We start from the raw sequence: 1153433 nt of genomic DNA on the forward strand, positions 1-1153433 counted from the left end.
GAGGAACAACATAAATGTCAAGAAGGATAAAAGATGAATCATAAGGGCAGATTAATAATGTGACAACTACTATTGTTTCCTGGCCTGAGCTCCAAAGGTCTCTCCCATCCGTGGTGGGCTCAGAAAAAACACCTAATGTGGTAAAATCTAAATGTGAACCGCTCCCACTATTAATTGTATCGAATGTCGTTGTAGGAACATTAATCACGGCAAGTTCCTCGTGCGATTTAGGAGATTGTAATATGTGATTCCATAAGACTCTCATTGTGATTTAGCATTGATTAATGTCCATTCATAAAATGATATAAAACTTACTTCTCTTCCATTGTAGAGCCCCAAACCACATTCCAGCCAATATTTCAAAACCTTGTTAATGTAACTGCTAATTTCAGAGGGTGATGATGATGGTTATGGTGTACATGGGCTTGTGCGGAGGGGTCTGCAGTGGGGGCAGGAAGAGGTTAGAGAAATTATTTCCAAAGCAGAAAATTGCTGTCCGGTTTATTCTGTTCACATCGGAACTCCCGAGCATTTAATTGGGTCTTTGAAGTGCCTGACTCAAAGAATCAAATTATTTTGGTGATAAACCCCACAGGATTTGTACCTGTGGCTTCTTCATTCCCGCAGAGCATTTGGCCACCTTCCACTCCCAGTGAACTGGCTGCTCTGAAGATATTCATAGATACCTTTTGCTTTCACTGTATTTTCTGGAGGCAGGAGGCTCTGCTTGGCACAGGGCCTGGTACAAAACAGCTCATGCTTTTTATTTCCTTTTTTCCTTCTTTTTTAAAGATGCATACCAGGGATTGCGATGTGCATGCATAATGTTATGTGACCCAGGAACCACGCTCTTGCAAAAAAATATCAAATTAGTGAAGCAGGGAGGAGACTGTGTGACTAGTGCAATGTTTAGAGAATTTAAAAAAAAAGGCTGAAAGCTGACATCTGGATAAAAACCCAATATATAACAGGAAGTTCAGCGTTTGGTGCTTTAGATATATAATTTAGCTATAGATAATAGATAATAAAGGGTTCACAGGATCACTTGATGGGAAATATATTGATAATACAATTTTTCTTTGCAAAATGTATGCAATGATTGCAGTTTTGGTTTAATAATAAATTTAACTCTGAAGAATCACTTGATTCAAACCTCTGCTTTTTCTAATGGCATTCAGAATTATTAATATATGTCTAGCCAGCTAAAGAGGTTTTTAAAAGAGTATGCCGGGTGTTCTGCAATTAGAGTAGCCATCTGCCCTTTATTAAAACTCCATTAACCTTTACATTAAAATACATTTAAAATGCAGACACACTGAAAATATCAAACACAAATAAAATAGATAAATCTAAGTGGTTTCTTTGCTTAACTGGCTTATTTGTGCAGAACGTGGCAACTTGTTGTGGCACCTATAATTTTCTGGGGACAGATAACACTTTGTAGCATCAATTTTCCCATGTTAAGGATAGGAAATAATTACAAGAAGGTAATGGAATTAATAACACCTCTGAATAAAATTTCTAGATCATAATCTTGTTTATAGAAGGCTAGAAAATAATTTAAAGTTCATATTATTAACTTCAGAATAAAATGCTTAATTTTAAGAGCAGAACTAATTTGCCTTGCTCATGCAGCTCTGCTGATTACAGTGGAGATATTTATGTGGTAGAATGATTCATGCAAATAAAATGCTTGAAAATTTTCTGAAAATATTCAGATATATTGTCAATATAAAATTCAACACAGTTCCTGTAGATGCTGCTGCATTGTTCCCTTGAGCCTTGTGCTACGGTATCTCTCTAAGGAGTGAGAGCAATACTGTATTTACCCTGCCTGAATTATTGCTACTCCTGGCGGAGCTGCTGATTTTGTCTGAAAAAAAATATGCCTAAAATACCCTTTCTAAGACCTGTTTTCACCTGCTTCTAATTTCACCCAATTCGATCAATGTGGGCTAAAATTTCTCAGCTAAAATATCTGCCCGTTTTTTTTTTGGTTTTTTTTTGTTTGTTTGTTTGTTTTTTTTAAATCAGTGAAAATGGCCCAGCCATTTCCAAGGCTGAGGTTAAGAAATAATGTCATTGTTTCGCCTGGCTTAAAGTCTTCCCAGCACGGGTGTTTGCACACCCATTGAGCCGTGATTTACGGCTGCAGCTGGTGCGGATCAGGTCCCCCTGGCACAGGGCACACCTCCTGTCATCGATCCCACCAACCCAGCCTTTGGCCAAATCGTAAAACTTTCAAAAGCGGCTCCTCCGTGAGCTACGCAGCCTCCTGGGCTGCATTTCTCAGGATCTGCCTTTGCTCCGGAATTAACCCTGGTCAGGATCCGAGCAGGATTTCTCTCCCTGTTGTTGCTTTTTCTGCCTCCCATGGGCTGCAGCAGCTGCTCCCAGAGAAGTGAAGTGTCAGACTCAACCACAGCGAGGGAAACGGGTCGAGGAAGAGCCGGTGGCAGCACGGAGTCGGGTGAGTGATGCTCACCGAGCATCCTGGGTACCACACCTGCAACCAGGGTTTGCAGGGAAATTCAGAGCTGGACGTGATGGAGGCAGGTGGGGAGACCCCAGAGCCAGAGATGCTAAAGCTGGGAGGAGATAACGGGTGGTGGAAGGTGAGGAGGGATGGGGAGGATGAGGAGGGGTGAGGGGTCCGTGTCTGCGATGTGGGGATGGGGAGGGGTAGCGGGGAGACGAGAGGCAGCGTCTGGAGAGAGACACGCGAAGAGGTCGTGGGCGTGAGACAGAGAGGTCAGCGGTGGTCAACACCCTGCACGACCAACTGCGCTGTGCTCAGCAATTGCTCAGAGAGGAATTTCTGACAGTCCTGGGATTCAGTGCTCTCATTTTGATGGCAGAATTGACTTTATAAAAATTTTACATGGCAATGCATTTGAAACCAACCTGCAAGGAAATGCTTTTACTTGACTTGACAGTGTATTTTCGAAACCATAGTTTCTCGGAAAGTTTTACAGCATTTTGCTATTTATTTTTATTCAGGACAAACCCAAACATCAAAATTGTAGAATTTCCCAAGACCAACAAACCCTGCTTCCTTTAAGGTTCTGGTCTCAGTGTATATCACTGGTGTGTATCAAATGGCACAATTTAAGTTCAGGTCCCAGTAAAGCCCTGCTGATAAGGAAATAGTTTAGGGAATCATATAATATATTTCCACAGACCATAATGCTGTTTTCTTAATTACATTTTTGATAGAAGAATACACATCTCCCTAGGTCAAAGGATCATCTTGGAAAAAAAGAGCTTGGCTTTCAAACAGGTTTGTAGTTTTCTTATCTGGATTTATATATGGTCCTTATATTGACAGTACTTTTTGATTAATGTTGTGTATAACATTCCTTAATGCATCAGTTGAATTAATTATGCAGAAACATTTGGCCACCTGGACGTACTATTGATGAAATGACATTTTATTGACAAAATGACAATTTAATACTGAGCTTTCCTAAAGCTCTCTGCTGAATAGACTGGTTCAGCAAGTAGAACAGGGGGTGTGAGCAACTCAAGAAATCCTTTTGTTTTCCCCAAAATGTCTCAGTTGGCTACAAGTACATCAGGTTTGCTACTGGAAGGTAGTACTGGGCTACTTTGTGTCTTCTGCTAACGGAAAATATGCAAAGGAACGGTTTCATTCCTCATTGCTGGCTAAGCTTGGAGGAACCTTCTCAATGAAGTTTGTTTAAATCCACCTGTGGGTCACAGCCCCAACATCTCTTTTTGGCAGGGGCCCTGCTGTGGCTTTGGGCAGTTCAGATTATTTTGGTAAATGAGTGAAACTGTGGCCAGCTGACATATATGTTTGTTAAGGGGAAAAAAGAGTTGCCTCTACCAGCATGGCTCACAAAGAGCCTGGATTTACTGCCCTACCCACACCTCGGTTGGAAGAGCGTTCAAAACTTTCTCTTCTCATCACAGTATGGACAGTATGATCTTGCTGTGTGGTCTTGAATAAGCTTCTCTTTAGCTTTTGCTGTGTTTTTTAATTCCAGACTTTGAAAACCAAACAGACATCAAAATGATAGATTTGGGGTGAGATTTTCAGAAGCTTACAAGTGACTTTGGAACAGGTGTCCTATGAAATTGCTGGGGTCTTCAATCATTCGGGCACTTTTGAAAAAGATCATATCCTTTATTGGGACCTCCGTTTCTTTTTCTTAAAAAATTGGATTGTAGAGGCAGTCCTGATGATGGAGAATAATATTGACTTTCTGTAGCTGATAGCAGAGATGTGAGTGGGCTGGGAGTTTTCCAACCAGATGTTTTTTTCTTGGAAAACGCTGATTTATTGAAACTGAAACTTTTCATGGGAACATATCAGTACTGATTAAATTTTGTTGAGAGAGATTGCTAGGGTCTGAGCCAGAATTTCTGGCTGTAACAAAAAATGAGATCCTTGAACAAGGAATGGCCAACAGGTCAGGGCAGCCATCTGGAGCCTGTCTGGGTCAGGTAGAGGAGCGGATGGACTGTGGGTCCCCCACATAACTGACATAGCCCTTGGGCTATTGCTTACTCCAAAGATTGTCTAGTGGTTTTTCATACAGCAAATCTGAAAAAAAACCCAACCAAACAAAAAACTCTTCAGCTTATTCTTATATGGAACGGGAAGTTTATTTCTTGCCCAGGCTGTGAGAATAATATATTTGCTTGTAAGGGTCTTTGAAGATCTAATCTATCAAATTAACAGTAACGCAGTTATTATTGCTCATTTAGACAGAACATTGCATTGCAGGGTATGATCAACAGAAACGCTCTGGAGAGGATGTCTAGATGTCAAGTCCAAAGAGTGAATCCTCTGGAAGCAAATTACTGGTAACTACATTATAGTGAGTTATCTTCAGTAAATGTTATTAGTGTGAGGATTTGTTCCCATGTCAGAATGATGTTAATACCATATTAGTGATGCGGGTCTTTGGTGTCAACATAAGAATATCAAATGCAAGTGGAGGAAAATTGTATTAGACTGTGGAGATGATGGCAAATCAATGACACAGAAAATCTATGGAGAGCAGTTCACAGTGACACAAGAAAGCAGCATCCGCATAAATCAGTGGAGACCAATGGACACTGAAAGGAAATTTCCATGCAAGATTAAGTGGACATTGTTATCATGTCAAGGCTACGTGAAATAAGTGCTACAAAATGAGGATGATACTGTGATACTGACATTTAGACCAACCAATGTCAACAGAAATTACTCTCTCATTAAAAGAAACCTACAGGCTTCTCTGTTGCTGCGCTTCATCGGGTCTGGCAGCTCCCGTGGTGGTGGAGAAGTCCTGCAGGGTTTGGTGCTGAGCAAACACACACCTGTACAACCTCTCCTGGCCCAGAAAGCTGCTGCAGATGGGGAACAGCAGGTGTCTGTGCCGGGGACACAGCAGCGGATGGAGAGACAAAAGGACAACATGGTCAGCGTGGGGGCAGCCACCTCTGCTTGGCTGAATTTTCCATAGACAGCAGGGAGTGGTGAAGAACGAGGAGAGTGATGCTCTGGGGCTGTACGTGGACATGGAGCAGAATGGGAGGGTGGTTGGAGAACTGAGGCGGGAGCTGGCAAGATGATGCTGACGGGAAAGAAAAGCTGATGGCGAAGTCGCTCAGCACCTTTTCTAACGAACCCCTTCTTTAAGATGACTAATGCATTTAAGGGGTCTGAGTTGATATGTCCCGTCCCCTTACCTCCTTGCAGTGTGAAGTTCATGAAATGTTCTCACCTGGGCCCTGATCCACCTGTCCATCCAACCCTGCACACGCAGCCGAGCTGAGTTGCACTGTCAGATGTCCATTTACTCCAGACTTAAGCCTCGGAGGGCATCACAATATGTATGGCTGGATGGCAGGACCCACCTCACATAATTTTAAGTATCTATGAGGCAGCTCACACACGGCACAGGTACCACAGGCACCTACCCTGAGAAGAAGAGAGGAATAAATCCTGCTTCAAATGCTCCTGTTCTGGCAAAAACCTCCTAAACATCGCAGGCTCTCAACCCAGCCTGGGCGTAGTCCTGGCTTCCAGTACGTAGCCTGTGTATCTTGCATTTGGGGAGCTCTCTGCTGTGGGTGGGAAATGTTTCTCCATTTTCTACCTTTATTGCACATTTATTGTACATTCATTTAGTTAAGGCGCAGTGAGCTGCATCTCAGGGAACTCAGTGGGAATTTTGCCACCAGTTTGACGGCGAACAGGATCAAGCTTTACGTCTGCAGAGCAGTGTAAGTGTCCTAATGTGTTTAAAGTGTTTATAAAATTACTTAAGACAGACACATTTTTCAGTTCAGCCCATTAGCCTTTCACATGTGTTTGTGTGGAGTGCAGCGCCCAGGCAGACTGGCTTGTAAATGTTGAATCAGCATAAATATCAAAGCCTCCATGAGGACTGTTAGTGTGGCAACTTACAGCATGATTAACATAATGCAGGGAAAAAAATATTGACATTTTATACATCCGTATCTCCATAATGCTGCATGAAAAGTGATATCTGCAATACTAATGGACACTTAATTGATGTTATTATAATGCCTACAGCTCGCTGGGAAGCTGGTAAGAGACCCTGTAAAAGAGATGAGATTAAAAGAGATAACAGTTGTAGTAATTCCAGCCACATTTCTGGCAGCAAACTCCAGCGCAGCGCTTGCTTTAATAGTCACTGCAGGTATTTATTGCTTTGCGGCTTCAGGGGTTGCTCCTGCAAGGATGCTGAGCACTGGCCAGTGAAGAGGAGCAGAGGGTGTAGAGCAGGGAAAGGCAGATTTGGGAAAGAATCAGAGAGATTTTGTCACCCTGTTTTGTGCAACGCAACATCAGTGACTGCTGCTCAGATGAAATGGGTGGATGGAGAGGAATGCAATGAATGTGACCCTGCAGCAGCGACACAGGGAGATGCTTGGAGGGAAAGGGCAAAGCTCCTTCCTGGCACGGTCTGTGGCCATTGTGAGGTTCACAAGCTTTTGTGGGGTGTTTTCTAGTTATGTTTCATACCTGGCTTCCCAGGCCTTGACACTAAACGAGCAAATCTGTTTTAATCACAGTTACAACAAATAGCCATTGGCTTAGCCTTGTGCTGATGAGGATGAGGAATAATAGAGTCCCTGAACAACATTTTAAGAAGGATGCCCATAACTCAAGAACTGGTCTTTCTCCTGCCATCCCGAGGCGCTGAGCAGCAGCAGGTCCACGGGCGAAGCGGGGGCTGTGCACACTCCATCCCCGGCAGCGATGCTGGGAACGTACCAGTGCCACAAAGCGTTGTGCTGGGGTGAACTGGGAACTCTGGAAAACCAATATCAAACCCCGTCCTTGGGCTAAACCTCTGGCAGTGAACAGAAAGAGAAAGTTTGGGGTAACACTTTTCTTTAACAGGACTCAGGGGTTTCTAGTGACATTGATTTCTCTCTGGGACATATGAATTTGCCTTTTCTTTCCCTGCTATTCAAAGGACACAAATATCTCCTGGAAGCAGAGCAGGTACATTGATTTTGGCTCTGTTCCAAAGAGGGTCTCTTTCCTCCGACCTCTGGAGATCTGGGGCATGGGTTGAAACCCTAACCTTGCTGGAAAGCTCTGTCCTCCTGTGGCAAGGCTTTCGTGCTGCATCATCCTTTTCTGCCTGCACATACCAACCAGAGTGCCACTGTCAAAAGGAGTCTGCCAGGCTTTTGCAGGTGAATACAAGTAGCACACAGTATTTCTAGAATGGCATCACGTCATTAAAGGCAAATCCTCAAGCAAAGTCACCTTGAGCACACCCAGAATTCTTAAGATTTCAGGGCTAATGTGTGATTTGCAAGATACCAATATGCCTACGGACACCGTGGTCCCTCACTTCTTGCTTGTCTCCAGATTCAGGGGTGTTGATTTTGCTTCCACCACATTTGAGCAGTTGGTTTTAGTGGCTAGAACATCATTCATATTTTGAATAACCTAAACTCTTTAATCCAAGAGTGTTTGCCCTCAGAGGGATTTAGACAACTTTCCTAAAAGATGGCAAAGAGCCAGTATGTGATCTTCAGCCACAGTTTCATTCCAGAACAATCAACTCTAAGTTGTTTAAGAAGACTGTGTATATTAAAGTGGCTGTAAATCAGCATAATGAAAACAACAGCACATGCAGAAATGAATTACGTATCTGATACGCGGGGGTGTTATTTTATTATTTGGTGCATTTATGCTTTATGATTGTTTTGCAGCACAAAATTCAGTTGATGGATGTGAAATTTCAAACTTCTGCCACTTCTCTCACAGTAAACTGAATGCATTTCAAAAATAAATAATTAAAATAAACACCTAAATGTTTTATTATAATAAAGTTACTTGAGGCCAAGAGTTCAATAAGGAGAATTTATAAACATATCATTTCAGATCTTGGAAGGATTTCAACATAATTTGCTTGTGGTCTGGTAAGTGAGGTGAAATCCATCTACAAGTCTCTCTGGAGTAATAAATATATGGAAATGTCTATTTATATTTGCTATGAATTTACTGTAGCACAAAAATGCTCTAGACTATCCAAATCAAATATGCATGACTTTTGGGCAAGGAAGGAATTCTTTAAGCACTTTATTCTTAAATAAGCTGAATTTTATTTCTCTGCAGGACAAAAGCCTTGTTCTCTCTTTACCCACTTGACTCAAATGCTGCCACTCAGAGGGTAAAGAACCACTAGTGCTGTCAAGGCTTTGAAGAATCAGGACCCAGGGCCCCAGCTTTCAGCAATATTTTTGAATATGCTTTCATCTAAGTTGACAGTGTAAATAAATTATAATAATTGAGACTTCATTTTATGTCCATTTGTAAATGAACATAGATTTTTCAGTTTATCTAAGTAATTAACCTTTATCAGAACTGCTGGCTGTATTGCAATGACAATTTTATACACAAATAGACGCTAGTTATTATCTGGAGGTATTCTGGGCTTGCTAACCAAGTCTACTCTTGAGCAAATTCTCTGTTGTGCAGGTGGATAAGGCTCAAGAGTGACCGACTGCAAAATTCCCCATCGTGTTGTCAGCAGCCACCTCTGTAGGATGGTGACAGATGGGGCCACTGAAGGGACCAACTTTGCTAGGGCAGGACAGTTTCACTTAGTGGCACTGCTGAGATTTTCACCTTTGCTGCCATTCGCCACTAGAATTAAATCAACCTATTTACCTAAACACGGGACTTTGAAACCTTGCACAAAGAGTAGAACAAAAGAATCACCACCTAAAGCTTCTAATGAAGTTTTATTTAGGGGAGGTGTTAGTAGATGTTATAGATCACGTGTCCCACGCTTATAGAAATGCCACCTCCTTTCTAAATAGGTGGTTTGGGGCTCACTTTCTAGGGCTACATCGTTCACTCTGAACAAATTTCCTCACTCAGCTGGGTCTGACAGCCCTTCTGCTCAATGCATTGCCAGTCTCCGGTATGTTCTCTCTTTCTATCCCACCCATAAGAAAATAGAGGTCAATAAAGGTAGGAATTGCTCAGGCCAGTCCTTTTCTTACACACACAGTTCAGAGCATTTGTAGCTGGCCCCTAGGAAGTGGATCTGCTCGCAGGCATTCAGAACACGAGCAAAACGAGCCCCAGTTTCCATCTGCAGTTTTGCAGTGACCTGGAGGCTTACCCAGGAGTTCAGAAATCATATCTTTGAAAACCTTCTTAATTCGTTGCCTGTGCAGATTTTCAGGTTCTACAAAACAATCTGTTCCGATTTAAAAAAAAAAAAACCTTTCAAAAAAGTTTAAGAGTAGCTCTAGTCTTTATACTTTCAGGACCCTCCAGCAGCAAAACAGAAGCGTAAGGTGAATGTGTAGCATCAAATATACGTGTTTCTGGATATTTCAGTTTCACTAAAGGAAAGCAAAGTCTTAAGAATAAACCTCCTACTCCAGGTATGCAGTAAAGTTGGAATTTAAGAAGGTAGTGGACGGAATAAAAATCTGATCATGGCTTTGGTTATATCAGGGAGGTCAGTCCTCCTGCATGAGCAGCCTGTAAAGCATGAAGGGATATACCCTGTTTCCCCAAAAATATGACAGGGCCTTATACAATTTTTGCTCCAAAAGATTCTTACTTTTTTACATGTATAGCTGCCTGGACACTATTTAAATTGACTTTTTTAAGGAACTGTAACTAGGGCTTATTTTTGGAGTAGGGCTTATATTTTGAGCATCCTCAAAAATCCTGAAAAATCATGCTACAGGGATAGGTCTTATTTTGGGGGAAATAGGATATACAGAAGCAGGAAGGTCTTGAAGTCTAATGCAATAAAATCATTTTTAGTAGATTAGGCTAGTGAAATATCAATCAGAGATTACATAGATATTTTTGATCACACTCTGGGGCTGGATCAAGGGCTTCTCAAGGTCTCTGAAAACCCTATTTTCTAAGATGTGACAGCAGTTCCAGGCTGAACTGCTGAAAAGCAGCTGTGTAATATAATAAATTTTTAAAAGCGTTCTGAGTTATTCTGGCCAATCCAAGAGAGAGAAAAAGTCTCTTCTCTCCTCCTGGCTTACAAATCATTAGATGGGTAATAAAATACAGATCACGACAGAATTGCTTTCCCCTCTGTTTTGTAAATGAATGACGTTAAAGCATTGCAATCTCCTTTTGCCTAGGTTTTGAACTCCCAAACCCATGTTTTAGCACGCTAGGTTCTTTCCACTGTGAGAGGTAAGGCAAGCAGTTAAATGTTTTGGGTTTTGGCAAGCAGGGCAAAAAATCATCAAACCCTACAACTATTAAACTCTTGAGAAAGAAAGCAACACAGTCAGCAGTGAGTTGCAGTGAAAAGGAGCCTCTCCTGATGAGGAGGAGCTGTGGCAGAAGGTGGATCACTGAACTTTGGGACCTCAGGGATCAAGCTGGTGACTGTCTGCCCACCCCTTCCACGGGCAGAGGATGTACAAGGTCTGATGTCCCACCAGACCTTCAGCTGGTAAGGGAAATAGTTTGCAATGACTGAAAGTGTGCATGAAAGAAAAATTTGCAAGACCTTTGAAATCAAATCCCTGGAGAAGGATGTTTGCACACCCCTACTTAGCCAAGTCTAAAGGGTGAAATGGAAAAGCTGCAGTTCAGTCTGATTAACAGTGGAAGTTGCTGCTGTGGATGAGGAAGGGAAACCAGAGTCCATCTCTCTTGATCAATGATCTCAACAACCTAAGAAATCTTCCTTTTCTTTTTTTTAAAAAAGTTATTTATTTATTTATTTATTTATTTATTTATTTATTTATTAGGGGAAGGATAATTTTTGTTCTTTACATGTTTAGAAAATCTTTCCCAAATAAAGAACTATTCTTAGCTGCCTCACTAACTCATCCCACCTCCCTCCGCAAGAAGCAAATGATGCGCAAACAAAGAAAAATCTGCTAGTTTTCTCAATGGAAATTATTTTTGGAGCACGGGTATAGGTTAACCCAATGCTATGGAAGTCTGAATAACAGTCAGGGTTAGAAACAGCATCCAGGGATAGCTTAGGTTTGATCAATCAGATTTCTCATGCTCAAAGTTTTCACCCTGCCAATCAAACAGCGGGAAGATCACCGTGTGGCACACGTCAGACAGAGCAGGAATTCCAACTAGGAGTGAAGAAACATTTTTTTCTAAACCAATGTGTTTCTGCCAAACACCTTATTAGCTGGAAAAGATTTTGTTGAGAAGTTTCTGCTCAGCTCTGGTGCATCCTGACACCAAACTCTCAGCAAGCACGGTGGGATGCAAACGGGCCCAAACCAGAAGGTTACAAACTGGTGCAGTCCTAACCAATATAATCAAGACTGTTGTATGTTTCCGTTATATGTTATATCAGTTTAACTAGTTATAGTTAAATCCAGTTAACTAGATATAGCTTAATTAGAGTTCTTAAGTGAATGCAGCAACACACCCCGTGCAAGAGGCAGGGGTTGTTCTTTTGTTCTGCGCACACTGCCTGGAATAAAGCAGCCCTTTAGGTTTACTTAGAGTGCTAGAAATTAATATAAGGTGAAGACACATGGATTCATTCTCCTCCCAACTATTGTCAAGCAACCTGGGAGCAATTTCACTGAAATCAGTTGTTACGGTCTAAAGGTCAAAAGCACAGGATTTTTGTAAAATCTGTTCTGACAAAGAAAATCTGCTTTAGTTTCTGGCTGCTTCTGATTTGCTGAATTGTCTCTGTGGTGCCTACTCCAGTATCAGAGAATGGGTTTGTCTCTAGACATTTTCTCCATAAATTTCAGAATATCCTTGCTGTTTTATATTTTTAATGTGAGCTGAATGTTTGGGAGCTGGAAAAGGGACAAGTGCAAGTCTCCACTACAGAAGAATGGCAAATGATTGCAATGGGAACATTAAAATGATACGTTGTGATTAAGGAAGTACCTGTGTTGAATGCTGGGAAACATCATATCTGACTCTCACTGAGTTTTAATAAAAATCTGTCAGTCAAAAGTGGTGACATCTGCATGTGATTGGTGACTTCCATATCCCTGATGCAGTTGAGTTCATTACCCTTCTCTATTAAGGGAAATGGGGGCAACCATTGGACTTGGGAGTGTATTTGTGGATCCTAAAAGTTACAGAAGAGACAGGGATATTCTCAAGCGGGTAGTAGGATGAGGTGTAATTGTGCTCAGTGCTGCTTCTGAAGAGAACTTATCCAAGCTCTCCTGCATGAAGGACTTGGTTCAAAACCCACTGGGAAGGAGTAGGAGTGTTTCTTCATTGGACTTGTCCTAAAGCTCAGAGCAGGCAGTATGTCCCCTTCCTTGGACTCCATTTCTGAAGTGCCATACATAGGAACTTCATGGCACAGAACTGAAAATAGGCCTTTCCAAATGTTACATGGCCCTCTTGCTTACTCCCTGGAGCCAGGCCCCATGCTCATTACGGCCATTCCTACACAGTAGACTTCTGCTGGCTTAGGTGAGAGAGTGGGAGGTGTAGAAGAGTGACCTTGACGAACATACGCTATTGTGGGCACCAGCCCTTGCTGCCCGTTGTTTGCCCTGGAGATCCACTGACCTGTTGTTACAGCCGTCTGTGCACAAGAACATTGCCTCTGTGCTGCTTCTCCTGTCCTGGTAAAGTGCTCACAGGGTCTCTGGAAAAACTGTTTGGCCCTCAATAGTCAATACCAAGGGGATATATTCGCATTGGCCAAGCCTCATTCTTGTTTGTTCAAGATCAAGCGCAGGACTCCCTGAAGAGGCGAGTCCAAGCTTGCTCAGTGCCTGAGCATTGGGCTGGCCTTTTGTCTGGGAGGAGTAAAAAATGTTCCAGCCTACGTGGCCAGTGTATGTCCCAGGCTTGATTATTTCTGAATTCAGTAAAGTGGTTAAAACCTAAGCCCAGGTGAACCGACAGCCAGTGAGGTGGACAGAAATACCTTTTAATGCTCTCAGGCCTGGTCTTTAGCCCAGAATATAGACGGAGCTGTACTCCCGGGGACATTGTTCTGGGGAGTCTGGTTCAATCCTGACATTAGGATGCCACAAAACGAAACCAATGTGGTATTTTGCCCTCACCCTTCCAGTGAGACTTAGAGAAGTCAGGTCAACCTTGTTTCAACCTTGTTCTTGGGTTCTAAGTGGTCGTTTCATTTAGGACATTTGACTAAAAGCCCTTTTCATGGAACCAGCTCCTGCAGGAAAGATGCCAGCAATTAATGAAAGATGATAAAATAATAAAAGAAGTAATACATTAACTATATTATCCTTGCACATTTGGACAGTCCTTTTCATTATATCCTCTTTATGGACATCCTCCAGCAACATTTGAAGAGCTTCTTTATTGCTGTTCTGTGACTGTTCTGGTTTCCAGACATTAACAAGTTATTTAAATGCAAAAGTCCTCTTTTGCTCTTCCATTTTCTACTGGTGGATTTCATGCAAAGAACAAAAAACCCCGGTATGTTGCATTTATACATTTTTTCTCTGTGTACAAATACTCATATTGGATTGACTTCGGATCTTTTACTTTCTTCTTTTTCTTTCTCCTTCCTGCAAACATGCACAGATGCAAATATACCATATGGATACTGGTTTGTAGTCTTCTGGTTGAGTAGCACAGTAGTATGTAGACATAGTAGCCACATCATTTTGATCTAGATGATTTATCTACTGAGACAGCATCTTCTGAGTAGAGAAACCAGAGTGAGTTCATCATCCCACAGCAGCATAACTTCTCACCACCTTGGAAACAACAATCTCTATCACTCCTGGGCTAGGTGGGAATCACACTGGAAGTTCATGACAGATTCCTCTCGTACACAAATTCCACGGCCATGTGACTCCTCCAGTGCTAGTTCCTCTAGCACCAGCACAAACACTAGTCTGGAAGCACCATTCAAAGCTTGACTTTGCTTTTGCCCAAATCAGAAAGAGCTTTCCAGGTGATTCTGACTTCTGGCATCAAAAAGGGCATCAGGTGGGAATAGCTATTTTTAGAGCCTTGATTTAACATGCAGTTTGGATTGTGCTGAAACAAGAAATGTAGATATGGCCAAGCCCAATGAGAAAGCTGAAGGGGAATTGCCTGTTATGTTATTCATTCATTCCACTTTCCCCAAATGCCTTCAGACAACTCATTAAGAAATGCAGTAGAAGAACTAGGTCTGGGAGGAGGTGATTCTTAGGCTGCCTGTGCACCACAACCCAGGATGCTTGCTTCAGAGCATTTTAATGTATTGCACAAAAATCAAATGCTGTATCTGATTTTTCATTCTGAAATAACCCTGTGGCTACAGAGGTTGATGGAAACTGCCAAGGCTCTCAATGTTATTTTTATTTTGCCTATACTTTCCCAGCTGCCTTTCTTCTGAAATAGCTGTTGTTCTGGCTCCATATATATGTATTTTTAAATCCTCAACTATTAAATAGTAGTTTGCCAGCCTGGAAGAAGAATGTCATTGAATTGTCAATTCTTTATACCGAGTAATTGATTAATTGGCACAATGTTAATCTCTAAATCAGCAGCAATAAATTCTATCATTTTTAATCTTGACCTAAAAGTGCTATAACACTTCTAATTGCCACTGTTGCTGCTGTAAAATGACTGATTAAACTGCATTCATATCATAATCTTTGTTGCTCCTAAAATGCCTAATTGATAGTCACATCAGTGACTCAGTGCCAAGAAAGGAAAGGGATCTTGCTTTTGCTTTCTCTCTGGAATGCTTTGAATGGGAAAAACTGATGTTTTTCCTTGGCAGTACTGGACACTGACCTCTAATTTAATTATTGTTGCAATGCTATTTATTGTGTATGTTGAGTCCCAATGTGCTCAGTGTTATACAAACCCAAGACAAAACAGTTCTAAGCCTGAGAGATGAAGAACAATAGGGATACATAGGAAAACATTAAAAAAATGATGAAACACCACAAAAGACAACAGTTCCAGAGTATCAGAACTATTGATGAGTTTTCATCAGGCATCAAAGCAAATGGGCATTGTAAGGAGAGGACACATTTAATTTTATTTTATACTTTATGCTATTATTTTCTTGCAACTCAACATTGCAAAGACCTTGGAAGTCAGCTTTACTCTGACACCTGTATGCATTCCTAGGAAAAGGGATATAGCCAAAATCCCACCATTATGGTGAGCCATAAATCCTGGGGGCCACGAGCAGCAGGGATTAATGAAGAACAGCCTAGTGGACCCAGGATTAGGATGGCAATGTCCAGGTTTCCTTTGTCCTCATCTCTTCTCTGGGCTGGAAACAGCTCAGCCTGACTGGAGAACCCAACCCTATTGTACTATCATTGTGTACAAACAAGATTTGTGAAGTTGTACTTTAACCTTGTGAAAAATAAAGTTTTCTGACAGAGAAGCAGAGCAGACCATCAGGATCCAGCCCTGCCTTCTTTGAAGTTGGGGGAATTGGGGATGTTTTCTGGCAGACAAAATACAGCTCACTCTTCCTGTGTGAGTTATCCAAAATGCTGAGAAACTTGAGTGGCAGCTTCATGTTGTAAAACCTAAAAAAAAAAAAAAAAAGAAGTAAAAATAATAAAAGATCCAAATCCTGCTGGATTAAGCTGGGGCCCAACTTCTAAACTTTTGGGAACTAAGTCAGTATAAAAACTCAGCTAAGAAAGTCACAATGCTTTCCATCCCGGATCCTTGGATTCTGTTCTGGTTTATTCATTATCAGCCCAAGTTCTGTAGCTGCAACTTTATTATCATTCTCATTCCACATGTAGCTTGCAGATGAAAAATGTTGAAACTGTACCAGATGTGATCTGAAAGAAACTGAGAAAAAAATAAATCCAGACCACCATGATGCTGTAACCATGATTTACATTTTATTCCGCATTATTGCATTTGACAGTATTACATTGTAAGTGGCTCGATTGCCTTAAATTAATAGCTTGCAAAGCTGAAAACCCATGTTTTAGCACAAAATTGGTTCAAGGTTCCAAAATATCTAGAGACCCATCAGAAGGATCGGAAGCCACCGTGAGCAACACCATTCCTTTTGCCTCCCTGCATCTTCCCATGATCCCAAGGATAACACTGGGAGCAGCGGAATTCTGTGGGGTTTTGGAGAGAGGTACTGGCAAGGCAGAAGGAAAGAAGGAGTGCAAGGTCACAGGTCTTAGCACAGGTTTCTCTCAGTAAATACAGGGCAAATTCCTGTGGGTGCAGATTATGCATATGTTTTAAAAGATGTGTTGTCATCTCACAGAATGAGGGTACCAGTGATGGGGACAGACAGGTCCCTTGAAGGACACAGGATTTCTCATCCCATGGACATCTGAGGGGCTAGAAGGACAGAACATCTCCCCATGCTGTGAAAAACATAACATTTTGCTGCCTCGTGGTTACATGTTGTGGGTATTGCATTGGTGCAATGGAAATTTGCTCCTGCGGGTCAGCACTAGGGTAGCAGAGGGTTATGGATGAATATTGGCATCATACTGTTTTTTAAAAATTATTTTAATTTTTATTTAATTTTTTTTTAGGAAGGGCTTTTGTGAGATTTCTCATATGTCATTCTTGTTTGCTTTTCAAGAGAATTTCCTAGCTATAATGTTAGCAAATGGTGGGCAGTGACCAAGTGAATGGAGCAATGAGCTCAAGAGGAAATAGGGCTGTGAAGCCAGCCAATTTAATCTTCTCCATGTAAAATCTTGTAGGTAAGGAGGAGGAAACTCCAGCTGATGGCCATTTTTCATCAGACATTTGTGTCATTTGAAGTTTCCTCTATGAGGATTAGAAAATATGAAAGTACGGACTATTAATCATAATTGATTTACTTGTTAAATTGACCTCTATAATTTCTTTAGAGTTTTCTCTGCTTTCAGAACACCCACTTACTCTGTCTTTAAAAGCAACCTGAAAATGACTCTTAAGAACAGGTTGTGTCTTTTACTCTAGGCCTTTATAAAGAGCACCTGAAGAGTTTGTCTAATTTCTTAAATAAAAGGTTTCTTTTACTTCATTATTGACTTAAAATTGGCAGAGATTTTGTATCTTGGTCATTTCTTGTTTTCCTAGGTGGGGCTGGGTAACTTGGAAGGTGCAAGTTGTGATTGCTCTGGCCGTGGGTGTCAGGGTATGAGTATTCTGTCTCCAAACGACAGAGCTGATGTCTTATATCCCAAATGTCAGCAACTGAAATGAAACAACTGTTAAAACCAAGACCACCCAGAAGTCCTGTGGAAGCCATCTAACTGATCATCTCCACACCTGTCAGTCTCTTGTCTCTTGTGATGTCCTGACTAACCAGCTGCAACACACAATGGATTTCTGGTCCAGCCAGGAGCTGGCTGAAGGAGTCGAAAAAAATAAAGCATACTTTAAAAAAATGTATTGTGAAGCCCAAACTGTATAAATGCACTGGAATAGGCTGCCCAGAGAGGTTGTGGAGTCTCCTCTGGAGACATTCAAACCCGCCTGGACACATTCTTGTGAGATCTGCTCTGGTGACCCTGCTTTAGCAGGTGGGTTGGACTGGATGATCTCCAGAGGTCCCTTCCAACCCCACCAGTCTGTGATTCTGTGAACAGATTTTAGGCCTTCCATGAATGCCATGAAGAAGCAAAAAAGGATAGAAGCCTGGTTTAAAAGAAGAATTTTCAGGTCATCTTTGTCCTGTAAAGGGATAATGCCTGACTGATATTCAGGCTGTTTCACCCAATTTCCTCTTTTCCTGTCTATGTGTGCATGGTAATTCATGTTTCTCTAATGCTTGCATCCACAGAATGATTTGTACAATAGTCAGAGATCATATAGGTCTGAAATGACTTAACTGGAAGAAGCTGCTGTATGACTGGATGAACTTTTGGCACCAGCTTCACAGTACTGAGGAGTAAATGATCCTTCACGGGAAGGTGTGGGATCACCGGTGGATTTCCTTGGTTTTAGTTACACGGAGGCAGATCCATTTCTCCTGGTCTTCTGGGCTTCAAACCCATGGCTGAGCATTTTCACCATGACCTTGGAGCTGCTCTGTCAGGCTGGTGCATTGAAGCCGTAAGGATGGGGTCGAATCACTATGGGAGAATCCCTCCCCCTCAGGAATGGAGGAAGACATCAAACTGGGTTGATCTACTCTAGGTGAACCTACTTAGGGAGGTGGGTTGGACTAGATGATCTCCAGAGGTCCCTTCCAACCCAAACCAGTCTGTGATTCTGTGATCTCTTGCAAGACCATGCCTGGCTTAAAAACGACAACAAAATCCATAAATAGTCGGGTGCTTCTGATTGCTAGCTTATGAACAGCCTTGGTTGATTTGCATCTCACGTTTTTCTCTAGAGCCATGAAAACTGGAAGTACTGCAGAGCCACTTGCTCTGGGAGCCGGGAGAATGGCGGGGAGACAGAAAAAGGGCAAGTTTGGGGCTCAGACTGTGGTGATGGGGCCTTAGCGAGGGGCTTTGGCCAAGAGCCTCTCACCCTGCAGGAGATGAGTTTATACCTCAGTGAAATGCCGAATCACTCAACAGGCAAAGCTGAAGTTACTTGTCAGATAAAATATCTTATCTCTGCAGTTCTCTGTGTGACTTGTCTGGGAGAAATACAGTGCATAGCTTATTCTTCATCAGAAGTAATTAATATAAAATCAATTGTATGACGCAACATTTGCCATGAGGAAAACTTTATGACAATCTAATTTGGAAAGTATTTTACAACATAAACATTTTAGGAAGAGTGATATATGGCAAGATCTGGAACGTAAAACTGTGGTGACTCTATTAAAGCCAACATTTATACATTAGTAAACCTTAAAATAGTCCATGTCCTAGATTTTAGAATAATCTACAAATGGGTCATTTTTCAACCTACAGACTTCAGAAACTCTATTGTGAAACAGATCCAAAGAAGAATTTTGTTTGCCAATAAAATTTTCCAAAGGAACTGCTTTAAAAATGGTTAGAACATAATGTAATGGCTTTATCTAAAATTTTCAGCTAATGGGTTTGGTTTCCTATGAGTAAGAGTTTGGGACAGGGACATCTTATTATTCATATATTAGAAAATAATCTAATTCCTATTTTAAATGCAAATGTCTGTGCAACCCTAAGTGCTGGGCTGCCTTTTAAGTATTTGTCATCAAATCCATTAATCCATTAATCGTCCAAAGTCCATTTGTGATTGGATCCATTTGTTACATTATACAATGTTTCTTCCAAAATAATCAGTAGAACATTAAGAGACAACACTCTCATGACGATCTGCAAATTGCAGAAGCCAGGCACAAAATTATATTACTGAACCAACTTTCAATCTTCCCCCAAATTTATAAGATTTTTAAACTGCCAAAATTTAAAAATAGTACACTGCTGTTGCCATGAATATAGTTTAAAAGAAAAAGGAACAGCAAATCCAAGGAATAAGAGGTGCTACATCAGCAGATCCATACAACTGGAATGTACCTTCTGTCATTGTTTTGCTACAGACTAGTAGTCAGACTTCACATCAGCACATCTCTGAAATGTTGTATTTTTTTTACTTTTAACACTGCTTTTCAGATGAAGGCCTCAGTACAGGGTAAACAGGACCAAAACTTCATATTACTACTACTAAAAAGTAGAAAAACAATTAAATCCTCCAAAGAACTATGTTGATTTTATATTGCATAAGCTGTTCAACAAATGCATTTGTCAATTTTCAGAAAATGTACTGTAGACAACTACAACTTTTTGAAGAACAAAAATATCTAAATTCCTGCTTTAAGTGCATAACCAAATGAAACCTTCAATGGAGAAACTTCTTGGTGGTTTCATATGAAATAGTGCCTCCAAACTGTATCTGTCATCTTGTCATAGAAATTAAATGCTCTAGACAATTAACATGACGAGTCTTGGATTTTTTTTTCTGTGCAAGATGACTACTGACTGTAAAGTAATGATGCAAAATTTGTATAGCTACATGACCTCATGCAGTTTTAATGCTCAAATATATAAGCACAAACATTCTAGTTTTTTGGGTAACGGAAAACTGCATCCTTTGCCAACTGTGGTCTTTTACTAGGAGGGGTCAATGTCCATAATTGCTATGAATTAATCGAGCCTTAGTAGTGTCATCACTACAGAGGTAAGACAATTTATTTTCCTTTTGGTTTCTTCTTCTGAGCTAGCTTCACTCGAATTGAATTACACTACAAACTAACTTTCAAATTGCACCTGTACGATTCTGCATTCATTTGTCTGACAAAGCCAAGTTTTGTAATTTATGGTACTGGTAACAGCTGACCCGCTCAGCAACTTCATTCCCAGTGGACATGGAAAAACACTTCTTTTGGGGCTCACAGAGAAACTGTGAGATGTCCCTGGGTGAAAAAAGCTGGTCTGGGTTCACACTACTGAATGGCTGAGTAAGTACTGAGCATGGACCAGGCTACTTCAGTATCTCTACCCCTGGTGGCTGATTCAAATTGAGTTCAAGGCATTAACTCAGTCAGGTTAAAAGCTTCTGTGTGTGAACTGGACTATAACTAGAAATTACATTTCAATGATGACATGAGCTAACTTTGCTGTAAATATCAGCCATATGTCTATTTTTTTTTAGTTCCAAAAGTATTTGTCACTTGGTTGCCTGAAAACTAATAATGTGAGCTTTTTTGAAGGAACATGGATTAACAAAAAAAAGGAAAATGTTGACATACAGAATCAATGTGGGATTCGATAACTTTGGCATGTTTGAACATGTACAATAGATAACCTCAGTGTAAAACTACTGATAGCATTTTTGGCTTCACAGGTTAAACTTCCATGCTTAAGTAAACCTTTGCAGCCCAGCCCACGTACAGGAAAGAGGACAAGAGACCCACACCGAATTCTGCTGATGTCTGCTAGTGCTTCCTTACCCGATCTTGGGCAACCCACATAATTTCTGCCTTGTCTCTTCAGGGTAATAAATACTTTCAGCCTTCCATCAATCTAATGTCTATTAGACCCAAACTCTCAAAAGTAACGGCTACTTTTTACTACTTTTTCAAAAACAATGAAACTCCGATTTTGGGAAGTCTCTAGAGCAGGGGTGTCAAACTTGTTTTCACCGGGGGCCACATCAGCCTCGTGGTTGCCTTCAAAGGGCCAAATGTAATTTTAGGACTGGATAAATGTAACTACTCCTACATTCACACAGTCCTACAATCATATTCGGCCCTTTGAAGGCAACCATGAGGCTGATGTGGCCCCCGGTAGAAAACGAGTTTGACACCTCTGCTCTAGATGATCTACCATGATTGAAATAACTTGAATTCTTGACACTTCTCTCTCTTACTTTGTTTTTCCTTGCCTGTCACATTGTATGTTTTTACAGCCATCTTTCTTGTTTTCGTATTGCAGCACCTGATCACATGTGCTCTCGCAGTGCTGGTTGGTGAGCGTTTCCTGATCATCTTCCACACATTGCTACAGTGATCTGCTCATCGTATTTCATTATCAAATGCAAGGTTAAATACATTATATAGATATTTTAGGCATGAGACTTGCAAGGTTAATGCAAGTACAGCAATAACTGCTCTTCGAATATAATTATACTTTGTCTGGATTCACTCAGCTGTATTTTTATCCTAGATACCAGGGTTATGCTGTGGAAAATGTTACTTCCCATCAGGCCTTGTTATTGGACTTCTTGAGGTTAATGTTCTTTGAACAAAAACACAATCTAGAAAACATGTCATATCTTGGGAAACTGTTACCAGAGATACTTTATTTAGTAAATTAATTATCAGCAGTGACATAGTGTTAGCATATTAAGTACAGCATGAGACTGCTCTGCAAAACCGTCATTCTAGCAGCAACAATTTGAAACTAAGCAAACAGTTTTACTTGAGTTCAAAAGTTAAACATATCTGTAAAATTTGGTTCCCTTTTCAGTCTCGTGAACTTGATAGTGGACAATATGAAGCCAACAAATACATTTCACAGGCCGTGTATTGTTTTGCATCACAGGGTGTTTTGCTTGCTTGTGTGGGTCTTGGGGACAGGAGATTTAACCAGGAAATATCTCAGTTTGGTCCAGAGTCAGGAAGAAAGATAGAACTTCATCATGACAGTTTCTAAAAATAACTTCATTACAACTAACAACCAGCTAATATTCAGGATCTTGTTGTTCTATCTCTATAGTCAGGTAAATAAATACCTGAAGATTATCTGTGGTATCCAATCCGGTGACTTCCAACCATGTTAAACATGCCACATTGTTGTAATTTAAAAATAACTAAAGTGGAGGCAGGAGATTTAGTTAGCTGCAAAATATATAACAATTAAGTTCCCTTTAGCATAGTCACCTGAGAGTTATTAACACCAGTTGTAAGCAAAAAGGAGATCAGATGCACGTCAGTGTCCTGAAACAAATTCATTACCTTGTATCCACTTAACCTTAACTTTAAAACATACTAATTCCAGGAAGCCTTCCAAAGATAGTCTACCCTAGAAAAAAAAATTTTTAAAAAGCTTCATATGAACAAATGAAAATAACAAGAGAACTACAGTAATTGGTTATATTTAATCTGTATATCTTTTACTCTTTTATCTTTTTTATTTTTCCTCTTGTTTAGGCTTTACAGTACTTTGGATGGTGAGGAAAAAATCAAGATCAAGTTGTCTGGCATAATCTGGCTGTTTTGCAACATTACATTTTCCTTACAAAGACTGTAATCCCAGTTTAGTGAAGAAGAACATCAGCCAGGCAGAAATTGTGTAAGCTGAAGGGTCATCAGAGATGTTCACTAGTGACTGTCCAGCCTCGGGCCTGTCTTGTACGATATTTCTATTGGTGACTGTGATACACACGTAAGGAATTTGCCAATAGTATAAAGTTGAGAGGCACTGTCAATACTGAAGCCGAATGTCCATCAGAAAGTACTGAATAACTGAAAGTACTGGAATCCAAAACTGAGACCAAATTTCGTCGTTCTAAAGTGTCCTGCCTTAGGGGAACCATCGGAGGAACTTCTGCTGTGAATTGAACTAATCAGCTGAAAATGTCTGAGGAAAAGGAAGATCAGGATGTACCAGTGGATACCAGGACTCTTCGGAGACAACAACATTGTGCAGAGATGAGAAAAGTAAATGGAAATGCATTTACGGAAGTACTTCAAAGAGTGAAAAAAAAGTTTCAGCATGACAGGGGAGACCTGCTCTGCAACACAGCACCCAGCTCTGGTTTGCCATGTTGATAAACAGTGTGAAGAAGGGCTAGCAGGATGATGAAGGAAGTGGGGACCTGATCTTACAAGAAGACACAGTTGTCGCGGTTCCTGGAGGTGGCCTGAGCCAGCCCAGCTTTGGCTGACCATCCGCTGAACTGATACTGCTCAAAAACCCAGCAGAGAACTTGAAGAGTTATTTTTCTGCTGGTTTAATCATCTGAATTGAAAGGTCAGATAAGAGCCAAGAAACAATGCACAAGAAATATAAGCATGGCCAGGAGAGAGCAGAGGAGGAGGAGAAGAAAATCAGGGATCATGCCTTTCAATGGCGAGAGGCTGATAGATCAGCTCAGCCTGTTTCTGGCAACCTTGCCTAACTCAGCAGAGCGAGGCTTGCTCAGTCTAGCAAAACTCGACAGGGCAGAAGGAAGATTTTATCTATCAACCCTCAACGAGATAAGACAGAGGCCAATGCTGTTGCAAGAACAAATGGATAAAAACTGGCCACAAACAGAGCTGGGCTACACATTAGAAGAGTTTTAGGATCCATGTTAGCCAGATTCTGCAACAGCTTCTAATGGGATTAGTCAGGAAAATGGGAAAGACATAAACACTGACGTACAACCAATAAACACTCATGTTTAAACAGAAGGAATTACTTTTTCATCCACAGAGCATTCATAGGCATGCAGCAATGGGATTCTGCTGTTGGAGGATGTTACAGAGGCCACAAAGGTAAATGGACTCAAACAGGGATTGGTCAAATTCCTGAAGGGAAAACACATCAGTTTCTACTTCAAACAGCCGAAGTGTTCCTAGGATGGAGCTCCACGCATTTGTGCAAAGGATTATAGGTATGGAGCCTGTGGTAGCAGGGGACCAGAGTGCCTGATGCAGGATGCCTTTTCAAGTCCTACATCCAAAGTGTACGGATCACTGCAGAGGCAAATGGTTCAAATTCCATGTCCTGTATTCCACAAGAGACCAAACCAGTGTTTTTATCTGGCCAAAATATTTATTTGCTTAAGACTAGGCTACCAGATAGTGCAAAGCAAGCAAACTCTTAGGCAAGTTTCCATTTCTCAGTATTTTTTTTGATTCTCCACCACCAATCACTGTTATTGACTTCAATTGCTGTAGGGACTAATTGGAAAGCGTAGGAAATGGAAATGATGAAAGCTAGTATATAGTTAATACAAAACAAAGTTTAGATGTTATTTCCGTTACTCGGTTCACATAATTTAATTTTTAAATTATAGGTTTGATGTGTAATACACAACATTTAGTAAATGGCCATACCTGTGTTGCAGAGTTCCATAAAATATTTTATGCCAACCCTAAATATTCAAAAATGATGAATTAGACCCCAATAATCATGATACATCCTTTAAAAATACATTTTTTAAAGGAATCAAGAAAATTCTGAATGCATTAAAGTCAATGACAAACCTTTTGTAACATCAATGATGAAATCCATACGGGATTAATTTTAATTGCCTTTTGTTTTTTATGAGCCTTCAGGACTCACCTACTTGCCATTTCCAGTCTCTGTAACTAGAAAATTAATTTTCCTTTTTAGCTGGCTGCTGGAGTTTTCCTATAGTATAATAACTCCAGAAATTGAGGCAATAAGAGAAGGACAAGTTATCATAAGGTTTGTGCTGGAGAACAAATATTTCTTTTAAACTCGTCCTGCAGGAAGAGGGCAGAGTGTCACCCAGGGAGATCTGATGAATTGAGCAGGAGTGCCCTTGGGATGACGGGCTGGGAGTGTGGTCCAGCCAGGTCCAAGAAGGTGGAAGGACCAAGCTGAGAGGGAGAGTGGGATGCAGATCCTGGTCAAGCTGACCTTGTCACTGCTACTCAGGACACAAATGGGTTGTGCCAATGCTGTCTATTTTTGGGCCTTTCCACCTACTCCCTTGTTGCTGACACTTTTTGTGCCCCGTATCCTCCTGCAGAGGAAGGAGCTGCTGGTCTTGTTCTCCAGATGGCCGAAGGAAGCACTCAGGGAGGGCAGAGCGGCTGCTCCAGCCAGCTGGTGACTTCATCTGTGCCTGGTGCCAACCCTGCTTGCTGGGCTGCGTGTGGGGTCATGGAATAATTTTGGTTAGAAGATACCCTCAGGATCATTGAGTCCAACCGTAACCTAAATATAGCACTAAACTATGCCCCTAAGAACCTCATCTACATGTCTTTTAAACACCTCCAGAGATGGTGATTCAACCACTTCCCTGGGCAGCCTGTTCCAATGCCTGACAACTCTTTCCATGAAGAAATTTTTCCTAATATCCAATCTGAACCTTCCCTGGTGCAACTTGAGGCCATTTCCTCTCATCCTATCACTTGCTACTTGGGAGAAGAGGCCAACACTCTCCATGCTCCAACCTCCTTTCAGGTAGTTGTAGAGAGAAAGCAGGTCTCCCCTCAGCCTCCTGTTCTCCAGGCTAAACAGTCCCAGGTCCCACAGCTGCTCCCCATCACACTTGTGCTCCAGACCCTCCAGACCCTCCAGCAGCTTTATTCTCTGAACTCGCTCCAGCACCTCAAGGTCTTTCCTGTTGTGGGTGTCACAAAACTGAACACAGATGGAAGGGAACAGAGGACTACTCTTGGAAAATATTGAATTATCAGGCCACTTGTGTTCAGATCAAGCTTGACACCTCAAACAATGCCAGTGGACTTGATGTAATTTTACAGAAGATAGATTTATCTTCTGCTGATGTTAGCAGACTTTATCTTTTAGGCTTGACTAACTGTTCATTGCTGGTTGAACCTCCTGGGAGCAGCTTCACACAAGAACAGTGATAGTGGAGCAGTGAAGAAGTCTCTTGAGGTTGGAAAAAAGCATGGAAAATAGTGGAAATATCTGCTTGGAAGATAAAAGCACAGCCTAAGAAGGGAAAAAAAGAGAGAAATCTGCAAGAAACAGGAATGGCAGGAGGGGGCCAAGAGGGACAGAAGTGTTTTAAACTAAAAATAAACCTCAGTTCTCAAACTTAAATATATAAAGCTGTCTATTAAAAAATGGTACCGGATTATATCTCTACAGTGCCAAATAATTAATGACTTTTAATAACCCTAATAAATTTGGATTTCATCAAAACCTTGTTGCGTACTATTGACTGTTTCAAGCAAGGACTGTGAGCTCTTAAGGGAGACTAGCACCTGTATTAAAATGTACACTGCTGACATCTTTCCCAGGTACATCAATTATAATTAAAGAGTAATAAGAATGCCAGGATGGACTTCTCAGGCACTTTCATGTGGGAGTCCTAGCATTTAAAATTAAATCCATTAATTGTAACTACTGTACGTTTGTGATCTCTCAGATAGCGTACAAACTAATTCATTGCTTTTGCAGTCTTGCCAGTCTTTGTTAATTAAGGTTTGTGATTTATTTCATTTGAGCAGGGATGTATCAGGGTGCCCCAAACTGGACAGATAAAAGGTCATTAGTTCATACTGTTCAAGACAATTTGGAATCTGATAATGAAAAATGTTTCTAGGCGCTTGACAAAAATTGATTAGCAAAATGGGCTCTAACTGTTTAAAGGAAAGCTCCATATTTTCTTCAACCAAGCCATCTGAAAGTTCATATGTTAAGAAGCTCTTCTCACTCTGAAGTGGCTCTGAAATACATTTGAAGATAAGAGGCTTTTTAAAAATTATTTATGGCATTGCTTAGGAGAGGAGGGAGCCACAGTGCTATCATCATCTGGAAGATTTTATTTCTTTTTTCCCTTTCCATACATAGCAGCCAACATCACAGTCTCTGAGTGAGACTCAAATATTAACAAATGTGTTCCTCAAAAAAAATACCGAGGTAGGAGTATCTCTGCTTTACAAATTTGAAAGAGAAGTAAAGAGTGTGGGACTGATATGACAAGTGTTTGTGACTCCTCCCTGCCTCTGCAACTGAGCAACAACACTGAGCAGGGGCTGGCGTCTCATCTTAAAGTCAATGTTGGATGAGTCACAGCACTGATGCCGAAGTGAACCCAGAGCAACCACCCCAGATGTAAATGACTGTTCCATAGCTATTAGCTAGGTGAACTGAATCACAGAATCAGAGAACAGTTGAGGTTGGAAGGCACCTGTGGACTTTGTCCATGATCTCTGTGCAAAGCAGGGCAAGATTGCTCAGCGCCCTGTGCAGTGCAGGTATGAATATCCCTGAGGATGGAGGTTTCACAGGGTGTATCATCTGGGTCCTGTTCCTGTGATTGAACACTTCTACCAAGAAAATTTTCTTCCTGAAATCTAGTTGAAAAGACCCTAATTTCCCTCTTTGAAACTTGTGTCCATGGCCTCTTGGTTGCAACTTGTGTGCATTGCCTTAAGAGGAGTCTGGTTCCACCTTCTATATGCATTCCCATTAGATAGTTATAAACTGCAGTAAGGTCTTGCCTTCACCTTCTTGTCTCAAGGCTGAACCAACCTAACTCTTTCAGCCTCTCTTCGTATCATACAGTCCAGCCCCTCATCATCTTGTTGGTCCTCTGATGGATTTGCTCCAGTATTTCAATGTCTGTCTTGCCCTGAGAAACCCAAAATTGCATGTAGCTCTCCAGATGGAGTCTTGTAAGTGCCAAACAAAGGCAAGAGCCACTTCCATCAACCTGCTGGCTATATCTAGTTAAAACAGCCTGCTACATGGTTGGCTTTCTTTGATGCTGCTGACTTATGTCAACTTCTTGCCTAGGAGGACCCCAGGTCCTTCTCTGCAAAGATGCTTTCCAGCTAGCTTACATGATCATGATCACACAAAAGGTTAGTGGAAATGCTGAGCATTTAAACTACATCTCCTGAATCCTGTCTGGGGCATTTTCATCTCTTCCCAATGGTCTTTTGAAAATCCAGATTTACTGTCAGATATCAAAAGACAAATGTATTTTTTTTCCCACAATAGATGTTAACTACAGCCTTCGGAATCAGTACCAAAGTAAAATAAGAATTATTCAACTGTCTCTGCCACTTTTCTCAACATACTTCTGTGACGCTAATAATAATCCCGAACAATTTAATTGCTTATTTGTCATTTAGGTCTTAAAGTCTGTTTACAACTGTCTAAGCATCATTGCTCCTTCTTTATGGATGAGGGATTTTCTTCATTGTGTGGCTTGTCTCCAGTCACATGGAGGGTGAACTCACCCCAGCTAACTTCAGCCGTGCACATGGCAAGTGCCTAATCTCATAATGGACTTTCAGTCAATAAACACATCCAGTGAGCTGAACCCATCATAAAAGAGGAGTTTAGAAGAGGAGATAAGTGTCTTTCTATGGTGCGACATCTAGACAAAGAGGTTAGACTAGATGCCTAATATTTAGACAGCTAAAATCAGATTACATTGATATCACTCATGAAGAAATGTAAGAGTAGGTAGGAGTAAAATTCAGAAACTTTATTCTAAGCTAACATAAACTGTCCTCACCCCGACTGAATTCTGAGTGACCACACTGATTTTTATCAACTGCAAAGCTAAATTAATGGGTCTGAGCTGTGCAAAATCTAAGTTTATAGAAGAACCTATACAGCTCATTTGGGACAAAGCTAATAAACCTATGCAACAAATTAATCTGAGTGACTTGAATGATGCACAGAGTTAAGTCAGAATCAGGATTCCATGGCGTAGCTGTAGTAATTCCTTCAGAATAATTTAAGATATCAGAATACTATTGTTTCCCCTTGGTTATCTGAATTGTGTTTTTTTTTTCTTCCCCGCCCACCCCCCCATTTCTTTCTCTTATTTATGTTCCACAAGATTAGAATTTGTGTTCCTTAATTTTTGGATGAGTCTTCACAATATGAGCTTATCGGCTGTCTTTAATTTCCACTATTTCCAGTAAAATTTGAAGGTCACGTCTGTCTCTTAAGAGCTGTTTTGTGAAAACTTGTCTTCTGAGTGGGCATGACATTGGCTTGTGTTTTCATTAATATTGTTCACTGTTGCAAAAGCCAAAGCCCTGTACACCAAACAACCCATCTGAGTGCTCATACTTAATGAACATAGGTTGGAATGTACGGGGATCTTCTTCAGACATTCCAGACCTTTAACCTTTTTAATCATGAGTAATTTGTTATGATGGACCTTTTTAAATTCTTCTAAGAACTTCTGCAAGAAAACGCTTCCATATATCCATATATCTATACATACACATAAGTGTGAGTATGTTTTTCTGGATCACAGGGAAGTTCAGGTCACCTAAACCAAAGAACTAATTTGATCTGGTTTTCCTCAAACCACATGAAAGATTTGGCTTCGATAAGGCTCTTGTTTACATGGGCACCAAGGGAATGTGAAAATACTCCAACCAATTTAAATAGGCAATGAAGTGAAACACGTTTTAACAACAGCTAGATGTGTACTGGCCCATAGCACATATGTTTCTGTCAGCATAAAACCAGCATGTTCGAATTTGCTTGGAATGGCAATTTTTCTAATGCTTATACACAAGGAAAGCTTCCAGGTATATCAAAGGTGAGCCAAAGATAACAAAGCTAAAGATGAACTTGTATTTGTGCTCACTTGAGGGCAATTATTCTTTGCAATTGGGCTTTCAAAGACATGTAAGGATCCTGAACACTCCATTCCTATGGAAATAAATGACACTTAAGCCTTTAGGCAGAAAAAGAGCATCCTGATCTCTATTATTTAGCTGAACATCTTTGCAGCACTACTATTGGAATCAAATATGTTTATAATGTTTAACCCCAGAAAACAAGCTAGGATTTATGGTTAACTAACACTTGCCAAGTAACATAATGTTGTCTCTCAATTAGAGCTGTAAAACTATAATAAGCCCTTACCCCCACACTCCTCAGAAGACTGGATGCCTAAAATAAATGATCTTGTTCAATCAGAAGCTGTGAATGAAATGTAGGAACCTCTGGGAGAAAATTTTGCTATGAAGATCTTACAAAGGAGCTGAGACCACAGGGCAATAATGTTTTCATCTTAGGAACTATGGGTATAGGGTTCTTTACTCTCTTCAGCTCAACATTTCTACGGAGGAATAAGGTGTCGATATTAATAAATTTAGCACTCGTTTGCCTGTTTTACAGGCTTGAGAGCATGGACTGCAGACAACTTATAGATATTCATAGTTTTCTAATCGAAACCCCCAAAATCTCATCAAATCAAGCCAACAAAACGTGGAATGATCACCCCAGAAGGGAATCCCATTGCTTCGCCATAGTTTGCTGATCTGATTAGCTCTGTAGCACAGGATGGATCCCATCCATTTTTTAAAACTGGGCTAAAGCCCTGAACAGTTGTTTTGGTATTGTAGATGAGGCTTTAGGTCTTAATAGTTCCTACAATTACTGCTGAATCTGGCCTTGGCTCGGGAATAAACTCCTTGTATTGAAAAGATTTACTACCGTAACTATATCTGTATCTCAATTTAATGAAAATGTTAAGGATAATTTGATGGTCTCTTGCCAGTGTAATTTTAAATAAAATGTCTTCATTCCTTGGCAGTGTCTTTTGGCACTTAGGTTTAACTAAAGGAAGTGCTTAAGTGGAGTGCTTTTACATTACAGTCTTGCCAGTATCTTCTCTGATAGAATAGATTTAATTTTCAATGTTTTACCCGGAGTAAATAAATTTTTAAAAATAAATTACCTCCCACCATCAGTCCATATGGTAGCAAACATTGCTGAAGCATTACTATAAATTGGATATTGGCCTCTCACAGCATTTGGACTAATCTCGAGCCTCACCTCCTGTAAATTAGAGAATTTCTAACTTATTTGCTGTTCATTTATTATGCACTCTTGTAAAAAAATGTTTCTGCATCTTGGGAAGTAATGTAGCACATAATGAGACACTGTCGGTGCATCTCAGATTTTCAACTGAGTTCAGCAAGTCAGCATAAAAGTTTAGGACACTTTATTATAATTGTACAGGGAATGGAAAGTAATGGTAAGATGGTGACGACTTGGCCATCATACCCTACAGCACTGAGCAATTGCCAAATATACTCTTGATTGCTTACCCTGTCTAAAAAAGGAATATATGCCCAGAACTGGGCCAGAAGGACAATGCATCAGATGTTAAATTGTTTGGAGATTAGTTTGACAATAGAAAAGATTGTAGATGTAAAATAGCGCTCACTCAAAGTGTAAAAACAGTGTATATAATATTTATTTTATTTTTAAATGCCGCCGATTCTTTCGATATGTAGAGTGCTTATGCAGACTATAAAATCAGTCTTTGACAGAGGCAGAATGTCTTAGTCTCCTTACAGTAAGGTACCAGTAGCTCCATAATTTTAAAAGCTCATAATTCAGCACAGTAGTGTTGTCCTTAGCACCCAGCACAACATGAAGTCAAGATCTGTTGGGAAGGAATTATTTCACTATTGCTCCCCCAAAAATCTTTATTCTTGGTTTTCTTCTGCCCAGTATCAAGGTGTCAGGAAGCTACATTTAGAAGACGGCTTTGCTCCAAGTCACTCATAGCAGAAAAGGAAAAAGAAAACCAGGGAGCACCATCTTACAATTCTCAGATACGAACCACAAAATTTTTCCTGTTCTTCAGTACCAAGAGGCAGGCCCAGGAGAGAGTCTATAGATAAGTTCCCCTCTAATGTGGATTGGATCACGTTTTGCCCACATTTTCAACAAATGTGACTCACTCACTTGTGGTGGTGTTTTATTTCGATGGCGTGCATTTACAAGAACAAGGTGGTATCTGCACAGCCTCTGAAAACTTACCCCACTCCATGCCAACGTCAGAACATAATATTCTGCTCGGGCAGAATCTCCTCTGATGTTTCCCTCTTTGCCCCACACTTGCAAACAAAAAGCAATATAGACCATCAAACCTACAGGACATCTCAAAGGAGATGTAAAACATGTTGAGACTCGGTCACTATACGTATCTGTTATGATTCAGACTTTACTTGCACAACAGAAGGATGGAAATACAAATTGGATGCTAGGAGAAAATCCACAACTTTCTGTTGTGAGCAGCTATGCACATTGTTGAACTTCCCGGTTTGCAGTGGTTTGCCAAAACTATACTCAGTACCGATGTGTGAAAGGTGCTTAAGAGCAACATATACTTAGAGATATATGTATTTAGAGATAATTTACATGCACATATAGATTCTTAGAGCACGGGGATGGACTAGAGGTCAGACTTACACCTGTGTTTCTAGGGTTCTTTGTTTTTAATTCCTCAGGACATTCATATGTCATTCATTTCTTAGCGACATGGTTTAGTGCTAGAGTTAGGTTAGGTTATGGTTGGACTTGATGATCCTGAGGGTCTCTTCCAACTGAAAGGATTCTATGATTCTATATTCACAGCCTTCTTTCTTTGTTTATTAACAACAACAAAAGAAACACCTGGAAGTAAAAAGAAATTAATTTTCTTGGAAAGGGAATACTTGTCATTGGTGATTCTCACACATACGGGCAAAATGGCCTACATACCTGATTTCAAATAAAAGGAAGAAAAGATTAATATTGACTGTGGGAAGTGAAGAAAATGTTGAGTAATGACATCTTTTTAACAGACTACAGTCTGATGAACAATTGGACTTCTGCAGTCCAGCTGTACCTGGAAGCCATGTGTACCTATGCTTGCAGAGGGAAAAAGGAATAATCAAAAGGCAGAGAACCTTGATTAGGAGAAAGCAAAAAGTCTCACGGAATGCGCAATAAGGAGATGAGAAAGATGGGAAACTGCGGATGGAGCTATTGTGACTTCACTGCAGCAGGTGAGCCAGGTGGGTGCTAACACAGCACACACGCAAGAGCAATATTCCTAGATCCCTGAGTATGTGTTTGTCAGGGCTCTGGATGCACTGACAGGACTTAATTGCCCTGAACAGTTTCAGCTGGGACCCCGTCACTCACCCCGCTGCTCGTCTGTCATCTAAACAGACGAACCTGTCTGCAGCCCTGACTGCTGGATGGACCTTGAACCGCTGTCATAGCACTGTCTTCTGCTCATGGCTGGACCCTCACACCGCATGGGGCTGCCAGTGGACCCTGTGACCATTGCTGGGCTCTGCCCACCCACCGTGTTTGGGTCCTGTGGGATTACGTCCTGAGTGGGGAGGGCATGGCCTGTGCTGGGGTCACGCTCAGCGTCCACTCGTCTTCCTTCATGGAGCAGCTCTGCTCTTGCTGCTCTCTGTGAGAATGTTAAACCAGCCCCTGCTCTGAATTTTGAATAAGTGACAATGAGATTCCTGGCTTTTGTATCTTTTCTCCACTGTGATATAGATGTATATTCTGTCCTAAAAAAGTAAATATAAAAATAAAACACATTTACAGTTTCTTTTATGCTTCCACAAATTCCTTGTATCCAAGATACAAGCTTGGTTTATTCTGTTGTATAAGTTTTCATTTAATAAAATTACATCTAGAGTGGCCTCTAAGGGCACATGCAAATCACTAAGACTTCTCAGACAAGCATTCATGAGTTGGGCCCATGTCATTTACCAAGTACTTCTTCAGAAGGTAACAGCCAGAGTCAGGAGAGGATCTTGTGTCCTGACATTGAAGCTGGAACCTGTCAAACATGTATCAGTTCAAAACCTACTTCATAGAAACCCTATTCTCTGCAGTTTCATCTTTCTTTGGCATCTTACATGGTGAGGGATTGAATCCCTAAATTGGCTTTACTACTGATAAAAATATAGCACAAACTCATGATCTAACAGGTTGCTTTGGTGCTAATGAAAACCAATGAATTAACTGCAAGGGACATCTAGACTAGTTCTTTTCTGTATAGGACTCACAAGGTTTACCAAGGCTTAATTCCACTTGAAAAGAATGCTGGCATGCTTGGAAAAAAAACCCCAAACTTGCTACCACTCCCATATAGAGAGTTGTGATATTACATCAGCAATGCACCATGTTGAAACTATTAACGAACATTTGACATGGTATTTCACAATGCCCTAAACCTCAACTACACTCATAAACAGTACTTAAAGGAGGCCAGGCTTGCTCATACTGAAACTATGTTATCTCGGGGAATGCAGGGCTAATGTTCACTCTTGCCAAGCACTTGCTCCCTTACGAAAAGTCTGAAATTTTAAAATTTAGGCTCTTTTGAATCATCTAAGTCCAAAGAAATCTCAGCAAATATTTCATTTGTCAGTCAGCTTGGTGATAGTTAAACGGCTTTGTGGTCTCGGTATGAACAGCTGCGGAGTGCATACATTGTTTCCTGACACGGATCACTGCCATTTGTTTGTTCTGATACGCCGACGTGAGAATTCACGAGTTAGGGCTCAATCAAATTTGCACTGAAGGAAACGAAAGCTGGATTTGGCCACGTATATTTATTTATCACCTGGTAGCTGCAGACTGAATAACTGCTTTTTGTTATTGCTGTCGTCCCTATCACCTCTATATCTGGAAGGATACAACCACAGCACTGAAAAATGGAGAACAGCGTAAGAAATAGAAAATAAATGAGCCTCAGGTATAGTTTCACCATTCAGGTCTGTTGCTTTTGTATTACAGTCCTTTTCTCTTTCCGTTCTTCATCGAGGCGCTGATCCCGCGCAGACCCGACCTGCACCAGGAACCTTCTCAAGTGATTTTCACGTGTCAGCTCAAGGGCCTTTACTTGGGTGTTCAGCAACTGGTCTCCAGACTGGTCAGGGAGTCTTTGCAATGCGGTGATGTCTAGCATATGCTTATCCTACAAAAAGGCCAAATTATATGTGCATATATATATAATATGCATGTTACTGCATCCCATGCTGAGGAAGGCAGCCTCGTGCTGGGGCCAAGCGGGACCCTCAGCTCTGCTTCAAATGGACGGGGGTGGTCAGTAGGTCAGAGAGGTTCTGCTTCCCCTGTACGCTGCCCTGGTGAGACCTCATCTGGAATATTGTGTCCAGTTCTGGGCCCCTCAGTTCAGGAAGGACAGGGAACTGCTGGAGAGAGTCCAGCGCAGAAACACAAAGATGCTGAAGGGAGTGGAGCATCTCCCGTGTGAGGAAAGGCCGAGGGAGCTGGGGCTCTGGAGCTGGAGAAGAGGAGACTGAGGGGTGACCTCATTAATGTTTATAAATATATAAAGGGTGGGTGTCACGAGGATGAAGCCAGGCTCTTCTCGGTGACAACCAACAGTAGGACAAGGGGCAATGGGTGCAAACTGGAACACAGGAGGTTCCGCTTAAATATGAGAAGAAACTTCTTCATGGTGAGGGTGCCAGAGCCTGGACCAGGCTGCCCAGGGGGGTTGTGGAGTCTCCTTCTCTGCAGACATTCCAACCCGCCTGGACACCTTCCTGTGTAACCTCATCTGGGTGTTCCTGCTCCAGCAGGGGGATTGGACTGGATGAGCTTTTGAGGTCCCTTCCAACCCCTGACATCCTGTGATTCTGTGCACACCCGCGCGAAACTCGTATTTAAAACGGGAACGAAATTTTATTTGAAACAACCGCAGTCGGGACAAGCCGGACACCGCGCAGGGCTGTGAGACACTCGGCTCCAACGGGCGGGGAGACCACCCGCTGGTTAGGCCCGGGAAGCGCAGCGGCGGGCCCGGGCCGGGGTGAGGGCTCGGCGGGGCTGGCGGGCCGCGGGGAGGCCGGCGGGGGAGGTGCGGCCGGCAGAGGCGGCCGGACCCGCGGCCCGTGCGCTGGGGCCGCCGCGGCCCGAGGCGCGCTCTCGGCAGCACCGAGGGGCGGCGCGCGCGCGGGAGGCGCGGCCCCGGCGGCTGCGGGCGGCGCGCGCCCATCGGGAGCGCGCCGGGGAGGCTGCGGGCGGCGGCGGCCATCTTCTCCGCACAGCCGGCTGCTCCCTCAGTGCAAGTGAAGCAGCGCCGCCAGCCCCCCTCCTCCGCTCCCTCCCTCCTCCTCTTCCCTCCCACTACACTCAGCTGTCGCCGCCGGTCAGAAAGGGGGCGACCGGGGGAAGCGAAGGCCGCGGGGCGGGGAGGGCAGTCGGGCCGCCGTGAGGGGAGCAGCCCCGCGGGGCTCGCCGGCGGCGGGCGGGCTGAGGGGTGGCAGCCCGGGGGGGCTCGTACCTCCGCGGGGCCGGCGGCGGCTTCTCCGCTGGCCGCTGCCGGCCGGCGCCCCCTCGGCGGGGCGAGCGCGGGGGGCCGGACCCCGCTCTAGATGGGATAAGCTGTAAACATGTTTAGCTTTGAAGGGGATTTCAAAACAAGGCCCAAGGTGTCTCTCGGAGGAGCGAGTAGGAAGGTAAGAAACGGCCCTTGTCCGTCTGCGCGTCTGTGTCTGTGTGGGTTTCCCTCGCCCCCCGCCTGCCTTGTCTTATCGTGTTATCGTTATTTTTACCGTTGGGCCTTCAGAAACGGGAGCAGCTATGACTAAGGCTTAATAGAGGGGGAAAAAACCCCTCCCCTCCTGACGAGGTGTTTATCTCTGATCTCCCTAGCTCTGTGTTGTGTTGCCTTTTTTTTTTTTTTTTTTAATCAGGCCACACACACCCTCTCAGGCTTGTTGTGTAGTAAGAATTGTGGGAAGCGAGGAAATGTCTCCCCAGCTCGCCCCCCCCGGCGGGCGGCACCTCCCGGGCCGCTCGTCTCTGGGGCTCCCGGGGTGAAGGAGCGAAGGGCTCGGACACCTCTTGTCGGGTCTCTCCGCAGGAAAAGCCGGAGAGAGGTGGGGGGGAGCAGCCTTGTACAGCCGGAGATCGATGCAGATCGCTGGGGGAGGTTTCTTCCTCCACGTGAGTGAGGGTTGCCGGGTCACAGGTTTAGCTGTTCTCCGTCAAGTTTACGTTCAGTCAATTTGTCGTGTGCGGGGTGAGCAGCAGTTAATCGTCTGCTGTGCCAGACTATTGGATCTACTTGTATTTATTGATGGAAAGGAAGCGAAGCGGTTTATTTAGACCTTGCTCATTGGGCAAAATGTTTAGTCAAATGTTTAGTCAAGCACTGAAGGGCATAGAACTACCGAACAGCAAGAGAAAGGACAAAGTGATTTTAGAAGTGACCTGATTTGTAAGGGTCACTTTAATTCACTGCTAAGTACTGCTGCCTCATGTTATCACTGGACGTGATTGTGTGGGAAGCTGTTGAATGTTTTCATCAGTATTTTTGAATCTTAATGGGAGAAAAATAAGTCTTGGGTTTTGTTATAGTGCACTATAAGCAACTTTGGTTCTCTGAAACTTTTAAGACTTGACAGTACAGTTAGGAAACTGAGCTACAATACTATGCTATGTGATATTAAAATCACAGTGAAGTCTGCATTTTGGTGTATTCCCTAACATAATTTATTGAAGAACAACTGCATTTAAATTGTGTAGATTTTAATCTGAGTCATTTTTATCTTAAGATCTTTCTGTTCAGTAGACTACATACAACAGCATTACAGGAGTCAAAAATACAACAAATATTCCCCAGCTGAAGTAGGAATTGACAGAATATGCGCTGGCCCTAAGCTTTAGGGTACTTTAGGTACTTCAGGTACTTGGCAACTTTTGGCACTGACTTCCTAATAGTGTTACTTGCAGAGCATGTTTCCTTCTACAGAAGTAAACAACTGTCGTAACATCTCTTTTTACATTTACTGATTTATTTGTGAAAATGCGGCAGAATTCTATCTCTTTTAGGTGTACGCAACAAATCTATTAATGTTGTACAGGTATAAATTTCCAAGAGCAAATGTTCAAAAGTAAAGGAAGTGGAAACTGAAATTGATGCCTAGCCTATTCTCAGTCAACACAAAGATTGTATTTCATGATCAGATTGATACTGACTGGTCCACAGATTTCATGATTGTACATTAGTGCACTGAAGTGCTTGTGCTGCGTCAGTGTAAATCAGTTAGTGGCAGCTTTGGGCATTGTGGTTATATGGACATTGTAGAATTGCCTTTGACTAGCTGCTGATTTTCAGAGACTACGTACAGGACTAATGAAATAATACATTTAAACAGTACTAAGAATCATTTTTTAAAATGCAGTTTACCTGAACTTTTATGTGAACATACTACAGCAGAGATTGGCAGGGGAAGTGTTTACATGGGTTCCACGTGCTTCTCATTATGTCACAGGCTCCTCATGATCATGTTTGTCATACCTATTGGCTTCAGTTTTATGGAAGGCTGAATTGTAAAGTGTTTCCTTTCAGCTTTTTGTGCACATGGAAAAAAAATCCTTCTTTGACAAACCCCCTTACCTCCCAAACGTGTATAGTTTTAGAAGGATACAGTGTATAGTTCCAGCCCTGCACCTCTGCCATGCTCTGTTAGTTAGCTGAATTCTTAGTACTGCCTACTGTGATTCCTGTGGTGGAATAAAGCACAACTCAGAAATACTGGTAGTATCTGTATGCAGGCTGCTTAATGCTAAGAATAGCTCTCTACCCAATTTGAGGAAGTTTCCTACATGTTGTTGCACCTAATGTAGTATAAGTACATTAGCAAAACCCTCCCAGTATGAAAGCAGAGACTCCAGTTTGAGGAGATAGTGCTGAAGATACTAGCAGAGTCTTCCTGATGTGGATAAAACTACACCAAAATAAACCGTCAGCAAACCTGACTATTTAAAAAGTTGTTTTACTAATATAACTGCAGCTGCAAATGGTAACTGTGTTGGTCATGTGTTGATACCCCGTCTGACATTGCCGTGTACATCCCTAATGTCTCATCAGGCCTCACAAGGGGTCTTGCTGATGTAGGCACAATGAGAAATATAGCTGGAGGCTTGTGGCATTATGACAGTCAGAAACATACTGAATCCAATGTGCTTTCTCACCACTAACTTTTATAGCATTTTTGAATTATAAAAGCAGAGTGTTTCAGGTTTGATTTTACACTGTTTGCATCTTGTGTTCATGTGTGTTATGATGGTCTGAATTGAGGATGCTGTAGAGAGGCACTTCAACGTTTTGCCAAAAAAGCAGTTTTTAAGTGTCACTTATTTTTGTTAAAATCCTGGGTTGCAAAACTAATGTTCTCGAAATGACTGTCCCTGTGACTGATCCTTTCAGAATATTATTGTAACATTTTAATATTGCTTGTACATAAATGTAAAAAATATAGATGGTACTGTCAATGTTTGGACTTTTCCCTCTACATCTGCTTTCAAAAATCTGCTGATTCATTTGGACTATTTGCGTTAGTTGTACATATGTTTGAGGGTATAGACACTGAGTTTTATTTACTATGTGATAAGTTAATTTTTGTGTGGTTTTTATTTTTTGGGCTTGCTTATTGTTGCCTTTAAAACATGATTCCCTGCTTTATGAGGCTCTTCAAAAGATTTTTTCAGATTTAGTTTTAATTGTAGCTGTTAAAACATTTTTTTACTTCTGTAGAATAGCCTCCAAAAATGAATACTGTTATTTGAGTTCAATATGGGAATGTCTTGAATTACTGATGGGCTTTTTGTACAGGGCAGTAATTGCTACCTAAAAGGCTGTGGCTGCAGAATTTCTGTGGCATGTCAGGTAGGAAAAAAGATGTGCGTCTGCATAGTTGGTCTGAGGTGCAGTTCAAATTGAACGAACCCACCCTAACAGTGCAGTGCATTGAAACAGATGGTCCTTCCCTCAGGTGGTTCCCACCCCATCCTTTGTGTCCCATATAGCGAACATATTTCTTCAAGGTGGAGTGTCACCATGCCTTTTGGTGGCAGCTGACATAGTGCAGAATCTGTTTAACCACGTCACCTTGATTTGGCACAGTCAGGCCTAGTGTTCCTTTATTAATTTTATCAGCGTTAAGAAAAAGATGAAGTACCAGTCCTTTAGTACATCCATGCAGGGGGATCTCCATGCCTCTGCTGAGATGTGCAAGGGGCTCTGTAGCTCCACGTTATTCATTTAAGTCATGAAATGTATTAATGACATCTTGTAAGCTTTTAACCGGAAAGATGGTTTAAAGGATATTATTTAGTCAAATTTACAGTATCACTTGGGATACCTAAAACATGCTTTTATAAATCCCAAGACTGTTTAAAATAGAATATTTTAAAATGATAATACAGTATGAGATGGTTTTAAAAGAATCTTCCTTTTCAGGAGTTTGTAATACAGATGAGTTAGCACTTGTGAAAGTGGAACCAACTTCACTGAGTTTCTTTTTGGTTTTGCTTTTGTGGAAGACACGGAAAATTACTAATGAACAAATAGTGATGACTCCATCTGTACTTTTAAAAGTCTCTTTAGTTTATTTTAATATAGACAATTTTAATAATTAAAACACTTCAATTTACAGTGTGGGGTGTTTTTTTAGTAGTTACTAATAATTTTTAATTGATAGTACAACATTAAGCATTAGATTCCTGTATATTTTTCCCCCTGCTCTCAGCTGAAGTGCAGAGGTCAAACTCCAGAAGCACCTTGTTTGCTGTTTGTATTCTGCACATGAAGTAACTTCTCATGGAATAAAAATTAATTATTTAAAAACTGTAGGCTGTAAGATTGCCAGTGTATGGAGGGATCTGCACAGGCTGGGATTGTTTATGGTGATAGATTTCTGTAGGATTTAGCAACGATGGGGCAGATGTAGAAAATAGTTTTCTCGCTTACTGATTGATTGAGGAAAGTTGTTAATAATTTCTGGAAGAGAGAATTACTGTTATCTTATTTGAACCTACCCCTGGTCACAACAGAAATTAAATGATGCTAGGGATTTAGAGTATGGGATTTCTAGATTACAGTTACAAATTTACAACTTATTTTTGAATGTGGTGAAGAATTGCACTGCTTTGCTCTGTAAGACCTTTGTCCCATAAGGCACATGGGGTAGATTCTTATGCAAGTACATACCTCATTCTGAGTCAGAACTGTGTTTTGTCCAGAACATTGAAATGTCAAAGCCTACATCTTGAAATACTCTTTGAAGTGATTCCAGATACTCCCTACATCCTACAGTAAAATAGGAGCTAAAATGCTGAGATGTTTTTTAGCAAGCACCGTGACATTGATGTCAGTGAGGCCAGGCTTTCCCTGGCCAAATGCCTCTTCCTGCACATATTTTAAGTACTTTAAAATACCTGCCTCTGGAAGATGGTCTTCTCTACACATAAACTTAATCATGATGTAAATAATCAGAGATATGAAGAGTCACTAACTGTTTTGAATCAGATTTTTTCAAACTGCTGAACATATTTTACTCAAGCTGGCTGAGCTGTGTGTCCAATGGAATTTAAATTGTTGAGGTGCAGTTCAAGACAATTTGAGTCTTTTAATATGCTAGTTTATTTTAGTATTCAGAAAAGGTAATTGAAGTGGAGTTTATCTTGTCTAAAATAATGTTGGGAACTAGAAACATTGTTGAGAACCACTCTGGAGAGGGATATCTCTCATTGTCCACATTCGTTCTCAAGAAATAGATGCTACAAAATCTTCCTTTCATTTGTTGGACTTATTTAATACTTGTGTTGAAAGGAATTTTATTCTATAAATTGCCTACATCACTTCATTTGCTTTGGGAGTTGTTAGTGATGTTTATGTGGTTCAAGCTAAATTCAGCTGAAAAGTCAGGCTCCTCATTTTAGGGAAAGAAAAAAGATGCAAGTTCCTGGGTTTCGTAGATGAAAACCGTAAAAGATTTTATAATTGTCCCCAAAAGTTAAAAGATCAAATACTTATTTGTTTCCCCATGCCTTGTAGTTTGCATGATCTATTGTAATGTTAAATGTAATAGCATTCTCAAGTAAAGAAAGAAAATAAACCCCTGTGGTTTACAAATAAACCTCAAACATTTATTAATAATATGTAAATATTTGCATCAATTTATTTTTGTTATTTTTTTAAAAGGGTGCTTACTGTTTAGACAATACCTGAAAATAATTACTCAGTTTCACCTTTACATATAACATATTTAGGTTTTAAATTTACTTATATGGAACTAAGATGGCTTGATTAACATGACTATCCAGGAGCGTTTAATTTCAGATTTTAAGGGTCAACAAATACCAGGAGTATTTGAAACAAATTAATTATGTATATGCTTTTTTCTGAACCCAAATTTTGAGCCAAGAGGGCTGAAAGTTTATTAACACCCTTAATGCAAGGTGTCAAAATACAGGACAAAACCAATCATAATTCATATGTTTATTTATGTTCTTCAGTCTTTGTCTAGGATATGTAAAGGCTAGGACTTGTGTAAACATACTTTTTCAGCACAACAGTGTGTTTCAGCAAAATGATGACAAGAAAGCAGCAGTTCTAACTCATTTTTTTTCGTTATGTTAGTTGATTGCAGTTTTGGAAGTACTGACATTGACATTGTTACACTGTCAGATGTGGCTGTTCTCATCAACTGGTCTGTTACACAAGTGCTGCAACCTTGAACTTTGCTGTGATGAGTAGTAGAGTACATATAAATTTTATCCTGATATATAAATTAACATTTCAGATATTAACATTTCTTTGATGGTAGTCACAAGCTTTCCTTTCTGTATACTGTCCTCCTTCTGCTTCATGTTTTCACCTCTTTCTGCTTTCTGTCTTACTCTTCGAGTCATCATCCATAATGTCACATTGTGTTTTCCTGTCACATACTCTTTCTTTGCGTTCTTGTTTCTTTGTGTCGTGCTGCATATATTTGATGAAGAAAACGTCTCAAATTGGGCTTCTCGTGATCCTGCAGCTTGCATGCTAGAGGCTGAGGTTGGTTGTCTTTGCCAATATCTTCTGTTGGAGGAAGGAGCAGACAGGAGACTGCTAGTAAGGTACTAAATGTTGCATGAAACACAGCGTATTCGCTGTTCTGCACTTTGGAGGTCAAGCTCCTGAAGAAAGAAGACTGCATCACAGAAGGTGTCAGGAATTTGATTCAGTAAATGGCTTTTTGCTCCTTTTGAGTTAGGGTTGAAGGAATCAAGATGCTGATGCTTCATTCCCCTTGAAATGTCTTGACTGCCTACCTTGATAGGTAGACTTGATACCTGGTGTCCGTCTGTCTGGCAGATGAAGAAAAAAGCATGACCATCACAGAAGTGAGGCAAGGAAGATGGGGAATAGGAGTGAACTAGGTGTGATCCGTGGACGTTACTGTCAGAGGATCTCGTGTTGTGGGGAGCTCTGGCTGTAGATGGGCAGGAAGAGGGGGAGCAGCGGTAGTCGTTGTCAGCAGTTGCGTGACTGTATAGATGGGAGCTGTCAACTGTGCATCGCTTAGAATGCTGTTGCCATTCACAGCAACAGCTACTGAGTGTAGTTCTTTATCACTGTGCTATTTCTTAAGAGGCAAGGCAGGGATGATTTCAGAGGTGACTGTGCAGGTAGCTGTCTTTAAGAAATAATTTGTTAGAATGCTCTTTATAAGCAAAGAACATTATTTCATAGGGTTTTTTTCCATCTCTTTCCCACAGCAGGTTTATTTTCTGTTGCATATTTGCTGTTACTTTTAAATTTCTCAAGAGACGGTATATTCCAGTTGGGTTGAATAACTCTGAAGGAGATATAATTTTCATGCATTTAATTTAAAAATATTCTGTAGTCACAGGTATGATTCCATTTCTTTATGTTTCTGATCTATACGTGTCTTGTGAACAAGAACAAGAGTATTATTTGACCCCTAATGATTTTTTGAAGGTAGAATGTACTTACCTGAATATTTTATTCTTTGTCTTAAGACAGTTCCTCTGCTGTATTTAATTTATACTTTAACATGTTGGTGGTTTTCTTTACAAATACTCAGAGCAAGTATGTGACATTGACTAAACACTTAAAGTTTTGTTATTTTTTTTTAAAGTGGATTGGTTTAGTAAGTGCTTGTTTCAAAGATACCTGATTGATGCAAAGTTGGTGATACAATAAGTGAGGATACGCTGCCCTCTTATATTTTCTCCCCTCTCCAAATATTTAAAATCATTTGTTTCTGATGACCCCTCTGGCCACTTATTTTCCTTTATCTATTAATCTCTTGCATTTACTGTGTATTTTTCTTTTTTGTTGTTGTTGGTTTTTTGTTTGGTTGTTTTTTTTGTGCCATTCCCTTCTCCACTTACATGTAGCAATTTGCTCTCTCTTTTTTGTATGTTCTTTTGCCGTTTCTTTCCATCTGCTCTGAAGTTTAAGGACAAATTTAGCCACATTGCTTCTAAGCAGAAATGGTCTTTAAACAGTGCTGCATGCAGAAATGGTCTTTACACAGTGCTGCATGCAGAATGAAACTCTGCAAACACATTGAAGAGATGTCGCTCTCATTGCTTCTAAATAGGAACATTTTACTAATTTATTTAATGCATTAGGTATCAGCTGTTGAAAAAGAAGTAATCTGTTAAAAAAAAAAGCCCTGAAACTTTAAGCCATCTGTTGACTATTTCTTAATTTAGTACATTATTTTGTCTTTTTTGTGTGCATGAGGTCAGAATCTTTTGCCTTCTGTTACCAAGCAGACCTGGAGCCTTTCCTATTGCTTGAATGGAGATATGTCGCCTTATGTATGGATTTTGTTATGATTTGTTTATACCGTGTTTAACACATGGAAAAAACCCCATGTTTAGAGTGAAATAGCTGTAGTTAGTGGTGTCTTTGGCCATAAATACTGTCTTTAGAGGTCAAGGAAAAGATGGTTTAGAGGAAAAGATGGTTAACCTTCTGGGGGATTTTTTGTTTTTTCTTTATGCTTGCTCCAGTAGATAATCTGAAATACAAACCCAATTTTAAATTCCTTTTTTTGCATCTGCCTTTTTCTTTTTTCATTCTCTCTTGGTGGTCTGCATTGGAAGTATTTTCTATCCTTATGAAACTACGAGAATCGTGACCTTGCGTCCTCCGTGTTATCAAAAAGAAATGCACAAGATTTCTGCCCTCAGTTTTTGTATCTGCAGATAGACATGGAAAATATTCCAGCACAGTTGTTTTAGATGTGGTTAAATATTTTATAAACTCTTGCTTATCAACTTCAGATTTATTTTTATGTATTCAGATATAATACATTTTCAGCTTGAGTGTGTTTTATTTCTTAACTTTCTCTAAACTAATAAGGGCATAGGGAGAAAAAAGGAAGTAGTTCTATGTGTAGTAGAAGGAAAAAGAGAGTTTCCTTAAAGCTTTTGTCTGTTTTAGACTGGATTTGGGAAAGTATTAGGGTACTTTCAACTCTTCTTGTCTACAGTGGCAGCTGAATACTCTGCATAAAAAAATAATTGTTTTGTATATTTCCTTGGAAATGACACAGAACCACCCAGTAAGACATTCTTGCAAATAAAGCTTTGTTTATATTTTGTAATCTATGTGTACTGGTGTAAAAGCTAATGCACAGGCTTTCTGTTATAATGGTATTGTTCTTTAAAGGTCTCATGAATATTTTAGTATTCTTTACTTTTTCTCTGTTGGAGAGATCACTCTCCTGAAAGTTTCAGTTTGTAGCCTTAATTTGGGTGAAGAGTTCAAAATTTTAAAAGAAAAAATTCCTACCATTTATGTTGTATAAGTCTGTTTTGACATCTTTTCCGGACAAGTTTTGAGGGAAAGGATAAGTAAATATAAGAGCTTAATGCTTTCTTGCAAGCTAGACAAAAGCTTGGGGCTCTGGAGGAGTATGTGAGTACTTTAAACGTGCCATAACTTGCCGTATGCACCTGGGCCGGTGACTTATATATTCTCCGAGCAAGAAAAACACTCGATAAACATTTGGTACAACCTGGTGGGATTGGGACTTTATTTAGTGTTTCAGCTCCCCCATTTGTAAATGGATGATGTTTGCCTGGATTATTGGGGTGCTGAGAACACAAATCTAGATGGGGATCAGTACAATTTGCTGCTGTTTGCCTGTCCCTTTTCTTTTAACGTAGCTTCCCTCCATCACTGTGCTTTTGAGAGAGCTGCCTTACATGTAATCTGTAAGAGCAGAAAATGATTAACACTTTTCTCCAGTGTATTACATGTTACCTATTATGAACAATGCTCAAAGTGAAGTCTAGATTAAATATCATGAAGACATTTGGATCATGTGTTTGAATGAAAATGCAATTGTATCTTTATTTGTGCTTTATAGGAAGAAAAGGCTTCTCTCCTGCATCGTACTCAGGAAGAAAGGAGAAAACGAGAGGTAAAGTAGACTGTAAGCGTTTACATACACACTGGATTTTTCTTTGATGTAGTAACATTTACAGTCCAAAGTACTTTATTCTGCTGCAGTTGTTCGTCCTTAGATCAGGAATGTTTTGTTTCAGTTCTCAAATCCTACATAGTCTTCCACTATACTAGAATTGACAAGCTGTTTCACTACTTTTAAGATGCTTCCCAGAAGTGATTTTAATCTCAAAAGAAGGTACTTAAGCATGCACTGGGTGCAAAGGGAATTTTTCGTTTTATTTTGGTGCTCATTTGATCTAGTCTTGGTTGAGAAAAGACAGACATTTGGATAGTAAAATGCGTTTTTTGCCTTGTCTGTCAACTGTTACTATGGGTTGGTCTCTGCAAACTGTCTTGTGCTCCTGGTTCTGCTATGATTTCTTGGATGACCTTACGCAATTTGCTTCTTCAGCGTGCGCCTCAGTTCTGTGGAGGTAGAACCAGAACAGTGATACTTTAATGCATTCTGAAGTGCTTTGGAATCACCTGATAATTGAGGAGCAGTGAGAAGCAGTTGTGAGGCTGATGTGTGAGGCTTTAGGACACCTTCGACATTGAAGCTTATTGCCATAGATAATTCAGGCTGGAATAGTGCGAAGGAGGAATAGGCATTGAAAGTAAAAATACCAGTTTTAAAACATTAATATATGTGGCAATATCAAAACAGAATTTAGTGATATGGGACTAAAGTGAATATACTAATTTTGTCATTTTTCCCCCTCTGATGTGAGTAGAAACAATTTTGTTTGGAAAACTATTTAAAAAGTGTAACTAAGTAATTTTCATGCTAATCAAGACAACAAAGATGTTTGCCCCTTACAGATGTGTTTGACCCTTGCTTGATTAAATACAGGTTCTGTGGTGGCTCTTCTCTTTCTCAGAACAGTTACTATTTTTGTAATTCCCAACCTGGTTGTATAATTATGAACCAAGTTTAAGTATGAAGTTCCTAGGATTTCCCCAGTTAGTTCAAAATGCTGTGTTATGAATAAAGTTTATAATCAGTGAGTCTTTATCAACATACGCAAATAGACTTTTTTTGCGCTTCATAAACTTTTTGCCATATATTGAAATAACCCATTCAGTTGCTTAGTTCTGTCAAAGAGCCAATCTGCAAAGCCGATGTATACAGATACGCGAGTTTCTGACTGCATACATACACATATAGACACAGCGATTTTCTGTGGCACGTATCAAATTCTTACAAAATGAACAACTCTTCTGAGAATAAAATCAGTTATGGCTTTTAAAAAAATGCCTGTAGCAGTGACCTCAGACTTAAAACCTTTGCAATTACGGGTCGCACATTGACAATTATGTATTCTAGGATAAAACCTGTATCTGGAGAAAAGGAGAACTTATCTACTCTTTAGTCGAGCATTACATTATGATTATGAAGAGACATTGCCTCCCTGTAATTGAAACTCCTGCTCGCCCGCATACTTTGCACTTTTACTGTTAGATACTATGGAGAGAAAAATACCCTTTGGCCTATCAAAATTTTGATTTTTAGTCCACACTGTAGAGGTAATTAGAGTCTTTCAAGTATATTCTTATTCTGAGAAATTGCTTTAGGAACTGGGGTTTCCAAGAACAATAAAATAGGCCTTGAATAGCAAATTTCTCTGGTAAGTTGAGGTTAAATTCTTAAGTTGGATGTGTCTTTTTGGCACAAAAAATTAGAAATCAATTTTTTGTGAGTTAAAAGTTTATGTGAACTTTCCCAAATGTATTTTAATGAAATTTATAAGAACATTTTGGTGTTTTGTTTTACTTGGTGGCCCTCAGAATTATGAGATCATTACAGATCAACAATGGATGAGGTTAAAATTTCTCTTCTCAAAGCAGTCTTCCGACTTTCCCTTCCTCAAACACTGCTTTGTAGCTCTAGGTTCATAAGCAACTCTTTCATTTACTTCCTTCTTTCGTCCCCTAAGAAACTATACAGACATTATCAGAAAGCTAATTACAGTAGCCACTTCCCTTAGATATTCATTGCGATGGGATGTGCTGGGGGTGTTGTCAAGGGACTCACTGAGTTCTCTCTCCATAGGACCTGGAGCACGCTGGCTTTTACTTCCTCAGAAATTGAGCCGTTTTAAATGGATGATTTAAACCACTCTTTCTAGCTACTGAGGAAGACCATAAAATGACTCACTTTGGTTTGAAGGAGAGAGCAAGAATTTTTATTAATTTCCATATTGTGCCCATGGGCTCAAAGCGTTAAGCCTCATTTTCATTTTGACAGCAGTATTGTCTCCAAATAACTGCCTTTTTTTTGTGTTGCTTTTTTTCCCCTCCACATCTAAACTGCACCAGCCTCATAATACTAATGTATTATTTGAATGGAAGCAAATAAGTGGAGGGGTTTTTTTGATCTATGCAGGAGGAGGAATGGTATCCTTGAATTTGATTATTTCTTCAACATTTTGGTGTTAAGACTTTCTTTAATAAAATACAAATGTGTTTATTTTGATTTCTGTAATCTTACATAGTTATTGAGTATTAAAATTTTTTTACAATATCTTAATAGTAAATTCACACTTATAAACATAAAAAGCTTTCTTCTTGATTTATTTATATTGGATGCAAACCTTCAAACATTTTATTTTACTGATGATTAGTGCTTAATTTGCATTTAAAAATACTTCTGAATACAAATATATTTGATAAAATTTTAGAAATTAGGGTCAGTTCCACAATACTGATTATGATTTTCTTACTTGCGTTTTTTACAGGAAGAAAGGCGGAGGCTGAAAAATGCAATAATAATCCAGTCTTTTGTAAGAGGGTACAGAGACAGAAAGCATCAAGTAAGTACTTATTTATTTGTTTAGAAAGATGTAAAACAGTTTTGTTGAAAATGAGACTTTCTAGTAGTAATTCCATTGAAAAATCTTCAGCTTTTTGAGTACTGTGTGTGCCCACAAAGTGCAAGTTCTTTTTCCATCTTGACATTTGCATTTGAACCTCTATTTTAGTAGATAGATGCTTATTCTGCAAAGTATGTATGTGACAGTGTATTTGAGTGGGATTACACAATGTTTTTCTGAGCTGACTAAGCATATGAAAACAGTTGGGTATTAACAGCTTTACACAGCAGTGGAGTGTTTTGGGTTTTGTTTTTGGTTTTTTTTTCCCGATATGACTAAGGTGGTAGTTTAAGTCAAAAGGTGGTGTTTCTAACCTGTTGTTGGCTAGATCATTCTAAGAGTTGTATCTGTTTAAATTCACTAATATTTATTGCATAAACTAGTTGAAAATGTTTGATGTGATAGTTTTTACTTGAAAAGGCAACAAATTTGTTGCAATATGTGCTTTATGAATCACAGACAGCAGTTACAGCCCTAACTGTGATACTGTGTGTATGTTTTCAACATATGTGCTGTATCCATTTTACTACTTTGCTGCCACTTTGATGGGAAACTGAAATGAGGTTTTTAAAAGTTTGTGTTTCTATTTTAAATCGTAACCGTTACTGATATATTGATGCATGTCGTATTTTTAAGTACTCTATCCAAAGAAGTGAATTTGATCGCTGTGCTAATTTGGCCCAATCTGGAGGAAGCTTTTCCACTGCTAATGGAGCTAATTTGACTCTTCTAGTTCGTCAGTTGCTCTTTTTCTATAGACAGAATGAGGATTCTAAGCGTTTGGTGAGTACTGTTACATACTTTGATCCATAGTACTTTTATTTCATCACAGAATCACAGAATGTCAGGGATTGAAAGGGACCTGGAAAGATCAGCTAGTCCAATCTCCCTGCTGGAGCAGTAACACCCAGATGAGGTTACACAGGAAGGTGTCCAGGCGGGTTTGAATGTCTGCAGAGAAGGAGACTCCACAACCTCCCTGGGCAGCCTGTTCCAGTGTCTGTCACCCTCACCGTGAAGAAGTTTCTTCTCATATTTAAGTGGAACCTCCTGTGTTCCAGTTTGTACCCGTTGCCCCTTGTCCTATTGTTGGTTGTCACTGAGTAGAGCCTGGCTTCATCCTCGTGACACTCACCCTTTATAAATATATAAACATTAATATGCTTTTACAGTATTCTTTCACTTAAAAGATTTCGAAGAGATGAAAAAAAAGAGACTGACCAGTTCAGTAAATTCATTTAAGAATTCTGGCTTTTGCTGGCCTGCACTCTGCTTTTTTTCGTTTAGACAGAATAACATAAAATTAGATTTTGTATGTGTGCGCACACACAAAATTTGTGAAATGAAGCCTTGAAAAATCCTGTACGTATTATTCACAGTAATTTATTTTAAAAAATAGACTTTATTAGAATTTATTTTTTAAACTATTTTCCATTTAGCCTTTTGGTCATTCCTAAGGTGTTTAGTTTGTTGTGTGTGTTGTTTTTCTTTTTCTCACTGGTCAATAATGCTGGCATATCAATTGCAAAGTCACTTCAAACTTCCCAAATGTATGAGTAAGTATGATTCATAGCAGGTATTAATAATGGACATTAAAGAATTATGACAATTTAAAACCAAAAAATTATCAGATAAATTTGTTGCAAGAGTAAAGTTATTTGTAAGTGTAATTCATTCTTAACTTTGAAAGTTTAGTACTATCCGTTGTGTAGTTTATGTTGGGTGACAATATGGTTGTCCTACTTTGTGTTTTCTAAGTCCTCCAAAGGTGTCCAAACCAGGATTGAGGTATTACTGTCTGTGTTGCAATAAGTAATTTGACTTGTTATAAACAGTAAACTTGTGCATATGTTTTCCCAGGTATGGATGTGTCAGAATTTAATTAAACAGAGTTCTCAGTTTCTTAAGCAATTGGATGGTCCAGACAGACTTACTTGCTTATTCCAAATAAAAAGACTGTTGGGGCTGTGTTGCAGGTAAATTCTTTTTTCTATATCCTGCTGTCTAAAAAGCATTCAGAAATTATGTTGGGCACTTTTTTTTTTTTTTCAGCAGGTGAAGTGTTACGTGTAAATTTATCTTATGAAGACGACTGTTTTTGCTAAATATATCTGTAGGCCGAGGTGTGGGATACTTGTTCCGATGTGAGAACAATGGAATTGACTTTCAGGTTCAGCACATGCTTAAGGAATGCCCTGCCTAGGCATAAGCTCCAGTATGTTCTTAACTGTTCGCAGATAGCGATATCATTAGTGATATTTGTGGAAACCGTTTTTTTGGGGGGAACTGATAGTGATTAGATGGTGTTATCTCAGTTAGACTAATGTTCCAAGGATATGCTTTGGCTACATTTTATTTTAAGACAAACATTGTTTAAGATGTCTTTCCTCACACTTTGTTTTGAATTTAAAGCATGTTAAGCAGTTACAATACTGGCTTCAGCAGTACATTTATTATTTGTAACGGGAGGGTCCTGGGAGGATCACAGGAAGGTAAATCTAACAAGGCAACTTGAATAGCTGGCAGCTAGAGCCTACTTTTAGAAAACAATATATTTGCTCTTATCAATAATAGGAACTAGTTATACTCTCCAGAGCTTTAAAATATTTTTCCCTTTTAATGTCGAGGCTTTTTTAGAAAATTGTTTCATTCAAGGCACTGAACCTTGTGTTCTTATGATTGTGTGTACTGTGTGTGTAACAAACAATGACACCAGCTACTAAAGAAGACCTGAGTGGTAGGCTTCTAAGTCCACATCCAGTGAAACGCAGCTGTGGTGTCACTGGATTGAATTGTACATTTTCACTACAGTTGAAATTGTGGTTTTGTAAATGCAGCTCTGCTTGTATTCCCACTCTCCCTTCCTGGTGGGGCGATGTGGGAAAACAGGAGTGGAAGAGCTGTCCCTGCCTATGCATATAGGGAGAAGCCAGCATGGTGATGGGTGTCTATGCTTGCTGTCTGAGCTGTTTTAATTTTCTGCAAAAGTCCAGAGAGCAAGCAGTGGGACAGGTATCCAAAAGAGTGTTTCCCTGAGATGAGTTCAGATTAATGAAAAGCTGTAGCTTTTGATGCTATGGAAAAACAGGTGACTGTGTAAAATCGTAGCAAAAAAAAATGGTAGTTTGATTGCAGCTACATCTGCAAAAAAGGTCTTGAGTATCTGTTTTCTGTTCAGTGAAATGTCATAGATATGGTGTCAAAATAATTTTTGCTGATAGGTCTCGTCTTTCTGAATGGCTGGGAAAGAAAACACGATGTCAGGGCAACTATGCTTATATACATAGCATACTAACAAATCCTTTTAATTCTAAAGAGTCTCTTGATCTTCACCATTTCTGTGGTTACTGATGGTTGTTCCATAAGCAATTTACTAAAAGGATGGGGATGGTTGTGTTTTTAATATTTCAGTCTGTAATCAAGGACATACTGTTTTAGTTACACATATGATGCTCCCCAGCTTTTGTTCCCAGCCCATATTGCTCTAGGGCGTTCATTACTTCGTTTTTAATATGGGCAGTAATAGGTGTTGGAAAAACATGTGTTACTCTTTTTTTTCCTCTTCCAGTTCATGCAGTAGATCTCTAAACTGTCAATTTGTTGAACACAAGAATTTAGTAGGATTTAAAGAGCGAGTGCCATATTCATAGAAAGCCTAAAATCAGGAATTCTTATTATAAAGGGGCCAACAAAGAGATGTAGCTAAACTACTGAAAACGCTTGAAACCAAGTAGAAATAAGTTAAGATGAATATGAAAAGAGGTTTTGTAGTTTTATTTTTAAATCAGTGTGCATATGGCTGTGGTGAAATAAGAGAAATATCTTGTTAAATAATTTTGATTTAATTTCATTTACAGACTATTGCAAAATTGCAATGATGACAGTCTGAATGTTGCACTTCCTATGAGAATGCTTGAGGTATTTTCATCTGAGAATATATATTTGCCTGTTTTACAAGATGTCAGCTATGTGACATCATTAATTGAACAAATTTTGCACTACATGGTTCAAAAAGGTGAGTAGTTAGGAACTAGGAGTTCTGGGAAATACTCAAATTAAACAGAATGTGTAATATCTGAAACCATGTTGTTTAATTGTGTTTTTTCTTTACCACTGAGATAATAAATTAGGTGCCGCGTACACTAATTTGTACATTAGGTGGTTATTTTGCTTGTAATGAGATCACTGCTTGAGGCTATTTGATTTCTTTGGAAATTCTGTTTACAAGTTGAATATTCTACCAAGTTGCTTATCCAGATTTTCACCACAAATTTTGAGAGAAGTTTTATTCCAGTAGCTGTTTATACACACACACACACAATATGCCAGGTATAATTTTTAGTTGTGTAAAAGTTGGGCTTTGTTTTGCCGTACTATTCGCTGTAACTGCTGACAGCCCTTATTATCTTAAATTGACATTACCTTTTCATCCTGCGAACACTAGAGACACTTTAGTGAAGAGATAGTGACCTAGCTTTTATTTCCCTTGTACCATCATCAGCAAAACTGTTTGCTAAACTGCAGTCAGTTACACCTGTGCAAACACGCTGAAAGTTAATGAATTGCGTAGTTATCACCAAAATTATGTTTTGTCTCAAATAAACTTTATTACTCTGGGAATGTGTGAAAAAAATAATTTGGCTTTCTGATACCGTAGCTTGATTTCGCAAGACTTATGGGGAGAAAATACAAAACCATTATGAAATAAATATCTCTGATCTGGCTTCATGGGAATAAAATGTAAAAAGAGAACCTTCAAGTTTGTTAGTTAATTGTTGAAATAATTCTATGTTTGTAAGTTCTAAAGTACATTCAGTGGACTAGGTTATCTTACCCTGTTACTAAGGATTTATTTTTAACTACTACATGTTGAAGTCACTATGTGGAAAAAGAAAACCGCTGTTATTGTAGCACATTTATTTTACTTGCCAGGCAGAACTAAAAGTATAGAAGTATTTGGTTTTGTCTCATTGCTTACTACGTAACAAGTGTATCTTCCAAAATACTTTAATACGTGGTTAAGTTGTAAAGACTTTGTAATTAATTAATGTTATTAATATATGTTTTTGTATGTAATTTGTTTTCCATGTCCATCTTGTCAGCATTGCTCAGTTATTACTTTATGGTGGCTTCTACTTGTTGCGTTGTATGTCATGTAGCCTCTGGCAAAGGGGCTTAGACTGGACCTCTCAGTGGTGTGACATGACACATTTACAGTGGTTCCTGTAGTAGGGGAACTTGTGTCTTAAATGTAGGAGTTCATTGAGCAAGAGGAAGTTGGTTTAAGAAGAATGAAATCATGATTCCATTTGTGCTTTAGTCAGACAAAAATCGATTGCCCTCCACACGTCTTTATGGCTTGGGTGGTAGTGCTTTTTATTGGTCTCTGAGAGATCCCTGTTTTGGAAACAGTTGTAGTCTTCAGGCTGTTAAGGCAAGGTGTTTATAGAATTGAAACATTCTGCCGATGAGACTCTTCGTTATATGATGCAGTCATGTTTTGGGGTAGGTGGGGAAAATTCATCATTGAGGTTAGAAGGACGACTGTCAAAAGCACGATTAGAGTCACTCAGAGGAGAAAAGAGTATCTTTTTCGTAGGTCATTGTTTCAAAAAAATCAAATTGTTCACTTCATCAGCAGGAGTGGTTGGTCTTTGAAAATCAGACTGACTCTGAATGTAATTATCTATCTGATTTTATAAAGTGATGTTTCCAAGAGGTTGCTGGTATATCATGTTAGTTATGTGAATGAGACTGGGACTACTGTAAAATATCATCCTAAGTAAAGCTTCCTGCGGTGAATTGTATCATTTTTAACTTGAAAAAAACTGTATAAGTGTGTAAGTTTTATGAGGAAAAGAAGAAAAATAATACTATATTTAAAAAGTGATGTTTCTTATTTGCAGGCTACTACAAGTCGCTTTATTTGTTAATTAACAATAAGCTTCCCTCGAGTATTGAGTATTCTGATGTTTCTCGAGTCCCTATTGCAAAAATACTTCTGGAGAATGTTCTGAAGCCATTGCACTTTACGTATAGCTCCTGTCCAGAAGGTGCAAGGTAAATAAATGTAATGTTAGATATTTGTATATTCATTTGTTATTGTCAGAGATGTGTAGTTTGTTGTTGAGTGTCTCGCTATTCTTCAAGTGCAGTTTGATTTATTTGCAATAGTAATGATTTTTTTGGTAACGCTGTACATCAATGAAACAACGTAGTTTCAGGTATGTTTAAGAAAAAGGCAATAAAATGCTGAAGGCCACAATAAACAGCACAGAGAATAGCAGGCATCACAATAAGAGGGAACATAAGCGTGGAAGAACTTAGATGAAAGCAGAGATGCAATGAGGGCAGATGAAAATAATTTTAGAGTTAAGAATTTTGTGGCAGAGGAGCTGAGGTTTATCAAGAGAAATAACTAAGCTTACAAGAAGAAAGAATCAGGTGTGTAGAAAGAGCAAAAATCAAACTCTGGTTGTATCATTTGTGATTGTGTTAAAGTAGTATTTGGGGGGAGGAAGACTAGTTGTGCTTTTAAAACTTATTTCAAGATGATAACTTATGCATTTAACTTCAGAATAGTTTTCTGTGGGGTCATGAAAATTTTAAGGGATAAAGTTACATGTAAGATCATCAGGAAAAGGATGTCATATAAGAAGTTCATTTCTGGGAAATCTGAGAAATTTGGTTTATTAGGACAGGATTAATGGGGTGCATCTCTACAGTCTTCTTGATGGATGTGTTCAAACTTGCAAATTGATCTGTTATTCCATGGATATAATTGTAGGAAATTTTGCTTATATCTTCTATAAAGACAATTTTTTTTTCATTTCAGGCAGCAGATTTTTGCAGCCTTCACAGAGGAGTGTCTGGCAGCACCTTTTACAGATCAGATATTCCATTTCATCATTCCAGCGCTTGCTGATGTGCAGACCGTTTTCCCTTACGAACTCTTTCTGAATGCACTATTATTAGCAGAAAGTGGATGTTCAAGAAAAAGTGATCGAGCCCCATGGCTTTTCTACTTTGTGTTAACAGTTGGAGAAACATACTTGGGTGAGAAAGCTGGATGGCTGATTCATCTTTTCATATTTGAGTTAATATGTTGTATAATTCCACAATACAGTTCATTGCCAAGCAACAAGGACAGTTTGTGGATAAAAGTATTGGAGACATCTGTTTCATTAGCTGTTCTTACCCTTTTCAGTGAGAAATATGTGTAATTTGGGAAGATTTGGCGTAATGTGTTTTGGTCAGATATTTCTGGTAAAATATGTTTTATGGTACAGTGTGATCTGACTAATGATCTTTTATTTCAATGTATGTGCTATAGGGTCCCTTTCAGAGGAAGGACTGCTTGTGTATTTGAGGGTACTCCAAACTTTTCTCTCTCAGCTGCCCGTGTCTGCTGCTGGTACAAATTGTCAAGATGCAAACAGTGATTCTGAAGATGAGGATGAGGAGATCAGTAAAATGACAACTACACCAGTAAGCAGTACAGAATTACTTTGAATTTGTATTACAGCAGCAGCAAATATAGGAAAAACCATGATCACCCTAAGTCCAGTGTTTTTCTAGCTCCATGTAGAAAGGAGTGTGTTTACTTCTCAAAAATAGATGGCTGCTTGCTGAAAGCAAATGGAACTGGTTGCTTACATTAAAAACAAACCCCTTACTATAAGAAATCTTAAAGTATAGGTAGTGTGTCTGCTGAAAGAAAGAGCTTTTATTTAACAACAAAAAAATTAAACTTCTCTAAATATATATTTTACAGAGACTGTATTACTCTGAGATACCGTGAAACATATCAATCTGATCTTACAACGTAGTATTTTTTTTTTTTTTTGGTCATGGAAATATTTAAAGTTCAGGTACAGTCTTTACCCTGTAGGTTTCGCCCTGTATTTAAATATATCCAGTATCTTCAAAGCCCTCAAAGGGGGAACATCTGCTTTCTGTAATAATGTATAGAGGCTGTATTATAAATAGAAGTTTTCACTATAGTTTAATCTTCCACCAGTAAAGTGAATCTGTGCCAACTTTAACTTCCTAACCCTCAGATCAAGGCTTTGAACGACCAAAGTTGGAGAGATGTAAATTCAAAAGTTTCTTACTGGCCTTTATATAATCTTTCAAAAGACACTACCATTCAAAGGACTTGTGCAGTCTTTCCTTGTGGAATCTGTGAAATTTCACCATATTTAGAGTTCATTAAAAAAAAAAAAAAGTCTCATAGATAATTTTGCTTCTTCACACTGAGCTGGGAATTCTGGATTTCTGTCTCAGGCATTCTGAGGCTTCGTGGCATTCTCTTGCTTAAGTTCTGAAAGGAAAAGCGTATAAGATCTTCTAAGGGATACTGTTCTATAATGCCTGCTTACATTTCATGTAAGGTGATGTACATTTCTGAAAGATGCAGCATTTTTAAGACCTCAATATTGAGAGGAACCTCTTATAGAGAGCTGTGCTGTTGGGGAATACGTGCACCCTTTTACTCGTGCATTTTTAGATGTAGTGTGTTACTGTTACCCCAAAGTCTTTACCAGGATAGTATGAATAGAACACTTAATTTGCCAGACATACACGCACTGTATGTGATGTAAATATTACCAGATTCTACTTGTGGCTTAGGGATATTGGTGATGTTTAAGAGGTGATTGGTTAAAAACAAAGCATAAATTTCTGTTCACAGGTAACTTATAGTAATTTGTAAATTAGAGAAAATCCCCTGTGAGGAGGCTTTAGTACATAATATTATTTATTGCAATATGCTTTTTGCGTGTTTCTCCTGTGAGTTTTTTACGTGTTCCATATTTTCATGCATGCCTGTCTTATTAAAAAAAAAGGCGAGGTGGGGGGAGGAGGTGGATGGAGAAAACACCTCTGTTAAAAATTCAGAGTTGGATAACTTGTATCCTTCAGTGAGCCAGAGGATAAGGATAAGGAAAATAAAAGTTTGAGCTCCGCTCAGTTCTATGCCAAGAGAAAGCATCCCTCTTCCTACACTTCTGGTACTACCCAAACGTGTATTAGCCACCTTCAGGTTTTTTGTGGTTTGTTAACCAATGGATTATGAATGTGAAAATATTGTTTATAAAGGAACTTACAGTAGTCATCCATTTCTGGATTTCATGTCCAATGCTGACTGGTGTCAGTGGGTAAAACATGACTATTCACATCATGCCAGAAATGATTTTGCCTTATTGTATGCAAGTGTTGGAGAACGTGCTGGCCTAAGTGAAAAGATTGATACCACAACCCAACATTTGCTTACCTAGGGTTTTAAGTTGGCTCTTGGGTCTGATACTTTTAAGAGTGCTACTGGGATACACATACGTGCTTGTGTTTTAATTATAGTACAATAAAACTTTATGTTCTAGTAAAACTCTGAAGTGTTATTTTTTAAAAAAAGAGAATACTTGATCATTAAAAAGACAATGCAAATTTTTCTTTATGTTTGTAGGGTGATGGGAGAATATCAGTTCAATACATAACCGAGGAATGTCTAAAGAAATTGGATACAAAGCAGCAGACAAACACTCTACTGAATATGGTTTGGAGAGATTCAGCTAGTGAAGAGGTCTTTACCCTGATGGCGTCCATCTGCCACACGCTAATGGTACAACACCGAATGATGGTGCCAAAAGTCAGGCAAGTATAAATAAATGTGGTGTTGAACTGTACAACATCTAAATTCGATTTTATTAGATAACTTGTTTTAAATACCCTGTGGGGTTTTTTGTGTTTTCTTTTACAACCAGCTGAAATAAATAAGAATTTCAGAATGTAAGTAATAATTCCAGACAAACCAAAGAGTACATTCTTTCTGTTTGTTATTTTTGTTCTTGTTCATTGTGTTCTCTGTGGAGTAATCACTAAATCCAAAAAGTGTAAGCTCCTGGTTTGTTTATCAAGTTGCAAATAAGTTAGTATTCTACACTACATTGTGGACTCCGGAGCAGGTATTGTTTGTGATTGGAAAATCACACAAATAGGGATTGTAAAGATTCTTGAAAGGAGTTTATCTGTCCCCTTGCTCAGAGACAGTGTTAAGTGTCATTCTAGCAGACGCTTGTCTAGCTTATTTTTAAAACTTCCAGTGATACGGATTCCACAGTCTCTCTAGATAGCTGTGCACTGAAACCAACTCGTTCTCTACCCTCTTTAATATATGCCCAAAATCTCTCTTGCTACAAATTAAAACAGTTCCCAGCTATTGAAAATCGTTGTTATTTGGGAAGGGCTTTGGCACCTGAGATCGAGATAAAAGACTTGTTCATTTACACAGCATTCTTTTACAAGGACTGCAAACCACAAATGTTAGTAACAATGGAAGAAGATTTTTGACCTTTATATTAACAAATTAAGACCTGTAAGTATTAACACTGTTCTGGTGCAAGTAGCTTTGACTAAGTATGTAGTTGCTGGTAGTAAAGTAAGTATTTAGGGAATGTTGTAAATGTAATCAGTTCAAACTGCATTGTAAACAGTGATACAGAAAACTAATTAGGTGCTATCTAAGCCCAGTGGTGTTTATAGCTGCTAGAGGAAGTAAGATGTCAGTGAAACTGTGATTGCTCGATTAGGGTAATTAGTTCTTTGTAGACTAATTGCATTAGAGCAGGATGTGAGAGCTGAAGATCATAGCAGCAGTTGAATTAGTAGGCCCACTTTATTGTCGTGAGTAGTACATTGCCTTGGATAGTAATTACTGAGTTTAAATGCATTGCTGCTTTGACTGGAGGTTTGCTGGTGAACGGTGTGGAAGAGGATGTTTAATGAATAAAGAAGTCACACAGAACTTTAATTGTGTGAATATGGCATCTGTTTCCTCTGAGGAGCCATATTGGGTCTTTGCAATTATTTGTGATTAACAAGCTAGTTACATATTGAATAAATTCAGGAGTTGTGAAAGCTCTACTCACCATCTTGTAACAGAAAGCGACTTACAAACTGTAACTTTTGAATAGCTCCAAAATAGTCGAATGTACCAATTTTAGAAATAACTAGTAGAGATACTAAGATTTGTGTCAGTAATACCGCTGGAATTACTTTCATGGTCAAAATAAAGTTAATTCTTACAGGTATTTAGTAAATTAAAGTAGACTTTTAGTTATTAGTTCAGACTTCCAAGTTAATCATAAGTGTTAGGTTTGCCAGCCATCGTCATGTCAGGAGGTGTCGATCTTTTGTCATGTTCTCAGTGCATTTTAGACCTGGCCTAAGTTACCAAGTGGCTATTCTAAACATTATTTTTAACTGTTTTTCAAGGGACGTTTGCATGCTTTAATGGTAGCAAACATTGTGCCGTATCAAAAGACAAAAGATTTCTTGTCATTAATTTCCACTTAAAAAAAAAATTTCTGATGATCTTTTTATTGCCCAAATGATTTTGTCAAATTTAACGATAGTCTTTTGAAATATGCTTCACTTGTTTGAAACTAACTTTGAAATGTCTTAATGTTTAGAGTAAAGTGCCCCTATTTAATTAAACCATGTAGAAATAGTTAGAAATAATTTATTGAAAATTATTTTTAATATATTCTAAGAGCTCAGAAATGCTCTTGTTTTCTGTTTGGAAACATTGTGGGTCAAATGGTTTAAAAGATAGAAAGGGTTGTTACAGAGACGTTTCTTACTTAACTGCATTAAAAAATGTAATAGAAAATAGTGATAATTAAATCCATAAAGGCTGCAAATCCTCAAAATGGCATGCTAAATAGAGTAATTAATAACTGAAAATAACTTTTCAATAACTGTAAAGAAAATTAGGCCAAAGTTAACACAGGCTTTGGAAGGGAGGAAGCAAGAAATATCTATGTATTGTTTTAATATTTCTGAGGCTTTTTTTTCCTTCTTGAAGAAAGAGAAGAAACTTGTAGTATAGACTTCTGTCATTCCATTAAAGCAGAAGGCTTTTTCTTCTTCTGGCTTCTCAGTACATCTTTGATTTGACTGATAATGATACTGGATGGTTGATGTTGCTGCATTAGCTTAGCGGCTTGTTTGGTTTTGCAACGAAGACCAAGAGAGAACAGAATGAGACGCCCAAAAGGACAGTGCAGTGTCGAGCAGAAGGAACAAGCCTCTCAAGTTCCTTTCTGGTTATCTGCAGAGAGTGGTGGGATCCAAAGGTGGATCCCTGGAAAAGCACATTGCTTTGAGGTAGTCGTTAGGAATTTTGTGAAGTTCAGAATGAGTTCTGGAAAGACACCATCAAGCCCAGTTAAAGGCCACAAGACTGGAAGAACCTAGCTGTAGCTAGTGTTCAGTGAGCCAGATGAGAGGTCTACAATAAAATCCTGATTGGAATGAAGTTATTGGGAATTGTACCTGTTTTCAGAGGCGGAGGGCTTACATCTTTTCAATGTAAAGCTGATATACATTATTGAATACAGTTATTAAAAAAAAAAAAAAGAGAAAACATGGGTCTTGGAGTGTAGTCATCCTTATAAGGCGATTTGCAAGAGTTTTGTGCATCTAAACTATACTTTAAATAACTAGTAAATTCCGTTTCTGGAAAATATTTTGGGGTATAATTTAGCACCAATAACTTCAGGTCATCATTACAGCTTAATATTAAATGGTAATGGAAACCGTGCTTATACGGGGACGTCAGTCACTATCGGCCATGTGATCAGTGCCCTGGCATGATCGCTAATCTTGGTTCAGCAGTTCCATAGTGACTGTACATTGCTGCTATTTAATTAACATAATATTGCTAATCTTAACCTGTGGCTGAAGATTGTTTGGAAAACTGACATTCTGGTGTAATATGAGCAGCCTGTCTTCATACGTGTGCTGAAGAGACTTAGGCTTTACGTGGGGCTATCTTAGTAATTCTTTGGGGAACATTCTTACGCTGCTGTCTGTTTTAAGACCAGAAAAATTGTATATGAATTTTTTTTTTTTTTAAAGCTTTGCTTTGCGTTCTTGGCCCAATACAAATGGAAGCAGAAGAATAAAGCAGCTGAAAGAGTGGTATAGTTCATTTAGGGATGGCTTTGCGTGCCGGCTCGTACCTGTGACACCTTGCAGTTCTCAAGTGTCAAAATCCGCTGCCCTGGCAGCCGTGACCTTTCGCAGACTGTATGAGCTCCTCTCATTCTAGTGTATTCTCTTCATTAACTTAAATGGTCTCAGTGGGAAACTGGGCCCAATTTATGACCTAGACTGAAAATCTTGCCTTTAACTAATTAACTTGTAGCGGTGCCTCAGCTAAATTAAGCTTAATGGGTCATTTAATCTGTCCCATTGCGCAGGAGGAATTTGACGCTTTTTTTTTAAACCAGAGGTGCCCAAAATACCATTCTGGCAAGTACACATAAATCATGTGGCCTTTGTGGACAATTAGATACCTAGGGAGAGAAGCAGGGTTCTAAATAAATGATTGTTATGTACTTACTTTTGGGAGAAGATAATTTAATTTGGTATGATTAAAATAGATAATTAACAAACCGCTGGAGTGAATTTAACTCTGTCATAGCCTGTGACTGATACAATGTGCATTTTTCCACTTGAAAGGAGCTTATCCTTTCTGGTAGTTGGCAAGTGGTTCTTCTTTCAAACTACAGGGCTAAATCCGAATACTGAACTTTACAGAAAATCTATTAATGAATCCATTATATAAAACTATGTGTAATGATCTCATAATAAAGAAGTTGGCAGGATGCAGTGAGATTTTCAAGAATACGCAGAACCCCCAGATAGGAAGGGTAAAAACTCGGGGTATAAAATTTAGCTACTTTGTTTTTAGAGTAGTACAAATATTGAAAATTAAACCCCTGCCTTAGTTTATAAAAATCTACATAAAGAGAAATTATATATTATATTTTTTGATTTCTAGTGTTTGTATGTGGCAATTTTTTTTTTTTTTCTTTAAAGGAAAAAGTGATCGAGACTTGTATGGACACTGAGGCTTTACATTAACTGATCTCTGAACTTTGCGGACTGATAATGCTTTGTCTTCAGGGGATATAAGCTATCCCTGTAATGTTCTGCAGTTTATCAGGAATTATTATCTTGTGCTGTGTCATTTTAATGTAGTTCTATCTGGAAATGCTGGTTTTTAGCAGATGCACATGTTTTCTCTGCCAAAGAAAAAGGCCAAATGAGGTAGATTTTGACCTATTTTGATTCTCAAAGTTTCAATTTTTTACTTTTTAGGGGGGGTTTTTAGGCTTTTTCATGTTTTGCCTTTTTTTTTCAGTGTGAAACCAAAGATTTTTAAGCTTTTTAGTACAGCCAATTTCTTGAACTTTTGCAGAGATGTGCAACGTTTCCAACATCATCCGTGCATTGTAGGTTTTTTTTGTTACAATTGTTATCTTCTAGTTTGAAAGACAGTTTCTATACTTGGAGGCTAGTAGGTTGTTTCTGCTGTCATTCCTTTTGCAATGGATTATATTCCAGGTGAATCTAGTGATGTAACATTTTTGTAACGCAAAGCGTAATTCACCCCTCTGTGTTTAGTTTGCAGTTTCATGTTTCGTGCAGTTTCTGGTAACAGTATGGAAACTTTAGAATTGATGAATTAATCCGCTTCATATTTCACAGGTACTTCGTATTGATAAAATAGGCTGTATGATAACATCTTCTACCAAATTTGCGTTTTTGTATTTAACCAGATTTTCAGGGAAGGGCAATGTGAAAGTTGAATACATTCAGCATTTCTGGAGTCGGGCCATGAAATATAGCAGTTGCTACAATTGACTGTCTGAATCGCGGATATGGAATAAAAATGGCTAAAACTTAGAGAAAGGTTATTATTATAAGCTCTTAAGGTTTGTCCTCTTTTTCCCTTCATTATTGCTGAATATTGCTAGAATGAAAAAATGAATTACACTATGATAGGTTCAGTGTCCATAATGTTTGTTCATTTCTGCTAAAACTATTACATAATTTCCAGGGATGATTGTAAAATTAACAAGTTTTTACTTGGAAGACCTATGAGACCTAACGGCACTGTGCCAAATTACTTTTCATTTCAAATATGAGACTGAAAACTGAAGGTCACTGAGGAAATTTCTCATTTCAGAAACCAAGACATCTGAGCTATCATTCAGATATCTAAACATGGAAATACAAATCCTTATGCTAACTTAGCTAGATATAATAAGCACTTCCTTACAGGATAATGCATAATTTTCACTCAAATGTCAAAATAATGTGACTTTAGAAAGAAGTAAAATTCCCATGTATCAAACTCAGGTGGTGTGTTTTGTTTTGTGGTTCCGCCGCCCCCCCCCCCCCCCCCCCCCACCAAATTTCCACGTATTTAAAGTAGAACTTAATTTTACAATGAAACATATCTTAAACTGGCACTAGCTGCATTTGCCTCAGATTTGACTCAAACTTAGTAATGATCAGCAACATCCAGCTTCTCTGGAAGACGTGAAGCTCCCAACTCTTTTTAAAGGTACTAATCTATGTATTTAAAATTCAAAGTTTTTGAAAGAAGAGAGGTGATATTTCAGCAAAGACGCACCACAAACCAGCGGTTGCTTGTATTTCATTTTTCCCTTCTGCATCCCTCATTCTATTTCCAAAAGTCCCCGTACCTGTGAAACTCGATCCTTTCTGTTTGATGAAGAGTTGGGCCCTTCCTAAGCCACCATTGTCCTCGCGCAGTTCCTGGGCTGTGCGACTGGCTCGCTGGACGCGTGTGACCCCAGAGCCTGAGTTGGGGACGGGCCAGCGAGGGAGCACCCAGAGGCACATGGCACTGGGCAGCGTTTGTTTGTGAGTGGGCGCGTAGGTTTGCTTGTGTGTGTGGTTTTTTTTTTTTCGAATGTTCTAAAATCAATTGCCGCTTAAGCCATTTTCAAATGTTTTTAAGTGCTTACTTGTATTTTACTTTTTTCCTTAATGAAATGTGTGCTTCTTTCCCTTTTGCCATCTGGTGAATTTTAATTTATCCCTGTGGTCTGTAATAAATAGTGTTTTTTCAGGCAGCAGTACTTCTGGTCTACCATCCCTGTTCCCGTTTCCCAGCCTCCAACCTCTTGTATGCGTGGTCACAGGGAATTTAGATATTACGAGGCTACTGACCTCTGAGAGGAGATGTGGACTTGAGTATCTGTTTTACCTTATTTATTCTAATAGTAATTAGGAGACATAGGAAAGTAGCATTTAGAATAACTCACTGAACGTAGTCCTTCAGGATCAAAAAAATGGCAGTTTAGTCAGGTCAAATCCTATTTGGTTTGCTAGAAGGCATAAATTGCTTCAAATTATCTTTGTCACCTATGTTGCTTCCTGCAGCGTTTAAAAAATAGGCTGGGGGAGACCTTTTAATTCCAGGAAGCTTTTTGTTTCTCATTTCTATAAAAAGTTCATCACACCATAATTACGGTCATGTATGTAACTGATTTGTGAACATACACATTTATTTTTACAGGTGTATAAATCATTTTCCGTCTACAGATGGTGGATTAGTGTATGTGTATGGGTGGCTGTTCTGACAGACATTGTTCTGTTGATGATGTTCTGTTTATTTCTGCCATGCAGAAACATACCCATAAAATTGCTACATAATTTAAAATCAATAGTTACTTCTAGCATAAATTAACTTTAGGGTGTTTTAATCTGCTTTTCACAAAAGTGAACACTTCTCTGAAGTGACCTGTTAACTACTTGGGATGGTTTTCTATATTAGAATTTTTAAAAATCCCAGATAAATAACTCAGAGTGTATGATATTTTTATTTAATGTGTGTTTAATGTTGTAGAATATGGGAAACTTGCGTCTATGTAGCGTGTTTTGTTGCTGAGTTAATGAAAACTGTGTATTTTAGGTAAAAGAATTTATATCTTGTTTTTCACCTTTGGGGCTTTCACTAGATTTTATTAGAATAAGAACCTGAAAAAAAAAAATTTGAATTGTTAATGTTTGAGAAATGCTTGACAGAAAAGTTCTTATAGAAGCATTGTGTTTTGTGAATACAGTATTTTGGAAGACACAATTTATTTGGACTTCTTCTTGCAGGCTTCTTTATAGTTTAGCCTTTAATGCCAGATTCCTGAGGCATCTTTGGTATTTGATATCTTCAATGACTACACGAATGATTACAGGGTATGTATGACACTATTTCTGAAACGGAGGCTTTGTTAAAATAGAGCATATCTACTGAAAAGAGAATGAGACAATTGGTGGTATGACAGTGCTTGTGGAAGATGACTGAAAGCAAAATAACAGTTACTTAGCTCCTATGATATCACAAAACTGAGCAAAATCTTGGGAACTGGACAGTTCCAATAATTACAGGTAAAGGAATTAAATCTTTATTTAAAATAAGGTGGATGTTTTTGTAGTTTTTGGAGTGCTTATTAGCATTAATGAAACAAACACTGAAGCTCCGAGTACTCCATCCCAAGTATGTGAGATTTAGCTCTTACGCTTTGACTAGTCCAGAAGTCGATGGTGGCAGGAGCATGTTCCCAGCAACGCAGGATTTGGACCTACAGATTTGTTCTGTGCTGACACGTGGATTAGTTACCCTCTTTGTTTTGTGTCACTGTTCTAAAGCAGAAAGTATCTGCAGTCTATAATAGTTGATGCTAAAGTTTATATAAATCATCAAGATACTGAGATACTACTGTGACAAGAACTTAGAAAAAGTAACCTTATGTTGCAAGAATGGGAAATAGTAGTTATTTAAGTGAGAGTGCCCTCCTTATTTTGCCGTAGGAACTGCTGCTAAATATTTTTACAAGAACGCTGAAGCTAATACTGTTTTCAGAGTATTTAATTAAGTAACCGTGTCATTAATTTAGCATTTTATATTTTAAGGTCTATGGTGCCACTCCTTCAAGTGATTTCAAGAGGCTCTCCGATGTCTTTAGAAGACTCTAGTCGAATTATCCCTCTCTTCTACCTTTTTAGTTCTTTGTTTAGTCATTCACTTATTTCTATTCATGATAATGAATTCTTTGGTGATCCAATAGAAGGTGAGTTTCAAGCATACTGAGTAGCAGCATTTTGCAAAATGTTTTTGTGTGAGGCTGTGGAGTTCCCCGGGCGATGATTTGCTGACATCTGTGGGGAAGGCTCTTCTGGACTGCCTTGCTGATAGTCCCTTGAGCACTCAGCTGTCAGCGGGCTCTTTTGTGGTGACTGCATTTAGAAAGAAGAGAAAAAAAAATGATGGATTGCACCTTGGGAACCCTAGCTTTACAGGTTCTTAATCATGATAATTTTTAATGAGTTAGTGAAGCAAGTGAAGTTCTGGGCTGAATCTGTAGCCTAATGTAAAAATTGAATATAGCAGGAATCAATCATAAAAGAGAATAAGAGAATATTGTCGTTAAAATCATGGTGACTGCAAACAATTACAAGCCCTGATTGCCTTTATAAATGCTTAGCCATTCTCTTTTTGAGTGATGTTTCTTTTCTCTACCTTTAGATTTTGTGTGTGAATATTAAAGTTGCAATGAAATAAGTGTTTTTCTTATAACAAAATGCTAAAGAAAAAGTCATTTAAAGAAACTGAAACTTGTGTTTTCTGTAGTTGTAGGTCAAAGACAATCATCAATGATGCCTTTTACACTAGAAGAGCTTGTAATATTATCACGATGCCTTCGGGACGCATGTTTAGGAATCATAAAGCTGGCCTACCCAGAAACAAAACCAGAGGTTCGTGAGGAATATATTGCAGCATTTAGAAGTGTTGGAGTAACAAAAAATACAGAAATGCAGCAATGTATACAGACAGAACAAAAAAGGTGGATTCAGTTATTCAAGGTAAATTGTGTCAAATTTCAGAACATATTTAAATAAAATTTTCAGGCTTCTGCTGAAGATATGAGATCACCTATTTTTTTTTTTTTCCCCCCCTCTAATTGTACTTTTAACAGCTACAAGGAATATGGATTTGGGAAGGTTGCTTTTTGGCATATATGCTAAGCTTTGGGTAATTAAATTCTGAGAACAGTAGCAATTTTTTTTTTTTCTTTTGGTGACTCTTAATTTTCCAGCTTATCCTGCTTATAAAAAAGCTACTGTATAGAATATTGGTTTTAACTTGGACTCCCATCCAGCAAGATACTTAAACATGCCATTACCACTTTATGTAGGTGTGAAATTCTAACTGAATCATAGGACTACTCAAGTACTTCTGCATTAGAGGCTTCACTAAACTGGTACCAGGATGCACTGGTTTTGTTGGTACTACTCGTTTTGGGTTTGCTGCAATAGTAATGGGATGGTGAATCTGGCTAGCAAATGTAAACTTAATGTATGTTCTTTCTGGATATCTACCAATGTATTTCTGCTAGTTTTATCCGTGGCGTCCTACATAAGACATGAGTTAAGAGAAGCTGAAAATGTTGGCAGGAAAAACCTAATAGAACTGTTGCCGAAAAAAAGGAGTGCTTGACTTGTCATGAAAATTCTGCAGCAAACACATCTAGTCAGCTAAAATTGCTCATTAAAGAAGTGGGAGCAGAAGAAATGCATTTTCCAAATTGAATGCTAGATTTACAGTCTGTTTAATACTGGCGACCTCTCGCACACTAATGTTCAGTTCGAGTCATCAGCTGTCCCTTCAGGTCTTTTATCACTGCTTTTGTCAAGCTATCTATTTAATTGAAAGAAGTTAATTGAATGAAAATGATCAACTAAGCTTGTATTAATATTGCTAATGGAACTTTCTTCTTGGCCATGTTTGGAGAAAGATGTCATGCTAGACTTTAGGAAAGGCCCATTAAGGCTTGCACTTAACCTGATGGGCTAATTAAGGAATGCTTATTCATTCTACAAGTCTAAGATAGCCTCTATCCAGCCTATTCTGCCTGATTTTACAACACATTTCACTTATGAGCATAAGCAGTAATAGCACTGAGAGTAACTGATAATGTTTTGATTGCATTGAATACAGTCCTAATGCAGCACTGAATTTGTAATTTGCACGGATTGATCTAATATATGTTTGCACGATTTAATTTAATTACGTGTCTTTAAATTGCCAAATAAACTTTCGATTTAAAGGTCACAAGTGAAAACCCCAATATGTCTATTTTTCTAAGAAGGATGGTGTACTAGGGGTATTTTATATGTATGCGGTTTCTATCATGCCATCTTCTATTTCTTCTCTTTAGTTCATCATATTTAATCGATGTTTTCATAAGTGCCTTGTGTTTCAGGTGAATTTGATCACATTTTGCTGTCATTCAGAAAGCTGTAAAATCCCAAGTTACTCTGTCTCACTTTGTACTCTTAGTGTTTTCAGGAGCCAGACTTGTCTTCCAAAGAGCTGAATTACAAATGTAAATCTCGAGGGTATCTCAAAGGCTCTGCTTCTACCAAAAAAAAGTAGCTAACAACAGAGCCGCTGCTTACTCCTTCAGAATCATGTTGCTACAGATAAAAATTCATCACAAGCAAAGTTCATATCAAGACTACTGTATGCAGCACTCAGTCTTTCCTGAGGGCAGCTTCAGAATAGTGAGCAGTGAGCAGACAGCAATTTCTTCTTCCAAGTCATTAAAACAAAGCTAAAGTAGTTCCTCATAAATTTAAGGTGTTCAAGTAGAAAATAGTTGTATTTCTTTTACACAATGTCAAATATGTGAGCTTTTCAAAAGCTTTTGTAAGCTGTATGCAGACAAAAAGGCACATTCCTTCCCTATCATCTATGCTTTTAATTTCTTTTATTTTTTCTTTTAATTTCTCACATTTGTTTTGCGTATTTTCCACGGCATTGGTGTCTAATGAAATACATTCCTGCATATATATGCACACAAATACAGACTTTACTTCTGCAAGGTAATGGTAAATGTGAAAACAGTGAGACGGCTGACAATGATGTGCTTATTTGCTAGCAGAATAGAGGTCTTTGTAATGGAAGATGTACACGTGAAAATGTCTTTACTCAGCAGAATCCCCCTGTTTTGGCTTGGCATAATATTGAATAGTCAATGGTTACAGGTTCCGTAGAAGGACTTAAATTATGAGTGCATGAAAATGGGTTTTGTCAAGTAAAAGAATTATTTCATTATCTTGAGTTAATCCTGTGAAATGAAGTTGCTACTTTTGCTGAATTTTTGGTTTTGGATTTTACTTGCATTTGGCGCTTTATGGGAAAGAAATCTCCATTTTGATATTATTTATTGAAGTGGATCTTTCCTTTGAATAAAATACATACTTTAAAAAAAATTCACAGAGGAGTCCCGAGTTTAGATGGCTAGTATTCTCAGTACCCTTTAAGGTACCTTCGTTTAAGGATTCTTTAACTACTTGTAAAATATTTTATTAGCATGGTCTTCATTTGGATAATTTTTTCCGTGTTGTTTTTTTTGTTTGTTTGTTTGTTTGGGTTTTTTTGTTTTGTTTTGTTTTTTTACCTGTTAAGTATAGTGGTAATGGGACCACAGAGCTTCAGTGACTCATCTAACCTGCACTGAATTTTATAAGGGCAAGGTGATGAAAATTCCTGCGTAATCAGACAGTTCCCTTAATAGCATTCCTCTTTGTTCTGTCTTTATTCAAGACCTTACTTTACAAACTGGATCTTAAAAGGTCTTTTGTGTAGTATCTAGACACAGAATCCTTTAGAAGGCCCATTAAACTCTTTGTTACTCTTGACACCTGCCCATTAAGACTGTCTTTTAGCGAGATTACTTCAGAAAAGCTTTGTGTATGTTTTTTTTCCTATTCATTTTTCAAGTGCTGTAGTTCTAAGTTGAAAAACAGATGGCTGTTCATTGTAGCAGTGATAATGTCTTTTAGGTTAGTAATTTAATATTCTATTGATTCCACTTAATTATGTTTTATGTAGTGTTGGCCTAAGTTGGTTCTGCTTTGGAGAGAAGGCATACAACCAAGTACGACAATTGCGCTGAGATGAACTAGCTGTTAGCTTAATATCTCTACATTTTTTTCTTTTGTTGTCTGGATTGGAGGAAACTGCCAAGAAAAATATTAAAATTACGAAGACACCCTAGTGACCATGATAGCCAGTTTTCTTAGCCTCCCAATTTTGTTATAAAGATATGCGTAAACTAGTTATCTATAGAGTTTTCTCATTTTCTGACTGCGTGTATATAATAATGACAGAATTACCTTTCCTCATGTGAATTCCTTGTAAATAAAAGTGAATTAAACATAGTGGTTTAAGCTAATGTGCTTGTTGTTGGGTGAAGTACAGGCGTACGCATCGTCACCCACTATGGTTCAGTTGATAAGCAAAAATTTGTTAAATCACTGTTACCAGGTGGGTTTCAAGTAAATGCTTATACCCTCTGTTAGGAAAAGGCTTACTAACTTAACACGCTGAAGGGCTTTTACCTAACATTTTCTAGTTTGTAAAGAACGTTAAGATAATACAGTATATATGTGCATATTAAATGAGAATTACAACCAACCACTCCACAGGTATATTTTTAGGACCGTCGGGGCTTTTTGTGCTTCTTACCATGATTATTTTGTAATCCACCTTCAGGCATGTTTGGGCTAGGCCCATCTCAGGAGTGGTTTTACTTTCTGAATCGGGTATGTTGGATCCTTTAACAGGGTTTACTGGACAGTATAAACAACTGAGCGAATCACACTGGATCTGCTTTAGTAGAGACAAGAACCTTGGGGGTACAGTTAATTTGATAAATCGGTAGCTACTTCTTGATGAGAAGGTATTTTTTTTTCTCTTGGCAGCTTTGAGAATGTTAACAAGATACACATTGACAAGAAAAGGAGCCTGTAGTGTCTTTTCAGATGTAGACCTTTACCTGTGAAAATATCAGCATTGATTTTTTCACATGGATAATCACCTCTGTATTTAGTCAGGTGATATCATCAGCAGATACTTACGATTTCTCTGAGACATCTTTAGTTGGAAATGCTATGGTTTGTTACTGCAGAAACAAGAAGTAGTACTTTAGAGATGTAACTTTCGCTGTTATGTTTTGCTGCAAATGTAGTGGTTCTGCCCTTTCTTTACTTTCTGAAGTTGATGTTGGCTTTTGTACAGTTTGGCCATTATGAAGCACATCACATGAGCTTGTGCTGGCTAGTTAGTTACATTTATTGATTATAGGCACAAATACCCACTGTTAATTAGTTGATCTCTCAGATTTGCCTAGTGTGGAGTGATACAGGGACCTTTGTCTTGAGATGGAAAGCTAAATTCCATTCTTCTGTGGAGCATTTTCCTTGAAAAACGATGCACAGAAATTTAAGAATCTTCCTTCTTGTGGACAACGAAAACGTACAAGTTAACCAAGTTATTCAGAATCTCAGGTTTGAAATAAGAGGTGGCAAAGAGTAGCTGTATAGCTTTCTCTTCTGACACATAGATCTATTCACATGTTTAGTTTCTGAAAACCTATATTAGCAAAAAAAAAAAATCCATGTAAATGACAGTTGTATAAATTACCTGGTTAGGTGTTAACACTCTTTAAATAAGTAATTTAATGCCAGTAAAGACTTGTTTAAGCTTCCCTGGACTGGCATGCAACTTTTCAGATGTGCAGGGTTCTAGGATTACCTATTCCTAGGTAGCCCTAGTTCTTAAGTTTTGGATAATAAGCCGCTTTTTTGAGGACTTACAGGTGAGCCACACTTACATTCTAAGGTATTTAAGAGCAAGTTTTTGTAAGTTAAAAATAAGTAATAACTTCATACGTTACTGAAAGATTTTCTTAAGTTTTTGCTTCTGGATTATACAGTTTCATTCACAGTGCTAAATGTAGGTTGACTGTATGTGTTTCTAACACCCAGGTCATCACAAACTTAGTGAAAATGTTGAAATCTAGAGATACAAGGAGAAATTTCTGCCCACCAAATCACTGGCTCTCAGAACAAGAAAACATTAAAGCAGATAAGGTAAGAATAAAATCCTTTTCCACATAGCCTTACAGGTGCCAAAGTTTCAATGGTAAAATGCTTGATTCCTGACAGAATCAATGATGTTGACATTGCACAGATTTAGTGTGGTTTAAAACCTGGAGGAATGCTGCTTTTCTCTAATGTAAAAGTCTTGCATCTGTTAAGAAACTTTTATGTTAAATCTCATTTCCACTCCATAAAGTAGAACCCACTCTACAGTGCGACAGTGTAAGTCATCTGCATTTACAGCGGAGAACTGAGTATCTTGTAGCATTTTGTTGCATTTTATTTTCTAGTTATTTTAAGTACTTCTTATAGTAAAAATGCTAAATAAAAGAATTGCTTGATAGTGAGGAAAAAAACCCCTCAAAATTCTCTTCCAAAATAAAAGAAAATTCCAGAGTGTTTTCTGTACTTACCTCACCTAGAAATTACTTTTTTCCTAAGAGCATTTGAAAAAAATGACATTGTTTGAGCTTTGAAAGCACGTATGTACATGCAAAAGAAAACACTGATATGGATGTGCAAGTACGTTATTTGAATCATTGGAAACTTGGATCAGAAGCAGCTTGTTACACCTCAGGTTACCTTGTACTATTAGATGTCTTAACAGCGGGAAGTTTTGCATGGAATAGTTAACAGAGAACTCTTCTGGTTATTGTTGATGATTACACAGTTGCTTGCCTTATGTCCAAGATTTCAATTTCTGAGTGACAGTTCTTTATAGTTCTTAGAAAACAGTACCTACACACCTTAGAGAAAGTAGTAGAAGTCTTAAACTGTGATGCTAACCTGATCCTCAAGACAAAGTCAAGAGAATTTATTTGACATCTCAAAATTCAAACTTAACTTCTCTGGCATCTTAAATACCAGAATTTAATGTAACATTGCATGGTATTTTTAAATGATACATGGACTTTATATTATATTGTTATTAATATTGCAGCTTAGCTTTAAAGCACAAGGAGGAGGGATTAGAAATGAAGATACTTAGGCATTCAGACGTACTCTTGGATATGACAATTTTATGTATTTGCTATCTAATAGTAAATTGTAGTATGTAATTAGATAATACTTAACTGTAAAATACTGTTAATTGATTAGGTTACGCAGCTGTATGTGCCATCTGCTAGACACGTCTGGAGAGTCAGGAGAATGGGAAGAATAGGACCATTGCAATCTACTTTGGATGGTAAGATACTGTCTATGCAATTTTTGATTTACTAAGTCAAAATAACAGTTTGCCTGGTACAAAGAAAATCTACCTTTCGTAGAGCTCCATGGAGTATTTTGTATAAAAGTCTTACTGATAGCTGAAATCAAGGCAACCTTTCATAATTATGTTTCACATATTTTTTTAAAAAATATATTTGTATACGTGTGTGTATGTCTGCAGACTATTTCATGTATTTCAAGCTTATGCTGGCGTTGATGAGGGGAAATGATGAGGTGGACAAATGCTATGTGTTAAAAATATACGTATTAATATGTATAAAAGGCAGTTGCATAAGGTACAAAATGAAGTTGCAGAAGATCTAAAGCATTGGGGGTTTGCTTTTATTGTATGCTATAAATAAACTTCTTAATTATATATCAAACTGTAACAAATAAGCCTTAGGGACCATAAGTATTAATTGCTGTTTATAAATATTGTCTTTAATTAGATAAGGCAGAAATTTAACTCCTTGAATTACTCAAAAATATCTGGACCAGACATGTCAAGTTCATTTTCACTGGGGGGCCACATCAGCCTCCTGGTTGCCTTCAAAGGGCCCAGTGTAATTTTAGGACTGTATAAATGTATTAAATATTTTTATATTTAATTATAATTATATATATATATTTATATATATAATTATATATACAATATTTATTATAATAACATATAATATTATAATATTATATTATTATAAATATACATAATATTATATATTATATATAAATATTATATAATATAATATTATAAATATATAATATTATAAATATTAATATATAATTATATATTATATTATATAATAATATATAATATATAATAATAATACAAAATTAAATGTATTAAATATAAATTAAAAAAAATATTAAATATACTCCTATATTTATGAGTATAAATAAATATCCCCATTTTCTTCCATTGCCCTACATGGTTCTTGACAGCTATACCCTGCATGTTTTCCACTATGAGACCTGTGCCACGTTTATTAATTCCAGATTCTCCCCCATGCTCCTAGTCTGCTGGTCTCCTTGCCCCCGTACATACCATATCTTGAGCTCTCTCCCTTGTCTTTCTTCCCGTAATAGCACCAGTTCCTGTGTTTCATTACTTGCCTTGCTCTGGGCAGTTGGTGGATAAGGAGCCCCCACTGTGGCTGGTGTGGAGCAGCTACGCGCCCTCATTTTGCTGGCTGGTGGACAGAGCAGATAACTGAGCTGTCCTTGCTCTTTCTGTAATCTAATCACTAAAGGAATTTCTCTGTCCAGTTGAAAACTTTAGCAAAACTTCATATTTTTTGAATCTCCTATTCTCTGTCAAAGTTAAAATTCAGCTGGTTAGCTCAAAAAGCGTGTTGGAGGCAAGATGGTGAGGAAAGATGTCACAGTGTGTTGTGTAAACCTCCTTTTCACATGAAACCAGGCTAAAAAAAGTGCAGTCAACATGAATGTGTGAAAACAAGCACGTAACAATGTGCACATGACCTGTTTAATCCCTCTTGACTCCATATGGGTTAAAGCCAATTAGCATGAAAGTACTGCTGAATCACATATGGTCATGTTTATTTGTGCTTTTTCATTTACTTAAATGGCAGGCTTGTGAGTTCTAAATGCCCTCTGTATTGATGACTCCATCCTATATTTCTCTTTAAAGAAAGAAGCCATGATGGAGAAATGCAGATAAAATTGACTAATTGACTGGAATAATTGAACTGTCGAAGTTATGTAGTAGTTTACCTTTGCTGTACACGCACTTTTTATTTAAAATGCTTTTAACCCTTAGCTTAATAGGCTGCATACATTGACTTTAATTAAAAATGTTTACTAAGTAAAGAAAGGGTAATAACAGGTAAGCATTTTATCAGAAATTCCAAAAGCTTGCAATGTTGAAACCTGCCCCAAATTTATACGCATCAAGTATAGTGATGTTTTGGGTCAGTCATGTCAAATTGGTGCTTAAAATATCTGGACTTAAAGTGCTTTGAGGAGTGGGGGGAAAAAATAATAAAAATTGAAGTGATGTCTGGTTGCAGAAGGGCAGCAAAATGCACCACAGGTAGGAGCCAGAGGAAGAGCTCGAAGTTGTCATCATAAAATTCCAGACTGGGTAGTAATGTGCAGCATTTAGTTCCGTTTTGTAAAATGGTTTATAAATAGTCTAGACTCTGGACTCTTTTTTTTTTTTTTTTTTTTTTTTTTTTTTTTTTTGAGAAGGTGGTTATTAAACATGAAAGTGAAACAGCTAAGGAGTTGTGGATTTTGTTTCCTCTGTAGACTGAAGCTAGGTGGACCTTTAGCCACAGTGTCTATAGTCAGTGAGCAATACCTTTTTTTTGGCTGCCATTAATTTGCAGTCAGATATATGCTCAGAAACTGAGTTTCTTCCCGTGAAGTTAGAGCAGGATTGTCACATCTACTTGTGCATCACCCAAAGTGGAGTTTCTTTCCTAAAAACATCCTCTGTGGGTATAGGAAGGTTCAAAGGAGCTGAACGAAAGCTTGGGAACCTCATGCAATTGAGTCTCGCTGCTGTCGGTGCTTGAATTCTTTTATAATTTTTTTTTTTTTAATTGAGCACAGTACACAGTTTCTTGATGTTCTTTTCACTATTTCAGCAATGAGTAAGATTTAATGTGATCACCATGACCTCGCTGTTGGGAGAGAAAACCCATTGAAATAAATGTTATCTTTCTCTTTGTTTCATTAGATTTGGTTTAATTATTAGTTAGATGTTAGATGTTGTACTTGAAAGCACAATAGCTTTGAAGTATTTTGAGCACTGGGTTGAGAATATTGTGTATTCTTGCAATGAAAGTTCTAACTACTGAAAAATTCTTGTCTACTATCATATGTTTTTCTTAATTGGAAAATTAAAATGTCAAAAATAAGAAAATAACTTTTCTTCTAAAAAAAAAGTGGGAGTGCTTATTTTTGTACACATTTTGTTTTCAGTGTATTTGTACTACTTATGTTTCAGTTTGTGTGCAGAAACTGTTTAAATAAAGGTAAGGCCTAGTGTAACTGTTTAGTAAATAAACTATTTTAATGTATGTATTTTTGTACAAAGTAAATTGAGTCACTAGATACAAAATAAACTGTTTAAAAAATATTATTTCCAAATCTTTAAATTTATTGTTTCTATTTTAAGTGGGTTTGGAACCAGCACCTCTTTCTGTGTCTGAAGAACGACAACTTGCAATTCTGACAGAGCTACCTTTTGTAGTTCCTTTTGAAGAGAGAGTAAAGGTACCTAATTTCTAATTTCATATACATTTTTTTTTTTAGTTTTTTGTTTTCAGTAAGTGTAAAAAGATCACTTAGCTAAGTACAGAAACTGGATTGTTTCCCTGCAGAAGGATACGACAGGTCAGTGTTTTTCTTCAGTACGCACGTGTCAATGAACACTTGAAGTTAATTACTTTTCTCTTTTTTTAATAGTTATATTACCATTTGTAATAATTGCATTAAAATAAAAAACATGTATTCCAAGATGCATGAGAGCAGTTACATGTTTACAGTAAACTGCAGTCCTGATTCAATGGTTGGTCTACGTGGTTGCACCCTCTTGTGGTGAGCAGAGCACTAACTGGTTGTGTATCTAATGAACAGATTGCAAGGTCAAGACTGGAGGCTTTTGTGCAGTGGGCGGATTTACTCAGAATGAGATGATGGATGTCCATTTGGGGAAAATAACGCCTAAAGATTAAGTTTCTGCATTCATAGCTGAGTAGCTGAACTTTAATAGAGTTTGTAGTTTAAAACATGCAAGGTTCTTGTAGTAGTTGATTTGCTTCTGAATGCTTTCTAGATTTTAAATAAGTAATTGTCAGTTCTGTTACTTATTCCAGTTTGCATCACATATATATATATAGATATATATTTTAAAAGCTGTTATTCTGTTACCCATATATTTTTTTTTTCTGAACTGCTTTTGTTGTCAGAAATATCAGTTACTTAAAAACTGCTCTCTGGAGTGTCATAGAAACATTAAGTTGCAAGACACCAACAAGGGACTGAAGGATAGTTCCATAGGGAAAGTAAATTGGTATCTGTCAAAGAAAGTGTCAGCTTTGGTAGGATAGAGGTGTTTTGTCCAGGCTTCTATTAAACAGTTGTTCCAACGTAACATCTTAATACAGTGTAGCAATGTTGCACGGGAATTAGAGGGAAACAGTTGGGAGTGACTTCAAGCAGGGATCTCTGTGTCATGATTTGGTCACTGTCTACAACCTTTGGACTTCTTCAAGCTGTGTTAAGCTTCACATATTTTAGGTTTCTGGAATTCATAAAACCTTATTTGGTTTTATCACAAAACCTGAAATCATAACAATTGGATGAGACCTTGGAGAGAAGGATAAAACTGTAGACTGAACTCTTGTAGTTCCAAGAAGAGTTCCTCTTAGACTGCTTTTTGAACAAAGTATGAACTTTTTTTGTGTAATAGTAGGAGTCAGCATTCTTTTGGAGTCTCCTATTGTCTCTGCAAAACAACTTGCAGTAAGGGAAGAAGATAGCTTATTGTGTTTTGGTTTTGTGTGGGGTTTTTTTTGGTCTTTGTTTTTATTTACTTATTTCTTCAGTTGCCACCTATTACACTGTAATGATGTAATACAGCTCAGTGCTGTTTCCATGTCTGGGTTGTTGCATGTGTCCTTTCATTTTCTGACTTCTTCATGAGGTTTTTACCTTGAACTATATGCATTTACTGAGTCTGGTTTTATGGCCTTCTGCCCCTGGAGGATTTTATTGTCTTTAGCCTTAAGGGGCATGATGGTGTGCAGCTTTCAATCTGATGTTTACCTGTGGGAGGTAATGAATCCAATTTGTATAAAGTGCCTTGGTTCTCGCTTACTTAAGCCACACTTTTACCAGCTTGCCTATGGTGATGTTGCGTCTTATGCTGTGTACTTCAGTCAGCATTGTTCACTTTTTCATGTGTTACTCTGAAGTCATTGTAAATGCTTCAGTTATGCATTAGGGTTTTTATTTTCAGGACTGGCATAGGCATGAACAATGGATTATATAGAAATCCAGACTCTGTATCAAGAATTTTGCTATAAGAGATACCTCCAAGTGATTCTTTCCATCTAGTGTTGTGTAGCAATAGTTAATAAACTATATCTAGTCATGCTTCGGGCAGGAGAATGGTGGTGAGCATGTAATCATGCCCTGTACATAAAAAGGAGGTGTCTGTGTGTCTTGATGTCATAGAACCATAGAAGAATTTAGAGTGGAAGGTGCCTCTGGAGGTGGCACGTCCTTCTGGCAGGTCCACATGCTTCCTCATAGAGGAACAACTTCAGCATTGGATCAGGATGCTCAAAGACTTGCCCAGATGAGTTTTAACTGTCTCCAAAGATGAAGATTTCACGAACTCTTTGTGTAACCTCTTCAATACTTAATCACTCTCAATATTATTTTTTTTCCTTATTATTTCCTTATTCAGCATTTCTCTTTCTGCAGCTTATGACTATTTCCTCTTGTCTTTCTGCTGTGTACCTTAGGCAAGAATCTGGATTTGTCTACACTGTGAATCTTCCTGGTTGGAGAACATCTCCTCCACTAGCTACAGTTGTCCATAGAAACAGTAGTTTTGAGACCTTACTCCAACTTTGTCTGCTATTGTCAGGTTTTGCTCTTTCACGGTAAATTTGTTGGTTTTGAACATCCATGGAGACTCTTACTTGATCTTCTTAGTTAAGAAAGCAGTGTGTGATATTATTGGGAGGTTACATCCCTTGGAAAATGTGCTAGACTGTTTACTGAATATGGGAAAGGTGCACGAGAGGACGTAGTAAGCAGGCACTCCCTGGATTGAGGGTATATTGAACATTATTGCACATTAGCCAACTGCCTCTCATGCTGCTACTTGGCAAAGAAATACAGTTACCTACAGTTACTCTTCAGGTGAACTGCAACAGGTTCCTGTTGCAAAGACTTGGTAGGGACAATGTGAAGTTGAATTTGTACTTCAGCTGGCATTATTTTTTTTTTATTTGGTATGATGCTCTGGTTCTTTTTTTAATATGACAGTACTATCCATTATTTTGCTTTGAATTATTTGCTTACAGCTCCTGAGAGAACTGATACCTAATTTCTTGTTGCCAGGAATGTTCCTAAACATAAAAAACTGACAAAAAATTGTTTACTAGTATTGAGGATTGCCTCTGTGTGTGCAGAATACTTGTGACTTTTTCCCTTTGTTTTTGAATACTTTGCATTTCAGAGATCTGAAAGTTAGGGAGAGGAGACTGGAATCACTGACACAAAGTCTGTAGATGTGCCTCTTTATTTAGAAAGAACTGAGGGTGATATCTTAGCATGAAAAAGTTTTTTGTATGTCTATCCCCTCCTTCCCTCCCCTGGGACATGGCTCTGTATTAAGTTTCTGCAGCTCAATGAGGGACAAGACAAATCACTTGAAAGTGAGTGCCCAGAACCAACTCAAAGGACAGTAATAGTAGTGAATGACTACCTCTTGTTGAATATTTATATCTGCACAATGACATGGTTTCTCTTTTCACTCATTTTTACAGATTTTTCAAAGGCTGATCTATGCTGATAAACAAGAAGTTCAAGGAGATGGGCCATTTTTGGATGGCATTAATGTCACTATCAGAAGAAATTATATTTATGAAGATGCTTATGATAAACTTTCTCCTGAAAATGGTAGGTTTACAATTACGTTATCATCAGCTTGTTTAGAACATTTAACCGTTCTTACCGTGTAGTTACATATTTGCTTACTTGAGTAGGATGTTTGACGTGTATCAGCTCTTAGGGGTGAAAGTCCTTAGGAAGTTAAATTTCCTCTGTTTACATAAAGTAATCTCATCTAATCACATTCTTTCTGATTGTTGCAGTCTCATTCTCTTTATCACACCCTTCCTTAGTTCAAAGCTACTTTTAGGGGGCTTTTCTTCCCATTTACTTGTCCAAATAACTCTACTTTGTATATTTATTTGTGTAGTTCATTATTTATTATCTGCTTGGGTAATCCATGTCAACAAAAATACCTGGACTGCTCAGGATTTGCTAGGTACAGTGTGGCTGACGAGGGTAATGTAGTGCACTTTGTAGTGACAGTATGTAGTAGTATATATTGTACCTCAAAGATTTAAATTATAGTGTAGTGTGAATTTCTGTGAGAGCAGCTGCTCTAGAAGCCGAAATTCCAATGTAGATAGAGCCTGCCAAAATAAAGTCTTAATAGTTATGTGGTATTTTTGCATATAAAAATATTTGCCAAATACTTGAGGTTTGCCATCTGAATCTCACCTGCTGTGCCATGTAGGTTTCCTCCTGGACAACTGCCCAGTTTAGAGAAGAGGAGGAAGAGGTGTTGGTATTCTTGGTTTCTATAAAATTACTGGAGGTTGTGCCTTTTCTTAATTTTTTTTAGTAGAAGTGAAGATACTATTCTATTTATAAATAGGATTTTGTATTTCAGTACCTATGTTTGAAACTGTAACTACCTGAAAGAGATACATTTAGACTGATTTATATATATTTTTTTTTAAATTTTAAATTAAGTAAAAATTAAATCCTCCTTTTTTTGGAAGTTTTGAAGCCTAATCAGGAGGTGTTGCTGATATAATCATGTGGACATCAGAGGTGCAATTGGCTGTTCGGGCTCTTTCATAGTTGTGAATAGCTTCATTGTACTAAGTTTAGTATGAGTCATTTAGTAGTTTCTTGAAAAGAGAAAGATGAAATTGAATTGGAAAACAGAAAAAGTTGAGTCTGTTGTGGTTCTTGCTCCCCTCCTCAATGTATGAAAATACAATTCAGAAACTGCAGTCTAAGCTTTTGAATAATGCGATGTTGAGTAACAGGAAAATCAACCTATTTGTTTAATAAGAAGACAGCTTGAAAAGCGAAACGCTTTTTCTGTGAAGACTATATTTCTACTTAGTTTTATTAAACTACAAAAGCAGTTTTACTATAGTGTTTCCTAAACTTAACCTGCAGTCTGACAGCCAGGGCACTGGGATGTATTCCACCTTTAGCGAGGTTACGGGCAATGCGAAATTGAGTGGAGTAACTAATACACTGGAAAGTCAGATTGTCACTCAGGCAGCCCCTGACAGACTGAAGAAAAGAGTTTCTAGGAGCTTCATGAAGTTTAGGAAAGACTAAAGCAAAATTTTGTACCTGGGGTGTAATAACCCCCTGTAGGAGCACAAACTGAGCACTGACCGGCTGGAAAGATGTTTTCAGTAAAGGACCACAGGGTTCTTCATGGACAACAAATACAACAAATAAAGAGTTCCCCTTGATGAGATGAAAGCTCGCTGCATGCTGGGCTCTGTTAGGAAGAACATAGCTCATGGTTTCAGCACTGATGAACAGTGCCAAGCTTTGGACATCCCAGTACGAAAGAAGACATTAACATAAAGAACGGGTCCTGCAGAAGGCCACCAGAGCAATACAGGGGACTAAAACATGTGGCATGTGAGAAGAACCTGAGAGAACTGGGTTTGTTCAGTCTCAAACAGAAAAGGCTGAAGGGAAATTGTTATTGCTGTGACTGGGAGGCTACAGAAGCCAGTTTGATAAGATGCAGTGGTGACTGGAAATTTCTATATATATATAAAAAGCATTTCACTTACTAAGTACTGAAATGCACTGTCCAGAGAGGTGGTGAAATCTCCATCATTGGAGAACTTAAGAGGACCGAGGCACTGAGCATCCTGATCTACCTTGGAAGTTGGCCTTGCTTTCCAGTGTGGGATTTTTGAACTATATGAGATCTCTTCCAACCTGAACTGTTCTATGATTCTGTCAGGCTTTCTGTTCAGCAAAAAGAGCTTTTATATCACTACAAAATATGTCTTCTTATACAAGTACATAGTTCCAGGTAATGTTTGCAGCTGTTCCTTGGGAAGAAAGTTACTCATAAAAAGGCAACAAGAGAGAACCCAATAAGCTTGTAGCAAGTGATTGGAAGCAGAATGATCTCTCGGTGAAGATTTATGTCTCGCTTAGAAGTACAGAGAAGCCACAGTGCTAGTTGACCATTGAAGACAGAAAGTCTATTTTTCTGCATGTGTGTATGATGTACCACCTATACACGTACATATATACACACACATATATATATGTATGTATATATATATATACACACAGTGCCATCTGGTACTGTACCACTGCAGCACTACTGCTATTGAACATCAATGAAGACTAATTTAGAAGGCTGGATCTTTGTAAAAATGCCAGTATTCTGAGACAGTGTATTTTTAATTTTTTTTAAACCATTTTAGTTCTGGAGTAGGTCAAGCACGATGTGGGAGGGCAGAAAAGAAGAAATTCCTGAAAATCATGAGAGACAATTTCAAGACTACAGACTGAATTGATTAAAATCGATTTGGGAGATTGAACGGATGACTGATGAGGTCCTGGAATTGGTCAGGAGAGGGCAAAGAACGTTCATTTGGAAGAGGCGTCCAGTTTGTCTACTGGCCCTGAAAAGAAAGCGGTTCAGCGTTGATGTTTCCATAGTACATTAACCGAGGTCATTAAGAAAACAACCTTGGAACAGCAGGAATGTACTAGATTGGTTCTTGTAGGTTTAAATTTTTTATTTGGGTGTCGTATGCTTAAAAATATGCAAACATCTATTAATTTTTTCCTTCTCTGTAACTGAAATTTTCAGCACATTGTGTAATAGCGGATTCCAGTAACAATTTAGTTACATTCTAGATGTATGAGTCATAAAATGGAACTATTTTTCAGAGGTTGCACTAATTTGGAGTCCACCTCTACCTGATCACCTGTTTTGACACGTGACTTTGTTTTAAGACCATATTTCCCCCCCTTGCTATAAAACTGGTTGTCAATGCACAGAGGAAGAGACAACTGATTTTCTTCATAAGGCTCCAAAAAGCACCAAACAAACATTTTCCATATATAAAAGCTTTAACATTAATGCTCAATATCTCAGGAGTCTCCAGGCAAAGCATCCCTGTGTGCTTGAGACTCCCTCCTGCTGGTGCACACGTGTTCTGTTTTCTTGTTTTGAGTGGTGATGAGATAGTGGACCTGTTGCAGTGCCTGGGGCTAAAAATGGCCATCTTGTATTTCAGGCCAGCAGAATTCTTATGCAGGAGAGCATTTCAGTCAAATGAAGAGCTAGTGGGTAATTTTAAAAAAAATCTAGGTGTGAAACTTGTCAAGAGACTGGCAAGTTACCAGTAGATGTAGAGGCATTTGCGAATGGGAGAGTGCAAGTGCAACACTTAGTGGTTCAGGAGAAATTCTGTTGCTACAAGTTGCTGCAGATTTGTTCCTGGACATCAGCTGCCCATCCATAGTCTGTGTGCATTTGTGTGCAGAGGAGCAGCAGATGATTTTATTGTTATTATTACTGGTTGCTTTGCTGGGATGCAAGAGTAGTTAATGCAAGGGTTCAAACAAAAGCTGTGTATTTGGTTAGATCTTCAGTGACTTGAACAAAAAGGAATTCCTTCCCTCTTACGTAGACATCATTCAAGGGCTAACAACTGCTTGCTCTCTCAAGTAGCAGCCTTCTGTGAAACACACAGAACATGCTGCAGAACGTGTCCATCTTTACCACACCTTGCTCTCTGCAATTACATGACATAGCAATGAGTCCAAAGTATCAAAAATATTAAGTTCCATTTCGAAGAATATTAGGTAATGGTGTAGCTTAACAGTCACCCCTCAAAGTGAGTGCAGTGCTTATTGACGGTTCCTTCAGACAGGATAAAGTTGAACCTTGCATTCAGAATGTTTTACATAAGTAGAATTTTCAGATTATTCTTGGGCCTCTTAAAATATTTTGTAGGGATTTTTTTTCTTCCCCTACTAGTGTAGGGAAGGCAAGACCCTTTGTACAGAGTGAGTTTCACATACTAAATATCCCAAAATTCAAGCCCGTAATAGAATTTTTTGCTACAGTATTATTTACTAGTTAATTTTTTTACTATGAAATTAGTGTGGATGCATCTGTATGTGTAGTTACATGTGGTTTTATTCAAACAAAATTCAAGCAGACAGTTGTATTTGAGTTTGTATCTCTTCTTTCTCTGCAGAACCTGACCTAAAAAAGCGCATTCGTGTTCACTTACTTAATGCACATGGTCTTGATGAAGCTGGTATTGATGGTGGTGGAATTTTCAGAGAATTTCTGAATGAACTGCTTAAATCAGGATTTAACCCTAACCAGGGATTTTTTAAGACCACCAATGAGGGACTTCTTTACCCCAACCCTGCTGCACAGATGCTCGTTGGAGACTCTTACGCCCGACATTACTACTTCCTTGGAAGAATGCTTGGAAAGGTAAAACCAGCGTTGTGTGATATAAAGCTGTAGCAGTACTGAAATTATTCAGTAGGCTTTGGTGGTTTTTTTCTTTTTAGATAAGGGTAGATGGGAAAAAATTGTTTTCTAGACTTGAGGAAAAATAACTTTCAGATGTTCAGTCGGAGCATTTTTTCCACAGATCACCTAAATTTCTGTTCCATTTCAATAAGTTACATACTTAAGAAACAGAGAGAGTTTGAGATACCCTGACTGCCAGTGCAGCAATGTGTGCATGTCTGCTTCTGTGTTTATCCTCTCCCTTAAGGTTCCGTTGATTGCAGCCAATAGAACTACTCTATAATTTGACTGCAGTTACATTTTCACTGTTTGGAATAAATGGAATTAATGTTTTCAGAAACAAACAGTTTCTAATTGCATGAGGTACAATTCTTGCTAACATTTAAAATTTCCCATGAGCGTTTACCACACTTATGAGCTGCATGCAAATTAACTTTCATTTATTCTGCTTGTTTTTTCATACATTTTGTATCGTTCTTAAGTTTTAGTTGGTATTTTGGTGTTGTGAACGTTCAAAGACCAACACACCTGTTGAGCTAGATGAAAAATAGAGGAGGAAAAGAAAAAAGAGAGAGAAACCATTAAAAACATTCATTAAATTAATTTTTTTAGTGGTCAGATTTTGTACTGAGGCTGTTTCCTTCTAAGCCCTTGAAATCATTTTTGTAAAGCTTATAGTTATGAAACAAAGTTTGGAATACAAACAGATGTTGGCAAACCTGAGTCATTGAAACAGAGTGCTGTTCTTTAGATCTGCCAGTCAGCTGATTTAAACTGCCACTTTATAGGCAAATTCTCTGCTAGTGCATCATAGCTATTGCAATATCAAAACTTGTTAAATAATGAAAATTTAAAATCAGCTGTTTGAACAGAAGAATCTTGGAAGGATATTCCTGCTCTTAATGGGAGATGGGTTCAGTACTAATACAATGGTTTGTAATTATGATCTGTGTTACATATCCAAGACTTCATTTTCTTTCTGCACCTGTTGATTTTTGGAGTGGGGAAGCAAATTCTGCTGTGGTATTGTGAAGAAGTTACTTCACTCGAAAAATGTTTAGTGTTTATCTAGGAAAGGGGCAGGGCTCATTCATTGAGGGGAAGTTTGAAACATTTTTTTCAAAAAAAGATTGCAATATTGAATCTTTAATTTCCTCTGTCAAAACAACACACTGACTTATGTAATTGGTTTTCAAATATTAGCATAAAGGCAGAAGTTGCAAAGTGTGTTTTATCTCCCATAGGGTGCTACAACTATAGTTTTGATTTTGACATTTTAAAATCAAAAGTGCTATTATTTAACATTTCGAAAGTATAAATTGTTTTTGTATTTGCAGTATGTTTACATAAGGTAAGAATTGACAGCGTTATTTAATAATTACCCCTACCCAGGTGCACAGACACCTTTTTAGTAGTGTATTTAGAGACTTGATGAATTAAACAGAAAGATAAGGCACGACCATGCTATTCAAAACCTGCCAGTGTTGTGGTCTCGGTTAAGTTATTGAATACTCACTCACCTGTTTTCAAAAATGTGTCCATTTTATGCTTTGCACAAGGTTATTTGAGAGCAATAGTGGATTATTAAAAGCCCCTTTGTAAACAAAATAGATATAATGCAAAGGAAGCAATCAGGCATCCACAGCAATTTCTTATTTGTGGAAACCAGTATGTAAAGAGCACTGCCACCAAAATCTCTCACGTAAGATGTTTCAGTGTTATCAGAAAACAAATACATTAAAATATAATAATTTATAGAAATTCTCTGTCTCTTGGTAACCATTTCATACTAATACGCAAATGTATTTAACTTTTCAGTACCACGGATTTATATCTAATTCAGTTTTTCTTCTCATCAGGAAGTTTCTAACAGCTTGACATCTTCTGTGTTAATTGTCAGTTCAGAAGTAGAAACACCTGAAAGTTTAAAATTTATCTTTAAAAATGATGTGTCTAAAAATATAAATTACTTTAACCTTACATAAATTATTGACTATTTGGGGTGTATTTTTGTAGTCTGTGAAGAAATTGAACTCTATATACTATACAAACTGCATCACTGTCCGTGCACCTTTTACTGATTCCTGAGCAGAAGGTCCTGTACAAAGAATACCATGTGATCATGTAATTGCATATGTTTTCTGAAATAATTCTTAAAAAAAAAAAAGGGCAGACAGTAGTTTGCTTAAACAACAGCTACTCAAACACTTCCAAAGTTTGCATTTCTCAAATTTCAGTGACTTCATTCTGTAATGTAAATATTGTTTTAACATTGTTGCCTTTTAAGCATTTTCCTTTGTCTTAAAAGCGAAAACCCAGCTCAGCGTCACACTTCGGGCAGCCGTCTCCTGTCGCTGGGGCTTTGGAACTCCAACCTTGCAGTTGCCCCCAGTGGAAGCTCAGTGGTGACTTTGAGTCCTAGGTTGTGCTTGAGAGCTGAGGGTGTCCTGGGCTGGGGGGATGTTCAGACAGAGATGTTCTAGCCCCAAATTATCTTTGTCCTCTCTGGAAAGTTGTCCTGTCCTATGTGGTGTCCCAGAAGTGTGGGTGGGACGTTGTAATCTGATGGGCAGTGGGCACAGACTGAAGCACAGGAGGTTCCATCTGAATATGAGGAAAAACTTCTTTACTTGGAGGGTGCCAGAGCCCTGGAACAGGCTGCCCAGAGAGGTTGCGGAGTCTCCTTCTCTGGAGACATTCAAACCTGCCTGGACACGTTCCTGTGTGATCTGCTCTGGTGACCCTGCTTTAGCAGGTGGGTTGGACTAGATGATCTCCAGAGGTACCTTCCAACCCCAACCAGTGTGTGGTTCTGTAATCCTTTTGCTCTCACAGTAGGTAGGATTGGGCTGTAGGGAGGCACCCAGTTTGATTTAACTTCCTTTCTACATGCAGTATTAGTTCTGACAGCGCTAAAAATCTTTGCATGTGCAGACTTTTCAGCTGCATCTTTGGGCAATGTAGTGGATTTGGCTCGGGAGAACGCAGAAGTTGCTGCTTTGTCAGGCTGCCAAAACTTCAAGCAACATAGCCAGAGAAGGGAGTTTGGAAGTGACACTTGAGAATCTTAAATGAAGATTTTCTCTGTGCTTGAATGGTCTGCTGCAAACCTGGGAAAAGGGAAACCCTGGTTAATCATTTCAGTAGAAACAGGGATCAGTGGAGTAGTGACAAATACGGAATTAAAAATCTGAACTTCACCTTGTTCAGACCTAAACTCAGTCTTTTGTACTGTATTATCTTTCTCATTTCCAGCTGGTGTTTTTTAATGACGTTAATGTGACAGATGATGTGTAAAAGGATGTTCTTTGCATTTGGAATGATTTGACATCGGGTAGCTAATTCTTATGATAATTTACTTAAACTACATGAATGTAAGAGTCAGTCCGAAGAACAGTTTCTGCCTGAACATCGCCATCATGGACGAACTATCATGAGTCCATCACTGAATGGACCGTGACAGTGAAGTATCAGCATTAGGTTAAGAATATGGCAGGAAGTCCATAGAAAAATTAGAATGATGATTTTTATGATTTCCTCTTCTTCCTTTTTGACACGAACCTGCTAGTTCTTGCATATGTTATGTTTTGCAATGCTTGTCTTTGTACCTTTAACAGTGATTCTTTCTGACGCTAGAGATTTTTGTCTCATACACTCAGCATCTTTGGTTATACTGAATTCTACCATCTCCATTTCTTTTCTCTTATTCCAGCATGTTGAACAGCACTAGTGAGACACATTTTCATGTTGCTGAAGAGCATATGCACTATCTTTGAAAAACAGTATTAAGTCTCTTTTTCTAAGCAGTAGAATCTGCAGTCTGTGGAAGACACTGGAATTTTCTGAAAATATTTAGATTTATTTTGCCAAGCCTTAACTTCTTAAATGGTTCAGAGGGCAGCATAAAGTGTGATGTTTTGAGTTGTTGTTGTTTTGAACTGAGTCCTTGCTTTGTGGATCCCCATAAAGAACATTGATAGACAAAGCAGCAAGGACTGAGCAAAAATAATGTGTTCATTTTAAATTTTAGCAAAATGTTGATCATGGATAGATGAGACAATCTATGTTTAGACTTCAGTCATTAATATATAATGTTATATAGGAGGTCAGTAATTTCCATGGCCTGGTGGATATTATATTGCTGGAGGTTTAAGTTGTTTATTTTCATATGACGTTTTACAGGTTACTACAGTGATTTAAGAGATAACGAACTGTTCTGCGCACATATCTGAATGTTATTAAATATATGTAATTGAAAAAAGTTATAAAATATGTCTTTTGGTTAAATTAAACATGAGAGGCGTAATAGTAGATCACATACAAATTTTATTACCCTAGTAGTAAATGTGGGACCATTATTAATTACTAATTATTGATTAGATTATTTTTCTGTATCTTAGAAAATGTGCCTTGTGGTTACTCTTTGTAACTTTGAATAGAGCTGTGACGGATCATGTGTTGTGTGAGATATTATTCCTGGTTGGAAGGTACAATTGTAAGATCAGCAGTGTCCACAGTATCCATTTTGCAGGAAAACTAAATTAGTTCTTGATCATTCTGGGGCCTTGTCTAAAGTGGATGGAGTCAGTGGGAATTTTTCCACGGCAAGATCTGGATCACATCCTGAACTCTTAAACCATTAATAAGCTGAACATACAGAGTTAAAACCTTCAGGCGAATGTTTCTAGTAACATATTTGTGTGCCCTTGTGCGCCAAAAGCTTTTAGAGAAAACAAAGCAAGAAAACTCCACAATGAGAACAACTGGTTTTCGTGTACCAGGTTTCATGTCTGATGGGGTGGTGCGTCAAGCATTGTGCTGCTGCTCTTCCTCTGTTTCTCTGACTGTTGAAGGGTGGTGTGTGGTGTGGTTTTTTTTTTCCTTCTTCTGAATTTTAGGCTACCCTTTCCCTTTGCTTATTGTCCATTTAATTAGGATCCACTTTGGCTTGGCTTAAATCGGTACACTCTTAATTGGTTTGTGCTGAAGCCACAATTGATACTACTACTACCACCTAGAAAGGTAGGTATGGAATTAGTAATACTGATACAAAGAGGAGGTAATTTGTATAAACATTTTGTTTTATTAATTTCAGTTACTCTGCACGTGATTTTGTAAACTCAGCATTTTGCTTAAAAGCAAGTTACCCAATCATTTGTCTCAGAAAATCCTGAATCACCTGAAATGGAATCACACCATGAATTTACCATGTCAAGTGACATGTGCTTTTACTTATACATTTACAGTGCAGAAACACAATCATAAGAGAGGGAAATTGATACCTTATGGAAGTTATTTCATGATTTATGAATGTAGATGTAAACTAATCTGAATCTGTTTTCTGACACAGTTATTTAGCTTCACAATTCCTTTGTGTCCTGGTTCATTTAACATAACCAATTATCTTTTGATTACAAATAGCTACGTTAGTACTAACCTTGTAAATATATGTCTAGCACTAAAAGACTACTGAAATGTGGTATTTTAACTCTAAATCTTTAAGAAAGAAAAGTGTGTATTGATGGATTGTGATATTTATTGGGTCATAATGTATTTAAATTTTCTTTAATGCATATGTTAGTGATTGTTTACTGTGATAAAGTGCATAGAGGTCCCTGCAAGGAGTTCTGCATGGAAAGAATTACCTCATGTCAGTGGTCACTCCTCAATTAAAAGTTCCATTAGCAGATGATTCCTGCTTCTGGTTTGTGTACTGATTGCATTTTATTGCCTCTAAATCAGGTTCCTAGACAGGGAATAAATAAACAGAGTGTGTGGTAATGGTATCCTGATCTTTTTTCACAGTTAGGAACACCTACGTCCATTTCAATCAATTAGGTTTGGAATATTTACTGAAATTCTTTATTCCATTTGAGCTGTCTTCAGAAATGACTAACTTCACTGCTATTAAGATACAGATTTATCTTAGAAGCGTATCCAGAGGTTAGTTATTTAATAGTAAATGTTTCAGTTTTTCAGAAGATTAGACCTTAAATAAGGAGGAAATGTCTTCCTTTTATTTTCAGTTCTTAGTAAATTATGTTTAAATTTGAGACAAGAAAAATCTATTAAGCTTTTACTGGAACTTCAGTGGTGAATGATAACTGTCAGTTATCAGATGCATCCACAGGTTGCACTGGATAACATTTAGTACTTCCCTCTCCCATCAAAACCCTCTAAATGACACAGGTAGCAATTTATATCATCTACATGGCATAAGTTACAGAGAGAACTGTTCCTGTGAAAACAGACAGAATGTATCAAGCTGATGAAATCATGGTTTTCTGCAAGTACCAGCATTTCTGAAGCACTCTATTTTGGTGATAAAAATTCTTGTAATAAAATTAAATATGCCCTAAATTCTTAGAACAAAAATACTAGCATGACTTTCCATTTTTAAATTAAAAATGAACTCAAGGTCGTTATACTTGATATGCTCCAATGGAGCCTTTGGAAGTGGAGACCTACATTTTTATGGTAATGTGTTCATGAGTTTTTGTGTATGTGATCAGGTATTGACACTGCAGCACATTTGACATTTTACAGACCTTTCGCATCGGAGTCTTGCTACCCCAAGTCTTTGGAGCGTCTGTGAACTTGTACTTACTGACCTTCAAATTCCCAGCGAGTGGGAAGTCGGAAGTAAAACCAATTTACAAAAGGCTTTATATTTTTCTGAAAAAAACCCGTAAGAAGATTCCGAGGATACTAATAGAACCACAAGGGTTGTTAATAAAGCTGTCTCAGAAACCTGATTACAGGCATTAAGCTGTGGAAATTTGGACTCCTACTTTTAAAAAAGACAGAAAAGGCATCCAGTATTTGAACAAAAAGTGCACTATGAATTTTTGCAGTCATACAGGGAAGATAATGCACCAGATTTTTCATTATTACCGTCATACAAATGCATCTAGGGGTCTCTGGTACTGTAGAGCTCAGAGAACTGCAAACCAGTGGCTTAAAGCTCCCAGGTAGCAGACACAGTGCATTGTGACATGCACCTGAGAGAATTAGTTTTATTTTGTCATATCGACGTTAGAAACAATATATTTTTTTTTCTCACTTTAAAGCACATTACTAAGTATATGTGTAAGTAATTCTTTTATCTTAAAATTAGTAAATACTAACTTTAAAAATGCGTCAAAAACATGATCTCATTTTAATGTAACTTATATTTTTAGTTTTATCTTTTTCATTAGTGTAGAAAAGGCTTTTCTGGCCCCAAAGGCTTTGTGAGTGCGATGAGATATTTCTAGGATATAAATAATAAGGCAGAAGGAAGTTCTAATGGTTTTGTGATTTTTCTATCATTTTTATTGATGGTTCTGTACAGCTTTGAAGATCTATTGCACTCTGTAAGTGCTAAGTATTATTTAATAGTAACTGTTTAAAATGACTGAAATAGAAAGGGTTATGGTCTTGGGGGCTGATTAGGGAAATAGCTGAATTTAAGCCCAGTCATTTAGTGCCTCAGCCCATAAGCCATGTGTCTTTCTGGGGGTATGACTTTAGCATTGTTTAGATTTTAAAATACAGTTCTGCGTTGTAAACAATTAATGGGAAGTAGGAGCAATGACTGATTCATTATTTTTCTTTAAAAAGATTTTAGTTGAAATCATAAATGAGAGAATTATTTGTGGGCCTGAAAGTGCGAGTAAAGGCACTAAAGCTGCCTCACAGTCAGGGAGGTTTAGTTGGTTTATCCGTGAATTTGTTCACACAATTTGAACCTTATTCAGCATGTAATTAATTCAGCATTCAGCTCATGTAACCTCTGCTATAAATAGCTCATTTGTCTGAAATGACCTAGCTTAAATTTTGTCCAGTTTTAAAACATGGTGCAAAGTCTTTTCTTTCTGAAGAGCTGTTTCCTAAACCTTGGGGTCATACCTGAGCAGTGAGTTGTGTGACCATCTAGTGCTTAAACAATATTGTGATAGAATCATAGAACAGTATCATAGAATCATAGAATCATTTCGGTTGGAAGAGACCCTCAGGATCATCGAGTCCAACCATAACCCAACTCCAGCACTAAACCATGTCCCTAAGAACCTCATCTATATGCCTTTCAAACACTTCCAGGGATAGTTACTATGTGTAGTCCCAGTCAGATATTATTGTTACTATGTTGAAAACAAGAAAAAAAAGTCCGCTGTAATTTTTCTTACTTTACTACTGGGTGCTATATACAGCTGTTCTTCCAGCTGAGATCTAGCTTCTGTAATATATTGAAACCACTATTGGCATGCCTATATTCTGAAAGTTGGTTGCCTTAAAGAACCATTCCTTGTTCCTCCACATCACAGGTGTTTAATGAATGCATTCAGTATTTATAGAAGTATCTGAACATAGCAATTTTCACTTTAGATGACCAAGCTGTGACCTGTGTCACTGAATTGAGTAAAGGCTTTGCTAGCTTGTCCATGTTGCAATCAATTATAATTGAATTATACTGTAATCACAACTGGCTAATATTATTTAGAAGAGAAACAATAGACTTCGGACTGTGTCCTTTGTGTGTGAAGTCAAAACCTACTAAGCACAGTAGGCTTTCTGCTGTTTTGCTTGTTTTTAACATTCTGGTGTGTTCTGCAGGCATTTGCACACAGAGGGGGAGGTGTATGAAGTTCCTTTTACTGAATCCTACTTCTTCCATAGTGAAATAATTGCTCTTGGCCTTCTAACCAGAAAAAAATCCTCTTTTAACCATTTATTGGAGGGGAAAAATAAAGCCACTAAGGCATTTTCAGATAATTGGGAAAACACTGGGGTGAAGAGTAGCCAAAATAATTTATTACTGAAAAACTGATTTGTTTGTTTGCTTTTTGTTGTGTTTAGTTGTTTCAGAAGCTTTTTAAAATTTCAATGGTTATCTAGAGATGTCCTAGCCTTACCTAAAGAGCATCCCTAACCTACATGAGTTTGAAATAGCGCTGGGAAATCCAGGTCGGCCCTTTCAGCAGACGTAACCTTTTAGCTGCTGGGAATGCGTCCCCCTCCGAGCGTTACAGAGCCGGTGTGGTTGTCCTTGGTGTGGACAGCCCTGTCTCTGCTTAGGCTGGACTTAACCTCTTGCCCCAAGCTTGCGTCTGCAAACTGCACTTTTACTAAAAGTGGTATTCCAGCACTCCCAGCCTTTTGAGGAGGCAGAGGTGTATAGACTCTGTTAAGGTGTTTGGTTTTTTTCTCCCTCCGCCCCCAAATGTTAGAAACCAGAAGTCTAATCACACAATGTTAGGGATTGGAAGGGACCTCAAAAGATCATCCAGTCCAATCCCCCCGCTGGAGCAGGAACACCCAGATGAGGTTACACAGGAAGGTGTCCAGGCGGGTTTGAATGTCTGCAGAGAAGGAGACTCCACAACCTCCCTGGGGAGCCTGTTCCAGTATCTGTTACCCTGACTGAGAAGAAGTTTCTTCTCAAATTTAAGTGGAACCTCCTGTGTTTCAGTTTGTACCCATTGCCCCTTGTCCTATCATTGGTTGTCACTGAGAAGAGCCTGGCTCCATCCTCGTGACACTCACCCTTTACATATTTATAAACGTTAATGAGGTCACCCCTAATGTTATATTTGACCACCAATTGCTCCTTTCGTGGCTTCCGATCTGGATTTTCTTTTTGTTTTATATAAGTCAATTGCAGTTTACGGGACTGTAGGATAGAGATAATGAAGTAAGGGACTCATTGGATAGGAAAGTTGGGAATGTGAACTCTCAGAATTCATCGTAGAATGGTATCGGTCCCATAGGTAACAACCATAAGAGTTAAAGGAAACTTACCGATGGGTGAGAGTACTTGAAGTTTGAGAAGAGATTTAGTTTTAAAATATGTATCGGTTGAGCTTGCTGGCTTCAATCTATTGAAGCAGAGTATGAACAGGAACTTCTGACTTACAGTCGAACAGTCACCTGGAGGAGCAAGCTGCTTTCTTCTGTCAGCATTATTGCTCGTTGGCTGCTGGAGGGAAAAAGAGGACTCCTTCTGTGGGGAGATCATGACCTTAGTGTGGTCACCAGTCCCATGCCTGTCACTGATGCTGGGCTCCTGCCTCCTTCGTGTCGATGTTGCAGAAGGCCAGTTCAGGGAGCTCAACGGGCAGAAAACTAAGCTTAAAATCAGGTAACTTACAGCTCCCCCAAGACAATTCACTAAGGAAAAAAGGGATGGAGTGAACCTCCCCTTTTGGCCGTTAGATGAGCTGCAGGAAGAAAAATACTCGTCAGGGTGGACTTTGAAGGGCAACTGGCTGCTCTAAGGTTGTGCACCCGTTGAAACAAATGGTCTTGCTGTTCCTACCCAGTTTCAGCTGCATCTGATTCTGATTCAGAACAAGACTCAACTTCAAACAGTGTCTGTGCTGTGTCCACCAGTACCCACCCACCCCCCAGACCCAAAACCCAACAACCCAAACAAAGCACAACATAAATAATGTGCAAAATTGGAACCTTATTCAGCGTGTTGTAATGCTCATGGAACCTCTACTGTATAATTACTCACAAACAAACCCAGTTGGATTGGCAAGCTGACTTAATTCATCGCTCTGGCAGGAATGGGTAGAACCACATCTTTGGTGGTGGTTTGATCAGTTTATGGTGGCTGAGAAACGGGGAGGTTACATTGAAACTGAAAATTAAAGTTTTGGTTTATTTAATCACATACAATTGTACGCAGCATTTTGCAGCATTTCTGCACAGTGCTGGAGCTGGAATGGCGTAATTTACCTCTGAAACAAAGAGTTTATAATGATTTACCAGAGTTTCAGTGCATTTTTTATTAAACTGTATTAGGACAGCTTGACTTTCAAACTAATTAAAACACTACTCTTTGTCTTCTTTCCAAAAATACTTTGTTTTAACATTGCAATCACTTAGCTAATAGAAGGAGTAATTAAAGTTATTCTCAAGTTGCACAATTTAGTTTATTTAAAAATGCTTTATATAGTTTTTAGATGAAGTTATAAATGTTCACTTTGGAACTACCTGAAGATTAATAGTGATGCATTTGAAATGCATTATTTTTTTATTGATTCTTAATGTAGTAAATTACTGAAGTTATTTGGCAGCAAACAGAAATAGCCAGTGATGTTGTTCACATTTATTTTCCTGATAGCATCACAATTTGCATTAATTGCATTGCAGCTGCACTCACTTATATTAAAAAGCTTCTACTATAATTAATCCTTTTTATTTCAAATCATTTTGGCACAATTTCTAGCAATAAACACTCATAAAAGACAGACACTTGAAAAATAACGTACAGGTTTCTTCAATATACCTATTGCTGTTTTTTCCTGACAAGGAATTATTGATAGGCTTCTAGGATCAAGTGTTGCAAGTGGCTAAGACTTAAGCCCAGTTTGAAAAATGCTAAGTGGATTATTTTGCATAAAAAATAGACAGGTTTTGAATTTGTGTAATTAACCTGTGTTTAGAAAATACCTTGATTTATGTCTACATTTGTATTTCAGTTGCATACATTATGGAAATTTAATTTATAATCCATTTAGCTGATGTGATCATAGTTTTTAGTGCTATCATTTATTAGTCCTTGTATATTAAATGCTCTAAAGGCTTAAACCTGCCTTGTGTAAAAAAAAAAATTACAGCTCTGCATTTACATTTTATGAGTCATAGATGGAATTCCATTTTAAATTCGGGTAGCTTTGATATATTTAAGGAATTACAATGGCTTTATTGTTACTAATGCAGGAACAGCAAACACTGACCTTATACATTGCAAATTAATGATTTATCCCTCTAGTTTGCTTTTAAAGTCAACTATACAAATGAGGATTTCGACTTCTACACCTTGAATAAATCATATAGCTCTAAATATAATGCACCCTTTGGCTTTGAACTCGTTATTCTCACTTCTTTCTGCAAGGTCTAACTCACCTCATAGAATTGTTCTTTCAAAAGTTTAAGGAATTGTGTATGTTTTTCTTAACGCCTTTGTTGGAATATCATTGAGTGATTACAGTTTCATTTATTCCTTTTTCCTTTTTTGCTCCTTGTGCTTCCTTTTCTAAGTTTGCAGCAGATTATGGAGGAATTAACACCAAAACATGGCTCTTGAAGAGTAAAAGGGAACAAACAATGGTGTATGGTGGTGATGCTTTTCCTGATCAGCCTGGCAGTGATATTAATGACACTGTAAAGATTTGGTTCTCATTGCTTGAGGTGCTGATGTGGCAAACAAACCAGATGATGAGAGAGGCTCTGCACAGACAGCGTGCTTTGGGAATGGCTTTTAAAGGCAATCGTCATCTATTTTTCCTTTATTCATGTGGGCTTTCCCTAGACGTTGTCATGCTTTTTCTTTCTAGCTCTGGGGTTTCCATCTCTGCTTCTTTTCAGAGCTACCAGAAGTACTTTTTTTCTTCCCATCAACAATAAATTGTTACTTATTGTATGGAAAATATACAAAGTTGCTTTATGTTACATTGCAATATGGTCACACAGTAGATCAACTAAAAGTGGTATAGCTGGTGTTTTGTGCATATTTTTTGAAAATTTTCAAATAAACTCTCAGTTTACAGTAAAAATATATTTTTCATGAGTGCTGCATATTCAAGTCAAGCTCATTTTCAGCTCAGTAATCTTTTGAGAAATGTAACAGGCATAGGAAGGATTGGTCATATGATACAGGCATAACTAATAAACTCCCAGCGTGGAAATTCGGGTGGTTTGGTGCTATTAAGCAGTAGAATTCACCAAAAATACGCAGCGATGAGTCTCTATAACATGCAAGAGAAATAGTTTATTTGGATTAGTTTGAAATGTTCTGGTGTTACATAGTTATTTTTAAGGGGCTGACTATTTTATATCGAGCAATTGATATAAATGGAAAAATATTGTTTATGATGATGCTAATGGTGGTACAGATGCTCACTGTTTTGGAAGCCATTCTTGATGCAGTTGCATTGTCCTTTAGCAAACTTGGCTTTTCTTGCCCATCTGTGCAATCAATACACCTCCCATGTGCTCTCATCCTTTGGACAAGAAGGTTAATGACAGATAAGCAAGTGACCTTACCTTTTAAATTGCAACATAATTAATTTGTAATGTTTTGGAGCTTGGCATTTCACAAGGATATTCAAATTTCAAACTTCTGTTGAATATTTTTACATTCATGCAATGTGTGGGCTATTGCCATGCCAGAAGATCCTGTTCAGGCACCAAATTAAGAAGGAATTACCAAAAAAATTGAGAAACACACAATAGCTTTCAGAATTCCTGGATCTACAACAAGAAAAGCTAATGTGCTTTTAATGATTTTGTTTTTCAGGCTCTTTATGAAAATATGCTGGTGGAGCTGCCATTTGCTAGTTTTTTCCTCTCAAAATTACTGGGGACAAGTGCTGATGTTGACATTCATCATTTAGCTTCATTAGATCCTGAAATGTACAAAAATTTGCTTTTTCTCAAGAGCTATGAAGGAGATGTAGAAGAACTTGGACTAAACTTCACTGTGGTAAATAATGACCTTGGGGAAGCACAGGTAAGAATGGCTTTAGATTTTTTTTTTCTTCTCCTTTTAATGACTGAGGAATCATTACTACACCCACTAATTATTTTTTTAATTTGAAAGTTATAAGGAACAACTCTTAAAAATGCTGTATGTTGTGAAGCATCATCGGGATTCTGACTCAGTATTTGGAGTAGATAATAACTAGTCTTGTGCTTAAAAAAACCCCAAACTTTTGATGATGATTTAAAGGTCAGGTCTTTTAGATAGTAAATTGTAGTGATCATTTCCTAACAGTGATACATGAAGCATTCTGTTGGCTGAGATAATTTTTTGAACAAAATATTTTATGTTGTTTCTTTGATTACACCTCAAATAATTGTAAAGGATGATACATAAACTATAGAAGTACTGCCTGGTTTTGGAGCCAGAAAACAGTATGGTTTAAAGTAATAGTGATGCTTTATTGTGAGATAAGTGTTGTCTCCTTTTGCTGTACTTTTCAAAGTAGAGGGCCTGAAATTAGACCTTAATTTTTTTTTGTCTCATTTTATTTTTTTTTTTAAGAGGCTGACACACCAGGTGAGTCAAAGGAGAGAAATGGGTGTTCAGTGCTTCTAAGAAGCAGGTAGTTAAGGCCAGTTAATTAGGTCCTTAAGTATGAGTTTTTAAATGCAGTTGTACTATAGAATTTGATTATGGCTTTTATTTGCTCTGTTGTGAGTTCAAAAGTTCACTTATGCTCATAGTAGAAAAGCGGTGTCACTAAAGCTTGAAAAGCTGATGAACCTCCTTAGTTAAAGTCTCCTGTCATGCTGCTGCTTTTGTTTTCGAGGACTGAAAATTGCATACTACTTATGGCCTACTTAACACTTGATGATGGTATTTAATAGTTGGATCAAAAAAGTAGACCTGACCATATACTGACATACAGCAGCATCCAAATTCAGCCTTGTTTCTTGTGGAAGAAGCAGAGACTCTGGCCGGGGGTGAGCAGTTCTCTTGGGTTTGCCTGTTGGTTGGGGAACCTGGGCCAGGCACATCTCACCGGAGCAGCACCAAAGCTGCGATGCGGCAGCTGCTTCTGGAAATGATAAGCTGGAGTTCTCTGCTGCTGCTGAAATCATAACAAGGTTGATGGGGGAGACTTCAGCTTTAATAGCATCGGGCTCAGACTTTATCTTTACTCTTCTGTCATCAATTTCCTGTCATTTTGGAAGATCCTAAAACCTGTATCACATCATAATTTTAAAATAGTATCTTCAGATTTGGGGTTCCTGAATCATACTGAAGGGGAGAGTCAACAATTGCCTGATAGAAGTAATGTTTCATATTAAAAATACACCATACGTCATTTTTTCCCTAGGTTACACTCCTTATATGAAAACTTCTGACCTGCGCTCTTTAAAAAAACACTCGAAAACTTGAAATAAAGGCATGTGATACAGGCATATCAGAAAACACATTCTTAGGGCGCCTGTTCTATTGTACAGCACGGTACAGTGGGGCACCTGCTCTGTTGTAGCGTGTGCTGTGACTGATCCTGAATGGGTTTCTGTAGAATATGCAGCGAATACAAATCCAGTTTAGTCTCTGATTAAAAATGAAAAGTAGCTAATATTTTCTGGAGGGGTTTTGGTTTTCATACTTTATACGTCTACTCTGCACGTCTTCAAAAATTAGCCACACAAGTTAGAACCTACCTCAGCAATAAGGTAGAAGGACATAAAAAAGAGAAATAGCTCAGAAAAAACATAAGAGGAGATCCAAGGTAGAGATATTGCCAACTCTACCTACTGCAACAAAAACTTGTAAAAAGTGCATTCTTGCAAGAAGCCTGATTTGTTCATTAAAATCCTCTGAGGGCTATGGCTGGTATGATCAAGACTCTTGACTTTTAATTGTTCAGCATAACTTTAAAAGGAAGATTAAATAGTGAGTTTCTGAGTAACAAAATGAAATGTAAGTTAAATTAAATATTCTGATGATGTATCACTATGTTTATACTTGGAGAGAGAACACTGTAGCTGTGAAATATTAACCATCTTTTAATGAGGCTGCATGTTAGTGTAGTTCAACAGAACTATTAATAATTGGTTCTGTTGCTGTCGTCTGTGTTTTAATGCAACAAGTTACTTTTTATACTTCATTTCATTACCTTAATAAACCTTATATGGATAAATACATTTTGTCTGGTATGTGACTCGGTTAACCATTGCATACTAATTAATTGTGTCAAGGTAAGGCTAATTCACTTTGGGAAAAGAGCTTAATTTGCACTCTTTATCTGGAATGTACATTACCTCTAGTTTTCAGCTAAACAACCACTTTAGTGTCTAATAAATTAGTGCCCAATAAATGCATCATAAATCTATCATTGTAAATAGCTATCCTTGTGACAGTGTCCATCCAGCAATTGTGGCACAAAAGCATTATCTGCAATGAAAGACACATTCAAAAGGGGCTCTATTGCCTCTGTCAGTAGTAGAAGGTAGAAATTCTATTATCAGCGTATTGATTTCAATCCTGTAATGTGCTTTTAGATCCCATTAAACTATTGTCAAAGTGCATTCACCAGAAGTTGAAAAAGGTACTTAATAATTTGCACATTAGACCTGCTAATTAGGGGAGCTATGCCATCAACCTTATCTTCCAACCCCAAATAGCTTTAGCTTTTGATAAAGAACTATCTAATGCAGTGATACCAGCCTAGATTTCAAACGTTGGATCTGCTGCATCAAATGGTAGCCAGTAAAAAAAAAATCTCAAAAGAATGTCAGCCTGTAGTTCCAGGTGTCTTCAAGTAGCTGTGCGTATTGATTTTATTTTTTCTTTTATCTTGTAGATTAGGTGGTGGTAAAATGGTTGTAAAATGCTTATAGTAAGTGTAAGGTTAACAAATTCAAGAAAATACCACCTCTTTTCAGACCTCCCTCTCCTCTTCCCCACCCCCAGCAATGAGGAAGACAATTTTCTGACAGCCCAAGGGAAGAGAGCAGGATTCCAAATCTATTTGTCTTCCTTCAAAAATGTTTGATTCTGTACTCCAGCGAGTCTTCTCAAACATTGATTCTTGAGGTTACATGGATCGGAACAGTTGAATATGATCAGAAGAAACACAAATCCACAGAAAAGCACCATAACGTATAATATGGCAGCAGTTTCTGTGAAATCCATATAGTATAGAGCTTGGTGTCATGACACTTTCCTTGGCTTTTTAAACAGATGTGAATGCCTTTGCTGTTACTGAAAATACGTTGGTTCACTAAAGGAGAGTTCTTTGCCTTTAAATTTCCCTTAGAGAAAATTTTGAAGCCTTAAAAAAAATAATTCTCAAAGTTTCTGTCTTGGCAACCTCTTTACTAGGATACTGGGGATTAGATGAGTGATTTTGGAGGTTTTTCAGAAGCAAAATACTTATGTTGAGGCTGATCCATCTCAGGCAGATTTATCACATTTACGGCAAACGCTTTCTTAGGCATTCAAATGCAATCTCCTACCTGGAACTCTGGCCTGAACATCTGGAAGGCAGATGACAGGGAAAGAAAGAAAACCTTTATTGAGCTATTTTCAGAAGGGGGAAAATCTTCAGCGGTGATATCAACAAAGGTGGTTAGAGTCTAAGAGAAAAGGTAAAATATTTTCACCTGTCCTAAAAACAAGTTTGTAAGAATTCTTGACTATCTGTTAGTGTGCTTTTTGGAATTGCACCGAAGATAGGTGTCTTGTTTTTGTACACGAAACGAGAATTCTAGATGACAAGTCCCTTATTCTCTCCTAAAATTTTTCCCACTTTACTCTCTAAATATTCCCTTTTTCTCCATTGGCTTGGGAAGCAGCTGCCCCGCCAGATCTGAGCGAGCAGCCACTACCATTGTCTGCCAACAGCTACTTGCCGTTTTCTGCCTCTAATCACATCACAAATTGACTTTGTGTGACAGATTATTATCAATAAGCCAGAAGATAAATCCCCTGAATTCTGCTTGACAAATGTTATTCACCATTTTCCTGATTTTTTTTTTTTTGGTGTGTATTTTCATTATCATCATAACGTTCATAATATAGTAGACATAAAAATTGAAAATGGTAGTCTGAACTATTCACTTGATCTGCAACTGTACATAAAGGACATTTACTTTTTTTTTTCTTTTTTACAAACCGTGGTGGTTTTCTTAAATAAGAATACAAATGTAAGTCAATCACATTTTTAGTATGTTCCTGCAGAGACATAGAGTTGAATTTATAGCCAAGAAAACCCTCAGGGAATGCAACTGTAGTTCTGAATGTATCTGACTTTCAGTCAGAGGCCTGATGCAATAGTACTATGGACAGAAGTAAAAAGTAGAAAGCACATTTTCTTGCAGATTTTTACAAATATGGGACTTTTCTATCCCATTTTCATATTGCCCCTTCATTTTGAAGGCATACTTTGTGAATATTAAATTGAATTCAGTAATTCGTGGTACTGTCTGAATGATCTTAATACTTAGCTAAATAAGTATATTTAAATATGTATGATTTAATTGCTTTTAAAATATGTGATTTTGATAATGAACCAAGTTAAAATGATTTTTCCCCCAAACTTAGATCTACAAGCTAGAAAATAAGATGATGACATGAGTCTGCACATTTTGGGTAGTTTTCTGTTCTCACCCATTCTGTGTAACCTCTGTTATTATCTTGCACCATCTAGTGGCGAAAATTGGATGGATAAAAATAAAAATGCAAGCCGCTGAATCTTTTAAGGTGTAATAAATGGTGTTGTGCCATTTTTGAAAAGGAACACTTCAACAATAATTCCTGACATTCAGAATTAAGTGGGACTTCTATCACAGTTTCTTTAAAATGCCATGAAAACACCGAATGAGTAAAAAGTGGACTGCATTGACATTTACTATAGTCTTACTGCTAATAAGTGTTACTATTTTCTCTCTTCTGTTTTATATTTATTCTTCCTGCTACATTAGCCCTTTTGTTTCAGACTGTGATGATACTTTGACAAAACGATGTCAGAATTAACCTCACATTGACAAACTCTGAGAATGGAGAGTTAGATGACTGGGAAACCCTGGGAAATTCGGTGACCTGCTGTAGTTTCACCTATGGCACTGCAGGGTTGCGAGGGGGAAGGGGAGCTGCACAAGTGTTGCTGGGTCAGATATCAAGGTTTGCTACTTACAAATATAAAAATAAAATGAAAAATAGGATTTAAATTTCTTATTTTCTAAAAATAGTTGTCAGAGTACACCACTTTTTTTTTTTCTCTGATTTGCAGGAAGAACATTATAGAGACAGAGAATAACTTTTATTATACAATAAATACAGCTCTCCTGACATCCTTAGACCACTGTGGACACAATACTATCATAATGCAAACATGAGCATAAATTAATCTGTGTCCTGATCTCAATTTGCTGACCTGCAGGGAAGGTCAGACATTTTGCTTCACCTGTTGCTGGAATGAATCTTAAAATGCAACAGTTTTCTGTAATAAAACACCCTGCCATTGCTTCCCTTTTGCTATTTTAAAAGGAATTCAGTTCAAGCATTTTTTTTTCGTAAATACTGACCTCACAGAAAATATTGTACGCAGATGGAATAATAACTGGTTTTGTTTGTGTCTGTATTCTTAAGATGAAGATGAGCTAGGAGATACAAATATGCTTTAATACGGCCAAATTCAGTGTCAACCACACTTCAGTTGTATTTGGTGAAGTAGTGACAAAAGAACAGGTAATAATGCAGTTCTGAAAAACAAATAGAGATGGGTAAGTGGGCAGATAGCCAAGTATTAGTAGTGTTGAGGTCTCAACAAGGATCTCTTCATCTGCGATATCACTGATAGCGCTGATCCTGTAGCTAAGGAGGACAAGAAATTAAATAGTAAATAAGAGAAAGCTTTCTAATCTTGTTAGGCCTTGTAAAATGGTATTTTATAAGAGGAGATTAAAAGAGCTTGACTGACTTAGTTCACTGAAGGAGGCACTGGGAAGATTAATGTAGTTGCTGCCCATAAGTAATACATCAGGGATGTAATTGAGGAGGAAGGAAAGAGCTGGTTAAGCTACAGGACAATATTGAAATGAGAACAATGGGTATGAACGAACTTGACCTATTGGAGTTGAAGTGGAAATGTTTCTAATCGTTAGAGAAATCCAGTTATTGACTAACTTTCCAGTCACAACAGCAAAGCTACTATAGCGGGATGAAACATTTCTGGACCGCGTTGTTGCCTGCGGTAGCAGAGGAGAAAGCTGAGCAGCGCAGGGGCCCCTTCTCAGCAGATGCTTCCACTGCGGTGTGAAACACATCCCATGCTCCGAGTAATACTCCTTGTGGACTTTATCAGTAAAAATATCCTCATCTCCGGGCCAGTGAGTGGCACCGGGTCCTGGTCTGTACCCTCTCGACTGGCCAGTCTCCCCAGGGGCTGCACCCCAGAGAAGGCCCCTTGGGAGGGTGTGAAACAGAGTCAGCTAAATCGACACCTGCAGCTGACTTAATTCTCCAGGATTTAAACACAGTCAGAACTACCTGCTCACAGATGTGGTGGAGTATTGATGAGTTGTGTTTGTTTTGTTTTGTGTTGTTTTTTTACTGTAGACATAACAAAAGCAAGAAGCTTGCAGTTGAAGGATGAAAGTGGGAAGACAGACATATTTTTAACACCTGTTGTAATTCAGGTTGTTCTGGCTTATCAAGGAAAGTGGTAAATACTCCATCACATTGAGTCTTGACGCCAGGATTGCCTGTCTCTTTAAAAAATGTGCTCTAACTCATCTATGGATTTATTGAGTTAAATACAGGAATCTTTAGACTGAATCCTCTGGCCTGTGTTTTCTGGGAGGTCAGATTCACAGATCTTAATGTTCTCTTTTGGCCTTTAAAACCTATGAATCAAGTGAAAATCTGAATGCTCAAAAGCACTGCGAATTTTTAATCTTAACGCTTTGCATTTTGCTTAGTACTGGAACAGCTCACATTATGAAGTAGCATGTTACAAAAGAAGTTATTCATGCATTTATTTCTCTGTCCTCTAAAGATGTGATTTTTACCACAGTCTGAAATGCACAGTTATTAAAAAAAAAAATAAATTGCTGACTCCAGATTGTAGAAAAACAGACTTTTTTTCTGAAGGCGTCAGAAGGTGACCGTATCTCAGCTTTTCATTATTTTTTTAAATCCTCGTAGTACTCTAATAATCCCCTCAGATTTGGCTACTACTCATCTTATAGTAAAGAGCAGAATATGTAAAGGTCAGTAGTGTTTTAATAACAACTACTGTTGATCCTGCTTTATATCTTAATGCACTTACAGTATCTTTGTGGGGCTTTTTGTTTTTGTTTTTCCAATTAAAAATTCTTCCATGCTGAAGTATCTTGGTATACTTGAAGGACAAAAGCTTCTTGGCAGAAAAAACAAGGTTTAGGCTTTGTTGTTGTTGTCTGAGGCACTGACCATGTGTAAGTTGGATTTTCAACAGCATGAATTGTGAATGTTTCTCATTCTGTACATTAAGCTTGTGTCAGAATCTTAATTTTGACTCGGTGGATGTTGCTGCAATGCGATCCTGCAGGATTCACAATCACCAACCAGGTAGAGAAGAGCATGGCCAGTCAAGGCCAGCTTTCCTCTTCCAGGGCACGTATTAGCAGGGAAGGCAGGAGCGAGCTTGCCAAGGGGAAGCTTTTCACCCCAATTTCTGACTTGCAGTGGTGAATGTAGTATTTCCCTCTTATCTCCTATAAAAGAGCTCTGACTTTGCCAAATCTACTTTCTGGTAATAAACCATGAGACCATGTGGTCAGCTGCATTAGCAGCTGGAGGTCTAGGTGTAAAAACTGGATGCCATAGAATGTGCTCTTATGAGTAAACAGGAAAAAACCTACATTTATAACATGTCATAATCTTTTATTTTGAGGTGGTTATCCTTGTGTGTATTTAGCAAAGTTCAAATATATACATCACTTACTGGAACGTCTTGCAGTTCAATTTTACAGTTACAGCACACAGAATTAAAGTTAGTCAAGTTGATGAAAATTGTTATGTTTATAGGTGGTTGAGCTGAAGCCGGGTGGAAAAGACATTCCTGTTACCAGTGCAAACCGAATCGCCTACATCCATCTGGTGGCCGACTACAGGTTAAACAAGCAAATCCGACAGCATTGCCTCGCTTTTCGTCAGGGGCTGGCCAATGTTGTGAATCTTGAATGGCTTCGAATGTTTGATCAGCAGGAAATACAGGTACTTCTGCTTAAAACTGCGGAAAAAGAATGGCTTTATACAGAAATAAATACTAATTTTTGACTGTAATGTAATTGCCTGATTTCCTTCACTGTTAGGTTCTCATTTCGGGTGCCCAGGTTCCTATTAGTTTGGATGACCTCAAATCTTTCACAAACTATTCAGGTAAGTATATTTTACTTAGATAAAAAAATGTTTTATGACTGACTCAGGAATAAAGAAACTTGCTTTTTATCCTAGTTTTTTTTAAAAAAAGTTGTAGGATCATTCTTGTAAACTTTGGCCAAATTCTCTAGACAGACCTGAATTTCAGAAGATTGGGTAAAATTATGACCTATTTTTATAAATGCTGGGAGATATAGTTATGTAATTGAATTAATAATACACTTGAATTATCTGGCTATAAACTTGTATTTGAGGACATTCGATTCCTTTTCCTAAATGGATATGACTCGATGTTGTGTCTGGTTGCCCTGAAAATAAGTCTGCAAATGACTTTGGGTTGGTTGTTTCTACCATGGCATTCAAATACTTAGCATTTATCAGACAGCCTGAAGAGAAAGCTCTTATTTTTTTCCTTGTGAGAAATGCAAGGTATCTTACTTCATTTTTCCCTGCATTTATCATGAATGTAATAAAAAAGTAGCTACTATATCATCAGTTCACATCTGAGCTTACCTCAAAGGAAGATGATTCATTAAATAACATCCGGAGTCTTACAGATTTTGCAGTCTTAGAATAAAAGGCAGTAATCCAAAGTTACTAAGTAAATGAAATTAATTTAAAATAAACAAATAGGATTCCATGAAGAAAACTGCAGTTAAGCTGAGGGAGATAGTAGCTATAGGTGAACAACGAATGAGAAACTCAAAATGTGGTGATCAAAGAGCTCAATAGATACTGGAAGTCAGCAGTGTATGCCTACTGGTTTTCATATTTTCCCTAAGCTTTTCAAGACAGATGCTTGCTTTTCTGAAGAATTTATTTCTTACATAAAACTATTCTACCTATAAATCATTTAAATCTCATTATAGGTGGCTACACAGCAGACCATCCTGTAATTAAAATATTCTGGAGAGTTGTAGAAAGCTTCACTGATGAAGATAAACGCAAACTACTCAAGTTTGTAACAAGCTGCTCTCGACCGCCTCTTCTGGGGTTTAAGGTATGTGTGTGTGTATATATATATGTGTGTGTGTATATATATGTATATAAGGCTTGTATATATGTATATAAGCCTCTTGACTTCCTGGCGAGTTTTTGTAAATACTACAGATTATGATACAGACTTTTCTTGTCTGTAGGAGTTTATAATTTGAGAAGAATGTTCCTCTGTGACTACGGAAGCAGCTTCAATGTTTGCACTTGCGTGTATAATGAGTAGTTTAAAAATATTTCATGAAATGTTGCTCTATTGTTTTCTACTTTAACTGCAAAGTTTGATAAGCCTAAAACCACGTTGATTAGAGTGCTTACTTTGTCATGGAAGATCCTCGCTGACATTTCATGTTACTGTACAGAAGCAATATTGCTACCAGTTTCAAGGAACAGGTTGAGTTAAGAATAATTTAAATCAGGCAAAAGAGGATTTAGGATGTAAAAGCAGCTATTAAATGTGAACCTCTTAATTTAAGCATTTGAGGCGGGAGATATATTGTGTTTCTTTCTAATTACCATTTATCTGCTTATAGGGTCACAGCCCATTACCCTTTGTATCTAAATATTTCGCTGCTGTCTTTAGATTGCTATTTACAGTAAAGCTTAAGTATGAAGAAAACTTTTGTCTAGAGCTTAAAAAAAACGAAAGAGAGGCTGAGGCAAGTTGAAGACATTTTGAAACTAAATTCTGGGCATGTTCTACCCTTGAGTTACAGCTGGGCTGCAAACTTCTGATGAAGAACTGGCCATGGACTTCATGTCCTCTAAGATGTGGGAACATTTCATGTTTTTCTGTAAGAAAATAAAAGACTGCTTCATAGCAAACTCTATCAGCTTTATTACAGTGGTCAACAGCATGTTTACTGTTGTACTATTTGGTAAAATTAATACAAAAGTAGAACAACTATAGGCATTGCATCATCCAGTTCCTTACAAGTAAGAATAAGATTCGTTGCTAAAAAAATTTGAGTACATATCCTTAGTAAATTGTCACATTATAAGGTACTGTGGTACACTATTTAATTAGCAGTGGATAGCAATTAATTTCCTGTGTCTGTTAGGTAAAATAGGTAGATGAATCCATAAGAAATGAATGCAAGTATTGTGTAAGTTCTGAAGGTTTATAGGTTTATTAGCTGTTTTGTAAAATGAATGAACATTTTCTCATTATAGAAATACTTCAGGGACAGATACTAACATTTTATATAGGGACAAGGAATTCAGATATTTTTCTTCGAATCATACTGTGAAAGATCATTCTGGTGGAGTGTGTTTGTGTGGGTTTTGTGTGTGTATCTTTTTTAATCAGCATTAAAACAAACAAACAACAAACTTGACCCTTTCCTGTTATGCGTCCTGGGGCGACACAAGATAAACATGTTACAAGTAAAAAATGGAACAAAAACTCCCACCTTCCTCACACACAACTTAGATGTTTGTAGCACCTATTGCTGTTTTTCTCTTACTGAATTAAACAAAATTCCTTTTAGAATTTTCAAACTTCGACGATCTACTTTTTTCCTAATTAGTTTTCTTCTGGAAAACAAGCAAGAAGATGCTCCAGTATTGAAATTGCAGCGGTCTCAGACACAGACCTCTGACGCTTGAATGATTTAAAATATATAAAGGCGTATGTGGGCTGTCATACAGTAGTATGCGGACCAGTTGCAAGAGCTGTGTGGAGCTGTTAGTGAGTGGATGGGCAACGTATCCTCTGGCCTCAGGATGTATAATCTATAGCTCAGCTACACTCCTTTTCTAGGCACCAAGGAGAGGAATTGGCACTTTCAGTCGGTAATTTGTCTGACTGTTCCATGTGTCTACTTCAGGATGAAACGAATCATGTCTTAGATGCCACAAAACATACCAACTAGATCCTCTTTAACAGTCAAGAGTGTCCGGGGCGACTTGATTTGGATATGCAGGCAGCAGAGAAGGCTGTTTAATCTCATGGATCCTATCTGACGTATTCATTGATTGATTTGTGTGGTTGGTTATTTGAAAGCCTGCAGGCATTTCTCTTAAACTTGCCAAGTCTGTGTGAATATCACTGTACAGTACTCAGTCAACAAACAGGATTTTATAGGACAGTGGGGAAAAAACTGTGGGATGAGATCAAGGCAGAACAGTGCATATCAGTCACGTAACGAAGGGAGAATTGGGAACCAGTTGTGTGGAAACAAGGTAAACAGAAGTCTCCATTTGTTGCCATCCTTTTTAATTACAAGGGAAGAGGAGGAAATGCAGATGTAGTTACGCAGCTCTGAGGTAGCCAGTGTGACACTTGAAGAGATGGAGGAAGTGAATCAAAAGTCTAAAAATATCAAGGCTGACGGTGGCACATTAGAAAGAAGCCAAACGTGGGAAGCTGAAGTTTGTGTGTGCGCTTTGGAGATGGGCTGCAACCTGCCTGTAATGTACTTGGCTAGGAAAAAATGGAAGTAAAACAGTCATCAAATTTTCAGCATGACAGCAATAAGTGAAAAGATTAATTCACTGCACAACGGACTTGCGAGCTCAGCCCCACGCAGCAGTCTTGGCAACAGAAAGCAGAGTGAAGAAGCGTTACTGCTGCTGTGCTGGGCAGCACAGAGCGGACGGGAGGGCGGGACTTGCTTGGTGCTTGCAGTCGTGTCTCATTAACACGGATTTACCAACAAACCAGGGCTTTGCTGGGAAATATTTGCCGGACAAGACAGTAGGTAACTGGTAGTGCCATCAGCAGTAATATCTTGGTAGCCCGTGACACTTGATGTTGCTGTGAAGGTGAAGAGTGTGAAGCTGCAGGAGTGCTGAGTATGGCTGGACAAATAACTGTCTGAATATGTTTATGTTGATGGTAGACATGAACACAACCTATCTTCAAAATTTGCTCCTATTTTTAATACATGTACTGTATTTTTCTGAGAGGAAAACAATTTCTAGTTCTCGCTCTGAAATCTTCAGTGTGCTTTATGTTGTGGAACCTTCACCTTTTCTTAAAGTTAGTGTGTGTTAATTTAAGATAAGCTATGAATGTCAAGACATCTCCTTATAGATAACCCAGGCTAGCTTTGCATCATTTAAAAATGTTAAACTCTCACTGCTGGATTCAGACTCAGAATAACATTTGCTAAAGCTAATTAAAGTTTAATAAGTTTAATAAATATGATTGTTACGGACAAAAAAAAAATCATTAAAGTGTGGTTGAAAATGGTTAAGTTCCAATCAGGTCACATAATAAATTGATGATACTTTTCACTTCCAAACTATTGCAGTTTCCCGCTGTACAGTATTTAATTATGCAACAAATGGTGCCCTTGGCATGACATTTCAATTTAGAACTTCATTTTTCCATTTTTAAAGCTAAAGTAGGGGAATTCAATTAGCATTTTGAAAGGAACACTAAAAATGCAGCATTTTAGCCATGAAATACTTTTAAGGCCTCCATTTGAACAATAATTTAGCTTAGAATCTCATTGACCTTTTGCCTTTGGAGCTGGGATTTTTTTTCCCAGTTTCTAAAATCAGAACTGTTTTACCTCAGACAGGCATTTGATAAAATTAATACTTTCTTGCCAGCAAAAGCAGTGCTTTGGAAGTAACAAATAAATACATGTTTCACTGTACTCTTTCTCAGAAGGAAAAAAAAATGGATGTTATTAAAACAATTAAATATTACATACAAAATGTCTTAGAAGTTTGTTCCTGAGATCGATAGTTATCACATCAGAAGAATAATCAGGGTTTGACAAGCTTATGTCATTACAGACTCACTATGCACATCAATATCATCCCAATAACAGCTGAGTGACTTCATAATCACTCTGTCAAGAAACACCAAGTGTAATTACTTTAAATAAAGTTAGATTTTTTATTTGGAGAATATAAAGTACCTCTTGATTCAGAGTTCTAGACCATAGTAGTGTAAATTGGGCTTAATCTTGCACATGAACAGATCCACTGAAGTCGTTAGTACTGTTCATCTTGAAATTCATAGGTTGTAGCCTTGCTGAAAGATTAATTTAGACAGAAATCCCTTTAGAACAAGAAATTACTTTAGTGTTGTGTCAGACACTTGGTTCTAACAAAGAAAATATTGTATATTGTGGTGAGTAGAAGGAAAATGATGGCTTGATACTCATCAACTTGAAAAACTTATTTTATGTATCTGGGATATGCTGACAAACTAAAGCTCTAGAAGGAAAGCACTGAAAATGTAAGTTTAGGTCATTGTTTATTTGTTTGGGATTTTTTTTGATGTCACAGAAAGAAATTGACGTCGTAGTATAAATTTATTAAATTTATTCTTTGGTCTGGTCACTTATTCATCTTTCTCTTCAGAACATCACTGCTCATGTAGAATTTGTGCATAAAATTGGAATACTTTTAAACTCCTTTAAACTCTAACACAAGAATGTTGCGACTGGTGTAGCACATCACTTCATTAGCTAGAGAAAAATTGCCTTTGGGGTTTTTGTGTGTACAGAAACAATGTCTTCCCTGTCTGAAAGAAAAAACAAAGTATAATTATCAGAAGAAGCTGGTTCATTATGCGATGACAAATATCATGTGTCATTTGAACAGGACAGAATGTCCTTTTCCGTTTACCTGCGTTCCTGCTAGTGGTCCGTTGTTCCTTGTGTTCAGCATGTATTTCACTGTCAGAAAACCGCAGCATGACAGAACACGGCATTTTCCTGTTCCTGCAGAATCAGCAGCAGCCACCAGCATTTGGGAGCCTTTGCAAGGAGAGGCCAAAGCTATGAATCCCAGTTGTTTCTCCCAAATAAAACAAAAAATTTCTTGCATGCAGCTGTACTACTTTTTCCGTATTGTGTTTCGCTGGTTTTGTAGCATCATAAATTTGCAGGATAGACTGTATGAACAACAACAAATGATTATTTTTTTCCTTAGAACCAGGTAAATGGCTTTGTGTTTTGTAAATTAACGGATCTTGGTGGGGATGAGGTAGAGGGAGGGGGTACGCAATTCGGGAGTGCTTTTGGGGCCACCAGAAACACAAATAAATGCCATTTCAGTATGCCGCTGTGACAGATTTTAATCTGATGATTTATTTTCTAGAAATCCATGCCAGCTGTTACAGGGTATGTTTTAGCTGGTATGTATTTTTTGATTTGTGGTGTGTTTTTTTTTTTCCTGTTGTGTTTTTCAGGAGTTATATCCTGCATTTTGCATTCACAATGGAGGATCTGATTTAGACAGGCTACCTACTGCCAGTACCTGCATGAACTTGCTGAAGCTTCCCGAGTTTTATGATGAGAATCTGATGCGAAGCAAACTTCTTTATGCCATTGAATGTGCTGCTGGATTTGAACTCAGCTGAGTAGAACCGATGCTTGTTTGGATGATCTGCAGAGGAACTAACCAGTGCCTACTCTATAAGCAGCACCCGTACCTGAGCAGTTTTAAGGGAATTCTTTCTAGATTTCTGCAGCTCTCGTGTCTTATCAAATGCCCTCAAATAGGTTTCATTTTTAAACACGATTTCTTATTTAGCTTTCATTAATTAATATTACATTGACACTGCTTTATGATTCAAAACGAGGAATGCTGTGTGCAGTGTGGCTGTTTCTGTGTTTTATGAGAAGAAAAAGCACATGTAAAGAGCAGTGACATCTCAGTGAGATTAACCAAAGATGAAGCTTTGGCTTTGTGCTGTTCAAACATAAATAATTTCACAAACTGGCAATAAAGTTGTGTATCATGCAGCACATTGGGATGAGACGAGGCTAACATCCTGTAATTAACCTTTTAGATGGAAGTGAAGCAGATGTTTGCAGATATCCTAGAACTGAGAGGATGAAAATGCTCATTACCGATAACATAACATATTTGCTTACGTTGTAGAATTGTTTACAAACCATAGTTGTTGCAGAATGGATTTTGGTTTATACTACCTTCCCTCAAGATGGTAGGCACTGAGATAAAACATTTATGATGCTCCATTTGTGTTTTCTGAAATACCTTGGAGGAATCAGATTGGCATTATTTTAAGTTCAGCCTTTGGCTGCATCATCACTTGAACACTGTCGTAAATGGACGTGACTGTCCATGTTTTCTCTGTTCTGTTTCTGTCTTTCGTGCCTGTACAGATTTCTTTTTTTAAATGTATCAGATTCCTATTGCATAAACAGTACATACAGAAGTCATCACTTTGGAAAAATATACATGTAACAACTATTAAAATTATTTGAACCAAAGTTATCAGGCTTTATCTTTCATATTTGAAGCCTGTGGTGTTCACATTCCTTTTCCCTGTCAATTCTCTCCACCTTAAATACCATATCTATGCTGTAGACACTAGTCAAATTCAGTATTTTTTTGTGATTAAACAGCTTTTTATATCCATCTGCCTGCAGTATTTCTGCTAAGAAAAGTAGGTGGGAATATGCTGCTTAATATAATTTGACATCTGGGGAAAAAATTTGCTTTCATATGGAAGGAACTGATCCTCTGTTAGTAGGCACATTGTTGGGTATTCGTATGTGAACTGCAGTCAGTTTGAAAAAGGAATTACAGTTCAAACTGTAAGATTCATCAGTGCATCCCTCTGAACTTTAGGTTTTTATTTTACATCAAAATTTACAATCAAATTTGTATTCATCTCTTATGCAAAAAAGTGCTGTTACTGGAAACTGTTGGATTTCATATTTAATAAGCAGTAACCAGCAATATCCTTTTAAATGTGGGAAAACGGAGTGATTTTAAGATGTTTACTAGTAACCATATAAAAATGTATAATTTCTTAATTTGGGTAATAAATGAAGAGTTAAAATGCTATTTGTAGTCTTGATGTACAGAAATAAAATGATTGGTTTTCTTTTGGTTTTGATTTAGGCTTTTTATTTATGTTAAATGTTAACATACCCAACCTATTCTTTATCCCCAAATCCTTTTCTTGTATATTTTTCTACATAAATTGTGGAACTTGTAAAGAAGTTGAAAGAGATCAGTAATAGTGGAACTGCCTCCTCGTAATTGCAAGACCCGAACACTTCTTTTAGATAGCATTATTTATTTTAGAACCTAATGCTTTAAATATTTTGAAATTATTTTTCAATTGCGTTATTTTGCTACATTGGGTAGTGTTGTTATCTGTATTTTGTAAAAGTAAATTTAAATTTTCTATTAAATATTCATATTTTGAAGATGGTGTGGGAGTCATGCCAAGCAATCATGACTGGTAACGTTCGCTTTGTGCTTTTGGAAGAGGAGACGGTGAATTACCATGAATGCAGGTTCAACAGGGAGGGCAGGCTGGGGATAAGTGTGAGTTACACGTAGGTGTAGTTGTGTGATTGCAAGAATCGCACAGTGGCAGAAAACTTCCATAGAGAATTGTGAGTTGACTGAAAATACTTTTCATTTCTTGTGTGTGTAGTACTCGGTGGTCTCGTTTTGTATATTCTGTACGTGAAGTGTGACGTTCTGACATCCAGCAGTGGGACTGCAGCCCAGATTCCACTCTGGTGCAACAGCTTGTGCCACCGTCAGCATCCAGAGTGTGGTCAGAAGAGGGTCGGGCGTCCCCGTGTCACCCACCGCTGTCAGTCCTGCCTGTCGGCTGCTTTTGTGGCGTCAGGATGAAGCGTAAGTCCCTGCTTTTCTCTGACCTGTTGCTGCATATTTTAAGGAACCGGAGATAAAGGTATGAGAAATAACCTAGGTGTAGTTAGTCAGGTCCTGAGGGGCTGCGTGGTCTAAATGATCTCTTGTAGCTCATATGTAGCAAGAATTGTTTATATACAAAAATGGATTTTTCTGGTTTTTAAAACGAGCAAACTCTCTCCCAGTTGTGATATTCGTGGAGTTTAGGCAGAGGCAGGAAGCATTTTGCATGCCAGTAACCTGAAATACTGTTGTAGATTTTGATCATCAGAACTGTGGCTGTAATAATTAAGGGTTTGGAATTTTCTGTGCAAGACAACCCTTCCTTAAAGTCACTTTCTGTACTTCAGTGTTTTGTCCTCCTAGTTCAGCACTTGCTGTTTGAAAAACAACAGCATTTTCTGTGTGCTTTTTGTTTTGTAATTTTGTAAACTGTTTTAAAACCAGTTTTGTCAAGGTTTATCGCTATGATGGAAGAGATCGCAAATTCTTCATCTCTCCAATGAGAATTTTTCCCGATGTGGGTTTATTCCTATTAGCTGGATTTAAAAAAACAAAACAAAAACAAAACCAAAAAAGAAGCCAAACAAAAACCAAACCGGAAATTATTGGCCTTGTTCCTTAATCTCAGTTGTCTTCCATCATGGTCCCAAAAGCCGGGCTTGTATACATTTCACAAAACTCACTTGTGATTTCTAGGGAGAATTCATGTCTACAAAAGAAGAAAGATTTAGCTCCAGTTTCATGTGTAAACCCTGGGCTGACAGAAGTTTGATTTTAGCAACAAGGATATCTTCAGTAATTTTTGTGTGGGGTGCTCCATAATTTCAAAAATATAGCATCAGGAAGCTCTTTAGTAGCAATGTGGACAGGTTTGCACTTGAGTAGTCTGGCACAAACATCCTAATTTGGTCTGTACAGGAGTTTGGAGTTCCGAGAAAATAATTCACGGTGTGCAGTGAGCTCATGCTGGATTTCTGTTTAACCAAAAACTTTCTTCAATGCCAGTGAGACAGCACATACTCTTTTCACCACTGAAAAATAGTATGGCACAGAAACAAAAAGGGAAAAGCAAGAGAGCTGTTTTTCTTGGAATGTTTTGTTGGAGCTGTAATTTTTTTGTATTTATGATTATATGCAAAACTTTAAAACATTTGCTCACCTGAATCTGTGTTAATAATGGTTCGTGATGTAAATGCTTGTTACTATTTTTTTTCATGATGTTTTTGCCTGTCAGTGAAGAAGAGAAGAAATGAACATGGTCTGTAAAACTGATCAGGATATCTATATTTTTATTGACTTCTGCTTTTGTGAATAAAATAATTTGAGTTTTCTTGAAATGTTGCAGAACCACTCTTTTCTTTCATTGTTTTCAGTACATTTATATTATCTTGCTAAAGACTGATAGTGCTGAATAGCTTCTAGAAGGGAAGCTAATATTAACTTTGGTCTTGAAGTTAGCGCTGCTTCAGGGTGATTTGCAGCTTCAGTTTTCAAGCTCTGAAGCTCCTGCTGTCAGTCAAACTGCGGCTCTAAGGTTTAATTTGTTTTTGGTGTCTTTCAAACAACATAGCTGAGGTGACTGATGTGCTTTGGGAAACTTCTTCAGAATCTTTGGAAAGAACAAGTTTCCCTCCTTGGATAAAAATATGAGAAGCTGTAATTCATAGTGAAGAATGCTGCTCTGTCAGCAAATGTACAAAACCATCTATTTCAGCTTCTGGAATTTTAGCACAGATGTGGGCCCTTCTGAAGGTGTAATTTAATTTTTGTCTCATTTGATAATTACAATTATCTGCTTCCCTTTTCTATTATTTTCATATAGCGTTTATGAAGTTACTATTGTGCATGTTTATTTTGGAATACTTACAAAGAGCACCATATATTCTTCAGCTTATCTGCCACTAAAATGTGGTGAACAGAAAATTACAGGAAACTCTTGTAGGATACTTCATAATTTATAGCATGAATAGAACACAAATGCCCAGATATCTTGCCTGGTTTTCAGTACATGTCTGAAAAGCTCATGGTTTCTGACATGTAGAGAGACAACACAAGGCAAAAAGTGATTATGAAGTTACGCCTGTTGAATCCATTTCCAAGAACCCAGAGTGGCTGAGGGCAGCAGGAATGGCTGGAGATCACGGAGTCCAACCCTCTGCTTGCTCAGGTTTAAACACAATTTCTTCTGCTCCAGTTTGTGCCCGTTGCCTGTTGTCCTGACACTGGGCACCTACCAGGAGGAATCTCGGCCTTCTCCAGGCTGAACAGCCCCAGATCTCTTGGTCTCTCTTCTCCACTGTGGTCACTGACCCTCCTTCTGTACCTCCCTCCCCGCTTTTGTACCTTGGATTCCGAGAACTCCCCCACTGCCGCTTTTATACCTTGCACAGGGCTTAATTCCAAGAAACAAAACCCAAGTTTTTTGTCTATATGATGGAAAGTTTGTGGTTTTGATCTCCTGTGTGTGGTTTTGCTCTCTTGCTCTCAGGTCACAATTGTAAATGATTGCGTGTAGGTAAAGCAACTCCATAAAAGCTAATTTGGGGACAGAACTAGCTGAGGATCTCTTTAGCGTGGTGACATCCTCCTGGCCAGGGACGCTTGGCCATGTGACACTGCCAGTCATCTTAATTGCAATCGTGAGTGTTATCTGTATCATTATTGTTCTTGTTACTGTTGGGTTCATAACAGGTTTTATCCATGAATATTTGATTAGGATTCACTGTTAGATCTAACACAGTAAGTTTTGCAAATATGTAGATGCTTAACAAAGCATACATATATTGGTAATTCCAATGTTGGATTGGTTTGTCACCCTTCCTACTGGAGTCCAGGGGATGCTTTTCATTTGTTTACTATTTGCAAACATCGTCCTATGGACATGAGTGTGGTGGTGTACGTATACCCACTTCAGAAGTGAAGCAGCCGAGGAGGAATCTGGGTGCTACTACAACCCAGATCTGTCTTTGACAGCCTGAACCTTTACCAACGTGTAACCCAGCAAGATAGGTTATGAGACTCCACAAACCTTAATCATATCTGTCACCCTGTGCTGGACTCACCAGCGTGTCCACCTCTCTTGTACGGGAGAGCCCCAGCGCTCCAGATGTGCCTCACCTCTGTGCAAAGCAGAATCCCCTCCCTCAACCTGCCGGCAACGGTCTCCCTAACGCAGCCCAGGGTGCTGCTGGTGGCCCTTGCTGCGGGGACACCTGGGTTCATCTTCAACTTGCCTTCCAGAAACCCCGGGACATTTTCTGCTCGGCTACTTTCAGCTGACTGGTCTCCCACTGGTACTAAAGCAGCGTTTTACTCGCTATCTTGAGACGGTACTTTTTTGAAAACGAAGCTCTCGGCTCAGCTTTACTCCATCTCGGGGTCAGCGACTTGTTCACAGGAGCTGGATGTCTTAGAAGAGCTGCAAATTTTGAGGTATGTGGAAATTCATTCTAAGAATAATGCTGTCGTGTCTTTGAAATAAGAATAAAAGTAGAGAATTTCCCTAAGAAAAAATAGAAGACAACTCCCTTCTATGTAGACAGGGCTTTGCTGTCCTGATATAGGTGGCTTGATAAGACCCAAGTGAACAACTTACAGGACCAACAACTGTTTCTAGAGATTTTTCCCCACATTCAACTACTCATTATATGCATCTAGTGTGATCTTGTTTCCTGTGCAGATTATAACTAGAAACTGCTGTCTATGGTTAAGTTTAATGTGACTTGCGTGCATCTCATATAGCATAAGTTTATTAATTGCTAGAGGAAATGACTAGGGAAAATATGGGAAATAAGACGTACAGGTATGCAGAGGAAAATCTAGACAGCACAAAACCGCCTTGCACTTAGGAAGGTATCTAGTTTTAATTTGGTAAAAGTACATTTTGAAGTTATTCTGACAAAGCAAGTTGACTTAAGGATTTGCAGACTTCAAACTGAAGTTCTTTTTCTCTCGGATATTGCCTTGTACTGTCATGCTGCCCGTGACTCCTATCAGATGAAAACTACAACGTTAATTTATCTCTGACCTGCTTGTTCAGTGAACACAGCGGCACCTTCAAAATACCTTTTGTGGAATTTTCTGTGACCGGGGACTGAGTGTACTACAGAACTTCTCTTCCTTGCTCAATGCCTGTAGATGCTTTTATGTAATTGTTAACGAATGGCACCTATCAGGTAAAAGTTGGATTCAAGATTCTGTCTCTTTGCTTTTTCAACTTCCAGTGCTGCTTTGTCTTTTCAAGGATTTTGCAAATCTGTTATCAACTACAAAATAAGACTCAGAAAAAAACCTGAGCACTCAATTATTTTCTCTGCTTTTTATAGACCCGATGCAAAGCATTGACACAAAAGCCATAGGACTGATGCTGAATGTTAAATCACCTCACTCTGTATTCCCTTCTTCCAAAGGTGCAATTTGTTGGACAAACTCCTGTAATTTTTCTGTCTCCTGCAGCGGCTGGGTAGCCCAGTGCAATCCAGCAAAGCTCATCAGACAGACAAACAGGAGAAATGTGGGAATTCTGACTGGCACCGATGGGGCATCACGCACAGGTGTCCTGCAGGCTCCATTTCACGCTGTCAGGGGACAAAATCTTCCTGTGTACTTGTTAAATCATGGCTGCATTTTACTGCCGGAACAGTTACTCTCCAGTCTGGGACTGAGTTTACCTGTCCGCAGGTTTGTCAAAAACATACACCCTGTTTGCAGTGTTTGTTAATGTGTTTATAGGAACAGCTTGCTCAAATGTCCTACTATATTTAAGATCATTCTTTTCTCCATTCCCAGAGCAGCTGTTAGTTCATTCTGTGCAACGTTTGACTTAAAAGTAATTTTGAATTATTTCTATTTTATTCTCTGTTCACAGTTACGCGTAGCTCTTGATTGCTGAAGAAGGAAACAGGCGTTCACCAGATGGTGTTGTTTCAGATCATCCTGCTACTTCTCCTTACCCAAATGTTAGATCTAGGAAAAGCAGCTCTCATCACTTGCTATGTAGTTTTGCTGCGTATTGTCAAAACACACCTTCTGAAGAAATTAGTTCCTTCTAGCATTTGTATCTTTAATTAAGAATAATTCTTCTCATTACAGCTCTGCTTGCTGTTTTTCCCCTCTGCTCTTTCAGGCAAACAGCAGCAGAGCTCAAAGTTCTGCGGAGATATTTTAGGTCTAATTATCTATTAGATATTGATGAAAAATGACAGAATTAACTAATATTTGACACTGACATATGGATAAGAAAGAATATTCCTGATCAAGTTAATTAATGTAAATGCTGATCAAGCTGTTCTTGTAAAAAACAAGCACTTGCCATAAGCTGTGAGATCTTCTGACTGCCCACAACAGTTCTTAACTTGTTGACTGCATGCCCCAAATAACCAGTAGGATATGTCTGATACTTCATGAGCAATTGGCAAAAATCCCAGCGACCCTGAAGTGTTTTATCCCCTTTCAAAAACATCCATTAAAAACCAAACCAAACCAAAAACCCACCAGAAAATGCTCAAGCTTTTCATCATAAAGAGGAGTCCGGATAAATTTGCAGCCTCTTGATTACCTCGGAAGCACTGTACCAATGAAAACTGAGATTGTGCTCGACAGAAAAACTCTGGAGAATGCTAATGAAAATGGGTTATTTAGTGCTTTTAATGTTTCTACTTAAAGTTTTAAACATTAGGTGTATTGCCCATATTTCAAGTCTAATTGTTTCTGATAAGCTATCAGCAAAAAGTTAATGCTTATATTTAATTAAGTGGCACTTTCCAGAATTACTTTGCCAGTAGTGCTATAATTAAATGATGTGAGAACAGTCTTTGATACATATGCTCATATTCTTTGCTAATACCAAAAATAGAATCTGTAAATAGAAAAACTGGATGCATTAAGCAGCAGGCCAGAGCAGCAGGCCGGGAAGGCTACAGCCATTACCACATCAAAGGGACTGATATTAATATCTCTCTAATGCAGCATTTTCAAGCATTTCTTGTGTCCCGATGGGCTTTTCATAATTGACCTCCATAAGTCATAAAAACTGATTAAAAAAAAAAGAATCTGGGAACTGTGTGAATTGCTAATACCTCCTGGAATGCTGCCACATTACTTCCATCTTCAGGTGATCGCTACCCGTCAGGCCTGAATTCGTCTCGCCGAACTTCGGCCGCCTGCACGGTGGCTGTGGAGACACTTCCCATGAACAAACCCACAGAGGGTGGGTTTTTCTTTGCTGAAATACGTCTCCGAACTGTGGGGGAATGAATCATGCCCTGAGGTGCCCCCTCCTTCTCTCTTCCTAGTCGGAGAAGTTCAAACAAGATGCTCGACTTTTGACAGCTGAAACCAGGCGTTTGCCTCATGTTCCCAGGTGAGAGCTGAAAATTCTTGAATTCCTTCAATAACAGGATTTATTCTGATTTATGACACAGCTCTTGGAGACCAGCCCAGGTCTGCCTGGATCTTTGATACCAGCTTTGACAGACCCACTGGACTTCATCAGCTTGTTATTGGAATGTTGATCCTCTGCCAGTGACATCATATTTAATGCTATTTAACACCATATTCCACGCTTTAGCTGCAAGCAGCTAGCCATAAAAAATAGAACATGTTTACTTTCTACTTTTGCAAATACCTTTGAAGAACGTTTTCTGAATCTAAAAGCTTTTCTGTTTTATTAGTCCTATAGGGAGATGTAATTAAACATATTAGCTCTTTCTACAAGTCCTGCCTCTAAAATCTTTCCCATGACATTATCTCTGATGAGGAGGAAGGCAGTTTTGGCTCTTCACCTTCTGCAGTTCCCCTTCTTGTTTATCTGTGTTAATTTTTTACACAGAGACTGCAAGGTGCTTCTGTTGGACAGAAAGCACTGACATGGGCAGTTCTCACTTAAGGACTTTCAAACTATTGTAAGACATCTAAATATCATGAACTCTGAAGTTTAAAAATAACTCTGAAGAAATCTTAGAAATCTTAACTGAAATGAGCGTGACTGGATATACAGGTCGAATTGAACTATGGGTCAGAAGAATTTTAATGAATCATTGGGGAACTGATCAGTCCTGTGCTGTGGCACCTGAACTGTGCAGCTTGAATGAAAAGAAGGAAAGAAAGTGGTTTAGCAGCACGTGATTAGAGTTACGAACATTGTGACAGTGCTACTCTTAAAAGCAAAGTAATCACAGGCACTTCTATTTTAAGCTTTGGGTGATCTGGGAGAAGCAGAGACTTTGTCTGGACACTTTTATATTAGATCTCATTAGCCTGAAAACAAACAGAAGCCAGGAAAACAAGACCATGGAGGCAGATGTTTTCAAAACTACTCTTGAATTTATGTTTCTCTGTTAAATTCTATAAGAAGCTGAGCAAAAGACATAAGAAGTTGTTACTATGCATGATTTTATAGAATTGTCCTGTTAATCTTGTGCTCCCAAAGTTACTATTAACGTGTAACCCACCTCCGTGCGTGAAAAAATGTGTAGGGTTCAACCTCATCGAGATGACTTGTGATGGGGTGCGTGGTCGTTGACCAATGGGGAGCTTGAACCACAGGTGGGATGTAGAGACATCTTCCTGGGGAGGAGCTGAGCAGTCTGGTGGACGCTGCCTGGAGGCAACCTCGGCCTCTGCAGTTATTTCTCTCTGCTCTCAGGACCTTGAGACACAAAAAGAACCCTGTAATTTCATACAAAATTATGGTTTCTTTTTGCCGCTGTTGTTCCACTTGTGTGGATAATTAGAAGATTTTATGGTCAGCATCCATCATGCCATAATTTTAATAAAAAATCTCTCTGTAAGCAATTAAAGCAACTGCCTTGTGCTACTTCCAGCATGTTTACTACAGGGGAGATTTTTAAAAGACTGAAGACATTTCATACTTAGTTCTCACCTGTCATCGGTTATGAAAGGTTGAGGAAAAAACTCTTCACATCGCAAAATGTTTGAAGCATGAAATCAAATTTGTGTATGATCTCCTCCCAAACTACATGGTCCTGACCCGCCACTTGCTGGGCTGGGAATCCTCTTTAGAAAGAGGCAGTCTAACCCACTAGCCTTTTTTCTTGCCCTTTTTTTCCGAGTGGATCAACAATTTGGACTTCACAGCTACTTCCTGATCCAGATGAGAAACTAATAATGGTTCCAGGTGTCTCTTTCATCTGATTTTAAAGACTTGTTTCCATGACTGCAATTTAGCACCAAACCTCATGGAACAAGATTTCTTTTGAAGCTTGTATTTCCCTCCAAGCACCCAACCTATACTTTTCTTAGGATTGTCCTACTACTTGCCTTGCTGCGTTGTATTAGGTTGTCCTCTGTCTCATTCCAAGGTTTTTCCTTTTTGAACTCATCCCACTCCCACATAAACACCTCCAAATTAATGAGCAGTCTTTCAATTGACTTTATTTGGGGAGCACGTTGTATGTTTGGCAACTCTCTAATTTCACTTTGGTGATTTATAAACTGATGCCTTCTCCAACATTTTGAATAAAGGGCAAGAAATATAATTTTACAGCAATTTAAATAATGGATAAGGTCCAGTTTTAAAAACAGAATAATAACTTGGCTGCTTGTACTTTGCTCTCAGCCGTGACACTCAGAAAACCACATACTCAAATACAACCCAAAGGATAGAATCATAGAATCTTTTTGGTGGGAAGAGACCCTGAAGATCATTGAGTCCAACCATAACCTAACTCTGGCACTAAACCATCTCCCTAAGAACCTCGTCTACATGTCTTTTAAACCCCTCCAGGGATGGTGACTCCACCACTGCCCTGGGCAGCCTGTTCCAATGCCTGACAACCCTTTCTGGGAAGAATTTTTTCCTAACATCCAATCTGAACCTCCTCTGGTTCAACTTGAGGCCGTTTCTTCCTGTCCTGTCACTTGTTCCTTGGGAGAAGAGACCAACCCCCTCCAAGCTCCTCTCAGGCAGTTCAGAGATCAGAAGGTCTCCCCTCAGCTCCTGTTCTCCAGCTGAACCCCCAGGTCCCTCAGCCGCTCCCATCACACTTGTGCTCCAGCCCCTCACCAGCTCTGTTCCCTTCTCTCAACTCGCTCCAGCACCTCAAGGGCGTTCCTGTAGTGAGGGACCCTAAAATGAACATGGGATTCGAGGCACAAAGAGGTTTGTTTTTTTTTAAATTACCCTTTTTTTCACAGACTGGCTGGGGTTGGAAGGGACCTCTGGAGATCATCCAGTCCAACCCACCTGCTGAAGCAGGGTCACCAGAGCAGATCGCACAGGAATGTGTCCAGGGGGGTTTGAATGTCTCCAGAGAAGGAGACTCCGCAGCCTCTCTGGGCAGCCTGTTCCAGGGCTCTGGCACCTCAAAGGAAAGAAGCTTCTCCTCATGTTCAGGTGGACCCTCCTGTGCTTCAGTCTGTGCCCGTTGCCCCTATTGTTGGGCACCACTGAAAGGAGTCTGGCCCATCCACTTGACACCCACCCTTGAGATATTTACGAACACCGATAAGATCCCCTCTCAGCCTTCTCTTCTCCTTTCACTCAGCACACCCGAGTGTCACTTTTGATTTTTTTTATTTCCTCAGAGAACCACAGAGGGCTCTTCCCCGCGGGCGCTGAGCTCCCCCGCCCGCAGCCCCCGCGCTGCCGTGAGGGGGCACGGGGAAGCCCCGCCCCCGCCGGGCTGATTGACAGGGGAGCGACCGCCCCGCGAGGCCCGACGCCCCGCCCCCGCGGCCCCGCCCCCGCTGCAGCACCGCCTGCGGCCGGCAGGGGGCGGGCTCTGCTTGCGCCCGGCCGGGCAGGGCCTGGGCAGCGCGGCATTTCGAGAAACTTCCGGAAACAGCCGGGCGGAAGCGACGTCGCGCGCTGACGGAGCTTCCTGTTTGCGGCTGAGGTGAGGCGCCGCGGAGCCGTTGTCCCGGGCTGCTGGCGGGAGGTGGCGGCCGCGCCGGGTGAGTGCGGGGAGTGAGGCCGCCCCGGGACGGGCGTCGCTTCGTTCGGCCGTGCGAGGGGAAGGGGGAAGCGAGCGGGACGGCGCGGCGGTGCCTGCGCCAGGCCTCGGCTCTTAGCAACAGTGTCGCTGGTAACGGGGCCTGCCGGCTCGGCGGGGGCCTGGGCCGCCATGCTGCGCACCGGCTGGGGGGTGTCCCCGCGGGGAGCCGGGAGCGCTGCCGGCCTCGGCGGCTCCTTCCCGGGCGGCGGGGAGGTGCGTGGCAGCGGGCGGCGGGGTCTCTGGCGCGGGGGGCGGGCGGTGCGGGAGCCGCCCCGGAGGCAGCGGCTGCCTTGGGCCGGTCCCGGGGCTCGGACGGGGGAGATGCACTTGGGGAGCCGCGGGCCGCGCCGTCCCAGCCCGGATTTATCTCTCGCTTGCGGCAAGCAAAGAAGGCCTCGCGGGGGGAAGAAAAAAAAATCGTCATTTCTATTTCTGTTTGCAGAGGTTTCGGTTACAGAAAGGTGAGGGAGAGTGCCAGTTCGCTCTTCAATGTGGTGAACGGATCGTTTACTCAAAGTCTTTTTCTTCGCAACTTTTTTTTTTTTTTATATGGTCGTAAACTAAATGTGTTTTTTTGCTCCGGTAGAAGGGGTTTAGTTAAATTCTGTTCTGTAATTATGAACTCGGAGTAGATTCAGTAGTAAGGTTTGTTGTGGGGGAAGGCGGTTGTGTTTCGGACTCGCTGTTGCCAAGTTCCAAGCTGAGTTGAAAACCGTCACTGGCAGGTAAGGGCTGTAGTTCGTTGTCAGTATTTGCTGGACTTCTGAAAGGGCGGCGAGTTGGGAAGTGGAGTTACTTATGATCAATGTTCCTGTTTGTAGCAACACTTCATGCTGTGATAGTTTCGTTTGTCAGAGCTCTTCTGGGCTACTGAAAACCTGTGCTGCAGGCTTGAGCCCTTCTAATGAAGGCATTAGAAAAGGTGCTTCAAAATGCTGAGCAAAGTTGTTTTTAATTCTGATAATAAACTGCCTGGTTGGGTCTCATTTGGACACAGCGACATAAGAGAAGCTAAATTTATAACAATGCTAACGTGCAAATGGTCAAGCTTGTGACATCGCATAGTCGATCAGTGATCAAGCCCTGAGTTTTTAGGAAGTTAAGTGTCAAAAAGTGATAAGAACAAGGTGTTGACACAGAGGGAACAGCTGGAATGAAACTAGGCTCTGCTTCTCTGGTCCTCTGAGGCTGCAGTTACTGCTGACCTTAATTTTTTGTTTACTCTTCGGAGATCCTTGTACTCTAGTTAGGAAGATTTTGTGTTCAGCTGATGATCGAGAGCCTGGTGGTTAAAGTACCACTTAGTTTGCTGGATTATGTTGTCAAAGAAGATTTGTTGGGACCAGTGAGTAAATGTGTTTACAGATTTTGTTTCTGTGATTGCCTTTTTATTATTTTAAACAACTAAAATGCTAGCTAGTGCATAATATGAGTCTAATTTTGTTTTCCCCTCTTAACTCTCATGCTACCTTTTCCATGGAGAACAAGAGAGAGACCATTTGAAATGCAAATTAATTTAGGATTAAATTTTCTTTAAAAATCTCAGACATTTGAAGATGAATTCTCCATCAGATTTGTCTTTTTAGCACTTGTGCTTTGTGACTACAGCCCATTCTTACCAAAACAGCATTTCTCTGTGGTATTTTCTTCTGTCTTGCCTAGATTGGTGCAGTTTGCTAATTTATCTTGGGTGGACTTTGTGGAGGAACATGAAAGGCCTTGGTTTTGTCTAACATAGTTTTTAGCTGGAGGAATAATGTGGTTTGTTATTTAGCTTTATAATAGATACGTACATTTGTCTCTACCTACCATATACTTGCTTTCATCCACTAGAAGTTTTGGAATGTATGTTGAGAGAGGAGACAACTTATGATAAATCATCATTTCAATAACAAGGATATACGAGTCCCTAATAGTATTTGGGCTGTACTGAGGAAAGAAACACCTTTTTTCCTTTTTTTTTTTTTTTTTTTTAAAAAAAATACTGTAAAACTTTCAGGACTCTTACAGCTATACATTTGTGCTTAACCCTTTGGCACAGATTGGTCTTTGAGCTGAGGTGGTGTGGGATGGGGGTGATGACGGTGTTACCGTGAGTCCGGAGGTGCTGCAGGTCACGCCAGGTTGAGCAGAGCCAGTGCAGCTGCCCCTGGAGCCGCGTGAGCAGCTCTTGTGCTGCTGGCTCTAGAGGATGGTGCTGGAGTCACTGTCTCTGGAGGTGTTTAAAAGGTGAGGTTCTTATGGACATGGTTTAGTGCTAGAGTTAGATTGTGGCTGGACTCGATCCTGAGGGTCTCTTCCAACCAAAATGATTCTATGATCTCCATCATGTCCATACAATGGACTTCCAGACTTGAGCAAACTGTCTGTTTCTTACCATATAATGATGTTTTGAAGGGAATGTATTGCCTTTCAACTTTGTTGTGTGAGGTTTAATATTGTAGTATTTTGCTCCTTCAGTAGGAAGTGGTTCTTTTCTCTAGTAGCTTTTATAAGGAACTCCATCAGCTCTGTCCTGAAAGCATTTTCTGTCAGCAACTTTTCCTTTGTCTTGATTTATTAAAGAATGGAAGGATTAGTGAGACATTTACTTAACTTTGTCAAAACTTGTTGGATTTTATATCTGATGATCGTTTATTTCAAGATAGATTTAAATTAAAACTGTAGCTAATGATATTAGTAGGTTTAAATTATGTTTGCTTTGCTTTTGAATGAAATACTACCTTTGAATTGCTGTTAGATTTTTCTTAAGTTTGGACTTAATGAAAGCATTATTCTGCTTCTGTTTATTTAACTGCTAGGGAAGAAATAATTCATGTGTATGAATTTTAGTCCTGCAGTTACTAGTTGTAGGTTTTATTTGTTTTCTATTTGTTCTGAGTAAGTACCAATATCCCACTGATATTAGTGAGGACCTACAACTTTGCAAGGATCTTGTAGCTCATATGACAAGGCTGAAACCATTCATAGCTACATTGCAGCCAGTTTTTGTTAAAACTTTGTTAATTCGTTTCATTAGAAGAAATTATTTTCTGTCTTAAAATGTAGTTTGAATCTGTGACAGCCTGTTGTTGTTCTGAAAAAGAAATGGGCGTTTGCTTTAATGTAACACTTTTTTTTGCTGGTTGGCTTAAGTAAAATTATTGTGACTCAAAAAAATACTTCAGGGGAAGTGCGTAGAAACTTTGAACTATTTTCTTTTCCATAAGGATCATCTGGTTGCGTGTGATTATTTGGCTGAAACTTTCTAGACCTGATCTTTGCCAGTTGAGGCTTTCACTGTTTTTAGTCGCTTAATCAAACACAGATCATACTTTTTTAATGAGTTAGGAATATTTTTACTTTGTATAAAATAGCCTTTTATGGTTAGTTTTAGGAGGGTACCAGTGTTCCAGATATTTATATGACAGAATTCCAAATTTGGACACCTGAGTTGTTGCGTTTTGGAAAAATGCCCCTTTGCTTTAAGGAGAGATAGTGAATAAGTGCCCCTTGATTTAGGGCCTGCTCATAGATCAGATGGATAAGCAGCATAGTGTCAGCCGGGGTGTGAGGGCAGCCTGTTCGCTGATCAGCTTTCTTCTCCAGTTTTTGTCAGCTAGTTTACGTTACTTTCACAGATGAAGACTTTTGATTTATTCTGTTTCTATTTTTGGTAGGTTAATTGTTTTTTAATGGTTTTTTACATGTTGCCCTCTACAGGCTTTCCCTGTGCGAGACAGTAATATGGACAAGCAAGCCCTGTGGTTCTTGCCAGTTGTCTTGCTCTCCCTGGGAAGGAGAGGGGTGGACAGGGGTCTTTGTAACTTCTTGCCTTGAGGGAGTGAGTGGCCCCTGTACAGGTGGCTTTGTTTTGGTTGTGGTGTGTTTTTTCTTCCTTTTTTTTTTTTTTTTTTTAATAAAACCTGAACTGCAAGTTAACGCAGTCAGCCTACCTACCTCTTCTCCTGTATGTACTGCATCACTATATTCAAATCCACTCTGTTTTCTAATGTAAAAACAGGATGTTTAGCACAAACGTGAGATTCAACTAAGCTTTTTGGAATGTTCATTTTATTAGATTCATCTCATGGCGATGTTGTGGTGGTATTATTGTAATGAGTATAAACATGGCTATTTAAGGACATTTTATTAACTTTAATTTTGTGGAAAATGTACATTTTTCCATTAAACAATAAACTTGGGAAACAAAGTTAAACTGTGACAGCTTTTCGAAGTTTAGGTAAGTAGAAGTTAAAAATGCTGAGGTTTTAATATACCTCAGTCTGTACCACACTGTGCATATATTGTAGATAGGGTAGAAAAATTTATGTTGGTGCATTGTTTAGATGTATTTGTCAGATTAATTATTCAGAAACTTTATACAGGTTTTCTTGCTCTGTCTTGCTACAGTCAGCAGAATTAAGGTAACTTTCTTTCGGCTCCTTAGCGTTCTCAAACTTCCTTTTACAAAGATTTTCTGGTGTACAGTGTGGGCGTTGTTACGTTAGCGCTTGTACAGCACTAGCACTGTGGACCTTTGCAAGCACAGCCAGCAGACTGTTCGTGGTCTCAGCTCAGTTCTGTACGGCGCATCCCAGATATTGTTACTACAATTGACAAAGATCTTTTAACTTATTAGAGATTTGGCCAAGAATTTAGGACTTACATAGCTTTCTGTGTTGCTGAGTTGTACTAGGTAAAATGCATTGATTGTTGCCTGAGTGGTGTTCTGCTCCAAAGAGCTGTTGTGTGAGGTTTTTCTGTTTTTGCTTGGGATGTAGGGTGACACCAGAAGGCAGTTTCTATAACCAGTATCTGTGTGTTAAAGGCTGTGACCTCTTCAAACCAGTGAGGACTCCCTGAGCCAGTGGTACGCGTGTCTTGGAAGCCTTGGCAAAGAGTTAGTGCTTTATGGTTGTTCTTTATTTACCCTTCTTTTAGATGGGTGACTTGGAGAGATATAGGCAAGTAATTACAATTTATGGATTACATTTGAAATCTGTAGCTTGTGAGCAAATGAAGTGACTGAACTTCATCTGAAGTTTATTACTTTAAGACTGAAAATATTTGTAGATGTCTCTGAATTTACTGTACTGTAAATAATAAAAAGCTTAGCAAAGGTATCTTAGCTATATAAAAATTAAATGGAGAAATAATAGAAAACTTTGAGAATGTGTATGTTGCTTGCTGTTCTTTGTATGGTCCTGGATCCACCACAGTATTAATGCTACTATAGTCTTGTTCATACTTTAAAGGAGTGTAAAACTTCATCAGGTCCAGCTGACGTACTGCTTTCTAGTAAAAACTCTTGGAATGTGAAAAATAATGTGTTTTTAATCACAGGTTGCAATTCCAAAGATCCTCGAGTGTGTGCACCAATCTATTAACATACCAGAGACATCTCTAAATTGCTCAGTTGCTGTCGAGTAGGTCAGGTGCAAGCTCAAGCTCGGCTGGGATTCAGAACAAGGTATTTATTCTCCCTGTGTTGCCAGCAGGCTGCAGTCCCTGAGCTGTGTTTGTGGAAGGCAGGCAGGGACTGGGATAGGGTGGCTGCGCAGGATGTTGATGACTGGCTGCTGCTGTGGGTTGCATGAATCAGGAATTTGGAACTCCAGCTCTCTCTATGCAGGTGACTGCTCCAGTCACTAAGCTGGAGCTATTCTGGCATCTTTCAGGACTCTCTGTGCTGCCCTCTTGCTTCATGGCCAGAAATAGATAACTTTTTCTGACTAGACCGACTACAAAGGTCGCACGCTCCTTGCTGTCTGAACTCCCTTCTGACCGATTTAAGAATTTCTAGTTTGGATGCCTTCCTCCCTTCAGTACGGAAGGGATGCTGCTTTGTCATCCCTGCAGGTTGTGCATCTGATTACTGTTTTTCTTTGTCATCTCATCTTATAAAAGTTTATAGCTCTGTACGTATCGGTCTTCTGTAATTCTTCTCATGCCTTTTATGTAGCTGAGGACTATGCTGTAAAGATAACTCCGAACTGGTCTAGTTCTGTGCTGTGCTGTAAGAGAGAGGTCTCACGTCTGGTCTTGTACCCCTGTCACTTGTGTCAGGATGAGCATTCAGGTCTTCTGCTCGATACACCAGCACAATGCTGACTTCTCCTGTGATGACTGGAAAATCTATAAGCTACGGAAACTTCTAGTTCACATCAGTGTTTAGATGTTTGATTTGTTCATGCTCTGAAGGAGTTAGAGTAGCTGATAGCATCCTATAAACACAGTGCAATTAGGAATGCAAGTAACTGTAGATCTTTTTGCAAGCAAACATGAAGGCCGTGAAACAACTTCTTTTATCTGGAGTTTTTTGCTTTTTTTTTCTGAGACTTTGAAGATTTTCTGTGGCTGGAATTAGCAGGGATTTAGCTAATGTGGGCTGGCTTCCTTGTGGCTTTGGAAAAACAATAATGAGTGCCTAGGTAATGAGCCTTGCTTGTATATTTGGAGGCACTGTTTGACAGATTTGGGGTTGGAAGAAGATTTTTGTCGTGTCATTTTGGTTAGGACAGTTGAGATTTCCTTTTGCAGGAAGGTATATGGTTTGCTTCTTTGAATCATCTAGGCATTTTGACCATGCAGATTCTGGCTAGCCTTCAAAAAGATCAATAGTTTTATCAGCCATTTTCTGTTTTATTATAAGTTGATGGTGATTTTTTCTTCTTGAGTGACTATTTGAAGTATTTTTTTTTTCCTGGAAAGATTAGAGGCAGAGGTCTTTTCTAGTTCCTGAGTGGTGGTTTATGGTGTGTTGTGTTTTGTTGGTTTTTTTTTCTTACTGGCTGTTGAGCAAAAAAATCCAGATTTTTATTAAGTGGCTAAATGTTAGCTGCTGCTGTTTCATGTATTCAGATGTGTTGCTTAAGCTGGACAGAAAAAAAAGCTGCAGATGATTTTTCTTAATGGAAATATTGCTAAAACCATGTTGCACACAACAAAAAAGCTCCTGATACCTAGAATTGTGGCAGTGTAGTTTATGCTTTATGGTAACTAAGAGATCATCGGGGATGAACTCTTACTGTCACTGAAATGTTTGACTGAACGAAGGAGAATACAAACAGTTTTTCTTTAGGCAAATGCTGACTTGTCTTAATTCCAGACTTCATGTTAGCGGCAAGTAAAAACTGAACAATAACAGACAAAATAAAGAATATGTAAGTGCCGGACATATCATTGAAACAAATAATTCCTCTGTTCTTGGAGGAGTTGCTTTTTAGGGTCAGAGCAATCTAGTAAGTGCTAGTCACGTTGCCTCAGCACTCATTTTTTGTCCCAGCCTCAGGTTTCTGTTACTTAGGATGTATTGGTATATATATTGAGTCTGAGCTTATAACACTGCAACACTGATTTTAAACAAATAACTAGTGTTTAAATAAAGATACGTCGAAATCAATATGATTACCAGTTTCAGCAGAGTTCTCTAGGGAAAGATGAGATTTATTTTTCAGATCTAAATTGCTTTTCCTACCTGCTTATTCTAGCTAGAAGCTTGAGTTTTGAATTTTCCCTCAAAGATACCTGCCTAAATTGGGAGGAGTGTTAATGCAAGTCTTGTATTTAAGAAAAAAAACCCAAATGCAAAATATGGAAAAAACTTAGCGGTATGGTAGGTACTCATGTGTTGTGGCTTCCTGCTCATTGATTTTAGGCCACTGTCTCTTGTTAGGAGGAGTTCTGACCTCTAGCCTTAAGCTGGAGTCATACTAGATTTTTTTTGTCCTCCCTCTAATTTCTTTCTGTAAACAGTACGTTCCACATATGCTATTACTCATAAGGATTGGCTACAGGATTTGATAACTTACTAAACCCATGGTAACCTTGCTCCTTGCCTGTGTATTCGTGGAGTTGTTCTACTAATCATTGTTTTGGAAACAGCAAAACTAGTGAGGCTGGTTGATAGCAAATATCCTGGGATATTTTTGGTCATCTGTATGTTTGCATATTGAACCCTGCCATTATTATTTGGCATTCTCAATGTTCATTTTCATGCATGTCTCACAACTTCCGTGGTGTTGGTTACAATATTAACTATACCTTTACTATTTTTTTCAGTGTGGAGGTTTCTTCAAAGGGCAAAGTCAATTAGAGATCTGTTAACCCACTACACTTTAATTTTCTAAGTATTTGTGGGATTGTATGTTAACTAGGTTGCTAAAACCACCCAGATTTTAAAAACACATGCTTGTCTAATACATTTACTTCTGTAAGTAGTTCAGAGGTGGGAGGTAGTGTGGCAGGGTATTTCTTAAAATGCTTTTGCCATTTGAGGAAATGCGTGTATAACCACATCCCTAATTAAAGTTAATTAAGCTTTAACCTACAACAGCAAGGTATTTTTAAGATGTACCAATTTATTTTAAAAGGAAGTCTCTTTAATGTTTGTATCCCAGGATGTTGAAAGATACAGGTAATGCTAGCACGATGAACTGATTTCAGAATATTTCATTGGGCTATATCATGCTTGATTTCTTCAGCACTTATGTGAAAGAACATGAAAATGAGACTTTGCCTGGGCTGAAATTAAAAATACAGAATGACTTGAGGGGGTTGAAAAAAGTTATTTCAGTGAATTTTTGTTCTTGATGTACAGATAAGAAGACTAATACATTGCTGTGTAGTTATGTTCTAAGTATATTTAAACTGGGTATTCCTGCACGTACATTGCTTTTTTGAAGGGAGTATCTCAGTGGCAGTAATATTCTGAACAGTAGATAGAAAAGATGTGGCCCTTTGTTTATGCTTATGTGTGCTTAAGACATGACACAGGTGTCAGATGACATAAACAGGATAGGTGGTTTGTTTTGCATTCAGTGTTTACATATCGAAATGATGACACACTATTCATGCTTTTCTTAATATTGTGATTAAATCTAGCTTTTCAGCCTAATTTGTTTCAGGAACCTCCTGTTTACCTGTGTTTGGAACATTCAGATTTCTAAAAACAAGCAGCTTGCTCAGATGAGAGTTGAAACTGGAAGGTACTAGGCTGCTACCTGGCTTTTATGAAGTAGCTTTATTATACAAGTTTCATTTACAAATTGTTCTTGTTATAGGACGTGAAAGGACTCAGCTATTGTTAACAAGGCCAACAAGACAACTACTGAAACATGGTGGATTACTATGAAGTTCTGGGAGTGCAAAAGCATGCCTCAGCAGAAGATATTAAAAAAGCGTAAGTATCACTGATATATATATATATTTATATACATGTTATGTATTTTAAGGAACAAATATAATCACATGGTTTCTGGATACTGACTTTGTTGTCAGTGCTAGGATGAGTAGTAGTCATCCAAGGTGATACCTTTGCTAACAGAGAAATATTCAGTCTTCTGAAGGAAAAGCATTTGCTCACTTTTATGAAACTGGGAAAAGAATACTGAGTACTGCTAAAGTGAAAATGCTGTCAGTCACAGGTGTTTGATCATTGTTAAATACATTTCTGTACAAGCGTGCCTCCAAACTTGACATGGTGCAGTGACAGACCCTTCTTCTTTGGCTGAATTGCAGTAATTTGTCTCCCCCTCCATTTGGAGAGGCGATTTTTCAAAGTTATTAACAAGTATTTGGTATGCTGCTTTTTTGGATACTAGCTCTTTCTTAACATGAGGTCTGGTTTCTGTGCTTACATTTTGATGGACTGAACATCTGTTACTATTAAAAAAAACCCCACCACTATTTAGATTAGGAGTGTTCAAAGGAATTAAATACAGTTCTTTGTTTAGATTTACTGTTTATATACTAAGATGGGTGTTTGTAATGTTTTCAAAATATACTGTTTACTTTTCAACAAACAATTGGGAGGAAACATTTATGTAATACACGTTTCTAGTATACCAAAACTGTCTGACAATAAATTGCAGTTTCAAGTGACCTGGAAATACTGTATCTCTTTTGCCTTCTCCGAGGGGCCTGAGCTTAACCAAATTGCACTAGTGTGTGAAAGTTTGATTTCTGCACACCACCCCCCTACCCCACTCCTAATTCCTGCATATACTACTTCGCCAACTCAAACGTTTGAACTGTGATCTTGTACAACTCCATGTAAAACACTCCGAACCAACCTAAGTGCAAGACTGGCTTTGCCCTGCTTAAGTAGTTATGAATAATTTGCCTAAAATATTTCATTTGAGGAGATAGGAGTTGTGTGCAGGTGTAGCAGTCAAAGAAGTTACTGAATTTAGGGTGCTGCCACAGTTTGGTATCAGAGTACTCCTGGAGCTTTGTCATCTTTGTCTGTACCAGAACTGTACTCTTGATGCTTCCAATGGTTGGTTGTGGTATTGAACAATTACGGAGCTCTAAGGAGAAGCCCATAGCAGAAATGTTATGGAATGTTTTGCTTAAACCTGACAAATGTTGATCATCAGAAATGCACAGGAATAATCTCAAAATAACTGAAGAACCCCAAACCCACTTCTTTTTTTTAAAGCAGATCTGAGTAGATGGTTCTTTGTGTACCTGCAGAATCTGTTGGTACCAGTTTAGACAGAAGATACAAAGCACTGGGGAATTTCTAAATACTTTAATCTCTGACAACTTGTTTGAAACATTTTTGTGTTTCTCTGTACAGCATATTCCTTCATTTCAGAGTAAAAGATCCTTTCTTTTCCTTCCATTTAGGTACCGTAAATTGGCATTAAAATGGCACCCTGATAAAAATCCAGACAATAAAGAAGAGGCAGAACGGCAATTTAAACAAGTAGCTGAGGCCTATGAAGTTTTGTCAGATGGTAGGTATTCGAAAAGGGCTCTTGAACTGCAGGTCTCTACTATGGGTATCAGGCTGAAAATGCTGATGTGTGGTGCTTTAAAGGGATATTGTAACTTTGGTTTACCATCCAACTCAACTACTTCCTTTTCAAAAGAAAGGAGAGAAAAAGAAGCTTGCAGAATAAACAGAATTTTTGAAACAAAAAGTTTGGGATCTCTCCAGATAAGTAACCAAATCAGTTTCCTTCTAGAAATTGAAATCCTATGTTTGCCAGGCCCTCTTCAGAAATTTCTGAAGAGGTATCTGTGAATACTAAGATTCATTTTATCTTAGGAAGTAAAGCCAATGTTACTGTCAATATAGGGGAGTTATTGTGTTTATCCAATAAAAACTAGGCTAGACAAACTCTAAAGTATCTACTGCTGGGTGTACTGTGTCTAGTTAAGCTAGTCTCAACGAAGTCAAAGCATTCTGTAAACCTTGCTGAAAATTTGGATTTTGTTTGGGTGAATTCTGTAACTTCAGTCAACTGTGATACTGTGGGTGTTTATATTTTAAATTGTTCTGAAACAGTTCCTTAGGCTGACCCATGTGGTGCAAGAGTTCAGTTTATAGTTCACCACTGTCTTTTTGCTTGAAAAGTATCATTAAGTTTTGCTAGTGTTCTGGCAAAAGGAGTCTGAATCATAACAAAGTGAGCCACTTTGATTATTTTCCCCTGTAACTGACTGCAGCTGTCTGTGTGCTATTTCTGAAGTGTCCTTGATTGCACCTGAGACCAGTGAGCATTGGAAAGCTATATTTAAAGCACTAGCAGCATCTAGATTACCTTGCAGAATTTGGCCTGATTTATTAAGCTGCAGTCTTGTACACCCTGTTTCTTTGGTTGGTTTTGGTAATTAATTGTCATGGGAGAAAGAGAACTTAATTTATGGGCAGTGCATTGCATACTTGTCTTCCAGAGTAATTAAACTTTTTTGAGCAAGATAAAAATAGGATACTGGTCTGGTGGTTATACTGATCTTCAAGTTCTTTGGAAATAGTACACTACTAGAATTTTAGAACACCTTCTGAAAATACTGCCTGTTTTTGAATCTAGACCAAATCCTAAGTTACAGGTTTCTTCACAATCATTTGTGCACCAGGGCTGTCTGAATCCTGAGCCCTGTGGCTGAGGGGCAGTCAGCTGTTCTGCAGACTTAATGAAGTTTTCTGACACCATTTCAGGCTTGAATGAAGACATATTTTTGGCAGAAGAATAGTTTTGTAAGGGGTTGCGTAAGCAAAGCATACTGAAATTGGGTGATCATAGAACACACTTGCCCTGTGGTTTCAAGAACGTTGTCTTTTTCAAGATGAACTTTGGGCTTTGCGAGCCCTCAGGTCTTCCTCGTTTCCTGCTCCTTCTCACACTTTGCTCTCTTTACATTGGTGGGTAGGTTAACCTCCTTTCTTTAAAAATTGTTTTCTACGAAGACGACATGGGTAATGTACCAAACTTTGCTGGGCAAGTAGGGAGGAAGGGGTGTGTGTGGGAACCTATTGCAAGTTTCCATTATTTGGAGATGATGACCAGTATATAAAATTTTAATTCCTATTAGTCAGAAGTATTTTACTTTTTAGCAGCTGTTTGAGGTAACTGCACGTTCTTTCAGTGATACTATTTAAATTTCAAAAACATCTTTCACTGAAGAGATCCAGTGGGAATAGCATATTAAGAGTCTAAATCAGATTCCCTGACTGATTTTTTTGGCTGATGCTTCCACACCAGTGCAATCAAAATAAGCTGATTATCTGCCTCTTTAAACTCTTTAGGTTCCCTTCCAGTACCAACAGTGCAGTCTGATCTTACATAGTATTGTAAAGTTGATTTTTCTCCACATTCTCATGGATACTGGAAGGCTGGTCTGCAGTGAAAATAAGAAAGAGCCATTCCATGTCTTCTGAAATAGAGAGCAAGCGGTTTCAGATCCCTCAATAGCATTTTTTTAACATCACTTCATTACCTTTTATTAACCTAGAAGTGACTATAATTAATTTGAGGGGTTTTGCAGTCACTCATGCAAACACTGTCTTTCCTTTCTTATAACTGTCATGATGGGCTTGGTCTTGTGCAATAACAGGAGAAGAGGCAATGGCCAGGGTTTGCAACAAGGGAAATTCTAGTTGGATAGAAGGAGGAAAATGCTTGCAATGAGAATACTTGAGCACTGGGGCTGTTTTCCAGAGGGACTGTAACTGTCCGTTACAACCCAAAGCTTTCCATGGTACCTATGGAAAGGTGGAGATTGCAGTATTCTTTTAAAGGCAAACTTTCTTGTGAAGTTTGTCCTTATACCACATGTTTTTTTAATGATACAACAGGACGTGAGCTTTTAAAACTAAATGCTAACAAGTCTAAAGTATAGTACCAGTTCTTTCTGAACCTAAACTGGTTTGGAAATTCTCAACAAAAATGTTCGTCAGTTATGTGCCAGAACTTTCTTAATAAACTAGCTTTGAGAAGATTTTTAGCTGAGAATACCAGTTAAGTCTGTCTTTTTTTTTCCAAATTCAATGTGCCTATTTACTGACATGATGTACAACTTCTCTTTGTAGCTAAAAAACGTGACATCTATGACAGATATGGAAAAGAAGGCTTAATAAATGGAGGCGGAGGTATGTTGACAACTAGCAGTTCTTTGCTTTCTCTAATCTGGTGGAAAACCATTTTCTGTAGCTTTCTTTTTAAGACAGGAATCTGGAAATGCCTGTACTAAGGCCTAAAATGTGATGTTCTGAAACTGAAGTTACAATTGTTTCTACAATTTTTTCAGTTCTAAAGTGCATTATTAATATCTGGAAACAGAGAAAATATAATTAATTATAGAAAGTAATATGTGTACTTAACTTCAGTGATACCTGAAAGGGAAAGAGAAATTTTAGAAATAATTATTCAAATAGCGTATAGGCCTGAACTTTCTTGTTAGTAGAATGGTAAAGGTAATTGAAGTTTAACTTCTTTTTGCAGGTGGAAATCATCATGATAATCCATTTGAATTTGGATTTACATTCCGTAACCCAGAAGATGTCTTTAGGGAGTTTTTTGGTGGAAGGGACCCCTTTTCATTTGACTTCTTTGGTAAGTAATGCACTGATTTTAGTTACGTGTATCTAAAGTGTGGCTAAAACTTTTACAAAACAAACATAGCTCATGCAGCTTTATTAGAAATAGCTCTGAAAACTGGAGGTAAACAATTCTTACCTGTTTCTTCTTTGTCGATTTGATAGTATAGAACAGGTATGGCTTGTCAATTCATGTTTTGCTGGAAGGCTTGGTTTAGAAAAAAAGGAAAAAAGTCATGACTGCTGTGTCTCTATAGTTTGAACAGAACTAACAGTCGGTGGAAAAAGTACACACTGGAATTCGCTTTCGATAATTTGATCGGGCCAACTTAGTCTGTTTCTTTTGATAGTCTCTCTTGATCTGTAAATATTTAATGTAGCTTTGAGAGCTTCTGAACTGGACAGGTTAACTGTAAGTGGTACAACACAGCGCTCAGTGTGAACTTGTATCATAGCAGGAGCGATTTTCTTGTATCAAAATAAGAACAGCTGCATACATAATCTAGACAGCCTCCCAAATTCATGTCATATGTTTGCTTGTGGGATGTAGCCCCTAAAGGCTCAGATAACTGAAATAGTTCTTGAAGCCTGGATGCTTCATTTAGTTAAAGGAAGTAATATTTTTTACTGGAGTGCTGATGGTCTTTTGGCTTGTGATGTTGCTTGCTCTTGTGTGTTGAAGGTCTTTTCAGAGGTGCTGGAGTGTTCAATAAAATGTTGACCTTTAAAGTGGAGCAGATCCTGTGTTCAGTATTTACTTAAGTAAAAGGTCCCATATTGAAAACTGCAAGAAATGTGCTTGAAAACAAAGCTCTCTTCCTGTTCAGTGCTTTGATGTTGATTAATCTCTATAACAATGTATGTAGATGTTTTAATATTTTGAAACGTAACTTTTTATCTTCGGCAGCATTAAGGGACTAATTTCGCTCAGATTTTAATTTTATCTTTCTTTAGTTTGATATTCAGGGATCGTCAGTTGTTGGATGACTAATGAAGAATTAGAAAAGGGGCTAAAGGGGTGGAGACTGAATTCAGTAGAAGGTTAGCTGATGAATTAGATGAGTAGCTAAAGGAAGAATCTGGTTGAGGATAAGCAGCAGAATTTGAGCAATTAGATGCAGTGGGAAATCCGCAAAAGTAGTAAAGGGGAGATTGGAGGTTGCATCTAGTAAAATATAGATGGATTAAATGGGGGCTGAACTAGGAAGATGCAACTTCTTCACTGTTCCTGCGGCAGCAGAAGAATCTTAAGGAATACTAGATGAGGATTTTAGTTTAGGTGAGTGATCTCAGCACTGGTTAGGCCACATCTGAAGTACTGTGCCCAGTTCTGGGCTCCCCAGTACAAGAGACAGAGCTACCGAACAGGGTCCAGTGAAGGACCACTAAGACAAAAAAGGGGCTGGAGCATCTCTCACATGAGGAAAAGGCTGAGAGAGCTGGAATTGGTCAGTATAGAGAAAGCTCAGAGTGGGGTCTCATCAATATATATATAAAAATATGTGAAGGGAGGGTGTAAAGATGACAGAGCCCGGCTGTTGTCAGTGATGCCCAGTGGCAGGACAAGAGTCAGTGGGCACAAACTGAAGCACAGGAGGTTCTGTCTGAACTTAAAGCAACACTTTTCTACTGTGAGGGTGACCAAGCATTGGAGCAGATGACCCAGGGAGGTTGCGGGGTCATCATGTTTGGAGATAGTCAAAAGCCATCTGCACACAGTCGTGGGCAACCTGCTCTAGGTGGCCCTGCTTGAGCAGGGCTTGGACCAGATGACTTCCAGATGTTCCTGCCAACCTCAATCATTTTATGATTGAATGGTAGAAAACCTAGAAAAATCTGAGCAAGATGTTGAGTAGGAAGCTAGTGAGGAGGAGCTGGGAGAGGATGTTCAGCTCTTTTGTTTATTTCTGAATCTAAGATACTTTAAATAAACTAGTTGGTTCTCAATCAAATATCTTTAACTAGAGTAAATTGTATAGGTAAGGCATGTTCTAGCTTCTGGAGACTGACATAGGCTGATTTTGATTTTGATTGTATTTACTTCACCAGCAAAAGATTTAATTTGGTGTCTCTAAAAATGTCAGTGTTCATGACTAACCTTAAAGCAGTGAAGTTAAGCTCTGCATGTTAAATATTCATGGACTTAAAAAGAACCTGAAGGCTTAGCTGTTGGATTCTTTAGAAACAAGGCTGTACAACATAGTGCATAGAGCTCTCCAGCTTACCAAATGGAGGTACCGCTACTGCCGAAGTTTTCCTGGGATATTGCAGCAACTTCAGCCACTCCTGTAGAGGAAAACTGGTGTATCTTACCCTGTGGAAAGGATGGATTTAAAACCAGACCTCTGCACTGATGATGTCAAGGCATGCTTCCAGAAACATTCTCCCACTGCTCAACACCCCAATTTATTTATTTAGTTATTCTAAAGCAGATTATCTACTTCATGTATTGGACACTGTCATTGTCAGCTTTAAGATGTGAGTAATGTGGCACAAGTTCCACTTCTTGCGGAGTAAATAACACTGTCAACAGTGTTGGATGTAGTCCAGTCGGTGAAAACCGTCCATTTCCAAGCTCCCTTCCCTTCATGAGATAGTTACAGTGTCAGTGATCGGAATCCTAAAACCTGTGTTTAGCTTTGGATTCTGAGTAAAAGCTTTTGCAGTTTTTCTAGTCAGAAGACTTCGAAGTGAGCACCTCTTATTTTTCTGAATTGTTTTGGCTTTAATATGCTCAAGACATTCTCTAATTGGATGGGAAAGTGTAACTTGAATCAAATTTACCTCAGCTTTCTGTAAAAAGTGTTGGCAACAATCTCATCTCTGTGATATTTACATGAATGTTTAAGGTGGTACAACATGAAAATATGGGTGCTTTCAACTGATTGTAGTACATTTAATAATGCCCAAAGCAAGCAGTAGAATTGTATGTATAACATGATTATTTGTATTGCTTAACTAGAGCCCTTGTAGAGTCTTTGTTGGAACACTGGTGGGCAGCTTCTGTTCTGAAGAGTAAGGGAATTTATCTTCTAAAAAACCAGAAATTTTCAACTTGTTGATGAATTTTCTGTGGAACTAGTGACTTTCTAAGTCATTTGGGTTATAATTGGTTTTATAAGGCTTTCTGAAAATGTGCACTGGTGGAATCAAAGATGAAACTGCATAAATGCTTTGAGATGTTTGCACCTTCTTATACAGTTTGAAATGGCATATAGTGAAGCCCACAGAATGCAGGTGGGACTGTTTCCTGATTGCCATTGAATATGGAAAGAGTAGCATTCAGATGCAGAATCCCTGTAAATTTATGGATATGAAGAATTTCTAAAACTATGCTATAAATTGAGTCTCTTAAACTCCACTGAGCTACGTTGCACTACTATTGCAGTTACAGAAAGTTTTCTTTATAAACAGAGGCATCTTTATTCATCTATGGAAAAAACAAGAATGTACGAAGAGTTCTGTGGTGGTTTTTAACTGATGAGTCCCTTCAGACTTTTCAAATGAAAATTTATAATACTGTTGAAGACAGCCCTGAATACTTCCAAATAAAGCAAAGTTAATGTTATGTGCTGTGTGTTGCACTGCAATTAGCTCAGCCAGTCACAATTTCTCTTCACTGATTTGCAGGCAAATACTTTGTAAAAATCAGGCTGCATAAAGGCAAGTACTTTTAAAAAGTTGATAATGACAGCAGGTTAACTTGTGAGAAATGTGCTCACTTTCTGTCATGCCTTGTTACAGCAGAATCTGCTTTTGCCTAGTGAGCTCTTCCTGTGACAGTTTTCAATCTCTTTGACATGTGAATGGATGATAATCCATGTTAACAGGAATAAAAGAAGAGAAAAGGTGATGCTTCCTATGCAGTACTACTCTTTGTATTGCAAAGTACTGCATAGGAGTATCAATATCCAGTTAACTGGTATTCAGCACTCTGTACCATATACCTGTTCTATTCTTTGACTGTCCTTTGGCGTTAGAATGGACTGTTTCCTCCTACTGAAATGAGCAATCCGTCTCTATATTAAGTTTGTTTTATACTTAAACTATATCCTACTCCATTTATATATAGTGCTTGCCTTGATTTGGTTAATTTGTCTTCCATGTAGTGTTTTGGTTGTATTTTACTTGTAAACTTTTCAAGGACGTTCTTCAGTGTTACCACTAGTAATGGAGATGCATTCATGAATTTAAGGACTGCTACTTCAAGCATTGTGTGGAACAGAAACTGATAGGTTTTGATGTAGTTGGGCTGTGATTCTGGGCTTTTAAAGAATTGACTTAGTCTTGGTTTGGAGGCTTTTCAGATTCTCACTTCAAGAATGGGTTATATGTTGGAAGGGATTATCAGTGAGGAATTATATTGACAGATGGAGTGGTTATCACAACAGCATAACATTACCCAACAGGCAATTTAGTAGTTCAAACAACTCCTTAAGTAGTTAAGTCATATTTCATATACATTGAACTTCACCTACGCATCTGGTGACATTTGAGATGGTTTAGGGTACCTGAGATGCCTGAGTGATTTCTGCGTGGGCTAGAAAATCCAGCTCGGGACCTATAGCAGCCCAGTATCCTCCAGCAGCAATATCTAGAAGCCAGACAGAATGTTTCTGGGCATTTCAAACAGCTTTAGATGCCTGTATGTTTAGTTCAGTGAATCCCACAGGCATCCGTGCTTTTCTCTATGGTAGAATGTGGTGTTAATGTGACGTGATAAATTGCTCCAGATGGATGCCCTCTCTAGATTTCATGTCCGAGAGAAGTCTATTTGTGGCGTCTCTTTCCATGTAGTTTGTAATCTTGAACAGTTCTGCTACAGTTCCTAAACACTTCAGTATTCCCAGTGTGCCTTCTGAGATGGTTTTTTATAAATGCCTTAAATGTTTTTTGTAGTTTGTGAAGTAGAATTCAGGATGTATTTTAATCTAAATTTAATACCACATGATGTATATAAACCCATGTACATTCTGTGGGGTTTTCCCTTGAGAATTCTGTTAACCTGGTTTATGCGGTATTTAAAAGTCTCTACTCTTGGAAACCAAAGGTAAAATTAAATTTAACATCTCTATATGGCTAGCTAGATTAAATTTTTGTCACAGAGAATGTCAACTAGCTAGTTATATGGTATATAGTTTGGTTCCATCAAACAACAGAATTACTGCAGGTTGACTACTGTAATATTTGATTACATAAAATGAGGCCTGAGTGTTCTGGAAAAGTATAGTGTGTTACTTCAAGCATCCAGGCTGAAGAGTCTTCACCTGACAGGAAAGAGGAAAATCTGCATGCAGTAATCATTGTGAACTCTTACTTTACATGATCTGTGTTTTAGGACGTTTAGGAACGGGATAGCTTCATCAGCCTTTTTATCTCAAGGACAGAAAGTTGTCTTGCTGGGACAAAAGGTTTGCATAAGAGTCAGATAATGATTTTAATCCACATGTAATTCCATTTCTGAATAATCATGATGTTTAGGTATTCTAATGCAAAATGTATTTGTTAATCAAATGGCTTCTTAAAACTGAAAATGGAGGAGGCTTTCAATTACAGCTGTCTTGCACAACATTGTCCTCTCTCTAATTAATCTTTTTGTTGACATAAATTTGCAGCTTTTGGTATTTATGAAGTGCTCAGAGATTTTCATGTGCATTCATTGCTTTGGTATGAATGCGCACAAATGTATTTCATGAGCACCAGTCTTAGATCGTAATTATCCAATGAATGGTCCAAATCTCACTACTGTGAATTTTTCAGGAATAACTTGATAGGTTCAAAGAAAGTCTTTGAAATACAGGAATTGTCTTGCCCAGACAGCATTACCAAACAGGAATAGATGGAACTAATGTCATGGCTCCATGTGTAGCTAAAATAATGTTTAGCTTCTGCCGCTGAAAGGGTGGAGGCCTTGTTCCAAATTCTCATGTCCATCTTCAAACTTCAATCTTTGACTGATATCCCATTAGATGCATTGAGAAGCTGTTTGGTAGTGCACTGGTCAAAGAGGAAACTTGCCTCAGCCATCCTTAGCCACTTCAGGTTGTTAGTCCTCAAGAAAACAGTTTTTGTGTGTGTGTGTGTGTGTGGTGTTTTTTTATTTTTTCATTTTCCTTGAATGGCTAGCTGGTTAAATTGGTCAGAGGCCAAATGCTAAACATAGTGCAAGGGGAGTGGGTCATACAGTGGTACCGCAAGATTCCTCTGCTTTTAAGGTGTGCCTGAACATTTGGGCAGCAGTTTGATAAATATGAAATGCTGATTAGAGTGGGACTTACATACTATAGCATCTGTGTAATTATGGTATAGATGGCATTCAAAGGTAATGTTTTAAGTCTCCTTTTCCTAGGAAATTACTAATCTCAAGATCTCTGCTATATATCATTAGAAAGACTTTCAAATGCTTCCACTGGTAAACTTGCTTAAACAAGCAGGGCAAACATCTATTTGAGTTGGTATTCTGGAAGTGAACAGTTATTAATGAGAACATGCAGAAACACTCTAGACAGGTGGATCAACAGCGCTTGCAACAGCGTTTTAGTGTCTCTTCTGAGTAAGTGGCATCAACAGTATGGTATTTTATAGTTAAAGGCATTATTTCAATGCAAAAGTGCTTACAGGTTTCTGTGGCCTGTCTGGTTCTGATGATGTGCTTTGTAGTGCCTGGGTATGCTCCAGAGCTGTAGCAAGAGGTTGTGTATTTAGTACAAATCTGCATCTTTGAAACTTTTTTCAAATAGAAGACAAGCTAGAAATACCTACCGCAAGAATTCTTATTTTATTGGATGTATCATACATCTATAGCCCTTTGCATAAACACATCATTCAGACCCTTATTTCAGAATCTCTTCTGGCATGATCTATAAAGTGACGTACAGTATGCTTTTGATAGAAAGAACTGACTGCAGGCTGTAATACTCAGTGCCGTTGAGTCGTCTTTGTTCCACAGCCTTTCAGCATCACTGCTCAGTGCGTTGCAGCTCCGGTGTCCCCCGCCTGCATCTGCAGGGTGGGTGTTCAGCTTTTCCTCAGCATCACGTTTTGGCAGGGGCAACAGCGTGGCTCTGGTTACAGAGAATAAAGGAACAAAAGTTTAGTGGTTGGGGAAATAGCCCAGTAAGTGGTGACTGAGCTGTGATCCTGTTTTTACAGGGTAATATTCTTTTGTATACTGTCCGTATAAGATTATCGGCGTCCCTGCCTGCAGCAGTGCATGCATGTGAGAACACTTGCTGGCAGTGCAAGATTTATCTCAACTCTTGATTTTTCTGGAGGTGAATGATGGCATTGTGCTGCAGTGTGCTCAACCCATCGTTCTGTGGCTGAAAGCATCTTCCTCTGCTGCTTTTCACCACCGGGCACTTTTTCCTGCTGTCTTCCCTGTAACCAGCACAGCTGCTTTTATGGTCACACCGTGAACTTTAGCAAATAATTGATGTGGCTGAACTTCCTTTCATCTGGAGATGCTCTTTTCTGCTGATCTGTTCCTCATCTGGTTCCCAAGAAGCTGCCAGGGTACCAGTCTCATGGTAGAAGTGACTGCTATAGGAAATGGGGCACCTTTTGTTTAGTATATTGTGGTGATTTCAGCTAATGCCTTAGATTTAATGAATTTCATGAAATTTAACTGAATTGTAGAGTGCTTCAAATGTAGATATTATGGATTTTTGCCTTCTTTCTTCCTTTCCCTATCATATGGTGCTTTCCTGCCCATTTTCTTTCAGATATACCAGTCTTGCCGCTACTGAGTGGGATTAGCTCATGGATGCAACAGAAATGTAACAACGTGAACACTCCAGTGTTTTCTTTTGGATTAATGAATTAATACAATTTGTCATTCGGTTCCATGATCACAAAGCAGGAAAGAAGAGCTATCCGTTCTTCTAAGCAGTATTCTGCAATTGGATTATATTGCTGAAAGTCAGAAAATCTGTTAGAGCCGAGGACTCCTGTGGGTGGGGGGAATTATGACCTACCTCATTTTGAACTGCAGAGAGAGATGCAGTATAGTTGTTGTTGTTTGACTTTAGAGGTTAAATACTTTCTTTGTGACTACAGAAAAGCAAGGTAGGATTCCATGGTTCACAGTGAGCTGGTTTAATGTTTTATCCAGAGGAATGAGACATGCATTTGAATTAGCAAAGATTTTTCTAAATAAATTCTTTTGGAAGTGTTACCTCTAATGTCATTATTTTCAGGTGGGTTTGTTAGCGTGCAGCCTTTTGTGTTGCTGGGGGTTTTGTGCTCCAACCTTAATTTTTTGGCTTCTGTAACTGTAATCTTCCTACCTAGTAACAGCAGGCCTATGCTTAAGCATTTACTTTTTCCCCAAACAGCTTCGTGTCATCTCCTGTTGCTGATAGACTAGAAGTCTCACTGGCTTCCTTGAGATTTTTCACCTTTTGTTGTCTTTACTATTTTTTGCACCACAACTTCTGTGTCAGAAATGTGCTCCAGCATTTCTGTTGAAACTGCATCTGATATTCTGCCCTCCCATAAGCTTTTGGTAATACCCAGGCTAGAATATACTATGGCTTTATCTCCAAACAGCATTTAGTTACACTCTGAGGTAACACTGGTCTAGCATTTTGGTTTTCTGAAGCTTTTCAGTTGTATAGTACTTAAATAGTTTTTTGCCTTTTTTAGAAAGGCCTGAACTTGTGGTTGGTGATTTTTTTTGTTTGTTTGTTTTTTACTGCTTACTTTTATTGATCTGATGGGCTTCTAACATTTAGTCAGAGAATTACATGGATTGTAAGTTGCACCAAAATAACTCTCATATGAGGAGTCATTAAAAACAAACAAACCACCAAAAACTTTTTAAAAAGGCAACCCCCCCCCAAACAAACAAACAACAAACAAAACAACAAAAACCAAAACAAACAAGAAACAGTAGACTATTGCAATATATTCTGCATTTGAACTGTTTGGAAAAAGTAATCTATGTGAAAAGGTTATCATGCATGGAAAGGTTCTGCTAGATCACAAAAATAGACCTACCAGGCTGAAATGTTATTATTTTGCTGAGTGGTACTATTAATCATCATGATTTTGGGACTAAAAGCATACACAGGGTCTGAATAGGTGTGAGGTTGCTGTATTAATGTATATTTGGTGGTGGATACAGCAAGTGAGAATGCAGAAGGCTCCTGCTGCCTTCTCTCCTCATGGTTTTTGGTGGTGGTGGTGTTTTGTGGTGTTGTGGTTGGTCGTTTTTATTATTTTTTTTTTCCCCTTTGCATGCTGTACCTGGATGGATGTCAGGATAATAAGAAATATTCCCCCAGGAAAGTCCTGCCCATTTTCCTGTCCCTGCATCAACCAAATTCAACATTGATATATTTATCAATGGCTTGGATGAGGGAACAGAGTGTACTATCAGCAAGTTTGCTGATGACACCAAACTGGGAGGAGTGGCTGACACGCCAGAGGCTGTGCTGCCATCCAGAGAGATCTGGACAGGCTGGAGAGTTGGGTGGGGAAAAATTTAATGAAGAATAACAAGGGAAAATGTAGAGTCTTGCATCTGGGCAGGAACAACCCCAGGTTCCAGTATAAGTTGGGGAATGACCTATTAGAGAGCAGTGTAGGGGAAAGGGACCTGGGGGTCCTGGTGGACAGCAGGATGACCATGAGCCAGCACTGTGCCCTTGTGGCCAGGAAGGCCAATGGTACCTGGGGTGGATTAGAAGGGGTCAGTAGGTCGAGAGAGGTTCTCCTGCCCCTCTACTCTGCCCTGGTGAGACCTCATCTGGAATATTGTGTCCAGTTCTGGGCCCCTCGGTTCCAGAAGGACAGGGAACTGCTGGAGAGAGTCCAGCGCAGAGACACAAAGATGCTGAAGGGAGTGGAGCATCTCCGGTGTGAGGAAAGGCTGAGAGAGCTGGGTCTCTTTAGCTTGGAGGAGAGGAGACTGAGGGGTGACCTCGCTAATGTTTATAAATATATAAAGGGTGTCACGAGGATGGAGCCAGGCTCTTCTTGGTGACAACCAACAGTAAGACAAGGGGTAATGGGTTCAAGCTGGAACACAGGAGGTTCCGCTTAAATATGAGAAGAAACTTCTCAGTGAGGGTGACAGACATTGGAACAGGCTGCTCAGGGGGTTATGGAGTCTCCTTCTCTGGAGACATTCAAAACCTGCCTGCACTCCTTCCTGTGTAACCTCATCTGGGTGTTCCTGCTCTGGTGGGGGGATTGGACTGGATGATCTTTTGAGGTCCCTTCCAATCCCTAACATTCTGTGATTCTGTGATCTTGCTGAGCATTCTGCGGTGGTTCCAGTGTCTCATTTACTGGCGAGAGTTACTGGAAGAGCACTGGAGGATTATTAGCAGGGCTGCCAACAGAAATCACCTGAGGCCGGGACATTTGCTAACACAGAGTGCTGGCCTCTTTCTTTGGTGTGTATGGTTGCCAAAGGCTACTAAGGCACGTCCCAGTCTCCGTTAGGTTTTTGTGTAGGCAGTAATCCACTTAGAAACTGGGTTGGTAGCAGGGATCTCAGGGAGATTCTGTGATTGTCCCTTAAAAACCTTTGTGTTTCTGCTGCTGTTGTGCCGAGGAGGAGAGATTCACTTGCAGAATAGACTGATACACTGTGGAGGATTCAAACCTCAAAGCTTGTATGGTTGGTTGTTTTGTTTTTATTTGAACACCAGGTAACAAGAAAAATTGAATTATAAATAGAAGGCTTAACAGTGGTAGTAATATAATATAGATCATTCGTACACGTGAGTGAATGACCTTCATAACTAACTTATGAGTCACTCTAGTGCGAATAAATTGCACTACAAAAAAATTGACTGCAGTGATTTTACTTGCTAGCTGATAACACTAGTCTGAAAAAAATACCTTTATTTAAATGGGTGCGGCGTTTGTTTTAGGAACAGTAATTTTGGTGGTAGGTTCCCATATTTCCAAGCCCAAGAGTTGGTTTAATTTCTCTTGTTTCAAAGGTAATAACAGGTCATCTTTATATTGAAGAAACACAAAAAAAACAACCAGAGGGAAAAAAAAAAGTATTGCTTGTGTGTCTACTGTACGTAAGATAAAAGTTTGGTCCTGCCTTGTTTTATTCCATAACTGTGGAAGCCTGGGGAAGGATAGGGTTATTTTTGTTGTTCTTGGCATTTTTTGTCTTTGCTGATGGGAGTGTGTGTCTGAACCTTGGTGGCCGCCTTCGTTCAGCATAAATACATCATGACGCTTCACCTTTATTAAGTAATTGCACATGGACCAGGCAGTAACTGATATATTTTTATTATCAGATTGATTGCTTTAGTACTGTCACTACTGCGTTAACTTAGTGATTTATCATATACCAGCATGGATTTTTGTGGGAGTACCAGAGGTTGAATAGATACTGCGTTTCTGACCTTCACTTTATCAGTTTGTAGTTCTGAGCAGTCATGTGGTTATAAGAGTCTTCCCTTGCTCTCATACTACTGTTGCTGCTATCACCAGTTTCTGCATTTTTCAGTAAGAGCTTATTCTGAGCAGCGTTTCAAACTGTTACCTTTAAATATCGAGTACCCACTTGTAAACCTTGGTAAAATCATTGGTACTGTACAACACTAATTTGGAGAGAGTTGTGATTGATGGAGACAGTAGCTGAAGTTCTTAAACTTTTCTGATTTTAATGCAAGTATGTTTATTGAGTATCTATTACATGATCGCGATTTTATGTGTTCTTTGTTTTAAGAGCACTAGTAAAAAGCAGTTTTCAGATAAATGTAGTAATAACTATTTTTTAGGAAAATGTGACAAAGAAAATAAGGATTTCTTCCATACATGTCCCCTTCATCCCTGCCCCCTCCTTCCCCCTCTTTTTTTACTTTTTTTTTTAGAGACTGTTGTTTTCCTGATGGGGATGGAACAGCAGCTGTTGGAATGACATAACAGTTGGACTTGAATTTGAAATAGCGTTTCATCCATGACCCCCTTTCTCTTTTTCTCCCATCTTCGTTCTGCTTGGTAGAGACCCAGTGCCCCTTTGGGACAGTGTGTAAAGCTCCATACTTTGCTGCCTAAATGTGCATCAGAATACATGTTTGAAGTACTTAATGTGGCAAGTGCTAAAATAAACACTTTGAACACTTTAAGCGTATGAGTCAACAATCCCTGGCTGCTGTTTTTATATTTCAATAATTGATATAACCTATTTGGAAGTTACTTTTCAGAGACCTCATCACGGTGATCCACAATAAATCTTTGGTAGAAATAAGCTAGAAAGTTCAGGTACCTGTGTGCAGTATTACAAGATTTGTTAAAATCAGTTTCTAAGAGTTTAATTAGTTTAACTTGTCTGTAGTGCTACTCTTTATTCCACACCTTGGAAAAACTTAGTCTGACGACAGGGAGTTCTGTAGAACAGCTGACGAATTTGCCTTATGGTGACGTGGTGTGTGGAGATCATGATTATGCATCTGAAGAGTGTTAAATCTGTCAAATGTCAACTGACTGCTCAGAGTTGACTTCCAATTAATTTTTTTATCATACCTCGAGTGTATTAGGCTGTATGAGCATGTGATGGAAATAATACTATTTCTGTAGCTCTTGCCGCATCTATTATACTGGAAAATGTAAGAGTGTTTGCATTAGGTTTACCAGTTTTTGATACTAAGCAGCTAAAATAAGGAAAGCAGCTGCTTTTCATAATTATTTTTCAAATTTGAAAGGGAAGCAGAATTTTGTCCAGAGGAGCATAGGAATTGGCTTTTTAGTGGACTGTTCAGCTCAGTAGCAATATTTCAAAGGAATACTCTTATCTGTAACAAGAAATTTCTTTTTTTTTTTTTTAAATGAAGAATCCTTAATGGTTAAATGCAGAATCACTCAGTAATACTCACCTGTTAAATGTTGCCTTCTGTTTTGTAGAAGACCCTTTTGAGGACTTCTTCGGTGGCAGACGGGGCCCAAGGGGAAGCAGAAACAGAGGCGGTGGATCATTTTTCTCTGCCTTTAGTGGATTCCCTGCTTTTGGAAGTGGTTTTTCATCATTTGATACAGGTAAATATCCCAATATTTAACCAGGAATGCCATTTTGGCTCACAAAGGATCTGGTAAATACTTTTGTTTTAAAAAGTTGCCTTCTTCATTCAGAAACCTTAAAGGGCATTTTTAAAAAAAATTAAGGTGCTCGCTGTAAGGTCTGAATGCAAATAAAACCATAGTTATCAATATCTGGTCTACCTGAAAGCTCATGAAAAGTAGAAAGACCTCTAAGAGGCAGAACTCTGTGTTCTTAATTTTGGTGCTGCTGTTTCTTTATAGCTTTAGAATTTTCTTCTATTTGCTTTTAGGTTCTGGGGGTGATGGCTTTTATTTAAGGTGCTAGAAAAATGTGTGCCTAAAACCCATAGGACTACTTCGTATCAGTTCTGGGGTCATCAGTTTGAACGCTGATGGCTGTATTGCAGAGGTTGCTGAGAGCTGCTGGCAGTCAGCATCCTTTCAGGTGTTAAAATTCAGGGTATTAGTTGGGATATTAATAATACACAACTTGTTCAGTCTGCTAACTCAGTGCTTACCAACATCCATGTTAAAGCAAAAAAATCAGACTCATTGAAGTTAGTAGCTTTACTGTGAATGGAAAGAATAACAGTTGCGTTAAGCAGACAGATTTGAATGGCTTTTCCTGAGCAGAAGAAGTAACCAAGAGTTTTTGGATGATGCTGTCTGTTTCAAATCTGAACCGTGGGTCCATATGGGAGGAATTGGTGGGGTCGGAGTAATGTTTTTATTCTCACACTGGTGTTTAATGCTGTCAGTCACTGATGCTGTGTGGATGCAGCTATCTAAGGGCATCCTGAAGCTAGGAAGTAGTCTGAGTGACTGATAAATTTGGATTCCACAGTCATTGGAAAATACATTTTTAGTCAAATATCTCTTTCCCCAATAGGTTTTACTTCGTTTGGTTCACTGGGACACGGAGGCCTTACTTCGTTCTCCTCTACGTCATTTGGTGGCAGTGGGATGGGCAACTTCAAATCAGTATCAACCTCAACTAAAATAGTTAACGGCAGAAAAATTACTACAAAGAGGTAAGTGATATATTTGTATGGAACTATATGTAGAGACATATATAGCTATAAATACATGCATATAAATACACAATATATATGCACATAAATATAGTGATACATGTATGTATATGTATTTTTACTTTTGTTGTAGTGGTCTTCATTTTACTTGGATTTCTCTGAATGCTTAAAAAATAATTAGAAGTTTTATTGAGTTCTGTGACTCTTCTTGACATTGCAGAGTTTACATAAAGCCATAGCAGGTGCAAATGGGGAAGATGATGTTTTTGTCTAAACTCTTGATAGTAGAGGAGGGTTCAGACATGTAAGACATGGTTTCAGAGCTGCCCTGATCAAAAAATGCAGGTTGCAGCTTGTTTGCTGATTGAAAGGGCCCTGGCAGTGGAGCCCTTCCAGGCTTTCAGAACCTCCTGTGTGGTGACACATCTTGTATTATGGTCCTTGGCTACTGTCTGCTGAGTCAGGAGGAGTAAAGTGCACTTGGTTTCTGTTCATCATGTAGCTTTTGACATTATAAGACATGAAACAATTTCCCTTAACATCTACTCTAGTTTGCTTTCCTGGGCAATGTTAAGATTTTGTGTAAAAAGTCATTTTCTTTTATCTGTTAAGTGAAGTGAGTAACTGAAACCTGCTTTGGAGAAAACTTTGCCTGTTTGTTGGAACGTGAATTTTCCAGTACTTACATAGAATACCTTCTATTTCATGCTTGTGATGAGAAAATCATTGCATTTGGGAAACCCAGATGTTAGTTTGCTATAGAGTAACTTACACAGGACATTGTGATCAATAAGTTACAGGAGTACTGCACAAGTAATTAAATGTGATTTCAGTACTTGATAAAAAGTTACAGAAAAGCAAGGGAGAACCAATTTTTTTTTGTCTCATAACTTGTGTCGTATACTTCCAAGTGCAAAATTCTTGTGTGTCCTCTTGTATTAGAGAGATCCTGTCATCTTGGCCACTTAAACGTAGCCTTTGCCATCACGCACGGGCGTGGTGAAGATATTTTTCTGTGAGTGTATTCCAGAAAAATCTGAATACTGCCCACTTTTGAGGGAATTGTACCAGGTAAGAGAGACGAAGAAAGTATTTATGCAAGGCACCATGTTTGTTTCAGTATTAAAAAACAGGCTAAATCAGGCATGCTGCTGTCGTATCTTTTATTATCATATTTAGAAAGAGCGAGGAGAAGCAAGAAATGTGGTTAGCCACATGTAGGAAGATGAACTTACTATCTCTGAGAAGTCCTGTTGCTTTGTAGAATGTCTGCCCACAAGGTCGCTAACCCTAGAGAAGATTTGTTTCCCAGCATACCCAGTGAAAATCTGCCCTGAGTAATATTTTGCTTCAGGCAAGAAGCCATTCCCTCTGATTTTAATTAGGGTGTATTCTCTTCAATGAGCCTGATCTCCAGAAAAAATTATGTTCATCGGTGTGGTTTCTTCATTTGAATCATGAGGGGAAAACTTAGGCATAAATTTTGAGTGTTCTAAAAAGAATTCAAATATTCCTTATCTTCCAGTTTCTAAAAAACAAACAACAACAACACCACCCCAAACCAACAAAAAAAAAAAAAACCAAACCAGACACACAGAACTCTTTAATAATCTCGCTTTCCAGCCAGGGGTACTTAAGCTGTGCAACATACACACTAGTCATAATTTGGAGACCTATCATGTAACAAGTTTAATTGGTCTCATCAGATTAAAATGGATTAAAGAGTGCCTCATGTGCCTTATATCATGCAAAATTGTGATTGGATCTAGAATGTAATGTATTTAACAAATGGGTAGGTACTAAATGCATCATCAAGATTATAGAGTTGAGCTGTCAGAAGACATTTAGTTCTAGATAATAGTGTGTGGTGTCAGTACAACTGTGACAGTGTACGAGGTGGCAGCTGTAACTGTGAACTCTACAAACTGGGGGATTCAAACTTCCAGAACACGATTTTCCTGCTATAAATAAGTGGGGAATGCAGATGGTTACCGGTTACAGCTTCTGCGCTGTTAAATACAAAAGCTCGCCAAGTACAGTTGCGTGAAGCAGGCAGTGCTCTGCTATAGGTCCTTATCTAAAAAACTATTTTCAAACTGCTGACAGTGCTTTAAAATGGGTAACTGTGGTTTTGTCCTACAGGATTGTCGAGAATGGACAAGAGAGAGTAGAAGTTGAAGAAGATGGCCAGTTAAGGTCGCTAACAATAAATGGTAAGGAGCAGCTGCTACGCTTGGATAACAAGTAATTCAACGCACGCATTTAACAGAAATTTTAAGCTATAACAGCCACCATTTGAGGATTGACAGGAACATTTTTTGAAGATTTCAAACGAACTCAACTTTCTGTATATCCGTACTTAATCTTAAGTAGAATAAATAGCTCACCGAAGCTCGTATTTGTCATAGACTTTTGAGTTTATTGTTGGGACCACATCAATTGGACCATTTTTGTCCTTAAAATTGTTGTAAATTTCTGTATGCACTTTTCTTTTTATTATATATGATAAAGGTGAACCATGATCCTTGAGTAGTGCTAGGGCGAGATGTACACTAACACTAGCATGAATCTTGCTTTTTCCAATTTGTTTGAAATGTGAGCCAATTAGTAGTTTAAGTCTGCTGTGAAGTTAACATTTCCAGGATAACCTTTTTAATAATTTCAACTTTTTTTTTTTTAACTGTTTAGTAGTGAACAATGTTAATACATTTCTGGTAATGCATTTCTGGTTTAAATAAATTAAGGATGTTTTCTAGTTGTGCATGAATGCAGACAACTTAGTAAGTTTTGACAAATGTTTCAATGTGTAATGTAAGCAAAAGGTAAACAAAAGTGAAGCCAGTGAGCTGAGTCTTTTGTCATTTGCTAAAATAAGAAAATTCAAAATGAATAAATGCTGATGTTTGTGGTGCATTCTTTCATGAATGGCATTTGTAACCTTCTTGTGTCTGTGTGTGATTTGGGTAACTTGGGAAAACAGTGCTTTTTTTTTTTTTTCCCCTACCACCTTTTTTCTTCAATCTTAAGGATGAGGGCCTTTTTTCTTTGCAGATGTTTTCTTCAGTGTGACTGAAAACATGATATTTAATTTCTTTTCTAAACTTGTATTTGAAGCACTTATTTTTAAGAAGCATTCAGAGGCTGACTCTCTAACTCCATCTTTTGCCCTAGAACATAAATTTAAAAAAATTTTAAAAAAATATTTTGAAAGTTCCTGAGATTGCTTCAAAAAATAGTCTGTAATGGATGTAAATATATAGGAAAACATTTAATAATTAAAAAAGGCTTTCTGAACAATAAGATTTTTTTTGCTTATATTAGGAACAAGCATAATAGCTTTGGAGAAGATGTGTACAGAATTATTAGGTTTAAAACATCTCATTCTAATTTTAGTCATCAACCAAAAATTGAAGCACGGATTAATGCCTTTTTTTAAATTAATAAAGTGAAGCAAAGTGTTAATTTGTAGATAAGACCAGATTTTCAAAGTTTAGTGAAAGGTGACTTGATTTCTGTATGTCATAGCAAAAGCATTCAGATGAGTATTGGCATATGTTCACACCTGCCAGGCTCTGGGTATTTTCATGCATAAATCCTGGATGTGCAATTTTTATCTCTGCACCAGCTTCGAACATCTGGCCTTCACCAAATCCTTTAGGGTGGCTTAGTGTTAAAAAAAAAAAAAAAAAGCATGGTGTTTTCAAATGATCACTTAATGCCTTCTTGCTGAACACCATCTGCTTTGTACTAACAAATGTGTTGATTATTAAATATATCGAAAAGATTTGCTCTTGTTTATCATGCAGGAAAACCAAGTCAACCCAAAGCAACAATCTAACTGCTACAACAGAATTCATATTTGCAGCAAAGTTAGTATGTCTTAATTTGTCCCTCTACCATTAATGCTAATTTCGTAGAACCAAGCAAAGTAACTGGTAGAAGAAGAAATAAATCTGTGCTTTGGTTTTGGGACTACAGAAGTCATGTACTTTTTCAAGTTCTTTGCAGAGTTCTTGTTACTTCAGTGTTGTGTTTTTGGTGTAGAAGCACAAACTCAGTTTAGAACTAAACAGTGTTTTCTTGTCAGTGCTGTTTTTTACTTTCTCATGTATGTTCCTTCTCGATCCAGATAACTAAACAGACAATTTATTTCAAAATCTGGCTTTGTTGTGATGTCTTGAGTTATTAAAAATGTTAATTTATATTTATAGGACACGGTGTGCTCCTTTAAGTTATGTAAACTGTAAAAAGTACTTCACAATTGGTTAACCAACTCAAATAAAATTAGGACAATCTGCAGTTGAGTTTGAATTCCTTCCTGTGGATACCCATAGGGTTTATGCTAAGCTGCCAAACTACCTTCTATTTTAATCTCAATATTTAAATTACCTAGCTTGGGTTAACAATGAAGTTATGATAGCGTAGCTGCTAGTAGCAAATCTATACCCACATGCTTGTCTTAGATCTTCCTACCCTTCTCATAGTATTACAGACAAACTGTTCACTCCAGACTTCTGTAGTGAAATCCTTTAACACCGTAAATTCGCTGCAGGCCAGTATTTTGGGTAGTCTCTCTTCTGCTTTCAGATCTCTGAAGCTGGTTATTGTCAGAGCTGGACAAAATGCAGCATTAAATGGCAGCGCTGCGCATTCTTGGTAGAAACTGGCACAACACAAAAGCGACCCAGAACAAATAAGTGAGGCGAAGGCGGAATTCAGCAGGAAAGATTTCTAGAGCAGTAAGCAGATCCCCGCACAACAGCATTTGAACAGGCTGATGGTTGAACTGGGTGGATACGTGGGCTTGGTCCAAGTGTACAACTGGACTGGCAGTTTCAGTTCCAGGTGTAAAAACAAAAACAAAAACAAAAAACAACAAAAAAACCAAAAAACACCCCAAAAAACAAAACCCACACTTGTCACCTTCTTACTCTTGACCTAAGCCTGATAGTCTCCACCTGTTTCAATATGTAGAACACAGGGCTGTTTAGTTTTTTCTTTTTAAAGAACGACATATCCAACTTTTTTTTTAACGCAACTTCTCGCACCCAACTTCATTTTTAATAAACCAAATGAATACTCATTCTATGTTTACTGTGGATCCAATTTAAATTCTTCCTGTTGTGTTACACATTCAGAATTTCCACTTATTCATGCTGCTGAGTTTCTTTTCTCTTGAAAACCCACTTACTAGGTTGTTCTGAAAAAAATTTACGTTGTTCCTTACTAATATGTAATTTGCATGGCTGAACAAAACCTGCTCACTAGACAGAATGGATCAAGGGCAGCAAATTTCCTTAAACTTCAGTTTTGTCCAAAACAGCCTAAAAACATTAATAACAGAAAAGGTACTTAATTCTAGTAAATGCTACGCATCAAAAATGCAGTGGGATAAGGTGGCTTTCAAAACCAGGTGCTGTTTAATTAAAAGTACTGTTTCTTCATACATGAGGGATTAATGTTTAGGGACACCATCCCCTTTAAATTAAGCTTCCTCCAGTGGTTTGGAAAAGCTAAGATGGAGTTTTTGAACTTGCTGAGTCACTTACTCTTCTGTGCTTGCTTCGAAGTTCTTTGGTAGAAGACAAGAACTTTGTGATGCTTTTCCTTGGTGCAACCGCTCTTGGTCTCTTGTGCATGGCAGTAATTCCAGTGCAATTCACCGTAACACGAGTTTCTCTTCAGATTGCATGGCACCTGCCCCTTTCACTTGGCTGTGCTGAAGAGGTTTGGGATTTTTGCCTTACAATTCTTCGTGCTTTACAATTGCTGTGGCTGTTTCTCAGTTCTTATAATACCTTCTCTGTTGGCAATGACAGGTGTTATTTTGTGGTGTAAGTGATAAAGCTGCTCTGCAGAGTAAGTGTTCGTATAGCATTTGTAAGATATAGACTGTATCAACTTGTGATTAATTGATGGACTGAGTCTTAGAATGCTGAAAACAAGGCTTGTAAAAGACTTAAAAAAAAAAATCATCTCTAAACAAGCCCAAGGGTTTTATCTTTCTCTGTCAGTGTCTGTGTTGGACTGTCCTGTTGTCCTCCTGCAGCGTGTTAGCGTTAGGTGTGAGTGGAGGTTTGTCTTTTGTATTTAGCTGTGCTTCTGTGTTTCAGACCGTCTCTGGGATGGACCAGTGGTAAAGAAAGTTAGATTTTATTTGTTATTTTTGGAAATGTGAGTTCTGTTCCTGAATCTACCTTGGTTCTGTGTGAGAAGTGAGCTTGTGTCCCACGTTGTCTTAGTATAATCCATGATTGGAACGGGATTGCGTTCACTTCTGAGATGGTTGCTTTGCAGAACGGATGCTACAGCTGTATGATGCGAATGGGCAGAGAACCCTTCAAAAGGACTCAGTGCAGTGCTTTAACTTCGTGTTAGAATACTCGTTAACCTCTTTGCGGAAGCATTTCTTAGTACTTTTGGAAAACCTGTCTCTTTGCTCGTGGTTTTTGGATGTCTTGGTATTTAGGCTTACATTGAAGTCATGGTGTTCTCACAAGGTAGTTGCAATACAGACATCTATTAATCTGCCAGCCAGCAGTAATCCGGACTTTGAAATTTTAGTTTTTGTAATGTAAGAAAAGGAAACTTGTTTATACTATCTGCTCCCTCTGGTCTTGTTTGCTTTGGGACTCATTTGTCATCACAGACTTGCTTTGGTTGTACTCAGCATAGACAGTTTGGGTTTTGTTGTTGTTATTGCTTGTCTTCAAGAGGTTGTCTTAAGTAAAAGGTATTTTATCTTTCAGCTGAAATGCTGAAATGGTCCTTATGTTGCAATAGTGTTGGAATGAAGCATATTTACTTCGTTAGTGTTACTAACTATACCTTTTGAATTCATAACTTAAGTGGGTTTACTGTTTGATCTGCTTTGGTTTTGGAAAAAATACCTCGACTAGAGTTGGTTGTTTAGTGAAGTGCGGTAGTGAAAAGGTAGAGCAGAAGGTGGTTGATTTATACTCTGCTACATAGGTCAGACATTCACAAAACCATAAGCCCCGCTTTCGAAATGCTGTTGTCGGATTTGAAAAAGAGGGAAATAAATGCTGTGATCGTCTGAGACGTAACCCTGAACCTGTGCAAGCTGGCGGCTGATTCAGATCCATTGAAACTTCTTTGAAAACTGTGTTCTGGCAGACTTAGTGCTTGGTTGGGCGTTATAGTACTGAAAACAGCTAGTAGAAAGTTAATTGGAAACCCACATGAATACTATATCCCCTGTTATGCTTACCGTGATTATTACATTATGATAGCACCTGAATCTGAAAGCTATGAAGTCTTGGTGTGAGGTAGATTGCTCTGCTGGCCTAAATACTAATTATCTTCCAAATAAACGAAGCTGAAGTCTGCCCGAGGACATGTCGGCTTTGAAATGTGATGGTAGGGATTAAAATATATTTAATTCAGAAGAGAAGTAAAAAGTTTTCTTAAAAGGATGCTGTTAAGTAGAATTGTCTCTTTAATTCTTTAGCTTTTTAAGTAATGCTGGCTTTTGGAGCATGGTGGGTTCATTTAAAAATCATTAAAAATAGATGATTTATTTAGCTTGACTTAAAATTGACAATGAAGAAAATAGATTTTTACAGGCTTATGGTAATTCTTACAACTTTGCTCTGTAACTTCTCCTTTATATTGAATCATAAATGAGAGCGCTCTCAGCTATTCTTTTCAATGTAACCAGCTTCGAATGAACTTCATAAAAATAGAAGAAAACCCCTGTAGCTGCCAGTTTACCAGTAGTCAAAATAAAGCTGAATCCTTTCATACAATTAAATGTTAATTCTGAGAGAGAATATATATTAAAACCTAGTTTGTAAAGACCACAGTAAGGATGCTAGTCCTTTATGTGATACAACAAATGACACAGTATGTTGACAAGGCTTCAGTTCCTCCTCTTATTGACTGCTAAAAATCAAATGTGAAATCCGCTGCATTGTTTCTTACTTGTAAATTTGTTTGCATTAGTTACTAATATGGGAGGGGAATCCAGCCTGGGTGACTAGTCATGGAATTCAGATTTTGGAACACACATTTCTGATGAAGAAGAGAAGGGAGAATTATTTTGGCCATGTCTGTAACCACGTTGTTTGAAGCTGTTACCAAAACAGCTAAAGATGCGAAGCAGCAGATCTAGAATAGCAGTATTGTATCTTGGTTGCAGTCGCGAGCTTGATGGAAATGTGGTTCAAGAGGGGAGTTTACCTGGAAAAATAAAAAAAACCCCACAAACAACAAACATAACCCTACAAAGGCTTTGACACATCTGGTAGAGAAGCTGGGCAGACCCAGCAGCCTTTCGGTTTCTCTTCAGAAATACATGCCGTGTGTGTCTAACTGATGTGTAGAGTAAGATTAACTCATTTATCACACATTTGCATAACTGTCACCATAGCCACCTCTGCAAACTTGTTTTCTAGGCATGTAGTTGGAGGCTACCCTTTAACTGTGAGCAGCACAGAACCTGGTACAGAAACTAAATCCGAATTTGCCATCCTGGTGCGATATTTGTATTACTCAGCAACAGGGTATTGCATCTCGCTTTTGTGAGAGGGCATATTCTGTAGTATCGGTCTCTGTCATTCTTCTCCCAAAGGGAGCTAGACTACGCATGTTTTTAAATAGTTTTGGTCTTCTGTATGATGATATTTCTGGAAGAAAATGGAGAAAAATCACATGGCCAAGGCTCAGCCTTTCGTTCAGTTTTCCGTAGCTGGAGGTAGAGAACTAGACATTTTGTCTTCAAAAGGCTTTGGCCAGGCTTTCTGTAATGATTTTGCCTCTCATCAAAAGGCATTTTGATTTATTTGGATGTGCGCTGTTAAGCAGTCTCACACACCTCCCAGGATTAGTGTGCTAATCTTGACATGTACGTTTCTTACTACTGGGTGCTTAATGGGGAATACAGTCAGGTCCTTATCACCAAGTGTACTGCACTTCACTAACGAAAGTGCATTTTTCGGTTCTTTTATACAAACTGTGAGCTCAATGTTCAGGAGAGCACTGGAGAGCCAGAAGTTCATTTTAAGCTGTTCTGGATGCACCTGGTATTGCCTGCAAGTGTGAATAATGTTCACGAGCCACCTGCCCTCAGCCTTTAATAGAGCTTCTCAATGGGTGTGAAGAGGTAGAAGATTTTTCTCTCTCGGGGAGATTCACCTTCTGAGTTAGGACAACCACCGAAGCATTTCTTTCATTAAATACCTCTAGTGCTACTTTTGTCTTTTCTGGGCTTGCAAGTTTTAGCCCCAAGAAGAAAGGCAAATCTTAACATCCTTGATAGGCACAGTGAGTCTTTGCAATGTAACTTGCAGGCCATGGAACCAGTAAGGGAGAAAGGAAAGACATGGACCTGTTGGACGGGGGCCAGAGGAGGCCACCAAGATGATCAGAGGCTGGAACAGCCCTGCTGGGAGGACAGGCTGAGAGCGTTGGGGTTGTTCAGCACGGAGAAGAGAAAGCTCCGGGGAGACCTTATTGTGGCCTGTCAGTGCTTAAAAGGGGCCTGTAAGAAACATGGAGACAGACCTTTTAGAAGGGCCTGTAGCAACAGGACAAGGGGTGATGGTTTTAAACTAAAAGAGGGGAGATTCAGACTAGATATAAGGAAGAAATGTTTTACACTGAGGGCGGTGAAACACTGGCCCAGGTTGCCCAGAGAGGTGGTGGATGCCCCATCCCTGGAGACATCCCAGGCCAGGCTGGACGGGGCTCTGAGCAACCTGAGCTGGTGCAGATGTCCCTGCTCATGGCAGGGGGGGCACTGGGTGAGCTTGGGAGGTCCCTTCCAACCCAAACTGTTCTATGATTCTATGAAGCAGGAAACCAGCACAGCCTATTTTGCGCTGTTGACAAATTTCAAGGACTTTTTTTCTCATTTGGCCTTTGCCTTTCTCATCAGGAAAACCCGATCACGAGGTATCACAGTGAATGCAGAAGCCGTGGGCGTTTGCATTTGTCTCCTCTTCCCCCTGCCTGTTCTGTGCCGGCACAAGCTCTCCTCTGCTGCGGAGACTTGTTTGCCTGCCAGCGAAGGCAAAGGAGGTGCTTTTGCCGCTCAAGGATGCTGTGCTGAATTCCAGTTTGATTCTAAAAAACAGTGTACACCAGTAAGATAAAACTGTGCATATTAAAGGTCGCTTTGGTTGGCAGAAGGGTATAAACATTTGTATAAGGCTAGCCAAACTCAAATGAGAAGGTAAATATACATTTTTAACACGTGGATGGTTAACTGTTGGAAGAACCTACCAAGATAAGTGATTTCCCCAGCTTTCAGTGTCTTTAAAGAGTCAGCTTTCTGGAAATCGTTTTAGTGAGAAGCGAGTGTTTGCGCTCTACAGAGAGGTAGCAGAAACCCAGGAGCCTGGGACACGGGTGAAGGTGCAACATGGGGCACAGCGCTCCTTCGGGCCTTTCTTCACAGTCTGTGTCTTGGCTTCTTCCCTCCCTCTCATGATGTGTTAACATTAATGCACGTGACATATTCTTTTACCGTGGTTTTGAGACTGTGGAACACTTTCGTGATGAAGGAATTTGAGGGATGGTTGGGGCTGCTGCCTTGCCTGTCAGGAGGTGCTGGGGAAGCCGGGTAGGTGGGAAGAGAGGAGACAACATGTCCATCTGGGCACAGATATTATTCCTTGATGACTGTCGCCATCCAGTCTGGGATGTGTAGGTGTCCGAGAGTGGCCTTCATGTGGGAGAAGACATTCTGGATCTGTTAAGGTAAGTAGTTGCTTCATTTCAATGGACAAGTTGGGTGTCTAGTGATGAAGAGGAGCCAGGGTGAGGGCCGTGATGAGTGTCCCAGGGAATTTGATTTGGAATTCATGTTACAGTGAGCCCTTGTACATCTCCTGTCTTTTCCCCACCAACAGACTGCAGAGCTTGCCAGAGCCTCATTTCAGCTCCCGAGATGAAGATTAGGACATCTCTTGTTAATGAATGTAATTCATTTGGCAGAATGAACTCTTCATTTTTTTAAGTGTGGGCAACATTTTACCGATGTAGTTTTTATTTTTAGAGTGCATTAAGTCTTACATGGATAGCAATATGTGTGGTTTGAGTTTAGACTGACTGCAATGAAAAAAAGCTGGCTTTTTGTTAATTGGATGGTCTTTGGTAGTGCACTAAATGCCTAAGACTGCAATATGTCAGAAAAATATTTCCACAGGGAACAGCCAGAGAAGTGTCTCCTACAGGGCTTATGTGCATGAAAAAACTGTCTGCAGATGCTTATTTAGGTTTTGTGTACACCTGGAACTCCATTTGTTAGTCAAGTTTATTTCTAAAAGAAGCTTGAGGAAAGGCAAATTCATGGAGTTATAACTCAGCAGCATTTGGGTCATATAACCATCAAACATAGTTTGGAACGAAATCAAAGTGTGAACCCTTGTATGGCAAAGCCCTGGTATCTCTGGGTCTGTCCTGGGGAAGGTGTCCAGCTTGGAGAGTGCTGGAACTGCACAACCAAGTCTTAGTTCTTCTAAGGCCAAATTAATCATATTTTGAGATCTAAATATCCAGCCCTTAAAACGGCTTTTGTGCAGTTAGTTGCCTTTCTGTACAAATAGTAAAATCCACAAGGCTTTCCCCTGACAGCAGAGGCCAGGAGTGCAGCTTCACCAATACGGACACAGCTGTAGTGACAGGGAAACTCGTTAATGGCAGAGCAAACAAGTGTACGTGCTGTAGTGCTTGGCCCTTTTCTGGCTTAAAAGAAGTCTAGGACAGAAATATTTCTGGAATTGACAAAGTATAGGGCCGATGTATGCTTCGTATGCGCTGTTTGTTAGCAGAAAACCTCTTCACAATCAGTTATTTTTAAACGTCTCAAGAGCTGTAATTTGTCAAAGCAAAAGAATTATGTCCATTTTGTCCATATTTTCCAAGGAACTTCAAAATCTTCGGGTTGCATCTGCGTGGAACCTGTTTGAGTTTCAGGAGATGCAATTCTCTTTGCTGTACAACTCGAGAACCCATTACACCTCTGGAAGGGACATCACCATGTGTTCTTAGGCAAAACACAGCAATTTCTCTAAAGAATCAGGTAGAAAATGACAAAGTAGGTGACAATTTTTACCACTGCTAAGTAAAAAGAAAAGTATGCATAGCTTACTCTGCATATGCATGTTTTTGAGGAGTTCTATGGATGCCAGCAACTACTATATGGTATGTTACTGGCAGGCTGTTTAAATAATTTCCAAGGTATTTCTAAAACATTGACTGATTTTTTTTTGACCCATCTCAAATATATTAGCCTGAAAGAATTGGAAGATAGTCCTGTTTGAAAGGTTAAAAGAAAATTTCGTAATTTCTCCTGTATTCTGCCCATAGCAGTTTTGTAGCCACGAGTAATTTCTTTATTAACAGACGTAACTCTGCCTTGAAAAATGTCATATGACAGGATGTGAATTTAAGTACTTAAGCACTCCTTAAAACATGAAGCTCAGCTCAGGGAAATAAACCATTTTTCTGTGAAGATGCAGGTGCTTGAGCCTCCCTGCTGCTCTTGACGAAGAAAATCAAGAACAAAAAGGTGAATTGATTCTCTGACGTGGTTGCCGCTCTTCCCTCTCCTCCAGCACTTGCTCGGAGATGCCGGGTGCACTTTGCTCCTGTGTTTACAGAAGGAGGTGACGACGTCCCCGGTAACCCTTTCCGCAGAATAAATCACGAAGCTGAGCATGTGCCCGTGCTCTGTGCTCCATTGCAGGGAGGTGCTTGTTGCCCTTGACAGAATAATTTCCAGTAGCAAAAAGCCTTTTCTTTATGAGCGCTGCCTGAGGTGTGGATTTGGTCTTAATGCCTCCCAGCTTCTCCTGAAACAAAAAGCCAACCCTTTGTTGACGTCACATTCAGCTCACTGTTGTGTTTTCTGGGCGTGGTGGCAAAATTCCCCAAATTATTGGTGTCTCTGGCGTTGAGTATGGACCTGTAAGTGGCCCAGAGCCAAGGCAGCAGCTCGACGTGCAGCATTAATGTGGATTAGATGATATATTGCTGACACAGGTCAAAGCCTCTCCAGTTTTCTTTGGTGACAGTTCTGGCTAACCTTCCCTTAAAATACAAGCCCTGCGTATTTTCAGTTGAAATTGTGATAGAGATGGACACTCTGAGGTCCTAACAGGACCGTCATCAGTGTCCAGTATATTAGTGTTACAGCTGCATGGTTTTATTTATTGGTTTATCTTCTCAATAAATATTCATTGCTTTGAAGGCTTCTGCAAAGAGATTCCATCTCCTGGAAGGTGATATTACTACCTTACCTCCTGTAATTTTGTCTCCAGTCCCGTACTCAGTCTTGAGTAAGCAATTTTTTCTTTAAAAAAACAGTTGTTAATTCTTTTATTGGGCATGTTTAAAAATTACTGTAAAAGGAGATTGTTTCTGCAGAGATACCAGGCTGTATCCAATACTGGGAGTTCAGGCAAGGTCAGAATTTTAATTGGAGAGTGATGAAATGTTCTGAAAAGTGCAAAGTCTGGGACTTTTTATGTCAGTCACTGACTTGCGTGATAAGAAATGTAGGTGAACGTCAGTCTTATCTGGTGTGCATCTGTTCTAGGTTTCCTTTCGATATCACAGTGCTGACTGCAGGACATTTTCAGCCCTGCAAAAGGAGCAATAATGATCTTACAAGGAGAAACGCTGTAGCATAAATGAAGTTCGACCTCTTCAAACTTCGTAAAACTCTCGGCAAGTGCTTCTGAGCTGATTTTGAGTTTGCTGGTGTTGAAGAGGGAGGTGGATCCTGCACTTTGGGCTGCTGGTAGTGCGAATATGGTTTTTGTAGTTGAACAATTCGAATCTCTGCAGTTTTGATGAAGTGTTTGTGAAGTTTTTCAAACATTCATACCATGGTAAAATGAGTCCACTGACAGTCACTTATATATTTGGAAAAGCTTTCATTGCCATTACAGAATTAGAGGAGATGCGGGCATGTCCGTACGCCGGGTGATTTTGAGCAGAAGCTTTTTACGGCAACTTGCGGGGGAGTTGGACTAGATGACCTTTGAAGGTGCCTTGCAAGCCAAACTATTCTGTGATTCAGGCGTTGAGTTGTTGTCCTGTCACGCAGTTTTGGTGGGTACGTCCTTCACACGGGTGCACCCACCTCCGCCGGGAGCCGGTGGCCACCCAGGTGCTCTTTGCTGCCTCCTGCAATGTGGCGCTCCAATCTCCCTGCCTTTGTGGTAGCTCTCAAACACGGGTCCCACTCTTTTTCTTTTTGGCCCCAGAGATGGTGGTTGGAAATGGTTGTTGCCGTCCTTGGTGCTTCATCCCCTGGACCTCAGAGGTGTGTTAGGAGAGGAGAAGGTGGGATGGTAGGATGGGAACAGCCATCGCTCGGGCCATGGGCAGCTCTGGGGTGGCCCTCCCAGGAGACATGTGGCCGTATTGGGTACGCCAAGCAGGTGCTGATGCTGATCGAACTCTCCTCTGTTTCCAAAAGTCACAAAGCTCTCTTGGTAAAACATTCCCCATTCCCACTGGGTCTCTGCAGAAGGAGCGTATAAACTGACTGACGATACTGTTCCCACGCACAGAAGTTAATTGTAAGTATTGTAATTGTTGAATTGTAGTAGTGGTGTGTGGTGGGTTTTTGGTTTTTTTTTAAATTTATTGAGAAGTTTTCATTTTCTGTGCTCTCCATTTATTGGTTATTTTGGTCAGAACTTGAGTTCGAGCAGTGTACACAGAACTTTTTTTGTGTGTATAAATATATACATGTATATATTTGCGTGTATAAATATATACATGTATATATTTGCGTGTATAAATATATACATGTATATATTTGCGTGTATAAATATATACATGTATATATTTGTGTGTATGTTTGTGAGTATAAACATCTAGTTCTTGATAGGTTGTGGATTTGAACAATTCCTTGTATTCCTAAACTACAGTGGGTTTTAAGGCACAGGCTGAAGAGCTGGGCTATGGGTGGCAAAGAAAGATAGTTTGGAAACTTTGAGAGCTTACTGAAGGATTTGAGACACCAAACAACAAAAAGTGGTGCAGCTGGGAAGTTACAGCCCCTGTAAGGCCTGTGTGCATGTTCCTATTTAAATACAGTATTTAGTCAAAATTAGTATTGAATATCATCTTGAAACACTGTTTTTTAAAATTCAGACTTCTCATTAGCATGTCAATATTATTGAACCGAACGCCAGCCAATGGCTTAGTGCTCTGGTTGCCAGGAAGATGTCAAAAATAGGATTTGGTATTGTGATGAAGGTTCATAAAAAGCTACTGAGCTGTCAGAAGAGATCTCCTGTTACTCTGAGCACGTGTTGTTTTCAGGGTCGACTGAAAGATGATGGTCTCTGTACGTGGAGGTCTGTAATTCAGGGATTTGTGCGGGCGCGGGGAGCTGGGGTTTGCTTGTCCTGCTCCTGGTCATGAAGGAACAGATGAGGAATGAGTTATGTGATGGGGCTGTAACTGGAGAGGGCGGGTATATCTTCATTTTTTTGTAATTAACATGTGAAACTCTTCGTGTCATATTTAAGGCTCAGGGTAGAAGGGAGAATATTTTTCAAATGATTAGCCTGGAGAGATGAGGGGTTAAAAACTGAGCATGGGCCGTGCAATATAAAACATGGAGCTTGCTCTTACTGTCTCCTGTCTGTGCGATTTCAACAGCACTAATGGCCATTTGATGAAAATATAAACTTGGTGATTTTGTGCTTTTGCCAAATTACTATGGAAGCGTTGACAAAACAGCTGGGGAAGTCATTCATCACATTTTTCTGAAGTCACTCACGAGATTCTTTTCTTTTAAAATTTAACAGCATGGCTCTTTGCTTTATATGTCATTTTTTTCTCTTACTGTAATCCGGATTTGCTGTACTTTAAGGTTTTGAAGACTGGTTTAAATCTGATAATCAATGGAAAAATGTGTAACAAAGCTGTATAACTTGCAAATTAGGGCTTGCTCAGAACTGCATGGGAGTTGCTCCTTTTAGTGAAGTTCAGTAATGGAAATAAAAGGTGCTGCCTTGATACTTTAGAACTATTAAAAACTATTGAGTTAAAGATCTGTTGGTTGGGAAAGTAGAATAGTACTTCTCTGCTTGCCGTCTGAACAGTTTTCTAATGAGAAGCCAATTTTGCTTGACCTGGTGGTGGTTACTCCTGGGAGGGCTGGGGGCAAGAAGCGAAGTTTTGTCTTTTGGGGCAGCGAAGGGGCCGTTTCGTCTGGCACTGGGAGGTTCTGGAGATGATCGCGTGAGGCGTGAAGGTCCATGGGGATCCGCTGGTGCAGAGGAGACGCTGGTGGAAGGTGCCACGTGTCTGGGTACGTGATAGAGAACCTGGCCGGGCTGCACGTGGTTGTGCTGTGGATTTGTTTGTTCATTTCTTTTCCTACAGTCATGAGTACTAAGTTGCACTGTAAGGGCCTGGTCTTGTTTTACTCAATATATATTTTTTTTTTTTGCATTTCAAAATCCAATTTCAAAGTGAAGCAGGAGTTGCGAGGCTTCCTCATGGTAGAGGTGAACCCTGCAGGGATTTTTGCCTGAGGCTGAAATATAGATGAGATGAAAAAAAACCCCCACCCTCTGAATATTGAACCAAATCAAGTATTTTGATGTTAGTGCCAGCAATTCTGGAGGAAGAAGGGCTGTGTAAGAGAGTGGGACACTTACTGGGATCTGAGCCCCATCTCACCTACATGTTGTGTAGGGGTGTGTTAGGGAGAGAAGCCCCAAGAGTGGGAGCCCCTGGTGCAACTTTTTAAGGGATTCTGACCGACAGCACTGCAGTGTAATAGCAGACAACGTGACTTGCAGGAAACCATGGTACAGAGCTGGCATGACCTTGAAAAGTGTGGAAACAATAATTTTTTAAGTAATCTCAATTGCTGGTTTTTTGGCTTTTTTTTTTTTTTAATCAGGTCCATTTGCTCAAACTCTGAGCTTGAAACCTTGCTAATTTGTATTTATATATGTCAAGCTGCGAAGCTCATTCCTTGCTCTTTGCTTCCTTTCAAAATTCATGCAGAAATGAACAAAAGACCCCTGTGTGATAAAGTCTTTTAAAATTAATAAAATTCACTTTGAGCAGCAGCGTGCAAATGGGGTCATCTCTCTGCTTGCTGGAAATGTGGGGATTCGTGTTACCTCCCTCCGTTTGCATTTCCCACATCCCAAATCTTTAAGATGAGAGCAGTTGGCGTAATCTATATGTGCTTCAACAAAAGCGAAATAACTGCAGCAGCCTGGACGTGCTCAGCCCACACTTCTCTCTGGCCTCAAATTTAATGTTGGACTATTTGTTGGGCTTTAAAAGATCTTCCGATGGACAAGTTTTGGCAGTGAGGAGGTAAATCCAGGCGCTCTCAGCTCCCGTATCGAGGGTGACGAAGCTGCTGAGGGGCTGGAGCACAAGTGTGATGGGAGCGGCTGAGGGAGCTGGGGGTTCAGCTGGAGAACAGGAGCTGAGGGGAGACCTTCTGATCTCTGACCTGCCTGAAAGGAGCTTGGAGCGTGGAGGGGGTTGGTCTCTTCTCCCAAGTCACAAGTGATAGGACAAGAGGAAATGGCCTCAAGTTGCACCAGGGGAGGTTTAGATTGGATATTAGGAAAAAATTCTTCCCGGAAAGGGTTGTCAGGCATTGGAACAGGCTGCCCAGGGCAGTGGTGGAGTCACCATCCCTGGAGGGGTTTAAAAGGTGTTTAGATGAGGTTCTTAGAGACACGATTTAGTGCCAGAGTTAAGTTATTGTTGGACTCGATGATCCTGAGGGTCTCTTCCAACTGAAATGATTCTATATGTGAGGGTGCAGAGCTCGGTGCCGCCCGATGCGGTCACCCGGGAATGGCTTTAGCCATCGATCCCCGTGTAGCTGGTCAGGGGAACAGCACGATGGCATCTTTCAAAGTACCCGTTTGCTGCAGTTAGAGCAGGGTGTACACACGTTTAATTTTTCCGATTTGTTGCAGATTGGGATATCTTTGTGGAGAAACGTCATCATCTTGAGTAGGTTGACGTGCTGGGAATGCAGGATTCGTGTTGGTACATGCTGGGCTGAATACAGGATATAATGGGGTTCTGGGGCGTGTATGGGGGTGGTAGGTAAAATCCAGATGGTTAAAAAAAAAAAAAAAAAAAGAAAGAAAATCAAAAGGTTGAGCTTTCTAAGGGAGCTGCCGCGGGGCAGGGAGGGTGATGGACCCAGCGTGGGGCTTTCCCTGCGCCCCAGGGGTTCGGGCTGGGCTGGAACAGCGTGAGCCGGCGCCGGAGCAGCTGGATACGAGGGCAAAAATAAAAGGAGCAAGTTCATTGCCAGCTTATAGAGCCAGAAGGGCAGAGGATTGTGATGTGTGTTGAGCAAAAAGCACCGAGCCCTGCCCTTTCCCGGACACTGGACGTGCTGCAGCCGTGGCTCTCCCGTGACAGAAATAGCACGGCGAGACTCACAACATCAGTCTGTCCTTTTTCCCAAATCCCACCCCCTGTTTTTTCCATCACTTCACAGGGACTTCACCACCACCTCCCGTGCCGTCCCCGCCACTTACGGACTTTTTGCCCCCTTGTAGGAAATGTCCAGCTCACACGGCAGAGGAAATAGCAGTGCTGGTCCTGGCCTGGGAAAGCCCAGCCTAAATGCCCTAAGTTATAAACTTCATGCGAGGTTTGGAGTCGGAGCAGGGAGACATAATGGTGACCGCGGAGGCAGCGCAGGGTGTGAGATGGGGAGGGGATGAGGTTTCTGCAGAGGGTGCGGGTTAAGAGCTGACGACGTCTTGAGTTTGTAACCAGCTGAACGCTCCGGGCACCACGTTGGCTAAACATTTCCTAGCATTTTGCAGGAGGGACGTCTCAGCCACACATCAGTTCGCTGCGCCAGAGGAAACCCTGAATGTCCTCGTGCTCTCAGTAGCACTGAGAAACGTGCGATTGCTCCGGATTGCCAATAATTGGTGAAAGCCACTGATTTGTGTGAGATGACTCAAAACATTGTCCTTCATCTGGTGTTTTATCCGATGAACTTCAGTGTTGAAATAAACTCCCTTTTCAGTTTACAAAAGCTCTGCCCCTAGAAGCAATAGCGCAGATGGGGCAGCTGCTCCAGCATTCCCCGGATGGTTTCTGAGTGATTTCAGGCTCTTTTGGCTTTTGAGACTACTTGCATTTTTTTTTTTTTAATCAGTAGATTTTTTAAATGGCTGCTTTTTCTCATAAGCATCATATCAAATAGCAAGAGAGAAATTTTTAAAGGTTGTCACTGTCAAACGGAGATAGTAATGTTTTCCAAAGAGGACTTGATGCAAATTTTAATTTCTGACAAGTCTGACAAACACAAGAGAGCACAGCCTAGAAGGGGATTTTATAACTCCTGCTGTTAAGTGTCACAGTATTAGTGTTCCCTGGCTTTTAGAAACGAGTTTTAAGAACGATTAATCAGAAGAACTCGCTCAACATAGCCTCCAGTAATGGTGAGGTTGTATTTTCTTGCCTGAGCGTGTTGAGGGGGAGGGACTCTGTGCACGTGTGGTTTTGGAAAATACTCCAGGCCCGGTATCTTGCAATGAGCATCTTTTGATCCCAACAGAAATTAAATGATGATGATCTGGCAACTCTGAAAATAAGATTCAAGCTTGGTGCCCCCAATTAGACCACTTCTTCTATGTGTTAGTAGAGTTGCTTGGTCTCCTGATGTTTTCTCTGTGCTATAATATGCTCGATATGGAGCTCTTAAGAGAAGAAACAAAAGAACCAGTTAATCTCCAGGAATTTTTCAGCCCCGGGATAATCCAGACCTGTAGACAGATCATTTCCATTAAATAAGTTCTTGGCACCAATGGGCTCCTCTAAAGTGTGAGATTTTTCCAGCAAATGTTGGCCTTGAGTCTCAGAAGAACCCTGGTATCTTCTGCTAAGGTAAATATTAATACCTAAGCTGCTGTAACAGCGGAAAAGTTTATCACTACAAAAATCTTATCAACAGATTACAAGGATCATAGTGCTGTTGACTTCAGGTAAATGTATTTAAATGGGGATTTTTTCTCTTTGGGTTGCTCCGTCAGTCGCAGCTCAGCTCTCCCGGGCAGCAGCGGATGCAGTTGAGTCATCAGAAACTCCAGTGCCCTCCGTGGGCACAGGGTAAATTCCAAGTCCCTGTAGTAACAGGGGAAAAAACCTCTAGCTAAGCCGCTTTTTTTTTTTTTTTCCACTTTTGTCGTCAGTCAGCATCAGTAGCAGCTCAGACTAACGTCCCACCTCCCGTTGAGCCCTCTCTAGAACAGCAAGACGATGTCTTGCTCTGAGCTTCAGAAAATACACCACCCCTTAACTTTCAAGTGTTAAAGTGTTAGAAAGAAACTTTGCTGGCCATCATTCAAGAAAGATTCGAATGGAGGGAGTTTCCTGCAAGCCGTTCTTGCCCAACCAGCTCCCTGGAGCTTTACCCCGGAGCCGACTCGTGCCATCAGATCAAGCCGGGCGTCCCTCACCAGCCGCATCTTCTCTGATGCTGCTTACAGGAAGGGCTGCGTTTTGTTTGCGGCCTCGGGGAAATTTCCTCTGAACTGAGCAAACCTGTGCGCCTACTTTTGTTTCTTAATACAGGGGAGAATCCCAATTATATATATATAAACGCATATGTATATAATTTTGTTGTTGTTGTTAGGTGTGTAATGAAATAGCATACAAGCGGCAGGGCTGCCGTGCGGGAACCATGAAGGCTCCGCTTCCTCTTGTGTGGGAAGTGACATGGTAAATGTAAATGACTGGTTCAATGTCCTCAGGATGTTCACCCCAGTGTGTTCAGCATCCTTCTGTTAATTACGATCTTACCATTAATTACTGCTGATTCCTGGTAGGATTTCGGTCCAATTCCAGGACGTATACAGCTGTTACTTAAATGTAACATGAAATAATAATGCTAGCTTATGCAGGGATGCTCTTTTGTGAGTGCTCCGTGACTTACCGGTCCCACCTGACCTGGAGTATCCTCTTGGTGTTTTTATTCCCATGTGTCATCTCCATTTTCCAGGAACAGACGTGGCGGGTCCCCCAAAGCGCCCGCCTAGTCCAAGAACTGTACTCACAGTTTGCCTCAGATACATAAAATCGATGCGTTACCAAGAAAACACGAGTTGGCAGGGACTTTTCCGATAACGTTGCCCCTCACGATAGGCAATATTGCCCTCTACTGGTTAATTACAGGTTAAAGGATCCATATTTTCCCCTTTCGTACAACAGCACTTTGCTATGATAAATTATTTTTTACCCTTTCTTGCTTGGAGCAGAAGGCAGGTTTTGGTCCTAATGCAACTTTTTAGGATGCTACAGCTCATGTTTGATTTCTTTTTCCCAAGAGGCTGCTTTTCATTTGGAAGGACCTGGTGGTGCACCCGAACACCAAACTTTAATTGTTGTTTAAAAATGTTGGTAGTAATGCTGAATCCCTCATTTTCAGAACAATCCCTTAGAAATGTAACTTCTCCAAACTGGTTTTGCAAGTCAAATAACTGCAAGGTTTTTAATTATTATTTGCATTAGTAGAACAAGACCTTTTGCTTAATGCTGGAACGTGGATCCCGACTCCAGCACCCCCCGGTAATTGCCCCCTTCCCTGCCCCAGCCAGGGCGGCTGCACGATGAGCTGGATCCAGGCACCGAGCTGGGTTAAAAATAATCTTGCAAAAAGAGTGTTATTTTTAACCCGGGTCAGTGCACTGCTCGGGTTCACGCTGCGGCTGCCCGGGCTCTCACGTGGGTGTGCTGGCTTGGAGGCGTGAGAGACGACAACAACGAGCCGCGGGGGGAACCGAGGGCTGTGCAAAGCCAGAGCACCCCTGAAAGTTCCTTCTCAAGTGGATATTCCAGCTCTGAACTCAGCTATGGATTCCCCTTCTATTCCAGCTGTGTTCCTAAAAGCCATTTCTAGGACAAACATCCCTGCTGACAAAGCTCCAGCAATGTTTAAGCACTTTTTGGTGGTGATGCCCTGTGTGCCTGACCTTTCCCTGAGCAAATTCTTTTCAAGTCTCATATTTTGCAACTGGTACAGCTCGCTTTATTCAGTCTGGCTTGAATGTTTCAAGTATACTTAAATATGTAGAACAAGAGAGAAAAGTTGATGCAAATGACATTTTAGTTTTGCTTTGCAAGGTGCATTAAAGATAGATGATCAAAGATTTGGAGGCTCATACTGTGCACAGCACCATAGATAATTCAATATTTGAATCACAGCTGACATCATGTTACAGCATTTATCTAACTCGTGGTGTCGTGGTGTTCTCCTGCAACTCGGAAAGGAGAAAGAGTTTGGACAATTTTTGGGGTCTATTTATTGAACTAAAATTTGTCTTTACTTGAGGGGGATGGAAAACTGAATGACTGTTGGGATGACTGAGGTGGATTTAATCCTTTAAATACTTAAAGGTGGTTTATAAGAAAGATGGGGACAGACATCTTAGTAGTGCCTGCAGCAACAGGACAAGGGATGATGGTTTTAAACTAAAAGATTCAGACTAGATATAAGGAAGAAATGTTTTACAGTGAGGGTGATGAAACCCTGGCCCAGGTTGCCCGGAGAGGTGATGGGTGCCCCATCCCTGGAGACATCCCAGGCCAGGCTGGACGGGGCTCTGAGCAACCTGAGCTGGTGCAGATGTCCCTGCTCATGGCAGGGGTGGCACTGGGGGAGCTTGGGAGGTCCCTTCCAAACCAAACCGTTCTATGATGCTATGACGCCCTCAGGGCTCTGCCATGGGACAAAGGATGGGTGGGGGCAGGTATGGGCAGCCTAGAAATAGGAAGCACGAATTATTCTTCTAGAGGAAAACTGGGTAACCTTGTAGTCTAATCAAAGGTAATCAAGTATTTGACCTCAGTTGCCACTGTATTATGTTTTGTGGCATGCAGACACAGCCCCTCTGGTGTGCTGATGCTTTTACAGCATACCCCAAACAGCAGAATAATGCCAACAGCAGCTTAAGGGGGAATTTTCTTGCAGTATAACACAGGTCAGCTCATCTTAGCAAAAATGCTAATTACAAATGCTTGATGACAGAAAGTTAGGGAGCTTATGAGGAAAGGTTAAACACAAACTTCCGAAGGGATGCTGGTCCCCCGAGTCCAATGCTGAGGAGTTGTGCTCTGGGTTTTAGCACAGATTGCCCCTCTCTGGGGTTTCAACAAGTTTGCAAACAGCCGCTTCACCCACTTGTTCTCAGTGGATGGTATCGAAGCATTTCTCGCTGATTCCCACCCTCAGCCACATGTCCTTTCCTTGTGCTTCGGCCGCAGCTGTGTTGCACAGATAAACGCCAAGCAGGAGCAGCGCGGTGCTGAGCCTCGGGCTGGTGCAGGCAGCGTCTGGCAGAGCAGGCAGCGTGCAGGCAGCGTGCCAGCAGCACCAAGCACAGCCAGGGCTCTCCTGAATTTGCTGGGCTGCTGCAACGTGTCCAGCCGATGTGATGGTGCAGTGCAATGTCCAGCTTTGGGGGTTACTTTTGCGTCATTTTTGAAGGAAAGAGAAATACACGTTAGAGAAATTGTCTGGGGTTTTGTTGTTTTTCCTTGATGCATCATCTTTCATGGAGCAATTGAACTACGAACCCAGCTGGAGGAGGCTGTGTGGCTCTCAGGGGACAGTCCTTGCTCTGGACCACTTGCAGAAGAGTCACAGTTGGAGAACACTCCAGGCAAAGCCTTGGAGGGTCGTATTGTGACTTTTCACAGCCAAAAAGTGGCATAGTTGTAAGGACTTGTCCCAAAACTCAGAGGAGGTGTGTAACATGCAGGTACCATTGTTTTGCAGAGTCGGAGCTGTGCTCATACCCTTAGGAGCTGAAGGCTAAAACCTGCTCTGGAGAGCAGCTCTCACAGGGTTTAATAAAGCAGGTCAAGCTCCTCTGCCTCTTCTCTAGGCTGCACTTGATTTAACTGGGAAGGTGGGAGTACCGAATGTCTTTTTTTCCTTTTTTTTTGAATATTTTATTTTAAGTTGAACTCGAGCAGCGAGTGCTTGCTGAAGATCTCTCTGTGACTCCGTTGGGTTCTCAGCGCGGGGCTGGTGCCACAGCCCAGCGCAGGGCAGCTCTGCAGAGCCCTCGCGGCAGGAGGCAGGTCAGGGACGTGTCAGGATGCGCCGATGCTGCGGGTACGGCACCAGGGAGGAGCAGGATTATTTTGAATTCTTCCAGTGTTAAACTGTGCCTTTCACACCAGCTGAATTAGACCAAAGGTGTTGAGATCAATCTGGTAGTTAGGAGGTATTTATTGGGGTGTGTGTAGAACATCTGGTTTAATACTTTACTGCGTTAAGTGTTAGTGTGTCTGCTCAGGGTGTCTCTGTGATGCATACACACACACATACAGTTTTGAGAATGGTCCCAGCACATTTCTCATTCCTGCGTCTGCTTGCCAATCTATGTTTTAAACATGCATTGAGCAAGACTTTGCACATCAAAAAGAAAGCCTTGCAGTTTGTGTTTCCATGGGAGAGGAGGGATCTCCTCTTTCTGGTTCACTATAATTTCTTCGGAAGTGAACTCTCTTGACTGGTTTTTGTGTGTGCAACAGGTGTACATGGGTTTCCTATGCTTTGCTTTTTTTTTTTTTTTTAATTTCTGGCATTTTATAGGCTGCATTTTCATAGACCTAGTATCATCAGACTGATCCGTGCTTCAATGCAGTTGTATAGTGTGTAAAATCCCGTAGCCTCTTATGGGCAATGCCAGCAATTCCGCGTCTCGTTTTCTGAGCTTTTCCTTGCCCACCGCCTCTTGTAGCTGATGCGCTGTGCCCCATGCGAGGGAAAAGACCCATGCGGGCAGCTGGGAGCCACACACCCAGAGCTTTCCATTGGTACGGGGCAGGCAGGCAGTGTCTAAATGCAGAAATCCTCGGTGTTATCGTCACTTGTGTTTTCATCTTGTTTGCTTGTGCCTTTGGAGATGCAGGAGACTCTAGGGTAAAAAGGCATGAGCGTTGGCGCTGTGGGGGGAATGGGCGTTTAATCACCTGGGAAAAAAGGTCTTCTGCGTAATATCTGTGCACATCAGGTGCTCAAACACATGGCGGGGCGGTGTCTTGGAGTCCTGTTCTCCTGTGATGCCTCAGGTGCCGCATCGCACTGTGAAATGACTTTTTAAACATACCTTGCCTCCTTTTCCTCATGCCCTCAGAAGCGTCTCCCCGTGTACGATTACAAGGTAAAGACGACGCGACCTGTTTTGTTTGAAAGTGTTGGAGATTTGGTGCACACAACGAAGTGGGTATTGCTGCTCTTGTTCCTTACTGCATACGTGGTGCTTTTTCCATCTTCAAAGCATTTTCCAGCCATGAACTAAGAGCGCACACATTAGCTGAGAGCTCACACCCCTCCCGAAGCAGCTGATGCCGGGCACATCCCAGGACAAAACTTCCAGAATGTGACGCACCACTTTAGATGCAAATAAAATGATGCTGTATTTCATCAGCTCTATTAAAAGTACTTAAGTAATTGAATTAACGAAACTTTAAAAAGCCTTTAAGAGACAAATGTGGTACACACCTTTCTTCTCACTCTTGTTTTTTTCTTATGTTCCTCATTGAATGTCTTTGGCTTTTTTATTTGTTATCTTACTGTTTGCTTTTCACTGTGTGGTTTTGCTGGGTTTGTTTGTTTATTTGGGGGGTTTTTGTGTTACGGTAGCTGATTTCTCTACTTCGCAACATTGGTACTGTTACAGGTTCTGCAGCAAAGTGTCATCTGCAAAACAGCATGAGTATGATGGGAGTACTTCATCTTTCCTGTTAATTTTTACAAGCATTGGTGTTCTATTCCCATTGTGCTCATTCGCTTTTGGGGTGTGTGCCTGCCTTGCCCCCTGGACTGTGCTCACCTCTTACATCTTCAACCTAATTTTCCATCTTCATGTGAACCTTCACACTCCTCTGCCATCCTTCCAGCTGTGGATGTCCAACATCCAGCCCCTCTGAACCCACGTTGGCTTTGTTTTTCTCCCACCATCCCTGTAGCCAGCTTGGGTATTTCTCCCTCCTTTCCCTAAAGCTTTTGCTTGAGCAGGGCCAACCCTTCCTTGGCAGACAGTCCAGGTGAGGAGGGATGAGATGACTTGCTCTGCACAGGACAGAAATATCATCCAGAGCCATGTGGTCGGCTCGCTCACCCTGCCTTGTGGGAAAAGGAAAACGGTGGCCCCAGAGTTGTATCTAGCCGACATTTTTGGTTGGCTTCAGTGTGGTAGGACGCCATCGATGGAGCTTTCTGCTCCAGACACTCCCCAAACAGCAGATAGACAGGACTGTCTACAGCCAAGGAAGTAGTTCTGTGACACCCAATTTCCAGCCCAGTTTTGTGGGGTTTTTTCAGGCTAAAATTAAAACATTTTGGATGCAGCTCACTTTTCTTGCACTCTTTGCTTTTTCAGGTGTGGCAGATGAAGAAGCCTTTGCCGAGGAGTGCAGACGGAGAGGACAACACGCCTTGCCTTTCCAGCCCACCAACCCTCGCTTGCTGAAGTCTCACAAACCTGCCAGTTCCCCCAAATATGCCTATCATTATAATAGTGATGAGGTGGAAGAACAAGATAGAAGCCGGGTTACAAGCAGCTTGGAGACCCCTTTTTATTTATCAGGTGTGCACAAGCATGTTGATGAGAAATGTGCAGAAAAGGCTCCATCAGATAGTCAAAAGCCAAAACCAAAAAGCCGAGCAAGAGGTTATTGCTGCGTGTTGACTTAATGTTAGCTCCCCGGTAGGAAATAAATGGCATCTTGTGTGCCTTCATCCTGCATTAGTTCTGCTCTTCCGTTTAGTCTGGATTCACAAATGCCCTGGGATATTCAAGGTTCCAGGGCAAATATTGTTATGCTGCTGAAGTGCCCATGCTCTTTGTTCTTAGAAGTGAAGGCCTTTTAGAGATTAACTAATCACAATACTTTGCACATCGTTTACTTAAATTGTGCTTGGCTTCCTTGCCAAAGGAGAGGTTCAGCAACTTGACATTATTTCTGGAAGCTGCAGTTTTAGGCACCTAAATCCTAATAGAGAAGGCTGAGACCATTCAGGCAAACATGGAAGCATGGCAATTGTCCCAGTTATTTTTGGAAGTAATTAGTCCTTTGATATATTTCCTGACTGTAATGTTTTGGCAATGTAGTCCAGAGGCTATCTTGGACAACAGAGTCCTCATAACTACTTGATTTAATTTGAACCTGTGGTCAAAGATCACCCAGGACTGCCAGGACAGGTTTTTCTGAAACATGAAGATGCCTTTCTACTTGGATGCCCAAACCAAGGGCCCTTCTCAGTAGTGCTAAATTAGGTGAAGTGCTGGGAAGTGTGAGCGTATGAGGCACCTCAGGGTAAAAACAGTGCATGGAAAATATGCACTGTGCCCCCAAACATGTGCTCATGTACTCCCAGGGTTGTACCAACTTCTGCTGCGCTTATGAGCCTTTAAATCTAACACTGTCTTCTGTATGGAAGACCTAAAGTTATCACGTGGGATGACAGCTTGAAAAAATAGAAATGTTCAGATAAATGTCTTCCTGATCAGTTGCTGGAAGCCTTGTCTCTTTAGGGATGGCCAAGCTGAATCTTTTTTTTTTAAGTTTAAAATTTCTCTACAGAAACCTGATTGTAGCTTGAATGTAACCTTTGGGCTCTGCATTTGGAGACTTGAGGTTCTCTGCAATCATAACAATACTTTGTTTCCAAAGAGCATCTGAGTTTGACATGTACCTTGCAATTTTTTGGAGCAATTTTTAAGATTGCTTAGGACTTTTTGCTGTGAATCTATGTGTGCTCCACGATGCACAAATTTGCAATTAAAATGAATTTCCAGAAGTATTTGTGCAATCACAAAATCCTCTCTTCTACCAGTAGATTTTGAGTTGCCATAAAAGATTCAGGGTGAAAACTTGATTGCAGTAAGACTAAGACTTTTACTGTTGCTTTAAATATTTTGCCTACTGTTCCTCTGATGGACAGGGCTGCTGAAGAACTGGTCGAGTCAGTCATAAAAACCTACGTGAGTGTCTTAATCCCTCCCTGGGACGTTTGTGCACGAGCCCTAGCCAAAAACGCCCTTCTCCTTCATGGGTGTTCACCTCTGCCAACTGCCTTGCCCAACAAGCAGGCTTCACCAGCGCAGCTCTGTAATTATGTAGACCACTTAATTGCTCCTGCTTGGCTTCTCGTTGATCACTGCAACAGCTGCCGTGCTTACACGGGCCAGCATTGGGCAAAAATAGCATCTTTTGCTGCCTTGGTCCAATGCTGACTCACTTCAGTGGAAAATAAAGTTCAATGGTCTCGACCCAGGTGCTGTTCCACCTTGAATCAGATGGTTTTGGCACCGCTGGCATGTGGCCCCCGGCACGGAGACTGTGGCGGTTTTAGATGATGTCCCATTTGGAGCACCTCAAGCAAATTCTCAGTTGTTAATGACTCACCTGCAGTGAAACAGTTTTCTGTCCTAAGAGTGCAAATGTTTGAGTTTTAATTTATAAGTCATTAACAAATTTAAACGAAGGAAAAGGGGGATGTGTTTTATCTTGACTACGTGGTAGGAATGGCTCTGGAAGTGGCTATCTCTCTCTAGCGCCCAAGGAGAAAGGCTGGCCAGCTTGTTTAGACTGGCTCTGATATTCAGAGGTGAGATGAATCCTCTCCTTAGTCGGGATTTCCAGGTGTTACAATGGGTTTTTAATAAAAAAATAAGAGTTAAGTTTAATTCTTCATCTAACTGACACTTTGCATTTTAGTAGAAATTGCGCTGGGTTTCCTACTTTACATGGTTTCGTAACAGCCTTTAGAATAAAACTTCACATCTTGTGCTCTGGAGTTGCTGTGTATCTCAAACAGTGCTCTAGCTCCAAACAAATAATTTTTTTAAAAGAATTCACATCCTAGAAGTAATGTAATCCATGACTGTAGGATGTATGGCTGACTGGTGATATCCAAGTTATAACAAAGTGGTATTTATGCCAACAGAGACCTGGAGGTTGCAGCCACTAATGGTAGGGGTAGTGGTGACTACCCCCAAAAAACTGCTTCTCTAGATTTGAGAGTTTTGATCTTTATGTAGCATGAATGATTGAAATGCTCCATTGTTAAAATACTGAAAAATTACTTTATGTCAAAGATCATTATTTGCAAGATAATATTGCAAGGTTTGCTCTTCCTTTTGAATGAAATAGCTTGCATTAACCTGAAGCTTAACAACATTAATAATTCATTTTTTTTGCTGCATTTTCATCCACTGGCATCCCTGAAGAGGAAACCACTTTAAAAGAACAAGCCTAACTAATCTTGATCCTTTCCTGCCATGGATTCCTCTGCTGGAAAGTTGAGCTATTTGTACTTTATTACATCTTTAAGGCAATTTCCATTCTCTTTACTGACATACGGTTTCCCGAATTACACATTACTAACTAGTAAAATCGATGTGCTTGGTTATCCAAACTAATTACTTTATAATTCCCTCACAGACCTGTATTTGGGCACGTAAATGAAAGAGAAAGGAAAGCGAAGCCCCTGTTTTCTGTGGAAATATAATACACGAGGCCTGCTGGAGGTGCAGAATTGGGAGGGAGCTCACACTCCCTGTGCTCCACGTCCCCTGGTTGTAACTGCGCGTCAGTGGGACGGGGCAACAGCCCCACTCCTCTGTGGGCAGAGGGTTGGAAGATTGGCTGGTGGATTTGGAGGCTGGCTCGTTGTTCCCTGGCTTAGCCAGAGCTGCCTTCACGCAAGTTTGTTTGGCTGCTAGTAAGAGAGCATCCCATTAACCATTTGCTTCTTCTAGAAGATGGCTGGGTTGCACATGGAAGGGCTTCCAAGGCTATGTAGCCTTGCAAGCTTTTGCTTACTGTATGGGAGTAGAAGCTTAGACTCTATTCAGTAATAGTATTACCTTAACTAATAACAGGCAAGCAGGTTGTATTTGGCTTGGTATATTCTTGTAGTAATTCTAGGCAGAATTGGTAATGAAAATAGTATGGTGAGCAAGCATGAAGTAAGGCCCGAGCAAGCCACTAAAGCTTTTCAGTCCCCTAAACCATCAAAATTAGGATTACACCACTGGGTTGGCCAGTGAAACTGAAGAACTCGCCCCTTGGATTTAACAGTTTGGGTAATTAAATAGTGGAGCAGCATACCTAGACGGGGTGGGATGTTTTGTCACCTCAGGTCTTTATGTAAAGGCGGGTTTTCTCTCCGCGATGTTCTGTGGCATGGGCAGGAGCTGTGGATGCGATGAGAGAATTAGTAGGTCAAATTGTGGTATGTGTTGGGCAGTGGCTCGGGCTGAAAGGAGAGAATGCGAAAGCGTAGTGTAAAGCTGTAATTGTAAATTGAGTCACACATATGAAATTATACTGAAGCAGTGATTTGGGATGAGTTTTTTTAATGGCATATGCAAGTGTGGTCACTCTAAAATAACATATGGTGACTGCGACTCAGAAGTAAGCTATCTACCTTTCATATAGCAATTTATTGTTTTGACTAGAGAGATTCTAAGAGCAGAAAATTAGAAAGCACACTACAGAACCTGATTTGCAAATGCCCTGCTGCCCTGTTAAAGCTCTGTGTGCAGGTTGGAGCCATGGCTGCTTTCATGGTTTGGAGGAAGGCAAAAGAATGGCTGCAATCTTAGCAGAAGGTTAGTAGATCTTGAAAATCATTTTCTTTGGGATTGGAGCAGAAAGCTTAAATCCCTCCCACTCCCAACCTCAGTGCTTCAGAGCCTGAAAGTAGAAGGAGGCTCCTCCAAAGTCTTCGTCTTTGCAGGAGATCTTCTATGAAAATAAGGCCAGAGCCTTTATTACTGACTGGTCTTGGTCAAGAAGTGGCAATACCTCATTTTAATGATTGGTTGAGACTGAACACCTTGTTTTCTTCTGCTGTCTCCTACACTCCCATATGCTGGCAGAAGGAAGGTGGAGCAGACCTGTGGCTACTCTCTGCATCCCGGTAGAGCAGGCAGGTGTCAGGCAGGGCTGGAAGAAGTAGGATGCCACAAATGGGTTGCGTAAGTGTGTTTTCCCCAGGACACTTGACCCTCTGGGTTGATCGCTCGACGTGCACACCTCTCTTGCAGTTGCCGCCCAAGAACGTGACAGGTTTCATAGTCAGTGACTGAAAAAACCTGTGACTTTGGGAGATGCAGGTGTCAGAGAAGTAGAAAGCCAGAAGGAAAGTCAATCTGGGACCCAGCAAAGAGGCTTCCCAATTTGTTTTGGTCCTTGCTGAGTGGCTGAGAGAGTTGCTACTAAGCGTTGTTGGAAGTTGGTTTTAGTCTTCAGCAGCTTTTTGAGAGCTGGAATAGCTTCTGTGCTCTTTACTGTTCTTCTGGACGTAGAATAGAGTGGGATGATATCAGAAGAGTGGGTCAGCAGATGTGGTTTGTTTTAGACAAGAATTATCCAGCCTGTAAAACAGGCTTAATTCCAAGTGGTGTGGATTCTTACTTCATCCGTCTCTGTGCCTGGCAGCTGACAAAAGCAAGAATGTACCAAATCAGGCTGATTTCCATCTGCATTTGAGTGAATCTTTTTTCCAAATGTCAAAGCTTGGGAAAGCTCTCAGCAGCCTATCCTCCCTCCAGCCTTCCCTAAGACTCTCTGTCTTAATGTCATGCATTTCTAGAGTTTAGATAGCTAACAATTGCTTCTAAGGGTGGAAATTTGAAAAGCCCATCTCCAAGGCCAGAACTGTTTGGCCGAAGCCAGTCCACCCAGGCACTAACTATGGGAAGTCTCGGTGGCTGCTTTGTGGTGCTGGCACCTCACCAAGGCACAGGTTCACTGCAAATTAATCAAATAGTAATGGGACTGCTGCTTTCTAATTCAGATTTTGTTCTCTCGTGACTGTAGGGCTAGTCTGGTAACCAAGGTAGCTAAATATGCTTTTAATTAGTGTTGGTTGAAGTATTCAAGTGAAATAAGCACCGGAGGGTTACGTCTTCAGTGTGAAATTTTTCTTTTTACTAGAAGCTGATTCACTTGTTTGGGTCAGGTTTTTGGTCATTATGACCCAGCATAGCATCACTGACACTAACAGACAGGCAAAGTTTGACCTCTCCTTTCTTCTTAGGTGGGGGTAGAAAAAGAAATGGTTGAGAGTGAAATTATTTATCACAGCAGGCTCGAAACAGAGAAGACCTGGCAGTTTTCTCTTGAGGAATACTCTGTATTTGTGCGTTATCTCCTGCTTCGGCCAATCTGTTTCTGTGTGTCAGTGATAACACTTGAAAGATTTCCACTTCTCACTCTTATCATTCCAGAGGCTGGTAGGAGACCATGTTGTCAAATGCCCAACTATCTTCATAGCACATTATTTTAACATTTGAGTTGTTTCATTTAGAAGACAATGAAGTATGTGGCATTCATTTCAAGATGTAATTTACATTGACTCACAGTATTTTTGAGGAAGAGTTGCTAGAATTGCTTTCAAAATCTCAAAGATTTTAAGAAAGTGGACTGTTGCGGAAAAAAAAAGTGTTATGATATAAAATAGCAGTTTCAAATGCGATCATGCGTGTATGTGGAAGCCTTTAAAAATACTGACAGTGTTTTGAGAATGAAAAATGGGAAAATGATGAAGCTAATAACCTGTTAGGGTTTAATGATCCTTTCCCAAATGTCTGTGTTAATATTCCATAGTTATTACATGAACTAGTTCTGATCAGCTGATATGATGCTGTTTTTCCCTCCAGTAAAGGGAAGAATAATTTGAATAGCACCCTTTGGATGATGGATTCTCAAGAGTCAGCGTGTCCCTTCTGTCTCCATTGGCCTCTGTGGGAAAGCAAAGAGATGCTTGAGCCCTTCTGGGATGTGTCCCTTGCAGCAGTAAATTAAATGCTGAGGGATCCTATTTTTGACAATGTATAGGTGACCGAGGGGCTGACATTGAAGTAAACTCTATGGATGGAGTTCTTAATTAGGAGCTGTCCACGCATTGTCCGTGGGGACAGGATTGTAGCTCGGGAGGGTGGCAGGGTGCAGGGAAAACACAGCGTCACCTGCAATTCTGCAAGGCACTGCCAGTTTTCCTCTTCCTTAAACAATGAAACTGGTTTCCCCTCTAACTTTGCGCAGGCTAATCGCTCATGGCAGAATTTCTAAGTAAATACCCCACTTCTTGACTCAGGTGATTGCAGAAGATGAAGTCATGCTGTTGATACAGTGTAGGAGCTAGAACGATAATCTGGGAACTGTTTCCCTTTGCTACAAGGGAGTGTGTTTCCTCTAACGCACAAGGTTTTGATAAAGTGATTTTAGCCCAAAGACTACCTCGTGGTTCTCCCTAAGTCTTAAACTTAAACTGAAGAACTGCAGTTCTGCTGCGGGCACAACCCTAATTGCGCTTGGGAGGAGCTCTGCTTAGGAGCTAACTTCAACCACGGCGTGGCTTCGTGCTCCTCTGACCTCCCACCGCTTCCTTTTCCCGTCTTAATTTTGCTGTTGGTGCTAAATTCATGGAGAACCGGGTGCGGTGGCGACGTGGCTTCCTCAGAGTCACATATGCCTGCAGATGGAATGGGGAAAAGAAACCCATTTCCAGACGGGCAGAGCTGGGCCCTTCATGGGCCGTTCCTCTGACTCTCTCTGCTGGCTCCTCCGCTCCAGACTGGCCCCGTTCACTGGGCTGTGCTGTTCCCAGTGTCACAGCACCGCTGAGCCATAAGATCCCACCAGCTATCTCTAAGCATCAGAGAATGATTATCTGAGGGAAACGTTTGCTAGCTTCAAGTTTTGATTTACAAGTGCGCTTGGTGTTGTTTCTGCACAGTTCACGGTCCATGCAAGTCTGCTAGCAAGTTGCATTTTACTGCAAGTTTGGAGGAAAGAATGAGATGCAAGCAAAACCTGGTTTTTATGCATCTTCATGGGAGGGGAAAATAATTGGGATGATGATCATGTGGATGGAAGCTTGTGCCTACTGAACCTGTAGCAAATAATTGTTGCTTGAACTGAATACTTCCATGTGCCATTGGGACTGCAGTAGTATATAACCTATGGTGCATAGTTAAGCATGAGCAGACTGATGACCTGCATATGAAATGCGTATCGGTAAACACTGAGCACCTTCTTTCTTACTCAGGATTGTCAGCATTCCCTAGTCTTAAAATGGAAATGCAAATATTGTGGTACACCTGACTACTCAGAGCAGGAAATGCCAATACTTAAGTAGCTCCTGCTGTATAAGTCTTATTTATTGCTTCTGTTTTGAGAATTACTCCTGTTTTGCATGTGCTCTAATTTTGAAGCTTTTCCTGAATGGCTTTGAAGTCTTTTGAAAAAGTTCTCCAGATCTTTTCAAACTTCAAAGACTGATAGTGTTTTCTCTGTATCCTATATAAGGGGTATAGTAGAACTGGGGATATAGTAGAACTGATCATTAAAAAAAAAAACCACATTAGAAAGCCAGACCTTTTCTTTAAGATTTCTTAAACTAGGGATGTCAAACTCATTTTCACTCATTACATTTGGCCATTTGAAGGCAACCGTGAGGCTGATGTGACCTGTGGTGAAAATAAGTTTGACACCCCTGCCTTAAACCATTCAGAGAACGTGTGCTTTTTCTAGAGGGAAAAGTCCATGAATGCTGTGAATAGTGTTTTACAAGCCATGTTTCCTCAGGATACAAAGAAGGCAGCAAGAGGAGGAAGCAGAAGCAGAGAGAGGAACAGAAGAAGAAGAAGTCAACCAAAGGGAGTTACTAAAATGGACTTCTTTGCCATGCCAATACCTTTATAATAATGACAACTTAATGTTATATTTGAGCACACCTCTTTTGTGTATATTTTTTGATTGTTCACACTGCTAGCAAGGAAGTGACTCATGTTTAAAACTGTACTAAAATTGCACTATGTTATTCTTTTTAGTTTCACGGAGTGGCTTTCTTGCCAGTCAGGTTAGGGAATTCGAATGAGGCTGATCTTGGTTAGAAGTGTGTTACATTTGAAGATGGGAAAGTGTTGCAGAATTTCTTACCTCTTCCTTCCCTGGGACTAAAATGACTCTAGTTTAGTGTTTGTTTATTTGTCTTGTAGGATATAAAGGGTTGTGCAAATGCCTGTTTCTTTGGTCACTCTGGCATCAACATCAAGCCTGTTGAAAGAAGAGTCCTATTTGCTCATGTCATTGGGAATGGGATTGAGGCATGAGCTCTTTTAGGGTAATTGATGCAAGCTTAATAAGTGACTTTTATGGTTGGGGTTTTTTTTCCCAAGCTGGGCAGCAAAGGTTTCTCCCCGCTATTAAAATGTTCCTTCATTTTAAATTGTATCATGAAGTTACATACTCTGATTTTTAAGAAACTTAGTGTAATGATGGTCTCCTGTAAGCACTCCTACTGATTTCCATAAGCGTAGTTGACTCCCGATGAATCATTTAGTGAAATCATTCCTTATTTTAAAAGGTTATTTTCAGAACCTAGAGACAAATGATCTAAGTGCTACTTTAAAACTGCTCTTTGTTTCTGCTGAGTAGGTTTAGATAACATTTTTTCAGCATCTGTATAAGATTTTATCAAGTTGTTTCAGCAAAGAACTTACACCTTTATGTATGAAAGCATTTCGCATCGGTTTTGTTGCAGGACTAATTTTTTTTTTTTTAGCTTGAAAAGATGTTTTCAGTTTAAAAGAAATATGAAATTTTTGGCAAGATTACTTTCTTGCTTCCCATACTTGTCTCATGTGCATGACACATTGCTTCTCTTAACCTGTTAGTTTGTACAGAGCCCTTCCGTTGCCTTAAGCATTTATAATACCTGCATGTTTCTTGTCAGTATGTCGCCTCCTCTTTTTAACCTCCAGATAGAAGTTAGCAGCTTATGGTTTCGTTTTGTTTGTCTTCCTTTTGCCAATATATTGTTGCTGTAACAGACTTAAACCTGGCAATATTGAAAGTCCACGTTCCTGGAGAAACTTACTCATCCTAACGTTTAAAAGATGTAGGAATGCACATAATGGTGTAAGGAAGGAGCTAAACAGAAAAGCCAAGTCTGTATTCTAGCATAGTTCGATATAAGAAATCCTGGTGTCTCTGGTATCTGAACAGTTTATCTTCAAATGCTTACATTACCCTATGTAACCCTATGCAAACATATAACCATACGTGAACTCTGTTAGGGTATTTAAATTATAGTTCATATGAAATAAGACTGTGTACCAGTTTTCTGTCACTTAAGTACCACTTTTTTTTTGTTTTGTGCAGTGTTACTAATATTTTAAAATAAAGAAAATTATCCTTTATACTTTGTCCTCTTGCACTGTACCATACACTAGAGCTGGCATCACTTGGTCATGTTTAGTTTCACTTAAAGTTTAGGCTGTAAGCACAAGGGAGAGAGTTGACATTCACAGAACGCCCACAAGCATACGAAGTTATTCCTTTTGCTAAATCCATGAGTGAGTCGATACATTCCCTGTGTCAAATGGCTGATACTGGAAAACGAGGTTTCTTTCTGGCTGGAAATATGACTATAAGAAGTATATCTTAAATAGAGCTTGCACATTTGCCGTGCAAGGAACATTCATCCTCAGTAATACACAACACTTTGAATTGCATCGGATTTTGTACACTTTCCATATGTGGGAGAAGTCCCCCCGGTACATACGCCAATTTTAAGCTATTAGTGCTCCTTATTTCTTGGGAAAATGGTGAATGCTTTGGAAAAGCAGGGGAGGTGGAGGAAGGGAGAGGTGACGCCAGCGTAGGGCTGGTCTCCCCCGCGCTGTCCCCGTGCTGGGAGCAGCCTCACGTCATCGGGCAGGGTGGCTCCGGATCAGGAATGTGCCTCCAAGAGTTAGAGCAGACCTGGATTTGGGTACATGAATATCTTCTTGACTCTGATCCCTGTGCTAGGAGGAGGATAGAGCATTAATTAGCTAGGAGACCTGAAGGTAGGCTCTAAATTATTGAGGAAGTTTGTCTCACCAAGGGTATCCTTATCCCAGCGGGAGGGTGCTGGTGTGCTTGGGGCTGGGCTCCTACACCCCACGGGGAGAAACTCCTGGGAAACACAGAGGCCCCTGAGAAGGGAACAGGAATAATCTTTCCTATAACTGCCTCATATCTGCCCAGGCTTGCCCAGAAATTAAGAAATGTGGGCCCATGGCCATTGGGCCTAATTCCTTCCTTCTCAGCCTGGATTCTGGATTTTTTTTCTTCTTTTTTTTTTTTCCTCCTGGGTTTTAGCTGAAGGGTCACCGCTTAGCTGAGCAGCGCGGAGCAGGGCTGCCAGCCTGGGTGTAGCACTGTGCTCATGTGGCTATGCTGCTCGCAGGACAGCCTGGACGTGGTGCGGCGTCTGCCACGTATGTACGAGCAGGCATGTATGTGACGTCTTGTATCCCAGGGCATCTGTCTGCCCAAGGTGAGGACTGCATGATGATATGGTTACTTAAAGTATGTGTTGGGGCAAGAAAAATGCAGGTGGGCGTGAGACACCACAACTGATAACAGATGATGCTGGCCCAAGAGTGGCTGTGATGAATAAATACATTGTGAAAGCTGGGAAAAGATTGCTGACCATCCTACAACACTTCTGTGGAAGAGCTGAGGACAGAAACAGAGCTAGTTTGAATACAGACCTGACGTGGTCTATAAAACGTATTGCAAAATGATTCTTTACAGAGCAGATACCTGGGCTCAGAGACCCAAAATGTATCCCATGAGAAAATTAAGTTATTACAGTAGAGAATAGTTGGGTAACAGCATAATTAAAGTGATACACTGAAAACAAACTAATTTTATCTGAAGATAGGGGGACGTGATCACAAACAAACAAAATACTGCCAGATAAGAGTTCCCGTTCCTCACTTGGAAGCTGCCACCACAAAAATGGTTCGAATTCAGTCGTTTTTCCACACCTTTCAGAGATGTGCACCGTCTGCTCTTTGAACTAAGGTTTGGCAAGACTTTGATCCCAAATAAATGATCTCAGAGAACGTAGGTGTCAAAATGATACAAATGTATTTTTCAGGTTTTTGCCCAGTCTCTGCTCTGTGCTGCTGCTCATCTCTGTGGGCAGCTTGCAGACCTGTAAATCCTACTTCTGGATGCAATACAAAACTCAATTTTTCTCTTCCAGCTTGGCTGCCTTTACAGAGACTTGCTTTTTTTCCCAAAATTCAGAACCATCTCATGATACTTTGTATGTATTTGTTGAAATAACACACTGAAAAGATGCTTCTTTTGAAAAGAAGAGAGTCAGATACCTGGAAAATGTATAATGATCATTATAGGGAAACACCAAACTGCCTGTTTTCCCAACCACGTCTGCAATGTGTGAATTGTGCCTCCTTGTTCTTCGGGAATGTTCGAAGACGTGCCACCAAACTGGTGCCTGTCAAGTGGTGGGATTAGTTTGTTACTATGTTGAATGTCAGTGTATTATTCTGCCTATACAGAAATGTATTAACTCCATTTTTTTTTCCTTCGTTTTGTGTGCCAGTTGCACCAGACTGTTTATGCCGGGGATGCTCAGGTTAGTCCTTCCTGCGTTTCAGATCTCAGTTCTCTTCCTTTGTGTGCAGTTCTGCTCCTTTATGTCCAAACTTAACTCAAATTTTAGTGCTCTCTCATGTTACCTTGCCTGGGGAGCACCTTACTCCTCGATAAGTCTGGGGGGTGGAACAATTGCCCATGATTAGGTATATTCTCCTCTTCCCAATGACCAGGCCAGAATCTGGTCTTTTTATCACTATTTGCAAAACTTTGCTCATCGCTACCTGTAGCACTGAAAACTAGGCAAGGCAAGACAATTTTCCTCTCCACTGATAAGAATTAAAACAGGGCACTTAAAGCCGTAGACAGACGCTCAATTTTAATAAATGTTCATATTTGAAACTGTGATCAATTCAGCTGCCCTGTGTCAGCACACTTGGACTTCTCATGAGTTTTTTCTAGCCCAAAAGGATTAGGTGTGGTGCTGGGAAGTGTCAGGTTCATTAAGTACCTTGTTGGTGCCCTCTTGGCCACCAGCTGTTAACTGCTGATGGCCGGAGCTGCACTTCCAGAGTGGCTGAGCTGACATGAGATGACATTTCCAAGACGGCAGGTTACCTCGCTGCTGTCATCGCAACCAGCAGACACCGCTCATGTCATTTGTCTCATCTTGAACTACAGCATCAAGTATCCCAAACTTCCCTTCTGACTCTCCCAGGAGGCCTCATGTTGTCTCCGCAAAGCCAGCCCAAAAAGCAAGAGGTGAGTGTGAGAGGAAGGTCAAAACGCATGCTCTCATAACGAGTCCGGATGCTTTGATTTCAGGGAAAAGTCTCTGTATCTGCCTGGAAGTGATCACAGATTTTCTAGGATGTCTCCAAGGAGGGAACAAGACCTCACTGCGCTGGCTGGATGTTTAATTGCATCTCTTCAATGCCTGTTTCCATTGGCATGCACATACACCTTTCTACTTAAACAGCATACATAATTTTTTCCATCCCTTGTTTGGGAAGTACTCATCCTTCAGTCAATGCAGAGTGTGTTGCTTGTTCTTTAGGCTGCTGGTGGTTACAAGTTAATGAAGTCTTATGATATGGGAAGTGTTATTTTTACATTATCTCAGTATTAGAGAGTTACAGTTGGGAAAATTTCTTTAACTTAAAAAACAAAAGTTGCTTCCAAGTTTTTAAGGTGAAAGGTAACAGGGCAAAACGGTAGATCACTCCAAAGCCAGTAGGAAAATATGCCTCTTAAATGTATTAGGTTAAAACTTATGAAATAAATGTTTCTGCCTGATTTTTGGAGTCTCAATGTGTGACGTCTTTGGAGGCTGTAATATGTTAAGCTGAGCAGCGCTGATTACATATTGCTATGTGAAACCAAGAGACAGGTTGGAGCTCCTTCAACAGACTGCACGCTCAGAGCTGGGGAAGGGAAGGAGCTCAAGGAGCCATTGAGGAGCACTGAGCTGCCGCTTCCCACGGCACCAGGAAGGGACAATCGCCAAAGGCACACGATGTGATCTTGGCAGCAGATGCAAGCCACAACCTGCCACACTGGTGGTGTTGTGACAACGTGAGTTTTACTGCTTCAGGATTCCAGGCAAGGAGGTAACCGGCGCTAGAGCCTTCCCTGTGCTGTGAGTCACGCTTTATACCCATCGAAATGATTTGTCAGCTACCTGGCCCGCTGTCCCGTCTTTGATGGTGACTAACGATGGATGCCGAGGGGAGAGCACAGGAACAGGCTCAGCATGTAATTATACCTCACCAGAATGTTTTCCCAACCATGGCACTTTGTGGGTCAGAGGCTCCTGGATCCAGAAATGGTCTTTGTATTGCCCAGTATTTTTTAACGCTGACTTTTTTGATTGCCTGTTAACCTTGAAAATTGCTCAATACCCAATGTCCTATGGCAAGGGATTCCTCACCTGACTGTCGGGTAAAGAGTTATCCCCTGTGTTTTAAACTCCTCTCTTGCGAGCTTCTTTTAGTTTCCTTCCCTCCTCCCTCCTGACATTGGACCAGACAGTGAACAGCGCATCCTCATTCACCTTTTCTGTGCCACTCATGATTTTACACATTTTGTTCGTGTCAGTGTTCGGTTAACTCTTTTATAGCTCAAGAGGTCCAGCATATTGAACCATTCCTCACAGAAAAGCCGTTTCCTACCCTTGATCACCCTCTCAGTTAGGTTAGGAAAGTGCATTGTCACTCACAGCACCTGTCACTCAGCTCCTTAAATTGTGATGACCACCCACACGAGCATGATGAGCATGTGAGCAACTTGCTAATACCCCGTTATCAGTCTGACAGAAAGAGAAAAAGGTCACACAGAGCCCAGGACACAGAAAGAGCAGACCCACATTTGAGACCCAGCTCCGATGCCCTCGGTCCCACCAGGCTCTCACGGGCTCTGGAATGAGAACGCATGAGCTCACGGCAGTGATGGTATCTCCAGAGAGTGGCCTCACACACCTTCACCCTCCTTCCCACCCCCTCAGACGAAATCGCGTCATGGGACATTCCTTGGCGGCTGATGGGACGTGCACCTCCTGACTCAGGCACAGCTCCTGCCGCCGCTTGTTGTTCCTTGGGCTGTCTCTAACTCTGCTTGGCTGGCAGGACACGGACTGTGGAGTAAGCGCTTTATTTTAGGAAGCACCTGGTGTTACCACTGTCAGTTTTCCTGTTCCCACGGAGAACCACTGTTGGCTGTACGATCCCTGCCAACCCGAGAGACAGGTCCGGTGACCTTAGGAAGAGACTTTGCTCCTGGTGTGACACATCCCTGCAGGCAGTGCTTGGAGACGTGGGCAGTGCGACTCCACACATCCCGCATTTCTGCAGCGCTGCCCAGAGCAGCACGATAACTTTTGCATTTCCAACCCCTTTTCTTCCAACGTGCGGCTGGTATTTCCGATCTGTAGCAATCTGTGATTTCCCTATTCCCCGCAGCATCTTTTGTGCAGGGACAGCTGTGTGCAAGTGTTCACTTACTGGGTTTTAGGGTCACTGACGTCATTTGGGAAATCTTAAATGACTGGGTCATTCGTTATGAGGAAACACCAGTGATGGTAGGGAGGATCCAGAGAAATGGGAGGGTGCATCACATCAGACACTGATTCTTAAAGTGCAAAGTCAAAACTGGCCCATTGATCCAACCCCCCAAAAGGCTGTGTCAGGATTTGCCAAAGCTCAGTGTGTCTGGCTCTGCAGTTCTGGTTCAGATCCAGCTCCACTTTAAATATGATTCTGTCTAATGGGTTTTTGATCTGAGTACCAACACAGGCTCGAGTGACAGGTAAACTCTGCTCGCTGTATCTCTCCTCCAGCAGATAGCCCTGCTGCGGTTTGCAGGAAGGTTTTTTTGGGTGCACCTGAGCCCATGGCCTCTTCTTTCTCAGCAGGATTCAGGTTTGGTGGTGGTGGTTTTTTAATCAACAAAATGACGTCCCTTGGAACCACAGATTTTTTCTATCATGAATACTTAGGAAAATATTGTTCAGCTCATGTGTAATGCAAGTCTCAGGTTGCATTAGGAAATGGGATGTGATAGAACTTGATGGTAATGACTCACCTCACATCATGTTTTATTGTGATGTGTCAGCTGAGAAAGCTAGAGAGCTCTAGGTGTTTTTACCAGCCCAATTATGAAACAATTGCTGGTTCATGCAGAGATTACAAAGTTTTTCCTGGGATAGTTAGCAGATAGGTTTAGGTCTGTGGTTTAGCAATGTTTTGTTTGAGTTGCTAACAATGAGCTGCCTCAGAATCTATTTTCCATCCAGAAAAGTCGTCAGTTTCTTGTTAGCAAGGGTTGACCTTGCTCAAAAACTCGAGTCATTAGGACGAGACTGTCTCTCTTGGCAGAGGGGAAGTTTGTGAGCTTGTCTTTATTTTGGGGCGACTTTCTGCTGGTATTGAGTAGAAGAGGGTGATGATGGCATTGCTGGTCACTGCTGTAGAACTGAGAATATGAGGGCATGATTTAGAAAGTCAAGAGATTAAAGACTGTCCCTGTACTTCTGAATTTGATCCAGAGAGTGACAGATGCCCAGACACAGGCAGAAAAACTCAAAGGGTTTACAAGGTAGAATTTTCATTTCCATTACTGATGGCTGTGTTGCTGATGGTCATTAAGAAGAAGCACACGGGACCCTTCAGGACATCATGCCAGCCCTGGGTATGAAATTGTGTTTATGGGATGCAGGTGATGGAGTTGGAGGAGGTCAACGGGTCTCAGTCCCTCTCCACCACTGCTCTGGTGAGACCTTCAGCCAACTGCTTTGTCTCCTGCTGAAATGCCCATGGGTTTGCCAAGGCTGCACAAGCAAACGGCCGCTCAGCGGGGCAGTCTGGAAGGGTACGGTGTACACAATCTGCTTATGGTGATGGCGGATGAGGTTTTTTTAATGTAAAAGTTTAGGTAAACTTTGAGAATAAGGATTTATATGTTCAGCTTTTCTTCTTGTGCATAGTCAAAATAGACTATGAGTGGACTCAGCAGGAGGGCTGTGGTTTCCAGCCCCTCACACAGGTGACAGATTTGGGCAGGTACATGTGTCTCCTTTTCCATGGCTCTGTGGCTCCTCCTGACTGCGACTCCCGGGCAGTCCCTGTAGCCCTGTCCCTCTGCAGCGGAAAAAAAATCAATTCAGTGAAATGCTCTGGGGCTGTTGCTGTGTCAATAAACAGAGGCCAGGGTAGGACCTTTCTCATAATTTTTATACTATGGTTTGAACTCCCCTTCTCTAAAGTGTCAGTCTCACACCATTAACCCCTTGCAGCCCTGGTTTGAGGAGAGGGTTTCCTAGGGGCGCTGTAAATGCCTCAGAGGAGGCATCTGGGGAGGGAAGCTGAATAATGGAAATGTTAACAGGCCTTTCATTACACACACAATACATCATTACTTAATTTCTTTGCTTTTGTCTCTTGTTTTTATAGTTTATTGTTTGTTTTGGTTTTTCTTCCCCCCCCCGATCAATAACATTCATCCTACTCAGTGAACAGGCTTGATACTGTTTTTATGGTGTGAAAATTACTGTTGCTTTGACTGGCTGCTATTACCAGGTGACAGTGCTTGGCAGAAAACAATGAATCTTCCTATTATTTGGAAAATAAATGTGATTTATGGGACCAGCAATCGATAACGGTCTGTGTCTTGCCATCGGAGTGCTTGCTTTCTTGAAATAAGGCTTTTACCTTTGGAGTGTGAAGGCTGTTTGTCTAGTGCTGCAGAGCAGTTTATAACATAATTTTTTAAATCTCAGCCTCTATTAAGGATTTTTTTAAAGGCGACGATGAAGAAAACATCTGTTGTCTTTGTAAGGATTTGGTGCCTATGTGGAAAGCTGTCGAGTAGGTGTGAAGTTACACACGCTGGCAGGGAAGGACATGTTGTGGACAACAGAGATGCTGGAGGGAGGAGGAAGAAGGGAAAAGCTGACCATCAAGCACCTGCTATCACTTCACTCACTGGGGAGATGATGGTCAGCACTGAGGGTTTACTATTAAAATCTCACAATACTGATAGCAAAAAGTGGACCAATTTGACTGCAGGGAAGCAGAACCGCTTCACCTGATAGCTGTGCAAGATATTGCTAGAGATGTCTGGGGAGGCCTGTGAGGTGGTTTCAGGTTTTTTTCCTGTTCATTCTTGCTTTTTTTTGTAGCAATCTCTCTGCTGCATACCAGTTGGCTTTATCTACTGTGGGCAAATCTGCTCCCAGACAGAGCAGGTGTAGGTCTTCTTCCTCCAATGCACATGCTGAGAATGTCTTGTGCTTTGTGAAGAACTAGTAAATAAAGAGCTTACCTATTTGGGGACACTTTTTGCGCCTCTCTTAAGGCAGAGGAACTAAGGGAGCTCCTTATTACCTTTTTTTTTATATATATTTAAAATAGACATGGTCTCCAAGTCTCCTCAACTCTGTTTTATTTCAGGCTTAACAGTGTTTTAAGCTACAGTTCTAGTGTATTTACATGGAGAGAGGAGGTTGTCTGTCTGACTGCATATATCAGCACCTCTGCAAGCAATTACAGCTGAAACCAGACCCTGAGCTCTCCCCCATAATTGCATCTCCCACGCCAAGGAAGAGCAGACACAGCCCCCAGGGCAGCAGAGCTGAGGGTCACCTCAGCTGGCACAGGGACCCCACACCTCCAAGGAAGGGTGCTCTGGGAGACCTGAGATGCCCCAAACCCCCAGATATTGGAAAGCCACCCAAGTGATTCCAGACCAGGGTGGAAATTTTCACCTCCTTGGAATCAAATTTAATCTGAGCAAACGACTCTGTCCAACAATGTGCAGCTTAAGGGGCCACCCTTTTTGCAAAATTACTGCTGAAAGAAGTCCGGTGTCCAAAAAGGCACATCCTGCAGGTTTGCACAGGAAAGGATGGACATTGAATATACACCTATTACTGTTGGACAAAGGGCCAAAGATGTGGGGACCAAATTGTTTCTCTATGTATTAATACAACTGAGCTTCTTAGAAGAAGAGTTAACTGAGAGATTTTTGTTAAGGTATTCCGACAGATGAACATTCCATTAGGAAGCAAGTACATCAAACAGGAAGAGGTTGATCATTAATTTTAAAAAGTCAGTCTTCTATCAAGTAAAGTTTTCTTTTGGAAATGTTTTACTACCCCTTCCTGCTACCCTTCTTGCTCTGCTTTGGGGCTGATTTCTGGTCAAGCTGAACACCTGAAAGTTGTTTTTTTCTCTTAGAAATAAATATGCACACAAGCATATACACATTTATATGTATCTGAAGTACTCTTCTGGATATTTTAAACTACTTTTCTTAGGCCAAGAGGATGGATACTGTACTAGCAGCTAGGAAGCTGAAGCAAACAGGAATTGCCTTTATCAGTCTTAAAACAGTGGAATCAGCAGTTTTCTGCGTATCTTTGTGCAGAGCCTTTATTTTTCAGGCCTCTGAGTTTGTGTTCAGGTAGTGCCAAACACTGGGGTGATCTAAGTCTGCTTTGGGTCTCCTCAGTGGAACTTCTTTGTTTTATGGTCAAGAGGAGAATATGTAAATCTGATCTGCTACACTACATGGGCCCATATAATTTCCCTTAATAATGCTCGCATTGAAATTATGATGTCACAGCAAACCCAGAGTGTATCTCACAGGGAAACACTCAGCCACAACTAGAATAATTATCTCTTTTAGGCATCATCTCTTAACTTCAATTTCACCAGTTCTTCAAACAGCGGCTTCTTCCAAGCAACTGCCTGGCTGGCTGCAATGTCTTTGCACAGGTAGGACTGTCTCTGGTCGGACTAAACACAGAGTTTGTGCCAAGTTGGCTACAAGGAATGGGTTTCAGTAGGTAAAATAGCATAAATACAGCTGCCAGAGTAGCTATAATTATACAGACTTTGATAAATGTAATTACACTGTTGTTAAAGGGACTTTGGTGCAGTTTATTTCTTGGACTTGCAAAAGCTGGATAGAGATAGAGAGCTGTCAAAGGGAGTCCACAGTTTTGTTTCCTTATCTGAAATGAGAGCCCCAGGACACAGCTGTATTCTTGTACTTTGAAGATTAATTTAAAATAAATACCATACTTTTTATATCAGGCTCTTTCCTTCCGTCTGGGATTTCTGTCACGTGGATGCACTTATTGCAGGTGCAGCTTGTCCCGACGTCCCACTTTGGAGAGGATGTTTTTGTGTGTGTTTGCCCAGCTATTGGGGCAAGATTCAGCACTGTGTGTTTTAGCACTGTATTTCTAGTGACAAATACCTTTACTGGGATAATGACCCTTGAACTTGAAAAGGTGTTAAACATTAATTATACCAACACAGATATACTGAGGTAAAATTCTGGACTTATTTAAGGCTTCACATACGTAACATAAATAAGCTATTGCTATGTGCATTATTACACTGAATCTCATTCTTAAAGGGTATTTTATTTTGGTCAGGACACAGACACCATGTAACAGACATACCATGTTGCTACCTCAGAATCTGCTCATAATTTGATGACATTATCAGGTTGTGTCCTCTAGAAAAGACCCTGAAAATGTCTTCCTGTATAAATTAAAGCTTTTCGAGTGCAAAATGCTTTTTCAGAATGGAACTAACCATTCCTTAATTTAGCCCTGGCAGTTGCTGTGCTATTTGCACTAATATATACTGATATTCTGTGAATTAAATCATGATGCATCCTTCCAAGTGCAGTGATGAAGAAATCCCATCAACTCACATTAACTTATAGCAGCCTTGGCCACATAATTTGTGTTGCTCCAAATGTGGAGCACTTTATTGTGATGAGTTAACTCCAATACTACATAGTAAACCCCTAAATCCTGCTATCGTTTATGAGCCTACAAGGAGCTTTGCTCCACAAAGCTTAATGTACTCCCGTCGGGTTTCAAGTTCATAAATAAAGCAGTGCTCTGCTTTCCCCCTAGGAAGCGGTTGTTGTGCTCCTGACTCTCCCGTCAAATTGAAACCGTTACTAAACCAGCTTTTTGGCATTAGCCAAGAGCATTCTACTTGGACAGCTACCTCATCCTAATTTTTGATACAGCTGGACTTCCTAGCACATTAGCTTCATACATCACCTTTGTAAAAAAAAATCTGTTTAGAGTCCTTCTGGTCTTCTGCGTTTCCTGAACATTTGGGGCTGCAAAGCATATTAATCTGGAAGCATATTTTTTGCTGGAGGAATCATCCCTTACAGATATGAAGTTCAAAGTTGGAAATTTGCTGGAGTGAGAGTGGACTGGAGACAGAAAGTGGTTTGATGTATGATGCATGGCCACATTACAAACAAACTTGGTACTTGCGAAGGTGGTTTTCATGGTTAAGAGAGCAGCTGGGGACTTAGAGGATCTGCATGCACTTCTTGACTCTGGTCCTGCCTTCTTGAGTCAATTTAAAAATGGCTACCAGTCAGCCTATCTCTCTGTTCCCCGTGTATAAAATGAGGTAATTTGATCCTTTTCTCTTGCACTTCATTCAATCCATTTAGCTCATTAATTTTCCAGACCAGGAGCTCAATCATGCTGTTTCACAAAGCGAGCACACAGAGAAATAATGTGAAGCAGTACAGATTAAACAGTCTTGTAGCTTATAAAAATGAAATTCAACCCTGCAGAGTACTCACCCTTATTACCGAGACCAAGACAACACATTTCTCCCTCTCCCTGAAATCTAAACACACCAGAGATGGGTGAGGTCTAAGTGCCCCGCTCCACCCTTTTGCTGGTGCCTCTCATTGCATTTGCTCTCATTCTGCCTAATTGTATTTGCAGGGCAAGTATTTGTACAACCGCAGCCATATCCAAGGGCTTTCCCAGAGATAAGGGGTTTTATTTCATTTCCATCCACAGCGATCTGCAAAATAATGTAATTACTTTGTCCCATGTTTGTCAAGAGAAAACAAAACTGAACAGCTTAAATGGTATTTGGAGGAACACCACATTCCTGCCCTCTGGCGTAGTTCAGCCTATAACTCTTTATCCAGCTGTTCCTGCGCTCTGATGTCCACCACTCTGGGATGTGACACAGAGTAGGGCTATAGGAGGACACCTTCTTGATTTAGAAGACAATTTCAGCATATCCATCACAGGAAAAGTTATTTAACTCCTTCCATTATTTAGCTTCTGCATTTGTAACCTGCGCTTTTGTAGTTACTCACATTTTCAGGGTGTGAGTTATTGCGGGAACAACATAACTGGTTCTGTTCTGGCTTTCCTGCAGCTCTGCCCTCAGCGTGCTGGACGTGAGTCTCACTGGAGTGGAACAGACCCTGTAACTGTCCTCTGTGAGAGGTTTAAATGTATTTTCCCACTTGTTAGACAAACCTAATATATCCCTAAATATCCAAGCCAACTAGTGCGGTAAAAAGATGCCATAAGATCTCAAGAATCCGGAACAAAAGGAGGAACATTTAAAAAGGCCCCCAAAACAGCTACTTTTAATGGAATTAGATAGCTTAGCTAAATAAATAAGAAGCTATTGCTTATGGAAAAAAAAAATCAGTGATTTCCCCTGAGGTAAAATCTGTAGAGCAAAAGAAAAAAAAGGCTAAAAAAAAAAAAATCCTTCACCATAAACCCAAACGGACTTGTCAGCGCTACGGCAGAAATTGGAGAGACCACTCAAGCAAGAAGAGGATTACGCTATCTCCTATCAAAGCACGCATGGACTGGCAACTTAAACACAAAGTGGTAGTTGGTGGTTTTTTTTCCTTTTCCATTTGCAGCTGTGGCAAAGATTGGGAAAAAAAAAGTATACACAATACAGTCCCTAAGGTAATGTCTTTTCAGTGGGACCCAGTGCCTACGTACTCCTTCTACGTCTACCAGCTTTAACAATTATAAACTGCTCCACTTTGCTTTTGCCTTTGACCTGCCTTTGGTTACATCTGTGAAGACCCATGTCCCACGGTGGTGAACATGAGAGCGAGCTGGCCTGGCTGTGACCAGGAAAGGACAAAGCTGGTGACAAAGGGTCCTGGCTGCTGCCTGATGCAGGAGAGCTGGAAGCAGCTACGCTACCACGAATCCTGCCTCCTAATCCCCTCTGACCAGGGCTCCTGATCCCAGACACATCAGCACTCAGCTATTTTGAATCTGCTTAGGCTTCCAAAAATACCAGGCATGCCCCGAGCATATTCACATTAGCACAGACTCCACCGTGAGAACGTGGTACAAGCTTGTTTGCTCCATGCGAGGAGCTCACCCGCCACGCCACTTCCCTGCCGCCTCATGACAATGTGACTGTATTTACATGTAGCAGAAATTGGGAAAATTATTACTAGAGTGTGAAAAAATGTTTCCTCATTAAAGGTCTTTTTTTTTTTTTTTTTTTTCCGCTGAGCCTTCAGCTTTTCAGCCTGTGCCTTTGCTTGAGTGTGTAGTTGGCTCCAAGCGTTGAGCAGAGGGGACGGGTTACATTCCTGCTGTACAGTCCTCAGCTCTGGCACGAGTCACCTCGTTGCTCTTGTCCTCTTCTTCTTTATGACATCTTTCCAGGTACCATCTCCTCTAGGCTCAGTCCAGCTCCAGCCCTCTCCATTCCTGCAGTTTCTCATGTTGGGCTGGTGTCGCGGTTGAGACGGACAAATGGCATAGACCAAGTTCTTCCAGGATGAAAGTAGTAGATGCCATTTATTGCCACAAGTGCATTTTTATACAGTTTTACCAATTCATGTGTCTCTTCACTATTGGTTACAAGTTACAGCAGTAACATCTCATTGGCTAATTTTGCTATCATCAATGTTACTCTTCTACTCCCTTCTCTCTCACACGTACATCCCTCCTCTCTCACGGGTACACCTTAATATCTCCGGATACTCCTTTACTCCCATCTTTCTCACGGGTAGGCCTTAATATCTTCAAGGCTGATCTCTGTTCCCATGCTCTCCATCAGGGAATCCACGGACCCACCATAGTCCTCCACAGGCTGGTGGTGGCTTTTAGGGGGCACAAGCAAGCCCACCTCCATTTGATGCATCCCTCACCTTTCTTATACGGCTCCTGCCGTCATTTTATGGTAAATTATTCCAGGGCAGCATAACTGAACATCTTCACTTGCCCATCTTCAGACCTGCTGGTGCACTGTGTGTTTGGTGACTGGTCCTTCACTGTCACACTATGATTCAGCCCTGCTCCCACCATCTGCTGTGTGTCTTTAACCAGTTTTTCCCTAAAGAGAGAACAGATATGGTTTTAATTTGGAATCTACTTCTGGTTTTCAAGTCTTCTAAAAGTTATTAATTCCACACAATTTTCTCTTTTTTTCAGCCTCAGATTTTGGTGCTGTTGAAGTAATGTGCCTCTGACTGTCTAGCTTTTAGTTATAACAGTATAACTGTCTCCCTTTTTCTATTCTTTTTCCTTGTCCCTTTACAACCAGTTGGAGAAAAACTGTTATCTCCTTCCTACAGGCAGGGCACGAAGAGATAAAAAAGCAATTCCAGTGCCAAAGCTCAAAGTCTACCTGCCCAGCCTTCAGCCACCACCCTTCCTTAGCAAAACCTGACAGTGTCCTGAGCCTGGAACCTCCTCATGTTCTCCTTGAAGATTTCCCTAAACATCCTTACATGTTCTGTAGTCAGAGACACACAACCACCAACTCGTGTTCCTGCTGATAGTCACCAATGTGGTGCTCGGTGCCCCATTTTCACCTTCAGAGCCCGCCCTGAAAAGGGCCATGTGCCTAAAGATGGTCTCAGCTCCTGCTGGAATGGAGCAGTTGCAGGTTCACATGCTCCAGTGCCTGAAGTCTTCACAGCAGCAGCAGTGCTTTTTTGAGGCAATCTAGTGCCCAAGTTCTGCTTCTAAATCGAATTGTAAGTAACTCACCCACGTTAAAGTGGAGAATTTATTCTGCACCTATCAATCCAGTTTGAATTTACATCACTCCTTTTTAACCCCAAGACTTCTAAATACAATTGCCTCAGTATAGGAATATTATCAAATAGTATTCAAGGGTGCTGTCAATATGGCTGTATCAAGGCCAGCTGTAGTACAGAAATCATTGTTCAATATGTGGTTAAAATGGATTCCATATCTTTGCCAGTTATGTTTAGCTCCAGGCATTTTCTTATGACTGGTGCTAACGATAAGCTTTTAAAATAAACATACATATATTGTTCTGTATTGTGAGTAAAGTGACCATAATCCCAACTCTGCCTAGTTTTCCTGTTTTAAAAATTCTTCTAACTGGGATTTTGCAGACCAGTACTGCCTTCCTTGAATTATTTCAGATGAATAATTCTGATGCCGAGGAAATATTTTATTGGCACCTCTCTCACCTCCCTGTAAAATCCATTCATATTTTAAAAACAGAAGAAAACCAGAAATTTGCCAGTTTCCAACTGTCACTTTCTGCTTATAGCCTACTTCTGGAGCATTGCCAGAAGCTGTCATCAGTCTGCTCGTGATGTATATATAGCTCTTTCAGTATAATGTATGGCTGTGGACAAGACACAGGCACATGAAAATAACGGCTGCTGATTTCGCTATCAATATGCTCTTTGACCTTGACCCCTGGCTGGGAACCACTATATTATTAATTCAAATCTCATGTTGTCTCTTTTCTTTACTTGTAATATGTATTTGTGCAGGCTTTATTACTAAGCGCGGGTTCCAGCTTTCACAGATTGGGAGTAAAATCCCACTGCTAGCATGACAACCCCAAATACCAATCTGTCTGCCAGGTTTCTCATGGGAGCTACTTACTCTTTGCATGATCTCAACACCTTCCTCCTGACCCAGCACAGGAGCAGAACTAATACTAGAAAGCATTAAACTTACCTTTAGTATAGTATAATTTTATTTAAAACCACTAGCCTAAATCCCAATTTAATTTAATTGCCAAAACACGAGGCCTTGCTATAGCACAGACACATTTTTTTTTGGTGTGAAAGCACAGATTCTTGCTTAGAAAGATTTATCTGATATTAATGACAGAGCTGCATTTAGATTGCATGAATCAGTACGTGCCATAAACTGCTTGAAGACTCGTTAAACCTGATGAATTAAATAACCCTCCTGGGCTGGAGAGAGATGTTGCTATTATAGTTTATGAGATGTCATATATCACATCTGTTTGTTATTGTTCTACCCTTGTTATTTTATGTGTAAAAGGGGTAATGCCAGCAGGAATAAGTCCTGCTTATTTTGGAAGAAACAGATGCTCCGCAGACAGGAGACGGTGCAAAAAGCCTGGAAATAGGGAAATCTGCTGGAAATCTCTCTGACAGCCTGAGGAAGTGCTAGAGGACTTGTCTATATGGAGAAGGAGCCTTAAGAATATTATTGTAGAGTAGTTATTATACTTTTTTTTTTTTTTAAGTAACACAACTTGTATTCTGATTTTAATTCCTTTCATTTTGAGTGCTCTCCCTTTGGAAGTGTTGTCACAGGGGCTACTTATCCTCCGCTTCGGTCTCTTAAGTTGGAGTCTGGTATCCGATGATGCTGATACGCGTCTCTTCTTCTGTTCCCCGGGAGCGCTGGACTGGGGCCCAGACCTGCATTTCAGTGTCTCTCTAAATCATTTAAGGCTTGGGCAAAGGTAAATCCTCTTAAAATTGCAGGCCAAACATAGTTTGCTTTGTGTTATCTATATAAGCATTTATTTTATTTTATTTTATTTTAATTTTTTTTATTTTTATTAGCTAGTAGCACAATTCCTCCCGTTCTCAGGTTTACACTTTGGATCGGTCATGTATGTGTTGGCTGGCTCAGAGCAGCTCCTATCAAGCCTGAGGCAATTCCCGATGAAGTCAATGGGTTCTGAGCCAGGCCAGCTGCCCTTGGCTGTGAACTGTAAAATAAATATTTCTCTTAAACATGGAGCATCTTGACTATCCCAAGAATGTCTCAAAAGCCAATCTAGGCTATGTCAGCTCTTCTTCATATGCAAAGGGGAAAAATCCTTTCAGACTCGAGGCATGGGAAGTATGTAAGGCTGAGATGTGTCATTGTCTAAACTTTGGGCAGGGTGGGATGTTAGGGAAGGTTTCCAGGGAACCAGAAAAACTTTCACAAACTTATTGGCTGACTTCCATCGCAAATGTCATTCCAGATATGGCAGAGAATTAAGCAGCTCTATAGCAAAGCAAAAACACGTCCAAAAATAAGGATCATAACGCTTATATTTTATTGTTAAATGCTAAAAATTCAAGTGCTGTAAAAGTCAGTGAGACCAGGGAAGAGACTTATGATCCCCTGCAGTATTTAAGTGAGTAATTTTTTTTGGTGATTCTGCTTAAAAACAAGTGTTTGGATGCATTTAAGTATTGGAATTGCTCCCCGCTTTAGGAGGGACTAATCTTTAAGTTACATGCTTTAAGTTACATACATACAACATGCTTTGCTAAATTGTGGATGAAATGCCTCCCACCTGGCCAGTGATGGGTCATGCTGTGATGAGAACAGAGTATCTCTGACTTAAAGTATCTGTTTTAAGTCTACTACATAGATAAACAAAGAAAAAAGTTAATTTTCAAAGAAATACACCTAGGACTCCAAAAATCCTCACTTAAGCTACATAAAATTATTAAACAAATATTCAATATCTCTGGTAGCTAAAGCTCTGCCGAACTAGAACCAAATACTTAAATGTTAAATTGCTCCTGCTCTGCACAGTACATTGTCCTCTAGTGATTCTCCTAGATGTCCGTTTACTCTTTACTCAGCTCTCTTTCCATCCCTCATTTGCCTTGCTGCCCAGGCCCCGTATTGTCTCAGTGCTGACAGTTGTCTGGGTTACTGGGTTCCCTGGGTGACAAGCACCCGTGGGGAGCTGCCTCCATGGGCCCTGCTGTCTAAGCACCTCCTGCAGTCAGTGGAGCTCTAGTCAATGCAACCCATTGACTCTCAGGAATATTTAAGCTCATCCTGAAGGCCTGACCTACCTTTGACCAGCTGACTTGCGCTCTGGGCTCCAGTGGTTGAACTGGCATTGACTGTAACGGGGCCCTACACACCAGTCACCCTGGCAGACCCCTCAGCTTCTGTGTCCTAAAGCGGGAGTTGAATCCTACCTTTGCTGTCCAGACTAAAATCCTGGCGAGTCTTTGTGAAGGCCCAGCCATAGTTTTTGTTAATTTTTTCATCTTTCCTCCCAATGTTTCCTCCTTTCTGTATCCTTTCCCAATTATGGCAGGTGATAACCCTATTCTACCTGTCACTCAGGCTCCCAACCTGGCTATCATATTATTATATCTGAGATTTAGGTGAGCTGTGATTACTGAAATCCCGGTGCTTCTTGATTGCTGACATCTCTAATAGCCAATCCTTCCTAGCAACGGATGCAGGTAAATCTCTCCTCCAGACACCCAGTGTTTCACATCTAGATCCTTGCAAGTTCCTTTCCATTGCCTTTGAGAAACTCGGTCCTACCCTCCTCCTATTCGTTGGCTATCAAAGGTCATTCTCTAGCCTGGATCACCTCTCACCTTTCTTTTTCCACACTGACACCTTTTTCTCAAATACACTGAATATAAGTTTCATGCTTTGGCTCTCCAGATGTAGCTTGGCCACTTCCATACCTTCTGCACCAGCTTTTGTTGCTGGGATGCCATCATCCCCTTGTTAAATTTTCCAACAAGCACCCTTATACTTCTTCCATTAGACCCTTGGGCTTGGGAAGAGACCTCCTGCAAACAGCCACAAAGCAACATTATTACCTGCCTTCAAAACTCTTATTTAAATTCTCCTTTGCTGTAAGCCTTAGGAAAAAACCCCACCTTTGACATTACACAGACTACATGAGTATATTACACTTAATAATATATTTGTTAATTATTTCCCATATTTCCTATGTATTTTTCTTATGCCTCGATTGTAAACTCTTTGAGGTAAGAATCTCATTCAGGAGTTTGTTATTAGGACTCCAAGAACTGAGAGACATAAATACATAATCAGGATAAATGTGGAGGGTGCTAACTCTCTTTCATTAAAGGACATGCCTAAACTTCCTGTTGGTTGAATGCTGTGAACTCCATCGGGAGCCGTGAGTGTTGACATCCGTTTGCCTAAATCATTGCCATTTTTTCTAAGGTAATAAGGCGTGTTGTTAGTTTTGGGAGACATGAGAGCATCTCATTTCAGTCAGCAGTATAAACCAACAGTTTTGTCTTCAATGCTGCATTTTTTGGAGAAGCCACTGGAGGGACACCTCCACTACAAAACTAAAACAAACCGCAACCTGCTCCAGCCCTTCCAGCCCCATCCACTCCTGCTCTGTCTTGGATGGAAGACTCCGAACAGAGGTGTTATTTTGCTGGTTACAAATTATTTCAGGTTAAAAAACAAAGACCTAATGTCACCTAAAGTTATTAGTTCTATAAACATAAGAAGAAAAGAAAGATGGGAAAAAAATTATTTCGGGTTGCTTTGGACTTGCGTTAAAGCTTCATGGGGAGGACATCAGAAGGCCTGCTCCTCCACAGCCCAGCTTGCCCTGTGCTGAACTGAAGGGGGCAAAGGCTGCAGGACGGGGCCACGAACACCCGTAACACCGTCTGCAGCCACCAGACACATTTAGGCAACCACGTCATCTCTGATGGCCAGGCTGTTCCTCTCACTGCTGCGAGTTTTTGGGAGTGATGTCCATAGCAAAGCTGGATTTCCCTTTTCTTTTTCACATCAAGTCCATCTGTATTATTGCAAGTCAACTCTTGCCAAACCACGTTTTTTTTCTCGGCTAAAAAACCCTAATATTTATGGTCACCTACTACTTTTGCATAAAAAATAATAGTCACCGAGAAAGTGGCAATGTGGGGAAGACATGCCAAATGTGTCTAAAACATATCTCTGTGCAAATACAATTCTATTTTTGTCTGAAACAGAAGGCAGGAAACATTTATATTCCTGAGTATCTAAATTTATCTTGAAAAGAATATTTATTAAAGTCACCATAGAAACAGAAATTTAGAAGTATTACACTTATTCCAGTTGTTACAATTACTATTTCCTCCACAGCATGATCTGTCATATAGCAAATAATGAACACCTCAAGATCTGGTATAATCTTATTCCAGAGATTTTTGCTCTTTGATGGAAAAGCACCCAGCTTTTGTGGCATGTAAAGCTGCCCTTTCGCATCTCTGCTTTAAATTACTCAACAAAAAGAGAAGAAAACTTGGAATATTTACCTGGAAGTAAAGATGCAAGGAAAAAGTTTGAACTTGCAGTGTGTAATTTTAGGGTAATATCCAGGAGTGTTTGTCAGCTTTAAAAATGCTTTTTCATTTGCTGATTAAGCAAACCCCATAGCTAACTACACAGTTAACAGAGAGTTTGCTCTGTCTGGTGCTCCAGAGGTCTCTCTAAATCACATCAACAGTTGTCACAGCTGCTGCTTATAAAGCCATTTTAAAAATGCCCCACAGCTGATCTGCAGATGACCATTTTTGTGGAGTGACATCGTTAAGCAGAGCATCCCCCGGTCGCCCCTGCGCTGAGATGCAGCCCACGCTCTGTCCTGGCCCGGACGGTTCCCGGGGCTGACGAAGGGGATTCCACCCATCACGTTCCTGCCCCATTGCCTCACGCCGACGGCTGCCCTGCGGATGCGCTCGATATGGGAATTATTTTGGTTAGCGAACTTTTTATACACAAGCGTCCCACAAATGCCAGACTCTGAAACAACTGCTTTCATGTGCTAAAACACAGCTTCTACAGTGAAAAATGTTCTGTAAACAACTAGATAGTCTGTGCTCCCACGTTTACTTGGTGCAGCCTTTCACACTAGCTATTTAGTACAGTAGCTACTTCAGATTAACAATAAGAGTTTCACCGTTTATGATACGGTTGATATAACATCCTATCCTGAAAGCTTCACCTTTTCTTATTGGATGTATTTTCTAAAAGTGACGATGTAATCCTGTATGCACAGGTTATATTTATCACAGCTGGCTTAGACAGAGGCAGAATTAATTAGGAAGTGTCTCAAATGTCAGATCATTAAATGAAATTGTAAAAAGGTAAATTGTAGTCTTCAGTGAGCAGATATCTCACAAAATGAGCCTTGAAACAAGTTTGCAATATTCATTTCTTCTTTACAATTGCTTATAGGGACAATGTATATGGTTTCACATAAACACTAAAACTTTCTAATTTGATGTGAAGGTCAGCATAGAGGTCGTGATGAAGAATTTCTTTTAGTCTCTGCAGAATGACTAAATACTAAACAAATATTTAATTTGCATTTTACATTACTATTGAACAGACATTTCTTCTCCAAAAAATCTCCCTAGATTTTATTTCAGTTCTTGTCAAAAATTGATAGGAATAAACTGGAAAAAAAAAGGTAAACATAACAAACAGCTAACATTTAATAAATTCTTCCCTTTTTACTGTTTTAATAATAAAAAAAGGTACTGTAATAGTGAAAAAAAGGAAAATGCAGCATATTTTTCACTCATTCCATCCTAGGTATCAACTTTTCTAGCCTGAAATCAATATTTAGACTCAGCAGTAGAAAGGCACTTTAGTTGGAGAAACTCGTAATATGCTTTCAAAATCATCAATGTAAGGTCTGTTATTTCGATGCACTATTTGATGCCAGGGACTTGCAGGAGATTTCTGTATCAGGATGCGTTTAGCTGCATTACAAAAGGTAACAAATTAAGACAGAAAGCAGCATGTGGGAGATAGGATATTGTTTTCCTCCCTTCTCCCTCTTTCCTTCACAAAACGATCTGTTTATCCTGACCCAGTTCTAGCCACGGTGTCAAGGCAACACGTTATGAAAAGGGATGTTCTGAAGGGGCTCCCATCCGTTTCTCAGGGTATTTTGTAGGTCATTTTGGGGACATATGGACCCTTGTTGTTCACTGACTTTGCAGTACTGACACGATGTAGAACATGCCAGCGTACATGTGCAAACACAGGCGGGTAAACAAGCCCTTCTGGCTGCAAGAGCTCATGTTACTGAGCTGCAGCGAAGGAGGAAAAACACGTTAAAAATACGTACACAATTTCTTCCCACTGCTTCTGGTGTTCGGAGGATGTATCAGACCCAGAGGCAAAAGGTGGGAGTGGAGAGTAGCAGAGACAGTTAGTATGTCAGCGTGGTGTTGAGGTTGTATGAATGTCAAACATAGCTTCTATAAGGCAGTGGTCCCAAGCACACCTGAATTTATTTAAGGGGCTTGTTTCTTTTCAAGATTCCTCCCAATTTTTCAGCTTTTCTGTGGTCACCCAGCTGCCTGGCCTCACTGTGTTAAAATCTGTGGGTCTGACACTTGACCCACCGATAACTTAGATGGGCTTGGGGTTGGCCACTCTTGCAGGGATCCTTCCCTGGGGTTTCTCTTCAACTGTGTGGTCACAGAGATGGTCTCTGGTCCCTCTCCTCTGCAGAACAGGTTGGAGAACCCATTCCTGAACTTAATGAGTGCTTGGAAAGCAAAGCAACTTATGTAGAAGGTGTCCATATTTTTTTCCCTATAAAGGACTTTTGACAGTGCCATTGCTGGTCCCTCCCATAGTCCCAGTAGACTTTAGAAGAAGGAAGTTTTCAGTGGAAAAGTGAAGATATATTCCTATTCTCTCTTTGTTTCCTTTGCACAGTGCTGGAGAGGGGGACTGTGCTCTGTCCCATTCACTTTCCCCATCCTAAATTCACTGAGCGAGAGGACATCATATCTTGGAGAGTAGATGTGCCATCACACTTGGTACATCCTCCCTGGGACTGTACTAGAGGTGGGAAGGGACAAAAGAAGCCAGTGTACCACAGGTGGCTCTGAATTGATGTTCAGATGCCAACACCTGTAGATATGAAGCTGGATAGCTTTGAAATTCAGGTTTCAATGCTGCTTTTGTGATTCATCTTTGTTAGATTGTGTCAGCACATATTGGTACCCACAGGCATATGTACGGCAGCCTCATCTAAGGTATGAGATGATACCGCTATGTTCATGACCTGCTGTAACAGAGAAAGTGTTTCCACTTAGAGCTTGGCAATTCTCCACTACACCATCAGACTTGCAGTGCTCAGCGAGACTGGCAGTATATGCCAGTAAAAATGTCTGTATGCTTAAAAGAATCCAAAAGGGACTGACCGTCAGCCTCTAATCTCCCACCAATCTGGCTGAATTACTTTCATTCAATCTTCCTTTGTGCTCTTACCTGATATCACACTTATCCCTTCATGCACATTCCTCCTATTCAAAGTGCAAGGCTTAGTCATCTGTTAAGAGGGTACAGTGAATGTTACATGAGTGTATTCTTGGATTTTTTTTTTCTTTGTGAACTTTTAAAATTGCTTCTTAAGGACATGGATGCTTTTCTGGCTGTCTCCAATCCTCCGTCTTCATTTTTGACACAGAGGACCTTTGAGAAGTACAGGTCATGTTGCACAGGAACATGGGATGCAGGAAGCTTAATGTATGAATCAGATGTTCTGTGTTATTCATAAAGAAGAAATAATTGAGGATTTTGTTTTCTCTTAAATTAATCTTTTGATTAACAGGCTGATGCTGGGCATTTTTTAAAAGGAACTTTTTTTTTTTTTGAGACAGCAGTAATAATAAAACTGTCTGTCTGCTTTTTGTTTCATATTATGCAATGATTAGCCTGAAAGAGATATCAATTATATTAGTATAAGAACATTTTTCCTCACTGTTTTTAGCCCTGCGTGTTGCACTGATTAAGGGGTATTGATCTTTGCTGCCATACGAAAATGGGAAAACAAACATGAGCTCAGTGATTGTATAAGATGTGCTCGAGGGCCATAATTCGAGCCAAGAGGAACACTTGGTGGATTACTCAGACCATGCAGACAAGTCTATCAAATGTACAACGTGTCATATACAGATTTCTGTTTAGCGGACCTTTCTGTCCCAGCCTCCACATTTATCACTGTCTCCCTGACAGGAGCTCTGCCCTGTTATCCTGACTTGTATGTCATTTATCAGTGTTAAGTACAACAAAAGAGTATCTCTTTAAACCCCCTTTACCCTTTCACATGCTTCTACCCTTGAATAATGATATCTGTCCCTGCAGCCACAAATATTCCATTTCATCCTTTCCTTTGTATTATGTTAGTTGCTCAATAAATGATTAAAATGGCATTAGTGCACTTTAAAATGAAAATTTTTATGTTATTGTTGAAGTCATATGTAAGAGAAGAGATAAAAGCATTTGGGTGCTTTTGCCCCCTTTTTAGGCCTGTCAAGTCAAAAGAATTTTGTATAAAGAAACCCATCCACAAAGTCAAAACACAGCAATGTCTACTCAGCCCAAATCACACAGCCCCAAGCCCAAATCTGAATTTTAAGCCATGGGTATAAATCACTGACTCCAACGCAAAAAGAGTGAATTATGACATAAACACAGAAATTAAAATAGCATTAATGGTCTTTGAACATTCACATATGACTATTCCATTTATTTTACTCAAGAACAAAGGGGGATGTGGGAGAAATGGACCACAGGATTCTTAAAAAGGGTACATAAAAAGTGAAAACTGTTGCTGGAAAAGATGGTTCCAAGCAACATTTCATGGCTATGTCTGCTGCCAAGTTTTATAACAACGGACTGTCTTCATAGAAAGTTGGTATTAATAACATGCTGAAAATCATCAGCTTCACAGAATTTATGTCTAGCTATTGCCTTGCAAGACATTTTATAGAGATGTGTTAGCAGCTCTCTGTAACAGGTATGATCCAGGCTCAGGTTATTAATTATAGCTTGGAGTTTGAATTTATAATAAATAAAAACCCCAAACCAATTACTGTTTTGAAACTTTGCTTCTCATTCTCTCATGTGTACTCACACATAAATCATCCGGTTCTTACACCTCCAGCTCTGTTTTCCAGAACTATTTCCCTGTTCTTTTTCTGAAGGCAGAAAACACCTTGTCCTCCTCTTTTTGCGCAGCCTCCTCGTGCTCCTGGCTCTCTTGAGCAGAACTACACTGGTCAAACATGGTCCTTCAGGCTCCTCATCTCTGTCCTGTATCCCTTCAGGCATCACTTAAAGGATGTTGAGACCTGCTCAGTGCTCCAGATTTGAGTCCTAAGACAGTCATCAAGATCGCTTACATTTGTGTAAGATCTGCCAAAGCCCCTCTAACAAAGATGGGTAAGTGGCTGCAGAGTGAAAGATCCCGATGCTGAAGGGATGCTCAGGGAGGGGTTATTGAGTGAAAACCAGGTCACCAGCTCCTGAAACTGGTACAACACCAGGAATATAAGTAGAAGTGGAAACGGGAGAGTAATTTGGAAGGTAGGGTGTCTCCAGGAGCTCTTGATTCCCAGGTCTGGCAGCTGAAAAGGCTCTTGAGAGGTCTAGGTGCTGGACATTGGTTGCCATCTCTGACTAGAGATGGCTTTTGTTTTTGGTTTCGTTTCCTTGTGACCATTTGCTTTCAATGTGGTAACTAAGTGCCTGACCATATATCTTGCCAATTGCCTCCTTTCTTGTTTTGCAATCAAGTTTACTTGATCCCCTGTGTACACAGGTCTTAAATACACTCAGCAGAAAACTGGAAGATTTTTACTGAGTACAGGAATCAGTTTCTGGACTAGGCTTTCAGTAGTGGGAAAAAAAAAAACCCACCAAACACCAAAACCCCAATCAACAAACTTAACAGGTTTACAAAAAGGACCATATGATGGTGTTTGCAGCATTTGTGTGCTGGCACGCCAGACTCTGTGGAGTCTAAGACTTCCCCGGAGGTAGGGTGCTGTCTGCTTCTTGTTGATGAGTTGCTATCACAGACTAGAGATCTAGGAATTAGTCTTTCACAGAGATTGCCACCTGGCAATATACATTTTCCAACTGGCAAGCAAATCTCAACTTCTGACTTCCCCAGGAGTATCTCTGGAGGGCAGTGAGGTCGTCTGAACACCCCTTTTCTGGCTGCTCTGCAAAGATACCACCAAAAGATCCATCCCCCTGTGTCCATCAGTGTATGCAATGTTTTAGATGAGCTCCTACCCAGACAAAGTTTTACTCAAAGACAGTATAACAGCAGTTTTCCTAAAAGAGAGGATTAGAGGTGGTGGATGCCCCATTCCTGGGGACATTCAAGGCCAGGCTGGATGGGGCTCTGAGCAACCTGATCTGGGTGAGGATGTCCCTGCTCATTGCAGGGGGGTTGGACTAGATGACCTTTAAAGGTCCCTTCCAACCCAAACTATTCTATGATTCTATGAAAATGGGATGCACTGACCTAACAGCCACTTCCCAGTAGAAGAAGGACCTACTCCTTTCTTTTTCCTTCACTTCTGCTCCCTGCTACATGCTCTCGTCATTTGCTGTGTGGGAGGTCTGAGTCTCTCTGGATCTCTCCGCAAATGCATGCAGCTCACTAACAACAAAAACATTTTTTTACCTTGGCTGCCAAAAAATTACAGGAGACTGGACTGACAGGCAGCAGAAGACTATGAGAAGGGTCTGAGGAGCTAGAGATGGTGCATAGGAGACAGTGGGAACATGTGACTGAAAGTAAGGAAAGGGCATGAGACATGTCTCCATTTTTAAGGCAGTAGCGAGCCATTAGATCAGCCCACCAGATCATGATACTCAGTTTAATACATCCTTAGCTCTCCTAGAAATACTGCTCCTGGTACAACTGAAGGCAGCCCCCTCACAAGTGCCCCAGGCTGGTGGCTCATAGCCACCATCATCATCATGACCACACCACATCAACTCATGACCTTCAGTCATTTCCCACTGATGAGCTCCCACCTTACAGGCAGAGTTTTGGGTTTTACTTCCAGGCATATCAATTAGTATTTTGCACCTTCAATGAATTTAATCCTTTTCCCATTATTCCAGTCCAAAGTGTCATGCAATTCCTTCCATACAACATACCAATTCTTCTCAGTTTGGGAACACCTCCCAGCTTTGTGCCACCAATACACATCATCAACATGTTCCTGACATTTGTGTCAATTTAACATTTGCATTTAGGCTACACTTTCAACAAACCACATGCTACTTCATATACCCTGATGGAGGATGACTTAACCCCACGTCGTCACTTAGTACAGCATTTGATGTTAAATATCCTCCCAGCAAGATCATTATAACTCCCACTGAAATCAAAAGGGGTCTTTGCACTGATGTTAGTGTGCCAGGCCACCACACTCAATAGGCTCAAAAGTTTAAGATCAATAAGTGTAAGGTGTGAAGAAAATGGTTTGAATATGCCAGGGGTTTTTTTTTAGGGTAAATTTTGTAGCTTTATGTTGATCAATACAATGGGAAAAAAACCACCCTGTGTTTAAACAAAATTACAGTGAATTGCTCAAAGGCAAAACAAAATTCTCTGCTCAGCTGTTTGGCTCACATTCATCTCCCTTTACTCCTATAGAAGTGACATTTTAATTAACTGTGTCAGGTGGATGTGTAACATCTCTGCTGAAAAGCCTCTATCTGCTCAGCTGCGTGTCATAGTTTCCATACCGCTAACATCTACAAGAGGTCACGCTTTTGTGGCAGGAGGATCCAAATTCTGAACAAATACTTTATAATGCATAATCTACCCAAATACTTTATAATGCATAATCTACCTAAGCTTTTCTTCTACTTGCACAAATCTATGGAAAGCTGTGATTTCCTTGGATTACTTAAATACACATTTTTTTTTCTATGAGCAAGCAAAAAAAATCCTATAGCAGGATAAAAAAATCATTTTTTTTGTGGGTAATAAACAGTTTTGCTTGGGACTGGCAGGCTAAATAGCAGTGATTTTGTTCCTCGAGTGAGTGCTTTTAGCTATGAATACCTAAGCGTGCAAATGTAAACCGCTCCTTCTGCAAATATATGTGCAGCTCTGAGGTTCACTTTCTCTGAATGTTAATGGACACAGACTTCAATCACATGAATATTCAAAGAAAGTGAACACAAAAGCACCGCAAGTGTGGTTGAAGCAAACAGATTTAAAAATGTAAGTCCAGAATCATGGCTTCCCCTCACCCCATCAACGTGAGTGCCTTAAACTTTAAGAGCTTTACAGTATTGACCGGATTCTGAATTTGTCAGGTAAATATAATGCCATAGAAGCCATGAGACTCCTCAGAGTCTTATGAGGAACCTATCGGTTGTGTCACAAAGTTTGATTTGGATCTGAAGCTTTCATAGTCAACTGTCAGCTTAGACCTAGATGGGAAGGCTGTGGTGCGGGAAATACTTCTGCTGCGATGACAAGGAGATGGTCAAAGAAGAGGATCACTGGCTTTGTGAGAGTCCCTTGTCAAACCAGGAATGAGGGTGAGCAAGCAGGGAAATAATGTGTGAAATCCTGTGAAAGGTGAGGGATGAGGGTGAGCAATGCTTTTTTTTTTTTTTTCAAAATAACAAAGTATGTTGCAGTTTAAATTGCAAGTGTGTGATTTTATCATCAGTGAGTGGGAGGGAGAAATGAAAATCTATATATACACTTATATATGCACTTGAACACATATTCTCAATCTGTCACCTTAAGACGTGCCCACTTAGCCGCAGCTGTGAGTGGGAACCTCTGAAAGAGTCACTGAAGCAGGAGTGGGCATACAAATATAATTAAACTCCAGGAGGCTGGAGTGCTGCATTTTGTTATTCAGGAACTTTCCTGATGCATTTTAATTTTACCGATAAAGAAATCACACAGACACACTCTACAGGGAAAGAACATTGGAGGTTATGAATGAAACCAGTTAAAATTAAAGAGAAGCAATTCAGACCTTTGGAAAAGCTAATGACATTTTTCCAAGCACATTATGAACATAAGATCAGTGGGAGCTCACCATGCAACGTGATGTGAGTAAACGGTATCTCCACCAGTGATAATGGGGCTCTGATCCTGCAAAGCACTTGAATACATGCTTCAAGCATGGACCATTCTCACTGATGGCAAACATGGCTTTCCTGAACTTAGTAATCATTTGGTTCAAATCCCTTCTCCTTAAGACAGGGCTAATGTGATGGCTACACTTAGAATTACCCTATGATTAGAAATAGGTATATATTGACTTTGCTGAGACAAAAGCTACACATATGGCTGAAGACCACAATATGAGACTGTCAGAGATGGGCTTGGGGTAGGGGTACTCTTGAGAATACTAGATACAACTATCACTGATTTGATGGCAGGAGGGAGTGAGGAAGAGCAAGGACTGAGGCTGGTAGGTGATGGACAAGATACAAAGGTAAGTAGGAAGCCTCAGAGAGATGCACTGTTGAATCTGTGTTGCTGTTTCAATGGAGATTAAATGTAGCATCCTTACTTGTCTTCCAGAATATGAACAAGCTTGGGGCTTCCTAGATACCCTTATACTACATCAAAGTAAGCAGGGGATACTGTGGAGAGGCCCGTTTTCTCCCCTCATTCACTTCACAAGATGGGCAAGACATGGCAGTTCAGAAATAGGAACATTTCTTCACAGTATTTTCCTTTCCAATCCTCTTTTTAAAACCCAAGGTGAAGCTGCAGTAAGTAGTGCAGTCTTTATACTCATAATCTTAATTTCTTCATGACACCTTAATTTCTACCACACAGCAACTTACTTCTTCAATAGCTTCAAACGGAATATGGATTATATTTATTTACTTAGATAGTAGGAAGGGTTTGGGTAATGTAGTCATTCTATTAGGTCTTGACGCCTGTTCTAACAGCTTAACAGCTGCCAACAGACCCTCAATAATAAAATCTAAGTGCATTTTCAAGAAAATTAAATATTACCTTTCATTATACTATCTTATTGGCACTATGTCAACTGCTGTTTTACTGATACTCCTCCAGAAAAGTGAGATCTGATAAAAATATGCATTTCAGTTTACATTATTTATCAGAATTTTATTTTTAGTATTCTGTGGCTGACTTCGTAAATGTCTCATAATGATAATCCCTGCAACTCTATGCACAGTTACATTAAGACCTACCAGAGCTCTAGCCACAAGGTCACTTGCTCTCTGTGTGGTTCCAACACAGAATAACTCTCTCTCTATTCTACTCAGTGTCAGCACGTCCTGCCTCTTCTGGAAACGCTACCAAATGACTTGGAGATGGTATAAACACACCATTGAAATCATTTCACTTAAAAGGACTGTGAACCTTGACATATGGGGAGATTTGCTTTGATAACTTCTGCAAAATTGCTGGAAAGGCTGGTACTGCCTGGCTGCTTCCGTTTTTCTTCAATTGGAGGATTTGGTGAAAAAGCTGAATTTGAGCAGGTTTCATCTCCCCTAACTTGAGCCATTTAGGAAGCAGACACATAGTCTACACCAGCCACGTGGGGTCCCTCTACATTCAGTGAAGAGGAAAGACATCTTCATCCCTCTGATTGTGGGCTCTCAGTGCTTACGCTGAGGGGCCACCTGTGATTTTGGACAGTTCCTCCTCAGGAAGACTTTTCCTTGACTGTGGTTTGCCAAAAATGCCTTAAAAAAAAAATACTGACAAAAAGATTTTCTTTGAGTGTCTTTTTCACAAAAAACCAGTGTTCTTTGAAAATTTTCTGATCCTTCAGTTTGAACAGCATCCAAACACTGAAATAAAATCTAAACAATGTCTTGTTGCTAATTTTCTTTTTCCATATTCCAACGCTCCCTGCTTTCTCTACATTTTTCTCTTTATTTTGCTTTGCTTTTCCAACAGAGGGAAAACAGAACAGAAAATACCAAGAGAGAGGAAGATTAAGCCTATTTAACTACACCGTTCAAGACTCTCTGAACATACAGCCGGGGACCTACTCAGGACTCCCAGGGCAAGTATGGCTTTACCATGGGATGTTCTCTGCAGAGCTCTATGGTATTGGGTGAACAGGGTTAACTCTTCACTTTCTACTCAGCTATTAACCCCCAGTAATCTGCTCTTCATGCTCCTGGGCTTCTCTGAGTTGAAGAGGTAAGACAGAATTCAGGCTAAAGGCTTGTTTCTGCCAGATTTGGGCCCTGGTAGCACATAGTCTGCTCCTTTCATCAATCTGGTGACTCCAAGCAGGCAGATTTGCTTACATATCAAAATATGGGTTTAGCTGATAAAAGCCAACAGCTCCATCAGAGTCCATTACAATCTATCAGGCAAATATTCAGTAATTTCCAAATTAGTCCATGGACAATACATTCAAATGATCTTTGTAATCTCTCTTGTAAAAAAAAAAAAATCCACCGTTATAAGAATTACCTAAACATGGATTTACCAGGCAGATATCTTACAATGTAAATGACTTGTGTTTGGATAGGTAGAATGCATATCAAAATGCATGCTCAAATGAGAGACCATATTGACTCTTTCCAAGCTGTTATGGTCTATTAGATAAATATTATCTTGGTTCAGGATTGTGGGAGTTTTCTATATGCACAGTTTCCTGATAAGCCATATGGACTCTCAGATAAAATTGTGTCTTCTGATTTAGAAAGTGATATGGCCGAATAGCTGTAATGAGTATGAGGAAGCTCGTGTTAACCAATTAATCAGAATGTGTCACTGAATGCCCCCTCCCCTTTTTGTGGTAGTATGTGCTATAATATATATCCAGCAAACACGCATTTCTCAGCGGTATTTAGACAAAATCCACATGCCAAGGGCACGGCAACCAATCCTTGTACAACAGTTGTAGCTGTATTTGTATCCCTACGTTACTGTGATTCCAGTCATCTTTCTGTTTATTTTCCCTCTTGTTAATACAAATGCATGTATACTTACAACCACGGCTCACCAATATTAACAGAAAGAACTTCACTGATTTCAAAGGCATGAATTTCAGTCACACATTGCCTTTTCTCACTTAATAATAATGTACTAAACACATCTTCAGTCGTCAATGGCAAAAACCCAGTGGATTTAGATGTCATCTACATTGAATGTGAGCTCCAGGGATCCCTGCGTAACTTGCAAAGATTTGACACGAACTGACTAAGGCTGGGTGACAAACCAAGAGGAGAACCATCAGCTGAAGCCAGGTCCTAGTTTTGTAGGTGACACACCAAGCAACCTCCCCATCCTTAACAAACACAGGGATTTGTCCAGTGCATTTGGTGTACAGTTGGTGAATTCCAGGTGGTTTAAAGTGACTGTGTCTTAGAGCTGACTGCTTCCTTCTTCATACACCTTGCAAAAGCGGTCTCTTGCTACTACCTAAACAACGGCTACGTGAAGACGACATATAAGGACATTATTTCTGCATAAATCAAATTTTATCCAGCTTTTCCTTATGGTTCAAGGAACAGATTTTCTCCCGAAGCACAACACAAAGGTGTACCTACACAGCATGTTTCAGCATTATGCAGAGATAACCAGGGTACCTTAGGGTACCACAGGCCTTATAAATGACACCTGGGGTGCTTTACCATAACTGTCACTCAGAACAGGGAGCGTATCGATGCGTAAGTATCTTGTAAAATTTTTTAAAATGATCTAAAATTTTCTTCCAACAGAAAAAATACCACATGGCTGCTGGGTAGGATGCTCCCAGATAGCTGGGGAGGGCGAGTCTCACTTTGGGAAAGGGATGGTCCACATACAGCCAAGGCCACAAATGCCATTACATTATTCCTCACAAATGGGTTAAAGCAGCTTTATTTTAGACCACTGCTTTACTTCGAAGCTCAGGCAACAGCTGGCATATTAAGAAAGTAATTTTAGCAGGTGAGGAATGTAACTTCATTTGGTCCTCTGTTCCGTGAATTTCTTGTTATCTTAGTATTATTTAAAAGTAGCTCTGCTTTGAATGGCTAAATTCATTCTCTGAAGCATGCTGCTGAAATGTAAACATCATACAACTTTGATTTTCTATGAATAGAGAACACATGCTGTTACTGAAAAGAACATACAAGATTGCCACGCTTTTAGAAATCCAATGTTAATTGTGAGTCGGGATTGGCGGGCACAATAAGCTTTTGCCCATTCATTGTGGTCGAAGATAATTTCCAAGCCTCTACAAAAACTGTACGTTGCAGGCCTGTTTGGATTCTTGTATTTTATCAGGAGAGCAGTAATTCGAGCCCCTGGTCCTTGCAGAGGAAGCTGTGGCTGCAGACATTGTCCATTGCTGTTGCGTACCTTTGTGAAAAGGACATTGGCATCTTGCTTGTGCTCATGTTCACAGCCATCCTCCATGGATCAGTGTTAAGATGTTCAGCTTTAAATGGCTCTGTCCTGTGGTGAATGTGCTGTTGATGCTTTTATAGGCCAAATTACACAATGTTGTTGTTTTGTCTCCCCCTACCCCCTTTTCTTCTTTTTTTTTGTTTCTTTTTTTTTTTTTTTTTTATGAGAGCATACCTCTTTCTGTGTGTATTAATCTGTATGTCAAGCTTGGAATGTGAAAATAATAGGCATGAGCCCGAAGCATCAGGTGTCAAAATAAAACCAACCACAAACTGTTGCTTTACCCTCCCAAAAATTTGACCAAAGGCAAGTGAAGATGAGGCTGGTTTTCAGCAGCGACTGGATCCACTGAAACATGTAAGTTACCAAACCAAAGCTCTGCACTTAGTAGAAGTTCTGGCTTGCCTTTGCTTTTCCAGGCTCCAATATTTTATGCAGCTTATTTTAAATAATTTTTAAAAAAGGGAAAGAGCTGAACATTGATAATAATGTTTCAAAGTTCTCCTAAAAACTGCTATGACTAAAAATGTTGGTCAGCAAAACTCTAGGTAAGGGGACAGCCCCACTCCCCCATTTCCAACATCTAAGTCATTTGGGAGGAACTCTCAGTGATGGCCAGAGCATAACTGGCAGGAAATAACACACACACTTTATTCTTGCTGCCGCGATGCAGGTTATTACAAGAACTCAGCTCACTTTATTCAAATAACCATTTTGGAAATGGGCTACGATTCTGCACCTTGTATTTCAATGCACCTTCGGCATTGTCAGGCTGTAAACGCAGCAGAGCACTTTGCAGCCGGCCGTTCTGCAGACAGCCGTCCCTTCCATTCTCCAGGAAAAGCTGTTCTCAAGAGATTTCCAGCACAGCCCATGCGCTGTTCAAAAGGCTTGGATAGGCTTGAATAAACATCTGACCTTCTCGAGCAAGAAAATGTAAACCTCCCTCCCTTCCCACCCCAGCTGTGATTCTTTTGAGGTTCTTTGCTACTATTTGTCTTTATTTATCAAGCAAAGACAATAAATTTGACCCTGTATAAGAACAGAAGGCTTTCAGACTTAAAGAAGATTTCAGCTATAATGGAAACAAGAGAAGAAGTTCAAAATTGTGAATAAATATGAAGTTTGTAGGAAGGAAGTTTTCATTTTAAGATTTTACACTGTGAAGAATACAGGGAATAAATAAAAACCTTCATGCTTCTAGGTGTACAGCATATGATGAACCCCATCCCCAGCTCAGTGTGACAACTGCTCTTATAGTTATATTGCAGGTTTTGTGGAAGAAGTGCAGAACTGTGTGGCTTCATCAGCCAGAATCTGGAAGGTCTTTCATGTTTTTATTTTACTAAAGCATTGCTATTTTCAGCCAATTTTAATATGCCCCATCAAAACCTAAAAGTAACTTTTAAATGAAACGCATGCCTCTTCAGTTGTCTTTTTTCATTGAATATTTCATGTCTTCCTTCAAGTTGTTCTAGGTTCAGCCTCTAAGAGAGTAGCGGGGGAAAATCAAGCCATTTAAAAATAAAACAGATTACTTCTGCACAGCTTTCTTTAATCAAAACCATTATAACTGATGGCTCAGAGCCTTGATTACACCTCTTCAGAGGGTACCCCTTGATTTTGCGTGACATCCCTGATTATTTTATTTACTTATTTATTTATTTATTAGCTTTTACTTTCTGCCTTGATTTCTAGGTCACCGAGTTGAGGCTCTTTCTTGCTTTAAATGGACTTGCTTGCTTCTCTGTGGCAGGTTATTTTTCTTAGAGGGGCTATGAAGTAAACATGTCCCTTTTTAGACAAAAAATCCCGTGATCACATATTCCTGGAGTTCTTTCTCCTTTTTTTCTCCCCTCTAGCCCCTGTGGAGAACAAGATTGGACCAAGAGTCATTCCTTCCGACCTCTCCCGAGCCCCCGCAGAGCTAAGGGCCAAAAGGTCATTTTCTCAGGTTCCCTCTGGAGGGAGAATCCAAAGGTCATTCCCTCCCTCCCCAACTCACCCCAAGTGCATCTGAGAGACATTTAAAACTCCTTTGAAGAGGGAGGGGAGAGATTGAGTCCATGTGCTTTACCTACTGTCCCTCAACAGCCAAGAGATGTGAACAAGGGCAGTATATGAAATGTTTACCTCGAAGCTCAAACCTACTCAGGCCTGGCCTCAGGTTCAAGGTTTGGCACTTTGTGAACTTCAGCAGGGAAGGGCAGAGATCGCTCACACAGCTGAGAAGGGGGCCTAACCATTTCTGATTCCTTTTCTATTACCTGAACCAGCCTTTCCCTTCCCACAGTCCCCAGGATCCTCCTTCTCCTCCCAGCTCTGGGTTTCACTAGGAATTAAGCAGATGCCATTAGGGAGTGGTGTTGAACAGCCCTGAACCTCTTGATACTCCTGGTTCTTGGGAACTGAGCCATGGGAATTGTTTTATGAGTCTCATTAGAAAACAAACCCAGATGGACTCACACAGCCTCATCCGGAGCTGCTGCTGCCCTGTCATCCATGAACCTCGCGGACCAGTTCTGGAACCACTCTGCATTTCCCAAGACAGAATATCAAGTTTAGAACCTCAACACTTCCTCCTCATCCCTTTCAAGGAAAAAGCCTTTTTTTTCTTGCTCTCCGAATGACGAAGTTAAAGAGAGAGATTTCTCATCATGAATTTCTTTGACCTGCCCGAGGAAGGAAGGAAGGAAGAGAAGAGCAACAGTTATTTCGCAAGGTCCCCCGCAGAAGGGGGGCACCGAGGGTCACTTCCTCTCAATCTGCCCCCTCTGAAGGGGAGCAGCGAGGCTGTGTCAATGCCATGGTCCCTTTTGTGGTGGACAGGCAGCCGGGGGTCACCCCCTGCCCCAGCCCTGTGCACACACACACTCTCCTCCCCGCTCGCTTGCCCTCCCACACAGGGGGCAGGGGAGATTAGTTCTTTTTTTTCTCTCTCTGCTTTGTGTAGAGGGAACTCACAAGTCACTACCTGGGCCTCTTTTGGAAAGAGGCAATAACAAAAGGGCAGCTCCTAAGGGTTTTTTTTTTCTTCTGAAGATGTTTCGGGCTGCTGGGGCACAGTAGAATTAGCCGAGCAAAGCTTTAAAATCCACATAAAAGTGAAATGCTGAAGGTTTTGAGTCACTTGGAGGTTTTGGTGACACCACCCACCACAGCTGCAAATCCATAGCAAAATTTCTACTGACTTCTGAGTACACACTAGCCCTAAATTTGAGGAAAACACTAAGCTCCTGTGAATCACTGTAAGAAAGCAATGATCATGTGAAATACACTGGAAAATTCAGGTTCTGTGTTATCAGGCAGGAAACAGTAAATAAAAACAACTGTCCTGATTGTTGTTTGGGGTATGAACTGTTTCAGACTCCCTTAGGGCCTGATCTGAATCCTTTGAAATAACGCAAGCATTCTGGCTGAGTTTCATGTGCTTTAGGTTATGCCATGACCAGGCTTCCGTCTTTACTTAAGTCTCTGGGAAGATCTTTAAGGAGCTAATATGGAATTAAAAGTCCTTGTCAAGAGCTGTGTTTTCACAGATTATGTCCTGATTCTTTCAAGTTTTGAGGCCAAATTCTGTTCAGAGATAGGGCTTTGCAGTCCCCATTACAGTCAATGAGCTAGTCTTTGCCACCTCCAAAGGGACATAAGCACTGTGTAGCTGCTTACCTTGAAACAAGAATTTGGCCCTAAGACTGAAGTAGAAAACACACTTTTACACTGTAAAAGTATCCTACAATTTCAGCCTTTGCTATATTAAATGGCAGGAACAGCAGCCTGCCTAAAAAGATGCACAGACTTTCTACATACTCATAAGACTGAGTAGAGAAACTAATTTGGTAGCATAAATTAATGTGTACCCAGATCCTCAAATTCTGGTAAGATCTTCCTTCTTTCCTTCTTTCCCTCTTTCCCTCTTTCCTTCTTTCCCTCTTTCCCTCTTTCCTTCCTTCCTTCCTTCCTTCCTTCCGCACACTGGAATAACTCAGATCATTCCCATCCAGCTCTTGAGATGACGCATTGTTTCTATAGAAGCAGTAGCACTTAAATGTGGAACAACATAGGTTTTGTGCCCTAGGTGAAATATGTCTCTGTGATGCTGTGTGGCTTAGGCTGCAAATGGCTACAAAAGGCTTTGAGGTCCCTGTATAAATGTGCAATATTGTTTTTCTACAGCACCTCACCACTGCGGAGTTGAGGACTGACATTGCTCATCAGTGCCTCAGATGACTCCTCTTATAAATGAGCAATTTAGCCTTTGCAAATAGAAGTGTCATACCGAGTTGCATGTAGGTGGGATGCTGGTTCTCTGCACAGAGCTGAGCTTTTCTGCCTGCACCTGGAGCCACTTCAGGGTATGAGGGGAACAGGACCCGCTCTCTTGCACAGACTTGCGGGACTTGTTCAAATTTCCACCCGTGCCCGTGGATCCGTGGCTCTGCCCTGGAGTGTTCCGCACTTCAAACTGAGCACACGAGGATCCTTAATTAATCGTGATGATTTCATTATTGCCACACAGTGCTGCTTGTTAAGAAGAACACAGTGAATTTCACTCACTGCAGTATCTTTCTGCCCTTCCCTCCCCAAATGTGAAGTACAAATCCACTTAAAAAGCAGAGATCTTTTGACTTGTAACGGAAACTTTTATCCGCGTAAGAGGATAAGAAATTCATTAGCTTAAGTCATGTGATTGTAACAGCTCATTAGAGAGAACTGTGCCTTTCAGAGTGAGCATGCCTCCAGCCCTGCGTTGAATCTGTCAAAGTTAAGGATAAAGGTATGGGACAACTTAACCATCCTGGAAGGCAATTTCTTATTTTTAACTATGCAGACCACAGGGTTCATTAAATGACTATAATGAACAGTCATAGGCCTGACATTCAAATCTTCATTTGTGTCTAATTGCAAGCAAAATATGAAATTGCTAAATTGATCCTTCTTGCCAAGAAAGAAAAATAAAAATTTTAATTTACAGTCAGTGATTATATTTTCAGATCCATTGTGCCTAAATGTTTCTGTTTCGGGAATTTTTTAAGGCAAAATAAATATTTTGATTTCAGGTTTAACTGCCGCAAAATACTGCTGTAAAAATCTTAACATGGCTTCTCTTCAAACTAGTGAAAAACTGCCACTTCTAAACAGAAAACAGTAATTAGTCCTACTAATTTGTTGAAAAAAATTAATGATAAAGCAGAGTTCTGAGCCTTTGTCAGATCAAGAAAGTTAGTGATATGATATTTTTTCATCTGCGGAATCTCAGAAGGCATGGCCTTGACAAAGCAGGTTGTTTTCAACATTTTATAAAATATACGAGAGGAGATTGGAATGTGTTTTTCAATCTTCCCCTGGCAGCCTTCACGGCTTTAGTCAATTTATGCATCATCTGTTAAAGTTCAATGTGGGGCACTGGGTCCCAAAACGTACTTTGAAGCATCCATAGCAAATCTTCTAATCTCCACTTTCACTATCTGAGCAACACATGCATTAGAGTGGAATTTGGGATCGGCTTTTAGGTTGAGGGGTGAAACGCTTTCTTAGATAACCTACAGTATCTTGGCTTCAAGTGTAATGCTCAGGTTCGGATAAATGATTGCTTTTCATTTTCCCCACAGATAAATGCTAAAAGATATAGTTTTATACTAGGATTTATAGAACTCTGTACCCGCATAGATATGGGCATCAAGTATTTCTTTTAAAATTTACGTTAAATACAAATATTGCAAAAGCACATATTTCCTTATGCCATTCTGAGAAAAATGATATTATTTTCCAGAGCATGATGGTTGCAGTAAGCCACCATTGTGTGACTTTAGTGACCAACAAGCTTTTCTGGCTTCACTATTCTTATTTAATCTAAACAAAGCTCAATACCTTTCCTTTCCCTCAAAGAAAGGAAATCACACATTTTTGTGTGTGTAGCAGTACTAGGACTTTACACCAGTTAACAAAACTTCACAACAGAATTCCGTGCAGGAAGGCTCAATGATTTCTGCACTTTTGTTTCCAAGTACAGTTTCTACTACAGCCGACTTTTTGGTTGTTTTTGCAACTATTCTTTTTCCACAATTCCTGCATTTTTGCTTTGTTCTCCTGTATGTCATTTGAGAACAATGACCATGTCATGTAAGAAAAACTACTGCATGGAAGAGCAAAGTCAGAAAACAGTAATTATTGTTGTATAGTGCAACTGAGGAAAAAAAAATCTGTTTTTTGAGCCAATTTTTTCAAAAGTAATCTCTCCATTATAGACTGTCACAGCAAGTTGTAGCAGAGTATTTCTGCTTCATAAAGACCAACAGGATACAAAACAATGTTTTTCGAATTATGCAATTAAGAATCTTTATTAAGAAAAAAAATCCCAACAACCAGAGATGTATGTAGGTTTTGTGCCAGGTAGGTACAAGGCATTTTTACTCAGAAAAGCCCTCCTCAAGCTACAAGTGTTTTAAAAAAATATACACTTGTCTGCCACAAAGAATAAATAAATAATGATTCCACTTCCTTCTGATCAAAAACTGCCACATCTTTTAGCATCAGCACGCATTGTTATGGTTTGGCTGGACAGACTTTCAAAATTACCTGATTCCCATAAAAAAAAATTCAGCCACCTCCCCCACGCACCTGCCGCCCACCACCATCACCATCACCACCATGACCATCACCACCATCACCACTACTACCATGACCATTACGACCACCAACCACCACCACCATCACCACCACCAACACCATCACCACCATCACCACCACTACCACAGACACTACCACCACCAGCACCACCACCACTACAACTAATAAGGAGGACAAAAATCTCTTAGAAACTCCTAGGCATAATGTAGCAAGACTAGGACTAATGTAGCAAACCTAGGCATAATGTAACAGAAACCTAACAGAAAAACGATAGCTCTATAGAGACTGGACATGAGGTACAGTGGGGTGTCCTTGGCTTGCAAGCTGGGAAAGTGGAACGTTCCACTAAATGAAGAAAGAGCTACATGACTTTTGCTGAGTAGCAGCACAAAATGGCAATGTGCATGCTCAAGAAATTAGGTCAAGAAGCCGACAGCGGGAGTGGGGCACCAGGCTGCGAAGACCGCTGAGGACCACTAGAGACCCCTGATGAAGACTCTTGAATACCAAAGAAGGACTTCTGGCAAAGGGTGGGGTTATGTAAGTAATTTATGTTTCATGCATTAACTAAGCAGTAGAAACAAATGAATACGCAACAGGTGTACATAATAAATACCAAGAAGTGTGAATCATGCGCACGCTTGATTAGAGGAGCAATCCTCTGAGCGTCCGGCGTGCTGTAATAAAAGTGCCTGCTTTTTAACACTTTCAAAACAGTGTTAAAGAGTCTTTTTGCTGACTTTTCGGTATCCCAACCACCACCACCACTACTACAACCAACACCACCAATATCACAACTACTAACACCACCACCCCGGAGCACTGTGTGCAGTTCTGGGTGACACAGGATAAAAAAGATATTAAGCTGCTAGAGAGTGCACAGAAGAAGGCTATGAAGTTGGTGAAGGGTTTGGTGGAGGAGCTGTATGAAGAGCAGCTAAAGTCACTTGGTTTATTCAGCCTGGAGGAGACTGAGGGGAGACCTCATGGTGGCCAGAGCTTCCTCACAAGGGGAGGAGGGGCAGGCACCGAACTCTTCTCTTTAGTGACCAACAACAGAACCCAAGGGAATGGCAGGAAGATGTGCCAGGGGAGGTTTAGGTTGGACATGAGGAAAAGGTTCTTCACCCAGAGGTGCTGGACACTGGAACAGGCTCCCCAGGGAGGTGTCACGGCCCCAACCTGACAGTGCTCAAGAAGAGACTGGACAACGACCTCAGACACACGGTGTGAACCGTGGGGTTGTCCTGTGCAGGGACTAGATTTGGACTCGATGATCCTTGTGGGTCCCTTGCAACTCAGGACATTCTATGATTCTATGATTCTGTGATTCTACCATTACCACCACCACGCACCCTCCCAACGCCCAGCACCCATTAACTGCGCAGAGTCCCGGCCGTTGGGCGACGGCACCTCGGACTGTGCCGCCCCGCCGGATTGGCTGAGCAGCGTCAGGAAGGTGGCCGCTGACTGGCTGGGGCCGGCTGCTGTTGCTATGACTCTGTTGCTATGGCCTCGGCCGTCTCCGGGCCCTGCAGGAAACATGTAATGAATTATGGATGGTTGATTTTCTCAAAGAGGCCTGATCTGTAATGCAGATGAGCTGCAAGGCACCCCTTTTCTTCTGGGTTCTTAAAAAAAAAAAAAAAAAAAAAAAAATTTAAAAAGGAAAAAAAAAATCTGAGTTTTAAATCACAATCTGGCATTTGCATCGTCCCCAGTCACAGCAGTGACTCCTGAATACTGATATTAATTCTTATGCAAAGACAGGGGCAGAGGTCACTATCTGTTATTTGTTCAGGAAAAGCTTGTAGGATTTTCACTGAACTCTGTGACCCGTTGGGGTATTATTTTTTCCCCCTCTTTAGTTCGGAGACAAAACAGGATACAAACACCAGAAGTGGTATTTTTAACGGTTAGAGAGGAAATTGTCCCCTTGGAGCACGATGGAGCTGGAGGAATCCAGCAGCCAGGCTGGCCAGTGCACCGGCTTTTCTCGCCTCGTAACAGAAATCTTTGCCCAAATATGACCTAACACCTTCTGTCGGTGGAGTTCCTGAGGCTCGGGCCTTAATTAGTGGTTCCAACGGCTGAAGAGAGGATCCCTGTGAGTGCCGCATCCACAACTTGCCCCCTTCACTCAAGTGCAAAACTGGATGTTGTTACCCACAGATAACTCCCCAGCTGGAACCCCCCACACGAACAAAACCTCTGATGCTTTTTATCTGAATAAACAGGTTATTGCAATTCATGTAATTTCTCTAATCTTCGTCTTGTACGATGGATGTTATGCTACAGAAATTCTTATATTTTCCTATACTTAATGAATACTGATGTCAGAAGAGACACTTCTCTTGTGCACATGCAGAGAGTGGTGTGTGGTTTGTTTTTTTTTCCATACTGGTGACAATTATTTCAATCCTTTCTGTGTCAAGCCTCTGTGGACAAATGTGAATTGAAAAGTTATTAATTTCAGTGAAAATAATGTGACTGATCCTTATTTTGAGTCAGATTAAAGCTTGTGCAATTTTGGCCAGACTCAGCTGTCCAAATATTGACCGCAGCGAAGGTCTCTTGGTACCTTGAAGGTTCATGACTGATGTGGGGGATGAGGCAGCCACACTCCTCCTCAAAGCCTTGTTTTTAAGGCAACTGCAGGCTAAGCAATTTGCTCAGCAAGGAAATGTCTGAGCAATTAGATGAATTTCTACAGATTTTGTATCATGGAATTTATGCTTTTGACACCTCAACTCCTGACTGGTTCGTGGCTGTTCCTTAGGGAGAAGTAAATGACTTAAGCAAGAGCTCTGAGATGAAGACGAAATATATCCGACCCTCCTGTGATTCAGAGTAGAATGGTACCTTATTTCTGGGATTATTAAACAAAATGTTCTGTTGTGTAGAAACCAATGAGCACTGAAAAAAAAAAAAAAGTCTGTGAAACACTGCATGTAGGAGTAGAGAACATTTATGCTCAACTCTGGCTATCAGGCAGTCCCTAAAAGCTTCAGCTGCAATGGCCCTTATGTTTTATTATTTTCTATTATTAAAATGTTTTCTATTGAAGAAAATTGTTAAGGCAAAACTGTATTGCCTATCCCACACATTCCTGACAGAACATTCATCAAACTCCATTTTAAAAAAAGCTCAGGCTATAGATATGTCATTAGAGACTCAATGATGCTTATAGCTCAGAAATGTCTGAGATGCAGTTTGCTGAAAACAGTATTAACATTTGTGTATATGCATGTGTTAAATTTGTTATTTTTTTGACAGTGGTTCCTTGCAACATACATTAAAATGCAAAACAGGGTAGCAATTTGTACTTGCAGGAAGTGTAGGTCATGTTTTTGTGAGCCAAATAATTGTGTTTTAAACTTTTCAATTAGTGATCTACATTTTTGTGTATAATACTCTATGCCTAATCCATTGGAAGATGATTATTCCCACACCTATATAAATACAGCATGCACCATGAGGTTTGGAATAGCTGAAATAGTCAGCAAAGAGGCAGCAAATGACTTCTTAAACACACATGCAATTTAAACAAATATATATTTCCAGTCTTATAAATGGCCTTAGTATCTCTCCATCTTTCTGTTCAGGAGCTACACGAGATTCAAGCACCAGCAGCCAAGCTCTTTCTGTAGCTATGCTGTCAGATTGCGGAAAAATCTTAGTAGAGCTGGGCATCGTAACGATGTCTGCAGCACAGCTGTTTCCTTCATGCATTGGTCCTAACTTCATGAAAAGAGTGCTTGAACGTGAACGGCCAAGAAATCTCAACTCCAGCGAGCCTTGTGGCTCCTCCTGGACATTTTGTAGGCAGGTCCTCAGGAAGAACCTTGCCAAGTTTTCTTGATTAAGATTTTATAATTCCCTTTGCTGTGTTTGTGTGCTGACGGGTGAGGAGGGGCTGGAGGCCTTTATGGTGTGGACCTACCAACCTGACTCAAACGCATACAATATATACTGGACAATAGTTCAAGTGCAAGAAGGTTTGGAGCCATCGACAGGGAGAAAAATGGTGCAGGAAACTTTCACAAAAGCAGCAGCTCTTAAGGAAAAATCTGAATGATGAAAGGGAAATTTAGTGCATGATGAGCAGGAGGTCGGTGCATGTATGGCCAGGGTGGAGCAGGAGGCGATCTTCAGAAAGCAGGAGTGGTTATGAGAAAAGAAGGAGAGGAAGTAATTTTTTTTCTTCATATCTGTAGCATCAGATTGAAAAATCTCAAATCTATTTCCATGGAAAATATCAAAACTGTATTTTTCTTATTCCAAATTTTCGATGTTATTGTTTCAGTAGAAATTTCTTTTAGAAACAAAAGGCTTCTTTCAATTTACTTAAAAGGAATGAAAACTTTCCAAGGCTCCTTTTCTATTAAGGACTGTATGGACAAAAAAAGCTCTACATTTTAAACAATAATAGTTTTTAAATTGTGCTGTAGCACAAACATATTCTTCACAAAGATCCTTCTATAATTTAAAACATTTTCTGCTGAAGTAATTTCAACTGGTTTATACCATCAGTAATCTTCATAAAGTTTACATTAATCCACAAACATTGTATAGTGTGATGAAGCTGATGAGAATCAACAAAGGATAGAGAATCACAGCCCAGATAAAGAAACCCACTGTTTAATGCCAGCTGCTCAGGAAATGTCAAAAGTAAAGTGAGTTTCAGGTCAAGGGCACTGGGAACACTCTGTTAGCAAACCCTAAGACAGGCAGCTCTTGTTATTAGTATGAACAGGGATATGGTGAGTCCTTTTTAATCTCTCCCTGGGCCTCCTTCAAGCTTCCCAGACATGAATCCGTCCCATTTGGGCTCACCTCAGGGAGACTGCTGGGAGTTTTTCAAAACATAACCTCTTTGGTCTTTCTAATGTTCCACATCAGGTTTGTTAAAGGCTGGGATTTCAATTAAAAATCCTGCTCCTAGGAGAGACGAGGGCTCAGTGCCAAGCCTTGGAAGCACAGAAAATAGCGGGCAAATGCTCTTTTTTTTTTTTTTTAAACTTTCCATGACAGCAAGGATCATTCTTCACCACTTGTTTTTCTGTCATGGCATTTAATAGTACTTCTGTCAAGCCCTTTTCCATCTTGGACATCTTTGCCTTTGAACACTTTGGTTCACTATTCTGGAGCATTTAGGTGGTGAGTTGTGTTTATCAACAGTTAAGGGAGTTGTACCTGTTGCTATAACACTAAGTTGGCAAGTGAAACTTCTGAAGAAACAGGACTAGAATTTGGGCAGGTTAATAGCTTGATGAACCTTTCTATAGGTAGCCCTTTCATGAAGGATGGGGCACTATTTCATGTGGCTAGGAAGCAGAGAATCTGGTCTGGGAGAACTAACATGATATGCGCTGATACTGCTTGACCAAATGTCCCCAGCAAGGTGTTGCAAAGTTAGAAGAGTCTTGGCACCTGCTCTGGAATAAGTAGCAAAGCAGTTTAGGCATGTAAGTTTAGAGCCATAGTAGGCACTTTCTGTATCTGTGTTTCCTGTAGATGTCCTGTAGATGTGCATCAAGTCTGCTGTGAACTACAAGGAATTTTGCAATGATCGTTCAGAATTTTGGAGATTAACAGCATGGTTGCATTCTTTCCTTACTGATGTTTTTTTCCATCTCTTTGAATTTTCAGTGATCCTCTAAATGCATATTTAGTCCTTGAATGCTATGTTTTGTACCAGAGAAAAAATACTAATATAACACTATGCAATGTCCTCACATGCAGTGCGATACGGTTTATACATTTTTATGATATTGCACTAGGAAACAAACTTCTTTAGTACAAAGTCTGTAAGCTCAGCCAGGGCATTGGTCAAACTGACGAGACTTACTCATTAAAACTTTCTAATAATTTACAAGCATGTTGTCACAGTTTTATTGTTTGACTAGTGCATATTGGGAGCTATAGACTGGGAAGAGAGAGCTGAGAGACTCAGACCCTGCTGGTGCCGCAGAGATTTTTGCTTCTTAGAGCAAGGCAATGTTCCAGGTTTGGTCCTGTTTTGCAGAGTAATCATTCTTCGAAATGAAGAAAGAACAGCCAACATGATGCTATGTGTTAGATGTTTGCAGTAGAAACATCTACAGCAGATCTAGTGAGCCCAGGCACTGGAGATAAACAGTCCCTTTTTGCATGTAGTTCATTGAATCTATTTAATTCTGTCTTCGGTAGGTTGAGACAGACCTATGTCCTGGACTTACGTGTGTTGGGATCACAAGGCCCAAAACCATATGCTGTCACGACGGGTTGTGGTGATCCAGGCTCTTCAGGAAACTCACTTTATGTCTCCTTCAAAAGAGCTCTGCATGATGTTAAAACGCCTCAGCCATGTTGGTCTTTGCTGTATGCTGCACAATCCTCTTCCACACTGAACTTGTTTCTGAGCCTGGAAAGAGCCTTTTTCTGAATGTGCCAAGTACAGTTACTCCAAAGCAACTGGTTGCTGACCTCCCTAACCCACATGCGGTAGCTTTAGGTAGGATCCCTGCAAGTGTAGACACAGAAATTGCTTTAAAAGCAGGTTGGTAGCTGCTTCAGCTTTCCAAGTCCCCTGGCAGCTGGCCTGGGAAGCTGCAGCCAGCCGGCAGTGAGATGTCTAATAAATCTCCAGAAACCCCTGTGTATTTGCAGCAATTACCACAGTGACACAGCTCACTATCTTGTCCATGTTCTCTGGTTAAATAGAATAGGTCAAAATGTTGCCATTTATCCAAAACTGAGATAGAACAATGACATAAAAGGAATAATGGGACTTCGGATGTGGATCCCATATGCCATAATTCTACTGGATTACAAATAGCTTCTATTGTGTATGGTCTAGGAAGAGAAGGTACCATGATGGGTAGGATCTTCCTGGAGAAAGGGCCACAATACCAGAATTATGGATGTTTCATAAGGCGTAAGTGCTCACGTTGCAGAAACATTGATACAGTAGCTGTCTGTGTGAATAAAAGTAGCATAGATAATTAGTGTGTAATAGTTAACATTACTCAGCTTATTTATAAGCAAAAGCTCGAATTCCCCTTCAGCAAACCCTGCATCATGCAGTGGGCTCCTACATTGTGTATTGTCGGAGCTTTTCAAGAAAGTCTTGAACTCACAGCTGTTAGCAAAATTGACATGTTCGAATCATGCCTATGTTAGCTTTGAATATATAGGAATTTTGTTGACAACGGTATGAAAACTTATATTGTGATCAATGGAAACAATCTTGAGCCTTTATTAAGAGCAATTTCCTCTGAGGTAAGAAAGCACCACAAGATCATCTAGTTTGATCTCTTGTATAAGACAGTCTAATCAGTTTCATGCAATTCACGTGTATTTCCAGGATGATGATTTTAGTTAAGGCATTTATGTCTTCAGGGGTAACAGTTGTATGCTACAGGCATAGAGCAGAAAGAACAAGCTACAGTGCCAAGTATGTGTGAGGCCCAGCATGATGGATAGTTTATTAAATGGGACATGCCTAACTGATGGCAACTAGTCGAAGTAACACCTTCTCCTGTCTTTTAACTCATTTCTTTCCAATTTAATCTGAGAAATTCTTTCCAATCTTAAATCTGCCAATCAATATGATTCTGTGCATGTAAGTCAGAAATACAAACATAGTATCTAGGAACATTTGCCTCTATCTGTTTGGAATCACAGAATCGCAGAATCGCAGAATCACAGAATCACAGAATGTCAGGGATTGGAAGGGACCTCGAAAGGTCATCCAGTCCAATCCCCCTGCTGGAGCAGGAACACCCAGATGAGGTTACACAGGAAGGTGTCCAGGCGGGTTTGAATGTCTCCAGAGAAGGAGACTCCACAACCTCCCTGGGCAGCCCGTTCCAGTGTTCTGTCACCCTCCCCATGAAGAAGTTTCTTCTCATATTTAAGTGGAACCTCCTGTGTTCCAGTTTGCACCCATTACCCCTTGTTCTGTCATTGGTTGTCACCGAGAAGAGCCTGGCTCCATCCTCGTGACACTCACCCTTTACATATTTATAAACATGAATGAGGTCACGCCTCAGTCTCCTCTTCTCCAAGCTAAAGAGACCCAGCCACCTCAGCCTTTCCTCACATGGGAGATGCTCCACTCCTTTCATCATCTTTGTGTCTCTGCGCTGGACTCTCTCCAGCAGTTCCCTGTAGAGGGGAAGGAGAGTCTCTCTCAACCTACTAACCACCCCCCTTCTAATCCAGCCCAGGATGCCATTGGCCTTCTTGGCCACAAGGGCACCGTGCTGGCTCATGGTCATCCTGCTGTCCACCAGGACCCCCAGGTCCCTTTCCCCTACACTGCTCTTTAACAGGTCGTTCCCCAGCTTATACTGGAACCTGGAGTTGTTCCTGCCCAGATGCAACTCTACACTTGCCCTTGTTATATTTCACTAAGAAATATAACAAGAACACACTGCTAGTTTATTTGGTATTTTCCTGTCCATTATGGCAAGTCTGTAATTTTGGGAAAAAAAAAAAAAAAGAAAGCCTTAAACAATCAAATAAAGAGAAAATCCCAGTCTTCAACCCCCCAGTCATCTCCATCTGTCCAGTTGTGCATGAGAGGGAATCTTTCCCACCCTGCCTCGCTCTGAGGTTGTATTAAACCCCATCATTTAGGAAGGTATCTAGTATTGCCTTGAAACCTCCAGCAAACAGTGAGACCTCCACTGTCACTGATAATCTTCTAGTGTTTAATTACCCTGTCTGCAAGAAAATTACATCTCGTTTCAAGGTTGAATTTGCCTAACTTCAACTTTCAGCCATTCAGTCTTTTCCAAGCTTTTGTCAACAAGATTGAAAGCTCTTCATTAGGTATCTTTTCCACCAGTAAATACCTATGTAAACTGATAGCGTAATTCTATAATTTAGCTGAAGTTCTGCCTCTAAAAAGCACTTTGCAAGTCTTGCTTTCCTCACATCTCCCTGACAGAACTTGTTCGCTTCTGTATGCTGCATGATCAGACACCATCACTGTCTTCTAGCAAGTGACGAGGAAAGAGGAAGAAATTATCTAAGAAAGAAAGAGGAAAGATTCAAAAGGAATGGCTAGATGATTGATCACTGTTGGTGTATTTGAAGAGGCATTTTCTCTTGAAAAGTAAATCTCTGCTAAATGTTCCCAGCCTACTCCCAAAGAAACTGTCAGATAATTTCTACAATACTGACACTAAATGTTTGCAAAGCAATGCCGTGTCCTGGACCATTCCTGGCATAAATCAGCCAACCTCCAGTGAGGTCAGTTCCTGCCAGTGGATCTGTTGTGCTTTATATCATTTGAAGATGTAGAAAGTCTTTACAAAGAGGCATGTGCATGTTAAGGGACATTGACTAAAGCAGTGACAACATGTAGCGTCCTGTATGGTGCTTTGTGTCCTTAATTCTCCTACCTCCAGTGAAAATATAGGGCCCACCAAACTGTGGAGGGAGAGCAGGGTCACAGTGAAATCACAGAAAACCTCAACCATTTAACTCAGCAAGTCTATCTTAAACATAAAGGCACAGTAAAAATTTCACTACCAATCTTCTTTTGAGAAGTCTAGTTTCTCACCCTTCCCACCCAGTTATTCATATATTTAATTAGCGCTTCACTTTTATATTATGAAAACATCAAGATAGACCTACCAGTCTAGGACATCACTAGATTAGGACAAAAATGTAATGCAGTCCCCATCCCAGAAAGCTTGTGGGACTGTAACATAAGCTATTTATAGCTGACTAGATCAAAGCATTTAGTGTAGAAGGAATGCGGGATCCAAAATAAGAAGGTGAGTACAGCTCTTCCCTCAAGGAGGAATGATGATCAGAATTCAACATTTGCTGATGATGTAGTTTCTGTGTGCACCCTATGGTTCTGCAGCAGTGATTTATTTAAAATATCTTCATTTTTTTTTCTCTGAGGATGAAGCAAATGTTTTAAATTACAGCTATAGCATGGAAGAGAGAATTTAACTAAAGCACAAATATGAGTCATGAAAATGTTCGTGCCTTATTTTCAAGGTAATAACTAAACACCTGCTAAATTACATTTAAAAAATTACCTAGTACTTCACAGTGGGTTTTATCCTTTTGTTTGTTATTTTTTCTCTTAAGCCCCACTCTCTTGATCTGTGTGGGAAGATTGTCTCATCTGTGCCAAGCTCCTGAATCTCAGCAGAAGCCTGCAGGTACCGATGCTCTGCCCATGCGGGGCTGATTACAGGACAAGGACTGAGGTTTGTGCAACAGAGACAGCACTTCTTGGGGCATTTAGGCAGAGTCCTGGAATAGCACTGGGTGCACCAATACGACATGAGAGAAGAGACCATTACTCAGAAAAAACCACACTTTTTCAGGAAAGTTTGTGCAACAGAAATAAGAAATTAAGTGTGACTCATCAGTGCTGATTCTGTCTAACCTTTACTTTCTCACGTGTTGCTGTTTTCTTCTGTTAGCAACTTTAGTGTAGTAAAAGTGTCTTGCTGAGGAGGAGAATATGCTGTACATAGGCTTTATCTGCCCTGAGATGTGAAGTGTACATTGAGTTACTGAGCCTCTTGGGAACATGGTGGAGGGCTCATGCTCTTTTGTCTGTTTTGCTTTTTATGTTTTCTTCAGTTGTTTTTCATTCTGGCACTGAGTGGGCAGACAAGACTCTTGAACAATCTCTAATTACATAGTGTCACAGTTGACAAGGTTACAAAGGAGTAAATATGTAGTTGGTATTAGACAGGATATTTTTAACAATACTCACTCTACATCTAATAGAGTGCATCTGTGTCCTCTGTGGGCACTCTGCCTTAGATAATATAAAAAGAGAGCAATGAGGAAGAGAGCAGCATAATAATATCTGCATAGTCTTCAGTGGAATCAGTTTCTGCAAATACACACTTGACATTTGAACTCTTTCATACCAGTGCTGCTCCTGTTGATGCCAGCGACATCTTTGCCCTTGAATTGGAATAGGATTGAATTCTAACTGTTGAATCTCTTATGACAAGAGAGGTGGAAGTTTCCCAGCATGATCTGATTGCCATAGTTAAAGAGAAGAGTTTTATTAGACCATCATGTTGGTATTTCTTGACCCGGGTTCATGACTGTGTCTCAGGGAGGCACGACAACTCTCCCTTCTTTTTGACTCACAAGGAGAGAACAACAATCTGATAGACTTTTCTGTTGTAACATGAGTCACAGTGCGGAACAGAATAAAATACTTTCATCAGCCTGCCTCTGCTGGGTTGTTACCTGCTGTGTTTCCACTTCTGCAAGCCAAATTTTGGCATCTCGGTGATACAGAACAGCCTGCTCTGGACAGTACCACATGTCTAAAGTCATGAAATCATATTGTATTTATACAACTCAGAGCTGAGGGAAAGAACCTTTTAAAGAGTCAAGGGCCGATTTTATTTTATGATGGCAATGCGAAAAGATTTGTTTAAAAGGCCGTTGCATACTGATGCTTGATGTTCTTGGCTGAAGCGGTTACTAGAAACACTCTTGGTCATCTTTATTAATTATTTGTACTCCAACAGCATCTATGAATTCATGTGTCTTGTCAAAACATGTTGAGTGATGTTACTTGAAAGTCCATTACTTCCAGCATCAGGGCAGATGTGGGAACAAGAAGACTGACTTCCATGAAACAGTGTTGGTTCACCTCAGCTGTTCCTCTACTTGTGCAACCTGAAGATGTGACTGAGGCTGTTGGGAACATCCCCCCACTTCCCAGCTTCAGTATTCAAGGTATTGCAAGCATACTGATCTTCAGCAATTACATACCCCTCCCTGGACATTACAATGAAATGGCAGGACTCCCCTGTGTATGGGGATATTATTCCCTGACTTATAGTGCGGCAGTGAAAAGCACTCTTAAATATAACTTTAGGAAAATAAGACAAAATTGATAAAAGGTACGCTCAGTTTGGCAGATCCTGGACAGAAGCACAGATACACACTATTTTCTGGAGTCGCTTGCTGAATTCCTGAAGAAATTATTAATAATTTTTTTTGTTTGTTTTCCTTGTCTTGCTCTGTCTCTTTCTTCCTCAAATCCTGATGGCTTTCAGCATCTGACAATAGCACCACCTATGCAATACAGCAGAAATGATCAAGAAATAAGGGGAGTGGTTAGGAACAGCTTGCTAAGAGCCATCTTCTGTATGAATGAAAGTCAGACGTGGCATAAGAGAAATCCAACAGAGATTGCTTGCTTTTTCCCCCCTCTTTCCTCTAGCCACAGGAGTGGACTGAAGCAATCTCAGTCCCTTGGGCCTGTCGTGGTGTGAAGGGATTATCCCTTCCCCCAGCATGAAGGATTATCTGTGAATTCTTTTTGTCTGCCATTTACTCTATTTTCCATGTCTTGAGGTTTTCTCTCTCTCATTTAAACAGTGTTGCTCTGGTTTTGGCAGCAAGGTATGCAGGGCACAGCAGAGCCAGGCCTGCCTTCATCTAAAAGGCATCAAGAAATCAGCCCTTTTCCCTTTGGCTTTAGCATATTTTGTAGGATCTCTGCCTAACCTGTACCATTACCTTTCTCTGCCTCTGCTCCTCTGCTCTGCCCACTCAAACGTTCCTCTTGCTACTCTTTTCCTCCCCCCTCGTCACGTAAAACCTCAACATTCAGGTAATGAATGCCATCTCACCTCTTTCTCTTTACTCATATTTCTGCGAGGTGAATGAACCCACTGACAATGGAAGGAATAGATAAGAAATCCCTCACGGAAATATCACGGATGCTTAATATAATTTGGAGCAAAAATCCCTGCAGGTTTATTGAAAACCTCCCCCTGCCCTCCACACACACAGATTTATTTATCTGCTTTACTGCATTTTGCTTACGTCAAGAGCTGGATTGCTCCTGTACAGCCCCCCTCGCCAGGCAGATAATTGCTACATATTCTTTTGTATTGCTGCCACCACCTCCACCATTGGGCACTTTCTCAAACACTCGCCTGCGCAGCCTCGGAGCAATCCGTCTCCCTGCAGACAGGGGGATAACAGGGCTTTGATATTAGGGGTCTCCCAGGAGCAGGTGAGAGTCTTGCCTCTTTTCTTGAAAATCAAACGAAGTAAATACTGTGCATTTCTCCTTCCTTTTCCCGATCATTAGCAAAGATGTTAAATAAAACTGGGCTGGCTCTGTGACAGCTCCAGCCTTTCCCCAATGGTATCTTGTTGGCCGTCACTTCCACGCAGACACACCGACCTGATGCGGTGTCATTTATCATTACCTTTTGTTTACAGCCACTCAGCCAGTTGTCACTCTGTGTGACAATGCCCGTATTCAAGCCAATATGAATTTATTTTTCAAGAAAGACTTTCTGAGACTAAAGCTTACGCCTCACTAAGGATCGAGCTATGCTGCCTTACTAGCAAGACCTTTTTCTTCACCATCACCCATTATATTTCTGATTAAACAAATCGTAGCACATCCTGGCCTTTCTGTTCTTTGTATTTGCTGCTCAGGGTATCTTCCGCACGCTCATGCCTATCTTTTCAGCTGGATATTAATTAAATTCTATGCCTATGCATTTGGGCAATAACAATTTTTAGGCTTTCTTTGATTTCCTCCACCTGTCTCCAGCTCCTGAAGGCAAGTTTCATACTCAGCTCCCTGGACATGGAACAGTCAAACTCTGTCACTCGCAGGCAGCTGAAGACCCCGGCAGTGCCAGAACCCCAGTTCTTGTCCTAGGAGAAGGATGTTTCTGACAAACGTGACATCATCATGCACGAGGCAGGAGATGTACAGCTTTTTATAGATCATGGTAGCCACAGCGGTGGGTCTTGGTTTTGAGCTTTTTCCTTTTCTACAACTCCCTTTTCCCTCACTGCTTAGTGAAGGTGAGCTTTCTACTTTTTTTCTGTCATTAATACATTTATTGCCAAAGAAAATATTTCATTTCCCAGTACTAATGCAGCCCAACTACCATTTATTACATATGTATTCCCTCCCCTATTGTCTCTACCCCAACGGTACAGAATATATAATTGCACAAAAAAAATCTGAGGGACTAGGGACACATCTTAAACTTCCTCCAATCTGTCTACAACTTCAAAATTACAACAGGAACCAGATACCAGGCCCAAAAGGCAAAACTGGATGAACTATTTTATGTAAAATTTCTGCTGAACCACAAAGATTCCATGATACTAAATATTTACTTCAAAACATATTTTATTTCACTGAGGCTTTTTTTTCCTAATTTCATAGAAAGTGTGCTCGTTTTTAATACTTTCAGGATAGTATACTGTATTTTTATTAGAAAATACATTTCAGCTAGAAATGGCATAAAAATTTATTTTAAAAAAATTGTTAACATCAAAAGGAAAATACATTATTTTAGTACACGAAGAATTTTGGTTTGCCTGGTACAATGATTTTAAAAATATATTTCTGCTGGTAACTAAAAAACCAGTTTGGAATGAGACACAGTTATTTCAATGACATTTTTCCAGAGCTACGAATGAGATAAAAATCCATTATCTGTAAAGCTCAGAGTAAAGAGTCTAAATCATGAATGTTATGTTGAAAGCATCTTATGCGTTTTTGGTGGTAGATGTTTTGCACTTATATGTATACATCTCATATATATGTGTATATGTGTGTATGTTTATATATATATACATGTATGAATGTGTGAGTGTATATTTGTAAACAAGTAGTTTTGTCCTCAAGTGTAGTAGCTCAATATAGCTTATGGAAAGAAATGCCATCTGCATTATTACGGATATTATTTCTTTACAGTTTTGGACCCAATCCAAGATTTAAGCACATGCTTATGTTTGTGTTTTTCAGTAATTGCACTGAGCTTTGCTTGGAAGTTTTCCTTAATTCTTTCCTAAAAGTCTTCCTTGAATATACGTTGTTAGATTTTGTTACTAATTTTTTTAATAGGCCCCAAGATCCCTCATTTTCTTCTGTTTTGGAAACCACCACGATGTGACACGTGAGTGTGCAGCTTCAACCTGTGGACTGTATGTGCTAAGTGTTTGGATCTCAGCATTTCTTTCGTTCCCTCAAACAGGGCCACTTCTAAGAGCAGAGAAAACATGCAGGGCTGTAATGCATAAGGTATATATAAGATATACGTATAGCTGAATAAGAGTCACGGTCCAGGTGCCTTGGAGGTAGATCTGCCGCTGCTGCCAGTGGTGTACAAGGTGTTGAGGGCCACAGCTACAATTTGGCATGCAAGAGAGACGGCACGTGGAGAAGGTGTTCATGCTGCCATCTCTGGCAACATCAGGATCGGTAAATTCAGCTCAAAGCCTTCTGCGGAGGACATGGATTCAGCAAACTGGCCCTGATCCTTCATCCTCAAGGCCAAATCTCAGGTTTATCTTCCCTCTGTGTTTGGTTGAGCCACCTTTGCCTTTACATGTGGATGGTGTGTGTAGAGCAAGAGATGCAGCAAGACCAGCTCAGCCTGGTCAGTGGTGCCAAACGTGAGGGCTCCATCGGGGTGCAGGTGCCCCCTGGTTCTGGGGTGACTGGGAAGCAAGTGTAGTGAGGTGGACTGTGAACTGGCTGAAGGAAAGAAGCCAGAGAGTTGTGCTCAATGGGGCAGAGTCTAGTTGGAGGCCTGTATCTACTGGAGTCCTTCAAGGGTCAGTACTGGGACCAGTATTATTCAATATATTCATCAATGACTTGGATGAGGGAACAGAGTGTACTATCAGTAAGTTTGCTGATGACACCAAACTGGGAGGAGTGGCTGACATGCCAGAGGCTGTGCTGCCATCCAGAGACCTGGACAGGCTGGAGGGTTGGGCAGGGAAAAATTTAATGAAATGTAACAAGGGCAAGTTTAGAGTCTTGCATCTGGGCAGGAACAACCCCAGGTTCCAGTATAAGTTGGGAAACGACCTGTTGGAGAACAATGTAGGGGAAAGGGACCTGGGGGTCCTGGTGGACAGCAGGTGACCATGAGCCAGCACTGGGCCCTTGTGGCCAGGAAGGCCAATGGCATCCTGGGGTGGACTAGAAGTGAGGTGGTTAGTAGGTCGAGAGAGGTTCTCCTTCTCCTCCGCTCTGCCCTGGTGAGACCTCATCTGGAATATTGTGTCCAGTTCTGGGCCCCTCAGTTCCAGAAGGACAGGGAACTTCTGGAGAGAGTCCAGCGCAGGGCAACGAAGATGATGAAGGGAGCAGAGCATCTCCCATATGAGGAACGGCTGAGGTGGCTGGGTCTCTTTAGCTTGGAGGAGACTGAGGCGCGACCTCATTAATGTTTATAAATATGTAAAGGGTGAGTGTCAGGAGGATGGAGCCAGGCTCTTCTCGGTGACAACCAATGATAGGACAAGGAGCAATGGGTGCAAACTGGAACACAGGAGGTTCCACTTAAATATGAGAAGAAACTTCTTCATGGGGAGGGTGACAGAACACTGGGACAGGCTGCCCAGGGAGGTTGTGGAGTCTCCTTCTCTGGAGGCATTCAAACCTGCCTGGACACCTTCCTGTGTAACCTCATCTGGGTGTTCCTGCTCCGGCAGGGGGATTGGACTGGATGATCTTTCGAGGTCCCTTCCAATCCCTAACATTCTGTGATTCCGTGAAAATGAGCAAATCAGTCTTGGGCTGCACAGAGCTACAGATCAGGTCCCCAGTGCCCAGCTCCCCCCTAATGGACAGAAAGGCGTTGTGGATGCAGTGTAGCATAGCTTGTTTAATGCTGCATTATGTTAATGCATATCAGAGAGCTATTAACATCAGAATCTTAGATTTAAAATAGAATGAACAAGACAATTCAATGTTTTGTTTCAGTGGGTACGCTGAAGCCATAAGCACGTAATTTTTTTGATGAAGTTTCAGCCCAAAGTGTATTTTCTCAGCTATCCACAAATATATATATATTTTTTTAATAAAATTTGTTAATATATACCAGGCACATGATGACACTTTTATTTTTACCCAGGGCACATGCTTTATCTATTAAATGTTATACAGCCTTTCTGAAACCAAATTAAGCAAAAACATTAGCATCAATCCATTGAATGCAGGCGCTATTCTAAAAAAAGGTAGATATTTTCAAACACTGGAGTGAATGGAAAAATATTGCTGCCTTGACTGCCAGATTACATTTCTTTCTTATTGAAGCTAAGTGGGTTAAATTAAGTGATTAATTAACTACGCATCTGCACAATTAGGTGGGCATTTTTATTACTTTTAGCTTATATATTTATTTCTAGCTTGGGAAGAAAGGAACAATAATAAGACAAAGGGAATAACATCTACCAGAATTAGACATCCCCAATAGCACTATTGTAGTATGGTTTTTACTATCCTTGTAGTATTGTGAATTACTATCATTGTAGTATTGTGAATTAATTGGGTTTATAACTCAGGCATGAAAATTTGCTCCATGGTGATATTTCTCAGTTAGAGGGAATTTTGCTAGATTTTATTTATAGTTGTTTTTAGACTAGAAAAGCTGTAACAATGTCTAACAAAAATAACCGCCTTAACTGCAGGTTTTCTGAGTTTCTTCTTGCCGTGAGCTGAGTTGGTCCAATCTGTCATTGAGGTGCTGTTTCCAAAACGAGCTCCTGAGCTGCTACCTGGCCTTCGGTCTGCAGTGTGCATGGGAGTAAAGATGGGTGCTGCTTTCAACTAATCATAAAATCATAGAATGCCCTGAGTTGGAAGGGCAAGGATCATCAAGTCCAACTCCTGTCCCTGCATATGACAACCCACAGTTCACACCATGTGTCTGAGGTCATTGTCCAGTCTCTCCTTGAACACTGTCAGGCTTGGGGCCGTGACACCTCCCTGGGGAGCCTGTTCCAGTGCTCCACCACCCTCTGGGTGAAGAGCCTTTCCCTAATGTCCAACCTAAACCTCCCCGGCACATCTTCCTGCCATTCCCTCAGGTCCTAGGGAACAGCTTAAGAACTGCTCAGAAGCCCAAGCAAGCCTGGGGCAATAGCAGCAATCACAAGTTCAATTTCCTCTGTCCCCCTTCCGAAGTGCACGTGAATGTCTATAAACCTGCCACTAACAAATAGTGGAAGAAGGACACCTCTGGCTTCTTTCATTGGGGTAAAACTCCTTCCACACTTGTGCTGCCTCCCCCATAACCTTGTGCTGGATTTCTTGTTGAATTCCCCCTGCACGGTGAAAACAGAAGTGGTTCTCAGCACTGCTCTTGGCTAAACCTCCCTTCCAAGACTGTTTTTATCTCAGTCTCTGCCAGAATCCCGGTTACTGGCTGGTACAAATGCTGTAAACAGACTAATGTGGTCCCAGCAAGCTCTGGGTCTACTGCTTTGAGCTGTGCCTTTGAAAATAATGAGCTGGACTGTCAGAGCCCTCGGTCAGCAAGGCGAGAGAATGAGAACCCTGCTGCTCCCCTGCTCAGTTTGCAACTCCAGCTCCTGACAGTGGCAACTATTCAGTTGAAATTCCCTCCAATGAGAAAAGTCTTTGGCAACATGGAAATGTTTTGTTTTGTTTTTCCCTCTCCTGTAACTTTTTTTTTTTTAATTGGCATCGGCTGCTTTGTGTCCCCTATACAAAAGTTCTTTTTATTTTCTCTTTTTTTTTTTAAGCTGACATTTTGATTCTGCTTTAATTAAACCACTTTGGGAGCAGCATGACTCTTGTTTTGGAATGAGTTGCACCGGTACAAGTTTTGTGCGGAGGCATCTCTATTGCAGAGTGACTACATCCCTCCTGACAGGCCTCCCACAGCTAGCCCACCTTGCCTTGCTTCAGGCCTCTATCAGTCTGCTTTTCTTTTACCTGCATGAACCCCACTGCTCTGCAAGCATCCCAACCAGATGTCACAGGGCAGTTTACATGACGAGAAGCAATCGCTTTCGCCCCTTTGCTTTTCTGCTTGCCTGACACCCCTCTTGCTCCTCTCCTGCTCCTCCCTGCTTCCACTCAATTATTGAGCCAGTGGGGATGCTGTGCCCCAGGATTTCTCAGGGTTTTTTTCTCTCCCAGGAGAAGAGTGTGTCCAGTCCTCACTGAATTAGTCAGTGCTTTGCCGTGACCCATCAGTGTCTGGGGCAGAGCATGCGGGAGGAAAGCAATTATGGGGACAAGGGCCAACACCCTACTATACCCAAGGAACATTGGTGGCATTACTGCAATACCAGGGTGCTCTCCTACTGATCCCTCTACCTAAAGTTCTGCACCTGATTTTGCAAAGTTTTAAGTAGCATAAATAGTGGTCATTATAAGATCAATGCTTCTTTTCTTTGCTCTTTCCCTTCAAACCCACCCCTGTCCTGCCCTGCTCATATGGTGCTCCTACAGCTTCATACTTTTAAAAGCTTTGTTTTGTTCAAAGTGTCTAATTTTGCAATAATTGGCCAAATGTCCCACCTTTTCCACATGTCCATGTGCTTTAACTTTCCTGTTTAACCACTCTTCTTTTTACCTCTCCCACCTCTCACAGTAGACATTAAAGTATCAGTATTTTGTATGGCGTGTTTACCAGGGTAGAAAAGCCCTGGTTCAAAAGCCCATGAGTGAATACCGTCTTAGTTTTTTAACTACATTTATAGTAGAGGAGGTAAATTGCCAAAATTAAGCCATGACAACATTACAAAAATCCGTGGAGGCGATAAGGCAGAAATTCCCAGATGTCCTCTCTTGCAACTCCACTTCCAAGCCCATGAGCTCATCCCCACCAGCATTTCCTGCTTGGGGTGCCTCAGTCTGGAAAGCATCATTACAAGGAATTCTTAGCTATTTTTGGCCAGATCCTTGGAACTTTTAACAATTCAGATTGAAATCTATTACTATAAAGTCTAGTTATTTGAAAGCGCACTTTTATGATTGAAAAGCCTTCGGGAGAGGGTTTAAACAAGGCAAATTAGTGCTCGGTTTCAGTGCCTGGACTATAGAACAATACACAGCCTTGTGTTCATTCATTGTTTCCTTCCTACTCCAGCAAGGCCTTTCTGAGCATCAGTCTGGTACATGAGCATTGCTCCATTTCCCCAGTCTTTTAAAGGATTTTAAAGCAATATCCAATTCTGTTTTGCAGCCCAACATCTCAAGAAATCATCCACTTACAGAAAGGAAATCTGTGGAGGCTGAGAAATAACTACAAATCTGAGCAGAACTGTTACAACTACATATATTTTTACCCTGTGCTGTTGGCTAATGGATTGAAAATTGAGCCCACTTGGATGAATTAAATGAAATGCAGGAGGAAGACTATTGAAAAGTGATTATGTGGTGCCTGTGTCCTGGAAGTCCTGTAGTGCACTACTAGGAAATTCATACCATCCCCAGAGCCAAATGGCCAAATGCTGGATCACAGGGTATCTTCCTCAGACACCTCACAGTTACTCTGAAAAAATCCAACACTACAATAAACATGAAAATGCTTTTAAACGGGCACTAAAAATCTCACTGAATATGTTTAATACAAACCTTTTATCAAAAGAGATTTTCTTAGGGTTGGGACTGGATTGGATAACAAGATGGCAGACAGAATTAGATAATTTATGGAATTCCGGCTCTGTGATTCCTCACTTTTAGAAGAGAGGGAAAAGAAGCACTTTAATTCCAGGAAAAGAAGCACAGCAAATATTTCTCCTTCGAGCAAGCAGAAAGAGGAGAGAAACTGTGATCATTGCCTGTTCTGCCCCTGATGCAGAGCAGCTACGAGCTGTCTCCTGTTCAGGGCAGACAGTGAAAATACAACCCAGCATTGCCTAGAGGGCTTGCTCGCTGCCATAGCAGCTATGTTTAGTGGTGGGTATTTTCAGAATCGGTATTTTGTGTTGTAATACACGTCACACAGCACCTGACTGGCAGATGTCTGGATACACAGAAAGACTTGGAGGAACCTGTAGCTTGGAAGCACTGGATATTTTTTTTTTGATGTGACTATTTTGATCATATTGTCTTTATTCCAACAGTGAATTTCTAACTACACCCACAGTTCTGGGTCAGCAAAATGTCACAACTCACATAAAAACAATCTAGTTTTTAAAGTTGTCAAAACTGCAAGATCTTTAAAAATCTGTCAGCTCATTAATATATAATAACCCCATGCCAACTTGCCTTGAAATAATTTAGTAGATAAGATCTCATTTTGCTGATAACTAAATGAATTTTAGAACATTCAAAGTGTTTTAAAATTTTTTTTGAATCTTGTTTTCATTTATAATTGCTTGTAACTGTTCATATCCATTTAATAACTAAAAAAAGCATGTCCACAATCTCTCTTTGGCTGAATTCCTCTGAATAACTCACTTGCTCAGAGTGGTATTGGGCTAGCTTGTTGGTTCAGTCGTCAGCATGATTTTTGAATCAATGTAACACAGGAGAGGGTTTACATTGCTGCTGCCACAAAATGTAATCAACTGCCTAGCATGTTTGTCTGAAGAATTATTAAAGCATAGAATGCAAAGTGACAGAAACAGAAGTATAATTCTGGTAAAATCATCAAAGGATGCAATAACCGAGTTAGAAAATGCAGTGACAGATCTAATTAACGAATGGAATTACAATTCAGTCCAAAAATAATTGTCATTAGAAGTAAAATCACATTTCTGTCTGAAGCGTCTCAGCATGTTTGCCATAGTGATTGGTAAAACTAGAAAGAAACCTACTCTCATTATTTTTTTAATGCAATTATTACACACAAAAATCAGTCATGAAATCGTATATGCCAGTTTATCAACTGATTCCCAGCTAAGAGCCTTGCCTCTCACACCACAACACGGAGGTTTAGGCTAGAGCTGCTGGCTTACAACACTCTCCTTTTGTCATCATGTTGGAATCAACATTATTTTTGGACTGACTCCTTCCTCCCAAAGACCTCTTCATTTTCCAAATTGAAACAACAGACTATTTAATTTTCATATTGACCTAATTGCACATCCGAATCAGCTGGAAGCTGTCTAACAAAAAGAAAATACAATAGGACACGTGCCAATTGCAGTTTAAGTTGGGCTGCTTTTAATATAAGCTGAAGAGCTTTTGTATTAAGCTCTAACAATGGGTAATACAGCCGCTCAGCTGATTACTTAAGCAACTTCTGGATATATTCACATAACAAATTTGAAATCTAAGTATTATGCATACTGTTTCCACCTATATAATTGTCTGCTGGCCTTTATCATTATTTATTATGCAAAACTGAATTTTTTTTGAAGCGTGAAGAATGAAGTAATTTAGTATGCAAACAGTTAAAACTCTCATGTGGATTCCGATTTTGTATGTGTTGATAAATTCACTTACGATGACTGACAGTGTGAGATTTTTTGGGGTCATATCGGTCACTCTTTCCATGACACTGATGAAAATGATAAACTAAATGCCAGAAGTGTCCCTGGCGCATCATAGGATGAAATGTGTAAAATGTCAGTGTCTAGCCAGTGTCTATTAATAACTAAATATGATTGCGTGTAATGAGCAGAGATTTTCATGTTGATTGAAGTGTGATTTCTTTTGATCTTCCAGATGTTGCTGCTTAGAAATTCATATTGCTCTTTTGCTGCTAAATGCATAATGACCTTTTAAAACCTTTTAACTGTTAAAAACCCTATTATTTTCAACAAGGAAGTCAAGCTTCCAGCTTTTTTGTGTTGATTGGAAGTTCCTTTCCCTTCCCATCCTCAGCTTCCTTTTTTGCTTTCTGTGATCTCTTCTTCCTCTCTCTTTTTTATACTCTTCTTTTCCTCTAATACATTTCTTTAGTAAGGTTCCTGACAACACACTGAATCCTGTGCTCAGAGGGGCAGATGATGTATTAATAAGATGGCTGGACCCTATCACCACTTGTGTCACTGCTACTCCCTTACAGTCTCGGGGACTTACCTGGCATTGCTGGGAAATTTGACCCGAGCAAATATTTCATGTGAATACGCAGTTCATCTCACTTTGGAGGTAGAAAAGAAACAAAGGCAGGTGTCAGAGAATCATGTAGCCGATGTTGATAGCGGAGCGATCTGCTCTGAAGAAAGGAATCGCGGAGCATTGTAAGCTTTCTGCATGAATAATGCATTTGTGTCGCTCATTTTTGGGCTTAGTCACACCCTGCCTTCCACATTTGGCCCCTTTATGGCTGCACCTGTGCATGAATGGTGACTGCCTGAGAGCTTGCAAGAATGAAACAAGTCCTGGAGTAAAGGCAGCAGCAGTGTAAGCTTCCCTTCATTATTCAGCTTTTTTGCCCACCCCACATTAGCGGAACAGCCTTCTGCTGTCTTTGGCCTCTGTGACTCAGCTATGTTAATGCAGGGAGCTGCTTCTGCACCCTGAAGCTGTTTTAAGCTCTTAACCAATTCATTTAGTGGACACTGTATGAAGATGGTGAAGACGGATGTCTTTACTGCTGGCACTTTTGGCAATATGATCTTTAGGATGCTTCAAGACCTCTGAATGGACTTCAAAGTGCCCAGGTTTCTTATCACTGCATTGTCCCAGTATCATTCACACTGACAGGGGCCTTGGGAGACCACCTAGCCCAAGCCCTCACTCCAAGCAGGGCCAGGGCTGACTTGAGACCTATTTTGTCCAACCCGTTTAAATTATTTTGCATGGGTCTGGAAGGAGAACTGCATGTCACGTTGTGTTTGATATGTTATATACTCAGAGGTTAAGGGCCAAATCCCATCCCTGGAAAGATTCAAAGCCAAGCTGGATGGCGCTTTGAGCAACCTGATCAGGTTGAAGATGTCCCTGCTCATTGCAGGGGGGTTGGATTAGATGAGCTTTGAAGGTCCCTTCCAACCCAAACTATTCTATGATTCTGTGAAATCCTCTTCATAGTCTCATTCTAAGCAAATTCAATGTTTTGAAGCAGCATTTATGCCTGTAAAGTAGCATGAGGACAAATCTGCTTGGAAGAGTTTTACCAATTCACTGTAAAATGCTTGTCCTGTCTAGTTACTTCCCAGCCACCCTTTGGGCCCACTGACATCCGTTCTAGGAATGAGTTCAATGCTTCTTATTGCCTGGATGCTGGTAAACAATGGGAGATGGCCAAGGCCAAGGCCGAAGCACAGGGCCATCCTGAGGCGTTTTGTAGCCCCTGAAATGGGGACATGGCTCCTGGATCTGTTTTATCTGTTGTGTAACGGCAGGAATATGTACCACTTGTGCACTGGCAGTATGTAGATGGAAAAGAATAAAGACAATAGAGCAAAGTGAAGCACCTAGCAAGATAAATTCCTGGAAATGTTCAACGTAAACCAAGCGATTCTGGTTTTAATTATGCATTCTGTGGCAAATGTGCCACACAAAGTCAAACTCAAGAGCACTCTAGACCCTTGGATAACCAGACCAAGTCTACCATGGCACAGGTAAAGAGTGGTTTCAGTGGGCACTGTACCAGATTACACCAGATTTTTGTGTTTGCAGGTGAAAAATGCTGTTCACCGTATGGTGTCTTTGCAATGTCTTTGTCAAAATGGCTGCATCTTTTACATACTTCCCTGTGGATCTGTTCATCACCAATGTAATAGTGACAATTCTGGGGCCCCTATTGCTCTCAGCTACTTCTGGTTCCTGTGCAATGTACTGTGTCCTTCATTATATATGCTGGTCTCATCTGGTCTGACAAGCCTTCTCCATCCTCAGAAGCGATTACAAATAATAATGATGACAAAACCCAGAGAATTTGTGCTTTAGTTTGAAAATTATTGTTTTGTGTTGCATGAGGGCACCTCCTGACTGTCTCTGGGGTCACCTGGCAACCATTTCCCAGCCTCCTGCCATCAGATCCATATCCAGCAAGGGCATCTGGAAGATCATTTGGGATGGGAGCTGCTCCCTTTCACCACCCCTGCTGGTCTTCTATGTGCAGAGGTGAGGAGACTGTGCATGCGATGGTTTCATGACCATTACTCTGATAGAGGCTATTTAAACATATTGTAGGAGTTTAATTTGTGTGCTGCCAAAATATTAAAAGAAAAGCTGATGCTAATATAGTATCAACCACCAACACTGCATAATTAAGCATGCATTATTTGCAGTTGATGTTTGTCTGTTTAATAGAATTAAGGATAATTAAAAGAAAACAGTGAGAAGATATCACTGCACAATGTAACAATCTACCAAAGCAAGTGAAACAGCGAAAGCAATGTCTCTGAGTAGGATTGTTCACCCTGTGTGTTGATTGCTCCTTTGTTTCTTTATTTCTGTATGTACATACATACATATATGTGTGTGTATGTATGGATTAAGTGTAAAAGTGACAGAGGATGGCTGGAGCACATTAGAATTTTAAAAGCTCTGTTTGAAGGGTACACTCAAATTTTGAGAGAGTAGAAGCATTTGCCACATAGAGCTAAGATGGAAACATCCCCAACTTTCTCTCATCCAGCATCCTTTCATTTGTTTGCATTGAAATGCCCCGTGATTGCTCCTGTCTGATCATACTCCCCACTCTCCTCACCCTGCAGCTAATATCCCTGAGTTGACTGGAGTAAGTCCAAAGGACGTTAAACACTGTCTTGGCCACTGGCTTTTGCTACAGGAGTAAAAGTGGATGAGGGGTTTGTGCCAATCCATACCCTGAGAGAAGCATCTTCTTTTGACGTCCCACCGTGGTGCTAAGCCTCCTCCCTGGCTGTGGTGTTTCAGATATTATATAAATCACCTTTCTGTTGGTGGGTATCTCTTTGCTTCAAGGGTGTGTTCCTTCAATCAAAATCAGTATGGACAGCAGAGGGAGTGTGACTAAGGATGTATTTACTTGAAACATCCAGAGCTCTGAATTTATCACCAACATGGGCCAGAATGGCCTGGGGAACATCTGTGCTTCAGCTTTGCTCAACAAAGACAAATATGTCTCACTCAGTGCTTTGCTCTTACATGAGTTTCCATATTGGTAAAAATAATTCAATATATCTTGGTAATTCTGTTAAGGCAGGCTCACCAGTTCCCCCACCTCAGATTCAATACTAATTGGGTTGATGTTACCTGCAGGTATCTTTGTAAGAAGACACTGTTAATGTCACTACTCCAGAAGCTTTATCAATACATTAATTGGTGCTAGAAAGTCGACAGCCTGCTCTTATGAGTGTCTGGCTTTGAGCAACCTGAAACTTAAATTATTATTTGAAATTATTTTTGTTTTGAAAGATAATGCACTACAGATGGACAGTAAGACACAGCATCCTTAGATGGCACCTGGGTTTGATGAATGGATACCTAATGCAATCACTATTTTTATTTGTTCCTGAAGTGAAGGTACACCCGGGGGCTTTGGTGAGGATTAGAGCCTCTGTGCTCAGTACCATGTACAAACAGCTTGCAATCGAATGTGGATTCATATATAAGAAAATGAAACCAGCCATTCCCTTTCAGAAAAATTGAATTCCCTTCCCAACAGGTCGATAACATGAGCTCAGATGATGGTAGATGAAAAGGATAGTGGTGCGCAGTGGAGCTTCCTTCGGAAGGTCCCATAACTCCGTAAGGCTCCAGCAAGATGAATCTTTCACCAACGCAGAGCTTTTGGGAAAAATTGTTCTCCAAGACAGAAATTTACCCCTCTGTCTTCTTTCCTCTGGGGTTACCTTTACAGACAGGCACAGCTGGTGGTTTCTTGTGGGTTGCCTCACTTGGACAAGGTATGTGGCATAGCACTGCCCTGGTCCCCAGTCTGGCCAGCCTCTATCTGCACAGCTACTGGCAGAGAATGTAGGACACAATGTTTACTATTCTGGGGTCAGCTCCCTGCTTTCCTCCTCCTCAAAAGCAAGAAGAAAAGCAAGTTCAGCTCTCCTTACCAGCCCTGTCCCTTCCCCCTCTCACCTGATCCACCATCTCCCGTTCCCCACTCATGAAGTGTTCGGGCAGATGGTCCAGTAACCCAGAGAGAACTTAGAAAAGGAATCTTTCCCCAAACTGGTGTCCCCCAGCTTTTCCTACACCCTTCCTCTAAATCTCCTCTTTGCTTTTTCAGAATTGAATTTTACCTGTAGTAAGGATCAGCCTTGAGCTGGTGTTGTGCTCTTAAGCTCTACTGAGAGCTGATCCCGAAATGCACCTTTCTGTCTGGATTTTGCAGAGCTCCCTGAGGTCTGGTCCTTCTGGCACTGTCCAGAAAGACCTGATGGGTTACCACAAAGGAGTAATGAGGAATACTGCCAGGAGTCTGAGCCCAGTTTGTTTAATTTGCATGCATAGCTGAAATTTTAGGGGCCTGGGAAGGAAAAAGAAACGGATACACCTACCTAAATCTCTTTGTCAGTCAATGCAAAGGCATAGGCAACTATAAAGATTCAAGGAGGTTGCTCCTGTCTCCCTTACTTGCGAGGTGTAAGGAAAGTAGAAGGGAACCACTGGGAATGTTAGTCGTCTTCATGCCTCTCCTTCATCACCCTTTCCTAAAGGCAGGAATCTCATACTGGATGATGCCATTTCTTATGTTTAAACTCTGTGGCAGTAGTTAGAGCACTGACTTAGGATAGGGAACGTCATGCTTTCAGCTTTCCTTTGATTAAGGTAGAAATGTTCTCCTATTTCCCAGATCTCCAGAGTGCCCTGATCACCAGACCACTCTGTATCCTGGACAAGAGCAGTTGCCAACTCTTCTTTTCAAGCCAAGCCATGGTACAGCCAGGCTGTCAAGAGCCACTTGAAATAGACATCAAGCAGGAGGGAACTGGGCAGCAGTCAGCGGCCAGGCACTCATTGGGCATGCAGGAGCAGAGCTGGTTTTGCCATGGCTTTCTCCTGTTTTTTATCCAGCGATGCTAAACTATAACAGCAGAGAGGCCCCAGCATGCTGCAACCATAACAGCAATAGGGAAGTGATTGCCTGGTTGCCACCACCTTGGTGGTATCAGAAGTCCTGCCTCATCACCTGGAAACTGAGGCAGAGTGTAGGTCCCTGTTTGCCTACACCTGGATTGCTTTAGGATCGGTAGCCCCAACCATGACACCTGCACCAGCAACTGCAGCAAAGAGCCTGGGCAGCATTCAGGCTAAATATTCAAGGATTTAGCTGTCAATGTCCAAATACGCAGTTGTTGAAAAGGAACGGTTTTGACAAACTGGACCGATGTCTGATATTTGTAAACCAGAGTGTGTCTGTGTTCATATTTATTCACACCATTCTCCGATGTTCCAGTTCCTAGATTGGTGTGAGGATAGTTTCTTGGAAATTAATAACTGTTAGAGCTCTGTGGCTCAGTGAATTGTTTACTTCCTTACATCATTAATACTATCCTTGTAGGGAGAAGGAGTGTTGAAAATAATAAACACTCTTTCCTTCATTAATATTCTGAAGACTGTGGGAGTAAAGGCTTGACATGACTGCTAGCTAGTGTGGGGCCTCGAAATACACGGCTTCCAGCTGGTGCTTTGGTCCACACTCGGGTCTTTTCTCATCACCATAATAAAACAGTGGTATCATTAAACAAGCCCAAGTTTGCATCTTTTCTGGCATACCGACACTTTTGTTGTCTGCCTCTCTCTTTCTGTATATGTGTTGTATATACATCGCTTAGAAAACATGCTGATTTTTACATGCTGGATGTGGATTCCGTGTCTGGCTGGGAATTCACCCCGAGCGCTGGTGTCTGGTGGGGCTGGTGGTTCAGTAGGTGGCACCATTTCCTCTTGATTTAGCACCAAACCAAAATTCCAGCAAGACCTGTGGGGAGCCCTAAGGCCGAAATGTCCTGTTTAAGACTGTTATAGGGGTAGGTTTTATCTGAACAAGATGTGAAGCTGTGTTTCTGGCCTCAGGTGGGAGGAGGACTCACCTAGGCATCATAGTTAAAATTCATTTGTGTAATTTCATTCTGATTCTATAAATCTATTTTGCACATTCAGCTGCGTATTATATTGTTTTTACTTTCCAGCCAAAAAGCTGCCATCTGGAATTCAATATGTTGTAGTAACTCTCCTAAACCAGTTATTAATGTCTGCCCCAGAAATGGCTGCATTCCTACAGTGGAAAAGAAGTGTGTCCCCATATATTCGTCCCCTCACAATGTCGTATCTTAATTAATTGCCACTTATGAAGTACTTTGAGATTCCCAGAGGAAAAAAAGAAGTATGAAAGTGCAAAGTATTGTTAATTATTTTAGCACTTTAAAAGCATGAACCTGGCCCTGAAAACTAGCCACAAAAATGCACTAATTCCAAATTCTGCATGAGAAAACTCGAGGCCACAAGGGAATTTGAAAGGTTCCTAATTAGGCAGAATTCACAAGGCAGACAAAAACTGGAAGACAAAGGTTAAACAAAAGAGGCGAGAATATATTTAATTGGAATCCAAAAGACAAGTAGAGAAATGCAGTGACGGGCAGACACTTGGTCTAGACCACAGACCAGGTGCAGATCCAGCCGGGGAGATACCCGTGCATCAGCAGGCGCTGTGCTGGCAAATGCACCGGGCAAACCCACACCTGAGGTAGCTCCAGCAGCTTCCTTGGAGTGACACCAAGGGTTCGCTTGGCCCCTTTTGTTCACCTGATATCACGAGAGCAGAAATGGGATTTATACCGACGCCGATAAGTGCCTGCCATACAGTCAGGAGAGAGAGTGTGCTGCTGGCTCTGCCCCATAGAGTCTTTGGATCTTGTGTTTCCCCCCACTATTATTATTCTTACTAATTTTAGAAAATCTGGGAGAGAAAGAAAGAAGTGGTTAAAATCACTAACTTAGAATTAAAAATTAGCAACAGCCTTGGGGCTGGATTTACAAGGTCAGCTTAGCATACTAGCAGCCATTTTATGTTCTAACTCCAAATGTAATTTTTCTAACTCTCCCTACAGGAAACATTTAATTCCCTAAATACTAAAGTTTCCACTGGTAAAGTTTGCCAGGTGCCATGGCAGTGGGCTTGCACAGATAGACCTTCACCTGCAGTTTGAAGACTCTGAGTTGCTTGACATCTGTTTCACCAACACATTTTCACTCTTTTCCAGAGGAAGGGATCCTGCAGCCACACCTGCAGCCTGATTTTCCTCCACCTCCCTACTTCTCCTAACAAAATGCAGTCAGACAATCCTCTTCACTACATACTGGTTCTTCTGATAATCCTTGAGATCAAATCTCTGCTCTGCCTGTTTTGAGACAGAAATGCACAGCCAGATCTCCCCTCTTTCTGGAGACTTTGCACCAGTGGGGTACTAAGTGAGATAGGATGTAGCTGGATCAGTCAATTCCATAAGTTATTACCAATTTCAGCCCCGCCTCTCCCCAGGTGCAGGTAAGGATCCAGCCCCCACGGCTGCAGGATCAACCCTTTCAGCTTCTTGTTCCCTGTGACTTAATGAATATTTATGTCTTTATTGCAGCATGGAATAGCTCAGGTCCCATGAGCACAGCGAGCAGGGGAATGTTTGATTTGCAAGCCTGAGACAGGGAGCAGCAGTGGCTGAAATTCAGGTGCCATGGGGATTTCTGTGGAGGAGGGAAGAGCCCTGATATCTATGTAATTTAGGCATCAAGGAGGTCTGGAGGGCAGCTGTTTTTGAAGTTAGCAGACAGAACAGCAGTTAGACACCTCCAACACCCCAGTGAATCTATTTCTGGAGGTTCCAGCACAATATGTGATCCATATTCACATAATTTGATTATTCAAAAATCTTTTTACTTTGCCCGAAAATGAAGCACGAATGGCCTAATTCCAGATGCTGCAGTGATATGACTCTTGATAAGTATCACTGAATCCAATCAGCAAAACAGTGATTCAGATTTGCCTCTTTGAGAGTGGGATTTGGTCCTTACATAACCAGGTAACAGTGTTCCCATCAGACTAATCCATTTACCTGCAGAAGAAAGTAGCTCCCTTGTTTTACTGTTGCCATAACATTTCCTCTTTGGACATTCACTGCATATCTAAAGGCTCCACAATTTACACAGAAAATAGAGGGCTGCTAGTTTTTGGCTGATTTTACCTGTGCTCAGGATGCGATAGTCAGCGTTCATTTTTGTGATGTAAGATACAGAAGATAAGTGTAACATCCTTAACAGAATACCACAAATACTGTATGGAACAGTAAAACAGTTCCCTTTTGGGCTGTGTCTTTGCTTAATGCATGCAGGTTTTCAATGTTCAATGTTCTCAGGAAGATTTTAAGGCCAGAGCCCATTTTCCTTTGTGAGTGACAGCCCAGGTGTTTCTTAGGATAAGGTTTCATGAGACAGCTCAACCTTACAGCTCATCGTCTGCAAAAGCATCGTCTCCTCACTATGGGTCCTGTGGTCTAACTGTTTCCCTTGCATTCAGTTAGCTCTTTGGACCTCTTAGCAACCAGCCTGTGTCATTAAAGGGGAAAAAGATCAGAAAAGAAGAAATGAAAGTTTAGATTAGTGAGCTGATCCAGCTGAGCCAATGCGAGGGGCACAATGGGGTAGCACTGCCAGCAGTGGGGGGATGCGCAGGGATGGGGGCTGCACCGTCTGCCTGTGCAACTTCACCCTCAGAGGTGAATAGATGTCATTCCTTGGTGTGACCTGCCCCACAACCCTTCCGGCAGAGCTCCCTGTCTATCATGGATGTAACAAACCAGACCTGAATGCCTTAATTAGAGTGCACTACCATTGCACATCCCACAAAGCCATCTGAGATGGGGGAGAGAAAGGACCTAAGTGGTGATGCTGGCTGTGGCAGCAGAAAATGGACTGCTTTCCTTCTGTGTTTGAGCCTAATTATTGTACTGAGAGTCTGTCTTCACTGGTGTCTTGGAGCTTTAGGGCTCTGTGCTGAAAGTAGGATAAGTGCCAGTAGCAAAGGAGCAGGGTGCTTAGTACCAGAACAACAAAAACATCTTCATGAAGGCAGTGACCTGCAGGACTCTAATTAGCTCTGGTAGCAGTGGGGCCCAGCTGTGATGCTGAACACAGATCTGAAGCTTGAAGAGACTCTGGCCAGCCACAAGCAGGCTCCGTAACTGTGCCAGAAGAGAAGGGAACAAACGAAACTTCTGCTACGGTGACATGAAAGAGAACTCAAAAGGTGTCTCAGGCTCTTGTGCCAGCTGGCTGAGTGGCTGCAGAGCCTAGGTATAGAGGCTGGTTTCTGGGAAATGTAAAGACATCTATGTTTAATATTAGAGCTTGTGACTTATTTTCTCTATTTGCTCCCCCAGCTACACAACCAAACTCAAAGGCTCCAATCTTCTTTCCTATGACCTTCAATCATGTCATTAGGATGAAATTGGGAGAGTTTATTTCAGAAATTTCACTAACTATGATGAAGAAACTTCTGTGCTGCATTTGCCCATCTCTCCTTGAAGACCAAAGATGACGTGGGTCACTCAAAAGGCAGATTTTTCCATCATTCTGACCTTACAGTAGAGTTTCCATATTTTCTTGAATGCAGGAAGCCAATAACCTCACTCTTGTTATGTTTTCACAGATTTGGGCTTCTTTTCTTCATATTCCTCCAGGCAACTCCAGATGTATCTTCTACTTGACCCTATCATTTTGATTTGCATGGCAGGTTGCCTATTCCTTTGCTTTTGCACATTTCTTTTGTCTAACAAAGAATCCCATCCTAATCCCCTGAATTTGCCCATGATTCTGCCATTAATCCCTCAAAAAAAAAAAAAAAGTACAAAATGTACAGGCTCTCCCAGAACCCAAAAGAACAAGTATCACAAGGAACATCAATGTTAAGTACTGTTGTTTACTCATGCACTCCAAATGCATTAATAGGTTGCAAAATGGAGATGAGTTTAGGTTAAACAGACGACTTTGTCACTTTGCAGATGACAGGCCTTTAGACTCACAGGCTAAATTAGACAATTCAAGCATGGCTTTACCACTCAACCTACTTCTCCTTATGTTCTTACAAAAGCTTGTGCAATTGTGTATTAATGTAAAAGGCACTTTCCTTCCTGTGATTATTTATGTAATCAGTAGGAAAAATTCATGATGAACTAGACTCTGCGGGTCAGCCTCTGATCACTCTAATTTGAATGTTGGATGAAGAAAAAATGTCACAGGCAGCCAATATCCTGAAAAAGAGAAGATCTGCAGGGACACTGAGAGGGGACTGGCAGTGAGTTGTCACACCAGAATTTGCTCGTTATTTGCTGTCTTTCTCGCTGTGTATCGTCTGGTCTTTTGCCTCGAATTGCTAGCTTAGGCTCTCCCACATGCAAGACAGATGCCTAATTTGTAGATACTAACAGGAGTCATGTCTAAAATAGACCCATTAAAACTGAGAAACTTCCGGGCGTGTCTGAAAATACACTGGTGCCCAAGGCTGTGATGCCTGGAGGTTTTTAGATGCCACCAGGTTTCATGAAGGAATGTTTTTGGGGCTACCACTTTTTTGGGTCTTATGCTTTAAAAAGATTTCATTGTGGCGTGGGTTCACAAGACCCATTGATATTTCTGTGCGACTCACGGGGAATCACTTCTGCCTTGCCAGCTCCGCAGTTTTGCTGGCTCCTTGGTTGTGGTGGGTGGTGGGTACACCAAATAATTCAATAAGCTGGGGCAGTCTATTTCCTAACACTGGGCAACATGTTCCAGCATTTCTCCACCCTCATAGTAAAAAATGTCGTCTTTATATCTAGTCTGAATCTCCCCTCTTTTAGTTTAAAAGCATCACCCCTTGTCCTATTGCAACAGGCCTTTTGAAAAAGTCTGTCCTCATCTTTCTCATAGGCCCCTTTTAAGCACTGAAAGGTCACAATAAGGTGTCCTCAGAGCCTTCTCTTCTCCAGGCTGAACAACCCCAACTCTCTCAGCCTGTTCTCACAGCAGAGCTGTTCCAGTCCTCTGATCATTTTTGCGTCCCTCCGCTGGCCCCTCTCCAACAGGTCCATGTCTGTCCTGTGCCGAGGGCTCCAGAGCTGGACGCAGCGCTGCAGGGGAGTCTGACCAGAGCAGAGCAGACAGGCAGAATTGTCTCCCTTGACCTGCTGGCCATGCTTCTTGGATGCAGCCCAGGATACAGCTCTATGATAAAGCTGACCATGGTGTTGATACTCTCTGTCCTGAAGCCCTCCCCAGCTAGAGCAGGAGGACTCAGGTATGACAGTGGCAGAGTTTCACAGGAATCTTATTGCAGTTCAGAAAACCAGCTTTATTGACACTCCTCAAAGTGAGGTAATCAATGGCTTGATCTCCAGCCAGTGGTCAGCAATAAGCAGAGTACTGGGCTCTGGTGAGATCCCATCTGTGACACTGTGTCTGGTTTGGGCCTCCAGCTGAAGAGGGATAGGAAGAAAGTGCAACAGATCTAATGGAGGGCTACCAAAATGGCATGAGACTGGGAGCTCACGGTTCACAAGGAGAGGCTGAGGGAGTTGGACCTGTTCTGCCTTTGTGAAGGGAAGGCTAAGGGACACACTGGTAACTAAAACGGCTTGGTGGGCAGCTACAAAGATGGAGACCCAAATCCTTCTTGGTAGTGCCAGGTACCATAAGAAGGGCAAAGAACATAAAATGTGATTTGGGATTTCAGTTTGAACGTTAAGAAAACACGTTTCAGCTGGAGGGCACAGCAGCGGAAGACCTCACCAGAACTGTTGTGCAACCTCCATCTTTTGAGGTCTGCAAGTCTCAGCTACACAAAATCATGGACCTGGTCCCACGTGGGTGAGAATCCAGCTGAGTAGGAAGATGGAGACCAGAGACCTCCAGATGTCCATTCCAACCAATATTTATGTGATTCTGTGATTTAGGCAATTCTGGGCATTTTTGTAGCTGTTATCTGTAGCATAAATGCAGTTCCAGACTTCTGAAATATGGCTGAGTCAGACCAGGAGACTAGAACAAAAAAATCTGAGAGGAAAAGTTTTGCTCTAAAAACTAATGCACCAGAAGACTGGAAGAATTTTATCCTTATGGTGGTATAAGATGAAGTGCCTGTTCACTATCACATTAAAAGGATTGACTGTGAGTCTCCTGTCATGGTACAAAGAGCTGAGGATAAGTTCAGAAGGAACCTGCTGGAAGGAGACTCTGCATGCTGAAGTGTTGAAAAGCTGCCTCTTGGCTGACAGCAGAACAAAGTCTTTTTTGCTCTGAAATGATTCTTATAGACACTGAGGAGCTATTGTGTGTGGGGAGCCCCATCCAGCTCTCGACAGTGGCAGTGCTCTAGATTAAAATGTTAGGAAGAGAGAAGGAAATACCCTGGGGAAAGAAATCAACATTAATTTTACTGTTACTGGGTTTGGGAGTGAGTAATACCAAAGTCTCAGACTTGCAGTCATCCATGTAGCGATAGCCCCCAATTTTGTCTGCAACAAAGAATTCTGCTGTCAACATACACACACATCTACGCCATATTTCAAATATCTTCTAGCACCATTCATCAGTTACTTCCCATGTGATTAACACATTCCTGATGAGTGGGCAAAAGCAGCATTTCCAGTCTTCACTGTACAACAAGTCTTTGACTGTATGGGCTGGCATGGAGAGCAAATGGTGCACGGACATTGCACCTAATCCTGGGTGTCAAACCAAAGCAGCAGATTGAAGCTCTGGCAGGCACACATCAGTGTGCATGGATATGAAACCTAAAAAAGAAATAAACTTGTAGACCTCCATGGATCTATTTAAATACAATATTTTATTCCATTCCATGTGGCTTTTTATACAGTTCTCATCACCATAGCAACAGAGGTCCAGCTCTTCAAAGGTTATTTAGGTATCCTTCAGCACCCAAATCGACCAGTAGGGTGCTATTGCAGTCACAAAAATATTATTAAGCTTCCACACACTCCTGTGTATGTCCATGGTGAATGAATACAGATGCTGCCCATAGCTGAGAAGCTGCTAAAGACTCTTGCTCAAGCCAAAACAGGACTTGAAGACAGGTCCTCAAAGTGAGAATTTATCCACTTGACTCCAGTGCCCTGGAAACACCCTGGGAAGATGTTTAAATGAGCTGTGGCTCACCCAGTGGACAGCCTAGGGATAAGTGTAGCCATATATTAATTTCTGTACCTGCCAGTCTTGCCTTCCTGGCAGCCCCATACAGCTTGGTGGTTAAAGCACTGCTGTGTGACAGACAGGTTCAAATTTCCTCTGAATCATTTGAAGTAGAGAAGTACACCTCCTCCTCTCATGTCCTACCATATCTCTGCTTTCGGTTCTCCCTATTTGAATGAACAGTCTGAAGGAAAAATATTTCCTCTGCAGAAGACCTTCCCCTGAGGGGAAAGGTTTGAATTTCGCCTTAAATGAAGCAAAAACAGGGAACTGAGCACAAGATTAACAATCATCTGTCATAGTTTAGTTCCATTACATTTTCATAAAGGGAAATATATGTGCAGGGGATTTTTAAAGTATACATATTTCTGCGCATATAAATTGTGCACTTCTTTGCATGCTTCTACTTAGATGAATAACAGCACTGTACAGATATTGCATGAATAAAGGTTGTGTACATTTTTTATTTTCCCTCTCTAAACACCTCAGTGCATGTTGTATACAGTGATGTTTATGTTCAAACAGTGTGCAAGGCTGTGTGTGCATGTGCCCTGTTTGATGGGGGACGGGGATCTCCTTGGCACAATACTTATTAGTATCATCAATCATTGGGAGTGTCATTTCCAAATTCCCTTTCCCTTACCCAATTTGCTAAACCTAATTCTTTATCACACTACAAAACCCAGCATGAGAAATGGAAGTGATAATGAGAGGTGGCTTGCTCATCCACGCTCTACTGTACAGAGGCAATGTCAGCCCATCAGCTCCGAGAGGGATTTCCCATATTCTTTCTCTTTCCACATAGTGTGATCTGTATCTGCTCAAACCACAGCAACTAGCAGCCCATTGCATCCTTATTGCACTGTGACTTTATTTATTTCTGGCTCCTCAGTGCTCTTAAGTTGCTGGAGTCCCTAAGTCAAGCATCTCGCTTGATCTGTCTGCTGGTGCTGTCTACTGGTGCTTAGATACATTTGCTAATGCATCTAGTTCAGGACACCTCCAAAATGCACCTAATTAATCTCAACAACCTAAAGGCTATATATTTTTTTTCAAGTTGCTACTAAATTAGCAAAAGACCTTTATCAAAAACTTGCCTTATTGAATTTGCCAGTCCTGTTCTGCTTGTGCAAATAATTGCATGTCTTTAAAACCTGGAGGGAGGAAAACAACAAACCATGAGGGGAATCTAAACTACTGACTCAAAACTCCTATCCCTGATGTGGACAGGGCCAGGATTTCATCCTATATGTGCTGTCACTCCCATCCCGTATGCAAGTCCTGTTCTTGTCAATGAATTTAACTCACCAGAAGTCATTGATTTCCCTGGGTTTATTCACAGGTTTGTCCTACACACAGGCTCCTAATGGAATTAATGGATCTGCATCCTGCCCACATGGACTACAGCACTGAATCGAGACCTAATTATTCATGGACGTGACTTTGTTTCACCAGCAGACCTTTAAAATATGCAGCTTCTTCTCCCAGTTGTTGTAAAAAGGATGCCAGAGAAAGAAAACAGAAACATATGAAAACAGTAATAAGGCAGGTCAGGAGCCCTAGCAGGAAATGACCTTCAAAATCTCATACATGTTAAGGGAAAAAAAATCCCAAACAGACAAGCTCTGTTTTTCATAAGATAGGAAAGGTACGTCCAGTATGTAAAGCTTTTAACAGCAACACAAAGAATCAGTGAAGCCTGACTCTTCTATTTGATGAGGAATGAGTAAGACTCAGACTACAAAGATGTCACCAATTAGCAGCATCTCAGCTAGAAGTGTGAATATTTTTAGAGAACTGAAAGAATGGGAGACTTATTTTTAAACAAAGAAGAGTTTTTAATCAGATGTACAAACAGATATTATGGGGGTTGCTTTAGAAAAATCCTTTGGGAATTTGCTTGCCTAGTGCCAGGAAGAATGGTATTTTTTTTTTTTTTTCACTTTGGACATCTAAAATTCTCCTAGTGACAGTATAGTGCCATGGGCTAGACCATTTGGGACGTCATGTTCAGGCATGGTCACGATGACACCAGTCTTTGTAGGAGCACAGGAAATAACATTGTGCATCAAGGCACACAGTACTGAAGTTTTACTAAAACCAGAATCTTTATATGAGTCCAGTATAACAGACCACTTTGGGAAGAACCTGCTCAAAAGGTGAAAAGCCACATCTCTAACTCAGGTCGACAGCAGTCAGGATTTATCAGAAAATTGGAAGAGAACGTTTCTGACACAGAAGTTGTGATAACAGGAGCTATACGTCAAAGGGACTATTTGATAACTGGAGTCACAGTGCTGCACCTTACCCACTCCGCGTGTTCCCCTGAGGCAAGCAGGCAGATGTGCACCAAAAACTACATGACTTGGATGCCCCGTGCGCAGCAGCAAGGATCCCAACCATGAGCTCAGCTATTTGATCAGAGGCTTGCAGACCCCAAAGACTGCTATTCCTTTACAGAGGAGGTACCCGTTTGCTCAGCTTCCTGACTAAAAGTCATGTTCAGACAGCTATAGCTATAAATACAGGCTTGAACAATGGTATTTGAGATTGTAAAAGTTCTTCTGAGCAAGGATTGACTCCTACATTGACCCAATGTTCCTTACTCTATTCTTGGTTGTCTTTCGGGCCCCTCTGTAAAATTTATTCTCCAAGGAAAACATAAAAACCTTAAAGGCTAGAAAACATCAATATTGCTATATGAGAAATATCAAGCATAAGGGAGAACCTGTGCTTGCTACAACCTAGACCTTTATGGAAAATTTTGATCCGATGTGGTCATTTCACATCCAAAGGGATCATGCCAATGCCAATGTCCAAGGAAATGTACCATCAGATTCCTTGTGTCTCATTGGATGGCCCATAAGAGAACCTTCCTGACCAAATTCTCTTTTCTGGGAGCTGTAAGTACCTGATAGAAAGGACTTTTAGCATAGGAAGACTACAAGGAATGAAGTAAGACTTTGGCACTGAAACTGCAAGTTGCTGGTCAATGGCTGTTTGTCTTCCCTTAGCCAGAACTAGAACTGACCCCACAGTACATGCTCCAACATTCAGATTGTCTTAGAAGAATGAATGTGTTATCCTTTTCTAGCAGATCTGTAAAGAATCACCAGATAAATCGTGAGTGTAAAATTAAATGTGATTAGACACAGGCAGTAAGCCTCAATTCCTGCATATTCTGTGCAGACTGGGAGAAGCCCTTTTCTTCCCTCACACCCTGAAGTTGCCTTGTTGGCTGTGTCCAGTTGAATTCCTCAGCGACGCCTGTCGTACAGCTACTCCTCGGAGGAGCTGAAGGACTCGCAGCTTGAGCTCACAAGTTTTGACAGCTTAACCTGTCTCCATGTGTGTCACATTATAGTACCCTCCCCATGAGAACAAGGTAGTAATTTCTCTGATGCAAAGTCAGCTGGTTGCTATGACAAAACTTGGGTTTTGTTTGAGTGTTATTTTGAGGCTAATGTATAACTCTTGCACCAACATCTGAGGAGGTATCAGTCAAGATTTGTTTTAGGCTCCATATCTGAAAGGACATTCCCTAGCAGGTTCCATTGTACCTAATATTTCTGTGGATCCTATCACTATGGCAGGAGAGTTAGCTCTCCTGAAGACACCCTATGCACTAGTAACTTCAGGAATAGCCATGTCTATAATTTGCTATGAGAAAACATTTAAGAACATTTTACTGAGTGATGTGGTCATTTTCTCTGATATGTCTCTCAGAGGAGAAGGAGCAACCCCTGCACAGATGACCAGCTAGAGCTACTTAACTTAGTTAGACCATAACAACCAACTGCAAAGATGATCTTACCCCCAGTGGCTGGATTTCTACTCCACCAAGGCAGGCAGAAGTTGGCCAGGTCTCAGGTTTTTTCAGTCTGTAGAATTTTAAAGAAGTCACCAAATTATTGCAGGGATAAATCTTTCTTGCATACTTCGAAATTGAAAAATATTATACTTCATGGCAGGGAATTTTTTGACAGGTAAGTACTTGATAACTCATATTTTGCTTTCATCAATCATAGTAAAAGTCAGATAAGTCCAGTTAATATTGTGCCTCGTAAATTTTCTCAACATGTCTGCAAGGCTAAATGTTTCTACTATTGTTTTTAGATAACTGCCACAGCCACCTACAATTGGATGGTGTGTACTAAGAAAAATATTACTACTTTTGCAAATCCACCAAGTTATGCACTGAGATGTCATTCAAGCTAGGACGGTTATGAAGGTATTTGTCAAAATCCTCCTGCTGGTCAAAAGTCTGCGTAACAATTTTGGCCCACAAGCTAGCTGTACACTAGGTTAAAACACCAGCCGTTTTCACCTTGGGATAAGGTTTAGTGGAACTCATTGGTTTTAATTTGCAGCTTTGAGAAGTGTAACCATCTATGTTTTATAGATTTTTCTTTTCCTATGAGAGAACTCATCAACTTTGATGTCTGTAACTATTGATTCACTGTATCAAGGGATTGATAAAACAGATTAACCACAATAGCATGTTAATTAAGACCATGTTTCAGCTTTCCAAAATTACTTTCTTTTTGCAGGAAGCTGATGAATTGACTGGCATTAGAGACCATCCAAGCCAAGGATCCAGAGGTATAGATCAGAAGGGAAATTGTCCTCATACCCAAGAGAGTTCGGAGACAATGCAATCCTGTTTTCACAATGTCCTGTGTGGGGCTGTTAAAAACAAATCTTTAGTGGTCCTTCGCAAAGACAGAGCCCTGTCAGATCTTCAGCCAGGTTGAGACCGGATTTGCAGTGTGTGCAAATCCCAGGACAAAGGGTCAAGACTAGGAACAGGACCTTGTCCCACAGAAAGACATTCTGCCAAGTAAGCCCAGCCTGTCAGACCTGGAACATATTCAAGTTTTCTACATTACCTTCTGCTAAATCGTTCAGCTCCTTCCATCCTTAACTTTCATCTTTCTTGTCTAGTTAGGCTTCAACTTCTTTGGAGCGGAGCCTTGTGGTGGGTTTCTGCCTGGTACAGAGGGTCTTAATCTGAGATGAGGATAACATGGCTGCCCTTGAGTAAATGACAGTCTTCAACTGAAAGGAAAGTGCGAATGTCTTGTGTGTGATTTCTCCCACCTTGGTGCTCCCAGACCTCTGTTCTGGAGGAAGGACCCTCTGCCTGCCTTTCACTCCAGCTTTGCTGCGCCATTCCCGAGCCCCACTTCTGATTGCACTCTCACCCGTTATATGTTTTTCAAAGGCTATAAACCTCAGTGTCAGCTCAGCTGGCATTAGTGTCAGGGAAGTATCTTTTGGCAGTTTACAAAAAAGAAAATGGAAAGTTGAGCATTATTTAATGTGAAATGTGCTTGAGTGCCTATGCTGAGCTTCTCTGAGGGGCCTGAGGCTCCAGCTACCTGCAAAAGCGGATAAAAGCTGCCGTCATCCGGTGATTCAGCTCCTCTCTGTACCGTGGCTCTGGCCCCGCTCTGCGTGGGCGACTCATAACACACCCGGACTCTGATGCAGACTAGAAGTGCAGAGCTATTCACCCAAGTTTCACTCGCGTTGAAGTTTTTGTTGGCTTTTCAGCTGCCCAATGCTCTTTTGAAGATGCATTTAGTCAGGAAAATGCTGTGAGTTTGCTTTTTATGCAATGATGTGACTTGCTTTTTAGCTATGCCATCTGAGAATAAGAAAAATTGGACCAATGCCCAATGGATGTCTCTCGTGCTAGGTCATGCCGGTCTGATCCACTTGCAGAAATGGACAGCACAACGTGGGGTGAGAGTCACCTTCTCCAGCAGGCAAAACCCCCTTCCATTTCTCCATCGCCCCTCTTATCCATTACAAGGGTATCCAGCAGACTCTTGTCCCTTGTGGCATCATGCAAGCTGGAATGGGGGTTGGATTTCAGAAAGACATAATGTCAGCGAAACTCTTCAGAGTCATGTACATGCTTATACTCAGTTAATTCCATTTTAATTAGGGTGCTGAAAAACTGAGGAGCATGAACTGTACAGCTTTGGAATATCACTTAAAAATACATCTTTCCTGGGTAAATGGGAGTATGTAAAATGTGGATACCTTTTAAAAGAAACCTCAATTTTATTATCACCATGATTTCCCACTTTCAACATTTTCTAGAAGGGAGAGGGATATTTGGTTCAGAATTTATTTTAGCTCTTTCTATCCATTTTGCTGAACTGGATTCCTCCCCCCTCCCCAAAAGGCTTTCTTTTTAATAACAGCTGTTATTTCTTTCCAAGTGCTGGGAAGAAGAGTTCAATAAATCCCTTCTTGGGTTCCTTCCAGAAATAAAAAACATTTCAGCTGTCATTCAGGCCTGACTTTTCATTAATTCTATTTCAATGTATTTTATATGACTGCACGTCTGCCTTTGCAACAGCAAGGAATCTCAGTGGGACAGAGCAGCTTAATCGATCAGCAATCCTGGCCACCCAGAAAGAGTGTTAATTGGCCTAGGTACTTGAAGCATGTGACACCGCCTGACCTAATCATCAGAACTGGAGAAGTCAATAAATTAGAGGAGAAATGCAGATGGATAAAATAAGGACCCAATTCTATACAACATGCTGTGAACATTATTCCTGAAACCAGTAGAGCTATATGGAAAAGCCAAGTCAAGCATTTGCTGGGTAAGGCCCAGGGGAGCTAAGAGCGAGAATAATTTTATGTTTTCAGAGTTTCACCTTTTAGTCTTCCGTCATGTAAATTTGATATGTCTTAGCAATTTGCCTGAAAGCTCCAAACTGAACCTGTGAAAATTATTCATTCTCCCACTCTAATAACCCAGTGGTGCAGCTTGTCTTGCCCTTCTGCTCCCCCGGGAGGCTCTGAGGCTGACAGAGCCAATGTGTCCTGGTCAGGGGACTGGCAAGGACGTGCCAAGGCTCACGTCCCTCTGAGAGAGGGGCAGCGTTCGCACAAAACTCTACGTCTCACTTAAATGCCGCAGGTGAGATCTCAGCTCCCTCTGCGGCAATTGAAGCAGGTTTGCTTAGACACACGGTCCAGCCAGAGCATTTTACCTCCAACCACTGATGAGCTAATAACTTCAGGCTGCTAATTTAGGCCTGTAATTTAGACACACGAAGAGGCCGGTGCGAATATCTCCCACAGTGCCTGCGGTATTAGCCATCAGCAAGGCCCGGGCGGGGCTGAAGGAGGGTGGATTGCCTTCAGAGGCCGGGCAGCCTCCTTCCAGCCTCATTAAAAGTGCTGCCATCCCAGTGCTGGGGATGAAGGACTTCAGTCCCTGGAGCTGGCAGGGGTGACTTTCCAAGTGTTGACTGCAAAGGAATCAGCATGTGCAAGCACAGGCTGCCCTGATGAGGGAGGGGAAGGTTTATCCTACACACACAGGCAGGGCTTGAGCTGAGGCAGAGATCAGCCCTCTTGTGGAGTATGGCGGGGTAGGAACAGGACACTTAATGTCCCTTCTGCAGGACTAGGATTGGATCTGGAGTAATAAAGCTCTTCATCCTACCTGCTCTGAGGGCAGCGAGTACTATAGTGAATTCTAAACCTTCTCTTAAACAGTCGGAAAAAGAAGGAAATAAACAGTAAAAGCATCTGACCAGCAATGTGTTAAATGGAGGATGGTACAGAGCATCCCCCGCTGCCTGCTGTGTTCATGGTGAAGCATTCGCACATGAACAGCACTGGGCTGCACAAGCCCCTTCAGAGGGGGACACCTGGAGTGGCCTCACCGGGCAGGGCTGTGCCTGCCCTTTTGTGTCTATTGGAAGGGCCAACAACTTGGGGACCTTCCTAGAGAGGATGCAATGAGAAAAAATCATGCGAGCCCTGCTTGGGGTATGGTCCTCCTGGCTCACAGCTGTAGATGTGAGCAACTCGTTGGTGTGTTTAATGCCCACAACTGTCCTCTCCTGTTGGGACAGGGCAGGTGACATAAGACTCTCACGAGAGACAGGAAAACAGGTGACATATGTCAACCCCCAGGCGTGGAACCATTAGGACTGAAACCCCAAGGATAATGATGCTTTAACCACATTTATCACAACCCTTTGAACTCTCATTTAGGTTCTAAATCGCCTTCTAGTTTTTGTCTTTGAGGCTAATGGTAGGAAGAGTATTTGTGACTATCTCTGCAGCCATGAAGCTCCTCAAAAGCTGAGGCGATTTTGTGATTAAACGTTTCTGGACATGGTAGGTGGCATTTTTTTCCCTCAGAACTCAGCAGGTGGCAAATGCACAGAATCCAGCCCCAGTTTTTATGCAATGAAAAACAAAAATTGAGAGTTTCTTACTCAAACCAGAAGCTGTGAGGACTGGGCTGAAGTCTCAGACTGGGGTAGCCAAGCCCCAGGAAATGGTCCAGAGGGTCCTGAAAAGCAAAATTTCAGGGAATTGTTTTCCATTTTTTTTTTTTTACCAAATGTTGGATTTTTTTTCCATAGAAATCTATCAGTTTTGCAGCTGAATCTCAAGTTAATTGGAAAGTGGACATCTTCAATTTATTTTTTTGTTTAAATACAATTTAAATCCTTCCAATTATTTCTCAAATTAGCTCCAGGAATCCTTACAGCAACTCACATATCTTGACATGGTATTTTGCACACTGACGCACTCTGTATAGCCACACTAGGGAGAGAGAACTATCAGCTGCAGATTGTGCCACTATCTACATGCACATCTCGGTACTCAACAAAAATGAACATCACCATCCCTGTTTTATATGTGGCACAATGCAAGTATTTGTTTATCCTTGACTTTCCATTAGGGAACCGAATTTACTCACTCCCTCTTTAGAACTTTGTCCCTAACTACCTCCGTTTTATTAATTTAAACACATCAAAAATCACAGCTACAATGAGAGTGAGCTTACTGGGAAACTCAGGTTTGCAGTTTCCTACCAGTTAGAACCATCTTGTGTTAGTGGAGTCAGTGGAGGCAACCGGTGGGAGACACATTGCTACCAACTGGGTGCAGGGACACAAGGACAGGCAAAATAACTCCCAGCTCCTAGCAGAGCCAAGATGGGGTGGATGTCTCCTACACCAAAAGCTATAGATGCCCAACCATGAGTAAGTGAACATGTGCCTGGTAGGAGTGCTGTGACGCTATTTTATGCAGCACAAATGTCTGGAGGTACACTTATCCATCTGTTGGGTATCCACATAGCTGTGCTCTTGGGTTGTTTTTTTTCCCCCTGTTGTTGTTGTTTATGTATATAGAGATCTGTGATATATATATATCTCACAGCTCCAGAGACAGCTGCACAGCTAAACATCTGCAGGCAAGGTATGGTCCACCCTGGGAAGAAAACACTGTGTTAGCAGAGAAGTTAACATAAATTTGCAGTCAAAAGTCACAGGCACAGTCTTATTAGTTGCAACTGCTCAAAAAAATGCATGTAAAAAAAAAAAGCTTAAAAAAAGTGCAAGTGCCAGAATGTGCTCAGAGACAGTGGACCTATTTATATTAAGTCAAATACAGAAGGAAAGCGGAGCAGGTTATAGTATCCTGGCAGACAGGAAGGAGAAAAAACATAAAGAAAAGGAACCATAAAGCCTCCCAACCAGCCAGGTGAAAAGTGCTAACCTGTCTTGTCCCCTGCTTTCCACAGCTTGCTGTTTCCCAGAGCCAACAAAAGTGATCTGTACCACATCCTTTACCTGCTGGCCTTTCACTGGGGAAGGAAGAGTTTTAAATAACAATAATAAAGCTTTCCATTTGTATTTTAATAAGGAAATATTTTCTTTTATCAGATTACGAGGCCTGTCACGATTCACCTCTGAGCCCTTCATTTGGCTAATGAATTTATGCTCCTGCGTCTAGGGGCAGAAGATCTTGTCCTTCACAAACTGATGCTTTTATCAGCATATCTCACACTGAGGCCGTGAGAGGGGAGAAATCCCTGCTCAGCTTCGCTGGTGCTGGTTTCTCCTTCCTTCCATGCTCGGTGCTGTAAGAAGACAGGTCACCGCTCAGATCTGATGCTGCTCTACTCAAGGGCTGCTGCCCTGTCTCAAAGCCTTTGAGGTCAGGAGGGACCATGGTGTGCTATGAAAAAAACCCACACCTTTGTCCTTTCTCAGATCTGGAGCTGCTTACCCTGATACAGTGCAAAAAGCTCCTTCATTGATTCAACTTGGGCACAAACCAAGTGGAATAGGCTCTCCCATCCTCCACCTAAAGGTTAAACAAGAGTGAAATTTTGGTTGAAATGTGGCCAACACAAGGCCGGACCTTGGCTGCAGTTGGGCCAGGAAATGATTCTGCATCTCCGGTGTGGATAGGGTACTAACCAGTATGGCCACAACATCACTCAGGTGGCTTCAAACTTTGTTAAAGATGGGATGTCTCCCATCCCCATCTATTCCTGAGCCATTCCACACCCTGCCAGGGCAGTTTCTCAGCTCTGGTTCAGGACCCCAGTGGTACTGCCTACCACCTGTGCTCCCATCATGAACATCTGGCAAAATTAAATTTGAAGATGGCAGAAGAGCAAACCCATGTCACAGCACATGCAACAGCCCTAAGAGCTGGAACACTGTGTGGTATTGTTTTTATAGTCTCTGGCTAAAAAAAGAAAAACAAAAGTGGGTGTTGTTTTTTTTTCCTATGCAATTTCAAAATGTCTATTATTCATAACGCTCACACAAACTTAGCCTATATCTGGGCAATCCTCACTGTCAGCTCTGCCCTGCAGTCCTCCTGGCCCATCAGAGAGGGTCTGTGGCACTTGGATCCAGCAGATGCCTCTTGGCAGCACAAACCTCCCCTAAGAGACGTAGCATCCCTGACCTGAGCGCCAGGGACGCTGGCAAATTCCAGGGGACACCTAAAGCCCATAGCCAGGTGTGAGTCCTTCCACATCTTGTGAGGTTTTCCTTCTGCAAGAGAGGCTATTTCAGTAATGTCCTGCCTATCTAATGCCCAGTCTGTATTTTCCACTGGGAACACTATTTTTCCACTTTCAACCCCTCAACAATTTTGGGCTAAATAACTCACCACTGCTTTTCTCTCTCTGCTCATTTGGGAGGAAGATAAAAATACTAGCAGAGGCTGCCATTTAATTTTTAGCTGTCTGGGTGAGGGAAAGCAAATCCCACCGTCTATCCCTACATTACAGACTGAAGTGCTGGGGAGCAGATGGGATGGGGAGAAGAAATTGTGTACGTGTGTAAGTGAATATTTATTAAAGGGCTTATAAAACTATGTTACTGGTACACTGCTGTGCTGTTATCTGTCTTCTCCTGGGAGGTCTATCCTGCGCAGAAGCACCAAGTATTCCCCAGTCCTGGGTATGGGCAAGAGGAGTTTATCAAGATCCTGGTGCTTCCTTTCCCTCTTGCCCAACACTCCATATCTCACTGTACATTAAAAGGAAACTCAGACAACTAATTAAATTACTTTTCCCTGACTTAAAAAACTTAATAATATTAAATGAGCTTTCACAGATGCCAAAAGTAAAGGCTATAATGGCCTTTTCAGCCAGCATTAAATTGTTAATCCATTGCCATACATTAGAAATAGTGTAACACAGGCAGCATCGGCCGTCTCTTTAGAACCAACCTTTCAAATGTCGTGGTCTCAGTGACTCATGCTGGTCAGACCCAGCTAGACCTGCACACATAGTGGCAGGATTCTGCTTTAGGATGGGGAGAATAACACTGGTGATGTGTGGCAGGGCTGTTTGTGCCAGCCATTCACACCAATCCTGCTTTTGCAGGACTGGAATTTACCGAGGAAAATTGCAAAAGCTTTTACAAGACAGCATTCTGCTAAAAAAGGAGCTTTGTGGATATTTCTGTGGTTTTGTGCACATTAGATGTTGTGTTAGCAATTTAAAGAAAAGCAAGTTTGGATGTGCGCAGAAAAGGAAGAGCTGTGAAGGTCTCCCAGGGTAAATACCTACAGCACTGACAAAAATCATGTTATTTTTCTTACTGAGAAGACCCAGATTATTAGAGACTGGAACATGTCAGGTTAATGTGTGGACCTGATGATCGTAAAAGCCTTTTCCAGCCCGAAGGATTCTATGATTCTATGCCCAGGCAGTGAGACGACAACACTGGCAGATCACTACAAAGGTGTCCATCCCATTCCTTGGTCAATTTCACAATATGGGGTTACTGCTGTAACCTCTCTGTTGTAGAGCAAGGATCCATATTTTTCCTGCAGAGAGCATGCTAACAGCAGTCTTACCTTCAAGATTTCTGTTCTTATGCCTTAAGCTCTCATGTCAGAGTGGTACCAGCCTACAAACCATGTCCATCTCTATTTGGCATCTTGGCCATGGGGGATATAAGGGAGATGGAAGTTGAGCAGGCTGAGAATTTGGCACAACTGAGATTCCAGGCAAGATGTGGTATAGAGTCTGGTTTAGCAAACACAGTTGTACCAAAATCTTTCAGAACAAAATACCTGAAACTGTATAAGCCAGCAGTGCATCAAAAATGTTTTCTTTCCCAAGTCGTCTCATTATCTCATTATGTTGTTATAGTGTCTTTACTCCCTCAGCCTCAGAGAAAAATAAAGGAGGTCATAACAGACATAACCTAAGGGTTTCTCCAAAAGCTCAGCATTTAGTGCTACACCTGCAAGAAAGGCCAAGTCCTATCTGACCGCTTAGGAACACAATTTGGCTTGATTAGCTGTCTTTTGGCTCGACTATCTCTCTTTTGTCTCTTTGCAATGGAGCTATATGGGATGGGCAGAATGGTAATTCGTTTCAGATGAATCCTAATAGGCCCCAACTTGCTACTTCGGCTTCTATAATACCTTATTTTAAAAAATAAAATAAAAATGTGAGGTGTACTTAGAATGAGCAGTAGAACAGTTTAAAAAGTCGATACTAAAGACCTCCTGTACTGCAAGGAACGTCTCTTTGAGTCAGGTCACTTACCCAGCTCCTTCAGCCGTGCATGGCCACACACACCAGGTGTTAAATTAATCTCCCTTTTCAAAAAGAGAAGTGTAATCCTGCTCATGGAAACAAATCTATAAATAATCAAAAGGTAATTCTGGAAAAGATGGTGGTTTGTTTTTCCCCTTCAGGAACTCATGAGAGCACTGGTTTCCTTTCAGCCTCAGCAATGCTTTTATCAGGATCGCAAAGCTGTGGATCCGCTTTGGCTTCTGCCCAACAAATCAGGTGTAGCATCAGTATCACCACAAGAACTGGTCTTGCTCATGCTCAGTCTTTATCATAATATCCGTATGCAGGAACAAACATTTCTAACTTGGACAACACAAGTGAAATCTGCTGGAAAATAGAGCAGATTTCCTGCATGAAGGAAATGGATGCCACATTTAGAAACAAGTGCTACTAGAACACTGCTGTTCACTAGTTTTTTTACGTGAACTGAAAAGCCTAAATACCACATTTTTGGCCACTTTTCCCTTTTTTCCCCTCTTGTACTGGAAAGCAACAGTTCCTATGCGCCCACACAACGCTGCCACCAGCTGTGAGGTACACAAAGCCATTAAGTGCTACCCGGTATAAAGGCTGGTCTCCAGTTGTGCCCTGCTGTGGCCACCGCAGCACCTCGTGCCCGGCCTTGGCATATGCTCAAGCAATGCTGTCTGCTGCTGAAGCCATAGCCCCACCTTGAATCCAGTACTGATGGATGTTCAAACAGGCATCATGAGAGTTTTCAAAAGGTACTGCCAGTTTGGGAGAAGTGGGTTACATCTGGGAAACTACTGCCCTGTGAAATTTCCTCCTTGAATTTTGGTAGAAACTACAGACTCCAATGGGTAGACACATGATGTGGGATTCGGTTCCCTGAATGTAAGCATCCAACATCATTTGGGGCACCTCGGGAGACTTAAGCCACCAGGACAGGTCTGGCAAACAAATCGCAAGATTTCAGCCCCTCAGCCATTTGGCATGAGCACTGGAGGCTCTTCAGGATGCCCACAGCTTCTGCAGTGACATCGAACACTTACAAACAAGCACTGAATCTTGCCCCGAGGGCAAGATTGTCACCCTTAAATAGAAATGACTCCATGTGTGCTACATGCCTGAGTGTCCACTACAGTAAATGTCGCACGTGTTGGTGGAGCCTAGAGAGGGATTTGGCTGTCCAAGTGTAGGCGTCTCCTTTTGGGGAACTGATTAGCAATCAATCTGCATCAAGGGAAATTTCAATTAAGTCTTGAAAAGATATTTTTCACAAACAGGACCTAGAGGAACCTGCATCTCTTGTCTGGAAATGACCCTGAGCAATGTGCTCCAAGTGCTGCTCTGAGTGAGGGGTTGAACTAGCTGAGCTGCAGAGCTCCATTTTAAAATCCATTCGGTAGCTTTCCACTAACTCCAAAAGGATCCTAAAGCTGTTTATGAGGTATGTTATTCTATAAGCTGCATCCACCCTCTTGTGTCTAGGTCCTACAGAACTGGTGACGTAAAGCAGAGGGAGAAGCAACATGGCCTTTGCAGGGGGAAGTCATGTCTCAAAAGCCTACTGAGAGGCTTTGAAGGAATCAGTGAGCGTGTTGATGTGGGTGATTTACTTTATATTTTGCCTTTGGCCTTCCTGAAAACGTTTGGCAAAGGCTGTTTCATGAAAGGTTCTTACAGAAACTGAGCTGCTATGGGATTGAGGGAAGTTCTTTTGTGGAATAATGAGTGGTTAAAAGGCAAGAAACAGATTGGGAAGAAAGGGAGAGTTATTGCAGTGGTGGTGATTCCCCAATATAAACAACATGAAAAAGGAGGAGGTGATAGGGAGGTGGCAAAATGTGGATGGCACATGTTATCCAGGGTAGTGAAAACAAAAGTAACTGTGAAGATATCTCGTGATAACGTGTGTCTGTGTGAAGAGGGCAAATTAAACCACTAATGATAAACATAAAGTAATGCACATCATGAAATACATCACTAACAATAAAGACACAAGGATGACCTCTCGGTGAGCTATTGCCCTGAAGGAAGGTTGGTATTGTTGTGAATGAGGGTGGTCTCTGAGCACCAGCTCAGTGCTCAGCAGTGGAGGAGAGCAACAGTGTTAGAAACTCCCAAGAAAAAAAGTGAAAAACATCACTAGGTGACCGTGCACTGCACCTGGATCCCTGCGCACCTGAGAACAGGCCTAGTAGAAACAGAAATGGGCAAGGTTAGGTGAGGGGTAGTGAAGGTGATCAAAAGCATGGGACAACTTCTCCAAGTGGAGGAATGAGTCTGCAGTGTGCAATGCGAAAACTGAGGAGTAATAGGGTAAGGATGTCTATAAATTCATGGTCTACAAAATCAGAAATTACTTCCATTTTTCTCAGAAGTGATCCAATGCAGTTATGAGGGAATAGGTTTACAATATCAAAAGGAAATGCTTTTCTACCTAATGCATAGTTAAACTTTGGAACTCCCTGCTTCAGGGTATTGGGTGAATAAGATGATTCACCTTATGGTAGACATCCAACAAGATCAGACAAATCATACCCTAAACCTGCTTATTTTCCTTCATTGACTACAAAGGAAGCTTATGATGAGTTGCTCATCTGTAGAAGCCTGTGCAAAAGCTACTCAACAGGTTGGTTAAGATGAATCCCACCTCTAACCTCTGCTGGAAATGATGGACTAACACATTCCCGTATCTTTGAGAACTGTGGCCAAACCTCCCACAGGGGAAAGGCTGGTGCAGGGCAAATACATCAGTCACATAGCCTGAAACTTAATTTTAGTCAGTATCTCTCAGGATGGTCATCCATGTAGAGCGTTTTCTGTGTATTGCTGATTCACCTCTGTGTGGGGATAACTGGTGCATTCTCAAGGGGAGAAAAAAATTTTTGTTTTAACTCCACTGCAGTAAGAAGAATTTCCCCAAGGATTCAGTTGTTTCAAGCACACAATGTGCTGGTCCTATCACTAAACCAAGAATAAACCCAGCCTACTGGTCACCCCTCCCTCTGGGTTCACAGTTTGTATTTGTTCAGCATGTAAAACAGAAATACCAGTCCCACCAGCACTGAAGTTTTGCAAGAAGCTCTAAAAATAAAACCGCGAGGAACTTTGGGCAACGTGAAAAGTTCCTGGTGTTTATACTGCAGGATGGGCTGCAGTCGTTCAGTGGCAGCAGACCCAAGTCCCTCCCTTGCGCGCTGGCACCAAGCAGGGCAGCAGACGGACACCTCTTTCCTCCTCTCCTTCAGTTTGCTGAATTCTCTGCCCTCCTGCTTCCCCAAAAGCGTGAACATCTTCCAGCTCAGAGGAGGTGTGTTATCACAGCACGGGCTGTGCCACAGGAGCATCCAGGTGCGCCGGGGATGCTCCAGGCTGATCCCCTTTCCTGCCAGAAGCCAATACCCAGCCTGCTGTTCTGATAATGAGCTGGAGCTGTACAAACCCAAGAATAACAGCAACAAAGTAATGCCCCTTGGCCATAGATGAGACACTATCCCACAGTCAGAGCACCGGAGAGGACGAGGTTGTATGTACTTGCATAGCATGAAGCAAAAGCACTGGCTGGGTGAATCAATGTACACACAACTGCTGGCTTTTGTGTTTGCCTAGAAGATACATAATGCTCCAGTAGTTATATAGTTAAACGTATTTCTCTTTATGTCCTCCATCTCATGTTACCAGAAGCTTCAGAAAGCTATCTTGGAGATGAAAGACCTCCTAAATTACAACATCAGGAAAATAGCTGTGATAATGGTGCATATGTTTTGCTTCCAAGATGAAAGTCACCTCTTACACTGAGAAAGGCATAGATATTAAAACATGCAACTACATAAACAAGGTTAAGGAATGTAAAACGTGATTCTTCTGATGGGAAGGCAGTGAGCGGGACCAGGACAGTGTCTACCTTTCTATTTACATTTTTCTAGTTATTTCCAGGTAAGTGGCAAACTATTTTAAGTCTTCTTCAAAACACAAGTCAAATTTTAACACACAATACGGGACGATGAAAATTGCCATAACAGGGCTGTCTAATCCTAAAGACTGCCTCTGGTAATAGCTAACAACAGATATTTCATGGAAAGATACAAAACTTCATATAATGGATAGTTCTTAAGGGGAGATTACTTCATATCCCCCAGGGATAAGACTGGTTACTTTATGTGTACATATGTGGGAAAGTTAGACCTTTATTCCTCTTAACCTTATTTAATATAACAGTATTTTCCATTGCCTGTTCAAATCCTTCTGTGAATCCTGCTGCTATTTTAAAACTCTAAATCCTGGGCAGCACATATCACCCATTATGTGATGCTCTGATCCACCAGCTTTCCCTCCCCAGAAACATTTTTCTGCCTTTAATTTTCCTGAAAGAGGATTTCATTTATTCTGTTTGTTAACTTTTACACTCTGTGACACACACTATAGGCCAAATTTTTTCTCTTCCCGGTTGTACAAGGAGGGTCACCATAATTTAGTAACTTTTTTTTTTTCCTGCTTCGCTTTCTGCTCTGAACACAGGAGTCTGACTCTGTCAAAATGTTGGGAGCTGCAATGTTACAGGCCACACACTCAAGGCAGCGGTGGCTGCAATCTCTTCTGCTCACAGCAGATTAAACGTGGACCTCTAAGCCATCAACAGGACGTTTGTGTCCCTCTTTTGAGCCCCGTCTGCCCACTTTGGATGTTCAGAATCCGGCTCTCCAGCAGTGGATGGAGGTACCGCTCCCCGCCAAATAAAAGCAAAGCACCAGGTGGTAATGCTGTATTCACCATACCATACTCCACAGACAATCTGACTTTATTCACAAATATGATTTTTACAGAGGTAGAACAAAATACTTTGTATCATATATATATATTTTTTAACTATATAAAGAATATAATAGAATGACAAGAAAGAAAAGGTTGTAAACAGAACAATATTATGCCATCAAATACCGTACAAACAGCATGCAGGAACAACTTCAAACGAAATCTTGCTGGTGTAACTTTATTTTGTTTCTAATGTGGTAAATGAAGAGTAGTAAAGAGTCATGCTCTAATTGGATTGAGTATTCCACAGCTCTGTAATTTTAATTTTTTTTTTCTTTTACAATAAACCAACAGGATAGCTTGCTTTTCACTGTGGTGGGGAATGCTTTTCTAATGCCCAATGTAATCTTAACAGAAAAATATAATAACGAAATCTACAAAGTGTACTCTCATTTAAAAAGCAAAACCATAGAAACTGTACAGTTTTAAAAAGCAAGTTATCTCAACTGCTTCTTAAGAGAATTTTCTAAACAAAGAATAAAATATGCAGAATAAAAACTAGGAGAGCTATTGTTCTGTAACAAAGCTAATCAAATACTTGTTTTCTATTCCAATAAACAGTTTTTTTAATTAATGACTGTTCTGGAAATTATGAAGTGGGCTGGGTTTTATTAATGTTCCACTTGACTAATAAAGCATGAACTCCTTATAGGTACTATAGCTGTCATTTCCCTGGGGATGGATGGAGATTGGTTCTGCATGCATGCTAGAGACAGGAACAAGGTTTAGTCATCGGTGTAGATTTAAAAAATATTTTAAATGTTTTAAATGTTTAGTAGCATCTATAAAAATAATCTTGGCTTATTTTGCTGCTGGATTTAGATTTGGATATGGGATTTTCTGCTGAAATTCATTCTTAGCCCTCACAATTGCCAGGGACTTCCACTGGATGTTATCTGAGCTGCACCAGGTCCCACAGACGATGGTCAAGAGCAACAGTTGGAGCTCACACCTGAAATACGTGGAGCCAACAGCAAAACCCTGTGGCTAAGGCTGAACCTCAAGGATCCGGGCTGTCCTGCCCCTCCTGTCCCTCCAAATCTTGGCCCAAATTATGGAAGGGTGACTGTGCTGTTATTCCTATAACTGTCAATGCTGGTGACAACCGCCCCTCCATCCCTCATGTCTGCAGCCACTGGGACTCCGTGAGCATGGAGTCTGGTCCAGCCACTGCTCAGGGCCACGCTCGCCCCTCTGCCTTGGGGAAAAAAGGGTTTTCTTCCCTCCGCCACAGGCTTTGACCAGCGAGGAAGGAAACTCTGAGCACTGGAGTTAAATCGCCCTCCTGCGCCTCTCTCCTTAAATGTCGTTTAAAGATTCAACCACACAAACAGCACCTGTAGGTTCAATCTGTCTTCATCAAGGCCATGAGGATGGTCAATATTAAACACATGCTGTTTATGGCTACATGTCAGGCACCAGCCCAAGCTTCAATTGCAATCAGTTTACTAAAGATCAAGCAGAACATTGAACAGGGAAGGACCGTGGGTCTCATTTGACTCTGGGCTGTCAGCTGATCCTGGCTCAACTCAACCTGCCAGTGAACACGGGGCAGGTCCCACATCCAGCACCAGTGCCTGGGGGTGGCCTGAACAACATCCTTCGCCAGATCACAAGGATTAAGTTAACTGCAGTGAAATCCATCTCTGTGGCTTCATCCATGGCTTTGGTATCTTCTAGGGAAATGGATTGTCAAACCCCTCTGGATTGCCCTGGTGCAACTGAAACCTGCATTTCACTAATAGACCTTGCAGCAAATTATCAGTCCCAGAAGCAGGGAATTTACTGAGAGGTGTGAACCTGTGCTACCTGCACAGACGAAATACTCTGCGTGATAGTTTACAGTCAGCAGAATAAGCCTGGCACCTCTTTGTGGAAGAACTGTACAAAACACGGCTGAAATAACAGGATTGTCAATGACATTCAGTGGGAGATACTCTAACCCTCTGAGTAAGACCGCATCTTTCTGTTGTGTAAACTGGTCTGCAAGTATGAATAAAACAACACATCCCTGCCCCATTAGCCTTGGAGAAGATGAATGCCCTCTAATCTACACTCAATAAACTCCAAAGCATGAGGACCAATATTTAAGTCCTGCACTCAGCTGCTTGTGAATTAATAGGGATCACCCTGAAATTGCTATTATGAAATACAAATATTTGCAAAAGAACAATTAAAAAAATATTCCTGAAGTGCAAACGAAAGGCTTGTCAGCCATGTTTGTGGCATGCACAGGGACAGTCAGAAGGCGAACGCTAATGAATCCCAGGGCAGAAATCTGTGCTAAAAACCCATTATCCCATTGGCAGTGGGTAATGGCACAGCATCTTGCACTGGGAAATAATTCTACCCGATAATCGGAGGGCTTGGCTTAGGATGCTCTAATTTTGATTCTTTGGACAATTCGTTTGGATATAACTACCTGTATTTTGAGAAAGCTGCAGTACATGGCTCACAGTAAATCTACTTCAAACACTTGCTGATACTGTTCAAACTGATCTCATCTGCCCTGATCTGCAATTTTGTGTTAGCTGAAGTAATAAAAGAGTCCTGTTAAACCTAAATTATCAAATGAAAAAGGCAATTTTCTCATTCATACTCCATTAGTTTTTTTAGTTATTGCTAGGAAAGCTCTAAAATGCTTAGGCCATAAAATAAACATGTGGCTTAATGTACAGTATGTGTACTTAAGAGGATGATGGCATCTGCAGTAACTGCTCTGTACTGCTATAGTAATGGAATGTACCAATTAAGCAACAGCACATATCAAGTAAAGCATACAAAAATGTATGGCAAAAAGTAACAAGCCTTCTGCCTTTTTTTTTTAATAACTCTTTAATAGCTAAAAAGAATAAATCACCAATATCCACACCTACAACACAAAATTGCAACATGGTTGATCTTGACAGATGCCTGTCGCCCCTGTGCCAGCAAAACTATGCAATATTGTAACTTTAACTTTTCACTGATCAGAAATTTATAAAAGCTTCCCTTTCCTAAATTAACTCCAATGACAGATTTTCCAGTGTTGGAAGTCATACAGTTAGCCTAATATGGCTTCAAGCACACAACACTGTTAAGATTTTGGGAAAAAAGCACCCCAAATTCTTAAATCACAGAGATGTAGGATAACATATGAAAAAGCATCCAAGTGTTCACTTTTGAAAATGAAATCAAGAACCTAGGTCACTTAGGTACCTTTGACAATTTTACTCTCAGGCCCTTCATTCAAACATATCAGAGTACTTTCTATCAGTAACTTCAGTTCCTTTGGAAGAGTACCACAACTAAACCTGTGAATTCACATAGGCAAGATCGCATAACCAAAACATTTACAGGCATATTTTAGCATTAATTTGCAACAGTAGGCATTAGGATTTTGAGAACACAAGAATTTCTGAAATTCAACCTGTGTGCTTCTTTATCCCTTGATGGTTAGTTAAAATAGGTATCATTCAGAACAAGGAGCGAGCAGAACTTCTGCAGAAAGGTGCAACGAACATCTGGATCAGACAAACTCGATGAGAATCATAAAATGCTGATGGGAGATTTCTCCTTCAAGCCAGGTTTTTACAGAAATAGATTTTCCCGGCTAAAAAGGATGGCACAGCACAGTTTCACAGAGCGAAACGCAAAAAATATAAAGAGGAGAGTCTCATTTTCTTCCTCAGTCATCCCATAAAATCAACAATGTGTTTCCACAACGGCTCTGGACATTTACCTGATGCTGACAGGGCCTTTCCCCACCACCTGAGGTGACCCTACGCGCTCCTTGTCCGCGCTGCCAGGGGTAGGTAACGCTCAGAGTTGTTGCGCTCATTATCTCCTGGCTTCCCATTAATGTGACCAATTTGTTCTCCCCAGTTGCAACAACCGTGCAGGCCTGTTTACTTATAGTTCGGATTTTCTTCTATTCATGGCACAAAGCTGAAAAGTAAACAACAGTTAAGAAAACATTTGCTTGCCAAAGCCCAGCATGAGAAGGTGCAAGCTCTCTTTGCCAGAGCGGGGGCCCGCGTTTATGCACACCCTCAGCACTGTTTCATGATCTTGCTTGGCATTGTAAAGGAACGATCGTCATCCTCTTCAGCCCCTCCAGTCTTAGTCAGCCTTTGAGAAGCTACAAAATATAACAGAGCATTGTTTTCTGATACTATATTGACTGCACTAATTACCCACAATACTGTATATTTGCTATTAAGAACATGGATGTGTGCTTTGAAAGTGACGTTCAGGGCTTTGAGGATGTGAAAGGAATTGTTCTGTCACTTAATCCGAGGCTTCAATGTACTTTAAAAAATTTGCTTAAAACCCCAAAATAACAGAATACACATTTTAACTGTTGAACTTTTACCAGCTAAAGGAGTTTGTAAGGACCCTATCACTATGTGGTTACAACAGAAGATACACAGTTAAGGTCAGGTCACGGTTTCCAAGAACATTCACAGGGACTGAGGATGAGGAAAACGAGGGACGGATCCTGCGGGAACCTTCGGGAGCCTGAGCCGCTCACTGGGGAAGTGCTTTGAGTATTGCATTCACTTCCTCTGCAACCGCTGTCAGAGCAAACTCAAACTGCTCCTGCGGAGAGAACAAACACATACTCTGAATAATAAAACAAAGCACTTTCAAAAGCCTGGTTCAGCCTATTCTGCAGCCAAGCATCCTCAAGACATTGTTAAAAATATGAATATGCAGGATGAACTGTGCACTGCAACGGAAAGGAACAAAATGTTCTGGGATTATTGATGCCATATAACATGTCTGACAGCATCTTGAAGCCGGAGTCATTTTAATGGAGAAAAATGTTGGTAGCAGAAACTAAGCTATTGGGACACAATGATGTATTGCAATTGCATGGTCAGAAGAGTTTGGGAGTAGTTGATCATCAGCCATTTCCTTCTGACACAGAGATGGAAACTCGTTAACATAATTGAGATATGGAATAGGTGAGATGCTGCAAAGCTGAGCCTTTGGCTTTTCTCAGGACTGTGTCTAGTCGAAGTCAGCTAGAATAAATATCTCCCCACCTTGCATCTATTATATAACGCAATATCTGCTTTTTGGTTTACCTGTTGTTGTTCTTTTTCAGCCTCCCTTTTTAACAGCCTCTCTGCACTCACAAACTATCTAACAATGTTTAGACCACTCCTATTTAAGAAATACTTGGGAAGGTTTTCCTCTGCTATTAATTTACTGTAAGCACAAACCCTAAAATTACTAACAGGCTTCTGAGCTGGGTTGGCAGAAGTGTGAAGGACACAGACATCAATGGCCACATCATCTAAGTGCAACCCTAACACGCTCCTAAACTGTCTAGTCCTACAGAAGGAGAGAGGAGCCTGACTTTCTCAAGGTTAACAGGTATTGTTTTTTCTAACCAAGTAATTTTATTCAGAAATTTAGCTTACTGAAATATCTGACAGGATGATTTGGTGTTTGCAACTTTTCAGATGAAAAAAGAAACGTGGGCAGTTTACTCAGAATATAGGTAAAGCAAGGACACCAGACAAGGACTGTGCAGAAGTTTCTGGATTTTCTAGAAGTATTCCAGTGGTTTAACTCAGCCAGGATAAAGAGATGCTGAAGAACCAACTTTAAGAATGGAAGTCTGAGATACACCCTGCAAAGTGTCCTGAGATCACTGCTGGGACACCATCTGTGTCTCCAATTAGGAAACTGGTGGTCTGGTAGGTACCTCCAGCCCCGTTGGTGCTGCCAGGGGCAGCTGCAGGGATGCAGGTACATACACAGCAGTGGTGGATGGCCTGAAAGGCGATTACTAGACTAATAGCATTGATTTTCCAGTGTTTCAATTTACTGTGGAAATCTGCAGGAAGGACGAAAGCATGAACTACAGATGTACAACTCATATTTCAGATAGACGGCTGATTTTGCTTCCTGCGATTCAGTGCCAGTCTTCTCTGCTTTGTTTTACCCCACTGCAGAGTCATCTCCCATGTGGAGATGCCTCAGAGAGAAGCAATGATGGGCACAGTTCCTGAGCAGAAAAAGAACAAAACTCAGAATAATTTCTCAGAGACACGGACTTTCAAGAATTTTGCTGTCTGCCTGGTGCTGTCAAAGTGGCAGCCTTGTACGTTTGCTGGACTGCAGCCAGAAGTTTTTAATCAGACATCAGTTCACCCTAAAGAGTAGGACTCATCCTCATTAGGCACAGAAAATGGTGTATATGGCTGCCTATGCCTCCCCGCACTTTCCAAGGTCTCTGCAATTAAACAAAAGACTGGAAATGCTGGTGGCCACCCAGGAGCAGCAGTTAATATTTTAACTAGAGCACACTGAATTTGTGAGAGGAGCTGGAGGGCAGTGGATGCAGAGAGAGCATTCATCTGGATATGCTGTGCCAGAACCAAACCTGGCACCTGTACCAGCTCAAAAAGCTTCAGGAAATTTGGGCTGAAGCAGAAGAAGTGCTCGCCTCCAGGAAAAGGAGCCTTGGCAGGAAGAACCAGCAGCCGCTGGACCCCATCGATGCATCCCTGCAAGGGGAGAGACCCTGTGGAGCTGCCTGGGCACGGTGGGAGACCCTTGTGCCCAGGAGAGGGATAAAACGGGTGCTCCCAGGATGCCACCGCTCAGATGTGAGTGGGAGAGCTGGTCCCCATCACTGCCAGACCTCGGAGCACAGGGAGCACCACAATAGCAGAGGCTGATCTGAGCATGATGGGGCTGACACAGTGATGCGGCCAGGTTTCAGAGATGTACAGATCTCTCTTCCAAGATGTGGGTGTCAATTCAAAAGAAGGGAAGCTGCCCATGTTAATGAGTCTAGCTAATATGCTCTTCAGCTGAGTATTTCATAGTCAGGAAGAGCTTGTACGATAGAGGACTATGATACTTTAATATTAGTCCCACTGCTGAAAATAAGGTATGTTACTCTAAAGCTATTCACTGAGCAAATCTGCCCTTTACTCTTGTTGGTCTGAGACATGTTCACCTTATTGTGAAGAACTGGAGGCCATTGACCTGCGAGTGCCTCCATCTCTCACGAGGGGTACCCCTTACGTGAGCTCCGGCATCATCGTGCCACCTGATGAAAAGTGTCCGTCTCGCCTGAGGACCGTGGACCGACCAACATGAACTCCAAAGCTGGAGACAAGTTCAGCGAAGAGCACCGCCTTAGGTGTGACCCTAAATTACTGAGGCAAAAAAACTTGCAAAGCATCATCTTTACAGCCAGAGCTCAAAACTGACTGTGAAACGCTGCAGTAAAGCAGAGAGTAGAACAGACACAGAAGACGTGCGAGGACGTGGTCCTGCTGGGACTGCACAGCTTAGAGCTTCCCCCTCCTTCTTCTGCATAATGCGCCCAGGTGAAATGCAGATCGTGCAGCTCCCATTGACGTGCATCACCACCCTCCAAAGAAAAGCCTTTACACACCTCCCGCTCCTTTCCATGAGAACAACCACAGATCAAATTAATTTCAGTAATTTTCAAAGGAGCTCAGTTTGTTGTTTTGTACGGCTACGCTGTCATTCACGTATGCTATTTGCATGTACAAGATTGACTGGAGATGAACTTAGACATCTAGCTCCACCTAGAAAATAGAGCTGGAAGGTCATCTTGTGGTGTTAGTCCACCTATAATGTAGAGGTGATATGAATATATTTAGAAAAAAATAATAAGCTGCGTTTTATTAAGTCTACAAATAAAAATTCCCAGGGAAACAAACTGAGTACATGTAGCATATATCACACAATAAAGAATCTTAGCTAAATATTATAGAAAGATATAGAAGGAGAGAGAGCAAAAAAGAAATATATATTTTTTCCATCACAGAGAATATGCTTCTTCCTTCGTTACTTTTTCCTCTCGCATGTGGCATACCAGTTCTATTTTATGATTCCCCTGCAAAAAAAAAATCCCAAACCACAAACCCTCTATTATGCTTCTCAGAAATGCAGAATGTTGTTATGATAATTTCATTACCATTTATTATATACGGTGCTTTTGAACTAAAGATCCCTTCCAGAAGACAAAATGTTGCAAACAAATCCTTCACATGCTTATTGGGAATGTGGAGCGCTGCCTGCTGGAAACACAATAACATTGCTGAAGCAAGTTGGTGTTTATTTTGCCTAGGGATATTCTGTAATTGGCGTTTCTAACCTGACTTTTAATCCATTGTTTTAAATTACTCCAAGAGTCTAATATTCCTCATTTGTATTCAGTTGGGAAAGCACAGGGGTTTGTTTAAATCCATCAGAAAAATTCTCTGGGGATTGTGCATTGCTAGCATGTAACCAGATATTTATAATTTGCAAGACATTAGCTTGAATAAGTGATTTGTGTGGTTTTGAGAAAATGACAATGATGGAAGAAGGAGCAAGAGAAGAGATAAGCAATATCCTGAGAAAATTTTTCATCCTGGATGAAAACACAGGATACATTTCTTTTCCGGAGCTCTTCCAGATAAATGTTTGGAGGAGAAAAACATGTCTTGAGTAACATTTTCATGAGACTTGGGTAACTATTTCCGAGCTAACTATGAGAAGTTGTTCACATAACCTCAATCTTTAGTTCTGGAGCTGTGTTTTTGATTTTGTTGAAGGCAACAAGCTGTAATTTCTCTGCCCTAGAAGTGAAATTGGAATCAGAGCTCTATATTTCTACGGAGCTGCCATGTATTTTGGTTGCATTTACAGAGTAGCTCAGGACTTGCATCTTCCCTCAGAGTAAGTATATGTGACATTGGATACTGTGTGTGATATGCATTTTTTTTCCCAGTCAGAATAATCAAAGCAGAAGAAAGATTTGTGCAATTTTATGTCTGACTTGCAGATAAAGATTAGTTAGCTTTGACTGGCTCATCTTTATTTTTCATGCACTTACTTAATTGGTAAATAATAATTAACATCCCCCCAGCTGTTATCCAGCACCACTTCTAGTGTAAGTGGGAAGACAAAATGATTAGGAAGAGATTCAAGAAAAGTTATGAACCAATGATTCCTGCAAAACGCATTTATTTCACCTTAGGCCCTCAGCAATTTCAACTCCCTAAATGCTGCAGACTTTCCTGTCAGTTCCAGCCTGGCCGAGACGGAGTGCTGTCATGTTGCTCTTTTTACTCCGTTTGGGGCTATAACTCTCATTCAATATTTCACAATGTCATATACAGATTTATTTGGTCTCCATGCCATGAATGAGTTTCTTTATTGCCATATTTGCAGCTCTTAACTTGCAGCAAATACCCCCAAATATCATTCCATACATCACTGAAATTGTTAATAATAGAAAGTTTCATTTCTAATTTAAGGCACTACGATCACATCGTCAGCTATCTTTAAAAATTTTACATTGTGGAAAAATGTCAACTAACAGGAATTATAGAGTAAGATGTTCACCTCAGCAAAGGGTACAAATATAGTCACCATGCTACAGCCATAAAGGACGTGGCTTTAGGCACAATGCAAACTCTTCCATTCGAAGATACTAAAAATGACTCAATTTCCTACAAAACTATATTTCCTTTCATTCAAAAACTCTTTTTTTTTTTTCAGAAAAAAATCAAAAGGAGCAGTTACATTTTCTTTAATGAGCTGAAGCTTTTAAACACAATATTACATGCACAGTTAAGCACAGATACTCTAAGAAAATAATCCATATTTCAGGATGAAAGCAAGAACACTCTTTAAAATGCACATTTTCTTTAGTAGGGTATAGAATGTCGTCTTGACTGCCCTTCATATATGGTAATCAAGATAGATATTGGAGATGTTACAAGAAAGAACAGTAGACACCAAAGAAAGTAGCCTGGATAAATCTTCAGCGTAAATAAACCTCAGTTGGTAGGGAGCCAAACAGAGTAATCAGCAAGCGACCTGCGTTAAATTAGGTCATAGCCTCTCTCTTCTGTCATGAAAACAACTACTGTGAAAGACCTTTAACGTATTTAAAATCCCAGTGGATTTATTGACAGTACCTTTGTCTGGACCATGCCCGGTCTCTGGTCCCTCAAGTGCTCCAGGGTAGCAGCAATATCAATCTCTTTAGCACCTGCAACAAACCACAAATTGGGCTGAGTTCAGAGCACAAGATAATCCATGCTGCATCTGTCAATCTCTTGCTATCGGGTTCCCTTTGGGCTAACAGTCCAATTGAAAATTATTACATCCATCTCTCAGCAGGCTTGGCAGGCAGCTGCAATTTTTGTGTTCATACAGAAAAAAATAAGAGGTTGGGGCAGCTTTTATTAACATTAATTCAAGAAAAGCCAGAGAAAACCAAATTCTTAAAAATGCCTCTGCACCTAGAGCAGAATATATTTTCAGAACCTAAGGGTCCATTGTGGCAATGCCACCGAGTGCTCCTTTGTCACTTCTAGGAGTATGCACTGAATTAAGAGCCTGAACCACACAAAGATCTATGTTGTTAAAACAAGGTTTAGGTAAACTTTTGTCACCCGCAGCTGAGATCCAGAAACCCTGTCCGTGGCTTCCTAGTTCAGGACATGCCAGACTGTCGTGCTGCGTGATCACTGCTTGAGCCGGCAAATCTATGGTATTTTCTTTAGGTTACAGTTTGGGTGTCTGGACACGGCTGCTGTGGAGTGATTGGCAGCACTAGGATGCAGAAAATTGGCACGCAGAGCCTCACCGCTGCGAGGACGGGCTCCCTGCTGCATGGCAAACGGAGACACTTTCTTTTCAGACATGATCTACGGAGAGGAAAGCAAGTCCTTGTGCCTCTCACCTTTCTTATAATAACTCAGAGCCTGGAGAACTGAAGGGGACAGGGAGATTCCCATTTCCTTCTCCATTTCATCAAGTTTAAGATGTTTCAAGACACCCTTCTCATTTTCCTTAAGTGCCTGACCAGACACATGTTTTTTGAGGGGACCAAGAGAAAAATCAGGATTTTGTTCCCTCCGGTGTGAGCTCCAAGAGTAGACTCCTGGCTGGAAATCCTTTGAGCTGAGAAGTTCAGCTCCAGAATTTGGCTCTCTCACACCTGTCCCGTTCTGCATCTTGTAGGAACACCACATGGCACCAAAGCATCAGGCAGATGGACAGAGGGTCACTCTAGCCCATGTGTAGATGCCCGATCTGTGCTTCCCTGTCCCCTGCCCTGGTTGTCCTCGCATTCTCCTAGGGCAGATGTGGGTCTGTAGCCTCTGAAGCTTAGGAATATGCTGACCTCAGGTCTCCCCCATCTTGTACTTACACTTTCATCCTTAGATGGTTTATCAAGGACAAGGATCAGCTAACACTCTGAAATCTGCTCGACTTTGAAGAATACTCAATGGCGTGCTCTGAAGATGACCGTGGCCTTTCGATGTACAATTGTACAATCCGTTTCCCAGTGCCTGGCCCTAGGAATCTCTTGGCCCGGTCTGTGCCAATTCGGGACTTCCTTCTGGAGGCATTTAAGTTTCCCCAATTAGTCCCAGGGGTCCCAGTGCCTAACTTGGGGGTCATGCACCTAAAGTGTTGCTGTTGCAATAGCTTAGTTCTTAGGACTAGATTTGCAGGATTTGGCCAATGCATACCACTATTTCTACAACTCTTGCAATTTAAAGGCTTAACTCTAATTGTAACTAGGCTTGTGTCAAGGTAAACATTATGCACCTTCTCATTTACCCAACTCAACTTTATAATTCAATACTATATTTCCAAAAATTCAGAAGAGCAACTAAAAGTAAATGATTTAATTTGTTTTCCTTTGACAAAAGACATGAGAACAAATTTAAAAATAACATCAGCTCCAGAATAATGATTAATTTGCAATATTTCCTATTGATAAAAATACATTCTTCAGCTGTTTTCAGAAATGGAACGAATTCATTCAGTAAATATAACAGCAACAACTTAGAAAAGGTATCTGACACATATTTTTGCTAATTACCACAGGTTGAAGCATTGTATGGTTTTTGCTTCTCTTCCCCATGCTTTGTACAGGAATTTACAGGGAGAAGCTTTGAAAACAATAGGAAGTTTTATTTTAAAATTAAAAAAAACGCCAAGCTTCCTTACAATGGACAAAAGCAATAAAAACTCCCAGATGCTGTAAAGTCTGCTAACAGTGACAGTAATTATACCTTATATGTGTTGCAGGTTTTGCAGTGACAGTTCATCTGGAAAGCATCAGTAAAGGCACACTCGTTGTAAACCCTCGCACTGGTGTAATGTGGGAGCCTATTTCAGTGTTTAGTCTCACACATGCACGTGCAATTAGGTGGGATTTTCCTGTTGCACCACAGATGTCCATGAGAGCCGAGCTCTGCGGGTACCGCACACGCTTTACGGCTTTACTTGTGGTCTCAATAGATTACCAGGAATTAAAATGTCCCAGTAGCATCTTGGCTCAACATAAGAGGAATTTTCTCTTTCAGAAATTAAGATATGAGAAAAACTTTAGACACCGACATGGATGAGATTAAGCACAGTCCTGAGCCACTCTCGGAGATGTGCTGCGAGGATGAACCCAGAGATGCTCCCAATGGAGCTGGTGGGCTCGAGTGCCATGGGGCTTCCCCGTGGCTGCAAACCTCTATGTCTCCCCTCCAGTAAGGGATGCTCTTTATTTGAAAATGCTCTGGCCTCAGGACAAAAAAGGGGAGTGGTTCATGACGAGACTTAATAACACTCGTTAATGGCCAGACGGGCTTCTGAGCTTACCTTTGAAAGAGTTAATTCTCCATTGCTGTGATGCAGATTGCAGGCATTTACCAGGGAACTGATGCTTGCTTTTTTATCATCATTAATGGAATGACACGCCTAATAGTATGAACAACGCCTGATTATAAAATCCTGATTTAGCAAAACACCAAAGTATATGCTTGCACTGGAACATAAGAATAGTCCTGGTGGGCCAGTGTGCTCACTGGGAAGCTTGTGTTTTGTCAGTACAAGTCCCTGAAACATAAGTTTTTACTGATCAGTGTCCCCAGCTCATGGGCTGTGATCAGCACATTACGACGAGCACTTCTGATGTTCTTAGCCATAGGTAACTAAAAGGAAAAGGAGAGCAAAGTGTGATTTTGCCAAAAGCAAGTGCCTTGTTCAGAGGCTGGGAGTTAGAGGTGAGGCAGAGCAGAGGCAGAGATTGGTTTGCTACCCCCTTTTTTTCTATTTCTTAATGCCTCTGGTACTATGGTGATGGGAACCACCTAAGTGCTTAGAGAGCCTGATCAACAAAACGTAGTGTTGCAAAGATGGGCAGCTGTTTTGGAAGAAAAATACCACGGAAGAAAATTCCCAGGAAAAAGGATTAAATCAATGGCACAGGATAAAGCCAGCACAACTTGTTTTCTCTCTACGTGAGCAAACCTCTCTTCCTCCCCCGCATCCACCGCTACATGTTCTGAATCTATTCACTTATTGTGCCTAAAACAAACAGCTTTAAATATATATTGCTAGTCCGCTATTAAATCTCATTTTGTGATGAGGGCTTTTTTCCTATTCAAACTTGCGCTAGATTGCTGTTATATTATGTAAATTCATCTCACTTCCCCTGACGTGTGCAGTGATAGTCTGTAGAAAGTTCTCTGGTGACCGAGACGGACAAAGGAAGAGATTTTCTAGGCACGAAGGGAGGTCTGAACCCAACCTGCCTTCACAGGTGAGAGGAGCTCAGTGTTTAACTGCAGTTTAACTTTCAGCTCTCTTTGGAATGTATTTGGTTGAAATCTGACACAAATTCAACATCTTTTTTTGCCATGCTGAGGCTTTCTCTTTATTCTGAGAGTACAACAGTATGGCATAACATTCTGTAGTACCCAATAGCATTTTATTTATGTTTTTGAGCCATTTCAGGGGACAAAAAATACAGCATATGCTACACGACATTGGGAGAGAGGGATATTGCATCCAAGGACATTAGGGTCAAATCATGCTCTTACTGAGATGGCTGCAAAATATCCGCACACTGCTAAGGTATTTTAAACATCGCTTATCTGGAAAGTCCACATACAAACTAAATTTGATGCAGTGGTTTACAGTAAAAGCTGGAAGAACTTGATCCACTGATTCCAAAGATATCTCATTATTGGAAGTGTTTTGCTCAGGCTACTAAACCATGAAGTCCAGTAAGAGATGGAGATGTCAATTTATTGTTGTACAGTAAATAATCTAGAGGGTTAAAAATACTAGGCTGGAGAACACTGACAACTGGAAAACACAAAGCATGTCAAAAAGGTAATATATATTTTTTCTCCACCAATATGTATCTGCTTAACAGTGCTGCTGGTTTCAGAAAATAAAGAGGGGGATAAAAGAGGAAGCATTTAAAGAATAAAGAACAGCCTTTTCACCTTTTGACTGTATTTTACTCTGCAGGGAATAAATTTGGTTTGTATTTGTGACAGGTTCCTATTTCACAATGGATTTCGTTGCTTGTTTCAAATGAAAGTAAGAATTTAGCTTAGCGTGAGACTGGGCTAATATTGTACCAGCAGTATTGTGAAAAATGACTGTGCATTTTTTTTTTTTTAATTTAGAACATGCATTTGTAGTAATCCACTGTGAGCCACATACTACAAGCATTCCCCCTGCCCTTAGCAGCTCAGTGAGCTGGCTGAGGAAACACCTCTGAAATCACTTGCACACCCGTGTAAGGTAGATTTTTAACTTCAGCAACTAACTATCATCTTCCTAAAGGCTTGAAGGATTCACAGTGAGTGCAGAACAAGCTACATCAGGAACATTAACTGGATAAACTAGAAGAAAAGAGAAGAAGATGCAAGCGGAATAATATTTTGCCCCCAAGGAGAGAAGCAGTTTCTGAAGTTTGGGGTCATCTCCTTTGCAACCCTTTCTCTCCCCGCAGGCACCAGTGCAGGGCACATGCTGGTACGTAACAGCTGCTGTTCCTGATTAGCGGATCTCAAGGGGTTAAAGTGTTTGCCCTCCGACAGTGGCAGAAGCGGAGTATCCAGCATGGCACAAAAACACGAGGAAAAGTTGAATCCCCTTTCCCTCCTGCAATAAATAAGGAACTAGCCAAATTCTGCTGCAATAGGCTCCACGGGGTGACGAGCAGCAGTGCGCAATGCTTAAAATCATCATGTTAGTTTTAGGACTATAATAGTGAAATCTGCCCTCTCTTCCCCGTAAACATGGCAAGGTACCCATTTTTATAAACACAAGACACACGAGAAAGACTCTGTGGAGGATAAACCCTGCCACTGCTGTCACTGTGGTGGTACAGGAATATGACAGAGTTTGTTGAGAGGGGTAACATCTTGTAATATAACATCTGGGAAGAAAAAATGAAGGTATGTCATAAAAAAATGGTTTTCAGGTTCAGCACACTGCAGAGCTTGTGCACCCAAATATGTGCTGGGTTGTTTGTTTGTTTTCAGTTATAAGAACAATCAGCATTTGTTATATAAACGTCTGAAAATTTTGGCTTAATTAAGGCAAACTTTGAGATTTTATTTTTGTGTAATAGGCTTGAACATACTTGCACTGAAAGCAAAGTGAAAAGTTCTATTTTATTCATTACTAACGAAAAGTGCAGCAGAGGTTCTCTGAGACTGATAGAATTTTATATTAAAGGACTGTATTAAAAGGAATATTTTAGATTCTAGATGCTCTGAATTTTCTGTGTATTTATAAAAATAAAATGATCCTTAAATACTTCATCAAAGCAGTTATTTGTGGGGAGTTTCTTTTTAAATAATCCAAACTGAGGAGTTTTCTTTGTGATGTTTCACAAATACATATCACTCATAAATATTAAATTAAAAAGGATTTTTCTAGCTGGGAACAACTTTCAGATCTACTGGCGCATATCCTCAAAAAGATACGATTATAACTCTGTAGAATGGCTATAAATTTGTTACTGTGGGTCTTAAAGGACGGCTTGGTCATTAGGTTGCTAAGTTTAGATACATTTGAATACTCTTGGTTAAGTAATTTAATTCACCCTTTGTTTCACACCATCATTTATAAAATGAACCATCTTTTTCCTACCTAATAAGTTTTTATGAAGTCAAATCCATTAATGATTACAAGGTACTTGGACATTAGAGAGGTGAGGACCTACAGAGATACTCTATTTTTTTTCCAATACCCTTTGCATCTTTCTCAGCCCTCTTTCTGTTCCCCATGATCATAAAGTGATCACAAAGCTGAATATATGATGTAGGATTCACGTTGAGAGGTTGCAAATGTGGGATTATCAGCACTGTTCCCATTTCTCCTTAAGGAGTTGGTGATGATCTGTGTGGGAATACGCATTTATCCCAACAGAAAAAAACAGGGTACTAAGGGGAATACACAAATGACCTGCCAAGGGCCTTTCTTTTTGCAGCAGTAAGTATTCAGTTTCTTTCTAGTCAGATATTACCTGCATAATGCATCTTTTTTATATTTATTATATTGTATAGATTTTGAATTAGGCCTTGAAGGGCAAAGGGAGTTGTTAAGTCAGATTAAAAACTGGCTTGTTAAAATCTCGAAGGAAGAGTCCCTCATACAGTTCTTTATGCTGCAGTTGCTAGAAGCTGAAAAAGACCCAATTAATATTTGCAAGATGCTGCTGATCGGCAGCCTTTTAGCCTCAGAGTCACGCATGGTGTGGTACTCACAGGCAGCCGGGAGCGCCACGGAAGAATCACTTATAATATAAAATAGCAAAAATACATGTGAGAAAGAAAATAAGGGCAAAAATCCAGCATCAGCAAGGACAATCAGCTGTCTCATCACGGTATGTCTGCGGTTAGGAAGAATACAAGTGTTTTTCATGTTTGGGTGATGACTGCATGACTCATGCCCAAAAGTGATGCTTCATGGTCAAAGCAAACTCTGTCACAGCGGCTTAACGTTGCCTTTCTTCCCTCCCCGTGTGAGGACTCTGATAAATAGGCTTTTTTGGGTTCAGTACCACATTTTCTGGTCCTTTTCTGTGCTCAGCTTTGCCTTAGGAAGGAGGTGGACAGTGAACTGTGGAGACCCAAGGACAGCAACCTCCTGAAGAAGGACAGGCAGTATCTGCCAGGAGCCTCATACACAGAAAGGGCCCATCTATACTGCTGGCTGTGGTGATGTACAGAAACAGAAGTGGGCTCTCTGGGGAGTGAGGAGGGTATATTAATACCCATGGACTGTTACACTGTCACGGCTATGCTGTTCCCAATGCCCAAGCTAGCTGGACGTAACAAAGATATGCTACAGATTTGCAGTGCCCAGAAAACTCTAGATGCCTCCAGCTTCCCACTGACACCTTCTAAAAGATGGCTCGTGTAGCCGCTCCAGCAAGCGTTTGCCCCATTGAGTACTTAATGTTGCAGTGAAACATTTAATCACACCATATGAGGGGCAAACTCAAACTGATTAAAGAAGAAAGGGTCATAACTAGGGGGAGTGTAACACCACTTCTTCACTGACCATTAGTTTTAATGGCATACCGGTAATATTTACTAACTAGCTTAGTCTCGAAGGCCCAGCCTCATCTCATCTGCTCCAGCCATCCTTGAAGTTCGAATCGGAGTTCGTCATCTCCTCTCCCAACAGCTAAGAGAGAGAGGGGAAGCTCTGATGGGCAATTCATTTGCCTGGGAATTACCCTCCAGAGGTGCGGATCCTTCTCCACTGATGACTGAAGAGACCCAGACAACTAGGTTAGGTGAGATGCTTAACGCTGGATGCTTTATAGGGCTAAAGTTAACTGAAAAAAAAACCCAGCTTGAAAAGAGTTGAGTTTCTGCTCTGTAGTTTCATGCTCCTGAATGCCAGAATCTGCCCAATCTAACAGCGTTTGAGATCTGTGTTTGGTGTCTGCTGCCTTCCCCTCCCTTCCTCCCCGCCTCCTCCCAGTTTGGCAATTTTGACAGAAACGACAAAAGAAAAAGCAACATGGAACCACAATGGAACCAGTTGCAGTAGAGGGTAGGGAAGGCCGTGGAAGGGAAAAACACGTTGTAACTGCTGGTTGTATAGTGCTCTGCTGCAAAGAAACAAGACTATTTTCTTCCTTCAACTTGCATTGTCTGAGTGCCCATTAAATAAAAACACTTGTAAATATTAGTTTTAAAAGGGAGCTGAAAAACAGCTAGAAACTACAAAAAAATAAAAGCAATTTTCATTTGCAGTTATCCAGATGTCTGCTGCTGTAGCTGCTGGAGTTCTGCTATTGGCCAGGAGAATCATTTGGTGCTTTTCATGGAAAGAGAAAAGCGTCAGCAAAACCCTAGTGAGGGACACGGTTTTAAAGATAACAAAAAATATAGATGTATTCAGGCTGGCATTTTCATTACAAGCTTATTCTCTCTCTGAGATGAACAAAATCTGTGCGCATGCATGTATGTGGTTAGGGATGGACCCAACGTCCACCTGAATCTCTGAACTGTCTGTAATTTCACACAAAATACAGAAGCCCTTCTATACACCTCAAAATGACCCAAATTAAAATTTCACTACATTTAAAAAGCAACAACAAAAGCCAAACAAAACCCACAACAAAACCCAAACCTGAAACCACAACAAAAAACCCCAAACAATGGGCAAAGCAAGTATACAAATGGAGAAGGGAGTACTTATTAAAGATGAAATGAAAATTATAGTGACAGTCATAAACACACACAGTATACATTACGTAATGTGTTATTGTTTACACATTTTATATTAATACCTGAAAACTGCATGTTACAAATGTACAAAAGTAAGTGATATGGCTTTGCCTGTATGCATTCCAAAGGAAGGTGATAACTGAAGATAGAATTCCCAGGAATAGCCTAATATTTTAAAAACTGCTACAGGAAAATAATGCTTTTAAGCTTACACTGACTTTAGCAGTCTTGCTGAGATAGAAATTCACTACTGACATGTCAGCTTTTAAGCTCATATCCTTTGTCAATGCAGAAAAAACACGCAGAAATCACTCACTGCAACTGAATGCAAATGGAAGCCAATTTGAGGCCCAATCCTTCCTCACTTCCACTGCGCATGAGAATATGTCACGATACACTCATATAGGAATTTCCCCCAGCCTCCTCAGAAGTTAAAAGTAAAAGGAATATGCCTAAATTACTACGTGCAGGAAACAGAAGTTAATGAGTTATATTCCCTGTATGACCTCTGGTCACTCTAGAAAATACCGGTGCACACGTATAAATTCAAGTTACACATGCACGCACATATACAAAGTATATACGTAGCAAGAATTGTGGATGTGCTGCTGCCACCTGCTTATGGGTGTTCCCCTGCATCAGCTCCCACAGAGTTCTACACAATTCGCTTCTTTTAGTATCTCTTCCAGAAACTACCGGCAAAACACCTGACAGGCAGTTCATCCTCACATGCTGAATCAAACATGAACAAAGTTAAGATGCTGTTTGCAAAAATGACATTTCTGAAAACATGCCTCAGTTGGCCCTAAAAAATCTTGGGAGTCCCCTTTGGGAAATGTAAATTTTTCTTTAAAGGGGACATAGAAGTAGTTCGCCCACATGAATCTGTTCAATTGGACGAACTACATTTCACATTACTTTCATTTAACATTGCACATAGGTGGCAATGCTTTCACAAGACAGTAGATGTAGTGACCTGAATAAAAGCTGCAACTATTATGGATTAATTCTTTAATGAAGTTTATCCTTAAAAGTGCCTAATCTGGTCCAGCTATAGAAGTTGTGGAGTAATTACACTTTAGTTAGGTAATAGACATTGTACCCTTTACAGCCAGAAGACTACCATCTGGTCAATTAAACACTTCTCTTCAAATCCTTCTATGGACTGCTGCACGAGATTAGCTACAAAAAAAGTAGTTCTTCACTCTGTGTATAAACCTCCTTTTCCAAACATTTGCCCAGCTGCTTCTCAAACCGATAGCACAGTACTATGACCAGCTTTTCCACTTTTCCATATTCTAACCTACCCATTGTGTGAAAAAATGCCGCCCAAATTCCTTATCTGCTTGTCTCCTCCTTAGTTTCAGTCAATGACCTCTTGTTTTCAAATTAGTCACTATCTCAAGCTGCTTACTGACATCAATACATTCCTTTCAGGGTCTTCTAACGCTCTATGGGGACCCCGCTTCGTGCTCCCTTTCCCAAGGAATAGCCCATGTCTGATCAGTCTTTCTTCACAATTCATTTGCCCCAAACCCTGAATAATTAGGATTGCTTTCTACCACACTTTTCAAGTCCTGATTCTTTTCCAATAAAATCCCCAGAACAGCAAATAACTCAAGAAATATGGCTCTTTTAGAGCAATCCCTAACCACTAAATTATATAAAAAAGAACAAAGCCAAAGAAACTACATCAATAACTTGTTTGCCTTTTGTTTGAAATCTCTACATGCCGTAAAGGAAACCACCTGAAAATGCAGTCCATACAACATACACTAGGAAACATCAACCAAAATGACCTTCCCCATCGTCACTAATTCATTTCACAACAGAAAGCTTGTAGAACATGCTATTTTGTTATTTTTGTTTTATGAACTATTAATCGATGACTCTATGCTGTCAATAATGCATCAAAAGCTTTATAAATCAAAACGTCTTTTGCAAAGGAAATAAACATTGTTTTAAACAGCTTGTTCTAAACAGCAAGAGTTCCCGGAGCATCACAGGCTGGACCATAAAGAACTGTCCTATACATTCCCTATACACTTCTGCACGTAGCTGGGGGCCCAGCTCTCATTGTGATTAATTATCTGCTGGGAAAGGCTGCAACAATGAGCACTATTTGCCTAATTGTGTTTCCAGGGTAACTCATTACATAAAAGTTACAATATATAAATGCAGCTCATTTGAAAAAACGGCCTTATAACATATGTATGTTTACATGGACACTAAGAACTTCCTTCAGAAATTGAAATAGCAACATTTCAGATTTACACGGTTAGCATTATTGGTGCTGAGAACTGAGGCAGTCTTGTGGATAGCACAACAGTGCACAAAGCGAAACCTAATTTTTTGGCTTTACTGGCCTGCATTTTTTCCCTTTTTTCCTGGAGATAATAACCTATCTTACCCAAATCTCAAAGACCAGCAATGTGATCGATTCAAACTCAGAACATGAAAACAATTAAATTTTTAAGTCCTGAATTTTTCTGCCAATTTTTTTTCTCCAGAACACCACCCACTTCTTGCCCTCTTACCATTAAATACCATTAAAAAAACCAACAACAACAACAAAAAACCCAACCAAAACCAACTAACCAACCAACCCCCCAGTTATTTCTCTTTTACACTGTATATTCTCTGAGCCACTGCACGACACATAGTATGTTGAGTTTTATTTTCATGGGAGAAACTGGATCCTGAGTCGAAGAATTATTCCCTCATTCACCAAGAGCATGTCAGAAATAGTCTGCTCCAGACTTTTATCAGTCCCACCAAAGAACAGAATTTTGCCAGACTTTGCATAAGGACTCAAAAATAGGCAGATTGAATCCATTTTAACATGAATATGGGCAAGCATTTTCTTTCATAAAATCCTTTCTGACAGGAGATAACCCCACAACTTCATTATGATCATTAAATCCACACAGCAGATAAGCAAAACCTCAGCAAGGGCTCAGATTAGCCAAAATCATTTGATCACGATGAGTCAGAAGGCGAATTAAGGCATCTTTTGTTTTGCCTTAAAATGTCACGGTATAAACTGCATCTGCTCAGGAGCTGACTCACAAGACCCTCAGACAATAGGGTGGCGGGGGCAAGGAAAGGACTTGGGGAGATAACCTCGGCAGCCAGCCCCGGCCAGAGCGTGTGTGCTCATCAATTATAATCTAGGCTTTTGACTGCGAGAAAATAAACTGTTAGTTCGGCTTGGCTAAATCACATCTCTTTTTTTTTTTTTTTTTTTTTTTCTGGGTTTTAGAATTCGGAAATCAATTCTTTAAAAGGGTTTTAAAATTCATATTTGCCTTCCCTTTGACTCATCTCGTTCCAGCTAGTTCAAACACAAGAAAAGGGATGGTCAGCAAACCCTGAGCAGCTGCTGGCTAGATTAATATCTAAAAATCAAACTATTATCTACACTATCCAAGTCTCTCAGTTCAGAAAAATGAAAGTGGGAAGACCCATAATCTCATTTTTTTTTCTTTTTCATGCCAGAAACACTCAATAAAAATGTCTTGCAATAAATCAAACTTTTAGTCACTACAATAAGCCTGCGGGAAGGACAAGAAATGAGAAAATTCTTAATTTTCCCCTAGATCCCACACACAACCCCATGATCAGCTCAGAGTTACTGTGAGTTTAGGTTGAAGAGGAATATCAAGGAGACTAAATCTAAATCACTTTATCTTCCCTAGTAACAAAGAATAAAACTTGTAAATACATCGAGAACATTAAAATTCTCAGCAGAAATCAGCCTCAGAGAAACAGTCTCTGTCAAAAAGCCAGAAAGCATTGTTATGTACAGAAACAACCCATTATAATTTTCTGTATTTATTTAAATCATGGAAGCTCACATGGAGTTCATATAAATCACTTCCCAACTTCTCACTCAAAACTAAAGCTTGTCCTAAGCTGTCTGTCAGGGAAATGAGAGGTGACCTGGTAACTGTCTTAAAATTGTATCACCCACATAAAAATAGTAACATAGTTATCATAGTTAAATCATGTTACTGTAAGGCCACATTCAACACTTTTTTTTGTTATTACACTGATGGGTATGGGATCAGGGTCTTGTAACCACTCTGCATATGAATCTAGCAAGAAAAACAATTATAGTAATAAACTACATGACAAATAGCAGCACTAAGTTACTGGAACAACAGAACAAAAGGCATTTAAAACTTCCTAGTGACACGACACAGGAATGATAGCACTAAATAGACACCGTTGTTCTCTGACTGTGCCAGCATCTAATAAGATTATTTAATGTGGCTGTTGGAGTGAATGCACAGACGCAGTCATTACATTTACTGCAGAGGGGACAGTGAAAGTCATTAAAAACCCAACTCAACAGGAAAAAAATCCTTCCCCACACTGGCAGAGGGCTCCTGCCAGCTCTTGTGTGCCCTCCTGCCCGCTCACACCCCGCTGGGGGGACAGCCCTAATTTTTATGACCCAAGTACCCCAAAGGGGCATTTCTACCCTCAGTACCAACTTTCACCATCCTGCAAGTGGCACTAAAACAGGGTGCTTTGCCTTTTTTTTTTTTTTTTTAAATTTAATTCCTGCTTTCTCAAATTGTTTGGAGCAGCCAGACTGACGTGGCGGGTGTCAAGCACAAAATCTTCCCCAGTTTGGTTTCTTTTCCCCTTCTTTAGGCTGTAAGAACAGGTCCCTTGCTGGTAGTTTTCAGCATCTGAAATAATATGAGGGGCGGCAACATGCAAGATAGTAGAAGATATGAATTTATAACGTGTTTAATAGACTAAGTATCAGCACTAATTCAATGAGAGTAGGAGAAGAAATTGTAAACGACAAAGGCATTTACAGTTAACTGTCTAAGAGAATGCAGGGAAGTAAATCATTACATGAAAAAGGGGCTCCTTTTCTCAACCTACCCTATTAAAAACCCCACTAAAGAGCCAAGGCATTTATTGATTGCTTTCTACTTTCCCACTGCTGAAACTAAGTACTCCTCCTATTTACTTTGATTTAAAAATGCATTATTGTCTACTTTCTAATAAACCAGACAGTGGAACAAGAAACTCAAATTATTCTAAGTTTATTCTTAAAAGTCCGTTTTTTTGGTGTGGGTTTTTTTTTTTTTTTGAAAGACTGAAGGCCTTAATCCTTAAAAGCCTTTTTGAAAGAAATGTTACTAGATGCTGGCCTTGCAGCTGGGCCCAGATTGAAAGTGCACTTACATTTTTATGTTTAGTGCTGAAGGACTCTGAAGTTAGCCCTCGCACTCCACATAAAAGCTTTGGAAAGGGCATTCTTTGCCACTCGTGCAATTCATTCTCTAAGAAAAGGAAATGGAAAGAAAGATTTCATGTCCAGGGCTCCGAGGCCTTTGATCATTTGATGAACATTGGATCCTCAACCTGGGCCTCCAGCTTCTCAGGCCAGACAAAGAGGGTCCCGGCCGCACAGGCTGGGCCGCGGTTCCCGCCCGAACAAAACCTTTGGCGGCCGCACAGTGTGACAGCCTGGGAAAGGCCCACCTCAGCAGGGCTGAGATGCCCGCTCTGCCCTTTGATCTTTCATTTAAATCCTAGCCAAAGCACCAGGTCAGGGGGATTTTGCGTCGCACACCCCCATGGGCAGAGGGGAGCAGGTCAAGAACAAAATGGGGGTGACCGATCTCCAAAAAGCCCTGTGACGCCTTTCTCTGGCCAGTTTCACATGACTTGTCTGGTATTGTGAAGTGCTAAGCCCACACTTAAAATGGAATTTGACATTACATGGTACAATGGAGTCAATAAATGGCATTCTTCAGTGCTTTTACAACAAAGTCAACCCTCCCTTAAGTGGGTGAAAGCCCCAAGCTAGAAAATACTTCTCATTTACTTCTTTATGCGAGTAAATTGCATCTACTTTAAATCTAGTTTTCATTATGGCTTCTCTTTGCTGATGACTGAAATGAGACGAACAAACACCTTACAAAGGTCTATGTTAATTTTACGAAGTACCATTGCTTCTATTTTTAAAGACTAGTTTGTCACGTGGCACATAACAGGCATTAGAAATATCACCGTATTCCTTTACATTTTCCAATGAGCATGAAAAACTGATCTCATCCCACTGAAAAAATTATTTTCAGTACAGTGCTAAGGAGAAGGCAAACACACAACTACTTTTAACATCAGCAGCAAGTCCCACAGGATGCTTGTGGGCAGAAAACTAAGTCCATGTTTGACGAGACATGTTAACAGCCAGAATGCAGAGAGGAAAAAATGCTAAACTCTTCTTTCTAAAGGGACAGAACACCACTATGTCCCACAGGACGGGGATACGCAGGATGCAATAGATGACTGCAAAAGATAGAGTGTATTTTTAAACTACATACAAAATACATCCCTGTTAGAAGATTTTAAACAACAACAGTAAAGTGATTAGAATTCAAAGAACTATAATAATTATTGTTTCTCTGTATAAATTATGTTTTTACAATTAAGCTTTTTTCTTCAAATACACATAAGAGCATAATGCCAGATCAAGGTAGCTTAAGTTCTCAACTTAATAAAGGCAAATAATGATTTTTATTTATTTGCAACCTGATAAGATTTCTGTCCCTCTTAAAATGCAGTTCTATGAAACGGTGATACAAACATGGCCACAGGCATGAGGAAAGGGTACAATATATAAATAAACCCGACTATTATGTCTTTTTAACACATGGTCAGGTTCCCACTTTTACCCTTCTTCCTTTTGAAGACAGTATCAGTATGAAAAATTTGTTTTAGTTCTAACATACAAAGACTATTTCAGAGTTTCTCAAGTACTTCCCACCATGTACCATTTACTGATCAACAAAAACCAAAGGAATAGTCCCATTCTCTAGAGAATCTATAGACTTCATTTTAGACAAATAACAGTATATATTTATGTTGACAGATGATTTCCCACTTCATAAAAGTGCATCTCACAGATAAGGAAACTAAGGACCAGAAAAGTTAAATAAATATTTCAATATTGAACAGATAGTGGCAGAGCTAGGAAAAAAGGATTAGTTGATTTATTTTTCGTCCTCTGTCCTCTTCACTACAGTCTTTTTCCTCCCAAGAGACAAATCTGCCCAGCACATGGTGCCCTGATACCAGCTCTTACAGGTGCTTCGGTGGCAATGGGCAGCTACAAAAATAAAAGTAATCATGTTTGACTATTGTGGCTGGGCAGGTGACAAGGGACTGGGCAACAGTCATGAAGCAGTCCAGGACCTAACTCATGTAAACACAAAACAAAGATCGCACTGCCCCAAGTATCATCTTCTAAAAACTGTAGTAACTATTTTAAATGATAAATTTTAAAATTCAAATACTTCTCAACAGCACAAAACCACCTGCTCGTTTACAAAGCATTTGCGTTTGGTTTGTTTTTTGAAATTGCTATGAAAATAAAACTTAAGAACATTCAAGAAAGAGTACAATTTATCTCTAATTTATTCTCAGATTTTCTGTGAATATTGCTCCCCATGTTGTCATGGCAACACAAGCACATCTTTCAGTACCGAGGAAGTAACAAGCCTTTCGATTCTCACCTTTGGCCATTTTATTGAGAACCATGTCAATTAGAATGTAGGTTCCACTTCTTCCCGCACCATCGCTGCCAACAGAAAGGGAAAAAGAAAAAATAAAGCCTGTGAATGTGCATCTAGACTCAACATGAAGGTACCTGCCCTTAATGTTACGCATGGGGGGAGAGGACAGAACGAGGGGCACTGAGAGAGGAGAAAAAGCTTCCACTGAATTAACGCAATCTGTTTGTGGAAGATTAACTATTAGCCTGCATGGATAACTGGGCTTCGTTTTGATTTTTTAAAACAAGTTGTTTTTATACAATAAAAGCATTTTAAACAACAGTGGAAAAGTGAGTAACCTCAAAACAGGATGCCATTCCTGTTCAAAAAGTGTATATATAATGAGTTTATAGTCACTTGTATATGACATCAAGAACCATGGAATTAGCTGGACCAGAATATAATCCAGAACACTCTCTAAAAATTGCAGATTGCGTTTATACACAGCAGTCAGAGGGAATGCATATCGAGACCTGTTTGAGAACCAAAATATTTGATTACTGAGGGACTACAATCTTTCTTCACTATACATCACGAGTGGCTTGTTTTTTCTTTTTACCTTTAATTCTTCCTTAGTTGTAATGACCAGAAAAAAAAAAATATTACCATGCAATTCCTAAGAAAGAAACAGATCTTAACTTTTGTGTATCATCAGCCCTTCCTCAGAGATATGAGACCGAGCCTTGGAGGGGGGAAGGTCCCTCATCTGAATGCAGCTTGTGTCCCTTTCAGAGAGCAACGTGTAATTGCCAGCATGATGCTCTTTTAGAGCTGCTGTTAGCAAACATAATTAAGACTTAAGTAAAAGCTTTTTTTCTTTCCCTCCCCAAAATTTTTACAAAGGTGCATGTGTGACCAATTAGACTGGTATGTAGTTTTATTAATTAAGCCATTATTTTTATTGATAGCTCAATTTGTATACAGGAATTAGTGAAAGGAAAAAAATAATAGAACAGCATGAAGCGCGTTATTACATTTTGTTTACAGGCAGGCTACGAAACTTAATTTTTGTTAAGTCCCTGTGGACAGAGGTTTTTTTCTTTCAGCTACTAGATCACTGCTTAGAGAAAAGGAGGTAATGTTAATAATTTTTTTTCCTTCTATGGCTATGAAGGAAACAAAGACACAATCTTATTAGTTAAGTCGAATAACGAGAGACAAAGCAGCGATCAGACCTAATAAAAACAAAACTACCAAGCGGATGGTAGACATTTCCATCCATCACAGCAAGGAAAGAGCAAGAAACTTGAAGCCTCTTCATTCTGCATCAAATATTGCTTTTCTCAGGCTTCCCGAATGCAATGCAAACAAGCCTGTTCCAGAGCGTTCATCTCTGCAGAGGAACTCCTTGCACCCCATGGAAGGTGACTCTGCTGAGCCACGGGTGGGAAACACGTCCCCTCCTTCCTCACTCCCACCCAAAATCGAGTGCCACAGGTCAAACAACCGCCCTCTTAGCAGGGCGGGTTTTCTGTCTTATCTACACGAATATCTTCAGTAAATAACTGCAATATTCTTCTTATAACCCAGAACCTCCAACGGTAAACCCAACTATTAACATTACAATGGTGAAGTTTTCCATTGACCTGCCCAATAGCTTTCATGTGCATCTATCAGACTGTCAGGCCTAAAGATAATCTGTGTTTAAAGGATTACTTAATCTCAGGGTAGGTTTCCACTCCCTGACATTGCCGCCTTCTTAGCATGATCGCTAAAAGTAAGCAAAGAAGAAATAAACCATAACTGAGTGTTAATGAAATAAAGAAGACTAAATTGGGAGGGAATGCAAGGATTCACTATCGTTTTCAAGGAGATTTATGAAATTGAAGTGCTACTTATATTTGAAAGGTTGGCCATACTTTAAGTCATGGCACAACATGTACAAAATCATAGAAAAGGATAATTTTATTATGAAAACAGATCTTAAGCATTAATTAGCATTAAAATCAGATTAATTATATATAATACCTTTGGCTTACCTCACTATCTGTTTAATGATTCATCTAAAGCTTTAATTTGCCCATTTTGTTTATATCTATAGGAAATTCTTACACATACAAATCTCTCTAAAGCTATTTTAGAAATTGTACTTGCCTGCAATGAACAACTACTGGACAAGAGCGACCCCTGTAGCACTTGTTTACTTTTCTGAAATAAAACAGACACAAGAAATTAATTAAGCGTATTACATACTGTTCCTTTAGCCAACTATCAAAAATAAGCAATGAGAAAAAGCAAATATTTCAGTCTTTAAAGAAATAGTCAGGTTGATAATTTCCTAATATAACAAGCAGTTGTTACATACATAACTTTGTTTAAAGTTTGCTTCTGCTTTGCTGCTGTAGAAATCCCAGACAACATCCCATTATTGCTGTTGGCTATGCAAAATAAACAATGTCTTTTCTCAAATGTCTCGTCTTATCTCCAAAACTAAGACTATCTTGAGATGGTTTAATGTGAAAGCCAACTTTGAGTTCATGAGCTTGCTCAAAGAAATACTGAGGGGCATTAAACTGAATCCAAAATCAAATATGGCTATGCTGGAATAGTTTGCACAATGTGTGCTGATTCATAAAACCAGTTCTCCCCAGAAAGGTAAACACCAAATCTCCTGAAAAGTTTCTCAGAAAATTCTAAAACGTAATCTATTGTGGTAAAAATAACTAAGACCATCAGTAAGCTTTACTGCTTTGGTTCTAGTGAAGAATTCTTATGTATTTAATATTTACACTTTACTGTCTTCTCTAGCTTCTTCATTAAACATTCTCAGTGGCAAGAGAATATATGTGAAGTCAATCAACAAAATGCAGCTACAGAATAGGTCTGCTGGTATGTAAACTCAATGAATTAACTAGTGCTGAAGCAAACCAAGATAGTCAGTCTAAGAACAGAACCCACTAAATTGTTTTAAATCTATTTAAATTGCCTTACAATAACCAAAATCCTAAACCCTCTCTTCTGCTCTAGGATATATTTTGCATGTCAAATATGTTACAGGCCCAAAAAGTCATAAAATATGCACACATATGTTAACAAGGCGAGCCGAATAAAGGCTAAAATGGGAAAGCATTGCTTCGAGAAATCAAAACCTTTCATTCAGTTTCCTTGATGAGATGTTTGGGTTTACTGGAGCTAGGAGGTCCCTACAACACCGTTTCCCAGGGCAGCTCCCAAGGGATGCCCAGGTGCCCTAACGGTCCCCAGCTCAGCCCAAGTGTCACACAGGGTGCTGGCTGCTAAACCAAAGCAAGCTGCTGGAATCTGGCAAGTGTGGTACCATGTTATTATGAATTTTAAAGCACAGCTAACCTACTGAATCATTTAGTTCTTGGCTATTCATCTATTCACTAACATCTGCGCTGTGAAAACATGCATATATCTTTAACCATTGCTTACAGGATAGCCTGAAGGTGCCTAAAGTTCTCGATCTGACAGGGAGTCGGGATACCTGGAACTCAACCCAAACAGGCTACAGAGGTACAAGTGATGTCCCATTAAACCGTGTTTTCACATTCTGCTTTTTATTATTTAAGATTCTAACCAAACTTGATAACAGTGTTAAGTTCTTGCAATGATTCCCTTTAAACATTAGAATTCAGAAATTTTTCACAATTCTTACTCTTTTGCTTACTGACGTAAATCATACTTGCAGAGACATTTTGTCTCTCTATATATTCCTTGGATGTAAGTAATTAATGCAGTAGAACAACGTTCTATGAAATAAGTGGTAAGTCATTGAGAAGCACCTGACTTTAGAAGTTAAATGGACCATTTATATGTCCATAAATGCATATATACACAGGCACAACCAAGCAAAACTTCAATGACTTAAGCTGCAGTAGAGTTTTCATCTAAATGAATCATTCAATACTTGATGGCCATATCTGAGGCTCAACTCCTTCTATACAATACAAAGCCTGATCTTTATCTTTTGTATTGCACAGTAAATTATATTTGAAATGTCTGTAACAACAAGTGATACAGTCAGTCTGCATCTCCCTGTGTGCAGCTGGTCATCCTCCCTCCACCCCCCATCATGTGCATTCATAAAGAGTAGTTTTTGCATTTAAAGTATTAAATAAAAGCTAAATAATTACAGAGGGGTATTTACCATTTCTTTTTCTGCTTGTGTGGTTCCTTTGTTCCTTGTATGGCACCACTAATATGACATTTGCGTGTTGTGACTAGCCATCTACCAAAGTCCTGATACAATTTCAACGACAAACTTGATCTAAACCTATCAGTAAATCAGACCTCCCAGGAAATCAGACAGCCAGAGACACACGTTATGGAAAGACACCTTGTATGTGTCAGTTTTATTGAAGGCGTTTCAGACATTTTCATTATCACACATTTCAGAAAACACATTAAAACAAAGTGTTTCAATCCAGCTGGTTCATAGCTTTGTCTATATATAGTTTATGAAAATATTTAGAAGTGCAGCAACATCTCATTTTATTCTTAGTTCTGGCTAATGAGAGTGAGCTGAAAATTCATCAGTAAGCAAAGTTCTTTAATATTGAAGAAAATATATATTTTATATATATATATATATACACATATACAGGAAGAATTAACTTAGAAAGAATGATTAGTAATACAAACCAACCCTTGGCTCATTGAGTGAAAAAGAAATCATCATGCAAACCATCAGCAAGCAAAGGTCAGAGGTCGTTAGAGGCTCAGAAAAGGGGTTTCCCACATTGTCCCTGCAGCAGAGTCACAGTTTCCAATGATCACTTTTGTGACTATGCAACTGGGCTCATATTACTAGCTGCAACATCACAAAAATGACACTGGCAACCGCTAATTAGCTGGCAAAATAAGAATTTGTCCATTTTTAAAGTGAGCAGTGTTAGTAAATGCCATTGCACACAGCGAGAAGTGATAGCATAATAGATATATATTTTAAGCAAAGCCCTCACATGTGATGCTAATTATCTTTTAGCTTAGCAGTCCCTCTTTAAAGTGTAAATGTGCTCCCTCTGGGCTCAAGAAATATTTAATTACACATATCAGTGCATGACTAACAAGCTAGTCCAGAGCAATAATGATTGGTCTATTGTTCAAAATGAAATTAGGACTCCAGAAGCATTTAAAACTGACCAGTGGTTTCTACAGTAGCCTCACCTCTCAGGGACTGTCTTTTGTACAGATTTTTTAAAATATATAGAATAATCTCTTTTTGGCAATTTATACCTACGTTATGAAAGTATGATAGATTATTCCACAAGGCTTAATGTATCTGCTAAATGCAAAATCATCTAAAACATTGTCTGATACACAGCAAGAAAAATGTAAGCTTTCAAAGAGACTTGCAAAATTTACTTCAATAAAAATTTCAAGGTCCATATTTCCACAGACTCTGGGCAAGGTAATTTTGGGAATCCAATTTTTCTTGGTGATGAATCATAAAAAATAGAGGGTTGGTTATGTATATGCTTAATTTCATATATGTATGTGAATATATAAATATACACACATATCCATATATATATACAAACACACTGAATGCACATAAAAACATAGATTAAAAGAAATGAGAGCAGCCCCTTCCTAGCACTACCCTACTATGAGTACGGTAGCGCTGTCAAGATGTTTATTCTGGGGGCTTTATGACTCAGCTGTTGTAATCCAGCAGAGTTTGTACTTTAAATAGGAAGCTTCAGGTGCAAAACATGTATTGTATAAATGAATCCCAAATAGATTTTAGCAATAGTGCATTAGGGGTTTTTTGTTGTTAAAAAACCAGCAGCATCAGATGACCAAGAAAACTGAGATTCATAGACCAGCTACTGTGCATGCCAAAATTCCTTTTCAGGCGGAATTTTACTATGCATTCAGTATTATGAGTTCATCGTACAAAATCTGCACGTAGCAAATGATTACAGTACTCTACACTGGACTGTGAGTACATATTAAATGAACACTCAGAATGCAATTAAATCTTAACAGGTTCATTCCCATACTGGCTTTAAATACAAAGAATGGCAGCTCCACTACTTTTCTCATCTAGTTATAATTTTTCAAAGTACTGCACAACATTTCTTCATCATGGCTATTTAACCCTTACAAAATGCTACTCTAAGCAGCACTTTCTTGGCCATGTGAACTGTGACTTACTGTAGACCTAATCCTGCAGCTCACGCAGGGACCTCGATTTGTACTGAAGCAAGTCGGAGTCAAGGTGCTCCGAATTTCAGACGTCCTGGCTGTACAGGCTCATTTATAGTCTAGTTAGAACTGCTAGCAAATTTGCCACTGACTTTAAAAAGGGCAAAATTGGACAGTGTGTTGGCTCCACGCTGCAGCCTCACGCGGCTGAATGGAACCAATTCAGAATTTCCACTACAGGAATTCACTACAGGCAACTTGCACAGTGCCACAAGAAAAGGGAAATCAACCTATAAAAATCACATTAGAGTTTGAAAAAAACCTTGAAAATTCGATTATAATTTCAACTCCATCCTATGGCTGTGGTTCCTTCCTCCACTACTGCTTTTGCGTTGCAATTCTGTAGCATACCCTTATATTCTCACCTCACCAGAGTTCCTACTCAGTGTGAGATGACTCTTTGCTTTGAAAAGCCTTGCAATATGAACAAGAATACTGAAGGATGAAGGGTGGCATTTAGTCCTAAGTTTTTAAGAGTAAAATTCTGCCAACAGTCAACTGCGCAACCAGCTCCCATTGGATAAACACCAGGTTCTCCCCCCAGGTGCAGATACGTAATTCTGACTGGCATCAGTCAGAGCTCCCGGCACTTAGTGAAAGAAACAAGTTGGACCTTTTGAGCACTGAGCCCCTTATAATCACTTTGGGGGGTTGTAGATAATATTGTAGTACAGAGAGGAAATCACACGATCCCACTGGCTGCTTGCAGATTGAGAACCAACTCCCCAAACCTCCTGGAGATTCTTTTCATTACTCGTAAGCGCATCGCTGTGGATTAGCTGATGCAGGTGAACACCTACCCACGATGCACTGGGCACAGTTTGCAATCAAATGAAGATTATTTCACTCCAGTATTTATCATGCATGGCTTTAATTTTCAAATTAAAATTTAGATAGACACAGCAAACATTACAGAAAGTGGCAAGGACTTTCACAGGTTTTGCCTTTGTATATTTGTATTTTAAAGCCATGTTGACCTTCTTTAAAGTTCCAGAGGGTATGCTTTGTCAACATTTTCACCTGCTTTCTCAAATTCACCTGCTTTTTCTCAAATTTCCACCGTCCTGCAGCCCAAGAAGGTCTAGAGACCTCACTGTTTCATCCCTACATGCAAATGCTCTTGTGGGAATACCATTATTGTTTTTTTCACGCGTGCTTGTGCTACAAAATTTATTTGTGAGATTCCTGCAATAAGGATCATAGAGGAGCCACACAAAAAGCCTGGGCATTGCAGAATGGATAAATACTTGGAAAACAAAGAAATACAGAAGCACTGAGGAGCTGTACAAAGGGAAGAAAGGTGTCGATCTCCAAATGGGAAATGAGTATGTCTTAAAACCAGGCAACACCTATGTGTGAGACAACGCTGAACATCAACCTTTTGTGTTAGTTTAGCATTGTGGCATCACAGGCTGAGGACCCCCCTTTCGAATCAGAAATATTTAAAGGACAATTAAAAGGACAAGTTTAGTTCCTCAGGTCGGCATCGTCTCAAACGAACTGTCATACTCTGTGCTTTACCTGCGGAAATCCAGAAGCGATCGCGTGGAAGCAGGAACCCTCTGATCGTTCCAGCTGAGAAAGTGGAACTGTGTCACCGTGCGGGTCTCGTTCGTCTGCAGGTTCTTCAGGTAGAAGCTCCTCACAAGGAAATCCTCGCACCAGATGTGCTCAGAGACAAGGTTTACCTACACCCCACGGGAAGGAACAAACGGAGATCAGCAATTTTGGTTGGAAGCCACATCTTCAGGTTCGCCGGTGTTGGCTGTCTGGGATGAAGGAATTGCATGGAAGTTTTATCTTTATTAGCAAATGGGTCAGTGCTGGGAATATTTTTTTTTTTTTCTTTTTTGATTTAGCAATCAGTATAGCTGTCAGGAAGGGGTTAGCTGCCACTGCTATTTTACTGAAAACATGCAAAAAAATTCTCGACAGTTTTAATGCAAAAGAAAAAAACCACCAAATTGAACCTTGATATCATTATGTGAATACAAAAGAAGCTGCCTGAAAATACGTTAGACTGTCAGTCGCTTTCTACTCGGAAACGCCCACAATGCATTGCCCAGGCCACCCTCAGAGGTCGTAAAAATCTGACACATGAGAAGTGAAAAGTCGGATTCTTCTACTATGAAGAAAAATAAGCATTAAAAAATGGAGCTTATTTGCAGAGTTAATATTTTCAGAATACGAGTTTGTTCGCATTTTAGTTTAAATAACAATATTTCCTCACATTTTCCTATGCTTTGTATTTGGCATTGCAGTATTATTTTCTTCCTCTACTCAGCCGGATAACTGGAAAAATCTGACAGCCATTGTCAATCTTACATTGCAACAAAAACGGTGATATGGTATTTTGGGCTAGAAATGTAAAGCTGAACATAAAAATCTATATATTTGTTGTTGTGACTGAGGCAAGAGGTAAAAATAGATAGCATTAATTACTAAAGCTATATAGAGGTTTTTCTACAAAGACATACACATGGCCTTCCTAAGGCAAAATTCACTAGTTCTAAAAATACTATTTTCCTATAAAATATGAATACACGCTTTCATATTTTGACCACTTGCAAAACCATTTGAAAAGCAAAATCACTGTCCTTTTTTCATTCCAATACTTGGCTCATGATTTACCGGATTTTATTCAGCAGAAACTACCTTGCTATTAAAACTGTGCTCAATTCTTTTTCAAATCTAAAACTACTCAAAGGCACACAAAATATATTTAAGAGCCCTCAGCTCGACCTCCAGGCTAGACCGCCTTGAACATCGTTTTGCCCTGTGTGAAATGAACCCGTACACTTACTGTCACGTTCACAACCAGATATTTTGTTTAGGTACCTCGTAGATGTGGTAGAGGTTTGACCCTTCGTCTGGCCAATAGTGGTAGCACTGTTTGACTCCGTTTTCGGCGAGGGGTGTCAGCATGACAATAACGACACAGCCGTTCTCCCAGACCATCTGCAGACAAAGAAAGACACCGTGGCCACATTGTGACTGCCTAATTACTGCGTGACATGTATAATTACTGCACTCAGACACACAATCAAAATTTATTCCATTCACAGGAAATTTATTTCATTTTCATTAGACACTTTTCCTCTGCAGCTGCTTTCAAATCCATGAATAAACTGGCACCATATTTTGCAGGCGTCCATGAAATATTAAAGAATTTCCAGCGATTTCAATTCGGGTCTTCCACAAAATCTCTCCTCGATTCTGGTACCATGTTCAGCTGCTTTTCTGTCAAACTTGTAGATCCACAAAGGGAACACTGAACGATGCTTGCAGAACACACAACTATTTGGGATTTGGTATTTAATACTAAAGCAGTGTGGACCTACTGAAGTCGCATGTACTGAAACCTGTCTGTATCCTCAACCCTCTTTCTTTTTACAGCTTGCCAGGTAGCAAAAGCTACTGAACTGCTGCATTGCTGAAACAATCGTAAAAGTTACAGCTCAACAACAGTAATGAAGAAAAGGCAGGAAAAATCCAACTCAAATCTGTCCATCCAGAAACATTTCAGATGGAGAAACTGTCCCTCCAAAAGCCCACTTATAAAAGATTTGTTGCAAATGTGCATTACCTTCTCTTCTTTCTTTCTTCCTTTCCTCCATATTTTTTTCTCTTCCCTTTAATTTTTCCCTATTTTCTTTGTTCCCTTTTTTTTTCCCTCTCCTTTTTATTTTTTCCTATTCTCTTTTTATATTTTCCTTCTCTTTTTCCTTATTTCTTTTTGATCTTCCATTTATTTTTTCCTTATTTTTTTATATATACAATTTTTTAAAAAATTATTTTTCTTTCTCTCCCACCCCTGCCCATTCTCTATCTTTTTTTTCCCTAGACATAGAAGGAAAATCCAACCCATGCTGCAGACTGTGCACTGACAGAGCACAGGTACAGCGGGAACAGAGGAAAACAGTGTATTTTCACTACCCACATGATTGCTTAATAATTTAGAGCAGCCAGAGAGTGGGATACAGGAATCCAGCGCATCCTTAACTAAAGGATTTGTGGATGTCTCCCACAAACGGCAGAAAAAGAGAGATGCTCTGGTCTGGCGTCTCTCTGTTCCAAACACAGCCCCAGGCTGAACAAAAAGGCTCCTATGAATTAATACCAAGCAGCACAATCACTAAAACCTGTTATTATTATGCTGTACATTGATGTTATATTTGCATACAACTTTCATTGTCTTTTTGCTAGCATATAAAATTACTGAATGAAGAGTAAACTGCTCTTTTTGTGAAGGGTTATGTTTATTTCACAGAAATATTTATAAGCAACTGTATTGACATGTAAATTTCGTAAACAAAAAAGGCCTTTGTCTAAACTGTGCAAAAATGAGATGATACATTCAATTCAAGGATTATTTTTTTTTAATTACATATCAAGTAAAAAGGTTTCCCATTCATGGATAATGATGTTGTGTTCTCTTTTAAGAATAGCTCGCGTATAGAGAAACAAATAGCATTTTTCTTCTTTTTTTTTTTTTTTTTCCTTTTGCAACATAATTAAAGCAACTTTTAAGACCAGCTTAGAATTATTTAGAGAAATGAATCTAGGGATTGCACAGAATAGAGTTATAAATAATTTTGAACAGAAGCGGGGGAAAAAATTACAGTGGAATGTAAGGGATAAAAATAATCTTTCTTATCTTGTTTCTTTTTTCCCCTTGAAAAGATTTTTTAAATAAAAATATCTGTAATCCACTCATCCTTCTGTTAAAAACTCATAGTGGCACAAAATCACTCAAAAATACTTTAAATTGACAGATAATTTCTTTTATAGAAAGAGGTAGATTTATAATTTGTATCTTTTTTTGTACAGCATTTGTTTTAGGCCACAGCTGGGAACTTTCTTTGTATGTAAAGAAGACGATACAGATTTCATTGATTCTAAAGCAGGTTCACCTTTTTCAGTCAGCAATCAGACTAAGATAAGAATACAAAACATGCATCTTACTTTAAAACTAGCCCCACTAAATCAGTACTTTCATCACATAACGATTTAATGTGCCTCTGGAAGGTATAGAAGCTCATTGAAGCCATTACGAAAATGAGGAGAAACACAGTTTTTATGAGTGTAATAAAAATACAATGATCTAGACCATAAACTAATCATCTAGCACTCTGCTTGTGCCACCCAAGTGTAACATTATAAGAGCCCACTCATTTAGAGAGGAATCCTTACAGTTTGGCAACCCAGTTCATTGGTTCAAAGGCACAGCATTTCATTAGAGAGGGGCCTGTCTGCATCTCTGAAGATTTCATTAAGCATAAATCCAAATGAAAGTTAATTTAAACAAACAATTTCAAAGTTACTCCGGGGTATAATATTTCCTTTAGGTCATTGTGTGAAAATGTAGAAGTCAAATCTACTAAATCAAGAAGGCAATAAATAGAATGCAGTGCTGTCACCCCTGTTACAAGCAATTGTCACTGCATCTCCTGCGCTTACTGTTGAGACGGGATTTTCACTAAGACCCACCGCCTGTGACTGGAGGACTACAGCATTTTCTTTGCTTCCTTGCTAACTTAAATATTAGACCATCAGGCTGTTATCTGCATTTCTTTCCAAATAAAGCAGAAGTGGGATGAGTCAAAGGCAGTTCACAGAGTTTCATACTGTCTCCTGTTCATCGCCTCATCTTTAACTTGGTGATGGGTGCTTGGGAAGCTACATCTCCCAACACCTAACGCGTTGTGTGCTCAGTGTCCACACGTGGCCAAGCAGAAAGTGGCCCCAAGAAGCGTGTCTTTGTAATGACAGAACCGATTGTACAGACCTGGTCTGCACAGTCTCAGTCCAGTGTCTGGAGAAGCACTTCTGGGTACCAAAGAGACATTTCAGCTGGGCTTGAGAACAAGGGAGGAGGTTCAGTTGCAAATTCACGTAGTTCTTAACTTCGTACGCTTGCAAAATAGAAAGTAACTCAAGGCATGTGCTATAGGAATGAAGAGAATATAAGGTCCTCCGGGCAAAGGTTTTACTTCTTAGGTAGAGCCCAGCAAAATTAAGACTAAATTTAGACTCCAAGTGTTAACTACTATTATGGAAATCACCACATACAGCTAAACTTATTTAGATCTCTTAGCACAGGCAGTTTCATGTTTGTGATTTACGGTAATACTTCCAGGAGAAGAAGAAATATTGAATAGAGTCTTCTGAATAGAAGTAATAAAGTCTGAGTTACATATAGGAGCTTCACCACAGAGCCCTGCAACAGATGCTTTGCTGAAAAGGGAAAATAGTGTGTAATTTTGTGTGACATGTCTACCTTCAGCCTATATGCCTATAGAGTAACGTGTTAATGATCTTTAATGAGGTTCCGCATGCATCATTCTCAAAACATTTCTTAGACAAGAATAACACCACCCCTTTCCATTTATTGCAAATTAAAGGGTGAATCCTGCAACCCAAAGATGAGCAGCGCATTTGACACCTGCAAGAATCCCTGTTGATGAAACCCACCACATGCAGAGACCTCATGCTGCGGTTATCCAGCATGCCAGTCCCATACAAAGGACCTCCACAGAGGGACGAATTATATTTAATACTAATTACTTGCAAAGGAGCACAGAATTGGTTTTTCAAGTAAGGAGAAAAATAAAGTCACAAATAGGAGAATCAGGGTTAAAGCACTGTCACAAATCTGATAAAACACCAGTTTTTGAAAGCTTGTATTTTAAAATGTCCTTGTTTACTAGCTTGTAAATAAAATTCTTACTATTAATACCTTTATTTTTTTCAGACAATTCATAATGTTGAAGCTTCTTTTTATAATGAATGATCCTCCAAACCCCATTTTCAGTAATTTTCTTTTTTATGTTATTGATAGGGAAATGACAAGATATGTGCTCTGACCAGAGACTCTTCTTTTGATGGAGACTGATAGAGAAGTTTCTAAAATGTGATGACTTAAAAGTAGAAAATACATAGGATAATCAGTTAAATTCAGCCTGTTCAATAAAAATATCAGGCTAATCACACCAGCTGCCTTCTGGGAGAGATTTTCAGCAAGCCAAAGAATCCACCTTTTCTGTCTTTTAGGCTTCCGAAATAGTTGGTAAATGCAACTATTTGGAAAAGCAGACAAACAAGCAAACAACACCCGAATAATCTCTAATGATAATCAAAACCCAACATGAATAAACACAACTCCTAAACCAACAACCAAGTAAGGTACTAACCCTTGCTGAATCAGATAATATTAATCCCATTATGTATCTTGAAAGTAATTAACTCAACTGCGACCCCTTTCAAGTTCTGCATTGGAAAAAGGAAACACTGTATTGAATGGAAATAGTCAGAAAATGGTATTTTGTGGAATATTTTAAAACCAAAAGCCAATGTCTTAATTTTTTTTTTTTTTAAAAAAGAGCTTTTAAATGAAAAAAAAAGGGGGGGGGAGAATTTAGATTTTTGTTATCAATGAGCGTTTCACAATGTGTGCCAGTCAAAACCAACATTTTTTTGCCAAACAGTCAGGTTGAAAATGACTTAGCATTTTGATATGAAGTGTGTCAAATCTGGCAAAGTCAAGAGTTGCCATTTGCAAAGTCATAGCTGTGCCAGACAGCTAAGTAAAACTGTAGGTTGAAAAATTAATTATCAACAATCTATGTCTAATTAAAAAAAATTATCTAACTCTTGCAGCTGAAAAGACAGCTTCAGAGAGGAACATATATAAATATGTGGCAGTCAGGCTGGCTCCATGTGTTATGTCCCTGCTGTTGCAGCAACACTTGTTTGGAAATCAATGGGAAAGGCAAACTCAAGATGACTATGTCTTGCAATAACTCCTGTTTTCTCAGAGAGACATAAACTGCTCTTATTTTTCTCAGTAGACTCCTAACTCAAGCGTCATTATTAAATAATTTAAATATGAGCACTATTTAGTATTGCGGTGCTGACAAAACCACGTTAAGGAGGGAAAGTCCACTAAAATCACCGTTAATTAGCTTTTCACTTTAGTATCGGAAAGGTGGAACCTAAACGACAAAAGGATAGAAATTTTAAAAGGACCACTTCTAAGTGGTCCTCCATAATTAGAAGTGAGCATAGTAAACGCACACTCCTTTCCTGAACGCCTGTGGAATTCCTAATGCGATATTTATTTCACATGGCTTGACAAGTTACTAGAGCTCTAGGGGCTACTGTTCTGTGCCTATCTCTCCCTTGCTGTTTTTCTTTTATTAAATTAAAATATGCATATTTTACACATTGAATTGCTTTGTGTCGCTTTTCATCTGCTCTTCTTTCTGAAGGTGAGAACTGATTAGACATGCAGGAAGCCCGATTCCAGGCAAGGAAAATAAAACTTGGGAATCAAGGCTGCTTGAAAGCACAGTGTTCTGCACAGAGGAACAAAACGCAGAAAAATAATTTAGTCAGTAAATTAATTTCATCACTCACAAAACATGCTGAACTGGGAGCACAGAAACCAGCAATTAAAGCAGGGGAGGGCTTGGTACAGTTGTTCTTGGAACATGGGCTTGGAGCACTGATTTTGCAGGGAGACCGATTCAGCTACAGGGACATGGTCTTCTGCTCACTGGGATTTGCCCTTGGAGATCACTGATGACTAAACCTTTTTACACAGGAAACAATAAACTGACAGTATTTGTACCTCTTTTGTTGAATTCTAAAACTTTAAGAGAGAAACAAGTGTTGCCAAACAGATGTGCAAAGATTTATCATGTCCTCAAGACAGCAACTCAAGAAGAATTGGGTTCTGAACATGCTGGTGTGATCTGGGAGGAAAATAATAGTCAGTTTTTGAACTGACTCTGATAATATACTCCTGAATATAGGTAGAGAAAAATTATTCTAAAAATAGTCTTAGATTAAGAAATGCAGGATTGGGGCAATGAAAAGCAAATGGCAACCAAACTCCTTGGCTCAGATTAGGGCTTTGGTCTCTACTCTCGAGACTCCTTCTGCACTTTACATTTAATAGCCTTGCAATAAAAATAGAAAATAATCAAAGGAGTGGAGATGAGGTCTCCCTACTCCCTAAAATCACAACAGTGTAAACCTCCACTCCAGTGAGCTTTCTTTTTGTTGGCTGGCAAGAGATGCCCAGCTTTAACAAGAATGCTGAAGAGCGTTCCCAATTTCAAGACTATTTAATGTATTGGTCAATAGCGGAGGAAAGATAGCGTAGTGAAAAACACGGGTTTGATTCAGAACTTGTAGGATGAAGCTCTTCCTTGCTACCTGGAGGAGCATCCTCACCACAAAGGGGCAGCACCTGAGCTCTGCATTCCCAGTCCTCTATCCCACTCAGGGCTGTTCATGAGCAGTATCTGCTCTGTCATCTGGCCAGACTGGAGCCCTTCAGGGACTAAGGCATCTGGGGAGCTACCTAGCCCGAGCTACAGATCTATTCAGGCAAAAGCCAGGGAATTTTCTGGTCCAAACTGCAAGTGCCGACTGTGTTTAACCTCATGATTTACTGCTGTAGGCGTTTTGAACCTTATTGAACATCTGCAAAATGAGGAAAATCATGTCTTTATTCCTTCCACAGAAGTTACATCATGTTCATATACTTGCTAATTATGTTGGCCATGGAGAGGACATCATAGAAAGACAGCAAATATGTACATAAACATATATCGCATGTGACATGATTTGATTTTCTAAGACAACTAAGAAGCATATCCTCTTAAGACACTTGGCAGGAATTGCCTGATCATGCTCTCTATTTCACTTATTATGGTAAAAAAACCCAAACCAAACCAAACAACAACGACAAAAAAAACCATATGAAAATTCATTTCCCTCCAAAAAGGGGGAGGGGAAAGAAAGGCAAATATGGGTAGTTTTATGAAAGCAAGGCATAATGTGGGGTGTTTTCCAGAGGGAAAAATTACGGCCTCCTACAGAAATCTCCATTTGGAGATGACAAACCTCAGCAGACATGCAATTTATAAAACCAGGATAATTAAGAACAATTTTTCAGTGCAAGGACAGTTGGTTCTAAATATCCTAATACCTAGGAATAGTTTCTTGCATATTATCATCCCTTGCTTCTTAGACTACTTTGCAAGTTAAAACATGTACTTCTTGTCAAATACTTCATGGAATTATAACCCAGCACATATGGAAAATAATAAAATTTTATGCCTCCAGAATTATTCACAACATGGAACTCCTGCTGCAAAAACTTGTTATAGATCAGAAATGTTCTACATCCTCTTTCTTTTGAAATATGTTCAAAGACATGTTGAATTTTAATAGTGTTATGTGAAAGAGCTGAGTGAAATCTCACTGAAGCTGCTGGACAAAATCATCACCTTTCACTCAAGATAAATGTAAGAAACAAGCAAACTCTTTTATGGAGCCTGATAACTGAAATTACAGAAGTTATCATCAAAAACAAGAGAAACGTGAAGCATATGGACCCATGAGTTTCTCTAGAAACTGATATGCTTAATGCAGAGAGAGAGGCATTAATCAAGTCAAGATGATTAATCCAGATAAGCAGGAAAAATGTGTAAAAGGAATAAAGAAACCACCAGTGCAGCCCGACAAACTAGCAGTATGATCCTGGTAGAAGGCTGAAAGAGGGGTTGGGAGTAAAACACTGGGTGAATGAGGTTTGGAAAAAAAAAAGAAATCATTGCCTGTAATTTGCTTCTGCCTTTGTTCAAGGAAATAAAACTCTGTACTTTCTTTGTAAATAAAATGGAACTATATCAAAGCAAAACCCTATCCTGAGGACGAATTCTCTTTCCAGCTGAGAAGAAAACAACACACAGACCTGGCAAATTGTTTAAAAACTCAGGTAGAAATGGATTAATACCATGTGAGGAGGGGCATCCAGTTTTCAAGAAAGGGAATCGTGAGGTGGAATTCCCACTGAACCAAAATAGAATCGATGAAGGAGGTATCTCTCAAATAGTAATTGGTAAAAAGAGATGAAAACAAGACCAGATGAAATTAAAAGAAGACTTAAATCAGCTGGAGGCTTTTCAAAATTAATTAAAGTAGTGGCTGGAAAATTTCCAGAGCGGTCTAAGAGATGACATGCAGGCAGAGAAGAAATCTCTGCTTGAGCCGCAAACACAGAGTATCCAGGCAGATTAGGAAGCCCTGTGGCAAAACAGATCAATGAGATGACTGACAACACAACTCCTGCAGGCTAGAAAGTTTTCAAAGAAATAGGTAAGCCAGGAAAGTTGGAACTAACTTGGCACTTGCTGACTTAGAGGAGCTGTGCCAAGCATATAAGCAGCTGGACAAGGAAACTTGAGGGACACAGACAACTGCAGAAGGCTGATGCCTGGAAGTGGTCTTACACCATTATAAAAGCCAGAGTAAGACTCTTTTTTTTTTTTTTTTTTTCCCCAATCATTATTATTTTTACAACACATAAAAAATTTGTTTGAACACCATTCGAAAATGACCACTATATGGGAGTTTGGACTACCTCCAGCTCAAGGACTGCATCCATCAAGCTCATCTCTCTCAGGTCAACAGGAAAACCAAACAAATAGAAATGTGTTCAGAAAACAGTCTGATGGACAGCTCTAGTGGCCCAAGTTAGATGGTACTGAAGAACAATACCTGCTCTCCTTCCTCACCTTACCAAAAAGGACATAATCTTCCAAGACGTGGTCACTAGTGAGATAACTGCAATGGGTCACCCTCCAGCTCCATAGCAGTACTAGGCATGGATCTGCTCATCAGCAATAAGAATTCTGAAAGAGATGAGCTTGGAAAAAACACCATCGCTGTTTTACGAAAAAGCTTTGCCCAGTGTGGGAAAGAGAAGACGCTGAGCTGACCGTTATCTTTGTTCAGATCTGGGCAACCTGAAAGCAGTAAATGAGAATTTGATTGCTGAGTGTCTAATAGCACTTGCACAAAAATACTGGGCACTGGATCAACATAGCAGGTTTTAGAGGGGCCTGCCAATAAAACTAGAAAAAAAGATTCTCCAAAACTAAATCATCTGTTTGGTCTTAAATAGAGATAATGGATGTGACCACATGACCATGTAGACAACAGACATGAAGAGCAGCAGATACTGCAGAGCAGTGTTAGAGCTCAGGAACCAGGTTCCTTTTGGAAGAAGCTTCCTCCAGACACATCTGCAGTCTTCTCCCCACCAACAGGCATTTGGTCCATTGGACCACTGAACGGTTGGCCTAAAGTAAAACCTACAAAGAACTGTGACACTCTACAAATCCATTCCTAGTGTGCCACACTGCTCGCTAATGTAGACATAGTCACTGACAGGTGTAAGAATCTAATGCAAGTTTAAGGGAAACTAGTTTTAGAAACTGAGTGTCTGGAATTTGAGCATGAAATCTAGATACTCAGGACAAATCAGGAGCGGTTTGGATCTCATTACAGATATCAGCTGTGTCGTAAATGCCAAAACAAATGCTATGTAGACAAGCATTTTCTAGAAATCAGCTTGAAATTCCTACAGCAGTGGAAACAATTGTAACAGTTTCTAGTAAATATTGGCATAGAAGGGGACGCCAAGCTCTAAGAGTTTCTGTTGGACTTGCTAAAGCATGACATTTTGTGCATTTAGACAAAGACAGCAGAATAGTCCCATGTCTCTCTGGAGTCAGTCACTCTTCTCACTAGCAGTCACAAAACCACTTCACTGAGCACATAAAAGAGGAAAAAAAGCACCACAGCTCAGCAACAGCTGGTATTAAGTGGAGGAGGGAGAGGGAAGAGAACCACTGAGAAGATGCATCACGAATGAATAACTGAATCTTTAAACAATCCCTGGTGGCAGCACCATGGGCTGTATAATCTACAGAAAACTGTATTCAAGTAAACACCGAAGGATTCTGCCCTGACTGGAGTTCATACTCTGTTTTCCATAGCAAGTTCAGGTTTCCCTGCTTCAACTTAAAACAGGTACTATAAGGTGAAAAATGGATGTAAACTTTGCTCCTGCATCTGGATGTAAACCACGACAACTTCAAGTCATGGCTTTTGACTTGTACGATGGACCTACCACATTTCAGGAGTTATGGACACAGTGTTCTGTAAGGAGTTAACCTCTCCTGGCTTGTTTATTACACCTCGTTGATACCCTTGGCCACATAAAACCTTTGGGTGAGAACCGGCATGTTGATATGTGATCTGTAGGAAGTTTATGAAAAGTGGATGATGGACCAAATCTGACATAGGTAGATTGTTATGCTGAAGTGACAGACATCGTCAACGTAAATGTAAGAAACAAACTTTTCTATGGGACCTAATAGAAGAAACAATAAAAGAATATCACATCAAAAATGGACACTCTTGAGAAGAAGCTGAACCACGGCTGCAAATCTGGTAGGGAGATGGAGTGAACTTTGATGGATAACTGGGAGGAGAAATAGCTAAAAAGATCAGAAGGAAAGTGAAGGCTCTCCACTCACAAATAGCACAAAGAAAGAAAGTCAAGAAAGAGACCTTTTGAATACAAAGTTGGAATGAAGACAATTGGATCACAGAACAAAGAAATAACGTTTCAGTTTTAATATGTGTCTGTGCAAACACATTGTTTAGCTGTTCAAATTGCAATGGGACAAGAACAAAATATATCCTTCATACTATGTTTGTATGATTAATTCTGATTTCTGTGTCAGCAGTGTGTTCTTTAAAGACCTCCTTTATAAATGAAAACATAAGTTTTTGCAACATGCAAAGGTGCAGTTACAGTTAAAAATACACAAAATATACAAATATGCAAAAATATACAATTAAAAAACCTGGGCCTTAAGAATCATAAAATATAATTACAGAACAGCTAACATGGTATTTGGTTTTGCATGTTTAAGAAATACATTTTCAAGTATCGTGTCTGTTATAAGGAATCCACCTGCCAAAGGAAAAAGATCAGTCTCCTCAATTGTGTTTAATTACCAGGTAGTGTTGACAAGAATCTCAAGTTACTTGAAAATTTAAGCCAGACTAACAGCTCAACTGACTTCAAGCTGAAAGCATTTGGTCTGCACTTCTAAAAACCAGTCCCAAAATATCTCAGACTGAGCATTTAAATTTCCAAGCACCCAGAATCAAACAAACTTTTTGAAAGCATCCCTATTCCTCATCGGAAACAGCAGGAAATTGTGACATGAAAAGCGTCTTCAACAGGTATCAGTTAACACTTCCTAATCATAGACCAAGTGATGAAGATGATTTCAGGTGATGCAAGCTCCTAAAATACAATGGCACTTCTGTAATTTTTACATAGATATTCTTTATCTTCAGAACAAATGCTCCTAAATTCATAATGCAAACCAAAAAAATAAAAACATACGTTCGTGTTGATAAGCTCCAGTTGCTCCCCTCCCCAGACAGCTTCAGCAAGCTTTCAGGCACATTTTTACACTTATAAAGGAATACCTAGCACAGCACATCCCTCACACCGTCACACGCACCTAGCCTGGCAGTGTGTGTGTTCACAAATCTGAGAGCCGCCTGAGCACGTAAAAAATCAGCACGCAAAGTAAACTCATATTTGTGCATTAGTAACTACTGCCTTTAGCTCCAGTCCTGCAAAAATTTATGCATCTACTTAACTTTATGCAGCAGGGTCTTAACTTGGCCTTTACCTCAGCTACCTGTGGCAGGGAAAATGCATAAGAATTTAAGCATTTTGGAGAACGAGGGTGTGTGAGAAGTAGGCTTCAATGGAAAAATTCACAGCACATAGTGTTAGGTCCTTTTTGATCTGGAGAATGACACTGATTTCTGGCTACACCCTTAAGAAGGTCAAGCCCTCTGAAAATCATCCAGTCCCTGGCAGCAGTTTAATTATGGAGACCTGATCTGAAGTTTGGCACTAAAATATGAATACTTTGGCCTGAGATTTTCAATATAATTGCCACATCAACTATTTCTTAGCTTGTCATAAACATAAATGTTCTCCTCCCCCTCTACTCTGCCCTGGTGAGACCGCATCTGGAATATTGTGTCCAGTTCTGGGCCCCTCAGTTCAGGAAGGACAGGGAACTGCTGGAGAGAGTCCAGCGCAGGGCAACGAAGATGCTGAAGGGAGTGGAGCATCTCCCATATGAGGAAAGGCTGAGGGAGCTGGGGCTCTTTAGCTTGGAGAAGAGGAGACTGAGGGGTGACCTCATTCATGTTTATAAATATGTAAAGGGTGAGCGTCACGAGGATGGAGCCAGGCTCTTCTCGGTGACAACCAATGACAGGACAAGGGGCAATGGGTATAAACTGGAACACAGGAGGTTCCACTTAAATTTGAGAAGGAACTTCTTCACGGGGAGGGTGACAGAACATTGGACCAGGCTGCCCAGGGAGGTTGTGGAGTCTCCTTCTCTGCAGACATTCCAACCCGCCTGGACACCTTCCTGTGTAACCTCATCTGGGTGTTCCTGCTCCGGCGGGGGGATTGGAGTAGATGATATTTCCAGGTCCCTTCCAATCCATAACATTCTGTGATACTAGATTTTAAAAAGACATTTGAACTAAGGTTTTTCTACCATTGTGACTCTAGCACAACAGATTTTTATACACCTTACATTTCTAGAAGCACAGGAGAACATTTGACTTGTAACATAAATTCAATTTTCAAAGAGATGTTTAACTTACCTGCCAGAAGTCAGCGACAGTAGCAGGGAGAGGGCCCTGGGTGGCAATATATGCTGGGTTTCGGGGGTCATGGTCCATCTGGATGGAATAAGGCGAGAGAACACAGACTAGTTTTATTTAAAAGAAAATCCCTTGCTGTTTTAGAAACAGAAAGTACACGAGGGCAGAAATAAAGGACTTCCTAAGGGACTGTCACATCCCTCCATCCTTTACCGGCAAGTAAAGAATTTTATTCCTATTTATAAGCTCAGAGGAGAACTTTTTCTACAAAAGACTGATGCTACTAGATGAGTATCAGCACACATGATGAACAATGTCCTATGTCTTCAATATGCAGTGAAAGATCATTTATGGCAGTTGACAAAAGCATTTATTTGAGAGATCAGTACTTCTGGTTTCATAGCAACCTAGGAGCCATTTGAAACATTTTTCTACATGGTGTGTTAAGAATGCTCCACACATCTAAGTATGTTCTCCATTTCCACCATGCCAGTCAAGGGCCCATGTAACTAAAAACCAGCAAAAATGGGGAACAAATTTAGTTTCTGGCTTTTTCTGGTTAGCTGATTTATCTAAATGCATGGATTTGGCATCAATAGAGGAAGTTCTGCTTAAAGACCTTAATTATTACATTTAATTCAAGGAGCAGAAAATTCACTGAGCAGAAAAAATAAAGAATCTGAGAAACAAAGCCATCAAGAGTAAATAGGATTAGTGTGTTACAATGAATGTTTTTGAACTGAAGGGTGGTTTTCTTGGTTCTAAATCTTAGGACCCATTCTGCTGAAAGAGAAGATCTGCTGATGGGATTAAAAAACAAACAAACTCATTCTAACCCTGAACTGGGCAAGACAAAACTTTGAAAATAAAGAAAAGAGACCCAGTTCGGCTCTCAGATGTGTGGGTGTGACTCAGTGACACTGAAGTCGGCGAGAGTTAACTTGTACCCATGTAGCTGAAGGCAAAATTTGTCTCGATACACGATTCTGTTCCATAAGTAAAGTCCTGAATAAGAATGAATGTGAGTCACATTTGCATTAACAGGCATCTACTGAATTTATTCATAGCCTATCAAAATTTTCAGTGATGGTACATGTCAGCATAAAAGAAGGCACCTCATAATTATGTGCAACATAAAAGAGGGAAGAACCATAAAAGAACAGATGTAAGTTATTCTAACAGAACAACAATATGATGCATGTTGCAAAAAGGAAGAGAACACTTTTATGTTTTTAATTTTCTGATGTATAATTAAGCTGGACTTAATATTAAAATTCTCCATGACAACACAAGACAGGTAGAATGAAGTCACTGAATCCATTTAGAATAAAAGCTTACTTCTGATTCACCACCCATAGTTATAAAAAACCTTGACTAGGATGGCTATAATACCATCATTTTATTCTGAGCTTCATTGAGATGCTTCTCTTATCAGCAAATAACTCTTCACAACAGGCAATTGCTCACAACAAATTTCAACCTTGCTTTCTTTGCCTTTTGACAAAAGCAATTCTGATAGCTGGACATTTACTACTGTGGGTATTTTCAGATCAGGGAAAAACTTGCTTTCTTCAGAAAGCAGTATTAGCAGAAAAACCTTAGGAACCATTTCAAAATGGGCAACTTTTTTTTTTTTTTCTGTAAGAACTGGGACACTGAACTAAACACAGCTGAAAACAACAGCAAATGTGATTAAGCAAAGTCAGGCTTAATTTTTTTTTTTTCCTCCATTATGGCTGAATTAATTTCTGTTGTTTTGTTTTGAATCCCACAGAGATCCGTAGCATTTAATCACGTGCTTAAATGTTTTCCTATGCTGGAACTAAAAATTTTAGCTTAGAAAAATTGATCTGCACCAAGGAGGACTTGCTGCTCCCAGTGGAAACTGTTTTAGGCCGCATCCACTTGAAAATGATGTCACTTGTCTAACAGCCAAGAGCCTGACTTGGAAATGGAACCCCCAGTGAATACACCAAACTTTAGAAAAATAATAATTTACTTTGAATTTCTTCTTAAACTAAATTCTTTCGTATATAGACATGCCAGAAAACAAAGGCAGAAGAAATCAAGGATGATGCAAATAGCGCTGTCATGGAGGAAATACTTCTCAACATTCGACTGATAAATCAGGAACAGGCCAATCTTGGCATTTCAGCATTAATCAACTTCTGTCACAAAGGTGCTGTTGGAACGTGGCAAACATCACAATAAGCACAGTGTAGTGAAGTGTATCAGCAGTTTAACAATAATTCAAAAGACAATTACAATTATTACATTCCAAGCACATTGTGTTGCACAGAAAACAATTATGAGCAGAAACTCTTCTTGCTTGGAGCAAATAGAAGATGGCAGAAAGCCATATCACACTATTAAATGATCTTTAACTGAACAAAAACAAGAACAAGGATTAAACTAATTAAATGAAATTCCTGGTTTCATCCATTTTCTATTATATGTACTGCTTTAAAGGCCACACATTTCAAGAAAACTGTGAAAAATCACTACTCTGGTCACATTCAATTTGACATGAGTAGGTGACTGCAAGGGACGGTTCTTGAATGTTTTTGTTTTGTCCTTTTCATTCTCTCAAGGTCACCAAGAACACCAAGGGCATCTTAATCTATCAAAGTTAACAAAAGTTTGAATAAAGAAATGAAGTCAGTAATGGGTTTTAAACTAACTAATCAAGGATCAAGTAAAAGGCTTTTTTTATGTCAGTAGTCATTATCTTCTTTCAAGGATCCCTCAGATTTCTCACTTCATGAAAATAAAACAGAAAATGTATTCTCCAGAGAAGACAGAGAACAGCAGGCTCCATACTATCAAGTATTAAAACAAAAATTGACTGTTTGCTAGCATTTTACATCAGAACAACCTTCAGAAATCAATCTAATAGTAACTGCTCAAAAAGAGCAAAATTTTTCCCTCTGTGTCCCTATCAAAGCACAAAGTTCACGAGACTTACATCAGAACTGGATCGAACAGCCTTTCTGGAGAAAGAAAAAGCTGCAATTATTACAACTGTTCTGCTATGGTGGAATTCTCATTTTCTGCTGCAGTACAACAAAGGCAAGTCTGGTGATAATGTTTCAATTTATTTTTTCCAAGATTTTATATTAGGGAAAGAAAGGGATCAAGGATTACTGTAACTGACCATGCAATTGACTGTGGTGATTTCTGTTGCTAACACTGTGAAAAGCAAATGGAAACAAAAAGGAGGAGCCTTCAGATTTACTGTTGGAAAATAAATACTTCGGAAAACTGAACCACAAAGTCCCTATATATTAGACTGGTTAGTGGCATGACTTGTGGTTTTCTACAGGACTTTGTAATGAAAGTTGACTTACGGTATCTTAATGTAGGAAAATATTGAAAGAACATAGTATCAGAAATAGTTGCATTTTTGTTAAATTAAAATCAGACCACAATTCCACCTTTGCTTTACTAGAGAATAAAAGCTACTCCTTTAGCTTTTCCTGCAAGAGTTCTACTATCCAGTTGCCTTATCTTTGCCTTACTTTGCAAGGATTCCCTCAAGAAGTCTGAATTTTGTTGAGTTTTTAGATAGAGATCATGCTGCTGCTTGATTTTATTGATAATGCTGATGAAATACAGCAAAATCAATACATTCCGGGAGTATATCCTCAAATATATTGTATTTGGACTTGAGAGTGGTACATGTAGATTCTTGTTAAGTAGTCGTCTAAAACTGTAAACTGAAGTAAAGGAGTTAATAGGCATCAAGGACCATCTTGAAATCTCATGGAAATGATACTCCAATTCATTGCTGCCCTTTGCCTTCCCCCTCAGCTTGTCAGATCCATACTTTCCACAAAGAAAGATACTGGGTGAGATGTGGTCTCGGTTACACCATATTTACCTTGATCTAAATCCTTTGAGTCCAGCTGAAGCATTCCTAATCTATATGAGATCAGAATGAGATCTAGTGTAGAATAAATATCGTGGAAAAAAATAAGTTGAATATCTTAAAAATTTTATGGATTCAAGCTACTGGGTAGTTTCCAGATTTATTGTGTTTATAATACCAATAAAATCTACTTTTATACATGTATTTGTTACAGAGAGTATAGACAGTCACTAAAGAAAAATATATTTGTTTTTGTAAAAGAAGGCGTATCCAGCAAATGCAGATGAACTTTGTAATCACATTCATCTCAGCATTAAAATTAAAAAGGTAGGCTAGTCCTCATCTTCATGTTTGAATTAAAATTTAAAACAATTTTTAAAACCTTCCTTTAAAACCCCTAATGGAATGAAAGAAGTAAATCTGGTTGTGAATGCCATTATGATTTTCAGAGTCTATTCTGATGAAATTTGTATGCCGTGTTTGAACAAACTGTCATGCTAATGACATTCCTCAGTCTGGTGTCTTCGATAATAAGCAAACTGAGTTTTTAAATGTAGTTGATGGGATTTTTTCTCTCTCAGACACCATATGAGGAAAAACAGAATTCCTATTTACTTTCATGACCTCTGCTTTAAAAGCAAAGATTGCACATTATTTACTACTGGGTGATTTTCCCGAAATTTAATGAGGACTAAGTACAAATATGACAGATGTAATTATCACAGTTTTATTCTGCACAGTCAGGGTCTCCTTGTGCTGTAATTGCAAGCCTTTCATTCAGCTGCTGATAGCAGAGTTATTATCATAGTACTTTATGTTATTTCAGAGAGGAGGGAACAGATTTCTACCCCACTTCTACCCTGCAAATTCTCCCAAGGGCCCATTTTGCCTGGCCTCATGCTACAGGGAAATTAAAGACCTAGGGGAAGAACTTGGACTAAATCTCTGCTGACTCTCCTCACCCACTCCCAGCCATGGTGAGGCCATCAATCTATCCCCAGTTTTCACAACATATTGGAAAGAAAGGAGGTCTTGAGGGGGGTACCATTCTTTGAAAGGATGTGGGCAGGTGGCCAGCGCATTGTCTAGCACGGGATTTTTTTACGGTGTGCTGCTGCACTCATTTAGACTTAACTTAAGGTTGAGTGAGCCCCAGCTGGAGACTGGACCACTGACCCAGAAGCTGGAGATACCCAGCAACATCTACACGACTGGAAGCCTCCCCTTCCAAAGCTCAAATATAATCACTTTATTTTACACTCTTCCCTCACCAGACATCTCACACGTGTAGGGAGGAAAAATCCTCTTCTAGTCGGTTCAGACCGTACCGATCCTGTGCTATTAATGCCCATCTTGCAGCTCACTACAATGCTCACTCCTAACCCAAGTGCTGCAAGACGCAAATGCATCAGAAACATCCCTGTATTGACACGATAATTGCTGAGGTTATTTAAGTTGAAAGGCAGCAGTCTGAAGGAAAGAAATGGAAGGATTTTTGCAAGAGCGAATGTGGGCAGACTTACTGATAGTCCACATCCACTGTACACTTAAAAAGACATTGATTAAATGTGTGTCTGCTAACAGAAAAGGTCTCAAATAAACAGCAGTAGTAGCAGCATGTATGTCCAGCTCAGGCTGCAATAGTGGTACAGCCACAATAAATATTGTTTCTGCGATATTTACTTGATTCTTCAAGGGCCCAGTATAATAGTCCAGTAGGCTTCCAAAGTGGGGAGAACAGAGACTGAATGCCTCTGCCACTCCTATATTCTACTAATTATACAAAAACTATACCAGATTAACAAACACATTTACACTAACCTGAAGATATTTAATTTGTTCTGAAACGAAACAGTTTGCAGGGAATCTTTCCAAACTATGGGCTTGCAAAGTAGTGATTTCCTCCTACCAACCTTCCACTGCATCAGCTTCAGGAAACACATTTTATCTACTGCTTTCAAAATAGCAAAATGACTATTGACTTAGTGAAATGAACTCACAAAACCATCTGGAGCATCTCTTTCCTTGGAGTAACAGGTCGTCTACACAAATGTGGGCTTGTGGCACTTCTTCCCACACAGCAGAGTCCCTATCCTACCATGAAGAGGAACTCAAGAGCTTCTCTTGGCAGCTTTTCATGGCTATGCAAGATACTGGATGCTTGTCCCAAATCAATGAAACACTTGTGCACCTACTTATCTCTGGGCATAGAAATATTTGTGTAAGAGATATAGAGACAACTGTCAGAATTTTTGCTTCATCAGGGTGACTTGTTTCATTGAACAAAACTCTTTAGTCTGGGAAAGCTAAAAAAAAAGTAATATCTTCTAATCTTCTAGAAGAAAATACCCTTATTAAGTGCTGTATGGAAGGGCAAAATTACAGCGCCCTGTGAAACCATAAGAGTAAAGGCTGTGGAAGCAGAGCGCTTCTGCCTGCATTAGCTTTGGGTATTCTGACAAAGCAAATCTCTTCCCAGTTGTATCAATGGGGTATCTTGGTCTTGACTCTCTGCCTCCAACACTACTTAATCTAATACTTCTCAGCGTAATTAAGGGAATAGTTGCACTACAATCCAGATTTAGAATCGCAACAGGCATATACACACATGCAAGAATTTACCCTTCCCCAAGCAAATTTGTGTACTGAAACCAGTTAAGCTGCATCTACACAGACTTTTGGACAGGTTGCAGAAGCCCATCTTGTTTTTTTGGTAAAAACACAGCATCTGTACTGCTGCCAACACTGAACCTGGCTTAGCACTGTCTACAGATGCTGTAATTCCACTTCTGCACCGTGCTGTAGTCATGCAAATTACAACCAAACTCTTACAAGAACACAATATCACACTTCCAGTTAACACCTCCCACTCCTCTGCTTGCCACAAAACCTCTCAGGTTCTACTATCAAATTAAGGCTTGACCAAACATAACTCCCTGAATGTTCTCTGAAGACAGACAAACAGCGCTGAAGCCCTGGAGCTGGACCTCTGTGCATGACTTTACAAGCAGGATATATATTCCTTGGGGCGCCAAGTTACTCTGGTCTCCTGATCCTGAGGCCAGCTAGAACTTGGTCTAGTCAGAGACATACTTAAAAGTATTCTAAAACCTGCTCTAATCTGTATGAATCCACTCTGTCATCTAAAATGGCAGCTGGCAAGCCCTGAAGCATGCAGGTGCTTTGGTTTACCCGCCACCCTAAGCCAAAGACAAAATCATCCTGAAGATTTTTTTGAGGGTTCTGTGCATTTCTTAACTCTTTGAATAAAACATTTGGTCGAAGCAATGAAGTTTTTGAACTCTGCAGGAAGTAGCAAAAACAAACCTCAGAGAACAGTTTCTATGTACTTGTGAGTTTTTTTAAGAAAAAATGTCAACAACATGGGAAGGAAGCAGCCTTTAATTTCATGCTGTTGCAAATTGTCAGCTGCCTTGCCCACACAAAGTGATTTAACTGGAGGAGTGATACTCCCCAGGAAAATGAGACAGTAATGGCTCACTGCAGCGAGATCTAATTCTCCATCCTAAGTTCTTTCTTGTAGTTTCCCTATAATAACTTTTCCGTGCCCAATTAATGTGAACAAGAACCATGAGCAAAAGTGACGCCAAGACTAGCAGTCTCATGGCGGTCAAGGACACAGTGCCTTTTTCCCCCTTAAAATGGATATCATGACACTTTCACTGAGACGCTATGACGGGGCAATGCTGCTGGTTCTGTCATACCTGTTCCGTGTCTCAAGACAGAGACCTTTTCTCTCTATCACCTTTCGCATACAAGAAAGAATTCATATTCAGCTTACGTAGGGTGACAAAGGGCAGCCGGGCCACGTCGGAGTATTTGGAGGCAAAAATTGGATTGACCTATTTTGCAGTTTGAATGAATACACAAGTGGTAAGGGATTGTGTCCTTGCTTTCAAAACAGCAAGCTCTGAGAAGGACCAGGAGAGCTACAGAAACACCAAGCTATACATCTGTAGGGCAAAAGAGGAAGAAAGGTAAGAGGAAATATCACTTGCTGATGCAGAAGAAGTTCAGAAGCCTGTGGAGCTCAGCTCTCCATGCCCACAGAAACCATTTCTCCTAGCTAGTAGGACAAAGGAAAAAAGAGCAAGCAAGTTTTACCTTCTCAGAGAAGAAAAACCTCTGCTAAGCGTTGAACTTTATAACCTGTAAGTTAATAATATCAAGTACAGAAAACTTGACAGTATTACAAGGTAGAAAGATGATCATCTAGTGACTTTGTTTTCTTAGTACACAAACTTGAAGGGTATTGCATGCACACACAGAAGATTTATTTCTCTTCAGTTTGAAAGGACAGCCTGAGGCATCAGAGTTGTGAGGTGCCCACATCCTGAGGTTGCACAACCTGAGCAGTGAGGTGCCTCAAGTTAGCATATTTTAACAACAATGAAATACAGGGACTGACTATGTGGATTATTTCTCATAGGTTATGGTACTTACAATTGGGCTAGCATTGATGTAGTCAGAACTGTCATGGCTATTTTCACCTTTCAGACATATCCTGGAATGATCATCTGCAAAGGAGAAAATAAGAAAAGAAAGTTTCTATACAAGTATTATACCCATTTTAACTTAAACAATTCCAAAGTCAGATTAATGTGAATTTCAAGACAGGCAAACAGTAAATATCAGAAAGGATATTTCCTCCTGACTCCCAACCTAGCATAGCCTTGAGACAGCCACAGCATCACAGCCTGACTCAGGAATGAAGCACTAAGATATTCCAGAGGTTGAGTACCAGAAAGCGTGTCTTCATGTGATGTGCCAGAACGTGCTGCAGCCTCTCATAGGAAAAAGGAGAATCTCTGTTGCTCAAGGAGTTTAAGGTTTAAACTAGACAAATGACTAGAAAAGAAACAGTATTACAGAAAACACTCCTGTGTTTCAGGATCTTGGGAGAAGGAAGCTGATGGACTTGGTCCATCTGGCTTCTCTATAAAATGAACAGCTGGAACACTGAAGTACAGATGAGAGCTGGACAGTAAGTTAATCTGTCCTGATCAAAGAGCAGTGCTGTGTGGTGCTGCTCTGGTGACGTGGGGAGATGAAATCACTCAGAGATGATCGTGAGCAAGAGAAAATGCCGATAACAACTGCACCTGTAAGTACAACTGGAACACAAGGTAGACATTTTATACTGCTGGTAATGTAGCCGGTTCAGACACCACTAGTAAAGGAAAGAGCAGCTCTGGACTTACTCATGTTTGCCCATTGTCAAGATTCTTTTATCACTTTTAAACTTGTGTTTTCCCTGGTGGTAGCTCAATTATTTTTAGAGCTGGTACACCCCGAACTCTTGGTTTTTTTTTTTGTTTTGTGTTTTGTTTTGTTTGTTTTTTAAAAATTTTTTTACTTCAGGACATATGCAAAGGAAGGGTTTTATTTGTCTGTGTTTAGACAGTGACACTGCAGATGTCTGCATCTCTTCCAGTCATCTAGACTCACTTTCTGCTAAGAGAAGAAATATTTCTATGTCATGAATCATCTCATCCTGATTTAGCTGTCTCAAACAGGCCAAATTGCACTCGAGAAGTGCCTGTTCCTTCCCATTGACTAAAGAAAGACAGACCAGACTGCATGCAGATAATTTATGCAAGAGATGTTTAAGTTTTTACATATGAATCTCAAACAACTTGTACCTGATACACAGCCAGCACAATTTATACTTCGCAGAAAACCTACACGGCACAGTATATTGTGGTGAGAGGTCATGGAGCCGCCCTTTCTATAACCATGTGAACATGGATACTGAGGTTTTGAGAGGATCTTTCTGCCAATTATTCAAATAGACAACATAAGAGTACAGGAACACACCCACTCCCCCTTTGTACCTCGTCTAGTGGCCTGTGACATCACTCTTAATAGCAGAATTACAAGCTGGCTTTTTAAACTATTAAGTACCAATCATTAATTTAACAATAAGGAACAATAAATGAGTTATCAAACATTTTAAGTACCATACAAGCAAGCAGAGACACAGGTTTTGGGCACTGCTGAGGTGTATCCAGCAGTAATGTCATGGCAGTTCAATATGTGAGAAAGACAAAGGTGTGCTTGTATGAGTGTGTTTATAGTCGCTCAATCTCATCAGCAATATTTAACCCACCAATGTGAGCAACCTTCTCCTGGAATAAGATTAGAGGTGAACAAGTCACGCCAAATGAATGAAAAGTAATTCTTTGCTCTTCACATGAAATTATTTCCTCTGGTAAGGTTTCAACACAATAGGAGGATGAAGAAGATGAGAAAGGAAACATGTTCATGCACAATATTCACTTCCAGCTTACTTTGAAATCACTGCACAGAAAATCCGGAAAATAAAAATGAACTTGTGACATGTGAGATCTTGGGGCTACCCAAGGTTTTTTATAGGAAGGTTTACAATAAGCATTGTCACAGAGTGCTTGAAGAACGACAGCTCTGAAACCTTTTGGCTATGCAGGAGATGACAGGCAGGTTACATGCACTAAATGTGGTCTCTCATGTATCTGAAGCTAAGTTAGCACTCAGGATAAGCCTCATTCATTGGACAGCAAAAGTGTTTGAACTAATTACCAAAGAAAATGTGTGAAATGTTTTCAAATGTATGAGGGAGAGAGAGCGGACAGTGATTCATCAGTATTTAGCAAACAGATGTCAGTGTGACTCTCCAATAAAAGTCAAATGGCAGATCAGTAACTTCAGGATATATGCATTTTTTTTTAAAAAAAAACCATAATGTTTTAACCAGACCCTCTGATTTAGTGTGCTATTTTATCATCCTGCTGTCGTAGAGTGTTTAACAGAAGGTGAGATATGTTAACTCTTGGGTAGTGAAAAGGTGGTGAGACTTTGTATTTGCTCTCAGAAAAAGTGTGCAAAAAAGGTTGTACACGTGTTTTCTGTGTATATCAAGAGTTTGCACCCATGTGTGCTTCAGTTGCAGCATCAAGCGTTCATATTGACAATGAACAGACTGTGCTTGTCTATGCCTGTTATCACCTCAAAGCTTCTAGGAACTAGCATAATAGCTCTTCAGAAACAGGCAGAAAAAGAAAAAGAAGAAAAAAAATAATACCATGGACACCAGTTTGTTATGTTAACAAAAAGCAACAATGGGGAAAATGCTGAATGTACAGGAGGGTTTTTTTTGTAAACTGCGTATTGATTATGTTAGAAGCAAGGAAAGAGAAGCAAAAGAAGCAGGAAATAAAAGGAAGGAAGGGGATGACAGAAAAGCAAGATGTATAAGATCAATCTAAAAAGTGAGAAGGAAAGATGAAGAAATAGGAGAGTAGAGGGACAGTAAAAAGGAAGTGAGAGAAAAGACAAATGCTGTTACTAGCTACTGCAGTCTGGCCAAGCTACAACTAGTCATCATTTCAAATATCTACAATAACTACTGCTGAATGCTGAACTACTTTGCATTTGCTATTGCTCCAGCAAAGCCACAGCTGAAAGAAACGCAAAATGTATAGATGGATATGTGTGGCAGACACAAGCTTCCTAAGGAAGGCTAGTACTAACCTATAGTTGAGGAGAATGATAACACAATGTTGTATTTTATATACATATAAAACATCAGGTATAAAATATAAAGGATAGAGGATAAAAAAAAAAATATAAAGCAAACACACATGAGTGTGCAGTATATAAAAACTCACTTTGTAGACTGAGAAACCTAACTTTTGGAGTCTACTTACAGATATCTTCTAGGTTACAGTTAATGGGGTTTAATTTACGTGGCTGAACATGGACATGTCACACCATTTGAGAAACTGTAGATGAGACATTGCATAAGGATAACAGACATGACACAAGGCCTAAAGATTTGTACCCCGTTGGATCAGCATCTTAAGCTCAGACAGGATATATGAGGCCATCCTAAAGCTATTAATTTCACTGGCAACCAACTACCAACTTTTGGCCATTGCGCAGCTCTCTTGTGCCACCGCAGTGACCAGCTCTTTGCTAAAAACACCTAGTTCACATGGAGGCAGCTACATGAAGACACTTGCGTCTTAATCTACAATTTCACAGAATCATGCCCAGATAACTTGATTCAATGCGTCAGTGTAGGTTTCTAGTGATATCTGAGGTGCCCCAAGGACACTCAGGCCAGCACCCAGGAGGGCACAAGTCTCCCATAGAGCTCATGTTTACTGACTAGCTCTGTGTGGGTACCTTGAATACTTTACACATTTCAAATGGCACTGGATTCCCATGTTTAAATGACTGAGTTGAGAGCAAAATATCATATCTATGTGGATTATTTAAACAGCGACCAATAGTAGAGTGGCATGTCATCTCACAGACTTCTATTTATCTCACAGCGGCCCTGTGATTAATGAATCACAGAATCACGGAATGTTAGGGATTGGAAGGGACCTCGAAAGATCATCCAGTCCAATCCCCCCGCTGGAGCAAGTGAAGATCTATGAATGAAGATCTACTACTTTTGTTGTTTTTCAGAGGGGCATTGAAAGCTTGGAAAAATAAGACTCACATCTTACCTAATTCCTTCCACCTTCTGTTTCTTTTTAGCCAGATACTTCTGAAGGAACAGAATCAACAAATGAAGGCTGGAAACAAGGAATACGGATGCCTTTGGGTTGTCTGAATCCAGGCATCACAGAGCAGAGCGAATCTCCCAACAATTAACCTCGCACATTCTACCTGGATCATCATTCTTTTCCTTCTTGATTTAGACTGATTTTTTTTTTTCCATACAAAGCACTACACAGAACTACACTGAAGTAAGAAAGTGAAGAACTCCTGAGTAGCAAATGTGGAGCAGTCTGAAGATTGTGAAGAACTGCAAGTTGTTTATCATTATTTTGCCCACAGGTTGTCTGCACAAAATGGAACTCTTAGATCTGAATTCTGAAATAAAATTCATTTATTCCAGAGCACTACTTGTATATACATTATCAATACGGATAATGTACACATCCAGAGCAAATACCCTCTGCACAGGTGTTCCCATCCTTGGTGCACATCCCCTGGCTGTTCTCTGGCTGCACACTCTGCCCTCAAATGCTTTGCTGTCCTTTGGAGGAAAACCAAAGCACAGAGGTAAGCAGGTTGCTTTAATATATACCATGACCCATAGACACAGCTACAGTAGACAGGTTTTGACAGATGTTCACTGCAAAAAGTTTTCTGCCAAATGTTTAAAATACCTATATGTATCTATGGTATACATAAATAACAACATACAGTACTAACCCTGTTAAGATGACTTTATTTTGCAGAGATGCAAGAAGAGAAAGTATGGACATAACAAATTGAGCTGCTCATGTGTTCATACAGAACAAAAAGGTATCCCATTGCCCTAAATTATAGCAATCTGCTTTTTGTTTGGACAAAAGGATGCAGTTTTGTTAATCTAGAATGTCCAAGTTGCTTCAATTGTTGGAATTTTTTAAACTAGTAATTTATTAAGTGCAGTGTCAAGGTGTATTGCTACCAAGGACTTTAAAAGCTGTTTTTAGATAGATAAGACAGGTACAAGAGTAAGATATGATAAAATTGCGAGCTTAAAGCTAATGTTAAGCCAGAAATTACATCAGTTATGTAATCAGCAAAAAATAATCTATTATTTTAAGACTGGTTAAGAAAGCAAACACAAAGTAAAGACAACACGATATTATTTGAAGCCTTCCCAAGATGAAATCTTTTACATGAATTGGCAATCTTGTTCCACCTTGTCAAGGTGATTATGAATATGAAAGGGGTAAGGAAATGCTAACAAGGCATTATTCTCTGAGAATGCGTTGAATGTAGTGTTACAACTTTGCAGCATATAAAAAGCATATCAGCTTTGCTTCTTAATTTATTATGAGACAAATCTGTGACTTCTTGCTATAATTTCAATGTCAAACATAGTCAAAAAAAGTGGGCAAACTGGGCTCTTTCTCATTTCAGTCTAATCTTAGAGTCTACAATAACCATCATCTTATCAAAATTTAATATTGTTTAAACTCTATGCCACACTGTCAACCCATCATCAAAGCAGTTTTAAGGATATAACATGACAGCTGTCTACCAGTGGGCAGCAACTTCAGAAAGTGCGGTCAGGTAATCTTGTGCAATTCAGTCAAAATGGAAAGTTCCCAGTGCACAAATAGCTATAATAGAAGCTCCCACATCGTAACAAAGACAAAACCCAGCATTTCCCTTCTGTAAAAGTACTAAGGGATTTTAAATGGGCTAAAATACTTCTAATTAAAGCTTCAGATAAATTGCAGCCACCCTGTCCATGTCCATATACCTTCCCAGGTAGTACCGATTCAGTCTAGGCTCAGCGATGGGAAGAACAGGAATAACAATCTGCTGTGGAAGAAGCAATAGCAGAGACCTGTCAGCTGAAGTCTGATCAGCTCAGGCAGATTCATCCACGTGGTACCACATGATGAAAACAATCTCAGCTCTGCAAATAGTGCAGCTCGCTAGTGTGGCATGACGCTCAAACTAAAAATCTCCGCTCTTTAGTACTGCCGCAGCAATGTTACTTCTGGATTCAGAGGTAGGACAGTTGAGCCGGAGGGTCCCTACCTCACTGTTCGTTGTATCACGCAGACACATGTCCCACATCGGCTGAATAACCATTATCAGTTTCTGGCAACACCTGTAGCTCCCATGCTGTCTCCAAGGCAGCAACCAGAAACAATCTGGCTTAATTTATGAGCAGGGACTTAGAACACTTTAAGATGGTCTGGCCCTAAGTCCACATTGAAAAGAACACTTTAAGCAGGAAGATTAACTTGGATCAATACACATTATCATGGAGCAATTTTCACTTCCTATCATGTTTGTTAAATGCTATTTTTTTCAGGATGGAAAAGAGCACAGAAGTCTTGCACTCCTTTAATTTTCAGGGTGACTCCTTTAGAAGTTTTCAACAGACCTGATCCCAAAACACATGGAAGTCAGTAAACTGTTGCGGTTGCCCCAAAAAGCTTTCAACCAGCACTGTATTTACTCAGGAGAATTCATATCACCAAACTAGTGAACTCCTCTCCTAAGCAGCAAAGTATGGCAAAAAGAACCACTACATAAACAAGAGAGCCAAAGTCTGCTGAAGCAACTATGCAAGGACTGATGGGCTCCGTTAAATTATCATGTACTTCCAAAGAATCTTCACTCTAAATTTGGCTCTGACATTTACTTAATGTGTTGCCTGTCATTTCCCCATTTCTAAAGGAGGAATGGTACTTTACTCAAGACTCTCATAGGGAAAATTAATATTTTCAGGGCACTTTAAAAATTAAAATAGCTATATATGTTTGCCAAGCTACCCATCTGGATTGTGGGCACACTGACTGAGAGCATTTTTGTTGCTGTGGACTGTGCATATATTCTCAGTTTCAGGTTTTTTTTCATTGGTTGCTTAATAAAATGTGTGGCCATAGATTACTAACGTAATCTATGAGATACATATATTTGCATAGGAAAAATATGTTGCTTTTATTTCAGGCGTAGAAAGGTGGCTGCTTACAGGAAAGAGCAGATTCTAGGAATACAAACACTGGCTGTGTTTTGTTTTTTTTTCTTTTTCTTTTTCTCTTTTTATCCTGAGCCTAGCAGAGAGAGAAGCCAGTTTGCAAGCTTATCCACTGAAGCCTAAAGGGGCTGGTTCAGTACAGCTGACTATCTGCTAAACAGATCATCTAGCTCTGATTATAGACTGCTGGTACTGTTGTTGGATGGACATGATACCAACTTGTCTAAACACACGCCAAACTTCTTTCTGTTGAATGGCTACAGATGCCACTCTTGTACAGAAAGTATATTCCAGCATTGAAAAGCACTCTGGCTATTGAATTTCATGAGACGGCACAGCTGCAGCAGCAGTGCTATGTGACAGAGTTGTGTATTTTTGTAACACATATGCAACTTATAAGGAGATAAACAGTGTCTGATATGACAACAGGACATGCACCAAGCCCATAGTCATAGCTGTAAGTTTTCTAGTACACACGTATGCTACTCTGTATTCTGTTCGTCTGTCATCCGTAGCTTTCAAATCACTGTGCAAAGGATATTGAGAAAACGATCAAGAACTTAAAATGTAATCATCCAAATTAAAGTGTACATACATGGTACTACAGCCTGTGAGCGATTTTTCTGGATGTTTTCCTCCTGCTGTGCGACGTTGGTGGCATTGGGTTCAGCCTGATAAGCACACAGAGCTTCCCACTCCTTCTCCAGACGATTCTTGTTTTTCAGATGATCTTCCATGTAGGACTGGAAATAAAGAATACTTTAATAAGCATTGACTTATCCAAGCTCAAAGGTAAGCTAAAAGAATGTATTTCAGGATGAAAAGCAGAATGGGAAGACTTAACGTATAATTCAGGGCTTTTCCAAATAAGGACTTGCTCACAACTCATTTCCAGCTTTCCAAACTGTCGAAAGCTCAGATACTTTGACTTTATCCTAACAGAAGGGAAGAACGGTCAGGAGTGAAAAATCAGAGCACGGGAATCCTGAGCTCTGGGGACAAATCACACTCAGTTTCACAGCTAATTCATTCACCTAACAGAGTGAACTTCAAGTTTATTTGTGCTACACAAAATGAGAACACTAACATGTACCAGTGCTAACAGAAAAGAAATGTCTGAAAGCCCCAGCTACTGAGCTTCAGGAGAAAACTATTGCTTCTTCAGTACCTAGAAAGTGTAATCCCAAATGCCTCTTTCATCAGGCAATGAAAAAAGAAACAAAAGTCCATTCATAAAAATTACTGACTACAACAACAGCTCATATCGAACCAAAGGCTTTTACAAATAAAGTTCAAGCACATACGCAAGTCACAACAGTGATACAGCTGCTAAGGAGAATTAAAAAATTGCCAGGCTGAAGTGTCATGGCTGAAGCACCAGGTCATTAGGAACTTGTCCTGCACAGGGACTGGCACAGAGAGGGTCTTGAACTGAGAAGGTGTTAATTAATATTAATATATGTTGTTAAAGATTGTACCTGGCATTCAGTAAAGTCACCTGTGTTAAGAGAAACATGACCAAAGAAAAATGAACTGGTCGTGGCAGGAATGATGGCCCATCAGAGTATATTGGTGCAGGTCTTAAGTTTTTGCAGATCTCCCAAGGCCAGAGACTCAGTACAGCAGTGAATCGGGAATTCAGTTCCAAAGGTATGCCGAAAGTGAACTAAAACCCTATTCCTTCATCCCATGGACCTGAAAATCATCCAGGTAGATGAGGGGAAGAGAGCAGGAAGGGGAAAACCAGAAAACCAGAAATCTTTCCCTCCCTTTAACATGAAAATTAAGAAAGTGATCACCTCGTACTGTCAGCCTACTTATAGAGCCAATTTGGCTTTCAGAGCCTGTATTCTCCTCCTACAATAAGCAACAGAATAATCTCACATTACAGCCAGTCTGTATTTGTAAATTGACCTCCATACTACCTTTACAAGGCAGGTTGAAGTTAACATCCTTAAACATTAAAAAAGGGACAGACTGTTTAGGGGACAGGCTCAGGTTCTGGAGGGGGTCAGGAGCAGAGCTGTGGTTGCACCTGGCCCAAACCTCAGTCAAGGCAGTTCCTGCCGGAGCACTCACCGATACAGCCCCATCTGTAGCAACACTTGTCTAGAAAACACTCCTGGAAAGGATTCACTCTAAATTATAAAAAGCAGCTTAATTGCTTAGAAAACCTTTTCCGTAGACAATCTCTCTCTCTCGTGCCCTTTCAGCAGGTTTAGCAGAAGGTGCAAAAAGCTCGCGGCTTGTCTTCTGCCAAATGGGAGCTCTGCTAAAGCTGTCGCTCCGCCGCGCCCCCAGCCCCCCAGGCAGGCAGGGTGCTGCTCTCTCTTGCAGCTCGAACGGGTTTGCGGTTACAAAAGAGCCCCTGACACGCAGCTTTGTTTTGTGCAGGGTTTGTCGGGTGTGTGTGTCTTTACGCAAGATTTGTAAATCAAACCTGCTACTGAAAAGCAATTCAAGAAGCGATGCTTCCAGAAAGGATATCTTTAAGGATATAGAAATAGATCACTTTAGAAGAAAGGTTTCTAAAGGAGGAAAAAAAATAGTGGTGGCCTAGATACAATCAAAACACCTGCTGTGTGATTGCTTCTTTTCTGTAACGAAGGAAAAAAGCATCGCAGTGGACAAAGCTGTGACCTGACGGATGGGAAGCTGGGAGAGCCATGCGTGTTAGGGGAGCCGGCCAGCTAACGTGTTTCCAGCCTTAACCTGCAAGTTAATGGGAGGAAACTATCTTCTGGTAGCTTGTTTGTCCTTGCAAAAGACTGTTGCTACTGGGGAAATGAGGGAGGCTAAAGATCCCGTTATTTTCTCCTAATAAACCTGTGCCTGGACATGTACACTGAACACAATAAGCGCAAAAAAACCCCAACGATAATCCATCCTAAGTAGAGAATAGTTAGGATATAAGAATTTTTATGAAGCAAAGGAAAAAAATCAGCAAAATCTTACAATACCAGTGAGTCAAGACTCCTGGCCTCAGAGAGGCTCTTTAGCATGCAGCAGGCAGAGATTGGGCAGTCGAGGACCAGCCTGTAGCATCTTCCCATTTTAAACCATAATTTTATAATCTGATTCATTTTGACATGCCCATCACCAATATCCCATAGACTTCAGGGACATTTTATGCAGATGTACAGATCTGTCAATGCTGAATCTCTCCAAAATACTGAAATCCACAAAGCTGTGGGAAAAGGGCCATGAACATTTGATTCCTAAAGCAGGGCTGTATGTAGCGAGGAGCTTCTTCTTGGCTGCAACTTGTCTGTTTGATGATTTCAAGGACTGTATTTTAAAAAGATTTTTAATTTTATTTTTAAATCATCAAATGTGACACAGTTAAGGTAATTTGATTGCTTTCAGTGCACATGAATTTTTAAATAACTCATCTCTCTTTAAAAAGGAACACGCTTTTTATTTTTACCTTCCTTTTTCAAGGGATCCCGAGTGTAAAGAGAAATGAATGTTTAAATGAAAACACACTGAAATCTTTAACCAGACAATGATTTTTTTGTGTAATATCAACACCTGCATCGCATGGATCAGATTCACAGGGCACTTCCTGACAGACCTTGAAAAGGTGTTTGACTATTTGTTCAGAACCATGGAAGGTTCTGCACAATGCGAACACCTGCTCTACACACATTTTAAAAAAGCTACCAGGAAACAAGCTTGTTTTAAAACATTCGGAAGTCACACAATTCCCTCAGAGTTAAGTAATCTTTCATTTACAGTCCTTCAGAGCCCCTACTCTCATCCCCATTTTGTTAAACAGAAGCTTCGTGATTTTGAAACACTCTCTTGGGAGGTGCTGGATGTACATTAAATTGAGTGGAACTTCTGATATTTTAAAGATTGTGTGTCTACTCAAATCCACTCCTTAATTAGGATGTTTTCATGAGGCATTCTGCAGTGTTTGCCTGGTACAAAAGGAATTCATTACCAACGTGTCAAACATGCACATGATTTTCCTTGTCCCAGAGCAGCAGGTAAAATAAATAGAGGTTGTCACCACTGTTATTGTAACGCTTCTCAAAGCCTGCTAGAAAAGGCAGAGGTCTGGTCTCACCAATATGTCCACATCAAGACAAATCCTGTAAACCCAGCTACATGCTAATATTTAAACAAACAGTGTCTGCTTGGCCAGATCTCCTGATGTACCTTAAATTTCATTGTCTTAATCTTCCTTCCACAGGGCCCCACCTGCAAGGACTCTTCTAAGCACGGATGATACCCATTACCAAACTTTATGGGAACAAGGAGGCTGAATCAACATTATGTGGAGAGAGTGATGTGTTGTAACCGTCTATTATTATTGTACGAGACATGACAGTTGTAAGGCAAAAGATGAGCTTTCAGCCAGAGGACGAAAAACTGTCCCAGGGACAACGAATCTCTGGCAAAAAGAAGCAGTGCCAGTGGCAAATATTAAGACAGAGTCAACGTGCCTGAACAGTGGAACAGGCTGCCCAAGGAAGTGGTGGAGTCACCATCCCTGGCAATTTTTAAAAGACGTATAGATGAGGCTCTTAGGGACATGGTTTAGTGCTAGATTTAGGTTATGGTTGGACTCCATGATCTTAAGGGTCTCTTCCAAACAAAATGATTCTATGGTTCTAAAGACAGAGCAGAGTGGCCTGGCTTGACTTTGGTAAAGCTTCCTGGGTGCTTGGTTGATGTTCTAACATGGTGTCAAACCACTTTGCTTTTCTTTTTTTCTTTACTCAAGGAGAGGCATCCAGTGCGTGCTCTGTGACGAAATTAAGGTTAACAAATATAACAATTAAATCCTAACTGCCTGGTCAATCTCCAAATACCTTCTTCAGAGATAGTATGGTTTGCATCTGTCAAGATACTTGTTTTAAAACCACCTGTTTTATTAGCTGATATTCAGCTATTACAAAAAGCAATTATTTTTGACAACGTACTTCCAATGCATACTTCTCACAGCTGAGGGTGTCTCTTTTAATAAAAAGATGGGCAGCTGTTAAACTGACAGACCTCGACAGGTCTAATCGAATTTCAAATGTCAGCTGAAGAAGTAGACGGGACATTATCTTAATCCTTGTGAGCAGTGACCACTCAAATCCACACCTTTCACCTAACAGCATGAGAGCCTCTGCTTTCAAACCCTGGTTGCTTTTTCCAGAGACGCAGAGGGCCAGTGCTGCTTCACTGGGTTCCTCTGAAGGAATCTGGATAGCAGAGAATTTGCCTTAGCTATTACGCAGCAAATTGTGCACTAAACAACCATACTTGAAACAGTTAGTTTTGTTATTCTCTTCAACTGACTTAAGTAAAGGCTTTTATTTGGCCTTTGCTCCTTGCTAACTTGTAGGCCACATTGTTCTGGCACAGGACACCCAGCATTTTTGCTATTCCGCTTAAACTTCTTTGTCTTCTTCAGTGCATACTACATTAACTACACGTACGAGGAAAACTTTTCTGCATAAATCAAATTTACTTTCAACACAGCACAAGATTTTCACCTTCATTTTTCTGGCTTAATACCTTATCATTAGTGGCTTCACAGTAAATTTCTCTATTCCCACCCATATTACTTGAAGTGCTATAGGAGTTAGAGACAGGAAGAGTCTATTTGATTTCAGTTTTCCAGGACTTCAAATGATGCCCTGTGTCTTGTACTTCACAAAGAAACATTGCTAATAGGCGTCCTGTATCTAAAGCAGAAGCCTAAAACACAGTTCATGACTATTTCTTGAGACACAAACTGCTCTGAACGACACTTTGTATTCCTGGAAATACTCAAAGATTTTCAATAAGGAATAGGAGTCCTCATTTGAGATGGCTTTTTCACAGGGATGCCAATAGAATTGCTTTTCTATTGTACACTTAATTTGCTACCCATTGTCTCAAATGCATTTATTTCAATCCTAGTCTGTTTACACAGAATCTTGCTGTTCTGCATAATTTCCTCTTGTATATATTTCAGTGTCTTCACAGATCATGAATTAATGGATCTATGCAAACTACAGACATCTCTTCTTGTGACTCTTCAAAGATAATTTAAATTTGTTGCATGTGTTCTCAGGTCTAAGGTTTTCAAACTTTTGAATTACTCCTCTGTCTTCAGTTCTATGCAGAACTTTACACTGTGATACCACTGTAAAAGTCATTAAGTCACTTCCATCCACTTCCAGATCATTATTTAAAAAGTTAAATATAACTGGATCTAACAGCAATTCCTGTACTCTGCCAGACATTACCATACATAGCTTTTGTTCATTACTTTTTGTATATCATCCTGTAGCTACATTTCAATCCACATAATCGTCTTCTAAAACATTGACATTAATTTTTCAATTAACTATTCATGAGAGTTTCAAGGCTTTATTAAAATCTAGATATATTACATCTGTTGTTTTCACTTCATCTACTGGGTTTAGTTAAATAAAAAGCAATCAAGTTTGTCCAGGCAAGATTCATTCTTCATAAAATTATGCACATTCTTACTCATTGTGCAGCTACCCAATGGAAAGGATGGAGGAAATGAGCAAATGCACAAAGGAAAGACTCCAGCCTTCCCCATTCTCTTAAATGAGACCCTCACTCTTACATCCCTTTTATGCCCTTGAAAAATCTCTCACTAGAAAATCAGCAATTTCTTTTTTAATATGTGTTCCATTATTTTCTAGGGCTAGAGTCTAGACTCAGGGAACAGCAATAGAAAGGTTCATTTCACTTCTCCTCTTTCCTTCTCCTCACACCTCTTTTATAAAATTCTGATTACTTTATTCTTCTATTTTGGTGCACCCACACTTGTCCAGATCTGCTCAAATAAAGCTCCTTGTCACTATTAGATTCCTGAGCCATATTCAGACCACGCAGAGCACCACAATAGTTCTTGCCATCTCACATCTCCTAACACAGTTTCATAGCAACAATTAAGTTACTTTGGGCTCTTCCTTGTTTGCAGATGGTCAGTCTTTCTCTCTGAGCTGTCGCGGTGTTCTTGCAGAGATCAAGGCCTGGGAGCTCATCACACATGTTTCCATGAAGAATGTTCACAATGGTGCCCCACGGAAAAGAAAACACAGGAGCAGAGCCAAACTCTGCCCGTATCTTTCCTCTCTCTCTTCCATAACAAAGCAGACCTTAAAGAGAGGATGCACTATCTCAACCAATTTAAGTCTTTCGATCAACTAACACATTAAGAAAAATCACAGTTTTCTCCAACAGTTATAGTTCTGTTGAAGCACCATCGATGTTTCTGATGCTCTGATCCAACCAACATGCAATAATGCAGAGTCTATAGCTGTTACCAAGAGCAGCTCCACCTGTGAAATGTCACTCCAGAACTGTTCTTAAAAGCACTAGCTTTAGTCCCAATGTGGCAAATCAAGTTTTCAATGTTAATTGTAGAGAACTGTGACTTTATTGGGCTACCTACACTGAGTTCATATATATATATATATGTTTATATATAGATGTATATAAAATAAAAATTCTGTTGTGGCAATGCATTGTCAGTATCTCCCAGAATTCATATCTGGAAGAAATCTCAGTAATTTCACATCTGACAATAAAGTCTCACAGACTCTTAATCCTGGGGAGCATTCTGCATCCACTGCCGTCAATGGCAACACTCCTGATTTCACTGGAGCCAGGATTTCATCATCCGATCAGTCAGTCATTTCAGGCTGAAGGCTCCTTTCTCTTTTCTAACTTGTCCTGTGCCACCCCAGATCCCCTGATCTTATCAGCGAGAACTGTCTAAGTTAACTACAAATGAAAAAACCTAGGAAATAAAAACATGGGAATCTGTATTTTGTCTTTATAAAATACACCAAGAAATTATTTTTCCTCCTCAGTGTTTGCAGCCATATTGCTACCAAAATGTGTTTTGATCTAATTTTTCTCGTATTTCTCAGTACGTGTTCACACCAGTGAAAAGAATAGCTTTTACGCTTTTTCAGTTAAGTATTGAAAACTACTACGAGGCTTTACTAGTAATTTGGCACAAAACACTACTAACGTCATATATAACACGGTAGGTGATGAAGAAAAACTAAAAAAACCCAAAACTCAAAAAACCAAACAACCAAACAGAGGGAAGCAATCCTCTGACAAAGCAACTATTCAGCCTGGATGAAAACAGCATCCCTGGATTGTTTTAAATACGTCGTACTATTAGGAAATAAATGAACTTCCGTGGCGATGTCAGCCAACAATAAAAAATGACATCCCATAGTTTCGATTTTATATTTTGAGATGTAAAGATTGTTGTAAATAACTAAGCATGTACACCAGGGATGTCAAACTCATTTTCACCGGGGGCCACATCAGCCTCGCGGTTGCCTTTAAAGGGCCGAATGTAATTTTAGGACTGGATAAATTAAACTACTCCCACATTTATCCAGTCCTAAAATTACATTTGGCCCTTTGAAGGCAACCATGAGGCTGATGTGGCCCCCGGTGAAAATGAGTTTGACATCCCTGACGTACACAGAGACCACTGTCATGCTTTAAGCATGCCATCCAAAATAATTTAAAATTATTGTCCTTGAGTTTCTAGAGAAGTATCATCTTTGCATGAGCAGTGTATGACATTATCTATCAAACCAGACTATCGTGCAACTTTTGTGAGAATGACTGTAATTCGCAAGTACATTAAATGGCCACGTATGTTCTGTTTACCTAAATTAATATACCCTTGATGCAGGGTATATCACTGCCTGCCCCTCTCTTAATGCTCTGATAATAGAGTTTTGTAACTTGTAAAAGGATTACTTCAATCCAATCAGCAGGTGCTGGGATCAGCGTGTGTCAGACAAACACTCACTAATCCCTTTTCTTACAGCTCCCAGCTGCCAAAGGTGCTCAATGAAATCCCAATGAAATGGCTGAATACAACCTGGTGTGGACTGCTGCAGGTTTTCAGCTCTGGAGGAAATCTTGGAAAATACACGTGATGCCAAGCATTGCTTGAATTGGGAATGATGGAAGCAGGTATGCTTTTGAAAGGAAACACAGCTAAGAAATTAAACATTAAAAAAAAAATTAGAATGCTTTATTACGAAATATTTACTCTATTTACTCTGGCTCTCTAAATATGGCAGAAGATGAAGAAATTAACTCTACAAATAATTCCCTCTTAAGGATTATCAGCTACTTAATGGTGTCTTCTAGGTCTTAAAATACAACCACCCCCATCTCCTCCTCCTTATTCCCTTTCTTGAAATCTAAACGATGCCTATGAAGTTTCACCTCTGCAATTACTTTGCTTTAAATAAACTTCAACGAAAAGGAGAAGATGACTACCATAAAAGGAGTATAATTTGCTCCCTTACAGTCTCTGTATTTCTATAGCTCCTTCTGTCCAACTGTCTGAAAGGACTCAGATCACTTCTGCAGGGGAGGTGACTGTCGCTGGTATCACTGCCACTTCACAAACGGGAAATGAAAGGGCAGAAACATCAAAATGAATTTCCCAGGGTCACAGAATATGCTCCTAAACCACTTATTTTTCATGGGAATTCAGAACTTAGTCTTCTTGACCACTGTTTTTTCCTTTTTCCGTGATCACGTCTATAGAAAGGGCTAAAGGTTGTGCAGCTTTCATGAATTCACATCTGATAACATTTTTGTAATTAGAGCATACCAAATGTTCTGACTCCAATGGAATTAGAACAGGTTTTGGTTTGGGGGTTTTGTTTAGAAGCACAGGGTTTAAGTGGTTGATGAGTAAAGGTATTTAATTTACACACATGGTAGATTCTGTTTATACAAAGACATGCCAAACTAAATAATAAAGCTTTGAAAGATGAATCAGCCAAAATCAGTTTCCAGGCTTTCTGTGCTTCTTACGGCAGATTTCACAATAAAAATCTTAAATAATAAATAGCCTTTAAATAAGGGAAGAATGTTATTTCAAAAAATGGAGGGCTAAACCTCTTAGCCTAATACTGCCATTTTACAGCATGGGATATGTTGTGACATTTATTGAAACCAAAAATAAATCCAAACCAAAAAAACCCCAAACCTCCCCACTAAAGACAACTCTGCAGGATAGGAAGTGACGCCAAGAACAGTGTCAATTGAGTTTCTCAACTGAGACATTTTGGGAAGTGCTTCTGGTAGCTTTGTTAAAAAGTATAAGTACAAGCTACATAGCTGGATAAAAAGTAGCAGAAAAATTGCAAAAAACATACAGATCAAGTCCTTTGACTCTTTGTGATATTAATAAATATTGACACTCAACTCCGTTCTCACAGGAAACTGCTATTTTCTTCTTACACATGAAACCTATTTTTGAGATTCTCTCTTCTTCTCACTTCACTTTTTTACTAATGGTTTGAACGTCATACCACAATCCAAGACATATTTGTGGTTCATTTATATGCCTGCTAATGATGCTGTATGCCTGAAATGAAAACCTTAAAAATATATTACTGCACACTAATTACCTAGCTGAAAACACAAAACCAAATTCCCTGCCTTCTTCCCCTCTGAGCCTCGCTAACTCAATTAAACATCTAAATTTGGGTTCCCGGTTGGGTACCATATTTGCGGATTTAGATTTTAATGAATTAAAGTCTATGTTTCTTTTCAGAGCACTTGTACAGTCATCTTCATTCACTATATATTAAAAAAATTACCAAGAGATAAATATAGAAATCTGAAAACGTCATGTTTAAAAATAATCTTCTCTTCAAGCATGGTCAAGTTCTTCAGAGATAATGAGACTAGGAAAACCCAGGCAACCATGACCAAGTACATCAAAGTGATACAGCACATGATGTGATTTATAGATAGTCTGGTAAATTATGCCTCTGCTAGACAGTGGCCATCTTGAGGGTAGAAAGGAAAATATTATTTCTACAGACATAACAGCCCTACTAGAGCAAACGGATAAACAGTAATACTCTTACTACTCTTCTTAGATACGTGAATAAAAGTGAAAAGATGCTTCTCTAGGAGAAAATCATGACTTATAAAGGAAAAACTCTAGTTTTCAGTGTTTTTTGGGGGGAAAAAAAGGTATCAAAGTTGATAATGAGAGTCAACACACAGAGCAAAACATAGTAAGAAAGGAACACAGACAGGTTTATGTATGTGAAAACTGACAATATGCAATAGGAAATCCAAGAAGTCTAGTAATCCACACTATATCTACAGCCTCATGGCAGAACATGCGTAAGCACAAGTGATTTTATGAAGACATGCCTGACCCCTATCCCTTCCACGTCGCACTCATGGCCATGTCGCACCAACATGCAGCAGGAGACTGAGCGATGGCTGGCCATGAAAAAGATGCAGCTGGCATCTACCCAGCTCCTAGATCTACAGAAGTGTCCCGTTTTTTAGGTAACCTTTTATCTATGCTCCATGCGATTTTCAGCTGAGGTTGGACTAGCTCAGTGATTCTCAAACTCTCAAATGTTTTTCTCATGACGCATTCAAAAGGGATTGTGAAGTGATGGTAGAAAAGCTTTAGAAGTGCGTAAGATGAAGACACACTCCCTACCCCTGGGACTGCTGGGTTTCTATGGAAGCCGGTAAGGGATAACACTTTAAAGAAGTTTGAGGAACACTGGTCTAATCCACAGATGAGAATATTTGAAGTGACAGAAGGCAAAATAAGAACGAGGGAAAAACAATGTGAAAGAGGACACAAAAAGAAGCCAAGAACAGACTGTAGAGGTCAACAAAGAAGTGAAACGATGAAAGAAGACACTGTATTGCAAAGAAAGAAAATCAGAAAAACAAAAACCAGAATACAGCAAGTGAATAAAATGTTATGGGAAGAAGCAAATTTTGGTCTTAAGTGGTAACTATTAACATTTCTTTGTGTGCTGTTTCTTTTCCTTGGAACACTTCCCTTCACATGCTGAACCAAGGAGAAAACACTGAGGGAGTGACATTAGTAGTAGTTTTGAGTCGACAGTACAAGTACTACTTACTGCTAAACAGGAGGAAAAAGCAAAATAAAGAACCAAAATTTCAGTGCATGTGTGCATGAGCCTGTGTGCAATGGCTAAGGGTCTAGCAGACTGGGAACATATATTCTTGATGAAAACTAGTAACAATTCGGAAGAGACTCAAAAAATGAGTAGATGGCCTCTTTTTCCATCATAGAGGTAACTAACTATAGACTGCACGTCCTCAGTTTGGTTTTCACAAGCTTTTCCAATGTGTATTTCATATCTTTCAGCCAGCTCTCCAAATATGGAATAGTTTGCTCTTAGATAATGAGGCCAAAACTAAACTCACAGAATCAAATCTGACAAACCCAGGTGCAGAACTCCTTTATACTTTCATGTCATACTTTCATGTCTTAAAAAAGACTAATGAGGGACAAAAAAAGGGCAAAAATATTGCCCTTCAATACAACCCTTTTTCTCTTAAAGCCAATATGATTAGTTGTGAGAGCACTGGGAAACCAGAGAATGGGGCTCTACTCCTGGCTCTGCTTCTGACCTTAAGGTTAGTCTTGGTCAAGACAGCTCCTTGTTTGTGCCTGAGCTTCGTGGGCTAAAAAGACAGGATAATGATATTGACCTTTAAAAAGAGCTTTGAACCTACTGATCAAAACTGCTATGTAAGAGTTGGGTTATTATTATTTTGGTTACTGAAGTGAGTTGAAAGGTTCCCAGTGACTTTAATCAAAAGTTCTTATATCAGGTGCCAGAATCCTACCTGAAGGACAAAGTTTCTCAAAATTCAGTTGTAAGGATACGCGAATGGGAAGTCAAATGCTGGTGCATACCCTCAGATACTGCAGAATTTGCTTGACTCCATCAGAACTTTAAATGACAAAAAAGTAATTTCTGGACTTCCAGAAGAAATAATGTATTAGGCACCATTAGTATATTCACTACATTAATAATAATTAGACACTATTTTAATGCTTTCAGTCAAACTGGTCTAACGCAAAGAAAGACATCGATAAGTGAAAGGAGGCAATGACGAAAGAAGAAAGCGCTTTTTGCAGGCAGGTATCACACATGTCCACCTGAGCAGCAGCTGGGCATCCCCCCTGCTGCAAGCCAGCAGTGTCCTGGGGATTTTATGTTCCCGCTTCTGCGTGGTTGCTGTGATTAAACAAACTAACTCTTCTGGGTGCCTCCCTACTAAAGCGGCAGATAAATATCTGCATCAGAAATACTCCTACATTTAGAAAAGCTTTCATTTTGGATTCTGCATTAGCGTCATCCTTGACAAATTCCACCTCTTAAGTTCACCAGCCTACCCCACTGGCATGGTCACCGTCTCTTACTGTTGTGGTCTACATGGTTTGCTATGATTCTTATAGATTAAGAACCCTTGATGTCTTTGACTTCACACATCATTATAATACATACAAAACATGCTTTTAGAATGAAACTGCTTCTTCGGGTCTTGTTACTGCATGCTATTGAACAACTGCTATGTTTAAGCTAAAAACTCTGTGATTCCATCTCATGAATGAAGCCAACACACAATCTCCGGCACTTTCTGCTACAATACCACTCTGTCTGCAAGACTGTTGCAAAGGAACATCTGTAGGACTACAGATAAAAGGTTAATTCTGTAACCTGTAATTTTCTGAGTGAATCCAAGGAAGTTCCAACATGGCCCACACAGAGGAAAAGCTTGGATTAGTCTCATGGTAGAGCAGGTACATGGGGGTTTGTTGCATCAAAGGTATCTTTATACAAAGTCCATCTACTCACACAAATAATGTCTTAATCAAATCATTTAAATGACCTCTATCTATTCCGCTGCTAAGATTTGTCACTGACAAAGAGATGTGACATCTCTTAGATTAGCTTTTTCCTATAATGGGACATGGGCAAATTAATAGTGTTCTTTAACATACATCTCCTCCAGTACTTATGTGGCTGAGACCACCGCAAATTATTTTTTTAAAATTATCACTGCTTTGCTTTTCACCATTTATGTCACTATATATTTGCAATTTCCTCATCCTGAGGAGTGAAAACAGCCTTGTCAGCTTCATTGGTACGCTCCACTCCTGTAAGAGATGAAAATCGCGAATATTGCAAGGAAAAGTTTTAAAATTTAAAATGTCAAGTACTTTTTCATTAACACTTAGAAGACGTGTATGTAATATCTCCACTCACAAACATTTATCTATAATTATATAAGGATACTGTTGCTGTACAGGGTATTTGTACACAAGTGTACATGTGACTATAAAGCACCCACCACTGAATACTCATCTCAAGGCACATGACACTAATAAAAATATATGAAAACTGTAAACATACCACCATTTAAAGGAGTAAGAAGGCCTAACTATATACAAAGTAACGCTGTTAGCAAACATAACTATAGGTTATTTCTGTGTCATAAAAATATCATCAAGATCTAGGGCTTGATTCTGACAGGGCTCCCACCTGGGTGTAATTTCAGTTCTCAGATTTTTCTTCTGTAGCTTTTTTCTGTTGTTATCTCAGTAAACATCTTCACTTTGGTAAGATGGATATTGAACTACCATCCTGCTACACACTCCAGGAATATGAACACAGCAAGCAGCTCGGCATCGGCTCACACATGAACAGCCTTAGCTCCCATAAAATATTCATTCATTTAAAAAATATTTGCACCCTGCTGTCAAACTTAGACAAATTCATACTGAGCTTCAGAAAATAGCTGTTTTAATGGTAAATGATGTTCCAGAAACCTCTTTCAGGCTAAACACTCTCGTCAAAATTATTTTAATAAGAAAGATTAACAATTTCAACATTAGCTGCTAATCCCCTTTCATTTGAAACTGTGCTGATAAAATTCTTTGCTTGTCATTCAAATAGTAAGTAATAATTATAGATTTAGGGCCTCCATCTCTTGCTTCATTAATAGTAAATTGCATGGAAGTCTGAAGCATAAAGTCGGCTTTGATACATCTCAAAATGCAATTTCCATAGCTTTCCTTAGCTATGTACAATTAATTACAGAGTTAATAAGGGGAATATGTTAATGAAAGGGAAATTATTCACTCAGACCACCTGGTCTTATCAAATTTCTTCAATATGTTTGCCTCTTTCTGTGAATTTGGATGACAGCAAGAACACAAATCATGGTGCGCATTGCTATTTCATTTGTATTTTTATTTGCAACCAGCTAAAGTCCACTTAAATTAAATACAAAAAGAATGTAAGAACTAGCAAGTACTAAATAACTGACTATATTTGTTTTCTCAAGTTCAGTACCTTTTTAATTTAAAAAAACCCAAACGCTTAAACAACTTTATAATTACCAGGCTCTCTTCAATGCTCAAAGTATAAATACAATGTGTCCAATGAGACATTGTCATTTTTTAATTTATTTTCTTTAAAGAAATGTGTTGCATGTGCACATATTTAATAAAAGAAGCACAGAAACATGCTTCAATTCCCTACACTCTGACAGCTACTAGAGCTTAGCTGCTATGTGCAGCAGGGTTACTGAATGTTCATGGGAGTATTTTAGATAGTACAAACAGCGCAGTCAGGAGGAGGCAGACCTTCACAGTCATGTTAAAAATAAAGCAGTTGCGATACATAGTCAGAGAAATATCTTTTTAAAGACATGTCAAACCCAGAAGCCATCTTCAAAAGGCATTCTTGGATTTACTACTAACCAGGCTGAGGACAGAAACATTTTAGGACCTGGACGCCAGTCCTCATAGTCATTCCAAAAAGAAAAGAGCAGGGAATAACTCCCAGAGCAGTAACGGGCCATGCTTGAAGGAAGTAATGCTGTGAGCAGTTTGTTACCCCCCCTTCTATTCTTAGCTCAATGCAATGGTACAGCAAGCAGTCAGAAACAAGAGGTAAACGATAATCTTCCCCAGCTATGACAAGGTTTTCCCGGTCAGCTGGGCAACCTAAACCAGCATTAGCACACAAGTTTAGGACAAGAGGATGAGGGAGACACAGCAGCATTGAGAACAAGCCACCAACTAGAAAAAATTAGAAGATATCACTCTAGTCTGCAACAAAACCAGAGTTATGTAAAAGAGAGAAAATCATAGCAAAAGTATGTATTTTATAAAGGCATGTTGGGGCAGAGTTGGAATATTTGAGGACAGTAGACTTCCACATCATCTGGTTTTGACCAAAGAGTAACTTAGTCCTCCTTTACGGAACAGCAAATACTATGCCATCCACAAGTGAGCTTGACAGATTATTTTAATGTTTATCTCCTTATTTAAAAATGTTTTCACAGCTGCGTTGTGGGTGCATATGCGAGATTTGATCATCACAAGAGCATTTTGCCTGTGTCCTACGCATTAACTTTTCCAAATACCACCCAAATTCTGACACCTTACTCCCAAAACACTGCCAAATTAGGGCCTAATCCCAGAAACAGTTGCAGAAAGCAAAGTATACTTTTTTTTGTCTTGCCCTGAGGATGAGAATAAACAGACTTCGTTGAATCAATGGAGCGATTAAGCTGCCTTCATTGCCAACAGCATCTTAACCAGAGCACTTGCAATAACTTCTGCTGGCATAGCCCACGTGAAGAGAATGAGGCCTCCAAAACACCACTGGAGCTGTGGGTATCTTAAACTGCAACTGGTGTAACTAAAAAAAAACCACAGAGCCAGTATGATGCCCTCTCTTTGTAAGTACCACGGAGCGAGTCCCAGTTTCATCCCGAACTGTTACGTGTTTTCACAAGCTCTGCAGTCGTAGTCCCGTTTACGATGTCATTTGATCTCAGCGGTGCACCATGTCTCGCAACCTGCGTGAGCCACTTCTTTACCCCACAGTGAGTGAAAACTCATCTTCTTTTCACATCTGAACTCTGCCGCCAGCTCAGAAATCCTCTATAACATGTATTTGTATTATCTTGGGCCTCCTGCCTGAGAAGTTTTCCTGAACCACTCTCCTTCTAGTATCCTTCTCCTTCCAAATAGGCTTCTCCACCAGTTAGATCCAAAATACGCTTGACTGCTACATCTGCTTCGATGAGTTATCAACAACTCAATGCATGATGTGAGCATGCTCAAGAGGACAAATACAGCAAAGAGCACTTCATTACTGAGGATCTATTTGGAGCCAAAAGACAAGACCAGCAGTCTGCTGGACGAGTGTTCATCTCTGGTTTCTGCCACTAATGAGACTCTCAGAAGCAGCTGAGGAGCCAGTAAAATCCCTTGTCTTCAATCTGAAGTATCAAACCCCAGATCTTTTTCGTTAAATGACCTCCTAGCATCTTTTGCTACTTGCTACAACTGGCATTCTTCTTGCCTTGATATTACCTGCATATTCTCTAGAAATGAAAAAAACCTGAGAGAAACAAAAAAAAAAAGTTCAGAAAGCCAGCTCATTTTTTTCAGCCATGGCAACGATCCTTTCTTTTTACTTTGTGCACATAGTTGCATGAGCTAGTTTTGTGTCATATATTTCTCGCAGTGTAACACTTCTAAAATTAGTACTCGAGAATATTAATATAAATTTTTTTTCGTCTTTCTACTAAAAGCCTTAGGGAATAATAGAAGATGGCTAAAAGCGTTCAACCAAAGCAGCTTAAATAAAGCTGGAATAAACACCTCACAGTCAAACAACAGACCAAGAAGTCACAGAAATTTGGTGAGTTATTTCTATGAATACATTTGGGGAAAACAACTGAATTTAGGGAAAAAAAATATTTTGAAATTAATTTCATACCATGTTCAACAGGAATGTTCTTCTTGATTTAATACTGATTCTGTAATTGTCGTTATTTCCTAAGGCCCATTCAACAAGATTAATATAGAAAAAGAGAGGCAACTGAACATGAAACAAATAAAAATGGAAGAATCAAAGGGTAACCTGTTCATGAATATTTTTTCTGAGTTTTATTGATGAAATCTATGTAGTACATACATTAGATTTATGGCTCTATTAGTAGAGCTGTTTCCATATGCAAGGAATTTTTTTGCACTTTTCTTTGCAGTTTTTTTTCTTTGTTCCTATATCTCAGGTCCTGGCTTTAAACAGAGGCAAATGTTTCAAACTAACTTAAACATTTAAGGAGGCAAAAGAAAAGCCTAAAATGAAGGGATAAATGCCATTTCATCAGCAGAAGATCTTTCAGGAGGCACTCAGCTCCACTTGTCCCTAAAAGCATGACAACTCAGGGAGAGAGAGGTAAAGATTTTCCCATCCACAGTATTTATGTCTTTTTGGGATACTGCCTGTCTTGTCACTGAGTAATGCCATACACAACAGCTTTTTCTCTTGTGACTCCTCTCGCCTGACTGTTTGTGATGAAATGGCCTTTAGGGCCAAAGCCTTCTTGGGACTCAAATTTCATGAGACTCCTGCAACTATTTATACTGGCACAGTTGAAAGATAAATTGGTATTTAGATCCACTTAGCACATGTGTTAGAAGTTTATGCTTTTAGCTAAGCTTCAGCACTGACTTGTTTCCCTTCCCATGTGAGGGAGAATTTTTTCTTCGTTTTCCCAGTTGTAAGCTTTTTTAAAATCAGACTATTTGAATTCTTGAAATTCATTAAAGAGAAATTAATGGTGGTAGAAGGAAATGGTGGAAAAAGAATAAAATTTTAAAACCGACTAAATAATAGAACACACCATAACTGTGACAAAGACCTTGTTCGCCATCCCTGCACTCCTCACCTTTGTCCCTGCTGGCATTAATCTCCTCTGCGGCGTGTGTCCCTGGGCAGTGCACTGTACTCGCATACTGCGCATCACGCTCCTTTGCTCAGGAAATGTTTTGTGTATACATGGATTAAGCTCAAGGTAGAAAGTACATCTGCATCTAGCACAGTGCTACCGGTCCTCACATGCTGGAGTTTCTCTCTTTATTTAGAGAAGTGTGTTTAGATGCCTTTTGCTCAGGTATTTATTGTAGCTTTAACAATAAAATCAAGGAGTTTCAGCAAAATGTGGTGGAGGATTTAACAAATATTTTTTTCTTGTTGGAATGTGTCTTCTATCACTCAGTTACACTTTTCCATATTCAATTAAAGGAAAATCTATAGAAGCTACCCCATAGAGTTCATTTCAGAGGTTCTTTTGAAAAACTGAGAGTGAGGGGAAACTGCTTATAAACCATCAAGAAGTTTCTATGCAGAGACTACAGGATACCGATGCTATAAAAAAAACCCAGTTTCGACCTTGGAAACTATTCACTCCTTGTTACCCTTCTCAGTCCCACAGCAATCCTGCCATTGATTCAGCATCAAAACTAAAGCAGATGCAAAATTCAACATCTTGGGTTTGACCGGTTTCCCAGCAGCAGATCTCTGTCCCGTGTGCCCCAGTCCAGGTTGTGTCACCTTCTGGGACACAGCCTGTCCCAGAACTTTCTTTTTGAAACAAAGTTCTCAGTTGAGGCCATGCTTCCCTTCTCTTGGGGCAAATACTTTCGGTTTTGCAGGCATATTGCCAAAGACAAGAGGATCAAGTGGACTTACATCTCCTAGATGTGAGGCCCTAGATTTCGGTCTCTAGATCATTTGCTCCCACTGCCTCCTTCAGCTCAGTTATCAAACTTTCTTCTCCTTCTGAAAAGTACAGTATGCACAAACTGTCACGGACTATTATTATTTGCAATACATACAGCATTTTTATACCCTCAGGGAGAAGACTCCTCAGACTTCCAGCTTAAACAAGTACTGAGAAGGACCTTTTGTAAATTCACACTTTCTGAATTTCTAATTCATGTTTGATGCTCCAAATTTTGCATGTCTGCCTTTACAAGGAAAAAAAGCCCAAAACACAGAAAATCACTTCTGCTTCTGCAAATTCCCTCTCATATACAGTATTCAGATAACCTCAAAATGTTGCCATCAAAAGCATACACTCCCTTCTTCGCAGTACTGTTCTTCATTTTAAAATTCATAAAAGATTATAATTATTTTAACCAAACAAACGTGGTAATACACGAAGCAGATGTGGGATCCCACCTACCTAACTTAGGTGCTGAACTTGTGCTTCAGCACAAACAAAAGAAACTGCGTCTAAGCTGCAGATGTCAATGGGATGGTGGAGGCACAAGAGGGGGCCTCCCAAGAGAAATCCACTCTCTGCTTAATTCCCTGGAGACCTTCATGGCCACTCACTCACTTCACCAAGTAGAAGGGGAATTTATGGACTCAAGTCAACACCACCACTTCATTAAGTGCCTAAAATGTAGGTATAAGTTAGGAGCCCAAATTAGGGAGGCTAAATCTCTCCTGGACACCTTCAAGCCCCCTCTCTCATTTTCTTGCTGGACTGCAATGGGAAGCGTTGCACTTTATTAGGACTTCTCTTGGCACTTGAAATATAGATGTACACATGTGAATAAAGTGGATGGAAATCTCATTCTAAGTTCCTATTCTTGCCTTGCTGTGACCTTCTGAAATACAAGTGAGGGGTTTTTTATGCAAAACCAACAGTGACCGAAATCAGGGCACTTCGGTGTTGTTGCTCAGGCTGGAACCAGCCAGTCAGTGCCACAAACACAACTGCATAAAACATGCTCCTCTAATTACACTTTCCAGAGTGCTTGGATCTTTCAGAATGACAGAATCAAAAAGTGCCATATGGGCCATCCTCCTGCTAGAAACATGAGGAAAAAGAACGGGAAAAGGAAAAAAAAAAAAAAAGGCTCTGAATGTTGTTAGCACTGTCCTTCTGGGCCTCCCTGCTTCCTCCTGCCAACAGTATAAACAACCTCATGCTACTGTCAGCAGCATGGAGACATTGCCTTTGCTGTATAGGAAAAGTAGCAGAAATGCAGGATTCTTCTCTTTGAAACACTGGTTTCAATCTAACTGAGGAGACTGCCCCACAGTCACGTGGGTTTGGAAGATTCCTGGGTTCTCCAGATCTCAAGTACTATAAACAATGGGCTAACCACAGGCAGCAAATCCTCCAAGAAAATGGTACCTGTGACCAACCACAAACTCCAGAAAAAACAAAGCTGAGGTGGCATAGACATCACATCAGGTACAACCTGCAAGCATTTTCCAGCAAATTAAACAGCTTTACAGAAATGTTTCTGACCAATGCTACCTCTGAGCACGATTACATGGAGTCACTCAGCAGTGGCAGAAACATTTCTTCTAAGCTACTTTCATTAAGATTTATTCCGTTTATAAATAAAAATAAAATATTTCCTGTTGCCGCTTTATACAGTAATCCATTGTTTTATTTTCTCTGGGGAGGTCCTGGCACCTACAAACAATAAAGACTGAGAAGCCCAAGCTCAGCTAACTGCTACTTTGCTGCACACTGTGGAGCTGAAAAACACATTTACAGAGCTGTAAGTGCATTTACCCTGCAAAGCAGATGGTATTTGCCATTCCTACTAGGCCCCTTGCTAATATTTCTCGTTGCTTTTTTAGGCACTCAGATATTTTTTCACTGAAAAATATCTAAAAAATTTAGAAGATAAGAGGATTGTGGCAGCAGGAAATGGGAAGAACTAGAGAACTTTCTTGTATCGAATGGTATAAAAGTTGTGAACTGGCCCCTCGCTCTCTTTGACTTGTAGCTGCAGGGCAAGGGGAGGAAAAGCTCCCCTCTGGCAAGCCTCTTCTATTGCTCAAGTCCAACAAACCACAGCATCTCCAGAGGGAGAGAAATTCAGGTAAATAAGGTATTACAGATACCTGCATTTAATTTTGAGCAAAACATAAATTGGGTCAGTTCTCCAGTTTCAGTGTGACCCATAAAACACAAGCATTTCTGACCAAGTCCAATCTTCTGCTTCAGTTCTGTAGCTGAGTGATGCTGATCTTCCCATGTAAACCTTACCCAGCTTCACCTTTGGCAAATCCTGAATTTACGATTTAACTACTTCCCTTAAGTAAACATCCCCACTGCCGGCCTGATCTTCCTATTAGGCTCGCCCTGATATCCAAGCTAAATGCATCCTTTCGATTCTAACCCATATTTTCTTCCTAATTGTATCATCTGCGCCCATTAAGAACAATTTTTCCCCATCCTGTGTTTCAAGGCATGTATGCAGACCCCCCTGAATCACTGATTTTTGTTTGTTCAGGTTAGACTAAACAAATTTACTATTTTTATTCTCTCTGTGTGGTTTGTACTCTCAAGACACTACAGCATTTCTTTTACCCTTCTTTGAACCCTCACCAGCTAAGATAGAACATATGCTGTTAGATAGCTAACATATGTATGAGTTCATTCAGGGTTAAACAGGATTGACTGAATTATGGACACTGAACACTGCAACAGTGATCTTGACCAATGTGACCATTTTTTAAAGTTTATTCATCACCATATGAAAACAATTCTTTCTTGCAATTTTGCAGAAATTCCCAGAGCCAGAATAAGTGGTTCCGATACACAACTTTCTCTCTTTCAAGCTTGGTTTTGTGATTTTTTATTTTTCTCAATAATGTAATTGAAAAAAATTTTGCTCAATTTAAAGTAGTTGAAACTGTTTGCAAATACTAAATGTGTATTTCCAACTACAGAAGAAATTTTGCTCTTACTTCCATACAAATACATTGCCTTAGAACCTCACATCAGGATTTTGTACTTATTTTCAAGTTGGGCAATTGAGGTCGTTCTTTTTTCCGTAAGCATTTCCGTTAACTATGAAAGGATATCAAGTGAATTTTAATTCTGGTTAGGCAAAAGCGGGACAGTAAAAACTATGACAAAAGATTTTATCTCATGAGAGCAACCCTTCCAAACTGCATTTGTATACCAGATTTTAACATAATGCTTGATTAACTCCTTTTTTTGGGAGGAATACGCAGAGGCAGAAGAAGTAGTATTTACTCAGGATGTCATACTCAGATGAAGCATCTGGTTTACAAACCTGCCCTGCTTTTGCTCAGTTTTATAGCTGACCTGATCAAGGCTGGAGGAGGTAACTTGGCTAAGGTCAAATTAGCTTGTTGGGTTTTGCCTGCCTTCACTCCATTCTCCATCAGGTGAGGTGGCTTATAAGAACTTGAAAAATATCTTGGAAAACAGCACTTTCAAATATTATTCCAGAAAAAAGAGAGAAAGAAGTTGAAAAATTATGACCCCAAAGTATGGCATAGTGAAGAGAAGTTTTCTGAGAAAGCCCACTGAGGAGTGGGGTTGATATAAATCGACAGGGAAGTTGCCAAAAGCACAGCAAGGCTACCAACTGGAAAGGGTGTTTACATCAACCACACTAATAAATAGCAGAAATCAAACACAGAAAGCAAAATAACACCTGACTCATCACCTTCACCATCACCTAACTTCTTCTCAGCTAATTTCAGTGCACTCTACAAAGACAGCAAATATTTAAAGAAGGAGGAAAATAAGGCACAAAAAGTGGGGGAATACTCCAAAGTCCTCCCAGCAGGACACTAACAGAGAGAGAGACAGAAATCAGCTGCAAGCAGTCCCAACCCCTCGACTTTGTCTGTCTTGGGCTACTAAAGCCATTTCATATATAGATCTTCACGTGTCCATCTTCTACACTGATACTAGTCACAAGTTCTGTTTGGAAGTAACCTGAGTTTTCCAATGCAGACTTCATTAATATAATATATTTGGATCATTTCAAGAGATCCAGTTTGGAAGAAATCCAGCCAAGGACAACAAAATTCAGGAGAGGTTCAAAATTCAGATCCCTTTTCTAAGGGTAATGGAAAAGAAATTGCTCTATATCACTAATATTCTCTTGCCTTCTCAGTTCAGATACCTCCGAACACTAAAGATACAAGACGAAAAACAGCAAGCTGATCAGAAATTTAGCAGTTTTCTTCAGTTGTCCACACTGAGGTAAACATAAATTAATAGAACAGAAGGACAACACAGGACTTCTCTTTTTTAAAGCAAGCACGCAAACAATTTGTATGTCCAAGATGAAAGAATGATCCCCGGAGAGAGGAAAAAAAAAAAACAAACAAAACACTATATGAAAAATACATGGAAATTAAAATCCCTTTAGTTTTAATTATATAAAGGTAAGATAACCAACGAAGCTCAGGAATATTTTTTTTACCTGTGAAAAGGCAGCTTCCCATTCTTTAAAAGTTATCTCTTCCCAAAAGCTGAGCAGGTACCTTAAATTCTGACGACATTTCTCGTGCCGTGAAGACAAAAACGCCTTACCAAGATCATGTGACCGGTGGAGATGTCCATGTTGGACTGGACCGGCTCCTCGCACCAAGATGACGTGCTGCTCCGGGCCGAGGGGCTGGGGATGGGCCCATCGCTAAATTGCGAAGAAACACTATTTATTCGAGAAGCATGCAGGGGCTCCGGGCGATCAGATGTTTTCACTGCCATGCGCTGACGGCATAGCTCCTAGACAGAGGAAGAGGAAGAAACAACCTACGGTTAAGAGTAATTACAGGATACAGTCTACTAAAGACATATGATTTACAATATGTTCCCAGGGCTGGAAGTGTTCTCCCCCTCACTGCAGTGATTTTTGGGAGGCTGTCTGTTCTGTTAGGCACATCTACAAAGAGATGCTCAATGAAATTACTACACCATGACTACCCTAACCTTTCAAAAGCATAATTATGACTGCGCGCACATCTCCTTTTAGATAACAAAAAAATAATATTTTGGAGCTTGACTTCTGTATCAGATATCCTTTTCCCCCCCTTAATATCACCCCACATTCTGCGAAGCCACTTTTGAGCTGCGCAACCTCCTGAAGTTAATGGGGTTGCACAGGAGTAATTGAGAGCGCCACTTGGCCCTGGATATGCAAACTCAGCAAGCTCAAGGCAACTGAATTGATGTGCTCTCCAGTATAAATCCTACTTGATAGATGCCTCATTTCTCTTCATTAAAATAGCAAACTCACAACACTTCCTCCCTGATGTGGGGCAGAGAGGATGAAGAATGACATTAACGAAGAATAAAAGCAGAAATCTGTCATTGTATTGTTTAAGCAGCTTTGGCGAAGAAAGAAAATTCAAGCTATCACAGATGCTAATGCAAGCCATGTTAAAACACCAAAATAGATTGCACTGGGAATACATATTTCAAGTTGCTTCCGTGCATGGAATTAACAGAAAAATACACAATTCTGGTTAGGTAACAGAAAATCCTGCTGGTAAAACTAACTCCTTACAGTAAAAAATTCTGACTCTAATGGGATAAACAGACCCAGAGGTACACCATCATTGTTATAATGCTTTTAGAATCAGTTATGTGTGGCGAAATCCCAGTCATGTTAAAAAGTTATCATTTTTTAACATATGTCTATTGTCCATGAGAGACACTTGGCTGCCTGTGGTGCACAGCAAGTCCGGCTAGTCCATAGTATCTGGACATATTGCACACGCGGTGTGGCTACACATTTGTCTCAGATTACTCATTCTGCACAGACAAGTTCTTAGAGCACAGTCTCTTGCTGCAGGCTAACAAAATAATACAGTCTGAAGAATTCATACTGTTGAAATGCCATGGCTTCCGTTTTCTTATTCATTGATAATACAGTTGCAGCCCAAGTGTCATCAGTAGGATGATCTGAAAACCTCCATATATCAAGTGCAATAAAAATCTTATTTTCAGGCAGGAGTTAGAAACATAACTTTAAGACTCTGGGTTTTTTTTTTTTTGTTTTAAACCTTGCAAACTTTAGGACACTGTAGAGGTATCCTAGCCCATGCAGTAGCAAGCATTCAAAAAAACCCACTGAAACCATTACATTGAGTCTCTTCTTGCCACCACGAGGTAAATATTAAAGACCCTTCCCAACATTTTCTTCTCCCAACCCTCTTGTTTAACTTGTCATTAGAGATGCTTATGTAGAATTTTACTATTTTTATGCAGTGTAATACATTTTATGTATATATATATATGTGCATGTACAGATTAAGATACACCGAGACAAAATTTGTATTATAAACAGGATATATTTTGTTGTCTGTTACAGTCACCAGAAGTTTGGGAAGCACAGATTACTCCTTGTATGTGGCGTCGGTTGTTGTTGTTGGAATAACTGTGTAGCCTGTCCTATAAGAAACTGCTACCTGACTCCATCACTGCATTTTGTATATTTATTAATTTTGTCCATGTTATGTAAGAATGTTTTTAAATTTTTTACAACAAGTAGGGTGTTTTCCCCACTTCACTAGAATGTTTGCTGTCACGTTGTACCTTCATTACTTCCTACTGACGTTAACAGGAAAAATATTAAGAAAAAAAAATAATTTCAAAAATACTTTGAAATGGAGTCACATATATTAGTGATATGGTCAGTTAACTATCAGTATTAAAACCAAGACTTTTTAATAAAGGAAAAATGCTATTGTAATTCTTCTTTTTTTTTTTTCTAAATATAGGGTCAAAGAAAAAAAAAACCTCTCCTTTTCTCTGAAGGATCACACACATCATAAAAAAAATAGCAATAGTCCAGAATGGCTATTACTAACGTCGGAATGACCTTGCGGCAGTGTAATTTCAAATCCCTGCTTTTAGCAGATTTTGGGAATATTATAACAGCGCAGGAACTTTTTAGACAGAAAAATAAATCTACAAAAACCAAAAAGCTATTCAGATGTTTAGTATCAGCCGTTCTTGGAGGAAATGGTTTATTGGACTAGGCAAAAGTATAATAAGTAGACTACGTGTTTTTATACCTTTATCACATAACTGCTAAAAGGATGTGTCTTCTGGCTAGCATGCCATGTGGCGTAAATACGAATTTATTATATTCTAATAGACATCCTGCCACTTGACTCACCCCAACTCTGTGCTAACAATAGCATTTGTACTCAAACAGGATCTTTTTTTTTAAGTTGATCTGTTCCCGCTGCTCATATCCTGCCTCAAGTCAGAACCCTCTGCTTTTACAAGTGGTTGCTGTGGAAAGGACTACAGACTTCTGCTAACAAGAAACAATCGGGATCAAATGAAGCCTAAGAAATTAATATACCATTTTTTATGCAAATGATAATGACAAAAGAAGCGATATTATAGCCAACAGGTTCTAGAAGAGATTAACCTCTAACTAAAAAGAATGTTTTGGACATAAAGCCTTTAATATGTTACTAAGGAATGTTGTTTTAAAACAAAGTTAAACATGTTCATCGCCCTCATGAAAGAAGGCACCATTGAGAAAGACAACAAATATAAATAAGTTTAAAAAAAGGTAACCTGATCTCAAATATTAGCATATTTCTCTCCACACATACATAGAACCAAAACAATTATTCCCAGAACTGCTATAACTGTCACAACCTTACACAAAGCAACCACGTCACTGCACATCGCAATAAAACATCTGTAATGTAAACAGGAAGGTCGAATCATAGTTGAAGCACAAACACCACTGGATTTCTTGATCGGTGTTCTAAATCTCTAAGACAATGGGTTTTCCCTTGCCTGTAAACAGAAGTTTTTTATTTGAATTTATTTCCAGATCGGTCTAACTGCCCTTCACAGCTGTTCCTTCCCCCACTCCCAGCCAGTCCAGCCCAGGCTGAGGAACCTGCCCCATCCCCATGTGCACATCAGCAGCCTCAGGACACCTACAGCTCCTGCTTCTTCAGAGCTGCTTCCCTGTTAGCCCAACCATTTCAACTCCAGGTTGGGTTTCAGCCTAGCACTGCAGGGATAGAATCATAGAATAATTTTGGTTGGAAGAGACCCTCAGGATCATGGAGTCCAATCATAACCTAACTCTGGCACTAAACCATGTCCCTAAGAACCTCGTCTACATGTCTCTTAAACACCCTCAGGGATGGTGACTCCACCACTGCCCTGGGCAGACTGTTCCAATGCTTCACAACCCTTTCCATGAAGAAATTTTTCTGAATATCCAATCTAAACCTCCCCTGGCGCAACTTGAGGCCATTTCCGCTCATCGCTTATTACTTCGGAGAAGAGACCAACCCCCTCCATGCTCCAACCTCCTTTCGGGCAGTTGCAGACAGCGATAAGGTCTCCCCTCAGCTCCTGTTCTCCAGGCTGAACAGCCCCAGTTCCCCCAGCTGCTCCTCATCACACTTGTGCTCCAGGCCCCCCAGCAGCTTCATCACCCTTCTCTGAACTCTCCAGCACCTCAATGTGTTAACACCACCACGTATAAAAGCTTTGATGCGCGAGTCATTTTGGGGAGCCACATGGGTCCCTCTGGGACATACAGACTAGGGAGGTCCAGCTCAGAGCAGGGAAATGTCTAAACGTTGGATTTGGGTTTGGTTCATCACTGAGATGGGCAGCTCTATCCCATTCCTGTAAAAGGCATCAGGAATAGCGGGGTCTCGACGTGTGGGGTGTTTTACACCAGGTGCTCTCAAGGAAACGCCATCCCTGGGCACTTTCAGAGGTGGCATCACTTCACAAGCGCACAAAGCCCTAGATGGTTAAGAGCCTCATTAAGAGGATAATGTCACCTGTACACTTCTCTGCATACCCAGGTATGCTCTTCCTCATCCTCCAAAATCTTTACTCTCATAAGCATTTAGCAAATCAGACATCTACCAAACCACAATTAGAATTTAAACTTGACTAAAATGTCAAAGCTGCAAACTGTGAGAATGACACAAGCTGTATTTCTGTATCATCTCAGCACGTACACTATTAAAAATATTTTCTAAGAATGAATTCAATTTACTGGTGCATTTCTATATTTAGCCGAGTGGCTGAGGCTATTTCTGCCATACTGCGACTCAGTAATGTCTAGCCGTTGTTTGTGTATAGTTTGAGTGCCATTCTTCATTTAAAAACATCATTTACACCTAAAAAAGCAATCATAATGCATACAGTGAAATATGAAGAAATGATCCTCCTGACCCTTCAGGCTATGATCTAATGGATGGGTTGGACATAAACATTTATTTAAAAGGTAATTTGAAGTTTATGACATTATTTCCCATCACATGGGAATTGCTATCATACTGAGGCACTTACTCTGTTTTTTATTTCCCAACATTTATTATCAAACTTACGTGGTGGTCACATGCAGTATATAATGGAAAAGTAATATTGCTGTGTGACAAAAACTGCCATAACCAAGACAAATATCCTGTAAATAATGTCCAGTTAAATGAGTTCAAAGTACAGCACAATGATCATGTGTAGAGAGCTTTTTATTTGAGACATAATTGATAACCTTAAACAAACCATAAACAGTATTCTCAGAAAACCCCTGGACCTCTTCCAATGAGGTTTAAAAGTGTTCCTAATACTTGGTTGTCATCAAAGAGACAGGGAGAAGCATGAAGAAATAATTATTTCCTCAGGTACAATGAATGGATTTTCATATCCACACAGTCCACTTGTGAATGAACCACATTGTGGCATAAATGTAGTTTATCCACCCTTTAAGAAGGGCATTAAGAGACTTACTGCACTTAATGGGCACCACCACGTGGATGGAGAGCTACCCTTACTACACTGCTTTGTTTGATGAGTCTCTGAACTTGAAGAGATGAGTAAAAAACCTCTCCTCTCAACCAAGGAGACATCAAGCCTCTTCAGAAAGGCACCGCACGGATACCTGTCCAGGTGTGGTGGAGAGATGCAACCTGCTTCCCATCACAAGCGTTAGGCCACCTCTACTGGACATCCCCAGACAGTGACAGCAGTGGCATTTTCTGCCACTTGGCTTCATGATGTATGCAGCCATCGGCATCACAGAAGGGAAAGACAGCAGATTATAATTTGGAGAAATTTTAATCTTTCATCAATCTTGCATTAAGTATCTGGAAAATCCATTAAGAACACACAGTTTACTAAAATGCCTGGTTTTGTAGAGAAACCTATGTATACAACCTTGCAAGGAATAAAAGTATAGGCAAGCATGGAACTCAAATGAGCTGGAACTGCGGCTTGAATAGTCAATACTGAAGCTTTTTTATCTTGTTTTACGGTGGCACGTTACAGGCAAGGGACCTGACCTGGGCATCTCAGTTAAGAGATGGCCAACGTGCACCTTGGCTTTCCACTCATTACTCTTAAAGATGAGCCGCTCCACCTCAAAGCTGCCTCCAGTGAGGATGTTGCTATTTATTAAAATATACCTACTTCATGCGGATTCATGATACAATATCTTCAGGTACTCTGAGTCCAGCCACTGACCACCACACGTGAATCGTTCTCATCTAGCTGGTACCAGTGGTATTGTAAATTAAATTGTTCAGTCCAAAGTAAGTGAAAATAGATTCATATCTACAATACTGCTAGTCTTCCCCAGTCACATGCCCCTCAAATTTGCTTAATATTATAGGAACCTGGGATCTGAGGGAAATTCCAACTTTCCGATTTATTTAGAAAAAGAAATATAATTTCTTTACTATCTATTAATGAAAATAATCTATTTTTGTAATTGATCCCCAAATTTACATAATTCTAAAAATGAAGTCCAGGAAATAGGCCTGATGTTTCCATGCTTTTCAAAATCTTTTGCTTAACAAATTCAAATGGAAATCACTTGAGCTAGTCCAGAGACAAGTGTGGCACGATTATTTTCAGAATTAACAAAATACAAGAGAGAATAGACCATCCATGGTATAATTATTAAGAAAATGAAGAGACATTAGATGAAGAAATTACTGTTTATTAAAAGTGATAGCTGAGCATACACCAAGCCCTTTCAATCTGACCTGCCTAATATTCTATCAGAAACAAATCTGCTTTAAACAGGCATGATCACAATAACGCTCTATTCATTTTGCATGCAAAACAAAATTGTTTTGTAGAAATTTTAAATTAAACATGCTGACTTAATTCTAAAGGATTCAAGGCTATACTTTATAACAAAATATATAATGAAAACTAAGAATACATGTAATCTTTCATATGCTAGGTTTGGAAGAATAAGATTTTTAAAAATACTTTTCTTCTCAGCTTTAATACATTTAATTAAATAGTAGCCTCACTTTAAATTAAGAAGGCATTATTCACAGGATGAGGTGAGGTCTGCATGTACAGCATGAATTGAACCATTCTGCTCTGGATGCAGTCATAACACAGCGAGATTTAAAAAATAATAAAAAAAAAGTGAGCTCATTTTTTAAAAACAAATGAATCTAGGACTACAAACATCATTATTCTCTAACTTAATTTGGTTAGTGGTACTACAGGGTGAAGCTAAAGTCATTTGGCTGCCTTTGTTTTGCTTTTGCGTACTTAATATGCTTGCAGGTGTTATAAATTTAACTTCAACTTATTTACTGTGTTTGTAGCTTTGGGGATAATTACGGCTTTATTACCATTTATTTTTGAGTTATTGAAACATACTTTCAAGCTTTAGTTTCATTTTAACATACTTTTTGTCCAGGAGTAAAAGAGCTGTTTACATATGTGGAATATTTGTACATATATTTTCTACTCTTGCTAGAAAAGGCAACTACTGAGATCAGTGTGCCTTCAGAAAAGGAACAAAGGGAGATATTGGAAAAATGTTTCAAAGTAATATTTTGAGAGACCTCATCTCTGCCACAGCATTAAACGTATCATTACATATCCATACTCTGTACAACTTGTATTTATCTAGACTTGTATGTGATAGATCCGGGGGAGGGAGAAGAAAAGTAATATGTATTTATTTGATTGTCAATACAGTCTTAGTCTGTCCAGTTCAGTTTACTATCTGTCCTCTCATATTGCACCATCCTCTATTTACCTGGATATAACCCTGGGTCTCAGTGTAGGGGTTTTGCTTTGTTTGGTTTTTAAATGACCTAAAAGGCAGGGCTGCTGTTTCTCTGTGAGAACATTGCAGTCAAATGCAAGCTTGAGACTAATTTTCCTAACAAAACCTTGATTTTTATTATGGTCTGTGAAATTAAAAATTTCAATTATTTTAGCATTGCTAGTGTTTCCTGGTGGTGACTCATGTAATTACAATTCCCCTTTCTAAAGGTACATAAGGAAAGCAGAGGCCATGCAGGGGGAAAAAGACAAAGAAAACATGGCTACCTCTATATGGAAAACTACTTTTCCTGTATTTGTATCTATTTGTTTTATTCCCTCTCTTTAAATTGAAGCATTTACACAGTCTTATCTTACCAAATCAAACAAAGAAAAAGCCATCACAGGTTTGTACACATCTCCAGAAGTCCAGTAGATGTGAAAATTTCTGGCTGCCACAGAACTGAAGACACTGACTATGCAATAGAGCTTAAGGAAATATTTTTACTTTAATTCTTTTAGTAACCTTTTATCAATGAGGTAAATAGCCCAGAGCTCCTGAAGGAGGGAGATGTCTTTTACACGGCTTGTGTCACCAAGGAAGAGATGACAGCACAGGTCTAATGATACTTCCCTGAAATAACGGTGGTCGTGTTTTTTCCCTGCTATCCACGCCAGCAAAGCACAGGTTTCTTTGGGGATAATACTGCTTTTCAGAGGATCAGTGAAATTTGAAGACCACGCTTAGGTTACCATACTACGGATTTTTCTCCTATAGAAAAATACAAAACATCACTCTAACTGGGACTGTGAGACAGTTTATATCTTTGATTTATAAAAGATGGAAGAGTTTTATGAAACAGATGCCTGGCTTAACATGACTGCAAGTAAACTGGACTTCGCAGACAGAAGATATCCAAATAAAGGGTACAGATGAGGCCATCAAGATGATCAGAGGACTGGAAATCCTCTCCTATGAGGACAGGCTGAGAGCTGGGGTTGGTCAGCCTGGAGAAGAGAAGCTCCGGGGAGACCTTATTGCGGCCTTTCAGTACTTAAAAGGAGCCGGTAAGAAAGATGGGGACAGACTTTAGAAGGACCTGTTATGACAGGACAAGGGGTGATGGTTTTAAACTAAAAGAGGGGAGATTCAGGCTGGACATGAAGACGACATTTTTTACAATGAGGGTAAAATACTGGCCCAGGTTGCCCAGGTTGGATGCCCCATCCCTGGAGACATCCCAGGCCAGGCTGGACGGGGCTCTGAGCAACCCGGTCTGGTGCAGATGTCCCTGCTCATGGCAGGGGTGGCACTGGGTGAGCTTGGGAGGTCCCTTCTAAACCAAACTATTCTATGATTCTATGAAGTTCATGTTTCTCTAAACTGATTTGAACTGGTACTTCCCCTGCATAACTACATCTCTAATAGGAAAGATCTGCAAACTGTAGACCTGAAGTCACCTGAGATCTCCTGGTGTAGAAGCACCGAGGTTTTTCTCAGGGTGTCCCTGACAATCTCTGAGCAGTGTCCTGCAATTCAGACAACCACAAGTCTGGATGCAGCAGGACATGAGATTGACCTACCTGACACGAAACAAACAAACGAACAAAAGGAATATATTTTTGGTGGTTTCAGCCAATGCTGGCTTCTAAATTGTACTCCCCACATTTCAGCACGTAGTGTTTAATACAAGTATGAAGCTGGGAGAGGAAAGGTTACTTTAGGTGTAACTAGACAGAGAAAAATCATGTGTAAAACAAACTTCACCCTTTCCATATTTTGTTCATCTTAAATAACACAAATATATGCTCATGATGGCACAGCTGTTTCTTAATATGAATTTGCACAGTAAACTCACTGCTAGCACATTGAGAGCCACACAGCGCAGTATGGGTTACAAATAAACCGTAGTAATGATTGAATTAACCTGAAAGGCCGTGCAGAACCATGTGCCAATTCATCATGTATTTTGACTTTGTGTAACCCACCCAAAGCCTGACCAGCTTCCAGCTGATGCCAGCGCTCTAAAAGATAACTGCCACAAACGTTTCCTTTTTCACTCCCAGCATTTATAGCTGCCTGGGGCCTAAAGCAGGCAAAAAATTCAGTCCCAAGCCAGCTGTAGTTTCTCAGGAAAGATATACATTAAGGCTGTATAGTCCACTATTTTATTGCCCTGCAGGACTAAAAATGGGAGATCATTTCTGCTAGAAATAAGAATTCCCAGCTCGCTAGGAGGACTCGGAATGCACTTCTACCTTGGAAAGACACAAACATAACCACAAGTTTATGCCTAAAAATGTTATTTTACCCCATTGCAAAATTATTGCTTTTCCTTAGGTCTGTGTAATTGCATTCATGGTAACAGAGATATCAAAACCAACCAGAGAAATACAAAAAGAAGTCCGAAAAACTTGTAAAAACCTCAAATACTTCTTTTTTTTTTCATAGAGGGGGGTATACATGTAAGAAGTGATGCTGGTATAAGGAAGTATTTATCAAGTATGGCCATCAGTGACAATTTTTTTTTTCATCACATCATCTATCATGAGAGTAGAAGTTGCCAGCCACTACCCTCTCCTGACTGGAAAACTAAAGTCATTGCTTACACCCACTCCTCACTGAAAATGAAAAGAAAATCACTCTTTAACTCTTCTAGAAAGAACAAATGCAAATTTTGTGAACAAGGAAATGGTGGGAAAAAAAGGATCTACAAAGCACAAAGCTGCTCGTAAGTCAGAATAGGTTTTTATGAGAAAATTTTTTTGTAATACTGAGAAACCCTCCTAAACTATGGAAAAATATAGTTCCACTGAGTTCCGTTGTGTCTCTGAGAACTGTCACGCACACACAAAAGTCATCAATGATTAAAAAAGTTTGTTGATATTTCTACACACTCACTTTCTTAGTGTTACAGGAGATACCGGAAAAACTGAAGGATTTTATACTCAGATCTTAGTACTGATTGTCAGAGATCGAGGGAGACTTCACATTTTGGAGAAAACAGCAACAACGGCAAAAATGCACTTTTTCCTTTGCTCTGCCCTGCCTATCCGTACAATGGTACCACAGTCGCACCCCGGCACTGCCCACCTAGCGAGAGCTCCGGACCCCCCGCCATCCCTCACCTGCCCCCGGCAGTACCCACAGTGAACACCCCGCAGCACCAGCATGGAGTTAAAGTGTGTGTTTGCTTTTAAAGAAAAAAACTTCTTTGGCTACTACTGAAGCTCCTGAGTTTCCCTCCCTTTGCCAACTCATGCAAGCACAGCGGTTGTTACGCCACCTTGGACCTCTCCGCCAGGCACCAGTTCGTCTGCAAGAAGCACCACGGGAGCAGCACAAGGGAAGACGTACAAGGTCGGCACACTCCTGAAATGGTCACATCTTGATTTTGGATTATTTTAAGACCCAGGGCATGAAGTTACAGGCATCTTCTAAAACACCATCAACTGTTTTATTACCTGGAATATTTTTTCTTTCACATGCTGCTTTGGTTTTTGAGATTCTTGTTAAAAACTTGTGCACCAACAACATTCTGCAGAAATAGCGTGTCACGTTGCAGTTGTCTTATGCAGGTAGCTTTTCCTGTATGAGTATTTTATGTATTTAATATAACCAAAGGTCTTTGCCATGGTGCTACGCAAAAGTGACAATAAGAGTTTTACTCTTTCTTCAGTTCCTCTTTTATATACTTTTTTCTTTTCTACACTGCCACTTGTTAGTGTTCTAGAAGAAATCATCTGTCTTTTCAATCTCTCTTCATATGAGTTTTCCATGCCCTTAATCATACTTGTCACCTTTTCCTCACTCCCTCCATTTTTGCAGTGTTCCTTCAGAGATGGAGTGACCAGCACTCACAGAAGCCTCAAGCATTGATTTATACTTCATTAACTTCTAAAGCCCTCAAACAAGCAAACAAAATTATTAGTCAACAGTGCCTGGAGAGCCATTGGTCTGACCTAGACCTCCAAAAACAAGCTGAAATTTGGAACAGTTCGCTAGGCAACCCTTCTGTATGTTTTAACTTTACACCCAAGAGCCTTCCAGTGAGGTTAATTAGGAATTGCAGCTCTTTATTTCACTCTTGTGGGTGAACATCATATGGAATTTACATGCTCACATTCCCATTTTACTGCACATATTATTTCCCCTGAGTACAGAGGGAGATGCTATATGACTTAATTTTACTATATAACATGAATTTACATATGTAGATTGTTCTTGCTCCCAAAACTATATTCAGCTCCATCGCATCTCTCCTCCTATCTTACACAGCTAGCCAGCCACCAGCACCTTTCGCTGTGATCCACTGCAGTGAAACCTCTTCCAGTAAATCACACCACTTCACACCAAACAAGGCATTTTTCTTTCCCAGAAAGTCAGGAAAAGCTCCAGTCGAGATGCTGGAAAAAGGTAAAATCCAAGATTCTTTTCCCCATGCTGTCAGAAAAGCAGCAGCATACTGAATTTTTCCTTTTCATCTTTCCCTTGTTCTTCTATTCATAGTTAGTGGGAAAGAGCAGTATTTCTCTGGCATGCGAATATTCTCCCTGACACATTTTTGAAGATAAGGGGGATGTTCAGACCAGCAGTACTAGAAAACAGGCAGGGTTGGTAGTTACTGCTCTGCTGCAGCCAACTTCATCGATCTCTGCTGTTGTCAGACAGCACGACCAACGAAAAGCCTTCCCACCTGCACGAAATGCATGTATCTCCATGTTAAGTAACGCTGGATAAGGGGAAAGGCGGTAGCTTTAATCAGCCAAGGTAAGCATGTAAACTCAATACCAAAAGTGACTGTTACGATAATGATGAGCCGTTCCCACTTTGGAGGGCAAGATCAGCCACTTCTGAGATCTGAGATGCTGCCAGAACACAGTTCTGCGAAGCAGCACCAGTTCTCTGTAGAAAGAAAAAGCAGTAATCATCAAGAAGCCTGAATTTACGTTAGGTAGACGGAAAAACAGAAAAATAAAAACTGCACTAAAAATGAATAGGATTTTATCAGTCTGAAATATTAAAAACTTAACAAACTATTTCCCTGATCAATATCTGTTCTTGTTCAGAATGCAGTCATCCCAAGCAAATGTCAATAAACCATTATTCATTTGTCTTTGGTAAAAAGTCTAGAAACTGGTCAGCAAAGCTTAGAGAAAACTTTGTGCATTTTATCCTTTTGATAAACCACCAATCATAAATTTTATTTTCTCTGATTCAAAAGCTATTCTCTCCCTTTTGGTTCTTTGAAGGATTTAACCTCTAGGAGCACCCTTTTACAGTCTCCCTTCTTCAGTCTTGGTTTGGTTGTTTTGTAAGAATACAAGTGATGAAAACTGGATTTGAATGCTGAAAGCTGAGAACCTGAACTGGAAGATGAAGAGCTGCAGGAATGCCCCAGCTGACTTACACTGACAACGCACTGGTGCCATGAGAGCTTTGAACATGCGAGAGCAAAAAAAAAATCACAGCACTGAGTTGTCTCAGTCCTTTACTGTACCTTGCTGCCATGCAGGAATTCACTCAAATTTTCTTTTACAGTTCTTTAAACTGCTAGAAAGCATTTAGATCTCTGTTGTGCATGTAAATATATGAAAAGGAATATATCTCGGCTAGGAGGTCCTCATCCCTGGAGCTGTAGCTTTGTCCCTGCTGGGAGGAATGAAATGAGGGCTCCTGTCCAGTCATCACATCCTTGACATCCAAATCTTCGTAGCTCTGCACACGGGCCGTCCATGGGTCCTCCTGCGCGCGTGTCACGCACGCTCCCGAGGCTGCTCCAGACACCACCTCTCACTTGTGCCTTTGGGAAGACTGGAGCAGTTGAGCAGCATGACCCCAGGACAGCTCCAGTCTGCTCTACCCAAACTTCTTCTCTTACAGTTTATATCACAATAGAATGAGTAAAAACATCACAGTCGCCCCAGAATGTTCAACCTTGCAACATCTGCTTGGCTGCAAGAGCAGCACAACAGGGTTATAGGCAGAGGAAAGTTGACGATTTGAAACCTACTTTTGTTCATCTGTCCCACAAAAGAGCCGAGTACATATGGGATTACCATAGAGGTAAAACTTTAGGTGGCTGTGGTCAGCTTCAAACCCTTCACTAAGGCTAAGCACAAACACACAGTGCAGGAAGGACAAGAGATGCCCGAAGCTGAGATCCCGCTGGCTTTGGGCAGGACACAGAGCAGCATCCCCCACGCCTCTTCCCTTTCACCGCCCACCACGTGAGCCTGGTGTGCACGAGGAACAGATGTACCCAGAAGAAAGCAGTAAGAAGAATGCTTTTTATGTACCTTATAGACTTGAAAGAATAAATTGCAACCTGTTCCTGCTTGCAGGCAACATGGTCCTACAAGAACCAACAAACACAATCTACAATGGTTCTTTACGTATAGAAATTAGCTTCTACTGTCTCCCAGGGAACACGAGCCTGATACAAGATTCATTCCGCAGGTAAAGAAAACTTCCCATTTAAAAACTTTGAAAAAATATATATTTTTTTCTTCTAGTGCAGCACTCTGAGGGAATATGAAAGGCTCAGCAAGCTAGATTGCAGTGTTAGCTGCTGCGCGTTCAGAGAATATACAATAGAAGAATGTGTCAAACCTGAAACATGATAACAGAGCTGCTCCAAAAGAAGAAGTAAAATCCTACAGCAGAAAAAAGGGCAGAAGTGTGTAGGAAAGACAGGCCTGATTATCCTCTGCATTACACGAGAAAAAAAAAAATGCCACTGAAGACAGTATAGTTATTCCAGAAAGAAATTGGGACACTTGAGATGATGTACTGCCTGGGACTGCAGATCAAATACTCTCCAGCCCATTAGGCAAGGCTGTGGTTATCTTTGGCTTCTTTATAACGTGCAGGCACTGGGACATAATCAATTTACCAGAAGGAGACAATCCATTGTACTTATCCAGAACCAGCCCATACTCAGCTGGCAAACAGCCCACGGCACAGCAGGGACGGGTGGAAGGGGCTCTGAAGCAGGAGCAGGATGCTCAGCATCCCAGACCTCAGCGGTCCAGGATGGAGAGTGGTAAAGCAACAGTAATTCTCGCCTTCTAAAACAGGGTGGGGACACCCAAGCTATTAAGAAAACTGCCCAGTGAATGAAATATGTCTTTTTCTTGGCCTGTGCTAACCGTGCTGGGAAATCGTTTGGGAGAAAGTTGGGTGGCTTGGCCTGAAATGGTGCCAGGGCCATTCGAATAATTTACCGGTTTAATTTACCAGGCGAGATGCAGCCTGCAAGTCTAGAGCACCTCCAGCACATTTTCTAAGAAATGCCTGTTTGGGTAAGGATGCTGGATTTCCCAGTAATTAAAAATGAGTCACTAACTTAATTTCCTCTCCTACATTTTTTTTCTTAGCATTTCCTTACATCCTAAATACACAGAAATTAGGCCGCAAGATGCTTGGAACACGCTTGTCCTTGTTCCACAAAACACCAAGCTCAAACACTGTACTCTTTAGATAGGGAAAAATAAACAAAGTCAGGTAAGGAGAGAGGGTCAGCATCACCTCCTCTCTGCCACTTTGCACTAGTCCTACACCGATGAACAGCCAACTACTTGAAAAAGATTATTTATGTTACTCAAATCTAAACCCACATGGCACCTTCTCATCCAAGTTGCATGTATACTCATTTTCCCTCCACGCCTGCAAAAAACCTCTCTCTCCACCTATCCACTCTAATACAAAGACTATTTCACTCAGAAGTGTTGCTGCATTGCTACTGCTGCAGCTGCCCAGGGCTTGGGCTGCGAAGGTAAAACCTCCCTCTGGTCAGGGCAAGTCCATTTCTCCAACACTGAGAAATTTACAGAAGTTATTTTCTTAAACAAGAAAAGCTTGGAGGACAGCTACTGGTAAAAAGCCAAATCAACCTCTCTCGCCCAGCCAGCGCAGGTCCCCCAGGGCTGCCCCGCGGCCGGGGCTGTGCGTGCGGGAGCAAACGTACCCCTGCTTCTGTATTTGTACCCCAATTTATCAAACAGGCACGTTTGATAAATTTCTGCTGATGTATAAAAATCCATACGGTGTTTTGAAATGCGACTTTGAACATTACTACCATTTAACTCTATTTTATGGCTACCACAGGAAGCAAGGTCAGGGAATTACATAGTCCATTGCACCACAGGAATTGTGGATTGTTCTAAACACTAATCAGATAAAAAAACAGATCAAAAGTGAAATCCATATTTGTACACCTCCTATTTTGCCTCATTCTTTTTTGGCCATCCACTGTCTGACTTCAATGAAGTGCTTAAATATAAGATAAACTCTCTTCCAATCACCTTAAAACATTCCCCACTTCTTTTTCCTCTCCTGTTATTGCTATTCATGACTATTGCGTAAAATATATATTTTGTACATTATGAAAACTGTCTCACCTTAAAATACAGCGGTTTATGTAGCAACATTACATATAATGTATTTGTAGGTTCCTAAGAATTTATTTAAAGACAAAATTCTAATTAAAGATAGAGGAAATTGTTCACATAATACACAATAAGCACGCTTAAATGGGGAAGAAAAACTCTTCTAATACATAAACCTCTCTGTGCATGTTTTATTACAAACAATTACAGTTTGTCCTGTTGCTTTACATAGTCATGTGAGATTATCTTTTCTTTCTCTTCTAATAAGGACACAGGAAAATAAAAGATTAAAAATGCATTATGTCCTTTGTTTTCCCCAGAAGAAAACACAAGCAAGCCCTTCATAGAATTCAGCCTTAAGGCAAAACTTTCATCTACCCCAAATCCTTACTAAATGTATTGCTTACTGAAACATTAACTAAATACCCATGTACTGAATACACTTTGTCCTCAGTGATATCTTTTTTGCTTAAGTATAGTGAGGGTCCTTGAAAATGAAGTTTTACATAGATAGAGGTAATATTCTATGGAACTGATTACCTCTAGTTTACCAGCTTGCTTTGGTCCCAAACCTTATGTTGTTATAACTGGAATATTACCAAGAACTTGATAAATAATGACAGCAAAATTTAAAATTTTCTTTTTTTTTTTTTTTAAATGTTTCACTTAGTTGACAAAATTTCATTTTCTAAGGAGCTGATATCCAGTATTACTATAACATTAATGACTAATACTATTAATACAAGAACAAGTTTGCTTAGCGAAGTCAGTCTAGAGTATAAAATATGAAGCCATATTAGGGTTAATGATTTATCTGTATTTACACACAGAAACCAGGCATGATGTTTAAGTAGAGAGTATGTTTCCAGTAGATTATTTCACTTGGCGCCTTTTAAAATATTTGCAGAAAAATATTTAGTGTGATTTTCATAAATACTGCGTTCTTAAGATTCTAAGAAAAAAACCCAGCAGGATCAAGTCTATAAAAGCACAGAGAAGTTCTTAGGGACTTTGAATCCAGAAGGATAATGTAGTTAATAGGACTGTATTTGACAAAGGAATATATAATTTATATATAATATAATACATGTGAGAACGTAGAATTTAACATATAATTTACAATTATATGCCTGCCAAATCAAGTTATTTGAACAAGTTTTTAAAACAGCAGATGATGTGATCCAGCTGCACTGACAGTGCACGGCTCATGTAACCTCGAATACTTCAGGCAGTTTAAGAAGGAACTTCATTGTAAACTGTTTGGTCTTTACCCCCTATTCTTTTAAAGGAAGTTCTTTTGGCTGAGGTGAAGGAAAATTAAAAAGAACATTATTGACATAAAATATTAACAGGCAGGCTTTCTGAGGCCCGCTTCAGTGCATTTTAACTTTTGCCTTTAAATTCCATTATGGGCAACGTTTTGCAGTGCATTACCAGCGATGCAGAACACCATGCTCATAGTAAAGTTCTGCAGCACAAAGTATTAAATATGCTGATGATTTAACATCTCGCACAGCCCTCCGTTCCCCACACGAAGGTCAAAAGCCAGGGGTCAGCTGGACTCACAAATACATCACCCTGAATCAAACAGAGCATCCCTAAATAGTAGCAGTCACTAACATACACTCATTACATTAATAAATTGCTCGCTAATGGGAGCAGTGACAAGTGAGATGTGCACTTAGTGGCCCTGTTTGCAGCCTGCCCCCGACGTCTGAATGCCCGTTTTTCTCTGGGTTACGCTCTAAAGGCTTCGAAGTGCACGAAGAAAATCTGCTCAGTGTTGTGAAATAAATCAAAGAGTGTCTGCTGAAAATTCCTAAAACGCTTCTTCCCTAATCTCCCGGACCAGAGAGTGGGCTTGCAGAATGCTAAACTTGCTTTTCAAAGAAGATCAAAGCAACACGAGCAACAATTAAAAACACGGGTGCAGGTGTGCGCATGCGCGGGGGCCCCGCGGAGGCAGGAGGAACCTCTTTTTAGTCATCCCTGGCTGCTAACACTGACTTATCTAATCATTACACGTGTGATTTGAAGGGACAGGAGACGTGTTTAAAAGCTACACAAAAACTGCTCGCCTTTATGTATAAAATGCGTTTTATGCCCATGCGACGCTTTCCGAGATACACTATTTCCATTAATTTTGAAAAGCTCCTTAGCCACTGCCTAATTAAACCAGCCTATAATTTTGTTGTTTAGCGATTCAAAGATCAATGAAGTTGCAATTGTGTATCTACCCTTCCTAGTGTTACTTAGTCTTTCTATAAGGTTTAGTCTCCCAGAGCTTCCTTTAACACCTGAAGAACCAGCCTCACACCACAGCCCCTTCACGCCGCATCGGGCTGTTCAGCAGCTCATCAAAGGCACCGCAGAGATTTTTATTTGCCAACTACAATTTTTAAATGGTATTGGCTGTTCTGCCTAAGACTGGCCACTTGTCCCTGCACTTACACAAGAAATACTCCTGCTAGTAGGTAAGTGGGCTCTACACCAGAACTGCTGGTGCTAGCAGGAGAGTACCTGAGGGAGAGTGACATCGCATGACAGGCACTACCCGGGGGGAGACTTAGCAGCCAACCTGCTATTTCCCTGACAATATGGTTTGTCTGTTCTCCCCTTCTCAAGCTGGTATTTCACTGCGCAAAGGAGAAATTTAAAAAAAAAAAAAAAAAAGTGCAGCTGTGGTCAAAAAAAACTCTTCGAAGTTCACAGGGTGAGTAAGGAAGGAGTAAAACCCCGAATGAACTCTCCTGGCTGAAGTGGGTTAGGATGAAAAATGCTTCTGCTAAAACTTGAAAATTTAGGTCAGTCTTGTTTATGTGAAGATATAAAACACTGACATTTGGAGAAGCACGTGAATCAAAGTGATATTTCAGTGTTCTCTCTGAATCACATTGGGCTACCAGGCCCTTTTTTACCAACCAACTTCTCCCCCTTCAAATTAAAAAAAAGAAAAAAAAAATCTGAATTGTCACTTAAGCTCTAACCAGCAACACATGAGAGTATCATGCTTTAAAGTCTAGTGGCAGCAGCTGCTGAAATATTTCACATTTTTAAAATACACTGAGTTAACCGAGTAGATACTTGGGAAACATTTAACAGAAGAGAACAAAGTAGGTACAATTTTGAAAGCTATCTGCGTTTTTTCTTCCCTCACATGGGCTACATTATCCCCCTGTGAGTATCAGGGAAGATGAGGAAAAAGATAATTGATGCTTTTCTGACACCTAATTGATGTTATCAAAAACATGCATCACACCAGATATCCATTACATTTAACACAGCTCAGCATAAGACGATTTTGATGATCCGAATAGGGCTCAATCCTATTTCTCTTCAAACCCATATGAATAGTTTATTATATAAAGGACCAGGCTCAGTGATTCATTTTGATAAAATGCTACTTAGCAGCATCAAAACTGCCTGAGTATTTTGTCTGCCTATACTGGGGCCTCCTACTGCTGCCATTGAAACAAATGGCAAAATTCCCATTTACTTCCACAGGAGGAGAGCCAAGCCCTTAGAAACCTTTGTATTTAAGGAAAAACATTTTTTCCTCCCACTCATGACTATAGTTCCCTTGAAAAACCAATAGAAATGTTTAAGAAGTCAGGTGGTTAGGACTGGGCCCAAAGGTCAGAAACAAAGAATATTAATAGAGTCTCACTATTGAAAAACTGAGCAGCATCCTCGAAGCGTTGCTGTTGTTTTTAAACAGAAAGTCACTCTCGGATCTAACTAGGAACTTTTAAAATACATATAAATCTGGGAAGCAGAAATGAAGCACACATTTCATTTAGTGTCTGGATTAAAGATTCTTATTAAACAAACCAGAGCTCATTATAAAATCAATATCAACTTAACCACTATACTCCCAGGAGAAATGGCAAAAAAGGTCACTCCAAGAAATTCAAACAATTTTCCTGCTGGAAGGGCACGATTTTAATTACAGATACTATTAATTAGAGCTGTCAGTAGGAAGATTGTCCTGTTAATTATCACAAATTCAGTTTCAAGTGTGATTTTGGAACCCGGAGGCCTTTTTTTCAGAATTAAGAATTCTTGTATTCACGTTAATGGAAGAAAGACTATCTATTGCTTCTGTGGTTTCAATAAGTCAATGGCAAGTTCCCTGTTAAAACCAAACAAAAATATTTACGGCCACGGTCTCTACGACCAACAACACTGATCTGACAAACTGCTGTTTTGTTCACACTTTATCCTGGAGGACACTCCTTTTTTTCCACTGGAAATGCTCTTGCACTCGCTTGCTCTTGCTTTGGAAATCACTAAATTTAAAGAAGTAATTTCAAGATTTTTTTTTTTTTTTTTTTTTTTTAGTAAACATTCTGTTTTAACTGCAAACCATTCCTGAAGATACTAATTGTTACAGAAACATTCATATTTACCATTCTGTACTAAAATCTCCCTGGACCCAGCCTGTGGAGATGTACTTAATACATTACATCTTTAAGATATAAGAGGTACAGGCAGACTCAAACTTTGCGAGGAAATATGAGTTTATTCCCGTATGACTCTCAGCTGCCAATTTGAATCTATCTCAGCTCCAGAGTACAGAAAGGCCATAATGTCTGATCCTAAGCAGAACGAGAGGGTAAAATAAAACCTGAGGGAAGAGTGCCCTTACGGAGACCCTATGGGTACACAGCAGACAGGGATACTACAGCAACAACGTTTACAAATTCTTGAATTCTTTTTCACTCCAAATATTTTGGGACAGCAGACCAGGGCTGTGTGGTATATGACCATAACACATGCATTACCACACCATTAACACACCAAGAAATAAGCGCCATGATCTAAAACAAACTCCAGGAAGATGCAGAGTGTCTCTCCACCCAATACTTTTGAAACTGAAATAGAAAGCCTGAGGTTTCTGATTTACTTCAGGAAATCTGAGCGCAGTCCTCCCATATTACTGGGTACACATCTGCTACCATTGTTCTCCCAGAACCAGTCCTGGTTAACTTCCCCATTTATCAGCATTAGATTTCATTTTATCTGAATAATGGCAGAAGGTGGCAACAGATCGGGTCAAAGGCTCTTTTCATATCAGACCCTGAAGAAGTCGATTACTCAAAAAGAGAGACATCTTCAGATAACCATGCAATCCATTCCTCATAAATGTTAAAGATTTTTCATTATTAATAGTGGCAGGGGTGATAGATTATGGATATTAATGTTATTTTTCAGAGAATCTCCATAGCAAGGGCTTTTTTTTTTTCTTTTTCTTTTTTAATGTTTCTAATTAGGCACGAATTTACAACAAGTACCAGAATAGCCAAGATTAATACCCAGCAGTAAAAAGCTGCTACAGTGAATCCGCGGGAATATGAATGGAGCGGGGCGAGGGGGGGGGAGGGCAGCATCGGAAACAAACCCACCCCCTCGCCTCCCAGTACGAGGCGGGTCCCCCCGGGCACTGGCGGGGAGCCCGGGGAGCGGGGCCGGAGGAGGGAACCTCGGTCCTTACCTGATAAGCAGCGGGAGCGTCGGAGCCGGTGTCGGTCCCCAGGGCCGAGAGCTTCTCCTTCAGGCGGTGGTGGGCGCGGTGGCGGAGGCAATAGGCGACCCCCGACGCCGCCAAGACCCCAGCGATGCAGGCGAGGGAGAGGAGGGTGAGGAGGAGGAATTTGGCGGATTCTGCCTCTTCCCCGCGCTGCGGGAGCGGCGGGACGTTGCTTTTCTGCAGGAGAGGAGAGAGAGGCAGCGCCTGAGTTGCGCGGTCGCGGAGCAGCGAGACCCCGTCGGGGGAAACACCCGTCAGCGCGAACTTTCAGCCAAGGATGGAGGCGAACGGTTGGGCAGGGACAGCGCTGCTGACATAGCCCCCTCCGCCCCTTCCCCTCCTGGCGACTTGCATTTAACTACCGAAAGGCGGAGGCGGGCGCGCTGGCTGCGCGCAAGCACCGCGGCGCGCCCCGCAGCTCCGCACCCCCCCGCATCCAGGGCCAGGGTCAGCAAGGGAAAATCCGATTTTTTTTTTTTTTTCATGGAGTGAAAAATAAAACACGGAACAACAGAGAAAAAAAGTAGGTGGCGGTCCTTCCTTTTGTCTGTTGTAGAAGAAAAAGGATTAAAAGAGCCCGATAGTTCCAAACTCCTCCAGATTACTATTATTTTTGCAGCAATAGGAGAGAATCCTTCTAGTGCATTTCACTTGTCTCCATGTGCTAAAAAGTTGTACAATAATTTCCCCTCATTAGCTTCATTATAAGCTATATTAGCAACAATTAAAAACGCAACATGAAAATGAAAAGACCAGGCGCGCAAATTGCAGCAAGACTCATTTGGCCCGCATTCCCCCTTTCACAATTACCAGGGAAATGAATTGAAAAGCACGCCCCTGCCTCAGTCCTGGTTGCTACAAGATGAGAACAATTAGCAAACTCCTTTCCACCACCTAATTTTGCGTGGTAACAAAATGGATTTTTCCCCATGAATGCCTAGCCGGCCTATTCATTATCTCTCCTCTATTAGTAATTTTCTGCTCCGTATTCAGCTAGCCAGCTCTTAATTTCCTCCTGTCTTGCAGTGTACACAGTGGCTCTTATGTCAGGCCCGGTCCATTTTTATCTTGTAATCATAAAGGCCACCAAAGCAATTATCGCTGGTCTTGACTGTAAAAGCTTGTCATTAATTAGCCTCCTTGCCTTCAGTGCTGCGGATTAGCCGGGGCTGAGGCTGAGTTAATGGAAATGCAGGTTCAATAAGACTCCCGGATTTTCTTGCCTGGATGCTCGGAGCGCAGGAGGATTGCCGGGTTTGTAAACCCCGGGCGGCGGGGGGCGGCGCAGGGCTCAGCGAGGCCGAGCATGTGCCGCCCGCCTCCGCGCCCGCGCAGCCACCGCCGCCCCCTGCCTCCCCTCCCCTCCCCTCCCCTCCCGGCCCCTCCTCCAAATCCCAACAGCCACCAGGAGCACGGGGCTGCCGCTGGAACCCCCAGCCCTCCGCGCCGGGGGTCTGGGGCGGTGTCCCCGCGGGTACCTGCCCCGGCCGCAGCGGGGAGAGCGCGGCCTCGGCCCGCACCGCTGCCGCCCTCCGCACCGGGCGGGGGAAGGAGGGGGCTTGCAAGGGAGACCCGGGAGGGGCAGCACCGACGGCAGCAGCCGCCTGCTCGCAGCTCCCGCCGCCTCGGCTCTGGGGGCCCGGGGGAGGGCGCAGGGCTGTAGCGCTCTGCCATTAGCATCTCCGTGAAAGGCCGCCGTCCCCTCGGGGCCAGAGGTCCCGATCTGCATCTAAATAGGCAGCTCCCGCGAAAGTGCCGGCGCCCCCTCCCCGAGCGCTGCGCCCCGGGACGTTAATCCGCCTCGCCGCGGTGTTTGGCTTCCCATCGGCGAGGCAGGGACAAGCGGCCCCCGCCCCCCCGGCCCCCCCCCGCCCCGGGCCGGGACCCCCCGCGGGTCGGACGCGCTCGCCGGGCGGCTCCTCCGCTTCGGAGCCCGGGTGCGCGCAGGGGCAGCGCTGCCGCCGCCGGGAAGGCAGAGGCTGGCGGGCAGTTTCGGGCACTGCTCCTGAGTCTCTTTGCTCTCGCAACCACGGTTTTAAATGATTTTCCTTCTCCGGTTGCCGTGTGAAAAGAGCCGCACAAGCAGCCGGGAAAAGGCCTATGCGGGAGAAACAATGAAAATGACGGGAGCGAAGTGCTGTCAAATGCCTCGAGTAAACACGAGGGAGAGAAAGAGCATGCTTGCCTTTCTTCCGCTGTAGTTATAGTGATTTTTGATGTTGTTTCTAACTTCGCCCGGCAGTTTTCCCCGCAGAGCCGGGACTGCCCTCCCCAGAGCTGGCTGCCCTTAACAAAAGCACTCTCCGAGACACCCCGCGCTCCCCCAGTGCACGGCTGCACCCAGGAACGTGAAACGAGAGGAAGAGTTGGAAACCTTCCGTGGGGTGTTCAGCATTGCGTACACGTCGGTAAGCTTCTTCCGTGGGCAGCCAGTGTATCCGTGCCCCTAGTGACGGGTTCGAAGCAGGCGAGGGCTTGCAAAAACCTTACACGCCCTGGGGGAGCGGCGCCGATGCCTGCCCCGACCCTGCGTGCCCCTGGGACGGGGGCCGCGCAGCCGGAGGGAAGGGGCGACAAAAGGACACAGGGGCACGGCCGCTGCCCGCCACGTCGGAGCGGCTGATGGGGAAGGGAGAGGAGCTCTGCTGTGGGGCCGCCGGCCCTTTTCCCTGCTCCTTCCTCCCTCCCGCTTCACGGGACGCGCCTCCGGAGCCGCTGCCGTCAGGGCTCGGAGGGTTCCCCTCTCTGCCTTCCTGGGGGTTAGTGCCTAGGGCCACCTCGGGCAGCCCCCACGCCGCCCCCGGGAAACATCGGTGACTGCTGCCGCCTGCGCGACCCCGCATAAACCGACGGGTAAAGCCGACGGCGAAGCCACGCCGTCCGGCTCCAGCTTCGGGTCCCGCACCGGTCGCTCTCCCGTACCGCGGGCTGGGGACACCCGGCGCCGCAGAGGGCAAAGGGGCCCGCCCCCCACTCCGCCTGTGTCCCATCAGGAAACAGCCCCCATTGCCCGCAGCTCAGCTGGAGAAAGCCGCTGCCCTTTCATCCTGCTTGATGTCTCACCAGACATCAAATTATGAAAGAGGTAAAAATAAATCCGACGAGTTGGTTACCAGCTCACCCCCAACCCGGAGCACAGATTTCCCCACCTCGCCTAAAGCCCTGGTTCTTCCCTGCAATAAGGCCCCAGCCTGAAACGGAGGCCAGGGTTAATTAGAGGCGTCCTGTCAGACTTGACTGGAAATTGAAAGAAAAATGTTTAAATATTTATGAATTTGACATTTACAGTCGGATGTCTTTTAAAGCAGAACACCTCTCCCTGTGCTGGTTGGGGCTGCCATGGTGCGTGTGCCTGGGGTGGAAGGGGAACAATAGCTGTTGCATAACAAGAAAAACAAATCACCTTTTATTTTTTTTTTCTCTCCTAAGGCTTAAGAAATAAATAGACCACATAAATTACACATAATTAAATATTAAACTCGGCTACATGTAACTATGCATTTTTTAAACTTTATGTAACAGAATATATTGACATTTCTCTGAATGATTTTCTCTTTTGAAAATTGTGTAGAGTCCCTTCACAGAGTCCCAGTGAAGGAAAAACAACTAATTCCTAGATGGATGGCTTAGGAAGTGACTCTAAATACAGAGGCTTTGGAGACGTTCAGCCAGTATCTCCTTGCTTTGAAACGGTCTGGCCTGAGCTTGAATGCTAGAAAGCAGAGATTCACCCTGTCTCAGAACAACATGACACCTACCACTTACACTCAACTGTGTTTGCTTGAAGTACACTGCTTCTGTGTGGGGTTGTGTGTTGTGGGGATTTTTTGTTGTTCGGTTGTTTGAAGAGGGAAGAAAAAATGCAGAGGATCTGATCTCATGTAGGCTTTCCTGGTCCCTCGACAGAACAAATTTTATATACACCCAAAAGTGAGTCAGTAACTAGAGCAGCCATAATGATGGAGTCACAAATCACTGCTCTAATCAAAGAGCAGCATCCCGTTCCGCGGTGTCATCCCGTGATGCAGCAGAACAGCCGACATTTCAAACGAATTCCAGGCAAATGTCAGTAAATATTTAATGTACACTTTCATGTAAATAAGTTCTCACACCTATGTTGGAAGTGTGGGAGAAAGTCTTTGTAAGAGCAGAGAGGAGCTCTCCGTGCAGTGATGTGAAAGCTCACATTCCAGATGCCTCAGCAGAATTACACTTCATTATTTCCTTTAGGACACAGGGCCTGATTCTGGTCCTTGCTAAAGCAAAACTCTAACTGAAGTTGAGGTCTTGTTTTGCTTCATAAATTTAAAAAGATATTCCTGATATAAAACCCAGTTCGCCGGTTACTGCACCCAACCTCTCCTCCAGTTTGCAAAGGAAAAATCAGTACGATTCAGTTTAAACTAACTTGAAATTATAATTTCTCTCAATTTTTGCGTACCTTGATTTTTACATTTATATTAGACAGTTTTGTTTCTGAGCAATAAAAAAATGCAGATTTCTTAGAAACATGGGCAAAAAGATAAACTTCAGACTATGATTTGTTTCAAAATATTAGAATGTTAAAAAACTCAAGAGGTGCTATTTTAATTTGGAATTCACTATAGAATCTAATAAATGAGAGAAGTGAGGCGGAAATAATCATGTATTAATTCTGTGCATTACAAAATCTTTTCAGAAGCTATTATCAGAGCAAGAGGCATTGTGGTTTGGATTCAGGGTGGGAGAAATCCTTTGTGCAACTGAAAGCTATTGTTCCTCTGTGCAGATGAAATTGTACTTGCAAATCTGCCATTCAAGGAGGGAAAAAAGTGCCTAGGCAGAAGAAAAGAATTCTACAAGAAAATCGTTATTCTTAAAAATAAACTTCAGCAAAATAAGTTTCAGTTCATCAGAGTGGTTTTTTTTTTTTTTAAAGGATCCTTTGCTAACAGTCACAGCCACTGACATAAAAACAAACCATAAAGCATATGTGTCTTATTTCCTTAATATAGGAAGCATGAAGAAAGGGATGTGTGTGGGTGTATATGGAGATATATCTATATAATATGTATTCATATATATACACACACACACACATCTGTGTGTGTCTGCTCGCTTGAATAAATCTAAACTTAAATTTACTTCTAGTAATTTCTCTCTGTAAGGTTATCTGAGACGTAGGCTGGGATACACTATGCTGGTTCAATTTTTGATAGGTTACTATAAAACCAGATAAATACATCAGGAGGAGCCTAGCTACCCTAATCTGTCCCCAGAAGACCTACAGTAAGATTTTATTTTTTTGTTCCTTCAGTAAAATAAGACAGCAAACAGAAGGGAAAGCAGCCTCTCCCTCGATTTCAGCTCCTGCTTCTCCTTCTCTACTTTGCGCTCCCAGTCAGGTTAGACTGGGGCAGCAGGGCCTGGGGACGTTCACCTTCAGCGCATATAATTCCTGCGTTCAGCACTGCACTCCTGAGCTGTATGGTCCAGGCTACTTGTTGGTGTTTTAAGCTACTATCTTTAGAGTTAGTAAGAGGTTTGTGGGGCCGCTGTCCTCTGCCTCCCTCATCACAACCCCCCCAGAAAGCTGCCTGGTGCCAGGATCACTTTCAGCAGATGTCAGTTCATCACCTGAAATGAGGTCAATTTAACGCTTTTACTCGGGAGGATGAAATCGGATGGGAAGGTACTTTTTCCTTCTTTTAGGGGTCGGAAAGATTAGACAAATCGACAAACACAAAAGGCAGATGGATTTCTGGGAACTGCAGCTTATTCAAATCACTGAGAAAGGTCACTGCAAGAGCCACAGATCTATTCATCTGTAGGGGTACAATGATCTTTCCGCAACCTTCAACACCACAAAGCACTCTGGAGCGTCTCTATACCTTTTAGTAGGATTAATACCATGAACAATGACTGAATATAATCAAGAATGCAGTGAGTTCAAAGATCCCTTGATCAATGGTAGATATTTTCTTCTGGCTTCCTAAAGGCAAACAGAAGTAAAGTTTCTGGTTAGAGTTACAAGAAATTATAGCTATTATCCTGAATCCTACTCCAAGGTGACGCTGAAATGCCAAAATGTCCAAGAACGCCAAAGAAGTTTGTGGAGTGGAAGGAGTAAGGTTGCAAAAGAGGGAATTTAAGGAGCTTCAAGATTTTCCTGAGGATTTTTTTTTAATTGGCATTTAGTTAAAAGAGTACAGCACAAAAGCCTACAGCATCACTGAGACGCTGTAGGTGTAACACACAATTCAGGAAACCGGACAGCCACATCCATGGAGGAGGTAGGTGAGCTGGAGATGGAGGAGCGTGGCCCATCCTGCCTGAAGCCGCACAGAGCGCTTCTGGGGTGGCAGCAAGAAGAGGAGGGCAGGGAGACACCACGGTGAAGAAACTTGCATTCCCATCTCTAAGGAGCAATGTGGGAAAAAGCAGCAGAATGGGAGCACCAAGACGCAGATTTCCTCCTCGGCCCAGGCTTTGTAAGACAGAGTGAAACAGATAAATAGAGGGACTCAGCAGGTCCAAGTCACAAAGTGTCAGAGCCCGAGCCAAGAGGACGGTCAGCAACAGCCGAGCTTAATCAAATATCTCCAGCAAGCAAGAGAAAACACAAGCCGTAGTGCCAGCGCTGATCTAATGCTGATGCTGAAGGCACATAATTTAGGGATTAGATAAAGCGCCCTCAAACCCGAGTGCCAACAAGCGAGCCGCCTCTCGGTAACACGCCGGTAGAGCCGGAGGCCCCGTCAGCGGAGCAGCCGCCTCATCTCGCAGGGAGCCGGGCCGGGCCCCGCGGCTGCCCCCGCCCGGGGACGGGGCTCCGGGGCCGCCTCCGTCCTCGGGACAGCGAGCCGGGAGCGGGCCGAGAGGAGCGGGAAGGGCACGAACTCGACCCTCCGGGCCCGCTGCTCCCTCCACACCTCTCCGGTTTGACGGCCCCGAGTCCAGGGGCATCCCCGGGCACCGCTCGGTCGGGGGCGCCCGGGGCTGCCGGAGCCGCGGGGCCGGCGAAGTGGCCCCCCCGTCCTCCCGCGCTGCTTCGCGGAGACCCGGCCCGGCCTGGACCGACGGGGCGGGCGGCAGCAGCGGCTGCCCCCCATCCCGCCCCCACACCCCGCTCCTTCGCCCCACGCCGCGCACACGAGCCCTGACCCGGCCGCTTCCAAACACGGCGCTTCCCCCCCCGCTCCCCGATCCTCAGCCGCATTTACCTGCTGCCATGGCGGCGCAACTGGCGTGCCGGGCCGGGCTCCTCCCTGGGAGGGCTCAGCGCACCTCGGCGGGCTCAGCAATCCTCCTCCGGTGCCAAAACTTCCCCTTATCCGCCCCCCACTCCTCTCCTCAGCGGAGACAAAGGCGGCGACAGGCACCAGCGCTCCTCGCAGCCCGCAGCCGCCTCCCGGCGCTGCTCGGCGGGGCGGGGCGGGGGGAGCCGGTGTCCCCGGGCGGGCCGGCGATCCCCGCGGGGCGCGGGCGCGGGTGGAGGATGCCGGCGCGCCCCGGCGCTGCCCTCCTTATATCGGGCCGCTCGCAGCCCCTGCCGGCTGCCGCACATGGCCCATCCACCGGTTGCTATAGCGATGGCTCCCCTCCACATGTTGCTGGCAGCAATTGGCTAAGGAGGTCTGGGCTGTTCAGAAACCCTTCGCCGGAGTGAGGCGATGAATGGACACGGGCTGTGTCACTCATTGGGAAAAGCTGTTTGGGGTTTCTGTTGTGGATGTGGGGGGTTTTGGGCTGGTTTTTTTTTGTTGTTGAGATTTTTTTTCAAATTTTACTCGTCCTCCTCGTCCTTTAATTTTTTTTTTTTTTTGTGCCACTCTTGCAAGATGGAAGCAGAGGGTAGAACAATGACGGAAAGCCAAAAATAAAATCAAACGAGGACAGCAAGGAAAACCTAAAGATCATTTGCATGACAATACAGCAAAGCAGCCCGCAACGTTTCTTCCTGAAAAAGACTTTCCTCCGTAAAAACAAACAAACAAACCAAACAAACAGAAAAACCCAGACACACAGCGCCAAGCAAAGGAGGTCCAAAGTTTTCCCTCTCTCATCCTGGTTCTCCAAATAACACACGGAATTAAGAAGCAGCAGTGTGCTGCGACCAGCCGTGGGACAGCGGCGGAGCCCAGTTAAATAAATCACGGCCGGGACTGCCGGGTGCGGTGCCGGTGCAGGCGAGAGGGGCCGTGCTGTGTCCGGCTCTGCACACCACTAACTCCCAGTTAAAGCTGCTTTTCTGTGCAGGTGCCCGGGGCAGCACTGACCCTTATAACGAAACGGACCCCGCGGCCTTCCCCGTGTCCCCCAAATTACAACACGCCGCTGACAAACACGCTGCGGGGGCAGCCCCGAAGCATCTGCTCGCCAAGTGCCCCGGCTGCGGGAGCGGGACAAGAGAGAGTGGGAAGCGAGGGGGGTGCAGAGTGCAGGTGACAGGTCTCTGGGAGGCCCCTTCAGACCGCCCCCGCACCATAAAGCGTCCTCCCTCCTCTCTCTCCCCATTGTTTCCCATTGCCCCTAAAGCTGAGGACAGCAGGCAGGGCAGAGCTGGCCCTCCTCTGGCCGGTGCGGGGGGGCGGGGAGGGCACCCTCCCTTCCCTTTCCCCTTTCCCTTTCTTTTTCTTTTCCTTTTGCCTTTCCCCTTCCCCTCCGCAACCCCCAGCCGTCCTCCCCACCCGCTGTGCCCCAGCCTCCCCCGGTTGGGCGGTGGCAGCCCTTGCGTAACCCCCCGGGCAAAATCCTCCTGAGCCTAGAGGGATGTAAATCAGGGAGGCGGAGCTGGTCCCCCCCTCCCCGCGAGGGGACCCCCCCAGCCGCGGCGGGACGGTGCGGAGGGGTCGGCGTGCGGGGGTGGGGGGGGTGGGCCGGACGGGGCGGGCCGGGTCGCCGCCTTCCCCACAGCCCCGCCGCACCGACAGCCGTCGGGGCACAGCCCGCTACGGTCGGCTCGGCCCCGGCGGGAGAGGGCGGTTCGGGCTCCCCGCGGCTTTCCCGGTGACACTGCAGCAGCCCCATGTAGCTTCTCCTTTTTTCCCTTCCTTTTTTCCCCTTCTCTCCCCTGCCTCTCCGAACAAGCGCCTTGGTAAGGACACGGGCCTGTCCGGGCGGCCCAGGAAGGGCGAGGGCAGCCTGTATCCTGAAAGCATCCTTAGAGTGACACTTTACTTATAGGGCAGCACCAAAATGTCACCACCATCCACTGTCCTGGGTCGTTCTGCCATGTTCAGAAAGGGCAGAGTGGTTGTACCACAGGCTCAACCCCCGATAACCACACACCGACCCCCTTCCCATTTCAGATGGAGGAAGATGCTGTTTACATCAACATCATCTTTGACAACGAGATTTCCAGGGAGAAGAGGTTGCTCCTCACGCTCCTACCTGGCTTCTTGCTCTTGGAAAGTCCTTCATGTTCTCACACATTAACACAAATTTGGCTTCTCCAAACATTTAATCAGCTACATTTTTAGTGCATGGTATCAATTTATGACTTTGTCAGTCTGTCAGCCTGACAGCACTGTTCTTTGTCTGATACTGTCCTGCCCCGGTAAGAGCCTCATTTGCTCACTAACCTGTATTGCTTAAATTGAAAGATAAATGAACCTGCCAAGAGATTTCATTAAAAGCATATGTGTGTTTGCATATTGATCCTTCTAATGAACTGTCTGAAACAGATAAATACTTCTATTAGCATGGTAGTATGTATTTCTTATTTACAAATATAATAATTATAATTTCCTGGGCAAATATTGCATCTTTTCAAAACTGACAGGTGCTGAATGGGTTGAGCATGAAATTGACTCGCCAACTGTCAAGAGACAGCAAAATATTATTTAAAATACATTTTTTAACAGTGAAATTTTGAGAAATTTGTAGTGAAATTTAAAATATTTTTCATTTTTATATAATTTTCATTACTTTTATTGTGTGCTAAATACAGCCTTTGAAGGGATCGCAAATACTCGTGACAGCTATGTCACAGGGATGGAATTACTTAAACAGATTATTTAATGTGCTATTCCTTAAAAACGTAGGATATGTTGCCAGATAGAAGAAATAATTTTCAATAGTTTATTAATTTAAAACTTAAAACCTGTGGTATTTGGTAAAACCTCATTTCCAATTGAATAACTTACATTTAGGTGATCTAGATACATTTTCTCATGTTGTATAGTGTGTCTGTAAATGGGAAAACAAAAAACCCATGACATCAGCAGCATTTCATTACAGAATTTCTAGGAAGTTTCCTATGTTTTTCTTGGAAAATATTTGAAATCAAAAGTAAAAATTACTTTGAGACAGTTTCTCTGGTTTTAGCACATCTAAAATACTGGTATTTTGAAGAGTCACATGAACACTCATCCAAAATCAAGAACTATATTTGAACTATACCTAAACTCAAAATATTTTGAATCTTGTGATTTCAATGAGAATGGTACTGAAACATATTCCCAGTTTGCACAGAACAGAGCTCTTGTCTGAGAACCAGCAATATTTGTCAGGACTCCCTAAAAATCTTTTCTTCAAATCCAGGTGCTGAAAACCTCACTGACCCTTTTGCCTTTTTTTCTGACTACAGATCTGTCTGCAGTTTTAAGTTGAGTCACTTCTTTCTGCAAATACATGCACAAAGTACAGCACGAAATAGATTTTAATTCTTTTAAAGGATGTACGATGAAGTTAAACCACCATTTAATCCCATTTGTTGTTTTGTTTAAAAGTTTCATCTAACATCCTTTGGAGCCTTAGCTCCCTACATACTAATCCAAGTATCTTGCAGAGGATTTTCCACAGATTTCTGTCTGTGAGGATCTTAAAATTAAAGTTGAATTTCCTCCACTCTTATCAACAAGAAGTATTTTCCAAACATTAACTTCCTATACACATTTTTAAAAATTACCTTAACTTTAGGGCTACATGCACTAAGAAACAGAGTGCCTATGTCTTGAAACATAAACAAAACCAACACCTAGGACCATAACTTGAATATGGATTTAGCAGTATTTTAATCACTAGTCTTCACTGAGTTTTTATGTCTCATCTTCTCATGCTCATCTGTGAAGATCAACACCAGACACTTTCTACTTCCAAGTAAATTCTAGAGCTCTTAGCTTTATTAAGAAAATGATTTCATTCTGGCTAAGATTTGAATCTAATTAATCTGTCTCGCATTTTAAAAATGATAACTAAATTCAAGATGCATACTATTCTTCAGAGACAGCTTAAAATATTAATTAAAGAGTGCATTTTCCATTTATTTTAATTACATTAATACAGTTTCAATAAATAAAATAGTTCTATGCTTCATCAATTCAAACAAACTTGAATGCAAATTTTTCTATTGACTAGTTGTCTTTTCACATTGGCACTTTTGACTGGTTATTTTTAAATAGGAAAGAGATGCAGAAATGTTTGGGGGTTCCCATTAGTGAAATAAGGTGCAACTGTCTGGAAAGGTCAGCCCAGCCTTATAGGAGGCTGATATAGTCCTTTAAAAGTGGCATTCTCGTAACATATTGCTTATAAAGGTAATCAGTAATACCAAACTGGATGCCTTAATAGATATTCTTAAACAAATGAAGATTTTCTTTTATTACATTTTTCCAGGTAAACTAAAAAAACCTATTAGATCTCTCTGATCCACTTGCCTGTGACACTTACTGATCAACAGACAAAATATTACAAGACAACTGAATGAATTGTGGGTTTAATATTCAATTTAATTAAAGCTGACATGTTCTAGATTTGCAGGCGAACGTTCTTCTTGAGATAAACCACAGGACAAGACAGAGGCAGTCTTGTTAGTAGTTGTGTCAAAAAAAGTGCCGTTCTACCTAATTCAATATTAATTCTATCCTTCCAATATTTCAGCAGCAGCATCAGCTGAAGGAAAACTAAATATTGAAGAAAAAGTTTCAAAATACCTTGGGAGTCAAAGTAGGTGTTTTGAAATGTCCTTTATACATTTCAGAACAGTTTGAGACCCTTTGTAATTCAGGGCCCAATCCTGCCCATCTCAATCTGAGAAATTCATTATAAATCAACAGAACTAATCAGAATAGCAACCGCAACACAATAGCAAATATTTTCAGGGTCAGGCTTTATGTAAATCAATATTTCACAAAAAATACTTGCAATATTGAAACCTTAATTGCATTGTGATTAGGTTTATATTCACAGAATATAGATAAAATATTAATTTAAGTTTTAACATGAGACTAAATACTGTTATTATGAAAGCCTGATTAAGAAGCTTCTACAAAAATGCCAACTCAAAACCTGTTTAATGGTAAAACATTATGAGAAATGCATGATTTTACACTCTGATCTTGTTATAACAAAACGTGGCTATCATTGAAATGCTGAACTTATTTTACGCATCAGTACTGTACGTGCCAAGAATTCAGAGAAGTGTTAGGTATCAGTTTTCTCTACTGTAACATCAGCAGATTAGTTTTGTTAAAGTGTTATTTTAATAGCATTGTGAAAAGGGCATTTATTTTTTCTTTCCTGAGAAGAAAACAAACTAGTACAGTTTACATGTGAAAAAGTATTTTCAGCATAGTAGCCAGTGCTACAAATCCATATGAGATCTGAAATCAAGATGTGTTCGGTTTTTTTTTTTCTGCCTTTGACACAAATATTGCTCCTTCTATCTTATCTTCTAATACTGGTAGCCTCAGGACAAACATAGATTACGTTAGAAAATTGTCCTTCATTATATTGATCGAAATTCACTTCCAACCTACCTGAATCTCATGTTAGAACATTTTTATTAGTTCTAAATTGTTTGCATTATAAATTCAAAATAACAAAATGCTTTTATAAGTAGTTTGAATTTCTAAAGCAGATGGTTTACAAAGTTCTTATGAGCTTTGTACAGTCACATTGAGTTTCTTTTTACACTGATATTCCATTTCTGAGTGAAGAGAAAAACCATCTTCGTGGAAAACACAGCTATGCCTCTTATGAAACCATATTAAGACAGCATTTTAATTGGTATATGAAGTTTTAATGACTGTCAGAATCGCAAACTGCTGTTAGACCATATAAGTTTGTGCACCAGTCATGCTCTACCTTATTGAAGATTTCTAGCTGGTGCTGCCATCGCTTTAGGGTCCCTGATAAGAGTCTTGCTTTTATGTTGTGACATAAGGAAATGGTGAAAGTCTGAACAGCATCAGCAATATCACCAGTTCTTCTGGTCCTGAGGCTGGGCTTTAACCGATAATTTGGCAAAGATGCCAGGCACCCAGTAAAATCCGTATTATACTTTCACTATATGTAATAAAGACACCACCCCCACTCCCAGCCCAATTCTTTATTTTAGAAAGCAACTGGCCAGGGTTACCCTCTTCTTTTTCTCTTCCTGCTGAAGAAATGACAAAATGCCCCTTGATTGGAAGCAAGCCCTTGGTCAGTAAAGCAAATAGGCACTATGTGCGTGGTGGTTTTAATATGACTATATTCCTGAAAGTATGAACACTTATCAAAAGAGAAAGGTCCTGACATGTATAGGAAGGAGGACAGAGACTAGGTAACTTTCAGAAAGTCCCTTTTCTTCTCTGAGTCATAGAAGTATTCAAGAACATCGAAAAATTTCGCCTTTTCTGGCTCTAGAAACAGGAAGGTGACTACATTGGTTTATGCAACCACAAGCTATAAAACCTAGATAAATAATTACATGTGACAGCATGCTAAGATGAATGTATCACACAGTCATTTATAAAATACCTGCTTTAAATTTATGCCTTCAGATTACATATGAAGTAAGAAAGATTGTTATCCTATGTTTTGCATTTTGCATGTAATGAAGCATGTGTAGGGACACTCATTAGATTTTTTTCAATTAATTAATTTCAAACCCAATTTTCTCTAAATATAGATTTAAAATTCCATTTAAACCAGTAAGGCTTTACAGTCATTGCTTTACTGACGCAAATATGTCAATTTACACTAAATGCAGGTATGGTCCGTAAGCTTTTACCTGTACTCAGACACTTGGTGTTTGAAGCAATTATCACTGAAGTCTCATTTTTAAAAAATGGAATAAGAAGAGCAACAGTGCTGATTTATATGAACAGAAGCTTTCACCCTTAAACAGTGGTCTTAGAAGTCACACCGAGAGCTGCGTCCACATGCCTATCACTGGATTCCCATAACTTCATCAGAGTTTTGGAAGGGCAAAGTATGAAGGGGTCATGCCGGAGCTTGATAAGATGCACGCTGACAAGCCTCTCATGCAAAGCTAATTGCAGAGGCAAAGTCAGAGCTTCTGAAAAGATCTTCTGTTTATCACTTTTTTTGGTGATTTGCTCAGGCTTTTGAAAGAAAAGACCTTCTTGACTCTTCCTTCCTTTTAGTCACTCGCTCTGTGTATGATAACTTTGTTCAAAAAGTTTTCCAACGAATCTCAAAGATTTCTCTTAATGCAATACCAAATTTTAAATTGTCGCTAATACTAATGATACAACCCTTTAAAATGCAGAGCTCAGGAAAAGTTATGAGTTCACTCTGTCAGCTAAACTCCAACACAACTGCTCCTAAGTTTTATAAGTTAGATTTCCTTGCGAATTCAAGGAAATTAATGAGAAACAGTACTTATGGACAAATTTTCTCTGGAAGTCCTTCCAGCCTCCCTCTGAGCTCCTGAAGGCACCGTGGAGATCTCAGGATGGACTTTAGGCACATTCAGGGAAGAGCTGCAGGTTTGGTGCCCAGATCAATCGCTTTGTGCTTGAAAGTGTAACTGTCCCCTGAGCACCTCAGAGGCCAGGAAATAAGTGCCACCATCAAAGGTTACACCTTCTCCTACTACCTAGTCCTGCTTGTAGGACAAAATCACGCCAGGGTCTGACTTCACAAGAAACAGGAAACCATGCCTTAAAGTATTGTTTAAAACATAAATGTACTGAAAGGTTTTAGAGTTAGAACTATGATTAATAGAAACATTCTGCTGTTCAGCTCTTCCAGCAAATGGAGAAGATGCTGTTGAGAAAAGGATGTGCAAAGGCATTCTTTAAGGTCTTCATTTTCCTACCTCATTATCTCAAATTCACTATTTTTAATAGTTTTGTTCCTTTAGGTAAATTACACCTTGGGACTGATTATCCTGTCTTCTGTTTCAATAAGGCAAATATTTGACCTGGCACTACTGGGGACTACTTTGCTGCAACCCCACTGACTACGACCCCCAATCTATGCTTGTGCCTTCCACCCCACCTTCTTGCTTCCAAAATCCCAAGTCTGGTCCATGAACCACAGAAAGTCCTTTAGATCTGTAGTTAAGGACTTAAGTGAGGTACAACTGGTCTCTTGCTTTCCTGCTGGTCTGAAAGAGCTCATAACAAATATAATCTCTTCTCTTTTATGTTCAATATATTCATTACTCTACTGTTGATCACAATTAAAAATAAACTGAAACAAATATCATCTCTTTAGAAAAGTTACCATAGAAACGCCACCAGAGAATTCCCTTTAAAAATGTCAAGATTTCCCTCACATTTAAATACGGACTCCCAGGCATTACTCATGCACCATTAAAAACTGCAACATATCCAGTGAGTCATTAGTTTAAAAATATATCCATAAATATACACTTGTTCAAAGATAGAGATGTTTTTGTCTCAGTAAATATGTATCACGACATGACCCAACTTTTGATTTTATCTTATTCTGTTCTACATCCCCAGAGAAAACTTGAACACTGTCGTCTCTTGTTCAGACATCTGATTGAGCAAGGAGAGAACAAAAATCCAGAGTGACAAAACACTCAGAATGTGAGAAATACCAGCAAAATCTAGTCAGAAAGGAAGAGTAACTTTGAATACATATTTACATGGTAGTAGACAGGATGAATGGAAAGAAGAATGTCTGAAATGAGACCTAGTGCAGGCATTCTCCACACACAGAGAGAAATTTAATGTTGTATCTTCAAATTTTTAAATTGAGAAATTTCCTAATTTAAACTAATTGATGCTATGCTACTGTGCTATATCAGTTATTTTCGATTTCTTTGTGCCAATCTGTAGTATAACATTAATCCCTCATACTTTTCTACTCCTTCTTCTGTGGGATCACTGGCAAACTCTGACAGATTTTGGCAGAGTAGAAGAAGGTCCATCTGCATAAGATACTTGGATCTTATGGAAGCAGAGGAAAATATGCTGCAAAGTGGAAGGTGCTCTGCAAGTAATACTAATACAAATTTAAAGAAAATTCAGAATTGGTCACAAAGCTGATAAATAGTTTATTCATAAACTCTCACATATTTAGAGGGGATAACAATATAAATGCAATGTGCCTTCCCTTTGCATTACTGGCTCTGCTGCAGATAAATCACATGGCTGAATGGAACGAGATTAATGATAATAAAGACAGTTTTCTCATTTAATTTGTAGTAGAGCCAACCTGAAAATGAGGAAAAACAACAACATTTGAACTAGTTTTCGTTCTGCAGGCTCTTATACAAATGTTTTATTTCTTCCCCATTCTTAATGCAAGGAGTCTTAGAAATTTGCTTTTGCATTTTTAGTGGTAGAAGTCCTTCCATTCCTGCTTAGGCCTATTTCCTCCTTTCTAACCCTGCTTCCTTCATGTGTGTCGCTTACTCAGAGGGAGAAATAAACATCGAAGAACAGATATAAAAAACCCAATAAACCCAGTTTAAAAAATGCCAAGCAAAATTATTTTTCTTTCTTCCAATAATCAATTTCTGCTGACTATTTAAATTTTTCAAAAAAGCTGCCAACATTTCTCATATTAGAGAGAAATATAAAATAAAAAAAAGTTAAATTTTTAGCCACTTATTTATATAATAAATCATCATACTTCAATGATTACAATATACTTTTAGTTTTTTGCTGTCAGAATTGTGTCTTCTGTTCCCATTTCAACTGAATGACATGAAAAAATAAGAATAAACCTAAGGAGTGAAACTGAGATTATGTGAAGGTGAGGAGAGGTACAGTGTCAGGACAGATGTACATAGAAGGCACCAAAAGAAAAACATAATTTAAAGTGTGGTGTCACTTTCAGAATAACTTTTAGATTTTGATTATAAATTTCTTGCCAATCAGAAAGATAAACAGTGATAGTATTTTTCCTCCTAAAGTCAGGAATCACAGAATCACAGAATCACAGAATGTTAGGGATTGGAAGGGACCTCAAAAGATCATCTAGTCCAATCCCCCTGCCAGAGCAGGAAAACTTAGGTGAGGTTACACAGGAAGGCGTCCAGGCGGGTTTTGAATGTCTCCAGAGAAGGAGAATCCACAACCCCCCTGGGCAGCCCGTTCCAGTGCTCTGTCACCCTCACTGAGAAGAAGTTTCTTCTCACATTTAAGTGGAACCTCTTGTGTTCCAGCTTGAACCCATTACCCCTTGTCTTACTGTTGGTTGTCACCGAGAAGAGCCTAGCTCCATCCTCGTGACACCCACCCTTTATATATTTATAAACATTAATGAGGTCACCCCTCAGTCTCCTCTTCTCCAAGCTAAAGAGACCCAGCTCCCTCAGCCTTTCCTCATAAGGGAGATGCTCCACTCCCTTAATCATCTTCGTGGCCCTGCGCTGGACTCTCTCCAGCAGTTCCCTGTCCTTCTTGAACTGAGGGGCCCAGAACTGGACACAATATTCCAGATGAGGTCTCACCAGGGCAGAGTAGAGGGGAAGGAGAACCTCTCTGGACCTACTAACCACCCCCCTTCTAATACACCCCAGGATGCCATTGGCCTTCTTGGCCACAAGGGCACAGTGCTGGCTCATGGTCATCCTGCTGTCCACCAGGACCCCCAGGTCCCTTTCCCCTACACTGCTCTCTAATAGGTCATTCCCCAACCTGTACTGGAACCTGGGGTTGTTCCTGCCCAGATGCAAGACTCTACATTTCCCCTTGTTATATTTCATTAAATTTTTCCCCGCCCAACTCTCTAGCCTGTCCAGATCTCGCTGGATGGCAGCACAGCCCTCTGGCGTGTCAGCCACTCCTCCCAGCTTGGTGTCATCAGCAAACTTGCTGATAGTACACTCAATTCCCTCATCCAAGTCATTGATGAATATATTGAACAGTATTGGTCCCAGAACTGACCCTTGAGGCACTCCACTAGATACAGGCCTCCAACCAGACTCCGCCCCATTGATCACAACTCTCTGGCTTCTCTCCTTCAGCCAGTTTGCAGTCCACCTCACTACCCGATCATCCAGTCCACACTTCCTCAGTTTTGCCGTGAGGATGCTGTGGGAGACGGTGTCAAATGCTTTGCTGAAGTCAAGGTAGACCACATCCACTGCTCTGCCATCGTCAATCCACCTTGTTACGTCTTCATAAAAGGCTATGAGGTTGGTCAAACACGACTTCCCCTTGGTGAAGCCATGTTGACTGTCCCTGATGACCCTCTTATCCTTGATATGTCTTAAGATGGCACCAAGGATAAGGTGTTCCATCACTTTCCCAGGGATGGAGGTGAGGCTGACCGGTCTATAGTTGCCCGGGTCCTCCTTCTTGCCCTTTTTGAAGACCGGAGTGACATTTGCTTTCCTCCAGTCCTCAGGCACCTCTCCCGTTTCCCAAGACTTGGCAAAGATGATGGAGAGCGGTCCAGCAATGACTTCAGCCAGCTCCCTCAGCACCCGCGGGTGCATCCCATCTGGACCCATGGATTTATGGATGTCCAGATTGCTTAATTGCTCCCTAACCCAGTCCTCATCAACTGAGGCAGACTCCTCCATTGTCCTGCCTTCCTCTGGGGCCTCAGGGGTACGGGGCTCCTCAGGAGAGCCTCCGGCAGAGTAGACAGAGACAAAGAAGGCATTCAGTAATTCTGCCTTCTCTGTATCTTCTGTCACCAGGGCACCCACCCCGTTCATCAGTGGGCCTACATTGCCTCTGGTGTTAGTTTTATCTGCCATGTATTTGAAGAACCTCTTCCTGTTGTCCTTGACCCCTCTTGCCAGGTTTAACTCTAAGGAGGCCTTAGCTTTCCTAGTTGCCTCCCTACATCCTCTGACAACAGCCTTATATTCTTCCCAAGTGGCCAGCCCCTCCTTCCATGATTTGTAAACCCTCCTCTTCCACTTGAGTTTGCCCAGCAGTTCCCTGTTTAACCACGCAGGTCTCCTGGCTCCCTTCCTTGACTTCCTGCGCGTCGGGATGCACTGATCTTGAGCTTGGTAGAAGCAGTCCCTGAATGTTAACCAGCTATCTTGGGCGCCTTTACCTTCAAGCAGCCTTGCCCACGGGATTTCCTCCAGCAACTGTTTGAAAAGGCCAAAGTCGGCCCTGCTGAAGTCCAGGGTTGAAATTCTGCTCGGTATTCTGCTCCCACCACAGGAGATTCTGAACTCCACCATCTCATGGTCACTGCAACCAAGGCAGCCCCCCACCTTTACTGCTTCGACCAGACCCTCCTTGTTAGCGAGGACAAGATCCAGCAGCGCACCTCTCCTAGTCGGCTCCTCCACCATTTGCATCAGAAAGTTATCGTCAATGCACTGGAGGAACCTCCTAGACTGAGGCTGGCTGGCTGAGTAGTCCTTCCAGCAAACATCAGGGTAGTTAAAATCCCCCATAACAACCAGAGCCTGTGACTGTGAGGCCACGCTCAGCTGCCCATAGAAGGCCTCATCAACTTCCTCACCCTGATCTGGTGGCCTGTAATAGACACCCACAACAGTATCAGCCCTGCCAGCCTGCCCCTTAATTCTCACCCACAGACTCTCAACTCGCTCCTCAACCGCACCTGGACAGTACTCTATACATTGCAGTTGCTCTCTCACATAAAGAGCAACTCCACCACCTCGCCTGGCTGGCCTGTCTTTCCTGAAAAGGGCATAGCCATCCATGACCACATTCCAGTCATGTGAGCTGTCCCACCATGTCTCTGTAATTGCCACCAGATCATAATCTCCTGACCGAACGCAGGTTTCTAACTCCTCCTGCTTATTCCCCATGCTGCGCGCATTGGTGTACAGGCATTTCAGGGAGCGAGCCGAGTACACCGATTTCACCCTAGGGGCCTGGGGGGCCTCCCGGTCTTTATGGATTCCAGCATGCTGCCCCACTGATGCAAGCCCAGCTACAACCCCATCCCCCTTCAAATCTAGTTTAAAGCCCTGCAAATGAGCCCTGCTAATTCCTGTCCCAGCATCTTTTTTCCCCTGTGGGATAAACCTTTCCCACATATCACTGACCGGACTGGTGTCTTATAAAACCAGCCGTTATCAAAGAACCCAAAGCCCTGCCTGTAGCACCAGTCCCGAAGCCAATCATTTACAGACTCAATTTTTCTATTCCGTCCCACATCATCATCCGAAAATGGAAGGAGGGAAGAGAAGATAACTTGAGCCCCAGACTCTTTCACCATTTGTCCCAAGGCCTTGAAGTCTCTCTTCATTCCCCTCAGACTACGGGATGCCGCTTCCTCCCCATCTGTCTGGAAGATCAGTAGGGGATAATAGTCCGTTGGGCGCACCAGTTTGGGGAGGGCCCTGGCGATGTCCCTGATCCGAGCTCCAGGTAGGCTACAAACTTCCCGATGCTGAGGGTCAGCTCTGCATATTGGGCCTTCTGTCCCTCTCAGAAGGGAATTGCCTACCAGGAAGGGCAGTGCATAGTACAGCTGTAAGTGAGGTATGTTTGGTATCTTGCTTCTGATTTAATTTCTTACCATTTCTAGAAAGACAAGGTTTTGGAAATATCTAGACATCATTTTTCACCCTCACTGATCTCACAAAGAGTCATATTCCCACATTTAGCCCAAATTGTGCCCCAGCCACACTGGTAAAAGGCTTTGCTCAACAGGCATCTAGCAAGAGGCAGAAGCAAGGAGTGCAGGGACAGGTTTAGATATGAAACACAGGTATGTGGTGGGAAGTTTTCAGCTGGAAGTTGGTTTTAAATCTCTGGTAATTATGTTTATATCCAGTGCCACAGAAGGAGTTTCACACAGAAACAGGTCTGCTTGTTTCAAAACTGGGTTGTTCAACGTTGTCTGGATCATCAAAACACATTTATTGGTTTATGGACTCAGCGCCATAACATTACATGTTGCTCATGAGAGCTGGCCTTTGCATCTGGATATCAAAGGCAGATGATTAATGTGCTGAAGCTGCCCTGGCAGAGAGCTCCCTGCTGACCACACATCTGAGCGTGGGCTGTTTTTATGTGAAGTGTGAGATTTGCTGAAGGGAGGTGCTAGTTTCTTCAGAACGCCTCACCTTCTCTCTTCAGCAGGATGTGTTTACTTTATTGTGAGAAATTCTCCAGGTTCACCTCATCATTCGTCTGCCTTTAGATAGGAACAAATATGAAACGGGACCAAGACAAAGGCCTGAGGTTCAGCCCTGAAGCCCCTTCTGCACTGTCCTGTAGCTTTGCCATGTATGAGTAAGACACTTTGCCCTAAAATCAAGACAAAAATCTCCATGCCGTTTCTCTGGTCTTCTCTCCGAAAGACAAGTTGCTTGAGCTGTAACAGTTTGCACTGGGGAAGGTCTGTCCTCATCTATTTTTATTCACACGTATGTATCACACTTCCATGCACCATAGCTAGAAATAAAACAGTAGTCCACCTCAAAGCTTTAAATTACTTAGGGCTTAATTAAGAGTATGATAGAACAGATACGAAATTTAAGATGCAGCCAGTGGGTAAATTAGTGTAGACACAAGCTGATGTGTCTGCTCTATACTTCAGTCTTGTAGTTTCATGCAGAACAAATTTCCCACTCATTTTTCCCCCTAGATATAACATAGAGTAGTGTAATAACTATGATTAACACTATATGAAAATTAAACAATTTTGAAATTGCAGGGTTTGAAAACATGACTATCATACATATGACAAAAAACCCGATATCTTTGTACATCAGTGCGTCTCATACATGGATGAGGGTTGGATCTTGGCCCACTCCGGTTGCTTTGTGACACGCTGCAGTGTTCAAGCGACTGCGGGGCTGGGGCAGGCAGGTCCCCAAGCACGGTCCTGCATCACAGAGGCAGAAGAATGACTGTGTATCGATTCCTGCTGGCCTCCATAGAGAGGCCACTCGTTAAGGATAGGAATACAACATGAGTGCATTAAAACAGGAACATCAAGCTTCTTTATAGAGCGCCCCCTTTCACTTTTAATTAGGGTGATGCTGGGTGAGTGGTCCCTCAAAAGTGGAATATCTCAGAAAGATGACCAAAGCTCTCCTGTCTTATCCATGTGGAACAACCTGTGAATCCTGCACACTCTTCACAAGTCTGAGCATTCATCTGCATGGAAATGAGAGATGGAATAATGTTGCAAATTACTTCTCATCCCAGCCATTTGATCTGTCACTTTTTTCAACAGACTCATTAAAATTGGCCTATTGTACAAGAAATTTCCCCGTTGCCCTTCGTTGTCTGCAATAAATGCACAGTTGGGCTAAAATGCAGCATGTTATCCAGTTTCCTCTGTAGCACTTTGGTTCTGCCAAAGCGTTTACTCCATAGCCCAAGTTCCTTCATCTGATGGAGCAGTGGAGGGGAGACGCTTAGGAACAAGCTCTCTTTGCCCTAATATCAGACCAATTTCTAATTTCTCTTTGCAGTCCCCATTCTGTCTCACCACTTACATCTTTGAAACAAGCTCTCCATACCACTTTGGATTTTGAAAGGCAATTCATCTGCCTAAAGGATAATGAGCAGAAAACCAAATAAACAGATCATCAAGATCATTATTTTTAAGGTGCTTCCCTTCTGTCGGCTTCCCACAGAGCCCTGATTTTTGTTCTCTGTTGTTGTGTAGAACAGAGTTTAAGGAGAAGACCATGGATCTGAGACTAAGAAGGCTTTGTTGCCTTACACCCCATTACAACACTAAATGAAGAAATCCATAAGTTTGGCTTTAGTCCTGATTGTTTAAGTGTCACTGATGATGTGGTAAAGAGGGGAAGAGAATTTCTTAAGAGTGTATTAACAAAGTACAGTTTTGATTGCAATTTGTTAACACTTTTAACAAAATGGATGTCAAATAAAATAAACTCTACATTTGGCCAGAGAGCTGGACCTCACCGTAATCAAGAGCTAGAGAACAAGAACGCTATAAATTGCTTTCCAGTGACTGAGAAAGGGAATAAATCCAAAGTCCTTTTTACGGGAGAAGAAATCAGGCGACTCTACTATTTCACAGTTGCAGTCTATGGTTTAGGGCTACAGTTACAAATCATAATTTTAAAGGGTGAACTCCTTGAATGGAAGAATGGAGTGACCCTGGCCCTCAGCTGCACGCTAAAGAAATCTGCTTGGACTGACAGTGTCGCTACATCAGCTGCCATTGCTCCCCTGCATCAGCGGGTCATTGCTAATTGTGGGTCTGGAGAGTGATGCTGTGCTTTCCCTCCTGCATGCCCAGAGCTGGGGGGCACTCCTTCCTTCTCGCTCCCTTAAGGTATTTGGATGGGGGAAGGCTCCTTAGATATTTGAGCTGTGCCTTTTTGCAAGAGAGAGAGAGAAGGTTGCTGGAAGTGGATGTGATGCTTCTTGGAGGGAGGGGGGGTCATGACTTCCAGGAACTCACCCGCCTGGGATGAACACGGTGCTGAACACAGTGAGCAGCAGGGCTGATGGCGAGGTCTGCAGCCTCCAGCCCGCTCCTTCTCCCTGCACATTGAGGTGCTTGGAGCAGAGAAGCAAAGGATCACCTCAGCACCATCCTCCGTGCCTCTAAAAGAAGCTCTCAGCCCATCCTCAGACCTAGAATTGGCTTTTTGTCACATGCTAAGGCTCATGCATTGCAAAACTATGAAAGAGCGGACTGGGCAGAGCTTGGGCCCAGCAGGCAGCCAGCCTTTATCTTAGCATATCTGCAAGCTCTCAAACACAGAAGTGGCCATGCCGGAGCACAGGAGCCCATCACCACCTCCTTGCAGAAACATTGCATGACCATCACAGGGCAAGCAGGCCAGCCAGGCTTACTTGCAGAGAGACCTGATGTGGATGACACAAATAATTGCAGCTGATGGAGTTATAAAAGTTGATATTTTCTTACAAACGCACTGGAACAGGCTGCCTAGAGAGGTTGTGGAGTCTCCTTCTCTGGAGACATTCAAAACCCACCTGGACACATTCCTGTGTGATCTGCTCTGGTGACCCTGCTTTAGCAGGTGGGTCGGACTAGATGATCTCTGGTGGTTCCTTCCAACCCCAACCATTCTGTGATTCAGAGTGAGTGTTGTGCTCTCGGCTGCTGCAGACAAGCTTTTCCAAAGCACAGTGTGTCCTGGGGCAAAGCCCAGGTCCCTGAGCGCTGGCTGGAGCCAAGCACCTGGCTGTCCTCACCAGCCTACATCCCCACCTGACCACTGAAGAAACCAAACCCAAATGCTGCAAGACCTTCGTAATCACACAGAGACACGTGTGACGACAGGCAATAACTGAAGGACAGAGAAGTGAGTGCAGTCGCATTGCAATTTTGGATGTAGGCACATCTCACTGCAGGCTCCTCAATCCCGCACTGAATGTAGCCCTAGATTTCAGGGGCAGCAACTGCATTATGCATTTTTGCTCAGAGTGCCAGTTCTCAAGCTTCAAAGAGAAGGGACATTCATCATCTACAGAAATGCTGGATTATTTATCATTGAAAAAAATCAAGCACTCTTACTTATACATTAATTTAAAATATTAATATGAATCTATTTGTCAGCAAAACTCTAAATGGTTATGAAGTATGTGCGCTGCAGCAGATTTTACTTACAGGAACACCGAAGAATACCTTAACATCTTTTTTGTTGAAATTCAGCTACAAAGTCTGTGACTAAGATGTGCTTTGACTTTAACACCTCTCCAGTGGCTTGCTGCTTTTCTTTATTAAAAAGGATCCCAGCAGAGTATTTTTTCTTGTTATAGATCACTTTTTGCCCCTTACAGTAGAAAATGTGTGAGCACACTAATTTCTACATACCAGATTATTATTATTATTTGTGATGATCAGATCTGAACAACTTGTCCTGGCAGAATGATTTATGCATCTCATTTCAATAAGAATAGGACTCAATTTGATTTTAAAGGGAAAATGGGCTTTTTTTTTATTTTTTAAAGAACTGAAGTAAAAGAGGATTACAGAGGCATCTGGAAAAATAAGAGATGGAAACATTTTATTTATTTCCTTACATTTGCCTAATAAGATAGTCAGCACAACAATAACAACAAAAGCCAAAGTTTTACTTTAAAGCCTAGAGGATTTTTAACACAGTTGGTATTGTAGGTTTTTAATGGTACGTATAGGCTAGAGCTGCTAGCTGGAAGGATTTGGGCAGGTGAGAGGGGGATTGTGGATTTTATGGGCCGAATGGGCCACAGAGAGAAGAAATCAAGATGCCTGTTGGGGGGTGGGGGGGTTGGTCAAGACACTACCATGGAAAGTCCTCTTCATCCTCTTACAGCCTGGTCACACAATGAAAATCATATTGGCATAAAACCATCTCACAAACTGCACCAATAAATCCAGAATTGGAGTTGGTATCACTGCAACTACTCCAGGTGGGGGCGACAACCAAAACCTTCCCTAATAGCAGATTCCCAATGCTACCTACAGGGCTTATCAGCCCTCTTGGAATCCTCCAAGGTGCCCATCCTCAAATTAAACAATGTGTTTTCAACATATAATATTCTCCTTTTCAAACTACTGTACTTTTTGGGGTATATAAAGGGGCAGACAGATAAGAGGATGGGTGGGAAGAGGACAGGGTGATCTCCAGCTTCGGACTCATGCCAGGTCTCATCAGAGCAGCACGCAAAGCCTCCCAGAGCTAACAATGACAGCAAAGCGTTTTGCTCTACAGATTTCCATACATTTTTGGACCTTGGGAAGGTGAAGTGATAAGTAGGCAGAGAGTTTCTAGTTTTCTTTCCATGTCTGTCCATGGTATAATCTTTTGCAAGTCATTACATTTATCAGTTCCTGAGTTTTCTTATTTGTAAAATGGACACAGCAGAACTTCAGTCCCTCACAAGGCTGTTGTAGAGTTCAATTCATTAAAATTTATAAGATGCATTCAAGTTTTTAGCCAAAAGTTGCTGTATAAATTTCAAAGCTTGGAGCATCTGTTTCCCTACACAGCTGAATACAAACCAGAAGAAAAAAAAAAAAGTCATGCATATAGGGCTCCTTGTGCTACCATAGACACTTTCTATCTTAGTCCTTGTTGCCCAAGCTGAAAAGTTATAGGTAGGTATTCACAAGTGGCACATCCTTTTTGAATAAGGTGTCACACTCCTTTGGTACCACCAAAAGAGACCTGCCTCCAGATCGTGTGGAGTTCTAGCTAACAGAAGTAGCATGAACTCACTCACTATGGGGTCACATCTCCGAGCTCGCTGCAAGACTTTGATATAATACTGCTAACGAGAAGTTGAAAATCAGAACAGACACTGAAAAAAATAAAATTAAGTTAAACAAGACATCCAAGTATTCTTACCCTGGCTTAAAAATAAGCAAGAGGGGCACAATGTGGTCAATTTAAATATCACAGCTGATAGACAGATGTTCAGACAGATTCTTGTAACAAGTGCCATAAAGCAGGAATAAACAAAGGTGGCTTTATGAAAAATGCCAAAACCAGAGAGATAAGGGACAAAAAAAATCTGTTTTGTGGAAAAAATATTCTAACTGGACCTCAGAATGGCTCAATGTTCAGTCATATAACTGTAATGTCAACACTGTAAGTTCCTGATCTTCCTAGGATCTTATAATATGACATAGATACCAGAAGTCAGGCAATCTAAGCTCCACCCATAAGACAAGAAAAATATAGACTTTTATGAGGTGGCTGTCAAGGGATAGTTTCAACGTAGTCTTAGGGCCAAAGAGGAAAAAATAAAGATATATGAGTTGGTTGGCGAACCCCTAATTTATGAATATCTGGACAATAAATTTGTTACCCACAGGCTAGCCAGAGCAGAGTGGTGAACTGCCTGCTCCAGCTGAGAAAGCCTGATATCGAATGAGACTCTTACATTCCAGTATCAAGAAAAAAACCTCACCCCCAAAACAGAGAAGACATTGCATACAATCACTAGCAAATTTAAGCAGGGACCAGAACTCCCAGGCTCTGTTGCTAGCTCTTGGCTTCTCTTGGGCATGCAATTTAACCTCCCTATGAAAGATTTTTCATAAGCACCAGAGGGATTCAGAAATGCAAGTCTCATTAAGTTTCATTAGACGTGTACAACTCCACCCCTTGGGTCCTTTGAAAATCTCCCTTCCTGTGTTTTTAGTTGACTTCCCTGTTAAGTAGGGATAATAATTACAACTATCAACCTGTTTAAATAATACACTTATAATATCACTATTATCTTCATAGATTATATTCCGCACTGAAATAAATGCATCATAATAAATAATGCAGAACTTTAACATCTGTTCTGGTTAGTAAATAATTCACAAGTCAATAATTAATTTTCTAGCTGTTCATTTATAATTCATAAATATTTGCCAAATATTCAGAATCTGAAAAATGTTATCTGAACTATCATGTGAACTTTTCGTTTTAATTATTACATATTGGCTATTTGTGCCATTTAGTTTGGCATTTAATTAACACAGTATTATTTTCTTTATCCTGACCGAATGAGTTAAATTTTTCAAATGTCAGAAAGAAAGTCACTGGCAACAGCGAATCATGAATATTCACTTAGTATGACATTTCAATGTCCACAAAAATTCACAATGCTTTGAGGACTCACCAGCATTTTCATGAACAGCACGATTTGTGGAGCCGATCTCTAGTACTATTTGACTTCATCTGCCAACTCACCTACTTCCCAGTTGTTCCATTAGCCAGTTCTCCAGTTTACTCCCAGTGCTTACCTACTTCAACTAATTAATATTTGCATGATGACTTGGAGTTTGATGGTCAAAACTTGGGTGGGAGTATTTTTTAAACAGTACCAGTATGTACAGAAAAAACATACCTTTAACATATTCGTTCAATAATTTCCCCAAGAACTTAAATGCCTTTTATATCCCTGTCACATCAGAAAATGTGACAAAGGCATCTTTGACAGATCAGACTGCGGCTGTCTTAACAACAACAACAAAGGACCCGAAAGCTCAATCACTACTTTTTATTCTGCAAAACATGTATCACTAAGTATTGCAAATAATCATTACCATCAGTGTGCATTTGTAATGGAGTTTAGCAGCAAAAGACCCAAACGACAGAGATTATCCAACCTGAGGCACATTCCTAGGCTGGTGAAGTTTGGTAATTAGTTTCTGTAGGCTCTTTGGGCTACAGAAAGTAACGAGTCTGCTCTATAGGGCAGTTCTGGCTGTGGGCTGGAGTGTCTAGAGGAGACACATCTTCCTCTGGTGACTACACAGAGGGCCAGAGCAGCATTGCTCTTTAATCACTTCGTGGTGAAATCGAGCCTTTAACTGCTGACTGAAGATGTTCCTGTTGTTTTAAAAGCAAGACAAACAAATATTCACTTGCTACTTTCCCCTTGAAAAGGATCTTTGTGCTCACCGAATGCTCCTGACGAAGCCTTCGAAATAGTCTAGAATCAAAATGGGTAGTTTTAGTCTGGTTCCCCAGAGGACTCAAAATATGAAACTAATTTACATCTGGATTTAAATGCTTGTTCAGAATGACATTTTGCATGCAGCCACATCCAAGCTCATGCCTGTGTCAGTGTATGGGAGAGGGTACAGGGGTTAAAAATGGGACTGGAAGACAGGCTCAGGGCACAGCTAGCACCTACAGCACTGATGGCTGCCCTTCACACTTCTTCCACTAATTAGAGCTTCGTCAGATTAATCATGTATGCAGTCCTACTGAATGCAATGGGACTACTGCTGGGGACAAAAATAAAAAGCAAGTTTAAGTGCTGCAGGTGGTTAGATCATCGATAACTAGAGCCAGAACCTTTCATTTAGCAACTCAAGTAGGGAGAAGCTATCTTCTACCCAGCATTTCCATACCTATTACTTCACCAGAACCATTAGGATTGTTATACAGTGAATATCCCTGAAACAGCAAAGTATCATTATAATGGATTTTTTGTTAAGAGTTCATAGCATCCATAAGCCTATTCACACAGCAACGTGCAGCCATAAAGCTTTGAAGAGTGGGGTTTAGAGAGTGGAAAAGTAGCACAAAGGTAATTCAATAAGATGTTGGTCTCACAAACAGTATCAAAAGACTAACTTTTACATAGAGCGTGACATTTACCTTTAAAGCTAAGAAGATTTCTCTTGTTCATATTATTTTCATCAGGAAACTACACTTGTTATGGATTTTTTCCCACTCAGGCACAGATGAATGAGACAAAAAGCCAGATATTTAAAACATTAATATAATGGCCTGGTACCCTGTAAATAAAGCTTTGTCGATTATCCATTTGCTTTAAGAGTGTCTTTTGTTAAGCTACCATTTTTAGGTCATCTCTGCAGCTTAATCCAAAATAGCTGTAACAGGTACTAGCCCTTGAATATAAGCATCACCTACAGATGCAAGAAGCAGATGGCAGGTGTGTTCATTGTACTCTGTCGTGAGGATCTCTGCACATTTTAAAAAGGATTTGGTGCAACCCAGGATAGGGTCTATACTGTCATTAATGCTAAAATAAATTAAATTTGCTTTGAAACAACCTAAAGACTCAGGGAGATCCCACTATTGAGGCTGCCAAAGGCACTGCTGCCAGTTTCCTTATACTGGTCTAGGCATTTGTATAATTGTTTAGCAAAGGACACATGCAGATCAGGGGGTTGGAACACCTCTCCTATTAAGAAAGGCTGAGAGAGTTGGGTTTGTTTAGCCTGGGGAACAGAAAGCTTTGGGAAGACTTTATTGTGGTGTTTTAATACTTAAATGGGGCATTTAAGAAAGACAGAGAAGGACTTTTTACCAGGAACTGTGGTGATAGAACAAGAGACAATGTTTTTAAACCAAAAGATGGTAGATTTAAAGGGATCTTTAAAAGTCCCTTCCAACCCAAACCATTCCTTAAAGAACACATCTAAGAAAGCTCTGGTGACTTAAAACATCCACCAGGACATTCAGCATGTCACTATAACTCTCAAAGCATGGAAAGTGAATCTGGTTATCCCATATTCTTGGTGATCTATAGGACAGAAGATAAGGCATTGGCCATTGTCATTTCCTCCAATTGCTGCGTTTTTTGTTTTTTTTTTTTTCTTGAAATCTGGCTGGTGGATAAAAAACTACTAGCAGAAGAAGGTTCAGAGTTTAATTCTCATCCAGACCTCCTGATTTTCTGTATTTCCTGAGGGACACATGGTTGAATCCTCTTTAGCCCACTTAGGCCGTTCCCTGCTCAGCATGCTAGTTTTATAGAGGCTTTATTATATATGCAAACCCTCCTACTCACTGAATGGGTGTCCCGTATGGTGAATTTCTCTGAGACAGTGGGTACCCAAAAAAATACACCCAGAAGCACAGGTACTAAACCTGTCCGAATGGGAGGCTTAAATAATTTCATAGAGTTAGCATTAATTGACTTCCCTGAGTCAGAGCAACATTTGAATCTCAGCCTTGTGACTACTGTACTACTGTCACAACCAAAGGACTATTCACCTTTGTCCTTTGGAAACTCCATATCAACACATATAGGTTTGGTTAATAAACTAGTTGGTAGAACAGTGAGCTTTTTAACTAATAATGAGTACAGGAAAGTTACTTTCAGAAATAGTGCTTATAAATCATGCACCCATTATTCTAACCACATTGTTGAATTAAGGCTAAAACAGGACACAGGTAATTAAATCCATGTTGTATCTGAAGGAATAATCTAAGTCACAAATAGGTAACCTATTCCAAGACCCAAAGTGTCAGAACTTTTGAAAAGAATCGAGGACAAATTCTGAAATTATGCAAACACTGATAAAGACGACTATTTCGGGTAAAAATATAGGCAGGCTGATGTTGCGAGCAAAGGAATTCATGACAGTTTGCCCAACCTCTTCCTCTCATTTCTTAAATAATGCATGATTTGAAATGAGAGCAAGCCAACATCTCATTATCTGATGTACCCTCCTCTCAGAAGTCACATCAGCATGCAGATTCCCAAAGCGCTGATTCCCAAAGATGCAGCAGACTTGTCCAAACTGTTATGAGTATCGAGAAACATTTTATACAACATGCTATCTGAAATAATTTCACACAGAGTGTGTGTTGATCCTCAGCATACTTGATGGCAAGAGTTCCTAATAAATTATAAGGTTAGAGAAGCCTAAGGAAAAGGAACCTTTGTAAGTCCTTCACTGCAAAGGGACTAGCATTTTCTTTGTCTAAAGTTATGACATTTTGCGTTTGGATGATTTTCTTGGCAAATACTATAGACTAGTGTCAGAAGGGGAGGAGAAAAAGAGAGACTGTACAATACTTTTTATTATATGCATCACATGGTGTCTTTTGGTTCAGTAGACATAAACAGCTTTAAAGTTTAAGGCTAATTCAAATTGGATTTTAGAAACACAAAGTCTTAAAACATTTGCACCAAACTAAGGGATTACACTCTTATCTTATCCTTAGAAAAGCTTTTGAAAAAAATATGGTAGCTCAGATTTTAAATTGGGTCTTCAAAACCCTCTTGTCTGTAGCTGTGTCATCTGCTTGGTTGCCTATTGTCAAAAGGTAAAAAGTCTTATAGAGAGAAGGATTTGCATAAATTGCTATCACCTGCTGGCCAGCCCAGGTTAATGAAAGTGGGGGGAAAAATAAATGCATGAAGCCTTTGAGCCTAATCTTTCTTGACTGTTTCTGTGCCAAAACAGATGAGCAAAATATTATTGTGGCTGTATTCTTAACTTGCAGATCATTTACAACCTGGGCCCAGTCTTGCCCTTTGCTATCACTGAAATCCTCATTTCCACCTACTGAAATCAGTCATCAGAGGGTGAAGGAACCTTTTCATACTACAGATGTATTTAGGCTTCTGCTCCCCACATGCACTAGAAAAGATGTAGTACAGGAAAACGTGAGAACAAGCTGTACTAAAAGAAAATAATCCCTTAGTGGTTTGAGTAGAGCATACACAGCAATTGGACAGTCAGGCTAGAAATAACACATGAAGAAAAAGCACATTAGCCAAATGCTCATACTCTAAATTAATTGTACATCTGCTAAAAAGGAGTTGAAAGAGGAATCTACAGTAGTCTACAGCTACTTAAGGGTTAGTTACAAAGGTGGTAGAGCCAAACTCTTTGCAGCAATGTTAGAGGACATACCGAGGGCAATGACCATCAGCTGGGGCCTGGAAGACGAAGACAGCCCAAAGAGGCTGTGAACTCTTCAGCCTTGGTGGTTTTCAAGACTCAGGAGGACCATACCATGACTGACCTGAGAGTGTGTTGGTGATAGCTGAAGTTTGAGCTGGAGTTTGGCCTAGACCTGCTCATGTCCCTTTCAATCACTCTTTTTGTGATCCTGTATAATGCTAAGTATGAAACTTAACGTGGTGAATATAACTATTTAAACAAACAATCATAAAAAAGTATAGCAATTGTGAAAGCAGTAATTTTGTTCAGAGGGATAAAGAATGGTTCTGAAAATTTACTACAGCATAAGGTCTTTTACCAGTCATGTCAAATAAATTTTTGTTGTTGTTGCTTTTTTGTTTTTATAATGTGTGTTCCTTCCTGTTTAGACTATTCACAAGAACCTACCATTAATATTCATGGGATTTTATATTTGCATCAAAAGAACAGATCACAAAATAATAGACAATGTTCATCTACAGGTGAGTCTCATTTCAAAAGGAGTCTCCTCAGTGCACCCTATTGTCTAACAAAGTTTCCCAAGTATTTAGACCTTCCAAAGTTTACTCTCTTTCGTGCAGAAGAAGAAAGGGGAACATGGCTTATTGTTGAAGTCTTTTAAACAGCTGTAAAAATGACCAAAACATTGCCTGGAAATGTCAGAGAAAAAGTCACCACGCATGTGCCAGCCTATTCTGTTTTATGTGCTATAACAAATATATTACCACGTATACTAAACCACATTGAACTATGAATTATGATAATAGTGAAACCCTGGATTATGCACTATATAGTTGATCTATCCATGAAAAAGGTGTTTGATGCACATCTGCATTACCACACACAGGCAGATCGACTCTGCTACGCTGATACTGCTGCTCCGTTTATCCCAAACGCACCCAGCTCACTGCACATGCGATGCAATACAACGATATAGTTCTTTCAGGGAAGTCTCTGATTGATCTGTAGGAGACGTATCTGAGTACACGAATGAGCATAAGAAGCAGTCTTGTTGCACATGCAGTGCAAGGGATGCCCACAGAAGGTTAATCCATTCTCAGAAGTTGCTAAGTAACAGTACCCTGAGCTCAGGATCACTAATTACTTGACGGGTCATCTCCCAGGACTTTGACTTGTGTTTTATTGGCTGAATATCACTATTTCTTGATAGTCTGTTTGGGCAGTAGGAGTTGAGGGGGGAAGAAAGAGCACTGAGTTGATTTAAATCAGTGGAGAATCTGACTTATCTCACAATTCTGAAGTATGAATTAACATCTTAGTAAAAACTCCTTAGTCATGAGAAAAGTCATTGACTTCTGGACTGGGATATACTAATATGCCAAACTTTATTCACTACAATAGTACTATCTCTTTAGAACTCTCAAAATTCATTAGAAGGCAGGTGAAGCAAATTTGATTTTGTCAAGCTACCACGTCAGTGGACTATTACATAGAGAATTGAGTGCACTTATGTTTTACATATCCTAGGTAAATAATTTCTGTTTGCTGGAGGTCATTTTCCATCTGTCAGGGATTTTTCCCCCCTCCTTTTTAAAGAAAGAATCAATCAAGTCCTGTCCCAGTACACAGGTAAATAAATTTGTACCAGCAACAGGATTAAGGTCAAAAACATACCCAACATTCTTCTGCAAATACCCAAGATTAAAATAAACGTATTTTTATTAATGCTGTTAGAAATCTCTCCAACATTTGAATGCTGTGACATTTGAACAATAATAATCTTTATGCTTCTCACTGAGATGTGCATTTTTGTCAGCAAATACTGTAATACATGGCTTTAAGATTCAAAATAAAGTTCTAGCAAACCTTTACATAAATTAAGAAAAAGAAGAAAGCCAAAGGACCTGCATTTGGTTCATGGACACTATTCCAATATTGGGGAGTAATGATGTACACAAAAGAATATTAGCTAAAGCCTATTTGCTGTAAACATAATAGCTATTTCAAAAGCATTTAAAATAATATAAAAGATACCAATTCATGTAAGACATAATGAACTTGCAGTTCCTTATGGTGAAAAACATATTTTACAAGAGCTTGGCAGAGAGCACATCTGTAACTGAAATAAAAATCAATAGAATTTGTGGCATAACTTAGACATAGCTTTATTCTCTTCTATTCAAATTAATATATGGCTTGGTAATTTATATGCCAAGTCTCATCTCTCAGGGATTAGAAACAGCTGAGATATACTGCAACACTGAGGTTTATGATGTGAAAATGCTGACAGACTCAAATAAAATGGCACTGCTGCTACATCAGGTGGGAAACTTGATCCATGAACTATTACTGGTTGGGTGTAAATGTCTGAATCCCCAGCTTCAATCGAAAGGGTTCAAGTTTGCCCAGGGGATGTTGCTTAGCCTATATCTCTTTGTTTACAACACTCTTCAAAGTAATAACACCTTAAGCGAGCTTCAAATCAGCTACTTCTAGACAAAGTCTGCTGTAGTGGATCACCAGCACAAGGCTTGCATGACAGCTGAGCCTGCTTAACACCTTAAAGAAGGGATTAACAGATGTATTTTCTCAAGCACTGTGTGTGAGGCTCCTTCTTTCTCCTTCACATCTGCCTCAGGATTCGCAGCACTGTGGTCCATGCTCTGCTTTAATACCCGCCATGCCTGGCACGCTTGGTTATGGCAACCAGCTTCCCAATTCAGAGGCACCCCAATGGAAAAGGGCATTCTTAAATACAGTTTTTTGCTGTTGCCTTTCCCCAAAGCTGAAATGCCTAGATTATGCAGCAGCTCATGGCAAGACCCCGGGGCTAATCCCTCTGGATGAGGGTGTTGTGGCTTTCACCTGAAAAACCTTGTTGTCAAAGTCATTTTACAGTGCAGCATGTTCCTCTCACTGAGGAGCTCTTGTCAGCAAGTCCTGGCCAACCTGGGCAGTTGTAAAGGGAAAAACCAGCTGCAGTCACTGCGTTTGATCCCCATAGAGATAATTACATTTTACTGTTTCCTCAGGCCATGGCTAAACAGGGCTTTGTGGTACCTTGGGACTATAAAGATGCGTTGGTTTTTTTCATGGCACATCCCTGCTACCTACGATACTTCCCCAAAGTACAAAAAAGTTGCAAATCAAAACCAAGATATATGGAAGTAGCCTCCAAATGCTGCACTAAGCATAAAATTCCCCAAGGTGTGAGGTAATTGCAGCTTCTAGCTGTCATGGTAACAGGCACTACTGCAATTAATAAAATTTAAAACGTGCTATATGTGGAAGATGTTAGGTAGAAACCTCCACGAGTCTGTTTGTTTAAAGCCACTCGAGCCTTCCCACTTATCCTATCTCAAAACTCACCTGATGCATCTTAGCCAGGCATCAGATTTTCTGCAGAGATTTCAAAACTTTGTGCAAAGCCACTGCCAGCTGTTCATAAACAGAATGACACTGAATTTCTCTGCCCTAAGGAATAATACCAAACACTTATAATTTGGAGAATGGAGCCTTCAGTTTTCTATAATGTGTGCTCTTGAATACCAGGAACTAATCTAATATCACGTAAACCTCCTTTCACCGCTCGGCTTTACAGCCATCACATCAGCATGGTTTTCCAGCCAATGTCATGCTGCCCTGGAACTGAGAAAATCAATAAAGGTTAAAATCGCACACATGAAGGCATTGTGTTGATCTGCACTGCCATTCATTTAAACCTTTTGGGGAAGCTAAAAAGCAACCCAATTATTTTCTATTTGCAATTCTAGTGTAGGGCTAATACACAGAGCAATACCTAGTATATAAGGAAATGTAAACCTGTCAGTTTACTGCTAAGTGACCCAGCTTATACAGATGTAATTAGAAAGTTATTAAACCAAAGTCCCTTTAGCCATGGCTTCAGCTGAACAGCTCTGCTAATACTATCCATTAAATTGCATCAATTTATAGCTCGAGCACTATCACTTTTTAATAGCATTACTCCTACCAACTAACCAGCATATGCTGTTTTGAGCATTAATCCTTGCCTGCCATTGACTACTTACAAACACAATATAAATTAAAATTAAAAGAACCCTAGCACTACCCTTGCAGGTTGTGACTAGGAGGCACACTCTCTCTTTCAGGTGTGCAGGTGCCGAGGGCCAGACCTGCTCTCTCCTGATCGGTGCATGAGAAGCTGGAGAGACCACATGGCGTGGCTGGATGTGGTACCTCACCTGGGGTGACATCCCACCTGTGTCACCTGCAAGCGAGCTGGCAAGCACCTTGCCAGCTTGGATGGTAACAATGGCTTCATACATGCCTTCCTTCACACCTCCTTTCAAGAGTCTGGGGCTAAGAGAGGCCAAAGTTTAGCAGAAATCAGCCAAGTAACCCTTACATCAAGGTGCAGCTCATTTTTCTGGGGGAATTTTTGCCCCATATCTATCCTTTCTGTGAACAGCCCACAGAATCACAGAGGGCACCTGATTCAAAGCACAAGTTAAACATGAGGAACTGAGCCAGGTAACCAGATATCAAATCTCCTCTGTGTAGTCCTTGAGAAGGGTTGAATCCTGTCCCCAGGAGAGATGTTCTCATTCCACTGACCCCTCCAGACATTTCTGAAATCCACATCTCTGCATGGGTGCATACAAGAGTTCATTAGATCCACAAAAAAAAAAAAAATCTTCAAAATGGGTTCAACTGGAATGCAAATGAAGGCCAGTGGCAAGAAGACAAGTTCCCTCTTTTTTGGGTTACCTTTTCTATTTTCATTCATACTGACTGATCTGTATCAGCATGAGAAAACACATAATTTCAGTTGCAGCTCTTTTTAAAATCAGGTATTTTCCTAACTCCCTGCTTTATCTGTGGCAAGGTACATTTACTAGAGATTAAATCTAGAAGCATCCAGGTTTCTGAGGTTGTACTGCATGGAATAGTTTAATTAAGTAATGGTACATCAGTATTTTTAGGAGAACTTTCATTTATTACATGGAAGTCATTATAAAAGTTGAATGAGCTCTGGAAATAACTTGTTCTTTTCTGAGACTATTCAAAAACCTCATCTTTATTTTTAGATTTAAAATATTTCTTAATTTTATACTGTATAGATACAGTGTGCTTAGAACATATATATAATTAGAAATGAGAAGTCTAGATTGATTTAGACCAGGAGGTGTAAAATTTTCCCTAGGACTGACAGTTGCCTTGAGCATGGTTTACCATTGGAGACAAAGTATTTCTTTATAATAAAATGGCTTGCTTCTCAATTCTTTCAGTTACAACCATCCATCAACAGGGTTTGCTGGATATAACCTCAGTTCTATTGATATGAAGGCAAACAGAAATGGAGGAATTCTCCTGCTGTTATGGCCTCTAGTGTTTTCCCTCAGCCTTCCCTTCTGCACAGGGTGTGGTATTGAACTCAAAACCCAAAGATTATGTAAACTATTCATGACTGTACCTATAGGTCCAATGCACTGAAAGTCTCGCTCTTCCCATACGTCTGTGGAATTTCTTTTGCTTCACTAGATACCATAGGAACTGTGTGTTTCTGATCATGTAACTTTCTGTACTGATTTGATCTCAAAGCTTGCTCGTTTAGACCTAGGCATTTTAAAAATGAAAGTATTCAGCTCCTATACCGCCAAAGTATGAAATACTAAAGTACAAAGAGAGAGTCTGTGTTTCTTAGAGCATTTCTAAGAAAAGATCTCAAGTTCCAGCAGGTAAGGCTCCCTGGCAATAGGCAGTGGAAGATTTTAGAAATAACAAATCAAAGAAGTTTTGCAGTGCTAAATCACTAATAACTGCACCAGAACCATAGGCTTCTAAGTATATATGTACTTTCTCATCAGAAACGTTTAAGTGTGTACTGAAAATACGAATGTGGAAAGAATCAGTATAGAAAAACCTCAGCATATGGATGGCTTTACTGCAGCAGGCTGTCTTTAACAGTGGAGAGAAGCAATCTTTAAACACAGAGGTGAGCAATCTTAATTGCCCTGTCTCTTGAAATAATAGCAAAACTACAGCACAGACCACAATATGGCATGATTTTAACTAAACTGCACAAAATTCTTGCATGGATGGCTTACCATTATGTGATCTAGATGAGGCATGTATCAGAAAAGGAAATTTTTGTAGGAGAAAAGTACCTTTTAAGATTTCTACTTGTTGAAGAGCGATTGCATTGGTACTGAAGATGCTAAGTGTCTGGCTGGATTAGATGTTTTATAGTTCTTCATTATAGCACTTGACTATATATATCTAAATGTTTTATAGGAAAAGGACTCAAAGTGTCCTATCTGAAGAGAACTCCCGAGCCTGGATATTATCCCATTATAATCCGTATAACCAGGTCTGACCTGGTGTGGCAGCTTGCTGATTTATTGCCATAACAACCATGTATACACATCGTAATACAGTTCAGGCTGTTACCAATAAAAGACAGTTATCTGGCCTCTGACATTTATACAAGCCATAAATATACAGAAATAAGAAAGCCAGATCCTGCTTTCCTAGTTCTTGTCTTCCTAATGATGCATTTTTTTTTCAAACTTGTTAACAATCTTGTGTCCGAGAACTGTAGAGCTCTATGTGGTCATTGTGCACATTTCTATTTGCCTAAAATAAATGCAAAACTTTCACTGTAGCTATTTAACAGAATTTTTTCCCTCTGTGATTTTGGCACCTCAGTTATCTACTCCGTGTGTTGTAACATGAATATTCTTAGATGACCTGACACAAAATAGTCCAATTTTAATGTTTGTATTGGGACCTGCTTCCTGCCTAGGAATCACTTATAGTATAAAGCCAAAGCTGGTACAGCAGACCTAAATTACATATATATATAATTTTTTTTAATGCTGCAGCTAAAACGCTGCAAAATAAATAATAAACATACAATAAAAATGCATTTTCTTAAATTTTACAAAGTAGAAATGTAAGGTAATTAAAAAAAAAAACCCAAATGTCCTCTATACTAGGCACACTTCAACATATTCTGTTTTACGTTGATTTCAGCCACTGCAACTATGTTCCTAAGTCTGCACAGACATCCATGAAAATTTAAAATACTTCCATTCAGCCTTGGCGCAGCAGGTCCTAATACATGCATTTGGATGGTTTAATACAATTACTAAAACATTTTAAGTCACTTGGTTCAGATGAAATCTGTGTAAACAGAGACAAGCCTCATGTGCCGTACTTAAACTATTCAGTCTCAGCAGTCTGATCTCGGCACCAAAACCCACACAAACATGCCCGACTATCTACATTTAAAGAGCTGGTGGGGACACACAACTCATCCTAACTTAAGCCATGGAATGATGAGTACTTGCAGAATTATACCTATTTTAAGACTTAAATACAAGCCTTGCTGCCTAACTCGATTGCCACAGTTACAAATATGGGCTTGTAGCTGGAAACCCCATGGACCACAGATCAGTGGGGATTTACTTAAGCATAAAGGCTGTGTGTATGGACAGGAGCGACAACCTATTGCCCAGCTGGGGCTGACACATCTCTACCAGTCCAGTTACTGTCTATGAAGTACAGTGGATGTCACCCAAACACAATTTTAAACTAGCAGACAAACACAAACAAAGTATCTGTGTGAAGATCACCCCAGGAATTTGTATCCTGTTTTGAAACCTGATGATGCCTCAGCTGCTAGCTTCAGATTCTGATATTTCCTGTTGTGGGTAGCCCTGTTCATCTGCCCCTGTTTTTTACATCTTGTTCTGTCTCCTGTGCTGTCATCATCCTCTTTGTTCCTGCACTGCCTGCGTTTGTTCCCAGGCCTCATCCTATCTTGCTGGTATCTGAAATCCTTACCTCACACCAGGCTCCTGCCTTGCCCCTTGGTTTGACTCTTCCATGACTTTTCCAGTTTTTGGTCTTGTTGGTCAAGATTTGTCTTGACTTCTTTCGGTCTGATTCAACTGAGTTTAACCAACAGGCAGGACCACCTGCATCCCAGTTGTGACAAACTGAATCAGACTACAGCTTGCTGTATCTGCTTCTACCAAGTTTGAGAGCCTTGACTCCTGTAAACATATAGTAAAGGCAACTTGTTGAGACTAGGAGACTCTACGTCCTGCTCAGTGTAATTTTTTTTTTGATTGACTATAACATGATAAAATTTGGGAATGGCACATCTGCTCTCCTCCACAATTTCAAGGGGAATGTTGGAGGCAAGTTGAAGAAAGAAAAATGTATCAAAGGCTATTAAACACAAAGATACCATCTGTGGTTCAGTAAGTCCCTGGACTGCAAATCACCAAGAGCTGGGGAAATACATCAGCAAAGTGTCACTACACATTGGCCCTACTCCATCCTGTTGTTGCATGCAGTTGGACACAGAATTACATGGTCCAGGAAAGACGTTTTTATGTCCCCAGGTAGCTAGGGGAAAATCATCATCAACATTTATAATCAACTGTATTTATTGGGGAGAACCTGGAAAACTGAAGGCAGAACTCCAAGCATCTGCTTAGTAGAGCCACTGCTTCAGGTACCTCTGCAATTGCCTGAACGCCAGAGAACTGACTGATGGTACCAGTGGACATCTTCCAGAACAGCAGTATCCCTGCATGAATGTCTACCCATAAAGTTTAGAGCAGTGCCTTTCCAAATGACCTGCCTCCTAGTCAGAGAGAAGATGATGGCAGTGGGAAGAGGGATGTAAGCCGAATCACTCTGTGAGAGGGAGGTCAACAGGGGACCTGCACAGACCACTGGGGTAGCTGAAGGGGAAAGAAAAGGGGACAGCCAGACTGACGCAATTCCCCGGCTGCCCCCGGCCAACAGCATACATGTCTTTTGTATGGTTTAGAGAAACCACAGCACAACAGTGCCCCAGGCATGGAGGGAAAGCTGAAGTTTCAAGGCCTTTGTAAGCAGAGGAGGCCTGAAAGTACAATCCCTGAGCTGGGCCATGAGCTTGGATTACAGAAGCCACAACAGAGGCAAACCTCTTAGCAGATGGTATCCCTGATGTCAGGAGATGTGACTCCTTGAAGCCCCCCTAAAGCGGGGGTACGGAATTAAATAACATGTTGTGGAGACTCGCTAAAAGGTTCCATTTCTGAACAGCCTCTGAAATACACAGCTGGACTGTGTGGAGTGGTGGAGCCTGTTTCAGCTTGTTGCAAAGCAGGATGAGATTGCACAGTATTCAAGCTGGGCCCTGAGCCCTAATCCTGTTGTTTCTTTTATGCCATGAACGTGCTCGCTCCTCAGTTCAGGCCCCAAGTACCGAGGAAGGGAGTATGGCAAGGAAATGGGACACGCGGGCAGGAGGTGTTGGTTGCAGGTGAGGAGGCACCATGGCATGGGCGACTGACACACACCCTAGCCCAGGGCTGTCTGGGGACAACCTGAGCATCTGGCAAGTCTGTCTGCAGCAATGTTCTACACCATTTGTCCAAGATATCCTCTTCCCTCCCTCCTTGTGAATCCATGCAGCGACCTAGTGGACCCCTAGGAAGAGTCTCGATCCAATGCAATTAGCGCAAACATCAGAAAATGTCTCCCTGTCACACAACTCCATATAGCCAGGGCACAGCTTGAACATGTTTATTCTGTGCAAAGCTTATGAAGAATTTGCATTAGAAAACAGAGACAAATGGAAATTTTGGCTTTCACTGCTGTTTTTAAAGCAAATGTCACCCAAAGAGCTATTTACCTATTATCTAGATTCTGTTGTTGATAATGCTAGCTTCACAATATGAATTTTAAAAATTTATTTTAAAGCAATATAAGGAAATGCATTTTGCACCAAGTAATTATATTAATAAAGAAATTTGTTTGATGTTAAATATTTATTCTTCTCTCACTGTAATCATACTTTTGATGCTGCATACATTTACAATGAAAAAATGCATTTTGAAATGGCTTCAACCTGGTTTTATGATTATTTGTTAATCACAATCCATTAAAACCTTAAGGTTTTGAGCGGAAGGAGGTGTTTGGTTTGGTTTTGTGGGTTTGCTTTTTGTTTGTTTGGTTGGTTTTTTTAAAATGGTCTGTTTTGCTTTGGTTTACATAGTGAAAAGAAAAAAAAAGAAATTTGGGTTTAACATGCAGAATTTAACTAAGCTTTATTTATTTTATCGTCAGAAGTAATAATAGGGAGTAATTTAAGTACTTTGAAGATGTGCCTTTAGTGGTCTTTGAAGCATAATCCCATTTAGATTAATAATGGATTACATCTGAGAAAGACTATGTCCCTTAATGCTAATGTCTTTTGCAAGGTGGGTAAATCACTCAATTTAACAGCAAAGACGAATGTACAGAGGAGCTGTAGTTGCACTGGCTTATTTGGGAGGTTCTAATTTTGGTGGGGATTTTTGTTTTGTTTCTGTCTTGAAGACCTAGAGATTCATGATCGTTGAAAATGTTTGAGGAAAGCCATACTCAGGGATGACTATCTCCCTTGAATAATCACCATCCACTTCCCGTGACTGCAAACCTCATTTGCAATAGTCCCACCATTGCCAAAGACTTCAGTTTTCCCAGCAGGTCTTGGCCACGATGTGCACAGCAAGGCTGAGCCAGCCAAGACGGGCTGCAGGGCTGAATGAGGAAGGGAATGTAGATGGCCTAGTTCTAATTTGGCTCAACAAACTGTGCTCCTAAATGTCCCATGTGATCTTTCACAGGAACCGGTGTTCAGGATACTGACTTCAGCAGTGCTGCAGCACTCCAGAGGGAAGAGATTCTGCTTCTTTGCCTGGAAGGGTAATATTTTTGGGGGTGTGCAAAGTAAAACGCAGATGTAAAGAGCGGCTTGGCTCTTTTAAGAGCAAGAGGGATGCACCCAAGGGTTGAAACAGAGCCTGCAAAGTAAAGAACTTATTGCATAGACCAGCCAGACCATACTGAGGGAGAAGCAACCTCCCCTTGGTCTCCTTTCAGGTCCAGCCTTGTAGCAGAGACCCGGTGGGACAGATCTCTGTTCCCACTCAGGCAGGATAAGCATCACTGGCAGGACAGCGCGCAGAATGTCCTCCCATATCCTGCTATTCCATGTGTGTCAGTCAGCTAAGTCTTCATCCTGCTTTATTTATAAGAGCTAAAGAGATCACTTTACACACTGGTATAACCACAAAATCAGCGCTGCTTTGCCCAACAAATAATGGTGTATGTCGCTTTTGATTACAATCGGTTCAAGGAGGCAACAAACCTCACAGTACGTACAGCCTTCAAAGCACCTATTAAAAATACATTTTTACGTTGTAATTGCTTACTAAGATGCATTGATTTTTTTTTCCTCGCATCTGAGAAGCAATTGCACAGACTTATACTCAGAAGAATGCACACAATACACGTGAAAAACTAAGCATGAAGAATCAGTTTAGATTTCACTGAGTGTGAATATGGGGAGAAAAATTATCCCTCCACCTTCTCATTGCTAATGCAGTAGGGTTTATTTTTGAATGAAGGCAATATGAGCTTAAATTAAATGTCAAATATAATTTAACATTAAAGCATGAAGTGGCTCAGTGTGTGCGTGGCAAAACTAGCAGCTCTTCTGAGTGGTTAATTGCTATCTACAAAATAATAACCTATAAAAAGATCTCTCATTTCCAGTAGTGAGGCTTAAATTTACTGTACTGGAATAATTCTAACAAAATAGAGCTTAGAAGCCTTTTTAGTCACCCATGCCACATGAAGACACACAATGCCAAATAAAAACATCTGCAATCTGGCTGCCTACTTCTCTGGGAGATGTCTAGACTCCTTTTATAATCAGCAATGAGAAATAGACACTTCTAGGCTGCGCTTCATCTTGTCCTAAACTAGATATCTAAAACAGGCCAGAAGAATCACGTCTGCAAAGTGCCTGTTTCTCTCCACTGACTGCAAAGGAAGCCAGGAGTGATTAATTCAGAGGCAGAAGGCTACAAGGCAACGTGTAGTTTTGATTGTTTTCTGCCAACAGTATCAACTGACCAATGCTGCAATTTTTTTTTTTTTCTTCTCCCACTGGTGCCTGATAGGTGACTATTAGTGTCAGAAAGTGGCCGTTTTATGCAACATGCTGCCCACTTCAGAAAGTAGTGAAATCTTTGCCAAATGAAACTCCAATTTCAGCTCTGGGGCTGAAGTCTGGGAAGACATTACAACAATCAAAACAACTAAAACTGAGCAAATCCATCCCAACAGACCTAACCTTCCATGCGTTTCTATACCTGCCTAAGCCTAGCCATACAAATAGTCCCATAGGGCTGATCTAGATGAGTTTTTAAACAAGTTGTTGGCTACCAGTGGGCAAAGGCCTGTTTGCTGTGGTACAATGGACTGGTTGGAAGCCTCCGCTAAACGAGCTGAGTTCTACTCGAAGGAGGGGGCAGTTTCAATAGGGAAAAACAAAACAGAGAGGACGACACATTCTTTTTATGTTGGTATACTTCCTTCTCGAGCTTAAGTTCTGATTACATTTTCCTTTTTTTTTTTTCTTGGTGATATTCCTAAATATGGAACAGAATAAATAGTAGAGAAAATCTGACTCAAATGCATTAGGAACAGCTAGACAAAATCCTGATAGGTGTGAAGTTAACGGCAAAGCTATCACTGACTTAAATTGATTCACAACTTCAATTCTTCAGCATATACAACAACTAAAAATCTAAGGTGATTTCCGGAATAAGAAATAACAATATGTCATTGTAATGTCTTTATACAACCATTTCTGCTAGAAGAAAGAGGAAGAGATTTGAGATAAGAGAAAATGAGAAATCAGTTTTGTAAAGGTATTATCATCAGCATCAATGAACGTAAAACCAATAAACTATAGTTTTCATTATGATTTCTTGTTTGTCTTTGAAGTTACATTTCAGAAGAGTAACACAGTTGTCTAATTTCTGTGGAGTGACAGGAACTCGCCGTGTTCATTTGGGCTCACCCATCGATACAGAAGTTTTGATCTAAAAGTTCACAAGGGTCACGTAAGTCACATGATGGAGAGTGGTGAAAAGTTAAATTAATAGAGTAATCTGAATATTAAGTATACCTTAAATAGCAAGAATTACTATATAATCAGAAAAGCATTGAGTTAGATTTCTAAATGCTAGGTTTAATGTGGAGTGAGAGATATGGATGAAAGAAATGGAGGGTAAGCAGCTTGGAATCACAAGGGAAGGAGTAAGCAATTCCTGTCCAAACCTTTCTACCAAAACAGATGCTTCTAAGCCCTACGGTGCTGCCTTTTTCCTTTAAGATGAAAAACTTTGAAATGTAAGCAAGGCTTAAGTCTCCTTGAAAGTCACTGTTTTGTTTGTTCTCCTGTATCTGAAGTCAGCGCTGACAGTGGGCAAACAGCCGGAGCAGAGACAAGGCCAGAGACAGCTCGTGGCTCTGGTAATGCCGACACGCTCTGCGTGGCCATTGCCAAATGTGCAAATCTGCAGGAGGGTTTTACACAGTGGCACGAGCCTGAGGCATGGTGCTGACATCCCAGACTGCCTGCCAGCTTGGCCACCGCCTGCCCTCCCCGCGGATCACCAGGTGCCAGCCGTGAGCTGTTTTGAGCGGCTCCCGGCTCCTCCTGCCCGCTGTGCCCGAGACGAGGTGCTGCCGTGTTGGCAACGGCATCTCAGCACCGTCAGAGCTGCCCTGAGCTACCTCATTTGCAGCAGCGGGAGCACAGGCCTTGGTTTGCCAAAGGAACAGCAACTTTTTGTAGCTGGCGAGGTTCCAGTGGCCGTGGGGGAGGTTCCTCACCACACTTAATCTCTGACTGATGAAGATAGTGAAGATCAGAGTGTGTTTTTAAGCCCTAGAACAGTGTGCACAGGACATACATCCTCTTCTGCTGCCGTCCCTCCCCTTGACATACCATGGACAGGGGTTTAGGTTTATTTCATGTTCTCAGCTGAGATCTAAGGTACACGATGCTGGTGTATTCCTGATTTCCAGTTTGGCTGCTGGTGGGAGCTTGCTGATGTGGCTCCTCCTCCACATGTAGCTTCTGTGAAGCCTTTTACAACCTCAATGCCTTTGTCTGAGACTTCTGCCTACTCTCTGCTGTCCTGGGTCACGAAGGGACAAAAGGACTGTTTGCCCTGTTAATAGGCACAGGTACACACCACAGAAAGTAGAAGCCAAAGCAGAAGGCCATGATAATCATGTCTTCCTTATTTTAGGGTCATTCCACATGTTGTGCAACTATTCTTGCCAACCAAAGACAGAAAAAGCCAAAGAAAGCCTTGTGCTTTGCTGCACTGGGTAGAAAAAACACCTATTCAGATTACTGAAAAAGAGAGTGTAACATTCAGGGGATGCTGTAGCACTATGTGGAGTGACTTGCATTGAAGGAGGGGGAAGAACATCTTTGTACAGTAACTCCAGTGATTACACTGTGAGAACAGAAAGTGGGTCAGAAGAAAAGACCTGTGTGGAAAAGGTGGCAGATGAAGTAAAATTCTGGCAAAGGCAAATGTTACTTAATCTGTCACAAGGTCTGCTGACATCAGTTCAGCCAGGAATATTATCTGTTTATTTGTTAATGATTCTGAACTGGTGCAGTGTGGTGTAATCACTGATTCGGGTCACCTGGCTGCTCCTTTTTCAGCAAAGCACCAGGGGCCCTCTTGCTACTGTCCAGCTACAGCCTTTGGCCCTCAGGCTACTGTAGAGACCTTGAGGTCTCTACACCTGCTACCTAAAATCTGGTAACCTGCTCCTGTCAGTGCCATGATGCTTCATTAACATAATCATCAGCACCTCTGCCTTCTGTATATTTAAAGTCATAAAGAATGTTTTAAAATGACAAACAATAATTTTGCCCACCAAGAGATGATCTGAGAACCTTATAACACTGGTCATCACATTCAAAATCTACCTGCAGTATTTGTCATATGGTCTCCTCCTGCAAGCTAAACTCTACTACAAATAATTAAGAACTTTCTCTGAAACCTCAAGATTTGCTGATTTAGCAGAAAAGATAGGTTGTAACAGATGAAATCCAGCAAATTTTGCTGAGGTAGTTTAGATTTACTGCTCTCAGTTATTTTCCTCATCCTTCTGTCAAAGTTACTGCCCCTGAACAGAAGGGCCAACTAGAACATGGGCCTGTATCTCACAGAGCCCCTTGAAACTGCTGAGAAATCAGTCTACAAAGTGACACCCTTGAAGTACAGGTGTCCAGTCTTTTTTTGTTGACCCCGTTACAGAGCAGAGTTGAAACAAATATCTCCATCAAAGGCCTTAAAAACAAAAATGTATCAAAACAACCTCAGTTTTCTCTCCCACTTGTTCTCCCAATGAATTCAAGTCACAGCCCCATTTCTCGACAGCTGTCCCCTCTCTGCTAGCTGATACTTTAGCCTTCATTACATGGCAAGATGAAAAGGAAGTTATGAAAGGATGTAAGCCATAGCTTTCCTAAACATTTTTATTTTTTAAGTTCCTCAGTCAGCTCCCAAATACCTTTTCTGGTTCTATCACAATTCCAGCACACAGAACAGAAAAAACAAAGTGCCAAACAGATGGAGCTGTTTGTAAGAAAAAGCCAAAACCTTTTGTCCTCTCTCAATGATCTCTGACTTTCAGAATTTTGCCTGAACATTCATCAAATAGCCCCTTTGTCTGTTGTCATCCTTCTTAAATACATAAAGAACTCATTCACCAATGTATAAACTTTTGTCAGTCTCTAAAGTAAACTGAGTTTTCTTTTAAAATGCTTTACATCAAAATGGCTTGGTGCATGGCGCTCTGTACTGTTATCCTCCTTTCTTCAGAGACTGTGTCTACTTTTGATCCTTTATTCCAGACTTCTCCCCAGCACTGATTTCTCCATCAGTTTGGGAGCTGTGCCCTGTGTTAATGTTTAGATGGTATATTTTGATGTTTTCCCTGCCTTGCTTTTTAAAAATATGTCTCTTCAAATTGGTGCTGATAAATGTTAGAGACACTCGAGGATAATGTAATTGAGGCTTTTGTTCTTCCTCTCCACACCCCCACTATTGTGTGAGGCAATAGTCAAGTAACTGTTGATGAGCCAGAAATTCCTTTTGACTTGTATCAAGCTCCGGACCTGCCCAGGTAATGGACTTTGGTTTATCCTTCTACAAAATAAAGGCCCAAACTCATTAAGGACTAAAGACCATAGTCCAGAAGAAATTCCACTTCAGGAAGCAGAAATCAATCTCTCTATTTCTTGCTTGGACTCTTCCCCGTTCCTCATATTTCATGCTGAATTATGACCTTGCCTTGATAAGCCATTTCCGTCATGCTGTGCAAGAAGACCACCACTCAGGATTCAGGAGTTGTGTCATTTCTTCCCAAACAACATTCAATGTTCTTTGGACATTGCTTCATGTAATACCTTTCTCTAATGGTTAAATTGTCTTTATTCATCTCGTGAGAAGAGTGGCAGCAAGGCGGCAGAGACTGAGTGAACTCTAAGAACAGCTGAAAGAGCAAAGAAATCTTTCTCTGTGTATGCGTGTGTATATATATATGTGTGTGTGTGTTCCACCCCCCAATAAACTTTTGCATTGTACTCACTTTCAGAGATAGAGAAGTCTCTGTTAAGAAGCAATGGAGAACTCTGAGATAGAGTAATTGGAAATGTGTCCTTCTGCAGTTCCTATTCACTGCTGGTGTTCAGCAATAAAAAGAGAATTGCGACCATGAATCACAAACACTACCATGCTGTCTTAATACTGTCTTTCAAGCACTGAAGAGACAAATACCACTCAGACAAGGAGAAACCCTCATATATCTGATGCACTTCCAAATGCTCTGTGATTAATCTGTTTTCTTAAAAGCAAACAAAACAAACACTCGTTGAACACAAAAAATCCCATATCCAACAATCTAGATTTCTAAAGCTTTGATGGAATGAGGCCATTGGTGAGCAACAGTAGAACTTTACATAGAAAAAACCCCAAACACTTTACTAAAGCTATCAAAAGAGCTATTCTTTTAGGTAGTTTTGGAGTAAATAAAACAACACTTACTCCTTGAAGTGATTTGTTTGCATTAAATGATTCATTTGCATTTATTTGTCTAATCCCAGAGAGGTTATTGTGCTGCAGCATACTCACGCATTCAATCGGGCTATTCTTTAAAGCCAAGTGTTATGGCTTCTAAAGTGGGAGTGTGGATGCTGGATTTCAGCAGAGTCAGAATCCACTACATAAACTGAAGGAGTTCGCTATTCTGTATTGTCCATATCACGCTTGCTTGTTGAAACAACATCAACCTTTCAGCAGTGGGAAGCGGGCAGCCTGGGGAGCAGGAGGGATTCCTGATGTGCCACGTGGCCCTCTGGGAATCACTGTGAGATGTGTTTGCAAAAGCACTGTTCTTGCTGCGAGCACTTTTTGAACAGCTTCAATAAGCCTCTTCGGGATTATGGTCCCATAGTGCTTAACTGGAAAGCAGTGAGAGTTTCAAGTGCAGATCTCTCCCCAAAGTCACACGAGCCCTTTGAACTTCGAGGTGGGGCTTGAGTTTTTGCTTAGGCTGGCTGTCACTGCCAGTTCTGCCTATGTGCTCTTGCTGCATCTCTTGCCCCATCACCGGCCCTTATCTGGATCAGGGAGCTAAACTGGCAAAAAACTATGAAAAATATGAAGTGAGCAGATTTTTGCCCATTTAGCACCCTGAACTGGTTCACCATGATTGATCACAGGTTTGATGCAAGAAAGAAAGTGGGAGCACATGGCTGGGGTAGGACAGGAGAAAGTTTTTACATTGGTTTAACCGTATTGTTAAACCACAGCCTCTATCTATCTATCCATCCATCCTTACCCATGTGCAATGCTTTAGGAGCTGTGGTTAAAAGAGACACATAAGTGCTAATGCAATCTGAATAAATGGTGGCATTTAGGCAGGGGCAATGGGGCGGGTTAGACAGGCATTACATAATGTAATTGGAGATTTATCCACCAAAGCTTTACATTTCGAGCGGGACAAACTGGATGTCCCAGAAACCAGCAGTTAAACAAACACCAAATTTGTAAACCCATTCAGAATTTGTAAAAAGTATTGTTGTTTTATTACTGTTATTTATCTTGATTGCATTTGTTCTGCTTAGAAGAAATAAAACACATGGGCTCTTTACTAAAGAACAGGCCCGGCAATTAAAGCAAACAATGAAAAGTGATTAGAGATGTTTTTTGGCATGCAGAGTCCAAAACCACCTAGTGAGAGTTCAAAGAACAATGCAAATGCTTATTGGAAGAAATTACTCAGCTAACTAAACTTGTATATCTTTGAGTCAGACATTTTTTCAGCATCTTTACCCCATTTATCAATGCACAATTACTGTCACTATTGTGTTGTGTCATTAGGCGTAAGGTTACAAGTGCCAGTCGGAATAAAAAAATTGCAGTAATGTTGGCATAATTTTTCATTATCATCTTCATTAACCACAGCTAGTGGGAGTAAGAGTTTATCCTTGCTGTTGTCATCGTCATGACAACGCTTCCAAAGCTTGTCTGCCGAGAGTTCACCAGATACAAAAAACTGAATGTCCTCATTATTCCGCTTCTCACACTCTCACCCATGCCAAGGGTGATCCGAGATGCACGGGGCCCTTGATTTATCCCCTGTGATTTCTCTTGACAGCCTGGTATGGTGTCTCAGCTTAAGGCAATCGGTCTGATTTCACAGTTTAATTACTGCTAATCTGAAGGAGCGTGGCCAATGCTAATGAGCCAGCAGCAATCAAAGCAATAATGGCTAAACTCACCCCGTTTCATTCTTCTCTTTTTATTAAAACACCCCTGCCCTGAAATAAGCAAGTCATTTCTCCTTCTCTGCACAACTGCATTGAGAGAACAGATGAGCCTCATGTACAATTTGGTGTTATTTCAGAGGCAGACCATAAGATTCCTTTGTATTTTGCACTTAAACCCTGGTTTAATGCTGGTTTCCAAATAGCTTTGACTCAAGAAAAGAATCAGTAGTTGGAAAAGACTCATTAGCAGATCACCAGCTTGACTGCAGAACATCCACAGTGGCACACAGGGGCCAAATTTGGGTTGGAGGTCTCCTTGATTTTTGCAGCTGGCATCACCAAATTATGCAGTGAATGAAAATATCTGCGATAACACTGTTAGAACCCAAGACTATTCGGAAAGGGCTTTTTTATAACAGGAATTCATTATAAAACTGGATAATCTACCCTGCAAAACGGCCAGTGCCCTCAGTTAACATCACCCAATGGCAACGACTCACACGTTCTCACTTTTCTTGAGCTTATCTCCTATTGTTGAAATAAATGAAGAAAAGAATAGAGAAAAATGCTTCAGGACTGATTCCTCTCAATCACACTAGCCCAAACATCAGGAGTAACTCCATGAAAATAAAACCAATCAGGCCCTGTATCTGTCTTTCTACACACCCATTGGCTGTGTTACAAGTTCCTTTAGATAAATTCCTACTGGCCTGTTCCTTCATCAGAACAGGACCTCTGTCTAAAATATTTACCAAACTTTACTGTAATGATTTGATGAATGTACAAAACCTTTTACATTTTAACATTTCTCCAAACAAGAAGTAACATACTAGAAGCAACGGCCCCAATATCAGTATAAATCCTAGCTATTTCAGCAAAATTGTACAGCTATTTCAGCACCGTTATACAGCTATTTCTTGCTTGCTCTGGCAAGACATAAGCAGACTCTGGCCCATTTTGAATTAAGCAGAAAACTGCATTTCAGTGCTACTGTGTGTGATTTATGATATATAAATAGAAGGTTAGGCAATATTTTGCTTGTTAAATGGCATGTGAGGAAGAATGATAGAGAAATCAACCATAAATAAGAGGTTTTAGAGCAAATTTTGAAAATGTGAACTGCTTGTCTTGTGCTTGTATCAAGTTTATCTGTCATTACTTCAAATTAGGTGATGTTCAGTTAACCTGAAGGAAAATGGCTTTTTAAGAATTTTGTGGACACCTAGGAATACCTGACCAGGATCAAAAATCATGTCTTCTTTGCACATAAGGGTGTTTAATAAAACAGTAAATATTAGAATGTATCGTTTGCCTTTTACAGCAGCGTCATTTAAATGTGTAATATAACAAGACAGTGACACTTCATAGGATTAAGTCTATTATAAACCATTTAATCTCATCCATTCATTAAAGAGCTGTTCTATCAATAATTGTTTCACATTCACAATGTCGTTTTTAAAAATAGAAAAGCTCAGACTGGAACGCTACAGAGATACATTATTTTGCAGTGTTTTTAAACCTCTTTTACCTGTTTTTTTTTTACTCTGTCTCAGAACAAGAAAAATAATGCTATGGGTACTCACAAAATATGGCTATTTCCATAAGATATATGAGAGAGAGAGTGTCACAAGAGGGGAACATTGTTCTAATAATATTTTGTACTTCATCATAGCACTGTCAGAAGATGCCAATGCAGACTCCAAGTCATTTTAAAGAACCACTTCATTTACAGGGAAGGAGTTCACTCCTAATTAAGTTGGAAGGCCTCTGGGGCTTTCTCCAGCCTTTGCAATTCTGATTTCCTTGGAGAAATCCTGGTAAATCTAAGAGATCCAGAGATTTCAGCGTGATTAAGGCCCTGTTGACACAGACATTAAAAACGCCCTAGTCAAACTATGCCATAAACCTTACACCAAAGAAAAAAAAAAAACCTGTCCACTTCAGGTAAACTGAATTAGAAGTCTACTGGTAATGATGGTAATATGGCATAACTATGAGGCACAAGTCATAATAAGGAAAAGAAGAAGAAGAAAAATCTGGATGTAAGATCTTGCTTGTCTCCATTAGTACACCCCCTCAATATTCATCTGCCTTAGTGGCTGAGGAACTGGGAAATCTTGGTGTAAAGCAGGGAACCGCAAAATTCAAACTGTGTATGAGAGACTTACAATTCCTTTATCTTCTAACTTAGAATGTATCTATAATGGCAAGAATGTAATCTGGTGCCACCAACTTGATGTCGTATAGCTACATGGGCATTCTCAAGCCCTGTAAATACAGCCGGCATTTCCACATAAGGCTAAATTCTCTGATTTTGTTCACTGGGAAACTCCACAAATTATATCCGTACAGCAGGCAGAAGAGAAGAAGAGAAAGTGGCACATGATTTATTTACACTTACTTACAAAAAAACCCCAAAACAAACCAAACACCAAAAACAAACCAAAAAACCCAAACATGTACATAGAGCTATGAGACTCAAATTACCTGAATTCCACTTAAGCCCCTATATTATCTCATTCTTGCCTAACCTGATTATATCTAACATAGCAGTGTGTTGCCCATATAGAGGCACCCCAACATAGAAGGCAAGGTAATATCCACTCTCATTTGTAGCTCTCACTTCGTTCTCCCCTTTTATTGAATATCCATCAGAGGGTCTAGGCTGATAAGAAGATGTCACTCAAGAGTAAGTAGCAGACATGGGGACTTTGGCAAAATCGAGGCCTTGTAAATTTGGGTCAAAGAGAGCAAGTTGCACTGAAAAGCTGCAATAGAGCTGGGAACTAATTTCATATCATTCTGAATAATGGAAAGTATCACAGCTATTGAATTATACTTCTCTTCCCATAAACGGGAATTGCTAGCACAAGTGTAAAGCCTTTCTGTCACTAAAGTGATACAGATGTCAAGTAAGAGATGTCATTAGCAAATGTAGGGTATTTTAGTGAAGTGTGGTGTGATGGACCCTCTGACAAAAGAAGCACAACGATGACCAACGACTTCTAAAATATAATGCATGGACACATTAGCCACATATAGGCCATGCAAACCAAAGAACAGACTGTTTAAGAAACCCAAGTTGATTCCTTCTGGATGTTGTGAATTTGGAGGTCATCAGTTTTGGCCAGCTGTGGATATGGAATCCTGGTACTCCCCCTCAAAAAAGGAATTTCTCAGATAATAATCCACCAAGTGGCCAGACCCAGTGCTGCTGAGACTGCACTTCTTGCACAGTTTGAACTGGCTCATTTTTGAAGTTATAATAAAGCAACTGCCTTCTATTATTCTAAAATAATGCTGCTGCTGAGTTTTTTTGCAAGACAGGATTGAGACAGCAGTAGGAGGTCAGTGCTGTGGAAAGAAGGGATCTGAGGAATCATATAGAAGAATCGGAAGAGAGAGTATTTGAAGTGAACACAAAGAACAAAAAGTAAAATGAATAAAATTGGAGATATCTTCAAACAGAAACAAACGTCAGAGGCAAAGGAAAATAAAAGAAAGCAAACTTGGTTTGTTTAGCAACCAAGACTAATTTCCCTTCCTGTTAGAAAAGACCTTCATAGATCAAAGTATTAGAGTGCTCTGAATTCCACTTGGGCAACCAGCAATATCCTGATTAGATTTGTATTTAAACAGAATTCTCATACATTTCAATTATCAGAATCATTGGAGCCAAGTGCTCTTTCAAGTTAGACCTAAATTATCCATTCTCTAACAGAAAGTGAAAAGGCATACAATATTGATACCAAACACTGTTCTGTAGAGCCATATATACTTTTAGCAGTCATGAGCATAAACGGAAGCATTTGGTATTCATACAGTTCCACTGACAAGCTGAAAACTTACTACAGAAAAAAAAAAAAAAAAGCAAGGATATTCTTGGGTTTTAATTGCTAAAATAGTTGAAGGACAATCTTTCAGCCTAGTTTTCAAAACTGTTCTTCAGAATAATTATATCTGTGTGCTCAAAAAGAAAAAAAAGAATAAAAGATACTACAAAATGTACTGGTTTACATATTTTGGGCTAAGCACCTTCTGAAAACAAGTGCTCTTGATGGCATGCCATTTGAGGGTGGAAAGCCAGATCTACCCCAAACCAGGAAGCTCTAAATGACGTGTGACTGATTGATTTGCACATTTGAATATCACTAGTAGTGGACAGGAATCTAAATAACTATTGAAAAAGCCCTGGAAGATAAGCATATTCACTGCTACTGCAAAACAGCTTAATGGGTAGTACCACCCAAACACAACAAAGAGGACTGAAAGGTCTCTCTATAAGAGGTCTCGGCATCAGTGGGAATCCTAGCCGTTATTTTAACGCACAAGAACAAATATTGGGACAAAACATTCATCTTTCACTTAAAACTCATAAAGCATGAATTCTGTAAATAAAAACTACTCAGAATTAACACCTTCATCTTCAAAGTAGGATTTAAAAATGACAAACTTTTTTTTTTATTTTATTTTTTTGGCGATGTCCTTCCATTTTTAGGAAAATATCACCACTACTTAGTAGTAATGATTTTCTGATCTCCTGCTTTGGTTTTCTTACAGTACTGTCTGAGGTTTCAGGACTCGACTTTTATTTATATTCAGTAGACCCAAGGGCTATGCTGTTACTCTGCCTTACGTTGTCTGTAAAGATCATGAAGTGCGTGCAGGATAATGGCGAGAATTCATCAACATGGGAGATTTTCAGTGAAAAATCTTCCAGATTCAGAGAACCACCTCCCTCCTCCTACCTCCCAGAATTTTGCTGCTGAAAGAGATGAATCTGGATCACAAACAAAGCAAAATGAATTTCATCAGTTGCTATCGTGGGCCTCTGACCGCTTTGTGACTGCTCCCATCCTCTCTGCTCTCCTGCTGATAGCAGCCGCTTTGCCCTCGCTATATTTTCTCACAGGTTGCTTCCACTATATCTGCACAACATCCTACTTCTACTCCCAAACACTTTCCTTATTATAGCAATTTTCTGCAAAGGCTGAAGCTGTCCATCTCATCTGCAAGAAACAACAGAAAGCAAAAATGCTTTAAAATGTCGTGGTCATCTGGATAGATGCTTTGCTCAATATCCTCTGAGAGTTCCAGTTTCTATGTCATACTCAGCTGTTACCTGGGCAAGAGGTCAGCTTTTTCCCTATCTTACAAGAGACCTGATATATCTTTGAAACCCTAAAAATAATAATACAAGAAGAAAGACTGCTTGTAACTTCCCCCTTATCTTGACAAAATTGCAAGTAAAACAAATCTGCTATCTATCTCTAACAGTACTACCAATAAATCTGAATTATGGTTTTCTCTTGTTCAATAGTTTAGAAAAATGTTAGGTGTACACATACTGTCTCCACTGAATAATTTCTGCAGAAGGTAGGATGACCCTACTCACATTTGCAGTTCTCTTGGACAGAAAAACAAACAAAAATTGTAGTATGAATTTAGCAGTCAGGGTCAGGTCTCATTTTAAGTAAGTAAAATGTTTCAGCTGAAAAATTCAGATCTAATTTATATGTACAGTGGATAAAAAAGCATTTGTCTGAAAAACAAAGTTTTTTAAAAAATGCCAGATCTTGCCAATTTGTCCCATTTTCTGTCTCTTGAAATTATAGGGCTAGTATATTTTACTAGCCCATGTGCATAAGCAACACCATTTTTAGCTATCAGTTTAGATATTTATACCACACTGGACTGTGTTTCCTCTTGGGATCCTGTCAAGGCTGGTGTGTCTGTTACCCAGTTCTACCTCAACCGGAAAAATTCCAGAATCAGGACTTTGCTTTGCTTTTCATCAATGAAATGAGAAACATTGAAGGACTTTCCATTGCTTGAGAGAAAGAGGGTCATCTTCACCATTAGCAGTGATACCAGCTCAAGGCAGATATACAGAACCTCTGCAGAGTTGGAAATGCAGCACTGACAAGCCCAGATACAAATTATTTTGCATTATCCAAAGCTCTTGTGTGTGGTACTTCTTCCTTTTAACCTTTCTGTGTCAAACAGCAACTCCTTAAAAGGCGGCCAGCAGCCTTCTTCCCAAACCCATGGCCATATTCACTATTGAGAATGAGACACTTTCTGGGGTGTCAGCAGCTGCAGCTGTCCCCATTTGTGTGGTCCCAAAATTCAGGTTTGCATAAGACTCCCACTGCTTATAGGGACTGGTGAGTTCACCAGCCTGCAGCCCCCAAGTTCATTTGGCCATGGTTAGCCAGCGATCCCTGGGAACGACCAACCCTCTCTCCCAAAACTATTAAAAAGGCACTGAGACCCTGTTCTAAGTAGGGGCTAGAAGATATTTTCTATACATATATATTTATATGTATATAATGGTGAAAAAGAAAAAAAAATCCCTAATTCTAAACAGTTTCATCACTTAAGTTGAAATGATGAAACAAGTCAAGCCATTTTACATGCCCTAGTATTTGGTTCTCCCACATGACAGGTACTGTGCCATCCTCTACAACAATCTCTGTAGGACAGGAAGAAAAACAAACACCCACCTTCCATTTCAAATTATTTTTAGTAGGGTATATGAATCATTTTTGTCAACATAACCCAGAGGATATTGAAAGCCTTTAAAAAAAACTAACTCAGGTTACTCTTTCCATCACACCATTAAGCATGTCTATAATTCTCTAAATCATGCTCTGTCAATTTTTTTAATGTAGTTAAGCTTCTTAAATCATGTTCCTCAAATAAGAAGAGATCTGATTTTTCTTATAGATGTTATTTACAGACAAGAATAGAAAAAAATATCCATAAGCAATCTTTAGGCTCCCTGTTTGGTTTGGCAACATATGTTTTAAAACAGATTTAGTGATGCCAGAGAATGGTTTTTGTATGGATCTTTGTGCTTTTCTCTTTCCTAGCTATGCTGAAACAACAGCAGTGGATGGTAGCAGACAGTTGTGTTATATACATTTTATTACACTATGTATATAAGATATGATATATTAGTATTATCTACCTAAAAGAGGCAATATCATCCTAGCTGGACATCAAGTAACTCATCACTGTGATGAAGGCAGTCTGCTTCTCTCTTGTTTTTTAGACCATCTTCTGACTCAGACAATCTCATCTTGTTGGTTTACACTTAATTTGCCTTCTCATTATCTTTTCGACCATAAAAAGATGATAACTTCTTTGTTACTTAAATAGAAACTCATGACATAAACAAACGCTCCCTGTAGACAAAAAGCTCTATAGGAAGAAGTTTTTATTCTGTTTTTGCCTGGGAAAAAAAGGAAAAAAAACCCCAGAAACCAAAAAAAAGCCAGACCACACTATATGGACATTTCTCCTTCACCTTAGGGAAAAGCACCTGGACTACTGAACAAGTAAATCGTCCCTCACAGATGACCAACCGCAGAGTTGTCTCCCTTGGTGTTTGCTACTTGAGCCAGTTTAACCGCTTCTTAGCTCTTTCCTATGGATATGCCTATTCCTGCCTCAAGCTGTTTTCCAAGAAGCCTCAGCCTCACGGAAAGTGTCCAGGGGAGTATGATAGGGAAAGAAAAAAAAAAAAAAACCCAAAACCAGCAACAACGACCACCACCACCAAACAAACCAGCATCTCTGGGAAGCCAGAAAGATGGAGACAGGGAAAACAAGTTTGTGTTTCTTGAGGTTTGCCAGCAGAGCACACACTGAAGCAGGGAGTGGGTGGAGGGAAGGCTACCAGAGCAGAACCCCTTCCCTTCAGAAAGCTGGTAAAGTTATTGAAATAATAATCCAGTTTTCGAAGCTTGAGTTTCAGTGGTTCATTCTCAGGAAAGAATGCATGTAAAATATCCAGAGAACTGAAGAAAGCTGAAAAATGATCCTTTTACTAATCTGTCCTCATTTAGCCCAAAGCCGTAAGATGATATTTCCCTAACATAATCTTCTATTTTCTGTCAGTCGAAGACTTTGCATTTTCCCGAACTGAAACTTGTATCCAGACCACTGCATTTAATAACCTTTGATGCATCTTTCTGTCTTGAATTCGTCTAATCATTTCTTAAACCTCTTTAAACATGTTGTATCCAAAATATCTTGTAGCAATGAAATACTCAGTTTATTTTGCATTATGGAGATAAAGCACTTTGCTACTCCCTGGCAATTTCCTGGTGCCCCTACTTCTTGTTTTGTGGCAACAGGGGATGATCATTTCCTCCCTGCATCCTCTGGATCATTCATAATTTTGTATACCTTTTTACATCTTTGTTGTTCATAATATTATGTGCACTGTGAGACTCCTTTTTCCCCCAGGGTGAAGAGCTTTGATGCATTGAGTCTCTGCTTGTAGAGAAACTGCTCAGGTCCTCCACTCAGGCTGTCTCCTTCTCTGCAGCTCTTCCAGTTCACAGAATCACAGAATGTCAGGGATTGGAAGGGACCTCAAAAGCTCATCCAGTCCAATCCCCCTGCCGGAGCAGGAACACCCAGATGAGGTTACACAGGAAGGTGTCCAGGCGGGTTGGAATGTCTGCAGAGAAGGAGACTCCACAACCTCCCTGGGCAGCCTGTTCCAGTGTCTGCTACCCTCCCCATGAAGAAGTTTCTTCTCAAATTTAAGTGGAACCTCCTGTGTTCCAGTTTGAACCCATTGCCCCTTGTCTTACCATTGGTTGTCACTGATAAGAGCCTGGTTCCATTCTCGTGACACTCACTCTTTGCATATTTATAAACATTAATGAGGTCATGCCTCAGTCTCCTCTTCTCCAAGCTAAAGAGCCCCAGCTCCCTCAGCCTTTCCTCATATGGGAGATGCTCCACTCCATCATCTTCATTGCTCTGTGCTGGACTCTCTCCAGCAGTTCCCTGTCCTTCTGGAACTGAGGGGCCCAGAACTGGACACAATATTCCAGATGCGGTCTCACCAAGGCAGAGTAGAGGGGGAGGAGAACCTCTCTTGACCTACTAACCCCCCTCCTTCTAATCCACCCCAGATGCCATTGGCCTTCTTGGCCACAAGGGCCCAGTGCTGGCTCATGGTCATCCTGCTGTCCCCAGGACCCCCAGGTCCCTTTCCCCTACACTGCTCTCTAATAGGTCATTCCCCAACTTATACTGGAACCTGGGGTTGTTCCTGCCCAGATGCAAGACTCTACACTTGCCCTTGTTACATTTCATTAAATTTTTCCCCGCCCAACTCTCCAGCCTGTCCAGATCTCGCTGGATGGCAGCACAGCCTCTGGCGTGTCAGCCACTCCTCCCAGTTTGGTGTCATCAGCAAACTTGCTGACAGTGCCCTCTGTTCCCTCATCCAACTCATTGATGAACATATTGAATAGTACTGGTCCCAGAACTGACCCTTGAGGCACTCCACTAGATACAGGCCTCCAACCAGGCTCTGCCCCATTGACCACGACTCTCTGGCTTCTCTCCTTCAGCCAGTTCACAGTCCACCTCTCTACCCGATCATCCAGACCACACTTCCTCAGTTTTGCCGTGAGGATACTGTGGGAGACGGTGTCAAATGCTTTGCTGAAGTCAAGGTAGACCACATCCACTGCTCTGCCATCATCTATCCACCTGGTTATGTCTTCATAAAAGGCTATGAGGTTGGTCAAGCACAACTTCCCCTTGGCAAAGCCATGTTGACTGCCCCTAATGACCCTCTTATCCTTGATATGCCTTGAGATGGCACCACCATGTCCCACTGGAGATGGTACCAAGAGCTGCACAGGGCATATGAAATACAGTAACATCACAGGTTAGAGCCAGGAAGGTATTTTCTTTTCTGTTCCATTGCTTTTCCGGTAACTCCTTTTTGTTGGATGAAGTTGCATTTTTACAAGCTTCTGGGCTGTGTGCCAGCATGATGTGAGATGACTTGATGTTTTCAGTGTTTTTTTTTTCTAAACCCTGACTTCTCCACAGTTGGCTGTCCTATGGGATGGCTTCTCAGGAAAGACACAAACTGGCCACAACTGAAGAGTCACTACTACCTGTGTACAAGCCACCCCTGCTATAGATTTCATCTCAAAGCAAATGTTGCTGTTCTGGAAAGGTCCCTCTGGGAGAAGGCAGGTCCACACCACTGCTGAGCAGCTGCATCAGATGCTGCAGCATTATCATGTCATTAGAAAACAGCTGTGAAGGAACAGTCAATTGTTTTTTGGCAGTCACAGCCAATTCTGCACCAATGCAAATGATGAACCAAATCCTGCAAGTTTACAATATCTGCTGAGAGTGTAATGGCAGAAGCCACGCTAATGATTTTAAATCTCATTTTGGCTTCTGGTGCCCCAGAAGCCTCCAGTGTCAAGGAATTCCCATACACTGCACCGTAACACCTATTGGGAAGGGGAGAGGAGAGCCGATGGGTTGGGTAAGGAAATGAGGCAGCTGCCTTTCAGCCACAGACTAAATATAGTACTTTCTTTCCAAAGCAGGAACCATGCCACTGAGCCAGGCATTACTCAGCCTCACCAAACAAACATAAAACTGGCAAGAGAGATAATAACACAAAGTACCCAGTTACTACCAGACTGCTACCCCTTGACTATCGAACGCAGTCCACCCACCATGTATTAATGCATCAGAAATATTCATCCAGGAGAACAGCATTATTCCTTTAAACATGTTCCTCGTACCAGTTCTTTTAACAAACAAATAAACATCCGGTTCTGTTAAAGCTATCAAATATCAGCCTGTGAACTATCATATGCTCCTAAAATGTGTGCAGCTTTACTGTCTGAATGATGATTATAATCTCTAGGGCCACATTCTCTTGCTGAGTCCCCCCCTTACAAGATGTGTCAGCCGGGATTGGAAACACTTCTTAGGAGGATAACTGTTAAAAACATAGTTTTGCATTTGTAACAGTGCCTGTTAACATGAACAAATGCAATCCAGTTGGCAATATGTTTGCATAAGTGCAAACTTTGTGATAAAGATGTTAGAAACAACATTTTACAATGGTCCTTTGCCCTTCTTGTTCTGGCCTGAAAATAGCTGCGTGTCAGTCTTTAGAAGGCAGTATTTTCAGCCAGATAGTCAATAATTTTAATAGAATTAGCATGGGACAGAAATGCCATCCAAAAATGGATTCATGTTTAATCTGGTAATCTGATCCCATATGGCACTTTAAAGAGTGGGAGGAATTAGTGTTTGCTGCTTGAAGAAATTACCCAGAAAATGACTGCTGAAGACAGACCAAATAGTACCTCATCAGCATTCAGTGTGAAAAAGACAAACAGCACAGGAACAAGAAAAGTTAAAAGGTGAGCCAGCAAAGAAAGCCAAAATTTGTTCCTGCATGGCTGGGAAAGGGATAACAATCAGATGATAAAGGCAACCTCACAAAGGGCTGGATATAAATAAAAAGGAATTAGAGTATATTGCACAGAAGGGTAGAAGGCAGTTTAAAAGCTGAACCTAATAATAAGCCAAGCTCCATCCTTAAATACGCATTCACCTTCTCTGCAGTTCTGAGAAGGTGTTAAGAATGCACTAGAAAGCACAGTTTGGTCCCATATGATTTCTAATCATCCTGATATGAGAAGTGAATGTCTCGGGCACAAAGCTCGTAATGACTGTCTCAGTCCTGACACTTGACTGTGCTTCAGGTCGCAGTTTCAGGACACATTTCTGGGAGGCGAAACAGGCCAATATGGTTCTTTCTTCCTGTCCTGGTCCCTCAGTCCCGCTGATCCGTTTGTCTGTGTGGCCTTGTTTGAGCTAGATCCAGAAACCCAACTCACAACTAATCTTGCTAAAGAATCGGAAAAAAAGAGTACTGAACATATTTTTAATTCAGCTGAGGTCAAAGAGTTCATCTGTAGCCCAGCAAAAAGTAGCAATGGCACAACTGAGGAGCCACCCCTGGAGTGAACAGTTGGAGATAAATGGAATAAACAGATGGAGTTGAAGAGGAGAAGAGCAGGAATGGCTCACGCTGCCTTTGATGCCAAGAGCGACGTCCGCAGAAACGCAGCCTCAGAGCTCCCAGTTTGCACTGTCTCTGAAAGTGTGTTAATATTCACACAAACACAATAAATATGGCCTTTGTACTAAAATAAATAAATAAATAAATAAATGACCAGAGAGAATAAAAATAGCTGAGAGATGAGATGTGACAAACATCCAAAGCGCTTCAGATTATGGGCAGGCGGCTCAATTTCATGACGGCTTTTCTATGTTCTTCTCCTTCTATGTTCAGTTTTCCTGACCTGCTCCATGCTGGAAAATCTCCTTTCATGACATTGACCTTTCACTTGGCCCATTCCTCAAAATCCTACAAGGTATTAGAAGCCCTTCGCTTTCACTGAAATTATGGAAGCTGAAGGGCATCAAAACAACGGCCAGTGAATTTTGCAGGTACACTAAAACAGGGTTTGCAGGTTGTAAATCTATTTAGTGATTCTGTAACTTGACATAGACATGTAGCACAGGTTAAAAACCAAAGAAAAGCTATTTTCCCCCTTCCTGCCTCCCTGGAAATGGAAGTATTTAGCAGAACAAAGTGCCTGTTGTAAAACGAAATAAAATGTGACTGTTCCCATATGGAGATGTACAAAATACACCCGTAAAGAATTCTTCTGTTGCTTACTTCTGGAGTAAGAATACAGGATTTATCTATAAAAGCAGTTCCGACCAGGGCAGTGCAGTGGCTAATGAAACCCATGCCAATATGTGTCCAAATCCTTTCCTTTCTGTCACCAGTTCAAGCACACCAATTTGTGACAGACGTACGAAATGAAAAATCACAGCCCAGTGCACAGAGATAATACAGACAATAACTAAGCTTTTGCTGCATGCTTATGCACATATGCAACACCCAGCATTCAGCTCCGGCAGAGCTTGGCTGGCTCACCAAAACCAAAAGTCCCCAGATAAAGAGTCTGAATTAAGGGAGGGGGGAAAAAAAAAAAAAATCTCAGGTGCAGTCTACAAACACAACAAAAGATGATACTTTTTGACCCTTATCCTGTGGTGCTGAACGGGCACAAACCTTGGGTCCTGCACAAATATCCGATGGCAGGATTAGCATTATGGTATTGTGTGCTTAGCAGATATATACTTTCCTCTTAATTCTGCCTTTACTGCACTACCAGTCTCCTTTTCTTCCTTTTAAACTACCTAAAGATGTCCAAAACCTCTAGGAAATGTACTTTACGAAACAGAATTATTTGCATAAAGTTACTCCTTTCTTGAGTTAAACATCTTTTGTTTTGTTTATGTAGCAACCAAGGTAGAGGGAGGACAATACCCTTTTTTTTTTTGTCTAAAAAACCCAAAAATTCTTGCGAGATTCTATAAAATTAAATATAACTAAAGTGTCCAGAAGAACATGCATGAGAAAAACACCACCTAAACTGTCTCAATATCATAGTTAGCTCTTCCTTTGCTTGTCCTCATTTACCAGTTTGATTTCCACAGTAAGTCGCTAGTCTGGGTGTCAGAGCTGCAGCTACCAGCTCTCCACATTATTATGTTAGTACGGATCACCACTCTACTTGCCACTTCTAAAACCTCTTCGATGAGTAACAAAGCAGTATTTAATCACCACTTGTTCACGGAATGTCAAGGGGTTAAATACAAAAAAGGTGTATATGCTTATTTCTCCTAACCCAACCCTCCATATAGTTTTTTTTATCTGCAAGGTGCAGAACTGCAAAATGCTCCCAGGGTCTCATTCACTACAGACTGGGCAGTTCTGGCAGCACCGACAGCCTCACGCCGTTATGCAGACATTTACGTGGTTTAGTGTTTATGCAATTACACATTCAGACTGGAAAGATTACGATTTGCCAGGCTAGCTGGAGCCAGGCTAGAGGGCTTCCCCAATTAACAGCAACCCTGTTGTTATCACCAGTGACTCCTTCCAGGCTGTGCTTCATTTCCCTTGTTCCGTTTCCCCTTTCCCTCTTCTAAAGGACATACTTAACTTTGCAGAAAAATATCAAATAGGTGAACTGACGTGACATAAAAGTAATTTCCCTACACCAACCTTCTTTGTGCTCTGGCCAGCCAGGGTTTCCTTATTTCACCTAAGAGAAAGGTGAGGAATTCATTCTTAAAACCACCATTTTATTTGCCCAGCAGCCGAGCAGGTTGTGCCAATATTAGCATGTCTAGCTCACAGCACAGTTCTTGCTTCCCATCAGCTTTTACAAAAAAATATTTATCTACAGGTCAGAAAGCAAAAATGGCAGATTCACTGTACAAGAGCAACTGCAACCGCAATCCTTTACTAAACCTACCCCAGAAGTGTTCTTCAGATTCAGCAGTGTAATTAAGATGAAGGTGTCAGTAAATGATGTTTTTTATTTCAGGATTCGGCCAAAATATGGAAAATACCTTGGATTTTTGGCTGCTATCTTATTTTCTTTATGGTCTTTCCATTCTGTCCCCTGTTTGTTTTTTCCAAATTCAATAGTAACCAGATTTTCTTTATGGGCACACACTACGGAGCATCTTGCAGCAGTTACAACAACAGAAGGACTCTTCTTGCAACTCAGTTCTGAGGCTTCAGGATAGATGCTCGAGACAAGTTTAGAAGGGCAATAACAATGCTGAACTCAATACTATTATCTAGGTGCAAACCAGGATGGGACTCAAGTCACAGGTTACTGGAGACTTAATCTGGCAAGACAATGAGGACCCTGATCCCAGCCCTTCAAAGCAGTTAGGTACTGCCTTAAATTTAGCACAAGTTCCAGTGTCTTTCAGCAAATAAATCAAAATATCATCACTTTGCATCTGTGAAAGGAATCATATTTAAAAATCAAGAAGTTAAGCTATATTATCTAGAAAGAACAACTTTCCTCTTGTATGTCTGCAAGTCAAGTGCTTTTACACAAGTTCAGGCTACTACTTAATATGAAAAACACAGGCTGGAGAAGGGACTGGAGAGGTGTAAGATGTGTCATGAAAAAAGCTGGAATTAATGGATGGGTCTCATCAATCTCAGCTGTATTTGCGATGAAGACAGTGCAAAGTGAATATACGCCTTAAATAAGAAAAGGAATGTCAAAAACATGACAGTTATAAATCCAAGGTCAACAGTAGCCTTCAAAGGGTTTTCTTAAGCAGTTGTGATGGATTCCCAATTTGCTGAAAGTTTTACGTAAGACAGTTTGACATTTTATTGACACAAGCTTCACAGCATAAAAATTTCAAGACTTTCAGCTAATAGAAGGTACATCTGAAGGAGATTATAGAACTGTGACCTCATTTTTGGTATCTGTGTTAGTTAAGCCATGAAAGGGGTCCCAAGACATACAGAAGTGTTAAATTTTGCCAAGCGATGACACCCATTTTCCTTATTTTGACTGCTTACAAGCAACAACTTAGTCAAGCCAGAGTCCACGGAAGTCTTGACAAATATTACCACTGACTTACAGATAAAACCCATACTGTCCTTTTCATCTTGAAGACCACATAAGCATTCCACACATTCATACACTGTTGAAGTTCAGCAGCTTTCAAATTGATACAGAGCAACTATTTAAAAATTTAGAGGCAATCTACACAATTCTTTGGAAGGATATGTGCAGTCACACCAGCATTTCCAGGGTTATCCAGGTAGGTTAGTTCCAGACAGGTACAATGTTATTGCTTTCACAGTTTAACATACATTTTGCCTATATTGCCCCTCTGAGAATGTAACCTTATGTCACCTACTTTTTTTTTTTTTTAAATTTTATTTTAAAGCTGATCCATGAACAGGCTTTACCTTGTTCTCCCACTGTTCTCTCAGTGAATCCCAAGGCTTCTAAATCCCCAGTAAGGTCTCCAGCCTTTAGGCAATGACCCAGCAGTTCAGGACAGGCTTCCCAGGAAAGACAGGACCTTCAGCCTGCTGGTGTGCAGCAACACCATTTGTTTTAGTTCCTATGGTCTTCCCAGTTTCATCTTCCTACTCAAATCTGCCATCACTATCTTGTTAACACTGCAGGAGTGGGCAACCTAGCTCTGTATTTTCCTCCTTCAACTGGCTTTCCAGTGTTCAAATAAAAGTGGTTTATAGTTTATTTTCCTATCTATGTCTATTCGTTTGTAGCTCTTCTACAGTAGTTCATTCACACCAAATCAGAGGACAGATGTTAGGCACTGGAGCAGATAGACAGACATACAAATGTACTTATATATGAGACTCTTTCCGATCCCCTTCACGTCTTGATCAAAATGAGAAATTATTATTTTTTTTCTTCAGCATACATTAGGAATTAAGATGGGAAAGCAAAAATACAAACAAATAGCAATTCTGCAGAATTACCGAAATGGAGAATTGACACATGTGCTGTGGCTCATATGGGCATCAGTCATAAAACGGCACATCCAAGAACTGCAAAATGTGTCACGGTCTCATTTCTGGCCATAGAAGCTAAATTCTAGAGCTACTCTGAAAGACAATTTTAATGAGCAACCCACCTCCCACTTCAGCTGAAGGAGCACAACTGTTGGTGCGTCTCTGTTTTCCTGGATCAGTCCCAGGGGACCTGATCCTTCACCGCCTTGCCTAGATATCGATACTTTTGCACAAAAGGTATAATGTGCTACAGTTCTTGTTGTAGCACTCACTCCCACTCTCTTCTCCCTGCTGAGCAGGTGAAAATGAGCAAAGAAGCTGAAAGGCTGCAGAGTATAAATCCTTACACCTGCACTTTCATTAGAAAAACCTTCGCTATTGGAAATGTAGCATTTAAAAATCTTAGCAGAGATTATTTTTAAAGGCAGTAAAATTTAAAATTTCTGTTAAAGTTACATAAACGCAAAGGGCCCTATATAGTTTGAATATTGTTTTGCATTTGCCAAAATTCTGAAAATAATAGTTACAATTTTGAAAGCAAACAATATTAATAGCTTTAATAAATTTGTCGAATGTTTCCTTTCTTAGAAACATATTTTAGAGTTTTGAGGGCGGGGGGTTAGGGGGGAAGTGTCCCTTCCCAGTTTGACAACTCTTTTGAGCAAATTTAATCCTCATCCCAACCACTATGTCTCCCACAACTTCTTTACTTCTCCTTGAACCTCATAAATAAGCTTTGGAGTGATTTCTGGGATCAGGCTTGCCAGGCAATGGCAGGCACAGGCAGCAGGGGGGGCTCACACATAGGGTTACTTTGCTGGCCCGGCATATTTTCATGTTCATTTTCCCTCTTTACTGATGGTAATGGCAGAACAGAGAATTTCCATAGCAGTACTAAACTTTAGAACCTAAATTTTCTGATAATTTTCTTTGGAGTTTCTGTACATGAATGCTTTTGATGATAATTTATATCTATTTCTTGCATTGAGACATTCATCAGTGAATCTCAAAGCAATTTAGAAAGGAGATCAATGTCATTATCATCATTTTGAAATTAGCTTACCAAGAGATTATTATTTCTGGTACAACGTGACTGCTATATAAAAGCAATATGAGTGCAATGGCATTTGCCTTTGTGCCCTAAGCTTAACACTGCTATCTAAAGTTTTCTTTAACCAAATCAGAATAAGGCAGCCGTAGTCTTTTCTGCTATTTCGAAAACAAACAGACAAAAACCCCCACAAAACAACAACAAAACACACAAAAAACAAAGGAAACTTTGAAAGACATACGAACCTTCTTGACTAAATTAAAAAATCCAAGTTAACATTACTATGTATTCTACTTAATTCCAAAAATATAAATCCGGAAAGACTGACACAGAAAAAACCCAGAATCTAGAGGAAAGCTTTGCTGCTTGCAGAGTTACATGCCCTGTCCCTCCACGGAAAGGGCTTCACTGATATTTTGTGAGAACGCTGTCCGGATCTTGAGAACCACTGTGCTCGCTCGCTCTTAACAAAGAAATAACAGAGGCCTTCAGAGAATTCAGTATTAAATTGCCATATTGAAAATTCTTTACTGGTAGCCATTTTGCTGCAATGCATCCTTGCCAGGGCTTAAATGTTGCCCTTACAATGCAATGCAGAACTCAGGCAAGCTATGATAAACACTTGCAAGGGAGAGAAGATGGAAGGAAAACATTAGAAATAAATAACAGCAGCTGAAGTATTTCCAAGCAGCATGTTCTTTCATTAACACCTTCAGTACAGCACGGGTCCAAATTGGATTTTGCATATTTTTGCAGTAAGTGTATGAGAAAAACCATTAGTTAGTCTGAAAAACAGAAACCAGTGATGGTTAGCCAGAAATCATAATTTTTGCACTGCCAAAAGAAAAAAAAACATGGACAAATGCATGTTTTGAAACAAAATTAGAGAGATTTGTATTTTAAATAGAAGTGAAATATGTGGTTTTTATTATCTTGACTGTTTCTACCATTCAAGCATCAGCCTCAAGACAAAAGGCACATAAAGCAAGAGAAAGTTCTGTAACCTTTTCAATATTCTTCATTAGACTCCACCATCCACAGCCCCTAGAGTGAACTGCATCATCAAATCAATTGCACCAAAGCCTCCTCTGATTTATGAAAGGCCTCACCATGGAGTTTTCATATACTAGTTATTTAAGTACTGAAAAGTCTTACCTATAGATCCTCAAGTAATTACACACTGAGAAAGCTCACGCAGAGCAGATTTTCAGCAAAGGGAGGCCACTGTAGGAACAAAAGCCTTTTACAGCTGAAATCAGGCATGTATTACAGGTTTGTGTTTTTATAGGGCTGCATTAAGAACTGAGCCCCGAGACTAGCACAGAATGAGAGCAAGGGGACTTTCCCAGTGATAATTCTGAGGAGGTATAAAGGCATTTCCAGGACCATCACGATGATGAAAGCCAGGTACAGATTTCCCTTTTTGACTGTCTGATGAAGTAATCTTTTTGGTGACCTGTGATGGCACACATACGCACACATGCCGGTGGGTGCCCCAAATAATATCACCTTTCTACACTTGTTCAGTTTAGATTTTTTTTTTTTTTTTTTAAATGATTTCACCACCTTTATCTTCTGATCCCCCATCAGCACAGAAAAAAAAAAAAAAATCAAACAGAGAGAACAGCCAAGTTGCTGCTCGCAGGAGTAGCATCTGCTGCACCCCTGCTTTTGGGATTTGGGCAGTGGATTTGCATGGCTGGTTCCCAGTCTCCACAGTGGTGGAGCACTGTGTCACGACGGTCTGAGTAGAAAGAATTTTCAGACCTTTTCTCTGAAACTTGTCCTTCAAACACAGCAAAAATGGAGTTTTTTAATGCATTTTGCAGCAAGAACACTATCTTGGTGTCTTGCTTATTTCCAGCTACATAAGTAATTGCCACTCTGCAATATACTAAAAACAGCAAAAAAAGCATCATCATCATCTTCCCCTTTTCCTTCCCCCCGTCCAAAGTCTCTAAAACACAAACTGGATAAGTGAATCAGCCCTCACCCCTTCAGAAAATGTAAAAAGACCATACTGATATGCTTTATCCTCTTTTTAAAAGATTTCTACACACTTTTATAAATATTTATACATGTTTCTACTTTTTTAGGATGGAGGGCAAACGGAACTTTGCAGAACCTTTGCACCAAATTCAAACTTAACCCTTCTGCTCAACTTCAATCATTTCAGCTGGTAGGCTGCACATGCACTGATATTTTGGGAAGATCACTGCATATTGTGACTCCCAAAGAAATCCAGCTCCCCCATATAGCAGCAGCCAAATTGATCTACTTTGCTTAAGAGTCAGCTGCTGGTTACTGGCAAATAGTTACACATAATCAAGTTATATAGAAATATATTTTATACATGCTAAATCCCTACCAAAATGCAAATGTAATTTTATTACATTGCAACGGTGTGGTGCACCTCATATGAGCAACTCATTTAAGCATAGTCACAAGATATTATGAAGGCATGAAGTTAGTTCTTACCTGTGATGCTTATACACAGAGATATATTAATTAGGTTAAAATTTCATTCATATCCGAGAAGGTACAGCTACTTTTGCTGAGTCTTCTATAGTTTAGAATTTTTTTCAAGTAATCAAATATCACAGACTGTACTGTAGTGGATTTTAAAATATCTCTCTGACAAAGTCACTCAGCTGCTGCATCCTAACCATTATCAAATAAAATCCTAACCTGGACTCTGTTAGTTTAGTTAAGAATAATGCAGCATCAACTCTTCCTACTTAAAAAGCACACAATAATGCATAACAGAGGGGTTAAGAGGAACATGAGGTGCTCAACACAAAAACAACCCCCCACAAACGCTAAAAGGTCTAAAAGTACCTCCAGGTGGACTTAATAGGGTATCCTTGAGCTATGGCCTGCCCTACGGACAAGAACTAGCACACAGCCAATTCAAGCGTAGTTAGCACTTTTTTAGCAACCTTTTATCTTAAAATAAATTGGAACCTAATAAAGCGATTTTAATTAGAATGTTTAGTCAAAAGTTAGAGAAAGCCTGAATATTGTTACCCTGACCACAAACCCTTCCTACAAACTGAAAGAAATAGGTATTTCAAAATAGTAAAACACATAAATTTGTTCACTACTTGTGCATATACAGACCACTGTCTTCTCCTGGATCACCTCCCAGATGCTCTGAATGCTTATGATCATATCATCCTTTGGAAGCTGAAACCTCATGTAGACTTAGGATAGGATTTTCAAAGGATTGAAGCCTTAAGTCCATTTAGGATCTTTTCCATAAGCCCTAATCCTAATTGCTTGATGGGACATTTCACTGCTTACTGTATCTTTACTATTTTTAAAATATAAGGGCATAGGAGCTGAGGTTTGGGTTCATCTAATAGAACTCGGAATAAAAATATGGCATCTGGTCACAAAGATTTTGCTTTCAAAAGTGACTGATGTTCCTGATTTGTCATTGATTGAAGTGCAATTTATCTTCCTTGGGGAAATAAGAATGACACAGTATTTTTCCACAGGTGTGACTCACTAACCATTTTCTTCCAATGAACTTTTAGAAGCAAAATTATCATCAGATTTGGCAATGGGTGCACTGGCTTCCCTACAACTGCTATTCTTACAGTGCTAATGACTTGCACTTGCATCAGATCACACTGAACAATCATGCCACGAGGCTCCCAGTATCCCAAGGGATGCTGCAGCTCCTCGGCAGTATATACATTACCCGATGTCAGACAGCACCGTCTCCAATGGCAGCAGCATCCATCAGCTGCCACCAGCTAGGAAAGAAAGCAGCTGTTTCCAAATCTTTTTGAAATGATGTGTAATACACTCAAGTGAACCTCCCTTCCTCTCCCCTGGGATGTACTATAAATATTATGAATTTGTATTATTAATACTGTATGAGTGTTAGAATATTTATTGTGAATGTGGGGCCTTAACATTTGTACAACTCGAGTGTGTCTAGGGAGTCTCTCACTAAGTGCTGATATGCAACCACTTCTAGATAAGTGTAAATATCACACGACAACATTGCACAACATTTTGAGACGAAAAGTAAAAAAATGTCATATTACCTCACAGGGCTGACACTGGAAAGCATGCAGATGTGTGACAGGCAGCCGAGTGCAAATTTTGACAGGGCATTAGGCAGTCAGTCTAGCAAAAGTGTAATAAGACTGTTAACGAACAAGAGATCAATAGCCTTTTAATTTCTCCACCTGAAGCACTGCAAAATGCTCCCTGTAACATGAGGATTTCTAGGAAAGGATGTCAACCACTCACTAATCAAAGCTACTTCCTGCAGCAGTGGTGCGCCTCACAAATCGCCCTTTAAGAAACTGTTCCTGATTTACTTGCGAATCAAATTGCACTTGCAGTCCAATGTGGGATTGCTGTAATAGGAGAAAGCAACAAGGGAGGACACCTACTGATATATTACTTTTCTATTTTATTAGCAGGAACCGTGTTAAAGCCAATTAAATTTCATAGAACAGAGAACAGTTGTGCTCTTCTGGAGATTCCTGTGAAGGCTTAAAGCTAAAACTGAGAGTCTCCAACAGAAACTGTTAATTATAATTGTTCTTAATAAAGAGGGGGCACAAATGAAACCAGAATTTGAAACTGTTGCTGCTGATTTAGCAGATCTTCTAATAAAGCTTTGTTTATAAAAAAACCCTGTTCTCAAAACTAACATTCTGTCAACACCAAAACTACTCATGACAAGCAAGATATTTCAGTGCACAAAAATGCATGACATTTTTATTTAACTATAAAATTTCTTTCAAAACTTGGCATTTCATATCTCCAGCTAACATATGCATTAAGGGGCTAGAAATGGCTGTTGAAATGTATTTTTCTCATTTTGATGCAAAGCAAAGACCGATCTGCTGGACCTTTCATTATTATTTTTGGAACAGGTACGCTTTCCATTGCCCAGTTTTAAATGATGAAGAAACTGATCTAACATAGAGAAAGTTTAAAAGATTTTGTTAAATACTTAGCTCACTCCGTTAGAAATAACAACCTTTTTGGTTTTATTTTTAATTTTAAAAAGTGACCTTATTCTGTCTAAATATTTTTTTTCCCCACAAGTAATGAAATATTGCATTTTCAATTTTTTTAAAAGCATTCTTGAGAAAATGTGATCAGGTGTTACTCCAGGAAAGGACAGCCATCCTTGTAAAGCTGCAGGGGTTTCATGGCTGACTTAAAATACGCACAAAAGAAAGAAAAGCCAGACTACCCTGCTATATAATCACCAAGCTTCCTGCAGTCTCAACAGCTGCAAAATTCTTCTTTCGGACTTCAGCAAGCCCCAGCTTTTCAGATTTTGGGAGCTGCTGCCCACCTTCTCCCACATACCGTGTCAACACGTCAAACAAACTTTAGTTTCAACAGACAGTCCAAAAAAACCCCTCTCATTCTAAAAATTCTGCAGGAATTTGCATCTACCACTATCACAGGCTCTCACTCTCCCCACATTTATTACTCAGTTTGATCTGATCACTTTAGATCACCAAGCATCTTTCTGCCCTCTGACACAAGGTCTGTGACCTTACATTGGAGCTCGACAACCAAGACCTAACAGATACATAGGAGATACATTGGTGTCCTCTTTGGATTCTGTCACCTAGAGCTACCTCACCCTACTTTGCCTTGGCTTCCTATCTCTTCCCTCCACAGAGACCTTTTGCTTATTTCATATACATTTTTTTAATATGTGTGCATATATACATATTACATATACACATATGAAATAAAAATAGATGTCTAATAAATTCTGATTTTCTATTTTTTTTTCCTGCGGAAAAAGATTTTCATACCATTAAAAATGTTCAGGACAGCATTCTGACACAACTCCCAGTTCAAGCCTACTAGATGTGAATGGTGTTGTTTGGAGATGTAGTTCCCCCTTTCTACTCTGTTATAATCTAATTTCCCCTAACACAAAGTGCTCATACTGTAGTAGCCTGAGTGTGCTACGTAGTAGTACGAGTTCCCCAACTGCCACCTTCTGGAAGAATACAAGTAACAGCCTGCTTTATAAACTGGTTCTATTTATTCATACGTTTGGCGATTTAAAGTAGTGATATATAATTTAATACCAAAATATAAAATCAATAATGATTTAGTTCAAACTATAAAGCGAGTTGAGCACAGATCAATTTTCATAACATGCTTATAATCCTTTAAACACCAACTGATGCCTGATAAAATACTCTGAGAAATTTCGTTAGTTTCCGACTTTGGGAAATATATGAATTTTGAGAGATAAGGATTCTGCATTCAGAAAAACAGAGCCCCTTCACTCTAGAGCCCTCTTCCCCTTCAAACTCTGCTCCATTATAATCCTCATACAAGGAGCACTAGATCAGGACTTCACAAAGAACTATTATACTCTAGCATGTCACGCAAGATTAGCAATTTTCCGTCCCAGAAGCTTTCATAGAGCTATAGTCTTAACGTTAAGCAATTGTAGAAATGCAGGTAGGCCATATAGGTAAGCCATATAAACCTTGCCAATCAGGATAGCCAACGTTATGGAAGTGACAACATGGGTCAGCCTTTTCAGGTGCTACCAAGACTCAGTAACTGTAGGCTTTGCACTGTTGAGTATGAATCAATAAAACAGAAATTTGGACAAGCTGGACCCATCTTCATGGGGTTCTCGATCTGTTCTTTTAAAAGAAATAATCCCATTATTAAATACATACACATTTCATCACACTTGACAAAGCCTAGCATAATGTTGTTAAGTTCAGGGTCAGGTCCAGTGTGGACCACCTGGTTCTCCAAGACAAGGCATCAATCTCTAACTTGCTGTATCTGCTGTCCCTAAAATAGACTCCAGGAATTCAAAGCCCTGTGAAATTCTTGTGTCCTTCTAGGCTTGGAGCCTTCCTTATGTAACTATTCACGCAAGCAGCCCAACCCGATATGTGGAACCAGAAGTAAGGTCAACAAGACAATATGTGATCAAGGTTGCCCAGAGAGAGCTTGTCCTCTTGTGTGCCAAAAGGAAGGCTTTTGACTCTGAACTAGGTAGTTTTGGAAATTGCTTCAAGCACGCCAGGCGAGGTTTAGATTGGATATTAGAAAGAAATTATTCACTGAAAGGGTTATTAAGCATTGGAGCAGGCTGCACAGTGATGTGGCTGAGTCAACATAACTGGAGGTATTTAAAAAGATATGTAGATATGACACTTCAGGACATGGTTTACTAGTAGACTTGGCAGTGTTAGGTTTGTGGCTGGACTTGATAATCTTAAAGGTCTTTTCCAACCTAAACCATTCTATGACTTACAACACACTAAGGGTAAATGCAATGGGAGCCCCCAGGCAGCCACAGTCTTATAAGGAAAAGGATCACCTTTTCTCTGAGATGAGCAGAGATACCAAAATATTCCCATTTTTCAAGACTAATTTCTGCGACAGCACAAAATACTAAACCTGAATGCAATAGCTACTTATTACATAGCGAAAACCCAGCATGGTGAAAGGAGGATTTTTGGAAAGGGTGACTTCCAGTGCCCTACTGGGTCAAACCAACCCTGACACTCACCTCTGGACACATGGGGAAGTCTCTACACTGACTATCTGCACGGGACCCCTGCTCTTGCCAGGCATCTCCCCTTCTCTACCCTTGTTGTGTAGGCTCCTGCCTGCAGCCCCTGACCCCTGCATCCTGCACTCTTCTGAGGCTCAGTGTCCTCAGTTCTGTCAGGGTAAAGGGAAACACTCATCTTCCTCGAAGAGATTAGAGCCACAAGGAAGCACTCCAGCTTGCAATTCAGCTCTTTTTTTAGTAAAGCATACAACACAACACATAAAGCCTGCAAACAAACAAACTAGATAATTGTACCTTTGCCAGAGTGAGAATCCTTTCTTATGCAGTGTTTCATTCTGAGCTAATAAAAGATTAGATGCCTGAGAAGTTGCTATTCAGTTTTGGATAAACTTGGATAAATGACAGCTAACTAAAGTCAACAGCTGAATTGGACATTATGACATACAATTAATCAGACATTCTGGTAAAGAATCTTCCATTTCAGACTAAGCTGACAAGCTCAGGTCAAGGAAAGGTAAGCTTTTGCATAAATGAAGTCTTTGCTGGAAACCAGCGTTCCCCCATGGAGAAGTGTAAGCTGCAGGAGACAGAGCAGCCTACGCTCTCCTTCTCCCACTGTTTCCTGAAGCTTTGTGTGCGACTCCCTGTACTTTAATTAAGAAATTGGCAAAGCTCCCAATACCCTCAAATCCATGATATTCATCTTTCCCTAGCTAACTATGTTTTGGTTTAGTTTGGGGACTGAAAGACAATCAACAGTAGCAGTCATTTCTCTATTGTGGTTTTTTTTATTTTGATCTTATTTAAAATTAAAAAAAACTGGAATGCCTTTTTCAACTGAGAATTTCAACAAAGAAATGTCGCTTCTGCAGCAATATCTAGTGACATAGATGTTTCTTTACATAGACTTGTATTTATAGAGCAAAACCGAATGTCTCAGTAATACATAGCTGTCCTAAAAAGGTAGTTCAGCAAATTACTTTGTTAGTGCTGACAATCTACAAGTTCTTCATATTAACACATGAAATTGTGTGGGCTTGCGTGAAAGCGTTTTTAGCATCTATTCTGATTATCTGCATAATAAACTCACTTTTGTATATTTCCTGTCATCTAAAAGATCTCAAAGTCCCCCACAAACTTAAACTAATCGGCAAACTAGAGAGACAAATACTAATTCCTCACTGAAAGTCAGCATTGGTTTAACAACACACAACATTAAATATGAAATTATCTTATTCTCTCATACCTACTTCTGCAAAAGGTAATAAACGACTAATGAACAGAAACAGATGAATTTGTTAGAGCGCAAGGCAAGCATTTAAGAAAGTCGGTCAAAAAATATGAAATAAATTAAGACATCAATACCAGCAAAAATAAAAAAATCCAGTCACTGATGCCTTACCAGAATTTACATCGCTTTATAAGAGTCATATTCTTCTGACTTCGATGGAAAATAGATGAAACATCAACCTTTTGTGGGATGCACATGGAGGCTGTATCCTCCCACCAGCAGGGTGACCCCCCCACAACAGATGCATGTAAGAAGGAGCACTTGGAAGAAAAGTGGCAGCCCTATAGATAGACCTTTCCAAAGTGAAGACAGCTGTGGCTGGAGAGGGTGAATTGAAGCAAAGCTTGGGCTGGCAGAGTGATACGGCTTATTTTTCTCTTTCAAAGATCAACATGGGGATTGACCTTTCCTGGGGTTTGCGAACAAAGGACAGTCCAGGACATAGATTTGTATCTGAAACCTTGTTCCTCACAACCTGTACGTTGCAGGTTCCCAGACCCAGAATCTCCAGTTTGTATCTTGCTTGTGCCATCCTTTGGAATTATTTCTGAACTACGTAATTATTTCTCTAAATTTAAACAAATCTGCAGACTTTATTGTGAGTGCATTTAGATTGTGTGAGGTGTGTTTTTGTTTGTTTGTTTTAGTAGAAGCATCAGCTTCACAAAGGATGAGTATTTGCTATGCAAGCAAGATAATTCATGGTAACACTAGTACATTTTAACCATTTCCATCGTTAAATAATTACTTAGAAATGTGCTTTATTCTTTATCAGCTTTGTTATTTTCAACTAATTCAACAATATTAAAATCAGAGCATTTCAATGTTTCTCGCACTTTTGCAAAATTCAAATTTTGGAAAAGAAGGAAAAAGGAAACTCACAAAACTGTGTTTTAAATGTATTAGATCCACACCTACCACATTGATGGTGTTTGGTTAATGCTATAATCATTCTCAGAAAGTCTACATTTCACTTCAAGAATTTAAACCTTTAAATGCTGAGCCAATATTGTCATGTAATTTCACTTCATGAGCATCAGTATGACATTTTACACCTCTAAATAATAATAATTAATCCAGGAGCAATCTCCTTATAAATAAGCATGAATCTCTGGAAGCACTGAATGTTGAGCTGCTACTACAGGCAGGGGATATGTTTTCATTTACAACTCTAGGGGCCTGACCCAGACCCTTGATGAGTATCGTAATTCCCTGTGTACACAAAACAAAACAGAAGGAGCAGAGTTAGTGACTGGAATCAAGCTCTGTTTCAGAGGCTGTTTTAGGAAATTATACTTTCCAGCTTCTCGCTCTCTTTTTGGGTGTTCAAACCAGACCTCTTTTTTTCTTGCTCCTTTCATCTCCCTCCTGAATCGTATTCAGAACCAGAAATACTTCACTAAATCTATTAAAAAATGGGTTGTCTCTTACTCTCCCACCACTACAAAATCCACATTTGACCTTCACACTGCATTTCAGTATAGTATTTCTTCATTTTTCACACATAATCTGATTTCATTATACAGGTCTGGATTACTCATAATGAAAAGTAGAAATAATAACAAGGTGCACCATTGATGCCTCTTGTCTCCTCATTAAAGGAATAGTTTATTATAAATGGAACCACAACCAAGTATACATGCATAGGAATCAGCAGAGATTTAAGCTTTTTTTCTTTTTTTTTCTTTTTTTCTTTATAGTCTTATTTTCTAAACAGAAAGTAATCAAGTTGGTTTATTTAGTTTTATTTAGATTGGAAAGACTATCATTAATCTGGTTTGGTAGGATGTTTTGCTCACAATACAACAGCAGCGGCACATTTTTTAATGCACAGCTCTGCACGAAAACAGAACACAAATCCCCAGCTCTCCACCCACTGTGCAGTGGAATCTGTGGGTGACAAAGTGCAGTCAGAAAAGCACATTTGCAGCCTGTAACAAAACCAATGTTATGATGGAGAAGAGAGGAAAAAAGGAAGCAATTTTAAGAAAGGGTTTAAACCATCATTTACCCTAGCAGGAGGATGCGACTGACTTGCCACTTTAAGGCTTTATTGATTAATAAGATTTGAGGATACAGCATAGTAAGAAAAGTTTTCTTTTCTTTTTTTTTTTTCTTTTTATTTTATAAAAATAACTTCAAAAGATGATACACAGCTATTCAAAGTTGCTCATATTTACTTTGGGATTGAAATGAAGCTTTTGAGCACCAGGAATCCATTCCAGAGGGAATGAATGATGTATTTTGATTTTTAGACTTGCCATTGTACTTTTAACACATCTTTTGGCAACAATTCAAGTTCTTATTAGTTTAAAGTTGGAATGACTTGCTTATCTGTGGTTGAACAGACCAAGGCAGAGGAGCCAGTGTTCCTATATGCTACTGTGAGAAATGGGATGCTTACTGTTCTGTAAATACAAAACAAGGCTCCAAGTCTGGAGCAAACATACATTGCAAAGCCAGTCGCACGATCAGACATTAAGTATTATTTAAAATATATGGAGTTTATTACCCTAAATATAAAAAATAATTGTAAATGTGTCTAAATTGCAAATTATTTTCACATGTAAAGCCTGACCTTTATTGGGTCCGGTCACTGTATATCTGTGTCTGAAAGACGGTTTGATTAGCAAATCTAGGACCTCAGTCTCTAACAAACAGGTCTAGAAGAAAACAAATGAACAGATGTAGAAGAAAATAGTGGTGTGTAGTTCTGTACTAGTATTTTCACAAATGCATTTAGGGAAAGCTACTTCTAATGTGATTGCCATTGCCCAGGCTAGGCTAGAGAGTTACACTAGTAGAAAACTGGAGCAAGAGAAAGCTAAGACCAAAAGAGTTTTTATTTCTTCCAGCTATTTTCAGTTTCACTTATTATTTTTTATGTCACATACTAGAAAGGACTCTTTTTTTTTTTTTTCTTTTTCCACAACACTTTCATTAAAAGAGAAATAAAAAACCTCAACCCAACAGTAATTCAAAGCCCAGACAAAAAATAAAGGATGCCAGATTTCAAGAATGAAAGAATTTTTTCCCTCTTTCCTTCTTAAAATGTTCGGGTTAAGAGTTCAAAGCACTTTTCTTCCTTGTAGGCTAGGCTGGAATAAAATGCCATGCCCAAGATTTGACGAAGTACAATTTTAAAAATATACATAGAATTAAAAGCGGCAACAGTAGGAGAAACTGGATACCTATGAAAAGCATCAGTTTTTTCAGAGTCCCTGGCATTTGCAAGTTTGCATTTTTTAAAGAATGTGGATCAAAAGTTAAATCACAATAACTAAGCTGCATTTTCCACCTCTTTAATTTAAAGGCACTGACCAAGACCTATTGTTTGCACCAAGGATGCAGCCACCGTGCAGCTAACCTGTGATCATGGACAGGCCAGTAACAGAGCTGGGAAGTGAACGAAAATCCCTGTGTCCCAAGAGACAAATGCATCTATTAGGCGGGATGGCATTTTCATTTGCAAACACGCCCTTTTAATGCTTCTAGTGTTGCATAAGAAATGGAGGCAACCAAAATACCAAAAAAGTTTGAAGACACCCCTGTACTGAAGTGCAAATGGAAGAAAGAACAAAAACAAAACTGTCAAAGAATAGCTACTGGTGTGCAGAATTTTCTTTGTATTAAACTAAAGTGATATAAACCCACCATGACGGCTGTGTCTCTCTGCTACGTCATATCACTTGCTAAAAAAAATGATCATTTTATACAGAGGCTGCTATTTTCTCTGTGAAATTTGAAACGGTGTCTTTATAGCACTTTATTAAGGGTCTACACTAATTTTTAAACAATAATATTTACATGTGCCATAAGAAAGGGGCTTCCAGAGGCAGGAATCTCTGAAGCACTAAATCTGTAGTATGGAGGCTGTTCATTGTGCTATGGACATTATAAGGGCCATTATTTGTAAAAGCCCCCTATGGCTAGCATTCAAATTTCAGCAATCGGTCAGTATTGAGTCCTTAGGGAAACATCATGAACAGCAGAGTTAAATAGAGGTTTTTAAAGTCCTGGGATTTGGGTTATGCCCTAATTATGAAGTTTGGATTTGTTTCTGTGTCTAACTGTGAAAACAAAGCCCCATGCAGGCTATACTATTACGATCCCCACCAGCAGCAGAAAGAGCAATTTGCACATTTGCTGTGATTTTGCAAGTGTTGCATCACTTCATAAAGATCCCTGCCATTCCTCAAAAGATGCAAGAGCATCCCACAAGAAACCTTCACTGCTCAAATTCAGATTTTTTTCTCCTCTGGAATTTACTACAGCCTTATGTATTCTTGTATAGAGACATTCTTTAGGTGACAAGATATATTCAAGACTGGTTGCTGATTGCACCCCACATCGCCTTCTCCATGAACAGCTGACCTGCAACATGTGTATCCTTACAAAGACGCAGCCTGATGTTTTAAATATATCAAATTTAAACTATAGTTTCACTTTTCCCATTATGGTCTTGTTTCCTATCAAATTAGGTAAAAGCTTTTATTTCAACAGTATTCGGTGGTACCTGGAAAGATGGTGTTTAAGACTGTCTTGGGAAAAAAGAAATATAAAACCCCAAACAAATTTGCATCTCCCTATCCCTACTATCCTTATCCTCCACCAACCTGGGGATCAGTGATTCAAAATAATTTGTAGCTTGAAAAAGAATCGTTTGTGCTGTGAATGCTGGTGAGCACTCCAGTATGTAGGACGGCTCTTGTCAAATATTTTCATAACCTCTCTGATTTGTGGGGTTTCATTTACTCCTTTGGATATTTTGGCTGTTGTCCTATTAGATGTCTGTTAATACATTAAGTAAATTACTGTTGTGCATTAAAGCAACCAAATTTGACTATTTGAATGCTAAAATAACTAGCAGTTTCTGTTTATTTCATAGCTGATTAGAAATCTGCCTTTTTGCACTGAAGCAGTATTTACAGGGTATTCATATAGCAGACACAGTGTAATCTTCTTTCTCTGCAGCTGACAGCACACAGAGATGTTCAATGTAAAACTCAATGATGTACAAAGAATTTGACTGCTATGAGATAACTGGTCCTTTTCTTAACCCTCTCCTGGTGGATTGTGGGAGGCAGACAAAATAAGGATCTGCTACCAGGCTGATAAGTCATTTCTGTTCTCTAAAATAGGGAAGCAGGGCCATATTAAAGGTGAAACTATTTATAAATATAGCCCTGTGGAGAAGGAGATGGACAAAAGGTTATACGTGATGTTTGAGTACCTATTAAAAGAAGCAGGAACACAAAACCTGAGCAGATCAAAATATGTGTTTGCATATGCCTATTAATTCTGAGATGAACTTTTGAAGAATTCTAGCCAATATATTCCAGCATGAGTAACAGAAATTGGGCTAAGTTCACAGGAAAGCACTTAAATAAATCACTTGATTTTCAGAGGATATTTGAAACTCAAATACAAAATGTAATTGCCTACCTTTAGGCATCAAATAATGAAACTGCTGACAAAATTACTAACTCTCGGCAGCCATGAGTTCAAGGAAGCTCAAAGACTCAGACTAAATATTCATACGCAGGTAAGAATTCCATATTTTTTTTCTTTTCATGTTTTTATATGTTGTCATACATGTTCCAAAAATTTACAAATGATACAGTCAATATATAATATTGTCTTAGGGACAGCCGTAATTAACATTTAGTCAACCTGATGGAAATGTTCACCTTTACTTCCATGGCTCCCGCCCCAATCTTAATATTTTCTTTGTAGAGTTTGTTACAATACTGTCAATTCTCTCCACTTCGATAAATTTGTAACACTGGCATGTGCTCACTTCTCTAGCATTTTAGACCATTAATGAGATGGTGTCTTTATATATGTATTTACACACACATGCACACTTGTGAGCATGTCTGTATGGGAAAGCCCTAATATACATGGCAAGATATTACCTTGAAATAGCCCTTGCTTAAAAACATTTAATCCATCGAAAAAGCCCTTGCAATGTTTATTTCAACATAAAAACCAATGACAGAACAGCAACTTGATGGTGGATGCTCCAGCTGGAGGGCTGCCTCTAGGAATTATTGAAAACTTTTCCCGAATCTTACAGAGGGATGAAGATGTCAAAAATAGTGTAGCAATCACAGAAACTAGGGCAGACTGTGTTTCTGAGTAAATGTAAGGAAACTTTTTAATAACAAATATTGTTATAAGAATATTTTTAAAATAATTACTTTGATACATATTGCGTTTCTGCATTTCTCATCTTCCGCTAAAAAGTTAACCTATCATATTCTTTATTTACTCTGTCTTGGCCATCTTGGCTTCCTGGTTCCTTTACTGCTTTGTCTAGGTTGGTAGCACTGAGAAAAAGGCCTCAAAAAACTTATTTTCCAATGTAAATATTATTAAAAACCCATAGAAACATTTCTCTGGCTTGCATTTTTATAGAAGCCTGTTCTAAAAAAACCTATATATTTTAGATCTAACACTTTTTCTTAGGTGCCCTGATTAAAAAGGACGAACTTCCTCAAGACATTTTCTTCTCCACAGGAGCCTGGGTTTGTTTCAGTTTCAAACTTCACTTGAAGCATCAGACATCAAACCTTTGCCCTAGAAATTACAGGCTGCACAGACAGTTTCTGAAGGACATGCAGGAATTTTATTTGCATGTTTTCTGTTTCTAGTACTTTGTTGCTGCCTTTACTACAACTGAACTAACCATTAGGAAGATATTACACAAGACTCAATAAAGGGAGTGGGGGTGATTAAGACCTGAGATGACCTTTCTTGGATATTTAAAGCTATGCAGTTTATTAGTCAAAATAAATCTGCCAACAGCCATTCCACATTTGTTTTTTAAATGCTTTAGATAGTCCTTTTCAATTCTAATTTCTGAATTCTTAATGGCACCTATATCTATAACATAACTTGCCTGAAAGTGGAAAGACACCCCAACCTTTCTGTGAATTTGATCTCGGAAAAATTCCCAAACCTCTTCCCTTTGCCTTTCTTCGGGAGGGATAGTCCCCATGGACTGACTTCCCTTTGGTAGAGACAAAAAGGCACTTCTGGCTGTTATTTGGTGCCCAGAAGCCAGAGAAGCCTCTTAGAAGCATCAGTTTCTTGGAAGAGGAGTCAGTTGTGCCTCCCGTTGCCCACCCATACTGATGCACTACACACTGTCGTGGTTTAACCCCAGCCGGCAACTAAGCCCCACGCAGCCACTCACTCACACCTCCTCGGTAGGATGGGGGAGAGAATCAGAAGGGTAAAAGTGAGAAAAATCATGGGTTGAGATAAGGACAGTTTAAGAAATAAAGCAGAAGCCACACACGAGGAAAGGAAAACAAGGGATTCATTCACTGCTTCCCATGAGCAGGCAGGTGTTCAGCCATGTCCAGGAAAGCCAGGCTCCATCACGTGTAACAGTGACTTGGGAAGACAAACACCATGACTCTGAATGTCCTCCCCTTCTTCTTCCCTCAAAATATATACTGAGCATGACATCATATGGTATGGAATATTCCTTTAGTCATTTGGGGTCAGCTGTCTCACCTGTGCCCCCTTCCAGCTTCCTGAGCAACTTGCACAAGAAGCTGAAAAGTCTTTGACTGCTTATTAACAACTGAAATATCAGTGTATCATCAACATTATTCTCATGCTAAATCCAAAACACAGCACTGTACCAGCTACTAGGAAGAAAGTTAACTTCATCCCAGCTGAAACCAGGACACATACTCAGAAGAAATATTTTGAACATTAAGATTATAACCACATGTGCTCAAAAATTAGGAAATACCAGAATCCATCTAGGTCATCAATATGTATTTTTGCTACTGTCATTAATTACATGATCACAAACCACTTTTTCACAAAGTTCTCAGCTGGTGCTCCCTGAAAGAGCAACTGCTGAACATTTTATCTTCACTATTTAGTTTTTGTCCTGAGCCTCAGCGACAAAGTGAGACAAGGTTACTTGTATTATCCATGAAGTCAAAGTATTCATGGGAATGACTGCTGTGAAGGAGCTGAACATACTTTCAGTTTGCTCAGTTGTGGTAACTTTTCCGTAACATACCCAGCTAATGGCATTCTTGGAAAGTATCAGCCTGTCACAAGTGGGGTCCCCCAGGGATCGTTACTGGGCCCCATGCTGTTCCACATCTTCATAAATGATCTGGATGACGGGATTGAAAGCACCTTCACCAAGTCTGCTGATGACACCAAACCAGGTGGTGAGAAGAACACATCGAAGGGATGAGCCATCTTACAGAGAAACCTGGCCAGGCTGGAAGATTGGGAAAGCTAGAAAAATACGAAATTTAACAGAGACAAGTGAAAAATCCTGCACCTGGGACAAAATAACTGAAGAGCCCAGCACAGGATAGGATCTCTGTGGCTGGGGAGCAGCCCTGCTGAAGGGGGCCTGAAGCTCCTCATGGACAACGTGCTGAACATGAATCAACAGGGCACTCCTACAGCAGTGAAGGCAAATCAGATCCTGGGCTGCATCTGCAAGGGAATTACTAACAGAGATAGAGACACGATCATTTCACTTTACTCAGTGCTAGACAGGCTGCACCTGCAGTACTGTGTCCAGTTCTGGTCCCCATAATTCAAGAAAGATGTGGACATACTAAAGATGGTCCAAAGGAGGCCCACAAAGATGATCGAAAATCTGGAGAGCCCACCCCGTGAGGAAAGCCTGAAGGAGAAAAAAAGGCTCAAGGGGACCTTACAGCAATATTGTGGTACTTAAAGGGCAGCTACAAAGAGGACAGAGGCTCTCTTCACAGGGGGCCACATGGAGAAGAGGCAATGGGTACAAGTTGCAGTAGGGGAGGTTTTGTCTCGATATAAGACAGAAATTTTTTACAGTAAGAACAATCATTCACTGGAACAACCTCCACAGAGACACTGTGGAATCCCCATCACTGGAGCTTTTCAATATGGGGTTGGACAGGACACTAGATAATTTTATCTAGGCTCCCTTTCCCATGGAAGTCTGGACCAGATGATCTTCCAAGGTTACTTCCAACCTGGGATGCTCTATGATTCTATAATGCTATGATCACCCAAATAAATTCACTAATTATTAATGCAATTCACCCTGAAAAACTCTTTGTACGGAAGAGTTCAGGTTGAAGAAGTTAAACATTGTTTATCTACAGAAAAATTCAAATATTATCTTATTCTGGGAGTTTTAGGCAACTGTAATGGTAGATGCTGCTGCCATTTCTCTCTAAACACTCAATGTCTTGAATCTTTTGTTTTTATTTCTTCCCTACAATTAAATCAAAATGGTAAAATACAAGCAGAAGCCTATACAGAGGCAGTTAGATGAAATTAATTTTGGGAAAAAAGCGGTAATTAGTGGATCTATTTTCATCTGGAACACTAAGACTTTTCAAATGGAAACATATTGCTCTTCAATATTGAATAAACACAGAAAAGAATTTTCATGGGGAGAGATAATTGTATAAAAATAATTTAAAAGTAAAAGATAAAATTGAAATAGCTTCAAACTAGTAAATACAGATTGCCTGATTCTGAAGGCTTAGAGCTGTCTTTATGAACACAAACGAATTATTCATATATAATTGAAATTATTATTGCTGAACTAAGCATAAGCTACTCATTATGCCAATGCCTCACTGGCCTGGTTGGTTCGGGTAAAATACTGCTCCCATTCAAGTGGTTAGAAAGGTACAGATTTCATTTCATCATTACTGAATTTTTTAAGAAAATTTAGGAGCAGGAGGACTTGCATGGAGTTCAGACTTGGTTTGCAGTGAAGATGCCATTAAAGAGAGAAGATAGTGCCCTAAATTGCTGTAACTCTTTTCAGGACTTGATTCTTTGCTATATCACACACAAAACAGCAGAACAGAGTGGGAAACAGTCTTTCTTGCCTTGTGAAAAATTAAGTGATTTCAAAAATTGAATTAAATTAATTGGATCAAACACAACAATCTGAATTTTGCCCCATAGAAATTTTTAACAAATTATTTGAATCATTGTAAACATTTTATTTAAATAATTTACAATGATTCGCTGCTGTTTTTGCAATTTTAAACTTTTAAAATAGACTATTTTAAAATTTCAGAAAAAATGTTCATGCAGTTACGAAAACATGCCCAAACATGCATCTCAACATTTGAAAGCTGATTTAAAAAAAAAAACAAACAAACACCACTTTATGTGAAATAGTTTGTTGCAACTGTCTTTTACCATACAACGTTTAAAAGCAGCATTGTATACCTATTAAAATTTGAAAGGAAAATTTTTGGCTAGTCCTATAAAGTGCACCACGTGTGGGGCTTAAATCTAAATGTTAATTCTAAGTTTTTACTGAGCTTGGAAAGTAAATTTCTGACTGTTTTACAACAAGACTTTTACTTTATTTTATTTTTATTATAATTTATTTGGGGTAAAAACACCCAGAAAAACTTGGCTGGGACCTCAGCTCACTTCTCAACGTGCTAAGCTGCAGCACACTGGCTCTCTAGTAAGTATCTCTGCATCTATGTCCTACCTCCTGGAGAATGGGAAGTCATCTGAAGCAGGCACATCTGACTATGTACCACCCCTACAATAATCTTAATTGCCAAAAAAAGTATGCCTTGCAATAAGGATATTGCTCCTGACAGTAATTTTTTTTTTTTCACTGCTAAACTGCGTGTTATGAAAAGTGAGGGAAATTTGGTTCAGAGGATGAGGATGTAACTGTTCCTGGGGTCTCCTCTGGCCTCCTGCCAAGACTATCTGGCTGTGACAGAAGTGGTGGAAAAATGTGCCTGCACTCAGCTGCTGCAGCCCTAAATCCAGAGCTTTAATGCCCAGGGGCAGTGGTTCATATGAACCCCCAGGCTCTGCACTGGAGAGACGTGTCTCCCCATGCCAGTTCCTCCCAGGGAGTTGCACCCTGTGGCAGAAGGAGGTACGGGGGACACGCCGGCTTCCTCGGCTGCCCAGATCATGCCTTCCATTGCTCATTTCTTGCCTTTCATTGCTCGTTTCTCACTTTACGTCATTCATTTCTTGCCTTCCCAGTGCTCATTTCTCAGGACTTGTGGTAAACCTAAGCCAGATCAACCTTAAAGCGTAACTTCCGTAGGTCATATCATTGAAGTGCTAAGATCTTAATTCTCCATGTAGCTTTGTTACAGTCCGACTGAAGTACAAAGAAATATATCCAATTTGGGAAAATTATTGCAACCCAGAGGAACTGTTCTCCCAGCACGAGTAAACATTAGCAGATTTTGGCTACTCTGAGTTTTCACTGACGAGGGTCAGCAGATTTAGGGTGTATTATATCTCAGTATTTTCAACATTTCACTATTTACTGCTATTCTCTTTCTTCGTATTATTTTTAATTGCTATGCTAGAGTTAATGTAATGAACGAGAGCATTAGCATACCAAAGACAATGATGAGGAAACTTTCCTTGTTTCGATCTAATCTCCTGCCAGCACGGACCAGCCAGATAATGCCAGCTCTCTCTCTCACATACAAACACTTCACAACTTGTTGATATTCAACATAGGAATTAGGGCAGACCATTTTCATTTGTGGCTGCATATTGAAGCCAGTGAAGCAATCAGGAGTGCCCTACAAGTCTGATTTAGTTAAGACCGCAGAAATACCCAACAGCCAAAAAATCATCTTGTTTAACACAGATCTCTTCTAATGCAGCCCTCCAGCAAGTGTGGATTCATCAGTGCCTTTAGCAAGAAGACTTGCAAAAATAGCGTGGACTGATGTATACAGATGACTGCTTTTGTTTGCAAATAACCCTGTGTGTAAGATCCGAACCGTGCTGACCCCGCAAACGTAACCCTCCACAAAAACAACAGAAATAATTTTGCACTCTAGCACTGCAGCTTCTTTGGATGCAGTCTCGGCTTAATTAATAATCAAGACTTACACTTCTGCGGGCCACCTCTCAGCAGTGCCACACATTTCCTTCAGCACGCTTGCTTGCTTTTGGAGGAGCAGCCAGAAGATTGACAAGTGCATGGAACAAAATTACCCCTCTCAAACCAGAAAGAAGGTGTCCTCTCAAGGTCGTGTGCAGACAAATGGCATGAGCCGCGTGCTAAATCTCCAGCAATTTACCTGGGCTCTGGATAAACAGAATCCTTCAGTATCCTCTGAAGCTCTAATGCCAACTCCTCCTCCTCTCCCTCCTCCATCTCCCATATCAAATTCATCGCGAAGTTTCAAGGGGGAAAAGTATTCGCAAAGGTTATTCTAAAGCTCAAATCTAAATGCATTTTTAAACACTGCTGAACTCACTGCAGATGCCATACACTAGACAAAGAGCTGCAGAAGACCCACAATAGTATGCTAATTCCACTGCTAGAAGAAAGGGAGAAGACTTCAATCAATCTTGAAATTAATTTTGCATTTAAAAATGTAACAGCCTCTGCACTGCATAGGGTGTCAATTCTTTTATCATGATTACTTGCTATGTGTCAAACCATTTAGTCTCACCTCCTATTGTGCTGTGATTGAGTTCATGGCAGCAAACATAGTGGTCATAAAAACAACGAAACCTTGAATGCTGCCCTAAACATTTGTTTCACTGAAGCTGAATAACCAAATGCACATTATGAGTTTTTGTCAACAACTTTAATTTAGTTAGGTTTAACTGATTGCTTATGCCTTACCCATTTTTTGCTTTATAAAGGAGGCCTGCAGGAAAAACAAGAAGTCTGTACCTGTAAATAAAGGAATGGCTGAGAGCTTTTTTACATATTTGTTTCACAAACTCTCCTCTTTTCTTCGACTATCCCTTTTGCTCATTTTAAGTTTCTGGAGCCAACTGGCAGCTTCAAACTTTTCAACCTGGATCCTTAAAACATTTCCAGTGAACTGCAAACCCTTCCAAGTTTCAGGACTTGGATTGCTCATACGCAGCATATATTAACTTATTCCTTTTAGACCTGTTTTGGTGGTCCAAAGTCTGAAAACATCTAGAGTGCTGGAGCTTACTGCTCAGTAAGTGCAGAAAGGTGTAAAAGTGAATTACATACAGAGGGGAAAGTTCATAATTGAAGCAGCCAAGGAGACAAATCAACATCTTCCAGGACACCTGATTGTGCTACTAGTCTTCTGATAATTAGCATCTCCAACAGCAGTAGACATGGGATCCTATCAACTACAATCCTCTTGGGCTTACTTGTTTGTTCTACTTCCTTAAAACATTTCTTTTTAGGATGTGGAAAGATCTGAATGTTGCAACTTTCGCTTGAAAACCGTTTATTTGAAGTCTTGTGTGAAAATTGTTAAAATTTCTATTTCTTTTCCCATCCATAGTCTTAACAACCAAAGAAAAGCGATGTTCTGGAAATGCAGTATACTTTTTATGAAATTCCAGTTTGATAAGAAATATCTTACTCCTTTTATAAAGTTAGGTGCAAATTTTAAGTTCCCCTGTGCATTATAATGACATTTTCCCCTAGAAAATGTCAATGACATTTTAGCCTTGCAGTGCGAATACTTGACTAAAATTCCACAAATAGATGAAGAAATGCACCAAGGTGAATATGTACGGGGGAAAAAATGAGAATGGGTTGTTTTGGCTGTGGTTAAGAGCAGAAAACAGGGAGGCAGCACAATGTCAGAAAGCATGCATTGTTATTAACTGTGAATTTTGCAGATCATTTTCCCTGCCTCACAACGGCTGGAATATTTTTTAACCTGCTCCATAGATCTGAGGGCACTGCAGATCTGCCCACAAAACTACTTTATTAACTGCACATAATGAGGTATGCAACACTTCAAATAACAATACATCAGTCAGCCGAACAGGAAGCCAAAATGCATGGCTTGGTGAGGTTCGCTGGTCACCTTGGTTCAACCATTGTAATGGCTTAAAGCTGAGACTGGAAAAATAAGAGAGATGTTATCATTCTTATTTTTCTCCTTTTTTTTTTTTTTTCAAATAAAACCTTTGTAAGAAAGAAAGGTAATGTTATTTTTAAGTCAAATTTATATTTCTTATTTATTCTTTAGAGGAGCATACATTTTTGTCTTACATATAGGCAAGGCCAGCAGTCACCCACTGCTAGAGGTAATAAAAGTCCTTTGGCTGCTCCGCGCCCTTTATTCATGCCAAAGCACTGACGATCCAGGCTGGCTGCCGCCATGGCTGTCCAGAAAGGAAAAATTTAGGATATAACTCCTGCCACTGTGTCGATATCTGTTCCTCACATCTCAGGAGCAAGGGCCTCATCTTGTCTCTCCATCCCTCTTCTATGCCTTGCTTGAATTCTGGAATAGCAAAATTTAATTTTTAGCTTAAATGATTTAAAGTTTTGACTAAATAATTGTTCTGTTTTCTCCATATTAACCTCTGAAGCACAGGATGGAAGGAACTAGACCATCTAATTTTCATAGACTTAGACAAACAGACCTCTAACTTGGTATAAGAGAGTAAAAAGTGAGAAATAGTGAATGTGAGAAGAGGGAATAACTACATTAATATTTCTTTTCTACTTTGAAAAAATACCATGAAAAAATATTTTTGTGTGTTTACTGGTTCATCTTGGAAACAAAATATTGAACTAACCCAAGACTGTCTGCAGTTATACTGTCCAAAACTGAAAAACTCACACAACAGCCATTCTAAAAATACAATATTAATTGTATACTGATATATCTAAGCTCTTAGAAACAACGTAAACAATTAACTGCCTTTTAGATCATGCCATATTTCTGATGAAGACAGAGAGCATGCTCAGCAAAAAACAAAGAGAAAGGCTCTTTGAGATTTCACTTATTTTTGTGACATTGCTGTTTTGTCTCCATCTCCATCTATAAAAACTGCGGGCCAAATTCAAACATGATATAAGTGAAGGTATTATTTTAATCAATTCACAATGTAGCAACAAGAGTAATCTCAAATCGCCTTACTGAAGAAAACTATCCCCTGTTCCCTAAATGGGAAAATGAGAAATAAAAAAAATCCAAAACGACAACCCACCTTTGGCAACTGTTTTCACTGTTGTCTGTATTTTCTGACTTACAATATCCATGATTAGTGAGAAAAGAATCCTCTGTTTTCCTGTGGTTTTCCATTCAGAAACCATGGCATAATCATCCAAACTGTGTTTGCTTTCTAAGCACATGTTGATGGGTGAGAATGGTTCCAACACCTGGGATGTTTCCAGGAGAAAAGCTGAGGATAAACTAGAAATGCTCATTACACTGTTGGGACTAGCTACAGAACTAGAGAGGTTTTTAACCACTAGGAAGATGCTGAAGACCAGTTGTGATCATGTTCTTCCACAGAGGGGCTGGAAGGGGGCAAGAGATTGCTGTAGGTGATGGGGGATGCTGGTATGATCCTCACAAGACTGTACCAATGCCTGAGTCATTGATCCCCTTTTTGACTACAGGTCAACAACACCCTGGATGCAAAATCCTGCAACTGGAAGGACAGAAATTCACTCTTATGCCTTTCAACCATTTGTTCTGCAAATCTATTCTCAGAGGTCAGACGTGTGTACCGTGTAGCACATGCCAGTGCAAGGTGCTGGGATTTCCTCTTTGCAGCAGCCATCACATTGCAGCCGTGTCTTGATATCAGAAATACTTCAATGAAAGCAACCCCAAAGCAAAAATCACACTGTGTCTTGATATCAGAAACACTTAAATGAGAGCATCCCAAAGTAAAAATCATACCACTTACAAAAAATCATGGTCCAGAAACAGAAGTCCAACTTAATGTGTCAAGTTGCCAGTATTTCTACAAACTCTATGAACTGGACTGAGAGGCAATAGAACACCTGAGACTCTCTGTTTGCCATAATATTCGTATATTCTAATACTTATCCAGTGGTCACTAGCTCACCTTGACAGTTTTGTTACAGGGGTATAAGAGTTTTAGTTTCCAAATTAATTTAAATAGCAACCACAAGAAGTCTGTCTAGCAAGGACATAGAGGATGGTTTATACAAGCAAGGCCTGATGCTAAAAAAAGTTTCCTGCCTATACTGAAATTGAAAAATCCTTGTTGTATTGATATGGAAAAATCCTCTTGAGCACCTAAAAGCAGCTAGGGAGTGAACAATAACTACAGATTGCAAACGTCAGGATCAATGGCAAAGAAAAAGCATGGTAAAAAGGGATACAATCTCCTTTTAAAATATGCCGAGCTTGGCCTGATTTTGTCTGAATTGGCTACTGTGTTGTGAAGTCAGAGTAAGAGATTGTTAACTGTCCTTTTTGGCCTTCCCACCTCCTCTGTGTCTGTTCAACAGACCAAGCTCAAATGCAGAGAATGACCTTCTGGCTCACAGGGCTGCTTCTAGAGTTCACAAGAAGATAGCCAGATACCTCCCACCAAGAGACGACACTAACAAACCCTTGCTAGCAATGAACAGGCAAAGGGCGGAAGTATGTCATGAAGATTTTGGACTCTAAAGATGTTTTGTGACTAAATATGGGATCTTTGATACCACTAGAGGAACTAATTTTGCATAGCGCTTTGTCCCAGGTAACTTTGAGATTATGAGACCTAAGGGCTTGGTACTTCCAAATGTGTGTATAAATTTAAGCGCTTAAATGGTGATCTGATTTCCAGTTTATAAATAGCTGTAATTCCCATTCACTAAATATTGCTGGCTGACTACTGCCATTTACTTGTGTCTTTTAACTTAAAACAGGTGAATTTGAAAATACTTGTTTAAGCACTTAGCAAAATTTGGATTCACAAATTTATGTCCACAGAAAGGGGTATTCATTGTTGAGTTACTTACGATAACTCTATAGGGAAGGGCTAAGACCTGCTTTCTTCCTACAAATGCATTATTGTGCACAGGTGTTGGTGACATTTCCACTAAACTGCTACAAAACTCAGACTAATTATGGAGACAGAAAATACTAACTGGGAAAAAGGACATATAAGGAAAAAAAAGCAACAAGGTAAACTTCTCACAAAATTTGTATTTTGCATCATCAAGGCCTTTCTTGACAAGCTCCATCTCTGCTCTTTATATACATAGAAAATTAGCATATCATTTGATAATGACCTATCAAAACCTATGCTTTGATTACAAGCAGCTGCTTTTGATTACAATCAATGAATCACTAATTTGTGCTCAACCACAGAACAGTTGGACTCCATCTATTATTCATTCTTGAAGTGGAGATCCTATTTAGAACTGGATTCCAAATTTCACTAAAGCTTTTACCCTCTTGGCTATTAATAATTTTGTTTTGAAGTTAGGTCTCTAAGGTTTCATGATGGTCTCTTTTGTTATGCTTAAAATCTGAAATAATACACTCAGCTGTTGCCCAGACCTTTGCATCTTTCTCCCTAACTGTATGTCTAGAATGGGCTAATTTAAGCCTTCTAACAGCCACATGATACTCTTTTGATTTTCAAAAGCTCTAGCCTTTATGTTGGGTACAAACTGTGATTGTGTGACATGAGATTTGTAGGTCTATGAATTTCTTTACAACATTAGATATATACATATGACATGATAAAAAGATACACAAATGTCAGATACTTCCTCAATTCAAGGAATTTAGCTTAAAGTCATGGGATATAATGCACTCTTCTATAATTATGGGTGCATAAACACACACTGTCCAGATAAATCCAAACCTTTTGAGCTCCAAGATTTTATGTTCAGCAAGCTTAGATTATATTATCACTAGTTCAAGATAAGGAAGCATATGGTTTTTCTTTGATTATCAATGAGATTGTTCATAAGAGTGCGTGAATGACTACTATGGAAAACCACCCTCTCTTATGTAGGCTGCTTCCAGTGTAAACTGTCTGGCTCACAAATCTCCATGACTTCATCAACCAAAATACAAGTGACACCTCATTTGATAAATGCATGATGACTACACTCAAAATGAAACTAATGATCAATGTGTGCTGGTTTTCTGTCAACAAAAAAATAAGAAACGTTCATCATCAAGCAAACAAGTTAATTCATAAGCCAAAAACATTAAAAAACACCCCACTATTAAATTTGGGTGGTAGGTCTCATAGACGGTTGCCTATAATTTAAAAGGTCTGCTCTAAACAACTGTTAAACATGTTCAATGTATACGGAAACATTTTCAACATGCAGCTCACAACTCAGAGCCTGAATACCATTCCTAGGCTATGTCTGAAGCAGAGAGCTCAGGCTTGGGGCTCGGCCTTGTAGAGCATCACCAGAACTCGGTGGGGGTGGGAATCACAACCCTGCTTTCCAGCCATGGGTTCTCTCACTCCTCAGAGCCCCTCAGGAAATACGGCAGAAACTGTGACCCTGAAAGGCACCTGGAAACCAGGAGCGAGCACCCTGAGGTGCGCTCCTCACACTGTAAACCCGAGGAAGGAAAATGTAGGTATCTTGTTGATGGTGGGGTAGTCCAGAGAGAAAATAAGTTTTGACAACAGAATCTGCTTGTCAAACAATACTCCCTCTTAAATTTACCACCCCAAAGAAAAAGCTGAGAGAAACAAGGATACCTTATCAGTTCAAAACGGCAGCACAATTCATCGTAAGTGTAAAGTGGCACCCACAAAACCAAAGATGCAATTTAAAAATCACACCTTAAGCTTGACAAACACAGGCTCCGGGGACCTCAGTGCAGTCCACGTCTCTAACGAATGTTTCCTGCTCCTTCTATCTCTGCCCATTGACTCTAATACAAATTGTGCCTCGTGATTTTTTAGTCAACAGAATGCTGTAATCTGTAACTCTTACTCATGTTAATAAATACTTAATCATCTCAATAGGATCTAGATGCACATTGGGACTGCTTCTGAGAGTAAATTACTTCCCATTGAACATAAGGACTCAGGCCTGTTTTTATTCACACATTGTATGTAAGATTCACAGAAAGACTGTGAAAATTCATCCAGAGGACTCATTACAAGAGCTGCTGTGAGCTAAGCGCCTTTGAATATCTGGCACTTAGTACCAAACCTCTGACAATCAATCAATCCAGGAGACAAATTTTGCCCTCAGATGTATGCTGCTCTCACGGAAGTCAGCAAGTTACACATACTTCACCAGGGAATTTGACCATAATATAGCTTTTAAGGAAGACTGGCATTTTAGAGGTCATTTTTAAGCAAGGTAGTTCATTAGAAAAATAGCCATGTAACTAAATGTTTAACCAGCAACACATAGATTTGAAATGTCAGGGACGAATAAGTGTTACATTTGCAAGTCTTTTTATTTCCCAGAGAAAGCTACATAACTCACTAGGCCCTTTGCAAACAAACAAAAAGAGGAAAAGAAATGGTTTCATGCTCTTGAAACACCTCTGGGAAAGAGAATGGCTGAGCAGAGCGGCAGAGCAATTCAGCTATAATGGCCAGTAGCTTCAAACAACACAAAGCCTGCATAAATGTCAGATTTCCATTACTGGCAGCCTGAAATCTTTGCAATAGAGTTGTCTCTATTAAGATTTGACATCACCATATGCTCTAATTACTGTTAAAATACCATCTATCACATCGGACAAACTTTCAAATTTATAAACACATCCGCAGCACAGGGCACAGGTAGATACACAGTGGCAGTGTACACTGGAAGTATTATTGATGACTATCAGCAAAATAAATGAAGGAGGGAAAAAGACTCAGCAAAGTGACAAACATAGATTGCTGCTCCCTGCTCGCTGCACCAGAGCTTATGGGACCGTGGGATCAGACCCCTGCCAGGGTCACAGCCTCTGCTTTATAAGACATCGTCTCCAAACGAGTCGAACCTCTCTGGCCCATCACACAGAGATAGACCAGGGGAATTAAGCTAATGAAATTTGCATGTTGAATATCTTTATGCTCTTCTAAATGTTTTTTTGGCTTAGCTGAATTTGCCTGCATGCAAGTTTGAAACAAACCTGAGATTCTGTAAAATTGAACTCAAGGATCTTGAAATGGTTCATGCTGTTTTAAATATATGGATATAAAATATTGATGTGACTATAAAACTACTTTCCTGTAGAGACAAATCCTAAAGTAAGCTGAGTTTGTATTGGTATGAGAGAGGTACTATGAATTATCATTATTTGCTACATGGCAGTAATACACACGATGCTAGAAAACAGATAACAGTAACGTAAGACAGCAAGGATCAATCGAATTCACTTGAAACCAGGTTCCTTTTTGCTTGGTAGGGGCACTAAGGACCTCTGGCAGTTTGTGTAAGTGTGGGGTTCTACTATCAAAATGTGCTACCACATCATGCAATGCACAATACAGAGTCATTGGAAGTAATTTAACTCATTATTAGGACTTTGGGTTACAGCGAACCGTACTATTAAATTTCTAGGAGACTGCTGTTGGTTAGATGTGGCTGTCTTGTCACATTTTCCTTGTGTTAGTTTAGGATTCAATTTGCTATATGAAAGGCAGACACATACAAATACCTACACACAAGCTCCGTGTGCTCTTTCGTTCAGTGCTTAAATTTTTTTCTCTTAGTTTTCACGGGCATAAGCAAAGAACTTAAAGATAGTGAAGAAATTACAAAATCATGTAATTAAAAATTCAGTACTTGCTAAGCTTTGAGTGCTGCTTGAGAACATGAGTGGGGTGATATTTTAATGTAATTATTAATGAAAAAAGTCCTAATGGTAGGATGAACATGGTATGCAGAACTGAAAGACTGATATTTTCCAGCAGTAGCAATTATCTGATTTGAGATTTAAAAAACACCAATAAAACATGTGTGACTTACTTCTCATATGAGACGTAATTGCATCTTACCTAAAGTAGACTGTGAATTTAGGGTATTCTGGTGTTTTCTTCTGAAAATTGAGTTCAACAAAGTAACACTATGAAAGACAGCCTTTTAAAAATAGTTTTCCATTAACTATCATTTTTGTCATCTTAGTATAATCTTTTGTGATATATCTGACCATTTTGCCATGGGAATAAGGAATCGTGAGCTGGGAGAGGCTACTGAGAGAAGCAAATAATTTCCAGGACCTACAGGTACCTCCATATGATATTCCCTGATCCGCTGTGTGCCGATAACTTCATCTCTTTACCTCTAGTTACAGCTTCTTTATAACACCGCTGGAGATCTAGGGATAAACCAAGCTGTATTTATTATCAGATAATTGAGAAGCATGAAAAAGAGGACAAGATAAACGCTATGTAGAACAAACTGCATAAAAGCACAAAGCAAAATGGCAGCTACCTTCAGAAAACAGAACTCTTCCTAGAAAAGGGCTTTGCTGCTCCTTAATCCACATTAATCCTTCTGCCACCCCTCAGTCTAGTGCTGGCTGGAGTTCCCGGTCTTGTATTTCTGGAGGCTTCCAGAAGGAGAGGCAGAGCCATAGCACAAACAGGATATAATTTTGATTTTAAAAGACGAAAACCATTGTATCCTGGTAAATTTTAAAACATTAAACTTGCAGAAACCTGAAAACCTGGGCAGCAGGTACAGTCTAAAAGGACAGACAAAGTCTTCAGGGGTGCCATTACCAGGGTGGCATTTCGCCCTTTCTACAGACGGGCATGTCTGGGAGCACTTTAAAAACATGATTAAAAATTCTTGCCAGTGCCCATCAAACACTCACTGCGCACTGCCTGAGGAGCAAAGTGAGTAGAGCAAAAAAATGGTTGTGCCCTTCATTCTCCAAAATTTAGATGTACAAAGAAAGACAGTCACCATTTTGTTTCAACTCTGAGGAAGCATAGATCAGGGACATCTTTTCAAATCCAGCTGTGGTAAAAGTTTAATTAAAAGAATTTCAGAATTTCCTATTGCCTTTCCTTTAAAAAATAAGATGCACAAACTGGGAACCTTAAATAAGCTGACACATTTTTTAAAATAAGCTTGTATTCTGATACTTGAACTGGTCTCAAAACCAGCTTCCTTTTATTTTAATTTTCTCTTGCTGAGGCAAAGGAAAAGCAGAAGGCACGATTTTTGAGAGAAAAACAAACAACAGAGATTAAATTTAGGTCTCTGTATTCCACCTGCAATGCCAAAACAAGCTATCAGATTACTGCGTAAAGGGAACTAAAAGCATGACCTATACATTTATTTTTGCTCATGATTTTCACTGTTCTGTTGGTTTTTATTGCAAAGCTTAATTAAAATTAATAGCAAGTCAGGCTGGCTTCAGATTGTTTGGAAGCACTACAGAACAACTGGATTGTATCTCCACCTACTGTTAGCACTCAGTTAACTTGCGAAGGGTTCATCTGCGGCGTTTTAAAGCACTAACACATATGATGCTCTAGGATACCAGCTGGATAGGTTGTAAGCAAACAAACAGCAGAATGAATTGATGGGGAAAGTTTAGTTTTGGCTAAAACCTCATATCTTATTACTATAAAAGGGCTGCAACTGAGAGCTTTGAGCTTCTGTCTACTATTTCCTTTCTTGTGTCAAAGTCAGGTGGATTCATGTGAAGGAGCAAACAGCCTTTCCTTTTATTTCCATATATTACTTTGGAGTTTTTCTCCTCCTTTGTATCTATGGGAAATTTTCCTGTGAAGTCGCGGCTCACAGAAGCACCAGCACGCTTTGAAGTGCCTAGTTTAAACAAGCTTCAGAAAAGGATTCTCAGGAACAACCTTGTATTTCACATTCATGAAAAGCTTTCCTCTGAGATTATGCAGATTTCCCTGCAGATGCTACCTAACAACATGCGGACTACATCTTGCCATCCCTAAATATCCATTTTTTCCCTCGAGCTTGAGTAAGCCAAGGAGTTTGGCAGTGTCACTGCAACAACTGCCTTCAGATACTGCACTGCTGAAGGCTTTTCCCAACTCTGAATTGGGTGTTTTGGGGTAAGAAGAGGCCAGACCGAAGGGTTCACAGCAACCACCTCACTGGATTTTCCCAGCCTAGCCAGTAGAAGATGTCAAACACTTGGATATGGCTTCAGTCCCTCATTTAGGGACTCACCTGCACAGAGGCACTTATTTGCATTTAGGGTTCACATAGCTAAACCCTTTCTTTAGATAAGCAAAGGAGGTCTGGTCTTTTCAAAGGACAAGGGCAAGATGATAGTGCCCCTTTTCAACTAGTAGCTCAGTAATTAGACCAGCTGTCAATGTGATGTGGGCCCTACCCTGATCAAACAGCTCCTCCACCTGAGGGATCAGTACTCATCCCTCCTGTCAGATGGCTGAAGCCACCAGAGCTGGAGTTTCCTACTGAGGCTTCTCTCAGCCCATCCTGCTGAAAATCCCCCTCTTTGCACTTCCCAATTAAGTATTCATTGGGTCAGAGAGTGAGCATCACACTGTAGCTTAGTCATTGTGGCAGTTCCCATGGAGGGAGTCCCATCCCTTCTCTGATGAATCACAGAATCATTTTGATTGGAAGAGGCCCTCAGGATCATTGAGTCCAACCATAACCTAACCTAACCTAACCTAACTCTAGCACATAGAATCAATGTTGAAGTATTTTATATGAAGTATTTACTGGAACAAAGACGTGACAGTATTCAGTTCAGCACTTGGCTCAAATGGTCCAAGCACGTTGGTCAACTGCAGCAATGGGGAGGAGGGACTTGACTTTGCATCCTGCGTCTGCGGTACAGGTTAAGCCAACTTCTGCGCCTCAAGGGAAGAGTTTTTAGTGTCTCATGGGACTTACCTGCTGCTCTCAGCTGCAGCAAATCATTCTTGGGAAGCCTTTTTATATTACTAAGGCTGGAAAACCGAGCACCAAGGAAAAGCCAGGATTAAGGTTGCCCACTCAACTCAGTCTTGCCCAATAAATGTGTTTTGAATTTGGGTTTTTCTAGAAGAGCCATCTTTACTCAGGGCACAGATTGGTCAGTGGATTTTGTGTCTATATTCGCATTTGGCTGTTTGACTTTTTCACCTAAAATTACACAAAGACTTCTGTGGTGACAGACGTCAGCTGTAAGGCCAGATTAATAATTTTCAATATTTTCATTTCCTTCTTTCGTAGTCATTATTCCAGTACACAAACACTCCAGAATTTTAATGAATTTCATATCCTGCCTAGGACATGAGTGGTTTTTGTTTCCTCTGTAAAAAGAGGATTTGAAGCACAGAGAGATTTATGTCAAAAAGTACTCATTAATTTTGGGTACCCAGTCTGAGCTGTCTCTGTATTTTTAGTATTTCATATAATCACATGCACTCTCCAGTTCACACATTTGTTGCACAAGTGCTCACCAAATCTATGGGCCAAGCCCTACACAGGTCTTGTATATCTAGAAAACAAGACAGAAATATCAAACTCTGACAAAACTGGTATAAGAAAATTACCCAACTACATGTGAAGACTCTCGTGTAAAAACAAAAAAATGTTCTGTTCTAACCAAGAGACTATCCTGTCTCATCCACTCTATACTTTCTGACTTACTTAACAAATGAGGTAGTGGCCTCTGATCGTTTGCTTTACTGCAAAGTCCTAGTTCATTGCCAGAACTGACCCTTTCTGCATACAAATGAAGCAGGATTTTGTAATTAAACATTCTACCTTAATATACATAGAAAAATGGGACAAGTTAAGGGTGTGCAAACAATATAAGTCAGGCGTTAAATTTTGAGGGCTTAACTTTGCAATTTTTGGCAAAGAAAATATTTTTTCAGAATAAAAGATGACATCCACAAGATTTTGATTAAAAAAAAATACCCTCCCATCTGTAATTTGAATATGTGTTTTCATATTGACACCAATATAATTCATCACAGAACTTAATTTCCGGTTACTGGAAAAAAGTAAGAGTATTCCAGTTACTGGAATAAAGTAAGAGTAGTGAAAGAGAGGGAAGTATGACCATTGCTTCCACATCCCTGTGCTGATGTACGGGGACACTGAGACAAAACCAGTGACTTCAGACCACACTGTGAAGGAAGGTACTCTACACAAAGCTTTTAACCCATCTTTTTCCCAGCTCCTTGTTCTTTGCCTATCCAGTCCCAGAACCCTCTGCTAGGAAGATTCTCTCCATAGTTGTCTTGGCTGTAGCTTCCCCAGCCAATTCTGCAGACCCAGGTGTGTGTCACCTCTGGTTGGCCCTGGAGATAGTATCTGTACCAAGAAGTCAACCCTGACACCCTCCCAAAATCTTCGTGGCTGCTTTTGTCCTGTGGCTTTGCTGATGCAGCAAATGTTAGAGAGGTTAAAGTCCCCTCTGTGAACCAGATCTGTGTTACAGACATTTCTTTACATTATTTAGAAAAGACCTCTTCCACTTCTTCCCCTGATTGTGCAGTCTGTAACAAACTCCTCAGATCATGATCCACAAGCTCTCAACCAGCTTTTTGTCCATCCTGTATGACCCCATCTGTCCATCCATGGGGATGGATTCCCTGGTGAATGCAATTGTTAAAAAGTCACAAGTTTCTCCAGGACAAGTGCAAAACACACATAAACACTGATTTATAACTAATTTGGAAAAGATTTCCTGGATTTCCGTTAAAAAAAAGAGGAAAAGGCAAACCCTTGTCACATGGCTCCTACTGGCCTGAGGAAAAGCAGCAGGGATGGATTACTGGGTCAGCTGAAAAATAAAGCACCATAACTTTTTGACACTTGGTTTAAGATTCTTTTTCCCCAGTGCAGTGTCAGAAATGACTGAGTTGTCTGTGTTTCAATTTTCCTATGAAAATTCAGCGAAAAGTAGAGAGTAGATGCTAGAAATTTTCAAATGATTAAAGTTTGCAGGTGAAATTTCTAACAGGAAGTGCCAAGAAACTTTAAGGGTTGGTAACAGCGTCCAACTATCCTCTAGGTATATGCTATAAACAAAACACTTAAGACAGAAATTTCAATATGCCTGTATGTGACATCTTTTCACCATACCTTGAGTGTGCCCATGAATGAACACAGTCTGTACCTCCATCAAAAGTGTCTTTTATCTTCCAAAGAGAAAACCTACAGCATACAAAAGTATCCTCTGTTCTGCTTCCAAAAGCAGAAAAACTGAAAAAAACCAACTTCAAAAACCGAGCAAATACTCAGTATAAGTGCACAGGCTTAAGTTTCGAGCTCATGTGCTGCATTGTTTCATATGCAAGTGAATTCACTTAGGAGACACAGTTTTGATAATTTTCTGCTAAGCTCTGAGGGCTGGCAGAGACAGCTGGCTTAAAGGGAGACCAGAGTATGTGTAAGCATCAATCGGTACTTATGTCAGTCCCAAAATAAAAAAGGAAACTTCATGAGTTTTGTGGGTCTTTAGTATGAATATCATAATTGATTTATGATTTTTGGTTCAAAAGAGGTGCAAACCTTGGTTTCTATTTATTGGCTATGCTTTCTGGGTTATCTTTTTAAATTAAGGCTGTGATTAACTTTGATGTGTCTATCAACTCCAGATCATAGGCTGACTTATCCAGTACTGCTGGGAAGCTGAAATATTTTAATGACATTCGAGAAATGAGAAAAACATTAAAGGAAGTAAAATACTAAGGTCTCAATAAGATAACGTTACATAAAAGCGGCCTTCTGAGATGCCCATGTACACCTCAAACACCAAATCAAAGACAGAGATGAATCTTAAACATCAGTCTTGCTAAGTAGTCTGTCAGCTATTGGCTACAGTTTATATCATGAATACAATGTGAATTGATTGACTAATAGTCCAAATTCTGGGTCTTTGCTAGATTACTAGAGAATTACTAGATTATGAAGAGACAAGTTAATTATCACATTGCTTAACTTTTTCAGATCTTATCCAAGCAACCACCAACTTTAAATCATTTTTGTGAGAAATTAAAAAAAAGTATTATGGATTTACCAAAGTCCCCTGGTACATTTATTCCTGACTGACTGCAGTAAAACACAAATTATATCCACAGAGTTATTTTAGCAGTCCCAGGAGTCAGTTTTATCTGTAAAATATGTTAAGAAAAGCTAATAACAGTAGGAAAAGGTATTTTGTGTCTCAAAAGTGATACAAAGATAATGATATAATTCTTATTTAACAGATTTTTGTGTTGTTTGTAATTTGTAGTATATCTTATGTAAGGCAGGACTTTCTCCTCCTGCAGCCTCTGCTCCAAGGCTGATTCAGTTATGTGCTGGAGCCAGATGTCTGTGGGAAACACAAGTCTTTAAGAAAATCAGCCTTGTTCTCCATGAAAAAAAATAACTTAAAAGAGCCCCTCCCCCAATATTCTAATTGTAATTTGAAATGTGTATGGGATATCTCCTTTTGTGTTTTCCACTGATTGTGCTGATGTTAGCACAAGATGCAGAAGAATGTTGTGTTATTGCAAACAACTTTAATTTTGATGTATACAATTCATTTTTAATAAGGACAACTACATATTTCCCTTTAGAAATGTATTTAAAACAGCCTGTAATAAAAGGCATTCTACGAAGCATTCTACAAAAGGCTATTTATAGGCAAAAAACCCCCAAATCCAAGTATGCTGTTTTCAAAGAAATTGCTTAAGCAGGTGCATACTAAAAAGCTGAATTTGTTTGTGCACAAAAGCCTATAGATTTTTACTGGTAATTCAGAAACTTGGTGTGTACGTAGATGGGCTTAAAAGCAGCAAGTATACAATATTTCCATATCAAACAAATTTTGATCTGAAAAATTGCTCCTGCAAAATGTAAAAAAGCAACAACTTTCCCTATAAACAGGGATCTTGTCTTCAGAAACAAGATTTCAAGATTACTTTATTGCAAACGAAGGTAGGAAATGAAGGATTTCAAATGAGATGTCCAACTAGAGCACTTCAGCCCTGCCAGTTTGAAAGCTGCCCCTGTACTTTCCAAAACTGAGCCACTTTGCTTTCATCTCCAGAGTACCTGGTGGGAGCTGTACTTCTCCAGTTCACAACTTCCACAGAAGCTGTGGGACACAGTGGTTTATGCCATGCAACTACGTCCTTCCATTCTGACCAATACCAGCAATTAAAACCATCTTTATTTATGCTTGAACAATCAGGCATGGACCAGGGGTTTTAGGTTTGGATGTTGATGCAGATAGAAACCAGACGTTACTGTATATCAGTTTTCAATCCTGCTCATCAACCCCCCTGCTCCTCATAGAATCATTTTGGTTGGAAAAGACCTTTAAGATCATTGAGTCCAACTGTTAACATAACACTGCCACATCCACCTCTAAACCATGTCCCTAAGAACCTCCTTTACATGTCTTTTAAATACCTCCAGGGATGGAGACTCAACCACTTCTCCGGGCAGCCTGTTCCAGTGTCTGCCTCAGTGCTGGTTAGGATCTTGTCCTCTGATGAGTGTCAAAAATGGAGGAACACCACTCAGGAAAACCAGCCCTTCTTGGCAAACCCATGCAACTCAGGTCGGGGTGACTTCCTTAGTGGTCCGTCCCTTGCGAAGAGAGAAAGGAATATGCTGCAGGAGTAAGCAGGTTGGCTAGTTTGCCCCTTCTCATAGTCAAAGAAATGAGAAATTTTATACTGATATTCTAATTCTGACATCCCCCATCATAACGACTGTGTAATATACTCCAGGATGGCCTACTCTTTGGTTCCTGTCATTTGATGCCTGCACTTGGCCTGCTGCATGCCATGCCTGTACGTGATTCATTGACAGGAGGTCAGTACAGGATACATGGGACCAGCAAAAGTGCATCAAGTTCCTTAGATACTTCAAGCAAGACAAGTGGATGAGAGGTCCATTGTGGCATTCAGCATCCATTTAAATTGGCCTGGTGTCAAGAATAGCAGAATAACAGAAATTTAATAGTGAATGATGACTTTTATGGGTAAAACTCCACATTTAAAAAATATGTACTTGACATATCTGGCCTGTAGCCTGATGCACATTTTTATGTTGTGTTTTCAGAAGTAAGAGGATTTTTTTAGGTTGGTCAGAGGCAGCTGTACTTTTTGAAATGGCTTATACTGTAGCTGGACTTTACACTACACTAATGGACTTCTTGATGCAGCAATCCTAATCAATTTGGGCTGCTATGGATGGCTACATTTCTGTAAACTGGAGATAATTTTCTTCCCAATTTAAACATGGACTTGAATGAACATTAGTGATGGTTAAACTGAAATTCCAGAAGTGCAGTTCGGTTTGAGAAGGACCTACACATTTGCTTATCCAATCCTTACAAAACGTTCAACTGCAAATGATCTTAGGAAGAAAAATCCTTTCATGACACTTTCAGCACTTCATGTATCTGGTGAAAACTAAACCTGTAGATGCAGGAAGTGCAAGAGGTTGAAAACACATTGTTCAAATAACTATTTGAATGTTGTTAACATTTTGGGTTACATCACTCTGCAAGATGAAGGAATATCTGGAATTGTTACTGGTTCATTTATTCATGCTTACATTAGAATAAGGCTGGAGGCCATCAGAGAGTGTGTTGACAGTATTTGCATGCTGCTTGTCTGTACTTTCTAGTTCCAAGGATGTGCTACATTGCTCTGGAAGCACCTTCTCTAGTGTACCCAGGAAGCTTCTAAAACTCGTAGCATGGGGTGGCACCACTGTGTTAGATCTGAGCTGCAAACAACTTCATTTCTGAATTGGTAAAACCAGGAAATACATGGATGTGGACAGAGATGCTTCACAGGTTACAGGCCTTTGGGTAGTCCTTGATGCCCATTGTCATCCAGTTGACATCAGGTACCATGCAGAATCATTTGGTTTTTTATAATTATTCTTTCTGAATACACCGTTGCTTTGATTTCTAAACCACTGGGGATAATGGCTGTCACAGGAAAGGATATATTTAACTTTTTTCTACGTTAACCAAACTGGCTATTGGTTTACTTTATTAATCTTATTGATTTATTTATTGGGTTTTGATTTTTTTTTTAAATTTGGAGATGGCCCTTGATGCCTAAGAACATATCTGCCCACAGTGCTATAAAGTTGTAAGAGGGATCACCATTTGGCTCTATACTATTAGATCCAAACCATGAGATACTATAAATAAAGCAGGTCTATTGGCTTCTAAACACCTTAGTTTAGGAATGAAGATACAAGTTTTTCTCAGAGTGCCAGAAGAGAAGGAGGCACCGTCTCCATCCAGTAAAAGCATGTATTTGTCACAGCCTCAGCCTTCAGAAAGACAGGATTTAGACACTTTTGGAAAGAAGAAACAGAATACGAAAAAAAAAAGTTTAAAATATCTTTTGGGAAAAATGTTGACTGTGTCTTCAAGGGAATCTTGTTTGCCTTGTTGTCAATAAAAGTTTTAAACAAGAGCAAGTCAGAATTATAGCTTTTTCCCCCCGCTCTGCCTTTCCTCCAAATCTCACAATTTTTCTTTCTTCAAAAGCAGCAGCCAAGTAATTTTTGTCAAAGAGAAAGAAACAGGAAAATCTATGTTACTGCTTTTCTTCTTCTTTTCAAGTTAGCAACAATATTTTGTCTTACCTCATTACCTCCTGTACACATAACTTTTTATGAATGGCTGAAAGCAGAAGAGTGCAATTACCAAAAAAATTTGCAGCTATTAGAAGGAAATATTTCTGCTTTGTTTAGAGTATTGAGTTTGACACAACCTAGAAAGCAGATAGAATTGGCATAAATACACATTCACCTTTTGGAGGCATGGGAAAATATTTCAAACAATTCATATTTGTTATTCAATATAAAAGATGAGTGAAATATGCAGATTATGCCTAAAATACTTTCAAAGAGATAAAAAATAAATGTACCTGGCTAGTGAAATTTAAGTTACCATCAGTTGTAACTAAAGGCGATAGCAATCTCTGGGCACTCTAAATCCATTTCTGACCTTGTCAGGCCAGTGACAACCAGCGTCCGTACTCCTGGAGTCTCCTGTTTTCTGGACTGACGGATTTTGCTGCTGCCTCATGTATTATTCAATACCAAGCAGGACCGAATGAAACAGATTTAAAAGAACTCTTAAAAAGGAAAACCACAACAGAAAAATAAAGGTTAATCAGAGAACCTGATGTTTTTTCCTATAATTTATAAAAAAAATTGCAGCTTTCATGGAGCTGGAGGTGTCTTTACATGTTATTACAGGAACACCTTCAATTTTGCACATTTCTCCATGCTGACTTGCTGTCCACGGGGTGCTTGTGGAACAGCATATGGTACACTGTGGACATTTTTTTCCTACTAGAGAACCATCGTAGAGCTTTGGCCAGCAAGCATTCTATAGATTCAACAGAAAACTTGGGAGTTTATTTTCTATGGTGGTCCAATTAGAGTTACCCTGCAACTCCCAGAGTCTTTCTATTCTCTGACCTGACATAGCTGTCAGGAAATTGGAAGTGTGTACTCATTTAAATCAATATCGGGTAGTCTTGAAAACACACAAGCACAATATACTAAAGACTGTATTATTCCCTTCAAAAAGGCCTGTGAGTCTGTTCCCTCTTTCCTTTACATAAAGGCCTTTCTCAATTCATTGCTATTTAGGCATCTTGCCTGGTGTCAACTATTAAATGTATTTGCTTTTACACTACAAAGATGATGTAGATATGTATATGACTCCCACAAAATATTTGATATACCAAACATACAAATATGTACACAAAAAGTAAAGCATACTGAGATACACAGTCTTTGTCCACGTATGTGCAATATGGATTTTTTTTGCATCTAGTTTTGTATTTCTGTGTTTTGTGCAATATTCTCATACATGTCTCAAAAAAACACCCACACAAGTTTCACCTGATGTGTACAGGCATTAGCACATTGCCACTGCAGCTGATAGGAGTCTCAGTTGCTGAAAGCCAGATGTGTATTAAAAAAGTTGAGATTTCTCAGCATCTGAACGATGCAGGCTACAAGATAATTGGGATGCAGTTGTACTGGGGATTTGGAAATTCAGTTCTATTCAAACTTGTAGTCCCACTGATTTTTTTTTTTTTTTTTTTCTGGGTCTTTGAGAGCATCGTGCATGTGTATCTGATTTATGATATATGGGATGCTAGTTTTATACATATACACAGACAGAGAACTCCATACAAGATATCACAGTAATAGAATTGAAGGCCAGCTGGCAATACACGTTGGGCAAAAAAGGAAGATGTGACAACTTCAGCTAAGAAAACAGACAGAACCACTTGATTTGGTCTCTGCACATCTTTAAAATCATGCTCTGCGAACATTGTTATGACAGGGAAAAACAAGATTTTTTTCCCTGTAAAATTAAATGTCACTCTTGATAGCATAATATCTGAAACATCATCCTTCCAAGTCCACACCAATACTTTACACAGAAAATTAAACTCTCTCTCTGTTTATTGAGTGGATAATGCAGTCTTCGAATGTGTGAGAACCCCTGCTAGGTGAGAAATTAAAAAAGAAGCACTATAAAGTCTAATGGTATGTATGAAATACAAAAAAGAGAGAAAAAGGTAACCTAATTGGTAATCAGAAGAAATCATAAAACTAATCATGCAATTAATGTCTTAAAAAGCCAGCATATGAGGTGTGTATAATTACCAGAAAACAATGCAGTGATGGTTTCAAGGATTAATGAATTAATGACTGTTGGGGGGAGGAGGATTTGATCTGCAATTTAATATGTTAGCTTTAAATCTATGCTAAACTATTACTTTGCTTTGTTTACAGGAAATACCCTCACCTTACACATAGAATTTATCTTTGAAATTTGTAGGTTTTTAGTATTATGTTTAACATATTTTCCTTGAGAGAGAGGCAGATGTGTTTCCTTTTCCTTCATATAGCTCCCCATCCTCCCCTCTTGTTCAAGAAAATAGAAGCCGCTTTGCAAGAGAAAGAGTTTGGACAGCACATATATCAATATGACACAAAGCCTAGAGAAATTCAGCAATTTCAGGTGCCAGAATAAATTAACACATGTGTTAACATATATAAATATTTGTATTTTCTCTTTAAAATTTAAAGTGCTACACTGCATATTATCAAATGCCCTTTGTTTTGTACACACATTAAAAAGTAAATTTGTGTTCTGGTGCTGATTGCTAATTTACTGATGATCTTTTATACCGAGACGTTAATTTGTTGATAAAAGGAGGTGATAGAAAATTACATATGATTTAAGACTTCTGTACATCAAAACATAAGCATTCCTTTGATTTAGGTGCCAACTACAAAGATTTCAAATCTTCCTATGGTAAACATTGTTCTTTGTTCTTTTTTTTTTCTTCTTATGGTTCAAGTGTGCACATCTGCTGCTAGATGTGATAGCAACGCATGACGGATGGAAGGATGGATGAAAGGATTGGGTTTTTCTATGACAGTAGAGTCCTGTAATTCAACAGCCTTCAAGGAAGGGCTGAGAGGATGGCCCAGTGCTGGGGGAGCTGGCTTAGAAGTTGAGACACCTGGGCTACCTGATGCATCCTCAGTGATAACACAGCCTCTCCATGACCTGATTCTCCATTTGTAAGTGCAGGATACACATTACTTCCCTACCCTGGTGGACTGTCAGAAAAGCAAATGCCTTCAAGACTGCCAGGTAGCTGGATGCTACAGTAACGCCAGACAGGTGAGCAGCACAGGTAAAAGCTTTTAAAATTGCATGGTTACCAATTTAGAGATTTTTAAAGCAAAAAATGAATGAGTCCTTGTAAAAAGTACCCCTGTTAGAAATGGGAAGCCCTTTCTGTGAGAAGTTTGGCAGAGGCTGAGTTCCCACAAGGTCTGTGAGCTGTGGTGCTCCAGGACTTGAGCTGCTCATGGGCAGTTCAGCTCTCAGCAAAACTCCTCCCTTGGCCCTCAGCGCTGTCAGAGAAAGAAGCAAAGTAAAGAAAAATAACAAGACAGAACAAAGAAAATAAAGTACGGAAATGACACTAAGCAATGAAGCCAATTTCTCAAGTCTGTTGCTGATTTTCCATGTGGGCTAGGATGCTCACAGTTCATTTCTACGCTCCGGCTCCCAGCTGTAAGAGTGATTATAATACTTGGCTGCACCTCAGAGGGGTTCCCAGCATCCCTTCATTAATGGCTGGGAGCACTCACACCGTGGCAGTGATGGTGTCTATAGGAGAGGCAGAATTAGTATCACACGTGAAAATAGCGTTTACAGATAGCTGTATGTTAAGAACAGGAGAGGGGCTGGGTGATGATAGTCACTTCATATCAAATAGCTACTTGAGATCCAAAATCCAGCCTGTTTCCTCCGCTGCTTGCTGCAGCCTCACTCTCACATATCGACAGGATGGCATCAGAATCAATGGGACCATCGCACCCAGGCGTTGGGGCCCCAAAGGCTGCCCCTTGTCCCAGAGAGAATCCAAATTTTTTTCAGAAGAGGAAGAACTGGTTTGTTTTTGTTTTTGTTTTTGTTTTCCAGTGCATTTTCTTTTGTGGGTTTGGGACTGGTTTTGGTGGAAGCTGAAGAGTCTTACAGTTGGATATTTCTAGACCACTTATTTTCTATGTTGCTGTTGCTGGAGGTCTGTGACCCACTGTGTGAGACAGTGAATGCTGTGTCATCCCAGGGAAGCCAGTGGCATAAAGCCGCTGGGAGGGCTGGACAGAATCATATTTTGATTTGGCATAGTAATGACTTCACTAAACTTCACCACTGAGAGCAAACACAGGACCTTGTTTGATTTTGCATAGAGTTGGACTTCCATAGTCCTTTGAAATCACAGTCTCGGTCACATAAAAAAGATTTATTGTTGCTCTCTCTGCTGGACACAGACAGAGGTGATACTTGGAGACAAGAAAGACAGAGTTCAAATCACTTTTCTGGACACAAAATCAGCTCAGATATCCAATATTTTTCTTGGAAATATTTCAGCAGGATCTGCGTCCAATTGGTATAGGCTATAAATTGAAAAGATCCTTAATTCATCGTATCAATACAGAAGTTGTTTTTGTATAATTTGAAGAGGAGAATAGCTCTATGCTGTACCAGTGAGTGGGATAAGCAAAGCTGACATTCCAATTTCTATCAAAACCAGTCGCACTTTGCAAAAAAGAATGCAGTTGAACAAAAGATATAAAACTACTTGACTGGACAGGTCCAAATCAGCTGTCTTAAAAATGAAAAACTGACACAGTGGAGCATGCACGGAGATGCAATTTCTTGCACCATTTGCTATTGTTTGTAGCTATGAAAAACGAATGTTCAGTATCACAGCCACAACTGGGATATTCTCACTCTCCGCTCCCACTTTGCATAAGCGTGAGTACCTATGAAACATGGCACTGGAGGGATTAGCCATTGGAAGAGTCTAATTTTTATTCCAAAAACCAGAATGAAATCAGCAGTTCAAAAGAGAGGCATTGTTCTGCAGATGCTGGGGCTCCTTCATTTGGGAAGAGAGGGCTGGTTGGAATGGAGGAAGCTCAGAAAGAAAGATCAACTTTGTATCTCTCATAGATAACTTTTTGAAAGAAATATTAAAATTTTTAGATCTGCTTGTAAACTTCAGAAATCCAAGAATACAGCACTACTGGGTAGTGCACCAGGCTTATCAAAACCGGGGTTACTCCTGCCGTGATATCTGTGTTGCTGGCTATGATAAACATCTTAGTAAGGATCATGTCTAAGTTTGTTTTCACAGGGACATCTCTGGGAATCCCATTATCAGGATTTGTGGAAAGATACCTGCCACTGAAATTATGTGCTATACTGGGGAAGTGAGTTCACCAGTTTCTGCCTTTCTCTCCAGCAGCTTTCTGGTTTGCATTTTGCAGGGCGTTGTCTTTTCTTACATTTGCACAGATGATGTAAACTTCTATCTACAATAATGGGATCTGACCAGCAGTGAAAACTATTTTCTTAATTACCAAAGAAATATTGAGATTTGGATTTCTCAGTCTTTATAAACATTGGAATGACCATAATGAATTAGACCAAAAAAGCATGTAGTTCAACACTCTGCTTGTGGCAGCAGCCATTTGTGAGTACATGAAAAGTACCAAGAATATCTGGAGAAGCAAGTCGTGACACTTCCTCACAGTGGCCATGTGATGATCACTCCCAGTCTCCATTCTGTAACACAGTGGGATTTAGGTTGGAGGCTGAAGCATCTTGAGCTCTTTTGTGGACACCTCCAGGTATGAAACATGCTCTGGCATTCCATGATGTGGGTGCACCTATTCATGCCCCTAGACAGAGGAGGGATGTGTATTACTACACCTCACACTGTAGAGGCACCCCATTTAATTCGCTCTCATAAACTGGGGCTTGGGAATCTGTAGTCTAGTCAAAACCACCTTAGCTGTTTCCAAGCTACAATGTTAAGAACCTTTAAAGAAAGCTATAATGCATTGGCCTTGATCTTGCCAAGTAAAAGGACCAGGAAGATAAGAATTTTTTAATGATGGTATGAATGGAGGTTTGGTTACTAAGCTTTATCAAGGGGAGCTGGAATTCAATATTTAACTCCCAAGCATAATAATTGTGCATTCCCTTGAGATGAGAATGTAGTGCAAGGAAAGGCTGTACCAACAAAGCAATTGCTCCAGCAGTTCTACAGTGGTTGTCTGTCACCTTAACCACATCCTGCAACATGACAGAAGGTATCCAGCAAAACTGATAGAGACATTTTGCTCTGACCATCCATAAACTCAACAAAAATTAACTCCCTCATCTTGATGAATTTGCCTTGCCAAACATGCAACATCAAGAAAATTCTACTACGAGAATTAATAGGAAATTTCTCACCACAAGTCTTTTCTAGGCATCAGGGCCATTGACAACACTCAGAAACTGAGTCAGATCAACTAATTTTCCTTTTCAAAAAAATTATTAAATACTCAAAATTTCTAATTTGATATTTTATAGCCAGAAAACTTACCATTTCATATTGATCTAACCTTTTAAAGATAAAATTCAAATTAACTTAAGTGAATTCATTCGCAAATGGTAAACATGGAAATAAATGTTTTGATTAATATGATAAGGTAATGGATGAGATGGAAAAATAGATTACTGAAAACTTTTAGAGTTTTGAAACTCTAGTTGTAAAAGCATTGATAAGAAATGAACATAAAGTTTTTAGAACAATGCAAAAGAGTTTCTGAGTCTCTGAACTACAAATGCTCAACCATGGCCACAAGATTTCTCTTACCTCACTAGGTCATGATTTCCTTTAGTTTATGCTGATTTCTTTCATCTTTAAACTCATCTTTCCTGATTTTTTTTTAATTTTTCAAAGCAATTCAACATGATTTAATTTTAAATGACACTCAGACGGTGACTTAATAATTAATACGCCAAGTAAAGCAGGTAAACTAAATCACCTCTTAAATCAAGAGACCAGATCCTTTCTATTAGAGCATAAACATAATTTAAAACATTGTTCTTAATAACTCATGCTCTATTAAGAAAAGAGCAAGTGGCTTAGTGCTGATAATGCTGAATTGGCATTAGAGAAAAATATGAGAAAATTAGGTTGGTGTATAATGTACTTCAGTTGCTTTCTAGCTTTACCATCAGCATTTAAATCAGGAAATTACATTCCTATTCATGAGCCACACTCTTCTGAATTTTAAGATGCATTTTATAATTATTTTTAGAAATTATGGGATGTTTATTCCCAGTGGATACTCTTTTTAAAAATTATTATTATTGTTGTTATTAAAATAGCATGTTTTCAAACATTAACTACCAAACTGCAGGAAGCAGGGCAAATATCCGCTCCCTGAGTCAGTAATCAAACATACTTTTTCTATTAGCAGGTTGGGTGAAAACAGAGGCTGAGCTGGAGTTGGTGTTCACTGAAGTGCCCCAGCATCAGAAGTTCAGGCTGGGCCACTGCCGAGGCTGCAGGCAGCTTTGTTTAACTCTGTTTTGTGATGGCCATTTAAAGTTTTTTCTTTTGATCTTTTGTGCTCACAGGCCTGCACCATAAAGCTCTTGTGCATAGTTTGCCAGCTGCTCAGCATCCCTTCCAGGCAGAAATGCAGAGAATTTTGTCTCCTACCTGCTCCACAGAACAAAATTCAATCTTAGTTTCTGCAGAGTAACTTTGTTGTGAGCCAATAGCTTCCACTCTCTTACATTCATGGAGCTGAGAATAGAGACAGTCTGTCTTTTGCTGGGCTATGTGCCAATTTTGCACTGTATTTTGCACTTTAATAGTGAAAATGTAGTATTTAAATACATACTGTAAAGCAAGGCTGAAAACAGATGCCTAGAATATGGTATATAGAATCTGCTGTCACATCTTCATAAATTATGAAAGTAAATTTATCAGAATGGCCATTTACTCATAGAAGTTTCCTGATTCCCTGATGTATATTTTGAACTTTTGGTATTCATTCATTTTTGCTACAGTCAAACAAAATATTTTTAAAAATACTGGTAGTGGTTGCATGTAGGTCTCTTTTTCAAGTTGGACATATATAAGTGATGGATTTACTTACACAATAACAGAATGAAACTATCAGGGAGAATAAATGGCATAGGAAGAAAAATCTTTGTACCATGACCTGCAAAATAAGATTATTTATTCACCTAAGTCTAGTTTAAAATGCCTTATTGTAAGACCTGTGAGAAATAAACTCCAAACCTGGATGCAAACTCATTCTTTCACTGCGACAGGAATACTAGTTTGGACAAATCCCAAAGTTTACACCTTTGGATTACAGATAAAGAGAAAGCAAAAGTAAAACTAACCAACCAAACAAACAAAACCAACCAACCAAAACCAACAACAAAATAACAAGCAAACAACAAACCCTCCTCTACAATTGGGGATGTTCTTTATTTGATGAGTTGACAGTATGGTCCAGGGCTGTCTTCTGACTCACCATTACCCATGCCAAGATGATGTAGCTTTAATACTATAAGATTGTCATTAAACATCATTGCTGATATTGAGAGTTGATAGAAATTGTTAGGATTTTAACACTAGGATGAAGACAGCATTAGTGATTTCACAGGTAATTTAAATTGAGACAAGTCCTTTCGCAGGCAATACAGTTTTCAAAAAGGACACCACAGAGAGCTCACCAGTGGATGTGAGGTGCAGATGTCAGGGGCAGATGCTGCTCACACCTGCTACACAAGTATTTTCTTCAGATAAACCACTCCTTATCCATGTCATTCATATCTAGGATGGCTTGGGTTTTGGAGGGATTTGGATATGTAGGCTCTGTTCTCAAAATTATCCACTTAAGTGCTCAGGTTGGTAAAACAGATGTCCAAAAAAAGGGCACAAAATCTGCTGTTACACAGTGCCAATGGATGCAGGGGCTCCCAGTTCAAAGCTTTTGTTGACTGTGAAATGTGACAATAACAGGGAATCAAACATGCAGTAAAATACTCTTCTGGGAGCTAAAAATCCGTAATGCGAGCTAAAAAACCTTAATGTAGTCAGTGTTAAATAATACACTCGCATCGAATTGAAAAGTAACATGACCAGTGCCAAAGAGCCATGATTGTGAAGTTGTCACTTCAACAACAGGGCAGAGCTTCTCCAGCACACGGCCCAGGGCTGCGCGCGCTCTCCTGAGGATGACAGGAAGGCTCCATTCAAAATGTCACTAATAACTCCAAAGCTGCCTGCTAGGATTTGAAAACCATTTATTAGGAAAGAATAAAAAAGGGTATCTGAGCATGGGAATGAGGGACAGGAGGCTTTGGTCCCAATTTTGGTCTCATTCTTATCAGCTTAATTTAACAAATAACATCCCATAACTTCATGCTGCTGCTCGAAAGCTGCTTTTGATGAGAGCAGCAGCAAAGCACCTCCCTGTACTTTCAAGCGGAGCTCACATCCAATACAGTCAGTTAAAAAGCTAATGAGGCAGGGATGTAGCAACAGCTCCTTTCACTGGGCTGATCAACCACTTTACAAATGAACATGGTATTTCTTTGAGACCCAAGCATGCTAAAATGGCCCTTAAGTCAATCTCCAGCTACATTTCCCCCTCAAAACGCAAAGAAAGAGATGAATGATTTAAAGTTGCTGTGGAGCTGACTGAGAGAAAGGGTCAGCCCCGTGAAAAATGCTGGTTTTGTGCAGAACAGCAGCTGCCAGGGTGTAGCACCACCCTTTGGTCTGCGGCTGCTGTTTAACAAATGACAGCACAGATCCTGCTGCAATCCTTTAGAAAAACTTATTCTGCAAGACAAAACATCTCATACACGTGCAGTGATAACCACACCTTACAGAAGGAAACATAAATGAATTGTATGGCAAAATCCATCTGTTGCACCTGCAGTTTATATTTAATACAATAAATAAACAATACAACACAATAAATAAACAATAAATACAATAAAATATCTCAGGAGATACAAAAATAATTGTGACATTCTAATCCAACCTTTATGATCTCTGTTCAGAAGTCACAGCAGCTGTCTTTTAAAGTATTCTTCCCAACAGTAACCAATTTGACCCTATTAATAAGATCAAAGCTTAAAATGACTAGATACTAGTCAATGGTAATTATTGTTCTGTTACAATTGCCAAAATTCAACCCTTGCACTCATAAAGCACTTCAAATTTTATAAACTATAAGCGGATTTTTCTTTAACTAACTTATATGTGTTGATATGTGTTGAGCTCATGTGATGCATAGATATATGTAGTGCACAGAATAGGAATTACCATAGTAGCATAAAGTTTATCTAAAACTTATATTTTTATCCTGAGTTCACAGTAGAAATATTTTGTACATTTATCTCTTTATGAATTTACATTGTCCTCTTCACCATCAGTAGCAGAGCAAGTCCTACTAAAAATACAAATGGAACAAAGCTCTGCCTTCTCTTCCCTGTGCCTCTAAGAGTAGTTTGCAAAGGTCCATAAGATACCAACTACAATCCGTTCTACCTTTCAGAAAGTCCTGAATCTGAAGTAAGTTATATGAAACACAATCCATGCTTTTAAGACTGTCAGAGGCTATGTGACAGGTATTTAAAAGTCAGACTAAGGCTGCATCCAGTGAACCCACACTAGAAAAATCACATGGCTACACCATCGGCTTCCGAAGGGGCCACCTCTGCTGAGTAGCCTGGTGGCTAGCAAGGCTGTGCTCTTCCTTCAGGGAAATTTTCCCAGTGGTGTTTTTGGCTTGGAATTAGGCCAAGAAAGTAAACCCAAGGGATTTTGGGACTAGGGAACAGCTCCTCATTTTCCTTGTCTTTCCCTTGTATATAGAGACAGTTGGGTGTAGTAGACTTTCTACTATCTATGCTTTATCTTGTATCCTAATGCGTTTGTGTAGGACCTAAATCAAGGCAATTCTTCCACTGACTTCACTGCATTTTGAATCAGAACTGTTGTAGGCACATGGTCCCGAGCTTCTTCAGAGCTGGAAGCAGGCACAGAGGAGTAAGCTCTGGTAGCAACTGTGTCCAGAACAATTCCAGTGAATTCTAAAAGGTACTCTAGGGCCAAATACAACTGCAGCACACTCATCCAAAGCCCCTGGTAATTCATAGAGGGAAAACAGCTGCAAGAAACTTTAAATTTTTTGGTCAAGGCTAGCTCACACTAGCAACTCCACAAGGTATAGAGAAAGCCATAAAAATGACTGCATTCCTTAACCTGCGAGGGGCTATGGGGCCACCACCACCTTGGCCTGGTAGAAATGGAAAGCATATTCTATGTGATTAATGGTTATCGTCACCCCAAAGACCTCCGTGCCAGATACATTTATTACATGCAGAGCCTTTGATGTATGGCTTTGAGCATGGACTTTGAGCAGGTGAAGAAAGACAAAGAGAACTCATTATTATTTATCATGCGCCAGATGGCAGCAATGCCAGGATCAGGGTGGTTTTCCTAGGGACACACCAAGATCACCAGCAGTCAGCAAAAGACAAAGAGCATAGAAAACAAGTCCTTGGAAAAGGTGTGAGGCCAGACTGCACAAGCAACTTAGTAATGGGAGCATCTGAAGGATAAAAGATTCTTACAGGTAATGTAGTAGTTCCACCCTTTTCTTTCTGCCTTCGAAGCGTAGTCTTTATTTATTAACACTGGAGCTGGAACTGCCAGTGTAGAAAGGGGATCTACCTGATACAGTGTTGGTAACCACCCTGTTTTGAGCAGGAGATGGGACGAGGTGACTTCAGGGTCCCTTCAGCCAACAGTTTCATGATTTCATGGCTGATTCTCCAGACACTTCTTGGAGCCAACAGGATTTGAAATATGAAAGCTGTATGAGGAAACTTGAGCACGCTTCTCAGAAACAACCTGCAGCTCACCAGCGATGGGCGTTACAGTCATGTTTTTTTGGGCTGCAGGAAGAAAAGGCATAGCTGACAGTTCAGTCCTGTCCCTCTTTTTGGCTACAGGTTTCATACAAAACCAAACGTTGCACATCTGATGGAAGTTTGGTTCACCTGCGCTAGGGAGTGAACCCCTCCAAATTTCATAAAGCCAACATATAGAAGAGAAAGAGAATTTGTTAAATATTAAATGAAAACCTTGTGTGAAACGATAATAGAAATTTGCAAACAAGAGCACTTACGGTAAAAAAAAAGATTGAAAAAAGCCTGAGGAAAAATACTATATGAAGGATTGCATCAAAACACTCCCATGTTGCTGAATACTTGAGCTAAGTGTGTGGCAGTCGCCTCCCATTTATACTATGTTGTAAAACCTGAAGAAGTGGATGATGAATGTGCCCCTGCGACACTGCTGAATCTGAAAGTTCTTTCCTCTTGCCTGGTTGTAGTATGATAGGGGAGATGTGGACAGTCAGTTCTTTACGCAACTCCCAGGTAAAATTTAAAACATAAAAAAAGTTCCAGAAAATGACACTGATCTGTTTTTGACACTTCATAGTTTTCTTTTGGTAATGTGCTTAAGTTGCAGCAATTGCCTGGAAGATGTAAAATATGATGGGAAAGGTGAAGGAAAGTTAGCACTTACTATTAACTATAGATTGCAAAGATAAGCACCGTTCATGATCTGTCCTGGTATTAATTTCTGTATGAGAAGAGGTTTTCAAAAGAAATTAAATGCTTAATATTTGTATATAATTGTGAAAAAAAAAAGTAACCTGTGAAGTCATGGGCTATTAACTATCACTATACTTCAACTAATGACAGCCCACAGTTGCTAGGTAACCCCTGATAAGATGTGTGCATTGGCTGCCTGAGAATTACTAGAGAAAAGTGATTCCCTCTGCCACCACCACAACCATCTCTGAGTCAAACTGATTACATAGGAGGTTCTGTTTTGACTGATTTTATAGGAGATAAATGCTGACTACACTGTGTTTAGACAGTCAAAATCTGCGCACTAGTTGATAAAACCTAAAAAAATGCAATCACTGAAGTGCATTAGTTGCTTTTTCAATGGGTTCATTTACCCTTGACATCATAACGCTGCATGCTGGAATCCTGCGTTTTCCAACTGATTTATTTTTATATACTGCATTATATTTCATAAGATGTGAAGAGTCAGATGACTGGAAGCTGGCTCTGAAAATCAATGAGGAATAGATACATACCGGCATATATGAGCAGTGTTTCCCTTTTACAATTTTTAAATATTTTTACTCTCTATTTACACTACCACAGTTATGTGTTTGACAGACACCTGAAACTCAATTCTGTTTGAGCATTTTTTTTCTTCATTTGCCTTCACCAGGTTCATATTAAATAAAAACAAATGCTAAGGCAATGCAATAAACAGCTTTTGAGGAAATATTATATTGGCTCACTTGTTCTAAACAAAATCAAACCAAAAACAAGACCAAAAACAAAACAGAGAAGAAAAAGACGTCCACAATATGAAGAAATACATGGAAACCGCTGATAGAAAATAATAACTTTGATTTTTTTTAAAACTCAGCTGTCTAGCATTCAGTATAGTATATACACTCTGCAAACTATTTTATCAAAAAGACTTGCTATATCTCTAACAATGAGTCTTAATATTATTCCTTGCCCTGAAAAATCAGTCACTCACAAGCAAATTATTTAAAAGGAGTTAAGATAAATTCAAAGCTATTTCACCCTTCTAAACTTAGGATTTTTACCACGTGTGTGAGTTGTCTCCCTCTTCTGGCTGATCCAGACCAACCCAAGGGACCTACAACTCTTTCTATTCCAACACATGAGGCTCCAGGTTTGGTGTGGGCATAGCCCAGTCAGCTTCTCTCATGTCTGTGAGTTTATATGGAGACAGCAGCATCTACCTGCAGGTACAGAGCTGCAACTGGACATTTTCTTCATCATAAGTACACTGTCCTCTACCTCGAGACTATCATCCCCTAGCAAGGGTGAGCAAACAATAAAAGAAAGAACAAAATAAGAGGTGACGTTATTATATTTTTTCTTCTGAGTTAGCTTTGAGGTTAGGGGGCCAGCAGGGGTTTCTACACTACCAGAAGAGAAACACAGTTTTTTGCATACACTCCAAGTGGCATGACTATTTTTGTACCCCAGTCACAGATCTCTGCTGGCATCAACCAGGGCTCCTTCCATGGCATACATTGCTCACAGCTTGATGCAACAAACTGCCCAACAACTATACTGAGAAACAGCTTGTTTTGTTTTTCTTATTTGGAAAACAAAGGTGCGCTGCAAGCTGTGCTGACTGGGAAGTCATACATCTTTCACACAACATAAAAAGTAAAAGAAGGAAACATCCTTTAGTGACAACAGATGCCTTCCTCTTTCCTTGCAAGGTGCCCTGTCAGCATGCCCACCCTCATGCCACTTTTCAATACCAGCAAAAAAAAGAGCGAAATATTGTCTCTGTGTTCAGAAGTTAATATTAGGGAATTCATTGCCTGTAAGGAGATGGCTTCAGGCTGCTACAAGAGACTCTTTCTCCAGTGGGATCAACTAGGAAATTAATGTAGACTACAGACTGGTCACTGCATAGGCCCGCAGGTCTCTAAGTGTTGCCCTGAAAGGCAGATTCACCACTGGGCCATCAAGATCCAGCCTGGCCCAGAATAACATGGTCCAGCCTGACAGGAGCTTTCATCTCCCCTCACACTCAGTCTCATCTCCTCTTTCCAGGGAAATCCTTACAACAACAAGAGCCCTTGCAGCTCCATTTCAAGAAATCACCTCATCCTAGTCTTGGGGATGCAGACTGTCAGACAGGCGTAATAATGGCCTCGTATGACCTCTTAGAAGTGTACAAGAACTGGGAGATCTGCTGGGCTTTGATTATCCTACTGCTCAGATTTGGCGTACTCACACACTCCGTGAACACAACTTCAGTGTTCAGACTGTCAAGGATAGCCACAAATGGTTGAAGATCACACTTGGGAATCCCTAAGACAGGCTTATAGAGCAATATGGAGTTCAATGAACATTATTTGTACCATTCACATCTTCAGCCAACACTATAGATTGCGATATCCCAAATTCACTTCGTTGTTTATATCACAGAATCATCTTGACACCTCAGATCTAGTGGAGACCCAACCTATTCAATACTAGCTTGTAAACTGAATCCCATTTAACTATGCAGCCCTAGCCTTTGGCTTTCCCTGTAATCAGCAGTAGGAAATAGAAGGCAATTCCAATCTTAGCTCAACTCTGGTGATTATAGAGCTCAGTTGACTACACTCCTATCAGACATGATTCAATGAATTGTAAGTTAGGGGTCAATAACATCAGCTACTAATAGACTTTTCTAATCAGCAGGCTCACATCTCAGTGGAGCAGGTAAGGGTGCAGGGAAGTCTTGGAAATGGAGCCAGTCTTTCAAGGCTCTGGAAAAAGCCAGAGCCAGTGTTGTGAACTGGGGGCCTGGAAACTGTGTGCCTGAAATTGCCGTGTCCCCCAGCGCCCTGTGGAACAGAGCTGGTGCACCGTTTTTGTAAACGAACAGGACTGCACCAAAGAAATAACTTGCATATATCATTCATCTTCTCAGGAAAATGACTCAGCAAACCTCTGAGTATTTGCTAATCTGACTGGTATTTAGCATGAGGGAATCCAGCCTGGTGGCTCCCTGTTTGTGCTACATCATGATAATTAAAAATAAAGGTACCGGACTTTGGGCATGCAGCAAGGAAGAGACCTTGCTCTGCAAACTTTACAGGCTGAATAAGCTGGGTAGGAGTACCAAATTCATACCTTGCAAATAAGTCATTTTATACCAGAGGAATTCTGTTATTCTGCCTCTCCAGAGCCAGAAAAGCCACAGCTGATACAATTTTTCAAAGTCTGCTCTCCTGACTGGTGGTCTGATGGCAGGTTTCTAAGACCATGTTCTAAATGAAGGGCAGGTGACAATACAATGTATTGTTGTGCCACTGTATATAATAAAGATATCTGCCTTCTTCTTTTTCTTGGATGTTATTTGCATTCCTAATCAAAGACAGAATTTGGCTTAGCAAATCTGGGAGTCCCCAGGATGAAGCAGAAATTTCGGCAGAAATATAATTGCTTGAAATGTATCAAGTTGCCATATTTTGTTTATTTCCTGAGATTCAATTACGAAAATTGCCAGTCTGCAACTCCAAATTGCATGACAACTGTTGAACTTACAGTCTCACAAGGATAATCACCCCAGAGCACAACAACACACACATCACTCCACTACCATAAATTAATATTAGCTGCCAGTAATTGAAAAGGGCAGAATAAACTCCACACCTCCTTTATTCTGACTGCCATAATGAGGATGTCATTCTATTGTTTCCTGTGTGGGATCTTTTGCCACCTTAGTTGTTGCAGGTTTTTTCTAGACATGTTGGGTACAAATATGGTTTCACTTCACAAAATGTCTCTGTGCCCTCACCAGTCTGTTCATCCTTGTCAAATCAGGATTTCACACATTGTTTTCTGCACATTCCCTAATCTTAGCAAAAGTTTCATTTCCCCAGCCCATTGCCATCGGCTATTAGTCTGGCACAAAACTCAAGCTCAAAATGAAAAATATAAAATAGAAAAGACAGCAGACACAGCTACTATTGCTCTGCTTTCCCTTGTCTCAGCTAACAAAATATGCTTAATAGCACCACTGTGTTATTGGTGAGTCAGAGAGGCAACCAGGTGTATCTTGTCATGCCCTATGAATATTACCACTTCCTGAAATATTCTATATCTGCCCATTAGTGTTTCCAGAGTTCACTATGGCAATAGGCAGAGGAACATTTTGTTGTCTAATGGATACAAAGGAGCAATAACAACATGGTATTAACCACCGTGGATGTTACTGATCAACAAGGTCACAGACAGCACCTGCATCTGCTCCAAGCGTTGACTACTGAAACCAAAATATTGAAGTCTTAAAATGACTTTTCAGAATTTCAGATATTAATACAAATTTTTGAAAATATTATGGCATCCTCATAAGATCTTAGTTGTCTGAGAGGCTTTTAGCATTTTTACCTACTTGGTATCAGCAAAGTAAAGAAACTGAGCTTGTTTAGAAAAGAGATGAAATTATTTTGCATGCAAAGACAAATATGTTTTAGAATGTAAAGAAAGCCTGTCAATTTGTTTAAAAAATTTTATTCATAGATACTGGCTTCTATGGGTGAAAAGCTCTCTTCTCTCGTTTAGAAAAGAATGATTTTTCTTTTAGCATTCAAATTTGCATGCCAATTTACTTTGCATATAATTTACATACCATACTGTATCACGACCACTTTGTCTCCCATTGTAAAATCCAAGATCAGCTCCTAGCATTTCATAGCTAGGATTATTAAAACATTTTGTTAAGTCAAGTCTGAAGATAAGCTTTTATCCTGATGCTCCTGGAGTTGCATACTAATGGACAGGAAAGGTGCACATCTGGTTCAGGCACTGGATTGGGCTTTGGGTCCCGTCCCAGATTTCTCAGAGGCTTGTTTTCAAATGTGGACAATTTCATTAATATCTTTATGACTCAGATCCTTATTTATAAAACAAGAAAAATGACAAGTTTTATTCCCTTTCTTTTCTAATCTTGTCTTTCTGAGTGATTAACTGTAATCACTCAAAGGCACAGTTTTCCTATCACTCTGTGTGTGGGCAGGTACCCAGTGAGATCCCAATCCTGTCTAGAAAGCATTACGGTAATGCCCTTGTTAATTAAAACTACTCAGCCTTTTTACAATTAAATGATTTATGCAAAGTAATATCAATTCACTACAGAATGAATTTTTTTCATAGATCCACACAAGTTTTAGGGAAACTTTGAACAGGGATTTTTTTCATGTCAAAGACATGCTTTTTAGTTAAAGTTCAGGTGACAGAAAGCTTTACCACCATCTACGGTTTAGTGTCAGAGTACTCCTCTGGGAAACTGAAGTTCAAGCCTTCACCCACTTGACTCATAACAAGGATCTTGGTATGAACCAGGAGCTAAGTTGAATACCTATTGTTCCATGTTCTCATAAACTGTCTGGAACATTAAAATATTTACATAAAATGAAACAATCCTGGGAAGCTACTACCCCATGTAGCTGATGAGGTTTAGCCCACACAGAAGAGCGGTGCACAAAATCAGGGTCTCCCACCTTCTGCACAAGGACCTACACCTCCACTCTATTCTGGGTCTCTGTTATTGTGCTTCTTACATGGAAAACTAAGAAAAGACTTGATAAATGGGAAACCAGGAATGCTCCACAATATCTGAAGGCTCTGCAGCACATAGAACCATATCCTGCTGAGCACTGGTAGGTGTTTACATGGTAATTTTGTGGGGAAAATCAGGGTGCACATCCTGAAGCTGACTGTGCTGCTTTGATAGTCAGTGTGTAGTAGCAGCTCCCTGAAAGAAGGTGACTGGAAGTGGGACCCAGGACCACAGCCAAGGGCTGTGAAGCACCTGGAACCTCTTCTTTACCTCTGGCAAGAACCCAAAGACATTACTTAATACAAAGTACCTTACACAGCTAAAATAGTTTGCAGAGGTTAGTGGTGTGAGTGCTTACACGGTATTGGATATATTGCTTACAAGTAGCACTGCACTGCTTTTCTCCAGGTACTACCTTGAAATATATTGGGGCTTAATGCTTCTCCAATCAATAGATCATCATCATCATCATCATGATGTTTCTACTTGAGGCAAACTCAAATCAGCATTTCAGTAGAAGCTGCTATAACTGATTTGATCTTTTTTCCTTAAATATTCAAACATTTTAGCCAAAGTTACTTGTTACATATGCAGAATTCCCAGTTCTCTCCATGATGAAACAGTTATTATTTACAATAAAATTAATAGTAAAACATGTACGAAGGTGAAGTGAATAAAGAACTTGGATCAAGCAGTACTGCCGAACCTCAGTGCAGACCGCTGCTGTTCTGCTGCAGAACATCATGAACTTCATAGAGTCAATTTAGTGTCTCGGGGAAAAGCAAAGAGAAAAAAGGCAGCTCTGGTCTTAGCATCACTCTGGTCAGATGGGTAACAGTTAAGAGGGGCCATTAAACTCTCAGGTGTACATCTTGCGGAGCAGGTAGCACTAGAAGAATAGGCAACTCTTTCTCTAAGGAACAAAAAATAGGATTTCCCAGAAAATATCTAACTACCTTACATTATCTGGTACCTGTGTGCCAGACACCTGTATGTTGATGAACACCCATCTGCTATATATACCACATGCTTTTTTTTTTTTTTTTTTTTTTAAGCTTGGCAAAGAAGTTGACTAGGAAGATAAGATCTCTGAAAAACATTTTGGACAAAGATGCCAGCACAGATTGTACAGTAAAAGATATCAGGTCTGCCAATACAGGCACACCACACTCTGCAGGCTGCTTATACTTGCCTCTCAATGATTTATTGCACAAATTACGGGAATTCTGAAATAGTACAAGCCATATGTCCATATTCCTGTTTGGTATAGATTTGATAATGAAAGGATGCAAGCTCCTCAACAAGCAGTATTTGTATTCTAGCTGTTCTCTTTTCTTGGTCAGTAAGAATATCCTTTCTTTCAGAACACTCTCTGCTTATCTTTCTCTCCAGCTACACGCAATATAGCTGAATGCTGCTGATACGACGTTTGTCCAGTTCCAAATCTAAAAAAGATACCTTTTGTAGGACAGTTTCTCCAGGCATTAAATAAACTCACTGATGGTATTCTGAGTTTTAAAAGGACTGAGTCACCCATTGCTTGTGTGTAGACAGTGATCGGTAGCCAGATGAAACTGTCTAGTGTCCAGTAGCACTCACAGCACTGACAGGTTCTCTCCCAAGAAAGGTTGCGCTCAGATAAATAGATATGTGGTTATTTGTAAGATCAGAACCTTCAAGATATATTTCATTAAGGAAAATATAATAAAACCCACAGGAAGTACAAGCAAGGACAAGAGATTATGTATAACTACTGAGTTCAATAAGAAGAATATTTAAAAAAAAAAAAAGGATGTCAAGGCAACTGCTTCTTTTGGAGGCAATGCAAGAGGGCCAGATTTTTGTACTAGTGTAGACAAAATCAGTATCAAGAATATTTTAACAGACAAGTATATTAATTGAACATATTAACTGATATGGAAAACATACTGCTCTTACTTTTTGGATAAAATGTGATACATTTTATTCATGTGATATATTTTTTTTCTTGTAAAGAACCTATTTCGTTCTCCAGATGGTAACTTTCTGATTCTTCCATTCAGTGCACAGCACACAAAATAGAAGTTAGCTCTTCAGCTTGTGCATATGCACGCACAGATACATAGATACACACACAAAACTCTACAGCAACATACTGCACTTATCTTCTTCCCATTTTTAGATCATACATATTTCATTAAGCTTCATGCAGAGTGTCTTCTGATTTATGGTAATTGTCAACAAAAGCAAAAAATGCCGACAATTTTAACACCGCACTACTGAGGATTTAACTGGGATAAAATTAAAATGTTTAGGGGGGAAAAGAAAACCCAACACCCTAAGCCACTGGGAGGCTGACCCTTGAGATGTTATCAATTTTTTATTTTATTTTATTGTGTTTGTTGTCTATAGAAGCAGATGCCAGCAGCAACATCTGATGTACTGGACACCTCCAGTGTTATCCCAGCATGCTCATGGCCTGGAGGACTTGGAGTGAGACTAATTTCCATATCAAACCCAATTTAGATGAAACATCTTGGTTTAAAAAAAAAAAAAAAAAAAAAAAAAAAGAAGCCAGCGCATCAATAGCCCCTTGATTAGATTTTCATCTCCTGAGCAGACAAATATGAATATTTATTACCATGAATGCAGATTTCCCTCTTTCCATTGCTCTGATCTTGAATATTACCCACTGCTAATTTTTATGAAAATTTGGGCAACATAATGTTTTCACATAAACTGACAGTTCTTGAGATAATCCCGTTATTGTTTGGTGGGAAATGACAGTTTCCGCTTATTCATGTGTTAACGAGGGATTAAATATTGTTTTTCATCACCGTAATCTAAGATGGACTGGAAATTAAAATTCAAACACTGTGCATTAGCAGAGCTTTGAGGACCAGAATTTGTTTGCATTCACTTAGTAAAGATCTGTAAATTATCAGTTTAACAATCAAACGAAATCTGTATCATAAAACCAGCACTGATGTCTGTAAAATTAAGTCATTACTCTACCTGCTAAAGGTAAAGAGCCAGAGACATAAATAGTTTGCAAAATGACATCCCTGTTCAAGAGCAAAGTGCACAGTGGTCCTTGGCCATTAATGGAGTGGGTCATTTTTCCGTGGCATAGAATCGTGTCCCTTTTCCTTGTCATGGGTTGTGATATTCAGTATCCTCGGCTCACATTGAAATATTGCTCTATGATGGATCTACCCATAGTGCTAAAAGCAGTCATAGTGACCCAGGAGCAGGTTTTGTGCATGCTGAAGTGCTGTGTTCATGCCCGATGCAGTTCTTGGCGTGCAGTACATAAACACCTATGATTCTTCACCGAAACGGATATTTTGCTGGAGCTGCAGTTTTTAGCTATAAAGGATCAGTTATCTCCTTGATGCTTGTGTCTTAACGCCCAGACCACACTGAAGCTGCCTGCCTTAAATGGTCCCAGGCCTGGATCTTGCTTAGGCTTAGCAGAAAAACAGCCTAGAAGAGTACTAGTTGGCATAAGACATAATGTGAGTGACCATGCCAACAATTCAACAGTATGGACAAATATGGGACCATGACAGGCTCTGTGCCCTGGTCTTGTTTATTTTACTAACGTTGATGTAGCTATAAGGCCCCCGATGCCAGGGATTTGTATGGAAAGTGTGGGTGTCTCACAGCTTTCGTCTTAGTCCAAGACACTCTCCTGTGCCTACAGAATAGGAGCAGAGGTCCTGGTGAGTGGCTTTCCATGTCAACTTGTCCATTAGCTGCCCAGGGACTGCTGGGGCAGGGGCTGAGGGACTGGGATTTACACCTCTTCTAAATTTTTATAAATCTGTGTTCAAGATTGCTTGAAATCCATGTGTTCCTGCCAGGATCAGGCTCTTGCCTCTGGAGGTGGAAGAATCTCCCTCCGCGAAATTTCTGACCAGCTCTATCACTCAAATTTCAGACAGTTAAACAGAAGTGAATGTTCATCTGCAGCTTCCTTAGCCAACCCATCACAACACTGAGGATTTTGTTTCCCTTTGAGTCATAATGAACTATCCGCTGGTAGAGGGAGGGTGCAGAATTTCACGAATCAGTAAGATATCTCCTATGTAAAGATCCTACATATCTTCTTTGTGAATATATCAAATACAGGCTACCAAATCATAGGGTAGATAATAACATTGATTTTTAAGCAGAATTACCCTGTAGTTTGCTTTATGTAGTCATTGCTAGTATCTAAATCTCTTTTCTCTACACATCTATAATGGTTAGTAAGGGAAGCTCTGTTTCAAAAGCAGTGGCATGACACAGCCTAAAACCAAGACAAATCCTTAAAACAAACATATGCTACTTTTTTAATGGAACAATGTTACAAAAGACAAAAAAGGAACAACACTGGTAGGATGCATAAGTTCCTGAAGCCACAAAGCAAACCATATCTTGTTTCATTTTACATGATACTGAATAAAAATTGAATTGCTGCGGTTGCCATGGAAACTGCCACATCACTTGGCACTTCTGCTCCTTTAAATCACACAGTGCTACTGTAAAGGAATTCATGAACCAAGAAGACACCTCAATACTTGTGCTTTTTATACTGTTTCAGGAGGAAAACATAAATCAACATACACTGATAGTTGCCTCTGAAAATCAGATTTGTTGTATTTTTCTTAACATTATAATCTCATTCTCGTCGTGTTCTGTACAAATTTGTAAAGGTGGAGGGCATTGTCACAATCAGAGCACAAGAAAAGAAATTACTACTGACACCTGATTTCCAGACTGAAGCTGTGACCTGTCATTCAGATGTCAAAATACCTCTGCTATGCAATATTCAAATCAAATACAGGGGATAAACATTGGAACTTTTCCCCTCCACAACCAGAGACGGTGTGATACATGACAGAAGACAGTCCCAGTAGCACCAAGGCATCTCTTTAACTCTGAACTTATCAGTAGTTTAAAAGGGAACTCTAACTATATACTTAAAGCTGAGCATATTCTAAATGTTTGCAGAGTTGGGGCTATTATTTGTATTGTTTTAGTATTTTCTGTATATAACATGCAGTCACAGAAGGTATATGACAAAATAATGTTGTAAAATAATATACATATTCATGCGGCATATTTTTTGTTTTTATTTTGCCATTTATTAACACTCTGGAAGCAATTTATTTGAAAAGCAGCCCTCTAGTGGGCTATGTACCATAATGAATAGTTAATAAATAGCATTAACATTATCTCTAAATATTAGCTAAAATGCATTTTGCAAAAACATACAAGATCTTAAATAAATGAGCCATAGAGCTCCATCATTCTCTTTGGAGAAATTTAATGTTCTGTTTAGCTTTATTCCTTAAAGCTCTTGAAGCATTACTTCTAAACGCTACCATATGACTAACTTCTGATTAGCATCACTTTACTATACATGTATTCTCACAAAATTGTAACAGTGAGATATTAGTCACTGTCAGTAAAACTCCATAAAAGCAGAATATTACTAGCAGCATTCTGTGTAAAACATAATCTATGAATTTTTAAGGGTTACACAGCTTTAGAATCTATACTATTTGTGTGTGGGATAAAGTAAATCTTCCTCACTGTGCTTTCACCAAGAATATTTCTAGGATTGTACTCCTTAAGGTTTTTAATTTAATTATTATTATTTTTCTTATTTGTACATATATACATATATAGCCTTAAAGTTACATGCCTTAAAGCAAAGAGCCCATCTGTGTCCTGACGCACGCCTTGCCCACAGCAATGTATGCTGCTCCAAAACACTGTCCTCCTGGAAATCTCCACTCAGCTGTTAATCAGCACAGGCAGAGCGCTCGGCAAAAGCCAACAGCGAGAGCCGTCTGCAGGATCTCCAATCCCAGATCTCACATAACAGGAAAAAATGGATTTGTTGATCTCTTAAGCCACGGCTTTGGCATGAAAAGATGCTGAAAGCAGGCTTACAGAAAAATCCCTCCCCTGGTGTCCCCTGGTCTAAGGATGCTTACGCTGTGATGCAGAGGCGTATTCCCTCATATGCACCTGTGCTCAGCTCCAGCATAATTAGCTCTGGTAAGAGAGGGATGAGTATCAGAGCTACTTTAGCTGAGTAATCTTGGGTACAGCATCCCTTTCTATCCCAGTGTACCTCTGGGTGCAATACCTGCTTTAAATCAGAAACATTTACTGGATGCCAGGCTGTCACTGTAAGAAAGGCAGCTGGAGTAGATCCCAGGCTAATTTGGTCATTACAAGCAAAACCCAACCCTTAGCATTCTACCTAGTAATCAGAGCATATCAGAATGAAGCTGACACTTTATTCTTCAACAATAGCAAATGATTTGTCACGTTTTGCACTCAGTCCAATTTTTTATGGATTTCCGATATCATTCTGGGTCAAATCTGGATGCACAGACGTTAATGACAAAATTTGGTGACATTAATGACAAAATTTGTCAACATTAAGGAAGATAAGTTAGAAATGCCTCCTGCCTCAAAGAGACTTATACATCACTGAAAAGTCTATCTTATCATGTCCTCTAGATTCACTAGAATTTTTGAACACTGATTTCTTTCCTTTATTGTAGTAATATCAATTCATGCAACATCAACATAATTCTACATCTATCAAAATATCTCTAAGTGAGAATGTCCTGAAACGTGTCAAAATATCACTGCTCCATTTTAGAACATCTAGAGGTACAGAAAAGTGTTCATTTCACATATATTTTGGGTGATTTACATTTAGTTTAGAAAACTATTCTAATTCTTATGTCTGCCATATGAGAACCATGATCCAAATCCTATGAAAAAAGTGACAGTTCCAGTGATGAGTGTATTTTCCCCTATTGGGAAATAGAGTTAATTTAAAATAATGTATTCCAGAGTGGGTGCTATTTCACCAGCTCAAGACAGAAAGGTTTGTTTCAGGCCTTGATTCAGATCATTTATTATTCAAATCACAGGCTCTTAGCCTACAAAACCTGATTTGAATCATTACACTTTCTTGAGCTACTGGAAAACCTGACCTGTTATTCTGAAACTGTTGTTGCAAACAAATTTCAGCCAAAAGCTGCATAAACAGTTATTTTTCCATGCCATAGTAACTGCATTTGAACCATTATTTGAAATTTTCTTAAACTGGAGCTGGACTCGAACCAGACAAACCCTGGTTATAGCCAAGCCCAGCGTGGAATTGAACTGAAAAATACTGCAATTTTATAATTACTCTAAAGTGCTTATGTGAGGAATTCCAGGTTAATCAGTGACCTCTGCGTGGGGCCGCAGTTCACGGTGACTACTGAGGTCCCTTGTGCTGGAGAGCAGCTCCTGGCTACAAGTCCATGAGACTAATGTTTGCATGGGACTGGGGCTCCTGATCCCGCTGAATCCTGAAGGCAGCAGGAGTCAGGTGGAGCTGTGCGGCTGCTAAGGGGGCTTTTCCTCCATGTGACCCCAAATGCTGTCCCAAAGATCTCGCAGGGATGCTCAGCCGGGCAGAGCAACAAGTTCAACTCTTGTTTCTGAAACATGCAATGGTCCACATGAAGTTGGGAGACAGAGGAATGGAGTTACGGGTCCTGCTTAAATGCTGTTTAGCTCTTCGGGGTTTTTATCAGTACTATGCCTCTTATGGTGTTATGCAAATATACATATAGATAACACAACACTTACATTCACAGCCTCACACACACTCAATTATAGGAGGTTCTTGGACTTCTGAGGATGACCTTAGGACTTCAGAGATTTATTTCATGTGTGGGAGATCAAAAGAAAATACCTCAAAGACAACAGCAGCTTCACTGTATCTGAATAACCAAGATGATGTGAATAGCTCATGATGAATTTGTGTGGCACAAACATAATGCATGACAATGACTCAAACAAATCTTGGGGGGGCTACTGTATAGGAATTTTAGAGCTGTTATAGGTGCTGGAATACTCCAAACAGAAAATAAACATCTTAGGAAATATAATTCCAGAGGTAGTCAGTACTACAGCAGTGCACACATCCTCAGGATTTCAGTGTCGGAACTGGTTTTCTCTACAGCAGAATGATTCCTGGTATAACAGCCTTCTTATAAACAGGATAGGTGCCAAAATAATTAAGAGTGATACAAAGCATATCAAACTCCAATGCACTTCTCTGGATCACTGGACCATTGAATATTTTGCCAGCAAATGTTAGATGCTGAGATGGATGCGCTGTGGAAGTACCAGTAAGGGTCTGTTCCGCAATGGCCTAAAGAAGCTCTGCTTACCCACAGTCCAGACAATGCTTTGCACTATATCATCCAAACCTTCCATGGAATGTGTAGAACTTTTAAGTCAACATCCTGACACATGAGCAGCTTCTGATGTTGCAGCTTAGGAACTCATCTTTAACCCTGCTAAAGTAGAGCCTAGCCTATACCGGCATAATGCAGCTAACCTCAGCTCTCTCCAGATACCTCGCTGAAGCTGTGGAAATCTTTTACATGGTATAAAGATGATGAACTGTATTGCAGCTGTGGTAGACTCCAGACCTGTGTTGTTAATGACTACACAGCACATGTTTATGCAGTGACATAAAAGCAGTTCATCAGTCCTCCCCAGACTTGACTGAACGGCTCAGTAAGCTTGGTGTGAATTTTATAATCTGTTGTTGCTTTTGAAATGCTTTTCTTGAGATAGAGAGGGAAAGCAAGAGATTGAGGAGCTCTGAGAAGCATTTCTCTTCTCCACAGAGAAAGAGACAGTTTCCTTCTATGGCATCCAAGGCCTGGTTAGTCATTGGTGTCTATATTACTTAGGCACAAATCCTGTTATCACAGATCAACACCTGAAACAGATTCCACTGTTCAGAGCAACACACGAATTATTGCTGAGCTTAGAACAGTTTTTGCATTTGTTTGTACAGCTGCTCCATTCACCACGAGTATCTCAACTATATTTCTCTTGAACTACTTCAGATATTAAACTTGCCATGCAAAATCAATCCTTTTTATTTTACAGTCCTGCAAGTGAAGATTATATATCCATTAACTTTGCCATGAATCTGACCTACTGTCCAAACAAAAAGGCTGTTTCTCATTCTGAAACTAAAGACTTTTTTCTAAGTACTTTTGATTTGAGCAACTTTGATTTACAGTTACCTTTACCAATCATTGCATTCATACAGTGTGAAGAAAAATAAATCCTTATTCAACAAAAGGCTCCTTCATCATGTTAAAATATGTACTTTCTCCTATTTTAACACTGTGAAACACATCAAATACAAACTGCAAAACTGGATTAACGTAGTTAGATTTAACCTGAAATAGCCTGAATCTGATACCCTATCAACAAAGAAACAGCTTGGTTACAGCACTCCAGTATTTCTCATGTGAGACTGCAGAAATATATTCATTATGTACACAATCATATCTGATAGGACGTAGAAAGGGGAATGTACACAGCTGGGAGAATTCCCATCCAACAAAATACATAAGCAGCTGAATAAATGTTCTTCCATCACCTAAACTGTTCCAAACCACTTGGTTCTTTCAATGCTGATCAGCATATCTCAGGTGTAACATGGAATATATTTAAGCCAAAATGTCTGCTTCCCTTTGGTTAATTAATTTCCACTTTTTGCCTTCTAAAAATACATATTTGGCAGAGTGTAAAGCACAAACTTCTGTCAAAGTCTTTATTAATCCAAGTAGTATCACCATTTTTTTAAAAAGCTATGATAGCCTAAATATATGGGGGATGAGTTCTGCAATGACTTTTACTAAACAGAGCACAAGAACCAGACTTGGGAGTTCTCTAGCCTAAGAACTTGTCTGTTTTTTCCAGTTCTATTAGCTGGTCTTAAAAAAAGCTGGGAAGTCCTCGAGGCTGTATCTCCAGTACATCCTTAGACTGCCATAGTTACAAAACCCTATTATCACGATGTGGATTAATGATGCATTTAGCAGGTGACAACTACTTGCATTTCGAATATCCAAAAGTGCTTTCCTTCTCCATTGGCCACACACAAGATAGCCATTTAACAGTAAGCAATCGAAGTGAAGTGGGCTTCTGTTTTCCAGCTGACTTTGAAGCCAACTGGAATCCATTCAATGACCAGAATCAGACAAAATATATGGAGGGATTTCATCAGCATGAGGAGCCTTGTTGGGTAAAATTTTACTGAACGTGGCTTCCAAAGTGTGCGCCACAGTCCTGGTTCTCCTGTTATGCAGCAGAGACCAGGGCTTGCAGACAGCACATATTCAAGCTTCACTCTGGCTTGAGGTCAGGACACAGCCTGAGGTGCACAGCCACGCTCCAGGACATGCTTCCCAGCTCTCGAGGTTATGCACCCTTGAGAACCTCAACTAGTTAAATCAGCTCCAGCTAAGCCGACTCCAGTTAAGCTGATTAAGATGCTGCCTTTCATTTTCTGATGATTTCACCTATGCTTGTTTCCACATTCTAATTCTTACAGCTTTGTCCCTAAACATCTTAGCAGGTCTCAGCGTCGGTACCTCTTCAGGACCGAGTCTTTTAATAATGTCAATAAAGTTAAACAAAAAACCTTGGAAATCCTGGCAAGTTAAGTTCTTAGGCTTGAACTCATAAAAGTTAGAAATATAAGAAATGAAAACAAGTTAAAAAAATGAAAAAAAAGTAAATTCCCTCAGTATATTACAAGTTTGTGATTCATTATTCTTAATACTGAGAATAATGTAATCACAAGAAAAAGGCATTTGTCTAGCCCTGTGAGCATTCACCACTAGCAAAATTACTTAAATGAAAAGGAAAAAAAAAGATAACTGTGTACACAAAATTAGCACGAGAATTAGCAATCAACTGTAGTTCATACAAGGTTCTTAGCAGATAGCATCATCTTTATTAATAAATGATGAACTGCTTAGTGAAGTTTTTGCTTAGTGATATCACCATAATAACAGACACATGTTTTATTTATGTTTCAAGTTACATCCAAAATAAGCGAAATAAGCGAGTCATTCACTGTCAGATTCTCCCTACCACCTGAAGACTCTTTACCCCAAATTTAAACTTTCATTGATCTAGATGAGATAGCACTCATCAAAATCAAGGGGAATAATAGAATGACTTCAGTTGCTGTGCTCATTTGGGGGGATTTTGTTCCTGTGATACAACAAAGCAAAAAAACTGCATTTCTTGAAGCCAGCTGCACTTTTCTCATAAGGATGGTATTTTTTTCTCTGTGGGATGCAGTGGTATTTGTGCAGCAGATTGTATTTTGACAGATGCAACTGTAGCATAAAAAGGCCCTTAGCACTATCAGACTGGTAGCTCACAAACGTTCATGAGCTCCAGGATTTCTTAAAAAAAAAGCCAACAATTAAAATGTTTCTGAGAGTGTAAAATGCCCTCAAGCCACTTACCTCCCCCACACCAGTTTGCAGAATTTTCAGTCCAGTTGTTTTTTCAAGCTTCTCTTTGTTTATGGCTGTAAGAAAAATTGCGATTGAAAGAGTTACAGTAAACCTGGAATATGCATGATTTTGCAGCATTTACAATACAACTAAACTTCTTTCCTCCACCAATAAATTCATCACAGTTCCTACCTACAGTGTCTATGGGATATCTTTTCCTGCTAGCAACTGCTAGTCAGTTTTTTGAATGCAAATGTATGCCATTTATTGTTCATCATTTTGTGAAAAAGAAAGCCAAACTCATTGTAGTTCCATTGTATACATAATATCACACACATTAACACATGTACACAACATGTTTGGAGAGTTCTCTTCAGGGGAAACTTCCAACTGACTTCCTTGCAGCGAAGAGCAGAGCAGCACCTCACCATTACACCGCACCATCTCTGTGGGACATTCCACAACAAACACAGACTCCTACCTAGCAGGTAAGGTAAATTGGTTATTTCACAACATTGGGATGCAATGCACAATGTTTTCTTTTCTGAAATTCAGTTTTTTCCCATTTATCACAGAATAATTGGGGTTGGAAGTGACCTCTGGAGATCTTCCAGTCCAACCCACCTGCTGAAGCAGGGTCACCAGAGCAGATCGCACAGGAATGTGTCCAGGCGGGTTTGAATGTCTCCAGAGAAGGAGACTCCACAACCTCTCTGGGCAGCCTGTTCCAGGGCTCTGGCACCTCAAAGGAAAGAAGTTTTTCCTCATATTCAGATGGAACCTCCTGTGCTTCAGTCTGTGCCCATTGCCCTTTATCATGTTGTTGGAAACCCACCCTTAAGGTATTTATAAGCACTGATAAGGTGCCCTCTCAGCCTTCCCTTCTCTAGGCAAAACAGACCCAACTCTTTCAGCCTTTCCTCGTAGTAAGATGCTCCGGTCCCATATTAACCTTTGTAATCCTCCACTGGACTCTCTCCAGTAGTTCCTTGTCTCTCTTGGACTGTGAAGCCCAGAACTGGACACAGAACTCCAGATGTGGCCTCACCAGGGCAGTACAGGGCGAGGAGAACCTCCCTTGACCTGCTGCTCACACTTTTCCTAATGCACCCCAGGATACTATTGGCTTTCTTGGCCACAAGGGCACATTGCTGGCTCATGCTTCTATATGAGTAAAAGCATTCAAAACAAAAATAAAGTAATCCGGCATAAAACAGCTAAATACAAAATAGAGGTAGTAATCACTAAGACTACATCTACACTTGGAACCCAAACATGCCCAGGTCATGAACTGTAGCACTGTCTTACCATTGCCCATACTTTTAAATCATTACTATGGTCTTCACATGCTTTTGCCCTCTGCCCACTAGTATTCTCACAAAACAATGCCCAACCATAATTTTGGGGACAGCACAAGGATGAGATTATTCCCAGCTGGGTGTATGGGTAAGGTCAACCCATTTCGGACGGGAAGACTTTAACCTTATAGATGCAAACTGTGCCAGTTGGACTTATGGCCAAAACCCAGGCACCTAGTTTTATTTATTTATGAGTAGAAATGAAGCCTTGGAGCCTTGTTAAATCTCCTCCCTTTAGCCATCTAGTTATTGAGTGCATAATCCAAGTGAGTCATCTAGGTTCTCTCTGCAGTCAATGAAAAGGGACAGACATTTAATAGGATGAGTCATCCCACATATCTTACACACATCTGCAGGCATCTATCTCTTTCCTTTGATTAAGGACACAATTTGGACAGACTCAGATTCTCGATTAAAGTTGCCTAAAGGAAACATTCCTACCACAAAGGACAAGTGTGCTAAAATATGTTGTACACTCTAAATTTACATTAAAATACTGAAAGGACTTAGTATGTTTTTCTTTCATTTGTGAAAAATACTCTTTAATTGTTAATATTTGAAACATTTTCAAAACAGTTCAGATTGCAGCAGACAATTCTCAGAAGCAACATCATTGTGAACTGATACTTCATTTAGTTTGTCCAACACAAATGACTCACATTTATTTCAGAGGTGAGTCGCATCGTTAGGGCTCAATCTCACCTTGTATATCCAAAATGTGGAAAGATTTTGGTAAGAGTTTTCACTCAAGAGTGAAAACTCAAGCAATCCTAACACAGAGAAACTTTTCTGACTGTCTTCAGCAAAGGATTACTATTGCCCATGATTTAAATGGAGAGGAAAGCTCTGCCCACCTTTCAGACTTGCACAGCTTTATTTTTGCTTCTTTCTCATACACTAGCTGTTAAGCAGATGGGAACATGGACTCCCAAGCTGAGAAAGCTTAAATGCATATTTTGCTGGTTGTTATCCTAAAACCAGCATACAATACTCACATGCTTAAGACTTATGCTATGCTTTATACATTCACAAACATATATATTCCACTCAGAGTCACGAGAACCACATGAGAAGGACAGTTGCCTGGACTTTGCACTTTGAGGCTACATTTTCAATGTGTTGTGTATGTTATGCAGTATGAATTTCAAAAAAAATAAGTAAATCTTTGCCAACAAGCTTGACTTTCAGTCTTGAGATGGACTCTGGACTACGTTGCTTCACTGCTGGCTGATGACCTGCCATGTCATGTAGCAACATTCTCCTTTTTGGATGTGTCATTTCATTCCAAAGGTGTGCCGTGCTACCACACTGACTGCCTCACATCCAGCATACACACACTAAAGGCAGATTTCTACCAAATGCAAGAATTTAGAAGATTTATAAAAACGCAAAGTTCCACAGAAAGTTCCTTCAAAGAAACCGAGTAGTCTAACTAAAGGTTCTTTGGTAGCTTAGGACAAAGAAAACTGCACAACAGAGTACCTGCAAAATAAATAGGTATAAGTAAACAGCAAGGCTTAAATGCCAGTGTGTAATTTCCTACCACATGAACAGTTAAAAGAAAATATTATGTCTCCCGAATTGCTGAATTTTATAATTACCACTATATATTTGACCTCCTTTTTATAGGTTTCCTATAGACTCTAATTATTGAAATGTTGATATTAAAGAACATTTTAAAAGTTTACTTAACAGCCCCCGTTTCCCTCTTGATATTGGCTAAAAAGGACAGCTCTGACAGCCATGATGAACTCTGCCAAAATTAGGGGGCATGAAGGCATGATGTGTTATTGATTAAATCATAACCTGAAAATGGTCAAGCTCAGGCACTGTCATGTTGCGAAGAGAGACATAGCAGACAGTCTCCAGTATGTTCACTCCAGGTGTGTACAGAAGTGTATTTTAGTTAACCTTGAACTTCACAAGCAGTTCAGGAAGGTCAGGAAATTTTGTCAAAAAGAGCGGTGCTGAAGTATCAACCACATATCAAGTAGCTGCTTGAAGCTGCTGATCAGGGAATATAACTAAACTTTTTCTATGCATGACTATAATTGAGAACTTAAAACAATAAAGCATAGTTGATAGCCTATAGATAGATGAGGAAGAAATGGTGGGAAAATAAATGCAGATATTAAGAACAAGCTACTAATCCCTTAAAAACTGGCCTGATTTTTTTAAAAGCATTTTAGTGTACTACCTAATAGCTTTATTCCAGTACAAATTTACAGCAGATGATGTTTCTGTTGCAAATTTTATGAAATGGAAATGATAATTCTGGGTAAAACAGTGTATTACACATTCCATTGAAGTTGATTTTTTATGGTCATAGTTTAAAGTCCTGAAATACTAATGGAAAACTGACAAATTCAGCAGCAAAGACGCATAATAAAAATGGCTATTCAAAAAAAAAACAAACAAGAAAATCCACCCAACCCAGTTAGCAACACATAAATCCCTTTTTTAATCTTCCACTGAAACAAAAAGGGCTTGCAAACACACAAAAAAGGAGGCCTTTAAATTAAATTCACTAGATGTAGGATATGCAAATTACCTGAAGAAGCGCAGCCCTATGTTCTCAAAATTCTGCAATAGCCTATTTAATTAGTATTTTAATTTATCAGAATAATTCTTTGCACTTGACAATTTATGCAGTATTCCATATAATTAAGCACGTAGCTACAGTGGAATAATTTTACCTGCTCTCTGTATATCAGTTATTTTAACCTGAAAGAATCTGTGGAAGTCTCTTCTGTGATCTAAATTACAATGGGGACAACTTAATGGCTTTGCTCTATTAGAGAGCACGATGAGGGTGTTACTGAGTGTTTAAGGGTACGATTGTCACTGTTCATAGTTTTCACTAACCTGAGGGAGGTCTGATGTGTTTTCTGAGGGCTAACATTTATTTCCTTTAGCAAAGCGATCTGTCAGTGGCACAGCCAGGAATTTGAGTGCCTAGTTTTGTAGTTGGCAGGTTTAACCTTAGAGTCCATCGGTTAGCAAGAGAAGCAAGTTTTACAGGGCTTCAAGCAGACCTCCAGTCTCATTATAGCACTTCTGGAAGAAGGAAGCCCTGAAAAAATGAGTGGTTTACAAAGGTTTGCTATAGAGCAGGTTGTCAAGCAAAACCTTGTGGGAGCGCACACCGGCACGAGCGGGACGAGGGAAGGGTTTCTGCGGGAGGTTTCCTCGGTCTGTCTCCTGTGCTGTTGCAGGATTCACCTACTCCAGGAAAGAAATAATCCTTAAATATGAAAAGTGTTTGTGAGAAGATAGTGTCACTCACAAGGAAACCTTATTTTGCTGCTGTGAGTCTGACTTTGACGGTGTGCTGTGCTTAATTAAATGCAGAAAAAAAAAAGTACTTACAGACATATGATTCCCCTGACCTCTATTACATGCCTGTTTTAGAACGAGCCAATTCATGCCCTAGACTCACTAACTATATTGGCTGGATCTCCAGTCAATAAAGTGATGGAGGGCAATTAATTCAGCTTTACTGTAGGCTGTCAGATGAATACTACAACCATCCTCTTCTCATCCGTTTGTTGCAAAGTTCCTCTCATAGGGCCACATTCAGAAGAATTTCATGTATTTTCTCCTCTTTGAGGAACAGAAAGGGAAAACGAAGAAGGGAAATCCAGATAAATGGTAAGTGTTTATTACAGCTTCAAATTTTTAACAAGTTTCCCAAATCTAAGACAAGCAGATGTTGCATTTATTTACATCAAGCTAGTCTTTGCTTTCTTCTCCTCTACAAAGAACCCCCAGATTATAAGGAGAGCTACTTCATAGGGTGAGCCAGAGAGAAACTACCTTTATGTTTGGCAGACCCACGCACTGTGACACGCATATGCATAGCACATACTAAAATCCCTGGTCCCTGGCAATCCAATGAAAATGGATTTCCATAATATTTTGGCTCTCTCCCTGTTGAGAAGAACACAGTCCCAGAATAAACTTGTCTTTGCGCGGTCGATGCACCTCCAGAAACTGCTGAGGCATTCACACCACTAAATGAGAATGGGACAGAGGAAAACCACACTGTCAGTGCAGAACCCTCCAAGTCTTTCCCTACGCAACACCCAATGTTACATAGGTTGTTCTCATCTCATCCACTTTCCCTTGTTGAAAATAATCGAACAGTGCTTTAATGAGCTTTCGATTAGATACTGAGGTATGACTGTGTTCAGAAGAATAGACTTTCTAGAATATTAGATAAAATCTCCCTGACTTTGGTGTATGTCTACAGGGTGGCGTATGGAGCCCCAGCGCCGGGCGCTTCTTCCAGAGGCTGCAGCCTGTGACTCTGCAACTCCTCGCCTTGGGCAGGAGAAGCATCGAGCTGCAAGGAAATAAGTCAAAACCACAACAGGAGCATTCAAAATGCTCTAGCTGGAAAGAAAAATGACTAACTCGGGTGGCCAGACAAAAGGAGAAGAAGGGTCCCTTTAATGAATTCTGCAATTCAGTTAGTGAAGGAAAAGTAGAGAGGATGCAGGCAAAAGGTATTTTGTTCTCCAGTCTTTACTGGTTGATGGCGTGAGATAGTGGCTTCATGCGTAACTTCCAGTTAACTGGCAGCCAGGGCCAGAATGAAAATGGTTGCAGAAAAGTCAAAGCCACATAGGTGTACTAGCAACAGCCTGCTAAATATTATGTCAGATTCAATTTTCAAGTCATTTTTCAAATTAGTTTAATTAGATATTGTTTCAATCTCACGTGTATGAATTTAATTTCTGATATCAACATTACAGCTTTCAATCTGTTCAGATGCAGTACCTTGCTGCCTGGAGTAATTTGAAATCTTGTTTGCAACTCCAGCAATTTTGAGGGCACGGATCCCTTTACAACCTGCTCTAGTCAACAAAACCAGGAGATGGAAATTCAGGCCATGCTCACCACCCCCAGTGCACCTTTGCATTCTCACAGTTTTTGGTGCAAAGCAGCCAAATCTACATGCACACAAACAAAGTATTTTCTATCTCTGTTGTCTTTGTTTGATAAATACACACCAAATCAATTTCTCAGGCAAATAGCAGCACTGCACACTTCCAAAGGAGAAAAAAGTGGCCCATGCTGAAGTAGCTGGCAAGCGCTGTATATTTTTTTAAACTCATTCACTAAAGCAACATAACTTTCCCCTCTCTGAACTATCTACCTCCCATGTCCTAATGTCCCATGGTCAGATAATATTCAAAGATAGACCAGCAAAGACCTGATACATCAGGACCTCACTTAGCTGTCTGTTTGCATAGATTAGGTAGTATTTTAAACACATTCTTTCTGCCTGACTGCTTACATTGATTTATTTTTACTTATTTAATAAATAGCTGCCGATTTGTATGTTTTCCCTTAACTGTCCTTTAAAATGAGTGCACTGCTATTGTAAAATGTGATATTTTAATTGTAGTAAAGGAGTTTGGGATATATGAAATAACATCTTTTTTATTTCTCTGAAGCTTTGATGTTAATAGCAGGATCCATCTCTACTAACTTTGCTGTCTCAACTAAGAAATCAGTCAAGGTTCTCTCACTTTTCAAGAGAAATAAATAAGTATCACCAGAGACTGACTTATCCCATGCTGAGATAGGTATCATTTATTAATCACATATAAATACAGGCCTTAAAAGGCCTGTTGGGTCAGCCGGGTGAATCAATCCTTTTTTTTTTTTTTTTCCCCACATGCAAACCCTTGTAAGAAACACACATACACAAGCTCCAAAATACTTCAGCAGTAAAACAGTCCTGCAGACAAAGCCATGGATACAAATTGGAATTTTCAAGGTGTGCTGTCAACATGATGGTTCTGCTCTTCAGCTATGAGCAAAACCAGTTTATATGAATTAGAACTGTAGAAATGAAAAACCTATTCTAAATGCTTTCTTGCAGACCTTCAGAAACACATTATCAAAAATATTCTTCCAAATAGAATAAGGAAGTTGATGTCTATCCATATAAGAGTTTTAAGTACTAATAACAAAAATAACCATGCTTTGGTATGTATGTTTTATAAATACAGAATATATTTAAATGAATTCTTAACGGGGACAATTTTTAAAACTATTGGCCATTTTAACAGTGACAAATCAATGCTGCATATTACTTGATGGAGTATAGCACATGCACATGTAATGATTTGCTTGCATATTTAAAATACTTATCCATTATTTATAGCTAAAGGTATACGAATTCAGCCAGTGTTAGCAGAAAATGAAAAAAAAGAAGTGTCATTCTACCTTTCACATCGAAATTTATTCACATAAATATTCTTTGACAAAATTCAGCTCTGTACGGAAAATTCAGATAAAGCTGAAGCTGGAGCAGAATATGTTCAAGGAGACCAAAGTGGCACAACTACCAGTGCAAGCGCAGACAATTTTTTTTTCAGCAAGCTTCTTTCTGGACTGATTGCTAACTTCTACATCAACTTTTAATTGTACTTTTAATAGTCCCAGTTAGCTTAACATTAAAGTTCACCATCATATGTTCAGTCGTAACATTTACAAATCAGGAGGCAAGGTTCGTGGTCCCAGGGGATTGGTGAGTAAAAAGGACCATCTGGATCTCTCTCAGCCCGTCTTAGTGCAGGGAAGTTTTTGTCTCTCACCTTCACAATACTGTGGAAAGTAACACTCCATAGAATGAGTTTAAGGCCACAGTTTCTTTTCTTTCCTTTTAAGTAGACAGGTCTTGGGAACAGCTTTACAAAAAAAAGGTTTTCTGCCTTTTTTATATGTAGTCAAGAACTCAACAGACTGCTTGGATTTTCTTGTGATGAAAATAATATGAAAAAATCAAACAGATAATACCAGTTACTCAGCTTTTCAACGGTATCTACCTATTCTAGAGTTTCGTATCTGCTTTTTGTTTCTGTTTAAATATTCTCTCCTTCCATTTCAATTCCTCAGGATATCCACTGCATCTCCTTTTTATGTTTTGTTATTTTCAAATAAGAACCACCTGTCCTCCTTAAAAGCATAAACTTTTATGTAAGATCCATTCCTTGTCAAAAATGTAGAAAAATTACAAGATTCCTTGGCCATCTCCATCTAATGGGAACAAAAATATTGGCCTACCTAATGTCCAGGAATAGTAGTATTTAAAATACAATTTTCTCCCCTGTTCTCACTTTTCTATCATATTAACTGGGGTGGTTTATAAGCAGGAAGAACCAGTGAAGTAATCCAGAAGTTGCCACTTAGAGTTGTAGCTTTGTAGAAATTCAGGAAATCCAGTTATTTAGAATTTAACTGACATTGTGTGATGATGTGTTATTGGGCAAGGGAAAGGACCTCGACCAGCTCTCCAGGAGTCTGCCAGCTACTTTTTCTATAACTTCTATTTTTTTTAACATAAAACACACCAAAGGGCTCAGGAAAAGAAAACCAGTAAGAAGTGTTCCAGTGCTCCTGAGGGTCTCCCTGGAAAGTACACTGAACCTCTCTGACACTGTAATATACAATATTTAAAAATATACAGATTAGCCTCTAATTATTAATCTTCATCTTTGCTATGCTGTACTATTTTAGCATTTTCCTGCTTGCACCACTTTGAGTATTCTCATATAAACAGCCTGAAATGTATGAATTATTCTTATTTGAAATCTGTCAAAATCTTTGGATGGACACTGTAGTGTGTTTGTACTGGTATATGAAAAAATTAACAGGCACTACCACTAATTCTCAGCATGCCAAACTGTTGTTATTTTTAATAAATACACATTCAAGAACTGTCATTTTTTTCAGTCATTTCCTCAGTTAATAAAACAGTACCCTGTAGGTTCATTTCTTTAATGATCCAAAACACAACTACAAGCCATGCTATTTGTTATTCATCTACAACTACACTTAATGTCATCCTCGTGGCAGAAATGTAACAAGACTGAGTTGGGAAAACATTAGCAATATTTCAATTGACTGTCTCACTAAATCATGAAAAAAGCAGCTAATGCACAAGGTCATTCAGTAACAAAATCTATTTGCTGTCCCCTCAGAATAAAATGGAAGTATTTATTACCAAGGATGCCACTAGTAACAGGAGTCACATTAAAGCTTTCAGGTGAGAGTAAATAGGGATGATATTAACTTGCCCACCATTTCTCACAATAATTTTTCAGAATTCTGCCTTAATGAAAACTTTTCTACCTTTAAAGGAATTTCTTTAAAATCAACAAACAGTGGAAGATTCAGTGAAGCCTGTTCATAGTTTAGAAATATAGGTCAAATATTTTTTAAAGTGTATAAACTTATATCATAAAAAAGCTTTATGTTTATCATTGGATAGGTGAAGTGCAAAATAAGCAGGGTAAATACTTGTCTACAGAGATGACTGGGTCCTAAATGCATTTAGAGCATTTCAATGTGCATGTGTGTGCACGTATGCACCTTTGATGGGAATGAGAAGAAGCTTTTAACAGGAAAGATCTAAGTGTGTGAAGAATAGCTACTTTGCAGATCCTGGGGACAGATTTATAGGGAAAGGTTAAAGTCCCTGTTGCTGGTCTTTGAAGACATTTCTTCAAACCCTGGTCACTACCTACTAGAAATTCAAACCCCATGAGTGCTTCCACATGTTTTTTTCCTCCTCCCCTGAGTCACCCTTACTTCAGGCAGCCAGGAGTGCTGCAGTCATACTCAAAATACTATTATTACTACTATATAACCTACAAATTCTTCTCATGGCCAGGATCCTCATGGGAAAGGCACTGTGAAAACACATAACTAAAAGGTGGTTCCTGGGCGAAAAAGCTTCTATATACCTCACAACTGGAGCCTGTAAATGGCTGCAGAGAAGAGTACAGATAACGAGGAACTGACATTGGCAATAAGACAGCAAAATACCAAAGCAACATCCATCCACACAACAGTCATTCTCTTATTTTTTGGCACAGGAAGTGATGTGATCAGCTAAGCCTTATAAATCCTTTGAAAACTGCAGCACTTCCACTGTTTCACTGTTTAGAGGAGCAGAAGAGATTTATTGGCAGAGTTTAAAATAAGGAGAAATGTCAGGAAAGGGCACTCTGATCAGCTCTCCCAGAAGTGCTGGAAGCAGAGTCAAAGCTTTCCTTTCTGTAACTGGTGTGATGGGGAGGTCTCCCTTCTGCAGTCGACCTAACCCAGTACTTATTGGCATGAGTTTCTGTGGGCACCATCTCTCTAATAATGCTATGAAAACATTTTTTAGGACACGCTGTCTCCCTCCCTGTGGTTCCAGTTCAGTCCTGGCGGATTACAGGTCAGGTTATAGATATTGGGCAAAATGCTGTTCTGTATCTCGAATTTCTGTACACTTTGTGGGAGAATCCTACATTCAGAAAGAAAAGCATTTCTGTCATGCTGGTTTTTTGTTTGTTCGTTTGAGTTTTTTGTTGTTGTTTTGGTTTGGTTTTGTTTTTTAGAAAAAGAAAACATAAGCAACTGCAGAAACATTAGAACTAAAGAAGATTGATGAATTGAGAGAGCGTGAGACTGTGGACTAACACTGTGTATCAGGAGGAGCCCTGCTGGTAAAAGACTTTACTGTCCCTCAAAAGGCCAGCTATGCACTCTTCTGAGTAGCCCCTTATCCTTTTTCGGGCAAAATTTTGGCATCACTAGCAAAAAAAAAAAAAAAATCTGCTATTTAAACTCTTCGATGTTACCTGGTAAATTTTGACGGACAGTTCAGCGAGTGATGACAGGAGCAGTTCCACCAGCAGATACGGGGCGGCGGTAACCTCTGTCAAGGGTATGATAACCCCTTTCATTGGCACTGATGCATTCCAAAGAGGACATCGGCCCACAGCCTTTATGAGACTGTCAGACTTGTATGGATTATGCAATTTAACACACAGAAATCGTTACTGCATACAATTTACGATAAATGTAAATGAAATGCCTATCCGCTTTATGCATACGTGGGCATAGGTCGCTATTAGAGTGCCAGCAATTTCAAGCAATTTCTGCATGCTATTTTCTGCAAAAAAATTAGCACAAGAGCTTCCTTGTAGGGTGAAAATCTATAGGAGAGTTAAAAGCTTGGTGAAATGTTTTCTGACTTCTCTGACTACTCCATTTGGAAGGCAGACTTTCTCCTACTAAGAGAGGCTGTTAAGGACACCCAAGGCTGTGCGTGGAGCCAGCCTTGCAGTGTCCCTGCCCCTGCCAGCACGGCCACAGTGCAGGTTTGTTCTCAGGGCTTCCCCTTGATGGAAATATATGGAAACCAGCTTTAAAAGAAGCATTTGCTACAGGAAAAAGAAAAAAAAAAAAAGGTGGCTATTACAAGGGCAGTACAGATAATGGCTTCCTCAGGAAATAATTTAGTGAGAAAGTGCTTTGCATATTTTCTGACCCCCTTGCTTTTGTAGACTGCTGGATCCGTGACTGATTTCTAAAGGAGAGGGTGCTCTTGAGAAAGCATTTTCAAATTCCTTCATAAATATACATATCACATGTCAGAGTCCTTTACTTTATAAATACCTACAATAACCTACACATACACATGTAACATGTATGTCAATATAAAATATACATACATATAGCTTATTTCACCCACTACTCTTCAAAAATGAATACAGAACAGTAGCATAAACATAAATTAAGTATGAGGTATACATCTCTGCCAATCAAGATTAATGTATATTATTATCCCTTGACCCCTTCTTAATGTTCCATTTTACCATGTTTCTAAAATATTTATACCATACAGGGTGTTAAATTATAGCAATTAAGACCATACTATGGTTTTATTAATATTTCATCAAGAATGTTTCATAATTTGAATTTCCCTGGTGCCCTTCTATTGCTTTGCTGTACACTGAGGGATGGAGGGCATTTCTGTCTTGCTCTTCTTCATATTTGCAGAACTTTACCAGCATTTTACTTTATTTAGCCAGATGCAGTGTTTTGCAGTTACTGACTTTTTACTCAGTGACTGACTCATGTAATAGTTCCTGGTTCTTTATGTCCCATGGTATGTCTCCAGCACAACAAAGACATCAGGAAATCAGAGAGAGACCAGAGAAGGGCCTCCAAAGTGAGTGGAGAATGAATTCAAGGAGAAGCTGACACTGCTGGGTTTGTTCAGCCTGGGGAAGAGCAGGCTAAATGGTGATTTAACTGCTGCCAACTGCTGCTTGAGCAGCATTATTAAAAAGACTTTTACAGAGGCTCATACCAAAATTACTACAAAGGAAATTCTGGTTGGACAGAAGGAAAAAAATATTTTCTTAGTGAGTAAGTGATGATTTAGCGTTGGGACAAGCTGCCCTGAGAGGCTGTAGAATCTTTATTCATTGAGATTTCCATAATTCAGGTGGAGCAGGGCCTCAAAAAGCAAAATTTCAGATTTGGCACTGCTCTACATTGGTTCTTGGACCCAGTGACTTCCAGACATCCCTTCTGACAAATTTTTCTATGATTATAAATTTATACATAACATGTTTAAAGACAGCTATTTTTCACAAGTAACTGTATAATTCCATCCCAACATTTCTGAAACACTGAGAAACCTTTCCTTGAAGAAGGTACTGCATGTTTTTATGAGGAAAGGCTGCTGTCCTCAAGGGTACCATCAGCTCTCAGACCTGGGTTCAGCAAAGCATTTTTATTTCTGGTTCAGTTTGTTCTTATGCGGCAATGCACTTTCAGACATGTTCAGCTGATGAATCATGGCCCAAAAGCACTGGAGTGAAGAAGAGAGACACAGAAATTCGGGAAAATTTAAAACAAACTAACACTCGGACTTTATCGCTTAGTTTTTGTGGCACACAAATCTGCATGGTCATCACAACAGAGCTGAACTAGGTTATGACAGCAAAACTAGAAAGTTTGAAAAGTTATGTGAATAACGAAAAAATAAAAGGAAAGGGTTTTTTTAGAGAAAACAATAATATTAGAACAGGCAAAAATACATAGAAGAAAAGGAATGATACACAGTGGCGTTCAAGTGTGAAAGAAAGGTCTCTTCCTGAAGCAGCGTAATGTCACTGCATAAATGGCAGGTGACTGAAGGACACAACTGAGCTTTACTGCTGCCAAAGCATGAGGCCGACAGACACAAAGGTGGAGAAGGAAGAGAGAGGGACCCACGGAAACAAAGAGGGGTGAGGATAACGAAAAAATTACCCAGGACTTTGGATTAGGTTTGGCTACACTCTATATTTTGCACTTTGTATTTCAAAGGTGGATTTAGTGCAGTTCGAGACATCTGAAAGGTATTTAGTCAAAGCTTCCTGCCTCCTTTCCCTATAGCTGATATAGAGAGAGGCTGCTCCAGAGAGCACTTCATCCTCTCTCAGAAAGACACCATGCACATGAAAATAAAGTGTCACCATCCATTTGATGTGCAGCCATGAAATGTCAAAGCAGTTGGGAGCTTGCAGCAAAGACTCAAGGAACTGATTTGCGTGATACGGAAATAAGTAGGTGATACAATGAGGAAGAAGCATACTGAATTAATGGGTAAAACATCAAGATGGAAAGAAGGGCATGTCTCTGCTACCCACAGTCTGAGCCACCCAGACTGTAACATGAAGGGTAAATTTCTACAGTGGTGTATTCCCATGAGGCTGTCATTTCAAACTCAAAATTAATTTTGGGGTTTCTCCTAAAAAAAAAGAAATCAGTATTATTTCTCCATCCGTATATCTGTATTATTTTATATAATCTGGGATATAATGTAGCAGTGAGCAATATTGACACAGAATGGTAGGATTGACTTAATCTAGCATGAGAATACAAGAGGTAAAATTATAGTTGTAAAATATTTGTTGTAAAATATATCTTGGATTTTAAAACATTGAGGACAGTTTTTATTAGGTACAGTCTATAATATGTTTGTTTGGGTTTTTTTTTTCCTGAATCATTAAATTGCCTTTTTTTTGTGCTGCAATTATATCATATTAAATACTTTGATGAATTGTTTCATTCAGTACTCATCATCCTGTTTTGAAAATAATGGATTGTTACAGCTTCTATATTTTCATTTTAAAAAAAAAAGGCAGTATTTTGTGTATTGTAAGTTTTGATTAATTTGTGATAAGGTCTACAAAAAACTTCCTCTCCCAAAAAAGTTTGCTGAACAGAGAAAGTTGACAAATTATTATGCAGAACGAGTGCCTCCAGGGTTATCCTGAAAGGATTTGGTTATTGTGGGAATTCATATAAATGGAGGCACCAGCAAAAAAGCACAGCTCTCTATATTACATTGTCACATAGCAGGAAGAGTTGATGCTCCTTCAGGTAACATTGTGCCACATATAAAAAATGAGCAATTTCAAGCAATTAGTTTCACCAAAGGTTGAATGAGAATCTGAATGTCCTGCTGTCTTGCAAGTGAAGCTATGAAGGAGAAAGGAGGCTTGTTTTTCACATATATGATGGGTGAGGAGATGAAGGCAAGATAATTAACAGGTTACTGCATCTCTTGTTTTTGATAGCCAACTTAATTAGATGTTCTGTAATTTTGTATCTGGACAATTCCTTGGGTCAATGCAATTCCTACAAAAACTCATCTATAAGGGATAAAAGCACCAGGGTCTTGTAAAATAGAGATATATGTAGGATGTAATTATATGTAAAGTGTATGTGTTTTGCGTGTGTGATATATGGTGCTGGAATGGGATTTGCATATATCTGAATATTCATTAGATCTTCAATATCTTGTGAAACAAAATGCAATAAAGGAAGGAACAGAAACAGAGATAACAGGGAGAAGATGCATCTCTCTCATTTTCCTAATTTCACATTGTATAATGATCCACCCATCTATTTTCTTATTTAAAAATACCAACAAGATGTTTGATATTATAAATAACATTAAATAACAGACATTAATAATGCATTATAACCTTGCGTTCAATTACAATCTTTAAATTAAATCCAAATATATTAATACTTAAATAACAATTAATATAAAATTAACTTTTAAATATAGCACTGTAATACTTTGTAGAAATTATATTAATAGTTAGAGTACTTTAAAGACATAAGCCTATCTTAATCAAACTGCAGGCATTGTTGACAATTCATTAGAAGGAATCAAAATATACTAGTTATTTTGTAATTACAACATATAAATACATTTCCATTATCATATCTATCATAGTACAGCATCTACCTCATTCTTTTAAACTACCATATTATTACTTGTGCAATTTTACTATGTACTTAAAATACACTATGCCACATTTAAAAAAATATTATTTCAGCACCAGTACTGTTAAAGGAAAATAGGGTTTTTATAAGCCTAATACATCTGAAGGGAAAAGCACTCGGAGTATCTAAATATGTTTTCTATGCACAGTTTGAACTCCAGTTGTTCAAAGTGAAGTGTCGCCTTTGGTGTGGAACATGAAGTACTTGGGATAGAAGACCAGAGCAGCATCAAAGGAGGACCAACCATCTGATGCCACAAAATGCATGTATTGATTTCATATTTTGAAAGACTTTCTTTACCTTGAATTTTTAACAGATCCAATGAAAGTCTGAACTGACCTCAATGATTTTAAATCCTGCTTTAACTAAACTGTAATATTTGAGAAGGACATACAAGTTATTTATCAGTATGCTTGTTACCAGCAAACAAGGTAGTAATACAGAGACAAATATATGACACATTGGGCTTTTGGACCAGAGAGATCATAAAAACTACAAATATTACTTGTATTTACAATCCTCGGTAGACTGTTAAACAGAAACTACTTTGTAACATCTTTTATAGAGTGGGTAGACGTTGCTTTTTTAACATCAGTTAAAATACTTAACCTATTTTTTCTACTGGTTAATATTATACAACATGTTTTCAACCTGAGACAAACCATGAAGTAATTACATTGACTATTGGATTTAACTTTGGCATTAGGGCTTTTTTCATACTCACAGCTTTTAAATTTATTCACCTTTCATTTTAATTATTAATTAATATTGACTTTCAAAAGGACAATGTTACATTATTTTACTTGTAGTAAAATCAAGGCTTTCTTGTCATATGCAAGATGCTGATCCTCTTTTAAACCTAGGTGCTAGATAGTAACATGTGAAGATGGCGAAAAGGAAAACCAAGAATATTCTCTGTGTGGTATGAAGTATTTGGATTTCTTGCCCCAAATGTGTGGCCATCAGGGCAGTACTTTCCATATAAACGTGTATTTCAAACGTTACATCTATAATAGTTTGACAAAACCAAGCAGGAGCCAACAAACATAAACCAACAAAGCCTGGAGAAATGAAGTAGACTTAGACACATCTGGCAAGATAAATAGTTTCAAAATATTTTCTGTGAACAATTTATCGTTTTTTAGAGATGAACACTCTCCATAACTGATACGAAGAAGAAGGACAGCTGATCAACTGGGACAGTTACTAAACTACCATCCCACAGTGACCTAGACTTCTACACAAGCCCAGTGTTTGTTACATGACTGAGTCTTCTTGTTCCAGAGTACAGCTGGGTTAAGTTTTCCAAACTAATGATCTTTTTAATACAAAACATACTCTCCTTATTACTAAAATAATAATGAATTTTATTCAAGTCCAGCTAGCAATTTTGTTTAAACATAACACACTCACACACAAAAATAAATCATGATGCGTCGACTTCAAAAATATTTTCTATTTTTAGTTTGATAAGGATGAGTTTTCGATTTTTCTATAACTTATTGCTAAATATGCCAGAACGGAGCTTAAAGCAAAACTGAAACCAAAGAATTAGTTTAAATATAAATAGTGCAGGGAGATGGAGGAAAATAGGAAATAGTTCTTTAGGTATTTACCCAAATCAAATGAAAGGTTTTCGGCTTTGTTTTGGTTAGGTAAAAAAAAAAAAAAAAACAACAAAAAACCCCCACAACACTCCTCCCAAAAAAGTTCTCCACACAATTCCTTCCAGAACTACAAAGCATGTTTAAGGTCATAATAAAGGAAATATAATTTGATTTGGTGATTTCACTGAATATGTTTTGAGAAATCTTTATCTGTAATTGAGACACTGTAAGAAATTGTCTTTCTTTGCATGAACTGAAGGTGTACCCGTATGGGGAGGGAGCATTGCACATATATTCAACAAATTGTTTTTGGAGAAGCAGAGAAAGTATTTTTATGAAAAGTGAGAACAAAATGACAACTATCTTTAGCTTCCGTTATTCGCATTTCCTTCAAATGTATTTTAAAATAGCTTTTTCTAATGAATGTAGTTATTGCCACTGTTCATATAATTAGCATCTGATCTACAAACAGGTAAGCTCGATGGCAAAGTCCAGAGCACATACTTCGGGTAACCTAAGACGTTGCTAATAACAGCTCCAGCTGGTCCTCCTTTCCCAGAAATTACTACTCTAGAGCAGAATATGTGTTTGTGTCTGAGCTGCCAAGGTGAAACGCTGCATCTTGGCATGCTCAGCCCTCCCCGGGCCTGGCAGCAACAGGGGATGGCTGGACACATGCCCCAATCTGTTCATCTGCCATGGCGATGATAGCCCTTGGCAGAATAAATTAGTAGAAGCCATATAGAACATTTCACATTTTGCAGCTAAAGCTACTGGAGCATGTCTGCCTGAATCCCGTAGCTGAAGCCATCCTCGTGCAGCCCTGCATCTAAATACAGCCCAATTAATCTCACTTTATTAAGAATTCAACTATGAAAAAAGGCTATTTTCCCCACTGAGCTTGCACCTTTTCCTTTTTTTGCAGTTTTCTTTGAGCACTTGCTAACTAGACACAGTGTTGGTTATCTGACTGATGAGACCAAAGGTGTCTGAATAGTTTCTGCTTATAATAATAGTATACAACTATAAATATGAATTTATATGAAATTCTTTTACATTTTTGTAAGTTCTCTTCAAACAGCTTTGTTAGATCTAATTTCAAGAACAGTTTTCTGTGCATAATTGTTAGGTCATAATTCAGAATTTGATTCAAGGCTGAATCTTGGTGTGAGGTCATAACTGTTTTGAGCCTCACTGATTTCACTGTCGTGCTCCATATGGGTGCTGTCAAATGGGAACGTTACCCTGTTGATTTAATAGGGTCACATTTTCATAGGCATTCAGTTCAATTCACTCAAAACATAACTTCTGTGCATCCACTTCTGTTAGACATAAAAGTCACACCGAGATGCTTCTGTTTTGTGATTGGAAAGGGATTTCATAATGTAGATACATCCCCTTTACAAAGCAATATCTGCATCAGTAAAAGTCTTTGTTTCCCACATGAGATGGAAAAGTTGTGAAACAGTGAGATAAAAGTGGTTTTCTGCGAGTCACCCAGCAGCCTACTGCCAGAAGTGGAAATCCCTTACTGTCCTGAAGCCAAACTTAGTGACATTACGTTTCATTCCATGGTTCAGCAGTGAAAATTATAATATTTCTAGAAACACTGATAGTTTTATGTGTTCACCTCAGCCTGGAATTTGTAATCGAACACTACCACGGGGGGGTTCAAGATCAGAAGAAATAAGTAAAAGTAAAATAAAATTATAGAGGTAAAGAACTAAATAGCTTTTTTTCCCCCCCGCTTCCTCAGCTAACTGCCTTTTTCTGGAGAAAGGTAAAATAAATTCTTCTGGGAAAAGGAGAACCCACCTTTGAGAAAATAGCAGCAATCTGTGTACAACAATAAAATCATAGACTAACTGAAGGGTTCTTTATTATAAATATTATACACCTAACAATTCATTGTACTTGGTACTTTGGGCCTATTTAAAAATGAGCTGATAAAGCAACATTATTTCTTCGACTGATAACCAGCTTACTGAATTTCAGAGGTCAGAGGCTTCCTTGTTTATTTAGCTGAAGTAGTCTTTTAGCTCTCTGATCTTCTCAGTCTATCGCTATTATTAGTCTTCCTTGAGCTCTGCTTTTCAAATACCTTGTCTCCAGCTCACTTTGCATTTCCTATTCAGCAATTTAACCCTACAGACAGTTCATAAAACAAGATAAAAATCCATAAATTAGGTGTCCATGGGTGCTTGTGCCCTATATCTTTGTCAAGGATGATCACGATCAAATGCTTGTTTCTCGAGACAGCCTGTCAGCGAGTGCAATTACAGGTTCTCAACTTGCCCTGCCATAGCGCAAGGCAGAAGTAAGACTCCTGCAGCAAGGGAAATCACTTCATACTCATTTTCCATCTATATCTTTACTTCCTATTTTCTTAATTCTATTTATTTTATTTACAGGTTGCCATTAATAAGCAAAACTCTATTACATATGCAATATTTATATTCCTTTATGGGTATGGTTACTTGAGAGACAGTGTAAAAAACTGGAGTGTGGTGCCAACACAGCCAAGCCGAGGGTAACGGAGGGAGTTTGGCAGCTCTGCCGTGTCACCACAGCAGCGTGAAGGCCAATGTCAGGCCCTGGCCCAAAGTGTCACCACTAAACTGCAAGCAGCACCCCCAGTCATTTAAACCCCTTGAAACATTGACATCTCTGAGATCTTTTATTCCTAGATCTGAAGGGAAAATCCTGCTGTTATTATATAGAGCAGCAATTTTGCCATGGACTTCACTGAGATCAAAACTTAAATGTGTTTTGGTTTGGTTTGTTTTTACATTTGAGGAAGACATGCTAAGGACCAAGAATGTGACTTACAGCTGGGACTCCTGGCCCCTGGACAGTAGGAACAGTATATTCAGAAACATCTAAGTAGTGACAGTTTTTGGATGAATGCTGTACACCATTCATCATCTGAAACAGGATCTATTACAACAAGCTCCAAATTGTGCTCTGCTGAGTGAGGAAAGATGTTAATGATATCATAAAAGCCTATATACCATGGGAGATAACATTTTTTAGATTTCTGAGAGGAAATTGATACATATTTAAAAGATTCACTCTGAAGTGAGCGTGCAGTGAGCCTTAGTAGATCACCAAAAGGAAAAAAATAGGATGGTGCTGCACTGGTTTTGTGACCTTTCCTTTTAAACTCCTCTAGGAAACATGAAATATTAGGAAACTCTGCAGTGGTCTGAGAGCTTTCTTGTGCCTGAGAGGATCCTCCAGCGTGACTCTGCCTTGAAGCACTACCTGGAGTCCCCACATCACCTCATATGCTTCTGTCCTTGAAATTTGTCTCCCTTATCACCCTCACCCTAATTTGCTCCCTGAGGAACCCTCACAGGACAAGCTTGAACTCTCCTGTCAGAGTCACTATGCCACAAGTCCCCAGGTACACATATATTTTTAAGACCCCTTTGCTTCTCTGTCTGCATGCTGCAAAGAATTCGGCAAGTCTCTCACCTTCATTTCCTATTTCTTTCTTAAAGGAAGTAGATTTGTTATCTGAAATACGAAAAAGGATCTATGCGGCTAGGCAATGCGCTGACACGGGTACATCTTGGTCATGAATTCCAACACTGTCTCCTGGCTGTCACAATTTCTGCTTTTCTAGCAAATATTGCCAGTTGCACAATGTTATTCCACACATAACAGGCCTCCAGACAGAGTACACACCATTAACTTGTTCTCTTTGATTCCAAGGATTCAGGCAGTTTTTCACCCTTGTACTAATCCGCTCACTGAGACTGAAATGGCTGAACTTGAATTCATGGATGCTACAGGAGACCATGTCAAAAGTCTTGTTCAGGTCAAAGTAGATAACAACCACTGTTCTCCCCTTATCCACAGAGCTTGTCATTTCATTGTAGAAGGCAATAAGGTTGGTCAGGCATGATTACCCCTTGATTAATCCAGGCTAGCTAGTCCCAGTCATCATCTTGTCCTTCATGTGCCCAGTAATAGCTTCCAAGAGAACACACTCCATAATTTTCTCAGAGATCAAAGTGAACCTGACCAGCCTCTAGTTTCCAGGAGCATTCCTTCCTACTCTTTGTGAAGATGGGTGCAACTCTGGCTTTTCTCCAGCCTTAACCCCCAATTTTCACAGCTTACAAAGATGATAGTCACCTCTCTGTGATATCAGATACCTTTCTAAGCACCCTCGTATGCACCACCTTGACCTGTGGACTTTCCTGTGTCAAGATTTCCTAAAAGATCCTTGACTCAATTGTCTTCTGCTATCATAGATTACATTGTAATAGTTTCTCTCCTTGAAAACTCTCTCTCCATACATAGGCTTGGGAGACCTTTTTGCTGAAGGCCACAAAGACAATAATGAGTAATTCTGCCTGTCTCCATTTGCTGTCATTAAATCACTTGCCCCATTCAGTACTGGGCCCATGTTTTCCTTTTTTTTTTTTTTCTCTTTTACTTCTACTGCAGTGGTAGAAGTTGTTCTTGTTTCCCACGTCCCATGCCAGTTTGAATGCTAGTGCAGATTGGCTTTCCTGGTACCGCCCTGGGTTCTCTATCTTTTCTACGGTCTTTCTTTTGTAGCCCCTCCTTCCTGCATGCACCCTTTTCCCCCTGGAAGTTGGTCCTGACTTACCAAGCCAGTTTCCTGGTACATCTCATTTTCCTGAGTACCAGGAAAGAGTATTCTTGCACTTTCTGTCCTTAGACACCTGCCAGCTCTCCTGAGCTGTTTTTTTTTCTTTAGAGTTGCCTCTCAGCTTCCTGAAAAGCCAAAGTCTGATCTCCTGAAGTGCAGGGCCTAGCACATGTCTTCCGCATCCCCCTCAAAATCTTGAACTCCCTTATTTCATGGTTAGTAATTAGCGTATGTTCAGTACACTTATATATGTTGATATCAGTACAGAAACATGATTTAACTCATTCTATCTGGATTTCCACTTTTCCTTCTATGTTCAAAATAAGTGTGTTTGGACCAAATTCAGAGAATCCTGTTCCCTAAGAAGAACCATCAGGCTGTAGTGGCAGTTCTCTATGTAACTTATCTACATTGTACAAGGGTACTGGACTGAAATAGTCTCCTTTTACTGTAAAAACACCCTCCTTGTGAACATCTTCCTTAATTCTGACTGCAGTCTCTCTTTGGTTCAATGTTCTGGCTCATAAATCGCAATAGTGCATACCTTGGCACCATATGGTGTCATTTACAGTTTCTGCAAGGTATTTGCTTCTAAATCATACCAGCTGCACAGCTATCAATTAGATGTGAGGCGGGAGACAATCAAATCAATGAAACACAGTGCCATCATGACTGGTGTTGTCTAAATTTTGGAAAATCTGTTTCATCCTAGTGAGGCTGGGTGCCCCTAGAATTGCACACTAAGTTTCACTGCTTCGCAGCATTTTTCCATCTGGCATTTCTGAAGAGCTTTCAATATTTGTTTGTAGTTCACCATATTTTGAGCACCATGGACTTTATTCTTCCTAACTTAAAGACATTTTTTGGGAGGATTTTAAGACATTTTTAAGTGCAGCATACTCTAAATTAGTCCAGGCAAATGACCCCAAAAAGGAAAGACAACGATGTCTGGGGCCTCAGGGCTTTTGTGGTCTTACAGCTTTATCTCATCACATAGCATTTCAAAGTCTTCAAACAAGCATTCAGTCCAACAACAAAAAAATAGTTTGGTCTTCAGGAACCAAAGTTCCAGGGTTTTTGATCTCAAGTTTTAAGTCTTTCCTTAAAAGCTTTAGATTTGGTACCTCCTGCTCTGATGATATACATTGTTACTACAACAGGCAGGGTCAGAATCTGAGAGAATGTATCTTATTTTGAGTAACTCTACCTGCTTATTTATTTATTTATTACAACTTCTAATTTTTTATTCTAAGGACATCAAGTAACCGCAGAAGTATAACTCCCTTGGTCTTTCTTTACTTGAAGTTTGCTAAAAGGTCATTAAGGCATTCCTGAGAAATTAATGTATCATTAAAGTTATCAGAATGTAACTCTTGATGTTCTAGTGGTTGCCATAGCCTGTTTTATGAGACAGTCAGGACTAAACACTTTGAGAACTGTTGTATAAGGAGCTGCTCAACAAGGACAGCCAAATGACCTCTAAGACAAGGTTTTTTTATTTTTTCTAAAAAGCCTGTAAAATAAACAATTTGGAATTCTGTATATCTCCAGAATGCAAAGCATTGCTGGTTCTAGAGGAAACTATATGGAGCCCTCCTTATGAACCAAGCAGGAACTTGTTCCATGCTTATCTTCTGCTTTGCCTTTCCTTTGTAAACACCAGTGTCCTTCAGATCTTGCCTCCACCCCATAGTCCTCCTGACTGCCACATCTGTGCCTGAATGGATGAGCCAGAGGGGGAAGAAGGAAAAAAACTCCTATCTCAAGCAGCACATGAAGGTAACATGAGCAAGGTGTGGGAAGGAAGAACCTTTGCTAGTGATCTGAGGGATATAAATAACTTAGAAGATGAATTATCTCAGAAAGCCCATAGAGATTTCTACACGGTACTGGGTTAGAATTCAGATAAAAAACATTAGGATAAGTTCAAGAAAAAAGTAATTCCTAAAGGTGAGATCTATTAGATTGTGGAATAGTCTCCTGTTGGAGGTGGTGAGAGCCGAATGGTTTGGATTCTATCATTCAAATATTTCACATGGAAGTACATTTACACTGTCACCAGCAAGCATTTCCATTTAAAAAAATTGCTGCTATACATGTGTGTCAAGCAGTCTGTGTTTAGAACAGCGAAAGATAATATTCTCTTTATATCAACCATCCTATTTCTTGTTATTATTTGCTTACAAGTGGGCACAGTTTTATTGTGCCTATTTTTTTTCTTTTTTTTTTTTTTAATATACAGATGGCAAAGAGAAGAGTTGGAAAATGCAGAGTGTTTATAATGTTATAGGGGTTTGGAGGGTTTTCTTCCTTTAGAGAGTAAAGATCAGAATGAAATTGTCTTCAGCAATTTGAATGTTTTATTTTTCCTGAATGGAAGAACACCTGAAGTGCTGAGGTGTAATTTGGTGCAGAGTACACAACATTACATTGTAGGGAATTTATTTCTCCAAGAACTCTTACAGCCCATATATAACTGCCACTAATGACAACAGAAAATACACATTTGCCATAGGAAACTGCCTGCTGTGTCTCGCCTGGATGTGGCAATTCACTACACCAGTATTTCAAAAGCTTCATATCCTTTACTAACCACAGGGATATCTCATACGCACAATTTTTATTCAACAAAAGTATAAACATACAGAAACAGATATTTATCATTGTTGCATACTAATGCCTATACTTCAGTAGCAGTCCAGGGCCCCAGCAGGACGCCGCTGGTAGCTGGTGGCCCAGATGACTTCTCATAGCAAACCTGGCAGCGAGCAGAGATACGTGAGGTATCTTTTAACATGCTACATTGGGTAGCAGAACCATTTAACCTGGCACCTTGCCTGGGCTAATTAGCCCTGCAGAGAAGATGGGTAAATCAATTTGAAACACCACAACGTTACCTACCTGCTTCTTGTACCTGAGCCGACTCGCTAACTGCTACCTGGGGTATCTGTTCAGGGTGGGATATTACTTAGTGATGTACCCCAAGCAATCGGCACATAGACCAGGGGACAAAGGAAGTGAGCTAATGGGTAATGCGCAGAAAGTAGAAAACCAATTTTCTATCATGTTTAGTCTCTCAAAAACATCATTCTATTTGAAACATGTAACTAGGATGAACCTTTTGATAGGACCACCCTATTTTCAAATCTTAGGGTTATATGAAGGCAAAGCGGCACAGAAGCTCTATGAATACATTTTATGGGCATATAAATTATTTATCCTAGACAATCACTAGAGCTATTTTAAAAATATCCATAGGTCGTATATTTTCAGGGACATAACTCTGGGCTTAGAACCAATGCTAGTTTGTCTTGGCTTATGATGCTGCATTTTTCAAATTTACACAGAAAGCTGGCCAATGAATGGAAAAAAATGTTGCAGAAATGCAACAAAAAAATCTCAAACCTCTTTTAATTAATTCACCTTCTAGCAATGTGATTTTATTGTATTATAAGACAAGGGGCTGAACGTAAATGATTTTGAAGTCATTGTGAGGTAAACGATGAACACAGATAAGAGAAGATATCTCACTAGCTCTGAATAATTCCACCTTAAACTTAAAAAATACATTTAATAAAGTAAATACCAACTCTAGTTCTAAAAATAGACAAGAAAGCAAGAAGCACTAGAAGTGTTTCTAGGACATAACCTCATCCATTTAAAATGTAAGTATCTGGTCCGACACTCCTGGGAGAGAAACGTGAGGTATTGGAGATTGCTGCGAATGGTAAAGTTTTGCTGTTCTGATCTTACACTAAATAAATCCAGTAATTCTTTGCTTTCCTTCTGTATATCACTATATCATATATCACTATTTATTATTACATAATCACTATTTATTCCTTTTAAAAAGTGTTGGAGCTTGTAAGATTCTATGATTTAAAATAATGTTAACCACTTTCTCAGTCACAGAAAAACATCAATTCAAAGCAATGGGTTGCTGAGCACATGCCAGAACAAGGTAACTCACCGCATGACAAAATTTGGCCTTATTTCCTATTGGTTATTATGGTATCCATTCACTATTTTAGAAATCCCATTAGTCTGCTTACTTGTCTATGCTTTCCAGTTATGTGGATGAAACACATCTTTCACAGGTCATCTGACACTTCCTGAATGCTTTTGTAATTTTACTGCTACTACTTCAACTCCGAGTGCAACATTGCCTGGAACAGTGTTTAATCTGTCTCTGTCACAGTATTTAATTCTTCGCTTCAAAGAATACTCTAGTATCATAATATAAATCCTATGGACTTCTAAATGGTTCCCCAAAGATCAAGCTTTACATCTCAAAAGGTAAGTTTGCATGCTTTTTACTTATGGGTATTAGAAGACGTGCACACTTACTTGTATCAATTTATAGTGCTTTCCAAGCTCAGAAGATGCAAAGAAAACTTTGAGTCATCAGAACTTAGGGCTCTTTCTCTTTGCTTCCCACAGATCACCTTTGATCCAAGCTTTTGCATGAGTTATAAGCATGTTTGGCACTACCCTGGCACTGAACAGAGGACATGTAGAGTGACAGAAGGAGAAAGCTAGCGGTGATCAAGGCAAGCACATTTATGTGAAGATTGCAACTTTCATTCCAAGGAGTGGGACATAGAGAGATGACATGTGAAGACTGGCTCTAACTAATAATAACCTGGCTGACATTTTAAACTTGGATGTTTCCTAATGACTGTTTCATTTCTTTCCTAGAGAAAAGATATTGCCACCATGACCTATTTCTATTGGATTCAGATCTTATGCCCTGTTGCGCTAAGTGATGAAAAGACAAAAAAAAAAAAAAAAAAGAAATCCCTACCTAGAAAAGTTGCATCATAGATTCATGATAAATCACTGTTCAAAAGTTAGATGTTCAAGCCCACACTTTCTCATCTGTTTAGAGACATAGTCAGATCTAGAAGGAAAAGCTCTGATATATCCTGGATACCTATCTGAAACTAAGGCAAACAGAGGTATGTACCTCTCTGTACTGACTACAAGGGAATATAAAGTGCCTAACCTAGACTTACATGCCTAAGTTTTGATGTTTAGATTATGGCAGATAAATGTGCTCCACACTGCGAAAGAAAAAAGTGACTTAGAAGGATGGAGCAGAGTGCAATCAAATACACACATTATTTTTTATTATTATAAAAGAAGAATTGTAAACACCATCTATATTCATCTGTCCCCAACCTGCCCACTGGTAAGTGATTTATGTTGATACGTATTATGAGACAAGATTTGTAAAAGGAGGCAAAAGCTTTTATTCAATGGATTATACAGTTTACTTGCTTTTTCCAGCTACAACAATGGGTCCAAACAAAGTCCTTTTATCATTAGACTCCTTCCTTCTCTCACATCCCTAAGCATCAGAACTATAGGAATATTACCATAAAGAGAAGGCATGTGATGGCAAAGGTATGTTTTAAAAAGTCATTTGAAGAAGAAAATACTGGATATCAAGTAGGTTCCAGGAGCACCAAGTCTCAGTTTAGCTTAGGAAAAGAACTATTGTTTTTATAAAAAATAGAAAATTATAAAATCAGAGTCATTACATAATGTACTTATTCAAATAACAGGTCAGGATAAACACTGATTATACAACCCTGTGAGAATTATTTGCATTCTCGCACACACACACAGTAAATTAGAGACTGGGGTGCTATCAAACACAAACTCCTAAGAGGAATCACTGGTTTTGCTGGTCCTCGTCAAGTAATTCAATCAATGCAGAGTTCAATCTGAGCCACGTCTTAGCACAAAAATATATCGTAAGTCCATTACAGGAATGGCTCAAGTGAAGGTTGACCTTCTGGGAGTTGCACCTCTAGTCCTCATGGCAATCTCAGCTGGCATCAGAGTTAACCGGACAAATCATAACATCCACTCCAAATAGTCATGCACCACTTCCCTGTCTCTGTAATCAACAGAGCAATCCCTTCTGTATTTCTTCCTATGGGACACATAAAACAATGCACTTCTGCACGCCCTTGTAACAACCTACATTTGTTAGAACTACAGAGCCCAATAAGCTTCAGCGCAGATGAAGAAGCCAATAAAAATACTGATTAAAGTGAAAGAAATGGCTTTGCCAGTAAAGCACACTGGAGAACCAGCACTTCAGTTCTTGTGCGCTGATTGCCACATGTCTGATAGGATCATGCTTCATCATCAGCTTCTTTATTGTAAAACCACAGAGAAAGGATAAGAGAAAACAGCTGGGACTTTGGTGAGAATTCTAATATGTTAAGAAAAAACAGGAGCACAAAAAAACTAAAGTAGTGACATTCAGAACAAACTCTCTGAACTTGCTCTAAATGGAAGATACTGGGTTCTGGGATGTTCCAGCTCCCGGTGGACACTGAAGAAAAATTAGAAGATAAATTCATGTGTTTGAGAACAGAAAGCTGTTTGTGGCAAATGGAAAAGACAGGAAAAATGTTCTTCAGCATTTCCTGGACAGGGAGCAAAGTCAGCACCCTGGAAGTTCAGCGATTGGTGACAGTGTGGGAATCACTTCCAGGGCCCATGGGCAGTGGTGGCTCTTTCCTGATTGCTGGTGGCCCAAGGGATCCCCCCATCACCAACACTTGGCTGCCATCTACCTCTGTTTCAGCATCTTGCACTGAATGGTGCTGAGGAGCAGCCCTGTCTGCACTCTCCAGTGGGATATACATTTTTGTGCTTCATCCTCTGACCTAACATCCTAGGGATGACATCCTCCACTGAATACAAAAGCAGATAAATGTGAAAAAAGTTATTATATGAGGTTTGGGGGAAGAGGTTTTTTTCCCCTTAGTGTCAAGTTAAAAGAGGTTCCAGGTGAGAGGAAGCCAGCTGCAGCTGCCAGGATAAAAAGGCAACTATTTGAACTTAATTTGATATTTTATTTCCAGCAGCCTAAAAAGCCTTCAGTTAACTAAAGGCCAAGTGATACTCAGCAAAAGAAAATTAAAAAAACTGTACAGAGAGAAGGATGCTTTTTAGTCCCTCTAAAGTAGAAATGCTGTGAACCATATAATTCCAATTTCAACCTCCCACTTAAGTATTCATGTGGATATCCTTTGCGCTGCAGTAGGACTAAAGGCACTCCCAAAGTCACAGTAATATAGCTCTTTCTCATGGAAATATACTTCAAAGGAAGAGGTTTACAGATCTACTTACAGGTGCTCAGGATCGATTTGAAAATGCGTGAGGCACCAAGGCTCAGTTGACCTCACAGATTAAACACGATATGTCATTTCTACAATAACCTGTAAAACCTTCCCAGGGATGCTCACCTCCCCATAAATCTTGGGCTTAGTTAACCAAACAGTGAATAGGAACTTCTGTCTGTTTGCAAGCAGCTCTATAAAATGTTTGATCATCAGACAACTCAGTCACTCTGCAGAGCATGTCACAAAACCAGAAGTAACAAACACTATAGCAACAGCCATCAATGCAAAAGAGGAAAATAAACAAATTTGGAAATCTGAACTGGGGAACCAGGTTTTTTTTTAAATTTTATGCAATCAGATCAATTAAAAACATATATTTGGGATATGAGGTCAGGAAAGATGGAGAGAACGTGAAAGAAAGGTTCAGACTCAGCAATGTTGGAGTGAAATGTTCTACAGTTTATAACATTATTTCTCAAAGGTAAGTATGATGTAAACATGTTTATACAGTCTTTTGAAGTTAAAAATACTCCAAATATTTCTATTAACTAAAGAGGAGTTAATCTTCCAGTATGAAAAGTACCACACTGTAACTTTAATAATTCTCTTGGAACACATTTTTAGTCATATGAAAGAGAAGGTAACTGGGCACAGTCAGGATGAATTCACCAAAGGTAGAACATGCCTGACTGACCTCATTGCCTTCTACCATAAAATAAATGGATTTGTGGATGTACAAACATGTATTTCTCCCTTTTAAGTGCGCTATCACCAGAAAAGAGGACACACTTAGAAATAATAGGTATCTTCAAATTGTTGGTCATGAAATACCTTCAAATTCTAGCACCTGTGAGACACTGTAGCAAGGAGGCTTGCTTCATGGCATCAGTGTAGCAAAATATACATCAAAATCTTGAATATAAGTCAGCAGTACAATGCTATTTCACAAAATTACATTTCATTCTGAAACACAAAATCTTATTTCTTTTTCCTTTCATGAGCACTAGTATTGAGGAACTCTGATAATATTTGAGGTAAAACAGCAATGCTCCTATTAAAGTCTTTTATGAGGTTAGATTCAAAATACTTCACCATATGACTTAATGGCCCAAAGCTGCAGTGGCTCCAATGGTTCATTTCCACCAGAACTGAAAGAGCTCCCCAGGACTGTTTTTTATTCACCAAAAGTCCTCAACGGTAGGAAGCCACACTTTTCTATCTTCTGCCCCCACCACAGGAAAGCTATACAGTCAGAAGCTGACTGCAGTTGCTGCCACTCACAATTTTGTTCTTCACTGACTATCACCATAATAATACCAGAATTCCAACAAGAATCAGCAACAAAAGTGGATACAGAGCAGCTCTGAAGAGATGTGTTTGGCTCTACCCACCACTGAAAGCAGACCTTCCATTTCCCTGGGCTGTGCAAAATTTGGTATGTTACCTCGTTGCTCTCCAAAATACAATTTTGGACTGCATTAAACATATATTTCAAAATAATCTACAGCCTTCAAGGATTTTCACTTCATCCTAGACAAGGTATTAGTCATATAGATGAGCCATTTGGGTTAAACACCTCTAGGCTCAGTTATTTTGATTTACCATGTCTGAATTGGAACGTAAACATACTATAATGCTCTTTGAGAATTAGAAAGGGTTTAATCCCAGATAGGCTTCAATAATATTAATTTAAATAGAGGGTAATTACGGGACAAAAAGCACTACTATTAGGATAGCATCAGCAAGAAACGTTGATTACTTTGTACTGTGAAGCAAAGCATCCATCAGTGCCACTTAAGCCACAAGGTAAAGTGAGTTTGCCTTTGCCTTCTGCAGAACAATGTGGTGCAACAACCCTGACAGAAACACAAATGTTAATTTCACATAAATGTTAATTTACACGAAGTAGATGGTTTTCATTCTTTGTCAGAGATACATGAGATGTCAACACAAATTAGGCAAACCAACATTTTTTCTATATTTGCCAAGATTCCTCACAACTATTGGAACACATATTGACCTTGTAAAGACTGAAAAATATTAAGGGTCACTTCACAAAAGTAACAAGAGATACAACATACAGTGAAAATGAAGTAAATAGAAGTTAAAAAAAGCGCCTCAAACTATCACCATGAGAATACACTCTTCCTGGTGATAAGAAAAATAAAATTTAAAAGAACAAATAACTCTGACTTCCTGTCACTATTAATGAAATTTCAATTACCTTTTCTATTTAGCAGCTATCAGTCTTCATATATCAAATTTAATATTGCAGTTATACATTATTTTTCAGTTGTATCAATAAATTAACATCATAGATTGTAAAGCCAGATGGGACCATTACGATCATCTAGACTGACCTCATAAACCAAAGAACATTTTTCTTGATTAAGTTCAAGCTGAGAGGGTGTGTTTTTGTCTGTGCACACATATAAGGATATGTCTATATTTTTTAAATTGGTTGTCTACAATTATAGCAACTCAAGCTCTGATCCAAAAACAGGGTCTGCTAAATCCACCAGATTATAGATCACAGCCTTAAGTCTGTATTTTTCTTTTTTGGTTATTTGACTGCCAAATTTGGAAAGATGGCGGCAGCTGCCTTTTATTATACGGCAAACATATTTCAGTGTGGGAAAAAAGTCAACATTTTAAAATTGAAATTCATCATTACCTTTTACTTACAGCACCTGAATAATTGTTAAAAACAACTAATTACTTGCATACCAGAAAGCACATTTAATTGGCTGCTCATAAACAGAGTACATTTTGAAAGTCCTCCGGGGGGATAGGTGTAGAAATTCCATTAACCAAAAATGTGTGTAAATTTGAGCACTTCTTTGACAATATACCCTGGAGACCACTTTTATGTGTATTAGTTTTTCTCTTCAAAGTACTTTCCCTTTCCATACGCACATGAATGAAAGATCTGCCCACCTACAGGGGTTCAGATTTTTATGAATGGAGGAATAGTGGGGGTTTTGCCTCTTGGAAGTGGCGTAAATTATAAGGATGTTGAGTATTTTTCCTTCACAGGTTCAGGGCAAAGTTACAGAAATTACATCATTGAGATGTGATAAGAAACAGAAAATTTATATGCAGGAGACCACTTTGATTCAGAGAGGGGCTGGGTACACAGTTACCAGGTTTTTGTGTTTTCCAGGCAGCTATGTGCGAGCATGAGCCATTCAAAACCTTCTCCCCTGTTTTGCTACAATATCAAGACAATAGCATGACGGGAAAAATACACAAGCCCCCTCTTGCCATAACGATACTATGGCCACTGAGAGCCACACACGCAGAGACACCTACACACACACCATCTCTCACGTGCATTCACTCGATCCAATTTTCTCTTCTCTCCAGACCCAAATGAAACCAACTTATTGAAGTGAAAAAATGTATGGTCGCCTTCTTTTTTAAAAGGAAGGAGTTATCTGGATTCCCTCTTGACAAAGTAATGTCAATCCTCGTCTACATTATACCTTTACTACAGGAATTGTCACCTTCAAAATTAATGGTCCTTTTCAGAGAATAGTGCCTATCTCAAAGCACTTATCTGGTAGAGCTGGTAACATTTGTCCAAAGAACCATCCTCCATCAGGAAATGCTGTTTCATTGAAACTGAAAGTTTTAAGTGAACATGTTGATTTTTATAGTATTTGACAGAAAAATTCAAATGCTTCAAATAAGAATGGAACATTGGGCTTTCTTACTTGATTTTGTCCTGATGGTACAGTCTTGTTCTATTTCTATTTGCACTTGTTTTAAAACCTAGATTCTAAATAATGCAGTATTGTTTCCTATAATTCAATATTATATTCTAATATGCTGAGACTGTCAGGCTGAACTGTTTTGACATTGCTGAAATGAAATTTTTGGTAACAGTGGTATAGGTGTTTAGAAATATATTTACTTCAAAATTTCATATTGGAATCTTTTCTTTAAGTTGCAACTTTTTAATTCAATGCAGATTGAAAAGTTAAAATATTGGTATTTCTCTGAAGAAGAAATTTTCTTTTTTGATCAAATGTCTAATAACTATGTAAGTAGGCAAGCTCCTATAGACAACTTTATATACAGTGTGTGTGGGTTGGTTTTGTTTGTTTGTGGTTTTGTTTGTTTGTTTTGGTTTTTTCTCTCTCAGTACAAGTAATTCAGTGTCTTCTGGAATGCATGCAACACACAGAAAACTTCCATATAACACATGTTCAGATATTAACTACCTGCACTATTTGTTTTCTTGCTTAAAGAAGGAATTTTTAGTGAAACTGTTAGTATCTGGTTGTAGTAAATTAATTAAATCTATAACTTGTATATTTGCATTTGTGTGTATATCTCTGTATAAACATTCACACCCATCCCAAGCACTATTTTTGAAAGAGGTTTTCACTACAGATTTACTTGCTAGAGTGAATGTTTCCTCCACACTTTTATACTTCATGTAATAAGTTGTGAATTGCTATGACTTAAGAAAACTTCAGGTAAATCCCTTGTAGAAAGACTACCAGATAGACTCTCTAAGTAATATTTTAGAAGCTGAAGCCAAATTTCTTCCAGTATTATTGATCTGCTATAGCCAAAGCAGATGCATTTATTGAATCACAAAGGTGGTTTGTCTCTTGTGATTTCTGCATTAATATGCATTTTTATGGTAGTCTTAGACACTGCTTATATTGCAATAACAGTGTCAAATAGCCTAATTATAACATGATTGATTCCCTGGTCAGAAGAGGTGAAAAGTTGTCGAGTAGGCAAGATGATGAATGGGTGAGACCTTTCTGTTTGCCTGGAAATACTAAATCCCTCAGCAGACTCTTGTTTTATCTTAGGTAGCAAACAGTGATGATGTTTGGAGAAAGCTACACATTTCACGTGTGCTTTTGCCAAGGTTCAGACACTCACCCATAACATGAACAGAGACAGCTCTGTCACCTGCTTTTCTTTGCATTTGCAACATAAAACTCCACATATATAAAGCCAAAGCCTCCCCCTTAGAAAGGGATAATTTTTCTTCTGCCTTTATTCAGCCAAAATTCATGTTGTTTATTCGTAGGAATTAAATTTAAAAGAAAAAAAAGTCTCTAACCATGAATTTAAGAAGTTTATCTTTCTGACACTTCACAGATAAAGTTGGTGACCACTCGCACTCTCCAAATTGAGCAGAAATTTAATTTGAAAAGCTTCACGAATTTTTTTTCACAAAAGACAAAATACCGCAAAACATAAACCAAATGTTTGTTGATATTTTTAAGCATATATAGTAAGGAATGAAGATTTAATTTTTATAGCACTTTGAAGTTATTAAAATCATAACTAGGTCTCTGGAATTTCTTATTTAGCATTAGTCATGATGAAATAATTTATGCTAAACAAGGAGTTCCTTGTCAGTAGTTCCATAGTATTTCTACCATAATTCAGCATTAAGTGACTGTAAAATTATCAGAATTTTTAGCATCAGCTGAGGGATGGTACATTTCACATCTGCATTAAGACACAATCCCCAAATGAATTTTAAAAAAGAAGTGTTGCATGGTTGTGAGAAAGTCTATAGTGAAACAGCAAGGCTTTTCTTGCCTCAGGCTACAATAGCTACTGGTTTAACTCAATGGTCAGAGAACTCCCTAAGGAAACAAGAAGCCTTAATTCTACTGCTGGCAGTAACTTTCCCTTTGTTAGCAGCACATGTACACAACTATTTTAAAAATAACACCACATGTATTAAACACTCACTCCAAGATGACTTATAAAAACAATGTTCCATATGTGCAAATGAGATTTTGGCAAGCGCAAAATTATACGCAGAAATTACATTTCGGTATGGAAAAGACTCTTTTCACTAATTTAGATAGATATTTAATTTCTATGGGATAAATTGCATGCTACCTATTCACTAACATAATTTTCCTACTGATGATTGACATTTAGATATCAAAGAGGAAAAAAGATAGCATAACATTAGATTGCCTGTCTCCAAGGAGTAAAAGGTATTCATTAGGCTAGGTATTCCAGCAAATGGCATGCTAAAGTCTTGACAAAAATCATGTCAAAAGTCATGTCAATCTTTCTTTTCGCTACCTCAAAAGCACATCTGTCTGTGGATGACAATCACTCATACTGGCACCTGAAATATAACAAATAATACCCGCACTCGAAAAGATGAAAGCTAGAATCAATGTGCGATACACTGCATTGCTGACCGGTATTCAAGGACATGAAAATGCAAATAAACAGGGCTTGAGTATTCCCACAGGGCCGGTGTGCAGCTGAGGAGCGGTGTGGAAAGAAGGGAAGCACGGCAAAGGAGCTCAGGCCCTCCAAGGCTGTTTAACCCTCTGGAAGGAGTAAGATGCGCAAACAGCAGCAAAGCCCTGGAGTGGGGGGAAATTGCCACACGTTCCCCCCACAGTGCTTCTTTCAACCAGTTCAGAAATATCCATAGTATACCCTGGCTTCAGGGAGAATCCAGGCCACTGCCGGTAGTTAAAAACAAGATGGTGTCTTTGATTAAACCTTATCAATTTTTCTGCCAGGGTTAAATCAGAGGGGAAAATGAGGAGTAATTTTTTAGACCTTTAACAAGGACAGGAAAACATTTGGAGTTCTCCCTCTGGAAGAAAGCCAGGACCTAAGTTAAGAAAATAAAAAGAGAGCTGCATTGCAGAGTAACTGGAAGAAAATGACTTCCTCACACCAGACTGAACTATTCAGAGAAGGTGCACCACATATGGGAACATGTATCCTGCAGTTAGTGTCTAGTTATGCTTCCCCCAAAATTAGTAATGCTAACAACATAACAATAGCAAGCTTAATAAAGGAAAGGAGGAAGATTTGCATTATCTGTGTTCATTTACCCAAGCTATAATGCTTCTCTTAAATATTAAATATGCTTCTATCATTAAAAATACAACGTGAAACTCTAAAGAAATATACTATGTGGTGGATTTTTTTTTAAGAATTTTTTTCTTAAGAGACAATGACAAAAGCAACACAGCTCCTTTAATCCTGTAATCTCTCTGGTAGCAATCAGCTTGGGGTACATTTCAGTTTGTTCACTTGTCATCTACATTAAGAGCCCTTCAATGAGCTTTTCTTTTAAAGTAAATACAGAATGACACATTTATAATTAGATCTCTCTGACCATTCCTTTTTAGGTTTGAAGGATATGAGATGTGGACATGTCATGCAGCCGCTGCTCCTGATCAGTGTGCTAAGGAGCTTAGACTTTCACTGTTGATTAATGAATTGTAAAATAAGCAACAAAATATACTATGGATGCTGCTGGTTCAGATATTGTGGCCTCAGTTATTCTCTACATGCAGAAACAGTCAGAAACTCAAGAAACGTTTTGAATCACACTGGGGGGAAAAAAAAAAAAAAAGAGTTCGAATCAATCCTGAATTTCAAGCAAAGATTATTGAATCATTTAAGAACAATATAAGCCCCTGTGAACACAGCGGCAAGCAAAACTTCTGTTTCTGTTGAGCCTAAGAGCTGCATGTTTTACGATCATTAGGAATACAGTACAGTATTATAAGTTAGTGTTCGTAATTCCCCTTGATATTCAAATAATTTCTTAACATTCATGGCTATTCAAACTGTCCATAATATTATTTCTCACTAAGGGATAAAATGAGATTTTTTTGTTTGTTCCCTTTAGTTTGTATTTGTTTTTAATCATTCATGGCTTTGGTATCTATGAGCAAATTTCTCAACAAATGTATCATATAATTTTTTTTTATAGTCTAGGAATAGCCTAATGATGCTGAATTTTCATGAGCTTTTCAGAATAAGATCTGTATTCCAATAGAGGGATCTATGCTTGCCTGATTTTTTTTTTAAATATATAGGACAAAAAGGTTTATTTTTTACTGCCTTAGAACAAAAATCAGAGATGCCCCATATATGTTCCTTGGTTGTATTCACTGACCAGGGGAAAATATAAGAAACATTCATTACTTCAGCTGTGTGGCTATAACTTCACTAAGGGAAATCAGCTTCAGGGATTTAGTGAATCAGCAATGTTCTTTACTTTCTGATTTTTGCTGGGACTATTCAGCACTAACCTGCACCTCCTGGGACCCCGACTCTTCCACTTCCATCAAGACTATAATGTAAACACAGGCAACATTTGCCACTGTTCTGACCTCCCTCACTGTACCAGGAAAACAGTCGATAACTTCCCACCTTTTTCTACACAAAGTTTTCTATCCCAGTCTCCTACAGTCAAAAAAATCTCTCTTGCCCATTTTTATTTTGTCCTGCAATCTTCACTTCATCAAATTTTTACATTAGGTGGCTCACTTTACCAACTCCCCACCCAGTATCATCCAGCATTTTAACATCTATGCTCTATAACTCAGATTTACTATTTACAACCTCATCCATCAAATCTCTTTCCAAACAATAATACTCTTAGAAATCCTAACCCTTTGGTTCTCATAACTACTTCAATAGTGCTAAATAAAACATGGCCATTGACTGAGCTCTAGTCTTGAGGCTCCTTCTACTCTACCCCACACTTGGCCATGGGCCTCGTCTGGGCCCTTGCACTACTCTGTGACCATAAGGCATAATTATTTAATGTTTGTAGGGTGGAGGTCAAGATATCTGAGATAAGGGCTCTGTTGTAGTCCACCAGAGAAATATTTCCATCACATGAAAACCCTGTATGCTGATTTCCCTGGAGTATGCTATGAAGGCATATACAGGGTATTTGATGCCATAAAGCCTTCAGGGATAGCACTGGAGGACTATGAAGAAAGCAAAATCTGGTGCAGTCTTGTTACCTACATGTAATAGTCATTGGCGTAGGTTGTTCCTTGAGCCATGCTCAGGCAGTAGGGGAAAAATCCTAGTTGGGATGGGGTCGTGTTAGCAGATAAGCAAGAGAATGATCCCAACAGTCAGTGACCCACTGGTCAAGACTGCTCTCTGTCCATGTCTTATTCAGCAGTACAAAAAGTTTGTGCCTGGCAGTACAGAGAAACATATTTGATTCCTGTGTGGCAAAGACAGTTAGAAAATTAGATAACTGATAGGCCAAGTAAACTCATAATGAAATACTTAATTCTTCAGGTAACTAAACACCAAAGATGGAATCTAAAAAAGTTTACTTCCAGCATTAGGAGTCAACTCTCAGATTATGACAACTGAAAACAGGTGTCTATCTGTGACCTGCGTATCTAAAGTGATTCGTTCTGATCCAGTCAACAAGGCCAAGGGAGTTTAAAGAGCTATTGTGAAAGGTAGGTGCCTACAAAAAGTTCAGCTGATTAAGGTGACTATATTGATTGTAGCAGGAATGCAAATAATGTGCATGTAGGCATGTCTAGGGTGAACCTCATCTTCAGCCTAAAGTATAATTGAGCTGCTTAATCATTGATATCTAGTGCTATCTGAGATCCCTTGGGTACTTTGTCTGGCCTCCTGCCATCACTACAGAAAGGCACAAGTCTTCCGTATGTCCTGTGTCACACCTGACAATTCATGTGCAAGTATCAAGTACCATTTTCGAAAGGCATCAGACAACTATGGGTAGGCAGAGGAACTGAGTCTGAGCTACCTGGACTCTTGCAAGTGAGGGAGACACCTTCAGAGGGCAGTTTAGTCCTTCCTGCTACAGTAGGAACACAATGAGCATTTAAATCAGATTTTTAATACTTGATAGGAGTAGGATGGCATGACTCCCAAAACAAGGAACCTACACAACCTACATAAACTACTTATCTCCATTCCACATATTTTTCTGAAAGGCGTGGAATGATCCTCCAAAAGATATGCTGAATATATCATTAAGGACTGAAAATGTCTGAACTAAAGGATGCAGTCTGAAATCTAGTCTAATGCCACTGAAGTTAAAGATATTCTGATGATGATGTCAACAGTGTCAGAGCTTCAGTTGAAATTTCTCAGTTGGCACCAATTCTCTTTCACAGAAACTAGGCCCTGGAAAGAATTATTATACCATCATAATGTAGACAATACAGCATATAATGTTTGGGATTCTGAGAACACTACAGCCAAATCACAGTTTATAAGTCATATTGCCAACAATTCTTAACCTAGCATTATACTGCAAAATTAACTCTCAAGAAAGTAAATTTTACTACAATTAAATATTTTACTTCTAATTAGCAAGAAGCAAAAGAAAATTGTTCACCTGTCTTCTGTAACCTCGATCTCCTTGGGTGCTACAAGTACACAGCTCTTCAGAAAAAAAAGATTTTTTCAGTTGTGGACCTAAATGTGGATTTAGAAGCTTAATTTTAGACATTTAGCTTTACAGTAAGAAGACTAGAACTCTTACTTAGAAGATTACTAAAGTAAAGAAAAAAGAAGCATGACCACGTATAGCCCAGAGAAAGCCAGATCAGGAAGGCTCCAGGGAAGACAACATAACATTACTACCTGAGAGACAAAATAATGCAATCAGGCAAATAGGGAAGACAAGATCAAGAATTATAAATCTATAATGGAACAAAGGAAGCCTGTAGACAATCTTAAAGAAATGAGTGAAATGGTCAAATCACAAGCTATGATAATAAACCTAACAAGTATTTGTTAGTTTTATGTTTGAGTTGGCTAGCACTGAGAGCAGATGCAAACAGAAAATATTGGAGAGTCAGCAAAACTTATGCACAGCCTATAGATGAAAAAAGAACAAGGGAAAATAACTGAAAATTATGAACTTCCTTGATGGGGAAGGTGCTGCCATCAGCAGTATGCCTTAGCAACATATGTCTGCTCTCTAGAAGTTACAGGCCAACACTCAAGAGAATGAGAAGTTCAGTACGTTATTAAATTTGATGCTCAATTTTTAACTCAGCTCTGGGATACAGTTTGTGTAAGTTAAATGCAGCGACTGAGTCACAAGTTTTCCAGCTAATATTGAGGGGTCATCTCTTGGAAGAAGTGGATGAAGTAGTTCAAGCGACATCTAAGGCCATGCCATCTGTCAGCAATGCACTGTCTGTTTAAACCAGGTGAGGCTCTGAATTAATGGATCTGACGGGTCTTTCCAAAGCAAAGCGGTGATTGACATTAAAATACAAGAATCGGAAAATAGACAATGAGAGTAAGGTGACAATGTATGGCATGTAAAAAAGACAGCTCTTTTCTCTTCCATGTCTTACTACTAGTAAAAACAGTAACAAATTTCAAATAACACTGATTTTCTGAATTAATGGAATTACAGATTAGAAAACACTGGACTTGATTTTACCTTCATAGCATTTAATATGAGATCAGAACATCTTGTACTGGTATAGCTCCACTGATTTCAATTAATTTAACCTTCTGACTAACTCTAAATCAGAGAACGGTATCAGGACCAATTAGCCTCAATGAGCATGAGTGTTGCAAGGAGCTGGTAAAACTCTTAGGATTAGTTGTCAGGAAAATGCTTTCAATCTAGGGAATATTTTTTACCTCTCTGAGGAAGGCACTAAGTAGTCAATCTAAGCTTTACATGCATTTTTATAAGCCCATGTATTAGAAAAAACACCTTATTGAGCTAATTTAGAAATATTCTTTCTGATCAATGTATTGATTCACTTATAATTTGATTCCTGGCCTGGTGATCATTTTTATGTAGCTCCATAAGTGTATTGTGAATTTGAAATGCACACGAATATATAATGAAATCCATTAACTAATAAAACAATGATCAGTCAATTAAGGAGAAATGGTGAAGATTTTTAAGATAAATGGCTAGGTTTCTGGTGGGGATTTTTACACAAACATTACATAGTGTGTTGTTTCAGCACCATCTTATTTAATAATGACAGAACAGTGGCATTGTAAAGAACAGGAGTTTGCTATTTATCACTACCTCTGGCAGAAAATATGGTTGCAGGGCATTCTGGTCAAAGCCAAAAGGAGAGCTGAAATTGTTCTTTTGTAGTGGGCTCTAAGTTACACATCAAAATATGCTATTAACACACACACACACAAAATTCAAATACATGTTCTCCCTTCACTAGACCTTTCCAGAATAAAGTGCCATTTTGAAGCACTGGATCCATATTCCTACCCACTCATGATTTCTTGTATTCCTGTGAATATAGTTAAAAAACTTAATTAAAGCCTGAATCTTGTGCACAGGAGAGTATCTTTATGAGTAGTCCCACAGAAATCCTATTCTTAGGGTGAATAAAGTTACTTAGCTGATGTTTATAGGATGAAAACTGGTGCATATCTACTAGATGTGTTCTGACCTTCCTTACATCACTGTAAATTAAATCCTTTGTAGTCTTTGGAATTAATCTAGTCTAAATTAGATGACATTGCTGTCCAAGTATTCCTGATTTCCTTCTCCATGATGTGGACAACAGAATGATGTCCTGAGATCACCACAGTCTCTGTAGATTTGACCGTAGTTCTTTCCTCTCTGTTGGGAACTCTGAGCAAAATTTCTAAACAACCACTTTTCTGTGGCATACTAGAAACAGAAATAAGCTTCAGATTGTATTGTAGCAAACAGTGGAATTTTACAATAATTAGAGAAGTTCTAACTTGACTCTTGCTACTTCCCAGTCTCTCAAGATCATTACTTTCCTGCACTGTTTAACAAAATCTCAGTTCAACTTGAGCTGGAGGCAAAGTTAGGTTTTTGACTTTAGATTTTCATTTCAGCTCATCTTTCAAACACTTATTATTTTTCTTGCTGGCATATGTTTGCCCATCGTCAGTTAGAACCTGCATGATTTTACATTTATAAAGACAAGTTAAGTAATTCAACCAAACCCATAAACTTTTTTTCTAGGGACCACAGTGGCAGCTTTCTCATTACATATCAATTTACAGCTCAAAATCAGGAACAGATCAATGCAAACCATCTGCACCTTGCAAGTTTTAACATATCTCCCTTTCGTCACTCTCAGTAAAGCAGAGGAAGTTATGCAGAGCATGTGGTCTGCTTTCACAAATAATTTCTACGGAAAACAGCAGTCAGACAGTAATACAGGCCCAAGGTGACCTCATTACTGAAATTTGTTCTAGTTGTCATTAGACATATCACACTGTGTCACTCAAATTGGGAAAGGAATAAGAGATACTGACACGCAGCACCAGTGATTAGAGATGAAAAATACTGGTACACCATAAGAATCCCTTGGTGGAACAGAAATATGTATAGTGGTTAAGATTCATTTGCCCCTCTCATCTGTCACTACTGCCTTTATGGCTTTATTCTTTTTTTTTTTTTACTTGTTAATTCTCCTTCACAAGGGACAACAGCTTTTCTTGAAGAATATTTCAGAGGTCAATGCTCACTGGCCAGCTACTTTGCATAAAATATTCCTGAATTTTTGGTAGTCGTGTCCTCATGTTGTGTGAAGGTATTTACTGCAGTTGCAGCAGCCCAACTTGGACAATTGCTTTTTTTTGTGTTTACTGTGCAGACTCTTGTCACTGCCTAACTGCAGATATGGCTTAATTCTTCACAATTGTAAGCCATGGTTAGATCAAGCCAAGTTTTGGCCTGATCTTCTTTAAGTCCATGAGCTGCAAGGAATGATACCAGCCATTCAGAAGATGGCACCTTCCCAGCCAGAAGGAAAGCATGCTTGGCAAAGACCCTAGTGAGAAGGATTAAGCTGTCCAGCCAGCTGTCAGTTCCCACTCCCAGCTTTTCCCATCCCGGTAACCAAAGGATCTAGGTCAATCCAGCCTTTGAGACTTCCTACCCAAAGGGTGGGCTTCCATCCTTGATAAGTATTCTCATGTTGTGAGTCTCCATAGACTCAAAGTCCCTCAGTAGTTTCAGGACACACCTCCTGAGGCACAATTATTTGAATGAGATTTAGGGCCAGATGCTAAGGCTTAGCTGATTGACTGAAGAAAAAGGTCTTTAAAGACCAGTTAAAGGCCAGTTGCTCACCATTTATCAAAGATCTCAAGATGCTTTTTGTAACAGTCTCCCAGAATAAAAGCAAAATTGTTGGGCATCATCCTCAATGTTAGAGACAAATTCCAGCTTGACTAATTACATCCTGCTTACCAAAATTCTCACTGCTAAGCAAAAGGAAGGGGACTTGCTTTTCCCTTTCTAGCCTGGTCTTTTAGACCGTCATTACTGTGCACTTTAATACTGTCACTTTCCACCTGCGAGCTGATGAGCCAAAGAACAGCTTAGAATCATGGAATCACAGAATGGCTTATCTTAACATAAAAAGACTTGGAGAGTCTAAAGGATGAAAGGTGTTATGTGAACGCAAGATGTTATTGTTCCTTTTGCTTACAGACTTCTGCAGCTGGTTCGCTGATGAAAATGAGTCATTTTTACACTGACTTAGACTAGGAAAGTGGAAGAGAAGATCTTAAAAGTATTTTGTGAAAGGTTTAAAATATAGATAAGACCAAACAGGAAACAAACAAACAGAAATTTCATCTCAATTACTCAAATATAAAGCTCACTTTTAAAAGTTTGATCTTTCATGTCATAAATCTATGTTTAGTTATTTTCTGTTATGCTGCCCATTTATGTCCTGTTGAATTCTTAATTTCTTTGCAATGCACTTTGTTATTTGCTGACTCTACAATGAAGCAGGGCTATGTTGAGTCTGAGTTACATATTTCCTTACAGCGATTAAAATACTTGACTAAGCCAAGATCACAATAAGTGATATTTTCAACCCAACCTCTTCATCCCCTCTTGAAAGTACTTGAGTTTTCCTTTTTGCTGTTCAGACATCTGCCTGGTTGCACGTTTTCTTGAAAGAAATAGATGTATTGTTAACCTCTTCTCTCTGAAGTCTAAGACAACATTTTGGATCACTGCATTCAGAAGGACCACTATTTGATTTTCAATCAAATCTAAACACGATCTCTCCTGAGCTTCTCATATTTTAGAAATTTCCTCTTTCAGCAAAATTCCTTCCAGTGCTAAAAGTACTGTGGAATGTCAAAAAATACATATTCAATTCAACTATAACGTTGATAGGTTATTTTTTTTCTCAAGATGTGCACTTTTTATCTGTATATTTTCAAATTGGTACCTACGACATTTATTAGTCCTATCCAGAATAGTGGTAGTACTATTCGACTATTAACCTCACTAATAAAAATATAGGACAATCTAAAAATGAGAAGTCCAGCCTGTGACAGCTCATCATACATTATAAACCAGCCTCAGTGCAACTGTGGGTAAATTGTCTCTTGTGAACTGTTCTGCAGCTGTTAGGGTTCATGTTGTTCCCTTATAAACTAGAAATAGAAATTTTTATTACCTCTGGCCATAATTTAAATTACACGAACCCCACTCCATGCTGTAGATTAGTGTACTGCCATGCAGTTCGGCTTTTTTTTTGGTATACCACAAAGCAGCTCACACACGAACTCTACAATCAGTAGACATGTGATAGGAAAAGAAAGGATAAACACTCACAGCATTAAAAATGCTAGAACGAAACCTTAGGTCTATAAAGAATTATTACCGTACTTGCACCTGTTCTCATAGGTTATATTCTTGGCAGCTTTACATCACAAGAGTGAATGGTTCAAGCACTTTGCTCGTACTCGACAAACACTCTAAAGGTCAGTGCTGTCACCTTTTCACTAAACATCACCAAAAATAGCTACATAGCTGTTCTAGGAGCTCTTGCTTTACTTATTAAATAAAATCTGTGCTATAAGGTTTTATCCATGTCTTACATTGCAAAAAAACTAAAAGAGATATTTTTAACAATGTTTAAAAGTTAAAATTTTTGAGCAATATGTGCAAATGAAAAATCTATCCCACTTCAATACTTTAAAAAATAAATTTACTTTCAAAAATGTAAAATGCATCACATCAGGACTAAGAACTGTTTTGCTCTTTCTAAAAAATGTTACTCATTCGCCCTCCTCCCTACCTGTATTTCTTTAACTAAAATAAGCAGTGATTTAAGCAGTATGGAGAGGTCACAAGAGAAATTTTAAAAAATACACCCTAACATGCAGAGTTAGCAGAGACAAAAAATAAAACTATTCCATAAATACCAGCAATAAGCTGAAGCTATTCCTGCATAGATTTAACCAGAAATCTGTCCTTTCCCACTCAATTGCAAGCAAAAAAATGTATTTGGCACATGTATATTTAACAGAAGAAATACATATGTTATAATGTGATTTTTTTTTTAACAAATTATATCCATTACATTCTTCTGTGAAGTCCTACACTTTGATATACCTTACACCACACTGCAATTTATAAACTGCCAGAACACAAAAGAACATGAATGTTACCCTAAGCCTATTCCAGGAACTTGCTTTAGAAAGTCATAAACATTATGGCTAATTAACAACCTAATGGAATGCTGAGAATGAAGGTCTTGCTTCTCTGTGCACTTCTGGGCTTGCCTTTAATTGGTGAGAAATTTCCAGGGCTATAAACAGAACATCACATGCACGCAACATTCAAAATCTACTTCTGGCTTTTTATCTCAAATAAAAATAATTATCATTAGCTTTCCAATTAATTTTCATAACTCATTGTGGCTTGAATAGAGTTCCTCAAACCCAAGGCTTGGACTAAGTTTTTTTGCATGTCTCCCTCATTTTGATTTCATTTGGTTTCTCATTGTAGGAAACAGTCTCTAAATGAGTAATTATTCTTTCATTTTGATTGCTGGACAAAATGTATCAGACGATCAGGGTCTCATACAAAGGAACTGTGGTGGTTAAAATGTGGACCTGGATTCAGAAGCTCTCAGGAGTCTCATTCCCTGCTTTGCCTCAGATTGAACCATGTAACCTTGAGCTAACAGCTCAGTATTTCTGCCTGCAACGTTGAATAATAATCATTCCCATCCTTAGTGTCTTGAGACAACAAACTCAAGAAAAGTGGTGATGGCATCAAGCCTGGATCTGCAAAGAGCCTTGGACAGCCTAGTATGCTACTAATTTTACTTAACCATTTCTTACCCTCATGTTTATAATGAATATTGAATTATTTCAAAACCAGTCCATGATAAATATTTCCCACTTTTTTTCTTTAAATGACATCTTATAAACATCTTATAAAGCATCTTATAAAATCTTTCAAGATAACATCTTATAAAATCTTTCAAGATATGTGGCATACAACAGAGAACAGCTTTGATTACTTCTGGGACTGAATTAAATAGAAATATAACTCCTCCAAACAACCAAATGAGTTCTTCCAAAGTTTAGAAATAAAAACAAACAAAAAAATATTTTCTTTTCACAAAGATTAACATAACTCACTATTACAGATGTGAGCTTTGCCAATACTTGTTTATTAAGTGTGAGGCCTTGCTCCAGCAATTAAAACCTTTGGGAGTGTATGCAAACCAGAACATTTGCATTTGGCCTTGAGCAATATACCTTCTGCACGACAGCGTGCTCCCCACAGTTTTGAACATGCTGACAGACTAAACTAACCAAACCTCCAGAGAACCAATGACTAGAACCTACAATAACCCAACAGGAAGGATTACAGGCTTTACAAATAATAGCATGGTAAACCAGCACAGAGTTTATGGAAGAACCAGGCTCTGAGGTGGCCATTACTGTAAATGTGGAAAGGTTTCACTGTGGATACCAACCAGACAAAGGCAGAATAATAAAAACAGGGGAAGACTCATTATTTTGGAGCTGATGAATGCAATTTCTGTTGTTGACCTTTCAGGCCACATTCTGATCTCGATGGAATAGGTTGACTGTGCTGCTCCTGTTGTCAGCCGCATGGGTGCACGCAGATCTGATGACAACGTGTCTGCATGACCTGTCTGGCCAACAGCTGTCCCTACTCTTGTATTTCATAATCTTTCAAAATTCAAATACAATTAAATATCTCTAGAAATGATTTAAAGAATTTCTGAAGAAAGAATCGTGTTTCACCCTGCACAGAATCATCACAATGGTTTTCATTTATAAATAAATAAAAACGTAGGCAAAACATTGATCCTGTAGTTATTCTCACTTCTTGTTTATTTACACACGTGAAAAAGTGCGTTTTCTTTTCCTTCCTTTTTTTTTTTTCTTTTCAATCTGTGGACCTCAGACTGATAAATGCTGCTCCTAGATAAGCTTAATTTTATTTCTGAAAAATCAAACTGAACATAATCTACTTCTTTTCACAGCATCCTTAAAATAGGACTTGAGTGGACAAAAGTGGCTGTGCCAGGGGCATATTCTCACATCAGTGATACCTCTTCCCTGGGGACAGAATTAATTCCTATGCAAACCATTTATTTTCCTCATGATTTATAAACAATTTATAGTACATATCCTAAAGTAAAATTAAAAAAAATCTAATTAGAAAAGAACCAAGACCTAAAAGAAGCTTGAAGCTATAGTATTTTTTTAAACTAAAGTTTAAAACAAATTTTTTCTAATTTTATTTTACTGTCTAAACAATTTATGCAGGTGGATTACAACCAGAGAAACGGGTGTCAAAAGCACAGCAGAAATCAAGACCAATGTGGTTTTAACTCTTGAGCATAAATCAGGAGAAATTCTGTTTTAAAAAAGCCAGTAAGGTTATTAAGAGGTACCAGAAAATGTAAAAGAAATCCTCTTTGCATGTGAGCTACATCTGCAGGAGTCAAACTGAGAAATATGGGTAAGTTTGAGGGAAAATATACAATATGCAAACAAGCCATAGCTTCTTTTGCATCTGACATGCACTAATAGCTAACAAACGAGAGGATATTTTAAATGAGCTGGTCCTGCACAGCTGGATTATGATAGGCAAATGGGATAAGAATGCATTATAGAGCAATGCTCCCTGTCACAATACGCCTTTGCAAAAGCTACTTCTCTTCAGAAGTTATCGGCACCTGCCAAAGCCACAGGGATTACCCTTCCCCTGTGGCAGCATGTAACAGGAGAGGAAATTTTGGCTCCTTACCAATAAACCAGAAACTGAAAAATGTGCTAACAAATGAGAAAGCTAAGCCAGAATTCTTTAGGAAAGCAACAGATTTATCCATGCCCAAGCCTGACTCCTCATTGACTTTTACCCTCCACGCTGTAGCATTAGAGCTGCTCATAGAGCACCATGGAAAATGGCAGAGCAATCTGGATCTCAGAGGGTGTGCTTTGTCACACAGCTATGATTCGGTTAAGAACAACAAATTGACAGAGAAATTTGACCCACCAGTATACTCTGTCCCACTCGTAAAATAGTTGTCAATGCACATGTCATCTGACTGCAAAAAGCCAAGAGTCCAAGCATGGAAGGAAGCACCAATGCCACAGGGAGCACAAGTTTGCAGAGGGCTCTTGCATGCCTCACGTGGAGTTACTGTCTTGAGTTGAACCGCCACCTGATTGCCCCATTCCATCTGCTCTCCTCTGCATTCCTGTCTTCTGAAGGTTCTCAACAACCTAAAAGCACTTCAGTTCAACTAAGTGCTCTTCCTATTCTCCAAACGTGGTTATCACTTGTAGTGTCTAAATAGGCCGCTCCCTTTATTGTCCTTCCTTTTATCAGTTCTTTCAACATGTTAACCAATAAATACACCCAGCCACAGAAAAATATTCTATTCTGAAATGTGTGATGGCAAAAAGTCAGCGGAGAAGGGGCAGAACATGTGCGAGGTGAAGGGACAAACAGGTACACAAAGAGAGAAAGAGATCTTTAACATAGGTCTTCGCTGTATGCACCGAAGTCCCCTCTAGACATCTATGTGAAGGTAGAGATTTAGTACTTTAGGAGTTTTTTGTGAGAAGAAGGTGCACTTTATTTTCACTCTAGTGACTGATTCTCATAAAAGTTAAGCAGCCATCTATAAATAACATTTACTTTAAGAGCTCAGGTGCTAGTTGTCTCTACTATAAAGATGAAGATATAAATTCTGATCATCTAAGTTTAAGGTAAGTATTGTTCAACAGAGCAGAAATTCTGTTTTACTATTTTTTTTCTAAGTATCAGAAATAATTACTAAGGACTCCATTCAAATTCAGGTATTCAAAAGGTAGGAAATGCCAGATTAAAATTGCTTTTGCAACTCAATTTGGACCTCTCGAACATATTTGCTATGAAACCGTCTTCAATTATGTGATCACAGACTATTTTTCCATGGCATAGCTGCAGCTCTTTTTGTGTGCTCTGTGGATGGTATTCTGAGAAATGGTATTCTGGGAATGAATCAGGTTTATGTAGTGACTGAGGCTTTCACTTCTTTCTGCCTCATTTGTTTCAGGAACTGGAAGGTATATAATGAACCAGCAAGGGACTACAGAAAGAAAATAAGATTTAATGGTTAAGGCAGCTGCCACTGAAGAACTGAATTCCATTTCTGCATCTGCCACAGAGTTCCTATGTGATGTTGGACAAATCACTTCACATTTCCCAGAGATGACCATTAATTTGATGTTCCTCATTTTCTGGCCTTTATACAAGACAACTGAGCTGAGCTATTGAACACTTATAGCTGCAACTGATGTATATTAAAACTATATTTATATACACATCAAGACTGATTGAAATTATGGATACTATGAAAATATATTATTTAGAAATTAGCTGATGCATTGTCAGCTGTTTTGTTCTTCCTCCCTGTGTGCCTCTGTCTGTCACCTGTGAAGTAAGGATAACAAAACCACGAATGGCTGGGGTATTATGCAGGTAATCTCATTACTGCGTGTGAAGCATTCAGGTATGATAGCCATGAGAACAATGAAGTAACCAATAATTTTGTATTCAGTGCAGGTTTTGAATGATGTGTGGTAAGGAAAGCCCTGGAGCCACATAATACGTGAAGAGGATGGAAAGAAACACAAGGTAACTGCTGATGAAGTAGGGTCGTGTGGGAAAAATAGTATTCATTTTTAAAAGAATGCCGGAGTACCTGCATTCAAAGGGGCCAAATTAAGTTCTGCAGAAGCAATCTTAGTCCTGGCATTCCGTAGTTTCTGTGTGGGCTTGATTTTATTCTTTTTACATTGATCTGGTGTTGTGTTGTCTGCTTCTAAGAAGCATTCTAATGTATATTGTAAGTTTTATGTGAAGAAGAGAAGAATCCAGGCACTTACCAACTCTTCCATTTCTAACCTAAGCCACAGATGAAAGGCAGTTTGACTCTAAACCCATATTTCACACAGGTGAAGAAGAATCTGATGAAGTTTAATGCCTTGGATTCGGGAATGGACCTCCAGATTGATGTGGCTTGGAGTGAATATCCAGATGGATGTGGCTCGGAATGAACATCCAGATGGATGTGGCTCCACTGTCTAGAAAGGCTGCATCCAAGCTTGTCCTCAGAAACAGGCCTTCCTCACCTCATTCTACAAAAACTAGACATTTCTGCAGGGAGAAGATACCCACTTGGTAACTGGACAGGACCTCATTGTCTCACTCTTTCATTCAGGAGGGCACAGCTGAGCAGCCAATGCCCTAGGCCACCAGCAGACTTCTCAGGTCATGAGCTCAGAGAAAGTTAAACTCAGCTGGTCCATGAGATGGGCTGGGCAGGCTGAGGTCTGCCCTGGAGCTTGGCTTTTACCACACCACTTATCCAAGCTGGGCAACTCCACCAACGAGTATGCCAAATCTGGGACAGGACGTGTGACCAGATCAGATGTAGATGCAGGGAATTCTTATCTTGTTACTGACTTCCCTATTATATGAAAGCCATGAAAGAAATGGATATTGTGATGGGGTCATGACTTTGCTTACAAAACCTGCATATTAAGTTGTGGGAAAGATTATTGCTGAATGCCTTGTTTTACTGTTCACCCTGGTTTGCAGCCTTCTGTTTTCTGATACCTGCTACAGCTGCCACTCGCTTTGCCATAATATATTACAGGCCACGTGGAAGATCATATATCAGCAAATAATGGAATCAAGTTAAAATGCAAGTTGCCTATAATGAACTGAGCCAGCCCATATTAGCATTGACTTCAGGTGTTACACTGGGAGAGAAGATAGGCTTTAAGGTACGTTTTAAATTCCATTGCCTGTGAGAATGCAAATATGTAACTTCAGCATTTCAGGACAACATGCCTGCTTTTTAAAGCTTAAAGCAGTTTAATTCATGAGGTTTATATTTTGTCAAAGTATTTTCACTAGATTTGCATACAAATTATGAAATACAAAACCAATTTAGTACAGCAAAGAAAATTATTTCAAACACTACGGGAAATAAAAGTAACTTTTACTTAGAGTATGAGAAGAAAAGAAAAGCAAACAAGAGATTAAAACTATCCTCTCGATGAATCCCAGAGTTAGGCCTAGAGAAGATTAGCCAGAAGAGAAAAAAATATTTAAGAATTTATTCATAAAACTTACCAACTCTAAATCTACATGCTGAATAAATTAAACATTCCTAATCTTTTACCTCTTCATTCTAAGCTTTCCTGATCAGAGAAGAACAAAAATTCTACCTTGGACCTTAGGACAAACAGGGGTGCAAATTGCTCATTCCAATCTCCAGATGGTATAAATTGCCACAGAATTATCGAAGTCATTTAAACTGTGGTAGTTTACACTATATAAAGAATCAGTCTCACATTACTTGTTTCTGTACAGTAGTTCATGACTGTGCTTATTTTGGATCACATCAAACAAAAAGATACATGTTAAATAACTAGTGAGTAAACATAGACATGATATTTGTAGATTATCAGGAAGACATTCCATAAAGCAATTCAATATTGAGGAAAAAAAAAAAAGAGTTTAATGGGTCTGTATTCTTTTACCTCTACCCAAGCTAACAAAGCCCTTTGATGTTCATGCATCAATTAAAACAGCATTTTAATATGTAGTTTGTATGACAAGAAACTAAAGTGAACAGTGTAACAGCCAAGTGAAATCTTTCAGCCAAGTATGTATCTTATCTCAACATACAATGTATGCATCTCACCAGGCATCTGATTAATATTAGGAAGAAAATGCAATTCCCACTTTAAAAGTACATGGTCTTTTTCTTAATTCCCATGCAGATGCACATACATGCACAAGACTGAGCAGAGCAAAACATGGTAAGGGAACTGAACCGAACAAGGACTAGACATATCCTATCTTACAGCCCAAGCAAGATATTTTGGAAATAACTCTTTTTGAATATTCAGCAGGTTAGTTCCTAAAACAATTACATATTTAATAATATTTCTACTACAAATAAACATTTAAAAGAGCCTCCTCACTCAATTCCATTTGAATATCAGGAAATCAGAAGTACATGGGTTATTTTGAATTTGGCTGATCAGTTTGCAAGCAAAGAATGATCCATGAACAAGAGATACAATTCCTTTCAGGATTCAAACTAGCTGTTTAACTGACAGAGTCAGATCCAGATAAATAGATATCTTTGATTTTTGGTCTAAGCATCAGGAAGATTCTTTCATTCAAAAATTTTTGTCTGGGGATAGCAAAAACAATTTTAAACTCCTGGACAGAGTACCAATATATTTAGATATAAAGTTCTAATACTTATATTTTTTTCTCTTGCTAGGCTAAAAAGACTCACTTTAATTAAGTCCTTTGTTGTTTTCTGTTACAAATCTGTATCATTTTAATGAATACAGTCCTCAATGTGCAACATGATTACATTTTGGTAATTGTTGTAGGAATATAGAAAAGAGCAAGATTTCTTTGCACAATACTGTCAAGATTCTTCCTGATGCACCTGATAGAGTAGAAGAGGAACGAGGATTATGATGATGATGACGGCAGTTTGGCAAACACCTTACAAATACATGGCACAAGCATATTTTAAGAAAGGGAGAAAAGAAAAAAAGGAAAGGGTAATCTGAGAAAACTATACAATTACTTAGAGCAGTAAGTACACAGCAAGAGCAGCTTTAATGCAGATGAACAGTTTTGTGTGGGTCCATCACAGATATAGTAGGGAAAAATAACATGAAAAAACATTGACTTCTAGCAGCAAATGTTTTGGAGATCAAGAGTAGCACTTAATATGGGAGAGACACACACTCCCATACTGAACTAGTTCTAAAAAGGAGAAAGCACTTCCACACAACTCAAGAGAGCCATTGCTGTCATGTTTTTGCATTGCACAGCACAGCGCTGGCAGCGGTGCACTGCTGCAACACAAAGAGAACAGCGGAGCCAGAGCTCCCGAGCCTTTGCTCTTGCTGCTCCTTTCACCACCGCTTTCAACAGGAGATACTTGTTCTTGTGGAGTAAGGAATAGAAATTGTGGTTCCCTCACAGGCCAGCACGTTGAAGGCCCTCATGCCTACCTCTGACTTCAATCTTACCACCAGCAGGACAGAGAGCATTTGGGAAATTTCCATTGCAGTCAACAAGGAGTGAGGTAGTATTTGCAACAAGCAAATATAAAATTCCAGCATATGGACATCAGGCTTAAGAAAGATATATGTGAAGCATTCCTTTAGGCAACTTCTTGACCTGTGAAACCACACAGAGGTACTTGCAGACACTGCAAATAACCAACCTATCTCAGTAAAGCAATCAATTTTTGTTTTCACTAAAGCAATTTCTTAAGATATGTTTCCTAGAATACTGATACAACCTGATAAATGTCTGGAGTGATATATGGAAAGTCCTGATGTGCAAGTGCCCAAGTTCCTTGACACAAGCCATTGCATTATTTTAGACACATATGAAGAGAAAACCTGCACTAGGGAGATTTGACATAATTTGACAAAATGAGCCATGGGTATTCATCAGTCTACAAGGAACACCTTGGTTTCCAAGGGAAGGACACCCCAAAAAACCTGTGCGGAAAAGAGCTATCACATATTCAGGCTATGACTCAAGTCTGAAAAACTGGGGGATGGGAGCAACCTCCAGTATTTTGATGTCTGGACACAGTCTCTACATAACGCCGCTTCCCAGCAGCACAATGAGGACTTTTTCTTGGTTTGTTTGCCCTCTTCTGTTTCCCTCTTCTAGTTAGACAGAAAATCTTCTGAATTTAAGGACTACCATCATCCCATATACCGCTTGGGTTTACCGCTTGGTCCCACCATGGCTAGAGCTGCAAGGGTCCACTGGAGTACAAAAATCAGTGTTGTGTATGAAGGTGCAGAGGCAGACAGCATTAGGAGGATTTCAATATGCATATAGTCCTACAATATGAGCAAGCACAGTCATTTCATGCATGGATTAAGCCCACATGACAATCAGAAAGTTCAGCTCTTCACATCTTTTAATACTAAAGCTGATATTCAGTGCAAAATGACAGCAGATTTCCTTTTTTACGTGAAGTTTACACAGGAACATTAAGCGGCATTTCTTAATGTGGAGGATGGTGTGAATGCACTGAAATATTTTTAAAAGCTCAGTATTACAAAGTGGAGTTGAAGGAAGAATACTTTTATTCACTGTTTTGCAGTAGCTTTTGTGTACTGTTCATCATTAATATTTAACCAAACTGTTTGGAAATAGGGATATACTTTACTGAGTTGCATTATGCCAAGCCACTTACCTGCAATTAAGGTAGTAAAATTTTAAGAAAAAATAACAATGCCTACTATGGAACTTTAATATAACTGCAGAGTGATTTAATTTGCAATTTATCTTAAATGTACAAAAACTTTTAGAACTATGAAATTAACACTTTGGTGAGCATTTTACTTCCCTATAAAAAGAAACTGAAAATAGATTTCTTCAGATAAGGATGTGCTGAAGTGAGACTTGAGTGGTAGATCTTAAACCACAAAATGTTGCCAAAAATAACAGATAACTGTCCCTGAAGTCAATGTCTCGGGAAGATGCTAATGAAGAGTACATCACTGGAAGTGCCATCTTTCACATAAGGTATGAGAGCTGTGACTGCTCTGTGGTCATGAGTGACCCTGGGTATTTTTTGCTAATACGGGAGACCTTGTCCATTAATTTCTGCTGAACCAATTTGGTTTTATTGCATTCTGCACACCTAATTCCTCCCCTAAACTACTGAAGTATTCTGCCATACAAACTGTATCTTCCTAAATACCTATTACTCTCCACTGTAGGAACCTCTGAAATTCTCTGCCTATGTTTCTGTGTGATGAACTATATTTCCTATATTTTGGGGAGGAAGGGTTATTTTGAAACAAAAGCTATTCAAAATGTAAGATGTTAATTTCAGTAAAAGAACTGCTAGATTATCAAATGGAATACGAACAGGGTAGTCTCATATGACAATATGTGTGCAAGGATTTTTAATTCTGGAATTTGTTTAACATTCTCCTTTTGTGTTGGCTGTTTCTTAAAAAGTAAACCATACCATCTATATAGACCATCTGAACTGAACTGACTCTGAACAGGAACATGAACAGAATGAACCTACAGATATTCCACAGCACTTTGTCAAGCCCGATGGAGGCTAATTTACTTCCAGATAATATGGACAGGCAATTATTACCAAAAAACTTTAATGAACAAAAATTAAGAAGGGTCCTCTTAATTTTGAAAGCATTGCTTTCCGCAGGAGTTTGTTCTGTAGCAAAGTTTTCAGCAATACGAAATTATAAAGAAATGAGTCATAGGGGTTGGTTCTGAAACCAGCATCTGTTTTCCCACTCCTGTCAAAATCATTTACCATTATTTAGTGTGAAGTTTGGCTTGCACATTAGCACAGCCTATGACACAGGGTATCAGTATATGCCTATGAGAATTGCATACGCTGCACAGCTATGTCTGGTGTGCCCGCGTGTCCTGTCCCACATATGCTGTTGGTTCCATATATCCTACCAATAGCAGCAAATAACAGAGTGGCAGATGAAGAATAATTGCATTTAAAGAATGGGGTAAGAGACTAAAAAAAAATCATAACACTTTGAGACATCCTTGAGGAGATCTTGGCTTGCCTGCTTTGCTTTCACACCCACTTGGTCCTCGAAAGCTCCGTCCCCATCTCCCCTCTTACAGCATCCTGTCCCCACCCACCAGGGCTGGCAGCACGATGGGAAGCCACTGGTACAACTCGACATCCTAATTTGCTCCAAGAGCTCAGCTGCTGCTCCAAGACCAGTCTGTACACTCCTGGAGCTTGTCCCTCCCGCAGGGAAGTCAGGATAACTCGATTTGTTCCTGTCAAGGAGAAGGGTGCCAAGCCAAGAGATTGGCTTCTGCTGAGCCTTTGGCACTGAAATCAAGCCTGCAATTCTGCCATGCCCTTTTTGTTGCTTGGTTTCACAAGGAAAGGCTGCGGGATCGCCTCCTCTGCCTGCACGCCTACACGGGACCACCGCGGAAGGCTTGAACTGTGTTTTTAAACAGGCACCCTGCTGCTCTGTGTGGCATTCTTTCTTCTTCCTCTTCCACAGCAATTTCATATATATATTACGTTCTGAGACAGAGGGCAAACTCCAAAAATGAGCATCCTGCACACGATTTTCCTATGTTCATGGCCAATTTGCTGCGTTCTGCTGTGAATTTCACGACAAGGAATTCAGAAAGTATTAATATTGTGTTTGATCCCTCCTCCTTTTTCCCTTGTACTCACCGATGACTGTGTACTCACAGTATGTGAAACAAAGAGGGGGAGGTGAGTTCAAATTCCAAAATCTTACTCCTTACGCATTCTTACATGAATTAAACTAACCCTACTATAATGCTGACTTCAAGAGAAAAAAAAAATTTAAGAGGATAACTGATACTACTACAACAGTTTAGGTATTCAGGTATTTAGGTATTCAGTCAAGTCCAGGGATTGATCTAATGCAGAATTTACATTTATTTATGTTTAATTCCCATTTTTACATTTGAATCTTTTTGGTAATGTAAAATAAATGGTGTGTTAGATTAGCCGCTTGGCTCACACTAAATATTACCATGTATTTTCTTAGAGTGAGGTGCTTTGCAAGAGAGCATTCATGATAATCATTAAAGGTAGGAAAAAGTTAAAATTCAAAAGAATGTCTTTGTCTTTTAGTTTCTCGTTCTTTGCCAAAAGCACATATACATTTATATATATATATAAAATTGGAGGCAGTGAAATAAAGATTTTCTTTGATTTAACTTCAAGAAAAATGTCAAACGCAGAGATGCATCCACTATCCTTTCCTAGACATCAAAGCTATTTTCAACAGAAGGGTCTCTGCTCAGCCAAAAATATAGTCTGTTTCCATACTGCAGCTGAAGTCTGCAAAAGCTCAGAGAGAAAGAGGAAAAAAAAAATCACTTTTCATGGCCATGTACCAATTTCTACAGGATGAAAGATGAAAGCATTTTTGGTTGAATCAGCCAGTATCTTTTAATTAGGAGAAGCATTTCCAAAAGTGTCTAGCTATCTCTAGGAACACAAGTCTTGGTCACTGACTTCAATTTTGCAACAGAAATTATACTATGACTTAGTGACATCTTTCACAAAAATGGGTCAATTTTTCTTTCATAAAAAATGCAAGAAAAGCTGACTTTCAAGTCATTTGGCCTTTTATTATAATATATTACATCCCATGCACCGTCTTGATGACATTTACTGTTTCCTATGCAGGATCCCACAGTATGTATGAGTTGTCCGAAGTTCAAAGAGGGCAATCATTAAAATTTGACATTTATGTCAATGTGTACACAGGGAGTTTACCTTTTCATTAGCTGCATATATTTTTTTCTGGTGCAAAAAGCTGAATATGAAGTCATGAAAGACTCGGAGTAATTTTGTGTGATCCCAATTGAGACTAATAGGTAATTCTATGTGATTGCAACTGAGATTACTGGGTAAAGGAATTGATTAAAGACCTTTTTTTTGTTGTTATTTGCTGAGTTGTCAGGAGGTGTTGAGTCATGCTGTGAGAAGTTTGAGTGCTGAATCTTCTGCTGTCATATACAGAAATGTCGCATTATATTACACAGCATACAGAACTAAGTTAAAAAAAATTCTTTGTACGTAACATGGTAGTTTGGTAAACAAAACCTATCAACTTCACAAGTCCGGTTCTCCTTCCAATTGTATGCTATTTTTCATGCCTGATAAGCTCAGATTTTCTCAGGGCACAAGTCCTAACAGATGTCTTTCTCCAGATAGCAAACTGATTTGAATACAGTAAGGATATGATTGTTGTCAGCGAAGTTTTAACGGGTCTTTCTTTTGGTTCAGAAGAGATTTTTAAACTCCCCCAGAAAACAAAATCTGTTGCGCCATTTCCTTGTTTGGCCAAGGTAAAACAGTCCAGCAAACTTCTGCCTCTTGACTCATCCCAAAATACTTCCAGTAATTGCACTGTGACTTATTGAGGGCACATAAAGACAGATGCTGATGCAATATCCAGTATCAGCTTACAGACCCAAGGGAACAGTTTTTATGCCTGGCCATGGTATGAAGCCAGCATGAAGAAAAATGCATGAATTTTTGCTGTGAGTCTTAACTTCATTCAGCTAAGCTGAGTTGCAAACAGTAGAGCCCAAACTCCACATAGGCGGGTCTTGGCTGGCATACAACCAGGCTCTCAAGCACTTGGGAGGGAAAAGGAGAGCCAGTCCAAGAAAAACAGTAGCCTGTTGTTCACGTGGCTGTGAGGGCTGACAATAACTCCCTATGGGCTCTGTGGAGCCATCATTTCCTGGAAGAAAAGCATCCTGTCCATGTCCCCTCCAAAGCCCAGCTCAAAGGAGACTAGGGACAGATGAGCAAAGGTCACCCACGTTCCACATAGAAACTCTCTCTGCAGGGGTCCAGAGGGAAAGGAGGATGAGGAGATCACCCAGCAATATCAAGCCAAACCTTTTGCCTTTGGTCTAACTGTAATCTTGTTGTTCTTTACTCCTGTGATTAAAAGATAGGCTAGGCTCTCCAGGCCATTGTGAGGCAATGAGCATTATACTCATGTATTATTTTCCCAGCACTGCAAGTACAACCAGTTATGTTACATTAAAGGCAAGACCTCACCATGCAACAAGTGGATGCGCACTTAAGACTAGTAGGACAGTCAATGATCTCAGTGTGTGTATTTGGGAGCCTGCATTCAGTAGCTCTTATTCAAGCTCATTTAAGAAGTTGAATTTCCCTTATACAAGTAGATCTTTGATCAGCAATCAAATAAATGATGTTATATAGCCGGTAATTCATGTCTGTGGCTTTGGTTAGCTGAGACTTAATACCAGGGGCCAAAACCCAACTCTCCAGGAATAGTTCTAGAAGTAAAAGCTATTTCAGTATGATTTCTTAAGGAAAAAAAATACCACACAATGTCAACAATAGTGGAAGGAACAGGTTGAATCAAGCCAGTAGAGAGTATCAGGCAAAACCTACAAAATAACAGGTGTTTTATTTTGGAGCTTTATGTGTATTGTTATTATCTTTATTTGAAAAAGAGAAAATCAATTATATAAATTTCACCTGAGCTTTCTGCTTTTACTATATTTGAAATATAATAAAAGACTGCACAAAGTACAGAAAAGCTTTAAACTAGCAAACTAGAAGATCTAACATAAATAAGACTCTTCAATACATCTTTGCAGAAAGCATAAGAAGGAAAACCCTCCTCAATCAAGATAAAGAGGAAATTCCTATCTTCTAAAATCTTCCAAGAAGAAGACTTTTCCCAGTTAGATCTGTGCAATTATCTTCCACATCTCCATTCTAAATTTCTGTATTTGCTAATCATTTAGATGCTTAATTGAAATAAAAACAAAAAACAAAAAACCAAACCAAACCAAACCAAACCAAAACAACAACAAAAAACCCCAAACAACACTACCTTCTTATTTATATGATTCACCTCAGGAATGAGAGGCCCTTGACGAGACTATTTCACTCCACAATGCAAGTCCATGAAGGTATAATGTGGACCAGCATATTTTGCCCTTACATGTTTTTCCATCTATCTCTTTAGAAATATACAATCTAATTTTGGTTATCATATTTACCTAAAGATCTTCGTTGCATCTATGGTTGAAATAGCTATTCTGAAAGCTCTTTTACATTAGTATGTATACATAATTATTACAGTAAATGTTTTAAATGCTGCCCAAAAGAGGGGAGGAGTTTTAAAAGTTTGTGGCTGCAAGTAAAGGTTTCACTTTGTTCAGTTTCCCTCTGCTCCTTTTACTAACCAGCCTGCAGCTTCTCAGCCACCTTTCAGATTTCTATACATCTCTTAAAGACAATTACCGAATTTACCCAATGAGCTAGACTAGGAGCATCCTAATAGGAGTGTGAAAGGCTAACAAGCTGGAAGCCTTTGAGGTGGCATCCGTGTCTCACATCTCTTGATGTCAGTGAGTTGATAAAATTGTTACTAGCTCAAGAAGGCACGCACCCATGGTTTCTCTTTTCAGGCATTCCCTTCAACTAAGGCTACATAGTTAAGGTCTTGTGTTTCAGATGTGATAAGTGGGCTGAAATATCAGAATTCACTCCCCAGAAACTTCACAAACAAGGGTTTCTGTGTTTAAAGTAGGACTGAACCATTAGCAGGGGGGAAAACTGTTTCATTCCCAACATTTTTTTTATTTTATTTTATTTTATTTTACAAAGGGAATGCCATCTTCATCCCCTTTCTACCCATAATCTGAGCAAGGCCTTGATGAAAAGATAAGACTTTTTTTAAAGGTTATTCTTTCTTGGAAACACCAAGCATGATGCAGATGTTACTCTGTCAGGTATGGTCTGACAATGCTCCGTTGTGAGGAAAGGCAGCCCACACCTTGTTCAGACTGGGAAACTGCTCAAGTCAGTAAACACAGTCCAAGGTATAACTTCTCAGAGCTGACAGCCTCCCAGCACTGGAGCAGAGTCAGCCATCCTTGCTGAACCATCCTTTCTGAATTGCCTCACTGACGTCTACAGGATTATTTCAGCTACAGGTACCACTTGCCGTGTGAGCCAAAACAGCAGAACTCAACCCAGAGCTCCCGTTAATAATCATAATAACAGTAATAATTAACCCACCAATTTTCACGTTCTGTGAAACTGTGTGTGTACCCATTATCACAAAATGAATAATACAGTAATGAATATCACCACCACCAAAAGCCATTAACAGTTTAGAAGCACCCAGCAATATAACGTGATAATCTAGGGCAGCAAGTAAAGATTATATAGTTGACTCTAGAAGTATCATTTGCATAAATTCTGCCTACTGAAATTTGATGTAAACAAAGATACCCATCCTGGTATCTTGTACAGAAAACAACTAGCACTGAATGAAGGCCTGGACTGAAGGCTGATGCAGAACAAAGAGTGCCACCTACAGAATTACTAGGAACATTTCCTTCAACACTTCGGGTCCCTTTCCATTTGCAAACCATCTATGAGGATGTTTAGTTAGCATTGTCTGGTGAGATCAAATCCAAGCTGATGTGCTCTCAGAACCAATAAATTACATGGAAAGTGAAGTAACGTAGAAGCAAAGCTGCTAAACAAAAGAGATGTTTTAAAAATTTGCTAACACTACAGATATAAGAAATTATCTGAACAGCTCAGAACAAGCCTGCTCTGGATGTACAATCTTCCCACGTGCTTGACATCGTAATACAGCACATTTAATACTTGCGCAGAATCCCCAATACACAGCATCACTAGAAAAACTCAGAAATACTGCTGCTGTGATTTTACTTTCCTAAGGGTACTCTGGACTACAAGCTCTCAATGAAACGAAGCACAGAACTTAAAATCTATGAATTTCTTCCTATTTTGCCTCCATTAGTCGAAGTCCAGAAATACGCTGCTCAGTAAGGTTAACTGCATAGCAGCCTCTTGGGTAACTAGAGGCTAGCCGGCAGTTCAGAAACAGATGGTAGGTTAAACAGTCTCAGCTGGTAGGAGTTTTTGTTTTGCCCTTTTCCACTTCCCTTTAGATTAATACACGACCATATTGCGACAGGAAGGTTACAAGTAGTGGTCAAAAAGTACAACAGGCATTCCACATGCAAATATTTCCCCATCCAGCCCATAAACTGCTGTCATCCGTTTAACAATGACCATATTGATAGAAATAATAATGTGACTGGACTGTGAGCTCAAATTTTTCTTTAAAAATATGCTTGTTCTGAGGGTGGTAATACTCAGGTATTTGGCCTACAATGAACAAGGGGAGAAGGGTGCCATGGTGGGGGAGAGAGCAAAAAAAGATCTTTTCTTTTGTACCTGATATTTGTAAAAAGCATTAGAACCCTTGGGTTTTGTGTGTCATATGGCTTGCATATCCTTAAAAATCAGACTATTTGGGGCTGAACCTGATCAGCCTGCTCAGCTACTGTGCGTCTGCCAAGGTTTGAGCCAATAACACATTGCAAGAGCCAGTGCAGTAATTATACAATCTGATCTCTGCATGCTACCAAAATAAACTTGTAGCTAATGATGGCAGTGCTACCACCATTTAGCAGGTTGAAGATGTGTGCCATATTTAATGCCTCCTCATGAGATCGGTTTCCTAATCTGAAAGAGATTTAAGACACTTAGAGAGAAACGTGCAGCTACTCTTTCTGCTGCTTTCAAACTGCTCCTCGTCACATTGGGCCTCTCTGCTCTATCCTTCAAATAAACAGAAAAGCTGCTTTCACAGCTCATCTCCAGATATGAAATTACTTTCATGGTGGCTGAGCCCTCTCTGCTATCCAAATTTCTCACAGAAACTATTGCTTTCGTTTTCATGTGCTACTGAGCTGAACAAAGATAAAAGGAGTCAAATAAAGATTATTGATTTAATGTTATCATTTCTCATCCTTTCTCCTCCTTAGGAGCGTTGTGTATTTTATACCAACATATGCAGCAGCAGCAATGCTGTGAACAACTCAGCTTTGTGACTCTTTGCAGGCTTGAGTTATCAGCAGCCACCTGTGCCATACGCTGTACTGAGGAATTAGTGATTTGGAAAATTATCCAATCCATACTATCAAATCGAGGGAAAGATCTACTGTTGGCAATTACTCTCTCAGAGCTCACTGCTGCTCCTCCTTGTATTTGATAAAATTCAGCTAGTGGAACTACAGCACTGGCCTTTTACAGTGAGTTCTTTGGCCTTTATAACTATATTCTCAATGCCACAAATATTATGGAATTATTACTAGGGGATACTTATAATTATTTTTTTCCTCTCAAGTTGAAGCTAGGTTGTATATCTGAGAAGTCACAGTTACATTCCCATTTCTACCATGCAGATAAACGCAAACAAAAGGAAAGTTTGAAATTCAGTGTAGCAAAAGCTAACATCATCCGTGATGGCAATGATAACAAGAAAATAGCAGTTTTCTCGTATCTCTTGTAGATGTATCATGAGGCAACCTCTCAAGAACCACAATGTAAGGCCTTACAGATGCCTTTTCCAAAGTACAATTAACATGGATTTATTAAATCTTTTTAGAAGGGAAGAAAAATGAGACCCAGTCCCCATCTAGAGATTTTGGTTTAATCCTCTCTGAACCCAGAAACTTGAAAAAAACTTGGTGCAGCTGATCGCTCAGCATCTAAAATTTATGCAATAGAAAATGCTGCAAGTGGTTATTTGAAAGAAGCCTCAATAACTGGAGACATTTTTCCTGAAAAAAACCCTGACATTATCACATAACCACAAGACTTCAAGAGAGAAAACCTGAAATAGTGAAAGCTATCAGTCATATATGTTATGAATGCAGAATACCTATCAACGTTTTGGAAACAACTGGATGCATTAAAATTTTCAGAACAGCATTTATATAACTAAGCACACAACTTATGCTTTTGTAAGTATTTTATGACAGATTGGAAAGAGAAACTGGCTAACACAGTTCCCTGGTTAGGATAGACACCTCAGGCTGTGGTGAAACATGACCTTTATAGATATCTAACAAAAAAAACCCCAAAAACCACAACAAAAAACCCCAAAATATTTAAGAAACAGATATAACATCATGACCTTTTTAGATACGTAGCATAAAAGATCTAAGGGGAAAATCCTGCCCCTCTTTGCATCTGCTGCAGAAGCCATGGACACGGCAGGAACTGCCTGAGGGGCCGGTGGTGGCACCAGGAGCCGCAGGCTTTACTGAATCCCAAAAATGACAGTAACGGCGGGACTGATTACACTGAATTTTGCCACCTACATGACTGTTATTTAGTCTATCTCTATACATGCTGGAGGCAGGTAGGCAGCTCCAGAAGTGGTGTTTAAAATACATCTCTAAAGCAGAATATATGAATTGTAAAACAGAATATATGAATCATTCTTTGGAGATTCTTCCATTGCTTTGACTACAGAGGGACTACTAATTTCTAACTAGTGTTCACTCAGAGGAACTGCACCTCAAGGGACGACACTATTATTACACCCTCTGGTGATGAGGGACTGTTTATATTGCTCCAGCATGCAGAAGAAATCGCATTTTAGTGGAACTGGTGTAGGACACAGGATTTCCTCAATCAAACAGAAGCCAAGGCTTACCATTATTTTTCCGCACTTTTGCTTCTTAATGAAAAATAATCTTCTAAAACTAGAATTACGTCTCTGACATCATAAAGCATGAAAAACATAAAAAGCCAGGGAGAGTTTGTTTTTTACATCTGAGAAATTAAAGATGTAGCACTGATAGTGACAGTGTTGTTGCTGCTCTTGTGATCCTACCACAGACAATCCCATTTTAGATACAGTCTGTAGGGTATTTTTACCAAAAGAGGGCCAGAAGTGTCATTAAACTTTCAATGGAGAATTTTTTGAGGAATGATAGCTGAAAGACTAATAAGAATTTGAAAAACAGAAATGAAGTAAAATCTCTAGGAAAGACTGGTGCTGCTCAGAGAAAAATTAAGAGGGCATCGAAATGCGTGATGAAGAAAGCAGGAAGATGAGAATAAATTCTTAATAGCCAGATCCAAGAGGACAGTTAAGTTAGATGGAAATTAACATGTAGAACTAAAGTGTTTGGTAGACCCCCAATGAAAGTATAAGCTACAGCCAACACTCTGAATGAGAAATATCTGAGAGTCTAAAATTATTTTAAAGAGAAAACCAAATTAGAGATACTTCAAGGACATCAGAATGAGGAGAATGAGAAAAATTTGCTCAAGACTAGAAAAGGTTAATGAAGCAGTTAAGGAAGAGAAAGGTCCATCTGAGAAGTCAAATGATCCTTTGCCTCAGTGTAACAGGAGACACTTGTGCCTTTCAAGTAATTAAGACGAAACACTATCAAAACAGAGCTGCCAGGTGATCTGGAACAAATAGCGAGCTTCCAAAGCTTCTGAAATACTCATCTACAAGTTATCTGAAATGTTTATAAAATACACTCTCTCTGCTGCTTCTGATGCGCGCAGCACACTGCAGCTATATTTAAAATCAATCCAGAGATATAGAATCACTCTAGGGAATTACTGACCAGTGGATGTAAATGACAGTTCAAATCAGAAAAACAAAACACTTGGAAGATGATGACAATAAAAGGGCTGATCAGCGCTGTTTCTGTGAAGAAACACCATGTCTTGTCTCTTAGACTATAGGGCTACATTTTATTTTCTAGAAAAGGCATCTTCAGTGCCCCCTCACATATTTTTTAATATGCCAGTATAATTGTTTGAGAATTATTCTCTAAAGTAAAATAGAATTCCTTAAAAGTTATATTATATCATATATATTATATATTTAAAAATTAGACTGTATAACCCAGCTCCACAAACAATTGTATATACTACAGAGGAGGTGGTGATAGTGGCATAATAGAAAAAGCAAGCAAGATCTTCTTTAAGTTTGGTTTACTACTGAAGAAAACATCTCTTAGAGCTCTAATCTCAGAAACCTTGTGATATGTTGATAAAATAGTGAATAAATAAGAATCTTTTGACATACTTTATTCAGATTGCCAAAATGATTTTTCAAGGTCCCTTATAAGAGATGAGTATAGGTAAAGAGTTATAAAGAGGAAAACACTGCCCCAGACTCATAAATGGCCAGAAGAGGGGGAAAAAAAAAAAAAATTAAATGGTGCATTTTTGTCATGGTGAAAAGCTAGTGACAGGGCATATCATGGTTAATTTCTAGGTCTCTGGCTATTTAACAGATTCATTAATAATCTAGAAAGGGATTGTGTGTTTATAGGCAGCAAAACAGGCACACAGTAACTTTTTGGGTTATTCAAGACAGAGAGAACGTTGAGTTCACAGATTTGCCAGAATATAGGTTTGACTTTTTTTGACAATTTTGTCTTAAGTTATCACTAACTAATATATTCTTAAAACCAAAGGGCTGCTCAATATATAATACAATAGATTTATCATCACTTAATTCTCTATGAACTATAAATTACTGATTTCACCAGAGATGCCTACAAATTATGTATGTTAATTTTATTTTTTATTTTCTGCTCTCCTTTTTCATTTCAGAAAATCTCCCAGAAAACAATGTAGTGTTTAGCAGCAATGCTAATTAGGCTAATAAGATCAAATATCAAGAAATCAAGTTGAATCCAACCATATAGGTTCATCAATGCTGAGCTTGCACATACATTCTATTTTTCCTTTGCCCTTTAAACGTTAAAACTTCTCATTTGGCCTATCCTCCTCTCCAGGGAAGGGAAAGAAAAAAATACTTTTTAGAATTCATTTTCATTCTCTCAAAAATTAAATACAAATAATAATAAGCCTATTTTTAAATAAATCAAAGGCAACAATGAAAATGATCCTGTTCTTACCAGATTTCTAAGACACCTTTAAACATTTAGACTTAATATCACCCAGAAGTTCATTTTTGAGGAAATATGCACAAAAAGTTACCTTGCAATATAAAGTTTGGAAGATTTACTTGTCATTCCATCCTGTGCAACAGGTATTATAACATACCTAATTTCTTTGTCTCTCACAGGCCTAAGAAGAGAAAAATTGTCAAGTTCTTGAAATCAGCACAGCAGCCGTAACCTGTATACAAGTGTGGAATCATAAGACTGTTTCTTAAGGTCAGTGCAGCTTATGGTAATGAATATGGAAAGGTTACTATTGTTGTCTTTTGTTGATTTCCCCTCAAAAAATGCAAAGAACAAAAAGGTCACTAAGCAATGTTTCTAAGCTACTTTGGAATTTACTAATCTATCACTGAAGAAAATAAAAAAGGGTTAATAAAATATACTCTAGATACAGAAAATCAGATTAGAGGTGGCATTTCACTGTGAAACCTTCTTTAGACAGAGAAAAAATAACACCCAAATCAGAAAGGAAAGCTACTTCCAGACTTTGATCACCAAATAAATATTTACAAAGTGAATAAAGCTTTTTAAAGTACAAGGCTGGAGAACCATAACACGTCATTGAGGAATACATCTGTGACAGTGGAGCTGACATCTAGTACTGTAATGAATGCTACATGCAATAATTTTATGAAAAATGTACTTGTCCAGATCAGCGAAAAAAGTTACCATATATTGAGTTTTACAGATCTGGCCTATCCCGGAAGTGACTGAAGAAACCAGCAGGGTGACAATGCAATGGCAAGAAGAGACTCTAGCACAATGTACCAAATTACCAACTGAGAGATATCCAAGGAGGATGCAAACTGGCATTGTCAAGCTTGGATAACGAAGTGTCCGAATTAGAGAAACTTTGAGATGAGAGCAGAAGCCCTGCCGAAGGCAATCTGGATCGGCAGGTTGGCAAATGGACAAAGGGACTCTGCAAAGCATGTCCAAAGCCACTGCTCATTTTTGGGTACAGGCTGGGGAAAACTTTGATGCAGTCTAAGTTTAAAACTCTGTCTCCTCTGACATGCTTTTTTTCTAAACAAATTATAAATGGATTCCAAGTCATTATCTGGATACTGCTAGAGTCTTCAAGTGGAAGGTTTGCAAATAAGTCAGATCTACTGTGGAAACCCCTGGTGATATCTAAAGCTGTAGGGTCAGGAGATGATCTGAGAGAGGGATAAACTTATATTTCCATCTCAGTACATAGATAGAGAACCAGAAATGCATTCTGAGCTGCGCTTCAGAGGCTGTCTGAAATAGCATAAGTAAAAGGTTAAATTTTACTAAGCAAAATTAGTAAGAAACTAATTGTGTTTCTGTATGGATATTTCCATATATATGTCAACAGAACACGTATGCCATAGATTCTGAATTATTGCAAATAGTTACATTTCTGTGGTTTTCTCATGTTGTGTGGCCCTTGAGCTTTGCAGTAACATGTCTACAGGACTTATGTAGTGTGATGACAGAATGGAAGAAGCAACATAATCTTGACATTTTGGCACTCTTCTTCATCTATCTTGCCGTCTGTGGAGGTTACTATATTATTTAAAATGCCAATGTTCAGAACAATGTAGATAAGCCAAATTCCATGAATTTTAATGGGAATACTTTATACTCTAAATTCAAAATAGGCTTCTTGTTTGAGTGGTGGATCAGCTTCGAAGATAACTGTGCAAACAGCAACATCATTGAATTGAGCTGTTTGGTAAACTAAATTTTGAATGAAGCAAAACGTATAGGTATTTTCATGAAATAGCCCTATCACTGTGAGGGGATAGGTTAATCTATTTTACAAATCTTGAAGCCATAAAGCAAAGGAAGTTTTCTGTGTAATCGCTTGTGCTGCTGGACTTACGTGATCATTTGTAACTGTTTTTAAAAACAGAGATTACAGAATTAAGGGATATAATTACCCGGGTTGCACTGAAAATAAGTACCACTAATCGATTTTTCTAGTACAGAAAATAATATATTTAACAAAAGGAAAGTTAAATAGAATTTTTAAACAGTAGGACTGTTTTCTCATTAGAAGCTCCTTCTTTTGTGTACATATATATAGGCAAAGGTTTGAGTCTGAATTCGCTTCTCAAGCAAATTTTACGTTGAAACCACACATGATGTTATGTCCAGATGGAGTGCAGTGAGAAGAAAAGATTTTCAGCTTTCATCTGCATTTTCATTTCAGTATATATTTCAAATGCTTTGTCTTGTTTAGGTAAAGGTCAAGAAAACACAAAGATTTTCTTTTTATCTTATGAGTTTTTGTAAACCAAGAAAATATAGGTTGAATGATTTGGAAATGAGTTCCTTCTGAAATTCACTACAGGAGTCAATTCAAGCCCTGGAAATACAGTTTAACTGTTGAAAGATGTTTCCTACACTGACGCAGCCCTGACTACTCCTTTGTATTGCAAAGAGGAATCAGCGCAAACTGGAGAACATGACAGAGTCTGACACAAACTATTACAGAGTGATGGAGAAGGTACTGAGAATAGCAGTGCTGCATGAGGAGAAAAGTGAAATGAGGTATTTATTTCTCCTTTTTTTTTTTCTGTAACAGGATTGTCCAAAAGTCCGTGTGTATTTAGCAGTGGATATGCACTATTTACTTCAATACTCTGAAGTTAAGCATGTGCTTAAGAATAAGATTTTGGGGAAATTTAGCCCTCCATATAATTAAATAGTACCCTAAAATACTGGAATCAGATGAGCATTATTTATTTATTTATTATATCAAAAGCCAGTATTTTTGGTGAGGTATTTGCAAAAATTTGGGTAAGTAAGTAGAAGACTGAACAGATACGTTAGAACACAGCTGGGGGTCAGACACATTCTTAAGACAGATTCTCTTTAGCTTAAATTCTGCATCTCTCTCGGATTATTGCAGGACATCTCGCTTTTTCCTGAAACAACTATGAGGTTGATATCTGTGGTATGTACCTGCTCTTAGGGTGCTGTAATGATTAGCTAACTCGCGCTTGCATAGAAAGGCAGCAGAAAACCCGTGCAATTAGTTGGACAAAATCAGTAAAGCACTCTATAACTGATGATGATAATGACTCAACAGTGATTCACCACCACAGAAGTAGTTATAAAGGTAGCGAGGGATGAAAAACTACTCGAGTTCTCCTGGAAGGAAGAAGTCACAATGTCTGTTCACTCAATATGGGTAAACTAAAAAGATATGTTATTTTGGGTCTCCTGGGTGGGGGGGGTGCACGGGGAAGAAAAATCAAAACACAGCCAAAAAACACCACACCAGAACAACAGTGGATAAAATATTAAAACAAACAAACAAACAAAACCTGAAAAAGACATAATGCTCTTTTACAGATTTTTTTCTTCCTATCGATAAAGCGTGTTGAAAGGTAGGTATAGAAAGGTTACACTAACTAGATTTATGGGAATAATTAACATCAATAACCAAAGCAAATGACAAACCAATGACTCAGTTTCAATGATGGCTATCAATCTACAAACGTAAGCAAAAATAGATCTAATTATTTCTATACCTTTAAGATGATAGGCAATATCCAGTAGAGACTATTCAGGTGTTTAAAAAAAAATTTCTTTCCCTCCCCAGATGTTACAGAATTCTGCAAAAAACCTGAACTGCTGGAAGAGTTAAACCAGTTGTGCCAACACATAAACGCACTAGAATAGGAAAAAAATAACAAATTTGACAGAAATTCTTCCACACAAATGCCTCCTTATTTTTGTATCTCATGCATGAAAAAGGAAAAAAAAAAAAAAATCAAAAATTTGAAATATAGCTTTATTTTCTTTCTAATCAGTCTGAAAACTGAAAATGTTTGGAATGCTTTGTAAAAGTGACTTTAATAAAATATTTTGTATCAAATCAAAGAGTTATTTATGCTTTCATTCTGATCTACTTTATTTACCTTCTATAAAAATACAAGGCTGGAATTTCAGTATGTTTTCAGTACGTTTTCATGCAAGCATCCTTTAAAAATGGTTCAGCTGTGGTCTGTTCAACTAACATTAGCATAAATATGTACAGCAATACAGACATGGTACAAACATATTTTAGAGTCGGATACTAAGGAAAGATTTTGTTACTTAGACACAATATGCACTTTTGCAAACTGTATTATAAAAAGCACTAATACTCACATATATCCTTTTCTAGTTCAGATGACAAAACTCGGCTTTCCATTTCTGCTCCCTTATCGTTTTATAAAGTGCAAATAACACATTTCCTGTAATCATGCTTTTTAAGCAGAAAACAGCCAATTGATTGCTATTTTTTTTTTTTAAATGGGCCTTTTCAGAGCAAACCGTAACTAAAAGAAATGGGATAATTTAGAACTTGGTCCTTCCTCACTGAAGATTTTCAATTGACTTTACTTGCATTGGGATTGTGGACCTAAAGGAGATGTAGAAATTCGCTTTGAACAGCCTACTAAGTAAGTAGCCCAATCTGCACTCCTTACTTGGAGACAAAGCTGATCATTAATAACCCGGTAATTTAGAGGAAAAAAATCAGGGTTCTCAAGCACCTTTCAGGACCAGACTGCATTCAAGGAATAATGATAGAACGGACAGATTAAAATTGCAACTGCCTTTCTTCCCATTAAAGAAAAAAAAAATCAATTTCTGGATAAACCAAGGGTCTCAGATACTCTTCACACAGGAGAAAAGAAAGTGATTGCATTATTTTTTGAAATATATATGAAGATAAATACCTTAATTGGTGAAAGAGAAGTACCCAACAGTGATTTGAAGATTTTAATTTCTGTGAATATAAGTCAACTCTTGTAAAGAAGGTCAGCAGAACTTCAAAAGGATTAAAAAAAAAAAAAAAAACAAACAGGCTAGCCTATATTTTGTGCGGTTTTTTATCTCATTGAGAGAAGAATCAAACTCCTGCATGAAAATACCTGTTTGTTCCAATAACACATAGCATGGTCTCCCTCTGAAGCCCTTGCACAAATAAACAGCTTTGAATTGCATCCACTGCTAAGTTTGCACATCACTCCGTTAGGCTGAAGCAGCTGCAGCCAACAGTTTAAATCAAATTCATAAAATGCAGGGATTGATATTTTCAAAAGAAAATAACAGCTAATGTAGATGAAAATAAAAGAAGGGGTTTATAGTAATCTCCAATTTATTTCATTGTAAAGAATGAAGCTTGGAAGGGGGAGAGACTCAAGCATAGAAACAAAGCATTCTGAGGACAAGGTGATTTGATACAATATCGAATGACCAAGTTTTGGAAAAAGAAAATAGGAGGGGAATGACAAGGAGGGATTGAAAGCTCATACCTACAAAGGTTTAAAAATAAATTCTCTGCACTAACTCAGTTTGAAGATCTGACATAAACTTGTCTGCAGCTCGGCTAACGAAACACTTGCTATCTTAGTAGGGAGACAGGTTTCATCCCTTTTCCCCAGGTTCTGGTGTTGTAGCCCTGTGGGAGAGGTACAGCAGGAGATGAGTCCCTGCAGAACCATCGCTTTAGGCTGCTGCCACCTGGTAATATTCACAGAAGATTTGAAGACCTGACCACTAGCAAAGTTTGCAGATCTGTGGTGTTTACAATGTGTCCTAAGCTCTGACAATCATAATAAAAGAACAGAGGGGACTCATGATAGCAGGGACATAGCCCCCAGTATGCTAATTATCTTATTTCCCCATGAATTGCGAAGATCAATCCTTTAAAGTCAAAGATTTTAAAGAAATCAAACTTGGAACATCCTGGTAGGCAAAACAATTCAGGTAGTTCCCTTTTTTAATGACAATTCCCTTTTAGTTTCTCCCATACTTCTTCCTCTCTTTCAAGGTCTTTCCTTCATTCTTTTTGGTGGCCTTCACCATTCACACTCACTCAAATGGTGGAGGTGGATGTAGGTACCTAAATCACTTCTGAATTATAGCAGAGTAATTTTTTTGTTTCCTAGCTCAGCTTCTTTTCCTTGCCTGTTTTCATCTTCTCTTAGGTCCCTTAACTCTCACTATTTTGTCTTTACTCCTCAGGTGTCCCTCTGTTGGGTCTCTCTACTTCTGGACTCTCCATCATCCCCCATGAGAGCCCGGGAGCAGGCGACGAGACACTCGGAGCAGCTCCTTCCCGTGGACTGCAGGCAGGGCAGGAGAACAAGCGTGGCAGCAGCTTTCCCACTTCTCAAGGCAAAAAGCAGCAAACCTCAGGGACCAGCAACAGCCCGAGGCAGCAGCCACCCCTGATCCTGCATCTCGCCGTCTCCCGCAGGCTCTGCACCGTGCAGCCTCATGCTGGGAGGCAGGAGATGCACCTCCTCGGTGATGCTCCTGCTGCGCTTCCCCATTTACTGCACCTCAAAGCCACAGATTTTTACTAGTTAACGCTTAATTCGTAACGGCTGAAATTGTGTAATACCTGGTAGAGGTCAATATGAAAATTCTGCGCGAGGCTGAGGTGCCAGTTGGTCTGTAGGATTTGAAAACAAACCCACAATCCTTCTCTGTATGAGTCTGACAGTTCCTGTATTAATTGGCTATCATTCGGCATCCATGCATGCAGTGCTGGTAATTAAGGCAGAGTCAACACTCATACACCCCCAGATTTAAAGAAAGATTGCTTCGTTAATTAGGATACAATTTGGTTTTGTATGCTTCTAGAAATTGTTCCAATAATAAGTTTGTGTACTATTATTAAAAAATTAAAAACTGTCAGCAAAGCAGCTATAATTAATGTTTCTAAGTTAAAGACATAACACCTGCATTTTGAGAATTACCTTTTTTAATGATATAAGACACAGCATTGTTCAGGTTTAAAAGATTGAGTCTAAATGGGTTTGTTCATCGAGAAGAGGCATATTGTGTTTTCCCTTATATCATATTCAATTTATCTTTCTTTTTTTTTAGAATCACAGCTACTTTGAATTAACCCATTATTAGAGACAGAAAAGTTAAAAATTCCCTCAGTTCAGCAATACAAGAATTTGCAGTTTCAAGACCTCACCATAAAAACTTCACATACTGTATCTGACACGCTGTATCTGTTACCAAAGATATGCATCTAAGCACCACAAATTGTCATTTTTGGGGCAATGCATAGCAGGGAACAACAATAACAAAGGGAAAAAAACCCCCACAACAGTATAAGCTACAATAATAGAGTTTAGGGTGTAATCACTTAGCTGCTGTCTCTGACCACAGTGGTAGAATACTACTTTCCAGCTGAGATTAGTCTCTGAAGGTCATTAGAGATGTGTACCAATAAACATACACTCTGCTATCAGATTAGCAGACAAAACAGTTTCCATGGTAACCATTGGACAAGAGAGCTCGCCTGCATTCAGCATTAATTTAAAATATTTTTTTTTCCTCCCTCAGTCTCCTTGGAGTCAGTACTGTGAAACACAAGTGCTTGCAAGCTCTCTAATCTGCGGCTGCCTTTGAAAACCCATCCAATGTGTGTTGAAGCTGAGCCAATTAACGTTACGAGAATTGGGTGAATTGCAGAGAATCTGGCAAGGCTGTGTTTACCAATTAGGGTTTTTTTTATGATGCAAATGTTGCACACCATGCAGCAGGAATAAAAGCCAACTATGCTGAATATGAAACTGTTAATTGCATTTTTCAGAGACACAGCTACAAGGTGAAACTAATCATACAAATGATAACTGGGTTTTACCACCTACAGTGCTTTGGTATTGCACTTTCACTAATCTGTATTAAAATAGTCCATAAATTTTTACAGCCAAAGAAAACGCAGAACTTAGTACACTCTTTTGAATTTTGGGGAACATAAGGAACCAGGGAAATTAGATATAGGCAACAAGGAAAGCAATCAAATTATTGTTAATAAATACTAAACAGTGACTTTTTTTTTTTTTTTTTTTTTTTTTTTTAAGAAAACATGCCTTTGATACAAAACAAAGAGACATATAATCTATTCATCTCAGATGAAAATCCTCCTGGTAAAAGAGATTGGTAAAGAGGTCAATGAGTAGGAAGTTTTCTGAGTGAATCAGTGCAAAGGAATACTAGGGTTGAGGGTGGAAAATGCTTGCATCAAGAATCCTAAAGAAAATAAGATGTATATCTGTGGAGAGGTTTACTAGATACTTAACAAACAGCAGGAGAGTCCAATGTGTAACACCCCAGATTGCTGACAGGATTTGGGAATACTTTAAGCTAAAGAGAGGCTTATGAAGAGGACATTACGTCTAACTGGTCTAAGTGTGTAATTTGGTTTTTTTTAAGAATTAAAATTTTATTTATTTTCAAGTATTATAATGCAGTACAGCAAAGGGAAGGCAAAGGGATTTTGTATCTAGACCTCCCCATAAGTTAAGCCTTGTTTCATCAAAGGTAAAACTCACCTCAGGTTGGGGAGCACTTAATGATAAATACTTAGAAACAGCAGTAAATGAAATCCTTCAATAAAGTTTTTGATGTTACGGCAGTACCCAGAGACAGTTAGATTTTATTGAATTTTATTTTTTCCTCAAAGAACTCTCAGAATGGGAAAAGACAAAATAAATGAATTTTCTAATTTTTTCTCCTGTAAACGAGACATTGAAGTTTAATCATTAGTTTAAAAGATGAGATTACTTTTCTGATATGCACCTGGTGAATATTTAGACAGAAAGAACATCTAAAAATGTTACCTCTAGCTTTACCACTAAAACATAGATGCTGCCAGTAACACTACTCCTATCTCAGACACTTGAAAGTATGAAGTACTTAGCTAATTGTTTCCTGTGACAAATTGAAGTGATGACAAACAAAATCAGGTTCTAGGGATATTTAAGTAGGTAGGTTCAGTTGTCTTCAGGTGTGATAAAGACCATGGGACTTCTGGGGCCCAGAGCCTCAAAGTCCTCTAGAGACTAATAAATTCTTCTTTGAATCTTAATGAGAAAAAGAAGCACGATCTTTCCCATTCTGTAGATAATTTGTGTGCCTCTTTCCTTAATTGTGTCAGTCATCTAGAATTAGAAACAGATACAAAATCTCCTGTCATCAATTAATTTGTCATAAAATTATCTCTATGCCTGCACTTTTGTCTTTTAGAAGACAAAGCATGCAATCTGACAAACATTTGGAGACTACAAATATTTGCTAAACTAACGTGTTTTGTGGTCAGCAATCACATGTACATGACACTTACAAAAAGAAGAAAACATCAGGCAGAGAGGGTTTTCAAATGTTGCATTTAGAGAAGAGGATCAAAGTAAATGCTGCAAAGAATAACCACAAGGAGAGTAATACATGAGAGAACTTCAATTGAAAGTGGCATGGCTTAAAGTAACAAGATAATAGGGTTGAATAATGCAAATGACCATATCCCATGTGGGTTTGCACTACAAGAGATCCTAAAACCACAGAAAATTAGGAAAAGGCATTGAAGAGCAGATTCTTGAAGAGATTTTCCTAAAAGTATAGAGAAAATGAGGACAGCTGGGAACCTTGAATGCACAGCAGGTGAGGGGCAAGGGAATGATTTGCTCTATAATAAGAACTGAGGGAAACAGTGACAATTGTAGAAAGTGCATGAAGAAAACTAGCCAGGAATGAATGGCCCACGTGTTTCTGAACTGTACTGGCAATCAATCATCTATTTTCCAGCAAAAGACAAAATACAAATTTGAATTGCAACTGCTGCCGGAGTGTGCTTAACCCGGGTCAGTACAGCATTAAGAGAGCAAGAGAAACTCTGTCAGACCTGATAAAATGGTTATTAGAAGAGAAGAGTCTTTATGCACTTTTGAAGACAGTTGGGTCATGTCATAAATGAAATACATCTAAACAACATGCTTTTCTCCATACTTTTGTGTATTTATTTACCTGAGTTTTCATATTCTTGGGTTGATTCATAGGACACTAAAGACATTCAATAGGATTGGCATATACACCTCCAATAGCTAAAGTTTTGAATTCTCTTCAGAGTTGTCCTCTAATCAGGAATTTACTGCAGGTCTGTTCACTTCCATTATCCATAATGTTAAAAGACACAGATTTGTAAAATTTGTTTTGTAAGAACTTAGAAGCTATTCAAAAGTGGCCAGAAATAATTTTGATTTCAATCGTTGCAATATATAAATTTGAAGACCTTGGATCTTGGACTTAAAGAGGAAGAGAAAAATTCAAGTAATCGAGATAATGATCAAAGGATAACAAAACACAATTGTTACGGAAGATTATAAAGAACTGAAAAATCTGACTGTTTATCTCTGCAAACAAGCTATCAGATTGCTGGAAATTGTTGGAAGTGTTGAGGTTATCAGGAAAAAGATAGCATTGCAATGAATGACAAAATTATGATCTGTCTTGTATCCCTGAAGTTGTAGACAAATGAGCAACAAATCCTCTGGTTCTTGCGAAAGAAATATAACTTTAAAAATATTTCATGAACAGAAGTCCAGTATCATAGTATAAGGAAACTCACCATTTTTTAATAAGACTACTTGGCAACAAAAGGCAACTATGATGGTTAGAACATAAAGCAAGTACTACAAATTATTGGCTTACAGTTATAATAAGTGAGATGCAGGACATTTCCCAAGGCTTAATTGACCAGCTGGGAAGAATTGATGCACTCAGGGTAAAAAGGAAACAACCTAGGCCAGAAGATCATTGAGATTGAAACTGAAATTTTTCAAAAAGATCTTATGTCAGATGCCTTTTTGTTGCTTTTTGCTTTTTTTTTTTCCAAATATGAAAATGCTGGTTTACATATCACATAAGACCCACAGAAATCCAGCCATTTAAAATGATAATGTAGAAATAAACAGTTACCACCACATTCAGAATACACTTGTGCTCAACAAACACATGGAAGGATGGATGATCTCTTCATTGAAGTCTGTTTAGACAAGAAAAAAGGAAGAAGGTGAGAATGAAAATATTAAAATAATTACAATGATAACTGGGCAAGGTTTTGTGACACTGTTGTTTATCCTTGAAAACACCTGTTTTTTCCACCTGGCTGGGGATATAGTGCTGCTAGTTCTTGACATGAGTTAGCCAGGCTTTTACAGGTGTCATAGAAAGGATTCAAAACCAGAAAATAATTTACCTTAGTGATCCACCTTAGGAGGAGACATCTCATCCTTGTTTGAGAAAGGTGTGGCTATAACAATACCTGTGACACAGATAAATCAAATAACGCTATTGTTTTCTATTGCTGGAATTCTGATGTTTCGTCGTCTTGCTCCAGAGTTTCCAATACCATCATAATAAAGTAGGTTTATACACAACTGGTAGTAGAAATGCATTCTGAGTACACTGGATATCTATATTGTTGATTTTTTTATTACTTTCTACTCAGTTTTGCTGCTTTTAAGATGTGATATCATAGATGACAATCTTTACTATGTTAACAGGGAACTTGTCCAAGCTGTTATCATACAGAAATACTTTCTCACTCCCGGGCACCATGGCGACTGCAGCACTAAAAATAAGCACTGTCTACAAAGGGATGAATGAAGATATGAACGTGGCATTCTGCAAGTCACAGCCAATAAAATCACTGAAATCTGGATGGAAATGATATGGAAAGAGAACTCACTGTCGTTTTGCCAACAAGCATTTGAAATGCAAGTATCACAGAGCTGGAACCACATCAGCATGAGTCAGTAGAATCACACCTGTCCTTCCACTAACTGAGACAGTTTCAACAGCCTTCTACACACAGTTGACATAATTGCTCTTGACTCAAAGTCCAGATAGCTCTAGGAATTGTGGTCTCTTAAGATTACAAAATATAGAACGATATAATCATGATATACCAGATAAGTAAAAAAAAAAAAAAAAAAAAAACAAAAACACTCTGCTGGCCCAAGATGAATCTCATTGCCATGCTGCCTCTGCTTCTCCCAAATTCTGATTTACATGGAGTAAAATTTCCATCTTCTGGATTATAAGATCGTGTCCAATATATGTCAGAGTAATTAATTTGAAAATTTATGTAACTCCTTCGAAAAACTGCTGGAGATCAAATTGTAAAGAATACCTGAAGACTGTATACCTTGAGAAATATTTATTGAATCAGGAAGTGCTTGGATTTTTGATCTGACTTGTGTTATTGTGTATATGCATGTACTACCTGTATCTCTAAAAAGTTCTATTAATCCTAGTATGAAAAGGAACAGTTCTTTCTCTGCAGGTCATTGACACCTCCATAGAGAGTAAAACCAAACTCCAAGATGAGTCTGAATAGTATAATTACAATACAAAGCAGTAAAGTATTCCTTAGTTTTCCAAAATAATCTCTACAGATGTAAAATAACACAGGAAAATAAAACCCCAGGTTATTCCTGCAAGATTTTCACAAGTAGAGTTTGTGACATTCACCCACTAGATAGAAAAGCTTTATTTCTCTCAGAAATGAGAGAAAAAGAATGTTTTCACATGTGGATTACAAGTAGCTGGAAAGAAGGGATGCAAGAACTTCCCTTAATCTGTGTTGCTAGACCTGTATTATTCCTTTCACTACTCCGAATGCTATGGTTATCAAGCCAGAAGTAAGCTGGTATGCACGCGATACATGAAGACCATGTCATTTATCAAGAGACTGAAAGGCAGTAACATTTTAGAGTGTGACATTAATTTCCCATCCTAGGTATATAAAACCGTATACCCAGTGATATAGCGCTGATGTGCAGTTATGGGATGATTGAGTGTAGAGCAGTAGTCAGCTTAGGCATCTCTGTGAACATCAGGATTTAGGAGCAAACCGTCTTTGAGAGAGAGGACACACCAAGCCCAACCCAAGGGTCACTACAGGGGTCTCCCAGCACATATGACAAGCCTGGTGATTTGGTTGCGTGGGTTCACTGCTAACACATGGATTCACTGGGTTGAAACAATCAGGTAAGATAACAAAGGCAAAATAAACCAAGACTTTGCAAGAAGGATCATAGATCAACTCAATAATTAAAATGGAAATGTGTTCAGGTGTTAGTACTGAAGGTTTACATTTGCGTTGAAAAGCTTTGACCTAATTTTAGAAGTTATATTTATATATTTGAATCTAATTTATACTAGATTCAGTTAAAATACACTGGATAAATATAATTGTAGCTATTGAATCTGCACATATCGTATATAACATCATATAACATCTTTTGGACTTAGGAGAGTGAAATGCATGACATATAAACTGGAAATTCTTAGTGTAGATTCAGAACTATTCTAGTTAGCAATCTGTAATGTTAATTATACAAACAAACAATATTTTTTTCATTCTAGTCTCCCTAAAGCTATCAATGAAAGATTAGTAATGTCATTGGAATGAAAGAATGGAAATGCATAATGTTTAAATAGCATACTAAAAACAGATGTAGAAACTAAAAAGAAAGCCAAAAGGACAAACAATTCCTTTTCACCATTTTGTTTCTTTTTTCTCATTCTTTTTAAAGATGCCTTCTCAAATAACAGCACAGAGTACAGTCATGATTGCTGAAGTGGTTTCTCAACAGTTGCAAATGTATTTTCTAACAATGGTCCTGAGATTTTGAAAGTAGAAACAAAAGAGATGTATGGTACATTTAGTGTATTGATTGACCTTTGTATACAACAAAAAAAATACCTTCACTTTGTGAGCACAAATTACAAGAAGAAAATTTAAGGCAACATTTTTACCTTTGGACTCACAGACCGCAATTTTCTTTTCAAGACTATAATAAAGACTAACCCACAGTTCCACTGCCCTAGTGTAAGCACAAATTGGCTGAAGTTTGATGTTTCCTAGGGCTCCTCAGAATTTAGGAAGAAAAGCATACTGACAAAAGCGTTATGACCTCCCACATGTTCCACTGTATCCCAGCCCAGGTAGCAGTGGGGATCACAGCCCTCCCCAAGGGAATGAGAGCAGAAGAAAATTGTGTGTTCTCAGAGCACTAGAGCCACATGTCAGCTGTGGCCAAGGTGGAAAGAGAAAACTTGTCTCCAAGACATAGTCAGTACAGGCCACTTTTTGAATAGCTGAGACACATTAAAAATCTGGACCACAGAAAACAAATTTGTACCTGGAACCTGAAGTTGTATACAAAAAACCCCTGTAAAAGTAGAGAAATATCATAACAGTTGAGTCATCATTTGATAAATACTCTGAGATTTAATGGCTACCTGCTAATCCACCCCAGGAAGACTTAAAAAGGAGGAAACAAACCTATTTCACCCTTTACAAAGCTGCTACCCAGGAAGCATTTCATCTCCCAGTGATATGATAGAACTATCATATTTTGCCTGAGGGACCATTTTCAGGCTTGTTTTGCTTCCCATACATTTTCAGCTCTGGCTGAAAGAAACATAAGCACAGATCAATTAGGAAGCCCTCATCGATCCCTGCATTCAGACACTGGCTAATATTTGTGTTGCAGCATCTTGTAAGACATATCACCAGTCACTACATTTTATTTCACTGTTTTCATTTCTAGTACTGAATATAATAGTTCAAATTTTCTCACTTATATTTCCAGGAGTGCTATTGGATAAGGGAATGGATCTGGAACTATACCCTTAATGATGGCTCAAAATTAAATTGCTGCTCTCGATATGTATATTTCTTCAATACATTACCAAAAATGGAAAAAGAAAGCAAAAACAAAAGCCAAGGACATTCGGCAAACAAAATCCATCTATTGCTGGAAGAAATGCAGTATGTTGGGAAAAAAAAAAAAGGCATTTAATAACAGGGATAAAGATCAGAAAGAAATGCAAATAAAGAGAGAGAAGCATATATCACCAAAGTTAAGCTTTCTGGATTAGTGAAACAGAAAACCTCTTATGGATCCAGAAGAAAAATTTCCTTTCAGGTTATTTTCTGTCGTATGACTTACTTTTCCATTCCAGTGACTTTTGGAGGCAATTTGTTGTTATTGACCATTTGTGTGGGGCTTCACTGGCAGTAGTATTTTGAGGGAAAAAGAGCCTTTCCAAAAGATCCTGTGTTACTTTAAAGCATGTAGCAGTTTCAGTATGCCAAATGCACGTCGTGCTGTGAGCCATCACAGCAGTACACAGATATTGATTTAGATAGAAACCAGAGGGCTGGGGAAGATAGAAAGGGCACAGTGTGCTTTCTGATGCGTATGCATTATTTAGCTTTCATAGTTTCATCTGAAGTTAGTGCCTATTTAGATAAAATTATAGAATCAGTATCACTGTGTTCGATACAGGTACATCAAATTACTTCTGAACCAAAGAGATATAGACGATATGACTTATTTGTTCTTGTAACTACCAAGAAAATGGCTTTTAGTGATGATCTTTTTTTTTTTTCCAACTTGAAAAATATACCTGAACAAAGTATCATATCATGAAAACCAAAGAAAAATAGAGTCTTATCTGCTTGGTTCCTGAATAGGTACGCTAGAGAAATCTATCATGCAAATTCCACTAATTCTAATACCCAGGAATGTCAAATGCTTGATTTGAGGCAACTAATTTGGACTTTCTCTAATATTGCAACATACTAAAATTCACACATTAAGCGAGGCAAAGGAAAATAAAAGAATGCGAAGAAGATATATTCAACTAACAAAGGCAGGAAAGAATAGAAAGGTCACAAGAGATCATAACATTTACATTAGTGGCTTGGATTAAAGCCCCACTGTTTTATTTTTATTTCCATGCTTTCCTAACATGTCTTTAACTGAGAGAAAGAGTAGTTTCTAGACTCAAAACTTAACAACTGAAATGAAAGCATTTGTTCTGTATAGCCCTACTTCCTTAGAAAACTACCATAAACCATGAAGATAATGTTCTTTTGCAGTCAGATTTTGTAGCTGAAAATGAAATCAAAAGAATTTATGCAATAATTTATCAGTGATTCTACATGTGCAGAAATGAACACAAGATAAAGCTGAGACCCTCAGTTGCCACTGAAAAATATTTTGAATAGAATTTTCTGTTTAGAGTATCATATTTTGCAATTCTTACCAAACTTGTTTACTATAGTAGGGCCACGTGGAAATGACTGACAAATGCTGAAATTTCAGACTGCCATTTTCCTTATATTCATCTGTTCATTGCGATCCTGACCTGCCAGCCGCTTGTACAGAAACACTCTAAATTAACAGTATTAGTATAAAAAACATGATTGTGTGAATAGGAGCTTGCAGACCAAACTGAAACACTGCACAGTCTCTGATAACAAGCTGTAAATTAATAGATTCACATGAAAACAGGTACTTATTTGACTTAGTCGTGCAAAAACACCAACTTCTAGTTAAACGCACACAAGCAGATGATTCTTACACAGTAGCCTGTGAGAGCTGAAACCTTCTAACAATGATGAGTCGTTTTCAAATAAACAAATGAAATGCTTCCTGTTGTGTCTTTCTACCAAAACGCTAGATGAGGGTTTATTGGACTTTAAAAATTAGGTTATGGTTCCCCTGAAAATTAAGTTCTTCTTCTAAGAAAAATAACCCAACTACACCTGCTACAAAAGCATCATCGCCAACAGTATAACATAAATTCATAGAAAAATGTAAACATGATATAGAGAGTAGAATGTTAAGAAAAAAGCAGCTCTATACTAATTCCACCATTTTTTTTTTCACCAACAATTATTTATTTGTAAACATGATAACATTAGGAATTATTATTATTTTCTACTGGATACAGTACCCCAATTACATATGGCATAAGGATAAGCGTAATTTAATACTACTACTACTACTATTAATAATAATATTCCTGTTATAATTAATACTGGCCATTGCATTTTATAATGCTGATGATAGCTTAGAAACAGGATATAATTGTGGCCACATTTAAACTTGTATATTTAAAGTTAGGATTCTCTATTTATTAGAGATGTTTTTATTTATAACCTAACATAGAAGTGCACAAATAGACAGTAAGCATACATTTTGCTGTGGAATTGCATGCATAAAATGTTGCTACATTGGCTTCTTTTCTATTATCTATTTTTTTAATCTAGAAATCCCTTGAAGGCCTCAGCTAAATTAATGAATTGATATCAAGCAAAACTTCAAAATGGGATTTAAAATTTGAAAGAAGCCTTATATTATTAGCTAAATATTTTTTAAACCACATTTTGTCTAAAAAGATACCAAACAAACTTCTCCCTTCCACACACACAAATAACCCTAGACCAGATTCTTTGCAAAAATTTACTGGGAGAATATTTCTGAAAGCAAGTCAAAGTCCTGAACATAGTACTCTAAATAATAGTTAGGGAGACAGGCACGTCAGGACTGGAAGAATGTCCCTTCCCATCCTTAGACTTTGGAGAAACAACTAGAAAGGACAGTTCACCAGCATCACAATTTGGGGCACAGGTCCAGCCGGTCTTTTCTGTGCACTTTTCCTGCTGAAAACATCACAAGAAAGAAATGCTTTCATAGGATTTTTCATGGAGTCTCGGGGGATCTCCTTGTTATGTTACTGCAGTATTTTGAATGACAGTCAGCCACAAAAACAATAAGAGCAAGACCTAAAGAGAGGAAAGATTGGGGACAGATGATGTAAAGAGACAGGGAAGTAGAAAGAAAGATAAGAAAAAAATGGATTATGAAAAAGGAAGGAGTAGAAAACTCCAGCAAAAATAGGGAGTTTGGGAACCAGAAAATTAAACAAAAAAAGAAATGAGGTGACAAAGATTTACAGGAAAGAAGTTTTTAAGAGAAGAGAAAGGAAAAACAAAAATAGAGCATCTGTCACAACTGAGGAATATATCAAAACAAACAAAACCAAGCAAAAACCAACCAAAGAAACTTAGAAGAAGAATTAAAATGGAAGGGCTGAATAAGGCCTCCCCGAAATGTGCAGTAAGATGCAAGAGATGAATACTAAACAGAAGCTGTGTAACTAGAAAGACTGAATAATCAAATTCTGAATAAATGACGTTCACCAAGCAAGCCCAGCTTAGAAGACGTGTGTTATTTTATTTTCCATTAGTAAGAGAAACATGCGTTGTGTTTGCAGTATCCATTTATATCTTTCCTAAAACATTGCAGGAGCAGGTAGGACTAATAACAGCTTGCCTGGTATAAGCCTGGTAAACAATGATTGATTTTTGTGTATTTATATTCTTCCATTCTTTGCAGTAGTGTTGACATAAAGTTAAAATTCCCTGTCTACACGCATGTACAAACACAGTCAAGATGCAAGTGCTGCTCTTTTGCACGATACAAACGAACAAATAAAAAAACCCCACAAAACCAAAACAAAACCCACAAACACCAAACTTTACAAATACTAATATTATATAAATTATTGCTGTGGGAAGGCAACAGTGAGACTGTGTCAGCAATGGGACTGTTACTGACCCTTAAACTGCATTTAAAATTCGATCCTTTTCCTTTCCAGTCACTGGGGAACCTCCCATTCACATGCGTTGGGGCAAGATTAAGCCATAATTCAGATAAGAGAGGGAAGAGATGAGTCATGATTTGAAAAGAGGACTTAAAAAGGAATTAAAGGTAGCAGCAATCATTGTGTGCTTTAAGCCTGAACCGGGGGCCAGGGATGTCAAAAGGAAAGCTTTCATTAGCTTCAGTGCCCTCTGACTTGAGTTCTTTTACATTCTGGAGGGCAGGAAGGATTATGTTTTGGAAAGCTGAGAGATTGAAATCATGCTATACAGGCATTAAAAATGCCTCTTCTCTGCCTCAAGTGTGGCATGATCCCAATCGTGTGACGGGGTAGGAATAAGACTGGAAGACAATTGCATTCATATCCCTCACCAGAGCTGAAAAATATTTTCATTTTTTTCCTCAAGTTCCCTCGCTAGCTATTTTTCCCTCTTCTTTCTATTGTTAGTGCACATAGCACAGAAAAAAAAAATAAAATGCCTGGTATTGTGGTATTTCTATAAAGCAGTAGCTTAATTAATTTACACTCAAAGAACTAAGTAATGTTAACTACAAGGTAGTAATTTGCCTAACTGGTCAAATGACCTTTCCTCAATATTGCTTTCTAGTTTTTCTCAACAAAGAATACTTTAAAGAAAGAACTAAAAAGATATTGTAAGGGAAGAAATATACTATTTTAATAGGTAAAACTTCTTTAGTCTCCACTGACAAAAATAGCTTAATAAGACGAAAAATGTTGTGTCTTTCCCAGTCTACCTCTTTACTCTTTCTCCCCCATCTCCATATGCCCAAAATACATGTGAAAAAATTTAATGACAGCATGAATAAAAAAGTAATACTCCAAGTATGCAGATGTGTAATTTTCATAGATCTTTTTTCCCATGCAGTTGTCTAGAACTAGCTTTCGAAAGAAAAAAGATACATTATAACTTCTAAATCTCTCTTTTCCATATTAAAATATTAAAATATTGCTAATACATCAACTGAGAGGGTTATGTCTATTTTTACTTTAGAGAACGTACATAAAAGGTAGGCAAAGCAGGTTTTTTTTCTGGACTGCTTCACATGCATATACGCCTCTTTCCAGTGTTGTTTTAATCTCAACTGGAGGTGACTACTCGTTTGTAAAAGACAAGAGGTTAAGAGGCACTAAATAAAGATGACAGATAGCTTCATAAAATAATTTAAATTACTCTGAAAGAGACTGGGTAGAAAACAAAGATGATGCTGTTTACAGTAACAATATTTAAAATGTATTAATTAAACCCAGAGCAGAACTACAAAAGAGAGAGGTGCTTTGAAGATGGAAAGCTCTGAATGCCACAGGAAGCTTTGAAGTTTCTCAGTTTCCTTTGTTTCTCACTCATAATACATGAGGACACTCTGCAGTAGCTAAGCTTTAACTTTCAAGGGACCTTTTTCTGTTTGTTCCACCATTAATGAGAAAAAAAAAAATCATACCCTGCTCTTGCTAGTCGTCTTTAGAATTCATGGCAGAGAGATTCACTGCTGCTGTGAGAGTTTCTGGTTCCTACTTGGGAAGGCTGATTTAATCTGTTGAAGGTTACTCCACAGTCAGTTCTGCCAAATATATGCCAGACTTTAGCATAAATTAATCAAAGGAGTCACCTAGTACAGATTCCATGATACTTCGGAGGAAGGGTAGCAATGCTAGAGCCCAGGCTGGTTTTGAATCTGCTCTTAAAACTGAAACAAAAATTGTCAGTTTCCTAGTCGATTACTTGATTTTGTCTCCACATATCCCCTGGCCATCATTTCAGCAAAAAGTTATATCAATAGCAGGAAACATTTTCTAGTGGCACCTTCTTCATGTGTGAGGACAGAGGAATCCAGACGACGGAAAAGGAAGAGTTTGAGGCATGTTTTTACTTCCTGATGATGTCCCTGGAAGCTGTTGTTGAGTTCAGTATTTTAATATATTGAATCAAAAGATGAACTTGAAAGGTGCAGAATTATGTTTCTTGACCTTCAATTCACCCAAGGGGAAAAAATAATTTCATTTCTTACGTATGATTTCTGCAGCAATAGAGATGATCCTCTTCCTCCATCCCACTTCATATATTTAGGTATAGCAGTTCCACTATGTATATTATGTGCATTATCTCCAGAGATAACACGATCACATTGTCATGCAAACATGCAAATCACCACTTCTAGTTGCCATGGTTTCAAATTGAAATGCTGGCATCCTTTTATCATGGCCCAGCATAACTTAGTATTAAAAAAAAAAAAAAAAAAAGGCAGCAAGGCAGCAGCTACAGGACTAGCCTGCATTACAGCAGAGGAATTTAGATAGCTCTAAACTATCTACTATTTAGAGAACTAAATCCTTGGTATATTGTTTTTAATTCCACTAGAACTTCTGATGTTGCATCTGGGTTCTGTTAATTAAAACATTTTTACATAAACTGTCTCACATTACCTCTCATTTAAAACTAAATGAAAGGAAGGAACGTCAGTTTCCCAGCCACAACACAATACCACTGGGAATGCGCAGCCTTCCAGTTTTAGCACTCAGGAAATACTGTATTAATGGGGTCAGAGCAGCTTTATGTTAAAAAGGAAAAAAAAAAAATTACAACTCTATTCATTGATGGCTTTTACAAAGACTTGGGAATGGAATACCACAGAAGAGGTGAAGTCCAGGCCTTGCCGTGGTGGGTGCTCCTGTGACCCTCACGTACAGGCTAGAAGCAGGACACCCAGGTTAACTGCTCTTTGTTGGCAGTGCCAGCACTGTATTAATAGTTGGAGGGACATGGACACATGTTGGAAAGGCCTCAAATTTTCTGGTACAAAATCAGCCAACAGATGCTAACAGGGTGTCTATTAGCAAAAACAAATGAACAAACAAACAAACGAAACAAAACAAAAAAACCAACCAACCAACAAGGTTAAAGTAAAGAAAGTGCTGTCTTTTTGCATCAACTTGAATTTCATCACTGAGCAACTCATTAATTTTAGGCATTTAACTTGTGGTGCCTGTATGAAGAGGATAATTTTCCAAAGACCTCTGTAAGAGAATGGAAAGAATGAACCTCCTACACAGGGTAATTCAGAGCTGCATCTTTACTTAGGTGCTCCAAAATTGTCTTCTGGGGAATCTTCCCTCAGTCCGAGATCTACAGAAGGAGACAGTCCTCCTACTTTAGCCATATGAACTAGGTGGCCTCAATTCCAGGGTCTTGAACATCTTTCCAAGAGCCCACTAATCCACATCCAGACAGGAACCAACACACAAAATGAACCAACAGAGGGACGAAATGTGAAGGCCAGGTTAGACAGGACAATTCTGCTCATGGTAGGCCTCAAGAACGAAACCTGAAAGACCTGGCTTGCCTCTTCTCAGAATAAGGGAGCCAGGGCACGGCCCTCTGCATTAGTTAGCACCTAGAAGTTGCTGCTTCTTGTATGGATGTGACTGTGAAGGGGTGATGTCTTGTCCCTTATGTCTTTCCTGGATCAGTGTTTTCTACAGGTATGTGCCTCAAACAAGTCAAATGGGTATTCCGTTTGTATTTTACCCAAGATAAGCAAAAATAAAATCACCTAGCTAAAAGTTAATAAAACCCAAATGTTCGAAATCCAAAAGCAGAAACTGAACTAAGATTTATTTACTCCACAAGAATGCTCACTGTTATCTTCTCACCCCAAAATTAATATTTATCATACTTAATTAAATTCTCTCTTACATCCATGTATACTCCACTTCAAGCCTGAATACTAAATATTACTAATAATTATGGCTAGTACACTGTTTCATGCAAACACAAATTACATATCTCTAGAGTCTAAAGAGGTAGTCAGTTTTCATTAGGGGAAATCCCAAGACATGAGCTCTCGCACTCCTGATTTTATGGGAGATTTTCTGTGTGTTTGTGACTTCTTTCAGTAAGTTAAAATGGCATGTAACTTCGCATTACTTTGAAGCCTCGCGTGGCTTTTCTTCAGCAGCTTCAGGGTAAACTTTCCACTTACTGTGGCAACTGTTTTCTGCACCCTTATGTCAGTGCCAAAGAACAGAATCTTTTTTGTAAGTTGTGATTTTTAGTGTCAAGGAAGGATGTGATCTCTTTGTTGACCACACAGACAACAGAGCATAGTCCAGAAAAAGTGAGTATTCCACTAATGATTTCAGGACAAACCTTTAATTTCCAGTGTAAACAGAGTTTCAGTGGTCTTTCTACACTTTTCAGATTAGGAAAGATGTTAGAAAAAAATGCTTTTCACACACACTCTCTCATTTGTAGTAGCTATATGCATCAAACAAGAATTTTGACACTTTTACATCAGACTAGATCAAGTGTTATCCTTAACAAAACTATAACTTATACCTCAAAAATTTATAAATCTATTATAAATCTAAATATGATTTTTAAATAAAATTGAATAAATTAATACTCACTGGTTTTTAGTCACAGAACCTCAGCTACACCCTTGGGCTTTTTATTACTCCCTTTGACTAGTATGTAATTGCTTTCAGATGTCATTTCACTTCCTTCTGAATACCTTGGCTGATGGTCCAATTAAACCAAACACTTCCTATGGCCCAAAAGAAGTTTTGGTTTAAGGAGACTGGGGCTGGCGCACTCAGGAAGACTTACCATACTTTTAAAGAAGGATAAATGAAATTTTCACACCCAGGAAACACATATTAAAAAAATTATATCCAAATACTAATTTATTCTACTTTTTCTTTAACATATGATACTTTCTCTGGAAAAAAAAAAAAAAAGGTAGCATATGATTTGTCTTAAGTAAGAAAAGCAGGATAATTTTAATGTCTATTTTTGTATTAAGTCTCCTAAGACAAATGTTCAGCCCCATCTGCCAACATAAACTGAAAGTCTCCAAAATTCCTTCCTCTCCAATTCTCGTTGGTGTTCTCTGCACATATTCTTTCTCTGCCACATGTGCTTGTCAGATGATTTGAAAATATATAACTGCCTTGTGGCTACTCTTTTTGATGTGGCTTTGACATTCACATCTCTGTAACATCTTAGTCTTTGAAACCAATGGAGGAAAAAAAATGTCCTAAAGCAGGCCTTATTACCAGTGTTACTTCATTGATTTCAGATAAATCCAAGCAGAAATAAATCTGGACCACTAGCATTCAAGATAGCATTGTTCTATTAGGAGGACTTAAGGACTTACTAATTAGTTGAAACTGTTATTATGACACCAAGCTAGAAATGTAAACATCCCTTAAATACAGAGCCCCAAACAAAATAATACAGCGGTAAAAAGCTAAAAAAATGCAGAATACAGTAAGTTTGCCACCTGATGACAAAATTGATGGCGCAAATAATTATCTTAAAACTCTGTCTCCTACAATGACTAAGCCTAAAGCCTATGCAGAAAGAGAGACTGGTAGAAGTATTTCCCAGAACAGTGCTGTAAAATAAGACAGGGTGTTTCTGAGCCAGAGGTGATGTTTTATGTTTTCGCAATCAATGGATTTTTCTAACACTCGTTTGTGCATCAGGTGTTTGGTGGGTTTTTTTTTTCAATCCACATAAACTTTCGTATTCACAACTAACTTTGGCAAAGACTTTGTCAGTTTGATACTGCATTGTTTGGAAAGCTACTTTTTTCTGCTTGTTGTCATCTTGTCTCTCCACAGTTAGCACTGAGGACATTGTATACACAATGTTAGGAGGACTGTTTGCTATATAAAAAATAATATAATTGATGGCCTCTAGTTCCTGTTCAAAAGACAGAAGAAATATTCAAACACTACACAACTTCTCCATTATAGTCATGATTTTACAGACCTTTATTGTATCTTTCCATCAGTCATACCACTATAAACAGACTCCTATTCTATTTAATCTTTCCTGGTACAGCAGATGTTCCATACCTTTGATCTTCCTTGTCATGCCTCTCTATATTTTTGCCCATAATAATATACCTTTTGAGAGCAGGAGCCGACCTCCATGCGTTTAGGGACACAGACACAAGATGGTTTTGTAACAATGACATAATGATGTTTTCTGTTTTTTTCTCGCTTTACTTCCCTAACATCTAATTTGCTTTCATTGCTGCTATTGAGAACTGAACTGGCATTTTCATAGAACTATATATTATAACCTCGAATTTCATTCCTGAATACTTACAGTCAACTCAGTGTCCATCACTGTATACGTAACGTTAGGACTGAGGGTTTTTTCACCTCTAAGTATCACATAACATTTATAAAAATTGAATTTCATCCGCTAATTTATTGCCCAGTCACTCATATGTCCTTCTTCAATGTTACGCAGCCAGTCCTTGTCTTGATTATCTTGAATATCTCAGTATCCTCAGCAAGCTATTCTGTCCTTTTTACAGATCATTTATGAATCTGTTGAAGAGCACAAACCTCTGTGGAATTCAGCTGGTGACATCTCTGCATTGTGAAAATGGAACATTTATTCTTACCCTCTACTGCCTCTCTTTTTACTGACTATTTATCCCTGTGAAGACCTGCCTATTATCCCAGAGCAACTTAGCTGCTTTGTTGAGAGATACTGTTGAAAGTCTGTTGGAATTCCATGGGAACCATATCAATGGTATCTCCCTCCAACGCTTGTTACTGCATTCAAGGGCCTGAAGTTGGGAGGCAGGACTGCTTTTCAAAAGTTGAACCATTCCTAATATGCCATACATACCCGTATGTCCACTAATTTAGTAGTCAGAATAATTTATACTAATTTATCCAATATAGACATTGGGTTTAGCCATTTGTCATTTCTGTCAATCAATAGTCTTTTCTACAAAGTAGTATTATATTTTCCATCTTCCAGTCTGTTAGGCTAAGGCTGTCCCACCACACCTGTTGCCTCAGCTATTTCATTCTGGAGGGCTGTTTGAATGATTTTATGCAAGTATCATCTGGCCATGGCGATTTGTTACTGTTCATTTTGTCTATTTGTTCCATAGATTCAATTTCAGACATCATCTGATGATTTCCCATAAAGAAGGATTCTCTCATAGAAACCTTGCTAAATACTTGAATAGTGAGCATAGCTTTATAAAACATTTTCTTTTTTCACTTGGGGCATCCTTTATTGCAGCTGTAATTCAACACCTTTGATCCTATGAAACCTGTGAAAGGCCTCCTGGCCCAAATTAATTTGAAAACAAGTTATTATTAGTTTTTAAGAATTTGCATGTTGCCTGTCCAATCATTTTTGGCTACTTTATTAAGTTTTCATATTTAACTTGCCACTGCCATCCTGTTTTTCTCTTTTGAACATCTGGTTTCCTGACACATCTTCTAGCAACTTTCTTATTCTATTTTACCATTTTGGATTGATTTTGGTCTTGGTCAAGGTGTTTGTTTTGTTTTGTTTTTTACTATGTGGTATGAATTTGGCTTAAGTTCCTAATATTATGTATTTAAATAATCTTTAATTTTTTTTAATTTTTTTGCTCCTTTTCCTATGTAAACTGAAATTTCAATCATAACTCACTGATGTGGCTTTGCATGATGTGTTCATCTTGATTGTCAGCTTTCTTTAACATATAAACACTTGGAACTAAATTCCACAGAATTCACGAAGGGGCTCACACTGGCCTTTGCACATTTTGTATCCTGATACAGCTTTCCTTCCAAGTTTGCAATACATTTCTTAAGTCAACAGTTAGGTACTCCGGCTTAAATTGAGGATGAGTCTTGGGATTCCATCTATCCCTATTGCTCCTACAGACAGCCCAGAGCCTTCCTGCAAGGGCCGGTTTCTCATTTGGGCAAACACAAATTGCAAAGAGTCTGACCACAGGACAAGTACAGACCTCCCGTAGGCACAGGGAAGGGAACTAGTGATGCGTTTTTGGAACAGCCTGCAATTCAAAGCTCTCTGTGTGCACTCTGTGACCTAGCATGGGGATGTAGCTATTGGGAATCATTACCTCTGGTAAAAGGACATTGCAAAGCTTAGTTTTCTTCTTAGTAGAGTGAAATAGCAAAACAGAGAAACACGGATAGCATAATAATTGATTTACAGAATAATAAGAAGATCAAACATCATTAAAAGATTGTGTTACATATCAACGCCACTTATCTAGACACGATGCACCAACTGAAACATTATAAAACACTATTTACAGCTCAGAAAACTATAGCATGATGCACACAGAGATTTTAATAAGATTGCAGGCAGGCAACAGATACCTAGAAACCAAAGCAGGTGTGTTGAATACATAGAAGCCCGAGCAATTTTGTGCTATTACCCCACTGTGGAAATCTCAGTAAGATCCAAACGGTAAAATATATTTTCCATACATTTCACATGCATGAATGATGTGCAATTTTCCATACCTTAAGCATCCTCACACTTCAAGGGAAAAAAATGCACACGTTCCACTATTGCTTATGCTGAAGGAGGTCCAGAATCCAGATTCAAAATATTAAATTGTTCACTAAACTTTACCCATGCTCTGTGGCATGCAGAAGTGCATACTTTCCTGCCTCTCAAAACACAAAGTACAAAAAAACCAGCAGCACCATACAGCCTACTGTGAGTAACAAAATGTAACTATTTACTAGCTTGCCCACAAACAGTGAGAAATATGAAATAAAGGCCAATTACTGTTGGGTATTAAGCAGCTGTGCAACCAGAGGTGTATTTTTCATCACCCCATGTGTTACATAGTTTCTGCCTCAGAACTTCTTCCCCTCTGACAATTGCACAGCTCTTCGCACGCTTCATCAAAGCTCAGAAAACTTTCTGTGTTAGGCCTTCTGTCGTTTTCCCTACTTAAAGGAAAATCTAAGGGATTTCATTAAGGACACACAAATGACACTGGTAAAACTAAGGCTGTCTCTCAAACTGATTGAGTTTAATATGTGGAAGATTGTAAGACCACCATATACTTATTGTCCTCTCACTTTGCCTGGCCTCAGCCAAAACAAAGAAAAAAAAGTGAGCTAAACAAAATAATAGTTTCTATAGAGAAAATCGCATCATCTTAACTAGGTGACTTTTAAAATACTTAATCTAAACCAAATAAGCTGATTACTTCATTATTTTATATTTCAAAACTGCTTTTATCTTCCTGACACATCTATGGGTAAAGAGTAAATTAAGGCAATAATAAGAAAATTAAAATGTTATGATGAACAATTACAACATATACATAAATATTTATTCTTGTATCAGCAAAAGATATTAGTGTATCTACCAAAAAGCACTAAGTGTGGTTCCCTGAACCACAACAGCACCAATGTACCAACTGTGTTCCTTCTCTCTTAGTAGTATATAATGCATAGCTCTTCCTAATGTCCCTTCAATTATAACTGAGTCATTACTACAAAGGCAGCATTTACATTCATCTGAACTAAACTATATATTAAAGTCTGATCCAACATACACATACATAAATTACTTGCAATATGAATGTAAGACTGGACATGGGAGGAACCAACTGTTAGCAGTACATTCAAATCTCACGTTCCCTCCCAGCTTAGTAGTTAGGGCACCCAACTATGGAGAAAAAAGATCCCTTCCTCCTAGAGTGTATATATATTGCAACACCCCATCATCATTGAAAAAGCAAAAATAGTACATGCCATAATCACATTCCTGAAATCTTCTCTATTCTACCCTCAAAGTCCCAACCACGGGCCAGCATCTGGCTGGCGTCAGGCTGCTCATCCATGGAGCCAGTGTTGCTCAGCTCATGGACACACATGGGGCAGGTTTATACAGCAGGGATAGGAATAACCTTTTACTCTCCCCCGCTTTTCAGCTGTAAACACCCAGTAGCCTGCTCTTAGAGCCTGCTTCAAGGCTGGGAAAATTGTGGTTTCCAATCTCCCTGAGGTATCATATGTGTGGATCTTGAGTAACCCACTTCTTGGGGAAGGATTGTTATGCTTTCTTCTTTCTGTCCTTTTGTTTATCCTCAGAAAGAGCTTTATTCCCAGGATCCCTCAGTAAACCTAATTTTCAGCTCTACCCAGGTAGCTAAACTCTATTGAGGCAAGAAAACTGAGATACTCTATTTGCCTATTTTTCCCCATTGGCTAGAGGTGGCTTCCAGCTCATCATTTTAATGTTTTGCAACATTTTCACTGCTTGCCCACTCCCTGTTTTGACTAAATTCAAAGAAAAGGCCTAACCTTCAATAGTAAATCTCTTAATTTGGACATCCTATGGCCTAATCTATGTTTGTAATTGTTCCCTGTGCAGTCAAAATCTAAGTAAAATATTAGAAACAAAGATTATTTCCAGTAAAGCCCTGATATAAATAGTGTACCAGTCAAGGAACCTAAGTGCACTAAACTTATTAATATGTTGTGGTATGCTAGAAAATATATAAGTATAGCTGTCCACAGAAGAAAAATTAGAATAAGTAGTCTGATACAATCACCAAAGAAAAGATCCCAGAGTACATTTTTTTTTGAATGGATGAAGACTGTCAGCTTTAAACCTTTCATTACCAGTGACATTCAGGCATTAGTGGTAAATGACCAGAACAGGAATGGGAGAGTGTTGTAGGTTTATACATATTCATTTATGCTTGTTTACACTGGCATGGTTTGCTTTTGCTTGAGACTGAACCACTTGTAACTGAACAAGTTAGAGATTTGCTTATAAAAATATATATTATAAAAACTACATTCAAAATACTTGAACAAATCCCCAGGGCATACAGAGCTGAAGTCTAAATGTCACTGCTCTTTTGCAGACAAGATCAACCTATAACCTTATCAGAACACAAATTATGTCAGTGAACAACATCCAAAACCTGCAGAAGCATTTCAGAGATTTTTTGGCATTCTAATTTATGGATTTCAGTTGCTGTTTTCTAACTTTCAGGTTACTCCTTTGGATAAAGACTTTTTTTTAACTCACATTTGCTTTAGTTCATATTTTCTTTATTGGTTACAAAAGTCCTGAAAATCTATCACTTTTATCTTTGTGCATTTTGATGACACACAATACTGATTAGAAAGTGTCTCAGCTGGTAATAAGTTCCCTTCATAATCTTTTTTTCAAATGCTGTTTTTATGCAGTTCATACAGGAATCCAATTAGCATATCATTGTGACTGATTAAATATGCCTCACGTAAATTTACATGTCAAAATACATACTGTACTTAAACAAACAGACAAGGATGCCAGTCTTCTGTAAACAGCTTTGCATGCATAAGCTAACTCAGAAACACAAAAGCTTATATTTAAATTCTCAATGACTACCTGAATAAAGATAGAGTGAAAGGGAGACAGAAAGGTAATGTTACTCATGCATGAAGTGAGAGAATGAATATAGACATTTGTCTCTCTTTGTCTCTGAAGAAAACTATTGACAAGAGATTCCCCATCTGCATATGAGGCTGTCACGTCAGATTAGCTCATCAGGTAATGGAAATTTGGCCTCTGATCCAGAAAAGGTCCCTATGCACTAAGAATCGAGACTGTTTCAAAGAGATTGTATTATCTTAGACAGCAGGATTAAATTAATATGAGAATGACTTCTACTGGAGGAAATTTTTTGTTAAACATGTGCTAATGTTTATTATGCAGAGCATCCACTTCTCATAAGTGATCTTTCTTGACATTTATTCATTACTTTTTGACCTTCTTTGCAACTGAAATACAAGCAAGTGAAGCGCACCCCCTATGAAGCGTGGATGATATGGTTCCAACCAAAGTCTCTAAAGGTGCTTATAGGCTAACACAGATTGTGAAACAGAAGAAGAAATTACACTGTGTTCAGATAGATCAGATTAATACCCCAAAAGTGGAAAAATTATTGAGGTCAATCATAAAGGACTGGATTCACCAAGTGGATGTCGTAGCTACCATTCTTAACCAGCAAAGAGAAGAGCCTCGTTTCAATTCTTTCTTCAGTGAATAGTCCCCTAATTTACATTAAATGTGGAATGAAGCAAGGACTTGGAGATGCGTTACCCATCTTCTTGGGAGTGCCCTCATGCTGGACCGCAGTGCAGTGTCCCTGTCTGCTCTCCTGCACTCTAGGTCAGCAAACGTTCACTTATTCCAGGCAAAGAGTAACAGCTTCTGGAGGAAAGGCTGGGACTCTCCTCCCAGTGCTTTACAGGCACGGTGATTAACCAGATGGGTTCTAACTCCCTAAGGCAGAGGAAAACAGTGAATTCATATCTTCATCCTGACCAAGTGCATTTCTGAGACGAGATTGAGCTTTCATCTATAGAAATTCATCAGCAAGACTAATTATACATATATGCATTGTGGTTTGTAGTACAAGCCAGAGAGAATCCATACGTCGGGAAAGCAGCAAGGAGTTGTGGAGCAAAAACAAACCAGCCAGTATATGACTGGATAAATTCAACAGTTGCAAACAATTCCAGGTGAAGTTATGTCTTTCCAATGACTTCAACGGAAAGTTGGATTAGGCTACTACTGAGCATGGCAGAAAAAACAAGAGGCCACATCATCCTCGGCTTTAATGATGTCCCACACATAAATAAACACGTTAATTTGATCCATACCATCTGCTTCTGATTCCACACAAATCAGAAGAGCAATGGAAGGAACAACACATAGCATGGAGATATTTTCCGCGGAGAAATGGTGTGTGTCTTAAGAGTAAAATAATCTATCAAATTGCATATACTTATTACCATTGCAGTGCCTCAATCTACTCTATATTTTAATATAGAAAGATGAACTACATAACTCAAGTAAGAGTCTGAAATAAGAAATTTGATTGAAGGGCATTTCAAAACAAATGTAGGATGTTGAAATAGTGAAATAATCAAATTATCAGGACAATGAGACAACACCTTGTTATTGACATTACAAAAAGCACAAGTCTCATTTAATCTAAAATAATCGATATGTATCAGTGGTTAGTGTTAAATCCGTATACTGGTTCTGTTACTTCATTTAATACGTAAAAAACTTAGAACAGATTTCTGCATTTTCCAGTATCTAAAATCAGCAATTTTGAATGTTTCTTTGCCAGATTTAATATTGGCAGAATTAAATGTAGTTTAATTTTTATCCTGAAAGTGAAGACATGTTTTTAACAAGTTTGAATCTACATCACAACCTTCAGTCCATATTAATAGCAATCTGAATTGTGAACGTTCTGAAAGAAACTGAAAACAGAGATTTATTGTTATAGCTCTAATTGCTATCAAAGAGATGATGTTATAATACAGACAGTGGTAAGTGATGTAAAATTTTTAAATGCTACAGCAAGGAGAAAACTGTTATTTCAGTTAATTCAAATCGACTGTGTTACTGGACAATCACACAAAAAAAAATCACCTGTAGGGAAATTTTTTTTTTTACTTCCTAAAAATGAAGCATATCCCTTTATGAAAATCTATCACTGGTAACACCAAGGAACTATTGATGTTTTAATTATTAACAGAAAGCTAAAGACAAGTTCTTATTTTAACAAAAATAACTACTTTCTTTCCCCAAGTTTTGTTAAAGACTAACTTGCAATCTGGAGGGTGTCTCACACAGTTTCTGCAGAAAAGTAAAAAAATACCGACACTTAATAAATATTGTCAGTTCTTTTGGTGCTTAGAACTGAGAAGTATTAAGAGTACTATGCCATCAAATTCAGTGAAAGCTATGGCTGGAATTCAGCTCTCAAATTAAGACATCTAAATCTAAGTGCCTACACAGACATGTCTACATATCAGTTGGTTTCCTAAGCTCCCAATGTAGTTAACAAAGTCCAAAGCCAATGCACTTAAGGAGGGCTATTCAGATCTCCCTGAATCACTCACCTACTCTCATCCAGCTGAACAGCTCTCTCAGCTCTACTGACTGCAGATTGAGGAGAAACCTAGAGCAGCACTTAGATACCCGGGTGTCTAGTGCCATTGTAAGTACCGTTGATTATTCTGCATGGCCTCCAGAAAGATGCGGACTTCCAATAAGTGAAGTCACAGGTAGGTATCTTAGACAACTACAGCACCTCCAGTGGCTCCAGATGTCTCCCATCAGATGTCTCCCAAATGAATCCCACCATCACTAGAATATTGAGATTGATACTAGACATGAGGTAAAGAAAAATCATGTGGAGGGTGGTGGTCAAACACAGGAACAGTTTGCTCACAGAGGTGGTAGATCTCCCATCCCTAGAGACATCCCAGGCCAGGATGGATGGGGCTCTGAGCAACCTGATCTAGTTGAAGGTGTCCCTGCTCACTGCAGGGGGGTTGGACTAGGTGTGTAGAGGTCCCTTCCAACTCAAACCATTCTGTTATTCTATAATGAGTGCTTAGACATGTAGGTCAAATGTAGGCACTTATGTATATACATCCACATATGTATGCATCCTTCTGTCCTTTCTAAATCCCATCCCCTTCCATCCTCCCATAAGATACTTCAGGATCAAGCCCAAGGAAAGAAGAGACAGAAGCTCGAAGACAGGAGAACATTCTCAAATCATTAACATTTTGCTAGGCAGTCGCTTTGAGTAGCACTTGTTATTCAGATTATATTACACAACAAAAAAAAATTGTTACATCTAAACACTCCATCTATTGATAGCCAAACCCTGCTCCAGAGACCATTCACAGGCATTATAAATTTAAGATGTGGTTACGTGGAAAATTCTGAGAAAATGAAGTAACTTGACCCACGCAAGTTTGAGAGTAAGTTGGTATTTGATCTTTTCTTATGTTGTGTCATCAGGTATTGTAAAAATGGTGGAATATATCCATATTTATACCTCACTAAAAAGATTTTCCTTTTGTTTATGGAGAGAAAAAATCCACTGTTACACAGACTAAAAAATACATATCCATGCTGTGAAAAAGATGCATACATAGCCAATTTTTCTAGAGAGGATTTTTTTTTTCAAAGCAGTGTGAAATTGCATATCCTGTGGTTTAAAAATGTATCATTTCAGTTTATCTACAATGAAGATTTAGCTAACTGTACATAAAAGAAAATGACCAAAAAAACCTTAATTACAGAGAAACATCTTTCACTTGTTATTAGAGCTGTACACTTTTTTTCTCTTAACAATCAGTGCCATAAGTCATATCATGTACTTTTCAGAGAATGTATACATTTTTCAGCTGGTGACTTTCAGACTCTGTCTGTAATAGGGAAATGATGCAGTCACAATTCAACCAATAATTCATGCAATATTCTTCCTATCAAAGCTGAGAAAAATCACAAGAAAATACTGAAAAATTGAAAATCACTTTGAGTAAAAGTGACAAAACCCACATCTCTGACTTAGATGCATATGGGTTTTTTTTCTTAATTTTGTAAAGGCTATGACATTTAAAGCTGCTAACTAAAATATGTCCAATATGAGATTTCTTCAAGTTTTTATCCATAACACAAATAAAAGTGGAATTGTTATTAAAATAATGAAAAAGATTGTCTAATAACACAGTAACTTTGATTCGGAAGTGGCACAAATAAAAGGGAGAAGACATTGATTGTATGCTCGAGGAGGATAATTGTGTAACTTTAACAGCTGATAAAATTACCTATGCTGAAATATTCTCTTCCAAGTAGAACATCACTTTGCCTCACTCCCCTAATTTAATGTTTTTCTTTTTCCTTTTTTTTTTTTAAATCTAAAGTCTAAACTGCAGTGAAATAACGGTTTCAACAAAAGGCAAGGCAAGGCTCAAACATGTTGGGCAGACATGAACATACGAGGGATATACACTTCCCAAGGAAGAAATCCATTAATTTCAAGGGAATAATGATGATTGTTTCAGGTAGCTCCCGTACTACACATCCTAACTGTATCTTGCAATAGCAAGACTGGAAATCTGTTAACAGGTGTGCTGGAAATTTTCCCCTTGCGTAAACTAACAGTTCCTGCAATTTTGTGCCAAAACACATTTGACCATATATGTAATAGTACAAGCTGAAATGAACTGGGCTGTGTGCTGGAAATGTTGGAACGATTACACCTCCAAGGGTTCTTTAGCCATTGTGTGCCTACTTGAGACCTCTCCCTAACACAGGCTGGCCTAGACATGCTCCTCCAGTAGGTCCATAATGAAGCAAGAACAATTTTCTTTGGCAGCATGCCTTATGCCCAAATTTTCTTCGAAATCCAGGAAAGGGGATAGGCAAACTGAAGTTTCTCCTAAAAGGACAAAGAAACTGATGGGAAAGCTATGGTGTGATGACGAGCAGAGACTCAAATTAGAGTCTATTTAATTCCTGAAAGGATGTTCTTGCCCTATTGTTAAAAATATTGTCAGGAAAGGACAAAATAAAGATTGTTTCTGTTTGAAAACCAGAAGAGCCATTACCAGGAAGAGAAGAAGAGAGAAGAGGAGAGAAGAGGGAGAGGGAGAGGGGAAGAGAGAAAGAAGAGAAGAGAGAGAAGAAGAGAAAGAGAAAGAGAAAGAGGAAAGAGGAAGAGGAAGAGAAGAGAATTTTAGGAATGTATGTGGTTTGGATTTCAAGTTTCCCTGTTGTGTTTGCTGTTCTTGTCAGTAAGTTAGACAGAGATTTAGTTATACATGTGCAGTTTGTGTAGGAAACAGCATTATTTACCTATATTAGACAATTTTATAAAACCAGTGGCTTCTGGAAGAACACTCAGAGATGCTCCAGGCCATAATAATGCAAAGATCTACAGCACATGTGGAAAGGAAGATAGGGTGGGAGAGAACAGTAAAAAGAATTGACAGTTTATATCAGAACCAAGATAGCCTTGAAAATAAATTAATTTCAATATCAGTTGGAACCTAGCAGAAAACATCTTCCAAAAAGGCCTGCTGTTGTCATGCATTGATTTACAAACTGGTGACTTTGCTTCCACCACTTATTGACTCTTCTTGACAAAACGTGGCAGCCTCCTTGGAAGAAAGTCAAAGCCAGTGACTGACAGATAAGCACTGAAACTGCAACTGTCATTTCTGTAAGCATAGCTCAATATTAGTTTGGATTTTTTTCTCAGAATTTGAAAGGAAGAATGTTATTAAGTATACTACTTCATTATTTTTAAGTGAAGGGAGTTTGCTCTTAGCAGAAGTTAGATGTGGACTGAGGCAGAATAAACCATTACAAAATGACTTGCATCTCCTTTTGAACACCCAGGGTGCTCAGAATTAAAAAAAAAAACATTAAAACTAAGGAATAGTGTAATGATGTAACATAAAAGCAAATGTATGCAGGTGAACACTATGACCTACCTAACCACCAACAGTCATGTCGAGGTATGTACTTATGTCTGTCATTTCTACTCTCAAAGTGCTTTCTTTAATTTTTAAAGGACTGGAAGAATCCCACATTTCCTTAATATAGAGTATGGGCTTCCATAAATAAAAACGAAGTTTAAAATTCAAAACATATGTCACAGTTGTGGTGCTTAGAAGGTCAATGTCTTCCAGGGCATTTGCAATTATGAACTTCATTAACAATTCAATAACATCCTAGTTGAAAGGAAAGAGTCACAGCTCAGCTACCTAGGGCTGGAAGTCCTCTGACTTTCGAAAGCCACAGCCAACAAAATTTTACCCTTTTCCCCCACTTTTTTATTCTGTTGACTAAATACAGGAGCACACACCCTTTGAGATGACCCAAGCACCTAAGATATGACCACGTGGCTAGCAGAGGTGACACAGGGCCATGAGAAACCAGCATTTTTCTGAAGGAGCACTTGGCAGCCACATAGGTTTTGCTCAGTGCCCAAACTGCTGCCAGACCACACTATTTAGTGAGCTGCATTAATCTTTGCACAAGGAAAGGCAGAAACACCTTGCTCCAAAAAATGACGCCTATGCATCAGCAACAGTTTTCTGTGCCCATATTAATTCTGAAATGTGCTGTAAAGGTTCCTGGGAGACGATTTGCTTTCATTGGGAGTTCTTGGTTGGCCCTAAATTTAAGCAAGTCTCCTGTTGTAGTTAATGGAGAATAATGGGATCCTCAAGGGAATGATGTATACTCGACCTACCTTAGACACCAATCATAAGTGTGATAGACATGTATGAGATAGATGAGATGTCAGAGATACAGATGAGACAGGCACCTCTCATGGGATGAAATGAATTACCCTCTGGAAGCACTTATTACATTCAACTGATTGTAAAGGGAGCCAAGGTTGACTAGCTTACACCTAAAGTACCTAAAAGACAGACACCTGAGTTAGAGGAGTTGAAATCCACTCTTAATGTCTAAATTTGATTACAAAGAATTGAGTTAGCTGACACAATACTGACCATGACTGATTGGGTCCCTGCATAGAAGGACAACTCCAATCCAACACTGAGCTGCAAGGCAGCTACTGCAATTAGTTAACACGACACTAAATACAACTTGTTTTTTCTAAGACATTCAGTCAACTTATTTTTAACATGAGCAGAATTGTTTACCAGTCAAGGGATGCAGTCTCAGAAATATGGGACAGTTAAGAACAATGTATCTGAGGGATTTATGGGGAAAAAAAAAACGCCAAACAACCCACATTGCATTTCTATTCTGGACACTTTAAACTGTAAAATATTAATTAATATAAAATATTAATTCCCATTTTTAAAAGGGAAATTACATATATTCTGATTAACATATTAATTAGTTTGAAAGAAAAATGAGAATTCTGCATTGCTTAACTGAATGCTTTTTTTTAAAAAAAAGCAGGACTGTATGATTTTAAAAATTGACACATTTTACTAAGGTAAACCGTACGTAATTGAAAGGTATTTCTTTAAAATAAAAAGGGAAATTAGACCGTGTCCTGTCATAAGATGAGTGAAGCTATCTTGATTTAAAACAGCGGAATTTCTGTTGCCATAAGGACAGACAAGGGAGTTTATACATGTATTGAAATGTTTAAATTCCAGTACAGCTTATACATATGTAGATATCTATGTAAAATAATGGCCACAGAATTATACAGAAAAGAAAGTGACAGCATTAATGCATGAATGGCTTTTTATGTTTTGCTAAAGATGACTAATGAACTGAATTCCTATGGAAATACAGTTTACATGCTGTCCTTATACCTACCCAATGAGTTAATAATGATTACTGCTATTACAATGAATACAAAATTAATGAATAATAAACTAAATCCTTAAACTAAATTGATATTAGGAGCCTCTTTAAGTCACAATCCATAATAACGTTCTGAGAGTAAAATGTTACGGATTTAATTACAGATAAAAAGAAATGCCTTCTATTAAAATGTGAGAAATTATGCCCTAAAATATTAAAAATGGAGCAGATGTTGGAAACCAGCAAAGAATGTTCATAAACTAAAATAATAACACTAATAAAAAAGGAAATTAGAATGTCATGTTTTCACTTGCAATGTTTTCAAAAGAAATATTCCAGGGTTGGCATAAAAGATGAACTAGCCAAGCACATTTATGAAAAGTTTGATTGGTTTATGACTTGTCAAGTGCAGAGAAACTCTGTCATTTCTATATACAAAAATCCTATCATATAAATTAAGCTAACAATCAAAAAAAATGTCATATCTGATTTTGACAATCCTCAATCAGGATTCATCAGAAACCTAAAATATTAAAGTGAATTTTTCTTCATATAATCTTCCCAGAAATCTTCCTAGAGAAAAGATAACTGTCAGACCCATAGACATATGGCCTCTTGAAAGTTTAAACATCCTTGGAAATAAAATATGGAAGGTATTTTATGCAGGCATAATATACCTCTGTGTGCTACCGCATTTACTATTACAGGTTCTGTATACCAATATTTTAGGGAATTTGGACAACTTTCAGAGCTAAAAATAACCATTTCACCATAAATCATAGACATTTTGATTAATCATGATAAATACAGGCTCTAAAAAGTGTCACTGAAAGAGTCACGACAGCAGCTGTGGTTCAATGTGACTTCCCTGCCCTTAGCACAGGGGCAGAACCCATCTGCGCATTTTAGCACACGCTCAAGAACTCTTTGAGATCCATGAATAGAAGACACATTAAAAGTGCAGAATGCACAAAGTTGTTACAAATATAAAAACTTTCACGACCATACCATTGCAGTGTGATATTTTTGCATTTCTATCAGGTATAACTGTGTCTGAATAAAACAGTGAACAGTGGGAATCTGATGGAATTCCTTGTTTTTTCTTATGTCTGAAGTTCAGACATGAAAAAAAGAATTTGGGAACTATACAGAGAAAGACATACTACATTTAAAATCTGTAAAAAGTGATGTTTCCTGGAGTTGGTTTCTATGAATGGTCATATTTGGTTTATTTGAGCCATGTATCTCCAGCAGTGTTCAAAAGGAAAAGAAGGAAAAGACTGTGGAAGCAAATATAACTGGTTTCACTTCATTTTTTTTCTTTTTTCATTTTAAATGCATACATTGCCTTCCAGATTTTACCTGTTTAATGAGACAAAGATATCAAAATATCTTTAAATATAAATATCTTTAAATGTAAGAGGTATAAATGTACTATCTAATTTTAATATGTGTAAGTATCAACACAAACAACCTGGCCCATGTAGCTGCCTGGATGAGGGTTGGGCTTTGCCAACAGAAGCTTTCACATCTCTACAGGGATCTACCCCAAACTCAGTTTTACCTCTTGCGATACCAACCACTAACGGTGGTTAAATGAAGAGGTGTGAATTGCATGTGTTTATACAGAAGAGGATCTGGAGGGATGAAGGATGCTCAGCAGCAACAGCACATTCTGTGAGAAGCTGACAGACATTATGAGATATACACTAAGAACCAAATTGATGTTATTCCTAAGGGTACCAGAATTTGAACTGGAAGGTATACATGTGATAGTGAAAACATGCTGTGGACTGTGTGCTGTGTTACTAACCATTCTGTCTTGATAGCTTCCATTTACACTTTTGTCTTTTTCTGAGTGAAGAAATCTGAGATGTAAATGTCTTTTGGAATGAGGAGTCTTAGATACTTATTGCCTTCCGTCTAAAGCAAAGATTGATTTAACTGTATGGCAATACTCCACTAAGTTTGTTTAAAACTCTTAAGGGCAAGTTATAATTCATTTTGATACATATGCCTCTACACATAAATATAGGCCAATTCTAAAATTTATGATTGTTTGCAGTATAACAGATAGCAGTATATAACAGATATCAGTATAACAGCATAACAGAAGATACCAAATTAGAGTTCTTAAACTCTGTGATACTCTTTACCTACAAGCAACACACCAAGAAACCATTATAATGTGAAAGATGAATGCACTTATTCACTCTGGCAAAGAGTCAGAGAAAACGGAGCAATATGGAGAAAAAAAAAAGTGATGTGATAAATATGCACACTCTGCCTCATTTCCAGTTTAATAACAACTGAAGAGGATCAGCTTCCTCGTCCATACTGCTAGTTCTGGAATCAGCTACATGTACCTCTGATGCCCTGGGCTTCCCACATCTCCCACCTTTCAGCTCTTTTTTTGTCCAGTCCCCTGATTTCAGATGGTTAGTTATCCTATGAGAACTCTGCTGCCACTATGAAAAGAGTCTTGGGTAAAATATGAGAGCAAAAGGGAACAGAAAAGAAAAGCAGAATCACAGAAGGACTGAGAACATTCAAATTCATCCATGTTTAAATCAGAAAATCTGAGAGGGGCATCTGATTCTTTACAGTTAAGTTAACAAATTATTAACTTACCATCAAAAACAATTGTTAACATATTTTCCTAAGGCTTATAGAAAGCAGAGTCCTGGGAGATGCCAAGTGAAAGACAGCTTATGTGCTTAAAATGTCACGTAACTTTGAAAACATGTTGTAACATAAAATAACAGCTTCTACAGCAGGTGGGATTTCTCAATTTGAAACACATTAAAAAATTAGTGTTAAAATACTTTTAATTTAACATAAAATAATTTAATAAGCTTGTTGATTTCTCAGTTCTTAAATGGAAATAATTCCTGTTTCAACATACCAATCCATTTTACAGCCAAGAGTAGTAACTACACCCAGTGTGGCTGATTTTAGCTGCACATTTCCCATTAATGTTAACGAGACTTCCACAGCCATACTGCTGCACATGGGCAGAGAACATACCCTCAAGTTGTTAAATGGCAAAGAAAGAAGAGAATGAATATGTGGTGATTCCCCTGAACAGGAAAAATGCCGAGGAAAGAAATGTCAGATAGAATAATATAATACACAATATCTATTCAGAGAAGGAAGGATGGCGGTGGGGGCGGGGGGAGTGAAGGAGGCACTTCCTAGTATCTTTACAAAATTATTCATGTGCTGGGTTCCCTGCAATGATTTAGCAATTGAAATAACAAAAAACAAAAAAGTCATGAAATCCAGAAGAAAGCAGCATCTTTTTCTCAATTGAAGTCTATGTTTCAGGTGGACTTACTGCTTTTTAGACCTAGATTTATGGCTTTATCTTTTTTTTTTTTTTTCCTATTTATCTACCTGCTCTGGATTACATGTAAAGTCAAAAAGAATTAGAGGAATATTTTCATCAGGGCTGCATCCCTATGGCTCTTTGTTGGTGGCAGTTAAATGGCTTGTCTGGCAGAGCTGATCGAGGTTAAAAAGGACTCAGAAAAAAAAATTATCCATTTTAACTGCTACTCCTATAGGTTCCAGTCCAGCTCCAACTGCAACCACTGAAACGCTGCAACTTTATCTTATTAGGTTTAAGTCTAGGATTAGGCCACCAAATCCTGACCTGCATTTCCACGGTATGTACCAGTCTGCCCAAAACCATTACTTTTTGAAGTTTCGCATTCTTTCTCCATGCATGGGAAGTGTTTCATGGTCATAATATACCTATATTAGGTATTTCAGTTCAAGAAGCAAAATCAGAGGGAATGAACAGTTAAACGTGTGTGAAATCACTGCAGACTTGAGGTCTTAGCTGGGGTTTCGGACCATAGCTGAACACCTTGAGCTCCTCTGAAAAGTTGCCTGCTTATCTCTGTCTTTTAGACATATACACATGCACACAATTTCTGTAGCTGAAAGAATAGCATAATAAAGAGGAAAAGTATTTTTTTACTTTAGCATTATAAAAACAGGAATATAACACTATGAAATGGCAATCAACATTACAAAACAAAATATACTTTTATGAAAATCTTCATTGTTTTCATAATAGTTTTAACATATTTATTTGGTTTTGGTTTTTTTTTCCTTGTTTTCTTATATTTTGCTAAAGTACTTTTATCAGTTTAAAATCCATTATAGTAATCCATTTACAGAGTCCTGTTGAATGAAGAGATATTGATAACTTCCAAAATAAAAACTGGAGGTTTTTGCATGCATTTAATTTTTGTGTATGAAATTTCCAGCAAAATTTTGCAGCATTATCAAGTACAATAAATACATATTTTCTTTTATCTTATTTTTTTCTTTTCATGATTAATATTTAATCAAGGTAAATTAAAAATATTAGTCTTAAGCATATCTGTGTATATGCATAGCCAAATACACATGTACATAATATACATATTGGATATATATAACACAACACATATATGTATGTGCATATAAATATATATCTCATTTGTACCACAATATCAGTTTTTCCATATTTCTGCAATTTCACATTGTATGCTTATTCTTAAGCATCCATTTAGTCAATTTTGTAAACTATGATAAATGAAATTACTCTGTATTATTAGTTCACTTACACTCAGCAACAAACTACAGTGAAAACAGGTTTCCACAACTTCTAATTACAAAACATTAGCTACCTGAGTCTTCTCCAGCTGAGCAGATTAGCATAGATCTTCTGTGCTGACAGCTTTGACCTTCACTCCAGCAAACACTTGTCAAAATGCCAAAAGTAATTACCTGGCTGTTTAGGAAGGAGTAATGGGGTGTAGCTACCTACCTTTTCTTGTTACTGATCTAAAATGTCTATAAACTTTGCCAAGAGGCATCCTTTGGATTTTGGCATACACATTTTTTTCTCATCTGTCTTTTTTTTTTTTCTTAATAGAGTATAAAATATCAGTGATATGATGTCCTGCCAGCCAATCCCATCACAGTTCTGGGGGACAGAATAAATAACCCACTAGATGGGTCTTTCAACCAAAATGATTGGATGATCGCTGTCATCCTGATTTTGTTGTACTTATGCAACCAGGAAAAAAATACAAAACATACAAATGATTATGATGATGCTATAGAACATCATATAATCTATCCTCTGAATTGACTTAAAAAAATATGCTATAGTTTTTGTTTTTATTTTCATAAAAAACTTCTTCCTATTAGTATTTTGGGTTTACAATTAAGAAAATAGAGGCACAGAGTATTTACACGTAGTTCTTGAAAATCAATGGCTAGATTAAATCTGGCATGTCTTTTGACTTCCGCTCACATAAAGCCATACAATCTCTCTTAATCTGGAATGTTCACCTTCATAGAAAATATTTTCCAAAGAGAACAAAAAGATTTAACATGTTATCCTACAGACTAGATAATGCTAGAAAGATTAAGCATTTGCAGATTATTACAATGGTCATTAATCTCTAAATGCTGCATGCAATTTTTGTTAGGCAATGGAAAACATCATTTCCAATTAAAAAAAGATCAAAGTTCTATAAACTGACTCCATCTGACTCCATCTGACTCCATCTTATCTTACATGTCAGAAATGATACCTGGAGTTCATGAAAGCTTGGGGAAATAAAAAAACTTTCTTGACCACAGACAGTCCAGAAAAAAACATTCATGAACATCAGATGACTTGCCTTGTAGTCCCAACGTTCCCTAACAATTGTGCAGGCTATCAGGGAGCAGCAGCTGCTGCTGGACCAGCCTTCATTCCATGGGAGAAAGACTGCTCAAAATGAAGGCAATGTTAAAATACAGGACTGAACACCCCTGACAAGTGTGCCCTTGTGAGCAGTGCCAATAAACTTCCCTTATCTTCAAAAACTCTCCCAAAACTCTCAAATAATTCCTTGTCTCCCTGTCAAGAGCTCATTATTTCTCCTCTCAGATACATTCCTCCACGAGCTATCAGCAGTAGAAGGTCGTGCAAGTGGCTATTTTCAAGAGGGATAATACATGAATCCTCCAGAACTCCTAATTAAGCCTTTTTCAGCCCAGCTCTTTCATCCCAGGTCATGTTTGTGCCTCCTTCCCAAGATGTCATCCCATAAATCGTGTTCTACCAAGAGAACAGATTGCTCCCAGGGTTGGGTCAGCCGCCCTTACCATTACCAAAACACCGTGTTTCTGGAGAAGTGCCTTTTCATGTTATTACTTTTCTCCAGCAAAAGGGGATGACAGCCTGATTCTAAGATGATTCTGTGTGTAATCGATTTTGTGGTTTTTTCTCGTACTTTAAATAACAGCTATTTTTCTTTTTTTATTATTTCACTGATATGAAAGCTATCACTTAGAATCACAAAGCTGCTAATCATCCAGTTTCATTTACTAAAAATAAGATATTTATTTATATCAGCTAGAGAACATTTTCCTGTTTGTACCAACTAAAATAGAACATTATCCCCTGTTCCACGTGGTGCCTAGTGTTTATTTGCATGCATAGTTTAATATTCTTAGGTTTATCTTGTTGTTCCAATTTTTGAAAAGTTATAAACAATCTGCCTGATTTCTGGATGGAAAAAAATGTACTGACTGTTCATTTCCAGGTAAAGGTTAGGTTACAATGCTATCTGACCTAAATTATGGGTTCTTTAATTCCCTTATGTATGCTTACCTAAAAATTAATGTCGCATATTCAACAAAAAAATTAGATCATCCTACCTATTCTTTACACAAAAGCTGCTTTTTATGTACCTGCCTTACCAGATTTCTTCTTACTGTAACACTCCTAAATAACTTCTTTTAATGTGCTTAGCATCTGCTGCAGAGATAGTCTTTTAAATGCACTGAACAAAACCATATAAAATTTTGTTAGACTACAGCATTTAAAGATGTCTAATTGTAAGTATTATTGTTTATATGCCATACTGCATATGTATTTCCATTTTCCTAGAAAATGTGTTGCTTATCATAACAAAGCTGAATAGAAGCAATTTTGCTAAATAATATGATGAAATACAATATTAAGCAGGTTGTCTTGGGTTTAGGGATCTCTGCTGGCTTTGATTTAAATTAGAATGAAATTTAGTTCTCAAATATTTTAGTATAGGGACTTTTTGATTCCATGTTCACAGTGGGACCCCATAATACTGCTGTTATACAAAAATTAATACCTCTTCGTTTCAATCACACATTCTCAGTGCTACAGACTTCAGTGCTGCTAACTGTTGATTTACATCAGCTGTAAACTGTTCTAAAATGTACATGTCTGTTTGAAACATCTGTGAAAGGAAATAGGTCAAAAGTTTAATATGGAAAAACACTTTTCACTTCCACAGTCAAGATGCATTGGGAGATTTCTTGGACTTGAAAGAAAACCACTTTGCACTTACACTACATGACAGTTTCATCTTGCATTACCAGCTGTAGGTGTGAACAAGCTGACTGCAGGAGTTTGGTTGTTTTACAATATTATATGTGGTAATATTTGCAAAAGTTTAAGTCTTTGTAAATTTACTTAAATTAATTTTGAATACTTAAAGAGCTTTGAATATGTTACCAAAGGGCAATGTGAATGAAGGAGGCTTACGACAAAGAAATCAGGATTTGCATCAGAAGACTTAAGAGACTTAGCAACAGAAAAAATATGTTTTAATATATTACCTAGCAGGGACCACAGGAAGAGCCTGAAAACCTTTCACTGCACTAAATTCTACAATCCTGACTTCAGCTAATCTCCCTGGATTTATCTGCAGTATTTATGTATGGCAGTCCCATCATCAACATCTATACATTTGTGTGGATATTTGTAATGGGTTTCTCTTACCTACTTTTAGTCACCTATCATAAGTGCATAAGATAAGCATCTCCATATGATGGAGACATACATATGATTTCTTTTTTTTTTTTTCTTTGAATGTAGAGGCAATCTAGACAACTAGTTTTGAATAAATGCCTAACCTTGGACACCTGCAATCGGGTTAGATGAATTCTACCCTCACTGTTACAATACATTTAGTTATATTACCAGAGAGCTCTTTAAAAAAGTCAGCTTTAAAATCACTATTAACCTTTAAACCATGATATAAATTAATTTAAGAGACAACTAATTTTTACCTGTCTTCATAGACCTTCCTATAGATTTCAGAAAAAGCAGCTAACAGAAACACATGAGTAGCTGCAAATCAATCTTTGCAGATATGTATCTTTCTAAGTGTCAATTATGGTCTTTCCATTGAACCTTTGATACAACTGACTGGTTCAGGTACCAACTACTGTCTTCTGAAATAATATATATACTACACCAATGGTGTGCTTGTCTTTATTTTAGCTTAATAGCAACCTGGTGGTTTTCTGTGAAAGGGTGTTTAAAAATACGCATCAGAATGTAATCACATGAACCACCATTGCTTTAATTGAAGAAACCTGGCTACATAATCTTACTCAGCTCTTGTTTTCCTCCCCAATTCTATAAAGTGACAAATTAGCTTTAGAGTTCCCATTAGTTAAGAGGCTTGATTTAGGAATTTCTCTGCTGGAATAGATTGCACTTTACAGAGTGGACAAAAAGAAGTTCTGAAGTTTTCTGTTACAACATAAAGTGGCTTCAAGGCAAGAAGATTTCTTTCTAAAATTAGATAACTCACAGTTATTTTAGAGGAGAGAGGTGTATGTTAAAAAAAAAAACAACAAACCAAAACATCCTTACTAATCACAGCAATGAATATCAGAATTAGAAGGGAATAACTGGAGAAGCATCATAACCAAAGACGTTTGCTATTCTTCAGGATTTAGGCACGTTTACCAAATGGCAGCAACCCCTACAACTGCTAAAACTCACTTGGTTTTTCAACAGAAGAACAAGATGGGAAAGAAATGCCATGTCCAAAATTCATTAATCATTCTATCAGACATTTGGTAGTGCAGGAGACAGTCCAGACTCTGAATAATACTTCAAAAATATAATGACATCCTTTATTCAGCAATGGTAGCATTTGAGGAAAATACTTCAGATAGATTTGACAATACGGTAGGTGAAAGGGAATTGATCAACTACAGAAGGGTCAAGAGGTGAAAAAGGACAACGTGAACTAAGGAGGCCTGAGTAGAAGAAATCAAGATTTGTACCAAGAGAGCTATCAACAGAAAAAGAGCTGTCAAACTTTTATATTTCACATTAGAGACAAAAGAACTGTAATCCTCCTTAAACCAGGGCAACAGCAAGTGAAATCAGATGGACCTCGCAGCCTCCTGGCTACGTTGCTCAAAATTTCTAACGCAGAAGCTGTCAGTTCACTTCAAAGATGAACTTCAAATTATTCATAAATGCTCTCTTTGTTACCATCTCAGAGAGGAAGACACCGAATTGCGTGGTCTACAAAAATCTAGACAGAGAGAAGGAATTCAGCTGTAGACTTTCTTCTTGTTCTGTTCACTTCATCACAGCTGAATTAGGGATCTGACAATGACTGGCCAATGAGTACTTTCAAAAAAACTGTTACTGCTTGCGGTTGTAGGGTAGAAATAGGACACCAAGACAGTATGCCAGCACACGTTTGTGACTGAAGCCACAGAGTTCATCTTTCTGAGACCTCTCACAAGACATGCAAAGCTTATGCCAAAAATCAACAAGTCAACCAAGGCTGGTTATAGCCATTTAGTAAGAACAAGGACTTCTTAGAAAAAACAAAATCTTTTTAACCAGAAAAGGAAGTTTCCTGCTTCTGATGATATAGAACTCATCTGCACTGACAGTTGCCACAAAAAAGAAGATGGGTTTTGCTGGAACCAAAACAACACAATGGTCATTGCCAAGTTTCATTATATCAGCAAAAGAAGCAGTACAAGGAATAATAAATTCCCAAGTTACACGTAGTTTAGCGAAATATATTACACAAAGAACATTTAACAATTAACCAACCATGTTCTAAAAAGAAACAAAGGCCAGACGGAGCTTAACCACAAGTGGAAATGACCAGAGAGAGAAAATCACAGCATTTCACACTCACTACATTAAATGATGTTTCACAGGTTTTGTTCAAATTCCCCCATGGAATCAAAATGCTTATAAGACGTGAATCAGTAATAACAATTATTCTAAATATACTTTTAACTAAATACATGGATAGCTAAATAAAACTTCACGTAATCTTATTCTCGCAGTTTGCTGATTTATTCCTCATCATTCTGCTGTTCCTTCTCTTAGTGTCCCTCCTTTACATTTATACATTCTTCACATATACACATCACATATAGCTTTATTATATGAAAATACAGAGTTATATTATATGAAGATAAATCTGAAGACAGTTCTCTCTCTTTTGCTCTCCTGAGAACCTCCTAGAAAACTTTCCTTCCTAACAATGGATAATAATATACAGTTACCATGTTTCTCTCAACAATGCTGGTATAGTCAATACTTACTGCCTAGAGAGCACAGTGAGCCCCTGCAGTATTTCTAGAACAGCCAATTTAACTTGTGTACCAGATCCTCATCAATCGATTCTCTAACCTTGAGAAAATTATCTTCCCTCTGTGCCTTGTTTTGCCAAATTTCAGACCATGAAATTAAGAGGTATGCAAGCATTTATTCCATAAATGTGCTTTTTATTATATTTATTTCTATTATGCAGCAAAGTGGAAAGATAACTCCATTTGACCAATAAAAAGAGGACTACATTTCATTACTAGAATGAATAGAAGTCATATAAATCATTTGCAATGTTTTAGACTTACATTTGATCTGCCAGAATTTGAAATGTATACTTCAATTATACTGAAGGCTAACACAAACAATTGCTGCAAACAGCTAAAAAAATGCATCGAAGCTTTATAGCTTTAACCAACCATTTGCACTTTCATAGTTAAGTGACTTAAAATGTATTTATAATGGATATTTGTAGCACTGAATTTATAAGGAAGTCAAAATATGCTAGAGGCTCTGCCCTTTTTAACAGCGCCCAGATTGTATGTGTGACAAAACTGCGATTTTGCTGAATGTGCTTAAGAAACGGGAGAAATAAACAGATTTCTACGGTGACTGTGTAAGGCAGGTTCCTCACCACTACATTCAAGCTGAAGAAGAACCTGGAATCATTTTTTTTGTTTAACTCAGGTGGGTTGTTTTACTGTCTGGAATCTCTGAATTTTAAATTTCTTGTTCATCAGAAAAATCTGTATTTCAATCCTGCTAACTATCCAAGGTCATTAAAGGTTTGTAGGGTGTCATGGGAACCAAGAGCCTTTGCAATTAGACCTGTGATTCAGATACTTAAGCCTATGTACTTAGAAGAGTAAGTTTTGATGCCTATAAACACAGCTCAGACTTGTCAAGCAACAGAAACGTGTCAGAGGAAGAATATGGCATAAATACCTTCTTCATCAACTGAATCCGGGGTCACTAATATGACCAGCCATTTAGCCATCCTAATCCAGATTAAAACTGTGACATCTTGGGCCACTCCAAACCAATAAGACACCATCAGCTTAAATAATCAGACGGGATAAGTTAACTCTCAGGGTTTTGAAGCATCCTTTACATCTCAGAAGGACTGTTTAGTGCTAAAAGGTAGGGATCATGTTTTGTCTGTTTAGAGCTGCAATTTTAGCAAAAAACATTCAGTTTCGATGTCAAAGAGTTCCATTGCAATATTTGTTGCCATGGATATTTCATCACAGCTGGGACATGACCAAAATTGTTAGGTGTCAAATCTCAAAATCTGTAAGTTTACAAATTTAATCATTTGCAGTTGTTTAAAACTGCTAAAGAATTCCATATATATTTTTTTAACTATTCCATCTTTACCCAAATTAGCTTTTTCGTTAGATTTTAATGATAATACAGTATTTTTACATTTGTGGGGGTTTTTTTCAGTGGAATTATTTTTTTGCAGAATTAGAAAGCTGGCAGAGAAATAACTTTTAGACAACAAGGTGATATGATTCAACACTTCGCTCCCTAAGTTATGATTAACAGTCCCCATCAAACCATGCACTTTGTGAAAATGTAGGCCTCACCAGCAAAGCAACAGCAAAATTCAAAAAAACCGCAACAAACAAAACCAACCAACCAAAAAAAACCAAAACAAATCAATAGTTTAGTTAAAAGTTAAAGTAATTTAGGAAAAAAAAAAGAAATATATTCTTGATATTCTAATGCATCTTCAAAACTGATAATCTGATAATTTAAAAAATGAAGTCAAGATTTCTGACTCTCCACAATGGTGTATATCACAATACATCTTATACACAAGAACCTGCATACAAGACCTATTATTTCCTTACTATCTGGTTATGCATTGCCTTTTGCTGTGTTATCTGTCCCCTATCACTTATATGCCTACATTATGCATACATCCCTTTGCTTTTCAGTCTCCAGTTTTTATATTGTCTAAAGTGTTGCACACTAACAGAATACCAGAAAAATGTAACCATGATTCTAACTAGTGAAAGGCTGCAGCTACACATAAGCAAATGCTTTAATTTCATTTAAGCAATGGTGAGTGTCTGTGCACAAGGACTTTTCTCTCCTACATCTCTTTTTCATGTGTGCAGTATATATATGATCATTACAGCCATCTGATGCTAAAATCCTATGCCCAGAAACTTCAGCAGATTCCTCTTTTTTAATTATCACTGTTAGTATACACGGCCTGCATAAACGATGGGATTCCGGGGTACTTATAAAGCTGTACAAAATCAAACTCATTGCTCATTACTATATTGACTATATTGCAATTTTATATAAACAGAGTTATCTTACAGATAATTGTTCACTGATAGATTTCTCCTAACCTTTAAACTGAAGAGAAATGAAATCCACATTCATTTGTCTAAATGATGTCATGTGCCAAGTGTAATTACTTCTAGAGCAGGTCATCTATGTCTAGAGAAAGTTTATTTCTTCAAAACGTTGAGATGAAATTACACTGCACCACAGAGCCTGACTTATTAAACAGCAATAGGCCAGAGGACAGCTACTTGATGCAAGATATGTTCTATATTATGAATGTCAAAGTATGCGACGCTGGCAAAACACGGGCTGCCCTTCTGCTCAGTAGTCAAAGAACAAATAAAGGTATTGTTAATGTGAGAAAGCAAGCTATTCACAACTTTAAATTACTCTGTTGTCAGCTTTCCCATATAATTATGTAGCCCTAGAAACTGGGAAAAAAAAAAAAATCAAAACATTTACACAGAGTTGGAACTGTGGATTACTGGGAAAAAAAGTTTTATCAGCAAGACCCTGGTTGAGGATTTTAGAGAGCTTTATATTTCCTCAAGCCGGATCTTGTGTACACCAAGAAGAATGAATCTCGAAATCCCAGAAAACATAGGAAACCATTTTTATTATCACATGTCTATACCTCTATTTTTACTACATATTCTAAGTCATTCATCTATTTGCAAAATTGCTAAAGAATCCCACGCCTTTTCTAAGCTGCACATTTGCCAAATTCCACATAGGAAGATGGAAAACTTTAAATGTAGTTCCCTATCTTTAAACCTAAATAATGCAAGGAAAATATGCAATTTATCCATTTTGGTTAAAAAAAAATCTATACTGCATGAGTAATAAGATCAAACTGCTGCATAGAACTTGTTTCTGTGGCATTAGTGAGACATGCATGTACATAACATCTACACAAATAAATTCCTTTTTGCAAATCCGGATAATTTACATTCCCACAAGTACTATTGCATCTGATTACCTGCATTGCTAAACTATTTTTGTTTCTAGGGACATGATGGACAGTGAAATTCTTCTGTCAGTTTGGTCTATTCGTTTTCTGTAAACGAGATCTGTTTCCAGAGTTCCTGGAAGCATGTCAAGTTACCTAATAGCAATACACCATGGAGTAATGCATTTACCTGTGCCTACCCTGGAAGTACGCATTGATTTATTCTGCTTTGGTTTTCTTGGGTAAACTAAGGTTTTTGAATGCTTTTCTTCAACATATCGCTGACTTTTAAAATTTCTAATAACAACTAAATCCTGACAAAATTCTTTAAGTATATACTGCTGTTGATCTTTTAACTGAATTTATTTTTGGCTTTAGAGATCTGCAAGTAGGAAGTTTACTGAAAATAAATGAACTGATCAATGACTACCTTGCCAAGCTACTACAACCTTATTTATGGGTTAGAAAGAAAAATTACATACCTTTTAAATTCAAAATGTTTGATGGATGGATAGAATTGTGAGTGTGTTTTGTTGTGATGGGTTGGTTTTTTTTTGGGGGGGAGGGGTTGGGTTTTGGTTTTGTTGTGGTTTTGTTGGTTGGTTGGTTTTTCTTTGGGTTTGGTTTGGGGTTTTGGGGGGTTTTGTTTGTTTGTTTTGTGAAAGGCAAACACAAAGTTTAGTTATAACAATACTGTGGCCATGGCGAGGTACCAAGAGGAGCTGATGAAGGACTCCTACAAACATCTTTCTGCAGCCATCAAAACACGAAAATTTTTATGTACTAAACACACAGAAGTTAGGAAATGCCTGGATACAAATATATAGAGTAGATAAAATTACAGTATAAAAGATTAAATTGCTGAATCTGTAGAACTTTCTCTGAGGTAACATTTTTTGTCCCCACAACCTCCCTACTTAGCCAGCAATATTTGAGTTAAGAAAGTTGAAAACAACTACTTTTATGCCAGGGGTAAGAGGAAAGCTAATGTTAATTCTTGAGTTTTGCTGAAATAAGTCAGTCACAGTATTTATACTTGCTAGGAACAGGCCAAGGCACATCAGGAACCTCCAGAAGGTTTCTATGGAGTTACAAAATTTCAGTGGATGTCTATTCCATGAACTTGTTTACATGTACATTTTTGAACGCAAGTTGATTTCGTTATCCACAAAAGCCAAAGCTACAAACTGCATTCTGATTTATTTTGAACCCATTTTCTACCAGTTTCATCTATTCTTGCATTGTAAGAGCCACTGCACAATCCCACTCATATTCGCTGTGTCACTCTGGACTTGACAGATGTTTGTCATTCCGTACTTATCTTTTTTTTTCCAAAATAAAGATTCCTGCCTTATTGGATGATATTCTACACTTACAGTCATGCATTCTGCCTTTCTCCAAATCTTTGCATTTCAACCAGAGCTTCCAAACTTTCTGAGGTATGAGAAGCAGAACTGTATGTTGTATTTAAATACAGGCAAGCCATAGATTTATGCAAGGACAAATGCTATTGCGTTGTTTTCTATTCCTTTCCTCATAATTCTTAAAAACAGTTTCCTTGTTCAACTGGTATTCATTCAGTTACCTATTACTACACTAAGTTCTTACTCCAAAGCAGTAATGGTCTAATTAGATCTATAACTTCATATGTAAAGAAATTATTTTCTCCATATGCATTTTTTACACTAATTTACAATTAATTTCATCTGCCATATTGAGTCCCGTCATTCAGTCTGTACATTTCTAAGATCAACTTTCACTTTTGATATTGTGAATATTTAGTATTATTAGTAGGCTTCCTCATCACACTGTTCATCCTCTTTTCCAGATCATTTATAAGTATGTTGAATGTCACTGTCCCAGAAGAGATTCTTGTACTTTTCTGCTATCTTTAGCCTTTTAGAAATCTAATAATTTATTCTTAAGCTCTGTTTATTGCCTCTTGACCAATTACTGATCCACCATTTTCATGTTCTATTTTCCACATTCTTAGAAACAACTAGTTTCCTTAGAAAATTCTAGTGAAAGACTTTGTCAAAATTCTTTGCCAACCCAGACAGGCTTTACCAGTTACATCATGTTTCTTGATCCCTTCAGAGAGGTTCAACAGATTTGTAAGAAAAGGCATTGCTGTAAAAAAGCCATATTGATTTTTCCCATGTAAATGACACACATTCAGGTGTCACATAATTCAATAATTACTTGATTGCAATTTCCTAATTTTGACAGTATGCATCTACAGCCTTTTGGCATGTTAAACCCTTTTAAGAAAAACGGTACCCCATTTCCTGCTCTCTAAACAGTAGTTAACAAGACCGGTCTCCAACGGGTCCTGCAAAGGAAAGTTCTGGCATGGGAACTACCCCAGTTCTTCCTGTAACTAAATTCATCTGTGGTGAAGCAAAAGGAAGTTAATGAACAGTTTGGGGGGTTTTTAAATGGAATTCTTTTATTTCTGTTTTCAAGCAACATTGCAACTTGTTTACTTATCATTTTCAAAACCTATGAATTGGGTAATTTGGAAGCAAATCACTTACCAATTCAGTTACTTTGCAGAAATTATTTCTTGTAGCTAGTAACTCCATAATATAGTTAGTAGCCGAATTGACAAGAAGCCAACAGGAGTCCTTGGAACAGTGGTACTTATTCAGAAATAGCTTAGCTCCAGAAATACAACTTTTACTCTCAAGATTAACTCATCAAGGAAACTGCCTAAACAGCACACCAACAAAGTTATAGTTCTACTATCTTTTAATGCAGAAATTAAGACTAAGCTGTAGTAGTTCTTTTGTTCCCTGAAAAGAATTGTAAAAGCAAAGGTGTTAAATCCTCATTTACAAATAACCAATCTGTTTTTATGAATTCATGACAAGACTGAAGAGTTTTTCGCCATGCTAGGCCTTGACTATAAGTCTCGATTTAATCCATTTCCTCAACAAACAAGAAAGTCTCAGGTAGTTTTAATTGACTCAGATGTTACTCTTCAATTTCCCATATGTGTCACTCACCTCTACGGTCTCCATCTTTAAATGCCAATCTTCCTGGTAGAATGGCATGTCTCTGTGCAATTTCTAGGGCCACTGCCCGCTAAGCGGACGTGTGGGAGGTCACGGTTTAGGAATGGAGAACAAGGGCTCTTACCTGCTGCTTTGGCAACATCTGCAGTTGAAATGTTTTGGAGGTTTGAGTGCACTCTGAAGGTCACAGCTGGTCCCAGCACGCTGGAAGAGATTATTAAAAAAAACCATAAGATTCTTAATCAAGAGACATGGCATAATATTCGTTATCAAAATAGGTTTTTAAGGAGAAACTATTAAGACACCATTTAGCCCTCTTCCTCTTGCTTCATTAGCTACATTTGCATACATTTTTATACCTCTTGTGGTTTCTTGTGTGTATCTTGTGCCTGTCTGAAAGAATTTCAATGACATTAACTAAACTTCAAAACACTCCTGTAAATACTATTCTTATTATGAAAATGGCAAACTGGAGGCACCGAAATTGTTATTCACCAAAGTACAGCATAAACCATCACTGGAATTCAGCATCCAAAGAAGATCACATGAAGTTTCAAATTTTATGTGCCTAACATCAATACAAGTCTAGTCCTGTTGTCACAACTGTAAGTCAGAGGGACAATGAAGAGACTCAGAATATTTATCTTGATCATATTCTGCAAGAACATGTGTGGGGAAAAGATTTTGGACATATCTGATCCAATGGCTGATTTTGACCAAAAAGATACCATGAAGTATTTATCTATTAACAACAGATGTAATCACCTCTTTGAATAACTTATGAAGGGAAATGATTGACTCCGTGGTGACCTTTTTGGATGTACTTTGATGGTCCTTTCTGGCATTAAAATATATGAGACATTTACAGGGGAATGTACTGATTAGGCAGATGAAGAATGGCAAAGTATTCAAGATTTCACAAAAAGCTTTCATTGTGTATTTTTAAAGAAAAATAAATCCATATATGTAATGTTGCATTCATTCTTCACCCATCCCAATAATATCCAACTTACATGTATATCTGATGAAAGGAATAAATAAATTTCAGTTCTGATATCCTTAAAACTATAATGAAGTACGTATGTATTGAAAACATAAGAAAAATACACACATGGATATATAGTAAATGTATTTTTGAGGAAAATTTCCAGTTAACAAGAGACTGTAGAAAATATAATATGATAATTTACAAAGGAAAAGAATGCAAGGGCTCAACAAAGACAAACATTGGCATTATTGTAAAAGTTTACATACATACTATATATTACACGAGTTCCTAAGGTTTTATTATTCATATAAACAGTGAAAAAAATTACATTTATACTATGAATAACAACCCTGCTTAAATGGTGAAGTACCTTGGCTGGGACCACACATGTAACACGATTTTACCGCCTATAGCTGTGACTTATGAGAGAATGATGTCTGAAAAATTGCCGCATAAAAGAAATAACCTGAAAATATTTTTGTTCCAGGGGTCGAAGTATTAAATTATTTTTTTACTAACATCTTGATATTTTGCATTCATACAATGGACAGCGCTTAAGGAAGTGTGCTTAATTGCATCACATATATCCTAGACAGAAATACCTTTAAACTTCTTCCATTTCAGGAAGAAAAATTCTTGTTAACCATAGGACTTTGTTTCGAGATGACAATGAGAAACACACTAAGAAGCACCCTTTGGTCTTTTTCTAGCAAAGCATGCACTGTGAACATCTTATACCGGAGTTAATAGGAACTTTCATTGATCAATCATTTTTTTCTAAATACTCTTAGGGAGGGACAAGAAAAAGAAAGCAGAGAGATTTTATTGGTAAAGGGCACTCCAGATCCCTAATCATTAATGATCAAGAAATGTATTTTAATAATGCTAGGCAATTATAAAACATTTATTAGCATCATTTAAATAATACTGTAGGTTATAATACTCAACAATTGAAAAGTATATTCTATTCGAGATAACTGCTTTACAAAAAATTCAGGTCATTCCCCAATTCTGTCACTAACACTGAGATATTGAACTTTAAAAGGCAGCTGGGAGTTTCATGATATCGTACACTGAAGCTTTCTGCATTGCCAGCCTAAGAGAAATGATGATTCCTCTTTGGCTGCCCATACATTGACAGTGAAATTAGCATTCTTCTTTAAATAAAAGCAGACACCAACCCAGTACACAGCTGTCTCGTGACAAAGGTAGGGTGAAAAAAATATTTAGATATTCCCCTCAAATCTACACTGCATATTCCATTATAGCTGTGAACCTGGAACCAACATAAACTTTCAAGCACAGTGTAGTTACACTTCGGCTTTCTCAGCAAAGACAAAAAGTTTCCTGCCCTCCTTCCCTTGCATGTGTTTTTTGCTTCTATCTCTAGCCCAGAGCTCACTCCCCCCGCCTCAGGTGTCCTCCTACCCCGCTCACTGCAGTTGTGCACTTAATGGCATCATTCAAATTGTACAGATTAAAGTGGGATCATTTCGGTGACCCAGCCCAGGCAGTGAGAGGGGTGAAGCCTGGAAGGGACCATCGCACTATTCTCCCGGATAATCCAGGAACACGACAGGATCTGAGTCATGTCCACGAACACGTTGTCACAAGCACTATTATTTCTCCTTACAGCTGAAGAGAAAACATAGGGAGATAAAGAGGAAAAAACAGGGTGGGGAAAAAAATTCCTTATGGAAGTTGGGTAATATCAGGTTAACACCATTCTTTTTCAAGAAATAAGGAATCTCAGAATCGTCTAAAATACCCATTCATATATTGCTACGTGGGATATTGTTTTTCTCTATGGTAGCAATTGAATGCTTGAACGTAAGGAATCACCTGAGCACCACATAAGCACAGCTTCACTAGGAATATTTACAAAATACAGAAAATAAAGCAGCTCTTGTCACAACTTTTTGCATATTGGTATTCTGCTGTTTATTTAAAAGCAAACAAAAGACCTTGAGATTACTTGGTCTAAATTGCATTTGTGCTCAATGTTTTGGGAACTGACTGCTTCAGGAGCTCATAAAATGAGATTTTTCTCATGGGGGGCTTCTGGCAAAAGCACTCAATAAATAAACATTTCAATAACAATAGATGCCCTTTGGGGAATTCCTCGCTGTTCGTTATGTGTTGGACGAGAACATTTAAACAAAACCAGTAATTATTTGACTGCAAAATATTTTTTAAAATACTTTTTAACAAGAGGGCAACCAGCCTGAGAAAAGGTTGTAAGATGGATAAAATGCACCCCTGATACTTCCTAACCAGAAACTTTAAATTAGATAGATGAGACGGCTTCTTCGTGCGGCTGTCAAACCCTCTGAAGCCTAGCTAATATTAATGGCAATTGTCTTTACATCACTCGCAATACGGAGGCTCACTGAAGTGCACAGGATTGTTTATGACCTGACGAATTGCAAACAAACCATTCCCACAGAGGAGGGAGGGAAGGAAGGAGGGAGGGAGGGAGGATGCTGGCGGGTAGCGGGGGCATCCCTCCTGCCTGGCAGCTCCATCTCGCCAGCGCTCAGCCAGCTGTGCAGGGAAAAGCAATCAGAAACGGAAAACACAACGTCCAGGCTGAAACGTAACCTACGCCTAAGACATGCATCTGCTGCAATCGAGATCTAAAATTTTAGATAGTAACACTTTTAATCTAGAAAAGTAATATTTTATACCAGATTTTTTTGTTTATTTTTCCCTCCAAGCTGTATGCGACTACAATTACACCTGTGTAAATTTGTAGTTGACTCTTCTGACATAAATGAACTTACACTCACCTAAACAAGAGAAGATTGTGAGTTTTAGAAGGCATCCGGACCATATTATTATAATCGCACTTATCTTTTTTTTTCCTAATACTTTGTTATGAAGTTTTTTGAATAAAGGTAAGCAGGTCTGGCTTCAAGGCTAATAAATGGTGACTTCTTCTCAAGCAAAATGTAATGTCTGTTGCAATGACCTGCTAAATTTATTATGTGAAATTTACTAATTACCCCCTCTGTTGGCTGTCACAACTTCTGGGGTTTTTTTAATTTCAATAATGTTGCCTTCAGCCATAGTAGGTTTTTTTTTAACAAAGACATTCAAAGCATATTGCAAATTGTCACCCTTATGTGCTGTTGTCTTATATTCTGTTTACTAGAGATGAAATAATTACAGTGTTTATACCAGAATGACTCGAAGGTTGATTGCTGATTTAATAATATCCCCTCCTCTTGGGTTTATATTTCTCATCTGAAGGTGGGAGGGTGCACAACATGCACAGAAATAATATTATTTGTGAAAAATAGAAGTATTTCCTTTCATTAATTGTTCTACTGACTAACAACATTCTTATTACATTTTGCCTGTCAACAAATGAATGATCTGAATACACAGAGCTGGAGCATGGTCACTATGGCAAGGTCCATATGACTTTTAAGCCTTAGGTTATAATTACATTTATGAATGACAGGATTTAAATCTCCATAAATTACCTACCGAGCTTTGCATGCCTGATCTTCTCCCTCATGTGTGTATACTTTAGTATTACAATATCATACAGAAGGTTTACTGTGAAATGCAGTCACAGTCTATCATACCCCCTAGTGGAAAAGGATTTGAGAAACAAGTGCCAACATGGTTATGTGTATTCTTGAAGATGAGACATAGAGCTGATGCCAGATGGAAATGAGTTGAGGTTGCACTCCATTTTTAAAAAATAGAAGCAAAGTGCAATTTCTCAAGATTGGAGGAAGATGAGGAGATCAGGATTGGGTATTTCCAACATTAAACATTCTCTTAATGACCCTATTTCGTAAAACAGAGCTTGCCTTAATAAAGCTTAGATTTGAAATTAGAGTCACTACTTGTCTATATGTTCATTTCAAAATCCTTTAATCTCTGGAGGTTAAGAAAAGCAATTAGTAACGCTCCAGAGGATTGCACAAAGTAAATTTTATAGCAACGAAGGTAATTGTCTCAGGAAATGTTTGGTGGGCTTGAACTAATGACTTGCAATGTGTACACATTTCTCTGCTTACTGTGTTAGGAATTTGAAGCTTATGTCCATTGTCTATATTGCAATGAAGCCTCCTTTTCGCCTTCTCAATTTTGGAAGAACTAAAATGCTCATAATACCATAAATGTGTTATATATAATTTATGTATAGGTATAGAAACATACTTATGCCAGATCAAATTAATGGGAAAAAGCATAGGATTAGAAGAGGCATTTTTTTAATACAGTATGTTCATACAACATGATTTACTGAGTAAAGCAAAGGCAAAAAATTGCGGCTGGTCATTGTCCTATAATTCATAAATGGATGGAGAAGTGTATGCTGGCTATTTTGTTCTCCTTCTGTTACTCAAAACAGCTGTAAATCCATTGACAACTTGATTCAGGTTTCACCAATGTTTTTGACCAGAAGTTTTAACCAAAATTAATTTTGTGGAGCATTGCATTATACTCTGTTTATATTACATACACAGGTACCTGACTAAACTTCAAAGATTCAGGAAATCTGTCAGGAACATCTTGTGCTCTAGTCTGGCCTACAACAAAATAACTTCCCTGAACTGCTGAGCAGAGTATACAGATCATCAGCCAGACTTAATACTAAAATGGCACACACCTTTCACTCTTTGGTATCTTTACTGTTCAAAGATTTGCTTCATTTTGCACCTGAACTGAACAAACGTCAATGTACAGCTGTATGTATTCTCACATTTCTATTGACATGTATGTACTTACAACCAGTGACCAATTAAAACATCTTTATCTGTTTTAGCGAATTGAGCTTCTTGAGCCCTTCTCTGGAAACACTTAATACGCTCCTTAGACTGCAGAAAGACAGTGTTCCACAACATGCTGAAATACAGCCAAAAATATATTATCTATTCATATTTATATCCTTTATATACTCTAAGCATGAACTGTTTGTTTGCATGATTGTGTACAGAAATGTGGTCCTGTATTAAACATAGAGCTAGCACAGAGAAAGTTTAAGATTTGTTGTAATAACACCACATCTTTTGCCTGACAATGATCAAGTTCTAAAGACGAAAAAGCAAAATCCCTGCTAAGGGAACAGCACTAAACGTAGTGCTCACCAGTCAGTGGTTGATTTTCTATTACCACTTGCATTTCATTAGAATGGTTTACATGCTGCAGCTGGGTGAAGTGTAACAGATAAACCACAAAGATTAGATAGAATGGCAGTCTCTGAGCAATCACATCTTGCAAATGTAACTATGTAGAAACAAAATTTAGGTCTGGATTTCATAGAATCATTGAATCACAGAATAGTTTGGGTTGGAAGGAACCTTCAAAGCAACCCCCTGCCATGAGCAGGGACATCTGCACCAGCTCAGGTTGCTCAGAGCCCCGTCCAGCCTGGGCTGGGATGTCTCCAGGGATGGGGCATCCACCACCTCTCTGGGCAACCTGTTCTGGTATTCTGCTGCCATCATTTCAACAACTTTTTTCCTTATGTCTAGCCTGAATCTTCCTTCTTTTAGTTTAAAGCCGTTACCCCTTGTCCTATTTGATGGTTGCAGCTCAGACTTACCTCTGCAAGCTGTATCTACAGCCTCCATAAATCAGGCAATTATTTGGGCACCTGGAATTGTCCTCTTCTATCCCCCTGGAACGATCAGTGCTGTGGAGTGATTTCATGGAGAATCGTTTCAGAGGGAGAGAAGGTGGCAGTACAGAGTCTCCAAAAACCAAAATGTATTCTGACCGATGCACTTCTGTCACTAGAATAATTCCAATAGTAAAGTCACAGAAAATGGGTGACTGGTCCAGAAAAGGGTGCCTTCCAACAACAGCAGCCCATGTTTGGTGGGTCTCTGATACCAACCAATATTAAATGATGGATCTTTAATTATTTTATATTAATCATTAATTTTATATTACTTATTTAATCCATACACATCAAAATTGTGCTAAATACACTGAATACTAGTTTACAATGCAAAAGAAAATGAAAGAGTATTTTTAAGATTTCACAACTCACTTCATCCCAGGTGAAGATTATTTTGCTAAGCCTACAATTTAAATGATTTAAAAAACGGACAACACTCAATTTAGAGATTGATGCCACACTCCATTTGTCCTATTTTTATTCTTCATAAAATGCAACTTCTGATGATTACTCAATATCTATGAATAATTTGCAGAGTTTTAAAATAATTTTTCTATTAATCTGTCACAAGCCATGAAACTTGACATTTTCACCACGCTGAGTACATGAAAGTTGCCAGCTTTGCCTGCCATGCAAATAAGATTCTTAATTGCAGTATTTAAAAGAACAAACCATACAAGTGCTATAATTTTTTTACAGCAAAAGAGTGTTTGGACCCTGAGAGAGTGGAAAAATGGTCTCAACATGCTGCTTAGATGTACAGTGATTTTTCTTTCGCTCCCCAAAAATTAAGTTTAGGGATAAAAAAGTTAAGAGTATCAAAAAAAAAAAAAAAAACACCACCACCAAACAAAACCAACCAACACACAAAAAAACCCCAAAACAAACAAAAGATAATTGTATTCTGTTTCTATTTCCATTCTTCTTCTTTACATCTTTTAGCATTCTGCCTGGTACATGAACAGCAGAGTTTTAATTTTTAGGCAGTAAGCATTCAATGCATTTTACTGACTTCAGGTCTACTTACCTTCTGCACACCTTTGTTGTTAACGGAGCCCATTGAAATCACGTGTAAAATTTGCCTACTGGGATGCTAGTCACCTTATGCTGAGTTTGCACAAGTAACTTTTAATAAATAATGAAGAACATGACTCCTGTTTAGACTATTGCAGAGGTAGAGGTTCAGCTTTGATAGGAGCCAGATAGGTCACAAATTTCTTTGATAAGGATTAGGCAGCACAACCAGAGACCAAAAAAAATAAACTTTGCTACAGCCTCAATTCAAAAAGTTGCAAAACTCTGAGAGCTACAAACAGAGCCCTCCTGCCTGCTTGCTTAAGAACCTGTTGGCTTCTCCTTTAGCTCTGAGTAGACCAACTAAAAGATTTGGTCTTGAGGTTCCCCTGCCATCTGTGAGGGAGAGACATTTGCTTTGCAAAGGAGGCTCTGCAAGTGGAGTTCATTGGGCTCTTTCAGTTGCACCTACAGATGTATATTTGCTCCAACTGCCTTTATGGCTCCTCAGGAATACAAACCCTTCCACAGGCAGGTTGTGGTGCAGCTTGTAGGCCTGGATATGCAATATTTACTGGCTAGGGTATAAAAAAAATGTGCATAAGAATTATTTATCTTTTTAAGCTGGGCCAGCAGGTCTGTAATATTCACGCAACCCATCCATCCAGGTGACAGAGAGGAAAAAAGCATGTGTTTGCATACGTAGCAGAATCAAGTAGCCAAGGGCAAGAGGCTCAAGAAAGACATACACATAAGATAATTTTATGTATTCCTTATAAGGGACTATTCTTTTAAATAAATCTCTACACGATAATCTCTTTCTGTTTCTAATATTAGTTATTCTATTTGTGGACCTAGCTTTAGTTCAAGAGTTAGAATGTCAGCTCTCTCTGTTCTCATATCTGTCACCAAGTTCTGTACCATCTTAGGGAAAATCAAACCAACTGCCTTGAGTTTCCATTTACCCATCTGTAGAATGGAAATGATTACCTGTTAATAATATGTGAAATGTTATATAGATTAAATGCAATGGCACGTATTCAGTGACTTGCTTGAAACAAAGGAGTATATCCTGCCTACGCTATAATGTTATGAACTTTAATGTTATTTTTAAAAGGATATGATGGCATTCTCAGTCACACAGAGGGATGGGCAGTAGAGAAATATGAAGTTAAAAATAGATAAACTTCAAAAGGTCACTTATCTGTAAAAGCCTTCTCTTGAGTAGGGACCTATGAGTACATGGATATGTATTCATAACACTGGATTTCATTCTGCTTTTGATTACAAAGGTGTAGATCTTCTGGTTTAATGAGATGAAGTGGTGTAATGGAAAGTCAAACTTTGTACATTTTTATTTGTAACTCTCCCTAGATTTTTACTGTCTTTCTGTTTTGTCACCTAGAATTCATAAAATGCTGCAGGCCAAATTCCTTCTTGTTATTTTAATATATTTTCATATTTTTCTAGCAGGAAAGTTACAGTGGAGAAGGCAAAATGATCTTGGCTATATGCACATTTATTAAAGAAAAGCACACAAAATATATTATACCTCAGGGGAAAAAGCCACAAGACTAATGTAATGCTAAGGTTGAAAAATCATTCATTTTTAAGTAAAGGAATGTATAGTTGAAACTTCCACCTTATTTTTGTTTCCTTATCCTCATTCCTTTAAAAATTGATGCATCTTTATATTAAAAATTAGTTCTCAAATAAGACAATATGTACTAGAAAACACAATGTAATTTCTCATAAAAGCCTGCATGCAATGAGTTACAGCAGTACATTTTTTCAGACAATTTGTTTTCTAGACTCATTAAATCTGTGGAAGAAGTCAAGTTTGAATAGAAGTGGTTCCATTATTTCTGAGTTATGCTTTTATAACATTTTAAACAAGATTATGCCAAATAGCCTTAGTCTGTTGGTTTACTATTTAAAATCAAAGAACAAATGACAAATATTGCTCAACTTTTTTGAAAGGTACATTTTTTGTTGAGACTGAGCATAGCGCAATTCAAACTGAAATAAAAATGTTGCTTAATTTCTGGACAATAAATGGAATGGAAGTAAAAGTTCAATCTATTGCTAGCTTATATTACAGCACCTTAAGGAGCGCAGTGTGGACTATATGGTTTTTCACAAGCACAGTATTAGAATGTTCCTCTCCGTAAATTTAAATGGCGTAGATGGCAGAATCCAGAATCTGCCAATCTAGAAAAAAACTTTGCAAGAATATTAATCCACAGGTGCTCAACACACAACACAAGAACAGGTTGATCATACTGAATCAAGGAGAAAGGAATAACGAAGAATCTGTATAGTAAAAGTTTGCAGACACAAACCTAAGAAGACACAGTGCCATCTGTCCCACTACTGCTCAGTGGTTAAATAATCCTCCCTCACACTATCCTGCCTCTCACACTACCAATAATTTCCTGAGATGTTCACATTTAGAGCATACATATACCACATGTCATAATCCATCAGCATGATGAGGTGAAAAATACCAAGTACCGTTCCAGTGTTTAGGTTCTGGATGACTGAATATGATTAACTGGCTGATTGAGTTTTTCAGGTGTTAGAAAAATAACATGACAAACAATGAACAAAACCTATAAAGCATGATTAGGACCCTACAGTCAATGCACATGTTCATAACGGGTGAGGCTGGGAGCTCCACTCAGCAGTCTGCCTGCCCAACACTGATTTGAACGCATTTAAAGCTTTTCCAAACTTTCAGCACTTGGTTTGATTTTCAGATATCTTCCTCAGATGACGTTCTTTTCACTGGGATGGTTGGTTGGCTTTTCAAATTGTATTTATTTCAGCCCAACCATTTCAGCCCTTCCTAAGAACAATAGTAGATGTTATTTGGAGTGTAAGACCTCTTCTTTGAAAAGGAGGTGGTAAGTGTCTCTAAACCCACTACTCGAAAGCAGAGATTTGAAGTATGGCAAGAATGTGCTTGTTGCTGCCCTCAGGCCTTCCAAATTCAAGCTTTTGTTAGATCACTGTTCACGTAAAACTATGCAAAAAACATAGTTGACTCTAAAGACATACTACAGTTTAATAGGAAAAGCAATCTTGACTTCATATCTAGAGAGCAGTCTTTCTTTTCAAAACATTTTTTTCAGTAGGATTCCTGACATCCAAGGAAGAATGGTGGTGAAGTAGTAGAGAAGACCAATATTTTTAGGGGCCTCAACTTCATTTTTATCAGACTTCAGGAAGTATGTTGCAAATAAGGTACAGAACTATAAGGATGTAAAAGTCCTACCGCTACTTTGAATTCTGCTGGTACCATCCAGTTCTGCCTCGGGTTCAGACTTGGTTCATTTGAAGCCAAGTCATTTCAGGCAATTTGTTTTTACAGACCAAGTACCACTGTCTAAACCAAGAGCTGACTTCTGGGACTGCTGAACACTCAGAATGGTAATTTAAAGCAATGGGATCTCTTTCTCAATAAGTGAAGTTCTTTACAGAAGAGGCTGAATAAGCTACACTCTGAGGCATCAGACTGGACACTTCATATTAGCAAATGCTTTGACATTAATCTCTTCATGCAGAATTCCAGCTCTGTATGGTCCTATTAATACCCCACATCTCATGTGAGTTAAGTACGTCAGTTCATGTTTGTCAAGCATTTTGATAGGGTAGTGAAGAGCACCATAGGAAAAAACAAAACAAAACAAGAGGAAATGGGTTATCTGACCTCAAAGCAGGATTTGAATAATGTGCAATAAATGAATCCTGAAGCCACGCATTGAACAATGAGAATAAAATGAAACATTGAAGAGTTGCTCATTAACTCAGCATTTTATTTCCTGCATATGGGATAAGACGGACAGCTGTAGAAAAATACATAGATAAGATCAAACATTTCAAGACTATATCATAATTAGTCTTTATCAAAAGACTGATATATTTGGTCAGCTGAGAAAAAAAAAAAGGCTTGAGTTCAGTCCAAAATAATTTTTTGTTTGTTCTTATCACCAAAATAATTTCTTAATAATAATTTTCTTAATAATTTCTTATAAGCCAAACTTAGTTAAATTTTGAAACTAGTCATTGCTTTGACTTAAAAAATTATAGTATTTTATTTTCACAATGTCAAACCACTGTGGCTGCTACAAATTTTGAAATCTATTTTTCAGCTGAAGCCTCCATACGGTTTCCATACGTATTTTCAATTAACCTGAATTTTCATTTTTCATATAATAAACTATTCAAGCAAAACACCAAATTCACCTCCAGCCTCATTGTGAGTAGGGAGAGAAGTCAGGTGAAAGCAGAACAGCCAACCTGAGGCCTGGGAGTTTGCACTTTAGACTCTGAAGGATCAGTGATTTGGTCTTTTAACTTAGTTCTGGACATAAGATATAGATCCAACATGACAAGAGAATATTGGTTAAATTTTATGGCTTTGCAATCCAGGACATTGTATTAGATAATCAGCTTCAGCTTTTTCAACTTCAAAAATCTATTTATATTAGCATTTGAAAATTGGCATAAGTATCCTGTTCATCCCCAACATTATATATATAGATTATATGCTTATACAGACAATTATTTTACACTTCAAAACAACAGCAGCAGACAAAGATTAACATCATTTTATGAAATTCATATAGAGTGTTCTGCTACAGGTTTCCACTGAAAAAATACATATGGAAATAGGCATGCTTGTTGGTCAAGTTATCGTGTGTCCTTAAAGGACAGTTCTTTGAGTATTGAGTTTAGTTATATTAGAAGACAAAAATGACAAAGATGCCCATTATGATGAATGAGTGGAGGAAGCCAACACAGTAGAAAAAAATGGGGAAAAAAGAGACAACTAGAGTGAGAGATCTTCAATGGCGATAGGGAAAATCATATAAGGCTAAAGAGAGAAATAAGAAGGAAAAGAAAAAAAAAAAAGTCAGTGCTACTGCAGCATCCATCAGAAAATGTAATATTCAGCTGAAAATCTCACTCCTAACTGAAGGCTGAGAATGGTAGGATATGCAGTCTGAAATACTACGAAATCAGAATAATCTGTTTTCTTTCCATACAAAGGTATTCATCTAAGCTTAGAGCTGAAAAGTTCCCCTGACAATGTTCTCAGTAAATTCCCCAAGTATGAGAACATTAAAAAAATTCAGAAATAATTTGTATTCTCATCAGAAACCACGTCATTCATTTATGTTCTAATCAATGTCTTTAACTATGGATGCTGAGTGTTCTTTCCACTGCCCTCACAGCTGTGTTTAGAGATTTTAGTATTTTTATTATATTTGGATGCTTCCTGATAACCTTTCATGTTTGTAAGTTTATTCTATACGGTGCGAAGAATTGTAATTACATGAAGAAGGATAATGTTGTAGATTGCAGCGTAGTAAAATCATATTTTGTTAAATAAATACAAACCCTCCTAACACTACTACTCATCTGACTTCAATCCATGATAGCAGTCCAACAATCAATCACCAGGGGCATTGGACACCCATAATTAGATTATAAAATCATAACTATAGTCATTTTACGTCTGCTTGCATAATTACATCAGCATGCTAATATCCTTTTAATGGTCTCTAATGATGTAATAAGAAATAATGGAATTTATTTGACAGCTACATAATCATTAACAAAACATATTAAGCATAACTATTACTTCCATAAAGATTCAAGCTGCATCCAAAAGTGACAGCTAACATGTTGGATCTTTTCTTCAACGTTGAAATATTTCTAATTATGAATTCCCCAAATCTATTCCCACTCATCTGCTTCACAGGGCAAGCAAAGTTTATGTCAATGCAAACTTGACAACGAACCAACTGCAGAACTGGACTGAATGCTCAGGAAGCTGAGCCCAAGGCCACGCTGGAAACCATGGGCCATCGGTTAAAGTTGGCAGGATTGTGAAGGAAAGAAGATAAGATAAACTGATTACTACTGTGCATCGACTGATCAAGAACTAACACAGGAATCGGTAGGAATCCCTGGCAAAAGCAATTGTTCACTTACCGAACTCCAAAGCAGAGGAAAAAACTAAAAATACAGGGAAGAATGAAAGATATTTGCAGACAAAACTGACTAAAGGTAGTAACATATTTGTGAAGCAGTACCTTTAAAATTGTGTTTTCCAGAGAAAATGAAAAGAAACTCTTAACTGAGAATTTAAAGAATTTAAAGAACTCCCCACTCAGCTTCTCTGCTCAATTCTCACACTATTCCTATTGAATGTGATTAACGTTGTGCTTCTCATTAACTTGTATTTACTCTTAAATCTTTGCAATAGTCTAAAAAATTCAGGCCTACACTGTTACTTTCTTATCATCGAGAATTATTGGACAGAAAAGAGAGAACTGAGAATTTTACACCAAGCTAATATGCAGGTCAGAGTTTGAGGTAGACTAGTATGTTATATTCCAATCCCTTTTAAAAATCCTTGGTCTCAGGTTTATTGGTAATTTTTTCTACAAAATGTCCCCATTTAAAAAAACCCAAACCAAACCAAAACAACAACCTACTGAATCCTTAAGAAAAAGAGTACTTTTAGTTGCCAGTGAAATAAAATAACGTAAATCACTCATGATGCCTTATGTCAACTAAAAGCATATTGCCTGAGTGGGCGAAGCTGGATTAGGAATAATCATGACATCAGGTTTTTTCCTGAAAGCCCTCTCCACGAGGACACTCAGAAGCCAACCAGAGCCTTCAAATTCATACAGTTTTCCATTGACAGTTGTGCAGTGAAAACAAACGAACAAATCCAAAAAGTGTTAATCCTTTGCTTGGTGAGGCCTTTTTTTTAAAGCTTCTACTATGGCTATACCTATTGCCAGCTCCACATTTCTTTAGCATTTCATGGGTTTAAACTGAGTCAAAGCATCTCATTTTGTTGAGTAAAGAAAATTTATTATGGATGAATTCTCCACTAACTTAAGATTTGGGATAACCTTGCCCAGACTTAAATATTTTTTAAAAAGGCAAAGACTGATAAAAATGTTGTCTTGATAGACAGAATGCTCAGTCCTGTTTGGAGTTACTATAATCCATAACACACTTTTAAAGTACTGACCACACAATACAAGTATTAATACTTTTGCTACAGTCATATGACTGCATATTAATAGACACAAAATGATGAGCTTTCCTAATGTTGCACATTTTATTAAAAAAAAAAAAGTTGTTCATAGCTAGCCATATCACTGGAGGGATATTTTTTGTTAGAGAATGAATCTACATCCTGCCAACTGCAATGTTGTTGTAATTTATCAAATGATAAAAAATAACCAAAAGGCTTTATGCTAACAATTAGAAAGGTAGCTGAAAGTGCTCTTGTACTGTAAATGAATGAAGTTAATTAAGCAGAACCGAATGATTCCAGCAGAGAAATTGTTCCATGGGATTACCACTTTAAATGTGCAGCAGACTTTTTCTGCTAGTATTCAAAGTCAAGGCTGCAAATTCTCTTTACAAGGAAGACCATGTAATATTGCCATTTTTTGTAATTTCAAACCTCAGTTTTCATAAAAAATGCATTTCATAAAATACAAGCAAAAAGACATTCAGCAATGCAAAGGATTGTGTTAACAAACAAAATGTGGGAATATTTTCCTTCTAAACAACTAAAGCCAATACACCTGGTATTTGTCAGGTTTCTAAGAATATTTTCTTACCAGTAGCTTATTTAGCCCTACATATACAAGAATAGAATAAGTAGAATTTTTTTTTTTCTGAATAATGATAAACACTTCCACCAAAGATGAAGCATCTTCAGACTACGGCTTAAAACACAGTTTTAAATGACAAATTATATTCACTGGAACTGAAGGTTAAACAAAAGCTGATGGCAGCACATGTAAGGCTGAGAAAGGTGCTGCACTTCAGCAACCTGACTCATGGGCCAAAATAAGCAGCCCCAAACCCTCTGAAACATAGGCAGGAACTGGACACCACCCAGACATCGGCTATTTTCTGTGCACCAAAATGCGACTTCTTTCCAGCAAGCTGTCAAAACTCTCCCACAGCTGACCCTTCTTCTCCATTACTTTCCTATCAAACTATTTTTGTTTTCTGTTTTACAAAGAAAGAATTAAGTTTTGTGAAGTAAACATTCCTACCAAAATGATTTCAGAAAATTCCCAATCTGAACATTTTTACTGGACATGGCAAACCACAACCTCCTAGTTCAGGAGATTAACATGCAGAGCATTCATCAGTATGAATCATATGAAGAAAAACAGTAACTCAACATAGCTGAACTCCCTGTGACTTGTTAAATGAGTAGCTGACCAAGCTACATGACCTACTGTGTCACATGCCAGGCTCAAAGCCAAGAACTCAAGCTCTTACCCATCTCCGATGTAATTTTCCCCCTGAGCAACGCTGGATATAATGACCCTTCATGAGACTTTCCTTACATACAAACTGTTTAATACAGCTAGTAATATTTTTACAGTGCTTTGAACAGACTATTTTCCCTATGGAGGCATAGAAAAATTTCAGTCTTTATAATTTTTTTCAAAATAATTTGTCCCTGTATATCAGGGACAGTATAAAGATCATCACAATATTCTTTTTTGTCTCACACTCTCATTAATTTTGTCATTAAAGAGCAGATATTTCCTTGTAAGACAAACTATTCAAAAATAATGAGAAATCCAACAAAATAAGAAGGGGCAAATTCCGTGTACGTACTTGACATCATCGAAGGCACTCATCTGCAGTTTCAGGAGATCTGCCACTTCTTTTATTAACTCCAAGCCCTTTTCCACACTCAGGGGGCTGTTGAAAGGGAGCAAGAAAACAGAGCATTACGAAAATGGAACTCATCAATACTTGAGAGGCTAAAAGTCCCAAAAGAGTTATCACCTTGGCCTCTTAGAGTCTGAAAGCCACCACTAACTGTATTCCTGTCACATAGTGATCGTGATATCAAGGGAATTGGGATCAGGTGCTTCTTCAGGCATGATGAATCACCTGAATTTTCCAGCAATAAGACAAACAATAAGGTGTAAATGGAATTGTTAGGAAGTGTAATGGGCCCATGATGCAGCCACCAGTTCATCTCAGTCCTCAATAAAAATTGTAATAAAGTAAAAGGACAGAAAGAAAGAAAAGAATTGACGAGACAAGGAGGGAAACAAACAATGAAAGTCAAATTGCAGGTTCAGTATCAAATGGACAAGGGAAAAGCACATTTTTAAATTCATTAGTTTCAAAAATGAATCTTCATCCAGTGAAAGGATACAAAATTATTATGGATTTGAAAGTAAACAATGGAGCAAGGCACAGAGTCCAGAGCACACTGATTAGATACATGGGATTTAGTTTGGTGTGTGCGTTCATTGCTGACAAGAACCCACTTTAAATCTTTTTAACCTTTGTCAATGCCACATTTACATTTTTTAATTTAGAAAACAGGTTGCAATCAAGCCTAACACAAGAGGACTGCTATCCCTTATCTAGATGCAAAAACTGTATTTGCAAAAATTTCAGGTTATTAGAGTTGCTACAACTTTAAAGATGCATTAAAAACATTGTGTCCCTAATATACAGATCATACTTTGTTTAGTTGTTTTCAGTACTGTGGTACCAAATACAAAAGTATTAAGAAAGTAAAAAGATAAGGAAATGGTGCAGCAATGTCCAGTGAGAACAACAGATATAACGTTCTCTGTCTAAATTGTGATTATAGAAATATTCTCAACAGTTTTACAGCAACGAAGATCATAAAATTAAATCTTACAAGCTTGTTACTTCCCTAACTTATGCCACAGTAAATCAGAAACAACTTTGATGAGACTAACCCAGGGGAAAAAGGTTCTTTTTTTTTTTTCCTTCAAGGATTTATAACAAGTTGGAGAAGGAGGTGTCAAAAAAAGCATGTACTGTTAGACATGATCTTTTCAAATGGACTAAGAGGGAAAAAAGATTTTTCAGAGCTCTGTACCTGGGTTATTATTTCTGCTTCACAGTGAACATTCTTGAATCTAATTTTACATCACAGTAATAACCATTGCCACAATTTTATTTATTATCTGCAATGAGCACTGTTTATTTATTTATTTATTGCACTGTGTTCTGCACACACTGCCCTGAGGGCATCCCTATTTAAATAATGGGGTGTCTCATGCGGGTCTCCGTTAGGATGGAATCGCTCAGCCTCCCTTCATGCTACTAACCCAAAATGCTCAAGAGACCTCCTGTCACAGAAGCAGAGGTAGCCCCTCAAGGCACCAGATAAATTTAGAGTTTTTCTAGACGTCTAAGACACAAATGTTCTTGTGTGAAAGGAACAAAAGAATCTGATTGTTTCTGTAAGGAAAAAAATGTACCATAGATTATTCATAAAACCCCTATATTTCAAGGGCTGACAGTGGGTAGAAATGTGATTATTCCCACCACTATGAAAGCAGATTGTCATAGTGACTCAGGGGCTCATGTGTTAATTAAATCTTTTCTCCCAAAGATGTTGGCTTAAATTTTATGGAAATGATTGGTGTCAGCAAGTGGGCTTTGACTGTAATAGCAAGTCTATGCAGTGGTACCTGCAAAGGCTGCTATGTACATTGCTGTCATTTTTTTACCAAGGGAGTCTAATTTGTGAAAGCTCAAGCTCCTACTCCCTGCTTACCCCTCCTCCCCAGAAAAAGCATTCTCCAACTTCAAAACCAAGGTATGCTGCTACAATCCAATGTAGTAACAGTGAAGGGGGGATGTAATCAGAGCATTTGAATGCTACAGTCTGGGAAGAATGCTGGAGAGAAAATGGTGCTGGAAGACCGTTCTTTTGCAAGCCCAGGCATCCAGGAGTAGTCTTAGTAACTCTCATCCAACATCAAACTAAAACTTGTAGGTTCACAAACTCACATACCGTTTCATAGGCTAAGAAATTGCCATTCATAATAACACAGGAAAGGTGGAGAACCAGAAATTGTGTACGTTTAAAAGGCATGGTGCTATCTATAATCCTCTTTGGTACCAGTACTGTTATTGATGACACTATCACATTTGAGGATTAAGAATTTATATCACGATGTTTTCCAGTACAATTTTTCCAACTTCTTAACACTGATCCATACTAGTACTGTTTATTACAGTACTGTGACAGTCATATTGTAGGAGAGTTGAATATTCAAAACCTTTATCTAAAAATGGCAGAACACCATTCTCCACACTCTATTTCTGCTTTGCTTTAGTTTAGTGTCGCACGGTTCGTACAGTGAGTGCCTTCGTCCTTGTTTACACACAGGGAATACACCGTTCCCACAAGCACAGCGTTACAGAAACCACATTGCAACAGCACCGTGCACCCAGATCACCCGTCTGATTTCTGCTTTATACAAGGACTGTTACCAGAAGACAACTTGCAAACACCACCTATCCTCCTGCCCATGGTCCTCCTACATGTCCCCACTGCAAGCACACAGTACTCGTGGAACAGCTTCTATTTGTGATCTTTCGTGTACTATGCTTGGTTTTCTGCTTGCTCAATTCAGCCCTACATGGGAAGAAATTGCTATATTATGGAGCGTTGGTTGGTGGTTTTTTGGTGTTTGTTGTTGTTGTTTTCTTTTTATGACTATGATTCATCTGTGATTGTGAGGGTTCAACTACTGCAAAATTAATTCAAAGGAAAGTGTTACATAAATAGATAAGGTACAAATAGTGATATACTCCAGGGACAAATTATAACAGTAGAAAGAAGACTCTTTAGACTCAACCCTGATGATGAAACTCTTATCAAGGCCAAAGACTTGGAGGAGAGCTAAGGGTGGGGATCGAGTGCTCGCTACTTTACTTGAACTGCCAAGATGGTCATTTCAGCTCCTTAGAATGGGGGAGGAGAGAGGAGCCCCCGTTTTTGTGACAGTCCTTGCTGTATGGCACAGAGTGAGTCTCTGGGCTATGGCCCATTGGTTTCCAGACAAGCTACAATATAGGTCCAACACATACGCATTTTCTTTTGGGAACCTGTGATAAAAGATTTCAGTACACCAGTAACAGTGAACCCTTAAAAAAGAAAACACAACTTGCACAGGCCTCACAGATACAAAGCACATACTGGAAAAAAAACCAAAAGCAACAGAAGACCTACCCATGGACACTATTTATGCTTTGTAATTTGCCTTGAGGCTGGCTAACCCCTTTTCTGCTAAATAAAATTAATGGCTCCTGCAGTGTCTTTAATAGTCCTTCTTTATTTTACCCCTCTATTTTATTATTTTGAAGGTTTCTGATCACCTTTGATCTAGAATTTGGTCTTATGAAGAACAAACTGTTGAATGGCATAGCACCCTTTTGCAGATGATACAGCTGTTGCCAGCTGAGATACTGAGATAGTGATTACTTTGGGTTTCCTACCTGTGCTCTCATTTCACTTGCTATAGATTCCTCTTTTGCACCTTCCTTCAAGTTAAGTGTGCTAAGATACGATAACAGGAACTAAACAAAAATGTGATACATCCCACAGTTTACAATAATTCTTTGGGGGTCCTTTTTAGGTTTCCAGTTCTCTACAGCTTGGAAGATGAAAAGAGAGTCAGAAATTATAAAAAATTCATGTATAACTAACTTTCTTCCATTTCTTTATTTTCTAATGCCATTTCTATCGGTGAGCGCTAGCAGAATTATTAGTTTTCAGTTGACAGATTCACACCCCACTGAAACAGTAGAAGCATTCTGTCTCACTCAGATGCCAATCTCTTTCTCACATTATTTGTAGAATATACTTCATTTGAAAGGTTGATGACAATGAAGAAATAAATGGGAAATAAAATATAAGTATTTCCTTTGGAATTTATGTAGATATATATAGTCTTAAAGTCTGTCAGATTGTCATCTGCAAAATATTTCACTGCTGCTTTGGTTTAATCTCACTTTTCAGTGCACAACTCTCGCACTAAACCAGTTATACCTGCTGGAGCATATGTCTTATATCTCTGCTAAAAATATCCAATGTTTTATGGTAGTACTACATTACCCTTCAGCTGAAATGACTTCCTAGTTCAGTTCAAGACTCTGATGTCATGATTTAACATCATGATTTAACCACAAAAACTTCTCAATTCATTTTAAACGTGTGAAAAATAAATAGACCAATCTATACGTACTTGTCTGAGCTAAATAATCACTAACCAATCAGCTCCTTATAACTTCACCAAGAGTTTTTTGTAAAAAACCCCAAACAAACAAAAAATAAAACAAAAAAACCCCACAGCAGATCTAAGCTACAAAGCTATTTTATTTATAGATAAATTAAAAATTAAAGTACAGGAATAAATATCTCTTAACTTTAATGTGAGCTGCTAGGCACTTCTGAAAATTAGTGTAATTCATTTAAATGCTCAGGAGCAGATTTGGAAGCCCGACTTTATGTAATTGTTTGTTAAAACGTTTTCACAAAGTGTACTGGACATTGAATACAGGAAAATTAGATTGCCTGGTGAAAATAATATTCCATATCTTCCAATATCTAGATCCCTCCCAGTGAGGGAGTTGAAAACAGAAATATTTTAAGGAACAATCCACTTACAGAGGTAATTTAAGTAATAGAACATTGGATTATAATCTTCCTCCGCTATTGTCTAATAAAGATTTCACTTTTCATTTGCTCAGTTTACAAGAAAAATACAGCGATGAGGAGTCATTTCTAAAATCTTCTGCCAGGAAGTCAGCACAACTTAGAGCAATCACATTAAATGATTTTCTTCCGTCACTGTTACAAAATGTATAGCCATTTCTTTTAAATCTGTTGACACAATCCCACTGTCTTCAGTGGTTTTATACATAAGTGAGAGAATGAATGCTGCTGAATGAATTATGAATGAGGAATGGAATATGTCCTCATCTGGAAGAGACTTATCATGGCTCTCAATTTCACCACCTGTAAAATGAAGACAACGATACCAACTTTCTTTGTCAGATACTTAGTGTTGTTATATAAAGACTACTATTATTTTACTTGCATCCCGTCTGGACCTAAGAATAGAAAGAGCAGCGCTACCAGCTGTCCATAAAGGCAATATATATCTTTCTCTCTACCAAATACAGAGAAGATGTTGTAGTAGTAAAGACCATGTAACTCAAAACCTAACTTTTAGTTATTATAAAAACTCCCCCATTCCCCTATCAAAATTTCTTTCCCAAGCTTTTTCAGCACAGGGGATCGGACTGGTTTTAGAACATATCTGACTGATTTTAGAGCATCTTTTGAGCACCTGGGTCCAGGTGAAGATAACTTGCTGGTGAGTTAGTAGCCTTACCAAGTGCCTGGTGTGGACAAATGGAGTAGGAAGCAGAAGTCTTATGGAACAGATGTGTCTCAAAAATGGCCAGTTAGACCCTTCCAAGAAAAGAGTAGTGCTGAATATTGGATGCAGACCTCAGGAGTAGTTCAGCTTCATGCTGCAGTTATCCAAACAATGCTATGAATGAATGCCATGTTTCCAAGAAATTCCCAAGATAAACTACAAATCTGATGAGTAGAGAACAATCACTTTGAATAATGGATTCTCTATTTTTGACCTGGACCTAATGATTTATGCATTCAAGGCTCAAACTTCCCCTTCTGGTTAAAGAACAAGAAGGAAACATGTAAATGAAAGAACGGGAGGAGTTCTGCGGGGAGCAACACTGGCAGCATGGCCAGCTCTGCATGCTGAGCTAAATGGAGCTCAAACTCTAATAAAAGACAGTGGGCAAAGTCAAAGGGAACAAGAGGAAAAGCAGAAGTAAACAATTATGAAAACTATATGTTCTGTATTTCCCAACATGCCTGTCAAAACAATCCCATAAATTGATCCATTTTGGTAGTGAAAAATCTGGTCCAGTTATACAGATGGCTTGATTGCTCGCATTTGCCAAGCCTGTTCCCAGCCCAAGGAGAGCAACATGTAGCTCAGTGTTATGCTGGGGTTATGACAGTCTCACAAGCAGTTGCTCTCATTTGCTTTTCCTCCTCCCAATTGCCAAGTGTCTTCGGAAATCCACTTACCAAACTCTGAAATGCTCCCTTAATGCCGTCATTCAAATTATGTATTGTCTTTACCAGACTGTACCTAGTGCCCTTCCAATACTCTGTTTAGCAATTGTAATGCAGCACTATAATGGACATCCAGTCAGCCCTGTCAGATTAGTTCAATTGAATCATTTTCTGCAAAAATGAAGAATAATCTACAGTACAGAAATAGGCTTGACTTGAGAATTGCACTCCTTTAACCTCAATGTCAGTCTAATCCCCAGTGAAATCTTAAGTAAGGTAGGGTTCAATCCACCTAAAATTTGCTTAAACTGGGACACAGGCAATGAAGGCCAGTTTGCTTATTTCCAGGTGTGCTGAGCACTGCACTAAAATTACAAGGCATTTCTCTAAAGCCTGGAAGAGTGCACTACAGTCCTGGAAATATCAGAAAGCACAATTTCTTGGGAAGTAAGTGCCACTCTCACACTCAGCCTCTCCTTTGCTACCCAAACTCAAGTACAGTGGCATCTCTACTCCACCTGTTTCCTTTGGAGAAGGTTCAAAATCTTGGCTACACTTGTGTTCAGCTTTATAGTATAGAGTCCACATCTCAGCCAGAGGAAGGTAGAACCTGAATGCAGCACACAAGGCTTTTGGGTTTAAGACATTTTTTATTTAGACTGTTAACTTTAAAACCACTTTCAATATTTACTAATGTAAAATGCACACATGCTCAAAAACTAAGTTTGGACTAGATGTCTTCCTTCCTCCTGAGTGCAGCAAACCGAGTCGTATTATCTCTTGCACGTTGTCTACTTTCCTCTGTTGCTTTTATGGCTGCTGAAGGTGAACTGCTGGGCCACCAAGAGGATGATGGACAGTGCTGTGGCTCAGGGCTGGTACGTAGAGCACTATCCAGGATGTGGGAGTTAAAACTGCTCAGAATAACTTCAGTAAGATCTCTTCCATCTTCTGCTTCACCTTCTAACCGTGGCAGTAATAAGCATAAGACACTACACAAATGTCTTTCAGCAGAGAAGCTCTAGGTACACTGGATCCCAGAGTATCCATACTTGTTCGGCACATATCAGTGGAACAGGGAGATACCTTGCAGTCTGGGCCATCTTCTGGAGTCTCCCAAAGTCCCTTCTAATCAGTGGAGGAAAGAAGGTGCCTGAATCTCCCTGTGTGGGTATGTCTTCACTTGTCTTTCTGGAAGTTCAGAGATGTCAAATGAGGTGGATGACATGCCCATCCTTGAGGAAGATGTGCAGCATCCAGCAGCTCTAAGTTTGGTACCTAGATGAGGCAGTGTGGTTTTTACCCTAAATTGTGAAACAACCACATTTCAGCTTACAACCTAGAAACGTGCCTTAAAGGTAAAAGTTACTAACCACATAGATAACAAGACAGATATCCAACACTCTTGAAAACAGAAGCTGAATGGACCAAATCTGTTGAATAATTTAATTTCAGTAATTAACTTTTATTAAACTAGGAGGGGTACACACAGATTATGCCCTGCAGGTGAAAGTGTTGGTTTAGACCTGTGAGATTCTTTCACAGTTGGGTCCTTGCCCCACAGACATGTTAGCAAAAATAATCCACCAGAAGACCTAGTCTAACAATCACCTGGATGGGTTCACCGAAGATCAATGTCTTCTAGTGATGGTACTTTATAAGCTGATCTGAGTCTTGAGCTGACAAACATAATTCTGTTGGTCCTGCCTACGACTGCATTTATTTTGAGTGTATATAACTAAGATTTTTTAACAGTTGTTCACTTAGTAGGCACACACAGGAGCATCTTTCAGGTTGAAGATTTTCTTTTATTAGCACTGATCTTAGATATTTTCCTCTAGTCTTTTCAAATAAGGAATTTTAAGAAAGATGCATTCTATGGTTAAAAATAATTGTTTGAGAAAGTTCCACCTGGTCGTTTTCCAATAATGTCTCTGTGCACTGACATTAAACTGGCTTCTCCTCATTGACAAGGCAATGGTATCACTTCCTTAATATGCAGCACAGTCTCCTTAGCACTGCAGACAGAAAGCTAAACCTAAAAAACCCCCCAAACTTCAGAAAGATGGGTCTGGAATACCATGTGGAATGCTTTAGAAAATCAAATAAAGAGTACAGCTTTAGGATGAATAAAGTTGAGGTCAAGTTTTCTCCAGCTGGTAAAACCACTTGGCAGCAGCACGGGCATGGACCAGGCTGCAGGAAAACTCCCTGCCAGCGGCAAGTGGGGAGGAGAAGCCCAGCCAGCTCTGGCACAAGCTGTCATCCTCCTGAAGAAGAGCAGGTATACTGGGTACGTTCTGGTCACAGGGCTCAGGCTGAGGCAAGAGACTCTGAGGTGTATGGAGATATTTCAGAGCTTCTTTAAAATGACTTACAGATACACTAGGAACCGTTTGCTTATTATTTGCTCTAATGAATACAAAAGATCAAATCCACTAGAAGAGGCCTATTTGAACAGGTGACAGTAGCTTCAGCACTTTTAACCACCCTCCTTCATGGGCCAGTATTAGGCCTGATTCCTTTCACCTGGTATCTCCACTCTCATTGCATTGCTTGGCAGGGAGAGGCAGAGCAGCCAGAATTGTGGCACGCGAGCGCTGCCTCTCCATGGGCAAGGGGCTGGCGCACACCAGCTATGAGTGCTCCGCTTGCTAAAAGCAGCCGAGAGGAAAACATAAAGAGGGAGTAAGCAACCTCCTGTTCCTGCTGCTGGGATCAAGAAGGAGGGAGAAGAGCAATTGCTGAAGGGAGGATGTCCCCAGCAGCACATACTAACCCTGGATTTGCAATTGACCACCAGCACAAGACTGGAGGTTATTTTAAACCACTTCAGACATGCTGCTGCCTGATTTTCTTAACTCATCAGAAAATAGAGGAGAGTCCAAAAATAAGAACTAAGAAATAAAGTCCAAGATACTCCTGGAAAAGTTCTGAAGGAGGGTAAGAGAAGTGGTCAGCTGAGATTCACCTCTGTAAGAAGCAGTCTACCCTAGGAAGACAATGCTGTGACAGACAGAATTTTTTTTTCTTTCTTTTTGTCTTGGACACTGTTGTGTTCACGCGGTTAAAAATCCAGATAGAAAGATGTTAAAAACTTGTCCACTAACAGTATTCAACATTGGCTTCAATTCCCAGGGTAAAAACTTAAAAGGTGTGAGGGTTGCTATGAAATTGCTGGTATTCAGACAGTTGCCCAAAGCCCAGTCAAAAACTAGCAAAACATCCATGTTCTATCCCAGGAGTACTAGTGACACCTGATCAACAATGAGAATGTTACACATGAAAAGACCAGATTCCAAATTATTTCAGTATCTGACTCCAGTCAGATACAAGAATGGTGCCGTTTTGTCTTTACACGAACCCCATGAAACGCGTAACCCTTGTGTTTCCAGACTAGGATGATAATCTCAGCCTCGCACTCTGCCTCCACGCACACCCACTGCACTGCAGCCTGGGCAAAGAACGGATCAGAAATCAGAAATCAGTCCCTCACGCCCTGCAGCAAGAGTATTCCTTCTAAAAACAGATATATAAGATTATAGTAGAATTCTACAAACAATTAGTTAATGTGATTATGTATATGCTCATTACTTATAAAAATCTCCTGCTGAACTCTTGACCCCAGTGATATGTAATAGACTTGTTTGCGTTTTAGAAATACATGTCAGGGAAATGGGCCACCTAGTTCAGGATTTGCATGCCTTCTTTTAAATTTTCAAGTCCAAAAATAAGCACCACCATGCCAAGGGTAGGATTGATGTATCTATACACAGCAAATCTTTTCTTCAAAATTTTCCACAGCCTCAGAGCCCAGACTATAAGGAGATTTAAGAATACCTTTTTTCTTTTTCTTTTTCCTTTTTTTTCCCAAGAAGGACTATTTTTCTTAATGTCTACTATTTTGTCACACTTATTCCAGCTGAATTTCATCTACTATTGTGCTCCTTAATCCCTCAATGTATTTAAATCCATCTGGAATTTTTCTAAATCCTCCATAGTTCTTCCTAACAGAGACAATTTGCCCATGGGGTACCACTAATCTCTCTACACGCTGAGAAGCAGCAGTTCATGACGAATCTTTCCTATCTCATAACCAGTTCTTAATCTGCAGTGACACCCTGGCCCTTGCTCTGTGACTCACTCTCCTTAAAGTCAGTATGAAGAGCATCCCATTTATCTCCTGGTGATTTGAAGGGCAGGTACAACTTGTGGTTTTGCTGCAACAGCAGCTTTTCTCCCATGAGACTCTGATGTATCTCATCAGAGATTCAATCCTGAGGGTCTTCCAGGTGTGGTGCTGCCAGGAAGGAGAAGAGAGGGTCCCTGGTACTGACTCCTGGAGGCTGAGGCTCAGTGGCCTTCAGATATAAATCACCAAGATTTAAAATGTGAATAATACCATATCATTGATGTGGTCTCAGATTTGGTGACCAGAGCACTTCTTCAGCTCAAAGAAGCTGAAAACAATACTAGGAAAGCTTTTATTTTAAGGACACGGTTTAATTTTTTCCTCTTTTTTTTTTTTTGCTAAGATTTGTAAATATTTTAACAAGCAACATAATGGGAAACTCAGTTACTGAAGTATGAAATAGAAGGTTGCAAAACTCCCTGTGTACAAATTTCAGTAGCAACTGAACTATGGAAGAGCTGTTGATGCCATCGCAAAAACAGGTGTCGCTTTAGCAAGGTTCCTCATGAGATTTTTCCCTCCCCTCTTCCCACTGATTCCTATCTGCTGGGAACTGGCTTCACGGCACTTTCTAGCACAACACCACCGCTCTTCTCTGACCTGAAAGGCCACTCACCAAACCAGTCTGATTTATCTGTGCTTACCAACACCTGAACCACGCACCCTGCAATCCAGAGGAAAGATGTGGCATTTGCCTGAAAAAAATAGGTGTATGGTGCCAGCTACACACCCCTCATGGAAGGAGTACGTGCCCCGGCCACCTCAGGTAGCACATGGCATGTCACAGAAGACACGGCAACACGGTGACGTGACTTTCCCATTCTCATCATGTCAGCAACCAGTATAAAGCTACTAAATCCAGCCTTCTTCAACTCTCACTTTTCTAGCCACAAAGGAAGCCTTAATCATCACGAGAGAGATGCATATTATCCATACCATGGAGAAGAAACTGAGACGTTAAGAGTGGTTTGCTCCAGGTCACAGAGGAGGTAAATGACATAGCAAGGACTACTGGGAACATTTTAACTTCTGAGTAATTTATAGTGTTGCCATTAAATTCTTTCTGAGCCTACCAAGCCCAAAAAGAAAAAAAAAAATATTTAGACATCAAAAACATATTTATTTCTCTTGTCTGGAAGAGTCCTTGAGAGTAACTCATCTGATAACCTATAATGAAAGTCCTGGGCACTGAAGCTTCAAGTCCATGACATGACAACAGCCTGCCTTGGCTGAATTTGAGACTTTTTTCTGTGTTTCAGTTTAGTTTCATACATCTTGAAGCAGACATCTCCAGTAAAGACTTAGAGAAATCATGTATTTCAGCACTAAACTGATTTAATTTGGTTTGAATGTGGTCTGTGCCTCAAATTTAAATAATTATTAATTTTGTCAATCGTTCACATTTATACAGGATTTATGAGAGCAACCAAATAACTTCTGAGCACAGAGCTACTCATGGGATTGTTTGAGAGCTGCCTGACTTCACAGCACTGTTATCGCAATCATTTTCAGGACACTGCAATTTTATTGCATTGGGCTGCATTTTCCTTTTTCTATGCTTGTTTCCTCAAAGGCTTTATTAGCCATAAAACCCATTTAAGCTTACTTCTGTTTTGACAGGTCAGCAAATTCCCAGTTTCTGTAATTTTTTCCCTCTTTTCCCACCACCGGTAAGTGTGAATTTAAACCTCTTAATACAGATAGATTCAAGTCCAGACCAATTTGTAACACAGATGACACTTGGTAAAAATCAATGGCAGTGGCCAGGCTATGAAGGTCAGAGGAGATAACAGCATCATGGAAACATGAGAGTGATAGAGAAATCAAGAAGGATGAACTCTCTGGAGTTATAATGGAAGTGTGACACTGTGCCAGCTTGTACTTGCATTACTTTAAACACACACTACCCTCCAGCTGTGTTAATAGCAACAAATTCATACAGATGCTTTGTCTCCAGCAGAAGCATGGAAATAATGGCAATAATCTGTGCCATAATTGTGACAGCCTCCTTTCTGAGGCTGAAATGGACCTCACTAAAGTACTCCCCTAATGCATTTTAAGCTGAATGTTAGAAACAGCACTGGAGTCCACTTGTCATGAACCTTGAATCTTTGATGCAGAAAAGCCTTGAAAATGCAAAATTGTTCTTTCGTTTCAAATTACTCCTTCATACAAGTAATTGATAAATGAGACTGAGGATAACTCATGACACACATTTTGATGCACTTCCAACTTTTCATTCTTTCCTTTCCTTCATATCTTCCTTCACCTATTCCTTCAAGGCAGCTCAAAGCCCAGACCAATTTATTATGCAAATGGTTTAAATTTAAAATGACAAAAGACATCCAACAACCTATTGTTAAAAGAAAGATGTTGAAGAAACACAAAAATTTCTGTAAGAGATACAAACTTCAAAGCTTTAAAACTGACTTTTTATAAAAAGCAATCTCCGCACTGTTAGGAAATAAACTCTAAATTTATTTCTACAGCAGATATACCTAGTCTTTAGATTCTGGCATATCCTCTTCAAACAAGTGCCAGTGGAAAGCCAGAAAATCTACTTGAAGGATAAATTAAAATATCTTCTCAGATCTGATTATTCTCTGTGTTCCAAATTAGTTTTCACTGATTTTCTACTTATGAAATTGTATTTGTGTGCATAAAAATGATTTAGAGTGAGATTAAAATAACTTCATTCTAATTTTCAGAGGTTAAGAAATTCCAAAAAAATTTCAGGCATGAAAATTAAATTATGGCATTTTTATATCTGAGCTTCCCAGGACTGGATAGTACAGCCCTGATGAAGAGTACTGGTACATAATAGAGTGCATTATGATTCAGTCTGCTGCATTCCCAGGAATCCTGATCTTTGGCTTTCTCCTTCTCAGTAATTTCAAAAGCTTAAATTTATCACTCCTTTGTAATGAACTACATGGTAATTTCCCCCAAAAACTGACTGTGATATGCTATAAGTATTGACCATATGGTATTGTGAGATATTGCAGAATCTCAGGGTTTTAGTGACTACCACTGTTTATAAAAACAAAGCACAGCTCCCAGCCCCATCCCCAGTTCTGGGATATAGAATAGAATCATAGAATCGTCTCGGGTAGCAGAGACCCTCAAGATCATCAAGTCCAACCATAACCTAACTCTAGCACTAAACCATGTCCCTAAGAACCTCGTCTAAATGCCTTTTAAACCCCTCCAGGGACGGTGACTCCACCACTGCCCTGGGCAGCCTGTTCCAATGCCTCACAACCTTTTCCATGAAGAATTTTTTCCTAATATCCAATCTAAACCTCCCCTGGCGCAACTTGAGGCCATTTCCTCTTGTCCTATCACTTGTGACTCGGGAGAAGAGACCAACCCCGTCCATGCTCCAACCTCCTTTCAGGCAGTTGCAGACAGCGATCAGGTCTCCCCTCAGCCTCCTGTTCTCCAGGCTGAACCCCCCAGTTCCCTCAGCTGCTCCCCATCGCATTTGTGCTCCAGGCACCTCAGCAGCTTCGCCACCTCCTCTGCACTCTCTCCAGTACCTCAATGTCTTTCTTACGATGAGGGGCCCATATGTAATGTGCAGCTTCAGCAATTAAAGGTCCATCACCTGGAGACAGCAGAGAACCTGAACCTGCACCTGGAGAGGTCGTGGGTACCTGCACCAGCGGCTCTCCTCAAAGAGCTGGCACGTGAGACCCGAACAAGGGATACTAACAGGGCACACAACGCATGGAAGGACAGATGGGAATGTCTGTTCTGGGAAACAGGGCCAATGGCCACATCTGTTCAGCTGAGCAGAGGGACACAAATGTGAGCTAGTCTTGGTGGCACTACTGGGAACTCCAGGCATGCTCCTGCAGTTACCCGTTGCCTTTCATCAGTTCAAAGGACCAGAGTGATTCCTTGCCATTACTGTTGCTAGTGTGACAGATCAGCTGGTCACCAGATACATCAATTCAAAATTTTGCTCTGGATGTTCCTCTGGAGCTAAAAATGCAGAGCTGGTCCTGATAGAAAGCAGAGGAAAATATCTGGGCAAGTGAAGAGGAAGGAAAGATGGAAGGACTATTCTCTTGTAAAGTGATCAACATCGGCAGGTGAGAATCATATTTTGGGATAATATATTTCAACAGATTTTGGAAGCACAAAAGCTAAGGGCAACAGAAGTAGAACAGACTTTTATCTTACTTCTGCACATACAACAGACAAGAAGAAATTCAAACTATTCAAAGCTGAACTATCATATTGAAAAAAAAAAAGCAGTAGATATTCCTCTCTATGGCAAAGCTACAGCAACTGCTGCTTGTATTTTCTTGTGCAAGAATAAGATGCATGAAACATCATTTTCCTATGGAAATATATAATATCAGAATTAAGGCACTGAAGCAATAACGTGGGGGATATGCTCTCTGTAATTTTCTAAATATCACAAGGAATCTGGAGCATTAAAGAGGGAAAAAATATTTTATGTCTAGAAAACTCTAGGGAGTGTGAATAGTTACACGTGAAAAGTCAGCCAAGGAAGATTCTAGATTTATGTCTCTCCACCAGTTATGGTGTTGAGACATAATGACAGAATTGTCTCTACTGGATAAATCCATAAGCAAGTATTTTTCACCTGTATTATTTAGGTAGAAAGTCAAGCTATGTTATCAGAGGCAAAACTTTCAGCTTTAAAATCAGTGATGGACATTTATGGAACTTACTTATACAAGGGTGGAGATTGCTACAGAGAGTGACAAAGTGAGGGCAAAAATCTTTCATTTAATCTTTTTTTTTAATGCGAGCAATGCTGTTCCTTGCTGATTGTAACAGACCTGAGTAGCAAGAGCTTTTCTGTTTTAGGCATGTTTATAATTGTTTTTATTTTTTAAGTTAGTTGTAAAAGTTAAGTGAAGAATATGCACAAATATGCACTACCAGGTAGAATAGCAATTTCAAAGAGGACATTGAGATAAGCATAGAATCAGTGTTTCTGTTTGCACATATGTGTTAAAGGACAAGAACATTTTGTTATTATTTTCTAAAAAAGAGCTGAAAAGCCTCATGGAACACAAAAAGCTCAGTTTCTAAAAACCATCAAGACCTCTTCCAGTAACAAGGAACAATAAAACCTATCAGCTCTGTTTCATTGCTGTAGATATTGTGAAACATTTTCTCCTATTTATTTTGAATGTCATCTTAAAATGCAATTAAAATGCACTAAATATTTTAACCTGGTAGGGGAAACAAATAATGAAGATAAGAAAAATATAATGCTTTAATGACTTGCCTAGGAAAACAGAAAATTGGGGAATAAACCAAGAGTTCTGTACAACCCAGCTTTGGGGTCCTAACCTGAACGCCATCCTGTGGAAAGTAATCATTATACACAGAGCAGTATCATTTATCACCTTTGTAAAGGTGGAAAAAGAATATCAAGCATTTGGAATTAACCTGACCCTTCAGTACGTTAAATGGGTAAGACCAACCAACCATATTCCATAGCAATTTTATATTATGAACACAAGATCCATTTTCAGCTTTTTCGCAGCATCTGAGCAGAATGCCAGCTACCCTAAATTAAATGCATAGAATTGCATGTATGATCCAATTAAGTTAACATGTTGTGAACAGATTTACAGCCTATATAATTGTAAACAGACAGTCTGGAATTGATAGTTAACATATGACAAAACATGAAAGATCCAGGAATTGACTAATACAACAATGCCAGAAGTTGGCTCACGAGCTAACAGAGCTGCCGTGAGCTGTCTGTGATCTTGTATTTACAAAAAAAAACTTCAAGCACATGCATGCTGATAAATTGCAAAATGGGACAGGTTCCTCTGCACCGAGTGTCCAAGCTCCACGCATGGCTTCAGAAAAGCACTTGATTTTAAGCCCAAAAGATAAGCAGAGAAAAGTGATAAACTTTCTATGGTTAAATTAAGATTTTTGTTAGTGCATTTAGGTCTACCCAATCTCATATTTAAGAAACTGCACACCAGCTTGACTATTTAAGATGTTAACCATGCAGAAGCTTGCATTTAGTTTTATTGGAGGTGGTCCAGTGGTAGAATACCATTTTTTTTGAAAGAGAAAAGAGTAAACAAAGTAAATCACCCAATTTGATTGGTTTCTCAGCATAATAAAGTGCTGAAGCAGCACAGTGGAGGATTTGCTGGACAATTTTCTACCCCGAAACTGTCAATTCATTCTGAAGCTTAGTGCTGATGGATATTATGGATTGGTATGGATTGCACTGCTCCAACCATCTGAAAGGTCACTCGACAAACACAGCAGGAGTGACCTATTGTTCTTGCCATTGACGATCAGACTGCCGTTTTGACAAGTCTTTAAACTATCACAAATCTTTTCTTCAAGTATTACATGGAAATGTTTATCTTTGCTTTGTGGCACAATTAAAAGCTGGCATCTTAGGAGTTCACTGAAGCAGTCTTAATATCTCCTTGGGTCACACTTGCAAAGCCATGGAAGCCTGAGAATCTAATAGTGAATGGATCACCCCTGACATCTGTCAACTACACCACCGAGTATAATCTTTTCAGTTCCATTTTCAGATCAGAAGGTGAAAAGAACTCAAGCTATTATCCCCAGTGTACAAATACATTGGACTACTTCCCTTTCTCACCAAAAGCCCGCTGTTGCGGCTGTAAAAATGAAGCTTTGCTGCTCCAAAAAATCGTGGCTAATAAAAACTGATGGGTTGAAACTATGACCTATTGCTTTATGGAGGAAGAAGCAAAACATACAAAGATAGTAGTACTGGAAAATAAATAAGTACCTCTCGTGTTATATTTTGGCATTTCATTTTGTGTGCACAAATTAAGAGTGGACTAAAAAAAACCCCAAAAATCTAAATCATAATTAACATAAATTAATCATAAAAAACAACTGAATAGTGCCATTGTAAAAGCAGTTTAGAACTGGTTAATTAAATCCAAAGCACTTGGCCATTAAATAATGATTAACATACAGACAAGCCAACACAAGTATGAAGACCTCAAATCATTTGGGACATTTCTTAAAGCAAGTACTCTGAAACTCCCAAAAGGTCTTCTCTAAACTGTAGAGATGGTTTTCTTTAAGAAGTTAAAATCTTAACTGTGCTAATTGATAGAAGAAAGGTACTTCACAGATGAATCTAACACTCAGGTTGTTAGAAAGATACATTTCGTGCCTACCTTTAGGTCCAGCTTCCTCTCTATTTTAGAGAACTTTTGAAAAAAGCATAAAGATCTAAACACAAAATATCAATTATCAGTTGTGAAATCGATTTTCTGTGTACTTACAGACTATGATCACCTCTCAAACAGGAGTGATTTTAGACTGACACAGATCTGACTAGGAATACTTCCAGCCTCCTTACTTCACTGTATGAATATAATATGCATGTACAGTTATATACAAATGTGTACCATGCACCTATGCCATTTATTAATACTATTTATTTACTGCAAACATTGAGTGAGATTTTCAGTGCAGAAACTGAAATATACTGGAAGCTTACTAAAGAAATGTTCCTTAAATGGACTTGAAAATTTCTCTTCTATACAGTGATAATTAACAAACATCCCATTCTCTATCCTCTGTCCCCCAAGAAACAATGGAATTACAGCAACATTCATGAAAACAAGGCATTACCAAAACTCTCAGCTACACTGATCCAATTGCTCTCTAAGGCCACTTTATGTACTCAAGAAATGGTTGTGGGAAATACTAGCACACAACAGATCCCTCGACTGCTGTAGAAAGTATTTCACTGTTCCTGCAGAGCGTACAAGTCCATTTTTAGTATGTGGAATTTCCTAAACAGGTTTTGTTCATCTTATAAAATTCCAGAAAATCTAAGGGGTTTTTTTGTAACATATGGGTTTTTCATTTTACTCGTACATTTCAGATGGACCTATTCAAAACAAGTTTAACCACAACAACAAAAATTAAACCAGTATATTTGGGAGCTGAAATGCTGAGGGTCAAATCACTGAAGAGTTATAAGTCACTGGCTAAGAACACTGAATCAAAATCTGTTTGCTGCAGATCGAATACAATATAATCCTGGTACAAAAGGAATTGTTCTTTAGTTCACCTCCATCACCTAATTCTCATTAACAATTATCTCATGTTAGATTAGGAACCGAAAACAAGCATGAAAGCTTATTCTCTTTTTCTCTACGGTGACTTTGGAGAAGGTGACATCTAGTTGTACTCAAAGTTCTAAGAAAGTAGTGAGGAGTTACCAGTTAAGTTTTATGAATACAGATAGCACGAGCATTGTATAATGAGCTGGTTACCATTAAAAACTGAAATTGTTTTGATAAACATATTTTTGAATTCAAACCATTTAAAATAGTTTCATCTAAGACATTGCAATTTTTTTCTCATCGTTGCTGAGAATTAACAACATCCCAATGTTTATCTAAAAGCACTTTGCCCAAAACTTACTAAAACTGTAATAATCTAGTATATAAGAAAAGTACTTTTTATCTTTCTGGCATTGAAAATAGCAAAGAAGTTGAACAAATCTATGCTAAATTATATTTTTGTATATGGAGTCCTCTAGGACCAAGAATTTTTGGACAAATGACCCTATTCAGCAAGTTTCATTGAATAATAATAGACATAATCCAGGGAAAACTCATCAGCAGGGGACCAGCTAGGAAGAAAACCAGATAAGATGACACAGTGAAGAATCTACATGCTGTGAAGACCGAAATTCAGAATATATCCAGCTACATAGAGCTGTGAAAGCTCTGAGCTTTTAGAGAATTTATAAGCCAAATAAGTCTGGATGGTCAAGGGAGATGGTGTCATGAAGATTCTGTTGGATTTAAAGTGATTTCCAGACTGATGCGAGTTAAAAGGCCTGGGGGAAGTAGCACTGAGCTGGGGAAAAACTGGTTTTTACTGCTTCACACAGCATTCACAGGTGGGAACCAAGAAGTGTGGTTACACTAGAGAATACCATCAGTTTCTGGCAAACTACTTTCAAAAACACAGAAGAAAACTCTTGAGTGTCCCCCTTGACAAAACGCAAACAGAAGTGTAACCTACCTGAAGGACTAAGTTATGACCTAGACAAAAAACTGGAAGAATACTCTGTAATAACTAGCTTTCTCCTGGAAGAGGTTCTTGAGAATATCGAGCCTGCTGTAGGAACTAGTCAACAAAAATGAGCATTACAGGAAAACAACTGCAAAGTGCCATTGTAAAAGCAGTTTAAAACTGGTTAATTAAATCCAAAGCACTTGGCCATTAAATAATGATTAACATACAGACAAGTCAACACAAGTATGAAGACCTCAAATCATTTGGGACATTTCTTAAAGCAAGTACTCTGAAACTCCCAAAAGGTCTTCTCTAAACTGTAGAGATGGTTTTCTTTAAGAAGTTAATAAAATTCAACACTAAAATAGTAAAAATAAAACCCAGAATGAGACATGATAGGAACGCAAGGAACTATTAACATAACTCTCATCTCCACTCTATGTCCTCACAAGGTGAGCACTTTCCTTCAGCATCTCTCATTCCAGTGACTAAGTAACTTTTACTTTCTGCAGGATAACCTCTGAGTCCTTATGAAATCTACTTCTTCCATTATCTCTGAGGTGTGAGCGTTTGTTCCCTACATTTTGGGAGGCCTCTGTCTCTGAGGCCTGCAGGCTCTCTTCTGCCTCTCCCTCCGTGCACCACCTATAATCTCTTCCCCCAAATGGGATCCTTGCTTCGTGATCCCATCTTTCTCCAGTGTAGCCCCTGGGAGAAGGCAAACAAGCAGCTGTCCTCTGTCACCCAGCCACATGCATTTCAAGGCAACGCAGTGTGGTAAAAAGAAGAATCTTGCATCTTCTATTGCCTTCGATCCAGTAATAAGTTTGAGATATTCAAAAGAATAAATGCATGCTACAGAAGTTTCTGTCTCATTTTCTCTGTAATACTGGGCAGAGATTTGTAAGCCTATCCTAGAAATTCCTAATTTCTGACAGAAGATGAGCTGGGATTACTAATCAAGTATAACATTGTTCCCACAGTGGGAAGAGGGATGTAAAAGTGCCCACATCGTTCTAAACTCCAAAGTGTTCCTCTAATAAACTGTGTATCGCAAGGGGGAAAAAAGCTGTCTTTTGAAAGTATAGTATTAAATGTCAAATTCATTAGTGACATGACCTGAAATCACTAGGTATTTCTTTCTAAACTAGCTGCATATGTGATGTTTGGATTCCGATACATGTTATTTTCAGATCAAAACGAAACCACTGAGAAAATATTGTGCTTTATTATTGTGTGTCATTTTTTGAAAGAATGACTCAGGCATTGATATTTAGGCTACTTTCAAGACAAATATTTAAAGCCCACATCCTAACCATAAGTATGCTTACTGACATATTGGAAGGTCACTGGAACATGAGAAGATAGAGAGAGGTCTAAGCAAAAGACCTACAAACTAAATATTTTCTGCATTGGAGGAGAGGCAACTTTAAGGAAATTAAACTTTTTTTCTTGTATTTTCATCAAAGTACTGAACAGATTCCAAACAGTTTCAGATGGATTAAAAATCAGGCCTGTGGCATTTGCCTCTTGTACATTCATATTTCATTAGGTGCTATGACTTTATCTTTTCTCCAGTTAAAAACGCCATTCAAATTGGCTGCTGTACTTACTCTTTCACTGTAACAATATACCCATATTCTTTCTCCTCAGAAGACTTCACTTCAAGTTGTAAGCCTTGTCCCATATTTTTCTGAGGCTCTTTATAGGAGTTTCCATCCTGCATTAAAGCATTCTTAATCCAGTAGCTGGTCTCGCTCGGGTCTTTGGAGTCAGGTTCAGTGCTCTCTGCAGCTGTCAGTTCCCTTGAGAAAGTCTCACTTTTTACATTTTCCACACCAGCATTCATTTCTTCTGAGGAAGAAGAGTCAGTGTCTTCAGATTTCTTGGTTTCTGTCTTAGTAGAGTCTTCAGGTATAAGGTCTTTAGGCATATTTTCATGTAATGCATTCTCATTCAAGAAGTTAACTAGTTTTGCGGTGTTCTCCTGTGTTAAAAGAATACCATTATTTTTAGAACTAAAACCAGGAATGTTATACTGAACCAAACCTGGATATAACTTTTCAAACTCTTACTGATATGGTAGAGTCTATTGGTCACTTTCTTACTAACCTGATGAAAAGCCTGAATTTGTCTGAACTTTGCAATCTGTTATGAATTCTGTCTATCTATGAATGAAAGAAAGGCAAAACTGGACTTGATATCATTTTTTGGAACTAAAAAATTCATTTTGGTTAAGGTTTAAATAAATGCTCATTTGATATTTCAAAGTATAAACAACAATATGCCTATGCTGTGATACTGAATTACATCCACACAAGACATAAAACAAGTCTTATGTTTCAGAAGTGTTTGACCTTCATTACATATTCTGAGATGGAATACTTGTTTTGTTAAAATAATGGTACTCTACCTCTTTATCGGTTCTTGCACTGGCTTCACGTACTCCATTGTCTGTAGGATATGAAAAGCACAAATACATAGTTATGAAGGGAAAACATCATATATGAAGCAAACAACATTTACAGGCTGACTTTGTAGTGGTGGCCTTTTCACGCAATTTAAACATTAAGACATCAAAGCTGAAAGGGCAGAGTAAAGAGCACTGTATAATTCAGTATTGTTATTCTAACCCCACTTCGATAGCAAATTAATGCAAGATCAATAGACAGAGTACTTCAAGAGCCAATGTAATAGTGTTATTTTGCTAAGTAAGTGTCCAATCTTCATATCAGTTTACCAATATCTAAGAAAAAAACCCATTAAAATGGCTCTAGCTAGCTGAATGGGAATTTACATTAAAGAAAAAGTAAATACATACATCCCTTATACATATTTTCATGGAAGAAGACGACTTAATTCAATAGATATCTACCAAAACCATGTCATGGTTTAACTACAGTGATGTTATGCAGTCATGTCATTAACCTCAGTCTAACAATGCTGGCTTTTTGGTTTATGAACTGAGTCTTATTCATCTCTCCCAGCATGATTCAAGACAAACCCTCTGGTCTGCTCATTTTAATATACAAAAAGAACTGAAAATTAAAATACCCAGAATATCCCTAACTAGTAAGTATTTCAATATAGCACCATGAAAAAAGACAGTAAGTTAAAATCACTGTTTATCACTTACAGCATATGTTTTTGGTATCATAGATATCATAACATTCCTACAACAGAGAATGAGTAAGTGGTAACTTATGTCCCACTGTGGTATTAACACATTAATGGCAATTACTGGAGTTCCTGACTCTGCATCACCAGGAAAACACGTGTCCAGTAACAACTCTTTTTTCCCTGTGCAGGAAAGGGAACGAGTAGTTTTCTACCTGAACCTAAGACTTTCTTCTGCAAGTAATTGCGATGCATTAAAGAATTATTATCTGTAAACCATAACTTTTTAAATTCAAAATACATTATTGGAATATAATAATTTTTATTATCATTTTGCTTAAACATCTCATTTCCAAGAAAGGGAAATTAGACAACACAGCATAAAGCAATTTGTATTTCAATATAATTGGGTGAATAGATCTATCTTGTTTGTGAAGCTTGAAGACCAAGGATTCAAAAAAGATGCGTTTTCAGTAAATAAAGTATCTGCTGTAAAAAGAAAACAAAGCTAAAATTATGCAGCCTTTGGGGAAAAACAAAGAAACTTTCCCTCCTATCTTATTTAAAACTGATTACAAAAAAAAAAAAATATAGCACTCTTGTGAAACAATAAAGGAGAACTAGGGTACCTATCTTTTCTGTACTTAACTCTTAGAATTAATACCTGGTTTGTTAACACTGTTTTCCATTAATCCAGTCTGTGTCTCTGCCCTTCCTTGAGCACCTCCTTTTCTCATTTGTGCTTCTGTTTTGTCTTCTCTAGTTTTTCCAGCACCCTCCTCTGTTTCTTCCTGAATGCCAATGGTTTGAATTGCATTGGCGATAGTATCAGCAATCTCATCCAGTTCTGTTGAGCTGAGATTCTCCACATTCACCTGGTGTTTCTCTAGGTCCTTCAATACATTTTTAATAATTGTCTCTGAATCAAAAAACAACATAAGCACAAGATTTAGCTGCATATATTAAATGCGTGCTTGTATCAATATGTATCTTCCATATTTCCTAAAAAATGAGCTTTTCCTTCATGGAGAATATCTATTTTCAAAAAGACTGCATACGTATTCATGCACCATCTTTACAGAAAACACAATATTTTACATGGATGTTAGAGTTTATGAGAAGGTGAACTCATGCCAGGCACTGGGGGATGTTTGCCACTACAAACCAGGAAACTGTCCTAGAGAGAGGAGTATAAAATTGTCACACGTTCTTTACAAGAAGAGTATTGTCTCCTTGTCTAAACCAACTCAAAATACTGAAGACAAGTGTTAAGGTAGCTTAACTTTTTTTTAGCAGCACTAAGATAATGCAAACAACACTACTGTTTATTAGAGATAAGGTTTCTTTGGTGATTTGCTTTTTGCAAGGTAAATAGCTATACAGAGTTCTGGAAAAAATAAGAGACATTTTGCCTTTCAATCAAAAAGATCCTCTTCAATTAGAAGTGGATATGGATATATGTCCATTATATACATGCATATGTAATGGACGAATCTTCTAAATTGTATTGATTTATCTTGGAAAATATATATTTTGCCAAAAGTGAACTTTACTGTTTTGGTTTGTCAGCGATGAATGTTTTATCTGTCACATTGAGGAAAGAAATGTTAAGATGACATTCCAGGCCATGAAAAGCTGACAGACTTACGTTTTCAGGGAAAAAAAAAAAAATAAGCAATTTAAGCTGTAGGAAATACCAGCCCTGCCAGATTACCACAGAAGCATTGTGCCTGCTTACGTATCATTTCTGTTCTTATGTTTCATAGAACTATCATACAATAACCTGACAGAAAAACCTAAATTATTGAAATGGAGCTAATAAAGTCAGGAAAGAAAATATAGAATATATGTCAGTTCCAAATCAAAACTAAAACTTTTCAACTAAATGTATAAAGACACATTGCAAAGCACATCACAGTAGGAAAAAGTGTTCTTGGAACACTGTTTGTTTACCTGACATCAGTGCACCTACAAAAGAATGAAAACTGTGATGACTTCAGTGACTTTCTTTTTCAAGAGTTTTTGACATTTATCCATTGATATGAATAGCCCATGACATGCAGCAGCTAACAATCTGTGAGTGAGATTCTGAAGGTTTTTTCCAATCATCTGGAATAATATTTACAAATGTTCATAATATTTTTTAGTGCAGATCAAGAATCCACCTCTGTATTTCTAAAGTCCTTGTAAATGTGGAATGGTCTTAGAAAATACCTTTCTCAAGAATGAAAGGCTTCTAAGTCACATAAGCATCATACATTAACACTCAATTTTAGCCAAACGAAGAGAGAACATGCCCAAAACAGCCAACTGATTAGAGCTTTGCACATGAGCTTCCCAGAATCCAGATTAGTTTCTTAACTATTAAACGATACTGACTGCCTTAAGATCACTCGCTTATTTTCCTACAAAATTTTTGAAGCATTTTTTACTTGTTCAACCTCAGAAACCACATTTCTTCTCCCTTAGAAGACTTAGAAGCCCTGCTTTCTAGCTATAACATGTTGAGAATGTCATTCAGTTTACTGCGATTTTCAAGCTATTAAGAAACATCTTACCAAGAAACTGGATTTATGAAAAAAATTCAAAAACACGTGCCTAGTAGCACTATTTTTTCAAAATTTACACTCTCAGATTCTCAAGTTTACTCAGTGCTAATGTTACTTAGGGTCCTGAATATTCATCTGTTTTCTGAAAACAGGAACAACAACTTTAAAATACTTCAAAAGAGTGGTTATTCAAACTATGGAGTTTTTAACAAAATGCGCAGGGAGATGTTTCAAGCAAATTCTAGCAAATGGAACAGCACAAAAGCAATTGCGACATTGAGTAAAAGTTGTACAATGTTAATTCACTTATGATGAAAAAGCTAGTTCAAATTACACTAATTCAGCAGTAGATTCAATGCAAAAGTAGCTCGAAATTCTGATTTGAAAAATCAGCAACCTGAGGTTTCCAAGCTAAAAGCAAGATTGAGCTGCAGAAAAATAATTTGCCTGTGTGTTCTCCTTTTAAGTTTTATTTAAGCTAGTCACTGGCCATTACATCAATATTTGAAGACAAATCTTAAAATACAATTATGTTTCAGGACAATATATTATTAAAAGGCCTATATTAACCTAGCACTACTGGCTATTTTCACTTATTTCAGTTGTTTCACAGCCAGTTGTCAAGACCAACTACTGGGCTATTCAACATAGCCTTCTCGTTTCCACTCCATTTCACTTTTTTCCAAACTAACTTTTCTCTTTACCTATTTTCTTAGCCAAGTCTTATCTCTCCAGTCCACTTCCACAGGTTTATAGTCAATAGCGAAGCAGTCTCAATCTCAGAAAAAGTGGAAACGGGGCAGGGAATCAGAAGAAAATGAATGGTCACAGGCCCTACTCCAGAGAATACTGACAGGCTCACTGCAGGTCTTCCTGGTTCATTAAATAAACCTGTTATAGAGGAGCCTCCTGCTCCTCTGATGTTGCTATTCCTGCCCTGGTCAATGCCACCTAGGCACAATTCATCGAACGAACTCCCAAATACTTTTGTCCATATGAGTAAAACTTAGGCATTATACGCTACCTTTACTGAACAACTGCAAGTGTGACTTAAAATGCCAAGGACCAAAGGTGATGACCAAATCCAGTAAGTACGAGTAACACCATGTTTTCAGTATACTGGGAGGAATAGTCACCAAAATGTCTGTAACAGCCTGGTGAAATGGAGGGCTACATAAAGAGTCTTGCTAACTTGATGAGGTTACTGATATGACATTAATACATGCCCATGTTAAATACGGATGTTTCCGCTTCTCGTTATGACACTTATCCATGTTTGTATATCATTTGCATATTCTTGTATAAGGCTGATCTATTTACAAACACCAATGTGTAATAAAAATCAGAAAACATTGTTGGAAAAAGACCAAAAAGCAGATGGATACTGCAATGGCACATTGCTTCAGCAGCACATATACTTGAACATGCATGTACCTGTGCACAGCCCTTATACTCTCCCACTGACCCCTTCTAAACAGAATTGGCAATGCTCAGCCACATTTCACACAGCCTATATGGCAAACCAGATTTCTCCCATAGCTCCAGCTTCTGAACTGGAGAAGGCAAGTTGCCTTTCATAGTTGCCTTGGAACTATGATGAGAGTAAAGGCACACGTATTCTAGATTATGCAATTTTTGATATAAGCTTCATCAGTAGAATCCTCCTTGTAGGTAACAATAGCAGCTTAGAAAGGGAAAATGGCTTTTTATTGTATAACATATCAATCATGCTCCATACTCTGTTGACACAACTGCCGAAGCCAGCTTGCCTGACAACCGAATGGTAGCAGTCCCACAGGGTGCTCTGTCTTCTTCTACCCCATCACCCTACTGACCATGTATCAGCTGTCCTCAGCAGCTGAGAGCCATACGGATTGGTGACCACAGCTTTGCAAGATGAAGGACGTACAAAAATATCTTTGCTTTATAAACAGCGAAGTTTGTTATTTTTTGGAAAAAAAAAAAGACATTTGAATTTTATGGCCTTTCCAAAGTAATGGATGTATTCTGTGATATTTAATACAAAAAGTGAGTAGACTAGAACAAACCACTTAACACTGAGCCAAATTCTAAATGTGGCTGGTGCAGATTCCGCTGTTGCACTGTGTCTACAAAGGCAGTACCCACGCACATCACGCTACTCCTAGAGGTGACAGTTTCCAAATCTGGTAGAAAAATAGCTACACTTTTCCTTCTCTTGTATTTCTCCCTCAGGGTGCCTTGTTAGCTAATTTACCTGCCACTGTTTTGCAGCAATTCTCAGTGCTAATCTGCTCAGGACCTTCTGGATTGTTCTCTCAGTCAAGTTTCTTTGTCTAATCCTGTGCCAGATGCAGCAGAGAACTGAGTTCACATGCTTTCCAGTTTTTGAACACTTCTGTGGTTTAGAAAGCGAGAGAGAGAAACCACCCACAAGTGTACAAAAATCCTGAAGCACCAGAGAGATTGGAGAAAGGCTAAAAGTAGAAAGAGATGGCTCAGTCAGCCTGGCAAATCTGAATCCAAACCATTTTCATTTCAATGGACAGCACTTCAAACAACAAATACATTGGGTCTGTCCTCACCACTTCCTTATGAGACTATTAATTGCCTAAAAAATACGTATTATTTCCTACTCAAACAATTCATAATTTTATGTCTATGCAGCATTTACGAGCTATTGCAATGGACCAGGTTCCTAAAGGACACATTATGTACACGAAGTCAAAGCAGTACAACGCAGTGAATTGTGAAACCTGTTATTCCCTCTAAGTGTTAAGCATTTTTTTCCCGGTTGGCTCTTACCAAGAAAGGTGAAGTGGAACAGCTGGAGGATAATGAAACCAGCATGTTCCTAGTTTGTTTTGAGTCTAGCAACAAAATTGTCTAACCTGTGCAAGAGACTTACAGTGCCACCTGGATTTGATTTTACATTATACTTCATTCCTTGAAACCTATTATCTCTGGGCACCATACCAAGAATGCTTTCACTTCTGAGCATCCTTTAGATTGCAAGTATTATCTTTCCTCTGCTGCAACTCTGACATTTCTGTGTGTTCTGTTTTTAAAATAAATAAATAGATAAATAAATAAATAAAAGAACATCACACTTTATGGATGATAATAACTACAGAAGGGATTCAAAGGAACCCTCTCACATATCACCAAAATCCATTGGGATAGTGATAACCACAGTGTAACAGATGTAACTGCTTGGCAACAGCTGAGGATCAAGTATTTCATTTTTTAGGCATTTTGAACCACTGGAAAAATACCGATAGTTAGATTAGTTTAAAGAAACAATGAAGTGAATGAGACTTATTTTCTAAACTCTGCCTGATCCCCAACCATGATGTGAAAACGCATCTCGTCTTACAAAGCAGAGCTTAAAATGTGTCACAGTATCCTGTAAGATGTTACATTCGATCTTCATTTAAATATTTGTCAAACTATCATGTACAAAAGAAACCAGGATCTGGTCCTAGTTAAGTAGCATTAGCAAAAAAAAGATGAAAATCCAGCAAATGGGTTGTTCATTATAGAATGTCCAGCCAGAAGTAGCTGTAACCTCACCTTCTTGTATTACTCTGTGTCCACCTGTCCACATAACTGACTCCTCCCCTCTCTGTACTCTGCACCAGAATTTCTCTCAATGTTAATTTCTGTGTCTAACTTTGAATTCTACCCATAGTCTTCAAATTTCTAGTTAAATACAGAGAAATAGAACAAAACCAGGCATTTCAATATTACCTATATGTAGTGTGGAGTGCATGCAAAAAACCAGACTTGACAGCAAAGATATACCTATAATTATGTGTTGTTTGTAAAAAGCTTTGAAAATATCACAAGTTACATAAATGCTACATCTTACTGAGTGCCATATATTTCTGCATGCATATGGAAGGTGGGTTGAAGAATGTGGGTAGATGTTTGCAGGGAAAGAGTAGTTAGAAGGGTGAACATTATTACTGTGAGTATTATGGTAGATAGAAATATGCCAATAGAAGGAGATTAGCAGAATGTCGAATTCTTTTTCTTTTTTCTCAAAAAAAGCTCAGTGAACATGAGGGAAACTTAAAATAAGTAAATATCAACTTTACCATCCACTATACTCAGAGGGTCCTTTGGATCATCCTGGGAAGCAGATTTATGATTCAGTATCTCAGGGGCTGGCCCCAGCACTCCAGACACAGGTCTTGGCTGGAACACCTTCTTCATTTTAACATCTTCTGTTTTTTCTTTGGCAAAAGTTCCATCAAAAGGACTGACTTGCGAAGAGTAGAATCCATCAGCGTAAATGTGAGACCCTTTAGTCCTGCTGTGGGAGCTTTTATCGTTGCTTTGTGCTGACAAGTTCTGAGTGATGTACGTGTGCATCGCAGCCAGCAGGGTTTTTTGGTCGAGCCCCATTTCTGACTCTGGTGAGAACTTGTCTGGCTGAGGCTGGTTGAAGGTCCTTCCATGGAGATTTTCAGCGTGCTGTTGATGGGATGTTGACACACGGGCCAAAGGAGGTGTTCTTTCTTTGGGTTTTTGCATCATGTAGTACCTGATAGGATCATTATAGATGTAGCTCTAGAGAGAGAAGAAGGTGGAAAAAAGGATTGGGTCATTATTGCTTTGCAATGACTATGGTGCACGAATCACAGGCATTACCCTTAGTGTTTTACCAACCAGGAAAACAATAATTAGAATCTGTAATGTGTATGCAGACTACAAACCTCATACTGCTAAGTTTGCTTTAAAGAGGCACTATCACTTTGGCACAAGTTTTGTAAAACAAGTTTATTAAATTATTAAAAAGCTAGAATAAGAGATTAGAGGAAGGATGATATATAACTCAAACTTGATGTTAACTATGTATGCACTATTTGTATTCAGTTTGACAAAGAAAATTTAGTAAAGCCACTTTCCCTTTGGTTTTTACCAGACTTGTGAGAATAACTGTTTTTCAGGCTACTTACTGAAAACTAGCAAGTCAAATTAAAAAAGTCATTTTTTAAAGAACACCCAGGAGCTGAAACAATTCCTTTGTATATAGAAAATACTTTGTTCTGTTTTAAATGCAACCTTTTTTTCCCCCACTAAATTAAATCTTTAATCAATATGTCCTCTCACGTTATAAAGAAATGTGAAAACAGCCTTTAAATTGGGTTTTAATTCGTTTATTATTTTCAGGTAAAACAACTCAGCAAATTTGACAGGAATGTAAAAAATATTCTAATCAAGATAAAAGCATATTTTCATTGAAAAAGTGTGGGTAAAAAAAGTGGAAAGGTGGGCTGGAACCAGATTTTTCTATTTTTAGTTTCAGATTTTCAAAAATTCACCACATGGGAACCCAGCAGTGCAAGACAATATCTGCTGTTTTCATTGATGTTTTTTCTGTTGTAGGTTGTGATGAAATTCAGATTTGAGGACAAATTCTAAACTCCCCTTGAGTACTTTAAGCCTCTATGCTTCACACGAAAAAATAAACTCATTATTTAGTATTATATTTACTACAATTTAATCCTAGAGACATTTTTGTCATGATCACAATCTGAAGGCAGGACTTTTTCTTTTTGGAAACCTCTTCTGTCCTCCAAAATAATTTCAAAAATAATTTTCCTTCACTCTTCACCAAATACAAATTTGAAATGAAATGCTACTTATATTCAGAATTATTCCAGTTATATTCTTTGTTTGTAATTCTTTAGGGACACTTTGCTGAAGTTGCATCCCATACTGTATGTATGCTGAAGAATGGGTCCTACCTTTCAGCTGTGGCTTCTTGGTTAAACCGTCACACAAACTACGTTACAACATGGGAGGCTTAGGAGAGTGATTATTCCTGCTCTCACTGCAATAATTGTAGTGGATCACTGGTGTCCCTGTGCGCTGATAGCATAACCGTTTAGGACAGAAAATGCTGCAAATTACATATAGAGTGCATATACACCCTAGAGGAGAGCAATTAGTAGAATTTGGCTAGAAAAATATTTATTTCCTAATGGACTTTGTAAAGGCAAAATAAGTAAGGCTGACAAGCTAATCCAGAGATGAATAAAAACTTTTAGATTTTATCTAGTTCTTTATTTATGGACTATAATTTTTTCTCTCCATCTGAACAGTTTTATTTCTTCTGATAACAGTCAGTTGATTTTATAATATATATTCATAACCCTTGCTTTCCAAGAGGTTTATGCTCCCCCTGAGAAATGATTGAAGAGGCTCATTCCATGGTTCCATATCACGATTTGTAGATTTATGACTTATGAAACTTTATTACAGAAAAAAGGCACTTTGGCTTCTTTGGCTTGTGATCCATCAACGCAAGGCTTTTGACTTCTGCAGTTGGTCTTCAACATAGAAACGTGTTCTGTTAATGCCAAGAAATTGGGCTAGAGTAAGATGCTGTCAAAGAATATAGAGCCAGAGATCAGGCAGCTTTGTGTACGAAATATTTTAATGTCCCCAGGGAACTGCATCAAACAGCAGCAACGTAGCTGCGGTTCAGTGCACCAGCTGCAGGGTTTGCACTGCACTGATCAACACCAAGAGGGGAGCCAGTTGTCAAAATACAAGTTGAATGCTGTTTACATACTTAATAGCAAATCCTAGATGTGAAAAACATTGTGTGTATTTATCTCTCCATTTCAACGGGTGTTTGCATGGGGTAATTAACTCTTTAATGATACTCACTCCCTAGAAGGAACTGCAAAGGATGACACAAAGAAGTCCAAGACACACCAAGTAGTTTGTAGAGAATACACATAAACTGTCGTCCCCCTTTCCCACCCAGGTACTCCTTACCTTGCCACCTTTTGGAGGACCTGGGGACAAGGGAAGGAAGAACAGGGAGCTGGGAAAGGAAGAAACATGGTGGTGGGGAGAGGACATTCCCCGTTCAGCCATGGAAAGACATTAAGTCAGCTCTGTTGGATCTCTGTCCCACATCCAGCTGCCTCTTTTACCTCTAAAGCTTTACTGATAAACCAAGTCTTAGGGGGAGTAAAACTGCTAGACAGTCTCAAGCCGCTCGTGAAAGATTAGGGTCAGGAGATGCAGGCTGGCTTTTGATGAGCTATTTAACAAGTCCAAATACCCTTTAACATCAACAGATCTGTGATTTCCTGCTCTTGCAGACAACAAGCACATCAAGAAAGAAAACACGACAAAAATACCAAGTGACTGTACACAAATTGGATATAAGCAGGTGCCAGTCCTGGGCTCAGAGCTGCTCCCCCGTCAAGAAGGGGCAGCCTCTCAACAGCTTGACAGGTCACACTTTGGGTAGGAAGGGATGAAATATTAAAAGTTCTCATTAAAGTACAGCACCGACAGCTCAGCTGTCTTCAGAGTGCGCTCAATACCAGCCCATCAGGTGCAGCTTAGTCTGACTTAATTAAAGGGGTCTCACAGCTGTACAGCATGGCAATCCCCAACTTGGAGGGGAAAAAATCCCCACCCCAAACTCAAACAAAACACAGCACCAAAAAAATCTGTGCCAAACACAAGGTGAAATCCAAGTAAAATTGCAGCATGGATAAATACAACCCTAGACTATGGTCTTGTGCTAAGTGGCATGAGAAAAAAAGATTACATATTTTTACAGAAAAAAGATTAAAATATCTGTTACATGTAGTTTAGAATCCAGTGACAACCGATGTCAGAGCATAATCTTATTTGAAGTGTTTCTGCAAACTAACTACCTGAACATGGACATTGCTAATTTGACTTACTTCAAAGTTAAATGGCATAATCCATGGTCAGTGAAAAGAAGAATCTGTAAATTCCTTTGTGGGTGCCTTTGGAGAAGCTGCTAACATTATGGAGAAGGAAACAGGTAGCAAGAAAAATTTTAAAATAAAATGAATTTCTAGATTGATTAAACTGGATTTATATAAAGTACTGTCAGTAACCGAAAAAAAAAAGGACAAGCATTAAATGCAACGTGCAAAGCTAGGAAAGAATACTCTAGTTACTATATAACTGGTTTATAGTGACTACAGTTAAAATACAGGTCCCTGTTGCTATCGGGATTTTTTTTTAATAGATAAGGTACTTTTCAGTTATCTCATGTCACGGATACAGCATCTTTTAAAAGTACTGTGAATTGCTAAAAAACCTCAGTTTTAAAAAAATATTTCTCCATCTGCACAAGATTTTCCTCTTCACCACCTTTCAAATAAGCTATCTCAATAATTCACACATTATCAAAAAACCCCACGCACTAACCTTTCTGAAGATGGAATTCTTAGGGCAATGTCTTATATGGTTTAGGTATGTAAGTAACTGACATTTTCTGCACAAAAGTTCACAGAAGGGCACATTAAATTACACCCTGCATATGCACTGTGCAATAGTCTATGGACCACAAGTTTTCTCTAAAAAAAAAGGGGGGGTGGGGAGGGAAGGGGGTGCAGGATTAGATACATACTACCCAAGGCATAGATAAATGCTGTTCAATTTATCCACTAAGGGATAGATTGATTTGAATATTTTGCCCAAGTGCAGAAAGAATGGAATTAAATTTATGACAAAATACTTCCTTTCTTGAGGATACGTTTGCTAAATCTTGAAAGCATATAGAGCTAAAAAAAATCCCTTAGGAATGCATAAAGAAGAAGTCTTCCTCCATCAATTTCATTTAGCTTCTTCTGTTTGATGCATTTTCAGATATTAATTCATGTTTGCTACCACCTAAATTTGGTTGGACCATGATTCCACCTACAATACTTAATTTGCTGTGGCTATTTGAGGCAGTGGCAGAATGCTCTCTGAAATTAGAAAAGAAAAACACAAACGCACACTGGAACCAGTCCCTCCCTCACCAATGGTGGGATAAAATACCATTTTCCACAGGCTACCAAAAATGAAGCGTTCTTATACTTTAACTCATTCCGTGTAGTGAAAGAAGTTTTGCATTTTCTACCAGAAGCAGTCTGTGAACCACACACCCTTGCCTCATGTAAACTCACTTTATGGGAAATACCGTGTACTTATGTGGACGCCCAACTGAACAGGTGCATGAGTGGCACTGCCTGATTGCTAGATTGGAGTGCGGGATGTGAATTTGAACACCTCCTTTTATTTTTACTTTGAGAGAAATCCAGCCAGCAGTAAAACCTGAGGACTGAATTGGTGCCATGGAACATATATTACTGCAGAAGTCCCTGGGATGGAGCTGAGCAAAGGGGATCTCCACTTTACAAGCCTCTGTGTGCTTGTAGACGTGATGTCACACACTCTGCAGCAAATTCAGTGTTAGGTTTGTCTGAAAATAATAGGTAAAGCCAATGAAAAAATTCAGTTTTCTGAGCAGCATTGGAGCAAAAGCCTTTTCTACCAACTGATAATGACCTTTACACTTACTATAGATAATGGTATTATACCATGCAAGAAATCACTGCATAAAAACCGAGAACCTGGAAGATTAATTCAGAATCCGGAAACTGTTAAAGAGGCCAAACCAGTGATTCCTGCAGCGATGGGATGGCATTAGGCCATGGTCTTTTGACAGGTTCACAGGCTTATGGCAACGGGCACCATTAAAGTCATATCATCTGACCTACAATTTCACTAATAATTTTCTGTAACTATCTCCTATTTTCTTTCTGAGAATTACGAGGGCTTTGAAACCATTTAAGAACTACATCAGAGAAATAAAGATGGCAAAGATAGTTAATTAACACCCTGTAGTTTGCAGTGTCAAAAGCTTGATCAAGCAAAAAGGGTCCTCAGAGTCTCCTTTGATCAAAACTAGTGATGACTTCACTTCCTAATTCTGTTTGTGAAACTGCAGCGTAACAGGATTGTCTGGGATCTGACTGTATACTGTTCAATAATCTACATTGCCGTAATTTCAGTTGACAGAGATTTGATTGTGAGCAGCATATTTTACCACTCTTAAACAAAAAAACAACCCTCCAAAACAAAAGAAAAAAAGAGGAAAGATAAATACATTGGTTTCTTTCATGTATAAGTTACTGTTTAAGAAATTCACTTTTAAGTCTGAAATGTTCCCAGCCATTCATGGTCTCCTTTGGGACGCTCTTAGCTGTGTGCCTACCCTTCAACCTTCTCCGACAGATTCTTCTGCATGAATAATTTTTATCATTAATTGATGTTTCTTATACTGTGGAGAAACTCACTAGGCTTTAGTTTTCATAACTAAGTGCTGGTTGTTCTCTCTGTTTCTGACAAATCTCCAACCTATGGGTTAAAACAAGATTTCTAAAGCATTTCCTTTGGTGTAGGAGTGCTGGATTGTCTTTCCTTAGCATTCATCATTAGCTCATCACAAAGAGAAATGTTAGTTTTACACATTGGGTTACACGATAACATGTTTTTTCTCCACACACAAAGGAGCGGAGAACAACACGTGGATGAACGCAAATAACCTGATCGATGCCAAGGGGCCTCTGTCCCGGCTCCTCCCCAGGCCATCACAGGGCGCCATCACCCGTGGTGTCCAGAAGTGCCACCCACCAGGTGGGTCAATGAGAGAATCTCTCTGGATCACTCTGCAGACTGAAGGGGTTGCTGCCTACAGGGGTGCGGGACTCCTTACGGGATGCCAAGAAGAGCATCTTGTCGTTGTATGAGGCAAATTATGGGATGCTTTGAGAAAGGACCAGAGAGGGAGGCATCAAGATGGATTAGGAAATAGCTGTGGTAAACAGCCAAAAAAAAGGAATAAAAGGGACCGGTAGCATCTAAGCAGGCTGGCCAGTGTACTTGTCTGCACACGCCTTGTGTCTGATCACCACAGTCTGTCCCCGTCTTCTCCATAAACTCAATTTCTATCTAATTTTCTGGGTGAGAAGCTTTCTACTCTGTGTGAGTGTGTGTGAATGGTGGTCTGAGTGTCAACAACCAGAGCCAGACCATGGGTCCCATGGTGCCTATTGGCAGTAACTGCTCCACCTGGCTACTGGCCAGATGTGAGGACATGGAGCTGAAGCAGCTTCACTTCTGTCAGGCCACTGGGTTCAGCAGCTCCTGAACGTTACTAACAGGAACCAACAAGTGACACTCAACCCCCAGCGGACGGTAGGAATTGTGCAGCATGGACGTCAGTGCTGATATATACACCAGAGTTTATCAGCTTCCCGAGAACAGTTTGCTCACATGTCAATAAGTCTGTTACTTAAGGTTTCAGTGAATGATGTTTAAACACATTTTCTGTAGGCATATGCTGGTATATTGAGCTAACTCGTTATCTAAAGATGATTTATACAGAAACATGAAGATCTTCATCTGCCAAAAGTTGAGCACATTAGCACCAATTCCATATATTTATAACTGTAACATGTGAATCTAGAGACTACTTTTACCCAAAGAAATGCAAGTGGATAGAGATCTGAAGGATTCATGTCGATAAAATTGCTTTACAGCCCCATTGAAAGCAACCAACCATTTCCTGAACAACTGCTTGAGGTAAGGTATTTTTCCCCTCATAAAAAAAAAAAAAAGTGTTGCACTATATTGAAATGTATACACCAGCACACCCACACAGAGGTTAGATAAAATAAGTTTAAATGTTTGTGAACTCTATCCTCTCATTTGGTAAGTATTATCTAAAAATAAAGATGGAATACATTTTAAAATGTGTACCACTTCTACCATCTTGTATTTACTGAGCTCTGTGTACTGAAATACAGTGAGTAAATACTTGTAAGACATATAGCAAGCTTGCAGGAGAAACAAAAACACCGAATACTGGGTATTTGGCAAAAAGAGAGCTGATTTTTGAAGTGATGTGATCTGAAAAAGGTGCAAATCTTATTGTCCAGTCAGTATTTGCAATTTTTAAACTATCAATGTTTTATCTGGAAATTACTATAAATTAATGAATTTGCCTTTAAATAAGCCTCCAGACCTATGCTTATAATTTACATCATTTTCATGTCTTCAAATCTTTTTCAAATAATTAATCTCTACAAGACTGCAAATCTTTACAAGCTGTGTGATAAGGGAAATTGTGATTTCTAAGTTAAGATGTGAAAATTCTATAACTATATTGTACATAAACTGACAGGTTTTAGGTAGAAGTAGGTGTTAGGTCTAAGACTTGAAGAGCACGATACTGGCACTAGAATCTTCACTCGTTAAATTATTATACTCGAAAACTAAATCACACATCAGTTTGCCAAACTGTGTATTCAGGCCACAAACAACCTGATGTGCAATTTACTAGGATTTGTAGCCATGATTCTCTTAGATCTTCAAATGTATGGGTACAAGCCCTCCCAGAAAAAAATTGCTATCTAGACAAATTCATGCAGAATGGCAAACAGGATAGAATTTACCACATCTAAATGTATATATTTAAATTAGAATGGATGGATCATAACTTGGAAATTCATTTTTTCTCTCCACTGATCATAAAATTAGTTTAGGCTGACTTGCACCAATACAAACATCTGTATTTGGTTAAATGAATTCTGTTCCAGTGCTTATGTTGGGGTTTTCTGTTTGTTTTTAAGAGGACTTTAATGTTTCTATTTTACTGAAAAGAGCCATGGAGGGGAGAACGACCTAACAGATTAAATATTTATCTGGGATTCAAGGCTTAAATTTTAGTCTACATTCTACCAAAAAATTCTTGCACAACCTCAGAAAAGCTGCATAATCTGTCCGTGAAATAGGGGGCCTTAGTTCTTCCCTACTTTGTAATAGCATTAGGTAAATCAATACATCAACACTTGTGAGACGATTGGATTTACTCTAATGGTTGCTGTGTAGATATGGCAATAGATGGGAAATTCTGTAACTTCGGGGAGAGGCTCCTTTATCAATTATTCCTGATATTTTTATGAAAGTGTTTATTCACAGAATGAATTACATTTTTCTTATACATAATCACACATATATTAAATATTAAATTTTATATCAGCAGAATTTAAATGTATACATTGCAGAAAGGTTTTTGACTTTTCAGCAGTCAGCCATCAAATCAATTTCTGATGGTCTTCATTCAGTACTGTATTTTAATCAGGGCTAGATAAATAAGGGTCCTGCTTTTTTAATTAAATCTTTAGATTAAAACGAGGAACGACTGCATAATTTCTTACTAGTAAATCACAGTAATTATTATTTGCAGATAAGTTCAGAGTACACGTTTGAGCACTTATGCACTCAGATTTTCTAAACTAAATAATAATCCTTTTCAATAATTATCACACAATCTAATTCTTTCAGGAGATCAATTACAAAGCATCAAACAATTGATTTTCGACCCAGCAAAGCCATGAGTGCTGTTCCCTGAATGTCAAAGGGTAAAACAGGTGGAAGGTTCCCTCTTGTACCGTGGACTAAAATATCAGCTTTAACAAATGTCCTGTCTAACCTTTGTACCCTTCTAGATTTCAGCAAACTGACTCTACCACAGCAGTTTGTATTTGCACTTTCTCCCCTTTCAGTACCATTTTACTGCTGATGTAACAACCAGACATACTCCTCTGACACAAACCTCTATCTGTTCCTTCTTCCCTTCAAGATTCTGCAAAGACCTTTATTAGTGACTTATTTGATGTAAAGATTCTGCTTTTTTCCAAACTCTTTGCTTTAAAACTCGTAAGAATACCTGAGACATGGAGATTTCTGCAATCACAATATTTATACATAAAGTCTACCTTGAAAATGAAGGCAAGTAATTCAAAACCAAAGAAACAGAAAAAAAGCAGAAAATGGATGAAACTCCCTGAAGACTCTGGGAGAATCTATTGTCTCTCTTTTTGCCTACATTATGAACTAGGGTCAGAATGGCACACCAGCCTGAAAGGACCTTAGCAGCAGGTAGGACCCACGCCTGAAGACCTCAGAGACCAAGTCAGGGGGGAAAGAATAAGAGCAATAACATGCACCTTCTAGCTCTAAAACCCTAAACCACGACACAGAGAGCCCTGCAACAAAAAATGCAGCATGAGCATAAGCGTAGCAGGCAACTTGCTTATTCCTACAGCCTAGAAGGTTTCCCAGAGGAGCCAAAGGACCATCCAGCCCCAGAGCGGAGGATGTCCAGCCACACGGTGTGGTGGACACAATTGCAGTGCTACTTTGCCAAAGACATGCACTTTTGCCAGCCTGACACATTAAAAGATTCACAATTCGGGCTACCAGAGGGCAAGAGAACATGTAAAAATGATAGCTTATTCAAGAAAAAAGCAAGCAGTTCCCGCTAAAAAGGAGAGCTAGGTCAAGGAAAAAACAAGGGTGAGTTAATTTTATTTTCTTCCTGATTTTAAGACTTTCAAATAAATTTGGATCACATTTCCAACCTTTTTTATTTCGGTGATGACTAAAAAATTTTTCTTGGTCCGATGAAAGCAGTATAATTGAAATCTCATGTAACTATTCATCTGTAGGCATGTGAACTATTTAAGGAACTATAACATAAGATCATCCCCCACTAATGGCTGGTGAAAAGCAGGAGTTTTTGTTTCTGTACTGATCATTTTTGCTGCCTCTCTATTTTGCTTTTGTTGTAACAGACACTGTGGACGTAGTGGGTTTTTTTTTTTTTCTTTTTCCTCATCCTTTATTTAAAGATTTCTTCAAGACGCACCTGCTATGCAAACACACACCGAGCTCCCCACAAGGCTGCCAGCAGCAGCAAAGCAAGCAAGCGCTCCTTCTACAGCCCACCAGCTCCAGCAGTCACCTGTGTGCCCCCGCTTCGAAGCCAACAAAACTCTGCTGCTCAGCTTCTGCAGGAATGTCAACAGCATAGTGTTTTTTTCAGGGTTTCAGCTTTGGGCTGGTTTTTTGTTTCGGTTTGGTTTGGTTTTGTTTTCTGGAAAAAAGGGGTTTGCTCTAACTGGAGGGGAGAAGAGCAGGAGAATTCACATGTGCTTTGAAGTCTCTGCATTTCTTGCCTCAGTAGGTAAACCGAGCTTTCTCATCATATGTATGTGCCTGGTTAACTCCAGGTTTGGCAGAAAGGAATAACAAGTACTGACAATGCAGCATTTTGTGAATGGTAAAACCTTCATTAAGCCTAATGGGTTGGGGAGAAGACAAGAAAAACAAACACACATCAGCTAATGCTTAAGTAACAAATGCCACCAAGTGCCCATTTCCTGAACAACTCTTTTCAGTTGAACTAAAGTGAAATGTTCTTTACAACTGTAATCCTCAGGAAAGAGACCCACCAAACCTTCTGATTTACTGCTATTTACCCACTGGCAGAGTCATTATCGACTGGCGAGATTATAGCCTGCAGTGGATACTGTCTAAATACCAAGAAAAAATCATGATCTTTAAGTGTCTCAAAAAATCACTCAAAGACGCTCTTGCAATAAGTGGTAGACATTACAGGAATTTTGGTCCATCACATGGTGTAAGGTTAACAGTGTTATTTCTGTCACTGGTGTATCCGGCCTCAAGCTGACACTTCTTTGAAGAAGGGAAATAAGAAAAGAGTTACCTGTTTTAGGATTTTCTGTGTTTTATTTTACAACTTTATGCATAACTGTATGTGTACTCTCTACATGGTAATGTTGAAACTCTGCAGTTTCATTCTGATAATATATGTGGAAGATAGTAGGAAAAAAACACCGAAAGTCTGTAAACCAGTTTGGTTAAAAATATTTAAGTTAGGATGCTAAGTAACATGTTTGGACTGTAACAAATATTTTAGATCCTCTTTGTCTTTTTTCTTCCTGTCTTTTACTCTTGGTCAGAGTGCTCTGATGACAGTTTTGGAACTAATCAGAATTCACTCATGAAGTCTGCCTAGAAGCATTAAATTTCTGCAAGATGCAGCTTACTTCATAGCAGTTCAGGTATCAAAGCAACCAGAGCAGTGCTACATCTCCTTCGCCCCGACAGCAAGAATGAAGTGACAGAGGTAAATATATACTTGAAAGAAAATTCTTTTTAAGAAGGGCAAAGGCCCAAAAGATGCAATTCTAAGTTTAAGTACAGTAAAGTACCTCTGTCTTACCCTTATTTTTAATCAGAAAACTGCAAGAAAGCTGAAAAGGTCTTGCTATAATTATTTAATTTTGGTTCATATCCATATATGAAATGCAAAAATAAGGTACCGAGATTTTGTTGAAGCATACAATTAAAGGTCACAAGATAGCCATTTTCAATTTCAAGTGGTATAACAATATCAAATGCTGTTCCCACAGTTACTTCCTTCCTACTCTTTTAAATTCAACCCATTTTACTCTCTTCCCCCCACCCCCACCCCGTTTCCTGGAGTAGCAAAAATCCTGGTCTCTCTTTTGTTTAAATGTTATTCCACTAATGACTCGAAGAATCAAGATATAAACACTTTGTTCCTCTTCTTTCTTTTTAAAGAATAGTAGTTGCATTTGTTTTGCAAAGGATAGGGAAACTTATCCAGGATAAATTAAAGTACATGACTGATTACTAATTTTTAAGATAATTTTCCCTTTTTTTTCTTTTAATTTTAAATTATAGGTAACACGTCTGAATGTCTGTTGTTTTAAAATGCTCCTTAGTAAACAGAAGAGTACAGCTTGCTCCTGTATGTGCTTCATTTCCAGATTGTCTCCTCTTTATCCCACTTCCCCAGGCTTCAGAGTACCCATCTCCATGGCAACACTCGATAAGGTTGGTGGGTGGTGTTATCACAGCAGGCTTCCCCGCAGAAGGTCTCAGCCATATGGATTATTTATGAACTTGCATGACAGCACCAGACCCGGTGAAATACTTCTTGAGCAAGTTTTCTTGTCTCTGAAAGGCAGCGATTCAAAGCAGGGCATCCTCCCTGCAGTCAGTGACCAGGAGTAGAGAGTGGAGGAAAAGTACCACAAAGGTGGTCGCTCATCCATCCCTAAAGCTGCCTTGCTGCTGCCTGCAAGTTTCTCTTCCCCCGATGACCACCTAATGACATACGTCATAAATCATGTGCTATATATGCCAATCAGTGAAGCTGGAAATTTGGGGCTGCTGACAAGAATAACAACATTTCAGTTATACCATGACTAACTAAGTAGTTGATACAACTGATACAGCTGTTGGGAGTTGCCATTGCAGATATACTGCAGCAGTGCTGTGTCTCTTTCTTATAGTTCCTGGAAAAAACTAGCGATGTGGCTTTGGCACTATATCTGCCTGATTTTTTTTCCTAAAACATCATTATATCATTTAGCTTATATTGTTGCATTTACACTGTGTTCATGCAAATAGCACATGTCAATTTTTTGAAAGGTTCCCTATAATAGCAGCCTATTTCTTTAAAGTAATAGATTGCTTTGGATAAATATATTTTTTGAGCAAAATATGTAGGGCTATAAGAGCCTGTCATATGCAACACCTTCATCCAAACATTTTTATAAATTTATCAAGCTCCATCTTAGAACAAGAAAGTTTTTCTCTAGGAAAGAAATAAAAAATGGTTTCGTTCTCAAACAGGCATTTGTGTGTGGTGTTTGTCATTTTTTTTTGGTTTTTTGGGGTTTTTTTAACATAGCAAATACTCAGGATTTAATAGTTAAATTTATCTTCCTAGCTATATGTATATTTATAATGTATACATTTGAACCTTAATTGATTTCGGTAGTCTTCTTTTATGACTAATAAGAAGTAGGAAATGTTGAGTCACAATTCATCAGATTTATCAAAATCTGCTCAAATATCAGAATTGACAGGGTAGTTCGGTTGGCTTTCTGGAGAGCAGCAGTTCAGATGCTGCATGAAGGATTCCAGATCAGCCAGTGAAGATGTTACAACCTTTATCCCACTCTTCCTTCTCCCTCACATACAATGTCCCTAATTAAGGTAAAATGCTCCGGATTAGCAGAGCTCTATTGTTTACAATGCTGAATCTGACCCTACTCATTTGAAGAGAACTTGGCTAGTTCAGTTATGATAATCGGTTGGATGAGGTAGCAAGAAACAAGGTCTGGTCTCAAGAAAGAAGGGAAAACTGATATATAAAGAGAATTCAAAAAAGAATGGTGACAAAAATCACAGAATGCAGGAACCACATTAAAATTACTACCTTGACAGAAGCTTTGTCATTCATCTTCCTTGGATACAAATTTGTAGCTTCAGGCTGGGAGAGAATTCCGAGATATTGAAGATATTGCTGAAGAGACTTGGCCAAGTTCACATCATTTTCCAGGTCGTAATTTCTTTCTTTCTCTGCATTCTGTCCCAAAGTCCTGCACAGCAAAAGCAAGGAAAAGAAAGTTATAAGCCCACACAACATACAAAGTTTCCAACTAAAAAGGCATCGTTTCATACTGCAGGCCAATGAAGTTAGTTCCGTACCTAACAAAAAGTCACGCAAAAGCTTAGCAACCACAAAAGTACAGAAAATTCAATGTTTCAGAAAAAGCAGCCAAAAAATCTTGTACTATTAACAATTTATTGCATGAATCAAAGTTAATGATCCAACTGTAAATCAAATAAAATGCCCACATCAAGGCAAAGCCATATTCGGAAGAAAAGAAAATGCTTGTAAAAGGAAAATATGCATGATTAAATTGCACCCCAAAGAAATTTGAGATAGTTCTAAGATTTTAAAAAGTTGCTGGATGATGATTATGATGAGATTCAACATCAATTTGGCCTTGCACCAATTTACAGAATACAGCGAGACTACTGGGTGTGCAGAAATAACTGAGCAACTCAGCTCCAGCAAAAGGCTTAAAAAGGGAATAATGAGATGGAAAATGTATCTCTTCTGATCTTCTCATGTGCCTGGGATTCACATAATAGTGGTGTTTCCTAACTGTTTTAGACAGATCCTGGTGACATTTGCAAAGAAAAGCTAAAAATGTGATTAAACATCAGCAGTATAGAAGTGTTTATATGGGATTCAGACCACTGTGTGCAATGAATCTGAAATATTATCAGCTCTCCTCATCTATCTCAACAACTTGTCAATGATGACAACAATTCAAAAGTCAACGCAAGTAACTATTTCATTCCTCATACAAGAAAGCAGAAAAAGGGTTCCCAGTTTGCTTCCTTCTTTGTGAGTGACACACGGTTTTGAAGGAAATCGCCTTTTTGGCGTCACCGTTTCCTACCACCATGCCCACACACTTCTTCAGTGAAGAATAATTCCAGGTGGAAGAGCTTTTCCAGCCTAGAAAGATGAGGTTTCATTTGGCTTTCAACATCTCTGTGCCACTGAAAGCAAAATTTTATTCTACCAGCCCATGTCAAGATGCTTTTTGGGGGGCACAGCTTGAGAGGCTACCATTATTTCATTTCCAAAATCTCGTGTTTGATTACATTACTTTGGGCACAAAGTCACAGACTTCCATCAATGCTCACAGTTGTATCAAATGCATGTTCTGACTAATTTAATGCCAATAAATGTAATTAATAATCTAATTTGTTGTGGTGGCATTGCAACCGATAGTGCTCACAAGGTTCCTCACTTTGAAGTACTAGAAAAACCCTCAACCTCTCCCTAGTGTAAAACTATCAGCTTCCCATCAGGTACACAAATTGTCAGAAAACAAAGGTTTATTACACAGAACACTTCAGCAATCTTGATATAATTCATCATAACTCTTGCTTCTTTCTCATGTTGTTCAAATTTTTCTCTTATTCCAGAGCTTTAAGTTCTGCCTTATGGTAGATGTGCAGGTAGCACTATCCATCTCCTTTTCAACTTAAATCCAGACTAAAACTGTTCTGTAGTTTGAGAAAGAGCTGAGCAGGATGCTCTCTGCTCCAATAGACAAGAACTAATCCAAAGAGGCTCTCATCATAGAAGGTATCCCACTTCAAACACTCATCTTTCATTCATCAATTAATTCCAACACCTATCGCCTCCTTTCTTCGCTGACTTTGAAAAGAAAGGAAAAATGGAAATACCAGACCAAATTCTGCCCTGAGGATTTCCACTGGCACTAATGGGAACTGAACAGATAAAAGACAGCATTTAGGTTAGCTTTTCACGCCATTATTTACAGTATATAATCACTCACACTGGTGGTAGAAGCAAAATCTGGGGTCTAAGGTTCCTCATTTTTCTTATGGAAACAGTAATTGTACTCGAATTCCACACTAGATGTAATATTTTATGATATAAACTTTTGAACAATTAAAATGTAAAATTATATCAAAGTATTACACTTCACTTGATGACAATTTTAATAAAATCCTACAAATACATCTGAAAGACTTCTTAATATTTTTGTAGTTCACCAGTATATCACTGTTGTTCACCTTGTTAACACAGAAAGTACAATGCATTAAATGAGCTATTACTGCAACTGAATTAAAGTATTTCTTTTAAATTCGACAAAGTGATATTGGAAAATGGATTAAAGAAATACATAGAAGCACCTGGTGAGTAGGAGAAATTGCTTTCAGCTGTGTTCTTGTGCACTTTTTTGGAACTATTTCCAGTTTTAACTTATTCTGAAATAGCACTTTGCATACAATTTCAGGGTGTAAAGACAATAAAGTATATCATTATTTATCCACAGAAATAATGATATATTTCCTACAAAAACCAGCACTTTGGAAGCTTTTGTGTGGAAATATCTAAATCACTGCACCTCATATATTATACTTTTCTAGAATGTTCTCAATTAACAGATACAACACTTCTTAGAATAAAGTTTCTCCCTTTTAAATGCTGTGAGAATCTTATTACTGACTTAGTGATGGTTTTATTATAGAAATAATGCTATACCCCATTTTGCACATTGAAGTTTGCTGGAAACGTTTCTGGTTTTGCCTAATTGCACCGATGAACACAACTGACATTTATTCCCTGTGTGCAGAATGGACTTTTTTCCTTTATCTTGGATCCTCTTTTAAGAGTGGATTTTTTTGAAATTTAATAAGGGCCCAGAAAATACCACGTACACTCCAGTTAGCCAGCAAAGAAAGAACTTTCATCTTGAAATCAAGCTCCCCGTTTCAGTATTTTTTTTAAGATGAAATCCGTGTCTTCTGTTCAATCAGACTTCATACGCACTAATTTAGCCTAAGTCAATTTACCTTTCAAGTGTCTGAGTCTATTTTCTTGCTCTCACTAGCTCTGTGGGGATTAATGACTCATTAGTATGACTTCATATTGTCTTATTACACACGTTACCCTTAATAAAAGGTCTTCCTGCCATAATGTTTCTTTGATAATTAGATACCCACACTAAGTTGCTTTTTTAATCATCTAATATTATCTGATAAGATTTTAGCAAGCGCATGGAGCACGCTGAGCATATAGTAAACTTTATCAGAATCTGCAAGACGCCAGAGAAAAAGTTCCTACTGTTCTCTGACCTACAGAATATGTTGCAAATGGACAACCAGAAAAATCAATTAATGCTTTAAACTGTTGGCACATAAGATAATGCTTTCAGAAGCACAGCTTGGTAACTTCAGAAAATCTATCCACAATAGGAAGTGCTAAAAGTGGAATGCATTTGAAATTCTGATTTTGTTAAGAGTCAATAGACAAAATAGGGGGCTTTTAAACATATAGTTCTAGTTAAAAATGCAAAACAGCTCAAATCTGATCACAACAGGAACTCCTAAAAGTGATCATCTGTTCTCAGTCTAAAAACTAAATTATTTTTTATATCTTCTTATATATTTTATTTTTATATAACTATGAATCTGGAACACTGCAGAATATAGTTTGGACTCACGAAAATCTGGCCTGTTTTGTCTTACTGTCATGAATAAAAGTTTTAGATACACTCATTCTAAAACAAAAGTCCCCCAGATGATGTTCAAAATGGTTTCTGATACCATGTACAGAGAGCAATCCATACAGTAATGGCATTTTGCATACCTAAGCAGTGAAAACATGTTCATGGATTCAACCACGTTGTTATCACCTTGACGATAATCTATAAATCAGCACCATCTTCAGAAGTTAACTTGCTACCTTACTGCTCTCCTAAAATGTATTGTCCTCTGATTGTAAGGAATACTTTTGAATCAGTAAATACTTGAAATACAGAGTCAAATTCTATGAATTAAATCAAAATTAACTGAGGCAAGCACAGTTGAAGCCACTGGGCAGTATCAAATACACAGTATTTTTATTTCCGTAAAAGAGCAATCTAGAAAAGAAATGGTTTTGCAGTATATGCAAACCACATAGTGCAGTATATGAAGATCTCAAGTCCAATATCTTGCCCATCAATGCTAGAAACTCAAGCTGTTTCCCACTATGAAGAAAATTTTCTGACAAAAAGGACTTTATATCAATTTCACTATTTTGGGGATTGCATTTCTTAAAATCATTGTAGGAGAAAGCAAAATTTACCATTTTTAATGTTCCTAAAATTTTATGCATTCCAAAATGTCCTGGGGTATGTGTGTTTGGGTTGCACTTAAAAGCCTGTAGGACAGAATAGACCACGTAAAAGAGTGTGTGTGTATGTGTATCTGTATACCAAGATGATATCACTCTACAGAACTATAGATATTGTCTCTCTTGCCAACAATAACCACTGTCACTCCTCAATATCTTTTAAGTCATGAGGAAAACGGCTTCTACAATGCAAAGAATAGCCAGAAATATCCCAACATTGTTTTCTGCTATGGGAATCTGCATGAATCTCTCATTCCTGGACAAATTTTGCAACTAAAACTGAGAATCTATGGACTTTGAATCAGTTACAGCTTTGTTTTGGAAGAACATGAGTCTGAAAATATAATTAGTTGCTCAGAGTGTCATTCAATACTTCTTTTTGTTGGCTTATTCCAGAATAAAATGTCTCCTGTGGACGAAGCACTGTTTAAGTCTGCCTTTTTAAGCCAGTCATAAAGTATAGCTGGCTGATCTGAGACTAGACACTGTGTAATCTGGATAAAAGATGTTTTGAATTCTGACAACTAAATTCACAACAGAAGGCATATTTTATTAACCTGATGATAGTCAGAAGAACAGGGTTTTCATTCATCTGTCTGCTCTTTTTCTACTGGTGTTTTCAGTGCTGTCATACAATTGGTTTCCCTTTATCATATAGACAGTGGTTTTAGTGACGTGTTTAACTCAGCCTCAGTGCCAATCTATTCTTCATCATTTGCAAACCCTCCCAAAAAACTACCAGGCAAAAAAACTATTGAAGACTTACCTGCCTGTGTCAGATCCTTCAGATGCAAATATATCAGGGCGTCTGGTTTGGATTTTGTGAATGGTTGAGAGTTCCTGACCAATAACATGCTGTGTATAATCATCTCGCCAGGTAAAACCTGATAAATAACAAAACAAACGAACAAAAAGCAAAACCACTATTTAATAACTTGAAATTTTGGCAAAATATGTCTTATGTAAACCATACTAAAAACAAACAAAAAAGCGCTTTTTTTCAATTGGAATCCAAGAGCGAACTACAGATTCTTCTCTCCTGTATGAAATTTTGTTAATCAAACCTTCCTTACAATAGAAGAAAGACACTAGATGATGTAATGAGATTTTGAAAGACTTTATTCTTAGCAGAATTTTAGCTAGCTACGAACTAGCTTTAATAGATTAAAAAGGGTTACTTTGGACGGCTGTGGAAAAGCTCTCACTAGCTGGTATCTGTTGAAATGTTGCTTCACTTCTTCCCCATTCACAGCACATTGTCCCTTTGTTTTCTACACTTTCAGAACATTAAGGAGCTGCTATCATAGCGGAAATAAGTATTTTGAGTTTTAGTATAACACATGTGGAGGGCAATTTATGTTATCTTTATACTTAAATGTTGTAACAAAGAACTTTACAACAAGGGGGAAGTGCAACAATGAAGGCAAATTCCGGTGATTACTCATTAATTACGCACACTGCCAATCTCATGGTAATTATACTTGAAATAATGATATAACTCCAAACATAACTGTTACCCGGTTTGTAGATTTTAGATGTTACGGTAACACTTTAGTTCATAGCACTTGCCCATGCAATTATCTGTAATTATCTAATAACTAAATATCACATAATTGAAGAGAATATCTGCTTTTACACCATGCACAGTAAAACACCACAAAACCCTCAAATTACTATTGATAAAAATTCCAGATACAGTTATCCTGATAACATCTTCCTGTAAGAAACCACCTTAAGAAAAGTCTTCCCTAGCACCAGATGGAAGGGAATGTATCTGGTTAACAGAATCAGCCTCAGAAGGGGGGTTTCTGGTTCAGTCCCTATTTCATGCGGACAATATAAACTTCATCACCATTTGCAGTCAGGCGCAGATTTGTTGGTACAGACAGTCTCTTAGGATGCAGCTAAAGCATCGTCAGCCTCAGTAGAACCCAGAACTTGGGCACCTCACTCATTGGATGAGTGGGTTTATCCAGTGAGTTACTAAAAAAAAGAGCTCTATACTTTAGATTTTTCTACTACATTCAGTTAGAGTTCACTGTTTGCTTAAGCCCAGAATTTAAAAAGGAATCTAAATACAAGATCTCTCCATTCTGCTAAAGCAGACAGTTACGAGTGTGCAGAAGTAAAAATTACTTTCAGATTTATCAGCCTAAGGAGGAGATACTTAAAGAAGTTAGGTATAAGATTAAACAGGCCTAGGAAGTGTTCAAACTGTGCTGTTTTCTGGGATTTAGACAAGTTTTAGGAAATAAAGTCCTTATTTATGCAAGATTTAGGTGGACTGCATCCCAAACTTCATTTTTTTCACTAATGTAAAGAATAATAATAAACAATCTAGAACCAATGTAAGTATTCATGAAGACTTCAACAAACAACAAAGTTCTCTGATGCCTCTCTGACACTTCGCTTTTGCTCCTTCTTTCTCCTTTCTTAAATAAAAATGTTACTCAAGTTTATTAAGGAAACACTTCACCTGAAATCATGCTAGATGTTAACGGCTAGAGTAAACGACTGCAGACCCTTGGGAGGGGGAAAAAATCTTTATCTCTATCTAATCTCTTTTTAGTTCTGATTAATCCTTTTCAAATGCAAATCTCACCTTTTCAAATGTGCCATGTAAGTAGAAGGATTCAAATAATTTCACAAATCTCAATCTAAGGCTGCACAGAGCATGTTCTTATGTGAATACACAAAAATTAGTCACCATGCACCTACTATTATTTTGATGTAGTGTTATTAAAATATTTTTTACATGAAAGTTTATATATATATATATGTGTGTATATTTGAGTTCTCTGTTGCCTAGCACTACACATTTCTGTTTGTTTTATAAATTGATGCAGGAGAAGAAACTAAGACAACATCCAAGTACAGAAGAAGGTGCAACAAAATAAGTTCAGCTAAAATACACATATATTAAAATCATTAGCAGAGCTATGAAACTACTAATTTATGAACTATGTGTCCAAAATAAACACAGTTTCACTTCATAACTCTAAGCAAATACTAGCTCTATTAAAGGCTAAAGAATACACAATAAATAACAAACTTTGAAGAAAAAACACACAGGATTACTCTGAAGAGTTTTGTTCAAATTAAAGCAAGAGGAGTTCATCTTTGGTACCTGCATACAGACAGGGAATTCATGTCTCTCAACCCTGAGCAATATATACAGCTGCAGACAGAGAGTCAACAGTTACCTATGTTTTTATGCCTCCACAAAAAAAGGGGTTTGGTAAAAGAGCATATGAAACCATTGCAATTCCAGTTCTCACTGGTCATAATAACCATGTATCTTTTGTTAACTTTAGTATATTTTCTTTCTCCTGCAGCACTATTTTAACATTTTCTCATAATGTATTTCAAACCAGTAACAAGTATACCAGTCTTAATACTGTAAAAGAACACAAATGTGGTGTTAAAGAAGAGCAAATAGATAAGAGGAAACTAGAATACTTGTTATAGAGCTTAAGAAACTAGAATTAAGGGAATATGCCCTTTATCCCCTAGCACTTCTAACTCAAATAAGAGTTAGAACAAATTATGGATGAAAAATGCAAATTTTAATTAATTCTAAAATCCCCTTGTCAGTAAGTTAATATTGCTGTTTTTTATTCAGCTATCTTAGGAACGGCAACATGTCTAAAGCTAACCCCATGCCAATCATTTTCCAGCATTGTTTCAGTTTCAAAAAAATCTCTCCCACACGCTGAGCTCAATAAAACAGCACATTCAAGAACCATAATGCTACACTGACAGCTGCAATCAAAATTAAGGTTGAGAAGGAGCATATGACGCCGTATGGCGATTTCCTGTTCCCTTTGTCTCCGCCGTCACACGTAGCGCCAGCTCCTGCCTCGCCACCCAATTATAACAATTTCTCTCCCCTGGCTGAGCAGGATCACAGCCGGGCTCTTGTACACACATTACTTCCATGTCACTAGTGGGGAACGGTAGAGGGCTATGCCCAACCCTCGATTAACCATCCCCCCGGTAGGTCCACCAGAGACCTGCATCTCCCAACTGTGAATTCCCACAGACGGACAATGCCAAGAGAGAAGGAGTCTGGTAGACACCAGACTGATGCGAATACGATGACAACAACAACAGCAGCAGCTGAACAGCACTGTTGGTTGTGAGTACCCACGAAAAAAACATCAGTACAAATTTTCGACTGAAAGAGTAGCACTTTTCATTGGTATCAGAGTCTAAGGTTTATTTTTTTTTTTTAACTTGAAACTCCATAATCTAAATGTCTGTGAAAAGGGAATGCTAGTCTAGAGACAGTGAAGACATTAATACCTTTAGTAAACCCAATCTGCACATTAAAACCAATGGAGTTGCTCCAGATATGACCTGGTCTTTCCTTATTATCATCAGGTATCTCCCTGCATCTTTTCTTTCCACAGCACAACTAATTGCTATTATTACCCACAACTACAAAAATAATAATGAAATTATTATTGTCTGGTCGCCATTATGTTCAACACTTAGCAATATCTATGTCAACAGAGAGCACGTCTAAGAATTATTTTATTAATTCAAATCAAATCAAAAGCAAGAAGCGTAAATAGTGAAGAAAATAGTTTTCACAGATTCATATTGGTGGATATATTCGTTTTTGTCTCCAGAAGTAAAGCCAAGGTCCTTTACACATTTATCATACAATTTCACTTTTAACCTGCTTAATTGGTTGTGCTGCTACACCAATTACACAGAATTATTGAAAAATAATAAAAATCCAAATATGTGCTTTCTTCTTTCAGCTGCTCATGTTTATCTAAATAATGGCATTCTTTCATGTGGTTTTGATTCTGTTTTTCATCTTAGAGAAACTTGATGCCTCTCCAGATACACCTGACGACATCTTTAATACATGTAAATTATATTAGCAACTGTTGAGAAGATACAACTGCAACTTTTCTGTCTCAACTTATTCTATTTCAGAATTATTCGTACATTATTTAAGGCCTCTGAAGGCATAGGCAAGAAAAACAACAGCCTTTTAACTTTGCAGAAGTGTTCTGGTGTAAAACAGTAGAGCCCAATTTAAGTCTTTAATTTCTCAGCACCTGAAGATCTGACCATGCAAATCTTCCTGCTCAGACTCCCGACCCTTTTCCTGACCAGTGTGGCTGGGCCTGTGCAGGGCTCTGAGGGCAAGTCCAGTGAAACCTGGCTCTGACAGGATAAACCCATGAGACTCTTCCAGCTCTGGTGCCACTCGAAATAGAAAATTATTAGTTCTGCATCAATATACTGGCAAACAAAATGATTTTTGAGTACCAAGTCCATTCAACGCAACAGGCAATTATTACATATTGGCAGAAACCTATGTAATAAAATTTGATCCTTGTCAAGAAAATCTCCATATAAAGGCCAAAAACCCTCAGAAGCATTCAGACTTGAAACCAGAACATGTTACTATTTTTGAGTGGTGACGTTATTTTTTTTCCCCAGTTTTTGGTGATGTTATCCCATTTTGTCCCTACACGGCGGATGATAAAAGGCGTTTTTCTCTGAGCTACCTTCAACTGCTACTGCATTTCAGCCAGGAAACTCTCAGTTGTAGAGCTCAGAGACTTTCATCCCCCATGCCATGTGTTGCAAATTGTTAATGCCTACCTTTAGCTGTCAGAATGTCTGCAGAATTGGGAATGATTGTCTTTCTTCCCTGTTTTCACACCAGACAGGTCGACATATAGACGTGCCTTTCTCCAGGCTGCCTTTCCACGTTCTCCAGAGGAGCCGCAGTTGTTCTCATCCCAGACCTCCATTTTCAGAGCTCAAGGACATGCCCACATGTTCACTGAAATATGTTCACATATTTCAGTGCTGGCTAAGTCAAAATTGCAGCTTTAATGCTGAGGTCACTGTGCATATAACGAAATTCATTCTTTCAATTGCTATATTCTCTACCTAAGAATGCAGCCAAAAGGTAAGATCCTGATGCTTCCTGTTACAATAAAAAAACCCTAGAACTTCTTCTGAAAGCAATTTTGCGATACAACTCTCAATGGCAGGCTAATGGCAAAAATCATAATAGAGGTTAAACCCACCTCTGCACAGTTAAGCTCACTACCAGCTTCTCCTATAAGTTGGTGCACCACAACATTTTAACTCCCCTGTATCTTCGGTTTGGAATATCTGTTCGCTCTGAAAATTGTGACTAAAGATGGTTTCTACAAGATCAGAACAAAATCTGACAAGACAGTTTTGAGCTACACTTCCATGAAAATGTGCTCTAATTATTTCTTTTTCCTCTCATCAAACATCGTATGGTCTTCTAGATAAAAAGAAAATCTGGTACAGGTTGTACTTGAAGAAACTACTTGGAGCTATAAAGCAGTCATCACCACTCTTTTTCAATCCATTTCCTGGAAGTCCTTGGGAGCTTTGCTGTTTCCTTCCCTTTCCCACCGCGTTCCTGGGCAGCAGTGACAAGTACCAGATTCGCAACAGTGAGTTTGTTGCCCTCTTTTGGAGCTTCTAGTAGGATCTCCTCTATAATATGCAAGAATTTTCATTCAGCAGCGATTCACTCACACTCGCAGGCAAAGAGTTTCCATTCAAATGAACAGATGAAAGGGCTGCCTAAGGATTATGGTTTCAAATTTTCATATATTGTTTTATTATACATAAAAGTGATAATCTCCATAGAATTAAATTACCAGCATGATCTTCTTACAACCCTGATTTTAATTTACTCTAAGTAACTATCCCAGAAGGTGGAGGAAAAGCTTTTCTCTTCAGATTTCTAGAATTTCTATTATTTGAAAAAGCCAAATGAGTGCTTCATTTGCCAAGGAGATTATAAAATGTTCTCATAGGACTGAGTATGCAATGTTTCCTTCATTTCAGTTCTTGTAGGCAGCTACAAATAATTGGTTTATACAAGAGAAAGTTTCTAAGCGTTACATAAGATTTTTCTGCCACCGGATCTGATAGTAATAAAAGAATAATATGATAATGCAAAATATATCATCTAACTTCCAAGTAGAATAGGCTGCTTTCCAAAGACTAGCACAGAATGGATACATGAAAAAGACTTCCCAAATCCTTGAGATAAATTCCATGCTATTCACTATGTCATATAATCCTTTCATAAATTGATGACCCTCAACCTTGAAAGTAGACGGTTCCATTCGCAGAAAGGCTTTTTAGGAAGGAAGAAATGCAAAGGGGGCTTCTTGCACGGTTACAACTTTAGATTAACGTTCAACCATAACTTAACTCATGGTCAGTTACATCTTTAAATCGAATGGCTCTCTGCAGCATCTAGGCTGTGACATATTTATAAAAACCCAATCAAATCCAATTTATAGTGAGTAAAGTTGCACCTTCTGTTCCTCCATTTCCTTCTTCCCCTGGACGATGCACAGACATGTCCTCAGTGCTGTCAGCCCAAGGAGTTTTCACGAACATGATGAAATATTCACATGCACCCCAAACAGTGATACTAGAATAAAGATGAGACTGCTTTGTTTGTTCCACTGAGCTTTGAGCCCACCTGTATTAGTTGGAAATCACATCAAAGTGCATGTGAATATTCCAGATCTAACCCAAAAAGCCTGATGTTAGTTCTACACTGCGAAACAGCTCTCTCTACTACACGAATCCTCTGCAATCTCCTCTTGGAATAAGTGGCAACCTTTCATTTTCTGTCAAAATATCACTCATTTTTCTGTTCCACTCTCCTTCCTTTTCTATCTTATTACTTCTTTCCAAGTCATCTTACACCACTCTAAACTTTCGTTCATTCGTCTCATAATGAAGGATATCTTTAGTATGCAGAAATTGGTTGTAATGCAAGACTGTACAATGCTAAGAATGGAGATATTGTCCAAATAGTAGTTAACAATGCATATAAAACCAGCAGGTCTTCCTTCTCATTTTATTTTATCCGTTTCATTTCATGCTAACAGTGGGATGACAGCCTTATTGTCATGAAAAATATAGTTTCTGGGAAAGGACTTTTGAAGTGCCTTCAGTCTGGGAATTAAAACATCACCCATAACAAGGTAGAATTGGTCGGAAATGTGTAGAAAATTAACTAGATATACAGGTTACAAATATTCTAGCAAATTATCTCAGATCAACCGTTCTTCATGTATTTTTAAATGCCTATGAGCAGAACTGATCTTTCAGCTCTGCATAGTGGTTCTCACCCTCATTTTATGTAACTGCTGAACTCTTATTGTTGCTTCTGAAAAATCAATTTTTGGCTGTCAGAGGAGTGCTTTCAATTGCACACGCAAAGTCAACACCCAGGAATGTCAAGCCGGGCAGCACAGCACAGGCTGCAGGTTCAAATCCATCTCCATGTTTGGTTCCGAACTAAGTCTCTAAGACCAACTTACAGACCACTGTACGAGGCAGTATGGAAGGAAATTGAGAATGAGTCAGTGCAAAGGCTTCTGCAGGATATTCATGATGTATCTTGAGGGAACTGGGGCTGTTCAACCTTGAGAACAGGAGGCTGAGAGGAGACCTTATCGCTGTCTACGACTACCTGAAAGGAGGTTGTAGCATGGAGAGGGTTGGTCTCTTCTCCCAAGTAACAAGTGATAGGACAAGAGGAAATGGCCTCAAGTTGCGCCAGGGGACATTCAGATTAGATATTAGGAAAAAATTCTTCATGGAAATGGTTGTCAGGCATTGGAACAGGCTGCCCAGGGCAGTGGTGGAGTCACCGTCCCTGGAGGGCTTTAAAAGGCTTTTGATGAGGTTCTTAGGGACATGGGTTAGTGCTACAGTTGGGTTATGGTTGGACTCGATGATCCTGAGGGTCTCTTCCAACCTAAACGATTCTGTGCTCACACAGAGGAATCTGACATACTTGAAACATTTTCTCTAGCAAGGGCCTTTGGTCCCCTGCTCACCATGCTCTGTCCTGCATCAAGACCAATACAAATTAAAGCAGAAAAAAAGTTTGTGTGTTTTCTGTGTTTGGTTGGTTGGTTTTTAATGCTAAGCAGAAAGTCTATACATAGTTTGTGTGGAATCATATCCTCCATTTCCACTGTTAAGCCACTTCTCTTGGAATGTAAATTCCTCCAGGAAGAGGCCATGTATTGCATGCATTTGTACAGTATCTTTCTACATGAATAACAACAACCATAACAGTAATTGTTATTGTTGTTATTATTATTAATAAAAGCACAGCAGCTGCAGAAGTTAGGGTTCCCTTAGGAACCTTGTAAAGATCTTGGTGGCTGAAAGCTGTAAGTTTCCCACAGAAGCACGTTAGCCAAGTCAGTTTGCCTGAAGCAAAGATGAACAATATGCAGGTCACACTGCTCCCCAAAAAGCTGATTAGTGCTCCTTGGGTTTCATTTTGAATTCACCCCATCCACAGAAAATACACACTGTGAATCTGTGCAACCCTGAAAGGCAACGTAGCATTTTCAGCCAGAGGAGTATTTGAATCATCCTTTTTTCTGTTCTTTTGTGCACATAAACTTTTGGGGTTTTGACCTTCCAAGGATTGCAATGGAGGCTGAAATGCACTTACTATACATTGCATGACAGATATTTTTTCACTTAAGCATTTTTAGCCTTTGCATCTCAGGGCTCTGATTTACAAGTCAATTACAATTAAAAAATTACATATACCTGTCAGCGAAAGTGTAGTGTATGTCCATGTATTTAGCTGCTGTCCAGGGGTAAAAATGAGATTATTTGACTTATTTTAGCAAACAATGAAAACAATTTAGTGAGAGAAGCTCTGACTGACATGATTTCCTATCTGGTATTCATTTTCCCTCCCTTGTTTCATGGAGTTAATACTTCAGTGAGCTTTAATAACATTTTTGGACAATTCATGTAATGCTGATTCACATTGATGCTTTGTCAGCTGCACACACTCTGATTTCTAGTTCTCTCTAGCTTCTTTACTGCCTTCTGGGTTTGTTCTCTCTGAAAACTTAAAATATGCCATGCTACGAGCTGTGATTCAATTTTACCACAATGCATCACAGTGCTACTAAAAGGCAGAATTTTTTGAATCTCGGAGTGACTTTTTAAGCAAGATTGTCGACAAATTAAAATGTTTACACTGGAAGAGCTAGCACAATCTGATATGAACTGAAAGCCTCTAAAATTTCAGTCTTTGTGAACATAGTTCCAGCTGATGTCCATTCACAACACATCACTTCATTCAAAAAGCTACATCACTTTTTGCTCACAACCACCAAGAGATGCTGGGTTTAAATGTCATTTACTGAAAACTCTGACATTAACAAAATGCCTCAAAACATTCCACAATGACATGGAATTAGGGACATGGTTTAGTGCTAGAGTTGGGTTATGGTTGGACTCGGTGATCCTGAGGGTCTCTTCCAACTGAAACGATTCTATGATTCTATGACATAACACTGAAATAAAATACACAGAGTTAATATAAAACTCCTATAATTCTTAGGAGAAATTTTGCCTTTGCATATTCTATGCCTAGCTAAAAACTGAATATTCCAAAATACCTCCACTAACTTCACGCCACCTAGGTCTAATATTAACTGCCCAGACCTGCTATACCCACTGCGTGCAATCAGAGCAAGAGAGAATGTCCTCTGAGCAAAGACCCCGATTTGAGGCGTCACCTGGACCCTCAGGCTGAGCCACAGGGCAACGAGATCCGGGAGAGGGGACTGAAAGCACCTTTGCCATCTTTTGAATCTGCCCTTCAACCTGCAATGCAACACAAACTCACTTCTCTATCTGCAATACGGGTATAACAAAATACAATTTCGGGGTTAAAAGTTGTATTGCATTTTGTGAGACATTTGAATATTGTAGAACTGGGCTGACATAAACGAAACGCAGTGACCAAAACAGAGTCCACCAAGAGCTACTGCCATGTGTCATTTGTGTCATTAACTAAGTGGCAGGTAGTTGCTTTTTTTCATTAATTGCAGTGTTTTTCTACTGCTTAAGGACTGGCAACTAATATCAAGGAAGTGAAAGTATTTTCAAAAATATTCACTCCAGAAATTTGTCCATCAGCTGTTTTGAATGGCACACAAAGCAGCAAACCTCCTTCAGAGCAAATGCTGTAGTGAACGAGCAAGAATGTTAAAGCATTTCAAAACCATTGGTGGCATAGCTCGCATTTCTCTCTTTTACTTGGTATTGTTACAGAAGGTAAGTCTTCTGATCAGTGGCTGCCAACTTTAAGAAGTAGCAATATATTTCTAAATAATCAACTGCTACCTATTAACATACTTTTGATGTGGTGGAACATTCATGTGCCTAATTTTCCACTTCCTCGGGGTACCCTGGTTAAATGTCACATGCATTTTTCTCCCATGTTAAGAAAACAAAACTTGCATATTAATTCTTTTTAGGAGAAACATAAATGTGATAAGAAAGGAACACTGAATATTCTATTCATCTATAAACTGCTCCAATAGGCACATTAAAATAATACAGGAAAATGTAATGCAGTCTTAATTATTAGAAGTGTTACCCCTCTGTTTATAACAGTCATGATAAGTGAAACCTGCAGCAATCAATCTGATTGCTCCAATAGCAGTTTAAGCTAATTCACAACAAAAGACAAAGTTAAAAAGCCAGACTATTACATGTATTTTACAAGTACGCTGTTATTTAAAATCTCTGTTCCATTGACCAGATTTCTGATTCTTCATAATGAAACTATGAGCAAATGTCCCTGTAAATGTATCCGAGAGTTAAGGTGTCCAAGAGCTCTATATATCCCTCCTTATCTGTTCCTAATATAAGAATAAAACCACAAAGAATTCTCCTTTTCTTACTCCAAAATGCTTGTGGTTCAGTTCCCCAAATCTGTAGCCCAGGAAGGTAATCTACCTAGAAAATGTTTGCTATCATGGCCCCAAAAGGCACAAATCATCTAAAGGAAAGAGCAAGGAAAGAATAAACTATCAACAATGTTATGCTTCACCCATTTACCTGCTACAAACCTGGCCTTTATCTGCTATTCCCTATTTACAGCACCTCACACAGTGTCAGGACTATCAAACAGGAAAAGTTTGTTGTTTTTTTTTTTCCTAGAGAAATGATCATTTCAGTTTACACTTTAGGACTTTGTTGCAAGGAGTAAACTAAAACCTGGAATTAACCTGTTTTAGTTACTGCAACAAATAAAACAGAAACACGGGGCATTGCAAATTCAACAATTTATTGTTAATTTGCTATTCCTACTCACCATTTACTTCTATCTCTATATATCTGATAAACTATATTTATAGTTGTAGTTTTTACTTCATTTACATGTGACATTTGAAAGAAAATATTTCCTTCTATCAATTACTGCTTAACTAAATTCCAAAGGTTCAAACGTATAAACTGAAGGAGTCTGCCCTGACAGTCGAATAAGACCGTAGCTTTTGTACTTTACATTATATTTAGCAGTTAGTCAGGTTTGATTCATTTTGCCATATGTAGTACCAAGGTACACCCTTGAATCTTTGACATGTTTAAAAGCTAAATGTACTCTGTGTTTCTCAGAAAGATACCTTTTGATCGTTCTGTTTGCTTGAAAGTACATTAAAATTGGTCAAAATTTCCAAGATTACAGCAAAGATACTCCTATGCCACATTGATATACTGTCAAAACCAATTAAGTTTCTCTTTCCTCATCCACTCTGTATGTAGAAAAAAAAAAATCTGTCACGTTGACTGTGATGTGTATGTACTTTGTATGTGTGTGTGATGTTTTGTATTTTTCTGTGATCCTGAATTACAGCCATGGCTAAAGAAGATTGTCTCAACACACCAGATTCCAGCTGCCCAAGCGGTCACCAGGAGTCCCTGCTGCCACCAGAGCATCTCCTGCACTGTCCTCAGGGCCTTCACGTGCCACCCAGGATTTCCTCAGTGGTACCCAACACAGAAGCAGGGCCACTTATTTTCCACAGTTCTCCTAGAGCAGGGGCGTCAAACTAATTTTTAGTGGGGGCCACATCAGCCTCGCAGTTGCCTTCAGAGGGCAGAATGTAATTTTCGGACTGTATAAATGTAACTACTCCTACATTTATACGGTCCTAAAATTACACTTTGCAAAATGGCAAACGGCCAAACTAAACATCCCAAACAGAACTCTCCCGGCTCCAACAAAAAGAGCAAAGAAAACGAACAAGTGAGAGAACGACCGGAAAATCCCGACTGTCCTTAAATATGAAGCATGACGCTAATGGGCTGTAACACTCTCATTGATCAGTCTGGATGTCAGTCAAGCTCTGCCCCATCCATGCCCCCCTTCCTCGATGCCTCAGACCTGTGGGCAGAGTGCTCAGAGCATCCTTGGCTCTCAGACCAGAGCAATTTAAAACTTTAGCTCTGTTCTGCGGTGTTAATTCTCGTTCTCAAATTAAGTCTAAATAATGACCATGCTAGCTATGAAAAAGAAAGGTTTCTAACTGCATGAAGAAAATTAACCCATTTTCAGTCAAACTGGCACACATGGGTACTATTCTGTGTGGATAAACATGTCATGATAACCCTTTCTCTCCATCAGTACTGGTGAAGTTTAGCCAGACAGCTGCCCAGCACAGGTTTTACCCCAATTCTCTGTGTACAAGAAAATGCTCCTGAATCGGAACTCACTTAACTATTGTAGTGACAAAGCTAAAATAGACCCTTTCCCACTTTCTCCACACTACCTGCCTTTGCATAGCTAAGGGGAATAGGAAGCAGTACATAATTTTTTTATTATTTCTGTTATCATTCACATTAATGCTATGTCACACAAATCCAGTAGTCCAAATGCGGATTCTAGTGGTTGCAAATCCTATTTACTTTTGCTATAAGTTCTTCAAATGCCACCTGAGCAACGCAAAACAGTTCTGTTAAAAGAAAAGTTGGGCCCATGAAAGAACAGCTTCTAGTCCGGTATTATGATTCAGTTATCCCTAGCTATTATACCAAACACCCTCATGTACACAGCTTAAATATATCCCTACTCCTATTATTCTTTGCAGTATTGTTGTTAGCCAGGGAAAGTTTCCCTGACATAGTTTTGACAATTCCACAATTAATCTGTCTTCGTTTCATTGTGTCCTTAATAACACTATGTAGGCAATGGATGTCAAGTCTTTCCAAGTGGAATGAAGCAGAAGTGAACTCACATCCCTAATAAATTGTTTATTGAATATTTATTTTTACTTGGATGACAAAGTGCTAGTGAATCCACTGGTGGTAAAACCCATGCTTATATGCTATAGCACAACATTTATTGAAGCAGCTACTCTTGCCAAGTCTAGATTGCATTTATAAATCTTCAAAACAAGCCCTGGTAAATGTCACTTCTTCTTAAATGCTTGGTAGAATCAATGACAAGTGATGCTGCCTTTGCCCTTGAAGAATTCATATGTTTGGATCCAAGTCCAAATTCTGAAAACCTGTTCAGAAGCACAGGTGTTGTAAACACACGTGCAATGTACCAGAAACAGAGGAGAACGAAAGGAAAAGTTACTCTAAATGCAAAAGCTAACTACAAACAGGAAAGCTTGTCTGTTGTTTTTCTAGACTTTCATTGTAAGCTCTGTGAAATACATTACCAGAAAGCCCATTAACATACTTGCATTCTGCATTTGAATATATTGCAGTGGTCTTCCATATGCTACCCAAAACCACTCAGTTGCTTTTGATATGTATTGTTTTAGTATTACATTAAGCAGCTTTTGAAATAAATATCAACATAAAATATAGTAAAAAATAGAGTCATGATACCTAATTTTGAAACTATCCCAGCATAACATGAGGCAATATCATGTGCTGTTTCTTATGTATGTATCCTTCATTTACTGAACAGTAATTCTGAATTGTTATTTTATCTTCAGGTTCAAAGGGAAATTAAATACAAAAACTGAGCAGCATAGTAAATAATCTCCTATCTCCTCTGACTTCTTGAATGGCGCTAGTGGATTCTATGCTTTGGAAGAATCTGCTCGGTGTCAGTGGGATGCCCATCTCCAAAGACCAGAGCTGCTCTGCTGAGTTGCACAGACCGGACTTGCTGCCACATTTCACATGGTACAACACAAATGCTTTTCCAAGGGAAGTATTCCAAAGCCCTCATTTTCCAGCTGGTTTTGTAATGCCATGGTTTAAAAGAGTGTGGGGTAGTCTGCTCAGGGCTCTGAGTTATACAGCTAATAGTATTCTTCAGGATCATGTCAACTTAATGACATGTTTCTATGGCAGAGCCACAGCGACATCTCTTTTTGCTCACCGTGGATTTCTCAAAGTTAGGGGAATTTTCCTGAGGAGAAATGTTGTCAGCACAAGATCCAACAACCAAGAGTCCCTCTCCTTCAGTGTTAAAACACTCACAGCACCTTGTACCCTCTCAGCCACAAAGACCCAGAGACGCAGCAGCCCATACTCACTCCTATGAGCATCTTTCCTTCAGGGGAGAAACTGGAAGTGTGGTTCTTCCAATTTGACCCATGTCTATCTTCGGTGCACTTCCCTCACCATGACTAGCATTTCCTTTCTTAATAAAACCTACACTTGTTTTCACTCTCAAATGGTGCTGAACATGTTAGTTAAACAGAAAATAAGTGGCAGTGTTTGCCAAAGAAGTGACATTGTAATGGCAGGGGAAATCTTGGTGCAACATTCATCGATAAAATATAAAGTGAAATAGAAAAAAAAAACAAACACTGATTCAAATCAAGACATTCTCATTGCTAGAAGTCGTCACAGGTTTAAAAAAAAAACCCCAACAAACAAACAAAAAACAACAAAAAACCAAACCCAAACAAACAAAACAAATAAACACACAAAACCCCCCAAAAAACCAACCAAACAAAAAAACCCAAACCAAACCAAATAAACCAAAACATCACTGCAGTTTCCATCTATTGACAGCTGTCAGGCTGCTAATTGCCTCAGAACAGAAAACTGACTTTGAAATGGAAATAGTTCATCAGCAAAGAAAAACCACAGCCTAGATGGTGATGACAAGCAAAAAAACCACTTCTCACACGCAGATCTAGGAAAACGGAGGACAAAAAAGACTGAGATACTCTCTTTTTATTTCTGAGCTAAACAAAACAATAAAAAAAAGTAGTTTTAATCCTTTCCTATTCTTTATATTATAGTAATATTTGATAGACATACAAGTAGAATGAATAACCTAATTTTTTTGTTGTTACTAAACAATTTTATTGTTTAGTAAAATCCCTGGGGACAGTATGTTGTAGTTGGTATGAAGAGGTCTATTGTGCTCTATAAGAATTAAGAAAATGTGATTATTACAGTACTGCATTGTTTTATTCTAAATAAAAGATAAACCCACTGCTCTTACAGTTTAGATTTAGGTTTGATGTCTGCATGCAGTGATTTGCAGAGCTTATAAAAATGCTGAAGCAAATACCACTTCTTTCTCTAATTCCTATATGCTTTTTAAAATGGTTATTTTAATGCAACAATAGCAGGATACTTTAGATCTTCGCAGAAGAGGGGGATTACATGGCAGCCACTAAACACTGGTGAAAGCATCACACATGGTACAAAGTTTCCAAGCACATAATGCAAGGACTCTTTCATTTCATCTGCCAATCCCAAAGATATCTCAATCAATAAAAGGAAAGATTACAGCCCCCTGTTTGAAAACCACTGAGAACCAGGTGCCAAGATGCTGGAAAACTGCCCTTTCACCAACTCTCTGTGCCTATGTGATGGTGAAATGAAAACCCGTTGGAGACAACAAACGATTCTCTGTACGTATAACAACTTCTCACTCTTTGTGGCTCTAATTGCATACAACTATAACTGATAGCCTTGATTTGGAATAATTTGGGGGAATTTTTAATGTTCCCTAAGTGCAATGGATTAAGGAGATAGAATAAGTCTTGAGGGAAGAAATGCCACCTGTTCACGGTATGGATTGCAATGAAATCTAAATAAGATACAATTTCCTATTACATAAGACTGTGTTTAGTCATCTCATATTCTTCACTGTCCTCCCTGCATCTCCCCACGACATGTTTAGGATTGTATGACAGAGATGAAATATGACAGGTTGTTAATCTGCAAAACAATTGAAAAATGTTATTTTTTGCAGAGGCAATCCCACATTCAACTGCTGCCTGATTTAGAGTTTCCATCTGGACAACTGGCACTCACTATGGTTCAGACTACCTCGAAACGTAGCATAGAGTCTCTGGCAAACTCTGATTTAGATACTCAGTAAGAGAAGAATGGGTTCTCACTAAAGTCACTTCCATTTTCAGATGTATCAATCAAATGAATAGTAGTTTCATTTCCATTCTTCCAAAACCAGTAAGGTAGAAAAACACATGAAAGCTGAAATTATCATCAAGGGAAGTGTGGTTTGCCCTCAGTCCTTAGATATAGCTTGAAACAAATCTGACAGGTTAAGTCCATTCATTTATTCTCCATTTAGAAACAAATCTAATGAAAAAAAAAAAAAAAGGCACCAACCAAAACATACAAACAAACAAAAAAAGCCAGTGTTTCCAGAAACATCATTATTTCATTAGGGACATTCTCTGAACATGACTGTTCTCTGCATTACACAAAAAAATGGAAGTGCAGTCACCTTCTCCTCTTCCTCTTTCTGTTACCATGTTGTTAGTTCCAACTGTGAAGCCACTGACCCTTGAAATTATTTTCACATGCCTGGAAAACACATGTGGCTTTTACTTACCTTTGTCATTCTAAAATTGTTCTTTCAAAATTCCTTGTGCCCTCTGGAAAATATTAATGCACACAGGATTCTGTTAACAAATATCAAAACTTAGGCTAAGCTTTAGCCTTAGAGACTTAAACCTCTAATGAGGGAATTTAGAGTTCAGCTTGCATTATTCTCCACTAGTAACATAAAAACAGGTTCAGCATATGTAACACTGCTGCAGCTTAAGCACAGCAAGACATACCCTGAACTTTCAAATCCCTGCTTCTTATTTGTACAAGCCAGGCTATGAAAACAGACACGTCTAATGAATTCACTGAGAAATCCTTAGTAGAAGTAGCAAAGCCAGACTTAGAGCTATAATATTTAAAGTAACTGCAAAATTGTGCTTTCATCAGGAAAGGAACAAAAGCTTTGTTAGTTTTGAAGCTTACATTTATATTCAGCATAATAATTCAAAGTATCATTGGCTGCCACTATTAGGAGACAGGGGTCAAATATGGCAAGCAAAAAAAAAATTACATTCACAAGCTATACAAAAGAGAAAATAGGCTCAAATTGTATGAAGTGCAGTGACATTATTTAAATGTCTTTGTTAATCAGGGTCCTGACATAAGAGATGGTGCTGAGAAGAATTTGCTCTTCAGACTCTTCTCAGCATGGGTCAAATCTGCTTAATATTCCAAACGCTGAGTCTAGCTGAACCACGTTACCCCTTTATGATCCCTCATCTTTTTTTTTTTTTCTCCTTTGAATTCAAGATGCACTGGTATTTTCAGTTTTCATCACTGCTAAAGGGCAGGGAAGCTATAGTATAAACAGTGAAGTTCCTTTCGAGCCTTGTTTATAATGATTTATACATTATACAACTGTTAGACCTGCAGAAATTTTTGCAAAAAGTCAGAACACAAAAAAGAAGTTTGGGAATGTTTACTTCCAACCTTATTTATTTTTTTTCAGTTGCTCGATGACAAAAAAAGAAAAAAAATAATAAAAAAAAGCACTATCTGCTGATTCATACGTGAGAAAATAAAAGCAGTTTAATTTCCACTCCATATAGCCACAATGGTGTGAAGCCCATGCAAAGCAAAGACTGATGAGGCCCACAGAGCACTTCACATACAGATGCTGCTGCTTATTTATCTGCACCATCATCCCATTTGAAACACACCCATGAGGACTATGAAGGATGTTTCAGATGGTCAATTGTCACTTTTTCATAGATGAATAAAAGATAAATAAAAAGATCAAAGTCATGCAAGTTGTAAAATCTTCGCCAGTACATTGGTCTCCCCATTCTCTGGTGATGGTTGTGGAGGGCAAAAAGGATTCCTTAAAACAAAAGGCAGCTTTTGCCCTCTTGTTGGCACCATCCTGTAGAGGATGTGCTGTGCAATCGCAAGATCAAGAACTTGTCTTCTACCCCCAGCACTCATGTAGCTCCCCAAGTCATCCACAAGTTTAATCCCTGCCAGCCACTTTCCCATCACCTAGACTTGCTACCTGAAGGGTCTGGAGGCTATTTTTGTTTCCCTGCCAAAACACTCAATCCATAAAAGACTCTGTCCCATTCCAACCAAGACATACAGTACAATGAGAGGACGTGAAAGAGCAGCTGGTCAGTTTATTTTGATTTATTGGAAACATTATGGGATTGCCCAAAGGCCTTGATCAGAGCCCAGTTGTACTCGGAGCTGTTCCACCCTGCCTGCAGCAGCGCGAAGCAGGAAGATGGACGAGGTTGCTCCAGAAAAGATGAGATCCAGGCCACCCGAGGACAACTGCTGTCGCAGTGGGGGTTTAGGAAGGGCATGCTGCTGTAAAGACCAACTGCACAGCTGTGGATGATTTTGACAGCCTGATGTAACTGAAAGATTTGAGAAACTGCCGTGACACAAGTCTGATATGAATCCCTTTCAGGCATCCAGAGAAACGTCATACGTTTTCACACTACTGACCAGCATTTGTTAAAAGCCATTTTCCAAAATGTTCCCATTCAGAATCGAAACCAATCCAATCCAAAGTACTCACTTCACAGATTGTCATATCCTGTATTTACACTTAATGGCTATATTTTTTAATTGCAGATAGAGTGGGTAATGCCCCATTTGATTCAGAAGGGACAAAGCTATTTAATTCAGCTTTGAGACAACTCTTCACCAAACCAGTGTATGTCACAAGGCTTTTCGTCCATAATGTTGAAATAGGGTGGCATACTGATCAGTTAGCTAGGGTTATACTACAGAATATTTTCCATGTTTTTCAATGGGTTTAATATACATTCTATTATTTCCTGTCCATGGCTCTGATCCCTCTATGTTCACCCTCCTGTAAACACCAAACCCCAGCAAGAGCTTAAGGGCTACAATTAGAGTTTTGCAAGTTAAGAGGAGACATCAAAAGTGTCAAAAAGGCTGAAAATGTTTTGATACCTCCTTCCATGACCAGCATGGAGCCGAAACAAGTGCGTGCTACAGCTGAGCCACTTCTGGGGAGGGAGTTACACTACACAGTGTATATACAACACGGTACAAATGCACCGCGTTTTAGTGGAGATGGGACACTTGCACTTCATTTACAACGCAAACCTTCAGAAAAATGAAATGAAATAACAAAGGATAGATCAGAAGGAGAAGTATGAGATAACATAAGGAAGGATTTTGGAAAAGCAAGGGGGGAAAGAAGGTTTAAAGATATTTCTTCCTCTCTGTCTTACAATTTTCTTCACAGTGTTTTATTTTGTTTTCTTTTTCAGGACCAGCTTCAGAAGGGGAGTATTTAAGGATTAAAAGAGAACTTTTCCTTTCAGAGAATGAGTTTCACCAAATGTAATGTTGACAGGCACTGTACAGGTACAGTGTGTATTTGGGAAGACATAATAAATGTGAACTGAAAAGGTCACATCTCACACAGGCACCTTTGACGACTCATGCAGACACTCTCTCAAAATACAGCTCAGAAGTAGATACAGTAACACCTTCCTTCCCTCCAGCATTCACAGTAACTGGGGTTTCAAAACCACTTAAATTTCCCACTAAAAATCTCAATTCAGGAATATACTCCGCTTTGATTTAACACGTTCCCAAAAAGGCAGTCGTGCCCCTGTATTCCATACAGAAGTCCAAGTCTGACATAGAATTATTTCTTTTTCATAACAATAAATAAAAACGCAGTTTTCAAAGGAAACAAAATAGCCGTCCATTTATGATGACATCCTACTCATTTATGCTCACACCCTGCTGCCAATAAATATTAAAGAGATTAATGAGACTTTAAACCTGGAGACTTTTGACCTGGACAGGCTGGAGAGTTGAGTGAGCAAAAATTTAATTAAATGTAACAAGGGCAAGTGTAGAGTCTTGCATCTGGGCAGGAACAACCCCAGGTTCCAGTATAAGTTGGGGAACAACCTGTTGGAGAACAGCGTAGGGGAAAGGGACCTGGGGGTCCTGGGGACAGCAGGTGACCATGAGCCAGCACTGGGCCCTTGTGGCCAGGAAGGCCAATGGCACCTGAGGTGGATTAGAAGGGGGGTGGTTAGTAGGTCAGAGAGGTTCTCCTGCCCCTCTACTCTGCCCTGGTGAGACCTCATCTGGAATATTGTGTCCAGTTCTGGGCCCCTCAGTTCAAGAAGGACAGGGAACTGCTGGAGAGAGTCCAGCGCAGGGCAACGAAGATGACGGAGTGGAGCATCTCCCGTGTGAGGAAAGGCTGAGGTGGCTGGGGCTCTTTAGCTTGGAGGAGACTGAGGGGTGACCTCATTAATGTTTATAAATATATAAAGGGTGAGTGTCATGAGGATGGAGCCAGGCTCTTCTCGGTGACAACCAATGGTAAGACAAGGGGTAATGGGTTCAAACTGGAACACAGGAGGTTCCACTTAAATATGAGAAGAAACTTCTTCACAGTGAGGGTGCCAGAGCCTGGAACAGGCTGCCCAGGGAGGTTGTGGAGTCTCCTTCTCTGCAGACATTCCAACCCGCCTGGACACCTTCCTGTGTAACCTCATCTGGGTGTTCCTGCTCCGGCAGGGGGATTGGACTGGATGAGCTTTTGAAGTCTCTTCCAATCCCTGACATCCTGTGATTTTGCAAGCTGTATAAAAACAGTAAATAACTGCAATGCTTTTAGATAATGTGCAACTTAATTTCTGCTCTTCTTCACAGTTAGCTATTGGGATTGAATGGGTTAAATTTATTTCATGAGACAGAAGACCTTAGATAAGCTTGGTGGTTATGTAGGCATGTCTGGGTTGCTAGGAGTTTTAACTATCAGCTTGCAAATGGAGCTATTTCAGATCCCAGGTGATCCAAAGAATAGGTTCTCCTCATGCACTAAACGATGCAGGGATTATGTGGAAAAAAATAGAATGCGATCATATAATCAGACACCACACTGTAACAGACAAGCACAAAGATGCTGAATTAAGGCAGAGCAGGGAATGCCAGAATTACATTTATCTACCTTCTGAACGTTTGATTTGCAGTCCTCAGAAGGTTTATTTTTAATTATTATTTTTATTAATCATAACCATTGTGCATAACACACACAGAGAATATGATACAGTACTGAGTAATAATGAGACCTCTTGTGTGCAGCTCCTCCTTGTTAATTGTCCTGGTATTTTTTTGTACTTGGACACGGATATTCCAGTAGTTAATGATATTATATCTTCTGTATATCAGCTCACTCGTGCATATGACCACTTGATTGCCTCACAGACACTGTTTAACCTAATTATCATAAACACTGATGTCTCAAGAATTTTCTTTGATGCCAAGATCCACGGTATTGAAAACAGCCATGACTCTCTAAGCAATTTCTGAGCTTGGTCACAATACAGTAAAACGGTGCCAACTCGCTAAGTCTGATGCACCATTAATAAACACTGCTGAACCAGTTTCAACAATATTCTGTAACTTTTGCTATTTTTTGTGTTAAAGAAAATGCTAAACCACCTATAGAATAAGAAGGGTGGGAGCTTTGGGGGAAGGGGAATATTTTTGTGGTTTTTTGTAGTGGTTTATATAAGCATAAGAAACACCACAAAGTACTCAGTAAGGGGGGAAAGAAGAAAAAAAAAAAGCAGGCTAGAGTTTATCCAGCAATGAAAGCAATCAGAACCTGTCACACAGTATATAAAATATGTTCAGACACATACTTGACTTTAATCTATTGGTGCTAAAGCTCCCACTGAATTAAACTGGAGTTCAGGGTGCTAAGCACCCCTGTAAATCAGAAGCTTCACGCACGTGCGATTGCGGTCCCGGGCTGCCTGTTTAACAGGAAATCACTTTTTTCATCACAGCCAGTGGAGGAGAGAAACCCATGACCAGAATGCTATTTTTATCTACCAAATCTGTGACTCTGTGTAAACTATTTCTACAGGAAATAAATATGTAAAGGTGGCATCAATTATTACAGTTTCAATTAAGGTACTGAATGGCAGGAGATGCCATGTGTAGCAGCAATGACTAATTCAAAAAGGGAGTAAAGTACGTTTTTCAGATAAAGCTGAGGTAATATATATATTTTTTTAAGAATTTAGGCAGAATATTTATTCTTTTTTCAACAAAGGAGATGACAGTATCCACACACGATACAAATCTTCTCACTTCCTCTTCTAGATAGAGGTGGAGACACAAAACTAGTTTTCATATTCGAGTCCCTCAATTATTCTTTTTGCTACCTTTCCAGCCCTTGCCAAAAGCCTCAGCTTTCCTTTTTTCTTAAAGATCAAAGTAAAAACCCTGAATATGTGATCCTGAACTGAGAAAAAACACAGAGATTAAATACATAAGTGTGTCCACACATGGGTGCTTACATCACAAGAAATTAACAGTTTGTGTATCGTCACGCTAAAACATCTTCATCATTGCCTGTATGATAGATGACTGTTGATTTTTTACATTAAACATAACGAAGAATCTGATTTGTAACATTTGGGGTCAGCTCAAGGGTTTGAGAAAAAACAACTGCAACAAAATGAATTTGCAGCAATTACACAGGAGCTGATCCTTTTTCCACCGAATTCAGTGAAACCGCTCTGTGTGCTAGATGCACTTCATTTACCCCACACCTCCTAAAGCCAGCAAAGTGGTTGAGAATGGCAGGGCCATTCCTGCAAATGAGTAATTGAAGTGATAGTGCTGCTAATAGCACAGAACCTTACATTCATATAGTGCCTGCCGCCCCCCAAGGATGCTAAAGCATCTAAACCTCCTGCAAAAGGAGTAAAAGTCATAAAATCAGAGTGGAATCCCAGCTGTCAGTGTCCCCGGTGCTGACTTTGGTCCAGGACAGCAGATTGTTTCTCTCCAAAACCTGCATGAAATTTTCCACCCAGACAAAAAGGGAATCTCTCTGATCTCTTGAGATACAAAAGAGCAGCCCACGTTTAACTTCACACAACTCAGACTCCTCTCATGCCTGAGTCTTCTCCCTGTCCATATTTCTCTGCTTTAACTTTTCTTTCCCTCCAGTCAACTGCAAACATATATATGAAGATTTGATTTTTGGGAAGCACCTTCAACTCTATTCACTTCAGTTGAATCTTCAAACACTCAGCCTCTCTGACTATCAGGCCATAAATATAAGAGAAATAAATATCTGTACCCTGCAACCTCTCCCCTTCTCTCTTTGAGACAGTGCTGCTCACAGCTCCCCTGGGGACTGATTTATCCACAAGACTGGCATTTTAAATTCAACAATGTGCAATTCATTTTTGCAGTCCTCAAAGATAACAAATACTCAGTTTTAAATTATTGATTCATTCTTTTAACTTAGGATGCCTGAAAATTATCATTTTTATGGAAAGTAATAAATTGTAATTGCAAGGAATAAAAATACAAGTAAAGAGAACACCCGGATGTGCCACAAAGAAAATACCTCATTCTGTAAATGAGTGTGTTTAATTAATGATGATTTCTAATTGTAACACATTACTTACAGAATTAACACTTTTTATAGCTATCTGCTAGCCCTAATTTTAAAAGTTATTTCAGCTGTGAATGATTCATGACTTTTTTTTTTTTAATAACAGTTCCTCCGAGTTCAGCCTTCCCAGAAGCCGCAGCAGGCAAAGTCAGGCGCTGGCTGCCCCAGCCCCTGCACGGAGCATTTTCCAGCGGGTACGTAACTCGTGCAAAGCTTCACGTTCAGACCTGCTGACTCCGACATGACAGAGAGACTCCTGAACACTACAGGTTAAGAAAATGTTCCTATTAAATTGGCTGGCGAAGTTGCACTAAGGCCACCTTCGGTTCATTATCCTGCAGATATTGCAGGAACTGTTACTGTAATGTTGGATGCGAGCTGGAGCACCAGCCCCACTGCAACCATATAAACACCTTTCCTGGACAACGTAAGCCTTCCCAGGCAGTTAAATCCAAAGGCCACCTCCTGCTGAGGACAACTGCAAAGCTTCAGCAGCACAGAGTAAGCTGTTCACTCTGATTGTTATAATACTGCTTGTACAAAACAATAAAGTACCGTGTTTATCAGTGCTAATAGCTGCTGGTCTGGTATTATGACCAATTACTGTGAGATTCAGAATTTGAGTCTAGATCTTCTTAATATTTACTGGTGATGATGTTCTGTCAACACAGAATAAACCTTTGCACTTTTCTCCTCCATTTATTTAGCAAGTTTGGCAACAGTGATACCGTGCTGAGGGCTGCCTTATTCAAGCTAGAAAAAATTAGTACCTTGACTTTCATTTTCCATGAAGTATTACACTGTGATGAAGGCTGCTTCTTTGTTGTTTGTTTATTTGTTTCAACTTTCCCATTTGAATTGATCTGGATTCAGCTTGTAGTGTATTTCAGCCAAATCTTGTCTTGCTCTGCAAGATTATGGCAGCTTCTGGTAACCATTAAGGCCCTTTTGCACTGTAAACAAATAGTCTCTCTTTCATTGAGAAAAGTGGAACAAATGGAGCTCTAAGTTTGTCACTATAAGGCATTCTCTCAAAATTATTTTTCCAGCTCTTGCGTATCTTCTTCAATTTGCCAACATAATTTAAACAAATGTGGACACAAAACTGAACAAGATATTCCAGTATCTGCCTGACTAATGCAATACAGAGAAAATCACTTCCTTCTAAGTCACTATTCTAAACTGTATAGCCAAGATCCACATTGGACCTCATAGAAAGCCCCAATGAGCTGCTTGGCTGATGTGACCCTCACACCTTTCTCAAGTATCAGCCCTCAACCGAACAGGGATCCCCTGGCCTGTGTTCTCCTAACATGTTTTGTTTGGATGGCCCATATTGGCAACCAGCCTGAATTTTCTGCTAGGACTTAATTATTATTTGTAGCTCTGATAGTCTATAAGTCATCTGGAATTCTTTTTATTTACAGCTAGTATATGTGCATCTCCAATTTATTGACAAAGTTGTGGATGAGAATTGAGCCAATATCAATTCCTAAGGAATTTCATTAAAAACAATCTTACTTAAAGCCTCATCATCATTTTGCGAGTGGGAAGCAGCCTTCTATCCAGATAAGGAACAGTATTCATATATTAAAAAATATGCAAAGCCTTTCCAAGGCATAGCAAATGATGGGCTTCATTATGTAGGAAAGTAAAGGCCATGTATGAAAATAACAAATGTGCATCAAAAAGAACAGTCCTTAAAAAATCAATTTGTTTGGGGTAAAAAACCCCAGACCTTGTGTCTTGCACAATTCAATGCACATTGGAAGGCCACCAAATAATATTGTACAAAATAAAGAATGCATACGTTTACATACATTTGGACCACAAATACAAGAACTAACAAAAAATTTCAAATAACAGCAATACAGTAGGGAAAGCACACCTAATGGAATCACATTAATTTTTCCATAATGGTGATATGTTATTCAACATGGTCTCTATCAAGGACATAAATCCTTTTTGCCTGTCCTCGGAGTCCTCAGGCCCAAAATAACACAAAATTAACTTTCATGACAGACTTTTTTTTTTTGTGGAGAGGAAGAGGTCAGAGGGAAAAAATGTTTTGTCAGTGTGAAGGAGGAAGTCTGAAAGCAGATACAAGATCAAAATAGAAAAAAAAAAAAAAATCCTAATTATTTTTCAAATTACCAGAACCCCAGAATTCAGGAAAGCACTGAGAAGTGCAGCCCATTCATTCCTTTGGAAGCAGCAAATGCAACTTACAGCAACCTTAAAATATAGGGGTAGGAAAGCTTCTAAGGGGTGTTTGTATTACTGGTTCCTGACTCCTCCTCAGTTCCTTCTCCTTTGCTCTCCGTTCACCAAGAGAGATGGCCAAGACTGCACATCTCAGGGTGAAATTTCTAATACAATCATTAGGATGCCCCAAGTTCAATATTTTACGCAAGTTTATGATCCTTACTGTGCTTCCACAGGTTCGGTCTCCCTCCCCCCAACCTGCTCTCCTCCCTCTCTTCCGCAAGCCCCCTCCAGAGGCACCAACAATTCCAGCTCAAAAGCCACATTACCTCTCATTTTATGAAATTTCTGCCAGGAATAACCTTTAACCCATACTTTACCTCCTCCCCTTCCCTGCCAAAAGCTTTATTCATTCAATTCTTTTCCAACCTCAATTACTTCCCATTTAACAAATGGCTGGTACAGCAGTGAAGCACTACAGTAAGAACAAAGGTTGGTGCTCCATTGCAATCTCTTCAGGATAGAATTAAAGGCAAATTCTCTATCAGAGAAAGCCACCTCTCCTCGATTTTTCTGTCACCGCATTATTATTATACAGCTTGTCTCTGAAAGGAAGGCTCTCAGGGTGTCATGAACTCTCAGAGAATTTCTAGTCTACAATGCCTTTCAGTAAAAAAGGGAATGCTCCAGAGAGAAAATAACCTTTGTGTAAGGAAAGGTTTGTTCTGAAATATTGTCTGAGCATTGGCTTTACAGAGAATAAATGAATCTTTGCATTTGCATCACCAGAGTGTAGAAACTGGTCCAAAAGAATATCACTCTGCACAGCCCGAGCCACTCTGCTCCCTTCCCTCTGGCTGAGAGCCTTGAGCAGGATTAGGCAGCATGTACAAACCCTCCTCTATTGATACATGTCCACAGCACAACACATGCAACTGAATTCAGAAAACGTGAATCCTGTTCATTTCAAAAAGTATTCTTTAATTTAAAAAAAAAAAGCCAAGTTGCTTACAATATTTCTTTTCTGATCTTATTTGAAGAATAAGGGAAGAATATTTTCTTTATTTCCTTTTCCATCATTTCTCAGTTGTCCTCTCTTATTTCCTTCCCCAAATTTAAACGCAGACAAATTCCTGCCTTTTGTTGTCACGTCTACAGCGGCAGCTCATGTCAGCAACAGGACGGCAACATCCTCATGGAGACAAATTAGTGATACCCCAGAAGAATCCTAAACTCTCTCGTCTAGGAAAAATAAAGATTGCTTATAGCAAGTATCATTCATACATAAACATACACAGACATACACATGTTCTGGCACGGGAGAGAATGGAGGACAGACAAAAGTGACAGGTACTCTTAAAAAAGTGAGGAGATGAGGAGTCAGATTTCAAGCTCTGTGAATTGTTAAATGTCCACTGAAATAAATGGATCTCTGATAATTAATTCCAGTGAAGGATCTGCCTCTGAGAAATGAAAAATGCCTCTCAACCTGCTCACACATCCTGCTTTCCTGAATTATTTTAATTACACAAAAAGTTAAGGGGTTTATCATTTTTATTTCACATACTTTTATATATTCCACTGGTCACTTCAAAGAATTAATTTTTTTCTATTTTGTTTTAAAGTGGAATGTTTTCTTTATCAAAAGGAAACTAGAAAAACAGAACATTGAAATGTAAAAGGAAGGTGAAATGGTTAATGGAAGAAATGACTTATAAACACATAGGAAAAAATAAAGAACAAGAAAAGTAAATTTTGTAGTATTTGGACTCAGGTTCAAGCTCAACAAGAAGCATGATCAAAATGTATCTTCCCTTGAAAGTTACAGATTATTGAAGACAGTGGCACTTCATATGCTTTTCTTAATACTGTTTACAAATTACATCCTTCTGGGAGTTGCAGAAAAAAAAAAATTCTTTAAAGGCATGCACAGGGATTATTAGCTAAAGCTAATGGCCACCATTCCCACATATCTGAAAGATTATTTTTTCCCCCGAAAGAAAAATAAACCTAAGAAAAATGGTATCATACTTGATGTTCTGCAAACATTTTAATAATACATAAGGTCTGAGAGTTAGGAAAACAACTCAAAACCAAATCAATAAAACCTGAAATATCAAAAAAATTTCAATTTAGCTTCCAGTTACTCTATGTCAGTGTTTACTGCATGTCGTACAGGCTACTTCACATACCTGTGTGCCTGTGATATTCTTAGTGCTGTGAATCCTTTAGATGTATCCCAAATGCTGAGATAACGCTATTTAATTCTCTGGAATAATAAACAATTAAAAAACCCCGCTACTGCTGTCATTCAGTTATACTTTAAAAATAGCACAGCTAAGCAGGTGGTGAGTAGTGATTACTGCGCTTGCTGTCACCGACTGACTGCAGATTGCGCACACAGCAAACCCATGCCAAGATATCTAGTTATTTTTGTTACTCATCTTCTCCCTTCCTAGCCATCAACTTTACTCAAATGTGTTTTTCAGCTGCAACATGCTGAGTTTTAAACTGTAGACTCCTAAACGTGGGGATTATCACTCTAAACTTGGTTACTACCTGTAGAACCTGCAAACTAAATTTTCAGCCCACGCCTTTGGTAATCACTGAATGGAACCTTACCCTTGAAGGTAAATATGAGCAATAAAGGGTTAAGCCTTTTTGATTCCTGAAGACTTTTTGACAAGTGTTAAATGCTGAAAAAACAGAAGGAAACCCAGGGATTCAGTATGTTACTGAAAGGAGCAAGCTGCAGGCTGTAAAATTTTAGGTTACCCGTTTGTTAAATTACCATCTATTTGTAAAATTATTTCAAGTTTGAATGATACGAAAGATGAAGACAGACGTAAATTAAGTATACTGCAGTTACCTGCAGCATTTCACAGTTCATTTCCAGAATATTTTGGGTCTTGTACTCTATGGCTCTTTTTTATAAATGGTTAGTACACCTGGCCAGCTCATCATGACAGTACTTCTTCAGTATGATGCAGGAGAAATCATAAGAGGCTTTTAAAAAGAGGAAAAAAAAAGAAAAGGTTTTCAAAACCATTGTCAAAATGAGGGTCCAGAAATCAATTTGTAATTATCTGCCAACACAAATCTAAAGGCTTTTCTGTGATAAGGGTGGTAATACATGGGGCTGTAATGTGAATTATTTCAAAGAATAAAAGACTGATTGTCTTCATGACCTATATAGATTTTAGTGAGCTTTAAAACAAAATTACATTTTATACTTCTCATGAATGGCTTTCTCCCCCTTCTTTCCCCCTTTAAAAATGCAGGGGTTTTGTCCCATCTAGTAGCCTTTCAGCTTTAAATAGGACTTGGTTTCTTCCAATGTTGATACATCTCGTTCCACTGAAAATGAAGGCTCTGGCTTTGCAAAAGAGCTGAAGCTTCCCCTGCACAAAGGCAACCCTTTCCAGCACACTTAAAAGTAAGCTACAAACCATATGATCACGTTATTTTTATGCAGAAGCTCAGCACTAGAATTCTTTTTTTTTTTGCCTTGAAAACTTTCAGCACAAAAATATGAGAAATAAAATAAAAAATTCACAAGGTACAAAAATATCGGGGAGTAGCTTATCAGAGATTAAAATAAAGTCAAATGAATATGGGAAAAAAAAAATACGGGGTTTAGTGTTTGCAACAAATTGAAATAAAATACAAAGTGCAACGTTTTCTAAGAGCATGAGATCCATATTCGGCTCGCTGTACTTAGTCACCTCAGCTCCTGGGGCCTGGTGCCAACAGAGGGACTCTGGATGTCCCAGCTGGTGACCACAGGCCTGGCTTTGGATCATTCGGTGCTACTGAAGAGACAATGTGGCCTTGCAGATCCAAACCCACCAGAGTTTCTGCATGGGATACGAGCTGCATCTTACACAGAGTTGCCTCTGCGCGCTTTTACTGCTATTTACTGCCTGCTTGAAAATTGCTTTGCAGGAAGACATGGGAGTTTCAGCGAACTGTTATGTTAAAAATATTAAACAAGGGTACACCATTAATATTTTAGAGAGTATATATCTAAAGAACTGTTTACTTTTTGGAAATAATGTTTGGTTTTGTTCTGTTGGCTTTATCCAGAGATTCAGAAGAATCAAGTATTACTTAAGCGTACTAGTCTGAAAACATTTTGGGTCTTGGTAAGAGCTCCTTGGGATAAATATGTATGTCCCATTCTTGTTAACAATTACCCGGATTCTTAATTGAAGTACCTGCTGTCATATATGTCAGGATCCCTTTGTACTAGCAGCTATTAATATATCATACTTTGAAAATGTGATGAATTTCTTTATCAATCTAAGATTCTTAAAACTATTCCAAAATTAACTTAATTACTCTGAATTTTTAGGACAACTGTTGCTAATAAAATAAATGAAATTGATTTGGTTTTTTGGTTCTGTTTTGGTTTGTTGTTGTTGGGGTTTTGGGTGTTGGTTTATTTGTTTGTTTGGGGTGTTGTGGGTTTTTTTGTTTTGTTGTTGTTGGTTTTTCCTCTGCTAATCAACCAACTTTATATAATAGCTACCATGAAAAATAAGGAATGCTCTCTGCTTTGACTTTAGAAAAGGTTAGACAAGTATCTCTTTCCTTATACACAGTTTTAATCTTTAAAAAAGGGTTTTCTAATCTATAAAGGTGAGATCCTTTCATTACTGTATCTACTGATTTTTCTAGAGGTTTTTTGTAGTATCATATTCCTTCTGCTCGTAACACAATACATAATTTGTGCATTGACCCTGTATGTTTGGACACTGTATAGCATTTTAAGGTCATATTCCAAAGTTCTGCATGAGGCCTTTTAACTAATAAATAAAAAGATACAGTGCCAACATATCCCTGCCAGCTTTTCTGCAATTGGCAGGCACCGCTCATTTAATAACTTTACTTTTCACTAGAGAGTAAATCTGTCCCCATAAGCCATATGTCTTTTTCCAACATTTGTTTCACTTGAACTTAATTTCTGAAGGGACAGTAAAGTACATAATGTCACCACAACTTGCTGATATATTTGCTAATGCTGCAAGCAAGGTTATCCAGTCTGTTCTCGAACTCCAAATAGTTTATATTTGGTCAAAAAGGTTGAAAGAAACCAAGGTGGAGATCAAAACTGTTTGATTCCTTCTTATTTCCCAGTTTAGGTAGTAAATTAATGGTAGGTTAACAAGATAATTAAAGCACAGATTGGATGGTTCATCCAATCTGATGCAAAACTATCTAAGACTCCCTAACAAATCCTCTTCTGTCTTGACACCTTTCAGTCAGCAGAAATTTCTCAAATTGCACACATTAAGGAAAAAAGATACAAAACCAGTGTATGGAGTGCCCTGAGAGCATGCAGCTGACACCTGGTCCCTTGGGAAATGTCTCCTGCCCCCAGACAGGGGCAGCTCTGAGGCTACTATAAGCTACACCCTGAAGAAAGATGTAAATATCCAGCTGGGACAAACGTAAGGCCACAGAATTACCTTCAGCACTTTTTCCTTCTCCCTGCTGTTCACACTGAACACAGCACTGGGGCTTTGAACCAGCCACATGTGGCTGAAGAGGCAAGTCCATAAAACTTACAGAACAAACTTTGTTAAGAAGGCAGAAGTAAAACTCCCAGCACTGTTAATCAACTTTTATCTTTTAGGGGAAAAAAATGCAAATGTAACATCATTAAAAAAATGAAAACTTGTAATGAAAACAAGAATTACTCATACTGCTCCGCAGAGGATAAAAGATCTCTCTTCGGATTCCGTTCTAATCTAGTTTCAGGGTAATTGTTAAAGTGTTTGAAATATCTTATCTCTCCCTCCCCCCAGTTTATATTCTTGACTACTTTAATGCACAGATTGCCTTTAATTTGGTTGGTTGGGATATCGGTTCTGTATAAGGCACTCATTTAACTTCTAGTTAAATGAGCATTTCCCAAGAAATAATCTTTTTGTCCCTTCCCTTCATCAAGACCTTCAGCCCAAAATGCCCATCACAGTTCTCATGTCAAAGGAAATTGTGTCTTCTCACCCCATCTTGCAGATTCCTTCTCATGAACAGTCAATACAGTGCTGTCCTCAGACTCTGTTTGCTGCTTTGCTCGTGGTGTGACTCTGCTCAAAAGAGCCGTCCTGCTCCAAATCATAGTTGCAACTTTTAGATTCTGTTTTGTTTCTCCATTTCCCTGATTCTCAATGACTTTTCTGTGCTCAATAGCTCAGATTTTCTCTTGATAAACAGTGCTTACCTGCAAAGCAACTCTTATGGCCTTTATGTAACTATCTAGTACGCACACACTAAACTGTGTATACCATAAGGAATTATAACTATGAAATCTAGACTACAGTCTTGTTAACTTCAGTTATTTTTCTGAAGATGCCACTCCTCTGTGGCTTTGAATAGTTCTATATTTTTGCATTATTTTCCTGACTATCTTGAACCAGAGAGATCTGAGGAACTGAACCTCCTGCATCCCAGCAAAAGATTAGTAAAAGTTTCTCAGCTTACAAACAATTTCCTCCAAGCAGTCGCTTCAATGCATGGAAGAAGCAATAAAGGCAGTGCAACGTATTTGAAAACATTTGTTCTTTTCTCTGGCTGTATCTGCCTCAGTAGGAAATGATCCCAACGAGACAGAACAAAAAAGCCTGGTAGGTATGAAAATGTATCTTGTAGCTTGGGGTCAAACTCTTTTCGGTTTTCTTTTCCCTCACCGAGGTAGTGGACAGTGTGTGGTACCTCAGCATCCTTGTCACTAACTTCTCACCTCCAACTCACCAGTTCATAGTAAGATCACAGCAGAGGAACACAAAGAATGATTCTATCACATAGATCATGGAGAAAGACTTATTTTTCATCCCCTTTGTATACAACAACCCTTCTGATTACTGGCTTTATGTTAAGTTCCTCTTCCCTTTTTTTAAGTCTCCGCAGTATTGATTGGTACAATGGCTACAAAGTTCATTAAAAAAGGAAACAGGCAATGCAATAAAACCACTGATAATCAGAAGAGGAGCTGCAACAATTAGCAATGTTTGACTGAAACTCAAGTATGTAGTGATATCTGAAGAGCCCATTGATTCCAGAGTGATTGCAAAAAGGTAAAGTATCCAACAACACCCAGCCAGTCTCAGGTTCAGCAGCATCTTCTGAACATTGACAGTACAAAGCAACCCACATTAGCCACATAAACGGTAAACTCACAGCAATTCAACCCACTGTAATCCTAATTCTTAGCACTGAACAATTCAAAAGTAATGTTTCTCTCTAAGTCCTATTTGCAGGTAAGAAGATTTGTCTTCCTATGTTTGTATTATTCTTGACCCAAACCAAGTAGTTCCCTCTGTAACTCAGTTGCTCGCAGTAATCCAGCCTGGCTCTCCACTGCACTGAAGTTGCCAACAGCACACGGCAACAACCGAGAGGAGTTAGGAGACCGGGGGTCATTATCTGCTAAGATGATTCACAGCATCCTTAGAAAGGGGTGTGTAGCAGAGAACTTTACTCAGGTGTCCTGTCTTATTGTTCTCCTTCATCTCTCACCCTCTGCACTAAAACAGGTGTCTCCATGTACATATCTTTGCCAGCTTCACCTAATGATTACTCAAAGCTTTATATTCTTCCTCCAACAATCCTAATAATATGTTTTGACAACGTGAACTCCATGACAATTATCCTTCGGGGAATCAAAAGAACATCCTATTATTAGCTGGGAACATAACCTTGCAGAAAGTACAAAACCAGGATTGTCATCAGGCTGTTTTGTTATGAAACATCTGATTGAGATCTCAGATAGAGACTAACAGGAGGGACACTGCTGCTCACTGAACAGGTATTAGTGACCTGGGTAACGTGTCCAATAGCACCACTGAGCATCTGGGGGCTTTTGGAACATCACTGCTATGACTTCTACCAGTATTTGTTATACAGCTTTCTTAGATTCAGTCAGTGGGGGAAGAATAACCTCTTGTAATGTGTTTGCATCATGTTTAACACAAGGGGGTCCCATCTTCATGCAAAAATTAACCCTATATACAGTTGCAGCTAAACCATTGACGGAAAAGAAGCTACCACTTCCTTCATCGTCCAGTAAGATTATTTTAGCTTATTCTTTGCAAATTTATGGACCTTATCCTAACCATTTTAATAGGAAAACAGATAAGACAGATAAGAATCACTGTAAATTAACTGAAGGTTTTACTCTTATTTAGCCTTGTAGTTCTTTCGACTTTCAAAACAATAATAAATTCACAATCACATATTTTCCATTGATGTACCTGCATGACAACTTTACATAATGAATAATGACAGCGGATTTTTCATTTTAGGTATCTTAGATTCTCAAACAAAACTTTGGAATCAGTATTGTTTCAACGGGGATTATGAAATCTTTTTACTGTTGAGAAATATCATCATAAGATGCTAAATTTCAGGTAGATATCTGAATATTGTCTCAGGAAGATGTTCCTCCTGCTAATCAAATGCAGAGTAATCATAGTAGTTCCCAGCACTAGTTTAATTGTTGTCAAATACTGTTATGTAAGAGTAATTCTGGCTATGCAAATAATCACAGAGACATGACCCACACCCAGATCACTAAAAATCTAATTGCACTGCACCAAATTTACCAGAAAATCACAAAGGCAATAACCAGATGATCACTAGCTGTATCAGAATATGATTACTCTTTCTGATAACATTCCCAAGCCACACAGGACATTACCTGTTTTGCTCAATTTCCAGACAAAATAGTTTAACCAATATTAATGCAATTTAGAGTTTAATGCTCTCTCACAGGAGCATTTTCTCTCCCCACTCCAAAAATCTACAATCTTTTCTTTCCATTTCATTTGAAGCAGTGATTTTCTATCAGGGAGGTATAGCATACCTGGGGTAATTCCTCAGCACTATTGGACAATATTTCAGCTTTAGGTCTTTAAGATGCCTAATGTGACAATTCCACATACTGAGAAAAAAAAAAAGTTGGAAAAGTAAAGCCTTCATCATACTGCTGTTAGCTTTGAGTTGACAACAGTGACTACTGGAAAGGAGGAGTGATTTGAATCTTGTATTAGCTTAGAACTTTTCAGAGACAGACGCTCTGCTTAGAACACATTCCAGAAAATACTTCAAAGCAACCTGCTTTCCTACCCATTCACCTAAGCAGAAAAGCTACACAAGAAGCACTGGGAGCTTCAGGCTGCCAGCAGAGAACCAGGCAATCCTGGCAATTCTTCAATCCACAGGAGCTGAAACTCCGAGGATTTCAAGTCCATGGTGCTTCTCAAGCCTCTGGGAGTTCTAAAATAATGAGTTTATTTAGCAATGATCAAAATTTCCCTCTGTACACCAATCTATATTCCCCAAGACAACACCTTTCCAATGTTCAAATTTCTCACAGATGAGAAATTCCGATATTTGATTTGTTCTACTCTAAATCTATTGTCTTGCAATTTGCTCTGGCTCAATACTGCTATTATAACACTCTTTAATTCATTTATTCCAAGTTAAGATACAAAAGTGGCACATTTTGCCACATTACTCAAAATTTAAGAAAACAGGCAAACGAATGAATGGAATCATAACTGCTTTTCCAGTGAATCACAATGCAAATGCACAGGATACTCAAATACAGCAGTCACACAATCCATTTCAGGAAAAATACTTTGAAAGACAATTTTAAACAATGACAAATGTGAAGCTTAAATCCATATCAGACTCTTACATTTCTCTAGATTTCTTCCCTTCCTTCCCATGTGCTTAGCCCTCAAAAATTTGCCTCAGTTAAAAAAAAAATAATCAGTAGGAAACAGAACAAATACACTCATATCTCTTACATGATACTGTATATTCTGGGCTTTTACCCCTATTTCACAGGATATCAGTTCCTTTTGGAATAATGTTTTCTAAGTTTGAGGTTCTAAAATTATTCTCTTTTTCTTTCTTAAAAAGAATGTCAGCACCCTAATAGGCATTTCAAGAGAAAGTCAAAATCCCACCTTTCCTTTTATATGCATGCTTTGCTCTTTGGAAAAATACTAAAACTGAAAAATTGAGGTCTGAAAATAGAAAATAAGCCAGAAAATGATCCATCGCCTATCTTGTACTGAAAGCAATTTGGTTTGGGATTTGATCTTACTAGTATATCTTTGAGAAAAAAAAATGGCATTGAGCAGTTCTTTAATCTAACAATGTATGATCTTGCAGAAAAGTCTGGGGGATGTTTCAAAGAATTTGTTTAGATATATTTACTTTATTGCCATTCCCATGGGAGAAGAGAGCCTTTTTTCCTGACACAGATTTCTATAATTCAGGCTAAGGCACTGAGGCTCCCTCCTGCAAAATGACGAGCTGCTTCTGAAGGGAGCCGGTGTTCTTTGCTCTGACTGGAGACACTCTGTGCCTTTCAGAAACCAGGTCGTCCTCAGTCCCGGGTGCCTGAATAGCCTATATTTTTGTATGTGCTCATGCAGTTAGAGACATTACCACGCATGCATTTAGACACATGTGGGTGTGGAAGTAAACTTTGAATGTGACACCCATGTTGGCAGTGCCTGATTACTTGCACAGCTGTTGAATGAATATGATGTTTTGCAGGTAATGCAATGTTCATTTGTTACTTCTTGTGAAGCCCATCAGTTTTCCCAAAGTACTGGGCTTTTTTTTCCTTAAAATGTATTTATAAATAGCTGTGGAGAAATAATATATATTGTACTATCATTTGTCTGAGAGTACCTTGACAAAATTCACTTGTGTCCCTTAAGGCAGATTAGATGAACTACCATTTAATGGTATTGATGATGGATGCAGTAAACAGCTTTAGGCCTGGGAATATAATCTACGACTCCTAGAAACTGTTAGTGTAGCAAGAAGCTCATTTGCAGCATTTAGACAGCACTAACTATCTGTCTATGCCATGTAAATGGGAGGAAAGAGGTTGCGTTTTGGGATGCAGAACATTCTGTGAAAAGTAAAAGGGCCGTGCCTCTAATCAGAGCATCTCCCTGGTGAGCACTTCAGATCCACTATGGACAGTGCGAAGGCTTGGATCAATTATCTAGTAATAACATCGTAATCCTTGGAGATAAGGAAAGAAGAACACTTTGCAGTGGCAAAACTTCTTTTTCATTACTCTTCTTAAAAAAAAAAAAAAAAAAAAATCTTTATCTTTTCCTCAGTTCATTTCCTTCCAAATCTACAAGGTAAAATTCCTCCTTGTGCGCATGGTGGTATAGGGCTAGTTTACCTTTCGCTTCCCATTTAAAGGGCATTCATAGGGAAGCACTCGATGTTGGCCTTTCATTTATAGCTGGGAGTGGCAGAAAGAGGTGTTCCGAAGGGCATCTAAACCTTGAATTATCTGCTCACCAGAGATGGAAGAGGAGGATTACGTACTTCAGCCAAAACACAAAAGCATTTGATTCACTAATTTGAAAAACGTTGAATTGAACTGTTCATCACCCAGTCTCGGGGCTGTTCATGCACTGGCTTCTCTATTGAAACCAGCTGCAAAGGCAGAGATTTTCGAAGGCAGGTTTTTGTGAACTGAACAGCCCATATGGAAGTGGATCACAGATCCTAAAGCCTACAAAACTGGTAGTAAATAAAAGGCAAATAAAGCTCCGGTATGTAAACTCACTATCACACCAAATGAAAAAAATCCTCAGGGAGAAGTACCAGGCAACTGATGCTTATGGTGAATTTGAAGATACTGGCCTTCTAAGGGCTCCTTGCATAAAGGCTAAATTTTACCATAAGTGGTTAGATTCCCATGGTAAATTATCAATAAACTGAAAATATTTCCTCATGAAAACAGAAGAAAAATAGCAAACTTGATAAGTCTTTCACAGTGTGAGCTAGTTTATAGCAGGAAGTCCATACACTTATGGCTTGTTCAGAAATCTATTTAAGCAATAACACACAACCCACTCTACTTCTAATGATGATTATGACAAAATCACGAAAATTAAGTAAAAGTTAAGTAAATATAATAAACAAGGTAAGCACAAAGCTGATACCTGAAAAATCTGACGGAAGTGTAGGGTAAAGTTTTAGAATTTTTAATGACAAAAAAAGTGTGAGAATCTAAAATTGACCAAAAATAGTATATCTATACAGCAAATGGACTAACACGAAAAGATACTTAAGTTAGCACTGGCAAAGCTATAATGTGTACAAAACAAAGCACTGTAGAGCTTAGTAAGGCTAATTAACCTAGGAAGAGCACTGTGCCAATACAGTTATATTGAATCTTATCCAAGCTATCTTGTTCACTGCTAACTGGGATGCGAAGACATAAAAGCATACTCTATACTCTACTTCTCTAACAATGACAAAAATATTTTGGAGATTTTTAACTTCTTATTTTAACTTTTCAATTTCTACCTGGATTTACTCACCTGAAGTTGCTGAGCATGCTGAAAGCTGAACCTGGTGACCCATTAAAAAAAATACTTGTGTATTCTTCTCTGTGGCAGTAAGGGGAAGGAAAATCAGGGACCAGATGTAGGAGGAGAAGAGAGACTCGATTTAGAGTGTTCTCAACACTGGTTTTGCTGAACTGGTATTTACAGTTTATAGCAAGCACAAGCAGGTACTGGATTTTCTCTTTGCTGCACTAATCTCACCTTTTCCAAAACCCAGATAAACAGCAGAAAGGAAAAGGAATATATTAAAACTCTGAACTGAGTCCTTCTTCAATGGGAGCAACGAAAAAGGGAGGGTAAATTGGAATACTTTCAATGACAGCTATTTATTGCACAGTTTTATTTGCTATTTATGCTTTAAGGTAATGTCTTATCACGCTGTTTCTACTTGCCATAGCATGGTTTGATCTCTGACAGGCTCTAAACGGAGGCCATCTTGAGGGCCGTCTTTCCATCAAATCCCCTATGTTTAAACCAGCACCCTAATCTGCTTTGAGCAGGACAACCAGGAGCAAGTGTAACAGCAGAATTCATCCCATAAACCCCACAGCCCAGCTGCCTATCGCAATGATGGCGAGATTTCGTACAGCCCTCGCTGCTTCTCACCAGGCCCTTCCCAGTCGCTGCCCCAGGCAGGACGCCCCGTCCAGCTCAGCCTGACTAAGCCTGAGTTTTGACAAAGAATATGGTGGGATGCTTTACAGCTCTCAGTTTGTCCATCATATTTTCTTTCCCTTTTTAAAAGCAGAGTACGACACTTTCTCCCCTTCACATATCTCCATTCAACCAGCACCAGTCTTGGTTCTTACAGAACATGAGCTTTGCTACAACTGCAGCTCGGTTTTGTTGTGAAAGCAACCAGGATGCCAGTGAGGCCTTGGGAAGAAACTTTGTTCATTAACTCCTTTAACAATTTTAACTTCTTTGCAGGGCTACACGATTACCTCTTTGCCTGCACTATCAAGGCTAGTGCCCTCAGTGCCGAATCCCTGTCCCCCGTCTCAACAGAGAGCTGACGTGCCTGCGTAATGTAGGCATTTCCCTTACACGAGACAGGTTTTGTTCTCTGTTTAATATTTGATTTCTGTAACAGAGTGTGTGGAAGGACTTTTAAAAGCAAAATCCAGGTTGGGAATTTTCTGTAACAGCCACTGCCATAGTGTTAATTTCATTTCTAACAATTATTCTATATACAAAACAAAATTCACAATTGCATTTAAAAATTTTACAGAATTGCTTCCCCCCCTGCTGCCATTTTTCCATACAGGAGCACTTATAGTCTTTAGCACAGATTTTTTTCTTTCAAAGCAGCAGAATATTCTTTACCATCTCCCTCTCGCAATGACAGGTCATTTTGAACGTTTGCCCACCCCTGCCTGTCTCTGATGCTCTTGACACTGGACACACGCACTTTAACAGAATTTCTAAAAAAGGGCTGCTTGAAAGAAAGGGTAACCTGACAGAAACAAAATGTTAGTAAAAAGCTTTCAAAGTACTGTTCATGTGAAAATCTGTTGTGGAGCCACATTGAATCTACAAGTACTGTTATAGCTTCCAGTAAAAACAGAAAAAAAAAAGAAGAGAAAAAACTGATAAATTTTTTGGTGAGGGGGAGGAGGGAGTTTACAGAAGCCTGGAAGATATTTTAACATTTACCTAAGAAAGTAATCACATTCTGTGTTATTAAATATGCTATTGCACATAATGGAAAACAGTTTACAGTGAAAATATTTTGCAATAACAAGTGTGCTATTTGGTTTCATTTCATGTATATTTTAACGTTAAGAAAATGAAAGGAATAAAACAATTTCTATAGATAAAGTAGGGACGAAAAATAAACTGTTAGCTTGAATCTCAAAATCTTACTAAATCAAAAAAATGTTAAGCATAAAATATTTTTTATTACTGTTACCAACAACTTTTAGTATAAAATCACTGGAAAATTATATCCTTTTTTTTTCAGCTGAGATTAATATGTTGCCCTATGTGGGCTGGAATACAGTACCCATCTGATAGTATAAAGCAAAACTGAACAGCTGATAAAGACAGCGATTAGATAAGTATAATGGATTTTATACAGGTGTGGGACAAATTTAGGAAAGAAAATTGTCCAAATTAAGTTTGTGTCAGTCACTGAAATTTATATTCTTTTTCTTGCAAAAGGTGTCTATCATCTTTAAAATCCATAGGGCATCAAGGCCTTATATTCCACTGTGGCATCTGTGCCTGAAACAGCACACTCCTCTTTAAACCAATAATCCAGCGTGGCTCTGATGTTTAAACAGACTCAGGAAGAAGAAAAAAGATAAAAAGGAACAGCAACAAAACAATTGCTTTGTGCAGCGTCTTCAGTTTTTCACTGGTGGTTGCCCAATCAAGAATTGATTGAACTCAGCTTCAATAATTAAATCTTGAATTTTTATTGGCCTGACCTATTCAGAATTATATCAAAACTCCAGCTCACCAGAAAAATTCTATTGCCTTTTTCACGTTGTAAAAAAATAACCAATGCTGTTGAATCTCTCCTATCAGGGCAGGCAATTTTTAATATTCCATACCATTTGGGGATTTCTCCTTTTCCCCCCTTCAAGAAATTACAACACTTTTTGGTTTTGACATATTGCTCAATACTTAACGAGAATCTCACCAGAAAATAAATCCATAGTTGTTTTCATGACAGCAAATTACATGCCAAAGTGTGACATTTAAATGTTGAATTTTAATGGCTTGTCAGCAGAAGTGAAATGCATTTAAAAAAATTAATACGTGAGAGAACAATGTGTCTGTCTATAAAATAATTCTGTTCATAGTAGAAATGAATGGTAAATACAGTGTCAAATGCATTCTATTTCCCAAAGCACATCTTCATTTAGTAAGAAAGGAGCTATATGAATAGGGGTTAAATTCTCCGCTCCTCCTGGCACAGAGGATCTCTGCTGCTGTTGTACTGGTTGGAAAACTCCTACCAACATCCGCTTCCAGGACACTTGCATATGCAGGACAGTTTTAGCAAACCCAAAAAAAAAAAAAAAAAAGGGTGAGAGGGAAGAAGGAAGGGGAAGAAGGAGGATCGGCCACCACCTCTTACAAGCACTCAACTCTGACTGCCACACACTTGCTGCCTCCCTCTTTCCTTGGACTGTAGGTAGTGATGACTGATTTTCAGAGAGCAAATTCACAAGATGATTGACTAAAAATATTCTCGTCACATTTAGTCACATGCAAGCATTTCCTCCTTGCTGCTTATCTTAAACATTTCCATCAATACATTTTTTTTACTTGCTACCAATAAACATTTGTGTTATGTGAAATGTTGATATTTAAGTTAAAAATTGCAGTAAGCAGAATTTCCTTTACCTCCTGCAATTACAACGATAAAAATTGCAGTGTTCTTGCTTACATGTAAGGTCCCTTAGGATCTTTGCCGTATTTAATAATGGTCTTTAAAGGAGGTGTGACAGGCAGTATGGATATATTCACAGGCTAACAAATATCCTTACATTAAGTAAAACCAGAGAACGCTGTCAAGAATTATCTTCTTGACAATATGTGGAAATGTGAGAAAACAGAAAGTTAACTGCTGAAAAATGCAAATTTGTATACATTGGAAAAAACAGTCTATCTCTATACTTTGCTGGGAACCAATTTAATTCTGTTCTTTTAACAGGGGAAATAAATCAAAAACTTCTCAATGTGCAACTATGGACAATAAAAAAGTACTGAGGAGCACAGGAAGGCTTTTCCTGGTCCTACAACATTAAAATGTCTGAATGCCCTCACTAAAACACTTTGAGAAGTTTTGCACTGCTTATCTAAGAACAAAGGAAGAACAGGCTCAACACCAGACAATGAGAATGATAAACGAAACAGAAAGTATCTTTATGAAAAAAGATTGGAATGGTTCTTCCTAGCCTGGGGGAGAGAAAGGGGTAGGAGGAAATGTTATAAAAAGGTGCCAGCGACAAAGGGAAGTAAACTGTCTCAGAATGTAAGAATATGAAGATATATTTGACAGCATATTTTATGAGTTACTCTTCAAGCAAGAATGAAGACTAATGAAGCCTTTATTCCTTCAGGTACATGTCCCACGTTCACAAAAATACCAACTCCCTTCAAGTTTTCTCTGCTGCTTTCTTCTACAGTTCCGCCCCATTCTCCTTATGTCACCACAGCTCCTTCCCCAGTATCTCTGTTTCTCATCTTTATGTACTCCTCTCATTCTTCTAAAATGTTTATTCTCTTTCAGGTATCTCCCTGCATCTTGCGGCTAGTTTCAAAATATCTGTGCATCGCCCAGCCAAACACGACATCTGAACCACTGAGTGTTCTCTGCCTCTGTTGGGATATTCATTTGGGAGTCTCTCCTTGATCCAGCTACAAATTTCTGTGAAGCTCATAGATACTGAATGTATTTGAGACCTTGCCTTTCTGTCAAATTGGCTAAGAAGTTGAAAAACTATTGAAGTACTGAGCTGCAATGGGCAGGCAGTACTCATTCTTACAATACTATGTTAAAAAAAAAAAAAAAATCAGGTAAATAAATGAGAGAGACTCACTGATACCTGACACTTCCACAGAGCCATTCTTTCTCCTCTAGGAAGCCTCATGTGACTTCCAACAGACTGTCAACATTAGAGGCTAGAATCTCACCAACAAAACAATTAGTGCATGGGAAATAGCAAAGGATAATTCCTTAAATACCTTGATAATATGTCCCCATCTAGGGGACACATCAGGTCAGCTCCTGTGCCTGTTCAATGCCTGCCCTTTATATGTTGGAAGAAAGGCTGACACATCAGAAACTTGTCCATTTTTTCCAAGTATATCAGCCATTACAAAAATCATATTACCTTTTCCTCCAAAGCATACATCACTCAAACTGATATTAACTTCTTTCATACTGCCCAAATCATATGACAATACGTGACTTCAGATCATCTGCAGTAAAGCTAAGCTGGTTAGTCCAGAGCTGAGAGAGTTGCATCCTTACCCATCATCACTCTCAAACATTTGATCTTCTGATAGATGGTATCTTGACACCCTTATGATGATGATAACTTCTATTCAGTTAGTTTCAAGATGTATTTTTAAAGGAAATCAGGCAGTAAGCTGCCTTATTCTCCATATTTTTTCATTGTTATTTGTGGATGATGCACTGAAGTTTTATAATCAGACAACTATTTAACTCTCTGTCTCCTTTCAGGACTACAGGCTTCACTCTCGCTGCTGCCCTTGAAAAGCCAGCTAAAAAAAGTGGCACTAAGATTACATCCATTGCATGGCAATGAAATGAAATGCCTTTAATCAGTCAAGCTTCTTTGGAACAGATGAAATTAGATTTAAATTAGATGTAGGATTTGCAGTTAAAAATATTTTGGTCTGTCAATCAAGCCTCAGCCAATTAGTTGCCAACATATAAATTTTATTTCTAAGAAACATGTGCAAACATGTTACAGAATTAGGCAAAGCAAAACTCTTCTCTATACTGCCAGTTTTCGAACTGAAAAGGAGACTTAAGATCATTCTGCATATCCATCTACCGAATTTTTAGAGATAATCAGACTGGAGACCATGTTCCACAAGTCATAATGTACACAAGTCACTGGTAAAGCCTGTTATTTTAAAGAGTACAACTATTGGGCAGAACTGTTGAAAGCAACCTTGTCTAATTAAGCAGCAGTGACCTGACAGAAATGTCTCCACTATCGCTTCAGCCTCAAACGTTTAGAGAACCTCCCATTGAATGGTAACATAAACACAGGCAGTTCAGAGGCGAGGATGAAGGGTTGTCAATACAGCAACATTAGCATGCGCTTTTGATTTTCTCCAACTAAACAGTATTAAACACTTAGGTTAATAAACTGCAACAATTTTATTGCTGTAAGTGGTAATATCAAGATATCGGATGAAAGGAATCCATAACAGAACAGTAATGAGGCTGCAGTATTGAATTTTCACCATTAAAATCCCCAGATAAGTTCTCAGTTTTCTACCAGATTTTCAATGGAAGGAAAAAAATCAGGCAGAAACCCCAGGTATAACCTACTGATTTCCTTTCACCAATCATTTGGAAAGTACAGAAGCAATCGAAGTGGGAAAAATGCCTTTGTATGTATCAGACCTGAGGTGTCTAATATTCTTGCCTAAAGCTGTACGTTCAAGTCTTGACAGAGTGAATTGTTCATGCAAAGACATATCACCCTTTCCTCACCTCCACAGGGCTCCTGCAAAGACAGATCACCCTTTCCTCATCTCCATAGGGCTCCTGCCACAGGAAAATTACTGTCTATATACTGACCCATATAGTTTCATGGCTTCCTTATGCTTCACTTCTGGGCTTTAAGGGTCCATCTGCTGCCTCTTAACTTTTAGGTTCTCCAGAAAGTGTCTGCACTGATTCTATATTGTAGTAACCAAGCCAAAGTCCATAAGTAGAGCTTCTAAGCACTGTGATAATGTTGTAGAGTTTGCTTAAAAGAATCACAATTCTCTGTTTTGTAATTCATTTACTTAATTTTGTGCTTTAAAAAAAAAAAAAAAATCTGCCTAATAGCCACATATAAAAGAAGAGTCTGCTTCACTTTCCACAGTTGTGTTCACCACAGATATAGAAGTACTATAAAGATATAGATACAGAATAAGTAATTAACTTTATCATTCAAGATAAAAAAGACAAAAAAAATTGCTGTTCTAAGGAGCAAGCCAGCTTCAATCGAAATCAGTAGCCCTGCATCATGTACTACCTTCTTGAACTCAAGAAGCTACATATTTGATGGCAGGCAGCTTTTTTTTTTCCCACTGTTTTTTCTATATTGTTTTTAAACATTCTTTACTTTATTCTTTCTTTGTATATTTAACACAGAAAAAAACTATTTTGTTTCACCCTTACTGTAACAATCAATATAATTCACCAGTTATTCTACCTTTTGGTATTAACATTCCTCTCCAGAATTAATTCAAGTAATTTTTGTTACCATATCAGCAGCCCTTACATCAGAATAGAAGCAAGAGACCTCATTTATTTATTTTAAAATCAGAATTAAAATCCCAGTTGGTGAAACCAAAGAACAGAGTAATAGTTCTTCATCGCATTTTGGAAGGTGTTTTGACCTGCATGTTATTGTCAATATAGCGAGTGCCAGGGCACAACTGACAAAAATAGCAGCAATATCTTTTTATTGATACTATATTCACTTTATCCCCCAATGTTAAATTTATAGTTTTCCCTAGGGAGCTGATATCATATTCACATCCCCATCATTAGAGCTGTATGAGGACCGTTCTTTAGAGCCAATATCAATCACACCATATGTTGTCCTGAAAAACAGATAGTGCAAACAGGTGACCTTACCCTCTGACCTGGAGAATTAGAGTTTAATTATGAACACAGGCTCCACCTCCTTTGTTTTCTATTGTGCAGCAGCATAAAAGAGGCTATAAATATTCAAAAATTATCACTTTTACTTACTCTGTGCTTTCCTCTCAGCCCTCCCCCCTCTTTCAGTTCTTCTGATACTGATTTTTTCAACAGTACAGAGAGGTTTCACTTGTGTCCTGAAGCTGTATCTCCTCTAGTTTTTGATCCAGCAGCAGTGGCCTTCTCCTAGCAGGCACTAGGTCACTTGTAAATGCCTTTTTAAAGTCAATTCTGTTTTATAATGCCCAAGGCAAACAGCTATCAAAGCAGCTTTCACCACCTCTGTCCTATTATGCTAAAACCAGCTTCATGAGAATGGAAGGCTTAGACTTCACATAATCTCAGCAAGCACACAACAAAAAAGATGAACTCAAAGAACACTAAAAGGTTCAGATCCCTGTGCCACTACTGATTTCCTGTAAAATCTCAGCTAATCACTAAGGTCCGTGACCCAAAACATATTTAAGCATCTTATATAGGTAGGAGACTTGCCACTGAAATCAATGGAAATACAAACATTTACATATCTCTGTGAACCTGACCCTTTAGTCCTTCTGTGTCCCATCTGTAAAATGAGGATAACATTAATTCTTTATCTATCAAAGATAGAGAACACAAATACTGAAAATTAAAAGGTGCTTAGATTTCATTGTAATAGAAAAGCAAACAAAAAAATATGTTAAAAGGGAAAAAGTCTCAAAATCACAGGCGAGGGGGGTTGAAGGGAAGGAAACATAGATGGACTCAGTGACTGTTATTTAGTCTTAGGTGTAAACCATCTCAGATATAGAGGAAGGATTCTAACTTCAATAGTGCCATTATCTTATTGCTGCTTTTCTGGAATATGCTGCCCTGAATCCCCCCACAGAGGCAGCAGGCAGTATATGGTACAGCAGATGCTGTACCTTTTAAGCCTTTGACAGTTATGATTTTTTACATAAATTGTAACATTAAGCCCAACCCTGTTTCATGTTTATGCTGCATCATTTACATCAGGAGTGTCAAATTCATTTTCACCAGGGGCCACATCAGCCTCGTGTAATTTTCAGACTGTATAAATGTAACTATTCCTACATTTATACAGCCCAAAAATGACATTCGGCCCTTTGAAGGCAACTGCGGGGCTGATGTGCCCCCCAGTGAAAATGTGTTTGACACCCCCGATTTGGATGAAACTGTTTCTTCAACAGGAACACAGAAGCAAAATATTCGCACTAATTCAGTTTCACATTATTTGCCTGGCAACATGTTTTTAGGGGATCCTGAAACATTTTCGACGTCTCTTAGAATAAGGGAGAGAGGCCCTTAACACTCCTCCTTAGCCCAAAAAGATACTCAGACATCTCCATCAAGATGTGTGTGTTCTGCTGCAGACAGACTTGATGCCACCTCCTCTATAATTTCTTAGCAGAGTTAAGGCAGAGTATGAGGCAGTGAGTCCTCTTCTTCACTGAGCTCTGCTTCTTCAAAAATTCATATGGCAAAAATCTGATGGAAATACTTTTAGAAGAGCACCTGTTACAATTTATGCTTACTACAGATAGCCAGCTTTCTAGAGAGTTAGTGGTAACCCAAAAATGTCTTTAAAAGGCATCTTGTGCAAAATAACACCCCATAGCAATGATCGCAAACAGAATATAGGTAAGGAAGACACAGCAAGCCCAGACCCTGCTAAACAATTTTGGGACAGCATCTAGGGTACACTGGCACACTTTTTCTGGCAGGATCATAACACCACTTTTCTGCTAATATTAGACATCCAACAAAATTCTCCCTAAGCACCAGCCTTGATACTGCTTCTACACAGAAAGAAAAATATTTTTATTCTTTTTCCTGTAGTAAGGAAATTTCACTATAAAACATTAAAAATGAAACTTCGATCCCAGAGACAGAAATGGGACATGGGGCCAACAGCAGTGTTTCAGTGCAGCCAGAATTTGATACTAATTAACAGAAATGTAAGAAATTAAAGGGTAAATGGACCTATTAGATTATGTACTAAGTATACTGTCCGTATAGAAACAGCTTGTCTAACAGTCAAATGATGTATCATATGGCACAGTCACTCTGAATCCCAAAGCTGTCCATCTTTAGAGGCTGTAGCATTTCTTAGTGAAAAATAAGCCAGCACACAGATTTCAAGGCAGATGGAACGCAGCTTCCAGGAACTCAGTCTGCAAGAGATTAAGAGGCAAATAATTGGGTCCTTTCTACAGCTGGATCACAGCTATTCTTGGGGTGCCAAAACAGGATTTGAAATGGATCCACGGCAGATTCATTTTTGCTCTTAAACTTTCCTGTACTTTTCCACAATGTCATCATTTGAGTGAAATCAGTCCATCTGTTTCCCTACCCAAACCAGGAGGTGCTGATGTTTTCCTTTTACATCAAAAGCACAAACACTTGATGTATGAAAAATTCATAATGAGAATCAGTGGTGATACAGCCAAAGTAAGAAAACAGAAGATACTGTGGAAATGTCTATGTGATATCACAAAAGGTGAGGGGTGGAGAATGGCCCAATGGCCTGTTATTGTGAAAACATAAAGCAAGACTCCTATGAAACATACACCTAGCGTGCATGTCATCAGTTGCAAAAGTGACTTAGAATCACAGAATCACAGAATCACAGAATGCCCTGAGTTGGAAGGGACCCACAAAGATCATCGAGTCCAACTCCCGTCCCTGCACAGGACAACCCCACAGTTCACACCGTGTGTCTGAGGTCGTTGTCCAGTCTCTTCTTGAACACTGTCAGGTTGGGGCCGCGACACCTCCCTGGGGATTCTGTTCCAGTGTCCAGCACCCTCTGGGTGAAGAACCTTTCCTGATGTCCAACCTCAACCTCCCCTGGCACATCTTCCTGCCGTTTCCTCGGGTTCTGTCGTTGGTCACTAAAGAGAAGAGTTCGGCGCCTGCCCCTCCTCCTCCCCTCGTGATGAAGCTGCAGCCGCCATGAGGTCTCCCCTCAGTCTCCTCCAGGCTGAACAAACCAAGTGACTTTAGCCGCTCCTCATGTGGCTTCCCGTCCAAACCCTTCACCAACGTCATAGCCCTCTTCTGGACACTCTCCAGTAGCTTTATATCCTTTTTACCCTGTGTCGCCCAGCCCTGCACCCAGTGCTCCAGGTGAGGCCGCCCCAGCGCAGAGCAGAGCGGGACAACCCCCTCCCTGCCCGGCTGGCCGTGCTGTGCTGGATGCACCGGGACACGGGTCCCTCTTGGCTGCCAGGGACACTGCTGGCTCGTGTTCAACTCGCCATCGACCCGAACCCCCAGGTCCCTTCAAGAAACCAGTTAGCTTCCTTTATTAAGAAAACCAACCTTTACTCCTAATAGGCCAAAAAACCATTAGGATACTAGACCCAGGTTCCATTTACACTGTAATGCAGCAGTTCAAGTTAAGGATGACGTGTTGCCTGGTGGTGCAGGCAGGGGAGCAGCATCCTCTCCCTGGGCTCTGGCACCGGCGCAATGTGTGCCCTTGGAAGTGCAGAACTTTTTCCAACTGTGGCACTACTTCAGAATAACTCAGGCTCCTTTGAGGGATGCCAAGGGGTGTTCACAAAGAGCTTTGGAAGCCCTAGCCAAAAGAAGAAACTATTAACTACTGTAGAAGTTATAATGAAAAACAGGACAGCTATCCCAGGAATGTGCTATATCATTTTCTTGAATCATTATTAATAAGATTTTTTTTGCTTGAGGAAAGGCATTATTCAAAAAAAATTTATAATATTCATAGACTAAATTTGAGAGACTGAATCTCACTGATTTACAAAGGACTTTTAAGGGAATACTGTCTGTACTGGCTCTACGCAATTATTGCTCATCTTTCCTCCTATTTTGTCATAGGTCATGGTTTCTTTGCTGTAACATCAGTATTTTAGTTGCTTTTATGTATTACAAACAGTTTTTGCTTAGCAATATACAAGAATTGCTAAGTCCCTAAACCACTGAGTGTCAGAAGTCATACAAGGGAAAAGCTTATTCCATACTTGCTCTGTATCTTATACTCTTTCCGTAAATATCTGCTACCGATCACTGTCAGAGGAGGATGTTCAGCAGGATGAGTCATCTGAGTGAGCTAATACTGCACTTCATCATTTACCAGCCCAGAGCAATGGGGTTTTATGCCTATCCAGACTTGATAGGTGGCTAAAACAATCACTTTAGGATTTGTTCTTTCCATCTGCAGAAATATGTTAGCAGATCTAATGGCTCAAAGGGGAGGGCAAGAACAAATGCAAAAATTCAAAAGAGTATTTTGCTGCCACAGGGTAATAAAAAGAAAAGCTTATTTCGGACAAAGCTCAGCTGTAACCAAAAATGCTAGCTACATGATGAGATTGTGCTTTTTGCATCTTCCAGGTATCTTCTGACAAAGTTTTCACCCCCGCTTTGTCAGTACACAAAAACAAGTTGGATTCTACTCTGCACACCATGATAAGTAGGGAAGCAAAACAGAAATGAGTCATTCAAGCAGCTCGAGACTCTTTGAATTCTCCTGTCTCAGGTCAGGTTCACAGCGCTCAGAAACACTGGATGTAATGGTGGACAATTGAAGCAAATAGCCAAAGTCCCAATGGCCCTTCAACTTTAACTTGTAAACAAAGCAAATAGATACAAAGGTTAATTAAAATGATTGCTGAGGTTGAAAATGTGATTTTCACAATTATAAACCTGTGAGCTATAAAATTATTACTGGCACATAGAGCCATGTATCTTTCACTGGTGTAGTATAAGACCAATTCTGATGCTATGACTACATATAGCTCACCCATTGTATGTGCTCCAACAATAAATCCACTAATAAAAATTAGCTTCATTCCAATACCACAGGCAATAAACATACAGACACTCTGCAATGATTGACATTTTATTGCCTAACTAACTCAGTGAAAGAAAACTGAGCAATTCTGCAGTCTGGAGATGAAGGATCTACTTTAATTTGACCTAAAGTTTACTAAATCTCTTATTTATAGGGGCTGTAGTACGCATTTCACAAATCTCACTGTATGCATCAATTGTGCAACAATGGACTGTACTTAACATGAGAGCTAAACCTAGAAACACTGAATTTAAATCCATTAATCGGAGTCCTAGCAAAGCAGATAAGGAGACTAATTGTTAATTATTCTCCATATATCTGTGAAATAACCTCAGATTGATAATTTTTGTTTCAAAAATAGACACAGACACCTGATGAATACTCCAAAAATTGAAAGAGCACACGGAAAATATAAGATCCATTATTCAAAGTATTGAGTAATACAGCAAGCACCACCAGGAAGAAAATTTTAAGCCTATGCTACCATTTCTAACAGGGGTAACAGCCTCAGGATATTTTCTCCCATCTCAGGACTGGGGACACTGCTCTCAGAGTTCCTGTATTTTATTTAAATCCTGCTTTGTGAGATTCAATGTCCTGTAGTGCAAAAATCAATATGCATGCTCCACCTGCTGCTCATTCTTCATTGCCCCGGTAAAGTTGCAGCATCTACACAGGGTGATGTTGGATGTTTTGGAAACTCTTATAAAAGGTTATAAATTCTCTGACTCTGACAAAAGGTTTCAACTGGCTTTGACATCATGTCTGATTTCCATTTCTAGAATTACCTGTAAAAGCAACTCACTAACTCACCTAAATACATTGTCAGAGGACATACAGTCAACTAATCAGTCCATTTTGTAGATACCTTTATGAAACCATTTATGCAAGCGGAAAACTTAAAAGACAAATCAGGTTAAAAAAAATCTTTAAAAACAGATAAAATAATATCAGTGAAAATAAATAAAGAAAAGCTATTACACTTATACCTTGTTCTTAATGCAAGCTCTGTCTATGCCATTAGTCATTGGTAGTATAGTAACAAAAAGTCGTATTGATTTAATAATATGCTGCTTCCCAGGATTAATATTGTTACACTTCTGCAAGAAGTTTCATTTCAAAAGAAGATCTTGTTGGCCTATTGCTCAGCCATCCATGTGGGAAACCAAGAGGCTCTTAATTCTTACCCTTTGATCTCCTAAGCCCTAGATGGTTGTATCATCGTAAAAATCAGTCTAGAAAAGCGAGTCCATCCAGTCTTTCAATGTGTCAGCACAAATCCTCCAGAAAATCAGTATATTTGGGTTCTGTTCAGGCAATGCTTTGATTTCACAGTTCTAGACTTGTACTTCTGAGTATTTTTGTTCTATTTTTTTGAATCACTGAAAAATATAAAGAAAATTAAGAGAAACATCCCAAAATACTCCTGTGTGTTGAAATGTAGAAATCAATGCCATTTCCTTCTCAGCATCACCCTCCCTCAGCTGCAGCTTGCTCAGTAAAACAGCAGGTAGGTGAAAACCTCTAAAATTGCAGGTTTTATTATAAAAATGGACACTTGCAGCAGCCTTAGCAAGGAGTGACTAACACAGAAACAGAGACAGGTGCTGTGTTTTGAAATTAAAGAAACAATATCAAATAAGGACATGCCAGACCTACGTTTTTTGTTAAGAGGGAAAATATTGCAGTTTGACTATTCCAACAGATCTGTTTCCACAGCATTTGTGAAACTTATAACAATACAATAGCTTTTTTCTTTCCCCCAAAACCACAAATATTCTGAAAGACCCAAGTCGATCTACTGCGTAATTTAAAAACATTGTTTTAAGGAAAATGAAAAATAATGCTATATGACGCAGAGTCACAAGAAAATAAGAGACACGTAAACGGGTTCATCTTGTACCCAGTATAAAATGGTGATGTATAAAATAGCGCAAATGTTAAGATCACAAGAATATTCTAGATCAGGGGTGTCAAACTCATTTTCAACAGGGGCCACATCAGCCTCACAGTTGCCTTCAAAGGCCCGAATGTAATTTTCGGACTGTATAAACATAAGAGTAGTTACTCTAAAGGCTAAAAGCTAAACTACCTGCTAATGAAGATAAGTTCATACCATCAGTTGCCAGGCAAGGACCTGTACCATGACCTGTCAAACTGAAGTTCAAGGTAAAACCAGGATCTATTCTAGCATGAGTTTTGCAAAACAGTTTATTCCAATATAACACAGCAGAGTCAGAAATTGCCTGACCACTTGCTATGCAACAAAGGTCAGAATTTCAGCGCTGATTAGTTTGTGATGCTACACGGGTAACTGATGAATACCCAGAGGATTTCGGAAAAATAATTAAAGTGTTGCAAGAGTGTAGGCCAGGGCAAACTGCAGCAAAGTTGGTGGGGTTTTTTTTCAGTGACCCTGTCACTGAGACTTTGAAATTGTTTCTCGGGTTCTGTTCAGTCTGTACAAGACTATTAAAGCTGTACCAGAAGCTACTTATCCTTAAAGCACAACTTAATTCCTCCAAACACCTCTTCACAGAGCCTGGAACATGGTTGAACTCAAATATTACTTTCAGCAAGACACAAAGGACAAAATTCACGTGACTAAACAAAACAGCAGAGGTAATCAGCCGTGGAGTCTCTAGTCAATGGAGAGCTAAGCAATCTGGTCAGTGAAAAATCTAGGATATGATTCACTTCATCCCACACTTGTCTGAAATTACACAGATGAATCATACCCTAAAAGTGCCCGTTTCTCTATTTTTTATGAAGAAAGCCTCTGGAGACAGAGGCCGTAGACTCGCAGCTGCGTGAGATGGTGCATTCACACAACCAGAGCTCACGTTTTCCGTTCAGCAACAGCAGAGTCAGCCCAGGGCGGCAGAGTGTTGGACGCACTGTCCTGGGACTCACTGACATTAGGGATGGGACGAGGTGGAGAGTAAGCAAGGGGGATGGAGGATTAACAATTTTGCAAATTTGCAACCCCTTAAATTTTTTTTAGAGTTGAAGTGGACTCATGTAGAGCAAATTTAGGCCTACTGTCAAAATTGCTAAGAGCACTTGAAATAACGTGGGCTGGCATTACCAGAACGTGGATCACCTGCCTCTGTACACGTTGAGTCAAGTGACATAAGGAAAAATATCTCCTTCTTTAAGAGGAGACAGTAGGTTTGTGCTAGAGCTTTCTGTGATAATAAGTTGTTAGAGTGAGAAAAGAGAGATCAATGTCACCTCTTCCCACAGTTCAAAGGAGAAAAATTAGTCACAAGGAACCCGGGATGAGGTAAAGGGCAGAGTTCTAGACAAGAAAACTGAAGAACAGGTCAACTGGGAGAAGGGTAAGGTGATGTGCGAGAAATAACAAAGATATTTGCTCATGTTGTTACATCACCATGCCCTAGGGAGAAAACCAGCAGATTTTATAAACAAAGAGCCACTAGTTTTAGAGACAATTGTTGTATATTCACATATTTTTATATTCTAATTTTGATACTGAGGTATATCTTTAAGACAACCCAGTATGATGTCAGTAATGCTTTACTACCAAAGCTTGGCTGAGCCCTCAATAAATTTTTTCATCATAATGCAGGAAGGAAATCTGTTGGTTCCTAAAGCAGATCAATGCAGTAGTAAAGATGAAACAACAAAATTATTCAGAATTTTTTCAGCAGAACAGGTAAGTGACCAATTTTATCTAAAATCTTATCAAAACATGAAGTTCTTATATACTAAGTGCTAGAGTTGAGCACTTAATTAGACTGTCAAATCTAGGAGGACCAGAAGGAGATTAAACTTTGGATACTTATACATAGTGATCAGACACTGCAGTGCAAAGGAAAGATTAGATGATCATAACTAATCTAAGTTTTAATTAAAATTTAAAAGCAGACAGGTTTTGCACTGCTCACAAGAGAGAAAAAACTGAGTTCCACTGAGATAGGTTCAAGCATATTTTCCTCATTTCTGAATTGAGTTTAGCATCCAGTCTTTCTAATGATATTCCCAGCTTAAAGAAAATTCTCCCATTTTAAGCAACTCTTACTGAGGCCCACGTTCCATTTTTATTTATTGACTGTTGGAATTACCTCACATGTTAATAAGATGGTACTAAGAAGTTTTCAGTTTCAATGAACATTTTAATTTTTAATTTTAAACCAGTGTATTCCTCTCTGAGCGTACACTGCCCTCTGCTCAAGTCTGCAGGCAGTGTCTAAACTAAGTTCAACTAGATGGAAGGAAAGGGAAGAACATTTTGTCATCTTCTCTCCCACATATAGGCAAACACACCTGATAGTAAAACAAGGGACAGAAACCACAAGTTATAGTTTGGGAGGCTGGACATGGCAAGAACTTCTTCTCTCAGGGACTAGGCAAACAGGGCAAACTTTGGGTAAAACACAAAGGGTTTTAAATCCCTTTCCTTGGAGGTTTTCATGACTCAAGCAAACAATCTGACACAGTTTCCAGTTATCCTGCTTTTAACTAGAGACTGAACTAGCTACCCTGTAGACATACATCTAAGCAGCACTTCTGTGATTCCTATAAGCACTTCCATTTAACATTCATTATTTGACTTGCAGTTGTTAAACCTTTCACATAAGGACAACACCAAAGGAAATTATACAGTAATATACCCTACTAATTTATCAGAAAGTCTTTTTCTCTATGGACAAAGATGTAATATTGCATATTGGTCATTTATGATGAAGGACAGAAACTAACAGCTCTCAGTAAGGACCAATGTGGAATTTATAGTTTGCGAAAACTACCCTGCCAAAAGACCTCACCTTGCAAATACAGCAATAAATGACAACATAACAGGTCCTTGAAGGCAGAGGAAAAAAATATCTTTTGCAAAATATTCATTGGCTGGAATTGCTCAGCGAATGCAAACTGCCTGGAAATTCATGAAGTTGAGTAGCCAAGACACCACAGAAGCTGCAACCAGCTTCAGGTTGTGTGATCGGGCTTGTATGGAAACAGGCTGGCTTCTCATCTGTGACCGCTAAACCTTCCTCCTATTACTTTACTCCCACAACTAATACAGACTTTTGTTCATAATGATTGTTTCTTAACATTCGAGTATAGCAAAAATATTCCAGTGTGTTACTAGCCTGACCCTTACAATGGTGAAAGAAAAAAAAGTAACAAAACATGATTAAATAAAACTCAGTGATTACAGAATTAAGTTCTTGGCTAAGGCTAACGTATCTTTATCATTTTTAGATCATCACTCCTCCTTAGGCAGGAATTTTGCCTCTTTACAAAAGCAAGTGGAGCTACAAAAAACTAAAAGTAAAAAAAATAGGTAAGTTTTTAAAGTACTGCAGACTCAGCAGCCTTGCACTTTCTCTCCAAGTCAGAGGTTTTGCATTGCTGGACAGCTTGCACGTAAAATAAAGAAAATCAGTTATCTGACCATACTAAAGAAATGTGAAAATATTGCATTCAGACAAAAAAAAAAAGAAAGAAAAAGAAACCCACACAAACCCCCAAATGTGGTAAGGGAGGAGAAAAAAAAATAGTTTAAGAGCTATATGTTTGACATATCTTAAGTCAAACAGAGGAAGAATAATCAAAGCCTTCCTAAAAGACTGGAGACCCTTTACTTAAACATACAGTGCAGGTCTGTGCAATGCTTAATTAGAAACCAGACAGCAGTAGGAATAAAAGACTCAAAATACGAGGGAAAGTCCTTTTTGCAATGCTGAGACTGTGAGAAGCTGCAAAAGAGAAACTGAGCAATGGAGAAGCGTTGGAAGAAAAGTACAATTTTATTATCAGGAACTGCACCATCTATCCATGACCACACACATACGTACAGGCAAAACAAAACAGAGGAAGAAATTTGTGAAACACAGTGAGTATCTGCGAAGAATCAGCATAAAAGAAAACACAAGTGGAATTGAAAAAGAGATTTAATATCAGCCAGACTTCGCAGGAAACTGCCACTTTTGTCAGAAGCATTCTGCCAAAGTTGTAAGATAAAGAACGAAAACAGCTTAAGGAAAAAAAAAAAAAGTGTGTGTATATATATTTTTTTTTTCCTGCTTAGCAAAGGGAAAAAGGAACTTTTGTGAGAATTCATACTGATTACTATAACAAGGTAAAGCTTCAATCATGCCATGTGAGGAACACAATCTACCTATTGAGGTTTTGTATGAAAAAGATTAAAATAATGTTTCAGAATTTAGAATACCTATTATAAAGCTAAAATATGTCAAACACTGGGTGTCATTAAGAGCTGATATCTTAAAAGAACATGAGGCAATGTAGACAGAGATAAAATCTGTAGATAAGAAATGCAATGCATATAGAAATAGAAAAGTAAAACAAATTCTCTGGTAATAAACAAATAAGGAAGAAACCACTGGTAGTGTAACAATAAAAAACAGTCTTATGATGAACATGTAAATGTGCTATAATTATGGATTAATAGTAGAAAATGGCACAATTAGTTTGGATATGCTATACTGTTATTCAGTTTCCAAAAGTGGTGTTATTAGAGAATACAGCAGCTAAAGAAGTAATCTCATGCTTGAATTGATATTTGCTGACATTCCAAGTGTAGGAACAACTGATAAGGAACTGCAATTTGATTCCTGTGCTTCCAAGTGTGTTTTCAAAACATTTCATGTCCCCGTATCACTTCAAGCCCAGTGTATGCTCAGTCCAATAGTCCTGTGAAAGGTGTTAATTTTTTTTGAAGAATGATCTAAGAGAATAAGAACTGCTAGCTGACAGAAACATGACACAAAGGAGACATGAAGACCTTTTCTCCTTTCTATCTTACATATTAGTTAATGTGTTATTTTATCAAAACCACAAGTAAAATCTGATTGATCACTCTTTTTAAATAGAAGTAGTATGATGCTACTGGAGTGACATATTTATCTTCCAAAAAACCCAATATTCAAATGATGCAAAATCAAAACGTTTTATACAACAGTGTTATGAATACCGTTAAAACTAAATATATACTAAGAGGTTTTCTCCTGTACATTCAAAATTTTTCCCACAATACAGAGAGTCTGCTTTGCCCCATAATAATTTTTTGTAATGCAAACATATTTCTCATAAACGTCTTATACGGCAAAGAGCAAATCAACGCCATATTAGATTATGTCTGGCAAGCAGATTTCAAAGTGTATTTTTTCTGCTGTTTTATAAAACAGAACTTCTTGCCTTTTCTGAAACTCAGTTTTCTAAAATTCTGTTTAGGTTTTGAAGACCAAAAATATCCATGGTGCTTTAGCACTTAACAAAGGCAAGATTTCTTTCGCGACCCTTTCAATGTGTTGTTGTCCATTGAGCTAAAAAGTTAAGGCAGCATGACAGTGATACAAGGAGAAGGTAAGTACCTCCAGTCCCAGCTGAGTTCCTCCAGCGTAGCATGTCCTGCAGTTTATGCTTTAATTCCTGGCTTCAGCAGCCATCTAGGAGAAGAATGTCTTAAGCACACAGATGTCTGGAGCAAGCTGATGCCTGGGAAATTTGACGTAAATGCACTGCTCTATTCAAGAACTATTTTTTTTCCTGAAGGTCAAAAGAAGAGTTTGCCTTCCTTCGTATCAATATTTGATTTAAAGACAAAACTCTTTTCTCCTACGTCTTTCTTCTTTTCAGCTTTCCATATACCTCCATAATGATGTGATAATCACCTTGCAAATATATGCAAGAACTGCATTATTCCTTTTAAGTTTATTTCAAAACTCAGCTTATAAAGGTTTACTTTCAAGTCTGCTACCTTCATTGCAGTAACAAATGATATTTTGCCTTGAAAAATAGTCCTGACTGAAATATTTAGCAACCCTTGCGAACTTCACAAGCTGCATGTGACAAGTCACATTCATTTCAATTTTCAAGTTAACTGATTGTAAATCATTTTAGTTTTTTAAACAAATCTGCTGTAAGAGTACATAAAATTATTTCTAGCAAAGTCATATTAATCACCGTACACTTAACTGGTTAAAATTAATTTAGAACAAATATTTTTTTTCTCCCTGTCAAGAGCTTTCTGGGTTGCAAAGAAGACAAATGAGGAAAAAAGTGCTATTTTTTCAAATCGTCTGTAAATCTGTTGCCTAATTCGACAGCACACGAGCCTCTCAAGAATATCTTGCTGACTTGAGCTAAATGAATTTAAAAGTGTATCCTACTCTCTTTGGTTCTTCCAATAACACTGTTGATATTTGAATATCTTAAGCAGGACTTTCTTCATAACAGCGTAAAAGAAATCGCCTTCCTTGAAAGTGAAGTTTAGAACAAGAAGGCGATATAGTAAAAATTAAGTAGCAACAATCATACTTAGGAACCATTTAGTAATGACTCCAACTTACATAAACAAAACATTTATCTGATTTGTTTTCCAAATAGGCATGCTGCAGAGTTCCTGCAGTAAAGGGTCAACAGCTGTAATTTAGTTAAAATTTAAGTAAAACAGAAGACAAAAACTAAACTACTAATTATTAGTCTGCCATGCTTTGTTTCTAATACACAGTGCTCCATCAAACTGCCCTAGAACCAGCGTCCACCAGGCACAGAGCAGACACAACGATATGACTTCTGTGTCAGGAGAACCAGATGCCACTAAGCGCATGATGCTGAGAAGGTGTAAACACTGTGAAATGCTTCTGTACGCTTGAACTTTCCTTACATTTTTTCCTTAAAGACGCGCAATGGCAGAATCCTGAGCCTGATGGGCATTTGTTGTAGTCCTGGGCAAATATCCTTGTTCTGATGCCTTTAAGAAAGTGTGTCCTCCAGGCTCCCGCTCTGAGCTTTTTCTTCTAGTAATTATCATTGCTACGGCAGCTGGACTCGCACAGAGTTGGTACCACGTCATCAGGTAATCTGTACCACTGGTTAGAAACTATTCTATGAAACAAATTTAAATCCCTCTTGGAGAAAGCAAGTTGAGAAATACTACTGTTCCCTTTTATTATCACATATGCTGATATTTCAGTTGCTATTTACACATTCATGCTTGAGTTATAATGTACCATGATTAGTCCTCTTATCTCATTTTCTGTGCTTCTAGTCTATAGGTCAACCATGAGCATGAAACTGTGTTTCTACAGTCTTGCTAAGAATCTTAGCAACGTGATCACCTTGCCTTCATGATAATATTGTTGGGACAAGAAGAAAACAAAATATTTTATAATCTATTTAAACCATTTAATTTTAAAAAAAAAAAAGGTATTTTTTGCAGTTTAGCTCAAACAGGGAAGTGTATACATGACTTATCATTCTTGGTAAATTCCAAGAAGTATCTTCTCCTAAGTTGGACAAGAGAATGCGGAACATCAGCCATAGGGATAAGTTTTTCCATTTTCTACAGGCACTACTCATTCCTCTTCTATGCTGATACTTCCCCTTTATTCCCCTTTTCCAATGATCTAGTCCTGTCTAAACAGCATCCTTTTGATTGTTCTGTTTATCAGACAATAAGAAATGTTTGAACTCCTCATAAATTATAAATTGAAGCGCTAACAATTTAGAAAGTGATTCATTATGTTTCAGCAACTGTGCGAAAGGCTTTTCCCATATAGATAGTCACATTCGTAAAAACTGAACCTTCAAAAAATCATCTTCATTAAGGGTATTTCAAAAGATTTGACTGATTCAGAGTCACTGTGAGTGAAAATGCCATGAACAAGGCTATTTGAATTCTAAGAGAACATTTCTTTGTAGGAAACTAATATTCCAAGAATTGCATTTCTATCATCAATCTACTAGTAGATAGTATAGACAAAGATAGACTCAATATGTAAAGACGACATAAGAACTATGAAAACTGAACTCAATTTTAGTCAAAGTCCTTTATTAAACAGATTATCATCAGGTGTGTCATTCATCTAGGCTTCTGGTGCATGCTTCCCTATTGTAGTAAACATTTCAGGCTGGCAAAATCACAAATGATATTTGCTATTCATGTCACGTGGGGTTTTTTTATAGTGCATAACCATACAATCTTCCATTTGGACCTTGATTCAAATAGAGGCATCATTTAGAATTGATCAGCAAGTAGAAAAAAAAATAAAAAAGAGAAGGTAAATTTTACAAGGCTTTCTATTGATTTTTTTTTTTAATTCTATGGAAATAGATGTTAGCAGACTACTGCTAAACAAAAATAATAGATTAGTAATACTGTAAGACATCAGGAAGGAAACAAAAACAAAACAAACAAAACACAACCGACATTAGAAAAGTAAATAAATAAGAACCTAGAAAACCACTCAAGTTACTAACCTCTGAAATGTCTGGTCCTTAACTGTATGTACATCTAATAAAAATAAAAAGTGTTCGATATAGAGTTTATTAGAAGTTTTACTTATCATAGGACCTACTGTGTAGTCTTCCAAGAGAAATTTGTCCTGCTATTTACAAAAAGGAGACAACAGATGCTGTCCCCTATCCCTTCCAGGGAAGCTGGGCATTACCAAGCAGAACTAGCCAGTATTCTTGTGGAAAGGACAAGAAGAACTGGATATATCGTGTAGATAAAGGAAATAAGACCTTTGAAAAAAGGAAGCCCTTTCTTGAGGTTACCTGAAACATTTTTGTGGACTTGACAACGTCTGGCTTATCTAGGCTGCAGAAATGGTCGTAATGTTTTGCACACACCTTGCAGGAGAACAGCGTTAACTGTGTAAGTGACCATCACAGCCAGTGAACATGACCTAAGGGCTGGATGTATCACAGCTGATAGCACCAGCAAACAGCAGAGTTTTCTCTGAACAACCCGATGTCAGTAATCCATTAATCTGATAAGCCTGTATTGATTCTATTCCTTCCGTGTTTCTGTCCTCACTAAACACTTCAGAATTTGCCAAGGATACTGAGAGGGAAAAAAAAAAAACAAACAACCCACACCTGTGATTTTATCACATCAATCACTCAAACAAGGGCATTCTAGCATTCTATTATCTTTTACATTTATATTTAAGATTCTCATCTATGGGATACCCACAGGCCACAAAAACCGCCTGCAAAAGTTTTATATCAGTTCAAAGCATATACATGTTTGTGTACGCACCCCTAAATGTCACGAGTGAGGAAAGATAAAAGCAAAAGTACTTTCACTTTCCACCATGGTTTGAACCTCTGAGTTCCTTCTCATTCTCTTGCAATGAAAAAGTATGAGACAAGTCCAAATTTCAACACCCAAGTTTCCTTAAAAGAAGCATATAGCAGTTTACTGCAACAGATCCATCCAGGGAGGTGGGTTGCTGATAACAGATCTCAGGGAGGGCTGATTTACTGATCAGAGAAGCACTTAGTGGTGGTCACCTGAATTCAGCTGAGCTAACCAAAATGTGATGGTAGTCAGGGAGATGGAGACAAATAAGCATCATTTGAGATGGCCTGGGACAACCCACCAGCATCTCTGTGTGCCCCTCCAGAAGGTCTCTCACCTCTACATCCCCATGAGGGAAGGTTTACATAGGACTCATGACCAACATTCAGGCAATGTAAATGAGTGCTGGCTGTCCATGCAAGCATAATCAACCTGAGTATCAATTTAGGTGTCTCAATGTGATGAATAACCCCCCTTTCATCACTATATTTAGAGAGCAGATACTAGCTTTGCCACTCACACAATGTTATCCTGATGAAATAGTATTTCCATAAATTTGCTTGCATAACTTAGCCTTTAGACAATGACAAGTGAAAGAGCCGCAAGTAGTATTCACGGGTAACTGTAAATCAGCCTGGAGTTACTATAATACAATCGAGTTTTGCCAAGTTTGCTTCATTTGGATGGGCTGCTGGACAGGAAATAAACCCCTGGAAATTTTTTGAATCCTCTAAATCAGTGGTTTCCAAACTAGAAGTCCAGTCTCGAAGTATAGTCATGAACTTCCAATAAATCAATTTTTTCTCATAATTAAACTAGCATCATGCTAATACAATATTACTAGTTTGTAATTGAGATTGTAACTGGAAAATCATGAACAGCAAACTCCAAAACACATGATACAAGTGCGAAATAACCATTTTAACAATCCTCTTGGAACAATTTACGTTACGAAGACTTCTTGGTCCAGTGGCTGTCTACGACAGAGGTATATTTCATGTCTTAATACCTAAAAAGTTTGTTCACTTTATTGGCTTTCACTTTATTCAAGTTTTCATTTGACAGTTCAAGTTTTGCCATTCAGAAGCCAGAACATCCTTTCCAGCTTTGGAAAGAACATAGGGATTAACGTCAGAAAACCGAATAAAAAATAAATGGAACACAGTAGATGCAGCTTGTAATGAAATCAGAGCAGTTCTACTTATCTGAATTCATCAGAAAGTTAAAAACTGTTGCTGGCTTGCTAGAAGTTGTGTGTTTTCTGCCCATGCACCCTGAAATATGTTGTGATGCCACATCACAAATTATTTTTTCTTTCCTGCTGACTTATTTCTATGACACCAGCATTCGTAGATGCTAAAATTTGATCGTATAGAGTGTCAGTCACAGACAGGCAAAACGTAGGGAGGAGGCACCTCTCCTGAAATTGCTGCACCAAGTCCTTGTTAAAGATTCAGTGAGTCAGAAGGCATTTTATTTTTCATAAGGTCTGTATTACCGAGTGTTAAAAAACTTCTGAAGATGTCACCTCAGAGGGAGCACAAAATAATTGTAACTCCCAACGCAACTAACCCCACTCCAGAGTTTTTACTGTACCTCTGTGCGAGAGCTTCTCCAGGATGATCCTCAGGCGCTGGAGAACAGGAGGTGAAATGTCATATTTATAGATGTCTATTACCGGCACTCGCTGACATCTCCCAAATATTCCATCTGCAGGAAAGAGAAAAAGAAAAGGAAAAATCTACATTTCGTTTTCTGACAGGAAGAAATGTGTGATGAGATGCGCATTTCCAATGTATACTAATTATATAATGAAGGAACCATTTAAAAGACACTTTAAAAAGCTATCAAAGGAGTACTGAAGCCATGAAATAGGCTATTTTCCATCTAAATATATAAATACTAGAAAAATATTAGTTGGAAGAAGATTTTATTGTACAAGTTAGACATACAGTTTATTTTCTAAAGTAATTCAGACTTCTGCCTCTCAAATCTTTTGAAGTAACACTTCTTTACTGACGAAAAATAGCGTTCTGCACCTGCTATGTTGCAGATTAAAAGTGCAGCATCCAGAAATATAAATACTAATTTGCAGAAACTATGAGGATTTGCAGAAACATTTTTAATGCAAGAGCCGTGTGTTAGGCATTGGTAAATGAGAACTGAATCCGTAATGGCGAGCAAAGGCTCATTTCAAGAAGTACCCTCTAATGAATGCAATAAAAGAAAGCTGCTCACAGAACAATGAGATATTAATGTGGCCTAATTTATTTAGCTCCATTCCATTTGTCTAAAATGACAGACTCTTCTCATCAATGTCTTTTCAAATCACACCTTCTAATTAATTTAGCTTCTTATTAGTCTTTATTTAGAGAATTGTTCATTTTGAGACAAGCTTCCTGTATATGTGTGGGAGGAACAGGGAGTTCAAACATTCAAATTACCTTTCTCTCTTTCATACAAAAGCCTAATTCAGAGCCTAGGTGCTTCACATCCAATCAGACCATCTGCAATTCTGGGCCTCCGAGAAAGAAAGTGGTTTCACGTATTGTTCACAACAGTTCTCTTCTATATAGTGATCCAAAGGAAGCAATTTAAATGCAACAAGTTTAATTAGCAAAATATTCTCCTGCAGTACGAGTTTTAACAGAGTAATTACTTCAGCTCTGATATTACATCTATCCTCAAAAAGGATAGCTGTATCAGATTAGCAGAAAATAACGGTGAGTATTAATTTTCAAATGTCCATTACTTTCTCTGCTGCTTCACAGAGCTAAAAGGCTACAAATGGGAACTACTGGCCCAGCTGTTCACTAAACACAAATAATGGCGCAAAAGAAAATAAACCAATCCAGGATGCAGGAAAAGGGCATTATTAGCCTTCACTGTTAAACACAAACACCTCATCGAAATTAGCCAACTTTTGCTTTCTTCGCCTTTCCAATCCTCCTGTCACTTGCAACTGCCAAATTAACTTGATCCAAATTAAAAACTTACCTCTGAGTTTAATTTTGTTATTGGAAACTAGGTTTAATTTAGAAACCACATACACAGATCTGTTTTTTCTGCCATATAACGTATAAAACAGCCTAAGAGCAGATAAAAATATCTGTTTGAAAACCTGTTGCAGTTGGAAATAAGCGAAGTATATAAATATCAGCCACTTGTAAATGGTTGGATAATAGGAATAAATAAGGTCCTCATTCAGAATGGAATAGTGGAACATTTCAGTGTTCGAGAACGAGATTGTTCAAAATTAAACATAACTTGAAATAGCCAGCTCTATTTTGGAATACCACCATTACCAGCTACAAATCTATGTTTATATAAACAACAAAAATTCCATTATTTTTTTAAAGATAACATACCTCAAAAAAAAAATTATCTTAGAGTCCACAAAAGTATACACATTCAAAATGAATTAAAGTTTTTGCATTAAGTATCATTTCAAGATATCTCAACGGATGCAAAAGCTAATTCACTCACAAATTCTAAAAGAGACCTAACCTTTTTTTCTGAAAGCAGAGTTTTCAGAAACCTTAAGCCAACTGCCTTTGAATAGAACAAAACCTATTTAAATTCTAAAATTAACAATTAGCACATGGGCCTGAGCTGCATTATACAATCTATCCAAAAACACTGGGACTGCTTAGGGAGAAACTGCAAGTTATTTTGGCTTTTTTACTTGAAATACGGGTAGGGTATAAGCAGCTCTGAAGAGGCTGCCATCACAAATAGCGCTCTGCTCAATGCGGTACCGGGAGAGCCGGGGAGCAGAACCCCAAGGAGCGGTTGGCAAATACCATCTCTAAAATACAGAGGGTCTTTATAGTGGGGATTACAGCTGGACTGGAGTTGTGCAAATAGTAGATTTCATAGTTTATCAGTAGGGTTTTTTTTTTTTTCCAAAAAAAAAGTAGCAATTTTCCTAGGTTTTTCTATTTGTTTGGGATTTTTTTTTTGGTTGGGGTTGGTTTGTTTGAGTTTTGTTATTATTTGATTACAACATCTCTGTGGTGAGTGTTCCATTTGCAGAGCACCTCTTTTTTAACCTTTTTTAAAATTACATAGATTGAGGGAGAGGGGAAAGGCAGGGGAGAATGATTTTTAAAAAAAAGAAAAAAAAAGCTCCCCCTCTTTTTCTTTCTAAAAAATCTATTTTGCAGATGTGGCCCAAATTCTGAAATGGCTCGGAGCCAGCACAAACCTCATTTTCATTTAAATTATACTAACGTTTAAAAACCTTGCAGCCCAGTCTGCCACGGACTATCCAAAACCAGCGTGGTCTTTCCAGTGAGTAAGTACATGATGTGACTTTCCAGCCAAACGCAGGGCGATGTGGGGCTGTTCCAGTGTTGGTGTCTGAGCTCCCTGTCGTGCACCCCTTTGACCTCCAACAAGCAAATTGCCCAAAGATGTCATGAAGCAAAAACGCAAATGGAAAAGCTCCCAAATTTTACAGTAAATGTCATACAGTAGAGGAGGTTCGAAGCACAAGCGATGCTTTAGTAACCACCACCCAAGGAAAAGTCCTGTATGCCTATAGCTGTTAAGGCTGTGTTCATACTGAACTTTGATTAAAATAGTACTCTGAGAAGGAAGGTGACATGCAAAAGAGATCTGCTTTTTACGCATGCCCAGAATGAGGGAAGGGTGAGACAACCTATCGATATACACATACGGTTGCTATTAAGGTGCTGTCATTTGGTAACCGTTAGCAAAATGTAGTATCTGAAATTTCCATAGTAATAAAAAAATTAAAAAGAAAAAACTTAGACCTGGAAATATCTGCATTAACAGCGTGGTGATATTGACTTTTAGGCGGCTTCTACATTTGTTTCCAAAGAAGAGACTAAAACAGAAGAACAATATACCAAAGGAGATACTGAGATGCTGCTTTATGTATTTGGCTATTTTGCTAACAGGTTTCTTATTTGAGAAAAAATGCGAGCATATTGTATGTTTTGGTTTTTTTTTTTTTTACAAGCTGCTATTTAAAGTCTTGATTTTTTACAAATATACATTACAAAGCTAGATACTAAGATTAAAAGATACAAATTTAACATAACCCAGGTGCCAAATAAGATCTCAAATTGTGGCAGATGAACCTTTTTATTAGAGACAACAACCTGGAGCATGGTACGTGTATTTACACTGAATATTTATCAACTTCTAGTGAAAAAATTACAACTGACAGATTAAACTGTGAACGAGTCAAAACACAAGTTCTGGAAAGGTGATTTTTGAGAGGGGTTTAGAAGGAAATGGAAACCACCCATCTTAATTCATTATTTTGCCCATTTGCCATTAATTGGATATTTATGTGGATATTTAGTGAGGATATTTAGTGAGGTGGACTGCAAACTGGCTGAAGGAGAGAAGCCAGAGAGTTGTGATCAATGGGGCGGAGTCTGGTTGGAGGCCTGTATCTAGTGGAGTGCCTCAAGGGTCAGTTCTGGGACCAATACTGTTCAATATATTCATCAATGACTTGGATGAGGGAATTGAGTGTACTATCAGCAAGTTTGCTGATGACACCAAGCTGGGAGGAGTGGCTGACACGCCAGAGGGCTGTGCTGCCATCCAGCGAGATCTGGACAGGCTGGAGAGTTGGGCGGGGAAAAATTTAATGAAATATAACAAGGGGAAATGTAGAGTCTTTCATCTGGGCAGGAACAACCCCAGGTTCCAGTACAGGTTGGGGAATGACCTATTAGAGAGCAGTGTAGGGGAAAGGGACCTGGGGGTCCTGGTGGACAGCAGGATGACCATGAGCCAGCACTGTGCCCTTGTGGCCAAGAAGGCCAATGGCATCCTGGGGTGTATTAGAAGGGGGGTGGTTAGTAGGTCCAGAGAGGTTCTCCTTCCCCTCTACTCTGCCCTGGTGAGACCTCATCTGGAATATTGTGTCCAGTTCTGGGCCCCTCAGTTCAAGAAGGACAGGGAACTGCTGGAGAGAGTCCAGCGCAGGGCAACGAAGATGCTGAAGGGAGTGGAGCATCTCCCTTATGAGGAAAGGCTGAGGGAGCTGGGTCTCTTTAGCTTGGAGAAGAGGAGACTGAGGGGTGACCTCATAAATGTTTATAAATATATAAAGGGTGGGTGTCACGAGGATGGAGCCAGGCTCTTCTCGGTGACAACCAACAGTAAGACAAGGGGTAATGGGTTCAAGCTGGAACACAAGAGGTTCCACTTAAATGTGAGAAGAAACTTCTTCTCAGTGAGGGTGACAGAACACTGGAACAGGCTGCCCAGGGGGGTTGTGGATTCTCCTTCTCTGGAGACATTCAAAACCCGCCTGGACGCCTTCCTGTGTAACCTCACCTAAGTTTTCCTGCTCTGGCAGGGGGATTGGACTAGATGATCTTTTGAGGTCCCTTCCAATCCCTAACATTCTGTGATTCTGTGATTCTGTGATTCTGTGATATTTATTACCTCTCTTACCCACTGAGGAAAGAAGCACCATGTTACATTCATGACAGACATCTAGGTATCAAATTATGTAAAAGAAGAGCACAAAAAAACATAGTTTGAAACAGTTTTGAAGAGTTGATTGTGCCAGCATGCTCACTTGGTAAGGTAGACAGGCATCACATGCTTAACAGGTACTAGACAATCTTTGGAAACTTGCACTGTGACCACCTTCACCTTGCAGGCAAGACTGTTTGTGGACATTCAATTCTTTTTAAGTAGTGTTTCCTACAAAAAATAACCATGTGTAATAAACTGTCCTTGGCTAGAGAAACAAATCCCATCCTGGAACCAATAAGTATGGCTAATCTGACAATTGAAACTAAGACATGTACAAGACTCGGCACAGTTTTGAATAATACCAGCAAAAAAAAGAATAAGTTCTTGTTGACCAAAGCTATGAGGACTGGTAGAGACACTGGAGGCTGATGAGAGCTTCACAGATGTAAATTAAAAGAGTGTGTTTTGCACTCATCAATTATTTAGATCCACATGCAGAGAAATTTTCACATGGTGCTGACGGGTGACCTTTTCAAAGGAGCCTTCAAGCAGATGCTTTGAAGCACCGGTTCTGCTCTTCAAGCTTCCAGCAGCAGCTGGAAAGGAGGCGGCTCTCCAGACAGAGGCAGGACTGGCATTCATGGGTCAACCAATGCTTCAGCTGCCTTGCCCTAATTACCTAACAATTGTTAAAAAATTGTAAAGTAGAGCTTTGTATAAAATGTAAGTTTTGTCCCACATTGCAGGCATTTTCCTTTGTTCTTGAGTCATAAATGTAAACAAGAAAGTCCACAGACCCAGTGGTGTGACAAAGGGCATCTGCTGCCACTTTGGACTGTGTCATTTGTGCTCTTGCAGTCAATCAGAGAAACTCCTCTGATGTTGCTGCAGAGTTTTCAGTGGGCATCATTCTCCAGCAACGTAACCTTCTGTAAGAAAATGATTCATTCTTCTCACTGAATATGGACATTACTTAAACCAACAGCTTGGGGAAGGAGCGTGAAGTGGCTGTAAGATCCAAGAGAAGTCCAGGACTAATGAAAAGGCCAGTGCTTGATGTCTTATAACCCAAGGTTAGAGCCTGACTTGCCTACTGGAAAGATTAAATCATTTTCCAGTGGGAAGCATAACATCTGCATCTCAAAAGTCTCACGACACTGGACTTCAAGGTCACAGATTTTAAATGTTTTAGGAAGTATGAAGGAGATTATTAAAATATTTTACTCTTCTATCCCTGCTATTTCTCTGCAGTAAGGTGTTTGTTTTCAAAATTATTAAAAAAAATGTTACAGTTCTGTTAAGTTGCATTCCAGAAGGCTTATTTCAGACCACGTAGACCACAAACCCACATTCAGCATTTACAAATAAGCTCTTCCGCAAACGGCATCTTTTCAATATTCCACTTACTAAAAAAGATTTGTTCGTAATTTATACTTCTACTTTTAAATTGCCTTTACATGTGAGGTTGAGGTCATGCAGATAGAGCAAGGGTGGCTTCTACAGTGTCATTTCTCATGCAATGTTTTGAAAATATCACTGCAATGCTTGCTAACAGCAAATGCTTACAAGTCTCACTGCACCAGTTCGTCAGAAAAGCTGCTGCTTGCGATCACCGTGAACTGCATTGCAAACCTGCAGCGCTCCACCGAGAATGCCGCCTCCTTCCTTGGAGCCAATCTCCCCGCGTTAAACTTTTCAAACCTTTTTATCATTTTATTTTGCTTATCTGTGTGGAGCCTCAATAGTCCTGAGTTGTTTCCCATTCAGAGCAGTAACACTGGCATCTAGTGGACAGTTTCCTGCTCAGGGATCAGTCCTGGAGCAAACATTGTTCACCTTCTGCATTTATTTACTTTTAGATCCATTTGACTTCATCTGCAATCCACAGCTACGCAGCTACAACACCTTCAGTCCACCCTGTCCTTCCCTACTACCCTGATGGCTGATAGCCACGTGGAAGTTTTTAATGCTGTTATTTAAAATTAAGAAATGCAATACAGGGAAAAAAAAACCAACCTAGGATATTTGTTTCTAGAAGTAATGCATTATTAAAACAAGTAAGCAAAGTGCATACAGATTGTTTTAGGAAGAGTACGTCCTGGTATTCTATGTTTGCTAGTCTGTAAAGCACAAAACATTATTAAATAAATGTAAATCCTCAACTGTAAATAAAACACAAAGCATAAATTTTTCTTGTCGTTGATTTATGTTGTGGATTCAATAGAAACACCGTAAGAAGCAGAAAAAAACCACAAAAGTGAGATGTTCTGAACTTGAAAAAAAAAATTATCCAACAAGAAAACACTATGCAGCGGATACTCTTACTAATAGAGCTGTAAATACAATCTTCCTCAGCTGCTAAATAAACTGTTGCCTGGAGGGCAAAGGTAGCTTTGTGAATTCTGCTGAAAGTCAGACCACCTCACAGTCCTATAAAAGGACTCGAACAAGGTTTAATGCCTTTCCTCACCTCTTTGGACACGAATACTTACGGAAAAAGTGGATGGCAGGTCTGCTTGCAACTGAATAAAACCCAAAACATTTCTGCTGGTAAAAAGAACTGGATGGCATGTTAGCGATTATGAAAGTGCTCATCTGAAAAGATAAAAGTTCGCATTAACAGCAGCATTAGTTAGCTGTTGTGCAAACACTGTGATAGGGCTGGGATTTGCAAAGCTCCAGATCATCTTGCTGCATGTCTGAGAAAGAATAAATAGATCCTCTGGGGGTTACAGTCCCCTTGTCTTAAAGGAGGAATTCCGAGAGCGAGTTCTGGAGGACCCTGTTCTTCCTTCATCAAAAAAAAAAAAAAAAAAAAAAAAGATGTAACCTTCAACAGAGGGGAAATACAATTTCAGGAACTGTTTCTGTGCTAACCTGCTAATTTAAGTGGTGGATTGCATAGTCCCAAAATATTATGCACATTTTCACTTGAAAGGTTTTTTTTTTTTTGAAGTTACAACAGAAATATTTAAATTGTAGAGAGAGTAACTAAAAAAAAAATCATATTCTTTCTTGAGTCCAGCAAAAGGAGGGAAGGAGAGGACTGTGAAAAAGCTAGCTACCGTTTAACAAAGCAAGAAGAGAGATGGCTTGCCATGAAAAGAAGTGCTGCCTGCTTCCAAAAAGCCCCCAAGTTATTCAGCTAAGAGAATGAGAGGTCCAGATTTCAATGCCTACTTTCTGCAATTCAGAGCACAGAAATGAACCTCGCTCTTAACGGGTCGTTCAGAGGCCTCGCAGCCGCAGAAATAATGGCCATGTCTTGGGAGGAGAGGGCAGGAGGGTGTTTAAGGAAAGGAAAAAGTAGAGATGAAAAGAAAGCAAGTCTTAAATTTTTTGCTGCTAGAGCTGATGTTCCAGTTGAATAATGCTTGAATAATTTGGTACTTCTTAGAGAAACCAACTTGAATTTTCCACGGCCTAGGTAACTACATGGAATGAAAGTTGTGCTTTTTGGCTTCATGATGAGGACAAAAAAGGATGACAAAGCAGTGACCCAGATCAACATCTTCCACATCCAGATGACCGCTGCTGTCTGAAAGCCACAGAAGCCATTAGCCTCTAATGTTGATCACAGAGACAACAACAACAACAAAAAAACCAAATGCAAAACCACCGCACAAAAAAATGCCACCACACTCCTCAAGACGATCTATTTGTTATATATTAAGAGGACTTTTCTAAGCAAAACTACATACTCAATATTAGCTACCATATCGCTAAGAAAAAAAGAGCTTGCAATCAAAACCATCTGAATGACAAGTCCTTTTTTTTGTCAATACTGGTACTAAAGAGAAAAGGGAGGAAAGACTTCAACATACAACTCCTCCTCCAAGAGGAAAAATACCTTAAATTCAATTGTAAGTCAAGTATTAGTAGGCTTACAAAAAAGCTCTCTCATTTCTTTATCATATTTAGTAATTGGACTGCAAGATTAATATGTAAGTTTATACTTTGCATTGCAATCTCAGAGAGAAATCTGAGCCATGTATCACCCCCGATCTAGAAAAAAAGCTCTTTTTTTTTCCAGAAAACAGAACACTGAATTCTGACCACATGACTAATAGAAAGATATGAATAAACTAGAGAAGTTAAGAAAGAAAGGAGGTATACACATAGATCCTTAAGTATTGAACTATCTGATGCTTTATGGGAAAAGACTAAAAGTTTATGCAACCTGGTTGATTAATTATTTATGACATTATTGGGAGAAATGGAGTGAAGAGAGAAAAATGAACAATCTGAATCAGAACAAGTTTCAAGCAGGGAGAAACTGTTCTAAAGCTGTTCAGCTCCCTCCTGGATGAGTAATGGAACTCCTGTTGCTCGTACTGTTTAAAATTAATCCAGAGCAATGGGGAATGATGAAACATGAACAATTCTTTTTTTTTACTCAATATGCATTTATGAACAGAGGTTACTGGAGGGAGTAAGAATTTATTTATGGAGGCAATGAGATGCAAATACACTAATGCTTATTTATGCACACTAATTTTCCAAGTATCACTGAGATGTACTTCAGTCACTTCAAGGATCCCCATTACATTTTCGGTTGGTGCCAAGAACCACTTTGGTGCTGGCAATGTCTTCGCTGTGTGATGAGGCTGTAGCTGCTCTTGCATCTGTATTCCCAAGGCAAAAATAACTCTGCAAGGAAACATGCTCAGCAAAATGGATTTCTGTATCAATTTTCATTTTTTATAAAAAACAAAGTAGTGAAAGGTTTAACTTGTGCTAAGTGCCAAGAGCTTATATTATAAGAGTTAGTTATTACAAGTCTGCAGGAGACAGTGTCCTCGTGAAAACATGACTAATGACCGTTCCATTCATATTCATTAGATGCAGTATCTAATAGTTAGAGCAAACTTGGTTTACTTCTGACCTTTGCCAAACTCAAAGTTTCCTAGATCTTTGCAGGACAATATGTATTGAGACAGCAGATGACTTTTGTAATCTGAGCTACTGAATTTATTCCTAAATGAAATTGACTTCAGACATGCATGGAATTATAGTAACAAACACCTCCATCTTGTTCCCTCGCTGCAAAATATTACAAAAAATTATAGAAAATTATGTTATGCCAACCTGAACGCATCATCAGAAATTTCAAATGCATTCCTTTATGAAGGGGAGGGGAAATCCTTCTAAACTAGGGTAACTTCACAGAATGCTGCACTCTGTGGACTGATTAAAACTGTTTGGAGCTATCTCAGAAATCTCTCCACCTTGCTCAAGCATGAAATCTCAGCATGCCTACAGAAGCCACGGCACCTCAAGCCGCCTCTGGCAGTTTCCTCACGGACGCTGGTACAGCTGAGAACCTCCCCTTGAACTTGGACAGAGCGATGCCAACAGTTTCTGCCGAACAGGCTGGAGTGTGTGAAAAACCTGACAGTTTTCAAGAAAACTGTGTTTTAAAACAGCTAAATAGGATGTTACATAGCTAGGAGCACCTATCAGAAGCTGCACCTGGAAAAGTTATTTCTACCACAATGCCTGGTCTGGATGCATCTGCCATGTGACAGCATCTGCGTACGTCCTGCAGCTTTGCTAACGGCAACAGGTGGAGGACACGAGATATTACAGTCGTTCTCGCTTGGTTCAGACCCCAGCGTTCAGTCTGAGAGAATGCAGGGCAAAAACACTCAGGAGGTTTGTGGATATAGAAGTTGGAATCAGGAGGTGATGTCATTCAGTATGCAGCGCTGATGAGGTCAGTGTGGGAATTACAGAGTTCTGGTGTCCAAATTTTAAAATGAGTGATCAATTTTAGAAACGACATTGAGGAAAGCAAAAGAGATTATCTAAAGGCTGGAAAAAGCCCTACGGTGAAATGCCTTTTTCAGCATAAAAATCTTCAGAAAAGAGGATGATCTTTTGTCTCTTTAAGTGAGCCTGCAGACAGATAAAATGATATGGGAACAGAGATCTGGAGCAGGACTGTGAGCAGTTTCAGAAGTATTTAATTTTCACCAGTTTTGTGGGTTACAGTTCATAACAACTTTTAAGATTTGCAGTGTTAGAAATTATGGTACAAATGAATCCAAAAAGCAAGAATTTTCTGCTTTTACAATGCACACGGAGACTCCTCAATGCATGTGAAATGTTCAGTCTCAAATTGCTTCCTGATTTATTAACAGAATACATCCAGCTCATAGGAAATATTTAACATTTTAGCATATTTATAGGTTGAAATGTGCTTTTTAATATACTGTAGACAAAAGCCATAATTTAACTGGGATTTGGTGGCAGAATTTAAGCTACTCACAGCTTAAGAGTCTAATGCAATTTGAGTGGTTAAGTACAGTTGTATACTCAGTACATGCACTTCTTAAAAGAAGACAGAACTTTAAAAAATATTAATTTTGAACAAAGTATTCATACTACAAAAAAAGGAAATAACAGTTCATCAAATATGCAAAATAAAAAAAAAAAAAGCTTGAAAGCCAGGACTACAGGATCAGCCAAAAACCCCATTGTAATAATACTTTACTAATGAGCGCTGTACTGTATCTTTCTAAATTTCTCCCTCATACTATATTGCTTATGAAGTGCCAGATTCTTGCTTGGGATAACAAAACTACACAGAAAATAGTCTGTTTGATGTCTCTTCTTATACTCCAGCTGAATACTCTTTCAGGCAGAAACCATCACCTTTTTTTAATATGTTTTGATAGAGCTAACAAAAAGGACTGCAATCCTAAGCGAAGGAAAATGCTTCTACCCCAAAAAATCTATGATTCCGAAGCTTCTGCTGGATTATTGAAAATAACAACACATGTTTAAATAATATCACTGAATTTATGACACTTACTAGATGAATAACTATCACCCAGGTCTGTGAACAAAGGCAACTTTACGCATGTCACCTCGGAGTTTCTCTCTTCTGCCAGTGCTTTGCCCTTCCCCAGTTATTCAACCAGTTGAGCCTACGCTCCTGTTCTGGCCAACAAGTTTTGCAAAGACTTCTCCAAAGGCAGAAATGTAAACAGAACTGTACAACCACTAATGAAACGAAAAGGATAAAGCAGCATTTTAAAACTGTGTGAGGAAAGAGAAACAATCCTGAAAAAGCCACCACCTCCTGTCCCTGGCCATACTCCAGCTCTAATCTGCCCATCAACGTAATCCTTCTCTCATGAAACATAATTTGGATATACTGAAACTAGGAAGATTTCCAAGCCACATACAGATATAAACAGGTATTGACACACCTAGACATTTTTGTTTGATCTACGACAGCATTTTCTCCCAAAGGCATCAACCAAAATAGACAATTTTTATCTGTTAATCCAACTGCTGCATATCTAGTAAGTGGTTTGATTTTACAGTGTATTCCATTTATTTCTTCGTTGTCACTAAGAACAGGAGTCAGAGACAACTGTTACAAATTTTGCTGCTATTTTCAGTGTTCACAAATGGACAATGTAGGAACTGGACTTCCACTTCTCTCACATCTGGAGCATCACCCTTTTAAACACAAATGTTCACCCCGAAGTCAAGAAAGGACAGGCCAGAAAACAACCTGTAAATTTTAATAAATTCAAGACGTTAAAGGCTGCACCCTAAGTCTTCTACACAAGTTTGATTTGCCTCCAAGTTCATATTCTGCCCAAACCACTGACTGCTGTCATATTTGGTGCAACTTGTTATGGGTGGAAAGATAAGCAGCAGGGCAGCAAAAAGAGGAGGTTTATCTATGGCAGCTAATCTCCTCAATCAACAGCACTCAGCTCTGCTTAACAGCCGTTGCCAAGTAACGGGGACCAGCTTTTCTTATCGGCTTCATAATGTTTCATTGACTATTCAGACTAGAATAGAAAGCTGTGACACTCAGGGTTATAAGCAGCACAAAATGAAAATGGCATATTATGTGGTATGAAGAAGAGAAATCTTTTAGCCCTCACCTTATCTGGACAGTGACTGTTACTCAAAAAAAAAAAATCTATCATTTTCTGCTCTGCTTATTTTAATATCACAAAACAAACAGAAAAATATATTTACATAAATAAGATTTTTTTTAAACATTGCTGGCAAATGCTCAGCAATTCACTGACGTTACTGATACCTCTTATACGAAGAGACAAGGGTTGTGCAGATCCCTATTACGTTACTGAAAAGCAAGCGTTTGTTGCTTATTCTAAAGCTATTGCAGCAGCTTCAATGCTTTGAGGGATGTCTTCTCACAGTAGGTGGGATATTCCTCAAACCTTTATAACCATGATCAGAATAAGACAATCTATGCAAAACTGACAGCATTACATTTCTTTAGCAGTATTACGACTTCTCTCTCCTGTCTTCATCTCTGCACAGGTTCTGATTTTCTGTTCAGATATTGACACTCTTCGTGTACTGGAACAGGAGCAGCAAAGCGTTATTGCACCTCTTCTGATTATGATTTTTAGTATAACCACCTTTTCTGATTCTCTGGTTACTAAAATTTAAATCTGAGGCCATCCAGAATCATGATGAACTGTAACTGTCATTGTACTTGTGTGTTATAATCAGCATATACAGAATTATATCAGTACCCACCACAGGAAAAGTGGTAAATAAGAGAATATACTTAGACACATTCACTGTATCAGAGAACCTAATGGTATACTGCCCAAATTAGAAAATAAATTTGTTTATCTTTATTCCATCCTGAAGAATAACTAACCACCCCCAAGTCACCGTTTCCAGAGAACTATGACCCCTCAAAGTTTTGTCTTTGATGTGTATTTACCCATGCCCAGAAAATGGAAGGAATATCCTGCAACAAATTTTACACTCATGGAATTCTCTGTCTTTCAGACAAAGTTCAGTTTTGGGTTTAAGCCAAATATTTACAAGCATTTGAGGTTGCAAGTACTTCGAAAGGATGTCATGTTACCCAGTCTCAGAAACCCCAATGCATTCGGTTACTGTTAAGTACATCCCTAAATTTTAATTCATTGCAAGTCTCCCAGATCCTACTGGGAATATTTCCACACTTAAAAATAACTTTTTTGCTTAAGCAGTTGTCTGTACAGCAGCCTCAGTGTTCCATGGCTGTCTCAGCTTTCCCAAAATTTCAGAAAAATCTGAAAAAATTAAAAGTAGTTGCAAAATGCTGCAAGTATCATATCACGCCCTTCAGGAAATTTTAAATCTTTGGTATAATATGGAGTCTGTAGGACAAATACCGGCTGCTGAAGCAGAAACACACCTTTCTAGCACTGAAGTTTCCTCCGCAGATGGAATTTCAAAGTACCGATTACACTTAGGTTGAAACATCTTACGTGATCATTATACAGTGTGAGACAACTACGGGCTCTCTTACGTTTAGAATGGTGCTGATGAATTCATTTCACAAAGGCATAATTTTTGGCCTTCTTTCAGTGAAAAATAACTTCTGAGATATACTCCCAAAGCTCACCACACTCTCACCAGTAAATCTGCGGTTTTGTCTAGACAGTGTGTTTAGATGACCTAGAGCAGGGTTATCGACTTCTCCACCTACTCATCTCCTTCCATTTTTCAACATTAACAAGGATAGTGAAACTGCAAATAAGTGAAAGTATTATTTCTAACAACAAATAAAGGCAATGTTTCTTTTCACACTAAATGGCCTGAGTTTTAGGAAAAATTGGTTTAATCCTTATTCAGCCCACCAAACCTCACATATGAGATTAGACAGGTAAGTTAGGAGTGTAGTTGATACAAGCTTCCTCCAGACCTGACAAAGATAGAGAGGCACATGCTGAAGGTCATGTGGCTAAACTAAAATCTAAATCATTAAACTGAACGGATACGTGCCTTGATATGAAGAAAGTCACAAGACTGATAAATCGCTTAGCCGTAACAAAGAACAAACTCTAAAAAAACCTGTGGATCCAGCCTTAGCTTAAGGGCTACTATCAGTTTTCACCCAGCTTGGTTTTCAGCTAACAAACACTAAGAGGAGGTGTTACAACTATTTCAGCTTGCTGGAGTACAAATAATGAAGTCATAGAAGGTTCAAATAGAGAAGCGTTGAGTTTTCTTCTGTTGCTCAAACAAGTAAATTAATAAATTTATTACTCATTTGAATCTATTGATTTATTACTAATTGAATCTATCTATATGAAATTATTACTATTTCAATAACTTAAGAAGCATTATTTTAACCAGAGCGCAGCAACACACACACAAAAAATGCATTTCCAAATATTTTGCCTTCACTACACTTCCATGAAGATATAGAAACTATAGGAAAAAAAACGGGAACATGGGTAATTTTGATGCTTAAGACTTTTTCTTTTTGCTCTGAGTCAGGGAGTGTCAAGTTCTTAGTCATGGAGAGGTGACAAGGTTCATTAAAAGCAAACAATGGCATAGACGGAAAGAGCCAGAATGTATTTCCATCTTTTGATCTCAGAGCGAATGCAGCCTGGTATAAATGAGAGACCTCTTTAGCCATGACCACATAAGTGTGATGTAGGAGGACTGCAAGCGATGGCAGAACTAAAGTTTTAAGTCCTATCAGGAGGATTGCACCAACTCTTGGGGCCAAGCACTGTTATGTCAGGAAGTATCCATCACCTGAAGTTACTTCTTAACATATTCAAGAAAAACAACTAATTCTCTGGCAGTTCATAAAGAGTATCACATCTTAAAAATCCATTTAAATTTCTCTTTGAATAGTGTATAATTGCTCCTTTACTCCTGTGCCATATCAGTAGTGACATTACTTTGGAACATGCACATCATGATCCCTAAGGGACAGATTTTCAAAGCTGAGCAGCAAGGAATAAAAATATCGGATAGGCACAGGTATGGAAATCCACAATTTTGTGTGTGCATAAAATCAGCCATATGGGCTGTGTCTCAGGCAAGCAAAGATGAACTGCAAGTGCAGATACAGGGAGCATTTCCATATTATGATGCACAACCTAAGGAAGATGGCAGAGGTTACTGCCTCTGTGTTTTGACTTCAGTCCCACAGGGATTCTGTTCCAAAACTGTAATTTAAAAATCCTCGTCAGGTTGTTTCAGTCCCTTCATATTTTTGGTAGCTGGAGTGGAAAAAAGGAGGAAGGAATTGCCTGAATAGCCATGCTAAACAGACATTGGAATAAAAAAATTGCAAAGAAATATGAAAAAAAAATTACTTTATATGAAGTACAAAATCTTATATTCAGAAAAAACAGGCCTGTCAGTAATTACAATATTACAAGGAAATATAGTTTCCATACAGATCCATCATTAGGCACCATTCTAGCAGAACCATTAGAAGTGCTCTCTTTTTACCTACAGGCAAAGCACTTATGATAAGCTGCTTCTGTACATTTAAGGAATTGATTTCAACAGCACTCTGGCTTTGGATTTCCTTTTTTTTTTTTTTTTTTGTAAGAAGGCTTCAGAATAATTTCTACAAAACCAACATGGATCATCTTTAATTACTGCATTGCAACCATGGCTATTTAAAAATCCAGTCTCAGCAAAGTAGATGACAAACATTAATGAGCAGTAATGCACACATGGTATTGTAAATGAAAGGATAATGAAAGCAATTTATTTGAAAATTAAAATATGATTAAGAATGGCAGGCTGTACTAGGACCCAGATGCCAACAGAAAGCAACCAATGTGCAAGCCGAATCTCGTTCATTTGGGAACCGTATGAAATTCCTTTCTTTTCTTCGACAGTTTTTTAACATAAAGTATCTTAACTAAAAGACAGCATGTATACACTGGAAGCCAAAAGACGTACGGAGATTTTTAGAAGAAGTAAAGAACACTACAGGGAAAATCTCCAAGAGAGAAAGAGAGAGTATATTTAGAAGATATTTCAAATTTTAGGTAGGATGGATTACACTCTGCGGAAGTGTCTCTACCTTGACTCTGGAGACACTGTCAGTTCTTCACTCACACTCAGCAGAGTCACTAAACTGAGGTCAGGTGAACCTGGAGTGTGTCTCCAATAGCAGGTGCTCATATCAGGACCTAATTAGGAATAGGACACTTGGGGAAAGCCCAAAAAGCAGGTGCACTGGAGTTAGCTAAACACTACAGAGGAGGTCTAGAAGCAATGTAACTACAATAGTGTTCTCCCTCACCTGTGTTAAGAAGCCTTTCTGAGACTATAAAAGTATATTTAAAGTCTAAACTGGTTCCATCGGTATAGTGTAGGATGTTAGTTAAAGTCTCCATCATTTCAAGGACCTCTGAACTTTGCTCCAAATCAAAGTATAGCGTATCTTGAAAACCTGAATTAGTATTAGCTACTAAAATAAAAATGCTGCTCTTTGTTTTGGGGGGGGTTTTGGTGTTTTGCTTGTTTGGGGGTTTTTTGGTTTGGGTTTTTGTTGTTGTTGTTGTTTTGGTTTAGTTTTTGTTTTAAGGTGTCTGCTTATCCTAAGTTTCCATTGACACAAAAGCAAACCATACTCAGCAGATTGCTATTGTTGTCATATATGCACACATTGAAGCATTCAAGTTTGAAAATTTCAACCTAAATAACTTCATCAGAGGCAATATGTCAGAGGTGCTTGAGCTGCGTAACAAATTACTGGACCATATGTCTCCAAGACCTACAAATATGTCAGGACGTTTAAAAAAAAAAATCATTGAGAAAGGCCGAATGTATGAAAGTATGAATGAGAAAGTATGAACGTCGGAGTAGTTGCATTTATCCAGTCCTAACATTACATTTGGCCCTTTGAAGGCAACCGCGAGGTTTATGTGGCCCTCAGTGAAAACGAGTCTGACACCCCTGGACTAGATGTTTGCTATAGGCCCCTTCCAACTTAAAGATACTATTCTAATGTTCGGCTTCAAAGCAAAACAGAATGCTATGCTACTATTAACAGGATTTTGTTGTAAATTTACTAAAACGTTTGTACAGTGTTTACAAGATTTGTAGCCTAAGAATGATCAATGTAATCAATCAATGGCTGCTTTCACCATATTTTCTTGAATAAGTTTACATTTTTTATATATAAGTCACTTATTCATCTATCAAAAGACACCCCAGAAAAACAAACTTAATCAATATGGCTCCCAAGAACTGGTATTTTCCAGTGTATCTAAGGTCTGAGGAGACTTTCTTGCTCCATACTTGGCTCCGCAGTAAACACAGCTCCTTCTAGCGAGGTTGTACACTGTTGAACACTGCAGACCTCTTCCATCCATTTTTGTCTTGGATAAATTATTATATTACGTGTAATATCTATGTATATATTACAACTGTATAACTAAATACCTAATTATCTAAACCAAAACTGGCAAGTTTTTAGGGGTAACAGATGTAACCCAGCTGAGCTGAACTGGTACCTTATCACTACTAACAGCACAAAAAAGACAAAGAAAACAGTTTTATCTGTAGAACTCGATGCCTTAACAAAAGGCTATTCCCTGGTCAGAATACATTTTCCCCCCACCCTTTTTTTTCCCCTACTGTTGCATTGCTTTAGCTATTACTAAATTTTACAAAGATTCTTAGAATTTTCAGCTTCTAATTATTTCTTTTCTGTCAGTCAAGCCAATCACTCAACACATCTTCTAAAAACTGCTTCGATCTCTGTTTGAACAATGTCATTTTGGGGTAGGTGACAAGGGCTAATCATCAATGAAGAAATATAAATAGAACAAATGGCTGCTTAAAAATATATTTTAATCCTTAAGAAATCCACTGGGATATTAACAAAAGGTGGTTTTGTCTGCAAAAAGGCATTAACATAGCCATTTATAAAACTAATAGGAAAGCGAGCGCTGCTCCAGTAATAATGAAAGTACACTGCAGAATAACATTATGGAAATAGGATACCAAATTGAAGAATTGACCTTGGGGCCCTGGCTTATCCTGGATGAAGATGACTTGTGAAATGAGAATTTGGCTGTAATTTGCTCTTGCTTTCCCTAAAAGGTTGAAGGCATTTCTACTCCAAATGAATAAAACAACTGTTAATTTCCTAGCATTGAGCAGGATATTGTTAAATATAGTAATTTAAGTGTATTCAAATACATTTTCAAGACTTATTTTTATTCTTAGAAAAACAGAACTGGTTTTCTGTGATCTGTATCATAATCATTTTTAACAGTTAATTTTTAAATCACTTCAGAGAGAAGTACCTGCTACAGCTGAATCAGTTGGATGCACTATACTTAAGTATCAAGTGTTTATTCATGATTTAACAGGATCCGTTGGTCTGAGCATTTGATACTGTAAGTGAATGTGCCATGCAGAACATAAGGACATTCCTTCAAATAATCATATCAAATAATGGTAAAAACTTATAATCTGTTATAGAGAAAAAAACCTAAAAATATGAGCTTCATAGTTTTGTTTAACATGAGATTTATTCACAATGGCCATCAGTGCATCCATTTCTGGAAATGGGCAAATATCATAATATGATGGTTAAAGTCAGAATTGCAATAAATAAACAAAAAAGCAGAAGTCACAGATGGATCATACCATATGCAAAGTCAAAAATTTGCATACAGTACTGTCCTTGAAGGTACTGGGCATGTATTAAACAGCACCAAGAATCAAAGGAAAGGAACATTTGCTGTAAGATCCACTAGCCTTCCACCATGTGTTTTACACTGGTAATTTTGATTATTGATATGATAGTAGCGTCTAGCATCCACAATAATTTTTCAGGGAATGTGTTTGAAATGCAAACATATAACAAAAATCCATTCTCATATATTTACATATAACTATTTTACATGTGTATATGTATATTATATTAAAATATTCTATATATACACATATAAAATAGTAATTTTAAAAACTCTCCTCCAAGGACACTACATTCACAAATGAGTATTTATAGTGTTGAGATATAGATAAACAAGTAAGAGCTTGGCAATACCAGCCAGAACAACGAACAAGAATAAACACAGTCCTGTTCCCTGAACATACTTTACGTGCTTCATGGAGGAGAATTTCAGGAAGGAATCTGAAGGATGGCTTTAAGTTGGCTTATGAAAGGTTACAAGCAGCTTCTGTCAAACATGGGAGATGTAAGGGAGAAGGGCAAAGGTGCTTATTTGAAAATGAATACAAAGAAAATAAAGACTGAGGTAACTGCTAAAACAGAAAAAGGAATTAAAACCTGTATTATTTATAAGAAATAGGCCTAATACATTCTGAGCCTGTATTCAAGATGAGAAAAATTCTCAAATTACAAGTCTAAACACAGAGATTCTAAGTTTGCTATGTACTTTAACATATTTCAAATTAAAAAAATAAAACATATTTTTCAAATTAGCCACGTCTTACAAAATCCTCCTGTTCAGTATACTATTGATTTTCTTTCATTTAGTAAAATGGAATCAAGCACAAACACTGAAAACCTTTCAGAAATCCATGATTTCTAAGAAAATATTATTCAGCAGCAGTTTACCAGACTTCAAAAAAAAAAAAAAGTCTTGTTTCATCCTACAGTAGCTTAATATTTCATCTCTTTCTTTACATCAGAGATAACATAAAGTAATACAATTTGTATTTCTTGTGCTCATCAAGCCACAGTCCCAGTCTAAGAAAGAGCCCAACATCTCCATATGCACCTGCAAACTCAACCACACCACAGAATCCTCCTGGGCACTGGCATTTGCCCCGCATCAGTAACATGTTGGAAAGGTCTTTGGAATGGTTTTGTCCCAACTAATACTCTTCCACACTGACCACATGGAGAGTTCATAAGCTACAACATTTCAAGATGCTCTTATATGCAGCATGTCCATCCACCTGTCGACCAGAGATGGACGGCTCGATGCTACCCAGATGCTGGGCCAGACAATGGGTCCTGGTCATTTTTGGAGCCCATACAGCCACGTATTTTTAAGCACACAGCATAAACAGCATTGGTTGTTTATCCTCCGCAAGACTTTTTTTTTTTTTTTGTCTGAAAGACCTATGCAGCTCACAAGCACCTGAGACCATTAACAGAAGTGCAGTTCTGTGTAATAGACAGCATAGCAACTGAGTTTGAAGCCAAGTCTAGGATACGAAGAAGGAATTTCCACTAATATATGTTGCACATCACACAATTCCTCTGGTAAAAATATACCAAACTTCATCTTCAAGATGTTTCTCACTTTTATAGTTCTTACCTGAAAGGCAGGCTCTAGAGCCAACTCTTGGAAGGATCCTCCAAGTCCAATTCTGAACCTACCCATGAGCCATTAGTACCAATCTATTCTTATGCTAATACTGGCCTTTAGCTTAAAGAGCTCTTTTCTCTCCCTGGTATTTTATCCATAACATGCTTACAGATATCAGCTGCATCATCAGGTATCATCTGCATATCAGGTATCATCTCTCTGGCTTAATCTGCAAGGCTAAATAGAATGTCCTCCTCTAGTTTACTCACTGATGAGAGACTTCATTCTCTAATCTTATTACCAGCCTTTCTTTTCTGCACACGCTACAGTTTCAACTAAATCTTTTTCAATACATTTGAAAGAAAACGTCCACAGGAGTATCTCAGGTCATCTCTCGTTAAGGCTGGATACACTGCTCCTTGTTTATCTCTGCTGCCATGTGCCTGGATAGATCCATAATAAAATTGTCCATTGTCTTTCACAGGAACATCATAGCAAGGACACACAATCATCCCACATTTGAAAAATAGATTCAGGCCCTTCTCTTCCTCTGCCATTTCCAATGGGGAATATTCTGATAGTTGAGCTTTTAGTCCTCGACTGTCTGACCTTACACTTTGTACTGTTCCTATGACTCTGTATCATTCCTCTTCTCAGAGCTACATGTTCTTTTCAGCGTAATATTCTTCTTCTCTTTTTATCACAAAAGTAGCTCAGTTCTCTGCCAGCACTATCTTAATTCTTGTCCTAAAGTCACTGATAAAAATACAAAGTGAGATCTTTTACAAAACCAGTTCTTCAGAAATTCTTTTAGGAAGCTCAGTCCAAGTACTTCTCTCATCAATACTATAATTTGTGGTATTCTATTAAGACACTGTATTCACTTTATGATTCCTTTAATAGTCTCTGTACTCTGAAGATTAAATTGAAGTTTCTTATACAGACCAATCGAGTGCTTTATTGATGCCACTGCCACCATTCCCTGTCAAGAAAGTTAGTTCTTCAAAAATACAACAGGACAAAACAAAGGAAATCTCTTTAGGCCACTGGTATGTTGCATCTGGGGTAGGTTTATACTGTCGTCTTCCCATTCAGCTCCGATCAGATTTACAGGCTTGCATTTGCCTGACTCTCACTCTCTGCCTTTTAAACACAGGTAATATTTTCCTTACTCTCTGTCGCTGTGTTTACAACACTTACTACCAGACCCACCATTCTGCATAGCAGTTCTTTCAGGAAACTGTGATCAAGATTATTCGGCATCGGTCCCATAAGCAGGTTTTCTTCAGTTATGATAATTTCCATTTTTGCTAATGATTACTCATCTTGGTTAGCATCGATCTCACAAAAATCAAGCAAAGCATTAACAGAGCCATAGGATTGTCTCCTTTCAAAACTTTCATCACCATGAAAATAGTTCAGCTGGTAAATCTCTTGTTACTTTATTAACTGGAGTATTAACCAGTAAGGGGTAATTTTATGAACTGAAGCTTTGTGTATCTCCTGTCCATTTACAAGGCCACATTTTGAATAACTACTTTCAGGCAGATATTTTAGTAACACGTGGTCTGACCAGCCACAGCCATCAACTAGGCAAAAGAAAAAAAATACATATAAATATATAAATTCTGATAATATTAGGTTTCTTGTCTCTTATATTTAGAAGATGAATCAGGAAAGCGTTACGGGAGAAGAAGCAGAATAGGTGTGATGCAATAACATCATCTCTCAACGGATTTCACAGGCTAAAAAGAAAAGTCTGATGCACAGATGCCCCTAAGAACATCCTGTGCTCCTGACACAGGCAACTCCTTCTTGCTCCCCCAGCAACCATCTTTGGCCATTCCAAAATACAGCAACAGAGCTGCTGGCAGGACACGCAGGAGCTCGCAGCTCTGCACACTCACAATTCAGCATCTCCTTTTCAGCACTTGCACACCTACTAGTTCTTCTGGAAACCACAATAGCAAAGGTTCTTACAGTAGTTAGCATGATTTCTATGCCTTTCATATACGGTTGCATTTAATATTTTAATAATTTCTTTAGAAAACAAATGTAACTGTTACAAAATAAGAAAACACTCTTGTTGAGGGAAATAGATACAGGTATTTCTCACATCAGCATGTATAATTCACTACCAAATAATGCTATTATGTCAAAGAATTCCTAAAGAAATGCTTCAGATTTGATTCATCCAAGTACAGAACATGTAAATTCCTGAATAAGATTAAAATATATGAAGTCTATCTATCAAGTTTCATGGTACAGACCAGCAATGTGGTCGAGAAGAAATGCCTACATTGAATTTTGCATGTGGACTGAAAATTGTATTGTTTGTTGAACCTCAAAGTGCCCCTTTTTTTGTTCGAGCAGGAAAAGAATTGTTAATGATAAAAGCATACATTCAGTCTTTGCTGGCTTGCTATTTCAAAGATAAGCAAAAAAATAGTGGAAAAAAAATCCCATAGTTTGTTAAAAATCTGAGATATAGAATATTTCCTCTTTATTTCAATATAATAACTTTTTTTGGTGGACTTAAGCTAGAAGTCTAACTAAAACAAACGAAAAAAAGAAAAAGGGAACGGACAAAAATAAATGACACAAAAAGCTCTCAACTCTTCAGCGTTCAGAAAAGTGAATTAACATATTTATTGAATTACATTGGCAATGAAGACAGCAATATATTGAAATTCATTGATTTTTTTTCTTGACTTAAAAGCAACACAGATGCTTATTACAAAACAGCGGTTCCTCTTCTCTTTTTTATCAACCCCTTTTTAACAGCCACTGACATTGACAGTTTCAAGCTTAATTGTACATTCAGCATGTACTGTTAATGACATTAGATAAATGGATCACATCAGAATGCAGTATCGTCAAAAGAGACCACGTGCCAATCTTACAAATTTAAAATCAAACAAGCTACTCTGTAGACCCTGACTCTTCAAGTTGTTTATCAACTGAGTACTAGAGAATATTTTGAATGTCATTATACATCAAAAGATGAAAGATGTGCCTACCACAGCCCATGTTCCATTTATACAATGAAATTTAATTACATGTTATAACTATGCTGTCTTAGAACTACAGTAATTAAAGGGGTACAGTACATTGGTGTTTTATTCATTGCGAGCCCTTATTTTCAGAGGGCTTAACTCAGCCATGCAAATTTAGTCCCTTATCAAAGGGAAGGGTCTGTCACAAACACAGCAACGTTTGCTGCAACTGTGCTAAAAAATTGTTGAAACTTATTTGCAGCATTGTTGGGGATGCTGACAGAATGAACCTAAAAAATCTTCTCCATTGCAATGTATAAGGACTCAGAATAAGAGCTCTTTAAAATATCGGTTTATGTTTACAGGAATTTTTTTTTGCATACATCTCTGATCAGATCTCTGAGCAAAATACTCCCAACCTCAAGAAAAATGTCTTTCTGCAAGCCCATTATTAACACAAGTAGCAAGCCTCCCAAATAATTAAAAACCTTTTTTGGAAGCATGAGATCCAGGTCGTTGAGCAGCAGGGTGTTGGGATGAAATTTTCACCTGTATAGGCAGTTGCAAATTACAATCCTCTGCATCTACATGGGCGTTTGAGCAAGACCCGGCGGCTGAGCGGAGCAGGTTAATTGGCTGGCCATACTCCACAGGAGCGGGGAAGACGAACTTGGAGAGGTGCCGAATTAACACATCTCACCCATTTCCCAGTCTTTACTCGCTCTCGCCTTTATAAAACCAGCCCTGCCCCCCACAAGTCTTCCAGACACCCTAGATTATGCTGGCCGCCTTCACATATGTGCAGCAGCATAGAATATCCAGATTTATCTTCCAAAATGTAAACAGATAGACATGGAAATAAGCACCGTGTTTCCCTCCCAAACTCTGTTTGTCGTCTCATGCATTCTTGGATTTCCAGGGAAAAAGGTAACAAATCCATAAGATCAATTCTTCATAAACTATTCAATACTCATGTTACCTTTTCTTCCACTCAAATTACACTGTGTAAGGTGCGTGGCTTTTCTTGGGGTAGAATGTTGGGCAAATATTTCTTTCTCCAAACATATACACAAAATATAATTGCACAAAGCATCAGTAAAAATACCTTTATCCTCAATCCACTGAACGAGGCATATGATTTCTAATAAGCACTCGTCCAGTGCAGCAAAATTCTGTGACAGCCAACAAAAGGGGCAATTTAAGGACGGAGCATTGCCTTGCTTCTGCAGATCTAAGACTTATTTTAAGCTTTTTTTGTGTGTGTGCGATCAAATCAGCATCAACCCAATTATGCCTAAGGTCTATCTTCTTGTTAGATGGCAGGGTCAGTCACAAATGAGCAGCCGCTTGCAATTTTCCATCGAATCAGCTCTGTAATTTGAGAGCTAATGCAGACGTCTCAAGAAAACAAACCAACAGACAGTGTCAGTTCTCCCCCTCCTTCCCAAAACTCAGCATTCAGAGGGGTTTGGATTTCTCTTTTAAAAGCCAATTCTCTTCCCCATGAAAGCCAATACAATCTATAGTAAACGAAAAGTGAGCAGTCATTTTCAGACCTTCATGAATATTTCAAACCTCTATGCACCTTTTTTCCAAAAGCATTCTCCCTTTGTCAGGTAAAAGAATAATAATTTTAAGGACAAAACACACCCTATAAGTAAAGACATTTTGCAAGAAATGAGGCATTTGCATGAAACGGCAAAATGCAAATCTGTAGTCATAAACTTACTTGCCAAGAGCTTAGCACCACTACAATAACACATTTGGTGGGGGGAAATCAAAATAAAAAACCACTATGTTAAGCACTCTTCATAATTCATAAATACCTAAAAACTTCTGAAAAGGTGGGTTATTTCCAACAGAAGGAAAAAGAGACTAAGCATAATGAACTACAGCAAAACCAAACTTGAGCTGTTTCATTCACCCAACTTCTGCCTTTTTTTGACAAACTAAGCCACTGAATCTGTACATCTAAACTGCCAACGAAAACAGTAGGATGATGAGGAAGACCCCTAAATTATTCAAAGTGGTTTCTGGGCTTCAAAAGGCTCCTTCACTTTGTTCCTTTATATATCTAAAGCTATTTAACTTTGCCTGCGGCTCTGACACAGGCAGCATTGTGCCTGTGATGTTGAAAGAGAGCAGAGATTCTGTAAGTTTGGGCAGGCGCTTCTCTGGCTGGAGCCCAGGAAGAAAAAGATGGACACTTTGGCAGGTCTTGGGACAGAAGGACTGTAACTCTGAAGAAGTCATTCCCTTCCTCCTGCCTTTCTATTTCCAATTTCTCCCACACTATAGCACTTCTGTGTATGCTAGATGGAACTTGTCAGTCTCTCCGAGGATCAAAAAGGAACATGCTATTAACATATGCTTTTACTGCTTAATAGCATATAGACAGCACTCCCAAAGGGGGCCTGAGGCTTCTAAAGAGGAAAAAGAAAAAGATACCAGAGTCAACATCCTGCCCTAATTCACAGATATACCACGGGTAGAGCCCACAAGCGTTACGCTGCTTTTTTCTGCTTCTCTAATGCCAACGTCCTCATGACAGCAGACAATAGGCTGACAGAGGCACTGAGCTCAGGAAGGTGTAGAGATTTCTAGCACATTGCCGCTTGGATACAGATATCCTTTTACTCTCATATCCGCAGAAAAGACTGGAAGAAATACCCTTCTAAGTTCTGCCAGCTGTTGGCAAATGGCTCCTGAGGGTACAGCCTTTCATACAGACTCCCACTGAAGGCAATGGGATCATTCATATGAATGGCATAGCAGTTAAATCAGGCACTTCAAAGGAATTGAAAAGCTGTCTGCTGATTAACTTAAAAAAAAAATCTATTTTCATCAAATATGTGAAAATATACTATATGCACTTCTCTGTGTGCTCCTTGGGTTTAGATGCCAAAATGCATAAAAAGACTGGGACCTGAAAACTGGCAGTCAGGATTGGGACCTCATACCAAGAAAAGAAAATATTAAAGCAAGAGCTTATAAAAACTTCTTTCTCCAGCTAACTACTCACAATGCAATGCAACCACTGTAGCCTAGTTTAATAAGGACTTTGTAATTTGACCCTAAATTCATTATGAGCACAGCATTGCTGTGAAGGGGCAGGCGAAAGTGGAACGGCAGCGCTGTGGAGAATTCAGACATGGTTGTCCTTGGAAAGAAAAACCGCTGTGACTCGAGGCCAGATCACAAGTACAGTCATCAAAGGTTATGGTGCCTTGCGCATCACCACTCACACTCAACTCAGTTACCATCTGTTCCCAAACAACTTCCATACCTACAAGCCTATGGAACAAACAAAATGGAAAGGGGCGACAGAAAAAGAAAATACTCCGTTGCCCCACTGGAAGATAAGCATTTTTATTTTCTTCCTGTTAGAGCCCTTTAAATCTCTTTTCCAACAGCTGTCCAACTCTGTCTCTGCTTCCACTACCAGTAATATCAGTGAGCTAAGACTTATAAGAAGTGAAGGTTGCTTTCTCAGATAAAAGAGATTCTCTAATGTCTGGCCTTCTGGATGTTTCTTGTGTAGTTGTCTGGCATTCAGAAATACTGGCTGGTTATTTCAACTCCAGACATATCAAGAAGCAATTTTGTGCTTTAGCAAGGATACCGCCATGCTCCACGCACTCATTGCATCCCTGCATGTTCTGCCTGTATCACTGTGACACATTCAGAATCAAAATGTTTATGTCTAAGCCTTATCAGCAAGCTTAGCCTTTCCAACACATCTGCCACAGCAACACTCACATACAATATTTTATGTATTAATGAGATATGATATTGTCTATACAAACATACATCACATATTGCATAAATACAGAACAGCATAGCTACAAATACTATGTACCCTTACCATAAAGAAGGCTAACATTCAAATGACAGAAGTTTTAGAAATATCAGTTCAGCATCAGCAACTACTAACTACATGTAAAAATGAAAAGCTTTTACATCAGCTTCTTGGTGGGTCTGCTAAGCTGGACACTGTAGATATCCAGCATCCAAGAGAGTTACTGACCTATATAGATGACACATACCAGATCTTCACATTGCATATTTTTAAACTTAGATTTTAGGTGCTTTTGAAGACTTTAATGATTCTGAATTATTTAGTAACATTTTACAACACACATTTTGTGAACATGTGGTGTCACACATAGCTTAGCAACAGTCATTAGGGATAAGCTTTGTGTCTGCATCCCAGAATTACTCAGTAGCAGTCAAAAGAGGACAAATCACCCAAACGAAGATGTAGCTGTGGCACAATTTCCATCATGACTCTATTCATGGGAAAGAGAGGCGGGGCCGGGGGGAAAGCCACAGGAGCTGATATAGCCTTTATGGCCAGGGGTTGTGCCTGTGCCTGCATTAAAAGTCATGTCTCTATTCCTAGCACCTTGGTTTTAAATAGATAGCATCTCACTCACCATTTATTTATTCATACCAGGTTTCAATCTGCACTGTGCAAGAGGAACAGAGCACTGGAGGGTTACTCAGTGTGGAAGCTGACAAGGCTGCCAGTAAAACAGAAGTTTGCTTTTCTGTAACTCAATAAGAAACATGCTTAAAATTACTCTAATTGTAGTTCCTTTTCTTGGGTATTTCCTTTCCACATCAGACTTTTCTTCTTACGCCTTTAATCTTCTAAGCAGATTGTGCTGATAAATTCCTGTGTTTGTGCAAAGGCCCCTTAAGACCAACAAAACACGATACAGATTCCCACTTGCCATTGCTGAATCAAGGCTTTCGATGAGTTGCTCACTAATTCCAAATTGGTGAGCAGCAAACCATAACTAAGGGCTGACAATAAGGAATATTGCTACATACGGCAAGAAATGCCCAGGTCCTCCCACAAAATCCATTTATTGTACATGTCTTGTGGAAACACCCAGACCTTAGAAAATATATACCTTGACCATATTGCAAACCAACAAGTAATTATGATCAAAACAATCTGTTGATTTTGTTACACATATGTATGAATTCTCAACACACCAAGATTCAGAACAGGAAATAATCTGTATTGACCCAATGACAAATACACAGGATCGAGGCTTTTTGAGATAGTGTTTGAAATGAGGGTAAATATTCTCATGAAAATTCAAAGTTCTCACCTAATTGAATAGTCTTTGTCTTCTAGGGACATGGTGAGAATGAATCTCTAAACATGAGAAATATTCATATATGGGATCTGGAATCTACTCAGGATACAGAGTGAGGATATACAAAATAACAGCAATTACATGCAATATAAAAATATATTTCTGGTTGCTATGGTAGTACCTTATAGAAAATTTGTAAAAGATACACAGTTTATAGACTATAACAACAACTGAAAGAAAAATAACATTAATCTAGGAAAAAAACAACCCTGTCATTGTCAGAGTCACAATATAGCTGTAATTCCAGCAGATTTGGATGAATATATAATACAAAGCAAAGCACTAATATTATTTGCTTTTTCTCAAATCTTTTTTTCTTCTCAGTAGCTTCTGCCACTACGGTTGCAATATCAGTTATTTTCCGATCTTTTGCAAATGGAAAAGGGAGAAGGGGAAATAAAACATCTCTTATTTGCGCATGTTTGGATTTCCAATATTTTTTCCCTTGATAGCTTCTCCTTTGAGCAGTAGCAGTGTCAATTCCCCAAGGGCAGAATTCAGGTCTCAGAAATATGTACACAGCATACAAATCTTCCATAATGCTCTTTCTAATAGTTTGTTAAACTCTGAGAAATGTTATCTGTGGAAATACACATATGCATTTCATAAGCCCCAAACCAGCTACTGATGCCATCTGCATTGAGCCATAACAACCATTTATTAGCTTTATAGAAAATGCTCATAGTTTATACAAATAACTACGTTTGAATAGCTTCTGCCAAGATGAATACAACATCTATCAACACGCAGACTTCTCTGTACAGTCCCCAGAAACCGCCCTCCAAGGCCACACGGCAGCGTGCACGAGCTGCAACTTTGTGAAGCGTTTCAGAAATTATTGGGCAGACCTCACTATCAACTTCCAGTTTTCTACAGAGCTGAAGAAAGCCCTTCTTTGTACAACCACCCACCAGCCTGCCTTGAGCCTGAATTTATTCCCGGTGTCACTGAAGGGCAGTTCTGCTTCCAGAACTCGTGAAGCTCTGGATCATTTTGCCAATTATTATACAACTTGTGCTGAATTTGTGATGGGGAGGGTAAGAATGGAGCTCACCACAGTGGACACAAAACACCCATGATGGAAAGGAACTTCTAAGTGCTCCTGATTACAGATTAATCTGCCAGAAACAGCCTGATGAGGTCATAAAATTAAACATAGCAGACTTTTTCTTAGTATATACCAATGTCACACCATCCGGAGTTCAGCTGATTTTCTGGGTAGACTGCTTTAAATCAATTCTGAAGGTTTGCAGTAGCAAAAGCACCCTGCAGACAAAAATTTCACCTTCATGTATTGTTCTCAATTTTCAAGATAACCTGCAACTTTTTTAGTAAGATAGCTTCCACTAGCTCAAATGCAAATGTTAAGCAAAATGACAGCACCTAGGGTTGGTACAATTCCAACTTACCTCTGAATAATATTTTAACTCAAAACGTTTTATTCTGTAAAACTGTTTTGACAACCATCCCAAGGCCTGCATATCTTTTTTTTTTCATAACTTCTCACAAGCACCAAACCCTGCTTCTACTTCTAGATCGCGCCCCTCTAATTCATTAGTTTAGTTTGAAGTCAAAGCCCGCAGATGAGTAACATGAGCCTTTTATGAACCAAAAATTATTCCAGTATGTTCTAAGGTTTTACATAAGTTGAAACACTTTATTGAAATTATTTAATGGGTATAATTTATCACTTGCAATGAATGTTAGAATTCTCATATTCTCATCCTTGACAAGTCATTAGCGAGAAACAGCAAAACATACATGTGTCAATGCCTTTGGCTTCGCTCACCTGCAGAAGAGTCCTTACAAACTATGTATTTTACCCTAAAGTGGAATTCATTTTCATGACGCTCATTTAGAGCCAGAACTGGCAAATTTAATGAAGCAGCTCTCTAGGCAGTGCTGTCTCAGAGGGATCTCTGAGCACTACACTGGAGAAAAAGTTCGCGTCACGAATGAGAGTAATGTAGCTGAAACACAAAGCGGAATGCCACTAACAGCACTAAAAGTTCAAACTAGCCATTAATTCTGTAATGCTAGAGCTCTGGGTGTTTGAAAATAGCATTATATTCAGAGAGGAAATACTTTTTGAATGCCTTCCTGGTTCTTTGGCCTTTATATATAACTTTGACAAAAACTCTTCTCAATTTTATTAACATATGCTATGCAAACTAGATTCAGAGACATATATGATGAGTGTGGAACACCATAATTCATCTGGTAAAAGCAAAGTCTGTCATTAGGTACTATAAACACCAATTGGATTTTTATTTCTTTGTTTTTAAATTAGCCACTTTCAGACAAAATATAGACAGGGATTTCCAGAGCTATGGCTTAGATTGAGATGTTGCAGAAAGTGATAATGGCTTTCAACAGAGTGATCAGAAGAGCATGTTCCCAGGTGTGCTTTCCAATTCAAAGAGGCACTTGAAGTTTTAATGGAAATTTGGTTGAAGCACAAAACAACAAATGCTAAAATACGATGGAAGATTATACTTTTGATTAAAGATCAAAACTTCTAAATGGAAAGAAAGATTATGGCTATTTTGTATTGGTTTTATGAAAATAGCTACACACTGAGGGAGTTACAGGAGCCAGGCACACATACCAGAACAACAGGATCAGCTGAGGAACAAAGGCCACATTGCTCTCACAACATGAACCTAACAAACCACCTGAACCACCATGACCTAAACTGATGTGCTACATGAAGTAGGCATCCATCATGTATTTCTGGAGATATTATCTTCCTTTACCTCAATTTTACATAGAGTGTTGTCACAGGAAAAAATTGGCCAAATCACATGGTATAAATGAAACCGGGGTTGAAGTGGTTTATTGATTTATTTAATAGCATGTAATTAACTGGCAATCAGTGAGCTATACATTCGGGATCAATATCAGCAAAAGAACAGCTAAACCACAATACCAGGCACTTACAAAATGATAGTAAATGCTTACAATTTTCTAAATGCCCTTCTGCCGCTAGCCCCGAAACTTTCTAATCCCCGTGGCCACGTTCACACAGCTGTCTGCACACGCACAACCTGCTCACAGGCTTTGTACCGGGATCTCCTTCTTCTGGGGTGCAGGTTCCCACTTACAACCACCTCTTTGGGGAGATGGGAAGGGTCCAACTCTGGGCATAACAGTCCTGCTTTCTTCAGTTGAATAACCAGCAGGCAGTGAACTAGATCTCCCAGAGCCAGGTATGAATATCCAAGGTAGGTCCCAGCAGTGCTGGATAGCCACAACAACCTCCAGCACAGAAGATGCACCATCCTGGGTGCAGGTTGTGATGCTGGTGGGGCAATGACCAAACTCCATTTTCATGCTGCTCTGTTCCCATTTCTCTCAACCCACTATACAGTGTAGCAAGTTTTCATGCCTCTTTTACACTTATTTTCAAGGTTGCTTTTTTTTTTAAGTTCCCCAAAATCTCTGGGTAACTCCTTGGTTACCACTTAAACCAGCTGATAATCCTTTTAAGCAAACTTCATTCTTTTTAATTTCTGCTTTAGCACTACCAATTTTGGGGCAAACATCCTCTGAGGCAGTTTTGGACATTCTATTCACGTACGCTGTTTACTCTTGCATTCCTCTCTGTGGTTATCCAGGCCATGTTACTAAGAGGAGGAGCTACACTGACTTCCTTGTAAGCGTTACCAATAGGCGACCATACATGCTAAAACTATTTTTGCTGGACATAGGACAGGAGATGAGATAAATGAGCTGAAGTTTAATGGTTGAGTTCAACCAGACTGCAGCAATGTTTATGGCTAGACATATAGCTGTTAGCCCTCAAAAACAAATTAGGAAGAATTAATATCATAATGAGAAAGCTTTTAGAGTTGTTCATAATAGTGCTGTTAAGTTATAACACAGTATGAATGAAGCATGGATTCACCACCCAGTGACATTTTATTCAACAACAAAAAATGAGGAAGAATGCTTGCAGTAACACTGATGTTGGAAGAACTAACAAAACACATAGAATGGTTTATAAAACAACACAGGAGGAAACCCAGTGTTTTCAGGATCTAGGAATTGAGACAGTATGCACATGTAATAAAAATAAGTAACTTGCCACAGATGACTTTCTAAGAGGATGCCCTTTGGTCCTGCAATGTTAGTATACTTTATGAATACATGCAACCTTTGGAAAAAATATAGCCTATTCTACAGGATAGAAGACATGGAATCTGGTTGGATTTGTTTGGCTGGAATTTGTTTGGTTTTGTTTTTTCTTTTCTGAAAACATCTCAGATAAGTATCAAGAGTAAGGTAAGAGAGATGAGAATGATGATGCACTTCAGTGCAAATGGATAAAGAAATTATTGATACTTCAAAGATAGCTCAAAAAGCAATCAACAGGGCAAAGAAAGGACCTCAACATAATTACAAAGCTCAGTCATGATGTTAGTTACAGGCATTTTAGATTTTCTGCTTTATGTTTTGTGTCAGTGTGTACAGTTCAAACTGAATAGTTGACTAGTAAGGAAGAAATGTGGAATTTGTTTTCAAAAGTCTCATAACATAGAGGTCCAAGTTATATACAAAGAGGGAGTCAACAGAAATACTGAATGAAGCAGATGGGTCAAGTAACCTGTGTGAGGATGACTCCTGACCACACCTTTTCTATCTGCTACAGCAGTGTTTCTCCTCTCACAACATGGTCTTCACCAGCAAGGCAGAGCAAGCAGGAGAGGTTTGGAACCCAAGTGAAGACACACTACGAACCCCCTGCAGACTCTGTGGGACTCCAAGCACCACACTCACCAAACCACCCTCTGAGGACCCTAGAGATGACAAGGGATTAATTTCCTATTGGTGCTTGAAAGGGGACCAGCCTCAGTTGATGTCTACCCAGAGGGAACTGGTGCCCCTTCACCTGTTATCACAGTCCTATATCTATTCCGTAAGGACACCTCTGCAAATGAGGAGTCTCCCTCCTCCTGGAAGTCAAATTTCCAACCTAGCCGATCTTCGGAGTGTCCAGACTCCACTCATTAAGGTGCAGCCACCCCTCTAGCCATCTCTCCTTCCCCACAATGTAGGGTTTGGGCTTTTGCCCTGCACAGTCTCTGCAAAAACGCTGCCGATCTCCATAGGCTGCACGCTGTCTCCTACAGCTCCTTTGCATGGTGGCTACATGGCTCAGCATCTCAACCAGAGCACATCTCTTGCCGGGAAATCCAAAATCATCGCCAACCCTGGCAGAGGCACCAGGCGGTGCATACACCCTGAGCTGTGGATGGCCAAATCCTCCATCTGGAGCTGCTCCCTTGCGATGTGCCAGGGTGGCTGCTCCAGCGCGTGCTGGGCACATCACACTCACCACTGTGCAGCGTCCAGTGTCTTCAGCAGCGATACCGGGCCCATTTGCAGCCCCCTACAGGGAAACCATCACGCAAGCAGCTGGTTTAGCAGTTCAGTTGCCTGTGCATCCTCATTAGTAAATACTAAAAAAAAAAAATAAACCAAATACAATAATTCTACACTCTGGGGAGAGATTAGAACACAATAGTGATCATTCTCAACTCTAAGACTTGTTTTCATGGAAACTCACTCTCGTGTAATGTACCTATAAGCCTCAGGGACCAGGGAAAAAAAAAAACCAAACAAAAACAAAACAGAATACAAAACAAAAACAAACACATACAAAAACCCTCACAAACACAAAACCACTACGTTGTTTGTACATGCTCAGTGTTGACAGTTTTAGCCTTATTCTGCCTGGTCTCCAATTTCCCAGTTGGTGAAATATCTATTACTTTTCCCCATTGAGTGAATTCATTAATCTTGTGGAAAAAATGTAAATAGCACCGTAGTGATCGACATTGAAACACTTAGGAGCAAATTAATAACTCTGTATTCAACACTGGGTGTGGATACAGTGTGCAGTAAACATAGGTTGACAAAACTAAATCTGGAATAGGTACTATTCATTGAGCACAAAGAGGCACCGTTAGATGCCTACGTTCAAATAGCTGTTTAAATGTGGACTTGCATAAGCACAGGTCTGGTCACATACATGTTTTTGTGGATCTGCTCCACTGATTCTCAACCTCTTTTGGGTATGAAACCACAGGGCAGAAAAATACAATTCTCTCTCCCACTCATGCCCAAAATAAGTCACTTCTGATTGTTAGATAATAAATATCACTTGTGACATCATCCTAAAGGGTAAGAAGCGATTTATATTTATATGAATAGACATAGAGGACAAATATGACCTATGGGAATATGCTAAATGTCTTCATATGAAAACCAGAACTCTAATATTAACAGAAAAATTGTCTCTCTGAAAGATATTGTCTTGCAGCCCAAGCGGTATCTACATACACATCTGCGAACATTTGTGTTGGGTAACCAGCTTTATACACTTATCATGTTTCAAAAAGGGCAAAGGCCTTGGTTTCATCAACAATATACAAATATCTCAAAGAAAAAAATAAAAGTAGTTTTTAAATTTAATATTTTATATCTACTAAACTGGTTTGGAAGCCAGCAATATAAAAATTAGATTTCTAAAACTCTCTTGTTTTGAAACAAAGAAATATTATTATTGTTACCTATTTAATTTAAATACACTTTGCAGCTTTATATATGTTGACAGGGAAATGGATTCAGACCATGGTGTATGCCTAGTAAGTAAATACCTCCAAGATAAAAAGCAGGTCACCAGTACATAAAGTGGATTTGGGAACTGTTTAACTATGTTTCTTCTCTGTATTCATTACAGTAAAGCACCCAGGGCATCTCTTTGACTTTACATTGTTTATTGCAATTTCCTCTCCTGAGAATTTTAGACCTTGACAACTAGAAGTTACAGAACCAGCCCTCGAACCAAAGTCATTCACCCAAGAGCAGAGCTGTAGTAACATTGGATGTGACTGTGGGATCCGCGTTAGAGTCCAACACCGCTCAGTACTGAAATGCTTCTGGGTTTTGGTCTTGACAACAAACAGTCACAGGCGCAGTAGAAAAAAAAATCACTTTGATAGACAGTGGCTTTTTAGAGAGTTTAATAAAGAAATTGGGCTGTTCACCCCAAACTATATCAGTAGGAAGAAGGCACAGAGGGAACGTGATCACCTTTCATATCGCACAGGCGTAAGAAATAGAAGAATTTTGGAAATTCTAAATTTTGGAGTTTAAGCAGAGTATTTAGCTGCATTTTATTTTTTTAATGAATTCAACCTTAATTATCAAAATTAAACTCTGTTAAAATTAGGAGAGCTCTCCAGCAATCAAAATAATTCTCCTAAATTTAAACAGCTCTTAATGAAAGGCGTGGTAACTAAGAGAAAAGTGGCAATATTGTAACTTAATGGAAATCCAAACACTAATGAAATTCTTCTTTTCATGTATATTCTTTATCTTGCTCAGGAAGGGTTTATTACACTGTCAGTGAATGAATCACTTCAGTTTGCAATAGGCAATGTTGGGCAACTGTTCATTTCCAATGATTAAATAATTTCATAAGCAAGAAAATAAACAAGTGCACAGGGTTTTCTTATTGCTGTTTTTTTCCCAAGTGAGCAGTGAGGGCAAGAAAAGGGAACGGGAAGACAAACAGAAGAAATAAAAGAGTAAGGAATTGTATGTACAGACACTGAGATTAATATGCACAAAAGAAATTAAATATTTCCAGCCAGAAGCAGCACTTCTCATCACAGCAGCTGAACTACCATGAGACAAGTCAGCTCAGGAGTCATGAGAAAGGTAGAAGAAATAGCTTCCATGAGCTGAAAACTTTTCTGAGATAAGAAAGAAAATGCAAATGGTAAGATGAAAGTATTTGAGCATAAGTTTTAAATTTGGCCCTTAACACTTATTTTTTGTTCTTGACTTTCATTTTCTGCTCCTGACTTTGCTCACCCATGAAGCTACATCTTGCTCTTGATTTCTCTTTACTGATCGTAAACTGGTATAAAACTACTAAGATTTTTTCTTTTCCTTGAAAATAACCCTGTATGTTCTGTAATCCTAGATATGAACGTTAACCTGAATGAATGTTCCTGTTCTCCTCTGACTATGCTTTAAATTGCTATTTGGAAAGCGTATTCAGGTTGGGGGCTTCTTAGCTGATCATGGTTTCATGAAGCATATGGAATAACACACCTGCATTTCTTCAGCCACCCAGAGCAGACAACCCTGTGCAGTCTTTACCTTGCAGAGTATTTCCACAGAGGGAAGACTGAGGGAATGTGGGCAGGACTGAGCAGGACATGCTACTAAGACTCTAAATCTGTATTAAGATCCACAATTAAAGTCTGGATGCTATAACTCATTCCTCTGTAGGCAATAAAACGTTCAGAAAAAATCCTAGCTTTCTGAAACCACATACAGCTGTACAGCTATGGATTTCCACTGTCAAGAATTCACCAAAAATTTAGAATAAACCTAGATAGTGTTACTTTCGTCCTCCTCTATGCCATATGAAATGCAACATTCAGCATTACTTTATTTATTTCACATGCCATTAAAAAACCACCTTTGAGGACAAGTGTAAAATCTAATGTGTCGTCTTCTTGCACAAATTAAATTTGCCATTTCACTACTTGAATTCAAGTGGGGATACAGCTTCCAGTAGATTTGAAGGCATCAGCAGTGAAACAACCATTCTTGAATCGTAAATGGATTTTTTGACTGCTGGCATTAAAAGGACTTTGGCATAAAAATGCCATATTTTATATTTAAAAAGCAGTAATTAACTCCATACAAAGCCAACAGCTCACTAGTGATACGGTTATCTTTCTCTATTTTCCTCAAAATACTTATGGTAAGAAAATAAGCTGTTTTCACTCAATAGCTGCAAACATTTTTATATAACTACATAGTGTTAGTCAAACTGATGACAACTGAATAAAGTATGGCCAGTAATTTATGACATCTGCTATTCACAGAAATGAAGAAAAAACCACACTGATCATGTCTGCCTGGGATGCTTTGTTTCAAAACACATCTAAACTTTAGAGGTGAAAATGCTAGAACCATCATTTTCTGAGAGAAAAAAATATTTCTTGTGAGTGTACATATAATAACATTAGCAGACGAAAGCAAATTAATTCTTGTTGGAATTCTACTAGTCAACCATTCCGACAAATATTTGCTCGCCTGCCTTGCATTTTTTATGTACCCCTGCACAGAGGGCAAAGATTGTCATGGCAGAGTTATCCTTGTGATCTATACATATATAAGATACTATATGCAAAATACCAACCTCAAAAAAAGTGGCTGCAGCAGAATCCTAGTGAAATCATCGCCAAAATGAAGTCAAACCTAACTTCTATTAAAACTGTCTGTAGTTTTTGGTCTAAGCTTCAGACATGTAGGTTCATTAGAAAAAGATTTATAATTCTTTCCTCATACCTTGTCAGTTCAATTAATTCTCTGGTTGAAAAATGGAGAACACCAGACTGTGGAACTTTTTAAATTTTTAAGATATTAAGTAATGTGACAGATCACAAATTGGAGCTGAATTATGAGACATTCCTTCATCCCACCATGGGAACACCCTTCTGGCTATATACTTTATGAAATTATCTATTTTTATATCCATGTAAAATATATTATTAAAAGTCTTCCTGTAGATCGAATAAAAATAAAAATATACAATGCCACAAGTGCTCCTGAAAGAACCTATGATACTTTTTTTTTTCCAATTTCTTTAGCTGAGCTTTAAGACTATATACCAAAACTACTGAAGATCTGAATTTAGAATTTCATTATTAAAAAAATTGCAACATGCACTGATTTTCTCTCTCTTCTGTGCTTACTACTTATTTACAAAATCTCCTGTGTAAAACAAGAGAGGCATACATTGGAAAAATCATTAACTCTGCTCAAACACCAAAATATAACCACTGGGCAAGACTCAAAAGGTGTGGCTGATAGTTTGTTTTGTTTTTCTCTAGCTTTCTGAAGTTTTGTTACTATGCCAAGAAGAGAAGTAGTTTAAAACATTGAGCAAGATGCAAGTTCTGGTGAACTGCTTCCCTTCAGCTGGTTGAGATACTCCAGACCGGTGCTGCCATGAGTTTGACATAAAAACCACAAGTACAATAAGAAGAGACAAAGGATAAAGCAGGGGAGATCAAACTATAACAATGAGTTGAGTTTCCAAGTTGATCACTATAGTTCTTAATCTAGTTTCATGATTCCGACATTCTGGCTGACTCCCCATCCCCTTCCAATTAGGAAATTCAGTTACTGTTCTCACTGGGCTCTCATGGAAACCCAGCATCATCTGGTAGCAGATCAAAATGACCTGCAATGTAACTTTTCTTCAGGTGTTGGGAGATCTAGTGGGAATGGGGTTATGTGCAGACTCACTATGTATTGTACACTGCAATCTAAATCCCTTTACCTGCCGTGGGAACACTGGCTTGGCATCTCCCCAGCAACACTTAACTTTAAAATTTAAAAAACCTTCACACTCAATATTGAGATTTTTAGTACCTGAACTTGGTGAATAAGAGCCCACATCAACCTTGCAATGCAGTTGCGGTGGTACTGTGGATCATTCAGGTTGCATTTAAAAAGTAAATGTGTTTGTTCCATGGGAGAGGTGTCAGTACAGCCGTGGTCTTCGGTTATGTATTCTGCTTAGACACAGAAGTGTTTGGGTGCTTGTTTTGTTTCTTTTAAAAGTAGAGGCATCAACAACACCAGAAACAATCAAAATGCCATGACAATAATGTCTGAAAGTCTTTGAAACAGATCAAAAGTACAGTGATTTTATCTAATTTGTTTCAAAAGTGAATATTGAAATATTTAACATGCTTTGTTCCCACATAAGAAAGTTACTGTGCAATCCCCCTCTTTCCACCACCCCTGAAATCTCTGAAACCTTCAGCTTTTTTCCTGTAAAAAGCTTCCTTCTGGATGCAAATATGGTAATCAACAGGAAGAAACAATATTACAACTGTGGAGTGATATTCCATTCAGCAGTAAGCTGAATTCACTTAACCTCATGATCAAAATGTACAGTACATCTCACTATTCGCTCTCTTGTTTGTAGGAAATTAATATTCTGGCAAGGTGCACTCGCTGTGTGACTGAATTCACAAATGATATTATCAACAATAAAATAAATAAATCATGTTTCATACTAAGACACCATGGCTTTCTTTAGATGAAAATTATCCTTGAAAACAGACATAAAACATAATCAAATCGACCAAGAAAAGAATAAAAGAAAAATCTCAGAAGGGTTTAAGTATTTGAGATAAAAGACATTTCAAACAACTTTGGATGCAGGGGGAAAAAAAAAAAACACCACCACACACACACTTGAATAAGAATAGAAAATAATATTGAACAGGAGCAATTTTTTGTGCTTCAGAGTCCACGTTTCTTCCTTTCGGTGATCTCTGGTGAAACCAGTAAGAATTTATACAAATATATACTGGAAGAGCAACATCAAAGTACACAATAAACGTAATAGGAGAAACCCAAAGACTGCAACTATGCTCACTATGTGATAAAGTATTTCATACCTTCTAATATCTAGACACAAAGGATTATAATATTTCATACTGGTATTTTATAAAATTCCTTCAACATTAAAGCAAGAATTACAATGGAGAACATGCAGTTATTTTTTCTTACTAATAGTTTAATAATAGGTAAACATTTTCATAAACCAAAGATCATACCATTCAGGAGAAATATTACTGTATATTGGAGTCCTATGTTCTTTAAAAACCATTCTCACAGGATAAGCCTGCCTTCAGTATTTGTATCTCAATCATGGAATACGCGGTCACAGCAAGTTTCCATTTTACTGGCTAAAACTTTAGTTTATAAATTCTTCTCAGATGACCTTACAAAAAATTATTTTGGGAAAAAATATTCCATATGACAAACCACTGCATTCCTAATGGATAAACTCCAAATTCCTAAGCTGAGCCATAAAGTCAGGATGAGGCTTATTTCATGATCACTTCCACTTTGCGCTTTACTTCCCCATTGTTCATCAATTCTTCATTGCAAATACTGCATAATTCTACTTAAGTACCTAATATGATAAAAAAACAACAGGCCCCACATCTCTGACACCGCCACATGAAGGCATTGTCACACTCGTTTCTTAATGGCCCTAGCTGCCCTTCTCACATAAAACCCAAGTTCATTATTTATAGAAAACCAGCTTTTCTAAGGATGCAACTACTCCGTGCATGCATGGAAGGAGATATTGTTTTACAGGAGTTGAAAACCACCTGAAGTTCTCCCAGCACTGGGACCAGCAGCAGTGTCACCTCCACACTGGTGACAGAAGGTGACTGGACCAGCCCAGGGCACTCAGCATCGCTCTGGAACTCACACATTTCATGATATTGTCCATGAAGTGGATTCAGATCTTGACAAAGGTACAGAAAAACGTTACCTTCTCCCTTAACCTTCTAAAATAATGTTGCTGGCATTATCTTTGGAGTTGGGTATCTAAGCGGCAGTCGCCGGGCAGCTTGGTGGGAAGCTCAGCACCCACCACCCAGCCCGTGCCGTGCGGGACATTCAGCCTCGGGACACAGGAATCTTCCAGTACCAAATGTCTCCCTTTGCTCCTTTACACCTTTAGGAGTTCACAAGTTAAATATCTGGGCATTGCTTGGGTCATTACATCTTTCGAGGCTCTTCATTTCACATACCTCAGGACCAGTTCTAAATATTTCACACACATGTATTAGCAACAGGGGTGAAATTTACACAACTGAAGCTGAAACCAAATCAGCCTCAACAATGCTGAAAAAGAAGCAGAAATTAAACCTATAATCAATAGGCACTTAAGCAGACACGTTCTACAAGTCTGTGCTAGAAAGTTATGGAGGACAGGACAACTCCACAGGACTGAAAACAGCAATAAAAGGCTGCACTGAGACTAGGTCAGCAGCAATACTCAGCCTGGCACAAGTAAAAAATAATGGAAGTTTCTTAATTGGCTAAAATGCATCTAACATTTTCAGAGAATTAACAAAGAAAAGTCTGTTGCTGCCACTGAGGCACATTAATACAGATCTCATAACTTGCACGATCATAAGCCAGTCATTTTTATATCTATTTCTAGGAGAAGTAACATTTTCCTAAGTCTAAAACTCTAATATTTTGAATGGCACTGAACTTTTCTGAGTGAATTATAAGCAAGTGGCTCCACTGATTTAAATAGGATACTCCAAGTGAGCAGGGATGACAGAATAGTACCCCACAGATGTACATACAATATCCTTGCAAATGATAAACAAAAAAATAAATGGGAAAAAGTTTTTTTCTAGATCCACCTTTACCCTTTCAAATGCATATTTACCCTGTGCAATGCAACTCCGTGTCAGAGCTAACCAAACTAGCACATTTATACAGCACCATGCAGGGATATTAGCCAAGGTCTCAGAGAGAATATAACCTCGTTAGAGCAACATTGTGCATGGGCTAATTAGGCCTGCCTCTCAAGCAAGGCTAATTACTCCCAGCACAGCACCATACTGATATCACTCTGCTGCTTCTGGGCTCTGGAACTAGATTATTCAGCAGTAGCTCAGGGATCTCTGCCCCACGCTGCATTAAAAATTGTAAACAAAATTGTGAGAAATGGAAGTATTATTCTGCGATAACGGCATGATGCACTGCACTGTCTCGTTCATCTGTCAAGGACATCAAAATGAAGGATTAACATGTCTGTGCACCGAGATCATCTTTTAAATGGGAAATTCCACAACTAGACCAATAGTTGTGCTAGAGAGAAAAGTCAGACTGAGGAGAACAAACATCCCAGGATCAGAGTCCAGAGTGACTACAGTGGTCTCACCAGGCATGTACCACACACTGCAGGCCCTAAAACACACAAAAAAAGGTAAGTAGAGGCCAGAGAGAAGGTCAAGACTTCCTTAAAGATCAGCTTTGAGTAAAAACTAGTGCAAAACAAAAGGTTTCTTACTCTGTTGGCAAGGCAGGTCCCAAACTGTTGAAGTGTAAGTCTATTGGCCATAGTTAACTGAGAAACCTCAGGATGTCTTACGGCAAGTTTTAAGGCTTGGGAGAGTTTGTTGGTTTAGGTGCAAAAGCCAACAGAAAAATCCACGTCAATGAGAGGCCTTGTAGAGCCCAAACTAGAAGTGAGGAGGGAGCTGGGACCAGAGCCAGATGCCCGGGAAGAACACAAGGGCCCCACTCCGGGTGCAGCTGCAGACGAGATTTATGCATCAGGTGGATGCACCCAGGCAATAGAGTGATCTGCATCAGATAGGGAAAAAGGAACTGTTTGACATCTGGTATAAAAGGAAATCCAGTGCTTTTACATTAAAAAATACAAAGAGGAGTCAACAAAATTGTCATGTGTGAGACAGCCAGGAAGCTTCCTATTTATTAAGTGGAGAAGTTTTCTTTGTCTCTTTAATTCAACTATCATCTGATGGAAAAAAAAAAAAATCTTTGAAATAAAAAGGCAAGTGAGGTCTTTTGCATCACCACAGAACTGAATGCATCTTGTTTCGACACATCTCTAACAAGCAGTCTAACGTACAAGAATGAAGACTTAATAAACTCCGCGAGGATCCGAGCCCTGTGCTGCTGACACACTTGTGTGACAAGACTGAATTGCCAAGAGCCTTCTGTTAAGGACAGGGGTTTTGTCCAGTTCTTGTTGTGATGTCAGGTAACAATAAATCTAGTTTTCAAAAGAAACTGTAACAGGAAATGTGAAATAACTGAAACGTCAGCTAACATTTTAAGCCATTAGCATATTGTATCCATTTTTTTTTTCCTAACTGGCAGTGGTTACCAGTAGGAAGATTTGAAAGTACAAATAATAGCTTCTAATGAAGGGAGGAAAAAAAATATATATAAACAGAGCTGCAATGACAGCGTGTTGCCTAGAATTCAAATAGAATTAAACATTCAGTTTTGATGAGGACAGTACAGGGACAAGGCAGAAAGATATCATCAATTTAAAGTCAATTTCCCTTTGTGGTTACCAGGCTGTAAATGAACATCCCTTCTGTAACAGTGTAAGTGAAGAGTTCTTTCAGGGTTTTACTTAATATCTTGTATAAATAAATACCTTGTATTTTATACCTTGTATTAAAAACACCAGTCCAAAATTTGAAAGCCTGGGCAACACAGTAATAAGTCACAGCAATATCAGGATTAACTTGGTCTCGCTCCTTCCTGCTGCTCACCCTGTCCATTGTCAATCTCATTTTACTTTTTTTTAAAATCATGAATATAAGATAATTCAGAGCACTGCCCACATCATCTCTCATTGCACAGTTTACAATTCCTACCCATGCCCAAAACACAGCATTTTAGCTCCAGCAGAAGAGTGACAAACACCATAAAAGCCCACTAGGTATTAGACTACCGTAAATTTACACACAGAAGCATAAAAGGCATTAAGAGTTTAAAACCTTAGACATTAGGAAATACTGATTTAGGGAACTGAAAGAGAAGAAAGTTTGTTTAAAAACAATTAATAAAGAAAATTTTAAAATCTCAGTGTGTAGAAAAGAGAAATACTGAAAGCAACTGGACATTTCACCTTTAGCATGCATATCCATTCCCATTCTATTTTCAGAAATATTCCTATCTATTCTGCATAAGTGGGCAAAATGAAAGGTTTAAGTAACACAAAGCCTATCCTATCCAACCTCTGCACTTGTATACATACTGTTAACATGCTAATGCCTGATTGTTTCTGATAAAAAGAAATACTCTATCTTGCTAAAGCTGGTAAAGTGCCAAGTGCTCAGTGACAAATAGTCTTCGATTCCTGACAAAATACTCCCCCTGCTGTACAATATACATTGTTACATAAAGCCCAATGCACACATATACATATTTAAACTATGTATAGTTTGTGATGGGTTTCATAAACCAGACAAGTCACTCAGATTTTTTTTGAATGACCTTGCTGAGAATAGAAACATCATTTGCTTCCACCAAATATTTGTGACTTAGTTCAAACAGGATGAATATACTAAGGTATAAAACTACATGGGTTCCCAGGCCTCAAAGACTATAACATTCCTAAACAATTCAATTTATACTGAATGTTAGAAAATAAAGGTTCAAATATCCAGTTAAGACATATATAGATATGTCAAAATACAAATATCTAAATATAACTAATACAGAATGAAGAGATTCAGCCACTGTTTTACTTCGTTAATGTTTTACTGTTTCTATGATAAACACAGAATTTGCCTTCATTCAAAATTGTTCTGTCTCTATAATTTCAGTATGCCTCTGTAGTAAATAGTGAGGTGGTTAACAAGACTGAAAATTTCCAGTTTGATGGAAAAATATTTTCAGATCAGTTTTCTATTTAGAAATCACATGATCCAAGTCTTTCTATGTAGTTTGGAAAAAGGCATTCCAGAAGAGCAAATCCGGAACAAACTGAAACGGTTGTGCCCAGTACACCAGAACAAAGACCTGTCCATGCCATGTAAAACAGACTAACCTGTACCACCTGAACTTGTGGAGTGGTGTCCATGTGCCATAAGTGTCACAGAGTCTGTGCCAAAGAACACGGAACGACCTCTCCAAATTATATGATAAATCTATTTTAATATTTATTGTGCACAACCTCTCCCCCAGAAAGATCAGTACTACTTCTAGGAGAGCAGAGTACATGCAGAGCAACAGAACAAAACACTTATCCATAAAAAGAGGTATAATTTTAAGCGTTTAAAAAATTTAAAATTAGTTTTTAAGGACAAAGATTAGGTTGTGGGGGTGGCAGGTTTTTCGTTGTTGTTGGGTTTTTGTTTGGTTGGTTTTGTTTGTTTTTACTCAGATAGGTCTCTAATCTACTTCAATGTATATTAGTAGTGCCTGGTGCAAACACTTTCTCCCTGCCCCAGGCTTCTCCACTCATACAATTTCCACTCATAGAAATGTGTTTAAGAAAACAGTAACTGAGGAACAAAAACATCTGCATCTCATGTCCTCATCATATATGTTTTGGGTTTATTCCACAGAGGTGTTAAGAAATCTAAGTTCTAATTAAAAACATATTTGTCATTATGCACTAAATTTCATTAAAAATTCAATTTTTTATCTAGCTGTCATGCAGTTCGTTTACAAAAGTTAGCCATTCCATGGAAGAAAAATGAAAACACTGCAATAATAATAATAATAATAATAATAATAATAATAATAATAATAATAATAATAATAATAATAATAATAATAATAATAATAAATAATGCTGGTTTATTTGGGAACACAAAACAAAGGGATTTTTTTCCAGAAATTCCATTAAATTTTTTTTTTTGAAGTAAAATCTAAAGACAAATTATTTCTAGGTGTATTAAATAGTAACCAGGTGGGCTTTTTAAAATTTTGATATTAATAGTTTATATAACTCCTTTTTATTTCAGAAACATGTCAAGAATATATAATTATCTAAAAAGCAGTATTCAGAAGAAATTCTCTTTGCATTTTTCTCATTGGAAGTACAAGAAACATCATTGTTTGCTTACTAACAAATAACAATTGCAGCTAGCTGCAGTGTACACTAAATTACATATACAGGGGAAAAAAATCCATATTGTTTATATCGCCCATTCGGGTATATGTGCCCTACAAATACACACCTGGAATAACAGCAGCTCCACTCACAACAAGGACCAGGGCATGGTTCATTACTGCCCCAGCATCCCTCCACAGTCCATGTTTTCGTAAGATTTGCCAAGCTCGGCCCTTTGCAGTGTATCAGAGCTGCCACAGGATGGCAGAAAGAACACCTGATAATTTCACTGGCTTTGCAAATTCCCAAGATGCTGGTGAAAACCTACAACCAGCCACAACCGTTGCTGTCCGCATTCTATCGCATTTGTAGAACAAGTGCCCATTATATGCAGGGTCTCCCCGGCAGAAGCTTATACAGAATCACAGACTGTCAGGGATTGGAAGGGACCTCAAAAGCTCATCCAGTCCAATCCTCCTGCCGGAGCAGGAACACCCAGATGAGGTTACACAGGAAGGTGTCCAGGCGGGTTTGAATGTCTCCAGAGAAGGAGACTCCACAACCTCCCTGGGCAGCCTGTTCCAGTGTTCCGTCACCCTCACTGAGAAGAAGTTTCTTCTCAAATTTAAGTGGAACCTCTTGTGTTCCAGCTTGAACCCATTACCCCTTGTCTTACTGTTGGTTATCACCGAGAAGAGCCTGGCTCCATCCTCGTGACACCCACCCTTTATATATTTATAAACATTAATGAGGTCACCCCTCAGTCTCCTCTTCTCCAAGCTAAAGAGCCCCAGCTCCCTCAGCCTTTCCTCACACGGGAGATGCTCCACTCCCTTCAGCATCTTTGTGGCCCTGCGCTGGACTCTCTCCAGCAGTTCCCTGTCCTTCTTGAACTGAGGGGCCCAGAACTGGACACAATATTCCAGATGAGGTCTCACCAGGGCAGAGTAGAGGGGAAGGAGAACCTCTCTGGACCTACTAACCACCCCCCTTCTAATACACCCCAGGATGCCATTGGCCTTCTTGGCCACAAGGGCACAGTGCTGGCTCATGGTCACTGTGAGCAACACACATGGTCACTGTGATACAACACTGAAAAGCCTTAAACAGTGTAAAAATCATTAGTAGTTTTAGTGCTACTCATTTCCACATTATAGTCTCTTAAGAGCAGAAAAGTTGCAGTTTATAATTTGTTGGAAAAGAAGAATCAGCTGAAGTTTTCAACTGTATCATCAGTCTGTGACAGGTGGGACATCCCCTCGTGCCATCTTGTGGCAGAATTTCAGCGCGACCCAGCCCGAGCACACAACCTACAGATGGAAGTCTCCATTGGGCAAATCTTCAGGCCTCTTGTTGAACAACATGTTGTCTGTACGCAACAAAAAGGAAAAGCGGGATGCAACTGAGGACAAAGCAGCAGCACACTCGTATCAAAGAGCGCCCAGGCAGAAAGTCACTTCAGGAGATATTAATATGTTGGTTTTCCTTCTTTGGTCCCACAACCTTGCATGTGGATGTTATTCTTGCAGCTACAGGATTAGCAACAGCCTGGGAATGAACAGAAATGGCCGCTCACCAGTTTCCCCAGTTCTTCACTCCTAGCACACTTCTGCGTACTGACAGCACTGTGATGGGGAGACCCCAGGACGCTGCAGCTCGTGTCTCCATCCCTCTCTTTTTGCTCCCGACACAACCACCTGTTGCTCCATAAGGGGAGGAAATTTGGGAAGGAAGTCTGTGGGAAGTTTCTGCACTTCAGAAGTTCAGAAAAAGTAGCCGTAATTTTGTTTTCTTGTACCAAAGACTACTCAATCATACCTAAATCTTTTTGGTCTAGCATGCTAAGGACAGAAAGTCTTCATCACAGAACCTATGAAGGATTTTAGACTGATTTCCCCCATCCCCCAGGAATAGAATATTACAAGATTTCATCTTGATGCTTTTGATCCTCACTGAAATCATAAAGCCTACTTTTTTATTAGCCAGGTAATTTTAGCATGTCTATTGAAACAACAGTTAAAACATCTCTTTCTTGCTGCATCAACTAATAGCCTGACTTTAGTTTAATTTCTACTCTTTTTCTCTACTTACAAAATTGAAGAGTTTTCATGTTAAAATTGCTATATCTCTTTCCTGCTGAAAGAAAAAAAGACAAAGAAGTAACTGATATTGCAGACAAGATCTCAGCTTTGGCTGAGAAAAAAAATGCTACTCACTGAAAGAAAGAACTTAAATGAGTTGCAAAATAACGATAAAAGCCAAGAATACTTTTTTCCCTAGGTTTGGGACAGAGATAAGGATTCAGCAAGTTCAATGAGTTAAACAATTCTTGTATTTTAGCTAATCCAAAGAAAGGAAAGTACTGATTGTACCCCTGAACTTGAGAAAAACATTAACCGTACCCCTGGTCCAGTCCTTTCTGTAGTACTTGTAATGCAACATATTTCCAGTCATTTAGTAACAGACTTGCTAGGTATATTCAGCTGGCAGTAGAATCTTTTTTCCTCAGCAGAAAGTCCATTTCTGGATTTATCTGAGGAATTAATGGAAGCCAACAGCCTCTAGAGCAGGTTTTATTTTTCCAGACTGCTACTCGTTTCTTCCTTGGAAAGCACTGCATACTGCTCTCTGCTTTAATAAGGCACTGGCTTAACCAATTTGAAGCAGTAGTCTTAAATTAATTACAGTGTCATCCATCTCTTCCCTTGACATCTGAAGACGGCACCTTGTGGCAGCTTCTCCTTTAGCATTGTCTTTAAGAGTGATACATGACTGCAATTTTCTTCCATCTGCCAGGACTGCCAGTGTAACAGCAAGCCTGGGGACTCTGTTGTTGCTGGTACTTTTGATGATAACAGATTTGCACCTTTAACACAGACAGAAATATTTGATGGCGTGGTAGGAAAGCACCAGATTTCAACCTGTTCTGTGTTTGTAGATACAACCGAGTCTTCATTTTACACAGCACCACTGACGAGCTACTGATTTTCCAGCACTGAGCTCCAGTTTTCTTATCTAAGTAGGCCTGGAAGTTGCTACGTTTGGGTAAATGAACACATACTGGATTTCAGCTGGTCCTTGGGGATCTGCAGCTACACAGGAATGGGCAGACCTGCAATGGCAGAGTCGTTTCTAGAACACAAGTCATGTGGGATGCTCATACCCCTGTTTTTGTTAATAAACGACACTTCCTTTTGACTTTCTCAAAAGCTTCGCTGGCTTAGGGATGTACACAAATTGGCACTGTGAACTGTTTTCTCCTTTCCTCCAAGGAACCTTAGCAATCGCACAGATCACCCTAAGAGCAAATATAGAGGCTCTGTACAAGCCCTAGACTCGGTATCTTCTCTAACTGCTTTTTGGTTGTGTTTTATTCATGATTCAGTTATCAGTTCAAATTTGCACTCGAGCAGTCTCACATCCTTCCTCATGGTTTCACAACTTAAATGCCTTGCTTTTCTGTTACCTGACGCTGATCGCTTCAAGGGGGTTTAATTTATGTAATGATTGAGAATACAGACGGTAACATTAAATATGTTTTCATGTTCATCCCAGTGTAAATTTGTGCTAAAAATAAACATGAAAGGCTTTACATAATAAGCAAAGCATCATAACAGTACATCACACACTAGAACAGCTATGTTAAAATTATAACTATATTGTTAGCATAGATGAATCAAGAACAATTGCAACACCTCTTCACTGACTGTATCACATACACTTGCATTTTTCCCCTTCATACACAAATCAAAAATAATTCAGAGTCCTTAAATCTTGACAGGTGGGGAAAATATAACTTTGAAGTTAATTTCCAAATATCAGTTTGAATTTCATTTCAGAAAGGTAGGTAGTAGGTATTTCAGCAAAGTTCTGCTTAACTCACTCTGTACAGAAATTGGGAAAATATACTACTATTATAAAGAAGGACAACACCGAAGAATTGTGATGTCTGCCAAAAAAATGAAACCTTCCTGTTCACATCAACTTTCAAAACTCCAGCTCCAGCTTTTATTTTTGTGTATATGAGATGATGAAAACTCCTCTGAATATGTTCACTCATGTTAAATTTGTTCTGAATGTAACTCACTTCATGCCGTAAGTTAAAGAAGATTGCTTGCCACCTTCACCCCCAAAGGGCAAACAACACAAATCTACTGCATTCTTACATTGGAGGCCTCATTATGTTTCTGCTCTGAAAGATCCTAATTTAATGATCTACTAGTAAATGCGAGATAACATTTGAGTTTACTCACTTAACTTTTCACCCAAGAAAACAGTGCAGGAGGCAAAGCCTAAAACTAGAAGCAAATCTAAAACAATAAAATATAATGAAATGGAAGAACATTAGCAAAATTTGAATCTGCATTTGAATTTTTACTTTCAGTGTTAACATTTTCGAAGGCCATTTCATGGAGCAAGTTGAAAGAGGTAGCCAAAAAGTGTGTTCTTTAATATCAAATCCTGCATACCTCACTCTTAACTCCAAGAAAGAACTTAAGGAAAATATTGCTAGAAATCTCACACAAAATCCACAAGAAAATGATCTTTCAGTATCAAATTCAGTCTCCTACAAAACTCTTCATACCAGTTGTCTTCTCAATGACCAGCAATGGGTTTCAGAGTAAACATTGCTCTAAAATCACTAAGATCAGATTGCTTTAAGATAAAACACTTACTATATGTGAGTGTATCTGACTATACACACATTAGGCTAAATACTGCAGCATTTATGAGCACTGTGTTCACAATTTAAAAACCATTTTAGTGAGATAATGGTAATGGAAATTTTTATTTCAGAACACAAGATGGCAGCCTCCAAAAGGAAATAAGAAGTTGTGCCAAATCCCTTCCAACAGCTACAGATCTTTTCATAGTGATGTTAGGTCTTGGACTACAATAATCCAAACCTTGCCATCTTTTTCATATGGCTTAATCAACAAAATTATTAATAAAAGCCAAAAAAGTAAATATGAAGCTAAGATGTATTTAATTAAGAGAAAAGCATCTTAAAAGTAGCTTATGGGAAATATTTTGCATATTTCCGTCTACGACTTCTCAACAGGTTTTACCTCCAAAGGCAAAAATGCCGATTGCTATTCCACAACCAGAATTCACAAGTAAAACTTAGTAATACATATGCGTAAGATCATCCAAGAGCTATTCACATCTTTACCATGCAAAAATTTTCTCTGCTACAAGAGAGTCTCGAAGAGCAAAATTAAACAACAGACATCATGAAGAAACTTGAGGGAAAGGGAAACTAAAAAGCTAATTTTTGACATTGTAAATAAGCTGGATGGAAGTTAAAACACAGTAGTGATACTATAATAGGTTGTATATATGTTCTCGCAACTAAGTACAAGTACTCAGTTCAGTGCAGTTTCATTTGTATTCACATCACGTTAATAACAATGACTTAATTGTCTAAATAACTCATAATATCTTCCAAATACATGTACAACTATGTCAAAACAAAATTATATCAAGAAAGCTTCTCTTATTTTTCACCTTTTTAAGCAAAACATACTCCAAAACTAACAAACCAATACACCACAAAATGTGTTACCCTAACAGTTAGTTAATAAAAAAGATAATTTTCACATTAAAGACAAGTCATATTTTCCCATTCTTTTGTAATCAAAGCTTTTACTTCCCTTTCTTTCCAGATGCAAGGTCCTTTCCTTCAACGTTAACCACTAAACTCCTTGTCTGAAGGCACCTATTACCATCCACTGCCCAGAGGAGAAACCTAGAGTTGTTTAGACAAAACACCTAAAACACCAAGACACTAAAATTAGGCAAAATTTATCCCATATTCAAAGCACGACCACCACAGTTGGTGGCTTGCGGTGACAAAAAATGAATAAAAATATCAATGACCAAAAATTTAGTTTTACAGTACTTATTGGGGATGTCAGTTCAGAAGAGATAAGGAAGACACTGCAACAACGACAGGCATCCTACAAGAACCATTTTTCTCTGGAAAGTTTCTATATCATCCAAATACTTCCCCACAAGCCATCTGATGCCTCGAAATGATTTGCAATATAGAAGACACAAGTGACAAAAAAACCCCACAAAACAACTTTCATGTCTCAAACTTTAAAGACAATTTGATGCTTGAGGCTGGCACACAAGGCAAGTGTGTAGGCAGGCAAAATCCTTTGCAAGAGCAAGGCCTGCAGGATGCTGCACTGAGAATCGTCACTAATATAACAGATGGTAGAGCACAGCATACCCTTGTATTCTGGCACATTTCAGTTACTGCCTATCATTTGGTTGCACCTGTGTCTTTCTCTACTCAAAGATTAAAGTCCTGGGAAGCTGAACATACTTTGCTTCCATTTTTTGTCTCTTCCACGTGGTTTGTCTGGCTCTTGATTCTCTGAGGCCTCCACCCAGGCAGGCTGGCATCTCAGGAAAAATAGGATGTACGTTCAGACCTCGTGAGATCAGAGAGCCCATCACCCACCTCCAGGCAGGAGCAAAAATCCCTAAACCGTTCCTACAGGCTATATCTCACCAGGAATTTATTTCCATGCTCATTGTCTGTAGGATGAGGAAAATTGTCCAAATCCTTTCTCAATATTCAACAATGTATCTTAAAGTACAAGGTTTTATTCTCAGTACAAGGAGACCTTTTTTCTTTGCTCCCAGGCTTTCTTCACATTGTTCCTCTATTGCTCCAAACAGACCCTTTCCAGCACTAAAACAGGGCAGTTCTCCAGAATAAGCCTCATAAAGTTGCTGACCGGAATAGAAGGATTACCTTCTGTACATTTGACACAACGCTCTGCCTTAAACATACCAGGAGGAAGCTCAATATTTGTGCAATATGATGGGACCAACTCCAGCACAGCTTGCAATGCATTTTATATCCCAGAGCACTTTTTGCTTCTTAGCTAGCCTTCCCCCTTCCACCTGTGGTACACCACAGATTAGTGCAGTACATTACGCTTTACTGGCTTGCACTATGTCAAGCCATTTCTCCAATTTTTTTCTAAGTCGTTATGGGTTTCCAGTCTGTCCTTGAACATGTTGACAGGCCCTCCTGGCTTGTATATCACCAGCAGATTTCTTAAGCACACTCTCAGCTGTGTTATGTAAATAATTACAAAAAACACTGAAAAGCACTAGAAAAGCATCTCCAAACAAGCAGATGCAGTTGGTCAGCAACTGCCGCCGTGGAAGGGTTTACTGGAGTCATGGGGTGAAAGGACTCAGCCCAAGCAAAACCAGTTGATCCTGCTGCCCTTTGGGTTTCCATCAGGACCAGGTCCCATCCTGGAGTGGGTTTTGCTCCGTTACTCCTGCACACACCAGATTGGGGACTTTCATATGGACAGGTCTGCACAACTTCCTTGTAAGAATGTGTCAAAAACCTCCTTAAGGTCATTATTTACTGTAGCCTGTTACCCATCAAAGATTGAAACTAGGTCATAAGAAATCCTTTTGGTCTTTTTTTTTGGTTTTGTTTTTCTACAAATCCACATTGCCTGTTACTACTTTTTTTTTTTACATCAGGTACAGGTTTATAAACAAGCAGGTGAAGCATACATACTCCAGACATTTCCTAGAAATTTAAGGTAAGCTGAGAATGCATCCTCTCCTGTCTTACATCCTCTTTATTGAGTCAGCTCTACATTACATTTTATTTTATACAGAACACCAGATCCTCTCTATGTCTTCTCTAAGATCACTACCCTAACAGTGGATTGAATAAATTTCACTGCAAAACACTTGGAAATCGGGTGAGTTGATCTCAAATCATTGCACTTAAAGAGTTTCTGACTTTTGCTTCTTTCCTGTTCCAGCAGAGTCGTTATTCCTCTGGTGCTTGTGTCAACTATGCAGAGCTAAACTCCTTTTGCAGACATAGTATTGAAGGAGGGAGAACAAAACACACAACGTTTTCAATCTTCCCAGTTCTCTCCCATTGTTATCTTTCCACTGAGTACCAACACAACTTTGTCATTAGTCCACAAAGCAATGGATAGAGGAAGAAAAGAAAGTAAATATTCTCATTTCATCTCATTTTTTCTCACATGATTCACAATTTCATTGCATTGGAAGGTTTGTTTGGGATTTTTTTTTGTTTGTTTGGGGTTTTTTGTTTGCTTTTTTTGGTTTTTGTTTGTTTGATTTTTGTTTTATTCCTAATAATGAATGAAGAAGCTGGGGGGAGAAGGGGAAAAAAAAAAAGTAAAGACTACACTCTGGATGATCTACCAAAATCTCAGGTCCCTGCTACTGAAGTGCCCGCACAGGCTGTTCACAAAAGAAGATAACTGTTAAAAAGGAATCAGGCTGACCAGGTACACACCTGCAGGAAAAAGGCAGAAAAATCAGAAGCTCAAGACAGTGCAGCTTCTTACTGAAGGCACCAATCAATAATCCTGAGAAGGGGGACTGCTGAAAAATATCAGTGACCAAAACACACACCACACCAAAACACCACCACACAAACCACACAACAAAAACAAAACTCAAACGGCACCACCACACACAAACCACAATTGAGGAACATAGCAGTGATCATCAGTAATGACCGGGCTTTGAGAGCACCTCTGCAGATGGAAGGACAGGTAGGACTGTTCTGTTTTATGTGAGATTATCAGCATTACTCCCTGAGGAAGCATCATTTGAAAAAACACCCAAACTAGACTTTCTCTCTTCTGCCTTCTTTTTCTACAGAATGGTCTTATATTAATTTATGCGTTTCAGAGTTTGGTAAACATTTCAGCCATGCAAGATGGTGCTACCGTAGCACTACCAGCTTCATTGCTCTTCTCTCTAGGAAAATCCTTTGATTTCATACCAGGAAACACATTTCAGGAAAAAGAAAACCACACACGAGTTTGGATGGGGTTTCCATATGAAATTTTACATGTCAAACACAACCTTTGGCATGAAGACTTACTGTAAATACACCTTCCTTCTTCTGTTTTCGTAGCGTTTGATTTCACAAGTCACATGTTTTTGCAGCAAACCTCTGCTTTGCCCTCACTGAGCACACCTTGGTTTCCATAGTGGAGCACACACATTCCATTTTTTGAAGAAAATGGGCACTAGTGTTGTTTAAGTCCCAGGACTTCCAAGGGAGAGGTCTTCCAAGGGAAAGCACCTCCCAAAATCCATGCAAGCCTGGATGTCAGGTTTGCAAATCAAGTGTTTTGCTTGGTAGGTCTGCTCCAATTGCACCACATTACGTGCGAACACAAACAAAGCCAGAATCTAGCTGAGAAACATTTTGCCTTCCTTCTAAATCTATAAGCACGTTTACACAGTTTCTTTCTCTCTGCTTTACAAGAAAACATTCTGTCATACCAAATGTTCCCGCACTATTGATATTTACTCCTTCTGCAAGTTTTGTTCCCTCAGGAATAGTAAAGTTCCTTGCTAATTAGGGTCTCCTCAGACCAGATGCTTGCCTCCTTTGATTCAAGCATATTTTATGTCTCCCTCTTGTGGGAGAAGGACTGAGGTTATACAAGAGAATGCAAGGTAATATTTGAACGTAATGCTCCTTTTCACAAGATGATTGGAGGCATATGCAATACATACATACATGACTGCAGAGAACAATAAACTCAGCATTACAGTATTTCTTTGTTCACATTTCAAATGAACTGACTGGAGGAACAACCCAGCATGACTGTTACAAACACAAAGAAAAATGTTAACATTCCTGCTAAACGCAGCCCTACATTAGAAATTTAAGACTTCATTCTTCGCAAAAAAAAGAGAGCAAGAGGCAAAAGTGATAATAAAGAGGTATTGGAGAGATGTTAAGAGATTTCCTTCCATCAGTGTGAACTGTGGATGGCAACCGGGATGTACCTACTCTTGACCTGCTTTTGTCAGAAAGTAAGAATGAAATTCTGTCACATGCTTTGCTGTACAGAGAAGAGGTGGTGGAACAAACACATGGGATGAGAAGCAATAAGCCATCAGTCTGGTCACATCATCATCCGAACCAGGATACAAAAAGACAATGATGCTGGAGGTCTCACAGTCAAGGATGACAGGCAGGAGAGTGAGAGAAACAGCAGGTGATATTTTGACTGTTGAAATCAGTAGGATTTATGCAATCCATCTGTTTCAAGGTGCTGCGCTCCAGTATTGCCACAGAGTAATTCTCATGGACTAAAATGTGTTGTTTACAATTTTATGACAGATCACCAACCCTGCTTAGTATAGGAGACTTAAATACTTTGTATTATAAAGCTTAATAATAAGTATTTTATTATTTAAATATTATTTAGTATTTGCTAGTATTCAAAAAGTTATTTTGCAAATAAATTGAGGTCAAGCCCACAAGAACCATAAAATGTGGTACATGTTAAAGCCTGAATAAGATGGTACCTCTTACGTGATATATATGCCCTGTAAAGTGAATTATAAATATTTGCAGAAATTACACGTCTGCTCTAAAAATGTCAGATCTTGCTGACACTAGGAAAAACACAGGAAGAGTTATGGGAACAGTATGCTGTAGATAAAAATTCACCAACGAGTACATTTTGATTAATGTTGCTGCTGTGTTCACTAACGAATGACAGACAAGGTCACAAGTAATTTCAGTAGTCCTCCATGGCTGTATAAAGAAAGTCTCATTTTACAGGACTACTACCCTGAGATGAACTAAAATACTGTAGAAACAGTATTAATACACAAAGCTGTGAAATTCACATGAGATATTCAGATACATAAAGTCAAAAAATTATACGTCGTATTTTCTATGAAAGATCAAGTTACTTTTAAAATCTAAGGGTTATTATATTCATTTTTCTCTCTGTAGTACATTGTCTTACTTGCAAAATCTTAAGAGCTAAAAGACCATCTACAGCTTTAATCCAATGAAGCAACAGGGTTCTGAGGATATGGACAACCTGGCAAAACTGGAACATTATATGAATTTGCCTACTGAGAAGACATTGCAAAAATGCTCTACTACTTTTTATTTGAGAATTAAGTTATAGAACACTAGAAATCCATGTTACCTATACCTACCTGTCATTCAGACATACCCTACCTATGCAAGGCCTAATTCTGGATATTGGATAAAATAAGCAGTAAAGAATTGTTAGTTTTATTTGCATCTCACAAGGTTTTTAAATCGGTGTAAGGGAATAAGTTTCTTACTGCAGCCTTACCATGCCAAGCGCCAAACAGCATGGTTAACTATTTGAGCTCCCTATATATACACTTCACTGTAGTGCTGAAATTTGCCTCAACTCATTAATCTTATAGTTGAGAGTACAAATAAACAGTCTCTTCAGCCAACAATTTCATTTAACACTATTCTAAGCAGCTTAAGAAAGCTAAATGTTGATTACTTTCCCAACATATTCAATGCTACTCAATTTTATCGGGCTTTATATCAGCTGCAATTCCTGCTTTTAATTACAACCACACCTATTTGCAGAACTGAGCAGAAATAAACTGCTTCAGGGAAGGGAAGGAGGAAATCACAGACTTTATGCATTGAATACCTGGCCATCTGGCACCTCAGAAATGTGTTGAACTTCAAACAGCAAGAAAATAAAATGAAGGAGCCAAAAGTGGCTTTGCTCCAGAAAAAAAAAAAAGCATTTATTCTATACAAACAGGGCAACTGGCAGCTGATGCAGAGGATATACGCATAAATCCAAATGCTAATATACAGGGATTATATGAATAGAAATACTATAGGTAAGCAGTACCAACAGAAAGAATAAAGTATCTGTCCTTGACATCCCTATTTAAATGATTTCTTCTTTCTAGTTTTCTCTTCTATATGTCACTAGAAGAGTGGGAAGAAACTGAATACTTAAGGCATTTCCCCTCACCTAGAGAAGAAAAACAAGAAATGCAGAAATGTGAAGCAGCTTCAGCATCGTCAACATTTGCTGGATTTCTTGGGAGAAACAGATAGTAGGCGGAATTTCTGTTAGCGCACTACACAACTGTGCTATAGGAAAGAGGGACTTGTTCTGCCTTGAAGAAAGGCCCTAAACCAGTGAGAGATAAATGAGTTTGTGTAGAGAAAGGTGGTGATCACCTCACAGAAAGAAATCAAATTGGAGACAGCCTTATACTGCTTCCAGGAAAATTCTGAACTTCTCTTAATCCCTCGCTTTTTGCCACCTGAAGGACGGATGGGGAAAAAGAAAAAGGCATGGAGCTGTGTTTGGTGTGGAGCCACAGGATCTCCTGGTAGAAATCTGTCCAAAAAGAGCAAAATACTCAAGGAGGAGCTTTCCATTGCGTCTACATGGTAGATGCTAATTCCTCTAAACGTTAACAGAAAGCCTGTGTTCACACAGCTGATTTGCCCACTGCTGATAGTCTTCCTGAGGTACGTACTCAAGGGCACAAAAATAAAAACTATACATGTGAAAGGTCACGCAATTTCTGGAAAAACAATTTTCTCATAAAGATCATTATGTTTAGGTACATATTATTATTTCAAACACTGACCATACATCTGGAAGTTTAGATTTTGAAAAATGACAACTAGGAATCTTATTTACAGTAGTATCATTTTTGTCTGATATTCAATCCACCAGTTCTTAGAGGCTTAATGATAACTGCAAGGAAGCTGTAACTATCCAATTTCCCTGTATTAGTGATGTTTCATATACAAATGTCTTTAAATCTTTTTCAGTTATCATCTGTACTAGTCAACAACTGAAATTCTGTTATTCTTCATGGAAAAAACCCAATAACCAATGATGTTAAAATAGCAGAAATAGTGTTCCTACTATACCTGGTTGAGGCAGAAACAAGGAAGAATCGCTCTATAGTGATTCTGGAGATAAGGTAAAATTTGTCTGTATAGGGTAACCCAGACAAGTTACTGGTTTTATTTTTAAAAAAAAAAAAATACGATTTTTGTTATGTGAGTTTGCCCAGATTAGAAGGCTGCTTGAAAACTATTTTTTTTTTTTTACACGAGAAATCCCAAAATATTTTGGTGCTGTCAAAAGCCAAAGTCCCATAACATTTCAAGACAAGAAACTCAGTTTTTACTGTAAAATAATCAATTTACACCTTAGTTGTACAGAAATTGTATTGAAAATGTAAACCAAAATACTCAAGCAGAAAAAGGCAAAGTGTCAATATACTACCTCTCCTATCAAAAAGTGTTTTAAAAAGAAACATTGGCTAAGTGTTAAAAGCTTTAAATTCATTTTAAACATTAAAACTTGACTAGACATCATGGAAATACACAGTCTTCAAGTCACACTGTTAGCGTTGCAAAGCAGGTAGTAACCTTTGCCACTTCGGAGTGCAAAACAAAACTTAATCAACCGTTCTCAGTTTGTCTGCACTTTGTATAGACAAACATTTCTGTAGGCATATTAATTGTATGCTTGTGTACACAACTGAACAGCATATTATAGGTCTCTAATATGTTTTATCATCAACTACACACACACAAAAAAAAAGACAAGAACACCAAGTACAAAGGGAGCTACCAAATGCTCGCTAGAAGCAGAATGTAGCAGGACACTCTGGGCTGTTTATTTAAAAGCACATGAAAGCAATAGGGGAAGACCCTTGGTGGCTTTTTCTGGCAGAAAAGAAAGGCTTTTCAAGACCTTTCGAAGGAGCTACAGGTGCAAAAGATAGTAAAATTGCAAAGGTCATGAATTCTTCACAAGAGAAAAAGGATCAAGTGAAGACTGGATTCTGGAAAGACCAGTTGCACTCTGCCCAGAGATCTGGTAGGTAGATAAATCACAAACTCTTCAAAATAAATCACTTTGGAAGTTCTTAAGTAGGAATGTAAAAGTAACAAGAGCACAGTGGGACAAAAGCCAGAAAGACAAAAGTATAGCACATATCAATAAGAAAGGAACAGGTAAAATGGGCATGCCATAAAGACAGAAATAGTATGAAAACTATCTGAAAACAAATGGTTCGATCCTCCTCAGTTTCTCTGTCTGTGGTTGGCAGACCACCTGTGGTCCCTCAGAAGACAGTTCACATATAATAGTAGAGAAAAGTGACAAAAGAGATGCACATCTCTTTTGAAAATATTTGTATAATTTTCTGCAGGATTTAGCAAGAAAAAACAGAGGAAAGAAAAGGTAATAAAATCCTGCAGTTGGTTCACAAAGAAAAGCCATCATGGTTTACACTGTAGGAAAAACACATGGATTGTTTTAAAATGAAAAGGCAATGCCTGGATCTCTCTGGGTGCTTTTTCCCACAAAAATAAGTATACTGAAAATAAGAACTGCATGTTACTCAGGAGAATTATCAATAGATGGCCATGAGAAAACACTCAAATTACCTTAGCTTCATTTTTTTCATTAGGAAGGGAACTGTGATCAGGCAGTTAATCACAACACAGTAGGAGGAAAAAAGAAAATGGAAGCTAGAATGAGATAAGTGAGCATTTAACCAAATTCTACATTTTCAAATCAACTCTTTCTAGAGGAAATTTAGAGCACTTAGTATTTAAGAGGACTTGTGGGAAAGAAGCGTGGCTCAAGAAGGTTGGAAAAAGTAAACCAAAATACCCGTCTCCAGAATGAGAGATAATTGAAAAGTTTGGGAAATGCGGACTGCTTGGTTTAAACTGAAGTCCCAGAAAAACACTGGAGCAAATAAAAAGCAGATAGAAGACAGAACAGATTACATAAGTGTTGTCAACATGGATTTTTTTTTTTTTTTTTAAGAACAGACTTCTCAATCAAGTTGATTTTCTCCATGACAGGATAAAAGCCCTTGTGTGAAGGGAAGAGTCAGTAGACATCTTACATTCACTTTAGCCAAGTTTTTGGTACTGTCTCACATGACATTTTGATTAGCAAGTCTAGATGAACCCTTTTTAAAATGGGTAAAACTGTTTTAAAAACCACATTTAGACTTATCAGTGAATAAGTGTCAAAACAGGACATCAGAAAAGGACGGATCAGGTGGATTCTGCAGAGAATGTCCTGGGTCTGGTAGTATTTATTCAATAATTTCATTAATCATTTAGATGGTATAACAGAGTGAATGCTTATGAAATACAACATTTGTCTGCACACAACACAGGGCCTGCAGCTTCTTTCAAGCCCCTAGAGAACAAGGTTAGAATCAAAATAGTCTTGACAAATTGGGAAATGGCATTAAAAAAAGTACACAATTGAATAAGCAGAAATGTGAGATACTATATGTAGGTAGAAATAATAACTGTAGAGTAGATATAGAATAGTTCACTTGGATTACACTTTTTGATGAGCTTGAAGCTAGCCACACCACCAGGACAGGTCGAATAAGTGAAGATGACTTCAATTTCATTTGGATTTATGATGTGGGAAAATGCATTAAGAGTAAGGTAAGGAATTTAAATAACTTAGCAGGCTTTGGAATATGTTTATAGTTTAGCGTCTACAAATTTGGGTGACTTGAACAAATTTTGCATCAAAAAAAAATCAGATCTGAACTTTAGTGAAAAGATAAGAGGCACTATAATACTGAAGTCGTACAAACAGCTTTGAATCCTCTTACCACGAAAGAGTCATTTAAAAAAAACACAACACACAAAACCAAAACCCACAACTAGTCTATGCTTTCAGAATCAAAGAAGTTGCATAAGGGAATGTTGTTGCACTACATTTTCCTCAAGATCCTTAGAAGAAAACTCTCGTATGAGCTCTATGTCATGACATTTATGCAGGCAATGAAACAAACAAATAAGGTAAATTAGAAAGGCAAAATTGGTAGGATTCAAAGTTTGTTCCAATTAGAAGGCAGGATTGAACACCTCAAGTGAAGCCACAAACTGCAGGTGACTGAGTTTCCACACTGGGGATGTGGATTGTACAATACTTAGCACAAGCTCTGATCATTTCAGTTTGAGCAAACTGAGGTTTTCACTCGAGTTGCTGCTGTGCTACACTTAGGATTTGGTAGGTACTGCCAAAATACTGGGTTTGTATAATACACACTCTTAGGAAGCAGCTTTATCATGGTGCGTCTTTTGTGGAAGGTGGGGTGGAAGAGAAACCGTAAACGTCAACAGATACCTGGATTGTGTTTGCACTGACAACTTTCAGAATAATCCAGAACTTGATATCTTGCAATGAAAATAACTTTATGCACAACATATATTATTTCCAGAAAAGTTCCACCCTACTCCAAAAGAAAATAACACCACCACATCTTATTGTACGTCACCACCACACAAAATGGCTAAGGAACCCTGAACAGAGACAATTTCATTCTGTTTTGACATGACTTAAATGTAGAGCTCTGACTATTCCAACAGAGCTATCAAATGACAGCTTTTAGGTCTGACTTGTTTCTTGAATCTTTTCATTGGAACTCTGTAGGTCCACTTATGGGTTTAAGACTGTATTTGTGTGAGAAGGGATCTATCCCTCCTTATGGTCTCTAGTGCCAGACAAATTTTTAGCCCTCTTTTTTATATACATAAAACTGATCATTAGAAGTTCTATATAGTCACTTCATAGCAAGTTTATTTTGCTCATTAGTTTTCTGTGGGTTTTTTGTTTGATTGGTTGTTGGTTTTTTGTGTTGTTGGGTTTTGGTTTGGTTTTGGTTTTAATGCTACCTTTTCTGTGAAGTGCTGTACAAGTACATATCAAGAATCAATAAAAGTTTTCAAAGTTCAGTCTGTATGGTTAAGATTCTTACCAGCCTTGGACACCTTATCTAAGGTTCCTGTTCCACACCTCCCCCACCCCCTCATCCCTTTAAAGAAACATTGTTAGGAGTCCTAATATGTATAACTTTGTAAAGTGTTTGGAAATCCTTGGATGGATATTGAACTGCATTTTTTTTTAAATTAAGATGTGTTTATTCCACAACACAAAAATATTAGGTTCATGTTAGGCAGAGAATCATATAATTATGTAAAATTATCAGTCAGCGATGAATCATCACCAAAACAAGGTTTGACAATCTCTTTTCACAAGTCACATGGAAAAGGAGCTACTCGCCATCTGGATGCGGTGATTTCAGATACTCAGTTGATAACTCAAACCAAATACAAAACTTGGTTTCCCACCTTCAAGCCGCAATGCCATCCTCAGAGCCATCATACAAACCAAACACAAGCATACGTCCTGCAAGATGCTTTTTAAACAAGAGAAAATGCCTCCAGTTGGTTAGCTATTATTTTAAAATCTGAACAAAACCCAAGAGATTGAAGGTTTAAATAACCTTCTGCATGACAAGCAAGTCAAAGTGGATCTCTCTTGTTGTAACAATTGTCATGCTTACAAATTCACTTCTGTGACTTCCATGAAATGTTCCTTACCTGAATTTTGTCTACAGTAAATTTCTGTAAAGCAGCTAACGATTACAATTTTACATATATACCGCTGAAGTAACAGGTTGAGTTTGACTTGATATACCAAGGGGAGTGGCAAAAGTGATAAAACTAGTCTTCATTGTATCAATAGTTTCCACAACCAATATTCCTTCTAGCTGTCTACCTATAAAATTATAATTCCCAGGATTCTTTATGAGAGTAAGGCTTCTGCAGGGAATATTTTAGTCTGCTATTAAACCTGGGGATATAAGATGACAAAAGCTTTGTAAGTGTGCTAAGTTTCCTATTACAGCAAAATATAAAACGTAAGCATGTATCTAGACTTTTTAAAGCAGCTTTTGATTATTTAATGACCATACATACACAGGAAATCTCTATAGCTTTTATAACTTCTGGTCTTGGGTGACTTTTAACCCTATTCACATGTGCATATATATATATATTAACCCCCTTACACTCACACTCAGAGCAGTCTGAAGCAAAAGTAAATGACAGATGAACTGTGAGGCCATATTGATTCCCTCCGCTGTAATGCCACTCAGGAGTGCAGAGCAGCATCATTATCAGAGATGCTGCCCATTAATTTTTCCCTGCTCTACAAGTCCTTAATTATAACATATTAGCAGTGCATGCCTGAGTGAGCACTGCTCTAATTTGAAACCGAAACAATGTTCGCGTCCCACTGTGAGCAATATTAATTACAATCTCTCTTCTGTTTTCCCCGAACTCTCCTCCTGACATTTCCAGGTAAAGTTAAATAAAAATGTATGCCAATATATAAAAGCTAGTCATCAGCAAACACATCATATAACCGAAGTGCTGGATGTTGAACATCAATTTAAATTGTTTTCTTTTGGAAATTGTGTTTGTCCCTGGAATTTCATATTAAAATTACTCTTTATTAATAAAGACCATATCAGGCAGTCTCTGCACATTTGACAAGTTGATAATATTGAAAAAGATATATGCATGCTTTCTGCTGTATTAAGTGTAACACCAAGTAATAGTTCATTTGTGCATTTATTAATATTCCAGCTAAGACAAAAAATTAGAAGTGAAAAGTTTCAAGATGATTAAAACTTATAAAATGAAAGCTTGATATACAATATAAAGATATACAACGGGAGAGCAGTAATAACCTAAATAATCCCTGTGCAAAAATTCAGTATCCTGAGAAAAACATTCATATTTCCACTTTATGTGTTTCAAGCCAAGTTAGTTGCTGGTTGATATCAGGTTATTTAGCTAACTACAAATAAACATGTACAACTCATAAAAGCTCTTTGGGTGAAGGATGCTTCACATACTCTGCTGTGCAACCAGCCCTTTTCTCAGGGAAGTAACCTGGTCAGCATTTTTTGCATAACTACATTTAAGACCATTCATCCTCAAGATGAAACACGTAACAAAATATACATAATATTCATCAGTATAGGAGTATTGTTCCTCCAAAAGAAATTTAAAGATATCCGACTTACACACAAACCTATATTCAAATTTCTGCTATTTGGTACCTGAATAGTGCCCGTGATGTCAAATCCTGGCAAAAACGACCACGTCGCGTGAAACGCTGGCTGTGCCAAGTGCAAGAAACATTATCCCAACAGAAAAGCTCAGCTTGCTAAGAAGAATGATAGCAAAACTACTCCTAATGAAGCTCCTGCTGTTGCAGCCAGGAAGCCCCCAAATCGCAGTGGGCCATTGCTGTTCTGACAACAGCCAGATTAAGCGAAGTCTGATTGTGAGATGCTAAATTCAAATGACATTAAATTACCTTGTTTCTAGAAATGCCCCACACTTGTGTGAATACATCAGTTGGCCTAAAAGGTTTGCATTCTTTCTTCTGGATCTTCATTTTTTCCAACTAGCTGGACAAAAGTTCTCATAAATGTAAACAGGCCATACTGAATCACTCTCTAACTTCATTTTTTCCATCAGAAGTATTATATTCCTCTGTACCATATTTGAAATACAAGCATATCAATCAATAGATGCACCATAAATTGAAAGCTCACTTCTAGCCTTCCCCCAACTGAAATCTATTCTATCCAGTTGTTTTTTGAATGGAGCACCCTTCTGTAGAAAACAGGTTCTTTGTAATATAACTATTATAGTTGAAAATACAGGAGGTGGGGGTGGGTTGTTCTGATCACAAGGGGAACTCAACTTGTAATTTAGCTGCCCCCAGTGTAACTTCATATAACTTGGCAATACATTTTCAATTAACTTGTAAGTACATTAAGCTCATGTAAAATTTATAGAGCAAGAAATAGAATTAATACATAAATATAGCTCAAGATCTGAGAGACATTCCCATGGTATGTAGAAATGCCCTGTGTTACCTCCTACTGAGCATACTTCAGTTCCCTCCTATAATTTAGTCAACTAAAAGATTTCCCTCCTCATTTCTTGTGTAAAATCTCTCCAAAAGTATGCAAATTTATTAGAGTCAGCCACACAGACTGTCTCATCAATCCCAGCTGCAGGGTGGCACACAGCCCAGTTCTAGCATTGGCCAAAATCAGAACTCACTGAGCTGCAGGTGGTTGGGCTTCCATTCGCCTTCTACTAGGAGATGTATTCATCTCCTGACTACTTGCACTCACCTTCCTAAGGAGTGTAGGGATATGGTCACCTGCAATACCCACGATACAAGAGCTGGCCCTTTCTTAGCCTGGTACGATTCCAGCTCTGGTGGCCTCACATGGACTCATGGCTCAATTCCCAAGTGCAAGGTTGTGATTTTGTGTTCAGGTTTCAAAGCAGCCACATCCTCAGGTGGTTTACAAGCCAAAGCTTTATCAACTACAGCAAATGAAGCAAGAAAGGCAATGCCTGAAGGCTCACTAGAAGTGTTTTTTTCAGGTTTCTGAACAGATTCCAGAACAGTGCCAACCAAGTTCTAATGGAATTTTTCCAGTAAGAGTTTAGGTTTTCGTCATTGTGAGAGCTATTTTTGTTTTACTATTTCATAGGCAAAAAAATTCTTGTGTTTACGTGGCAGAGAAGCAGATTCTTGATAGAAGACAACAAGTGGCAGAGCTCAGTTTTCTCCTGCTTGGACTTACCCCAGAAAGTTTTCTGAGCTTCTATGGGAATGGCCAGTAATGATTTGGACCTTCATGTAATGTGGTTTCTTAGATGTTTTCAGACCACTGATGGAAGAGCACTACTAATGCACAAAGTATTGTGAAAAAAAATAGAACTGAAACTAAAGCCACACCTTAAAATACTAAGTATAGCCCATTCATTTAAATCAATAAACCTGGAACTTAATGGAGTCTGACATTCTATTAATTACTGCTGGTAAGGCAAAGGGAAATGTTTTATAAAGTAGCATTTTATGAACTGCAGCGACAGTACTAGAAATAGTAACTTATAGTCTTTGAAAAAGAGTGGGAGATTGTAGTTGAGGAAAGGAAAATATCAAAAATAAAAAGAAGCTCTGGTTAATGCTGTGGTAAACACCCATGGAGAATTATGACAGCAAGTTCTACAGATAATTGCTGCAGTACCTATGGTTAAGTCCAGTCACTTTCAAATACGAAGTTATTTAGGCTAGCCAGAAATACCAAACAGCTTTCCATAAAATACTTCAGTATTTGCACAACAAATCTTCAACAAACCCACTTACTGCTGCAATTCCCACACCACTGATGCCAGTGTATTTAGTGATGATAAAGCCCAGTGATTCATAAACAAGTGTACTACTAGGTGTCTTAATTGCTGCCCTTCAACTAAAACTAAGAGAAGACTTTTGAGTCAGCTATATATATATATATTCACTAATATCCAAATCAGCCCGCTGAGCAATGCTAAAATAAGGCACTGCTCTGCTCAGGAATATATTTTAGCATGGCATGTGGAAGGCAGCTCCTTGCTCCAGCATCAAATGTCTTCAGACTTGAGATCAATAACAGTCACCTAGGAACAAATGACAACTCCATCATAGAAACATTGTGTGTTGTCACTAAAAGGAAAATATATTCCCTTTTGTAGCTTTACATAGTTCATGTAAAGAGCATCACCTCATGCATTGTGTACTTGTGTGACAGGCAGGGCAGAGTAGCAGAAAAAAAAATTAGTCATGTATATGTTACAATGTGAAATGCATTGCAAAAGATACTGATAACATGAGGGTAAATAATGCCTACCACTGCACAGTCTAAGCCCTTCCTTCTTAGGAACACTATTTTAATTGTTAAATTGTTGTTAACCTGTATTGGGTACAAAGATCAGTATTACACATCAGGCTATCACTATTTGTTATAATCTCACTGTAGATATGAAATCATGTGCTCAAGTCCAATTCTAGGAGACAAAACCCAAACCTTTCAAAAGACAGCAGAACGTTTAAGACTCCAAAATACAGTAGTGAATTGCAGCATACCAGCAATGCTCAACCCAAACAGTCACGTCCCATGGGCACACTCAGAAAGAGTCATAAAACTTTTTTTTCCTATATCTTGGCATTGGGAGAAAATTGCAGTATACCCCAATAGGAATAACCACATATATATAATAATGAAAAAAAACACATACTTATGTAGACACAGCACAAGTATCGCTCTGATTGACCTGAAAACTTTGAGTCCTTGCAGCTCTGCTTCTGTGTGCTGGCATAAATCCTCAATATAAAGTCACCAGAAGCCAAACTGCAATTCAAAGTCCACTCAGTGCCCCCAAAATACCAGTACAAACCATGTGTTTTTCTGCTTTGAAAAATATGACCCCCACTCCTATCATCCTTGGTAACAAACTGGAACCAACTCTAAACAAGGCAGGACACCAGTGTACTCTGTGTGTTGAGAGCATCAACTGGATCCAAACAATCAAAGTGAGGGTATACTCAACATCTTTCCAAAAAGCAGATCTTGGCTAGTAGGAACTGTGAGTTAAACCTATGCACATCTATATATATATCTCTATATCTAGATCTATATCTAGATCTAGATATATACACACCTACATATATAGTCTTACTGACTGGCACTTCTGCCCAGGAAATGAGAAACCTGAGTTCTCCAGTCTGAAAAGGCTTGCCTCCTATATCTGCTATATCACAGGCTAGTCCCCAGCTATTAGGCTTTAAGAGGGGCTGGGACAATTCTGCTTTTTGCTGAAGCCATGCCAGTGAATAGAAAAGCTGCATGGAGCCAGAAAGAGAGCAAAAGGAAAAGTAAGACCCTGCACCCTAGCAGGATATTCAGCTGGAGACAGAGCAATTATCATTTCCAGCTTCTGCTCCCAAAATTGTTAATGCATTGTACGTTAAGTAGGTATTCATTGAAAGTTTGACATAATCTTGGGAACAGGACTCAATCACAGCATAACCACAAGGCTACAATCCTGTTCCCTCTTATCCTCTTTTTCGAGCTCTGCAAATCTTATCCTTTCTACACAATGGCTTTAGCAAAAAGGAAAGTCTGTCTTCACTCAGTGCAGTCTCTGTAGATTAGTAACTATTGTGCTGCCCCAGAGAGTTAATAAGATCTTAGACTGTACTTACAGGTTTTCCTGCTGGCACTTTTTAAACTGTTGGCATGTCTAATCAGCCATGGTTTGAGAAGAAAAGGGTGCAAGGCAATAGCTACTAGTGCCAGCAACAGTCTGTCCTCTGTGGCTTCTTGTGCTCTCAGATTCCTCGGTCAAGGCTACACCATGTTTGCTGTTGACCTGCCCAACAAGACTGGTACCTGCTTTACCTAATTAGAGCAAGTTTCTTTCACAGTAGGTAGGTGTTTCATTTCACTTCCAGACAATGAAAGGGAGGGGATGGGGGTTTTCTTACATGCTGGTTCCAGAAATCAACCATTATCCAAAACAGCATGGATGGGATTCACATGGTTAAAATAGATCTCATGGACAGAGCAGACCTCATCATCCTATCCACTTCCGCAGAGCTGCACTCATCGAACAATTTATCTCCTCTCGCAGAAATTATCTAAAGCATGTTAGATCAGTTGTCACCTAAAAATGCTTATTTTACTCTCAACTATATGGAAAACTTCAGGCAATGAGCTCAGAGACTGACACCCAAACCGCAAATATTTAAGGTTGAGCCTGATGAATCCCCCTCCACATGTCTCTGCAGCAGAGCTCTGGCTTCATCCTTTGGCTTCCCATATGCTGACATGACCCACTACTGACCACAACCCTGCTTTAGACCAAGGAGAAGTCAATCCACAAAACACACTGGGTGATTTCATCATTCTTTGGGTAGATTTCTACTTCAATAAGCATTAAGATCAAACCTTGCAGAAAGAGAACCTCTAAGTTTGTATCTCACTCCCTACTCAACTCTCACTAATTTGAACAGTAAATTGAAGTAACTGTCATCATCAGAACAGTCCAAGTACTTCTCACAAATTTGCCATACATCCATAAACTGATATCCTTATATAGTACCCAAAGGATAGAAGAGAGCACAGTTCAACCATTACATCTAATGAAAAATTTCAAAAGCCAATCACTAGTTTTGCAAAGAAAATTAAATACACAGACATCTACTTTGTTAACTGTTAGAGAAGATGTTTTTCAAATTCAAAAGTCAGATTGCATCTTGCTGATGCTATTGATATTTGGGAAGAACCTTCTCTTCAGGGCCAATTTCTTTTCAAAAAGAAGTGTAATTGGATGGACTAGGCTAAGAACAGCTATTATAGATAACACACATGGTAGAAAGTCTAAGAAAGCTGAAATAAACCCATAAATTATTCGGAGACAAAATTAAAGCAGGAAAGATTAATTAAGAAAACTCACTAGAATGCCTCCGAAAGCAATGCACTAGACTCTTGGCCATGAAATAAATGTTCCCTACAAAGCAAGCAGTGAACTAAAAAGTGACCCAGGATCAATTTCTGTGAGTCTCTCAAACTTTCTCTGCTCAGGACATTTTAATGAAAATCCTCGCTTTTGTGATAAGGTGCAGCTCTGCTAGTAATGGCAAGGCTATGACCAATACAACAGTTCCTGCCCCAGGCGTTGGGTTATTTAGATCTGAGGTGGTCAGATCCATTTAAGGACATGTTGGAAATGTTAGCTATGGCTCAAACTCCATCACAGCCAGCTGTGTCCCCACAGCAGCAGGCAGTTCAGAAACAGTGCCGAGCATGATTTGTCTGGTTCCCAAATTACACTTCAATGTCCTTTGGTGCATGTACAGAAACCTTTATTCCTGAATAACAATCTCTGTGCTCCTCTGCACTGATACAGCAAGGGAAGCAAACTGCCCCATTGCCTTATTAAAAATTGAACAGACAGAAGAGATCATTTTGCCATTTAACCAAACTGCTCATGCCACTCAGTCTTCAGCTTCATTCCCTTGTTCATATCAACCACCCAATACTGCAGAAAAACACATTCAACTAAAATATATTTTTTAAAAAAGGCAATCAAGCTTAAAGACTATTTACAAATAATCACCTACTTTCAATTTTTGCCCACCAGTGCACATTATAACCATCTTCTTGCTCTTGCTTTCCTCAAATCTAAAGTCATTTTATCCACTCTCTTCTGTCTCGATTCCAATTTTTGACAATGATTTTAAACAAAATGACAGTTTCATGCAATATTCTCATAGTGGCCTTACCAGACTTGACAAAAATTAAATCAAAGCCGGCCCCTCATATCCCCAAGCTGCTCTTCGTTCCCACATCATGAATTATATTAACCTTTTTTACCATGATACCAGAGTAAAAACCCATATCAGGTTGTTTTCCACCTATATCCATTACTGAGGAACTGTCTTCCCCTGTTTTGCAGAGCAGGCAGCCCCTCTTTCTAGAAGCACATCCTTCTATTTGGGTGTATCAAAATTATTTTTGCTTGCAAGCACAAAAGCAGCCATGCCTTCATCAAAAACCATTCTGCTCGCTCCATGTGCCATATGCAATAATTTAATTTTTAGGAAATAAATTATTTCTTTTCTTTCTAATAATTTGTAAAGATGAATAAAGTTGAATCCTACTGTAAAATCCAGTTCATTACTAGTTTGGCCTTTAGCAAGGCCAAATCAACCAAGCCATATTCCTACTTTCTTTGCTAGCTCTGCTTCAAAATATTTTGGCTTTATACCATTATTTAAAAAAAAAAAAAACAATACACACACAAACAAAAAACCCACAACACACAAAAAACCCACACACATGGATGTAAATACCCATCTGTTAAATGAGCTTATACCACAGCTATAATTATTTCCCATAGTTATACCAGATTAATGCCCTTAAATCTCTTAAGGAATTATTATTCCCTTAATAACAGAATAACAGTGATATTACGAATTAATATTTGTTTGGTTGGGGTTTTTTTTTTTTACTTCACAAGAGAACTTGGAAGGCAAGAGAGCACAGAGAGTGAGAGGATAATTACATTCCGCACAACTGGAAAAATATACTTAACTTCATATATTTAAATAATGTAATTAGTATTTTAATTTGAGCTAATTAATTAACATTTAATTTAAAATATATTCAAGAAGCAGAAATTAAGAAAAACCAAAAAGCTATGTAGACTCACATTCTGTTTTTAACAATTGTACATTCACATCAATGTATTCAGTATCCCAGATATTACATTATTATTGTATAGTTTAATTTATATTTTCCACATCCTCACAGTCTCTGTCTCCTTTTGTTTTCTACATCCATTGGAAGTGGGCAAGGAAACTCATTTCTCTTCTGCTTGTATTGCATCTACATGACTAAAGCTCCTTCCTACCATAGCCATATAAACTGTGAAAATATGCAAGTGTGCAAGATGTGCAAAATAACTTGATTATTCATCTACATAAACACATACCATACCTGCAAATTAGCATATTTACAATTGCTTACTATTGAATTAAAAACCAAATGGATTCCCAAGTCCAGCTTTGTGTTCAGTACGATCCCTGTTGCAATTACGGATCTAGTTAGCTTCCTAATTTGCTTTCTGAGAAGTTAAACTAATGCTTAACTTTAATTTAGGGGCCAATTCCATTGCAGATGTTCAGCATGCTGCTTGGTTAAAGGATTTGCAATTACATCCTGTAGATTTGTTCTTAACTGTCAGCTCTATTACCAATAAAGCAGAACTAAGCTCTGGCTCAGTGTCATTCCTGCCCTCTTAAGTTATGCATGAACCTCAGCTTTTTGCTATGTGTTTGGGAAGGGAAAATAGGCTACAATATGGGAGCTTAATTTATTGAAAAAGGACAGACAAATGAAGCAGTTAAAGGGGATTTTTTTTTTTTTAATCTGAGGTTCTATCCGTTAATGAAAAATTCTTTTTTATATATATTCATACAGATATGTTTATATATATATATATATATATATATATATATATATATATATATAGGGGTTTGGCGTTTTTTGTAGTTTGGGGGGGGCGCTTTGGGGTTTGTTAAGGGGTTGTTTATTTGTTTTACGTCTCTCACACCTGGTAATTCAATATGCAATGCATGTTAATTATGATATTGTACAACTGCACTTCTGTCTGTTGCCAGGAGGCACACCCCACCCCACCCAAAAAAACAAAACCAAAAACCAAACAAAACAACCACCCACCACCAAAAAAAACCCAAACAACCAAAAAAGTCAAGGAGAGAACAAGCTGACCCTTTACTCCAGAAGGATTGCGCCTTGGCATTGCTGCCTCCTGCATTACTGGCAATATTTTTATTTAATAAATTTTATCAAGGTTAATTTCAGAAAAACACAAGAAATTATGAAGTCTAATGACTACAGGCTTGTAAATACCTGCCAAAATCTAATATTCATAGTTTGTCGTTGTGTCTTATACCATTATGAAGTGATCCAGAGTCCATTGAAAGCATCAAGAGTTTGAGACACGGCACAGCCGGGCACCTCCCACACCAGGGCACCTGCACTTGGAGTTTGTCATCATATCATCATCTTGGAGCTTAAAGACCTTTGCCATAAACCAGAAGCATTAAAGTCACCTGATGAGCCCCATCCGACCTTTAAGGAATAGACTCAATCGCCCTGACATACGGCATGTGAAAATCCCAACCAGAACACAGTTGTGGGGAGCAGCAAGATCACCAAAGGCCTGGGCAGAGACTGGTTTAGCTTTTCATTCCCTGTTTGAGGCTGAACCCAACTCTACAAAGTCACCTGAATCCTTTCTGATCAGCTGCTTTCTTATGAATCCAAATGAAAACTTAAAATACAGTTTAAAAATATATATTTGCCTATTCCGACTATTGAAGTTTCACTTGAAGTTTGGCCAAAGTTTCAGGGCCATTTCTTTACCCAAACTCTGGACAAGCTGCAGTTACAGTTCTAAACTTGAACTTGCACATTTACAAGTCTATACATTTCAAGATAAAAGCATTCAACCAAGTAGCTGCGTACCTCCTACACAGCATACCTTACAGTCAGTCAACCACATCAAAATAGTTGTGTAATTTAATTACAGCTTTGGATAGTCTCTCTTAAATCAAGATGTGCTTTTAGAAATTGGCAGCCCCATAAAGCCTTCAAAGAAGTGCCATAAATTCAACACTTGTTACATGGATAGAATTGCACACTTTCTTTCTTCTTCTAGGACTGGGAAGACTTATGAGGTAAAGAATTTCAAGTATCTTCCTTTGGGGGTATGTAAATACATATCTTTAAAAATAAATATGTATTTCTAGCAAATATTAAATATCCACATTCTCTCAAAATAAAGTTTAACCCAATACCTTGCTTGTAAACAAAAAGCCCAACTCACATAAAATGGAGCTCGTTTTTATACATTCTTGCTGTTTCAGTGTATAAAATCAGTTTAAGAAAACTGCATCTTTTATTGGAAATGCTGGATTTGGGGTTTAATAGTACAGCTACTTATTCCCTAACACTATCATTAAAAGAACAAGCTTACTCTGTGAAGAACCTGCAATCCAGTTAAAATACATCATTACTGCAGATTAGGATGTGCTCTTCCACATGTTCCCAACTAAAACTGTGTTGCAGGTTGCTGACTCAAACCCTTTTAATAAAAGGTGGCAAAGACTTGAGTCATTCCTCAAGTCTGTCTTAATTACACCCCCTGAAAAAGCCAGAATTAATTTTATTTTGGTCCTTTATAGTTTCTAAACGGAAAAAATAGACCACTTCAAGACCACACTTCCCCTAGCAACACATGGACCACAATGCAGATGACAAGTTCATTAAACTCCATTATTTCAGATTAGGTTGCAGAATCATAGGAGCAGAAGCTATGGCACAGAGACCTCACAGCAAGGGCCAGAAAAACTGAAATGCCCACAAAGTGCAGAAAAAAATAATTCTAGTTCTGGAATTGAATAATAAGGAAGTCGCTTTGCATCGTAGGTGAAGTAAAATTGCTGACAGCACGCAAGGTAGTTCCGTCTCCCCCAGCTGTGGATGTCCATCTCCCCCTCTCATGTAATTCTGCTTGTCCATCAGTAAGATTTACTGGAACAAGGGCTCTGAAGCCAGAGAAACCCCAGATCCAGCACAAGGAAAGCAGCAGGTGCTGTGACTGGAGCAGGAGAAGAGATGGGAATCACCCTGATGGTGATCTGGTCAGCTTAACCACCGCAAACCGTAACCTAAAATTCACCTCTGAGAAGACCTCCTGAAGTCAAGTCCAACACTACACCACCGCACAGTTCAACAGGTCCAGTTTCAGGACTTGTATGGTCATCTTCAGTTTGTTACAAAGCAAACTAATATAAAAAGCTTTGTGTGCCGTGGACATGACTTGCTGTGTTTACTTTGCCAAGGTAAATAGTAAAATTTAAAGGAAGGTCTGAAATTAGTGGATGTACCACAGTATCACCAGAATTCTAGCACACTGCTTAACCTGAGCCTGCGGAAATTTCTTTCATAAGACTTTCCCCTTCACATGTGTACTGTGTATTATTTCCTCAGGCAGGGAATGGGCAGGGAATTAATCATTTAAATGTTTCTATAGAAATCACTACTCTAACTTTCCTGTTAAAACCAACAAACAAAATCTAAGTTTGCCATAAAACTGTTTGTATCTTTAGCACAATTCATTCTTCATTTTAAACTAAGATTCAGATAGATTCATCTAATATATTTATTTCAGTTAAGGCATTTACCAGGCTTCATAAAGATATATTACTCACGCTAAAAGTGCAACCTGCTTCCTCAGTTCTGCTCTACAGTTTTCTTCATGTGCAATACAATAATCTCATGCCATATCAACTTGCAACACTCTACGCTATTTTTCATCAAAAATTTACAACAGGACATGCTTTTGAAGTTGTTTCTGCTTCACACTGTGAACGTCTCTAAACATTTGGACGAGCATTCAGCAATCATTAGTACCATATTTCTCCTTACGGTCTAAATGGTATGAGAACAATGAGAAGGAAAACATTGCCAAATCACTGCAGAAGAGGAATAATTTTTACAATTTCTGCTGCAGGTTTGTTCGGAATCAGAGCGGCCATTATACTGTCAAGGAGAGTCAAGTTTCAGGAAGGAAATTGCATCACCATCTGAATACCAAGAAGTCCAAATAAACGTCAAGAAAAGCATTTAATATATATAAATCTACAGTCATCTGTTCGAGTCTGTGCCACATCTAACAGATCTCAATATATTTTTGTGCATACAGATCCATTTAATTTCACTATGTGAGATCACCTGAAAGATATTTGCATAGAAATCTTTCAAACTGCATAATCAATGGCACTGGTTAGTACAAATATACAATAACACAGCAAATTATTATTTCAACAGGTACTGTATCACTTTTTTATTGTGAACCAGCAAGAGATACAAACCAAACTGATATTTAAAACCTCTCAAATTTTAGGCACACTGTGCAGCTGTGAGAATTGCCTTTCCAAAAGGTGTTTTCAGCAACAATCTGAGGAATTTTGAGATCTGCACAGCTCTGTTTTCATTTATTAATATGCTCCTTCCCATTTTCTTCAGTAATCAGAAACCACATACTTGGGTGATTAACTGATTTATAAGGCTGTATTTTGCCTATTACTGACCAAGGATGAGCAGCTTCTTAATATACAGTTTGTGGGTTTGAGTGTTTTATGAATTTACAAATTGCTGGCAGACACATAACAACAGTCCCCCTAAACACCTCTCTCTCAAGTTCATCTGTTTGATAAGAATGTCATCTAATCAGCAGGTCAGAGAGCTCCAAAGCAAGCAGGGTAGCTCTGCTGCTGCAACTACTCCCCAGACAATGCTCTCATCACATACAAGATAACTATTATGCTACATATATGTTTATTAGAGCATAAGTCATTTTAGCTGTACATTTTCCAGAGAGTAATATAATTTCTCCTTCAAAAATAATTTAATTTGGTAAAACCATGCTCTTGAACATGAGCACTGCACACCCCTGGACTGTCTAAAAATGGAACTTTCCTTATTTCCACATCTGTGATTATTACAGTAAAATAAACCGACGTATGGGAGAAGGGAATAAGGATCACAACTGTCTCCAAAAGGGATACAACCAATTGATTGATTATTGGTAGTTAGAGTTTTGGTTGAAATTATGCTCCCAAAGCACATGCAGCAGAAGCAGGGGTGGTTTTGAGGTTTTCGGTTTCAGGCAAAAAAAACCCACAAACAAATCTACCACTTCTTATCTGTTCTGAACTGAAAGGGCCTGGGGAAATATCCACGCAGCAAAAACAACCTCATGCTGTGGGCAATCAGGTTCCCATACCAGCAGTGGGCTGCCAGTCTGGGTCTCTGGGACCTTCTCTAGAACAGGAGCAAAACAAGGGATTGTGCTTCTGCTTATGGATTTTCTGATCATCAGGGAAGAGATCCTCAGTGCAGTATGGAGCTGTGTCAAGTACAGGACACACTCCTTAGGATGGGTTTAAATCCTGGTATCACCTGAGCCCTGTGCTCCCAGATTTTTGAGGTTCGCATATATGTAAGATTAGCATCTATAGAAGACATTACAACATGGCTTCTGGCAGACGAATTTCTATTTGCACAAAGGTCCTGTGCAAACTATGTCTGGCCAACATTAACATGCCTTTGGCCAAGCAGAAGACAACCCATCTTAATAACCCGTCTTATTTCATGTTCTCTGCATGCAAACTAAAGGCCAAAACCCTGGTGGAACCTCTTGCTCCCTCCCGCCACATGTTTAGAGAGGCAGAGGGGACGCAGTTTCTGGCATATACCCAGGGCTTCCCAAATGCACTCAGAAGATTCCTTCAGCTGGACCCAGGGGATTCCTGAGATGAAAGCAAGAGGCACATGCCAAGGGCTCACTCACCCAGGCAGGTTTCCATAAGGTGTCTAACCCAACTCCAGCCCAGCTGGTCACCTTCTCCGTTCTAATACCCACTGGACTGCATAGCCCACATGTGACACAACCCTTGTAGGGTACAAGGTTAAATGGGGAGCCCACATCACCCTTGCCAGCATCGGTCACAGACACTCTGAGCCAGACAATCCAGCCACAACAGTCAGGGAACAGAAAAGAGCCAGTGCTGGTTGCACACCAGCAAGATTTCTAACCAGAGAAGGGAAAGGAAGAGGCAGAGACTCATGAGAACAGCAAAGCTGCCTGCTTCTGCTCATGAAGACACCAGGGAGGATGAGGAGGGAGCATCTGGAAGCTGGAGAGAGCAGTCAAGAGTCTTAAATGAGTCTTGGGATTTGGAAAGGGCATCCTGGCCACAACAGCACAAACAAGGTGGACTTGAGAGAGCTGGATCTGCTGAGGCCATGCCCAAGACCATAATATCATATTATTGTTCAGGTAACAGTTATTTTAAGCATGTGGGTTTTCAAAACCTGTAGAAACTATGTCACAGGTATGGACACCACAGATATAATTTCAATTTTCTTTTGTATAGTAGGAGAATACCCCAATATCAATCTTATGTAAGACTTTTTGCACATCACATTTGACCACATTTCTGTTCCCTACAGATACGCATGAACATGGTGGTAAGACAGGTGGCATACCACAACAGAAAAATAACCGCATTTCAACAACTTAAAATTAAGTCATAAAAAAATTTCTAAACTTCTTCCTGACATAACAGTGGCCTTACTAACAGAACCCATAAACAACTGACAAATTACCAGTCCCTGCTGCTACTTGCAGTTGATGCTGGATCATTCTAAACAAAGATTTGCAAAGTTGCCAGTGTTCAAATAAATACTGCAAAACTTTGCCATATTTAATCACTTTTGAAAGTCTTAATATTTTTGTTCTTTCCTTTCTTTGGTATCTGCCATCTCTATCAAATTCTCTGAATCTTCTGCAGCTATGAAATTGTTTTCTACTTCTATTGCCTGTTACCAAAACCAGTCCTGAATCCATCAGCTTTCCACACTCTATTATGTTATTACTTCTTGTTATCTCACACCAATTTCACTGATTCTCTTCCATTCTCTGACAACTAATTTTAAGAGGAAAAGGTGTGTGGCTGAATATCTGGCAAATTAACTGGTATTTCTAGTGTTCTCAGCCAAGACAATTTCTTTGTATTTCCTTTCAATCATAAATTATCAAATGTGGTGTCATTATGTAATTATCTCACAGGAACAAAAAAAAAATATACATCAAGTATTTGAAATCCAGTACTAAAAGCTACTTTCTAAACTAGATCGTTACTCAGGCTCATGTCAGAGTAAAGAAGTATTTGTGAGAGGCTAGAATTTGTCAGAGTAGTGACTTTACTTCTGTAACATTCTTGCTTACCGGTTTCACATTGTGTGACACTGAAATAATGATGGACACACAAGAAGGCTATTAGGCAATTTTGGAGTAGAACTTGCCATCTTGCTTTATTCATTCATTCAGAATTTCCTGTAATATTGACGGAGCTGCCATCATGGCATCCATCCACAGACCGCATTGGCACCAACGCTTAAGTAGCAATGTGATCTGTGAGGTAATTCTATTTTTTGCAGAATTACAGAATGTGGTACTCCAGGTATGCTGCTTTTTGCAGTAGTTTTAATCATGACCTTGGCATCTTGGGCCTGCCAATCAAGCCTGTCCAGCTCACATCTCTACACTTCCAGCACCTTCCACCCTCCATTAGCAACCTAGCAAATGCATCAGGCAAAACAAATAGTAATGGGATTTAGGGATTAGCTAATTAATCCAGCTACTCTTGAACTGCTGCTGGTTAGGACAAGACAACAACAACAGATTAAACCAGTTAAAACAGGCACAGTGATTAATAGAGATAGAGATACCTTAACCCCCTGTGCCTGCTTGATGTTTTATCACTTTATTCAGCACTATTGAGAAAGAGACTTGACTACTCAGAAACGTGGGAGAGTTATAAAAATACAAACAAGCACGCTAACCTATCACATAAATTTTTGCATTTCTTCCTGACTGGGGAGAGGTTAAAAAAATTCTCACAACACCCACAGAACAAGAAAGGTGCCCATACAAGTACCCTGTGGCCTTTTCTAACACATTGTTTCCTAAGTTCTCACTTGAGACAAAGAGCATCTGATTTAATAATTATTTTCATACTTCATATTCTCTAAGAATAAAGTCATCAGACCTCAAAACTATATGCAAGATTCAGGAGAAAACAAATAAAACAAAAACCAAAACACACCACTTCTTTCTCCTTACACATCTCCATCTTGGATATGATCTTCCAGACCCCTGAAGCAAACTCACTCCACAAGAAAACCAAGACTTTTAGCCCTTTCCTCACACAAGCACTCTTGATGCAAATGAGCAAACAGTGACTCATAGAATAAATTTAGGGATCGACTCTATAAATTATTTTTGCCCAAGACCATCATTATTCTCCCATTAAAAAAAAATGCAAGTTTCCTATTTCAAAAGTAAACACACTTTTAAAAAATCCAAAAAATATTTGCTATATTTTTAGACTACACCAGATTATAGATTGACTCAAACATAAATTACAAAAGTCAAAGCATGCCTACAACAAACAGTATTTATGTTATTTCTTAATATATACAATAAACCTCATTAAGTACTATTTTTCATTTTCTCTTTAAAATAGTTGGTGATGTGTAGCTTTACCAAAACATTTTACATCTCTTGGCTTCATATAAGCTTCTTGAAACTTTAACTTTTAGAATACACCCTGACACTGGACTCAAAAGTCAAGACCTCACACAGGTGTGTGGAGGACTCACGTGAATCTAAAGAATAAATATTTGAAATCAATATTAATTGGATTTGGGGATACAAGGGTATTTGGGGATATAAGGGGATGTCAACAGAAACAATGTCTGATGTTTCTCTACAGGGATCTGGTAAGCCAAACAATTTCTGCATATTTGACCCAACTGGTCCAATGCAATTTTAGGACTGTATGAATGTAGGAGTAGTTACGTTTATCCAGTCCCGAAATGGCATTCAGTCTTTGAAGGCAACCGTGAGGCTGCTGTGCCGCCCAGCGAAAATGAGTTGGACACCCCTGGCCTAGGTGATCCCTCAGCCGTGGAGGCCAAGCTGACTTTCCCTCCGGGAAGGGTGAGGGGGTGCGTACGGCAGGGAGGAGAGCTCCTACCTCCCCCAGCCTGTTACTGCCTTTCGGATTCCCTCACTTCTTGCTCCTTGTCTTACACAGCAAATGCTGCTCACTCAGAGAATCCTGGGCTGTGGCAAGAAGAGGTGCCCGGTCATGGTCACACTCTGCACTGATGCGATCAGGACATGGAAAAACAACCCTGACCTGAGAAGCCCTAGAGAACAGAGTTTACGGTGGCCCAGCTGAAAGAAGGGCACGCTACTGCCTCCACTGACCCCGTCTCCCACACAAAAGCCGCTGTAGGAGCACTTCGGGTCAGATTATCTCATCACCATCTTCTCAGCCTTGCCTGAAACACCCGCTTTCTTTGGTTGAGTCTACAGTCAATTCAGAGATTGTTAACAGCAGAAGATGAAACAATGAGTTGTTAAAGCCACTCCCAGAATCTCTTCCACCTTCTGTAAAAAATAGTCACTAATCAACGCTGTTCACTCCAAATGCAACTGTGGAAGGCGTTTCTGCTCACGGGGGGCGTCAGCACACAAAACCTGCAGAGCTCGGACCCAGCCAGCGTGGCTCTTAGTGCCGTTCAAGCAGCAGCAATTTTATGGGTGCCCATCTCCCACACTGATACTGTGGATAATTCTGTTTCGTCTTGATTACAACCAGCATTGACGCCCAAAGCAATAAAATCTTTCACATTCTCATTTTATTCAGGCCAAAGGACAACCCTGCTGCAATGACATATGGCTCTGCTCCTCTGCGAGTGTGTCAGACTGCCTACAAAATCTCCTTGTCTAGCAAAGGAAAATGCTTTGAAAAAAAAACCAAAACAATGACCTGCATTCATTTGTATTTTCCACAAAGAACACCTCACATATCATCATAATCATCTTTCTATACAACAGACATATGAGTTCTCTCACATTGTTTGCAATTTTTTCTCCTTTAATGGTGTGGGTTTAGACTATGCCATTGATTATATAGCTGGAATGTTCAATTCTTTTAGCAAAAAAGCCAGCTTGGAGTTGCCAGGCTGCAGAGCAATTCCTGTCTAGCTGAAACAACATAAAGAACAGTCTAAGGGACATGGACTGAGGACAGGACTAAGTTTTGCACCGCTTTGAAAACAAGATGCAGTTCAGTCACTTATGTATGGTTTTCAGCCTCAGGGGATTTGGTATGTCCTTGGATTTTTATGGTTTTTTGTTTGGGTGGTTTTTTTTAGTCCAAAAACTTTCTGTGCTATGTATGTGCTGATATCAAAGTGAGCATCTCAAACTCCATGCAACACAATTAAACTCCCTCCCATTCTTCTCCTGAAATGAGATTTCCATCCCTGTGAGACAGATGGGGACCCGAAACCATGAGACCTTTGTAAGTAGCTCCTTGTAAGCCTTCCTTGTGAGGATGGAACAGAACTTTATTTCCATGTCACTAGAAAATATTTCTTTGCTTGAAGATTCACATAAAAATCATAACAGCTGATGTACAAGCACTGGCTCATAAAAAAAATTAGGCATGAACAGGTAGGAGAAATATTTATGCCTCCTCCTCTTTTTCCATCTAAACCTGATCTAAACCAGCACTTCTGAAAACAGCTGATTTCAGACCAAGAAAATTCTGTTTATTTATTGTTTTTAACAAAACCTCTTCTGCCTGTGCCAACAACTTCTTAATAGTAAACAGGATGCAAACTGTGTGGCATACAGGAGCAGATTTTGTTTAGCAAATGCTTAATGTCATTGTCATGGTTTCTAAAAAGGCAGCTTATAATGGCACTGAAATTTGCACTTACTGCAGCTTAATTAGCAATCACCCATTTCCCATTTATATCCAATGTAGAGATTTTCAGATTAAAACCAGGAAATATTTACTCATGTACTACTGTACGCAAATGAAAGCCATGATGAAAAAACCCTGAGGCCAAGAATTCTGAACTATCATTTCCTTGGTCTATGATGAAATAACGTGGCCATTCTCCCCATAACTGGGGAGAAATCCTAAGCTATTATTTGAGCAAGTTGATCTGCATTGGTGGGTTTCTCATTTAAGCAAAGCAGGAAGGAACCACAGCATTAACCTCACAACCACTGCAGCCCTGGGAAAATATGGCATGTCCAGAACTGAACTTCAGTTAATGTGTGCTGGCCAAGAGATGTCCGAGGACAGCAAAAAGATTTTTTTGTGGTAGACTGGTTCTTTCTACAGATTTTTGAGGCAAAATAACCTTTTTGAACATGCAGATGTCTTCCATTCTAAAATATGCTGTTAACCTCTATCCTGGTCATAACTTATTTTCAATTACCATGCCAACAAAATACATTAAAACCTGTAATTTTTTTTTTTTGCATTATTTGTGTGGAGTAATATTTCACAAAATAAAATAATTTAAATAATTTTACCCAATGACTGAATTCCTTCGGGAGAAAAAGAAAAGGAAAAAAACCCACACCACCACACTTTGCAGAGCTACTATAAATCTCTTTCTAAATAATCTGAAATAAAGCCCAGTAAGGAGTGACTTCTAATTGGCAATGCATTAGATCTAAGGATATGAAACGGGCACTAACTGATCTACTAAAAGAAAAGGAAATCTTAGTATTGGACTCAATTTCAAATATTTTTCACAAAAACATTGAGGAGAACTACAGTTAAATTTACCATAACAAAATTGAAGTGAATAAAAAAAATTGACACATGGAATAGTACTGATACTTCACTGAATATCAGGATTATCTAATTTTTAGTTGAACATATTTGTCCCTTTTCATCCAATCATTTTTTCCTTAGTTCAAAAATTTCTGTGAATAAGTGGAAAGGTAAAAAGATCTCATTTAAGAATATTTAGAATGTAATCATTCACCAAACACATGTAAGCAACCAAAATTATAGATACAAATGCAAAAGGAAACTTTACTAATAGCTACAGTCAGTAAAATAACAGTTTGTTCCATTCAATTACCCAACATAAGACATCAGCAAAATTCCATTAAAATGAGGAAGGCTGTCAGTAAATAGAAGCAAGAACTGTCTATTGTAGAAGTCTAGTAAATCTTTATATCTCAAATCTGGAAGTTCAAACTTGAAGGGAAATGAAACAACATCCTAGAAAGAGAGATGAAATCACAAGACTAACAGAAGACTATTGTCATTTGGAAAGGTTGAGGGGATTTAAATGTCACAACAAACACAAGAAACAGGTAAATTTCTTAAAGCTAGAAAATGAATTAAAATTTAAAAACTAAACCAATGCCACCATCCTACCTCCAACCTGAAAACAACCCAACCTCCCAAGGAAACAGACTGATTTAATTTTGGAAATCCACAATCCATTTTAACTTGTTTCACTGTGGCCGGGTATTGCAGGTTGTCTTCTATAATACAAGCATCCAATAAAGTATGATACTATTGGTAATTGTACCATCCAAATGTTCATCCATCTAACTGCCAGTCTACATTCAATACCCATTTCATCTGAGTTTCACAAGACTGGAGATAGAGCAGTATAAGGCATAGTCAAAAGACAACAATTAGACAAAAATAATCTTAATGAATGTCACATTTTCAACCCTAGTTTTCAACCCTATCCTCAATATTTCCGCCCCCACCCCCCGGCAACCACATTGTAGTTTCTGGTTGGATGCTACACCTCTTCCTCATCTGTTACAGAATTCACCATACAGATAGACTCAATTACAGCTCAATAACAGATAAAGAAAGCTAATAAAATATATTCTTGCCATTGAAAAATTGTACAGTCCACAACCATTCACAAGCACACCCGTCCTGTTACTTCCCAGAAAATACTATGATGGTATAGTCTAGTCTCTGAAAGAGTCAGTGAGGTAATGTAGTTCAAAGACTAAATACAGTCTTAAAAGGCTTAAGTCCAAACAGAATAAATTAGACACAGACTTTCAACCTTATCCTAATATCACAAATTCAATATTCACACAAATATTTGATGTGTCACATCAAAAACCAAAACATTTTCCTTTTGATAGGCACCTTCACTTGATGAGTTTACAGTCCAAACATTAAATGTTGTATTATTCCCCCTTAACATCCACTGCTGGTATTGGCTTCCTTAAACCACGCTGATCCTACCCTAGAGCCAACTGAGGAACATGCTAACACAGCAGCAAAAGCAACTAAATATTTCTCCACTTATGCAGAGCAGCAGCCAAAGCTATTTAAGTAAAGGACTAAATTACAATAAATAGTTTGGGACCACAAAATATATTTATTGTTCTGTCTACCTCTAGAGAAACTTTTGTTGCTGTTGCCATGGAGGTTGCGAGGCAGGAAAGAAAATTCTGCTTAAATTAAAGGCTTTGAATAGCTGATAATGGAGAATGACTTTTCATTAACAGGTCTTTACCTGTTAATCAGTAGTGCTATGATTAGTTCAGTTTCAGACTGTTCTTATTTATTAAATGAGGACACAGAACAAAAAAGCCTGTCAGTGTTCTTTATTACAGAGCATTTATTCTAAGCATTAGAATAAATAAAAGGTATATATTTTTTAGCTCTTTGGATTAATGTTCTACTTTGGATCCAATTAAGTCCAAAATAAGGACTTCCAGTAATAGCTACACAACTTGGGATAAAGCTTCTGCGTTCTTTATTTAAAAATAAAATAGAAGCAAATGTATCTATTTAGTTCATCTGTTCAGAACAGTCAGTCATTGAAAGTTTTTTCATAAATATTATACTTTTTTCATGTGCATATGAACTTTAATCAATAATATTCTAAATATGAGATGCAAGTAATTCCCTCCCTCCTTAGCTTCTTACATGACAAGTCATGGATGTTACTTATTGTCGAATATATTTTCACATACAAGCTATCTTTAGACAAAAAAAGGTCTGCAGAAACTTTAATCAGACTTTTGCTCTGTTGAGGCAGATATGTTCTCAGGTGATCCAACTCACAAGGTTTTACTGCTAAGTTCTCTCATATTCTTTGAGAAGTTACTTAGCCAGGACCAAAACACTCCCCCCTGCAAACCATAAATAACATTTTTTTTCTATCATGTTTACTAAAGGCAGGTTGAGAGTCAAAACTCTGTTAGTGCTTATCAAATGGGATGAAGTCTGCAACATAAAGGTGCTTATTATGTGATTATTGTAATGCGACAGTCAACCAGTGCACGGTCTGGCCAGCAAACACGGAGAAAGATTTTTGACAGAACATTTGAAATAAAAATTAAAGAAAAAAGTATGGCATCTTAAGCACAAAGAATCTTATAACTGTAAAGAAACATCCAAAAGGATCCTATTCAGGAGACATTTAAGAAGTCTACAGCTTTGCCTCTCACACACCCAAGAAAACGCAGAGAGTAGTAGTCAAGAGTCGTTCATTAATGGCCTTGTAACACTGGTACATTTTGCAAACACAGTCTGACTCATTTTCCTATGTTTTAGGAAAGTGTACTATTAGACAGTATTACTGAAGTTTTCTAAAAGAAAGACACAGTGGCATGATTTTTAAAAAGCATACCATTTTCTCAAGCAGGAAACAGGTTCAAAGTTTTCTAGTCTATCCTCTTATAGACACTTCTGTCAATACTTCTGTTAATTACCAAAGCACCTTGATCACTAATGACAATAATTAATTTGATTGACCCAGGTAGTCACTGCTGCACTGCGACAATATTTACTTATATTCAGGGGACAACAGCAAATAACAGTTTCACTTTTAACAGAGATTAGGTGAAATCCAAAATAAGCAAGTAGATCCAAAGTTATGCACTTCATTTTTGGTATCATATATTCATAAGTAATCAACATGTTAAGTAGAAAATCTTTTAACTCCAGAAAAAAGAAAAATCCATTTCATTCAAATGTGGAGTGCCCAATATTCACAATATATCTGTGCAACTGTCCCTGCCAGCTCACCAATTTCACATCCTTTGGTTTGACAATTTTTATTAATATTTTTTATTCATAAATATATTTGTGCAGGTTCAGGGTTTTTTTAGTAGAAGTGAAAAATTTAAAGAAAAAACCTATTATTCTAGTTATAAAGCCACACCCAAACACTGTGATTACAGAGGAAGCTGTAACACTTCCACACGTCCCTTGACACATGAAAGAGGGAAAGCATGATGGATTTTCAGAGACACACTGCTGCAATGTCACCCCAAACCAGGATTCATTTGCTTTCCACCTCATTGCCAGAACACTATCCTTTGGTGTTCTCTTCTCTACAGACCATGCTGTCCTTTTCAGACTCCTGTGTTTCATGATTCATCAGGCACAAATTTTACTGAGACTCTCTAATGCCTTTTTTCAAGCAGGCTGTACTTTTCCATGGTTTCCCAAATACCACAGTTACTCTTTTTTTTACTGTAATAAACTGATGAAATAGAGAACATCTCTGAACACATCCAACAAATGCGCCAACGACTGCTACATAGCTTTCCCAAAAAGAGTTAATGAAAGGGTCCACCACACACTAGTAAGGTACATGATACAGAAAATATTGCAAATACCCAAATGTATTTTCATGAAAATTTTAAATATGCTAGTGAAAAATACATTTTCTAAGTTACCCTAAGTTGCATGTATCCTGCCTAGCACAAGTTCCAAAAAGCAGCAAATAAGATTTGCCTGCTTTTTGTAATAAACACAAACACACATATTGTAAGAGTGAAGTCTCCATTCAATGGAAAAATACTTAATATTTTCCCCAAAAAACAGCAAATCCGAAATATTCCAGAACTTCAATCCTGCTTAAATTCAGATTGCACTAGATTTTGGACATTCAGCAACATTTGCACAGCAAATACATGATTTGTGTAGTGGAGAAATAGATACTAAATGAAGTTTATTCTTCAGTGATCTAGACCCTCCACCTCCCCAACTTGTGGGTGAGGAGGTGGAGTCTTTTGATCAAACATCTTGAATCAAACATCAAAATTCCTCCTGGCCCCCCCCAAAAAAACCATCACAAACAAAAACCACCAACAACACTCAAACATTCACTGATTAAACAGTTTTACTTGCAATACTTGCCCTGGTTCTGTGGTAGCATGGAACACATTAGTATTCTCCTAAGTAACAAGTGGTAGGACAAGAGGAAATGGCCTCAAGTTGCACCAAGGGAGGTTTAGATTGGATATTAGGAAAAATTTCTTCCTGGAAAGGGTTGTCAGACACTGGAACAGGCTGCCCAGGGAAGTGGTGGAGTCACCATCCCTGGAGGGGTTTAAAAGATGCATAGATGAGGTTCTTAGGGACATAGCTTAGTGATAGTGTTAGCTTAACAGGTGGACTTCATGATCTTGAAGGTCTCTTCCAATCAAAATGATTCGATGATTCTATAATATTTGGAGTGAGAATATACACTACCACAAATCACAACACTAGGATGGAAATGCAAGTTTCCATATGACAACACAAAAGCATTCTTGACTGAGCTGGAAGAAAAAGGAGGTCTGTCCACATGAAATAACACTCATCAGCTCCAAGACTTATTCACTAGCACAGGACAGCAGAATATAAAGGATTACCCATGGCTGGTGGTAGATTTATGGTTGCACATACTGGCCGCTCACTTGGTGCTAAAGAGCAGGCTGTCAAAGTCTGAGTGATGGTTTGTGCCCTGCAGGAGCTACGACTTGAGATTCTCCAAACACACAAAAAAGCCACAATAAAACTTTTAGTGACAGCTAGGATGCTGGATAACCATAGGTGTGCTATCACACCTAGTGACTTTTCCTAAGGAGAAGATTATAACTTCACCTTTGACCACCACTCCAGTTTTAATGCCAGTTGTGTTAGACACCCCACTGTCACTCAGGCAGCTATTTTAAACACTACACCAAGAGAAAAACAGGACACAAATAGACAGTTTGGAAGACAGACAGGCTTTTTCTTCAAAGAGAATAAAAGCACCACACCCTACTGCAATGTAAAGCAGATGAAGTCATCATTGTCCTGGCATTTTTAACCTCATGGTGAAATTAGAATGTTATTTTTTTCCACAGTGCTTTTAGCTCAAATAGCTCAGAATCATCCAGCGTCAATGATCCTGTCAGTGGCACTGGACTGTGTATACCCAGTAGCTTACCAGACTCCCCTCGTCTAGGAACCAAGGCCGTACAATTGATTCGTGAAGCAGTGGCATGGTTGGGTGGAGTAGAGCTGAGAAACCCTGAGATGTCTCAAGTCACCACCTCCTGCTCCCCTTCACACTCCTAATTCTGCATTACAACTTCTCTTCCACTCGTTAGTCCTGGGGAGGTATGACACTGTCATTAATACTGGTGTTTTTAGATCTTCATAAGACAAGGGGAAGCCAGAGCCAACATTGGGGGAGAGGGAGTTCACAGGCTGATGGGGACCAGAGACTCCCAAACAAACTCCATATCACTGACTTGCTCCTGTTACATGATGCTGTCACATAATTTAATGGGGAACAAGTGCGGGGCAGAGGAAGCGAGTAAATTTCATTCTTGGTCTTTATTTCCACATATGCAAACACGGAATTATTTCAATATGTGTGTATGAACTCTTCTTAACTAAGACACCCATCCTCACAGCCACAGACTCTCAAGAATATCTAGGTGGTACCATCCTTGATTCCAGTTGAACAAACTGTGTAAACAATTCTGAAGACGTGGGTTTTCAGAATACCATGATACAAGGGAAAACACTAAAATTTTCTCCTTTTTGAGTATCATACCAGATTCTGATGTATTTATTCAAAGCATATTTTTAAAAAATTAAGTCTGACAAAAACTTGATGTCAAACTAGTATGGAAGAACTATTGAAAGTAAATCCTTGTATTTAAATAATTGATCAGGTTTTTACTTCGAACACACATGTTCCCATTTACCTCAGAATTCATGTCAAAAGTTACAACATCAGGTTTAGCTTATAGGGTAGTGTTAAGACTTGAGTTACTTGTGAAGAATTACCACATCCTTGGAAAGCACAGAAATTCTCTGTACATACAGTAAAGCGACAGTATATAGAGGTGCCGCTTGGCATTATCCGCTGGAGTCTGAATTTAGTCATAAAAAGCACCGATTCTTACTGAAAAGCTTTGGAAAGCTTAGGCACAGATTTATACTGTCATTCGACAAAGTTCCGATAGCTTTTGTAAAAGCAGTGCCTTGCAAACACAGATGCAGCTGCAGACATCTGTTCGCTAAACAACGCCGAGGTGCATCTCCCGCTGTAATTCCATCCTACAAGGCAATGATCTGGAAAACCTCAAAGCATGACACATTAAGTTCAAGAAACCATTTCAGGAACCCTGACTCTTCTCCCTTATCATCTGTAGCACATGTTTACTATTTATGGCTCATCACCAGCACACACAATCACTTATATATTCCAAATGTTCAGGGAGCTCTGTAGCTCAGGAAGAAAGTACATTAATATTCTGAGCTATCTGGAGACATCCAAACTTAGAAACGCTCATGACTTTGTACTGCAATGCTTGGATGCCTTTGACACACCGTGCTAACCTAAGTCCCTCCTAACAAGCGCCGCTTGCATACATAAAGCAATATTGATTCAGCTGTGCACAGCTGTTTATACAGCCTTTCAGGAGCACGGCAGCTTCAAACACTCCTAGAGACATTAGACCATGCCTTCCTAAGAGAGGTTTAGTGGTTGTCAGTGAGGCTTGACTTAATGATGCACGCTGTACCAATGACTGTATTTAATTAACTTCTTTGGTTGGCCTCACAGACCTGTTTTTGTTTTTTTGTTTGTTTTTTTTTTTTTGTTTTTGTTTTTTTTTTTTACAATCTGATCTTGTCTGCATGAACCCTGTTATGATTTCATGCGGGAAGGAGGCTTGCAGCCACAACATCTTTCATAAATAAAACTGCCCTGATTTATAAAGGCTCTGTTGATAAGGAGCAAAGATATTTCACGGTATCCACACATGGATAAAACACAGCACAAAGGTTCTTTCTGAAGCAAAATATCTGGAGAGTAAACCTAAGGGAAAGAATGCCATCCTTCTAAATGAGCAGTTGAAACAGTTTAATAAAGGGAGGAATGAGGACAATAAGGGGTGGTTAGTTTGGAATGAATGCTTTTATCTATACCACATGGCATCTTCCCCAGTGGCACCACCAGAATTCAATAGCGTCATTTCATAAGGATAAAAACTATTCTTTGCCTTCCTGCTTTCAGGAGCCCATTTGTTTAAACCTTCCAACAAGGAACCTAAGTTAATATTTTATATGAACTGCTTTACTTATCACTTAAAATACAAAAGAGAACATGACATATTCCCATTTATCCAAATATACCAATATTAATATATGAACATAAGGAGCATTCTAGAACAAATGAAGGATTGCTGTCTCAGAGATACTCTAAAAATTCTTCTTGATGTTTCTTTTTTCCTTTTCATACCAACACATTCTAGGCATAAGGGTTAATAAAATAAAACACACACATGGGCGAACTCATTTGCTTAAACTTCTAACCCAGACAGCAAAACCTACATGAACATGTGAATGTCATAACCCTCTTTACCTACAGCTGTGTCACTACACATATCTAATTTCATATTCTACTCCTTATATTATTCTTTTCCTTTCTATATATCTTGTTTAATGAAGACATCTTTATTTGCTTCCTGTGGTATCTGTAGTAGCTTATCAGCACTTATTGGGGAGCAAGCACTTCCAATCTTATAGAATGCCGGATTATTTTCTCTCAGGGTCTGCAGCTCGTAAGCATTTCCACCTTTCGTATCAAGTTTTTCAGATGCAAGCTTTCCAGCTTCAAGCATTTTAGATGGGTGAAAATTTCAGTTCCTCCAACTGTAAAATAGAGGTAATGACATAGCAGAAGTAAAATAAATGACACCTAAGCCACTTTACCCTGCAAAGTTCTACCTTTGCAAAGGAAGAGTCCAGAAACACTCATTTGGTCTTTTTACCTGGCTTATCCTTATGCCATTAAAATAAACATGAAATAATGTGTTCCTTTTTAACCACTTGATGAGTCAGTGCAGCTCAGGAAACTGATAAAAGGTTCATGAAAATGAATTAATATTGCATGCATGCTGCTGGAGCTATTAAACAAACATAAGCAAGAACACATCACTGAAGCCAAGAGAGACCTTTATATGATGAGGGAAAGTGGCAGAAAAGTCAGCAATCATTACTACAGCTGGTCTTCGCCCTGCAAAACAGTGTATGACCTAAACATATGTAAGTGATGCAACTGAAACAGTTATGCTGTTTATATCAGATCTTATAACTGGATTATATTGCTTTTAACAATCAAATTTCTTTTAACATACCTTTTTTTACTCATACAAATGAACATTCATCAGAATCTTTCAGGCACTTAACCTCTTCAAAATAAATGAGAAGGGAAGATGAGGGGTTTTAAATTATGAAACAGCTCAGCTATTGGCATTTTGCTTATCCTTTTACAAGTCTAATGCAGGACAAGTACTTCAAGTCTCCAGCTGACGACATGACATGAAACAGCAAATACTCTGATTTATGTCCTCAATGGGCAAACCCAGTTTCATTTTTGAAAATGCGATTAATTCAGGCCCTTGGCTGGAGGCTGAGGAAAGATCAAAACTATCAGCCTTCCTGCAGGAGTCAGCCTCAGACCTGCACATCGCAGGTGCTTCAAAGATGCTGCCCAAAAGGAGCTGCTCTTTCTTACCCACATTCACACCGTCCTTCAGAAATCAGCACTTGTGTGACAACAAAGGCGGCAAACCTTGCCATGACCTTGCAATATGCAGAGTAAGCTCTGCTCCTGAGCACAGTAAACTCCACGGACTCCGGTTCTTGAGCTTTCAATCCAGCAAAGCATTTGCATTTTAATATATCATGATTTCTGAAGAACTTCAGAGATACAGTTGAACCAGAAGCAGTTTGGACAGGAAAAATAGGAAGGACTGCTCCGAAGCAAGTGGCCCTCTTCTTCTCTGGTACATATGAAAAGTAAATTTTGATGGCATCTCAGTACTTCAAAGTATGATCTTTCAAAGATTCTGTTAATTTTCCTCAAGAAAAGCATGTTTTTACTTGCATCAAGGACAGCATTTAAAATCCACTCTAGACAACATTTGCCCAGTTACGGGAAAAAAAAAAATACCTTGCTGTGACCGTAAACACAGTGACAGAATCCCTGCATGTATTTTTTTACTTAAGATCAGACATTATGAAATAGCATTGATCAACTGGTTTATTTATTACTGACCTTTAAGTTACGGTTATGCCAAAATAAGAGTAGATGTACAGAAGAGGTCCTTTCTGAATTCAAAGATACAATTTCCAGAGTTTAATTTTGCACTCTAATGAAAGTTATGTTGGGTTTTTAAAAATTGTGTTTCAATTAAGCAAACAGGTGGAGCAAGAAGCTATAAAGTAACCTTTATAGGAACATCTTTATTGAAGATTTTGGCTGTCAGAGAACACACAAACTCTCATAATATACTTGTCTGCCAGATACAACCGTGGCCTATCATAAAACACCATTAAATGTATTGGTGAGAACTACAGCTGGGCACTGAAGATCACTGGTAGTCAGCAAAACACATCGCTGTAGAAAATGCCACTACCCTTCCTGATGTCCCTCATGGAAAGTGTTAATGAAGAATTTTTGCACATTATTTTGCACTCCGAATGACACTTTTACAAAATAATCGCCTTTGGAGATGTTAACAAATGTAATGTTTATAACCTAACTATTCTAATCCCTCTCAGCTCCTCAACCGTATTTCTGTCTTTTATTCCCTCTCCTGCATGCATTTGGCTGACATTCAACAATCCTAGAAATTTAATTTTATTAATATCTGAATTTAACAAACATTTAAGATGAAATGAAGTTTATTTATTAAAGACCCATATGATTGTCTCCCATGTTTGATGGAAAACAAAACTACTTTATGCCATACACACACAGAAATTTCATATAAAAATAGGGGGTTTTTTTAAATCCCCAATTATGAATCTACATATTTTACAACAGTAATTGCTTTGAAAGATCTCTCTCTAAACCAGTCCATCCTTCATCAGGACTTGAACAATTTCATATAGCACATTAACAAACTTTGACTATTGTCAGAAAAAGTCCTTCCTACTATTCTATTAGACTTATTCATACATTTGTGTTGACTTTGACTTACTGAAAAGAAATTGTGAAGGAGAGCAGAAGAAAGCTGCTTCTACATAGTTCAAGTAAAAGGAAGCAGCATAATCAAGAATAGCAGTCTTCATTTTAGACCTTCTTTCTTATTAAAATAAATAACAACCTTTTCAAGAAAATGAGACTGATAATTACTCAATATCAACCTCTAAAAAGATGAACCACCTGAAGGTAAAACTGTTATTTTTACCCTGTATTAAGACAAATTAAATGTTAGCTTATTTCACTGTGTTTAATTTAATTACGATCTGTTTCTCATAAAAGGAGGTGATTTTGTTCAAGGTTGAAAGAATATTTATACATTCTTAAAATCTATTAATTTCCCCCAACTGCTGACCAAATAGTCATACCCAGTACTTTTTTTTTTTTCTTTCCTCTCCTTCTCATTCTTATATAGATGGGGCTTATTGAATTGACCACATGGCAATTACACAGCAGAGGACAGAGTATTCAGCAAACAAAACATCGAAGACTTACCATTTACACAGACTTCGGAAGATTTGCAAAGGTCATCCTCAAACAGGCAGCCTAAAAACACAACAGAAAGGTAAAAATTAATCGAGGTTTCAAACAGTGGATAATTAGTGCAGACTGAAGACCTCTCAGGCTATTAACTACTCAGCAAGAGTCAGACGTTTCGCTGGCCTTCGGAGTCTGAAACAGGCAGTGCAGAAACTCAAAAAATAGGGAAATGGGTCTGGTTAGACAGCACATCTTACTAACTGGCTATGTCCAGAATAACCTTTGATATTTTTCTTCCCCCAAATTCCTCTGAGGGTTCAGTTTCCTCCATGCATGTGTCTCCTAGTTAGTAGCTGGAGGGGCTTTGTGTCGTCTCAGTTTTAAATTATTATACCACAGCACAGTACTGCAGTGCAAAAAATATACACCAAGAAATCAGAAGTTTCCCAAAGATATTTCTACTGTGATCAGGCAAGCCTAGGAATCAGGTATAAATTGCTCAGATTAGGCTTGGATTTAGTAAATGCAACCACAGACCATGCCTAGATCCTCAGGAGCATTAACTCTTTGGAAAAAGGCTTAAGTCTTTAAGCCATCCATACCAACACCGTGATACCTCCACAGACAGCTGACAAGTTGGTACAGGTCTGTGAAAAATATCCTAGGGGTCTCTTGTTTGGGTGGGTTTTGATTATGGTTTTGATGATGTTGTTCTTCCCTTAAAGCAGGAAATTTGCTCCAAAAACGGTGCTTTATGGGCCCATGCTATGGCAGCCCCACGCCTCACTCTAGAAACTGGATCCAGGTTGGTAATTCCAGCTCATCCACTTAAATTTTATTTAATCTGTGAAGATGTGTATTCTGTTCCCCTATTGCCAGTATCACCTAGGTAGGGTGACCTCAGTTTTTCTTTCCTTTATCTTCAAATAAAATGAACTCCTGCTGATGTTCGTGAGGGCAGCAATGAAGTATGCAAGATGTGCCTCTGCTCTGGTCACTCCACACTGGGGGATGGAAACAAGGACCAAGTACAGAAGCAGCGTGAAATATTGTGCTACTGTTAATGGCGTGCACTCCATTCATCTAACCAGTAGTTTCTATACTTTGTTTTCTGAGAAAGAGAGAGCTAGGACTGGATAAAGTCCAAGGAACAAAGCTGTATTTTGAACACAGGAACCGCTCTGGGGAACACATTTTCACAATTAAGCCTTTTCATTTCTCTGGGAAGTACCTTAAGTTTAAAAATGGACACAGGGAGCTATAGAAATTAAGCAATCTTGAACAGTTCCACACTATGCATTAAAAAACAGCCAGGAACTTCTCCCCATCTAAACACAGGAGCGAATCTTCTCTACCAGTCGTGCCTATCTCCACAGAGCCACAGAGTCCAAGCATTGCTATTCATCAGAGTCCAATGGATTAAGTAGGCTGCTCTTAACAGAAAAACTAAAAGGCTCAAGACTCTCTGCCTATGAATTACCCGAGTCCTAACTCTTCTAAAAGACAAGTTCAGGGGAATAGAGTGACTTATGTGTGCCTGCATAGCCTTTCAGCAGGTAACCGTATTAGCACATCATTTAGCCTGAACTAATATACTGTGTCTCTCAGCAGGATTTATTAGTGCAGCACTAGGTCTGAGCTAAGCAAGCATATCTACATGAATTCAAGTCATTTGGAGCACCAGCAGAGTCCCTTGTATCTATCTCACATCTGCCTGGAAAGACCACACATACATAACCTTGAGCAGATAATCAAAGCCTACAATACACACGCCAATACAACTGTTCTCTTGTTCTTTTAGCTGTGTGCCAATAAGCTGTGGGTATAGTTTTGGTAGCTTTTGACAGGCAGAGGAAGTTTCAGACCAGAAAAGGCTTCTTCAAGTAGAGTTTGGCAGAACAGCATGTGTCTACACGATCCATAAACTTTGGTTCGTGACCTATTTTTGGTATGCATACCATTTTGCTCCAGTCAAGTCTAATGTAACAGCCATTTGACCTGAAACAGCATCTGAAAACTCACTGAAGATATCTGATTGCAGCCTTGGTATCCACCCAGCAAAGCAGAAGGATGGCTTAACTATACATTGACTCATAAAGAACATAAGGCAAGAATGATGACAGGCAGGGACCAAAATGCATCAGCACAGCAAAGACAGCACAAGAAGAGCTCTAATTAAAAGCATAGTAATGATCACTTCAGAAAGAGAATGCTTGCAAGAAAAATAAAAAAGTAAAAGACTTCAAGTACTAATACAAGCCAGACAAATGAAAGGTACATTTCAACTTCAGCTTTCCAAAACCAGGAACATGATCTTTTCTAAAAGAAATGTTTTTATGATTAGAAGAAATCTTTGGTTAAATCTCTCTGCCTCATTGGCCTGAGAGATCACAAAAGGCTTAAAAACCAGAAGCCCACAATATCCACTGGCAAATAAAGGGCTGTGGAAGGTGTCTCATGAGGGAGGGAACACAGGCAGTTTTGTGGTTGGTTTCCCATCCTGCAGTGGTTCTGCTGTAGATTCAAAACCCATCACATAGGAAGCTTCAACCAGGAACATTTCTAGTGGAGTCACACATTAAAACAGCAACTGGTTCACCCAGACCCTGCTGATTTTGCAACACCTGGGAGCTGGGACCACAGCCACCTGCTGCCCACGGCCACCTGCCAGAGACGGGCCATCCCATAATATACTGATATTCTCAGAAACAGAAAAATCCAGATTCAAAATAAATACCATGAGCATGCTCAGGTACCAAGCAAGAAATGGCCAGGCTACCTCTGTACAGAACTCTGACTGAAACGCACTCTGATTTTTGCTTGATAAGTTTTGCTTTATTACCTAATATATTTCACAGAAGAAAGCTGATTTTATCAGGTTTTGTTTCTCTTTTAATAATAGCTGGTTATTTGACACTCACTGCAGCAAGGCATCTGACACAATTAGCCTTGGAAACTTATGTCTCAGAGAGCAAGTTAATAAAATCAATGCATGGCAAGCTGCATCCATCTATGAATACTCTAAAATAGACAAGGACCTCCAAAACTCCTTGAAAAATATTTTGTTTCAAATTATGTATTGCTATAGTTGATTATTACGCATATTTAATGCAGCCAGTCAATATGCTAATTTAACTACTAATTTATCTTTTGTTGTTATTTGCTATGATATTAAGAAGCATCATATTTCATTTTAAATATAATTTCCCTACTAATAGTAATAGTGGCAATAAGTCACCACTGAAGAGTGAAGTGCTATTTTCTCCAAAAAACACTTAATTCAGTTCATGCCTTATGGGATCAAAATTACATTTCATTTTCTACCAGGCAATCTCCCTACCATGAGATCATCTCTGAAAACACATTAAAAATATCTTCAAAACCCACCAAAAAACAACAACAACAAAAACAACCCACGAACAAAAAAAAAAAATCTCAAACCCCCAATCTTACTTGATAGAGCAGCTCTACAGTAAGTTATCAACATAACCAGGTGACAAAGACTAAAAGTGAACAGGTACACATCTTGATCCAGAATTTAAACACAGGTTTCTTACTTAATTTGCATTAAAGATTCAACTCTATGGCTAATTCTTGTATGGTCCCCACATCTCAGTAGTCACAAAGAAGGTTGGAGCAATGACTTGTGCACCGGCAGCCATGAGAAGTTCAGCTGGCCATCCTCTTCCCATGTCACCAGGGCACATAAGCCTGTGCTGTGTTCCCTGACACATATTGGAGTTATTTAAAATCCAGTCAGCACAACAATAAGGATTATCCCATATTTTTTCCACATTCTTAAACGTAAGGGCTCACAAAGCTGTGGTATATGCTCACCAATTTCTATTATACTGACATAAATCATGTGCTTATAAGCTATCTTCTTGATAAATTATCACAGTGAATTCCAGAAGGGTTTACATGAGTAAAGTCATTACAGGTCAGAACAGCCCAGGCTGCCCGCGTAATCCAAACCAAACTTCCAAATACCAAGGTAAGTAGGTCTCTCAGAGAGAGGTCAAGGAGAATAAATAAATACCTAGCTTTGTCCTTCCAAATACAGACTTCAGTAGCCTGTGATTCTAGTAAGTTGTGTCAGATACGAGGACCATTTGTATTGAACCCAGTCATATATAGACACATTTTCTCAGTGTTTTTTAACTTCATGACTACTTAAAGTGAGGACAGATATCTATGCTATATTATGATACATTTACATGGTGCATTCTTTGTTAACTATTCAGGAAAAGAGATTCCATATGGCCTCAAAAAGTCATTTACCTCCCTTTTCTTTCCCTCTACCCCACATTTCCAGCAGTTTCCCAGACAGTCAGCACAACATAATCACAAAATACTGTTTCAAGTACAGCACCTAAAAGTTTAAATGTCTTTATCAAGGTATTTTTCTCAAGAGACACTAATAAAACTATCTCCTTCATCCTGTCATCAGGGATACAGCAGTTCTGCTTTCCTAAAGACAAAATAGGAAAGTTTAAATCACACTGGAATATACTGTTTGCTTGGATTTATAAAAGGTGTCTCTGAAGGTTACGACAGTCAAGACATCAGCTGAAATCACCTGAACTTCATCTAGAAAAAGCTGTAGTAATTCACTTACTGGGAAAATAATTTTTTTAAAATCCACTGATCAACTAGATTATCTTATGTTTATTTCTCTTTTACCCCAATTAACTAACTCGTTATAACTTTACATTAAACATATCTTCCAAAAATGCCCAAAACCCATAATTATGTTATTAACTAAGATATAATAAAAATATCCTATAGCCTCTTTATCAAAAATTGTCTTATAATCAAAGCAAGTAAACAAACAATAGGCAAGAACAGAGAAGTTTCTTCTATACCTATCAATCAGAAAATGGGAAAATACAAACCTCCTAAATCCTTTCTGTTGTTGAGGGCCCTCCGCCTTTTCCTCTCATGCTCCTCATTCAACTTCTATGTGAGCACTTAATGTCGCTTCACATTTCCAAAGTGCAACAACCTCACTCACCACAAAGTTTTAGCCAGTATGTGCTGCTTTAATCAAAATATGCAGATAACCATTAACATTTTTAATAGCTAGAGCTCAATCCAAAATTATCCGTTTCTTTCAGATTTAGTTGCCCTCTGGTAAGGGGACCTTACAGGTTAAGTACTGCTAAATACTTACTACTAATGAGAGAGAAAATAGGGAACACCTGGGTTTGCCAATACCAGGCATGCCCAATGGGCCTCCCTGGGCCTTTAACATCAGCTGTGGGCGCCTCTAAATAGAGAACACCTGTTTATTTTCCTATAGGGGGATGAAGAAATATGGTCCTAGAATGACATTTCATGAGTGCTCAGCTCGCAGAAGTGGGGCAGCTCTAACTGAAAAAAATCAAGATAGTGCAGAGTGGCAATAGGGAATGATAACATGAACTGATTGCTAAGAGTTAAGCATGGTTTTCATGTAGAAATCTGAATAGAGAAGTCATCTGGTTGAGAGAGATGTATTCATCTCACTAGTAGAGGTGAGAGAAACTTCTGCTCAGTCGGCTAAAGCTAGGATCTACCTGACACATCTTCATCTATCTGCTTCATCTATCTTCATGTACACCTAACAAGTCTGGAATTACACAACATCACAAGAATGGCTGGGAAAAATGTACTTTTAGCTGACCACAGGTTTTAGGCAGAGTTCCTCTCCATTTCCCAAACTCTGTGGTTACGCAGGCACCATAAGTGTACATACGTGTGTAATGTAATCATTACTCAAAACCTATCAATTGCATATGAAAAATCAACTACTGTTTCTTTAGTTTTATTATGGCATTCACTTTTATAATAAATGTTGATATTCCCTGGCTCCATTTTTTAAATTTTCATTTTTATACCTTTTTTTCTTTGTTTTGTTTTCTTTTTTTTTCTATTCCAAACTCCTCCATTCTCTTTCTGAGAAGTTTTTTTCCTAACTCCTACCCATTCTATTCTGCTCTCCAAGAAACCATTGTTCCACCACCAGAATGCAAGGATTGATGTACTAAATAGGCAAAATAGTACAAAAATGCTGTATTAATTGATACTGTTTCTCACTGTATAAGGTGGGTACTTTGTCCTTTCTGCATTTAGGAAAAAAAAAAGCAAACAACTACATCTCTTCTATTGCATGTAATTAGTCCTGAGTCTCTCCATCACTAAAGAAAGTAATTGCTTCATGGTGAAAATATTATTAACTTATCTAATTACTAATGCCATGATTGCAATGATGTAGGGCACTGAGGAAAGGTCAATACTAAGAAGAGCTGAAGATGTGAGCAGTAAAAATAGACCAGGAGGCGAAGAGACGGGGAAAGGCCATTGCTTGGAAAGGTCCAGAACAGAATTTGCATTTGCCCAGGGCTCAGAAAGAACATGGCTGATACAGGCAACGTGTGCTTTGCTGTGTCTTTTTGTCTTTTTTTCACAGTAAATATTAAAAGAACTTGTGTTGTCTCCTCTGAAAAAATACAATTCTCAGTGCTACATTTTCCAAGTCTCTGTTCAGCAGAGACCACAACTGGCTCACACAGCAAACGGGGAGCACAGACGTAACCTGGCAAACGAGTAGCTCCACTAATGGTTACATTGAACACTAACATGCTCTCTATTTAAATACAAGATTTGCAGATAAAACCATTATTGGACAACAAATAGAAGATAATTTAAAAACTAACATTAAAATTATAACTTCTGAGGATCAAGACCAAAATCTTTTACCCACACCTATTAACTGTGGTAGTGGGGCGTAAAATGTGATTTTGCCCAAGTAATGCAGCCCCAAACAAAAGATCCTTGCCATGCTGGTAGCCCATATTGGGAAAAAAAATTGCATCTCTACAATATAAAATGCATGATCCATTCCTACAAAATTAGAAAATGTTAATTGAAGTGCTCACAAGCTGTATACAAAATGTCATAAAGATCCAGACCAGGCCTTCAATAACTGCGATTCAATACCTTCTTCTGGTCACCAGTTCTTAAAATTAATTTCCTCGCTGGGCAGTCACCTGAAAAATCCCCCAACACCCGCTGAAATCACAACTGTGACTGAGCAAAACTTTTTTTTGCACTTAGCACAGAATTTGAACGCTGAACACCATTGACTCTAATAATTCCACTTTGCTCTTTAAACACATTAACAAGCGGCCTGATTTTTTTACCTGCTATGCCTGTACGACTTCCTTCCCCATACAATCTGTGGGCAGAAAAGTCTTCTAGTATTATTCATAGCCATAAGATGTTGAAAAGGTAACACTGAAGCTTATATACAGCAGAGTATGGTGTCACCAGCAAAGCCTTCCTCGATATTATTGCATGCAGGCCAGCAAGCACTGCAGTTCAGTCATATTTATTCTGTGGAAGAACTGCTGTCATCATTATATCTGTCAGCCTCATTTTATCCATCAGTAATTGTCAGTTTATTCCTGTATACTCATTTTACAAAATTGCAGAATGGAGGTGAATTCTAAGTCCTAATTATAATTTTAGCCTTCTTCCACTGTCAGGGTTAAGACAACCTGGGTTGGAGAAGGAATCAACCATCAGCTAGAGGAAATAGAAGCTGTGCTGGAGGGTTGTAAGCTTTGGAAGATAGTTCAGATAAAATTTTCCAAAACACACACACGGTAAAGAAGCTTATGTCCCACCATCTGAAGCTAATCGCTCTCCAGGAGGCACATTCATTGACAGGTTTTTTTCAAAACAGTTCCTTAAAGTCATGCCTCGTGTTTTGAGAAAACTCACATTGTTCGCATAATCAAAGGAAGTAAAAGAGATATGTTTATCATTTTCCTCTAACAAGCACCAAAATTTTCTTTTTGTTATTTATCGGAGAATCTTAATGGGTATCTCCTTGGTGCCTAAAAAAAAAATAAAATCACCAAAATTCACAGCAATTTTCATCCCGTTATATTGACTCTAAAAGTAAGCCATTACCCAATATTTAGGGGTAGTGTGCCTCTGCCAACACTGTCCTGCGCAGACTTCAAAGGCAGTAACAATTTTTCTGGAGGATTTCTTTGGAATGATTTGCTTTACTGTTCTGTTTTGTTTAGAATAGAGCACAGCATCTTTTAATAATGATGCCTGTACCAACAGCTGCAGTACAACCAGTACCTGTCACATATGATCCCTTCTTTTTCCCTTCCTCATTCTTCTTAGAAAATCACTCTTCTTTTTGTTCCATCTCTATTTCACAGTTAATTTGAGCTGAGTGAATTATCATGTGGAATTGGGAAAAACAACTTTGCAAGGAAAAAAATAATTGTATAGCTCTGGAATCTGAAGTGCATGAGCATAGTCCACAGTCATTTACTGCACGAAAATAATTCTAATCTGGACAAGAGCAGACATGAGTTTGGGAGCTACACTTAACAGATGAGCTCCAAACAGGGAGACAGGACACAAGCAGTGCTCTAAATCCATCTATTTCTGAGTATCCATACTGAGGCCTGCTGGATATTGAAAACACTTTAAATTGCACTTATTGCTATTATTTGGAATGTGTTTGGCAAAACAGCTTCGTACCTTTATCGTGCAATTTTGAATCGCATTATAAGGTTTATTTAGAGTGCCAAAATCACCCAAGCTCTTCTCGTGAAAGAGACACTATTATAAACACTTGGTAATTTCTTCAATAAAGAGTTTCAACAGCCCAGAGTAATCCACATTAATTATTTATGTGTTGGAGAAAAATAATGAAAGTCAATGCAGAAAGTCATAGCCTCTTAAAGTTCTTGAAAGAAAAAGAATAATATTAGGTAAAATTAAATGGACTGTGGCACCAAGATTTATCTATGTAATTTACACTGGGAATTTGAATTGCCAATGAAGCTGCAGTGCTCTCTAGTATGGGACAGAGTTATGAGAAATAGTTCATACAAGGATACTGGTAGCACATCAAAGTTAACGCTACTTAGTGAAGATGCCTAAAACTTTTCCCTTTCCACAGAAAAAGGACAGAATTTTATAAATGTTTATTTACTATATTTTCTTAAAAAGCCACCAGCTGTTCCAATCAATACAAATTATCTCTTGACATATAATCGATGTGCAGCACCTTGTGGCTTTGTTCAGGTCCCATTGTATGTACTATATGTAACCACGTACGTGGGCATCACTCTACATTCTTGTCTGGGATTGAGGTTGAGGGGCAGACATAGGACAATGCTTTGTTATGCTGATAAAGATTTAAATCTATCCTGTATTGATTCAAAACTCATTCCAGACAGTAGTTTAAATTCATTGCAGAATAAAATGATCCACTTCTACTTACTTTTGTAAAATTACACCTATTTCAAAGAAAATATGGAACTGAGAGTGAATGGTCCTGATTTTGACCAGTAATTGTGCTCCAATTACTCCTGACTCACCCTGATGTATCTGAGGTTGGCGTGAGAGCCAGCTGTCCCAGACTACGTTGTGCCGTTGTCTCTGTGGAGCAGCTCTGCTCACCCTGTGATACCAGCGAGATTTTTTTTCCCCAGGATAGCTCTTGAGAGGCAGGCACCACAATGACACACATCAGAGAAGCAGTTAAGAAAAAGACTAATGATTAAAGCAATCTGGAGAGGAAGCCAAGAAAATTAGAGATGATTCTGAAACAAGACAAATATGATGCATGCAGAGTAGCACCAGAATTCATATTGTGGTTTCTTGTTAAGAAGTACACAAAAGAAAATTTTTCTCTCTGGGAAAAAAAAAAATATCATTAGAAGACTAACCCTCACAGACTCTAGAAGTTCATCTAACTGTTAAATTCTTTGAAACAAGAACGAACAACTGTCCTTGAGAAAATTTATTTATTTAGGAAAAAAATCTGAAGCCTGGATGCCTTCAGGAGTTTATATAGGTGCCTTTCACCATTAAGAGTAGTCAAAAGTCATTGCCATATTATAGTCATATAGTCACCAGCTCTCATTAACTCAGCATCTAATGCCTACTGGTTTGGATGGAATTGAAGTGTCTGAGCAGCTTTGTGAATTAGGGTGCAAAAGCCCACTTTTTTTTGTTCATGTTTATCATCATTGTTATTTTTCGTGTGTAAACAATAACCTCCAAAGTGCCTGTGTGAAGCTTGTGCCGTAGGAGAAAAAATTCCAGAGCTCTTCTAGAACTGATAAGAAAAATATGTTAACAAAGAGTTGATGTTGCACGTCCTGTGAGTATCTGAATCTCATAATGAGGAGATATCAAGCTGCTTATAAGCCAGATCTACTAGCAAGGTTAGTAGACTACAATCTAGCAGGCTGGAATTCTAGTCTTGGTCTTCATTTTTGCTGCTGTCCTGGGCAAATCATTTCACCATGACTTTTCCTCTGTATTTTGCGTGTCGTCTCTAGTTAAGTGCTAAAATTTCTGATTGTTACAATGTGTTTATAAGTGGCTGGCGAAACAGAGACCTGGTCAAGTTTGAGGTGCTAATGGTCATGTAATACAAATAATAGCCTTTGTGCGCCTTTATTTAAATTCTGCACATCTCACAGAGATGTTTTGAACCTTAAAGAAAAGGAAGTAGCTACATAAAGCTACTGGGAAGTATTCAGTGCAATGCAAACATGCATTTCCCAAATAGTACTTTTTTAAATGGTGATTTAAGTGAAGTCAATGTGCTGTAACTCAAAAAGTGCAAAGATTTCAACAGAAAATGTGAAGCAGCTCCATGCCTGCCACTGAACTCTACAGTACATGAACTTTTGAGATTATATTCCTTGAGAAGTGGGGTGGGGTGCTGGCAGGGGACTGAAAAGTATGGCAAGGGACAAGAATTCTATTCAGGACCCTGAACTGGTCAAGTATCAGACAGGCAAGGAGACCTCCGAGCCTCAGGTGACAAGTTGTACAAATCTCTCTATGACTTCAGGAGCACTATCTGCCATTCTTTCGTGACTTGCTATGCAGATGCTTCTGATGAAGTGATAGATTGTTCTTCAGGTCTCAGCTCCGATTGCTTCTTTCCACTGTGAGTTTGAGTTATCATACAGTTTGTTTTTAATGAAAGAAAAAATAAGGCATATATAAAGTAAGGAAAAAATATGTCTGGATCTTGTGTTAATCCTCTACCACATTCCTTTTGGATAAGAAGGAACCACAGTCAGCATGATTACACGATTGATAAACCCTGTAGATGCACATCAGGTGTACCACACTGGAGTTCTAGATTGTCATGATCCATCTGAGGATAAAAATTCACTTCTGAGAACAACCGAATGCTAGTGTTGCATATTTTTCATATTCCCATCTAAACTTAAGCCAAAGACTGAAGTCAAGGACATTTGTTTTTCTTTAGCATCACTCAAAGTCTTCAAAGCATGTTTGCTGAAAAGAAATTCCATACAGAAGGCAACATATCCCACAAAAATATGAAGGTACTTCTGTGAATTTCTACACATCTCATCATAACAGCCTGTCTTATATAAAGCCAAATACCTTTTACTGCCTGCATTCATGCAGCAGTCTTTACTCCCATCATTACAGCCTCTTCTGTGCTCACTCACTATCCTGTCATGGATGTTCTTTGCTCCTGAGAGTTACCAGGCAGAAGGCACAAAATGGAAAAGAGAAGAGAATGGGGAATTTCATGTCGGTATTCACCAATGGGAAACCACTGCCCAGCTCCCTCCGCTGCCCCACAAAGCTGCTCTCAACTCCAGAGCTGGCTGTGCCTATTGAATGCGGCCTCTTGCCAGGAGCAGTAATTAGCCCAGAGTCTAGGCAACAAAAAAAGAATGGATGGGGAATATCAGCTTCACAAAGTGACTACCAACATTTACTCCAGGGGCTTCTTTTTTTTTTTTTTTTTAATATAGAGGATGAAAATGAATGAGGAAAATCTACAGAGGAAATAAAAAAAATATTTCAATATGCAATAAGTGAAAAAAACGTACAAGAAAAGAGGAAACAGGAGAAAATAAGAGTCTGACAAAGGAAGTGAAGGAGAATAACCTCCACAGAAATGTCTGTAATGCACAATGAGTTAAGAGGGATAAAAAGTCCAAAGTACAGAGAAAAGCCAGTGGCCGAGATAAGAACAGACCTGAGCTTTCCTGAGAGCACCTTACACTGACTTGCCAGGACCACTGCCTTGGGATTTCAGAGAGTTCAGCAGAAGGGGGCTCTCTCATTTCTTGCAGGCACCCTGAGAACAGAAGTTGTTTTACAATAATCTCATTGATAGTTTGGAAGCCTATTCCAAAGTTTCATTAATTCAAGACTGGATTTTATTTTTTTCCTCCAAAAATGCTTGGTGATAAGATTTCATGAAGTTCCAGACGTGAGTCTTCAGTTTACAATTGATTGTAAATTGACTGACATTCGCATAATTCTGTGAGACGTGATATTCAATGAGGTTTATACCAGTCTGGCACCTCATATGGGAGCCTTCTTAAGAATCCTTAAATTATTTTAATGAACCAGTATTATTCAAAAAAATATTTTTTTTTCCTTCAGGATTTGAACTTCAGCCAAAACACTAAGCCATAATCTCTAAAAGTATACTTGGGGACTACTTTCTTTTTGATTAATATCTTACAAATCTACTCTTGTTTCTGAATTTAATACTCTGCAGACAGCAAAGAACAATGTGTATGCAATGTTTTGTACATGAATATAAATCCTAAGACCCTTAAAAGAAATGAAAAAAAAATCACCCAAACAAAACAAAGCTTCGTGACCTTTATCTCTTTAACCTCTGTTCTACAAACTATACTTCATGCAGCAGAAGCACAGGAACAAGAATGCCCAAATGAGTACATGAATATGATTTTTTTACAGTTCAACCTCATTTGAAGTGTCTTTTGAAACCAAGATAAGATTGCAACAAGAATGTCTGAAAGCTCTGAAATCGTTCCATAAAAGTTATGTCAAAAATGCAAAACATGGAAGAGTGATGTGTTATTACACACAAAGAAACAACACACAGCTACTCCTCTTTGTTTAGCTGTTCTGTGAATAAAGCTTAATTACCGAGTCACATCAAGTACCAGCCCTTTTGAGAAGGTGGTCTCAGTTTCCTGCAGACAGTTGAAGAGTATCAGGTCAAGGAACAGAACAACAATCACTGTATCTACAGTTCTATTCATTTTGTATAATATTTCGGAATGTTTTCACTGAGGGCCACTTGGAAAAAAAACTGGAGTTCACAGATTATGAGCTGTATTGCTATTCTGCTGTTGAAAAACATGCACTGCAGAATCTTGGCTGGAACTCGGTTCAGGATAACCTGAGGATTTTTACACCTGAGGGTTTTGTCTATTAATTCAACTTCCCTTTAGCTATTAATATAATGCCAGAACAACTAGAACAGAAAATACTTTGCACCGCTTTCTGTGTAATCACCACAAACAGTTTTAACAATTTTACAGAGCTAAAAACATGAAGTTAACACATGTAGGTTCAATGAAAAAACAGTCCTCGGAGTGGCCCATGTCTGCTGGAGTGTTACATCAGAGTGACCCGGCTCTTCATCTTCCCAGTTTAAACAGAGCATGAGGACAGGGCGCAGCTGCGATGGAACGGGACAGGGCTGCTCGAGGCTGTCAGTAAGTGAACGTACCTGCATCCTCCTGACTTCCCAGAAAATCCTGACTTTCCTTATGCTCAGCAGCTCTGTGCGCTGACATCTGATAATATACCGGCATGCAAGTTATGTAATTCTGGGTTAAAGGTAGAAAACACATATAAAATATGATTACTACACATTTACTCTTGGTTTTAGTTGTAATGCTTTATTTGAAAAGACATATGAAAGTGTCTGCACACTTCCAAACCAACAACTGGGTACTAGAGCCTTTTATCACCCCAGAGCTCCCAATCCTGTACCTGCACTATGGATAAAACCTTCTCTAAGGCTGTGATTCCCTTGCCATCGCTCTTTGACAACACTGTGACTTTGCTCTAATCTATTATCTTCTGAGATCTCCACCACACCCCCAGAGCCTGCCTGATCTCCTGGCCATACAGCTCACCAATAAGGACCTTATGTGCAGGACAGTGAGTTTAGGCCATGGATTATCACCCCCAGCCACTACCTTTCCAGACGTGGGAACACCTTTATTGCCACTGCTCATCTAGTGTATAATTACAGAATGCTAATAGTTGACTTCGGAAACAATCACCTGGTCGTCTTTCCTTTTACAATCCACATAGCTCATTTCACAACATTTATATTCCAAGACAGATAACTGGTTCTACACCTTGAAGAAGTTTGTTGGGGTTGTTTTTTTTTTTTTTTTGAAAAGTAGGTGAAATATATCAGAAGAAAAACTTACTAGTTCATAACTTCATAGAAGCTTTTTAAATATAATTTTTACTAAAATATCCTAAGAGATTTAAGGTGACTCACAAATGCCTAAAAATATGGAAACTATTTTCCTCCTGTGTTTTTTTTCCTTTATGATGAAGGGAAGCTAAAAGTACTGTGCTTTTCTGTCTTGTTATTTTCTGCTTAGTTTCTACCTTCCCTTTTTGTACGTATAATAACGTGCATTATGTTTTCACTTGAGAAGCTCCTGAATGCGTACCGCCTGTACCAGCAGGAGGCATGGCAGATAAAAAGCACTAACTGCACAGCGGCAATTCCAGATCAAAGATGACTGCTCATCTTACTGCTGCCTGGTAGTTCTCCCACTTCCAGTCAGTGCCATCCACTTCGCGAAACAGAATCAATGTTTGTCTTTGAAAACAGGTATAGGTCTGTATTACACATGTATGAATATACATATATTAAACATGTATCTATTATATGTGTATTATATATGTAGGATTATGTACTCAGCACTGGTGAGGCCGCACCTTGAATCCTGTGTTCAGTTTTGGGCCCCCATCATAAGAAAGACATTGAAATACTAGAGAGAATGCAGAGGAGGCGACGAAGCTGCTGAGGGGCCTGGAGCACAAGTGTGATGGGGAGCGGCTGAGGGAACTGGGGGGTTCAGCCTGGAGAACAGGAGCTGGGGGGAGACCTGATCGCTGTCTGCAACTGCCTGAAAGGAGGTTGGAGCATGGAGGGGGTTGGTCTCTTCTCCCAAGTCACAAGTGATAGGACAAGAAGAAACGGCCTCAAGTTGCACCAGGGGAGGTTCAGATTGGATATTAGGAAAAAATTCTTCATGGAAAGGGTTGTCAGGCTTTGGAACAGGCTGCCCAGGGAAGTGGTGGAGTCACCATCCCTGGAGGTGTTTAAAAGACATATAGATGAGGTTCTTAGGGAGATGGTTTAGTGCCAGAGTTAGGTTATGGTTGGACTCGATGATCCTGAGGGTCTCTTCCAACTGAAATGATTCTATTATGATTATTATTGTTATACTAAAACAGAGATGAAATTTGTTGCCAAAACATTGGCATCTAGTGTCAGCTGAGACACCACAGACTAAGATACCCACACGGCACTGAGAGATGTGATACAGGACTCGAGGGAGATCTGGTCCTTTCCGGAGTGTCAGTACTCAGGCAGAATAGCCATACCACCTGAAACAACACAAGGTGCCCTTCTTTAGGCGACTGAATCCAGCCTTGTTTTCTAAAATAATTTAGATGAGCCATGCCATGAAAGCCCTATTTGTCTCAATTGGTCTTGCAGGTTTCTCTGTAGTGATCTTGGAGGTAAATGCCAGCTGTCTGAGCACTACGATTCCCTGAGATGAGACGCATCCACTGTATTCTTTGAGATGTGAAAAATGAAATGTCTAGTTCTTCAAAACTGGAAATTTTGTTGATACTCAATCATCTGAATACCTTTGAAAAATACAGATTCAGAGGATACAAGGAGTCAAGAAGAAGGAATAACTAAAAAGGAGGCACTGTGCACTGTGTTTAACTTCTTCATGAGGTTTTAAGGTTTGTCGAATATGTCTGCTTGATACTAGTTCTGTTGGCCTTGTAGCCTTGGCTTGCCTGCTCCTACGTGCCTCATTTTCCAGTGTCGTAGGTGGTCATACTTCCCCAATATAGAGTGCGGCAGTCGCCAAGGGCATAAGCTTGTTCCTAGTACAGGCACTGACAAAACTTCACTGATTTTTGAAATAGCAATTCTGGATCCTAAATGATCAGGAGAGGAACAGGAGTTCCAGCAGACTGGAAAAGTGCTTTTGCTGCATTACAGAAGAGATACTGTTCCTCAACTAAACTGGGAACAGAAAAGTGAATTAATCTTTCTTTCTACTCGGGAAAAAAAAAAAAAAAGGAAAGAAAAATACGCTTTCCCTTCTATATATTTTGCTTTAGTGGCACAGAATACCTTCTGTTATTTATAAGCAATTCTGTGAATCAGAAATAACTCCACACCAAAAAGCACACAATTTTGCCTGGAAGCATGATGGGAGAGATAGAGGCAGAGAAAACAGGCCCATCTTGGCTTTTAAAGGAGAAGAGGGGAAACAGCTACATAATTTTGCATTATATTTTTAGGATCCATTCCTAAAAATGCTTGAACTTATCTAAATATTGGTGAATACTTTTAGAAAAAGAAGGCTCAGAGATGCCGTCACCATGCCAGGTCGCTGACACATAGTGAAAGACAAGTTTGTGTGATGAAAACAAATCTAGTGGGTTTATTTTTAAATACAAGCATTTCAAAATGAATATTCAGCAAGACAGCTGCAGCACAAAAATCATCCACTGAACATAGCCAGGAATGGTTTCAAGTAATCATTGCATACTAGAAAAAATCCAGAACATTCCTCATAGGTCTATCTCCAGTTTATGTATTTAGGATTATATTTTTTTGCTGTGTGTGTTATGTATACCTAAACAGTATTTAAAAGGCAGTTTAGAAAACTAACAAAACAGCTCCTCTGGAAGCACTAAGATTTTTGATTCTGGAAACATTCATCTGCCAACTTATAAATGTTCATCTGTGGAATTGAGGCAATGATTTAGAATCCTTAGCTTGTTATTTTCTCCTTTCGTCTCATTGGGAAGGTATAATCTCATCCTGTATTTCTGAAGTCAATATTGGAGCTAAAATTGTTTTAACAGGGTTTACCCTACTTTATGCTGGCTGCTTAAAGAAAAGTAGGGTAAAGGAAATTAACACTTCAATCTTCCTTGCATTACTGTTTAATCGCTGTAAAATCATGGGGTGATAAGTGAGTCTGCAGAGAAGGCTGTCATCAAACACACACACACACGACAAAATAATTAAACTACAAAACTCGAGCAGGGCAGCACCCACCACCCCCAAACCAGGATGGATGCCTTCATAATTGTTTATGATAAGGCATTGATATTCAGTATTTCTCCATCTGTAAAGTTGTTTTAACTGTACGCATAGCAGTGAAATTTTGCCACCTTAAAATTAATGGCAAATCCTCACTTGTTGCAACTGGCTCTGAGAATGTTATTCTGCAGACTTACAGTACTGATCAGAACATAAAATTTCATTTCTAGACATACTGAATAGGCGTGATAGAATAACAAATAGTGTATTTTTAGACCATCATCTATGCTGGTAATAATCAAGCTTAAAAAATTATGAGATCTCATTCACACAAAATTTTGAGACATTTCTCTTTTCGTAACATAAACTTACGTATCACATATTGAATTATGCATTCTGCACAGAACAATAAGAAGCTCTAATACTGTATAACACAGAAAGTAGGCATGAAACCAGAGATTCCAGTTATCGAAAACTATTTTAGTTCAGAAGGTAATTTTTTAGTTTGACAAATGAGAGATTCATTCTCTATTTCTGTGCCCCACTGCATCTGAATCCCTGAATGATCTCTACAGAAGAAGCGTGAAGGAGCAGAAATGTGAGGCAATTTCAAGTCTATTTCAAGTACTGTAGGAGTTTGACAGTATTTCATTTTTCAACATATGCTAAAACACCGTGGGATGACTTTATAGCTTCTGCAGCTTCATGCAGATAAATGTGGCTAGATAGGATCTGGATGTTTCATGCAGTCAGAAAGATGTAAGGAAAAGTACCAGCAGGTTACTTTCCACAGTAAGGTCCTTATAGAGAACGGCAATGTAGGAGCCCTCCAGAACTAGTTACAGCAGCTGTACTCCAAGCACAAAGAAACAGAGACCACATCAAGCTCATTTGCCCCGTTCACAAAGAAAGGCTACACGGGGTCTGAATTGTACTTGACTGTAGCAGGCTGGTTCACTGGGGGCCAATACCTCAAATGCTGGTGGATGACTAATTTCTGGTGACTAACTGAAGAAGTTTCATTTTTAATGGAAATGATTCAAAGCCAGGAGAAATAATAAGAAAAAAAAAAAAAAAGAATAAATTCCTGCTAGGTGACCCCATTCAAGCTTAACTCTGTGTATGCTGCTCCTGCACAGTGAGAGTTTTGCTCTGTGTCCTGATCTTCCGCTCCGCAGCGGGCAGCACCATCGACCATTTCCAGCTGAGACCTTTTCCATTTCCATACTCCAAGAGCTCTTTTATATCTTTTCAGCTCAGCAGAAGGAAACACAGGCAACAGAAGATGGGCTGGTTTTCTTCCCTTTTTACGGCAGCTGCCATTTGGTCTACTGAGACAGCACCGATAGCACAATAAAATCACCAGTATGAAACTTAATGCGTCCCACACCACCATGCAAATTTTAAAAACATCAGGCTGGCAATTTGCACCAGGGGAGCTCTGTCCGGACCTGGTTTCCGGCTCTGAGAGTGGCCATGGGCAGATGTTTGGGATAAGAGCACCAGAAAACCTCTCAGAGTGATGCAAGACACTGTTTGAAAATCTGGAGTTAGAGACTCTGTCTGCCCTGGAATGTCTAAGAAGTGTCAGTTCCCCTTCAGAGCTTATTTATTCTTTTTGCTTCCATGAGACTCTTCAAAGCCCTAGTGACAGGCGGGTAAATAAATATTATCTGCTTTAAACAGGCAGAAGAAAATGTGTTCTATAATGTGTGCCAGGTGTTGTGAAAACTGCAATTAGCAGTCCTACCAGTGGTCTATGTGCCACTTGTGCATCTCTTTTTGCCTTAAAGATCTTACAGTCTAGACAGATGGCATAAAATACTCCAGCAGAACAGAAAAAGTGTCTCGCCTGACTCTTGGTAAAGGTCAGGTTTTTGGGTTTTTGTTGTAAGAGTGGGTGACTGGTTTTTCTTCTTCTATTTTAATGCATTAGGCATTCTGGTTCCTAATATCTAATATAACACTATTAGACCAAAATGCTTCTCTGTTTTTTCTCTTACTTTCTTAGTACATTACCTTTCCCACATATAGTAGTTAAACAGTTAATTTTTTTTAAGCCATCAGCAGAAGATAAACTACTTTGCAGGCGAGAAAGCAGTACCATCTCCATTACAATCCAATCAAATCATCAGTAAAGTGGAGATAACATTATTTTCCTATTCTTCAGTCATGAAATAAGTTCTAAGGTACAAAAGATTCAAACACTAGAATTTAGGCTAGGCTGGAAATCATGTTTCAGTGTATTTAATCTTCCTGCCTTGGAACAGCAATTTTTACTTTCAATAAATTCAGAGAGAGACTTCTGGGATCTAAATGCCAAGGAGATTTAGGTAGGGTAGGGTATTTTTTGTTCATATGAGGAAAGTTATGTGAACATGCACAGATTATAACCAACTAACAGCATTTTTCATGCTAATGAAATTTTCTTCCTTTATGTACCAAACGATATTTTCAACTTGAGGATTTTTTTTAAAAAAAAAAAAAAAAAGGAAAAATAATTTCATTTTTCCAACCAGTAATGGGTATCCAGAGGAAAACACAAAATCTATGGTTCATATATTAGAGTTTTAATGCTCTTTGAGCTACTGCAAAATTTCTGGCTTTTCCTTTCCATTGGGCAAATACATGAACATATACATCTAATTAAAACATTTGAAAGGATGTGCCACAGTTTTCCCAAGTACATGAATCTTCTGGGGAGAGCAAAACTTGCAAAGTTTAAGCTCTAGAGATTAAACTTTTGGAAATGTATTAGCATTTGATAAAAGCGAGCAAGAACAGAAACTTTTTATACTCCCTACATAACCTGTGCCTTCTGCTCTCCTATAAAGTGCTTAGTTTGCTTCTGCATTGCGTCACAAGTTTTATGTGAGTAGAATCTTCTCAGTTCATCTGAGGATTAATTAATACCGGCAGTTTACATCTAAAGCATAACATGTAATATTCATAATTGTGCACTAGAGGTCTATCACTATTTGGAAAGACAATTTATCCTACAAAACAGCAGAGCACACCTAACTGTAGTAGTACTGAAGAAAAACGCCGATGGGTACGATGGTTGCCTGAGGTTGCTTGTATTCAGCTTTCACATGATAGTTAATGACAACCATAACTGTAAACTTCATTACAAGAATTTACATATGGATTTAGGAAAAAACATAAATAATTATCAGGATTTATATTTCCAGCTGAGCAACAAAATAATGACTGATGTCTTCATTACACATACGTTTGCTCAACAGAATTCAGAATTGCAAATGAGACCAGAACTCATTATATTTTATTTGACAAGCCAACGAGTCCCCCACTTTGGAAAAGGAATAGAAGACATTTGCAACTGGTGCCTTCACAACACTCCCAACAGCCTCCCTCAGCAGAAGCCTTTCACCAATGGCAGAAAAATAACAGTAGATAACATTTAAACTTATTAACATGTTTGTGCCTTCCCCGTTACACAAGAAATTTTTGTTCTGCACAGGATGACTTGAAGAAAATGACATAATGGTTCATTCGTTTCATGACTATTAGTGGTCATTTTGTCACCTGATTAGAATTACGTCTGAGAACACTGGTCAAAAGGCATAAAAATATTTATCAGCAAATGCAGCCTACTTGAACTCCACCTATTTTTAGCCGCTTGTGCTATTAATCAGGAGCACAGACTCTCACTGGAGCAAGTTCCTGACACTTGACAAACAAGAAATGGAACAGAAAACAAAGTGTGAGAAAACCAAAGGTGGCAGTTGTAATATGGAAACCAAAACAGACCGTGAGAGAACCTTGCTTTACAGAACACAAACCTTTGATCCTTAGCTTCCCTGTAATATCCGTGTCCAAGTGATCAGAAGGCAAAATAGAAAAGATTGTACTAAAGCAAAAAATCAATAAATCAAAAAGAAAAGGAGTCTGGAGGAGTGTAAATTAAAGCAAGTGTATTATTCAGTGCTTGGAAAGAGAGTGTAAGCATCCAGAAATTTGAAAGCAAGAATCGAACTGTCAAGGTGTAAGAAGCCCAAGTGCTACAGCAGGTTATTTTATGAATTTTAAGAAATGCTTATAAAATGAATTTGTTTTTTCTTCTCAGTGAATTAAAAAAAAGAAAAAAATAGACAAAACTCAGTTTACTATCAGTTAAAAACCTGTATTGAAGGTCTTGTTTCCATCCTACGGCTATATTACCTTCAGATTTTCCTGAACACTGGTTGCATTTCATGGCTCACATCATCTGTGCAAACAGAGGTAAACACACAGTAGAAAAATGGAAAATTTTACCTGAACTCATATTTCCAGTAATACTTTTCTTCATAAATACATAACCGAATGCAAGCAATTTTGTCTTGGGCATTCCTTGCACCTTATAATTTTTCTCATGCAAACATTGATTTCTAAAGTAAAAATTAAAAGATATTTTAATTATCTTGTACATTTTGTTCCTGTTAATAAATAGTCCTCCCAGACAATATACGACTTGAATGAAACAAAACCACATACTAAGAATAGCAGTAACAAAATGTTGAGGATGATAAATAATACACATACTTTGAGCAGAAGTCAGAAAGTGTCTCATCATAGGCGTCTATGTTTCAACTGATTTTGCACTATACACTTTCCAGTTGTCTGGTCATGAAAATGAGACATTTGAAGGAAAAAATGTCCTAGTGTTGACTTTTTTGTAAATTAGATGTGTAAAGCTCACCTTGATTTAATCTGTATAGCTTTGTAGTGTGCAAGAAGTTAGATACTATAGATTCAATTACTACTCCAGGCCTAGAGCAAAAATTAATTTATAAATAAACAATGAGATAAGTTCTCTGCTAGCAAAATAAATGTTTATTGAATCCAAGGCTATTCAAAATATTTACACCCTAAATAAACCTTCACCAATCACCCTAGTAAGTTCTTAGGTTGCCAGGTGGCAATGTATCTGGTTGCACACGTGTTTTCCTCTAGGAAAAAGGATTAGAGGGCATGTTTGCCATATGCCATTTAACACCACCATCTTAATTTGCTAGTAATGTTTTTAAGGTTTCTTTTGTGCTAGATTGTGTACTGGAACCTTGATAAATTACTGCAGCTGGTGCACTTTGTTAGCGTGTAGGTGTACTGCTCTAAAATCTCATGCTGGTCAATAATACCTCCATTTGATTATAGCACTCTTGATCCATAAAGAGGAGGGTCAACTTGTCATCTGTTTGAGTTTGAGAGGCCTTCTGAGTCCTCAGCTGCTATATGCTTAACCTGAATTTCCTGTCCTCACTCTGCTCACTGCAGAGAGTAGAGAACAATAACGAAAATATTTAAATTACCACAGGAGGTTAACTCCCAAAAAAGACAGAGGACAAAGGCATATGGACAGAATACATTATAGACAGCCTGGTTGCCTTAGGGTAGAAATTTTGTCTACCAGCAAGCCCCAGAGTTCTCATGGCATGATTCAAAACAGCCAGAACAATCCCCTGTAACTCCTACACTTGCATTTCTTAGACAATAACGTGATGGTAGACTGCATACCAATATCTTCTGCAAGACTATCCACTCCTCTTTTAGGAGAGAAAACAACTGCATTTGTATACAAATGCACAAGTCAGCAGTAAGGACAATTTTCTTCGATAATAAAGACCTCCTGAACAACAGCTCAAGTTTTAGTGACTCTTTTGCAAGAGAAGAGTAATTAAGACATTAACAAAAAAAGTGCTGTTTCCTAGTCAGCTGCCACAATTGTGTAACCAGCAGGCTTGAGGTGAGGGCAGTTTTGAGACAAGTGTCCTTTGCTCTGACAAGTAAACTCCTCTGCTTCACTGACAAGGAAAACGCATCCAGGCTCATCCCACCGGGCTCCTCCGCAGTGCAGGACAGGGTGGTCCCCTCTGATGTTCATGGTTACAGCGATAAATAGATGCACCTGCAACGGTGCTTCCTCTCAGAATGAACCCAAAGGATCATCATAGGCCCTGAGGAGCCCACAGGTCTCATCCCTCAGTGTTATTACTACTGAACATGATTCTGGGAAAGCCAGAGAGGTAAATTACACTGAATTATCAGCAACGCAGGTAACCAGAGTGGTTTCAGTTCAGATATGAATGGCATGTTCTCCTGTTCTTCTCACCGCCTGCCTGAAGTCAGCACTTGGCTGAAGACCAGATGGCTCAATCCACAGCCAGAAAAGAATGAGGATGGCTTTTGAAGAACATGTCATTATTTCCATTAAAGTAACACGTAGGAGTTCCAATACAGAGAACCCAGTAAGAGTGAGCTCCTTCCAAGCATGCCCCAGAGAACATACACCTAATTATACATTAGCATTTCTGTAAGTTAAGTTCCAGGTATTCATTAAATCAAACTTCTGAAAGCTAAAGAGTGGCAAATGTGACCATGTTACCTTAAATAAAGACTTATTTACTGAACAGAGATTGATTGAGAGAAAGAGGTGTGGTAAAATGGTCTCTGAGTACCTAATTAAAAACCTATCACAGTGTATGTGTGCAAAGGGAGCAATTTAAAACAAGTGTTTCCCAGCTTAAAGTGCCAAATGCTACAGCCAAAGACCTGGCCACATATAATAATCTTGCCACAAAGAAGGCTGATGGTGTCCTGGGCTACATTAAAGGAATGTTGCCAGTAGTTTGAAGGAGTGATCCTACCGCTGCACTCAGCACTGGTGAGGCCACAGCTGGAGTACTGGGTCCCACACTGGGCTCCTCTGCACACGGACATACTGGAGAGACTCCAGCAAAGGGCCATGAAGATGATGAAGGGACTGGAGCCCTTCTCCTATGAGAAAAGGCTGAGAGAGCTGGGACTGTCCAGCCTGGAGAGGAGAGAAGGCTCAGAGATATCTCATCAATGTATATAAATATCTGAAGGGACGTTCAAAGAAGATGGAGCCAGGTTCTTTCCAGTGGTGCCCAGTGACAGGACAGGAGGCAACGGGCACAAACTGAAACACAAGAAAGACTTTTTTACTGTGAGGATGACTGAACACTGGCACAGGCTGCCCAGAGAGGTTGTGGTGTCTCCATCTCTTAGAAGTACTCAGAAGCCATCTGGACATGGTCCTGGGCTCTGGGTGGCCCTGCTTGCCTAGGCGGGTTGGATATGACCTCCAGAGGTCCCGGCCAACATCAACCACGCTGTGATTCTGTGAAAAAAAGCTAGCTCACCAGTTAAGCTGAACTCAAAGAAAATCACTTTACTTCCAAGTGCCCACACAGAGTGGGTGTGCGACAAATGTGGTACAACAAACTCCCTTTAAATTCACACTTTTAATAATTCAGGTTATCTTTTTTATGTGTGCATATGCTGAAAAACTCCAAGAAGCAATACTTTCATATTTTGGGATATGTTTTCTTTGGTCTTTTGTTTTAAAGCCAAAAGATATCTAATTATCTGCAACTGCAGCAAATCCTGTGCATCGGCAGCTGTCAGCTCTGTAGAAGAGTTCTTTACCACTTAACGTATGGGACTATACCCTTTGCTAAAAGCAGTAGAAGATTGAGAGACTGGCACTGTGTCAAGCTGACCTTGAGCTGGGAATTCATTTCCAGGAGCCCATTCTTTCCCCTCATACTACTTCAACGGCTTTCAGGCTTTCCTTTTGCAAGGACTGTTATTTCTGCAAAGGTGGGGTCCAGTTACACTTGGGTGCTTCCTTGTGTTATTCCATTTTGGAGATAAAAGTGCAAAGACCACTTTTCAGGTCAAAACACAACAAAACATTTCCTTCTGTCTAAAAGTTTAATCAGATTTCTAACTACATCAGAATATTTATTGCACGAATTGGAGTAGCAGAGCAGTTTAGTACTATTCATTTTTATTTTTAAATACCAAGCAGCACATGATCATATGCATTTCTCAAAAACATTATCTACCTGAAGTTATAAACCACACACAACAATTTAAGCTAAAGCAACATGAAAGGCATGTGCCAGGAAGTGCAAGAGATGATCAGCAAAGACATTAACCTGGCTTGTCACAAAATGTTGCAATGAGAATAAAACAAAATCACAGCAAATACTCCTTATTTGCTGTCCTCTTTTGTTTAAAATGAGTATACATGTAAATAAAATGCCTTCATTATTTAAAAATGGAAACATAATTTTCAAGTTGAAAGCATTCCTTCAGCTTTTCCTTACATAAGCTAAGAAAAATTTTCCTAACTTATTTTCAATAACGAGAAGGCAAATGCACATAACTAAAAGCATATTCAGTTTTAAGACTGCTCAAGGAGAAGGGACACCACACTTAGGGGGATTCCAAGTTGTCAACAGTGCCTTATTTTTCACAGCTCGGTCTTTGCCAAACCATTTAAAAGCAAGCTTGCTATTTTGTACATTACTAACGCCTACCCATCCTTCACATTTCACTCCACTAGTGCCCTTTTGTATTATACATCAAAGCACAGACCTCTTAAATCGCATGTTGGGGAAAAAAAAGAGACACTCTAACGTTACTTACATTCCATCACACTGTTACTCCTTGCTTTTACTTGTCATTCTCTTTGAATGCCCTATTGATGTGACACATGGGGACGTGGATATACTACAGATGCAGCATGAATCACCAGGAGTGTATGTAAGGCTCCACTTTCAACACAAAAATGCTTTTAGAAGGTTTCCAAGTTCATCGACTCAATGTTTCGCACTAGGAGGCTGTTCCAACACTGGTTTTCTTAGTTTTCTCAAGCCAGAGCAGCGTTGCCATTTTCCCCGCATCCCTGCTCCTGCAGTCAGCTTTGTTGCTCAAGTCCCTCAGGTACAGGCATTGGGCTAAAGGAAAATAAGCCTCTGCTAAAATCTTAGTGCTGCTTGCTAGATTGTTCTCTTCATTCTACCTTCTTGTAGTCACAAACAGTATTTCAATTAGTTTTACGAATTTTATCAGTTAATTTTAACAAATCCTGACAATGTGTCGATCTGACAAATATCTGAAAACAGTCTCATAGATGTGAGAAACCGCAGCAACCTACCCGGGATACAGCGGTAAAAAGAGATAAAAAGACAGAGGACAAAATAAAAATAATCCTGATAGTTTTAGGCAATAAGAATATGTAATTAAGGATTTTTAAAACACATTGTTGGCAGAGCATCCTCATAGCTGGTAGAAATTTCATTGTGACTAGATCTGACAACCACCTTGAACTTCTGACACCTGACAAGTTAATCGATTCATTTGCAACCCATTACCAGCTCCAGCTACTTTCATTTTCTAAGAGAAAAACACCTGTCCTGGGGCAAATCTTTCCATGACACTAGAATATAGTAGCTGGTTGATGATGAGTGGCCTTGAGGAGATTTTACTGTGGCTCTGCCTCAGGAAGAAGAAGACATAATTATCTGCAGAGATAGAGAGAAGGAAAAAACTCTGGAAAATAATAATTCCATGAGCAGTTAATACTGGTATAGAGTGTCACGATCACAGCCCTGACCATTCATTCCAGTTCTAGCTGCGATAAGTTCTCCCAGCCAGCAGAGGAGAGGGCAGGAGAGCGGGAACGGGACACAACAGCCAGCTGGGTGGAAGGCGGATGAGCAGGACGGCTTGTTCGGCAGCAGCAGAACTTTGTGCTGACTTGAAACCTGCGTGGAATTACACTGTAAATACTTATTGTTGCCAGAACTAAAAAGTACTATTTTGTTCTGTAGTCTGTTTCCTACAAAAAGCTTGGAATTCAGACTATTCCAAGTCCTTGACTGGAGGTCGTGGCCAAATCTAAACTGAAACCCAACTCAGCACATCTGTTCTTTCCAAATCACTTTGCTGGAAGCCCCGTGCCCTCCTGCTGCTTCCCATAGGCTGATCTTAGCTCCCAGGGCAAGATCCCTCATTCCAGACCAGTTCTTGTGCTTAATTATTGCTAGCAAGCAATGCTGAATGAACCATCATTTCCAAATCAAGGTCATTCTTTGCAGCAGATATATTTGTGCAGAAGAAGTTCAGCTGCTGTTGTTACTCTTCCAAAACAGTGATAGTCCAAAAGGACGATCAAACAATCCTAATCGCAAGCATTTTCATCACTCTGTGTAGTTTCGTCAAGTTTGCTGCTACGTATAAGGGACATAGGCATTTGTGTTAAGGCAAACATACATAAACTCAGTAAAGTAATACTAATTTTGCTGTTTCAAATAACTGAACACAAATCTGGCTTCCATTTATTTTTAAAAGATTGTTGGCACAGTGTGCACACTCCCTGGCTCAGCCAGTAACTTGTCGAAAGTTTCACTACAGAAAACTTTTTGAGACATAAAAATCTTGTAAGTTACACTAACTTGTAGCCCTCCTGTGCTAATGTGCAAAGTTGATGTAAAACACACATCTGTTCCAAAATATGAAAAGCTTTCTCTCTAATTTTTTCCTTAAATTGTAGAATGTGATCTATACCTTCTTTCACTTTCTGGAAACACCTCTATATATCACAGAAATCAGGCAAAAATCACGGTTATCCAAGGGGGTTTATGTTGAATTAGGACAAACAAATGATTACTAGTGCAGCCGACTCATCAGATTTTACTGCCAGCTAGGAAAATAATAAAATAAAATAAAATAATTTTTTTTTACAATAAACTTCCACTGCTTAAGATTACGGAAGAAAACTGTAAGACACATTCTAAAGCACATAAAAAATGGATCCTGATTTTAGGAAGCATCTGGTAATTTTTCCAGTTTTTCCAATACTGAGTTGCTGTGACTAAACAAATCTTTTAAGACATTTCGTAATTTCTACTTTTGTATTTATTAGAATGAAATTTCTAAATTCCTAACACATTATGGTATGTCTCTATCCCTATTTCTATTTGAGAACTCTTATTAAAAAGTATTTCATGGAAAAGTGGATAATTTTTTTTAAATGTATTTGAATGGCATTCTAAAATGCAGAGACTAAAAGATGTATGAGCAACGGGAAAAGTAACCAGACATGGGAAAACTACAGCAACATAAAAAGAATTGAAGATTAGAGGAACAAGCATTCTATGAAGTGGAACAGAATCAATTACAACCTAGGTCTCAAATTTGACTAAAATGCTGAATTTTAAAATGGTCACATAGTTTCTGTCAAAATTAGACATTATTCCAAATCTAGAAGCTTAAGCAATCAAGTTAGACTGGCAGTATTGGCACATTTATAAACCTCTAGAATTCTGGGGTGTAGACAGAAGAAATTACTTTTTGTCTCCACTGCTTCGTGCCAGCAAGGAGTCCGGGGTAGTTTGCTTTAAAAGCCGTTCGCTAACTAAATGTCACATTCACAAAACTGCAAAATAAATGACGACTGCTTGCTGCAGGAGGTTTAACTCATCTCTGGGTTTCCCTTAAATTCAACAACTAAATTTAACACATCCACAAGACACATTTAAAAGGAACGAGAAACATGCCCATTATTTGTGATGTAGCTGAACAGAAGACAGTCATGTCTCAAAGCTGTGGATTCTGAGAGACACTAAATAGCACTGGGTTATAATACCTTTAGTAAGTGATAATACAGGACACAGAAAATAGGTACAAAGAATGAAGAACACATTTTTCTTCTGGGCTGCTTGTAAATATTTAAAGTTAAGGAAAAGACACAGTAATTTATTAGTAATTGTCAGAGGAACAGAGGAGGAATTTTTCTCACCAGTAAATCACTGCACTGTCCACCAGTAAGTAATCAGTTATTCCACACTACTACATCTCAGCTGCTCCTGTCACTGTGAAGTATCACCACTTTGAAAAAGAAGCCCCTAAATATAAAATTTACAATACTTCGTAATTAATGCAGGTTTTTTTCTTAAGCTCTAACTCAGAGTTACTTTTGTAGCGTCTCAAAAGCAAAAAAAACCCTTTTATGCTGATATTGTTTCTTTACACTTAAAAAGCTAGCTTATTTATGATGAATTTTTTTCTAGAACTATGTTCCCATTCACTTCCACCCAAAAGCCTCACAAGCTCCATCATCTTTTTTACCTCAAACCATTCTGTTCCTGTCAGGCTTTTCCTAGCTACAGTAATTAATATAATTCTACTCAAATAGCACACACTTACTGTTTCTTAATTTTTCCAATTATCAGCATAATTTGGAGATTTAGAATCACATCAGTTCAGGCAACAGTTTCTCCTCATTCCATTAATTTCTAATTTAATTTTTCAAAGTATAACCCATTCATCACTTTTTAGTTAGGATTAGTATTTGTGTGTAATCTCATTAACAGCTGCTCTTTTGTTATTACTCAAATATAGAAATTAAGCAAAAACCAAAACTAAACCATAGAGTAACATTCTTAATTTGTATAAATAGTCTTAAAAAGGAAAATAAATAGTGGAGTATATATTGCTATAGGACAAATAAACTGCAGGCTTCTTGCTACTGTTGAAATAAGTTGCAATTTTGTTTTCAGCCTGACTGGAGCGAGAAATGTCAAATCTTTTACATTTAAAAAGATGTTTTAGCGTATTCAAAACCATTTTATTCTTTTCTCATTTTCCATTCCTCTTGATGCCAATAGAACTGTACTTGGGTAGAACTGCCCTCCAAACTCAGGTGGTTCACCGAAACACTTTGCTCCACAGGGCTATTTATTTTAGAGCTGATTTACTTTATGAACAAATTAGAAAAGACGCTTCAATGCAAGAGTTTTCTAGGGAACCACATCTGTTTCCTGTTGATTTAGAAAACTATTGTTATGTTGTTACTTGCTTCCCCCTTGAAAAGGAATTATAACAAAACATTTCTCAATTTTAGCAAAGTACAAAACGTAGAACAACAATCATTGCGAAAAACTTCTTTTATTAACCTGCTTCCTATCGAGTTTATTTGATATTAGTGCACACTAAGATTAGATTAACAACACTCAGGATTTAAATAGTGTTTGCCAACATAAAGGTTAGATGAATAGGAACTGATTTCTCCTTCTAATATTCTGATTAGACAGGAAGATCTTAGCCTTATGATACAAGGTTCCATGAAAAAAGTCATCTCTGTCCTCAGCTATAGTCAAATAAATAAATCCAGAAAAGAAAGTGAAAGGATTCAGCTTGTTCCCCAGCTGAGGGAGGGGGTAGGACTGAAGGCTTAAAAATTCATAAACAGCATGGGAAAAGTAAATAGGAAGAACTAAGTTTGCTGTCCCTTCAACCACAACAATCCCAGGACATCAAATAAAGTAACAGCACACATTTTGGCTTATAAAAGTCTAGAAATTAGTGCCCAAGAATGTGGTATAATCTTTGATTTAGGACTCCTTGAGCTCAAAATTCCTGAAGGCTGGCAAAGTATAGCAGAGAAATGTGATTATATGCTTGCTCTATTATTTTGTTTTCTTTTAGGTAAACACTACAGGCAATGGGCAAAGAGAGTGTATGGGGCTGTACGGATCCTGAATGTGACCTATTATAGAACAGCTCTTATCAGGTTCACTGGCAGGTAGTGATGTTCCACAGCTAAAAATAGGACCAAGGTTACACAGAAGTAAACAGAAGCCAAAAATAGATATAGAACTTCCATGTGATATTCAGTTCCAGGTATTTCTCCATAGCATATGGTTAGGGATGTCCAGCTGGATACAGATCTTGCAGTGAAGGGTTATATATGTCAACTTGAAGAAATAATCAATGGTCCAACCAAGGTATTTTGGAAGTAATCCTAAATTCTTTGTTTATCACACAAATATTGCAGAAGCTTCCTGTGACAAATTTGACTAAAGGCGTATTCTTCATGAAGAATGAAGCAGCTGTGACAGGTAACCAGTAGACACTAAAGCCCATCGCTATTCTGTTCACTCTGACTTAACTACCCACATTCGAGGGGCTGAAAACCTCTCCGGACTTGAGAGATTATATTGACTATAATGGGAGTTTAGGTAACTAATTCATGTGGAGACATCTATGTAGAGACATATAAACATAAGTGTCTTAATCTGTAGTTGAATACTGTCACACATAATTGAAATGTGCCTTGACTATTTATATTTAAGTAATGCATATTATAATGCTTTTATGATTTTATTATCTTCCAGGCAGGCTTTGATTGCTGACCCCATTTAGCTTTCCAGTTAATAGCTGTTTGATGATTTGCCAAAACCAAAATCATGTGTACAGATTGTTCTTAGCTGAATTGATTGATTCAGGACTTATTTTCAAGATCGCGTCTGCCCCATTTGCAGATGTTCTGCTCTTCTTAATAAGGACAAGAAAACTGACAAGTCTTGCTAGAAAATTCATATCACTTCTCTTCTGTTATTCCAGTCTGCAGCTTGTCTGAAAACTTGCTGCTACTATTCATTTTTTCAGTCAGAACCAATAAATCCCACACTTCATCCAATTTTTATTTTCACATAGGATTTTCAAAGAGACCTAAAGGATTAGACTTCTCAGCTCTCATTAGCAGTCACTGGGAACTGGGCTTTTAACTCTTTGAAACTCCTTATCTTACTCCTGTAAGCTTTCACATTCTGCAGCTGACTCAATACAGACAGCAGGTGATCATTGACACGAAGCGTGGTTTAAAGGACGGGTTTTAAATTGAGGAGCTACTTACCTGACCAAAACCAAAGCCGATGCCTACAGCATTACAAGCTTGCTAGCCAGTCTTATGATTCCTTAACATGTAACTTCAAATGTCAAGATAACTCTGGGATGCTGGTACTTGTTCTTTCAGGTTGCTTCTGAAAATAAATGAAAAGGGCCAGCAACAGTTCTCTGGCCCTGGTATTGATTAGCACAGCATGGTTCACATCCATTTCTACTCCTGTCTCCATGCCCTCCAAAACAGAACAGCTGCATCCTACCTGCAGTGGTCTCTGGCCCGTAACATATCCCCAGTCCTTGCCTGAGGATTGTCTGGAAAAGTGCTCATTTAACACTCCAAACTCTACCGTGGCCATGACTGCGCTAGCAATTCAACAGTATGGATTGTCATATATCTACACTCGGGCCCAAATTCTGTCCAGGATTAGTTAATTAACAAAGACATAACTCATGCTCCTCGAGTATGATGCACTTTGGGTGACAGCTGGATTTTTTTTAGCCTGGAACTGTAAGGAGAAGTAGACTTCTTGATGGGTACATTTCACTGAAGATTTTTTTTTTTTTCCCCAAAGCAATTATATTCCTTCTTCCCTGGGGATGTAGTTTTCTCTGTCCTTTCTTAGCCTGAAAACGTAATGACATTCTCTGAAAATGGAGAAATCACTCAAAAATCACTTAGTCATCTCTTCAGTGTGGCGGGCTCTCTCTGCAGAGGGTGAGTTTCAGAAGATAGCCTTAACAAGCCCCTTGACAAAACTATTTTGAGAGGTGTCTATTTAATTTACCATCATGTATAACTGTCAAAATAAAAAGACCAAGGCCTACAGTCTCAACTACACGGAAGTTTAACTACAACTTTGAGACAGGTGCCCAAAATCCAGACAAGAGAGAGAGGTTCAACTGTTGCTTCTTCTCTGTCCCCAAATATTGCTCCGTTTTTCCACTTTTGGTGCCCTGCATGATCTTAAGAGCCCCATTTCCACCAAGTGCCTAACTCTTCCTGTTCCTTGCTTAGCCAAACACTTAATTTATATGCATTTCTGGCAGTGGTGGTCCTAACACTAACCAAGTTCTTCTTCAGATCTGGTCCTCAACATTTTTGCTGCTTTTTCTTGCCTAATTCAGGTAACATTTCAATTTTTCCTATGCTACTCCTGTCCCCAGACCCTTCACATTTCTCTGGTTTCAGTTCTCTCACTTCAAAAACGCCAATTGTTCCTTGAACAACATGCTACTTTATCTCATGTCCTCCCTTTCAACAGTTTTCTTTCTTCTGTAACTTTTCTGGGGGAAAGGTTTTCCTTGTCTTAGGTCTGTTATCTGTCTCTTCTGCCACACATTAAAAAAATCACCTGTCGCCTTATTATATTCTGATTTTATCCTTCACCCAATCCTCTTCTAGAGACCCAAATGATGTATTTTATGTGTGAGTTCTTCCATACACAAACCACCATTTTGCTGTGATGCTCTCAGGGCCCTGAGCTCTCTCCTCTCCTCCTTGAGCAAGGCAGCTCAAGCCCAGCTCACTGATGGGAGCTGTTATGAAAAAAGAGCTGGAAGTGGGGGCTCCCCACGCTGTCTAGTGGGGGCTGAGACCCTGGGCCTGGCCTGAACTGCACTGAGCTGTGTTGCCACCGTATCGATGCCTGGACGTGCACCCTGTTGATCTAGAGCCTGATCCAGACCTTCAGACTTAACATCCCAGCCTGATCTCAGGCCTTTCTCAGCACTAAGGTCTTGCTCAGTGGCCTCAACTCTCAGCTAAGCCTGGCTGAGGTCACCAGATCTGCCCAGCTTGCCTTGCTCAGCTGTGGTGGGACTGGGTCCAGGTCAGTGGGGCCACTGTCAGGCTTGTCACCATCCCCAGCTTCTGGCTCGCGTTCCTTCAGGGAGCAGCCAGCCCTGGCAGATCATTTCTGAGCCATTTTTCATTCAGACTTTTACTTCTGCTGAAATACCATTTGGCTTTTATCATCCAAGAGACAAACACATTCAAACAGCTCTTGCTTCTTTCATTATTGTTCTTAACCACTTTATTTAGGTTATGTGTATCAATCTTACCTTTTATGACAGAAGTAGGTTTTGGTTTTGTAATCATACAATTAAATATCTGTTTTTTCTTTTCTTTCTTAACAATCTTTCAGGAAATATGGAGACTATAATCACTCTCCTTTATTAATAGGCATCTCTCAAGAGTCTAGCAATTTCCTTTCTAGCACTTTCTAGTACCTTCCTTCTTTCACATGCCTTTTCTGAAAAGGCTTTCTTCTTCAAAGCTACAGTTTCTATTCTTAAATTGAAAACATGCCTTTCCAGTTTTTCTCCAGTTTCTTTACCACTCCTTGTTTTAGTTCTATTGACTCCATGGAGACAAATCATTGAACACAAATATAAGCTAGGAAAATCCCAGTTGTCACCTTTCTTTACTGCTACTTAAAAGATATTTTCTGTCCACCTGCACTCCTCTTATAATTAAAATATGAAGATGTACTATGAGATCTGGACTTGGTAAGAACTGTTCAGTCTCTTGATACTTTTAGAAATACTGTTTTGTGAAAAACTTTCTACTTTTTTCCATATTTTTACCATTTCAGTTCTATTTCAAGATCTCCTATTTCCTTTTAACACTCCTTCAAAAGACTGAACAGTCGTCAACATGTTTTGTTGCAAAAGCTATTCCACTACCATACCCTTCTGTTGTTCTTAGCTATTTTTGATCAGAGATATCACAAATATAAATGGAAACATTAGACGCAAGGATCTAATGGTTTTATTCACCTGAAAGTTTCAATGGTTCTCAAGGCCCCTACTGCCCTTTCGTGTACTGTAATACACTACTTTTCTCCATAAGTTTATTATGGAGAAAGAAGAATAGTTATGCAAAAACTAGGATTAAATTAGAAAGTGCGTGTAACTTTATTTTTTAATACAATTTCTTTCTTTCACAACACAAAGCTTGCATGAAAAAGACCCTGTTAATTGGGCCCTTGGAATGTGTCTTTCTTGAGAACATTTACTGTCAATGATTCAATCTTTTTATGAAAGAATTTATACTGTTACAGTCTACATTTGTGTAAAAGTCCTTAATATGAGTCATTTAGCTAATGGCTACTTTCCAAAATACTGGAATTACTCACCACAAATCTACTGCAGCAAGAGAAACGTAAGTTTTGAATAATGGAGTTAAGGAGCCTATATTACATTTTGGCTCATAAGATGTATTACCATAAAACAGACATTAAATATATGTGCACAGTGCAGCAAACTTCCAGTACTCAACAATAGGGTGACACATGACATGAGAAATTTAAGGTTTTCTGGAGTTTCCAAAGCCAGTTGGGATCCAGTTTAGAAAAAGTTAATCTCACGATCACAGAAATCTAATCTTTAACACCAGAATTATTACTACATTCATTGAAAGCCTTAATCTATTTTTCAGAGCAATGAATAAAACTGGTGATAAATTAGAGATTTTCTTGATGAGCAAAAGTCACAGAGGACACAATATCTTCTTTGAATCTTCTGCCCTTCTTCTTCCTCCTTCTTCTGTTATTTCAACTTTCTACCAGGTTCTGCATATTAAATACAGACCAAAGGAAGGCAAGGGAGGGCGACCTTTAATATACCCACCCAGAGGGTTTCCTCATCTTTCTCAGCTCCAAGCAGAAATTATGTATTATTTTCCAAATACAATAAGGGCAGAATGATAAAATCAGGAATAAAATCACAAGAATGTTGCAAAAAAGATAGAGATTCAGCAACTTTGTATTTAAAAAAATTATTTCTATGAACAGTCATGAACAGTCTCTCACTATACACTGAAGAAACTGTCTACACTGCAGAAATAAGACAAATATGAACTCATTACTTTTCTCTGGCCTTCGGAGGGCTTATATATTTGCGGAGTTTTTTTAATATAGGCTTACAAGCACTGTCATAAATTATTCAGAATTTGATTTTACATTGGATTTGTTCCACAATGCAGTGATCAGTCTGTGGTACTTTCAAAAACAAGAATAGCAGTTTGTGTGAGTTACAGAAGTTAACAAACTGTAATTTAATTGTTTATAGTCTGTCATTGTGGGTCAGACAATAGGTCAGACGTGGTTTATTAGTGCAGACCATAATCACTACATTTTGCTACATATTTGAGAACCAGTTTCTCAGTTCCTTTTTAGTTTTTCATTTAATGAGCTACAGAAGACCTTTCATATGAATTGGTGATTCTGTAACTCCATTTGCTTGCAGGTTTTGCACAGGATTTCATCATTAGCAGATAATTACCACTAGCCCTTATTTTCTGCCATATTGCCCCTCTGTTCTCACTGCAATCATGCAGAGGCACTTCTTTTGACATCTACTTCACTTCCACGACTGTTTTAATATTAAATACCTTGCTAATTTTTAGTGGATTAAGAATAGCCTGTTTTGTTCAAGAGTTAGCTTGCCTATAGAATATTATAGTCAAAGAAAATAAATGACTATGCCCTCCAGCTAAAAATAAATGGCATCTCATATAGCTGAAGGAAATGTGTCAGTAATACTATTACTGTTAAAAAAGTAAAAGGAAAACTTTTTTCAGGAAGTAACACACAGGCAGAAACATCCCTTATCAATTTTAATAAGATGTGGTACTATACTTCAACATTTCTCTTCTTAAATACTTGGAGATTTTTCTATTTGTTTTCCAGTATTGTTACAATCTTTTTTTTTTACTATATTCTTTTCCATCACACTATTTTCCCTCTATTTTCACACTCATCATACTGTTGCTGTTCTGAGCTTGCCCTCTCTCATCATTTTCTGACCAGTCCTTCCAAAATTTGCATTACTTCCAGTTGATTATAGCACCCTGTAAATAGACATTCAACAGTTGATGGCATGGAACGGAACAGAACAGAACAGAATAGAACAGAATAGAATAGAATAATAGAATATTTCCATTGGAAGGGACAAGCAAAATCATTTAGTCAAACTGCCAGTACTATGCAACTATATCACACAACTTAGCAGAAAGTTGCAAGTTAATCTTCTAATATCTTTAGATATGGATATTACTCTAAATCACAGCTAATATCCACATTAAAAACTGGAGGTAAAAGCTTCTTTTTGTTTGTTTAGTGTAAAATAAACTTTCAAAGGAAATAGAGCAATGTATGAGAACAATACTCCTTTCAGATTCAGGAACAAATGCCGCCCATCTGAACGAAGAGGCTGCATATCTGCACGTGAGTATCACATGGAAGTGGCTGGATTTAGTAGAAGGTATAGACTCCTTCATCACCTCGTGTAAATCTGTTCCTGGTAGCACTTCTGAAATCTTGAACAGGAAAACAAATGTAATATAATAGAAACAACAGAATGATAGCATCTGGAAAGCAAGCAAAAACATTCTTAAAAATAATAAAGGAGTATGATGAAAGTTCCTTCGGGAATTTGTAGTTTAGGAATTACTGTGCTCGTACTAACATAAAGCTCACACACCTTTATTTTGTAAAGATCAAATTTACTATGCAGCATTTATTGGTTTTGAACCTCTGCAAGCTAAAGGAATTTTGTAGAGCTCTGTTTACTGAAGTGGATGGCAACTAATTTAAATAGAATATAAATATATTTCAGAAAATTCTGTGGCAGCTGGGTAAAACCAAATGAGACATTTAACCAGTCCGGTTTTACTGGAGAGATGGGGTTCACTTCATCCACCTCAAACCATGTATAAGTTAAACTAGTGGTATATGATCTCACTGTAGTACAGAAGCCCTTTGGAGCCATATTCATCAAAACAACTAGGAAGAAAATTGTTTTCATGAGCTGCCTTCCATCCAGCATTCACAAATAACCATTTTGTACAAATCATTCAAATGACCTGTTGAAGTTTAAGGGCATATAAAGGCCATAAATTTTCTCTTTTGTCTCGAAGTCTCTACGCATTCCAGACCGCCGGGAAAAGATATGGGATTCCCTAGATTTTCACGAGTTTTGGTCACTAGCTTAATTACTTTTGCAGTTGTTTTGGTTTGGTTTAAGTGGAAAAATACTGACAAAACCCTCCGGACACTCACATTTTATTACAGATACAACCTTTACCTGCCTTTCTCCAACTCTTATTTACCTTGAACTATAACAAAAATGTTGAACAAGTTGGGGATATGTCTGTGATATATTTGACTTTTAGCTATATTTTGAGCTGATTTTTATCCAACCATTCAAACCTACTTTAAAGTTCTCATTGATTTTTAAAGTATAAATACATAGATATGGGCCTGGTCCCATGCTGTCTTATTCCAAAAGAAGTCAGAACCGCTCACAAAAAATGAACTTCTCATGAAAAAAAAAAAAAGCTGTTGAACTTCTATCTGGAGCTCTAGTCTTTTGTTCAAGTCCTGGTATGTAAGATAAGTAGTCTTTTCATTAACCTTCCTATTTTCCAGTAAGCTTCCTTATACTCCTGAGCCAACAGGACTCCGGTCTTCTACCTTGGATATCATCCAAAGCACTAACAATGATTGCTGACGTTTGCTTAATACCTCAGTAAATAAAACAGTTTTACTTTCTACTTCATATTGGCTGTCAGCCATCTTCTGTGTTCCCAGACAACACCGGACCGATGTATCAGCAACAGTATCAAGCTGCTACTTTGGAAGAGATGAAACTGTGAATATCTCTCCAGATAAACAGTTAATCAGGGTGTCCTTATCCGCATCACAGTCTTAGCACTGTTTTCACTCTGGTGTTTCACTGCAAGCTATCTGCTTCCTGAGCACAATAGATTATATTCATTCTAATGAATTATTTCAACTGTCTTCTGTTTTCTTAGTATACATTATAAATGAACTCACACACACAATTTTTTTTCCTATTAGCAGCAGTGGGTACAAAAAACAAACTGGTTTGGATTCCAAAGGAGGAATACAGGATGATTCATTCACATTGATGAAATAAAAAGCTGAATCTTGAGAGTCTCTTTTACTGTTAACTATGTGATTTATCTGGACTGATCTATCAGATTCTATATTTTTACTGTACACACTTTTTTTACACTTTAGGTCCAACACAACATGCGTACATTTTAACTGATCAGATAGGCCTAATGGCTCTTTGTGCTTTAGTTTTTCATTTTCAATTGTGTGTTTTTCCCCAGTTGATACATGATGCTTTAAAACCAATTCATTAAAATGTACATTTTCTCATGCAACTGCTTTACATTTGACTGGAGTTAGTTGAATGTTATTTTCAGATGAGCAGTAAAACACTTCCACAGCAAAGAAGCTAGAAATGGTTTCCACTTTGGAATCAGAGACATATCACATGTGCCAATGTTGATCTTTTCAGCTCATTTCTAATAAAGCCTGAAAAGAAAAAACATGTAAAGATAAAAGATGGAAAAAAACACATCTGTGCAAAAACAAACCTTTTCTATCTGCCCAGCCAGATCTTCATCTTCATTACTACCGCATCACTGAGAACAGACTTTATATCAGAAATTGGCTCTGGTGAGATGCTCGGCACTTTCTGTCCAAAGAGGAATTTCCCAGCAGTTTTAGAAAGGGTGGAAACTGTGAGAGTACTATGGTCTGCTTGGATGAGAAGAAATACAGAAGGCTGAAGCAGAGCCAGTAGTCTTGATATTTTTTGATATAATCACTGAAGACATATTTTTCATTAAAATCCCCAACAAGGATGGGCATCTAACTCTCTTAGGTTCCTAAGAGTACCAGGGCAATCTTACTATTCTCCTAATCCATTTTACAGGTAATAAAGAAAGACTGACAAATCCCCTATTATAGAGATTATAAACAGTCAGTCTGCTACATATTTTCTATAGAACAGCAACAAAGACACTCGCTGAGATCATTCAACATCTGCCAACTAGTTAAAACTAAATCACAGGAGACTTTTTTGGGATTTTAGCCAGTCAAGTAAGAATCCAAAATCTATGCAAAACAGTCTGTCTCACATTGGTTTTGTATTAGGTCTCACACCTCAACAGACTGTATTTTGCATTTTTTGCATTTCTTTCTATTCTTTCGGGGGGGGCTCGGGGCATGGAGAAAAGACACCCCTCCCTCAAACAGCATAAAGCTATATCAAAATCTATCTACTAAAGTCCTTCCTTAAGCCAAACAAAGACAACAGACAGGCCAAACTGCTAGTTCTGGCTTTCTACATCTTATTACAGAACCTCACTCCAAAACAAGAAATATTTGAATTAAGAGCACGTGTCCTGTAGGAAGAGGAAGGCAGAAAACAAATTGCACATGGATACTTGCAATTTTACCCAAATCAGAATAACTGACAAGTACATACTGTCTGAACAAAGATACACAGCAGAAGGAAGACATAGCCTGTAGTTGACATTTATCACAACACTTTCAGATGGTCAGAAACACTATGTTCAGCCCTCAGCTCGCAAGGTGTTTCTGGCTACATCTGTCATCTCTTACAAATCACTGATTCAGACTGCCACATATTAAATTCTTTCAGTATATGTTTGTGAATCAGTTGAACTGATATAACTCCTCCAGCCAGGCACTGTACATCTATTTGCCTCCTTCCTTTGTATCTCTTTCTGTGCTGTTTACACTTGGAAAACTGGTATCTGTTTTCCAGAGATGGTAAACCACTATTAGCATTGCAACTAAGCATGAGTGTAGATCTGTAAGAGTAGCAAAATCTTGCCCGGAAGCTAAAAGAGCCATACTTATGGGGAAAAAAAGGGCATATGCTCCTTTCATATAATTAAATTCCTGCTCTTTAATATAAAGCTTAAACTGCAAGCTTGGACATCACATCCAAATTAATATGTCCATGCTACCAACTCATCAAAGGACTATGTATCTCTGCAGGTGGAATTTGTTCTGTAAGGCCACCTCAAATAATCTGTTATTGAGTTTATGCCTTTATCATATAAAGCTTTGGAAAAAGAAAAAAAAAAAAAAAAAAGACATTTACTATTCCATCCTGTACGATAGCTAGATACAGAGTTTTCAGCTTTTTTCTTGCTGTCCTAGAGTTCAGTCAGTGGAGCTCCATGTCTCTTTTAATCTTCTCTTTCTTCATCCTGTTCTGCAGGTGGGTTCCACCTCATTATATAAGCTCAACAATAGCCTGTGAAAAATTGTATTTGACAGCTCATTCCAATCTATGCCTCTAGGACTGTGTAAAGCAGCAATTCTCAAACTTTTTGGAAATGTAACCCTACTTTGGTTGTCTGTCTTGGGCATGATATCTCCTCTTCTTGACAGCTACTTAGGCTTAACCTAATATGCAGCATGGTCCAGGAGCACCAGATTTTGTAATTGTTGGCAGGGGCTGGAATCCTTCAGGGCTGAAGGGTGAGAAGAGACTGTAATTACCAGCTTTAGGTGTTTCCATTTTCCAGGGAATTGTTAACTGTCAGCAATTAAAAATAGTTACCACTTCTGTGACAAATGGAAATATCTGCCTCTATTAATGACAGCTGCTTGTAAATATCCCTCCTGGACAAAATGAACCATTACTGTGTTATCTGAGTAGTACTCCTAGGCCACAAGCCTAGAATCTCATCCTAGTGCTGCATGGCAGAAATATTGTCTGTATGAAAAGTACAGATTTCTTACTCGATTTAAAAGTGGGGAAAAAACAAACAAACAAACACTTTTTCTTAAATACTAGATCTAGTGAATAATTTCATTGAAGATTAATTCAGCAAACATATAATATCAAGGCAATCTCACTTTCATAAGTCCAACTCTAGTTCTGTAATTTGAGCTGAATTTTGCTAATAGTCCTGATGAGAAAGCGCAGTGTGGTCGGTGCTTTCTGCTGCAGTTAGGGCTGCCAAAGGCAACAGGAGGAATTTGAACAAAAATGCCCCTGTAGCCTCATTGAGACAACTGACCTGTGCCCCAGTTTCTGTGGACAACCCAAACCACCAACGGTTCCTGTGACCGATTCGACACCTAATTACTTTTATACAGAATGAGACAGTTGCAACAAGACTAACTCACCTTTGAGTATCTTTAGAGTTCAGAATAAAAAGAACCCGTTGAGTAGCCTGGCAAGAGAGCGAGAAGGCACCATCTCTACCATTTAGGAAATTATGCCTAAAGCTCCTTAGTAGTTCTTAATTTCTACCTTTCTTTTGTTCTTACTTATGAAATGTTTGCATTTGTTCCTAAAAACGAACCTAACAAAGCATCTTTAAAAATCAAACCATTTAATACCAAGTTGACATAAATCTGTCACAACTCAATCACCAATGATTTACATTGTTCTAGCCATTGTTTCTAGAGAAGAAAGAATCAGTCTTACTAGCTGAAATAAAAAACCCTTCACAGGAAACATGCAAGTTGTCTGACCAAGAGCAGCAGAGATAGGTCAGTATTTGGATGATAGTTACAAAGTGGGTCATCCCCAATAGCTACATTATATGTCACCAGAAATATAACAGCATCTTCTGTAGCTCCACTCATGCACTTTTAGATATCAGCCTTCTTTAGTGATCATTGCATATATTCTTTCTTTGTTGTTTTCACTGTCTAAACATTTTCTGGCTTGCTTTCAGGATTTCTTGTCATTTAGCAAAACAGCTGTGACACTTATGGACCATTATCTCAAACAAGCTGGCCACACATTAAGACTCTCATTCTATATGGGCACGCCTTTCTTTAGATCAAAGTGCTAGAACAGCACCCTAACTATCACAGCTATCTCTTAATAATTTTGAAAGGACAGAAATATTTCAGTAGCTTCATTACATCGACAGCTAGAAAAAAAAATATAGCATTTCAATAACCAGAAGAAATATGTGCAAGAATTTGGAATAAAAGAAACTGCTTCAAAAATAGCTGTTCTTGCCTTACTTTTTCACAGATATCTGCTGTATCTTTTGCCATGAGAAAATCACACTATTATTTTTTCACTGTGAAAGCCAGTAATTTATCTCCTTATTGACATTTTCAGTTACATAAATTCTTGCATTGTAAAATGGAAGCAAAATACGGTTAAATTATTTTATATTGCCAGTTTTATTATGCCAACCACAATTGCTCCCGCTGTCAACAAGAAAAGTTTAGTGCTCCTGAAAAGCATTTAATCTACTCTTGCAAAACATGACATGAGCTGCATGTAAATTAGACCACGCCTCCTAATGACTCATATCCCATTTGTCTTGACAGCAGAGATTTTTTCAAGGAAAATGTCTTAAAAAATACACTTTCATATATATATATATATATAGTTTTGTTGTTACATGTAAGATTCTAATTCAAACAAACTAAGAGGAGGTGGGGTCCTTTCATTGCTCTACAGTCATGGCTATTTTTTTTACTATTCCTGTATTGTCTATCTGTTATTTTTCGTCATTTGTCTGAAACTTAAACACAACAGCAGAGGGTTGAGCCATTAGGAGCCACTTCTAAAAATAAGAAAAATCTATTTTCTAATCATAAAAAATAGTAGACGGGTAATGGACAAAGCAGTGTCTGAATAAACTTTCTGTTCATTTTTTCAAGATGACCGTATTTCAGCCTCTGCTTGTTTCCTAAAATCTCTGCAGCAGTTGCAGAATGGTAAAAGACAGAAGCTCAAATACATTTCTCTCCGTGCTGTATGTGGCACACCTGCTGTCTTCCTTTACTTTGATGTAGATTTTGGCAAAAAATAAGAAGACTGAAGAGTCTATACAAGGCAGTGACACAGTGCCCACTGGGCCATGATCCTGTGCTGACCCAAAGTCACAGGATTAATTCTGCCTCATCAGTGAGAAACACACCAGCAAAAGCTGCAGAAGAAGGCACAGAAAGCTGCACTGCAGCAAAATACCAAGACAAAAAGAACAATGATCCATTTTTGATCAAAACAATAAAAACTCATTCAGTGCTTTGGGGTCAAAAGCTATTATTGCTATATTTTAAAATCAGATTAGTCAGATTTCTTTGTGTTTAACTTCATATCCAGTTACCATAAAATCAGCCAGTAAATCTGGAATATCAGATCGCAAACACTGCAGAGGAAACTAAACAGACAAGTGCAGAAGAATCCAGTGGTGGCTTTAATGCTTTCAAATACTGGTGGTGAATCACAGCAGAGAACTCTGGAGACTTTAGTGTGCACATGTCTGTAATATTGTGAGTATTTAAGAAAACAGTGAGTAGCTCTGGGTGCTACTGGACCAGTACGCGAATGCATGATAACCCTGGACCGGATTTCAGTCTTAATAACAGATACATATACACACACTCATGCACGGAAAATTGTTACACTTTGAGGATTTCACTGTCTACCTCAAAATGTAGCACCTTAACCAGAGCACTACCAGAGACATGTAGGAGTGTGCTACAAGGTAACATTCTTTCTGGTTTTCAACAGAAAACAACTAGATGCTCTCATCTTAGTACTATCTTGATAATAAATAACTCACGCTGGTTTTGTTTTGCTGGAGCTCTGCTTGAAATGCCACTGTATTACTACAACAAAACAATGAACGTTAGCCAAGTGTATAAAGTCCCGGTGGAGCTGAAAACCACTGTCCTCAAGGGAAAAGCTCTCCTTGGAAGAATCCACTCTTCTCCAAGACTTGCCCAGATGAAAAGCAAGAACTAGGAAGAAGTCTGATGAGTTTATTTAAGAAATTATTTCTCTGTTTTATTACATCAAGATTTGGTTGTGTTTCGATTGACTTGAATATATTAGGAGCAAGTCCTCAAACATCTATTTAAAGATAGTACAAAGGGGAAAAAAAAAATTTCTTACTATTCTAGAATGAGGACCTCCATCCTTTTCTTCTGCAATTTGTACAGAAATAGTAAGTAACATTTAGGTATGCATACTTTATGACTACAAGCAGTCAATGTAAAAATTATGAATACAAAATAGTCATCCATACCAGCTTCCTACAGGTCAACCTATTACAAAAATATATCAGAAAGAAAACACTTTGCAATCAAATAAGATGTTAACTGAAGCTGATAAGCATTTTTGTCTTTTTCTGCTGGTAAGACTGGCCAGATTTTCTTTGACCCCTTTATATAGAAAAAGTAAAAATTGTTTTGTTTTAATTGTAAAAACACCATAAAATAATTCTACTGTGGGATTATTAATAATAGGTACCACCCTTCACATTGCATGAACAGCACAGGAATGGCGAAGAAGGAAAAATCTGTAGAAAATACATTCCACAGTAACGTAATTCTCTCTAACATATGAGATAAACAAAAGTGTGATTGATAGATTTAAAGGTCATAAAAGACCACGGTGACCACATTCTACATTCAAAACATCAGAGAATGTCATCAAGTATCATCAGGCGGTTGCTGCAATCAGTCCACAATTTCTGTTTGAGTAAAAGCATTGCATCATATGTCCCATTTGAACCAGCTCAAAGACTTATCAGCCCAGTGATTAAAAATCACTTGTCTTTTAACATGAATTTATTCAGCTTCAGCTCTCATTTTCCACCACTCATTATGGCTTTTTTCTTGACAGATTTAACAACTTCCTTCTTTTACCACAACTCCAAAGCTGCTGTCCAGGAAACTCTCTAAATTCTCCTCAGTCCAAACCTCCATGTTTCAAGATCTACAAGTACAGAGAGGCTTCTTATCGCATTGGATCTTAGAAATAGGGTGTGTCATAATCAATCGTAAGTATAATTTTAAGAAAAATACCAAGAATATTAACAGCAAATAGTTTATTACAGATGAGAGAAACAACAAAAGGAGAAGAGAAAGAAAAATTATTTTTGTTTTAATTTACCTAAGCCACCAACACTCCCATAAATTGTCTCATTCAGATATAGTTTTACCCCAGATCTCTTACTCACTTTGCATAAAATGTTACATCTAGGAAATATCAAATATTTCAATATTTCAAATATCAATAAAAGTATTACCATCTTCAAACATGAGTTCCATCCTATTTTTATTAATAACTTTGCATCATTATGTGCTTTTGGATTGTTGTCATGTCCAAGAGTTTTCCAGTCCATGCAAAGTGACATGACTAATGTAACTTTTGGAAATAGTTTTCTCTCTGTTTCTCTCTTTCTTTCTGAATTTCTCCCAGTCTTGTTCATTCACCTCCAGTGGTATTCATTTGGGGGAAAGCCTGCTTATTTATCTTTTACAAAATATGATTGTACGTACTGTGTATCTGTATTAACCGACAGAATATAAAAGAATTCATCCTACATAACGAGTATATGTGATGCAGGTCTCAGATGGGTCTCAGTCTTGCTTCAGGTTTTTTGTGTAAGTTTCAAACTACCCAAAACCCCTCTCCGCTGTGCAGACAAGATTTATCTTTGAGAAGCAGAGTTTTTATCAGCACCCCTCATTCTACATCTCTGGTGGAACCGTTGGGTATCTCGGACTATTAGAGGATCAGGAATCTGGGTAGTGAGTGTCATGTAAATAAGGAGCTTGTAGGAGTGTTCACCACAAAACACAACTCAAATGTACTCACCCTTGACTGTGCTGCTGAATACATACAGAGCTGTGTTCTGTATTACGTACTCTTTATTAAAAAATGATAAATTTAAACCACAGAGGATTACCCCACTGAAATCCAGATGAGAGGCAGTGAAAAGGTGTAAAATCCAAGTCCGGTCATCATCTACCAGCATGAGACACAGCACTGGAGCCAGCTAGACATGGCAAACAGGAATCCTTAGAGACAGTTCTGTGCGAAATCATCAGGGACCACACAACCATTCTTGAACTTCAGATTTAATTCTTTGCTATTTTTCACCTATAATAAAAGGAACAGCAATCTCTTGCTGAAACTCCTAAGTGCACCTCCAATTTATGGGCTTGATCTGTGGTACAAATTAGAATTTCATGTAAATGTGAGCATATCTTCCAAATAAATTCAAAAAGTGTACCTACGAGCACTGCAAAGTGGAACAAGAGAAACAGGTAAGAAGGGCTCTGGTAGAATTTGTTGTTTTCCTAAACTGCTTGAATATTTTTCTTTTTCAACGCTGTATTCTGGAGGTTGACCTCCTATAGGTAAACTATTGGTTTTATGCAATGTATCAATAAAGTTGTTGATTTTCTCCTGCCTTTGGCAAACCCAAATAATTACAAATTCCTCATTTGACATAAAAATGGTCTATGTAAATCCAAGTCTTCCCTCCAAAATGATGTAGTTTCTCTGCTGTACTGTATTTTGCTTTTACAAAATGTACCACTATAAGCATATCTTATGCGGCAAGATCTTATTTGGAAAATCAAATCAATACATCAATTGACACAAGGATTGCTCCCACAGCTGACAATATTATTTCACATGTTTCTCTTATGTAATGAATAGGGACACTAAATTTAACAGTTAGTGATACAGTATAATCTCCTATCTATGTATTTTAAGAAAAAGCTTAGGATGATGAAGTCCAAAAAGCATTCTTCCTCATTAACTATTCAATATGGCTACAGACTAGAAAGAAAAGCACCTTGCAGAATCTTGCTTTCCATAAATAAAAAGCTTTGTAAACAGAAATCAAGCTCTGCAGAAATTTTGATTGCAGCAAAATACGTTAATGGGTCCTACTGAAAAATACAGTGTAAGGTCAAGGAAACTTGAAATCTAATGCTTTTACATCACCATGTTCATTCAAGAACTTTTAAAAATAGTATAAATATCTCATTTACATTGCAACAAGACCAGAGTTGTTACCACAGTTCTCTACTTGGTATGCGAGCATCATCCGCATTTTCTGCTCATTAAAAAAACAGAGAAATGTCATGATTTGCCTAATGTCACATAGCAGGAAACAGAAATCAAATCCTGTTCTATGACCACTTGACATTCAAAGCCCTTCATAATCTACTTCCTAATATTCCTCTCCTCTCCTGTCCCCCCTCCTCCTTCAACACTCAACCAACTTAAGTCCTCCAACTTCTTGTATTCCTATTCCTGTTTGCTGTTTCCTTTCATGCTGCTAACACATTTAGAGTTCCCTTTCTGAACCAAGATACAGCTTCTCCTTTATTTATTAATGCTCAGCTTGAAATGCAGTCCTTCATGACTGTCACAGACCGTCACAGAGGGGGTCCCTGCGTGTAACCCCTTCTCAGTCCTCACCCATATCTACATACAACTTTTCAGCCCCCCAACCCAGTGTGCTTGGGTTGCCAGCACACAGTAACTACATATCGCTTTTCCTCCACAGAGCTGAAAAATCTTACTTACTACAGAAAAAACATTTACTGTCATAACTTCAAAATAAGTTAATGTAAACAGCATATTGTTGACCATCTTTATATTACTATTCATTTATGCAGCCTCTAAATCCTTGCATTTGTTATATTGTCTACAGAATTCATCAACCCCTTCAGGCTAGAAGTTCATCTTTTCAAAGGTCTTTAAAATTCCCAGCATGCTTGGTGGCAACATAAAATAAATAAGCACTATATATTTATAGTTCATTAGACATTTGAAAAAACAGCAGTATTTCTATATGTAAAGTAGACTACTTCAGATGTAAAGACAAGGTTTGTTTTCTAATGAACACAAGTGAAAGAAAAATCCCTACAAAGTATCTCTGCACTTTTCACAGTACCAAGACAAGTTAGTGTTCTGAGAAAAAAAAAATATGCTCAATATGAGCAAACAATCATGAAGCAAATAATCATAAAAAATCATGAAGTCAGTTATACTGTAGATCAAGAAGGAAGTAATGTATTTTCAGTCAAGTGTGTCTGTGCTGGTACATGATTATTTTTCATGGCCAACAGTTTTTTGAGATTAGAAACAAACCAGAATTTAACTGCATCTTTTCAGTTTAGAGTTAATGATTACTTAGAATTTACTTGGGAAATCCTTATCATTTAGTTGCTTATTTCAAACAAAAGAAATCACGATCTATAAACAAACCAAGAAGATTACTTTAAAAATTCAAAATAATTGATTTTTCAAAAATATCATTTAATCCCAAACTATAATATACTCCATTGTTGTAGAGTTAAAATGTACTTCAAGAGAGGGAAGACCACACTATCACTCCACAGAGTTCCTATCACTAGAGTTTTCAAAGTTTTAAAAATTTTGCAATAGAATATATTTGTCTTTTATGCGACACCGTTTTCAGGTACAACAAAGGCACTGCTAAAAATGAGAAACTTTAGCATTAAAAAGTATTCTTAAGAGAGAGGACTTGGAAACTATCCCTTTTGAAGGTAAGATACAGATGTCAAGTATAAAAAGTTCATGGGGATATACTAGAAAGTTTGCATGGGAGTTTATACTCCTCTACACTTCTCTGTCTATAACGCAGCCTCTGTTCACACTGTGCTGCCTCTGCAGCTGATGGAAATCTTGTTCATTTAGCCAAATGTTCCTGGAGTCCCGTTCTTCTCATCCTGAAGCAGACACGTAAAACAGATCAGAGCAATTATGTCCCGTAAGTGCCTCTTTCTCTTCAATGACTATAAATGGGCCACAGAGTGACTGACTCAACTACAGGCATCTGAAGCGAGATGAACCCCCACACCACACAACTAAGTACCCCGCAGAAGTTTTCCCAATAAAAAAAATGTTGAAATGTTTCTTACCAAAAGGATATCTAAAGAAAAGAAAATAAAGAGAGAATTCAAAATATCTAATCTAACACAGTCTGATTTCTGAGAAAGAACTAAATTGCTGGAGCCAAAAAGGAATTTGTTGCATGTTGTTATTTCTCATAGTGTTTGTCAATAGGTATAATTTCCAGTCAGTCTGGGATTAGGAAATAATTGAAAAATTGAGCAGAACCCATTTTTGCTGTGATTCTCTCTAGAAGACAGATATCTACACATTCTGTGATCTGTTGAAAAAGCCAGAGCTTTTGAAAGTACACAAACCCACACCAATTTCATTGAAACCAGCATGTTCTTTGAAGACACTTGGAAAACAGGCATCAGGTTTCTTTTCCTGCTATAAAAAACCAGACCAGGCAGCTGATACCTCAAGAAGGAGAAGTAAAAGATTAGAATTATCACCTCAATGACAATTTCACTCACATTCTGCTCTTACATAAGCGAAGTTAAAAGATTTCTTTAGTGTTCTTTGTTTGTTTTTTGTTGGGTTTTTTTTAATAAACTCACTTTTCTGAGCTTTCTGATCCTTATATAAACAAAAGATGTTTGGAGACTGTCAACAAGTCTTTCAGTTTAAAGTGTAGTTTTCAGAAAATCAAAGTTCTACAGGGTACTTCTAATGAAACACTTCATTGGATAAACTGTAAAAAAGTATTCCAGCTAATTGAATTTGGGGTCAATTTAACACTGCAATGCATCTGTGCCAGATCCGAATGTTGGGGCTTTGATTTCAGGTGTTGCAAACCCCCTTCTAAAGGGTGGCGATGGGACAAAGCAGCCTGACCAGCGACAGATCTGAGGGCTCTGACACACAACAGCAGCTCAGTGATTTCCCTCCTGCCCATCATGGGTATACGAGCATCTGCAGGTACAAATTCCAGCATCGGGATTAGTAAAACCTTCTCTCTGCCTTCAGGCTGACAAACCCAGCAGTCCAGGCTGACAAAGTTCAGTGGTATCTTAAAAGAAAAAATAATAATAATGTTCCAAAATTTTGCCTTCTCCAAAAATAATCTTTTTGAAAAGGATTTATTCCATTAAAACACCATCATTTTTTATTTTTGCCCTGATATGGCACAAAACCAAATGTTGCTCCCATAAGAAAAAAAAACTCCAAATGTTAAACAGTCAAAATTAAAAACTTTTCCAGGAACACTCTCTGCTGCAATTAAGAAGTAAAAAAAAAAAAAAAGTATACAGGCAGAACCAAAATATTATTTATTTTCATGTTCTGTTGGCTTCTATTAAACATAACTTTAGTATCTGTACTGCACTTAGAGCTTTAATCCAATGATCACACAAAACTAATGGCTCAAGAAGTTAAAAATAGCAGATACATGGTATGTAATAGCCATATTGCACTTGGGAGCAATTTGAGATCTCTTGTTCTCCAAGCAAAAACTTACAATCATTGCTCAAATAGCCTATGTACAACCGCCAAAGATGAGAAAAACAACAGCTACTTTCTGTCACTGAAGTAATTTTTGGTGAAGAGTATTTATTTTCCTGCATTATCTGTATTTTAAAGAAATTGATAAATATATATTTATGGGCTTATTGTAGAAGAACAAATCTGTTCTGATAGCTCGAAGATTCAAGAAACTGTTCTGGTTTAAACTGCATATTCAGATAACTAGAAGTACTATGAAAAGGAACAAAGGTACTCCATTTTAGTTAAAATCTCTCACCTTCTTCCTTTAAAGAAGCCTTCAAAAGTTACACTTCTTTAAACTGTGTGACTTCAAGGTTACCAAATATTAATAGATCTTCCTGAAGATGTATTGCCTTTTTTATCAGTATTATCGCCTTTTGTTTGCTTGTCTACACACCTGACTATTTTTAAGACTGGTCATTTCTGAAAATAAACCAAGTCAATGACAAAATGGGCTCAGCTGAGGTTACAATACCCACCAATCTGGTGTAAGATCATGATAAATCAGTAAAGTATATGTCTACTGTACCTCTTTCTACTTTATTCAAGTATTTTCTGAGTACACTGTAGAGCTATTTTCTCTTTAAATTCAGCTTACTTGCAATTTAATCTTCCCTCTCACACAGATGCCATGCACAATGGTGCACTTTCATTTTTTTGTGCCGATTTGTGGGGAAAAAAATTAATTTTCTTCTGTTAATTTTATATATATTTCTCTGTGTTCAAAATACAGTAACCCAGATTAGTAGCTCACAAATCCTCATAAACTGAATAGGGAAGGATCTCACCAGCCGTCACGTAAAACCTCTACAAGTGTTGCAGAAACCATAATTGGTTATTCTAGACCAGTACTGGACCATTGTTCGAAAATGAGACAGCAGGGTAACTGAATATTGAAAAACAAGCTTTTAAAACACAAAGTAAGACAAATCCTTGCCCTATTCCTTTATAATGCCAAAAGCAAAGAAAGTAGCTGAAGGGCATACCTAAACCCCATTTACAGCTGCTCACTCAAAAGTGCAGGTAACTTGATTTCGATGGTTTCCACCTGCTACCACACCGAAGGGCCACGCGGTCCTACATCGCTGCTGTCTGCACCAGGCTGAGGCTGAAGCGATGGTATCACTTAGGTGCATAGAGTGATCCAGCTCAAAAGCCAAATAATACTTGAAATGTGCTTTCTGTCTTCATGTAATATCTTTCCATTCATGATTTCTCATCTGTACTGAAATCCTAAGTACAATGCAAAGGCACGGTGGGGTTTTCTGCTACCAAAGTTACTTATGTACTCTCCATGGCTATGGGAACCCAGCAGAAGCACTTTAATATAGACTAGAGACTTCCGGCTGGAACACAGTTCTAAAAAAAAAGACATTTAACCAAGTGTATTTTCTGCACATATTGGCAAGAAATGCTTAGCACTGTGTTAGCAGTTGACTAGCAAAAATCCACTTTGCTTCTTATAAAACATCAGTGTTTCAGGAGGTAATGAGCATAATTTTTGATTCACAATTACTGTGACAATACAATTTTTTTCTTTTGAGGACAGTTTATGTATATATGCATCCAGAATATTTGTCTGCTTCAGAATTGTTCTACCATTAGTCAGAATATCCCCAGGACTGTGAGCCTCTTGTTCCCACCAGTCTCTAGGAGAACACAGGCATAATTCAGAGGGGATGTTGTTTGTGCTTACTTGGTTTGTTCTAGTCCAAATTTTCTTAAGAGCAAACCACACAAAGTGACATTTCAGATTAGACCGAAATCTGTCTCTGACAGTGACCCATTGCTGAGGGAAAAGGTGTAAGAAGGGGGCGATGCACCATGACACTCACCTTGGGATGACCTTCCCATGTGGTAACCACCCACCACTGTCAGACAACCCTCAGACCTACCAGGACTCACTCCAGCCTGGAGAGCTGATCCACCCACAGAGACGTGTCCCTCAGCAGACGTGCAGAAAAACGGAATCTTCAACTTATCAATATTTTAAAGCCTCATGAATGGAATGGCAAAATATTCCCGTAGGTAAGATTCTTAAAAACAGAAGTCACTATCTGAAATTATCCTTTTCCTCTTCACTAATTTTTGATGATTCGTTCCACAAATACCAGATATGACATTGAAAAAAACTCCTTACTATGAAATCTGGAAAAGATACAGTCAAGAAGGGCATAAAAGCTTTTTATCAAATCTGAAAAATATTACTTTTCTGTTGTACAGTAACATCTTCCTAATAAGCCCTTTAAATTTAAACACTGTCTTAAGAGAGTTCTAGGTCAAGTTAAAGAGCACAGACAAGCTCTTCAGAGGATTCAAGTTTATATTCAGCATGGGTAAGAATGCAATGGAAAAGGTGAACTAAAGTTTTTAGCTTTTTCCATAATGACTTCTCACTTGCTGTGGTCTGTCCTACTTTCTTTCCCCTTTGCCAGCCAGTAGTCTCTCTTCTGAGGAGAGAATTCTCAACTGCCTCTCAGGGAAAATTCTTAATAATTTTTATCCTATAGCAACATATCATCTTCATTAAAAAAGAAAAAAAAAGCAAGCTTAGATTTGCAAAAATATATATTTGCTGATGTAAGTTTGCACCTCCTGAGATGAGACCAAGAAGAAAAAGCTATTTCCAGTTTCTCACATATGGAGAATAACTACACATAGATAATATATGAACTGAGAAACTGCAGAGTGAATACAAAATTCATTCATGAGGCACCTGGGGATTGTAACAAGAGTTTATATTTATTTGCTCTATAACTACATGATATCTGGTGTTCTCACACTGATCTTTAAGGTCCAGAGTTAAAGCCATTCTTCTGGGGGAGCGTTGGCAATATGCATATTGGGGACCATGTCTGGAAAAGGAGAAACAGCCTCTTTCAGTTTTCATGCAGTTGTAAAGCATCAGTTAGTGGTTTTTTGGCACCAATCTGGTTTCAGAGAAATGTTTAGTTAATTTGCATCTTCTCAAATGTAGGTTTTTACAGTCCTTCCCAGATGTCACCAGATACCTACTTATCAGAGGAGAATGAAAACCAAAGCTTCTAACTCATCCTAAAGTGGTGTGCCATATCAATTTTTAAAAAGTAAATGAAACACACAAAGCTTTGTTATTGCAGAAGGCACTCCAAATAGCAGATGCAAAGTCATTTGGGGAATTCCTATCTAGTTTCATTTTTAAAACCCTGTTCTAATTATCTTATTTGGAAATGCCACAAACTTTATAGCTAACCCTAAAAACATACACAGGTGACAGTACTATGAAGTTTGTTATTATAGACTTTCCTAGTACAGGAAATTTTGATGTCATTAAAGTGTCCAATTAGCAAAGAAATGAGTGAAATAAAATTCCTGATTCTGCAAAAATTCAAGGTATAATCAAAACTGCTGTGACCTACTTTTTCCCATGCTGAAAGCAAAAGGGCTAAACATTCCTGTTTACTAAGTGAAAATAGCACTTACCTACAGTAAGGCACATGCCTAAGTATTTGCATTGGTAATCGGAACCAAGATTAAAGAGTCAGTAACAGCTTTCAGGTAATAAACTATTACGGAAACAGCTCTCCTGTGATTTATGACGTGAAAACCTATCATCATAATACCCGACATATGCTATTCACAAATGAAATGTGACCTAAAATAGATTATGAATAAATAGAACATAAAATACCGTGGAATGAACTAGTGTTAGGAAACTACGTAATGAAATTAATCTATTGCCAACAGAGCTACCAGTTCGCTGGTTTTGTGCTTACAAAGACTAGGAAAAAGACACGTTTTATACTGACTCCAACGTAACAGAGATTATCATAGTATGCTAACTTCCAGCTTGCCACATTCAGAGACTATTTATTCCTAACACTCTCTCTCCCCCTTTTTTCTCTGTTTTTGTGTTTGCCATCATATCTGGTCTCTACCAGTGTTCATTGCTTTCATTTATACACATTTGTATACATAATTTCTGAAGCTTTACTTTATAAGAAAGTGACGTATTTTGTCGAACGTGTATTCAGGAAGCATCGTATCTGCCGTCTGTAAATGGGTTGGTTTTTTTTTTTTACAAACTGGTGTTTAGTTGACATCTGCACAGCTGAGAAGGACTTTCCAAAGGTTGCATAGCAATGTTGAAGCTGGTCAAACAGAGCTCTGTTAGCACAGCTGACAAGAGCCAAACGTGGAAAAAAAATCCCAAGTATAAACGAGGCTTCACTCAACAGAGACCACAGTAGAAAGGTTGATTCTTCACGTCAAGTCAGTATCCATTTTGGAGGATGAAAGCTGACTAAAAATAATCTGCCTCTCCAGGAAATTTCATTAAGCGTTCTAATAATTAGGTTAATCTCACAGTCTGCTGAAGCCAAACCAGCATTACAGGTATAAGAATGTTATGTGATCTTTTTCTGCAGTTATTTCTTTATATAATAGTTGTTTCACTGAACTCTGCATGCAGTACAATACTTGCTTTCTTTTCATTTGTACATGAACATTGTCTAACAGAAGAGTGACTTAGGTGTGGCTGGCAAACGACAGAACTCTACACTCTCTGTTTTCCAGGAAATGACAATCCCGAAGTAACACACCCCGTTCTGCAGTATCAGGGTTGCGAGATGATATAGCACCAAACCACCCAAGCCCATCCTTAGGCAAGATGACTTCTCTCAATTGAGGAGAGCTAAGCAGAGATTTTTTTTGTCCAGTAGCAGGAAAATATGGGAGCTCCTGAGCCAAGGCTGTAACAGAGACAATGGAAAATTGACTGGAAAAAAAAAAACGTTCAAATATTTATTTGCTAATGCTCTGTCTTAAATGGGGCTAAACATATTCTATAAAACCAGCTCTAGGCAAGTCCTATTCAAATATTTGATGCCTTAAATCACCTTAAATCCAGGAACCCTGGACTCACATCAGTGACATCAGAAGGAACTGAACCTGCAATCATTCTTATTTACACCAAACAAAACAACTTCAGGAAAACTGGTGAAACTACTAATGAAAGGCTGTATTTTATATACTTCTGTCAACAGCGGAGTCTCTTTGTGCAGTGATCAACTTTCATCTGAAAGTAAGTTAGCTTTATTCTAATACTGGATGGACAAAAAGAAATCTAATGAATTACAAGAGGCCCATCCTGTCAAAGGAGTATTAGGTGGCCAAACATATATATTCCCAAATTCAGATGCTGGCAGCCTCATGCAGAAGCCTGGGTGAGGCTCATCCCCCTCTTTCCATGCCCCACTATTTAATTTAAACTCTCTGGTACGAACCTCTCTAAAATGTAAGTTAAGAGAAAGAAGCACAACTGTGCTCCTTTTATTAACAATCTTTTAATATCAACCTGCGTAGCCACCCCGTCACTGGGTTGCTGATCGTTTGAGAGCTCTTCCCTATCTGCCAAACAAGGAAAATAGCTCCATAATTTGAAGATGATAAAGTATTGTTCTAACATTCTCTCAAGTAATTCTTTAATTAGGAAAGTTTGACAACCGGGTGTGATCGGCTCCTTCATTCAAGCTGAATCAGATCCTCCATAAAAGCTGTGTGTTCTACTTTCTAAAATGTCAGCCGTTTGACAGCTGGGTATTCTCAAGCCTGTGTGCTGTGTCTATTTCCTCCTCCTTTCTCGGTTATTTACTCTAAGATTACAAACTCGTTAGAGCAGGTGTTACTCAGAGAAACAAAAGCAAATGGACAGAAAAAAAAAAAAAAAAAGCCCTTGACTGTAAATCTTTATCTTGTTGGGCAACCTAAAACCAAACAGATATAACCCTAAAACAACCCTCCCATTCTGCTTGATTCTGCTTTTTAAATGCTATTTGATTACAGTGTTATAAATTTTATGCTGTCTAAAAGTGTGAGTGATTGCTCCCACATAACACAATTATTTTCTTTTTTTCTGCAGCTCTTAAGATGGAAAATCATCAGATAGCATCAGTTAACTCAGTTTTTTCCTTAAAAATTTCTGGTTTCACTATTATTCCATTTATTTTGAATCTGCAATTTTTACAGCTGCCCATTGTGCTTGGAAATCACCCCCAGCATGTAATGTATGTTGATAAATTGTAACTATGAGCTGACACAGTTAACCAAAATAAACCTCCAGATAGGTAGTACTAACAAGAATATTTTAACAACTTTGACATTTCACTTCATAATTGAGGAAAGGGAAAATTGCAGAATCTGACCCCAGATTTCAAGGGTAAAGGGAGCGGGTTATCTCTGCCAACTGTGTTGCTGACTTCAAGTTGTGTTCACCTGCCTGAATGTAAGATGATATACTTAACATGGTATCTTGTCTTCATTAATATCCAGCTGTTTCCAGAAAGTCATGATAGATGTATAATTCCAAAATTTCCCCTTTCCCCTCCTTTTTAGTTCCTTTAGGACGTAAGTAAGAAGCAGAATACTCACTGGTGACTCCAGCCTTCTCCAGCAAATGGAAGGAGTTGCTATAATCCACAAGGTGATACCATGAAAGTGAGAAACAGTTTTCAGCTGAGAAGTTGGGATGAGAGGTGAGGCCAGGTCACAGAAGAATTAGGATATAATATTTTGCTAGTGTTAAGTAAGGTATTGCAGTGACTACATACTGAGAATACTGAGCTGTGCTAAGATCTAGAAAAGGAAGATTTTATGAGTAATAGCTCACCGAAGATATTTGATAGCCTAACATCTATCAGATCAGGTAGCAAATAAAGCTGAAATATAAATAGCAAGTATATAAAGTTTTCCATTATCTAAACTAAAATTATAACAAATTGATTTACCAAGATAAATACACCATAATGTATACATTCTTTAAAAAATAGAACAGACATTTACATCCTTTGGTGGTGACTTATGTGCATTAATCAAGGGTTTTAATCTTCGATGCCACATTTTTAATTCAGCACTGAAGAGTAAATAGAATTTAAAGTCTAACTTACAAATCAATTCTGTAAGAGAGGTCAGGTTAATAGGAGACTATCATTCAGAAGGACACAAGTCAAAGTTTCATGTCTCCATGCCATGGAGAGCCCAGGGGCAACAGTGGCCTAAACTAATCCTCTCCCCAAACCCATCTCCCTGTTGCCATTTCACAGATACCAGCACAAATAGCAGCATTGTTTCCACTGCTTGTGAGCAAGGCTGTGATTTAGATCCATTTTTTTTTGTTGTTTCAGCCAAACCGATACTCTTTACAAAGGCAAGATCAAGAAGTCACTAGCAGGAACACCATAAAATTTTGTTATTATTAAACATTCTGCACTGCAAAGCTGAAGCCTGATACTAGCTGAAAAAACACAGACAATTTCTTAACACACAAACTTTTCCTCAGGCCTGAAGATGAGACATGACCTTCCAGGTGAAGTAAAGCATTTGTCTGAAACAACTGCTCTGAGTTTAACTGAATTGTGTTAACCAACTAAAAAAGTTGTAGACAAAAGGCAGCCATTCTGGTGCAGAGCAGAATATCAACAAGAAAAGAGGTTATAATATCTTTAGTTCTTTTTGGACAGCAGTAGACAGAAAGGTAATTATCTCCAGCAGAATAATGAGAGAAGATTTCTCTGTGCTAGAAATACAAAATATCTATCAGTTTTTCAGCATCCAAGATCGATATCCATAAGGTATTTTGTAGAATTTTTTGAGGTTCAGACTTGAGAGATCAAAGATTAATTAGGGCGGAGGGAATAAAAATGGGTTTTTGACATGTATCAGGATATCTCCTGGCTTCTGTTGAACTTTGTAAGTTTATTAAGATATGTGGTATGTGTTTGGTCTCAGTTGCATTGTTTTCAATGAGGATATCTGGACGTATATTACATTTTGGGAGGCACATGTACCTCTGTGCATTTCAGGCTTATGTAACCAGCATTGCATGCTGTTAAGCTATGAATGAAAGAAAAGACCTTACATCCACTACAACCAGATGTACTTCCTATGAAACTTCTAGTTACTGATTTATACACCTTAAAATAGCTGGTTTTATCAACATATTAGTTTGAAGAAAAATAGGTATGTAGTGTCAAGTGCTAACTATCCATTCAGAGAGATTGTGCATCAACAAAAGATGTTTAGTATTTAAGTATGATTCACTGAAAGAAACTATACGAAAAAATGCAGTAAGATGCAGTAATTTACAAAGCTACTTTACTTCTCAAAAATTCTGTCACAAAAGGAATACATTCTGTAAAGCTAAGCCCCTCTAATCTTTTCAGAAAAAAAAGTTCTCTAATTTTTTGGTGAGCACAGCTGTTCTGAATGGCATACTGCTATTGAGAATGCTATAGTATAGTGACCCTATGAAATGGTTAAGATAAAAATAGAGCCCTTCCACTCGCATAACTCACGTAAGAAAACACAGTAACCCAGTGTATACATTAACCCCCATGCCCTCCCTGCTGTCTTTTGCCTGTCCAAAACTACTAAGTCTTCATGGTCCCCTTCCTTCAGCTCTCCCATATCAGCCTCCTGATTTGTCCATCCCACCTGCAGACCCCCCGTTCATTTACCTGCCCCTTTCCCTTCATTTGCTCATTGTGTTCTGCTCGTTACTTCTCTCTCTCTCATTCAAAGGTCACCTTCATTTGTTTGCAATTACCAGAGGGTGATTTTCTCAAGGAATTTTTTTTCCAGGACTACTAATATCCTTCAGCTACTTCACTTGTTTCAGTCCCTTATGTGACAAACTTGCCTGACTAGTCACAGGACCTTCTGAAACAGCTTAGTGCAGAACCGATATAGCTCAAAGCCATGCCTATGGTTTTGAAGTAATGTAGTAGGTCATCCTCAACCAACCTAACTTTAGTTTAAGCTGCTTCATTAGTTTCAACTCAGTGGGGAAATACAGGTGAATCACTCTCCAAATGTGCTTACCTCTCCCCAAGTGCAACCTGAGCATCTGATTTTTGAGCAGCTAAGGTGCAGAAGATATTTACAGACAGATACTCACCCTAACCTGGGAAACATATTAATACTAAGTGGAAAGCAATAGCTTTATTCAGGGAGACATTTATCTGACCTACGTTAGACATGTACATTTGGGTAAAATTAACCGAGATTTATCAAATAGATGTAGGTTAAAAGGAGTCTGGAGTCACTAGCTCAAATAATTACATTTAGTTAGATGAATCCCATCCCTTACATTAGGACAAATTAATCATTATTTTCTATCCCCAGAGCAGTTTCTCATAGTCTACACACATTTCCCAACTCCCTTTTTGCCACAGCTTTGGCCTAAGTGAATGAATGAATGAATAATTCTGTTTTGTGAATCCCTTTTCCTTCTTGTCACTTTGCCTCATTTTCTTGTGCCTCAAGCTGGTTCACTGAACATCTCAGTTTTGCTGCTGCATTTGACTGTCTTTTCCATGAGAAAAAGTAACTCCACCCAATCATGGTTACATCTTTTCACATCACATACAACTCATTAATCTCCATTCCTGATCTCCAATTCCACTAGTTTTAATTCTACTAAACATTTCAGTTCTCATTCCCTCTTTTAAGCATCCGCATCCCCAACATGCCTTGGCATCTCTTCTGATTTTTCCCCTGCAAACATTCTCTTCTTCATCTGCATCTTCATCTGCTTATTCTTCATTTGCAAACATAAAAATGTTTCACCAGCAACAATATTACTTACTGCCTTCATAGATTTATTACTAATGACCACGCTGAGCCTAACCAAAGATACATCCAGTTCCACATCCTATCTTGGATGGACACTAGCAGTGGATTTGCCCTCTTAGATACTTTCCTTTGTCAATTCTACCACCAAAACTAGATTGATCTTTCCTCCAGTCTTCACTGAATGCCCTCCTTAAATGTACCTGTAAACACCAACACAGATTTTAGCAGGACCTTATACATAGTGATTTTGTAAGAATAACTTCAGAGATTTATCTAAATTTCAGGCAACAGTGTAGGTAGAATGAAGCCAAAATACAGAGCATTTTCAGGAAGCTGGAATATACACTGCCTTTTGGTCTCCACGAGAAGGAGGTCTTATGGATTTGGATACATATGACTGACAGCAACCACTTCCACCTGAGTTCGTGCCTTAATGCTCTTTCCAGCCACTGAAACTGTGATTGACAGAGGAGACCTCAAGTCCCTGCTTAGCCGTGGGCTCCAGCACCTTCGGGGACTGCGGTTGCCCTTTTCTCACTACTGGCAGTCTCTCCACCCTGATGTTTATAACCATTGCTGTTCACCGTATACAAAGTACACAGGCAACGACATGTTTATGATGAGTCTGTCAACATTAACTACCTTTTGTTATTTTAGCAGAACTGCCCAAATATTTCAGGATCTAACAACTAGGAGTAACTTGATTTCATCTCAGTAGGCTGACGGACAGCACGGTATGATGATGGTCTGGTATGATGAAGTTTTCGGGACTGGTATTATTTGTTGGTAGCAAAAAAAAAGAACGAAGACAAGTAGAAATCTTGTCTTTTATTTCATCAAATACAGAGAAATGTTGGGGTACACTCAAGCAGGAAGTAGAAATGAGCTTATATTTCCAAAAACTTGATTGTTTTCTCTCAGTCAGTAAACTAAACAAAAAGAAAAAATCTCCCTAGAAATCCCATCCTACAAACAATGTTTAAAGCTTCCTTTTACTAATAGAGAAGTGATTCACTTCCTGTGCATTTGAAACTTTCAACAAATACAAGTTAGATAGTAAGAAGATACTGTAGGAAAGGATATTGTAGAACAGTCATGACATGATGCCAAAAACATAAATGTATGTTCTTACCTTTAATTCAAGGGAACTAACAGATAGACAGGCCTTGATATCAAGCTACTTTCAAGCAGCTCTCTAACATAACAGATTCCTCCAGAAACGTTTCTAGAATACACACAAATACTTTTTACGAAGGGAAGCATGCAGTTTCCTACACTGAATCCTTCACATTCTGAGCACACGGCATTGTCTTAAGTCATTTTGTTGATATTTTTATTCATTAGCATTAAATCATAAATTACACTCCATCATCAATAATTACAACATATCAACATATCAAAATACCTGAGTGCCTATGAGAAGTTCCAAATTAATGTAACTGGAAAGTCACGCAATTTTATCTACTGAAAAAATGGTGACACTGTCATTCTCCTGCTTTACCAGCCAGTCTGCCACAAGGCTCAACCAGCATCTTGATCCAAACTCTACTGAAGCCAATGGGAAGGTTGACACTGACTTTGGTGAGCTTCAGCTCAGCTCAGAGTTGCTACAAGAAGCAAAACTTCAGCCCTCCTGGCCCTCCGAGATGGTTGACAATGATGGCTGAGAAAAATTTCCATTAGTGTTGTTATGGCAACATCTACCCAACAAGAACCCAACCAAGACCTACTTTTTTGCTGTTCCCCATGAAATAGCCATAGATAGAAGCTCTCTATCACTAATTCCTTTAGATTGTATGTAAAACACTGACTGAAGAGCCAAAAATTCTGCATTTTTCATCTCTCCTGCTATTTGTTTCATCCTCCTCTAATTTAAGAATCAATGCTGGAGATATGCTTTCCATTAGTGGTAAATTAAGTCCCTGCCCTTGCAGTTTCTTATTTATTTTCAACTTGAAATTCCTAATTCATATCTAAAATAGTTATGTTCAGCTGTTAGACATACACACTGTGCAATATTATTTGCAAGTCTTTGAGTAAAGTTTCTATCATTGACCATATTTAAGCCCTAGTGAAAGGTAAGACTGTCTTTTCTCACTGTGTAGGGACTCACAGCTACAGGTTTAGAAGAATCTAAGTTTATAAGATGAAATGTGACCAACTTGTCTTTTTGCTAGTTAGATAAAAACTAAATTCAGAGGCATTCAATTAGCAGAAATTTTGCATATGATGATTTGAATACAATTTTAAAGGAAGTTTGTCTTACATGGTGCATGGAACAATTGTTTCCAGAAACTTCCACAGCATATTAATTTACTCATTTAGAAAGAACATGCAGACCAAAAAATGGGATTGCACACAGCACAAAAGATCAAATTATATTGCAAAATTATACGTGTATTCACTGAAGGTTCTAAGTATCATTTTACACATTAGAGGTCAATGTGAAGGCACTGCAGTGAGCACACACTCTCTTTTCTACTACATATGAGGATAAGTTCTGCCGTTAAGTATTTGTCTTTTAGGACTAATGAAAGAATGTGATTAACAATGTTCACGGTTTACTTTGTTCCAAAGTTCTCTACCTCACCCAGACTAATAGGAAAATAAGATACTCCTGCAACTTTCTGAATAGATTAGTCCACTATAAAAGCTGTACAACTGCATGAAAATAATTGTTGGAGTTGTTATTTTTACTGAAGTAACTGCTTAGAGTTTATTGGAAGGTATTTTAAACTTAACCACTTCCTCAGCATAATTATTTGCTAATAAGAAAATGTCTCATTGGAAAAAAAAATAATCCATACAACCATCACTGCAGGAGTAGAATAACCAAAATCTAAGGAATTTAGATAAGGATATATTGTTCACAGATTATTACTTTGTAAGACACATTTAAAAATAAGATCCATAATCTTAAATGGACTGTGTCTTATCAACAAATAAAGATTTATTTAGAATATTAAACTCCCAGCCTCACTGTTTCATCAAAGGCTAATGAACACTACCAGGTACTCAGCTGACTTTTTTCCACAGAACAGATAAGAATCTCTCTCCTGGGCTAAACTTGGGCAAGAGACAGAGAGAGGGGAAGGGCTACACTTTTCCTCATTTGTTCACATTTAAAATGCTACTTGAAATGTCAAGAAACAAAAAAATATGTGATTTTCTTGATAGTAGCATCTTATAAAAACACCTTCCCACAGGAACAACTTACAAAACCTCATGAGCAATATGGGCAGAGGAAGCACAAATCCAAATATTTTGTCTTAACTGCAACTTGGAAACTTTCAATTTCTTAAACAAGTTTGTAAGTATGTGGCAAAGTAAATAGGTCACCATTTGGAGATGATTACTATATTGGAAAGCATAGACAAAAGTGGACCCAAAAGAAGAAGGAAAGAATGAAATTGGATGAAAACATCCTATGAAATGGTAAAGGTCATGAACTTCTACTACTGAACCAGCTTTTAGGAAGACTTTCTGAAACACTTAATAGGAACAAATTAATAAAAAACTGATTTTATAATTACATGGCTTTTAAAGCAGTCTCCACCACATATTCTAGAGGTTTCATAATGCATCTGTGTTCAATTTTCAATTAAAGAAATAGGGATTGTGCACAATAAGAAACCAAAGTAGTGTCTTCCACCTATAACCACAAATAATCCCAAAACTCAGATATCTTGTAAAATTACAGTTGCATCTCCTGATTGTGCCTAAAAATTGCAGTCTAAAATTGAACAGAATCTGTTATAATAAATGGTTTAAACTCAAGAGTAAAGAGATCTGAAACACTGGTCAATAAAAAAATAAAGGAACACTAAGGGAAGAGACAGATAAAACTGCTTCACTTCCAGCAATGCAAACATTTTGCTGCATCTTGTCAAACACAATAAATCCTTTCCCATCTTCCACAGAGATCTGTGAGACACCAGTTAGTTCCTTACCCAGCAAGAAGTAGAAAGGCTCAACTTGTTTCACTGCTATTGAAATATCTCTGAATTATACCTCCCAGACCACTGTATTCACTGTGTAAAATCAAGCCTGCTCTTCCCTCATTCCCTTCCACGCAAGGACAGCTTTAACAGTCGGGCAGGCATCCTTGCCGAGGCAGAAGCACAGGGAAGCTACAGGGAAGCGACAAACAAACATTGTTTTGTAGCTACAACACGCTGAAAAATATGTTGTGACCCAGACTGATTTGCAGTTCATATTTAGGGAGAGAGAACCAGAATTTGACTAGTTTGAAAACATAATGTATAGCCTATCGCATTATGAGAGGTAAAAATTACAGCTATTAGTTTCAATATCTTTATGCAAGCTTTCTCCTCAGCAGATTAGGAGAAACAGTCTATATCTATAGCAACCAGGAGAGAGCAAGGAGGGATATATCCAGTCCAAACCCTTTCTCCTTAAAACCTTGCATCACTACCTTAACTATAGCAGGCATTTAATAGCTCATTTTTATTGCCACTTGACTGAAGCCTCATTAAAAACATGGTCAGCTGATTTTAATTCCTTCTTAATAAACAGGCTGTACACGAGGCAGACTGCACAGATACTTCTGTGGGAGGCTTTCTTTGTTTCTTAAAGTCATGTTATTTTTTGTCCTAGAAAAAAGATTTCTTAGGGACAGCTAGTTTACCTTGCACTTTCTGACCTCCATAACCACTCCTGGAAGGTATTAAACCAGGGAAAAAATACAAAATTCTCCCATTTATGACCTTCTTGACTTAAAGTGAGTTTAGCAAAGATACCGTAAGTGAAATGAAACTGACTGTATTAGATATCATTGGAGAAAATTCTGCTGAGCATGCAGTCATGAGTGTCTCAGTGCAAGGAGAGGCTGCCAGGGAGGGCTGCACAGAATAGCATTGATCTTAAATGCACAGAGTTTGTTTTCAGGATCCCTCCGTGTTAGTGTGGGTCATTTGAGCAAGCGGGGATGTTTATTGCAGATGGTATCTCCTAAAAGAGGAAGGGACTGGTCAGAGAATGTCTCCAAAGGAGGAGGCTGTTTAATGGTCTTCCCTGGGCAGCACTGGGTATTTTTAGACACCTCTAAAACAGCCTTAGCCGGGAGCCAGTGCTGACTTCCACGTCCAGCAGAATCAGTTAGTGGTGGACTGGGCTGCACCTGGGGGTCTGTGGCCTCGGGATTTCCTGTAGTTTCCAAATATGAGGGCAGTTCAGTGGGTTGAATCCACTAAACTGGGAGGAGGGTCAAATACGTGGAGGCTGGATGCATTTTTGGTGACTCCCCACGGGTGCACCTCGACTTTAGGGGCCTCATGTTTGTCTCGGTAGAATTTTTCAGCTTGTGGGGAGACCAGGCGAGCCCGGAGGTGGCAACAGAGATCCCACCAGGACGCGCCGCTGGGGCCCTGGCCCGGCCCCGGGGTGACCAAGGGGGACCCGGGAGGTGCGAGGGGCCAGGAGCCGGTGGTGCGGGGCCGGAGGACAGGGGCTCTCGGCGGGAGCCAGTGGTGCGGGGCCGGAGGACAGGGGCTCTCGGCGGGAGCCGGTGGTGAGGGGCCGGAGGACAGGGGCTCTCGGCGGGAGCCGGTGGTGCGGGGCCGGAGGACAGGGGTTCTCGGCGGGAGCCGGTGGTGCGGGGCCGAAGGACAGGGGCTCTCGGCGGGAGCCGGTGGTGAGGGGCCGGAGGACAGGGGCTCTCGGCGGGAGCCGGTGGTGAGGGGCCGGAGGACAGGGGCTCTCGGCGGGAGCCGGTGGTGCGGGGCCGAAGGACAGGGGCTCTCGGCGGGAGCCGGTGGTGCGGGGCCGGAGGACGAGGCCCCTTAGCGGAGCTGGTTCTGAGGGACCGCAGGACGGGCCCCTCACCGGCAGCCGTGCGGGCGCGGCCGCCGGGGGCCTGTGGAGCTGCCCCTGGGGAAGCTCTCGGGCAGCAGCCGAGGGATGAGGGGACGGCGCGGCCCCGCTCCCCGACAGCCCCGCGCCTCCCGCCCCTCGCCCCACTCACCGATCCGCGCCTCGGCGGCGGCTCCGGCGGAGGGCGGCTGGCTGCGCGGGGCGGCGGCGAGGACCTGCAGCAGCGGCGGCAGCAGCAGCGGGAGGACGGAGCCGAGCGCCCCCATCATGCCTGGCCCATCGCAGGCGGCTGTCCCGCTCCCCTGCTCGCCGCCGCCAGCGCTCACTCCATGCCGCCCGCCCGCCCTTCGCCTCCCGCAGCTGCTCCCGGGCTCCGGCGAGCGGCAGCCGCAGCAGATTCAACACCCAGGACAGCGACCAGCGCCGCCTGCCCGCCCCCGAGCCGGCCCCGCCCCGCCCCGGCCCGGCCCGGCCCGGCAGGCGCAGGGGGGGCAGGCCGCTCCGGCTCCGCGGCGCCGCCTCCCCGCTCGCCGCTTCTCCCTCGCAGCCCGCCCGTCCGCAGGGGCGGGCCCTGCCCTCCCTGCCGGGATCGCGGGGAAGCGGCCACCGGCGCCCGCAGTGTCCCCGGCCCGTGAAGCCCCGTTTGGCGCTGGCGCTGCCTCAGGCGGCCGCGAGCCCCCGGGCCCCGCGCGACCCTTCCCGCCGGAACGGCCGTTCCCTCGTGTCCCGTGAAGATGGCACAGAACGGATGGGTGGGAGCTCGTAAACGTGCTTGTTCCACACACCTGCATGCAAAATCGACTACCTGAAAGGAGGTTGGAGCGTGGAGGAGTTGTGCCAGAGGAGGTTTAGATTGGATATTAGGAAAAAATTCTTCACGGAAGGGGTCGTCAGGCATTGGAACAGGCTGCCCAGGGCAGTGGTGGAGTCACCGTCCCTGGAGGGGTTTAAAATACATATAGACGAGGTTCTTAGGGACATGGTTTAGTGCCAGAGTTGGGTTATGGTTGGACTTGATCCTGAGGGTCTCTTCCAATCCAAATGATTCCATTCTATCTTAAAACCAATTCAGCCTCTGTGAAAGTTTTGTTCCAAAAAACGCAGTAGCTGGTGGGTTCTCCCTGCGGGGCCTCCCCAGTAATGGTTTGTTTCCCACTGTTTCTTCCACAGAAAATTACTTTCCATCCTGAAGGGCTGTACGAGCCCTCAGGTAGACACCCCTGGCAGCTGAGGTGTGCGTGTTCGCCTGGGTGACGTCCGCACGGTGACGTGTTCACCCTCCACCTGCCGTCCCTGATTCACTCTGTGAGAGCAGGAGCGCTGGGCCTGGGCAGGACTCCCAGGCACGAACCCATCGCCTCCCTCCTCCTTCACAAGCTCTCATTTTCTCACAAATTCAGTGTAATAATATTTAGCCTTTAACGCGGCAGTCACAGTCACGGAGGTGAAGTGGTGCAGCTGTGCCTCCTGGCAGGGGACGGATGCATTTTTGACAGGGACAGACGGCTCCGTGCCACGGCTGGTCCCAGCCACCCCCATCACCCCGACATCTGCTTTACTTGTTCCTAAGGTTTAAGATTCTCACGATCTTCTTCATATCTGAGGTAAACAGCTCTAACTGTACTCCCTGACATGCTTCATCCCTGGCTTTAACCAGGTACAGTCATGACAGACTCACACTCAGGGTATTTAAAGGGAGGAGTGAAAACTGCAGTATGCGAAGTGGCTTTGCCATAGACTAGAAAACGAAATAACAAAATCGCACAGAACAAACTAACTTTGGAAGAACACAGCTGTTCCTCTTTGCTCACCTCAAAGGTGGCAGAGAATACGACACCAGCACATCCAGACCAGGGTGGACACAAGGAGTCCGGGCACCACTTTGGGACCAGCTGGGACCTGCCATGGGGTGATCAGCCAAGCCTGGGGACACAGGCCAGAGCTTTAGGGAGGGTTTGGAGGGCCACGCAAGGCCGCTTAGGGCTCCTGGTGCCCTGACAGACAGCTGCAGATTTCTCTTCTTCTCTCAGTTTTGCGCTGTGGGAAAAGTGTGAGCCTCCGTGCTAGGGAAAAGGGGCCATGGATTCTAGAGCTGGTGCAAAGTCACCTCCTCTGTGGTTAAGGTCAGTGACTCAGATGCAAAAAAGGGCAATATTTTATTCAGAAAACAGACATTTTGAAAAGAATATATCAATATTGGATGTTGTTTGCTGGCCCAGGGTTTGCAAAAGGGTCGGATGGTCTTTTCAAGCATTTCTGTCCTTGAGGTCTGTTGCATGGTCGCTTGCATCTTGCAGGGGAGTGGTTTCACTAACCCAAAAGGTCCTTTTACCTCAGAAAATCAATTTTGACGACTCTGAAAGAAACCTGAGTACTGAAAGGGGAGAAATGAAAAAGGAGGGAAAAGCATTCTATGGAAAGGACAAGATGAGAAATGAAAGTGCTGAAACATAAATTAGTATATTCTCATGGGTTATGCAAACCATCTGGCTTTAAAAGCTAGTAGTAGGAACAAGGAAAAAGGTCATCTGAATTAGCAGAGAACTGCAAAACAACTGAAGGTAAGAAAGGAGCAAATGGCAGGCACAGCGAGAGAACAAGTTGTTTGTCAAAATACAAAATAGCAGTGGTATTACAGGAAGTCATTGCTGTTCTGCAACGAACAATTTGCATAGCTCCTGTGAATTTATGATCAAATACTATGCAGATTTTAAAAGGAAATTAAAATTCTCATAGCCACTCTGCGCAGAGGATTAGCAAAATAATGACATTCGTTCAAACGCATATGAAGAAATGTGAAAAATCAAGAGAGAAAGGGTATTCATCAAAGACAGAAAGAAATCCTTGAGTACACAAGGTTAATAAAGACCGGAGTAAGGTGTCAAGGAAGGAGTAAAGAGTGAATTGGTCGGTGAATTGGGCATTTGGAAATAACACAGGTAGCAATTCTCAGGACTGGAAAGTGTAAAGCATTCTCTACCTGGTGGTGTTTTGTAATTCTATAGTACACTGCACCTAGCAGATACACGGATCTGTCTTAAAGCCCTGGGAACAGACAGATTGAAACCAGTGGTATTGGATATAATGAGTTTTGTTAATGACGTGTAAAAACTGCAAGACTTGAGTCTTTGTGTAAATTAGATGGATAACAGAATCACAGTGTAAATAACATGTTATGACACATGCAGGTTACTTGCTGGTTCACAGTCGTTTTCTCAAGACATTTCTCAGTGCCAAGGTTTTTAATAGTTTGTGTAATAAATTAAGCATCCACATTTAGGTCTACCAACCTCGTGAGGTTGTTTTGATTGTGGTTTTTATTATCATGTTTTCAATAAGTTTCTGAACCATGGAAAAAGAAATCCTGAAGTCATTTGTGAAAATTACTAGAAAGACTAGAAAAATGAAACTACATTCTTGAAGTCAGGGTTGTTGTGGGGCCCTAACAAAACTGCAGGACTTGGTAGTTCTGAAAAAGGAGTAGAAGAGGGAATCAGTATGTTACTTCTATAAGGGCATATTTAAGTCTTTTTGATAAGGAATTCTAAACTAGTAAAGATACTGAATGGTGGCTGAGAGGGTAGAATATCAGCTCTCCATTGCTGATGTGTCTGGAGGTGAATGTGAGGCTGTGTGGAAGGATGACATTGGAAATTATAGATCTGAAAATGTGAGCAGAGTGAATAACATATTGGAATTTAGCATGTCCTTAATTGCTGGAGCTGAGTCTTTATATGATGCCCTTACAGGTGTCAAAAACATGCTAGGCAAAGTGAAAGAAGAGCTGGATCATCTATATGATTTTATACATACGATTTACATTATCCATGGTAACCACAGCCGAACAAGAGTTTTTCAAGGAAACACTTTTCTGTTTGGAGATGCTGTGTTGTCTGACTAAGGTTTTTAATGAGAAACATACATAGGTTTTAATTAAAAAGCCCTTAGCAAGGGCCAGAAAAAGACCCAGAAAAGGTCAGAAATGATCCCAGAATGGCTAATTGGCTGGTGGTCAGGACACCTGTGTGGGCTGAGATTCTAAAGGTTCCAATTTTTGCTCTGGCTGATTCAAAGACATGGTCTGACCATTGGACAATAAGGTCAGCCCCTCTCTTTCTCAATTTCACTGGACCATTCAAAATTATATCGAAAGCAAACAGCCCTGCTAGAAAAGACATTGGTAGGCAGAAGCAATTTAGCATGGAAGAGGCAAGAAGATGTGTAGAGGTTTATTTTGTAAATTTAATACTGTTCAGAATGAAATAGTAGAAGGAAGGTATTAATAAGCTGAGAAGTTGAGTTAATGATAAAAATTTTAGACGGGTAAGAAGATGCCAAAATTACACGAACCAAAAACTGGGTGGGGGTAAAAAAGAAGATAGACGCACAATTCCATTGAAATAGAACATTGCCAGAGAATAATTTAGGCATAAAAATACACAAAGAGAAAATACTCTTAATAGTTATATACTTGCAAATATTTAAGTGATGAGTAAAATGTTGTAAACAGGATTAAAATAATACAAGGTAGTTAAAGGCTAAGTATAAGGATTATGAAACACAAAAGTAGCATCTGAGTTTTACTTCAGCACTGAGGTGATGTTTGTAAGCCTTTGCAGGTCTGTTTTTTAATTACAAATGAGAATTATATAACCAAGCATAAGTACACCCGCAGGACTGTAGAAATTGTATAGGTGGTGTTTGTACAGGACAGAACTGTATGGTTCATCTAAGGAGCACAGAGCTATTTGTCAGCTTATCCAAGTATAAAGAAGAGTCTGAACAAAAGGTCAGGTCCTGCTAAATACAATCTACCTGCACTGGCAAACATGCCCTTAAAAACAAAACCAAACCAAAACAACACAACAGCATTAAAATTACCTTCTTCATTTCTTGATTTTCTTTCTTTCTCTTGCCCCCGCCCCCCCCATCCTCCCCTCCCCAAATCCAGGCTTCTGAGCACGTTAATTGCAGATCATTTGTCTTGTTAATGCATCCAAAATCCACAGGGAACAATATCTATCAGGCAGTTTATCTAAGATTTGGTAACCTAGATTTCTTGGCAGAGCTTTCAGATGTATTGGGGGAGTAGGGACGAAAGAGGAGAGGAAGAGATAGAGAGGTTTGTGCTATATCCATGCCCAGACAAGTTATAATTTAAACCATTTTTTAATTTACATTTTCTGGCTCTAGAGCTCATAGGTAAAATAATCGAAGCCTGTAGATGGATACACAGACACAAAGGGAGCCTTTAGGAGTCTCAGTGCTGCACATGTCACCTTCACCAGGCTTGTTTGAGGGCAGCGAGAGCTGGATGAGCAGCTTTAATCCTCCTGCACCTTGCTTGTGATTTGAGGACTTCGTTCAGAAGACTGTGAAAAATAAGGCTAGAAAAAACATCTCCAGAGCCACATCTCGAGTACCATGGTTACAAGAGGAACGGTTCCGACTGCTGCTTTGCATATTGCTGGTGTGAGCAGCCATAAACTCTGCTTTAGGAGGCTGACAAGCACTGGACCTTCTTCAGGTTGATCTGACAAAGAAACTCTTTGAATTGTGACTGCAGAACTGTTCATACATTCATACACTGGAAATAAACATTTTGATTATATTTATTTGCTGTTGTTGATGGAAAGTTTAAAGTGGCAAGGTTTTTTTTAATTATGAGAGAGTTATTGCAAATCTAGGGATTAAAAACTATTAAAATTTACTATGCACTGTGCACTTACAAATAGTTTTTTTATTTATGTATGTTAAAAAACTACATGTATGGTTATATACCTCTGTATATTCAAGCCTTTCATTAAGAGAAAACATATCACTTATTCCATGTGTACATTTTTTTAAATATAGAATTAAAATAGTTAATATTTTAAAACAGTTAAGAATGAAGTGCAATAGTGATAAGCAATACGTGAAAAAGTCACCCAGTGCCTGAGACACTAAGTGTTTAGAAGATGAGAAGCCATAGAGAAGCCTGATTACTGAGAGCTAAAATCATATCATTCTCTCCATAGCAGCACAAATACTCGCTTAAATTTAGATTTGGTGGTTGTATTCTACATTCAGGGACTAAGTTTATTGAAGGAATAGAGAGTTCCTAAAGGGAGAAATCTTTAACTGGTGTAAAAAGCCCCAGGTCGTATCAGCAGTGGTTAGGGGTCTTTCTTTCTCAATTGTTGAACATTTCATAGTATAACTAAAAGTACTTAAAAATATTTTAGTATCCAATACAGAAATTACAGAATTTCAGTATGAGTTATTTCATATCCATAAAACTAGCAGAGCCTTTCAGATTTTTAAATGGATCCATGCAGAATTCAGTTTAGCATGAAAATAAATATTTGAAGATGGCACATCGCTTGATGGAAGAGTGTGGTAGGATTCGTTTTGCAAATATGACAGCAATTCTGTTGTATCTAGGAATAATGTTTTAATGTATTGCTGATTTCAGCTATTTTAAAGCTTTTCCGCTTGTTTCCAAAATTGTATTAGAAAATGTTTCACTCTGGAACATGCTAAAAATTTTACTCTAGATATTTTTGCATCACTGAGGAACAGGAGTTCAACATGGAGCCAGAAGAAAAATCCTTGGGAAATGTGCAACTGAATGACTGACGGATAGAGTTTAAAAAAAGGAAAAGGAAAAAAAAATAAAAAAGGAAAGCAAAAAAGTAGGTTGATTTTAGTTATGACTGGTAAACTCTGAGCTGGCCTTTTATTCCCCATGCTGTAACTGAATGATAATGGGTTTTATGTGTTGCTGGAAAAAGCAGTTGGAAAGGAGCCTAAAATGGAGTGTTCAGGGCCTAAGTGATAAAATGAAGCTCGAGAAAATTACCTGTGAGAATAGCAGGGGATGTCACTTACATTAACTGAAAACTATAAATGTGACTTACATTAACCAAAGACCTAAACATCTGTGTATGTGAGCGCTCAGGGCAGTGTGTTTTGAGCTGACTTCTGAGGCTGTAGCAACCCTTGGTACCAGACCAGCCACTTCAGTGGGCACAGCAGTTTGGGCCTGGGAGGAAAATTTCCACACTCTCTCCTGCTGGTTTGCTGGGGAAGCTGGAGAGGGCAGCTGCAGGTCTGGATTGAACCCGAATTCATCTGAGGTTCATTTGAAATTCAAGCTGACTTGCTCAAATACCACTTACGGTGATACCTGCATTAAACGGGGTGCTAAAGCTGTGTTTGACCTAAAACAGGTTGAAGAGAAGGAAAAGGTGGCATGAGGCAACCTGTGAGTAACAACGTGGGGATGTTCAGCACCTGTGAGGAACAGACCTCTGGTGTCCCAAGATGTAGCATGGAGGGGTTGGTCTCTTCTCCCAAGTAGCAAGTGATAGGATGAGAGGAAATGGCCTCAAGTTGTGCCAGGGGAGGTTCAGAATGAATTCACAGAAAGTGTTGTGAAGCACTGGAACAGGCTGCCCAGGGAAGTGGTGGAGTCACCATCCCTGGAGGTGTTTCAAAGACATCTAGATGAGGTTCTTAGGGACATGGTTTTGTGGCAGAGTTAGGTTATGGTTGGACTCAATGATCTTAAGGGTCTCTTCCAATCAAAATGATTCTATGAAGCCAAAATCTGAGGCCACTTCTGACATCTTTATATTTAGTGTCAAGCTATGAAAGGGAATTTGGGCTTCACTGGGGGAGGGCTGGCCTCTGTGAGAAGAAGCACAGGTCGCTGACGTGCACTAGAGCTGGCCCCTTTTAAGTGAGAAAGACTTGTTTTCTCGCTAATACCCACCATCAGCTCAGATCAACATAGAAGCTAAACCGTGACTTGCCTATCTTGAAGTGACTGGAGAGAAATTTCAAAATCGAACCCACCAGAATTCCTACTAATTTTCATGAGTTGCGCAGCACACTTGAAAAACTTACCATCTGAGCCTACCAAGATGGTATATCCAGATGAAATTAGTTTTGCGAATGGGTTCTTGTTCTTTGAAAACCAAGTTGAAATCCCTAGGTGTGCGATGAATAATTAGATTTGGTTTCCATTGATCAAAACTGATTTAAAATGCCAATAGGGAGCCAAATTTTTAAATTAATTAGGGCTTTTAATGGGAGGGAGTTGAACTGTAAAAAAATTCTATTTTAATCCATCTTTGCTAATCTGTAGTATTTGATACTTGGTGAATGGATTTTACAACCGATAACTAACCCCCTGATATGTCCGCTCCTCTTGTGCTATATTAAAGGATGAATGAGATTATTGCACTTTGTGTCATTCTTAAAGGACTCTAGTTGATTTAAAGCTGCTGGGGAGCTCTGGTTACGTGTCCCTTGCTTTCGGTGTGCGACTTGGGAACCTGGAGTCTGATTCAAGTGCTAAGGAGTGCTAAGGACCCACAACGGCAGCTGCTGACAGGTGCTTTGAGGTGACAAGTGCTGTACAACGTGACATCTCACACTCAGTTCCCAAAATTCATAGAAGTTTTTTAACTTGGTCTCACTGTATGTTTGTAAAACGACGATAAGTAAACCTACAGGGAATTGGAAAGACACATGAATCATTGTGAAATTCTGGGGCTGCGGTGAACGGTACCATAGTAACACCACTATGGAAGTTAATAGTTTTGTCCTCAGAGCTGGGTATGACTTGTGTGCAGCAGATTAAGTGTAGAGCTGTATGTTGAATGGTTAGTGGAGAAGCAGCGTTGAATATTTGCTGTATTGTCAACAGCAAGGGTTTTGAATCACCCGTAGAGCAGATAAAGACCAAGCACTGAGTAGGGAACCATTTGTGTGGAGTAAGTAACTTGTCTTAATGTAATTAAATATATCAGATCATTTAACAAATATTTAAAGGTGAGGTTAAACCCGTGCATGTCTTCATTTTGATACCTCCTGACTTTTGAGTGCCTGACTTTTCAGCTCTAACTGTTCTCAAACCACGGTTTCCTGTGTTACATACGAGAGAGGATCTGGTTTTGCAAAGCAGAAAGTGCTGCTCTTGCATTTTCCAGCCCATTGCCATGGTGGTGAGAGGATGTGCAGAACAGCAAACAGTCACGAAGCCACTCGTGCTCCTTTCCATTTTTTTCTCCAGCATGTCACTCACTTTGGCTCCTTATTGCTGAAGACATAAATGCTTCTGGGTTAAGCTCATTCTCCATGTTCTATCCAGGAAACATTGTCCTGCTACTGTGATAGGCAGAGGCAAACCTGGTGGTGACCTACAGGCTGGAATATTTGCTATAGCTGTTGTGTGACTATAAACTGGGAGTATCATTGAGAAATGTCCTGGGAGGAAATCTAGAATTCAACAATATGTTTAGTAGCAACTCAGAATGGAGCAAGAACAACTGAGCTCAGATAATTTCCACTTCAGTTTTATAGCTTAATGCTTATTGATATGGGTTATTCTGAGTAGCAAAATATTAAAAAAAAAAACCAACATAGTTTCTAGCGTAAAAAAATTAGAAGATCTTGCTCAAGGAATTTTGATATCTCAGAGTACAAGACTGCCTGGACCACTGTGTTTCTTTTAAAGGAAGGTTACTGAGGGTATGCTGTGAACAGGAAAAAAAAAAAAAAAAAAGAGATGGAAAGTTCATGGTCATGACAGCTGGGGAAAGGAACATTGTTTGGACTACACTGAAATTACATTACGTGTCTTTGTAAGTACAAGATTATGTTAAGAATAGTCATAGGGTATGGTGAAACTATTAAAAGTTAAATAATAGAAGAGACAGGATGCTCTTTTTCTGTTCTGAATAATGACTTCAAAAAGCCTTCCCTTTGCTCTCTGGTGTGGTTCAGAGTGTTTCAACAGAGCATCAAAGCCCAAACAAAAACACTTACTTGACTTCTCAAGGGAATCTTCTTCCTAGGCTCAGCATTTTCCATGAACTTCTCTGCTTTGTATAATAGACCTTCTACTGTATTTGACTGTGGGCTGAGTCATACAGAATTATTTTCTTACACAAGTGTTAATAAATGTGGATGCACTGCTCTTGGTAAAGCCAAGGAGTGACTACCAACTTTGAAAAAACAAGCCACTATTGCAAAAGTCTTCCTATTTTAAAATTCATCTCTCCTTATTCCATCCTAACCTACAATTAGCCTCTTTAGTGTGAGAAAATTATCACAGGGTTGGAAAAAAATAATAATTTTTTAAAAAAGGAACAGGGGGAAAGCAAAGATACGATGTTGGGGTCCCAGCCACCGAATGGTGGGATGAAGGTGACTGAGCAGGAGCAGCCCGGGGAGGATGAGGGAGGACAGAGAGACCTGAGGCTGCCGAGGTGCCTGAGTTCCCTCACAGGGAACCTAGAGCCTGGTCAGAGCCAGAGCCCCACTGTGCTCAAAAAAAATCCACTGCCATGAGTGGAAGTTCCACCATGGGAAGGGGAATTTCTCCAGATGGTTCCTAAGACAGATGAAGAAGGTTCCTGCTTTGAGGTTGTGACAACCTTGAAGCGCACCCCCCATCCTTAGCAGAACAAAGGACCTTGTTATGCCTTAAACGTCTGGGTTTTGTTACTTTGGGAGGAAAAGATAGATGACACTTTGTCTTTCCCAAAGTTTTATGGCCATGGAAGCAGACATCTTGTAAGATAAGGGCAATTAACAGTGTTGCTGTGAAGGCCTCATGGCCTAATTGGGATGATAGAGATGAACCATCTGTTGGACAACCAACTACCAGAAGAAACCACAAACCAACAGCTACCCCTGATGGGCAAAACAACTCACTTCTGGCCAGTACTGTGAACTTTCCCCTAGTTTGAAGACCCCAGACCCATTTCCAGAAGAGTCTTCCTAATTAGCACGAAGAGCGAGCAGAAGGAGGAGATGAACCGCCCTCTCCTATCTCGCATGTAAATGAACTGGGTTATAAAACAACCTCACGTATGATACGGGTGGGCGGCGTGTAAATATTCAATGCATCCCCCCCTCCAGAGGTCGTCGCGGGACCGATGTACCTGTGGAGTGGTGATATCTTTCTCTCTCTCTCCCTTTCTCTTTCTGATATCCTAGTTTTCCTTCTCTCTCTCTCTCTTTCTTTTTCTTGAACATATAGAAGTAATACCATTCTAAGTTCTGCTGCTAAAGTCTTGTTAAGTTTTGCATTACAGTTACTAATTGTTGCCAATCCACTGTTTTTAGAAGGGCTTTTGCCGTCAATGTATTGATAAGTTTCGTGTTATTATAACATACTTTTGCCAAGTCACTAATCACTGTAATTTGTATACCACCATGTGCTTTTTAATTGGACCCCCGGGGTGATTGTCTGTCATTCGCTTCACGTTGCTGCGCAGAATAACCTGGAGTTAACTCACACCTGATCTCATCTGTTGAGTCAGGGCGCGTGTCGCGTTCAGAGTTAACTCATCCCATCTGTTGGGACGGGACAGAGGTTTATGATGGATATTTAGTATTCTATCAATAAATCTCCTATATTACCAATGAAAAAAGGAATATAATGGTGAAAAGGTGTCAAAGGTTCGTAATTCTACTGGCAAGAATTACATTAAACTCAGTTAGAAAGGATTATAAACATGTAACTCGCCTTTTCTTTCATTAGCAGCTGAATAAAATTAGAGGTAAAAGAGCTGCTCTAAACTGGAACCACAACACGAAGGTTGAGAACGAAAGGGACGAAGATGGTCTTCACAACAGGTTCGTGAAAAAAGAATTCTCCTCTTCCCCCTCACCATAATTTAAAAAACATAAAACTGTTTCCACATATAAATTTTCCACAAAGTCAACATATTTCCGGAGCCAAAAGCAACACACCTGTTCAGATGTGCTAATCGCAGAGGAGAGTCTTTCATTGGGTAGCACAGAGTGCTTTCTGATATCAGATCCCATGGAAACGGTTTGCTTTTAAGCATTCAATCAATGCATCATGATACACTGATAAATTAAAACCCGCAAGCTCGTTTCCCTGATCTCTACATGCTGCTCAGGCAGTTTAAGGCTCTATGATCTTATCTGGGAAGATAAGAATTCCCCAGAGGTTGGCTGACCTGTGACGGATGGCTCCGGAGCCAAATACTGCTGTCGATTCCAGTGTCCGTGAAAACGGGGAATCAGGAGGCTGTAATCAGATCCCTTGACAAGTTCTCTCATTTTCTCATGTCAAACAGATCTCAATTTCATTGCAGATGGACTAGTTTTACATTTCTTCTTTTTCAGTCTTAACCTTATTTGTTTAAATTCTGACAATCTGAAGACATCTGAAAAAGTAAAAAAAGAAAATCTGGTAAACACTGAAAGTTAGTAACCCCACCTTTAATTTTTTTCTTAGGTCACAGATGCATAATATACCATGTAGTATAAGGCTCGGACTTTCTGTTACTGTCCTTGAGTTTGAATATTGTTGCAGAAATCCAGTGTGGATTGAAACATCTAAAGATGTCCAGGGTTGTGGTCGCCAAACTGCACCAAGCTGCCCCTGGCAGCTCTTGTACGTAGGCAAATTCATCCGCTAAGCCCAGTGACCATCTGAGGCACTTGACAGGAGCAGCTCTCCCTGTAAAACAAGGGGTTTATACACAGCAGGTGCACAGCCCCCTGCAAACAGCCGTCCTGCATGGCCCTGAGAAGGAATCTGGGGACAGATGATGAGAGAAAGGGAACTCTGGTTTTGTCATGAAAGAAAGATGGTTTCTTTTTATAAAGGGCCGCTTTTAAACAAAGGACAAACCTGAGAACTTATCTTTGTGTGGAACTGAGAAAATACTGAGAGTAAAATATTTTTCTTTATCCTTTGTATTAGTAGTGTCCAATCTTAGAGAACGGTGGGGAAAGGACACAGTGTTCGCCATTATGATCAGCAAAATGAGCTCCCTCAGTAAAAGGAGCTTTTCCTTCAATGGAACAGTGGAAGAACTTCAGTCACACTGTCATTAAATAGCCTGGAGCAGGAACCAGGGTCACCTTTTTTTTGGTTCGTTGGTTGGTTTTGTTTGTTTGTTTGGTTTGGTTTTTAAGTACTCTCTTAGATAGGTCCCACTGGATTCACAGCCTCTTACAGATGCTGTATTTTTACTTTAGATACTATTCTGAGAAAATAAAGTTGCTAATACTTGCCTTTTTTTTTAACAACCATGACAAGATTTCAGAAAGGTCAGTGCACGAAGCCCGTGTTTCTTGCTGTTAAGGGGTACTCAGGTACCATTTTAGGCAATTGGTTAGGAAGGGTTGTCACATTAGGAAACAAAATAAAAACCCACCAAATCAGTATTCTTTATTCACATGAAAGTTGAGCTAGCGCAGACAGTTTATATAAGTGCTTAATAATTATCCCAAAAGGGAGGAAGCATGTGTCATTCCACATTGCAAAGAACCCAGAAGGAAGCTGGGCTGGCTCCATCCTATATGTCCTCTGATGTAGCATATGGCTGTACAGGATTCATGTACCTTTCCAGCAAGAACTGCTAAAATGTACCTACTTAAAATGTAAGGCTTTACAGCAAAGCATCTGTTGCTGCAGCATATAAAAAATTATTAACCCAAGACAAGATTATAGGAATAGTAAGATGGGTAAGGAACTAATTGAATGGAAGAGGGAAATAGGCTGAAAAGGAATTACTAATCATGTTTTGGAAGGGGACCTTATTTAATATTTTCATTAATGACAGTACAAAAAATAAGCATGAACTAATGAAATTTGAACATATATTTGAAACTGGGACAAAGTTGACAACAATATCAAAAAAAGGACTAGAATTTTAAATAGAAAGAATTCAGTAATATGAGGTCTGAAGCAATACAAGCACCACGAAATAAATAAGTGTAAAGTCATGTGTTCGCGAGCCAAGTTATTTTGCTGAAAACAAGGTGGTCCTCTGGTTAAAAAAATGACACAGGAAAAGGTTGGTAACGGCTTCCAGTTCCTGGAGTCATTAGCAGTAAGAAAATAATAGTAACAGAACTCCTACTGTGATACTGTTTGCAAAAAATGCCAGCAAATAGAACAGAAAGTGAATTTCCACAGCTAAAGTCTCCTCGGTACTAATGCATAGAATTTCTGCAGCTTTTCTAGAACCATGGTGTGGAACTGTGCAGAGACAAATGACCCACTGTTATTAGAGAGGACTAAGGACACCTCTGTGGGGAACGACCTAAGCCAAGGCAAAAATCCCAATGATTGCTGAGTAAATTAAAGCTGAAATTACTTGGAGTTTTGAAGCCTAGGGCTACGCCTAGGGTCATGCTCAGACAAGCAGCAATGCAGCTATACAGGGCCTGGGACTAAGTCTTATCTGAGGCAGATTAGGCCAAGATTAGTGCCTATTTGCAGTGGCTTAATGAAACTGAAGAACTGCTGGCTGCCTCTGGAAACTTTTGCAGCTGTTCCCCAAAGCTGCCCTTCGCCAGGTAATTGTCAAGGTGCACATACTAAGCCAGGCTCTTCTGTCTGGATTGGGCAGCTGCCACGACAGGCACCGTGAGCACAGGCACGGACACTGCACAAGGGTCTTGCTTCATCAGAGACTGGAGCAGATCAGCAAAAACACTGCAACGTAGCTGGGGGGGGTCTCATGATTTCGTATCACAGTCATGGTCGTAAGTATTCTTCACTAAGCATTTATTAAGTGAGGTGAAGGATTTTATCAAAATTAGCCTCTCTGCTGTCCTGTAAGTCAGCAGATCTCAAAGCCCTTGGCAGCAGCAGCAGCACATGGGAGTTGAAACGCAGAGTTGCAGCTATCACAGGAGTGAGCAGCAGGTGCAAGGTGGATTTTTTTTCTTTTCCTTGGCAAGTCTGAAAGTTGGTGTGCTTGGATCCATACCTGAGCACATCTAATTGCTAAGGAAGGAGCCTGAGAACTTCTCCTAGTCTTTCTTTAGCTCCTGCTTTGAAGCTGTGACAGATGGAAGACTGCTGGACTTTGTTTGTAGGGACTTGGTCCCCTTTTTGATGATGATGTTAATTTGCTCTGTTGTCTGGCTGGGAAACAAAGTTAAAAACCAGAAGATTACTGCAAATAGTTTAAAGCTATAGCCTTCTTCAGTAATATTTATATTGAACACATCTGCATGAAGGGGAGAGCTACAGCCGTGCCACTTACAGGTACAACTGTGACTAGAAAATTCATTCTTCAAGCAGTTGTACATGAGCAGTGACTGCCGATGCAAGCTGCTCAAAGGAGTATCTTCGACTGGTGTTATCTTCTTAATATTTCAAGCAATTTTATCAATCAAAGTCAAGTTCAACGTCTTGAAAGAGCTGAACAGATCTTAAAGTGTCTGTCTGAAAACTGTGGTAAGTTCTCAGCCACACAGTGAGATTAGTGCAGCTGGGTGCATACCAAGACCAACCCTTTTCCCCAGTAGCATTTCAGCAGCACCTTGAATTAATAGGAGGAAACAAATCTGGTTAACAGTTTTCCAAAAGACAACTTAAGGAACCTGCTATTTATTTACATCTTTGAAACAGAAGGAAAACGTAAGGGTTTAACATTTTGGCAAGACTTAATTTGCAATGAGAACAAATAAAACCTAGAACTCCTTTGATATTTTTGCGAAATTTGCCACAAAGACCCAAGAAGAAAGCTCTGACAGACCTTGGCTCAAGGAATCCGAAAAACATCTCTATTTGTGTTGCAGAAAGCCAATGTTTTTTCATCTGTCAGAGCAGTTATAGTAGAGCTGGACTAGAAATTGAACTGAAATCTATACACCAGCTGCACGACTACTGCAAAATTATTTCAACACTCTTGAGAACTACTCGAGTGCCACCTGACAGCAGGACAAAGGGTTGTCTTTAAGTTTTCTGACCCTTCTCAGCAATATCACCTCCGAGTTCTCCAGAAGAAATCTGCACCTTTCTGATGTTGGCATTATGTCTGTAACAAGCATTCCATGAAAAGTGAAAGCTGAAAAAGCAATATTATACACTGAGGAAAAACAAGGCAGTAAGTTTGGATTCTCTTCTAATCTAATAATACCAGCAAATACTGAAAGACCGAGAAACAGAAAAAAGAAACTGCGATTTACATATTCATTAAGTAATTTGTATAATCAGAAGATTTAAAAGGTCATTACTGGAACACCTGCCTGTTAACAGATGTAGAAGAATGAAGGCCAAAGAACACAGTTTTTATAAAGATGTTGATAAACAGTTGGCAGATCTACAGATACCTGCTGTGGCAGCGTTAGTCTTTTTGGCTCCGTTTACCGTTGTGGGTAAGGTAAATCTTCTAGAATTCATGAATCCATACACATCGTGACCTTCCTGTTGGAAAGCCTGACAGTTTTTAAGAATTTGATTGCTTTTAAATATGAACATTCCAGCTAAATCAGCTTTTATCTAGTAGGGAAGTTTTATGCACTAAGGTTAAGTATGAACTTGATGTAAAAGAGGTGGAAAGTAGTTTGTTGCACTTGACAGAGCAGATACTAGAAAAAAATCTTAGTCTCTTACCACAAAGCCAGCACAGTAGATACCTGTTTAGCTAGATGGGAGTACAGCACTGTGCATGAATCTTAATTAAGAATGTCTATCTTAATTTGGCTAAATTTGTGAATTTTCATTTCAGTGCCACTCAGTAACACTGGAGACCTCAATAAGCCATTTTCATAGACACATAGCGAGTCACCTCACTTAACTGTAGATAACAAAGTGTTAGTTACTCAGCTCTAAGCTGGTCACCATGTGCTGCTTTTAGTCTGTGGCTGAATCATTTTCTGGGGTTGCTTGTTAGATTTGCAGAATCACAGACTGGTTGGGATTGGAAGGGACCTCTGGAGATCATCCAGTCCAACCCACCTGCTGAAGCAGGGTCACCAGAGCAGATCGTACAGGAATGTGTCCAGGCAGGTTTGAATGTCTCCAGAGAAGGAGACTCCACAACCTCTCTGGGCAGCCTGTTCCAGGGCTCTGGCATCCTCAAAGTAAAGAATTTTCTCGTCATATTCAGAAGGAAGCTCCTGTGCTTCAGTCTGTGCCCGTTGCCCCTCATCCTATCATTGGGCACCACTGAAAAGAGTCTGGTTCCTTCTGAAACAGACAAAAATAGAGCATTACAAGCTGTGCTGGTTTTGGCTGGGAGTTAATTGTCTTCATAGTAGCTGGCATGGGGCTGTGTTTGGATTTCTGACCAAAACAGCGTTGATAACACACCAATGTTTTAGCTACTGCTGAGCAGAGCTTACACAGCATCAAGGCCTTCTCTGATTCTCAGCCCACCCCACCAGCAGGCAGGCTGGGGGTGCACGAGAGGTTGGGAGGGGACACAGCTGGGACAGCTGACCCCAGTTGACCAGAGGGATACTCCACACACTGTGTGATGTCATGCTCAGTATATAAACTAGGAGGAAAGTCAGCCAGGGGCCACTGCTCAGGGCCTGGATAGGCAGCAGTGGATTGGTAGGGAGCAACTGTTCATTTGCATCACTTGTCTTTCTTGGGTTTTATTTTCCTTGCTCCATGTGTTCTGTTTTGTCTTTTCCTTACAGTTTTTAAAAATTATTCTTTTTAGTTATTAAACTGTTTTAAAATCAACCCATGAGTCTCTTACCCTTACAATTCTCCCCCCGTGCCACAGGGGGTGGGGGGAGCGAGTGAGCAGCTGGGTGGTGCTCTGTTGCTGGCTGGGGTTAAGCCACACCATGAGCTCAGACCCCTCATGTACAGGTATCTCAGTGAAGGCAAAAGAACATTCTACAGTCAGCATTCTAGTATTAGTCCTAGGAGAACATCTGGTTGCATTAAGAAAATTAAATAAGTGGCTTACATGTCTGCATTATCTGCATAATCATTATTAATCTATAAAAATAGCTAAAACAATTTAACTTATGTATTAATCACGTCTCTGTTTAATAGCTAGGGCTTTTGCCCTCCAGTACACTTGTCACCAAATTCCATTAATATTCAAGTTGGGAGGAAGCTCAGGAGATAACCTGGTCCAAGCCCCTGCTCAAGCAGGGCTGACTTCAAACTTACCACACAACAGTCAGGGCCTCAGCAGTCAAGTTCTGCACATCTCCAAGGACAGATTTTCCACAGCCTTTCTGAGAAACCTGTTCCTGTTCCATTTCCAATTTCAATTCATTCTCATAATGAGAATTTTTTTCTTATGTCAAACAAGAATTTCTCTTGCTCTAAGTTGTTCCTGTTGCCTCACATTCTCTTCATGTGTACCTCTGAGAAAAGTCTCTCCTTAATCCTCCTGCACGACAGCAGTGAGATGGTCCTTCTGTACTTGCCTGTGCTGCTATGCAGGGCGAGCCCATTACAGGCAGCAGAGCACGTGTCTGTGTTGAACATCACAAGATGTGTTGATCCTTAAGTCCAGCTTGTCAGGATCCCATTGAATGGGACAACCTTGTCCCTCGGTGATTCAACTGTTGCTCCCAAGTTGGTGTCATCTGCCAACAGCCTGAGGTTGCATCTCATCCCATTGCCCAAGCTTTTCATAAAAATGGTACACAGTATTGGCACCAGTATCTGCCCCAGTATCTGCTGGTTACCACTAGTAACCAGCTCTAAGACTGTGTAGCATCATTATTCTTCAAGTGTGATGGTCCAGCCGGTTTCCCACTCACCTTCTAAGTCCGGTCCTCCTCTCTCCAGTTTGGCTGAGGATATTATACAAGCCTGTGGAAAAGTCTTCGCTAGACAGGCAAGGTGACAGTCTCCGCTCTCTCCCACAAAAGAGAGGGCAGTCAGGTTGGTGAATTCCTGATGGCTGTGCTCCATTCACATGTCTCCAAATGAAATTCATTCCCATAACCTCTAGGAATGTGCTCTATAGTCTTTCCAGGGACAGAGGTTACATGCCACCGCAATCTCAAATTTTTATTAGTTTTATAGAAAAAAAAAAAAGATACTGATTTTACATCCCTTCCAAATATGACATTTTTCTACAGAATAACCTCTTTACAGCTGTTTGAAAAAAATCTATACTTTTACATGATTTTTATACACTCTTTTATACATTTTGGCTGCTTCACATGTACAGAATAGCAAAAAGCAAACTTTAACTATTAATAAGTTTACAAGACAATCCTTCTTAAAAAACAATACATCTTTCTTCCTTTAATTTTCATGACAAAAGCTTCCGCGTGGTCAAGGATTCAAAATTTCATCCAAAATTTTCAGAGATGATTCGTACAAGATTCTGAAATGGCATAAACCAATACATGACAGGATTAGATACGCTAAATGCTAAATCAGTCCTTGACTATTTGATTCTTACAGTATAGATACCGCATAATTTCTTTGACCAGTTATTCCATATTAGCTTAAGTATTAAATCCGCCCTTACAAATTATTTTTGAAATAGCTGGGTTTTTTCTTTCAACTCTTCCATTTTTCTGCTGATCATCTCCAGCTACAGTGTAATCTACAGGAATCCAGTTTAAATTACTATGTCAATTCAAACAGATTTTCTAATATTTCATCATCTATTTAAAGAACCCACTGATTTCCTTCACAGAAATTTTACTCTTTTTTTCAAACAAATAGTCTAATCCTTTACCGATAATTCACACTAAGGCCATTTTTCATTCTTTTACTTTCTTCCTTTCTCTCTCATTCTTCAGTCTTCATAATTTTTCTCCTCTCCTGTGGCAATTTTTTTCCAAGCCTGAGCTTTCTATCTTACCCTTATTAGCAGCTGCCTCCTCCAGCTGCACGTATACCCACCTGAGTCCCTTTCTGACTCTCTGGTCTCCCATTACTCCTTAAACAATCTCAAATCAGCTCTGAAACTTCCATTTGGCAGGTCCTTTTTATTTTCTTGCATTCCCTAACAGTCACTCACCTAGCCTTCCGAGTTGCATTCTGACGCAACTTCTTCTAACACTGCTCTAAAATACTCTCAAAAGGCACAAATGGGCACTTCAGTCTTCTGACAAAAGTTTATTTCACTGTTAACCACTGTGCACTTTATCCTTCACATTACTTTCGTAAAAGATTGTCACCTGTATTTCTCAAGCATTTTCTCCATATTTTTATTATTGTAGTCCTAGACTGATGCCCCAAATAAGCACGGTTAGTCAGTCGTTAATTGTGATGAGTTTGAGCATTCATCATGAGACACCAAGACCTGAAATACCAGAGGCAGCTCTGCATGTTCACAGCAGCGGGTGGGACGTTCGGGCTCTTTGAACCCAGAGAACCACAGGGCTGTGACAGTGCTACATCCTTCGAGCCAGGATGGAATTCTACTGTCAAAATAAGCTGGTATTATAGTGTACTATAAAATTATTGTAATTAGTTAAGCACTGTGGTTTTAGACACAATGCTACTTTGTATAAATTTTATTTTGTTACAATTTAAGCTAATAAAGCAATTGATCTATAATGCTGGACCATGCACCTGCAGCCACTGGACATGGAGCCATCACTCGGAATAAATCCTCAAACAGCCAAATGTCTGCCAGTGTTACTGGGTACAGTTCCTAGGGAACTTTCAGATAGGTGACAGACAAACCATACACAAAGTTATATTACAAAACAATTCAAGAATCATTATTTACAGATGCAGTGAGAGTGCAAAAAAGAGTTTGGAAGAGCTAAATAATAACAGTAAAGAAATATCTTTCAGCACAGCCATTAGCTAAATTTGAATTCTAATACCAATATATCAAAATGTTAATTAAATACAAAATATTAAGTAAAAGGTATTATTCTGTAGCATATTTGTTTTTACAGAACATGAAGTACTTTTCTCTATCCTCCAAATCACTGCACTGACAGCTTTATTTGCATTGTTTTGCTAGGCATAAATATTTGCATTTTATAAACTAAACTAATGTGTGTGCCATTACTCTTGAGGAAATTCTCTCAATATACAATATGTTGTCCAGAATTTTTAAGTGCGCTGAAGAGCATTTTTAAAATAATAGACCCACAGGGCCACCTTAAACCGCTAACTCAGCTGAAGAGGGAAGACTAAATCACAATGAAAAGTTTTGCTTCTGAATTAGTGCAACATTTCCTTGTTTAAGGGCAGCACTTTAATTACTGCACCAGACAGCATTTTTACTTTTTCTTTTCTTTGCTAATATGTAATAGATTACTTCTAAGCCTAAATTTAAGATGCAGGCACAGAATGCCAAGTCTCTTGGGAAATTAAAGGATGTCACTATTTCCTGGTGTACCTGGGTATTAAATAAAATAATCCCTCAAGGAGTTATTATGAGATAAAGCACTCAGAAGCAAAAAGTAATAATACTATTAAGTATGAGTTAAAAAAGCCCAGTAATATATTTTAGCATGCATCAGTGCAGCACTGTGTGTTATAAGATTGTGCTCAAAGTAACGCTCAGAGCTGTAGCTCACAGCATAGTGTGACTCAGATGCTGGGGTTCGGTGGGCAGAGCTGGACGGTAACAGTTTACAGACAACAGGGCCCGTTTTAGACTGTACCTAATCACGGTTTAGTTAGACATGAGCACACCGGTACCAGAGCACTACACAGGCCATGGCAGAAGATAACAGAGGCCCAGCCTGGTCCAATGCTCTGAGAAAGTGCAAACATGCTGTAAATTCATCAGGCAAAAGCTTGTCATTGAAGAACTTCCTCTTGACCTGTTTTCAGCTTGAATTCTTTTCCCCTTCAGGAGAGAGAGGAAAAAAAACCCAGCATACCTGTACAAATATAAATCCTCCCACATTCTGCAAAGCTGTGTGATAGCTTCTGAATTTTGTTATCATATTGCACTTCTCATTCTGCAGCTCTCTCTTGGGTTTGTGTTATACAAAGGCAGTCACTCGTACATCACAAAATTAAACCACTGTAGCAACCTGTGCTCTTCATCTGCCCCAACTTCTAGGTCAATTTTTGTCCCTGTTCACTGGGCAGAGATGATCATATAGATTCATAAAGCAATTATCTGTGTTCTCACTGAAATTTATAGTCAGTAATGCACTCAAGTGGCAGCAATTATTCATTTTAATGGGCCTATTTATTTAATCATGTTAAAATTTGCTTTAATTTCTTAGCCTTTTCTACTGTCTTGATTAAAAGTGCATAACTGAATCATGATACTCTGCTGATCATCTTTCTTTTCCAGATCTCTATTATTTTTAAAAAATATTCCAGTAGAAACTTGGCAACCTGACATTAAATGATTTAATATAAAAAAACCCGAGTTTTGTTTGTTTGTTTGATTTTGTTTCTAAGCTAGGTCCCAACCAAAATAAACTTTTTGACAGCTGAGCAACTAATTAGAGCAATCCACCTAGGAAGCAGAGTCACCCAGTGTTTTAGAGGTCCAGTTATGTAGTTACTTAAAAAAAAAATAATTATTTTTAGTTCTTTATCAATTTTATGTTACGTGAGAACATTGTCCTCTGTGGAAACCGCTCAAAGTCTTAACAGCAAAATTTCTGTTTTCTATTTACTTATGTCAGACAGAATAGAAGTGAAGCATGCACTGGGTTTTTTTTCCCCCTTTTTTAAAAAATAAATTTCATTTTTGATGGTACATGACTGAGGTGACATATATATATATATATATATATATCATAAAACTTTCTGATCTAGTTCTTAAGATGGTGTATCTCTTTAAAAGGAGTTACATAAAACACTTTTGGCTCTGATTTAATAGCAAATTTAAATGAACGAACACATATTTTGTTAGCAACAACACAGCTACTCTGTTGTATTGTCTTGAATATCAGGGGTTTTTTCCCCCACCCTGGAAAAATCCGATTTACCTTCTGCACTTGTGGACAAATTCCAAATGGATATTTACTGTACAGCCTTCTGAAAGTTCTACCCCTGCCAGAACTAATTCCACGGGCAGCTCAATAATTAGGCAGAAACCCAATATTAATAATTTTTTAGACGTAGGCAAGTTTGAGACACTTCAGGCTAAGGCATTCATCCTGACTGTCTATTTTAGGCAGGTCTGAAATAAATGCTTGCAAATACAATGTAGCAAATAACTTTCAAGAAACCTATCCCCAAAAACCTAAGTCAAGCAGATATGACACTGAAATCCCAAAAAAGAGTAAAATAAAATCACCTGTGGAAAGGTCTTAAAAACATTGTTAGAGAAATAGTAAATAGAAATAGTAAATAGTAAACTTGCTTTGTTCTACAGCTGCCACTAACAGAATTGAATTTCAGAACTGAATCCTGCAATATACAGGATCAAGGCATAACACATTCAAATTAAAAGCAAAAAAACCCCAAAGTATGTAAAGATTGCAATTGCAGCAAACATATGGGCAGGAAATTCAATATTGTGCTGGGCTCAATAGCTCACAATTTTTTAACCCGCTATTTTAAACTTCGCAATCACTCCGAACGCCCTGACTGTAAGTACGAACCACAGCCAGTTCTTGCAGAGAGGGTACAGGAGAGGTGAGTGTTCATTCCCTCTGTGCATTTACCTTTCAGTGCTGCTGGATTCCTCCGTGGCAGCATCCGTGCACGTTAGCAGTTTCCTTCGAATGGCAGGTGCAATATCCTTCAGAAGCGAAGTTTTATGCTTACCTAGTTGAAATAAGCTTATGTTGAAAAGTTGGACAAAAAAAAATGATTTATCACAAAAACCCCTGCAAATTTTCATAAATATTTTTTAAATACTGTTTAATGCAAGATGAGATATTAAATTAGATTTTCACTGTCACATTAATTAATGTGTATTTCAGCAAAACAGAATATATAGACCTTATGATTTAGCAGACAGCTGTATTTTTAAACTCACTACACGAAGATTGAAAGTCTAAAGCTTAACAATGTAATTTACTAGTGATATAGCCTTAAATCCTGTAGAAAAATGGTACCTTAACAGCATGAGGAAAAGTACCTGTTGAGTTGTAGAAGAATTCAGCTTTCAAAATGCAGCACATAAAAAAAGGGGAAAAAATAGGACACAAATGGTTTGACTGACCTTTAATTATAATCACAATGCAGACAGAAGCTGTTAAACTAAAAATCCCTTCAATTTCTTCAGAGAGAATGCATTCCATTAATTCATTTAAAAATGACCTAAGGGAAAAATAAAGCAAAAAACACTTTATAAATCATGTTTATTTCAAAATAGAACTAAACACAAGTTTGTGATTATGCTACCCTGCCACCATAGCTTCAAAGACACCATGCAGGATAAAGCATTGGTTATTGGGTAATCGAAGACAACACGCGGCTTCTGGAACTGAGAATATGTGAGTTAGCAGAATGGTGAATTGCTTGGAAAGAAAACTAAAAAGTTTGTACACAGAATAAGTAGATTATAATTTCTGACATACTGAATGATTTACTACTGGACTCTGATTATGGCCTATTGATACATATTAATAAAAGAAATAATCCTTAAGTAGTCTCAGTCCTGAGGCACCAGTTATACCAGAGGTAAATTATCTCCTCAATTAGATTTTCTTCGCACCAAAAAGATAAATACTAGAAGACAGACACATGTTTACCAAAGTGTTCATAGAAACAATCTGGTCTAAACTAGCAGTTTCTCCATCAAGAATGGACAAGATTCTTCTTGACCACTACAAGAAAAAGTTTCAGAGGAATTAACTGAATTCCTGCATCTCTTTTCAAAAGAGGTGTGTAAAGAGATTTGGATTAGGAAACCTATTGTTGGACTCTCTGGAGTCCTTCGTTTTGCAAATTCGACTAGAATTACAGGATTGAGAAGAAAAAAAAAAAATCTCGTGACAGCAGAGACTAAGATATTCAATGCCTGTCAGATGAGACACTTAATAGGAGTTAGTTGTGGTAAGTCATGGAGAATAATAGGACTTGTAAGGAGTATACATTAGCCCCTTGATCATTCAAGATAACTCTTTTAGGACCAAGATATTTCAAAACTATTTTGAATTTTATCATTTTTATACAACTATAGTACATTTGTCACCTCGTTACAGATGGTCAATTTTAGGATTAATGCTATTTTTTGTAAACATTTGCTCTCATCCAAATACCTCTATATTGAGAGAACTAATATTTATAACTACTTTATGAAAGAAACAAGCCAAGATGTACGATTAAAGAACTCATTTAGATGAACAGTCTTGTAAACAAGAAGCACTCTTAGAAGAAGTTTAAAAAAATGGAACCAACCTCCTCCCCCCCCCATCAATACCTACACACAACATACCAAGAGAAAGGGATTATGAAGTAGCTAGCTCCTCAAAATTTTATTTGAATTTTGAAATTAAAAATTTATTGACAACATATAAGCTCTTCTGCATTAGCAACAATCTTGGACAAATTAATGTAGAAACATTTACCTGACAACATTAACTGACTTCATAATTATGGTCATCAAACTGCTTGAAAGAGGAGGAAGGTCTGAAATAGTCTTTGGTATAGTTAAGTCTGTTTCACTGGAAGCCTAAAGAAGAAAAAAGTCAAAAACTGTCATATATCAAGAAATATGTGTATGCAGAAGACACCAAAGCAAATCAATAATTACACTAACCAAGACCTATCCTTATATAATTAGAAGAAACATTCACGTGTGTTCTTCGAACAGCCTTAATCCAATTGTGTTGTGTCCAAATAAACAAAATAAATTTAAATTAGAAAGGCTAAAACTAAAACAAATAAACAGTATTTGTACCAAGGGAAATATTCTCCAGAGTTGTTCTGAACAGAAATTTCATTTAACTACATTGTTGGTCAGTACTTATAAAGGCACAGCCTGCTAAGCACAAATGAGTATCCTTTGTGTCTCCAAGTTTAAGTGTCCATACATGATTTCTAAAAACAACTTAGGTGACAATGATTTCCTGATTCCGTGTCAGCTCTTTTCAGTATCAAGTTCCAAATAGCATGCCAAATATTTAGTTAGAACTGAATTTTGATTTACTAATACAATAATCTGGGGGCAGGGAAAACTCCAGCTCAGATGACTTACTGCAATAACCTAAAAATAATCTATGAGTCTGAATCTGCAGTGTCATTCAAGATGACAAACCTTTACGCTGCAGCATCTGTGAACAGCATACTCTCATCCCACAGCCCCTCAGCTGGGACATTAATATTTGCAGGTATTGTTTCAGTTCCTTCTGTAACACTGAATCTTCGCAGCAGCTCTGTTGTACTCGGTACTTTCTGACAAATCCAGCAACCACAGTGAGAGCACAGCCCCTGCTAAAGAATTTCTGCTCTTCCTTGTTAGTTCGCAAAACTTCCGATCTTACTTGCCATATTTGCTCCTAACACTCCCTGCATGAGGAATATGCGTTGGGAACGTTACCCTTTTCCTTCAAGGATAGTAATGGTTCCTTGGACTCCTGGCACATACAATAATCTCTGTCTATATATTTTTTTTTCAGTATTAAAGCTTCTTTCTTTACTTTCCAAAGAAACTCAGATCAGATATTTGGAAATCAAAGAAAAACAACATAAAAAGATGTGGAATGAGAAATGGATCTGTATTGAAGCAGAGAATGCATGAGTGCTCCGTGTCAAGCAAGACATCAGCCTGCCGTGATACAGGATTACAGAACCTCATGCGACAGTTCCAAGAACAGGGCACTGGAATCTGTTTCAGAGATCAGTCGTTCACTTTTTAAGTTCCCTAATGCTGGGCGAGACAAAGCGAGGTAGGTTTAGAACAACGTCCCTTCCTCCTCCTTCCCCTGAGCTTTTATTGCCGAGCACATCGTACGGTATGGAATACACCTTTGGTCAGTTTGGGTCACCTGCCTTGGCCCTGTCCCCTCTCAGCCTGCTTGCTGGTTTGTGGGGCAGGGTGTGAAGAGAAGAGAGAAAAGTCCTGACACTCTGCACACCCTGATCAGCAGCAGCCAAAACTAACCGGTGTGCCCTCAGCACTGTTGTAGCCATAAACGCAAACCACAGCACTGCTGTGGACCGCCATGAAGAAATTTAACTCCTTCCCAGCCAGACCCAGTACAAATACAGAAAGAACTTCTCAAAAACCATGTCGTTCATCTGGGATACTGCCTGATTTCTAAATTCTTCTGTCGGAGGCAGATAGCAAACTAGGTATCAGGATAACACTGTTCTTACATGGCTGTATTTGTAAACATGAGAGATGCAATTATGGCAAACTAAAATATCCTGTTTTTTCCATGCCAACACACACAAAATTTTGACCTGCAGTACAAAGATCACACTTTCTGAACATACATAGTTCTATTGTTCCAACATAACATTTAAAAAGCAGTAATTACAAGAAAAAAAGTCACCATTAACTGTACCTTCTGTAGCACGTAACTTATCTCTGCTACTATTGCAGCCAAGAGGGTGGAGAGTACACCTTGGTGAACTGCCGGGCAAGTTGAATGCCAGCACTGCACTGCATGTATGAATTCTCCAAGAGGCATCTGAAGAGAGTGAATCAACTAAAACCAAAGAAAAACAGATCTTTTTTTTTTCAGAATGCTTGAGTAAAATTGAAATATTTCAGCAAGGTTCTCTGTCAAGAAGTGCAGATCACACCTAAAGCTATTGAACTATTCTAGTCACCTGGGATCAGAGGGGGGAATCAGCAACATGTTTGGGAAGTCTACTCAAATTTGAGAGAAACAATCAAAACAATGGTTGTAACAAAAAAGAATGGAATGTTTTTCAGAAGTCCTGAAAAGCAGGCCATCAGATTTTCCAGAGGGGTCCCCTCATCTCACTACTATCTAGTCTCTGCTATAAAATACAAGAAGCTGACTCTTCTGTGAAGATAGGAGGTTTTGAAGAACTTTAGGACATCATACATATTTTGAAGCTGATATAATTCAGGCTGAATAAATTTCTCCTCCTTCCCAAGATCATAATATATATGATTGAATTCTTTGCTCTGGATTGAGAGAGTTCATTTAACTGCAGATAAGATTAATAACCTATAAGTACTGTGGTAGTTCAGGATCATTTGTAACAGAATGCATAGTACTCCAACTTACTAGTTTTTCTGTCATGATGAGACCAAAAGGATAGAATGGATTAAAAAAAAAAAACCACAAAACCCACCCACACATAGGTAATGAGGAAACTCAGAAAATCTATCTGAAAATTTAATCAGATGCCAACTCAAATAACAACTTCAAAGTGTCTAAGTATAACACATTTGCATAAAAATTATGGATTAATCGACACATTAGGTAGCAATTTCAAGTGTAATATGATACCTGAATCCCTTCTTTCTGCTGTTTCTTGAGACTATGTGCCACACATTCTAAAACTTTCTGGAAGGTGGTCTGTACAGCTTGGAAAAGGTTTGCCACTTCATCCATCTCAGTATTCTGAGTTAAAGAAGCTTCAATAATTTCCTTCAGAGCATACAGTAACACTGGAGCACAAGAGCCACCTCTCTCTAGAGAAAGAGATAAATGCCACGATATAAAAATTGTAATGAGATATTCTTCAGGTACAAGCTTAGAATGAAACTCAGTTATATAACATAAATAGCTATAGTTTACAAGTGTAGACAATATATTGAGTTTCCGAGCATCCTTAGCTGAAATTTTCATACATTTCAATCAATATTTTTAAGTATAAATCCAGGGTTCCTTCCAATTCTTGAAATATAGGGATTAAAACTGCAGATTTCTTCAGGAACTGAGCTCTAATTCGGTCTGTACTGCAGACATAACTTTCCAAATGTGAGACAAATTTAAATAGTGCTACAATGTTGCCTCCTAAGGCATAGTGAAAAACATATACAAGTATAGATATCTATCTATATATCACTTTATATATATACATATATATATATAAATAAACACTGAATTATATAGTAATAACTGGAATCTAAGAACAACGAAGAAACATTAGTTATCAGCAGTGACCTGGTTCTGCGTTGGTTCTCTGCTTGTTTTCAGGTTTCTGAAAAGCTGCTGTGACTTTTGACCATATTATTGGTACTAGCTAGCATAAACAGTAAACACCATTTTTTGAGAAACAAACTCCAAAATGTTAAAAGCAACAGTTCTGCTAATATAAGAAAAGTCAGCTACATATATATCGAGATGTTGATGTAAGTACAAAACATTGTACCTGTCTGTATAACTGAAAGAGCCATATCTAAAAGGTGTGCTTGAAACGTGAGATTTCCAAGGCCAACCATTATGACATCTTTACATACTGTCAGGTAGGACTAGAAAAGAGATGCAAAAGTATATGACAAACAAAATCTATATAAAGCAACAGTTCAGTAAAACCTAAAAATAATAAAACCACAAAATCTTTACCACATTGCCTTGAAAGCTGGTGCATCTACTTGGAATTACTCAGTTCACAAGCTTTGAAAAGCAGGACTTCTAAACGCTTCTCCAAATGCTTCCAATTGCCATTTCATCCAATAAACAGTTTCTCAAAAGGCAGTAAATCCTCTCTCTTTTTCGCTCAGGCTCAGATCAGAGGCACTGATAACTAACACTTAATGAGGTAGAATATGACATCTCTACCTATCCGAATAGCAAAATTAAAACCAGCATACAAAAAGAGCTTTTCCCTAGAAACACATTACATACTGAACAGATAATAATACTAATGGATAGACAGAGTAGAGAATTTTTAATGAGTCTATGTACGCATGAACCGGTTTGTTCAAGGACACTGACTGTGACTAAAGTTAGTCCAGATCTTTCCCTTGACCAAAATCTGAAAGGGGGCTACCAGCCCCACTCAACAAACCAGTGGCCTGAAGAGAATAGCACCCCAGTGAATGCCTGCCCATAACAGCACGTGCAAAACCGAGTAACAGAGCAAGCAGAGAAGCGTAAAATGGGAAAGACTGGGATACGTCGCAGGGAAAGTGACAGAGAAATGTAAGTGGAAAAAGACACTCCGGTTGCCTCGCATATATAACAGTGTTAAAGAAACAACTGTAATTGTATATTAGATGGATATTTTGAGACAAACTAGGTATGTTTTTAATGCCAGCATTGTTACCAAATATACACTCCAAACATTTAAAAAGCACAATCAATACGTCATTCCACTAAAAAAGGAGTATACAAGGTGAGCAGCAAGTAGGAGCTGCTTAATAAGCATGTGGCTTACTACAGGTGATGCAAGAGGTCTGGATTCTCTTCTTGACTTCCAGACAAGTCACATCAGTCTTTACACCTCTATTTCTTCTCTGGAAATAATGACGCGAATGGACTTCAAGATCTACTAGTAAAGATCATTGTGTGTCATTATTGGTTAGTCAAGTAGTATGTCAGATGTGTTTACTGGTGACAACTGCCTATGTCATTGCTTATCAATAAAGTTGCATTTTAATTTTGTTTTCAAATCTAGGAAATTGATCGTAAACATTCTGGTTATGCTGGTAAGGATTCCCTGTTTAGTGTCCTGTCTTTCTACAAAGTTGAGTTCTGTGCCTCCAAACTTTTGAAAAATAGCCACAAAAGAGTTACAATATGCATACCAAGCTTTTTCATTCGAAGACAATAGCATATAAAACACACCAGAAACCTGTACCATGGACAACTACACCACTTGTTTGAGTTTTCTCTCTCTTTAAACCTTTCAAAAAGCCATCTGGCTGCAGGAGCAGAATTTAATACAAGACTGACCTCCTCATTATTAAATTCCCAAGTAACTCACATCCTACCTCTGCTGACTTCCAAAGATATGTTCTATGGGGCTCAGCACTAGAATGAAGCATCCTGAATTCCTCAGGGTGTAATTTTACCGATTTCTTTTGGGAAAGCAGGAAGGAAAGAAAGAAAGGAAGCAAGCGAGCAAACATGATTAGATCTAAATCCTCTCTCATAATTACACCACCTTCCTGATCCTCTAACTCATCCTCTGTTGTGCTACTCAACACAACAGACACAGCTCCAGTGATTCTATGTCATTTCCAGGACCATCCCTGCTACAGAAGAACAGGCTATTACACGCTAGCACACCACATATTTATACCCTTGTTTCCAGCAACAAATTTTCTTCACCTTTTCAGAACCAAGACTCAGTGTCAATCTTAGCTTTACATTAATACACTTTTAATAAAGGAGCATAGACATTATTTAATATAGGAGAAAAGAGACTGAGCACAAGAATTACTTGTTAGATAACTAACAAAGTTTTGTTGACACCAACTACTTGATTTAATCGCTAGAGTATGCACAATTATATTTTTATATTTTATAAAATATAGAAGTTATAACTAAAATCAAATATTTTTTTTTAAAATGTGCGACTTTAAGCAACCAAATAAATAGTAAAATCACAAAACTTTGGCCTTAGAACAATCAGGATTGTATTTCATTAGCTCATTCACTTGCTGGGCTCCAAAAACTCCAGTTCACTATGTTTGTCAGTATTTAATTGCTACATATAGAGCTTTTCAGATTGGTAGCAGTTTGATTTATAAGAGACCTCTAACCTGGATAATTAATTCCGAAACGTTACTGTGTTTTGAAATGCCGTCCTCTTGATCACTTGCTAGTATAAAAGGCACAACTTGACTTTCTATCCAAGCACCCGTCTCCTTCAGAAGTGAGAGGTAATCTTTTCCTTCTTCAGAAAACTGGAAAAAAAATTAGAAGTTTAAACTCTTGTCACTTCTTTTGTCACTTCTTGTCTTGTCACTTCTTTTGGAATTTTCTTGTAATGTCAGCTGTAACTCCAGCTTATACCTAAAAGGTATAACCATACCTTGTTCTGAAGATGAATAGTCAACCTGCAGAAGAGGCTGAAGGCTCTTAGGCCAGTTGCTTGATTGCAGCTACCAGAATCTCCATTTCCTTTCAGAATTGAGCCAAGAACCGCCTGAAAAATCAATTTTACATGTATATTTTCCAGAAAATCCTGTAAAATGTTTCTTTTCTCAACAGCTTTAAACAAAAGATTTAAAAAAAAAACCCACCAACACAAACACAAAAAAACAACCCCAAACAACCAAACAGGCATGTTTCAGTTAGTTTAATTTTGCAATGCTGTATCTGATTTTCAGACTATTCCTCACATGTACATTCCAAAAATCAGGTCCCTTAAAAATGCGCGACACAAGATCACAAAAACTTTGACACATCTAAAAACGACAAGCTGGTTAAAACCTGCCATTTATAAACAATTCTGAAATAACATGCTTCTCATTTAGAATAGTTGTTTGAAGTACAAATCAAAAGGTAAACCTTTTTGTAGAGGGAAGAAGGGATGATGAAACTTATTTATTTATTCTTGCAGGCAATACATGATGTTAAGCACACTTTTACAAGCGTTGTCCATGGTAAGGAGAATACTACCTTTGAAGCCCTGAGAATTTTCAAAAGATTCTCCAGCGTCTTTTTAGGAGCAGAGAGTAGGCAGCCACGATTAACAGGATGAGTCAATAAATATTCAATGTAATCAATTGCTAATTCTGGCTTTGATTCATGTGTTAAGTGGATACGTACTCGTCGTTCAGATGTTTTAATACACTAAATGAGAAGAAAGCACAAAACAAGGACAATATTGTTAGTATCTTACTTTACAACTAATTCAAAAGCAGAATAATAGGGCATTAAAGAGGCTGCTTCTATTAAAAAAAAAAGCACGATGCCTTTATGTAATCTAGCAATTCCTTAATTCTTTGACAGATGCATATGCGCACCTTTCTTGAGGCTAATGTGTCAGACAACCAATCGCAGGCTAATTCCATAATATGTCCCACTTGACCCCAGCGACACAAGCAGTCTATCAGGGTAGAGTATTTGCTTGGGTCAGCTCCATTGTCAATATTTCTGAGTCTGGAGATCACACTACAGCTTAAAAGAAAACAAACAAACAAGAAATGCATTAGCTTTACATCCAGTGCAGAAATAATTCAAAGAAAATCAACCAGTATAATATCAAAAAAGATTCACCAGTGGCTCAAAGGCATATTTGCACTTCACAGATATTACTAATTTATCACATTTGTTTGGTAGGTTAATTAACCAAATGGGCATTTAATATGTCAAGTTGCAAAAAATTAACAAATACAGTCAACAAGAGACATGTTGTCATTCATATTTTGGATTTAATAGTAGTACCTGAATGTAGGAATAGCAGCAGGGGGCATAAAGGATGCCAGAATAACCAATGGAGTCATGCAACGCTCATCCTAGGATGAAAAAAATACACTATATGATGTACATGTACAGATGCACAGAAAACTATTCAAAAAGAATACCGAAAAAATATGATTAAAATTATCCCAAATTAAAGATTTCCCTTTTTTTTTTTTTGCCACTAGAAATGGAAGTGCAAGAAGTTCATAACAATGCGTGGCTTGCAATCTGAAACTTCTGATTCCTGTTCTCAGAGGTCAATTATCAATTATCGTATAATTCAGCTTTCTGACAAACTGTCAGAACAACTACCATGAATAATTATGGCTCTATTAGTTTAATAACCATTGCAAAAGAAATAACAGCTTTAGCTTACATTCTTTCTAGTAGAGGCCAATATTTAATTGCACAATTATGACACCAGGTAACTCCTCTCATGTAACTAGTGCCTTAAACGAATATTCATTCGCATCAGAAATTTATAAAAAAGTCTGTAAAGGAAAGGGTGCTTATATAACAATGGTAATGTAAAATGCACTGCCAGTCATTACCAGACATCATAATACAAGGACAAGACCAGGACTGGGTAAATGTAGGAGTAGCAGTGACATTTATCCAGTCCTAAAATTACATTTGGCCCTTTGAAGGCAACCGTGAGGCTGATGTGGCCCCGGGTGAAAATGAGTTTGACATCCCTGGTCTAGACCATGACACAGTCTCACTCGGACTATATAGAAACCAATTTATGTGAAAGAGTCTTCAAAAATAGTATATCTGTATGTCCAGGCTTCATGAACACAATCAAATGAAATTACTACCTACTTAGACATGTGAAGAGCTAAAACCTTTAAAGATGATTTTTTAAAAGAACATTTAAAAATACATTTGTAGCTTTTCAGGAAAGAGACATACTGCTTCAATCTGTAGTGTTTTAGAAACTAAGCCTCTGATGACAGGTCTTTTTAAATCCAAGCTGCTTACTCACTGTAAGAATATCAAAGTCAAAGAGGTTGCTTGCTAAAGCTGGATATCTTGTCTGCTCACCAGAACCTTTCAGCAGGGATGGTACATCCTCTACCAAAAAAAAAGATTTGTAATGTCTTTGACAACTTCCAAATGCTTTCAGGGTAGAGAGAGCATTTGGTGTATCTGTGCTGCAGAATATTAGGTAGCAATGAACTGTTTTCCACTCCCTGATTATCTAAAGCAAACTTGAATGTTGTTAAGTATACCAGCCAGCATAACTCGGTATACTTCAGCATGAAAGACATAAACAAAAAAGATGTGCAGTAGATAATCCCTCCAAATGCACTACAGGGTGCAGAAGACGCTATTAGCCACTATCAAAACACAGCATCCTGAAGAATAACACCAGAATGATTAAACGGATCAAGGAGACTGAAAATACGAAAATTACTGATTTTAATTAATTGCTTATATCAAATCCAAATAATAAATAAGTGCATCATAAGATCATTAGAGAATAGAATCAAATTAGCAGAAACCAAATACAATAAATTGAAAAAGGAGTCTCAGCTGCTTCAGCTCCCTGTTCCAGCAGCTGGATCATAAGAGGTGGTGGTGGAAGGTTTGAGGCCGGGAGTGGGTAGAAAAACCTGTGGACTCTCATCTACACTGAGCATGTATTCTGCAATGGCATATTTTCAGTCATTGAGTTTGAAAAGTTCCAAAAACATTCAAAATAATGGAATCCTGTAAAAATATTACAAGGAGAACAATTTATGGCATAAGTATTTCTCATCAGTCAGATATTGCAACTGGAGAACAGCTTCTACCCATTTGTGGAATTCCAAGAAACATGCTATCGTTTATGGTTTATAGCAGCTATGAAAAAGACTTAATGCCATGAAAATAGATAAAAGACATAACACATGAAAAAAATATGAAGAAAATACTAAGTGCTTATAGGAAAATCTCGACTTTCTTTACCTTAAATACTTTAAAATATCCTGGAAGTACAGAAGCAAATTTTCTGATTGCATAATCTTTGGCTTCTTCATTGCGATCTAGTGCTTTGTGAATACTTCTCCAGAGAATTACAATAATCTCCAATAAACTTGCCATGCTGGCCACATCATTTATTGACAACACATTGTTCAACATCTGAAATACAAACACTTAGATGATATTACCTATTATATTCTCAAATATAAATTTAGGTTAAAATAAGGTTTCAAAAAACCCGAAAATCCTTCTTTTAATTTCACAAAGGCATTGTGTTTGTTGTAGAACATGAACTCTACAATTCATTCATTCTTTATATATTTATACATATCTTGAGTCATCTTGCAACATTTTTTTTTAATAATTTCATTGCAGACTAAAATCAATTTATAATTAGTGCTTAGGGAAGTATTCATTTAAAATATGCTTCATATTTCTTCTATCTTATTGTAGCTACTTCACCAAATTTCTGCTACTGCAGGGCATGAAAACACCATAACAGCAGTTCTCGCCTCCTAATTCCCCAGATGCCCAAGTGCTTTCCTTTAGATTTCTGTCATATCATTAACTGCCAAATTAAGCACCACAGAAAAAAGTTACCAGAACTTATCATAAAGTGGACTTTCTTACACTTGTATTCTCCTTTTCACTTTCTTCATCATCATTGTCATCACTATTATGAAGACTCTCTTTCATTGCTTTCTGGATGCAGGCATTCAAGCAGCGCCGAATAGTAAGCATCAATTTAGCTACATTTAAATATAATAAGAATAAATTAGACTTTACTATTTGTTAAGAATGTTGCTAGTAAATGCTTCTAAGTGTAATGCTGGAAAGCCAGTCTGAAAAGCAGGCAACAGAACCAGAAATAATAAGGAAAAAAGATTTTTTGAAAAAGATTAAATTTCCTGGCAAAAGGAAATGGAAAAAATGTGAAAGTGTTTTATATCCTCACGTATGAAAAAGAAATGGTAACATTATCACCAGGCTCTATAATTTTATTGTTAAAAGGTCTACTCAAAAGCAAACAAACCACCATCACCACCACATCAAATCAGGATCAGAGGAAGCTCCCACAACTCCTACATTCAACATAACTACTAATTTAATGACCTGTGTTCAATAGTACATTCCCTCTAAGGTCAATTCCAATTATTTATAAATGATGTAGCAGCCTTAGCCATTGCACTCCTTAATGAGAAGCTCATCTCTACATACAAGTGAAAAGGTTATGTCCACTCTGGTGAAAGTATGACTAGGTGAACTACACTAACACGTGTGTTTTCAAAACTACCTTACCAAGGTAATCAGTCAAGTGCAAGGGCTTGGGTGTTTTGCCGAAGTCATTCCATGCTGACTACTTTGTTTTCGTAGTATCAGAACTCCTCTGAAACAATTTTCTCCTGATTTTACTTGGTTCAATAGCACTTTTATAAAAAGCAGCTACACTCTGTGCAGTACATATCCTTTTCACTGAAAGTTTCTGAAGCTTCTGATAGGAAGGAAGGCTGCTTAGATTTTCTCTGAGCAACTTGAAAATACTACTGATCCACAAATTCCAGATAATCAGATTATCAGACATATTTTTCACCTTCTATAGAATCTTCCACATAAAGATCTGAAATCACTTGAGACACCCAGGTATTATATTTCACTATTTCTGCATGATAAATAAATACTAACATAGATAGTTTTAAGGTACATATGATGAGAAAGCTGAAAAGAGAGACTGGATAACAACCACCTTGGCTAGAGAGTACAGTACAGCACATAAGAGCAGAAACAAAAAGATTTGGTCTCTGAAATTGTTGAAAAAGCTTATGATTATTGTGATCAGGGTTCATTGCTGGTGTCAAGAATTTTAAAAACTACAAACTATACATAAAAACAAAAGATCTGGCAACAATATACCACCTTTAGAGAAAAAAATTTAAAAGCAATTCCATGATGCAATATTAGTATTTCTAAAGACTCATAAGGTTTGGTACTTTACCTATATTGGTGGGAGCAGTATATTCATACGCGTATTGATAGAACTTTCTAGCTGCTGCTGAATTCATCTGGATTAGAGTAACACAGCGCTCACACCACACATCCTCAGGGTGGTCAAAGGGAAAGAAAGAGCTGAATAAGAGATTCACTATCCGTCGTGACACAGGTCGCGAATCAACTTCGAGACGAGTCAGAAGATGCTCCATGGGACAGATTTTCCAGAACTTTTCAAAGCAAGAAAAAGATATTAAAGGAGTTAAAAAAATAAAGAGAAAACTGTAACCTTTATTAAATGTTGTCCACATCAAAGGTCTCAATAAATTCAAATAGCATTTACGAGAAAAGCATGAGCATTTTTAATTTTTACCAAAATACCAGCATTCAATTGACGTCACATATTGCTGCAACAACATGCCTTTACTGCTCAGATGCACCTCTAAATCTCCCTATATTTCTGATAGACCAGTAAAATTCTGGTTCAAGCAATTCTAGCTCATAGGTAGAGGGAAGACTTATTTATTGTACAAGGATATCACCACCAAATATAATGATTTGTCATTCTGTGCCAGGTTTCATACTCTCATCATAAGACAAAGTAGGACCAAACTACCTACAAGTATGGTAGACACCCTAAAAACCTGTATAGAACAAGACCCTTTCCAAAATCATCCCAAAGCATCAGTGCATCCCATCGTTAGCAGAGCTCTAGCTTATTTGTAACAGTAATTAAAGGCTATGAAATCCAAAAAGAATAAACAGCTTGTAATGCCAGCAGTAATACTAGTCACATTTGTAATTTTTGCGAGATCTTGAATTTTAATTTCCCTGTGATTTCAAACTATGGGCATCCCTACTAGAATTATCATAAACAGAAGGTATCCAATATGCCTAAAGAATGAATAAATACCTAAAAAAAAAAAATCCTTGAACTTGAGAATTATCTTTCTCCTGTCTTTAATGGCAGCAAAAACTGAAATTAAGAATATTACTCCATTAAGCATCAATTTATTTCCTTTTAGGAATACTGCAGCAGTCTCAAAAGGTAATTTTTTTTTTTTTTTAATAAACACCTTGGATTTTATCTCCTTCTTACTACTTATCAAATGTCTCTTATCCTACCTTAGCAGCCTTGGTAGCCTTAATTTTCAGCAGCATATCAACAAAAGCCACTCGCACTTTCTCTGAATTGTCATGAAGACTGTTTTTGACTGCTGGCAGGAGCTGCTCCAGTAATGGATGACTTAGTTTGTTGTCCAAAATAATCGGTAGGCACTGCAAGAAAAAAAAATAGAATGGATTTGCAAAAAGATGTACTTAAAATCGTTGAACTGGACAATGACACTTCTAAGGTTAAATTAAGTTGAGACAGACACTGTGCACATGTATTTTTCCTGTGATATTCTTTAGTAAAAATTGCTGTGATTATTTCAAATTTCCGGTGAACTCATTTCAGATGAAGCAGCTTCAGATTTACACTGAGGCCACAGTCTTGCCTTCTACCCGAGGGCACAATGTCAAGTACTTTTCGTGGTAAAAATCTGAGCTCCCTAAACTCTGCCAATCTCAGATTAAAAATATGGGGTTTTTTGCCAAGTTATTTTTAAATCAGTACTTCCTGCTTATCCAGTATAGACCCCCATGTAGCTGTAGTGGAGCAAGTGAGGATTAAAATGAAGATTGCTCCAAATTAACACTGAATTGAAACACACACACAAAATTTCTAAGTGAAAATACCAGTTATGGAGTTCATTTTTACGTCCAAGCTATTAGTTACTGACCAGATGCCAGGAATATGCAAGATGAACCAATCCTAATGTACTGAATAATGCATGGGAGGCCACCATTCCCAGTATGTAACTATATTCATCCACACCTCAAAAACACCAAGTGTGGCACAAAATCGTAATGTAACTGTGCGTGTCTAGGGATGGGTTAAAACCAGCAACATTGAAACATACCAGAACCTGCCTGCATATATTTTCAAGACTAAGCATAAATTCTAATATTTAAATAACTAAATCATCAGATCCAAACAATGTACATGAGACTAAAAATGCTATGTGCCAACCAGTCACTATTTTAAAATGGCATTTGTTCATTCCAAATGTGTGGCTTTTGTAAAACGGGTGCAAAATTTGCGTGTAATAGGAACTTTATCGTGCAAGTCGTTTTTCAGAATAAGTAATTTCCTTGACTTAAAGTGCCCTATACTAGAAACCTATGCATCAATATAAAAATGACAGTCGTGATTTTAAACTTAGAAAAAGAGACTTACTTTAAAAACAGCGCATCTAACGTCAGCAGATGTTATATCATATGCCAGCTCTCCAGTTAGTTTTGTTAAAAGATCAGCAAGAACTGTTGGAGGAATCATCTCCCAGTATTTGGCTGTTATCTGAGTAACTCCGAGTATCCCTGTAGAGCGGACAACTGGATGAGGATCTTCTAAGAGACTCTAAAACAAACAGAAGAACAATGTGACTATACGCATTATTGTGACTCTACTACTGTTTGATATTAACCCACTATAAACAAATAGCATTCCATCACCTTTTAATCATTATGCAAATTGTCATGCTATCAAAGAAATGTAATATTCTCTCAAGGCATTTTATTATGCATCAAACTAGGAAATTTAAATCAAAAGCAAAATTAAGACAAATATTGGACTTTTTTTTAAATTTGGACTTTTGAAATTTTTTTTTAAATAGGTCACATTAAGTCTTGCATCTGTGACTTAAATAAGACTATTTAGACTTCTATTTATGTAGAAATTTACACTGGCCACTGTTTTATGTAATAATAGGAAAACTTTGAAATTGATTCAATTATCTGATGTTTATATTTTTAAAGACCATACTCAAGATTTCCCAGACATTTTCTTGATGAAAATACTATGCCCATTCTCATCCATCTAGAGTGGGCAAGAGTTTTTTAGGTTCTTATTTCCATTATATTTCATTTCCAAAGTATTCAGTAGTACATTACTAAGCTTCCATTGAATGATTAACGTATTAAATGTAAAGCTCTCTTCACCAATATTAGGTTACGTAAGGATCAAGATCCATTACTCACGCATCTAGTCTTTCAAAAGCATCTTACATTTACAGGTTAATGAATAACAATCCTAAATATTTCATTTTCAGAGTTGTGTCATCTGTTGTCAACATGCCACAGAAATTTAAAACATTTATTTATTTTTGTATTTTCTGCATCACAGGCCTGCATTTCCCTGTGAATACTATCCTGAAATTTCATAAATTTTAATTGCATCAACAGCTTCTTTTTGAGTTATTTGACAGAACTTTCGTTTTTAACATTTTAGTTTCATTAAAACTTACAAAAAGTCTTTCAAACTGTTTCTGAATTTCATTGTCCATCTCTTCAGCGTTAAAACTGGGATCACGAACAGGAAAAGCATCAACAAACAAAAATGCTGCATTTGAGCGAACTTCTGAGTTTCTGGCCTGTTAGAATGAAGTAAAAAAAAATTTCAATAAGTACAGACTTTAATATCAAAAGGCATATCCTGTCAAATACTGCTCTCTAAACACTTCCAGCAAGTTACTATTTTTAATTAAGGAGATGGAAGAGATGAATTTTTAAATGTATGGAAGAACTTATAGTAACATATTATTTTTATTTTTTTTTACCTTACATTTCTGCCCAGTCAAACCTCAGTTATTAGTACAACCTGCTTTCAAGGCATATCAGCTTCAGCGACCCTGAAGAGTCAGTCAGAGCCCTTCTGCTCTCTGTAATGCTGAATAAATTAAGAGCAGTTGGGATTTCTCTTGGTCACCTTAAAGATCCTCTTTAGAATACAAGGATCTTTAATTCAAGCAGACTTAATTAAATTGCCTGTCAAGAGACCTGTGTTTTAATTGAAAAGCTCAATAAAAGAACATTTAGGAACTAAGTACTAGCAAGCCTGGAGAGTAACTTATCCAACATCAACATATTCAGTTCTGCATCTATGCACGTAAGTAATAGGACCATGTTCTGAGCTCCAGGCAGCTCATCAAAAATCTAAGGCAAGCCTCATAACCCTCAGACATTTTACCGATTTTAATACTTTTCAGTGTGTTAAACTATACATTTCACTGGTTGTAGAACCCCAAATGTAAAGAAAAATGAAAAAAGTGTATATTCAGACACTCAGTCAGTGAAAAATAATTGGCCCTGGGGACTCTTAGAGGATAGAAAAAGAGAGCAGGCAATAAAATGAAGAAAATATGAAATTCAAGGTATCAGAGGGAGAAATCTGAAATCCAACCATAAGACTACATTTTATTTATCAGAGACAGTGAAATGATGAGAGCGGGTGCTCCTTTTGGAAGGAAGAATTTTGTTCAGATTTTGGGTTCAAGTTAAAACAAACGTTTATATATATGAGACTAAATATATACACACAGTCTAACAGAACAAGCAAAGTAGGCTTAATTTTAAAAGCAAGATAAGAGACACTTCAAGGAACTCCTGACTATTCTAATAATCCAATTTTCTTCTTCCCTTGTCATATGAGACATTCAGATCAAAGGCAAGAGAAAGAAAAATTAGGATAACCATGTAATATTTAGAACTAAATAAACTAATGGCAAACAAAAACAGGAAAAGCACAAAAGAAATGAGCAACGATTGTTTAATTTACAATTTATTTTGTATTTCGCTTCTGGGCTGATCCATATAGGGTGGGTAACATCTCTGGGTAGAAACAAAAAATGCCAAATTCCTCAAGCCAATAAAATTAATAGCAATTCTAAATTTAACACTAAGAAGGCAAATAAAGCCCATATATAATTTCTTTAGCGAGGGACTTGTGTTTTACTTTATTTATCATGGATAATACAGTCTGAAAGTGAAAAGATTATCATTCTTAGTTCAATCCTATAAAGCTGTAGAAAATCCTTTAACTGTGAGCTTGTCTATATTGAAGAATTAATGCATAACAAGCTAATATGTGAATCCAGGGTCAACCAGCTCTCATGCACTAATATTTCATGTGAAAATTAATTCAAGGAGGTTTTTGTGCAATGACCTAGACCTTGTCTACCATGGCCATCCCAGAAGTTAATTTTCATAAACTTTCTGAGTGCATTACGCTGAATTCCATTAAGCTCACTCTAAACTGAGTAACCACAGTTTAAATTCCTGCCTTTAATTAATTGGAATTTATCCCACATGTATTTGCATATTCAAGCTCATAATAGAGTAAATGTCTTCACAGAGGTGGAAGCTAAGACTTTATATTCTTATTTTATTCCACACTGACTTTTCCATGCAAGAGGAGCCTGAAGTTATTTAAATGACTAATGCTGCTTTACCTTTATGCTCGTGATACTCTGAGGAACTTTCAGAACCTTTTTAAACAATATTTTAAATTTTTTTTTGTTCAGTTAATTTTCAGAGGTTTCTTTAAAGTTTCATCTGATCTTACAGGCCCTGCAATTCACTTCCAATTATTTAAAACACCGCTGTTGCCCAGTAAAAATTAGTTTTAAAGTGTGAGATGATTAAAAAACCCAACTAAACACACTGCTTTAAAGCAATCACTTCCTTCAACAGCTTGAATTCCTGCAGGAGTGGTTCTTGACTTTTTGAGCTTGATAATAAATAGCTTAATCACTACTTATCTGACAATAAATATCCATATTTTTATATTTACCTAGCTTCTTATTCTAATAACCAATCACTGCGCAACTGTCTCTGCTATGTTTGCATGAAACTTACTTTTCACAATAAAATCATGAAAAAGATGAAATTGCGTAAGGGCTTATATTATAAAAACTCACAGTTGCATAAATGCTTATAAAATATGTGTAACTAAAAGCCAAAAAGGAAGCTTGTGTGATCTAAGTTTTTGCAAAATTAGCAACATAAGAAGAAACAGAGAACTATGCCTTACCCTGCAAAAAGGAGAGGTAAAGAGGTCCTTCTATGGATTCCCTTTCTGCTTTGTAACCAGTGTTACAAAGTGATTTGCTCTGCACTATATTAAATTAGGGATTTGTACACTGGCTAAAATAGGAACAATCTTGTCATCTAAAATGAAACTGACATCTCAAGCTTTGGAGCAGAATCCATACCAGTAAGGAAGATCATAAGCTTCCCTTCTTAGTTCTACATCTTAAACTACTGGTGATTCTGAGTCACAGCAATAATTATCATAACAATGACAAGTACTTCAGCAATACTATATGAAAAATAAAACTATACAAAAGTCACACAGCAAGGCAGTGGCCTATCCAAAAATAAAACACTAAATTTTGATGCTCAGTCACATATTTCCTTTCACAAATGTGGTACTGAATCATTTGGACTTCAAAATCTCTTCTTGCACTGAATCATGACATGATTCATGTAATTGCTGCATTCAGGTTTTTTTACAAACCTCACTTTACCATTCTGCAAAACATGTTCATAATAGTTGGACTATTTTGCTGTATTAAAACAAATTCTCCATAACCTATTTGATATACCTTTTAATGTCTAAGTTTAAAGTGCTTAACTACATATGTGGATGCTGTCAATAATAAAACTACCACAAAGCCCCAAACCAACACCAAAAACCACATCCAACTGACACCCCAAAAAACTTCCCAAAATTCAGATTTGTTCTAGCAATGGAACCATTAGTGATGTGAAAATTATGAATAGCAGCTGTCAAAAATGTGAACCACTCTGGATTCAGGAATTTCTCCCACTCTCTTGCTGCAAATCTATAATTAACCTTTTGTCCTCAAGACAAATCTTTCTGTTACATTTCTCCAAACAAATCTATGCAAATTTAATAAGGTTTGACAGAATATTCTTCCGAAGTATTCTAATCTTATATCTGAGTCCTGGGCTTTGCAAAGTGAACTACTAGCCTCCATTTATAGATAGCAACTCCCTTAGAATATTGTTGTGCAAACTATGTCTAATTACAACTTGTAAAGTTACTCTGCTACAGCTGAGATGCTAAACACACTGGTTTTGGTTTTTCATTGTTTTTGTTTGTTTTGTTTTGTTTTTTTCCAGAGTCATTTTATTTAAAAAGCAATTATTAAAAACAGAACATGCAGGAGGGACAGAAAATTTAATAGTTGGAGAAAGACAGTCCTATATTCTGAAAAGGATAATTACCTTCAGTGCTCTCCAAAGGATAGGTTGATACAATCGATAAAGCAATTCTTCAACTCCTTGACGAACTTTACTTTGTTTATGAAAATAACTCAGCATCTGAGAAAAAAACCAAACAAACCAACCTCAAAAATCATTTTAACAGTACTTTCTACATTCAAGAAGTGTGCAGTTGTCTTATTTCATCATTTGAGACCAAAGAGTTTTCCATAATATGGAAAATGACAAAACTAGACATTTTAATTGACCTTCTATTTTATTAAAAAGTTTTGCAAATCATAACAAAGAAATAGATCTAATACATATCACATTTTATAACTTTATAGATTCGATAAATCTATATGAAGATCTACAACTGAGAAATGAAATCATGGCTAGAGTCAGTTTCACAGCAACCATTCGTTTTTTGTTACAGTAAAAAGCTCTACTTTTAAAGTAACTAGCATAAATACTTTGAAACCATGTAATTATCAACTACAGATAAATTTAACAAGTTCTCTGTTAAGAACAAAGGAACATTATTTGGTAACTGGAGTTATTAAAATATAAATCTACAAACATAATACATTTTGTATGCATTAATGAAAAGCATGAGTACTCATTTTGACACAGAACTGTGTCTAGTTAGACAAAGCTCCTTTTATTTTTGGATCTGAATTACACAGACAAAAAAGGAAAGTAGAAGAGCAGAACAAAATATAATAAAGGACATCATATAACTTGATAGGAAGTAATCTCTCCGCCCAACCCCCTGGACAGTTTGAAAAGAAGCTGACCCTCTAGTGGCAACTTTGAATAGTTCAGGTATTCACAGCTCCAGCTAGACAGGGAAGCCTGTGAAAAGCATCTACAGAAATAACACCACGGTGGAAGAATCCCTTTTCTCTGGTTTTGAAATACACTAAAGACAAGATATAATTTATAAGAGACTATGTAGCTCTTATTTCTACATGAGAATGATGGATCTAACCCAGGATTAACAGCAAATCAGTACTGTTTTGTAACAGATTTCATTAAAACAGCGAGTATCAGATTTTTGCAAAATGAACAGATTTTATAATCAGAAATTTTAATTCCTAAGGGAGAGCTGTATGTGTTGCTTTCCCCTCCCTCCTCACTCTTACAGTAAAATAGCCCAAACTTTGCTCACGTGAATGACTGTGGTTGGTTACTCTAATTACTACAGGAATTTCTGGATTCTAAAGGATCATTTTAAATCAAATTCTTGCATACCTATAAAGAATGTATCATTCCAATTAATTACGAGACCCACTCCCCTGCAACTCAGAGACAGATTTATTTACATCACTGTCCTCTTTCAAGATCATAAGCTCCTGAGCCTGGAAAATATGAAATGTCCTGTCAAAAGCCTACTCCATCAATCAGGACAAGGCAATCCACATTGTAGATATGAGAATCTATTTACGTTTGATTGAAAACAAAACCCAAAAAACCAAACCAAAACAAACAAGAAAATCAACATAGGATTGTATACCAGTGTATCGAGCTACATATTGCACATACTGCACGCTCCAGTGTCTATGTATTTGGGGGAAAGCATGGGAGGTGAAGGGGCATAGATCAAATACAAACGCCTTGCCTTAAAAAAAAAGCCTTGTGCACGTCTGATTTTGCTTCATAAGTCTTGCTCATGAATTAAAGCCACAGATAGACAACTAGAATCTGTAACTGAATCAAGGCTTGTCCCTATAAACATGTATACAAAACTCCCAAATGGATAAAAGAGAAAAAACAAATTTAGTCCAGATCCTTCTATTAAATTTGCCTCAAGGAGCTTATGACTTTTTGTCCCTGTGACCAGCTCTAGAAAGGTCAACTCTCTAGGTAACGACAAACGTTGACAACAGACAGCAAAATCTATTTCTGGCCCTCTGGAAAATCTCCTTATATTTCTACTTTTGAGCATTAAAGACAAATCTGGTGCAAAACTATAAGCAGGTTCCTCCTAAAATTTGCTCTAATATTGTTTTTCAGAATATGTTATTTTTTAAGTAAGAGGACCAAAAAAAGAAAACACCACCCGCAACACCAAACCGCCAAACAAAAAACCACACACACACACAAAAGAAGTGCTGAAAATGCTATCACTGGCCACCTCCCACAAGTAGATCAATGCTTAGCCAGTCTCCAACCAATTACTATCTCCCCAAAATCCACATTCTCTCAGTTTTTATTGCTGAGTATGATGTTATATGGCATGTAATATCCCTTGGTCAGTTTGGGAGATCTGTCTCCACTGTACCCTCTCCTGAATTCTTGCTCATCCCCAGCTAGTGGTTGGAGAAAAAGCATGGGGAAGAGACGGCCTTGCCACCATGCAAGTACTGCTCAGCAACAGCCAAAACATCGGTGTGTTATGAACACTGTTTTAGTCAACAAATCCAAACCACGGCACCATACAGGCTGCTATATAGAAAAGTAATTCCATTCCAGCCAGACCCAGTATAATGTTTTAGTACAAAATGGAAATTTTTCACTTACTATCTAGTAACTGATCTGATTTTGGTGCTAATAGTTCACGTCACACTTCACAGAAACTTACCTCTCTAACTTTAGAATGAACAGAAGAACTTCTGGGAAGGTAAATTCCATGATGCATGAAATCCTGAATGCAGGATTCAAGTATCTACATTAAAAACACATATATGCTACTGTTAAAACAATAAAACAATAAGTACTGTAGGCTGTGCAGCAACTCATATTTTTTCTCTAAAACAAACAACTGAAAATAGTCTTAGATATTATTTCTTACTTGGCTTCTACTAGGTCCAAATTTTTCCATGACAGGGGTCTGTCTGCTTGAACTAATTTTCAAAATTTCAGAATATACAATTAATCTGATTCTCAGAACCAGGTTTGGAATTCAAAAGCACCTCCACACAGCACATAAGAACTATTTGATATCTGAAATGTGGCTGTAGCATTGTTGCAATGCTGTAATTATGTTTTTGATCATCTCCGTGGAAATCCGCAAAAACTAGATAAATATTTAAGCCATCAAATATATAGACTTGCACATACTCATTCAATAACTCAGATAACCGGTGTGTTCACAAAAAACGTTATGTATATGCATAGCTGCATGAACCAACGTTTCAGCAGCAGAATTACAGGTGTTTAAATGCAACCAAGGAGATCACAGTGGGCAAACATTCAAAGCGTGACATGCTCTTATTCCTTGAAAATCCTGATGAGGCCCTTTCTTTAGGGAAATAATTCCTTAAGGCTTGCTTAGGAACGTTTCTGAGGTTGAAAAGTCACTTATCTTCTCCATCTGAAATTCAAAAATATCTAAATGAAATTTCAAGCATATTATTACCTCTAAGAATTCTCCTGACACCTTCTTCCAGGCCCTGAAGTAAACTTCTGAAATGTATTCCATCAAGGATCTGTATTAACATATGGGAACACTTTCAAGCAAGCATCCTAATCATATCTATGTACAATTCATAAAGGTAAAAATATGAAGGTTTTTTAAAGTACCAAAACTATTACTAATTCTGTGCATCAACATTATTTCTAGATGAAGCCAATATATTGAAGGCCTGCACTGACAATTGCAGAAAAACAAAGCTAACTGCTAATTAATGAACCCAAGCACTATTAAAAAACACAGGAAATACTTCTTATGGTGTGAAAGTCAAAACATTAGCACAGATATTTTATCATTTCTCTCACAATGATACATTCCTTAAATTCCTTACAATTATGTACAGATATACATTATTCTAAATGAAATCATTAGAAAGCCTCTGATTTTAATATGAAGCATTACTTCTGTAATATTTCACTAAATAACCAAAGGAAAAAAACATCCAGGTTTTCATCCATCAGTCAAGTTCTCAGGCTATGATCCTGCAAGTCACTTCTTTTAGAATGTCTTTATATAGAATCTCACCAAATTAAATTATAGGTTGCCCATAGGAAAAAAAAAAACAAACCACACCTTACAGAAGCAGAAATGGACCTGCAATTCTCACACAAATACTGCAAGTAATGCAGCACAGTTTATATGAAAGTAATTTGCTTTAGCTAATGCTAAACAAGCATTTTACTACAGCTATAATTGTATATATAAGCATGTGCAGAAAAACTATTAAATTAAGTTGCTGAAACAATACAGCAGTTGTATCCAACAGATTTGAAGGTCCCAGGATTCTGATATATTTATCAATATACTAGATATTTTAGAGAGTAAGACAAACAAGATTTTAGCCAAGCTCTTAACGATCATTAAGAACTCTTAAATGTGATGCGTACCTTGGAAGAAATTGTAATTGGTTTTTAACAGTTCCATGTATCATTTTAACAAAGTTTACATTCCAGCTGAACAAAAAGCTCAAGAATCTTCTTCCCTATTGGCAGACAAAAAGAGGAAAAAAAAAGGAAAGTTAAACCCTAGAGGAATAGCCAATTTGAGAGCCATCTCAAAAATCAGTAAATACAGAGCTTAAATATCAAAAGAAACGACACATTCGATTTTAAAAAGTAGATATGAAATTGTTGCAGGGAAAAAAAAATATTCTTAATTTTTAAACAGAATTTGAGCATCACGTTTATTTAGACTGAAGAGAAAATACAAAACAAATGAACACATGGATTATATATCTGCCTGTATTTTTTTTACACCTCCATTCTGTTTTGGTGTGACTTCAAGTAGCATTGCAAAATGATAAGGGACTGTGGAACTCAGGATCCTCATTGAGGCCACATCACAGCTCTATCAAGCGCCATGTCATTCCAGGATGACACGGTAATGACAGTGAAGGAACAAATAAAATAGCACGACAACTTTGTCAGTGCTGGATATGGAAACATTTTTGAACAAAGCCACAGAGAACAGCTGAGCCACTAAGGAAAATAAATGTTCTGATCAGTAAGGACAATTCCTTTTCTATTGCCTCATGAAAGGTAATTTGCAAACCTCCTGGAGCTGATTTAATTCATGAAAACAGAACAAAAGCTATTCAGGTTTTTTTTTTCCTGAATTAGTTTTCTTCCATTTTAGCAAGTAAGATACAGTGATGACAAATCTGATGAGCAACATAATTTTTGCAAGAAAAGGCAGTGGAAGGCTGTGGATGGAGGAAATGAGCTCTTGCTTTTCTGGATTCAGTAAGATCTGCCCATGGAATTAGAGCCGCACACAGTATCTGTATGGGCAGCCTCACATCGGCTCATCTTACAGATGAAGTGAAGGCATCCGGCTTCTGAGACTGAAAAGTCTGATCATACAGAAGGGCAAGTCAGCCAGTGGTAAGGGTCTTTTGTACCTGTCAGCTTTCTAACCAAAAATAAATCAGGACAATTAATAAGGAGATACAATAGTGAAGAGCACATTGGCAAAAGTTAAGGTGCACAGAACAATTAGCAGAGGTTCGAGGATACTTCCATCACGAGCTGGACCAACAGTTAGGTTCAGATCTATGACAAAATAGAGAAAAATAAGGCTGATAATGCTGGACACACTTTGAGCTGGAATATCATAGAGTAGGAGTAGAGGGAAGGAAGATTTAGGCAGAAATTGCTCTTTAGTGGAACTGATAGCTAAAATGCCTTCAGGTTAAGAAGCAATTCAGAATATTATAAAAATCAAGACCTAAAGCCTAAATACAATGTCAAGATTCTTGTCTGCAGGTCTGATGAAATTCTTCCTGTTCACAATGAGAGCTTCTTCTACCAAAAAAAACCACAAACCAAACCAAAAACCAGAATGAAAAGAGTCACTTATCTCCAACTTTGGTGATATAATACATATATTGGAGTCCCAGTGGTGCACTCTTCCATTGACATCCCTGACAAACCAGAAGGTCAGGGATGTCTTGACCTACAGCTCAAGGCAAAGATGAGACCAAACTCAAGCTCATCTCATCTTCCACAATACTGTCAGCAAGACAGATAAAGAAAAGTCACAAAGCAGCTTTCAGCAGTTCAACCAGTTCTTTTTTGCCTTAGATTTCAACAGGTTGACCCTGATCCTGAAAATGATAGTGGCTCTAATTTAATCTGCTGCTTGTGATCAATGCATCTGAAGTGATTACCGTTATCAACATTCTCAGCTGATATCATGAGAGATAAACTGGCAATAAGTGAATAAGATTGCAAACTTGTCATCTTCAGAGTCAGTGAATTAACAGAATGTTGAGCATCGCGTACTGCTGTGCTTGTGGACATAGTACATGTGACATTATCAGTTGTATACACAGGTTAGCAAGAAGAAGAGAGCAGAACAGACCTACCTCTAAAACACACTAATATATGCTCTGCAGGGCTCTCCAGCTGTTCGACTGAAAACCCCACCCGAACAAGGATGTTTTCATAAATCACACAGATATAAATTCAGAGGATCACTCCACTAATGCAGCCTCAAAATAAGCCTCTGAGAAATATCGCTCTGTGTTGAATAGCACAGTCTGCGAAGGCAGAAAAACTGAACTCCCTGATCTTGCAGTGAGGCATGAATGTGCAATTCTGTATCAGTTTAACCTGATCTAGAATCAGGATACCACATTCCTGACCCTTCCTTTACCTTCATCCTTGCATATGATCAATTCAAGCAGTTAATCTGTCTGAAAAATAGTCTGACTAGGAAAAAACCTGATCTCATACCTCCTTGAATCAACTCATCACGTAGCTACTTGAGCATTCATACTGCGGAGATAGAGGAAAAGAGGAATGCCAGCCCATGGCAACATCCTTGCTACCTGGAGTTACATCGGCTTAAGCTGCTATGGAGCTACACTGTTGGACATACCCTAAAAACTATCAGGTGTACTTTTCTTAGGAACTGTAGAACAAGCCTGTAGGCAATAAAGGGAATATTAGCTGTGATACATAGGAGTTCACTTTTGTCTCAAGGTATTTCATACATCATGTTCATATTTGGTATGCCTATTAGCATTTCAGAAATAGACACAGAATGTAAGAAAAAGGTGCAGCAGAGATACTGGAGGCGTGCTGGACATGTTGCTAAAAGAAAACTGCCATTAGGGAAATGAGCCAGGCAGGAAAACTAGAGAACACACATAAGGCAGGTTGTCACTAAAACTAAACTCCATCAGGATGCAAAATTCCAAAACAGAAGGACTTGCAACAGAAGCACAATAGTTTTACGACAACAGGAAAATACTTTGAATACTGTGAGTTTCAAGACAATCTCCTGTCTGCAGAGGTAGAAAAATCCCAGTTATCATTCTGCATCTGTACTGGCAGTTCACATACTGAAGTTTGGTTTCAGCTCACAACCTGAGACATGTAAATTTGGATGTTTAAGTCCCTAGAATGTTAATTGTCTGGAGACTGATTCAGGTGATCAGCTGTTTAGTAACTGCTTTATGAAGCTGAACTGTTCTGTTGATCCTATTGACTAGGGGCAGCATGCCACTACCCAAGCATAGAGCAATTCTATAATAAAGTTTTCCAGAAGGCAGAGACCTAGGACAGATCCTGTGTTATATGTGCCAGCCCTGTGTGGATGTCTGAAGCAACTTAGGCCATTTAATGTAGCACAGGTCATTCACTTATACTTACACAATTACATCTTTCCCAGGACCTGTACGGATTAGGCTCCTGTGTAGATGTCTAAACTGGTTTCAGACACCTAATTTAACTGAACTCTGTCTTGGGCTCTTTCCAGAATGGATTGTGATTCCCCTCTTATTTTGAACTAGTTTCCTCAAGGACATAAGTGACTTGTATATTTGGTTTACATGGCAAGGTTTTGGTAGCAGGGAGGCTACTGGAGTGGCTCCTGTGAGAAGCTGCTAGAAGCTTCCCCCGTGTCTGATGTAGTCAATTCCAGAAGGCCTCAAGATGGACCCGCCACTGGCCAAGGCTGAGCCCAGTGACAGTAACTGGTGAGTGATCTTGGTTTGCATAGCTTAGAGAAGGCTGAGGGGTGACCCCATTGCAGTCTACATCTTCCTCAAGGGAGGCAGTGGAGCGCGAGGTGCTTATCTCCTCACTCTGGTGGCCAGCAATAGAACCCATAGAAATGGTATGAAGCTGTGTCAGGGGAAGTTCAAATTGGACATTAGGAAAAGGTTCTTCACTGAGAGGGTGGTCAGACACTGGAACAGGCTCCCCAGGGAAGTGGTCATGGCCTCAAGCCATGAACGCTAGACTAAGTGTCTGGATGACGCTCTTAGGCATATGGTTTAGTTTTAGGTAGTCCTGCAAGGAGTAGGGAGTTGGGCTTGATCCTTTAAGGTCCCTTCCAACATGAGATATTTTATTATCTCCCTGTCCTTATCTCAACCTATGAGCCTTTCGTTATATTTTCTCTCCCCTGTCCAGTTGATGAGTATGGGGAGTAACAGAGCAGCTTGGTGAGCACCTGGTGTCCAGCCAAGGTCAACCCACCACAACTTGCCAGGTAAAGAGAGGCATAGGAGAGTTCACTTCCTACCAAAACAGACAGATCACTGAAGAAATTGCAGGGGTGATATAAGTGATAGCAGAATACTGCACTGACTGAAAAAGCCTTGTTGGATGATACAAAAAGCTCCCCTGACTGCTGTAATATTCTAATACAGCAGTAAGATTAGCAAGATATTTTCCAAATGGGAAAAGAGGACAGAAAATACCTATGACTTAGAATCACATATCTCAAGTTGGAAGGGACCCATAAGGATCACCAGCACGTCACCCACTGCTGCCCCCTGTGAGGATGGTGTAGACTGCAATGAAGCTTCTCCTCAGCCTTCTCTTCTCCAAGCTGAACAAACCAAGTGACCTCAGCTACTCCTCCCAAGTCTTGCCTTGAGGCTTTTCACCATTTTGGACACCCTCCCCTGGACTGACTCTAATAGTTTGATGTCCTTCTTATATTGAGGCATCCAAACTGTAAGGGTGATTAAACATTGGACAACTTGCTCCAGAGAGGTTGTAGAGTCTCCATCCTTAGAGACAGTCAAAACCCAACTGGACATGGCCTTGAGCAACCTAGTCTAGCTCACTCTGCTTTGAGCAAGGTTGTTGCACTATATGATCTCCAGAGGTCCTTTCCAACCTCAAACTCTCTAATTCTAACATTAAAGCTCAGCAACGTTACTTACTTAGGAATAATCAGAAGAAGAAATAGGAGGAACAACTGTTATTTCCTCTCCCTCTCATGTTAAACTTTTTTTGGAAAACAAAAACAAACACCAAAAACCCACAACACACCCAAACGCAGAGCATTCCTAAATAGGTACAGATTGAAATTAACAAAAAGTCTGAGAAAGGTTAAAGCATCTTTGATTACATGTGAGAGCTTATCAGGCTTGGAGATGAAGAGCCTAAAGCTCTCTCAGGTCCTAGAAGCCCTGAAAAGGGAGATATCCTATCAAACTGTACCCTCTGTCATAACCTAATAAGCAGGTCAGGTCCAGAACTGAATCTGGCAACAGTGTCAGCTGCACTGACAGCCATTGTAGTTTTTTGTAAAGAGGTTTAGGCTAATAAATAGACCTCAATAATATTAAAAAGGTATCCTCTGAAATTAAGAAAGCTCCCGAAGCCCACTCAAAGATTTCAGCACTCAGAATCGGTGCCTGGCAGGCAATACTAATAATTCAAGAACTGATGAGAAGAATGGACATAATCAATAAGAGTGTATATTTGTGAACAGTGGATTAGATCTTTCACCTTTATCAGAAAGGAATGGATGGACTGACAGAACGCAAGTTCAACTCCCAGCTGTGAGCTGCTACTTCCAGTCAATCCTTCTAGCCGTAAAGCTAAGGATCCAGGATTAAGGATTTAAACCACTAACGATCATATGCCAGAGCAAAGAGTGAAGTAAGGCTCTTTCTATACCTGCCTAAAAAGAGACAGACGTATGAAAAAGGAAATGTGACAAAATCTCAAGAGACCAGAAATCATGAGGAAGAGGAAAGAGCAAAATCTTGGAAAGAAAAGTAAATGTGCAAAGTGTGACCAAACTTGCCTATTCTTGTGAAGCAAAGAAGAAGTGTTTTGATATGCCAGGAGAAAGATTCAGTATCAAGTCTGATTATTACCACTTTTTTTTCCCCAAAATTTAAAAAAGTTTCATACTGAAGGCTGTGTTTCACCCAAAGATTCAAGGTACAAATTTTCTTTAGAAAAACTTACATGTAGTAATTAACATGTGTTATATTAAAAATCTCACAAGACATGGAAGAAAAATATATCTACAAGTAGTTGCTTCTGAAGTCTAGAAAAGTTTCATTTTACATATATAATTCCCAACTATTTACTGTGTCTATATGAATATGAAATATTAAAGTGATGCAGTGGATTCAAATAAAAAAGAAGAAAATAATTAATACAGAATCCAATACACACTTTTTCAAGAGGGCAAAAAAATGACCTAAACCGAAATATAACAAGGACATAAACCAAATGCAAAATCAGTCAATAAAGTGTTACCTGTCTTCCCTCTTTCCACCCATGTTTTCTTTCCTTCCTTTCCCACCTCTCACATTGCCTTAGTATACCCCAATTTTAGTCAAAACTAAAACATCTTAAAATACAATGTGTAAGTAACAAAACCAAAACATGTTAGTGTCTGGTGTGCAAAACCTGGTCTATCAGACATTTCACCTAATTCACTCCCTAACACCATTTTTAAAACTTCATATGCCCAGTGCCCCAATCATGCAGCAACCTCAGAGCTCATTTAAAGATGGAAGTTCGTGTATTCCATCAAAGTGAACATACGTATTTTAAACCGGCAGGGAGGATTTAGAACTTTAAAGCCCGTGTCAGGTTGTCTTGCCAAGCATTTTTTCTGGTTAGGTGACTACTACTATCTTGGTGCACAGGCACAAACTAAAAACTGTAGTATAGCAATTTTTCACTGAGAGAAATACAAGGAGTCAAATAGAATAATTCTCATTTTGCTACTTTTAAAACAGACCATGGGAATGCAATCTTCTAAATGGAATCATTTAGAAGGGAAATTATTTTGCTACAGTGATCTGCCTCCCATAAAATAAAAGCTGCAATAAAATAAGAGAATTATACCAGGGAATGATTTTAAGTATTGAGGGATATGCACTGGAAGCAAAGCACTTGGTTCTTATTACCTCAAAGTACAAGAACTTGAGTGATGATTTAGACATATACTTTCATATTTAAGTCAGAAATAGGAATAAAGGGTTTTCCAAATGAAACAGAAATGTAAACGGTTTATAGCTTGGAGTTAGAGTTGATTTGTCTTGTACTGCTACCTACTGTACTGCAAAAAAAGGCTTCAGGCACAACCATTAAAAATAACCAAAGCTCACTCACATAAAATCACAGTAAGAGAATTTGCTTACCTCTTCTTTTTTAATGTGTTTTACATTCATAAAACACTGAAGCAACAAGTCCTTGACTTCATTACTCTCCTCTGAATCATAATCAAAACAAAGTAATGTCTGATGTAGATTCCATAGACGAACTATATCTGCACCCTGACAGGAAAAAAAAGCCCACATTATAGTGAAGTAGGTATAGCTTCAATGTGAAGCAGCATTTAAAAGATTTTTTTAATAATTAATTTTAAATGTTACAGAGAGATGATTTTCAGATTGTAAAATTGTAAACGTTAATTGACTTAAAACTCATTATTGGAAAAAATTACAAAAACGTGTAACCGCAGAAGTACTGACTTGCAACTGAAGACACGCTCAAGTACAGAAAGCAAGTTGCTATTTCATGCAAAATACATGAAAAGTGTATTATTTCACTTTTGACATTTTACACAATGAAAGGACTTAACAGGGAAAAATAAAAGAAATAAATAAGCAAAAGAGATATTTATTGATTTAATGCAAAAGATGTATGCCACGGTACTCTAAGCGACTCACGCATTTAAAAAAATAATTTTATTCCCTTAATAGAGAAATGAGATAAAATATTTGTAGAGAGACAGAGTAACAGAAAATGAAGCTTCCCACATAAGAATTCTCTGAATAGTTAAACATAGTACTTAAAACCTGAATTAACTAAGAATGTTAATTGCTATTTAAACCTTAGTCACTGGACTTTATGAATGAGTGAAGAAATTTTAAAAAAATGTAGAAAAAAAAGAAGTTAAAAAAAAAGAAAGTAAAAGAACCTGGTTCACTTGTGAAATTGATGCCAAAAACCTTTGAAGCTTTTTCTAGAGAAGGCGTTTTAATATGTTGTTTATGCAAATTATACCAAAGAGACACTTTGTAACCAACATGTATCACAGGCTGCATTAACTGCAAAGCACTAGGACATGGAAAACAAGTAAACTTGAAATAAAAGGTAATTTGGAGGGATAATCTTTCAGGGAATATTCAGTAGCAATCAAGAAGTCAATATAGTTTCAGCATACCGTAGCAGCTTTTTTCAGGCTTTTTCTTAGCAGAATGATAAATAGAGTCTTCCCTAGCTGGTCCTTCCCTTCCAGTCCTTTCTCCCACCACATTTCACATACACCTTGGATACCACCTTGTAGGATTTTTTCAGATTCAGGTAATGCAGGAAGAATACCTAACAACAGTAATAAATAATTATTTACTGCAACAAACCAAGTTATTACTGCAAAACAACTAACTTTACTGCACACTAACTATACCTCACAATGTCAACCAGCTCTCACCACATTTACACATCTTAATAGCTTGTTCTCGATGTGGGTATTTAGGCAGCTTTGTTAAGTCTAAGGTTTTAGCCAAGTTTTTGGATGAGTAACAATGATCCAAAGTTAACAATGAGTTAAGTTTTGCCTTAAAAATACTGTAAGCCACAGAATAAGGAAACTTATCTATCATTGGGGAAACAGTTGGGAAAAAGAAAACTATTTAAGTTCCAACTTTTAGACTGTTTAACTGATTTTCAAGTAAACGCTCCCTTAATTTTGTCTCATAAATAAGAACTCAGATCAGTACCAACTTTTGCCCTGTAAAGTCTAGTAAATCTGCTAAAAAACCAACAGTATAATGCCATATTCTATAACAGATCAGTACATACCATTTAATACAAAAACACATTCTAGAAGAGGTTTATAGTTTACGGTTTCACCCACTGCAGGTATGGAAGCAGTCACTACATGTGTCACTCCTTGGATCACAGCTACAGCTTTTTTCTGAAAGAAAGCAATGTCAAGGAATGATTCTGCGGTTTATTTTATACTCAGAAGATAATTATGACAAGAAACAAACCTTAGCAACAGAGAGCAAAGCAGAATTGTTATTTGGCTTCCATTTTGAACAAGGAGTATACTGGCACCCAAAACTTGTCAAATAAGAAAAGGCAATAGCATAGATTTTAAAGTACATCTCTTTCAAAAAGTTTGAAAAGGCCTGTCGGCTCCAGCTAGTAGATTATTCAGCAACTGTACATTCGTATCCATTCCGCCATTAAAAACTTTATCTGCAACAAAACCATTCAAACACACATCCATTTCAGAACTAAAACCACCTAACTACCAGGGTCTACACACTCAAAAATGTGTAGATCTGGTGACTTTAGATGCTGGTACATGATTCCATAGTCCTCTGTAGGTATGACGGATTTTCTACAAGCCTCTAAGTCTCCCTAATGATTTCCCCACTGCACTTCTTTTTTTCTTCCAAAATTAAATAACTCTTTTCTCTGATATTCTCAAGACTACGTGGACTACAGAAGGCAGTATATGAGGGTCTGAGTCAGAAATCTTGTACAAGCTAAATTTGTGGGAGGGGCACTCAAATCTAGATTTTATGATCTTCGTTTAATAAAAATGACAAAACAAAATGGGTAGTTAATATTTAGAGTATATGCCAGAAATATAAGGAACATCTGAGAGATCAGCATTTGTTTACTGAAGACATACAAAAAGCCCACACAGCTGTAGTGAAAAAACTAAGTCTCATCTCTCATAATTACAATTATCAGCAGATCTAATCTCTTATAGAACAGACCAATCATAATTTCAGTTTAACCCAAGCATGATAGTTAAGAATGGGGCAGGGAGACAATGTTTGGAACTGACCTTGTTTGATCACCCTTTCATGTTTTCAGATGCTATGAAAATATTCCATTTCTAAGAAAATATGAAATGTGCATTCTATTTTTTTTTTTACAAAGTTTTTACCATTTCTGGAACCATCTCAACTTCCATATCATCTTTACGTTCATGATCTTCCGTCTTTTGCCATGTTTCCACAGGGTTCTCCATCAAAGTCTCTGTCAATAGCTGACTCAGTCTCTCCCATAGTACTTCTTTTTGCTTTCTTGGCAACTCTTGCAGCAGTTCATTCAAGTCAAAAGGATCAAATGCATTTTTCTGTGAATAGTTAGAAGATATCACAGAACTCCACATCAGTGAAGTGGCTTATATTTCAACATGATATTTCCTAAAATTAACCTTTTATTGTAACATTAAGGATTGATTTCCATTCCTCTGCACTTATAGAACCTTCTAAAAGTTGTATTTCTTTAAAAACAGCATGAGAAATTCCTTCTGTTTAACTCTTTATCATGAAACAAGAGTGCTTCTTTTAAGACTGAAGTCTTTAGCCCTTGACAGCAACACTACTGAACATAAATCACACTCCCATAACATCAACTTCTGCCTCTCATGTGTTATAAATATTTTGTTCTCAATGGAGACCGTTCCATACCTTAGCTAAGAAGCTCACAACTGCACAGAATTAGAGTCCCTGATCATATCTTTGCTATCTTAAATAGAGATTAATGGTGGCTATTGAAATAAAAATCCTTACGCAAGGACTAGAAATTTAACAGCACAGCCACAGGGACAGCACTACAGGTTTTGGAGTACAACCTGCATAGACCAGTGCTCTGTATACTGTACTATTTCAAAGCCCCCATACCAAACTGAACTCCTGAGAACATTAACCCTATACTGCCCTGCTGAATAGGAAGCCACTATTAGTCTCTATAAAAGACTTCACTAAGACACTGATCTGAACTATTTTCTCAGAAGAACCCTGCTAGGAGAATTTACCTCAGAGACGCAAAAGCCTGTTAGCATCAAAGGCGGCAGGCAATCTGCTAGGAAACAGAATATACAGAGAAAAGACGAGAAGAAAAAAACAGACACAGACAAAAGGAAAGCGAGATAATTTTGAGATGTGATTTGTAATACTGAAGTGAAGGTCTACCACATTTAAAACACCGGAGAAAAGAGAATGTCCATGATCTTTAAATAAAAACATCTTTAGTTTGCAGATACACTAAAAAGCAGGAACTACAAAGAAAATTTTTTAAAAAGTTGAAGGGAAAAATAGAAAATAATGAAAGTATTAGAAGGTTCCCAGAAGGGTATGAGAAGAAAGATCCTTTACATATTTATAGTAGAATTTCTATCCTATTCTACAGCTGGAAACAAACACAATAAACCACACGGCACACAGGGAGATCTGCAGCCCTCCAACTCAAACAAACCCAAAAGACAGGATATTAAGATAGTACTGTTTTGAACAAAAAGAATGAATTTATAATAAGACTAGAGCTTTCTGATCTTTCTTTGGGATGATACGAGATAGAATTATTCCAAAACCTATGAGGGAAAAGGATGTAATTGAATGATAGCCATAGCTGTGATTCCTATTTTCCTGTCCAAGAAATAATATATTTCCTTGAACTGAAACACAATTTAGTGGAAAAAAATTACCAGCACCTGATAGACTTTAATGAACAGCATCACAATACAGTACTATTTTTAAAATATTACAAAGAATAAAAGTGAAAAACCCAAGGCAAACCTTGAAGGAAAGTCAGCAAACCCCTGGAATTTTAGAAGATGTGAATGACACAAAACATTGAGAGGAGGGAAAAGGAAAATTAAAGGGGAGTGTAGAAATGAGAGACGTTGAAAGTAGTGATGCCAAGAATGGAACTTTAAAAATAAGTTAAAAGGGCACATTCTGAGGCTAGAGCACAGAATAAGTAGACAAAGCAGGGCATAAATAGAGTATGAAAACTAAGAAAAGTGGTGAGGCTCTAACCACGCTTTCTTCTTCTTTCTACATTTATACAGCCACTTCTAAATGACACAATACACTACCGCAGCCTCCTCCAGAAAAGCAGTCAAGAATTATTCAATGGAGATCCTAAAATGATAATTCCTCGTCCTAAGACAAGACATGGCTAAACACCATCACTGAAGGTTTCAAAAGGAAATGAATACAATAACTGAAGTCTCTTAGACAAGAAAAAAGCAATCTGGATATTCATGTTCCCTTATGCTCTGAAGGCATGAAGACAGTTTTAATCAATATACTCATTGCAGCTAATGATATAAAGTTTCCAGCGGTTTTGGCAACAGCTGAAAACTGTTGCAAGACAACTCTTGTGAACTGGTGATGAAAAATAACAGGCTGAAAAAACAATTTTTAATCCAAACAGACCAGTATATGTTAAGATAGATTACTGGATGAAAATGGCAGAAACAACACGACCACATTAATTGAAAAGCAAACACTGCAAGTACTGTACATCATCCTGAGCAGAATAGTTTGGGAAAAAATGGGAAGGAGACTTTAAACAAAGGCAATCTGTTAATCAAGTTGTCATCTATAATCACAAACAAAAGTGCAAATAAAAAAACTATAATAGTAAGTTTCTTGGAAAAAGAGATTCAATGATGTTTGGGAGACAAATATACCTAAACTTATTACATAGAATATGATCCCTATTATAGAAATGGTAGGTTTAATACATCTGCTACATTAGTAAATCAGTTCGTGCCTCTATGGACACAGATGTCTACTGATCCATTGACTTTAACCTGACGTGTAATATCAGGAAAATACTTATTAGAAAATTTAAGAAACTAACCTGACAATACCAAACCATTTATTAAGGCTAGCAAAAGATGTTTAGGAGAAATCATGTATACCTTAAAACCAGAAAGACTGAAGCTTAGTGCAAAACACTACAGAGCAAATTATTATTTCTGATTACTATGCAGTACCATATACACAACATGAGAATGAACTTTTAATTAGTAGATTTCAGTGGGTTTGTTTTGTTGTTCCTGCTGTTTCTCTCCACATTGCATTTAAAGGCAGCAATCCATTACATCTCTGAAACATTCAGTGAAAAAAATAACTATCAAGTACAATTACACATGGACTAAGGAACAACTGGACAGCCTAAACTATCAAATAAATAAACAAATACTTGTGAAACGTGCCTCTGCTATGTTTGTCTATTAGCTCATATTCATTACACAGTAATAAACTCTTTCATAGCTTGAAATTAAAAAAAACAGTACTTCAGCAACATCAAACGAGTACTTATTTAGTATTACCACAGTATTAATCATTTATTTTAAAAAATGTAAACTGTATGTGCAACAACCAAATGTTAAAAAATTAGTTGGCTTATAAATCACAACATTTCAGATTCTACAACTTTTCCAGCTATGTTCCATTAAGTACCATTTGAACTTGTCTTCTAAAGCAATTATTCTCAGCACATCTGCAGGTAGCAGAGAAATAGTCTCTGTCCCTATGTCACAGCATTTCTTTGCTAAGATCTTACTTGTAATGCATACATATCATGGCTTACTTACAGGACTCTGAGTATAACGCAAGAAGTCTTCAATTGACTCTTTGGACACAACTTGTAAAAATGCTTCACGTTTCATTGTGGTCTTGTTTTTCCTTGTTTTATAAACAAAAGAAGTTAGAGAAAGTACTGTATCTCAAAATAAGATCATATTTGGTCTCAGTGAAGAACGTATGAACTTACATTCTTAATCTACATAGTTATAAAAAAAGATGTTTTCCCCTCCAAAATACTCTACAGTTATCTGAGTCAGCATTTAGATTCATAACAGCACTAAGCTCCAGTGTTTGCATACATTCTATTTAGTCCTTTTTTACTAAGCAAGTCTCAAAACAGAAGAACTTTCTAATGGATATTTTTATTTTTAAAACGTGCCAGGGGAGGTTTAGGTTGGACATTAGGAAACGGTTCTTCACCCAGAGGTGCTGGACACTGGAACAGGCTCCCCAGGGAGGTGTCACGGCCCCAAGCCTGACAGTGCTCAAGAGACTGGACAACGGCCTCAGACACACGGTGTGAACTGTGGGGTTGTCCTGTGCAGGGACGGGAGTTGGACTCCATGATCCTTGTGGGTCCCTTCCAACTCAGGGCATTCTGTGATTCTAAGAACAGGGTATCCAGCACACACCCCTATTTATCTAGCCATCATTCCCGACGACAGCATTTACTTGTATAAGAAACACTGATGGGCAGCAAAACATTCTCTCCTTTCCTCTCTTGTCAAGTGAAGGCGATGGGAAACGGGCCATCTTTTTGACACCAGGAACTTAATTTCGGCCCGTAAACACTCCTTCCATTCCAGGTGAGTCCTGACGTGCTTTTCCCACCCTTGCCAGCTGAGAGGCCGCCTCACACACCCCTCACTGGCTGTGGAGCCACAGCACAGAACCGGGGGCAGGGGGACACACCGCTCCAGGCCTGGCCGCTCTCCGGGTTACCGCCAGCCCACGGCACAGCCCCGCAGGCCGCCGTGCGCCCCTGACAGAAGAGGAAGGGAGGAGATAAACAGGCCGCTTACCTAGCCAGACAGAAATCCTCACAGATCTGCGGGGGACGTTTCCAACAACGCGGAGCTGCCGGCGCAGGAGGAGGAACAAAAACGGCGACCGCCCGGGCTGACGCGCGGAAGAGACTACAACTCTCAGTAGCATGAAAAGCCCGACCGTACGAGTGCCCCACCGCCGGAGGAGGCACAGGCACCGGCCCCGGCCCCGGCCCCGGCCTCGCCGCGCTGAGGTGAGGCTGAGGTGAGGTGAGCGGGAGGCCGAGCTTTCGAATTCTCCCGCGGCGGCCGTTGAGCGCGGGGCGGGCGGGCGGGCGCCACGGAGCTCCCGTCTCGCGAGAGCTTCGGCTTCCCCCCCAGACACACACACTTCCCGCCCTCCCCGCGCTTGACCGTTGGGGCGGGAGCCTGACAGGGGCGGGCGCGAGGGCAGCGTCGGGCGGGAAGCGGGGCGGCCGCAAAACCCGGGGGTTCGCCGCTTCGCCCTTGCCCGGGTGCGGCGTCGCTCAGTCCAGGAAGGACAGGGAGCTGCTGGAGAGAGTCCAGCGCAGGGCAACGAAGATGCTGAAGGGAGTGGAGCATCTCCCGTGTGAGGAAAGGCTGAGGGAGCTGGGGCTCTTTAGCTTGGAGAAGAGGAGACTGAGGGGTGACCTCATTATGAATACGTAAAGGGTGAGTGTCACGAGGATGGAGCCAGGCTCTTCTCAGTGACAACCAATGGTAGGACAAGGGGCAATGGGTATAAACTGGAACACAGGAGATTCCACTTAAATATGAGAAGAAACTTCTTCACAGTGAGGGTGCCAGAGCCTGGAACAGGCTGCCCAGCGGGTTGTGGAGTCTCCTTCTCTGCAGACATTCAAACCCGCCTGGACACCTTCCTGTGTAACCTCATCTGGGTGTTCCTGCTCCGGCAGGGGGATTGGACTGGATGAGCTTTTGAGATCCCTTCCAATCCCTGACATTCTGTGATTCTGTGTTCAGAGAGGTGTTTTCAGTCAGGTGCCACCTGCGTGGGCTTTGGTTCCTCACAGCTGCCTCCAGGCCACCACTGTCCCCGTCCCCCGGGCCATCTGTGTGGAGGAGACTGAAGAACAGGCCGCTGCTGCTGGAGTGGCAGAAGGGCCAGAGCTGGGATGGCAGAGGTGCGTTAGGTAGTAAATCTGGAGATGACAGGCCCAGTGATGGGCACGTCTGGACAGCTGCAGCCCAGGCGTTAGTGAGGAGTTCAGTGCAGACAGCACTTCTCGGTTTTAAACTTGGCCACACTGTAGTGATTCGCTGTGGCTTTCACCTTTTAATAAAGGCTGGCTTGCTTGCAAATCTATCCCTGGAGGAGCATCCGATCAATTAGTCAGAAGTGACAGAGTAGATCCACATACCAGCTCACTGGTACCTTCCTGTAGCCAACTCTGAGGTCTCGGTGCCTTCAAACAGGGATAAGAGATATTTACTTATATTCATGTGTAAGCTTAACAAACAGTATGCCTTCTTCCATGGATCTCAGGTGACATTTTTACAAAAACACTCCTGCCAGCTCACAAAGCCTGCACCATCCAGTTGATTACACTGGTGACTTTTTCCTCAAAGAATGTTTTTGTCGTAACGCATTTAGTCTTTGTAGTGGTGAACAGTAGATGTGTTACACACTCTTCATCCAAAGTGATGAAGGGCTAAACAGGTGACTCACCAGAATTTATCAAAAACTGTGCAGGCTGGATGATATTTACACTTTGATAGCTAAGTGTTTGGTTTGTTTTTTGTTTTATTTTGGTTTTAATTGTTCAGGAAATGACTGTTGTGTTTCTTCTCAAACTTATTTTGCAGTGCTCAGAAATAGCTGAACTCAGTCCTTGAATTAAGCATAATCAACTTTCAAATTCTGTAATGTTCCCCATTCCATTTGTTTGAGCTCTTCTGCAAACGAAAACCAGCCAATATGTCTTGTTAAAGGCTTAGTCTATATCTTTCAATTTTGTGTTTGGAGTAGCGTATTTCTCAGTATTTCTCAGTGTTGTTGGCTCTTCAGAAGAGGCAGGTGCTTGACTGAAATAATTTACTTTCAGTCCGTGAGAGCAATACAGCATATGCTGCTTTACTATGCAAGCAAACAAAACCAACAATAATTTCTATGAAATTCTCACTTCTAATTAGACTTTTCTGGATTGTAATTTTTAAAAATACGATGTAATTCAGATTTTATTTCATATTATATGTAAAAATTCACTACTTTTTCAAGTAGTATTTATGTTTCCTGCTAATATGTTCATTTTTAACATAGAATGTTCTTTAATCATCCTACCTCTCACAGTATTAGTTTAGATTGAAAGTTAAGATTTGTCACAGTTTCTGCCATATATATTTTACTTGCAGACTTCCTGGTTTACTTTTTAAATCTTTTGAGTCAACTATTTACCTATTTTTAAATGCAGTTTGAAGAATATGGGATGAATTATGAATAATTTATTACACGCTTAACCCGTATAATTAATGCTGTTCTGTAGTGCTTAAAAACTGTATATAACAGGTAACTAATCAAAGATATTACTAAAAATGTTTCAATTCCTGAATCATCAACTGAGTGCATGTGAAACTTCTAAAATTACTGGGTTTTAAAACAAAAATATGCCAGATAGAAGGTACTGTAGGCAGTGTAGGAGAATGGGTTACACTGCTTACAAGTTGTAATTGAGAGGGTCACTTACCCAAGGCAGGGACGATGTGGCAGAAGGAGTTTGCAACCAAAAGACTCATCCTCTTGAGGAAGATAACCACACACCAGCAGTTCAGTGCTGCTTTGTCTCCACCTGCAGCCACACACACACGTTGTATTTCCATTGTATTTCCATCTTTCCCGCCTAGACAAAGGCCCATCTCGTTTGAAGTGTGGAAAGGGCAATCCATCAAATTACCAACATCTACAGAGAAAGGTCCCGGGAGAGCCGGATCCCTGGACAGTCGCTTGAAGTAGCCACTGACCCCCAGCCCCACTCCCCACACTGGGCAGCCAGCGGGCACTGACTTCCAGAAGCAGACTGCCAAAAGAAGGGAATGTTTTGCTGCTCTACGGTAAAGAACAACAAAGAATTAGGGTTTTTTCAGATCCTATGGACCTGACTTAATATTTCTGAAGTTAGGTGTTCTGCTAAGTGCAAGAAGCCTGTGAAACAGTTTGCTTCAAATAAGCTGTAACATATTTGTAGAATAGTAAAAGCAAATACAAAAATATGAAAACTTGACATTTATACATTGTGCTAACATCTTCCCTTTCTGCATATATTAAAAATCTTTGCCACTTTAGATCCGTACTAATGGATTTATTTGTCATGTCTCACGTGGACTGAATATTTCATTAATACCTTGATTAGTCTTTTAATTACATGCTGCGTTAGTCACCTGGCTACTGTTTATTTAGTCAGGCACATATCCATTTAGCAAACGGACTACAACATATTTTAGCTTGTAATTTGTGTTGCATAGCAACCACAGAATGATTTTTTCCTAGTATTGAAACTAGAAGTTGACACAGATAACAACAGACTGAATAACACCAAATGGTTCATTTTAAAGGACCACATAGAAAAAAAAGGGAAGCAGAATAGCGTTTTGTTGTTTTTTTCAAGAACTGTGCATGAACTGCAAGCCAGTAATGAAGCTACAACTCTACTTTCAGTTTCTCTAATGTTCTCCCTTTCAAGACTACCAAATTACATGCCTCTCTTTGACATATCTGTTCATCTGTTCGAAATAATCTATACCTTGTGATAATAATCTCATATTTATTATCATTTTCCTGTCAAGTCAAGTTAAGGCAAAAATGAAAAATGGGCCTTCCACACATGGTTGCTGAGCAACAGCAAATAAAGATTTGCTTTTGTGCTACGGCTTCATAAACTAGTCTTTATTCTTGTTGGTGGCCTGTGTAAGAGATCTCTATTACAAATGTCTCTCACAAGACTATCACAGTTTGGACGATAGCAAGTATTCTATTTTAACCTATGCAATTCAATATCGTAAATAATCATAAAAAAATAAACAAGTAATTCTCTGAATGTCAGGTGCTTTCTTGACTTTTTTATTCATATTTACAGTGTTATTTTGTAGATAATAGTTTCTGATGAGATTATTATGCACATTATTTCCTAACATGTTAGAATTGTTATTCCTATTTCTTTTCATTTGAACAGATAATAAAATTTGTTATAGTTAATAGAGCATCCACAAAATCTGCTCATCCTCTGAGGCAGGCTTTTAATAATTTACATGCATTCAATTCATTTCCCCTTTTTTTTTTTTTTTTTTGATCTTCACATACTTTGATAAATAATCCGAACAGCATGGGAGAGAGATGAAGTTTCACACTATTCCCCTTCTCCAGCTCTCCCCTTGCCTGAAGGTAACTCTGCCAATCACACCATCCTTTATGCAGCGGCAACTGTCAGCTTTCGGAGGTACTGCGATTAGACCGTGAAACTGCTTATTTCCTCTTAATTAGTAATATTAACACAAAACAATTTTAGAGTTTAAGAGATTAAGTAGAAAAAACCCCTGCCTTCCCTACAGAATCAAAAAAAATGATCCTTGTTAACTTGAACAAAATTAAGGAAATAAAATGTGCCAAGGCAATGCAAGAGGTTTTCTGAAGAGCCACTCCCTGCAGCAGCTGGAAGTGCTGAAGAACTGAACTGCCGCCCCGTGGGACCTCATCGGTACTGCTGGGTGTCTTCCAGGCCATTCACACCAAGGTGAATTTAAGGCATGAAAACAGTGCAACTTTATTTATTTTGTTTTATTATTATGCTTTATTATAAAATAGTTACTATTATTTGCTTTATTATTATGCCCTTACTTTTATCCCTCTTTCCTTATAGGCAGTGTTATAAATCACAGTAATTTTACTCTGCTAAAAACTGAAAGATTTCTGAAATGCTATAAAATGCTCACAGAAAGAAATTACAGTAATTTTTGCGTATCTAATTCCCTCCCACTGTAAATACATGGAGCATCACTTTTTGTGATAACTACAGCAAACTTTTTCTATTATAAAGTCATTAACATCTTTCAGAATATTACGTGTCAATGAGTAAATCTGTAATACCAGTTTGTCAGTTAATTTGTTTCACATGTGAAACACTCCAGTTACATCTGCCATATCTAGATTACTTTAACCCTATTAAATTTGACGTTCTGAATTATTAGGGATTTACAAGTCTTGTAAGTGTTATGTCTCTTTTCACGTTTCATTCTAGTTCAGTCTTTATGGATAAAGAGAAGAATTGTTTCTAAAGTACAAAAATACTGCTATTAATAATTTTACAAGTGCTCATGGAGGTTTCATTGTGATAGACATGCATCATCTAGATATGACACCACGTCTGTTCCATCTGTCTTGTATGAAACATGAAAATACCATATAAATATCAGAATGGACATGATTTGCTCATCCATATTAGTTATATATATTGTGTATATGTATGTGTGTGTATGCACATGCCTGCACACACAATGAAATACTTTATACTGGTTAGAGAAAATACCAGCATTTACTTGTCTCTCCCATCACTGTTGCTTTGTGAAGGCTGCGACACGGGTGTTCCCCATGTTCCTGATCCAGAGCAGGAATCTCACCACTGCCCCTCGTGCTTCTCCTCTAGGCTGCGTGTCCAGCTGCCTTCGTGCAAACCAGCAAACCGGGAACTGGGTGAGTGCAGTGGCAGACTGGGGGTTTCGTCAGGCACTTGACAGGGCTCCCAAATTCAGTCGTTCAGACATACCTGTCAATTATTCCTGTTTTGTCCATCAAACAGTTTTAGTATCACAAGACATTGTGACAATGTGATTTGGCAAATATTTTCTTACCATGTCCTTAAACAAGGAAAATTGTTTTGTAAGATTTTTTTTTCTAGTAGCATTTGATCTTTTCCCCCTTTCCACCGCCCTATGTTTACTGTACTATTCTGTGATCGTTTTCACTTTTATTAGATATCCTGAGTTTCTAGGCTCATGCTTAAACCCACAGTAGAAATAAATGCTTAAAAATATGATGACGTTTCAAATGTGCTGGTCAAGGCCCTTCTCCGTGCCTTAAACTGTAATTTCACTTCTCCCTGCCTCTGACTAATTTCCAGGTTTTGCACTTAATCTTATTCAAGTTGTGTCAGCACCTCAAGGGAGTTCTATAATCAACTCTAATTGTCTAGGCTGGGTATCTAAGGCACGGAACACCTATGCAAAGTGCTGACAGAGGCAGTTATGGTGAAGTTAGAACCTTAATCTTCCAGGAGAAGTTCCGTGTTTCCTCAAATCATGGACCAATTGTTTTATTTCCCAGTGCCTCATGACTAAATGCTTTTACAAAAATATTTTGGCAAGTTGAATCCAGATATTATTAATGCGCGTTATGAAACTCAATTCTTTTAGTACCGCCTGTGCCACAGAGCAAAGCGGGGGAGCCGAGTACAATGGAGAACATGCCAGTTTTTCACTGCTTTTAAGTCAGGATGATTTCCGGCTCCAAAAGATGCCTAGAATTCAGACCACTTCATTTTCATACAAGAAACTAAGTGCACAGGCAGCAAAAAAAGTTTTTCAGGATAGGGCCTGCACTACCATCTAGTGGAATAGAATGGTGTCTTCAGAAAACAAGTCTCCTGGTGAAAGACAAGATAAGCAAAACTAAAATGTTTTATAAAAAAATGTTAAAAATGAAGTGGTTTTTACATTTCCAATAATCTGAACTTGAAAAAGCATATGAAATAAGTTTTAAAAAGACCTAGAACAAAGTTGCCTAAAACTCTTAAGATTTATACTTCTTTTCTGAAAGCTTATCTTAGTATTGTAAACCTTCAATTCCAATTTATTTTACATGCACATTAATTAATGATTTACCTAATAAATCAGAAAGAACTAGTGTTGTTACAAACACCATTCTACAAGACATGACCAGCCATTTCCATTGACTCATTTTCATTACCTTTCATTTCATTTTAATCACGTGTACAAAGGACAAGTCTGGAGACAACCTGAGTTCTTCATCTGGATGCTGCTGTCACAGTTCAATTTATCCAGCGGGGCTCTGAGCTGGAAGTTATGATAGAGCACCTGTTCAGTGGTTATCGTATTGCCTTTAGCTCAGAGAACGTTTCATGATTCATGCAAAAACAGATGAAGGGTGTTATCAATTCTTGGTTGAAAACATTTCAACATGGCAACTTCAACCGAATTTTCAGATAGCAATGAGAAACCGTGCAAAATTTAATACATCAGGGACTTCAGTTGAAGTATTTCTCCCGTGTGGAAGTCTGCATGGAACTGTCTTGCAGAATATCCTTTATTAAATTATTAATCTTTGTGAAATGCTTGGTAAGCTCCAGTTGTCAGTCTCTGAGAGTTTGCAGAATAACACATTAGCTTGCAAATCCAGCTGAAGTATAAAAAACCTGATTTGAAATTCCATGCTGGAAACAACCACTGTTAAATGTGTGCTCTGTTTTTAGTGTTAGGGATCTCCTCCCAGTTATCCAGTAAAATCAATGACCTCTGAGTACCTACAGACAATTAGCACTTTGCTAGCATTATCTACAGTTCAACTTAAGTTGTATTTTTAAGTACTACATACTTCTATGTCCTGACTTGACAAAGCTTGCACGTTCCTGCTCCGTGTCCCTTTTTTTGCTCAGCCAGAGTTGCTACATCTCTGAGAGCCTGGGCTCAAGCAGCAAAATGCTCAGGAAGACCTACTGCACAGGCCCAAGATCGCACAAGAGCTCCAGTACAGTTGTTGACCTTATTTTAACACTTAAAAAAATGTACTCAAAAGTCATAGAATTCTTCAGGTCGGAGGGGACCTCAGCCGGTCATCTAGTTGAACCTCCTGCTGAAAGGAACTCTGTGTTTAGAAAATAACTGAAAAAAATTGTCAGTTACATGACAGATTCTTACTATGCACCTGATAAATGAAATCACAGGCCAGCCAGGGTGCTGGGACTTCACAGCTTCCTTCTGTATGTCATTTCTTATACTGAGGGGTTACACACCCAGCTCTGTGGGCAGTTGGGTTGTCACGTCCTGGCAGGAACAGACCACACTGTCCCCAAGCCAAGAACCACCCCTACCCCAGCCTGGCTGTGAAAGGTTGGAATCTTGACTAGTTCTGTCTTTGACCTTGTTCCTGTTTGGATCTTAAAGTGACGAATAGTCCCTATTAGCCCTTAATTCCTTTACAATAAACTTTACGGCTCCTGAGGATTCAAAGAAACAACAGAGGAAGACAGGTTGGTTCACTTTGATAACATCTGAGGAAACAGCGATGCGGTGGTGTGATCAAATTGGATTCCAGTGGAGGTGACTGGCAAGCAGTGCTCCCTGCAGACGGGGAGAACAGAGAGCATCATCTCTGTCACATGAATACAAATGAGACAGCTCTGCTCCCAGTGCTGCCATCTCATCTGGCAGCTACATTCACTGCAGAACACTGAGAGAAATACAAGTGGGTTTTTTACTTTAGCTGCTTTGCATTTTTCAAATAAAAGTATTTTCAGAAAGTAGCTGAGAACATTGGTGAGAGCCTGACAGCCTTAGAAATCAGCAGGAGAGCACATAAAGTTGGACACTTTGTTAAGATGTATAAAAATACCATTTGTGATTAAATACTCGGAGTCTTTCAGCTACAGCCACAAGCAGGCCTAGGAGTATCTGAAGTTTTGGTTCTTTCTACAAAATATCAAAGGTACCATCCAACATTCAGAGTAAGTTTGGGGGAGAATATATATGATTAAAACAGAAACCTCATAGGGAACCAATTTTGTATTCAGCTCTTGCCTGAGAGAATACCCAAAATAACCATGTTGGTGACTGTATTGACAAATACTGCTCTTGGATGGAGACTGGATGAATTAAATGATGGCCCAAACCAGCTGGCAAATATTAAGAAAAAGTTTAGGCTTGGCTGAGCCTATCAAATTAATACCAAATCCATCTGGAGGAGTGTCTCGCACAATTATTTCTCCTCTCCAAGAAGAACCTGTGAATACGCAGGCAGTGTTCTTTTGCAGGTGCTGATCCAGTTACCACCTGTCTTGTGGGACCGAATGGAAGGTTCGATTTTGATTCAGGTCTGGAAGATGCAGCCACCCAGTCAGCACCGGCACTGCTGGGAAGCGTGCCGTCCAGAAACACCTTGCGTGAGGGCGGCAGGAAAATGGGCATTGCTTTTACTAGACTCTATGTGCCTTCCCGTGGATTAGCAGAAGCCCTTTATTCTGCTAGAAAAGGGAGATATCTCCCTTTAGTGTCAATAAAGATTATCCAGTGGGGTAACTGGGTGATGAACTTCTGCAACTTTTATTTATGGCTGATGAAAACTGACTATTAGGAATTCAGATGAATTGTAGCTGCTTAAGGGAAGAGGTATCATAATTAATTAGAAATTAATGTTTAATGCAAGCATCATAATTTCTATGGCTGTTTTTCTGTAATAGATAAAGGATCCAGTACCCATTTTCTTATTTATGAAGTACTTGGTTGTATTTTGTCTCAATATCTGCCTTACCACTCAGGTAGAAGGACAGGAAAGATTGCCACACTAAAACATCTGCTGGTTCTAAATCAAAGGCAATTTCAATCAGCTTTAGGTCCTTTTGAACACATAATTCATGACAACTGCTAAGTGCTAGAATCATGACAGTTTGTTCAATTAATCATTTTAAGAGAAAAAAATTTTAGACACTTAAGTTGAACAAAGGATCTACTAATTCTTAAGTGTGAATTAGTTCCAGAGCAACAAGCAAGGAATTCCTCCGTGAAGTAGCCTGTACGTCTCCTGTACTCCTCTTTCTTTCATGGAAAACCCCCAAATTTGCCCACACACCTTACAGCAAATAATAGTCAGCACACATGACTATTTAAAAAAATCACCTCATCGTATTACTAATTAGGACAGGGATATGCAAAAGAGGGGAAAAGTGAACACGTGTGTGTAAAGGGAAGCAACACACTGATTCCATATGAACCATTTATTGAATAAATACATGCATCATTATGTAGAATTACATGAGCTAAAAAGGCAATCTGTACAAAATCGATTACCCTTTGTTCTCATTTCAACTCTCACCATTTGCTGCAGCTCTGATAAAAGATTCAAGACAGAAAATGAAAATTCTTTAAATCCAAATCCAAGTGATATGCATGCTGATTTGAGTTTGCGTTATACCACTGCTATAATTAAGAAAGCTGGTTTTCTCGTCAGTGAAGCAGAGTAAATCTAAAAACAGTTTCAACAGTAGAGAACATGTGTTGGTACATACAGGTAACAAAGCTTATTTTTAGCCATTTCTTAAATATCTTAGTATGTTCATATTTTTAAGGCACAGGATAAACAAGAACTATATGAAAAGCTATCAGTTGATATTGAATACATTGACTTGATAATGAGGTGCAATTTAACCCATAGGAAAGTGGTGTTTGTCCTTCCTACTTCCATATGAATGGAACCACCAGAAGTTGGTAACTATGATACAGAGGTTTGTTTCCACTATCAAAAGAATCAATCTCATCTAGGCACTCATATTCTGATCCAAATTCGCTCAAGAGAACATTTCTAAAGAGTCTGGCATCCGGGGCTGATTACAGTCAATAGGAATTACTCTTACTGAATTACAATAAGTGCAGAGTCTTCTAACATGTGTTCCCAGACTTCACTTTGACTTGAAACACCACATCATTCAAACAGCCCATTTGTTGGCTATGGATCAAACTCTGAGGAGTCACTGGCCAAGATGAACAGCAAAAGTCCTTCTACCTTGGGCTGAACCAAGGAAAAAGACAATTATGCTGAACTGCTGCACTCAGAACTCCTTTATTTAGATCAGCTTTCACTTCCTGCATTTTCATTACATTAACAATAATTCTATGTCTTTCCATTCTTAACATTTTAACGAAGAACTAGCAAAGAAAATATGTATTTCATAATATATTACATTCTGAATGAACAGATGAGTGTATGTATATAGTCATACATTCCAATATAGAGTGAAGCCTTCAAATGGAAATGATTTCTTACGAAGAACCTCTCTATCGCCGAGTCCATCAGAAAATAACAGCAGCAAAATTTACAATTTAAGTTTGTTTGCTAAAATTGCCTTGTATAAAATGTGGCGATAAGAACATCATCACTGTATAGAGGTGTATGTGTGCATGTCACACACATCCATGACAAATGTTCACGTTAAACTGAATTTAGACAAACTGAAATGAGTTAATTCTTAAACTTGAAAAAGACAAAAAGCTACATGTATGGTAGGCACTTTGGTACATCTAGTAACGTAGGCATATTCTACATCTAGAATTAAGGTTCTGTCAGTAGTCTTACAATAAAGCTAATTTCAGGAGTTTATTATTCTGCTTTGAAATTCTTTCTTGGCTGAGAGATCATTCTAGAATCTTAGCTAAATAATATCCTTTCTCTGTCTAATTGCATACTTATCCAAGAATGAGGGCGTTGGCTCTGAAAGAGCTGAACTGTTCTCTTGGATTCTTAATGCACATTTTTATAACAGTCTGAGAAAACTTACCAGAAAAAGAAAAATCAATTCTGAATTACAAAAAAAATTCCCATAGTTCATAAAATTAGAGTTATGAGCTCAGCTGTTTAGGCTGACACTCTCACTTCAACTCTCAACTGTCTCCTTTTATCGGTTTGTGCTAATTGCCACGGCCTCGCAGCAGCTGTGGCGATACCCAGCAGAATGCCAGGATTCCTCAAGAACCTGGCGTGGACCACTGAATTGCATTTCCTACATCCAACAAACACACTAAGTAGCAACAAAGCAACTGTAAAGACAGTTTCAACTCAGTTTCACACTCTCTTACCTATTGGTGTTCCATTTGAGTATTACAGAACGTATAGCATAATATACTATTTAGCATAGTTTTGTGTAATAAAATATGACTTGTATGTATGCCTACGATATGAACTTACATTGCAAGCTGATTTGTATACCTTTTAAATTGGTGAAACGTGGCAGTAAAGACAGTTCTAAGTGGTCAGAGATTTTGTTTATATTACAAAAAAAAAATCCATGTCCTCATACCTTTGAAAGGTCACATGTCTAGTACTACAGAGTACTGGAATAAATAACAAAATCCAAGTGAACCTGTATAATAAAACTGTACTGTTTGATATGTTCGCTCCATTAACTGAAAACGCAGATTTAGAAACTGTGATTAATGGACCTCATCCTCTGTTTATGGACCTCATCCTCTATTTATACAATCTTTATAGAATTCTCTTTTTTGTTTATAATATTCTATAGCATGATCTTTCAATAATACATTTACATATAAATATTAAAATGTCATTGGTTTGTACATTTTAAGCTAGCCACAGTGGGCTAGGAACACAATAAAGTAAAAAGGTTCTTCTGCAGTTTGTTTTTGAAGAATATCACAAAATGATTAAGACCATTGTGCTGCAAAGACAAAAGAGACTCATCTGAAGAAATTAACATGCATTTACAAGAAAATATCTATACCTTTCTAATTTTCTTCTGAATTCAAACCAGCAGGAAAGAATTATAAAAAAATAGTATATATTTACATGGTACAGTATACCTTGGTGAGATATAAAACAAGGCAAGAAAACAGCAGAACATAATCTTTTCACTTTCTAATAGGTACAGCCATCATAAATTTAAACACAAAATGTTACTTTACTGTACTATTGCACATGACAGTAACATGTAAAATGGTTTTGCAAATTAAAATACAAAGTTTAACAATGAGAAAGGCTATGTCTACATAAAATGGCCAAGTGTTATAAAATTATTTGGGATGTGTCTAAGAATGAAATCAGTAAAGCTATAAAAATAATATTGGTACATCTGTGAGAAGAACACTTTAAAAATATATAAAGGTTGGCAAAATTCTGCGTGGTGAATTCCCAGTATCCACAGGCCTAACTTGCACCATGTGGCCTTGTACCATCTTCTGTTAAATCATACCTGAAAAAAAAAAAATTACATTTAGCATGTAATATTAAAACTATTACTAGCACCCCAGTTATTAGTATGTAGTATTATTATTATTAAAGGAAATATACTTACCACTGGGTCCAGCCTTTAGCAAGTTCTTCAGATGCCAGAGGTATTAATACCTGTGGAAAGTTAAATTGGAAAGTTAAATTAGCGATCAATGCATTATGTCTGCCTTTCATTCTTTGTCTTTTGAAGATCAAATCTGACAATCCTGTAAACTACAGTGTAAGTGATGCCATTAACAAACAATATATTTTACATCCTTGTCATCCTAGCTATCTGCTGGGCCTGTAGTAAAGTTTCAAGTTGCTGTTTTTAACCTAAAAATCTATACCCTTTAGTGATAGGTCCCCAGAGCACCTCACGGGCTTAAATTCTGAACACGGCAGGCCCTGACAATGGCAATCAGCTGACTTGTTTACGCCGACAGCCTTCCTGCTAAACAGGAAAATTAGGAACAGCGTTGCCCATGAACTGGCCACAATTCTGGTATCTCTCATCCTCTTTACAGAGCTCTAACGTGTAAATTTGCAAGGGTGTAGGAATTACTATTCCTTTTCCATGCTCCAAATCGCATGTGTAGGAAATAAAGTGATTTAATGAGCGCCTACAGAACAGTGAAGCTGGTTCTGGCATTGGGAATGTCTCCAGTAGCAGTTCTTTCTCATGGATGTTACAATCTGGAATTTTAATTACTAAACATACATTTGTTCTGTCTGCTTCTCTAAGTACTCTAGCTTCTCCTTCCAGTTTTGTCTGAACATTTTCTGAGATACCACCTGTTTTCTCCTAGTTATTTTCTTCTTCCGACTGCATGATTAAGTCTGACATGCAGGTTTCTTTTGTTACTGAGAGCCTCAGAACTTAGCCTTTCCTAGAAGAGATCACTGCCTCAGCTTTTGACATCTGTCTCTGCAGTTTGTTCCTTCCTTTACTGAAGTCTGACATCTAAGCCATCTATCATTTTTAAAAGCTTTGTACCTGAATCGGGTGCTTCAATCAACGCTAATAATCTCATCTCACGAGAGGATTTTAGTCTTACATAATAACATGCTTTATTAACAGAATTTGCTTGTTGTCAACTTACTTTGCCAAGCAGCCCTTTATCTTTGGACAAGAAACCACCACTGTTCTTCACTGCTACATCTAGTGTTCTTCTCTGCACTTCAGGGAGGGAAACACTGAAATCAAATCTGACAGGCAAAATGATGCTTTAGAGAGAATTTTGTACCTGAAGTGCAAGTTCAGTTCCTACAGCTAAACGACAATTCAAATCATAACCAAACCACCTCCCTCCCCCCACCAAATGAGGTCTGAGATAAATGAAGAAAAAAATCTCCATGTTTTGCCTGAAATTTTTCTTCAATACTATGATCAATGTGAACGTCAAATGTTTAAGAATTCTGTTAACTTTGGTCTCTAGAAGCCACTGGTAAAACAAAACAAAACCCAAACAAAACAAAACAAGGAAAAGGTCAAACGCTGACTGTACAGAGAAAGAGAATGGGGAATCCTACTATCTTGATGCTCCGTATCACTGTTCTCCAAAAGGGAAAGACTGGTCAGTGTTACTGATCCCTGGTCCTCTAGAACCTTGGCTCCTTTTCGTTCTAGATCTGAAACTTCGAGAAAGCGAGGGCAAGATCAGACCACAATCTACATCTATCTCTCACTACGATTCTTAAACAGCTTTATTACTTTGTAATACATTTTACTTGGAAAGGCACAGTAAACAAATCTGTTACGTGCAATAAACAGGAAAGAGCTACCGTACCAGGAAAACCTACCAGAGCCTCTAACTAATGCTTACAGATTTCACCTGGACAGAATGGACCGAAGTGGTTTTTTCCCCAAATTAAGTTTCTGTCTGTAGAGAAAGATCTTTATTGTTAAGTGATGGGTGAGGGAGGAAGGGGCACAGGTCTGAGGGAAACTACCACCAGACAGCTGAGTGCAAAGATAAGGATTTTTACGCAATGTAACGTTGCACAAGCTTGCACAACTTCCAGCCTCTGGACCAGGGTATAAACTATGGGGAAATTTCCTGACTCCCTGGATGCTGAGAAGTGCCACCAAGTAGAGGGACTGGGTGATGTGATGATGCACAGATGTGGCAGCATTGTCAGGCAGGCGATGGGCCTGTCAGAGCCGACGAGCGTCCTGGCAGGACGGGATGGATCCCCACAGCATCGCCCAGCTCAAAGGCACTTGAGTGCACGCTGCTTCCCAACTACCAGCACGATGGGGACGGAACCAGCGCAGAGCAAGAGAGAAAACAAGAGAAAAGTGGCTGGTAACAGAGTAAGATGGGCTATAGTGATCAGAAGGAATAGAAGGATAGGAAGAGCTGTTAGAGCAGAAGAGAAAGGTATGACCAAGCCTGGTGGGGACAACCAGGAGTTGCAACAGCTCATTCATTCAGGTAAGCTGAGAAACCTTGATTTGACAGCTTTGAAATTACATGATAGAAAACCACTATACACAGTTTAGAACATACATTTGATCGAAAACTGGGTTTAATGTCTTCTTTGATACATGTGTTTTTCTTCTTCCTGATCGTCTCTTGTCAGGCAACAAATACATTCGCACGTAAGGATCAGATCCTTCTTCTGAAAATGCTATTAGATTTCTGTAACCAGTGAAAAACAAGGAAAAACACTTAAAAAATAAACGAGACATTGCTGAATATCAGTTTCTACACTACTATCAATTTAGTACATGAATCTGTTGTGGGATACCCTGCACACAGCATGATATGCAGGATACAGCCCATAGCTAACAGCAGTGGTAAAAAAACCTCAAAAAACGCCAAGCAGGGACTTGCATAAGATCAGATAAACGGTCAGCAGACAGCAGAGGTGGGAATGCAATGTTTCTTAAATTCCCACTAGAAGTTTAGATACGGCTTTCAAAAAATCATGTGTTTTTGTCATTCCACGCAAAATTCAGTCTCTTAGAGTCAGCCTTTGGACACTGCTGATAAAAATCTATGTGCCATTTTCATTTAAAATGACAGAAGCGTAATAGACAAATACAAAAATCAGAGCAAAATTTTTGAAGTTTTTACTGATTCTGAGTATAGCTCTGAGTGTTTGTGTATTTATACAATTAATTACAATTAGCATGTTATTTTAAAAATAACAAAGATCATCCAGACAACCAAATTATGAGGATAATTCAAGATATGACAACGTTTACAAAGCAATATGCGCAGAAATGAAATTGGGTATTTTATGCTCACCTGCAGGAATGCACTACCACAATCAGTTTGTTCCTTTGTGAACTATGACGAATCGTTAGCTGAATCTGTCCTAACGGAGACTGCCCCAGAGTTGTTCCACTGCAGGAAAAAGTACAACACTATCCTTAGTTTTTTAAAACACATATTTAAACTAAGACCTAACTGAAATATATGCTGAGTTTTCCCAAAAATTATGTGTTATCTATTTAACTTCTGGCTAGATCAATGTGAAAGAAGAGAGCACGTTAGCATGTGAGCATATCTTCATCGGTTTCTCATACTCCAGTTCCTTGCCCAACAGCTGGACTCTCCAAAATAAGTGAGGTATTCTTGTCTTGTCAGCTTCGGTACTCTGAAAACCATGATCAGTAAAGAACTTGCTTACCCTGCAACAAACACTAAAGCAGTATCTAGGAAACTGCAAAGAGTAATGGTGCAAAATACACTGAAAACCTCAGTGATGGGCCACTCTTTCCTATGGCCAGGAAGCAACTAGAAGACCGGCTTGTTCTTTTCTAAATTCTCTAACGTAAAAATATAAATATCCTTGGCTTAAAATAGTGATACTTAAACCCGCTTACTGTCTTAAAAGCTCCAGTCACAGTATAAACACAGCCATTTTACTTTTCTGTTGGTTATGCCACATTGAAAATAAGATTTAAATCAATTTACACTTACAAATACAGGTTACACTTAATAAAAAGCAACCACTATGATTAAGAATTTGTGTTTCAAAGAATGGCAGAGCTCCCTCATCTCTATAAAATGTTTATTTTATTGTGTGTAAACTGACTATGAGTATTTTCTGTTTCACACAGGATAGAACATGGCATGCTCGGCATTTCTCAGCCACCCGAAGGAGATCTTATCCTCAAGGGACGGGCATCTCTCTTGTGTGAGTACCTACTACAAAGTGATTGCAGAATGCCCCATTACTTTTCCCAAGTTACTCACTTTAAAACTGGAATAAAGCATTTCAGTTCAGTATTTTCTTAGTAAAAAAAAATAAAAAATAAAAATCAGAGCACCTAAAAACATGGGGCCTGCATTAAAGGATGACCTTACCATAGCTTTACCACTCTTCTCAAATAAGAAGGTATGAAATTTGTGTATTAAATAAGGAGTAGTATTTCAACATTTATCATCATTAACAAAATCTAACCCAGTTTTGGGCCAGAAAAGAGACTGACAAAGTGAAGACAGCAGAGGACCATAAGGATAAATGAGGGACTGGAACACATGAGCAGATGGTGAAGGAAAAGGGTTTGTACAAATGCCAACACAGACTCAACTGCAACCTTTCACCACTAAAACCAGACAGTATAGAGAAGACTGAGACAGACTCCTCATGGCTGCACACAGTAAAACAAGAGGCTGCAGTCAGGTTGCAGCAAGATAAACTCCTATTGGAAACAAGGGAAAAAAAAAAAAAAAACAAAACATTTTCACAGCGGAGTGGTTAAGCATTGGAATTGCTGAGAAAATTTACAGAATCTCCATCCTTGGAGATATTTGGCTTATTTGGACAAGGCCCAAGAAACCTGATCGAACTTTGAAGTGGGGTTTGCTTTGAGCAGAGGGCTGACAGCACTCCAGAGGTTTCTTCCAACCTATATTGCTCTTTTGATTGTATGAACTCTGATAAAGATGAATTGGTTCAAATGAAAACTAAAAATCTTTCTACTTAGATTCACAAAGCTACATGAATAGGGAATTAATGGCTTCCATTCTCCTGTTCAGAGCAGATTGGCTGCTCAGCTGTCTTTATTGCTGGTAAGTATAGCTGCCCATCGAGGCAAGTGAAAAAAAAAGAGAATTTAAGAAAGCATGGCTGCGGCAATCCCCATTAATGGAATAGTAACTGACCATTTAACAATCTTTATAGTCAACTATTCCTCTGAGTAATTTAAAAAGACCAGCTATATTCAGCTTAATTGGCTTAATACTAATGCTAATAGGATTCAGTGGTGGGCAACTATTGCCATGAAACTGATTAATGTTTTACAGAAAAATACCCTTCTCTCTTGTCATGCCGCTCTTTTTTGCGCTACACAGTGTAGCTATGAGAACAAGGTGGACTTTATCTTGGAGATCATTGCAATTGTGAGGTAACTTCTGGTTGCAGAATATGTCTAACTGAGGTACCAGGGGAAGAAGATCACAACGGCTAATCTTCAAATGCCAGGCTCAAACTGCAACAGGAAAAAATATTACTGAAATGCAAAGTAAGCACTCTTTTTTGGCTGCACTGATGACACTTTCTATAAATCAGCTTAGAGAAATATTCCAAAAAGAAGTAATTAACACCGTACTTTTCAAGCTGCCTTAGTCTTTGCCGTAGCTCCTGCGTGGCGATGGGCAGAGATATGTCTGAGGCGATGCTGGGAGTGGGTTCTTTGACTGAGAGGTGGCTGGGAGAATAAGAGAAGTTAGAGGCATGAAGACTGGAGGAACTTCGGCTGAGATCTGTTGGCCACTGCGGGCTGGCATTGGGAGGCTGACTTTTTTCAGCTGTCTCAGTCTTTTTATCACTATCAGTCACTGGGGAAGCTGGAACTGTTTTGTTTGAATCAGGTGCTGGTGAGACAGGAACCTGAGGCTTAAAAGATGATTTTCTTGCATCTTTGGAAAGAGTTGGCCTTTTTACTTGGGCTGAGTGTTGATGATCTGGAGATCTTGCTTGCTTTTCAAGAGAAAGGACCTAGATATAGTAAAAATACATACAATATTACTATTTTCCAGTATAAAAAACAGGAACAAATTTGTTTCTACAAGAGCACTGGTTGGTGACAAGTTAAGTTCAGACACTAATGCAGGACCAAAAATATTCACACTTACACTCATTCATTCTAAAGTAGGAAACCTTTTGCAGAGCAAAACACAGCTCCATCTTCTCTTCGGCAACTGTGGCACTCTAAAGCAATTTGAAATTCTCCATTCTTTTAGAATTATTCTCCTCATTATTCCCTTCCCATACTTAACACACTTCTGGTGCAAGTGCTATTTACTTGGCAGATCTACCCACCTGGAAAGCTCTTCTATAGCAGTTTTTCTTCTAATATTTTGACATTTAATCCTACATCATGAGTTTTTCTCACTCATTTAACTTATTTTTTCTTTTATAGGTTATTTTCACATATTGATGACAAGTAAGCAAGAAAACGCTTTAGAAAGGAACAAATAACAGAAGTTAACAAAAGTCTGACTGTTTGCAGAGAGATACAGTACCTTATTAAACCAAATAATTTAGCTGGGGAAAAAAACAAACCAATTTTCGGGTATGCAAGTTTCATCCTCAAAACTTGAATATGCTTGAAAGCTGGTTTGATTTTTTCTAGTACTGTGAAGGTATTTCCTTTCCCCATAAACTTTACTCTTTCTAAACCATCATGACCTCAGTTCCATTTCTATAAGGTAAAGGTGATTTCACTGATCTGTAGCCTACTGAGTCATAAGAGACTTGAAGGAATTCAGATTCCAAATGCGATTTCTGAACCTCAAACCACGGGGAATCTCAGTTTTAATTATAATGCAGCCGATTACTGATTTGTTTGGAGAATTCTCTGGTTTTGAAATAGAATGTATCGAAATTAGAAGTTACCTTTGTGGACTTGATAGCACTGCCACAACTAAGGACACCTGGCACTGTGACACCAAAGGAAATATACTATCTTCTTCATAAAGCTAGAAGACCAGAAGTCACAATAGTCTTAAACAGGCTTTCAGATATTTACAATGGAAAAAGAGTCAGAGTACCCTGAGTGCAATCTTCATGTTTATAGTGCTGTTTGGACCAGAGTTGCTCAGGTGGAACCGCTGATGCATAGTTAAATCTTCACTCTCCAGCAACTGGCTGAGAGGCAGCTTGAAGTTCCCCAAAGAACACTGGTGCTGCTCGTCCCTCACCTGAAGGAACACAGAAGCCAAGTCATTTTGTATCATCTGCTTTGTAAGAATTCAGAGAAAGAAAAGGAAATGACAGTTTTATTTAAAAAAAAAAAAAACAAAACCAAACAATATTGAATGTAGTTTGTTCTTAAACCAAACTTCCCTGATCATAAGATTACTTTGCACTGAAGAAAGAAATAACAAATATACTCAATGCCTAGTTTTTTCATCGGTATCTTCTACAGCAAAAGCAAGACAGAAAACCAGCCATCACAGCTACATCTACCTGACCCTTGACCGAATAACTACATGGTTAGGGTTCAAAACAGGTATAAATTTATTGGTTTGTTTTGTTAAGTAAGGCAAACATCAGCTATGTTCTTCTGGTGAGAGACTGGTTATAGTCTTTCTTCCTTTTAGTAGTAAATGCAAATAAACATTTCATAGCCTGGTCTTAAAAACCCCTTTAAGTATAATTTTAAATAGCATTCACAATATATTTAATCTCATTTCATAACAGCCTGTAACATCTGAATGTTACTACTGAAATGTCTTAGAAATAAAGGTATCTAAAGAGAGTGAGTCAACATACCTCAACTTCAAGATCTTGTCTTTTGGGATTGTGTACAAAGAAAGTGAAGTTTTCCTCCCATACTGGTTCATTGGTCTTGTATCGAATCTAAAGTTAGAGACAGGAAGCATAAAAATTATAAAACATTTTTGTCTAATAAAGCCAGTGTCAAGAGTTGAGGACATTTTTCGTTTTGGCTTTGAAAAATTAACGTCTGAAATCTGACACATTTAAACAAAGGCCAAGTGGGATCTACCCAAGGCAGATACAATACCACATCTAAAATTATACACAGGACGTGTAACAGAATATGTTTTCCATTAAAGCTGCTGTACATAAAACTCCTGCTAAAGAACCTCTACATCACACCAGTCTACAAACAAATGCAAGGTCTTTTACTCCCAAATCTCCCTACTTTCAGCAACCCATCTATTGGGGGGAGGGGGAGAGGGGAGAAAAAAGCACTCACAAGAAAAGCTGTCTCCAGGAACAAAGGACCTCAATTTCTACCTCCATTCCCTAATAAGTATCAAAATTAAGACCATATACAAGATCTGGTTTAGGCTTTGTGACAATTTTTGGCAGGATATGAAGCCGCTAGATTAGATGTCCTCTCCTTTTGGCTCAGTGACACTTTTACTTTAAAAACAAAACAAAACATACCCATGTTACATACATCTACCTATCTAGGTATCACTTCACTACTGCTATTTTATTTTAAAGAGCTATTTGAAGGCACAGAGGTTGGTTATGGACGACAGGTATGTCAAATGCCTTGGGTCAAAATCAGAGGGATCACCATCAAGACTGACCTCATGACAGGCATCTGTAACAGACCACCCCATGAGGAAAAGGAGATGGATCACACCTTCTTCAGATGACACCAACCTGTCTCAGGTCTGCAGAACCAGGTTCTCACTGACAGCTTCAACTACTGTTTTCTAGGAAAGCGGCACAGAGGTGCACAAGCAATTTAAAAATTTGTGTTAGGAAAACACTCTTGTGCTACGGTTGTTCTCGATCATTGGATGTGTTGATTCGGAGTGGTGCTCTTCTGAATCTCCTACTTAAGAATGAGGAATATTGTCTTGGCTACAGTGACTATAAGATCACAGAACTTAAGATCTTAAGGAGCATGAGGAAAACAAGTAGCAGAATAAAAGCTCTGGACTTCAGAAAAGCAGATTTCAACTTGCTCTAGGAACTGTCAGAAGGGATCCCCTGAGTGTCCTACCTTGGAGGGTACAGAAGCTCAAGGGTACTAGAGAACAATCTTCTCAAGGCACACAAGTGTTCCATCCATCAAAGCAGAAAAAGCAGCAGACATAACAACAAAGTAGCCTGGCTTAACTACAAGCTCCTGAGAGGAACACAGCACTTTGGCTAATCTAAGGCCCTACTTTAAACAGGAGGTTCAAGCAGATGGTTTTCAGTCGTCCCTTTCGACCTGGGCATTTCTATAACTCTGTGATTCTGTAAATTTTCCAATCTTGATCAGTATTTTGAAGCCTGCTGTTTACCCACACTTATTTATACAATCACTACTGTAGGATTCTTAGTTGCAGATCAGAACCTACTGTAGAAAGTCATCTACAAATAGTTAAAAATCCGGTCTCTACTCATAGACGGTTCAAACTGAGTAAGCACCCAGTCAGTTCTTGGCTTCTTGTTGGCAATTTCAATTCTGGTGGTCACTGTTAGCACACTGGATACGCTCAATGGCTTGACGGCCAATGCCAAGCACACAGAGACACCAAGACTTTGTAGACAGAGCCAAGGCAGTTGAGTCGCCATCCCTGGAGGGGTTTAAAAGACGCACAGATGAGGTTCCTAGGAACGTGGTTTAGAGATGAGGTTCTTAGGGATGTGGTTCAGGGGTGGACTTGACAGTGCTAGGCTGACAGGTGGATTTGATCGTAAAGGTCTTTTCCAACCAAAATGGTTCTATGATTCTATAAGTATGAAGAGTAGGAACTTACCTTACTTTCCTGTGCCTTGTGTCCAACTGACAGCAAAACAAGTGGGTTGGGATTGCTGTTTATTTTCTTTCCTGACTGGTAACGAAAAAGAAAAACTTTGCCTTCAGAAAAAAGCAAAACCTCTCTCCTCCCAAACTTAAACGGCTGCATCTTAAAAATACAAATCCTATGCATTCTACTCTATGCTGATCTATTATTCTCAGTATTTTATTCAACAGGCTTGAATGGCAGACTAGCTAGTAACTCAAGAACATGTTTACACGAAGGCATCCAACTAACCTAAATACACTGAAGCAAAGCACAACAAATAATCAGGAGGTTTAGACTCCTTTCTGTTTTCTTTGAATGATTATCCTTTAATAAGCATTACAAACCCCAAAGCTAATGAAGGGTAGTTAAAACTGCAAAATGAAAATTGCATGCAGATGGGACATATGGAGAAAGCACAAAGTCAGGAAGCTGGCTGTATTTACATTGCAGCAGTTGTATTAAATTGGATGTGATATCAGAACAGAATATCAGAATATTGATATTCCCCCCCTTTTTGGTTTGGGGAGAAAGAAAGTGCACTATAATGTACCTGATGTATATTTCTACAGTTTACCAAATACTCTTTATTAGAGAATCAACCATCTGCCATATCTGAGCCTTGCTCACCAGGTGTATAGCATTACATCAAACTGCGAAAATAAACATCAGTTTAGAAACAAATCATATATGTAAAGGAACATTCCCAACTATATGTTTGTTTTACAAACTTTAAATTAACCTAACAAAAATTTAAGTCAGAAAGAAAAGTTAGACATGAAAGTTAACCATCTCAAGCAGGTGTTAATGCAGTTTAAAAGGCCTAGAAAATATAGTATACATGGTTAATAATATCCTTTGAATTCTACCATGTAGGAAATTGTGCAGATCAGGTATGTAAACAGAAAGTTAGTTAAAATCTACTTAATGCATGTAAGGTCACAATTACAACCAAGTGATTAAAATACTTTATATTTGACATTAAGAATGTGCATGTTTTAGGTATTTTTGAATCTGAGCTTACATTTTGGACATCATACTTCCACAAATATTACTTGACTTTAAGGTGACACGCTGCTTATGACCATACTTTCCTTTAGAAAAAAAGCTGTTAAGAAAGCACTCCTTTCTTGGATGAATGCTGCATTTCTTTCTTTTTTTTCATTATTTCTAATTGAAAATATTTAGCTCTCAAAGACAACAGAATACAAAGGTTTAAGGAACAGAAAGAAAATCAGATTACATTCCAACTGCTGGTGTTTAACGATGGTAGGTGAGATTTGTTTCATTTTTTCTTTGTACAGAAAAAGGTGCCTGAAATTCCCTTTTCTTCATAAAACAATGAGACTACAGAAGTTGACAAAAAGACCCTGTTGCTTCTGCTTATATGTAAATATAATTTTAATTCATGCTAAATGGGCAGCAATATGTACACACACATAATGCACCTCTAACACCTGCCACAGACAGAGCTGCTGTTTAAAGTCTATCAGAGACTGTCTTGTGTCCGAGCTCCTCCAGCGGAGAGCTCGGCTTCTGCCTTCCCAGTTTGCCTCTCAACTCTACGCCTTCCATCGAAAAACTGCGCTAAATTTATTAAGCATTTAGATAAAAATATGTAAAGCCTTCTAAAAACACCTAGCGGAAACAGGATTATTTCAAAACACGTCAGACAGAGTTTGATTTTATTGGATAGTCACTCACAGTTGACCAATCAAGTATCACTCAGTGTGTAAAAGATGTTTTAGCTTTCATGTCAGCTTTGTTCTTCAGTCACTTCAAACAAGTTCGCAGGACTATTTATTTTACCCCAGTCTTCTAAAGCAGCCTATACTCCACTCAATTGATCTAAAATTCAAATTACCACAGATTGCAGTATTTTACCAATGTCTTGACCGGTTCTTGAAACCATATTTAAGTAAAACAGAATTGCACTAAATGTATATCTAGTAACAGAAGTTCCACCCACTGTTGGAAGAGAAGTGTTGCGGGCATTTGTGCATTTCCATTTACTTTTGTGACCTTAAATGGACAACTATATTAGTTTTACCTTTAGGGCTTTCTGAACAGCAGCCTTCTTCAAGCCATCAGGGTTAAATTCTAACGGATTATGCTTTTTAGTCAGGAGAGAATGAACATAGGAAGGGTTAATAAGACATGCAATGAAGCAATTTCACTAGGTTAATTAATTATGACATGACAACATAGGACAAAGTGGGGGGAAAAAAAAGAAAAACAAACCACCAACCTAAAAAAGCCCCAAAAATTTTTCAAACAAAACAATGAAGGAACCACAACAACAAGAAGAAAAAGCCTGACAAAACATTCTTTTTTCCTCTTGTCCTCTCTAAATGGTTGTATTCTGCTTTAAAACTAATATAACTCAGTTTTAGTCCACTCATATTTCCCTTACCAGGTTTTCCTATGATAATAAAAAAACTTCACAGATAGGATTTATTGTACGCCTGATGTTTTACGGACTGCCTTCTAAATGAACCTTTTTAAAAATTTCATTAAGTGCATTTCACAATATAGAAACTTCTCTGACAGTAAGTCTAGAAATTATGTGAAAGAGTCCTTTTATGGGAGAAAGTACTATGCTAAAATTATTGATAGGACTTAGATCATTATAAAAATCTAAGTCATTTGAGCCTCTTCAGCAGATGAATGTACAAAGACTGTGTGCTACCTAGAATGAAGGTCTGCTTAGTTGAATAACATGCAAATACACTAACAATAGAAATTTGAACTGATTTAGTGGGACAAAACCTTTGACTACTTGCCATTAATTAAGCAAATTTTTAAATTTTATTTTATTGTTCTTGAAGGGACACATATGAAGTACAAAAATGTTACAGAAAATTTGCATTCAACTCGTAAGAAATAATTTCAGGAAATACGATTTTGAAATAAAACAGACTTCAAGGTAGTACACTTATGGCTGGCTTTTCCTTTAAGTACAATCTTTTGTTTCAAGGGAGAATTCTGCTTTCAAAGCTGTAGTGTGTGGCAAAAAACCATTGCATAATGGTCCTTTAAAACATGCTGGTTTATGAACAGGAACCAATACTATTAATGCTCTTCCAAAAGAAATGCCTTCCTGAAATTCGAATCCAAAAGTGACTAAAATTTGAAGAGAGATTTAACATTTGTGCAGAAATACTTTACATTTTCGTTTGGAATGTCATATCCTGAAGTAGGCCAATATATACGGTGAGATTCCTGGCATTCAGCTTTAAAATTTCTATTTCAGAATGAACACACAATATGATGAAACTGGAGAAAACCAGAAAGAAGGTTTGGCTGGCTTTGTGGGATTTTTTAAAAATAATTATTTTAAAAAAAAGTTAAAGCATCTTCCACAGCTATTGATCTGATATGTTAGGGACTTACTATCGTACTTAAAGGTCCTCAAAGATGTAGACTTGCACTGTACCCATATCAATCCAAATATTTAACTATTCTTTTCATTAGCAAAATTTTTAATGCCGAACAGGTCTGTTCCTTGCTGGAGCACAGCTTCTTGCTTTCTGACAAACATGAAATCTTCACTTTGTTTGGAGCAGCCTTGTCTCATTATCATCCCCATCTTTACTTCCCAAGGCTAAACTCATCCCGGTTTCTCTTCCCCTGCTCAGCACGTTTCCTGGCTTTCTCATTATCACCACTGCTGTCCTCCAGATCTCAAATTGCTGTGGCCAAAATGAGGGCCTTAGCAATGGCTGAGCAGAACAGAAGGATTAGTCCATACATCTTACAGGCTACACTCCTCCTTCCGTACAGTGTGGTGTTTGTCTTTCACAACAGCACGGTACAGCATGACTGCAGATCTCTTTCTGTAGAGCTAGCCAGCAGACAGCTATTTCCATCCCATCTTTATATGGGTGAAATGACCGTTCTCTATGGAAAAGTACTTGTTTTTCCAGATCGTATCTGCAATTCATCAAGATCATTTTGAATCCCAAAAGTGCCCCTCAACTTACTGGCCATCTTTCCTTTACATTTGCACCTGCATATTCAATACACGTCCCTTCTCCCCCTATATTATTATTTCAAGGAATTTTAAAAGTCAAAAACAAACCTATGTGATCAATTATAAAGGCAGGCAACCAATGATTCCTGGATATTGAACATGTCTCAATTCCTCTGGAATCATAGCAAGGATAGGCCAGAAGGGACATCAGCTGGGGCAAGTATGTTTAAGCCAGACTTCAGGTTTCAAGGGAAGGAGCTGCAGGTCCATGAGGATGGTGGCTGAAAGGCTGGGCGGGAGGAGACTAGGAGAAGAAAAGGGAGTATTCAATATAAAAAGCCAAGGAAAGGTCTTGCCTTGGGTGACAAAACTGTCTTGCTATGGTTTTGAGTGTCTCTGAAGTTATACGAAAAGGGGATGAGTATCCGAGAACTATACTCAGAACTGACACAGTGGAATAAAAAAAATTTCAGGCTAGCGTTCTGTAACAGCCAGTGACATTTGCAGTAAATCCTAATAACAAACCCATAAACTACAACACAACTAACAAGCTGTTTTGTTATTAAGGCAGATCCTAATTCGATATGCTTTGGCGTACAACTTATTACTTCTGTTGTCTCACTGAGTCTTGTTTGGGTTTAAAACAGGGCTTTAGAAATGTCTAAATCTGAGTGCACCCTCACCTGATAACCAGAAGACAGTCACTGACCTGTAAAAGCTGATTTAAAATATGAATAATTTATATGTTATATAGACAGCAAATTAAAAGAAAAAAATGTTATGAGCTAATGATAATGTATCATAAAACTAGTGTTACTCACTTTCAGAACACTATTCATATTCCTTAACTTCAGATAAATCAGATTTAGATGGGTAAATGTCTGAATTAGGTGTCATGATTCTAGGTTCCCAGTAGTAGTCAATAAAACTGTCTAGAAAGGTACAGAGAGCACTCAGAGCTCTCTGAGGATTTTCCTCTCCCTACATAAACGGAGCCCCTTTTTTAACACTCCCCCTCTTCCAAGTAACTCAAGTTACATAGCAAATACCTGAACTTGCAGGTGGGAATATTTGCGTAATACCTCGTGTTTCAAGATGCCCTGAAAACAAGATGCAGTTTTATGACTGCTGGAGCTGTTGTTATCTCCGGGCTCCTACAGTCCTGTCTCCTGGCTCCCAGCCAGAAATCTCATCCTCTTGCTGCAGGACAAGCACCCTTGCAGCTGCGGCACAGGGCAGTTAACGCTGCTGCTGCAGAAATCCAGACCTGGCTCTCATAAAGTGGGTGCTGTTCCACTCTGACTCACAAATTCCTTCGGGGGTTTGGAAACTTTTGTCCAGTGTCTAAATAGATGCCGTTACATGTAGATTACATGTCCTAATGTGAAGACCTTAAGACCAAGAAAAACATTAGGGCTACGCTCTCTATGAAGCATTTCAGTTTTTAATAAAATATTATTATTTTTAGGATGTATCTAGTATTTTTATAACTAAAAGAAACAGCAACTGCTTATCAGTTTTAGTACCAAGATAACTGAACCATAGCTTAAGAACTGCATTTCTTATTGATTAACTTTTAAAAAGATTTGGTAAGTGATGTGATTTTTTTGATACTTCAAAATGAAGTTTACACAGAAGCTAACTGAAAGGACCACAGAAAAAGGTTTTGTTGGGGTTTGGGCAGGGCAGGGGGGAAGGTATTTTAAAAATCCAGGTTTATGATATGAGCCAAAAGCCATCAGCCAGCAACAAATTTATCTGCACAATCTACAATGGCATCCTCAGCTCCCTGATTCTCATTCTTTTTGAAGATACCAAGGTTGTGTTTACCGATTTAAGTGTAAGATATTCAGAGGCTCATTAGTTTGTAATAATCTTGTAACATCAAATTCAAGTGAAAAATATTAATTGGTGGTTCTCCCTAGCCTGGATTTTCCTGACTACAGACTAGTTTGAAAAAAAGAAAAGGAGCTTGGGAATTTGCAAAACAAGGAGCATCATGGAGTGAAATAGGATTTACAAGGGAATTTACAGTTTGGGGAGCACAAATAACCACATCCATTTTTAAAGCAATACTTGAACCAGTGTGGAGAGGTTGCAAGTTCTTACAAACATTAAGTGCATCACCGTTTAAAGAAACTACAGGGATGTTGGTTGCAATATTTATTAGCTTAATTTCTCTGCAATAAAAGCCAACAATTCACCAGCACACTGTGTGCTAGTACAGTATGCATTTTATTTCTCAGTGAATCAGCAATCCAAGTTAAATGTAAGAGCTTTTACAACAAACTTATCTTGGGTTTTTATCATAAAAAGTTAATTACTTACCCAATGATATGCTGATCAATGAAATTTAAGTAGCCTTTAAAATGCAATAAAAATAGCACAAAAACAATGCACACTTGTTGAAACCATGCAGCAAAACAAATTGCATGCTCTCATTCCACTAGAGTGAGTGGCTTTAGTAGCACTAATCCACACTCTGGCAGAGAAAAGGTACAATACAAATAATACCAGAGAACTCACAAATAGTGCTCTATAGAGTGAGGTAGTGTTTTCACAAAAGACTAGTCCCGATGCTCTCCTCTCTTTTAAGTATCCACACCCAAAGTTTCCCTCGTAGATACTCTTAGGAAGATGGAAATGGAAGGAGAAAGCAGAGTGATGGGGTTGTGGCAGAATGAATGCATAAGCAGCTTTACCACACAAAAAAGTTCAGGAACACAGTCAAAGGATTCCAGAGAAAACAGCAGATAACAAGAAGTAAGTAAATATTTGTCATTACAAATACTTTCATCTGTTAAATGACTTTCTGTAGTGCAGCAAGGTGAAAAGTCTTCGCATTTTTATTTTTTATTAATTATTCAAATATATTAACCCACTTTCCAAGTTTACTTTTGCTAGTGCAGATTTATAGGGCAGATTCAACTAAGTACATTTACAGACCACCCTTCTACACTGTTTCTGTTTCACTTGAAACATATCTCAGACAAATCACCCCAGTGTCTCAGAAACCCACAACTATGGTGCATCTCTGCCAAAGAAATGCCTGTGCTGGGGATTATTCACCATAATGCAAACAAAACAAGACTGACGACAAGATCAAAAATGTAGCAGTGATAAGCATTAACTTAAGAAATCCATTTTGAAGGTAATAAAAAGTTCATCTAGAAAATATTTTAGCTGTAACATTCAAGTTGTGGACAAAAGTCTTCAAAACTATTAACAGCAATCAGTGTAATTTTAACAAACTTCATTCTCTTTGGACTTTTTGTTCCCCGTAAATACAAGCAATCCAAAAGTGATTAATTTTGCTATTACACTACACAACCCCTTTAAGTGAATATGAACACAACATGAGAAGCCAGCAGACTTCCATACTTAGTCTTGTAAATGTTCCATATTAGAATGAAATGGACACTAAAAAAGCTGTAGTCGCTATAATTCACTGCAGTCTGTCTAGCAGCTCCATGACATTATTTAAGCATTGGATTTCTATCACAAAATGTACATTCAAAACAGGAAGGGAAAAAACTAAATTTATGAGCATTTGCTGAAGAAGCTAATCTAATATAGAGAAGCTGACTTGTACGGAAAAAAATTGGAAATTATGGATGAAAGAACTTTAAACTATTGATTTTAAGTAAGAGGCCTTAGTGTATTTTAACGGATACATTAAACTTGTAACAGTTTGAGTAAAATCCAGTAGTTGAACAAGAAAATACAGAAATGGGTTCGATTTAATCTATTGCACAAAACATATGGCAGATGGACTTCTTCTGTGTGTTGGAGTGTTCTGATACTGATGTTATGCACACAATAATTCTATTCTGTCTCTGCTTATTCTGTACTAGAATAATTCTACACTTTTTCTACCAAGTTAGAGCATTCCCCGGAATGCAATACAGTGAGGTTGAAAAGATAATGCAGGACTCTATTCCAAAAGAGCTACATCCTTTTGGCTTTTAAAATAACCTAGGAATACTACTTCCAAACACTGCTCTATGCACCCTGGAACAGACTTGAAATCACCAGTCGGTGATGTGAATTGTTTAGGCTACTAAGGTTTCATTTGTTACCACAGTCTGTTTGATGCAGCATTTTAACTTAAGATGAGTGGACAAATTTGCAAAATGCATGCAAAAAAAAATCTGAGGCTTGAAAACTTTATTCTCTGATTAGTATTTTAGTCATCGCTTCCGGAATTTCTCATTCTAAGAGCAATGCTGAAAAACAGCAAAACACAGTGTCATGCTTCTCACATCTGTTTATGGTAGGGTTTACTTTATTACTGCTACCATTTGCAACCAGGAACAGTGCTTGAAATAATAACCCGAAATAAACTACGAAACAGTCTGTGCTTGTCATAAACAAGCTATTTCACAGTCCCATAGTATAATCCGTATCGTGATGGAACCACTATTTATTTTTGTTTTATGTTTTGCATAAGCAAATAAACAATAGCCCAAATGACAACCTCACAGAAATCTCAGATGAGTTTTCTGCCACTGTAACATCCACCGGACAGTATTAATTTTGTGATGAGGACTTCAATATCTTCAAATCTACCCCAGATACCCTAAACCAAAGCAAGTAGGTTTACCTGAACTCAAGTAATTCGGCCTTTCCGCAGTAGGTTCCTTAAAATTCCCCATGCTAATCCCATACTATTTATGGAAAACACTGTGTAATAAAAACATGCAGCCTCTCAAGTCCAGGAAAGGAGCATTCTTTAAAGAAAAATCACACTGATGAAAGAGTAATGTTTTATTAAATATATATCTATAATACTATACTGCTAGAAAAATGGACCTTACATTACACGTTTTGAAATGAGAGAAAGTATAGAAAACGTGGCATAATGTGTGTTAGTAAAGCAGTGTGCCATACTACTGAGCAAGACATGCTGGAAGTATGTGGGACATACCCATGACAAAAGGGTTTATCCATCAGAATGTAACTTACAGGCAGGTTTCTTGCCGAGTCCAAATAGAGAATAAGCAATGCAGAAGAAAGCCCATCATTGGCTTGGTCTTTATCAGCTCTAATGCTTGTTAGCACCTAAATCAGTAACACACTGTAAGCTTTTCTGAAAATCAAACATTATTATTATTTCTGTCCCACACTCCTGAGAAACATTTTAAAAACATCTCCCAAATGCAAACATTCACAAATGAACACTATGAAGCATAAAAACTAACTTTTCAAAACTCATAAGTATTTCAAACCCATTTTAACAGAAATTTCTACCCCATTTACTAATTCGTTTTTTAGACTGGACAGATTATAATAGCATATCCAGCTTTATCTCCCAGACCAATGAAATGTTAGCTGATATTCTCAAACCTTAATACTAAGAGAAAAGAAGAGGATGACAAAAGCATTTTAAAATCCCATGCCACTACAGTACATCGACAGTTATGACAATGAGATTTCTAAAAGACAAACAGTTTGGAATAAAGTTACAGGTTTATCCAAATTCACAACAGCTAGAGAATTAAATTCTTACATAATTAACAACAACAAAAAACACCCCACAACAATTAAGATTAGGATAAAAGTGATGTGTTCCTTTAATACCTTGTCTAGGTTTTCAGCAGTTGGCATCAATGTGAGCCATTCCAGTTTTAAATGCAATTTTCCTTTGGACACTTCATCCAAAGTAAACCACTAAAAGTTAAGCAAAGTAACGTGAAATAATTTGACTCCAAACCAATACATGATTGCAATTGGCTCTTCGGGACATTTAGGGAATGCTAAACTCTACTAGAAATCTTACAAAGCTGAAGTCTGCATAACCTGAAGAGATCTGATTCATTGTTTAAAATGTCCTTTAAAATATTACAACACAAAATAACAAAACCAGCCATATAAACCTCGATGTTATCTAGTAAAAGCATTTTTAAAACATCAAGAGCATTCTTTAAGTTCTGTAAAGTTGTGCTGGAAATACAAACCTCGCATAACATTACTATAAAATCTCTCTTACATATAGGACAAAAACCAGTCTGCTAAGTCTAACAGTAGTTAAACTGGGCAATTCTCCTGCAAGAAAAAGCTCTCACCAAATACATAAGTTACTGGTTTTTGCATTTACATAGTAGTAATCTTAAAACCCCAAGACAGAAGAAGAATGGCATTATTCTACAGATCTCACCAATTCAGGTATCCCTTAAATCACTGTACTGATCATCGGGGAATCTATTTCTAGCATTAGGTTATTCGTGCGCATGCAGGAACTATGCTCAGAAAAAAATAATAATTAGAGAACTATATATACAACATATGGATTTTTTTTAACCCAAACTTGCTGAACACTTACCTCATCTAGAAGACGCTCCTTTTCAACTTCAATTAAATCTATCATCAAACTAGAAAAAGGAAAAAAAAAAAAAGGTATTTTAGCTGAGACACGAAAAGAGAGAACTCAAACCCCAGCCCGTGCTTGCTGAGCATCCAGGCTTCCACTGAGATCAAAGGAGCAGACTATTGTTCTTTTAGCCCCTAGGACAGGAAGAAGCAGGGAATGAAATGGCTGAATGAAGAGAAAGGCAAGATAACAGAAAATATATCTACGCTACAGCCCATCTGGTACAATATGGCTCACACACATAAGACCAACCTCTCAGAACAGTGCCCACATCCTAACTACCCACTGGAAACAGCCCCTGGCCATGTGCTATGACTGAATTCATGCTTTGGCATTGTCTGGGACAGCGCTAGTTCACACGGGCTGAAAATATACCAGGGAATCTGCTAAAAATCAAACAGGGCAGCCAACTGCATGTCAGTACATGAACATTTGTTATGGCTTTTTATTTTATTAGCCCTGAAGTACACATTATGCCACTTTCCTCAGCTCCACTTGAGTGTAAGATTAGGGAAGTGCAAAGAAAAGAAGCCTTTGTACTACCTACTTCTTTAATTTAATGAGAAGAGAAGTAGGTGCTGTTGCTCCTCTTAAGAGAGAAGGAGCAGGAAAGATAAGGGAGTTCTACTCTGTATGGAAAGCAACAATGAGAAGCTCCAAAACTCTGCAAGAAATAAAGGTAACAAATTACTGGAGAAAGAGGCTGACTAAAACCCTGAAACGTTCATGGGTAAACATTAAAGGTAGGCCCATGGAATCTAAGGGTAAGTAATGTTTGCAGAAGCATTACAGCAAGATTTTTTCTTTAATCAAATAGTTAAGATCAGCTCTTAGAGAAAAATAAACTGTGAGCTGGCCATTCAAAAACTATGAAGATGAAGAAGATACATCGTTATAAAGCTATATTAATTTTGCCTGAATAAATAATGTGCTTGCTTACGAACACTAAAGCAGGTAGGGTCCAATTCTTAAAAAATCCCCACCTTTTTTTTCTAGGTACCCACAACACTTACCTTATTTTAAAAAAATATATATATAAACATACAGATGTGTATATACACACGCAAGCATATTTTTATACACATATATTTACATATGAAGTAATTACAGAACTACTTACTAACACATTTTGGAAAGATAATTAAATTATAAATATAGTAATATAGCAGAACTACAACTGCAATAAAATGTGAAAAGGAAAAAAATATTACATCAAAATATTTAATCTTTTTTCAACACTTGCAAACATATTCTCCGTAACATTCACCTTCCCAGGAAGTCATCTTTATCCGGATCTTCATCAAAGAGCTCGATCTCCAGCTCTTGTCCTGGATGTTCATACACTAAGGCCTGAAAGTACAGCAAGATGGCATTGTCAATGGTAAAACCAACTAGCGCTGTTAAATGGCATAGCAACAGTAAAACATTGAACTGCAGTGCCTTTGTCTGTTAAGACATATCAATATGCAAATTCTTTAAAAAAGATGTAATTTTAATGAGTAGAGCAAGTATAAGAGCTTTTCAGATGTGATTTGCTAACATTGCTTTAAGAGATTGGGCTTTGTTTCAGAATCGCTGATGCTTAGTCTAGATAAAAAAAGTACATACACCAATGGCGAATTTCTCTTCTGTTACAGAGTACCTTCTCTAACAAAATAAATTTTGAAAATGACTTTACAGAACACACAAAAAGATATTTTTACTGATTATACCTCATAAACTTCATTCCATTTTGGATTGAGATTTTCTTTGATGACTTTGCTTTGGAAAATCTGGTTGCCCACACGGATGATTCCATAGGGATCTGACTTTCCTTTGACAATCCCTTTTAGGTAAGTATCTTTCCCCTCTAGGTCCTGAGCTTCAATAAAGTGTATCCTTAGAACACCCTGAAAAAGGAAAAGATGAGTTTATGTAGTAAACCTGAAAGCCTCCATCACAATTTATGCAATATATATGTTTTAAAATTTCCATTGTGATTTCCTTAACATGAAACTTAGTTTGGACACACTGTAGATGGAGGGATATCAATGATGATCCACATACACAGAAGACCTGGCACTCAAGAGATTCCTGAAAAGAAAAACTGTCATCAATAATCAGAAACATGCCAGTTATAACAAGAAATGGAAGTGAGTAGCAATAGGCAGTAACAACTTCCAAGTGAAGAGCACTGGCAATAATTTGCACACATGCTACTTAATTTTTAGTCTATACAATTGAACTCTATTTTAACAAGCAATATGTTTACGATTCTAGCAAAACAAAAAAACCCCATCCTGGTATTATTATGAAACATTAACTGCAGACGAATTATTTATAAATTAAATCAATTATTTTAAGTGACTGGATTCACGATAACATCAACTACTGCAATAACTGTATTTAGAAATTCACACAGATGTGCATATCTTTAACAGTTACTAATACAGAAAAAACTAAATGCAAAACTAAAAGTATTAACAGAAATGTGCTTACCTTTGGTATAGGAAACCGCAGCTGAGCAATCTGCACTTCACTGACAAGGGGGACTGTAATTCTATTTGGAAGGACCAGGTAGTTGGATATTATATCCAATATTATTGTATCTGATAAGCCACTGTTGGAGAAAATAGTCTTCAGTTACTTCCTGAGAATTAACCACAAGTTAGGTCACACTAATATACTCCTTTTGCTGCTTAACAACCTAAATAGAGAAAATATTTGCCTTTTGGAGGAGGTAGAAGGCACACAGTTTTTTAAACACTTTTTAAAATAAAGGATTCTTGCCAAAGTGGCCACCAGGTGGAAGCAGCTGACACGGAATAGCAGAAACCACAGCGATGAATCTGAATTCTCATTTCCCTGCCACCCAAGTTCCCCCCTCACCCCGCGCTTTTTAAAGCCACCCAGGGTAAAGGGCTATTGCAGAAGTTTTCTTGCCTGCATTGTAAATAACCAAGCAGATGTTAACTGTTAGTCTACTTTTGTATTTCAATTATGATTTAACTGGCCCTGAAAGTTTGGCTGAGTGTTCCTGTATTGTTATGAAAGAAGTTGTCCCCTTGAGCTGGGAGGAATGTCATTCAGAAGAGCAACACAAAGAAAACATGCTTGTGGCCGAGTAAAATATGGCCTAGGGAAGCAAAACAGGTTTTGTTCTGGCAAAAAGGGAGTGGCTGTACAGTCACATTGCTAATGAATCACGAAAAAACCCAAACCCACCCTTCCCCACACCCCACAGGCACAGAAAAGAAAAACATTTCCTAAGCTACCAGTTCACCCAGTTTGAGTCTGAGCTGACAACAAATCAGTGTTTTCAGGCAAACATCACTGCTTACCTGCATCATGTACAGTGGTAAAAAGGCAGAATTGAAGTGGTACAATTCGCCACAGAAAACAAGTATTCAGGGAGAGTTTAGGGGTATGTGCAAAGATTCAGAGAGAAAAATACAAAAACTACTTGATATATTCTGAACTGCAGGTGCACTCTCGCTAAAGCTGGTGGAGCTTCTTCAGGGATGAATGATTTCTCCTCCTAAACACGCTTTAAGATTCCCCTTCTGTAGTCTTTATGAAATCAAAATGAAGATATGTTTGATTACTGAGAATGTTTTCCAGACTAAGCACTTGCAAATTTTTCCTAAGACTGAATCTGCAGTTGGGAGCAGCTCTGACTCAGCAGCCAGCAGACAGAGACAAAACCCGCAGTGAAATGTAATATATATTACATATTCATTTGAGAAGAAAATGTCATGCTGAGCAGTAAACATATTATGGTGGAGAAAGGTAACAAAATTAACCCACTGAATACAATCTGGCCCATTTCTAATTCACACTTATCTCTCATGCCATATATCTGCAACCTGTGCAGTCTGCATCCCCGCGGCTGCCCACATCCACTGTAAATCCAGATCAACTATGATACACAATATAATGTGGCTCTTTTTTATAACATCCAGTACAATAAGAACTGAAGAAACTCAAGATTGCATCAAGATCAACGGAGAGGTCTGTGCAGACCTCTGTTTATTCTCTGAATGAAGCAACAGCAGACAATGCCAAGATGTTGCCCAGAGGAAAAATTTCCTCTCAGCTTCTGTGGGTTAATTCACGTCTGTCCTAAAGAGGAGTCTTTATTCCCCTCCTTTCTCCCAGAGCTTATCCAGTCATATTTGCAAAGATTTTCATTCTGTGTGAACCCTCAACCCTACAAATTTATAGTTTCAGTAATTCTTAAGACAACTACTACAAAGAGATAATTATATTATTTGAAAATAAGTAGCTTCCTTTAGTCATCATACCACATGCTGCTTTTCAAACTTTCTCGGTTTAGTTTTGCTAAACATCAAGTTTTCAACTTATGTACATTAAGCTTTCTCTGAGATAAGCCAAGAAAACCCATCATCTTGTTAAAAAATTAAGATAAACATCTCAAACGGTCTGAACATTAAAAGGAGAAAAAAAAAAAAATCTGAGGTGATGATCACTACACAAGCAACAATCCCATTTTTCAAAATACAACACTGATGATACATCTCCAGTAGAGAGATCAGGTAAGTTGGTTTTGTTCATGCTTTTGTCAGTATCCCTACCTGGCAAGAAGAGAAAGCTCTACATTTACGCTCAGGAAAGTGCAGGCCTTAAGAACAGATGATTAATGGAGAAAACTCACTGCCCTAGGTCAGAAAACGCAAACGACAGTGCCAGAGAGGCGATGGGAGCACGGCTGCCTGGAAAGAAAGGTTAGCATGCTCTTCTCAAGTATTTGGTTGGAACGCATACATTATGAAATAAGCTATAGGCATAAATAAACCTAGACTTGGTTCAGAGACTGATTTATGTTCAAACGATGCTACAGGAGATTTCTTTAAAGCAGAGAAAAACGGCCTGAAGCATAACAGGGCCCAGACACTTGGCGGCTTCGCAGTCCTTGATACTAGGACAAAAACCCAATTCTGTGATTCCAAAGGTCAGTCTTGCAATTTTATCCCAACAAAAATGCTTGAATTTCACCAAAACGTGAGAAACTAATATAAAAAGCGAACCAGCATTAGTGGAGTTTCACAGAAATTTACACAGAGAAACTGGACTCATACAAGGCAGTGGATATTCAGTCTTTAAAAACAGGGAGCTGAAAAAGAATACCAAAGATCCTAACTAAGTAATGAATTAAATGAATTCTAAAACAACATGACGCTTTCAAGCTGCTTGAAACTTATCTAACCAAATATGAGCCAACTGGGATGCTCCCAGCTGGAAACTATTCTTCATGAATACAAGGCAAAAACTACTATCTTGTTAATTATTTTGATACTTAAACTAGGAGGTCTGATCCATGGAAAACAGAGACACATCACTGATCAAGCAGCACAGGAAGATGTACCAATTTAAACAATTAACACTGCTGCATCATCGATAAACTGCTTAAGACTGTAAAACTCTGTCATCGATTATAAGTACAATTATTTTTTCAGTTCGCAAAAATGAGAGGTGTGAAATGCTTCAGATAGTTTATTATAGTAAATGTCTTCAAAAGTTCCATTGCATTGCAGAAAAATAATTGGCAGTTACCTACTCTGTCGTATTGCTCTCTATTTAGCTCTACTTAATTTTTAGTGACAGAATAAGCAGCTCTGTATTTTTCCTGCATTGCCTTTGCTCATGCTGCAGAGACAGCACATCTGATTGCAGAGTATTTTTTACTATATTCCAAGCAACCATTAACAGAATTCATCTTCCCACCATCCACATCCCCTCCTGACAGTGTTCTCACAACCTGACTCCTCACGCAGAGATCTTAATTCCATTGCTCTGTAAGCCATGCTAATGGTGGAATATGAATTACTTTTCTGTCCTTCTCCTTGTGGAGTTACATACAAAGAGCAATGGAAGTTGTTAACGGCTGACAGAGAATATTCCAGGAGCAAATGCAGAAATTCATGTAGCAGAAGACACTTGCAAACAGTACAAAGAAGCAGAAGTAGTTTAGTGTGCAGCCAACAGCCGTGGGACGAAAAAGGTACCTGTAGTGGCAGTAATCTCTTGTTCACCATGGTTTATAACAACTACAGTATGTCAGGCTGTCGTACCAAAATATACAATCTATCTATACAGATAAGAAAACCAAATACAGCACTCGAGAAAACTCTTGGCAAGGCAGAGCATGAGTCACCCCAGCTACAGTTACTATAGAAACTATACCACGTATCTAGATGGCACCATTCTATGCATATGTGGCCAAGCTTGGTTGCTCTGGAAACCATAAACTTGAGACACTTAGCAAGACTTTGTTTACAGCAGAGGGTTTGTGTTTGCAGTCAGGCAAATATGGAGCATGATATGAATCTCGGGAGCCTAGTAAGCTTAGGTACTAAACATAAATTTATTAATGTTATGTCAAAAGAGCAAATTATTATTCAGGAGCTGCATTTTGGAAGCCACTTTCTCACTCGGCAAGAAAACCTCTTTCCTTGGTCGCAGTCCTAAGCAGGCTTGAAACATGAGCACTTCTTACAGCCATTAACCTACTTAGTGCAAGTTCTAATTTCAAACTGTTCAACTGGGATTCCATGCACTGGCTTCACGTGTCTAAGTAAAGCAAAAACCATTTCAGTCACACAATTGAGCACTAGAGGATTAATTTAATACCTAAATTCAAGCTCTTGTTTTTAAACAATAAAAAATAAATCTGGAGTCAGCCAGCTCTTGAGAGTATGGGATCCAATAAAAGGACTAGTCACAAAATCCAAGTGTGTATCAGATCTGCCATTATCCCCTTAGCCGTTGTCCCAATATTGAAAAGCCCTTGGGTAACTATTACAACTTGATAATTATTAACACATTCATGGATTTAACCTTATCAGGATTGTGATGATTCAAAGCAGCTTGGTTTTCACCTCTACTTATGCTTTTTCTATGGGGTTTTGCCAGGTACTATTTTGAAAAGCTCTGAATAAGCCAAGCATTTTTTCTAGCTATTTTTGCTACTCTGTATTTTTGCTACTCCATTTGATCTTCACATAATAAACTGAAAGCTTTAAAAATAAGTACTTGAAAAGTTCATTTAATTTGATTACTGTCTTAAGTTATTTCTAACTACCTTTACACAAGCACCTAGAGATGTATCGGCATACAAAGCCACAGGCCAAGATGTTGTGAAGCCACTGGCATATAAAAAAAATCAGGCTCTTTGCCCTTCTGCTGTCCTAGGAGATGGCAGATAGGACATTCATAAGATTCTGGAAACCTTGAAAGGCTGAGAACACTAACAAAAGCAGATTAAAAATTATCTTTTCAAAATGTTTTTAACAAGACCCACTCAAAATACTTTTGATGTACTCTCACTTGTAGTGAAATCACTGCCTTCTGCACATTGAGCAACTTCTTATACTTCTAAATTGAGAGATAACTGCTCAGAGTCACTTTGCCTGAGAGTTCATGAGGTGGAGGAATACCAAACACTGCTTTACATATACTCACTTCAGTCCTGGAACATCCAGAAGATTGGTCAGTCCGGTCCAGTTGATTTCCAAAAGCTGTGAATTACAGAGAGCAGGGAAGGCGAAAAAAAAAAGGCAACTTGTGAGTTCACAACACTGACAAAATACACCTGATCACTATAGATTCTGGTCAGTGGAAGGTTAATAACCAGTTTCCAGGATTTTCTTAAAACAGAAAACCAAAACTTCTTCCATTCCAGTCCAGTCCAGTCCATTCCACATAATTTTTAGCAACGGTTTTTAAAACAGTTAGGAAAACAAGTCCCCATTCTCTTACCCATCCTCTCATAAATACATCTAAGTACACAGGTGCACACTCCAACATACATGCGTACATAGCATCTACTAAATAAAATCAATATCAAATAATGAAATGCGGTCCTAATTTCTGAAGAAATATTTTCATATTCACCATAGACCTGTTACAGATGAACAGTCACCAACATGAATTTGCAAAGTATAATAAGCTGATGAAGAATGCCATTTGAGACCAAGAAAATAAGTGATCTAGAAGACCTGACTGCCAGAAAGAAAGAAGAATTGGGATTAGGAAGGTGGAAGGAGCATGTGACAACAGCTTGCAAACACAGAAGAGGCTGTTTTCTATGACAAAGAGACAAATCCATTCTACCACTGACACGGTAAAGAAGAAAGCTATCAATAGGATTAAGTATTGAAGTGAGAAAAATCTTCAGAAATAATTAATAGAGATAACTCATTGCTAGATCATATATACTTCCTTCACCGAAAGTCTTTACAGAATACTAGACATACAAATGCTATTTTATAAAGCTGCTTATTCTGTTTCAGGGCTACTGGCATTAACAACTAATTTCTAACATCCTTTTCAATCCTATAATCTTCTAATTCTAGATAACAAAACTAACAGAACTGAGTTTCCTTATCTCCCTTCTCACTGAAAACTTTCTGTTAACTGCATAGAAATTAATTGAATAAAATCAACAAAAATCCAAACTCGCCCAACTACCACCATGCTTCCAAATCAAACTACCCAATCTAAGAAAAACTGCTGTTAAAAGGATTTTGAGATTCCTCCATTAACGAACTGATTGTGGTGGTTCAGTTAAATGACGAAACGAAACAGCAAATCTCTACAAGAACGTATGTTGCATCTTTCCACAAACACGCAAGAATAATGACTACATTCATTTTCTATTAGAAGAAACCAGCACTTACCATTCTTTTAAAAGGATCTATTAATAGTTTAATTAGTGATTTCCTTTGTGAATACTTCGCCCAAAGATAACACGTAAGACATTTACTTACATAAGGAGCACTGTTAATATACTTTTGTAAAGGTGGCAAATTATTTCAACATTATCTATGAAGCGCCTAGCCTACTTGTAACAAACAATTAAGCAGGAAAAAAAAAAAAAATCATTATCCTTTCCACGGAAAAGGTAGTGAGATTTAATAACTTAGTATTCCAAAACAAAAGGCAAGACGTATCGTGGGATGTACGGCGAGAAGGCGCAGGAGCCGCTGACGTGCTGTCGCCACAACGGCTGCCGCTGAGAGCCGTGGCGAGCAGGCCGGGGCGCCGGGCCCGGGCCGCTGCTCCGCGCCGCTGGGCCGCTCCTGCAGAGCCTGGCCCGGCGCTGGGCCCCTCAGCACACGGACACACCAGAGAGAGTCCAACAAAGGGCCATGAGCATGAGGAAGGGACTGGAGCATCTGTCCTATCTGAGAGAGCTGGGACTGTCCAGCCCAGAGAAGGCTCGGAGGGATCTTATTAATGTAAATAAATACCTGAAGGGAGCGTGCAAAGACGACAGAGCCGGGCTCCTCACGGTGCTGCCCAGTGACAGCACCACAGGCAACGGGCACGAAGTGAAACGCAGGAGGTTCCCTCTGAACATGGGGAAAAACCTTTTTTACTGTGGGAGTGACCAAGCACTGGCACAGGTTACCCAGCAAGTTGTGGGATCTCCGCTTTCGGAGATACTCAAAAGCCACCTGGACATGGTCCTGGGCAACCTGCTCTGGGTGGCCCTGCTTGAGCAAGGGGCTTGGACTGGATGACTTCCAGAGGTCCCTGCCAACCTCAACTGTTGAGTTTGTGAACATATGAAACAGAAAACAAACATTTGGTCCCACCCAGGGCATAAGATTAGTGTCTTCCTACCTGTGCCATTCAGAAGGGTGAATAAACCTACAGACTTCAATAGAATGGTTAAAATTTAGCACTTTCGCTGCTGATATCCATTCGGAAAAACACTGCAAGATTTTTCTTAGCCTCCTTCTTCTACTGTATCACACTCCTATGGCTCCGAACAAGCAGGAGAGAAACAGAAACAGAGACTCCTCCGATACAGGCATCTCACTTGATGACTCAAAAGGAGTCCAGCGGAGATCTGCTCTTTTTCAACATTTAGAAACCAACACACTTAAAACAAAATGATTATACATGTATACAGATCATTATGGTTTATCTGTTTGCTTCTTGTAAATGCAATTTTCTAAACCCTTCGGCATAATAATGTTTCCCAGGCTGGAAGAATGAATGGAAGTCAAAACAATTTTTCATTCTGTCATTACAGCACCAGACAGAAGAGCTCTCAGAATGGCAGCTAAATTTCATGGTTTAGTTCTATTCAATTCATTTTCTTACTTCACACAGTTTTATATTGTGTGGGTTAAAATGCAGTAAACAATGAATTTATGCCAATTGTATGTATTTTATTATATTTAATTATGCCCTTGCATCTGCCTTCTTCCCGTTGCCAGTTACAGAGTATTTCCTTTATCTATCCATTTCACATACTGAATTTTGCCCAGGAATTCTATTCAATATCTCAACAGACACTATAACAATGAAATTATGATTGCAGAAGGAAGGGGGGGAAAAAAAAAATATCGACATTTTATTGTTCTGCTCTGACTCTTAACAAACACCTTCCCAAAGTACCCAAAATAAAGTAGCAGCAGAAGAGAACTGAAACGTAAAGCTTTAGACACTTTGCTGAACAATGAGAAACATAATTTCCTATAAGCTTAATTCTGTGGCTTTAAAAATAACAGGAGCTTTTTGATAAGATACTACAGAATTTATGCTACTGTGAAAACTTAGGCTGATTTTTAAGATATTTCTAAAACCATATTTTGCAAGTTTCATCAGAAAGTTATTTTTTCCTTTTGATTTACTTTTCAGCACAATATCCCAAACAGACACTGGAAATAATATATCAGAGGAAGAAAAAAAAAAACCACTCCAGAATTTTGAACTTTTTAGTAAATAGCAATAATTTCTTTTTGTAGTTTAGGGTATAAAAAAACAAAGATAAAATACTTCTTGCATTAGTTGCTGGTATCACTTCTGTTTTAGCCTCTACATCATTGGTGAAATGCACCACTGGATATATTGGAAAAGAAAAATTTTATCTGTCTGCTGGTAATTACATTTCACAATTAAGATATTTTGTCTTTATAACTAGGATGTTCCAAAGACATCCTCTCACATACTCGTTTATTTACTTGATTCTGTGTATTAAAATTATCTTGCAGGACAAAGTAAAACAAATCGTCTTGCAGGACAAAATGAAACATCGCATCAGATACTATTTAATGTAAATCTGAATTTCCAAGTTCATGTTTCCAGTTGCACACAACGTTGAAGGCAAACTAAATTACGTTATAAGGAAAGATATTCTCTGAATTCAGTAGCAGTTCTAGTGACCAGTTTCTAAATTTCCAAATGCAAAGAAAAAAACTATCAGAAATAATTTGTCGTAAAACAAGTTATTTTACATTGGTATGTAAGCTTTACTTGTACAACTCTACAATAAAAAACTATGAGATAGAACACAATATTTACATTTAAGAAAACAAGGTAATTTCAGTGTATTCTTCCTTGAAAATTAATGGTGCAAATACTTCGTGTATGTTCTCAAATCTCATGCCCATCTTAACTGAGAAAGTTAAGAAATAAATAACTGAAACAGGAGGAAAAGTCCAACTTAGCACGAATAACTCAGTTTTGTAGTTTTGTTCTACTTCCTCAATCCTGCAAACCCACAAACGTTTAAGTAACATAACATGCAAGCAGTTTGGTAGCAGCCGATAAGACTAACCACAATTTGTGTTTTCAGACTGGTTCTTATGTTCTAATCACAAGTTTTGACATTACGTTATGTCACACTTGAAAAATCTATGTAGGCTACCAAGGGTCTGGAAGAAGTAATTTTATACTGTTTTAAGACAAAGAACCCAGTTTATTACATGATCTATTCTCTTTTTCATTACTCACTGGTGAATTAGAAGGCAAATACACCGCATAAATACCTCAAAACAGTAGTTCCTATCCTAAGGTGTTCACATCTGCATCCCATATTTAGCAGTTTTACATACTGATGTTTTCAGAATAAATAGAAAATGAGAAAATATTTGCATTTCCTTTTTATTTTTTCATTGCACACAGCAGTTAACACGGTAAAGTCCTGTGCTGTCCCCTAAACAGACTTAACTGAATTAAATGAACTGAGCAACATAATGCATGTTGAAATTCCGCATTGAGAAACACCTCCTACACCAGACTGAAACATATCATAGCGGTTTCTGTATTAACGGCCACAACCCAAAACAAAGACCAAGCTATGAGCTACCACTGAGAGATGAAAGATTTTCAATTTATGCGACCAAAAAGCATTTCAAAAGGTTGCAACACAGTATATGAAGCTCATACAGTGCCTATGGTACAACCCCACTATCAATACTTTGGTTATAACACACCTCAAAAACAAGGCTACCAATTCATTCTGTCATCAGTCCTTAGACCATGAAGGATGTAAAAAATAATTGCACAATGAACACTGAAAAAATAGTGTTACTAAGAGTGGCCAGTTAGTACATATAATACCAGAAACTTCTATTCATCCACTTGTTGTACAGGAATAAATACCAAGGCCAATTTCAGAGATGCTGAAGTCAAGTCCTTTTCCAAGTTGGAGCTAAGAAATTACAAAACATTACTAGACTAAGCACTTTATAGGATTATTAGAAAAGATTTGCAAATAAATCTTAAACCTTGAAATGTTTTGGAAGGAATATGAGCCTTCAAAGTCCTGGCATAAATCTAGCTTTCGCTGTTTGGGCTTTGAAGCGAAGTTCTCCTTGCAGACAAGATTTGCCACATTTGCTCACTCAGAGCTTCCTTTCCAGTGCTACCAGAAGATACCACTGATATCACCACAGTAACACACACTCTCTAATCTTAGTCTACGTATGTTACTGACAAACGCTCTTTTCTTTTCATGTTTTGTTTTGGTTTGGGTTTGGTGTTCTCTCCCCTTCCATCCCCCCGCATTCCTCTCAATAAGGTTGTTTCAAGTATGCACTTTTGGCTTCCAAACAGAATCAGACTTCAGCATAAGATACACCTTTTGTAACATAAGAAAATAAAAGAGTTTTCCCAAAAGCAACAGCAAGTTCAGGCAAAAAAATATTATGCCTGCAGTAGTATGGAAATAGCACTGACAGCGGATAAACTCACACAAGGAGAGAACAAAACAGTCAAATCTATAGTATTGCTTGATCTGCAAGGAGTCCTTCCAGCTGTAGTCTAGCCATATAACAAGGATTTTCATTCTACATTTTGGGCATCACCAGGCTATGACTTGCTGGAGAAGACAACCCCCTAACTTGTGGTTCTGACAGTGAGTTAAAGCAACATCACCATGCTACAAACTGAACAGCCCTATGGAGAAGGGGAGCAAGCAAAAGGCTGCCAGCTGATGAACCGTTTTACAAAGCACAAAAAATTCCATACTTAAAAAAAGAAAAAAAGGTTTGGCTTATAAATCTCCAAAATAGCTTAACAATATCATTTCCTTGTCTGCCACCGCGTCGGGCAATGCATAATTCTCTTAGTTTAGCGAAATTCAGGGACTGCCAGCTGGGTCTCTCCAGCAGAGCTGACAGGGCACTGGAAAGTCCGTGTTCAGGATTTGTCACCAAGTGAAACTCTGCCAGGAGCCAGAAATGATGTGGTGTCCTTCCACAACACGTTGCAACCGAGAGAGGTGCTGTGCCTTGCAGAGACTCTTACCAGGCAGCTCACTGGCCTGGAATGGGATTTCAGACACCAGTTACACTTTCTGATGAAGCAGTACGTGCGTCATCCTACAGCTCTTTCAATTCTCCCTCTGCTCAGAGCAGTGAAAACAAATTATGCTTCCTCCCTAAAACCAAGACATTTGCGTCTCGTCAAGGCTCTGTACTCAGAACTACTGCAACACATACACTGAAAGTGTTTTTAAAAAACATACATCCCTCCAGCCTGTAAGAAAAGGTGGGTTAAAAACTGATGAGCATTTTCACATATTTGGTGCTCTCAATACCCTGGATGCCTTTACAAAGGCAAAAGAACATACTGGAATATAGAATATACAGGGCAGTAACTGAAGTTCACAGCAGCACAAAAGGAGCCTCTCAACCCTGCCAACCTTGTGGCTCGACTTGCCTGCCATAAGCACTACTCATTCTCAGAAAAGAAGCCACAAAGTATTTTAAAATGCTGATGAACAACTTCCTGCTAATCAAGCGATGGAAGTGTAAGATTTCTGCACGATAAATTTAAGCTCTGCTACTGGGCACGGTGATACAATTCCATGGAATAAATTGTGTTTCTTCTCAGAAATTTACTATAAGGGGACTAACATGCCCTCTTCTGCTACTTGTGAATGGTCATGTAGAAACACAGTGCAATTTGTCTCAGTAGACCACAGCCAATTAGCACTGCAACGCTAAAGTGCTAACATTATTAGAATAATTTAATAAGTAACATTATCCAGTGTTATTTCCCCAGTAAACATATAATAAACTCAGCCTCTCAAACAAGGCCTGACTACACAATACTATAGAAAGTAAACCGTGTTTAACACTAGTGTCCCAGTTTTAACTGTCTGAAGAGTTAAGTGAGATAATTGCTATAGAGATAAGATATGTAGTTGTGAGGGTAAGACACAGAGCAGGCAAGCTTTTGATTTAAGGTGACCAGAAGAAGGATGACAGTTGATCTTCCAAAAAAACCTGTGCACCTTGCTGTTCTCCATAGTGTCAACTACTCAAAGCTACAGTTCAAGCCAATTCCCTCAAATTTCTACTACATTCTACCCTTCTACCTGTCCTGCATTTTGGTTCACACCCTCATACTCGTACTGACACTCTCCTGACCTGCTAGTGAGCCGAATCAAGATACTAAAATACATCTGAAGGACAGGAAGCTTCTCACTTCTTGTTGTGTTTAATATTCTGCCAGCTGACATCCCTTAACCATCTTCCTCCAGAAGCAGAGGTTTCAATGCTGGTATAAGGGAGACAATAACACCGAATGGGAAGGCACAGGGAGAGAATACAGTACAGTGGAAGCATCAACTGTGATGGCCCTTAAAACATTCCTATCAAAATTTTTAAAAATTCAGTTATAGCAAATTCTAAGTACACAAAGTAACAGTGCAAATCACTCTCACTTTATAAGCAACAAGAGTAATTCTTAACAAATATTATTATAATAGTACCCGCACTTCAGAATTCATCCAGGTGCTCCACAAAACCCTTTAAAAGAGGTTGAAAAGTTTAGAAGCAAAGATACCAAAAGTCTCGTACGTTCTGAAGGCGTTTTTGATCAACTAAAAGCAAACCAACACAACATTCTTCTGCATTCTACGTAACAATTTTATGTGTTTTTCTAGCCATTCCACTAGGACTCATTCTTGATGCAAGCACTCCTTTCAAGTCTAATTTTCATCAGTACTGATGATTTTTAAAGTCGCATCCAGCCCTGAATTTTAAAAAAATGAAACTAAACCAATAAAAATAAATCAAAACTACAGGACAGAATGTAAAATGAGTAGAGAGAGAACAGTGCTCAAGTCAGCAAGCAGAGTGCAAAACTGAGAATATAAAAACGAGATGTTTGGAAGAGCTGCCCACTTTCCCTGGAAGGCATCCTGATTTTTTGTAGCCATTGTTTTTATAGAACAATAGTACTGGTATTTTCATGTGTCTGTTTTGTTGGTTTTCTTCAAAAAAAAGAGAAGGGTTAGGTTAGGATATGCCTTCAATATTAAGTATGCCACTAAACAAGCTTTTGAAAAGTACCGATTTGCAGTACAGCTATAAGCCATATGCACTTCTATAACTGAAGCAAAAATCAAAATAATGAACTATGTGAAATTTTGTTCTAATGTAAAGATAACTACACTTAGAGAAGAAGAATATATGGTAAATATACATCATGTTAACATAATGAGAAGTAATGCAAAAACCCTTACAAATCCCGACTATTTCCACAGTGCTAAATTCTCTCTATAGCACTGAAGCTCAGAGATTTAAAAGACTACTTCAAAACACTAGAATGCATGTATTTCTCCCTCTTGAAATCTCTTACATATCTGGACATATTTTATAAGCTGATGAAACTTCTAAGACCTTCTTCGCAATAGTAACAACAAAATACAGTATTCATGGGGAAGGAGGTTTCATGTGGAAGGAAGTTTCATATAAAGAACTCCCGCAGCATCGAAAACTTCCTGCATTGCTCAGAAATACAAGACTGGTAAATTCATTTAGAAAGTATGTTTGGAACTATTAATTCAGGCAGTGTTGCCTTATATAGTCATTACGGCCAGCAAACAGATGATACAGAGCAAGAGGAATTGTTGCCAGTTACTTTAGACTGGAAAATATGAGAACAAAATCTAACGCTAGCTGCCAACTAATTCCTCTTCCCTTCTAACAAAAATATTGAAGGAAAGCTTCCCTTGGCTGCAGCCACTTGCTCTCTAGCAAGAGGCCAGAATTTGGTTATTGCTAGAATAAGCGTTATTTTCATTTTTCTACAGAAGTTAGACAAATAAACATCAGGAAGACACAGTGCAGTGGGGAGAGAAGTCTGCTTCGAAAACACTAAACATCCATGTTTAACTGTCAAAATTATGGAATAACTTGATTCAAAGATACATTTTTTTAAAATAATCCTCCCTTAAGTTTGCTCAGACCTTGACCACTAGCTTAGTTTTTAAATGAAAGGAGGGTGACAAACTCTGTTAATGGTTTTTGTAACTGAATACTTTTGGGGAGGCGTTGACTTTTTAATTTTCATACTCCAGTCTACTTCCCATCCTTTTTTGTCCCACTAAGTCAACCAGACCCCTAATAAAGTGGCAAGGGGGTAGGACTAAAGACAAAATTACTCTGGACAACATGAACCACATCTGCACATCTGTGTCCACACAGCTCAGCTCTTCTCCTTGCTCCTCTAAAACAGTGTTTGCATTTAACTTGTTTATTGGGTGGTCCCTGTACTGAGACTGAAGATTGTTTGGGAGAGCACTGAATAACAAAATAATGTCAGAGAATGCACTAATTACACAGTGCAAAGTACCATAAGGCAGCATTCGATTCTTGTCATGGCCCTGCTTAGTTTGTTAGTATAAACACGAACATTTACAGAGGCCCTACACCCACACTGCTTAGTCAGAGGGTAAAAATGAGATAAAACTTAAGCAGACATCTCCTAATGTTTAGACTTGCTTCAAAGAAATGTGTGGCAATCCAAATTTGGTTCATCCCAGTGTCCTTCCTCTACCCTTTCCAAATAAAAGCAGTGATGTTTTCTCAGTTTTGCATGAACTGTTTCACTTTTACAAAAAAACTCACTAAATTATCCACAAAATATTTCCAAATTCTTGCATATTTTACTAAGATTTAAGTCTGCATTGCTTCTATCCAAGCACACATGGTATCTTGAGACAGATGAAGTAAGCCACATAAATGCTGCATGTGACACTAGAAGTTTTTCCTAGGCCATATATAAACACCCACACAGATCTATCATTTCAACGAGTTAGCAAAAATTTATCATAAGACATTTGTTCAAAAGAACTGTGTCACAAAAATGTGATTTCATTGAAGAAAATAACACATCCCCTCTAAAGCTGTTGAAATAATTAATTCACTCCAACCCCCCAAACCTTGAGAACTAGATCTTGACATCACAAGTTCTACTGTTTAATTAGAACATATCTAAGAAACAAAAGCTTCCAATTGAAAATATACTTCGAAGTAAAAGATGGAAACCATTTCTTTAAATAAGACTGTGCAGAATTTCCATGACATCCACATTTTCTATTAAGCTCCCTTACTGATACTTACTAAAAGCAGTATCAAACTTCAAATTGCTGAAACTGCCTTACACAAATAATACAATATCAAAGAATTCACCAGCAAATGTGCAATGTGTATTTTGTTCTCCTTTCTATTCTTCTAAAATAAGATGATTGTATGGACTTTACAAAATCTGCGAACATTTCTCGATTCACCTGTAGATTAAAAAAGAAATTTCCTGGAAGCAGTAAAACCTAGACTACCATTATTGTCACATTTTGTAAGATTTAATCCAATTAAAACCGTAGAGTGTTTGTTACTCATTTTCACACACTGAAAATTACATTTGCTGTCTATCCTTTGTTCTTCTACCACTGCTGCACCAAGTTACCAACAGACATACTGGTGCCTGTCCACCAATCTTACCTGTAGGATTTAGCCTACAGCTTTTGAAGTGGAATTATCACTGCAAGGTGCAACAATCCACTATCTTTAGTGCCTTATCATAGCACGAACTCCAATGACATACATCTGTCATTTTAATGCAAAAGAAAGTGTTGAACTGAAATCGTATGACTACACCACCCACGTTCCCAGCTTTCAAAAACTGTATTAGTTTCAAACTTTGCACTTAATGTATTTTTAAAACACCATATTTAAGTTCTGCATGAAAAGGCAAGACAGCCTTATAAAACACGGCTTCTCATGAAAACTATCAAACAATTTGTGATAGGACTGAGTTCAGAAAAGTTTGTGGCCTCAGAAAACTTTCCTTAACTCATTTTCATCTAATCACTCAGATGCAGACGTTTTCTTCCTCTTCAATAAGCTAAGAATAATTCTCTTTAATTCTTTTGATTCAAAATATGTCTGGAATGACTAAAATGTTACCAAATCCTGCAAAAATGCTCACCATTTGGGTGCCAGACTCCATAGACTCAACCAATACTCACAGACTCATGGCCTCCATAGATGCAATCAATAGATTGCATGTTTCTTTTCTGTAAGAACATGTTCTCCTTGGTCTTCTCTAAACTAAACAATTCCTATTCTTTTGGTCTGTCCTTGAGGGTCAAGCTTATTCTCACCTCCCTACATTGGATGCTCTTGTTTTGCTGTTATTCCTGCCCAAATGTGCACTTTGGCCTAGCACGTATTTCAGCTGGATTACATGACACCCTCTCCTCTCCAACTTCTGCTACTGCCATGATTGTTTTGAATTCCAATTCCAACTCCCTCCGTGCTTCATCCATTCTCATACTTGGGTAACTGGTAAATATAATGGAAATTGCCCCCCCTTACTATTGAGTGTAAAAACTTCAAGTCATCATAGTGGGTAATCTCAACACACTGATTTTAATTTGTGGTAACGTCAGCACGGTTTTAAAACAACCTTGCACAGAGCTTGTGGCATTTTAACTCACGCCATGCTCACCTGCAGACTGTCATGAGAATCAGCAACAAAAGCTTTTTTACAAATAACCAAGATGGTATCTATTGATCTTCCCTTCTACAGGAGACTTGTAAGAAAAAATTGACAGCTTTGACAAAACACACTTCGTAATTCCATGGTAAATATTGTTCATCTTGGTTTCTTCTAGTATTCATAAAATTTGTCCACAGTTTTTATGGGAAGGTTCAACCAAATGGAAGCAATTTCCCAAATTCCTCTTGCTGCTTAATTCTTGCCCCAGTTTTCTGACTACTGTGATCAGGACTCTAAAAAGAGGAGAAACAAATAAATGTACTTACAGGTTTCCTAAGGAAAAAAAGGGATAGTGCTCCAATTAGGGGCATGTCTCCAATTAGTGGTTCCAGGATAACCCTCATAGTGCCATGGATCTGTGGAAGGGGAGGAAAAAAAGGCAATGGTATTGACTTCAGTTCAAGTTTTAAATGAAATTTATTCACTGGCAATGCTTGCACTTCTAATTCATTACATTTTTGATTACGAAAGAATTTTATACTTATAGCTTTTTACATATCATCTAAACCCCCCAAAATTAACAGACGCACTAAAAAGTCAGGCTTCCGAATTCATTACATTCATCTACATGATGCTGTGTCATGTTAGTGGTAGTTTTGCTAAAAATACGAAGTAGATTATTTATCGAGCTCAATGTAAACAAAGGTGGCACAAAGCAGTATAACGGCATCCGCAGATACTAGAACAAATCTAAATGCTTGTAGGTATTGTCACAAAACACAAAACGACACAAAACCAGACTATTTTTCTTTGTCAGAGAGATCTGTTATCAGAAAGTCAATGAAATTTGAGAAACAATATCAGAAAGCAAGTCTGCTAATATTAATTGCATCTAAATTAATAATTGCACCTAGACTCAAATATTACAGAAAACAAAATTTGAAGTTCCATGTTCTCTTTATGAATCTACACATCACATCAACATGGGCTTGTTGCGAAATTATCTCCATATTTTCCAGTAGAAAATGTTATATATTTAAAACAGTTCTATATCTGAAAGGAATTTACCCTTTCAGCTAAGTCATATCACTAAAATTATTGAATATCAATACTATGCAACTGAGAAAAATCAGAAAGCAACAAAACTACACAATTACTGATTCATTCTTTTAAACTATTTCATCAGAAAATAATGGTTTAGTGATTAATTTATATCAAAATCAAAAGAAAAAAAATTGTATTTCACCTGTATACTTTTCACACCAGCTCTGCAGAAATATCTCTTGATCTCCAAATCAATTTCACAGTTCCCAACAAAACTAAAAAGAAAGTATACATTTCATTTTTATGGACTAAACCACAAAACACTATTAGTTCTGTTTTGCACTGTCATGATAATATAATTGTATCTCAGTCTATACACCAAAAATGCCTATTAAAACATTACAACATATAACAAAGTTAAGATTGTTAAAAAAATTACATCCCCTTCAAAACACCACCACTGTAATCAAAACCACTCAGATTAATACAGAGGTATGTTATAATCTTCAGAAGCATATATAGGAGAAAGCATGCAGGTTGCCTTACTTTTGGGAAATAACGGACACAGAATTCTTACTCCATTTCAGGAAATCTCTACAGAGATCTCATTGATAGTGCATGTACCCAAACCCACTCTCATCTAACACACTCATCAGATGCACTAGACACAGATGGTTATTTTGCAAAAATCAAAGCTGTCTGAAATATTCAGAGACTTGGAAAACCAGTCATATTTAGAAATCCAGTAAATTGAACATGCTGAGCTGGATGATCCCCTATACAAGGTTTAAGCCAAACACAGCTGAGCCCTTTCTGAAGAGAGGGAGGAGGCAGGAAGCAAATTAGAAAATAATATATTAAAATTATGCAAGTTTTTCCCTGAACAATACTTGAATCCCATTTTTGGGAATGCAAGGTCAAGGGCTTGAAATTTTGCAGATGCTGCCCTGTAGCTCAGAGCCAGATTTGCAGAATCACAGACTGGTTGGGGTTGGAAGGGACCTCTGGGATCATCCAGTCCAACCCACCTGCTGAAGCAGGGTCACCAGAGCAGATTGCACAGGAATGTGTCCAGGTGGGTTTGAATGTCTCCAGAGAAGGAGACTCCACAACCTCTCTGGGCAGCCTGTTCCAGGGCTCTGGCACCTCAAAGTCAAGAAGTTTCTCCTCATATTCAGATGGAACCTCCTATGATTCATATAAGATGGTAAAAAAGCCCCATCTATTTTGCCCGTACTACAAGACTAAAAGATTATTTGCACGCAGTTCAGACTCGGATTTTAGCAGCTGCTTTTTCTGAAGCTCCATGCAGGTCAAGCATAAATAACCAGAGTTGAGCAGATACTTTCCAAGAACTGCTGCTGCTGGGAGCCACACTGGATCTGAAAACAAACTAATTCTGAGACTCAACAAGGAATTTAGGAAGAAAGCTTGATACTCTGATTTAGCAAGGGAATTGGTCAATGATTATACAGAATGAGAACTAAAACCAAAAAACCAACAAGCTGAATACCAAGCTACAGCTAGGGAGAGAGTGGCTGGGCAACGAGATTGGCTAAGAAGATACGGGTTATAACAAAAGGACAAAAGAAATCTGAAGAGCTTTCTGAACAGACTGCCTGGTTAAAGAAAACGGAAGAAGGAACTAAGTGAGGAGGAGATAAGGCGGCTTAAACAAAGTCAGATGCTCCTGCGAGGGGGTTGGAAATTGAAAATTTGTTTCCTCTACAGGGCATCCTGTTCCAGATTCCGCACTAGAGCCCAGGCTTCTCACGTTGGGTTCCTCAGACCTGGCGTGTACAGCAAAAACCTGTTCAGCCACATCTAGGAGTCTGATGGAATCTTAGTATGGAAACATCTGGGAAATTATGAAGAAAATGGAGCTGTCCTCCTCATGGGGCCATTTTAGAGTCAGAGATAATATAAATTGCTCTCACAGTAAGAGCAGAACAGCAGGACTCCTGCCCGCCCCGGCAACTGATGGCCACAAGGTACTACCAAAAAAAACCCAACAACCAAAAACCAACCAACCAACCAACAACAAAACAAAAAAACCCCCGCAACAACAACAACCAACCAAAACAAAACACCAAAAGTGAGTTGCTGCATTCAGGATATCCATTATTCAAATCATCTGTAGCCTCCTGTGTGTGATGGTGCTGTCTATGGGTTTTCAAGCAAATGGAAATCATATCAGTCGGTTATACAGAAATAAACAATAGTACAAGGCACTCTTGTAAACATCCAACACTGGAATTTAATTTGGACTATTCAAAATATAACTCTGTGCAGAATCATTTTGGTAGGATGACCAGTTTGGTGAACTGGAAGACAACATGACAAGGGTGTGTGTGAAAGGAAGGTGACCATTGCTTTCCCTGGAAAGAATGTGGTGTGACTGTACAGTTTAAAAATAAAGATATACTTTAAATACACAATTTAAATCTATGTAATTCCTATTTTTACCTATCTAACTATATATAGAGATAGTAGATATATAAATACACACACACACAAATAATTGCATAACAACATGACAGAGAATACCAAGGTCAATTAAAACCTGCAACTGAAACCCCAATCCTGGCACTTTGTAGCATCAGAACTATTTGTGTTATGAAGACTGGGAAGTAATATGCTCATTTGAAAATCCATGATAACATGATGACAAGTTGATGTAAAAATAGTAACAAACTGCAGTTGAGGGTAATAAGTCAACAACTTTTAACTTCATCATAAAGTTAAACGTGGTTTGATCCCCTAAGATATTTGGCTGGGTCCATTAACAGTCGATACCGCACAGAATTCCACTGCAACATACAACTTGAAGGCTCATTTAGGAAGCAAATTCTATTCATTCAGATCATAATATCCTGGAATATTTATGACCCCTGTAATGTACAGATCACTGAGATAAAGTTTAATGAGGACAGTCCTGTAATAATATAACAGCAGCTGTACTGAATCAGATGAGTTGTACATTAATTATACCGTATGTGGTCATTATAGCCCATAGAAAAAACCCAGAAGAAAAACAAAGAATAGGACAAACATATTTCCCGGATTACAATGATCTGTGATTCTGTATTTTGGACTATCTTCATTATTTTTTAGAAGGCCTTTTGACCCCATTTTACATCTGTCTTCTGGCAGTACAATGGTAATGAGTTTCTCCATTCAAGTATGTCACATGAAAAAAAAATATTTCCGTGCCTTTAAATCTGCAGCCTAAAACTTTCTTTCAGTGCATCTATTTTTTCTGTCACGAGAAGGTGAAAAAGCCTAGTTGTATGCTATTAACAAGTATTTCTTCAATCTCTCAATCTTTTTTGGCTTTCTTTGCTACAGTTCAAATTTAATTTGAGAGTTTATCTTGTTTTTCTGTTGATCCATAACCTTTCATTTTCCCCAAGTGTTCGTTTACTACATTCATGCAGTTTAGCAAATATAAGACCTGCATTTATGAACCATTTAAGACTTTACCTTCATTTTCTCTAGTTAAAATTTTTCCCTCACACGTCTGTGTCACCAGGAACCAGACTTTTAAATTGTAACATGAGTTTTGACCATCTTTTAACACCAAGCTCACAGTAGAGTAAGAGAAAGATAAAGCGTTCCCTTTGCAAACGTGGTCCTGACATTCAATCTTTAAATACATTTTCCAGTGACTGCTTTGTGGATTAGCTAGCCAAGCTGCTTACAAGAGGAAAGTCCTTAATTGGATCCTGAGCAATGCACAGGACCTGTTTCAAAAAGTTCTCAAAAACACTCTGAAGCAATGATCGTAATACACTCGATATCCTTGCAGAAATCATAAAAACTAAACCAAAACACACTTCCTTTGCAATTAACCTTAAAAGCAAAACACCCCAAAAACTCAAGTAATATGAAAAAATACTGAAGAAGTGTTCTAGAGACGCATTGAAATGACGAATATACTGTACGGTCCAAAGCAAATGCATAGACTATGTCACAAACAACAGACAGTAAAAAAGGCTAGAGGAAGCCACAATGGCAAAACAGCAGGATAAAAGAGATTTTTAAAAGAATCAATGTACCTCGAAAAATTAAAAATATAAATAAAACTTTTCCTTCCCCCTGCTACACCCACCCTCAGTACTTGGCTTCGTACATTCTTACAAATGCTTAGAGAGATTGGTTTCCTTCTCAACTGTATTTAGGGAATAGTTTATAGAAAGCTCCTAACTTTAAAATCAGAATAGGCTAATTTAACTGGAGATTAAAGTCTACAGGGGTAAATACTCCAAAGGACAGACTTTTCTCCAGCAGTAAGGCTGTTCTTTATAATCCTGCAAAACTGAAGTTGCTTCCCTAAAAAATAGTTTACGGTCAGTATCTGTACGTAACTCTGTATCTAAGCACGCCAAGAACATTTATTACAGAGACTCTTATTCTTCCATCCTGTTACTACTGAAACAATCCCAGTGATGGACCCTTAAAGAACATACGAAAAAAAATAATTTAAAAAAACCTCCAAACAAACAAACAGTAGCAATTGATACTGGGGTGCCACCTGTCTTAAACTTGCATAAGTAAAAGCCATTGAAAAGAGCCCTTTTCCAATGAGAGAATGTCAAGGACAAGTCTTAAATATAAACCAGGACTTCCTTTGATGGTGGTTTTGTGTAAACCATAATTGGTGGAAGCTCCACAGCTCTCCTGTTTCCAGTTTCTTCCTGTTACCCTATGTCACCAGCAGCAGGACAGGGTGTTGGGGTAATTGGGCACCCAGCTGACTCAGCACTATTATTTAAACCACTGCAAGGAATTTATTTCAGCCTTTTAGCCCGAATTCTACTCCAGCTGTTACCACTTCTCTAAGTAGGTTGCAATGTAATGCAACAAGACATATGGGTAAAGATTTCCTTCAGGCCTAGGTAATAGGATTTATTGTCCTTTTTACTTCTATCTGTCCCAACTTCCTTCATGAAGATAAGTAGAAGAAAAAAACAAAACAAAACAAACAAAAACCACATTACATTTACCCTCTCCTTCTGTGGGAGTAATTCTTCTTTAAAGGAAAGAAGTGGTCTTTGGAGACTTCGCCCCTCAAATGTCCCAAAAATAGCTTTTTGAAAACAATTTCTTTGCACTGTGTCCTCAGTGGTCAGACAAGCCTGTTTTCCTGAGAGTTTAATTCTGAAGAGGTGAGGCTGTTCTCACAGCTGCTATCAAAAGTAGGGTAAAGGAGAAAACTGAAGCAAATGTCTCCATTAGGGTTAAAGGCATCCATCCAGTGAAACAAGCTCTCAAGAGATATTCCTGCTGTATTTTGTCCAGCAACACCAATCCCTGACTTGGATAGCTGTCTTTCTCCTACAGAAATAGAGTGATTCAATTCAATAAAGATGGAGCCCTGCTCACAGATGTAGCCCTACTGTGGAACCCATAAAAGGATGCAGCAGCTTCTTCTCTTATCGCTACGGGGCCCAGCTTTGACAAAGCAGCACAGTCTTCAACATAGCTGACACTGAGATAAATAATTCAAAATTAAGAATAACCAAGTTCAAACTTTGGAAGTGACTCTGAGAAAGAAAAGCCGAGAGGCCTGATTACCCTTCTGGCTGCTGCCAGGGAAGCAGCAAGAAACCCAGAAGGCTGCTCTTTGCTGGATCCTCACTGCCTGACAAATCCGGCCTTTCCACAAGCTACAAACCAGCAAAAGTAGCCACTGTAACACAAATCAAATACAAAAACATTGCTGGGTTCACTAACTGAACCTTTAAAAAACTCTGTAGCTGCAGATTGTGTTGAGAAAGACTTTGGCAAACGTTGGGCAGAGCTATTTATAAACCTATATGAAAAGGGTCATGATGAAAGGGCAAAGAAACCTGAAGCAGCGGAGCCCAGTCACTCTGGCATTATATAATAAATAGATTTACTTCAGTTAGGGTTATGAATGCAAGTACTTCGGTAGCAGCATGCTCTTTTTCTAGTACTGTGTTTATAAAATGAAAAACTATGTAACTGAGAAAAGTAAAAAAACCCAAACATCTTATAGCCTAAATTTTAGGCTAAACTTCATGGGAATCTTTAATACCTTAGGAAAATAATTCAAAGACGGTGCTTTAGCTTTGAAAAGTATTTTTTTATTAACAAACATTACTTTAACGATGCAGTCACACTGAGTTGATATACTATTTCCCTCAGATAAATGCTACTTACAGCTTGCAGTTCCTTCCTCCATTCGTACACAATTAGCATTAACTACATTTGTGTAATGAAGCAATTCTTCTCCTTTCAGGCCAATGTAACTGCCGAATCAAACAAAGCACATACCACAAAGCATGGGCACCATCATAATATGATAATAGAGTTTACCTGATTTGAAGATCCAAAATGATTTGCCTTTTGTCCACGTTTTCAGTGTACACTTTTACACCATTTATCCGCAGAGGCTGAAACAATGAAGCAAGTAAAAGGTGGATCCTTCTGCTGAACCACACCATATTAAATTCTTAACTTTGAAATAAAGGTGAATATACGCACATTCATGCCTGAAGAATTTACTATAAACGTTATTAAAAGGTATGAAGCAACGCTATCAATATCAATAGCTCAAAATATTATTTCAAGGGTAAAAGTTACCTTGCTAGGATCCTTTCAACCACAATCCTTGCGGCAATTACCCTGGCTTTAGACCACTAGATCTCAAGATTTACCAAATATTTAATATCAAGCTGTCCCTCCCCCCGATTAAAGATCTCATTTCTCTGTACAGTATATGTCTAACACTCCCAGACAAAGCATTTTCCGTGCAACTAAAACAAGCAGCTAAATTTAAGGCAACTACATTTTTGTGAATTAAGAGGAATTCAGTCAGAGTGGATGGAAAACGATACATAATCTCACAAAAAGTTGTGTGAAGCACTCTGTGCTCTCTAAACCACTGTGCTTGTGCTCTCCCTCTCTCCCTCATACAGAAATAGCACATACCAAACAAACATTTCCAAGACTCAAACTTTTAACAAATACTAGGTGGGAAAGGACAACCTGTGACCTTACTTAGCACCACCTCCTGTCACATTTTGAGTTTTTCCTTTCAGGAAAGATTGCCATAGATTTACTAGCATCTTTTGAGCAATTTAGGTAAAATAAAAATCTCACTGCTGTCAGATTCCCACTGTGTTTGGGGCTGTGCAGCTCACAGGATGCAACTCAACCAAGGCTGCAATAGAAAGCCAGAAAAGCTTGTTCTCCTGTCCAACTAACTCAGTCCAGCTGCAGAAGCATGCAGGGGTGTGGAAGCTAATTTAAACCCTACTTAAAATTAGTATGGCTTAAAAAGAATGCTGTTCTACAGTCTATAATACAGGTGTATCTAGGACAAGACAGAGCCCCTGTGTAAAAGTATTTACAACTTTAAAAGAAAAAAAAAACCACCACACAAAAGGTGCAGTAAAGTATAATGAACTGTAATATACATGAAATAAGAGTCAAAGAGAGAAAAAAAATTCCTTCATAACTGAAACTTAACTTCAGTTTTCCTAACATTCAGAGGAGGAGAGGGAAATATATATATATATATATATTTTAAAAAAAATCCTTACTTAAATCCCAGTTATCATAAGCAAGAGGAAGTAGAGTTCTGTTTGATGCAGGTAAGAGGAATTAGCGCCAAATTTATTGCAAGCAGAGGTAACTTAATCTTGGCTTGCACTGGTCAGACAGGCTCTCCTGCTGTAAGAGCTACTTCTTATCACCCCTTCTCTCATGGACCAAACAGAATTAAACACCTGTCTGGTCCTTGACAATACATTATGTGCAGTCCTTTCAAAAGCTGAGCCAGCCGCACCCTCATTAAACTCCATACATAACATGATTAAAAGTTCATCTGTTACAAGAAAGGTAATTGCACTCGGATCATCTGGCAAGAAAAGGATAATCGTCCCTGCTCATTAATGTAAAGCATTACATGAACAGTATTAAAATCCTGTTGCTATGAGCTCTTCACTGTATTTTGAGTCTTCTCCCAATTCTCAGGCAAATTTAAGTCTCTGCTAAAAAAGCCAAACCAATTTTTGTTTTCATGTTACAGCAGAAACCAGAATCAGACTCACTGCCAAATGTAACTGAGACGTATTTGAGTAGATTTAAACAGGCTACATGAAAACGCTATGGAAGACAGAGCCTCTCAGAAGTAACTTCACCAGACACTGACCTGATGACCGATATCAATCTTTGTAAAACTGAAGGTGCTGAGATGGTTGTTTGCTCCTCTGATTGCTGGTTCTATGGTCTCCCGGAAGAGTTTCTCAATAAATTGGCAAATAAAAGGCCACATTTGTTTTACAGTCTAAGGAAAAAAAAAAATAATCTGCATGGAACACAACTTCACACATAACTAAAAAAATATTCTTTAAGGCAAATGTAAGACATTTTGTACAAAGTTTTAAACATACAAGTTTTCTATACAGTTTACTACAGACATAAGAACTGGTTCCTTTTTACATACAGGAAAGCTTTCTGGAATTCTCTGAGTGTTTTATACATTTGCACAAATCTGAAGCACTGGAGGAGGAGAAAAACAATATTAAGAATTTTTTCCTTTTATCCCATGAATGCATATATATCCAGCACTGGTGGTGAATGTTGGGGAGAAAGATGAAGCGGGTTAGGTTTATTTGCATGTAAAGAGAGCAATAGGAAAAAACAGGTCAAATGCATTTCTTATTTACATGCATAAGGTTTATAAATGTAAAAAATACAGTATTTTACTGTCATATCTGAAAATGCTATTTTTTTCCCTCGCTATTTTCCAGTTAATCCATGTTCTTCTATGCTCTTGCAATAAGAGATATTTTTTAAAAAAAACAAGATACATAAATCTGTATCTTAGATTATCACACATACAAATCAAAACTCAACATTGATTTATTTTTAGATTGGAGGTCAGGGACCCACAGTAACTGGAAAGTATCCCAGACAAGTAGAACTGAAAAGACTGTGTTTGCAGCTGCCATGACTTCCACACAATTATTTTAATGCCACTTAAGGTCATTCTCCAAAACTGACAATTTCAAGACCATGAAAAGAGATTTAATCTTTCTCATGACTAACTGGATCAATTACCAGAAGCTTCACATGTATAAAGAGCACAGAAAAATAAAACGACTTCATTCTCAGATTCCTGTGTCACCTTTTTTATAAATCTCAAGATTCCCCTCCTCCCTCTTCCCATTCGCAAGCAATGCTAATGAGTGCCCTTACCTTGTTGAGCCATTCTGCCCTCTCTGTGTCTGGAAAATGGACCTAAAAAACAAACACACATCAAACAAAGAATTTAATACAAATAAAAACCACTTTTTAGTTAATCGTGTCCACTCATTTATAATACAGGAAAGCTTAGGGATCTCCCTAACAACATATTATGTAGTTAACACTCTTGACAAGAATATTTGAATTCAAGCAGAGAAAAATATGAACTCATATCTGAACTAAACAGATACAAGTCCAAGCATATCTTTAATAGTGGCATGTGGAATAAAGTATTGCTTCAACACCATAAACAAACTAATAAAAAAAAAAAAAAGCATAGCTAACACAGCTAGGGTCAATTAATTTACCTCTTCTGTTTCAGGGGTTTTTAAAATGACACAGGACTGCCAGAGTCCTGACTGTATGTCCACATCCTTTCATTAAAGCCAGATCTTTTGCAATATCAATAAATCATGGCTAGAAAGATTTAATCAGTGAGGATGAAGCTCAGGAATATGGATTTAAGCTCTGCCAAAAGCTCTTCATAAGACATTTTTAGTGATTTCTTTTCTTAAACAACTGCAGAATTCAGTAAAAGGCAGAAGGATGATGGTACATACATGGGATGGAAAGTACCCATCGCAACAGGAAAACACCAATTAAATGCTGGAAGAATAGACAGTTTTTCAGACGCAGAAGGAGAGCACAGTTAGTAGCTTTACATCTTGCACACACAGACAAGACAAAAAAACCTGAAGCAGTTAAACGTTTCTTTAGGAACAAACAGCTTCTGCAACGAGATGCAGATCACACGTTGAAACACAAAGAGCCTTTGAACGCCCTAAAAAACCGTGACCTACATATACTGACTTTCATGAAACAATGTGTCTACTTAACTGAATTGCAAAGTCTTAATCTCTTCATAGCATAACAGATTGTACCACTGGTTTTAACAGCAGTGCCTACTGGTTATTTTTATTATGCGTATATCCCAAATGTGAGCAGTCAGTTCAGTACATACTTTTAAACTGTGTTTTTGACAAGTTGGATTTGAAAGCAAGGCCCATTAATGACTTCTTTATTTAGATTTTTATTAAATTCTTGCATTAACCTATCTAACATATTCTTGAATATACTCAAGTTACCTTCAGACCAGTCCTTCATTTCACCTAAGCATCCCTGGTTCAGCCATGCGGGAGGATCGGCTCCCACAGCCAAATCAATATCGTCAGTTATTTCTCCAGTCTGGTTCTTTCTCAATATTCCAAGGTCCATAACTAAGCAAAGCTGTATGTTTTTACACATTTTTAAAGAACTACAAATACTGCTGACTTCCACTGTCAAAACAGATGATCTTGGAATCTTTTTTCAAATGACTTTTTTCAAGTATATCATATATCTATCAAAACCCTTACAAGTGGCACAAGAATGACCAATGATCTGCCTGACTGTAACAAAAGCATTCAATGGATTTTATTGAGTTCAAAGAATAGAATTTTTAATAATGGATAGAGCAGTTTTGGAACCATATTATTATATTATATATTTATATATATATATAAAATTATGTTTAGTTAGAAATAATATCCTAGGAAATTACTGTGGGTAGAATGTCAAAAGTCTGTATTTAGATGGCTAAGAGGGGCTTTTTTCTTTCTTAAAAGCAATCTCTTCTTTTTGCATTTGCAAAACAAGCAGTTACTGTATGTACATGGATTTACAGCTGCACAGATCTTACACTCAGTTTTTGTCCTGCAGGATTCTCAACTTGCTTCCAGCCATCAAAAAGTTAAAGGAACAAAAAGAACAAACACTATGTTAACCCTAACACTAATAAGCAATATATTGATCTTTCTCCTAAAACATTTGCCTTCTAAATCTGCAGATGGAAAACGTGCCATTTCTCAATAATAACTTAGGCATGATGTTGGATCACCATGAATATTTCATTCCAATTTGCTTAGGAGAGCAGTTAGTGATGTTCACAGGGTGGGAACTCAAGAGCTGTTCCATACAGGAGAGAACAAGAACTACAGCCAATTAAACAGACAGACAAGGAATGGAAAAGAAAATTCATGGAAATACCAAACTCAAACATAACAGAGTTACCATGTTCGCAATTCGTTTTCAGTCTTTTGTAGAAGTGTCCAGTTGACACCAACAGGAGAGTCATGCATGACTGAGAAAGATCTCCCATCCTAAATGTAACCTCAGCCCAGAGGAAATTCACCTTCCTCCGCAGAGTGATCCACCTTCCCAGATTTAGCGTATAGACTCCCAAGGCATCGGCCACGTTCCCTGCGCTATGCACACAACTGACATTCGGTACATCTGACTGCAGTAAAACAGGGAGCGTCATTCACGTGCACCCATCGAGCACCTTCCCAGTCAGTCCCAAATTATGCAGAATCACTTGAGATAGGTTGGGAAACAAGCAAGAAGCCACATACACTAATATCAAGTCATATACGCTAATTTATTCATTTTTATTTTATTTACTGTACAGTCTTAATAAAGACCTTGCTTAACAAGCCATGGTTCTTAATTTTTCCACAGATTTAATAATTACTTGTCCTTTAGTGTGCCACACCTATCACGCTTCTATCATTATTTCACTTAGTACTAGGTCAACCGCTTAATTATTTAAGCCTAGTTTACAGTTGCACGTGTTAATAGGCAACAAAATATACAATGAATTACATCTTCCATTCCTGTTTCTCATCCCTTTTCCGTCCTTGCTTATCTACTCACTTTTCTACTCACTCCACTTTAACATAATTCGGTTGTATTCAGTGTCTATTCTGACATAAAAACGAGAGAGAATACAATCTTTCACCTTCAAGACTGAAATTTTTAATCCAGCCACCCTTGAAGCAGAAGTTGAGCTTCATTTAATCTTTAGATGCTCCACAACCAGGTACTCTGAAAACACAGCATAAACATTTGTCAGTCTACTAACTCCATACATTGCTAGCCTGCTGTAAGAGGCTGCAATATTAATGGCAACATTATCTTTTGCTTTAAGAGTTTTTGCTATCAAACGCAATCTTACACAAAGACAAGTGGGGAAAGCCTGAGGGATGGCAGTTGGTCCTCTGGATCAGTCAGGACTGACATAAGAGCATCGAGGCAACTGCACAAACATTTTATAGCCAGAAACAGAAATCAGACTAAGTGATGTGCTAAACCTGTTAAATCTTGTATAAAATCTGTTAGGCAAGCATGACAGGGAGAGACAGAAGTCAAGATTTCAGCAAAGACAGTCAGACACTAAAGGCATTTTCCACTTGGTTTCTGTTCTTAAATTGCTCAGGCAGGTCTGGCAAGAAGTGTCTCATTTCAACCACCTGGCACAGTTATTTATTATTCAAAGGAAAATATAACTAAAAAGAACTGTTTTAAGAAATACCCTAACAACCATGTTCAACACCAAAAACTTTATCATATTACATGTTCCAGGAAAGTTCTAATATTAAAAGTTATATGGTAAAACACTTGGAAGTGCTCAAAAGATGCATTTCTGCACATGAAAAATACATTATTCAGCTTTCTCACACAACTACTTGTGCTGAACTCTAAACAACCCCAAGGAACGCAGTTCCTTGTGTGCTGGAAGACAATAGAACAAAACAGGGACAAAAGAAAACTGCTAAAAAGCTCTTATTTCTATACTAACAGCAGAAACATTTCTTACCCACAACTATTTTATTATTCAAAGTCTCTATATACACACTTCATATTGGCCAAATTAACTCAGTTTTCTGCCCAGATGATCATCTGCATCTTCCTAAAGAAAGAAGGCTAAAAATGAATAATAACCATCAAACTAAAACCCTGAGGACTACGGATCGGTGTGAAATTTTGAAAACCCAAACAGTAATCAGCAAATGATATCCAATGAGTTTCAAAGTGCAAATAATAATAATATTGCCGCCTTAAATACAATTCTTTGTTCAAATAAGGGAGGTTTCACATACCTACATAAATGTCACTAAAACCAGGCACTGACAAGAAAAATCAGAAAGAATGAAGTTATAACACCCTTCTGGGAGCAATGGTGAATTGCTCTCAGCACAAGTCACAGGTATTAATAATCTATTTTAAAAAAGAAATTACACAATAGTTGTTATTATTCACTGATTGTCTCACTGTAAAACACTTTTTAAAATTGTCTTTGCAGCTTTCTCCATCCTTAAAGCTATTTATCAGTCAACCCTTCTTATACTTCCGTTTAGCGATTATGACTTATACAGTACATAGGCCGTAAGTACAATTTACATGCACTGAAACCACAAAAATGGCACCTACATTGAAAGTATAAAACTACCACTATTGACCAGAGTATTCCGTGAAGTGAAAGCTTTTTTTTTGCTACACATCAATCACTTTATTATGAATTGTGTATTACAGTAAAGTAAGAAAGGAACAAATAAAAATTGTTTAGATTTAAAATAAACAAAATACCAAACCCGAGAAAACCCCCACACCACTGCATATTGGCTTTTTTCCCTTCTATTCCCCTCAAGGATCAAAGGTAAGAATTCCATTTTAGGGTACATTAAAAATAATGTATTATAATAGTTATGTTTAACAGATACTTGCCTGAGTCTGAGTTACTTAGCTTATGGGTAGATCCTTCCATTTACACTGTGTAATTACTTGTTGAACCAGATAAAAATCTTAAAGAAACTATACCAGTAACTTTTTGTTTAATTATAAGGTCACACAATATAACCAAGTTTCTTGATACAGTTACAATGTAACTAAGTATTCTTGAACAGTATTCCAGTTATCTCACAAATATCTCTTATATTGAATATCTATCCCTTCTGCTTACTTTGGAAAGCTAAAATTACATACAAAAATCCTCCTCCCCATCAAAAGTGCATTTCTTTAGCTTAAATGTAAAAATACAAAAAGATTATCACAATTAGCCTTCTTAGTCTCTTTGTGCATCATCAGGGCAGAGGGAGAGAGCATCGCACTGAAGGAAATCACAGAATCACAGGATGTCAGGGATTGGAAGGGACCTCGAAAGATCATCCAGTCCAATCCCCCTGCCGGAGCAGGAACACCCAGGTGAGGTTACACAGGAAGGTGTCCAGGTGGGTTTGAATGTCTCCAAAGAAGGAGACTCCACAACCTCCCTGGGCAGCCTCTTCCAGTGTTCCGTCACCCTCACTGAGAAGTGTCTTCTCAAATTTAAATGGAACCTCCAGTTTATACCCATTGCCCCTTGTCTTGTCATTGGTTGTCACCGAGAAGAGCCTGGCTCCATCCTCATGACACTCATCCTTTACATATTTATAAACATTAATGAGGTCACCCCTCAGTCTCCTCTTCTCCAAGCTAAAGAGATCCAGCTCCCTCAGCCTTTCCTCATAAGAGAGATGCTCCACTCCCTTCAGCATCTTTGTGGCTCTGCGCTGGACTCTCTCCAGCAGTTCCATGTCCTTCTTGAACTGAGGGGCCCAGAACTGGACACAATATTCCAGATGAGGTCTCACCAGGGCAGAGTAGAGGAGGAGGAGAACCTCTCTGACCTACGACCACCCCCCTTCTAATACACCCCAGGATGCCATTGGCCTTCTTGGCCACAAGGGCCCAGTGCTGGCTCATGGTCATCCTGCTGTCCACCAGGACCCCCAGGTCCCTTTCCCCTACACTGCTCTCTAAAAGATCATTCCCCAGCTTATACTGGAACCTGGGGTTGTTCCTGCCCAGATGCAAGACTCTACACTTGCCCTTGTTATTCTTCATTAAATTTTTCCCCACCCAACTCTCCAGCCTGTCCAGGTCTCTGGATGGCAGCACAGCCTCTGGCGTGTCAGCCACTCCTCCCAGCTTGGTGTCATCAGCAAACTTGCTGACAGTGCACTCTGTTCCCTCATCCAACTCATTGGTGAACATATTGAATAGTACTGGTCCCAGAACTGACCCTTGAGGCACTCCACTAGATACAGGCCTCCAACCAGGCTCTGCCCCATTGACCACGACTCTCTGGCTTCTTTCCTTCAGCCAGTTCACAGTCTACCTCGCTACCCGATCATCCAGACCACACTTCCTCAGTTTAGCCGTGAGGATACTGTGGGAGACGGTGTCAAATGCTTTACTGAAGTCAAGGTAGACCACATCCACTGCTTTGCCATCATCTATCTACCTGGTTATGTCTTCATAAAAGGCTATGAGGTTGGTCAAGCACAACTTCCCCTTGGTGAAGCCAAGTTGACTGTCCCTGATGACCCTCTTATGCTTGATATGCCTTGAGATGGCACCAAGGATAAGGTGTTCCATCACCTTCCCAGGGATGGAGGTGAGGCTGACCGGTCTGTAGTGAGCCGGGTCTTCCTTCTTGCCCTTTTTGAAGACTGGAGTGACATTTGCTTTCCTCCAGTCCTCAGGCACCTTTCCCATTTCCCAAGACTTGGCAAAGATGATGGAGAGTCATCCAGCAACGACCTCAGCCAGCTCCCTCAGCACCCGTGGGTGCATCCCATGTGGACCCATGGATTTATGGATGTCCAGATTGCTTAACTGCTCCCTAACCCAGTCCTCATCAACTGAGGCAAACTCCTCCATTGTCCTGACTTCCTCTGGGGCCTCAGGGGTACGGGGCTCCTCAGGACAGCCTCCGGCAGAGTAGACAGAGACAAAGGCGGCATTCAGTAACTCTGCCTTCTCTGTATCCTCTGTCACCAGGGCACCCACCCCATTCATCAGTGGGCCTACATTGCCTCTAGTGTTAGTTTTACCTGCCATGTATTTGAAAAAGCTCTTTCTGTTGTCCTTGACCCCTCTCGCAAGGTTTAACTCTAAGGAGGCCTTAGCTTTCCTAGTTGCCTCCCTACATCCTCTGACAACAGCCTTATATTCTTCCCAAGTGGCCAGCGCCTCCTTCCATGATTTGTAAACCCTCCTCTTCCACTTGAGCTCACCCAGCAGTTCCCTGTTTAACCACGCAGGTCTCCTGGCTCCCTTCCTTGACTTCCTATGTGTCGGGATGCTCTGACCTTGAGCTTGGAAGAAGCAGTTTCTGAATGCTAACCAAATATCTTGGGCCCCTTTAATTTCAAGCACCCTTGCCCATGGGATTTCCCCTAGCAGTTGCTTGAAAAGGTCAAAGTTGGCCCTATTGAAGTCCCAGGTTGTGATCCTGCTTGGTATTCTGTTCCCGCCACAGGAGATAGTGAACTCCACCACCTCACGGTCGCTGCAGCCAAGGCAGCCCTCAACATTTACTCCTTCAACCAGACCCTCCTTGTTAGTGAGGACAAGATCCAGCAGCGCTCCTCTCCTCCTTGGCTCATCCACCATTTGCATCAGGAAATTATGATCAATGCACTTGAGGAACCTCCTGGACTGAGGCTGGCTGGCTGAGTAGTCCTTCCAGCAAATATCAAGGTAGTTAAAATCCCTCATGACAACCAGGGCCTGTGACTGTGAGGCCGCTCTCAGCTGCCCGTAGAAGGCCTCATCAACATCCTCACCCTGATCTGGTGGCCTGTAATAGACACCCACAACAGCATCACCCCTGCCAGCCTGCCCCTTAATTCCCATCCACAGACTCTCAACTCGCTCCTCATCCGCCCCAGACAGTACTCAATAGATTGTAGTTGCTCTCTCACGTTAAAGAGCAACTCCACCACCTCGCCTGGCTGGCCTGTCTTTCCTGAGAAGGACATAGCCATCCATGACCACATTCCAGCCATGTGAGCTGTCCCACCATGTCTCTGTAATTGCCACCAGATCATAATCTCCTAACCAGACGCAGGTTTCTAACTCCTCCTGCTTATTCCCCATGCTGCACGCATTGGTGTACAGGCATTTCAGGGAGTGCACTGAGCACACCGGTTTCACCCTAGGGGTATGGGAGGCCTCCCGGTCTTTATCAATTCTAGAGTGCTGCCCCACTGATGCAAGCCCAGCTACAACCCCATCCCCCTTTGAATCTAGTTTAAAGCTCTCCAAATGAGCCCTGCTAATTCCTGCCCCAGCGTCCTTTTACCCCTGCGAGATAAACCTTTCCCACGTATCACTGTCCGGACTGGTGTCTTATAAAACCAGCCGTAATTCAGAACAGAATTTCTCAGTTTTAGTTTTAGAATTGTTTTAGTTTTAGAATTTCCCAGTTTTAGTGTTCTACATCACCTTCTGAATGCACATCATAAGCAATTATTTAACTATTAAGCCTCAATCTAGGTGGTGTGGCAAGAAAGAAACACACTGACATTAAATTATCCTTGGAATTATAACTGCCAGATTTATTTGTCTAAACTCACTGCAGTGGTAACTCAAAAAGGCCAGAGAAATTTAGTAAAAGAATTAAGAAGAATCCCAGCATGAATAGAATAAAGAGTGTCACACAGTGATATTCAAGCTCAATTTAACAGCTGTTCATGACGGTGTTTTCCAGTCGGTAGAGCAGGCTGGCCTGAGGATATTCACCCAACTTCAACCCCAGAAATACTGTAGCTCCCATTTCTTCTGAATTACAAGGGAAAACACTGTAAATATTTACTGCTACAGAACTGCAGGATTTAGTATTCCTGAAAGAGAAGGTTAAATTGTTAATAATTAGAGTTCCTCAAAATTTCTGCTATTAACCACAAGCGCTTGCTACTAAATTAACAAACAACTGCTATTTCCATTATTTTTCCGTAATCTGATTCTGTTTAGCATGCTTTGTGATGGTTTTTGTGATTGCAGTCTTAAATATATTAAAATGATTAGTCTTTGTACAGCAAAATTCATATTCAGTATTAAAAGTGATGTATGTTTTCAGTATGGAGGATTAAGCAAGGACTCTTGAAACAGTTTTACTGAGAGCCATTAGTGTGTGCTGCATATGTGACGTCTTTCAACAGAAACATCTGGAAGATCCAGAAGCAGGCTGAATAGAGAAAATCAGTTTTGTTTAATACGCTAACTATCAAAGCCCACGTGGTACTTCACAAAATGGTAGTTAGAAGAAGCTGTGTAAATCAGTAAACCTAAAATTAAACCTATCTCAAATAGGCACTACAGGTTTTGATAGTAATTGCCTGTAAACAATAACAATGAAACCCAAAACAAACAAAAAACCAAACTAACAAATAATCAAACAAAACACCAAAACCAAACAAAACCCCAAAACGAAACAAAAACCAAACAAAACCCCAAAAAACAATCCAAAAAACCCCTCAAACACCAACCAACCAACCCAAAAAAACCACAAAACCCAGAACACACCGTACACATGGCGTAAGGTACAGAGATAAAGGAGGTGGGGAAGGGCCCTAGAGTTGTTGCCATGGCTTTCTGATCACTATAAAACCTGAAAGTTAAATGGGAATACTGGAAAAAGTGGAAACATACCTAAACAGAAGAAACGGCTGTAATGCCAAGCAAGGTTAAGGATTGTATTTATTTATAAACTGGAATGTAAGCCATTTAAGTGCTTGGACAACACATTGGAAAACAAAGTAAACCTTTAAAAAAAAAATGACTTGCATGCCCTCTGAGTCAGATTTGCACCTATGAGACAAGGGCAGTATTAGAAACACACACTTGATATCCCACCAAATGTTTCTAAATCATTCTACCAGCACAAGCATCGCCATCCCAGGGGAACTGCCCCATCAGCTCAGCAAGGCCCAAGAGCTGCCACAACAAATTACAGCGGCTTTTCAGCACGAGTTTTGCAGTGTGAGCTCTGCCGTGTTCTCCGCTGCCTCTCAAGCGATCCGCTCCAGAGTCCCTGGGAGGAAAGTGAAAAATAATTCTTTCAACAACAGGGCAATTAAACACGAAACAAGTTGGCACTTGCGGAAAGTCTGAAACGAGCAGCTTTTCAACACCTCCGGGTTTCAACACTAAACACAGGAAAGCTACTATAATAAAATTAATATACCTCAAATAATAAAACTGAGATTCTTTACATGGTATAGAAAGTTTTATTTCTGTTCCTCTCCCTTTCCTAAGGCCTAAAGAAAGGCCTAACTTACTGACCACTTCAAAGCCGGAGTAAACAGTAGCTCACATCCACAAGATACTTCAGCAACCTGGTATGTCCTGAAGGACAGATTTCCTAACATACAGTTGTACACATCGTATCTGGGAGAGAAGGAAAATTACTAACAGCACGTACACTGTTTTTTTGTAAAGTCAGGCTAAACTAGCATAAAATAGGTCTTCATAAAACGCTGCAAATGGTAGTAGCACTATAAGAACAGTCACTGCTACCCTTACACACGCTATTGAACTTCACCAAAGCCCTAAACACACCGAGGGATCTCGCATCCAACCTGCCTGCTGTGCTACAATTAAAGCATAAAATCAAATTCAAAATATTTAATGCTTTTTTAAATGTTCCAGTGATCATAAATATACCTATGTTTCTCCTTTAAATAATACAAAGATGCTACTTTGCTTAGACTGAAAAATATATATACCACATACAAAATACATATATAAGGCTGTAATTGAGAAAGTTGTCCCTCTGCTTTCTTTCTGATTACAGGTGTCACTGGAACAACATTTAGAAAATTAACAATCCTCCAGTTTTCACTAGCAGCCTAGCAAAAATCTGACCAGCTTGAATTTGTGGCAGCTGTGCCGATTCTCACCTGGGCATTCCCCCTAACTTCTATTGGCAAACAATGTCTCTGGCAATGCAAAATAATGCTGTATTTGCCCAGAAGAGGGTCCTGAGCTCTGATGTGACTGAAAGGGCAGCCCAGCAGCCAGTCACGCAATTCAGAACTGAAGGATGCCGAGACGTTACAAAGCACAACAGTTTCATTTTCTCCATGCGTATCTTTCACTTCGACATCTACTAAATATGCTTCACTCATTCTGGCAGTGAGGCTTGTCAAGAACTGCATTACTTTTCAGCAATTTGACTCACCAGTACAAAAACTAGATAGAATTTGCCTAAGTGCTGCTATTTTTGCAGAGATGGAGCAAGCACGCTGCAGTACAAAGCTACCCAGGAACCTCCCACTTAGCAGCAGCTTGCCATAACAAAATCCCCTGGGCCAGGCATCAGAGCAGCTGCTCTGGAAGACTGACAGAACAGTAGTGTGCTAGGCAGTGAGGGATCTGGGAAATCCTCCTTCTAGCCTGACACTCAGCCTTTGCAACCCCAACTTAAAGAAAGCTGTTCAGCTTAGAAATCAAAAACTGAGGACTATTTAACTTCCAGAAGCATCCTGGCTTAATCACTACGCCTAAAGTAAAAATTCCTTGCGTTAGCACCAGTAGTTACACAATTTCCTTCCAAACATCTGGAAATACATTGGCATGGGTTTCTGTTGTATTTGGATGCAGAATCTACCCTAAACACAGCGTACTATGTCTGCTAGATAGAACCACACATCTTTCCCTTGCTAGTCCATTATTGCTTTCTAAATGGAAACCTTCAGTCCTCTACCACAGATTCATCTTGTAGTGCAGCCTAATTTCAGAATTATCTTCAAGTACTAATATCCCAGTACTATCTACATCATAACTCAGGCTTCAATATAGAGATGAAGTCAACTCCGTAACCAAAGTGCTTTTTTCTCACTGCCTTTGAAGAAGGTCTTGTGATTTTTCCTGAAACTTTGTGTTCACACTTCTTTTCTACTTTCCAGCTGGAAAAGGATTTTAAGTTTTCAGTGATCAGTTTGGACTGGAACAGGACAATTAAAAAACCAAAACAAAACCCTTAATGGTTTCCACTTTCTGAAGGATTCATAGGCAAAACCTCTGACATAAGACTGATACCCAGACACAGAGACATGTTTTTCACACCTAGGTAGTATTTTTCTCTAGAATTTAATGAAGGTTTCTGGACTGTGTCTAAAATAAGATCTCTGCTTCCCAGAGTGGGACATTTCCAGCAAGTCACTTCAGCAATGAGGCACAATGTGTCAAATTTGACAAGAAGCGTTCCTAAGACTCAAAACTAGTTATTGTAACCCAGAAACCTAGCCTTTAGAGCTAAATTTCACTAAATAAAAACATGTTAAAAACATAATAATCATGCCTTAATCTTTCTCTACAAGAAAAAAAAATCATGATAAATACATAAACTGAGGAAATGACATTATGCTTCTCACAGTCTGACAGCCAGGCTTTTTTTTTAAATCTTTAATATAATAAAAAAGCCTTTATATTTCATATAAAAGATTTTAAATTTAAAAGCACTAATGAAATCACTAGATAAATTAGCAACGCAATGACTAAAACTATGAGGAGAGGTTGAGGGAACTGGGGCTGTTCAGCCTGGAGAACAGGAGCTGAGGGGAGACCTTATCGCTGTCTGCAACTGCCTGAAAGGAGGTTGGAGCATGGACGGGGTTGGTCTCTTCTCCCAAGTCACAAGTGATAGGACAAGAGGAAATGGCCTCAAGTTGCGCCAGGGGACATTCAGATTGGACATTAGGAAAAAATTATTCCCGAAAGGGTTGTCAGGCATTGAAATAGGCTGCCCAGGGAAGTGGGGGAGTCACCATCCCTGGAGGGGTTTAAAAGATGTGTAGACAAGGTTCTTAGGGACATGGTTTAGTGCCACAGGTAGGTTACGGTTGGACTCGATGATCCTGAGGGTGTCTTTCAATTGAAATTATTCTATGATCATTGTGTTCAGCATGTAGGTCCACTGAGACCCAATAGGTCCCCAATATATACATTTTCCCAACAGGTGAGTAATGTCTGCTGCCAAAAGCCAGCCCTTCAGTTACACCCTTGAAATGCATATGCACCATTCAGAATCCATTACAAATAAAGACTCAGTGAAAGGGCAATCTTCAAGTTTCCAGGGAGTGGAAGACTCCTAACAAAAATATTTCAAGGCATTCTTCATCTAACAGTTTACCATTCTTCTCAGTTGTCAGCTGGCACAGAACTGATGTTGAACACTTCTTAGAGTGAAGCAGCACAAGAACTTAAGTTTAACATTTTGATCACTTACTACTCACATTTACAATAGTGCTGTTTTATCTACACTACTGCTTATTCAGAAGGCCAGAAATCATTATCAAGTGTTATCACAGCAAGATGCCCTTCTCCAATCTCACCTTCAGTGGGCATTAACAGCAATAATCATTATATTTTAAATGCTGATGTCCAATGAAAGGCCAGGACAAGCACAGTTTGAAAAAACCAGCCAACCAAACAAAACCCACAACAGCAACAACAACAAAACTGGAAAGTGTAACACTCTAAACATCAAAGAACTGGAATATCAAGAACTAGATTTATAAAGTCCCACTATCACACCAGGTTATAGACACCTAGTGCAACCAGGGTTTACAATATACAACGTGGAATGACAGCCCACATTATAGCACGCCGCCAAATTCCCACAAGCATTGCAATCATTACTAAAAGCAGAGACCCAGATTTAGAATGTTTAAGCTGCTGAAAACTGTAGCATGAACCAGAGATGTAAGGGCTCAATGAATTTTACCAGTGGAAAAATCTTGCTCACTACTCCTTTTTGACATGTTATCAACTTCACCCTTTTATTCTCAAAAGTGATTTCATTCCTTCTCCTCCTTTCCCTAATAAAGTCTTAACACCACTAAATTTGAGATTTCGGGGTTTACAAATTTTATAAGGCAATAGGACCTTATTTTCAATTTGTCACATTTCAAAAACATGAAATATTTTGTATTTTTAAGCCTGTATAAAAAAATTCCTTTTCAGTTCCCTTGAGAATCCAGATCCATTCTCACTCCACTGCATGCCAGAGTCCCTCGCTCTCAAAAGAAGAAAAATCTTCCTCTCTGGATTGCTACATATTAGCTTTCAAAATAGCTTATACAACCAGTTTCACCGTACAACTGAATGTCCTTTTGAGTTGTGTACGGCTATGAAAAGAAATGCTGGGCTCTGCACCAAGCTGTCAGCCCTCCTTGGTGCTGCTGTCTAGACTAATACGTGGAAGGTTCCTTCTCCTTTTACTCCACTGACCCACTACCCGCTTTACTAATCCCCATAGTCAGGAGCTCTGACTCACCGAGGTTCTTTCTCGTGGGAGATCTTATTCCTGTTAACATTTGCTACATTACACAGCTATTCTCTCTAAGGGAACCTTGCAGGAGTTCTGTGTAGACAAAAATGGACATAAATTTAAGAAAGATAAGTGCTCAGGATGGACTGACCACCTTCTGCAGGACGGACTGTCCTTTCTCCAGCAGATCAAATGTCCTTTCCCCTCTTTAATTGGCTTAACAGCAGCTAATTACTGAAGAGTAAAATGATCTCATATGACCCAATGTGTACACTTTAGCATGAAACATCTACATCTAGTGAACCCCATGGCTAACCTTTTTAATGTAACCTATAATTCACAATACATTTGAAACAAATCTATGTGAACTCCAATATTTCACTCTTTATTGGTTTGAGGGTGAGCAGACTGCAAATTTGTGTTTGAAAAAACAAAAAAGCAAAACAGGGAACTTTATTTTTTGTGGTATTCAAGCCAAAATACTGTATCAGAGCATGCAAATTCAAGATGGGTTAACCTGCATCCTACATAGTCAAACAAGTCTGTAGAAAATGCTTATTTAGCTCTTGTGCTTATTATTTAGCTCTTACACTAAAAGAAAATATATGCACACTGATGTTTTGATTGAATCTGACACCAGAAATGTGTAACTTCAACATACTGCACAACAGCCAGTACTACAAGGCCGGAGTTTATTCTTAGTATTAAAACACTTTTTAAACATAATCAGAAACCATCCAAGGTGTAACATGTATTGTAAAATCCCACTGTATCATTTGTAGCTGAAACACTATGAACATACCACAGAGAGTCCAGAAAGTACAAAGGGTACAGACAGACTGATTGGCAGTTTTGTTGAACTCGTAAATACTCAGTGATAAACTCTCTCTAAAACTATCAAACTCTGCTGAGAAAATAACTGAAAGCAGAACATTCTAATAATGTGAGACTAAAAAGCATGGTAATGCTTAATTTGTGTCTCAGTTAACATAGTGGTAACAAGAGGTGGGGAGGGAAGCCCCTAGTTAACCTGCTGCTGTCAGGTATCGGATGACAAACAGCTCACATGTGCAACTCTCGGCTTCTCCCATTCAAGCATTTAACCAGATTCTTATACAAAGCTCAATATTTCTAATAATCAGGTGCACACTAAAATTTCTAAAATTCATAAAAGCTGTTCTCTATGCTCTCTAAAACAATTTTGTCCCACCCAATGGACTGTACTTCAGCACTGGTGTTATTTGTTAGAAAAAATACTCAAAATCTAATATTTCATTAGCAACACATAATATAGGAACTTCTGCACTAGAGATCAAAGGTCCAGCTAAGGTCTAAGGAAAAGAAAAAAAACAAGTAGTACTATGGAGTTATCCTTCTCTGAATATCCTCTCAGCTCCTGCAAAGTCTGGCTGTAGCTGTTAGCAGTTTAGCAGCTCTTGTCACCCTCCTTCATCCCTTTTACCCCTTGAAAAAGAAAAAAGAATAGAAAAAACCAAAAGATAATATTAATTCCATTTTACAAATTCCCTTGTATCAGCTAAGTTTACTTAAAGCAAACCTGATGCTCTAGATTTTTAGGGCAGCCCTTATCCTCCTGCAGGATCGTGCTGAAAATAAGCAACCAATTAAATATATAACTAGAAAACAGTCTGACCACTGAATTCCAATCCCCTGCAATTGTAGGCATCATTATCCTATTTCTATTTATAAACTCCACCTTAAAACCACAGAGTTTGCTGCCATTCCTCAGTGCAGCCCAGGAAGGGCAGCTCTGGTGTGTTTTCGGCAGGCTGGTTGCTAAGGAAAGACTGAAACACTCCCTGCTAAACCAAGTTTCTAAACTTAGGTTTATGCTACATCATATGTTTGAGTTACAAGGTGGAAGCATAAGCCAGACTGCCTCCCAACTAAATTAACTATTATCCTCATCCATAAATATCAGTCTTACTATTTTGACCCTATGCGTTAGCAACAAAAGACACTTCGGAGGAAAAAGTCTTCATCAAATGACACGAGATAATGTTCAACATAAATAAAAATCCCTATCAAATCCCCACCCAGTAATATCACTTGGGTTTGAAGTAGGAAAGGTATTTTTATTATATGTTGAGAAGGTTTTACAAGCATGTTTTCAATCTGCGCCCACAGCTTGTAATTCTTTTATACATCCAAACCATGGATCTGTTTCAATAGCCTGTCTTTCAGCTGGAATATCTGTCCCATGACTGAGCTTAGCACCTCTTATCCAAGACGCTATTTTAGAAAAAGCAGAGTAAGTGTGCGTAAATCTGCAGAAGGAAAGGATACCACTGAAATAGCATCCTCCAAGGAAAACACGTATGCTTATGCTACTGGATTGACACATATGGCATCTGTACAGTATAAGATCCAGCAAGTTGCAAATCTCCTGCAAGACCAATGCTTTCTGTAAGCCATTAAAACCAACATTTGTCTTTAAAAAAAAGTGACCAGGTTTCAAGAAGATTACATCTTTTAAGAGATCAGTAGTAAATACAACAATAAAAATGATGAAATATTATACAAATAAAAAGCCCAGTCATCAGCTTGCAACGCTCCCCCTCACCCTAACAAAACTCCTGCGGGCCCTGGCTCCAGAAAACATCCCCTGAGATTCCAGCTCCCTGCAGACACAGACACCCTCCCACGTTATGACTGCAAACCATCACTGAGAGCAGCTTTCAAAATACTGTCTTACAATGCTCTGCATCAAAACATTCTCCAGCCTCTGTTAAAGTTTTTCTACCTGAAAAAACAGGGAAAGAAAGTGAACATCAACTCTAAAAAACCATAAATCCTCTAAGGTAATCTATTTTTTTAAATACTGGAAACTAAAGAATCTGCCTTCCTCTGTTTGGGAAGTTTAAGGTTATGTCTTAAATTATACTCCATTTTGATCTCTTTGCTTTTAATGTAAATTGATGTATTTTGTGTATGTTTAGAGAGGAGCTCCTGTATTTTCTTGAAATACTATACTGTAGTTTTTACATAAGCAGTTACAAAAACAGCCCTTCAGTGGAAAGCAAACTGTGGAAAAACCACCATATTGAGTATACACCAAATATTATCAATAATACCATCAATATACATCCAGGTAGCGTGCCCAATCAAGTGTGCACAGTTGCTGACCTGAAGCACAACAACTTGTTTCTATACACACAGCCACTTCTTACGCTCAGCATGTGCTTGCAGGAAGACGTTTGCCCACAATGGAAACTATCAGCAGCCCTTGTATAAAGGCAGTTACTGCCCTTCAAACAAATGATGGGTAGCGAGCAGCCAAGATTCGGTATTTTCTTGGATGCAGAGGAGGAACGTTCTAGCATTAGGCCACTGGCATTGTTGGATGTTTGACAGACGGGATGGAGAGGTAGCAGGAGTGATGAAAGAAGAGCTGGATACATTTTTCCTTTTATAAATGCAGCACAGAGCCATCACCTCTTCTCTCATATTACTGATTATCATCAATGCCGAAGATAACCCAAGCATTTAGGGATCTCTTGAATACTCTTTACCCTGAACTCAACCATTACAATCAGTCTATATTCTTCTACTTCCAAATTTAGCAGTAAAAATAGCCTTCATAAATCAATACTAATTTAATTAATGACAGCAGTTGTAACTTTATAAACATACCGCCTACAATTGGATCATAACATTAAGCACAAGATAGAGTCTTCAAAGATTCAGTTGCTTATTACTGATACTTAAGCTCAGCATTTCTGCATTTTATTCCACACCTACTGTCCCACTTCGGATATTTCCACAGCAGCTGGAACAGAGATAATCAGATCATACCTACTAGATCCTGCATGAAGTTTACAACAACAGGCAGATTCTTCTTACATCTCAGCAACCCTTTTTACCTATATATGGCTTTGCAGCAATTTCAAAGGTTTCTAGTTTTAAAGATTCAAATGTTGGTGATCAGTAGGCAATTGCAATTGCTGAATTATTCTTCTCTAACTTTCAAATTTCTATCTTTTACATGTTCAAGAATAATCTAGTCACTCTACACTTGCTTTATCATTAACAGAGAGAAATAAGGGCCTGTAGAGATACACATCTGACATGTTGAAACATTACTCCTATGGCCAGATAAGAGCCCTCTGGAGATGCCTGTATTAATCACAGAAAGTATTGATTTTAAAGAAAATCTCCAATGAATTTGGACTTTTATATCTAAATTTAGGTTCAGCAAATTCTAGATGTAAGTGGAAACCCAACACCTTGTACCTAAAACCAAACTGAATATTAATTCTACAAGTGGAAATTTCTGACCAATAAAGACAACTGCCTGACTTGTGAGTAATCAACCACCTAGTCGATCAGCTCCTTAAAATCTAGCTTCAAGAAATCTTGCCCATGGCCATGCCAGAATAACTATGCCACTTTATTTGATTGCTTCTAAACACAGCCTTCCCTAGTCTGCACTTCTCTTGAAGGAGAAATTAATGTTTGTGCACATGCAAGGAGTAATATCTGCAGCCAAGTCACTGTTAGCTCTTGAACGCTCAGCAGATTTTGCAGCAGATGCTGCTACATGGTGCTAATAATTGTTCAGAAGTTCTACAATAGAACACTTACTACACGTATTAATTAATATCTAACAGCTGTGTCCCACATTGTTGCTCGCTAAATTTAGGCATGTAAAAAGTAGCGGTGAAGTTATGACCTCATTACTCTAGGTTCTTACTATATGGAGAAAAGGAACCTCCTGCAAAAAATTCGGCTCATCTCTTCCCACTGACTAAAGGCAGATGGCAGAAAGAGACTTATCTCTGAAATGAGGTGCACAGGTCCAGTAGAATGAATCTACATTTCCGTTTGCTACAGCAAACTTCATTGTGTGCACTAATTGACAATAGATTTTTTTATGGCTTTTACTGTTGATTGTGTTATTTTAGGCCTGAATCCCAGCCCAAGTTCAACTAACAGATTTTTCTCAGCAGCCCAAAATCTGCACCCAGCTCTTAATCACATGTAATTGCTTTCCTGCAAAAGACATCACTTGAGTTTAGAAGCATGCAGTGATGACAGTTAAAATGAAATCAAACCCCCTGAGTAAAATGCCACAGTTATTTTCAGCGATCTGCATAAAAAGCAGTTAATTTGCAACCACATCAGTCCAGCTGAAAAACAGTATTTTCAAAAATCTGATAAAGGCTTTTCCAAGTACAACCAGCCACTAAGGAAAAAAGCAGGGATTTTATTTCTTTTCAAGATCAAAGGCACATTGAAATAAAATCCACCATTCTAGTTGCCATATATTGATTTGCTGCATCTGCTACAGCCCTGACTTTGCTCAATGTATTTGAAAAATTTTAGGACATAAAATAGTCAGCAAGCTTAACATTCTGCTACAACACATTTTATTTTTATAAACTAAATGAAGACTTTTGTTTTAACTAAATCGTTGAAGATCTATTTGACTATGGAAATGTCTGCAGTCAAAATGTCTGCAATCAAAAGTAACTTGTAGACTATGTCGGAAAAAAATAAAACAGTCTTTGAGATATGTATTTCACTGTTTCATTCTCAATGCTCTCTTTTATCCTCAGGAGCTCATATAATTAGTTACTTTCTGCTAAAACAGTGACATCTCAAATCCTATATCATCGACTAATCTGAGCTGTTCCAAATCAGAGGTTTTTTTTCCATTTCACTTACTCAGTGAGAGATCCCAACGTAACAGCTTTACTTACAGTGCGTTCACTAGGCTATGACAGACAGGAGTGTTTTTTCCATGGGCCTGGCAATGCAAACAATCACAGCAGCAGAAAGCAGAGCTGGAGTTCATCACTTTGATTGCTGGAAGAAGAAACTGGCACAAATGAAAACCCACAGGACACCTGGGGTTGACCAAAAGGAAAACTATTTCCCCCAGCACTGCAAGTCTCAAGCAAGAAAGCGAATGACCTTAAAAGTTCTTACATGGTACATCGAAACTAGAAGCTTGTGTTACATGGGAATCAAGAATCAGAACTTTACAGTAGAGGAAATTCCAAAGTGATTTGTCAGAGCTTAAACTCCATTAATTTTAGGAACACTGATGAATTAATCTCCTCTCCCTGACAAGTGGATAAATTCCCGTTGCTTCTCAATAAATTGAAGGTTAAATGCTGTTCTACAGTTTTTCAGCTTCCACTCTGAGGACACAGATGTGAATCCATGTTACTAAGTCAAGGATAAATGCTTTAAAGCAACTGTAAGTAAAAGCTACAACCACTTCCATCCCTTAGCAGAGTTTCACTTCAAGAACAAATGCCTCCACTTCCTACTCTAGAAAATGTTTTAGAAAAGAGGAAAAACACCTAATTTCAGGTATATACACTTCCATGGACAACTTTGTCAGAAGTATTGTTATGGTGTTACTAATACAACAGACTTCCTTCCTAGCTGTGCCAGAAAAATGAAAATATTCAGTATAAAGAAACCAGGTACATCAATAATGACATGTGTGTGCTGGAAGCAAATCACTGAATCATGAATTGCTGTTTTAAAAGAACACTTTTGTAGGTCCTCATCTCTCATGTAAAATTAAAGTTTGTATTCTTACATGGGAACTTCATTTAAAAAAAAAAAAAAAAAAAAACACGATTTCCAAATCCAAACTGTTTTCAAGCTGTTATATGACTCTGAGTGTAATGGATTACCCTAAAGAACTAAGAAGGGGGGGGAAAAAAAAAAAAAGGCCCCAAATGTCACTGGGTTTTTTTTTTTTTGGTAAATCAATGTAACAAAGTGAACAGCTTGGTAACATTGTCATTATTCACCTTAGAAAACTCAGGGAAGACAAGACACACAGGGGAAAGAAACTTCAGACCAGAATTGCAAAACTTTCAAAACAAAAGGAACTGAAAAAAACAATTGTTGGCAAATACGTTTTCTGTTACTATACATCTATGTTAAGACTTGAAAACAACACAAGCAGACATGATATGCAACTTTTTTAAAAGGTTTAATTTTCTATTAAATTTGGCTATGTATAATTCTCATCGTAAAGACTTACATGAACAGGACAGAAGTAAGAAAACTGATTTTATCCAAGGAACACGGACAGCTTAGGCACATTCACATCAACACAGTACTTACACCTAACACACCCTAAAAAGTAAAACAAACAAACAAAAACCACACAAAGACGAACCACACTTTCAAAAGCCGAAGTATTTTCCCTACCAAAATAAAGACTACCACGAACAAATAGAGAAAAAGAAATTATTACAATTTAGACCAATATATCAACCACTTTTGAATATTCTCATAACACATATAAGTCCAATGACTGAACACTAGTTTGGTTTTTTTTTTGTTCCCCCTATGAAACACTCTCTTATCATTTCCTGGCTGCTATTTAACTGGCAGAGGGTGGGTGGGTGGAAAAATGTTCTAGTTCAAGTATTTTTGGATAAAGTCATTGGGTGAGGAACACAGCACTTCATAACATAGTCTGCATCACAAAATTGATTACTAGACTTAGACAACTTCCTAGCCATACATACAAGAGAATTTAGCATTCTAGTTCAACAATTAACAAGATGAATCAATAGACCGGGGGAGGAGGGAGGAGACTTGCCTCAACACAAATTACAATATTTCCAATTCTCGACGAGCAAGCTTGCTGAACTAGGAAATATGAACAAAGAAAAGGCATTTCCTCATTTGAAGTGTCACCCATTCATTACATTGAGTCTGCTTGAAACACGCAGATGGATCAAACTGTCACCGAGTCCTGAGAGTTTGCTCTATAAGCCTGCACAAGAGCCAACAGTGCAGAGCATGTCTTGTAATACTCTTCCCTGCAAAATGCCACAAGAGATCTTGTCAAGTTTTTGGATATGAAGTTATAAACTTGCTCACTGTTGTTTTTCAAAGCCGATTAAGTTAACAGTCTACAGAATACGCTATGTGAAGTAGGGCATCTGAGAAAGCACAAATACATTTTTTATATCAAGTTATGCAGATCTGAAATTAGGCATGAAGAACCATGTATTACAAAGCAGGCAGTAATGCTTAAATATAAAGCCAACTATGAGCTTCCTCAGCTGATAAGTGCCATTTGAGTTCTCCCCCACAATGTTTTCCTTTCCATCATCCATTTTTTCAGTAAGGTATTTTAAACATGAACACTTGCAAACTTTGAGAAGAGAAGTGTGGATTATAATACCGCACAATTGATTTAAATCAGAACAATGGAGATTTTATAGCTACCTTCATGCTTCAACATATCTTCTGGTTACTTTTAAAAATGAAACAAGAAGATACTGCATTTTTAGAGATTCACCTGCTTTCTTCCCAACCTTCCTTTTCAGGTAGACAGGGATGGAATACAAGACAATGGACTGTCAATACATTTAATTTTGCATTCAGTGTTACAGCTTTCAAAATATTCCTATTAGGAAACTATTTCAGTCGATTTGGACAGTTCATGTGAGCCAGTATCCAAAGGAATGCAAACAAAGGTTATGAAAACAGTGCTGCAGTCTGTATTAGACGCTCTCAACTAAAGTCTTCATTAAAACAGATGCAAAAAGGTATGCAATTTATATCACAAATATAAATCTCTTAGACGAAAGTGCTTGCAATTGAACTAATGTAAACTTGACTCATGCTGCTATATGATAAGGACAGCCAAATGACAATGTAATGCTTCTCTGTCATATGACAGTTATTTTCAGCCAAGTAAAACCAGTTTCGTATTTCTAGTAACAACTTAATGGTACTTCAATTCCAGACTGCTTCAGTTGAAAACCATTAGCCCTGTTTCAAATTTTCAACTCCTAAGAATTTTGTAGTCACATCAGGGTGTAGCATACAAAACTTTGTGCAATGACTCATTATATGGGAATGCTCCTTTTCCAAAGGTTATTTATGTAACAGGAGTTCCACTTGAAAAATTTTATGTTTTAGCAACTTGCTGCACAGAATTTTAATACTAGGTACTTAGCTGACAGGCATCTGAACGACTTAAAAAGTCTCACTACCTCCCACAAAACACTCTCTAAAGATAGCCACCTTTTTTTTTTGCTACTACACTTAAGAGTTAAGCAAATACTGGCATTTTATGCAGGAGAGGTTTCTTATAATTTGTAAGCCACAAGTGGAGACTGAAAGATAATTTAAGTGACAGGTTAAATCAAAACCAAAAATCACAGAATAATTCAGCTTGGAACAGACCTCTGGAGCTCATCTGATCCAACCACGCACTAAAAACACGGCCAACTTTCAAGCTGGATCAAAGTACTGAGTGTTGGTATGTTTGATAATTAAGTATGTTAACAGGTCTGTTGAAATGTTATAAAACAACTTGGATGTGCAATTTGACATGATAAACTGTTCAAGTTCAAACTGCTTCCCCATAAAGACACCTCAGCAGTGTTATTTGCCACCTCTTTCTAAGAAGGTCCTCTCCATGCAGGCTATTGTTCCATCTCACTTTAAACCCGACCACAGGCTTCCATAACCTCCTTTTTGTAGGCACTAGCACTTCCGTGGTTACACAGTAAAACAACTCATGGAACTGATCCAGCTGAACACGAAACCTGGCAAAAAACTTACAGTTAGGTGGCCAAGTAAATTCTAATGCTGGCACAAGGAACCAGTGGGAAAATGCAGTGGATGCAGAAGATCCTTTTTGTCAGGAGTACACATTTACTTTCTTTTGAAACTGCAAAATCATTCCTTTTAACTACTCAACTCTCTGCTTCTCTCTGCAATAGCCATATTAGAATGCAGAGAAAAGCCTACAAATACAATTTAGGGATGGTATTTATACATATTCTCATGAATAAGGAACCATTAGTAGAAGAGGCTTTGAAACCCTCACTGCTCCTCTAACAATATCACAGGAAGCACATAGAGAGAACAAAACAAAAAGGCTGCACCATTTAAACTGCAAAGAACATAAGAACTCCACTAGTCTAACAAAGACTGGTACATGGAGCTTGGTAGAAGCTATGGCGAATAAAAACCTAGAATTAGGTTAGGAATGGGGATCAAATGACGGCAAGGCGGCTGAGGAGCCCCCTCTTCCTGCCTCTCCCAGGCACCTTATCAATGGGATTCAAGAGGAAATGGGACACGGGTCCTCACCTGAGCCCTGACAGAAAGGTAGAGACTATCCAGGGCTATGTTAAGGAACAAGGGTTCAAAACAAAGAATCTTGAGAAGCTGAGGTAAATAGGATGGACTTTGCAAGGCCAGTGTACTTGTTGAACACCTGCCCACAAAGGATTCAGGATTCTCAAACCTCACTTTTGTGATGAAATTTCCTTATAAAGCAAGTTTAATCTGGACACTTCCAGCCAATACAGAATAAACCTGCTATTGCTATCAGTTACTCCATTAGCTGATGTGGCAAGTTTGGAAAACCTCACCTTCCAGGTGTAACAACGATCCATTTTGTGACTTACTCTTTGATTGCCAGCAAAGAAAAGTCACAAAACTTATATTAAAAACAGAATAAAAGGAATAAGATTTGTCAAATCAAACCACAGAGAAGGTGACAAATGCCAGAAAGAAAACAAATATAAGTTGGTTATTTTCAAAAAGTACACACATCTTTAATTACGCTATCATCTTTTCCTACTTGCTCCCAACAGAACTTTAGTCTCATCCAGTGAGAAGTCAAGGCTTCCCCAAAAAGGTACTAAGACTGTCTCAGAAATGCTCGTGCTGTCCGGATCTGCTCTTTCTTTTGCTGCAGAATGAGAAAAGCACTCAGCACATGGCAGATGGGGCTGAGGAAAGGTCCTGGGTCACTTCATGCCATCCTGGACAACTACAAACTCCGTCAAACACATCAAGCTGGCAACTGGCCTCCACCACTTCACCTAGGGTCGCTTTTCATAAATTCTTGATTTGAATCTTCCCTCTTATTCCTCATTCAACATTTTTTTTCTGAACTTTAAAGAACTCTCCCTCTTTCAACTGAAATCTTACCCAGAAATATCAAAGTGCCGCATATGCCAAAAGTTACACTAGTGATAAAATGCCAGACCGCCCTAAATAGTTCAGTTTCATCATTTAATTCATTCAAACAGTTGTTTAAAATAAAAACACTCTCCCCTCTTCTTATCAAAATACTGTTTCCCAACTGTTCTTATTCACATTCAATTCTACGTTGAACGTTCCATCTCTGTATATCCTTTATTTTCATGATGTGTTCACAAACACCAGCCGAAGATTTGAAGTGGTGCAGTATTTCATCCAAAGATGCAAAAGCAGCTCTACATATCCTGCGTTTGAAATTCTGCTGGCCTGTCAAGCTGGGTACATCAAACTCAGAAGCTGCCCCAGCTTGGCCACAGAAGAGCTCCAGAGCTGCTGGTGGGGAGTCCATTTGAAACTTTCTTAGGAAAGCATGGTATCAGATTTACTCTATATTGTCCAACAACAAGGAAAAACAAAGATGAGACTTCACAGGTCAAAAAACTCTGTATCTAAACTAGCAGTGTCTCATATAAAATCTCTTATTTCTGTAACCCTTTCAGAAGGATCATACTCTTTTATTGATTCCCTTCTATCTACATGTTGAAACGTACCAAATCGATAGCATAAGTTAATTCATAATCATTAACTGCTGCTTGCAGAATCTGATGTACTACTATAAGGCTCTGACAAACTGGTTTCTGACACTACAGAGGATATTTAAAAATCAGCGTTCTTTAAAACTTTGTATTTTAAAATAAGTTTTAAAAACAGCTTCCACAAACCCACACCTCAGATTCGGTATAGGCATAAGGTCAGCACAAAATTGCTGCAAAGCTCAGAAGTTATGCTATAGGCAATTTCAGCAATTACAGAACCTTTTCAATGCTATAATTAGCAAAGATTTGATAAATGGGAGATAAACTGCAATGTAAATCAGATTATTTAAGTCAAAGATTTTTATCTTAGCAGAAACAAAATGCTGCCTCTTCTTTCATTTGAAAAAAAGAAGAACAGGATACTAAATAGTTGTTTTGAATACTTAAAATTTCTAGAACAGGCTTTTTCTACTAAAAACTACAATCAAAATATTTTGACAGTAATGTTGATTCATCTTCCTATTTCCCAGCAGGTTATCGTGTGAAAAAAACAACAACAACAAAAAAGTAGAATGCATATCCAACCACAATCTGTGATGTGCCCACAATCTCAAAAAGTAGTAGTAACTTAAAGAATCTTGTAGAGGAGGTAGAAAAGGTCAACTGATACGCTAGACTTTTTTTCCTTCTATACAACCTTAGTCTTTACGGACAAGATCTTTATGACTCCCATGTTTTCAAATATGGCTAAAGTTGGGCCAGCCCCTATATGCAAAACTATTTAGTCATGGAAACAACACCAGCAGACTAATATGAAAATTAAAAAAACCAAGACACACAAACAACAAAAAACCCAAACAAAACAAAAAAAAAGCCCCCACAAAACCAAAAACCAAACCAACAAAACAAAAAAACCCCATGCTCATACACATCTTAGTTATTCAGATAAACAGCACATTTAATGAACACATTTGCAATAGTCCCAAAAGTCAGGAATAATGGTTATGTAATATTAATTTGTTATATGAAAAATAATGTATTATACACCTATATTTAGAAGGCTTGTAGCACCTAAAAATAGTGCAAGAGGCATAGTAATACTTTCATGTTAATATTTTTCTTTAGCATTTTTTTATCATGTTCATTAATATCAGTTCATCACATGGCCTTCTACCATAAATATTCTGGAAAAGGATCTTTACATACTAATCACCTAGTGACACCACATTACTACATGAGAATGTGTTATATGACAGACATCATCTCAGCATAGGTTTAACACAGTAAATTTGAAAACTTTACATAAGAAACAGGAATATATGATCAATTGCCTAAAACAAATGTGGTTGGTTTTTTCTTCCTCTGGTTCTCCATTCCTAAAACCATCCTTCACATGCCTCTTAACTATGGAGTAACCTTAGAAAGTCAGCCAGGTAACCTTCTGAACTACAAGAAGTAACACTGAAACAAATAAAAACTTCCTTCTTAAAAAACCTAACCAACAAAAAAAAAAGAAAAAAAGAAAAAAAGAAAAAAGGCGCACAACCCACAATACGCAGATGTATGTATACATACATTATGAGGCACCCAGAATAGAATTTGGAAAAAAATATCAGGCAGAAGAAAGGCATGGACTTCAGTTGTTAAGTACTCACAAGTTATTATTCCATCCTTACTTACACCCCTTCATAGTTTCCAGATGCCGGCTGGCAGCCTACGGTATATTGCCGTCTGCAGTACGAACCATATAAATGGATTAGATCCAGCTTAGCATTAAGTAGCCATACACGGAAGTAACTTTTCTTATAAATCACTCCTCAGAAAATTCAACCTAACATGCTCAACTAACATTTGGAGAAAGGATCAGAAGAATGTGTCACAATGCCTCACAGTCTTTCTTCTCATATTTTAGTATGTTGTACAAAAACCCACCTATGGTTCCAACAGCTCCAGTAATAATGGCATTGACCGAATGTATAATTAAAAGTTAAGAGGAAGATCTTTTTGTTCTATGGCAATTAAAAACAAACATTGCATTGCAGAAGTTTGAGGTTTACTGAGTACATACTTAACACTCATCAGGAAGGAATCTTTGGAGATTCCTGTCCTCAACTATCAATCTAAGATCCAGTTAGCAAGTTCAATTCTACATCATTAAGAAATCTTCATATCAAACACACCTAAGAGGGTAACCACCTCAACCTTCTCTGCACGTCACTCAGTGCAGTATGTGACCCTCCAGTTAGAGCTACCTAACCATGTTTTCTTCCACAAACATAATGGGTCTGCCTTCCTAATACCAGTAAACACTAAAGTCTTTATTGCTCTAACCACATAATCAGCGTATTTGACAAGAAGTTCACGGAAGGGCTTGGGGCGGGAGAGGTGGCGGAAATACACGTATGCGTATTTTATTCTAAGACATATGGCTAAATACAAATAATTTCACAGTTATAAATCACAATTTCCTTTTTCAGACATGTTCTGCTTATATTCAGAATGGTTCCCCATTTCTTAAACACTAACAGTTTGTTCAACATTCAATCCAACCTTCGACTAAGAAATATGCAACTACCACTGAAGTCATGCTTTACTGAACACCACCCCCGCAAAAAACACTCAACTAAACACAGGTTGATGACTATTTTATTGATTATTGTAGCTATACATTAGAGTCTAGTAAAAAGGGTACATGCTGACATTATCTCTCTCCTATAGGTGTAGCAGCCGTATAGCAGTTCAATGGTAATTCACAACACTCACACTCTGCAACAATTTCATACAGCTTCCCAAGAGAAAGAAGATCTACCAGATTTCTTCACAATAGGACTGTAAATCAGTTTGGTGAAAAAGGTGACTAGACACCTATTTAGGTTTAGGCAGATTTTTCCTTTTACCTTCAGTAGATGAGAAAACAAAAAAAAACCAAAACCGAAACCCTAAAACTCATTCCAAACTAGCACAGAAACTCAAGCGAGTCTGTCGGACCTAAAATGCTAGAGCAGACTTGTAACTAATGTTTTAATACGACATTACTTTTACTACAATGATGTACAGTATTTCAGTTTCTATATAATACATGGTTAGGGATACAAAGAAAAATGTCTATATCTGTTTTCAGAATCAATTATTTAAAAACGCTGACTTATTCCTGTTCTGGTCTCCTGCTGACTGCTGGCAGACTGCACACAGATACAGCTCCTGGTAGCAGGCCAAATTTACAATTAATATGGAGAAAAATATTCAGCATGGCTTTTTATCTGTATGTTGAAGAAAACAGGAGTCAAAGTTTCACTTATCCAAAAAGACGTGGAACATGATATGTTGACATGTTATAAAAGTCACATTAAGCAACAAAAAAACCCCCCACAATGGCAAAATTATATTTACTTTTTTGGTTGTTCTGAGAAAGAACAAAGTAAATTTGTTATACTACTTAGATCATGAAATTTCACTACTGTTTCAAAAATAAAAGGCAACATGATAGCAGGCCTTTACAACCTGAGAGTCCTGTATTTCTACCTTCTGTCCTCTTAGTGATACTTAAATTGCCACTTTCCTTAGGTACGTTTGCATCTTAATGACATTCATTCCAGTACACAACACACCTAGTGTATAAAAATGTTGTTAAGAAAGGAGAAATGTTGACTTTATTTGAAGATCATTTTGAGCTCCAGTTCTTCCTTATTGTAAATTCTGCTGCCTAGTTTTAAATGACTTGGAAAAGCACCCACCTCTGCTCCCTCCCACTTCGAAACATGCAGCAGAGCAACAACTACATGTTAGCAAGTCTCAGTAGAGATCTTCTTTTAAGACAGTAAATGAAATAATTTTTTAGCACATATATATTTCTTGTAAATAATTCAGTGTTGACATTTTAAATAACATAACTTGTATTCATGTTGAATTAATGCATTTTACATGCACAGTACAGAATTTTCCTACCGTATAACCACCTGCTTATGGAAGAAGCAAATCTAACTTAGGAAACTAATAAATAACATTACAAACTCTAGTGTGATAGTACAACAGTAACACTTTCAAATCGTAACTGAGCATATTGGCATCAGAAAAATCTTAATTCATTATTCCTGCAACAACCACTTTCTCAAAAATAAATAGCTCAATGCAGTATTGCTGAACACTCAACATGAATCGCTAAAGCACCAATCAATCCTGAGGTAGGTGCGAGGGCAGGAATTCACACCCTAGATACGTTGCTGCTCAGCTAAAGCTCTTTTACCATCAAAAGCCCAGAAAGATATCACATGTCAAATAAATGTTTGGGATGTTACATAGTTTTAGTTGAAAAATGGTTTATTACATCTCAGTTCCAGTCCCAGAGGAGTAAAAAAATTCCTATATTTCAAACACAGCACTGTTCTACTCAAGGAATTTAAAGTTTATTTCCCTGACCACAAACCAAGGGAAAATACACCAGTTTGGAGTTTACATTGAGATGGATAAACTCAATACCTATTAAAGAGATGTCAGGCTCCATGTACCATCCAGTAACTCTTATCTGAAATATGACTGAAATCCATGAATCTCCAAGACAACACACAAAAAGCAGAAGCAAGGAGAACAGCATTCTTCCAAGACACATTACAGAGGCAGCAGAACAAGTCACATAAAGTTTAATGACTATGACAGCAGACATTGAAGACCACTTTTGATTTAAGTGGGCCTTCAGTTCTCAGAAGACTTCAGTTTTCCAGATTGCTTTTCATCTGGAAGCTACATTTACTTGGAAACATGGTACTTCCAGAATATACTATATATGTCAGCAGAATGACGAGAACTAAGACCTGTAAAACTTAAGAACATAATCAAAGAGGGAAATAAAAAAGGCAAAAACACAACAGTGATTTACGATATGTTTGCCAACTAGCATATCAGAGGGTCACATTTTTGAGGAAACCCTGCATATTGATCAGTTGCTTTCTCGTAATACCATAAGGATGTGCAGGTGTTTGCCGCCAGCACCCATTCCTCTCGATTTTTTGTCTCTGACTTCAGTCGAGAGGCCCCTTTCTACATCTTTAGTTATTCAGATAACTCCACACAGGAATAAATTGTCATCACAGGTAACAAATTGTAGCTTAAAATACAATTTACACACAGCACTAAGCTTGAATATCTACTGCTTAGTTACCAGCAGATAGTTACCATATACAACCCTCCACAACAAATCTAGCTGCGGTTAACTCATTTTAAATGCCTCAAATCAGAATGCTTCCATTATATGGCTACATGATTACAGGGGAGGGAAAAAACCAAAACAAAACAAACACCCCGAAGCTAACGTAAGAGCCATTAACCACATTATTTAAGACTCGCAACTCAGCTTCAAGCAGTGAAACCACCTCATCTCTTTTAAACATTGTACCCTTTTTTACCATGATCTTCTGCTAGAACTCGGGTAAAAGATATGAAGAAACAGGAGTAAAAAAGACTCCCATTGCACACCTGCACACTATATTCTCTCCAGATGTCTGGAACTCTCATAATGTCCTTAGCAAAGCTGGGGCAGGTCGGACCACGTATAGCAATTTCATCACATGAAAACAGCTACTTGGATACTCATCATTGCAGCACCGCTTGATGCACAGTGAGTGCAAAGAGAACCTAGCAGAGATGTGGATGGCTGTTACTGAGGAGTGGGGAGTAACCAACCAAGAAATCACATGGAAAGATATAGCAGAAACCCTCAAGACTTCAGGTATGGGGACTAAGGGAGCAGCGAGCTCTGCACAGCAGATCACCAGGCAGACCAGGGCGCAGAGAGGCCGGGATGAGCACTGGCACTGCTGCGTGGTGGCTGTCAGCTCTATTTAAATAACCGTTAATCCTCCAAAGTGAAAATTACAAAGAAAAAGTATTCAACTTTAAAGCTGAGTTTAATCTAAAAAAAAAATAACGGCAGTTCTAAAGACTTATTAGAAAGTCTTAAACTTTCAAAGGAAAAGTCCACTTTCAAAGAAAACCTTTTAAAACCAACCACAGCAACACATAAATAAGGCCACCAAAGCTCCTTTACCTTAGTCCCCACATCACAACCCTGAAACCTGCCAGAAACGCCACCTCTTTTTTCTGTCCCTATTAAGCAACGCTTCCCTGAAAACCATAAAATCCTTAAGATATCGATTTTATCTGCCTCTAACCTCAACTTCTTAAGAAAAGGTTCCTGCCCAAGTTGCAAGCTCTGTGCGCTGCAGAGACCTCGCTACATCGAGACGTGCTTGTCACTGTGCGCCACGGGCATCCGGAGGTGAAAAAACCTCCCAACCCCTGAGGTGAAGTTTATTTCAGCGAGGGAAACCCCAGGCATGCCAGGCTCCGCGCCGCGGGGCTGCCAGCACACGGCAGAGGCGGCGCGGCCGCCGCGGGTGCTAACGGGCCGGGTGGCGGCGCCGGGGCGGGCGGGAGAGCCGTGGGGACGGACAGGCGACCCGGCGGGGCTGCGGGCCACGTCCGGCAACGCCGCTCCCGCCGAGTCTCCGAAGGGGCTGGCGAAGCGGGACGAGCAGCCGAGGAGCGCGGGAACTGCCACCTCCTCAGCCCGTCCCTCCCGCCAGGCCGGCTCTGGCGCTCCGGCCTGCAGCGAGGCTCTTGCCGCGCAGCCCGGGCGGGAGGGGCCGCCCCGGGGGTGGGCGTCACGCAGCTCCGGGGGAGCTGACGGGCCCCAGCGCGGCCAGCGGCTGCGCTGCCCGCGGGTGCTCTCTCGGAAGCGCCCCGAGGGTGTTGGCCACTCACTCACCCACGCAGGCAGATCCGCGGAGGACACGCTGAGCCGCACCGCCTCCTCCTCGTCCTCCAGGAAGGCGAGCGCCCGGCCCAGGCGGGAGGTCTTGCCGCCGCGGTGCCTGCGGATCCAGAAGAGCCCGCACAGGGCGATGAGGACCCAGCTGAAGCTCAGCCCCAGGTAGCCCAGCACATACACGGGGAAGATTAGCACGAAGCTCCTCGCGAACTGCGACACCAAACCCGTCACGTCCACGCTCAGCAGCGGCGGCGGCGGCTCCGGCACCGAGTCCCCCGCTGCCGCCTTCTCCGCGGCGGCGGGATCCGTGGCGGTCCCCGCGCCGGGGGGCTGCTTTGCCGCGGCCCCGCTCATGCTATCGCAGCGGCGGTTCCTACTCCTGCTGCCGCTCCTCCCGCTGCCGCTGCTCCTCCTCCTCCTCCTCGGGCGCTGGCTGCGAGCGGGCAGGGGGGCAGGGCGGCGGCGGCGCCTCGCATCCTGCGCCCGGCCCCGCTCGCCGCGCACCGACACCAGCCGCCGCCCGCTTCCGGGTTCGGGCCGGCCCGGCCCAAACCGCCGCCGCCGCGGGGAGGGCGGTGCCGCGGGGGCGGGTTGTGCCACCGCGAGGAGGCGCCTCGTCCCCGCAGCCGGGGCTGCTGGCGCCCTCTGGGCTCCGCCGCTTCCCACCGTCCCGGGCGGCCCGCACGTCCTGCCGCCCCGTCCCCTGCGCCGGGCGCTACTCTCTCTCGTCCTTCCCCTCCAAACTAGTCTGCCCGTGACGGCCACGGCTGCTTGGCCCCGCCGGAACGAGGGGTCGGAGCAAGGAAAAGGGCTCTTGCCGGGCGGCACGGAGCAGAACCGGCTTGCCGAGGCTCAGGGACCGCGAACGTGCTTCCTCAGGGGCAAACCGCGCCGCAGCCCCGCTCTCTTCAGTCATGTACGCGATGGAGTGTTTTTTACCTGCGACACCCTTCATATTTTTATTTGTTCCCCACTGAGGGATGTTATTAAAGGACCAAGCTCAGCGGAAGCAGAGGCCGGTCGCTCCACTCCTCAGTTACAACAGGTGTTCCCGGAGCTCTGCTCGCACATCCTCAGATAAAGCTGACTCCTGTCATCTTGCCAACACACTGCAGTACCCAGGCAGCGCCGCGATCCAGGCTCCTGGAATTACACCAGCCCTGATCTGTGGAACTAAAAAAGCTGATTTTCCACAGGCTCGTGTCCTGTATCCCTTTATCACAGTAACACCTGGTTCCCACATCATTCCTCCTACCATTCCTTTATCTTTTCAATAATCTTGTTCTTCCAACAGCTATTGCTTGTCGTTAGCTGTGTGCTAATCAGTTTGCTGGTACACACTTACTGATTAAACTCGGCCTTTACCAGAAGGTTTTTTTATTTTGCCTTTAAATATCCAACCTTTCACTTAGTGGGAATGAGGGTCCTTTCTCCTGTCTTCAGCTGCCAATTGTCACAAAATCTGTAGGACTTTATAAGACCAGTATTTGCAGGCAGGGAAAGGGGGAAAATTCATTTAGGCAATACCCCGAAAAGTTATGAAAACACATAGAAACGGACAAATAGGAAAGCTGCATAAGCTTTATTTCCTTAAGAAGTGAAAACAACCTCATCTCCATTATCCAGAGAAATGGAAAGTCGGGAAGGCAATGGCACAAAAGGAAAAGTTGTTTGCTCAGTTCTGCACAGCAGAATTGGGAAAAAAATCCCTATCTTGACAACTGAACATGCTGTTCTGTTGTATCATCTTTCCAAATTCCCTCCCTGCCTGCAGTCGGACACAATGGACTGCTCTAAGCAAAAACGATTTCTGGCCATGGGCTCGTGTTGCTGTTTACCATTTACAGTGTGTATTTTCCACCTGTATAATTAGGTTAGGATGAAAATTCAGAATGACCAAACAATAAAAACATAAGTAACAAAATCAACAGTTTACAACTATATGGTAATCCAGTCTTTGAAATGACAATTTACTTACTTTGGGTCTTTTTAGAGAACTCCTAACACCTACAGGGTGTAACATTGAGGGGACTGCAGGGCCGTGTGATGCCCTAGAAAACTTGTTACCTTCAACTGGGGGTATCACATATGATGCTGTGACCCATTTGGACACTAATAATATCAAGCTACAGTAAATGTAGGTGATTTTTTGAATTTATCGTATCGTATCGTAGTTACTTGTTCTGCTTACGTAGACTTTCTTGTGAACTCCTCGCTCCTGAGTTTCAGTAACACCTTATACAAATGACCATATTGTATGCTGGCTCCCTCCATTACAACTAATACTATTAATATTTTATAATTTTTTCAAGCCCTTTCCTCTCTGTCTTGGATTCCATTGCTCCATTTTACTTCCCTATCTGGCCTCACAGTATCTGTATGACAAACCAAACTGAAAATTAAAAATGAGAAAAAAAAATACTGAATTAATGCAAGGTTTGCCAACCAACACTTTACCATATGCTGCATCTTATTCTGGTTTCCTTTCTGCCTTGGTGTGTATTTTGCAAATGAGCTGGATATAGATTTTGTAGAGGAGTACCCTGTATTGTATTAAATGCAAAAAATGAATCTTGTAGTAGCATTTAGGATGACAAACACATAACTGCAGGCCTGACAGCCTAGCAGTGATCCTGGGCAGAGTAATTAATTAGTTGATATGGAAGTTTGATTAATCAGTAGTAAAGGTGGATGATACTGTGCCAATCAAATAGGTAAACAGAAGCAAGATCTCGTAGCATTAATTTGAAAGCATTTGTCTGCAACATCAACAGAAACTTCTGATAAAGAGGTTACCACTGACTTCTTAGAACTTCTGTAGATAACTGACTTGGCTCCACACAGTATTTTGATGACAAAACTGGGTGGTATGAAATTAGCATGTGACTATTAGAATAGGGACAAAAGAGTCTTGTTAAAATCAAGATATAAACTCTGCTGCTAGGGGATAAATTAGGGCCAGTTACTCTATTAAAGCTTCTGATACAATGTTCCTGATAAACACAAGTTATTTGTTTATTCTAATCTTTTTGGTGCCCATAAATTGTTTAATAATGCATTATTAAACAATTTATCAGCAGAATCTTGGATTTGTTAATTCTCTCATTTCCTGATCCTGTTTTTTAATACTTATTATAGCAGTCTTGAATGCATCAGGAACTCTTGAAGATACTCACAGAAAGGAGCTTACTCTGGCCTTTTCTTTAGTATCCCATAGTGAATTATATCAGCTACAGAGCTGATATCTCATTTAGATAATATTCTTTTCATATCCTGCTTTTTAGGTCTGTTGCCTTCTTAGAATTGTAGTGAATACTTTTTGGTTGCAATAGTTCTTTCTTAGACATATGTGTTTATTCCTCCTTTTCATAGGATTCATTTTTTGCTTTTTCAAACTCAGGAGCTTTAATTGAAGTCAAATTAGTGTCATCCTATGTTTATCTTGACCTTGCATCACACCAGTTTTCCATTATGCTTTTTTTTCCAGTAAGTACTGACACTATTCTTCAGAATAACTTCCCAAAGGATGTTATTTATACATCTCGGTTCTTGAGGATGAGAAAAATTGGCAAAATTCGGTTTATGTGGTGAAAAAGAAAATTTAAGTTTCCCCAGCTTCTTTGGATTTCACACAAGAAAACATGTTTTGGAAGCTATTTTAATTGTAGCTTCTTGACCATTTTCACTAACAGTAATCTTCCTGAAGAAAAATATTTGATATTATACCTTATTTTAGCCAACAACATTATTTCAGTCTTATGCTTCTCTCTACAGGATTTTAACTATTGAATAGAAATCTGAGCATGTTTACTCAGGAGTTTTTTCCTAAAAATTGTGAAATTATTAATGGAACATAGTTTACATGAAGTTTCATCTTAGTAAATTCTGACAGAATACTCACTACTTCTGTGTTTGATTTTATCCAGCTGTCTCAACTTGCTTCAGATTATCTAGATTATCTTCCTGCTTCAAATTATCAAAGAAGAGTCAGAAGACTCTACCATACCTGTTCAGTGCACAGAGCTTCTGTTGTCTGGAACAAAACCAAACGTGTGATCCCTGGCATCACCCAATCTGGCTTCAGTTTCACTAAATGCATAAATTGTGCTCTCATGATAAGATCCTCAAATATTTGTTGTTCCTTAAGACAGAAATAGTTTCCACTAAAACGTGTTTCTTAATAAGTTTTCATAATAATCATAATCTCCTTTTCCCCCGCCGCCCCCAATGGGATTCTTACAAGTTAAAGTTTAAAACTAAAGGCACAGAGTTTACTTCAAGGATCCAAATATTTACTGTTTCTATTTATGAATGTGGAGGACTCATGAGCATTTTGAACGCTTTGAAAGAGGTAATTTATGCACCCAGGTTGATGATAATATTTGAGTTTTCTTCTCATCTTCATAAGGCCCCAGCAGAAATTGGTTTAAAAAAATGAAAAAATATATCCGTGAAGCCTAGATCCTAACAATTCCTTCATATAAAAAACAAAAAAGTTTTTTTAAATAATAATAAAATAATTATCATTTTTAATCATGGTGTAGGGTTGTCGTGTTCTCCCTATGAGGCTTGATATTTCAAATGATTTTTTGGTGTAATGCTGTGGTGTGTCATTCCACACAGAGGTGAAGAAAAAAGCAATATTGCTTCACAGGATTAGAAATTGGCAAACGTGACACCCATTTACAAGAAGGGCTGGAAGGAGGATCTGGGGAATTACAGGCCTGTCAGTCTGACCTTGGTGCCAGGGAAGGTCATGGAGCAGATCATCCTGAGTGCCACCACACGGCACATACAGGACAACCAAGCGCGGCTTTATGAAAGGCAGGTCCTGCTTGGCTCACTTGATCTCCTTCTATGACAAGGTGACCTGCTTACTGGATGACGGAAAGGCTGTGGATGTTGTGTACTGTGAAGAAGTTTCTTCTCAAATTTAAGTGGAACCTCCTGTGTTCCAGTTTATACCCATTGCCCCTTGTCCTACCACTGGTTGTCACCAAGAAGAGCCTGGCTCCATCCTCGTGACACCCACCCTTTATATATTTATAAACATTGATGAGGTCACCCCTCAGTCTCCTCTTCTCCAAGCTAAAGAGCCCCAGCTCCCTCAGCCTTTCCTCATAAGGGAGATGCTCCACTCCCTTCAGCATCTTCGTTGCCCTGCGCTGGACTCTCTCCAGCAGTTCCCTGTCCTTCCTGGACTGAGGGGCCCAGAACTGGACACAATATTCCAGATGAGGTCTCGCCAGGGCAGAGTGGAGGGGGAGGAGAACCTCTCTCGACCTACTGACCACCCCTCTTCTAATCCACCCCAGGATATATATGTAATAATCCTGTGAATATAGGCAACACAAGAGCATCCAGTCTTGGGAGCACTTATGGAGGGTGACCCCCAGTTTCCCCAGCGGTGATAAAGAATGGCGCTTAAGAGTACAATTGACTCTGCTATTAAGTTTATTTCTCCATTTCAGCCCCACCGCTGCCTCCCAAGTTGCTGCTCGGCGGGTCAGAGCCCTCCCCAGGCCGCCTCCCCCTGACAAACCCCAGCTGAGCACCGGCAGCCACGCAGGTATCCCAGACTGCCGCTTCTCGCTAACAAAGGGCTGGAAATGGCCAGACCACTCGCCGCAGAGCGAGGGCTCCCCCATCAAACCCCCCTCACCTCAGCACCTCCCGCCCTTTCCCACAACCCCGTGCGGCAGCAGCGTCCTCCCGCCGCCGGGCGGGGCGCGGCGCTCATCCATCGCTCGGTTCATCCATCGCTCGGCCCATCGGCTGCTCTCCCCTGGCCGCCCGTTGCTAGGCAGGCCCGGACGCAGCTGCCGTGGGCTCCAGCCCGCTTGGAGCCGGCGGGCGGCGGTTCGGGCCCGCCCGCCCCCGCCATGGAGGGCGACAAGGTGAGGGGCCGCTGGGAAGCGGTTGGGTTTCTGGGGAGCTGCCCGGGCTCGGCTGCCGGGAGCTGTCCCTCCTCGGCCTTTCCCTCCTCTCCGGGAGGGCCCTGAGCAGGCGGCGGCCGCGCTGTGCTCGGCCTCCCCCGGCGCGCTGTGCCTCAGGTGCCGCCGGCACTCGCGTCCCTCGGCGTCAGATAAAGCAGGGAATAAAGCAGGGAATCAGGGGGCAAATGCGGGAAACAGCTGCAGTGTTTCTGCTGCCGCCCCTGGGCACCCCATGGAGTTCCTTGGACAACTCACGGCTCCGTGTTTTGTCCGCATCTCCCATCTCGGCAGAAGGACGAGGCCGCATCAGCCACCGCTCTCTACAGAACAGGATAGGTGATTTATAAAAGTATCCAAAACTGTTAATGTTTTGGGTTGTAGATCAAATACACTTAATAATTGATGCTCCTGTAACCGCTAATTGTTGGGTTTTAGTTTTTGAGGAACACCGATAACTTTTGCATGATGGTGTTAAATTGTGAAAGGTTTGTAGAGCTTCAAAATAAAGGAAACAATACCACGTGGACATGCTAACGTCAATTATTGTGTTACATATTCACTTGAAAACGAAGAAATATCAAATCAATTTGCCACAAACGTTATTATTACTGTTGTGTGAATCTAGATTTTACAGCTAACTTGTTTGTGGTGATGCTGAATAGGAAATGGAGTAGAAAATAGAGTGGCTGGGCAGGGTATATGAAGTAATATGTTAGGATGACTCTAAAAATTTTAATTCAGATATAATTTCATTAACTGTGGTACATCAATAACCACTTGCTGAAAAGAGGTGACTTGGTGAATTGTGATGGAATGTTAAACTTCAATCTAAAAGTTTTCAAGTGCATTGGATACGAGTGCCAAAGACCCAGAGGCAGCCGTACTAACAGCCACACTGTATGAAAAAGCCTCCTTTTGCTGTTTCTGTTATATCAAATCAAGTCTATCACCCGTGCTGTTTACCCATTTGAGGGCTTTCAAATAGGCAACTCGTACTGGAAATAAGAAAGATAAATATTTATATGTAAAAAGTAAAGTACTTTTTTCTGGCTTAAAAGCTACAGAAGTTGCTCTTACTGTTTTTCAGTTTCTTTAGAATCTTAGTTAACTGAGTTCTTAGCTTACTTAAAAACTTTAATATTAAGCTTTTAAAACCCCCAATCTTTCTAGGTTGTGAGTGAAGAAAACCCTCTTGATCTCTGATGGAGAATTTATATAAAGTAACATGGTCACTTGTTCTGCGCACTTCATAAGGCAACGTGCTTATTGTTTTAAGGACAGATTCTTAAATGTTAAAAATGTTCATAGCACTTTTTGAGTTCAGTAAATCTGCGGAATTTTATGTCAGCTGATAAGCTCTCTGTGCTCTCAGGTGGGTGAATTAAGTAAAAACCCAGTGTAGTTTAAATAACTGATCTTAGTCTGGATTTAAGTGAGTATATAAGGACTTCTAAATTAGTAAACAGGTGAGAAACTTCAATAAATCCTTTTGAAGTTTGCTTTAAATATCTTGTGTGTACAATGATTCGTCTACTTACAGAGGGACAGTGGTTTCCGAAGTATTAGGTTTCTTTAAACTTTATTTAAAAATCTCTTTTTTCTATTTTCTTGTTTGTTAGTCTCCTGCAAAAGCAGAGAATTAAGTGGAGAATCATCATATAAAAAGCAAGAGGTTCTAGTGGTGGTGGGGAGCTGAAAACTGCAGACCCCAGAAAAGTGACAGATGCACCTTTTTGGGCACCAGAGAATCATCTCTGTATATTTTGCTGCATGCTTTTTGTCTCAGCTTTGAAATAAATCTCAAACTACCTTATCTGATATTGTCTATTGGTTATGCTGGTTTTAGGCTATTAACATCACTAGCGTTCTTTCTTTGCTGGTATGTACGTAAATATTGTCTAAAACCAAAACATAGTCATATATATTTGGGATATTAAATAGATTACTATTTGAGACTATAATACAGCACTCTGTTCTCTTCCCATCCATGACCTTCCAGCCTACCCTTGCACAAGTTTTGTTGAGTTTCTTAGGCTTTGCTAAAATTCCACTCAGTGCTACATACAAGTATTTCACGAGGCAGTCAACTTACATGTGTAATCTGCACCATTTTAAAATATTAAGTGACAGTTGACTGAAAAATCATGCCAGCGTTTTTTGAGATGTGTGCAATTACTAGGCCAGAAGCTTCCTGGTTTTGCTTGAAATGCATGCTATTCTATCTATTTTTAACTTTTAGTGTTTAAAAATCTAACAGTTTGTTGTGGCTATGTCAGATCCCTGCTGATGGGAAAAAGATAACATTTGTCATTTAGATTCACTGCTTGCCCGTGTTATTTATCCCCTGAAATGTTCTTACAGCTGGGTTTGAGGTGCCTCAAATAATATGTCTAAGGGGAAAATACTGTATTTACTGTTTGCCACGTGAATGGGATCTGTGAGTGGTTCTTTAGAAAAAGGATCTGGGGATCCTGGTGGACAGAAACTTGAATGTAAGTCATGATTGTGCTCCTCAGGTGGTTATGGTTAACAGCATCCTGGTGATGTGTCAGGACCATACACGGCTAGCAGGGAAGTGACTGTTCTCTCCCAGTCAGCACTTGCGAGGCCTTGTCTGCAGTACTAGGTCTGGTTTTAGGGCCCCTGGTACCAAAGAGATTCCAGAGCAATGCACTGAGATGGCTTGGGGGCTGGAGCCCATGGCCTACATGGGAAGGAGGATAAGGAGTTGTTCAGGCTAGAGAAAAGAAAACTAAGAGGGAATCTAACTGCTGTCTTCAAGTACATGCAGAGGATCTATGGAAAAGATGGAGCCAAATGCTTCTCTGACACGTACCGTGAGAGGACAGAAGGCAGTGGCCCTAATGATCAGCAAGGAAAACTATGACTCGATATAAGAAAACATTTTCAACTGAGGAGTGGTCAAACCTGAAAACCAGCTTGCCCAGACAAATTCCAACCTCAGAGATATTAGAACCTCACCTGAGTAAGTCTCGGAGCAGGACTTACTTTGAAGTCAGGTCTAATAGAGCAGGAGGCCGAACCTAATGGCAATGATATACTGATTACTTTCCAGAAGTGGCCTGACCGCGTGCACCCGTTTGACTGTAACACAGTTGAATGGTTGTCATTGGAAAGCCAATTCTGAGTCTTCTTGAAGGGCTGCACAGTTGTCCACTGTAGATGCAGAGCTGGGTAACCCAGTAGAAGTCTGAGCTTCAGGCTTCTTCCAGGCCCAGTCAGATGAGGTACACTGTAAGTATACACGTTCAGGCTAAATCGAATTAATGTTTACATAACAAAATGGAGTGCTACTTTCCAGATATACCTTGATACTTTCATTTGAAAAACTGCCCTTTAAGTGATTTACTTCTCACTGCAAATTGGTTAGTCAATCTTTTGCTGTCTTTTCTGTTCTAGAGAAGAACCAAAGAAGATACTTGGAAATCAGAAGAACTTAGAAAACATCTTAGGGTAATTTTATTTTATTTCTATTATTTTTGTTGTTAAGTTACTTTATAGCAATGGTATTTATTAAGAGTCTAAACATAGCGGGTTGACTGCTTGTTCTACTAGCCAATCTGTCTTGTGGATCTATAATAGCTCTTTAAGGATTTTTGATACACCAGACACTTTAAATCTGCATCATTGAATACGGACAGTACAGATCTTTTATGTGTAGCTGTTAACTTTCTTGCTACAACTGATTTTTCTGGAATCTGTCTTGTCCAAGTGTGTCCAGAGTCCAGCCCACTCAACTGTTTATAGGTATACAAGTCATGTAAGATTACAGATTTATTGATTAGGTAACTGAAAAAAAATACCATTGTTGTGGTAATCACACAGCACACAACGGGGTCTTATTTACTGGTCACCCAAGTCCAAGTGACAGCTCTGCCTTATATATACTTACTCAGTTTCCTACGTGTATATTATAAATTCCATTTGTTATCATCATTTATTATGTTTGTCATGCACTTTTAAACTGGTTAATTACTTTATCCATTGGTCAAATAGGCATTCAGGCTCCAGTCAGTTACACCACTGATATTCATGTTAGTTTTGTGCTGTATTTTTTAAAAGCTGTTTTCCAAAATGTATCTTCTATGTCTTGTGCAGATCTGCATTTGTGCTTTGATAAACCAAAGCATCCTTCTTCTTCATCTAGTACTTAGCTTTCTGTTACCTGGCTCCCCATTACTTCAGTGCCAGTGCTACAGTATAAGTACGTCATAATTTTACACATTTAGTAACATTTCCACTAATTCCATGTGCGCTAAGGCAAACAAATTTGAGTTGAAATGCTTTTGTTCCAACAGAAGTGGTGTGGTTGGACTTTCACTTCTGTGAAACCGATGGATAAAGTTTAATTCACTTTACTCATTGACTATAATCAAAGCAAGTTCTGTTTGTTCTGCGTTGAGTAAATAGCTGAAATCGTGGATGCAGTGAAATCAGTGGGAGTTGTGTTATTTGCTTCAGGAAGGTTAAAATATAATCTCTTATGACTAGAAAAATATAAGAGTAGTTGTGTCCTGAAGGGCTCTAGGCCAAAAATTTTCTTTCACAGTTTTTATATGCTGTTCTCTGTTGAAGTAAAAGCTAATCTTCTATTCTAAAGGCAGCTGCAGGATGCGTGTCTATCATTATTGTGTATATCTGTAACATATTTTACAAGATGGCACAGTTTCTGTCTGCCTGAGCTAACGACTTTAAGATGTTTAGATTAATTTAGTTAAATTTTCAACCTAGCTCTAAACAAAATTTACAGTTCCTCAGTCAATTTATTTTTTTTCTTATCCAATTATTTTAAAATATGTTGAAAATGCAGCATATTATTTATTTTATTTATTCGTCCTTTTTACAATAAGTATGGACATAATGTTAGCAATTTAACAAAGGAAGCCTAGAAATATATCAGCATTTTAGCACAGTTTGGGAAATTAAATTCATAGTTAGCAATCCAGTATTTTTTTCACATGAATATACTATATCTACATAGACTGCTGAATTATAATAGTAGACTTTTTTTTTTTAAAAAAAAAAACTTCAGGCAACACAACCAGATAGTCAAAATGAAGACCAAAAGCAGAGAGAAAAGAAATTGCAGAAAGAGAAGTCTCTTCATGACACAGACGCTTACAAACATGAACGCAAAGACAGAGGGAAGAGCAAGGAAAGAACAAGAGAGAGAGAGAGATTTAAATCTGTTGAAAGAGACAGAGATAAAATGAGAGAGAGAGAAAAGGGAAAAGAGCACCAGAGAAGAGGGGACCAAGAGAGATACAAAGATAAGCTTCAAGAATCAAGTTTGAAGAAGGAAAGCTACAGTGTACCAAAACATAAAGACAGGGAGAGTGATAGAGAACAAGACAAAAAGCATAAAAGACATGATATAAAGCAAACAGAGACACACAATCTGAAATCATTTGAAGGAAGAGATAAAGAACACCACAGAAGAAGAGAAAGCGGGCATCACTTGGGTAAGTCCCTTTGGGTTTTTGGACTTTGAAATATTTGATAGTTAGATAGAAATACTCTGAAACCACACCCCATCTGTACAGAGGGGATAAAGAAAGGCAGGTGTGAGTACTTACTGAAAGGTATATCTTTACGGAATCTTGTCGTAACCTAGTTTTGATGCTTTTAAAATTTGTGATGCTTGTTTCCGTTCTTTTGAAGAGGAGATGAGTGTCCCTGGTTTTGTTGGTCAGTTGACTAGAAGAGAAAAAGTACCTTCCTGCCTAGATGTTTTCCGTTGAGTGATCTATTTGAATCTGCAAGTTGCAGGGTTATTGCTGAAGTTAGTAGCGTGTGTCATTACTGTTACCATTATACAAGTCAATTGAGAACAGAGGGATTCATTAGGAAAGGAAAAGGAATAACCAGTTTTGGAGAGAGAATTTCAACAGAATATTAAGTTTTAGAAAGCTCTTATGTTTTAGAAAACCCATGTCACTGAAATACTATTTTCTACATGCTAGAGCTAATTATATATGGAGTTTTAGTATAATAAAATTTGTTCATTAATTTATATATATATTTTCTAGAAGAGAAGAAACCGAGAAGTGAAGAGCGAGAACGAAGACATACAGAAAAGAAGGTAAAGGAATGAAGTGTTTCTTAATGGAATAAGATAAAATTGTAGAACAATTAAGAAACTGGATCAGACTCTGGTTCCCAAGAAATCCAAGACATGCATAGACAGTAAGGTCCCCACAAGTGTATAAAACACACAACAACAACATATATCTGAGCCACTCTGTTTTAAAGACATACTTCATTCTTTTTTTGAAGTAAAAGTAAAATAAAATTTGTATAGCAAACATTGCTTTATTTTTGTACAGCTACATCAAAATTTTCCATCTGCTGTTCATGCCTTTCTTACAGGAATATCGGTAAGTGTACATCCTATTTTATGTTAGACCACCTAGTAAACAAATAATTAAATTTTTATATGAAGAATACACAATCCAAAGAATTTTCTCTGGCAAAGTACACAGTGTCCCAGGATAAATATCAGAATCTCAATTAATACAGTAGTGTGAAACTTGCCAGTGTAGGAGATGAAAAAAAAGTGATAGCTGGAAGATCTGTGTGGCAGAAAGATGTTAGCTACTTACAAGTCCATCCTTCTAATGCTCAAAAATGGATAGATTTGTGAGGGTAAAACAGTCTTGGAGAACTTTCTAATTCTTTAATTTTATTTTTTTCTTTCCAGGATAATGATACCAAAAAGAGCATTGGGAAGTTTTTAGCCGATGAAGCTGAAGAAGGTGAATGTGTACACAAGTTACAGAAAGATCAAGAGTTGAATAAAGAGGGAGAAAGAAGACACAGAGAAAAAAAAGAATATTCTATTAGGCCAGGAAAAGAGATGCTTTCAAAAGAGAGAAGTCATAAACGTTATGAAAAGGAAGAGAAAGGAAAACATAAATCAAAGAGATCTAAAGAGGGATTGTCCCATGGAAACAGAGAAGGGCAACCAGCAGAAGCTAAGGAGAGGATAAAAAGAGCAGAAAATGAAAGCAAGAAGTATGATCTAGGGGTTAGTTTTGTTAAGACTTTAAAGCATTACCTTGTAACTTATTTTAATTGTTGATATATCATCATTGATAAGGTGAATAATAAAAATACTAGGATTGCAAGTCAACGTTTTCTGAAATTTGAGGCTAAAGTGGTAGATTAAAATACTACATTTGCATTTAAGTATTCCTAACCTATGGCTGATTCTTTTCATTAAATTTAGGCTAGAAATTTGTCTATGTTGTCTAAATAGAAACATCTTTTGTTCATAAAATTCTTTATTGCTATGACTTTTGAAATTTTTATTAACACTTTGAAGTGGAGAGGAGATTAGGCTAGAGGGCCACTAAAATGTGCTGGCTGCCTTAATAGAAAAAATATTATTTTAATAAAAGCTATTTTTGATGTTGCCTTAAAGGGAGCATGGATACTTAACTCACAAGTAGGCATGTGGCTATAGATCCCTTATATTTATGGTTTTTGTCTTTACCTCTGAAGCCACAGAATATCTTTTATATTTCTAATACAGACCATGTTTTTATATCCTGGAGACTTAACCAAAACTTTGACATTTTTTACTGGTTTTTATAATACAAGTAGTCATATAGTAATTTGTAGCTCTTAAAATCAGGTAAGTTTTATGGAACATGGAACCATTCAGATGGTCTGGGGTGGTTTCTTCTGCTGCCTAAAGACTGAAGATGTACAAGCTTCTCAGAAATGTATTTTCTGGTAAAAATACTAGGTATCATCAGTGTAGGGGCCCACCACAAGTGGTTTCTGTAACTGTCTTTCTGCAGCAGAATTCAAAAGTCTTATCAGGAGCTTGCTCAAGGTTTGACTTTCTTTGAAATTTACTTAAGTAGCTGTTACAGAATATACATGCTGATGCTTCTGCCTCAGAATTGTGTTTCTTTTTCTGATGTTCATGGATAGAGAAAAGCACTTTTGTCTTAAACAACCTATTGAATACATTTCCAAACTTAGGCAAACCTTCGTGATACAGAATTTAAGAGTTAAGTCCCTGTACTGGGCATTAAAAGTGCCTGAGAGTGTTCTCTGTCCCTGGGTCCAACTGGTGTGAGTTATTCCAGTCAATACTGTTAAAATCTCATTCTCTGAAACAGGCTGGTCACAGCCTACTGAGGTCAGCCCTTAGTCCCATCAGTTTTTCAACCACACCTGGGGGTTATTTAGGAAAGTGCTCTGGGCTCACAATTTAAGCAGTACATGCTGGGCCTAGAGCATTTTTTAACTGTTGTTACTAATATACTAATGTGAAGATATCCTATAAAAACCCAGAATATACTCTGATAAAGCTTTATAAGGTTCTCTTAAGCAAAAAGAGAAGACTCGAGATCCATTCTTGTTTCCTTTCTGAAATGTACTGCAGAAGGGGATGTAGCCAGATGTTACTCCCAAATATTTAATTTTCTTCAGGAAAAGTTCATATTATGTATGTAGCATATCTTTTATGTGTGGTTATTTTCTTTACTTACCGTATCTGTAAGGAGAGGATTATTCTGATTTTAGTTTATACACAGAACTTCTTACAAGCAATGACTCATGGAAAATAGTATGTGTCATTTAAATAATTAATTAGAAAGTTTTCTTACTGTTTAATATTGCTACTACTAATACAGATTCATACACATATTTCTTCTCAGCATTTCTGACACATGAATATTGTGACTCGTTTTACAGAACAGCAAATACAAAACAGAGGAGAGAATTCAAGAAGAAATGAGCCACCAGCGCCTAAGGTAAATTCAAAGATTTAAAATAAACATATACTATATGGTATCTGCTAAGATTCAGTCACCATGAATTCTTGATCTCGGGTATCTAGGGTGAATATAGGTTTTATTTTTTTTTCATAGGCCCTTTGTAACAGTGATTTTAAAAGTCTGTGTTTTACCTCTGAGAGGATCCATATAAAAATGTATGTATTTGTGTTCAATTTTTTTTTTTGTCTGACCCAGGATAGCAAGAGATATTTTGTTGTCCTTGCAAACTACATATATATTAATCTGGGCACTTAGTATGGGAGACAGAAATGCTGTGTTGTACCACCTGGAAATTCACTGTGCAGACACGTGGACACATGTAAGGGTCATGATGAACTACACAGGACCCTGTTAAATTGTTTGGTTTAATTTTAATATCTCTACTTAGCTGCTACTCTGTGTACCTCAAACATTAGATATATATAGCAAGTTTGCTGTTGTATGTGAAAAAGAAAGGTCCAGGTCATCAGTAGGATGAGCAAAATTTCAGGATGGTATTTCCAGATTTTCTATTTGCTAGTATGAAAACTTCTTACAGAAGTTCTATATATATTCTAGTTGTCTCTGTATTCATAAGTGCAGGTTTGAATGTCAGTCTGTCATTGACAGTTTTAGAGCACATTACAACAACCTGACCTTGATCTCCAGTTTGCTGCAGATATTTAATACAACTAATAGATGTGTGGATTTAATAGATTTTTTTTTTCTCTTCTGATATTTTTCTTCCATTTTGATGCATTTATGGGTATTAAATTTGGACAAGGTTTTTGCAGTTCTTACCTGATTAATAACTTGGCTGTTTCATTATAATTCATATCATAAATAGAGATCTATAAAAGTATTTGTAGAAATATTTCAGTTAATTGGAAATTTTCAACTATTTTTCTATTTCAGGAAGAAAAAAAACCTATTTTTTTTCTAAAATAGAAAAGCCCAAACAAACCAAAATTAATACTTTCTTCTAAGTTAACCAAGAAAATGGATGTTCTCTTTTTCAATAGGACTGTTAAAGATAATGCAAAACTCATTGAAAAAGAAGAAAGGGACACAAGAGAAGAGGTAAAACTACTTGGTGCTGGATCTTAGACTGTTATTTTTTTCCTTGTGATTAAAACCAGTTAAAAATATATTTCAATGTAATGCCATTCGAAGATAAGATTTATGTATATTGGTCTTCAGATATCTCTTAACCTCTTTGGATACTGCATGAGAAAATTGATTTATTCTGTAAAAAATTGCTAAACATCGAAGGTAGCCATCTATTCAGCTGTATTTTGATATTGTATGCTTGAAAAATAATTCCCAATAAGTGGGAAGAGTTTAGATGTGTAATACAAATAATCTACATACATCTATAGTATATGATTTCTTTCTATAAAGAGCTGACATCAGCAAATAATATGTAGTATAAGCTAAGTAAAATGCAGCTAGCAATGTAGTTTGTAGATGTCTCCTGAAAAGTTGCATAAGAAAGAGAAAAATATTTTTATATGTTTATGTTGAAACCTGTTGAAATCCCTTCCATGTGGATAATTTAATCTATGACTTTGAAGAGGCTATGGAGGAAAAGGCTGACTAAAGACTGGACGGATCGGTTTGTGTCATGTTAAGCTTTGTGTTTGTGTGGGGTACATGTTGGCATAATTAAATGGCATTATTTTAATCAAGTTCAATAACTTCAAAGAAATTACCTTTCTCTAGCTTATTTCAGGGATGCCATGGATCTTATTCCATGTAAATACAGTAGAGGATTCAATGTTAACAAAATTATTTATGTATAAAAATACCTGCTTTTCCTGTTGTATCTCTGTTTTCCTGATTCCAACATCTGCACTATTTTATTAACAGATTGAGTCTCCCAGTATAATTTAGGTATAGAGATAATTTTGTCTAATCCTTGAAAAACTACAACAGTCTTATTTTGTTTTTACACCATCATAAGAGCTACTGTATACTATTGAAATTATAGGCAGCACAGCAGTTTTTGTGTCTTTCCGAGTAAAAATACTTGTGGAAAAACAGTTGGTCTTCCCAATACAGGGTTGAGTTCTGTTTTCTCTTCCTGTATTATTATTTTGAGTCAGTAATTATCACTTGTTTATACACTTTTATTTATATTTCAAACCTGAATTCATTATATATTAGCTATAAAATATAGAAATATCTGGAAAGAACAGCTATTCGTCTATCTTTATGCTAAGATTTGGCAGATAAAGTGGGGTTTTTTTGGTAAGATTTTTTAACAGTTACATTTATTTTTCCTGTTTAGAAAGTGAAAGATACACACATCTTTAATTCAGACACAGGATTTGATAATTTATCAGCAAATTATGAGGATGATTTTGAAGTAAGTAAAAGCATACAATTGTCCTTCTGAAGTAATTCTCAAGTATGAAAATAGTGATTAACTTCATTCACGGAAATAAAAATTACAGGATGTTACATGTTTTTTTACTTATTCTTTTTTGTTGACAGTGACTTTAACTAGGCTAACAGTAGATAGTAAGTAGATGTTATGTAGAAACTCTCTGTTATATATTTACTTACTTTTCATCAGGGGCTGGGGACTAACTTTTGCCTTCGAGTTGAAGTCTTCATAAGATGCTTTTTCTGTCTTCACGGATTTGATTTATTTAAATTATTTTCTGTGAAAAATGTTTAATTTTTAAATAGGAGGAAGTAATTTGAGGGGGGAGGGAAAAGCATCATTGTTTTTCATTGCAAAAATATTATAGAAAAATGTATTGCCACACAACAGTTCCCTCACTAATTTGCTTAGTTGAACTATTTTAGCTCTCTTTTGTTTGCTTTAATGTTATTAAGAGAGAAGGGTGTGTTGAATATGTTTTCATTGCTGTCTGACCCAGCTCAATCTTTGTTCAGCAAAGCCAGAATTATCTCTGCTTTCGTTAGGAGTAATGTCCACTGTTGAGCTGTTCACTGCAGTAGCTCTTCACCATTCAGTGGAGAGAAATGACCACATTTAATACTCGTTCAAATAATTTGTATTAGGTGACTATTTTAGCATGAGGTGAATTGCCTTAGTTAAGAGAATTACGAGCCTTATGTGTGGGCTTGCAAACAGCATGGTAGTTTAGTAAATTTGAGCCTGCCATTGAAGGGCAGCTTGAATTAAAACTATCAAATAAACAACTTAATGCATCTATGAAGCATTTATGCCACTGAACACTGCATTTTTATTTTTTTAAACAACACAGGATTCACCTAAACATAGTTCCTACTTTAGGATATTGAAAAAAAAAAAGCGTCTATTTTGGGCACTGAAGAACAACACTATGGGATTTTTCTTCTCTTGATTAAAATTACCATGCAATCAATACATGCTATTATCTTACTATCAAAAAGTTATTTTAAAATACCTTTCAGTGAGATGATATATAACCATATGTATGAGAATTGGTTTTTTGTTCTGACAACATTTTATAATTTCTTAAAAAGATTTAGAAAAACGCATTCGTAATCCATCTTTATTAGTTATTGAAAGTCCCGTTACTTTTAAAGGATTATGAAGATGATTTTGATGATGATGAAGATGAAAGTGGTGAAGAAAAAGATGCAGAAGAAAATCCAAGAGAGATTCCATTTTCCAGAACATCAGAAATTGAAGAAATTCAAAGAGCAATTAGTGCAGAAAATGATAGAATTTGTACTTCACTGCCAAAGAAAATTGAAAATGAAAAAAAGGAGCCAATCATGGGTACGAGCCTAGATAACAGTCTTTTTTAATTAAGTGTATGAGTAACACATAAGACTTACGAGTAAACAGGCCACTTTTTCAAGAAGTCTGCCGAGAGGCAGAAATCTGGTCCTCTGGATGAGTCACTTAGGTTTGTGGGTAACTTTCACATTTCTAAAGAATGATTCAGAGGCATTACTAATCGTTTAAAATGTGAAGTGTAAAAATTTACAGACTGACATTTAATATGTCTTATTTTGGGTAAGAGAAGGATATGAGGGTCTGGATTTTGAAAACTGGAGGAGTGCTAGAACAGTTTGGGGCTTCCGGTGACATTAATTCCTCTTTTTCTTTTAAGCAAAGTTGAAGCCACTACTCTGGGTGGGAAGGTGAGAGAAATACAGATACTACTTAAATATATAGTTCTGTATCACTTCTAAAATGCAGGTTTTTTTCTTAAATGTGACCATGGAATCGTTGTCTTGTATTCAGTTGCTCTGATACCTGCTAATGGCAGGAGAAAGAAAGGAGGAGGCACTTTCTGCATCATATTCTTCTAAAATAAAAATTACAATGGTCAGTCATTTTGAATTGATTGATAAAGGACCATAATAAGGGAAAAATGCTGGTCCATTACTGAAGTTAAGTAGCTTACTGTACTGACAACTGTTAGAGCATGTTGTGTGATGTGCAGACCTAGTAACTTTTAGTAGCTGTGTCGTAATAAATCTTTTGCTTTTTAGACTTACTCCTTTACATTTTAATGCGCTGTGAAGTGAGAATTATAATACTAACAATGTTTTATAATATCACAGAAAGGCAATGCTCTTCTGTCAGAAACCCTTTTTGTGGAATATTCATGGATTTTCAAATGGCAAACCAACGACAAAGTAGCCGAAGTATGGCTAGTAAGCAGAAGTAAGTGTATTTTAAATAATCCACACAAAATGGCAACTCATTATGTGAAATGTGATTTTTTTTTTTCATTGTATTTGAAATATGTGAAGTTTATAAACTTGAGGCTTTTAGAATCAAATATTATTTTGTAAGCTAAGAGTAATTCGTTGTTAAGTAAATATAATTTACAGGCTTTGCTACATGTCGTTTGATAATAGAAATTATCTGTATATCGGTTTATGTGTATCATTTTATTGCAGAATGTTGCCAAGATTGTAATTTTTATGGGATTCTTCAGTCACTTAATTAGATACTGACTTACAGTACTAAAGGGCAAGCCTTTTAGCTGCTCCCAGGGCTCTGCAGAACTGTAATTTCATGAAGTCTATATGGTACATACTGTTGCTAAAATAGCAAGTTCCCTTTCAGGGATAACACCAGTTGGTGTTATAACTAATTTAAAATTATCTAGATGTGAGACATCTAAGATAGCTCTATATTGAAGAAACAAATTGATGCCTTGCCAGGACCTCCTGATTCATCTGACGCACTGTATATATCTCCAATTTTCTGTTACATCAATTGAATGCATAAAGCAAGACTATTAAATTTTGTTGATAATACTAGATTCCACTGCTTCATCACTACACATCAGTGGCTAATCTTCATATAAGGAAGATTTTATTGTCTAGGTTGTCTAATTCACCTTGCCTAAATTTATATGCCCAAATTTTACATGAGTTCATTGTGTAGGCTTCCTGTCTAGACACTGGAGACAGATTAGGAAATTCAGGAGGGCGCCTCTCTGAAGAATTGCCTTCTGAAATGTTTGTCAGCCTTTGCCAGTTATGTACTATGACTGATTATGACTATGTATATAACATTGTGTGCATGCTAACAACGTATATAGCCTGTGAAGATAACTAGCATTTTCAAGGAAAGAGGAAGGGTTTGTGGAACGTAATGCTGTGATAATACCTCACTACCAGTAAACAAACTGAAAGTATCCCATGAATGAACAGTAGCACTTTGGAGTTGTAAGTATTAATATGAGGCTTATTAGTTTAAGGATTTGTCTGCAGGTATCGTTAAGATTTGTAACTAGGAAGCAACTTTCCTACTTCTGAATTAAACCTCAGCAATCTGTGCCCACAATGTTTGTGAAGAGGTGGTGTATTAGGCAGTAGAAGTAAAAGTAAAATGTGCATAAGAAAATGCAATAGAAGTCATCAAGTAGCAAAAAAGGGATGTGAAATTTGTCCTTAGGCAATAAAGAAAAATCCAGCCTAAAATATTGGAAGAGAAGTTCCAACTCATGTTGCTCTAGTCTTTTCCCTTTTCAAAGACTATCTCACTGAAGAGAAACTGCAACTAGGATATGCATCTGTAAGATTGTGTAGATATGGAATTGCTACAGAGCCATAATTGTGTCTGGGTTGTATTTATATTAAGTATATTTTAAAAAAAAGTGAAAGTGCAAGAGAGAGAAGGAGAGACTAAAAAATTTTTCCCCTTGTCAAGGAATCTGTACTATAGCAAGAGTGCAGAATTAACTTATAAACAGATGTCTGTATGTAATTCAAGCAATTAAGTCTTAAAATAAAATATCCAAACAGTTTTATGACATTGAAGTAGACAGGTAACTGTGTGAATTGTGACGAAGATTGACTCTCTTCATTATCCACACATCCATCCAAGTAGAGTAGTAGGAATCTCTTTGCAGTTGATGATAATAAGTAATACCACATAAATGTTTTATGCTTATCAGAGTAAGATACAGTATACAAAGTTAGACTTGTTTTCCAATTAAGAATCAAAATATAGTTTCATTTGTGAGCAAAGATGAAGAAATTAAGAACTGAGGTAGGCAGAAAGTAAAAGGATTGGAGAAAGCTGGATCACACAGTTATTTTTTGTATCATTGCAGCAAGAGAATGTAGGGAAAAGGAGCGATCTGGCATTTCATAGGACAAAGAGATTCACGTATCTCAAGTACTGCACAATGAGCTAATCTTATTCAAAACAAAAAATACGAACGGAAAAATGCATAGTTTACCTCAGTCTCGAGTACTTGTTTTCATAGAATTTAGATCAAGTCCAATAATCCAGTAGCTGAGGGTTTTTGGAGGCTTATTTTTTGTGGAAGAGGTAAGTATTCATTTCCACAGGTTATGAATCAGCAATTAATTAGTTTCATGTACATATTTAAAATATATTTTAAGATTGCTGCTCTTGTTATATGTTTCCCTAGTGATGTAAAGAGGTACAAATTCAGGCAGTCTGTTACCAGTGGAGGTCACTCAAATTACATTGGCATAAGTCGTAACAAAACCAGGTTCTTTATAAAGCATGTGCACATACAGGTAATGTAAGTTCATAAAGTGAGTTTAGGAGAATTAGCCACCATCCTGGCTACAAGAAGAAAAAGACGTTCATCTGTTACCTCACAGAACAACTTTTGAATACTTAGGCAAGATGATTGTGCTCGGCTTTGACTTAATTATAGTAATAAACCACATAAGTTTGCCATTTGCGGTCAGTATTGCATTTTCAGATATGATCATTATCTCAGCATAACAAATGAGAATTCGTAACAATATTTTATGTCCTTCTATTGATATAGTTTTATCTGTCAATTAATTTTGGTACAGCTTCAATTTGCATAGATCAATGGATTGTTAGATCTCTGGTACTGTAGCAAATCAGGTTGTTTTTCTTTTGAAATACCAAATACTTGGTCATAATAGTTTTTGTGTTTCTTTCTTTTAATTTATTTTAAAGAAAACGGAGTTCAGAACTTCTCCCACTAATTGATCTGGACTTCTCAGTTAGTTTTTCGTTACTGGATTTGCCTCCTGTAAATGAGTATGACATGTATATCAGGAATTTTGGTAAAATGAACACTAAGCAGGTGAGTAACAAACATGTTGTAATATTTAAATCCTGAAATTGCTGATTTGTGTCCTGGAAAATATTTTTCCTTACAAAAGCAACTTACTAGACCTAAGAAGACAGTAAAGTCATAAATTATAACTTTCATCTCTAAGCCTTGATTACCATAAAGCAATTATATCAAAGCATTTTGGCCAATGAGGCTATTTCCATTTCTGTGTTAGAGGAGGACTCTCTCGTGTTTCCTCCCCATTTTCTAAAGGACTTTCTGTACGTCTGTGGCTCACTGTCCCAGGTATGCTAGGTTTAATGTTCATGTCATGTAAGACATTCTGTATTTTGCAGGAGGTCTGGCACTCTCGTGAGGTAAAATGTTCACGCGCAAAATAGTGACACTGTGTCAGTAAGCTTAGGTCTGAATTTACAAATAGAAGAGGTTGAGCCTATCAGTTTTAAAATGACTATTTAAGTTCTCTTCAGTTATGTGTCATTCTTAGCTGTGTCATCCATATATTGATCACTTCATCATTCTACTTTAGGCATACGTTCAATGTAATGAAGACAATCTTGAGAGAGACATTCAGACTGAGGAAGTTGAGACACTGGAGAAATGGACACAGCATCCAGCAGAAAGTGCCATTGTATCTGGAGGTGAAGAACATTTAAATCTTATTCATTTATGGATGTGTGCGTGTAAACTTTCTCTTTTGTACCCATTAATTGTCAGAATTTGTAATGTGGTAGGGTGCATCGATAGCAAACTGCTGTAGGCACACTGAATACATAGGCACTGAATATATATGTGAATATATTCAAATATGTGAACATATATAGGTACTCTATGGAAGGGGGTGGAGTATAAGTAGCAGAAATAGTTTCTTCCTTCTGGATTGCTGTTTTTGTTGGCAGCAGATACAATTTCTCAACAGATCTTGTTCTTCAGTACTGTTATTTCTTCTGAAGAGAAGCTGATGCCTGCCACTCTCTTCTCGCTTAAAGATTACAGTGTTCTTATGGTTTTCTTAATTGATTCTCTTTTGAAGCTTCAAGTTTGGTTTTGGTTTTTATTTTTTCCTAGGTCCTGTAAACAGCCAGGATGTGTCAGTGAATGGAGCTCTAACACCTAAAATTGATTCACAAAAATTAGCAAATTTCCTCCGGTCTGCTTGCCAGGTACACTTAGATACTTAATATCCCTTATGAGTTGTGTGCATAAGTATACGGTGTGATAGATCACTTACTGTACTTGTTCTGACTAATTTAAATAAATTACTTAAATAAGACTCATTATCAGTGAGATTCATCTCTCTGCAAAGGAATGGAACCAGAGCTGTGCAGCTTTTATGTCTGTTAAGCTATATTTGCAAAGATGTAAAATTAAGAAGAGAGTTGCTAAAGGTTATTTAAATTAGTCCACATAATCTAGTAAGCTACAAATAGCAAAGCTGAATGATAAGATGACCCTTTTATTTCTATAAATGTAATTGTGTTTGAAAGGTGATTGCTGTTTTGCTAGAGGAGGATCAAGTTGCAACACAACCCAGGTGGAAACCAGGTTCTCGACAAACCAGTCTGTCTATTAGTGACAGCTGTTTCCAGTTAAATACTAACCAGCCATTCCTCCATGGTAAGAGAACTTTATTCTACACTTCTTAGTATACAGTCTGAACTCTTCTTCCTTATGCAAAATACCATGCCTTTTGTCATGACCAAAGTGCAAACAGCACATATCAGGGTATATTGATGACGTAAAGCCCATTTTTCTTTTAATTGCGCTAATCTTGCTGTAACTCTGTGCAGATCGGTTTCACATAGGGAACATCAGAGCGTCCTAGCTGCTGTGAAACCAGAAATATAGCCAGTGATTAGCATGATATATCGGTGTCCTGGATGTAATTTCTTGCCCTTGTTCTTGAAGAGCCATCCCAAGGGGTGTCATTTCATTTAGGCTCTTGATGCTGACACTAGGGCCAAAGTTGCAAATAAAGCAAGGCTATTGAACAGGGAGAATATAGCCTGATATATTTGAACTGCAGGTATATCTTCCCCATGTGAACAGTAGATGTTCAGATGAAAAGAAAAATGAAAAATAAAGCATCTGTAATTATGTTAGGAAGACCTATTATAACACACAACCATACGTACTCCAACATGAACATGAGTTGAACCAGAAAAAACCTGGCCTGTGCTGTTTCCTGTTTGAGACTTAGCTTAATTTTAAGTATATATACTGGCATCAGATCAGATTGGCTTGTTTATGCCCAGACTAATTATTCTATTAAGTTCTTGACTCTCTTCCTTTTTGCTTTCTACTTCTAATTTTTTGGATTCTTTCTCTAGTCCCTCCTTTTTTCTTTTATAGCATCAAAAGCAACCCACTGTTAATAGAAATAATTACATCTTTGCTGCTTTGGTTGTTGCTATAGCAGCTAAATATGCTTTTTCATCTACAGTGAGTTTATTTATTGCTTTTCTTTCTTGTTTGTTTTTGTTTTGTTTTGTTTTTTAAATGGTTTAGACCGAAAAATATCCTGCCTATATGTCTCTCAAGTTCAGAGGCAGACGCTACTTTCTGTTCATGGATTACCTGAAAAGGCAGGTGTTGGTTTACTGAATAGAAAGAGCATCATATGTGTTTGGAACATCTGGCAGCCCTCCAGTCCTCAGAAACTTTTAATGTGTGACTCAGAGGTATGTTTTAATAACATTGTATATTTGCTCAGTGAATAAAAGGCTTTATTATGTTTATTTTGTTTTCTTGTCTTGCCGCAAGATATGTCATCTTTTGAGAAACAGATCTGAGCCTTGTGAGCAAAACATTGTTCTCGTTCCTTTTCATGCGCCATTACTAGAATGTTCGTGGTGGTGTGTGGTGTTTGTGTGTGTGTATGGTTTTTTGTTCGTTTCTTTCTTTTTAAAGTTTGACTCCATTTCATGGTTGAAGAGTGAATGGAACTAAAGCAGCTATTCCAGATGTAGTCAGGACTTCCCTCTCCCCATCACTGTCATACATTTGAATCTCCCCCTGCAGCTTTGTGACAGTAGATGCAGACAACACAACAAATGTCTTGAAAAGGGAAAGCCGACTGAAAGTCTTGTATCCTATTTCCCTTTTAAATAAACTGTCCTCTTGTCACAAACATCTCTAGTCTGTCTTTTCTGGATTTGCATGCTTAGGAAGAACAAACATTTCAGGCTTATCAGATCATTTGCCTTTATCGTGATACCAACCATGCATATTTTTACTGTTTAACAGGTGACATGCTGCTGCTTTAGTCCAAATAAAACAACATTAGTTTTTGCTGGAACAATAGATGGCTCATTGTTGGTGTGGGACCTTCGAGAAGACTCGAGAATGCACCCTCACGTGATGATCGGTGACACTGACTGGACATTTCGAGTTCCAACATTTTCCACTGGTTAGTATCTATGCGTTCTGATTAGTCATTTTGTGGGCAATGAAACAATTCCACTACTATTAATAATTCTTTTAAGAACACTGTCTCTCAGTAGCCTAGATAGCCAGTTCAGAGATAATATTTAGTCGAATAGAAATTGCTGATCAGTAATAGCTGTGAAGAAATATAGGCCAGCTCAATATGCATCAAGCAGTGAGAACAGAGGAGTGGGCCAGATGTGGAACTGAAGGAGCATCATAATTTTAGAATGGACTACTCAACTACTACCTCATCTGAAATCATAAGCTTCATGTTATCTCCCTTAATATAACCTACGTCTCTTTTTTATCTACATCTAAACACACATATTAAGATATATTAATAACAAATCAAAGTAATTTAAGACTCTAAAACACAGTTTTTCAAATGTCATTTAAAGGTTGCAATCTTTGCAAATTGTCACCTAAGTCTTCATGTTTCTTTAAGGTTGCATACCAGATACATATCCAAGTGTGTACATACATAACCTGTTAGAATCAGTGCAGCGCTATTCTGTGGGATCTAGAGAGCTATTTGTCCTGTCCTAATGTAAATATCTGTATAGGGTTAGCTGGATTGGTTGTATTGATTAGATTTAGTTCACTTACAGATATTATACAGCTGTCTTATATGTAGGCACCCTTTTAAGTGCCTTAATCTTTGGTCTGAATCTCACCCTTATGCATTTCTAAAATTCCACTTATGTAAATTTATCACTTTTGGATTCTATCTAAATACACTAAAACTTGAGCCAGTATTGTGGGGTTTTTTATTGCCAATTTATCAATTATTGTAGCTATGTAAAATCTAGGAATTTCTCATATTTTCATTATATACACAACTATCTTTTTATTGTACTATTGGTTCAGCATTATATGGGGATCACATAATTGGAAACAAGTAGTGTATGAAGCCCAAATGTCAGAGGTGATCTATATGATGGAGTAAGTTGAGTTCTAACTTCCATAGTCAGCGATCAGTTACCTTTCGTCTTTTGTTGAAGGGATTCTGAAGCTGTAACTAAACTTCGGGGCCCACAAGCTCTCTGGTTCGATATCTCTAGAAATGTATTATATCAATTGCATGTTGGAGCAAGACCTGGACGTACCTGGCCAGTTGGGAGCTATAGCATGTTCTTTCCAGGTTCTTAATGGCAGAGAAGCACAGCTACAAAAAATAACATGGAATTAATTTGTTGCATTGTTTAGATATGGCCAAGTTAGTATTGTATATGTATTAGGAATCCAGAAGAAAGTTTACTTTTCAAAAGTGCTTGTGAGTGATCTCCTTTCATCCTTTGACATTTTCTTGTCATTGCATTTCTCCTATTTTCTACACTTTTGATCCCTTAGGGTATGATCAAAATAAGATAGACTTTTCTAAATTTGCTTATAATCCATGGACAACAAATTAAAAAGTTACAGAAGTTTATTTAGGGCATACAACTGACATACTAGAAAATGCAATCTAAAATCCTTCCCTCTGCATTTGAATCGGTGTATGAGATCCTTACAATTTTATGAACTTAATGGAAATAAATGGATCTTTATGCCTACTACCGATGTTTGTCATTGCAAATTTAAATAGAGGAGCAAGTCATTAATCTTACTGAAGTTTCTAACATATGTTGAGACATTGGGAATGAGATGTAAATACCAGCAGTTTGACCCTCGTTTCATCTCAATTATAAATTGGTGCCATTTGTCTTGGCACTGTATTTTACACTAGAGTGACAAATAACACATATCAATATTTAAAAAAATAATTGTATTATTGCAAAATAAGTCCTTTATGTATTTTTACTTTTTTGTGTGCGCAGGTGCTACTATTTAACTCACACTGAGGTGGTATTTTTTCTAAAAAAAAGCACCGCACATGCACAAAATCCTGTTTTGTTCACAAGTGTTTCCAATGGCAGTAGCCGTGTTAAAGTAAACATTGATTGGTTGTTGGTAGACTTTTAATTTTTTTATTAGATCAAAGGTGCTTGGTGTTGCACTGTACAATGGCCTCGTTGTCAAATGTATGTGCGCAATTTCATGTAGTTGCTTATATAAGCAAGCATTTTTTAATGCTGTATACTTAGGAAGCTTTATGCCCTTAGTCTTAAATGAGATTAAGTTCAGTGTACAGAGCAAGTCCAGAAATCAAGAGTACCTGACAAAGAATGCATATTGAAATTGCTCTAAATATAAAATTATTTTAAAATGTTATCGAAGGGTAAATACATATTTTCTCGTGGTGAATTGTTTGTTTCAGTGTAGTTACTTTCTATTAAATAAATCTCTGTAAGAGTAATTATTCTTAGATTTTGTCTTTTCTATAGTAAGCAGTGATTTATTTCTACTCCTGTTATTTATGGAGCTTGAAATTAACATAATACTTTTCATGGTAACCCCGAAATGGCAGGTTTTAATGAAATTTCTGGTACAGTGGCATAAATGGTGCAGTAATCATTTGGAAAATGAAAGTAAATACGTATGGTGAAACATTGATTTATCGAGTAGTATTAATATTTTGTTATTTTAGGAAACAATTTGCCATATGGTATTTGAGACAAATGTAATTCTTTGTGAAGTTATTATTTGCTATTCCATCTTTGTAATTGTTGGTCTTCCATAAGCTGAAAAGTGATTGGAGTTTTGTTGTTGTTTGTGTTGAAAATAATATAGTATTTACCTGTCATTATCCTTAATTACAGATGGTGTTCTAAACACAGTAAACCACACCTCTCCCATACTAGCAGTGGAACCTGTCTCAACCTCTCTCCACACTGATCAGAATTACAGGCTCTCAAGCCTCTCTTATCAGGAGGGTATGTAAGCTGTTCTTCAAAGCATCAATACATCTGATTCTTTCTTTAGGTATCTAGTGAAACAAATATATCATAGCCAATGTAATTCTATTCTGCCTCTGAAGTTGTCTGTAGTATCAGTTGCATACAACATTCATGTTTATTTTCTGCTCTCGTTTTTATGTGATGCTCATTCAGTGCAGTTTCACATCAGATGTGGGTGCATGCTTGTTATAATGTCTATTTTAAAGACAATATTTTGTTCTTCCATGATAAAACAAATTACCACTCAAAAACTGCCTTTAGAGAAGTCTTGGTGCTTCTGTAATGTCTTTAAAGAAGTCAGAATGCCTTTGAAGAAGTCTTTGCGCTCCTATTATGTCCAAAAAAAACCCTATCTAAAAAAGTGGAGCAACTTGCATATGTACAAAAGCACTTAAAATATGTGACTGTACTTGGTGGTTCTTCCTATGCCTTTTGCCTAATTTTTTCATGAACGACCTTTGAAAAGACACTTAAATCCTCAAGCCCTCAAATTCTCAGACAGTGTGCTAGAGGAGACATTATTCCTTCCATTGCAGATTTGCACTTTGAAATCCATAGCAGTCCAAAGAAATGTGCCACATATTACAGGTTTTACAAGATTTCATCTATTGCACTTTATGTTATGTTCTGCAGAATCAAGACATTTTAAAAGATGCAGATAGAGAACATTTGCCTATCTGGTAGGACAAACTGAATGTACTAGTTTCTTGTCTTTTTCTTCTTTGGTAGAATTAGGGTACTTTTCCTTTTTATGCAGCTGAGATGATCATAAAAGTTTCAGAGAATTTATTAACCTAGGAAAAGTTTCAAATCCCTTGATATTGTTCAGGATGAAGGGCAGTGTATGAATATAAACTGCTACTATTCCTTTCATAGGAATGTCAGGCCCTCCATTTCAGATAGCTTCAATGGATGAAAATGGAATCCTCAATATGTGGGTGAGTAATGTATGTATGAAAAGAGAGAGCATTGTGTTGAAATAATAAAATACTTCTTCAAATATAGAAAACCAAATCCATGATTTCTACTAAGAATTTCCTCCCTGAAAAGTACAGCAACACCAGCCATTCTGTTGGAATTCTCCTCAAAATTTTTGACTTGACTCCCTAATGCCGTGATGTTATCCGTAGGCAAAGCTATTAACAGGTACGTGAATTCATGAAAACAGGCAGTCAGTAGTTCTGCTTCATTGGAAGGTGTCCACATATTTCTATTAATTGAGTAACAGACCCCAGTCTTCTTTCACCCACCTACTTTATTTTATTTGAATCACAGTGATGTCAGAGACCATACTAAATGTGTGTGACAAGTGACATAATTTATATAAAATATATGTTCAAAACGCAAAATTTGAAAATCTGTTGATAAGGTTACCCTGCCTAAAAAATGACAGGTAGGTAAGCACTAGGTCTATAGGTCTTAATTAACTGTTCTGCCAACTCTTCTTTCTGTTGGATGTGTTCAGTCTCTTTCTGATGCAGCTTTGGCGCAGCTGCTGAACCTGTTCTTTTCATCTGAATTGATCTTGCTTGAGGAACTCAATGGCTCAGTGAATAATAAGGGGATAAAAGTATTTCCTTGTGTATCACTAGTTAAGTCCCTTAAAGCTCTTAAGTAATTTTAGTAGCAACGGGCTCAGGCCAAATGATCTGCCTTTTCTATTTCATGAATAGTGAAAAGCACAGGAAATGTGTTACAATTGCTTGTTTGGGGTGTTTTTTGTGACTGACCAAACTGACAAGTTGCCAACTAGCAATTTAGTGTAGAATGTAACTTCCCATATTCTGCTTTACAGCAAGGAACATCCAGCAGGCACATGAAAACTATTTTTACCATTGCAGACATTGACAGAGGATAGAGAATCTACCTGTGATCATTACAGTGTTAGACCTACTCATCTAAATGGTCCTTTACAGTTATACATTATTACATGTAGTTTAAATACTTTAAAGTCTGGTAAATATTGCTTATTAATGTTAAATATTGACTTTTCAGGTAGTTGTTGAGTTACAAAAAGTGGATTTAGCTGGATCACAAACTGATTTAGGTGAGTACTGTACATTAGAGGTAGAATAGAGTGTTTGAGTTTTGAGATTATTAAGTTAGAAGAGAGAGGAAGAGTCGATGATGACAAAAAATAGTTTAGAAGAAGGCTAAATTACTGAGGAAAAGATTAATTCTGAATATGACTTATATATGACATTTGAGGTTATTGGGTAGGTATCATGAGAGTTATTTTCACTGTTGTCTGAATCTCATCTGCTAATTCTTTATTGGTAATTGCCACCATACATTTCTTATAATGTCAAAACATTTCTGTGTCCTCAACAACTTTTTCTCAAAGAATATGAGATTTCATGTCCTTCTCCATCCTCCTGTTCTTTCTTTAGTTTTAACCAAATCTGTTATAATGCTTTTGTTGTTGCCTATATCTCCATTTTGCTAATTGTCCTGAAAGTTCTTATTTGGGTAAGGTACTTAATTTAGTGTGAGAAAAAGTTTCCATTAAAAAAGTAAAGAACAAAGTCCATTCAGCCCTTTCTGAATTATGTGAATGAAGAAAATTACTTTTTTGTTGTTGTTGTTCTTTGACCAAAATTAGACTGACTTACTTGCCTAAATAGAAAAGGCTGTGATTAAAATCCCGATACATTTTAAAATACATATATACACAATGAAGTAATGCTAACGAACTAGAAGTTTTTTATCAATTTTCTGTTTTATAAGCTCGTGTGCAATGCCTGGCTATATTAAGCTGCTGAAGCTGGATGTTACGTCATATCTGTGGAGAGAAACGTTTTAAAGCTGTGATCATGTGTTGACAAAGTTTTACTGCCACCAGCATTAATTTTTTTCCTCTGCAAGAAATGCTTGTTTGAACAATTAGAATTATCTGTGTTAGTCTCTACTAACAAGTAACACAGACCAACTTTATGGAAGCCTCATTGCAGTCTCTCATTACTGTAATTCCTTGTCAAAGATCCAAGCGACATAGATAGAATTGGATTTTACAGAGTCATATTACAGGAGGTTATATGCATAGTGCAAAACTCAAATTTATAATCATGTTTCCCTTTCTCTGTCCTCTGTCAATGATTACAACTCTTCAGATTTGAATTATGAAGTGTATAGTTCTAAACTATGTAAGATTCTTACCTATTAAAAGCTCGATCTACAATAAACAATTTAATTATGAAATGTACTTTGACTTATTCACTTAGATTTTAATTTGGTGATAGCACTTTCTTAATGCAAAGTGCTTAAATCAATTTAAATAATTATTTTCTATAATTTTAGGTTTAATTCCTGGAGGGAAAGTGAAGTTAGTACATAGCTCTACTGTGGAATTGAATAACAGGTAAGAAAACAGGGGCGTTTAGACTTTACATGTGTATCTCACAAAGCTGATTTTTCCTATGCTTTATTAATTTGCTGTTATGTAAGATATGTTTAATGATATTTTCATTAGGTTGTTTTATATGCATACACTTACTCCTAGAGCTAGTCATAGACATTTTAGATCGAGAGCTTCTGTATGTGCTTGCATAGCTTTATGAGACAAATTCCTTTACTTATGTCATCTTTTAACATTATGTTTTTCTAGCCTTTTCCCAAAGCATGTGCGCCAGAGAATGCCCCAGACACTGACTATTAAATTTCTGTCTTCTAATCCTAATAATTTCATTGTTGGAACAAACATCGTGAGTAATGTGCTGAAATTCATCTCATTGTTGGGATTTTTTTTTTTTAACTGCACCATTTACTTGGAATTTTACCAGTAGACTGTATATAAAATACATCATTTGAGACTATTATTAAAATATGTTAGCTATTAAAATTTGTTAGCTATTAAGGATCTCTTAATGTAGCAGCTCTGTGAATTATTTAACTTTTTCTTGTGATATTGATTAAAAAAAAAATGAACAAAATAAGACAAAATTTGCATTATGTTGTTCATAGGGGCTGGTAGGCCACGGTACAAGACATGATTTAAAAGTTGTTCCGAAACTATTCAGACCCCAGGAGAGCGGACTGAGATCAATAAGCATCAACGCAATTGATTTCTTCCCTTTTGGAAAGCCACTATTTTTGGTATGAAAACATTTTAATATAATACAAGTTTCATTTTTTTCATTACTTGCTGAGGGAGGTTTTCTGATTTGATGTATTTAACTACATGTGATAGTTGATTTACCTCACTAGTTCCAATCCACCATGAAGGCGGACAACAAATCTTGTGTCCTGGTGTTCGAACTCTGCTTATGTAGAAGGTGGAAAATCTGGCTTGCAGAAACAAATGGCAATCTCACTTCAGCCTGATAACTTATTATTTGTTCTTACTGAAATTCAGCATGACAAGCAGGTCTTCTGCTGTTGATGAAACCTCAGCAGTTTCTCACTTCCGTTACCCGTCTCTTAGTGACATCACTTTGGAGACAAAATTTCTGTATTGCTGTGAAATACAGGTCTGTGGGGCAGCCCTGGGCATTCCCTGCTCCCCTCCACTCCCCACAGCCCTGGGGCAGCGTTCCCTGTGAGCAGGCGTGTTCAGATCTGCCCTCGGCAGTTCCTATCGACACACCTCTTGGTTTTGTTGTCTTTGAGAAAATTTATTCACGACAAGTTGAATCTAACTTGGGTAGGATTTTCCATCTGCTTCTCTTTGCATACATTGGTACTTGATCCTCTCTTAAAAATGCTTTCTTTCTAAATTTGCCATGATTTACGTGACCTCATTTGGATTGCCTAAAGTATAAAATGAATGTGTTTGGCTACAGAGTATGTATTTTGTGTCACCTCTGCACAGTCAGAACATTCTTTTACCAGTGTGGATGTTCTGAAATTTTTCCTAAATGCATTTCTTTAGAGCGATACTGAGTTCTACATGTTCGTATCTGCAGAGACCTTTTAAATGTAAGCACCATTTCCAGAGTCACTGTAAAAAGTCGTCATAATCTGAAAATTCTGGGAATTCTTCCCGATATAGAGGTGGCCCAGAGTAGTAAGAATAAATTATTTTCTGTTTTCATAGAATAGTTTTTTTGTAACTGGGCTAGAGCAAGTTTGTAAGTGTTATACTAGGCAAGACAAAGGTTATAAGAAAATACCTGGAAGCAGTGATATCTGCCTGTCTTTGGTTTTAGTTGTGCATTATGAATCAGTTTAATATCCTTATACTGTTTAACACAACCTGTCCTGAAAGCTATTCTTGGTTTTACAGATTACTTGTGTCACTAAGTAGCCGCCTGAATTGGTCTCTAAGGCTCTGACCTCGCCCCAGTTCAGACTGGATCGCAGCATTAGTGAAGTTGATCATTTGAGACCTTGTTTTAAAATAGGAAATGAGGACTTCGACCCAAGATTAGTGGATTAGATTACTCCAATATGCTTAGTACAGAGTTACTGCTTTTGAACTCAAAATTACATTAAAAGTTAAAATCCAGATAGTCCGTAGAGTCAGATATGAGAGATATGTGCCACTTGAGTCAGATATGAGAGATATGTGCCACTTGAGTCAGATAACTACTTCTACTTATGTGATTGGTATTCCCAAGAATTGAATTGCAGTTTTTATCTCGTTTAGTTTTTGTTCCCAGAAAGTATTTTCTTTTTGACTACAATCTAGGTTGGCTGTTCAGATGGAAGTATCAGGTTACACCAAATGACATCAGAGCATCCCCTCCTGCAGTGGAACGGCAGCACCAGTGGCCAGCCAGTTATTGCCCTACAGTGGGCTTTAACCAGGCCTGCCGTGTTTTTTGTCCTGGATGCATCATCTAACATTTACATTTGGGATCTTCTGGAAAACGATTTGTTGCCTGTGGCAAAGCAGACTATTCCATTAGAGAAGTAAGTACATTGCTCTATTTTTAACAAAATATTAATATTATTATTATTGTTACATCTTGACTGGAATTTGGGTGGGTTTTTGCTTGGCATTAAATGTTCATTAGAATTTGCTCTTCTAACTATTTTTTAAACTGTTGCACACGTGGAGAGACTATAGCGAGCTAAATTTTAGTTCATCCTTATTTACTCAGTATTTTGTACAGTCCGATAAAGGAGAAATAGTGTTTAGTGTAAATCAAAATCAGGTATAGTGTTATCAGTTGGGACAGATGTCTGTACGTGGAGCAGCTGCTGTTTATACAAAGAAAAATTTTGTTCCCACTGAAATCCTTGGACTGCTTTAAGTTCAAAGACAGCTTTGCTGGATCAGGATCAACCTCTAAAATAGGCAAGGTATGTTGGAGAACATTCTAAAATACCTATATATGGTATGGTTACCAATATAAAGAAATACATTTTGTTCATTGTCACAAAGTAAACAAGAATATTTTTGGCTTGCACATATTTGCCAAGACTAACACCAGGGTAGTCTCACAGTACTGTTCCCGTAGTCAATGTAGGGACCTGGGTGCCCTGTAGATTGATGCAGAAAAGGAATTTCATATAGCCTTTCTGAAATACAGCCTGGAGAATTATCTTTCTTCCCTGATGGGAGCCCTGCTGTGAGACTCTGTCTTCCCCAGGCCTAAGTTAATCCTGGTGAATATCTAACACAGGGGTGTCAAACTCATTCTCACCAGGGGCCACATCAGCCTCGCGGTTGCCTTCAAATGGCCAAATGTCATTTTAGGACTGGATAAATGTAACTACTCCTACATTCGCACAGTCCTAAAATGACATTCGTCCCTTTGAAGGCAACCGCGAGGCTGATGTGGCCCCTGGTGAGAATGATTTTGATGCCTCTGATCTAACAAAAAGTTTTCCTTCTATGCTTGTAATCTATAGAAAAGTGCTGCTAGTTTGGGGAGAAAATAATGCAATTTTTGAAGTGGCTACACTGTACTGGAAAATCCCATTAAAAAAGAGTTCATTTTTACAAGCTTGAAGTAATTTTGAAGTCATGATTAGATATTGATGGTGGAATCTGTGAACAGGGGAAGAATTACCTGTTGTGTTTGTGTTCAATGATTGCAACTGGTGAAAAGCTAAAGAACATGCTGGGACATGTAGTAGTAAGGAATAATACACTACGATGACCATAAAAAAGGAATCATGTAGTTAACTATGAGTAACCTGCTAAAGACAAGTTTGAAAACACCAATTTCTATTAATTTTGCCTCAATTAAAAACACTCCCCCATTCTGATTTCAGTGTTGTAACTATGACTCTCCTGGGAGAACCAGAAAAAACAAATGGATTATTAGGGCTTGTGTTGGCCAAAGCATCTGGAGAGATAGACATTCAGTTTGTAAAGAAGAAGTGGGCATTACCTCAGCCTGAGGAATCTGAAAAAGTACATAGAATTTTATCGCAATCTTTTTAGAAACAATACACCTCTCTGACTGTACAAATTATCGCAAAATATTTAGATTATTTTTGACTGCAATTAAAAAATTTGTAATGTAATTTTGTATTTGTATATAACTTGTATATATTTTAAAGATATTAATACAATATTTCAGCTGAAACTTTATATTTTATCATAAAAATGACAACCTCATTTAGTATTGTTATAATTAAAAAGATGATGCACTGTATTTCATTATTGAAAGTACTCTAGATGTATATCTTTTCAATAAAATACTGGAAATATATTCCTATAGATTACACTGCTGTTTCTCAATTTTCTGCTCTGGAGTAAATGATAGTAATCCTTTGGTTGTGCCTCTGTATAAATAACCTGAATGTATGGAGACTTCTACCTCTGGGCCTTTTACGAACTAAGGCTTGGTAAAACTTTCTTTTATCTACCTAAAAACATGCAAACATATCATGAGATGTAAACTTGTATTCTGAAATGTTACTACTGATTTTGACTCTGAAACTTTGCAAAAGGAATACCTGACTAACTCAAATTGTCCTGCTATGTACACTACCTGTTTGGATCAAACTATGTAAATAATATGCACGTGAGATTTACTAAAATTCTAAATCCTTTGGGATTTCTGATGTAAAACAGAAAATACTGACCTGTTTAATCCTTCAAATAATTTCCAAAACTCTTGTAGTGAGGAAAAGGTTAGTCATTTATAATATGATACTAATTTTTGTACACTCTTGGTGAAGTTTGGATTGAAACCAAGCACTGAAAATGTCTTTAACTTTTGTAGCCTCACAACTTCTGATACAAAGATCATGAGGAAAACCATGATTAAATTTAGGGGGGAAGAAAAGGACAACTGGAAGACAATGTGTTCAGAATGTAGTGAATCTGTATTTAAGATATGTACCATCTCCTTCTAAAATAGACTGAAATAATTTGCAAATTCTCATGAATTCATTGCAGATGTTTTTCTGTGTAAATTGTTACTTGAGCAAACTCGAAGTGGCCACATGATGGTGCCAAGTCACAGCACTAAAAAATGAGTGTCTTCTATAAACAGCATAATACCACTTTAGGAATGAATTTGCTGCACGTTCCCCTTTCCTCAAAAGCAGCACCTGCAACCCAGAGAGCCTGATGAGCGGTCAGAGGGATGCGCATTTCAGAGACCATTTCGCTATCCTTTTGCTTTGGTCAGCCATAGTTTTTTTTTTTTTAATGGCCATAAACACAAATCACTCTCCTTATCTTCATGGTTGGGTTTATATAATAATATTATACAGTCCAAATTAAATTATAACAAGTTTATTAATCCAGATGAAGAACAGATGACAGGTACTTTTCACAGTAAAGTAGCAGAGCATCGCTATGGAGATGCATAGTAAAAAAACCGAACCCAAATCTCTCATTCTTTCCTTCTCAAATAGAAAGACACGCACTCCACTGCTCTCTCTCCCCAATTTAAGATCAAAATTAAGCTTTGAAATTATAGTAGCCTCCTTAAAGAAATCTCTCTTATTATAATTTCATCACTTTCAGGACTTACCATCCTGAATTTTCTTACTGCACCCGCTTCCCTACATGGAAACTGGAAACAGGGCTGGGGGTTTTTTGCCTTGTTCAGTGTGCAGTGGTGCTGGTTTTTTTCCCCAATATGCAAAATGGAAAAAGCTCCAACCTTCCTGTTGGAGCTGCTGTTGACATGTATGTCTGAATTCAAAGATCCAGGGATTTTAGGCCAGTTTGTGTTTGTGCTTGTGCTGCCTGGAGAGCTGAGACTGAGTCAGTTCCTGCACTGGGCCCATGTTTCTTGCCTAAAAAATGAGTTTTCTCTCCTGAACTGCAAACTAGTGTAATAATATAAATGCATCCTGTGCTGACAGTGCTGTTATGAGAATGCAGGGAAAAACTGCGTAGAAGTTGCTGCTCTTTTGTGCATCCTCTCACTGGGTAAGTGCAGACTGTTGGTGTGATGCCCCGTCTCATCTGAGCAGTTGGGCCTGTTGATGGAACAATTTCTGAGCGTATATCTGATCAGAAAAGTGGGAAGTATTGATTGGCTGCAATACAAGGAAAGCATTGTGTGCATAAGGACTTACACAATTGTTTCAAACAAAATATTCAGTTTTCCATCAGCTGCTTCCAGTGATTGTTGAGTTTGTATTATTAACATAAGGTGTGGAATTCTACACGTTTCATACGAAAGCAACAACATGATTAATTAAAAATGAGACCCTGGATATGAAAGAAAAAGTTCACTGGTAATTCCAAAGCATTTCATATCCATATTGTTTTTACCAGTAGCTCTGATAAGTGTGCATATGTGCACACATTCTATCGATTGATTTTTATATGATATGTAAACACCATTATAATGAACATTTAAAATAGCTCAAATAAATATATTTTTCCCACCTATGGGCAATTTTGGAATTCATATTCTTAACAGTATGAGCTGTAGTTAAAATTAACTGACCTATGTAATAGATACTTATGATTCAGATGATACAGAAGTTAAATCACTATCCACCCGGATTAATAACTTTTGTAAAATATAACTTCTTGCTCTTAAGCCAAAAAACCCTGGCAGCCAGAATGAAAAATTTTAAATATGCAAAATGCCAGAAAATTTTGGCTAAACTTCTGCTTTTATTTTCCACTTCATGAACATGCTTTGAAAGCCTTTTCTATTTAGAACATAAATATTAATATTGTTTTCATTGGATACTGTCATCTCACAGATGGGAGAATGAAGTTTTCGGTAGCTGAATAATAAGTTAACTGAGTAACAGAATTCTTGAATGATGGCTGATTTCTTACAACTGTTTAGAAATGTTTTTATTAACCTGTCAGCCTATATTTGCAGTAGAGTTTGGGAGAACAGGAATAGCATGATTCGTCTTTTGTACCAGAACACTTCTTTTAATTGTACTGAAGGTGACCATCCTACCCAATGCAATTTTGCCTTAATTAATCATAGCTGTCATTTAGTTAAGATATGTTGAAGGATACAGGAGCATTGTAGCTTGCATAGCAATGAGGGGATATCTTCCTAGCTGGAATATTTTTAGCAGAACACAGTTAAAACATAAAAATAGATCTTTTTTTAAAGGCAATTTCTTTTTTTTGCCTGATGGAGTTGGAAAGGCCATCTAGGTTTGTTCTAGGTGTGGAAATTGGCTGGAATAAAGCAAACACTGAAGTGTCATTTCATTACACAGCCTGTTGGAAATAGGCCTATTGGTAAAATTCACTTAGGAACTATCCAGACTTAGTGGCCATGCTTGGTGATATACAAACCGGGAAAAGTTACGCAGATACTGGGACAGGAAACTGGCTGATAAACCAGATTTTCATTGCTAGCTGGATTTCCAACCAGGCTTACCAGGATTCCATTTGTAGACAAACACTCCCTTGTCCATCTGTTTCTGAGCCTCCTCGGCTGTGAGAACGAAGACAGCAATTCCAGTTACAGCTCCCCTTAAAGAAATCAGCTAACTTCTCTTTTACTAGTAATTCCTGCAGGTTTCAGCAAGTGAAAATCTCTTGCCGTATTTGCTGCTGTAGGCCTTTTCATGTGTTATTCAAACTGCCATAGGAGCGTCTAGGTGTTGATGTTACAACATAGGAAATGATGATTTAGGTGCCCGTCTGTGAAAACCGCTACGTGAAAGATCCCGTTGGAGCTATTTAAGAACGGATTATATTTCAGACTGTTTTTTTTACTCCGAGCCTCTTAGCATGATTACAGAGTTCTGCTGCTCACCTCCCATGTGCTAAACGTTGGCATGAAAGGTGGAGAAGGGATGTGGGCTGCCCAATCCTGGAAGCTCCACATTATTCAGACTGTTCTGAAACTGAATAAATAGGATATCTGCTTGCTGCCATGGGGAGGCACTGAAGACATCCTAAGAGTGTCAGCCAGCCCTTCCAGTTCCCTGTGCTCTTTAGGAAGGGAAAGAAAAATACATTTTCAGTCTCTGATGTTTCAGCAGTTGCAGTGTAGGTCGCAGCATTTGCCATTCTTTAAGCTGTTAAAACCAAAGCAAAGTTCACTTGACACAGTAATGGTTACATCCCACAGGATTTTACAGGTGGAAATAGAGTGACAACAAACCCAGCCAAGCAAAAAACAATCGTATCAATTATGGGAATCACACTTCTGATGATGTTTTTTAAAAGCTTAGCATTAAGGGGGAAATGTTTACATATACTCTTAGTGGTAAAAATAATCATTTTTTAAATAGATCACCCATGCCCAGCATTAGCTATTTTTAAAGAAGTCAGCAAATGCAATTATGCAAATAGCTGTTGACTATGGCTGGGAAGAAGGAGATGCTCCCTTCCCTCTGCACGGTATTTTCCACAGCCTTTCCTTCATTCACTCAGCCTTTCCTTTCTATGTTTTGCAGCCACTGGTACCAAGCCCACTATTTTGGGGATGAAAAGATGTCCCTTGATCAGATCACCCGAGATCTTGAAGGGTTTAAAGTGCTTTCGTAGCTGGCACTGGAAGCTGGAGATTTTTACATCCACAGCAGATAGTGCATTGGCAGGGGCAATGCAGCTGTTCTGTGTCTGAGAGCATGCAACAGCAAACCAGTCCATGATGAAATATTAATGATTTCTTTATACCTCATGGACCAAATTGAAGCCAACCGAAATCAATGGAAATATTTCCATGTATATCATATTTCTCCTATACAGGCTGGGAAAAGTAACAGAAAGTATCTCATTGCAAGTCTTTATTCCTCCTGTAGTTATACAGAGGTATTTATAGGCACTGATCATTCCCATGCTGCCCTCCCCCCCACCCCACCAACACGCACTCTTTTCTCTCAGTTTTTTTTCAGCAACTATATTGTTTTCTCTTAGATGGTCAACATCAATATTGGTTTGATGCCAACGGCTGCCGCTTCAGACAGGTAAAAGCGCTCAATCTATTGTCGATAGTTTAAGGTGGTTTAGGTGGAAAAAAATCTCTGAGTAAGTGTTCAAGTAAGTAATTTGTAAATCCAGTGAAATGCTCAGGATGAATGGAATGGCACAAAATGAGGAGAATTCAGGTGTGTGCAAGAGCGATTTCCAGCTGCAGATGGTGACCAGGCCTGGCCACCCTGTCTCCTTGCTGGGGTGCCAGCTCCGTGCTCTGGAGACCCTTCTCTCTTCTGGATGCTAAATCTTGGAAACTATCGTATAGGTGTGCGGTTGGGATACGTAGATGAGTGTGGGGCATGAGGGAGTCTAGTGGTCTGTGCGGTCTGGATTCAATTTCCATCCCACTCAAGTTCTCCCGCATTATGGGGAGCACTGGCGCTCTCTGGCCAGGCCCTGGCCCCTGTTCTCGCCTCTTGAATAAAGGCACTGACACTTGCACGTAGTTTGAAAAATCTCTGGTTTTCATAGATGTAGCTTAAACTTTTTGACACTGTGCTTTTAGATGGAATTTCAGCTCCGCATCATTTATATCCTGTTAGAAATTAAAGCAGCCTAAGTGCTGCGTTTTCCACTTCTACACCGGCGCAACCCAATTGAAAGCCGCAATGATACCCGAGAAATAGCAGGAGTAAAGTAATATTGTAATAGCCTATACCACCCATGGGCATTTATAACATGATTATTTTTCACCTTTAGTTGAACCCTTATTTCTATTGGATTAATTAAATTTTATAATATGTTTGTTACCCTTTTCTGCCAGACGTCAAGTGGTTTTTGCTTTTAGGAGTCTGAAATATAACAGTTTCGTTGGAAACTAATCCCATACAGAGGTCAGACAATCTGTTGCTGCTGAATAGGTTTGATACAATAAATAAAAAGCAGTTAGAATATATTATTAGTGTTTTTAGTCAAGCCTTGAGGTAGCTACAGTGTTCTTTAAGAGGTCTTGCCTCTTAGCCAGAGGTTCTGCTTTGCCAGCTGATAATTTCACTGCTATTCCTCTTTTGTGTGTCTTGTGACCAGGCAAAACGGCTCAACTCGTCTGGACCACAGGTGTTGCACATCAGGGATTTCATAACTTGCCTTTAACTCAAATTGCAATGTTTTTTCTCCCTGTGATAGAAAAAAAAAATACAGACCACAGCATCTGGTAAGACACATATTTTAGAAGATACATTTTTAATCCGCTTGATTCTTCTTGGAGACAGAAGAACAGAGTGCTGGGTAAAATAGAGTTGCCTGGAGACATGGAGAAACTCTTCCAGAGGCTTCGAGAATGGATAGTCTGTAATGAGATATTTGCTTTCCTTTTTAAATAGTGAACGGTGAACCCTTACAATGAGTTGCATAAAGACGTGCACTCAGTACTGCAGGTTTCAAATGCCGTATCTTAAGGGCGAAGAATTAAAAGAAAAATTTAATACACTTTCCTCATCTAGAATAATTTTTGACAACCATTTGGGAGTCAAGTAGAAATAAGTGACCATGAAAAGAGTCTTTGTCCCACAGAGCTTATACAATGGAGGTATAAAAGATTTTTTTTTTTTTTGATAGCTGCATTTGTTTGCAAGGTAACACGATACTTTTAATGCCCAGGCAGTTGAGCCAAAGGACAGGCTGATTAATAGCAGAAAAGTAGGATAAAGAAAGAAATGGATCTGAAACTGCCCTTCTAACCTTCATTTAGAAAATTAATGATTACTGAGGTTACTTTAGATATCCAACTATTTTTCACGTTGTAAGATAGTGTCAAAGAGCCTCATTTAAAGATTAATTAATCCAAAATGATGAAATTCACATTGAGTATAACGGAATTCCTTCACTGGGGTTGTTTGGGTTGGGACATGGGGCCTAGATTACTAGAGTACATTACTGTCGATTCCCTAAGTTTCCTTAGGCTTTTAGTTTACTTGCTCAATACTTAGCATTTTGGCAGTTCTGCAAGGTCAACTCATTAAGCAAATACATAACTAATTATGTTGTGGCTGCATGGGGTCCATCCTGTACAGATAAAACTGAAAATGACCTAGCCACAATCTTCAAAGATATCAAGTGTAGTTTACATTCGTTTAAACTCCAATTTGCATTCTTTTAATATTATATAAAGATAAGGATTTCACAATATGCTACTATTTCATATCCTTGTATCCATGTCTTTGGAACACAAAAACTTTACTTCTTTCATGTCTTTAGTGATCCCTGAAGTTTAATATCTTTCAAAAAAATCTATCCATGCAGGAAAACAACCATATTCAAACAACAGGTTGATCTTATCCCATCGACATGGGCCAACAGCAAATGCTAAAGAAAGAAATGCAGAATAACACAGGAAGCATGCAATGATACTTTTCTTCCAAGTATGGTAAATCTTCCAAGCTTCTGGCAATCTGTGGCACAGGAATTTTCTGACTCAGATCACAGTGTTTAAGAGAAAGAGAGGCATTTTTTCCCATTAATTCATCCAATAGCTTTTAAAAACTATTTTTATTTTGGCCTCCAAAAATTTTGTGGCAATATATTCCACCAAATAATTGCATTGTGTAAATAAATACTTATGTTTTAAGCCTGCTGGCTGATCGGTTCATTAACTATGTCCTAGATCTTGTATTATCTGAAAAGGGAAACTTTAGCTGGGAAATAAAGAGGGAAATTATTTTTTCCCATCCTATCTCTGTCTATTAATGACTCCTCTTCCAAATATTCATTATTCATCTCTGTGTTGAGGTGAGTTGCATTTAGAGCATGATTTAGGCTCAAATGCTGTTTCACTTTGAACTACAGAGGTGTTTTCTGTAATAGTCACACCTGGGAATACCAGTAAATTGCATCAGACCCTGCTCCAAGGATGCTTGTTTAGATGAGGAAAGTAGATGTGTGTTGGAATTAGCCTTCGGCAGAGCCTGGGAGCTTCAGCCCTTGCACGATGTCTCCAGTAAAGGTCAATAATGGAATACGTCATTACTCTTAAAGTGACCACTTTTAAAAATAATAAATCCTTATATTGACATAGAATAAGGCTGGTGATGTGGTAGGTCAACCAGTTTGATCCCCCCAGGGTAATGAGGCAGGTAGTTTTCATTTAGAGATTGAAGATTTCCAAAGCAGAGCAGAAAGGAAGGAGCGTTGCAGCTGGGGCAGGACAAATGGCCACTGAAGCGAGTGGAAAGGGTTATCACCCTTAGACAAAGAACCTAACAAAGAAAAAGTGCCCCATGATCCAGGAGAAACGTGGGGCTTGTGAGCTCTGTGCTACAGCATCCAAGTCTGCACACACTCCAGGGGTGGATAAACTTCAGGTTCTTGCCACTCCTAATGCTGCTTCGGCGCAGCTGTGCCGGTGTCCAACAGCCTCATCTGTTACAGGATGGAGCATCTTTGTCTGAGGTGCTGACTGCTTGACTGACCATTAGACAGATTTATCATTTTGACAACAATAAGCGTGTCTGTCCTTTTAGTGTTTTGGTTTTCAGTGTCTCCAGAGAGATGTTCCATTTCAGAGTGCAAAAATAAAACCAAACGGATATCCAAGACTGAGCTAGTTGTAAGAGACTTGGTAACTTCCACGGGGCGAATGAGTCTTCTGTATAATGCAGTGGAAAAGCTGTGATTGTTTAGAAAGGAACAGATTGTCTTTGACTTTATAGAAGACAGTAATTCTCCTTTTCTTAATCGTGCCACTGTAGGCATCTTTTTAATGCAAATAATATTCGCTTGACCCATAATATTACCCTTTGGAATCTTTTCAGGTGGAAATTAGACTGTCAGAATGAGTCAAGGTGTAACACATCAGCAGCTGACATCTATTTGAATAATCTGGCTCTTAACCAGATAGTAGGAATTTGTAGGAAAAAACCTACAATTTATTGGTCAGTATCGATCTCTGAAGTCAAAAGGTCATGGAGAACAGTGATGCCATTCAATTCCTAGGAAAGAACCAAAGATAAAGTATAGTTACCTTGTTTTTAAAACACAGATTCAAATACACTAGTAAAATATGGTCATGAGAAAGGAATATAGGAAATCGATGGAAGTTCTAAATATAAGTGCCAATTAAATAATATAAATGTGTGTATATATATTTCTCTGTATCTAAAGCTTAGATACCTGATGTCTACATTTAGGTAATTTAGAGATCTAATTTAGATGATGAAATGCTTAGATTTAGATTTAAAAGCTGCTTTGTGAATGTAGCCACCACCTGCTCTGTGGCCATGACCTCCTCTCACAGCCAAGCTTGTCCTTACCCAGGGGACCCCAGTCCTGGCCCAGGGACAGGCACCGCGGCGGTCTCTGCCAGACAAGGGGTGTCAATTATGCATCACAGCAAAACAAGCCAGATTTAGGATTCAGCATTCTCTCAGATTCCTGGAATATCCCAAGATAATGGACTTCAGGGTGATGTGTTTCAAAGAGGGAGAAAAATGTTCCTCCATGAACATTTCTTGGAGCTTTTTGTGGCACAGTACGATTGACAGGATTCAAATGAGATGAAGAGAGACTGAGGCAATATCAGCCACTGCAAATCTTGTAACTGTCTTCATCTATGTCAATGTAAATCTGAAGTCTACTCTCCCTACCCCATCATCAGTCTGACAGACTAAGGGTTTCAGTATAACAATATAATTTACCTCCACATCTCAAACAACAGAGGCAAGAACACTGGTTCCACAATAAGAATTTCATCATGGAGAGCTGCTGAAAACAAAGTTTCTAAAATATCGTTTTGGTAGTTTTTCTGCAACACATTTCTTAGAGATAAAATACATAATATTGCAGTGTAGAGCAATTGGCGCTGCCTCAGAAAGGGCAACACAGCTGGTCGCTGCTCTGCCCTTCAGCCAGTTTGTGCCGAAGCCGCCAGCATCCCCCTGGGCAGGCACTATAGGGATCTATAGCCAATGGGCCATAGGGCAGCTAAAAGGCTGACAGCTGACATAAGGAAAATCTGCAATGTCAGATTTATGCAGCTCCAGCTGTTGATATTGGAGTTATTTGCAATATTTCTATAATTTGAATCATTCGGCAGCTGAAACATAGAATGCGCTCTCCCAGGGGATCTCAATGTTTGATCTCCAAGAAGAGTTATGCAAAGTTTCTAGTAGAAGTGACACAATTCAAATGAAATGAAACAGAGAGGCAAAATCAGAAGATACACGTATTTCATAAATGCCTTCTTCTGTGTGGATGTGGATTTTAAATCTTTATTTTAATCACCCCATCACTAGTCTGCCAGACTGCATTGAAAAACATGGATTTTGCAGGGCATGACAAGGGAGAGAATTGGTGCTACTGTGTCACAGAAGTAGAATGGAAAATGAGCACAGATTTGGAGTGTTTGCATTAGAACTGCACTGGAAAACATTTCAATCAGTGACCTGTGGACTGCACCTTGGCAATGTTGAGACTGGGCACCTCTGTTCAGACCCCTGGCACAGCTCCCCTCTGAAAGCGCTACCTGAAATACCTCTGCTTGTTCAAGGGGAATCTCAGGACGCCAGGTTGGCTGCTGGGGCCACCGCTGTCTTTGATAATTGCAGTGCCTGCTGAGAAAGCAGGTGAAGACCCCAACGGTATAACAAGGATACACCTACACTTTGGATCCTAAGGCGTCTGTTCTGCCTCTTTAATCTTTTTCATCCCATGGTGAAGGTGAAGACCAAAGCTTCTGTACGGCATGGCAGGAGGTAGCAAGTGGAAAGGTGCCCAAGTTGCTGTAGAAGGGGATCAGGATCGTAGGCGCTTTCTCCTCCTTATTCCCCTCATGGGACAGAAGAACCCTGGCAGTGTGAAGCTGGGGGGTTCACCCACATGCTGGTGAGGAGGAAAGGGTAGGAAGACAAGCTAGTGCTATATGGACAGGATATGTTCATGCCACACATTCCCTCCTCTCACACCAGAGGTTTCTGCATCGTGCCCATATGCCCTTAATTGCCCAAACTGGAACCCACACATGGTTAACCAATGAAGGTTTCCATATTTCTGATTTGTTCCTTTGTAGAACCAATGTTGCCCATCCAGATCCTGCAGTGGAGAAATCAAAATATAATTTGAAAAAACAAATCTTGCTGTTGACTGACTTTAAATATCAGGTCGAGTGATCAAAAAAACAAGTCCCATTTACCTGAAACACTGCTGAATACTTCAAAATCTTGTGGTGCGTGATCACACCATCTTCCAACATTTGCATTTACTAAAGGGGGAAAAAAGCAAAACCAAAACCAAAAAACCCCAACAACCCACACCCAAAGTGCTTACTAATTGGCGTTAGAGCAACAAACATCCAAGTTCTCATCTAGTGGCAGAATTCAGAAGGAAGAGGTGGCCCTAAATCCCAGTTGTAGCAGCTGGGACATTTAGAGATACTAGATTAGAAAAAAAATAAATGCACCAAAGAACTTAAAGTACCTGCAGTTCTTATATCTAAAGTGGGATTGGTTTTATATTTTGTTTATTAGTGTTTCTTTGTTGTCGCTTTGTAATAAGAAATCAGATTGCTCATCCAGCCCAGAGGAACCATTTCTGTTTTGCCCTTGCCTCGTGTGTGCTAACGGTGACTCCAAAGGAGAAGCTCACAAATTGCAAAACCCACTACCACAGTGTGTAACCGTCCCCAAGGGATCTACGTGCCACAGGAAGCATCCAAGGAGTCCTTAGGGCCAAGAAGGTTTGACAAAGAGTCTCCTCATGGACACACAGCAGTGCTACCTCTACCCTGAGCTCCAGGTAAGCCTTGAATCGTTAGCACGTGCCTCAACAATCCTGGGTTTTACCTTCTTATCTTAGGGCAGGTGCAGTGTTTCCCTTGGGATATACAGAAAATGCTCACTGCTCCTCGAACACGAACTCTCCAGTACTTTCCCACAACCTCATCCCTTTCCATTTAGGTACATGCAAACTATCGGAGCAGCTTTTGGGTACAGAAGTCCATGTTTGGTAAATTATTTTTGGTTATTCTATCTATTGAAATCCATCCAGAATCTAATCTACTATACCGGCAATGTAAGACATGATGGGAGTAGTGCTTAAGCATTGCGTTTCTGCTCAGCTTGTATTGCAGAGCCTCATATTACCTCATATTAAATTCTGCTATAGGTGAGCATTTTTGGTTTTTTGTTTGTTTAGTGGGTTTTTTTAATATGAATGTTTCTTTGTGCATAGTCAAAAATTCCAAGGTAACTTCTTTAGAGACAATGGGTCTATGTTTTCTCTCAAAATTAAGACGCTTCTAAGAGCTTAGCTGTCACTGATACCCAGCCCAAGGTTGTTCACTTTCTATCGGAAAAGCATCCATGTCTTTGATTTAAAACATTTCCATATTTTGCTTAACAAATATCTTCACTCATTATGTTGTCAGTCTGTCTCTTCCATTGCATTCAGGGCATAGCAATACCCAACAAAACAGGTTAATGGACAAAATCCATCAGAAAGTTTGATGCTTGACTTAAAGAAGACTATGGCTCATAAAGCTCTGCTACTCTAAAAGCATTATCAGCTGCTGAAATCACTTCAAAGTAATTTTCTGTTCCAAATTACAGTGCATCTTCGCAGCATAATCAAGTAATTTAATTTACAGCCATAGTTATTATTTATGGCTTATCATTCATATATTATAAGTGGTTTGCTGCAAACCACATTTGTAATGTTGATAGGTGCATTAACATACATAATTTAAATCAATACATTTTAAAAACCTGAACATCCATAATGGCCTACTTAACAACCCCTGTGATGCCTTTAAAATGTAGTCAAAAGCACAGTGATTGTCCCACGGGCTGTTTGTGTTATAGCACATATATCAATTTGCAATAGTTTAAAAATGTTAAAAAATGCTTCTAACATAGAATAAATTCATCAACAGAGGAAGGAAAGAATGGTGAAATACTTTATGCAGGTTGTTTAAAGGACAGGCACATATGTCCAAATGTAAAAAGTTGCCCACAGAGAGTTTTGGAGTTTAGTGAAATATGTCTTGACATATACATAGACTAAACAGACTGTGGTGCTGGATCATGCGTAAAAACCTCATGGATTTACTAGCATTTGTTTTCCATTTGCCTTATAACGTTTTGAGCATCATATAAATCAAAGTCATTACATGTTTTCAACTCCCAACTACAGTGACTGCCCAGCGGCCTTGCAAGGAGCTGCTGGAATCTCACTTACTGTATTTAATGCTTAAGCACCATGGAAACAGCTGCCTTAAAAGACTTTATATAGAACCATGCGCTCATCCCTGCTGGTTGAATCCAGTTTTCCACGATGACCATCCCATTGTGAGCCTGTGAGAATAATTGAGCGCAGGTGTTACAGCAATACTGCTGTGCCGCTGCAGCAGCGTGCACCAGGAATGTAAGTATTGCACCTGTGAAAAAAATTAGTAAAACCTACAAATAAGTAGAAAATAAGCGTAAAATTCTACCAGTCTCTCTTCCTCTAGTTCTGCAAGGGATAAGACAAGGTGCAAGGCACTGGCAGATCAGGACCTGTGATTGTTGGTGGCCTTGAGAGGACACGAGCTCTGAAGGGGGCTGGGTGCTGGGCTTGGCAGGATCCAGCTCTTCTAATTCCCCAGCATATCATTATGGGCTGGTATCTATTATTCTCTCAACTGGACAGAAGCTTTCTGTGTTCACACCCACTCTTTTTTTGGCTCCCTCCTACCTTTCACTCCCTTGGCAACCCCCTTGCACCATCATGTTGTGTAGCACCATCTCCCTCGTTCGGCTGGCCCCAAACCTGGCAGCCGCCTTTCCACAGCATCCTCCAAGCATCCTCACAACCAGCCGGTCTAAATGAGGCCAACAACCCTCTAAGGTACAGTCTGTCCTCTTCTTCCATACAGCTACAGTGACAATAGTCTATCCTCTCACTGGTTTGGATCTTGGTTATTTCAATTCTCATTACTTTGACTTTGATAAAAATAGATTAATTGACTAAGTTGTCCAAAAAGAGGAAAATGTTCCTGAGAATTTTGACGATGCAACATTTGTGAGGTAAATACATTCTGACTATACAGAAAGGGAGAAATAAAGCAATTCCTTTCTGAACTTGCCATTCTGATTTGCAAATGGCACATAGACAATTTCTGTTTGGTTTGGTTTTGTTGTTTTTTTCACTCCACTGAAAAACTGGTGCTTTCAGCCTGCTGCTGAATTCTACAACAGGTGATCAGTGGTTTTCGATACCCAACGGTAAAGATTACACACCCACGTCTCACTGTCAGTCACTAGCAAACCCAGAATTTTCTAAATATCGGAGTGTTGATGCCCAATAATTCTTTGAGATTTTCACTTTTCTGCCACTTTCTCATCCCCAAACACAGTATCTCACAATATTCATAACATTGATAAAATGTAACTAATAACGCATGCCAGCCATGGAGACATTAGTAATTACTACAAGACACACTCTAATACAACACCCTTTATTCCATTAAGAAGACGGTGAATGCTCACATCTGCCTGAAATCGGGTGGTAAAATACATTTTTATTTTTAAAGAGAATAATTTCCTAAAAAAACCAAACCAAAACAACAACAACAAAAAAAACAACCCCCCAAAAAACTCTGACAGAGACAATGTTTGCAAAACCTTGAGATCTCCAGCATTTTATTAGAGGTCAGTCTAAAAGCATTGGCTGCAAAGATTTCTGCTAAGAGTGTTGAAAAAAAGCTGAAGAGAAGGGTACTAGTACCATGAATGATATCACTGTAACAGTCTGTCTGATATATCCAGTTGGCAGTCATTAGAAAAGCAATGAAGATAAAGATTGAGCTGTTCACCAAAGCGACTCTTGTTTATTTTGAAGAAAGCAGTGACGACAGAAGGATGGCAGACGGGGAACAATCCTCATGAAACGGGCTGGCAAGCTGGAGCAGAAACTGGGAGCATTTTCAGTGTGCAAGGCACACACGATGTTTCATTTCTCTGAGTTTTAGCTGTGACACTGCTTTACTTTGCAATGAATGAGGAACCAGTGGCAGAGCCAGTCCTAATAAATGTTTGGAGAAAAAAGATTTGGAATCTAAGTCCCACCTTCATCCCACCTGGGGTTTGATATCATGTAGTATCTGCTGACCTTTTAGGGCTCTAAGTACCTTTTTGCTTTACCCTGAGCTTACAGGTATCTAACTTTTAGGCACCCACACAAGCTCACAAGCACCTGGCTCTGGAGTGAGAGCCATGTCCCACCTCGGATCTGTTCTGGTTTAGATGTGCTTCATGCCTGCAACTTTAGCCATGGGCTAGCAATGGTGGGAGCCTTGTGCATCTGGGCCATCGAGCAAAGTTTGAACATGACTTTTGTTTGAAGTTCACAATACGCTCCTGTTCCTTTTCTCCTAAATAACACCCAGCAGCGCTGAGTGAAGGCTGGCATGGGCTGCTGCTCTACCGCAGGAAAATCCCCGCTGTGGTACTTCAAACTCAAATGGAAATAATAAACAATAGGCACCTCATGCAAAAAACTGGTTGTTGCCAGCTCAGTCTTACAGCCTCGGGAGATACGTATGTTATGGATAGCACATAGGCATCATCAGGATTAAGGGCTAGTTCTATAAAAGAGTGCAGATAAAAAAAGTCCTGCCTAACACCTGTGAATTTGCCTGTGTTTGCATAATTTCCATTTATTAAAATGCTAATAAGAGATCAAAAGCATTGGGATAGCTGTAAAAATGTAATGAAGTGCCACAACCCAATGGCTCATCAGTACTGCAGATCTCATGGAACTTCTTCCACTCAATCTGCATGGAAGTACGTGCTGGTTTTACATCACCCACCTGGGCATCCTTGGATGACGGACCATGCTGGCTTTGCCTGCATGTCTGTGCTGCTGGAAAGGATGTGAGGCTTCGGAGGGTAGTGCCCTTTCTGAGGAGGGGCTGGAAATACCTTTTGTATTAACTAGCCTCATTTCCCTCACCATCCTTTCTTCTGTATCCCTGCAGGATTTTCAGGGACAAGAGACAGTCACAGGTATTTTCATTTCATTTTCATTGACCAGGTTTATTTGGGAGTGGCCAAACAGAGTTAATCAGTTCAGCTTCCTGCCTGTGAGAGAGGGGAAAAGCCATAATTGAAGAGTAAATGCATAGTCTTTATGAGGAGATGTACACTTATTGATTATAAAAGCAGTCAAAGAAAGCTGACATGATTTGAGGAAGATAAATATTCCAGTAAAAAACATAAGGAACAAGTTCAATGGGGAGAAACATGAAACTTCACAGGAAAACCTGAGTCCTGGCAGGCACTAAAGAGATGAAAATCAAAGTTGGCACATGTGCACGTGCTTGAATCCAATTCACTTCTTGTGATATCAAGAGTAAATAAAGCCTAATTAGCAATCCTTCCTAAAAATAGTTTGTGCTTGCATGTCCCAGCTATCCAGGTTCCTGGGAAGACTAATTGAAAGTATGCAGTGTGGGGAAGCTGGAATTTTGGGAAAAGTGTGTCCTTATGGGTGGAGAGCAGTTTCTCAGGCTCAACTATCGCAAAGGTGTAAGAGTGAGATCCTGTGCAAGTGCTCAGAAAGGAGACAAGAAGGGACAAAAGGAGGCAGCTCAAAATCTGGAGAGCACTGTTTCCCCGCACACATGAGGACAGTGTCAGGAGGGAGAGTTTGGCAAACAAATGGATATAATCTATTCAATGCATCACGTCCGGCTTATCCTGGTGCTCTTCTGACCCGCTTTTAACTTCAAGATCACTGAAGAATGCTTTTATCCCTTATTGCTCTCACAGCAGACCTGTCCTTAGCTCCTGGGGCCAGCAGCAGTTCAATCACGGGAGAGCACACGGGGAAAGAGCCACGTGCAGCAGAACTCCCACGGCACCAGCATCTTCCTCCCAGCCCCTGCGCGTTGAGCACTGGGGAGAAGCAGCAGGTGCAGGTGGAGAGAGGCTGTTTCATGGGCTGATGTGGCGGTGTCTGTATTTCATATGTGTGGCTTTATGGAATCACAGAATAATTTTGGTTGGAAGAGACCCTCAAGGTCATTGAGTCCAACCATTAACCCAACTCTGGCACTAAACCATGTCCCTAAGAACCTCATCTATACGTCTTTTAAACCTCTCCAGGGATGGTGACTCCACCATTTCTCTGGGCAGCCTGTTCCAATGCCTGACAACCCTTTCCAGGAAGAAATTTTTCCTAATATCCAATCTAAACCTCCTCTGGTGCAACTTGAGGCTGTTTCCTCTCGTCCTATAACTTGTTACTTGGGAGAAGAGTCTTGCTTCATTTGCATTCCCAGCCGGGCAGTCTTGGTGTTTCTTTTTTCCTGAGGAGAGCTGTTCTTTGATTGTAATTGCCTATCTAACAAGCTGTGATTGAGAACCTTTTCTCTCCAAAAATTGTGTCACTGTCGTGAATAACTGGAGTAATGGAGAGCAATTAATTGTGCTGAAACCGACATACCAAAATGGCTGGACTAATTAAACATGTTGTTATGGTGAAATTACCTCAAAATATTTTCAGTACTATGCAAGCTGATCTTGAGGCAGAAGGGAGCTGGTTGACAATACTTAGAGGCTGATTTTTATTATGTGTTTTTCAAATGCTTGAGAATAGAGGCGTTTCAAGGGCGTGGAGAGCAGGGGCGCCACGGCGGTGCCTGCTGGCAGAGGAGCTGTGCTCTGGGAGCGGATGGGTGACAGATCCTGCCATGCCTCCTGCAGTGACTCTGGTTGGATTATTGCCATTTATTTCTGTTTTAGCAAGAGCACCGAGTGCCACTCTGGAGCAGCAGCTGACAACAGAGCCAGCAGAACAGGTTTATAATTCAATATTTAGGTCAACTATCTTTCATTTAATGACCTGCAGACTGAAAAAAAATGTGATAAATTGGAGGCAGAGAAAGCATTTTCTTTGAGCATGGGTAAGCCCAAGAGGTGGGTAAGTGAAAGCAGGTAGGAGTTTTGAAAGCATTTCAGTCAGTCTTTGTGCCATTTTAAAAGTGCCGCAAGTGCTTAAAAGATCATAAGAGCTGTGCAGATATCAAGAGTCACCTGGCAGTATTTTCTACCAGACCTACGCAACTCTCACTGATTTCTCTTCAAGTGTCACTTTCAAAGCTTTTAATTAAATTTACTTTTGCATGTAAAATACTGCTGTGTCATGTCTTGGTTGCACCTATGTCATGGTGAAAGCTGTCTGGCATTTGAATCATGGAGTTTATAGCTGTAGGTTCCTAAGAGAAGGAATCGCATATCTACTAGAGCCCTGGAGGGTTCTTTTTATCCACCAAACTGCTGTTTACAGTTTTATCTTAACTTGCTTTGCTTGATTTCATGTATTTCTTTTCAGTGATTTCCATCACAGAGACACTATTTTGCCAAGCTGACCTTTGAAGATATGTTATATTTAATTATAAAAATAGCATACGTGACTCATAAACAAAGTTTGTATCTACCTCAGATTATTAGAACAGCAATTTATAAGTAACACGGCAACTCCATCTGTATAACTCTTGTTAAATTGCCTGTAGTAGTCATAGTGGAGGTAGACTTTAAGGAGAGATATTCAAGAGAATATTGCAATGGCTATGAACATCTTAATAAATGATAGTAAGTAATGGAAAATGAAAGATTAAGGTTTACGCCACTGCATGCAGGCATACCAGTTTAGGCAGAAGTCAAGAGCTCAAACAGCATAAGAGATTATGGTTAGTATGGGCATAGGCCATAGAAAGCTTAAATGTGAAAATGAGTCAGTAAAATATTCCTGAGAATGTTGGAAGTAAAATACAATGTTGGTCTGCCTTTGGAGCACATCACAGCATCTTGGGGAGTCTTAGAGTAAGGAATGATGTTTTCAGATATTCACTTTTATACCATGCTGGGGAGGACTGTAGAAGAAAAGTTTGTAGGTACTTACTGGATCTGACAGCAGTTACTGACTGGCTGAATGCAACAGAAGGGAATATGTCTTGTGGTGCCAGATCCTTAGGAAGGTTTAAGAAAGTCAAAAAGTCAGTGAGGTGAGTACCATGGTATTTCTCCAGTCTCAAAAGCAGTTTGATTAAGCTGCACATTTTGGAAATCACTTGTTTCCAAGCTCTGGGACATCTGGAATCTGCAAGAAAGGAAAATGCTGGGTAAAATCCTGAAAAGAAGGCCTGGTAAAGAATTAAACGCCAATGGCATATGTAGTGCGAGGCAGCATGTTTTGCATTAAGGATCGATCAAATAAATTTCTGTTCAATGAAGGAAACTACCTTTGCCTGATACATGAATCGTTAGTTGACACATACAAGGAACACAGGTCTGTGGCAATGCTAATCATGGTACGTTGCATTACTGTTTTCATGGCTACATCTTTGCTTTGTATAGGGGTGGATCAGACCCTGTGTGGGTCATTTGACATGGGTGAGCCCACGGTGGAGAGATGCAGGTACTAGGAAATGAGAGAAGATGAGAGAAGTATTTAAATCTGCATGGAGCTGCTGTGTAAATTTAATGAGCATGTTAGGGGTCAGTAAGGGAGCTAAGGAGGATCTCCGGGGTCTTTAGCTCCTGCTGACTTTCTGAAGTTATTCTAAATGCAGCCACTGCCCACAAAAGTTGGCACCTTGGCTACATTCAAAACAAGAACCTGATGGTACTGTGTATGGGCCCGGTATTCCCTGTCTCAAGCAATGAAGGTACTTCACAGCTGTCACATCTGGTCGGATGAGCCTTTACAGACACCGGAGATTCAGGTTATTCATTTTTTAGTTTAAGTCAAGGTTGTGTTCCCACAGCTGAAAGCGATGGAGTTAGTGCAGACAGTTCACAGCTAAACACCCACCATTCTGGAAGGTATCCAACCCAGCTGTGAGAGGAAAACCTCGGTTCTGCTGAATCTAGTGGAAATATTCCCATCAAATTCTATGGTGCTAAGCCTTCAACTTGAACTTTCTGAGATAACCTGGTGCAATTTAGAGAGAAGTTGTTACTCTAGGGGTCGTTTTCTACTCTAGGACATGCCCAATGCTGTCTTACTTGATAGCTGGGAAACCAAGAGATGAGGCAGTCCATCCAGCTTAGGAAAAGCAACCTGCCCTTCTTGACCTTTCCATCAGCCTTAATTAGAGTAATTGGATTAAATGTTATGGGAGTTGAAGCATAGTCAAACTTTTCATGTGTTTATGTTGCTTAAAATCAGCAGGTTGATTTCTTGGTCACGCAGTATCTGTCTAGACATCAGTACTGTTAGAGAGTGAAAGCCAGAAATCCCTGGAAGATTTATTATGATTTATGTGCTATGAAAACTGCTGAGTGGGCTGGATTTTGTTTTGAGATTCGGTGTTACAAATTCAAATGAATTATGAAAAAGAGGACTGGGAAAGTTCTGCTGCGTCATTACCCCATTCTGCATCTGTAAGGTCAGCCCATCTTCATCAGATACATGTCTAAGACATACACACATAGTGTATAATCAAATACATAAATCTTAATGTATATTTATGTGTTGCAGATTCTTTCATCTCCCTTGGACATCTACTGTAGGATTCATCAGTTACTACAGCACACGTGCTTTCCTAATCCAAACTCCTCTGACTGATAACGAAGTTGATTCCATCCTGTTTTACGTTGGTGAAAATGGGAAAGCATGGACTATCTCTGTAACAATCCTTGCATGTATATGAAAACTATTATAATATTTCTGTGACACTTATCTACTGTAGGAAGAAGAAAGATAATTCTTCCATTTTTTTTTATGAGGTTGAGGGTCTTTAAAGTTTTTATTATCTTATTTCCTTCCTCTAAACAGTTTCTCATTTATCTAGAACATTAAGTGAAATGTCCAGAGCAAGATACTGTACTAGAAGAACAACTCTCCATTAAATAAATTTGGCTTTATAAAGGGAATGAAAATGTAGAATGGCTGGCACTGAAAATAAAATTATGTCAAAATGCCGTTAACTATTCCTATCATAATTCTCACTGAGTACAGTGCAAAGCAAATCTGTCATGGACTGTCCCATTGCCAGTAATACAACACCACTTAATATATTATTATTATTATTACTATCATTTAAAAGACAATTCATAAAATAATTATACTGTTTTTTCTCTGTCTTCTTACTGTTCCCATTCAGCAATAAACTCCCATGGCATCGGTTTGGGTGATGTTATTTGGCTCCTGCTGAGGAAAAAGGACCAGTCTTTCAGCTATGCTGGCTACCATTTAATCCTGATTTATTTTCTGCCGTAAGTACTGACAGCATCTTTCAGGTGTCATAGCCTTGCTAAATCAGACTGAAATACAACGTGTCTGCATATTAATATCTGAGTGTTTTCTGCTGGGTCATTGTACTCACATCTGTACTGGCTTCACTGGGCAGCAAGGAAAGGTTACACATACCACAGCTGGGGGCTGAAGTGACACTTGGTGTAACAAAGCAATGAGGAAAGTCAAATGCTTGTGTCTTCCCAAAGACTAATTCCTGTTGAAGATGGGGGCAGAATTTCTCCGATTATTAAAATTTATGCACGGAACACAAGGTGTATCCTTCTCTTTCTGAAGGTAACACTTATTCTCTGCAGCTGCCTGCCAAGAAAAACATTTAGATTGCAGACAGCATGAAGGAAATTTTCATTCTCCTTTAAGAGAAGAAATTCTGCTGTGGAACTAAGACTTTGAAATATGCAAAGGAGGCTTACGTGCGCTGGGACAGAAGCCCTCTCCAGCTGTGGAATTGGCCAAAGTTATGAAATAGGAAGTGCTTGTTTTAAAGTGTGTGAGACACTCTGCTGGCTTGCAGCATAAATTATGCTTCTTCCCTTTCCTGCAGGCCGGCACTGTGTGTCCGTGGCTGAACACACCGTCCTTGGCCACAGTGGAAAGAAACTGTCTGGATAACAAAGGAAATGGAAGATTTGCTACTAGGCAGGACGGCCGTTCCTCACTGAGCCTGTTGTCCCTACCGACACCGGAGTGCGCTGTTAGGATGGATGCAGCTGCGTTCCTTAGAAAGGAGCACTGTCTGAAAGAAGTCGGTGCTCAGCCTCTGATAGCCCGTCCCAAGTAATTATCACCTCAGTAGATGAAAGGGAAACTAGATTTAAAACTTACGAAGGAAATGAGGGTAGCTCCATGCCCGGAAAAGACTTCTTTAATACTTTTCTCATTCCAAGCTGAACTAATCTTGTTTACACCAAGTTCAATGTTGCTCAGACCAGACTCCCCTGCTCCTCTTCCTCTCCCATATACTTTCACCATCGGTTAAATGTCTGTCCAAACGTGGTCTAAAGCCCAGTCTCCTGTACCATACAGACCATGCAAATGCCCTCACGTTCAGATATGGTCTGAGGCCCAGGACACTCCCAAGGAGCCTTCTGCATGTGCTGAGTTTGTCAGGTTGGACTTGGGCTTTTGCACTTCGAGCTGGGATGAAATTCTCACAGCTGAGTTTACCCCAAACACAGACTGAACCTGGGCGTGGAGCACGGTAACCCCGGCCCAGCCCCTGTGTCAGAGGGGCAGCAGCGCCGGCAGGTGGGGGCCGCAGGCAGACCCCATGACATCAACTCCGCTCTCACCAGTCATGCAGATGCATCTCCGCACTCTGGTTGGCAAAATACACAAATGTCAATTTGTCTTTGCCTTCCACCATCAGCCATGAAAACTGCTGGAAGCTATTGTCTCCCCAGATTATCACTTCTTGTATCATGTCTCTCAATAAGTAT

General features: G+C 39.0%; 6 protein-coding genes across 18 annotated transcripts; 3 read left to right on the forward strand and 3 right to left on the reverse strand.

Moving 5' to 3' along the window:
• Window positions 1-36637: 36637 nt before the first annotated feature.
• On the forward strand, window positions 36638-117667 carry UBE3C (ubiquitin protein ligase E3C). Of its 2 annotated transcripts, none has more exons than XM_065628421.1 (23): window positions 36638-36794; window positions 46521-46574; window positions 49339-49413; window positions 50110-50256; window positions 51334-51449; window positions 53331-53488; window positions 55380-55533; window positions 56309-56529; window positions 56807-56961; window positions 58937-59124; window positions 66460-66546; window positions 67264-67421; window positions 67982-68214; window positions 73186-73290; window positions 74398-74485; window positions 77651-77748; window positions 81039-81171; window positions 85557-85804; window positions 99135-99347; window positions 107370-107558; window positions 107657-107723; window positions 108593-108723; window positions 113872-117667. In XM_065628421.1, the coding sequence occupies exons 1-23, from the start codon at window positions 36729-36731 to the stop codon at window positions 114040-114042; spliced, it is 3255 nt and encodes a 1084-aa protein (XP_065484493.1). In that variant the 5' UTR covers window positions 36638-36728; the 3' UTR covers window positions 114043-117667. The 2 variants fall into 2 exon arrangements, with proteins under 2 accessions (XP_065484493.1, XP_065484494.1); XM_065628422.1 differs by having other exon boundaries at window positions 67982-68106.
• An 8483-nt stretch (window positions 117668-126150) lies between these two features.
• DNAJB6 (DnaJ heat shock protein family (Hsp40) member B6) lies at window positions 126151-190380 on the forward strand. 5 transcript variants are annotated; one of them, XM_065627392.1, is made up of 10 exons: window positions 126151-126245; window positions 135331-135449; window positions 136901-137010; window positions 139590-139649; window positions 140002-140112; window positions 152976-153107; window positions 154000-154141; window positions 156284-156354; window positions 180541-180747; window positions 188765-190380. In XM_065627392.1, the coding sequence occupies exons 2-10, from the start codon at window positions 135385-135387 to the stop codon at window positions 188845-188847; spliced, it is 981 nt and encodes a 326-aa protein (XP_065483464.1). In that variant the 5' UTR covers window positions 126151-126245; window positions 135331-135384; the 3' UTR covers window positions 188848-190380. The 5 variants fall into 5 exon arrangements, with proteins under 5 accessions (XP_065483464.1, XP_065483460.1, XP_065483463.1 ...); XM_065627388.1 differs by lacking the exon at window positions 188765-190380 and having other exon boundaries at window positions 180541-183261; XM_065627391.1 differs by lacking the exons at window positions 126151-126245; window positions 188765-190380 and adding an exon at window positions 126479-126499 and having other exon boundaries at window positions 180541-188755.
• A 95828-nt stretch (window positions 190381-286208) lies between these two features.
• PTPRN2 (protein tyrosine phosphatase receptor type N2) lies at window positions 286209-938617 on the reverse strand. Its single transcript, XM_065628527.1, is given in 27 exon segments — window positions 286209-287825; window positions 293192-293265; window positions 309325-309389; window positions 311458-311511; window positions 317059-317225; window positions 318376-318495; window positions 331120-331197; window positions 339452-339525; window positions 347092-347239; window positions 370521-370715; window positions 391894-392106; window positions 528578-528642; window positions 649015-649094; window positions 665216-665302; window positions 686361-686734; window positions 687161-687201; window positions 688529-688783; window positions 694493-694967; window positions 708358-708520; window positions 713420-713537; window positions 776773-776886; window positions 871730-871780; window positions 937978-938169; window positions 938172-938265; window positions 938267-938432; window positions 938434-938554; window positions 938557-938617. Coding segments are annotated over 27 exon segments (3717 nt in total). The 3' UTR covers window positions 286209-287753.
• Window positions 938618-956862: 18245 nt separating this feature from the next.
• On the reverse strand, window positions 956863-999393 carry NCAPG2 (non-SMC condensin II complex subunit G2). Its single transcript, XM_065629168.1, has 27 exons — window positions 999319-999393; window positions 995869-996060; window positions 994764-994878; window positions 994126-994283; window positions 993098-993232; window positions 986073-986167; window positions 985132-985201; window positions 984355-984438; window positions 981795-981890; window positions 978011-978136; window positions 976945-977124; window positions 975789-975941; window positions 974671-974893; window positions 973308-973426; window positions 972663-972836; window positions 970695-970765; window positions 970274-970427; window positions 969927-970100; window positions 969337-969450; window positions 969065-969208; window positions 966727-966826; window positions 965859-966043; window positions 964938-965081; window positions 962997-963100; window positions 961646-961743; window positions 961143-961245; window positions 956863-956914 (listed from the first exon to the last, which is right to left on the reverse strand). Exons 1-27 carry the CDS (start codon window positions 999391-999393, stop codon window positions 956863-956865), a joined length of 3438 nt encoding a protein of 1145 aa, XP_065485240.1.
• A 10922-nt stretch (window positions 999394-1010315) lies between these two features.
• Window positions 1010316-1095556, reverse strand: ESYT2 (extended synaptotagmin 2). 3 transcript variants are annotated; one of them, XM_065627831.1, is made up of 24 exons: window positions 1094980-1095556; window positions 1062705-1062746; window positions 1061656-1061790; window positions 1059816-1059892; window positions 1053676-1053748; window positions 1052756-1052845; window positions 1040859-1040914; window positions 1035876-1035996; window positions 1035110-1035286; window positions 1034665-1034747; window positions 1033350-1033398; window positions 1032608-1032697; window positions 1031993-1032088; window positions 1029554-1029655; window positions 1025105-1025167; window positions 1023028-1023102; window positions 1021070-1021156; window positions 1020346-1020495; window positions 1018902-1019290; window positions 1016590-1016688; window positions 1015846-1015977; window positions 1014436-1014541; window positions 1013418-1013467; window positions 1010316-1013315 (listed from the first exon to the last, which is right to left on the reverse strand). In XM_065627831.1, the coding sequence occupies exons 1-24, from the start codon at window positions 1095334-1095336 to the stop codon at window positions 1013270-1013272; spliced, it is 2745 nt and encodes a 914-aa protein (XP_065483903.1). In that variant the 5' UTR covers window positions 1095337-1095556; the 3' UTR covers window positions 1010316-1013269. The 3 variants fall into 3 exon arrangements, with proteins under 3 accessions (XP_065483903.1, XP_065483901.1, XP_065483902.1); XM_065627829.1 differs by lacking the exon at window positions 1025105-1025167; XM_065627830.1 differs by lacking the exons at window positions 1025105-1025167; window positions 1029554-1029655.
• Window positions 1095557-1100782: 5226 nt separating this feature from the next.
• DYNC2I1 (dynein 2 intermediate chain 1) lies at window positions 1100783-1130959 on the forward strand. Of its 6 annotated transcripts, XM_065628340.1 has the most exons (25): window positions 1100783-1100879; window positions 1104339-1104392; window positions 1105972-1106401; window positions 1106969-1107021; window positions 1107266-1107316; window positions 1107640-1107966; window positions 1109649-1109707; window positions 1110733-1110790; window positions 1112001-1112078; window positions 1113254-1113449; window positions 1114244-1114346; window positions 1117107-1117236; window positions 1117757-1117868; window positions 1118296-1118390; window positions 1118715-1118844; window positions 1119736-1119908; window positions 1120474-1120636; window positions 1123356-1123469; window positions 1124370-1124431; window positions 1125489-1125540; window positions 1126791-1126851; window positions 1127098-1127194; window positions 1127454-1127585; window positions 1129120-1129343; window positions 1130655-1130959. In XM_065628340.1, the coding sequence occupies exons 1-25, from the start codon at window positions 1100865-1100867 to the stop codon at window positions 1130824-1130826; spliced, it is 3141 nt and encodes a 1046-aa protein (XP_065484412.1). In that variant the 5' UTR covers window positions 1100783-1100864; the 3' UTR covers window positions 1130827-1130959. The 6 variants fall into 6 exon arrangements, with proteins under 6 accessions (XP_065484412.1, XP_065484413.1, XP_065484414.1 ...); XM_065628341.1 differs by lacking the exon at window positions 1107266-1107316; XM_065628342.1 differs by lacking the exons at window positions 1127098-1127194; window positions 1129120-1129343; window positions 1130655-1130959 and having other exon boundaries at window positions 1127454-1127524.
• Window positions 1130960-1153433: the final 22474 nt, after the last annotated feature.

The sequence above is a fragment of the Caloenas nicobarica genome, chromosome 2 (assembly GCF_036013445.1).
Source record: "Caloenas nicobarica isolate bCalNic1 chromosome 2, bCalNic1.hap1, whole genome shotgun sequence".
NCBI classification, from domain to species: Eukaryota; Metazoa; Chordata; class Aves; order Columbiformes; family Columbidae; genus Caloenas; species Caloenas nicobarica.

Excerpts from the sequence above, each read along its gene's own strand:
- UBE3C (XM_065628421.1), top strand. The coding sequence starts at position 36,729 with ATGTTTAGCTTTGAAGGGGATTTCAAAACAAGGCCCAAGGTGTCTCTC. Across the intron at positions 36,795-46,520 it reads TCGGAGGAGCGAGTAGGAAG|GAAGAAAAGGCTTCTCTCCT; the intron begins GTAAGAAACGGC and ends TGTGCTTTATAG. Across the intron at positions 66,547-67,263 it reads ACTACACGAATGATTACAGG|GTCTATGGTGCCACTCCTTC; the intron begins GTATGTATGACA and ends TTATATTTTAAG.
- DNAJB6 (XM_065627388.1), top strand. The coding sequence starts at position 135,385 with ATGGTGGATTACTATGAAGTTCTGGGAGTGCAAAAGCATGCCTCAGCA. Across the intron at positions 139,650-140,001 it reads CTTAATAAATGGAGGCGGAG|GTGGAAATCATCATGATAAT; the intron begins GTATGTTGACAA and ends TTCTTTTTGCAG. Across the intron at positions 156,355-180,540 it reads AAGGTCGCTAACAATAAATG|GTGTGGCAGATGAAGAAGCC; the intron begins GTAAGGAGCAGC and ends TTGCTTTTTCAG.
- NCAPG2 (XM_065629168.1), bottom strand. The coding sequence starts at position 999,393 with ATGAAACGTGAAGCATTTTTACAAGTTGTGTCCAAAGAGTCAATTGAA. Across the intron at positions 994,284-994,763 it reads ATGTGTTTTTGTATTAAATG|GTATTCTTCCTGCATTACCT; the intron begins GTATGTACTGAT and ends TACTGTTGTTAG. Across the intron at positions 993,233-994,125 it reads GCCTGAAAAAAGCTGCTACG|GGTGCAGATATAGTTCGTCT; the intron begins GTATGCTGAAAC and ends TTTTCCTGTCAG.
- ESYT2 (XM_065627831.1), bottom strand. The coding sequence starts at position 1,095,336 with ATGAGCGGGGCCGCGGCAAAGCAGCCCCCCGGCGCGGGGACCGCCACG. Across the intron at positions 1,062,747-1,094,979 it reads CCGCGGATCTGCCTGCGTGG|GTCCATTTTCCAGACACAGA; the intron begins GTGAGTGAGTGG and ends TTTGTTTTTTAG. Across the intron at positions 1,023,103-1,025,104 it reads CTGTTCAGAAAGCCCTAAAG|TCAGGAAAGAAAATAAACAG; the intron begins GTAAAACTAATA and ends TTTCGTTACCAG.
- DYNC2I1 (XM_065628340.1), top strand. Across the intron at positions 1,109,708-1,110,732 it reads ATGAGCCACCAGCGCCTAAG|GACTGTTAAAGATAATGCAA; the intron begins GTAAATTCAAAG and ends CTTTTTCAATAG. Across the intron at positions 1,117,869-1,118,295 it reads AAGTGCCATTGTATCTGGAG|GTCCTGTAAACAGCCAGGAT; the intron begins GTGAAGAACATT and ends ATTTTTTCCTAG.